The 954,473-nt window shown below is 40.2% G+C and overlaps 2 protein-coding genes and 3 long non-coding RNA genes across 18 annotated transcripts; 3 read left to right on the forward strand and 2 right to left on the reverse strand.

Moving 5' to 3' along the window:
- The first annotated feature begins 223,480 nt into the window (after nucleotides 1–223,480).
- On the forward strand, nucleotides 223,481–824,558 carry TENM4 (teneurin transmembrane protein 4). 10 transcript variants are annotated; one of them, XM_032679110.1, is made up of 34 exons: nucleotides 223,482–223,849; nucleotides 315,454–315,596; nucleotides 420,111–420,206; nucleotides 471,354–471,641; nucleotides 476,103–476,372; nucleotides 557,274–557,483; nucleotides 608,029–608,281; nucleotides 613,424–613,522; nucleotides 615,590–615,825; nucleotides 637,488–637,658; nucleotides 642,445–642,659; nucleotides 649,520–649,730; nucleotides 668,249–668,350; nucleotides 673,448–673,642; nucleotides 677,852–678,052; nucleotides 697,381–697,566; nucleotides 704,165–704,191; nucleotides 711,626–711,772; nucleotides 727,109–727,325; nucleotides 741,697–741,816; nucleotides 749,142–749,403; nucleotides 755,221–755,488; nucleotides 757,547–757,690; nucleotides 758,705–758,954; nucleotides 761,462–761,482; nucleotides 767,604–767,836; nucleotides 777,272–777,426; nucleotides 780,544–781,421; nucleotides 792,686–792,858; nucleotides 796,346–796,581; nucleotides 803,372–803,668; nucleotides 804,712–806,326; nucleotides 811,864–812,006; nucleotides 819,950–824,558. In XM_032679110.1, the coding sequence occupies exons 4-34, from the start codon at nucleotides 471,419–471,421 to the stop codon at nucleotides 820,706–820,708; spliced, it is 8,517 nt and encodes a 2,838-aa protein (XP_032535001.1). In that variant the 5' UTR covers nucleotides 223,482–223,849; nucleotides 315,454–315,596; nucleotides 420,111–420,206; nucleotides 471,354–471,418; the 3' UTR covers nucleotides 820,709–824,558. The 10 variants fall into 10 exon arrangements, with proteins under 10 accessions (XP_032535000.1, XP_032535001.1, XP_032535002.1 ...); XM_032679109.1 differs by lacking the exon at nucleotides 315,454–315,596 and having other exon boundaries at nucleotides 223,481–223,849; nucleotides 819,950–820,708; XM_032679111.1 differs by lacking the exon at nucleotides 761,462–761,482 and having other exon boundaries at nucleotides 819,950–820,708.
- On the reverse strand, nucleotides 294,130–294,680 carry LOC116782439. Its single transcript, XR_004355240.1, has 2 exons — nucleotides 294,302–294,680; nucleotides 294,130–294,217 (listed from the first exon to the last, which is right to left on the reverse strand). It is a non-coding gene; the product is annotated as an uncharacterized LOC116782439 (long non-coding RNA).
- On the reverse strand, nucleotides 518,331–557,309 carry LOC116782438. 2 transcript variants are annotated; one of them, XR_004355239.1, is made up of 4 exons: nucleotides 556,726–557,309; nucleotides 553,226–553,335; nucleotides 518,577–518,777; nucleotides 518,331–518,408 (listed from the first exon to the last, which is right to left on the reverse strand). It is a non-coding gene; the product is annotated as an uncharacterized LOC116782438 (long non-coding RNA). The 2 variants fall into 2 exon arrangements; XR_004355238.1 differs by lacking the exon at nucleotides 518,331–518,408 and having other exon boundaries at nucleotides 518,460–518,777; nucleotides 556,726–557,296.
- A 170-nt stretch (nucleotides 824,559–824,728) lies between the features above and the next one.
- On the forward strand, nucleotides 824,729–827,653 carry LOC116783457. The gene is made up of 2 exons (XR_004355691.1): nucleotides 824,729–824,911; nucleotides 825,826–827,653. It is a non-coding gene; the product is annotated as an uncharacterized LOC116783457 (long non-coding RNA).
- Nucleotides 827,654–891,181: 63,528 nt separating this feature from the next.
- NARS2 (asparaginyl-tRNA synthetase 2, mitochondrial) lies at nucleotides 891,182–943,644 on the forward strand. 4 transcript variants are annotated; one of them, XM_032679120.1, is made up of 14 exons: nucleotides 891,182–891,322; nucleotides 894,309–894,418; nucleotides 895,271–895,391; nucleotides 896,070–896,210; nucleotides 900,237–900,317; nucleotides 908,408–908,508; nucleotides 922,803–922,935; nucleotides 929,377–929,475; nucleotides 929,910–929,953; nucleotides 931,781–931,847; nucleotides 933,325–933,537; nucleotides 934,641–934,738; nucleotides 936,941–936,967; nucleotides 942,926–943,644. In XM_032679120.1, the coding sequence occupies exons 1-14, from the start codon at nucleotides 891,194–891,196 to the stop codon at nucleotides 943,068–943,070; spliced, it is 1,509 nt and encodes a 502-aa protein (XP_032535011.1). In that variant the 5' UTR covers nucleotides 891,182–891,193; the 3' UTR covers nucleotides 943,071–943,644. The 4 variants fall into 4 exon arrangements, with proteins under 4 accessions (XP_032535011.1, XP_032535014.1, XP_032535013.1 ...); XM_032679123.1 differs by having other exon boundaries at nucleotides 933,400–933,537; XM_032679122.1 differs by having other exon boundaries at nucleotides 929,916–929,953.
- The last annotated feature ends 10,829 nt before the right edge of the window (nucleotides 943,645–954,473 follow it).

Below are 954,473 nucleotides of genomic sequence, written 5' to 3' on the forward strand. Positions count from 1 at the left end.
CTGAATGGGGCATCAGCCAGTACTATCAGCCCACACACTGCACACCTATCAGTACTTGGTTTACTGGCATGTTGCTCCTTTTCACATCCTCCAGAGATTTCACCGGTGGGAACTCGGCAATTCACATTTGCAGCATAAAGCTTTATGGGGCTTGCAAAAGGTGTCCTAACCATGCCTTAAGGGAAGCTCCCCTGCTGTTGCTGTTATCCCTTATTTTAGTGACAGGAGTCTGGGAAATCATAGAATCTTAGAATATTCTGAGTTGGAAGAGACCCACAAGGAACACTGAAGTCTAATTCCTGGCCCTGCACAGGACAGCCACAAGAATCACACTATGTACCTGAGACCATTGTTCAAATGCTTCTTGAAGACCTGAAGAGCTGCCTGCTTTTCGGTTCCTGTCTATTTCCTTTGTGTTATGTGGTACAGAGAGAGTGCAGCAATGGCCCTTAAACAAAGGAACAGTTCATTATCAGGAGGTGATAGTTCGAAATTTGAAAAGAGGAACCCGTAAGTCACTAAATGCTGTTCAATAGTTTTGTGTCCACCACAAATTAAAAATTCCACGGTCACCCTTGCCAGTGGAAACAGCAGAAACTCCTCCTGTGGATGACAAGCTTTGTCAGGAACTTGCAGAAACTGAGGAGAATGTTTTCCATCTCCCATGGGCTGTGGATTGAGAATGCTAGTTAACAACAGAGAAAGACAGAGAGTTAGCTTTACATGGCATTTGTGGCACGTACCGCAATTTAAAAAAAAAAGCCTGTGCTTTCTGTGACCTACTAACACTGAGCTGTAGTGTTCCTCTGCACCTATATGGATATGTTTTTATTACATTCAGTAAAAGCATCATCCTTACCTACACCTAATCTAGGTGAGAAAAAACTACACACAAGGAAAGAAAGGTTAATGAGGAAAGCAAGGAAGAAGGAATCTTACAAGGAGAAAAGGGAACACAAGAGTTATATAGCAACAACAACAAGGAAAGAAATATATTTAAGAAATTTTAAAAGGCAAGCTGAAGAGGAAAAAATCACCACATAAAGAAAAGTAGTAGACCCAGAACAAAATACCTATAAAATATTTTTATTTGTTAAACCATCTGGTTTATCACTCAAAAGTTCTTATAATTTCACTAAATGTTACTAAAGTTTCCAATCCTTCCTATGAATCATGCAGGTTTTAATACTGTCAAGGAATGAGATTTGGCTTTTTTATTAATTTAATTTTTGAAAATCTGATAACATGCCTGCAAAAATTCTCCCTAAAAGCATAATTATAATAAGATTATAACAGTCAGGCATGAAATAGTTAAATGCATGAGAAACCTTAAATCATCCTATTCTTTTCTCACCCTCCATCCTGCACTAAAATACAGCTGGAGTTTATTAATATTTTTGAAGCATTTCAAATGACAGAAAATCCCATATGGAAATGAACAAAAAGTTTGGCTAGATAGTGTTCAGAAAAAAAACCAGCAACAACAAAAAAACTCCTAGCAAACTAACAAAACCAAAAACAAACACAAAGAGACCCACACACGTATAAGAATGAGAAAACAGCGTTCTGTATCATTGCATTTCTGGACCAAGTGAGACCAGAAAAATACTACATTATCAATAAATAAAGGCCTACATATATACATATTTTTATGTTTACTTCAGGAGACATAAGCAACTAAAATTCTCTGGGGAGCTTGACTTTCTGTTTGTTAATACTGTTCTTTCAGTAGAGCTTGGGATGCAAAGGGGGGATAGTATCTCTGTGTGTGATTGTGTGTGTATGTATATTGTGAGTAGTCACTACGTTCATCATTATTAGGTAATGTTTAAAACCTAGTAGCTTGTTTTCTATGTAATTTAGGACATATAACCTATTTCAACAAAGGAAAATGATTCCTTTGGCAGTCCATTATGTCAGTTTTGGTATGTGAAGACAGATACAACAGCTCAGTCTTGTGCTAAAAAGGTACCTCCACAACCAACTTATTCTAAACTGAATAAGGAAAACTGAGGCTTGTTTCCCTCTGTTATCTGAGTGAAATGGCATCATGATCCATCAAAAATAAAAATAAAATTAAAAAGACTATATTTCCTATTTCTAGGTCCACTTCATTTTCATAATCAAAGGCAAACAATTTTGCAGGTGTAAAAGCACCAAATAGTGAAGGACTTTGTTCTCTCTGTACAATGCAATTGCCTAAGGATGCAGCTGAAGGATATTCATATACAAAGCAAGAATTACCAAAAATCACACTATAAAAATTTTTGTTAGTGTCCTCTTTACTATAGATTAATCCAAATGCATATATTTAAAAGATGCAAATAACGCCTTCATATGTATACAAAAACCTCCTCCAAGGAAATATTCTGCCTTATAATATTTCTTTGTATGAGGTCAAAATGAGAAAACAGGGCATCCATGACAGATGTTTCTTGTAAAGAATTTTACAGTATGAAGGCACTCAGCCTCTACAGAATAGATCTGCAACCTGAACACTTGAAATACAGGGTTGGTCTTCTTTCAAAAGGTTTTTCTGATTAATGTTGACAGATCACAGTGGTGCTGATGATCAATTAGTTAATGTTTGTACAGTACTTTGGAGATGTAAAACTCTTTAAGTACTGAGCATTGCTATTATTACGAGTACACTTCAAGATCCTTAGGTAACTGTTGGGAGTACAGTAGACACGATCTTAATCTATTAATAACACTCTATAAATGCAGTTGTTCACAGACTGCCAAAACATCACTATTGTAGTATAATTCTTTTTTCTTTTCTTTTTTTTTTTCCAGATAGCATGGGTGTCATGAATGTTAATAACAAGGAAGTAAAATTGCTCCTCTCATCTTCTTCCCATTTTTGTACAGTATATGAAAGAATCTGTTTCCTTAAAATGACAGGAGAGAATCACATTCCCCTAAGACTCCAATCCTCTCTATAAGATCTTTAATTTGGGATTTGAGTGCCAGATAATTAGTAGTTGAGGTAGAATCCACTGCTTTATGAGTCCCATGGCCTAATTAGTAAATCAAATTGTAAAAGGTTACTAGAAAGGGCCTTTAATCTTACCAGCATTTTACTGTTATTGCATGTGGTAGACAGAGTATCCTGTATCAGGGACAGGAAGGAGAAATTTAGTGTCATAACAGATAATCTGCTGATGTAAATTGGTATAGTTCCTTATTTGCATCAGCTCAGAACTTGGCTCCTGGCCTTACAGACACTTTATGTAGTGTCTACAAATTAGTCTCCAGTAGCCACTAAGTGTAAGTGAAAAGTTACTAGGTAAGGACATGTGTGTCTACCAATTAAAAGCAAAAAAAAAATTATCCAAAATCAGAAGTAACAAGCTTTCCAAACGAAGCCAGTGTAAACTCAATTAAGGTCAGGGGAAAAGAGGAAGAAAACAATTAGGGCAATAAAAGCGTATTTTTGAGTTGTTCTTTTATATTTGCACAGACAGATAGGCACAATGACATCCTCACACCCCCAAGTGTGTACCAGTGCTGGTAACTTCTGACAGGAGGTTTGTCAAAGGGGTGCATTCAGACACAAGGCAGAGCTGCAGGTAAAGGTCATCAAAAGCTTTATCTAAAGCTCCTTCTGTCCAACCTGCCCTGAGAAAAACCCTACACCTGGAATGGTGTCAGCAGGAGCTGGAAGGACTTGCTGCTAATCTACACTGATGCTGAAGGGAAAGTGACTGTCAGAGGTATTCAGTGTGTCATCCAGGGTCGAGAAAGTGGAACAGTGGGGATTAGGAGAGGGATCCCTTATCAATGCTGTGTTCCAGTTGTGTAAGAGGTGGGAGGGCTGAAGACAGGCTGCTAGAGATGGTTGAGCAGCCGTTACCCAATGTATTGCTGCATGGTCTTGGGCAACTACTGATCCTCTTTTGTGCTCCTTCTCCAAAATGAAGGTAACAACTCTGCAAAATGTTTCATGAATATGAAGTATTAGCAATACCAATTCTGTTTACGGGAATATTTGTTCCTCTTAGTATTACAGTAGTCTGGTATTAGTCTCCAAATCTCATTTATTTTTGCTCAACACTGTCCACACGATTACCAGTTCTCATTATGAAAATAATTGCTGCCTGTTGTTTGATAATGTTCAGAAGGATATATTAAAATTATCTAGCCCGACCTTCCACACAATGCAAGCATTATACTCTCACTGAGACATTCTTACAGCAAATCTCACAGTGGAGCTATTAAAAATACCAACATATGTTCATAAGCCAGGGTGCCACTGTACCGGACACATAACAAGAGATCACCCCTTCCCTGAAGAATTTATAATTTAACTGGATCCCATAGTAGAGTGAGAGGGAAGAAATGTGGCTGTTCTTGAGATTATTAATAGAATCTGTGGAAAGCCTAGAGAATAAATCTTCTAGCTCCCACTGTATTGTTTTCCCTCCACAGCCATCCTTTTCGTGATGAATGCAAGAAAGACTTCCTTTGTTATGATAATTTTCTTCCATCTCCCTTTTTTAATCAGTGTAATTTTAAAAATAATATTCAACTTATTTCCTGAGGTAAGAGTCCTCTTCCCAACAGCTGAGGTCCTTAAGAACCTCTACATTGGTGTCACAGGATTTCTACCTGTGCCATGGTCTGATCTTTCTTGATATTACACACCACCCATCACTGTCATCGCCAGCAAAGCATCCTTATGAAGATGGAAAGCATACCATGTTAATCTTCAGTCATGTTCTCAACCTGCTACACAGGGCATTAGCCTCACAGCTCCCATTAACCCCCACTGTGTTGAGTCAAGAATCAAGTGCATAAAGGATGTCAGGCATTGTAAGTTGGCAGTAATCAGATTTGCTGGTCACTTAGCCCCAGCTGCACTTAAAAATGTGTGTTTGGAATAAAAATATTGGATAGTAGCAAAGCTGAAATACTTGACAACAGGATTTGTTTTTTCAGGTCATCTAAAATATACTTTAGATGCCAATATACAACGAAAATTGCCCTAGATTGTTAATGCAGTATTGGAATTCAAGCAGACTTTTACCAGAGCAGACATTGGTACTGTCACGGCAATTAAAGTTTTCAGTGAGGCTTTCCTGCATGTGTGGAGTTATTTATATGATTGTTTGCACTATCCTGAGGCCACTCAAGTCCCCATTGTGCTGAGTGTTGAATGAGTCCAAATAACCAGACGGTTCTTGCCCTGCTGAGCTTCCAGTCTGCAAAATGACATCCTTACTCCTCAGCTTGTGTCACAGTTCAAGAAGAAGTACCCTGGCTGGGGGAGAAAGACTTGAAACTACAGGAGTTGGTCCATCTTTGCCCTTTCATGGAGGAATGTAACACATAACAACAGCTGGTTCTTTCCTCTTCACCCCATGCTCCTGCTGTCAAATCCCTTTTACTACAGTGGCATCTGACAACCAAACCTTTCCTTCAGCTTCACCTTGGATTTCTTTTTTTTAGAGAAGCACATTATTAGCAACATAAATTATGGTCTGATAGCAATGTTATTGAGCACACAGGATTAAAATCACATGCTTTAAAATAAAAATGTTAGTCTGACAGGTGCACATAGCCAGATCTGGGGAATACTTTTAACAAATATGAGATTTCTTTTAACATAGAAGTTTGGAAGGGAAAAGTATTTGAAAATTCAGTTCAAGTTTGATTAAGTAAGGAGTTGTTAGGTATATTTTTTCTAAATATTCCAACATTTCTTTAAAAAAAATCTATGTACATTAAATTACTAATTAATAAATGTTATGACAATAAAATAGAGTACTGAATCTGAATTGCAAATTAAATATATCAAATTTGCTAAAAACAAAGTAAAATATTTGGCAGAAAAACACACATGGAAAATAATATTCTTTAAGCTATCCTCTTGTCTTAGTTTTTAATTTCTTTTAATAACCAAACCTCAGAATTGCAGTAGTTATGCAACCCTGTTTATTACTTGAATTTTAGGGCCATTTTTCTTTAAATGATGTGGGGAAAGAGTTCCAGGGAAAGGTCACTTGTATTTGAAGTTGTCCAGACAAAAATTCCCAATACCAAAACAAAATTACAAGGTCAGGTTTGGACTCCTCTTCATCACCAATTCACACCTCATGGACTTGTGCAGTACATTAAAATTTGCAAATGTGCACATGCTATATTAGTTCAAATGACAGCGCAGGGGTAAAAGGGATACTCTTAAATCCCTTTTTTTAGGAATGACACCACTGATGGTTGTAGGTCAGTCTGCTTTTAAGTTCCTCATTTTACTTCCCCAGGGTCTTAGATGACCAAGCAGAAATCAGAAACTAGACCAATCACTTCCTAATTATTGTAAGAAAATTTAATGGTAGTGTTTCCTCTCATTCTTGTGTTTTCTTGATAACCCAGAAAAGATGTACAAGAGTTACTGCATGGTGAGGACCTGACCCCAAGCAGCAGGGGTAGAAATTTCCTTTTTGTTGGTATTTTTACTTTAATTTGCACATGCACATACTGGAGTAGATCACAAAGACGTAGTAATCTGCTTTCTGGCTTCAGCCAAGGGTTCTGGCAGCTCTGTGGGGTGTCACCTCTGGGTTCTCTCAGCAGCCTTTGTTAGATTATCTCTACTAAATTCTTTGCAACATTTAGCTCTCACTTAGAACGTAGCACTACTTGTCTCTTAGTTTGTACCTGAGGATCCAGTCTTGAAGCGTATTATTTTTCCCCAGAGGTATTGTTTGCTGCTGGCACAAACAGGTGAGTTCCAAAGACAGGACCCCAGAACGACAGAAAATTGCAGACACCTATTCATTTATGTTTGAATGTTGAGCAGACAGCTTTCTGCAGGTCATTCTCTTCTGTTATTTCAAAAAATTTAGGGAATATCACTTTTTTGCTGAAAATTTGGTCTATTTTTTTGTATCGGAGATATATGTCACACCAATATTAAAGTGGAATATCAGACCACTTGGTTTCAGCTGGGGTCCTTTAGCTTTACCGTCATGAAAAAAGAATTCTTGGTAGGACAGAGGGCCCCCAAGGCTGTGCAAAACAATTCATAAACATTAGTCTTAGATGAGAACAGCAGAGAAATTCCAGACAAACATTCTGGCTAAGATCAGACCACACATGTATTTTCTGATAGTGCAAGACACTCTTTATGAGAAGCTGTGATTGCAAGATTACAGCTGGATCTTGCTGACAGCGTTTTAGGCTTTTTTTCTTCCTTCTACAATCATTGCTAAATATGAACAAAAATTTTCTCCAGTGTCCATAATTTGAGGCACATGAAATGAGATTATAACACATTAAGAAAAAAACACAATGCTGTAGGGGTTGGAGTCTCTGTTCCAGTAGCATGCTGTTTATTTGCTCCATCTATAACAACCCTTCTGCTCTGACTCTGAAACATTCATCTGTTTTCCCCACATTTCTTAACATTTACACCAAAAAATTCCGATTGACCTGTCAACACCCCAGGGCCCTGAGTCATTGGTAGTCCATGCAATGGACTTTTACAGGCATGTCAGTAAGAGCTGACTATTGAGAACTTCGTGGCTGTTTCTCCTGTGGTCCAAGCTAGTGCAGCAACTGTTCAAATAGGTTTACATGGGTCTGTGACTTACTAATGAGTCTCACTGTGATCACACTTTTTTTAACGTTTCAGACTACTTACTCATCAACATCCATTGTGCAATTACACTCCTAAGCCAACCCCAAATTTCTGCTGCCTCACATTCCACCATTGATTGGAGGGTGCCATACTAACCCCTTAGGGGTAGGCAGAGGTTTCCTTCACAGACATATTGCTGAGACCGACTTTCACTCCTCCGTCCTTAAGAGTTTTGTTACTGAAAGCGATATAAAAATAATGAAATGGTCATTGCTTCATCTTGCAGGCCTGCAGGACCACTTATATGCATCATCTTGCTTGCCTGAAGCTCCTGACAAAGTACAAATCCTACATTATGTGATTTAAGGTGAAATGAGAATGGTTTTCTGGGTATGGGCTACCCATATGAGATTTTGTCCTTCAATAAGCCTTGTGAGTGTGACTTCATAGAATCATGCAATAGAATCATAGAATCATTAAAGCTGAAAAAGACCTGAGCCTTCCCTGATACAACTGGTATTTTGGTGGTTTTTTTCTGCTCTTGTTTTTCACACAGACTCATATGGATGTTGCATGACTTTTTATACAGGTTTCTGGGCAGTGACAAACAAAGGAAAATTCCACTAATACACAATTATCTTCTCTGAAAAAAAATATTCAGGAGTTGAAATGCCCTCTTTTGTAAGACCTTCTTTAGAAAATTAACCTTTGCAGATATATCATAAAATGGAAAGGCAATATATTTGAGAAAGCTGAGTTTGTCTTTAGGGAAAATTAGGCAATATAAAAATTCCTCTCCGAAATGTCTCTCTTGTTGAGAAATTGAAGCTGCCATAATTAACCAGTGTTTTGTTCTTGCACAGGTTTGTTTATATTTGAGAAAATGCAATAGAACAATTAAAATTTAATAATATGGTAAATAAGATCTGAGTAATTTATTCAGAGCAAATAAAATGAATGTTGATGATAATTTTTTTTGAGACTAGAAGAAAAAGCTGACTTCTAAGATTGTATAGAAATTTTGTTCCCTTGTTTGGAACAAACATTTTTATATTGGATCCCTGATCAGAGAAGCAACAGAAGTACATGTAAAGTATGAACTCATTTGAAATAAGACAAACTTGAACAATATAGAAATTATTAAATAGCAAATACTGATTTTGAAATATCTTATGCCAACTTCTTCCTAAAATTAATTTTATATATGTCTACTCTGTTGTGTAGTTATACATTTCCTTATTACTTTTACAATTTTTTTTTTGCTATTAACAGTAATGGGATCTGTACCATTAGTTTCAATAGTGCATGACCAAGACTATTATTATCATTATTTGTTACAACAATACCTATAAACCCCAAATAAATAAATCAGAATCACATTGTAGCTATGTATAAAGGTTTATAATTTAACAGCATGTTTCGATATACAGATTCTAGAAAGCCTTTTTTCCAATAGTATGTATTTATCTTTTTTTCTGAAATAAACTGTCAAATGATACATCTTCCATTCATAAAGTATTTTATATCTTATAATTGCTTACTTATACAGTCAGTAAAGAAAGTAGTGTTTATTTTCCTTCAAATTTATTTTTTTAAATATAGAGGAATATTCTAGACACAAAGGAGGAGTTCTGTGTGGTTTGCAGCTCAAATTAGTACATTCAGAAACCCCGTTCATGGATGGTTGCTTAATGCTATAAGTCCTGGGCTCAGGTGATTCCTGAGCCAAAAATAGGAAAGAAAAATTTTTTGGCCATTTTTAATATCAAAGAATACCAGCAGAGTGCCTCACTGAAAAGCAAATACTTCAGAAGTTTGCTTAATTCTCTCTTCAGCATCCAACAGCCCAATGCTCTACATTCAAAGAATAGCCATGGGTTTGAGAGGATGTCTAGTCCAACAGAATAAAATTATCGCTGCAATAGCGAACAGAAAAAACTACTAAACCCATAAAATGCAGAGGCAGAACCATATGTGGACCATCTGAGGTTTAATATCTCCTGCAACCTATGGAGAATGTGATGCAATATAGAACCAGGTCCTGTGTCGTGACTGGACTGAACTGAAAAGCAGCTTTCAAACAGCATAGCAGAATACCAAGATGTTTAAAAAATAACTCAGTGCACACAGTGTTTTTTAATTGAAGGGCTCAGACTGTCTCACATACAACCTGAATGTTGTACTGCTTATTTTTGTAGGTACATATGTAATAAGGACGTAGAAAAACTGAAGCTCATAGCACTATTCCAAGTTAACAATAAAAACAGTGAGTCTCTCAAATTTCAGAATTGTTTTCTGTTCTTGTAACAGACTGTAATACTCTGTGACATGCACAGCAACATGTAGAGCTTGTTGTTTTCATGGCCCGTGTCTTCTCCCTTCCTGTCCTGGCACAGTCCTCTAACCTGGCATTAATCTAGAGAGGAAGAAAAATAATGAAAAAAATATTTAACCTGCTCCTTGGTTCTTCAGATTGTCCGGTTGCACAATGGTTAATGTTGAATATTGTCATGCAAGTTTTCTCTTTTTAGTCTAATAAATGAAAGCCTCAATCTTGGGTCTGCAAATTCCTCCTCAGTGTGTTACTGGGGCTGGGGAAGTGTCTGGGAAGGGTTTGAAGGATAAAGATATCAGGACAAATCTCAGAGAACTTGAAGAAAACACCAAGCTGATGAAAAACCTGAAGTCTGCAAGTCTCCTCTGGTCAGTGTTGAACTAGATTTCTGCCACTGTTGCAGTAAGTGATCAGAACCTTTGACCGTGCATTATCTGTTTATAGCAAATGACACTTGTCTGGTATGAGTCCTTTTTTTTGCTTTGGTTGAGGAAAATGGGTTAAAGATTCATTCTCCAGCAGTAAGGCTTAAGTAGTTTGAAGAACAGATATAAAATGGAGCAAGCGAGGGAGTCTCCACTCCACAGTTCCTCTGGGCATGGTGTGAACTCAGTACAGCTGGGCCGGAATACATGTGCCATGAACCTGTACACGCTCATAACAGAGATGTGAGGTTGACATGCCTGCTTCTGCCAGGTTGGAAGAGATGCTTTCTGTTGTTAACCAAAACAATAACTTTGAAACTTGAAAGCATAAAATTGGTCTTCAGCTTAATAAAATGAATAATATTAAGCCCTTCTGAAGTCTCCAAAATCTTGGAACAGCCAAGACAAGAGCTGGAGTGAACTCACTGAAACACCCACTTTGTGTTTCACTACAAAACTCATGGCTTTAACCTGTCGTGTCAAGTTTAATCATATAAGACATTTAATGTCAACTGCCTGAGACTGCTAAAGTTCATTAACTAACTTACAGGTTTTTTATTAATTGCTGTAAAGTTCATAAGTAAAAAGCTCCAGTCATTTACTAAGTATACAGCATAAATCATTTGTATCTGCGGATTGTGTCTTTTGTAAAACAAGAAGTCATGTGTACCAGTAATAAACACTGAAAAGCCAAAAAAATCTCACTAAGAAACTAGTCCTTTTGGCAGGTTTTATTCTTCCTCATCCTTCACCACTAACTCTTGTACTGTATTCTACAAAAGTTTCTCTTTTTTTAGCTCTTTGTTATCAGTGAGCAAAAATGCCTCCTACAGATGAGCAGATATATTTTTTCTCCATCTGTTGAAGCATTTTCTTTACTGTGCTCTGGAAATTTGCCAAAAGGGAACAAGATAACATTTCTGAACACAGGATGGATGGCAGACATAAATCCAATGGAAAGATGGACCACAGCAGCTGACTGATGATTTGACAAAGGCTGTTTTGTTGATTGTCACTGAACCTGAGGTTTTCTTCTTCCATTTGTGTCAGTGAGAACAAGAATAGTTCAAATCACTCACTGGAAGTGCAGGATATTTTTTAATTACATGACTTTTGTCCTTTTTGGATTTTTGGCACTCCAACTTAATGAAGTCAGACCCTGCAATTGCAAGTGGGAATTCACTGGGGAAGTAAGAAAGTGCTACAGAGGTGTCTGCCTCTACTTCCTAGCAAGAGCCAATTGTATCTTCACTTTCATTGTGTTTAAACTACACAGTTAAAGAACACGTTATTGAGATAAATGGTCTTTGAAAGCTGCTCAGTGTTTACTGGTTTTAGTGGCCTTTGAAAAAAAACACAGATTCAGGATATTTTGCAAGACTGTAGTTTTTAGTCATCAATTACCCTGCTTTTAAGATATGGGAATTGTGGAAGACAGATTAATGATTTCAACCTATGTAGTAATTTTTCATGGAATGCTTGGATTATCCCTTTCAAATCAAGTAGTGTCCATGTCACTAAACTCAAACTGGTGGTTGACTCTGTCACATAAAATATCCATTCTAGCAGTAAACCTTCTTTTGACCTAATCGAGGGTTTGATACATGCCTCAATGTTAATTATTGTGCCTTTACTTTAAAGAGCAAATACAGGTACTAGTCCAACACTATTAGATTCATTGTGTGGTGGTTGCTATGGCTGGATAATACTCTTTGATTTACTGACCTGAGGATAAATCCATCTCCCAGTTCCTAGTGGGAGTCAATGGAAAGGTTCCCACTCTATCAAAGGTTTCTGGGTTAGGTTCCTCCCACACATTTAGAAGTAGCTCCTTCTCAGAGAAAAAGTAGAGAGAAGAAAACAAGCTCTAAAACCAGTTAAGGATGCTCTTCATTTGTTTTCTGAGGGCTGCTTTAAGCGTTGTATTGAACAAGTATATACAAACAGCCTCTCAGCCTCTTGTGAATTACAATTGTTATATGCTTCCTTTGAAATAAAGACTTGGCTCTTTGCCCTAAATAACACAAGATTTTTTTTTTCTTTTTCTTTTTTTTTTTTTTTATGATTTTCTATTAAATTACTGGCAGAATTTTAAGTTTAAACACTGGTTTTCTTCCCTAGGGAAAAGAGTGATATATTCTTGTCTAGGGTGGAGTGTCTGTGTCAAACTTTTTTCCCCCATTTATGTTATGTTTAATTAGGCCTCATTTTTTTAATAGTGTTTAAATTGGGTAAATAAATATCTCTAACCCTTACTTAACAATTTATGAGAAGGGGGCCTTTTACTGTCCACTTGCAAGTGTTCAGTGAGGCTACGTATCATTTTGCAGTTATCTTTGCCTTCTATAGTCCTCCTATATACGACATTGAAAGGATTTCCTAGTTTACATGTAGTATTTCAACAGAGATCATATAATTTAACAGCAGAATGACAGCATGAATACACATTAGTCTAACTAGGTCTAACAACGATGATTTACCAACACACGCTGTAGGCCTGAGTCCTGTTCTTGCGGGTGTATTGAGTACAATGCACTAGCTCTTTTACAATTTGTTTATGATAACATTGCAAATGTAGTATTGCAGCCTGAAGGAGTCAGCTCCTTCATTCTAGTAGCTCCCACTTCATTGCAGTAACTGCAGTGAGTGTAGTGGTTTGACAAACATCCAACTGGTGACTAAAAAAGAGCTAGGACAAGTATCACAGAATCATAGAATGGCCTGGGTCAGAAAGGACCTTAGAGATAATCTAGTTCCAACCACCCTGCCATGGGCAGGGAGATCTTTCACTAAACCAGGTTGCTCAAAGCCCCATTCAACCTGACCCTGAACACTCCCAGGTGCATCCACAGTTTCTCTGGGCAACCTGTTCCAGTGCCTCACCACCCTCACAGTATCGAATTTCTTAATATCTAATCTAAACCTAACCTCTTTCAGTTTGAAGTCATTCCCCTATGTCCTGTTACTACATGCTTTAAGTATCCCAGTAACATATGCCACATCCTTCTCCCAGATATGCCATGAAGTTCCTATTCTGGACAACCCTTTGTCTCCCAGGACCACTACTGACCACATCAGGTCTTGTCCTGTTGAAGACGGGTCTAGCTGAGCCCAGATGATCATCTCCACAAACCCATATTCTTGCTTAATTTAGGTGCTGACTATTCTTATCTGTTGTAGTTGCACAACCTTCAACATGCTTTATATTCTCGCTATGAGGCTCATAATATTTTCAAATATTTCTTCCATATTTTCACAATAGGTACAGGAAAATTGTGGCAGATTTTGAAGGTATGTGTGCCCTGGGATATGTTAGGTCTCTGCATTGTTTTTAACTCATGAATGGCAACATAGTCTTCTGCTTTACCTAACTCCAGACAGAAGATTTAGTCAAATATTCTCCTTGAAAGTGTCAAACTCTACTTTATCCAAAGCAAATACTCTTCTAGTTTCCACCTTCTTCCTCTTTCTTTCTTGCTTGCTTTCCTGATTTCTTTTGTTCTCTTTGTCTCTCTCTTCCTGTCTCTCTTTCTCTCTCTCTCTTACTTTCTCTCTTTAATCTCTTTCCTTCTCTCTTTTTTTTTTTTGTCAGAAGTAAAGTTCTTAATGGAGCACTGCTGGGAAAACAAACAAACAAACACCCCCACACACACCAAAACCACAAAACAAACCAACCAAACAAACAAAACCCAACAAAACCATGTAATAATAAAGCCACCATAAGAGTTGCTAAAAAATTGACATCCTGATTTGAGACTTTATTATGCTGCCTATAAAGAGAAACAACTTGATTTAAGGAATTTAAGCCCATGAATTAATGGACCACATCTAAAAGTATCATGTCCTGTGAGCCCACTCAGCTTTCATTGTGGAATTAATCTGACTTCCCTCTCACGGCAGAGTGGCCTTCTCACCTCTCTCGGCCTATATTTTGCTAATTACACAGATAGTATTGTTGGAGCAATATCTCCAGCAGTGTTGGGGACCCCATTTGAATTTGAGACATGGCTAGGAGGCTGAGAAGGGCAAGACAGTCCTGCAGTGCCATGGAGATGACATCAGAAATAGACAAGAGAAAAAAAATTACAGATGAGAAGGAAGTTTAGCTTAATCCTGCTTGAGGAGATATTTTTATTAATTTCTATGCTATTCAGAGTAAATGATTTTCTAGAAGTGGTGGACTGAGAACCACACTTTGTTTGCAGCAGTATGCTAAAGAATTATCTGTTAATAAGGCACTATTATGAAACTCTGCATTAGCAGAGGCCCACAGCTGGATTGAGAAATCTCTTCTTAGCTGGGTGATCCAGAACCAAGCTGAAATCAGAGAGGAATCAGGTCTAAGCAGCAGGTTTTGGCAGTCTTGTAGCATAACAGAAATGCTAGATATTATCATTTGAGGTACACAAACAAATCTTCCAAGAAACTCTATTATAATCCACTGAGTTAGCTACATTAGTTGTGTTTAAGATTATTTTGAGCCTTAAATATGCAAGGAACATAATGAAGTGCTAACCTAAACTCTTTAATCATAGATTTTTCCCTCATCAGATATGTTCTTGCAATATATGATGTAACTCTGCCCTTTTATGGTAGTGTTCATCCACCAGAAGAAAAACATAGGCACCTGGTAAAAACATCTGTGAAAGCTTTTCAATAATTGCTTTTTCAACTTGATCAGCTGCTAATAGGTTATAGTTTCTAAATGAAATCCATGTGGGAAATTCTTCTTTCCTTAAAGGAAGTCCTTATATAGTTTCTAAAGGAAATCACTAAATTAGTTTCTGATACCCTGATTCAGTAGTGAATTTACCACTGTTTTGATTCCAATTTTATACAATAAATCTTGTTTAATCAATGTATCATCCACTCATGACTTAGCTAGATACAACAGCAGAATGACCTCAGTAACTGAAAAGAAGTAAATTTAGCAAGGAAATTGTCTCTAGACTGTTCTGGGGGCAAGCGGTGTCTGATTTTCCTGCCCCCTTCCAGCTTAAATATGTCTCAGATGGGCCAGGAAGAACTGACCTTGGGCAGAGCAGGAAGCAATAATACCATAAGTTAAACCTCACTACATAAAACAGAGGCAGTCTTCATTACTGAGCCAATATCCACTTATTCAAAGCAAATCAAGAGTTACAAAGAAGTGTGAAGGCTTATCTTAGTGAGAAGTTTGTAACTGAGTCCTCAATGACACAGCAGTGATAGTATTATTCTGAATTGGGATGCTGTGGCTGAAGGTAGGTTAGATAACTGAGGTAGGGGAAAGAATTATATATCACCATCCAGCATAATTACTGAATTATTAAAGGTGTTTTGTATCAAAGATTTAAAGATGTGTTGCTTTTTCAAGTCGCTCTCTGTCCCAGGACTCCTGTGGTTACTCCATTTTCCAAGGTTTGGCATTTTCCTTTCATATGACACTTCTCCAAAAGTCAGACTTACCCTACCTTCTCTACAAGCTGTAATCACCACCAGGTCAAAGCAATTAATTCACTTCAAAGAGTTGTAGCTGCACAGACCCATATGGCTGCTTCCCATGTGATTCTGTAAGCTAATTAAACTTGACTTTATTTTGCCCTCCTACATTTTCCTCTACCTGAGGAATCAGTTCTCCAGTGCCTCCAACTCTACACCCATATGCAACCCCTTTGAAGTCAACTTCTTGCCACTAGGAAGTTTTCCAATCTATTCAACTGAATTCTTCCTTATATTTAATTTAATTGCTTTGTTTTAGTTGTGTCATTTTGCATCTCCTTAAGCAGCAGGTTTTGGCACAGGTACAAGAAGTTTATAGCTGAGTAGATTTAAAGGGATGACTGTGACCCTCTTTGTAGAGGAAAGGTCTATATTTATTAATGTCATATTGAGGAGCTGGGTTTAGGGCAGAGAAAACAGGGCAGTTCTCCAGGATCCTAGACACTGAGGTCAGCAGGCCAAGTTATGTGATAATAGAAATTTTCCAATATAGAAACAGCTTCTTCTTAGGGCAAGCACGTTTCTATTACAGTTATTTGTATGTCTTTAAACTAAAAGATTGAGATTGGATATTAGGAAGAGAATGAGGGTGGTGAGGCATTGGAACAGGTTTACCCAAAGAAGCTATGGATGACCCATCCCTGGTAGTGTTCAAGGCCAGGCTGGATGGGGCTCTGAGAAACCTGGTAGAGTGGAAGGTGTCCCTGCCCAGGGTAGAGGGGGTTGGAACTAGATAGTCTTTGAGGTCCCTTCAAACCCAAACCATTCTGTGATTCTATGAAATTTATTTAATGTGTGTGTGGTTTAGCAAGCAGGGCTAGAAAAGTGTTTTATTTCATCCTCATGACCTCCTGCTGCAGGATTGATCCCTATACAATATTTTTCCAGTCCTTTGTGCATTTTAATCTTAAATGTCGTAGTGAAGGGTCACAGCATGCAAGATTTCTCAGAATATGAAATTTTCCCTTAGGTCAGTTTAACAAAAAATTAACAATCCCACTCTTTGTGTGACCTCCTCCCCAAATACTTTCACTCACTCCTTCTGTCCTCCAGTGGGATACCAAATGCTGCTAAATCCCATACTGAAGTCAGTGGGCTATTACAGACCTTCTGTAACTTTCCAGAGTCACTTTGATATTTACAGATTATACACTGCCTAGAGTAGATTTGTGTTTAAAAAATGAAGATTTGATTCATTGGTGGATAGAGCAACCTGAGAAAAACATTTCAGGCAGAAAAAAACCTTTTTGTATGATCTGTCACATGGCCTTTTATTCCAAGCTCTCTGAACCCCTTCTTAAAATCTCTTTCAAAACTTGAACTGAATTTTCTCAAGAAACAGCTCTTTGAACTGGAAAGTCAAAGCCTATTGTTTTAATGTTGAAAAAGCAAAGTAAAAAAAATATGATTTTTTAACTTTTTACTCTGCGTGAAGTTAGGCTGTAGCAGAAATGCGTAAGTAAATTTGGTCATGTTCTGACCATCCTGAATCTGTGCCCTTCAGACAAAAATATTGTCAGCCACTTCTGTAGGTAGCTTTTATGTTCTAATCCATTAGAAATGTTATAATCTTGAAGGACTTTGGTATTAAATTTTTAATATAAGACAGTTCCTGTAGTACTGTCTATCCTATATTCAGAAATATGTGTTGCAGAAGATGGATTCAACATGTTATTGGTTAAATCTCATTCAGTCATAGCTCCAGGATCAGCGGTTTTAGTTTTACCCTTCTTACTGTCTGTTCATTCAAAGGTCTTTCTCCCTCATCTCCCTCCCCCCCATAAAACCCCCTGTATGCAGAATCATGGAATGGTTTTCATTGGAAGGGACCATAAAGGTCATTCAGTTTCAACCCCGTTGCTGTGGGCAGAGACACCTTCCACTAGACCAGGTTACTCAAAGCCCTGTCCAACCTGGCCTTGAACACTTCCAGGAAGCCACAGCTTCTCTGGGCAACATATCCAGCTATTGTTTTCTGTAATAAAAACAGTGAGGAGCGAAATGATATAGTCTTTGTACCATGTATGAAATAGTTAACATTTTGAAGCCAAGATCATCATTTGAATCCCAATATACCTCCCATTTAATCCATCTGCTGAAGAGGGATGCAATATCGTCAGTCATCAGGCAGGAGGATTTTAGCTATGCCCATAAAAATATTTGCATGAGTTCCCTTAGCTAAATGTTAATTAAAACACAGGCTTTACAAGAAGTGGCCTGGGAAATCCAGTGGTTTCTCTAGATTTCCTATGTCAGGAAAATGACTCTCCATAAATGAGGTACTTAAAATTGCTGCGCCTTAGAGTCACAGCATAGATAGGCGGTCAGTAGACCTGATCATCATCTTATCTGTGCCACAGAGAGCTTGTCCAACATATTTTCCTTCTGCTTCAGGTTCCCTTTGCATAAAACTTCTCTGCATCTGCCTGCTCACCCAACAACACTGACTGGGAGTGAGACGTGTGCAAAGTCTTCTTGAAATCTTTGGGCAAACAATAGATAAAAATATAACAATTAAGTTTATACATACCAAAAATACCATATTAGACAACTCCTTCTCAGGGAACTTCCTGAGTAAAAATCATTCATAACTATTTTCCTTAAACTGATAAAAAACAAACTATTATGTACACCCCCTATAAACCAGCAAACAAGCAAATAATCTTGAGTGAATGAATCATAGAATCATTAAGGTTGGAAAAGACCTTCAAGACCATCAAGTCAAACCTTTGATGCCCACTAAAGCATATCACAAAGTTCCACATCTAATAATTTTTTGAACACTTTCAGGGATGGTGATTCCATCACTTTCCTGGGGAGCCAGGTCTGAAGCTTAAGCACACTTTCAGTGAAAAAATTTTTTTTATTTAGTGCCAGAAAGCATGTAAAAATCCAAATAAGGTCTTTTAGCTCTCAAAAACAATTTGAATCTGAAACATCTACCTGGTAACATTCAGTAAATATGGTAATTCTTTTTTCATGAATTTTCGTGAATTTTATTTCTTCTGTTTCTTTCTGGAATAATCCAAAAAGAAGAAAATTTCCATAGATATTTTCATAATAGATTTAATTCACTTTCATTTAGTGAGTTAATAAGGTGATTTCAAATAGAATGTTTTCAGGGTATGCACGTACCAGCTGGCACTTTTCCTCCTTTATGGTGTCACATATAGACAGAATTATAGAATTCCAAATGTATATAGTACAATAACAACACTGTAAATCTTACAGGTTGGGTATTTCCTAACCCCACCATTATTTTTTAAAAAAATTGCTTTCTAAATCTTCCAGTGACTCAAAGACTGATTTAGAAAAGTGCATCCAACCTTATTAAAAATGTACTCAGTTAATTATGCCATGCGTAATTTACATAACAGAATAGTGTCACCAGAGCAGATCAAGCCAAATTAGTGAAAAAGAACAGTACCAAACCTTCTGGCCTAATGAGTTTTACTCATGACAAGAACAAGTGCTAAGCCTTCCCCCTGCCTTGCCCCTGTGTATGTAATTGACCATAACATCACATGGTTAATTATTTGAACATTTAACCTCAACATGAAAAAATACAGAATACATTACCACTTTCTTCTGACAACAGTTTTTATAATTAATATCGAAGTATTAAAATAACTGATTATAGCTTACATTGCCATAGAGCTGTTGATACAAACTGTGAGATCATTAGTTTGAGTTGCACAAGTCCCTTCATATTCAACTCTGGTTTATGATTCTTAGTATGTTTTGGCTGGTCATATGTCTTTTTATATAGAGAAAAATTTCCCCTTGCCTGTTTTTAGCTAATTTGACACTTGCAGTACTTTGTTTCAGATCCCCTTGGAGTGCAAGCAGAATGCGTGTCCTGGGAGATAAATTTTTTGTCTTAGGTTTAGAAGGCTGTGAGTTGAAACCTTAAAGGGTTTTCTTTATTACATATTCTGTGTGCCTGTTTCCCTCTCACTGTAATATGGATGGCTACATTTGCTCCACATAATTATTTTTATTGCCTATAAACAGGCTGTATCTGACTTGAATATTTCAGCTTTTTTTTTTTCTGGCAAAAAACCAAAACCTATAGCAAATTAAATTTGATTTCCATGAAGTTCTGTGTACCTTTAAAGCTTGGTATGTGTTTTGTGTGAAGTCTATAATCCTTGAACAAAATGCTTAATTAACATCTTTTGAAACATTCATAATATATTTCCATTGAATTCATGAGGCTGTGTGGGCACTAACTGCTGGCTAATTTAGAAGAATATATTTGCTTCCACTTCCCAAAATGCTGTGTGCAACCTAGTGGATAATCCTAGATGCAGATGATGCCATTACTAGTCTTGTTATTGTTATTTACATTACAAGGATTTATATATTTGTTCCTTTTTTATATTTTTCTTCTATTGTGTTTTCTTCACATTTATTCAACACAGAGAAATAAAATGTCTGCTTTACCATTGGAGGTTTTTTGTGCAATAGGTTGGAAAAGACCTCTAGAATCATTGAGTATAACCATAAGCCTAATCTCTTCATGGCTATCCTTGCTGTGCACATAGGTAGAAGCACTTGGAAGAGTTTTTTACAAGTTACAATCTCTGAGATGCGCTCAAACCACGTTCTTCAATGTGCTCCCCCAAATGGCCTCATGTTGTACTAGGAGAAGTTTAGACTGGAAATTAGGAAAAATTTCTTCACTGGAAGAGTGGCCAGGCATTGGAATAGACTGCACAGGGAAGTGGTGTAATCGCCATCCCTGGAAGATGTGTAGATTTGACACGTGGGGACATGGCTTATTGGTCAACATGATGGTGCTGGTTTAACCATTGGATCTTGTAGATCTTTTACAACCTTAATGATTCCACGATTCTTTGATTCTATGGTCCTTGCTCTTGACTTTCTCAGAGGTAAGAGACATCATGTGTGGTTGGGGTCCAGAGAAAAATTCCCTTTTCTTTATCACCCTTGTGCATTTTTGTGCTAAGAGGAAGAACTTGGTAGAGGGATATTTATAGAGGAAAATACTTTCTTGTTTAGAAAATATGGGTGATCAGGAAAAGCAGAGATTGGACATATGAAGAGGGGAAGAGATGCTATGAAGGAGCTCTGTGTGCAAGTTAAGCTGTGTTGACTGAGTACATGGAAAGTAGGGAAAGAAGTGATTGACATGGTATGACTAAGATGAGGCTTCTTAAAGGAGTGACCAATTTCCAAACAAAACAAAAAAATAAGCCCATGTTTGGGTCTTTTTGTGAAATTTATTGCTGCAGTGCTTCCCATCCACCAGCAAGTCATAAACCCATAAAACTCTAAATCTCAGTAATTAACTCCATTTGTTGAAGGGGAAGGGAGATGAGTAGAGTGGAAAAGAAAAAAATCAGTGCACGAACTTATAGAAAACACTTAGGAGAGGGATAGAAACTATAGGAGGCTGAAATTCAACTGATACCAAAAATCCAGGATCATGTCTAAGCTTTTTCAGCTGAATGTCTGATCTGCATTACTCTGCTCTGAGAAGGGCTTCCCTTACCTTTTGGATAAGATTTAAAACTGAGAGCCCAAGATATTGACACTGAGCTGCAAGGAAAAGTCTTTCTGTTATGGATAACTTCCAAAATACCTAACACTGACACTGTCCTTTTGATTGGCTCCAGGATCACCCTTAGGTAAGCATTTTCAGGAGAAGGTGGAGACAAGCAGTTGTGTATACGCTTTGAACTCTTTATGAGAGAGAGAGATATGTTGCTAAGGATTAAGGCTACCTGTAATAGGGTGCAAGGGCACTATTGGCAGCTATTTCCAGTATGGGTTTCTCATATTCTTACACAGGGGAAAGTTTAAAATGGCTACCTATGAAAGAAAATCTTCACAGCACATGGCTTGGGGAGGCAGTGAAGAGCCTTTAGTGAATTACTCTAAATTTAATATTTCCTTTTAGAGAGCTGATTGTAGGTGTTACTCTGGAAATGCTACTACACAGATACTGGAATCCATTTATTGTCTCTCACATGTAACAACACCTGTGGAATAGAGATAACCTATTTTATTGCTAATGAAAACAGGAAAATATTCCTGTGGTACCAAACAGCTACAGAGGAGGCAGCTGACCAGTGCTCAGTGGTCACCAGTGTAACAACGTGGGGATGCTTCTTACAAGTTATTTCAACTAGTGAAAGAGAGAGAAGAGAAAAAAAAGGTTGTTATGCCAGTGTCTTTTGAAACATTTCATCAAGAGCAATGTTGGAAGCACTATGGACATCATCTTTCAATCCCAGAAGGCTCACTTTGTATGACAGTCTCCACCAGTGCTCAGATAATGGGATAAAGCCTTTCTCAGATTTTATCCCATTATCAAGAGGTTATTTTCATCCTAAATTTCCTTAACCTGCTACACATCTGTCAACATAACATTTTCTATATATCTTAATAATATATATAAATATTGATGTAAAATTATTATTTTATAATTATTTTTTATTTTTCAATTGTTTATTATTTAGTGGGGAGCACTGCTCTGGTACTGGGTTTAGACCTGAGATGCTGTGTTATGCAACGTTTCAAATCTGTGTTGCCTCCCTTCCCCACGCTTCCAATCTCCCAAAGGAAATATCCTGCTAATACTTGAGAAAGGCTTAGTCTGGGACCAGCTGCAGATTGTTGGTTGCTGGTTCTGAGTACAAGGCAAAACAGGAGAGGATTATGCAGCTGAATGAGCAGTAGTGATAAGAGAAATTCAGGATGAAAAAATGCCTTATTCCTGGAAAGCCAGGCAACATCTGAGGCTGCAGATAGACTGTTGGTATGAGAATCTGACTGAGCAGAGAGAAACAAGTAACAATAATTTGGAAACTGTCTGCTGTCCCTAACTGCTAATGCATTCTTCCATGTCAACTTGACACAGAATAATCTTTAGCTACAGTATTCTGCATGAATATGGTACTGGTATGAAAAATATATGGGTGTCTGAATGAGAGCAAGAGAAATAGAACCTATTTGTGCATCCCAGTGAAAGTTGGTCCAAAAAAAGCAGTGTAATGTAAGGACTGTCTGCAATTTGATCATGTGTTTTGAAGAAAAATGAACACACTGTTACAGGAGATGGGTGATGTGAGCCTTCCACCAATGATGCCCTCACCCTGCCTGCTGCTTGCTCATAAAGTCCCAGTCAAGTGCTCTGATCACAGGAATGAGCACTTCAAACATCCGCTGAGCATCTGCAGGATGGTGTTTGCATGTACATTTCAGCACTTTGGGGCCCAGAGCACATACTTAATATTTGGCTTGAGAGACAGAGTGTTGTTACCTTTTCTGTATTGGGGTTGACAGCTGCATCTATAAAACTGCCCAGACAACTGATCAGTGGAGTGATTTAATCATCTAGGGACACAGTCAGCAGCAGGCAGGGAAAATTCATGCAGAGGCCTTGACCAGCCCGTTAGAAAAACATATGAATCCCAGAGCCTCAAGGAAACCGCCTGAATTTGGTCCACCTCAGAAAACTCTTAAGAGCTTCCTTAACTCTCTTCCATTTTCTTGTGAGCAATTGTTGTGAGCAACAATTCTGTTCAGATAGGGTGGCCCAGAGGGGATTTTTACTTCTTTCTCTCTCTCTTTTACTGAGAAGTATCTCATAGAACCATAGAATGGCTTGGATTGGAAGGGACCTTAAGAGATCCTCTAGTTTCAACCCTTCTGGCCACGGGCAGGGACATCTTCCACTGTATCAGGTTGTTCAAAGCCCCATGCATCTTGGCCTCGAACATTTTCAAGCATGGGGCAGCCACAACTTCTCTGGGCAGCCTGTACCAGCGTGTCACAACTGTCTGCGTAAAGAACTTCTTCCTAACATCTAATCTAAATCTCCCATCTTTTAGTTTAAAACTGTTTCCCATTGTCCTATCTCAACATTATATGTTCAAGTTTCTGTTATATTGCAAAGAATTGGGGAGTTTTTTGCAAAGAATTGAGGAGTTTTTTGATGTTGCTGGCTTGCAGATAGCAGCTAAAACATAGGAAACCTCATCAAATGAATATCACATAAAATGAAAAAAGAAGCTGGTAGAAAATCTATAGAAGTGAAGTACCAAACTGTCAGATTCAGGTAGGAATTTAGGACTCAGTGATAAGGAAAGTGAAAGACAGAAAGGACTTTAAAATTCAGCAAACTGGAAATTGCCATGAGCGTCATGAAACAGAGTCCACTATTATTTTGATGTGAAAATATATCTAATCTGGACAACACATTGATGTTATTCTTATTTTTTGATTGTGATGCATCTGATCTAAAGCATGTGTTACTGGTATTATAACTGTTCAGCCTGCCTGGGTGATAAGCTAGCTGGCAGCAGACAGAGCTGATAGTTCTGGTCTAAAAGGCACTTCTGTTCAGTTCATTATGTCCAGACTTTTAGTAGTTATCAAACAAACCCTGACTCTGAGGCAGCTGATGGTACTGTCATTATTATGGTCCTTAAGCTACATTGTAACTATCTGGAAAGCAATGCCTGTAATCTGGTAAGGTTTATATTTTAGCACCTATTTTACCTTTGTCTCTCCTCAAAATGGAAACAATTGAGACCTCTCTTGCACCCTAGTTTTGTATCAGTGGTGAGCACCAAACATTTTCATTATGGAGATGATAGTGCAAGAGATGCAGGGAGGGTCCTAGAGACCACCACACCAAAACTTCATTGGAGAAAATGAGGGGTGATGACCTATGACCCCAACAGGGAGCTCAGGAAGGATGCTGAGGGATCCTGCTCAGACTATAAACCAGTGCCAAAAGGCTTTGGAGAGCCCCAGTTGCCCAATGCAATAATCTTAGGAGCCATAAGCAAATCTCCAAACGCAGTATTTGAAGGCAAGTCAGCTTTTGCCTGCCTTCCCCCAAGGATGGATTCCTGGTAGCTTGTCTTTACACAGCTTTTGAAATAGAAATGCTTTACTTCTTATAATATGAACCACATTTGTACCCAAGCATTCAATACTGATCTGCTCACACACAGGTTGTGTGTGATGAAACACAGATTGTGTGTGATGAAACAGTGATAATCCAATGCACAACAGCAGTCCTGTAAAATTATCCCAGTCTTTCCATATTTTATATTCCATGACTGCCAAAACAGAATAGTTTCAGCTTATGGTTGCTATCTCTTCCCATTCTCTGGTTCAAGCAGAAGTAGTTTTGGAAGGATTTGTTAAACACAGCTTATCTTTTTTTCTCAAATAGGCACAGTAGATAATCCATCAAACACCAGACACAGACTGACTCCCACAAGCTCATGTTTGTCTATAGCCGTTTTCTTTGAAAAGAAGCACAGCCACACTAAATGGCTGTTTAATTATTTACAAGAGACAATTTCATATTCTTTCCTATGCCACACAGAAATTTCACGCATCTCATCTGGCTTGTGATTTAAAAGCACAGTATAAGCAAACTTTAACTTTTTGACTTGCATGTGAAAACTATAAGACTCATGGCAAGGCTTGGTAGGATATGTCTTCAGAGATCTACAATATAGGCTTCAAGCATAAAATAAGGAATGGCATAGGGAAGGTAAAATACATTTCAAAGTATTTTAACACATACAAAAGAAATAAAGAGGAAAACTCAGAAATTAAAAGGAGTCACTGAGCATTTAGTATAAGGAGGATATGCAACCTGTGAAATACATTGCAGAAAACTAGCTTTGGGAGTGGGGATAAAGATGGGCTCCATGGCTGGGGGCATGCCTTAACCACCTTCTGAAAGAGTACTGGGATGAGACTGATCTGTGTGCATACTTTCCTTCTTTTTGGATACAAAGCTTCTGGTTTAGGGTATAATCCTAGGCATTAGCTGCTAGAATAAAATGAGTTTTACAGTCAGAGAGTTCTGATATTTTTCTCAAAGGCAGCATGTGTCTGATACTGCCAGACAATCCATTCTGGATATAATGAGTCACTGGTCTGACCCAGAGCAGAAACTTCTTTGTACCAAAAGCGGTGTATTTATGTACGATTTCATAATTATTTCTCCTGCTCACCCTGCAGATCCTGCTTTCGTTTTGACTGTGCTTGATAAGGTATGGATACAGCCAGGCTTATCCTGGCTTGTGTCTCCTCTCACCAGATAACATGAGGAATTCCAGCACAGGGAAAAAAGGGAGAATAATATTTTCAGAGAAACATAGAATCACAGAATGGTTTGGGAAGGAAAGGATCTTAAAGATCATCTAGCTCCACCCACTAGATCCAGTTGCTCAAGGCCTCATCTGACCTGGCCTTGAACAGTTCTAGGGATGGGGTATCCACATCTTCCCTGAGCAACCTGTTCCTTACTAAAAATTTTCTCCTAACATCTAGTCTAACTCTGTCCTCTTTTAGTTTAAAATCAGTCCTCCTTGTCCTATCACTATCTTCTCATATAAAAGTCACTCTCAATTTTTTTATAAGCCCCCTTTAATTACTGAAAGGACACAGTGAGTTCTAACATATATGCAGAAGTATACCCAGTTCAAGGCTCCTTTCAGACTAATCTCCAATCTTTTGTTGTGTCTTTCACAATCTAGATTGTTTGTCACAGAAAGTAGATGACACCTGACAAGACAAACAAACAAACAAAACCCCAAACAAACAAAAAACCAGCCAAAAAAAAAAAAAAAACACCCACAAGAAAACCCCAAAAGTAAAGCAAGCAAAACACAAACACAACACAAAAAAAATAAAAAACAAACAAAAAACCCCCCCAAATGAACAAACAAAACCACAAAAAAACCCACAACAATTACAGAATTACCAGCTATTCCAGCTACAGCTGCCAAAATCCACTAGCAAAATAAGGTTAAGCCCTGACTTCAGAGTGACAAGTTAAATTTCAGGAAAAACAAGCCCTCCTATGTTCTTTGACTAAAAAAGAACCTGCAATGATGTTCAGAATAAATATTCTCAGCAATATGAAGTGTATGTTTCCCACCCTTGCTAAGTCGGTGAAGCTACCACGCAGACATGTACAGATTCAACTGAGCGTGGCAAATGGACACTGTCATGGCGATGGCTCAGATTCTGAAAAAAGAACTTTTTCCACTTAAAAGCTAGCTGTTTCATATTGATTTCAGCAGATTTAAGGAATAAATCAGATGAATTTAGTGGAGGAGAATGAATGACTTGTGAATATATTCTATTGCTAAGTCTCAGCCAAGACACTTTGTTGCCTTATGCCATTGCTTACATCCAGAGGGCACAGGAAGTGGAAAACACTCACAGACAGTAACAACAGTTTTTACATTTGTTTTGCAACATTTTAAACTATCTCCACAAAGCTGAGTTTATAAGTAACAAAGTTCACATGCTGAATCTGTCTATTGATTTCACAGTAACTCATCTTTGAAAAAATAAGGAATTTACAGAAGGTAATAGACTATATTTCTGCAAATGACCACACCTCTGCTTTATGGGAGGAAGAAAGAAATTACTAGCAAGTAATGTGTGGTTGTATCTATAGAAGGGGAGATTGTGCCTCATATGCATACATGAACCAGCAGTGTGTGGAGCTCAGGACATAATTTTGTTTCACAGTGTTCTAAAGCATCATGCTGTGAAAACAGTTGTTTACATATCTAAAAGTTTCAACCTAGTTTTTCTGATAGTTTCTGTAGAATTCAGTCTACTCCTGTGTGTAGTGACACTTAGCTGCTTGACAGAGTGATAGGTATGCTGGGAAGCTTTGATGATACTGAAGTTTCTTGGTGGCAGTGGATCAGAGGAGATGCCCAGGCCCTGTTGCCTGATGTGCCCAGAGACCATCAGGCACACAACTTTCAGGAAATGGGTGGCTAAGGGGGTCAGCTCACTGATTTTTAAGCTGTCTTTGGCATGTATTAAAGCAGCCTGAGGACTGTTTTAAACAACTCCAATTGGGAATAAGCCAAACGCAGTAGTATTCCGGCCAAGTCTCGGCACTCTCCTTTCTCCAGGGCCAGACAGGATTGATGATATATTAGCAGGGTTCATTGACTGCATGCCAGCAAGAGATGTTTTAACGCCAAGAAAAATCTCAGCTGGTGAGATCTGAAGAGCTTCCAGGCTTTAAGCATTGCTATATGAAGTTTATCTGAAAAACAAGTCCTGAATTTGTGAGGTTCTGGATATCGTTTTAAAAATGAGAAAAAGAAGGCAGAAGTAAAAGAGAGCAAAGGGAAAGTACTAGGAAAGTTCAATAATAATAAGCCTTGACACTTGGAAAAAATAGAATCACAGAATCTTAGAATCATTTATGTCGGAAAAGACCTCTAAGACCATTGAATCCAACTGTTAACCTAGCACTGCCAAGTGCACCACTAAACCATGTCCCCAAGTGCCACATCTGCGTATGTTTTAAATGCCTCCAGGGAAAGTGACTCCACCATTTCCCTGGAAAGCCTCTTCCAGTACCTAACAACCCTTTCGATGAAAAATTTTTTCCTAATATCCAATCTAAACCTTCCCTGGCACAACTTGGTGCTGTTTCCTCTTGTTCTATCACTTGTTACTTGGGAGAAGAGACCCACCTGGCTACAACATCCTTTTAGGTAGTTTGTAGAACAATATGGTCTCCCTTGAGTCTCCTTTTCTTCTGGCTAAACACCCTCAGCCCCCTCAGCTGCTCACCATCAGACTTGTGCTTCCAGTTCCTTCATCACCAGGAGAGCTTGTGAAGAGCTGTGAAGCCACTTTGGAATAGCACTGGCTTGGAAAGAAGACCAGTAAGGCCATCCAAAAGCCAACCAAGACAAAAAAGAAAATATGATTGAAAAGCTAAGCCTGCCCAGGTTCTTAAGGTCCCCATAATCTCTTAGCTGCTCTGTGGGGTTATGCTTAAAACTAGATCCTCTCCTTGCTTTAGATCAACCTCAAACCAGAACATTTCAAGCCAGAAAAGTTAATGCCTTGAAGATCTCAGATTTTAAAATATTTTGGTAGAATGCGAAAGAGATGCCTGGTCACAGTGGTCAAGTTCCATCCTAAAAGTGCCTTGGATTTTGCAGTATATTCATTCCTAGAGATCTCCACTCCTTGCTAGTCTGTTTCCTTCCTTAGTCTTTTTATTGGAGAGCTATTATGTCACCCTGCCCCTAAATCAAGAAATATCTGACTAGTAGCAACTCCAACAACATTGATGATCAGTTTGTTTGTATCTAGCCTAAATAATTATAAAAAGCAAGAATGGAAAAGGATATTTTGTATATGCTGCAATCATATCCCATATCTACCTTCAAGTTGTTAAGCAAATAAACTGTTTTAGTCCCTTCTAATAAAATATGTTCCCTGTTCTCTCTCACTCTGTCTTGCTCTTCTTTGCACCTGTGTCTGTCTTTAGGGAAATACAAGATTTCAGCAACTAAACATCCTATTATCTATCTTTGCAGATGCTCCTACTATAGGTCATAAGATACAGGTTACTAGTATCTGAGCACTTGTACCCTTACAGTCATTGATTGTTATGCAATATTCTTTGTTTTAATTTTAATATTGCCTTGATGTTTTTGCCACTTAACTAGTTCCTATAGTTTCCTTTATTCATTATTGCTTTGGAAGACTTAATTATTTGAACTTTTTTCTGCAGTTTAGTACATTTCTCATTACCACCATCAGCATCACCACTTTGGTTATTATTACTGTTGTTGTCATTATTATTTCAAAAGGCTCTTCCTCTTACCAACTTTTGATTAACTACGACAGAGAGATGGCACTTATGGGAGCTGGTGCTCCAGCTCTTCCTGGCAATGTCAGCACTGAACAGAGGGTGGTTATTTTAAAAATCTGCAGCATGAAAAAGTAAGGGCACGTTACATCATCTAAAGGGCTTCTTCAAGGAACAGATTTTTAAGGACTGTGCTAACTAACATTGGCAATTGGTATTAGAGGTAAACAATTTCATTTAATTCTGAATGAGAGATGTCCTTTAAGAATACCTGCCGATGAAGACGATCATTATAATTGGTGTTATTTCATATATATTTTGGCCATTAACACACTTTTTTTCCCAATACCAGACAATATCTCAAATAGATGTCCATTCCTTTATGACATTCTCTTTGAATTATCACTTTCTTTCTCTCTGAGCTCAGTGGGAGTTAAAATGGGACCTGGTTCAGCCCTGGAGGATTTAGCAGCTTTGTGATAATTTACTGAATAGTTTCTGGGAGCTTGGTGCAAATTGAAACCTGTGCCTCTCGGGAAAGAGATATCTGAGAGGCCATCGTACTCCTTGGGTAATGAAGGAAGCCAAACCTCAGTTTTATGTCAGAGGATTATTCTCATTTTTTGAGGTTTCATTTTCAAGTTCTGTGCTCCACCTTTTCACTTTCTTCATGTACTTTTTGTCACTGAGTGGAAGTGATTTCCAAGCTAAAAGCCAGATCTTGAATCAGTCTGCATGGCTGACTGATGCTGTAGGTTTTACTAGACTTATCCCTAATAATTTTGCACCCACATGACCCTTGAAGGAATCCTCAGGAACGGTGTGGCAAACAGGTCCAGGGCAGTGATTCTTCCCCTGTACTCAGCACTGGTGAGACCAAACCTGGAGTACTGTGTCCAGTTCTGGGCCCCTCAGTTCAGGAAGGATATTGAAGTGCTGGAGTAGGTCCAGAGAAGAACAAGGCTGGTGAAGGGACTTGAGCACAAGCCCTGTGAGGAGAGGCTGAGGGAGCTGGGGTTGTTCAGCCTGGAGAAGAGTGGACTCAGGGGAGACCTCATCACTCTCTACAACTACCTGAAAGGAGGTTGTAGCCAGGTGGGAGTTGGTCTCTTCTCCCAGGCAGCTATCAGTAAGACAAAAGGGCATGGTCTTAAGCTCTGCCAGGGGAGGTTTAGGTTAGATATTAGGAAGAAATTCTTTAGAGAGAGAGTAATCAGACATTGGAATGGGCTACCCAGGAAAGTGGTGGATTCTCCGTCCCTGGAGGTTTTTAAGATGAGACTGGATGTGGCACTTAGTGCCATGGTCTAGTAACCACAGTGGTGGTGGATCAAGGGTTGAACTTGATGATCTCAGAGGTCCTTTCCAACCCGGCTGATTCTATGATTCTATGTTTCTATGATCATAACCTATAAAATGTCCTCCTGCATGTGCCTCCTGTCCATTTTCCCTTGTAATTATACTGCTAACAGTGTTTTATTAGTCTCTCCCACAGAGATGTTGAATCATGTTTTAAAACTCCAAATCATAAAGAGTCAACTTCATTGCCTGTTTTTATGATGACTCAGTCTCCCAAACTCCCGCTTTGCATCATGCAGATCTAAGCTCCATGCATCGGTATTTTGCAATTCTCAAGTATTTTAAACTTGTTCAGGAGCACATATAGTCTTCTCTTCACATTTTATTCATAAATGGTCCTCCTAATGGAACTGGCCAGGAATTCTCAGTAATTAAGTGGGTACTGTTGTCCCTGAAAGCTCTTTTGGCTTGACCCATATCTGGTAGGTAATTCAATAGTCATGTTATTGTGAGACTTTATGGCACAGCAGTAAAGTACCCTTCCAACACATCAATGTTATGTGACAAAGTGATGATTTATAATAGTTTAAAAAATACCAGTCCTAAGGTTTTATAATTTTTCGCCCTTAATCAGCATTATTCTTACATTTGGATGTCTAGATCAGTCAGCTTTCTCTGGTTTCCTGGAAAAGATGGCAGTAAAATAGCTACTTCTCTGTCTTCCTAGAAATGCTGGTTGAAGGAGATCTTTGGAAGTCATTTGTTGAACTTCTCACCCAGACTGGGACTATCACTAACACCAGATCAAGTCAGCCATGACTTTAGGCAAATGTAGAGAACTCTGAGGATTGGGATTCCGTATCCACACTGGATAACTCCTTTTTTTCACCCACTTCTTTCAAAAAATTGTAGGCTGCTATGAAATATCTCTTTTAAACAAACCCAGTTCTCACAAACTCTCCTCATAAATTGCTTTCCCTGGCCAGTAATAATCTTGGCAGCTCTCTGCAGCGTCCCCTCCAATTTCTCCCCTTGAATTAGGGAGGTCCTAAAGTGGACCCATTATTCCAAGTGTGGCCTCATTGGGACTAAGTAAAAGAAGATACAAATTTCTTTTATTGTGCTGTCCTAACAGAGCAGTTTTAGTGTATTCCTGATGCGAATACACTGATCCACGTTCAGTCTGGTATCCACAACAACCCTTTAGAGTTTTTTTAGCACCCTCCATTCATATTACTTGAATTGTGCCTGCTGTAGTCTGGTCACAACTCAATTATTTGATTCATTATTTGATTTTTTGGTCTAGTGGAGTACAATATGATAAATTCTGTTTTCATTGTGGAGTACAATATGATAATTTCTGTTTTCATTATGGATGTTGCTTACCTTAGACTTCTCCTCATTTATTTTTTTCTGATAGTCTCAGTTCTCTTCTAGACACTCCTTTATTTGTTCCTGTATGGCATTAAACAAAGCTATCAGTCTTCAGATTTAAGGATTTTCATGACTTACCACTTACTAGGAGATGGTCTCTGTTACCAGCTAAAGAAGTCCACCCTCAGAAGTTACATTCAATACTTTTAAAAAGACATCTTGGGGCTTTTCACCTGGTGTTTTGCATGAGTGGAAAGATTTAATTTCAAACCTCTATATTGTATAATAACTATTTTTATGTGTATACACAACTACACTATAAAGATATAAATATATTTAGTATGACAGTAATCTCAGATAGATTGACAGTTAGCTCATTTACTGTCTATGATGACTGTTGAGGATGTCAGATTGAAAACCTTGTGTAGTTCTGGGTCTCACTCCTCTGTAGCTTCTCTCTGTCCATATCTCAGCTTGATTTCTTGTTTCATCCTGAGACAATAAGCACTGTAGTCAGAAGGTGATTTTTTTTCTGTGTATATTTAGACACTGACTAATACAATTTAACCTGCTTCTTGAGCAGATGTCCAGTCATTATCATCATAATAATGGTAATGATAATAATAAAACTAAACAAGGGTAATTTTATCAGACCTGAGCTTGGTTATCTGAAAATTAATCATTCAAAATCCTTAATATCTAGCTTACATTCTGTCTGGTTTTCCTTTGCCATATGTAAGCCAGGGATAAAATACTTATCTGCTTCCCTGTAGAGTAAATATATTAAATGGTGCTTTTATATACCATAAAGACAAATTCTTATAACTAAGAATGCAAATAAGATAGCCTTTTGCACATTAAGAGATGTAGGCTAGCCAATTCTTCCCTAACATTAAGAGACAAAACTACTTCCAACTCTTCCTGAAGCTGAGCCAGAGATGTAAAAACTTGCACACTCTTTAGAGAAGTTAAAAGAAGCAAAAACAACACAGAGTATTCCAGACTTTTATTTAGATAATTCTGATTTTTATTTAGATTCTGCAAACAGGCCAAATACAGGACATGTTGCACCAGTCTTTCCAGCTCTGTTTAACTGAATGGGGCCTACAAGACATCTGGAGAGGAACTGTTTACAAGAGCATTTAGTGATAGGAAAAGGGGAAATAGCTTTAAAGTGAGAGAGGGCACATTTAGACTGGATAATACTAATAAATCCTTTACTGTGAGGGTGGTGAGGCACTGGAAAAAGTCTCCCAGAGAAGTTGTGAGTCAACCATCCTGGAAGTGTTCAAGAGCAGGTTGTATGTGGCCCTGAAAATTTGGTCTAGTTGGAGGAGAGGCAGAGGGTTTGGAGCTAGATGATCTTTAAGGTCCCTTCTAACCCAAACCATTCCAAGGTTCTATAACTGCCTTTTCCTTCATGAAACCCAATTTGCCCATCACAGTATATATACAATACTTTCAAAGCAAGCATGCAGCCTAAAGGGGATAGAAACCTGCTAGAAATGTCAAGAAAACTAGAAGGGGGAATGTGGGTAACTGGTGTTTAGTGGAGTTTGTAATAAAATACAGCCTTAACTCTTTTTAATTTTTTTTACCTGAAGTTTTCTTAATTTCTTTAGACTTAACTTCAGCCTTCAAACACCTCTGTAAAGTAAATAAGCACTAGAGATCATAGAATCATAGAATATGTTGGATTGGAGGGGACCCACGAGGATCATCAAGCCCAACTCCTGGCCCTGTGCAGGACACTCCAAGAATCACACCATGTGCCTGAGAGTGTTGTCCAAACACTTCTTTAACTCAGACAAGCTTGGTACTGTGACCACTTCTCTGGGAAGCATGTTCCAGTGCCCAGTCACCCTCTGAGTGAAAATCCTTTTCCTTACATCTAACTTAAACCTTTCCCAATTCAGCTTTACATCATTTCCTGGAGTCTTGTCACTGATCATGAGAGTACTTGTTCCTCTGCTTCCCCTCACAAGGGAGTTGTAGACTGCATGAGGCCTCTTCTCAGTCTCCTCCAGGCTGAACAGACCAAATGACCTCAGCCACTCCTCATGAGGCTTCCCCTCCAGACCCCTCATCACCACTGTGGCCCTCCTCTGGATGCTCTCTAATAGCTTAATGTCTTTTTTTATATTGTTGTGCCCAAAACAGTAAACAATATTCAAGGTGAGGCTGCACCAGTGCAGAGTAGAGTAGGACAATCACCCCCCTTGACCAGCTGGCAATGCTGTGCTTAATGCACCCCAGGACATGGTTGGCTCTCCTGGCTGCCAGGGCACTGATGACTCATATTCAACTTGCCATGCAAATAATATTTTAAGAACTGCCTTAAGGAAAATTTGGTATTTCAGTATTTTTTCACATCTTGAAATGTGAGCTGAGATAAACAAACAAAAAAATATTCTCCAGGATAAGAAAGCTCAAAAAAAAAAAAAAATCACAGTTTGTAAATGTGTGATTTCCTGCCACATTTCCTCACCTGCTTTCAGAAGAATATGGTTGGACTCAATGAACTTAGAGGCCTTTTCCCACTTAATGATTCTATAATTCTATAGAAATCGCAAATTTTTCAGTCCAGGAGACCAACACATTCCTTTTTAAGTCACAGTCTTTAAGTAAGAATTATGTCATGTCTAATACCAATTTTTTAATTATAAAGAAGCCGTATTTTTTTAAGAAGAAAATAAAAATTCCAGCTCTAAATTCTCCCCTAGCTCTAATCAATAAACTACATCTACTCGGTAGATGAGTTAACTGAGACTGTAACGATATCCCGATTTCACTTTCATTGACATAAAGTGAAAGTGACTCCATTAGAATCAATTGAGTTACATCAGCATAAGGCGCATTTAAAAAATGTTGGAACTGGGCTCAGATCTTACTTGCCGATAACCTAGAAGTTGCTGATAAATCAGGATTGCAATTGAGGAACCCAGTCTCACAGGTTATTACTTTAACTGTTGATCCAAGGCAGAACTCTTTAGATCTATTTCTTAATTATAGTTATGAAGTTACATGTATCCAAGCATCTGCCTCCTGTGTAAAGAAGATAATTCCTTCTCAATCACACTGCTTAAAGACCTCTTCTACTCTCTTGTTGTATAAACCTATTTCACAGATTTTTTTTCTTACCACGATCAAAATGTTTTTCAGTCTTAATCAGCAAGTAACATTTGGGAAAGCAGAAGCACAATGACAGTGTTTCATACATGCCCAGGACAGAAGAGGTAATGTTTCAAAGTTTTGGAAAGCTAAAAACAAGCAGTGTAAAGCATGAAAAAGCAGCTGTAACTGTCAGTTTAACATCAGTGACCATATTGTATTATTTACTGTCATGATAGATTAGTTCAGCAGTGATATTTAAAGGTTTGAAAGGAGAAAGTTCTTATTTGGAAAGAATAGTTGTTAATTGTTCACGTTTACAAACTGCCCACTGAAACTATGGCCATCCACAGCAGGAGTTAGGGACAGGAGTGTTAATGACTCCTGAGGTGGCAGAAGACACAGGGATCCACTCAGGGAGAGCAGAGCAGAGTTTCACCAGCCAGGGTTAATCCCGTTAACCCCAGCTTGTCTCAGATGCAGCCTGGTGATGTCTGGGCAAGACTCACAAGCCCTAAAAATAAGCTGTTGATACCCAAACTGCCTATCAGGAACAGACCTTAGACTGTACCTGACCATCTGGGGTTGGTTGGACAATGCAGGACCCAGAGTGGGACTTAGTGATCCTTGTGGATCCCTTCTAACTGAGGATATTCTATGATTCTGTGAGCAATGTCCAGTTGTTGCTTGGGATGAAGAACATGCTGAGAACAGAAGAGATCATTGCATGCCAGGGTTCAAGCCTGGATGTGGTGGAACAGTTGTACGCATGCAACCATGGTGTTTGCTGCCAGTCAGGTACGGGCTTAGGATTGAGCTTACCTAGGGGACCTTCACCACCTGCAAGGATGGTGATAGCTCATTCACAGGCTCAGCTCTGGGCCACTCCTGTATAAGTCCTCTTAAGGTGGTGATCACCACGGGCAGATGGTCTTGAGGTAGCATCAGTGGTGCAAATACATCCCTCGCTTTGGCTGTACCTGTACACTCATCCTGTGTGGTGCTCTATCACAAATGTTAGGGTATTCCTAAAAAGGGGAAGATCTTCTTTCTGATGTCTTCTCCAAAATTTGTCCTGAATGACTAATGCGAGATGTATAGCATGAGGGCAAACGATGCCCAGGTGTATGCGATAAGCAGTGATTTTGTTCTTTTAAAAAATACAATACCAATTGCCAATTCAAATCAGTGTTGACATGCTTAATGCTGCTTTATTTAAAGATTATTTATCAAATTGATATGACTATGAAGTTTTTTTTCTTAAAGAACTGATCCCATAATCCAGTCAGACCAGAACCTATCCAGAAGTAAACCTTCAAAACTCATTTTTATGAGCGGCAAAAAACTTGAAGCGCACTAGGAATAATTTAGCAGAACCTGTGATAAACATGTTTCAGACAGATGAGAAATCATATGAAATATCCAGAATTGTGGAACAGAATTCTGCTTCGATAAAAACTAAATATTGTGTTCTTCTCTGCAGTATAGTTGTTGCTAAGTAGGTTGTTTGGCATTTTTTGATGTTTTACTTCTTCCCTGCTGTAGAAAACTACATTAACTTCCTTAGGACTCCATGAAAAGCAGTAGGAACTCATCCCTAAATGGAATGTTTTCCACTCTGAAGGCAGGGTCCCAAGTCTAACTGATGCAGCTACATCGTACTTCATGGGAGCCCTTAAACTGCCTCCCGATAATCACAGGCAGATATTCTGCCATGCATCCATCTTCATCCTTCCTAAAAAGGTAGTAGTCATCCACAGAAAGAAATCATATGGAGTTTTGGAGAGCTTTAAATTACTGCATTCCACACAGAGTCTGTTATTATTCCTTCTCATCTGGCTTCAAGGTTTATATGCATTTAAAACAACCTTTGTCCTTTGCAAGGAACCTATTTTTGCTAGTAATTCACTCTGCCACACTGACCTTATTTGCTGATGGCATAATTTGTCTTGTAACCTTACATAAATACACTACATCAATAACATTTTCTCAAGGCTATTTTGCCCTGAACCACACAAGAGCAAATTGGTTATTTTTGTTTTCAACAGAGCAACAGACACCATATAACTTCCTTTGTAAGGCTCTAATGTAAAGCAGGCATGCAGACAGGGTTTGTTTTGGTTTTATTGCTATATTTAAGATGAATACAAGGTGGTAAACTAGAGCATAAATTCAGGGTTTTTTTAAAATCTACATTTGAACATGACCTTTTCCATTCTTATTCACTTTGCACAGAGGAATAATTTCCAAAGCAGTGTGGGAAGGAACAATTAAAGTTAAACGTTGATTTTCAAAAATGAGACCCAGCTTGCCTTCTAGTTTCTGAATTGCCTCTGGAATACAATTCAGGCTCAGCCTCCTGGGAAAAGGTGTTGGGACAAACCACTGGTGTACAAAACAAGAAGGACAATAATAATTTGTAAAATCAGACTGGTCTTTCTAAATGGTCAAGGCTTAAGGTAGGAGTGTTCTCCTTCAAACTGTGTCTGCTATAATTTTCTTAATTGTAGACTGTGGATTCCTACAAAGGGGCCAGATTCTGCACCCCAAGTGGCAAGAGCAGAAGACATTGGAGTCAGTCCTAGTGTTTCTGTACAGTAAGGGAAACCAGGTGATAGTTTCCTGTGTAATGTCACCAGCTTCAGTGTCTCCCTTCTTTGCTCTTGAAGTCCAGTGGTAAACTACCAACTGGAAATACCACACAGCAGTTTCCACTATAATATTCTTGTTTTAAAAGTTCTTGGCTTAGTCACAGTTTCCTCCCAGTGTGAGTACAGGACATCAGGACCAGAGCTGCACAAATTTTGCATCCTCTAAGCTGAGAGCATCTATCATGCAAATCTACCGTGCTCTCAGTTTGATGTGTGCTTCCATGTGTGCAGCATCGGTAAGATCAAGTCATCTACTGTCTGTGGCTGAGAGACCTCAGTCTCCATAATATCTTAAGTTAAGCATACATAAGCTGTAAACTGTAGTCTTTAATAAAAGTTCAAATGATTTTTTAGTCAGAAATTAAAAAAGGGTGTGGTGTCCTGTAAAACAAACATCCAGTCCTGGCTTTGCAGTTTCTAATGATGGAAACTTCACCATGAAATTTAGAAAGCGATTTCATCTTCATTAATTTCTCTTTTTTTTTCTGTGCTAAATTTAAGTCATAGAATCATAGAATGGTTTTGGTTGGAAGGGTTCTTAAAAATCATCATACTATGGGCAGAAATGCCACCTACTCGACAAGATTGCTCAAAACGCCATCCAGCCTAGCGCTGAACACTTGCAGGGATGGAGCATCCACAGCTTCTCTGGGAAACCTCTGCCAGTGTCTCCCCACCTCACAGTAAATAACTTTTACCTAATATGAAATCTAAACTTGTCCTCTGTCAGCTTAAAGCCATTACTGTTGAGGAATATATTCAGTACAGATAGCTCGGGGTGCAGCTGCAGTGCCAGCTGCAGGTTGAGCTCTGGGAGGCTGGAGCCCAAGACAATAGGCCATGAACAGCCTTTGGATAACAAAGGGCATGGGTACCTGTGTCATTGGCCAGGTGACTGGACATCAGAGGCAGGCAGGAGCCAAAGATTTGTGAGGAGGACCAAGATTTTCAACATGCTTGAACGGTGAGGGTATAAAAGCCCAGGGGTTCCTTTGTTCAGGGTCCCTCCTCTTTGGCACCAGCTTGGGCAGTTTCTGTGTTAATACGCCTTGAATAATTTGCTTTATGGAACAAGACATCAGGGACTGCACTATGGGAAACCTGAGATCAAACCAGTATGGAAACCTGGTCTGCCTGCATGTGAGTGTGGGGTGTGCAGAGACTCAGTGGGGCACCCATCGGGTCACTGGAGCCACCCACTGTGAAGGGGCTCCAGTCCCAGCAGTGAAAGTCTCTGGTGTTGGGAACACAACTGCCAGAGAGTCTTGTCAGACTGGAAAGTTTTCTTAACAATTTTCCTTATCCCATCCCTACATGCCAGTCTTCTTGGCTTTGCAATATTGGTAATATTTTGCCTTAGTATTCTAGATTGAAAAGACTTCTGTTGAATTTCTGTTGTCGACACAGATACATAGAGACACCATCAAGTGACCCTGTAGTTTTCTCCTTGGAAAGATGAAATGCCTCCTACCCCCCAGGACACCACAATGCTATCCGGGTTTTAGTTACTTCCCCTACTCCACACTCAATTCTTTGCAGATTTGTAGCATCTCACAATGCACTGATGGCAGAAATGGACAAATTATTCCATGAATGTCTTCATTATTGTCAAATGCAGATATATTATAATCTCACAACTCCTACTCACTACTCCATATTTCTATGCATTATTTCTTTTCTGTAGTGTCACCTGGGATCTCATTATTAGTTGATTATCCACCATGGCCCTAAGTACTTTTCAGCATCACTGTTTCCCAGGTTAGCAAACCTACATCATTACTGTCTGTAGCTTGCATTCTCTCTTCCTAAATACATGGTTCTTGGCCATAACGAAATAGATACTCTTTCACTGAAACCAAACTCTCTTTTTCATTAACTGCTTCTACCCCTCTTCTGTCACAAACAGATTTTTCTCAGCACTAATGTAATTATCCCAGTCATTCTTAAAATTTCCAAATAACATAGAACAAGAAAGTCTTCTGATGAACTGAGGGGAAATAGAGGTACTTAGATACAATTTCTTATTAGTAATGATGTTTTCTTACTTATAGGTAAAGCATTTTTTAATATAATGTGCATATTTTTTATTGGCTTTGAAGCTTTTGTCATTCGAATTCATGAAACAGGATTTCTCGTGATACCGGCTCAAATGTCTTGTAGAAATGTAATACATTGCAATAACAATATGTAAACCTATCAAAATCAACATCTAAGTATAATGACAAAATCCATTTGCTGTAACACATGCCAAGTAGTTGCTTGTTTGGGGCTGTGGGTTTTTAATAAATTATTTATTAGTTCAGTCCTGCATCTGCCATTCAGTCTCTTTGTTCGCTGCAATATAGTATTTTTTTCTGATTTGGATTTACATATTTTCCTTTATAAGGAAAGAGCTGTTATTAGAAGATCTGTTGCATCCCAAGTGAGATTTTGCTTTGTTTTTACTTAATTTCCAAACAAATGTGTCGATCAGATAAAATCATTATTGTTTTCAAATAATTCTTACAATAACTCTAGGTATACTTAACCCAGGTATGCTACTGATCCTGTGAGAAAAAGTGTTTTCTTTTACTTGTCCATTGTTTTGTCTTGGAAAAAATACCTCAAAACCTAATTGCATAAAGTAACTCTGAAAAATTACTCCTAAAATGAAAATGAAATATTGAAAGGACCAAAAAGCAAAGAAAAACAAACTATAAATTATGTAAGATTTTGATATGAGTTGTTTATATCTAGCAAAAAGTTTGTACCTATGAAAACAGATTTTCTGCAAGAAATTAGTGATTACTTTCAGAATCCTAAATACCTGAGTATTTTATCTATATTCGTACCCCATTAACTGAATCTAAATATTGTCAATGCTAAAGAAGTGTCAAGTAAGGAATACTTTTTAGAGAATTGATCACATTTCTAATAAATATGATAACTCTATACAATTTCACCTAGAAAAAATATTTTTAGAACATCTAGTTATGTGAGCATTTTGACCCTTTATGTCATTATGAATTCCCTGTCTAAACAGAGACGCCCCATTCTTCCCGACAAGATCTGTTGAGGAGCCAGGAATTTTGTTTCCTAAGGGAGCAGGGACTGTTCATTAAACATCCCTGTTCTCCACACCGGAAAAAAGTTTTGAATTTGACATTTTTTTTTCTAAATCTATCTTTCTCTTCAAAAGCTGTACAGTGGGGTTGGAATTAATTTAACTTAACTGTATGTAACCCCTCTAAGTATGCTTCCATCCGAGATTATTGCCCTGGCTACCGCTTACAGTCAATGGAGATCCTTTCAGGGCACGACTCATCTGGCTGAGTTCAGATGTCTGTTTTAGGAGAGAAAAATTGCACTTTTGCAAGGTCTGATTTTCCCTCTGATGGGAAAAGCTGTCTGGGGTTACCGGCTCAAATGCAGCTATATCCACTGCACATATCTCACATTAGGCAAGGTGTTACACAGAGACCTATGGCTACACATAGTGCTATTTTTCTGGATCTCCTAAGGTTGGGAATGTCTTTCTGGCCTATGGGAGAAAAAAGGGCAATCTTACCTATCAAACTAAGAGTTTAATTAACATAGAAAACCAGTGTTTTTTATTAATTTTCTCTAGGTGTACCTATATCATAAAAGTATTTATTGTGTGAGGGTGACCATGACTCATTATCCTTAAAATCCCTTTGTGTTACTCAGCTGTTGAAAGGAGATATAATGCAAATAGGAAGCAGCCTTAAGGTGGAAAAGTAGCCGTGGAAAACCATATCCCTGTAACAAATATGTCCTAAAGAATATTAAAAGACAATAATTGTGGTGTAAGACTGTGGAAGGTTTCTCACAGCAGAAAAATATTAGGAGTGGACAAAGTGCCTGGAAGTTAAAAGTACACAAATTCAAAGTAGAAAGAAATAAAATATATTTAACATGGAATTCAATTTATAATTCTAACAATGCTATGCCCAAATTGGATTTAAAGGGTATACTCCAGTATAATGAGAAGTCACTCAGTGAAGATATTACTAGATTGATTTCTATGGCATGTTTATGCAGATTATAGTGGGTGACCATACAATGATATCTTTCTTATGCAAAGTCCTATTCTTGCAGAAGTCATTCACAGAATGCCCATGGTGTTCATTAGAAGCAGAATTACAGCGTAAGTCTCTATTATGCTATAACTAAATACCTTGTAATATCTGGTTTCCAGTCTCTGTGAGTTTTTTCCAGACCATGTATAGTTTATAGATAGATTTATCTTATATTTTTGAGCTAATTTTGTATGCTGATACCTGGAGAAGGTACTAGAATGTGAATATATAGAAATAGCTAATATTGCTAATAATACAGAAGCTGAGTTGAAGGGAAAAATAAGAGTTACTGAGCAGTATATACTACTTATTGCAAACAATAAACTTACAGCATTATATAAAATGCAACTAACTGCATATAATCTAAGCAAATTAAAATTCATTATTTAGTCTTCTGTCCACCTTCTGAATGCACCAGTTGCTGAACTACACACTTCTGGGATAACCTGAGACCTATATTTATAATTTAAAAAACAGTATACATTTCTGTGGGTTTTTTTGAATATTCACCACTTTGGAAGAAGAGGGAATTAGAACACATTAGCATACAGCAAAGCATGCGATTGTTTCTGCCTGTTATGTTGATTGGTATTTGTCTTCAAACCCATGGAGATGGTTTCTCTTTTTGAACAGAACAAAAATGTTTTCTGTTATGCTAAAAAATATCAGGTGTCCAGGGTTGCACTAAATAATCAGTTTTAAAACTGTTTGTGAGGAACAGATTTTTGAAAATAAAGCAGAGAAATTTCTACTTTCTTTACCTAAGGTAGTTTTTGGTTTGGTTTTGGTTGGTTATTGTTGTTTTTGTTTAAAAATGTTTTGTGGGTTTCTTTTTTCTTTTGTTTTGGTTTTTTTTTCAGTATATAGATATTTGAAATTCTACCATAAAGGTAATGTCAGGATTCTCTGAATCAGGACAGAATAACAATAAGCCCCATCCATTTTTAGTGAAGGAGCTGGTTTATTTCCATGTAAACATGGAAAGTCGATTCTCTATTAGCACAGTATTCATCATACCATTTGAACAGACTTTTTCTAAGTCCTTCATTATACCATATCTTGCAAGCCTTCCTTATGGAGGCAGGGGGAGCAAAAAAATGCCACCATTCTCGTTTCGTTCAGTGTAATATTCGTAATGGCATTTGAACAGACTTTCTCTGTGCATCACTTATGTATGTTGCAAGCTTTCCTACCGATGACAAGAAAAACAGAGTATTATTTTTTACCTTAGTTTTCAAAGTAGTAGGTGGTTGTCCTTGAAATGCAGGCTCAACTCCTCTCTTTCTTTGTTTATGGATTATTGTTCCACATGGGAGCAATTTTAACAAGTTCTGATTGGACTGTAATCCAGAGTGAATTAAACCATGACTCCTACCCTGACTTTTGGAACATTAAGAAAAGAAATAGTGAACTCAAAGTAACCAATCTGCTGTTCAATTCACTGCATTTTTAACAGATAAATTCCATTTTGTTCTGCCATGGGAAAAGTCACATTGAAAACCTATTGAGTTCTCATGCTGGGAGGACTGACAGGGTTCTCTGGCAGGTGGTAACTAATAGGCAATATCAACAAATAGACAAAAGAGGATTTAAAAATAAATAAAAAAGATAAATCAATTCAAAACCACCTTCATAAACCCCAAGATTTTAAATATGGGTCATTCCCACTCCTGTCAGAGCATCAGAGGGTCATAGAAAGGATGGCTGGAAGGGACTGCAGAAGCCATCTCCAAGCTCAGAGGGGACCATGGCCAGCACTGGACAAATGCAGCAAGGGTTTTGTTTAGCCATAATACTTTAGGTTCAGATAAGGGAAAATATTCTGGGCTCCAGGATGGTGGCACTGTCTTTTTAACTCTGGCTAATTAAACATAAACAAACAAACAAACAAACAAACAAAAACCCAACACAAAACAAAACCAGAAAAACCTTGTTCATGACGTTTACCAGGTTGTGCGACGTATCAATGCATTTTTTAAAGTAGGAGAATAAAACAAGAAAAAAAAAATCTCCCCAATGGTGGGGAGTTGGAATGAGATGATCTTAAAGGTCAATTCCAACCCAAACCTTTCTATAATTCTAAAAAAAAAAAAAATTAAATCATCTAGGTAATAGAAATTACTGTAGTTGGTGCTTCATCTGATATTTGACTCATCTGTTTTGTTACTCTCTGCATTATGCTGGTGACTGAGAAGAATTTAACTCTTATTCAGCACTCCATTAGTAATGATTATGTTTTTTTCTTTATAATGGTTTATAAATTTTATTACTATGTAAGTATTTTAAGTCAATGTCATCTATCTAGCTGTAAAATGATGAGGTATATTGCAGAGAATCTTTTTCAATTTTTTGCTAATTACTGTATAATAAGGAACTGAAATATGACATTTTAAAATATTTAAAGTGTGCTCTACAACAACCACTGATTCCTTTAAGATCCCACTTATTAGAGTGCTTTCCCTAAAATCAAAGATAAAAAGTTAAGCTCTTCTGAGATATAGCCTTGATTCAATATAACCAGTAATGGGAGATCTTGGAAATGGTTGAAAGTGTAATGGAGTGCTAAAGAGCATAAAGCAAAATAGAGTATTTCAGAGTTTATTTCAAGAGGAATTCCTTATAAAACCTTACATATATGTAGAAATGCCTGTATCTCTTTGTCTTTTCCCTCTAGTCATAAAACTGAGGTTGCATAAATTAAAATACACTTTTATATTTTTTAAAATATTTTAACAAGGAGTAGCAGAGCTAATTGAAATTGAAATAATGGTGGCGTTTGCATGAATACAAACGTGTTCTGTTATTACTGATGAAAATGCCATTTTATTACTGATTGGTGGGCTGCGGGAAAAATTAATGATTTTCTTTTGAAACTCCTCATATGCCTGGTGCAGAGCGAGCCTGCGGATGTTTCACCAGCAGTTTCAAATTTCTTGCTGCATGAGTCAGGGAGAAATACTAGCTGTGTTGTACAAGTCAGCTGTGGAATAACACAGTCAAAGAACATTTTAAGAACCCCAGCTGAGGCAAAAGTGGCTATCGTGGGACCTGTGAAAGGCACTATGGCTATGTTTATTGATACAATTAACATCTCACTTCTAAGACAATTCAGTGAGCCACAGATACAACTTGAGTAAAAAAAATCTGCTCCTTCAGTAAGTTGCAAATCCCATGAGACCAGCATTCCATCAGCCAGGGCTCCTCTGTTAAAAAACCCTCCAAGAAATCAGCTGCAAGAAACCTGAAAGATATATTATGATGCGACATATTAATTTAACATGTTGCTTAATAAGCTTTAAATAAACAAAGTTATCATGCTAATTAGCATTCAGGGAAAAAGTATGTTCTTTGAATCTCTGGTTAAAATTGCCTCAGAAAAAATTAAAATAAGCACATTCAAACAATAGTGAATATTGTACTAGGAGGTAATCCAGCAGTCCAGAAAGCAGAATCCCAAGGTTAACTGATTTACCTAAGTTTTATGAAACAATCTTAAAAAGAAAAAAAAAAGGCCAAAAGGGCTCAATTTTTTTAAACTTGTTAGGAAATCAGAGCTACAGAGAGATGGTCAATATTTTTTAAACAGCTCTGGTGGTCTCTGTTACTGATGGTCATCACAAATTTAAACCAATGTAGTAGTTTCTGAAAATTCCTTCAAATTCAAACATATATAGTTAGCTGTTCATATACCCTGATAACATAAGTCTCCACTTGCTCTTCTAGATCCTTACAGATGTAGATGCACAGAATTTAAACTGAGATGTAGATGTCTAAGTTGGAGGATCTAGGGCTGCTGGTCCTCCTTTGTTAGCTAAGTATAATAGCAGTGTTGTTTTCTTCTCCAGTCTTACCAAGATCTGCATTTCAGAGGGTTTTGAAGTCCCAAGGTATTACAGTAATTTTGTAAGTATGTAGAATAGATAAAAATTCAATATAAGCAGTAAAGTTGCATATAAAGTACACCGTAATCTCTAAACAATCTATATAAACTTTTGCTTGAGAGATACAAAATAATTTATCACATCTATATATTACTTATATATTATTTGTCACTTGGTGTAGCCACACAGAAACTGCGTTCAAATTTTTCACTTAACTAAAGAAAAGAAAGGAGAACTATAATAATTTTCTGCACTAATATTTAGACATTTAAAAATTAAAAAGTAGTAATTTCTTGTTTTATACAGTTATCAGATGCTGAGAAAGGATTTACCACTGAAAGTGGGTAGTGAGCATGGTGAGAAAGGAGCACAGGAGGAGAAAGAGTGAAGGGAATTTAGAGCTCCTTGGGAGAGATAATCTCACTTGAAAGCTAACAGTTGTGAAATTCTTTTCTTGCATTAAGTAGCAGTATCAAGAAACTGTAAGTGCAGTGCAATCTTTCTTGGATTTCTTATATGGGATATTTGGTCTCTTACTGTGATCTGTGGGCAGACAGCACTACTTCCATGCTCTTCATCCTGTGCTCTTGGGTGTCTCCTGGGATCTCTTCACTCCTTCTACAACCCCTATGAAAGTCAATTAAAAAGCAAGCTTATTGGCACCAGACTTACCTCTATGATAAGGTGACCCACGTCCCTGCTGGAAAAATGAGCAAGGTGCTGAAAACTGAAAGATGTTGGAATTCATATCTCTGGAGAGAAGGGAGTCATCAATAACCTTCCCATTTATTTTCTTACTTAAACACTTTCTTACTCTCTAGATACCAATTAGTTGTATTATGATATGTATCACATTTCTGCTAGGCTCTTATTTATTTTTATTAATGATGGCTTAGGATGCACCTCTTGGTCAGGCATTCAAAACAGGCTGACAAAGGGAGCTTAAAAAGTTTCCTTCTGACCCTGCTCCTCTTCTAATCCACATTCACATGTGTGCTTTATGTGCCCTTGAGAAGTCTATAAAGGGCAGTCAGTCTCATAACCAACAGGATTCCCAGCTTCACTTCAGAGGTGCCCTTATCAGTATCTGGTTGTAACTTGATGATTGCTACCTTGGTTCATCTGTTCATCCTTCCCTCCTCTTCCCTCCCCTTCCTTTCCCTTCCCTCCTCTTCCTTTCCCTTTTTGCTATTGCATGGAAATTACGCTGCAATAAAAGATGCTTATGTACTGAAATCCCTAGAGTACATACTTCAGGAAAGAGGACTGCATTAACAGAGCTACATCATAGATTACATATAATTGACATTAAAAAAAAAAATTAAAAAAAAAGGAAATTATTTATTTTTATTACTTCACAAATTATTAAACTGATACTTGTATATTTGTCTTCCCAAAAGTGACTACACTCTTTCTAATGCTACTTTGCTCCCTAAATCAAGCAATACTCATTAAATGGGACTAGGACTGTTGTTTCTTTCTGCCTGCCTGCCTGCCAAAGAGCTTTGTCCTGTTGCCTGAAGTTAACTAAATTATTCCTACACGATTTCTAAAGGAAAGCAAATCTAGTGCAACAACTTCTCAGATTATAACACCATTTCTATGATACAACCTGCAGGAGACATTCCTTGAAGTGTCTGAATGACGCTGTCTGAGGTACTCAGAGTGTTCCACATTGCACATGTGCTCTCTCATACCTCAGGCCTTATCAAGCACCAGTGCTGCCCAGAAAGATGAGAATTAACCCATTATAACTTAGATGTGCCATTGACAAGACTCCCTGACTCTATCAGCCTGCAAGCAGATTTGAAGGGTAGCGTGAAAGCATGCAAATGACTAATATATTAACAAAAAGTTAAAGGACTGTTTTTCATGCAACATTAATTCTACAAAATTATGTGTAAAGGCTCAGATTATTCTTTGCCTTGAAATTTGTTTTCCTTCAGAGCAATCTGTATCACTTAAGGAACATCAGTACTATAAGACTATTCATCTTCCCTTTAACATTTTTGCCATCCCCATTTAGCACAATTCCCAGCCATGAAACAGACACCAGCCTTGTGGAAGTTAGAGGTTATATGTACAAAAATAATTGTAAAAATTACATTTTTTTTCTTTTATTGAGCCTGGACATCAAAGAAAGGGTCACAGTTATGTTTGGGAATACAGGTAGTGGAAGCTGGTTTCTGAGAGACTGCCATGAGGATCAAGTGCCATCATTTCTGTCGAGCCGGGTCTCTATTTTAGATTGCTACTTTTGAGATTGCATCTCTCCAGAAAAGCTGTATCACAGAATTTAAAAGCAGAGGCTTATACACAGACTACTTTAAAGCAGTTATAGCAGATCAATCTAGGACTTCATTTCTGTATTTCAAAAACATACACACTGGCAGTGTCTAAATGGCACAGCAGAATGCAGTGCTGGTAGTAGAGCAGATGCTGCTACTTCTTACCCTTCAGCTATGCTTCTTTAAATTTTATTAGAACATAATAAGCTCGACTAAAAATAAGCGTTAATATGTCTGCATTAGTTAACAGCCTGGTAGGAATTCTAATTATTATTGAGTTTATCATGGAGTACTACAATATGCCCTTTCTTTAAATTTCTAGAGACCAGTTAAGCTGCAGATTGTTAGCTGTATAAATATTTGTTGATATTTAAGATGCATAATTCATTTATTTTCCCCAAAAAGCTGTATAGCCTTTTTCGAAACACTGTACAAATTCTGCTACTTTATTGAAATCTATGCTACTTAGCTGATTCGAGTTCTTATAATAGATGAGGAGTTGTGAATTTGGGTAGATGAAGGTACATAATTAGGGAAGACAAATAGGGTAGACAAATTATTGTGAATTTGGAGTTTGAAAGATAGCTCTGATAATATTTTTAAAAATTATTCTGGGACATTCGTTTAAGTATTGTGACTTTAATTTATATTTTTTAACCCAACCTGTTTTAAAATATGAGACACAGGATTTGTACTAGACTAAACAATGTAAAAGTATTAGTTGCAATGCTTGCTCACTCAGGTTTTTTTTCCTCATAGGGTACAGTGGAGATCCTTATATTTACGTATTTTACTATGCAGGTGCTGTCATAATTCAGTGAGCTATTATTGATGAGGATTAGATCAGAAACAAATAAATCATCCAAATTTCCACCTGGTTGACAAGCCAGGCAGTCTTTTTGGCTTCTATAGTTTAACACATTCCACAGAAAAAATGTGGCCATTAGCTACTGTTGCCTTATAAGTAATATTTGAATTAAAAAACATAAACAACACAACCACAAATCACTATTGGTGATTTTTTTTCTCTAATACTTTTAGAGGTTTCCTTTTTCTTTTGGCCTTGGTTCATAAACTGTACTCCGTTTACAAAGATTAAATCAAAATATCATGTATATGTTGATTTTAATTTTATTCAAGCCTTACCACCTCTTTGACTAGTGTTACTGCCTTAGTCTCCTAACCATTAGATTAGCTGCTGAGTTGCAATCTTCAGTGTGATCAGAGTCACTGTGCCCATGCCAGTATTGTCTGGTTTTCTCATGATGCCCTCTGAGGATTAGCTTTCTCTCTTGTACCTGGAAATGTGTGATATAAAGCCCATGGAGAGAAAAAAGTAGCCCCTGCAAAAAACCCTAAAAGCTACCCAGGATTTGATCATGTACAGCAACCAGTATTGTATTTCAATATACTCTTTTGATATAAACATCACTTGTAAAAAATCTGAATATTTAATGTAGAAATAATATTAGTCTAGCTCTGACTTCTTAGCTTATTTGCTGTATTATCATGTGTTCACTCTCTGATTGCTGACCTTAATGGCTCTTTCCAGTTCAAAAATTATATTTTCATGTCTTTTACATCTGATCTGGAAAAATATCAAATCGTGACCTTTTTAAATAATATATTTTAGCATATATGTCCTTTGCAAATAGAAACCATACAAAAGAACCCAAACCTAAATGAAACATCTCCCCATAACTGAGTAGAATACTTGTTTATTAGCTCTTGGACACTACTGGGCTTTCTTCTCTTTTGAGGGAAGTTTCATTAATACTTTCTTGCTCTTTCCCTCCATATTAGCAAAATATGGACCCAAAGCCTTGCTCCTTTTATGATAAATAGGAAAATTCACCAAAGACAAAAATGGAATGTGACATGAGTGGGAATGAATTACCAAAGGGAGGGAGAGAAGAAAAAAATATCAACAAATATCTCTCTAATGAAACTTGTCATTTTCTAATGAAAGGAGTTGAAGGAATTTCTCATTAAAAACTGTTTCCTCTATGCATGAACATATGAACTATTATTTAGGAGCAAAAGCATCTCCTCTGAATCTCACTTTTTAGACTCCATATTTAATTGCAATGTATTCAGATTCCTTAATATAAGCCACTACTTGGATGTTATTTCTCTTTATTATGCTGCTCGTTCACCCTCACTGAAATACTCATTCACTTGACAAATGGTTACTTATGTTTTTATCACAGTGCTGAGCTCTTCCTTTTTCTCTTCCTAACTTTTTCTTGTTTGTTTTTTTCCTTCTAGTCATCTGCAAAATTCTATTTTTTTTGTCTCTACTTTTCTTCCACATTTTCTTCTGGGACATAACATTTAACATAAATTTGCTTCCCACTATGATAAGATATAACATACTCAGACTTCTGCCTGTTTATCTCGACAAAATCCCACCCTGTCTCTTGATCTTATCCTATGGTTGTGGGTAATTCCAAGATCAACATGACTAGAGCAGGGTACTCCATGTTTCGTAGAATCATGGAATGGTTTGGATTAGAAGGGGCCTTTAAAGATCATCTAGTTCCAATTCTCTGACCTGTACGGGCACACCTTCCACTAGACCAGGCTGCTCAAAGCCCCATCCAATGTGATCTTGGACACTCCCAGAGATGGGGCATCCACAGCTTCTCTGGGCAACCTGTTCCAGTGCCTCACCATTCTCACAGTAAAGAATTTCTTCCTAACATCAATTTAAATCTCTCCTCTTTTAGTTTAAAACCTTTCCCCCTTGTCCTATAACTGTCTTCCCACACAAAAAGTTATTCTCCCTCTTTTTATAAACTCCCTATAAGTACTGGAAGGTGCTCTAAGGCCTCCCTGGAGCCTCCTCTTCTCTAGGCTGAACAACCCCAGCTTCCTCTCTTCCATTTCCTCAAAAAGTATTTTGATACCTTATTAACTGACTTCTGGAGAATACTTAAAGTAACTCTGTATGTATGGCCATTAACATCAGCCCAGCCAAAGGGACTAAACTTCTCAGCTTGGTAATTTAATGCACTAGGATATTAACAGTAGACATCTAAAACTAATAAAGATACTGGTCTGGACTAGCTAGTCACAATTTGACCCAAGTGATAAAGTAACATTACAAAAAAAGGCAGGTCTATTTTTTGTAGCTTTGAATGTTTCTAAATTTTGTGAGTTTTAATGAAAAAAAGCAATATTTTCTTCCCTAAAAAATTTCAGGTGGGTTTTTAGTAAAATACTGTGTGCTGGTTTATTACTATGTGGACATGATCACCTAATTATAAAGGCAAATGGAAGTTTACAACTTGAGAATTAAGACTTCCTTTGACAGTTCTCGGTGAATAGAAATTCTACATACATATTTATGGTAAAATTTTACACTGAGTTCTTAATTCCCTTTTGTTCTATGAGACCTAGGATATAAAATCAACAGAGATGTTACATTACACTTTCTTACCTCTTCACATTTTCCAGGAAAAGCACAGTAAAATTTGAGTTGACCTTGCTTTAATACTGTACAAAAGTATATGCTTGTCAAAGAAATTTTATTAATCGTCTCTTTCTCTTAAACTACAGCCGATGTAGCATTTTTCCCTCATGCAAAATAATTGTGTACTGTTTTGTGTAATACATAGAAAAGCAAGAATTTAATAAAAAAATTAATATTTTACAATTGTACGTATACATATATGTATGTATAAAATTCTCAGTAAGAGCCTCCAACATGCTTTCCAAAAAGATCAGCAGAACTATTTTGGCCTTATTTTTCTAACCTCTGAGCAGTTTCAGAGGGGAACAAGATATTAGAGCTTCATGCTCTCTAATCTCAGTAGATTCTTTTTCTTTGCATGTACCAATAAGCTCAGTATGGTAATCCCGCTTCCAAAATTCAGGATACACCCTCTTCACATTGCATCATGCCACATGGGCACAGACACTCTAGTGGCTCTAGTTTCTGGCTATCTACTTGCATTCTTCAGTTTAGTGAGCTTCACATATTGTGCAGATCACAGAGGTAGTCCAACAGAAATACAGGACTCCTTGGTATTAACCCTGCAAAGGTAGCTGTAGTTACTGGGCCCGTGGTCAAACAAATGTGATTATTTTGCTTGACAATCTCTCAAAGTCTCTTTCACACACATCTTTGAACTGCAGAGCTCAAACTGTTAAGATTAATGTAATTTGAGCCCATTGATAGAATTGTTAGGGTGTCAAAATTGGCCATGTAACTGCCTTGTTCTATTTGGGTGTGTGATCAGCTAAGGAGCTCATAAAATGCAAATATATTTTAGCTGTTGTTGATCAGGTCTTTCAGAAATCCATGTTAGTGCATAAGTTATTAAAACTTATGCCCTGTCCTTTCTTCATAAAATGGATTCCTAATAGGGTTAATAGAAATATAAGGATTGGAGTCTGGGAGAAATTAATATACTGGAGAGAAGAATAATGTTTATCATCTAGCCTGGAAACAAGAACACAACTAAAGCCCAAGCAGTCAAAGATTTATATTTATGCATCTTCATACTAAGCAAAATGAACCCTCAGTTAGCAGAGACTGTGATGTGGATTTGCACACTGTTCCTCAGCCAGGAATAATTTCCACAGAATAGTGACTTTTCCTGTAGCTAACAGATGGACCTTGTAATTGAGATCTCTTCCCTCCCTGCCTCCCTTTATGGCCTGTTTTCCCTAATGAAAGTTTCTATTCTATAGAAATCCAGCTTTAATATATTTTATTTATGCATAGTGTGTTTACATATACCACCTTTTGTTTAAAGTGTAGCTACTGTTGGAGGGCAAAATATTTTTAATAAATAAGAAAAGGAAAGAACAACAGCATAGATTTTGCCATCCCACATACCAGTGATGTCCCATCTTAAGTATAGAGTAGAGCACTAGTCTCACACTGAATATTCCAGAAGCGGAGATTAAGAAGAGATAAGGAACATGGGAAAACTCAACAAAAGGTAGAATTTCCACCATAGGAAAAATACCACCGGGCCATAAAAGCAATCAAAACTAATAGCCATTTGAATATTTAATGAGATGTCAGATTAATCAGACATCTAGTGAAAACTTGTTCTTGACATAAGCAGAATTCTGTTATCAAGAGATTGGTGACAAGAACTGTGCTGCATTTACTGCCTACAAGAATATCCAGAAATGACAGCTAAAGCAGAAAAAAAAATTGGGAGAAAACAAAATGACAGTATTTTTTTAGGCTTTAAATCACTAAAATATTATTTCACAGACCAATTTAAAATGGAAGAGATCTCTGGAGACCATTTTGTCCAATCTGCTCCTCAAAGCAGGGCCAACTTAAGTCAGATTTCTTGGAGTCTTTTCCAGTAGGATTTCCACTGTATTAAAGATAGAGATTGCACAACCCCTTCATGCTACTTTATCCAATGTTTTATTAACTTTCGTATAAATATTTCTCCTAATATATAATCAGAATATCCCATGTTGCAGCTTGGCCTTTGCCTTTTATTATTTTTTTCTGCTCTGTATTTCTAAGAAGTGTCTGGTTTCATCCACATTATATTTTCTGATTAGACAGTTATAAACAACAGTAAATTTTCTGTTCTCCAGATTAAAGAAATCCAGCTCTTTCAGTCTCCTACAACCAGATCCCAGCCTGTGTTATTGCGTGGGATCATTCCATCTCAGTTCTAGGACTGTGAATTTTCTTTTTGTGAACATTATGGTGTTCCTTTGAATCCATATCTCCAGCTCTCTGAGTATCCTCTGAATGGCAGATCTGACCTCAAGCTTATTGAGTACTCCCCAAATCAATTTGATTTCATCCAAAACCTTGCTGAGACGCACTCTGTCCCACTGCCCAGACTATTAACACTGACTTTAAGCAGAATTAGCTTTGAGTCTGATTCCAGAGAAACACCAATAGCAATCAGCAGTCTGTTTTACTTCATGCTGGTGATCAAACTCCTTAATCCTACAACATCCATTAGTATGAGGTTTACTTATTTTTCTGTTGCATTCAGTGCTGACCAGTTCAGAAGTCTCTGAGCATGACCAGGATGATCTACGAAATTCTTCTCTGTGGGTCATATGATTTAGTGGAGGATTCAATGGACTTTGATTTCTGGAAATTTATGTTTCCTAATCATAAAACTATTAAAAAAGGCAGAGTAAAATACTAGACTAAAAAGCCAGAGTAAAAAAAGGCTCCTTTGTTTTTTTCAAGCTACAAGTTGTGTTTACATTTGGTTTCTTCTCGCAGAATTCTGTGAAACTTGTTTTCACCATGAAGATTCAATTTCTGAGAGTCTTTTTTCTTTTCTTTTTGTTCAAAATAATACAACTGGTGTCTGTCACAATTAAATTAGTGTGATTTGCTGCTCTGTCCCTGCTTGCTAGTGTACTAGTGTGCAGTTAGCTCTTGACAAATCAAAGACCAGGGTGCGAGTATTGCAAATCAGATTTGGAAAGTGTTTACTTCAGGGAAATTTTTACAGTTACTATAGTATATTACATTATAAGTAATGATTCATTCACTGTTCTCCAAATGACAAAAAATGAAGCTAAGGTGATATTTTGACATGCTACCATAAAAGTACAAACACTCTAAAGAAAAATTAAAGAGCTTTATTGTTTCTTGTAAGAAGTAAAAAGATTGGTTGGCCATTTTGTCTCTCTCTAGTTGTATAACTGCAGCAAGTAGGATGTCAGCTCAAGTATTCTAGTGTCATGATGGGTAGGTATTTCTTCCCATAGTTGCTGCACAATTATGTCAGGTGAGATTTTTGGTATTTAGGGGTTGGTTGTGGCTTGGGTTTTTTTGCTTATTTGGGGTTTTGTTTTTTAGGGTTTTTTTGGGTTTTTTGTGTTTTTTTTTTAATTATTCCAAGTAAACAGATTGTTAGTATTTGAAGTGAATTCAAATCTGCTCAGTGTCATTGGTATGAATTATTTTCCTGCCATAAAAGTTTCACTTCAGTTTCTTTTAGTAATATTTGTTGTTGTTTTTTATTAGCAAGCCTAGGATAGCGGGAGTAGAGATTATAAGAATTCTTAGCTGGAGTGTCAAATAAAGACGATTCTACGTTGACAACAGCTTTTCCAAGCTACAGGCCAGATGGTAGCTTTGGGACTGAGAGAAGTAGCTGGAGTTATGTCAAGGGAAATAGTTTAAAAAAATAGGAGAAAAAAGGAAGCAAGAGAGATTGTCAAGTCAAATCAGCACAAGTAACTGTTTGTGCTACCTTTCTCATGTCTGCATGAATAGATGTATTACCCATATAATAACCTAGCAAACAACTCAAAAGCAAGGATGAGGAACAAGGTGAAAATACTGAATATTTGGATAACCGTATACAAATATAATTTATTCCATTTAGCTGTGGGATGTTATCAATCCATGATATTATAATACAAATTTGGAAACTACCCTCAAGTTTGAAGGAGAGATTGAAGCTGCTACTTATCTGAAGCTATGGTTTAGGAACCACATGTATATCAAAATGCCGAGAGAAAACAATGCATTGAAAAGCAAGTTCTTTCTCCCTGCAGACCTGGAAACTTCATACCCTGATGTGACTGCACCAGTCTGTAACCTGCACTGTACCATCCCCACTTCAGAGCCAAGGCAATTCCAGTTTCATATTTCAGAGCCATCTTAAAAAATACTGAAGGATAATAAAGTGCTGAAATGAAAATACCTTGCAGATTATAGAATTTTTCTCTTTTTCTCAGACGTGGAATTTTCAACTCCACCCATAAAAGTCAACTAGGATTTCTCAAAATGAAGTTTCTCACCCAGATGTGCAACATTAACAATAGAGTTATAGGTTTCTTATTTTCAGCAACAGCTAACAGGAGTCAAATCATGACTGCTGTAAGTCAGCTGTTATTGTGCTATGCTATTACAAAGGAAAAAGATATATTGATCCCCTCATTTCTTACAGAAAGTGGCACAAAGTGCTACCATATATATATATATATATATATATAAAACAATATATATATATAAGATTTTTACAGTCCAAGCCAGATCGATCCAAACCAGGTGTATAACAAAGCCTTTTAGCAGCAAGCATTGAAAGCAAGGGGTAGCCTTGGCTGAACACCATTCAAAGCTGGAATATATTGTTGCTGCCATGAACTGACCTCAAAACTAGTGACAATTATTTTTCATTCCTAAAACATGTTCTTGCTGGAGGAGATATTCCAGAACAACAACTTTTACAGCAATTAATGGATAGAGAGAGAAATGGAGTCTATAGGGCTTACTGAAGGTAAATGTAGCTTTTAGCTAATTGTTTAACACTGAGGTTCTGCCTAAGGTTTACATAGCAAATTTTTATATGTATGACTTGTTTTGGATGACAAGAGAGGATAAAAAATTACAGAGTAAAGGACTTGGGTTCTTTTCATATATAGATGTGTCAAACCTTTAGTATTTAGACTATATGTTTCCTCTCTATAAAACTAGAAGGGGAAATTCCATTATTAACAGAATATTCAGCATGACTGGCTGGAAGGGAGCCACAGAATGGATTTTCCAAGCAGGATTTTTAAAATTTTTTTGAGAGACCCTAACTGCTTCCATTCTCAAAAGACAAGAACTGGTACATTTTGGGGAATTTGGAAAATAAACTATTAGGCTCAGAAGGCAGGAAGAGAGGAAGAATTTCACAGCTGAAAAATGTAATATCATGCCTCTCTTTTATGAAATGTACTATAGGCTGAGAAATTCCCTGTATACACTGACAAGGTGTGTTTAAACAAAGAACTACCAGTCTTGAATACTGGGTTTATGATGTGCTAGAGAGGTTATGGAAGTCTTTAGAGAACATAGTAGTATATTTGCTACCTAATAACTTCTAGAAGCAGTTAATGTCTTTTGAGTAGGTATAGTAAAAATTCTCAATCAATTTATTTTATAATGGAGTTTAAGAGGTGATTTCATCATGGTCTACAAGCACTTAAGTGAGGAAAGACATCTGATGGTAATGACTTTTTAACTGGAAATTCATAATGAGTTTCAGTGGGTAGAAGCTGATGTTAGATAAACCCAGGCTAGAAACAAGGCACATATACTAAGTAAAGCTATTTACACATTGGAGAAGCTTTCCTGGATGTATGATGGGTTCCTCATCACCTGAAGTCTAAAAGTTGAGGCTGGATATACTTGACTGAAGTTTGTGATAGTTCAAACAGAATCCCTAATTTCGATACAGGAGTTAGTGAGTAAAGTTCTTTGATATGTGCTTTACATGATTCAGAAACTCTCAAGATTTTTGCACATAATGCGATTGAAACAACAATTTTGTATAAGACAAAGTGTACCAGACAAAAGAGGTGATACATTTCTACCCTCCTGAGCTTGTTTCCTAAAACAGGTTTTAAGACAGTTATCTAGAACACTAGAATGAAATCTGTTCTGGCAATGACTCTCCAAAATGTAACAGAGATATATGAATCTTCATAATACAGAGGATGAATGCTGAAAATAATCAACACTTTCTTCCCACTCCCACTTTAGTCCTGGACATTGGTGTAATGTCTTAGATTGCCGTATTTTCCTTTTTCCCTCTGAGGAAAAAAATGCTGTGATTGGAAACTGTAGATTTGACAGAGAAAGTGGTGTTTGGGGTTCTTGTTACAAGGCCAGGATCAGTAAATACTTTTTCTTCTTTTTTTTCCTAATCTAGCCAATCTTAAAAGAAAATTAAAATACTCATGATGTTAGTACTGGAAATGCTGGATGAATATACAGTCTCAGACTGAAGACTGAATCAATGATCTTAAAAATCAGAAGCTTCCCTTGATTTTATTTACAGTGCTTGGGTTAAAGAGAAGAGGTAGTAGGTCTTTTCTTCCTATGGGATTATTCATCAGAATCCAATCTACCCTTTCTGTTTAAAAATACAGTACAACTTTTTTTTTAGCTCAATTGATACATTAACATGCTCACTTAATCACTCCTAATTTCTCTCAGAAAGTATAGAGAGTTTAGATACTCAGCAGTACATCGAAAAAATCCATCTTTAGGCTCACTCTCTTTATAGAGGAACAGATACATCTAACTCAGTTCTTACAGATGCTATATAAAATGTTCAAGGATTTAACCTTTTTTAACAATCGAATGTTAATTAAGGGTATTGATTCCACCTAATGAGTTATAAACATTTTTAAAAAGGTTAGACGTGAACTGGGTTAGGTAGAAATGTATTGAACTTCTAATATTTTTATTTCTTTTCTATTTAAGTATGCACCTGAAGAACATCTGATGAAATCTTATACAGCAATGCATAACAATAATGTTTTCAAGCTAAATAAATGAGTTGGATTAGACCTGACAAGTGTTCTGTGTTATTCAGTCATCATTTCACATTGTACATCCTTAGCTGAGCTGGAGAGCCTGGGCACATTTAGCATAGTTCCTGTTCTCCAGCAGTGGCTGCAAGCAGACTGCAGGAGAAAAGGATGAACTGAACTTGCAAATTTACTAATACTTTTCCATCTCTGACCACCTTATGATGAGGGGATTTTCTGAATCTCTGTAGCTTAGTTGCTATCTAGTAAACCACAAAAGATGTTTTTCCAAATGCTTCTTCAAGTAAAATTTTTCTTTTCTCTTGAAGGTATTTACAGAAGAAACAAACTTTTTTGTCTTATGTAGATTTGAATGTAAAACAGCATTTCTTAAAAATAAGTATAATTGTGAACAGTCTAAATGCAGAACAACAGAATGCATAAGAAGTAAAAATAAGATATATTTTTAGAAGTCACGTGTTCTAAAGGGTTGAACCACCAAGGTCATGCAAAACACAGAGAAAGAAAATCTCGCTGGGAGTTAAAGATGTGAAAGTAGTTACTGAATAATATATATTAGAAATCTTGATATTTATCTCCTGCTTAAAAGTATATACTTTTCTGGTCCATTATGAGACCTCAAAAAAAAAAAAAAAGCAACTGTGAAATATTAAGTCCTCTAAGTGTCTATTCATCAGAATCATTATTGAATATGACAAGAAAAATGAATTTCATTTATTTAGCTATATATTATTCGTTCACAAAGCCTAGCCATGACATGACATTATTACTAAGCACACAGTAGCATTGAGCTCCAGCTCCTTGCTGTTCTTAAATACTGAGAGAGAGTTTAACTTCAGTGACACATTCGTATATACTCAGCATGGCAGCTGATACTGAGGAATGTCTTATGCCCACTCTGGAAGAGTAGTAGAGGGAGAATTTTGTATGCAATTTTAAACATTAGCTATCTGAGCTAGTTCAACAGACGACAGTTAAAATCAAAGATGAGAAACAATGGGTTTTAGGGTGAAAAACATGTCGTATTAAAGAAGAGGTCTAAAAGAGACAGATGTCTTGTACTGTAGCAGTGCTGTTCACTCTTCTTGATTGGAAAAGAAGCCTAGGGTGACTAGCTCAGATGCAGATGTCTAACTTAGGTGTGATGAATCTCTCTCTAGGGTTTCTCCTGTCCCTCCTTGTTAAATGTAGAAAAAATCCTTCTTCAGATTGAAAACTTTTGGAAATAAGTCTCGTAGGAAGCCAAATATTTTTATGGCTTTAAACCATTATAAAACTTTTGTCATTTCAAGTATTTGCAAGCAGTGATTAAACAACTTTTGAGCTGGAAGCCACACTGCTGTATGCTTTTACACTGTTGGCCTATTCAGGTATCCTGAGCTGTTTTTCATACTTTGGATATAATGTAATTTTGTAATATTACTCTTTTCTTCTTTTCACACTTTCAATGCTTGGTTTGCTAAAATACACAAATATTCCCAGAGATAGATGTAAAATTGCGGAGATTTTCTTAGATCACAAAAAGCTTCAGTTCAGTTTCCGCTCTTCATAGGCATCCTTCTCCTTCTACTAATACTTTCAAATATCTAAAATTAAAATCTTTATGTTGTCATTTCCTCCAAGTCAAAACTTGGTTTCTGGGAATAATTTTGATACAAATATAAACCACAGATATATCTACAGGAAAATAGTAGAGAAAGGAACAATAAAAATATTATTATGAACTTAAGAAATGTAAGACTTTGGATTTCATTTTTTAAATATGTAACACATAAGATGATAAGGTTGCTTACCTTCTCTTTGCAGCATGAGTGACAAATTTCTAACTATTGTAAACTAGAAACTAGCTGCCAGTAAATACATTTTATGAATGAATTGGTCTCAACTAACATTAGCAGTGCCAGTTAGTAATACACAACTGAATCATTACAGTGGCCAGATACATCACCACATGCAGTTTGTCAGTCTCTCTCTTCCCAAAAAATCTCTACAGCATTCACAAGAAGAACTGAACTGCTGACAAGAAGCTCAAGACTTTCTGTTTAAAGCACAGATGAATCCTGGAAAGGAACATGTGATTCTTCACATTACTAAATAACAGGTTTTGAGTTGTCTTAACAGAGCTGGCTTCATGACCATTTTACCATGTTATATGAAACTGCAAGGAGAAAACTTATTTTCACGTAAAAAAACAGCAACATGGTGAAGTTGTTTAACAGAGTATACTACTGTTGCTCTTCACCCTCCCAAAAATCATACTTCTTTGGATCTGCATGTGGATGTGTGAATGCAAGTGCTTGTTTCATAGAGTTGCTCAGCCCACTTTTCTCTAGAGCTTTCTTCAGAACTTATCTTCCATGAAGTCTTAGCTCAGGAAGCATCATCCTTAACCTGGCCTTTGATCAGACATAGAGGTCTCTAAATTTGGACCACTTAGAAAAGTAGGTGGTGTACGGTTGTTAAAAAAGGTGATGCAAGTTGAGTGTTGTTTAACACAACAGCCCTGCTGTTAAAATGGTATTTTGCAACGTAATTGTAATAACTTGTAAAGAATAAATACTACTCTGAAAAATCACTAAAAACTACAGTAATAGACTGATTTTATGCTGCCTGTATGTTTGAGGTAGGGACTTCTTTGCAAGAGAATTGAATGAGGATATCAATTAGTCATAAAATTATATTATTTGAGGGACTGCCAGGAAAACTAACAAAAGTTAGTCTCCTAATCTGCCTCACTCTATGGAGGATCACTTCCCTGAACTGACTGTAGTGGAAGACTTGGGGAAATTAGTTTTAAACTGCAAATACCTATTGTTACAGTCTTTAAACTGACTGGTCCTTCACATCACACTTAAGGTAATACATAGGCAAAATGGATGTAAATATAAATTAGTTCTGAAGTACATAGAGTTCTAATATTCCCTTTGTCAGCCAAAAAATCTGAAGAGGAATTAAAGTGTGGGTGACCTGGGTCCCTAAGGTAGCTTGAATGACAATAGACAGTTGTGTGGAAGAAGGGAATTCAAGGCTAGATTTTCATTTCGTCACATCTACTTTAAAGCCCTAACATCTTTCATGCTGTGCTCCTAGTCGGTCTTCCTTTTATCCGTCTCCCATGTGTGGGATTTAATAGCAAAATGGATAAGAGAAATAAGAAACCTAAGTGAGAAGGTGCAGTAAAATCCTGTGTGTGTGTGTATATATATGCACATTGATTTACCAGGTAATTATTTCAACAGCCTTTTATTTTCATTAGATTATTTTGGTACAAGCCAGAATGTCACTTATTTTTTCACAAACATTACTGAAAGGAAAATGAGAACTGACATCTTCTGCAAGCAGGTCTGATTTATCACATATCATCTGTATCTCGAACATTGCTCAAAGCTACATTGGCTGGACTTCGGTTACAGAAGAGGTCCTTCCAGCTTACTGAAGGACAGTGACCACACATTTTGTTTTGCCCTGTTCTGCTTGCAATACTATTTCTGATTTTCAATTGTACTTCTCTAATTAATGACTCTGACTATTTAAAAGTGTTACACATTGCAACAGCACCTGTGAATCCTGAGTCATCTTGATGCCTTAACTCCATCCTAGATAATTAAAAATCTTTAAAACTGATGATAAATTACTTTACACGTGTCAGACAGCACAGACAGCAAATCCAACATGCTTCTCCAAATTAAGGATCTCTGGGAAAAACTTTCATCAAATTGTAAACTCAGCATAACGAGAAATCTCACCATACATTGAGGCAGTAGATTGAGCAGCATAGTCTTATTTGTTTGAAATGCAACATCTTCAACATTCAGTTTCTTCTAACAGATTTTTTGGATTTGGGGTTTTTTGGTTGTTTTTTGGTTTGGGTTGGGTTGGGGTTTTTTCTGTGTTCAGGAAGGAGAAATACAGTTTGTGAGTCATCATGAAAGGCAGGTAAATCTCTGTTCAATAAATGCTTAAAATCTGAAAAAAAAAGATACCTTTTTAGCACGCATCATCATTGACTGGTTGTGCAAAAGTAAATATGTTGCTCTTCTTTGTCTTTTAAGCTTAGTTGTTTGTTCAATAGGGGCTTTTCAAAGTAAGGAAATAATCTCCTTTGGTTTAAGTTACATCACTGACGTGGATGTGAAAGTTTGATGTAGTTACCTTAGGATGTCCCAATCATGTGACATGCCTTGGCTCTCAGCTTGACATGCCTTGTCAAAAAGGATGTTTTTGTGTAGGTCTCATGTTGTGTCTGCCACTTCTGTGAGTCTACTAGATACTTTAAAATCTCTCAGTGTGTTCTAAGTGTTTTTATTAAGGCAAATGTAAATCAAGCTCTCCGAGTTGGATTTACTTTCTCTATATAGCAAACGGACGTGCCTACTTGTGAGTATCTGCTTGTGAGCTATATGTCTGAGCTCCAAACACAGTTCAGTTGCCTAAATTCAGTTTTCTGGTGTCACTTGACTCCCCTACCTGTATCCAGGACATTCTCAGAAGGCCTATAGCCTGCTGAAGCAGCATATGGAAGCCAAATATAATATACTTGGATATCTCATATCTACCTATGGCTGGGCATCTGGATCCTGCCTCTGATCAATGCAGTCATGTGAGTCTAAACAACTATTTAGCTCTCCCTGAAACAGACATTTAAGGTATGATATAGGGGTTTGAGCAAGGGAGTGTTCTGCCATTCCAGAGGCACTGCAGGTAAATCCAGATCATTTACATGATGCTGGGAGATACACTGCAAAACCTCTGAGACACATGCCCTTTAGGAACTGACATGCTCTCTAGAATCTGAAAGTGAGGTGAATTACCCTGTTATACTTCTAGTGGCAGAGGCCAGTATTCTGCAGCAACTAGGCTGAATCTTTACTGGCCAGTCAACTGAACTCTGGAAGTCATATGTTGTTGACTTTTTGGTTTAGGAAAAATATCTGTAATATATATATTGCCTAACTCTAAGCTGACTTCCAGTCAAAATGACATTTCCAAGCATCCACTTGTCACAGCAAGTCATAGAATCATGCAGCATCATAGAATGGTTTCTGTTGAAAGGGACCTTGAAGGTCATCGAGTGTCAACCTCCTTGCCATGTTTCTTTTAGCAGTGATATCCTGATGTGGACTTAGCTATCCTTCTTTCCAGTCCTGCTCTGCCTTCTATTCTTGTCCATGTGGCAAAACAAAACATCTTCAGTAGTGCATTGCAAGTCCTGAGAATTCAGTGCAAAATAATCAATAAACACATTTCATAAAACAAATCTTTATGTTTCTTGAAGTCATATTCCTGCAACTATTGAAATTCATGACAAAACATGATTTTATTGCTTAGTTTTGACTCAAAACTCACTTCTACCCCTTCTCAGATTCCAGTTGGCTATATTAGTTTGTACTTTAGGCTGTTGGTGCAAATCTCCACTTTCTCTGAAGGTCAGAGATACTATTTTAGGATGGTAGATTTGTATTCTTTTGTGAATGATTGTCATAGATAATGGAAAATGGCAGCTGGTTTTGTTCTCAGTGGGATGTGTCTGTAAGTAATTATTAAGAAAGACTAGAACTTGGTATGGCTGATTGTATCCTCTTTTAAAACTATAAATAAAAACTGAGAGCAATTAGGACTAAAGGGCAATCTGGATGTAATTTGTGTTCAATGCCTAACACAGCAGGACTCTAATTCAAATGGTGTTATATGCCATGATATGATATTTCCACAGTTCTGTGATTCCCAGATTTGAGCAAGCCTGAAAAAGCTCAAATGCTATAAAAAGTTATTTCTAACCAAAGTGGATATCTGGAAATGTTTGAATTGCACGAATCTATTCTTTTGCGATATGCAGTGCAGGTTCCCACATACAAGGCTTTCCCAAAGCTCTGGCAAACATGCTTTTGATACATCTTTATCCCAAGTAAAATTCTATCTACTATAAATCTGACCCAACTATAAAATACTGTCATAAATACAAGGTCTAAGGGACAAGAGTAATGTATTCAGAAGTTAAGTTTTTTGAAAAAAAAAAAAAAGCTTTTAGAATGGCAAGAAAAATAGAATATAAAGAGGTAGAGAACCCTCCAGCAACAGTGGAAACACTAACAATAATTATTTATCATACATAAAAAGCATTCAAAATGACATGGCAAGGCACAATAGCCCCTACTAGTGCAGGGACTGGGTTACCCAACTTATGCAATTCAGACTGGAAACAAATGGTATCTTATAATGCTCGTGACATGTCAGATACTGCAAAATGCCAGAAGTTTTTTAATTAGAAATGCAGCTGTGACAGTTAGATGCAGCTTATAATACTTACATTTTCTAGTAGTACAACTGGGAAAAAAACCCTGCAAAAAATAAGATCGTCAGTATGAAAATGTAAAACAGCTTATAATTTGTGTACATTTGTGGCCTACAATTTATCTTCAATTTAAAAGGTAGAATAAGAACCAAATCAAAACAATCCAAAACCTTACAGGCATGCTTGCATTGCTCTGCAACAGCAAAGATCACTCTCTTGATTCACTCAGCATTCAGATTACTTAATACTCTTCATAGCTTGTTGAGGTGATTTTTATGTAAATATATAAAGCAAACAATAACTTTTCCAAGTTGGTAGATGTGGATCTGTTATTTTGGTCCAATAATGAAACTATGCGTTTATATCTTTCTTCGAACTCTTACTTTCTCACCAGAAAGGCAAAAGGCTTTCAAAAAATAACTTGAGGGTGCTGAAATTTGTGTTTGTTGTGACTAATTTCTACAAACACAGAAGCAGATCATTTAGCTCAGCTGTGTCAGCAAAGCTTCAGGTGTTCTAACATACAGGATGAGGTATAACCCTAACATTCCATTTTTTTTCTTAATGCCTGTCACAGATTGCCTGACAAAAGCACATCCTAAGAAGTCCTTAGTTTGTCTCACTCCTTTGGGTTTTTGTTTGATGTACAAATGGGCTTAAGAAGGAGAGAAGAATGAGCTATCCTCATTCATTTTATATAATCTTTCACATATTCCTACTTAAGGAAAGAAGGCTTGTGTCTAAAGTGTAGAGAAGGTAGTATCTCAGGGAAGGCAGAACTGAATTCTTTAGTCAGTTCAGGAAGCTGGATTAATATGCATTTTGAAATGTTACATTCATCTAGTCATTCATTTGAATTTAGTCACAGGAAAGACCTGAAAAATACTCTACTTGATTCAAAGATATTGATCTAGAATTCTTGAACGAGACTTCAAGTATTGCTCCAGGTTCTGTTCAAGTCTTCTGCTTGAACAGGTTCCTCCAAGAGGGTTCTCTTTTTTTGGTGAGGTAATCCTGTAGAGGATTTATTAGGATTGGGTGTCATTTTAGTGTTTGAGTTTTTTATTCCTCTCATACCCCTCTCTACTGTGCCTCAGTGTCTTCAAGTGTTTAGTCCATGATGCTGTGTCACAGTCTAGAATGACTGTCCATTAACGACATCACCATGGAGGAGCTGGAGCCATCATCATAAAACAAACAAAAAAACCAAACTTTAAATTACTCTCCTTTGGACTCCTTTTGATAAGTAACACAGACATCATGTTAGACATGTTATTCTGCTTATTCAGGGAAGGGCAGTAGAGCTGGTGAAGGGTCTGGGGCACAAGTCTCATGACGAGTGGCCGAGGGAGTTGGGGGTGTTTAGTCTGGAGAAAAGGAGGCTTAGGGGGGCTTCTTACTCTCAACAAATACTTAAAAGGAGGTTGCAGCAAGGCGGTGGTTGATTTGCCAAGTAACAAGCAATAGGACAAGAGGAATTGGATCCACGTTGTGACAGGGGAGTTTTAGGTTGGATATTAAGAAAATTCCTTCACCAAAAGGATTTGTGTATCCCCAGCCAGATTTCTGCTTCCTTCAGATCTGCAAACTGAGTACTCTGACAGCTGCAGTGCCTCTCCAGTTTTGTTCCGGAAAGAGATAGAGGAAAAAAAGCACATATACTTCTCTTCCTAACTAGTGACTGGATGGTGATGCTGCTCAGATCTGCCAATGGTGATGATCTCAGGCAGGGCTGGTATGCTGTCTCTAATTTAGTTTGACCATCTGCCTTCCCTCCTTCTAATTGGTGTGTGTTAAGAGAGAAAATATTCTTAAAGAGCATTTAAGACGAGGATGCTCCTGGACTCACTAAAAGCAGATTGAAATGTAATATTTGTTTTTCACTGGGCAGATCAGCCTGTATCTCAGCAACCATTTCATATTTGGCAAGATTATTCCTTTTATATAAAGCGGTTACATGTACTAAAGTTGTTATTGATATGAAGGATGCATTAGTAAAAGTGAGAAAAGATCTTTTTTAGCAGGTTCTGTACACTTGTAAAATATTTATGCTGTACCCTGCATATACTGCAGTTTCTTTGTAAACATTGAGCTTTATGCGTCTTTCTAATGCTTGGGAGATGAAAAGTGTATTCAAGTAGGGGTCCTGTACAGGGATTTGTGCACTCTGATCCTTCACTCTGAAACAAGAGCCTTAAGGTTGCTCCATTGACATTTCTCATCATCTCAGGGGAGACCTTGAGAAAGGTGTCTGAAGTCTAATCTGCACTACTTTTCTGACCCTAACACCACGGTTTTGTTCAGAGAGAGTTAATTTTATCAAAGCCTGAAATCTCATCTGAGAGAACTTCACAACCTTGAAGAAGTCTGCCTTCCGAGCCAGTTTGCAGATTGCAGGAGCGGGAGACAGCTAAACATTGTTGAAATAAAAAGAGACAATTCTTGTTTCCCCTGCATTTTCTGGGTGGGATTCATGTTGTCTAACTGTACTAGCTGATAGTGCAGGCTGAACTGACCATCTAAACAACCTGTGTGAAGAGAAGAACATTTGTACAGGCCCTTGGTCTCAGAGGTACTTGTCTTTTTCTACCAGCTTCAGAGGAGAGTCTAATGGCTAGCTTAGGCTAAGCTTCAAGGAGGTGAGGTAAAGCAAAGCAAAGCAACAAAAATTATACTTTTTTTTCAACAATTTTGTCTTCTAGTGAGATTGCCATTGGATTTTCAAGCAGCATAAGAAAAATCTCTTCCTTTAAGTAGATGAACCCAATTTAGTTTTTATCCATTTTGTATCATGAATGGGTTTTTTACAATGTAGATTACCAACCTTTTTTGATGAAGCAAAACTCACCCATCTGTCAGTATTTTGCTGTATTATTTTCAAATGTAATTTTTCACAATAGTGATCTTAGTTAAAACGCCTTGTAATAATAGCTTCATTCTCCTAGTAAATATGATATGAAATTTCGTAGCATATGGTATTTCTTACTGACACTGTACTTGTATTTCTTATTTACAATATTCCTCAAAAAATTATGATTTTTTTGTCTTTATCATTTTACAGGACATTGGTAATAGTATATAGATTCTGAAGATAAAGTAACATACAAGTATTGGATGAAATATTTACCCAGCAAACAGCATTGTTGGTAAGTAGTTTGTGTATTCTTTCTTCTCTTTTACAACATTCCATGTCAAACAATGAAGAGGAAGGCTTATATCATGTCCAATTAGATGTTTACTAAAATAAAAAAAAATACAATCTAATAATATGGTTTAAATATTTACAGTCTCCTTTCCTTTTACGAAATAACTTTAGTATTAGTATATTATCTTTCCTCCCTCCCTTGAGAAAAGCTTTTTCAGTTTCCCCTTTATGCCATTGTGTATCATGAGGCTTTATAGGTTGTTTTATCTACAGGTACTCCCTCATCAAAAATGTACAAAATTCAGTTTCATAGACTTATGCAGGAGTCATAGAGTTTTAATTATTTTTTTCTCTGTTTGTTTTTTTTTTTTTTTTTAATGTTTGGATTGTTCTGATTGTATGTACTGTAGGTGTGCTTTTGGTTTATTGTTGATGCTAAAGAGTGTTTGTAGGGCAATAAACATCAGAGTAGCTTTTATTCACAGCTGCTAAATATATGTCAGATATCAAAAGTATTTGAATAGAGAGTATCAAGAAAAACACACACTATTTAAAAGATTAGTGATAAGGTCACTAGCCAGAACCATCTGAGCTCTAGTCCTGTTGCTGCCTCTGGTTTATTGTATGACCCTGAGTGAGTAATTTCTGAAGAGGAGGAACTCCCTTTCTATGAGGGGATACAGTAGTGTCTGTACAGTAGTGTGTGAACTGAATTACTCTTCTTTACATAATTGGAGAGCTCATTAGGTAGGTGTTAAGAATGACTAAACTCCATTAAGCCTGATAAGATTTATTTATTCCTAAAAACTTACCAAAAGTGAAATAATATAAAATATAACTTTTAGTTTCAAATGGAGTTTCTTTACCTCTTATATTTCCAATACTGTCCTCAATGCTGATTGCTACTTTCATCCACTGGGTGTCAAATCTTCACTTGAAATGTTGTCAGGGATTTTGTATCTACAATGTGCAAAATTTTTATGGATTTAAAGTAAAGAAACCAGAGGTAAAATCACCATAATTGAGTTGCTAGGTTGCTATATAAAGATATACATGTTCTAGAGACTAATGAAACACAAAGGACATATCATTTGTTGTTAGCCACAGTAGCTGAAATATTTGCCATTTTGAAATGTCAATAGTTAAAAACAAATAGGTCTTCTCTGTTATGTCTTTATCAAGAAGAAAGAAAATATCTAAGAAATATATTTGTGCTGTATTTTCACATGTTATCTGGATATGTACCGGGAGGAGGGAATAAAAATCTTTCCTTGGCAAAAAGGAGGTTATTTCCACAGGTAGTGCTGGCAACTGTACAAATTCCACAGCAACCTCATCCAGTTAGACTTGCTTTTGAGTAAGGATGGACTCAACATCCCGGTGTTCCTTCCAATCTAACTTATTCCAAGGGTCTGGGAATGTGTAGTTAAGTGAGATATGTGACACTCATAAAACTGTTATGTTATATTATATTATATACATACACCAAGGTACTCAATCTTCAAGAGAAATTACATGACTTAATATTCAATGGATGAGAGCAACTCTAAAGATGCTGAGGGAAGATGGGGAGCCAGAAAAGCAAAAGAAGGATTTCTTTAGTAAGGTTAGGATCCAACTGCGGGAGATAATTAGGTACCTAATACCATAGATGTGCACATAATTTGTCCTGTGGTTTTAAGATTTTCTTTTAAATGCTTTTGTTTTAGAGTATGACTTGTTCTTAGAAGTCTGTGTGATCACTGACTCCTTTGATCACTGGAGGGCACAGATTTTTACATGCTGGGCAAAACTTAAGCTCACTTGGGGAATTGTGACTGATTTTACAGAGGGAACTCTGTCCAGTCTCCCTAGCAGGGTACTATAAAACACCACAGGGGAATATGAGTGAAGAATACTACATTTCTGTAAAAAGGGAAAATGCCATTTTGCACTGTGGATAAAAGTACAGCCTGAAAAAATGCAAAATAAACCTTCTGCTCTGCTCAGTTTAGTATTGATACAATCCTGGGACACTTTAAAAAAAAAGCTGTGGACCTGATGGACATAGATCTCCAAGGAGAAACAAGGATGAGTATGAGAGGTTCATGAACAAGAATGAAAAGAAAGGTGAAAGTTTGAGATGGCTTACAGTGATGAGTTTCAAATATACAATAGGCTTTTTAAAAAAGACCTAGTGCTTTATTCTCTTCACTATATTCATACTAAAGAGAGAAAAAAGGTAGGGAAATTAAACTGAAGATAATTCAAGGCAGGTACGAGCAGAGAGCTTAGACAGGTTGGGAAAACAAAGTGCCAGAATACACTGCTTGGATGTGTTGTGGAGGGTTTTCGGAATAGGTTGATATCAGCAGTAAACAGCACCAACTACAGTTCAGTGGAAGCTGAATCCCTGACAGGAGACTTTTATCTGTAATCATCCCAAGTTGCACTCTAAATGTGTTGAAAAACATAAAGACAACATCTGGTTGCCCTGTTTGCTTTAAGATGTGGTTTAGATACCCTACCTAAAATCAACAGCCCCTATATTCCATACCTGATCAGACTTGACACACCTGCTGATGGTTTTGGCAGCAAACCACTGCAATATTGGGGATCTGAAAGCTTCAAAACACACTACAAAATAGCTATGATGGACATACACAGAAATTATATCACATGTGTGGGCATAATATTGCTTGGAATGTACAAGAAATTAGTACTGTGGCTGAAAATAAAATTATTATGAACTCAGTAGATAATTACAAGAAATAATAGCCCTGTTTCTAAACACTGGGAATTGTAACCTTTTTAGCAAATAATCATATTGTTTATATGCCTTACTTTTGTGTGTATAAATTGGTAGATGACACACTTCTCTGTATATCTTAACTGTATAGAAATATAAGTAGTTATAATAGTCCTTTCCTGTATAACTAGTAGAATCTAAAATCTTTTGAAAAGGTCTCTTTAGAGCTGAACTCCAGTTTTTCATATTTTGTGCTTTTTATCTGCACTTCAACAGCTTGAATAATGCCAATTAGAGCTGCTACTGTATAGTCACCTTTTAATTTTCTGCCTGTTATACCTTAACATACTCAGAAATTTGGGTGTTGACTGTTCTGATGGATTGTTTGAATTAAAAAAAATCAATTTAAGATGAAAACAAGTGTTCTTTTTGTCTGCAAAAATTTCTGGCCTTCATATCTTTGATACTCATCCAGCACAGGTGCTCTACTATGTAATTACTGGAAACAGCTTGAAATAAAACACTGAAATAGGACTGGTAACCTTGAAAATATTACCACTGCATTAGGTAAAGACAGTTGCAAGATTGAACATGTATCCTGTTCTAGTCTTTCACTGTCTGATGACCAAAACAGTTGCTATAGTAATGAAAAAGACAATAAAATTTCAAATATCCATTCAAAACCATTTTTTTGAGATGCAAATTATTGGAGAGTGGAGTTAGAAGTAGAGATTCACTCTGCAGAAATCATAGGAAGCCACACCTGAAAACCTTTTGGAACTGAATCTGTTCATCAAAAATGCTTTTATCATTCCCATTTCCTCATGGGTTAAATAATAATAAATATTGAACCAAGAGAGTCTAGCTGCAGCTGGAGCATTTTCAATAAATAAAGAGTTAAATACAACCCAGAGCAGGGTTTGGGAGCTCTCTCGAGTACTTGAACACTGCAAGATATTTCCTGTTTTATTGCAGAACCCAGGTCAAGGAGAAGTAATTAATCCTGCTTTTGACTGAGAAAAACTTGTAGTTTACCTCTGGAAATGTTAAAAAAGGCAGTTTTACTTCAGAAAATTTACATTCATCAGCATTGCAGTTTTTCTGACATATGTGGACATTTACTGTCTGGTGATAAACGATCTCTTTCTTCAGTCCAGGATCACCCGTAGATGTCAATTTTTATGTGAAAATTTGTTTGGGATTTGACTCTTCACAGCTCCCTTACAGAACCATTGCAGTTGTTTAGATCTCATGAGACCCTGCCTTGAGTACTGCATGCAGTTCTGGGGTTCTCAGCACACGAAGAACACTGACCTGTTGGAGCAAGTCCAGAGGAGGGCCACCAAGATGACTTGATGAAAGGCTGAGTGAGTTGGGATTGTTCAGCCTGGAAAAGAGAAGGCTTCTGGGTGACTTAACAGGGACATTCCAGTACCTGAAGGGAGCCTACAAAAAGATGGGGAGAGACTTTTTACCAGAGCAGGTAGTGACAGGACAAGAGAGAATGGATTCAAACTGAAAAAGGGTAAGTACAGATTAGATATTAGGAAGAAATTCTGGCACTGGCACAGTTGCCCAGAGAAGCTGTGGCTGCTCCATCTCTGGAAATGTTCAAGGTCAGGTTGGATGGGGCTCTGAGCACCCTGGTCTACTGAAAGGTGTCTCTACCCATGGCAGGGGGTTAGAACTAGATGATTCTTAAAGGTCCCTTCCAATACATGTCATTCTATGATTCTGTGATTCTAAATTATGTTCAAGTAAAGAAAGCTGGCAGTATCAATGTTGTGTTCGAAACTGAGCAGTAATGTGGTTTCACCTTTTTTTCAAAGAAATGTTTCTTGTACCATCTATATTTTACCAGCTTCACGTTTAATCACACAAATCCAGTTCATCAAAGACTTCTAATTCAACTTGCAGAAAATCGGGCTTTTATATATTTCAGTGGAAACTTTTTTGCTAAGTGATTGTGAAGCTAACTGGTTTTGGACATATGTACTAAAAAACCCCAGCTATCGTTAGTCTGAGATGATAGGTGTATGGTATAATTCCAGAATGCTTGCTCTTTAAAAGGTGTGTTTTAATTTGTATTTGTTCTTCTTAAAAAGCTCATTCATCTCAAAGTAATACAGCAGTTAACCAGATACCTTCCAACAGAGTCTAGGAAGTTACATGGAAGGTGAGAATCTGTAAATTTCTTGGTTTTTGTAAAAAAAATTGGTCAGTTTTTGACAGAGTTGCAAGAAATCAGAGCATTCCTTAAAGTGAAATAACACAGCTTTTGGGTGTCTGCTACGTGTTTTTCCCATTTCAACCCTGTAGAAAGAAAAAGTAACCAAAGGAGTGGTGATTGTGTTACACAGTGGTTTACATCCATGCACATGTTTAGAAGAAATTCTTTGACTGCTCAAATTCATGCAAGACTGTGCTGGTTCAAATGCTGCCATTGTGTGGATCATAGCCTATGGTTTGGTAATCTGAGAAGCAGAAGATTTCATTCAATACACACTCCATCTCCTCCTGAAGATTCTCTATTCAGAATGAGAGGGAGGAAATTAAACAAAACAAAACAGAAACCTACTTCAGATTAGATCTGATCTTCCTGGGAAAAAGCATATATTCTACGGTGGGGGACTTAATACAGAAAGTCAGAAATGTGCAGAAACTTATGAAAGAAAATAAAGTGGATTATTGGTGCATTGTTTTCCTGCATTATTTCAGAAGTCTGTAGGTATTAGCTGAGATTTTTTGGTTAGTTCATAAGCAAGGATGGTTCAATCTCACGAGACATTTGTTTCTGAAATTAAAAAGCCAACAACTGCATGATTACACAGTTAGCAAACTTCACTTAACAGAGATCCATGATTCAAAGAGATATGTGAGTTAAAATCTTCTAGGGAGCATGAAGCAATTAATAGTTGGAACTTTTTATAGTACCTTTTATCCAAGGATCTCAAAACACTTTGCTGGCTTTAATTAGGCCTCACACCACACAATATCTGCCTGGAATAGAGAAATGATATTTTTTTATTCTGCATACAGAGAAACATGAGACACAAAAGTTAAATGACTTGACAATGATCATGTAAAAGCAAACAGTAATGATAAGAATTAATCCCAAATCTTCTACCTTCCGGTCCCACGTCCTATCCATTAGCCAAATTTCTTTCCTCTGCATTAAACTCAAGGCTTTTTCTTATCTGTTCTGTAAAATGTGTGATTTTTATTACAGAATCAAAACCCAGGCAATTAGAAAGACTTACATTCTTTCCAGAAAAAAAAAATAAATTGAAAATATTAGTAAAAGACTACTTTCTGCTTTCAGGTAGAGGAGAAACTCTTACTATTTACTGCCTTGAGAGCTACAAAATATATGGAAGAGCAGACTCCAGAGGTAAACGTTGTCTTTGGAGATAATGAATAAGGGTTTGCATTTCTGCCTATGAGGAAGAATAATTTGGGTTAGGGTTTTTTTGCAGGTAGTATAAAATGCAAAGAATGATGCCTGCAGTATACTCAGGAATTCAGCATCAGAAAAAGCTAATCTTAAGGCTGGTAATCTCCTGGGGACAGATAATAAGGAATCATGTCACCCAGGTATAGCCCCTGAAGCTGGGAAGTGTTGCATAAGAGACACAGGCATCTATACTCCTGCAAACTCTTAAATGCTAGAGCCCTTGGCAAGAAGCTGGGGGAAAGAAGGTCAATGGATTAAATTAGCAGATAATTGAGATAATTCTATTGTTGTGTCTCTAATAGTAACCTGACTGAGGATATTGGATACATAACATTACTTTTTCTTATAATTTAAGGCACCTTTTGAAAATGGAGAAAAGGGAAATAACTAGGTTAACACTAGGAGTCTGAATAAAATCTGTGTTGATTTCATATCTCAGCAACATAATTAAAAGAACCTGATTTTTTTATTTCTAGAATTGATTACTCGTGAAATGATAAAAATGATTATTAGTAAAAGACCCTTACATAGAGAAAAATCAGGTGATTCATGAAAACTTGATTCATTTGCCTTACTAGAGGTATCTCTATGCTTAGTTTTTCATCAGAGCCTGGAAGTTTGAATCCATTGATTTTCTTCCTGTAACTGACTCTTTCTAATTTCACCATCATAAGCCACACTGAACACTGGAGCTGGTCAGCCAGTGCAAATATTTTTTACAATTTTTCAGCACCTAAGTTCTGTGTTGAGGTATCTTGGGAAGAAATGTTCAGTCAAATAGTGACTTTAGAATAAATAATGAAACATTAGCACTGATTGAAGTATTCACCATCCAAGTGATCCTGGGAACTATTATACAGCCAGGGTATAACAATGTTACTCAGGCAAAACAAGCCAGCACATTCTCATTTCAGAGGTGATGCTGTGAATTAATTCACAAGTTTTTGTTACCAAAAGTTATTTACCAAACGTTCTTTGGTAATAAGCTAAAATAACAAAGGTATAAGTTAAAAAATTAGAAATTGCTTGCATTCCACTTAGACACAGGAAAAGATGGCACTGAAATGCTCTCACTGTTCACACTTCACAGAATCTGCCGAACATAGACTTGACTTTTAAATAAATAACTAGTCTTTAGAGTTCTCATCATGGATTCTAAAGAGGCAGATGCAGCCATTGCAAATGATTTTGCTCTGTGTTACATTTGTCAAAAGCTGTCAGAATGTAGTAAAAAGGTGTTTATAAAGAGTAATATGCTGCTTGAACTCCTGTATGTCTCCTAGGCTGGAGATTTTAAGATTGCTGATTTGTGAGAGTAAAAGAGTTCCAAATGAGTCTGTTGTTTTCTGGCTTTACTAATTTATATATCATGCACTTCTACACATCTACATGTCTGCAAATTGCAGTCAACAATCAAACCTGGAAAAGAAATCAAATCAGATAGAAAAAGACCAATCTGCTTCACACTGAGCTACATTTGTGTGGTTAGATGGTAGGACTTGTGTACAAAATAATCATTATTTTACACATGATTTTGCATGTCTTTAAGTATGTATAAAATAACTTTGTTCAAAAATGTAGTTTGTGTCAAGACAATAAAGACTAGGGAGGAGAGGAGAATTTTGGCATATGATAAACTAACAAAGTTTACAAAAGATTTTCATACACAGATATAAATGTGTGATTCTACTATCTTTTACATTGTGTCTCTGATCCATTCATAAAGTTTGCCTGACCTTAAGAAAAAAAAAAAAAAAACCAAACCAAATCAAGGCTTTTAATTTATTATGACCATTTCAATAAACAGTATATTACAGTATTTTCATATATATCAGGAATTGCTATATTTATCTGGAAAGAATATAAGAAATTTACATCTTACCAGTGAGCAGACACATGCTGGTTGGTCTGGTTGTTGACTAAATGAATGTTATAGTCAATATAATGTTACAAGTTTTATTTACTCTAATTCTCTGTGAATATCTATGAATATCCAAGAAAATATCTAAGGAAGAAAGAAATTGCCATGAAGAGAGCTCTTGGCCAGCTGGTTTAGTTACATTCATAAGCATGCTAAATAAGGAATGAACTGGTGAGAGAAAATGATACCTCCAATACAATATATGAACCAGTCTTCATTAGTGTAAAATTATTAAATATGTACCAATGCTTGAAACTAGTCTTTCTTATGATTTAAGGGATGAAGTATAGAATTGAAGATTTCAAAAAAAACCCTAGAAGATGAACCTGCTAACACAAGTTTTTCTCTTTTAAAATTTGGAGCACAGGGAGAAAATTACCTTTGTCTTTTGATAACCTCCAAAAGAACTACTTGATTGTCCTAATTTTTCTAAGAATCCTTGACCATGTTGCAGGGGCAGAGAGGTCTCAAAAGACCCTGAACAGCAAATTGCTAGAGATTAGAAACTTATTGGGGAATGAGTCCAAAATATAAGATGAATTTGCTCTATTTTTATACCTCCAGTATAAGTATGGTATGATGGACACTCATTCTCCATTGTAGAAATTAATGCTGCCTTCCTTTTGAAACACTCACCATTATGTTCATTTACTGTTCCATTAGAAGAAATTGGCAAAGAACACATTCTCCAAAATTTTCTATTTATAAATAAATTTCAGAGGGAGAATTATTTTCTGCCATAAGCATAGTTCAGAGTTCTATAATTAGATTTGATTTGAATTTTAGGCTTTGAAATGCAAAAGGTGTGGGAGAAAGTGAAAAATGTTGTTGTTGTTGTTTTTATTCTGCTGGTTTTTACTAAAGTTAATTTTCTTCGTAGTAGCTGATATGGGGCTAAGTTTTGAATTTGTGTTGGAAACAGTGTTGACAATACAGGTATGGTTTCATTATTGTTGAGCAGTGCTCACACAGAGTCAAGGCCTTTTCTGCTCCTATCCCACTCTGCCAGCAAGGAGGTTGGGGATGCCCAAGTAGTTTGGAGGGGACAGAGCTGGGAAAGCTGACCACGACTGACTAAAGGAATATTCCTACCATATGTTGTTATGATCAGCAATAAATTAGGGAAAGACTGGTCAAGGGGCTGGTGCTTGGGGACTGGTTAGGCATTGATCAATTGGTGGTTTTCATTTTCAGCACTTGTCTTTCTTGGATTTTATTTATTTCTGTTATTTTCATTTTAATTTTCATTACAATAATAGTAGTAGTAGCAGCAGCAGTAGTAATAGTAGAAGTATTTTATTGTATTATTTCTTATTTCATTTTATTTCCATTATTAGTCTGTTCTTATCTCAATGCATGAGTTTTCTCTTTACATTTTGAATTTTCTTCACCCTCCCTTCTGCTGGAGTGGGGAGTGAGTAAGTGGCACTAGGGTGCTTAGTTGCCAGCTGGGGTTAAACCATGACAGTCTTTTTTGACACCCAACGTGATTCTCAAAGGCTTTGAGATGATAACAGGTTGACCAGTGTGTATTAGAAGGGATTTATACCTGTTAACAGTTTGGGGTCACAGCATTGATTTTTCCGTTCTTGATATTACTTTATATGATCTATACCATGCTCTTTTTCTTGCTGCACATGTTAAAAGTTGATGTTGGCTTTTGCACTTTGCTAGTGATTAGTAGTGATTAGTGATGTTTTACCAGGGAGATTCGTTATTAAAAAACTGATCGTGAGATTAATCTGGTATTTGGGCTCTGAATTGTAGGTACAATCTCATGGAGAAAATTAACAATTATACCTTCTCCTTTATGAGTTTTTGGTTGTTTGTTCGTTTTTTATGGGGGAAATACAGAATGGAACCTTTGCTACTTTCTTCTGCAAATACCGCAGTAACTTCTCAGTATCTTGAACTACCTTCAGTAGTTAAAATACTTCTATTAATATTTTTTAGGAACATTGCTTTGCTTTTCTCTAACATGTGGGAGAATATGGGCAGGTATCTAGAGAATTTCTTAGCTCAAATGGACTGGAACTTCCCTCCCAAAAGCTACAGGATCCTGGATGAAGTGACAGAATATTTGAAAACAGAATGCCATTGCTGTTCCAAAGAAGCACAACTTGCCATAGTGTGCTCGGCCCTCTCCAGCATCTACCGACACTGCTCAATATTATGAATCACCCTCAGTTACAAGAGAGGGGAAACAAACTAACAAACACTAAGGCCAAACCACATGCTAAATCAGTCACCCTTATAACTGGACAAACACAATGGAATCAGAGAATGGGTAAGGCTGGAAAGGACCATGGTGGAATCATCTGGTCCAACCTCCTTGCTCAAGAAGGGCACCTGCAGCACACTGCGCAAGATTGCTTCTGGATGGTTCTTGAATATCTCCTGTGAAGAAGAAGTGGAAGTTAACGCATTTAATAAGACATGAAGAAGCTTCTTCTAAGAGGAAGCAGGGGAAAGAACCAGAAGTGGCAGACAGTTCTGCTGCAGAGCAGTCGCAAGAACAGGAGGAAGAGACTGAAATCATGAATGTGACAGAAAACCCTTGATCCTTTTCCCTAAGTGAGCTGTGAGATGTGTAAAATGATAGTTAGGGTTAATAACTGTAGGGTTTTGGAGCCAAGGATGTAGGGGATCTGAAGCCTCTGTGCTATTTTTCTTTTCATCACAATTTTTTATTTTCATTATTATTATTATTACTACTAATACTCCTATTCAATTATTAAACTGCTCTTATTTTAACTCAGGAGTTCTCTCACTCTTGCCCTTTGAATTCTTTTCTCCCCATCCTATTGCAATGAGTAGTGAGCAAAAGGCTTAGTTGCAGACTGAAGTTGAACCACAAAATTCGTACATACAATAAGCCTTGAGAAAATCTGCAAATTAATCTTTACAAAGCACATCTTGTCTTCTATCATTGCAGTAATGTGGGCCTTTTCAATTTCTGATGTAGCTAAAATACAGTACTTTGTGCAGTGATCGCATTTGAATAAATTGTTTTAAGGTGGACAGTATTTTTTTGCCATTACTCTTGGGCCTTTGACAGAGCATGATGGATAACATTGTTAGAGAGAATTTCATGATGAACAACCGCTTCAGAATTTCTGTTATTTTTTCTTATCTTTAATGGCTGTATTGCTGTTCATAGTCTAACTCCCTGTAGGGATGAGACCTGGATACACAAACTTTGTTTCATATTCCTACATTCCTTTGAAAAAAAGTGAGTGCACATCTAGGAAATAAATTTAAGTGTGATCTGCAGACCAGAGGGTATAGGGATCAGGATCAAAAATTATATAGTAAATGAAGGCAACACAACTGAACACAAGACCCCACCTTCAAGATGGCCACTACTCAGCTAAAATGATTTTTCTAAAAATATGAAGTTCCTAAAATTCAATACAGTTTTCCAACTTGGACTGTTCTATTTCACTGCCATCATCAAAGCAAATTTTGGCAAGTTCTAATCTCCTGCAAACTCTTGATGAATGTTCAGTTAAATTAGTCCTTGTGAAATCATTAACATATAATGATTGTGAATGATTGTTGTGAAGAGGCATCACTTCTAGTATCAATTTAAGTTTTCATGCACTCACACCATAAAGCAGGAGCAAGCAGTTATTTAGAGGATTTATATGTACATTTCCATACTTTCAAAATAATGGGATTCAAGTTGATTTTAATTTTGAATCCCAAAATCCAAACTTTTGTTAAGCCAAACCTGCAAATATAATTATGTTGCCAGTTTCAACTGAAGGACTTGAAATCCTAGTTCCAGAGAGGGCTCTCTTGTCCCTTCAATGCAAGGAAGTAAATCTTGGGTAGTAGATCATGTACAAGTGATGGAAGTGGTGGGCTGAAAGCAATTCATTGTAGGAAATTAGAGTTAATAAGGCTTAAAACTCCTCTGTCCTCTACAGAAGTTAAGGAGCCACTAATGCACCTGTGCCTACCATAGCTCTGCTTCACATTTCTACAATGAATATCAATGAAATAGAAATATGATGGGATGATAATTTCCTGAGGACCAGAACTGTATGACCCCAAAACTTGATGAACTTCAGAGTTTGCTACCAAACCTGTGATATCCACGTACAGTGATAGTTCCAAGTTCCCATCAGTCTTAGTCATAATTTATTCATTTCCTATTTTCTTGAGCATGAGAGAAAGATACCCTGGGTCTGAAACTGCTGTTTTCCAGGAAAACATACCTCAACAGTTAGGACAAGAACAGGTATGGCAAGAAAAGCCTTCCAGTACCTAAAAGAGGCATACAAGGAAGGCTGAGGAGGGACTTCTGGCAAGGGCAAGTAGTGATAGCACAAGAGGGAATGGCTTTAAGCTTAAAGAAGGTAGATTTAGACCAGGAAGAAATTCTTTACTGTGAGAGTGCTGAGACGCTGGCACAGGTTGTCAGAGAAGTTGGGGGTGCCCTATCCCTGAAACTGTTCAAGGCCATGCTGGATTGGGGTTTGAGCACCCTGGTCTGGTGGAAAATTCTTTTTCCCATGGCAAGGGGGTTGGAACTAGATGAGCTTTAAGGTCCCTTCCAACTCAAACAATCTGTGATTCTATGAGCATTGTCAAACACAATGAGGTAAATAATTACTACAGATATTCAGCACAGAAATCCACTAGCAATAAATTCAGCCTAAAATATCATTTCTAGTGCAGTCTGTGTGAACACCAGGTCCAGAAGGTAAAGGAGCCCTTTACAGTGTGACTGTATGATACAGCATTGTCCCCTTTGTCATGTGTTCACTGAACATATAGGCCCATTTAGCTCTACACAAACGCTCTGTTTATTCACTCCTTTGAAGTTTCAGTAGCAGATTCATCTCTAACATGTGTTTGAAAAGTGATGAAAGTATAAAGCATTGTTGATAGAAGTAAAAGCATGATTAAAGAGGTAGTGCAGTAACTGTCAGCTACATTTTTTAAAGTCATTATCCTGTTGCAGACCTCTGTGTAAGAGGCCTGTCTCCTTACCAAAATATAGATAGCTATAATTATATGAGAAAACAAAAAAGGAGTTGTTTCATCTTTGACTCTAATTTGTGTGTGTGCATGTGTACACGTGTGAACACCTGTTTGTCTGTCTCTCAGATAACTTTTATTTCCTTCCTCAAAATGTATTAAAAATGCAGGTCTCTAAACCAACCAAACCAGTCCTAGACATGAAACAAATTTTACAAAAAACATCCCATTAAATCAGAATTATGTGACCATTTGTTATATATTTTGGGTATTCTGGATCGTGGATGCAATAAGGAAAAAATTTTTAAAATCTCAAGAACTCAAGAAAATATTTCTTAAATAATAGTAAGAATGAAAAAAATGTGGAAAGGCTATTCATGTGAGTATTGCCTTGAAATGTAACCCTCTGTCTTAGGAAGGGGTAAGGGTAGAAACTTAACTACAGTGTCTGCAAAACTGCACACAAAACCTTATCTATTTAAACAAACACTGTTAATAAGAAATCTCTATTTTACTACCTTTTGTTTTTGTTCAAACTGTCTCAGATTCTGCCAAAAGTAGAGCAGAAAGGCTGCTTTGCTTTCTCTGTAGAAAAAAAACATGCCTAGAATACTGAATTTACCCATCTGCATTTCTCTGAGAGGACTGCAGAGGGGAAGAAGGCATATTTTACATAAAAATCTCCTACAAATTTCAGAACTCCACAAAAAGTAGCTCAAAATGACAACACTCTATAAAAGTCTTATAGTCACTTGCTATAAAAGTTAGAGCCACTTGCAGGGCAAAATGAAAGGAGAACTTCACACTTACCCTGGCTAATAACATTTTGACAGGGAACTTCCTTTCTCAACAACGCAGATGTGAATTATTTGAATCACAAAATCATGAATCACAGAACTGATGTTGTTGTTGATGTTATTCTGAGGAACCTGTGGAGATGGCATAATCCAGCCCACTTGCTCAAAGCAGGAATGGCCAGAGCAGGTCGTTCGGGGACTGTGTCCAGTTCAGGTTTGAATATATCCAAGTTTGTACACCCCACAACTTCTCTGTTTCAATGTTTAACCATTGTCATAATAAAAATAGTGGTTTCTAGTGTTTAAATGGAATTACGTGTACTTCAGCCTCATCCAGGTCATTAATAAAGATGTTGAATGACCCTGGTGCCTGTATCAACCTGGAACACACCAGTAGTGACTGGTCTCCAACTAGACTTTGTGCCTCTGATTTCAGCCCTCTGAGCCTGGCCATTCAGCCAGTGTTTGATCCTTCTCAGTGTCCACTTACCTACACTATGCTTCATTAGCTTTTCCATGAGGTTTTTAATGGGATATAATGCCAAAAAATTTGTTAAAATCAAGAGAAACAGCAACCACCATTCTCATCCATTGAGCCAATCATGACATTACGAAAAAATATTAGTCTTGTAAAGCAGAATTTCACTTTCATAAATTAGTGTAGACTACCCTCAATCTCCTTATCCTGGAAATGGAACCCAATCATCTCAGGTGTTTCTCCCTACAGAGTTGATCCCCTATGTAATCCAGCGCCTCCTCAGTGGAAGCCAACAGTATAAATTTTGACCTACGATATGAATACATGATTTGGTGTGCAAAATCCTGAAAGCCAATACAGATGCTTAAACACTAGTTTATTGCTTTGGAGACAATGTATCCAGCATCCAAAAGGATTTATAAAAAGAATTAAAAAACTGGCAATTAGCGTGATCATAGAGAAGTGGAGATAATGAAACAAGTTGTGTTTCCCAGTTTGAAGCCGAGATGACTTCAGTTGGGGTACATCAAATGAATGATTCAGAATGTAAATCAAAGAATTTTTATTTTCTCTTTTTTTTTTAAAAAAAAAAAAAAGAAAAGAATATCAATATTTAGTTAATTTGGATTGAGTTTAAAAAACTTTATGATTCATGGGACCATTTAATTTAGCAAGATCTTTGTGAAGGATTGGATGTAATACCACATAGTAAACCACCACTTAAAGCAGTGAAGATGAGTTTAGTGTCAGTACTAAGGTGGGTAAGGAACAGGCTACTGGCATAGTTATAAGAGGTGTGTTGGAGAAAGAGCTGTAGGCTGAGAGGAAAGATATTAAAGGAGCAGGTAGTTAAGGGGTTTTCATTTCATGAATAAATTGATTGCAAGACCAGTCATCAGGCAGAATATCATACAGGGTAAATTGGGTCATTTTGAGGATGGAAAAAAAGGAAGACAGAGGACATTTAATAGTAAAAATTGAGATTCAGACCTTTAGGAACTTGGAACATAAAGTCCAGTTTAAACTGGATGTTATTATCTGGAATTGGTAAGGAGAGTTATGTTTCTACCAGTCAATGACAGAACACCCTTCAGTAATTTGTGCAATACTGCTGGGAAAAATACCAAACGTGATTCTATAGCCACACAAAGGAAAGTACTAACACTACCATCATTTGAAAATATTCACACATTTGCAGCAGGTATTCCTCTTCTAGGATATTATGCCTAGTTCTCAGTTAGGACATTCATATTTAATAATTTTCAATGCAAATTGGAACTGATGAAGAAATGGCAAAGCAAACAATATATGGAACTGAGAAAACATTAGTTAGATTCATTTAGTCTGCCAAAATGAAAGCTGACAGAGGGCATGTTTTCTACCTACAAACATGTAAAAAGTACCAGAGAAAGATAAGAGAATATATAAGTATCCTCTGCTTATGAAGAAACTTAGATTAAACTTTAGGAAAAAGATAGCTCTGAGAAGAGTATCCAAACAGAGTAGAAAACCAAAATACTTAACTCAGTCTTCAATGGCACACTCTCTTCCCACACCTCCCAGTGGATGGACCACAAGACAGGAGCTAGGGGAACAAAATCCCTCCTACTACAAGAGAGTATCAAGTTTGTGACCAACTGAGGAACATGAATATACATAAGCGTATGAAACCTGAGAATATGCATCCCAGAGTCCTGAAGGAACTGGCTGACATAGTTGCCAAGCCACTCTCCATGATATTCAAGAAGTCATGGCAGTCAGGCAAAGTCCCTGGTGACTATAAAAGGGGAAACACTGCACACATTTTATAAAAGGATAGAGAGGAAGACTCTTGGAAATACAAACCTGTTAGCCCCACATCTGTGCCTTGGAAGACAGTGGAACAGATCCTCCTAGAAGTTCTGTTAAGGCACATTCAGAACAGGGGGGTGATTTGAGACAGCAAATGCGGCTTCGCCAAGGACAAGTCCGGCCTGACTGACATAGTGGCATTCTAGAATGGAGTGATTATGTCGGTGGACAAGGAAAGAGTTGTGGCTGTCATCTACCTGTACTTCTGTGAGGCCTTTGAAAAGGTCCCCCACAACATCCTTCTCTCTAAATTGGAGAGAGGGGTATTTGATGAATAGACTGTTCAGTCAATGAGGGGTTGGTTGGATGGTCACATCCAGAGGGTTGTGGTCAATGGCTCAATGTCCAGATGGATGTCAGTGAAAATGATGTCCCTCACGGGTCTGTACTGGGACCACAAATGTTTAATATCTCCATCAGTTTGCAGATGACATGCAGCCGAGTTGTGTGGTTGACACACCTGAAGGATGTGATGTCATCCACAAGGACATCCACAAGCTTGAGAAGTGGGCCCATGGGAACCTCATGAGGTTTTAACAAAGACAAGTGCAAGGTTTTGAACCCGAGTCAGGGCAACCCCTAGTATCAATACCGGCTGTGAGATGAAAAGCTGGACAATGTGTACTTAGAGAGAGTTGGGTTTATTCAGCCCAGAGAACAGAGCACTCTGGAAGGGACCTTATTGCAACCTTTCAGTACTTAGAGAAGGTTTATGAGAAAGATGGGGACCCACTTTTTAGCAAGGTCTGGCGTGATAGGACAAGGGGTAATGGTTAAACTATAAGAGGGTTGGTTTAGCCTAAATATAAGGAAGAAGCTTTCACAATGAAGGTGGTGAGTCACTGGAACTGTTTTCCCTGAGAGGTGGTAGATGCCGCATCCTCAGAAACATTCCAGATCAGGATGGACTGGGGTCTGAGGAACCTGGTCTGCTGGAAGGTGTTCCATCTTATTGCAGGAGGGGTTGGACTGGATGACCTTTAAATGACCCTTCCAACAATACCGTTCTATGATTCTATGATACCATGAACTGTTTTATCTAAGAAGTTTGAGCAATTTACAATAATAATTGTACAGCAGCTTGATAGGGCAGGGGAAAAAAAAAGAAATTGATAATCCAGTCCCATCTCTTAAGCTTTTGAGAACAATTGATCAAATATCTCCCTGAAGATAATGTTACTTTTAGCAGTTCCTTGAAGATTTTGATACCCTTCTTGCAAGATGTCCTGTCAGTTAGTTTGAAGAATATAGCATAAATGGCCCATTCACTAAACTCACATGATAATTCTTGTGAGATAAATATATTTACACAGATTTTATTAGTAAGGTCATCAATGCTCCTTTACCATCTACATGGCCTCTTCTAGTTTTGAGCTCTGGTTATGATTTTGAGATTCACCAGAAGGATGGTTGGTGCTGTTGACTCCTTGGGGCTCTGGGCTCCTCTTTCTACCCCTGATACATTGCAATACAGCTCATACCCTAACAGATAGAGGAAAGAGAGGAGTTGGAGCAAAGAACTGGGAGAAGGTTATTTTTTCATTAAAATGACAGGTCTGTATCTCTGAACAGAGATAAGAAAAGTCCTAACTGTCTTATATCTGCATGGAAAGAGATCATTCCATAAGAGTTTATTGGTGTGTATCAGTGGACAGTCACTCAGGTAGCAAAGCTGTTAGATCACTCCATTAATCTCTTTGATAATCCAGTATTGTTCCCTAATGTACTTTTATTCGCTTTTTGTTCAGTCTACTTTTAAATGTCAAGAAATAGGGCTTATATTATTCCCCTTTGGAGAGGACTCTACAGATTAATAGGTCTCACTCTCTTTCTTCATCTTCTTTTCCCACTTCTCCTTTCAACAGTCAGCCATTATTTTCCATTTCTCAGCTTTATCCAATAACTCACAGCCATATCCAGTATTACACTAAATTAATTCTTACTTTTTTTTTTTTAAACTAAACCCTTTCAAATAACTTCAGGCAGTTTTCATTTTCTTCTCCACATCTCTAAGCATGTTGCTATTTTCTTAAAAAAAGTGGATAGAAGAGGAACGGAAAGGAGACATTTAATGACTATAGATCTCTAGTATTGGATTGGTTTTTTTAGGTTACTACATGTAAACTAGTGTTATAAACAAGACATGGCCTATGCAAAAAATGAGAATAGAGATAATGAATTGCTTACAAAAGTGATTTATACGGTAACAGTATGAAAAATTGCATTTTGCACATTTTCTGCATAAAATTTGCACACATTCCATAGAAACCAGCTAATATCTCTTGGCAATTTTGTCTGGACTTAAACGGCACACACTGCCTCAAACAAAGACTTCCTGAACTTTTGCCCCTCTTCTTACTACCTGGTAATCATGGCATTTAAATTGCTTTGCTTCACAATCTACTGTTACCACAAATTTCTTATTCCCCAGAACAAAATTAAAATCATTCAGTCTTAGCACATAAAATTCAAAATTAAGTAAGTAGAGAAAACAAGCTACTACAATTTTGCCTACAATGCAAGCAGTTTCTAAACACTCTGCAGGCACATTGCAGTAGATCCCAACCTGCTTTTCTTTCAAATGCAGAATGGGATGTATCATTGAAACCAATTGGAGAGTATTCCTTTTGCTTACTTGGTGAGGGTGAATTTATAATATAATATATAATCTGATAAAAATACAATACCTACTGCTGCCTTTTGCAACTACTCTCTACTTTTTTCTACAGAAATCCCTGCTAACATTCAGGGCCTCAGGTATTATAAGCCATTAATAGGAAAGCCACATTATAGTCTTTTATTTTTTAAGGAAACATAGGGTTCTTGGCTGCTTGTCTTAACTGTCTTCTGTGGAAAGATGACCAGAAGTGCCAAAAGAGTAGAACCAGTGTCTGTCTATATATACATCTATAAACAAATATAGATGTGTATGTGCTTGTGCATGCATATGTATACATATAGAAGGTAATATAATATGCAATTTTAAAGTCTGATTCTGTTGATTCTGTATAGGCCAAATCAGTCTCCTCATTAAATCAATTTCAAAGGGAAATGAATATATTTAAAGAGTGAGACATGTCTAACATTTCTCCTGATGAGCTAAATCCATTTTAAGTATACTAAAGTCATCAGAGTTACTGTGGGGAGACAGTCATCTGGGTGTTTGCACAGGGTTACAAATGTACAGGTCATTTGTTAAGTATTGTTCTGACTAATTATGCTCACTACTTTTCACTTGCAAATGCTGGAATACTAAGCTGTGCTCCAGCTCTCAGAGATAACACTACCACTGACTTGGACTCAGTTTTTGTGGATATATGTGCAGTAAGAGTAAAGTTCTGTGAAAAAAATGGGTATTTAGGAACTGAAGTAAGCTTTGAACACTGTATTTTGGGTAGTGTATATACCAGGAGCAAGATTACCTTATCCCACCACATTCTTATTTAAGTTTGTAGGGAAGAAAGAGCCTTTTGTCCTTTACATGCCTCTATAGAATCATCGAATCATGTAATGTTTTATGTTGGAAGAGACCCTAAAGATCACTTAGTGTCAACACCCCCTGCCATCAGCAGGGACATCTTCCACTAGACCAGGCTTTCCTAAGCCCCATCCAACCTGTCCTTGAACACTTCCAGGGATGGGTCATCCACAGCTTGTCTACACAACTGTTTCCTGTGTCTCACTACCCACAGAGTGAAGAATTTCTTCCTAATATCCAATCTAAACTTAACTTCTTTTAGTTTAAAAAACCCTTGTCCTATCACTACATACCTTGCTCAAAAGTCCCTCTCTAGCTCTCTTGTAGCCTCTTTAGATACTGGAAGGTGCTATAAGGTCTTTCCAGAGTCTTCTCTTCACCAGGCTGAATAACCCTGTCTCAGTCTTTCCTCATAGGAGATGTGTTTCATGCCTCTAACAATCTCTTTACTTCTCTTTACCTACAGAGCCACAAAATTTGAAGACATTACATTGTACAGAAACCATATCATCATGCTTGTATTTTGGTGGAGGATGAGTGATAGTCTTAGTTCGTCAGCTGTTACATGCTAGGCAGCTTATTAAAATGGATGTGATATCTACTAATGTTTGCACTTTAATAAAAGTTCCTGGAAAAACCTAGTTTGGTCTCAGATACCTGGTCTTGGTATCTTTTTTTCCTGTAAAATTGCATTCACCCTGAGAAAACTGGGTGAATTCACAACATCCTGAAACAGGGATAACACAGTGGCCATGAGACATCCTTTATAGAAATCTTGGTACCATTTAGGAGCAAGGTGGCCTAGCATATGAAGGGACGATTCAGTGTTCAGCATAAGTAGTACTTTGTCCACTATTGCAGAAAATCAGAAATGGTGTCTGCCTGACTCACATATTAAGATTAAAGTTTCAAGGTCAGAGACACGACCAAGAGAGCAAGCAAAGCATAATGTAAATATTTTTTATCTAGATTAGTGGATGTGACTCCTATGTTTAAGCAGAAGTTTAAATGGTTTGTATTAGGAGGAAAAAAAACAACCAAACAAACCCCAAGTGAAGACAATTTAGTCAATTGCTGTTTGTATTTTTGTGCAGCTTAAAAGTGTTTCACTGTGTTTACTTAGAAGAATAAGTTTTCTTGTATGCCCATATTTGTATTTCCCACTATTCCTAATCTCACTAGGCTAATTCTAAACCCAGTGATAAGTCTAGAGAGGAAGAAATAAATACCAAGTCTTAAGTTTCAGTGAAATCTCGTGACTGGGTATAGAAAGGAAACTTTAAAAAGGTCCTTATCAAAGAAAAGCTCTGGGATGACTTTGGTGAATGTCTGTTACATGTGCAATGTGGAGACCCATCTAAAAACACATCTGAACTAGCCACAGCACTTTCCTCCTGTCCCAGCAGCATGGAAGGGGAAGGGAGATTTGGTCATAGTGAGAAGACACAAAGTGAGGAAATGAAACTCTGTATTCTGCAATACTTCTCTGAAAGTATAAGGAAGGCAGCTGAGGGGTTGGCATATTGAGAGTTTCTGGGCACACATTCATAGCAATACATGTTTCATTAGCCTCATTGTTCACAGAGAAACTTGTGTAAATCATCCCACAGGAGTCAGCACACAAGAAGAGCCCAAAATCTGTGGTGGCTAGGATCTGATTCTCACAAAGGAAAAAAAAAAAGATTGTTCCAACACATTAAGCTGAGGAATGTAGTTAATGGTTTTCTGAGATAGAATAACGAAAAGAAATGTCAGCTATTGAGGTTTATAGGAAGTGATGCAAGGGAACTATCTTGTATTGAACTCTGTTTTATTTCAAGTATGCAAGTCAAAAGCTTTCTCTGATGTTGTTTCCCCCTGTATTTTCTTTTGGAGGATAAGGAAATATAGGATGGATGAACAGATTGTAAGATGAGGAAAAAATTGGTTGGATCACCAGAGTTAAAAAATGGAGAACAATGGCTCACCATGCAACTGGCTGACAGCAATGACTAGAGCCTCCCACAGTTCAGTATAAGGACCCATACTGTTCAACATCTTCATCAAAGACCTTGACAACAATGTACCTTCAACAAATTTGCAGGTGACTGTAAAATTGAAGAGAGGGTTACAAAAAATGTCAGAGCTTCCAGTCAGAGTGGCCTTACGTCACTTAAGGGGTGATGTAACAAAAGTATTATTAGATTCAGCAAGAAAAAGAGTAAAGTTCTACATATATGGCAGAATAATCCTAAGCATCAGGACAGGATGGCAAGAGTCAGCCCTACTGAAAAGAGTTTGGTGATTGCAATGGTCTCCAAGGTGGAATATGAACCACTGAATGTGTTTTCATCAGAAACTCTATATTCTGCGTACTGAAATGCATGGCCAGCAGATCAAAGGAAGCTATCATTCTCTTCCCAGCACTGGTGAGATTCCACATTGATAGAATGTGGAGAGTGGTTGTAAAGTTCAGCAGAGGCCAAGGGCATATGGATGGTCCACAGGTAGCAATACCCAGGTTTCTTTGGTCCAGAAAATAGAGGCAAAAAAGTGAATCTAATACTAGCCAAGAACTACATGGAGGGGAGTTTCAGAGACCCAGACTCTTCTTGAAAGATGGCAAAACAAAGTAAAATGAAATCCTAGCTGCTCATCATGGCTTATGAGGTTCAGATCAGTTAGTTTGAAAAAAAAAAAGTCACCGGGAAGGTAGTACATAACTGGAACAAGTTACCCATAGAGGTTGTGGAATCTCCATCCTTGGAGGACTTCAAGAATCTGCTAGACAAAGTCATGGGGACTTTGTCACACCTAGTGATGGGGACACTGGCACTGTTTCAAGCAGGAATGTGAACTCAGAAGTCTCCTTCAGATATCCTTTCTATGAATTTGTTGGTCTATGAATCTGGGGTCATGTTTCTCCAGTGAATACAGTGATTCTCAGTGGAAAAACTGGTCAAGCCAATAATTGCTTTTAAACTGGAATTTTTCTGCTGTGAAATTAGATCTTTTACATTTTTAATGCATATAAATTATGTCATATCTTTGAGTGAGGAAACGAAGGCAAACCACAAAGCTTGGTTAAATATTTGGAAATCCTACCTGCGAATACATTGGAACATAAACTACCTCAGCTAAGGCGCAAATTGGAAACAAGGAAATGACAGGGTCTTAATTAAGAGAGAGTAGAACAGTATTTGGAGAATAGCCTCATAAGTTCCTAAAAGAAAAAAAACCTCACCAAAGTGCACCTCTGACCTGTTCAGATTTCTTGAAAAAGCTAATAAAACAGTATATAAAGGTGACTCAGTGGACATAACTTACTTTGATACTTCTTCATAAGGAATTCTGAGAGAGAATAAATCTTCACAGGGTAGGGAGCATAGTCTTTTAGTGGATTAAAAATCACTTAAGTCAAATAAAACATAATGAATGGTTGTGAAGGATTCTTCTGTCTCAGTCACCCTGGGTCACTTTCATAAGTCCAGGTGATGTGAGGAATGGAATAAGACTGAGAGAGAAATATTAGCATATGACACTAGGCTATCTTGATATGAAGAGAATAATATGGTACCCTTAAAAATATAAATGCATTAACACTCATCACCTATACTGCAGTAGCCTCTAGCAGCCTTTACTGTTGTTACCTCGCTGAGTTAGACTCTATGCAATATAACGTAAATACGGTGTTTTCTCCAAGGAGTTGTCTCCCAAAGGAGACAGTAGGTGAAACTCAGCAATAGCAAATATGGTCAACATTTGTTGAGATGAAAATAGAATTCCAAGCCAATTTTAATATAATTAACTTTGAACTTGTCTTCAATTCTGCATTCTCCTGTGTTTTCATTTTATCTGTTCTTGTCCCTTCTGTTTTCTCCTTCTTTGGGAGGTCAGCATCTGCAGATTTCCCCCAGAGCTGCTCTCTTCCTTGGCTTAATTTTCAAGGTGCAGGCAGTTCAATTGACTTAAATGCATAAGTCCTGTCTGTTTTGTTGTCAGGCATCATTCCTGACAATCAAGCAGTTCTTTCTTCTGTGATCTTTTGCTTCTTTATATCAGTCATCCCAAACACAAAGACCTAAGTCACACCGAGCTTTCCTTTGACTTCATCTTTTCAGCCTTAGATACAGCTTAATAACCTGCCTGGTTCTACAGCTGTTGGCTTCCTGAATAAGTAGAGCAACGATTTGTAAAGGAATTTTACAATTTATTTACTGCTCTTTCTTGTTTAAGGTAGTTGCATTTCTCTGCATTTCCGCTTCTTGCATCTCTCTTCCTATCCTTTATCTTTATCCTTTCCTCTATTTAGAGGTTCAGCTGAACTTTAGATAAGTCTTAATGCAAATGAAACAGGAACCAAATCTTCCTGCAGAGGTTAACTATTTTGAAAAGTCAATGGAAGCTAACATATACCTCTGAAAACTTCCATTTTCACTAGGCATCTCCCTCATTTCATTTTTGGAGAGTTTTCTATTTGTGTACTGAAGGTACACTGCTGTGAAAATCTTGCTGTAAATTCGTACCTGCACAAGCATGATAAAGGCAAGGGAAAATCTGTCTGTTTACCTGAAGCTTTTGACTTTGCCAGTGACAGTACACACAGCTCTTTTGATGGGGAAACTGTCCTTCCAGAAAGACTAAAGATGAAAATTTGAACTCCCAAGACCTCAGTGTACATCCATGGCAGAAAAATGCCCATGCTGTACTATTAGGCGCTTACCTCAATACATGATTAACACGGAAAAATTGCAATAAATTGTCCCAACTTTAGAGCATCTGATTTACAGAGAACAAACGGAACTTATGCACTTACCCTTAAATGCAGCATTCAAATGGTAAATTTAAACCATCGACTAAGTAAACAGGGTAATTTAGGCCATCTCCTATGTAAGGTTAAGTAAAGAGGCAAGCAAACAGAAGGTCAGATTTATCGATTAAAAATGCTTTATGGAACTTCTATCAGGATGAACTTATTTGAGTGTTCCTTCTTCCCTTTGATTTTTTTTTCTGATAGAATTTTAAACATCAGTAAAAATATAGCTTAAAATGTAGGGATGGTTTAGACTAGGTGAACCCAGCTGATTTTCAGAAGCAAATTTTACTTCTCATGATGAGTCTAATTACCGATATAGATGTTGAGCCATTTTGCTGAAAAAAAATAAAATTCTCTTTGGCTGATAGATATTTATAATGTTAGCAAGGACAGGGCAGTTCTAGGTAATACTGTAAATTGGTTGTGGATATTTTTTTTTTCATATGATGTTATCTTCCCCTAATTTTTCCTTAAAAATTAAAATACAAAGGAAACATAGATGGCATATATCTCAACTAAAGAACATTCAGGCTGGAGCTCCTCACTTTGTCACATGAATAATCTTATAAATATTTCAACATTCACAGGCTGAAGAGGAAAATATTTATTTTACTTGTAGTACAGTTGCAACAAATCAGGAAGTTAAAAAGGTTTTTTATTTGTTCACAATCAAGGAAATTTGCTGAAAAAAATGAACAACCCTTTGTAGCAAGGTACTGAGGGCTGACATCTCTTTTCTGTGTAGGATGATAGAGCTGTTTTGCATGAGGCTCCCTGACTGACATTTGAGTGGGTGCAATATTAAAAAAGCTGTGCTTTTACCTTATAGGTTGCAGTGTTGTGATAGACATTGGATGTCTTCACCTTAGAAAGTATCTGGAGAGACAGGTAGCTTGTTATACCTCTGGCCTGAAATTCAGACCAAGATCCAATTCTGCTCTTCGGCACAGAATTCTCACCACTTTCAGCTTAGATCTTCCATGGAATTTAGCTGTGTAATTTTAATTTTCATTAATAATTCCTAGTAAAAACATTTTTTTTAAGATTCCTAGATCTACTAATTGTTTTAATACCTGTAAACTTGGCAACTGGCTCTGATAAGATGATTTGGAGTGCCCATAATGTCATCCGAAGTGAAATTCCAGAATTCAGTGAAGTTTATTAGCTACTTTGAGTTATTCTGTAATGAGTCTTATGTCCATTTGTTTGTTTAAATGTCTGAAGTTTAGGCAGTACAACATCTTTCTTCAGTCACTGCAAATTGAAAGCACCAAGTTTTCCAGTGATTCAGATACACAAACAAGAAACTTCTAGTAGCAGTCATTAGTGTCACTGTCATTTATGCCAGTAGTAGTAGTAGGGTGAAATCAGGAAAAAGAGGTGTTTCTCATATTTTTCATTATGGTTTAGTGAATTCATTTGCAAAATATATCTCATATCCTTCCAGTCCAAAAGGGAGCATTAATTTTAGGTAGGTTAGAGATAAAACTGAGTTTAGACTGATGTGAGAAAAGAGGAACACCTTCTATCTCTGCTGTTTAATCTGTACAACAGTGCAATCAGAAATGTAATAGGTCAAATAAAAGAAGACAACATGAAGCACAGCTTTGCATCACAAAGATAGGAAATACTTACCTGGGAAATGTCAGTCCTGAGGTTTTGTATCTGCTCTCAGAATAGTTTGCTTATTTTACTTTCAGGAGTCACTGGATGAAATGTAGAATTTGTATATTTAGCATGTTGCTAAAAACGTCCTTACCACAATCCAGAAACTAAAAATGCCCTTGCCTCGAGCTGTATCTCTCTCATATCTGTATGGCTCACAATCAGCTACAAAACCTTTTTTTAGACATAATGGAACATAGTAACTGGAGCCTGAAATCTCTAAGCCCCTCATCTGCCTGAAGGCCTGAATTCAACTTTTCAAGATGGAGCGTGACCTTCATTCTCAATAGATCTTCATCTTTACGCAGCATCTTTACATAGCAGTACAATTGTTCATCATGATATTCACTGCAGAGCAAACACAGAAGAAAATATACCGCACACATTGAAAGGAGCCTTCACTTATATTGCCATTCTGCCCATTTTATGGAATAGAGCACAAACAGGGTGAACAGAGCTCAAATCAATAAGGACATAACACCCACTGTTGTCACAATTTAAACAACCACAGGACAATCTGTTTTAAATTAGCACATGACAGATTTTATAGTAAGCCTAAAATGCAGTGGCTGACTCGTGGAAACAAGCTCAATCCAGCTTTAAGACAACCCAGGCTTCAGGGTAGCAGTGGTACCATGAAGCCTACTGTGAGCAACCATCAGAGTTATCTTGTGCAGATTTCCCATTCCGTGTTGTCATGCTGTGTCTGGAAGGGAATTCAGAAAGATGGTTCTAGCCTTTCTCAGCTAGTCAAGACCTAGCCTTTCTAGGTTGCGCTGCACATGAAAAACTAGGAATTCTCCCAGAAATCCTTTAACCAACTCAATCGAGAGAAAAGTGCAATCAAAAAACCTTTCCACCAGGTGGCAGGTAGTGTTAGATGCTGGGATGATCTCAACATCAGGCATTGCTATTTTTAACTCTCACATTTTCAACTTGCACAAGATTTTTGTTGTGGTTTTAAACTATGATTATATGCATTCAAACTGAAAATGGCTTCTAGAAGGAGGTAGGGACCCAAACCCGGTGATCTTCAAGACAACTAATTTGTGGATAACGTAAGAAACTTATAGTTATGAAGGCATAAAGACCACTAGTTAAGTATTTGGTTGAAAAGTTCCTTTAATTTCCCCTGTTTAACTTTTGTGTCCTATTCCTGAATTCTAGTCAGTGGAGAGTCTGGTTATTATATGACAGCAAGAGAGTGGCTATAAGATCATGGGGATAGCATTGATGGCACTTATGGACTAGAAATGGATGTCCTTTGACAGTAGCTTGGCAATACTCTGTAAAGTGTGTGTATAAGAAATTAAGAGAAATTATAAATGACTGAATTGCAATTGGCATATGAGTAAGGGTTTTGGCAACAGCAGGAGGGTGATGGGATAAAGATAACTTTTGGCAGCACTCCAGAGAAAGCTCTATGCATGGAAACAGGCTGAAAAGCTGTGAGAGGAAAAAAATAACCCCAGAGTCAAGGGCAAATCTTGGAATTTCTATTCCTGAAAACAAAGTAAAGATGACAATCACAGAGCTAGAGACATGGGACAGCAATAACTCTTTATCCATATTATGTCTTCAGGCTTTGAAGGATTCAGTAGGAAAAAGTTATGGTGTAGCCAAGAACTGAGACAGGCAGATAAATGGGAAACTGAAGGATAAGAGAGTAAGTCAAGGAAGACGTAGAAAAGGCTGTCATCTAAGAAAAAGTGATGGTCTATATAAGCCATCTGTGGCCAGAAGCCTGTAAAATACTTTAAAAAAATTTCAGGATATATTGTCTAGAGCCTTTTCTATAGTTCATTTACATACAAAACTTAAATCTTAATATTTCAAATTTTTATGAAAGCATAATTATAACAGAAATCTCAAAGTCATTACATGTAATAGTCACCAAAATTCAGTTGGACTTTTTTTTTTTTTTACATCTTTTGCAGTTGGGAAAAAGGTTGTAATTGGGCCAAGACATTCCTTGCTGTAACCAGGTTCACTTGCCAGGCTTATAGGCAGAGAGTCTTTGTAATGGTCTCGTACAATTATGCTTTCTTATTTTAAGCAGAATAAAAGAATTCTTATCTTCAAAAAGGTTTTTTGCAATGATTTAATCTTTACAAACACCCATAAAGAGAGAAACTGAGTCAGAGACGGATCAGAGGTTAGAAATGTATTTGCGTGGTGCAGTGAGTTGAAGTTTGTAGTTCTCAGTGTCTTGGTCTGAGGTCAGTAGATAACACTTTGCTCGTGACAGCAAAGGGCTCTAAGGATATAGAAATCCATGTCAGTAGCTGGTTTGGAGCTACAGGGGTACCTGCTTTCAAAATTCATCTAAGGTCTTTCATGAGGGCTGATGATAATAACTATGTGTATACCAATAAACAGTAAAGGAGAAACAGGCACTGGATTTCATTTGTCTTATGGTACAACAGTTTGACTGGGATCTAAGTACAATGTTGTTCCCCAGATTGTTTCTGGGCATAGTTCAGGATTTATTATGCAACTGGGATCACAAACAGTTTACATATAGCTATTCTCCTCACAAATATGTTCTGTTATGTGTTAGTTGGCATCTGAAACAAGGATCACTCTGGATATGTATATAGATGACTTCTGATGTGCGACTGGAGCAGTGCATATATCTCCACAGCTTGCTTTTTTTTTTTTGCTTCTGGCAATGACCATCAGGGTTCAGTCAACACAAGGAGAGTAACAGAACAGCTTTTCTCTGTCCTTGAAAGTACTTAGTTTCATCAGGACTTACTGTTGTGTAATTATGTACATCTATACCTTTACTGAATAAATCTTCCTACTTCCCTTAAGTCTCACCCTAGAACAGCCACCCATCTGGTACTCCAGAGATTCTTCACCCATCTCCATCACTAGGACCACAATAAGAGGCAGCTCCCTGGACACCATGATTCAGTATCCTTTTACTCTAAAAAAGTCATGAACATACTCATTTGTTCCTATTTGTCCAGCTGTGGTCTGCTGGTCCTTGTTTTCTTTCTCTATAACAAGAAACACATCCATGGCCTTAGAGTGTACTGAAATTTTTTTATTTTTTTTTTTACTGTGAAGTGACCCATCTTCACCATCAACTAAACAAAACAAAACAAAACAAAAAACAAAACCAAAAAAACCCACTAAACAAAGAAGTTGTAGTCTGACATATTCCTTTAAGGCATTGCTGAAGAGTAGGAAAAAACTTGCAAAATTTTCCCCACCACAAAAATACCCTCCATAAATTAATTTAAAATAGACCTGCCAGAAGTTCCTGTACAGGCTTTATCTACACTTTCAGCTTCTCCATTCTGTCTTTAACCCAGCCTTGTCATCCTTGGTAGTTCTGGTTTCTCCTCTGTCACCCGGAGCAATCAGTCTGTGTTCTGCTGCCTCGCAGATTCAGCAGCAGGCTTCAAATCTCTGTTTATGCCTCAGTTCTCTCTCTCCTGCTCCTCCTCACTTATTTATGATTGAAGCATGTGATTGTATTATTTACAGTAAGTCTGTAAAATGCTTGTGGAAACATTTTCCTGGACAGAATATCTGAACCAAATAATTGCATTTTAAGTACCCTCAGATTCCTTGTGGGAGATGGAAATTAGCATAAATACGCAATTTACCTCATCTTCTTATTTTCTTACCTTTGCAATCTTAGACAGGAAAAAAAGAAGTCAAGTTTTGTCTGACTGCAAAACCAGAGGTCACACACCTCTGAATATTAACCATGTTTTTGCAGGGAACATTTCTATAGCATTTGACAAGACATTCAAGCCTGGTGCCCAAAGTTCATCAGTAAATGGGACTATGATGATTTTCTGCCTCAGAGGACTAAACCTAAAGCACTGAGATGAGTAGCAGTATCTCTAAGTTAATCCTTATTAGTAGTAGAAACTGAGTAGCTAATAAAGATGAGCCTCCTGGAAAAAAACAGTCAAAGAGAGAGAACAATAGGAAGGAGAGAAATATTGTATTGTGGTTGCCAGTAATAAGGCAGGCTATGAATTTACTCTCAAATATAAGAGTGAATCCCCTCATACACGTCATTTTATACTCAAAATATAAAGACAGAAATATTTACAAAGGATCATTTACTCCAGAGGAAAGTATCTACAGGGAAAAAAAAAGGAGGGAAAATGTCAGAAGGAAAATGGCAAGTGATGAGTATGGGTCAGTCAAATGAGGAGAAAGGACAGAAATGTTACTCTAAGACATTATGAGTAGCACAGCCTGTGAAAGCATCTCTATGGGTATAATGATTCTTTGTGAGAAGCAGGACAAGAGATCCTAATACTCTGAATCTTACTGGCAGGTGCAATACCCTGTTAGGGAGGGAATCCAGCATAAGTTGTCCATCAAATTTACTGTATCTGTATGAGATTAAATTCTACAAGGAAATGAAGGGGAATGCTAGGAGTGGATGTATGAAAATGTATCTCTGAGCATGTAAAAGGCAGGTTCAGTATCTGTGAACGCTATTTTGTTAATCTGTTAAAGTGACATTGGCATGTCAGCACATTAAAGCAGGGGCAGAGAAAGCACATTTTTTATCTTCGTCTTTTTAAAAATTCAGTGGTCCTGGCACTGTCATTCCTTCCTTCAAATAAAAGCCCTCCTCAACTCATTTACTGTTCCTTGTGCAGTGCATGTGGTAGAGAGAGTAGCTGGCCCTCACAAACTATGATGTCAGCCTTGCCAAAAATCCCTGTTGAGCTGATGGCCAGAGTCTGATTCTTTTGTTTTCAAAAAAACTGTCAAGTGCAGCTGAGCCATTTCCTCTATAAAAATGAGTTATCTTCCAAAACACCTCCCTTTTGACATTATTCTCATATATAAAGTTAGATTTATTTATAAATGAGTTTGTGTGGTGTATATTCTACCTCAACTGTCTGTATTATTTCTGAGTGCAGTTATTAATGCAGAACACAAAAAAGCAAAGGTTTATTTTCAAATCATAGAGAGTTTCTTCAGGAAAAACACATAAACCTGTTATTTTAAATTTAGCCATTTCTTATAAAGAAGTCATATTTCTAATATATCTGCTATCATTATTGAAATAAAAAAGATTTAAGTATTACTTATAATTTCCGGAGGTTGGTTTTACATTTGAAATATGAATATTCAGTGTCTTCTACTTGGTTTGTAATAAAAATGGCATAATTATACGTAAATACCTTCTCCATTGTGGCCAGGAAGCACAGTAAAAAAAAAGGCTAATATTACTAAAAGTGATGCTGATTTGAACTGCTGATTTGAATGTAACTTGGTACTGAAGCCCAAGAAAAATCTTTCAAAATACTGAAAGACCTTTCTTTTTAATGTGAAAAATAATAATTGGATAATACCAGGCTTTATTCAAGTCTCCTCACTGTGGTTACCGAAATGAGTTGCTATTAAAAATAACTTTAAAAAAGCATACCAAATATCCAACTATACCTGTGTGTCAAACCAGTGTCTTTGCAGCTAGCCATCACACATGGAAAAATAAACACAACCCTCTCCCAATCTGAAAAAGTACTGAAACAGTAAAAATACAATAGTATCATATATCATTGAGTACTGTATACAGTACCATAATCCACGTGTAATTAATTACCATGATCCCTCCATATGCACCAACCACAAACTAGAGTTTGAGATGGAGGAAGGTGATTTTAATCTCATTCCTTTTTGAGGGCACAGTCCTGTTGCTATCCTAAAAGCCTTCCAAGACTGAGGAAAAGAACAAAAATACAGTGCTGGGGGTTGATAATTCACATTTTGTTCCATGATATTAGTCAAAAGGGTAGAAAAACGGGAATTTGAGTACTTCCATGACTCCTCTAAACTGAAGACTATGCTAGCAACATTTCTTATTGTCACGAGATAACCTGGGCAATCAAATTTTTGAGCACATTTTTCTTAATCTTTTTTTTCCCCAATCATAATGAAGAATTTCTTTCATACAGATTCTTTTATATTATATCAATGCCCACTTATCATCACTCTGTAACAAGTTCTGTACCAAAAGGGGTCATTCTGTAGGAATTTTGTCTGAGTGATTTTCATACCTATTTGTCATTGCAGAACTGAGGCCTAAAATAACAAATAGAAATGAATGAATGGCTGGAAGAGACATTAAAAATATTATGTGGTACTTGCTGTACTTACAGTTATGTGAAAATAATCTTACACACCTGCTAGTCATTTTCTACAAGTATCATCATGGAAAGATCCTAAATTTCTACAAACACCTGAATTAATAAAACTTCATACATCAAATGGTTGAATATTTTGATCTTATCATCAGTGTTGGTGAAGAAATGCAGGGTCCAGAAGTGAAGAAAGCTGACAAATAATGAATTGGAGTAATAGTCCTAAGTCATCTGCCCAAAATCTTACCTCAAAGCACAAGATCAAATAACCTTATAGCATATGGTACCCTATGATACCTTTCCACAGCTGTCAACAGGTCCTGTTTTTGCAGACTGGGCTTTTAGCTCCAGTCACTTTTGAGTGTACTTGCCATGAGGACATCTGTCACTCTGAAATCCCACTGATACCTCAGTGGTGACAAAATACTAGATTGGTGTTAATCATGAGGCGAAGGTAGAAACTGATGGCAAAGGGGAGGCATAGATAGCCTGCTGAATACAAATGGATGCAAAACCATCCTTAAATTCTCTCCCATTTGTCATATGCAGTAAAAAAATTTCCCCATCCATCTACCCATAATGATCAGATCAAAATACCTCTCTTCTGTAGTGCGTTCAGTGCCTTTTGTAAGTCTTTCCACACAGTGGGTTTAAGGTAGACTCATGTCACGCTTTGGTGTTGTATTATTATGCACAAATATTTCAATAAAATAAAAGCTGACTGTAATAGAAATTCTAGTAGTCACTGACAAGCACCTGCAACACATCAAAAGGAGATAAAACATAAAATCAGCATGCACCTCAAATACTTAGGAAGATATGCAAATGTCAGAGAAGCTACAATCAGAGCCATTGCAAAATCACAAGCAGCAGGATGAAAGGACGGGGTTTGTAATCTAGTCATCACGCAATCATTTTCTTCCTGCTGCATAGCTTTTTAATTACAAATCTATCAATTATGATGCTTGAAAAGCCCTACCTCCTACTCAATGAACATTTCACAGTCCTAATGCCACTCTTATCTCCTAGAGGTATAATCTTTGTTGCAGTTTGCAAGTTAAATACCACTCACCTTTTTTGGTGTCCTGATAGGACAAGGGGGAATTGGTAGAACAAAGGGTAATGTCTTCAAACAGAAAGAGGGTAGGTTTAGATTAGATATCAGGAATAAAATTTTTTGTGAGGGTGGTGAGGCACTGGAACAGGTTGCCCAGAGAAGCTGCGGCTGACCCATCCCTGGAAATGTTCAAGGTCAGGTTGGATGGGGCTTTGAGCAACCTGGTCTAGTGTAAGTCTAAGAGGAGCTGGAACTAGATGATCTGTAAGGTCCCTTAAACCCAAACCATTCTATGGTTCTATGATATGCAATGGGAGTTTCCTCAATACAGGACTTTGACCTGTGTCTACCATTTGCACTCCCTATGAGACTTATCTATTTATTTAATCTAGTTTCATAATCTCTCTGGGAGAATTACTAAACCTGGAGAGATTAATGGCAACCTCAATGTTTTAGTTCCCAGCCTGAAGTATGGAGATGACACACAAGGGTATTGTAAAAAGAAATTTGGACTACACATGAACCTTAATTAACAGACGCAGAGCTACGGTGCAGAGATTGCTGCATTTAGCCATAAGTGAAAATGTTCCTGTATATGTTGCACAGCTCATAAAGTGTCTTGGGGTTTGGGAGGCAAAAGTTTGCATAAATCAATGTATTTTTATTGTGTAATACAGCCAAAATTAAATACTTGCACTCAAAGTCTGGAATGAGGGAAAAACTGTGTACGGTCTTTCCTTAATTCTCTTATTAAGACAGTGCTCCTTTGTTGGTAACGTCACATTTATGGGCTGCTTTGAAAAAGCAGATCACTATTTTATTTCCCTGTGTCAAGAACTCCATTATCGCTTGAGCATCCTCAGATTCAGCAAGCAGATGTGCACTTCCCATGAGCTGAGCACAGAGGTTTGACAGATTACGGTAAACATTCACTCAGTATGTGTATGGGAATCTTTCTGATAGATGGATGAAGAAAATGGGTAATGCTTATTCAAAAGGGACAGGAAATAGCAATTCTGCAAAGCACTGTAGAGACTCTTTGATTGTTCCTCCAGCAAGCATACAGTTTACAGCGGGATTTTACTAATGATTCTCTGTCTAATTACTGTCTGCAGTGAAATAATGTTTTATTTGTAACACTGAGGTCAGGAAGAATTCTCTGTTTGTACAATGCTTCTGAGTGAACTTCATATTAAAGAGTAAAAGGAAGTACTTTAAATATCTATTTAAGTAACTCAGAATCAAGCACTTTGCATTCAAGGGTATCCGGCCCAACAATTTTTCCCTTGACTTGAATCTACCTATTGTCTAGAATGGACTTATAAAAAGGACTTATTGACTATGTCATGGACTTTTTTCCATTTTAATTTACTTTGACTTGGCCAAGCAACATTAGATTGGGATGAGATATAGCAAATGTAAGTTCTCTCACTTCCTCTGTGATGCCCTCCCCAGTCTGTGTTTGTGCATGTGTGTTTTTGTGTGCCAAATTGTAGTTTCTTCTTCACATACACAACACCCTTCTCCTCAGCTGTCCTCTGCTTTTGACATATTGCTGGTACAACTCCAAGGAGGCTTGTTTTCTTGTTTTACATTTAAGTAGGATTTTCAGCCAAAGATTTCATGACACACATAAGGTGTGTAAGAGCATAGTGCGTCGTTTCTTAAATAACAAATAAACCAAGGTGAAACACACTAAAGTACTTCCACAAGAAAATATATTAAGTCAGAGATGGAAGATGGGAATAGGAGAGCATGTTTCCTCTCCTAATAATTAGGAATAGAAGAAATGTCATTTCTAACAGGGGAAGATTGATTCAAATCCTTTGAATTTTATCATTGTAGGCTTGGGAGTGAAAAGGCTAATTATCTTCCCATATTATTAAAAAAGTGGTATCTGAAGTCTACTCTTTCCTTGTCATGTGCTACCACTATATGTTCATTTAATAACTTTTAAAGTAATTGGAAGCTCTTTCTCACACTTCAGTCAGATCAGACACTTACTTTCAATGAGAGGATTTACAATTAATGTCTAGTGTGGATAAAGTGGGACATCCAAAATTGTTCCTTCTTATTGCAAGTCATTTGCTATTTTAATCTTTGGATTCAAGGGTGCTGCGGAATGCAGGCTGGTCCTTAAAAAGCACTCTTAACTTAGAATTTCATAATCCATTTCTACTGTGGGAAGGATTTGCCTGAAACTATATGAAGCTCTTCCAAAGAAAAACTAACATGACCCTTTCTCTCACTCTTCATTTTGTTTTTATCTAAAGCAGGCAAATAATTTTTGTGTTTAGGTCTTGTTTTTTAGGTTTTTTTTTCCTTTGTAAACTATTTTTCACAAAGTGGAAAAAAGGCTGAATACTGTACCTTGCTATATACCTGACCAAAGCACACAACATTTAGGTTGTATGACATATCCAGTGATAAAAAAAGGTCTCTTTAAGGACAATGTGCAACTGTGTGATAGGATGTCAAAGGTAACTTGCTCTCACAATTACTAGCCAGCATAAGCTTGATGACTAAACCAGAATTTAAATCAATCCCAAACAAGTTTCCTGATAAGAAACACCATTTTAGAATGTTTTCCCACTCTCAATCTTGTTAAGGGATCCTTACTATTTTAAGTTGACCGGATACTGGATTGTCAACGTACTCATCAGGTAAAAGTCAAAACAAAAGTAGGTGTTTTTGCATGACCACAGTAAGGTCTCATTTGGCTTTGGACAACAGCCATGCTCAAGAATTTCTCTTCCCTCTGGGGTAAATTGGTCTCCAGTCAGAAAATGTAGAATTGAACTGCTTTGTTCTTTCTATATGTAAATCTGTACTTGGAAAATCATCAACTAATATTAGTCCGTTTGGGCTGACATGATCTCTGTGCCAAAAGTTACATTTTGGTTTCCTCTTATCCATCAGAAACTGATGTATACATATATATATATATATATATATATGTATACAAATGTATGCATTTCTGTTTTAAATATGTATGTATATGTTTAACTCAATGCTGATTAGTTTTCTCTAAAATATAGAGATTCCCACCACACAGAATTCATGCACAAAATACTTTAAAATGGGTATTTCATTAATAGCTATGGAATCTCATCACATCAACATTAAAACACTCTATTGTTTATAGCTGTGAGTCACTTAGTGTCCATGTAATCAACAATCCTTTTAAGCTTTTCTTCCTGTTAAATATAACTAATTAACTTCTCCAAATATGGAAATTTTGGGTTATAGCAATTATAGGTGGACTTGGATTTGACACAAATATGCTTCTATAAACACTGGAAAACCTGTTACAACTAAGTGAACAGTCTTTTGTTCTTTGGTAGCATACAATAAACACAAACTCCTTACTGCCTCAAACCTTTGTGGTCTATCTTCAGAACTTTAGAAGCGTTTTAGTCACCATGACTCTCTGTATCTCATTGCTATAACAAATATTTCTATGAAATCAAGTTTTTATAATTTAATTATTTATACCAAAATAATCAGAGATTTCTATCTATATGTCCTCTGAAGAGCTTAAAAAAACAAAGCAAACATAAATAGAAGAAAAACAAAACACCTAAAGGATTGCTGAACTGAATTTGATTCATTATCAGTAGGATTTATGCCCTTTTGAAAAAAGAAATTTTCACTCTGAGAGTTCATATCTGTGGTGGTTTGAAAAACCTTTTCTCTGAGGTAGTAAGGGTTTGCCCCACTGATAATTCTGGACCAATCAATAGTCCACGTGCACCCTTACGGAAATTAAAAATTAGATTCTTGGGAGTTTCAAACCACCACAATATCAAATGATCATAGTGTTTCCTAGTTGTTTACCCAATCTATAATCATTCTTTATCCCATCACCCAAAAACTCATCACTGGAAAAGCATGCTTGGTTTGTTGGGGTTTTTTAAATACTATTCTCAATTGCATTTTTCCTTCTAATAATTCGTTTTCTTGAGAGATTTGGTGAAAAAGTAACGGTTGAAGAGGCGACTGGTGCCATTGCAGAAAACTATTGAATATTTTCAGAGTCACATGAAAAATAGCACTGAGAATAGAGTTTGATTAGGCTGTGTAGTTGTATTGGGTTTTTCATTTAATGTGTTTTGGTTTGCTTATTAGTCTCAAACAGATCATTTGTAGCATTCTTTGGCAAAACATACTGTTTTAAAGACAGAATGCTGAGAATAATGTTTCCAATGAAATGTGAGCTAAACTGATAACCACATTTCAGATATAATTACAAACTGATATCTCAGCTGCACATCTTCTCAAAACTGACAAATCTTTTTAATTTCATGAAATCCAGGTCATTTTATGAAAATATACCCTGAATGAAGAATTTTAGATAGGTTTGACACGAAGCCAGAAAAAACAAAGGCTTTGACAAGCTTTTTTATTTTCTATTCCAAAACTCAAACAAAACAGAGGGAAAGGATCACCCACCCATGCAGATTAAAACCCTATAAAATATTCAGTGTACTCCTGAAAACAGAAATTTCTGAGCTATCTAAAACCAACCCCCTGGAAATGATTGATTCCATGTAATGAAAGGAAATAGTGAGATAAAATTATCAACCCTAAGAAAATCTCTACTATGCATTTAAGGCAGCATTTTATAACTTTAATGTTTTTTGCCAGGTACTGTACAATGTCTTCTTTACCACAAGCAGAAAACTCCACAATTTCTGTTGAATAAATTCACTGATAAGGGTAGCCAGCACCTGCAGGATACAGATTTCTTGATTTCAGTATTTAAATTATATAAAAACTTACTCTAGACTCACAGAGCCTCATCCTGTCACTCGAAACTCAAGGGAGATGCTACCACACAGATCACAGAATGACTGAGGTTGAAAGGCACCACTAGAGGCTGTTTCGTCCCGTTCATGAAACGAAACATACTTTAGGTTTTCTAACACTCTTTCAGGAATATAAAAGAGTATTTCTGTTGAGTTCTATACACAGACTGAATAATCTTCAAAGAACCCCATTTGGGTTTATTAACTTTTTTAGTTTCCTGCTTTTACCCTGTAACCCACAGTGTCTGCCACAAAGAATTACAATATTTACATATGCTGCATGGAATTTTGCCCTGTCAATCTGAAGTAGGGTTACCTGGTCCTGTTGTAATAAAAGAAAGGATAGCACACTGAAACTGAGTCTTGACGCAGGTTTTTGCTGCAGATAATTGACTCCATTTTTTTTCCTTTTGAGCAGCAGCCATAGCACATCACAGGAGAGGAGACAAGGAGAGAAAAGCAAATAACACATTTTGCTTCAACATTTTAGAGCTCTTTGTACATTTTTAACATGACAGTTCATGCATATATACTGTAATCAGAGGTGACTGGCCCATGGATAGCAACAGTATATTGCATCCTGTGTATTCCAGATATGTGAGACAGGGAGAGAGATTCGTTGATTGAGTTTCTGTATTTTAAGTGTTACTATATTTACTAGATAACAAATTAAAGATTTGTTAGAGACCAGGCTAAGTAGCTGTCTGTGAACCGTGTATTTATTATGCATGGCTCTTTCAGAATCATTAGAAGTTGAAAAGAAAGAATCACTAGGATGTGAAGGGGAATTCAGCTTAGAGCTGCTTGAGGACTACAGTGATGTGACTGAGTAACAGTCAGGGTTAATAATAGTCCCCAGGTTACAATCCTGGAGCTTAAATATGAAGTTTTCAGAGATATTTGCAAACACTACTAGTAGTATACAAATGGGCAGAACAGGGCACAGAGAGTCTTAACAAAGTTCCCATCAGTATCTTCTACATCAGTGCTACTGGAAACATCAGAGAAAACAGTAAATATGATTTCCATTCCTTTTACTCACCTGCTAGATAGTGCTGTCTGGAACTTCCTGAATGGAATGTAATGGTGTCTAGATGCAAAACTGTAGATCCTTTCATTTCCTTTGCTTTCCATGTTGATATAACAGGGAGTCTCATTTCCTGTCTTGAGAAATTTTGGGGTCCTGCTTACATTGCTGGTGATCAGCTCCAAAGATGGCAGCTGGCTACAAGCATACAATGATGCTGCTGTAAATGTTAGAGAGAAGTAGAAAAGGATATTGTGAGTCCAAAAGACACAGTTTTAGGTAAAAGGTAATTAGTGCCTCTGGAGCAGTGCCAGAATACTGAAGAAAAAGCCAAGAAAGAGCACAGGTTGATCTCCTTTCTTAAAACACAAACAATTCAAGCAAAACAATAGATCACAGTGAGTAGGTGAACACAGTAGTCTAGCTTGTTTTTCCTGACCAGAAGCCATCAAGTATCTGATTTAGTGGAGCATTTGGAGGTTAGATCATCTGGTATTATCATTTACTGAAAGTTTTATATAAACAAATCTTAATGCTGGCTTTTTTGTTCTCATAAGTGACGTTACTGTATTTAGAAGGAGCCAGATCTAATGTTAGGACTTGTGTTGTTACCTTAGAAGGAATAATAAATATAAGAAAAATGAGAAAACTGCGATGGTTCCTTTCATTGTTCTCTGAGTCACACACATCCTAATTTAAAAAATCTTCATTGCATGCCAAATTAAGAATGCTTCAATTAGGTTAGAATGAATCAAGGATCCTTCCCAGCATCCTTGCTCTGAAAGTGACCAGGAGCAGATGCCTGGGGAAAGATATAGGAGGAAAGTAAGCTTATACTCTTTCTAGGACACTGCCAGGCTCCAGCTCTTCATGGGAGATTTTATTTCACTCTGGATGACTTTGTCGGATCCGGAAGCTAAAATTGCCAATTCAAGTGTAAAATTGAGATTTTAAAGACAAGTCTAGCTCTGGAATCTCAGTAGAGGCCTCTGCAGTACTGTTGCTCCAGTAAAAGCAACCCATTTCTATTGAAATCAATTTGGTTTATGCATGACTGACTGAGGACAGAATACACCCTTGTGAAATTTCCCCTCAATATATAAAGGCAGGTGTTTTCCCAGAAAAACAACTTTGAGTTCTCTGGGATCATGGAATCATTTAGGTTGGAAAAGACCTCTAAGATCACCCAGTCCAATCGTTAACTACCAAGCCCACCATCCAGGGATGGTGACTCCCCCACTTTCCTGGGCAGCCTTTTCCAATATTTCTGATATAAACCAGGATGCAACTGGCATTTTTGGCCACCTGGGTACACCACTGGCGCATGTTCAGCAGCTGTCAGCCAGCACCCGCAGGTCCTTTCCCACAAGGCAGCCACTCTGCTCCAAGCCTGTAGTTCTGCATGAGACTGTTGTGACCCAAGTGCAGATCTGGCTCTTTGCCTTGTTGACCCTCATAAAATTGGCCTCGACCCATTGATCCAGCCCCTCTAGATTCCTCTGTAGAGCCTTCCTACCCTTCAGCAGATCAACACTTCTACCCAACTTGGTGTCATCTGCAAACTGACTGAGGGTGACCTCGTTTTCCTCATCCACACTAAATAGCACTGGGCCAAATACTGAGCCCTGGGGAATGCCACTAAGGACCAGCTGTTACCTGGTTTTAACTCCATTTACCACTACTCTCAGGGCCCAACCAGCCAGCCATTTTTTTTACCCAGCCAAAAAAACAACCATTCAAGCCCCGAGCAGTCTCCAGTTTCTCCAGGAGAATGCTGTGGGAAATGGTGTCAGGCTCTTTACTAAAGTCCAGGCAGACAACATCACAGCCTTTCCCTCATCTGCTTTGTGATTTAACCCCAGGTAGCCACCAAGTCCCACACAGCTGCTCTCTCATTCCCCTACCAGCAGAATCAGAGAAGGAATCAGAAGGGTAAAAGTCAGAAAACTTGTAGGTTGAGATAAAGACAGTTTAATTTGGAAAGTAAAAGCTGTGCAGACAAGCAAAGCAAAACAAGGAATTCATTCACTGCTTCCCATGGGCAGGTAGGTGTTCACCCATTTCCAGGAGAGCAGGGTGCCATGGCCTCCATGGGCTGCAGGGGGACTGCTTTCTCCATCTGTGTTGCTGGTGTATTTGTAGAAACAGTTTTCATTGACTTTTATAGCAGTTGGGTTTTGACCATTCTAAATTTGTCCCTGCACAGCATCACGACATCCTTGTAGTCCTCCTGAGCTGCCTGTCTGTCTCTCACACTCCCTGATATTCCTCAACCTACTCGTTTCCTCCCTGAGCTCTGTCACGAAGTGGGGGAGTTCCTCTACCTGGGCGCACCTCCCACAGGTGTTCCCAGTGCTGCCTCAGTACTGGCACAAGCACAGGGCACACCTGGCACCAGGATGGCAGCATGTTCCCCACTGGAGCTCACTCTGGGCAGTTGCCTCAGTCGTGGTGGGTGAAGAGTTCAGTCAGGCCATGGCTTTCTGCCAAGTGGATACCACTAGTCCCTGGTCAGGCTGGCAGAGCTTCAACACCCTTCCTGCAAGAACTGCCATGCCAAGTGCTGTTCCAAAGGCTGTTTGTCCACCCTGGTCATTAGTGCTGTACAGGGGCTTCTTTTATCAGTGTGGGGTGTTTGGCTGCTGTTGCTACTGTCAGCCATTGCTGTGCAAGCTGTAGGCTCCAGTTTGAGAAACGCCCCCACACCCTGTGCTGGAGCACTTCACTGCCACCCATGCCGGGCCCACATCTACTCGCCTCAGATCCTATTATTGGTTTAATCTTTTCTGGAACACCATTATATAAAAAACCTTTTCAGTCGCATCTATGGTATTAATATTATCTGTCATCTACAAATATCTTGCTTTCATGACAAGTGATAAAATGCATAGTATTTTCTAGTATGCATATGTTGCATTTAATTCAAGGTACTAAGGATATTTTTAAAATAAAGCTTAAATGAAAGAATTACTTCACCCATCAATGAAATGCGCTTTTAGAGGTGAAACACAACAGCTGTTTAACATCGCAAAGTAATATCATTGAATAATTTAGTTCACAAATTTGAGAAGAAAGGAATATTAATTCAAGGGAAACTCCAGATGGAACTTGGGAAGGCAGATTGTCATTCCAAGACGGTGTTACAATTTTAACCAAAAAAAACCCCCAGTGATTCCTGCAATACTTTTACTTTCATAATCTTCTGTAAAATTTTAGATAGCAACAAGACTTTGCTCATTACAAAATATATCACTATAACTCTGCCATTATAAGACTAGGTATAATTGTCCCTTTTTAATAATACTCATAAGAGTGCCATGATTTATATCAGAAGACATAGGGATATAAGATTAAATACATTTGATCAGATCATTAATCTATTTAAGGCATTTTTTTTCTACAACAATGGTTAGTTCCAAATGTTTTCATACCTAATACTAACATTAAAAATATCGGCAATATGTAATCTCCAAACATGGAATAAATTATTAACCGGATTTAATCCTAATTCCCAATTAGTTACTGATTTAAATTTAGTGTATATCTGTTTTCTAGGGTACATCTCTCTGAAGTCAATATTTTTATAAACAGCAAAATATCCCTGGAGTATGAATGTTTGTGGCCATCAAGCATATTACATTTTTTTTTTTATATTACTGATGACTTTGTAGATATGTGTAAAAGATGAGAACTTCAGTAGGCAATTTCCTTGGATGCAGAATATGATCCTAGTAGGGCATGTTTCAGTTTGATAAGCCTAAAATGAACTTTTACTCTGTCTAAAATTTGAATGGAAACATGCTCTGGAAAATCTGATGGTATATTAGGTCATCAATTAACGAGATCAGTTTTAGAGCACTAAGAGCTTCAGCTGGTCATATCCAATTTTGCTGTTCTGACAGGAGACTACATCTTTAATTCCCAAACTTTCAGTAAGGAAGTCCATCACCAGAAAGTTATTTAAATAGAAGTCTTAAAAACCTTGAGGCATAGAGAATTGTTGTGCATTATGGATACTTACAAGAGATGACAGTAGCAAAAGAGCTTTAAATCAGACAGAAAAGAACAGTTTTAGAAAAATGACATGTAAAGTTTAGGGGACCAGAGTCCCCCATAAAGTAGGGACCAAAATAATGCCTAGAAAATTTTAAAGAACTTTAAGTATATCTGGATAAGAAAAAGGAAGAAGAGAGGGAAAGAAGTTCATAGTCCAGGAAAGAAGAAAGGAAAATGGAAGTGTAAGCTGTACACTCAAGAATGTATTACAGAAATTCTTGTTGAATTTTTTGAATCCTGACTTTTGAAACTGGTTCTTACATAAATGCACTTGAAATCTGTTTTGTTATGCAGTGTTGTACCTCGTTACAATGAATTGTTTAGATTCTCTGAGTTCCTTCTCTTCTCCCTTCTTTAAAATTGTTAGAAGGTGTGTGGGGCTTTTGGGTCATTCCACTTCAACCTGTTATATATGCAGTCTGGAATTTCTGAGGGACTTTGTAAGATCAGAGTCTTACTCCCTGGAATATCCAAGGTCATAATAAAACATGTTTTAGGGAGAAAGGTCCTTCAGTGAATAATGTAAGTAAATTTAAATTTTGAGGACAGCTAACATGCAATGTTAAGTGCTAATATGATCACTTATTTTCTGCTACATTAGCAGAGAGGGTAATTTCTGACACAAATTGGTTTGACATGATACAACAATACCTGAAATGTGCTTCATGCCCCAAAGAGCTAACAGTCCAGAGTAAACAGCTACCAGTGAATACAACAGCTGGGGAAGCAGAAGGTAGTAGGGAAATTATAATCAGTGAGATAAGCTGATGAGTCAGAGCTCATCAGCTCATAATCCAAAATATAAGATGCTATCTAACATTGTCACGACGAGACAATTCCTCACGTAGGCTCTGCATTGTGCCTAAAGTCCCGCAAATATGGACAATTGTGAGCTGTGGGAATTTTCATCTACTCCTATTGTTGAGTGAAATTTTAGTCATCAAAGGAAAAGCAAAAAAAAAAAAAAGATGCTAAATGTTATCCCAGATGACAGAAAGGATATGAGGAACCTATGGTAGCTATAGCCCAGACCATTTTATCTCTAAAGGACTACAACTATCACTTGGCTTTGCCATCATAACAGAGCATGGCACACCGTTACCAAGAGCTGATCTGATGTAATCAGCACTCTTTTAAAGTTTCTGAAAGCTCTTCCCGGACAGATCACATCACTTGCTTCTGGACTACTGCTAACAAGTTCTAAAATGTGAAAAATATCTGTATCCCAGTAGAGGTGCTATGGCTACATGGATATCACTAAGAAAGATCAAAGCAAATTTATTTCCATAAGGGAATCTAAAGCAGCTACCAAGGAGGTGTCTCCCGTAACACCAACTCTTACACTGCCAAATACATATATCATAGAATCATAGAATGGTTTGGGTTGGAAGTAACCTTAAAGATCATCTAGTTCCCACCCCCTACCATGGGCAGGGACACCCATACACCCAGTAATTTATATAGGCAAAGCTGTGAAAGGGGGCCCAGAGGTACTGCTCAGAAGAGTGCTGAAATGTCAGAGGTCATGAGATGTAACTGGAAATAGCCCAATTGCCCCACCATTTTTGTGATATGATAATTGCATGAACCTGAACTGAAGCTGCCTAGAAATACAGTAACATACACAGAAATACACAAAATTTTTAGTCTGTAAACTTGTCTGTAAGGAATTATTGGCTACAGTAAAAACATTTCAAAAGGTTTTGTTTTTCCAAATTGAATTTGCTGCCAAGTCAGCTATTGACTATGAAAATGTGCTTCAGAAGTGAAAAGGATGCATCATACTCTATGTAAACACGAAATATTTTCAAAGGATTTAAAAAAAAAAAAGGACTGTGAGCATACTTACACAAAGAAGAAGTTGAAGAGTCAATATTGCAGTTTGTTGATTGGTCTCTGAAAAATTGGATTATGGATGGAACAAAAACACTTAGAAACTGTTACAAGAGACTGAGTTAATTTTTCAAGAAAAAGGTAATGCAGTTCAGAAGAAAGCATACGGAGATTATTGATGATAATAGAATAAAGGTGGATGAGAATCCATAATGTTGAGAGTTGGAAAATCATGGAAAATGTAGAGGAAAACAAGAACAGCACATGAAGCAAATGCTGAGGACCAGCAAAAACTAAGACAATGTCAGGTGTATTGGAAAATGGAATGAGCTGCAATAGATTCTGCCACTTTTCAGAAGTTTCAAGCACCATCATTGTATTTGGCTGTGGATAGCACAGTGCTAAGGAAGTTCCCTGTAAGAAGGTGAAGAGATATGTGACAAAATTTGAATCAACTACCAGAAATTAAATGAGACATTTAAAACTTTTAAGATGGATATTAATGAAGAAGCCATGCTGTTGATAGAAGTATTCTGGAAATTTCAGTTAAAGAACTACAGATATTGGAAGGGTAAATAAACTAAATGTGAGTGAAAACTTGTTTTCCTTAAAAGAATACATGTGTCTTAGCTGTATGTGCAAATAAAAATAGAAAAGATGCAATTCGTAATAGCACTAGCACAGAGAAAAATAATTTGGGGTTGAAAGTGCATCCTACTGATGTTCATAATAAAACCCTTGTTGAAGATGAGAATTGAGAAAAGTTTTAAAAGTTGTATTACTGGGAATAGATAGGCTGTTAGCATGATAGGCTATTAGCATGATAAACATACCTATAGGAGTCTAATCTTCATGCTGTGTGGAGAGTTGTCCTTATATAAAAGTGAGAGTTAAAAGAGGAGATACATAGGCTTCTTTGCAGTAGGAATTGCAGGACAAGGCTGAGAAGGTGCACCTGTGGTTGTGCGTCACTAAAAGAATTAGATGAATATTAAAAATATTACTACTGTATCTGATGCATTATGTTTAGGAGGACTCTTGGTCGGTGCTCTTAGTAAAAAAGATTTCATATCTGTGCGAATTCAACAATCTCCATGGGACATACGCTCTACCCAAAATGACATTTGGGTTTTCTGAGGTTCTCAAGGTATTTTTCCTTATGAAACTTCATCTTCTGAAAGATTGCACTTTATCACCAAGGGCTCCAAAGTGATTTGATATGAGTTGGACACAAGAACAGAAAGCATAAGCAACATTTCTTCATGTATTTATGGTCATCGCTTCTGTGACAGCATTATAGAGAAAGTAAGAACACATATTCCTTGAAATACTGAACATTATAATAGACATTCACAGATAAACTGAATGCTTTTGGTCACCAGTCTAGTGAGTATTCACTGCACTGGATACCATCTTAGATTTTTACAAAAGCCCAAAATTAAAGATACATCAGCCATGAGGTACTGACATGGTACCAAACTAAGCTGCCTATGAACACCTCCAAAGATAATCTCCTCAACATGCAAGCATTGGTTTGTTTTCTTTGTTACAGAAAGTTGCAAAACCTATATGTCAATACCAACAAATAAAACAGAAGTCATTGACCTCATTTTATGGGAGTAAGGATGCTCTCAAGGCTTGCTGAAGAGGCTGGAAACACAGGCTGTGTTATGCTCAAGATCCTGACAGAGCAAGAGAAAGTGGTTATGAGGAGAAAGAGTATCCTAAATTTGCTTACAGGAGAAAAAAATTATTCTCAGCTCTCCAAGGCAGTTGAACCCAGAAGTTCCCACAGCAAAGCAAAAGACTGAAGTTTAGTTCTGCTGGATGTGATGTACTTCACAGAGTAACACCTACCAGTAAGATAAGTCAGCAGGCACTGTTTTGTACAGTGTGACCTGTAGGTCATGTTCTGTTGGAGCCGTTGTGTTACTGCATGGCTTCATCCTCTCAGTGTGTCAATCCTGCAGCAGGTTAGAAGTTGTTGGAGATCTGCAGTACTGCCATTCACTGTGCATTGAGATAGAAATAGTTAGGATCTAGAAACTCTGTTTTGAACTGACTTAGCTATTTGGTGAGATGTTGGAGCAGAGAGACTGGATGAAACCATGTTTTGTTGCTTTCTAACTAAAACGTCAAAGGAATGAGGCTGTCAGAGTGTGACTCAAAGTAGTTCCCAAATAGAGCTCCCAATTCCTCTGCTCCATGAAGTCAGCTTTCTCCTGCAGGGAAGCAGCTGGGTGGGGATGTGGTGGCCAGGAGCAAAGTGTCATCTCCTGGCAGTCTTGACTGTCTGTGACAAAGCATGGTGCCTCACACATGGGCTTCGAAATACTGAGCAGGCAGCCCATGACCTGACACCTCCCATTTCTAATGTGATGTGTCAAGACAACTGTCAGCACGGTAACTATCCAAACAGATGATGCTGAGAACTCTACACGAGCCAGGAAGAAAAACAGATCAAAGAATGGGGAAGCAAAATCTGCCTGTGGTGCTCACTTCTTGTACCCCTTGCTCATTCTCTCTTTAGCTACACTGAAGCAGTGCTGAGACACAGCTATCAGCAAGGGTGACTCCTGCACAGATTTTCCAACATTACATTAAGGTAGGAATTGTCAGATATGGCACAGCTCATGGCCACATATAGATAGCACTGTACAAAACTAGATCATCTTTTCTTCGTAAGTCATAGAGATCGTCTTTCCCTATTTCTCTGATTCATTTTCCATCTGTATATCCTGGTTTTCAGTCGGTTTTATCATGCATGGTCCGTCACTGTTTTAATTAACTCCATTCATTACCATAATCAGATGAGACTTATATTTTGGACCCAAAGGAAAGTTAAGCTTGTTTACCTACCACATTTATCTTAGAAGTAAACTAGCCATCTAGTTTTTTAAGGATTGTGTGATTAGAAAAAAAATACCATTTCAACCAGTAAGGTATAAAAAAGTCACTAGACTATAGACCTCAAGATAGTAAATCAAGCCCACAAATCTCAAGGAATCTGATATATCCTCTTGATTCAAAAGACTAATTTAAGGATTGATGCTTCCTTACTACCCCAGGAGCAACTGTTTTCCTGGGATTTTGCTGAAAACATTGCAAAGATAATGAGGAAACTGTAAAGTGCATTTCTCAGTGTTGCCATATATAATCCTTCAAGTTCTCCTGTTAGGAGTTTGTTCATCCACTACAAGTCCTTCCCATCCATATAGGAAAAGGAAGAATCACATACAAAATGCATAAATAAAACAGAAAACAAACAAACAAAATAAATCCAACCCAGACCCAAAACTTTTTCTGTCACAAATCTAGAAGTCTCCCATCATGACTGAATCAGTTCCTGTGGTCATTTTCACATGCCCAACAAGAAGTCTGTAGTTAGGGAGGGTAATTGGATCAGTTTCCCCAAAAGAGAATTCAGTGAAAACAAGCAGATGGCTAACTCTTACATAAGCAGAAACAAGATTATTATTGTTTGATCCTTTGTATATGATCCTTCCCTTTCCTTCTTCCACCATTTTTCAGCTCAACTTCTATATGAGCCCTACATTTTGTGCAATGCCTGAAATTGGACTCAGCTTCAGTAAGGCCATGTCTTACTGAATGAAGCATCTGGTATGTTGAAATCAATTGAAATGTTCTTGAATATATGAGATGTTGAGATATTATCCAAATGCTCTAGAGTTCACATAGCATCATAACTACAATGAAACACAAAACGGATCTGACAATTCACATCTGACATTTAGCTTGGGACGTCTTAGTGTCCATCTTTCAAAAGAATGTAGAGCAGCAACACATCATCTCAATTTTAGATTCTTGTAAATGTATCAAGCTGGACACTCAAAATAGCCTTTTTTTTTTTCCAATGTTTTGGCCAGTGTTTTATATTCTTTATGCAGCTTAGTGCAGCTGCAGAAAAAGAGGTCTAATATGTTGGCTTGTCTGAATAGGACTTGGTTATATAAAACCACAGATATTCTGCTAGCAAAGGGTTTCTTGATTGCATGAAGAATAGGGTGGCCAAAGAACAGAATGTTTAAATAATAGGTACCAAGAAATTACTCAAATGCAATGACGAATATACTAGAACTTTTATGTGTGAGGAGGGAGTAATGTTGAGCTTGTTCTCTTTTAAGAGCTGTGATATCATGGCAAAAGTATTTAGACCAAAATGAAAAACGTTTTGAAAAAACTTCATAATAGATTTGTGTTGTTGGACCAGACAGAAATGAGAGAAGATATCTTTATATTGTGCTAATTCCTCTTTTAAAAGCTGCAGAAATTTTGTCATTGATCTTAGTGGAATGGAATATGACGGTGTGAAAAAGAAAGCTGTAGGCTGCTTTTAAGGAGGTATTGTTTTACAGGAGCAGTGCATAAACAAGATATCCATTATAAGGATTTGAAGTCAGTTTTTATTGTCTAGGAACAGCCAAGAATCTTAGTGTTTAAAAGGAGCTCTTTACTGACTGAGCTTTCCTCCTTCCTGCTTGACTGCTTATCTCCATACAAGAGCCAGAACAAGACTCAGGCAATACTAAATCACATTTGAAATCCTTGATTCAAAGTTTTTAATGGGTTGAGATAGTAGTGCATAGGTCTTTTTCTGGCTTTTCTGGCACAGGAAATAACTTTCCCTGTACTTGTAGAGGAAGGATTTTGATCTGCCTCTTACACAAAAATAAAAAATAAAAACAAATGAACAAAATAAAACCTATAGTATATATACACAAATAGTCACAAGTTTATCAAACTTGAAAATTGAAAACTTCAGGGACAAATTCAATATCACATGTGAAACAGAATGCATCTATTGTACGAGTATGTCCTAGTTTACAGCCTGGAGCTTTACCTTCTTTGAAGTTTCCTGGCACGATGTCTCTATATTTCAAAGTTAGGACCTAGTGTATCCTTTTATTTCATACATAGATATTTCCCTTGTAGATGTCTGGAGTGCGATTCTGCTTTAAAATAAATATACTTGCGTTGCTGCTTGAAAGTGTCTGTGTACACATTAGAGGTTTCATTCAGTTCCCCATGTAGAGATCTCACACTGTATGTGATGTTTAGGGTCTCACTGGGCTTCCACCTGCTCCTCCAGCAGACAGAACTCTTCCACAAGGTCTGTGTGGTGTCCAGTACTTGGTTTACATTTTAGCTGCCCCAGGACAATTTAAATGGCACAAGAAAGCCATGAGCAACCTAATTAAGTTCTACCTCCCCACTGACTACTGTGAGCTTAAGTTCCCAGTAAAACAGTAATAGTTTACAGTCAAGCATCCTAATCTGTACTGAATTTTAGTCCTGAAGTCAGAAGAGATTAATTCCCTGCTTTGTCTCTAAAACTATGCTTGTAGGTGAGATCTGAATTCAAAGAGAGCACACACAAGCCAAAACATTGTAGCTCTGGCTAACAGACATTGTCAGGATACCACTACAGGATAACTGAAAGTTGAAAAACGCTACTTGACTCTTTGCTCTTCAGTTAACTGTGGTGATCACAGGATGATGCCTGAATGAAGGAGTCATTATGGAGTCAGAAGTTGAAGGGATGGGGTAGTTTTCAAGTAAAATTTATCCAGCCTTTTTAGTAATAAATGTATTATTTTCCATTATGTTTTAAGAGATAAACACAACTTTTACCCTACTAAAGCTTAAATCCTTGGTTTTCTTCCATGAATTGGAAATCTTCTGGCAAGTTATAAAGCAGCTGGTGAATGTGGTTTTGGTTACAGAACTAAATGGGGTTGTTTAAGGATACATGTACATGCCAGGAGCAATTGTTTTACCTTGCAAAGGGGTCTGTGTCAGTAGAAGCTTAAAATATTCCCTGTCTACTCAGTGAGGCATGTCATCCCCTCAGCTGTGCCAAAACCACTGTGAGGTTGCTCTAAGTGGGAACAGAACTATGCTTCTCATTTAGTGGCAAACAAAAAATTTGCTTTTCAGTGGCTTGTTTTCCAAAAGGGGGATCATTTATCCATCCCAATTATCCTCACAGTTGGTGATGTATGGGAGAGAAGTGCTTTACCATAGTACAGAAACTCAGAGGTGTAGCACAGCTGGGATGGAGCAAGGCTATAATTTCTTGGCCATAAAGCATGTTATATGATGAAGCTGTGACTTAATGTTGAAGTTGCATGACATATTGCCATTGGAACCACAAATAGGTTAAGATATTTCTATACCCTCACACCCTTACAGCTTCTGCCTCATCCCTTCATCACTGCTTTCACTGCTTATCCACCTCCCTCCGATGCTGCTTCTGCTGGCACAGCTGCAGCAGGGGAGCAGGACTTGCTGATTCTGGCTCTATCAAAATCTGGCTGCACAAAGCAATAAACACACCAAAAGGAGATACAAGTGGACCTTTTCTACTCATGCTGGGAAAAAATCCATCACATCCCTCACAAGACCCAGGTTAAAAGTAAACTTCCTCTATCCAGGATGGTTTACTGAAAAAGTTTCCAGACAAGTTATGCTGTTTGTAAGAATGACCATATGGGATCAAACCACCTGTCCCTTTAGCCCTGTATCCTGTCTCTGGCAAGAGACAGTAGACAACAGCTCGGTAATCTCCTGCTCAAAAAAAAATAGTGCTCATTTGCCCTAGCAGTACTTTAAGCACAGCTGTGGGAATGGCAAAACATAATTTATAAGTAGAAAAAAGATAATGCAGAAAGAGACAGGGCAAAACCACCAATCTCTTTATCACACCTTTAACTATTTGGCAAATTAGGACATACCTAACTCACAGAAAAGAGTTGTGTAAACTGTCTACTATTGCTAGTATTTATTTCAGGTTAATTTTTATATATAAAAATATTTTATTTATAATAATATATCTGTGATTATGAAAATTAAAGGCATCCATGTCTTTCTCTTCAGCTAGACTAGAACCTAGACACTAAATCATACTTTCCTACAGAAATTCTAGCCAAAATTCCTTGAGTTTTTTAGCCAAAATTCCTTGAGTTTTTTTAGCCAAATCAGCTTCCCTACCTGAAAAATTCTTAAAATCCTTTATATGTGGGAACTGTATCATTTTTGCGACAATTACAAACAATTTTCTTGAAAAATCTAACACTTTTCATCAACCTTGACTTCGAAAGCCTCTTGTTTGTGCATGTAGAGCAGAAGTTGCAGAAAAACAGGGGCAGGAAGGGTTAGGAATACAGTTTTGAAGGTAACTTCTTCTCAAGGTCATGGGTCAAAGAAGAAGCCAGAGCAATGTAAATGTTATTAAATCTTCTGTACTGCAAGCAGTCTCCTAAATATGTATATATACATACACAGTCTGGCTGCAACCTGGATGTATTATCATTCATTATCCGCCCATTGGGGACCATTGGGATAGTCTCAGAGAAAAGAAGAACAAGAATTGTAATAAGACTTCATGACTATGATGCCAGGAGAACAGTACAAGCCTTGCTGAAAGTGCAAATAACAATTAGCTCTTCAGTCTCCAGGGAACCAGGGGGTAAAACCGATGGAACATCTGAGAAATGCTTCCTGAAGAGATAAAATCATTCAAAAACCTTAAAGAAATTTGCAAGACTGAGATATTTCTGTGGCTGGTTCCATTTTTAGAAACTAAGAGGAAAGGTTACATTCAGATCCTGGGATGTACACTTAATTTATTTAAGCCAATAGCATTGCTTTCTTAAAGGCAACACTATTTAAGGTCAAAATTTTGACTCCTTGGTTTTGTCTCTCAGTTCTTCCACAGACCTTCTCTGTAAGGGAACAAGCAAGGGGAGGAAAAATATAAAAAAGAAAATACTTTTTCAGCTTTGAAAATTGAGGTCCTGTCATTGAAAAGTCAGTAAGTTTATGAAAAATAAATATTTCTAATGTGGTTTGCCAAAAACATGTAATACTCTCATTCAACTCCAGCAATTACCGTCTGCTGAGAAAGGTAGCTTGTAAATGCTGTGCTCAGATACACCAGGGATGTGTCTCTGTTTCTGCCATTGCATGAAGATCTGTGTAAAAAGTAACACCATTTTCTTTGCCACAATGAGAATGTGTTCCAGATACTGCAAGAAGAAGTTAGAGGGAAAGGGGTCATGTTGTCTCCCCAAGGCAAAAGTTCAGAGCATAGTATTCATTTCCTATTGAAGTAAATAAATTCACAGCAATGAAAATTGCCACCATGGAAAATTAAAAAGGAATGCACTTAAATTAAAAGGGAACGCACTTAAGCTCAAAAAAATCATTACAGTAAATAATAGAATTCACTGAAAAACACATTATTAAGAATAGGCATGAATATAGATAAGAAGACATCACTAACTGATACATCAAAATCATGTAAAAATGTTATAATTTTTCTTCTGGTAATAGATACTGAAAATCAGAGTAACAAGGCTCTCATGCTTTGTTTAACATGAATAATGCAACTAATACATTTCCTAAGTTTTCAGGAATATGCATTTGTAGAATAAATAGCATAAGTACCAGTGAGACACATTAAGAGTTAAGGTTCTGAAATGCAAAGCAGTACAGGGACAGCACCTGTTACTGAACTAAGCTAACATTTTCTTTCATAGCTTTTCACCATCACGTGTTTGAAACATTGCTGTTTTCACTTTCTTTTTCCTGTGTTTGGCATTTGCCTTAAGTGCTTATAGATGTAGATTTGAACAGATTGGTAGGAACAAGAGGATGATATGGTCTGCACTTGGTGTTTTCTTCCATGCTAAGGATTTTTTATCAACAGCATGAATTTTGAAATTTAACTTTGTGAGCTGAGCTTCAGTATCTTTTTGCCAGTACATTAACCAACACTCTACATAGTGTGTTTTGTTATGAGATTTGAAAAATTAAAGCCATGATTGGGAAGAGATGGACAGAAAGGAAAGGGCAGAAGAACAAATATCAATTCACCTACATCCAGGGAAAAATTAAAAAATAATAAAAAAGGATATAAAGGATATTTACTTATCATATAAATGAAAAATTGCCTGCAAAATCTATTTTATTTACCTGATACCTTCGTTCAGTAAAAAATCCCAATAGCATAGCTCAGCTAATGCAATTATCTCCTGCTGTAAATAACAAGAACCCCCCCGTTATTCCAATCTTGCTGTGTTGGCCAGTGTTGACTCTTTAAATACTAAGTTCAGTTTGTCAGGTGTTTCATAGAAACCAACAGCTCTTAAGTACTTAGCTGTGTATGTCAAGATTCAGTCGAGAATTGATTTCCTTACAGCTATGTTATAAAATCCAGCAAATAAGATTTTCCTGGGAGAAATGTTGACAGGGCCTTAACTAGATAGTGCTATTGAATGCCAATATAATTAGTTGGGCAGATGACATAAATTATGCAGACTGCAATTCATTTCTGGCACTACTCATTTTATCAGACCTTACTAATTTTGCACTTGTCCCTTATGTCTTCTCAGCTGAAGACTAATATTGTAGATATCTGGACTTACACAGCTAATAAGTCTGATTGCCAGGAGTTGACATGAAGTCCGTTCAGAAAAAAAGTCCCATTGCCACAGTAATTGCTACTTTTAACACGTGATAGGACAAGGGGGAATGGCTTTAAGTTGAAGGAGAGGAGATTTAGATTAGGTATTGTGAAAAGATTCTTTCCTGCGAGAGCGGTGAGACACTGGCACAAATTGGCCAGAGAAACTGGCTGCCCCACCTCTGTAAGTGTTGAAGGCCAAGTTGGATGGGGCTTTGAGCAACCTGGTCCAGTGGAAGGTGTCCCTATTCATGGTGGGGATGTTGGAACTAGATGATCTTTAATGTTCCTTACAGTCCAGACCATTCTGTGTTTATATGAAATTCTCTTAATATTTCTTTTCTTTATCAGTGTTTTAAAAGTCCTACTAATTTTTTAAGGAACTAGAACGACAAATTCTGTAGATTGTTAATATCCACTGGGGTTTTCTGGATGCTTTTTCCCCTTATAAGTGACTCAAATATAATAATAAGGAATACTGTTACAGCCAGCCAAATTCCCTTCCAGATTCAGAGAAATTTAAGCAGATGTTTAAAAATTAAGGTGTTAATGGTGGGTTATGCAACATGAAGAAAATAGATGAACCTGAAAGTAGTGAATGTGATATCTACTGAAATAGAGAAGTTACTCATACTACATCAAGGGAAATACAGATGTTAATGTAAGAAACCTGGTATCTCCTGAATTATTGTGATGTCTTAATTCAATAATTCTATAAATAATTGCTTCTACATCCTAAATTATTATCTCTGAGGCACAAAGAGGAAAAGTATTTTGTATCTTCAGAAACTTTTTCACACAGAGGGTGGTTGGACACTGGAAAAGGCTCGCCAGAGATCTGGTCACAGCACCAAGTCTGTCTGAGTTCAAGAAGCATTTAGACAATACTCTCAGGCACATGCTGTGATTCTTGGGGAGGGTACCGTGCAGGGCAAGGAGTCAGACTTGATGATCCTCATGGGTCCCTTCAAACTCAGCATATGCTATGATTCTTTGATTCTAAGGATGACTGGAATATAGCAAAGAATAAAAATAGTTTCCCTAGGAATATTTTTGCTATCATAAAAGTGGTGGGATTTTTTCCTACAGTTGAGCAAAAATTTTAGGAAGCAAACACATATGCTGCCATGAAAAGAAAAAAAAATGGCTTCAATAGAGACATGGGAGAGTTGACTTATCTGGCTTACTGAAAGAGGGAACTGAAGTAATATTCATTCTATTTAATCTTGCAACCTTCCCTGTTTAATTTCTTCACCAGCCAAATCTTTGACTTTGTTCCATTTTCTGTGGTTATCTACAACTGCCTGGGAATGAGGTAAAGGCACACAATATGATTTTGGTTTCTCTCTGAGTGCTCTGCAAATCCTGTGCACACAATGGTTTGCTTACAAAACATAACTACATTGTATATGTGAGCTACATCAAACCACTTTGCAAAGCAAAACAGTTCCATTTTCAGTTATTTGAACCATCATGTTCTGTTAACCCCTCTGGAAAGACAGTATGGATTATAAAACAGGACATTAACTTTCTTATAGAAAGTTAAGCTTCTCTACAGAAATCTTTCTTGAAGTATGTAATCTTTATTAAATTCCTTTGACCAACTTAAAATTGCAAAGAAAGGACCTCAGTCATTAAGTATTTCATGTGAAGGGGATTATTCCATTTCTTTGTCTTAAAGTCTCCTGTCTTAATTTTGCCTTAAACTCTTCTAAAGATTTCTATCCATTCTAGTCCTATTAAATTTTAAGGGACTCTTTTCTTATGTGACAAAATGAGCTGTATAGACAGTTAGCTGCTCATCATGCAAATTTCCTTCTGTGGAAATGTTGCTCAGTAGGACATCACCAGAGTCTATCTGTTTCATTAATTTCACACCACTCCCCAAAAAGCCTCACATTAGTAAGGTTCAACAAGTACTTCCCGTTCTCCCCTCTTCACAGTTGATCACATCTGAATTTGCATCATCAGACATTGTCTTTCTATTATCTACACAGGAGTGAGGCACTAAACTTCAGAGTTAATGAATCCTGATTAACTTTGTCTTCATTGATTTGGAAGGAAACGTCTAATAATGGGATTTTTTTTTTTCCCCTCTATATGCAACTAGTATTACTGGGTAGAAGACAGTTACCTGATCTTCTGATGAACATTTGTAGATCCTAAGTTCTGAATAAAATCCAAAGAATGATGATGTTATGTTCATTATGTTTTCCAGTGAAATATTTTTACAGTAAATAAATAGTTCTCAGTAAATTCTTCCAGACACCTGAATTTCTTTGATATTTTTCAAGAAAGCACTGTGAACTTCAAAACTTTTGACTGTATCTGGTCTAAATGGATTAGGTATGACTCTTTTTGGCCAGTAAACATCACTTGAATTAGCAACAGGGGTTATGAAATAAACTGCTTACTTATTAAAAAGGGGTGTTTGTAAGGAGAACAAAAGTTGTGTGGGAAGATTAAATCCAAGAATATCACCTGATATTCTTGGATTTAGCAGATGAAGCTATTCCCATCTTGAAGCTGAATCTCTTGACAGTTCATCTAGACAATACCTATCCCCCTAGGAAGACTTTAACTGCATTTGCAGCCCACTGAATCCAGTATAGATGCTTTGAGTGGTTAAAAAAATTAATAGAGAAGGGACTGAACTAGTGTTCATGGCAAGGGGTTGGAACTAGGTGATCAATCTTTAAGGTCTCTCCAACCCAAACCATTTTATGACTCCATGATCCTGAATTTGCCTCCTTCATGTCCCAAGGTGATTTTCCATTTAGAAAAAAAAACAACAAACAAAACCAAACAAAAAAATCCAAATACTAAATATCTTCTTACAATATAGATCATTCTTTAGCTATAGAAAGTGTGGTTCTTATCTGTAGAAATTTTAAGCAGAGGTAAATGAATAATGTGGGTCAGTAGCACGTACATTCAATTAGTTAAGAGCATGTGAAGACCAGAAAACTTGTTTTGGTTTAACTAAATCAATTTGAAACTAAGCTAGCTAGTGCAGTCCAGATGTGATTTTTTATCCCTTACTGAAATTGTTTTGGCAAAGGTAAGCAAAAGCCTCAACTATGAAAAGCAAATGATAATGGTAGTTAAATCAGTTGACATGTATCTACTTTAGAAGCTTGTGCTGCCTATACCACAATCATCTGTAAAAAAAATGTCAGGTAGACCATGACACTGGGAAAGCATTGCTGTTTACCCAGTTTTCTCTTATCCCTTTCCCTTTATGCTGTCTGTTAGCGGCGTGATTCGTGGGCTTTGCTGGTGGAAGGAACAGTTAGATCACAGGCTGTGGACTTGCAGCTCCACAGCTGCATTACCATGGCTTGACAAATTATCCCTGACTGTGAGCCACAGGCACAGTTGTGGCACATACTCATGGCCCACCCTAAAAGTGATGTAATGCACTGAAGCTTAAACTTCACTGAAAGAGTTTTAAGCTAAATCCTGTTACCTTGCAAATGGGACAGATTAGAAGTAAGCACATGGGCAGTTACCATCCAAAAATATATCTCATCCAAGAGACGGTAACCTATTCAGTTCCCATAACTCCTCCATGTTCCAAAGCCATAAATCTTACCTCCTTTATAACATCAGCCATAAAATCTCAACGAGTAGCTCTTGTATTGGACCCACAGTAATCCATCTGGAGCAGAAAGCACCAGTTTAGCAGCAGGGCTGAGCTCAGTGTCACCACATATCACACGCTAATGAGCTAATTCAAAATATTGAAGTGTCTGCAAGTTAAGGGGGAGTTTTAGTCTGGCTTTTCAGGAAAGAGCCTTCTGTAGTCACATTGCATGTCAGCTTCTCCTTCCTTCAGTCTACTTTCTAGGAGTCTCCAAAGAGGAGGGCTTAACTGAGACAAGTTTGGCACAGGCATAAGGGATTAACTTTATGTTTTCATAAGATTCATGCAAATAAACAGCTATGTAATGGAGTGCTGCCTCAAAAATCCCCCTGCTGAGAGGAAGACTGTGCTTTTAGGTCAACCACATATTAGAAAATAGAAAATCCACTCGGGAGAATAAGTCAAAAATTATCTGATAAGGTGATTTTGCACCCTAAGAATTTGCATCTTATTACTTCTCAGTGAATATATGGAATCTTATCTCATGCCTGAGATAGCATAAAAATATGAGTAAAACTTCTGTAATAGTTAGACTTTCACAGTATCTTTCTTCAGTTTAGACTCTTTAATAACTAGCATGATCACAGGTATCACATTGTGGCTTAGTGTGTTTTGCTGGCTCTCCCTGACTTAACTTACATGATACAGTGGTATCTACAGCAGGGAGTGGGAAAGCCACACTTAGTCCATTTTGGGAGTCACAAAGCAAAGAGTCTGAAATCACTTGGAGCACAGTCTTGATGTATGAGGTAAAAAAGAATTTCCAGATTTTTTGGTAAAATTTTTGATACCAGAGATGATGTAGCCTGAGCTACAGCCCTGCTACACTATGGCCCTGCCTGTTCCTGGCTGCTAAAGCTGGATGAGTTGTTCCCCAGTTAGAGTACCACATCTTTTCCAACTTTGCAGTGTTCCATTTCCAGGGTGCTGCCTGGTAATGAATTTGTCATTCACCACAGATCCTGGAAACATCCCCCAGTAGAACAACCAGTCTCAACAATTACAGGTTACTCCATGAAACATGAGTAGGCAGTACAGATTTTGGCTAGATTGTATACTAAAAAAAATCTGTATGTGTAATGTTCTTACAGGAGCATTAATTTTTTCCTTCAATGAAATACATATGTGTTTCCATCCCTGGAATTTTTCAAGGACAGGTTGGACGAAGCTCTGAGAAACCTCGTCTGGTGGAAGGTGTCACTGACCAAGGCAGGGGGCATGGAATAAGATGATCTTTTGGGTCACTTCCAACACAAACCATTCTATGATACATGTATTAATTTCAAAGGATTGATGCATTCAATTCTGTATCTTATCTTTTATTTTGAATAATTGAAACATTCTTATTTGTATTTTTTAATATTTTAATATTGTGAACTAGGACTACAAGTGTCACTGCATGTGACCCCTGAAGGGGTATGATGACTCTGATAAAGAAGTTCTGAGCAGTTGCTTGTTCCTTACCTCTTTGTTTGCACTATTTTCAGATGCAGGGTTAAAATATGGCAGTTTGGAAGGGAAAAACATGACTTTGAGAAGAACTGTTTGTACAGATAGGAGCATAAGGTCAGCTGGAAACTGCTGCAAGGAGCCTTCAAAATTCAAGTTACTTTAAGTAGGTGGTTCTTACTGTATATGTTAACCTCAAGGGGCAATTGTTGTGGAATACAACTGAAATCAGTAGCCTATAATAAGAAAAATACATTTAGCAAACTGTGTATCTGAGAAATGAATGGGGCTCTATATGACCTTCAGGCATCCTCCATGTGAGTGGACAGAAGGTAAAACACCCAAGTGCACACGTTGATGTGTTAGCATAGATTTAGTCCAAGTCTGTAAAACTAAGGAAAAAACAAATTTAATGTATTACTTGCTCCTGTCTCCAAAATGTACCAATTGTCCGATCTACTAAAGGAGTGGAAGGAAACTGCCTTCTGTAACTGGTGGTTTTTGACATGTTGCTATTTAAAACCCATTTAAGCACTTTTCCAAATGCCAAGGAAGGGTCCACTAGGCATCATTAGAATGAACAAATCCTTGTAGAGTTGATGGTGTCAAGTCTCGTGTGCCACATCTGCTTCCAGGCCTATGGTTGTCGTGACGAGGGAAGTGAGGGACGCTCAATATGAGAATCAGCAAACTTCGTTTATTGATAAGTGTTAACAGCTTAATATAGGCCTCACAATTAGCTCATGCATATTGCAAAAGCCGAGCTCACCATTGGCTCTGGCTCAGATGTTGATTCCACCTCTCACTCCCTTTCCATGTTGACACAGGTGGCTCTTAGTTGCTTTTGCTCCGTTCCTGTTTACCATCCAACTAGCAGGCACAAAAACACTGTGGCCTTGGCATGACCTTGCTGTCTCAGATCTTCCCACGGGCCTAGACAGGTCGTGTTCTATACTCTGACAGCTCGTCCATAGCCTTAGCCATATCCATATGCCCTTGTCCTGCTAGCCAATCCTCTACATATGGTAGTGATTTTTAGATTGGTTTAGAGAGGTCCCTTTTGTAATAAGTTTTTTCATTCAGTATTCACAGAGGGGTGGCAGCTGCTGCTGGCTTTCATAGAATGAAGGACAACCCTTGTATTTAGATGGCGGTGTTAGCAGATGTGAGGTTTCTAGCTTTCTTGAGATTCGCTGCCAATCTGGATCTTGTCTATCGGAAAGTATTTTTACTACTCCTTTTCCTCCTGCTTTCCCAGTAGTCATACCACAGCACAGTACATAAAATGCCATCCAATGGGGTGAACAACTCAACTTATACTGAATTTTCAGTGAACTGGATATAGTTTTGATGATCTAAGTGTGCAGATCACTATTGTCAGTGGCCACTTGCATCTGCATCTTTCTTTGATATTTATAGTAAATGTATAGCCAGTACAAAAACTGCTCCAACAAAGGAGAAATTGAGATAACTGGAGTCACATTTCTCCAAGAGTTCAGGGATATTTGAATTTCAGAGAGCACAGATTTTTTGTCCCAAACACTGTAACAGCAAGAACACTACATGCCCTTGAGGTTACCTTGGTCTGGTCAGAAGATAATTTGAACAAAAGACAACATATCTGCAAAAAACATCAATTTTATTACATGAAAAAGCAAATATTGCAGATGTCTGGTAACCTGGGGGAATCCACCTTACAGCTGCAGTTCCTGCAGTCTTTGAGGGTTTCCTACACTTTCTGCTCAGCAGTGTAGGCTACTGTCCACAGAGGGATCTCCCATTTCATCCATTTAGTTTTCCACTAAAAGCAGGTTCGTGAAACCTACTTACACTCTTTTTCCATTAGAGGCCAGGCTTGGTACATAAGTCATACCAGTATTCATGCTAAAAAAATACCCACTGCAGAGGGGTTGGAACAAATCCCTGGAAGCGTTCAAGGCAAGGTTGGTGGGACTTTGAGCAACCTCATCTAGCAGAAGGTGTTCCTGCCCATGGCAGGGTGATTGAACTAGAAGATCTTTAAGGTCCCTTCAACCCAAACCATCCTGTGATTCTAGCAACTGTGCTGAATAAGCATTGGAAATGTGGGGATCTTGAAATCAGGTCTTTGCATCTTGTGGAATTAAACCTTCAGCAAGAACACGTCAGACTCTGACTACTAGGTTCTACAAGCAAATGGATGGGTAAGGAAGGAATTTGAAGCAGTGAAAATGGGTAGCCTGTAGGCAGGTGACGGAGAATTAAAGCAGGTCAGGACATATAAAAACATTTCCATTCAGTCTGTGGTTTCCCCATGTATCACACAGATCACATCCGTAATAATGAGGGCTTATTGAATCTATTTTCAATGTGCCTTTTGGAAGGTGGATTTACAGAGTAAACTTTTTCTGAACCTTACAAGGAAGAGGTAGTGGGCATGCAGCAACAGAGAGGAAAAGAGCTCTGAAATGAGTTGCTGTCATGTCCTCAGGAAACTCTCACGTAAGAGTTGCTTCATAACCTGGCACTCTAATGAAGCTCTTAGGTAGAAAGTGAAGGGCTTTTAATGTGTTTTATAGCTGCACATGCTCATTTCCAACAAAAATAAACTTTTTAAGACTTTTTACCTAAGATCACAGCATACAGAGATGACTCGTGGCTTGACTGTGCATTTACCTATTCCTCTGCCTTTTTAATTGTAGAACAAGTCTGTGCAGGGACTAAGGGGAAAGAATGATCTTCATATTCTTCATTGCTCAGTTGTAGCTTCACTTCCCGTGAGTTATGACTCATTTTCTCACTTCTGGGACATCTCTCATATAAACTGATCATACAATAATTCACCAGAGGGGTGAAAAATTAACTTGTCTTCTTAATACACAAGTTAAGAAAATAGGCTAATATTTCAATTCCCAAGAAGAAACCGATGTAATAGGAGCAGGTAGGTCATACTCCGGAGTGTAACCTAAGTGAAAATACACCTCAGCTAGGGCTGAAGGACTGATGATAGAAAACTAGGGTGTTTGCCGCATGCTCCTGAGTTGCCTTAATATTTGTTTTTTACCCTGTTTTATTTCTTCCTTCCTTTTTCACTGTACTTTTAGAAGTTATTTGGCTGTGGCAACACTGTAAACTGAAGCCTCTTTCCAAGTATGTGTGTATGGAAAATGTAGCTGTTTGGCACTGAAAAGGTCCCACAAGAGACATTGTTTCTGCAGTGGAGACAGGTGCTCCATATTCCTTTTATTTTTCCTTTCTGTAATGTCTTGCATCATTCACCATGGGAGGGAGATATTCAATTGACCTGCTGTTGGTTTAGGATGACAAATTAATTTCATGTCAGCTTCCAAACAGCCTGTTAACAGGAATCACCTGGGACTACCTCAGCCAGCATGGAAAAGAAATTTAACTCTTGACTGACAGGTAAAAGTTTCTGAATCACGTTGCTGAGCCATCTGAGCCTTGTGGCTCCGTGCTCCACATTGTCAGGGAGTATGCCTGGTGACAGAACTCAGCTCTACCAAAACTTTAGATTAGCTTCTGAGTTGATATTTTCCACAAAGGGGAAATTTAAGAATGAGGCTTTATTGTGAATGCATACAACCTTGTCTCTTCCTATTTATTATATGCTCTCCCTGGCATGATCACATACAGTGACAAAAGTCTTGCTGCTTCACACCAAGGATTGCTGTGACAGAGGAGCACCACTCACCAGCACAAATCCATTAAGTTTTCATTAGACCCTCTTGCCCTCTTTTTCATCTTTCTTGTCTCCTACCTTCTCTGTTGTCTTTTATATTCTCACTTACTCCTATCTGGTAACGCTTCATTGCTCTCAAGCCACTGCAAGTATCTCACTTCACCTTTGTCTTGGCAATCGGTTTGTTGCCCATTTCAAACTGCTTTTTCAGGCCATGACCACTGGAGGTTATGGTCTGTCATGTCAAACCCTAACTGTTGGTCTGGCTTGAAAGGTAGCTGAACATAATAGTGAGCTGATGTTGGAAGAAGTTTGTGCTTTTGTTAACATGTGTAGAAAGTACAGGAGAAAGTAGCCTTATTACTAGCAAAACTGTTGCCCTGATTTTTTTTTAATATATGTGCAGGAATTCTTATAAAAAATAAATTATCATAGGATCATGGAATGGTTTGAGTTGGAACAGACCTTCAAGGTCATCTAGTTCTAACCCTCCTGCCATGGGCAGGGACACCTTCCACTAGACCAGGTTGCTCAGAGACCATCCAACTGCCCTTGAACATTTCTAGCAATGGGGTATCCACAGTTTCTTTGGGCAACTTGTTCCAATGTCCCACTACCAAACAATTATATAACAATTTTTATACCAAAAAATAGAGACTCTTCCTATTGTCATTTAAAAATATCAGTAATATGATTGCCCCCATAATGTAGAGTCCTGGGAGGTCCCAAAGACCCTTACATGGATTCTGGCCACATTGTGCTGTACAGATATAACAAAAGACATTGTGTCTGAGAAAGGTGCAAAGCCATATGTCCAATCCCCATTGTTCTGTAGTTTATTGTAAGCTATCACAGCTATTGGATGGTGTGTGCAGTGCACAGTCACCTCCTAGGTAGATCACAACAGCTGTTTGTCCATGCACAGCAATAATAAACTGTCACAGAGACACAACCAGGAGGAAAGCCTCATTCAGCTCACACTGCAAGGGAAATGTAGGTCAGTGGAATATCATTACTGAAATTGGAATAAATCTGGGACACCGAGGCTAATAAAACTCTTCCTCTACAAGTACTAACGGCATCATTAGTGACCACGAGTTGTCATGCCAGTGTCTCCTGCCTTTGTACTGAGAAGTTGCCTTTCACGACTGGAAGGACACAGTTCAATACTGGGTTACATCACTTGGTCCGTTTCCAATTTATTTACCAAATTACAGCCTTCTTCAACCCTCTGGCTGTCTTCCATGCATATGCTGCCCGGACCTGAGCCTTCTTAGCTGTGTGTTATCTAACAGGATCACAGCCCTGCTAGGAATGACCTATATTTGGCTTGTTCTCCAGCATTTAATTTTGAGCAGTAAAAGCTAATTTTCTTTTGTACTGAAAGAACATATGGGTTCATTGTGAGGGAGAAGAATTGTTTGAGTGCTCTATTGAAGTTGGATATTTTTAGGTGCGTGCAAGATCAAAGCTCTGATATCTTTTGGTGCAGTTATACATGTACCAATATGTAACAGCAAAAGAATCTTTTTCCAAGTCTCCATTCAGAGCATTTTCATTACATTATGAAGCTGCCTTTGACATTTTTGTGCCATATACAGCTCTTTAATGCAGTATTAGCTGATGTGAAGTGTGCCAAGCCCATTTAAGCACAGAATGTGTAGATATGGAATGAAACAAGTTTTATCAAGAGACAGCAAACTTCAAAGTTTCCAGAGGTTGAACTTAGATAAACCTTATTATAACATGATAACTGTTGAAATAGAGTTCAGACTTTTCCAAGCAGTTTTTGGTAAAACTCATTTCTCAAAATTCTGCAATACTGGTTAATGGTATTTCACACATTAATTTGTTCTGTCTGCTTCAAGTCTTGGCTTCAAGTCAAAAGAAATGCATCCAAGCTGTCAAGTTTACATCTAGGCTTTGCCAGAGTGTGAAGTTGTTTATATCTGGAGTTCTGGAGCCAGCTGACACCTAGACACTTAGGAAAATTAATTCAAATTAATTGGAGGTGTGAACTTAGAGCATCTCAGTTCAAGTATCTTAAAACCCCATGTGGAAACTCTTATTCAGATGTAAAGTGTCCTCAGTTCTGAATATAATCTTCCTCTGAGATGAGCTATATCTAAATTCACAACTAATATCTAGCATCATCTTTTAAAGCAGAAACTGTTGACAAGGAAATTTCACAGGTGCACCAAATAAGTGATAAACAAACTACTTCAGATTTAGGACTGGTTTGGTTGTCATAAAGTCATAAAAAACATCTCAATCTTTATCCAATCAAGGAGTTTTCAGCTACTACAAGAGAGATAAAGTAAAGGTCATGTTTCATGATTCATTAACGGTCATACTTTTAATCTGAAATTATTTGAAATAGCAAAGCTCTGTTTTGTGTCTAATAAATCTGAAATCAATTGGTTTTCAGTAACAGGTCTGGAGTTTTTACATCTAAATTGCTAAAAGATCCAAAATATAATAAACAAATAATACTGCCATTCTTTCAGTGTGGTGTTATTTCCTCATGTCTTAAACACCTGAAGTGGACCTTTTTGTGTACTTTGTTTTGAACATTTACATTGTACATTTGATGTTAAACGTACACTTTTAGCCTGGAGTCTCAGCATTGTCCTTGGGTTGGAGTCCTGGGGATGTTTTTATGGTGAAGATTTCCTGCCTAGTACAGCAATATTTAATGATTTCTTGGGGAAAAGGGAGGAAAGCAGTTTTCCACCGTTATTCTACCTTATTTTCCTTTTTCTCTTTTCATTATTGCATATTTCTCTGTCCCATTCAGAGTGTTCCTCCTGTCACTCACATAAAGAAACAAACAGATACATTGAATTAATAAGAAAAAAGGTACCTTAGACCAGTATCTCTTCTTGGATTAGCAGATCTCTTGAGTACAGTCCTGAGACTGTCTGGCTGGGGAGAGACTGTAGTTTAGCAACACATTTTATGTGATGTCGTGTGTATTTTGAACTCTTAAACATTATAGGTATTCATACCTTCTCCGTGAAAGTCCATACTTTACAGAGTTCTATGTCATTCCTCCATCTCAGTGAAAGCCAACACTGGCTTCTCTTCCAGCACTGTAGATGTGGTGCTTTGGGGCACGGTTTAGTAGTCGACCTGGCAGTGTTATGTTAATGGTTGGAATCAATGATCTTGGAAGTCTTTTCCAACCTTAATGATTCTATGATATGACTCTATGATCCACCTTCCAGCTGACGACCAAAGCACACCAGCTCTCTTCACAAGTAACTACAGTGAGACCTGTCTGCTGAGTAGCAAACATAGCACCCATGTGTACCAACAGATCTAGAGGAGATCCTGGAAACTACAGGCTGATAAGTCTGACCACTGACCCTAGTAAGATGATGTAAAAAACAGTAAAATCAGTGAGCATACAGATAAGCATTACCTGTTGGGAAAAAATGAGCTTAACTTTTGTAAAGGGAAATTCTCTTCCTACATGTAGTTTTACCATGAAGTTTTAAGCACCTCAGTAAAAAAAGGATGGGATGGTCATAATCTATTCAGATTTTGAAAAGAAAAATATAAAAAATACCTTTGGTAAGTCTTTATGTCAAATATTATTAAAGAAAGTAAGTTGCTATGCGAATGAAGAAAAGAATTTCTGAAAGGTAACAAAAGGATAAGTAAAAAAGGGTTATTAGTTGCTTTTCAGAATGAAGAATAGTCAGCACTGAGATACCCCAGGACTGATGTAAGCGTCACTTTTTTTTGATATTGTCATCAATGCCCTTGAGGAAGCAAAGAACAGTGAAACCTTTATGATTAGAAATTATATTAAGATCTATCGGGTAGTCAAATGATGCGGCTTTATAGCCTAACAAAACTGAGCAAAGGGGCTGAAAGCCTATGAGTTCCTACCTAAAAAACATGAGTTCCTATGTGCAAAAAAACACAAAGCAATGAATCAATCTAGAGAAAATACTCTGAAGCACAGAAGCATGATGCTGAACTCAGAAAAGGCAATTGCAAGAAGGACGTATTGGAATCACTATGGAAGTTTTCCTGAAATAATAATGTCAACAAGTCATGGCTGGGCTTCGCGAACAAAGATTTGGGAAGGGCTCTACCCACATTTGTTGGTGGCTAAAAAGGCCAATACGAGATAGGCACATCCAGTTGCAAAAGGCACAGCAGAAAGACTCCTCAGGTGGTATATTCTGCAAGGCACGATTCTTTCTGTATTTTGTTTTCTCCTCGAGAGTGATCCTGTGTGCTTTCTCAAAGGCATCAGCAGCGTTATAAATGGTGTGTCTCCAGACCTCCCGATTTGAGGCCAGAGTAGACCAGTTACGTTGATCAATATGGCCAAGGCTGAGATGTTGTTTCAGGGAGTCCTTGTATCTTCTCTTCGGGGCTCCTCTCATGTGGCAGCCGGGGGCAAGTTCACCATAAAGCAAGATCTTAGGGAGGCGATGGTCCTTCATCCTTGAGACGTGCCCTGCCCAGCGCAGTTGTGTTCTCAGCAACATGGCCTCAATACTTGTGACTGCTGCTTGTTCTAGAACAGATGTATTAGTCACATAATCTGACCAGTGGATGTTTAGGATTGTACGGAGGTAGCGTTGATGGAAGCATTCTAGTTTTCACCTGTTATATGGCCTTGAGGGTTTCTCCTAAAGTGGGGGCAGTATCCAATTCATACTTCACTGGTTGTTGTGTGATGGACTGAATAGCTGAGTCTTGGACTACATGGTTGGTACTGAATGTCAACAAGTAATGAAACCTGAAAAAGTCAATGCCATTTCTGTGTTATCAGGAAGAGGACAGAAGAGAAGGCACAGGGCATTATTTCCCTGCTTTATAAAACTGGTATGCACCTACACTGTGGATACTACGTGCAGATGTCTTTTTTCTGCGTCAAGAAGGGTATAGTGGATGTGGACTAGAAACAGAAAAGGGCATCTAAAATGTTCTGGGGATCAAGTAACTGCTTGAAGACAGAAGACAGTGGGTAAAATTAATTTAAAAGCGTTGCCATGTAACAATGTAGGAACTAGGGGAACACTTAACCAGAGGATGAAGAAGATGGGTTTAACACAGGTAAAATCCCTTCTTGAGCCCCTGGGCAGGAAATTACAGCCACTTTCCTTATTAGTGACTGTGGAGGCAGGCAACATTAGCAGGATCAAAAAGGAACTTGACAAATTAACATGAAGTCTGTGAACAGATATTAAGAGGAATAAGCATAAATATATCTTTTCTAGCACAGCCATTGCAGGTGCCTGAGGAATGTAGGGGAAATGAACTGCCGTGAGTGGTCTGTGTGCTCTCTCTATTCAGCATCACCTGTCACTCTTCAAGTTTCCTCATCAAAGACATTTAAAAAAATTATGTCATCAGAATACCAAAAGCAGTAAGTATTATATGTCTGTAGAGTACATACTTGTACAAGAGAAGATTGCTGGTTCCTCATCTCTACCAGCACATAACCTGTCTAGATACCTTTTGAAGTCCACTACCTATGCACCTCTCAGGCAAGTTAACATCTTACTGGAGAACAGCAAGTGTGAACAATAACAAATAACACTCTACCACTACCTGCTTCTTCCTACCCCATAAAGCCTCCAATGTTGTCTTCCTTTCTGTATCCTCCTCAGCAGGCGATTACTCTTCCCTCACTGTCCTCTACCATTATTAAGATAGCAGGTAGGAGGCAAAATATAACAAAAAATGTGTTTTAAAAACTGTTAGAAAACAACAAAAGCTCTGACAGATTTGGGAAGCACAACTTCCCTGAAAAAAGTTGTCCTTTTCCATTATCTTCCATTTTCCATGTGCCTCCTGTTTCCATTCCTTATTATAACTTCCATCAAACTGACCAGCACAATTTTATTCATCTGTGGTTTCCAATACCTCCTCTGAAAACAAACAAACAAAAAAATTCTTTTTTCTTTTTTCTTTTTTTTTTTTTTACATTGGCATCCCATTTTTGTACCAGGCACTCTGTTTTAGGCAAAAAAAAAAAAAAAAACAAAAAAACAAAAACCATAAAATTACTCAACATAATGAATAGTTTAACGGTTTCATACTTGAGTTCTTCTGGAATTCTTGGGTGAATACCATCTGGTCCTGGAGATGCAATACTGTTAATTTTAGTGATTCACTCCAAAATTTTATACTGGTAGTCTAATTTGAAACAGATATTCGAATTCACCTCTTTTTAAGGAAAGTTTCTGGTGTGACAATCTCCCTAAACACATCAACAATGATCATGGAGAAGATTTCTTTTTTTTTCTATAACCCTATCTCCTCTGTATGATCTTTTTCCTTCTTGATCATCTCAGGTCTAAAAACTCTCTGACAGATTCCCTTAATCTGTTGCTGGTGGAAAAAGTTTTCATTTTCATGGTTTTACCAATGCATTCTTGATTTTTTTCCCCCTTTGTCCTGCTGTACTATACTTTTATATTTAACTAGTTCTTTTCTGTTTCCCTTTTCAGAAGGTTTCATTCCATTTTCTGAGGATTATCTTTTCAGTTCAAATAGGGGTTTTCAACTTAGTTGTTTTACACATCATCTTTGGGGGGTTGTCCGTTTTCTTTTTTTTTTCTTAATCTTTCTTTTCTTTTTGATAGGTTAGCCCTTTCACAACAGTCTCTACAATTCACCCCCAACCATGATGTGAAAGGACAAAAAATCCTACATCCAAAATAGTGTCTGCAGTTTGACACAGATACATATAAAAAGCTCCCAATTTCAAACAGAACTCATGGGCTATATAGAAATTCCCTGCTGAGATTTTAAAGTGATTCCTATACTTGCCTTACTATGGAAATCATCTTCTTCCAACAACCAAAATTAAACAGCAATAAGTTCCCTTTTTAGTTGTTTAGATATTTGATGGAGGTGCTGTTTCTATAAATACACACTGCAATTGCTTAAAATTGATTCCATTGTTTATTTAACAACTCTAATTTTCACTGAGTGCAGAGCTTAAAATGCTAGCACATGTCGTGTTCACCTGGGACAGTTTTAAGAAAAACTTGACCTGCTAGGTGTGCTTCCTTTTTAGTTTAGCTTTCCTGGTGTAGGTTGAAACCTGCCCTTGAACGTGTGTATGGCTCCCATTAATATCAATGGGAACCATGTGTGTGCACTGAAGGACTAAATACTAAATTTACCCCTAAGCACTTCCCCCATAATGACTGAGTGTCCTATTACAAAGTCGTTCTTTAACTACCATTTTTAGCAAGAGCTTTTTCTTCTAATATATTCTAACTGATGCTACAACTAATTCTTTGAAGTAAGTGTCATTGCAGAGTAATTGAAAATACCATTAGTATTTACTTGTGCTTTCCACAGTGAAACTACTTCACTTACTTTTTCTCATAGCATTTTTTGGACTACAATGGTGTAGCTGGTGAACATTTCCCAATTTTGTATTTTAATGGTTGCCTACAGCTAGTGCTCCAGAAGTATGGCAGAATACATAATTTTACATTGCCTGTAACTTTTTCCTGATTGAACTTGGTTTTACCTCTTTGTGTTTTACAGAGCTCCACCACAGCCACATCTGTGTTTTCATTCTGAATTGGATTCCTTCACAATCATAGACACTGCTTGCAATTAAATGCATAGAACCTGCTGCTTTAATTGAGTTCAGTCCAATTTGTCACTTCAAACTTCAGAAAATCGTGTGTAAGGAAAGATTTACTTGCCAATTTGATTCAACTAAAGTTGATGGAAAACCTTTTGATCACTCAACCATTAAACACATTTCAAGATTGCGCCAAGCTAATTGCTTGAGCTGGCTGAAGTTTATTTGTATTTAAAACAATCTAAGTTTATATTTTCCAGGGCTGTGCAAACCATTATCTTTCCACGTACTTGTGTTTCCTTACTTAACAATTTCAGGAGTCTGATTCTACTCTTAGACACCCAAGATCAAGAAAAATTTTGTTCTTTTTGGGAAGACAAGGGGGAAAATGGTGCAGTAGTGAGTGCCAACCCAAATTTGTACGTCCATCTGTTAACTGGTGAAATCAGAAATTGACAGAGCCACAGCAATGTTTATTCATTACAAAGCACGTACTTCTGGTTATGACAATAAATCTGAGGGTGTTTCAGCAGCTGAAGTGTTGACATGCCCTTTGGGATCCTGCTGGGCCAGGGTGGAAGCATCTACTGGGAGCACAGCTCTAAATTACCATTAACAAGGCCTCCAGCTTTAGGGAGTCATGATCAGCAATGTTTATGCCTTGCTTCTAAGAAATATAGTGGGGGTTTTAATCCCTTAATTCCTGGATAAATCAGTAACAGGAAATGGAAATTGGTTTTGCTTTGGTCTCATGGCTTGAAGTAAAGGAAAAGCCTATGTTAAATTAAAAATGCAGGGCACAAAGGCTTCATCTTTAAGACATCATTGCAGGTCATGAAATGCCATCTTAGAGACATTTTGTTAAACACTATAAAACATATTTATGTTGTCAGGCCGGGTCCTCGAAAGATAGTCACAAAATAAAACTTTAATAATTAAACTGTGTCAATCTTACAAACAGATTGGAGCTCTGGGTGTTATAGAAATACATATGACAATCCCCTAAGTTGAGATATGGAGGTGTGAAATGTGTATGCAAGATATGGAGGTGGAGGGGACAGTCATTACTGTTCCTCATGTTTCCATTAGATATATTTCTCAAAATAAGGACTAGAAACTACCATCGCATTGTAAGGATGGGGATCCAGTCTGCTTCTTGTCTGGTAGTGGGATACAAGTCTTAAAGGAATTATAAAAATTAAACTCTCACCAGATTCCCTTAGAATCAGTTATTCCATTAGAAAAACTGATCTGCACATTCAGAAATTGAGGGATGGATCAGTCTGGTGACATATAAAATACAAATTCTGTTCACTTCTTGTGTAGTTTTTAGCTGATCAATGAATTTCTTTGTCATAGAGCCCTTTTATTTGAAGAAAGAAAATACACTGTCTCATTACCTTGGAGATTAATTCATCAGGTGTCAACAAATCATGGACAGTTTCTCAGGTATTTGATATTTCAGGTAACAATATTGCATAAGGTGATTCAGATTGAACTTTCCACCTCAAAATTCACTTCCCTTGTTAAAATGACAGTGACGACAAAGATTAGGACTCTGATGTTCAAGAGGAGATATGGTCTCGGCCTGCTTCACTTGAAAAGCTGTTTGCTTGCTAGTACAAATAGCCCATCTCATTGTCTTGTTGGTTCACAGCTGCTGTGAAAGCATACTGATAGACATGTCAGATCTCAATAATTCAGCAACTGAACTCGCAATCCTCTCTCTTACCCTTAAAAATTCAACATAAAGATATCATGTAAAAAGAAAAATAATTCTTGACAATGACATTTCTGTGATTCTCTTCTCCTTCCTTGATGAAGTATGAAGGCGTTTCATTAGAATTGCAAGTAGTCACCCTTTGGCATGAATATTCTCCAGAGCAATGCTTTCTCTTCAGGGATCCATGTTGTGGAACAGGCTGAGAGGAGCAGCACAGAAACACCCATTTTAGTCAGAGTTCCTTACATTTGTTAGAAAATGTGCAGTAGTTTCTAAATTGGACCTGCATACCCAAAGGTCTATGTAGACATCTCCTCTAATTTGTTTTTATGGATGTAAAAGCACAACTAAAATAAGACTGAATTTTATATATTGTTTCAGGCTGTCATTTACACTGTGTTCTCAGTAATGTTCTCTTTATATTGTTTTAGATTACTGTATTTATATTTATAGTCTTGATTTCCTGGGCATGCTCTCTTAGGATACACTTGACCTAGAGCATACCACTTAGAAGTGAGGTTTTGAGCATTTAACTGCTATCACATAGGTTGTCTAAATTACCATAAGCAGAATAAAAAGACCACATGCAAGCTCCAAAGGCAATTGTGTTTTGAACCCAGGGAAGCATTTGGTAAATTGTTCTTAACAATCTTTGCATTTTAACTAAATAAGCAAATGTTTACTAGGCACAAGAGAAGGAAAATAAAAATCTGGCTGCATCCCAGATTAGCAGCCAGCTCAAACTGATGAAGACAAAATAAAAATGTCTTTGTGTGGAAGACTTACAATAAACAGCCTCTCATAGTATTTTTACATTCCTCTGAATATTTCAGTCTCAAAACTGTCCTTGTCAGGATTTCTCAATGTCCTCTTTAGGTTTTCTCTATTCATCTTTCTTTTCTGTTACCCTTTATATAAAATCAACATTGACATACTAGCAAAAAATTTCTTTTGCTACACTACCAGTGCATTTACATGCATCTACATGCCAAGACTAGCATCATTTTCCTTTAGAATTTCCTTGGTGCAGCTCTGTTCTTAGCCACCTCAGTAAGCCCATTTAGGTGGAAGAGTTGGTATCAGAGCACATCTAGATAGTTCAGTGGTTAAAATGTTGGTCTGTGTGCACAATATCTCACTCTTACAATTGTAAGTATACCTTGCACTTTAGGAAGGTTATAACAAGAAGGTCGAGTAAAATGGTAGTTTGATAGGACAAGAGGGAATTACTTTAAACTGAAAGAGAGTAGGTTTAGAACAAATAGGATGAAATTCATTAGGATGAAATTCTTTCCTGTGAGGATGATGAGGCACTGGCACAGGATGCCCAGAGATATTGTGGTTGTCCGTCGCAAATTAGTGCTTTAAAGTCATTCAAAGAATCGCAGTGCAGCCTAGGTGAGGGGGGGATTAGGGAGGGATGCACCACACCACTACCCCATGCCTGAAAGTGCCCAAGGCCAGGTTGGATGGCACTTTGAGCCCCCTAGTCTAGTGGAAGATGTCCCTGCCCATGGTAGGTGGTTTGGAACTAGATGATTTTTAAGGTCCCTTCCAACCCAAAGCATTCTATGATTCTATGATTCTATGATAAATATCAACTGAGCAATATGAAGTGCTTAGCCAGACGAGTTTACTGGCACATCAGCTGAGGAACACCTCCTGTAGGATCCCCTGTCTATAAGCAGAAAGACTTTCACATGGAAGACCTTGCTAGAGGAGCAGGCATTGTCTTTGGAGTGTGACTTGATCATCTTCTCCAGCAGTAAATGTATCTCAAAACTAAGTGAGGTGAGTCTGTAGCTACACAGGCCCTACATGACTCCACAGGAGCACATCCGTCACTGTATTTTATTTTTATGAGGTATTATAGGTTTATATTTTGTCTGTGTTTGTATACTAGGAGACATTTCATTGTATACTGAAGTGGAAGGAAGAGTTTTTTGTTTCATATTATCGTGTTCTTATCCATGTAATAGGCCTTTATAGCAGAGTGTTATCTCCTACAATTCGACAGACACTTTTCTATATAAAGAAAAAGAAAATACAGGATGAAAAAGCCAGACTAGGGATCAGATATATCTGCTAAATTCTCCAAAAAAGTGATCCAATTCTTTATATGTGCATGTGTGTTTGCATAATTGTACACAGGAGTGGTCGTGGCTGCTTTAGAGTAAGTCTCTTAGAATGTCTTCTTTGTTTTCGTGTTTAAGAAGCAAAAATTAAAAATGGTCAGCTGAACCAATAACTGAGCCTACACTGGTACAGTTTCCTAGTTCCTGGTCTCCTTAGAGAATGAGGGTAGCTTTCATAGGAGCTTTCCTACCACTGATAGAAATTCCATGACCACATCTGTCAGCATTCATATCAATAAAAGTTTTCGTGGAGTCTGTACCTCAGATAGCCTTCAGTGCATCCCATATACCCCTGGGTGGATGGCAAGGACTTAAATGCAAGCTCTGAATACTTCCCTTCTTACAGCTCCTTCTTTCTGCTGGAAAAGCAGTTTTAGTGGCTTCTAGGTAAGTTTTTCTTAGAGATTCTATGACAGAGACAGCTGTAACACTAGAAAAAGATGTCAAGATAACAGTCTTCCAAGATAAAACCTGTCACTAATCCTAAAGATAGGTTTAAGAACAAGAAAAATCCTGACTTCGTCACACTGCTTCCTTAGCAGCACTAATCTACAGTAGAACAGATAGTCTGTGTTCTCCATAGTCCATACAATCTTGTGTGCTGAAAATTCACTGTATACTAAAACTATACTAGAGATGAAAGTTCCAACAATACAGGAGATATAGAGGGGGAAAAAAGTAAAGTTAGCAGTAACATCACGTGTTTTGTCTTCCTGGGTTTACATTGTTTAGTGACGTTCACATTTTGGTTTCATTAGGTTTTATATATACATATATTAATTTATATGTCTATGCAAATTAATTTCATGTGTATATATATAAGTCATGTGGAGTCATGAAAGGCCTAATTCCACAGCACAATTAAAGTTGCAAAGTTATTTCATGGTCCATCAAGAACAACAGGAATAGGGTTAAAGACACCAAGTTACACCTGTGACTTTCTTGTAGACATCCTGAAATGCCTGTTAATTCACATTTTAACATTTCTGTATTGAAGTGTTTCTGAAATATCATAATTTACATTTTCCATTTAGCTTTCTCACTGGGGAGGTTGAAGGCATGTATCTGCTTCCCAAATTATTCTTTTTCATAAGAAGGCCATGGGTAGTCAGAGTATATAATAGGAGTTGTATAGTGGGAGTTATGAGCGCTAAAAATCACCACTAAACAAATGAGATCCTTGAAAAAACCCCCACAGAAACAAAAAAAAAATCCCAAACAACAAAGAAACAAAAGCCATTAGTCTCATTAATTTCATAGCATTCCTGAAATAGCTGACAGTAGCAAAGGGACCAGCACTGATGAAGTACTGCCCTGATAAGAAGCCTAAAAGGCATGTTGCAGAGAGACATGGAAAATTAATTTATGACTTTCTTCTTTGCAGTAAGTGTGAAGCTACACTCTTTGCACCTGTGGCTAATTACTGTAGCCCTAAATTGAGGTTACAAAGGAGGAATAAGGAAAAATATGCCCAAGAGGAGAGTCAGGACTGCAGAAAAGAGAGGATGAATGGTTGGATGGATGAGTAGATAGACAGAGAGACACACTGCCTGAATAACAGATCTAGGAGAAGACATGGATGGAAATCCTGGCCCTCATGAAGTGTATTGTGTTTAAATGGAAAGGTTTTGGTAGCAGGGAGGTTACAGGGATGGGTTCCATGGGAAAACACCAGAAGCTCCCATTTTAGCTAGCTCCAAGATGGACTCACTGCTTTTCAAAGCTGAGCAAATGAGCAATGTTAGTGGTGCCTCTGTGATAACATGTGGAAGAAAGGGTTAAAAATGCTATTCGGTAGCTGGGGGGTGGGGGGAGGGGTCTGTGGAATGTGAGAGAAACAACTCTGCAAACAGTAAGGTCAGTGGAGAAGGAGGGGGAGGAGTTGCTCCAGGCACCGGGCCTGAGATTCCCCTGCAGTCTGTGGTGAAGACCATGGTAAAGCAGCTGTGCCCTCGAAACCCATGGATGTCCATGTGGAGCAGAGATCGACCTGCACCTCCTGGAGGGCCCACAGTGGAGAAGGCTCCTGGCAGGAACTGTGGTCCGCAGAGAGGAGCCCAGCAGGATCAGGTTTTCTGACAGGATCTTTGACCCATGAAGGACCAACCCACGCTGGAGCTGTCTGTTCCTAAAGGACTGCACTCCATTTAAAAAAAAAGCACTCTGGAGCAGTCCTTGAAGCCCATGGGAAGAAGCCGCATTGGAGAGGTTCATGAAGAACTGACTGTGTTCTCTAGGAGGGACACCATGCTGTAGCAGAGGAATAGCATGAGGAAGAAGGAGCAGCAGAGATGAAGTGTTATGGGCTGACGGCAACTCCCAGCTACCCTCCTGCACTACTCAGGGAGGAAGCGATGGAAAAGTCAGGAGGGAAGTTGAGCCTGTGAAGAAGGGAGGAGTGGATAGATGGTGTTTTTAGATTCGTTTTATTTCTTACAATTCTACTTTGTTATTAATTAGCAAGAAATTAAATTAGTTTCCCTAAGGCAAGTCTGTTTTGCCTGTGAAGTTACATGGCAAGTGGTATCCCTGTCTGTACCTTGACCTGTGAGTTTTTATTCTATTTTCTTGTCTTAGTGAGGAAGACTGAGAGGGCATCTTGGTGGGCTCACGTGGTAAACCAAGGTTGTTCCACAACACAACGTCAGTTAAAACCTTATCGTTTGGTTCTCACCTTACCTGGACATTGGGTATGTTTGAAGACTTTTTGAGAAGTTCCTGCCTTGCAGCTGGTGTCATGGATAGAGCCAAGGCTGAGAGTGCTCCAGAAGGTCTGTACAATTTCATAAAATTCGAGTTTCACTGAGAGATCATTTAGCCCATAACCAGCACTAGATGACTATTGAGGGAAAAGCAAAAGGACAAGGCAAGCACAGAGCTGTCTTTCTTCCAGCTACCAATGATCTACAGCTTAGGAAATACCAGAGTAAGTTTCCTTATGTCTAGCAATCTTCAAGGTTCTCTTTATAGTCAACAGAAATAATTAGGCTTTTCTAAGGCCTTATTATCTCACCATAATGCAGCTATTTGAAATCAGCCAAATTAATCATTCCCTAGGAGGACTTATTTCTTTCCTGTGACTGTAAGGAGGGGAAGGTGAAAACGAGCTTGTATGCAGACATCAACCCTGCAGATGAGTGAATGGAGGTGAGATGACTCCCACAGCTGTAGATGTGCAGGTAGCAGGGTGGAGGTAAAACCTCTTGGAAACTAAAATATTCAAGTCAGAGCAGAACTTGCAGTATGCTGATTTCTGAGGGCCTCCCTACACAGCTGCAAAACATCAAGGAATATTTTATAGCCATCCTTGCCCTGAACATGTCAGAGAAAAACCGGTAAAAATAAGTAGGTATTGTGTATAGAAAATATATAAAATATCCCTTTCTGTAAAGTAGGTAGAGAATGAATAGCGAATTGGCAGAGTACCCAGTGAGGAGTACACAACTGTGCTGTTCCTTGAACTTGCAGGGGGGCATGACTGGGCTCTATGTTTTATAATTCATCTGAGACTTCATCTGCAGTCATGATAGAGAAGAGATCAGACATCTTCAAACTCTGCTGTTCCATTAGTAGTTTCTCTGATCAGCACTAGTTTCCCTGCAGTCCCTCCCTCCCTTTCTCTGTGTATTTCATGTGAATTAAAGAGCAAAATTTCCTCTTCCTTACCTCTGAGCTGAGGGGGGGCTCACTTTCCCAACCAAAGGATGCACAGTATGGGGGTATGCTCTGCTGATCTTCTCCTTTTGAATGGCTTTTGAAAGCTGATGATGTGATTTGAGAAGATTTTCACTCTAGGACTTTTCAGGGTCTGCTGTCTGGTGAGTTTTGTATTTGGGTGATTTAAAAACAAATATTTGGAGACAGGTGGCTTGTTGCAGAAAAGATGTTGATATAAAGGAGGAAAAAGAGCAATCATTTTAAAGTTTGCTTTCTCTTCTGTGGCTAATTCACCCAATTATAAGCTGATGACTGTTTGCTTGGTTCAGGAAATGGGTCAATGAAAGGTTTCTTACAGGCACAAAGAAAAACTTGCATTTACTTTAGATAAAGAAAAACAAGCAAAAGAAATAGTATTTACACACTGTTCTGCGAGCATATTCTCAACAGAGGGAAGTCCAGAAGGATCAGCATTGTTTCCTTCAGAAATCTCACTTGTAAAATAAGGTTTTGAAGTTTGAAAATAGTTTGGAAAATGCCTAAAACTCTGGATTCCCAATCCACGTATGAATTTTTAGATAATTGCAATGTGGGAATAATATTATAACAAATCAAGTATCTTCATTCTTGTTGGACAGCATAAGTGGGGTTCAATTTAATGAAGCTAGACTTTTGTTTGCCTTCAGCTTTGACTGGCAAAGCAAGACTAACTTGATTAGTCCAGAGGGAAACGCCACATCAGAGTGTGTCAATAGGACGAGTGGCTTTGAGTTGAATGCTTTTTCATATTTTCTTGGCCTAATTTAAACCTAAAAAATTCAAGGTAGTAAGAAAAAAAATGAAAAAATTTAAAGAATATTTCTCGAGCATGATTTAAAAAGCTTGGCTTGTTTTCAAGTGAATGCAAGAAAACAATCATTTAAGCCAAGACAGGAGCTGAACAGAGAAGGGAGCAAATGTGAAGAGGCTGAGAAACAATGTGCTTCCCTCACCATGATTTCAGTTTCCACCTTTGCTCCCTGCTGTGCCAACTCCCATTCCACAGTTTCCTAGGTCACTCACAAGTCTGTCTCAAATCTGTTCACCTCTGTAAAAGTCATGTGTACACAATTAAACACTTGTAGTTCATTAAAGCACACCAAGGTGAAGATAACTGTAATTGTACATAATTAACTTCTTTTTCCCAGTTCCTTAATAGTTGAGATTATGGATGTGGCTTCCATAGTTTGCAGTAATGAGGCCTGAACTCTCACTTTCTTTAAAAAAATAAGGTATAATAAGGCAGCTGCTAGATGGTGCGTAAAAAAATCCAAACCTTTTAGATGTCTGTATCTGTGCAGAAAATTCCACCTTGTAGTGGAGGTGGGAGGATTTCTTCTCCACAGCTATGCAGGCTAGACCCAAGTAGACCTGAGCTGATCATGATGCAGCATCACAGAAATGGGTAGTTCAAGCAGGTAAATTTACTTAAAATTACTGAAAATCTACTACATACACCTCAATGCGTCAAGAAGTCATAACAAAATCCCATAGCTACTATGAAAAAACAAGTTAGAAGAGGAACTTTTGAAGGTATTATCCTGCTGTTGCATCATTATTTCAGGGTCCATCTAGACTAGATCTACTGAGATAGTGCAAAGCACAGAAATTTTTATTTCCTCTAAGTGTAGGCACACTCTACATCAGTATGCCTGATGTAATTCAACCACCACTGCTATCACAAGGTACCTGCTTCAGAGCAATAGAAGCTGTGGGAGATGTTCCTCTGAGCTCAGTGACTGGCCAATTTAGATAGCTTGGCTTCTTCCTGATCCTTCTCAAGGTCTTTTTAGTCTAAACAAGACTGTTAAACATATAATTTGACATTTCTTACTTCAAATATTCATAAGAAATTGAATATTAAAGACATACCTACCGTAGAATTCAAGCCTGACTGAACCTCTTGTTGTATGCCTGTGAAAGCCAAGGTAAGAGCACCAGGCAGAGCTGTGGTATGTTTTGTGCAAATTCCTTTTGTGACTAGAAGAAATGGACTTCCTGTCTTCTGAGGAGCTGATGGGGCAGCTGCAGTTGTGTCCTTCCCTAATGAGATCATCTTGTGGTATCCATCTAGGAGATCTCTCTGACCAAATGAGTTCATTTAAGTGCTACTAAAATCATAACATACTTTGCTATGTCGTTGGTGGGTTTCCAACATACAGGAGTCTTTTGACCAGCACAGAATCTAAACCACAACATAGTCTGGAATCTGGGCATAGGAAGTTATGTAAAACTTGAGCTAAGGCTGCTATAATTTATGCTAGGAAACAAATGAATTGCTGGAATACGAATGTTGCATAAAGCCTAATTTGCCCTCAACCCACCCCCAAGGAAGCTATGCCAAATGCCATGATGAAATCAGGATGGAATCAAGGTCTCACTGTTGAAATTATCTCTCTGGCTTTATTGCAACATTTTCCATGTGATTCTATTCATCTGCTGTGTTTTCTTATTATCACTCTTTTAGTGCTCTCATATTATCTAGCTGATTAAGAAGTACTTTGCCTTCACTGTAAAACCAGCACTCACATGCCCAATAGCTTTTTCATTGCAATAATAAGAAAAAGGATAGTTGGAAAAAATATATGAAATAATATCACTTTTTCTTTTCCCCTGATGAGCAGGAGACTGTTTAAGTGAGCGGAATGATTTTCTCAGGATTAGGAAACGTAGGTTCTCAACAGTGGAGAAGGGATTGGATGCATACTAGAGTGGGCATATAAAATGAAAACGATTAATCCTGAAAGCTGAGTCTAACAATAACAGAAATCCCAAAATATTTCACTTTAAAAGTCATCTTCTGTAATCAGATTATAGAATTCTCTGTAAGATTTCAAAACGTTTTCAAAGCAATTCTGCAAATGAAGTTCCATAGAATGCTGGTAGGGAAGACCTTACAGACAGTTATTTTGTTTCAGCACGTAATTATATGTAGTTCATCTAAATATTTTGTTCAATTGTTTAAATTCTTAACATATTGCAGTGTGTGCATTCTGTTCCAGTGCTTTCCCATTCCCTCTTCAAATAAGGCAGAAAATGTCATGTCTGGGTTCCTCTTGTAGATATAATCCTTTTGTACATGATAACTTGATTCCCTCGGCTTAGAACACCTCAAATAACAAACTGTGTGCATTCTTCAGAGAACACATAGACCCCCACATGCAGAGTATATCAGATGAAATTGCTTTGAAATAATCCTCTAATTTTTCCTGAACAATGACAGATTTTTATTTTTAAAAAAAAAAAACAAACAAAACAAAACAAAACTGTTCCCAGGAAACATTTTGATAAGAGCTTTAAGTTGATTACTTTTTATATCCTGTGTCCTGTTTGGCTGATAAGCTCCCAATCTCCATCCTTTCACGTTGTTTTTATCTTCCTGCACTGAACCCATCTACTCAATGTCATCTTTCAGTTGCCAGCGTGAAGGTGCCGGTGGAGGGGGAGCAGAGAAAAAACATAAGGGTGGCACAGTCCAGCACCAAGTCAGAGATTAGGGGTCAGTCTACCCACACAGATAACTGCTACACTCTCAGGAATTAAATTTGTTAATCTTTGGAATACTGTTCATCTTTCATTAATCATATAAGCTATAACAGAGCCTTTGATCTAAATGCAGTGTAGCCAGAAACCCGCTGCTTCTTTTGGCTCTGATCTATGAATCTGAGTTGTCAGGAGGAATGCTGTCCTCCCTTCTCTTAAATCTGTCTCCTAACATTATTCTACTCTATTTGCAAAGAAGTGGGATGGTTTCATGGTTAAGTCATAGTGCTGGAGTTTCAGCAGTCTGGATTTGGTGCACAGCCCTTGGCAAATGCTGTCTGCCACTATCAGCAGGAGGGTGATTCTGTTGATTGACAGATGTCTATTCTGCGCTGATTTCTGCTGGACGGCAACTGAAGTGCTTTGTTTGGTAAGGTCAGCTCCATCAACCTGACTCTGACAAAAGCATGGTCTTCCCCAAAGAAGATAAGAGTTCTCTCCTGGGTTACACCAATTCCAAAATGCTTTGATTCACACAGTGACTTGATTAATTGGTGTTAGAGGTCACTGAGACATTTAGAAGAACCACACTGTATGATTAACTCCTTAATTTCAGCAAGCTGGTTTTTTTTCTAACAAAAGATAAAGGGGATGGGGAGGGGTGGGAAGGGGGTGGAGCAGAAAGATGGTGATTGACTATCAGGTTTTACTATTTAATCTTTTGTAGATTAGTCCATCATCTAGCATGGGTTCCTTGTAACACAATTGGAATTGTTATTGTAAATGTATTACATGAAAGCACTGTGAAATTGAATCACAGGATGTCAAATAGTACTGGTACTCTGAAATACAGTCAGTACACTGTTATGAATTGGGTGTGGATTATCGACACAGAAATGCAGTTGAATTGGATAGCAAGTAAAAATCCCTGCAGGTAGTATTTTGGTAGAGCTTCACTGGGTTCTGAGGGACTCAAAACTTCTTTCAGGGGATCATTCACCTGGTTCCCCAGGCAAGCAGTCACAGCACCAAGCCTATCAGAGTTCAAGAAGCATTGGGACAATGCTCTCAGCTACACGATGTAATTCTGGGGGTTACGCTGTGCTGGCTAGCAGCTGGACTCAATGATCATTGTGGGTTCCTTCAAACAGAGGATATTGTATAATTCTATAATTCTATGATTCTAGCCCCATCACTGATTCTGCTTTTTTGAAATGTGCAGTTCACAATACATACAGCAGGGTGATAGGGTCAAGAAGATAGAGTGAGAGAGTCAGAAGAAAAAATAGAATAAAAATTAGAGGAAGAGGAAAAGTAGTACAGAGATATGTGACAGAGCACCAAATGAACTGAACTGGTGCCTTTCAACACAGATGCTGAGATGGAAAATGACCTGAGACTGACTCAACTCATCAGCTTCTGACACCCATAGGACCCTCCACTCCTGTTTGTGCACTGTCTGCTGTCTTCATGAACTTGTCTCCTGTTCCACCAGAGGCAAACTCCCCAGTGTGAGAAAGGGTTTGCTACATGAGTGTACCTTTAGAACAAATTTATTGAGTAAGTTTTCACCACCTCGCTCTGAAGCAAAGATGAACTGTGAGATGTTATTTGCACTTGGCTAACTGAGAAGCAGAGAGACTCTATAATTTGCCCAGACTCACACAATTAGCAATGAATTAAATCTTCTATTTTCAAAACTGTTCCCTTAACAGTGAGCTATTCTTATCAAAGATTTTCTCTGCAATCTTTCCTGTACAGGTAGAAGTGCTGTTCCTCTAGGAAGACTGAATCTTGATATTTAATTCCATATTTTGAACTATTTACTTTAAAGATTCACTTCTTCAATCATATTCAACAGCTATAATAAACAGATGTCCTTGTAAGAACACTAGTTCATGGAAAATATATATATATGTGCAGTCTCTTACATTTTCAAGTAATATAATCAATATTAATTGTTGTGCTGTAAAGTAGGATTTATTCTTCACTGTGAATGGAATGGAATATGAGTTTCACTAAATCTTCTCTAATTCAGTACAATACAACAAAAGCCAAGTTACACTGCAGCTTTGAGAATTTCTACAGATTGTATAAATGGAATATATAAGAACTCAGTAAAAAAAGTCATGTTTCAAAAGTGTCAAAACATAATTCAACATTTAGAGTGTCCTTGTAGAATGACAGATAAAGAGAAAATATAATCAATTGATTCATGAGACAGAATTGAGACCATCAAGTTTCCACTTGGCTCTGATGCTGTTTTCTCTGAGTGACTCCTGGCCCAGCCATTTAGTTTCCCCATGATCCAGTTTCCCAGTAATAAAACATGGAGCAGTTGTGTGCCCAGCTGTTGCAAAGATCATTTCTACAAAATGCTTGGTTAAACGTAGATGCATAAGACCTGTAAAGTTGGCAGTGAGCTTTTTGCAGTTTGCCTGAATCAAGGAGAGACAAGATGATATGAAGAACAGAGGTGTTAAACATCCTTCCTGAGGGCTGATTCCATTCTGCTTTGTATTTTTATAGCACCTTCAAATATGGAAGAATCTAAGGGATAGATTTGGTGGTTTTTTTAAATATCTGAAGTATATTCTTTAGTTGGGAAAAAAATTTCCAAACGTTCATATCCACTGACTTAGTGTTTCTTTTACTGAATCAACAGCCTAAAACAATTTGTATTTGGGATATGCTTATTTCTCACCTCTGTTTTCCTTAGGTTGCTGTACCACAGTCTAAGACTTTCTCATGTAATCATTCATTATGAAATTATTGATCTTTTATGAGATAAAGGTAATGCCCAAGATGGGAAACTAACAGTTGCTATAATAAAGAAATGTGAAAGGACAAAGAAAGGGAGAGAGATGAATAACGAGAAGAAGAAGAAAGGCACAAAGAGAAAGATGAATCATAAGCTGTGATTTTGAAGGTGAAAATGCTTTTGAAAATTTGGGTAATTGATAAGGTACATTTGCTATTTAATTAGATAATGATTTACTCTTGGTCTTTATACAAGCCTTTCATTGGCAACAGGGAATGACTGACTGTCAGCATCGGCATGATTAGTGTCAATGCTATGTCACCCTGGTTCACAGAATGGCACTAGAGAATTATTATTCACACTTCCCTAACAAATAGTTTAAAATTGCTGACAAAAGATAATAAGTTCTATGAGCCAGTGAAATGTATTAAATTCCATCACTGTTTCTCTTTTGGAAGGACAGAATCCTGAATAAAATAATGAAAACTATGACTGGGAAAATCTCATAGAATCATGAAATCATAGAATGGTTTCAGTTGGAAAGGACCTTAAAGATCATCTCATTCCAATCTCCCCCTTGCAATGGGCAGGGACACCTTGCACTAGACCAGGCTGCTCAAAGCCCTATCCAACCTGACTTTGAGTACTCAAGTATGAACATTTTGGAATTGTCCATCAATCTAGGTTGAGATCTGAATCATCCACAAATCAGGGCAGTGCATCTGAATATACTAATCTATTCCTTATATTTACAAAATCTTATTACTCTCTCATGGGTATTTATATATGCAAGAGAAAAAATAAAATATTTTTAGTTTTGTAACATAGTAGGCATATTTTTATTACAATTTTTGTTTTGAAATGAACAATGGCCTTTTTTTTTGTTTCTGAATTTTCCATTTGCCCTTTTTGCATACCACTTAGGCAGCTATGATGTAATTTTCAACTTCACAAAGAGATAGAGATGAGTAGTCTTTTAATGGACATGACAGACAGCAATGCTTAAATCTCTTCCTGCAGCAGCCTCCTTGTTAGACAGTGGGAAATTCACTCAATCTCTCTCTCAGCACATTATAATATGTTAGGTGATCAGAGGTGAAGCCTAGGTGATTACATCCAGAAAATATTCAGGTACCTAATACCTACCTTACACTGAAAGTTAGTGCTGATATTCCTTTGAGCCATCTAGAAATCAAATCAAATAACAAGTTGTTGGCACTGCACAGAGGAGAGTGGTACAGGGAAACCTGGCTTGGAAAACTGCATGGAATCTGAAGTTTCTCTGACTGTTTCAACACTGTGCCTCACCCACAGTAATGTCTATTTTATACATATAGTACAGCCAAGATTGCATCCATGTGATTCATAGAACCAGAACAGAAACTGAAACTGAGGGCTACTCACTCGCACAAGGCGTTCATGTCCCTGAGTCACATGCTTAACCCCTGGCCATCCAAAACTTCATTTCATAGAATCATGTAGAGCCATGGAACTAGAATTCCTCAGTTGGAAGGGACACACAAGTATCACTGAGTCCAGCTCGTGGACCTGCACAGGACAAATACAGGAATCCACCATGTGATTTTTTTCCTACCTGTTGGTGTACCTTCAGGACTGAGATATAGCACAGCCCAATCTGTACTCAGGGCACCCTACAGATCTATGAACTGTGTTTCAATAAGCTGTAAAAATCATTTAATGCAAATTTCCCACTTGCTGAACCAGGCTGAAATTGGACATCTTCCTTGCTTATCCACTTGTCCACAGCCAAAGAAATAACTGAGGTGTTAAAGTGTTGGAGATAGTTTTGGAACCAAATCTCAGTCTCATAACTGGCCTAGGCCCACAGTGATATGTCCAAGAGGTAGGAGTTGAAATCTTCCATCAGACTTTGTTTTCAGCTCATGCAAGCCTGTTCTGGCCCAAAACTGTGCATTTTATTATTATGAGCTGAATTACACCTGGCATTGTTTAAGATTTTTTTTCCCTGTAAGACTTTTAAGATAGATAGAAGCTTTGAAAAACCAATAGCCAAAAAATAGCACAATCAGTTGTTAATTCTTCTTTAAGAACTTGCATTATTAGTGGTACTTGGTGCTTAATGCTTCCTCTTATGCTGTTTATTTTTCTACTTCAGTAAAAGTAGTCATTGAGCTAAAGTACTGAATGAAGCATAAAGCCAGAGGAATTTTGGTGGAAAACAAGAGCGTATGCAATGGGGGATAAAAACAGAGTCAAAAGTTGGTCCTTCCATGTGTTGGATACGCTTGAGAATTGTTGTTCGAAGAAGAATGGGTCACTTCCATTAAGCCTACAGACAATGGAGCTAGAGAAGTGCCTGACTAAATATGATGACGTGGCAAGCTGTGTTGTGTGGAGACTGAGTAAACACAAAACCAAAGCAAAGCTCTGGGAAGTCATCTTAGAAAAATCCAGTGATCAAGAAAACAATTATCGGGAATGAAATATTGACATTACATGACTCTTGAAAGCGAGATGAGAAAGGGAGATAGGAGATGTGTTCCTCATATTATCAAGCATATTAAAAGGGATTACCATTGTGAACTGCAGCTGAATACAGACTTGTCCTCTAACATAAGTGTGCAGACTTGTGGAAGTTAAACTGAAATGGCAGCAGGCTTATTACTTGAATGAGTAAAGAGTTTTCATGATACTGCCCTTAAAAGAGCATAGAATATAAAGGAATATATGGTGAAGATTTGCTTTGAGCTGGATTGGATTGGGCAGCACTAATCTGTGTTAAAACTGCTGAATTAGGAATGTTCACTGATCAACTCTTTTGCATGACTCTCAGGAGGCTGAATCTGACCTCAACTTCTTAATAGGCATATTAAAATTGGAGTGTGAACCATTGTAAAATGCTTTTCATTGCTTACCCCAAGCAAAACAAATACAGCTTTGTTTTCTTGATTGATAAGTGATATTTGATGAGAAGAAAAGTATCTGAGGCTGACAGAACTGAGACATTCTTGCATCAATATTCATCTGGCAGAAGGTGAAGGCAGGCTGAGAAGGAAGTGTAAGGGCAGTAGCAATTCTTTTGAAGCACAGTCTGCAAAATTATTATAAAGAATAATGCTTCTCATGACAGAAAGTGATGGCCTCTTGGGAGTGTGGCCCTATTTTATCCTCACATGTTAACATAGATTTAGCCCCATGTGAGATGCCAGACTTCTGCTGATTTTATAATAAGTGAAAATCTATCTCTCTCCTGCCTGATATTCTGAGAATATTTTTATACAAGTTAAACATTCTGAGAAAGAAGTATGCGTTTAGGTAACTCAGGATATGGCCATGAGTTTGAAAATTGAATTATTTTGAAATATTGACATGCAACAGATAATAATTGAAACGTTAATATATTTACATGGAGTTGTGATGTTTAATGTTGTTACAGTTTTTGGTAAGCAGTACTGATACTGGGCACTGCATTTCCAAAACAACTAGTTATTTTGACTACTTAGTCAAAAATAATTAATAAATGTCTCAATATTTTATCAGGGCCAAAGAGGAGTTCTGAAAATTTTTCTCTTCAAGTATCCTGTGAATGTTGAGCCATCTAAATTCATCAGTGTTTTGAAAATGTAACCTCACATAATGCAAGTCATAGTTTGAAATTCCCACTTTTTATCACTCATTGAGTTGCATCCTTTGTAAGAGAGTCAGGGTATAGCAAGGATAAAGCTAAACTCTTCCACATTCCTCAAACATTTTGAGATAGAATTAAACTGAAATCAGCTGTTGGTTCATTGAACCATAGGAAGACCTTCAGCCTTGGTGGATTTTTTTTTTCCTGACTGTAGACATGTGAAATTTAAGTATCTTATCTAGTCAGAGGAGACAGGGAGAGAAATGTAACTCCATAGGACAGTATCTCAGGTTGGATGGGGAGGTCGTCTGTATGTAGCTATCCCTCTCCATTTGCCAGTTTGGATTAGATTATTTCTCTGATAAGTATTTCTAAAGACTTTGGATCTGTTACCTTGAGATGCTGCTGGGGAAGTATCATAAACTACCAGGCATAAGATTTGTCTCACCTAACTTTAGATAACTAGAGTGTGGGTACCTGTATGTAAGCTGGTTAACTGGATCTCTCCAGAGTGAGTCAAGAAAATAGAGATAAAATCCATCTAACTTATTTCAAAAGTTTGTTTTAAGATGAAGTGATTCTACTTCTGGAGGTGTATGTCCTCTACATGAAGTCAGAGAAGTTCAATAGAAGCCCAAGTTGGCTAACTCAGATGAAGATATCCACACATTGCAGAAGTTTGTGTTTGGCTAAATATTCCTCCTCTGTAACCGTATCTATATCCTTTGGATAACAGTTTGCAATAGCTTCCCTACCTTTAAACACAAAATTGAAATAACTTGCAAACTGTATTTTTTTGGTAGAGCAATAAAGCTGTTATCCCTTGTGTAAATGCTTTATCATGTAATTTTAAATTCATGCCATTTGCTCAATAGATTGTAATATATCCTAGTACTGTCATTACAACCTGTGTCCATATTGAAGTACATGTAAGTACACAATACCCAACACATAGGCCTAGCTGTGGTTTAACATACAAACCATGTGGATTCTGCATGTCTCTGATTTGTAAAATGCAATTTAATTAGGGCATTATTTAGCAATGAGAAATATTCTGAACACCTGTAGCTGATGTCTCAGAGAGATTTCTTCACTGCTTTTATGCCAATTTGAATGAAGAAATAGAGTCATGGTATTTCTTGTACATGGCACCAAGTGCAGAACAAGGAAACATTGGATGGTATCTTAATTCAAAATTGTTTTTTTTTCTGTTGTTGTCACAAGCTCCTGAGGTAAATCAAATGTCCAGAACATTTATATGAAAATATCTCTAGTTGTTCTGTTTGACAAAGGGGCCATGTAAACCAGGGCACTTGCTATCACCAGCATAACAACAGTGGAAAACCACAAGAATGCTTTTTAGATGAGCTGTTTTCAGTGTAGTCTATAGAAATCCACTTTAGGGTGAATAGGGTGAAGTTCTGGCTTTACAAAAGTGATGCAACAATTGCTGAGGTCAACAGGGCCAAGTCTTCACCTTCTTTATCTCTTTCCCTGTCTCTGCAAGTGGAGGACCATAAATGAATCTGTTAATTAATGTTTGCTTAGGGCTTTGGAGAGGCAGTGTACCTCCAAAGTGCTCACTAACAGCAGCAAACATCAGAGCTGGGGTCCTCACTCCTCAACCTGGGAAGCACAACTGCTCTTCCTTCTTGTCCATCAACTGTAGTCTTTCCACCATCCTCTGGATCACCTGAGTTGTTCGGCAATGGTACTTCCATCTAATAAAGTTCATTCTTCTGTGGTAGATATTAATCAAAATTCTCCTGCCACCCTTATTTCAAACTCCAGATATGTTTTAATCTGGTTTTTTCTTATGCTGTAGTGGGAGGAAGGGATAATATTAAAGGGAAAATGCAAACTATGCGGAAAAAGGGCACAAGCAAATAAAACTCTGTGATATTGGGTAATAATTATGGTAGTAAAATGAATTTCTAAATGAACTTTAATTTTAAATATTAGACTTGGGCATTAATATATGCCTCTGCAGCCATGTTCCTGAACCCTGAGCACAAGGCTGTTTGCAGAGGTGCTCAGGAAGTCCTTAGCTGGAGCAACGCTAGTGAAAGCTGTACAGTATTCCGGCATTTCCCCCAGCACCTCCATCTCTTCTGATACTGCATAGACCCTCATCAGGTATTTGAGTGAAGAGTGCTGGGATGGAGATGACACAGTAAAACAGAAAGGAGAGAGAGAGCATGCCAAGCTCAAGGGAGTATATAAATATATTATAAAGCTCTGAAACTCTCAATAATTAATCCTGAGTGAAGTCTCTCTTATTTTATATCTTTCTTTTTTTTTTTTTCCTTTTTTGACTGTAGAAAGAACAACAAAACAAAGGCTTAGGAGTTCCCTCCCCCCACTAAACTCAGTTGCTAAAGAAAAAGGGGTTTGTTTTAACCCTTGACATACATACAGTTACCTGCTATTTGTTTGCATATCATAGAATAATAAAATAGTTTGGGTTTCAGGGGGCCTCAAAGATCATCTAGTTCCAACTTCACCACCATGGGCAAGGACACATTCCACTAGACCAAGTTACTCAAAGCCCCATTCAGCCTGGCCTTGAAAAATTCCAGGGATGGGGCAGCCATAACTTCTCTGGGCAACCTGTTCCAGTGCCTCACCACCCTCACAATAAAAAATTTCTTACTAATATCCAATCTGAACCTTCACTCTTTTAGTTTAAAGCCATTGCCCCTTGTCCTATCACTCCCTGTCCTTATCAAAAGTCCCTTTCCACCTCCATTTAGATCCTCAGCTTCTCCTTTGCAGCTTTTCTTAATCCATAACAGGAGATCAACTAGGCTCCTAACAGTGTGCTGTACAGGTTTTAATCAGAATTTCTGGAGCAATCTCAAACACCACTTGCTTGGCTTTGTTTCCCCATACAGTTCAACGTCCTGCAGTGGCTTTTGCTTTCAGTCACACATGCAGCAGATGATGTCTGCTTCAGCCTTTTTTGCTGCTGAACTGCCTGGGTTGTCTTATTTTCTGTTCTCTGTCTTGAGCTTTGTCCTCTTCATTTAACTGCGAGGTGATAAGACTGCAGGATGTGTCTTAATGTAGATGCTCCCAAGGCAGACCCAGACAAGCCGACGGGGTTATGTGACACTGGGAAGTTTGTCAGCCGTGATGCAGCAGCGAGATAGTGGCATTCAGTGTCTATGGGCTGGCCTGGCTTCTATTTTGCGGGTCCGTGCAGGCTAACAGGAGATGCAGACTTGGGTATTTAGTAAGTTTTGTAGAGATTTGTCTCGTGCTGAAATATAGCAACCCCTTCCTAAGAACTGCCTCTGAATTTTCCTTCGATGTTGTTTCTCAATAGCATGTTTTCACACACATGAGTCTGCAGAAAAAGTTGCTGACAGTTTAACTAAAAGTACAGATAAAGAAGCAGCTCTGTGAACTGTAAGTGCTTCCTCCTGAAAATAAGCTCCTCTTAACATTGGTCATGTTTACCTTTTCCTTTACACTAGAAAAATGCCCTGAATTGGGTCCCTCTTATGTTCAGCAATTAGAATAAAATGCAACCCTTGACCTGAAGAAAAACAAAGATTTTTGCAGGATGAATAACTAAAAGGCAAAAGAGGCAGAAATGAGCCGAAAGTGGAATGTTTTCAAATGTCATGTTAGATTAAAAATGCTTATACCTCTCATTCTTGATCAGTCTTTGTTGAATATGCCTTTATTTTGTTTGTCTGGGGTAAACTCTATTGTGTGTACTTGGATGATTCAGGGTTTGGAGGGAAGGCTGAAGTCCGTGAAGTTATTTTAAGACACAGATTCGTGACGGTTAATGGAAAAGGATAACTGGGCTTCAGTTATTACTCAGTTCTGTTCTCGAGATGGCCCTCTGCTATGGTTGTGTTAATGTTACATTTGCTAAGTAAAAGCCACTACATCTGAAGTGGTTTAAACTCAATAATACCAAAATAAATTTTTAAAATAACAAAACAAAACAAAAACCCCAAACCAGATTAAAATAACATAAATAAAATTAAATGGAGTAAGAATAAATAAAATGAAACAAATATAAAATATAAAATAAAATAATAAAATACATACAGAATACCCTATTACAAGACTCAGAATAGGAGGTAGCACTCTTCTCTTACATCTCAAATTAACCTGTATCACTATCATCATAGCAATATCCAGTATCCTGTTAGCGATACTGAAATAAATACTTTTTTATTTTACTCTCATTACATGAATTTATACATAAAGCTTTTTAATAAATGAATATTTTCTTCCTTTTAGTGATATTAACACTTAGTATAATCCTTACTTTTATTGTCAGACAGTGGAAAATTAAGAATAAGCTGATGCACTGGTTCATTCAAAACTAATCATAGCATAATGGTATTTATTATTACCTGAGATTTTACCATAGCTGATTTTTCTGAAAGATCCTACAGTGTAATGATCCTGGGGTTTATTTGGTTTACACCTTTGCACACACCTTCCCAACCATAAAACCTGTCTAATGACTCTTAGAGGGCTTTTGTGAAGTACTTCAGTACTTATTCATGAGAAACACTAATAAAAAGGAGGTAATAGGAAAAAAGCACAGGGCTTCAATGTAAAGAATTTCAGAGGAAAACCAAAAAATATTGCCATTGATCATCTTTACAACAAATCTTTCAGGAAATATATGCAGCGTGAAAGAGTTAAATCACTGAGTTGAAAATTCAACCTTATTAAATATGTTTATGTTGGTTTGAGAGTACTGGGGGGTTTCTCACAGTAATAGCATGGTCAGCCCTGTAAAGCATGTAGCAGTGGTCAAAAAGTCTTTTTTAAACCATGTAATGATGCAATTAATGTTGCAAGTAGCACCTTGACACCACTAATTATTCAGGACAGAAAAGCAGAACTGTCATAAGTCAGAGGGAGAGCCAGAGTAACGTGTAATCCTTGCTTTTACCAAGCTCTTTAGGGATTAGTGATTGTCATTACAGTTCTGTCTTGTTCAGCTGAGTACCTTGACTGCGCTGAATAAATAATAAAATAATTAAGAAGACCAAGCATCTAAAACATGAAGGAGAGCAGAAACAGTGAAGAAAGAAAAGGAGAGACTGTTTTGTTGTTCAGTCACACTTATCGCCTCATGGGAATTGTGAGTTTTTAGGGTTTTCCTATATGCAAACTAAAGCGAAAATGTTTGATTCGGATCACCAAAGGATGACTTTTCTAGTCCTGTGTATTCAGTCTAGTGAATGAGCGAAATCAATGCAGGAATGTTTGTCGAATTACATTTGTACCTAACAAGAGAGAAAGCTCACCATGTTTGAGAGAGAGCAAAGGATGTAGACTCCAAAACAGGATGTGAATAGGAAGAATTATGTTCTGTTCTGCTTCATATCCAGCCTTTAGCACTGCACGATCTGAGTGCTTTCTAGTTGAGTATTAAGCACTATGACTAACAACTGTCACATCAAGATCTGTTCTCCCTGACACTTCTTCCATCACCGTCACTCCCCTTGGAAAGTGGGAACACTTGATGTGCAGGAGACAGTTTAATTTTGGTAGGTTCATGAAGAGGGTTTTATGTCTCTTTTTTTTTTTTTTTTTTTTTTTTTGCACAGACAGCTTTTTGTTTAGGTTGGAGCATGCAGTGGAGTCATATTGGACACAGATTAAAAGATCTGCAGTAGATCTGCAAAAGATTGTTAAACTTTTATATACTCATCAGATCCTAAAAGTAAAAGATTTCTCTGTGGACTTTTAGAGGGCACAGATTTTGAGTCTGATCCAGGATTCTATGGGATGGTGCTAACTACAGACTGAGTCACAGAAGTGTTACAACCCTGAAAATCCCATTGGTAATGTTGTGCAAGGAATCTGGGGACACTCCAAGGATGTGTCAAATCTAGAGGTTCATACTCAGCCCTAAAGTGCCATACAAGTAAGGAGGAGTTTTGCTGCAGCAGGAACAGAGTGAGGATTTCACAATAGCATAGATATTGATTCTGTTCTCCACAGATGACAGTGCTGATTCTGATTTGAACTGCATTGGCACTCATGTATTTGTTTCTCATTTCAACATTCAGATAACTGGGAGCAGGACCAGGACATCTGGGTTTCAGATTTATTCTGAAATGTAGTTGATGGGATTTGTGCTGTTGGTTTTTTAAAAAGAACAAAATATATTCAGTCAGTCTGTAAAATAGAAAATTATCGATTACAGTGATTTTTAACCTTATTTTATTTCTGAATCATTAAATCTCCAGTTGGAGATATTCCCCTCTAAGACATATCACCTCCATTTCACTTTTTTCTCTCAGTTTTCTTTTGCAGATCTGTTAGAACTTGCCCCATTTAGAACTCATCCCATTGTTTTTGGCAGACTAGTGACGAAAATCCTTGAACTGCCTAAACTAAGAGTTGTATGGGCCATTCACTTAAAAGTTGGATTCAATGATCCTTGAGGATCCTTTCCAATTCAGGAATAATCTGTGAAATTTATGAACTTTGTATAGAGATTTCACAAGCAAGAAATTCATTGTAATGATTCTATTGAAAATGTTATTTTTGTGGGGTTTGTTGTTGTTTTTTAATTTGTACCTCCAAAAATGATGGTGTCATGAAGACCTGAGCTTTGAGTTATGTATAGAATTAAATTTGAAAACATGACCCCAATACAGCCTTTTAATTACTTGCTGGTATTTTCAGGAGAGCAATTAATGATTTTAGAATATTCAGAGTTTTAGAATATTCCCAATACTGCAGGTATTTGGATCAGTTTTAAGGAGGAGGATGCAGCTTCCCTTCTCTCCTTCCAGGACTGTCAGGAAGGTTTGGGATGAGTAAGTTAGGAAGAATAGGTGACAGTACTTGCACAGAAAAAGAGGCATGAGTTGGAGACAGCCAGAAGCCCAGGATATATCCTATGGTTTTGGTCCTGCAACTCCTTCCGGGGTATGTGACTTAGCTCATTATTACTTATACAGGGTTTAAAATTGTTGCAGTGAAGAATGGAAAGTTAATTGACACACTGAATGACGAAGGCTCAAACTAAAATTACGGAGGGAAGAGAGATATATAGGGAGCTGCTGCAATATCAGTGGGCTGGCAGATAGGAGGCTAGAGAAGCACAACATTATTTCTCATTGGGCATTTTGGTTGGAGGGTGAAAGGTGGCTACACCATCTGGCAGCTTTTTGTGATTTAGTCCCAGCTGGTTCTTCTAGCGAGGGCTCCCAAAGAGAGTAGAAAGCTGGCCCTGCTCACTTGAAACTGTTGTGAGTTGGCTCATATGCTCAAAGTCAAAAGAGGCTCTGTTCAAAAAGCAAAATTTTGGAGGCTAACACAGAAAATTTTAATAACTTTCAGGATAAATCTCTGGGCTTTGGCAGTTTAGCTCATCAGTCCTGGAGTTCCTGAGATTGCTATTCTTCCTGCCCTGGAAAAGCTTAAGTACATGGTTACTGCTGTGCACTGAATGTCTGCAGTGCCCCACATGTCTGTCTTTGCAGAACTGATATCTTACACTATAATATCTTTAATAGAGGTGCCCAAAGTTCAAATGAGATCATTTATTTATAAGTTTATATTGACAGAACACTGAAAAAAATACACTGTAGATTATCACCCTGATATTAGTGCAGTTGGTTAGACCATGGTGCTAATAATGCCAAGGTTGTGGGTTTGATCCCTGTACAGGCCATTCACTTAAGAGCTGGACTCGATGATCCTTGCGGGTCCCTTCCAACTCAGAATATTCTGTTATACCGTGATATTTTTCCACTATTTCTGTTGTTGCAGTGTCCCTGTCCATGTCAGGGGCGTTGGAACTAGGTGATCTTTAAGATGCCTTCCAAACCAAACCATTGTATGATGTTAGGATTCTATGATTATTCTTTATGTAGAATTTTTCTATCCATGGCTGTGTCAAATTCTTGTCTTATCAATGTGTTATATCAATCCTTTGAAAAAGCAGTAACCAAGTTTCATTGCCTGTGTGGTTAACACTCAACTAACACCTTTCCAGTTCATCCCCTGTCACTTCCACTTCACTTTTGGTCCCCCTTAGCTCTGTCCAAGCTGCTACTGATAAAGCAATCATCATTGCTGCTGGGTATTGACTATCCCCTTTTTCTCCCTCCTCTTTTCACCCTTATAATCATGTGCAGGATCCAGTTGCTTTGCACTGATTTCAAGCACATTGTTCCTGAGCCCACATAACCCTTCCTGGCAGCACCTCATTTCAGCTCATGTTATTCCATGTGTGCTGTCTCCTGCATCCAGTTTCACTCTCATCTCAGAGCAAGCTTCAAGCATTGCATCTCCCTCTCCTCCTTCATTTGTCTGCTTTTAGGCTCACTGCTCCTCAGAAGCAATCAGCCTCCCTCTTAGCAATCCTCCCTCAGACACTGTTGAAGTAGTAATAACTCACTAGTGCAAAAGGTGAATATATTATAATATATATTATCTGGTATCTATTATAAATTTCATAATATATATAATTTGTAATTATATATTTATATATTATATATATAATAAATTGAAAACGAAAAAATACTAAGAACAACATTGTAATTAAATTAAACCTGTGGTCTCTCTTACCCTTTCCCTTCCCTTTTCTCCAAGAACCACTGAGACCTACTGCTGCATGGCGAGGCAGAACTCCACATTAGAGAAATACAGATGTGTGTGGGGGCAGAGGGAAGCAGTATTGCAGGGGGACAACTGGAAACACAGCATCAAGCCTGTGTGGGGGCAGAGGGAAGCAGTATTGCAGGGGGACAACTGGAAACACAGCATCAAGCCCTAAGATTGGGAACCCAGAAGCTGAAAAAGTGTCCTTAAAAAATCTGAAAAAAATTCCGTGTGCCATTTCACTTAAAGCACCCATATTCCTGTTGAATAAGAGTCATTGCTTGTCCATCTGTTTGCTTTTTTAAATTAGTTAGACTGACAAGAAGCTGCCTGCCACATTTTTTTGTCGAATTCATTCTATTTAGCATGGGTTGGCTGCAAAGCAACTCCATGTTTCAGTCAGATGAAGAGACCTGGCAGATGGGACATCTTTCAAGGTCATTTTTGCATGTGTCTGTGGGTATATGTGGCCAGAATAACCTTCACTGTGTCACTTTTATTTAAACACTTTTTTTCCCACCTTTGGCTGTAATATATTGAAAATACTACAAATTAAAAATATTCTGCAAATATAAACTCATTTTCATAGCCTTGACATCTTTTAAATATGTCATCAGTTTATTTTGCTAGTAATAAAACCATAAAATGTGATAATTTATGGAAGCAGCAGTGTCAGCGTATGAAATTAAAGAATATGTGGTGAATGGAATCAACAAGAGAACCAAGCAGTAGCAAACACCCCAATTTTTATAATTTGCAACCCTGTCAGGCTTTGCCCTAAGGCTCTGACACAGCAGCTGTAGCTATTCAGTAATGCTGAGAATGGCCAGTCTGCCTAGAGGCTTTTGTCTTAGATTCCCCTATATTGGTAAAATTCTTCCTTTATATAAAATGTTTGTTAGAGTGAATTTTTCCACTTTACCTAGTTTTATGTCCTTGGTGCGGAACATGGGATAGTTTGCAATTGTGATTGAGAAACTTCTTCCCCTTCCTCCCTTAGTGACTGTCCAGAGTTCTTTAAATTATACATGATCCTTTCAGGCAAGTGGCAGAAGAATCCTTTAGATACCTACAAGATACTTGAATGTGGTGGTGTACATATGTATATATCTACTCACTGTACCATCACGTCTGTACATCCATGTTTTATAAAAAGGAATAAAGATAATAATTACTTGTAAAATATATAGCAGGTGCTGAAGCAAAACACATTTTCCATTCAGAGCCAACTGTGAAAGAATGCAAACCTCATTCAATTTATGTGGCTGAGCAGAAAGCTGATAGGTCATCATTTTTTGAACTGCAGATGTAGGTAAAAGTTACAAAGATAAAGATTGTATCACCTTGAGTCTCTGAGAGGGAGTCCGGTTGCAGTTGACCTGGAAATCCCAGGGCAATTCTGTGTGTCCACTGAAAGGTCAAAATCTTTTGTGCTGTTTTCATCTTGTAAAATAATACAGTACTTCATTTTAATGTGGTGGGTTATGGCTAAAAGAAAAAAAAAAAAGCATTAGCATATTTTTTAATTCTTAAAAGTGTTTTCAGTGGATCTTCTCAAAGCCTGTTTGCAGTATTTGAAACTCCTATATGAGGCTCTATATTCACAACATCAGTCCTTTTTTTGCTATGCTGTTCTTAAAGGATACCCATCACTATTAAATCTGGTTTTAACAAATCAAAACAAGGAAACAAAAATATAATCAATTAATTACTGAGGATTAACTAAAGTAGATAAAGATTTTTTTGCGTAATATACCTATTATACCATATCAAAATAATTTATTCATCCTTAGAAAGTTGTATAATCTTTGGTCTGAGCATTTTCATTCTATCCAACAAGAAAAAAGACTCACACATTACTACTCAGTAAAACTTAGTTTTGTCACAATGGGTAAGTGGAGTAATGATTATTATATGATTATCAATAGTCAGATACAGGCAAAAAAAAATATCTGTGTAGGAGAGATATCATTTTAGGACATATAAGTAAAAAAATTAAATTATATTAGTGTACACATATATATTTATACACATGTACATACACTTATACATATATAAGATAAATATTTATTTTTATTTTTATCTTCCAAACAAATAGTGGGGAAAAAAATACACATTTACACTTGAAATATTTCTGATAACAGCTATACTGTTCAAAGAAAATTTTAGCTACATTTACATTAAGTCAAGGACTTTTGAGCTTCTCACATCATCCCACCAGTGAGGAGGCTACAGGGGCACAAGCAGCTGGGAGGAGACTTGTCTGGGGCAGCTGACCCCAACTAGCCAAAGCGATAAGATGAAACATTTTTACTCAGAAAGAGTTGTCAAGCATTGGAACAGGCTGCCCAGGGAAGTGGTGGAATCACCATTCCTGAAGGGATTTAAAATATGTGTAGATGTGGCACTTGGGCACATGGTTTAGTGGTGGACTTGACAGTGCTGGGTAAACAGTTGGACTCAATGCTCTGAAAGGTCCTTTTTAACCTAAATGATTATGTGATTCTAAAACTGGAGTTGTTTTGAGTACCTCAGCCTATAAGAGTAATGCTAATATAAAGTCTGACATAATCTTTTTGCTTTCTAAAGTTCATTCTGTAAAGCTTGAGATGGGCTTTCTTCAAGACTACAAAAACAAGCTGAGTGTAGCCAATAATCAACATATTTCTAATAACCACTTTTTATAGGCTAAAGATGAAAATGGTATTATTTGAAAATGTGTTATCTGCTATGGTAAACGTTTTCAAGATGTACTAATCCCTGTCAGTGTTAAATAGATGATGATTAAAAAAAGTCAGCATCACATCAACACATCAGGCTGTTTTTTTGAATAGAAGTGTTTTTCTAGTGTGGGCTAAATCCTTAAGGATAAACCTCTCTGTATCCAAGTAAAAGAGAAAGAATAGGAACTGTAATTTTTAAAGATGCAAAATAGTTGTGAAGGAGTATCAGGATGATCCTCTGCTCTGACTTTCCAACAAGAGAACATGACTACACTGGGCAGTCATCCACCATGTGAGAGTGGGAGGGCTGAGCATCTCCTCCCTAAGCCTGTGTGACATGGGAGAACTCCAGTCAAGGCACTGGGACAGGCAACTACCACTGCACAGAGATGGCAAAAGTGGGAATGGAAAGAGGTACAACTTCCTTGGCTCTTGCCCAGTGCAGAAGTCTCTCACCCATTGCAGAACACAGATAAGGGCCAGCTGTTTTCTTGGATTATTAGCTGGATGTGTCTGGAGCTCTGGGGTCAAGGACTTGGAGGAAATCCACAGTCCAGTGCTGGGGGAATGGATTGGCTGCCAGAGCTTTGGTAACAGCGAGGACATCCTCCGTACCTCCCTGCTACATCATTCAGTGATACAGCTGTCCACAGGGAGCCTCATGTTCTGGTAGATCACTCCTTTGGTTTTGTGCTATCCTGTAGCACAGGACTTACTCAGTAATTTCTATGTCAATTCTACAATCTCTGCTTTCATGTGCTTTGCTTTTCAAATGGGTGCACTGTAGCTTAAGCTTTAGTTAAACAGTTTAACTGATGAAGAGCTACCATGAAATCTAGATACACTCTTTGAGGAGCTAATGACACTAATGGTTTAACATGAATTTATCTAGTTTCCAACTCCAAACACTGGCTAGTACACTTTTTTGTTTTTATTTCTTCCAAATAAGGTCTCTACAACTACCTGAAAGGAGGTTCTAGTGAGGTGGGGGTCAGTTTCTTCTTCCAAGTAAAAAGTGATGGGACAAGAGGAAACATCCTTAAGTTGTTCAACTGGACATTTAAATTGGATATTAGGGAAAATTTCTTCACCAAAAGGTTTGCCAAGCACTGGAAAAAATTTGCCCAGAGAAATGGTAGAGTCATCGTCCCTGGCGGTCATTTAAACAACGTGTATATGTGGTACCTGGGGACATGTAGAGGTGAGCTTGGCAGTCTTGGGTTAATGATTGGGCTGGATGATCTTAAAGGTCTTTTTCAAACTAAATGTTTATATGATCCTAAGAAATTAAAGATCAAATTAAAATCAGAAAACTCTTCCTTCTCTCAGTGTATGTAACCCATGACCAAGTCAGCTCTCTGTCATCTACCAGTATACTAAACAGACTGGGAAATTCTGATTTCCCCTTAAAGCCATACTTCCCTACCCTCCAACATCTTTCTTAATTAATACCTTTTTTGGAAATGTGATTGCTGGAAATAGTCCAGGCAAAAAACTTCACTAGTCTTATCAACTTGATGCTTAAACACTCAAAGATTTTATTTGCATTCTTTATTATAGCAATTTGTGGGTTTTACTCTTTTTTTTCCAAGTTGATTATTCACAAAAAAGCTTTAGATCTTACTTCAGCATAGCATCTCCATACCTTTTATATATGGCCTGTATCTCTGGTTCCTAGATGGAGGAGTTTGTGTTTGTCTGAATTAAAATGCACTTTTTATTAAATTAATAACTCCTAAAAAATACTTGCAAGAGTCAGGGCTTCTGAGATCCTCTCTTTCCCCTAGTCTGCTGATTTTTATCCACAATGAAACTGAGTGGGAGATGAGTTTTAATGTTTTTTAGTAACTGCTTAAATTCATTTCACTGTGTTTAAACAAACGCTAAACTTCATTTCCTCTCCCAAAGATGATGTAATCAGCCTGTCAAGTCCATGACTTGCTTTGATGGTAGATAGCCTTGATTATTATTAATGCAAATGGTTTAATATCCCTCCGAGCCACAACCAACCTGCATGAAAAGAAATGTTCCCCGGCTATAATGTAAAGAAAGCAAACTGAACTGGCTTCCTCATTGCTAATTTGAAAAAAAAAAACAGCACAAAAAGACTTGCAGCCTGCCACAAATTTCTCCTTTGTACCCCAAGCACAGTTTGAAAGTTGCATTTCTTTTTCTTTTATAAAAGCATAAATGTGATCTCTTAAAACTCCACTCAAACTTCCTTTGAAACATATTTATCTTTTGAGGAAGGCTTTTTTTCATAATAAAAATATTATCCAGAGGAAACATAGTTACATGCATTCAACAAATTTACAAGGTGATATTGTTAACATAGGTTTTACTACCACAGGTCTTGCCAAAGGCCATACTTTTTCTCCCTGATTATGTGATTTTCTCTTTGTTTGTTCAGTACACTCCAGTCCGTTCTTCCTCCTGGTCTCTCTACAGCCCACTTCTCATGCTGTTGGGCTGCTGTGGGAGCTCCCATTTGAGGCAATATAAAGCCTGTCACAAGCCCTGTGCTCAGTACTTTCCTGCTCTATGGAGTGACTGTCAATACCGGCACCTGAGTCTAGACGGATGTCAGTTTTTCTTTTTCCTCCTCAGTGCATCTAGTTTCTGCACAGCTAGTATGTTCAGAATAAAATCCCATCTTTTCTCATTCTGTCCTTGCTCTCAGGTGCAGAGGAATGCTCTTAGGATGATGCAACAGAGTTCCTAGACCAGGATAGACACTGTGGCTGGTCATCATTTACAGTCTTCTACCTATTGTGTGGTAGAAGATTTCACCAGCACATGCAGAATTTTTTTCTGGAGAGTGCTTGGTTAATGTAGATGCTGTGGTGGATCCCAGTAGGACATGTAGGTACTGTATAGTGGGGTTAAGGACTTGCTGGCTTTAGAGAATCACACCTATAGAAGACCACTTCACAGGTTTGGAGTAGAGAGGTTGGTGTACCACTGGTGCGAACACAGCAATGAGTCTGTATTGTTTGGCTGACATGAAACAGAGAGAGATCTACAGTTTTTCTGCTAATTTGGTATGGGGTCTGTTACCTTACCAGATTCTAATTGCCTAATCGTGACTCCTTGCTTGGGTACTGCTTCCGTGCAAACCAAACAGATGAACTGCTTTGGTATCAGGAGGTGGCTACCTCTTTTTTCTCTATAGAGTATTTTTTGAAGACTCTTGTAATTTATTTTTCAGTTCTCACTTACTATTTTTCATGTCTCACTATTTTTCTCTTCCCTTCCTCCTGCATTCTACTTCATGTCTGTCCTTGGAAAGAGCCTCCTCAATACGTCACACACAGCATCCAGCACCTCCACAAAAACAAATGGAAGGCTAAGTGCTAAAAGGGAAAGGATGCATACAAAATGAGCTCAACATATTTCTGTATTAAAATTAAAGGTATTAAAATATTTCTGTCTCCAACACCAACATTCCATATCCATGTACAGCAGCTTGAGAATCAGAAGAAAACTGGCTTTAGAAGTAATAACAATGAACAAACATCAAAAAACCCAAACCAGAGAAAAATAAGGATAATTAATCACAATGGAAAGAAGTAATGAACTAGATTTCCTTCCTATGAGTCCTCATTATTCATAATTTAAATATCTGAATAGGAGTACATAAACAATGGATAATAGGAAGTCAAAAGATGAGAACTGTTGTGGCACTTTTTCACTGAACAGGTCAGAAGTTTAGGTACTGTTCAATAGATGCTGAATTCAACTCCATACACAGAAGACACACTTTCCCATATAAGACAATAAGACACAAGCCTCTAAAACCTGATCTGTAACTATATATATACATATTTATATTCAGGGATATTATCAAGAAGTCATCCTCCTTTTTCTGCTGAATCTAGTAGCAGGGTGTAGTCCATGGTAGGACCTAGCTATATGGTTTTGAGGTGAAAAATATTTTCACCTTTTAGTATTTGCTCTGAAGCCTTGATGGGGAAAGAATTGGGAAAGAAGACTCTGTGGTTTTGAAAACTTCTTGTCTGAGATGGACTCAGGTCAGAGGGCCTTGACTTGCATTAGAGATAACAGACTGGAATTTGGACTTGAACTCCCAGAATCAACTGAAAATTTTTGAAAGCCTTATCAAGGCTTATCATCCACGACTAGGAAATCTCTGTTTCCAGTCTAAGTCATGTCAACTCCTAATATTTTTTCCATGAATAAAGTTAGTTTGAAACTATAAAAATCATATTCTGTTCCATGGGATTGCTCCACCCATTGTCTCTTCATCATTGACCTGCTATAAATTTTTATATTTTAGAAAAGTTTACGTCTATTCTCTCCTTTCTAGTTCCACCTCATTTCTACTCTGTGTAGTAGTTAAATATCCTTTTCTTCCTCTTTTCCACACATTTTGAACATTTGCCATTGATTAGCATTTCTTTGTCCTTCATCAAGTTCCCACGGAAACCTTTGCAAAACCTCCCATAAAAGTCAAAACGAGCCAACATAGCACTTTAGTCATCACTTTCCCAAGTTATTCAGACACTGTTTCCTCACAGATCAGTCCCTCTACCTCTTTAATTGTTTGAGTTGATCCCTCTGAAGTGCCTCAAGCTCCTTCTGATTATGAGGTGTTTCCACTGAACACCTTTCCAGATGTTGGGTCACTGGCACTAGGCACAAAGAAGAGGTTGTAACCACCTTGCATAGAAACATGGTGGTGATTCTTTTTATGCACTCTGGAATAAAGTTTAACAGGGTTTTTAGGGTTAGGGGTTTTTTTGATTTTTTTCCTGTTATGTATCAATTGTAAGTTTATGTTTAATTCATAGGCTAGAAATGAGCAAATGACTCAAGCACATTTTCAGCAGATATAACCTGACATCTAAGGTGGTGATATTTCATTTCGATGTTAGTTGTTTCCCTTCAAATTGTCACTTGAGCTGCTGTTTTAGAACCTCAGGTTGCCCTCAGCTTTCTGTTCATCATTTTGAGAACCTGGATGAAGCCTTTCACAGAGTGAAGATGTCCACTTCCTGCCCCATGGTGGTGCTTGTATCTGCTTGGTTTTTCATAAATGTTTGACCTATTATTTGACCTAGGTGACTAGTACAGATCATGTCTGAAATAAATACTTCATAAATTTTAAGGCCAGAAGGGAACATTATCCTCATCTAATCTGGCATTCTACAAGTAAAAGGCGATGGGGTTTGACAGGTAGCCCCCATCTTCTGTTTTAGCTGAAACATATATATTTTAGAAAGTCTTTTATCAGAGATTTGCAGTGATAGGAAGTCTTCCTTATTTCCAGATAAGTTATCCCGATTACTAATTACCTTAACTGTACCCCCCCCCAAAAAAATTAAAATTAAAAAATTATGCGGAGTCAATTAATCCAGCTTTAGAGTGTGGTCATTAGATCTTGTTGTTACTTGATTTATTACCTTGCTATAATAAATCTCTTACCCATATAAGCAACTGCACTTGCAAAGAAAATTACAAACTCAGAGGCTTAGATATATTGTTTACAGATGTTTGTTAAGGAATAAAAAGAAGATTTAAGCTGAGGAAAAAAGATAAATAATAACTTGTTGATCTGTTTGCAGAAAACGCATTTTCTCCATAAGACTGTTAAAAAGATTGGATAAATTGTTCATCATAAATAATTGGAGAAGGCTGACTAATGGTCCAAATTGCCTTTGGCATTTCTGTCTTCCACCTCCTTTTGGAAGATACTACTTCAAATTTTGGGGGGCTGGTTTTGGTGCTTTGTTGTTTTTGGTTTTTTGTTTGTTTGTTTTCCCCCACATTCAATGATGACTTTCAAGTGAAAGAGTTTTTGTCCTGAAAAGAAATTGTGAAAGAGAAAAAGAAAACAAGTGTTAATTTCTGTTCACAGAAAATAACAACTTCAGTGATAAGCAAATTGGAATAGAAAGTAATTCATAAGTACAGCCTGGGTCTGGTTTTCCATCACTGTAGAATGTAATTAAAATGGAACTTCCATAGAAATCACTCTGGAGTAATCAAAGTGTTCCATCTGTTATCGTATCCTTTTCTGACTGATTCCAGAGCTGTGGGATCAAGCTTCCTTCAAGACAACTCTTTATTTACTAAAGCAAGCTGCCCAAGCAGTGGTCATTTCAGTTCTAATGCAGACTACACAAAAATTATCAGTTACCTTGAGATGGATTGTCAGGGTAGGTCTCTTCTGCAATAAATGGGGGTGAGTGTGTGCGATGCGTTTCCTCACAGTATAAAGTTTCATATTTAGTTCTAAATCTATAGAGCCCCTCGTATTTTGGCGAACAGCAGAATGGTCAGCCTCCAATCTCCATGCCAGCACCCCATGCAGAGTCTAGCAAAAAGCAAATCATTGCTCAAAGACCAGCAAAGTGATGTTGATCCAACTTTGTGATTCCTTTGTGCAGGAGGGAGGATTGCTTTGGATTCTCATTTGTGTTAGCTCAGACACATGCCTTACAGCCTTGTGTGAAAACATAAAATTGTGCTCCACTAGTCAGAATGGCTAATTAGTGATAAGCCTCCATCCATTTGGGCACTGGATAAAGAGGGCAAGAGTGAGCAGCCTCTCCTCAAGAGCCCAGAGCAGCACTTAAAATAGCAGAATACAAACCCATCAGGAACTCAGGGACAGGATGAGAATTGCTGGAGAGGCTGGAGGTACAGAAGCTCACAAGATCAAGATCATTTACAGAACATAAAGACTCAGTTCTGGTGCTATAACAAGATTAAGCGTCTGTAGTTTAGATATACCTGCAATGAGTCATTAGCAATCCTTAGATAAAGCAGCGTTAATTTGATCCCATCACATTTTCCACCTTTCACCAGACCGTGCAATTAGCCAGGGATGAAGCACATGGAAAGAATCTTTGATGAAAGTGTGATGAAAATTCTTAATGGGTGGGATTTAAACCAAATGGATTATAAGCCGTTATTAACAGCTCACCTGTAAATCCTGATAATTTTCCTTTCTGTGAGTTTCTAGTGTAATATTTGCACATCCTGATTATAAATTTTAAGAAAATAGCTTAAAACTGTGGTTAAAATGCAGCATTAAAGCAGTTAAACAGCCTCCTTATTAGCATTAGAACTATAGTCAAAACACATTATACTTGGCTAATAAATTTATTCTTTATGTAATGGAAATGCCATCAAAGCATAGTTAATCTGAATTGAATTAGATTATAATTGGAGCTCTTGTGCACAAGGAATGAAAATGATTCTTTATTGTTGCAAACTGACAATGCAGCATTTGTTACTACCTCCTCACCACTCTTCTAAGTGGCAGCTGTAATATTTGTGTGAGCATCTCATAAGTTCTGCATATAATATTACTGTGTGTCTGAGCATGGAGCTCAGTAGTAAGACAGAGGAAAATGGATTGCTCTGGATGCAATTCGTCACACTTTCAACCCATTCATTTAGAGGTTAAATGTATTTGAGAAACAGTCTTGTGCCTAAGCATACTCCCACCCTTCAAAGCATGCACTCATCTTTAAAAAGGATAGAAATCAGGATGCTGGGAGCTACCAACCTGTCAGCCTCACCTCTATGCCTGGGAGGATCACAGAAGAGGTCTTCCTACAAGCTCTGCTAAGGACACGTGGTGGACAGGGAGGTGATTGAAGACACTCAGTGTGGCTTCACCCAGGGAAAGTCCTGCCTGATCTACCTAGTGGCCTTCTACAATGGAGAAACTACATCATTGGACTAAGGAAGAGCTATGGATGTCACTCTATCTGGACTTCTGTAAAGTCTTTGATGTGGTCTGCCACAACATCCTTCTCTCAAAATTGGAGAGAGAAGGACTTGATGGGTGGATAAGGAATTGGTCAAATAATCACATCCAGAGAGTATTGGTCAATGTCTCAATGTCCAGGTGGACATCAGTGACAAGTGATGTCCATCAGGGGTCTGTACCAGGACCAGTACTGTTTCATATCTCCATCAGTGACAAAGACAGTGGGATCCAATACACCCTTAGCAAGTTTGCAGACAACACAAAGCTGAGTGTTGTGGTTCGCACTCCAAAGGAACAGGATACCATCCACAGAGACCTGGACAAGCTCAAGAAGCCGGCCTGTGGAGCGTCATGATGTTCAATAAGGCCAAGGGCAAAACCCTGCACCTGGGTAAGGGCAACCCTTATCAATAGAAGCCAAGGGATGGCTGGATTGAGAGCAGCCCTGCCGAGAAGGACTTGGGGGTACTGGTGAAGAAAAAGCTGGACATGAGCTGGATCCCACTGTCTATGTCATTGATGGAGACCTTAAACAGTCAATGTGAATTGCAGCCCACAAAGTCAACTGTATCCTGGGCTGCATCAAAAGATGCATGATCAGCAGGTCGAGGGAGGTGATTTTTTTTCCCCTTTACTCTGGTGAGACCCCACTTGGACTACTACGTCCAGCTCTGGGGTCTCCAATATATCAGACCGGCTGGAGCAAGTCCAGAGGAGGCCACAAAGGTGCTCAGAGGATTGGAGCACCTTTGGTAGGAGATAGGCTGAGAGAGTTGAGAGAAGGTTCTGGGGAGATCCTATCACAGTTTTTAGTACCTAAAGGGGTCATATAAGAAAGGTAGGGACAAACATTTTAGCAAGGCCTGTTGCAATAGGAGAAAGTGTATTAGTTTTGATCTAAAAGAGAGTAGATTTATAACAGATATAAGGAAGAAATTTTTTACTAAGTGGGTGGTGAAGCACTGTCCCAGGTTGCACAGAGAGGTGGTAGATGTCCCATCTTTGGAAATGTTCAATATCAGGCTAGATGAGGCAACTTGATCTAGTTGAAGTTTTCCCTATTCACTGCAGAGGGTTTCACTATTGTACCCTAAGGTTTAACCATACACATCCAACTTACTGACTGCTCACCCAATGAGCTGAACCAATTTCCCCAACACTTTATGTGGGAAACTTACCTCTCTAGTGAACACCACATGATAAAAGAACAAACATGTCAGGGAGTTCTGTGTCTTTCCATCATCTGCAGGACATCAGAAAGTATCCACAAATGGTAATGTGCACAGGTCCTCTCTTACACTGCCACACAGGTAGATTCACTGCAGAGAGGGGTTGCAGTGAGGGCAGGATGTGCAGTGCTCTGCTAACAGCGATTTTTTTTTTGCCTAAGAGCATGCTTATGGTGAGGACAGAGATGTGTATGTGCCATCAGGCACATGGTGTGAGGTCCTGTGTGGACTCTTGTCCCTGCTATAGGAGAAGAACTGTTGGCAGTAGCAAGAGGAAATCCAAAGCTAAAAGCAAGGGGTAGATGTCCCCAGTCAGGAAACAAGCAGGCTTACCACAATGTCATTTACGCACATCATCAAGGAAACAATGTTAGAACCATTCTAGAACAAAGTATGTCTACTGACACTTACTCGCGTCACTAATGTAACTCTTTCTCTACTGTGGGTGTAAGGCCTGGGAAAAGAGAAGAGGGAAGATGTTTTCCTATTCTAAACCAAAACAAACGAGCAAAATACATGTCACCCACTCATAAAAGTAATCAGTGCTGTAAACAAAGAGAAAGTAGGGTATTAATAAAGTAAAACTGAGCTGAGAGCAAAGGGAACATTCCCTATAAGTCTGTCTGATTTGTGTCATCTATCCCAAATTGACAATGTGGCAATTTCTTGTTGCTTATAAACCGTTAAAATTTGCAGCACAGTAAGCAGCTAATGTAATTTTGCCTGCAAGTAGTATAATATCTTGGATCCACAGGGAGATCAGCATACTAGTGTCTTATCATTGCCTTCTGTGGTAGGTAAAAATGCCCAGTGCTCCTGGGCTTAGGCCCAGTGTGAGTTAGTTGAAGTTCTTTACTGACAACCTGGGGCTCAGTTCCACTTATCTGCAAGTTCTCATTCAGCTTGAATCATCACAGTATCAGAGCATCTTCCAAAAAAACACGTTAAGCAATCAGATTAGTACTCAACACATCTAGTTTTATCTCTCTTGTCTCTTTGTCTTCCTAACAGTAGCACAGGGCAAAGAGGACTTTACACAGAGAGATGACATTGCTACCAAAAACCAGAATACATCCCAAGCCGGCCTGGACAAATGCTATTAATGCTTCAAAGTCAAACACTGAAAAACATAGAAAATTCAAAATTAAGGTTGTCTGTGAAATGTTTATTGTCTCTTTTATTTAGTATTCTTTAAATACACAGGTTTTGTTCATAGGGGATTTTTTTTTTTTTACTCCTTATTTCATAGAGTACCATAAATGGAGAGTTCTTAGATGTTTTGATATTTATTTTAATTTTTAGATGTATATATAATTATAACAAACATATTCTACATGTATACATCATTTCCACCTTTTTGCAGCTTATTGACTACAAGCAAAGAATTTAATTTACCTATGTTCTTTTTGAGGTGTTCAGCAATTTTTCCTGTTGCCCTTGAGGACAGTTAATTAACTGATATTTATATCTTTCTGAAAGGAAAGGGAGAGGTGTTAGCTACCATTTTCCCTTCCTGGGCTGGTGTTTCAAACCATAATGACATACAATATGGTTCAGATTCACCCTCTCTACCTTTGCTAGTCCTTTTTTGCTCTTACTGTCACCAATCCCACCCCCACCAGATCCCTGTTTCAGTTTTGTGCTTTACTTTAATTGGTTTGGCTTTTTCCCATTTTGCATTTCAGCATTACAGCTTTGATGGTGTCATGGCATCAAGATCAACATAGTACCTGACTCTAACCCAAGGTAACTGATGATAACCATTAAAACAGAAAGTCTGGCTTTACCCTGTAGACCTGTTTTTGCAACACTTAGTCAATTTTTCCCATGTCATGTTGAAAACCTACAGAGGAACAAAAACAGGGCAATGACAGAGAAAGTAAGATTAAAACAAGGGGCAAATCTTCCTTTTTCTGCTAAGAGCAAAATCAGTTACATGGACTGGAGCTGAAGCAGAACGGATCTATGGAAAACTGTATCATGCAAATCTTACCTCCAGCTTGCTCATATATCCACAAGCTGCACAGCTGCCAAAAGCAAGAGGATGGCTCAAAAAACTCGCAAAAGCAAGTCCTCCACATGCCACCGTCGCACTCGCAGTAGTTTTCCTGCATTTGCATCTCTGGCTACAGGCCTTTCAACTACTCAGCTTGAAAGCCTGTGCTGACAGAGACAACTTAAATGTTCTCAAAAACCTTTAAAGCTCAATTAGATCTGTAAAATATATTTCAAATCCTTCCTGTTGCAAAGAGTTGGAGTGAAAGAGTCTTAAAACCTGGGTGGTCACCCTGAAGATGTGAGTAGAAAGGTGTGTTGGTAAGGAGACAGACAGAACTTCATGTTATACATTTTCTTTGCTCCTCAGAGATAAATTTACCTGGTTTCTGATCCTGTTGAACACTAACAGAGATGAAACTCAGACGCTGGAGAGTTAGACATTGTTTCCAGGAATGGCTGGGCACTAGTTTGGTCTTAGCCAAAACCATAAACTGTGCTTGTGCCTGGAAGAAGCTTTAGCAGGAAGCTTCATCTTGGTAATGCTCCTGCCCCTGAGACCTTCTGCAGCACAGAGACCACCCATCCAAAGCATACTTCTGACAGAATATGTTTAACCTCCTGTGGGATATGGGTCAAACAGAACTGGTCAAATGATAACAGCCCTGCACTAGCAGCCATGTGGGTTTGCACCAAAAAGGATGTTGAGATGGAGTCGTGCAGTGAACATCAGCAAAACAAGTCTTATACTATGATAAACTAGTGAGGGTGAGAAGGTTTGGGAAACCTCAAGCCTGTCTGTGGCTTTCGTTTCTCAGTGTCTCCATTTAAGCATCCACACACTACTACTGTCTGTCTTGTCTAATTTAGAGTGTAAATTCTTCAGAGCAGGGACTATCTCACACTGTGTGTTTGCATGGTGAGGCCCTGATCCTGACTGGCAGCTCCAAGTACACTACAAATCCATTTTAATATATCCCCAAATTGAAAATTCTATGTCTCTGAGCCTTAGGGAATGTGGGACTGTATTCAGGAAAAGCAGAAGCTCTGAAAAAGTACTGAAAGGTCATTGCAGACTGTGTACTAAATATGAACTGTGAATGTGGAGCTGATGGCTAAGAGACAAAGCTAATTTTGCTCTTGGTCAAATGCAAGCAAGTCGAATAGGACAGTGGTTAGAACATCACTAACCATGTATTAGGATACTGGGGGAAGCCAGAGCTGACATGTGCCTCCATTTCTCATGTCTATCCTTCCAAAAAGTTGTGTAGAAAATAGAAAGGATGTAAAAAGAGACCAAAAAATATTTAAAGGCTGAAAACCTCAACAAACTTCAGTTGCTTAAATGAGGCATCCAAGTGAGAGTCATATTTACCCTAGAATAGTCAAATAGATACTGGAGACAGACACCTTCAGGGGATATTCACATTTGAAGTTAGTTAAAATGTCTTATGGAGGAGCACCCACTGATTAAAGAGGGATGCTCAGGCAAGTAGGTACAAGTAGTTGCCTGGGTTTGGTACCATCAATCTTCCCACCCCAAGAAATAATTTTGACACTGAGTGTATTTAGCTTGTGGGAAAAGGGTTAAGAGGAGACTTGCTGACCCTGTAAGTACCTATACAGGAAGACAGTTTTCAATGGAACAGGGCTCTTTCATCCCTCAGACAAAGGTATAACAAGATTCATTGACTGGAAGTCAAAGCCAGACAGATTCAAACTAAAGATAAGGTGGAACAATTTACAATGGAGGTGTTATATTTTCCGTGACTTGAAGGCTCTAAATCAAGATGTGGTCTCTCTCTAGAAGATATACTGTAGCTCAGCCATTAGTCATGAAGTTACAGAAATTGCTAGGTGATATGTAGGTTACATTAGATGGTCATGAAAGCACTGTCTAGTGATAAAATGCACTAATCTAAATAATGATATTAAATATTCCATCATAACGAATTGATGTTGCATATACTGTACCATCTCAGTGTTACTCAGTTAAAATTGCCCACTCTTTTATTGTCTGATGGAAGTGGACAAAGTACATGGCTTCATTGGCACCACAACAACAGACATATATTCATCCCTCTCTACAGACTGTTTATAGCCTAATCCATCATCTCCAGAAATCATCAGTTCTCAAGGTAAAGGCTGTAATATATATGCATATGTACATATATATGTACATACATACATCAGGGCTGTCTTATGGAGTTTTTAAGAAGCACATTTAGGCTCCTGAGAATGGTTTTTCAGAACTGAAGTCCCTTTGCTCTGGAGGAATTGCTTGTTTCCTGGAGATGTTGTAATTCTTCTGGACTGCACTCTCCACTCTTGATGGAGTGTATGAGGGCAAATAACTTACAGAGGGAAAGACTAAAGGTGAGGAACATGGTTTCCTGAGCTTTTTTTAGTTGATATAGCTAAAGGAATTATAGGAATTACTGGACATATTTCCCCCTCCTACTGCTGCACGATCAATAGCTGTAGATAGTTTTTATTGTCCATTGTCATGGTTTAACTCAGCCCCACCCAGCCACTCGCTCACTTTCCCCCGTGGGATTGGGGAGAGAATCAGAAGGGTAAAAGTGAGAAAACTCAAAGCTGAGATAAAGGCAACTCAAAGTTGAGATAGGGAAAGCAAAAGCTGTGCACACACGCAAAACAAACCAAGGAATTCATTCCCCACTTCCCATGGGCAGGGAGGTCTTCAGCCATCTCCAGAACAGCAGAGTGTCATTACACTGACGTTGACTTCGGAAGACAAACACCATCACTCCAAATGTCCTCTCTTCTTTCTTCTTCCCCCACCTCCATATACTGAGCATGATGCCATATGGTCTTGAATATCACTTGGGTCAGTAGGGGTCAGCTATCCTGGCTATGTCTGCTCCCAGCTCCTGATGCAGCTCAGGCTTCCTTGATGGTGTGGTGGGTGAGGAGCGGAAAAGGCCTTGGCTCTGTGTGAGAACTGCTCAGCAACAACTAAACCATCCCTGTGTTATCAACACTGTTTCCAGCACAAATCCAAAACACAGCCCCCTACCAGCTACTTTGAAGAAAATTAACTCCATTCCAGCCAAAACCAGCACACCCACGTAGTTGCAAGTAAATCTGAAATGTCCGCTGGATTTAAGACAAGTTGGTGTTTGCTCTAAAGAGTACCTGTTCTGGGTGAATGGCATGGTGTGCTGCTCAGCGTTGAGGCTGTCAAAGTACATTTGTCTGTGATATGGCGGACTAAACTTCGTTTTGCTATGCATGCAGGACAGCTGTCAATCATACAAACCTGAAAGGTGTTCAAGGTGTTCAGATAGGAGAAAGCCAGAGCCAACTATGAAATTAGAGCAGGGCTTCAAGTGCCAGGATACTCTGAATATTCATTACTGCAGTTTTGGGTTTGGTTTTGTTTTTTAAGAAAATGATGAATTTGAGGAAAATTGAGCAAATAATTGCTGTCTGTGACAGCTGCAATTAATGTGCTAATAAGGGAAAGTTTCTGAAGCTCTTATTTTCCAGTAACTAAGAAATTTCAGATACTTACCCCACTGCTGCACGTTGTCAGTGATCATTCTGTAGGAAAAACAAATACTCTGAAAATGAAAACTAAACTACAAAGAAAAGTTTCCTGGCAAGCCTATTATTAATCCAGAATGACATTAGGCAGACAGGATGTTCTTGTGGCTATTTCACTAACCTGAAGACCAGGAGACATGGGCTTCATCACAGCTTCTTAAACATATCCTTCTGACTTGGTGAGTCAACTCAACCTCTTGTTGCACTCAGTTCCTGTGAATAGCACTTGCTTTCCACTACCTTGTTTTGCCATCTCTGTAGTCTAATTTCAGTTGTGCGGCCTCTCATTGCTATGACAGTGTATATTACCCAGCCCTTGAGACGGTTCAATCTCAGATGTTGCACATCACATTAATGAAAAATTATAGGAAAGGACTCTACCAGCCATGTAAATGGAAACTTAAACTCTACATCTAGTAGAAAATGTACTTGTTTTTACACTCCTGGAAAAAAAAAAAGCTTCTCTCCGTGGAGAGAGTGAAAACAATTGGTAGTCACCATAATTTTCATCTCTACATCACTAAAGTACTTTGTGAAGGCTGATAAGTACCATTAACCCCATTTTACAGATGGGTGGAAAACAGCATCATGGAGCTGCAAAGTGAGTTGCTCAAGGCCATAGAGTAACTCAGCAGAAGTTATGCAAATAGAAACCAGGTCTCCTGATGCCAAGCCCTATTCCTTGTCCCACACAGCTTCTACACAGGAGACCTGACCTAATTCCAACATCCATGAAAGTGGCATCTTTCTTTGCAACAAGCCTAAACATGTATATGGAATGGATGAATAAGCCTGCTTCTCCAGTGCTCACCATTCTTGTGCAATGATTGCTCTGCAGACGTTTTTGTGAGCTTGATGAATGTTTTATTTACATGGAAATGTCTCAGCTAACACCCACAGTAAACACAAGGCGGTAGTCAAAACGTTAGTACATCTATTATCACATAGAGTGGGCTGAAAGATATACCCATGTCCGCTGTGATCAGCCTTATTCTATTAGCGCTGCAGTGCTTTACTATCCGTATGGAAGACAAGCCATTCACTTTCACATGATGGTGACCATGATTTAAGGGCTCCCACCCCCTGAGGCTGCTTATTTCTCTATTATATATTCAAAATATTTGAAACCATTTTTAAATTATGTTTGCAATTAGGACTCTAAGGAGGATGCTCATTTGTAGGGACAGTGCATAATAAATTAGGTATCTGGGTTTTGCAGTGGTTTGGAGGTGTTGCGAGTACCCAGCACGTTGATGCAGGCTTTGTCTGCCAGAGACATATTATGATCATCACAATGGTGGGCAGGCAGCTGAGAGACTGTTTCTAGTTGTGGCTTTGCTGCCATGTCTGCATGAGTCATGTACAGCTGGATCCACCCTGATTAACTTCAGGTGTTTCACTAAGCAAACTGATTTCAGAATCTCAGGGCTCTTCCGTAGTTGATGGATCCATAAGATCTCCATCTCCCATTGTAACTGCCAGTCTATACTGACTGGCAATAAAATTCGTTTACACTCATAGTTAGTCTGTTCCTTACAGCTAATTGATTTGGTGCAATTCCAGTTTACAACAATGGCAGAGCATCAGATTACAAGGTATCCCTCATAAAATGTAAGGATCATCAATGACAAGGTTTCACCAACTGAATACTCACAAACTCAGGTCACTGGGACTATATTTTTGGGGGATTTCCTCTGTGTTTTGCATATGTAAAATAAGTATAATGACATTATACCTTATTCAGTGGAGACCAGTAGCACAGAGGAACTGAAGCCTTCGTTACTGATATATTTGTTCTACCCCAGATATCATAGCCTGATTCACATTAACAGCACTTCTGTAGGATAATGGTGAGGCCAATAGTAGCTTATTTAATGACGACAAATGCCACATGCTTCAGATGACCAAAGGACACTCAAAGTGTTTAGGATTAAAGGCATAGTGGTTTCCTGCATTGAAAAATACTAGCAAGAAAAGCCATGGATGCACAGAAAGCTCCTGCCAAAACACAAGTCTACGATGGATGGAAAGTGCTATGGAAATACTACATAAAATATTATCATTTGTTATTACAGCCACAGTGTAATGTGGCCATTTTCTATAGCTGTACGTACCATCTTTTTTTAAATTCTTTTGCCTCATTGCATCTTTGAGGAAACTATAGCTGATCTGCTCACTGTGAATCTGTGTCTGCGTATGTACATGCAGAAGTACAGGTACTGATTTGCAGGAAAGAATGCAATGGAAGCCTTTTATAATGTAGGAAATAAAGGGAGAGGTTGTTTTGTCAGGAGTTTGAAGTCCTCTGGAATTTGGCTATTCAAGTCAACTTGTAAACATATTCTGCAAGGCAAAAAAACCCTAAAACTATTCCCAAATAAAATATTACCTTGTCTTTTGATAGCCTGGGGTAGAGATAAGACATGGGGATGCTCTAACATCATTTTGAAAAATTCGTTGTTCATGAGAAATCGTGTATATGACTCATTTCTAGTCTGTCTGATTTTTATTTGTGGATTATTTTTTCCACTGATTAATACTTATCTGTTTCAGTCATTCTTATTTTAACATTGTTAACAATCTTAACGATATTTCAGAAAATATCGTCCTTTGAAAAATTCAAATGCTTAAGAATATTTTAGTATCTTAATAGTGCAATATTTGAGTAATATAATTTATCTCATTATGGAAATGTATGGTCCCAGACTTTGCTTACTAGTTATAAATGTGTGTGATATAGACGCACTTAAATTTGTCAGAGGTGGGAGAGTGTAAACATAAAGGGACAAAGGGGAGATGAAAAGGAAACCACTGGGTCAGTCTTCTGAACATTTTAAATGGTTATACACTATTGTAAGCTGTATGGGGAATAAGCCAGAGGAACTGGGAATCTTAATACATAATTAGAATTATGTCTTAATTGGCTTAGCAGAGGTTTGCTAGGCTAATTGATGTGACTGGAATATTGATGTAAAAAGGCATGGCTTGTTCAGAGAGGACAGTGGAAAAGAGACAGCACATGGTTAATAGATGAAGGACATCATTGGCTCTGAAAGACAGAATTCAGTGTGAGGCAGACTTGCTGAAACCACCTTGGTGAAATAGAAAGGAAACCAACAGAGTGGTGGGATGGGCTAGTCTAAATGACCATCAGATAGGCCAGTGATATGAATGCAGCTACCAGAATATTTCACACCCCAGGGGTTGTTGTCAGTGGGGCACATTGACACCAAACATCAGTCAGGACAGAAACACAACAAGAATGGCAAATTCCTGGGTTTCTTTGAGAGCTACACCATCAACCACCCCAAATTTTGGATATAAAAGTCTTTGTAGGTACTCTTCTGATCAATAGATATGAATTGATTGAGAAAATAAAGTAGGAAGACAGAAGAGGGTGAATACTCTGATTCCTTTGAAGATAACAGAGAGAGAAACTCTCTGAAAATAAAAAGCAAAAAGGACTTAAGAAAAGACACGTTGATAAATTCAACTAATTGGTAGAGAAGATCTCATGGGAACCAAATCTAGGGAGGAAGAGTTCCAAAAACTGACCGAGGCAGCCTCGAGGCTCAAATTATCATGTGGGAGATGTAGGAAGGTTAATAAGAGCTTATCTGATGCATCAGCCTCTCCATTCTATGAAATTTAGGAAACAATGAGAAAGACAGTGGAAGGTAGGTCAAGTCAGTGGAAAATAATATAAGTACAAGCACATAGAGACAAAGAAAGGACAAAATGTTACGCAAAAGATTTACAGCAATACAAAAGCATACTGGGTAGGTACAGTAGTAATAATAAGAAGAGGAAGGAAAGACTATGAAGAGGTAACTCAGCAAAACATATTTATTTTTAACTTGAATCAGTTAATTTGTTCACCATGCGATCCTGCAAACTGTTGTACTGGCACAAATGAGCAGTAATGCAAGAGAAAAAGAGATGATAAAGGGAAAGGAGGAGGTGGCTGGTAGCTGCCTAAAGCAGTTCTGTCACTAAAAGAAGTGTGAGTGCAGGACCATTACTCAACAGACAAAGAAAGAAGATAACTCATGATGGGGCTGAAGCATTAAATGCCTTTTTGCTTTCGGCTTCCCTAGAAAGATTAACTGTGATTGGATGACTAATAAAATTAATACCAGGGTTGAAAGAGTGAGAAACCAATAGTGAAACAAGAAAGGTATGGTAAGAAATTATTTGGACCAATTAGATGGTTTCAAATCAGCACAGTCTGAAGTAGTTCCTCATATAATATTTAAGAAATTAAGTGTTTTGTTAAGAGTTATCTTTGATAATTCTTGGACCGTGATAAAGTCCCAGTGTCAACCCTCTTCCTTGACTTCAGTAAGGCTCCAAGACATCAGTCTTTTAATAAATCTGGGCTTTAGATGAAGCTACAATAGAACTGGATGTGCTAGAAGAATTTCCTGTTAGTGAAAAGAAGTTCCACATGAAGGCTGGTAGTGGACAGTTCTTGGTCTGATACTGTTCAATATTTCACTGAAGACTGAGACAATGGAATAAACTCCATTTCTTAGTACTGTAGATTACACCTAACAAGGAGATCTTGCAAACATGTATAAACAGTGCTATGTTTGTAGAATTAAAATAATTTTATTAGATATTTCTGCCTATCTGTGTCTGAATAACATAGCAATTTTGTGTCTTATCTTGCCACTATATACTATAGTGAAAAAACTCCATCATATTGAAATGGGTAACCAGACAGATGTGCATTTTAGGTGCAGGTATTACTCCTGATTAACTCATTAGCAGATGTAACATGACCAGTTTTGCACTCCACACATTTGTATGAGAAGCAAAAAACATCCAATGAAAGGAAATTAAAATTATTAGAGACCAACAAAAATGTGTCCAAGGAAGGTTGAAGGTTTGAGGCACACTCTGAGTTTATTAAAACTCTGCTGCAAAGAAGATGTGAATACGTACTGTAAATGATCACCATAATTCATGGCTGGGCTTCGCGAACGAAGATTTGGGAAGGCTTTATCCACACTTGTTACAGGCACGTTGGTGACTTATGAGGCCAATACGTGACAGACATATCCGGTTGCAAAAGGCACAACAGAAAGACTCCTTAGATGGTGTATTCCGCAAGACACGGTTCTTCCTGCGTTGCCTTTTCTCCTCGAGAGTGATCCTGCGTGTGTTCTCAAAGGCTTCCGCAGCGTTATAGATGCTGTGTCTCCAGGCCTCCCGATTTGAGGCCAGAGTGGACCAATTATGGTGATCAATATGGCCAAGGCTGAGATGTTGTTTCAGGGAGTCCTTGAATCTTTTTTTTTCGCTCCTCTCTTGCGGAACACAAGAAAATACCCAGATGAAAATGTCTAGTTTAATAAAACATTCAAAAGCTAATTGTAGATAAACAATGGGAATTTTCCCTGAAGAGGCAAAATATGTTTCTAAGAACAGGCCAAGAAAGGGTCTGTGGGAAATGGCATAAATTCAGCCCAGACAAGGAATTAATTAGATGGAATCTCAAAGTCTCTTCCACTCTAGTACTCTGTCACTCCATAATTTTTATCATCTGAGTTCAGAAAAATTTTCAACCCAATACATAGAGTTCAAAAGAATTATGAAAAGTTGCACCCTACAGACGGTGGGATTAAGTGCACCCTTAGCATGTGTGAAGACAACACCAAGCTGAGTGGTATGGTTGACAAACCTGAAGGATGGAATGTCATGCAGAGGGACCTGGAAAAGTTCAAGACATGGGCCCATGTAACCTCATGAGGTTCAACAAAGTCAAGTGCAAGATCCTGCACCTAGTTGAGGGGAATCCACCGTATCAAGAGAGGTTGAGGAATGAAGGGATTGAGAGCAGCACTTCCAAGAACGACTTGGGGGAGCTGGTGGATGAAAAGCTGGACATGAGCTGGAAATGTGCACTTGCAGTCCACAAAGCCAACCTGGGCTTCAGCAAAAGAAGCATGACCAGCAGGTCAAGGGAGGTGATTTTCCCCCTCTGCTCTGGTGAGACCCCATCTGCAGTGTTGCATCCAGCTCTGGCATTCCCAACATAAGAATGATGTGGATCTGCTGGAGTGAGTCCAGAGGAGGACACAAAGGTTCTCAGAGGGCTGGAGCACTTCTGCTATGGAGACAGGCTGAGAGAGTTGGGATTGTGTAGCCTGGAGAAAAGAAGGCTCTGGGGAGACCTAACTGCATCTTCCAGGACTTAGAGTGGACTTAAGAAGGATGGGTACAAACGTTTTAAAGGAATGTCTCAGTTTGAGACAATTTTGAGGGGCAAAGACCTCGAACAGAATTCTCCTCCCTTGGATTCAATACCCCTGGTTTATGAGAGAGATAGAGAGAGAGAGAGATCAAACGCGCCTGGATCTAAGTGAAAAAATAACTTTTCACCAAGAATAATCTAGTAACAACACTGATAAAACTGGGTTAAACCAACTGATGAGGAGAAACTTCCCAAGCCCTGCCCACAAGACCAAATTGAAATGGCAGCCGGCCTCCCCTACTCAAGGAAAATACATGTGGCCACAGGACAGAGAGAAGATGGCCACCTTCCAGGTGGTTCACCTCCTCAAACCTGGCAGGAATTGTTGGAGAACCAGTGCTGGCAGATAGCTGGGATTAGATACCGGCAGACGCTTGCATGGTGCTGGAGTGAGGCAGCAGTCCTGGTAGAGGTAGTTGGAGCAGGGCTGCAGACCCCCAGGAGACTGGAAGGACCTGCAAGACACTTGCTGGATCCAGCGATGAGACTTGGTTGTTGCAATTTCAATGTTCAAGATGCTCGAAGTTGTTGTTTTAGTCCTGTCAAGGTGGTGGTCCCACTCTGGATCTATGGAGGTGGTGGTGGAAGCCCTGGGTGATCAGGGAAGCCCTAAAACTCAGTGTTATATATGCTTGGGTTCAGATGGAAATGCCTCCAGCACTTCCCTTGGGGGAGGGGAGTTTTACACTGAATGATGCAATACTGTGAGTCACAAGATACTTCAGGAGTCTTAGACACCTTCTAAGATGTTGCAGCTGTCTCTTGCACCAGTGCAGCTGAGTTCATCATGGTGCATTATGGCTCATCAACAAGAGATGTTATCACAACTGAGCCACCTGTGTAAGGAATAAGAAACACTACCCCACGTAGGATTTGCCTGTTTCCTTAACTTGTTTAACACCCAGCTTGTAGCCTGAGGTGTGGGATGTGCACTTCTTCAGCACCTGGCCTGGGTGTCCACTCTGCATGTTGTTAAGGAAGCGCACTGGTGATTGAGCCATGAGCACCAATAGTCCAGCCTCTTAAAGCACCTGGATTGTCACTGCAGGTAGTTTTGAATCGTTAATCACTAGCAGTTCAGTCTCTTTAAAGAAGGTAAAACATCAGGAAGTCAAAAAGGTATATTTAGAGGAAAGAGAAAAGGTGGATACCAGAATTTTTGTGTAACTCAGGACACAGGGCCTGTAGCAATAGGATAAGGGGTTGTGGTTTTAATATAAAGGAAAGTTGATTTAGGTTAGCTATAAGGACGAAATTTTTTACAAAGAGCATAGTGAGGCACTGGCACAGGTTGTCCCATCCCTGGAAACAAGCATTCTATATTATGCTGTATTTTCCCTTGTTCATGTCCAAGCCCTTTACAAAAGAGACAAGTATTACTGTATTGCTGGGTATGGACAGAACAGAGTACTCTACCAAACAAGTAAAACTGAATTAAAGAAATCTGGATCAAAATGCAAGTCCCTTAAATCTTCAAATACTGGAATCCACCACTGCTTCTGCAAGGAAAAAATCTCAGAATTGCTTGTTGGTGTTATCTCAGAGAGGAAAGGCCCATCTAACACATCCTGAGTCTGCAAAACTGCCTAAAAAGTAGAGTGTGTTTTCTGGTACATGCTGCTTTCAGGAGGGTCCCTGAATAGTACCCAAACCATCTTTCATGAGATACTTGGTAAACATCATCCCAAACCTGACAAGAAGCCAAACATGAGGATTATTTTTTATTATTATTATTTTTACAACATGCTATGCTCTGATGATTTGAGCCAAATGACTTGATCTGGTTTTTGATGATAAAGTTTGCCTATCTCTGTAAGTAGCAGTATAGGTAGGGATGCTGGGAGAGGGGAGGGAGTGATTGTAAAGGTGAATACCTTTGCATTGCACAACAGCCAAGCTTGGTTGAAATCCACAATCATTGAGCTAGGTAGTACAGGACTCACCTGGCAAGTGCATTATGGCATGGAGTCCTTTTTGCCAGCTATATTAACAGCATGTTAACAGGCAGGCATCTGTAGCACTACCTATCACAAGATCAGTGGTGTAAATTCCACCTTCCTCAACCCAACCTGGCTTACCAAAACCTATGCAAATGGCATTGATGAAAAATGTCATTGCCTCTCTCTGTCTATACACAATCCAGTTGTCCAATTTGAAAAAGTTAAAGCTTTTTCAAGCAGAATATTTACACCTGCAAGACTAACTGCTGAGGCTCTGGCTACAGTCAATGGAAAAGGATGAACTGTTCAAAGTGAGGGAACACTTCTTTGAAGGCAATTACAGCTGGAAAGGTCATTTCCTCCTGGGTATAGCTGCCATACCTTTGTATATTTGTGTGTGCATGGGTGATACCTCTTATCATAAGGAGAAGGAGCAAGTGGTAGATGTCTATGAATATATCTATCTTCAATAGAAGACTGGGAACAGAAAGACCTGGCAATCTGCAAAACAATCCATCCTCAGGTAATTTCTAACCCAGTTTTATCAAAAGTCTTCCACAAAGCAAAGAATCTTGAGTCTGAGTTAATTTGCACATATCTGAGATAGGTATGACCTTCTAAACTTTAACACTGTTGGCCCTTTTTAAAGCTCTGTTTTTGACATAGCTGTTGCAGAAGCAGAGTAACACGCTGGTCCTGTGAGACTGCTGCAAATCCCAGAAGTTGGCAGCTTTCACAGCACACTGTAAGGCTTCTGTTGGTTTTTTTTTTTTTTTTCTGAAGTTTTGGTCTATGATTAATTGGTTTAATTTTTCTTAGTAAAGTTCAATTTCTGCTTTACAGGCACCATTAGTATTTGAATGTCTGCTTCTGTGGTGATGGATGCCAGGTAGAGTTGGGTGGCTTTGGAAATGGCTTTCCTATCCCTACAAAACTCTTCAGTTTAAAAAAAAAATAAAAATAAATTTGAACTGAAGTCAAACTGAGCTCTCTTAAGAAGAGTGGGGAAAGAACATGTATGTGCTGTGCCACTAGTAATTATTTGGTTCAGAAAAACCACTTTGGACATCAGAATCCTCCTGGGTCTCCCTGAGGCATGTCTCTTTCCCTCACCTTCAGGTGCCCAAGCTCTTTGGGCAAATAAATGCATGTTTATTGGAGCAAGGACTTCAGTGTGCAGATTTCTCGCATCCCAAATTAGATTTTAACCATGAGACTAAAGAGCTTGTCTCTTTTCTGGCTGAATGAACATTTCATTATTTATACAGCTGCAAGAGGATCTTACTGGTCATCCAGCAGCCAGGTCTTTTGGGGTGAGTGACTTTCGGCTTCACAACAACTTAGCTGCAGCCAGAAAGCTTTTTTCTGACAAAAGTTTAGGTTGAAGTTGATGTGTTTTTTTGTTACTGGCACCAATTTTGACAAACCAGTATTTTTCACACGAAAGACAGAAAAGGAGATTTCATTAAAAATTGCAGGCCAACAGTTGAGCTAGGCAGCAGGTCCTATACAAATCCATAGCCACCATGGTTTTGATTGTCAAGGTGTTATAATGTGGATTATCTAGAAGTACGATGAACACAATATCCAACTCCAGCTGTCCTGAGGCACTTGAGAATTGCTGGCCTAGAAAAACCTGAAGTGGATTGTATGTGGTAAGCCCCTGGTTTGGCCCAGCCAGCTCTGTGAGCTAAATCCTGTTCACAAAAGAGGAGACCATTTACTCCTTAGCTAAGTGGTTTGAGATTATCACATCTCATAAATGTCTAGAATCCTCAAGTGGCAAGATGGCTGTGCGAAAATATGTTTTATTTTAAGCATATTATTGTGCTCCAGTGAAAAAATGTAAAATGCAGGATGGCAAAAATTTCAAAGGGATTTTTTGGAAAGAAGAACTAAGGACTGCTATTCACACCACTGTTAAATTCTTGTTTCTGTCCAAAACTACATGATCTGAACTGCAGTGTGGTTGCTCATTATTTATCTATTTATTTACTTGTCATGGGATTCTCAAAGCTTTTATTTTCACAAAATGATGACTTAACACAGTTGACTGCAAAGTTTTGATTGCAGAGTCTTTGCATTGCATTAGCACCTAGAGACATCAGTTGAGATCAGGACCGTATGTGCATACATGGCTATAGTGACAGGCAATGCTTGTCTGATGAACTAATGATTTATTTCAGCCAAAATTGCAAGAAAATGTTTTGATACTCCTTTTTAAGGTGAGGAAACAGCTCGCTCAAGATCACACAGAAAACTGTCACAATAGACAGAAACCAAATCGAGGTTGCTGTTGCTATTTAGGAGTATATTACTTTTTCCATTTCTGATTCATCAATGAGCAGAAGAACAGATAGAAAAGTAGACATGGAATAACTGGTTTTTTCCCCTTCCCCTCGCCCTCCCCTTCTCTTTCCCCTTTCCCTTTCCCTCCCCTTCTCCTTCCCTTTCCCCTTCCCTTCCCCTTCCCTTTTCCCTTTCCCTTTCTTCCCCTTCCCTCTGTCTTTAAAAACAATATCATTTTCTTTGCTGTTCCTTTTTTCACTGTTCCTTTTTTTCACTGGCAAAGCTACACATGAAAAATGAAGAAAAGATACATACAAAATATTTGTGGCTTTTTAAAATGATCTGAGATGGTCTCAAGGCTATATTTTCTCAGGACATAATAAGAGGGAAAAAGTAGCAGCCACTTAATTTGATTAAAAATAATTAGACTCATAAGTGTAAACATGTTTCATATCATGAGGTGTAGGAAGATCTAAGCACTGTGGTTTAAAATACCAATAGCTGTGCAAATCACAGTCTTTCATGGGGTTCATTGAGTCCTTAATCATATAAACCCCCAGTGCTTTAAGAGCCATTTAGTCTAGGAAAACAAAGCTGAGCTTGAAGGACAGAGATTTCCCTTGTAAACATCTCTAAATTCTCCTTACCTCATAAAGAGGTCACCAAACCAAATCAGGAAATAGAAACTGGGGGAGAGGGTCATACCCAACGAGTTAAAGGAATTTTAAGGTGTCTTAATATGCAACAAATCCAGGGAAATTCAGCTGAGACCTAGGTTTTTAGAACAAGTCGTGCAACTCCAGGCAAGGAAAGAGTCAAGGAATAAAAGTTTTGCTGAATTTTGATTTCACTGAGAGGCAGAATTTCATATTATGCCTCTTGAGGTTTATTACCTTTTCATGCAAGTCGTATGTCCCTTGGGTACATTCTGCAGCAGGGAGCTCTCATCTGCTTCAAGGAGAAGAAGGACCTAACAGAATAAGTTTGATCAAGAGGATGGATCTGAACTTGAGAAGAGATGGTGCAGGAGCAAACCAAGTTATAGGAGAAAACTAGATATGGCCTGTATCAATGCGGGAAAAACCTTGAGGAAAGAAAGGAATTGAGCCATGGGATGTGGCAGGATCTGAGGATGGGGATCTGAGAACATGCAAGGCAAATGTGAGGACACAAGAGCTCACAAAATGGGCATCAGGAGCAGAAACTTTAACATTCAGAAGTCGAAATTTTAAGTTTCAGAAGCCTAGTGAGCTTGCAAATGACATCTGCGTTCTTTTTTGCTTTCTGCCCCTCTCCCCATGCAGTGATGGTGTCTCAAATGATAGTATCTACTGCCTGTAAGAGGGATGGGTCAAGGATCCAATAAGTCAGGACAGCTATCCCAAGAGATTCTCCATGGTTTGCACTTTTATTTCCAGTCCTGCTTCATGACAAAGCCACACCTTTACTAAAGACCCAGTTGAGCACACAGTGGCCAGTCAAAAAAATATCCCAAGACCCACCACAGACTTGACCTAGGATCTTGAGAAGTCTCCTAAGCTCTTCACACCTCTATTGACACACCTATAAATTAAGGAACAATAGTATTTGTCTCTCTGATGAGGTGAATTCATGAAGAATAATTCATGAATAGATATTAACTCTCCTGAGATCCTGAGAGTACAAGTTTGGTGACAGTCTAGTTTTCACCCAGGGTTCCTGAAGCCTTATGCAGCTTCTCTGTCTGTCCATTTGCTTATCAGTCCCCTAACTAAAACCTGAAATCATTGTTGAATTAGTCATGTTGAACAAGAACTAGATATCTTCAAGAAAATACAATGGGATACTGATAAGTTTGATGAAAATCAATGAGAAAATAGGAGGAAAAGACTGAAATTGATACCCTCCAAATTTGGGAGCAGCCCTCAGCTTGGAAAATTTGTGATGAGTCTCTTTCTGCATGGTCTGACCCTGCACAATCAGCCTGTACATACTGACCATCAGTTATGTGTATATTGGAACCAGTCACAGCATGAGGTGCCTTTTGCCAGCTGGTAATTGCTAGAGTTAGAAGAGAGCCTGGAGGCATGGAGGGTACCAAGTAGAAATGATTATCTACAGGATATCTGCAGGCTTTGGAGGTGGGAACTGAGATCATAGGGGAAAAAAGAAGGGAAAAAACCCCTAAAAATAATGGAGCTTCTGAGGTGGAGGGGGAATATAGATACAGTAGAACAGAAACTCCTAGGTTTGCAGGCTTTGTTAGCTCTCCACTTGCAGAAATACTTGTTAATTGTTATTGGAACATCTGTTTACTATTTTAGATGTCTGATTTCAAGAGTTTACAAATGAGAGGAAACAAAACAGAAATATGAAACAATTTCAAAAGCTTGTATTTAACTCAAAAGACCAAAGTACAGGAATAAAATCAGCTTCATCTTTGATACTGACATTCAACAGACAACCTTAAAACCCTGTCCTAGAATAAATCTGAAAAACTGAATAGCTGCTAGAGATTTTTCAAGGAATGAAGCCATGAGATAAGGTACTGCTCCTGCTTTGACAAGGGAAGATTTGGGATGTGAAACATAATGCATATCATGTGCTCAAGTGATGTTCAGTCAGTAAGGAAAGGTATTTGTCAGCAGCTTTATAACTCTATACCTCCCTCACCACAGTGACAAAAAAAGATCACTGATGTTGTCTTGAACTAACTCTATATGTTCACTATATAAGAAGTGTTTGTTATGAAGAGATGAAGATAGGTGGTAGTGGTGACTGGATGGCAAGGTTTGGTTTTCATGATCATAAATGGTGTTTTATGTCCAAGACCACAACTGGAAAAGAATTTCTATGTGTGTGTGGTCTCATTAACAATTTTAATCATTATTATTAAAATGTATAACTATGTTCTTAAGGTGTATAATTGTCATATGCCAGATCTGGCAGAGAGGGGATAACAAGTCAGAACTGCCAAACCAACTGAGCTACTAGGAAGTATGGTATGATGGTCAGATATCACAGTTTAAATAGAATTTGGATAATCTAAATGTCTATGAAAAACTGAGTCTCCTATGCTTTGTTCACACATCTCTGTTCTGTGTTCAAATGCGGGTGTAAGTCCAAGATAGATTTATCTTTTGTGCATCTCTGAGTAAAGAGGAAGAGGAGGGAGAGAGACAGTGGTACAAATGCTGTCTGTTCATCCTTGGTTTCACTTTGGCACTGTAAGGAAAACATCCTCTAAAATATGCACTTTGTTCTTGTCTAGCCTAATGTCATATCATTGACTGCACTCCTGCAGTGCATATAAGTTTGTTTCTGGGACAAAGGCCACCACTAGTATCAGGAATTTTCTTTTTGTTTTGTTGGTGGTTTTTATTTTTGTTTTCCTTAATAAAGTGAATCAACCAACTTACTGCCTATGTCACGAGGTGGGTGTGGATGTAGGTGTAATTTATTTTACATTGTCAGATGGACAGACTAGTAGATTAAGATTAACCTGCTAGCAGGTGACCTGATTGTTTTCCATTAAATTGCCTCATGCACATCATTTCCAGTTACTAGAGTCAGGTAATAGGACAGAAGTCGGGTTGGAAACAATGACTCTACTACATATGCAAGGGGGAAAAGGAAAGTTTTATTATTCAAATTCAATAGGAATAGGTGAAATATTTTTATGTCTTTAATGATTCAATATGTTCGAGACACAAGAAATGTGCAAAGTTTTGGTAAAATGGAAAAGGAGAAACTAGAATTTAGCCTGCAAGAGTAGTACGGTGTTCTGTACAGTTGCTACTGAACAGTTTTGTCCTAAATCTTTTATAGTATCATAGAATGGTTTGAATGGAAGGGAACTTCAAAGATTACCTAGTTCCAATGCCCCTGCCATGGGCAGGGATACCTTCCAGGAGACTAGGTTTCTCTAAATCCCATCCCACCTGGCCTTGAATATGTCCAGGGATGGGGCATCCACAGCTTCTCTGGGCAACCTGTTCCAGTGCCTCATCACCCTCATAGGGAAGAATTTCTTTCTAATATCCAATCTAAACCTACACTCAGTTTAAAGCCCTTGCTCCTTGTCCTATCACTACCTACCCTGCCCAAAAGTCTCTCTCCAGCTCTCTTGTAGCCCTTTTAGGTATTGAAAGGTTCTCTAAGGTCTCCCTTGAGCCTTCGCTTGTCCAAACTGAACAATTCCAACTCTCTCAGCCCATCTCCATGGCAGAGGTTCTCCAGCCCTCTGAGCATCTTTGTGGCCTCCTTTGAATTTGCTCCCTCAAGTCCATGTCCTTCCTATGCTGGAGACCCTACAGTTTAACACAGTATTCCAGGTGAAGTCTCATAAGAGAAGAGGCAGATAACATTGTCCTCTTCAGCCTACCACTGAACCTTTCTCTTTTTTGTGTATGTTTTTTCCTTGGGTTTTTTTCTTTGTTTTTTGTTTTCCTTTTGTAGTCTGAGACAGACCCTGTGCATTCATAAGAGACACCTTGCCTCTAATGCTACAGATGCTTCTTCCTATCAAATTCACAGACACTCCTATATCTTAAATGCTTTTCATACTTATATTTGCCTGATTCTAAGACTATTTCTACTATCTCTCAGCTTCTTGTACTTTTTCATTCAAATTCTTCCAGGCTCTTACAATCAAGAAAATTTATCTGAGAATGTTACCAAAAGACCAGAGCCCTTCAGAGAGGTCCTCTGTCAAGAATTTCTCCTCTTCAAACCTTTCAGCATCCTCCATACATTCTGGAAAACACTAAATTCCAAAATACCTTATATCCCGGTGTCGCAGTCACGGTGAGACTGGACTGTTTGCTAAAGAGGATGAGCTATGAGGTAGACCAAAACTCCTCTCTCTCTGCAATTGTAATGTCAAATTAAGGGGCTTTACTCGAGGAAAATGTGGAAAAAACAGAAGAAATAACAACCCTTTATTAAAAGATGTATGTATGTTAGCAAAAACAGTAACAAGAAACAACAATAACAACAACAAGTCTAAATGGATACTCCTCTGTCCGTTAGCACAGTCCTAATTGTGGCCTGCCGGGGATGTTGTTGGGTCGCTGGAAGGTGCAGGGTCTGCAACACCCGGTGGTGGCCTGCAGGGGCGCTGTGGGATCGCTGGAAGGTGTAGGGCCTGCAACACCCGGTGGTGGCCTGCAGGGGCGCTGTGGGATCGCTGGAAGGTGCAGGGCCTGCAGTGCCTGGTCGTGGTCGGTAGGGGGCGCTGTGGGATCGCTGGAAGGTGCAGGGCCTGCAGTACCCAGTTGTGGTCGGCAGGGGGCGCTGTGGGCTCCGGCAGCCACCGCGTGGGCAGAGGGGTCTGGAGGGAGCAGCCCCGGCCCACAGGAGAAACCGGGAGGGAAACAGGGAGGGGGGACCCCCTCTCCTCAATGGAGGGAAGGGGTGAGAGGAGAAAAAACAAAGTTCACCCCCCTCAAGAGGACTCACTGTTCCCAGATGACAGTACTTCCAAGGTTCTCCGCCCTTCAGCTAGCATGGACCTCTCTGATGAAAAGAAGCAACAAAGACTCGTCGGCCCCGGTGGGAATGATACGGCACTGGCAGCGTAGCGTCGGCAGGCAGGTCCCACCAGGACGGAAAAACCAGGGAAGAGAGTTGGCTCCCAGACCCTCCTCCGGAGATGCCCGAAGAAAACAGTCCCCGTCCCTGTCCCGGTCCGAACACCCCGCCGTCTCTCTTGTCCTCCCGTCTCAGTCTCCCACATTCCCCCATCCCCCGGCAGTTAAAAGCCCATTAACTGATCGGCCAGTTCCTTTGTAAGGCTAATCGACTCCCTTCCCCCCTTCGAACTCTGTTTCTCTTACAGGGAAAGCAGGGGAAGGGAAAATTCCTCTCTCAGATTTATAGCCCATAACATTATCCACCCCTAATTTTCTCTCCCATGCTTTCACACGTTATCAGATTAAATCTTTGAACTCCCTACGTACATGCATCATCCTAACTAAGTACATATCCACTAATAGGTAGATACAGATACAGTGTCACATACGGATACAAGTATACAGTTGCAGCCAGTTTATCCAAGAATAAGGTCCCCTTGAGGTATGCACCGAGTTTCTCCATCTTCCTGCATCACCCACCAGGTGCAACCAGGCCCTTGGGCAAAAACAATCCCACGAATGGGTTTGCGTTTGCCCGAGGCAGGGTTAATCCAAACCTTTTTCCCTAACATGCCCCTTATGTGAATCACTGGGACCTTGTCTCCATCCACGGTGTGGAGGGACTCTGATTGGGCAGGGCCAGCTCGGTTGATGGAGCCTCTGGTGTTAACCAGCCATGTAGCCTCTGCTAGATGCTGATCCCAGTGCTTGTCTGTCCCTCCACCCAGTGCTTTCAGGGTGGTTTTCAATAGTCCATTATGCCGTTCAACTTTCCCTGCGGCTGCTGCATGGTATGGGATGTGGTACACCCACTTGATGCCATGCTCCTCTGCCCAGGTGGCAACTAAACTGTTTTTGAAATGAGTTCCGTTATCTGATTCGATGCGCTCTGGGGTGCCATGTCGCCACAAGACTTGCTTTTCAAGGCCCAGGATGGTATTTCGGGCGGTAGCATGAGGCACCGGATACGTCTCCAGCCATCCAGTGGTGGCTTCCACCATGGTAAGCACATAGCACTTACCTTGGCGGGTTCGTGGCAGTGTGATGTAATCAACTTGCCAGGCCTCTCCATACCTATACTTACTCCAACGTCCACCATACCATAGGGGCTTCAGTCTCTTAGCCTGTTTAATGGCAGCACAGGTCTCACAGTCATGAATAATCTGGGAAATAATGTCCTTGGTTAAGTCCACCCCTCGGTCTCGTGCCCATCTATGGGTAGCATCTCTGCCCTGATGGCCTGAGGCATCATGGGCCCACCGTGCTAGGAACAACTCTCCTTTGTGCTGCCAGTCCAGGTCCACCTGGGACACCTTGACTTGTGCAGCTCGGTCTGCCTGTTCATTGTTGCGGTGCTCCTCATTGGCTCGGCCTTTGCGCACATGGGCGTCTACGTGGCGGACTCTCACAGTCAACTTCTCTGTCCGGGTGGCAATGTCTTGCCACGTATCAGCGGCCCAGATGGGTTTTCCCCTGCGTTCCCAATTGGCCTTCTTCCATCTGTCCAGCCATCCCCACAGAGCATTGGCCACCATCCATGAGTCGGTGTAGACGTAAAGCTTTGGCCACTTCTCCCGTTCAGCAATGTCCAATGCTAACTGGACAGCTTTGAGCTCTGCGAATTGGCTCGATTCTCCTTCTCCCTCAGTAGCTTCTGAAACTTGTCGGGTGGGGCTCCATACAGCTGCTTTCCATTTACGTTTCATTCCTACAAGGCGACAGGAACCATCAGTAAAGAGGGCGTAGCGCATTTCCTCTTTTGGTAGTTTATCGAATTCTGGGGCTTCCTCAGCCCGTACCACCTGCTTTTCTTCCTCTTCATCTGCTAGACCAAAACTCTCACCTTCCGGCCAGTTTGTGATGATTTCTAGGATCCCAGGGCGATTCAGATTTCCAATACGGGCGCGCTGCGTGAGCAGAGCGATCCACTTACTCCATGTAGCATCAGTGGCATGATGTGTGGTGGGTGCCTTTCCCTTAAACATCCAGTTCAGCACTGGTAGTCGAGGTGCCAGGAGCAGCTGTTCTTCTGTGCCAATCACCTCGGAGGCAGCTTGTACTCCTTCATAAGCCGCTAGGATCTCCTTCTCTGTTGGGGTGTAGTTGGCTTCAGATCCTCTGTAGCTTCGACTCCAGAACCCAAGTGGGCGGCCTCGAGTCTCACCAGGTACCTTTTGCCAGAGGCTCCAGGAGAGACCTTTATTCCCAGCTGCAGAATAGAGCACATTTTTTACATCTGTCCCTGTCCTGACTGGTCCAAGGGCTACAGCGTGTGCAATCTCTTGTTTAATCTGTTCGAATGCCTGTTGCTGTTCAGGGCCCCACTGAAAATCATTCTTTTTCCGAGTTACCAGATAGAGGGGACTTACGATTTGACTGTACTCCGGGATGTGCATCCTCCAGAAACCTATGGCACCCAGAAAAGCTTGCGTTTCCTTCTTGCTGGTTGGTGGGGCCATTGCTGTGATCTTATCAATGACTTCTGTCGGAATCTGACGACGCCCATCTTGCCATTTCACCCCCAGGAACTGAATCTCTCGGGCAGGCCCCTTAACTTTACTCTTCTTTATGGCAAAACCGGCTCCCAGGAGGATCTGGATGATTCTCTTCCCTTTCTCGGAAACCTCCTCTGCTGTGTCCCCCCATATGATGATGTCATCATTGTATTGCAGGTGTTCTGGAGCCTCACCCTTCTCTAATGTGGCCTGGATCAGTCCGTGACAGATGGTGGGACTGTGTTTCCACCCCTGGGGCAGTCGGTTCCAAGTATACTGCACGCCCCTCCAGGTGAAAGCAAACTGTGGTCTACACTCTGCTGCTAAGGGAATGGAGAAGAATGCATTTGCAATGTCAATAGTAGCATACCACTTCGCTGTCTTGGACTCCAGCTCATACTGGAGCTCCAACATGTCTGGAACAGCGGCGCTCAGCGGCGGGGTGACTTCATTCAGGCCACGATAGTCCACAGTCAGTCTCCATTCTCCGTTAGACTTACGCACAGGCCAGATGGGACTGTTGAAGGGTGAATGGGTCTTGCTGATCACCCCTTGGCGCTCCAGCTCACGGATCATCTTATGGATGGGGATCACAGAGTCTCGGTTCGTCCGGTACTGCCGGCGATGCACTATTGTAGTGGCGATTGGCACTTGCTGTTCCTCGACTTTCAGCAACCCTACGGCCGAAGGGCTCTCCGAGAGGCCGGGCAACAAGTTCAACTGTTTAGCCGCCTCGGTCTCCACAGCAGCTATTCCAAAAGCCCATCTATGTCCCTTGGGGTCCTTGAAGTACCCGTTCTTGAGATAGTCAATGCCCAGGATACATGGGGCATCTGGACCAGTCACAATGGGGTGTTTCTGCCAGTCTTTCCCGGTCAAGCTCACCTCAGCTTCCACCATGGTCAACTCTTGAGATCCTCCAGTCACCCCAGAAATGGAAATAGTCTCTGGTCCCACATGTCCCGAGGGCATTAACGTACACTGAGTGCCAGTATCAACCAAAGCCTGATATTTCTGTGGGTCTGATGTGCCAGGCCATCTGATCCACACAGTCCAATAGACACGGTTGTCCCGTGCCTCTACCTGGCTAGAGGCAGGGCCCCTCTAACACTCGTCTTCATCCTGCCAGTCACCGTTTCCCTCTTGTGAATGTCGACAGGAGGAACCCTCTAGCGGATCAGATCCCTGCCCGCAGGATACTGGTACGGCACTCACTTTCGCAGACTTCCCCTTTTCTTTCTCCTTCAGCTCTTGCACTCGGGCTGCTAGGGCACGGGTAGGTTTCCTGTCCCACCGTCTCATGTCTTCTCCATGGTCAGTTAGGAAGTACCACAACTCAGTTCGTGAGGTCTGTCCACTCTCTCTAGCTGGAGGGCGTCTGGTTTTCACTGGGGCCATATGGAAATTGTTTCCCTCAATCTTCTCTTTCAAGCCCGTAGTTAATTCCTTGAGTTCATTAATCATTGTCTCTACAGAGGAGATACGGGCCTGTAGTGGTCCTTCGATCATACTGTCGTACAATCGAAGTTTGTTTATTACAGACATCACTGGCTCCCGCTTCTCCCCAGCCTGCAAGGATGTCAGGTAACCTTTATGTGTGGACGGCCCCATACGTGTGAAGCTCCACCACATCTGTGGTGTACACTTGACCTTGTCAGGATCGTTGGTAGGTTGCCCATCCCTTCCAAACAATACTTCCAGTAATGCCAGTTCTCTCAACCGTAGGATTCCTTCTTCTATGGTCTTCCAGTTCTTGGTATAATGATCTGACTGCAAGGACTCTCTGTAAATGAACCTCTCCCTCACACCATCCAAAAGCCGTGCCCAGAGAGACAGGGGCTTCGATTCCTTCACAAATGCCTCCTCAATGCCCACATCTTGGGCAATAGATCTCAGGAACCTCGCTTCACCGCCGTCAAGGTTTACAGCATCGCCTGTAGAGTCCCAAACTCGGATCATCCAGGCCAGAACGGGCTCACTCGGACGACGAGCAACGTCTGTCCGTAAATTCCGGAGGTTATTGTACGATAAAGACTCAGTGATGATTTCTGGCTCTGGAGCAGCCGTTTGTGGAGACCCTGACTCTCCATCATCGTCAACTGGGCGAACTGATTTGGCTTTATATTTCTTCCTTTGGATAGGGGCAACCTCCGTTGGCTTAGTCTGCCCCTTAGTTTTGGCCTTATCCTGAGTCACCTTGGTACCAGGCATCTTGTTCTCATCTTTCCCTTTCCCCTGGAAGTGCTGCACCATACCGAGCAACTTCCTGTAGGCAATGGCCAAGGCCCCACATGCAGCTGCCAACTGCCTTTCCATGGATCCATCACGACCTCTCTCCCTCACGGCTTTCATTATTTTTGTAGGGTTCAGGAGTTGTTCAAGGGTAAGCTTCCATGTTATGGGAGCTGAGCAACTTTCTAGGAATTTACCCATGTCCTCCCATAACCCATGCCACTCGAGGTTTTCCGCCCCTGGGACAGGCTCCTGAATGCCTTCTCGGTAATTCTTGGCCTTGGCTTGGTATATCAGATATACTATAATGGCACAAACTAGGATGAAAAGCCCAACAATTGAAATGTCTCTGACATCTAAAAAAGATTTAAACTTCCCAGAGGCCATTGTGTTGTACCCAAAAGGGAACTGAATAAAAGGTTGGGCGCATGCATTCTCCTGTGTGTCTCCATAGGAATTGGTGCTATTATCCTTAAAACCCCAGAGGAAACAGCTTAGGCTAGAGCAGTAGTGCATCCTCGAGGACATATTCCGGATGAAAATCACAGGTACTGAGTTTGCCGTGTCATATACCCAATGCACAAACTCAAAGGTACTTATCGCAATGAGGGTCCTAGTATCTGAACTGAAATACATTGACAGGTGGGACAGATATCTTGGCATGGTTATATACCAGAGGACAGCAGCAACCCCTGACATCATGGTGCCTACAAGTTCAAAACGCGTGTCAATCACACAAGGGGTTCAAACTGCGTGTAACTCACACAAAGGGTAGTTATTCTTTTTCCACCTTTCCTCTTTCATGCCCCACGTTGGGCGCCAAAAATGTCGCAGTCACGGTGAGACTGGACTGTTTGCTAAAGAGGATGAGCTATGAGGTAGACCAAAACTCCTCTCTCTCTGCAATTGTAATGTCAAATTAAGGGGCTTTACTCGAGGAAAATGTGGAAAAAACAGAAGAAATAACAACCCTTTATTAAAAGATGTATGTATGTTAGCAAAAACAGTAACAAGAAACAACAATAACAACAACAAGTCTAAATGGATACTCCTCTGTCCGTTAGCACAGTCCTAATTGTGGCCTGCCGGGGATGTTGTTGGGTCGCTGGAAGGTGCAGGGTCTGCAACACCCGGTGGTGGCCTGCAGGGGCGCTGTGGGATCGCTGGAAGGTGTAGGGCCTGCAACACCCGGTGGTGGCCTGCAGGGGCGCTGTGGGATCGCTGGAAGGTGCAGGGCCTGCAGTGCCTGGTCGTGGTCGGTAGGGGGCGCTGTGGGATCGCTGGAAGGTGCAGGGCCTGCAGTACCCAGTTGTGGTCGGCAGGGGGCGCTGTGGGCTCCGGCAGCCACCGCGTGGGCAGAGGGGTCTGGAGGGAGCAGCCCCGGCCCACAGGAGAAACCGAGAGGGAAACAGGGAGGGGGGACCCCCTCTCCTCAATGGAGGGAAGGGGTGAGAGGAGAAAAAACAAAGTTCACCCCCCTCAAGAGGACTCACTGTTCCCAGATGACAGTACTTCCAAGGTTCTCCGCCCTTCAGCTAGCATGGACCTCTCTGATGAAAAGAAGCAACAAAGACTCGTCGGCCCCGGTGGGAATGATACGGCACTGGCAGCGTAGCGTCGGCAGGCAGGTCCCACCAGGACGGAAAAACCAGGGAAGAGAGTTGGCTCCCAGACCCTCCTCCGGAGATGCCCGAAGAAAACAGTCCCCGTCCCTGTCCCGGTCCGAACACCCCGCCGTCTCTCTTGTCCTCCCGTCTCAGTCTCCCACATTCCCCCATCCCCCGGCAGTTAAAAGCCCATTAACTGATCGGCCAGTTCCTTTGTAAGGCTAATCGACTCCCTTCCCCCCTTCGAACTCTGTTTCTCTTACAGGGAAAGCAGGGGAAGGGAAAATTCCTCTCTCAGATTTATAACCCATAACACCCGGTCAAGAACAGGCTCTGCCTTCCAGATCATTACTCAATTAAGATCTACACAAGCCCTCTATTTGCATGAGCAAGTGCAAGGGCAGCTTTTTGCACAGATTTTTCCATTCAGCCTTGCCAAGCAATTCAGCACTGCCATGCCCCGGAGGGATCTACGTAGGAACTTTTGTGTCATCAGGTCTTCCACATCTAAAAGCATTTCCATGCGGAAAAAGGCTGAGGTGTACTATTGGAGTAGTTTGGAGGAGTTTCCTCTCACAGAGTTTGTTCTTTTGAAGAGACAGCTTCCAGGACTATCATTCTAAGAAGTTTTCAACATAGTAAATTTCAGTTAAAAAGAAAATGGGGAAAAGCAGAAAATCAGATACAAATACAATCCAAAGAGGCAAATCGGAAATTAGATTGTTTAAAATTGACCAGTGAGTTTATCTTGAAATCCCATGTGCATAGAATGCATGTATGTACGTATATGTGTGCATTTGTGTACATATGTGTGTATACCTATGCAAAAATATATAGAAATTCTCAGGAGTTTATACAGGATCTTTATATTTTCTATCAAGGCTAGTTTTACCTTTGTATACTTAAGCTGAGTGCTTTAAGTTCATAATTCCAAGACACTCTCAGAAGTATCCGCATATGAACTTGAGCCAAGTCCTAGGGGAGACCTGCATGGCATTTGCATACCCTGTTGACATTTAGAACAAAAGTCAAGCCCTGAAAAAAATAACAAAATTATGGGTTAGCTCTCTTTTTGGTGCCTGCATAAATCAGCAAGACTGTCATCCTTGTCATTTAACACTATGGCTGCATCAGTGTAGAAATTCATATTAACAGTAGTGACCCAGTGGTCACTGAACCTCGAGAATGAGAAAAAGGTTTCACAATGGGCTGTAGTTACTTTCCTTTAGAAATCTTAGCAGAGCTACTGCAGATACCATGTATTATGGAGTTTTCAACCAGAAATCAGCGGTGATGGAAAGAAAGAAAAATTGCTGGACTGTTCTTCTGTGTAGGAACATATATTTACCCTTAATATTACTAGTAGCCCAAAATATTTCTTGAATTTCGAGATCTCTGCTAGATGAAGAATACAGTCTTCTAATCATCTTATCTCTGATATATTACTTAATAAGTATATTCCTGATTTTACTGGCCAAAGAGAGCTTGACCAAAGCCATATGCTTGTTAATAGTATTTCCTTACTTCTGGAATTCTCTCACTAAATTCAATGTGGAAGACCTGGCAAACTTTGAAAGTATTCTAGTTTAGATAGGGGAGCCTGAGATTTTCAGCATCCTTGGATTGAAAAGGTACTTCTGAAAGAGCTTGAGTCCAGCCTCTTTAGTCACCCAAATTATGTTTATAGTCACACTTGGCATCTACCTGACACAGATCTCAAGGTCGTTTTACAAATCACTGCTATCCTCAGTTTACAAAGAAATTAAGAAGACTTGAGTGCCCAGTAGCAGTTGTCCAGACTCTTGGTCTGAAAAGTTATACTCTGAACCACCATGTCCCTGCGATGTTAAAAACTATATAGTCTGGAACAAAACTAAACAAATCTATCTTGATTCAGTCTGACTACTACTGTGGCAGGTCTAAAGGAAAAAATAAAGTACAAATAAAAATACAAACTACTGATCCTATAGTTAGAATGTCAGTAAGGACACCTTAATGCTACATATAGAGAAAGTGTATATATAGTATTAAGGAGATGAGTGTATTTTATCTTCTGTCAAAGTATAAAGCTGTCTGAGTGTAATAATAACTCTCAGCTGGGTCTGGTCTGCTTATAAATCATCATAAACATTTTTACAGAGCAAAGCACAAGACACTGATGAATTAAAAAAAAATGCTGGAAAAACCCTGTCCTGAGCAGGGACACTTGTGGAGAGACCCTTACACTTACTACTATGAAAAGCCAAAATCCACAAGAATGGTGAAGTCATATTTAACTCCATAATATTTCTTGCAGTTTGAGGTCTGATACAGCTTTATAAAGCTGTTGGTCAAATGTTGCCATTCTTCTGAAAACACTCTTAAACTAGGAAAACATTTTGCATTTAATATTTTAGCAGAATTAGCCTTATTTCTAGCACAGGATAGCCCAGAACTGTGAAAGGTTCAGAAAATGTTTATTATTTAACTTTTCTGGATGAGGAAACCTGAGGTTAAGCAGTATCTTGTCTAAGGGCTGAAACTTCACTGTGGCACCCCTGTGAGCACTGTGGGGAAGAAAAAGGCCATGGAGGCTAGAACACCACTCTGACTGTTCATTAACATATACAGACCAGAATAGTTTTTACTTGTCTTTAAACTTACGCTATCTTATTTTGTATTACGCTTCTACAAAAACATATTATATTTCTTTGGGTTTGGGGTTTTTTTTGTTTGGTTGGGTTTTTTTGTTTGCTTTTTTGTTTGTTTGGGGGCTTTGTTTGTTAGTTTTGGTTGAGGGTTTTTTATTTGTTTACTATATTTTATATTATTTTCAATTTAGGGAAGAAATAGCATCTTTGGAAACAAAATTGAAGTTGGTGTTTCCTCCCTCATCAGCCTCATGTCCTTGTTCTTTCCCCAGCATTATGATGGACTGGTTGTAGCCTTGCCAAACCACTCTGTCCTCAGCCAAATGTGACAATCCCTGGGAAGCTCTTGGTCCACATCTTGCTTTGCCTCAGGTCTCTACCTCCATCACTGTCCTTGCTCAGGCTCACCCTACTGCAGGCATTTGCTCTAATGAGAGGGAAGAATATTTTCTTTTTCATTCCCTTTGCACAGGAAATCACCATCAAAAAGTATTCCCTTTCTGATTTTATTTATATGTCTGATTTTTTTTTCTTGTGAAAGGAGAGTAATAATGACAGGGAATGCTTGAAAAATAAGATGGAAACAATTTTAAAAGTCAGTTAGAGAGATTCAAATGTTAATATCATATCCAGTACATTACCCTACCTACAAGGGCATTTATTGCCAGATTACTGCATACAGTTAGAGATAATCAAGAATATTAGACACAGATCAAATGCTACTGGAAATAAAGCATCTGTAGTGCAACCAGTATGCTCACTCATTTAGTTATCTTTCCTTGCTTGAAGTAAGAAAATCAGAAATTCCTTATCAGAAAAAAGGACAGAAGAAAATCTTTTATTTCCTGTTCATTTGGACAGTAGTTCTTTTAATATAACCTTAAAACATTCTGTCTACAATTTTCTCTTTATTTTTTCTTTTTCCCTTGTTTCCCCTTTTCCTTTCACATTTTCTTATTTTTCCTGTCCCTTCTCTTTTTCCTTTTTCCCTTTTCCCTTCCATCTTTTTATCTTCTCTTTCTTCTTTTTTACCTTCTTCTTTCTTTTTCTTTTTAATATGAATACAGAAACACATATGGAGTGTAATTGATTTGATACAAAACCAGGGATCTAGTTTTTCACACTTCCAAAGAGATTTAAATCTCAAAGGTATGAGTGGCCACTACAGATTAACCTCAGTTCTGTAATTTCTTTGGCTTTCAGTACATGGAATAGATTTAGTAGTTACTTTCCAATGGGAGCTGATAACCCATATTTTCTGTTTTACACTACTGTCATTATGCAATTTCTCGAAATTCAGGTATCAGGTATTTAACTGGAGGGACAGTGCTTAGACAGATCACCACGTTCTTCCCTAATTTTTCCACTTAGATTTGATAACTTTTGTACGACAAGTCCTGTCTGTGTCATAGACCTTTAGGAGGAATTCTGCCTTGATGTCTAAGAATATCTTGATATACCATGGGTCTGTCCCTCTCAGCTGTCTTTTCCCATGATCATAACAAGATCTGTCCTACCAGTTTAACCCTCTAATCCCTGTAGAAATGCTAGTGTGAACATAGCCTAGGATGCCTTGGTCTGACCTCAGCTGGATCACCTTTCCTATGTCTGTCAGGCTGTCGTTTTGGTTTTCATTACATGACTTTCTTGATACTTGTACTTGAGTGAAGAAGGGTGCTTCAAATTCTGGTCTTTTGATCTACAGGTACCTGAGCAACATAGTACAGTGTAGCAGGCAAGAGCAAGTTCAGACTGAAACTGTTTATTCTGAAGACATGACATTCACATGATAAATTATTTGGTGTGCTGCTTTGAGCTAGCTCTGCTCTAATCCCATAGAGTAAATGCTTATTATTGTATGGAACACATCAAGTGAGCTTCTGAAACCCATCTTCCCCTTCACTTCTTTCTGAAAGTGATCCAGTGTGCTCCAAGACAACTCCAAGATGCATATCCAATCACAGTAAGCAGAGACTTACAGATTGGGGTGCTCATTAGGACCCTTCTGATGCAAAATATAATGCCAATGGAGATAAATAGATGGGGGATACCAAAAATTTATTTTCTTTTTACTTTCTTTTTATTTATATCTTCATTTGGCTGCTTATTTAACAATAACACATATTTTAATATCTGAAGATGATGCAAGAGCTAAGTAGGGAAGACAGTTTACAGACAGATTCCTCTTCTCTCCACTAATTTATTCAGTCCCTCACATTCCCTTGACCTGTGATCTTGCACAAGCTCCAAAACAAACTTGATCAGTGCATGGTTATATGGACACCATGTTACATTAAACAACCCCAAAGCACTCCTTGACTGGTGCTGCAGAGTGTTGGAGTTGGGGAGGCTGTGTGTGTCTGTGCAAAGCTGTGAGCGATCAGAAAGTTGATTCTTCTTTTAAGAAGTGTTATATATCCAGGCTGTGGTATTCTGTATCCTTTCAAAATGTGTCAGCTTAAACAATCTCTGCAGCACACATCCCTTTCCTCTTGTCCTGTTTTTTCCCTGTGCTGGAAGAGCTGCTCTCTTCCACCTCCCAGTCAGCACGGAGATTTTTATATAAATGAAAGTTACTGAAATGATTTGTGGCCACTTCATTATCACTGCTGTGCCAGATGATAGGGGTTGGAGCATTTTTAGTATCTACAGAAATATTGTGAGATAGAGGGAGGCAGGCAACAGTCTGAGCTGCCTCCAGCAGAGGGAAGTGGTACACACACGCTTCCCAGCGTGCTCCATCCTGCCGCTGTGCAAAGCAGCCAGCAAAAATGTCAGGTCTAGTGTTTGCAGAGCTGAAATTCCCCCACACACCACCAATACAAACACCTAATTTAATCCCCTTTGGTTCCTTGTTGCATTGATTTTACCCTCGATTTCCCCCAGACCAAGAAATAGAGTGTCTTCCACCAAGCTCTCAGGTTTGCACCAACCCCCCCCGCCCCTGCCCCCCAATAACACTTATGTAAGATGCTGGATTTTAAAACGCCGAGTAAGTGCTGGAAAACAGAGGTGTAGCCAGGGCTCCAAACACAGCTTTGGTTTTAAGTGTAAGGTTTTAATATTGCATTCCAGAGGCTACTTTAAATGCAGGCTGCCTTTTCTCTGAAACTCATCAGCAGGTATGGCAGAAGGACGTCTTGGGCTCGTACAGGTGGTCCCAGTGCCACCTACCAGTGAGTCTATGTGCAGATGCACACTCATGTCCCTGCACACTAACACACAGCTGAAGGCTACGCAGACACACAGTTGTGGAGTTTTTTCCTCTCCCCTTTTGCTTGTCGCACTCATGTCTTTCTGTTACAGGGTCCCTTTTGGGTGTAGACAAACACACACACATACCCCTACACAAGCTGAACAAGAATGCACTCACATTTCACATGGAAGAAATCCTTCAACCACTTCTCCTTGACAGTTATGCACTTCAAAAATATATCTGACTGTTCCCTCATCTTCTCTGCTTTTGGAAAGAGCAGAAGCCTGCTGGAGATTAATTCATGGGGAAGAAAATGTCCTTTACCCACACTTCCTTGAACTGTCTTAATACTGTTTGCAAAGCAACCAGATGACTTTGTCTCATCCTCACCTCATCTAGAGCTGCAGGGAGGCAAGTTTTACCTCCAGCTTTCAACCTTTTGATGCCAGGATTTTCCTCATTGAGATACAGTAGGTGGGTAACAAGAAGATTCTATTAAAGTGAAATGAATGAAGTAGCAAAAGGACTGTCAGCTGAGCAAATCAGAAACATGTAGTAGATATCCATCCTTCCCTGTATTTCTTGCTGCTCACTATGAGTAAAAAGAAGGGGGAAAAAAGCTGGTGAAGGGGGAGAAAAGAGCAACAAGAGAGCAATAGCAGCAGTGACAATGTCTTGATTTTATATGTAGGAAATTAATTGTCGCTGCTAAAGACACAGCTGCTTTAATGAAGAGGCTGCTGCAATATCATCGCAACAACTAGCAACCCACATCTTAGATTACAACAGGTTGAGCCAGTGCATGCTCCCCTGTGCCACACACAGCAAAAAAATAAATCAAATATCTATACCTGAGGCTCCTTCATTTCCCACGCAGAGATCTCCTTTAATGCAGGCTTTTCACGGTACCTTTCTTTGCCAAGAAGGGGCTGACAATGGCTTATTTACCTACTTACCTGTCCTTGAGCTATGTGGCTTTTCTTTGAATAAATTAAACTGGCTGTTTCAAGTGACACTTTTAGCCTCTTGAATCTGGATCTAATTCTCAGAAGAGTTTTTGCTTAAAACCTGTTTTTCAAGTTTTCAACCAAGTATCGTCTGTCTGCAAGATGCAGTTCTCTGAAAGGACCTTGGTGACTATGGGTAAGGAAAAATATCCTGTCTGGCTGCCTTTCCTTTATACTTATGATAGACTAAAAGAGAATGAGGACTTGCTAAAACAAGGAAACCTGTCTTTTTCTGTTAAGTTGCTTTGCTTGTTTGCTGTTTGTGACTCTGGGACCAGATTTTCAGCTTCTGAGAGTTTCTTTAAATCCACTGCTGGCAGATATGTTTATTTTTTAATGCTATAATAGCATTTTTAATATTACAGAGTGGATACACACATTAACTTTGCTTTGTGTGACTGATTCTCTCTTCCAGGAAATGCTGATAAATACTTGAAAAACTCTCATAGTTAGGAAGTTTGATTTTAGTCTCTAAAGCAGAGCAAAATCTCAATTTCAGTGTTTGGCGATATGGGTGTTTGTCATACATTTCCTATGATCTCAGCAGGACCAATTTCAGAGGCCAAATGCTCATTTGTGTGAGCTGACTTATCTCCGAGGCAAGGAATTCTATGGTTCATCAGAAGAGCTGACTGTTGTTATGGACATGGGGTGATTTTTTTTTTCCCTCGGGTGCCTAGGAGCAGAAATAAAAAACAAACCAGTGAGACATAGAAATATTATCTGAAGAAGATTTCTTTTCTTTTTAATACACTGTAGAAAGTTTCTAAGATGTTTTCCCAAGCACATTAAAACATATATACTAAATCTGGCATGCTGCTGGAGTGAACTGTTGTTTGTCTGTAGTTCAGTGTTGTTTGGTTTTTTTCTATGCATTATCACTGTATTCAAGCCTATTGTGTTTTTTACATATACATATACATTCGGAGGGGGGAGAGAGGAAACCTCAAGGATCATAGAGAGCAAAAAAAAATAGAGGTCACTTTTCATTGCTGGAGTTGTCATCAGGACCAGGGTGCCATACATGCCATCAGAGCTCTCAGTGACGCTCAGGACAGAAATAAAGAGAAATATCCAATTTCAGTCCCTTCGGAAATATTTACTACTTACTGTTGTGAGTAGCTAGAACTCATCGTATACCATGCTGGGCTCTTCAGCACAATTCACTGCCAAGTGGTCCCAGACGAGAGATCTGCATGTTTCAATCTGAATAAAATCAGGATAATTCTGTTGCAGGCAAGAGGCCGTCCTAAATCTGACCAGATGCACCTGAAATCATAATTTGGACCTAAACAGAGTAATTGTTATTAAATTATTATTATTATTATCTGCTCTGCTATTATCTCTTTGTAAACAAAATACCACATACCATGACGAAACTGCTGCTTTTACCTCTCTTTGTAATGCTCCAAATCCTGTAATCTAATTGTTACACAACCCTGCTCAAAAGAAAGGCTCAAATATTAGCTTAAGGTTGTAATAGTAACTAGCACTGCAGAAGCTTAAGCTATCTGTGTAGATCACAGGGTTTGCTTACCACATATTTTATCAGTAGGTTAGCTAGGGTGCCTTATCATCTGACACTGGGAATCCTGAATTCAACTGATTTTTAAGGTGTCTGTCCATCCTGCATGTTTTGCTTTATGTTTTGTACAGTGGTTGAACGTGCATCAAACACAGAAAGACATGTAGGGGGTGAGGGAGCAGGGGAATGGGGAAAACCAAGTGTTCTGGCAGTGGAATGGTACTAAATAATGCCAAAACATACTTGAAAGAGGAGTGGCAGTGGGATCTGTTTAACTGATGGTAGGACCTAGACAGAAGTAGGTTTTCATTCTCCATTGACAGACCAAGGGTAGTAATTCATGTCTGAACACGGTGTCTGCCAGCTGAATGCAGAGGTGAGCAGAGCAGCTCTGCTGCCATGTACACCAGGGAAACTCCAGCACCAGAGATTTGGAGACTGTATGCTCTGGCTTCAACACTGTGGCAAATTTCTGCGTGCCTTTACTAAGAACGTTTTAAATTGAACTTCTGAAATGTAGTCCAGTTTGTCTTCTGGTGCCGCTGTTTATCAGCTATGGAGAGGGAATAATAAGACTCATTCCGTAGGTTGTTTTCTGCTCATGTCCTCTTTTTCTGCTCTTTCCTTAACTGTAACCATTTCAAACAAGATATAGAATTATAAGGACCTTTACTTTTAACAGTGGTTGTTTTTAAGCTCTGAAGACAAAAGAGAAGGAAAGTCTCCACTGGAGAAGCTGTCCAACCCTGCCCTTCACACAGGAGGAACAACCAAGTCACTCCATTAACAATTTAAATTGCAAATCCCTTCACCATAAAATAATACCCTCCATCTTTCCTTTTCTTCTCCACTTCAATAACACCATTTTCTCTTTGACCTCAGCCCTTGGCATGTCTTATTTTCCATTTTTTGTCTATCCCTGCGCACACATATTCCCTGTACAAAGTTCTCCTCTCTTCTGCTGGCTGGCCAGTTTGCATTGTGTGAAGATCCAAGAAGTCACTAACAGGTAGCTGAGCCGGCCAGTTTGCATGTACTGACTGGTCAGCTGGCAACCTGAGCCAAGCAATTAACTAACGAGCTTATACCGCCGCCTTTCACTCAGATGAACTGTACTTTGCCTTGTCTCCTACTCCACTGATTTTCATAATACACGTAGGATATTAATACATTTTAAGCTTTTACCCCTCTAGAGAATGGGGTGAAATTAGCCACCAGGTCCAGATTATATTGCTGGGTGCAGGATTGACAGATGGGGAGCCAGATGGACAGAGAGCATTCCTATGAAAGCCTTATTTCCTTAGGAAAATAGGCCGTTGGGTCTACGCACTACTAGTGTAGGGTTTGCGGGGGGGAGAATTATAACCCTCATTAACAGATGTCATGTGTCAGACACTTCTGCAGAGAGATGTAGAGGAAGAGTTAGTGAAGTACCTTATTTTGCCTCAAAGGTGTGAGTTTGAGTCCTGTCCTGTCTCAGGTAGATTCACAGAAGACTGGCATAGCTACTCATTCATAAGGGAAGGGGAAAGGAAAGCAGGTTTGTCATTAGCTCCTTTAGTCCCTTGTGTATTGTCATTTAAAGACATTCATGGAGCTTTTCTTAATCCAAACCAATAGGCTCACAAAAGCTCTTCCGATTGTTTTCTTTACCCAGTCCAATAGGATAAATAAATAGCATATTAAAATTGTAGTCCCTCACCCTGCAAATGATTTGAACCCGTTCTCTGACCTACATGCACTCTGAAAGTGGCAGGATCAGGCATGATCAAGTCTAACAGGCAACATAGTCTGTATTTGGGGATTTCAAATAAGAAAAAAGACCACTTTTAAATGTACTGTTTACTGAATCCTAAACCCCACCACTTAACATCACTTTCTAGAGCTGTATTCACTATATGTGAAAATGCTACAGCAAAAAAGTCACAGAATTACAGAATAGTTTGGATTGGAACGGACCTTAAAGATCATCTAGTTCAAACCTCTGCAACTGTTCTCTGGCATTTAGTACTAGCAGTGTGCACTGGTAGTTCAGGTTTTGATCTGTTTGGTCCCTGTTAGACTCATGGTTGAATAACGGTCTATAGGATCAACCACTTACTTTATTTAGCCTTTTAGACACAGATGGCAATTTTTATAGCACCTTTCCTTGGTAGTCTGGCCCCTGTGAGCTACCATGCGAGGTGGGGTATGTAAAGAAAGTGAAAGGTGAAATGCCTTAATTGGGAGGATTATCATGTGCACTATTGAAATCAGAACAAAATCTGGCTCCAGAGGTTATTGGATTCCCCCCAGGAAAATGGGTAGGAGCCCTTGGTTGAATCCAATTTCCTGCTTGAAGAACTGTTGCTCAGCAAGCATGCTTTGAGTCGTCCTCACTGCTGTGTTTATCTGAAGTCTGGATGCTGGGTTGTGGGCTGCGGTGTAGAGAAGTCTTGGAATAGAAAGAATAAAAAGTTTCAGGAAGTAATGTCAATCACTGCATTTTGGAAAGAAATTGTGTTACTCACAATTTTATTTAAATTTTTGAACAGCTATTGAAAACATCTCATGCTTTTGATGCTGTTCATAAAGTCATCATAGCCAAGGGTATCCAGTACAATAAAATAAGCACAGATGTGCTGAAGCTTTTTAGAACAACTTTCACTCCCCATTTTCCAGTAATACTATGCACCTTCAGTATTACAAGCTCTGTAATCAACTCCTTTTCTTTCACCGTCAAAGCTCCTCTTAAAAAAATACCAGGTCCAGTCTTCAAAAATATTTGCTGACTTCTGAGGTATGTTCTCATGCCTCTGAAATTACTGTAGAAAATTTACTTAAGTAGGACAGCAATCCAAACAATCTTATTTTACCTGAAAGTCTCTAAAGGTAGTATCAAAATTTCATTGGAGCTCTGTCCAACGAAAAAGAAGTTTCTTGCTTATGAAATTCTGTTATAAATAAATTTTACATCTGGTCCCACAAATGTACATGATTGTTTCTTTGTGACTGCTTTCAATGAATAAAGGCAAGAGATGTGAGTAGAGATGTGCAGGATTAGATCTGTTACTTTTTGGTTTGGTTTTTTTTCCTATGGCATTTCAATGATAAAAGACCAATTTCTGCCCGTGCTTAACCTCCAACAATCCCACTGATTTCCTTGTTCATTCCAGATTGTAATGAATGACTTCACACACTCAAGCCCTTTTATTCTTTCTCTTCCAGATTGAGTGTCTCAGCCCAGACAATGGGCCCCTGCCTCCAGGAGTGTGCGACTCAAATAAATCCACTGACTTTAGCAGCCCTGCTTCATTGCGACTGAGAGCCAAAGCTGGTCTCTGATACACAAATTTCAATGGAGCATAAGGCAGGGAAGAACATACAAGTAAGCACCATTTTTAACTCCTTAGCATAACTTGTGTTTGTATCAGCCCTGACTCATGGTTTATACACATAGAGTATGTATTAAATATCACTGTACTTGCACTATGTGTATCTATTTGAGATAATTATGGCTACTGTAGTGCTGATGGGACTTGCAGTCTTCAATGCATTTATCCTCACAACATCTGATAAAAGGAGGAAGTATTTTTATCTATATATTACACAGGGGAAACTGAAGCCTGGATCATTTTTTGCTACACCAGGGAACTGAATCTGGATTTTCCAAGTTGAAAGCTAGCACTCAGACTGTTGGTTTGTCTCAATATAAGCAGTACAAATAGGCACAGAGAATAGTGCTTCTTGTAAACTGGGTATACTGAACTACTTGCTTGTGATACAGCAGACATGATAAATTGCTTACTGTTAAATAAAGTGTTAGGGAATTGTCATGTAGCTACGGAGAGACCTCGCTGTTATTAATGATGCACAAGGCATATATTTCAGCTTATTCTTCCATATCCATATTGACTATGAAGTGCAAACAATAACACAAACTAGATTTTGCCAGTAAACTAACACAATTTATCTGGAGGACAGAGCAGAAAGCGGGAGCAGAGCTCAATTACTCCCTGTTCATGTTGTGTTGTGTTAGCTGACGGAGGCAGCCCAGACAGGGGGCAGAGGGAATGTTAGTACTACTTACTGTTCTGGTGAGGATTCACTGAGACAGGCTCTGGGTTGAGTCCTAAAAGATTAACAAGCGTTGAAAATGTGTCTCAGAACCAGTACTGAGATCTGCTGTGCCAATACCACGAGATCACCTTTTCCCTCTGTCATCACACAATAACGTGGTTACTTTGCCATCTTAGAAGTCAATGTTTGGATCAACGTATGGAAAGGAGATTCCTGAAGTGAAGGTATTGGGGAAGTGAGGGCTTTATTGTTCTGGCTTAGAGGTTGTTCTGTAAAGGAGAAAGAAGATGTCTCCAGATCTGTTCTTTTAGTAAGACCAGGACTATCCGTGAGTGAAATAACTGTCTTTTCATTTCCCAAGAGCATCTAGCATGTGAACAGGACTATTCATATGAATTTTGCTATTGCATAAGTGTGAATCTAGAGTGAGTCACAAAGTTAGTCGAGTTAGGTGGCCTTTATTGGAGAACTAAATACCATACATGTGTCTAAACCAGAAGATTCCATCAGGAAAAAAGTCTTCTTCATGATGAGGTTATGACTTGAAAATGTGTGCAGATTGGCCTTCCAAGTTTTATTTGATTTCAAATATTATTTGATAGGCTCCGGTATTTCATTGTAATTTAACGGCAATTCCTATTCACACAGCTATTCTAAATAGGTTCTTATATGTACCTATTACCTTGGTAGCCAGGTTTCTATATCAAACCCTGAATATTTCATTATTATTAAAAATATAAAAGTCATCTATTCCATCCATTTTATACAGTGAGGTGAACAAAATTGGATGTGAAGTCACAGTGCAGTAATAGAGTAATTATTTTTTGGAGGTTCTTCTAATATACTTATGGTCAATTCTATTGAAGATGTATTATATTAAAGTTGTTCATGGCTGTTTTATCATGTGCTGTGAATTGAGAAATATTCTATCCTATCCCATGGATTAAAAACCCATGCTTTAAATTTTAAGAGAGGAAAAGTTGTCTATGAAAAGGTGTGTGCGTAACTGAGCAATTTATACTATTCTTGACACGGTCTGCACCTTCTTGATGAAGATCTTTCTCCTTCTTAAGACATCAGTGGAATTTCTGGAGACAAAAGAGTCCTCATTGCACTTCATTAGAATGAATGAACCAGTATCTCATTTGAAGTTAACCACATATGTTTATATACACTATGTTTACACGATGCCAGAGCACTTACTTGAAGAATAAGTGTCTTCCATGAAGGTGGCCTTCTGAAATGTTTTCCTTAGTTTAAAAAAAAAAAAATAGGGACACGTTTACAGAGTTAAAATATAAACAATACACAGGGAAAAAGAAAATAACAGGCTTAGGGAAAGGAGAATAGACACCTATAGTCTTACAGAACCTTGCACCTGATTGCCTATAAATAATTTTCTTGTGCATATTACACACAACAGAGCATGGCCTCTGATGGTGCTATAAGCCTGGATGTCAGCTGCCGAGCTCAGCTGCCATTTGTAAATCTTATTAACTGTGCTCTTGATTTGTCTGTGCTTCACTGTATATAGTTTTGTTTTATTGGCACTGTACTGTAAGCATATTCTACACTATGCAAATATAAGAGCTGAGAAGCATATGGGCTGAATCCTGCAACACTCACTCAGGCAAATGTCCAATTCACTTGATGGGAACTTTTCTTGAGTAACCAGTAGGAGCAGACTCTCATCTCCATCGATGCCTTGGCTGGTTTCTCAGGTGTGACAACAGACATTGTTGCTTCACAAGCAACGAAAGGAAGGGTACTGTGGTAGATGCCGAGTTCTGTTCTCCTTAAGTCCTAAGATCCACTGAGATGCTACAAAAGGCACTGTCCATACAGAATGACCTTCTCCAGCCTTTAGCATCCTGCTAAAAATAAAAAAGATAATGAAAGGAAAGACTCTTACAAAAATAAAGAACCTCCAAGATGAGAGGAAATGGCCTCAAGTTGTGCCAGGAGAGGTTTAGATTAGGTATTAGGAAAAACTTCTTCCCTGACAGGATGGTCAGGTATTGAAACAGGCTGCCCAGGTGGAATGACCATCCCTGGAAATGTTCAAAAGACATGTGGATGTGGCACTCGGGGACATGGTTTAGTGGTGGGCTTGGCAGTGCCATGTTAATGGTTGGTCTTTTCCAGCCTTAATGATTCTATGATTCAATATATGATAACACTTCTCCGTCCCCAGTCTGGAGTTAATCTCATGATACCAGTAATGGAGACATCTCTCTGAGTCAGTGTAGACAGATTTATCTACAGCCATCCATGCAGTGAGGAGTAAGAGGAGGGAAATCCTGCTTTTTATAAAGAGTACCTGATTTCTGCTCTACCACCCTCTACCACCCTCAAGAGCTTTGTCAGAGAGATGTAACTCAGACTGAGAACTTCAGGATTCAGCTCTGCATCCAGCTCTGGTTCAGCCCTGCCATCTGTCTTACAGAAATGGGGTTCCACCCCACAACTGTGTTAAGTGGTTAAAAGCTCTGTCCCATACCCTGATCTCTGTGTATTACATGACAACAGTTACGAGCAACACGGTGTGGACTTCAGGTACAAGCTCTACAAAAGTTCACACAGATGTTTTTCTTAATTGACTCTAATTCTGTCTACACTGCTCCTCACAGCCTTATGTGTATCAGAGAAGCTGGATTTCTTTGATCTAGCTACCATGGGAACCAGTGCAGCACTGATGCTGTAGCACAGATTTCAGCATGATCCCAACAGGGACCCTGGTTATACGCTTGGGGTTGCTAAAGTGTGTTGAACACTGGGCTGCATGTTTTCAGTGCTACTGTCATCCCTAAAAGCTAGACTAACATTAGCAGTGGTACCCATATCTTTCTTTCTCCTGAAGCCATTTCTTTTCAGCTGTGCCTAATTAGAAATTTATGCTGCAGCACTTACTGGTGTTCTTCATCCTCATCCTCATGCACCTTTAAACCAAAATGACTAATTCAAATAGAAGCTTAAAGGTCAAACACTCTGGACCTAGTTTTGCAAACGCGTTTTTACATGGCTTTTCCCCTTGCATTAAAAAAAAAAATAAAATTCTCATCAGGAAATGTTGGCAAAAAAGGTTTAATTACAGAAATAATTTTACTCCCTATGGAGAAAGCATGAAGAATGGCATATTTCCACATTTGAATTGCACATTCATCAAGAAAAGAGTGATTTCCCCTTAAGAATGTTCTGGAGGAGTAGAAAAGAGCATTGAACCCTGGGGTGTGTATTATTTTATAGTCTCTGAAAGGCAAATGGTTTCACTTCCATTGATTAAAATATATGAGTTTTTCCCTCTGGATTATTCTCCTAGAAGTAGAAAAAAAAAATAAAATCTTTAGTAGTGTCTGTCAAGTAGTGCAAAGGGCTCATCAAACCAACTCCTGCTGAACTTGGTCAGGGAGAAACCTTTGACCACACCATGTTGCTACTTTTTTTGCTTGGTGAACAGGGACTTTACAAAAGGTGTTTTCATTGTTTTGTTGGAGCAAATGTCAACATGGAAACACAGCCTGGCATCAGGACCATTAAGTGCTAATTTGAGCGGCAGCTCCAGGACTTGATGTCCTTGCTCTCCTGGTGCACAAGGTCTAACAGGCTCATGCATTAGTCTTGTCATTCACCTTCTTGTTTCACAGATGTAGCTTCTTTACAAACTCTGCAAAAACACTACTTAGGAGAGACTTTGACTTAATAGTCGCTGTTCACAAGGAGCAAAGGGCAAAGTTGCAGGGGTGCAGGACACAGGCACAACATGGCAGGCTGCTGAACACTGACATTTTGAATGTACATCTTCATAAAATATGCTCCAAATTGGTATGCAGCACACTTCTGTGACCACAGGAATTCATTGTGAATTGAAGCAGGAGGGGGATTTTCCAAAGCAAAGTCACTTTTTCCCATTAAATTACTATTGGGTTTTTTTCCAGGAGCGTCATTATCTAGTTCAGTTAACAGAGAAAGGCCAATTAGACAAACAGTGCTGACCTGTTAAACTTGAATTTACCAGCCAGAATTCAAACAAACAGCATTCTGCTCCCCACTTGGGTTTACTGATTTTCTCTTAATAATGTCACTGGAGTTTAAAAAAATAAAGAAATAAATGGCTGGAGAAAATGGGTGGATTGAACGAAAGTGTTACAAACGTTAAAGGAAAGTAATGCAAACAGTAAGAGCACTAAGACAAGAAAAAGTTCTATGTAATTGGAAGAGAAGATGTTCCATTTCCTTTCTAAAATCAAATGCAAACTGCTCATGTGACTGATTTAGTATTGAACAAGAGAGGAAAAATTGCTTCTTGGCATTTAAATGGAAATGTTTCTTGTTCCGAAATCTTGGAAGCTTGCATACTGTATGCTTTTTGAAAGGCTTATACAATTACCATTGAATTTGGATGAGGTCTATTACTAACAATATATATATTTTTCTCAGTTAAACTTTTTCCTTCCAGAGACCTAAATTACCTTTGTCTAGAGTCTAAAATCCTGATGTGGAATATATTCCAGAGGTAATAAAGCCAATGCAAATATATTTCATTTTTAATATGTATGACTGAAAAAATAGTGAACAGCAGCAGCTATTTTGCTAAGCAGACCTTTATGTGGAGGACTCTGCTGTTTCAAGATGATGTTCTGATTTTCTGTGTACCTTTTTAGTCTGATTTCTGGGTTTGGAATAAAACATATATCTTACATCTTGCTTTCCAGAAAGGCTGGAAATTTTAGGACAAGAGAAAAAGGTAGAACATAGCAGACTTGCACCTGGCTGATTTAAAGATATGCCATCAAGAGGATAATTCCCATGTATCTCAAAGCACTGCATGAAGTACTGCAGTCCATTATGTTCAGCACTCTTCTTACAGTGCAGTTGTAGGGCTGAATCCAGTATCACTCCAAGATTTGTGATGCCAACACAAGCCATGCAGAGACTGTTGCTGAAAAGTTTTGTAAGAATAAATTTTGAGGACTGACTTGAAAGAGAAAAATGTGATTATTTGGTGAATGAGAAAATGATAGGCTGAGTGTAAATTGCAATGGGTGATGTATCCTGACAGGGACAAGTTATCGAGGACTTGACCAAGGTCAGGTAGTGAAGCAGTAGCGGGGCCTGACACTTAGCAACACCACAACCCTTTCTTGCTTCAGACAGTGTTGAATAGCAGCATCAAATAGCCCTAATTTCCTGTCACTACTGTTTAAAACCAAACCAAAACAAATAAAACCAAAACAAACCCCTCACAAATATTTAGAAGGCAGAAACTGGCAGGACTGATCTTCCCCCTAAAGAAGAATTAACCTCAAATTACACAATTGAAATCTTGCAGGCCTTCTTCCTGAGAATTTGATTTCAATTCTCAAACAACACAATTATGTAAAAAAAATTACGCTGTAATAGTAATAATAACTGATTATGATAATAATGGCATCTCCCGACACCACTGTGGATAATGATCCCTGACTCCAAAAGCAATGTTATGCAAGCTGCCTAACTAGGGACAAGGGGCAAGGGAGGAACAGAGGTTTCCCGCTCCTCATATACATGTGCTGAAGCTGAAGACCACCTGACTACAAGAAGAGACGGAGGTTCACCAGGGCCAGGACATGAAGGTACCACCTGAGTCAGCTCTCCTTCTTATTCTTGTGCCCACCCAGATCCCCATCCCATCCACATGCTGAAGCCAATGCCATTCCAAGTCATCCCCATGCCTATTCCATGCCCAAACCCAACCCATGCCTGTCATATGCCCAAGTACATTCTCTCTCCTACCTATTACCTTCTAATTCTTATGTCCACACTCAGTCCATCTCATCACCAAGCCCGTACATCTGTACCTGTCAATGTCATGCCCATTCTCTCCTCATACCCCTGTCCATCCGGTCTCCATGCCATGCCTATGTCCATTACCCTGCTATACCTAGGCCATACACATCTCTTCCCCATGCTCATGTTATATCCACATGTATTCTGTGCCCATCCGCTCTGCATGCCCACCTGTATGCCCAACTCCCCTTCATGTCCATGCCATGCCTGTGCCCTGCTCCTTCCAATGTCCATGCCATGCCCATGTCTGTGTCCTCCTCTGATCCATGCCTATGCCAGGACTGTGTCACGCCTATGTCAGTGCCTATTCCTATCTCATGCCAATGCATACATCTTCCTAATGCCCATGCCATGTCCAGGTCTATGTACATCCCTGACCCATGCCTATTCCATGATCACTTCATGCTCATGCCCATGTCTATATTTTCCTCTGCCCCTTGTTTATGACACACCCATGATATGCTCGTGCCATGCCCACGCCCGTGTCCCACTCCTCCCCATGTCCATGCCACGCCAACGTCTATGTCCTCTCCAGCCCCATGCCTATGCCACGTCCATGCCCATTCTCATCTCCTCCCCGTGTCCATACCACCCCATGTCCGTTCCCACCCAATGCCCTTTTCCACATATCCGCACGCCGTGTCCGAGCAGTTCCCACGCCGCCGGGGTGGGCAGCCGCCAGCCGCATGTGCGCCTGTCATTCCAGCCGGGAGCGCCGGCTCCTGCCTCCCATTCATGTAACCTGTGTGTGTCTCTCTTTCTCTCTGTGTGTAACAGCGAGAGGGAGAGAGCGAGCGAGGCACGGAGAGGAGGAGGAGGAGGGGGGGAAGCTTTAAATAAAGCCTTTGGATTGCAGCTGCTTATTTTGGGCAGTCCTACCAGGACGATTCCTGCCAGGAAAGAAGCTGGACCAGTCGTTGTTTTGTTTGGGTTTGTTTTTTGGGTTTTTGTTTTTGGGTTTTTTTTTTTAATTTATTTTGATTTTGATTTTTGGGGGTGGCAGAGGTGTATCTCCGATCTGCCTGCGGAGATGAGCTCCGGTGCCTGCCTGTAGTTTCCACTTTTGGATCGCTGGACACAGAAGTGGTATTTCGGTGGGGGGAAGCTGCAGACATGGTAAGCTTCGCTTTTTCCTGTGAAAAGTGTATTTATGATATCGGCTCCCTCCAGTTTTCCCTTCCCCCTTTCCTCTTCCCACTAAACAGCCGTGCACACGGATTGAGGCTGGGGAGAAGCTCCCTGAATCCTTGGTTTTCCCTCCCCAGCATCCATCCATGCCTGCTGCCCAGTTCCCTGCCCTCCCTCGCACAGTTTGCAGCAATTCAGGGAGGCAAAGATGCTGCGGGAGGCTCCGGGCTGGAGGGAAGGGGGGGGGGGGGAGGCGGATCAAGCACCCCCAGACTGCCAAAACCTTGCTTCAGGGTATGTTTGGAGTGGATTCTCCCATCCAACCTTCCCCCTCCCCGACCCTTCCCTCTGCACCCCGAGCGGTGCGGCTGTGCTGGAGGAAGGCAGCAGTGCAGATTGGGAGGCACAGGAGCAAGGATGCAGCTTTAAGATCAATCGATGTTATTTATGTAATAGTAAAAGCGGGGAGGAGAGGGGGGAGAAAAAAAAAATTAAAAAAAAAAGTACCTCGATATTTCTCAGCTCACAAGGTACCTTTGGCTCTGCCCGAAACCCCCATACCCATGTCCTGCTGCAGGGTGGTGCGTAGTGGGAGTGTGTGTGTATGTTTACATTTGGATCTGTGCTAGAGTCAGGGATGGGGATGGGGTCTCCCATTTTCCAAGGAAAGGTGGGTTTGCCTCCAACAAAAAACAGGAAAAAAGAAATGCGCTTGACTGCAAGTTGAGTGACAAGTCTGTTTCTTAGGCGTTAAATGTTAAAGACTTGCTTCCAGCCATGCCCTGCTAGATTTAAAAGCTCCCCCAAATAGTGTGATGTTGGGGAAAAGATGCTGGAGTGATGCAGTGGTTCAGACTCCCGCTTCTATTCTCAGCAGTTTGCATTCTCAAATACAAATTTTGGCTTTTGAACATAAAACCAGGATGCTACCAAAGGGCATTTATTTCTTGGGAATTGTTTTGATTAAAAATATAGATCTTTTCTTACTATAAAATATCTGAGCTCTTTTACATGTAAATAGGTAGTAGTTAAGGAATGCCAAATCTTTAAAAAAATAATAATTAAAACCCCCAAATTCTTAAAGTATTTACAAGGCAGTATGTATTTACTTTCTTACCATGACCACGCTTAGAAATTCACAGCGGTTACAACCATGTAAGCACATGATTTGAGAAAAAAAAAACAAAACAAAACAACCCCCCAGAAAAGCCCAAATAAAACCAAAAAACATATTTATGCCACAGTCTTGTTTTACGGGATACACAGTTCGAAATACATTTTTTCATACAGCCAAAACAGAGATGAATAAATGCTTATTGAATAGACAGACAAGACCTTTTTGCATCTTGAATGTATTTGCTCATGGCTTTTCCTGGAAAGTTCAATTATTTTTGATTTAAAAATGATAATTAAAAAAAGCAAAACAACACAACTCTGAATCTAGCTAAAAATTAATCTCTCCACCTCCACCCCATTTTCCTCCTTAACTTTTTGCAGTGAAGTCTCACCTTGAATTTATAGCTGCATATATTTTTTTTTTCCCCTGAAAAAAGTCCTAGGTGACGGGAGGGCCATAAAATGAGAAAATGAGAGCAAAGCTTTGAAGTTGGAACTTGTCTGTATGCTTTATATTGGTAAACTTCTGCTGTAGCCTTGCAAGTTGTTAGTGTGCTGCTCGCTGCTCTGGGGCGCCGAGTTGGGCAGGGAAACTTGGCAGCTCCCAGCCTATCCCAATCCCATTTCTTTCTGCTTCGCTGACCCTAATAAAATTGCCTACTAGAAGGGTAGCCCCTCCCCTCCTATGGAAAGTGCTCTGCTCCCAACATGTGCACCATATGTGCCTGCAACACCCAAGGCTTAACGTATACACCTATACTATGCCAGCAGCCTGCATATGCCACCCTCACTCTGGGTCTGCTAAGAACTGAGGATCGGCCATTGGGAACCCCAAACTCTCCCCTGATAGCTGGGGGAGGCTGGGGCTGAGCCAGTGATTTGTATTTAATTTATTTCATTGGCCTTTTCAGAGCCAGGCACCTCCCACTTAGTGCCTCAGCGTGTAGTACTTTTATGGGCTTGGGTGGAAAAAACAAGTAGTATATGTGTTCGTGTGTATATATTCAGTATTGGGGGGGGGCACAGAGGGAGGAAGATGCATCTCTTGCACTGTTTTGCAGTGAAACGACTTCACAGCAGCTTGATTGGCTCTGCCTGTGTTATAAGGCCGTAGGAATTTGCTGGTTTGCGGTCATCGTGAGCTGCCCTTCCCTGTGAAATTCCCAGCTCCCAGACTCTGCCACGCTGCTGGATCACTCCTTGCTGGAGTGGGCTGGTTTGTGGACAGTCAGATTCTCTGCTGCCATGATCCGTTGAGAATGTGATCTCCAAGCCAGTGCATGGGCAAGGAAAATTAGGGTCTGTGCTGATTTGCAGCAGATCTGGGGGTAGGGAGGGGACTCTGAGGTCGCGGTGTGTGGCCAGGCTTTTCCCGGGCACGTGAAAATGTAACCTGTGGTGTTCTTCCCTCGAGAGCCGGGCCATTGCTCTGCACCACCCTGGGAAGGGGCTCTGCACAAACAACTGGGGCAGGGAAGGAGGGGAGGTGCCTTTGCAGACAACCTGTTTCAGTTTTTTTCCCCTTTTCCCCTCGAAACAAAACCAAAACAAAACAAAAAATAAAAACAAACCACCAAGACTGGGAATTACTGCCACTGCACTGAGATGCAATATATCCCTGCAGGGACTCTGCCTCTGTGCCTCACCTTCCCTTCCCGTCCATACCTGCATACATGTGTACACATCTTCACAAGGGGAGATTTTCAATGTATCTGTCATTTATGTGTGTGATCTGGAGAAGAAATGTCATGTTTTGGTGGAGAAAAATGGCCATTAGTGTGGAAAGAGGTCCTCAGGCTGCTCTTTGGCAGGAAAAGGGGGAAAAGGCAAAAGAAGATGCATAAGTTAACTTCGTAGTTTCCTGTTCTTATTAGCAAGGGGTCTCGATTTAAAAAAGGCTTTTGTGGAGAGAATTTGCCTTCTCTGATTTTAAAGGATAGGGAAAAATTATGGAGAGATGAGAGTAAAGCTGCTTGACTGGTTTTGGTTGGTAGAGGAGATAGCCCCTCTCCCTCCCTTCCAATTTATTTTACTACATGGACGGAAAAAGAGAGAAATCTCTCTGATTTCCGTGGGTCTGGGGAAGCAGTGAGATTTGGGCTGAGAAGACACTGCATTTTTTAAGTCCTTGTAGCTTAATTATTTGCCTTGACTCATTTAAATTAGATGCTTTCCTATCGTTTTGGTGAGCAGATAGTACACAGGCAAGGGAAAATGATGTTCTCTTTTGTTTTACAGAGTGAGAATTTTTTTGCTTTTATTTTATTTGATTGATTTCCTGGAATGTATAATAACTGTTATTTCATTCTCTCTACAACGTGCACACTATTCCAATTAAGAGCCTACTCTGATTATTTTTAACCTGGTAGTTTACCATTTCTCTGCTTAGGAGAACAAATAGTTGAGTTCTTGCACTTTAAAATAACTGTGATGCTTAAGCAAAACTACCTTTTCCCTGGGAAAGTCGTCTCCAGTTCTGTCAAGTTCCCACTTCAATGGTTCATTTTCTGACAGAATCACATCTTTGCAAGAAGCAGAACTATGATCTTATGTAACTTGATGTTTCCAGATCAAAAGTTACAAATATTGCAGTAATACCAGGATGAGAGAGATTTGACAGGAGGAATGTTGCGTGGCATATTTATTATTAGGATTTCAAATCAAGGAGGTTTTAAAAATTTATGAGGGGAAAATTAGAATTAAAAAATATGAATAAACAAAAACTACTTTGATATCTTCTTTAACATCACTTTTTCCTTTTATCTTACCTCTGTAGGCAGTTGAGACTTTATTTTTTCTTTTTTTAAAGCAAACCCTTCCGTGTTTAAGAAATGTGTAATTGTAATTTCAAGAAGTGAAGTATCCTGAAACTTGATCTCTCTCTGATTTCATTCAAAGAAATGAAACCGTAAATCAATGTCAATTCAGATTTAAAGACTGGTTGTTACTTTTTCTGTTACAAGGTCTATCAGCATAGCTTATTGTAACTAAAAGCTAAAATACTCTATTTCTGCTTTGAACTGACAGATTGGCATTGCTAGACACTTTGACAAAGTAACTTGCACCGCTTGCCAGCAAATTGGGTATTCATGGATCCTTGACCAATATGTTTCAGAGAAAAAAGTATTGTAATTTTTTTTTTTAAAGTATAAGTACATGTATGCATTTCCTCTTTGCTGTAGAATAAAAAGAAAAAGAATCACTGAGAAATTTATATCCTAACTATATCGGTGTAATCTGAGGAGAAGTGCTGTAGTGTGGCTATAGGACTTATATTTTTAGTCAGGAATAAATATATGATTTGCATTCCTCTGTGCTATTTCACCATCACTGCACTGATATTCAAATAATTTACTTAGAAATATATATTTTTTTTGCCAGCTGTTCTACATCATTCTCCCTGAAACATCTTTAAAGACACAGTTGAAATATGAATAGGAGGGCACATTTCCTTGGCTGTGTGCAGTTATAAACACTCTTTATGGAAAGTTCTAATTTCTTGGAAAGTTTGAGCCTTACTCACAAATATCCTTTTGCCTTTATATATCACATTGCTGAGAACGAAACTGTTTGTGCTGAAGTGGGATTCAAACTTTATCGTATGTTGTCCTGCTGGGTATCAGCAGAGGTGATCTTTTGAATGTGAAGATGTCCATGAAAGCAGACATGACCATGAAAGTAGAATTCTCTGTTCTTCCAGTGTGTTGGCAGAAGGAGGGAAAAGCATCATGAAAAAGAAGGGCTGGCAGATAAGTTTCCTATTCCAAATTAGAGTTGCTTTCTAGGATTTGACACATCTTTGTTCTTATTTTAAGTGGGAGAAAGAGGGAAGAAAAAGCGAGGAGTTGCTGATGGTCGATTTAAGTTAAGGAGCTCACTGAACTGCATTTATCAGTCCATTTAAATGGGGATGATTCAATTAGATTACACAGATATCTCCACATGCTTTAGTGAGGTAGTATTTGCTACTGTCTAGGATAACCACTGCAGTCAAGAATGCTGCTTCAGTACCATAATCACTGCTAAGGCACTGGTGGCAGATGTGCTACTCAGGCAGTAACAGCAAATGTGAAAACAGGAGATGTCTTGTTGCCCACTGATTTAGGTTTTAGGTGATTATTCAATGCAGTTTTCTCTTCAAACACTGAGTAGAAGGTGTAGCACTTGCCTGCCACATGTGTTTGCACACACTGAGCCTTCAAAGTATTCTGGAGATTGATTAGTTAAACAGTCAAAAGTTAGAAAACAGAATATTAAATCCTAATTTACTGTTTTAATCCAACCCTGCATTATGTATGTAATAAGGGCTCACCGGCTTTGTTACCTCCTTCTCAAACTCCATTAAGTGTAATGAAAATGTTAGACTTGCTTAAAAAATCCAGCCTAGGCCTGTTCCTTCTGGGGAATATGGGGTCCATTCATAAAATCAATCTTCTTTATCAAGAGTTGGACCCAATGAACCTTGTGGGTCCCTTTTGACTCAGGATATTCTATGCTTCTATGATACCATGCTGTATGGAGGATAAGAGAAGTCAGGATTCAATTCCTGGGCAGGAGTGTCATCAAATGCTATCTGCCTACATAAAATCAAAGTTATGGAGGTCAGCAATTCATAAACCATCTCTTCCAGTAGGTCACCTGGACTTAAATGCCCCAATCTTATAAATGAACCAAACTCCCAGATTTTATAATGGAAAGTTTTCAGTATTCTGCTAAGTCCTTTTGAAATGCCTCTGTGCATTTGGATGCTGAAAACCATTTCATCCTCACCTCTGTAACATAAAGAAGAATAGGAGGGGAGAGTTTGGTTAGTCAAAAAGCCTTTAGAAGTAACTGCCCAAAGTGATTGGGAAAACTGATGGAGCATGAGAGACACTGGAATTTGCTTTCTGCCTGTTGATACAAGCAGCGTTAGGTGGTTGGGCTGTGGGCAGCACAGATCCCGTCAGTCAGGAACGAGCAAATGCTGCTATTTCTCGAAAATTACCCTTTGTGCAGGTGGGCTTAAGGTGTGATCAGGTTTTTGACATTGGCACAGATTTTTGTGCTAGAAAGCAGAGAACAATCTCAAGAGCCAGCCTGCCGATGCATTCCTACAGACAGAGCCATGACTGGGGGTTACTTACAGTTCTTCCTTACTGTGCTAAAACAATGCAGAGTTCACACGGCCTTTAATTGCTGTTGTGGATGTTTGACGTGTCAGCAGATCTGACCGGGCTGCCAAGATGATCATACAGAGGTTGCAACACACTCTCACACAGTTATGAAATGTTGGGTTGAAGAAACTTGCCCAGCATTGCCCACAGTTCTGGGGCATCATTTGGCTGCCTTAATCTGAAACACATTTGTCCTCATTCCTCAGTCCTCTGCTTAGTCACTACAAACCGTCCAGCTCTGCTACGGGTGAGATTGGGATCATAAACCTCCTCTTCTACTCCTCATCCTCACTGCTTCATCTCCAGGCTGGCTTGGATAAAACACTGTCTTGTGAATAATGACTTTCGTTATTCAGGACACTGAATTAAGGCAACTTTCATTGAGGTTTTTACTTAAATTCTGGGTCTCCAATATGTACATTTGAATCTTATTATTTGTCTCTTAGTCTAGTCTGTGTTGAATTTTTTTTTTTTTTAAGTCTTGCAAAAGCTAGTAGCTTTGTGGCATTGCCACATTTTAGTATCCGTATGTGTCTATGACTTAAATTAATAGATTATCATCTCTTGATTTAACAGAGTACTCTGCTCCTCTAAATAGATCCTTTAGTCCATCCTGCTCAGTCTGCTCCTCTCCTCATCTCCTGCCTCTTCCAGCTCTGTTCTGCAATCCCATTTTCACCCCTCTAGCCCCTACTCTTCAGGTCTGTCACCCCAATATCACTCAGCTCCTCCCAGCTTGGGATCATGCTGAGTACCAGAGACCATCTCCAACTGTAATTGTGATACTTGGATGCAAACCTAGCACATCCTATAGCACCAAGTATCTTGTTTAGTCACACACAGGCAGAAATGTAAGTGATGGAAACTGGTAAATATGTACAAATTAACCCAGGAGCATGTAGCAACAGTTCTTTTATCAAAGATGTCTAAATTTGGCTTAATTCATACACATGCACACAAAATTCATTAGAAGAAAAACAGTTCTCTCCCCGGCAAATTTCAAGTCCTTCCTCTATAGTCCTAAACATCACAGAGGAGGTTCTAAAGAGAAGGCTAAAGCCTTTTTTTTTTTTTTTTTAACGTGAGTAAAACAACATATTTTTCCCTAGCCCTGTTCTCAGAATCTGCTGAACTGTTTTGACTGAAATTTTCCAAAAAAATTCAGCCTGAGGCAGACAGCTGGCATGGAAATTTTTAGGCCAAACAACTTGCTTAGTACAGTTATAAGAAACTGTGAACACTGTTTTATTATTAAAGCTGCCTCGCTCTTCTCATAATTGACAGCACTACCAACTTTACCTTTCCCTAATAAACAGAGAACTGGAAATTGTGTTACAAACTAATTTTGTATTTGTGCATTTTATAGATTTTTTATACATTGGAAATTTATTATAAAACTGACACATGCATTTCAGCATATGTTAGCAGATGATGAAATCTCAAGCTTCCTGGAAACCAAAGTGAATACAAGTAATGAGAATCCCACCAAGTCACATCAAAGTGTTACAACATTGCAGGATTTGTAAAATGGGATTAAACCCAAACAAATCTCAGGAGACCTTGAACTGCCAGAGCAATCGCACAAATGCCTATATATCCCACCTCTGGGTTCATGGTCCTGCTAACAGAAGAATTCTGATTTAGTATAACAACATTCTATTGTAACAGCAACTGTTATTGTAAATCACAGCTAAAAAAACCAAGGTAAAAAAAAAAGGAAAACCTTAAAACTGAAAGAACAGATAATTGCATTTTGGTATGATCAGCTTTTTTTCTTTTGTTAACATCATTACAGGTGACCTCTCTGGCTGTAGTTTCACATCAGAGCCGACCTCAGGACCCATTGGCATAAAAGGAGAGGGGTCTTGCTCTCTCTCTCTCCTCCCATCCCAATGTCCTCTCTCCTCAGCTCCTGTCCTTTCACTCCTTCAGAATATGTCTGATGATTTATGCCCTTTTGACAAGGGTAGGACAAGGGGTAATGAGTTTAAGCTAAGAGAGGGCAGGTTTAGATTCGATGTTAGGAAGAAATTCTTTACTGGGAAAGTGGTGAGGCACTGGTACAAGTTACCCAGAGAGTTGCCCATTGTTCAATGCCAGGTTGGATGGGGCTTTGAACAACCTGGTCTAGCGGAGGGTGTTCCTGTCCATAGCAGGGGGGTTGGGACTAGATGATATTGAAAGCCTGTTCAAACCCATTCTATCATTCTATGATTCTATAAATTAATTAATCAATGCAGGAAGAAACAAACTCCATCTTTTGCTTGGTTTTTTGTTTGTTTGTTTTGGGGGTTTGTTGTTATTGTTTTGTTTGTTTGTTTTCTGAGTTAGTGACTTGTATCAGTGTGGTGGAAGCATGTACCAAGGAGAAGGGAGTAAGAAAGCGGTATAAAGAGCTTTTTGGAGGTGATGAGTTTTTAGGTTAGTCCCATGACTCAAGAGGGTTGTTTTTTTTTGATTGCCAACTGTTTACAGGATTTTTATTGTACTGATATAAAGTCTCATTTTATTATTAAAACACAGAGTGCACTTTTTCATTACAGTCTTCTGTCTTCAGGACAGTCTTTTGAACCATCCTGCTCAGTAGACACTGAAGCAGTTGCCCTCTAACAATTTGCTGGATTCTCTTTGAACCCAGTGTACAGTTGTGATAGCCACAACAAAACCTTTCGAAATTTAAAATCATTCAAAGAGTGAATAAGCCTTCCTGTTTTTCTGCTTTAAACACTCAATTTGGTAATTTCATTAGATGACTACTACTTTGTGGGTTATACAACAGGATCTAATAGAGGTCTGTTCCTCCTAGTTTTTGTTTTTATTTTTTTATTCCAAGCTTAAAGTCCTCACCCTACTTCATCTATTCTTCAAAAGTCTTTCTGTATTTCCTGATAATCTTTGCAGCCTTTTTCTCTGCCTTTGTTAATTCTACTCTATATTTGGTAGATGGGTAGACCCCAAATGGATGCATCATTAAAACAGAAATGTATCGTTAGCTTATACATCAGCCCATATTCTACTGATATTTAGTCTGGAGAGAAGGAGGCTCAGGCACCTTATCACTCTCTACAACTACCTGAAAGAAGGTTCTGCTCTGGTGGGGGTTTGTCTCCTTTCCCAAGCTGGAAGTGACAAGACAGAAAGAAATAACCTCAACTGGCACCAGGAGAAGTTTAGATTGGATATTAGGAAAAATTTCTTCACTGAAAGAGTAATCAGACATTGGAACAGGCTGCCAAGGAAGCGGTGGAATCACCGTGCCTGAAAGCGTTCAAAAAGTGGTGGATGTGGTGCTTAGGGACATTGTTTAGGAGTGGACCTGGCAGTGTTAGTTTAATGACTGGACTCTATGATCTTACAGGTCTTTTCCAAACTGAATGATTTTATTATTTTTCTCTTTTTGTTGTCTATTCTTTCCCTAACATATCCCAAGATTTTCCCTGCACTGCACATTTGACTGGCATGAACAGAGAGCCAGTATATGTAGAGTGCATCCTGCGGAGATTCCTCAGCCACCTTCATGTGTGGCACCAGTTAATTTAGAGCCCACATTGTGTATGTATTGTTAGAATTGTTTCTCCTTTTATGCATTATGCTGCTTTTATTGATACTGAATTTCATCTGATGTTTTTATAACCCATCTTGTTAGTCAGTACTGTGAGAGTAGGTTGTTGGAGGCTTCATGAGAGAATCAGAAAGCCCAGCAATGAAACAGGCTCTCATTTTGAGATAATCTGAGCAAAAATATAACCAACAAAATAACCTTAATACAAAGTAAGAACAACCAGCCTGCCTGTCTTGTGACATCTGACAGTGAAGTTGTCTGTGGCTCAAATGATTTTGCTTCTCATCCGCATCGCATCTAACAGAGTCTTTTTTCTTATACGTCTTTCTACTGATTGTTTGCTCTTCCCCCAAACAGCAAAGTACACCCTTTGCTTCATCCACACTGGAGCACCAGAGTCCTGAACCAAGGGAGAACCTAATGATCATCTTCTCACAGACTGACATGTTTCCCCTGTATCTCCATCTCCTTTCTATCCCAAAATCCACATTGTGTTCATGATACCCCACAAAGACACATGGGATTTAAAAACTTTTAGTACTCACTTGTTTTTGCTTCTGTCTCACAAGAAAGTGTGAGCAGACACAGCCACCTGCCTGTGACTTAGAGCCCTGTTTGTTGACAAGCATTTGGGTCTGCCTATACGGCGGTTTCTTTAGGGCTTGGTTTTTATGACTTATAATTGCTAGTCCTGTTCATAATAATATTTGGGATTTTAGAGATGCACAAATGACTCATATAGAAGCTACAAACTATTGCTTACAGCTCTGCATATCCCACATATGTTTGTGGCTCTTTGTGCCGAACACTGCTGATCATGGGCTCTGGGGAGCAGCGTTATTGTACATCTGCATCACTCTGTTTTGTATTATTTTATACCTTTCACTTAATTAATGTTTAGTTGAATTTTATGTATTTATTAATTTTGGCTGATGTCTTCTCCAGAGATTATCAGACAGCAAACATCTAGTTGAGGACATGGTAACACGGAAGAAGGGGATATCAGAAGTTGATACTAGGGAAGAAAAGTGGGTCTTTTGGGGGGTGAGAAAATAAGGGAATACCAGAAACAGAGCTGGATTCCTTCAGCCAGTGCTCTGTTGTGCTCTGTGCACTGAAGACTGTTTGATTCTTTTTTCCTTTGTTTTTGGGGTTTTTTCCTCCCTCCCTTTCAGAGCATGGAAGGCTAAAAATTCTATAAAATCCCTTCTGTGCATGAAATATATACATCAATAAAATCAGGATGCCTAGCCCTGGCAAAGCTGCCCAGTCAAATGCGTGTGTGTGAGTGGGCATATATTCTTCATATATGAATATTCCTGTTTATTTCTCTCTCCTTCCCTCTCTTCAAATGAAAACACCTGGACTTAATTTTAAACAAAATATGTGATAGCTCACCTTGCGTCATGTTTCCTTGAATACTTCATTAGAGCCTTTTTTTAAAATGTGGACTGTTTTATCAGACCAAGTATTTGGAAGCGGACATTCCCAGTGACAAAGATGTTTTGAAGATAACAAAAGCCAGTCCCATCCAATCTTGTTTGAATCCTCAAAGCTCCACAACTCTTTAACCTAAACCAGGGCCAGATCCAAGGATCATTACTGTTAACTCAAAGGCTCCTGTTGGTTTTAATGGGCTCTGGATCAGGCTTTTTCACTCCTGCTGTGTAACAGTGCTGGCTCCCCCAGTGCAGAAACATGAAATGGCCATGAAAATTGAAGGCTGCTTTGGAAATGGATGTCATTTCCACTGCTGGACTAATTGAGCGTGCAAGGCTGGGAGTGGGGTAGGTTTGAGGTTTTCTTGATGTTTCCAAGTAAGTCAAAGTTCCTATAATGAAAACATGCAGAGTGGTATTTTGTAACTATTTTTATATCTACATCAGACTTGATGTTAGTGGCTTTGAATTATTTAACGTTTTTCTTTCTCAGCTGTCATCTCCAGTGAGCTCCTATTGCAGGGCTGCAGGAGTTGTGTAAGGAACAATGCAGGAGCCTGGCATTGCTGCTGGTGATGGGGGGAGTTTGCCTGGTTTTGTTTTGTTTCATGTCTTTAATCCTATTTTATCCTTTCTTTTGCTGGTGAGAGGGACATCAGGCCAAGCTATTAAATCATACTGACCGGCGTGGGCTGAAAATGAAGTACATGCCAGCTAAGACACAAATAGGGAGTTTTCTGCTTAAACCACTGAGAACTAATGTCTGTCACATAGGAAGAGCCAACTATTTAACATTCAGTCTATTCAAAAAACATTATTATGTCCCAATGGTAATTTAAAACCACATCTGTTAGAACCATATGTGGGGAAAGTATGCCTTTTTTTTTAGCCTTTTTTTTTAAGTCCCAAGTTACCCTGTTTATAGGGTCATCTTCAACGTGGGCCTCTTTTAAAATTTCAGACTGACAGCCATGAAATGCATGGAAGAAAAGAACTAAATGAATTGAACTCATCTTTTCCCCTTTGTAATTAATGTGCAGGCTTTTAGTGGATATCTGCAAGTAGACATCCAGCTTTGAAAGGAAACCTATAGACTGGGATCATTCCTTATGCCTCTGTTGTCTATAACCTGATATTTGTTTTTTTGTCTGAGTTATTGGATATTCCACAGGGTTTTTTTTTTCCTTGCTGTAATTCTAGCTTTGCATTAACAATGCATATGACCTTTGAAAATATTTCTTTTGGGTAGTCAGAGCATCTGATTTTTACTTTGGATAATTGCCATTGGATTATTCCGTCCTTAGAAACAGAAGATATAGTTTTGTTTTCAAAGCATCCCATCATTATTATGTGACCAGTACTAACTGGCATAAACTTGAGACTCTTGAACCTTAACAGTGCTAATAGCATATCTGACATGGCTAGTGGAGGTTGGCTCCACGGAACCCTCAGGTGAAAATATCTACTACAGGCCCCTCATGATGTGGTGGGAAAAGGGCTCTGTGTCACCCGTAAATTGAGTGAAACATCCTTTACCGTGTCTTTGTGTACCTATTAATCCCAGCTAAAAGCAAGCACCTGAGTGAATTGGTTTGACAGATAGTAGTTGGTGGCAAACACACTTCAAGCACAGAAGTCAAAGTAGCTCCTTATTCCCTCACCCTGTCACCTGCTGGTTCTTCTGCCTGAGAAGAGTCTTCAATAAAACCTGGACAAAACTGAATTCCCAAGTGACTGGCAAGCACTAACTCTTTCTGTGCTTGGTGAGACAATGCACTGTGTTGTGGCAGGGAACATTTCCATAATGCTGCCCCACTTCTCTGAAGTCCAGTTTAGGATGGTGATAGCAGGAAGAGCTGGGCTTCAGTTATGGTGGACAAGCTGAAACACCAAATACTGGTGTTCAGTCTGTGATCCCGTGTGGTTAACTAAAATTGTGTGTATTACATGATGAATTTAGAGCACTCTCAGACCTAAAGCTGACCACTCCAAATATCCCCCCACAATATACAACAAATTACTGCTCTGATGAGCCTTTCATATAAGTGCCAAAGTTTAGTCTTGTGTGGAGTCCCACTTCCTCGTGTAATGGATTTTCCCATTGAGTGCATCCACATCATCAGGCTTTCTACTGTTTCTCCATCAGAAATAGACCAAGTATCTCAGAGAGAAATAATCAGAAAATAAATAAATGAGCACACAAGTTGTATTCATAAAACCACCATTCATGAACTACATGTCTTTAAATGGCATTTATAGCATGGCATAATGTGCATCCCCCTCCAGCTGTGTTTTAAGCACTAAGCAATGAATTTCTTTGCTAAATAGGATGTTAGTGATCCCAAAGTACAGAGCACCTGATGACCCAAGAGTTAAATATGCAGCTATAAATAGCATGCTTACTTTGATGGGAAGCATTGTATTGTAATTTTAGCACTAATTAAAGTTTGGTTGTAGGCATGAAATATCACAGTTTTTCAGGAACATGTGTAAATCTCCAAAATTAATCTGGTTTTTGTTATCTGAATGTTTTGGCAGAGTTGTGTCATTGCATATGAAGTTTTACGAGTAGCAATATAATAAAGACGGGTTTGCATGTCAATGAGCAGCATTTCTTGATTCATTTTTGTTAATCAAGTGCTGAAGTTACATAGGAATGCGTTAATTTATTCTTGGTTTAAAATGAAAATCCACTGAGTCCTGTAGTGAGTTTGATGTTCAAAAGGTTTTGTGGGGTTGATTGCTTCCAGATAAGTGGGAAAGGAGCTACACTGAAAAAATTCACTGCAATTTGCATGATGTGCATGGAAAATGTGGGGGGAAAATGAAGAAAGCTAAAAGAGAAACAACACACTTTTATGTTTTTGGCACAGCATACTTCATATTCCTACTCCCTGTCCTTGTGTGATCCCTTAGCACTTGATAGATGAGAAAGATAATTGTTGATCATTTCATGAAGCTCTGCCAGTAACACATACCAAATATAATTAAACCTCCAATTTTATGTTTTTAAATACTTTTTTTCACCAAATATAGCAACTAATCGCTTTCTGTCAGAGCAAGAGGAGGCAAGGTGTTTTGGGTTCTATTTTCTAGCCCCACTTAGTGTGAAATGTGGGGGTTTTAATTTTCAAAACAATTCCTCACTTCTGCTAGATCGCTTCACCTTTGAGGTCCCCTGAGAGTCATTCTGGAACTCCAGGAAAATTGCCACAACTGGTGTTTTTGCTTCTTAGGCTTCTTTGCATGGTTGAGTTGGACCAGCTCCAGTAATTCCTTGTCTCACTAGGTAAATCACTTCAAGATTCTTGCAGCTGGGACAACGAAAAGGGAAGCTTAATGTCATTCATCTCTGATTTTAACCCTACACCTCTGGTGTAGATTTCAGGTTAATTTCTTGGAAGAAGTCCTTTTAAAATTTCTGTTGTCAAGATGATTCATTCCATCCAATGTTATTATTTTCTTCTCTATAATATAGACAAAAAATTTGATTGTGATCAACTTTGGTGCAGTCATGATCCTGCTCAAAATGAGGACAGACATTGCCCTTTAATAAGTGAGAATACCCAAGAAAGTATCATTTTGGAATGACAACTCGAGACCTGACAAATCACCTTCAAGGAAAAACAAGGGGAAATGACAGATTGATATTGAAAGTTAACACCTGACAGACATTTTCAGCGCAGCCTGTCTATGGCAGTCAGTCTCTGACTGTCCAGAGCCCAATTCCACGGGGACGTGCAGCATAATGCACTTTACTCTCTCCTTGAGCATGAGGGCATGCTCCATTAACTGACACTTGTTTTTACAGCCTACGTGCTAGACAGCTTGGGCGGAAGCTGAACAACCCCCAGTGTTGCAGATTGTGTCCAACAGGGCAAGTTAGATGATTCTCTCTTCTGTTACTGTTTCTTGGTCATTGTAGAGACATTAATTAAAGGCCATGCTTCCCAGTTCTAGTTCCTCATTTTCCTGGGTGAACCTTAAATATGAAACATAAATATAAAACAATTTCAAATGTCCTGATGTAGTTACACTGAGTAGTTATTAAGGAGACACTTTGACCATAGTAAGTAGTTTAAAGGAGGGGACATGGCGACTTCTGATAGGTTTGCAGATCTCTTTTGTGACCCAGGAGAACTCACTTGTATTTTTGTCTCAATTTATCTGTCCATAGAAAATGTTTTCTAATAACTTCCTAGTTATTTCCTCTTTGCCAAACCATTTTGGTGTCCTGGTAGCTCTGTCTCTGATTCTCCCTTCCTTTAATATATCACTGCTGTGTCCTGGCAACACTCGTTTTAAGATACAGAAATACAGTCAGTTCATCATTCTTCACTCAACATTGTTGAATGGGAATCACATTTGCAATCAAACTGTGAAGTAGAAAGCTAGTTGACCTGTCTTTTGGGACATTTGGTTTTATTAGGTTCCTACATGTGTTTACTTTGATTCCTTCAATGCTGTCCTAGAATACGATTCCAGGTAGATTGTAAAAATGTCAGTTTCTTCAAACACATGCACAAAATCCTTTCTAAATTTGTCAGATCTTCTCAATTACAATTCCAGTGTTCAGTATGAGGCAGAATTGTTACTTCCATGTTGAAAAGATTATCTATTTAGCTCTCAGAAGCTCGCAGGATCCAGCACTGTCCATAACTGGCTGTGTTCAGTATAGATGTATTTCCAAAACTACATTGTCCCAAATGTCAGACTTATTATTGAGCTGAATTCTGAATTACACCAAAAGAGCTGAATCCTGGGTCACTCTGGTAATAAGTATATATATTTCCTTCTGCAGATCCCATATGCATCAGAGATGGATAATTTCAGAGCATGCACTTGACCTGTGCTTCAATTGACTGTGGATAGACTTTTTCTGGTCTGGAGTGTGTCTTGTCCTTACTCTGCCTGGAGTCCTGCATCCATCTCTGGGGTCTTCAGTACAGGAAAGACATGGACATGCTAGAGCAGGTCCAGAGGAGGGACACAAAAATTATCAAAGGGCTGGTGTACCTCTCCGATGAAGACAGGCTGAGAGAGATGGTGTTGTTCAGCCTGGAGAAGAAAAGGCTCTGGGGAGACCTTATTGCAGTCTTTCTGTCTCCTGTAGCAACAGGGCAAGGGCTAATGGTTTTAAACTAAAAGAGAGTAGATTTAGACTAGATATAAGCAAGAACTTTTTTACCCCCTTTCATGAAGGTGGAGAAACACTGACATAGGTTGCCCAGAAAGGTGGTGGATGCCCTATCCCTGGAAACATTCAAGGTCAGGCTGGAAGGGGGTCTGAACAAGTTGTTGCACTTGAAGATGTCCCTGCTCATTGCAGGGGAGTTGGTCTAGATGAGCTTTAAAGGTCCTTTTCAATCCAAAGCATTCTATGATTCTATGCTTCTATGCTTCTATGACTCTGTCTTCTAGGAAAGGGGGTAAAGAAAAACATTAAGAAGGGAAAAAATAAGCAAACCAGACCTGGATACAAAATCCATGTTACTGCCCTTGGTAATTGAATTTTCTCATTCCAAGCATAGTCTTAAGAGGAATAATATTTCAAAACTATCTCAGATCCAACATTAGCAGAGTGTTAGATGACAACCCCAACCCCATTAAATCAGCTTAGATATAGTCTCCTCATAGAGAGTAAGTTGTTATGTGGTAACAATATAGTTAACTTTCTTCCTTGTTTTATCAGCAATGACTCGGTGTTTTCTACCCATGAAAATGGGTGAAAACAGAAAATGCCAGAGGAAGTGGACTAGCAGGAATACAAAATAGCTGCATTTCTGAAAGAAAGCAAGTTCCTTTGTTGCCTTAATTTATCCTCACTGGTTTTACAAAAGAAACATGTGAAGGACAAAGTCAAAACATACAGTTATCTCAACTGCTTGGCCAAGTACCACTTATGTCCAGGCTGCTTTCTGCCTTTCTGAATGAAGGTGTTGGGAGCAGTATGTGCCTGGGAGGTGGAGAAAGTCTCCCGAAGTCTAAAAGTTTTCTTTAACTTCTGATTGGTTGGAACAACTGATGTACTAAAGCCACATGAATCAGATAACTTATAAAAAGGCTATGAGGGATGACTCAGATTCATTCATATGAAAAGAAAATCAGGTCTTCAAACTGAAATAGACAGAAACATAGGAAAAGGAGGATCCCTAAACAAGCTGATAAAGCCTAAATATTTTCAAAACTTGTTCATAACAATTACTGTTAGTTTAGACATCCTTTTGGGATCCAGAGAAGAGAAAAAGAGCAGGAAAATATTTTCTAGAACAGTTAAGGCAAGAAATCTCCCTTTTTTCTTACAAACCACAGGTGAAGAAATGATAAAGACAGATAACAAAACTCCCTGAGACAAAGATGCCAATTTTGTTTTTAGTACTTGTCCACTTAAAATAACCTATCCAAAGCAGATGCTACTTTTCTCTTTAATAAAGGGCAGTGCAGGAGCTCTAGATGGTGACTTACCTTGTGGTCTCCAAATAAGTGCTTACTAATAGAAATTAAGGTAGCCACCTCAGCCCAATTGATATGAAATCCATTTTCTCCTCTCCTATTAACTTAGGGTGAACACGGTGAGGAAAGTTTCCTTGCCAAAACCCATTGTGCTAAGAGTCAGAAAACCGTGTGGGTTAGGTCCCTTTCTTCTTCAGATCTCCTTGGCAGGAATCTGCGTTGGCCAAGGCTCAGGGAATTCTAGCTAATAAATTATTATTTTGGAGGGACTGCTTACCCCGTAGCCATACTAATTAGGTTCTTACCAGCAAATCAGGTCAGTTTATATTCTTGACTTAAATGTAGGACAGACATATGGGACCATGTATTGTAGGGGGGTTTTTTTATTTGCAAAATTAGACAGAGTCATAGTTTTCTCAAATTTTAGGTTTTTTCAATATTTCTTTGGTGCAACACTGGAATACCAGTAGCTCCCTGTCATTTCTTGTTATTGACTCTGTATCTTAATTAGAAACACTTTATGACTGACAGGACAGCTAACACCTAGGTAGGAAGGTATCAGAATGACCCAGATGTTCTTGGTATATATTCTTCATACCCACTACTCTTTGAAAAAGCTCCATATGATTATTAATAACTCCAAGGCTTATTATTTCCCACTTGAGAAACAGTGACTGAAAGTCAGAGATAAAGATGGAGGCACTGCCAAATTTTGCAGGAGGATATTAAATATATTTCAAAAAAGAAGGAAGTCCACAAAAATGTTTTACAGTAAAGGGTGTAGTTTTTAGAATCACCACAGTATCCAGTATTGCCAAGGACTTATGATGACAGAAAAGCTGCTTTAGTAATCAAACTATGTAAAAAGAAAGCTGGGAGGTTAAAAGCCCCTTTGTGAGATGAGTAAGTATATAATGGTTTCAGTATTCCTGTTACTTGTCTGTAGTTATCTGCAGGTGTCAGCTGACTCAATAACCCAAACACACTAATTCAAAATGTTTTTTATTCTTCATAAAGTATATTGGATGCAGCAACACAGATTAGCTAATTCCTATCTGTATAAGAACTATTTCTGTCTAAAGTTTTATTCATAAAGGGAATTGTTCAGGTACAGTATCTCTCTCCATAAGTTATTATTGATATTTTTTACTTATGTGTCTTTCCAATTAACTTTTTTCAAGATTATGAGACTCCATTTTCTAGATTTATGTTCCTGCCCATGTTTATCGGTGACCTGGGATAAAAAATATGGCCATTGGCAATAATTTGCAGGTGATCTAAAAGTGGGGGAGTTAGCAATGAAAGAGTAGAAGATATTGGCAAAGATTTATGTGTCTTGGTAAGCCGTGTACAGACAAGCGATGTAATTTTTAGTGTAAGGAAACATAAACTCTTACATCAAAGAAAAGTGTAAGTGCAAGTTAAGGACTGATGGGATCATTCTGACTACTTAAGAGAGGCAACAAAAATTCACTGGCAGAGAGGTCCGCTGCAAAGAGGCATCAGTAAGAAATGTCAGGAAGCTGACTCTAGGCAAAGAGACCTGAAGCAAAATGGGTATTATTTGCTATGAAGGGAACAATCTGAGGAGAAGTATAACAATTCTCTAGATGAGGAATATATTTTGCTTTGTTGTACATTTTAGTAAATAATTTTGTTCAAGATGGATTTACCTACATCCTACACTCTGTGTCTCATGAAGGATCTTCCTAGTGGTCCCTCTTGTCAGTATAACTTCTGAATACACAATATACACCTATTTTGATATTCAGGGCCTCATTCTTGTGATCTCCCACGTGGATAGAGGTGATCTTTGCCCTGTGCATGTTTTAGAAATAGTGACAACTACACTTCCTGAACAGAGCTTTGATTTCCAAACCATTCAGGGTGGTTTTGTTGGTTTTGCTCTTTTTTTTTTTTTTGGCTTGTCAAGGGCTTGCTCAGAGGTACTTGCTTCTCCTAAATCTGAATAAAAGGACACTGAACATGTAGGAAAGCAGGTTTTCTCATAATCATCTGGACTGATTGCCATTCTTCGTGTTTTGCGCTAATCTGCATATGTACAAAATGAATGTAAATCACTTATAATGTGATAGCAGTTTGCATGCTTGTATACCCCATATGTGACGAGAGAGAGAATGTGAAGCAGCAGAGATTCAAGTGTCTGCTACTGTGTCTAGATTGAACTGGAATTTATGAATAGATACAGAAGTGAAATAAATCTTCTAAAAATGGTCAACTCTGGAAACAGAAAATGGTTTTTTTCTGATTTTGAGGGGTTTGGAGTGGAGACAGCATGGATATGAATATATAGCATTTATTTAATCTCAAATTTGTTATTGTCTCTTGCTCATCTGGAGAGATCTCAGTACAAGCAGTTGGGTCCCATTATGCACCAGATTTTCTTTTTTTGCATTTTCAAGTTCTCTCTTAGCTTTCTGGTTTAGCCCAGCTGCAACACTGCCTCCCCATCACACAGAATTGTGTTTTGTTTTAAGAAGAACACAATAACAAATCCATTGATCTTATTATCAAGCAAAGAAAAAAGTAAGGAAAAAGGAAAACTATGTTCTCTCTTTTCTTTAGTGTTACTGAAATGGAAACTGAAACTCTGATCTGCCCTTAACATCAGTGTATATTGCCTATGTATGTACCTCTTAGTGGGACTGTATGACTACATCGAAGTTGAGACATAAGCTCTTGGGAATGCCTGTGAATGAACATGTGGACAGATCTGGAGGCAGAGGTGGGTGCTGGCTTCTTAAAACCAGTGTACCTTGACTGAATCTATATGTTCCCCCAAACTGCAACCAAAATAAGACAACTTCAAAACAAAATAATTTGATCTACCAAAGAGTTTCACTAACTTGGACATTTTAAAACAGCTGCAAACCTGATTAATATGGTCTCTGCATGGAAAAAAACCCACAGCATGGTTTGGATTGTAAGGTACTTAAAAGATTATATAGTCCCAACTCCCTGACTTGAGCAGGGACACCTTCCACTAGCCAGGTTGCTGAAAGCCCCATTCAGCCTGGTCTTGGATACTTCCAGGGATGTAGCAACCACAACTACTTAGGGCAACCTGTGTCAGTGCCTCACCACTCTCACAGTAAATAATTTCTTCCTAATAGCTAAACTGAACATACTCTCTTTTAGTTTGAAGCCATTCCCCCTTGTCCTATCATTCTGTGGCCTTGTCAATAAGTCCCTCTCCAACTCTCTTGTAAGTAAATTATACAAAAGTTTCCTCCCTTTCTAAGGGACTTTCATAAATTTGGACCCAAAATGCCAAATATATTGATTTTAGAAACACCCTATTTTTTATAAAACAGTGCCACTGGCAATTTAAAATGGGGATGGTTAAGCTGAAAAGCAGTTGTTTCTCTGTGATACCTTTAGCCATCTTTTTCATTACTTTTATCTTTGTCAATTTCTGTTGTCCCAAGAATTGATTCTTCCACATGAAATTCAGCCTATCCTCCATGTGTAAAATTTCCCATGAGTAAAAATAATAGTAAAGGTTATTACACAACTTATTACGCAAGGCTGAGATAGTTACTCTGGCTGTCTATTTTTATTTAATGCTATATATGTTTTTATCCTTACCCATGGGGTGGGTTTTCATTCCCATTAGTCCAGCTACAGGCTAGTGTGACTCCACTGACATCACTGGAATGATATGTTCACTATCAGTGGTATTATTGAGTGGTGGATCCCTATGCCCTGGAAAATTAGTTTTGATCTATACACTTGTTCATGTTAAACAATGTAATATAGTGTCTCGCACAGTTGTTTATGAATCTGCTATAGCAAATGAGAAACAGGTTTCAGATTATAGGTGCCCTTTTCATTTCTTCAAGGTGATTGAAAAGTGTTTCATTGAGCACGTTAACAAGTCGCTGACCATTCCTGTTCTCTGCCATCTCTGTCCCCTGTTTGTAGGCACATTTGTGAGAAACAGAAGTGTGCCACAATTTCTTTGCAGAGTGGCTCTGCCTCATGGAGACTGAAGGCCATTTAGTGGACCTGGCATTTATGTTTGATTAAAGGGAGTCCTTTGATTAGCTCAATATTTGTACTGTAATGACCATAAAGGTTAAGGTAAGACATGTTTTGCTATATATAGTAGGTCTGTAGGACCTACTTACATAGGAAAAATAATTTTATCTATCAAGCTGTTGTGTGTTGACTCCAGGCAGCAGCTAACCCCCACCCAGCTGCTCCTTCACTCTGTCATGATGGGATGGGGAAGACAATTCTAAGGGTAAAAGGGGGAAAATGCGTGGGTTGAGATAAAGACAGTTTAATAGACAAAGGAAAAGTTGTGCACTCGAGCAAAACAACTCAAGAAGTTCATCCACCACTTCCCATAGGCAGGTAGGTGTTCAGCCACCTCCAGGATAGCAGGTCTCCATCATGTGTAATGGTGACTTGGGAAAACAAATGCACTCACTCCAAACACCCCCCCTTCTTTTTCTCCCAGTTTTTATTTCTAAACACATCATCATATGGTCTTGAATATGCCTTAGATCAGCTGGGGTCAGCTGTCCTAACTGTCCTCTCACAACTATCTGTGCACTCTCAGCATCCTCACTGATGGCATGGGGTGAAGAGCAGACAAGTCTTTTACTGTCTATAAGCACTGCTGAGCAATAACTAAACACTGTTTTTATCACAAATTTGAAATAAACTGCTATGAAGAAAATTGGCTCTATCTCAACCAAAACCAGTATACAAACCCAGAGATGAAATGAGCAGAGAAGGGAATGGAGGCTGGTGGAGGCTGTCTAAAAAACTAGATCTCAAGTGGTTTGAACCATGATATCATGATATCATGCTTCTGAAAACTTCACTGGCTTCAGAAGAGTTATCTGATTTAAGTCCAGCTAACAAATACTGTTGCTATCTTGAATAGTGTGTTTGTTGGGATATTCAGTAGATATTTGCTAGTTCAAGGAATAGAGCAGCACAGGCCTGCAGCCCATGATGTTGTAAAGTTACTAAACCGCTTTATCACCTTAGAAATAGGAACTGAATTCTGCTATTACAATTCATTAAGTCCAGGGGTGACACTGAAATTTGCAGGGTTTCACTCAGTTCATGAAGAGCAGAATATGTCCAAAAATATTTTTCATATTCAGCTCACTTCCAAAATCTCTCCAATACAATGTTGAATCCGCAGAGAAAAGTGCTGGGGCTCGTACCCTTCTTAAAGAGCATTGCACATCAGAGAACTGCAAGAAAGAGCCATTGATGCAGAATGTGCAATATATGTGTGTTTGAGTCACATCAACAGTGGAAGGTCACATTTAATTTTCTCCCAGAAGAGCACCCTCTGAGCTGACACACGAAGATAAAGATGCTACTCATTATAGCAGTTGTGATTTTTCTACCCAAATAGCTTGTGTGGGAAGATCAGCCTCCAGTCCCTTGAGTACAAACCAATCTATACGGCAGCCCCTCAGCTTGCTGAGCCAGCAGAGCAGCTCCTGTTTGCTGCCTAATTTCAGATAAGAGTTAAACATAAATAATAATAATACCAAAAAGTCTGATTATCTGGCAGAAAGGTTTAAGTGCTGCATATAATCTTTGGGGGGAAAAAAGAACTATAAAAAGACAAAGAGGAAAAAACCCACAACAAATAAAACTCCAAACTGAGTGTTTAATTCCCTGGTACTAACATATCCAGAATTTAGTCCTCTTCACATCTAAATTAAATATGTAAAATGCAAACCAGGGCATTTTGAAAATATATAGGATGACATTGTCTTTTTAGTTGTATTTTGCATTTCTATCTCCGAGACAGATTCTGGAGTGGCAAATACCAAAGTGGCAGATCCTTGACTACATTCTGAAAGAAATTATATATTTTTATACCAGTTAGGGATCTCATCTCATTAGAAATCTCCTGATTCTCCTAAATGAGTCATGCAATTGTCTCATGATTTGCTATCAGGACTTCCCCAGTGTCTGCTCATTCAGGGAGCTTTCCCTTTGTCTGCAGGCTTGGCAATAAATAATTATCTATCAGATTCCCAGCGTGAATTCTGGAAGGGTTAAAAGGGTTTTGAAATATAGGTGGGGAGAAGAGGGAGTAATTAATATGGGATTATTGAGAAAAAGAAAGAGAGTAGATAGGGAAAATGAGGAAACAGAACCAAAGAAAAGAGGGTAGGAGAGATGCTTCCATAAACAGGAAACAAATAAGGAGAACTCCAGGATGGGAATAATATTTCCTTTATTGGCAGCAGAATCTGGGAGAGAAGAAGTAAGAAGATGGAGAGTGAAAGAGGAGGAGAAGAGACAGATTCCTGGAGGCAGTGAGGAAAACACTCAGCATACAGAGAAGGTGACAGAAAGACAGTTGAGGAGAATGATAGGGATCCAAAATCAGTGGGGAGAGATTGAAGATTGTACCTGTAAGAAAGCTGCTGTATTCTTGCCTCTGTTCCTTTTCAAATTGAAATACTTTTTCTCTTTGTTTTATTTTTAAATGTTTCTTTTCAAGATGCAGTTTTATTTGACTTGTATGTATGCTATACTCACGATAGTAATCATTTGCTTTGCATTTGCACATTTACTATGAGTAGTTCTATGTCTACTTTCTTTTCCTATTTGCACGTATGAAAAACAGGATTTAAAATGATAAATTCAATAGATTTGCACTTAGGAAACTTCAAGAAACAAAAACACTATAACGCAGAATAATTCTAGTTTAAGCTGTTCCCTGACATCCTATAGTCTAGAATTGACAATCATGTTCAGGGCATGTGTGATTAAAGAAGAACCAGTGAAGTCTGGAAAATAAAGAAAAACAAAGGAAGAAAGATTTAATTTGTGTGTCTGTGTGTGTGTGTGTGTGTGTATCTGTGAATATCCACATTAATGGGGAGATGAGAGTTTTTTCAAACCAGGATGTTTCTCAAAGTTTTTCTAGATCTTTAAAACACAAGAACTAGGGAGGAGAATGTTAGTTCAAGAGATAAGAAGCCTGGAAAGTGAGAAGGATCAAATCAAAACCATCTTCAGTTTATTTTTTGAGATCATGGAGCAAAGAGATGCTTATCGAAAAGACACAGTATTAGTAAACAGGGAAAAAAACAGTAAAAATAATCTTTACAGTTCTTTATTTTCCAAGTTAGAGCAAATGTATGTTGTATTCCCATTGCAAAAGAGCAGTTGAAAGGTATTTTCTCCATTTTAATAGTTTCTGGTAGTAATTCCTTGACTCTTTGAACATGCTTTTTCATTGTGATTAATATCCTGCCGTTGTTTACTTATGGTCCATATTGGGTGAATGGATAAAGGTATTCAGCCTTGAAATCAGTATGCAAACATAGCCTTAAGTAGGTGTTTTGAAGTTCCAATTTGCCCTTTTTTTATTATTTTCCTGATAGAACTTTCCTAAAAGGTCAAGGGACGGTACTAGTAGTGTCATGTGTTTATGCTCTGTAAATAAATTTTGCTTCTGCTTTTTAACCAGAAAGCAAATAGAGGAACCCAAAGTATAAAGAATGGGTCTATCAATTGGCTTACTTATTAACAGTTATGATGTCTCATTTCTGTGAAACAAAGAAAGGAAAGTAATCCTTATTGGAGCATGCTGCCCAGAGAATATCTGAAGGCCCTGTCTGTTGCTCCTGACTAGCTCTCTTCACAGATTTCCCATGGGGAATGATGCTGAAAGTGCAGGGGGAGATACTGGGGCAGGGTGGCAATAATCATCGGTGTCACCACCCTACGTGAAAGAAAAATGTATCATCTGCATGTCTGTAGGAGACAGATGGGATTTAACTGTGTCTGTTCTGTGTACACTTTATGTTTATCATAAATCCTAATGCTTCGCTTCATCACTGAGCTCTTCTAAACTCAGAGACACTTACCTGTGTTTGTCTCACCGTAGCTCTTTTTCTCATCTTTTTTTTCCCAAGCTTTGTATCCACACATCGGGGAGGACACCAATAACTTATTTCTCATCTTTCTCTCTCTGTATGTTAAAATGAAGGCTGAGGAAAGAACTTGAAAAAAGGAGAAAATTAATATATTACTCAGTTAAAGCTATGGTGAAAATCAAATCACACACATGTGTGTGATTCATTCAGATGTATTTTTGCTCTGTCTGCATGCTCCTGTTTTCTCATTTATAGGAAAAATTGCTGTAGTCCCCAATACTTTTCGAACAATAAGACTATAAGTATTCCTTTCCCTCATTAGCTAGTGTATCATCTATAAGGCCTTTTGTCTGATTAATTTTGGTAAAACAAAAAAGCAACTCAGAATGCCCTTTTTCAGGGATGAGAATAGTTTTTTCAAGTGTTGTACCATGTACTTATCATGTGTTTTTGCACGAGAGGACAGAATGCACACAGTTATACCCTCCACTCTTTAAAAAACAATAAAATAATAATGAGATAATAATACAAAATACTTAACAAAAGAAAAATAAACAACAAAATAATAATGGCTCAACCATTGACTTCAGACTTTGAGCAACCCAGTAGTCTGACTGTCTTCTGCAGGCCATCTTCTCTGCCACGATGTAAAATAAACTATTTGCCTAAAGAATTTGGGGCCACCAGAGAAAAAGTACGATGTGAACCTGTCATATTGTGAGGCAGGGGAATAATCGTGAATGGTGAAAATCAGCTGGGAAAACAAATACCTTCATAGCTAAACCAGCAAAAAGAATAGTAGATCTTTGACACCAGTGATTTGGTGCCTCTTTCATATTGAGCGATGAAAGTTTATAAAGACACAATGAAGCATAAAAGCCCCATGGCTTCTTTTGTTTGGAGAACAATGACTTTTGGATGCAATTAAAGGCAGAGGCCTTGAAATTGTGTACTGAGTTTTCGTGGGCATGGACTTTTGCGTCTTTAGTATACCTCCCTCTGCTATTCTTTACAAATATTGTAGAAGTTCCTTTTTCATTTTTGTTTTCAAGTAATCATTAAAAATTGCTATTATTAATTCCCTTCTAATCACATATATTACAAGGCAAAGACTGAAAAAAGATTGAAACATGATATAAAATGTGCTAATTTGATAATGAGCAGCAATGCAAAGTATGCCTTCTGTGCATTTTTCTTATATAATTCTTCTTGATCCCCTGGAATATCACATGCCAAATGAAGCAGCTGAGTTAATTTTAATTTCCTGTCTCCTTTTCTTGTAATATTTTTCTTTTTTTTTTTATATTCTCAGAAATTTTAACTGTGGCTGGTTTTGATTCTGTGACAGTAAATGTTTCCTAGTGTCAGGTGTGGATCAAAACAGCAGTAGTGGCTGCATGCACTGTCCAGGTCATCACAGGAAATTTTGGGCCCTGGAGCTCTCAGTGATGTTTGAGCAAATCATGTAGACTATGTACCCCAGGAGGCAACATTTCCACTTTATTCAACTTCACAAGTACAAGATGAAGGTGGCTGTCAAATGGGGTACTGAAATTCAGCATCTCCAGCAAATCACCCCTGTACGGCTTAGAAGCAGATAATACTGTGTCCTGCTTTTTCTGTCACTATCTGGCTTCCGGCAATCTGTCAGCACTATCCACACTTGGGCAAAATTTGGAGCCTATAGAATAGCTAAAATTCTTTAATAACCAGCTGCAATAAAGTGTAAGTGGAGGCAATCTCAAGAAAAGATTTTCTCCACTGCATCGAAGGCTCTGTGTTCCTTTCCAGGTTACTTGCATCCCTAGAAATGACTGGCATGGAAAAATCTCCAAAAATGCAGATGGCCTCAAGGTGCTATCTTGTGGAGAGATCTTGAAATAAAAGTTATCAAAAATATGGTGGATATAAGCCTTAGTGTGGCAATTACTTCTGTCTCAGTAATATGAGAGCTACTTGATTGTTGTACAAATATCACCTGATACCTCCAGTCTCTGATCACTTGTCCCTAAGTATACTGTAGCATCTTCTATCATCTTCTATCTACTTCTACCACTGCTTGGGATTATGGCCTTAAATTCAGTGGAAAAGCATGTCACTTAGACTAGACTCTTCATCTCATCATCCTGCAAAACAAAATACATAAAGTCTTACAGATGGTGGTAGGCATGTGAATGCTCCACTATAGTTCCCTGTGGTCTTATTTGCTCATAATTAATACATTGTTGGGAGCTCATCAGTGAATGCATAGGATTTTTTTTTAAGATTTTCTTTCTTGAGAAAAATGCTTGAGATCATGTAAGACTACACAAAATTTAGAATTGTTTAGGAAGCTGATATGTTCTTCACTGTTAGAATTACAATTTGTCATTGCATATCATGGGAAGTATGACACTGTGATTCTCCATCCAAGAACAGACCTCAAAATCATCGTCAAGGTATTGCAGGTTTTGGAAAGATCAAATCAGCTGCACAGAACTCAGGCACGTGAACTTACGGATGTTTTATTCAAGCCTGTCAATGGGTTCCTTTAAAAGTTCACAAGCTTTCTCTGTGAGGGTAATCTTTCTAATACATTCACTGTAAGTAACAAATGGCAATTAAAAGAAAGGCTAAGATGGAGCAGGATTCGTGGTGTGGTCTGAGGAGGTGGCAGTGAAGAGTGGGAAGTACTATCTTTTGTTCCCAATTGCATTTCTTGGTTGTGTAGCAAAGCAACTGTAATGAAAAGTCTTGCAAAACAGCCTTGGCATCAAATTTAATGATTGAGTTTCTTTTCCAAGGAATGAAACTCCAGGACATCACTAAACCACTGAATACACATAAAAGTCAATGCAAAAAAAAAGTATCATAGCAATGTTATTTTGTAGAGCTGCTTCCATTTGGTGATGTATGTGAGCCATATTTCCTCCCTAAATGTCGAACAATTTGCTAAAATCCAGACCTCAGCAAAGAGTGAAACCAAAGCTCCCTCTGCCCTCAGGAGTGCCAAGATTTTACTTATCTGGAACCTTGATCTACAAGTATTTCCCAAGGAGCAGCAAAACTTGATGAGTCAAGTGCAAACATTGAATAAGCAATCAGAATGCAGCCCCAGTGCAAAGTGGACAATAACTTTTGCCTGTTACCAAACCAAAGTTTACAGCACTGACACCTCTAGTAACTCTGGCCTCTGCTAAGCAAGTACTGTGTTTGTAACCTACTTGTAACTTACTTGTAACCAACAAACTTTGGTTACAACCCATCCAAACATTTCAACGTCATATTCTTGTACATCTTGCAGTTTCTCTTATTAGCTTTTTCACATAGAATAAAGACTAATGGTAGGGCCTGAAGACACAAGAGCCAGCATCAGTGTAGTATATATGCTCTTGACAATAAGAAGGATGACAACAAAAATGTTTCATCTTCATAAACTATTCCCATTAAAATTGGTGCGAAAAGTATCCTAACTTGTTTCAAAATCAAATATAAAACAAAATTATTTGTGTAGGGTAGAAAGGAAAGCATTGAAATATATTCTGGAGAATCTATCCCTCCATGGTTATTCAGAAGATGGAAACAAAGGAAAAACATGGGTATGATCTAGCCCACTTTTCACCTAACACTTTATTCTTTGCCCTAGAAAGAATAAATTCACTAATTATAATTCTGGCTAGTCTGACCTTCTTCTCCATATTTTTTTCCTTTGTTTCATCTACTTGTTTCTTTTCCAAAGATTGAACTTAAATGCTGAAATATTTTGACCTGTGTCTAGATTGTCCTATATTTCAGTAGACACAGCTTTTCTCTCTGCCTTTTAGTCCTTAGGTCTCCTAAATTGCCCTATCTAAAATGTTTCTGCAAAGCTTTCTGAGAATTAGAGGGTCATGCAGGTAGGAAGGGACCTCAAGACATCTTCAGCCCAAGCTCTTGCTCACAGCTGGGTCAACACTGAACTGAGAACAGATTACTTAGGGCTTTCTCCAGTTGGGCCTTCAAAATCTCAAAGGATGCAGGTCCTTTTTGGCCTTAAATGTCTCATACTGGATTTTTTTTCCCTTCTATCCAGATGGATCCTTCCCTGTCATGCACCACAACTTTCCTCTGTCTTCTTAATAACTTGCTCAGAAGTGCTGTAAGGCAGCTATGAAGTCCCTGCTGAGCATCCGGGCTGAACAAACCCAGCTCTCTCAGCCTTTCCTTGTACATCATGTGCTCCAACCTCCTGATCACCTTGGTGGCCTATGTTGGACTCCCTGAAGTTTGTCAACAGCCTTCTTTTGTTGGGGGCCCAGCTGGATGCAGTATTCCAGATGTGGCTGGATGAAAGCCCAGTAATGGGGAAAAAGAAATTGTCTCAGAAATATTCCTTTTTCCCTTAGTCCAATCATATGTTTTTTTCCCTGGTTTCAAATCCGATTGATTTTTTTTGTTTAATTGTTTTTTCTTAAGAAAGTAGCCCCCAAAACAATGTAGTAGACATTTGTCCTATGCTGCATGTTTGCTGCTATTCACCTTATTTGCTTTTTACATTAATTTTCTCTGATTTCTCTTGCCACTATTTTTCTTCCCTTTTGTATTTTGCCTTTTCTTTCACTGTTTGTCAGATATTTTCTTCTGGGTTTTGTTGTTTTGTTGTTATTAATATTATCATTATTATCATGATGATGTCTCTAAGCCTTTCTGTATCAACTTTTGTACCTCTAAAATAGCCAACTTTGGAGTAGTTGTAGGAACTGTTAAGCATGAACTGTCCTCTGCCATCCAACAATCTTGTTTATTTCTGAGTATTTAACCTCTAATATTAAATATTCTCAGTATCCTTCAACAAGCAGCAGCCAATTCACAACATTCTCAATATGTTAATAATATAAATACTCAGTTGTATTTTCCTTTTCACATTCCTGGATCTCAAACGGTATCTTGTGGAAGGAGTTTCATGTGGAGCTGACTATGGAAAATGTCAAGTTTCTTGATGAAAGCAGGAGGCAGTCCAGTTGAGAAGAGAGAATTCCAGCTTTCTACTCAGCAGAAGGCTTGGGAATTGCAGTTCCTATGCAGACGTGGGATTTTAAGTACTATGATTTCTCCCCACCAAAACACTGCCGAAGCTGGCAGGAAAGTAATTAGGCCTAGCATGCTTTAATTACTTTTTCCATTTTTTATTTTTTTTTTACTTCAGGGGTGCTGGCAACCAGTGTAATAAAAGCAAGTATCTTTTCAGCAAGAGATCTTCTTCCATGTGTTCCCTCATGGTATACAGATGAGAAGGTAACCAAATACTTGTTGGTATACTGCTCGTTATTTTGTTCTTAGTTAAATTAAAAGTGTAAAATATTTCCAAAGTTTAGATTAATGTGATTGTGGTAATGGCCTCAGGGTCAGAAGACTATCTCAGTAAGCAACAAGATTCTTCTATCTCGTATCATCTTTATAGATACATTTTTAGAATTGCAGCTTCTTAGTGAAAAGGACATCTGCAGATAAAAGATGTTTTTCGTGGTAAAACTGAGTTTTGACCTGTCTTTTCCGTGATTTGTTTGATCTTCAGAAGCTTAGCTCAACTGGAGTCAGTGGGAACACACTGGGGAGAAAAATGGCAAAACTCAAAGCTGAGTTTTGACTTATGTTTTCCAAACTTCGTATATCAGCTCTGAGGGAAGGAGACTGAAGGCACTTGCAGTGGCTACTTTTCTGGTCATGAAATCGTGGTTGTTATCTATTACTATAATACCGAATCTAAGATTGTTAATTGCCTTTTGGGTTCAGTGAAGGACACAGCCTGGAAGAAGTCTGTTTACCCATTTGTTATTATATCACCATATGTTCTCAAATTCTCTGTCCCTTTTCTTTCCCATTTGGAAAACAACGGTAAAGAACATGCCAATTCTTGAGATCTACAGCTGAAAATCTTTGAATATTGGTTTGATTTTGCCTATCACGTCCTACTGCCAAGGAAATGATCTAAGTAGAGAGGCAGCACCTTTGCATATGCTCTGAGCATGCTTTGCTTGAAAAGATTCCCAATTACTGGTAGCTAATCCCTCTGCCATTTTGTCTGGTCTACCACCATCTTGTTTCACAAAAGGCAACATTAGGAAACAGTACACTGAAGAGAAATGTCAACAGGGAAAGAAAAGAAGGTTAATTAACGAGTTGGAGAAGTGAGTGGATGTTTTTGTTGCTTTTTCTCTTTCAAAGTAGGACACTTGTTGAGCTGTGAAGCTTAACAAGAAGTAAACCGGGGAAAAAACCCCCACCCCTGTTCCTTTGTTCTGGTTCTTTCAGTATTCAGCTTGAAATTCGAGTGCCTGCTGGAAAGAAGCACTTCACTCTGTTGTTCCATATTTCTTTGTGCCCCTGTTTGTCATCACCAGGGAAAGAGAGAATAAAGACTGAAAGAAAGGATGAAGAGCAATTGGAGATCACAGGGATGAAACCTTGAGACTGCACCTGCAAAACCAGACTGTGAACACTGGTTTTATCTTCCTCACCAGTTTGGGATAACAAAACATATACAGTATGGAGTACGTTTACGTGCCTGCAAACCCTTTGATTAATTTTCTAGTATTTCCTAGCCTGAAAATTGATTCTTCCTCTTCCTTCCTCATGTTTGCAGCACCTTTGGTTCTAGGTGACCAAAATTGCTGCCAACATGCCTATATTTTACTTTTTTGCCTGTCAAGAACTTGCCTGATGTATCCTTAGGAGAGGAGGTTGGCAGAGATTACAATGAAATTAAGAGAGCAAAGTGAAAGAAATTGGTGAAGACATGTTCTAGAAAAAAGTCTTGCAAAGTCTTTTATTGATAGCAAGGGCAATAAACACCTTGAGGCTCAGGCACATGTGAGAACAGGGGCTGTGCATTCATTTCTCCCAGGCCCTTTTCCTCTCCACCTGTTCAGCCTCTCGCATACACATTTTCAATTTTTCCTATGGCTGCAGGAGGATAACAGACTCTTGAATTTTCAGGATCTGAACACAGTGCTTGTTTCTTGCAGCAGCCATAGAAATTCTTTTTCACATCCATTATATCTTATTAGGGAAAGAGGCTCAGTCATTACTAATATTAATGCCACAACAAAAGCATCTGGGAACCTGTGAAGTAGAGAAATACAAGATCCCCCCAAAAGTCAGGTCAATGTCATCACGAATTGTTGCTTTTTAAAGGTTTGTGTTTTGGGTTTTTTTATGGAGCAGAGCTAAATACTAATAATTGGAACTTCCCTGGGTATCCTGTTCCAATATATTAGTATTTAGCTCTGCTTCATAAACAAAGCGAAACAAAACAAGAAACAGTTTAGCTGCATTCTTTGAAGATACTCTGTGTCAGACTCCTGTTGGTATGCAGTCTGTAGTAGAGATGGGCTGTACATTGAAAGCCCTTGGACTGAGAATATTAAAGGGAGTTCTATAAGAATTAAAGCCCCTCCTGTCTTTCCCCATCAGTTTTACATTACTGAAATTTCAGTAATGTTTTTTTCAGTGAAACTGTTCATTATTTCTGTCACTTGAGGAAAGGATGAGGCCAGTAATTTCTAGTTCTGTGCAAAGGTAAAGGCTCCAATGAAGTGTCCTGAATAGTAAAATAAGGTATAGATACATACCTATGGGAAGATAATATATAGGCAGATACCGTTATGCTTCTTTATAACCAATAAAAGCCTGATACTACTGGTAAAATATGCAAATATCCATTTCCCTCTGCGAAAAGCTTAGTTAAAAGAAATGATCCCTCTTAGCGCCTTGGTCAGATCATCTGATGGCCCCTGAAGTTCTTGTGATAAGGACATGATTCAGAGAGACACTAGCCTGTGCTTTTCAGCTGTAATTTCAGCAGAATTGCTAAGGAGCTCAACTGCTTTTTTGGTTGGAGCAAGATAGATCAAACGATCAGGTGATGGATTCTGCTAAATCTAAATGTTCAGTATTGCATAAGATTTTGAGGAGATTAAAAAAAAAGAAGATATTGCTGCAGCTTAGTTTGAAACTGGATGTAGCCTTGCATTTGGTAGAGTTAATTTCTAGTTTTCTTTAGTGTTAACAAGATGACAGAAAATCTTGCTGACTGTGTCCCATGTAGCCCAGTCTTAAACCATAGACATAAGTGGCAGCCAAGATACCAATGAAAGATGTTTAGTGGGATGGTGTGAGTGAAGGAACTATAATAGTCTCAGGCTTGCTGATATCTGTATACGACCTAGATAGTATGTTGTACTGAATCCAAAAATTCCAGAGACTTTAAAATGGCTTAAAACTTAAATTTGATTAAGGTATTATTTCTATCTTAAAGATGAGGCATATAGACTAATTGTTTTGTCCAGCAGGGAGGAACACAACATAGGTGCCCACCTCCATATTACTGTACTATAATTGTAAGGACACTACATATGTTGCAATTAGATTAGATGATGTGCAAAATAGACACCTTTACAATGTTCTTCAACTATGTTACCTTCTTTATGCTGCCATGCCAAAACTACATTTATTGGGAAAAAAAAAGGTGCACTGACACAGTCTAAATATTCAAATTAAATCATGAGTTGCTGTCATGTGGAAACAAAAAACTAATGATACAGTGAAAGGCTACATTTCAATAACTCTGACTTTCATCTACATTTTTCCCATTTGAAAGTCAATGGGAACTGTGTGGCTAAGTGCTATGTGACTCTGAAAAACACAAAGGCAGCCTGCCTCCTTCTTGGCAGCCACAGCTCTGTCCTCCCGCAGAGGGATCACCTATGTGATTTGCATCTGATTTCCTTGCTAACCTGCAAGAGAAGTGGAGCCAAGTAGGAGGAGATGCATCAATGGGATCTGAATATTTAGCAGCTCGAGAAGGAGGAGTAATTGATTCCGGTTTCGGGCATGCTGCTGTAGCTCCTCTTTGCATAGTCAGGAGGGAAATGGAGTTGAGTTGCACTAATGTATTCATCAGCTGTTGGCTTCTCCAGAGGAGACTTTCAACCCTGTAAATATCTTAAAATCATACAATTGTTGAGGTTGGAAAAGTCCAACCATTAACCCAGTACTGCCAATCCCACCATTACACCATGCCTCATCCAGATGTCTTTTAAGTATCTCCAGGGATGGTGACTCCACCACTTCTCTGGGTAGCCTATTCCCATGCTTGACAATCCTTTTGGTGAAGAAATTTTTCCTAATAATTATAATCTAGTTCTGAGAAGTTTCAGGCCAACCCTTCACATATGGAAATCTATTTTTTCCGTCTGTATTAGGTTGACCAAAAGTACACCTTGACAGCGGGACAATGTTGTCTAAAAGTAGATGGTTAAATAGTAACATAGCTGCTTGCATGCATTTCTAGTGCCTATAGTTAGCTTTGTGCCATCAGAATTCCTTCATTTCTGTAAGGCATGAAGAAGAAGAAGATCAAATATTCAAAGTATAGATAAACAAACTAATACTAGAATTTGGTTCTACTCTCTGCAATATCATTTTAAGTAATGTCAAGTTGGTTCCTTGAAGGTACACTCTCAATTTGCTTATTTTTTTATTCATTAAAGGAAAATCAGTTTCTAACTGTGCACACTTTGTCCTGATTTCTTTAGTACCATTTAATTAAGAAAAAAAGTGAAAGTGTATAATGTTTTTTTCAGTTCTTTTGAAATGTTTGTATAGCAAGGGAGAAATACATTAAATCTCTGATGTTGCAGGGAAGTTGAACCAGCTACAGACTTTCCCAATCACTAGAGTCCATTGCCAAGGACCTCATTCTAGTCTTACAGTCTATCTGGTTGCACCATAAGTAAATAGAAAAATAAAAAATACCAAGATTTGTGAAATGCGTAAATGAAAAACAAAAAATCTAGGTTTAGGATTCTTTCATCAAAAATGAGGTTCACATTATCCCATGCTGTTCTTACATGAGTGATGTGGCACTCAAGGACTTGGTTTACCGGTGGACTTGCAGTGCTGGCTTAATGGCTTGACTCGATGATCTTAGAAATCTTTTCCAACCCAATTGACTCTATGATTTTGCTTCTCTTTTTGTCGGTGCCCTTACTACCACTTCTCAGTCAAATAACAGTCCCAAATATCTTTTGGGACCTGCAGTTAACATGACTGTGGATAACCTAAGCCAAGGGGGCTCAGGAACAGCTTACCACTTGCAAGACAGAGGAGTAGAATCTCAGGAGAGAGTTGAAACTCTGACTTCAGCTGGAGTCTGGTCCTTTCTAGACACACCAATAATTAATTACAAGACCCAGCTCCATGAAAAACTGGGTTTATATCAGTTTCTGTTGAAATCTGGCCTTAATGTTGCAGTGGACCTGGTGGCAGAATACAAGCCATCAGGTTTCTGTCAATGCTGTGGTTTTAACTTCTGTGAAACACAAACATCTGAATACTTCCCAGTGTTTTGAGTGATGAGGAGTTAATTTTTGGTAAATGTGTTGTGATCACAGGAGTTACACAGATGGGAAACCTTATCATTCATTATGTAGGACCCTCTGACACAGAAAACCATTCTACCCCATCTATTTGGCTAATTCAGCATCATTACAATTTCAAAATCAACATGCATGTATAAAAAAACTTGAATGACATTCAGGACTGTTATGGACTTTCAGTTTAGCAGTTAAGGAACTATTAGCAATGTGGATTTAGTAATTTACGTTTTTTGTGGTTAGTGTTGGTTATGTTGGGGTTTTTTCTATGTTTTAATTCAGCAGTTGTAAAGCCAACAAGTGTTTAGCCATCAAAAAGGGAATTTGAGGTTCCTGCTTGAAAATCTAACACAGTGGATTCAGGTCTTACTGACTGATTAAACTCAGCTGCTGGAGGAGGCTGGATTATCATGTCACAAGGCCGTCTCTTCTAAGGCTCCTTGTAGGGCCACAAAAGATTAAAAGAAAGATGAGGAGAGGGCAATTTCACTGCACTTAAACCAGTCTACTTTATTCATTATTCAAGTGTCTGTGTTGTCAGTGAAATTTCCAAGTAGTGATTTCCTGGGAAAAAAAAATCATTCTTTTTAGACTTTCTATCTTATTTTTCATTTTAATATTCTATCATTATGTCCCTTGATTTTAAAGCATAAATACAGGCTTCTTTATTTCTTTGGGAATGAAGTGGACCTTAGTCTGAAACAGTCCTTTAGTGCATTTACAAATAATCAGATTTATCCTTAATGCTTCTACAATTGGAAGTGTCCTTGTCTATGGCAGGGAGGCTGGAACTAGGCAGTCTTTAAGGTCTCTTCCAACCCAAACTATTCCATGATTCTGATTCTATTACTTTTACTTTATCATCGAAGCTCTTTGCTGGTGAATAAAGGATGTTAAGCAAGCAAGGAAGCTTGCCTTGTGGAGCAGGGAACCTGTCTTCTGAGCCAAGGAGAGAGTCTCCAGAGCAGCAAGGACAATGTAAATTGCAGCCTTGCGATCTGGGTGAGCATAGGTTGGTGGCCTTTGTGGCAAGTAATCCATTATTAATTAAAGTGTTATTGTCAATGAGGGTGCTGTGCTGCACTCAGACCGTGCCATGGGACAGGAAATTACCCAGCACCAATGAGAAAGATTGTGGAGGGTTGGTTCCCTTGTGCAAACATGGGGTTCTGTAAAATTTGTCATTGTATGAATACCACTCACATAAGATTTTGGCAGCAAAGGGTAGGCTTTGCCTTTTGACAGTGTCTTCAGAACACCAGAGAATTCATCTTTCTGATTATTGCACAATCAAAATGTCCTCCTGAGGGAAGCAGGCAGTGAGAAAAGGCTGGCTTCCCTCATCACCCTTTTCTTTGATGAATGTCTTTCAGCTTTGAAAGACATCACCTTTGGGTGAAATGACCAGTGAAAGCATAGAAATATACTTCCATGCTCAGCCCTCTCTACAGTCCAGCAGCTCACCTGTGCATTTAATTAAATTGAATTTCAACTTAAACTTTAGAAGCAAAAAGAAATTGTTGAAAGAAAAACAACAGGAACACCACCAATTCGGAAATCTTTGATGTTCTGCAGACTTTATACAAAGAAAAGGTGAGGGTTGTTGCCTGCTCTGTGGACTTGAGATCCATGGAGGTGGAGATGCTCATGGCAGGCTTCAGAGGGGAGGCTCCCCACAAGCCCCGATGCCTCCACGTCCTCTGTACAGAGGGAAAACTGGGAGAGCAGGAATCGTTGCACAGCTGGACACTGCAAACTCATAGCATTTCCAAAGCAGGTGATCTCCCATCCTGCTCAAATTCAGTAGTAACACACACATCACTGCTGAAATATCAAGAAAAGATGGTGAGAAATCAATCAAATGGGAAAGCACATCTGGAGGTCTGTAAGGATTGGAGATTTCCTGAAAGCCTCAATTGGGCTGTTGAGCCCATTTCAGAAAGGATGCAAAAGCACATGATTAACTTTAAATGTGTGCTGAAATCCCACAGATATCTTTAGGGCTTTAAATTTGCCCTAAAATCAAGAGATTTCCTTTGAAATCAGTATGACCGTTCCTTTTTTGCCAAATCAGGACTCAGTAAGTATAAAGCTGCAAGTATAAAGCTGCACTATTTGCACTTTCCTATCAGAATTCAGACATTTAAGGGAGAATATTTACTAAGGAAAACCAAAATTTCAAGTAGACTCTAAAGTGCTTTGTAGACTTGCCTTGATTTAGGTTGCTCATGCTTTTTCTAGTTCTGCAAATCTCAGGAAGCACATGGTGGTGCTTGCACTCCTCCTGTCCTCAGGCTGCAGGTCTGATGAGGGAGGTTTTATTTGGTTCCCTCACTTTTCTCATTATATACAACCTACCATGGTACAAAAGGTAATTTTGGCTATGGTAATGTCTTATTTAACATTTGACTATGGGAAGCACTTTGTTCCATTAGGAATATTCCCATCTTTCCACTGACAACCACAGGGTCTTATCACCAATCTCTTTAGACAGTCCAGAAACCATGTATCTGAAGAGTGAAGTATTTACCTTAAAATTATATGTCTACCTTCAACCTGTGATCTCCACAGAGATTCTCTGAAACTCATGAGATGGCTTCCAGACTATGAAATGAAGGGGGGGGAATATTGCAGAGGGTTTTTCTTTTATTTTATTTTCATTTTATTTATATGTGATATGTGCTACATACTCTATATGACATATTATATACTATATATTATATTCTGAACATGCATGGAGTTAGGCAGATTCCAGTTCCTTTTGAAGGAGCACAACCTACTAAAATTATACTGCAAGCAAGACTTTTTAAAATCTAACTTTAAAAACGTTAATTTGCACATTTACTTTCTTTAGTTTTGACTGAACTTGGAAAAGAAAGATGTAAGAAATAAAAAATCAATTAAAAAACAGTTTCTTTGTGCTTTATAGTCAACTTATTTTTCAGATTTTTAGAACTGAGAAATCTGGCCTTCCTATATTCCAGGCAAAGACTGCTTAAATAACATCTGTGGATATTTTCAGGGGAACATTTGTTCTTTTTGCATTTGAATAATTTATTAATATTAGTAAATATGTCAAAAAAAGGTTTATTGAAACTGAAAGTTTCCATTTAGCAGCCCTTCAGAGCAGAGTAGAACTATACAGTACAGACTGTGTCTAACAGCGTCTTCTCTTTTCTCTTTTCCATTTCACAGGGTACCCTGTTACAGGAAATTGAAATGAAATTTTGTTATGTATAATTTCTTTCAGTGTAGGCATGTTGTAAGATGCAAGCAGAAATACGTTCTTTGCTATCTTATTCTCCAGATCTTGTTTACAAGATAGAAAGAAAATAATTAGATGAGTCTATCCGTAACCTTTGACGGGAGAAACTAGAAAAGGTATAAAACCTTTCAGTAATTCTATGGTTTGGAAAAAAAAATAATCACACACAAACAAGGCTAAAGCTAAATTCCTTTTAAGTCTTTGAAGACATCCTGAGCAGCATTTCAGACTGCAGCCAGAAATGCTGCAGACCAAATCTTCATTGAGCTTGTCTTCATAAAACTTGAGATTGAATACAATTCCCTGAGAAGCTCTGGAGACAAGGGCAAAGCAATTCAGCAGTGGCACATACATTTTTAGAAGCTTTTTACAGCCCTGGCCATTCTGACCTCTGCAATGGTCTTACTGCTGCTTTAGAATAGCGGAAGTTTCTTTTTAATTTTTCCTGTTTCACATAGTTCTTTACGCGACATGCTGTCTTCCTCTGTTCTAGATCATCCTGTTCAAAGCATTTTCTTTGCCCTGCAGGAATTGCGGGGCTATGAAGGAAAAAACCTGCCAAAACCAAGTACAGCCATTTTCACAGGTCAGTTAAGTGGGTGCTGTCAGCTCACATAGTGCATGCAAGTCCACACACTTCTTCTGAGGACACAGAAATACTTTGCAGCTATTATTTCTCATAGACGTTTTCCAGTTCAGATTCCAGGTGATACCAGAGCCTCCAAGATGAGGTCCTTCGCACACAGGTAATGGAAGCCATTTGCTGTCCTCAACATTTTGTGACCTAAGAGAGAAAAGTGTCACAGGGGTTAAGTAACACGAGAGAGGCTCTACTGGACATCAGTGGCAGAGCATGAAAGAAATCCTGCATCTCAAAGCACTGGCTGCTCAGCAGCTTTCCTGCTGCATCTGGTGATGGTCACTGCAAGGAGGGGACAATAATGCTCATGGGACTAGCTCAGCTCTTCCCAAAACTTGCAGCTACACATTGTGGCCTGAGACTTGCCACAACCACTCTGACTACTTGACTTATCTTTACTACTTAAGGAATAAGAATCTAACAGTAGGTGCAAGTGCCTGGGAGGCTTGAACCTTTTGTTTAGTGTAGTTAGACTGTAAAGTAGCCTACATACCTTGGAGTACTATAGCTGAGGCTTCGAAGGGTGCCTGTGGCAATTAGTTATCCAGATGCCATTGAAAGTCAATGAAAACTGGGTGAAATCCTGAGTATGGGTGAGCAGCCAAATGCTACCATATGGTCATAAGCTTTTCCTCAGTCTAGCACAGTGATCAGTACAAAATGACAGCTGAAAAGAGGCTTCAGACAGTGAATAGCAATTGAGATAAGCATAACAAATACAAAAGCAAGCGCACTGGTCTAACTGATGTGTAGCACACATTAGCAGGGTAATGCAGACCTGAAAGCTATGTGTTAACACTACACTGGAGCACAGGAGTTTCCAGCATTTTCTTTTCCATTCCTTGCTTTTGTGTCAGTAAAGGGAAAAAGAAGGCCCAAGGGGGCCAGGTAAGAACTTGGCTTGTGCTCCATCTTCTCCCTTCTAGGGATCACGAACCAAATCAAAACAGAACAATTCATTCCTGTCAGTTTCCTCTTTTCTCCTGGCTGCAAAATTTGCCTTCCATTCAGATGATCCTGTTCAAAGCCAGGTTGGGTGGGGCAATATGTTCTAGTGGGGGGGTGGAGGTTGGAACTGGGGTAACTTGTGCCTTTTCCAAGTGTATAAAACATAGTTCTTCTTGTCCTGTTTATTCAGGGAGCACTTAGGAAAAACTCAGATGGGTTTAAGATGAAGAGGGACTACAAGAGATCTTATTTCTCCCTTCTCCTTGCACATATGAACCACAGCAGGGGAGAGATGCTTCAGTGCTCTATAAACACCTTGCTTTTGTCTTGCACTGTTCCTGTGAGGAGTTGCAACATGCCTTGTAAAAGCAACACTGCTGGAATTGTGTTGTGCAAGAACAAGAGAAAACAGAAACACAACCCCAAGCTTTAACTGCACATGTCTGACAGCAGCTTATTAAACTCAGAGCAGTCATCAGAAAAGTGAGAGCAAGCACGGGAATGAAAAAAAATGTTGTTTCTCACAGCATGAAGGAAAAATGTTTTCTACCAAGGCAGGAAAAACAGTTTCTGAGTTGGGGGAGGTTCTTTTTTATGCACTTTGGGATGTCAGTTGTTAATGTGGTCTCTACAACTTAAATCTCCATCAAGCTCATCAGCCCAAATATTTGCACATGCTAATTTGTTCAACTGAGGCCCCTTGATCTGTCATATTCCTGTGAATTGGGCTTTCTGTTGGCTCATTCTTTGGGACAGCTTGCCTCCTTTTGGATTTGTTATTAAAAGATAATATTGACTTAGTTTCCTTTACACTGAGCAACAGCCTTTTCTCCTAAAGCCTGCCTTGGATTGTGCCTGGGTGCGTGTGTGTATGTCTGTATATGAGATAAGCTGCTCTCAAAGACGCATTTCCTGCTGCTCTTAATGACAAGAATAATTAACATCATTTTCCCAGGACTACTCAGTGTCCTGTGTCCCACTGGCATGTCCTGTTTGCCAAGACTTCAGCTTAGATTGGAGAGTCTACATGAACTTTGGGACCTCAATTTGCTTACATTTCATCCTCCTCCTACCAGGTTCTGCTGGATGCCAATGAGGGTAACAGGACCCTCAGTGTTAAACCTCATTGCACTACAAACCCTCAGCCATTTAATCCTGTGAACCCCCATGAATCCAGTAACCCTCTGCATGCAAGGATCTGCCTCTGCATCCAGCTGCCTCCAGAAACCACAACTCTGAGGAATACTTTGCCTACCTCTCCCTGATTGCACTCAGCTGTCGTTCTGAAAATCTCTCACTGGCCATCAAAATTGCTGCTAGCTGCTAGCTGCCCTTCCTAGATCCAACGCCGAGTGTTGCTGCTCTGAATTCCTTGCACATGGGTATGTGCAAGGGCAGCACTCCAAGAACTGAGTAGCACGAGTTTTCTCTGCCCTTCTCCCCATGATCTGCCTGCCCAGGGCTGGGCACTCGGGGAAGGTCATGCCTTAGATGAGAAGCAGCAGTGTCTGCTGCTGCACGTCCTCAGCTCCCAACCTCCCAGGCCTTGAAGACTGTAAATCTTAAGACTGAGGAGTAATGACTTTCCTTTATTTTTTCCATTTCTATCCTTGTGCTGGTGCACTTAACATTTGTATGTACTCTATCTCAGAGATTTCTTTGCGATGTGGTGGAAAGCATTGTAGAGGAAAGAATCAGGATTGCCTCTCCCTCTGGAGCTGCGATGATGGATGGCAAGCCCTCCTGTATAAAATACAGGCATGCACAGCATACTCCTCTCTACTAGTCCTTGTTGTTGCTACCTTGTGCTTGGCAATGGGGCCAGCAGAAACCAGGTGGGGCAAACAGGGATTTTTGAGTGATGTTAAGTTTGAGGGATGATAAGAAGCTTTGTTTTGAATTTCTGTGATCTGTTGTCATGTTTAATACTTTTTTAAAATTTAATTTCAACTACTTTGAGCCAAATTAATTTCAATTCTATTTCTTATTCCCTCCTGCTTATATATGGGAAAATGTACTGAAATTCTCATCTAAACAGTAGTACATGAAACTCTTTTTCAGAAATAATGTAGGTATGAAGAGGTAGGATTTTTTTCTTTTTTTTTCCTATTAGCTTCTTCTGGGACACTGAGAAAAGCACTTAGTTCATTTAGAGAGTGATCTCAGCATCCACAAAACCACAGAGAACTTCAGTTTTCTCATAGGCTCACCTCTCCCTTCACACCCTCCCTTCTTTTCCTGGGGAAACCAGTATTGTCCATTGATTTAAAATACAATTCAAAGGAATTTCACAATTTTATTCACTTACCAAAGAAATGTGATGAAGTTCACACTCCCTTCTGCTCTAAAGCACAAATCCTGAAATTGAGTTGCTTGGTTTGTGTAGGAGTGAATTTCATTAACCAAAACAGCATAGAAATTCCTTAATAAAAGTCAGACCTATCCACTTCAGCTATAAACCATTAATTCAGACAGAGAGCTTGGAGAGATTATATTTACTTCTTTTCCTGGGGTACTGCAATATGTTTCCTGCTTTGTAGAGATCATCCTCATTCTTCAACTTTTTTTCCTTACTCTCAGACTCCGACAGAAAATCAGCCCACAAAAAAAGAGTACAATCCCTGTACTTCATTGGATGTAGAAAACAAATAACGTCTCCTGCACCCATTACTTATCCTTGCTGTGTGTTTTAGCCTACCTCCTATAAAAAGACAAAACTAATTTATAATCATGTTGTTTGTTGGGAGTGTTTGTTCACATCTGTCTGTCGGCAAGTTTTATAAATCAATTAGCCCCAGACAGACACACTCTGTAGCTTTCTGTGTTCCCACAGATGTCACTTACTCATGAGCAGAAATAACAGTAGCCTTCACTGCCTCCTAATTTGGGTGCACAGGAAAAACAATTGTGTCTTCTGCACATGTGTATCAAATGTGTTTCAGTTACTGGGCAACCAACGAAAAAACTGTTCTGGAAAACCAAACACCTGAGTACAATACTCTACAGATTTGCAAATATGTGCATATGTAAGCCTGAAGAGATATATGCGGAGTTATTTTAGTATTAAAGAGTAAGGACTTTGGGATTTTCTTAAAATAACTGAGTTAGTTTACTACCAGTTTTGCAAATGTGAACTCATGAGTAAGGTGGAGGAAAATAAAGCTGAGTCTGAGATGGGGAGGGATTTTGGGAAGCCACAGTGGTATGCTGCAGTCAGAGGGATTTATGGGGAGTGTTGAAGTGGCAGGTAAAGTTTACAAGCACTGCACAGGAGATAATTGCACTCGGCTGGTGCTTTACCAGCCTACTAACTCCTCTAGTTTGCTTGAAGACTCGTAGCAATATATTCTGTTTTGCTCAGTACATATGGTCTCAAATTCTCATAGGAAAAAACCCTTAATACAATATCCTGAGTTGGAAGAGACCCACAAGGATCATTGAATACAGCTCCTGGTGCTGCACAGGACAACCCCAAGAATCACACCATGTGCCTGAGTGTATTGTCCAAATGCTTTAGAACTCTGTCAGGCTTGGTGCTGTGAGCACTTCCCTGGAGAACCTGTTCCGCTACTCTCAGGGCAAAGAAATTTCCTAACATCTAACCTAAAGTTGCTCCAACACAGCTCCATGAGGATCAATCTCTCTTTGGACGCAAAGCACTTGCTTTGAAAAGCTTATGCTTGTCAGTCCTTCAGCTTCATCTTCTCCTGGACACAATAAAACAAGGGTGGACAAGGTATGGACAGAGATCTGTGTCCATGCTAAGCATAGAAGGAAGATGATTGGATTAAAACACTGTTTTTCTTGACCGTGGATAAGTGTGTGGTTTGAGGGAATGGCAAAGAGTGGGATGGGTGATGAAAAGGATGGAGTGAAGGTGAGATACCACTGAGAGGAGGAATGGAGAAGTGGGGCAGAGGGGGAGAAAGAGGGACACTGGGGGACATGAAGAGAGGAGAGGGTGGCCACCAATAGGTGTGCACCTTCATCTTCTGCAACTCTTTCCCCTAGGCAGAGTTATAGAAGAGGAGATGGGTGCAATGGTGTATTAGCACAGGTAAAGGTCACCAGACCAGGCAATACAACCAGGCTGTGAACCTTGGGCAACTACCACACATTGTGTGATTGAATAAAACAGACGTAGGGGTCATTCCTGTCCAGTCTTTTCTCTGGTTTACTAAACCTTCTATTTCTTCACCTTAATTTTGCTTTATTTCCTATAGAACAGTGGAGGGTTTAGTCTTTAGTACCTTCCTGTAATAAAACTGTTTTAATTAGCATTAGTTTGGAATGACAAGACTACAAGTAATTAAGTTACGCTGGGATCTAGTTAGAACGAAATTGATACCAGGGGATAGCATAAACATAAATCAGCATTTAAATAAACTGAAATCAGATTGCTGTAATTAAAAGAAAAATCCATTGGCATTAAGATGTAAAAGTAACAGATACAGATTTAATAAACATAGTGAAGGAGAGGGAAAGAGCCTGGAAAAATGTAAATTGTCCCTCCCCACATATCCGTTGTCAAAAAAAAAGGAGAAGAAGATAAGAGATCACAGTTTGGTTAGTATTAAGGAAATACAATCATTGAGATGGGAGAGAAGTTGGAGAAGATTATGAGTTTCTGTACAGAATGCCATTAACATTAACCCAATACATTGCAAGTGAGTTCTAGTTATAAAAGTAATTACTGGCTACCGAACCCATCTGGAATCTGCAATCAAAGGACAAAGAGAGAGGAACGAGTTGAGGAGAAAGTGATTACTTCTCTGAAGTAAAGACTGGCATGTGCAGTCAGGAGCCAGCAGCAGGCTGATGCATTTTTTTCATGCTACGGAAAGAGCAAGCCAGCCAGCATATGCCTACCAACTCCTCCTGTTTTCTTTAGGCTGCTTACTATTATAGGACATGACATCTTTGTATGATTAAAAATTATTCATTAGCCTTTTGGATTAGAGGAATCATGAAATCATGTATCTTCTTTAAATGTTATGGCAATTAAGATATACTAGATGAAGTGCTCTATTTGTTTGTTTGTTTGTTTGTTTGCAAGACAATAATCTCCTTTCAAGGAATATAAAGGATTTGGAAAACTGATGTAGGAAGGAAGATTAAGAGAACTCTGTGTGAAGTGATTCCAGTTCTGTTGGGACCTCTCAGGTAAGAAAACCCTACCAGAGCTGGGAGTACTCACCAAAAGCACTTGGGCAGGTTATGGTGACAGTCATAACATAGTAAATATTCCTTTATGCTCTGGGTCCTTAGATTTTCTACAGACGGGTCTTACCTTTGACAGCAGGGTCATCCAATATGAAGTTGTAAAGGCCAGTGTGGATCAATGCAGACAGGGAATAGAAGCACAACATTATTTATGTACTACGCAACAGAAAGTGTCAGGCAAGCTTTATAGGCAGAGCAAAGATGTGGCTGTGTTTAGAGCTTACTGACTAATGTGAAAGTTTGCTCAAGACTGAGCTTGCTATCTGGTGTATTTTTAGTCTGTGCAGATGACCTGCACACAATGTGGAAACTCAACCCATCCCTCCCACTTCAAACTTGTTGTTCATACCTGGTGGATATGAAAACAGGTTGAGAAAGTTGAGATTGTTCAGCATGAAGAAGAGAAAGATCCAGGGAGGCCTTAGAACCCCTTCCAGCATCTAAAGGGGCTGCAAGAGGACTGGAGAAGGACTTCTGGACAAGGGTATGGAGTGACAGGACAAGGGGAAAAGGCTTCAAATTGACAGAGGGCAGGATGATATTAGATATTAGGAAGATATTGTTCCCTGTGAGAATGATGAGGCACCAACACAGGTTGTCCAGAGAAGTTGTGGCTACCACATCCCTGAAAGTGTTCAAGACCAGGAAGGTATTTCTGTCCATGGGAAGGATGTTGGAACTAGATCGTTCTCTTTCAACCAAATCATTCTATGATCTGATGTTATAGGAAGTCCACGTCTCATAGGACTGATGTATTTGGGAACCTTGAGATCTACCACACCTGTGCTGATGTGTAGATATGTTAAGTAAGTCTAATATATACTGTATGTGTTAGACTTACTGTTAACATGTGAGTGGGTTATCCAAGGTACATAAAGAATGATAGGGGAATCCCATCTTAGTTATGTATGTAGTGCATCCAGCAGAGAGTTGACCTGCACCTATGGAGAAGACATTCAGTTGGGATTTCAAAATATTTTATAGTCATAGAATGGCTTGAGTGAAAAAGGACCTGTGGAGGTGTTTTTATCTGACAATTTTTTCTAGCTAGACCTTTTTTCCCAGTCACAATAATGAATATTTTGATCCTCAAATAAATGTCTTTGAATTACATATCTTAAAAATCCAATAGGTTAGAAAGAGAAAGCATCTGCCTCTAAATTTTTGAGATTAGGGTGAAAAGATTTATTTTAAGAAGTTGTAAAAGCATGAGTGCATTCTCCTATTCTGGTCCAACACTGGTTTCATTCATTTATTATATTTAAAACAGTATAAAGTTTGGGAAGCAGGTGCAATTTCTGACTCGATCTAAGAACCTGAAGCAGAGTTTGTGTCACTTAAGTAACATGGTTACACATATGTCAAGCACCATGGCTCAGTGATGGTAAGATGGAGTGAGAAAGACATCTGATTTTTAAAACTGAGGACAGAGAAGACAACAGTAAATAAACTCTTTGACAGTGGCACACTGACATTTCCTTTTGCTTACTCAAATATAAAAAATGTGGAAATTAGTGGATTTTTATGAAAGTGAATAATGCTCATCCCATTCTAATTACTGGGAGTTTTGCCATTAACTTAATGGGACTGAGGTTCCAGTTCCTGTGTTTAATAATCACAAATATATTTTCATTGAGTAGTAACAGAGCAATATCACACCACATTAGATGTTACTTGCATACATCAAAGCTGTTCCTTTCACAATGATCGCATTACTTGGCCTAGGATAATTAGCATTAATAATAGTGTTGCCATTAGCAGGGAAAGAGTCAGGATTAACCAAATAAATTAACAGAACAACTTTTTGACATAAGTCAAGCAGGCACTATTCAACCTTACTTGACCAGAAATTCACCTCCCCAGACTGAATGAGTGCTTTTAATACAGACCTGCCACTTTAATATCAGAGCAGCAGACCTAAATTGCTCTCTGCAGGTCAGTGGATTTTTCTAGACATGCTTGTGCCCCTGGATAGAAGGGCACAGAGGAATAGTTTGATGAGGGTCTTCCACTTGTTCTTAAAATGACAACCCATGGAGCCATGAGCTGGAAAATGTTAAGTGGGATGGGGAACTGACTGATCATACCCTGGTTATGGTGACCGTGATCTCGCACCTGCACAACCCTGCCAGGAGCCTGTTTTACAGACACTGCCAGCTATGAATGTATAATTGTGCTCTCTGTAGTGTCTTCTCCTTATGGGTGAAACTCAGCAACTGGCTTGACAATCATGCTGCCTCATTACATGAGGAATCTGGGGACAGAAGGAGAAATTCTGCTGCCAAGTGAGAATGCAGGGAGAACTTTTCTGGGTCAGCTGTAACCATCAAATGTAACATGAGACCAGGATGACTACATGAATATTGTACTTTCACCTGGAATACTGCATCCAGGTGTGGAGTCCTCAGCACAGGAAAGGCATGGATGGACCTGTTAGAGCAGGTCCAGAGGAGGCCACAGAGATGATCAGAGGATTGGAGCACCTGTTTTATGAAGACAGATTGAGAGAGTTGAGGTTGTTCAGACTGGAGAAGACTCCAGGGAGACCTTATAGCACCTTCCAGTATCTAAAGCTGCAGAAGAGTTGGAAAGGTACTTTTGACAAGGGCATGTAGGGATAGAACAAGGAGTAATGGCTTCAAACTGATGCAGGGTAGATTTAGATTAATACTGGAAAGAAATTATTTACTGTGAGGGTGGTGAATACTGGCACAGGTTGCCAAGAAAAAGTGTGAATGCCCCATCCCTGGAAGTGTTAAGGTCAAGTTGGATGCAGCTCTAAGCAATCTCTTTTAGTAGGTGGCATTCCTGGCCATGGCAGAGTGGTTGGAACTGAATGATCATGATGTCCCTTCCAACCCAAACCATTTCTTATTTATTGTATGAAATAGTCTTCATCAGAAGGACCAAAAATGACAGAGAACAGGTCTTCATTTTCTTTCTTCACCTTCTGTTCCTTACTCACTCCATGTGAAACAAGAGATTAACTCTTGTACATCCCTCACAGCATCCCTCTTTCTCTTATACAAATGCTTTGTTAAACCAACCATTGTTTTCTTGGGGAATTTCACAGAATAATGTCTTGCAACGAAAAAGTTGCAAAATGGACTGAATTATCTTTGCTGTGTTTTTCTAGCAGGGAAAAAAAAATCATATGAAAGCTTTCTGCTAGGCCACTCCTGCACAAGACAGGCATTCGATGCAGCACTGCCATCTTGTCTGGACAGAGCTGCTATCTTCCTCTTTGTGTTGGGAGTTAGTAGCACAATTTTATCACTATTTAGATGAAGAAATTCAAAGGAAGAAGTAAGAAACCAGATTTCATAGCAGAAGTCTCTAGAAAGCTGGGGACCCAGTTGCTTGCTAATACTGCTTTTTCACAGTATCAACTTCCCATTCTCCATGTGTCTCTTGCTGTTCATTTTTTAAAAATTTATATCTTGAGTCTATCAAAAATATAGAACACAGCTACCTTCTGAAATCAGTTACATTGACAAAGTGTCAGCAATCCTGGAATAGTGTTTTCATCCCCTGCTGTGCCAAAGAACAGAGTATGCCTAAATACACTGGAAGATCCTGAAGTACACCCTGATACATAGCAAGAACTTGTTACATGGAAAAGAAACTTTTTTGCTAAAATTGAGACTTGCTCATCTGAGAGCGCCCTGCCTTATAATACATGAATCTAGAAGTTGTCTGCCAATCATAATTTTGGAGCAATACCGAAAGTAGGCAAGTGATCTTCTGTGTCGCAAAACATAATTCTAAGCAGCATGAAAATAGGGATTGAAATATCTCTATGGAGTACTGGTTTATCTTGATATATACAAAAAATATTGCAAAGGAACTTGATCATTAGAATTCAGGATCAGATGAAGTTTCTGGGCAAACTTTGGATATAGACCTAAAATGAGTGCAATGCAGGAATCTAGTCTGAAGGGCAGATAGGAATAACACCAGCAACAGACATACAGTAGAGTCAATTGGCACTTGGATAAAACTGGAGAACAGTAGATGGGATTTGCTATGTCAGATAAAAGCAACACGTCTGTGCTTTTGCAGAACCTTCCATTTGCTTTCTTCTTACTTGAACTTCTTTAGTAAGGTGGGTACACCTTTCCCACTCCCCATGCTCCATTCTCAGCCTGCAAAATGATTGCCCCATCCAGGTCTAGTGAAATAAGCAATGTTGTCTTGTTACATCACATCCCATGTTTTCAGATAATTCTCTGTGTGTAGCAGGAAGAACAAGGGGTCCTCAAAATATCCCCTCTGTCTCGCAGATATGTTGTGTATGACAGCATTACAAAAATATATGATTGTTGATGTCAACAAGGCAATGTGATGATTGCTGAGTGGGAGGTTTTTCTTCACTGTGTTGGCTATTCTGGGCTTTGCCATTGCTGCATGACCTTGATGAACTCACTTCACTTCAGCATGAATGAGCTGGTCAATATATAATATGGGGCTAATCATACTTAAAAACCTTTTTAAGTTTCCTGACATTCATGCAGGACAAGTGCAATAGGCAAGCTGGATACTACTCAGTTGTGGTCTTATGGTTTCTTATCTCAGGATGCTGTATGGATAAAGCATGCTATAGCTCCTGTTTGCCTCCATTGCCTGTTTTAAATGAAGCTGGCACTGTGGTCTAGCCTCTGGAATCTTCCTGAGGATGGCAAAGCCGTCTCTGTTGTCACAGGGTTTTGCTGGAGGGTTACCATGGCTTTTGGACAAGGAAAATAGTAAGGACACACCATTCTTTCTCCTTCCTGCTGTCTTTCCCACTGTGTGAGTTTAAGCACAGGGCATAATTTTTTCCTGCATCTTGCAGTTATATGAGAAATCAGTGTCTCATTAGAAAATGACCAAGCACACAGGAAAACAGGTTCAGTCTCTGCTGTAGAGAGAACACGTGCCAGGGATAGAGGGAAAAAGAGACTCCTACACCTTTTGGAAAACCAGATTAAGATTGCAGAGAAATGTTGAGCAGTTCATGGAAACAGTCTGATTTAGGGGGAGGAGGAAGGGGAGAAGAGATTGTGAAAGGGATGGAGGGCAGGAATGAGCAAGAATTAAGAAATGATGTGTCAGAAAAGCCATTTCAGTTAAACCACAGAATTCTTTTGCCAGGTTGGAAAAATATGAAACCTAACCTTACTCTGTTCTTGTAAATCTCTGGCTGTGGAGGCTATGATGGAGGATGAAGTGTTGTGTGGTGCTGGCTCAGAGTTGAATCAGTTTCTCCATGTGGACCTTTATGTCCTGCTATGTGAAACTGAAAGATTATTTCTTTCAGATTTCAGGTTTTTTGGCCTCTTCTCTTGCATTTATTTATGAAATCCAGCACTACCTCCATGTCCCTGAGCAAGTCCCACCGTCAGGTGGATCTGGCTCTTCGCCCAGCTCTCAAGAAGTAAATCTCCCCAGTCAGACCTGCTGACGAGCTCTCGGTTTCTTTTTTGTGTGTTATTGTTTGCTTGTTGATCTGTGCCATGGGACAGAGAACAATTAAATGAAGAAAAATGAAAATGTGGTGCTATGCCAGACAGTTTTGCTGCTGTCTTGCTGATTATGAAAGATGAGTGTGTTTCTGGGCAAACAGACAAGAATGGATAATGCTGTGTCCTTGATATACTCCACCTCAGGCAGTTTCTTTGGAGCTCTGGTCCTTCCTCAGGACCTGTGGGAAGAATGGCAGCATTGATGTAACCAGGAGTTGCCCTTGTCCCTGGGCTTGTTTCCTGTAGAGCTTACCACAACATAAAGTGCATGATGGTTTGGTGTTCCTAGACAGGTATTATTTTGAGATACATTATTTTGTAGTGTAGAAAAGGGACAATGTCTTTAGACAGAAAGAAGGTAAGTTTAGATTAAATATTAGGAAGAAATTCTTCACTGTGAGGATGGTGAGTAATTGGCATAGGTTCCACAGGGAAATTGTGTCTGCCCCATCCCTGGAAGTGTTCAAGGTCAGGTTGGGTGGGGCCCTGAGCAACCTGGTCTAGTGGAAGGTGTCCCTGCATATGGCAAGAGGGTTGGAATGGGATGATCTTTAAGGTCCTTTCTAACCCAAACCATTCTGTAGTTCTATGATATCTTTGAATAGGATGTAAATCTAGGCTGTGCTGAAAAAGCCTGCTATTACTTCGCATGTGAATTTTCTGTTATAAGCCAGCCCATCTTCTACTTCTTGTTCCCTCAGCAAAAACACAAGCTCTTACACAACATCTTAGTACTATTATTACCCATTACTATTTGCTCATTGGCTTAAAATTTATTCCAACACCTTTCCTTCTTCAAGGCCTCTATTTACTTCCTCTCTCCTCCTCACTTCTATTTCTATCCCTACATCTGCCTTTAGTGTTACATCATCAATTAAGAGCATCTACTACCACCTTTTATTTCCCTAACGCTGCCACTAGTACACCTTCTGAGATCACTTCATTCAGCAGCTGTCTTCCCTCTGGAAGTTTGCTTTTCTGGGTCCTTGGTCGTCCACAGCCACATGACACCCTTAATTCTCCATTCTGAGCCGATCACCCATGCACCCATACACCCATGTCCTGACCTCCTGCTTGCCTGGGTTTATTGTCCCTGCTGCCCTGGAACAAATATCACTTACTTTTCACCTTGTCAGTGACACCCATCGTCTTCTGGACGATTTGTTAGGGAAGGTGACCACAAGATAATTGGTGTTTAGTGGAGCTATCCCTGACTAACTCATTGCAATGTCCTCCTGACTTCATTCAAGGTATAGGACTCTCACAGTGAAGCCAGGCTCTGGCAGATCTACCATCACAGAAATATTTGATGCAATGCCTAGCACCTTATTATGACAGGGGAAACTTTTTACAGACCAGACTGGAAGAATTTTTTGGACACTATGTTTTCTCATGTGGGCTGACTGTGGCCTCTGGGCTGCCCATTGACAAGTGCCAAACAGCACACTTGTGGACTAGGTGTATCGTGCAAAGAGCTTGGACATAGAGTACTATCAGATTTAGAACTAGATCTTCTGGATACCACAGTAGAATCTCCAATTTGTTATCCAGGACATCATGCTCTTTCTACCCTTGAGATGCATGAATTCCTTTGCTGCAGTGGTTCAAAAACATAAGGTACCTGGATAAGGTTATTGCTTCTGCTGCTTCTTCAATACCTGTACTGTTTTATTAATTTTAAAATAATGCCTGGATGTTGAGCTTTCCTTCTAGAAGCCTAAATTATTTAATCCAGATAATTATTTAACCCACAACTCATTTCCTGTGTTGAGATGGAGAACTGAGGATGCTCATATGATAATAAAGGGAGCCTGCATTAAGCTGGCAGTAAATTTGGAATAGAACCTTTGGTAAGTGTCTGAGAACAGTCTCAATCCAAAAACTGTCTTTACTGTCCTTGCAACCCAGAAAAGCCCAGCTCCAGCAGCAAACTACAGCCTGCATACAATTGTCAGCCGAAGGAGTGATCAGCCAGATGTCTCTCATGCTTTTACTGTTGATTCCTGTGCTGATTTGGGGTCTCAACCAGATTAAAGGCCTATCCTTGTCCTCCTCCCTGAATTTGCACGTGAAATTTTTATAGAAGTAGATTGTTTACCGAGACTTGGAATAGACTGCTCATTTTTCTTCTTTCTCCGTATTGTAATTTTTGATTAATTTTGCTTCTAGACCTTGCTGTTTCATTGCACCCTACCTCCTGAAAGGCATTTTGTACTAGAAATCTCTATAGAAATGAGCATATCCTAAAATATGTTAGAGAAGAACTTAAAAATTCCATTTTTAGCTAGGATTTAGTCTGAAATGAAGACAACACTGGTGGAGGTCCAAGTGTAGAACAGCTTTCTCATGTGGACTAACAGCAAAACTTGCAAGATGTAGTCGGCCATCACCTGTTGGGTCTAAGTCTGCTGGAAATACATGCAGAGCAGTCAGTTTTCTTTTTTTTGCAAGAAAGGAGAGAGATGGATTTCCTCAGCCCTGGGGGAATTAAACGCCCGGTTGGATTGACTGGATAACGTGGAGTGAAGAGGGTCAAAACAACGACTTCAGATTTCAAATGATGGGTTTGTCTGCATTGCCATGAACAAATTCCTCATTGTATTCATCACAAACAGGCTTTTCTTCCCATATCAGCCTGCAAGGGCTTTTTGTTCCAAGGGCTTTTTTCACTACCATAGAACAAACATATTTATTGTCAACACTACAAAAAAAATCCCACTTTCCTTATGTCTGAGTTCCCGTGTGTCTCTCTCACACTATTCCAGGGCATTAATAGACTGTAGGATCTTGTTCCAGGTCCTTATCGGGTTTTCATTTCAGTAGTCCTTTTTGAGACTACTCCTATACAGCAACTTACTCATGTATCTGTCTGACCCTCTGCACCAAAAGCCACTCTGTCTTTTAAGCACTGAAATAGATTTCCCTTCTTTCATCAGCCTGGCAGGCAAAGCCCCGGAATTTACCTCTAGCCCCACCACTGTGGAGTTTATATCAACATTGCCAGAAATGGATGTCAAGGCAATGGTTTTCTAGGTCTCAGCAGTGATATTATCAGACCATTAAGCTGAGGAAGCTGTATCTCTATACCTGTGTATTTTGACACCTCCGAGGTACTTTGCACTCTCTCTTGCAGCAGACAGCTTCTTCTTTGTAGCACTGGTTCCACATTTGCTTTTTAAGATGTGTAAAGCTTATCTCCTTCTCCTGTGCATGTATTTTGTATTTTCAGGTTGGTTTTTTTCCCCTTAAAGTCAATTTTTCAGTTCGTATAAATGAAGGCAGTGAACTGCAGTGAAATTTATGGGAGCTGGCTCCACAGTCCCTGTTTGGAGAGCTGTTAACCATTTGCTATTTTTGGGAAGCAATTAAGTATTCCAGGTAGTATGCAACTGCATAACACTTAGAGCAAACCATGCATTTAACAAGAGTGGGTTCGTAGTAATGGGTGAACTTTAATAGGATTAAGAAAAAACATTTCTTCATGTGTCTGGGCATTTTAATTACTGTTTGTAGGTAGGTGAGAATATTGTCCCTGTGTCTGAGACACTACATGCAACTGATTTCCTGTGTGTCTCTAGCTTAACCGCTCCAGTCTATCGTATACAGACAGGCTGAAAGAGTAGGGATTGTTCAACCTGGAGAAAAGAATGCTCCAGGGAAACCTTATAGCACATTCCAGTATGTAAAGAGGTTGCAAGATTGCTGAAGAGGGTCATTTGACAAGGGCATGGAGTGACAGGACAAGGGAAAATGGCTTTAAGCTTACAGAGAGCAGGTATAGATTAGATATTAGGTAGAAATCCTTTACTGGGTGGATGGTGAGGCACTGGCACAGGTTGCCCAGAGAAGCTGTGGATGCCCCATCCCTGGAAGTGTCCAAAACCAGTTTGGATGGGGTCATGGGTAACCTGGTCCAGTGGAAGGTGTCCCTGCCCATGGCAGGGGGTTGGAACCAGATGATCTTTAATGTCCGTTCCAACCCAAAACCTTCTATGATTCCTTGATATGTCTAATATATATTGAGTTTAATATATTTTTCCAAATGGGCTCATTTTTTAGAGTTAAGGTGACCCATATAAAGCAACTTTTAATGGAGTTATGTGGTTAGCTGTTTAGTTTTGTTTTGTTGTTTTGGTCTTTTTCTTTCATAGCTTAAGCAAGAATGTGTTAATTCTTGCTCACAAATCAGGAAGTCATTTAAAATCATTTAAACTTAACACACTGGTATGAGATCAGACAGCCATGTTTGTGTGTCACGATTTCTTCTTTCAGCTGATAGTATGGTTTAGAATCTGGATGCCTTGAGTAGCAATAATCTGAATTGCTTACTGTTGAGGCATCATAGAAATCACAACATACAAGAGAGGGATGTAGAGTAGCTGCTGTGCATATGGACTTTGGCCTCAGTTTTACAAATCAAGAAGGACATGAAACTGTCCTCTGTAGCGGACAATGTAGGGTCATCAATGTACAGCTTGTGTCCTTGTGGGCTTTTGCAGAATGAGGAGCTGGAGGGTTCTCCATTGGCTGTATCACAGAACTGCTGGCACATAGTGAGAAGGTGTCTTCTTTCACCTCCTGCTGGATGAATGTAAATCCCTCATCACTAGAACCATGAGTCATTTTTGTCATGCCAAGAGTGTTCCTGGATATATGATGTCAGATCTCATAGATGACTGCTGTTTGATCTCAGCAGGTATATGGTCGATTTGAGAACACTGACTCCTTACTTAGGCAAGCAGCACTCATCATCTGATGATCAAAAACAGGAGAACTGCTCAATCACCAAGTTAAATTCCAGAGAGTTGCAAAATTATTACAGAGAGATGTCTCACTGCAATCCAGCATCTTTCTTTACTGGTGCAATTCTGTGATGAAAATATTGCAGCACATATCAGGATCATAGAATCATTAGTGCTGGAAAAGATTGCATAGCATGGCTGGGCTTCGCGAACGAAGATTTGGGAAGGGTTTTACCCACGTTTGTCACAAGTGTGCTGGTGGCTAAAAAGGCCAATACAAGACAGGCATGTCCGGCTGCAAAAGGCACAGCAGAAAGACTCCTTAGGTGGTACATTCTTGCAAATGTGGGTAAGGCCTTCAAGCCTGCGCAATGGGGTGTGGAAAAGATTGAGTCCAACTATTAAACCAGCACTGCCAATTCCACCACTAAACCACATCCCTAAGCACCACATCGTCATGTTTTTTGAAACACTTTCAGGGATGGTGTTTCCACCACTTCCCTGTGCAGCCTTGACCAGTCTTTCAGTGAAATTTTTTTCCTAACATCCAGTCTCTCTCCAATTTTGATAATTTTGTAGTTCCATTACTCTTTATGTTATAAGCCATCTCTACTTGCAGCTGTAAGGATGCAAGGAAGGATCATGCTCATCACCACTAGTTGAAAAACACAACTAAGCCAGCTGCTGAGCTGTTTGCTTTAGCAATTATTCTTCTTCTCTGCCTGTGCTTAAACTTTATGGGATTGCAATACTTCATATACCCTAAAGCCAGTCACTTTCTTTTTAATGTCACTAAATGTTTAAAAACATGTTGATTGAATTTACGAAGTGCTGTGTTTCCTAACCATGGAAATGTATTCTTTCAAATCAGGCAGAATTTGCTTATATGAGATCAGTTACAACTGCTACAATTCTAGCATATGACTTCTGGGACACAGATAATTCTTTAAAAACAGAGAGCATATTTTCTTCTGGGTCCAGTTGCTGTAGAGGTTAGAACAGTCTGTGATTTTTTTAAACGTATACCTATTCATTGTGACATTCGGATCTGACAGCTAAAGGCAGCATTTTCCAGCCACCCCCTACTCTGAATTTATGAGCTAGCTCAAACAGGCTGCTGCTTGAACACCTGAGAGGGTGGTCCCACAGCTTTCTTTAGCATTTTAATGTGACCCAAGTGCAACAGAGAATATCTGAAATAGAATCCAAACCCTTGGAAACTGAGAGAGTGTGAGGGTCTCTCTGTATTGATCTCCAATATGAGATGTGGTCTGGCTCTCAGATGGCTTTTGGAAGTGTTTTGAATATCACTGATGGGATGTTAATGGAAAACTCCCCAGAAGACCATCTGTTATAGCCACTTCATAGTACACTTAAAATTTCTGTGAGAAATTTCTGGATTCGTTAAAAACAATTCTGTGTAAAAAGTGCATTTTTGCCAGTCCATGGGGAAAATCTTTAAGATAAATTTTGCTCCTCGCTGAATGCTGCAGCAGTCCAGATGTTTTTTCTCAGACAGATGTTGCTTTGCCCAATACCAGTCATCATCACTCCTGAGCTACTACTCTGTGTGTACACAATGTCTGTAGCTGGAGCCGAAAAAGCTACAAGTCAAAGATTTTTTTTCTCTCACTTTTTGTCATTTATGCCTCCTGCACAATTCAAATAAGCAAATGGCTTCCTATTTAAGAAGCCAGTAGTTAAATGATGAAATTTGTTTAAAAACTTCTGGAGGACAGAAGTCTTAGACAATAAACACTCCTTCTTTCATTTTATCAGACTTCTGAGTTCTGCAGCATAACTACACACTGTGCAGCATAACAATGCTCTCATGTTTAACCCCAAGATACACATGCACACAAATCCCTTCCCTTTGGGTCAATATGCCACCTGGCTTCATTTGCTGTTTGCGAACTCTGGTACTGAAAGGGATCATGAAAACATCCAGACTGTGTCTCAATCACAGTCTCTCTCAACTGCCTCTGGCAAGCTGGAAAACCTCTGTGTATTTAGTATTTCCTAATGGGAAAGCTTACCTATACTGTTGCATTTCCCTTAAAATTTCTAGCTTTCACATCTTTTTGGCATAAAAAATTCTGCATTTTATATGTGAGGATTGGACACACATACTTTTGTTTCTGTTCTCTATTTCTTAATTTCTCTGATGTTCTTTTATTTTTGCCTTGTGAGTAGCCACAGGGCCATTTAAATTCCCAGGCATTTTTTACAAGTTTAAGGCCATCCTTGTGTACATGAGGAGTAGTTCTGCAAAGGACAGCTCGTATCCTGGTCCAATTTGCCCTCTTAAGCGGTTAGTTTTTTCCATAGATTCTAGTCCACAAAGGATCAAAGATGGGCATTTCACTGGGTACCTTGTGTTATACAAGATTAATCTGGATTTAGTCAGTTTAGTCAGTTTAGTCAAAGTGACTTTTTGAAATTAATATGATTTAATGCTTAAATGTAATGGCTTGTGACATACATGCAGTCACACAAATGATCTCACAATTTCTTCTGTCTTTATCTGTGATTGCCACAGTAATTTTTAAACTATGTTTTCAAATCCTGCTTTTGAAAGTGTAGGCAGATATCAGCTAGCATCAGTGAAAAGAGCAGTGCCTGAATCAGTGCCAGGCAAAACATATACTGAGTAGCCACACTTGGATTACAAAGACTGTTTCTCTGAGGATAAAACTGAAGGGACTGGAAATACTATCAAGAAGCTGACAGCCTCCCATCAAGTCAATACATGACTTGTGGGTGTCCTTGAAGGGGTATAAAATTTTCATACAAAAAAAGTTAGAGGAATGGTTTACAAATGTAGTGTGCCAGCTGCTATAAGGAGATAAATTAAAGATAGAGGGAACTTACCAGTGTACAGTTCCATGCCAAGAAAGTCTTCACACCTGTCTCATACTTCTCAGATTAAAGATGCAGAGCAATGTTGACTTGTTGTCATGAAGGAGATCAATCCTCAAAAACAGAAAACTTTCCCTCTAAGAAATATTTAAAAGAATGTTATGTTTCCAGCTAAGTTTACGTTGTCACATAATAAGAACAGCAGTACCATTTGGAAAATATGAGAAATGCAAATATTTCCTTTTTCTTATTAGACTTATGCAAATGTAGAGCTTTAATTATTAAATATACTTAACAAAGAATATTTTCTGGAGCCTTACATTAAAAAAAAATTCTTGAGGAACATTTATATACCAATGGCATATATTCACCAGTTTTCCAGTCCTTAGACTGACAACTTCTTTATTATTAGGGTATCTTTAGTCCTCTTTTAAATAGTGTATTAGAAATACTCCATACAATATTTCTGTAAATAATAATTGTGAAAATTGTATTCTGTAGAAAAAAGTATCTATTGATAAAGAAGCCATAAAAAGAGAATGGCAGTCTTTATTATCTCAGTCCAGTGTTTTTGAGTCCTCTTTCACAATATGCTTGTTTTTAACTATGGCTCAAAGTCTTTACATACTTGAGTTAATACTTGAGTTCCTTTCCTCAGTTCATCTTTGATATGCAAGTTTGTTTCCAAGTGAAGTCTAAGTGAAGGGTTAGCTGTCATAGAAAAAGGAAAACAAAATGGATTTGGTCTTTCATAGAATACACCCAGTGCTGTTTTGAAATGAAAGATTAACATCTTGATAAAAAATTTAAATATATTAGGAGGATGAAAATGGTTGTTGTGTAGTGATACTTTAGGCAAGGACTTGACTTGTTCTGTAAAAAACTGATCAAAACAGAAAATGACAACTAAACCTCAAGACTGTGTATAATGCAATAAAAAGTGAAAGACTAAAAAGAAACAGTATCAAATGCATAGATTTTTGTAAGAACCCTAAATTCTCAGAAATTTAAGAAGAACAGAAGTCCATTAGGAACCAATAATATCCATTTCAGCTCCAGGAAACCTCCTAATAACAAATTTCCAGGAATGGGCAGCTCAAGCATTTACTTGTTTAAATCTTCCTAGTAGCCCCTGGTGCCTCAAATATTTCAAATCTTCTAACACTCCATCGAGCAGGGAAGACTGCCCGATTCCCTCTTGGAAGCCAATAGATTATCATTCTCTTAACCATTAACATTAATTAATCCAGGCAATAAAACACTGCAAGCATCTTAGTGGACCAGCTATCTCCTGGCAGGCAACTACTAATTTCCACTGAACCAGTATGGCTTGATTCCAAGTTTGAGCCACAAATTCTTGTCTTTTGTAAACATTAAGTATCATTCATCAATACAAAAGCACATAAATTCAAAGGGGGTTTTGGAATTCTGTTTTGAAGACACACTACTGGGGCTGTGATTTCCAGCAAGCTGTTTAACAGTTTTTTAAGTGTTTTTCTTTGAGTGGCTTCAGATAAAGTATTTTCTCATTAAGGAATGATTGGGCACATTTTTAGTCACCTTTTTAATTGTTTTCAAATTCTCTTACAGATCCTCAATGTCTTGTACCTTTTCAAGAACTAGAGCAGTTCACAGCCAAAAAGGGAATATTGCATCAGCTGTAAATATGATGCAGTGCTAGTATTCATTTAGGGAAGACATAGACCTGTTGGAATGGGTCCAGAGGAGGGTCACAAAAATTATCAGAGGGCTGGAGCACCTCTTCTGTGAAAAAAGGCTGAGAGAGTTGGGGTTGTTCAGCCTGTAGAAGAGAAGGCTTTGGGAGGACCTTATTCCAGCCTTTCAATATTTAAAGGGAGCTTATAAGAAGGATGGGGACAGACTTTTTAATAAGCCCTGTAGCAATAGGACAAGGGGTAATGGGTTTTAACTAGAAGATCATAGATTCAGACTATATTTAAGGAAGATTTTTACAATAAGGATGGAGAAACATTGGCGAAGTTTTGGATGGTGGTGGTGGCTGCCCTATTCCTGGAAACATTCAAGACTTGGTTGAACAGGGCTCTGAGCAATCTGGTCTAGTGGAAGGTGTTGGACTAGGTGAGCTTTAAAGTTCCCTTCTAACCCAAGCCATTCTGTGATTCCTACAGACCTCAGCTTCTGGGACTCTGTTTGCCCATATGAACTACTTCATTGAAGTCAAGAGGTAGTAAACGCTGATGTCAAACATTGTCTCCTTTCTTCATACAAGTAACAGCTTAGGTGGGATTTATTTCCATAATGCTGGGCATGTAAAAGCGTACCTCTGCGAGTTATTGTTGATTACACCATCTTTTACTTTTGTTCTGTTCTTGTCCTACAATTTCTGGCCACATCCCAGTGAATGTCCCTTTCTTTATCTCTCAGGCTTTAATGACCAAGGCACTACACTTCCTCTTGAAGTCTAATTTGATTTTTGTTTTTTCTCCCGTGTTGATTAAATCAAAGGATGCACTCAAAGGTATTACTTCGTATAACTTTTAGTGTTGAAGAATTTTCCTCTAAGCTCTCTTTTCCTTCAGATAGAGTTGAACATTTGCACACACCCTCTCATGATGTTCCCTTGCCTATACGACCTAAAATATTCTCAAAAATTATTTTAAAGTGCTGGATCAAAACTCTGCCATATCAGCAGTTTTACAGTGGGAACAATCATAGGTTAGTGGTCATACTTTTGACACTCTCTAGTTTATCCAGACTAACTCTTTCTGATAACCAAATCTACAAAGCTACTTTCTCAATACAGTTTTGCTGATTTAGATAAAACCCTCTGGGTTCAGTGAGCACTTTTTGTACCAGAATTGTGTCCAGTGACTGCATGTCAATATGTGTGTCACCTTTGACCTTTTAAGTCAGAAATAGATCTTCATCTTGCAATGGCTTTCTTCTCTCTTGGACTAATAAAAGATTGAAGGCAGCAGATGCACTGTCAGAATAGAAGATTTCCTCTGGAACAATTGTAAACTGTTTTCTTGTTTATTCTAGGTACTTATAGCTCATCATTTAGAAAATAAGTAAGATTACTTTGGTTTTTTTTACATAAAGGAGGGCTGTAAAAGCCACTTTCATGGATACCAAAGGTTAAAAATAAGAAAGTAGTTAAATGAGCTTTCATTACCATATGAGCTTCATTTCTCTCTAGAGTTACCCAGACCTCTGCATTTCTCATTCAGATGCTTCATGAAAGTGCTTACAATTCACAGAGAATCTATGATTGTCTGTCTTGTCCAAGCATGAGGGAAATTAACAGATCAGGGGATCGTCGCCAGATTGCTGGAGTGCTGAAAAGCACAGGATCCTGATCAATCTTCGCCATGTTATTTCCTCCTTAAAAGTTCCCTAGGAGATTAGGGAAGCTCCTCACTAACAGACACAGCTAGTGTTGATCTGCAATTACTGAAGCTATTGTTCCAAGCCTGGCATTACGTGTTGATCACACAGAAAGACCTACAGATGCATGTTGTGTTTTGGTAACCTGTGTAGGGGGGATAGTCCTGATTACCAGTCTTTTGGGATCATAGAATCATCAAGGTTGGAAAAGACCTGTGAGATCATCAAGTCCAACATTTTACCAAATACCACCATGCCCACAAAACTATTTTGCAAAGTGCCATGTCTTCTCTTTTTTTGAACACTTCCAGGGAGGATGACTTCACCACTTCCCTGGGGAACTTATTCCAATCCTTAATCACTCTTGCAATGAAGAAATTTTTCCTAATATCCAACTCAAACCTCCCCTACCACCACTTGAGGCTGTCTCCCCTTGTCCTATCACTAGTTAGAGAGGAGACTAAACCCCACATGGCTACAACCTCCTTTCAGGTAGTTGTAGAGATTGATAAAGCCTTTCCTGAGCCTACTTTTCTCCAGACTAAGTATCCTCAGCTCCCTCAGCCTCATAAGACTTGTGCTCCAGACCCTTCACCAGCTTTAATGCCCTTCTCTGGACAAACACTGTTGAGATCAGAAAAATGGAAGTTGGACAGTATGCTTCTCCTAGCTAATCTGCATTTCAGCTAATCTGCATTTTTTTATTTACCATTCTGTTCCTGATATTTTGCCATTTCAGCATTTCAAAGTCCACTGTGCCGCCTGCTTTTCCTCTTTTTTCCCCCAAGTTTGAGCAATAAACACAGTGGGGGAAACCTTCTTTGAAGACACTGTATTCTGTAGGTGATTAAACAACTTTAATGTGCACTGCATCTTCCCTGATCTCTTTTTACTTGTCACAACTTGTGAATTTATCACTACTACCTGCAACTAAGGAGAGTCATCAAAGGCAAACAAATTACACATTGTTTTCTGCACCAGACGGGTTTCCAGTTTCCTGAGGGCTCTGAGTGTTTGTTTGTTCCCCAGAAAGAATTAGATAGTTAATTCCCCAGCATTTCTTGCTGGTCTTTTACATCAGCTTCTTTGATAAATCATTTGGGACATCACATAATCAAGTGTTACCATAAAACATTTATACAGATCTATAAAGTAGATTACATTGTGTGGGAAATCATTAACCTCCTCTGCTTGAATTGTGCTGTTTGTACTAAAAAGATGCAGATAAGCATGGCTACAGAACAGTAGCTTTCATATGTATCCTCTGGCTCAAGAGTTAAACCCACTCAACAGCATCATCAGAGACAACATCTGGAAAGAAATCACCTGGTGATTCCAAATTCACTCTTGGTTTTCTGGTAGTGAAGGGGGTTTAATCTCATTTCTCTCTGTCTTTTATCTGTGACTGTGGCAGAATGGTTCTAAATAATTAAAAAATTGTGCATTGCTGTTTGGCAACTACTTTAATATTCCCAGGACATCCTGCACTGGCATAGTTGGTCATATACTGAAAAATTTTTTGCTTTACAGTAGATGTTAAAGCTCATCTCACAGATGAGAATATTAAGACTATAACCAAGAAGTAAATTAAACTGTGTCTGGGAGCAGTCCTAGGCACTACAATACAATAATTTCTCCCGTTGCACTGTTAAAAGCATCTGTGACATGGTGTTTGCCTGTGTCAACTGATGCTCTCCCAAGTAGTTATTGAGCCTGTATCAGGAACTAGGAAAAAAAAAAACAAAACAAAGATCCTTCCCACCAGTCTCTTTTTATGCATCTGTGTTGTTTTGGAAACCGAGACAGGTTACTGGCTTAGACACTCACTGCTCTGTGCCAGTTGGCCTCAGAGCTTGTGAATGGTTTTTGTGTATTTGAATTACCTCTGTAGGTGAAGTCGAATTTAATGCAGCCTCTGTGAGAACAGCACCCTTGGGACCAGTCCTCACGAGTGCGATAAGCAGAGCTCAGGTATCACCCCTCTCCATCAGCACAGACAGGACAACACCTTGGGCACACCTTCCCAACCTCATAGCAGAGGTTAGCACTGAGCAAGGGAACAACAAGAGGTTAGATTCAACCCTATTTTACACCTGGTTTACACCATTGTTTCTGGTGGAACGCCCTGCAATCTGTTCCATCTAATTTATTTGATCATTAATGTCTTCATCCTTTGGTTTTGCACTGTTATTGATAACTGTAACAATTTCTCCATCTACCAATGCAAAGTCTGGACTGATGGAAAATGACAGTTGCATGGGTGTTATAAATACCTAGTGCTCACTTGCAAAAAATCCTTCCAAAATAACATGAAGTTTGCACAGAACACAGATATGCCCTCTATCCCTCAAAACTGTGACTTCAGTAAATCAAATAACAGCAAAATAAAATCAGTTACACAGAAAAATCAATCAACTATCAAAACCACAAATCAAAGCAAGAGCAAAAATGGAAAACTCTCCCTTCTAAAACCTAAGAATTATTACAAAAGAGAAAAGCCATAGCAGCACCAAGAAGTCACAGAACTTTTCTATTGCTCTTGGTTACTAATGAAATATTATATGGTTTGGTTCTTTTTCAGATGCCGTGATGATGTAGAGTAGTATATGTCTTAAAGAAAGACAGATTATTGCTATGTTGAATCAAGCCATTGATATTTATGTTCTTCGTGAATAATTTCATGTACTCATTTGAAAACTTTACAAACTTTCACACCCTGTGGAAAAAACATCTGGTTCCCTCATTTAATAGAAGGGAATGGGGAGAAAGACTATGTGCCTTGCTCTTTGTCTCAAGTTTACATGGAAGGGACTGTCTCCCAGTTCTGCACGCAGAAAGGCACTGGTTGAGCTTCTTGATAGACGGCATAATAACAGTCTAACCCAGCACCCCTTTTGATGTCAGATCTGCATGGAAATACTGGCCCATAGAAAGTGAAACATGGCTTTGTTTATACAATAAAATATTTCACAGGTATGACATATGGGTAAGTGCAGAGCAAGGCTGACAATTTATATCCACATGTGGAATATAAAGATAGGATTGTACATTCATAACTGCAAACAACTGTTGCTGGAATTGTGTTTTCCAGTAGATTGGTTGTTTATCCCTATTCCCATGCAACTTGCATTGGAAAAACATCATTCTGTCTCCTGAAGGTTCTTTTGTAGACAGTCCCTATGCAGCACCCAACACAGAAAACTCTCTATCACACAAGAGATTTCTAAATACCATTTTTCCATATTTATTTTAATAGAGATCTGAAATTCAAATATAAAACTGTCCATTTGTTACCTGAATTATCAATTTTCATTATAAACAAATAAAAAGACATAAGTCAGTAGTTCCTTCACAAATAATTTTGGGCTCCTGTTGACACAATGTCATTGGCACTATCATCTGCTCCTCAGGATCATATGGCTTTTGTGGAACTGGGAAATGATTAATCTGAACATTCACTTCACTTTTACTCGTATTTTCATTTTTTAAAAAGTAGGATTTTTTGCGTCTGGTTTTTTTTTTTATTTAATGATTATGGCATGAAGTAGACTAGGTGGGAGTACTAAACATTTCCAAGAGATGGTTTCAGAAGTAGAGTGGTTGCTATCTTAGAGGAAATCCTGTCTTGCAAGAGGAAGGATCAGATTCTCTTCTGTTCTAATTTCTGGCTTATAACTGTGGCAATTATGCTTGAAGTTCAGTTGTTCTAGATTGCCCTTTTAGCCAGTGCACAGAAGCATCTTTATCTATTAGTGAGTTATTTCCATTCCACAAAAGGATTATGCTTTTAATTTAGCAGCTCAGTTAAGTGTTCAAAATCAGGGTGAGAGGATCTGTCCCCCAGAATCCTCCAATGTTAAGCTTTGGCTCAGTGTTGACTTATTCATTTTGGTAAATCAATTAGAACCACCAAAAAAGGCCTTTAAATGTGCAGAAGGTCTCTGGAGAGTGTTAACTATTCCTGGGATGAAAGAGCTCCACAGCTTGTGAATTTACCGTGATTTTCCTCTCAGCTAATGTAGACTCAGCTAATGCTGGAACATTTTCCGAGGATGAAAGAGAATGTTTGAGTACCAACATATCATAGAATTATTTAGGTTGGAAAAGACCAATAAGGTCATGAAATCCAACCATTAATCCAGCGCTGTCGAGTCCACCACTAAACCATGCACTTCAAATATATCTTCTCTGGTGGGTCATAAAGCATTTGGGGACTTCCTACCTGCAGGCTGCTCTGTCGTTTCCAATAGGCTGCTGGCACTACTCTGTTCCTGGGATTTCTCAATGCAAATTCATCCCTTTATGCTTGACTAGAACAGGCTATTCCTCATTCTGCCAAAGTACCAGTTTTCCCAGTAATGGTGCTTTCATTGTTATATCCCTTTTATACACAGGTATTTGCTGTTCAGGGAGTAAAAGAAGGAGTAGATGAAAACCCATAATGCCACCATATATCCAGTCTTTCAAGGGTCATTATATTGTCCACAAGGCATAATGCTCTTGCCATTTTCAGTTTGCCTCTAGTGTACTGAGTTGTCATCAGAGTAAATAGTCACCTTTCTTCATAAATAAATAGTGGCTTTGTATCAGACTCAATGCGGCCACAGACCAGTAAAGCTCTAAATAGCAGTGGAACAAAACAGCTGCACAAATGTGAGAAGTTCATGTGATTTCTTCTAGTTAGGATTCACTTTCATGTTGTTTAGACGTCCTCTGACTCTCAGACGCCTCATTACAGTGACTTTCAACAGCACAGTTGTGTTTTCAAGCTTTGAGAGGTGCAGCAGCTCTTCATTATTACCAAAACAGGAGTGGGAAAAAGAAATGGATGCTCATTTCATTAATGGTTGTTGAGAGACAAATCTCCCTTTCTTTGTTGTGTCTGATAAAGACAAATCCAGAAAGATGCCTCACATCCCACCATGCGATCAGTGTGTGATTTCAGATATTTTGGCTGAACCCCATTTTTCGTGAATCTATGTATCAGGGTTCTCATTGGAAATAGTGAAGAGGGAAGGCACCTGGTACTTTAGTGAGCCTGAGAAGTCTACAGTCACAAACACCACCAATGTTTCCCAATTACTGCCTTAATTTTGTAATCAATCACATATAAATCCCGTCCTCACAGACAAAATCTCTCTTTCTTTTCCACTCTTTCATTTTTCTCCATTCCTAATTCACCCTTGCAGATGAGATTGGGGTCTTTGGGAATAGAATCTCATTTGAATTCTGAAACTAACTTTTAAGACTAACTCAGTACATCTAGTGAGACAACATCTGATCTATCCAATCTCTAATCGATTTAACAGGGGTAAGGGCATGGGCAGGCAGGAGTTAGGATTTTCCTTCTTATTTCCACAGAGCCCTTCTGGGTATTTCACAGAGCTGCTAAAGTTCACGTTCCAGGACAAAGTAAAATGTCTTTGAGGCATCGAGTAGCACACATTTAATGAAGATAGAAAGCCAATCACTTAACATCAGATGAGGAACAGCAATTTCCTTCAGTCTGGCACTTTGTGTATTGAACAAAATTGCATGAGAGCTTTGAGCACTAGGAGAGCTGTCAAGCGGCCGTTTGTCTGGGAGCCGGAGCAGTCCCCTTGGAAACAGCTTAAACCTTTTAAATGAAAGCATTACAAAATGTACATCTGTGTGTAATATATTGGCCATAGCCTCAACTGTCAAGGGCCAGGCTATGCAATGTTGATATATATTTTTGCCTGATAGTCATTTTCATGCTTTCACATGTAAACACAACCTTCTTTAAGATTGCAGGGTACTTGGCTGCTCAATAAGCAAGCATCAGAAAAAAGCTTTACCCTTAAAACTGATTCAGCTGGGTTATCTGACCATAACGTTTAACTCAAAAATTTTGATACTTCCTGGACCTCTCTATTGCAAATACGTTGAGATTTCTTCTTAGATAAGGCAAAATGAGAAATTTGACAGTCACCACATTATGGTGACAATTACAGATTTTAGAGAGGACATATTAATAAACATACTGTTGTCATATGTCATCACCTGTATAAAACATTAATCCAAATTCAGAAGCTTTTTTATTATATCAGTCATTTGTGAATGTGAACTTTGAGGAAACATGTTGTGTGTTTTATTTCTTTTTATAATTTTTTATAAAGCAATGTATTTACTCATTGTATTTTTTCCTATAAAAATGGCTAACAAAAAAACCAGATAAAAGAATACATGGATGGCATATAATTTAAAATATATTCCCCGGGAATACACTTGGTCTCGTGTTCTCACACTGCTGAAAATATGGGGCAGCTCTTCTGAAATCAGGTGAGTTTTAACAAGTAAAACTGCTTTAAGTGAGAGGAAAATCAAGCCTGTTTTTTTTCTAGTCCTCTCTGTCTCTCAATCTGAGATTTCCTTGATCCTCTCCCTTCTTCTTCATCTTCTCCTCCAAAACCTGCTTGCAACTTGTATTCCTAGCAGCCACTTTCTTTAATGAAAAGTAATTCTGAGCACTGAGCAGATTCCACTTCAGCTTTGACAGTGGGAAGTGGATTTAAAGTATCTGACAGAGCTGTGAACTACAGCTGATTGGGCATTTTGGCAGTTTAAAAGTATTGCTTTTTTTTTTTTTTTGCCTTTGGCATCTCACTTTTTTTCCTCCTCACTACTCCCATGTATTACTTTTAGTCCCCACAGGGCACCTTATCCTCGGTCTTGTCACCAGCTTGCTCCAGGAGTATTTGGCGACAGATATTCTTGGTCTTCAGCACTAAGACCCTTGCCATGCCCTACTCAGAATCCATTCCATCAAGCAGGTATTTGGCCTAAATCTGTGCAACAAGATCACGAGATCAATTTCAACCTTCACCATGTGATTTAGTTAGTATGGTGGTATTTGGTCAAAGGTTGGACTCGCTGATCTTGGAGGTCTTTTCCAACCTTAATGGTTCTATGATTCTGTTAACAAATGAGAAAACTATCTGAGAAGCATCTTAGTAAAGAATGTACAGTGGAGACCTCATCTTCTACTGATTTATTTTGAACTCGAGGTGAAATAAAAAAAAGGAAAAAGAAGCTTCTTGAAGAAAATCCCATTCGCTCTCTCTTCTCCCAGAATAACCATAGGAAATGTATGTAGGAAGATGACATTTATAATCTTCATCATGACATTTTGATTCCTCTTGTGGCTAAAGATCCAATCCTTCTCTCATTCTCCATCAAGGCCTTCCTATTGTTTTTTTTCTATGATCACAGGAAATTTGGAAATTTGAATTTGGGAGACAACACAGTGAGAATTGATCCAATATTTCACAGAAGGACAGGAGAGGTGTACTGCTGTTTTCCAAGAAGTTTTGTGATGATAAATGGGATTGTGGTTGATGTTTTGAAGATATTATTCTATGACAGTGATCCATTGAAATCAAAATAAATCCACAGCAGCAAAATAAAAAAGCATAAAACAGGCCTGTTATAAGCAGGTGTGAGAGAAAACAGTAGTTATATGACAACTGGGTAGATTTTAGAAGTTGAAAATTGGGAAAGGCTCCAGTCCATGACTTAAAAGACAGCTACTGCAAGCAGTGGGAGTTTACAGATCAGCAGAACAAGCTATCAATTTTCAATAAAATATTAGGAGTAGTTTAATGCAATTAACCTCCTGGGAAGTGTGGCGGGCCAAGTTCAGAGGTGCACTTGAAACAAAGTCCTGGCTCCAAGCCACATCTAGAGTATGGTTATTTGTTGAGTAGAAAGGAACTGCATCTTGTTTTCATTCCTCTTATCCCTCAATTCCTCCTCCAGCCTTTAATCTTCCTAGAATCATAGAATACTATAGGTTGGAAGGGCCCTTAAAGATCATCTGGTTCCAATCCCCCTGCCATGGGAAGGGACACATACCACTAGACCAGGTTGTTCAAAGCCCATCCAACCTGGCCTTGAGCACTTCCACACATGAGGCATCCACAGCTTCTCTGGGATATGATCTTCACTTACACTGCTTTCCTTGCAAGTAATCTGACCCCTTGATTTAGCCTGCTGCAGGGATATACCCCACCTTCTGAATAGCGTTCAGGCTGACAGTTACTGTGACATCATGACTTTCTTTTCCTGCAGAAGGAAAGGGGACAATACAATGCCATCAGGAGTAAAAATAAAAAATTGCTGCAGAACAGCAATAAAGTACAGGGTTTAGAGACCGAGCTGCTTCTTTCTAACTTTAGCCATCTACAGATTCATTATCTAGCTGGTTGTGGATGTTTCAAACAACTTCATGGAGAAACATCCTTTGAAAACTATTAATCACAGAATCTTCCTCTGACTGAAGAGGTCCCTGAGTCACAACATATGGGGGTCTGGGAGAATATTCAGCAGACATAGCTCTCAATATGCTTGCTTGTTCTTGCACTGTTTTCCTAGAAGTCCATGTTGGTCACTTGAGTTGATGAGTCATTGGTCCAACCCAAGACAGTCATTCCTACAGGAGTCATCTGGACATCTTGCATCATTAATAGATTGCAATATTAATAGAGAAACTAATAGAGAAATAGAGAAAAATTAATAGAGAAATCTTGCAATAGATTGCAAGATTAATAGAGAAAGAAAAACATTTTCTAGAGATGGTTCTCAATGCTCAAATATAGAAGCAGCCTAGTGATTAACAGAGCTGGAACATCCATCTCTGAGAAAGTTATGTCTATTCCTGTTGTGAAAAAGAGGTCTTAAGTGAAGGACCTCTTCAGATGCTGGATGCTGGTAGGTCACAAAGGACCAGAGTAAAAAGGTTGAGGGATGAGTTTCTGAGAGCTGTGATCATTTCACCTGTAGATTGTAAAGCTCTTTTAACATCAAGAGTTTTCCAGGGGTGCAAGTTTCCAAGTAAGTGGTTGGATTCTTTTAGATCCTGACAAAATAAAATGGGAGAAAAAATGTAATAGAAGGTGGTATAAGATAAAGCATGTGAGTATTATTAGAAAATACACCATTTCTTTATTATTTGCATTGTATCATGTGACAATAACATTACCTTGAAGGAATGACAAGCCCCATTCGGAGTTAGACCTTACTTTAAGACATTTAAGACTCTGAAAGAGACTCAAGAGAAAGTGAAATTGCTACGGCGAGCCAACTAAGGTTACAAAGGAAGTCAGTGGCAGAGCTGGGAAAATGTCTTCTGACTCCCAGGCCACTGCTTATGGCAGGAGATCACTTTGCTATCAAAAAAGACCGTGATCTTTTCTTTCTGTGCAGGACCATTTATTACTGAACAGCTGTTGTCAGTCCATTTAGTCTATTTGAAAAAATTCTGAAGAAAGTAAATATCTATTCTTCCCTGAGAAATGGTTTAAAGTTTTCTGGATATGACTAGTTTAACTTTCTATATTTTTCCTTTTCTAATTTCACCCCATCATATTTAATACTCCACCTTCAGCAACCCTAAATAATTCCTACATGAACTACTGTTCAGTAATCTAATAAGACAGTAAAGTGTGCCTTGACATCCTAACCAAGACAGTAAATATTTAATATAATGCACTCTATGAGAAGCAAAGTACAATTAAATGAAAAGTCAGATAAAATGAGCTTAAATGTAATAAATACCAGTTACCATTCAGTGCTGAGAAATTGTATGCATATTTATTTCCTCTCAGTTAGCACTACTGGCACCCCACATTTTGTGGGTTTGAAATGGCAACAGACTTGCAAGCCTGCTTCATCATGTCTGTTAAAATAATTATTGATATTACTGGTTTATTGTTTGGTATCCCAATTTTTTTTTCAGTTAGCTGCAAAAGTCTGTGTTGCTGGGTTAATTATTTCTTCTTTTTTTAGTTCCTTTTTGGTTCACGTGGAAAAAAAACCATAGAGAAGTTGTAATAAATATTGAAAAATTACTCATTTTTATAAAATACATTTGGAAAATAAAATGTAGATTTGATCCAAAACTATTTTTAGCCTGCAAGGTGGAAGCATTCAAAAAAGAAGCAAAAAACTGTCCTTACACTTTCATTTCCACCTTGAATAAGATATGGTATTCTTTATTTATTGTCCCATACTTTTATGTTCTCACCAGATGCTGTGCTCCACCCAGAACCACCTATGCTTTGTCACCTTCTCTTAGGAAAATAGATAATTTTCTGTCAACTTATCTAAAAGCTGAGACACCATTGTTTGGAAGAGGAATTTTCTTGCTAGCATATGGAGAAGCCATGCTAGTTAAGATCCAAATTAATCCAAATTAAGGGTGGTTTCAAAGCTTCCTAGAACCACTCATAAAGATTGCTGCAGGCCTCTAATCTTTAGTCTTCAAGAATTTTCTCTAATCTTGACTATTCAAGAACAACTATATTTAGAGTTTGTACTTAAAAGAATAATATTGTCTACAGATATGTGCATTTTTTAACCAGAATCTACAAATACTGAGCACATCCTGCTGTCTAATAAAAGAGTGCAAGTAGAATCATAGAATTGCAGAATGGTTTGGGGTGAAAGGGACCTTAAAGATCATCTTATTCCAACTCCCCTACCCTGGGCAGGGACGCCTGCTATCCAGCTGTGTGCAACCTGGCCTTGAACACTTCCAGGAACGGGAAAATACATTAAGTACACTAGTTAGTTTAATTATTCTAATTTTAAAAGCACTAAAACATTTACATCTTTTATGTTTTATTCTGAAACATTCATTTGAAAACTGTCAGCTTCTTCTATCAGAAATTTAGTTCATATTGTGTTTTTCTGTGGGATGATATAGAATCATAGAATCTTTAAGGTTGGAAAATATATCCAACATCATGGAGTTCAACCTTTGACCAAATACCACTGTGCCCATTAAACTGTTTTGAAAAGTGTCACATCTACTCAGTTTTTGAATGCTTCCAGGGACGGTGACTCCACCACTTCCCTGAGGAGTCTGTTCCTGATATCTCACATACCATGCTGGTGATGGGAGTTTCCATCACACAAGACCACACACACTCGCTTATGCATATTCTTTCCATGGATCCAGCCTGGTTATTAGTCCTGGGGGACATCTCAGCCTTTATTCTAGTCTCCAGTGAAGTTAGATCCTTGAGAAAAAGCCAAACTTTGGAAAAACTTGTCACTTTAATAAAATTTTCATAAGGCAGACTGACCGGTCTGAATACAAGCCAGCAGTGTGCCCAGGTAGCCAAGAAGGCCAATGTCATCCTGGCTTGGATCAGCAATAGTGTGGCCAGCAGGACCAGGCAGTGATTGTCCCTCTGTGCTTCACCTCAGATCCTCTGTGCTTCACCTCTGAGGCTTCACCTCAAACCCTGTGTCCAGTTTTGTGCTCCTCACAATAAGAAAGGCATTGAGATCCTGGAGTGTGTCCAGAGAAGGGCAACAGAGCTAGGGAAGGAGATGGAACACAAGTCTGATGAAGAAAGCCTGAGGTAGCTGGGGGTGTTTAGCCTGGAGAAAAGGAGGCTCAGGGGGAATCTTATCACTCTCTACAACTAGGTAGAGGAGATTATAGTGAGGTGAGTGTCAGTCTCTTCTCCCAGTCAACAAGTGACAGAACAAGAGGAGATGACCTCAAGCTGTGCCAGGCGAGGTTTAGATTAGATATTAGGAAAAAACACTTCACAGAATATCTACATTCTGTGGAGTCACCTTCCCTGGAAGTGTTCAAAAAACACGTGGCTGTGGCACTTGGGACATGGTTTTATGGTGAACATGGCAGTGGTGCTGAGTTGATGCTTGGACTTGATGATCTTAAAAGTCTTTTCCAACCTTAATGATCCTGTGATTCTATAACTGCCCACGCCACCCAAAAGCAGACAATTTCTGAGATTTGCTCTCACACAGAATATTTTGAACTATTAAGATAGTTTACTACAAAGTGATCACTTCCATTAATAAAATCATTGTTCCTAAGATACTATCAGTAATTCTACTGTTAATTAATTCGAGGAGATATGCTGACCTGCATTTGGATGCTGTTCTCTGTCATTCAAGTTGCTTTGCAGTTATAATTAAATACACAAAATGGACATCACTGCTTTCACTTGGTTGTGTACCTTTCATTTTGAAGGTCAGTCTAGCATAGACTCATACAATGGTTTATATCAGGGATTTTTTTCAAACATTACAAGATGTCTCATAGTCAAACAGGATACTTCCAACCTTTCTGAATGAGAGATGCTTTAAAAGAATAATTTTCCCCTGATTATCGCTGGGTAAATACTTCCTCTTGAAATGATGCACTCATTGATAGATATTCAACCTCCTGCACTGCAGACTGGTGCAGTGATTTGGAGGATAATAAACAGTTACTTAGAGGAGGTATGCACAGGAATGGAGTTTCGTTTGCATCCATGTTGAAACTGCAAAGACAGCTATACAATAAAGATTATCATTGAAATCAATAGCAACATGGTGGACGTGGAGGGAATAAACCCACTGAATTGCTACTGCATAGTCATTTTAGCACCACATATTAATAACTTATTTGTGGCTATTACCAGAACATCTACAAAAACATTTCAAGTGTTAAAAAGATATGCAGCTTATATTGTAAATATAAAACTTTGAGATTAGTGAGAAAAGAGGATCGCACTGGCTTGTAGTTACTTTATATGTTGTATTTGACTCATTCTAAAAAGTAAGGGAAATAGTAATGGATAACAGAAGATCCATGTCTAAAAATGGGGAAAAAACGAGTTTAATATGCCATTCCAATTAATTCCCTGGAGGATTAGGCAGAAGAATATAATTAAGGTTTCGGATCTTTATGGAATGTTCCATGTTGTTAAACAAACAATAAAATTCATAGATATTCCTATAATAAAACTTAAAGAGATTTCTCTTGTTGAAATAAACTTAATGTACGTTATCATATGGGGGCAAGTATCTTCGTATTTGGTAGGTCTGATAGGATTCAGGGACTATATCGTAGCAGTGCTTGAGAAGCCAGGTTATAATCAGAATTTCACCTTCAGTTCTTCAGTTTGTAATAGATTAATGAAGTTGAAAATTTGTGGAACTGTGGGTTGCTGCAGTTATAGTTGTGGTAAACTATCTGATCTTTTCATAATGAAGTGATGCAAGAAACGCTTGGAGACTCTTTTGTACACCATTGAGAGAAATACGTCCTACAGAAGTTTTCAAGGTAGTAAATATGTGAGAGGGGTGGTTTATTCTTTTGTGTTGCTTTGTTTCTGGTTTTTTTATATTACCACTATACACTGAAATCATGAATAGGTTTATGTGTTTGTAATATCACTGAGATACAATTTGATAATGAATAGCAGAAAATGGAATACTTCAGATTACATTAACACAGGATGAAAGACATCAGTAGGCATCTGTTGCAGACCTTAAAATGAAAGAAAGTATAAATTCCTTAGATCGGTTACTAAAAAACTGGATAAAGGATATAGCACTTGTGTACTACTTTAACTGCCTAGACTCTTTTTACTGCTGGGTAAAACTCACAGTTAAACATGGATCATCAAAAATGATCCTAATTTACATAGATGAAAAAATTTATGTTGTGGAAAAAAGTGAACTAAATCTAAAGAATGTCTTATGCTTTTACATTTGTCGTGGGTTGAGGTGGCTGGGTTTTTGGTAGCATGGAGAGTTACATAGGGTGGCTTCAGTTAGAAGCTGCTAGAAGTCTCCTCCCAGTGAAGCCAATGACAGCTATAGGAGGGACTTCCTGCTCCTGGCCAAGGGGGAGCCAATAATCATACCTCTGGGATAACATATTTAAGAACAAGCTGTTGCACAGAAGAATCTCTCGAACCCCGACAGAGCTTACTGAAGCTCCCAGGCAGCCTCACCGCCTCCCCTGCCATGGGGGAGAAGGGAAGGCAGCAGCCCGGCCCAGGCCTCTCGGCACCTCGCCCAGAGCAGGCACCGGCGGCCCCTGTGAAGAGGAGGCCAGGGCCGGGGCTGGGGCCAGATCCGGGGCATGCGGCCCTGTGGAGAGTGGCCCCGCAGCCCCTGGGCCCACCCCACGAGCAGCCCGTACTGGAGCCTGTCCTGCCCGAGGAGCCGAACAGCATCAACAGCACCAAAGCCCCCAAGGTGAACTGCGAGGGTGGGGCTGCCCCGCGGGCTAGGCCAGGACGACAGAGTGGCCCCTGACGGGGCTAGGCCAGAACGACAGAGTGGCCCCTGACGGCAGGCACTGCCCTCCCTTCCCCCCCCCCAGCCGAGTTGAGCTGGGCCAGGGCTGGAGCGGCCCACTGCAGTGCAGCCAAGCCCATGCTGGAGCAGATGGATGCATGGAAGAAGGCCATTACCCCCTGTGGAAGGCCCAGGATGGAGCGGAGTCCTTCAAGAGACTTGTGGCCCGTGGAGAGGAAAATCCACACCAGAGCACATTATTCCCGAGTAGGACTTACGGCCCTGTGGGGGATCTACATCAGTACGGCTCACCCTATGAAGGACTGCATCCTATGAAGGATGGAGAAATGACTCTCGGGACAGTAGATATGGACGAACTACTGCTTGAGGGATGGACCCATGTTGGAGAGGTCTGTGAAGGACTGTTACTTGTGAGAGGGACCCCACGGAACAGGGGAAGGACTCAGAGTTATGCCCCTCCCTGTAACCCGTGGTGAGGACCATGGTGGAACAGACTGTCTCCCTGTAACCCATGGAAGAGTGACCTACAGGACAGCAGATTTAGAAGACTTGTTGCTCGAGGGGGTGGACTTGTCTCCCTGCCCTGCTGCAGAGGGGGAGGGAGAACACAGAAGGAAGGAGGGATGGGTGGAAAGTGTGTTTAAGACTGTTTTATTTCTCGCTTTTTAGATCTTATCCTGTTAGTAATAAATTTTAGTATTAACCCCACGTTGAGTTTGTTTCCCAGCTCAGAGTGACTTTAGTATGTGCCTAGAATCCAACCAAGATCAACCCACAACAACATTTTAGTAGTTAGAAAAAATGAGAGTAAATCATGAAACCAGTCAAAGAAGATGTCTGCAGTTGTCTGCAGCTGTTTACATATCTACAGCCAGGTCTACTGAACTCTCCCCATGTCCATTGAAATGAAACAAACATTTCCAGACTGTAACCTGAACATGTCCATTTTTAAATTCCTTTGACTGTAGAAGAGTTTATGCTGTTTCAGGAGTGAATGAACTGTCTATACTGTAGATACCAAAAGGGTTGCATTTTTCTTACTGGACAACATACAAGGATAAGGATATCAGCAAATTTGCAGATGACACTGAGTTGGGGAGGAGTGTCGATCGGCTGGAAGGCAGGAGGGCTCTGCAGAGGGACCTGGACAGACTGGAGAGTTGGGCTGATTCCAATGAGATGAGGTTTGGCAAGGCCAAGTGCCGGGTCCTCCACTTTGGCAACAACAATCCCATGCAGCGCTACAGGCTGGGCACAGAGTGGCTGGAGAGCAGCCAGGCAGAAAGGGACCTGGGAGTTTGGACTGACAGGAAGCTGAACATGAGCCAGCAGTGTGCCCAGGTGGCCAAGAAGGCCAATGGATCCTGGGCTGGATCAGGAACAGTCTGGACAACAGGTCCAGGGCAGTGATTCTTCCCCTGTACTCAGCACCGTTGAGGCCACACCTGGTCCAGTTCTGGGCCCCTCGGTTCAGGAAGGATATTGAGGTGCTGAAGCAGGTCCAGAGAAGAGCAACAAGGCTGGTGAAGGGACTTGAGCACAAGTCCTGTGAGGAGAGACTGAGGGAGCTGCAGTTGTTTAGCCTGGAGAAGGGGAGACTCAGGGGGGAGACCTCATCACTCTCTACAACTACCTGAAAGGAGGTTGTAGCCAGGTGGGGGTTGGTCTCTTCTCCTGGGCAGCTATCAGCAAGACAAGAGGGGATGGTCTTAAACTGTGCCAGGAGAGGTTTAGGTTGGATATTAGGAAGAAATTCTTTAGAGAGAGGGTAATCAGACATTGGAATGGGCTGCCCAGGGAAGTGGTGGATTCTCCGTCCCTGGAGGTTTTTAAGATGAGACTGGATGTGGCACTTAGTGCCATAGTCTAAGTAACCATGACGGTAGTGGATCAAGGGTTGGACTTGATGATCTCAGAAGTCCCTTCCAACCCATCTGATTCTATGATTCTGTGATAAGAGAGAGCTACAGGGCTGCCTTTTGGCACCTGCAGAGTCAATCACAATGATAAAAAAATTAGTGTTCCAGCCGTGACCAAGAGTGTAGCACACAGTAGAATCAAGGCAAGACAGACATAAAAGGATAAAATGACTGAAATACTCTGATCAAATCTTATCCAAATCTTAATAAGGATCTTTCAACTTTTGCCTCAAAATAACAAACTATATTTAATTACCAGAAAATAGTGCAAGGAGAATGGGACATGTCATAAATATGTGGTTCAAGTAACAGGATGAGATTTGACCTAGAAAAATATAGGTTAATAAATCTTAGAGGGAAATAATCAGTTATTAAGTCAGACAAAGATACCTGGAAAACAGAAATGTCAAAGGAGACCTTGGGGGTTTAGCAGACAGCAAATGATATATGCATGCTGGAATGCTAGAGGATGACAAAAAGGGATGTTGTGATTTCAGTCTGTATGTGCAGAGTCATCATTCCTTTGTCCATAGGGAGGTGAGTTTCTTGCTATACAGCAGTGATGAGATTGCACCTTGAATATAGTGATGGATGTTGACAAATTGAAGGGAATTCTGAGAACAGCAGCAAAAATCATTAAAGGGCTGAACAACCTGACTTGGTAGGAAACAGAAAGTCCTACTCTCAGAGGATAAAGGAAAAAGATTTTTTCTGTTATCCCAAGGTGATAAAGACAGGCATGATGGGATTATGTTAAACAAAAGAAAATTTGATCTGCAAAGCAGGAAGAAGTTCCTGCTGCAGTGTGACTTAAAGAATTTTCTCAAGTATACAGTGGAAGACATTTATGTTAATAAAAGGGGATGTCAGCAGCAAAAGTTAATCAGAACTTAATTTGTTCTGGCATTTGTACAAATACCTTTTTAAATTAAAATTAAATTAAATGAAATACAATAACCTGTGTTTTCAGATTGTGCATTTCATGCATCTGATGACCTGAGGCATCCCTTGAGTGTCATTGGTTTATTGCTGGTTGTATTACATATATAATGATGACCTTGCGCGAAGTTATTTTTCTGAAATTTTCTGGGGAATTAACATTATCACCTCATGATTTTCTGCCACCTTCTATTGGTGGTTCAACATAGAGTGTTTGGAATTGACTACAGGCTTTTACCTGATGGGCAACATGTATATGCTTATCTATATTCAGCAGAATAAATTAATATTTACCCTTTCATTGCACAGGCTTTTTTACTTCTACCCTGTTATATTTTTGTTAATGCAGTGGTGATACAGTCTTTCAAAAAAAAAAAAAAGAGTTTTAATACACAAAACACTTTGTGAATACCGGAACTCGTAATGCAGGCCAGGTTGAATGGGGCATTGAGCAACCTGTCTAGTGGAATGTGCCCAGCCCATGATAGGAGGGTTGGAACCAGATGATCCTTGTGGTCCCTTCCAACCCAAAGCATTCTGGGATTTAATGACTTCTTGAGACATCAAGATAAAGGTAGAAAAGGCTGATTTAGACTGCTTTCTTGTATGGAAAACACAGTAAGAAAAGTATTCAACATGCCTAAATTGGATATAACAAGAAGGTGGTTGTGAACGAGCTTCTCAGTGTTTACTGAACAAAACAGCTTCAATGTTAAAAATTGGAAGGAAGCAGTGAACTATTTGCATTGAAAAGAAATCATCATCTCTGTGCCTTGCACTGAGCTCAAATGCTTTTCTAATGTATAATATATTTCTAATTGTGTAGAAATTTACAGTATACAGTACTTACAGATTACTTGCTGAGAGGTTTCACTAAAAAACATAATTTAGTCAATTAACAACAGAAAATTCTAAATCACTGAATCACTTTTAAACCTTCTTGAGTAGGATACTTCATCGGATGCTCCATAGAAGAGAGGAAATTGCAGTGGCAAGGGTATGGATTAGTAAGCCTTTTCTAGCCATAATTTCAATTATCTTGTGATGAGACTTTTTCACCACATTTTTTTTACATTACACTCCCTTCACAACTAGAGTGTATGGCAAATAATACAGGAATCTCATTTCTTTCGCTACTTAGCTATGAAAAATTAATGGCAATTAACTTAAAATTAGTTGACAGGAAATAGAACCTTAATGCTATTAGAACCTAAAACTATGAAAGATTAATTTACTTTTTTATCTCATAATCTGTTAATCTGCTTTAATATTTATAGATAATGATAGTTATTATTTTCTTGTTATTTTCGCTGCCTCCCTCCTTCCCCTTGTCAACTGAATCTGTTTCTTAAAGAATAAATAAACTCATTTGTGCAGGCATTTCTCAAATGTGAGAGGACATTTGAGAAATGACAGGATCATGCCATGCCATAAATTTTGGGTGTGAGCATCTCTGAGGAATTTCTTTAGCCCACTGCCTTAGGCAAGGCTGGAATCAGATGTGATCTGGAAGGAAAGGAGGCAAAGGATGAGGATCTGCTCCATGATTGCTCTGCAGTCACACAAACAATAACTAGGGCTCACTGCATGGTGCACTAAAAATGCTCTAAAATGCTTGCCGGACTCCTACACCTTTGTAGTAAATCTGCTTTTTTACAAAGAGATCTCATAGTGAAAGGACTTTGAGTCAAGCTCATCAAGTTCTTCATGTAAATCTGGTCTGTAGTTTCCAGTGTACTGTCCTTATTATTTACCGGAGGATTTACTGTAAAAAGGTGTTTCTCACATTCATTAGCTTATATTTTAACTGAAAATCTTTTACTTATCCTAAGAGAGAACAAGAGTCTGCTCATAGAATGTGCAAAGGGGCTCTGCAGTCAAGCTGACTGGGACAAATTTAGTGGACTTCTTTCATTAGCTGCTAAGGTCATTGACTTCTGTGGCACTGCACCAACACAATTCAAAGCAGAATTTGTTCTGGTAAAGTTGGACTTGATCTCCTGTTGCAGTTGTTCTGTCTTTAAACCATTTAGTAGTGTGAAGTGAGTGTCAAAGTTTTCCTGGTGTGATTGGTTGTGATTTAAGATTCTTTGTGCATTTACTTTCTGGTTCATAAATTACTTTTCAAGGAATGCAACAAAGGAAAGGCTCTTTGATTTCATTCATTCGATCATTGCTTGATTCCATGTCATGTTAATTTCTAAAGGAATGTGCTCACACGTTCTACATGTCCGAAAGTGTTTAACTTAAAAACATTTCCCCCATTTTATAATTTGAAAGATATTTTGTACTCAATGATCTTGGAATTCTTTTCCAACCTAAATGATTCTATAAATTTATATCTTGGATTGCTAGGCTTCCTCTGGATGCTGGTTAGATTTAACTCAGAAGTTACATTTCATATGTAAGGCAAACACCGTCAGGTGGAATACAGGAGCAACATAGCTTTTCAAAGGTTTGACCCAGTTTATTTAATTTTAGGTAGTTCTATCTGAACTAATCTCCCATGGTTTATTCTAAAAGAAAAGGTAGTTTATGGGGTTGGTGAGTACTTCTGACAAGAAGAAGGGTAGTTTGGTGCTCTGGTCTCCTGTCTCCCAGGGCATATCTCTGCCCCATGGCTCTTTGCAGTAGAACTCTACGAATGCCAGCACCTTCTATACTCATATTCAAATGCTATATGGGATTTTCTAACATTAATTGAAAAGCTAATTAATAGACTTTTTCAGACATATGAATTCATCTGAATTGTCTTTTCTAGTCACTGCTGAAGAACTATAAGGCTTTGAAGTACACTTAGTAGTCAAAAAAAATCTAGTAACTGTAAGTTCAAAACACTTTGTTGTTATCAAGTGCCAGAAAACCACTGCTGTCTGTCATATTCAGATACAAACAGATTGAATCCTTGTAGCTGAACTGTACCACGTGGTTCAGTCAACCCTAGTTGAAGAGGTAGACCAGTTCCTTTTTTGTTGTTGTTGTCATTGCAACATTAACCTCCAGGAGGTTTTTCTTTATTGCTGGCCTATTCCCCAGATGACTGTTTTCAAGTGGAAGGGGAGGTAAATCTGACAAAAAGGCAATAATTCATAGAGAAAATGACAGCGATAAAGTAAGTGGTAGAAAGATTTCCCCAGCAGAAATGTGCAGCCTAGCTCACCTGCTGGAAGTTCATTGTCTTCAATATGCCTCCTCCAGACTTGATTGTGGCACAATGCATTTTCTTAAGCATAAGAACATTTTGCTGTTTCAGAGCTCTCGCTTACTGGTAACATTGACACAAATCTCAACAATTGTTATATGAATCAAATCATAATCACTTATTACCCAAGTACTGTAATATGAATGTGCTTCCTGGTGAATTGCATTGTGTATTCCTCGTTTGCATGAGCTGATCTTTTGGCGAGGTTACAGAAAAATGAGCACTTCCGTAACAAGGACCAAGGACTTAAAACCCCTTGTTTTTCCCTGTCAGGCCATTCATTCTAAGAGGTAAAGGACCGTAATTCTTCCATGAAACCAAGTAACAACCTTTTAATAAGCATCATTAAGTCTTTAGATTGAAATAAGAGGATATCTACCCTTTTATCCCATATTATATTGCCCAAATTCCTCTTTGCTGTCCTTGCTGTGGTTAGATGAAAGCCCCCTGTTTTCATATCGATCACTAAAAGCACTTTCCCCTCATACCAGTTCATTGCATCACTTCTAAATGCAGTTCATCTGATCTCTTTTACTTTGACTGCTGCTCATTCAAGGCTACAAAAACTGTAGTTTCAGGCAGGTCTTGGAACCAAATGATCATGTTTCTTACCTCATTCCAATGGATAACATTAGGATCTTTGTTTAGGTGGGATTCAGAATAAAAATAAAGCTCACTCTGCTTTCCCATGCATGCCCACACATGTGCACACCTCTATATATATACACCACTCTTTCTCCACAAGGGTTATTTGAAGCCAGAACAGTAGACATCTGTGTATGTTTGTGCTTATTTCTTTTCAGTAACACACTTTCCAAATGCTAGATTCTGGGGAAGTATAACTCCTCTGAAATGCTACCCTGTGTTGAATCTAAGCTCTGCAGGGCTGTGGATAGTGTGGTTCTCAGAGTTTTTCTTTTTCACTGGCAAAAAAAATGTTGTTCTTTGACAAGGAAATTATTCAGGCAACTAATTTATTGGCTTAGGGGTTATGAAGAATTTACTTGTAAACAGCTCTTAGTTTAATTGTCAGTGTTTCCCTTCAGCTGGTTGCATGTGGGTGTAGATCTTTCTGCTTACAGTTTTTGTATGCATGGAATTTTACAAGCATGAGGCTCAATGGAGTGCTTCCATGTCTGTTTTCTCCTCTTCTCTTTTATCCCTGCCACATCTGCACGAAAAAATCCATATTCTAGCTTGAAGGAAAACCATCCACAATGATAAGAACCAACCTCGCATGCCAGATAGATTGGAAAATCAGACTAAGATTTTAGAGGATTGTTCCTGTGCTAAAGTGAAATGACAGGCATAGGTTCACATAGCAGGCTGGATTTTATGAATGCACATCAGCAGGGTATCTGCTGTGTTCAAAGGAGTCTTCAAACTGCAAAGTGAAAAAACCCAAACACACAGAAAAATTGTTTTTTAAATAATATGACCTTTCCATAGTCCAAGACTTGTTAGTCTTAGGCAGTGACAGTCCCGATCTTGTTTACATTAATGTTCCCCACTTTAATGTTCTCCATCTTAATTTTATGATGACACAGGCAGCAGTTTGTCTCCTTTGCTCCTTGTGGACAAGTGAATTTTTGTATGTGTCTGACACCTGGGATTACATTGTCAGTAAATGAGAACACTAACTCCTGGCCAGGCTTCACTCTCCCTTTCCTTCCCATAAGATTTAATTGATCAGTTTCATCATATGCAGCTTAACCTTATGCAAGAGCATGAAATAGCATATGGTTTTCATCCTAGAAAGATAATTAACCCCCAGGAGATTTCAAAATGGGAAGAAAAAAAGTATAGTGGGGTTGTTTTTGGAAGGGACAAGAAAAGGAGGAAGCAGGGAAATGATGTCACCTCTGGTAGCTTTTTGAACTTTGAGCCCTGAAATCTCAGTTTTGATGAATGCACTCAATCCACTCATTATGTGAAAACTGAAGCAGGTCTCAGGGTCTCCTGATCATGAAATCAATACCCTAGGGCATCAGTGTGCACAGTGCTTTCTACACCAGCAAGCCCAGTTGCTTATTCAGCAAAGAACTCTCGTTCTTGGCCTGATCACAGAAGCACCATCTCTCCCAAACAATGTTTGCATTATAGAGATGATGTTGTTCCTGGTTTCCTTCCTTCCTCTAGGGAGACTAGCTCCATGGTATTCCATTGGACCTTCAATATATATTGTTTCAGTTGGTCTCCTCTTCCCCACTGGCAAGTTATAAACTAATTTTTACATTTGTTCCCTCTATGCTTTTCTTTCTGTGACATTGCATCGATGCTGCACTGGTTGATGTATGGTAGAAGAAGGGCTGTTACATTTGTACATCAAATCCTATATCCATAGTTTGCCCTACACAGTCAAAACATATTTGTAGGCTGTACATCTGATAAAGGTCATCTTCTGAAATGCAGAGGTGCAGAAGAATCTTCCTGAGTCTGAAGACAGATTAGCTGCAATGATCTTTGCTATGGTTCATTTCTTTTGTAGAAGGAAGAGGCTTCACATATTCTGGACAGGTTCACCATTGCTCAATAAGAACTGTGGATCATGTTGATATGTTGTAGGTGCAGCATGGGAAATTTTGAGCAGGAGCTGGGGCAGGTACTGGAAAATTTTCAGGGAAGAGGATTTACCAAAATTAAATAATAGTGTGACGTGAAGTCCTGAATGCTTCCTCCTCAGTCTACCACCAGCTTGAGGAAGGAAAGTTACAGGAAAAAAAATAAGTATGTTTTTTGACAAGTTCAGATGGGAGACAGAACACCAGGTATGGCACTTGCCTACTAGAGGTAGAATGACATGAAATATGAAGTTGTCAAGCAGAGGGCAGAACTTATCCAAATCTGACAAGTCTAACATACTGAGCTCAACAATCTTGACTCCCTCCTCCCCCAGTCCCATCAGCCTGGGTTACAACTCAAATGTTTATGTGGCACTGAACCATCAACAGCCACTCTCCCATAAAATGGTCTTCACCAAATGCTGTGGAGTGGCAGATGCTGTGGTCCTGGAGATCTGTGCAGAAATGAGACCTACTCCATAGCACATCTTCTCTTTGAGCTACCACTTCATTAGGCATTGTGTATTCTCATTGCTCCCACTTATTCTCACTGACTGTCCTGCTTTGAGGCCTGGAAGGGACAATTTTTGATACGTCTGTCCTCTTGCTATCAAAAAGTCACAGAGACAAAGTGCTAGATGCAGTCCTAAAGCAGGTGATTGTCCTTAGATCTCTTTGCAAGAGCATTCCATATCCTTTTGCCAGATTTATTTCCGTGTGAGAGACTAACCACTTTTGAATCAGTGAATCCTGGCAAATGCTTCAAGCACCTGCCTTGCTTCTGGCTGAATGCTGAGCAGTGCTACGGTTGGGCTGTTGCAGAGTGTCTTTCAGGCTCTGAAATCTAGGATCTGTTGAGATGGTTCTCCTGCAGCTCCATGGGATGCTCCTTTTGTCACCAACCATCTGCCAGTTCCTTTGGCTATGCAGGTATAAAGCATGCATGCCAACGTGACATAGTGTCTGCTCTGAAAATTTCCCAGTACTGTGTGCAAACAAAATGCTCCATTCCAAGTATGGAGGAAATATTCTATCATTCTGAGAAAAAAGTCCCCAATCCCCTTGGGGAGAAAGAAAAAGCAATTCTCCTTCTTATCAAGATCAAAAGGTGATAAAAGGAGGGGGGAAATATCATTATGATGGGATCAACACATAATTAGTCAGCAAGCTATATGGAGGGGTTTTGATAACATCAAAATCTGTGTGTTATCAAATGCAACCATGGTAGCAATAGGGGATCAATTAGAAATTGTGTTGGCAAGATGGATTTGACCCAGATGGTCCTTTCAGAGTCCCATGAAATACTACTAAAGTATTACTTTGAGCTCTTCCTTCCATGAAATGAGTCACAGAACCACTTATAGCAACTCAAGTAAAAGTAGGTGAAAGCCACCATTGAAAGAAACAATATGCTTCTGTTACTTGTAATGTGTGATCAATACTGCAGTAAAATTATCAGTGTTTTACTTTCTCCATCCTGATGCAGAGGTATTGTTCTGTATTGCTGCTTCTGGACTAACCATGGTGAAAAATGTGACCCGGTGTGCCTGGAATCATACATGGCATTTTGCAATATGGGGGCCAAACAGTTCCCATTTTGCAGACAAGTTCACTTAACTACAGGGAATTCTGCAGGTACAATCTTAAACAATGGCCACTGGTTACTTTTTCACAGGCTTTGTGAGTATACAAAAAAAATTGGCATCAAGGGCTCTTAAAGTGAGAGTCCTCTTGGCATGGTGAAAGAGATGGAAACAGGGGTCAGTTATGAGTATTTTGGCTTTTGCGTGAGTATGTGGAAGAGCCAGTAACAGAAACCTGGGAATCCACTTGTGTGACTTCATCTTATGGACTCAGAACTACAGAATATCACAGAGGCTGCAAGGGACCTTGGAGATCATCTAGTCCAACACACACTGCTCAAAGACAGGTCAGCTACAAGAACCCAGGATTGTATCCAGTCAGATTGCCGCGGCTGGAGACTCCACAGCCTCTTGGTCAACCTGTCCTGGTGTTCAACCCCCCTCCCCCAGTCCAGAAAGTTTACGGGACTCGTGCGTTTCTGTTTCTCTGTTGTCGGTTCTTTTATAGAGAAGATGTGTATGTGTAGAATAGTAACATTTAGTCAGTAGACCAAAAAGCTCTCTTTGCAAGGCAAAGGCATCCTTAGTCAGGGACATATTCATAAATAATTGAGCCTTCCTAGATGAAGCAGTGCAACCCTTGACCTGAGTATTATTTATCTTATTTAATAAAGGATGTTCTGGGGCTGCATTGAGGATCAAGAAGAGTTTTGTTAATGCTGAAGGACGGTACTGGTATTGTAGCCAATTAATGTGCCTGTTCCTACTGATGATAAATGGGTCTGTCGTCTGATAGTCTGGCATTGTGCCTCCAGCCTTACATAACCATTTGTGGATACACCCAAGGGTTTTGATAGTAAACATTTCAGTTTTTACAGGTCATCAGAATTTTTCAAGAAAGATAGATTTGGTAAATAGTACTCTGCAGCAGAAAACTGGAACTGAAAAGCAAACAGTGTTCAGGGGATGATAAGGTCTGTAAAAATGGACCAAAACTTGTCTGAGGAGGAATCTTTTTGTTTCTGTTTCAACTAAAGTTCAGGGATAGGAGAAAATAAAAGTGGGAGAAAAGAAAATGCATCAAAGGAATGCTAGTGAATCCAGCCTGGCTTAGCCTTCATGGGTTAACAGCTCATTTGAAACTGCTGTTTTCAGTGGCTCTGAAATTGCAGGAAGTGGTCTGAAGCTGAGAGGGAATAATGACTCCAGGAGACATAATTTCTAGGGAGGAACTGAGGTCCTGCAGTTCTACTTTGGAGGAAACACAAGCCACAGAATAAATTCCCTAGCAGTTTCAAGGTTAGCAGAGAAGCTGATGGCTGGAAGAGAGAAATCTGAGGAGGGAAGCAGAAAATGTGAAACAATCTCCGTGTGTCTGTGTGTGCACAGAGTTGAGCCACATGGCCAACGCCTTTTGTCCTTTAGCCAAGAATCTGAGCTAAAAACCTCTTTTGCAAGGTCCTTGCAAGATGCACCACAGCTCTCTCCCACTCAGGGTAATTCACGTTCATTAATAATTTCATGTTAATTTAACGTGAAATGTTGGGATCTGGGTTTTGAAATTTTTTAATGAATACTGTCCTCAGATAGACAATGGACAGGCAGAAGAGGGAGGGAGGTAGGAAGAAACTCTGCTCACCTTGACATTATCACTGACCAAATGATAAGACAGCGATGGCCATGCACAACTTGCACCACTCTCATTGCTATTTCTGATGGTTTTCTATCAATAGACTCACATCTGAGAATTATGAACAAAGGGAAAAGCACACCATTACAAATTGATCCCATTGAATCGGCAGAGGCCCAAAAGTTAGCTATAGCCTAAATTTAATCAGCGAGTCTCCCTGGAATCAGTGAAGAGAGGCACCTTCAGAGAGCAATTCAGAGAAGGAATCTGACTGCAAGGGCAGCATTAACCTATATGGCTGTTCTCCCTTTGCCAAGAGTCAATGGGATCAATTCATAGCTGAGTGGAGAAGACTTATACTGGCTAAAAAGCAGTCCCAGTATCAATAAAACTACCACAGTGTGTTCTCTGTATCACAAAACTGCCATATGTCTCCACTTATGGGGATTGGGCATGGGGACTATGGAGGGAATTGATTTCCTGGGCAGGTTAATATAACAAAAAGCAAGCCGCTCTGCAGCCCTAAATCTCCCTAAAGCCCATAGTCTCAGTCCTCCTGTGCTGTGCTCTGTGCTATGCTTCATTATGGAGTCTTTAAACACCTCAGCTAAAGATAGAGAAAGTAATTTAAAAAGAAAACACAGCTTTGGCTCCTTTAGTTGGATTTTTGGAGAAGTAAGGTTCCTCCTGGGTTAAACTTATTAGATTTTCCTAATTTTGTTTATATTTTATTACAAAGTCCAAGTGCTATTGAGTAGACACCCAAAATTAATGCCCAACTCTAGAATATTTAAAACCCAAGATAAATTAAGGTATTTAGAATTGTGAGTTTTAAATATTAGACTGTTTTTGTTCCCTTTATTTTTCATTCCAAACCAGAACTCCTATTTCCAATTTAGTAACGAAATCTGATGGTCTTGCTCTTATTTTTAATAATAATCTAACTTACAGTACTCTAGGAACTGCAACTTCAAGAAGAAAACATAAATGAATGTGTATAGTATAAAAAACACTTTTATTTAATACCTTGGAGGCTTGAGCGCTTTGTTTGGGTTTTTTTTATCATCAAGAGGTATCCAATAACAATTTTGTTTATTTTAATTGTGTCTGGAATATACTGCTCATTGTAAACAAAACATGTAGTTATTTAACATGCAGATTTCAGCTCAGGGATTTGAATTGGTTTAGTGAGCTAGGACACGTTTTATATTTCCATTCATTTGCTCATAGAAGTTTGTCAGGACTCCCCAGATACCTTTGAATAATCTCAACTTTTCTCTGTGTTCTGATTTTCCTTTTCCTTATTGAAATAATATTATAAATACATTTATGGAGCTCTAGGTGGAGAAAAGATATACTGTTTCTGATAGTTGTTTCACTGCTGTAAATCAACATTGTGCCACTTACATCAGCAAAGCTACTGTTTATCCCAGCTGAATGTCTCCTCTTTCACTTCTAATATTAACTCAGTTAAGAATAAGAGTTTTATATTTAAACCTCTTTTTCCTGATGTGACAGTAGGTGGGCCAACTTGTAGCATGATCAACATTTACAGCATTATCTCTACTGGAATCCATTTATGTCAGCTCCTAACAATCAAAACATAACAGCTCTTTGGGATTCCCATTGCTTTAATTTTTACAAAATGGCAATATTAATTAAAGAATAAAAAAATGTGAGACCCGATACAGCATGCATGCATGTGCATAAATAGCATACAATACAAAAATATTGGGATCTTGTTACGCAACCCATTCCCTGAAGCAGTACTTGTGGAAAGGGGTGATGCACTGGCATTATACATGGGGAGTAGCAATAGTGAGGTGGGGGATCACAGAGTCCTGTTGTCAATGTATAACTTGTGATTTAGTGCACAATTTAGTTTTAAAATAAACTTAGAGACATTTGAGATGCACAGAGCCATTTGAGATGCCCAAAGTTATTTAAGAGACTGGCAGAGAAGATGCAGGATTTGCAGGAAATCCATGTCTTTCTGGGCAGCTGATGAAGGACAATCAGAATAACTAGGGCATCTCTAGTGACACTGGACAGTTTTATGGGGACAGCTGAACTGGACTGCATCTTACATCTGCAGTCACAAATTTTCAAGCTATTTTTCGATAACACTGAGGGGCATGCTAATTGTGACCTATCAGAAACTGCTGGCCTTTAGCAAGATCATACACTAGCTCATTTTTACTGCTGTGCCACATATTATACCAGTGAGTGTTGTCACTAAACCGAGTGACATTACCCAATATGTCTCACAGTAAACTTATATATAGATTTAAGTGCCTCTAAAATTGAGAGTTGTCTTCAAGTCCCCATTAAATATAGAGCTGCTAAAAAAGAAATGCTCAGGACATTACTAAGTTAAAATGTCTAAACAATATGCATTACGGGACAGAGATAGTAATTTTGTTGATGCATGTTGAAACAATTGTACTTATCCAGGTGTCAGACTCAGGAGCATATCTCCTAAATTTCTTCAAAAAGACCAATATAAGTCTGTAAAAGCTACAACATTTTAGTGTTATCTTTAAAAAAAAAATATGCTTTATTATAAGCATTAAGCATGAAATATAGTAAAAAAGGGGAAAAATTGTAGTTAGGAGGTTTGTCTCATTAAAAACATATTTTCTCTTTCTCCAGGTTTAAATATGTGTACATACTAACTTAGGTCCAGTTTCATTCCATTCAGTTTGAAACACCTCACATTCAGTGTTCTCCCTATCCAGCATTTGAGACCAAATCTGATGTGTGAAGACACCAATGGATGGTGGCATATTGGGTAGGAATGAGTCTGGAACATGCTATAACCGTTCCTAGGGAAGGCAGCATGGGCATCGCTGTCCTGTATTTATGAAGGTAGATATCCACTTGTCCATATCAGTACAGATATAAAGACAGGTACCAGTTACTGTTTGATGTGATGGTAGCCTGGCTTCTGATGTAGGTACTTTGGTAGGTAAAAGGAATCTGGGTCTTGGAACTTACAAGAGATCCTTCATGTACAGTCCTGACAGCTGCAATGCAAGCAACCTTTACAAATCCATGCCAGTCTTATCTGACACTCAACACCTGGCTCCTTTTCTGTAGTGAGAATGGCTGGACCATTGCAGTGGCGCACTGATTTTTATGGATGGTGAACAAAAAAAGGGGATTGAGAAGAGACCACACGAGTTATTCTGACACATGACTTGAGTGCTTTCTATTCTTAGACAGATGAGGATCTGAAATATGTAAGTACACTATCATTGTTTTTTTAGATTTATTTGTAAAGATGAGAGAAAGAAGTAAAACACCTAATCTATCATGAGTGTGGTATTTAGACATTTATAATTCTCTTTTGATGTGTGTTTATAATTAAGTGGCGTTGATAAATCAAGCTTTTCCTCGTGATAATTTAAGCATCGTTATTTGTCTCCATCCTTGTTTTTTGTTAAAGAAATGAAAAGAGCAAAAACCATGAAATTATATTTTGTAGTGTAATTTTAAATTTATTGTCTAATAAATAGGGATCACTTGGAAAATCCATTTTTTTTCTGTATTGTTAACAAGAGGTTTAACCAAAGTGATTGAATCAAGATGAGAAATGGTCCCAGGTTCCTGAAACTTAAATAAATGATATTGTCAGTGTTAATGTGCTGGTCTGGAAGTTCATTTGGAGTATAAGAAATAACCTAAATATAATTTCATGGCAGCTCATATACTACCTAGCATAATTTATTCCTTACTACAGAACATCCATCCTCTGTGTTTTACCAGCATTTCCAACTCACCACATATCTACCAACACTCAGCTTTTTACTCTTGCACACTCCCAGTACTAGTAAAGATAATGGTTCTTTTTTTGCACAACAAATAAAATGTATGTTGACTGTCAACTTTATCTTGAATGCCACCAACACTTTTGCTGAATGAGAGTAATCACTGATTTTACAATATCATGTGGGTCTAGTACTTCTGACTCATCTAATGATGCTGCATAAGATCTCTTTTATAAGCGTATTATCCCCCATAAAACAATATGTGTGTGTAACAATTAATAAATAGAACTTGCAGTACAGCTGCAGAACACTGTACCCCTGTTTTACAAATGAGTGTCCACACCAATTATTTCAAAGAGAATAAAAGCAAAGCAATAGAAATTTGAAATGCTCTTATAGTGCTACATACACCAAGACTTTAAATAGTCATGGATAAAGATTTAGAAACACGATTGAGTTTGTTTCTACAACTTGTAGAAACTGTACAGGAACACTGTACTTCAAAGTACAGAAACAAATCAACAAGATCTGTAGTGGCTTGACTTGTAAGGACAGGGCTAAGAGTCCTATGACATTTTTGGTTTTGAAATCCATCACAGGAGAATGTCTTTACTCAAATAGAGTTCAAAGTATAGCTTTATGTTTCAAGAATGTACTGATTCTCCTTCGGTTTTGAGCAACAAGTACATGTTTGTTTTCTTCCCTCATTCCAGGCTAAAAACATGTTTCGGATTATTGTGTTTATATAGTAATGAAACTAGCCTGAATTCTTGCTGCTTTGGGCAAGTTCTTGAAAATACACATTGTACCAGTGACAGGCAGATTGTTCTTGATATCTCTTTATTAAAATAAATACATTTAAAGGAATATTTAGATTTCTAACTGTAGCTGACTGATTTGGTAGAGATTGGTATAACAACAGTGTCATTATATCAAAGCTCTTTTTCTTTTGGAGATTCCTAGAGGTATTGCAATAAAAGAAAGTATAGCCTAGGCTTCCTCACTGTGTTAGAGGGAGAAAACAAGGTTTTTCAGAAAAAATGAAAAGCATGGTGAGGCAATAATAGAGCACTCAGGTTTCCTTTCAGAAAAGAAAATAAGTGAAAAACTACTGGAAAATGAAAGCATTGGACATTTTCTCAGATGTGCAGATATGCAAAGGATGCTGATACTGCCATGAAGTATCTGCATATCTCCGGATAAGAGCTTTTGTATCATAATTTGTTCAGCATCTATCAAAATATCTTATTCATGGAAGAAAAAGCCCTCGTAAGTATCAGGACTTTCTTAAAAAGAAGAATAATAATTCAATTGCCACAAACTGTACTTTTTAAGAGACCTATCAACCTAACCTAGACTTTTTGACAGCTATGGAGACAAGCCAAGATTATATTAAAAAAGTGGTATTGTGCTGGAGGTAACCATTCCCTGTCAGATGTATTGCATATACCCTGCTGTGTGCATGGATATTTACGGATATATCTATAAAACATATCAAGTCAAGGAAGAAAAAAACTTAAATGAAAGTGTGCTAATGTCTGTTTGTCCATGGCTAAAAGATACAGCATTAATGCATTGCGCTGGCAAAGGAAAGTGAAGGACATAAATGAAGGGTTATTCCCATAGTGATTCAGTAGTTCAAGGGCATTTGTCAGGACTACATATCTGCTGGAAAAGAGTGGATGGGGGATTCATTCATCTTAGTTCCCTATGGTTACTATTTGCTAGTAAATCACATCCACTGCTACCTGTATGGAGAACCTTGACAACTGGGGAGAATTTGAGTTACTTAACCATGCATCTCTCTACATATCACCGGGATGGGGATTTACATTTGAAACTGGAATTAGTTTATAACCTGGCAGACACACGCAAGAGTAATAAATGGATCTTATCAGTATGTCTGGTCAGTTTTGAGTTCCTGCAGAAATGTTGACACTTAAGGATCTCCTCTGAGGTACTCAAATATCAGTGTGATTAGCCTGGCAGACAGACTTCTGCATTGGGGAAGCAAGGTCAGTGCTCCTGGGACAATAGGAGACATTAAGATTCAATAATAATACCTTATTATTCTATCAGATGATGTCTGCAGAACACTCTAAAATCATTATGTGAAGGACAAGGGATGCTATATATACAGAGGGGTAAAGGCTGACATTTCTACAGTGCATTTAATTAAAGAATTCCATGTAAGTCTGGCCTTTGGAAGAAAAATAATCTTTGGTTGCTCACTGAGCACAGTGAGCTTCCATAATAAACACCAGGTAATCACTGTAAGGCATCTACAGAATCAAGGCTATTGTTTTGCTGGTGCCATGTCCTCAAAGATCCTGAGGTTCAAAGACCTGTTACTACAAGTAGGGGGTTGATAAAGGCAAGAAACAGCTGGTGTGGTTGAACAATTTTATTAATGCAGCGTCTCAAGATGTTGGAGCTCTTGACATAGCTGAATTTTGGTGACCAAATAGAATATGTTCATATAGGAATATCTTCCCTGAGCCAGTTCATGGGAGATGTTGCAGTGTCTCTTGTTAAGGGGTGGTCAAATGTGCACTAATAAGCATGGCTTTTATTTGTTTCTACTAAGACATTGACATTTTATTCTGACACTTATGGCAGTGCTTCAACGTGCTCAAACTGCAAATTAGCACACTACAAAATAAAGCCACTTATTGCTCCAGGTCAGCGTTCATCCCTATTTTTATGGAAAAGGGACACAGAAGATGATCAGAAATGATCATCAGACCATGCCCTTAGTTCACTCATTGTATCCCGCGTGGTTTGTTCTCTCTCTGATAATATTTCTCTGCTGTTAAAAATTAAGGGCGTTGGTATAGCCTAATGTGGAGAACACAGGGCTGAGATGGGTAAAGTAATCTTACATTTACTCTATATTTGCAAGGGTTTGATAGATTATATCAGCCTATCCTGCCCTTTTATACAATGAAATTAATGAGATTGCCCAACACTCATAAAGGACATTGAGATAAATAGAAGAAATTAACTCTTAGCAGTTGTATGGTTTAATTATATTTTCTTTTTCTCTTAGTGATATACTCTTTCCAGAAAATGGGCCCAGGATGAGAATAGGGGATATGCTCAGACCCTTGCAGCCTCCACTGCAGAAATTAACTTCCAACACCCTATCCTTTAGTTGAAAACATAAAAGTACACTACCTTTTTCATTAGACATGGATTATTTCTATAGTGAATAGTTGGCAATGCTACATGTTAATTTATCAGGATTTCAAAAAGGCATATAATGACAGAAAACTGGCAAATAAAGCTGATTCTGGTTTTAGAGAGGGGACAAGAAAAAAGATATTTTCTTATGTGCACAGTAATTTTTACCTCAGACATAAACCTGTTGGGAGAACTACAGTATGTGAAGTGAGGCATGGAACTCTCCTAGAAATCACAAACATCTTTAGAGATTGAATATTTATAATGTAATTTAAAGACTACTACTGTGGTAGCTTCAGATTTGAAGTCACTAATCAGTGACGTCAGTTTATGAGAGAATAAATTGTATAGTAGGTGTAAAGTGGTTAAAAAAAGAAAAATACCAAACAAATTTTTTAAAAATTTATCACATGAAGATAATCAGATGTTTGAATGGGTTGACCAGGAAAGTTGGGTAATCTCAATCCTTGGTAACTTTCAAATAGAAGGGCAAGTTCTTGAGCCACCTAACCTAAGCACCTGCTTTTGAGAGAGAGGTTCGACTACAGGGTTCCAGAGGTGCTGGTCAAACCTGAATTATTTTAGGATTTTAGGAAAGGAGGCCATCAAAGATGAAAAGTTCAAAGAAAAATCTGGAAATATCATCTTTGCCATGATCCAAAGGCATCTCTATAGTTACAGACGTCTTAGTGGGGCAGAGAGGTTTCCTGTTTATCTGCTTTAAAGAGGGAAGAACAAGGTCACCTTCTCTGACAGCTCTTGGAAACAGTGTGAGGAGAGGTCAGCTGAATTTGCTGCCACTCGTATTTAGCTTCAGCTAAACATTAGCTGAAGTTCCCTTTCTCCAAGTCATCACTTTAATAGTGGGGATTTAGCACTGCCTTTTTTGCACTAGATATCCCCATGTAAAGCCTGGCTGGAGGCTTTCCCATCCTTGCAGGTTCCCTTCATATATGATGTCATTGCAGTCACTGTACATGAACAATGAAGTGAACTGTTATCAGCCACTCCCTGCTAAGGAGGAGATTATTCATTCTGGGTCCTTGACTCAGGTTGCTCATAACAGCAATATAACAGACACAATAGACAAACCCAGACTCTCTGAAGGGTCAAGATATGGGTCAAATGACTTCTTCAGTTCTTGAGTTTTCCTCCTAAAGTGTGCTGTGATTTGCTTCAACATGAAGTGAGACTGCCAGCCAGCAGGTAGGTTATACAGACAACTCTCACAATAGCCTTTGGGATTCTCCTACCATCTGCTCCCCACTTTCTCATCTCCACTCAGTCCCATCCCCTTATCCTTTCTTGCTTTTCCTACTTGCAATTTGAGGGGAGGAAGCACATTTTTTCTGCTTGTCTCCTTGTTTCTGCACTACAAGAAGGTAGGACTGTAGGTAGGAAATAACCAGTGGGCATATCAGGAGTGACGTTTTTGAAGAGAGCTCCACAATATCTATTATGCCTACCTTAGCCTCACAGGTAACTCTGCTTTGAGCCAGAATAGCAATTTCAGGCTTTTTAACCCTCACAACAGTAGGATTCCTACTGTGTATTCCTCTCAGTTTTTGCTGCAGTTGGATCTAGGTAGTGAAACTGGTCTTCTCTTGGTCGCTGCTCTGTTGCATTCTGAGTTGTCCTTCCTGTGTCTGGATCTGTGCCATTTTTGGTCACTTCAGCTGCTGTGGCTGTGTGAGATGTTACTTGAAAGGTTTTCTCCTGTTTCTCCTAACCCACACCTGCTGCATGAGTCCCAGTTCACCATATTTTAGTAAAACATTCACAAACAGGGAGTGAAGGGTGTTTGCAGCAAAAGATTGTCTGAGCAACAATCTTCTGTTGTGTCAACTTCCACTGTACTTTGGTGGCCTTCAGCTCATAGGAGTGATTTGAAGTTTCGTACCATTAGAAGTAGTTAAGGAGGTTTTCACAGGGAAGAGGTTCACTGTGGAGCTTGCAAAACAGATCTTCCAAGTAGTATTCTGAGTACTCTTTTTAAGCTCCTGTGTGGTTAGATAGCACAATCCTCAGTGTATCATCAGGTAAAGCTATTATGTACTTTAAATTGGTCCTTAAAAATGCACCCAGCCATGTACAAATACATTTATCCTTTGCATATAATATGGATGCAAGATCTTTCCACCTGCCTCTTATCTTCCTGTTGTAGATAGGGCAGGAGGGAAAGATGCCTTCTGCCATGAGAAGGTGAACTCTGAATTTGGTACATGATCTGCAGGACAGAAACAGTTAATTCCTCTGAACACATTCTTTTCAGTAGGGATGGCTTTTGAAAACAGAATTTAATGAAATCCTTTGTCCTTTTCATAAGATGTTTGAAGGAAATCTTGTTCAATAGCACTTGTCAATCAATCCTGCTACTGTAGTTTTTTCCCCTTTTCTGCCCCTTTTTTTTTTTAATTGGCATCTGTCTGGAAGGACACAAACAAATTACAAGCTGGTATTTTAACTAGGATATCATGGAATATTCTCTTTGAATTCTTAAATTTCTCTGCTGATAAAGATAAATAAATTGCAAAGTCTATATTAATAGGGTCAAGGGGCAAATGCTTGATAAAAGCTTCAAAATGCATATGCAAAAATGATTCTTGAGTATGTTGAGAGGATGCTTTTTGAAATCATATTTACCCTATTATTATTAAGTTTTCAAAATAGAGGCAAGATACTGCAAACTCTAAAATTATCAGACAATTAATTTGCCTTTTCTCTTCAAGAAGTCAAACTCAAAATAAGCAGATATTTACCCTTTCAACATTGGTTGTTCCCTTTCCATTAAATAGTCATGATATTTCTAACAATTTCCAATGTTTTAGTAGAAATGTTTTAGTTATAAGCCAAGTACTTTTCAAAAATCAGGCTTAGAACATTGTCTTAGAACATATTGTCTGTAGCAGTATTTCCTAGTGATTTGGCCATTTATTTCCATTTCACTGTAGAGTGAAATATTAAGCTATTTTACATTTGCTGGTGTTCCTTTAATCAGTTGCACTGCACTTGCAGTTTAGTTATCTGGGAATTCTCATATATCATGCTCCATCCTTGGAAGCATTCAAGGCCATGTGAAAAGAGCTTTGAGCAACACAGTCTAGTGGAATGTTTCCCTGCCCACATTGGCAGGTGTTCTTCAAGGTGTGCTTCAAGGTCCCTTCCAACCCAAACCCTTCTGTCATTCTGTGATTTATCATTGTCAGTTAACTTCACACCACTTCATACCTGGTTTCATACCTGCTGTTTCAAACCATTGGTACACAACTTAAACAGGACTTCATGAAGAATCCAGCTTAAATACCTCATACAGGCTGTGTAACAATAGGTGAAAGTATATGTATTATGTGTAGGGCCAAAGGATTGCTAAGCACCTTTAGTAGAACAATTATTATGTACAAGGAAACAAATTTCTTACCAGCCAGTGCAACGGTATCTTTGGTGGTGGCATTTTCTATCAATAGTCATATGAGGTAGAAGGATTCATTTTGAATTCAAACATTGCAGCCCACCAGATTAATAAACTATATTTGTGAAATAATAACTCCCTGAATGTGTTTTTTAGCTCAGGAGATTGGACACTGATATTGAACAGATGTCTTTTTTCAGGATCTCGTGGTGATATATGGCACACTATTTGCTGTGATATTGATGTACATGGAGCCAGACTGACGGATGGGTTCGGCACGAGTTTCTACTCCAATGTATAGTTCTATAACAGAGCATGGAGGGATATTTTGCTGGGAGATTTTTAAGTTCTTAGATTCGTGTCTCTCTTCCCTTTGTTCATGAGTGGAAATGTGAATGAATGTGCAGTCTTCAGAAGGCCTTTAAAAATAAACAAAAATCAAGAACAGAGAAAGGCTTGAAATTTCATCAGGTTTAAGCATCAGCAAGGACAGTTAACTAGGTATTATGAGTCTCTGTTTTCCTCAAGGGGCTCAAGAAGGTAGAAATTTTCATAGGAAAAAAATGTGGCTTGAGCCAAATTTTGTGATAAAATATCTTTAAAAAATGGTTTCAGAGAGAAAATTAGAACACCTTTTTTCCCCCTGTCTCTCCCATGTTCAACTTTCTGATACCAAGATGGAATCGAGCTTGTCCACACTGCGTGTTCAGTGACCCTAACAATTTCTGCTGATTTTTAGACTTTGTTGTAAAACAAATGGACTATTCTCTCATGCTTCGAGCAGGAAAAATCTAGGCAAGACCAAGGTTAGTGCATCTTGACTGAGGCCTTCTCTGTCCTCCATATAGGTGCAGTGTTTCCATTGTACTACTGTAAAGGAAGCCATGCATCTCTTCCCAGTGGGAATAATTGGCTGCTAGCCTAAGTATGCCTTATGCCACTGCTGCTGTTCTTCCCCTGTTGTAAGGAAAATAAGTTGCATAGAATTATGACACTTTTAAATGAGTTTAATTGAAAATTGAGTGCCATAAAAGTATAGCCATATGGTTAACTAGCTGCCCTCAGAATTGACCAAGGTATGTCGGTAAAGAAATGTGGTCTTGGGTTTTAAAAGCCTGAAACAATGGTTCTGCACAGTGCAGGAAGTAAATGATGGTAAGATACAGCCCTGTCATCTCATCAGGGAACTTCAGGTCCACATCCATTTTATAATAATTTAAAGCCACAGCTGTCTAATTGATTTAGAAAAAAAAATAATTACTAGGTCTTTCACATTCAGGATGAATATTTGGGCTACATTGAACACCATGATCTCTAGAGGTCTCCTAGCAGACCTCCAAGAGACCAAGATGCTTTTAGCAAGACAACCTTTATTTTGCCATGGAAATACATACAGCCATGTGCCTATTCAGCTGTTGTTAAGTAGAGCACTACATAACTATGTCTATAGGACAAAGTGACATTGGGATTTGATTGGTTGCAAAACATCACAAATGTGAATCTGAATTAGTAATTAATTGTATCAGACCACTGCCTGGCCAGGCCTGTAAGCAGGTGTGGTTTTATTTCATCAAGCTTCATGCCTTAGTGCTGCTGACAGGCAGGGGACAAAGTGAAAGGCACCAGATCCCCAGCACTGTTGGTCACCAAAAAATAATGAAGGCAGACCTGAGAGAGCTGAATTTATTAAAAAAAAAAAAAAAAATAAAAATTACATTTTAGAAGGAGGGACAGCACAAAAAAGAAGGTTAAGAGTGAAGGCAGTGAGCAAACAAAAGAGAAGGAAACAGCAAGGAGGGCAAGACCAGTGCTAAAATGAGAGAGACAGTGAGGAGATGGTATGTCCTGTGGCAGCCTGGTTGTGGGGGCTGAACTAAAAGAGCAGCTGAATTTCTTCCCACATTCGGAAGCTAGTTTTCAGTAAATAAATTCAATAACTAAATATTTACAACCAAATTTGCCCTAAAGGTTCAGTAGAGTATCTCCAAATATAAGCTCATATCTAGTGTCTCTGAGATTTCTTAAAAAGTTGGTTTAGTTTGGTTTTCCTATGTCATTATGAAACATCTGTCCTCAAACCTGAACATTAAAGGATTTTGAATCATTGTGTTCACTGGGTTAGGGCACAAGGCATATATCTGCAAGAGTGCTCCACTTTTCCTTCATCTGCAAAACCCTTGGTTACAAAGCAAGCACCAATTATTTTGTTGGATATATTGCAGAGAAGGAATTTAGCTTTAAAAAGACAAGCAAAATTAAAGTTACAGCTCTGGGAAGAATGCCAATCTTTAGTATTATTAATAATTCCATTGTTTTTAATTCACTTATAATTACCTAAGTTGATTTTTCTTTATTGCTAATTAACAAATATTTAATTGCTTTAGCAATTCACTAATGTTCTTGATGACAAAATATTTAAAAGAGGATGCACTGTAGAGAATGGCTTTAAGGGGTTTCAAAGGGTTTTTTTTTTTACATTGCAGTTACTTAATGCCAACCAGCATTTATGATCTAAAAAAATCCATTGTTTTTAGAGAAGCTGTGTCTTGAAAAATAACTAAAGGTTAATTATTGTATCTATCCCAACTATAATAAGTCATAAGCAATATATTAAATTTAAAAGCCTGTATAAAACCCCCCACAACTCCAAGTGACCCAGACAATTAGATCAGCAACCTAATCTAATGGTTTCATAATTTCAAAGATTTTTGAGGTCACAGAAACCATTAGCTCCTCCACCTTGACCTCCTGTTTAATGGAGGTGATGGAATTTCATTCATTCCCAGTTGCAGCCTAACAACTTCTGTGGACAACTCTTATCTTTGAGAGATGCACTGAGCACACTAAGAGACTGAGATCCCACCATGCCTATCGCAACTGTGCTGTAAGTGGTTAAGTGCATTCATTGTTAAGCATCTGTACTTTTTACTTGCTGTGAATTTGTCTAACTTTTCCTTTTGATCCTTGATTTGTGCCTTTCAATACTAAATAGAGCGTGCTCCAATGTCTGCCTCATCCTCCTGGATTTATTTGTGTAGCCAAAGAAGTTTTTCTCTTCATGTCTTTCCTAGTACTTCTACTTCGCATTTCATTTACCTGGGGCAGGGTAAGTTAGTTGATCAGTTCCTCTATTGATTTCAGTCAGCTTCTTATTTCTAGCACACTATCTGGCAAATTCTAAGGACTTAACTTTTTGGAACATTTTTCTTTATTCTAACATGGGAAAATCATTTCGGTTTCTCCCAACACTGCTCTTTTCTTTACTAAAAGCTGCAATTTAATTTTGAATTCCTGGACAATATCTTTATAAAGTTAAAATGAGACCCTTCATTGCGACACAGTCACAAACAAAAGCCTGTCAGTTAAAAAAATATATTTATTGATCACCTGCTTTGCTCCTACAACTGCTGATAACAAGCAGATGGGAAGGAGCTTACTTTAGCCAACTTTTACCTTCAGCCCAACTGTTTCTCATTATTGTGTAGCTACTGATCCTATGTGAAAAGAATTCTTTTCTGGTATTTCTATGTTAGAACCACAAGAGCCATGATTTAATAGACGTGCTTATAGCACATTATACTTTACAGGAGTCTTTTCAAAGATTTCAAAGCCACACTTTGACAGTTTCATTTTTTTTAAGAGATACCTTTAATAACCGTTTCTTGCTGACTGAAGAAATGGGGGAGGAAAGTGTAACTTCAAAGTGTTGGCAAAATAATATGAATTATACAAATGTGGTTGTAAAGTTGTTTCCAGTTACAGTAGTAGTAACTCAAGACTGATAGCTGGTTTCCTCTTTCACAAGGGTTTCTAATTTAAAACACTATCTTTTGGAGTTGTTCCTCCCTACATTGTTACTCTAGAACAAACCAGTTCATTCAACTGTATTTTCTAAAAATATTGGGAGCAAAACAAGAAACAATTCAAAAAAATAATAATGAGTATACTAAGTAGGTAAGATACTTCATGCTCTTTCAGTAAAGTGCTGAAAGACATAATTAACACAAATGGAATTAAAGAGATTTATAAAAATTGAAATCTGAACATTAGGACCAATGTGTCTTCCAATACAGAATTGAAAAATCCAACAGTAACTTTTACATATATGTTGTTATATGATGTTTTTGCCTGCTATGCATTATGGTAAAGTGAAAGAAAGTAATGAAAGATATTAATATTTAAGTAATCATACATTATTAATGGTATTTTAAGTGGCTTTAATTAAGACCCTTACATAACTTTTCCTATCCCTTCTCTATATTTCTGATCAAACTAATCATGTAACCTTACTGTACCATTGACCTTTCACCAGATGCATAATTCTTATTAATTATTATTCTCACTGCTGGCACCAGGACCACTAAATTTTTCTCTTCAGTGCTGCTTTCAGAATTGCAGAAGGTTGAACTAATGCAGATAAACCTAGGGACCCCTGTAGGTTTTTTCTTTTATTCGCCTTTTTCTCCTTTAGGTATTAATTTTTTTCCGACTTGTACATTTTCTTGCTGTTGATCTTTCCTTCTTCTTGTCTTCCAACAGCATGGGTAGATTTATAACACTGGGAAGGAAATATTTTTAGTGATGAGGACACTAAGGACCAAGCGCAGATTATCTGCAGTGGTTGTGGAGTTTCCATCATTCTGAGAGCAAGTTAAACAAACATCTGTTAGGCCTGACCTCCCTGTAGTTAAGCCTGCCTTGGGGCAAGGGGATGGGCTAGATGACCTCTAGACATCTTTTATGGCCCTAGGTTTCTACGTGGGGAATAAAACAGGTTGGGCTCACCACCCATTCATTGCATGACCTGGTCTGTCCTGTGCTCACATACCTTGCAGTGCTGTAGAAGTCTAGGAAGCATCCTGACCTTGCCTAAAATACAACTCATACCTGACTGCAGATATGTGCTGTAGCACATATATACACAGTACTGTACAGTTGTAGATCTGCTGCTTAGGGACATGGTTTGGTGGTGAACTTGGCAGTTCTGGGTTAATGGCTGGTCACAATGATCTTAGAGGCTTTTTCAAACTTAAATTATTCTATGATTCTATGACTTCTCCCCTGATTCCTGTGAGTATATATTGTCAGAAAAAGGACCAAATGATGATTTTAAGTGATCTTCTGAGATAACTTTTCAGCATGCTTATTTTTCCTCTTGGTCATCTGCAGTAAAATTCATAAAGAGAAATGGTTTGCTGGCAGTCAAAGTGGTAGGATGCAAATAGAAACACAGCAATCTCTTTGCACTGTTGTAAAGACTTTAAATGGTGAGTTCCCGATAGTTTTGAAAGATGTGCATAATCCTATGCCCAGAAAAGGACTATATGCTCTAGCAAGGCCTATTTGTTAGTCTTTTTGGGCTAGTAAATACTTGGTGTATTCAAAACAGTCCCCTTTCTTTCTCCAAAAGCAACACCTGATCCTGTTGCGCGACCTGAGAATTTGTGTGTTTCTCATCTTTACACACTCTGTGATTGGTCATAGCCCTGACAAGTAATGGAAATAAAATCACCAGGTTCACTGTTGCAAGATGACTTTTCCCTTACTCTCCCCTTTCGCTGCTTCCATCCTCTGTCCTGTAAGAAACTGTGATGAAGAGACTGAAGGGGTAAAGCTCAACTCCCCATCCCTGGTCTCTCACGACAGAGGCAGGTGTTGCATTAGCAGGAGAAGTGTGTTCTTCAGTAATATTATCCTGGGAATTATCTTAGAGAGATTGACCTGTGAATAATAGCCAAGCCTCAGGGTTAACCCCACAGTAATTATCTTCTAGACATTTTCACTAGCCGTATCCCTTCAGGTCAGGAGGCAAACATGAGGACTCACATCCATACTTCACGGCAAATTATTATTCAATTACAGTAACTTTTCAGCCTCATCAAATCTAAATTGAATTGTCCTTCCTTTTGGATATTTATTTGTATGAAAAATTCCAGGGAATTTAAAATGCAAGATGCATAAGCAGCTCAGAGAGTATGCAGAGTCTGTGACTGTAATTAAATACTTTAAAAGTTTTGCATACAAGCATTTTTGGAGGTATCTGTGCTTCACAGAAAAAGGCTGTCTTCATAGCAACTTGAGTTATTTAGTGTCAGGTATTTTTGAGCAAGCCTTTTCATGAAAAAGAAGTCACCCAGTACAAGCATCTTCTTGCACAGAGAGGATATATTAGGAGAACAAGATAGTCATGGAGCAGCAACTCGTGAGTTGTATTAGCTTGGCTCTATCCTAATATGCGCTCCCTGGCTGGGTTTCATCCCAGTCAGAGGGAGACAGCAGTAGAAGATTCTTTCCATCAACAATCACAGGAGGTGCATGTGGCTCACATGAAGGTGTATGCGATATCCAAAGTTTAATGAGATAAATCCTACCCATTAATGCATGGAGGAGTTCACATTAAGTGTCTCCTTGTACATCTCTGACCTACACTCTTGGTCAAACCCTTGCTTGGTTAAACCCTAATTGTAAAGTCAACTGTTGGAGCCAGAGTCCTGATGGGGTGAGGTACCATAGCTCAGTAAGATGTAAAAGTCTATACAAAGCTTGGGGAAAAGGAGTTGGATGTCATGGTAGCTCTTTTTCTGTGAGAGAAAACATTTTACCATTATCATACACAGGCAGTAGAGAATTGTACTTGGTTAACAGCTTTTGGATAATATAAATTCCTTTATTTTATCAAGGTAATCAGCATAGAAACCCGTCGAAACAAATGTTTAAATGGACATAATCCACTTCAAATCATAACTTGCAGGTATCTTTCTTAATCTGACTTATTGCAGGAATGCCTTAGACCACGAAGAGGGAATTAATTTGAAAATGCACTTGACTTGTTGTTAGTTATTGCTATTCTGTGTTTGATTTTGATTTTGCATGCAGCTTAGCCAGCATAGGGAAAAATCAATAAAATCTGTTTCAGTTTTGTTTATACTCTGCTTCTCCCTCTGGCTGCCCAAGTAGTGGTGGTTACATATCAGGGTCTATTCCAGGACATGTACGGCTAAAAACAGGAGGGTTTAATTTGATTTTTTTTCATCCTGGGTTTTATAAAGGTTTTGTTTTGAGATAGTATGAAAGAGGTTTCTTAATAAAATATAAGTTTATTTTGGAAAGGAAGATGACAGAAACTTAGCCAGGATTAGGTACATCTGATCAAATGAAAATATTCACAGCTGAGACAGTCATCACAGACTGTTTTTTGAGTCAGTGGAGAGAAACAAGCACATCCAGGGTGAAAGATTTTGATTTCAAAAGACACACCTAAAATAAAAACACATAATATGTGTGTAAAATTTTCTGCTTCTCCCTGGGGATTAAAAAGGAGCCTACGGTGACATGTTTGGATAGACACTGGAGACAACTAAAATTATATGATTTTCCTTCCTGTATGCATGGGATCTCTCTCTATCAGTCATGCTGGAATTGCTCTACTGCGCAGGAAAAGCACCATTCCCTGGGTGAGAAAACATGGCTAGAGATTAGCCTCTTAAAGACTCAGCTACATGGTAATGATCCCATTCTTGCTGGTAGCTTGGCTGCCTTGTGTTCTTGCCTGCAAAGGTGAAAAGCTTCAACAAGGGGGAAAGAGAGCATCCTTTAAATTGGTTCTGAGATCACTCAATAGGGAAGAGGTAAGGTCCTGTGTTAGCAGAAACTCTTTCTCAGCTCTGCTTGCAGAGGAAGTTTTGAATGTAAATCTATTTCCTTTGTGAAAGTTTAGGTCGATAAATTTCTGCGTAAAAGGGCAGGGAACAGTGCAATGTACCATTGTCCATGTCTTTGAAGAAAAAGAGAGAGTTACCAAAGGGTTATAGATACTCAGGCTGAGGAGGGCTGGCCAACATATGAACCTCAAGTTGAGATCAACCAAATCATTTCAGTTTTTCAACCATGAATGTGGGCAGACCCAAAGGGACCTACTCTCTGTAGTGACATCCTCTGCTCTCTTTCTGGAGAGAACTGTGACTCTGTAAATTTTATGCACAATCTCAGCAGGTAGCAAAGAAAAAACAGAAATACATTTTTACTATACTTTCAGACATGACACAGGGGTCCTTGCTGCAGTGGAAAATCCATGAGAGGTTGCAGAGAGTAAAGCTTGAAAATGACTGTGCAGAGGAAGCGTAAAAAGGCAACTCTTACTGTAAGTTCATCCTTTCTCTGCCAGATAGAACAAATCCATGTGAACTTTAATTGCTTGCTGATGATATGTCCTGATCTTATAGTTAATGGTTGTACAAACATATAATATTTCGGATTTGTTTGTTTGTTGTATATTGTGGTGTGACATCCATATATTTTAAGAGCTCTCTCCACCAGAGAATAAAAAATGGAAACTAGAAAAACATTAATAAAATATTTCAGTGACTTGGTAGAAAATGTTGGTTTAAGCCTGTTGGTCTAAAGAAATAAAAATGCAAAGGAACCAAGGAAAACTCCAACCTCCACAAAAGAAAACATGATATAGCTGTCCAAGTAAAATGTTTCCTTGATCCCATTCCTTTTTTTTCTCCTGTTCAGTTTTGCAGCTGCTTTGTTAGTGAAAAGAAAAACAGTAAACAGGCTCACTCAAGTCAGTCCAAGCTATAGTTTCTCCTTTTTGAGTTTTTGGGATTCAGATTGTGACTCAAAAAGGGAAACAAAGACAGATTCTTGCAAAACCCCTTTAGTAGGATAAACCAATGGCTGTAGTATATGTTACTGATAATGATAGCATGTTGTATTTTAATCTTGCAGTGAAATATGTTATTACTTTATTTTAGACTTGAGGCAAAGTTTATCCTCATGATGAACGGGTTAGAGTGACTGCATGCATGAGGTCCTCTGTATGGGAATGTTACCCTGAAAATATATAAGGAAAACTGGAAAATCAAAAGATGATGTCAGCAATGACAAAAAGCCAGTAGAGCAAGAGTCAATAAAGTGTTGGCTAGAGAATAAAATTTGATTATTAAATTCAATTAAGTAGTGTAAGACTATAACTTTTTACATATGGATAAGGAAAATGCTTGCTGCAGCAGTGTTGAAGTAGTAATAATACTAATAATATAATACTAATTTTATATTCTACTGAAGCATAAATATTTTCTCCTAATAATAATAATTATTATTTTAAAAGCAGCCATCAGACACGTATCCTGGCTAGATTTTTGTGAAGTGAGGTGATTTAATCAAATGCCCATTGAAGTGATGTGAAATCGAGCTGAGCTTTTGCATCAGCATTTAACATTATGATTTAAAAGACAATTAAAAAAATGTTTTGGTTTTCAAGGAAAAAGCAAGTAGAACTATTTAGAATACTTAGCCTTTTGGTAATTTAATTGTTTCTTTGTATTTCTGTGCCTCAATTAGTAAAAAATAAAAATCAATTCTGATTATTTCAGCAAGGAAAAAAGTAAACAAAAGGTTAAACCTTACAAAGCAGTACATGAAAGCTAAGAAGGGAGGAAGAAGACGATAGCTCAGAGGTTAAAAAAGGCATCACTATAAGCTTCACTGGTTAAAAAAATGAATTTTTGTAATTCTTTGTCTATGATATCAGACAAGGTTATAGTAATCCTCACAAAAGGTACATGGTCTATAGGTATTTAATATATTCATGAAAGTTGTTCAGGGTATTGGCAGAATTCAGAGCCTGGAGTAGGGAGTCCATGTGAGTGTTGCTGATCCAGAGCCCCCATTGATTTACAAATCCAGTATGCAGAAATATGTGCAAACCAGCACCTGTGCCAGGCAACTGCACTATGTATATCAACACATGTCAAAACCGGCCTCTCATTAGTTCCCACCTCAGGCTGTGTTGGATACACAAGGAAATGCATGTCCAAAAGTTGGACATGACTTATAAGAAAACAGGTGAACAACCCTGATGCTGTCAGTGCCACATCTGGCAGCAACTTTATTCTGCCTGACATGTCTTATGGCTGGATTCAAACTCCTTTTGCCCTCTGCATCAGAGTGAAGGCAACTCCTCTACCCCGCCATGCCATTATAGCCAATTTTGCAGCAAAATAAGATAAGATTGCCTAGATTTATCAACTAATGGACTGGCATCTGTTTCTGTTTCTCTGCTGGCAACTTTTTTTAACTTTTGGCCTTTGCTGTGCATAGGAGGGATGGCACTCTACATGCAGAGGGCAGGACCTCAGGTTGAGCATCAGGAGATGGAGGAACTGCTTTTCTTGATCAGGCTTTTCAAATCCCATGACTTGTTTGACACCCAGCAGACCCTGATTACTCAAAGGCTCTGAAAAGTTAAATATTTGACCTTACCCTGATGTCTAAATTACTATTTAATTGCTTTATTTGTAAGCCAAGAAGCTGTATACCTCTTCCACATTCTCAATGAGTAGCTAATTAGAGATGTGAGGTATTCTAGCCAGAAGTATATCAAGATGACTGTGCTGAGATCCATAACTGTGATACAAGTAAACTGTGCTTCTTTCATTGATACTAAGAGTGGTGAAACTGATGCAAACCAGCTGGGCCTGATCTTACAGTTTATTTAACAGTAAACTGTCTAAAAATATTGATTTGCACTGTCTGTGCTTCTGCTCTCTGCCTCTGACCCGTGGCCTCCTCTTGTGTAAACACATATTCTTTGGTTGGTGAGAGACATAATGATGGTCTGATTCCATAAGCTGAAGTCAGGTTTGTTTAAAAAGCCTCTCCGAGGACACTTCACCCACTGATGGTCCTTATAAATCTGGCACTAATAACAACATTGTGACCTGCATGGCAATGTGGTAGTACTAACCCAAAAAAGCACAGGCTCAAAAAACACAAAGATCATTTTAACATATTAGTATTTATAAACCAAGAGATTTTAAAGTTTAAGTTGCAATGTAGAAAAGCTTCTTCAGTGCCATGGACTTGCAGTGGAAGGGACTGGTTCAGTACAGAGGATCAGCTACACTTATCTTGGCCGATTTGTGTCTCTTACAGTGGTATTTGTGTGCCAAAGAGGAAAGGATGTTGTTTGAATTTTGAGGGGCCTGTTCTTCTTCACCTAAAAAAAGTTAGGAAACCTGACTGCTCCGGTGGAGTGACTGTCCCTTTAGTGCCTAGGATTGAGTCCTGCCAAGAGACACAGAGAGGGACAGGATAACTGAGTGCCATATGTATGTCCTGAGGTACAGATATTTGGGAATATTTAGGAAATACTTATTTGCTGCAGAGATGAATCTAGGTCTTGGTGAGACATTGTGCCATGGACTGAGGTTGGAAATGGGGCCTCCTGTTGCTGTTGGTGGTAGGAAGGGAGGAGGAAGATCCTCATTCACAGAAGTGCAACTTCTGTGCTCAGATGAGCCTTTTCTAGCTAATTCTGTCAAAAACTTCCTTTCCCTTTTGTTTCTAGTAAAAAGGTGTAACTTGCTTTTATTGGACAAGGCCAGACAGCCGTTACAGAATGGGTGAGGACTAGACTGTGGTAGGATCATCTCTTGCCCTTCAGCCTGGTGTCTCTGTAGAAGGGATGTAAATCATTTCAGCCCCACTAGCTTTGCATTTTGAGCTAGATCGTGCATACGTTTCAGTACTCACAGAAATAATCAGTCTCTCCAGATCTTAATGAAGGACTGTATATCAACCTCCTGCTGGAGCTGGTTAACAAAGGCTGCATGTCTCCTTCTACCTGTGAACCTGAATGTGCAGTAGGTTGTCAGAGGCACTCCACACTTTCTTGATCAAAGGCGCATAGAGCCTAACATGTTGAGTTGGAGTTACTGCACAAACTCAGGCACTTGAAAGAGATTCATCTTAAGACAGACCGGATCCATTTCATATGTTGGAATAGGCTTGCCCAGGCAGGTGGTCGAATCATCATCCCTGGAAGTGTTCGAAATACATGCGAATGTGACACTTGGGGATATGGTTTAGTGGTGAACATGGCAGTGCTGGGTTAACGGTTGGACTCAATGATCTCAGAGATCTTTTCCAACCTCAGCCATTCTATGATTCTATTTCCCCTCCATGCCCTGATCTAATAAATTGCCTTCTGGAGAAACCTATTTCCACTGAGTTGAAAGAAAAGTCAAGTGAGACTAGCACATACACAGAGGCCTAACATAAATTGATCAGCTGTCTATTCAAGAAACCAATATGAGTATACACTGTATTCAAAACTTTTTTAATGTCATGTGTTTGAATTTTAATGCTCACAACCTTTGTATCTTTCTGAAAAGATTAGCTGGATTAAAAGATAAGTGAAAGAAATATGTAAAATTTCTGGCATTGAAGAAAGTTGGAGGGGAATTTCCACTGAGCCACATTTTTGGGTATTAGGAAAGCAGTGAAATTCTGCAGCTCTGGATGCAAATATACGGGTGGTTTCATAGGTGAATTTTAAACCGACCAGTAAAAAACAGAGCTAACATCCTTGTACCCTGCTACAGAGACGCTGAGATCCTTGTCACTTATTAAAGTTTTATTTTGTTCCCCCACGAACAAGACAATTAATTATTTAGAAAACCAATCGATCAAGGGTTAGATGTACTAATCAAACACATTTCAGCTGCTAAGTATTGCTCACTTAAGACATTGATCAGCTGTAGGATGCTCTGTAGACCATTTAGATGAGTATTTTCTGACAATGTGCTTTAAACCCCCTTGAGGTCAAATCTTTGACACCGTCTGGTGGACCATGTGGAAGTTTGATTGCCAGACTGTCTGACAGACTGTAATTATTTTCTGTCCTGATGCCCTTTCTGCAGTCATTAGGGGATCAAATTTCTGAGAAAGCCAGAAAAGTTCCTTGTACTGCAAGCAGCTAATGGCCTGAAAATGAGCCTCTTTTGTTATGTTGATGATTTGCCACTGGATGTTGTTTGAAGCCCAGGATCGATTATTTAAGGCTAACTCCACTGGTATCATGTATTCTTGGACTTGTGTAGCTCTTTGCTTTCTTGCCATTTCCCTTATGCTGAAAGATGTGTGGTCTGTACTGAAGTGCATTTGGTCTGCTGGTGGTACCTTCAGCTGCTCTGGTAAGGAGACGTGTCGGTGGGAAGCCCCACAGGAGTGCTGATCCAGGTCTCTCCAGCAAGATGCTGAATAAGCATGAGGAAGTCAAGATTTTCTGTCTTTCAAGACAATGCCCTGCCTGTTCACAAAAATAGCTAAGAGAAATTAAGATGACATTTCCCAATAAATAATTGAAGAATGAGGCACATTGTTTGCAATCCTAACATGACTGTGAATTTAGGCTATTGCCTAGCAAGTTACTATATGAATTCCCCTTACGTTGACCCCTGTGGTAATTGGAATTTCAATTATTCATTTTCAATTACAAGCATAGCATGATGATCACAAATGTCATTAAGTATTAAATTACTTCTAATGATGGATGGATGGATAGAAGAATAGATAGATGCCTCTCCAGATCCTTTCTTTATTTAATGCTGGTAAAACAAGCTCATGGTTTTTACAGAAGATCTTCTTAAAATACTAAAAAAAGTGCCACTTATTTGCAGCAGATAAAACCTCGTTAATACACATTACCTGAGCTCAGCATTAAGTTTTCATCATCTCTGTCATTAAGATGAGTGGTCCCCAGTGTGTGTGTACACAAAGGTGGGTGCCTTGGCCTGCAACGAGTGGTAAAGCAGAGGGAGGCCATTTGCTTCCTGCCTTATTAGAGATAATATCCTGGTGTTCATAATTGGAATCTTAGTTTAACAGCCTGCTTGGTGCCCTTCCATCGTGCATTTGCACACAGAGTAAGCTCAGTCACACACCATATTTTATCAACCTTTAATCGTAGAAGCACAGAATGGTTTGGGTTGGAAAGCATATTAAAGATCATCTAGTTTCAACGCCCCTGCCATGGGCAGGAACACCTTCCACTGGACCAGGTTGCTCCAAGCTCAATCCAACCTGATTTTGAACACTTTCAGGATGGGGCAGCCACTCTGGGCAACCTGTGACTGTACCTCACCACTCTCACAATAAAGAATTTCTTCCTAATATCTGATCTAAATTTCTCTTCTTTTAGTTTAAAGCCATTCCTCCTTGTCCTATCATTCCATGCCATTAAAAATCCCTCTCCAGCTATTTTGTAGCCCATTTAGGTACCGGAAGATGCTATAACATCGCCCTAGAGCATTCTCTTCACCAAGCTGAACAACCCCATGTCAGCCTGTGTTCCTCACAGGAGTGGTGTTCCATCCTCTAATCATCTTTGTGGCCTTGTCTGGACTCTCTCCAACAGGTCTATGGAAGTCTTAGTGGGGAATTTATCAGGAAGAAGCAATGGCAGAACTACACTCGACCTGTGTTGGATGACCTGCATTCACCTATGTGAAACCCTGTGAGCAATTTTTATGCCTATGAAGAAGAAAGAGGTTGAGGACAGGGTATTTAGGCCAGGTTTGGCCCTGAACTTGCTCTAGAGCTGCAGGGTGTAGTAGGAGGCAGAAAACCACAGGAGTGTCCTTGCTTTGAAGCACATGCAAAGGGGCACTTACCTCTTGCCTTAGCTACATTTTGCTGTTCTGCCTGTGGTATTCAGTCCACCCCAGCAGGAAAAATCTGTAAAAAGACTGAGCAGATGAGAGAGCTCAGAACTGCCAATAGGAGAACAAGGATGCAGGTTGCAACAGGGAAGAGTTCATGTTATCTTTCAGGGAAATAGGGACATGAAGCACTGCTTTTTGGGGTCACTTAGGCCAGAGAACTGTGGGAGCACTGAGGAGAGACTTGCTGCAGAAGCTAGTTTAGCTTCTGAAGAAAGCAATAGATGTTGACAGTGCTAAGAAAGATGCACTGGCAGATTATGATCACTTGCATTAGAACTAGAAATTCCTATTCTACATTTTTGGCATTTATTTAAAGTAGAGTAGGAATCCCACCTTAGGTAAATCCTGTTTCCACTCTATTGCAATGAACTGCTGAACAATCAGGCACCCAGTCTAAATTAGTAGCCTTGAACTCTTGATTTTAACATGTACATGAATGCCAAGCTTCTGATCTCACATTTCTTGTGCCTAATTTCCTTATTTCCAAAAATGATAATGATACAATTTATTCGAGTGCTGCTGTGATGCTTAATTATCCTATAACTGTAAGGTACTTTCAAAATTATAATGTCTGAACATAAATAATGTCTATAAACTGCTTGGTGTTCCTGACACAGTTATCTTTTATTCAAAACAGACATGAGACTAACAATATTAAAATAGCTTGCTCCCAGCTGCATATCAGCAGACACATTCATTGTCAGAGTAAAGAGAGAACCTAGAGCTTTTTCTTAAGTATCTCTTTTTTACCAGTCCTTAGTTTCTTATTGTCCTGTGGAAATAAGATTAGTCTTACCACATCTTCCTATACCAAATCTTTGATTTATGTTTGCCACTTCTACTGTTAACCCATGATCTTTGCACGGGGTTATATTTTTTCATGAACATCACCCTTTCTGCTGCCCAGGTATATTTCTTTCCATTTCCACTGCCATCTTAATGTTTCCTCTCTTTCATCTTCGCCTCTTCCTCTTTTTTGCAGTTATTTGTACATGTCATGACTAGGAAGCATTCTTTTGCCAGTTGCAACATGTAACCCCACTTGGCTATCAGTCCTTCAACCTATCTTCCTCAGGATTTATTTATATAATTATCCACTGTCTCCTTTTTCATCCTGCCTTTCCAAAACTCTTTTTGCAGTGCCTGTAGCAGCAGTTAGAGAATCATCCACCACTGAGATCACGGTTTGCTTCTGCAAGGCACAGCATCTGTAGCTCTGTCCACAGTCATGAAACTGATTAGAGCTGCAGGGTCCCAGTTGCAGGTTTGTGTTGCTGCCAGCACATCCCAGGAATTGCTACCTTGCAGATTTTGCAGATGTGTTCTCATCTGAGCTGATAAATAATTCTTCAGGAATGTTTTTTTTTTATCTTCCCCTTCCCGTCCCCCATTGCTCAGACCATGGAACACTAGAATGGTCACTCCCTTCTTATGCAAAAACCTACCTTCTTCACACCTGAAAGAATCAGAGAATCACAGAATGTTTTGGATTGTGAGGGACCTTTAGAGATCATTCAGTTCAACCCCCCTGCCATCGGCAGGGACACCTTCCACTAGACCAGGTTACTTTCTCAGTGTTCTATCCAACCTGGCCTTGAACATTTCTAGGGATGGGGTATCCACAGCTTTGCTGGGCAACCTACATCCATGCCTCACCTTTACCTTACCGTAAAGACTTTTGTCCTAATATCTAATCTAAATCTCTCCTCTTTTATTTTAAAACCATTCCCCTTTATCCCACCACACATGCCCTTGTCAAGTCCCTCTCCAGCTCTCTGGTAGACCACTTAAGTACTAGAAGATGCTCCAAGGTCTCCCCAGAGTCTACTCCAGACTGAACAATCCCAAATCTCTCAGCCTGTCTTCATAGCAGAGGTGCTCCAGCCCTTGGATAGTCTTTATGGCCTACTCTGGACTTGTTCCAACAGGTCCATGTCCTTCCTGTGCTGAGAATCCCAGAGCTGGATGCAGTACTCCAGGTTGGGTCTCATCAGAGTGGAGTGGAGGGGCAACACATACCAATATACCTGCTAGGATGCATCATTGCTACAGCCCTGCTGCCACTCAGTTTCATAAATTTATTTGCAACCAAGGCTGAACTTCAATGTTCTTAAACAACTTGAATCTGAGAAAGCTGATCGCATTTTTTTCTGATGTATTACCTGATTGCTCAGTGTCTGCAAAACAGCAATCCTGGTAAAAGGAAAAAAAAGGTGGATTATAGTTGCACAAAGAAAGTAGACTGAAAATTTCCTCTACTAATAGGTCAATGGTAGCCAAAAATGCAGGGGAGCAAAATATTATATTGTATGTTTGCCAGCTATAAAAAAATATTTTAAATATTGTGCAGTGATTATATAACTTTGCGTTTGTTCAGTATTAACTTCAGAGAGATGTAACGCAAGTAGTAGAAAAATTATGCAATTCCCTATAGTTAAGGAGAGACTTTCTATGTTAGAGGAAGTAGATTGAAACAGTAATTCAGACAGAAAAGACATATGATTAGTTAAACTTGTGTTGGAAAGGTTTTGTGCTCTGTGCATATATTCCATTTAACCTATTAGGAACCGTATTTAAAAGACAAGACAAGAAGTTACCCAATGAGAGTGTGTGGCAGCAGATTTAAGCTGAATAAATACTTAAAAAAAAAAAAAGGACAAAACCATACAATATAGGAATTGCTCTCTTGATCTCATGGAGGGGGAAAAAAGCAAGTACAATTAAAATCTGAGAAAGAGGTAGTGAAAATTCGGAGATTTGTGTACAGACCATATTGTCTTATGTAAAACAGACAAAATTGTGTGATTCTACTAGAGAAGGGCTGGCCCTGATGAAGCTTGGATGAAGACAGGGGAGCTGATAAGATAGCAAGTGAAATGCAACAACTAAGTCAACCAAGCTTGGTTCTCATTCTGCGTGCGGAAGGTCAATTCCTACCAGACCCACATGATCCCCCACCTGTGCTCCAAACCCAGGGTGCCCTGCAGTCATCCCGTCTTATCTCTCCTCCATAGAGTTGGAGAGCAATGGAGGAAAGCTTCGGAGAATTGAGAGGGAGCCCAAAACTAAGATGCAGAGAGAAAGACAGACTATGTGATTTAGAGGTTATGGAGTTCACCATCTGCTGTTCATCAAAGTGAAAATTGACAGGGGCTTGGCTTCAGTATGCAGGCACCAATGCCCAGATAAACTTTTACGTGGGGAGGTCTTTTTGGTCTTGCAAACTAAGGCATAACGTAATTCATTGGCTGGAAGACAAAGTTGGACAAATTCAACCTCGAAAGAATGTGCAGTTTTCTAGCAGTGAGGGTAATTAAGCATCACAACGCCTTAGAAGGAGAGGTGGCAGACTCATCGTGATTCTGGTTCTTTGAAACAAGATTAGCTATCTTTCAAAAGGTTTAATCCACCTCCTGGAAATAACTGGTTTTCTGTTGGGAAGGGCTGGTGAGAGATCCCTCTGGCCTTACAGCCTGTGCACCTCTGTATCATTTTGCAGACGATGAGCTGAGGCACCAGGGTGAAATTCACCTTGCTGCAGAGTGATACAGCTACATTTGCGTACTGCCCAAATCCCTTCCTGTCCTCAGACTAAAATTGATTTTGCACTCATGAGATGCAGGAACCTTCCTCGGTACCGACCTCAGGAGATGTTCAAATCCCAAGAGTCTATCCTGTCCCTGGAGACTGTCTGAAAGACAGATCCCAGAGGGTTATAGGTTATACCTTAGTATGCAAAATTGGTAGTAGGTCAGTTTAATAATCTTAGTGATAAACAGAACAGTGCTTTATATGGTTTTTTTTTTTTAATACTGCTCATAAAGCTCTGGCCACTGAGAGAGAAGTCACAGCCTGGGCAGTTTGGCTCCCAAACTTACGCACCTGGTGCATATGCAGTGCATCCTTTCACCCATCTTTTTGGTCAGGCCACATCTTATGTGACTTTCCTTGTCAAAGGCTGGGATTCATTTTGCTTAAACTTAGAAGTCTCCATCTAAGCTAAGCACCTTGGTCTATATTTATGCTCAGTGTTAAGGAAGAGGCCCTATTAAAAGAGGGATTGGTCACAACTATTGCAGATGTCACTTTTAAGATGTGATGAATCATACCACAGCAATGTTCCTGGTTCTCCAAAGGTTAAAGAGGGAATCTGAATATAATCTTGGTGGTCTTTATTTGGTCATGTGAACCTATCGATAGTATCTCAACACTTTGGAAATTCAACCTTTACTTTATGTTTGGTTAGATAGTTATTATAGATTAACAATAATAATCAACCGTGACCCACATTATTTATTCATTTTCCTGCTGTGCTGCCTGCAACTAATTCCTGTCTGGAAAATGAAGCATCTGGATACTTAAGATTCTCTGCAAGTACTTTGGTTTGGCTTTTAAGAAGGGTCTTAGTGACAGGTACAGCTGTGCCAAAAATAAGTCTTAATCTTGTCTGTCTCTATATTTTGCATCATTGTGTGGCATTGTTTACATCCAGTTATTTCCAGAACTTTAAAGGGAATCTGTCATTCATTGTTACCAATTAGATGCCTTTACAATATGACCTGGAAACTGTTTTCCCAACAACTTGGTGTTATTAATAACGTGCATTACAGCTGGGGCGTGCCAGCAGTTCAGGAGTCACAGAGCAGCATGACAGTTTAATTTGGTACCTTGATGAGATTTCTGCCTGCGAAGTTGCACAGAATATAAAAGACTCTGCCAGTACAACACTGGTGGGAGCACTTTAAGGGATTTCCAGACTGTCTTTACTTAGTTAAAAGCATTTTTGTTTAGTGATTTGAAAAAGCATGTATTGTGGCTTAGAAAACTGGAAAGGACAATTCTGATCACCCTAATAATTAATAATATTATAAAAGTTTTTTGATTACTACCTCGACTTTCGTAGACCAGTCAAAACAGTTCCATCAAGACAGTAAGAACCATTATTTCTTGTGGTTAAATACCATGTATTCCAGCACTGATGGAGTCCTCTTCATGAAGCTGTAGATTTATAGGCATGTCTTCAGCTTATCAAGTTTAGTATGTAGGGCTGAGGAACAGCAGCAGTACCAAAGCACTGGCTTAAGTCCATCACTGGAGCAAAAGATGTTTCACATACTACTATAAGTCACTATATACAACACATCCTAAATTTGGCAGATAAATCACAGGTTTAGTCTTGCCACCCCAGACTGTCTGTTGCTCTGGTGTCAGTCCACATTAATCTGGCAGCAGTCAGTGACTTTGCGGTGGGGAGCCCTGAGGCTGTGATCTTTACAGTGGTTATATTCTGAGACTGCATTCCCACTGTGATGAAGACTGAGTGAAGCAGAAAGCAAATCTCTGCTTCATCTAAGTCATTTGGCAACTTTCTAAAGGCTACACCAAAAAAAAAAGTACACAAATCTCCCAACACTACCATTTACATAATGAAATATCATTTCAATCCAGTTAATGACAAAATGAAAGAATATCTGGTCTGAACCATTTATGAAGACGCTGGGAAAAGCTGGACCTTCTCCAGATTTTTGTTTAGCTATTCACCAGAGAATATAATTTAACAGTGAGTCTGTCTGTGTCTGCCCAAGTCTGCAAGAAACTCTGAAAGACTATGAGTGGCTCTCACTTTATTGCAATCTATGTCAAATTTGCAAACTAGTTCAGCACCAGGCTATTCCAAAAGCTTGAGGAGATAGAGGTGCCCAATTCCATACATCCATGTTATCACTACTAGATAGAGTAGCTGGAATATAGTTATACAATGACTGTCACCTCTGAATGTTATCTAGGCATTTCTTTTAGCATCACAAGATAGCCAGGCACCTAAGAGTTTACAAATGATGCTAAAGTGTTATTGTGTATTGGCATAGAAATTTTTGTGAAAGTTTGCAGCATATAGTATATCAGAGTTAAAACAGGAAACGAGTGAACAAATGAATCAATGGGCAGATGAGTTCTTTTTCCTCTCTTTTCTGAATGAAAACAAGTACTGTACTTATTTTCCAACTGAGAAGTGAAGTTAAATTTTCTGGGTACTTGATGGCCTACTGTTTTTAGAAAGCTATTAAAATACTGCTATCAAGTGGAGGACAGCTTTCTTGACCCTCTTTAGCTGACTTATCTAGTGGCCACCTGATGACTTCATCACTGTGCAGAGGGAGGATCTCCAGTGATGACCACGTTTAACAGTATCTTCCTCTAAGTGGCAATTTAGTGGGCAAGGGAACACACTGAACTGACACCTCAATCTGGTGGGGTAGACCTTAGGGAGGAAGGGAACATTCTGTGCCATTTATCTTGTCTCTAAGGAGAGCAGTGGTACAACAGCTTTCCAGTTACTCCAGCTCATAACTTTCTTGCTTGCTGTGAATTAGAAATGGGCGTACTAAGGAGTCTATCTGGGATCAAAATAGCAAGCAAAAAGGTCCAACTCTTTCTTTTAGAGGTTCTGTAGTGAAAACATGGGTTTACTTATTACTGGCTCTTCAAGAAATGTCTAGCTCCTAGCTCATCATTCTTAGATGATGCTTGCAATATGATAGTGGACAAAACTTGATTTTGCTAGTGAGGTCAGTCAGTTGGGTACATTAACACCAAATCCTACTCACTTTGCTTGTCACTTTGTTAGCCTTCAGTCAAGGGAAACCCAACTGATTTTTATTTTTTTTTTTGACTGAAAGAGGACCTTAGACAGTAATAACAAAGCAGATTTAGCATTCAAAGCCTTTTTCGACCCAAGCTCACTTCAAGTTTCCTGTGGTCTGAGACCCCTACATCCACATTAATCTTCTGCCAGGGTAGTGTTTTCCAATAAAGTGTTTGGTCAAGGGAAAGTATCCAGGTGGGCACAGGGGTACAGACAACATCTTACCTTTTGGGTCAGTAACTCAGATACTCAGATGTCATGTGAGGTCTCTGCTCACAGAAAAATTGGTATCCAGAGATAGCTGCTTATTTGGTCACAAATGCATCACTGCCGAGGCAGCAACTATTCTGACATCTTCCTCCACATGTTAGACAGGCAGAGGTTAAATGTGATGCTTCAGGGGTGTTTAAGGCAAAGTCTTGTGGTTTTAGTAACTAAACGGTGAACAGGATACAGCTTTGCTCTTCTGGACATCCAACGTTTTCTGCCACAGGTATTTTCCCTCTTCTTTCTTTTATTTTACTCTCTGGTCTTTAGCCAATGCTGTTTAAAGAGCATAAAGGTTCACCTAAAGGGGAGCAGTGACAGATAGCAATCATTCATCAAAAAAAAACTCTTTCAGGGACAGAGGGAAGCAGAAAAGGCAAATGGCAAAGAGACCCTCTAGGCAGATTTCTGGTTAAATACTTCTGGGGGCCCAAGTTCAGACACTTGCTCCAGGAGCAAGCAGCCCTTCTCACATCCTGGCTTTCAGTGTAACTGTTTGTTCACGAGCCACATAGGCACCAGAATTTTGTGATCGCGAAACGGATGAACGATTGTCTTCTTCGTCCAGCTCTGAACCTTTCACTCCGGGTTTCTGAACCATTCTTTGCAAAGAGCAAAGCTGCCCATCAGACAATGTCAGCAAATGAACCAAAAGGAGAAGTGGTTTCACTCTGAAGTGAACCTATTGTGTGGGCACTTTAGAGTGTGGTGACAGCAGCTTAAGATGCTCCTTTATTTTTCCTTCTGCAGATTGTTCCTCTTAGAAAGCTAACCCTGAATCCGATTATTTTTTATGATCTGAGAAAAGGCTATGGCAACTGTTTATCTTTTTGTGTTTATATAAGTTCTCTAATCTAAATCTAACCACTCATCCATTCAAAAGCAAAAGAGACTTTTACGGTACTGTGACAAAGATCAGCACATGACCATTGAATTTCAGTTAATTTCACTGTTGGCTAAGTAGACTGCAAGGGATCTAGGTAGCTGAGTGATCTGGCCTTTTGGTTTAGTGGATTGTAATATACAGACTCGTAGGAAATAAAGGAATAGGTATAATTATAGGGCAGTACTCTGCGATAACATAGCTGTATATTTTATTTGAGCTCACCAAGTATATTGCTCCACAGTACAAATTCTTCTTTCTTCCTTTCCCTCTTTTCTCTATTTTGATAAAAGTCATTACAGATCAAATTTAAGGAAAGTAATAAAAACGAAGAAGAAAATTCTTTCCCTATAATTTTATAGGAATTTAGCCTTTAGAGTATTCTTCAAACTTAGATGATTAACTTGCATTGATAAAAGTTGCTTTCACAGTGGAAATATTCCTCAAATTCTTGGCCACAAAAGAAAGTAATCAGCTTGTTGAAACCATGCCTTCTTGTTGTTGCACGAAATCTAACCACAAGTAGCTTTAATTACCCAGAAATAAAGTAGTAAGTCTTCTTAATAAATGCACTCAAATGCAATTTCTAGTCCTGCCTGTATCTCCATTGATGAATTGGTTGTAGGATCAGGCTTGAGAAGTCTGTGAGCTGTGTAGCTGAGTAAAAAGGAAATAATAATAATAAGAGCGGGAAAAAACTAAAAAAAATTATTAAAAAGAGTCTTGGTCCTATTTGTCATGGATCTGGTGGGTTCTCTGATGTGAAGTGGTACTTAACCCTGCCCAAACACTATCCCTGAATCCTCTCCTGCCTGGAAACAACAACTTTCTCTCATTTCTCCTTTACAAAAATTACCTCAAGGGGGAATATATAACATTATAACTGAAGCCAAAGGGGAAAATTCATCCTTCCGTGCCATACAACATTCACACACATAGGTGCATTAGTGAGATTCTACTTCTAAAAATTAATAGCAATAATAGCAACAAGAACAATAATGTGCAAGTGACTTGATCACATTCAGCTGAAAACTGAATCATTTCCATGGCAGTTAATGGTGTTTTGTGTGGCTCATCATCCAAACAGTCTCAAGTTCAACACGGGAACAAGAAGAACCAGGGGAAAAAAAAAAACAACAAAAACAAAACAATACTTTAAGACATTGCATACTGTGAGGATCTCAGGACTGGTCCTTCATCAACCCTGGCCACAAACCCAGAAGTTCAGCTGTAGTTGTCAATACCAGAATCATTTTCTAGTAAATTTAGAAATGTGTCAGTAGTTTGAAGTATTTCCTGCCACACATACCCATCTCACCGGGGTCAGTCTACAGCCCAACACTCCAACCCCACTGCAGTCTAGCAGAAATTTCACCGTGACTTAAGAGAAACCAAGATTTTTCTCTGGTCTTACTCCAGTCCTAGACTTGGCCTGGAAGCTGGTCTGTGCTGGCCACCAACATACCACATTCAGATGAACTTGCTGAGGTCAGGATGACTATGAGCAGTTCCTAGGTATATTTTCTCCACCTAAATATAATTTTCCAACAATCTGGAGTCTGCTGTTACTATATTAGGGAAACTCTGTTTCCTGTGTACATCTACCTTGCTATCTTCTTAAAAAAAAGATAGAGTATAGCAAATCATTTAATCAGCTTTAATTTTTTGTTTAACTCCACGTTCACTCTCTTTTTCCTGGGAAGTCTTTTAAACCTTTCCTTGATAACTCCTCTCCGTTACTTCATTTACATTCAGGCCCACAGTTTATAACTTTCCCCTTTCTTGTTTCTTTTGGTCAGATGTCCAAAGACCTGCTCACTGTTTTTGCTGCCTTGCAAGTGCTGCCAGAGTCAAGAGAAAGAAAAGCACAAGCAGGAAGACTAGGGCAGGAACTTGGGACCTGGGAACTTTAGATCAGTTTCGCACTCAATACTTTTCCACTACAGCTTTAAGCTCATCCTTTTCTTTCTGAATACTTCTGTTTTACTGATTCAAAACAAGGAATACCAGTGACTGCTCTATACACTGGAGTTCAGAAGCAGCTAGCTTGTCTAGGAGTAGGGAAGGAAGAAAATTAGAGATGTTTACATGCTATCACATTTGATAAGGCAAATCATACTTTTTTACTGCTACTGAAGGATGAAATGAAATGCATTCCTGTTTTCTAATGAATAATCAAAGCCTGTTCACTTGGAGTTTCTAACTCTTGAAGCAATGACACAGTGGATTTTTAATGACCCAGAGAGGACAATAACCAGAAATGCAAGCTGGGAGCACAGCCTTATTGTCTTTTTTATTTCAGACTCCTTGAATTCTTTTTTTTTTTTTAATTTTAAGTCTTTGTTCTCTGCTTTTCAACAGACAGTTCTGTTGTATGGTCATAAATAACTTTACAGGCTGCTTTTACTTACACACACAAACACTACATTCTGCAAAGTGTATGGCAACACTAAAATCCAGAACCATGCTTCTCCAGCTCCAAACAAAGGTGCTGCTACTTCTCAGCAGCACCAGGATTTGACCTGGGGGTCCTCTGGAGTAGGGACTACAAAAGATTAACATTTCAGTCTGCTGAGCCCACCAGTGCAGTCTTGCCTTATCTCATAAGCTCTGCCAGAGGAATGAATTACCCTAGTTCATTAGGACTCGTTTTGAATTGTGGTGAGAGGTCACCACATAAGTCACCTCCAGTCTATTTTGCGAATAATGTGGATTATGATAAAAGCCGTCTGGGAGGTTGAAGCCCAAGGATTTTGTTTTCTTTATCCTTCAAGGTGGGTAGAATACAGGGTGGGGAAACCCTGATCTGGACATTTCCTAGTACTGCATAGTAGACTATAGAAAAGTCCCTTTTGTTCTTTTTTTTTTTTTAACCCATGAATGGGTGACCTCTTGATCTCTCTGACCCCTTTATTTTTGCCATAAAAGAACTAAAACTAGCTGTGGCCCTACAAAACCTTCTTTCACTTCAGTTTTCTCATGATTAAATTCCCTGCTGTGTTTTTGTTTAAGTGCTCTGATGCTGCCCTTTGGAATTGGGCAGATGTTTGACTCTTTGAAATGGTACTTTTTTTTTTTTTTAATTTGGCAATGGTCTACAGTTAAGGCATGTTCATCCACAACAGGAATAAATAAGAAATGTTTCTGCAGTGGCATTCGTGTCTTACCATCTAAAAGCACTTTGCAAGTGATACACTGGGATACAGTAATTGATAATTTGCATCAAAACATACTTTGCTGCACAGAATGTTGTACATAATGAAACAAAGGCTGCCTCCATGTTGAGTAGATGACTGGGAATATATTAATTACAGTTGCATACCTCTTCAAACCTAACCAAGTCAAACGTAGGTAATGGAGGGTAAGGTTGAAGGCAGATGGCTCATGATCTACTTTAATAAGTTATGTAAAAATAACCAAAAGTCAGTCATTGGGGAAAAGATGTGAAAATAATGTTGAAGAAAATGGATGTGCTTCAATTATCAGTTAGTGCTGTACATGCATAATCCCACTAGCTTTGTGGGAACTGTGTTAATTCATTACTGTGTGGTCTTTAGGAGAGGAAAGGTAAACTTGAATAATGTTTAGACTTAGTGTTGGAAACACAGTTTTATCAGGATTGAACTAAATCCAGATTTTCTTTACCTGACCCTTTGTCAGGCCTCTACAAAACATGGTTATTAAAGATGAGCATTCACATTAGCAACTAATTGAGCTCAAGGCATCATTTTGCTCCTTGTTTTTCAAATAAACTAAATTTTGTCCCAAAGGAAAGATAAGCTTAAGATTTGCCGGAGTCAGTAATATACCAGCTGAGCTAATGATTGAATCTTCGAATTTTGCAATGCTGGACTTAGATTTGCTCTAAAAAGATGTATGAGTTGAATCCTGCTAGATCTGGGCAAAACTTCCTACATTCCTCACAGAAGCAAACCAAGCTCTATGGCATCCCTCTTCTGGCTGCATTTCTGAAGTGCTCTGCATCACACCGCTGAACCTAATATCCAGGGGCAGCACCCGGCTGGATTTCAGAGTCCGGGATGTTTACTCCTCTGTCCCATCTTTCTCACTATCGTGAGTAATCCAAGTCCATATAACTTTAGGTAATGCCTATTACCCCATCTACTTTCAATTCCGTGCAGTCTAATACAAACCAAATAAACCAGAAAGAAATAACATATATTAAATAGACTTCTACCGGCAATCAGCTTGCACTAAAGGCCACCCCCCATGGGGGCAGTCTGGTTTAATTATCCACTTGAAAACATGTCTAAGATTTCCAGAACAATTTTTTCAACCTTTACTTAAAAGACAAATTCCACCAGAGGACTGATCTTGTTCTGATCCCTCAGGAGGGTACTTAGGATAGGTTTCAAAATGTAAATTTAGTCCAAATATTTTAACCAAGAAAAAGGAGATTTCATATAAAAAAAACCAAAACCAAAAACAAAAACAAAAACCAAATCCAACCAACCAAAAAAAAAATATCCAAGCCAAAACCCCCCCAAACAAACAACAAAAAAACCCCAAAAATCCCAAACCCCACACAACAAAAAAAACCCCCAACTTCTCAAGCTCCAGGCTTGGAATGTCTTGAATTCAGACTCATCTTCCCATGAGATGCCATTAGTGGCAATATTGAGTGTAGGCAATGTGAAGCACAAGGAGGGTCCAGATCTCAGTCGACAAAGCACAAACAGTGGACAGGGCACTGCTTATACCTGGAAAATAATGTCAGTGAGATGTGGATGCAGGAGACTTAAACAGATCTGTAATCTCCTTCTTCCTTCCCATACTTCTCAAGAAGAAAGATCATTGTTCTTTCCCCAACCTTGACTTACAGAAGGCTGGATATGAGGAAGGGAGAGTGAGAGAGATTTAAAAATGTGTCAGCTTTATTCTGGGGATTGCTGTGCTGAAGTAAATTATTGCCTAGCAGTGAATTATCATTTTTGTGAGATCTTAAAAACCAACAGCTGTGAAATTGACTTCTAACCGATTTTAATTGAGATGGACCAAAACTTAAAATACCAGAAATAAAAAGTCTGGATGCTGTATTGGGTCTGGCTGGAATACTTTTCTCCCTAGCAGCCCTCAGAGTGCTGTGCCTTGATAGCTAGAAAGGTATTGATAACATGCCAATGCTTTGATTACTGCTGAGCATCCAGGCTTCTCTCCAATATTCCTTGCTCACCAGTTGGCTGGGAGTGGGCAAAGTCCTGGAAGGGGACAGCTGATTCAAACTGACCAAAGTGATACTCCATATCATGTGATATGAGTTGTTATGAAGAACATCATTGATCTTGAACTATGTCAGATATTTATGGTCTTGCAAAGCCTTGGAGATGACCACTAATGATGGTGGACACCAATGGGGCTTTAATAGCTGATGGGATCCCAGCAGAAGTGCTCCCTATCAGTAACTGCCCATCTAGCTTGAGATAACACTGGTCTGAGCTGTAGCTAAAGCTATACCTAAAGACTGGATACTGAATGCTCTCTTTCAAGCAGTTTTTGACTCCTTATACTTTCTATGTGTGGAAAGCAAGACTCGTTTCTTTTTGGTGAGCTTTCTGATATTTAGCTATTTACCTCTTCCACACTCATAGTTGTTTGATCCATTTTCATGTGACAGGAACAGCTATGTCAGGCTCAGCCTGTCTCGTTCCACACGTTGGGCTGTGCACCATTGCCTAATGCTTCTTTGGGAGTAACAGCACTATTAATATAGATTATTGTAGATTTGCTTCTTTACAGGCAGAATTATTTTTAAACCCAAGACTGTTACAGGATTTTTATTAGCATCCCAAGCTCTTTTTTGGTGACAAGACTATGAATATACAACCATATTTTTTTTCTGAAATCTGTAAAATTTTAAAGCAGATAGTTAGTCTTAGCAAATGTGTTAGGACATCTGCACTGTAGTTATTGAGTGCAAGTATGGAAAAAAAAAGGATAAAAGCAGGGCAGTAAGTATAACAAATTAATGATATAATGTAACTTCTTTAAGAAAATATATTCTAATTATTTTGTTTACTATTATCTCTTCAGAAGACTTAGCTTTAGAAATCAGGTTTTCCTAAAATTATAAGGTTGGGGGTTTTTTATTTTGAGTCTCTTTTTTTAACACTACCAAAAACCCCACACTAACTCAGAAGCACACAAAGTTGATTCTTCAGAAAGACAGCTGGATCACATTGTTCAGGAGTTAGTACATTGAACCTAAGTTTGGATGGGATCCTCCATGGAGCCGTAGGCTTCCGTGCAATCACTTCAGGTTTGGTATTGCATTCAAACTGAGTTGGACATTCTTTCTACCAAAACAGCTCCTCCAGGGATCCAGATGGCTACTGCCACTCTCTGGGAGACACTTTCTGTTTTGGTCTCATAATCAGAACAAATGATGAGAGCATAATAGAACACAGACGGCAATTCAGAAATTATGAGCAATCTATTAATCTTTGGGGCTAATATCACAAAGTAAGGAGTGTAACACTAGTCCCAGTGTAATTGCAAACTCTCTGCATAAAGAACAATTAATGAGAAATGAACAATTTTGTGCTTCAGGAGAGATGAAATGATGGAACCTCAGGGTATATCAAAGATTTAAGCATTGTATTTGACTCTCTCATGTGACAAGTGGGAAATTATTTAGCCAAAAAACCATGTGCAGTGTCTTATACTCTGTCGTGCTGTTCTGGCAAACAGGCCTGACTTTGACCACTTCTTGTTCTCTTTTTCACACCACCTCAGCATACACTGAAGTCAGTGGAAAAACAACAAGGTTGTTGCAACCATTGGAACTGATACCATGAAGAAAGTTATGTTTTGCAAGTTGATGACTCAAGCTAACAACATCATTGCTGTTGTGATACAACTCATCAGGTTTAATAGGCTCCATGTCACACCAAAAGGGGTATATTTGACCTCCTTTGTGAAAGTACCTTGGAAGAAACAGGGCACAAAAATCATTGGCTGGGGAAAGTTTTTCTTTTTCTTTAGTGATTTTAATGCAGGTCTGTATGCAGGAACTCCTGAGATTTCATCTCTCCTCTCAATTGCTATATTTGTTCCCAGTCTATGTAACCATAACTGGAAGCTCATAGGAGCTACTTCTACTAGAACAAGGATGTGTGGGGATTCATTTTTTAGCTTTGATTGTTACACAGAGTTTGGGACATCTCATGATTTTCATTGTCAACACAATGACCAAATTTGGGCCAAATTTTAGTCTTTTCTGTCTTCAGTAAAAAAGCTGCCTTTGATTACACATAATCAGTCTCCATTGGCCTGGAGACTCAATAGAAATAAACAATTGCATTGAGCATAATGTTTCCTTGTTAACACTTTGTTCAAGGACTGCATAAGCTTTTATGAAAAATAAAAACAGTTTCCATTCATTTCCTCCTTATGTACTCTTCTAGAGAGGTCAAGCAATCTGTTTGGACATAATATTCTCTCACTTGAGATTTTTCTGATTCAAGGTGAGGAAAGATGAAAAGCTGCAAGTGCAGGTTATTTTGAATAACATTTGTTTTGCGGTGGTTGCTGCTTTTGGTCCTTTCAAAGAGATTCCTTTAGGGGGAAAAAAAAAGACAAAGGAATAAAATAACCCTTAACATGCAATAAAAAGTGTTTACCTTGTTTTATTGATTGTGTTACAAATTTTGGAGAGGTACTTGTATTTCAGTACTCCACTTTCATTGCACTGGCCTTGGTTTACTATCTCAGATCTGTATATCTGTAAGTATGCATGGGAGGAATTTCATTAAAGTGTGATAAGCTAGAAGATGAGTATGAAGGAGAGAGCGAGCATTATCAGAATAAGGGGAATGTAGAAATACGTGAAATGTTTTCCAGTTTGGGAAAAATGTGTTGCTTATCATCATCCAAAAAATCTGCAGTTGCGAAGCAATCAAGGCAGCGTGCAGTTTTTTAGCTGCCTTGTAATAGCAACAGAGGCACCTCTAATATCACAGTGAGAATGCTGGTTTAGCTAAATCATAGAATCCTAGGATGGTTTGGGTTGTAAGGGACCTTAAAGATCATCTACTTTCAATCCCCTGCCATAGGCAGCGATACTTTCCACTAGACCAGGTTGCTCCAAGTCCTGTTCAGCCTGGCCTTGAACACTTCCAGGGATGGGGCATCCACTTTTCTGGGCAACCTTTATCAGTGCCTCACCATTTTCACATTGAAGAATTTCTGCATAATATCTAATCTAAATCCGCTCTAAACCCACCTTCTGTCAATTTAAAGCCATTAACCCCTGTCCTAACACTCCATGCCCTTGTCAAAAGTCACTCTCCAAATGTCTTGTAAAACCCCTCTAGGTACTGGAAGGTACTATATGGTCTCAAACATGCTGTGGCTGAGCTGTTTCACTGCTTCATCTTGATACACACATACATGCACATGACCAACCTGGGAATTGCTACATCAAAATAAATAAAGATATTAAAAGAAAAGCATTGGGTAGGATTCATCTGCGTGTTTAACCAGATGAATTTTAGTGTATTGTGAATCGAATTATGAGCTAGACAGCAAAGCTCCTTTTAAATTTGATCTCTTCAATGCAAACAATGGAGTCCAGAGAGCTATTTATCTGACCCTGAGATAGACACCTGCATTTGACCAACCAAAAGGCTTTCTAGACTTCACTGACTGTGCTGATTAGGTCTCCTCTGACTGTAATTGAAGTGTAGACAGACACCTGTCTCTCCTGTAGAGGTCTAATTTCAGGTGTCTGAATCTGGCCATTTACCCACCTTTTCTCTACCAGAGATGAAACAAAACCTACATGCTTCAGAAGAAAAGAAAATTATTTATACTTCACAATGGATCCCGCTAGTTTTTCCTGACTACACTTGGTGGTCGGTGTCCCACTCAAGTGATGAAGAGTGTTGATTTTTAGCACTATTCTCATTGCTGGTTTATTTGAAAATTTGCCTTTGCTCCTGTTAACCTTTCGTTGCTGCCTTTGCTCACATTCAGAGTATCTGAGATGTACCATGCTTCTCTACAGCATCAGCAGATTTGGCAATAGGACTAGAGTACAAGGTGGAAATGGTCCAGCTATTAGCAGCTAAAATATATGATCAGACCTTGATTACTGACTGTGATTGCCATAGCAAGTTGTTCTGGTGGCAGTTTTACAACAGACCCAAGTATTTTGCTTCATTTCTTCATGTTTGTATGTGTGCATTTGTGCACATATATATTTGCCAGTGTCATTATCCAGGTTTTATATGGTGGGCAGAAGAGATTGTGAATCATGCTTAGAACAATTAAGCTGTTTCTTAAAACCTTATCTCTGTCTCTGATACTTTTTACTTGCAGTCTCAAATTCTACCTACAACCCTATGTTAAGCAAAAATGTTACTGTCCATTGCTTCTGCAGTGCATCTGTTCCCTGCATCATTAATCCTAGATTTGCACAGGAAGACAGTTGACATTTTTCTTATGGTAGGATAGAGTTACTCAAAGACAAAAAACATGGAAATGATACAGACAACAGGGTTTTAGAAAGCTGTTACTTTTAAGCCAGAGTAGTTATTTGCATTTCTTGCTTGACAGCTGCAGTTGGGAGCTTTCTAAAATGTGGCTGCTAATACAAACTGCATATTATTTAAAAAAAATTATTTGTTCCATACCATTTACAAGTCTGTTAACAGATTGGATGATTTTTTATATTAGGGTGGGAAGGATATGCCAGGCAACACAAAAAATACCTACTGGGCTGACCTAGGCTCATTCTGATAACACCTTAGAAAGGTTTGGATTGGAAAGGACTTTAAAGATCATCCCAAATTCATTTCACTTGAACCACCTTAAAACACGATTATGGGTATCTGACTAGCTGATAAAAAGATTAGTATTGCCATGTTGGACTCATGATTTCTGTATCCACAGGTCCCCATGTCATAACATGGTTAAAAATTAGGTCATCTAATTAAATGAAACGCAGAAGGTTTTGACTAGTGCCTCTCTGCCAACCCAATACTGTGCAACAAATTTAGGGAAATGACACAGAAGACTCAATAACAGATATTGAGCTCATTTTTTTCTGGCAAGCAAAGCAGATGGATGTTCATGCAGCCAGTCTCCAAACACTTCCAAATGCAAAATGGGAGTTTGCATCCCAGAAGACACAAAAATGCTTTATCTTTTTAGCATGATTACTTGTTTTCAGCTAACTGAGCAGTTTGATGGAGACAGGAAATTTAGAAAGCTAGCTTGGAATGAGAAGTTAAGAGTCTATTTTAAGAGTTATTCCACAGAGTAAGCCCCCTACCCCCAGCATATACAGGGTTTTCTGAGTGCTATATATATTAGATAGTCATCTACTGGATATTAATGTCAACAAACATGGTGTGTGCTAAAAAAGGGTATGGAAATGCTCACATGAGCTGCATGATGCTGTGGGTTGAAACTTGCTGTAGTCTGTGGCTGTCTGTGCTGGGTGCTATTGAGTTGTCAGCATAGCTTGCAGCAGGATTCAGCTTATTTGCATGTACACCCGAATGAAGTTGAGCTCCCATTACCTCAAATGGATTGTTAGTCATCAAGACCCTTCCCCTTTTAAGAATCATAACATATAAAAGTTAACCAAATGCAATGCACTCTTGGCTGTGAATACTGGTGTATAAAGCTTTTAGCTGTAACCTGATTCACATCTGCTCTCAGCACTTAAGCTGATGAAAAGTGACAAGCCTGAACCACTACCACTGACCCAGGTTCTTTCTGTCTTTTTGTTAAGTAAATGGAAAAAAAATCATACTAATTATTGATAACAATCTGTAATTTCCCAACTCTTTGCAGCATCATGCAGACCATTTTCTGTGCATTTCTAAGCACAAAGTACTGGCTTCAAGGGTCACAGTTCAGTTAGTCAACAAAAAGGACCAGGACTTGTCATAAGGATGTATACCAGTTCAGAAAGTCTTCGTTCTCTCCTGGCAGCCCAAAAAAAAAGCCAAAAATGACCCCTAACCTTCTGCTCAGGCTTGAGATGGTTATCTGTATAATTTACTAACTGATCATCGAAAAAGTTTGGGTTACTTGAAATGTGTACACAAACAACCTTTGAAATGCATGGATAAAAGTCTTGCAATGAAATCTATTAACACTGTTGGCAACGCATGTGCTCAGTGTTCAGAGACATGCCAGTTGGAAGTGTTGCAAAGCAGCACCATTTAAACCCCACAGTGGAGGCATAAACTCAAGCATTTTTCTCTGGACTGTGAATCTGCAAGATCCCTTTTGCTTTTGCATTTCTCTTAATATTTTCTCTTGTGTGTTACTGTGTGCCTCCTGGTGTTCTCTGCATGTAGAAGAGACGACTCTTTTACTGCCATTTGGGAATCATGAAACTTCCAAATATATTTTGGTGCCAGTTCCACATTCACAGGTGGAGAAGGCAGTAATTCTCTCTGCATTATGGTGTGCCGTGATGTGTGCTCCTGGGTCCACATTTCCAAGCCAAGCAGAAGGTGGTGTCACCATGTAGCCTGTGGCCAAACCCATACTTATAGGCTAGGTATGAGGATATATGAGCTCAGAGTTGTAACCTTGTTAACACAGTTGCACTTTTTGACCTGGAGCTGAGCTGAGTTCTGTAGACACAGCAGTGTCGTATCTGCTCATAAGATATTACCCAGACATATAAACACTATGGAAGTGAGTGACTGAAAGGCAAAAAAGAATCTTCTGTTATCCACATCCTTTCTTACCCACATATGTGCAAAAATTAAAAAAAAATATCCAAAACCTGCTACTGGAATATATCAAGGAGTGATTTCCAAAGTTAATCCCTTTAACTATCCTGACACTAAAAGTGAAAAGCACAAGATGCTTCAAGGGAAACCCAAACTAATCAGCTGCCATGACTTACACAGCTACAAAACTCAGAGGGCAAGTTTAGACTAGATATTAGGAAGAAATTCTTTACTATGAGGGTGGTGACACATTTGCATATGTTGCCCAGAGAAACTGTGGCTGCCCCATCCCTGGAAGTGTTCAAGGCCAGGTTGGATGGGGCTTTGAGCAACCTAGTGTAGTAGAAGTTGTCTCTGCTTATGACAAGGGGGATTGAAACTAGATGATCTTTAGGATCCCTTCCAAACCAAACCATTCTATGATTCTATGAAATTTGTTGTCACTATTAGTTCTAATAGAGACAGAATATGCCACTGGACCTGAGTACAGATGAAATGATTGAAAATCCAGATTGACAAAATATTTATAAGACACTTGGGATATTTGAGGACATACTTCTTGCTTTTCAGATGCTCAGACTTAAGGGGATGGTGGTGTTAGGAACTAGTTTCATGTAGAGTCAACAGAAGTTGACAACATTTTTAAAATACTTGATTTGAAGCTTTTTGTACTCCTGTAGCAATGAGCTCCACCAGAGATTCAAGGCTCCTTGATTCAAATGATATTTGAGATGAGTACTGGAAATTAGTCTGATCCTCTTTGCTCGTCTGCTAGGTCTTATCTTTCTAATATTCCTACCAACTAAAGATAACAGGATGGGAAGGGTAGGAAAGTTTTTTATGGAGTCTGTGACATACCTTAGCATTCACAAGGGAATGTTTAACAACTGCCATGTGGGTGTGCATCCAGCTCCCTGGGAGCACAGACAGCAAACAAATATGAACAAAGGTGGGGGGAAAAATGACATCTTTGTAAACCCCCCTGGATGCCATAGCTGAATGACATTCTCTATGAGTTAAAGACAGAAAGGCAAATTTCCCTAACAAAGACAGTAAAGTTCTATTCTACTTTGAGCAGTTGAATCTACTGACAAGACATCTATTTTGATAAACCATTTTATCATCAGTATTTGATGGCTTCCTCCCCTAATAACCCTGTTATTTCCATTTCTTAAATACATCCCCATGCTCCAAGTGTTTTGTAACATTTTAAATAGCTGCCTCATCTCCAAGATGCTGACATCTCCCAAAGTCTCTGTGCTCTTCAGACACCTTCTTTGTCATCATATAACTGTACTGTGTATATTTACCTTCAGAAGTCATTCCTCATTAGTGAATCCTTCTACATTCCTGTGAACAAAATGCTATGACAGTGACCACATTTAATGAACCCCTGCAGTTTTGACATATCTTAGGCTTCATGAGCCTTGTGGCTGTGAATGCAGCTATAGTCCCAGAAAGCTGTGCTCCTCATGATCTTCTGTGGATTATCAGAGCAGGACTGAAAGTGGACAATGAAACATTTGACAAATATAGTCTTGGGAGAAGAGACTTCCTTCTTGCAGGAAATCTTTGAAGTTTTCCTTCCCTTACTCATTCAGACGTTAAGGATGAATGAATTCCTGCCACTGTTTGAGCCAATTATTCACTGATCCAGAAAGTAAAGATACATAATCAGTAAACTATCATACTCATAGTATATAATTTTGCACTTTAATCTTAGACGTGAAGCATTTTCAGTGTAATTGCAACAGGTTTATCATTCCAATTAAAAAAAAAAAAGGCAACTTTCATCATCATTAGGGGTTTCCAATTAATCCTTTTATTCCTGTTATTATTTCTTAAGCTTATTTGTTAGCATCTAATAGGCAGAGTTTTCCATTGTGATGTGCCCTGCATCCTGCAGTTCTTGGGCCTCTGTGGCACATAGTCATCTGCATGGCCAGCATTGGAAAAGCTGTGAGTGGAACAGAATATCTACAGCAGAAGACACACTGCAGAAAAGGAGGTAGGGAGGAGATGTGTGCAGTGAAAACGTCTCACAAGAAATAATATTACATCAAACCTATAAATAATATAAAGAGCTTTATTTGTCTTCCTCTGTGAGTCAGTTGTTAGTGTTGCTCCACACATCTCTAAAACTCAGACTGTATATAAGTAAAGGGTCTCAAAGTACTTTATATATAAATAAGGAATATTTATATATTTAACTTTCATCTGAGAGGAAGGAGGTGATGCTAAGATAAAATAATTAGATCGGTAAGTCAGTGGTGGAGAGTGCACAGCCAAGCTCAGCATAAAACCTCACCCTCCAATACTTGAAATGTATTTTTGTACCATGTTAAGGTAGTTTGGGAGGGGGAATAAAATTCTGTCCCTTTTTATAGAAAATATGTTTGCATTTTTTCTCTGTATCTTCTGCCTATCACTGTATTGGTGGTAGGCAAAATGTTGGCTTTGTAATGGTGAATGGTCTTATGAGTTTTTGTGGTATCTGGGATTGAATTCTTTTCTCTTAGTGGGTGCACCAGACTGGAAAGAGAAGTTTTAATTTTACTCATAAAAGGAGGACAGAAAATATCCAACTTTTTACTCTCTTTAGAATAAAAGTCCTAAAAATGTGAGTTTCATGATGACTTGCCCATAGGACCTTCAAGTCAGAGATACAGAAGGCGTTGCTAAACGTACAAGGCTGGAAAGGATGTGTTCTTGTTGTTTCTATCTGCCTTTAGATAAGTCTTTAGACTCAGTCTTTGGATCAGTCATACTGGATTGCTATACATCTCTTTCTCCAAGCAACCATGCTGATTGCTCCCAAGCACTGCAGCCTGCCTGTTAATTGCTTCCTTTTGCTTCTTGTCTTTGTAAATTCTTTATGCCCTCTGGCTGAATGAGGCCTATGACTATATGACAAATGTCATTCTCCTGTAAGTGCAGAATGACTTCAGAATTATTTGGTTTTGCTGCATTAGTACAAGACTTACACCACCATGGCAAGGAAGAATCAAGTCCATATTAAGCCCCATGGCAAGATATTGGGGAGAGCAGCAATGACTTTGTAATATAATCTATCTTTTAAATCTAAGTCAGTAATATCTTTATTTCTCTTCAGGCACAATCATTTGGGGATTCATCCTCATACACATTTGTAATTTAAACATGCATGTATAGATCTTCATATATGATTACGACCGATTTATAAAAGCAAAGAAGGTCCTATGAAGGAGATAATCAAGGTGCTCGGGGTATATAGCACAGTGCTGGAGATCTCACAGGAAACCTCTTCATATGAGATTGCACATAGCCCTAGAAAACAAAAATACAGATAACCCATCATTGGATGAAAATAGAGTAAAACATTTTTACAATAGTAAGTGTGATCGAAGACAAAGATCAATTTTGAATCAGGAGCATTTGAGGGTGGAAATATCATGTCACGCTCTTTTCAGACCAAGGTTTCAGTGTTGATAATGCTAGCAATCCTGTTGTTGGTCCAACCATATTTGGAATTCTTCAATTCTTGGAGTCAGTTAATTAGACAAAGATCTCAACCTTCATTCAAAAAGGAAAAGATTCTCAGATTTTCCAGTCACAAAGAACTAGCTTGAAAGCATGTCCTAATTCTGCAATGAATTGCTAAAATCCAAGACAAAAATTTTTACCCTTTTTCTTTGCTTCTTCTCTGCCCCTTTTCAAAAAAATTACTAATGGCACATAAAGATGCATGGCCTTAGCAAGACTGTGATGTGTAAGTAAAAGTGACATTTGTTTGGCCCAAAATTTGGGTTAGGGAATGTGTCACCCTTCTTGGATAGCAACAACACCATGACTGCTCTCTTTGTTTACTCCTCATGTTTTCTCATCCTATATTCTCAGCTCTCCTGTCCATTTTTACTAAGAAGAAGATTACAGCAGATTATCATTAATGGATAACAATGAAGAAGTGTTGCCTGCTGGATTTCAAGCTGGCATGGCAGACTTGCTTCTTTGTTGGCTATTTAGCAAGTCACTTCCCTCTGTCCAGTTTGGTTTCTTCACTTGTAAAATGACCTCCTTCCTAAAACACTTATGAGTTCCATGGATTGCTGATAAAGGTGAATATGAAGAGTATAGCTGACATGTTAGAGAGGGAGGGCAGCCACTTAGGCAAGGAAAAAAGAGGAAGCAGGGAGTTCTTATATATAACATAAGAAAAATAGAGTGAGTGACAATCTAGGGAAGGAAGTTGAAAGCAAAGAAAATGGACACATTTAGAGCGTAGTAGCTAAGTAGCAGAGGAACCTGTGTTGGTCACCATTGAGGCTACAGAGGTTACATCCACACTGGCAATAAATAATAAAGAAATCATAGGATCATAAGTCTGGAAGGGATTCAAAAGACCCCGAGGCAGGATCAGCTATATCTCTGTCATTTCTGGTGCATGTTTCCATAATTTGTTTTGAAGACTTCCTTTGATGGAGACTTCACAACCTTCCTAGACCATTTATCTCAGTGTTTGCCTTGCCCTTAGAAAGTTTCTCTTACGGAAATAGTCATGTAGGCAGAAAATTAATGTCATTTAGGACTGAAGGAATTTAGACATCCTTTCTTTTCCTTCCTTCCTTCCTTTCTTTCTTTCTTTCTTTTTCTTTCTTTCTTTTTTTCCTTCCTTCCTTCTTTCTTTCCTTCCTTCCTTCCTTCCTCCCTCCCTTCCTCCCTCCCTCTCTTCCTCCCTCCCTCTCTTCCTCTCTTTTTGGACTTTGTGAGCGGTTTACAAGAACAGAAGAGCAAGAAGCTGTTAAGGTACTTTCTACTTTTATGATACTTATGCAGGACTGAACAGAACCCTCAAGAACAGGCATGTCCAGAGGAGACCAATTCACTCATCCTTCTCATACATCCCTTTGTTTTTCCAACTACTGAACTGTGATATTTAAAGGCATAGATACAAAACAAATGCCATCCACACCAGCATCTCCTGCAGAGCAATCTCACCCGCACTTACTGTGGCTTTAAAGTACTGCATGCTTCATGCTAGCAGGCTCGAACCACAAAGGACCAGTAAAAAAGCTCTTTCTGTCCGACATGAATTAGGACGCTCAGTTAAAAATTCATAGGAAGATTACATAAAACCATATGCTGCCTTCATTTTTCCCCTTTTGCATTAAAAATGTACAGCTGCTCTGCATTAGACATTCCATTAGCCTGCAAGTCTCGCAATCTGGACTTTGTAGTTAATGATGGGGGAGGACTAAATAAGAGGGGAGAAGGGGTAGAATGAAAGTGTGAAAGTGTTTCAGGCACAGTATTAAGGGCTTCCCCAAAGAAGACAGCATATAAGGTGGATAAAGAGTTTAGGTGTGGGAGTAGAAGGCTTGCTGAAGAGAAACTACATAAAAAAGACCTGTTTTTGAAATTATTCTCTTGATCTCAGAACCCCTGAGCAGCCTCAGCAATAATTAAAATGATATAACCTGTTTCCTGTGGTCATTTGGGAAGAAAATAAAAAATCTATATTCCAAATGGAATCAGGAAATGTTTAGACTCCTCTAACAGTGTTAAGTCGCAGAGAGTTTTATGGCCGCTCCGTTTTTCCTGCAAGAGACCCTTTAATTTAGTTGGAAGTCTTGAAGGGTACAGCTTTATTATTAGATAATTGACTGTGTTGGTCAGTTAATTGCCTGGGATTGAATATATGGCCACTTAATGTACTAACAAAGTGAATCATTTAGCAATAATCTTTCTATACCTTATAATGCATAGAGATGCATTCTAAAGAGTCTTCTTGGTGATGTTGTGTCAATAAATGTCCTAGAAGGCTCTATAGGGAAGTTTGTAGAGATGCTGCTAGTTATAGGTGTCCACAGTATGATGACAAGTTCAACAGCAGGCAAGCTAGCTACAGAATAGTCCACTTACTTGTACACACACCAGGCTTGAGTCTGTCTTTGCTTATGGGGCAGAAGCTAAGAGGAAAAAGAAGGTATGTCTCTTTTACATTGTGAATTCATCTAAGTGTATTCAGTCATTTCAGGTGGCGTGTGCCATCTCTATATGAAAAAAACCAAACAAACCACATCAGATAATCCAAACAGTATTTAAAATGTCCTCAGCAGACAAACAAAAGAAGCATTTTGTTCATCATTTATGGATTATGAAGGAGATGTTTCATTTCCAACCTAGGCATATTTCAAAATTTCTTTTTTTAAAAATTTATTTCATATTATATACAAAAATGAGATATAGCACCAAAGTCTATTCTCTCCATACACAGGTGATCCTCAAAGAGACATCTTGCATTTTCTATATATGTTTATTTCTTCTTGGTCTTATCCAGCATTAAAAATCATAAACGCTGCACCTTCCAGGATTGATTATAGTTTGTCACTTACACGAGTTGAGAAAAATGAGCAAATAATTTGTGGGGGTTGAGTCACAAAATTTTAATACAAGACTTTGTGAAATGTGTGATGCAGTCACCATTGCTAAGCTGCATGTTTAATTAACAGCTGCCTGAGTGCAGGTACTCAGCAACAGGAACACAGAAGCACATTAAAGTGTCTTAATTAAATTATATGCAGTATGGTCATATTTAATTGTACACAGGATGTGCTTTCTCTTTGTTTTTATTCCTACATGTCTTTTGTTTCTACATCATCAAGTAAATGGAGTACTTTAGAGGTACACTTTATCCACAGGAAAATAAGGTGGGTTTTCCCACGTTTTTTTCCTTAAGCATGATGCAGGATGAGCATACTGATATAAGGAGAATCATAATAAGCAGCAGGAATGAATCTTCACTTCAAACCATACTATTTTTAAATTTAAACTGCATGTCATGCGCCAAACACAGTTCTCTGCATTGTCTTCTTGGTCTAGGAAATAATTGGAATGGATGTAATGCTTATGAACTTGTGACTTATGACCAATGCTTTTGAAGCTTTACATAGACTGATTGGTTTCTAATAGTTTAAGCAAGTATATTTTTTTAATTATTAGTGCTGGAATATATTACTGAAATAAATACTGTGGATAAAATAAATATAAGTAAAGCAGATATTTCAAAGTTTGCACTAATAATAGAGCAAAATAAAAAGAACCAATCTGGAAGGCCAAGGTTTTGGTCACAACCCAGAGCAGATGTCATGACCAGACATAATCTCTGCTCTCCCAGCAAGCACAGCTGATGTGCTGAAAAACTTCCAGCTGCAAGAGCTGTGAAAAATGGCCTGTTTCTGCAGGTTTTAAGGAAGAATCTTGACCCTTTGTCTCAGGAACACAGCTTTATGTGACTGTGAATCACCTTGAGCAAGTTGCTGTGTGCCAGAGAGATGCAGCACAGCCATCCTCCTCCAGGTCAGTGCTGATGTGAATTTTGAGTAAACTGAGGTGTTGCAGTAGTGCCAAGCTTGAACTTGGCCACAGTCTTAAAATTGAGCCTGATACAGCTGGATTTGGCAATGCTATTCCTAGCCAAATTTTCCCTCATGCTGCAGGGAAACTTTCCTTTTCTGCCAAAGCTTGTTGCTACCAATGGGGATATATCATAGTCTACATCTCAGCCTCATCTTTGTAGCAGCATCTTAGTCCCTTTAAAGTGACAGAAAAGATTAAAAAAAAAGAATAAATCCTGTATTCATTGTAATTGTCACTTTGAATGCCGCTCAGAGGGCTTCTTAGAGTAGTCTGGGAGATATGATGTAATAGCCCTTCTCTGTGCTATCTCAGACTTGGTTTCTCTGCAACTAACCTCTCCCATGCTGAAGCTTGGCTTGACCAGTTGTGGTTTGACTGGCCTTCTTCAAAGGCAAAATAGCCCCAGCATTACAGAGCTGTAGGCTGCTGTTCACTGTGACTTCACACTCAACTATGTTATGGCTCATGGTCTAGCGAGAAATGGGGAGTACAGGGAGTGAAAAAGAGGACAGTACAGTGAGCTGTGTGTGCCTGCAGTAAAAGTGTTGGGACAGTGATGGAAGCATGTGAGGTAGTATCAGATCAACATAATTCTCAGTGCATGATATTTCGTATGCTCCTGAACTTCTCCTCGTATAGACTTTCTCAGGCTGGGGTTCTGGAGGGTAGTGCTGACCTTTTAATCTTTGTAAGCATGGAAGATGTAAAGTAATAATTATTGTAATGGGAACTTCACTCATAGAGGCCTCAGTCTCTATCATGGCCTCGAGATGTCAAAATGGGTGTGAAATCCACCATCCTTAACAAAGCTTAAAAAAATTTAACATTGTACCAGTGTTTTAGAAGGGTAAATGGAACAACCCAGGTAATTACAGTCTTGTCAGACTGACATTGATCCCAGGCAAAATAATGGCATGGCTGGTGCAGCTCTCAAATAGTAAAGACATACAGGAGAATAATGTAATTAATGCCAATCAATGTAGTTTTCTACAAAAACTATATTTCTTGTCAAATAATCCTGATGTCTTTTTGATGAGATTGCAAGTTTGATATAGAAAGGTACTAGTTTTGATGTAATAGACTTCTGTAAGACTTAACTTTGTGCTGCAAGACATATCGATTAAGAAACCAGAATGATACAAACTTATTGAAATTATAAAACCTGGATGAATATTAGATGTTAAAATGTGTCTGTGAATGGGGGCTGTTTCTAGTGGGCCAAGCACATATCATTTGCTGAGCTTCAGCTGTCTGATAATTTTAGGAACAACATGGAAGAAGACGTACTCATTACTGATAAAGTTTTCAGATTTCACAGTTTGAGGGAGTGATAAATCATGAATAGGACTGATCAGTGATACAGAACAATCTGGATTGCTTGATAGCAATGAGACAAAAGTAAAGTCAAATGTGTAGGAACAAAGGCCACAGATTGATTCTATTTTCAGAGTTACTGATTCAGAGATATATTTGAGGGGTCCTGGTTTATTACTCACTGAACATTAGTGCCAAAAATATGTGACATAGGTTTTGGCAGATCTTCAGAAAAATTAACTGTAACACTTGTGATTTGTGCTGATGAGACCGTTATCAGAATATTGCATGTGACATCGACAGGGATGTTAAAAAACTGGGGATGGCTCAGGCAAAATTCCTAAGAATGATTAAGCAATTGCAAATCATGCACATAATGGAAGATTTCAGAATACCATAAATGCAGTTTGAGTTAAAAAAGCAGAAAGAGGCTTGATTAGGTCCTTAGATGTACTTCTGCAGAAAATAAACATTGCAAATGGCTCTTCAATCTGTTGAAAAGAGCTGAGAGAATCTTGATGCAGCCTGAACCTAGACAACCTCAACCTTGAAAATAGGCACCAGTTTCTCAAGGGTTATATTTAATCCTGCAAATAACTGCAGATTTTAGAATCAAGATAGGATATCTTCTTAAGAGATAAGATCGAGTTCAAAGCCGTTATGCAGAAATGAACAATGGTGATTATGAAGGTCCTTTAAAATCCATGAATCTGAGTATCAGCATATAGCAATTGTGTGTATTCTTGTCAGAGTCCGTAGCAAAATTCAGATTAGCTTCATGGGTGAAAGACCCATGCCCTCCTATATATGTCTTTATATTAGCTCATTCCACTCCTCACACTGTGACCTTTTCTGTGACCACCTTTGCAGTAGCACATCACTGCCTCCTTTTCTAGTGGGGGAAAAATTGACCTGTTCCAGAAGGCAGACCTTTGAAATATCTCATTTTCTAGAAAGACTGGGAAATATAAAGCATTAAATAAAAGCACTGTCAGATGCTTTTTGCTCTGGGTAAGAGCCTTGCCTTTGACTGCTGGAGATTAATTTTAGCCTGTGGTGGCTCTCCCTTTGGGTCCTCTCTTGCTCCCTCCTTTATGGCCCAACTTCCACTGCATTTGAGCTGAACTCCCAGTCTGACTGTACCAGAAAGAAAAGAAGTAGAATAAGAAGTGATCTAGAGTTGGTGTCTATTGCCCGTATTTAACAGTGTTTCTTTCACTGCCTACCAAAGACTGCTCCTCAGAGGACACAGAGATAGAAAACCCTAACTTCACATGGTAATGTTTATCCATAATGAATTAGTTAACTATGATATGCTCCCACTAATAATGAGAGCTGTTGTGGAGAAGATTGTAGCTCATGTCATATCCCTAAGCCTTGATACATACCTGGCACTTAACAGAAAATCTTTTAACCTTGTACCTAGGGGAAAACAATCATTTGGCTATTGGGAGAGAGCTTCAGAATGAGTTATGCTGAGTCTTTTTCTATAAGAGCATTCTTTGCTTCCCACCCTTGATACTTCTCTTTCTGGGAACCTTTGCCCAAATGTATGAATCCAAGTTCAGTGATAATATTTAGCTCCCATGACATCAAGAGTTGCACACTTAATCTCCAAAGCACTTTCTGAGTATTAATTAATTGTCTCTCCTTCCTGACATGTGGTAAGGATTTGCAATCATCATCTCCTCACTTAGAGGACACAAAATGGTTGTGATTTACCAAAGGTCTCCTCAGTAACCAGTGTCAGAGATATAATTAATGTTGTGAGTCCCAGTTCACTGTCCTTTGTTTTGATCCTTTAGTGTTTCAATGGGGTCATTCAGTAAAAAGGATTTAGAAGGAACAAGTATCAAGCTGGTGACGAGACAGTGAAGTCAAGCTCTCTGTAGGTCTGCTATGCATTTTGTCATATCACATTATCACTGGCTCTATTTGCCTGGATAGTATATCCCCCAAAATACATCTGGGCTTGTCTAAGAGATTGGTTGTTATTATGGACCAAACTCAAACCAGAGAGAGTTCTGATATTAAACAATGTGGGCAGTCACACTCGAGTTCTCCAGCCCAAACCCTGTCCCTGTATAAATTGGTGGAATAGTTGTAGCTTTTGCATCTGAATTGACCATTTATTAACTTGGGGAGTATTTTGGGTCCCATGTGATTTGATACCATAAGAAAACAAGGATCATGATACTAAATAAGCTGAATGATGAATAAAAGAAAGGATGTGCTTTTTTTTCCTTTTTTTTTTTTCTCTGCATGTGCTCTTTCAAGCCACATTGTCCCTCTTTGGTGCCACAGTGCTTGCCCCTGTTATGACTTTGAGGCTGGATAGCAGCACTGTGCATGATAGTATCAAAGCCCAGGAACAGGTCTGGTAATTTGAGACTCATTTTCCTTCATCTGTGAACAGGAGCAGACTATTGTCGGCTTGATCCAGGGCTGTCTGTGTGCACCATGATGCCCATCAGCAGCAGGAGGGGATTCCATGTGGATATTTCACTTCATTTCTGGTTTGAATAACACAAGTACTTGTTCTGGGTGCTAGTTACCCTTGAAAAAAGCAAAACTGCCTTTGCTAACAATGATCCCAGGGGTCCTTACTAGGTAAGAAGGTCATGACTCAAATTTCATTTTAGCCTACCTTTCTGCAGACAGGGAAGTCTGGGCAAGGGAGAGAAACATTTCTAATTCTGGTCCTTGTATCTCTTTCCTGTTGCTAGAGATAATACAGCAGATTCAGTGACCTTTTTCATGAAAGAGAAGCTGAAGCTGATAGCAAGTGATGTGGGCTGATGGAGCCCGCTTGCTTGTTCCCTGCAAAGGTGGATGTGAAGAGCTGTCCCACTGCCTCTTCCTCATCTCTTTATCTTTACCAAAGCTGCACAAAACTAATTTAACATCTTAGTGTTGAGCTCTTGCTAGTGTTATTACTGCTTTTATGCCTAAGGTTCAAGCTACTGTCCTTCCCATGTTGCTGCTGAATTTCCTTGGAAGCACAGCCTGGTGTGTAGGGGCAAGGAGAAGTGTGGCATTATACAGCTGGTGATGAAAAGCTCATTATGTCTCCGTACATTTTCACAAGCTCTCTTTGGCCTTTGAGCTGGGGTGTTGTTCTTAAATCTGCTTGTATCCAGGAGCTTAGAAGTGGAGTAAGAGTGAAAGAAACAGTCAGTAAAGATCTCTTCCATGGTCTGGGGGCCAAAAGGCATTTTCTAGAATAAAGGCTTGACTTCTGTGCTCAAAGATACAGAATGTTGTTTTTTCTGGACAAGCAAGTGATCTTTATGCTTTCTTTACCTACGTCTCATGTGAGGGATGTATGAGAGATGTATCTAAGCACCTGAACTTGGACTGAGATAGTCAATCCATATCTCAGATAGCAGAGAGTGGGAAGTAGGTAATAACTTCTGGTTACAGTGATCCTGGAATGGATTTGACCTTCACATCTCCTTACAAACCCCAGACTATTATGGTTCCCTCCTGCAGTTATTCTAATGAACTGAAAAATAGTTTTAGACATACTTTTAGAGTGTTGTTGAGACATAAATACACTCTAAGTGAAGACTACATAATATTTTCCTGTTTGTGCATTAAAAATAGTAGAGCAGTAAGCTAGTGACCTAGAGGTGAAAGCCTGTGCATTCCATATTGCCAATTTATTACACATGCAAAATGTAAGTATATAACTTAATTCCAGTGCAGTTATAGAGCTTCATTGTGATTCCTCTATTCTATTTTTCAGTAATTTAGATTCCAAGCACTCCCTGTTCAGGTTGGTGGTTTGCCATAGAACAGCCATCCGTGCTTTTTACTGTTGCTGGAAGCTTCTTGCTCTATAATCCCCTGTGAATGGTCATTCCCACCTCTGTGTCCTAGCAAAGGTGGTGCAGTCAGTCTGCCCTGGTGGTTGGATACCTCAGGGATGTTTCCGCAGACCTGGATCACACGTATCATGATTGAGGCCAGATTCCCAGTGTTCACAGTTCTGAGTCCTTGAGCTATTCCTACAGGCATCAGTCATCAGCTTTAACAACCAGATGGAAATCAGTCCGTGGCTTAGTTTTATTTGGATCAGGGGGTAAAGGAAAGCAGAAACTGAGCTGCAGTATTTCTTCCTGCCATTTTCCAGGCATGAATGTCTGTACCTGGCTATAAAGCACACATACAATAAGCCAAATGCTTCCTGAGCACCTTGGACTTGCAATGCACCTGACTGAACAGCTTCCCAGGTGAGTCCTGTGTGTGCCTGGGGTTTGCTGCAAAAATTGGAAGTACAGCTTTTGCAACCTGAAACCATGAAGCATATGTAAGTCTGGCATTTCCAGAGGGAAATGTTGTTTTCCATGCTTGCATCACAGAGCTGATCTGTTCAAGAAAAATGGAAATGTCTGTAATTTCCAGATCTGAGGCAGGTGACTGGGTCTCACATCTGGCTAGGACTGACACATATCAGAAATCTAAGAGAAATGTAAAAGTCCTTAAACTCTTTTTTCCAGAAGAGAAAATAACTTATATTAGACAGACTTTATCTCTAGCAGAGACAATATTTAGGAGGCCAAGACCATTACTTTGCTCCCAATCAGCAACATGTTTTTGCTGTGACCCTGGGAATAGGAGACCATACAGGTTTCTCTAAGCCACTGACCTTTGCTTTTCTCCTCTCTTGGCTGACAAATTTGTCCCACTGCAGACTGGGAAACATAGACTTGGAGGTACAGTAAGTAAAACTCTACTACAGGCTTGGGATTGAGGCAACTTTGCCTTCAGGGCTTAGGAAAGAGCATCACAGATGGACTTGAGATGGGTTCACTGGACTAACTGAGAATTGGGTCACCTTGTAGGAAGGCAAGATACCAGATTTAACACACCAGTGGTCTGCTTCTGTATGACAAATAGCCTCTGTTCTTGAACTACAGTAGTAAAATCAAGTCAATGCCTCTGCTAAAGAGAACAACCCCAAAAAAATATCATATCCACAACCTGTGGTTTGGTAGGTAGTTCATGCCATGTCTCTGGGATAAATATTGCATTTATTTATCCAAATTCCATTGCATTTCTGACCTTTTGGAACCCTGTCTTCCTTTAAAGATTGAAGGATAATAGAAGAGGCAAGAAACCAGGTCTTCCATGAATTAACTAGCTACTAGTTTCTTTTGTGTGAGTTTGCAAAGGATAAACTCTGTAATCACAGAGCCTCTGGGGCAACTTCTTGTTGTGGTTGATACAGCACTAGTGTGTGTACCTTGGTGAAAATTATGGCTCCTAGGTATTCAGATTTCAGTTTTATGTGGTCCAAACACTGTTGCTGTAAACAATATTACTTTAGTTGCTGTTAATAAAACATTCTAATGTAATCATTACTTACCTGTTTCATGTCCTCCCAGCAGCAGGTCTGGGTAGACATATCTATACAATTAGAATTAATGCAAACCACTTAAAACTTGAATGCCTAGTTTATTTTCGAATGGGAAGGTCAGCATCATTATCCTTGGTGGATTCAATTACCAAATCGTGCATAATCACAGACTGTGTTTCCTGTCTGCTAATCACGACTTGTTCTGCATACATTATGTGCAAATATAACCAAAACAAGAGATGGCATTTCCATATGTTTTGTCCCTGTAATTACTTCTTACAGGTTGTATTTAACTTCCTTAGTATAATGTAAAATCCTTTTATTGGCTTTGTTTTTAAAAAAACCACAGAAGAATAATAAAAAACAGTGGCAAGAAGAAATAGTAAAGCATCTGTATGCAATTAATCATTCCACTTCATTTAGACCCCACAGAATCTGTGAATGTAAGTCACAACAGTAGAACAAAGTTGTTAGAGACATCACATTTAGAAAAGCCTCTCACGGAGAACAGCGTGTGTAATTAGTGGCTTTGGAATTACTTTGTTGGTTTTGGTTTAGTTTTGCTTAAGGAAGAGAAATCTGATAAACTTGTATTCAGCTTTTTTTCATTATTGACACATTCACCACTACTGTAAACAAAAATCCTAATGACAAGAACAGGGAGAACTAATACGTAATTAAAAATACAATCAGCTAATTCAATGTAAACATCCTCTAATGAGAGAAATTGCATTGTTGTATGGTGAGCTTGGTCTATAACCAGTGTGAAGTCAACAAGTGTCTTTCCTAGAGCTCAGTCATTTTTGAGTCATTCATTAAATATGTGCCTTCTCTGTGTTATATTTAGTGCTTTGGAGGGTTAGAAACTGGTAATTTTTTATATTCTTGAAAATATAATTTTCCCCATGCAGCCTTTTTGGGTATGGGTGTGTATGTCCATGCACACACATGCACAGGTACACTTGGTTGAGCTTGGGACTCTGAAGTATAGAAATTTGCTTCATTTTCTGTCATAGATTTTGTTCCCCTGACATTCTCAGGGCATGTGAACACTCCATTGTTTAACACTGTGGTAATATGCCATCTGGATGGAAAATATCATATATTAATATTAGGGCACAGCAGATTTCCAATTTCTACCTTGCCTCGACAGCTATTGTGAAGCTGCTATCACATCTGGTTCTATTCTTCAATGATGTGTGGAAGACCTATCACCCCACAAACAGTAGAGAAACCAGCTCCTTGTTTGACTAGCATGGAGAGGTGCTGCAGTGATCCTCTCTGCCCAAAAAGTCCAAGTTATCTGAGAACTGTTCTGAAACCACTCCGGAAATGAGGCTGTCTGAAAAAAAGTTCAACACCACTAAAAGAACAAAAACTCCTCAAACAAAAATAATTAAGAATTTTTTGCTAAAAGTATTTTAAGTGTTTAAGCATTTGCATTCAGTTTAGCTTTTATTAAATTCTCTCTCTGCATTTATCTAAACATTTTTTATTTATCTTTTCCTGGGATGAGGTTGTGAGTATAAGCTAGCAACAATGATTGGATCTTCTTTGGCAAGAGAATTTCACTATAGGGGCATTGAATTTGTTTTAAATGTACAAATGATAGGTAGAGAGTAAAAAATCACAATTAGTAGGATTAAATGAATATCAAAGATGACATTTTATAGGACTTTGCTCCTCCATGTCATCAATATTTGAGCCATTTCGAGAGCTGAACATAAGGAAAACTTGGAAATCAGTGTGGAATGGAATAGGCCTGATTCTGGATTTACTTTCTCTCAGATATAGACCAATATAATTTGATAGAACTGGATATCTGGAGTGCCCTTTCTGATTGCATTAGGGTAATTTAGATGAGAATCCAGCTCATTAGCTATGGGATTTTGCAAATTGGAGAGTGGGACCATGTTTAGCAACAAGCCACAGGTCATGTTCTTTTTTCATTCAAACAGGAATCCTGTGGAACTCCCGGCAGGTAGTATCACTACAGTGTCCAAAGACTTTCATTGAAACTGTTTCCAATATGTCAATAATTTTTCAAGCCTGCAGTAAGAGACCCCCTAAAGCTTTGCAGTCTAAACGACTCCTTGACTCAAAGTGTTCCAGTGAAGAGCTTTGGCAGCTCTTGGGAGATGAATTCTAGGGTGGGATTTACCTTCTCCAGCTTCAGATGTTTCAGTGTAATTTTCTGTATGTGAGCTCCACAACTAAACTGCTGCAGTTAAAGGAGGGGCAAGATAGACACTCTTCAGGTGTGATTTCTCTGACCTGTTTTAGATGCCTACCTTGGGATGGGATAAATTCTACCCCAGAAACAGCTTTATTTGCTCTAAAGTAAATATCAAAGGACCAGATCAGACAAGATGTATTTTGTAGATGTCTAAGGATGGAAGATATTAATCTTGTCAAAAAGCACAAAACTTGTAGTATTCTGAACGTTGCAACTAAATTGAAATGGATTTAAAATCTATACTTTAAAAACGTCAGAAACCCCTTCTGAGGAGGGTGATGTAAGTTCCTGTAAGAAGTGAAATAAAAACAGAGTTCTGCTGCTCTGCTGAGTTCCGCTGATCTGTGATTTTACTAGCTGGAGTAACACAGAATCATAAAATCATGGAATTAGATGATCTTTAATGTCCCTTCCAACCCAAACCATTCTATGATTCTAACACCTCTACCATGGACAGGGATACTTTCAACTCGATCAGGTTGCTCAGCGTCCTATCCAACCTGTCCTTAAACACTTCCAGGGATGGGGCATACATAGATTCTCTGGGCAACCTGTGTCCGTGCGTCACCACCTCCACAGAGAAGACTTTCATTCTAATATCTAATCTAAATCTCTCCTCTTTTAGTTTAAAACCATTCCCCTCTGTCTCATCACTCCATGCCTTTGTCAAAAGTCCTTCTCCAGGTCTCTTGGAGCCCCTTTAGGTACTAGAAGGTGCTCTAAGATCTCCCTGGATACTCCTCTTCTCCGGGCTGAACACTTGCAGCACTCTAAGCATCTTCATAGAAGATGTGCTCCAGTCCTCTTAACATCCTCATGGCCTCCTCTGGACTTGCTCCAAAAGGTCCATGTCCTTCTTATGCTGGGGGCCCCAGAGCTGGACACAGGACTCTGGGTTGGGTCTCACTGGAGTGGAGGAGAAGGAGGCAATCACTTCCCTCAACTGCCAGCTACTGCTTTTGGGCACTTTTACACTGACTCCTGACGGGGCCATCTAATTCTCATCCTCATGGCTGAGGAGCTGCAGTATTAAATTCAGTGACAAACAGATGTTGCTACAGTGCCTTAAGGTGAAAAATTCCCTGCAGTTACTAAATGGTGAGATCAGCAAAGCCCTCTTTCTTCTGGTGTCATCCTGCTCCCTCTGGCCCTTGGTGCTCAATGCAGTGTTGGGAATCCATCTGGTCTCACTCATCTCTCTTTCACAGTGAGGTCAGTTCTGTTTTTTTCTCAGCAGGGGGTTACTCTTGATCCTACACTGTTGTGAAAGGCAGGCAGGATGGGGCTTGCTTACAACTTAGTGTGTTTTTCCACCATACCTAAAGAGAATGAGGTTGTTGTGGGAAGTTCAATCACACAACTTCCCACAATGGGGTAAGAAAAGAGCAATTCAGCTGCTTTTACAAAGCATCTTGTGTATTAATTACAATTCATATTTTGGATTGTAATTAATACTGCGCATATAGTAATTAATACTGCGCATATAGTTTTATTATATATAATTCAAGAGTCAGGATACCTCTGCACATTTCAGATACCTACCTGCTACCCTTGCCTCACCAAGGGCACTTCTAGTTAGTGACTAAATTTCACCGGTGGGTTTTCTATTTGTGAATAGCTTAATGACACCTGTCCCTCCACCACAGAAATCTCTTGTAGTGCTAAACCTCCATTCATATATCTCTTTACAAGCTACATCTGTGTCCTTTCTCTTTTAATAAAGGTTTGCACATAATTTTCTTTTAATGTGGACAATTTGGTGAAACACTGCATGTTGATAGGTAGTTACAAAAAAACCTGATGAACAGATCATGCTGAAATTTCAGACTTAATTTCTCAACCTCTATCAACTTTACATCCCACCCGATATGAATTTAATTATACTCCACCAGCCTATTGTGCTAGAGCACTATGTTGATTGGTCCTTGCTACCTAAATTAGGAAGATTGTTTCTGCATATATTTATTGGCCCTCAAGATTTACTTGTTTCTCTGATTTAAGAATCTGGGGCCCTTATGATTCATTTTAAACTACACAGAGCACAGTGGAACCATTCTAGCAAAAGGCACCAGCAACAGGGCATCTGTTCAATTCACTCATAACCTCTTTGATCACAAGCAGGAGCTAATGGCCTTAGTGCTGGTCACATACATGATAGAAACATGCAAAATCTTGGTTTTTGAAGTATTCTGAGACATTGTGTCTTCATCAGCACAGTGTCCACAAACACTATGCTTGGATATTTGCTTCTGCTTCTCTAGGGAGGAAAGAGGCTATCCAATAGATAAACCTGCTGTGAAAAACCTGAGGACAGACTTTTTAGTAGGTCCTGCAGTGATAGGACTAGAGGTAATATTTTTAAGCTAAAAGGGGGTATATTAGATTAGATATAAGAATTTTTTATCAAAGGGTAGTGAACAGGTTGCCCAGAGAGGGTGGTGGATGCCCCAGCCCTGGAAATGTTCAAGACCAAGTTGGATGGGGTTTTGAGCAACCTTATCTACTTGGAGTTGTCCCTGCTCATTGTAAGGCAGTTGGACTGGATGAATTTTAAAGGTCCCTTCCAATTCAAGCCACTCTGATTTTATGGAAATGCAGCAGGTTTCCTCTCAAGGCTTTTTGCTTCTGCTGTTTATTGGGATACTTTGAGTGGTTTTTCTGCCTCTTTTCCTGATGATAAATTCCAGAGTTAAGCTGTTTTCTTGACAATACATTCCTGGGGTGGGTGGATGAGCAGGAACAGAAGCATGGGTTAGTTTTTGCCTCATTTGGTTTTTCTACTTGTATACAACTTTCTCGTTTTTGTAATTGAGCCATCTTTACTGGTTCAGCTGCTCTCACAACACTACAGGGAAGCTGTTGAGTTCCCTTAACATTAATTTGCTCATACAAGGCAAAAAAGGGAAAAGATTCCTTTTTTTTTTTTTTTTTTTGTGCAAACTCTGCTGTCTTTCTGATCTGCACCAATAAGAAAACATTTGCAAATGCTCCTGTCTTGGTTGCTGAAAACTGCCTCCCCATATGTTTTCCTGATTAAGAAATTCAGTCCACCAAATGGCAGAGTTTGCTCAGCTGGAGTTGACTGTTTGGTTGGGATTAATAAGCAATTCTCCTCTTCCCATACATCTTCCTGTTTAGCATAAAAGAAAACAAATTACTTCAGGGCTTTCTTGCTTATTTGTTCTTACACAAAAAAGTATATTCTGGGAGCTTTTACAGTGTGTCTGCCTCCACACAATGCAACACAAGGCTGTCTCCATTGGCCACTGGTGTCTAACAAGGTCCATGCCTGGGCAGTGTGGGAGCCAGCTGGTTAAGCCATGAATGCTGAGAGAGAGAAAAATAACTGACTGATCTGGGCTACACAAACTCTTATGGGGATTTATTGGTAGATTTTCTTTAACAAAGACAAGAAGCGGCAAATTTAGTGCTTGGATTGATTGCTCAGGTAGCTGAAAATCCTCCAAGGAGAGGACAAACACTGCCCAGGCCAAGCAAAGCCATCATTTCTCATGCTGTCTTATATGTGTGCCTGTTTCTTTTTTAACTTTTCCCATATGGTAGCTGCTTTGTGGGCTACAAAATCTGTTGTTCTGATTCTATCCAGCTTTGAAAATGTTACTGAGTTTGACAAAAGGGTCACACAAGTTTCTAAAAGAGTAATAAGGGCTTAAGTTTCTAAAAGATCCAGAGCTTTTAGGTGCTGACACCTGCATTTGGACATTAAAAGATCTTATGGCTCTTGAGTGTCCCAAATCCAGACTAAATTCAACAGGCTTGGGGTGCCTAACACTGATAGGCCTCCTGTCAGGTTTGAACTTCCCAAAATTCTGTCTTTTGGGACCGCTGGAACTGACCAAGTCCACCAACTGGCAATGGTGCCTGGTGATAGTTTTTGAGAAATGATGGTTAGATGTAGATTGATGTGTATTTCTGATTTTTTCTTTCAGTAATTCAGAATGAAGTTCCTCCATTTTTCTTTATGTGTTGATCTTTTTATTTTCTGAGTAACTTTGACACATTATTACATGTATGTATGTATGTACATGTGCAAATATATAAGCCACATTTTTCCACTGGGACCTCTGTTGCATTTCATGTTACAGATGCACTTCTTAATAAGTCTTTACTTTTTCCTGTTGATGAAGTTTCTGGAAAGATCATTGCACCAAATTAAGCTTTCTGAGGTTGCTTCTGCTTGAAGGTAGAGTTTTCACTCCTAGGTGGAGAACAAATTATTTTTAGGCTTCTTCTTACATGTGGAAGAGTAAGGGAAGGAAATAGTGTTCTGCTGTCTAAATAATCTAGATTTGTTGTGTTTTCTTTTCTTTTCTGAACAGACTACAGGGACTTGGCTAAATGCTTGATTAAGTGTGGACTTTGAGATGAGAACTGAGCCCCGAGTCCTTACAGCAAAAAAGATGGGTAACTTGTAAGCAGACACTGACCTGAAAGAGATTTCTCTTCCTGACATCCAAATACCTTTGCACTTTGAAAGATTATATTACGATCTGAATTTTCAGTGGAATCCAGCCTATGGCTGTCTAACAATGTTTGATGGGGATTTAGTGTGGTAAAAGAGACAACAACCTCTCTGTAAACCCTTGCAAAGGGTAAATTTCACTGAATGTTGAGGTGTTTTTTCCTAAAAGCAACTTTAACTGGCCCAAATCATTCATGAAAGCATCTTTGGGAAACATCTGTTTCCAAATGTGCCTGTGGAATGAAATATAATGAAGTGCTCATTTAACAGAGTAGCCTACAAAGAAATGTACTGGGTGGGGACAGAAGTTGCCATTCACGGTACCCAATCGCTGTCATACAGAGATGAGGGTGCAAGACGGACACGTGTTACAATTCCCCTGGACCACCTCCCAGCAATCTGCTATTCTAGGATTACTTGAGCCAGAGGTGGTATCTTTGTGTTTAATAACCTTTGATGGATTTTTCAGCAGCTGTCTGCTCCTACCTCTGGCATATATTTATGCAAAAGAACAGCAACAGAGAGCAGACGCTGTGTCTCATTATACACCAGTCAGGAGAAACAGAAAATAGGTCTCAGCCTCCAAAGTTAGAAGGTTTCTAGACTTTTCCATTTCCAGTTCCCATTATAATTCTAGCATTTAAAAAACCACACTTATATTCTTTGCCAAGCAGTTGTGCAAAGCTGCCAGATTTCATTCTTTTGACTTGAGAAACATTTATGTTTTGTTGTGTCTCTTTATTGGAGGTAGTGTTACATGGGTGTTTCCTAATATCGTCTGCGTTCGGCAATCTCTGTTTTACAATCAAAGGATAATGTCCCTCTAAGAGTTACACTGGTCTTTTGAAAAGCTATGCTTCCCATTTCATCTGTGGCATTCTGCAGGGGGAGAAAAAGCAGCAGCAGCAGAGCCAGGTAGATTCTGATATATGGGCTATTTGGCAGACAGTGTGGATTTCATGCTGTTACCCATATGCAGAAGCAAGCAGCAAAACCCTGCTGATGTGCTGGTGAATGACCTGGAACTATCTTGTGAAGGATATGGTGATACAGGACACAAGTGAGTAGTAGGAATGTTTTCAGTAAAGTGCAATACGATCCTTAAACTAGTGCCTTGGATAACTAGATGAATTACTGTTTCTTTTCTATTGAGGCAAACCATCTCTCTTTTGGCCAGAAGCTCCCTCTACTCCAAAGGCACTAGCAATCTTTTTTTTCTCTTGGATTTTCTAATTGAGTAACACAGATTAATTAAACTGAAGTGTGTAATAACCCAGTATGTTGCCTTTGGCACTAAAGCCACTTAAGAAATTCTTATCCCCATCTCTTTGCTTCTTCTGCAGAGTCTGTTCATACTGCTCAAACAACTCAGATAAAAAGAAAAAGCAACAACACTTTTAAATCAGCATCATTTAATACACTTATTTAAATCCCAGTCATGCAGATGGTGGTATTGGCCCAACTCAGTGAATGAAGAGTAGTGGGGATCCAGCAGGACTGAGTGCCCGGGAGTACAAAGTCTTGCACCAACTTTTCTGCCAAAGACAAAGTATTGTAGGATGACAAATCTGGAACAATTATATTCAGTTTTGATTTAGTTTGAATTTTCCTACTTCAAGCCTGAACATGTGCCTAAAAGTTTATTCATTTCCTCCAAGTTATCTGTTGGGCTAATAAAGATAAAATCTCTTCCGACAAATGTGCTTCTTTCAAAGGATATTTGCACTTTAGTGTTTGGGTTTTTTTCTCATAATAAGTAGAAAAACTTGAAGGCAACATGACTATGAACTGTTTGAGAGTGGAGTTTTAAGAGACAGTACTGAGCACCATTAGCACTGGATGAAGATTATTTGTGGAAGTCTAAACTAAGGATGCTTTAGAAGTGTAAGATCTTCAGTTCCTAGTGTTAGAAGAGACTAACTTGAGGCAGGCTCGAATCCTGTTTCATGGCAATGAATGTTTGCATTATCAACCCCCTTTGGAAGCATCTCAGCTGGAGCAAGCTAATACCCTGAGGCCCTATAAACAACCAGACACGTTTGCAAATCTTGGATTTCCTCATGACAGCTTTCTCCTTTCTGCTCTATTCTATACCACAGATGCATCTTCTCCCTATTTCTATTGCCTTCGGGTAAAGACTGTCTTTATCTAGGTTTGTATGGTAGGCACCAATAATGCGTTTAAAGTCTCTAGACACTACTGGAATGTGCATAAATTAAAATGACAAACTACAGATTTACAAAACAAAAATCATCTCAGGATTAAACAAACTGTAGAAAGAGGACATCTATCTAATCCAGTTGAAGATTTTTTAAATCATCTGTAAAAGCATAAATAAGTGAATTTCCAAGGTCTTCTTTAGGGTACTGTTTACTTTTGTAGCTAGATTCTTCACTGTTGTTCTTTGCAGGACTGTTTTTTCTTGCCCTGGAGTTATAGAAATAGAAATTGAAAGACCTTCATAAAACCCCCTGCATTTGTGTGTTCTGCCTAATTTGTGATATCCTCATAGCAGTGCAGCAGGCACCTCCATGCTTTCTTTTTCTACTGACAGTCAAGCTTAGGGGAGACTTTGCCCCTTAATACAAGTACAGCTGCATCACAGTCCTACCTGAGATACCTTTTGAAGATGTCCTTCACTGGATTGCTGAAGAAGTCCCAACCATCAGTCAGCTATGATAGGAGCACTGTGCTGAGGTTTCAGCATTTTCTTGTGCTCTCCCCTTCTCCTGCCTGTGTTCATGATCTAGAGAGTGGCATCCCTCCCCATGGTGGGTTGGTTGGAAATAGGGGATATGTAAGGTCCCTTCCAAATCAAGCCTCTCCATGATTCTATGATTTCTATGACTCGTACCTCTTGAATTATAATTTGTCAGCAGCAGGGTTCCTAGCTGAAAGGGATCATTGTTTTTTGAAGATACACCTTAAAACACCTGTATTCCATCTGGTATATCTCCTGCCTTTGTAGGAGTCCAGCAGCATCTGAACTTTCCACCTTGAAATGATAGTTGTGATGAAAGATTTATGAGATATCCACCACTATCTGGGGTGGCAGATAGAAACCAAGCAGGATAATACATAAATGACTAAAATCCACGTGGGTGTCCAATCTGGGACCCTAAGAACATTAATGATAAAAGTAATAGTTAATAATTGTGTCATGGGAATATTGGCAAGGTGATTTTTTTTTTGTATTTTGACACACCTTTTGGCAGATCCACTATATGTATCATAGCACTTGCTTCCTTTCCCACACAAAGTTAGACTCTCTGGAGCAATCTTTTTTGTTTATGGTAGTGATTACACTGGGATAGGTGATTCCAGACATTTATACTTGCCCAGGGGGCAAAGGAAGTGTCCTCGTCTTCTTTGTTTGACTAAACGGCTATGATTTTTTATTAAATGGCTTACTCTGTGTGGGGTCTGACAAGAGAATGGAGCACTATGTGATGCTCTGTAAGGAGAGATGACCTGGGTGAAAATCTCAGAGGCAAATATCTCTAAGTACTGGGAGGAATTCCATGTGGGATCTGTATTTTGCATGGGGGCAGGGTAGTCTCTCCACCAATTCGAACTCAGACAAAGGACCACCAGTATTATGACCCTCAGGCTCACAAGCAGAGGGTTTGTGGAAAAAAACAAAACAAAGAAAAAGGAAACCCAAGTTTTTGTTGCTGGGTTTTTTTTTTTTGTTTGTTTAGGGTTTTATTGTTTGTTTCAGGTTTTATTGTTTGTTTCTTTGGTTTAATGTGTGGGTTTTCTAAAAAAGGCTTGAGAATGGACAAGGAGTGTGAAAGTACTTTGGATGAATCCAAAGTGGATCCTACCATCAGCAGCTGCATAGCAGAAGATGCAATTTCCAGCTCTGCTTTCAGCTCAGCAGCCACTTGGTGCATTGATTCAATTTGCAGTGGAAAATGATGCAATTGTTTTACTAGTTCCACAAAGATAAATGTCTGTATTTCATCAAAACAAGCACATAAATGAGCAACAGTTCTATAATCTATCCTTCTTGATGACTGGCACTGAGCACATTTGGCTCTGAAGCTGGCAACTCTCTCATTTGAACAGAAACAACTTTGAAAAGGAAAGTTTAATAAGCCAATGGAAACTTTCACATTCTTCTTCCTTCCCCCCCATTCATCCTAAATCAAATACACATTTTTACTCCATTTGGTTTTCTGGAGCATGTTGCTATAGGTTAGGGATGAGCATTGTAAGCCTTCTTAGGGCCAAACACATCTGCATGAGTTGGCTTTCACATGGTACTTTGTCGTAATGGAGTTCCAGATGTTGCCATTCCCCCTTTTCACAGTGTGGTGGGCACTTTACGTGTAAGATGTGGCTTTGGTGGCTATTTTTTTCTTTACACTTCTTATTTACCATAGGCCAGAGGATTTTGGAAGCTGAGGTTGATTTATAAAAGTGATATGTCTAAGTACACGATATAAAGGGGGTGGGCATTAATGTTTTTCATGCATCAATACTCAGCAAGAGTTTGTTCTCAGACATGAACAATCAGTATCTAAATTTTGCAAAGTGAGGAAACTTTCAACAGGACGAATATGGTCCGAAACCTCCATCAAGGTGAAGTTGCAGCAGCTCGAAGGAAATCCGAGCAAGTACTTCCCTTCTGCTTCTTCCAGAAATGTGTATCTTGAAGAGGACAGCTTATCAGCACAGAGTTAGAGGATTGCAGAGTAACGAAGGAAAGAGAAGGGCAGGACAGGTCTTGTGAAAAGAGAACAAGGCAAAGCTGTTGGAGGTCTGCAGTCCCTGATGCTCCCCAGATAAGTCTGCCAATTCTGCACACTCAGCATGTCTTCTTCATAATTTGTGTGTATACTGAATGACAACAGATTTTATCAAGCTAGGCCTGCAAGAGAAACAGAGGCTATATTTTACTTTCTTACTGCTGCTGTTTTTATTAAAGTCTTCAGACTATTGCTGACTTACTTCTCTGACACTGTGTCTTTTGCAGAAGAAAATTAGTATTAAAATAAGTAGCAACCTCTCTGTTAGGTATGTGCATGAAGTAATTAGGGCACCACAAATGGGTTCACTGTGCTTTGAGACAGAATTTATCAAATTGTGTTGCCTGAGTTACTGATACAATGTGAAACTGTGGGTAAGCTGATTATTTACAACCACGGTAGTATATTTAAAGGCAGGTAGTAATGCACTGAGGTAGAATTTCTCTGTAAAACAACATGATTTGCACAGGAATAAATATGGTGGTGATAGCTGAGGAAGGGAGAGCAAGGAAGGAAAAGTCGCAAAGACAGCTTCCTTAGGAAGATGCACAAGGGCAAGCTCTGAGAAGATAACATCTCTGGACAATACCATCAGTTCTATACAATGCAGAAACCCATGCACGTGCCAGGTGTCTGCTTTGTCACTAATCTTAGCAGAAAATCCAAGGACTTTGTGAAAAATGACGCTTCCCTGGAGCTATATTTTGAAGTATTTGTCTCCCCTTGACTTCCGAATCAATCCCACATCAGCACCTAAATAGAAACACACTGACCATAATGTTCAAAGTCACTGATTTCCAGTGTGAATTCATCTCAAGACTTTTAAACAAACTAAAGAGCAGGAGGAATTTTTGACCTGTGTGTGTTGGTATATAGAAGTATGTATATTCAAGCTTAAGGGAAATCAAGTTCATTTTAAAATCCAGTTCCAAGTGGGTGCACTGCTTTAGAATGCAATTTCCAAAAATTAAAAGAAAATAAGAAAAAAAGGTTAAGAACTGGTCAGCTAAATTGTGTAAGCACCTTCAGAAATGTCTCTAGTGATGGAGTTTCGAATGCTGGAATTGCTGGGGAAACTCCAGCCAGCAGCGCCTCCACCCTCATCCATCCTGTAGGTAAGTAGAGGCCATTCTTCCCCAACCCTTTCACACTCCAGTCTTTCACTTGATTTTTCATTCCTTTGGGATGAAGGGCGTACTGTCATTTCCTATCCTCTTAGATGCCATCTCGTACAGCATGGCCTGCAGGCAGCGCAACGGTGTGGGTGCCAAACACTCCAGGAGAAAAGAGCAAGTGAAATGAGGAGAGAAGATGGCATGAAGGGTAAATGTCAGTACTACAGTTAAGGTTAATTATTGGGGCCATCATGGTAAACCATGAGCCCTGAGAACTACTTACTAAATGACTACAGAATATTTCCTCCTTTTATAAGATGCAATAGAGGTCTTTTTACTCCAGAGATCTGGAAGAAGTACGTCTTGACCTTAACTGACAGCATCTGCATCTGTTTTGACTGTATTGATGAATAAGAAAACAGCAACGTGGTGGTGTGGAGAGCCCTGGGGAATATTTATAAGGCACATTAGTATGGCAAAGTAAAACAGCTATTGACAAGCATGAAGTTCAGAAGCTGTGATTTTGCCTGTAACCATGACTGAAAACCCTTGTCAAGACCTATCATTACAACATAAGGAGGAAAGAACGAGGCACAATTTCCATGAAACAAACCCAGCAGTATGGGGAAGGATAGAAAAGGGCTTTGGGAACCCTAATGCTAATTCACTGGGGACATGTGCAACAGTGAAGAGAGGTTTCATGTCTGGATCCCTTCTCATGGGAGAGATCAGGAAAAAGGTCTCCTTGATTTTTGACAATCTGTCACATCTGGGAAATTTCCATTGAATTTAATAGGATGTTACTTGCTTTCTATGCTGTGACTTTTGTAGTTTATAATAAAGTTTTTTCTGGAGTATATAGAGAGTCATAATTCTTATATGGAATCTTATAAGATGCTTTAAAAAGTCCTGTAGTAAGGATTTTTTTTAAAATAGTGGTTAGTAAAATTTCTAAAGAAACTAAATTACACTTCCATGGACTTTCAATATGGGAATATTAGACTTTTAATCAAGACAAAAGTACTATATTGGTCCTCTGACTCCTTTGTCAGACATACAGCAGTTACTCATACTACTGAAAAATATTCCAGGGCACAAAGCCCAAGGAAAATAATTAAGTAGGTTTTGGTTCTAGATTTGAAGATCTCTTTTTTTTTTTTTTTCTTGAATAGGGGTTAATAGTTACTTGTTCTATTTCTATTTCCTCTGTAAAATGAAGATGATACTCAAGCAGACCACAAGGATGTATTCTCAGCCACATTTAAATACTTCTTCAGTGATTCAGATGAAATTTTATTTTGTTGAAGCAAAAACCCCTGAGAACCACCACAGCACATTACATTGAATCTTTATTTGTGTCTTACAAAGTCTGCAAGTTAGCAAGTGAGTACATACACCTAAAACAGTCCCTCTGCTCTGCAAAATATAGAGTGTCAATTGTTTTGGCAAGCATGACTGACTTTTAGTTGTTTAGGATAATTCCCTACTGGCTGTTTGTATATTTTCTGTGGTATTTTTTAAAGAAAAAAAATCTCCTATTATGAAGAACAAGCTTGAGCATAAGGCACCAGAATTCTACTTTCACCACCATGTTCCCTATGTAGATCTGGTTAAATCACTTAACCATTGCATTTTCTTTGCATATTAAAAAAAATAATAATTACTGTAGTCTTTAGATACAATTTACACATTAGAAAATTATTAACTCCAAAGCAACAGAAATCAGGGTTATCCTTCACCTTAGGCTTGGAATTTCACTCAGACTTCTGTCTTTTCAGATTTAAGGTACCAACTGCATTTTTCAATGTGACAACCATCAGAGCACAGAGACTTTCATGCTTGTTAATAACATCTTTTCACGTTAATGAAAGGAAAAGTAAATTGAGACTCATTGTGCCAGATAATTTTCTCATTTTGTGATCTCACTCTCTCATTTTCACCGTTCATCTTCCTGTGTTTATTTAATCTCTTCTATGACCAAGACAGTACATATTGTTTGCAGAATATTTTTTTTAAATATTTACCTGTCCAGAACACCTTAATTCCAGATTGCTCTTCCTGGCAGCTACTGGAGGATGAGGAATAAAAAATAACAACAAATAAATCTTAAAATTTGAAAAAAATATTAGAGAGGATGACTTTTAAAACTTCATATGAGAAAATGTTTTCTAACAAGGGAGGAAAACAGGTTAGAAAATGAAATTAATCTTACCAAATTATAAGTTATCATAGAATTTTTATTGCTCTCTGACAAAAGATATGGTGTATTTCAGGGACAACATTGTCATTCTTATAATATGGTATGTCTTCCACTATACCTGCACAGCTCATGTATCAGCTCTACCAATCTGATGGGATAAGACAATTTTTAAGAGAATTTATCCTCCTACCCCAGAAAAGCACTGCTGTGTACAACAGTATATTATGAAGCACACACACACCCCCGTATAAAATGGTTTCATTAATCCTCTAGAAGACAACAAGCAACCTGGTCTGTTCATTTCTCTGGAATTCTGTTTGGTAGGAATCTTATCTATTTTTACTCCATATTCAAACACTGTGCGTCATGGCCATAAATTCATGTCTTTTTGAGTCAAATTCCCTTTGGCTTCAGTAGGAACTTATTGGACCACAAGTGAGGAAGGATTAACAAAGGATTTGTCAGAGATTAGTAATAGATCAGTCCATGTTGACTAGAGGTTTTGAAAGGTTTAAGTTAGCAAGAATGAGGGAGGATGGTGGAGAGTGACACTGGGAACATGGGCAGCATGCTGTCTGAGCATATCCACAGTAGCAGAGAGTATAATCTCGTTTGCTACATTAACTAACACAGGAAAAGTTGCTGAGAGATACCTCTGAAAAGAGGAATAGGAAAACAAAAAGGTGTGACCAATGGCTTCCAGTGAAATTACAGTGATGCTTAGATACGCCACCTCACAGAGGAGCACATCTCTCAGCTGTGAACTCTTCCAGAGACATAATGTCTCCAGAAGAGTCCTCAGCCTAAGGTTGAGAGATGGAAAGGAGTAGATGTATAAAGGTTTTCTCAAGTTCTAACAAATAGTGAGTGTGAGCTGGCGCTCTCTGTGTCATAGACTTGTGCAAGCAAAAGGACTCATAGTCAAGAAAGGCAGAATAACCACCCTATTGGCATCTATTTCATCACAAGGACTACAGCACTTCCCTGAGCAGTGCTCTTTTTGAGTTGCAACATATTAAGTATTGTGGTGGCAAATTTCTCATTCAATGGGAAATATGGTATATTGGTTACTCCACTGGAACTTTTAGCAAGTTTATAACTATTCTCACTGTTCTATGAGTTTAAAAGTTTTAGACTGAAGTTAACTGCTTTCAGGCAGTAAATTTGCTGTCTCTTCCTTTGATAGTTCCTCTGCTAATAGATTTATCTCACTTTGTACCATGGATATTTCTTGTGATACAAGTTAACCCTGTAATGAAGGAACAGAATTTGGAGTTGACACTGAAGCAGAAACTCCTTATTTAGAACTCTTCCACTGCTCAGTTCTTTCTTTTGATATTGAAAGAAATTTACTGATTTAAGAGTGTCTGAGAACATGACAAAGAAGGTCTTCTTTAGTCTGTTGGGTGCAGCTCCCTCAGTAGTTCAGATGGCCATACCTGCTGCTTACTGAGAGAGTCAATAGGTCCAGATTCTTCCAACTAACTTGTAATTAAGTTTCCATGTCTGGTATCCATTTTGGCTAAGTCTTCCAGTGCATGTAGCTAAGTGTATATTAGGCTGGATGCCAGTTTGGGTCCAAGTGTTTACATGTCAAGTCAAAAATACAATTCTCAAAATGTGACTATGGAAGATGCAGAAAATGGAGTTTCTTCAGTAGTGATCCAAACCTTAGTCCCATTTTTTCTTTCCTTGCTCAAGTTCTTTCAGCTGAGTTGATTTTTATTAAAGTACCTTCAGTTTAGTTAACTGCCTTGGGAACTTTCAATACAAACATGCCAAACACAGTCAGTCCTCTCTTTCATCTCACGGTTCTGTAGATGGTGAAAGCTTGTGGGCTCTGCCCAAATGAAAATAAAGAGATTGATTTAGTGCATTTGGACACCTAGAAGAAGCTGCCTTTCCTAGAGGTGATTTACATTTGCATTTGTTTTTCATCTCAGAGCTGTGGAACGTTTGACAGACTGTATATGAACCCCCTAAGAAATTGTTTGGTTTGGCTATTATGATGCTTATCCTTCCCCATTATGAGTCTGTGAATTCTTTACTAGAGGGTATTTGTTCAAGTTTTTTTATTCTGTCAGGATAATGCAAGCTGACAAGTAAGCAGGGAGATGATAAATCTAGACTTGACGTCTCATGGTAGGTGAAGAATGAGCTAGAACTGTTTTTGTGGAGAGGAGTAAATTTCACTGGTAATTTTTCAAGCATCAGACAGTGTTGTAGTCATGTGGTTGCCATGAAAAAACAGTATAAAAGGGTCATGTGTCTAATAACTCCTACACTGTGGCACTTTGAAAATGTACCTGTGATTCGATGGTCTAAACATACGGGTTTCTAGAAAATGAAAAGGTTTAGGGCCTACATTTTCTGTATTTGTTCCTAATGTCAATGCTTACGGGAATTCAGAGGATCCAGAGGCATGTAAGAAAGGTCTTAGGGCAAAATCCCGCTGAAAGGGTATTATCAAGTTTCATTGAACTGTATGTCAGAATTAGTTTCTTGTAGGTTGATAATTTTAAGAAAGTTGTTGTGAAGCGTCAGTATCTCCTTTCTTGATTACAGTAACCCCTTCACTTACATATCATATACTTGTCTTCTCTACCTGTTCTAGAAATTTTTCTTTGGTGTTTTTTGACATCTCTTCCATTCTCCTTCACCCACCTTTTTTGTCTTTTGACAGCTCCCTTTCACATTACATGACGTTCAAAACCTCTTGTGCTGTTCAAAGCCTCTGTCCTCCTCCCCCAAACACCTCAAATATCTGTCCTTCTCCAACCTCTCCCCAAAAACCCACTGCTGTCACTGTGCCCATAAGAAATGAATTGAGATCAACCAGAGAGATGGCAAATAGGACCTGCTGATATTTCTGAAGTTGAAGTGACTGACATGCAGAGATTTAGCTTAGATAACCCCCTGCTTTTATGACTCTGGCTTTCTCCACAAAGCTCCTTTGTATTATCCGCTTGAAAAGTTATGATTCTGTTTTTCCTAGCAAACAAAAAACCTCTGAAACTGAGCCACAGGCTGATACAATTTTTCTACTCTGGGAAAAAAACTTATTTTACCCTATCAGAATGTGTCCCTCCAAATATTCAAAGCTAAAGCATTTCAGCTCTGACTCTTAGGTTCTCCTTCTGGCTGCAACACAAAATGAAGAACTTTGCTATAAATGAAAAACATATATATGTAGTAATATGCTGTAATACTTTGTTTCAGCCTCAAAAGCCACTGATTTTTTCCTTTTAGATTTCCTTTGTTTCAGCCTCAAAAGCCACTGATTTTTTCCTTTTAGATTTCCTTTCTGTGTACCATGTCTCTAAGACCACAAGGTTGCAGAGCCACACTCTGGAGACTCAAGCAGCTATTGTGTTTTCACATCACCAAGAGTGGAGCTCCCATTGATGTCATGAGAGTTCCATGTAAGATTCCAGCAGAGGATGCACAGGAGGAGAGATAAAAGGGCACCTGATAAGAGTTCACATGCCTGATAAGAGTTCTGCAGTATAGACAGGAGAGCAGCATTTTCACCTTAATTATCAGTTACCTTCTTTTGTGGCTCAATGAAGGATGCTCTATTTTATTAGAACATCAAGACAGGCACCTAGGAACTGCCTGAAGTCGCACAAAAAATGGCACTGATACCATATTTAAAGTATGCATCTCATCTCTGCTGTGAATTTTAAATAAAGCACTCAGCAAGCAAGGGAAGACTGAAAAACAATGATCAAACATAGTCCTTGGTGATAATCTCCAGCAAACTAGTTCAGTGCTGAGCAACAAACCAGGAAGAGTCTTTGGAAAGGATTTACTTTTTTAGTACATGCCTTAAAAATAAATTGCAATATTTCAGTTTGTATGACAGAAATGTGGAGGTTTTTTCGAAAGGCAGTGGTGATAACAATAGGCTTATTAGTACTAAAAATCGAGCTATATAATTATAATAAAACCATTGAGTCTCATTTCTTTTATATAGACGGCAGTATGCAAATAGGGAGTCATCCGTCTTGATAGCTGCAGAAGCTATGAAATCCTTATTTGAAGAATTTCAATCCGTTTTTACTATAGCATTCAGTGCTCAAAGTTAGAAAAGAAGCTTCCCCCCTCCTCCCCTCTTCTTTCTCAATATAACAATGCATTTTAAACTGCTCCAAAATTGCAAAGCTATTTCACAGTTTCATAGAGAGAAAATGGCTTGAGGGAACCATTTGCTTTTTTATGCCTGGAACATCAAAATAAAATACCAAGTGGGGAAATGAATTCTGTTGTATAAAGGATGGGAGCAAGTCAGAAAGGGCTTTGTGGTAGAGGGTGAATTGTCTCAGGAGCCTGAGTGGGATTGCAGAGCTTAGCAAGGGACCTCAGAGGTAGGCTTGGATATGTTGAGGCTGCCTGAGCATGGCAGGAGACCTTACAGGAACCCACAGCCCTTTGTTCCCTGTTCATCTAGGGACATGTCCTGCATGGGCCTCATCACAAGAGAAAGGAAGAGTATGTGGGATATTAGATATCTCAGTGATGTAAAAATCAGTAGATTTTTGTGGTTTCTCTGTGTCCGCTATTGTAAAATAGACGATCCTAGATAAATCCATTCACTTCTTTTTGGCTTTGTTACCCCTTAGTTACTTTTGTGAACGATGAACTCTGCTTAAAGCAACAAACAATCAGGAAATGCTAAACTTCATTTTGAACTTTAAGGGGTTCATTGTTCCAAATTAAAAAGTAGCTAATAAGCTTTTCTTTCAGTGTCTTCAATGGAAATAAGGATATGTTTAGATGTCTCAAGAATGGGGATGTTCTCAGGAAAGAGGAAATGAAATCAAAGAGGAAATTAATTTCAGGAATAATGAAAAGTTTGATGAAGCATTCACTGGTGACCTGTTAATCATGCTTTAACCAGTGGGGAGGGCTCAGAGCTTGGCTGCATGTTGGCCAGGTTGATATTTTAACTGGAAACTGGGCTGTTCTTGTTGTTCTCTTGCTTAGCTAGAGGCTTCTTCCATGAAATTTGAATGCTGTACAGCACATGTAGTTCAACACTCTAATTTTGAGCTCAACCTGCAGAGTGACCTTGGGCAAAGTACTTTTTCTCTCTGCTTTTGCTTGCTCTTCTGTACAGGCTGCAGGAGCCTTCTGCCTTTGAGCACTGAGGACTGTAGTCAAGGGCAATACATAACAATGAGTACCATGAACAACATGTAAGTGTCCTCTCTCGTGACAGCTGAAGAGAGTTGCTCAAAGGCTTACAGCATTTTCCTATTGATCTTCACCTCTTGATAGCCAAAGCCATCCTAGACAAGAGAAGGAAGTGTTCCCACTAAGGCGTAGAACCTTTTAACCTGCAGGGGGGTTTGCTACATTTCCAAAGATCTTGAATTGCCTTTCCTTGGGTTTATGATTTATCCTAAGGGACAAGATTGATTTGCTTTATCATAAATTCATGGTGCTTTGGAAATGCAAGATAGAATTCTAGAGCTGAAATCTGAGTAGCAACCAAAGTGAAAGGGAATTGGGTATGTACAACCTCTAAAGTAGCTCTGAAAAGCTGTGACTGAGTTATTTCTATGTGTCTCCCCATCTAACAGGGAAAGAAATTACACTTGTACCTGACACAAATTTAGAGACATCCAGTGGGCTTGTTTTTCCTTTGAGGGCATAAGCCTGGTCTACACAGGGACGGATTTCTGGTGTAGCAGTTCCTATAAACCTGTTTTATGAAGACATATGTTTATACTGGCCATTTGGTTTAGCACTAACTCCCTGAGTGCTGTTTTTCTATGCTAGTGACAAAAGTGATTTGAAGTGTTGTAACCATATCATGGCAACAGGTCTTGGTGGTATAGATGAATAACATTAAATCATGTTCTATTTATGTATAGATATAAATGCATACTTCCATTCAAGCATATTTCTGTACATTGACAACTGCTTGTACATACAGCAATATATATAAAAGTTTTTATGTATATCATTCTATATCATTCTATATATTCATATAAATCCATGTCAGCACACATTAGAGAATGACATACTCAGTGTTCAGTGCCTTCCCTTGCCGTTAGAACTCCCTATTAAATACTTGTATTTTGTAAAAAAGTCCAGTTAGAAATAAAAAGGCTTTTCCACTCATGCATCCATAAACGTCCTTCAGATGTGCTTGAATTTAGGCCACCAGATCTTCAAAAGTGCTAGGCAGGAGTACTATGTCCCAGAACAAAATGATTGTCACAGTTTGGTTCCCGTAAACAGAACAGACTTTCTCACACCATGTAGCTCTGGAAGACAAAGGACACATGAAAACAGAAAAATTGTAACTGTTTCCCTGTAGCAAGTGACATCCTGTCTAGAGAATTTTTTTCCTCTAAGTAAAGAAAAAAAATTTTAAAAAACCAACCAAAAAAGTAATACATTTAAATTAAACAGATATATATTTAAGGAATTGCATAATGCAATGTTATTTAAGCTTCCTGTGAATTATTTTTTGGAGTACAAGTGAACAGAAAAACATCTCTGGAAGTCCATGAAACTTCTTGTTTTCTCCCAGTGAGCACTAGATCACATAAGAAAGCCCAAATTAGGTTTTGTAACTCCTCTTCTAAATAACTTATTGAGGAACCTTTCTTCAGAAACCCTGACTTAGTTTGCCATTTGTCAGTACAAAAACATATCAATGTCTGAAAAGATTGAGGTAGGTAATAGAAACATGACTCCGTTTTGGATTCTCTGTGTAAAAGTATATGTTCCTAATTTTGGACTGCAAAAGTCAGAAATAATCTTTCCCACTGGTGGATTGAACCTGAATTCTGAAAAAACTTGAAAAGTAGAGTTTTGGCAGAAATGCTGTGTTTTGAGTGAGGGAAATTCTGAGTTTAAAACAGAATGGACTAGGAAGAGAAACAGATAAAGTGAGACAGATAATTTCCAAGGGGGAAGATATGAAGGGAAAAAGAGGTTGAGTTTCAGGACTGTGGTATCTGATTTGATTGGAAAAAAGGGAATTGCCAAGATATAGCTCATACATATTTTACTTCGGATACATGAGGAAAAAGGGAAATAAAAGACTTGCACTGCAACACGTATCCTGGCTCCACATTGCCAGTGGGAGACTGACCTTGAAATCTGCTACTACATGGTGAAGGGGGTCAATATTGATTGTTGCATTCAAGGTGACAGGATGTTTTTCAGTTTGGTATCATGATTTCGAATGGCTGCAGTTCTTCACAAGCATTTAAGAGTACCTAATGCCAAGAAAACAGAAGTGATGGAGTTCAATAAAGGGTCAAAGCCCATTTCTAGATACTTTTTGATTTGTTTTTCTCCTCCGCGTACAGGAGTTCACATGGAGTCCTTCTAAACTACATTCAGATGCTCAAGTTTAGCTGTCTCCTAAGACTGAATTTTTACATTCACATGTATTTTACAGGCATGTTTTCACTGGCTTATAGAAGACATGACTAATATTTATAATTTCATGGTCTAGTTCAGAACTGAGACTGGCTGAAGACATTTTTTTTACAGCCACTAGCTTGCTTTGGTGAAACTGGGTTTAGTAACAGCAAGTTAGAATAACAAAACTTACTGCTCTGGGATTCATCCCAAATGAGTTACCAGATAAAAATCAATGTTAGATCGTTATTCAGTTAAAGAAACTAAAGAGGAATGAGAAAAAAGTGGGGCCATATGTCTACCGCATTTTAGCATTTTTTAATGTAGATTTTGCTGAATCTTCCCATTCCTTTCTTTCTGCTTCCCTTTCTGCCCTCCAAAAGAAAACACGTCTAGTTTCCTTAGGAAGAGATGGTGTATCAAATTTACAAAATAAACCAGAGCCAAATTTCCTGTGAGGTATGACTGGGGAAACTCTGTTGAAAACCACATACCATCACAACTTTCAAGTCTGTATCCAAAATATACACACTAAGGCAGGTGAGGATTACAGCACAAAGAAGGAATCACAGGTGGGACGTCCGTCATCAAGGCAGCAAAGGAGATTAAAACCAAGATTTCATCTATTCTTGCCTTTCTTAAACTGAGTAATGCTACTGGCTCATGTTCCTACAATGGTTCTACCTTTCTCCAAAATAGCAGTGAGCAGTACAGAAATACCCAGTTGTATTTTTTTCTTCTCAGCCTGCTCTGGTGCTTCTCCTTCCCTTCTTGAACCTCTACATCTGTAGAAGAGCAGCCTGCAGACTGTGCTTATATCAGCAGTGCTGCCTTAAAGGCTGTCTCATCCCACTGAGGTGAATATCAAGCTTCACAAGTGGGATGTAATTGGAATACATATGAGAGCACATCCCTGCTTGCTCTGAGCAGGTACATGCTGTTTAGTTCATTATCCTTGTTAACCAGGTTGGCTTCTGCAGCTAGTCCTGCCTCTTTGAAATGTCAAATGTGCAGGAGCAGCGATGGCAACAGCCAAGGCACTGTGTCGCTGTTCCTGCCTCAGTCTGGAAACTCCTTCCTAAAGAAAGCACATGCAAGTCTTATGAGGATCTCTCCGAGTCTGTGGAGATGGGAAGAAGAGAAGGAGCAGAAGGAGGAAGAGGAGGGAGACCTGTCTGAATGCTCTGAAGCAGTTCCCAGGCTGAGTTCTGGGTTGCAACCCCTGAGCTCTCTCTACTCTGCTTGGCTGTTGACCTGGCTCTGGCTGAATCACTTGAGTCCTTAGTGCATGGATTTTCTCCCGCTGTTCTTAATGCTCAGACCAGGCACATCAAAGGTCCACCTAGTCTCCTGTCTGTCTCTGACAGTAGCCACGTGTCAGCACTTAGGGAGGTGTTTGAGAACAGGACACAAATGCTGTGGTATTTCCCAAATACTCTGCTAGTCCTCTGCCTAGTCAGATTACAAATTCTTCAAAATGGAGACAAAAATCTTACACTATGCTTCTACAACAGGATCCTAGTCAATTTTGAGGCCAGGTAGTGTTTGTATTTTGTAAAAAATGTTAATTAGTGGCCTGTGACTGGAAATTGAGATTGGGTTCACAGCAACATGTTTGTTGCTGCTGCTTTCAGACAGGATGGGAGAGTCATTTCCATGCTCTGAACAATTTGCTGCTCCATCCCCATTACAGGGATTAACACAGACAGTGGTAGCAAGGACCTCCACTGAGCGTCCAGAAGTGTTACAGAGGATAACTGTATAACAGAAAAGTAAGTTATCAGCTAGTAGATGCTGGTGTTACCTTCCAAGGCACAGAATTATAGCCTGCCACTTGCCTTTTGTAGGTCACCTTTCACAGTGTTACAGACCCACATTAAAATGACTTGTGATTAACAATAGAGCAGGGCTTAGCGCCACTTTATCACTCTTCAGTGACAGGAAGGTCTTCTCTTTACCGTTGCAGAAAAACCTTTGTGATTGAGATTTCAGAGTAGCTACAGAAGATTTGCATCACAGAAAAGAATTGCTCAGTTTATATTTTGACACAATTCAGCTCACTGTTTGCATTATTCACAAACCTGACAAAGTCTATTTTTTAAAAAATCTTTTTTGTTTTGTTTTGTTTTACACACACTATAGTTAATGCTTCCTCTGGTCTGTTACCTGTTTGGGTTAACCTTTGCCGCATAAATGCTGTATTAAAACATCTAAAGAACCAAGTATTTCTAAAATACATTTTTTAAAAGCAGGTCAGTGGTGTGGCTTCCATAGGATATACATTTTAAAAATTGTAAAGATAAAATAAATACGGTCACAAAAAAGGAAGACACTGAGAAGTAAACACTTGGGGAAACTTCCCCTGGAAGTAGATGGCTTGTTTGGGATCTCTACGGCTGTTTTTATGCTGGTTAAAAAAAACAACAACAACAACAACAACAACAACAAAACAAACAAATAAGCTCTGGAGAGGGTAGCAATGAGGATGTGAGCTTCTTGCTTTTGTCCTTTAGGCTATAGATACTCGTCCTTTAGGTGATACTTAAGCCTCTAGAACGTTTTTTTCTCTTCCCCTCCCCCCCCTCATTTTTTTCTCCCCTCGTCTTTTTTTCCCCTCTCCAGAGCTTATTTGTTTTGTTGAGATCCAGCAGGAACAGTCAAAAACAAAACTTGGAGCACCAGAAGCCGAGCAATGCCAGCTGTTGTCGAGTCACCTGAAACTCAGTTCCTGGCCCCTGGTAGTGCAAGAGTGTAGGTGTGCCCTGTGATACCTGAGACAAGACTTGAATTCATTTGGAAGAGTGGGAGTTTGGGGCATACTCCATCTTAAAATCATCGGATTGTTTAGGTCAGAAAAGACCTCTAAGATCATCGAGTCCAACCATTAAGCCAGCGCTGCCAATCCACCACTAATCCATGTCCCCAGGTGCCACATCAGCATGTCTTTTAAATACCTCCTAGGATGGTGACTCAACCACTTCCCTGGGCAGCCTATTCCAATGCTTTGCAATACTTCTGGTCAAGAAATTTTTCCTGATATTTAATCTAAAGCTGCCCTGGCACAATTGGAGGCTCCCTAGGCCTCTTGTCCTAGCACTTTTTGCCTAGGAGAAGACGCTAGTCCCCATCTGTCCAAAACCTCATGTCAGGCAGTTGTAGAGAGCAACAAGCTCCCCCTTACCCTCCTTTTCTGCAAGTTAAACACCCCCAGCTCTTTCAGCTGCTTCTCATCAGACTTGTGCTCCAGACCTTTCATCAGTTCAGTTGCCCTTCTCTGGACACGCTCCAGCACCTCAATGTCTTTCCTGTAGTGAGGGGCCCAGAACTGAATGCAGGATTCAAGGTGCAGCCTCACCAGTGTTGAATATGGGGGGAAAAGCCAGGTGCAAGTCATCATCCTGCGTTGACTCACTGAGTCAGTGGAATTGTACCGACATCCGCCAAGTGTGAAAGCATCACCCAATTTAGTGCATAGCCTTCAGCAAGGGCTGCACATCATAAGACGGTTACAGCAGGCCTGAAAAAGCCAAGAAGTACTACAAACTGTTCATCTCTGAGTCACAATTTCCTCCACGCCTGGCTCTTTCCTACAGCTAAAGCAACAAATAATCCACATCTCAGGTGCCACATGTACGTACCAAGAAGTGTTGAAGGAGAGATCAGGCTGTGCTCCGGCATGTTACCCTCAGCCTGAAGCAAGTAGGAATGAAGCAGTGCAGCTGTGTAATAAGTTTGGGATTCACCTAATGTTCCAAAAAATAGAGGGCAAAAATATTGTGTCAGGCAGAGCTAAAGCAGACGTACAAACAACTGCTCTGGGGAAAAAAACCATAAATGCACGTATTTCGTTAATGGCAATTAAAATGCCTCAATTCTTTTGGAGTATTTAAACATTTTGCAAAATAATATTACAAATAACCTAGAGCAAATTTATAATCTAAGATTTTCTTTGCAAGGAAAGTTTGAAATAATTTCATTTAGAAAGAAGAATAACCAACTCATGGAGCTGGTGACCATACATCACAATCTTTGATTGCTGCTTCTTTATTTACCAGTTATGAGGTTAAGGATCACAACTGAAACTGAACTTTTGAAGAAAATTGACCAAATTGTCAAGATTTGGGAAATCTATAAAAATTATGAAGGGTAATGATTTTTGATCTTCTAGAGAACTGAAAATTGCTTAATTGTACAAACTGAATATTTAATCTATAAGTACATTAAAAAATTGTTTTTCCGTTACAGAGCACATTAAGATGGCCTTTCTCATAGAATTCACAGTCTTGCTGATAAGTGTTCACACGGAGTTGCTCAAGTTACCCAGATTGCTGTATGACATTTCTCCACAAATTTTAGTTTGCGAAGATCTTCAGAATCTTCTGAAAGTGAAGATACTGCAGTGATGCAAACTGTTAGTATCATTGCTTTCACAAAACTAAAATTGTATTCTTAAACTGCTTAATGGTGTTCTTTTAATCCACTGGATGTATTGCTCTTGTTCCTCAACTGAATACCAAATTAAGAATTATCTCTTTGTCTTCTTTTTTTTTTCTGGAGTGCAGTTATTGTTTTATATCTGGGAAGAATGGAAAGAAAAGAAAAACCACAAACAGTGAAAAGCCAAATCAATTGCATGGTGTAGCATTTACAGTCTGGTCTTAATTCAGATCAGTATTGGCAGTAGTTTATTTAGGAAGTACTTTCTGGTCTTACTGGCCTGGGGTATAAAATTTTAAAATCCTATCAATGGACCATGTAGTAGGAATCATGAAGAAAGTGTATCCATAACAGAACTGCATGCATGTAATATGTCTACAATCTGGAGATATTTTATTTATGTGCCTGCTCTTAAATGTCCAATTAATGAGTCTCTAGTGATCGAGATTACTGTAACTCATGCCCAGCATGTAATTTATAGTGCAATCCCGTCCTGCTTTTTAGAGTTCCCAGACCATGAAGGTTTCTTCCCCTTCTACCAGCTTGGCATTCAAAGCCTTGATGTGGGAAATGTTACTCCGCTGTTCTCATTATAATATTCTGTTGGCATGAATTGCCTTCTAATATGGGGGGAAAAGAAAGTCACCATTAGCAATCAAGCATATTAGCAATGGGTTGGTAATGAGTTTATCCAATGTGATGGTCTTCCCTTCCTTCCATTTTGCCTAATTAAATACCAGCATGAAGTGGACCCTCCAGTTATATGTAAGCAGTGGATGAAGACCATACCTTCCTTAGCCCTGGAATACACATCCAGCTCTGACCCTCCCTGAAGTGAATAATCAGAACCTTTTATGACTGAATGAGGAAGTGTCTTTAAAATGAACCCAAAGCCACTTGCCTTTTATGCCATTTTTCTCTTCATCTAATATCAGACAAGTATCTCTCTAGACTTAGGAGTAACAGACAGATCTATCTGACTGCATCTTCATTTCTTCAAAGCAACCATTTACACCAAAGCCTAATTGGACCTGATGACAAGATGAGCTCTGGCTAATGCCCAAGTTCCCCACCTGCAGTACTGTATTGAGCTCTGGGGTCCCCAGCATAAGACAGACATGGACCTGTTGGAGTGAGTCCAAAGAAGGCCATGAAGGTGCTCAGAGAGCTGGAGCATCTCTGCTATGGAAACAGGCTGAGAGAGCTGAAGTTGTTCAGAGAAGAGAAGGCTCCAGGGAGACCTTAGAGCACCTTCCAGTACCTAAAAGGGCTACAAGAGAGATGGAGAGAGACTTTTGAGAGGGGCATAGAGTGACAGGACAAGGAGTAATGGCAGTTTTAGATTAGATATTGGAAAGAAATTCTTTCCTGTGAGGGTGGTGAGGCACTGGTAGAGGTTGCCCAAAGAAGTTGTGACTGCTCCATCCCTTGGAAGTGTTCAAGGCCAGGCTCGATGGGGCTTTATGCAACTTGCCCATCGCAGGGGTGTTGGAACTAGATGGTTCACAAGGGTACAAAAGCAAACAGTTGTTTCTGTTTCTGTGTCCCTCGTACACAAGAGAGGGATGAAGAAAGTCATTTTCTGTAGCCCGATGAAGTCGGATGAGTGAGGCTTCCACTCAGGGATAACAGAAAGTTGAAGAGGGCTTTCAGCCACTTCAGGAAGTGTATCCAGTCATCCAGTGCAGTGACTCAAGGACCTAAGGAAGCAAAGAGGGCAGAGAACTGCATTCTGTTATGAGCAAAGTCTGCACTCTGTTCTGCTACGGAGATGGCATGAGAAAATACGAACAGAAGTTGTGTTACAATTTTTTGTGAAAGCAGTTGGGTCACCTTCAGGAAAATCCTATGGAAAGGCCTCAGTCAGAGTTAAACTGAATCCTTTTCCATTTTCCTGACTGCTTTCTGAGACTGTCATTTTGCATTTCTGCAACATAGCCCAGGTGTTGTCACATCCATCACACCTGTCCTTCTGCACTGTGAGTTGGCCAAAGACAGAAAAAGAGTGCCAAGTAACCCTCCAGAGTAATTCCAGCCCTATAATATTAATTCTCTTGTGTAATGTGCAAAATAAACAGTCTGAATTGCTATTTACCATTTTTACATGGGTCATACAGCAGCTTCCCTCTCCCTAGAAAGCACTCCTTGGTAAGTGGTAAGTCCTCATAATGATAAAAAAAAAAAAAAGAAGTCTTTTCATATGCATTGAGACTTGCATTGTGAAGAGACAGAAGAGTCAATTTGCCTTCAGTCATTTATTACCATAACTCATTGCAGAGCTCAAGTGGGTCAGCTAATGTTATCACTGAGCATTGTGATGGGTAGGAAAGTTAGTGCTGGCTTTTTGTCCCAAAGGCTTTTAGGAGACAAAAGCAAATCAGCTAAAGAAATAAAATAATATGCTGATGAAAATATCTTTTTTTAGCTGAGGGTCACTACATCTGGCAGATATTGTGGGGGCCATTTTTTTTCATGAGCAGTACAGTGAATTTTGCTTGGAGGAAGCCAAGTGAATCCAGGTCAATTTGATTACAACAAAATAAAATAGGCTTTGGGTATGCTGGAAAAAAAAATTTGCCCCAGTCTCTAGTTGCAAAGGGCACAGAATTTCACAAGCTTGTGCAGGTTAAAGCCTGAAGAGCAAGGCTGCAGCAACTTCCAAGTTATTTAAATACCCCCAATTATTTAAAGTTATTTTGATCTCTGTTTCTGTGGTAGAATTCTGAAGCCATCACTGGAATCACTCAGTATGCACAGCAGTGTAAGAAGGATCCATAACCTGTCGTGTTTGCAGCATGACTGGATGTAAAACACCATTGCCTGTCCAGATCAAACAAGGTCAGATTATTAAAATACAAATCAATCTGTTATTGTTTAATGTGCTGCCCCCTGTGACTTGCGTAGGTGACCGACTAATAGAAGCACATCATGTTGTGTGCAAGTCATTTTAGGTAAAGATGGCTCATCAGCAATGAGATGGTTAAGGGGTCTGCACATTTTTGGGAGGATGGCAGAAAAAAATAAAATGTGATTGACCTTCCTGGAAAGAATCGAAGTCAAAAATATAATGAGGTAATGAGGTATTTATTAAAAATACTCCTTCGCACTTTCATAGCTCAGCTCATATGACAAATGACAGCCAGCTATTCCTCCTATGCACTTTGCAAAGCAGTTATGTAAGTGCTGTCCCCATTTTGTAGGTGGGGAAAGAAAGGCAGGAAAAAAAACCCAATCATTCTCATAACAACAGAGGGAATTCATGCAAGAACTGGAGTCTGCAGGAATTTCACTTTTCCCTTTACGTTACTCTTACATGTACAGGATGTTCTGTTAGTGGTGACTTCTGAGATCTGTTTTTGTCTCATTCTTTCTTCTCTGTCTTAAGTGACCTGATTTTATCTTTCTTAACATGAAGAGAGGCTCAGCAGCATCTCTTGTTTCTGTGCATACAGAGGCTTAGAGAAGCGCTTCAAATGTGGGGCATCTGTTGTTGTAACCCTTCCCTGACCACGATACTTCCTTCCAAAAAATGCCCAGATCCATCTGCCTGGCAAATCCATCAAAGGGGTTGGTCAGAAGGGGAAAATACAAAGTTGGGCAAACTGATCATATGTGAGCTCTTCCTATATCAGCGGTTTCCTTAGAGGCTTGGGAGTTCTGTAATTTCTCAAAAATTACCTCCATAATTTCAATAAAAATCATAGTATCGTTTTCTATCACATCTACAGTCAGCCTGTTTTCTCTCTTCCTCTTCATGTGATTGTTTCATCCTGAAAATTTTCATGATCAAAACTCTGCTGCTCACTGCTCCTTGTAGCAAGGTGTAAACACCATGCTGGCATCTTTAAAGGGTTTAGGAGCCTTTATGCTGCAAGCGTGAGGAGTGAGGCAGAGCAAAAGAGGTTGTTATACACTGTTGTCCTGGTGCAAATGAGGAATTCTCACTCAGTCCGCATGCATTTGATTCTCCATCATAACTTTCAAAGAGGGGTTGTACTTCGTTCAGGGATTCACTTACCTGTTTGCATGTGCTTCAACACCTTTTTAGGTTACCCTTCACATATGGAATCATCCAGCTTGATGAAATGTAAGCTCAAAGGAGCTTTCTAGACATAATGTGCCTTATCAACCAGCCAATTTTTGCCACATACATTCCCAAATCCCCTTTTGTTTTACCAAGCATCTTTGATTGTTAAACCAAAGACTGTGGTTTAGCTTAGGAGCCTATTTGGAGAGGTATCATGTAAGGGAAAGGTGCCAGATGCACATTCCCTGCCAAAGTGCTTTTGAACTTATCTGTCCTGTGTAGCTAATGGGACAGAGCTCTGGGTTGCTTCAGTTTTAAAGATAACACTGGATCTCTTTTCTTAGAACAAGCATAGGAGGAGGTGCTTGGGAAGTTGCCATGAGTTCGACCAAGTCTAGGGGTAGTTGAACTTGGAGCTGGATGTGAAGAAAGTCCTGAGCAGAACCTGCCAGCCCAGCCTTCATGCAAAGCACAGGATCCTGATCTTTTCCATCCATGTTATTTTGCTGTTGAAAGACAAACATAAAAAAGGTAGCTTGGGGTTGCCTTATCTTAATCAAGGACTTGGATGGATCTTCAAAGTCCCAAGTCTTGAAAGTACCTCTCTGCAGCTAGACCTAATGCTTGCAATTAAATTAATGTAGAACTGGTGCCCCAGTGTTGCAAATATGGAATACCTGCCTTTCACTGTCACACAGATGTAGAACTGGTATTAGAGCAGAATTCAATGAGATTTATATGAGGCCTTAGGCAAATCCCTGTTTAATAGGTTACAGTTTTGAATTTTCAGCCTACAAATAAGAAAAATCTTTAAGACCTGACATCTAGACCAAAGAGTTTTTCTTCTGACGTTTGCTGTGGGTTGAGAGGCTTGATCCGCTCCCTATGCTGCCAGCCAGAGAGGGTAAATGAGTTCTACACTGGCCAGATATTTTCATCCTGCCTCTGCAGTGTTTTGTTCTCCAAGGACTAATTGCTAGTGTGATCCAAGCAAGAAAAGGAAACTTTCTGCAAACACTGCTATCTCATCACGAACTAGCCTCAGGCTGAAATTGTAGCCCAGAATAGACAGAAGAGTGGTTTGGGTACCTGACACAGGCTTTCACTGCTTTATGAGATGCCATAAGGTGTTCCAAAGGATGGACATGAGATGGGCAACAAGCTGTGGGATACCCCAGGAAGTCTCAAACAGGACTAGAAGCCCCTACTTAGGCAAGTGAGTAACTCTTTTGGAGTTTTGCTGTTGAACTCATCAAAGCTAAGATTTTTTTTCTCAGCATGTGAATCCCATAAAAATATGCCGTAAAATAAAAATATATGGCATAAAATCTGACTTTCATATAGAAGCAAATTTATTTTAGACTCTGTAGTTTTAGAATAATTTCCTCATTATCCTCAGCCACTCTGGGAAAGGTAGGGTGGGGTCTGAGTGCGTGGAGGGATAGTTTTGTGAAGCTGATGGAGGGTGTCGAGTTAACACCCCCAGTATCCCCAGACTGCTGTCTGACACCTCATTCATCTGAAGACCTCTGAGCATATAAGGTCTGTAATAAACAAAGGGGGTCTGTCTCATGCCTTTGGGTTTCCAGTGGCTTATTAAAGATTGGATTGTGTAATGTTATCTTTTAATGTAGAGATATTTCTGTGGATAGGGAGACTCCTGTGTCAACGGAAAAGAAAGAACAAGGCTTTCATGTTACTTGTTTAAACCATCAAGCAGTGATGTTTTGTTGTTTGACATGCCATTGCTTCTTGCTTTTTCTAACCAGTCCCATTTTTTCGTTCCTTGTGGTTAATTATTGCTCTCATTCTCTTTCCGGCACATCTTCTGCTGTGTTACTGGATCCATAAGGGAAAAGTGACTGAGGGAAATAAGCACAGGACCAAGGAGCAGAGAATTAACTGTCCCTGTGGGAAGCTTGAGTTACTAGCTGCCACATATGCACATTTTCATTGCTAACGATGAAGGAAAAGTTGACAAAGAGCTTGTCACAAAGAGCAGAATACAGAGGAGCAGAAAAAAATTCTGCAAGTAATTTGTATTGCTTATCCATGACAGCCCAGTGCATGCAGTTCACATTCAATTATTACTTTTTATTATTCATTATTTGCATTACGGTAACATTCACATATACCAGTCAGGACTGCAGCAGCATTGTGAGACATTCTACTCCAGCAAAGACTAGTAGTTTTTAGCAGTATAACTATGTCATCCAAGAATATAAATATTCTACTAAAATAACTATACTGTTACAATCCAGAGTATTGCATCACAGCAGACCTGCCTTTCATTTTTCAGCTTATTCCCCTTCACACACAGAAAAAATATGATGCAGGTGTAGACACTTTTCTGTTGTTTTGACTATAGCTGCAGCAGGTTAATGCTGCTATAGTTTCAGGTAACATCAGTCCACAGATAAATGCATGTAAGACAGACCCTCTGCCAGAAGGCATCATGTCTCAGCAGACAATAAGTGAGAAAGGAATCAGAGGCATAAAGGAGTCATTATTCTGTTTAATGGTGTCAGTGGGCAAGGTGCAGGTATCATCCCTGAATCTGGACTGGCATTTGCCTGCTAGAGTAGGAGACAAACTACTGTTCACACTAATTCCATGCCAGTGTCAATGCAGGTATCCTGAAGTTAATGAAAAGTGAGAGTAATACCATCTAGGCCCCACATGACTAAAGGTCTGGTTTGTTTTTTGCAGCTTTGGGGAGTAAACGTATCAGGAGCTTCTCAAAGAGTAGCTGGCTGGAACATTAGTTTTGCAGCCTGAAGAACACTTATAGTCTGATCCACCTTGAAGAGTGTCTTGGGCATCTTCTTCCCAATCACCAAGTAAAACAGAAATAAGAAGGAATTCAGGTCCTGTTACAGTTTGATGTAGTTTCTGCCACATTTGGCAAGTTGGCTTCAACCTGTGACAAGAGATGCTCGAAATATTGTGAGACAGTGCTCCTGCGGAATTTTCTTAGAGGCTCGGTGTGACAAATACTAAAGCAGACAACTTCTGATGACTTTTTCTTCAGAATTTTAATGCAATGACTCTGAGATAAGCTTTTGGGGAGCTCTAGAGCTTGTTGCTCTTTCAACTGGGATGGCAACTTTTTTGTAAAGCTGATTATTACTCAAGACTGGTAGCATGGTCTTTGCAGCCTGTGGCCTTTGTTAATGCTTCATATATCCACAAAGCTTTGTGCTTGAGATAAATTCCTTTGTATCCATGTTCTCAGAATACTGTCCCTTAGGTTGGCACCAATGGCATAGCACTTCTTTGCAGCAGATGTAGAAATATAGAAAAAGTCTGAACAAAGCAAACTATCCTATCAATTCCCAGCAAAGATGCCAGTTTGGAACACTGACCTCTAAATTTTGCTGAATTTTGGGGATGTTTTGTTCAAGTACATTTATGAAAGCAGAAATGCTGATTTATAAACTTTTGGTGGCTATGTAGAATATTTCTACGTATCTGTATTTTTTAAATACAGATACTCCTGTCTGTACATAGAGATACATCAAAACATATCTGTTATCTCATTTTATCACTTCCTGATTGATTATGATCTCCATAGTCCTACTCAATACATTCTGTAGATTTAAGAAGCTTTCTGATCTGAATTGTAGTCTAAAGTAGAGATACAAATGTCAGAGCCAGTGGCAGCTGGTAGTTGACAAATATGAGTGAGAAAATTTCTGCTACGGATTTAAAGCTGGGAAAGTAATGGGTTGAACTACTAAGGCATTGCATGGTCTTGAACTAAATTGCTCCTCTGGTGAGACGCTTGCATGTGATGTTTTAAAATATGTCAGGTATGCATGATAAAGACATGCTATTGGGTATAAACAGTTACAGGACCACAGAAAGGCAAATCATCAGTGGGAGAACAATTGTCATGATGTCATGAAAATAAACAAATGACTGCAAAAAGAACTGGGATCATAATCTTCAGAGTGAACTGCTTGAGTACTGGAAACCTCCTGAGATGCCAATAAGCCAGTGCTGCTCAGTATTGTAGCTCGGGAAAGAAAAACTTATATAGAAACATCTGATGAGCATCAGATTCATTACAAAAGTGTCCCTGGTCATGGGAAAAAGAGAGAAGTGCCGGAACAACTGTTTGTGACTAGTGGATGGTCAACAGTATCCTTTATTAGCTGAACTGGAAAAGTGCGGGCTAATGTGCCTGGAAATAATGTACAGAGTTCATTTCATGTAGACAGGAAACAAATCCATGTATTTATCCTGCTTCCCAGTTGGTGCTCTGTCTCTAGGCAAGATTGACTCTTTGCCTTCTTGTTTTGTCAGCAAAGTGGACAATCACTGGGCTATTCATGTCATCTGTTAGTTAAATATTAGTTTTGTACCTTAGTTTATCTGGAAATGTCTGCATTAACTAGCAGAGGATTTAGGATCCCCATTTTAGGTGCTTTGTGTTGCTTGTAAGTAGGCGCTAAAATATTCTGAAGTGTTTTATATGAATTCTCACTCTGTTTGTTGTGATCACCTTCTGCATACAGCCATCCAACCAGGAAAAAGTTGCCTGAAATCTCCCCTTACTATGCATTAAATTGCCTTGGTATGGTGTGAGTATCTCCTAGTCTGCTTGCAAAGCTCCTTGGTTGGTATTTCTTACTGATACTCTGATAACCATCATCTGACATTGGGCACTTTCAGGTCCATGACTATTATGAGAGCACTGCTGTCAAGAAAGGAAATACTGTTTGAGTACCATTATTTGGCTATGGAAAACACAACCAAGGAGCCGGACATTTGTAGAGACCCACCTACTGTTATGAAGATTACTTTTATATGTATATATGTGTATATATATATATATATATATATATATATATATGTATATATATATAGTCTTTATCCTGGCTTCCCATTAACTTCCCTAACTGTGGGCTGTGGTGGGACTACAGGCAGTTGTTGATCTTTCTTTCCAGAACACATGATATGACACTGTCAGCAGAACAGGACAAAAGTTGTTACCCAGATCTGGATCCTTTCAAAGGATCTATATCACCAGCTCCTAGAAAAAGGGAAGGGGACGGAAAGGACTGGATATGGGCATTGCTATATTAAGTAGAAGACAGTATCACTTTACAAAGTTTCATCTGTGTTTGGCATCATCTCTCGAGTCTGAACTTTGCGCAACTGAGTTTTGAACTGATGTCTACTGACTGGTGTATCTGCACTCACTAGACATAAGAGCCCAAACCCTGTTTCAAGTACCAGGGTACTAGATCAAAGAATGCCTTACTTACAATTTACTTTTAAAGTTAGTAGCAATTATGCTATCTTTCTCTTCCTTGGATAGTCTGTGCTGTACCACAGGTCAGAGCCGATTTTCATCACATGTTAATTTAACTCAAAAGGTTTCTGCTGGATTAGGTGAGGTACAATGCATGTGGGAGGAGAGGTCATGTATCTATAAGTGCTGTGGTTAAGAAGTATATCTGGATTTCAGACTCATTTGTGGGCCACTTAATTTCCAAAATAAGCTTCTCAGATTCTCCATACATAATCTACAGGCAGACAGGGATCAGCTCTTCACTCCACAGCCTGAAACGCCTGAGGCTCTTGTCTCTGCTTATATCCATTAGAGGTAAACCAAGGTTGATTATAGGGAACACTGTACTTCTGATCATGTCAATGAGCATAGCTAGCAAGTGTTCTGGGGGCAGATGCTCATCTCATTTGCATTGGTGCAAATCAAGAGTAATTGAGTTATTCCAGATTGAGAGCAGGCAAACTGCCTTAATAGGATTTTCTGTCTCAATAAAGATATTATTGAATTCAGCCAGTGACTCTGTTTTGACACTATTTTTCTTGGATTTTATGCTGATATACAGTGTTTAGCATTGGTTCACAGCAAAGTCCACAGTGTGTGCAAAGACAAGGACACTTGAGAAGGAATTTGTTTGAGCCAGAGTTCCGGGACCACTTGTTTGCGAATAGGGTGTTCAGCAGTTGCTCCTAAAACAGACTGTTTCTAGCAAGTCACGTACCTGTCTGCTGACTCTAATCAACCGGGGCTCAGGGGAAACCAGTAGCCTCATGTGCTGTGATCACTCATCAAAAAAATGGATGGGGAGAAAAGCATCCCATGCAGCAGAATGACATTAAGTTCAGGATAAAAGGTACTCTATATAAAAAAAAAAAAAAAAAAAAAAAAAAAAAAAAAACAAAAAGAAAAGAAAACAAAACAAAATCAACCAAAGAAAAGGACCAGCTTGAAAAATTATTTAAAAACACAAAATGATTCACATGACCCTTTAAGACAACAAGACAACATAAGCTTCCTTTTTATTTCCTGCCTATTTCAACCTGTTCCTGGTCAAGAATGCCACAGCTAATAATTGTGTCAGAAAACCTTCCTGTCTGAAAATGATCTCTTCCTAATGGATAGATGATTCCATATGGTTTCATATGTCAGAGATGGAGAGAGAACATATTGGGCGACTGGCCACAGCTGGCAGTTCGTGTTAGTGCCATATGGATAAATATGCAGGCTCTCCTGCATTGTGTATTTCAAGTAAACCATTTATCTAAACAGGTGCTGACCCACTGGGAATGCATTTTTATGGTCAAGCTTGCAGCATGCAGCGACACAAACCCCTCCTATTTCTGCAGTGCAAACCCACAACATTTATGTATCGTTTGCCTCCATTCTGTGTAACTCCATTGATGTCCATAAAAGCACACCTGGGCAGACCCTTTGTAAATGAGACCTGAATCTGGCTCACTGAACTGTGTGGATATTATAAGACCAGTCTCCTAAATCCTCTTTGGGAATCAGTCTGTGATATTTGCTTCTAATATATATTACTATATCGTATGCAGGGGATTAAAATCACCCCATTTATGAGGCTATATAAATAAAGAATTAGACTTTCCACCTCCTTCAGCTACTGTGCTCTGTCCCTGATTACAGCTGAAATTTTTACACTCCTTTCCTCTCCATGCTATAATTGCCTCTTTGTCTAAACATGCTTCATTTTGGAATTCCTCTCACTTACATTCCTAATATATGCGGTTCAAGGTACTTGCTGACTGATTTATGCTAGTCTTGTGTGGCTCCCTTGGAAATGGAGCAGAACACATTCCATCCACCTGCGTAATAAAACCAGCTGGTGCAGGGTGGGAGCACTCAAACTGCAGCAGAAATAAAATTCACCTAAGTTTTGACTCAGTTATCTGTCCATACACCAACTCTTCTGATTGTCTGTGGTATTAAAATCATGCCTAGGGAGCAAACCCTTGTGAAAAAAAGTCACTAATTATGCTGTTTATTCTAGATTTCTGTGTCACGGCCAGAACCAAATACTGGGGTGAGGGAAAAGGCTTTGTCTGCATTTCTGAGCAAGTATTTTGATAAGAGTGCAGCCCTGTTAATATGGTCCTAACATCCAGAAAATTTTAATATCAGTTAAACCCTCTGGGCTCCTTCTAGAATCATTGAATCACAGAATGGTTTGTGTTGGAAGGGACCTTTAAAGGTCATCTAGTTCAACCCCCCTGCCATGGGCAGAGACACCTTCCACTAGATCAGGTTGGTCAGAGCCCTGTCAGCCTGACCTTGAACGTTTCCAGGGATGGTGCATCCACCACCTATGTGGGCAACCTGTGCCAGTGTTTCACCATGCTCATTTCTTTCTATGTGCTCTAAATGTACACTCTTTTAGTTTAGATCCATTACCCCTTGTCCTATAACTACAGGTCTTACTAAACTGTCCCCATCTCTCTTATAAGCCCTTTAAGTACTGAAAGGCTGAAATAAGGCCTCTCCTTAGCCTCTTTCCATCTGCTTTACAAGCAATGTAAATTGTTACCTCTTTATCAGAGGAGATAACAATTCATATGAGAGCAAATTTAGTCAGTTTGGGGTTAGACCAACCTATAGTCCAAAGCTCAGATAAGTAATTTCATTAATGAGGTTTGAGTTGGATTTTCCATTTACAGCTATATAAACCCCATGATGGGCAAAGGGGCAGAGAGTTAGTTTTTATAGGAAATTCAGGAATTCAGAAGTGGTTGTAGGAATAAGCCTGAGAGTCACACCACACTTTCCCCTGCTCAGCACTTTCACATCAGTAAGAGTTCACTTGTCGTTCCTTGAGAAGTGAGAAAACAGGTAAGACTTAACCCAACTCTTAATTCTTGTCTCCCATCATCTTCTTTGCTGTACCCACATCTGATGTGCCTGGTCTCTCACTTCAGTTCATTTGTGCTCACCTATTCCAAACAGTACTTAAGCTCTCGTAGCATAACAGTAATAAGGCAGCCGAAATAGCAAGTTCTCAGCTGTCTTTGGTGCACACTGTGCCGCGGGAGATTAAAAAGAAAATCAGAGAGTGCGTGATGGAGATTAATATGATTCTGAACTGCTGTGTAAAAGACTGAGTCCTCTTTGTGCCTCTTATCTGCTGTTTGAAGTACCATTACTTAAGCTTGGTGTTGGGGGGGGAATGAAAATAAAAAGTCTTTCTCAGGGGATGTGAGAAGCCATTTCAAAAGGCGATGCCTCTCCAGTAAATAAAGCACAAATGTTACAGGTCAGCACTGAAATGGTGAATGAGATGGAGTTTCACCCAAAAGAAAACTTATTCAACCAGGAGGCTTTCAAATCTCCTCGCTGAGATAAAGAAGATCAAAGTGTTTAAACACGTTGATCCACTGCTAAGGAAAATTTAGTGCTGGCAACAGACAGCAGCTGCAGTATAGCTGGCGTGTCTAAACTCACAGCAGGGGACTAATTGCTCCTATGGATATAGGTTTTCTTTACAAAACCAGGTCTGAAGGAATGTCATTCTCATTCACAGAATTATGGAGATCTATTGATAAGAAATAAAATGCCAATCTATACTACGCAGCATCAGGAGGGACAGAGCGCCGGAAGCTGAGCACGGGGGATGCATAAGGATTCTTTGCTTTTATTCAGCCTGTACTGTGCAGGGAAAGATCCCATCAATTTACTCAATATTGTAACATTAGCTTCACACCTTCCTTGGTAATTAAATGAGGAAGAGTAGCTCAAAGTCAAACCGTAATGCCATTTGTAAAACATATTGTTCTGAGAGGAAGCCTGGGTGGAGGGGCTATTGCCATCAGAGAATTGCAAATTTTCTATGAAAACGGAAACATTTATATTTATATATAATATAAATATATTTATTTAAACAAATTATTTTTATATAAGTTATTAACTGGGCAGGGAGTATAGGATAATAAGTCTGGTTATAAAAAATCATTCATTGAACTATTCCTGAATTCAGTGAACTATTCGTGATACAAGCACAGCTGTAAAGATGCTTGTGACAAGTCGGATAGAGAGGCTGTTAAGGCATCTCATTAAACAGGCTCCTTCTTGCCGTCCCAACCCGTGACAGAGGGCGTGTTCCTGTTTTATTAAGGGACTGAGTAGAAAGAAGGCCTGAAGCAAGGGTTAGTGATGAGGCTTTTCCCATGACACAGAAGTTGTTTCTAGCAGAGATAGGAACTGAATGGAATTTTCGCGTTTCATGGTGATTATTGAGGGATTTGAGCTCTTCTGTGTAGCTAATTCCTGAACGCCCATTTTTTATTTTTTCTAAGAGAAATTAAGAAAAATACTGATCCATAGCATCTTCCTTATAAAAGTATCTTCATATGTACCCAGGAAAAGGCAATGGCAGCTCACTCACCCCAGTCTTTCCAGTTGAGAAGGAGACATTTTGACTATGTGAAGAAATTAAATAATCCTGTGCTGTCATTACAGTACAGTGCAATATACCAATCTACCTCCAGCTGTTCAGCCGTCATATGCTACTTGTAGTTCTTTTGATAACAGCAAATTTCACTACATGCTTATGTATATGTTTATGTATATATATGTAGATACATTTTTGTGTGTTTATGTCCAGCCACATAAACAAAATGTATGCTTTGACCTTTCTTAATACCACCTCATTCTTGGCATTTTCCAGAAGTATCTAAATTATTCACCCCTGGATTCCAGAATAGGCAAAGGAGAGAGAGAAGGGCATTCAGAGGCCACAGACCTCTTCTCTAATCACAGATGAAAACTTTTTCATAACTCTACCCTTGATTGTTCCTTCACAGTGGGGAGCCTTGTTAAATTTCAATACCCTGCCTAAATGTAGGAGGCAAATTCTTCCATGGTTTCCAGAAAGGACATCACAGCATGCCTACATTTGCTTCAACATGAGGGCCAGAAGGACAGGATACTATGCATGCAGCAACAGGGTAGATGTAGCATGTTGTGGGCTGAGGCAATAGAATACAGTTATGATTGTATTCTCTGATGGATTAAAGGGCTGATTCGTTTGGGATGACCTAGACATCCAGTCTGGCCTTTTTTTGCTGATTTGGAAAGGTGCAGGCCTTTCTTAAGTACTGTGTTAGAACTGCCAGCCCAGAAGAGGCCTCAGGCAGGTGGTGACATCTCTCAGGGTCAGAAGCACCCTTGGTTAGACCCAAGTGAACCACTGCCCACACCTCTTTGGACCTGTCATGTCTTGGGGTGTGATCTCATTGAACTGGAGGCAGAGACAGTGACAGAGTAACAGTAGATGGAATAAGAAGTTCCTACATGATCCACCTTGAGTGTACCCCTTTCTCAACACCCTCCTCATCAGTGTTATACCCCCAGGAAGTGAGGAGACAATGGTGAGGAGCACATCCTCCCAACACAGAAGCACTGAGATTTAGGAACAGTGTCCTTGCCCTCTGTCCTCTTAGTACTTTTCTCACTAATGCAACAACCAGTTGATTTACACCAGGAAATCAATTACAAATTAATGAATCGGTTCAGCAACACATTTAAGGCCCCCAACCACTGCAGAACTATCTAACCCACTGCAGCAGCTACATAATATTTTAATGCCTAAGAAAACAGCTTTTAAAAATGTGTTAGAAGATTATTTAATGTCCATTTCACGTACCTGTAATTAGACAATGATTATACTGGAAGCTTTTGCTTTGTCATCTTCTTAATCATTGGTGTCTGGCATTTTTTATTCTACTCTTAAGAAATTTGCAAACACAATGGAGTTTTTATGGAGAATGTGCTATCTGTGGCAAGCAGGTTAAAAACATTGCAAGGAAGTCTCCGTTCTCCTCAGCATTTCCAGGCCAGGGTATGTCAAAGTTCAGATGTACAAATAACTTACAAAATTACCAGACTGGATCTGTAAGGTGAGATGCAGGAGTATTCATAGTCTGCAAGAAACATGGGGTCCATATAGCTTAGTCCACAATTGCCAGCCTTTATTAGGGTCGTATTTTCCATCCTCGTGCTCAATAGCTGTGCTCCTCTAAACTTCTCAATGTCAGCTTACCTGCCCAATGGCAAAAAAATGGGGTCAAAAAAATTACCCTTCATTTCAAAGCTGTGGAAGGGTTATAGATCAGCATTGGATAAAAGGAAAGATTATTACTTCCATTTAACAGTTTTAACGGAAAGTGTATTGATGGTCAGATTATATTTCATTGCTGGTCAAGGCTGTGCTAAAAGACCTGAAGCACAGGACAACAATCGAGTAACAATTATAGAAACATCTGTTATGAACTGGGAAACACACTGTGATACTTTTTCTAGGCAATACAGAAACTCTTTTAAAATATACAGTTCAAATAGGCCAGGAGAAATTTTTTACTTTTGAAATGAACCCAACAGAAAAAATATTTTTTCCCAGAGATGAAGGAGTAGCTTAAAAAAATTATCCAGAAGCCAAAGAAGACTCTATTTTTATTTTTTTTCCACAGTAGACTGGGAAAATATTTATTTTGGAGAAACTATTGCACAAAAGGCATATTTTAATGCTTTGAATTTTGAGATATGGATTACAAACATTTCAAAATGAATTTTGCTGTAAGATCCAAAGAAATGTTTTACATATGGGGGAAGCTGCTTTGCCAGCCTTGATCAGATGGGTATAGAATCATAGAGTCATTGAATATTTTAAGCTGGGAGGAACCTTAAAGATTCCTAGTTCCAATCTGCTCCAATGGGCAGGGATGCCACCCACTAGACCAGGTTGCTCAGAGCCCCATCCAACCTGGTTTTGAACACATCCAGGGAAGGGGAATCCCTTACTTCTCTGGGCAGCCTGTTATAGTGCCTCACTAGGCTAATGTAATGTGAGTATGTTAATTTTAAACTCTGCAAGTATAGGACCAATGTCACTTTGAGACAGAAGCTGTTGCATTTTGGTACAACTTCTTCACCCACCTGAAATCTAAGTTCAACAAATCAAATTTCCACAAAAGAAGCAACTCATTTAGTGTTGCAAATTTTAGGCTGATGGAAATGCCTTGCTTCTTTGTTCCAACTGGTCAAAACTGGGTATTTTATCTTTGAGTTCTCCTGGCTTGATAAAATAAGTTATTTACCAGATTTATTACTGTGGTCAACTGCAATATTTTGAACAGTGTTATAACTGAAATACTGCTTAGCTTTTGTCAAGGTAACATTAAAATTAATGGCTGAAGGACTGATTATTCATTTGCACTGAGAAAACATGGCTTGGGGTGATACTCATTGACTGTTAACTCATGCAACTAAAAACTAGACATCTGAGCTAGTCTAGGTTAACAGCTCTTTAACTTCTATGATGTAGATGTCTAAAGGTAGTTGAGATAAATCTATGATGACCGAAGCATATGCAGGCAAATAAGACTTAAATATAGCACAATTAAAAGTAGAACATGAAAACCAATTTTTGGTACAAAGCATATCTGGTGATCTTGTAACAAGTGAGAAGGAAGAGCTTGGTGTGCAAAGGGCATGGGACTACAATTCTTTGATGAACATTAAAATGTAATTCTGCCAAAACTCAACAGGACACATTCTACATCCTTTACTTGTGCTACCATTTCCTAGAAACGCAATTTTTCACTTGAAGTTATTAGACACTGAGAAAATGCGTCTCCACTGTGTAGCCTTTTTCCAACCTCCTCTATAAACCACTTAAAATCAGTCTCACCCTTCCTAAAAAACCCCCAAACAAACCCAGAAAAACATCAGAGACAAAATGATGTTAAATGGCCCCAACACAATTGGAACAGACTGGGATGTGCAAAACACTCCACTGGGAGCAGTTCTGGCTGATGAAGGTCAAAATTGCCCTCTTCCCTGGGCAGCTTGTTTGGGTGGCTAACAATTCTTTCTGTGAAGAAATTTTTGCTAATATCCAATCTAAACTTCCCCTGGAGCAACTTGATGCTGTTTCCTCTTGTCCTCTTGCTTGTTACTTGGGAGAAGACACCAACTTGCACCTTGTTAAAACGTCCTTTCAGGTAGTTGTAGACAGCGATGGTTATAGTGGTGGTTGGGCTTCAGTGACTGCAAAGGAATATGCCATCTTACAGAAAGTTGTCCTTTGCCTCTAAATAAACCAACAAGACCCTCTTCTGCTTTCATTTGCTGCCTTTTGGAACATGCCTATGATCTCCAAATATATCAGACATGCCTTTGTGTTCTCCATGAGGGAACAAAATAATGAGAAGTTATCCTGTGAGCAGGGCTTCATTTGGGAGGATGATTTTTCAGCTCATTCAGCATGTGCTGTCTCTGCTTCCCACCTCACTCCACCTAGCCACCATGTCAGACAGCAAACCCCCAGTCATCGTTTATAGCAGAGGATGATAATGGAAAAGGAGGTGGAGAGAAATGTGCTGCACAGATACAACCAGAAGCAACAGCAACCAGTTTATGTATGCATGTATGTATTTAATCCTGACCATAAGTGTCTCCAGCTCCTCAGACTGTCCCCATTCAGCCCTTTGAGGGAACACTTGACTTCAGGCACATACTGAAGCTCTGCTGTCCCAAGTGAGACTTAAACTTGTGCTTAATGGTAAATGTCTGCTAAAAGCATTATTTGGGTTTGGAAAAGACTACAGAACATATGTAACTGCTTTTGCAGGACACTCTGATCAGGCCCAGAGGTGGGCACTAAAGTATTCCTGGCCAGAAATTTGTAGTCAGTATGAACATCCTTGGTGAGGGCATATCCATGACCTTTCCTCAGCCTCCCACTGGCAGCCAGGCCGCCAGGCCATCCACTACCATTTCTTGTGCCTTTGAGGTTGGCACTAATTGCCATCTCAGGAGGGGTGTTTTCTTGCAAAGTGGCCACTGTTATCAGCAATTCAGCTGGTACCACAGTAATTCAGGGGCATCTCACCTACTGTGGGTTAATGAAGGATGGACCAAAGCAGCATGCTAGCCAGGAAAAGCTAAACTATTTCCAGCACTGAACACCACTTAAACCCCTCAGTTGCTTTTTGAATATATGATACATTTGGAAATAACACATCTGGAAAACCCCCGAGCAAGCAAACTCCAAAGCAATCCAACCATCAAAAGTCTGGATTAAATAGCACAGGTGGCAGAGAAATTGCTCTCTCCTTGTGTGTGGTCCCTGATGCAGATGCCTTGTTTTCACAACACTTATAATGAAAGCATTTTTATTTTTGGATGCTCTTTAGGGTACAATGTAATACATCAAAATAAATCATTGTATCATATGCCTGTTAAGAATGAAAGCTGATGCACCAAATGTCAGGGTTGCTTGCTTTGATTAATCAATGAATATTGAGTTTTGCTAACAGTGTGAAGGAAAGAAACAATAATGAAGGAGGAAATGTTTACTTGATAAAAAGATATACATATATAGTTAAAGTTTCAATAAGATTGTGTAGATTAGTGATGATATTGTTTCAAATAAGGCAAAATCTCCACTCGATCTGTGCTTTAGTAGAGAAATTGTGTACCGTTTCCCCTCTGTATTTTCACTTATTAAATAAATTCGATAATCATCATTGAAAAGGCATTCATTTCAATTGCTATGGAGAAAACTTCTGATCAGATCAAGCGTCAAGGCCACCCTCCTTCCTATGAGACAGGAAGTGTCTGTATGATAAATTAACTGTGGGTGAATGCTAAATCTTTAATGAGAAAAACCATGTTCTCTTGGATTCAACCTTTCATGTGAAAGCTGTTTGGGACCTTACTGAAAAGAATGTGTTAATCAAGAGAAAAGCGTAATTACTGTCTTGTCAACAGACACAAATGAGAAAGCCTGATGAAAATGAGGTTGAAATGAACTCCAAAAAAAAACCACAAAAAAAGAGTTTTTCTATACTGTTTTTGGAGCTTACTTTACACTGCACAGTGATTTATGACAATTGGAATCTCACTATTTCTGCAACTAATATTACTGGATGCTTCCTATTCAGAGGAATGTTAATCATAATAATGCAAATGGAAGTATTATTGCAGCTATGCCTCAGAGTTCATATTTTATATTGAGCCAGAGATTCAATATTCAGCATCCTTCTCAGTGGAGCATTCTCATTGTATGGATGGAAGAATGTGCACCAAAGGTAAAATAAGTGAATTAATATAAACCAGAATAATATGCCTGGCATACAGCTTCCCATTTTCCCATTTTGCTGTAAGGTCTTGATTTTTCAGACTCTTTAAACCAATAATAAATTATTGTGATGCACTGCTAATTACACCTCACCAAAGTTATGTGTAGTATAAATTGCACTGATGATGGACTCAGATTAAGTTTCTTATGCTTATTTTTAGCAAGTCAAAGGCAATTCATTTCCAACTGGGCCACATTTAAAAGTTTAAAGTGAAAAAACTGTGTAATTATTTCCTAATATGAGGATAATATTGGTGACAAACATTTGTCCTGCATATCTTTTTGCACTAAATATATTAATGAGAAAGGCAGAAGCAAGAATACATATTAATTTGATCATGTATTTAAAGATATAATGAGTATTTATAAATTTTCCTCCTGCAAATATTTTCTAAATTGTCTTCTTCATGTTGTTACCTCCCTATGCTCTCCCTTAGTCATTTCTTATCTTGGGATTAGTTTCTTTATGACTGCTGATGCTTCTGAAAATATTTGGTCTTTTTCCTTAATCATTATTTTTCTTTCCTTCTTTTTTTTTTTGGTTGTTTTTAGTTTAATTTGGTTTGGGTTTTTTTTGTTTGAGTTTTGATTGGTGAGGGGGGTGGGAGGGAAGAGGGGATAATGGCAATTTTTAAAGAAATCCTGATGGCTTTTATTAAAAACCACATAAACATGAATTTTCTAAGAATATTTCAGATCTCATTCAGAAACATAAAGTAATACTTCAGAAAATAAATAACCCATGTTAATATGTCCGTACTTTTTGGGAAACATCGGGCAGTGACTGGAGGTTAGATGTCCACCACAAGACATTATTATCCTCTTGACAAGAAAGTAGAGAAGTCCATAAGTGGGGAATACATTTCAGATTTTGCAGATCTGGGTTCAAATACAATACAAATATCAAGGATCAAGGAAAGCAGTCTAGGTCTTCAGAAACTTCTCAACAGCAAGCTACATGAGAAGGAGGTGCCCAAATAACTTTCAGGATCAGATCCAACAGATACCACTATATGTCTTATTCTATATCCTGTGGTCTGAATTAAGCAGGTATGTGTTCTGAGTACCTGATTCTCACTTCTTCTGGAATCACTTGACATTATTTGGGCCCATTCTTTCAAAACAGCACTCAGGTCATGATATATGTATATATATATATGTTTGTATGTATGTATGTATGTATGTATGTACTGGCATATAAACATAGGGGGTTGCTTTGGTTTAGTTTGGGGTTTTGGGGTTTTTTTGTTGTTTGTTTAAGAAGAGATGAAGTCACTTTGATGGTGCATTTGATGTTTCATCCCAGAGATACACAGGCAGGCATGTCACACACAGTACCTTCCAGAAGACAGGTGTAAATGCAAAAGCAACTGTAAACTCTCAATTTCTAACCATGAATGTTAAAGGAGTAGAGCAGATCTTATTCTCTTATTCTCTCTGTGCTGGAACTTACTCTTCAAGGTGGGAATAATATCACTTCCCTATCTTGTCAAGAAGTTTAAAAATACGCATATTGAAAATCAGGAGAAGTATAGATATTATGGTGAAGGGGGACTCAAAGTGTACCTGCCTTCTGAGAGAGGAGAATGAATAATTTGTTCTCACCTCCTCCTCCGCATTTTCAGATCCCCTAGAAATGCATTCTGGTAAGCGATGGCCTCTTCTGCTTTTGTTTTCCCTCTCATTGGAGTGAACATCAGCAAGAGAAAAGACTCACAAATTAATTCAGATTGGCTTAGATAAGGACCCTGTGATGTTGATTAGAAACCATCCACAGGGCCATTAGCAAATTGAGATAATAAATGAAAATGTGTTGAATTGCGTGAGTCTTCTAGTGGGGGAACATCAGGGAGCAGTCTTGAGTCCAGTCTTCTTTAAATATCTTCATTCATTAGCAAAAGACAGGAAAAGAGTACATGTTAATTAAAATCACAAATGATCCAAATTGGGAAGCGCTGCATAAATCAGTGAAGATAGAGAGATTAGAAACCTTAGGCAGGAAATGACAAAATGAGATGCAGTTTGAAAAATGCATGTGGAGGAGAAATAATCTATAAGAGAACACAATCAGCAGCAAGGAGGGTTCTTCAAGAAGCAGAATAATGGGAGGAAGCCAAAGGATGTGGACCATGGAGTAAAGGGCAATGAAGCAGAGCACCTATTTAAAGGTGACCTTTGCACCTTTTCAATGGAGAGCTTGGATTCAAAATTAATTTACAATTGGCGAGAATGAAGGGTCAATGTAGTTTTGGACCATATATGCAGAAACAGGGTGCCACCTCTATAACAGTAACCACATCTTTCAGGCTTCTAATTTTATTTTTTTTCCTGTTCTGTGAGACCTTGTGCAACAGAGTGAATGTAAAATAGAAGCATATCAAATGAAAGCTGGTAAAGCTGGTGGCTCTGGCAAATGTGGCTTTCAATGAAACTACACACACTGTCTTGCTGCAGTCTCTTCTCCACCTTTCCAATCCCTATGGGGCTTTGTCTACCTGATACCAGGAAAGGAGCTAAGAGAAGGGGTTTGAGAATAACCAGCTAATGAGAGTCATAAGAGAAGAGGAGCCTCAATGCTGTTCTACACTTTCTTTGAAACTGCTGCTTGTGGTGTGACAGGTTAGTCACACATGCATCATCACTTTTAAAGTGTGGCTCTTCAATGCCACAAGCAACTCAGATATGACATAATTTACTGATGTGAGTTGAAACAGCAAGAAGCTTTTGTGTAAGATCTTGGTCTTTTCACTCTAACAAAGGGGGAAGATTTAAGAAAGGAGATATTTGGGATAACCACATAAATAAAACAAAAATTCATTCATCTTCTGAGGCCTGCAAAATCACAGAACAGGAAAGGAACAATTGCCATGTTAACTTGAAACCCTTAAACTACAGTAGGGAAATTAGTAAATTTCTCTTTTGGTAAAGGGATGGATGTTTGCATAGTTGGTCAAGGACAGCTATTTAATTCTGAGTGCTGTACAGAAAACCTTAGTTTATATTTGGCAGATGCATTTATTTCCATGGGATAACTAAGCATACCCTAGTATTGTGATATGATATTACAGCAGGAACCTCATGTATATAGATTACTATTTTATTTACCCTGTCTAACTGTGTAGCTGTTGGGTTTAATTAATTTTTATATAGGAAATAAGTTAAAAATCACTGAACAAAGCACTGATTTTTTTTTATGTCTATGTATTTTTACAGGTAGACTGAGAATAACACATCTCGGTTAAAACAATATCCTACAAGAAGCATTTGATGGATTGTTCCTAGATATTTGTAAGAGGGCAAATACAAAAAGTGAGTACTAATTCCAGTACCTGGGATGCTTTAATTATGTTTTGTTGTTTAAAATCAAATTATGATAGTTGTAATGTTTCTTGAGCACATTTCTCTAAGTGGAGTCATGAGGAATTTCTTGAATTTCTCTAGAACATGTCTATTACTGACCTATGTCTATTTTTATTATCTGACAATGATAATTTGCATCACAGTCCCAGTCAAGGATTCAATTTTGCTGTGCCAGGCACTCTAGAAACACAAATGTTCTCTGCTTGAAATGACTTACATCTTAGTAGAAATCAAGAAGGTATGGATAGTGACAGAAAGATGGAGACCCATGAATGTAATAAGAAAGTGCTGCTCAGTACGACAGGAGATGTTAATAGCACATCTGTAGTCTAACCCTTATCAGAGTTTTTTAGAAAGGAAGGGACTAGAAGGTTATTTTATAGATTTTAGAGAGCGCAGCATGGAAGAAAATACAAAAACACTCATTTGAAAATCCAGCACATGGACTAAGGATCGGTTGATTGGATACAGACAGACTAGTTTTGATAGAAATGGGGAAGGGAAATCAATGCTATATCTGGAAAAATGGCCTTTGTATCCAGGGAATATCATCAGGGCAAATTTACATCTGTGACGTAAATGAGAGACAGGGATTCTGCAGCAATTAAGCTGTTCAATGATAAGGTCTGAGAAAGGAGATTTACCTAGATGGGTAGAGAGAGAGGAAAGGCATTATTGTAAGTAGGATACACAGAACACACTTAGAATATGTATGTAGCTTCAATATAACTGGAAAGTGGCATCTGAGAGAGGAGTATGAGCTGAAGATGATACCAAGGGTACATACGTGACAGGATGGTGGAATTGTCCACAGTGATCAAGAAGGAAGGTTGCTTGGAGATCATTGCTGGGACTTCTAAAATGGAAGGGAAACAACTCTAGGACTGTTCTAGGGCTGTTCAGCACACAGAAAAATGACTAGGAAACAGCAGAGAAGCAGAACCACGAATTAAAGAATCACTGAATATTTGAGTTTGGCAGGAACCACCAGAGATTGTCTAGTCACCTTTCTAATCAAAGCAGACTTTCCTAGAGAAGGTTGTTGAGGGATGAACTTTAAGGGCCTTTCACCTGGACCTCAGCTTGGAAAGTCTTGACAGGAGTGATGAATAGAGAGAAAGAAGTTCCTATTAATGTTAAAACTGCTGGTATGGTAGGGGGAGTTCTAAAACTCAAAGCCATGAATATAGAGTAATATTTAAATTAAATTGATGAAGAATTATGTGTACTTGCAAAGTAGAATGAAAGTGATTAGTGAACACCAATGCTTTAATCACCAGCACTACACAGGTATTGGCATAAATAAGAAGACACAGTTCCCAAAGCATGATAACTCTGCCTACAAGTTATATCCTGTAAACCACTTACTCCTATAAGGAATTAAATTGCTTTTTTACATAATCATAGAATCATAGAAAGATCATCTAGTTTCAACCCCACTGCTGTGGGCACGAAAGTACTAGGGATGGTGTAAGCTGAAATGTTGTGTCTGTAGAAAGGGTTCAAGAAGTTGAGCCCTGAGAAAGATCTCACCTGAAGATAAAGACTGCTTATCAAAGAAAAAGAAAAAGGAAAAGGTGAAAAATTGTCAGAAAAAGAAGTGTTTTCAAAGTCAAGGTTACATGGTAAGTGGTAACAGTATTATGAGGTCACAGCCTAAAGGAAACCGAATGGAGTGAGGAATAGGAGAGGAAATCTCTGAAATAAAACTTCCCAAATTGCTGGGAGTTGCTGCACATGACAACCTCTCCTTAGTAATAGATGGGAATTTCACAGGACATATCTAGATGGCTTTTTACTGAAGGTGAATTCTTACTTGTCAACATAACATGAAGAATTTTTTTCATTAAAAAACGCTATTCAATTTTTCACAACTTTGATGCGTTTGATAACCTTTTTGCTGCCAGCAGATCTGAGTAGTGACAAAAGTTCAAGGAGTCAATAATAGACCCCAAATCAATTATTTGTTGTGGAACCACAGATCTTTTCCCCAGTTACGTTCAACTGAACAGTGGAGTCAGTCATGCCAGTTGTGAGGCAACCACATTTTGACCTCAAGGGCCAGTCCACAGCTGCTTCCCAGGTATGCCATGTTGGCTGGTCCAGTGCTGTCTGCTGAGTATTAGAACTATAGAATGTTTTGGGTTAGAAAGGACCTTAAAGATCCTCTAGTCCCAACCCAACTGACATGGGCAGGGATACCTTCTACTAGACCAGGTGGCTCAGGGCTTCATCCAGCTTTGCCTGGAGCACTTCCATGGATGGAGGAGCCACATCTCTGGGCAACTCGTACCAGTGCCCCACCACCCTTGAAGGAAAGAAGTTCTTCCTAATATCCAATTTAAATCTGACCTCTGTCAATTTAAAGCCATTCCCCCATTTCCATTTGTTCCATCACCTCGTTAAAAATCCATCTCCAGCCCTCTTGTAGCCCCGTTAGGTACTGGAAGGGGCTATAAGGTCTCCCTGGAGCCTTTTCTTCTCCAGGTTGAGCAACCCCAACTTTCTCAGCTAGTCTTCAAAAGAGAGGTGCTACAGCCTTTTGATCAATTTCGTGGCCCTCTTCAATGCACACAGAAGATGAATATGACTACAAATAAGGGGAGGTTGTTATTTATTGTGTCATTAAAAGAAATAACATGCCTCAGGGTATGTAGAGTATTTCTTAGGGTGCTTTTCAGACAACATCTTTGATTTGGAGCAGCCAACATGGATCAGGAAACAAGATGATTTTAGGAGTTGCTGTCTGCTTACAGCTCTCAATGGAAACTGTGGCTCATTGCTGACCAGACTATTCTTACTCAAGTGACGAAAAGGAGCATTAGCTAACTGGAATTTGGTTGTCCAACTTGAAAATGCTGACTGTTGTTTCTGGCTGTCATGCAATTCTGCTGTGCGCTTTTTTCTCTTCTATTTTCCTTTTAAACACCATAAGGCAACTCTTCTATACTGGGGACTTGTGCAAGCACTTTATATGAATAAGGTTTTGGTAATAAGTTTTTGTAAAAAAGTTCCCCTTTCCCAGCTAATTAGAAAGTGCTAGATAATGTGTATGTCTTTTCAAATTTTCTTTAGTCCCCTGTCTCCTTAGTCTTGATCAACCTGTCACAGGAACTATGCGGTATATCTTCTTGTTTACACTACAAATCTAAGATAAGCATCTTTATCAACTGTATATTTATACAGTATCTAACAGGTCAGGCTCATGATACACTTAAAGCCTCCAGGTACTATAACTATAGAGATGTTATATAATACTATGGAGCTGCTCATTCTTCCCACAGGTATCTTGTTTCAACCCACAGTACAGAGAGACATCCTTTTAAAGGTTCTGTTTATTCAATGTCATGCAGTGTTAATTAAGCATTAATTGATAATTATTTCTTATTTTCTGAGGTGCCAGATCATAATTTTTCTTGAAAAACCCTTGAAGTTTGGCTCAAGGTGCTGGAGGAAAAATGGAATAGACTTGTGTTGGAGACTAATAGAGGCATTATTTATTTATTTATGTATTCATTTGCTTATTTATTTTTGCTGTCAAGTGCATCAGTTTCCGTAATCCTTTCCCCTCCCATTATTTGACAGATGAGGAACTAGAAAACAATAGGAAGGTTGTAATTAGCAACTTGGCTGTGGAATGTGCAGTGGAGTAGAGGGTGGGTGTGGAAATCAGTATGAACTCAGAAGTTTATTACGAGAACTGTTTGTACATTGTCTGTCAGTCGTTTTGTCCTTGTTTAGAATTGGGAGTGAATTGCAATGTATTTCTTGGACACATCAGATTTTGTTTTTCTTTTGCTTTGCTGAAGAAATCTATTTTCAGCCCAGGTTTTGTTCCTCCTGTTGTGACATGCAGGAGGTGTGATCTCACACCCTCCAAAGAATTGATACACAACAGCAATGTAATAACAAAGATCCCATCATTACACTGTTTGGAAAAAGAGATAACTTCATAGCAGTGGAACTGTCCTTAGCTGCAGATGTGATGTATCACAGAAAAATCTTCCCCTAGGGATACTTATTGCTCATCTCTGTGTAGGTTTAACGAATACACCAAAATATCATAGCATCTTCCTGCTGAAAACGACTTGCTATTTGGAGAGCATTATTGACATAGGCTTAACCCAGAGCCTGCACAGTGAAATACCATTTGCCCACACCACCCACTCCCAGGAACAGGCTGATTCATCCAGGTGCGTTGTCCTCAAGCAGGTTTCAACCCCACTGTACCATGGCCAAAGCTCCTCAATGCTCCTTACTTTGCAGCTCTGACTGAGCAGCACAGCCTGCAGTGCCATGTGCCACCCCTGGGAACTGTGTGCAAGCCCTGGTTAGTCACCCACAGCCATGGTACAGAAAGCTGACTTCCCTATGGGCTCCAATGGGAACCATGCATCCAGGGATTTTCATTCCAGTTTGTTTTTCATAAAATCATAGAATCACAATGATTTGGGTTGGAAAGGACCTTAAAGATCATCGAGTTCCAACCCCACTGCCATGGGCAGGGACATTTTCCATTAGATCAAGTGGTTCAAAGCCCCATCTAACCTGGCCTTGAACACTTCCAGAGATGGAGGAGCCAGTGCCTCACCACCTCATAGTGAACAATTTCTTCCTAATACCTCATCTAAACCTGCCCTCTGTCAGTTGGAAGACATTCCCCTTGTCCTGACCCTCCATTCCCTTGTCAAAAGTCCCTCTCCAATAACGCCTTTGGGTACTGGAAGATGCTTTTGCTCGTTCGTGTTGGCTGAAGTAAACTCATTTTTTTCATGGTAAAGCTTTCAAATGCTCTGGATATCCAAAGCTAGACTTGTTTTAGTTTACAGGTTCTAATTAGACATTGACTTGTAGGATGGGGTGACAGTGGAAAAAGGGAGCAAAGTTTGCATTGGGGCACATTAGCATAGTTTCCATTTTACTGGAGAGCATAAAATGTTTCTGTGTTAAAAATACTGAGCTTTTTCAATTCATTTTAATGCTAATTTTGCAACTGTGTCTGACTCTATCCTCAACTCTGCTCCTGGGGAAGTTTGTATTTTGTATGCTTTCTCACTGGGGTTAAGAAGCCCCTGCATTTCATCAGGCACAATAAACAAGAAGGTGAATAGGGGTATTCATTTCTCATGCAACAGGGTAACCCAAAACACAGAAGTATGGAAAAATAAATGAAAGTGAGTTATAAGATCTGTCTTCACCTGGTACATGAAAGCACCCTTGAGTACTGCTGCTGCAAAACTCTCCAGCATGTGTTTAGCTCCTGTGAGGAGTCCTATTAAGCCCTAACATGAAGGACAGGCTTAAATATGGAAGACAATTTAAAATATACTTCAACAGGTGAGATTCTTCCCCGACTCCATTTTGTAATAACAGCATATTGTTACCAGTGACAATTATAGACAATCATCAGTTTGGTAAGGTTTATGTGCCCCTGAAGTGGAGGATTGCTAAATACAAGGTACTTGAGGGGAGGGGAAGGCGGGTGCATGCCTAAGGCACGCACTCAGACCTACAGAGCACCCAGTTCTTTAGGGAAAAGAAAAATTAGGTTGGCCAGCCTCATGCAGAGTTGCTGCCCTGTTTGAGGCAAACACACAATTCATCTGCAATCCTCACTTTTTGCTGTCTGTGCCAGGAAACTGGCACTTTTAAGTGCAATTACCAGGCACTAAGGAGTAATTCTTCTGGCTGTCCCATTAAGAACAGAGGAGGAGAGGCTCCCCAAGGAGCTTCAACAGGCAAATGTAGAATATGCTGTTTACTTTTACAGGATCTTGATTCACCTGTATTAGACTGTGTGTAAAAGTAATGCAGCTGTTCTGGGCAGTGCTCAGCTATAGAATTTGTTCCAAGGGCTGTTCCCAGTTAAACTCAGCCACACCCCAAAGGATGCTGGCAAAATATCCTTGCTATCCATAAAACGTGTGCTCTGGAGTCATAGGTGAAGGCCTTGATGAGGTGAAAGAACCTTTTAGCACTTCTCTTACACACTTCCTTACAAAGGAGATCATCCATGACCCTGATTGTCTGAGGACTGAGTTTCAAGCTGTCATTTATCTAGACAGTGTTTTTGAGTTTCTCTTTATTTTCTTGATTCTACTGGGGGGGGGGGTGTTGCATTTTAATGGTGTGACATTTGCCAGGGGAAACATTTGCAGCAATAAATCTCATCAAAATCTCCACCAAAATCTCATCTATTGCTTGACATTAATTTCAATCCTTTCCACTGCAGCTGTCTCCCTGCAGGTTTCATCTTGGCGCTGGAAGACAGGGATTTGTTCATCCTGCTCCACTGCTCTCAGAGCAGCCTCTGGGTATTACATGATGGGAGGGCACAGGGGAAATTTTTGTATTTTTGTATTTAAATGCAATGGCATAATTTCCACATTGTTCCCTTTTCTTTGATCTTCTGATCTCTTTAACCAATTCCTTACCAATTGTTGGTGATCTGTTAGAACACTTACCCAACTAGCAGAAGCTCCAACAAAACTGGGAATAAATCCATTGGCAGAACTGTTTTCTCTGCTTATGTAAACAGTCTGCAGCAGCCACATCTGTTCCATTGGCTCTTAGAGAGAGGACATTGTCTCTCTCCCTCCCATTGCACTGGCCAACTGTGGTAAAATCAAAAAGCATGGGTGCCATGACAAAAGCAAACAACACGTGTGCACTGACATGGTTTTCTCTTTGGGCAGAAGAACTGTGTAGCTGCAGCATTGAGCTCTCCGGGGAAGAAAGTGGGAGACCTGCTCTAGGGGTCAAAGAGCTGATGGCATCCTAAAAACCATCCTCCCAGGCATTATTCTGTTAACTTTATTTGGAAATTAAATCAATTTGCAAGCCTATGCAATGAAAACTGAAACCTCTTAAAAATTGAGATTTTCTGACAAAACCTTGGGGCAGTAGACAAGCACTTAAGAAGAATATTCTGCTTTTCACCTTGACGCACTGGATTCTTCTTTATATGCAAACTGCACCTTCCACATGTTGAAAATAAAGCAGTGGAATATCCCAAAGTAAAAAACAAAAAGAAAAAAGAAGGCAGCTTCTTTGTTTGTTTCCTTGCTCAGTTTTTTAAAGCCTGTACTTATCAGCCCAGGGGAAAATGGAAGGAATCAAGTGGGACACGTACTGCTTTGTGATGGCATGACTTGCTGAAGCGATAAAATGCATGACGTTTCCTGACACATGCATATTCTTAGTATCTGCTGATGAGACAGGATGAGTGGTAGTACAAATGTTTGCTAACTTGGGGAGGGCTTCTGATACAGAAGGTATGCAGAGCTATCTTTGAAGTCTCTCACAGCCAGGCGCATTTGTAACTGAGATCAGTGGTGGGTGTTCATTCTCCAAGGACCCCTCAAACATGGTATCAAAAACCCAGGAATGATGTCATTGGAACCCTCTTCAAGTCATAATCATCTTGGAGTGCTGACCACCCATGTGGATGTCAGGGTTGCAGGAGTCCATGTGTAGGCCATAGCTCTGCAATATTTAGCAGCAGAATATGGATTTAAAAGTTGACTCTGGGCTCCAGTTAGAAAAGGGGTCTTTTGGTTTCTTGTGAGATGTTTTCCCATAGTTGTACCAGAGGAACCGTAGTGGAATTGTCAATTTCATAGCTTTCTGAGACAGCTTGGACTTTCTGGGAAGACACCTGTGTCTATTTTTCCTCTTCTTCTTTGGTCATCTTTATTTTTCCAGGCTTGCATCCAAACTCTATGAGTGCATTTTGAATCTTAGGTCAGTTACTCCCTGGTGAAAATAAAGGTATTTAGAAAATCACCCAGAAATCCAGATCAAATATTTTAAAAACCCACTGCCCTTCAGCTCACCAAAGCCTGGACCACTTTTGCCTCCTTTATTTTCTTTATGACCTTTACAAAAATTTTCATAAGAAAAGGTAACTGCTCTCAGACCACCAATGCTTCTCCTATCTGTGTCTCTCTGTTAGTGGAGGATGCTAATAGCAAAAGAGAGATAATTGTGCTTTAATTTGGCTCTGCTTGTTCAGGAGGGGGCAAGGGATGCCTTTTGGTTCCCATGGCCTTCTAGATAAGTTTCCATATAATGCCAATTAAGAGCAAAATAAAGAGTATGCAAAACAGATGACAACTGCTGCTCACCAGGAATGGTTCTTTTGTGGCTAAAACAATGGAGTCTTCAATCAAGGGTGCGCTTTTTGCTGCTGTAGTTTCCCTTGATTTTTTATTGCATTTTGCATACGTTTTGCTGCTGAATGGATCAAGCCTAGCAAAGTTTAAGATGACTGTGACAGTGGAGACCTTCCAATTGTGTGTATATATATATATATGTATGTATGTATACATATAAATGTGAGTGTGTCTGTACAGTTACCCAAAGCAGAAAGGAAAGTCAAATTAAGTTTTTTTTTCACCTACGAGTTATTTTTATTTTGTTTTCATTTCAAAGGGAGCTGCTATGTATGGGGAAGGGTCAAGAGGTTTTTTCTTCTCTTTTTATGCATTTTTTTTCTTTCTATTTGTTTGTTAGTTTTAAGGGTAATTATTTACCAGGGCCTTTTCAACTGTCAAATGCAACAAAAGGTAATCCAGCCTCTTCTCTGCCCTGCCCCCACACTCGCCTTTCCCTCCAACAAAAGCAGCCTTTGGTGGGGATGGTCACCATTTCATAGGGATCCTTCTTCATCCCACAAGTCAGGAACACTCTTCTACTTTATATCAAGGTGACCTCTTATGAATGCTGGGAGACTCGTGATGTTGCAGCTGATGGTCTGCCCTGGGTGATGTTGCCTATGGAGAATTGCGAATTTGACAAATAGACCCTCAGAATCCTTTATTTGCCTTCAAGTGGAATTTCTAACTTACTACATGAACTGGTTATCAATTTATCTACAATGCATACCTTGGCATTAGCCATTCTCCATCTAAAGGGTGGTCCTAACCACTGGCTTAGATTTGCAGCCACATTTGAGCGGGATGAGCCCTCTGGCTTCCCAAACTGTGTTTTCTTTTTTCTTCGTGACTTGCAGCTCCTTGCTGTTGAGGAAGCACATAGGAGAAAGAGTCCTGCTCAATGCCAATGCATTTTGCAGACAGAATTATGCTCCTTATAAGCAGATCAATATATGCCTATCTCCAGCTTCATATAAATATTTGCTTAGCTACTAAATTGATCTTGTCCTAGATTTGCCATAATTTAAGTCTATGAAGCTATAATCAAGACTCCTTGATAATAAAAAGAACCCATCAGCAATTATACTCATTCACTTCACCATATTCAAGACTATTTCAGCATTTCACTGATAAACTCCTGTTTTCAATCAAATTTGCAACATGAAAATCAACACTGCACACCAGTACTAATGATGTAGGAGTGCTTCATGTGTGGCATTTTGAAGTTATATCAGTGTGGAGATAGGAGTGATTTCTGAGGGGTTTTTTTCTGAAATGGAAACTAGATTTTACTAAAAGTATACCTATAACCTTCTCTCAAAACTGTAACTGAGAATCATCTTTGTGGATTTAAATGTACTTTAATATTTCTGAAAGTTTGCAGTAGCCAAGTTTCTTGGAAACCAAAGCATCTAAGGACACTTCTGTCATATATTTCTTATTGTGATCACTTAGCATTTTGTTATGGAATTATCTGGTAGTGTGAGTTATATTAGAGACCCTTTGCACTAAATGCTAGACTGCCCATCCCCAAATACTTTTGTTCTCTATAGAGGAAATGGACAGAAAAGGATGTCTGTTAAGGAATGTTATTTCTATTTTGCAAGTGGGGAGTGTGGCCTGAGAGAGATTTTTGCTCTCACAGTGTCATAGAAGAAGCCCTTTAAAGAAAGAAATTGAAACATCCTAGGATTTGTTCTGGTCCATGTTACAAGAAGGAAATTTTGTTTAAATATTTGGAAAAAAATGTTCACAATGAGTTTAGTCAAACCTTGGCACAGGAGGAAACTCCATCCTTGAAGATACTAAGAACTGATTTGATCAGTGCCCTGAACCACTTGATCTAATTCCCTAATTAGATTCTACTTCAAACTTGGCCCTGCCATGAGCAGGATGTTGAACTAGGAGGTCTCCAAAGGTTCCCTCCAACTGAAATTACTCTACATTACTCTGAGCTACTCTCAGCAGATATGTATGTTCATATACATGTAATAAGAACCCGAAGGAAGGTATATTTTAGTAACCAATAATGGGAACAGGTAGATGCTTGTAAGGACATTAGATGGCAGGTGTCACGGGTTATACTTACTGGATGAAAGGACTAAAATCCCTCCACTTTCTCAGTGACTATGTACCTGACTGTAAGACAAAGTTGTATGTCCTAATGGTTTTTCATCACTGAAAGTACTGTTATTTTAAATCATGGCATTTCCAAAATTAACCCATTTTTGTGGTTTAGCCCTGGTAGGCAGCTAACCCTTGCACAACTGTTGGATCACTCCTCCCAGATGAGATGGAGGAGAGAATTGAAAGGATAAAACTGCAAAAGTTCATGAGTTTGGATAAAGACAATTTAACAGGCAAATCAAAAGCCAAGTGCACAAGCAAAGCAAAATAAGAAATCCATTCACTACTTCCATCAGGTTGCAGATGTTCGGCCATCCCTGAAAAGGCAAGGCTCTGCCATATATAATGGTTACTTGGGAAGACAAGCATAGCACTGTGCCAGCTACTGTGAAGAAATTTATCTCTGTCCTAGCCAAAAACTTTATCCATCTCCAAAACTTCTTCTGGGCTAGACTTGGCTTCACTATCCTGGGGCGTCACCATCCTGGGGCATATCCTAGAATCAGAAACATCTATTGTCATCCATAACTGTTAAAACCTCCTGAGAGTGCTTTACAAGTAGATGTGTTAAGAGATCCTCTGAGTCCCTCCTGATACCTTGTTCATCATATATGGTTGCATCGATTATTAAAAGGGACTCCCTGCATTGGGAGTGCTGCACAACACACACGGAAGAAAGTCAATCTTTTAATCAAGAATTACATGTGCAAATGAAAGCTTTAGGTAGGTCAGAATATTACGTAAATAATGAACAAATGTATAACCAAGTCAAGGGACTGCCTCAACACTTTCATTCCCTTTAAAGATTCCTGGGGACTTTTATAACCAAGCCCAATAAAGTCTAGTTTGATTCCTCATTTAAAATTCTTTCAAACTCCACTACACCCTTCTAACCTTTGCTAATTCAGAAAAATATCTGTTCAGGACTTGCTTTTCCATTCTAAACTGGCATTAGCATCCTATATGGATGAGATGCATATTGTATACTGCAGGGTGAACCTATGCTTATCACAGTTCCATCACGGATCTCGAGTAGTTCATATTTCCTAAGAAGCCTGGAGCATCCAAAACCATTAGCAACCCAAATGCATCGTGCTCCCCTGGAGGAAGACAAATAGAATTAGACCTATTTTACAGATAAGAAAAGTGAGGTCATTTTCCAGCTGATGTCTGAAGTTAAGCACCTAACTCACTGCTTTCAGCTGTAAAATGATCTAAGCCTACGGTTCTTGCTCTTTACCTTCACTTTTGAGACCCAAATGTTCAGCTCCTACCATCCCTCCCTCCTTCTCCCATGCCAGCTGTCACAAAATTTCAGGTTTAATTGTCAGGAGAGCAGAGGCCCCTGGTAATCGTCAAAACGTGGTGAATGCACAGCACTGTCTGTCCATTTAATGCCTGGCTTTGCACGTAAGGTGACTTTTCTCAGGCTTGTCACCCAAATTTGCTGCAGACAAATGAGTTCTGACCAGAAAAATAAGAACTGCAGTGGAGTCTGGAAGCATTTGCCTGCTTGGTCTCCAAAAGGCCTTGCAAACTGTTTTGTTGATAATGTGAACAAATTGGTATTTAGGGCCTGGACTCTAAATCAAAGAAAATACATGAAAAAGCAGCTAACAAGTACCACTCATTATCAGATTATCACTGGCTCCAGAGCCTGTGGGGCAGGATCATATTCTGTTTCCTTTATCAGTCCTACCAATAGCTGGAGCCAACAATGATATGTGGAGTTGTCCCTTGGGATTAATTACCACCTCCTTATGGCTGATCATTAAAAACAAAAATGAATGTCTCTGACCATGAATTTCCATAGGAAAATCAAGTGAAATAATTTTGATGTTGGTTTCTACACCAGCATGCTGAATGCAATCCAGAGATTCTGCTCATGGAGGAAATAATGAATTTTGCCCAGCAATTAACAGCTGGGGGTATCTTACTGATGCTGTAGAGACGTGTGTGTCACATCACATCAGCACAACCGTCCTCCCCTGTGCGTGCCTGAACCTGCTTCCTCTCACTTGAGGGTCAGCTCCCAGCAGCAGTGCTGGCACCAGAGATTAGAAACTCAGCTGCACAATAGCAGGTGGAGGGCTTTATTTTTTACTGATGTTAAAAAAAAAAATATACATAGTAAAGGCAGTTTCTTTCTGTGTTGCTCCCTTCATGATCAGCAGTTGTCAGGGTGGAAAGGTGGAAGTGATGAAGGATTGTCATCCCTTGTATGGAGGGTGGTGTCTGCTTTCTCAGACCAGCTGCATATACCTTGGGAACTAAACAAGAGGAAAAGGGATGAGTTCAGAAGTAGGGATGTAATGCATAAGAGAGCAATGCCAAGTAGTCTCTTCCAGCTAAACTATCCCGTGCTTCTTTTTTTTTTTCCATAGAATTTTTATAACCATTTTTATAGAATTTCAATAACCCCTTTCTGATTATAAAAAACAATGAATTTCCATTTCTCAGAATACAGTTAAATAACAAATAGATGAGCCTGGGATCACCCTGCTTATCACTACTGCAGGCAGTATCCATCCGTGCTAAAAAGCCCCTAAGTGTTTCTTTTAAACTTCTTAAAGAAAAAGGCATTTTAAATGTCTTTTTGCTCTCACCTTCAGTGAACATATAAAACAGGATGGCTAAATTGAACACAAAAGTGTAACTTTTTATTTTCTATACATTAGGGAAGTCTAGAAAACTAGCAAGAGGCAGCTGTCTTGTGAGATTAATTCCATTTCCTACATCCCCTGGGTTTCTTCCAGATATAGTCACCTCCAGAGGAGATTCATAGATCTTAATGAGGAAACCACCCTCAGGAACTTCCATTCTGTCTGCACCAATTAATGAAAGAAAATCCAGGACAAACTATCTTCTTACCTAGACACATCAGCCAGGTTGGGTGAGATGAAGCTGAACCTTACGTTGCCTAAAGGCGATGCAGGTGTGAACACTGCCTTGGCAGTTCCATAGAAGTGTTTATGTTGGAAAAGACCCTTAAGATCACTGATTCCAACTGTTCTTTGCTTTTCCCAAGACAAAGTCTACTACCTTACTCTGTGCAGCTGCACAGCCAGCACTGCAGGAATGTCGTCTCTTGGATACCATATGGAAAATCATTTAAAATTAACCTCAGGGCTTCTTGATGAGTGTTGCACATTGACTGATTGAAAAAAAAACTATAAGTAAGTAATGGCTAATGGGTTTATTAATCATAGCAGGACACACAACTTGAGAACATTAAGATAAAGGCCCTATTTCAAATACAAAGAAGGTGAGATCAAGGTTGACTTGTCCTTTCATGCTCCGTGACTACTAGGGGTTGTCATCCAAAGACTGGAGAATTGATGCAACTCAGCATAGATTATTTTAAAAAGCAGACTAAAATCAAATAAAAAGCAGTAAAAATACCAGAATATGATGATATGAAAACCTGTGCTTTTCCAAGTGTGCTCTTTAAAAACTGGGAGGAATGAAACTTGGTTCTGAAGTCTTGTATTTCATACATTTGTATGTTCATTGCAGTGAACATGTTATCCAGAGATGTTAAACTGATTATGTTTTTTCAGCTTAATAAACTAATAACACACTTGCAGGTTGATCTTCCTAGATGTTGAATAACTTGTGTGGGCTTGTTGAGTACTTAAAAGACCCATCAAAGTTTTGGGACCTGAGGAATTATGCAGATTTCAAAAAAAATTCCTTGGCAATTCATAGAAGTAGAATTTGCCATACCTTATGTTTTAGTTCTCAGCAGTGCAGACATCCACATTTTGGCTGGTCACCCTGGACTTTATCTACTGTCAAGAAGGGGAAAGACCTTCTGCAGAGCTCTTTAGCTAATGTATTTTATATGTGTACATTAGGATAAGATGAATTGCACCTGTAAACCCTGTGTAGATAGCGATACCACAGACATTTTAATGATGATATAAAATCTGCACCCTTTTCATTATTTGAACTGAAGTCTGATGTTATCATGTCACACAGATTTGCAGACTCTGTCATCTACCTTTGGCGTGTTGATTACGCATCTTTTAACCAAAATAAATACAGGTGCATCTTTGATGTCCAATTACACTGAAGAATAAAGATTGTACTTTTGTTCTTTATCTCAGCATTGCTCTTTAACCTCACAGGAGGCTCAATACTAATAATCAGTCTGGTTCCCCATAAATTTGACGTGTCTCCTAGATAAGTTTGTGGGAGTTCAGGTCATTCTTTACTTCCCATGAATGGGCTATGAGGAAGGCGAGATCTCATGGAGTTGAAGAATTTGAAGGACTCACATTTTGATGGTCTGAACAAGAACTACTGAGAACATTACAGTAAACAACTTATTTCCTGAGGAGGTGGGAAAAACTTTTCCTGAATTGTTGCCACTTACAAACTATTTTCCTCTCCACAAGATTTAAAAAGAGGTATTTTTAAATAACATAACACACCTCTTCTTCAGTTGGGAAGCTGAGATGCAGTGTGGGTAAGTGGTTTTGAGAAAGCATTTTCCGGAGTCAGTGTTGAAGCTGCAGATAATAGTGAAAAAGAGCCTAACTCCCAGTAACAAATTTGATCTTTTTCTGATGACCCTTATGACCAGTCACAAAACCAACAAACATTAAGATTTCCAAAAACTGTGTTAAAAACATAAAAACGCAACCACCTAAGCTTCTGTAATTCTTTGTAAGCAGTGAAGATTGGATGTGAATTTAAATACCTGATTTGAGTGTTAGACAGAAAGATGGATGTCAAAATGGCTGCGATGATCTTAACTGTGTTGTGCTGCAAGTTCATATTTAAAGAGTGGGCTGAACATTGCATGCTGGTGGCCAAATGCCAGCTTAAGGATCCCTCTCTCCCACAAGTTCTGTGTGGATATGGTGGCTGGTCCTCCACATCTTGCTAAGAAGCGGTTTAGGAAGAAGATTCCTTCATGAGCTTTACTACACACCTTACTTCTCCTCTGTGGCGACAGATAAAAGAATTTGTGGCTGCCCCATCCCTGGAAGTGTTCAAGACCAAGGAAGGGGTATTGAGCAACCTGTCTAGTGGAAGGTTTCCCTGTGCATGGCAGAGGAAGTAGTCCCTTCTAACCCAAACCATGCTATAGTTCTGGGGTAGCAGAAAATATGGCAGGTGAGACACTATCCCATGGGCCACATCCAAACTCTGGACTCTCTTGATATGATATGCTACATCAATGTCCAGTCATAGCTTTCTTTAACATTTACATATACGTATATCTATATGGAGTAGAGTCTTAAAAATAGACACACACACACAAAATTCACAAACCTTTTTGGCATTTAGACAGATAAGGCCAATTTTATTGGCAAATATTTTGCTTGGCACCGATTCAGCATGTACTAATAGCTTAATAATTTTGGCAGACACACCAATGAAAAATGTTACTGAACCAGACCCAATTATGTGCATAAAATGTAAACAGTTGTGTCTGCTGGGGATAACTTCAGTATGTTGTCAAGCCATGGCTGTAAATTACATGTGGTAGGTTGGTCTAAATTTGTTTTTGACAAATGATGGTCTGATGAGGTTGTTTCAGGGCCACACAAAGGATGGAAGGACATTATCAGCAGAGCACAATACCAGCATGGCTTTTGTTCTAGTTCCTGGACCAGGTTTCCAAAGTTTGGCACCTCTGATGTAAGTTTTCAGCTGGTTTTCTGCTGTTCACTTTCAGTAGACCCTCCACAGTGTCGTCATACTTTAGTTACAATGAGTTAATTCTCAATAATTACTTCTTGTTCTCCAAATTAGACATCAGTGGATTAGCTATTTAGGTTATTTCTTAGTCTGGAAAAATTCCTGTGGCACTGGCAGAAGCTGAAGTTTTACAGCAAAGCTTTGAAAGCACAACAAAGCCCTTTCTTAGTTCTTTTATGCACCCATTTTGCTAAGCTGGATATACATATGCCGTCGAAGCTTCTATTCAGCCCCCAGACATGAAAAGCAACTCTGAAACTGTCTCAAAATGCTTTCAGGAAGAATTTGAGTTAGCCTAGGTTACAATTAAAGAATGGCCATGATGAAGGTGGGGTGAGCGGGCATTGGATAAAGGGAGAAAAATAGCAAAGCTTTTCAGAACATGGCTGTGATAAGACCCCTCCATCCCAGCACCTCGTGAAGCCATCGAGCATGGCCTCCCAACAGCTTAAATTAGAGTAACACTGCCACGCAGCAGGCTTCTGCTAAAAACAGGCAGAGAGGGAAAAGTCTTAAGAAGAGCCTTTTCTGATTCATTCAGGTAGAAGAGTGTAATGTAAATAATGAAGCCGAAGGGCAGTGCACAAGAGCATGACTTTGCATTCCTTTCGTGCCCACTGCCACATAGCTCAAGGAGAGCACAGAAAATGAACTGCTGAAGGATGCAGAGAGCTCTGCTCTGGCTTTGCTGAAAACCAGCGTCAACAGGGAAAGGAAGTTTGAGCCATTTGGAGCATAGCCTGCCACCAATCTCTGCCCTTATCAGACTTTTCCAGAGAGCCTATAAACATGCACACTTCAGTAAATGGTATGTTATAAATATGGGTGAGTAACAGCATCTTAGTGGAAAAGCAAACAGGCTATTATTTATCACTGCCTTTCTATGATCAGCATATTCTTGTAGAAGTAGGTAGTTATTAGGAGAGGTTATTGACAGGGCTTTGTCAAGCTTCATATAAGTAAGCTTGATTTTTAAATAACAATGGCTTATTTATTCAGTCATTCCTAAAATCACATTTTCACTGAAAATTCCCCAGCTTTGGAAGTCAATTTACTTCCTTAACTCCACAGCAACATTGCATTAATAGTTTTTTTCAGGTATCCACTGACATATGCAGAGAAAACAAAGGAGAATGATTGGTATCTTTAGCTGGAAAACACATTTTTGATATTGATTCTATTAGATTTTTATTTGTATATAGTTATATATGTTGTAAAATACATCTGTAATAGGGAATGAAAATTGAATGGGAATGGTAATTATGTGGCACAGAAAATAAGGAAATGGCTCACTTTCTGTTCAGTTCAGTGATTGTGAGCCAGATGATATAAGAAAAAATAAAATTATGGGTTTGGATAAACATGGTTTAACTCTTAGAGTGTTACTGATACAGAATGAGTAATCCTGATAGGACATGATTAAACTTCAAGCAGAGATTCATTACAGAAGATAGGATCCAGACCGAAATTCTTCAAACATAGGAAGTTGTTTGTTTATTGAGGTTGACTTTGGTGCAATGTTCCTCCTCCTCCATGAAATGACATATAATGACTTCCGGTGTGCTTTGCACGAACATCTTCCTCGTCTTGATGTATTTTCCCTTCTGAACTAGGCTAATGGAAAATTAAAAGTAATCATACTACGGGACTTTCCTGAGGTCACATTCTCAGTTTGTTCTTGTGTCCTGAATCTCTACTACGTTAGTCAAAAATCAACCCCAAATGATAACTGCATTGGTCAGAACTCCCGAGTCTGATTTTCTCTGTTTGTCAGCTTGGGAAATGATGAGAACTCTTTCTTCATCCTCAGTGCTCAATCAGTTTGTGGAGCAGGAAACTGGGCAGTTACTGCATCTGAAAAATAGATCTCAGAGAAGTTCTTCTAAAGAGAGATGCAGAACTGCCTTGAATATTGCACCATTTGTATGCAGAGTTGGCACTCAAAGCAGGAATCACTCTCAGTGGGATTTGAATGAGGGAGAAAGACCAAGACCATTTGCCATTACCATCCTGTCATTTAGAGTTTTGCACAGCTTTGCATCTTCCTTGTCCTCCAAAATTTATTTCTTTAATTTCTCTTTTCCCAAAAGATAATTCCTATTTTGTTTCATTTGTCCAAACTTCCTTTTCAGTAGCAGCTTACTCTAAATTTAGATCTCAGTTTTCATTGGGCAGACATCTTTTCTTTCCTGGTACTTGCATATCTTTATATGGAGCTAAGGCTCATAGATTCATGAGGAGACATTAATAACCGATTTTTAAAAGACAAGAAAACCCTCAAAATGGAGATTAGAAACTTTGAGAGAGCTGTTTTAATACCAGAATATAAATCAGGTACATTTCAATTTAACACATGTAAGGAATCTCTCTTCTGTTTTTGTTTTAAATTGTTGTGTAGGACTAGCTGGCTAGCTGCTTTAATATGAAAAATGTTTATGTATATATAGATAGGTATAAAATATACAGATTAAAAGGGGGAAAATCTAGTGGAGAAAGGTATTGGAAGTAATAAGCATTACTCCTTCCTTGACAGACAACCTAATTCATTTCTGTGGGCTGCATACGGTGCAGATATCATTATAGTATTTGCTATTTTCTGACCTATGGTGGGAGAAAACTGACTTATAAGTTGCATTGTTTTCCACCTCTACCATCACGGCAGATTCCGGTGGTTATAATCTGCACGACTGAGCCATTTAAATGGGGAACATTGGCAAAGTCCATCAGGGATTTGCAAATACATGAGGAGTGTCTGATTGCGCAGTGACCCGATAGCACAGTGCAAACATCAATAGACTGATCCTCAGCAAGAATGATTTACAATAAGGCTGAATCCTGTCCCCTTGAAGAAGCTGATATGCTTGGCTAGACCTTCAGCCATACTGTTATCCTATACTTACTATACTGACTTTTATTTAAACAGATCTATAAAGATTTTTCATATGAGCTGCTCACATGCTGTTGACTGACCATCGTTTGGGGGTGAGCAGGTTTACAAATAAAAAAGAAATATTCAGAAACAGAAATTTTTCCCGAATATAGGAAAAAATTTTAATGTAAGAATGCTTATGGTTCTTTAAAATTCACAAAAAAAAAATTAGACAAATGTATAGACTTTAATTCTCATCTGGAAAAGAACAAAACCACATATCCAAGGAGCTACATGCAACCAGGTTTGTATTAGAAAGACAGAAAGCTGACTTGGGAACCAGAGATCTGCCAATACACATCAATTACACATCAATTCTACATCAATTCCACATCAATTCCTGACATGTAAATTTGGGGATCTGAATCCCACCCACTAACTTGGAGATGAGGTACTCTCAGAAATTTTAAGTCATTTTCTGACTTATCTATGATTGAAATTACACTTCAGAAACATTCTTACAGCGGTATTTGGTGACCTGCTGTAGGATCTGAGGTATTCTCCAACATCCTTTCTTCCTTCTTCAGATTTTAGTAGGAACTAGAAGGTCTTTAAGAGCAATTTTGCAGCACAGTTCCCTGTTGAAGTCACTGGGAATATCTACTAAAAAGCCTAGCAGATATGCATTGCAATGGCACCAAAGCTTGGTTGTGCTCTGCACTGTATAGTAAGATACATATCTGGCCTTGAAGGATACGTTAACATAAACAGGAAACAGCCGTGAAGGCTGCAGACAGTAGCACCCCAGGGAGAAAAGCTCTGAGCTCCCTGGTAACATCCAATCCTTAAGTTTACAGTCATTAACTTGATTAACTATTGCTCATTAAGTGGACTTAACTGATTGACTGGAGAGTGAGCCTTTGACAGAGCAGGCCGATGTGCCAGATACACCGACAGTCTCCCACATTTGTGAAAAAATTTTCCCTGGGTGATATTAGCAGGAATGATGAAGCTTTCCTTAAAAAAATGGTGGGTGGTGTACTGAAGAATTTTCCTCAAATATTTCCCACCTTTATAGGGGATTTACAGCACTGGCCATGCCCTTAGTTTACCCTCGTTTTTATAGGTGACCCAGTGTAGATTTTACCTCTTGTGGTTATAGGTGCTGAAGGTCTTTCCATTGTTACGCTGTCTAGAGGAGTGATTTACGACTTCAACTCAGGGTATGTGAGTGGATGTTGTGTGGGCAAGGGCTTGGCTTTGTTGCTGAATAACCCGGTGTTTGCATTAGGAGCCTTCCTGCCAAATTAGGCATCTTCAGGATGGGGTTGCTGTGTCTGTTGTGGGCTATGCCAAACCCTGGGGGAAAAACGGATCCATCAGAGTGTCTAAATTTAGGTAGGTCTTAGAATTTGATATAATTGCCTGTGACTGTAGGGGCCTAAAGATGAAGGCATTCCCTTCTGGTACTCAGGGAGATAATGATGACCTATGAATAGTGCCGTAGCTCTTTTTTGCCCATTTCTTTCTCTGTTTGCTAAAGAATAAAACAATACAATGTGAAGTTTCAGCTCTCTCATGAGCTTAACCAATTACTGTTTTCCTTCAAGCTATATAAATCCTGTGCATTCAATATTTAGTTATCTCTAGACTGTTTACACTAATTTTCATTTATACAATGCATCGAGTAACAGAGGTAGAGTGCATTTCTTTTTCTATTTCTCTTTTGAATGAAAGCCTTGAGGGAAGCATGCAGTTTTTGATCATGCTCACTTAGATGTAAGCAAATGTTTAAGTTATGCTCCGGCAGAATGTCTGAGATTCATGTTCATGAATGATGCAGGATTTGTCCTCCTTCCTTAGCAGTTCTATTTATAGCGATGAATGTTTTTATTTTCCATGCAGTCATGAGAAAGAAGGTGAGAAGGCAGCAACCACAAGTCCTTTGTCTAGGCATAGCTAAGTTCGTTCTCATGCTTTGCTGTGTTTTATATTCTTTCATGCTGTATTTCATCCATCTATCTATAGAACAGATAGGTCCTTTCCCAACCCTGGGCTCCAGGGACTCAAATCTCTACTGCTCTGTGCTCCACAGGATCACATACTTTGCAGTGATGTGGCTGCAGAGAGCCATCAGAGGAAAATGATGAACCTATTTCTGTATTCCCAGAATCATGGAATAGCAGAATCACAAAATGGGTAAGGTTGGAAAGGATCACAGTACGTCATCTGGTCCAGCTTCCCTGCTCAAGCAGAGTCATCCTAGAGCACACTGAATGGAACTTTGTACAGACACTCTTTAATATCTCCAGTGAGAGAGAATCCACAACAACTCTGGGTAGTGTGTTCCAGTGTGTGTGCTTGGCACCACCAAGAAGAGCCCAGATCCATCCTCTTGACACATTCCCTTCAGGTACTTATATGCATTGATGAGATCGCCTATCAGTCATCTCATCTTGAGGCTGAACAGGCCCAGTTCCTTCAGCCTTTCCTTGCAAGAGAGATGTTCCAATCCCTTAATCATCTTTGTTGCCCTCCACTGGACCTGCTCCAGGAGCTCCATGTCTCTGTTGTACTGAGGAGCCCACACCGGACACAGCAAAGATGCACCTCACAAGGACTGAGTAGAGGGGCAGAATCACCTCTCTTGACCTGCTGGCAATGCTTTTCCTAATGTACCCTGGGATACTAGTGGCCTTCTTGGCCACAAGGACACACTGCTGGCTCATGGACATCTTGCTGTCCACCAGGCCCCCCAGGTCCTTCTCTGCAGAGCTGCTTTCCAGCACATCAGCCCCCAGCCTATGCTTGTTCATGGGGTTATTATTCCTCAGGTGCAGGACCCTGTATTTGCTTTTGTTGAATTTCAGAATGTTCTACTCTACCCATCTCTCTAACCTGTCGAGGCTCTTCAGAAGGGCTACACTGCACTCTGGGACATTGGCCACTCTTCCCACCTTTGTCTCAGCAAACTTGCTGTAGAGGCACCACCTTCCGTTCATCCAAGTCACTGCTGAATAAGCTAAACAATTCTGGGCCGAGTATTGGACCTTGTGTTCCTTTACAGCACATCCAGTCCCCTGACCTAGCCACTGCTGCTGGTTTTGCAAGGGTGTAAATTCAAACCAGCCTCTATCAATGCACAGAAGAGACCAAATCACACACTCTGGCTGTTTGTGTTTCTTTCCCCAACATGTTTTTTGCTTGCTTGTTTGTTTCATTTTTGCTTTTTTCCTTTCAGAGCTGCTCTCTGTCCTGTTAGGCAGCAACGCAAAGCTGTGTTTGGATCAGAATGGTCAACTGTGTTAAAGGCTGTGATGTTGTGATAAGGTCGTGTAGGGTGCTAGGAATGGACAGCTCTCCAGAGTAGGATGTGTAGCCCTAAGCAGGGCAGTAGGAAAAGAGGCAGGATTTCTTCCAAAGGGTATGTCTTTGGAGGGTTCAGTGAGCTGTGTTTCCAGCATTTCATGGCATGGTTTGGATGGGACCTTAAAAATCATCCAGTTCCAACCTTCATTTGACGGTAAAGCTTCCATTTACCTCACAAGGGGAATGAAAACCACCTATGCCTAGCAGAAACTGTGAAATACAGTAGGATACTGGTAGGGAATTAGTGCCAGTGCACCTGGCTCTTTTGTCAAATAAAGTCCCTCCTTTTCCATATTTTTTCTGTGAGTCAATATTGCTATAAATGTCTGCTCTGATGGTATATTGGACCTTAGGAGGCTGGGATCTGACAAGGAGATACCTTTAGAAAGGGTGATAAATAATGACAAAATGGGTCGTGCTCAGTTCACACATCAAGGCAGAAGAAGTTTGCCTAATAAAGGAACAGCACTGCTTTGTCTTTAGGATGAGAACAGTAGGAAGTAAACTCTGAATACAGAGGGTGCTCTCAGGGACACACTAGCAAGATCCAAGAAAATATGTTGATCAGAGGCTTAATTAAAAACAAGTGACTCAGAAATGCAAGTTAGAGAAGAACCCAACAATTAAGTTTAATGCAACAGAACAAAAGCTTTGCAAACCCCGCAGAGTTTGTTTTGACAGGATTTTAGAATTGTATAATCACAGAATGGTTTGGGTTAAAGGGGATCTTAAGGATCATCTCGTTCCAACACCTCTGTCATGGATAAGGACACCTTTCACTTCCAGAGCAGGTTACTCAAAGCCACATCTAGCTGGGCCTTGAGTACTTCCAGGATGTTGTCCTTTTCTCCTGCTTGATTCTGTGAAGGACCAGATATGTGCCTGGACTTTGTAAGTTGATTTGTTTTCCTGCTTCTTGGTATTTCATCGTTTCCCCTGCTTTTTGCTTTGGGAATTTTGGCCTTTCACTAAGGCCAGTGCTCACATCGTAGTCTGTGACCACGGAAACAGTATCTCAGATGCAGAGATGCAGAGACCCTCAGTGTATCACAAAACTTGATGTTTCATGGCCAATTTTAGAGAATCCTCAGTGGAGATTCAGCTGCTAAAAAGATATTTTGCAGTCTCACATCTCAGAAGTTTGCTCAACTAAAAAAAAGCACACATTTTCCAGACACACTGCATTCTAACTCTTCACTTTGTTGGCTGTGTTTTAGTACTCTGCATGGTGGTTTGACATTTGAAGTCTCACAGTTATCATATTTCCAAATAGAAACTTATGGTCTGACTTACTGTTTCCCAAACTTTTGAAAGTTACCCATAACCAAGTTGGGTGGGAGTGTCAATCTGCATGAGGGTAGGAAGGCACTGCAGAGGGATCTGGACAGGCTATATAGATGGGCCAGGACCAGTGATATGAGGTTCAACAAGACCAAGTGCTGGGTCCTACACTTTGGCCACAACAACCCCATGAAGCGCTACAGGCCTGGGGCAGAGTGGTTGGAAAGCAACCCAGAGGAAAAGGACCTGAGCATGCTGGTCCACAGCCACCAGTAGTGTTCCCAGGTGGCCAAAAAGGCCAATGGCATTCTGGATTGTATCAGAAATAGTGTGGTCAGCAGGACCAGGGCAGTGATTGTCCCCCTGTATTTGGCACTGATGAGGCCGCACCTCAAGGCCTGTGTCCAGTGCTGGAGCAGGTCCAAAGAAGGGCAATGAGGCTGGTGAAGGGACTGGAGGAAAAGTCTTATGAGGAACACCTGAGGGAGCTGGGGTTGTTTAACCTGGAGAGGAGGAGACTCAGGGGAGACCTCATCACTCTCTACCTGACAGGAGGTTTTAGTCAGGTGGGTGTTGGTCTCTTCTCCCAGACAACTAGCAACAGGACAAGAGGACATATCCTCAACCTGCACCAGGGGAGGTTCAGGTTAGATATCAGAAGGAATTTCTTCACAGAAAGGGTGAATAAACATTGGAATGAACTGCCCCAGGAGGTGGTTGACTCACCATCCCGGGAGGTGTTTAAGAAAAGACTGCATGCGGCACTTAGTGTCTAGTTGACAAGGTGGTGTTTAGTCAAAGGTTGGGTTTAATGATCTCAGAGGTCTTTTCCAACCCTACTGATTCTGTGTTTCTGTGATTCATTACAATGAACCCTGTGTTGAATTTTTTTGAGACTAATTCCTGACTCTAATCTCTTTGGATTGTTTCCCTATTTCCTTTTAATTATTATTTTATATATATATATGTGTGTGTGTGTGTGTGTGTGTGTGTGTATACTCCCCCTTTCTTTTTATGCTGTTCTTCAAACTTGGGATATTTCTTGTCCACTTTATTGCTAGTTGGATATAGTTTAAACAGCCTATTACTGTGCTAGTAAGCAGAAGTTATAATGTCATTTATATAACATGCACTATTAAATATTGACAAATGCAGCTTTTGAATGTTACCCATGTGCTACTGACTTGCCCAAAGTTGAACATCAGGGCAGTGCTAGAGTGCAGTATGTCACTTACCTGGGTGCTCCTGTCTCTGAAACCCTTTCGCAAAGCTCTGACTGACAAGCCAAGTCAGGTAACAAAAGAATATATACAGGCACACAGCAAGTGCAGGGTGCGGGAAAGGATTTAAATAGGGCCTTTCTTAGGAAGCACTGATGACAGACACCTGCTGTAGGGAAAGAATAGAGACAGGGCTTAAGAATGGCCAAGAATTTTACAAAAGACTGGTGGTGTTGATGATAGTGAAATACCAAAGTTAAATACCACAGAGAAATTAGGGAAATTGCTATTTAAGATGCCGTACAGTGAGGAAGCCCGATGGACAACACGAAGATCAGACCCTCGTTTCCCCTTCCTTCTTCTTTTCTTTTCTCAAAGGCAATACCGATGAATGCTGATTAAGAAATAATAGAGGGCAGAAGCCAAAAGGCACAGGCTTCCCAGCAAGCCTTTGAATCTTGACCATCTCTGAGATTTGTCTTACCATGTTGCAGAACTGTGAGAGTCAACAGCTGTGTTTTCCCTCCCCTCTCCTTTGTAAAAAAATAAAATACAATAAGAAAAATGAGCAAAGGGAAGAAACAATGTGGAGAGAGAAAGGGGGGAACATTACATGGGCACTAGAGACATCAAGGCTGTCTACATCTGTGAAACAGTTTTCTAAGCCTCATGATTGTAGCTGCAGCACCATGACTATACTCAATAGGGGTCTACTTGAGTTTCAGTTAATATAATTTTAAAAGCACTTTAAAGTTCTGAAACCCATTGGAAATAAATCTGAAATAACCCAGTGGGTTTATTTTTCTTCCACCAGCTTCCACGTAAAAAATAATGCACACAAACGTCCTTTAACAGAAGTCTAGATCATGTTTCTATTTACATGGGTGGAATGAATGCCACATGATTCCATCACTAAATAGCATTAAAATATTCAAGAATATCAAACAACTAGATAGTGAAAAAAGTTTATTGTTTTTATTTTTTTCTCATACATGTTTGGATTTTTTAGCTTGCTGTTTCATTGCAGTAAAATGCAATGGTGAAAGTAATATGAATACCAAATGAAACTGTTTATGTTCACAACCTTCCTAAAGCAGCAAAATTTAATTGCATAAACACAGGTCTAATGCAAAGGTGAATGAGCAAGCTCAATGTACTTTGTTTTTCAAATATACTCCTGAGAACATCACCAGTCCTCTAATTCTATTAATTTCCATGTCTTGCCATAATACCTGGTGGTAGTTCAATATAGAAGTGTGATGATACTTTGTTTTGAAGAAGGCACACAGAGTTAGGGATTATTATATCAATTTTGCAAGACTCATGTAACATGTGCTTATCTTTCACTTACTTCACATTAGCTGAATAAATTGCCACTCTCTACAGTTTAATCAACTGCTATGGATCACACTATCAAGATAGAAATAAATGAAGGTGGATTAATGAAACAGTACAGGAAAATGTCCAAACACTCAGCTGGTGATTTCTTTTTTTGCTGTTTTTCTTTCTATGTTGTTGAAAGAACAATGTTGTACTATTGAACTTCCACTGTAAAATACTATCGACCTTTTTTTGCCACTTTCCCTCCCCTGTGTTTGCTTTGTAAAATTAAGTAAAAATATACCAGATAGGAATTCTGGCCATTTGCATTTGTTGTCACCAACTACATGGCTTTGGTCTTTTCCCTCCTCTCCCTCTCCTGGACAACTCCCTCCCAGCCCTTTCTGATGACCAGAGACGTCTCAAATATGCAATAAAACTAGTTTGATCATCAGATTAAACTTTGTTGTCCTTTGTTTTTATCAGTTCAAAGGAAAACTCTCTTACGTCCTTCAAATGCTTTTCAGGTCTACTCAGTAGCGCTCTATCAAGCTTGCCAAGGGATGCCTTTTATTGGCCCCGCAAATCAGTTCATGTAAGATTTCCACGCCACATCTCAATTTTGTGTACGCAGCATGCTTTCCACATGCAAACACCATCCATAGCAAAGTGTGGAGAGTCTGGTTGCCATCATTACTTAACTGGAAATGGTTGTGAATCTTTCCAGTAACTGGTGTGCATCTGAGGAATTATGTTTTCAATTCATGTGACAGGGGCATATGCATCTGATGCTGATCCACGTGAAGATGGACTCCACAGAGTATCAGCTGGAGGATAAAACTGCCTTATTTTTTCTTGACCAAATATTCTAAAAAAATAAGTAAAGTTACCAACCAAGAGTAAATGTCTTCCCTTGCTAGGCTGGGAATAGAGTTACAACACATTTACACTCCCACAAATGAGATCAAATTTGGCCCTTCTTAATTAATCCTGGGTCATAGTGAGACTTCACAGTTCTTTACTCTGGAAAGCTTGAAATAACTTCAAAGAATATATTTTAATTGACAAGTGTATTCATTGCCAGAAAGGGGTATACCATGAAAAGGGGATTAACACCCAGCTGCTCTCTAGAGGAAATTTAAGGCACAGTTGTATTGTACATCAGATAAAATCTCCATTACTGCTCACGAATGTGGAATTTCATTGTCTCCAGCAATGCCAAGCAGTGCACAGCTGCCAATTAAACATCTCTCCATTCTAGTGTCCTCTTTGTAGTGGTAGGTCTACTTGCCCTGACTCATTGTTACTGTTGAATTAGTGCAGTTAGAGTTGCACATCTTCAGAGTCAGCAGAGTATTCGCTTCCTCCCTGAGGGTATTACAAAGCTGGAACAAGCTGACAGTTTCCAGATCTCCAATGAATATGCCTCACAAAAGCAAGAACACTGGGATATTTTGAAGCTTAGTGATGTTAGTCAGTGGCTCTGATTCTCCTCTCTGTCAAAGCTGCTATGAGAAGCATCTCCTGCCTTTGGTCAAGCTATCATCTCAACTGCCCTCCTGGGCTGCCTTCCAACAGTTGAGATAAGTTAAGGATTATTTTAGGGGCCATTACAAACTGCTGGGGATTGCCATTAATTAAGGAATCTAGACCACACTCAATCCAAGTAACAAGCAGATGTTTGTATTGCAGAGAGATTTCTACAGCAGTTCTGTAGCTCCAGAGATCTTTCTCGCAGAAAATCGTTCTCCCAAGGCTAAGGCTATGAATTCAGGCTTGATTTGGGTCAATGAAACTTTCTGATTGTATAGAAGGTACTTCAGCATTGTGATCTGGGTAGGGATCACCACTAAATGGAAACATTTGTTTCCTTTTTCTGTTAGAATTCTGGGTGGTCGCCAAGCAGTTAGGAGCTGGATCCACGTCTCCCTGGTTTGATCTGCTGAGAAACAGAGGCAGACTTTTGCAATCATTGGTTCAGATTTATCTATCTCCACTATGAATTATCCAGTACAGTAAAGCTAAGACGTGGAAGAGAATCTGTAAGGCTAGTCCAACATAAGACTGCTCATTTTTATACAGTACTATAGTGTTGTTTCTATAGCACTTTGGGTAGTTGCAGAATCACAGAATGCGTAAGGTTGGAAGGGACTTCCTGAGAGGGTCATCTAGTCCAACCTCCCTGCTCAAGCAGGGTCATCCTTGAGCACATTGCGTCCAAACTTCTTGCATATCTCCAGTGAGGTAGAATTAATGACCTCTCTGGGCAATCTGTTCCAGTGCGCAGTCACCAACACAGTAAAGAAGTTCTTTCTCATGTTTGGGTCAGTACAGATTCCCATTAGATGTTTAATTTTTTTCTTTTAAATTGTTATTATTTATTTTATTTGACTTCCCTAAGGGATCTGATCATTAGGAAAATACTTCATTATGTTAATGAGAAATTAACTTTTCCTTTATCAAATCTTATTGTGAGTTAAAGAGTAGCACTGATATCTGTTCCTTTTTTATTTTTTTGTCTTGAGCTTGAATCCTTCAGATTGCGGTGGATTTTTATAACCCCTTTGTTTTTTACTGCTTGCCAATCTGCATATATTTATTGCATACATTTAACAGAATGGTTCTTCTTACCTACTCTCTTTAAGAGTTATCATAAGCATATCTACCTCGATATACTTTTGGTAACCACCTAGGGATATATGACACACTTCAAGCCTGCCCTTAGCAGAGTCATGTAGAGATAGACACACACTTCCCAGCTGTAGGAGGTAGAAATGAAACTATAAAGAGTTAGTGATGACACCAATCTATGAATGAAATAGAAGGGGTCACTCTACCTTCCCTATCTGTCCTCCCAGGAACACTTCAAATCAAATATAGAAAGTAACATCACCACTGTTACAAATGTTCAAGTTCTGTAGCTTGACTGTGATGTAGGACTGTAATACAGGGAATAAAACCTATCACAGTTTATTTTTAAAATGTTGGGGAGTAGCAAAGCACTTGGAACATCTGCTGAGAACAGTGAGACCTTAGTATTCTTTTCCCTTCAACCTGAAGGGATTAAAACTCCACACTTCTCATAGCAGAAATTATCATAGAATCACAGAAAGGTTTGCGTTGGAAGGGACCTTCAAAATCATCTAGTTCCAAGCCCCCACCCGAGGGCTGGGAACCTTCCACTAGACCAGGTTGCTCAAAACCCCATCCAACCTGGCTTTGAACACCTCCAGGGACAGGGCAACAACTTCATACCCATCCACAAGCAAGAGTACAGGAATTAGGAGGTATGATTGTCTTTGGGAGACAGGAAGATGTGGAACAATTCATGGAGGAAAAAGAATAACCGTGGCCTGTGCTTTGCACTATGGAGCACATATACAGAAATGAACAGTACTTGTTTCTGATCTGCTGATAAAATTACCTCCTGTTTTACAGGTATGGAATGTAAAAGCAGAATTTTAGGTAGCCCTTTGCAAGTATTGAGCTATAGAAACATAATGAAACCATTTTAATTGTATTGCTCTAAGGGTCTGGATTTACATGCCCTGCACTGAAATCACTGGGACTCAATTGAGCTGGACTAGGTCCAACATTTACTGACCTGGAAAAAGGCAAAAAACTTTTCTGGATGGATTAAGTCAATTTTCCCTTACCTCAAAGCTTCTAATACACCATGACAAGCCCTCATAGTCTCCTTCATTTGTTTCTTCTATTCCAAAAACTAATTACGGAATATGTGCACTCTCCTCCCTACCTTAAGCTAACAGATAAAAACTAGGTTTTGTTGGTGCTGCTATTTTTTTAAGGCAGTAAGAAATTTTCTGTCATATTTCTGGTATAATTAAGAAGATAACAATCATTACATGAGCACCCTGCTATCACTCTTTGACATGCATTTCAGTGGCTCAGGTCATAATCTAAGGGATGTTTGAGGAATATCACATTGATGATAATCACACAGCTGGTTGTCTCCGCTGCACGGTCTTTTCCAGGCTCTTCTTCAAGGTACTATGACTCACAGGGAAGTGACATAAACAGCATGGGCTACATGGACCTTCTACTCTACACCAATCCCTTTCTCTGTTTCATGTCCAGTATCCCCAGCCAAGCGTGACAGAATGCATCTGACCCATTTATCAGCCAGCTCGCAAGTGGTTAGCAGCACTTGCCAGACTCAGACTGCTAAAGCCTTTCAGAAACAAATGCTCTGGATACACAGCTTGCAGTTCTGATGCCTTTTTCTTCCACCATTCCAGTCTCTTCCTTGATTTGGGCAACCTTTACTGCCTCTTACAGCTTTGACACCACAATTTTTTCCTGTTTACATTTCAGATCCTGGAACAAACTCCATTTTTTTAAGCTCCTATGCATGTTCAAGTCCTGTTTGCTCCTTTCATTGTACTGGAGGCTGATTCTCTTGATTTGGGAAGGTAAACTCTATGGCTGCTGTAAGAAGACCACACCCATTGAAGGTTTCTTCTTAACTTCGGTTGGTTAACGTGTGCTGTCCTCTCTCTCTGTGCCTGCCAAATAAGCAGGCTCCTTCAACCTCTGCATAACCTTAACTTCTTAGATGATATGACAGTGTTTTCTGCTTAGATTTGAGCCCCACAGGAAGGACCTTCATTGTCCTGGGACCGCAATGTCCTCCACAAGAGACCCATGGAACATGACCCACCTGGAAGATGTCCTCAACCCAGTGGTGGACAGGTGTCTCCCTGCAGAAAGGCTTGTCTTTGGATGATCTTTCAAGCTAATCTGATCTGAAATAGCAACAGTTATCTCACTCTGTGAATCAGTCTGCTTCCAACTTCAGAAGTTGCCCAATCCTCAGCTGTCAATCTGTATTTCTAGAGAGGTAAAACATATGTCTGACAGTTTCTGTCTGGAGTCTACATATTAAATGAGACCTGAAAAGCAATACAGTTAAAAAGAAATGTCCAACAATACAGCTCTGTTTTGTTTAAAAGACAATTAAAGAAAAAGGCTTAATAGACAAATTTAGAAGTAGCATGTGAAGTCACCACTGAAACATCCACTCTTGAGTTCCATGAAGCGTCTGCATATTTGAATACACTTAACTAGGAAGGAAAAAAGCCAAGACATGAAAGGCAAGGAAGGAAAGGAGGGATTTTAGCTGTTAAGCCTACAAGATTGGGATGAAAACATGCTCTCTGGTGAATAATGCTTACTCCTCAGTGACAGAAAAGCATAAGCATCTCACAGTTGAAACAAGCCTGACTGTAAGACTTAGGCTAGGTCTAGACTGGGAAACAGAAGATCGCTGTTCAGTCTCTTGTTCTTCTGCCAGCTGAGACATCCAGTGTTTCACCACCTGTGTTTGTACCTTAATTTTCTTCCTTTTTACCTCTGCTTCCCCAGATGCAACTGGAACTCTGCTTTGCAACACACTGTCTGTGGTCATTTCATAGATTTTTTAATGAGAAGGCCTTTTTATTAATCACATGAACAGCTCAACAAGTAAACCTCTATAAGTAATGAGTGCAAAATTCTTTAATTATTCTACCTTCCTGTTTACCTTGGTGGGATATCCACATCTGAGAACCACAAAATTAATAAAAACAAACAGAAACTTGTAAGTAGAAAGGGCTTAGCCAGAAAACAAACTCATCCTTTTTATTCTGATGGATAGACAGGAGCATGGGTCATTGCTATGAACAGTACCGCTTCGTTGCCTGTGCTTTGACCAGGGCCAGAGCATTTGACCTGCCTTGGCCACTCTTTCTATCATCTTGTGATTCACAATTAATTCACTTGATGGATGGTACTTTACGGATGTCAAGCAAAGTCACAGCCTTGGTCTTTGGGAAGACCCTACCTCTACGTCAACCACCCTGAAGATAAACAGCAGCATAAATGCTGCTGAGGTAGGTACCCTCAGTCTGATTAGGTCTCTGCTGTGTTTTTTCACAAAGAGCCCAGGCTTTGATTAATTTGTTGGCATGCACTTCCAATACTAGCTTATTCAGCTTGCATTCAAAAAATCATAGACTCACAGAATGATTTCAGTTGGAAGGAATCTTTAAAGGATGTCTAATCCAACTTCCCTGTCATGAGCATGGGCATCTTCAACTCAATCAGACTGGTCAGAGCCCCTGGATTTTAATGTTTTCAGGTATTCAACCTGGATTTGTGTGTTTTCAGGGATAGGGTATCTAACAGCTCCCTGGACAATCTGTGCCAGTGTCTCACCACCCTAATTTTAAAACACTTCTTACGTATATCTAATCTGAATTGATTGTCTTTTACTTTAAAACTATTACCCCTTCTCCTAGGTCAAGAACTGCTAAGTTTGTCCCTTGTGTAATATGTAATTCATAAGTACTTTAAGACAATGCTGGGAATTCATCTTGGAGACAGGCTTTAAGAACCAGGCCATTAGAGTGCTCTGAGCAATCATGCTCTGCTTTTCTTTCCTCCCAGTGACTCCGAAGGAAAGTTTTTGTTTGTTTGTTTTCTTTTGATTTTCTTCTGAGAAGTTTCTTATACTTGTGTCTGACCAGTGTTGGCTAAAAGGCCAGTTCTCTAAATGTGACAGGATTAAAGTGCTCTGTCTCCTGGTGAATTCCATGTGCTTATGGGCTTCAAAATCAATTGTTCATAATGCACCTTATTAAGGTGAACACTTGAAGGGAGAGATGGAAGAAGGGAGAGAGAGAAGACATCTGTTTCAGAGAGGAATGAAATCATAGCTGCAGGCAGGCATGGGAGAGATCAAGGGATGCTTTTAAAATATTAACAAAATTGCAAAACAATCCCTAGGGGTGCTTTAGGAATATTTGATTTGACAACAATGCAGTTGCAATTCGTTGTTTGCCAAGAGCTGGGAGAGATATCATTCACATCCAGTAATCCCCCCGCAAATGGCATCTTTCTTTCTTAAACACCCCTTCATTATTGTTCACATTGTTTGGTGATTTGCTTCATGTGATAGCTTGAAATCAGAGATTAGAGTTGGGAGGGTAAGCTGGCAGCATTTCCTCTCCGGCTGGTGTTGCCTTCACTTCTAGACAACCTGTTTTTAATGATATCTGCTCCATCAATGGATTTCTAATGAAAGATCAGTTCCATTTAATTTGCTTTTTTCTCTTAAATTAAAAAAAAAAAAAAAAGAGAGGAAAGAAAATTAAATTGAATGCTGAGAAAAGTAACAATGCTCAACAATCTTGTGAGAATGGAGAAGGAGCAGGATTTTCCCTAAAAAAACAAGCCCAAGGTCCCACTTATTGTTACACTCAAGCCTGCCAGCTTTGAGACTACCAACACTCAGCTCTTCCAAGGTCTCTGGAATACACGTAAGGCAATGCTAGGGTGGGTTAAAGAACTGATGTCAGGACTTGGGTAATTAATTTACAATCAAAATAAAAAGAAAATTTTCTTTTGCAAAAGAATCTGAAACTACTGTAAATATGGAGGTATCTGTTTCCTTACAGCTTGGCCAGCTGCAGTTTCAGCTCTGCTTATGATAGGAAATTCAACAATACCAAGGAGTTATTGTTTATATTATTGAATAGCAGCTAAACAACAATTAATTAATGTTTCTGGCAAGGTTTTGACCTGTACAAACAATTTCTGAGCACAGCTAAAGCATCAGCATAGGCCAGGAACCAGTCCCAAAATGCAGAAGACTACACCACCCTGTTTTGGATACTAAGAAGGTTTTTTGTATAGATAAAGGCTTCTTTGTGCCAGTTGGCCTCAGTACCAGAGAATAGTCCCAGACTGTTATTTACTGTAATAAAATATTTAATTTACTAGTGTAGATATCTCCTTTGTGTCTTGTATTTCAGCTGAACTGAGTTCCTAGATTAAATTGGTGAAAAATCTGGTTGAGGACCAATACATTATTAGTATTCCTGTTTAGCAAATGTAACCATCAAAGCCATTTGCAAGTTTGTTACTGTTTGCTTGTTTGCCTGAGGTTTGGGGGTTTTTTTTAAAAAAAAGAAAAAATATTTAAATACATTTGTTTCAAAATTTACAAATTACTGAGACCATCTCTTATGTCTTAGTGAAATGATTTAATTTGAGCCTTAGCCTGTATAAAACCATGGGCCAACAGGAAAGCTGCTGTAGTTCTCATACAAGTTTATAGTAAACACAGGGCAGAAAGAGGATGGGAGGTGTCAGCTGAGAAAGGGACACAGAAAGGCATGTTAATAATATTGACATAATTAATGCACTGCCTAAGCATTCTCCTGGAGTGTTTCTCCTTCTGCAGTCCCATTGGAGAAAGTGTTGGACTGAGAGTTGGGTCTCAGCCGCTGTCTCTGCCCCTTTTCCATCACATTTACTTTATTTTGAAAATTCTGGAGCCAGACACGTGATCTATACTTTCTGTCCTCCTTCTCCCATGAAACAGCTGCCCTCTCTGACTCAGATATGCTAATTTGAGCTGAAAAGCATGAAGTAAGAAAGCCACAGGCATGTTTGCCTTAGGCCAGGATCTTGACGGTGTCTGTCTGTGATCCTAACGCCCCTTCCCTCTACATTTATGCCGAGCCCTCATGCTGAGAGCAGCTCTGCAGAGCAGCATAAAATCTGGGACTTAAAATATGCTCAAGCCCAGCTGCTCCACTGCCCTTGTCACAGCACAGACAGTGTAATGGAAGGTGGAAGAAGGCTCATGCTTCCATCCTTGTACCAACCCAGCCTATGCAGGGTTAATTGATTTATAATGCTGGGCTTTATGCTAATGAAGCTCCAGGATAGGCACATTTATTTATTGCTGCTGCCCTTAGAGGATCATTAAGAAAGGGTGATGTGGAAAACCAGCCTGGAAGAGAAATACTCCATGTCACAACAAGTCAAACCAGATCACCTCTGTCACAACCTTGGGCTCTGTTTTTGACACCAATGACACCATGTGCTTTCAGAGCTGCAGCTGGCAGGTCCTCAGCAGGGCAAGATGACCACTTGGTGCAAATTCTTGCTCCTGATTTACCATCTGAGGAAGTGCTAAAGCAGTCATTGATTAATTTTAGAGTTGGCTGAGGAGCATAGCATAGTCTCTAGACCATGGGCTCCCACTATGACTGGTGCCTTTCCAACATCACTTCTGCATGTGACTTATGCATGTTCCTCCCCAGCTCTTTCTCAGAGGCAACTACTTAAGAAACAATCCTCTCCAAATCTAGGCCATGGAGACCTATGCTTGTTTCCATTCAGCGTATAATTACACAGAGAATGTTGTTTGACTCATTGTCTCTGCTCCAAGCCGATGAACAGACAATAAACCATGCCAGGGTAAGAGATAAAACACATGTGCATAAGAGTTCCACTTACAGCTCTTTGCTTTGATTCTGCACTCATCCCCCCTTACACACATTCTTGCCCAAATTGCAATTTGCAGCCTAACACAAGCTCAGCTCAGTGAGAAAGCTCAGCTATGGGCTTCTCCTCCACATTCCTGAACAAGCAGAGGTTTGAGGGAGGTAAAATGGCACTTATGATCCTCCAGTCTGGCTAAAATCTTCACACTCTCTCCATCCAGATCTTGCAACATCTGGGGATGCAGAGCAGACAGGAGTTATGGTGCAATCCTGAAGAGTACAGCAAGATGGCACAGACTTGGGACCTATTTTTACCCTAAACACAACATTATTGTCTTTCTTAAATCCTCCCTCACCATAGCTTTGGCCAGCAGCAGATTCTGCCTGCCCCACACCCCATCCCACTATGCAGCAGTGAACCAGATTGGGCCCTGGTCTGCAAAAAAACACTTTTGATTCATTTTTGTTTCTGCAATCATTTCATACCAGATGTTTGCATAGTCTCAAGGAAGGAGATGCTTTAAGTTTTTTGTCTGTGCAAACATTTCTCTCACTTGGAAGACTATGACGCGCACAAGACCTAGGGTGCCCAGGACCACTCCAAAGAAGTAACAGGAAAAGAAACTAAAATTCAGAGTTTTTCATCTCAGGGAAAAGAGGAAAAACATATTTGAGAGAGGAAGGTCACAGAGATGGGAGGAAAAAAAATCTCTTGATTAGATTTCTCCCCTGAATAAGGTCCAGTCAACTGACCTGCAGATTTGGTTTTTTATAAGATTGCTATCACCATCACGTTCTAGTTGAAAGTGTCCCTGCCCATGGCAGGGGGGTTGGAACTAAATAATCTTTAAGGTCCCTTCCAACCCAAACCATTCTATGATTCTATGATATCTTAAGTGTTTTGACATTATTGCTTGACAGAGGAAATAACTGAATGCTCTTCAGTTTATGTGCCAGCATTGTCCCAGTACATTTGGGACAGAGCAGCTGAAGATACTGAGCCCACCCTCAGGTGAGCGTAAAACCCAAAGAGCATGAATCACCCTCTGCATTTCCCTAAGAGCAAACCAGGTTGTTAAAAGAATCATATATTTCACCTCCTTTCACTTTTAATTACTGTTTGCAAGGTGAATCTCCCAGCAGCAGGACCTTGTGTCCATACCTGCATAGAAAGGCAAGGGTCACATTTACATATCCTCATGCTTCAAGAAAACTGCAAAGGCATCCCAGCTGTTGGTGTCAGCAGGACTGGAATATTCCCATCTTCACTAAGGGCCACTGAATGAGCTGCAAGAGCCTGGTGTGTGTTCCCTACCTTTAGCATCATTGTGGGGTTTGCCTCCAGCCTGCTGTGACTACCAAGGATGGGGAGAGGCATTTTCTCTCTCATTACCATTCCCATTAATACAGTTGTATTTTGTGAGATGTTTGTTTACATGAGCCTCCTTGGTTCTCTCCTCTCAGGGGAGCCATTAATTTATCTGCTTTGCTTTCCATCAATGAGAGTTGACAGAGGGAGTTATGGGTTAACTGCTCTGTTTAGAGCAAGTGGCAGGTGCTGGTATCACTCAAACTAAATGAAAATATAAATATCTTTTTACCTACCCAAGAAATCAGCTTAAATGCACAGACCCCAGTGTTTAGGTTCAACCTGTTAGTAAGCCTAATGACCCAACGTGGCACTGAACATGTTTAGTGACAGCTTGAGGGCTGGACCGCCCCAGACCCCAGCTACATATAATTATAGAATGAAAATTTCGAAAATGCTTTAATTGCAAAAGGTGAAATGCTTATAATGCTGGAAAGGAGCCTAATTTTGGAGAAAAACCTGCCCCATCAGGGGCCCCTTGAGGGTCCTCAGGGGCAAATCAGAGGTTCCCAAGGTCACAGGTTACATCTGAAAAAATTGTCAATGTGCTTTCTTATATTTTTCTTTGTAGTTTCATTTTGACTCACTCTGGGAAGCAGATTTCCAAAAGACTCCAATTTCTTAATTTCATTCCTTTTCATCCTCAGCACTGACATTTTTGAAGGCTGAAATATGATGCAGTGCAGCACATACCATAAATGTGAACGTTAAAAGCTTTTGTACAGGGAGCTGAGCTTATGAAGCCCTATTTTACTCCCCAGGTCAAATGAATGGAAAATACTTCCATATAATTTAAAGACTTTGGATCAGATGCACAGTTCACAGAAGCCATGCTGGTGTAAAACCCAGTGCCAGTCAGGAGATGACACAACTGGTCAGAAATATAGGAGAAAAATAGTGATTCATAGAATATCTTAAAACATAGCTTATAGACAGCATGATTTAAAAAGCAAAAAGCTACAAAGCAGTAAGAAATATCTGATTTTTTTTTAAGATTCATTTATCCTACACCGGATACCAATAATTGCTAGTGAAATAAAAGGGAAGGAAAAAAAAAGAAACAAAAGGGAAGAAGGAGGAAGAAAAGGGAAGAAAAAGAAGGAAGAAAAGGGAAGAAGAAGAGGAAAAAGATACTGACTGCATTTGATTGGTTTGCTTACAACAGTTTTCAACTTTTCTTAAAAGCAATGTGGTAAAGACATGGCAGAGAGGATAAAGTCTTAACAGAAATTGCAATTAAAGGCAGAGAAACTTCATCTGTAATCTAGAAGGAATAGATGAGGTGTGGACACGGTTCAGGGGCTTTCAGCAAAGCAGCTTCCATGAAGCAGCATCAGCTCTCTTGGCAAGAAATGGAGTGATACTATCTCTCAGAGTCACAAAATGTACACCTGCCCATGTGTGGTAGGGGCAAGAGCTGGCAAAGCTGTAGCAGAAGGGCTATTAGAAACCTCCAATTCTACTGCTTGAAAACTGATTACAAATACAGATTTTTAGATCAGGCAAGTTATTGCAACCTTAAGTGGAAACACCTCCTTCTTCCAATTTAGATGATAGAAAAGAGTATCCCAATCTATTTTCCTTTTCACCCCAGGGTATTGCCCTCTCGCCTGAGCCTTGCATCTAATTGTGAAACCAGATTGATATTAATCTAGCTTGAATAAAGTTGGGGAGACTAAAAAAAATTAAAAATAAGGATTTTGCAGATAAGAGCTCTTTTTCTTTTAGTTTACAGACAATTTCCCTGATCTGCTTATGGTGTGGTTTTATGAACAGCTGCATCAGTTTCCCCGGGGAGGCAGGAAGCAGCAGGGTGGCTGAGCCCTAGCAGGAGGGAACATCTCAAGCAGGGTTTGTCATCAGAAACATTGAAACGTGGAACTGTTCCTCTACCGAGGCTGACATTTTCAAACCCAGGAGCCTGAACTTTGGTGAAAACAAACTTATGTTTAAAGGATTCTTGGCAATTGGATTTCCTGCAGATTTCTGCATCCAACAGATGCAAGCATTGATCCAGCTTCACTTGGGCAACGATAAGTACAATGAGACATTTGGCTTCAGAAGCTCACGACAGAGGATGTTGCTGTCTCCTCTGTCTCCATCTGTACTGCTTCCTTTACAGGCATAATTGCTAATAAATTAACATTTGTATACTACTTTGAAAATCATGAACTTAAATATAGGTTTTTATTAGCTCATATCCTGGCAAAATATTTCTTTCATACAAATTACTTTTTGTAATTGAATTATCCTTTGTGACTTTTAAAACTTACAAGTGGTTGGACCTCTGCTATTCATCATTCTTCTCTGCCAGGTAGGAAGGAAATTGGGTCAAGAATTTATTGCAAGAAAGCAGATAAGCATTTTACTTTAGGGTTCTTTTATGTCCATGATTCCAGCGAGCCTAATAATCTTTGCAAATCATTAGCATGTCTTGGCCCAGGATCCATCCTGAAAGTGTATGATCTCACCTCATAAGTTTCTTGTTAGACTCCTAGACTCTCTCAGATATCTTCTTAGTACTGATATGTCTCATAAATTATTTATTGAAATGACATACTTAAAAGCATCAAAAAAGACCTTTTACTTGGCTGTGAAACAGCTAAGAATGGCTATATCTGTTTTTCATAAAAAGGGCCCAAAAGGTTAAATGCCTTGTGCAGGATCACACAATAAATTAGTAGTACAGCAGGGCATAATAGAAACTAGTGCTGTTTCCCAGGCTCTTGCACCTCAAAAGTAGACATAACTATCTCTTCATCTCAGTATTTATTGGATGGTCCAAAATGAAGATGATTTACTTGTAATCTGAAACTCATGGCCTTCTTCTCTTAAATTCTCTTGTCTTTTGAGCTGAGTGGAGATGCTGAATTTGGTGCTTTGGGTTTGGGTGGGTTTTTTTCATTTTCCAGAGATAGGCAGTCACCTATGACTTCAAATGAAGCATTCATAATTCAGAGATACCCACTGAATAAGATGCCTTGTGTTTTTCCAAATGTGCTCTAATGAGTCTCAGTCAAATGATGGAACCTGTTAATGAGTTTTGCATGTGAAAGATTGTGTTTGTTGCATCTATTTGAAACAAATAGTAATAATTAACATTTATACAGCACTTTCTGCTTTTTAAGCACTGCACAAACACTAATTACTCTTGGTTTAGTGTAAACTAATGTAATCCCACTCTGCTTTACAATCTATTTGCATCTTTTGTTGACTGAGAGCTAGTTCAATTACTTCTAATCTTTGGTCTAGCTAGTCATTAAAGGTATGACTAAGAAAAGCCATTTACATCCTCAATTGCCTTCTCCCCTCCCCAGCTCCTTCATTTGCTTTTTCCTTTTCTTCCCAATGTCTTTTTGCTGAATATTCTTGAAGCTGATTTCCTTAGCATGGTAGCAAAGCTTTTCTTCAGCAAAACAGTGAGCCTTTCCACTCATTTTGTTAAATGATATAAAAACATGGTCTTATAAGAATGATTTAATAAGTCATTCTGTTTTGCCACAGGAAGTCACGTACAAGATGTTTTCGTATGGCAAACCAAAAGATTTATCACTTAGTCACTAAATTAGTGATCTTAATACCAACAGTGCAGACTTTATTTTCCAGTTTGGACTTGGATAAACAACTTAATCTCTTACCTAGCATTTTATCTATTGAAATATATGAAAAATACTTGGTTTTCAGAAATACTGGCACAAAATCCAAGAACTCTAAACAAGCTTCTGATGTCCAAACAGGAACTGGCGTTTGTGTAGTCTCTGTCACTGACTTCTTGCATTATTTGATCAGATCACTTCCCTGTTCTGCCTGTAACGTGGGGGAGATGCAAATGTATCTCTTTGAATGGCTAAATCAGCAAGAAATCACAAACATGCAGCAACACAAATGAATAACTTCACTGTGTGGTGAATGCAACCAAATTTAGACTTCTAGCCCTGAATCAGTCAGCCTAGGGGTCCCCTTGGTATCCATAAGGAGAAGGAGTCATTTCCAGATAAAAATAATTTATCCATGACTGTAATAATTGTCTAAATTAATTTTTATATGAATTTTGCCCTAGAAATTACTCTTTTTTCTTCATTGTTTGTAGAAGGAATCAGTTGTGAGTAGTTTGGCTGTAGATATTTGAAGGACTGATATCCACAGTTAGGTGACACAAATTTGACTTATCACCCTGCCTGATCATCCTGCCATGTAGGTGCACAAAGCACAAAAACAGAATACAAATTTTACCTTCTGAGTTTTTACCATGTGCTAAAAATGAAAAGTAAATAAAAATAAACCCTGCTATTTTTCTGATACCTTTGGTCAAGTAGAAAGGCAGTAATTTGCAACAATAGAATAAATGTAATGTTATATATTTTCCTCTGAGCTACAGTATCAGTTATTATAACCTTAGTATGCTCCCTCTTTAATGCACCTTGCAGTCAAGCAGCATTTGTGTATCTGTAAGAGCGTATTAATTTCTGGTTTGGAAGGTCATAGAATCATGGAATCATTGAAGAGTTTGGATTGGAAGGGACATTCAAGATCATCTAATGGGCAGGGACACTTTCCACTGAACTAGATTGCTCAAAGCCCCACCCAACCCGGCCTTGAACACTTCCACAGATAGGACATCCATAGTTTCTCTGGGTAACCTGTACCAGTGCTTCACCATTTACACAGTAAAGAATTTCTTTCTAATATCTAATCTAAACCTGCCCTCTGTCAGTCTGAAGTCATTCCCCCTTGTCCTATCACTACTTATCCTTGTCAAAAGCCCCTCCCCAGCTCTCTTGTAACCCCTTTAGATACTGAAATGAGCTCTAAGGTCTCTCCCTTTGTTTCAGAAAAAAAGCAACATTTTCTATTTCTAATTTACTATTTTCATCTCTCTATTTTTCCTCCATAGGCATTTTACCTAAGAAAAATACCCTTCCTACTGCACAAGCTTGATGTGTCATTGAAAGTTAAGCTCTGGACACGGTAGGGGTTACGCTGATTAATCAATCCTTAGCATCTCTCAGTGCACTCTGATTATCTTACATAGAAGTCCTAAAATAAATCAATTCATGGGCCTTTGCAGTCTTTTTTCAGATAACTCCTGTTTTAATAACCTCAGTTTGAAGTTTGACCCTTTGGGGGATTTTATCAGAACAAGAAAACAGGTTGGTTTCTCTCCCTGCTGAATGAAAGCCAGGACAGATTACGCATTATTACAACGTCTGTGACAAGAGCAGGGACAATTTTTAACATGATACTGTAGTAAGACAAGAACAGGTTGGCCTTGTGACTAATCCTGCAGGAGTTTTCTGTGTTAGTTACTTGAATCCAAGGAACTGAATAAGATGGTTGACTTTGCCTGCAGAAGAAGGATGGTAATACTTTTTTCCCTATGCTGTGTGTCCTGCTTGGTTAGGTGTGAGCTTCCCTCTGCTGCAGGAAGTTTTCCATCATGCTGTTCTGCAGAGTGTCTATATAAATAGTGTTAATAAATAGGTAGATACAAAATAAATCTGTCCCTAGAAATGCTTTTTGAGTGTAGCTGAGTGTATTCCTCCAAATTCAGTTGAGCCTATGACATCCCCTGCCATTCGATAGCAGTAGTGAAAGCCAATGCAAGCGTAAACTATTATTCTATTGTTTTCACAGCCAAGCCAGCAAAAAGGGGGGTGGGAGGTGGGGAATTCAGATCTTGCAAGTTTCACGTTGCAGGTCTCCTTCAGTTCAAGCTGTCACCCTGCGAGCTGCTCAGACCCCAGGACCTCAGGCTGCATCCGAAGGCTGTAGAACAGGAGATGCTCTGAACTCTGTTTCACACAGGTGGTGCACACCAACGTGATAGTTTTACTGAGGCATACAGAAACATGGCAAGCTTTACTCTTTGAACTTTAGCTACCAACAGGTTTCTCTTCATTTTCCTGTAGCTGATTGCATCAATGTTTTTAGAGGCAGTATTAGAGCCTGCGGTGGTGGCCACAGGGAGAAAAGGCAGACATACTTTCTTTCCTAAAAGAGCCTCCATTCACTTCTCTTCAGTGGGACCAGAAATAGTGCATAATAGTAAAAAATAAATTACATCTGAGAGTGGGTTTGAGTTCAAAGACTTCTTTCTTATGGAAAAGGCTGAAGGCTCGTCAATATCCCCACAAAAGACAAGACTGTAAACAGCAACTTTAAAGGAGACACGTACTTCTTCACACAACACATAATCGCATTGGGGGGCTATTCACAGGATGTTGCAAAGGCCAAAAGTATTTAAGAGTCAAATGGGATTAGGCAAACTCTCAGACGACAGGTTTATGAAGGACTGCCAAACCTGGTGGTCCTGCAAAGAAATTTCTTGAAGCATATGGAGGAGAAGGTCCAACCTTAATCAATAAATCACCATTCACAACCACTTTCTCCTTCTTCTCTTCCAAATTGACTGCATCCAGTCCATGCAGGGGTAATAAAGATGGATAGTTTCCTTGTTCAGTATATGACAAGAAAAGCAGGAATACAGAGATAGTGTATCTACATGTGGCAGTTCACCTACCTAGTTGTGGAATAAAGAGGTTGAATGGCACAAGGTGTGTATGGTAATTGTCTTGGAATTCTTGCCACATTTTCATATGGGTCACCATTCTATTACAAAGGTTTCCTGAAAGCCACAACAGAACAATGAGAATCAGACACAAAGCTTACCCAAGAGTGGGTACAAAAATTAGCACCCTGAGCAAGCCCTTTACCAACCTTTTCTTACTGTCTAGGAGATGAGACACTGGTACTGGTTGCCAAGGGAAATTGCAGGTGCCCTACCCCTGGAAGTGTTCAAGGCCAGACTGGAAAAGCCTTCAAGCAATGTGGTCTAGTGGAAGGTGTCCCTGCTCATTGCAGGGGGTTGAAACTACAGGATCTTTAATGTCCCTTCCAACAAAAAGACACCTTCTTTGTTGTCATAGTATCCATTCTACAGTTCTATGACTAGATTATCAAATGTATTTTGTTGCTTTACCAAAAAAAAAAAAAAAAAAAAAAAAAAAGCAAACCCCCATAGTCTGTTTTCCTTTTCTGGAAGAAAAAGAAAAGATTCTCCCAAGCAAATTAAGGAAACGTGTGCTGAGGGCTTTCACCTAGGATGCTTGAGACACAGTCAAAACCACATCCTGTCTGATTCAGATTAAAGACTTAAAATTTAGCCCTCTGTATCCCAGATAAGAGCCCAAATTAGCAGATAGGATAGTGCATGATAGAGGAAGTATGGGAATGCTTTCAGTGACTACCTGCATTCTGTGTCACCAGTTATTTCTCACTCTGAGATTTGCTGATAAACAGGCTGATTTCACAGAGGTTTTGGATGTTTGGCACATCATACACATAGTGTATGACATAGTCTGACATAGGGAATCAGGAAAAACTTCCAGGCTGAACCTGAAACAGCCTACATGGTCAGGACTGTCTCTTCTGGCATTTATTATTTAAATACCTTTATGCATTATCTATTAAATTGAGATTCTGAAGAAAATGCACTTCATCCAAGAATGGTTAATAGACTCATAATGAAAATTTCAATATAAAACAAAGATTGTTTCAAAAGTAATTTCCATTTTAGGGGAAGATAGAGTAGGGTTCTGATGATTGCAGCTGCAAACTGCTTATATTAGTCAAAAACTATTCCAAAGCTTTGTTAATTTCTGGCTCCAGAATCTTCCCCTAGCACAGGTTAAAGGCTCCAGCCCATGAAAGAAGACTTAGGGCTTTGCAAACCAAAAATAATTGAGATAATTGCATTCCAGCCTCCTTCACGCTTTTCCACCATACTTCAAAGCTCAACCGCTGTTTCAAACTTTCCTGGACCTCCAGCTCCTTGCAGGTTTACATTTATTCACAAAAAGGTCACAAACCACATCTTTTGGACAGGACATTACCAAGTGCCTAGCAAGTAGAAGAAAGGTTTAGTGGTTAAGACCAGAAAAGGGAGGTTTGGTTACTTTCTTTGACCACTGAGTTGAAGCCAAGTAGTATTAATTCAACTGTTCCTTTTCCTCTCTTGTGCCTGCTTCTTTCCAAAGCCTTTGCCAAAAATGTGAGAGGATGTTGTACCTATAGCTTAATTTATTTCCTACAAAGACCTTGTGGGATTTGAACCTCTGTTATAAATCTGAAGCTTAAAGTTTAATAAAAAGCACAGGAGTCCTTTATGTTATTTAGAAGAACTTCCCAGAAACACTGTTTAAGTCACGGTTATGTATTTATTAAAATCAGATCATTGCTGACTCTGATCACTGGGCAATACAAACTTGATTTGAATCAGACCTGAGTACATGCCTAAGCATTTTCTGAATGCATCATAACATTCACCACTACATTTATGCCAGCTTTGTGTTTTAGACCAGGTGTGGAATGGGAGGCAATATCACAGATAATTCTGGACAAATGAAAATTATCATATAAAACTTCCCAGGTTCAACATTTTGTGTAAAAAAGGCCGGGTTTTGTCAAGGTCAGTCTGGATGTGGCTCTGAGCAACATGAACTAGCGGGAGGTGTCCCTGCCTATGGCAGAGGGCTTGAAACTAGATGATCTTTAAGGTCCCTTCCAACACAAGACTTTCTATGACTCTATGAAGTTAGAATATGGAGCCTCAAACAAGGCACTTGCATCCTCACGGAAGTGTGGTGGGACTGTTGCAGTGGACTGCACTCTTTCCAATAAAGTGTAAAACACCAGGCGATGACCTAACTTGGTGTAGGATATTCATAACCACAGATACAAAGTCATTTAATCATCTGAACTGACAACATCTTTGGTTGCAGCTTAGAATCCTAAGTTTAATTTCCCAAATAACATTGCTGGTCTGGCCCCAATATCTGTTGGTACCTTCAAGGTTATTATACAGCAAGGTGAAAATCTGTTTCTCTTTTGACTCTGAGTGGGGTTTTCATCGTTCACCATGGGATTTCACTGGTCAGACACAACTGCAATTGTACATGCTCCACAGTTCTTCTGACTGAAGGACACTATCCAAACATGAAACAGAATCTTGTTAATAATACCTGAGGTTCATGCTGCTCTTCTCCAACAAAGATTTCAGATGAACATTGGCCAAGACTTTTTTAATTAAGTATTCTACTGTGCTTATGTGACTTAGTTCTCAAAAAAACCCAGGGCTCAGTATCAGACTCAGCCTGGGACATCAAGAGTTTGCTCTCAGTTGTGCTGCTGTCTGCTTGTACCATCTTAAGCAATTCAGTTTGATTTCACATGGCTCATATCTTCCTCTATAAAGTGAAGGAAACAATACTTGCTCACTACTTACCAGCATTAGGTATTAGTTAATGTTTTGATTTGTGGAGCTCAAAGGAGGGAAAATAAAACTCAGCTACCTCTCAGTATTCTATGGCTTTGCTCATTCTACAGAGGGCAGCAGCAATAAAAAATACAGAAAAATATTGCCCTAAGCAATGAAATGAGAAAATCTAGTTTAAGAAGACAAAAAGCAGGCCCTACCAAGGAAGATGATGCTATTTTTGCATAGAGAGTCTTGCAGAGGAAAACAGATGCCTATGGGAAGTCACTTTGCTTCTTCCAGCACAAAGGTGGAGGTGGAATCAACCCACCAGAATTCATGCTCACGTTTTCATGGAGTCAAGATATTTTACTCTTCCAGTTTTCTCATCGCCCTGTTACTGTAACTATATGGGAAACACATAAAGCTATCTTTTCTATATAAACCCTCACATTTTGACAGAAAATTGGATGATATGACATGCTGCCTTCCAGAACAGGTGCTGTCTATCACCTTGCTGCTAATCTCTGTGATTAGTGACCTGCAATGTAAGTCAGCTATAAAAGACCACCTGTCCTTTTTGCTGTAAGCACGTCCTAGCATATCGCTTTGTGGTGTCACACTCTCTTGTCTGGATTTTGATTGATGCAAGTTTGTCTTTTGAGCAGTGACTCAGAAAATAAATCATCCCCCTTGCCATTCATTGAGTGCGATTCTGCAGCACAAAGACGGTGTGGTTAATCAAAGCTCCAAAGAGCAACAAAAAGCAACAGAACTGAGAATAAGGAGGATAGATATAAAGGATAAAACATCATAAAAAGGATTATTTGGGAGCCAACCAAAGCAAAAGCAGAACACAAAGAGCTGCAAATAAGCACTGTATTTGCTGCACTACCGCACCAGAACTAGAAAGCTGATTTTTTTGTTCCATTCCTTGACATATATGCAAGGATGCGAGACAAGTCCAACATCTCTGAAAAATATAACTTTTTCAAGTAGTCTGATTTTATATGTCTTTACATGTGAGTAACCCTTTCTGGGGTCAGTGGGATTTTTCTGAGTAGAATAAGTAAAGCTTGAAGGATGTTTCTGTTGTGAACTGCACCCCAGATCAGCTTGTGGTCCTGCTGGGATTGCATACCCAGAGGGCTAACAAAAATAAGAATGGCTATTGACATTAACTGGCCTTAAAAAAAAAAAAAAAAATTAAAAAAATGGAAAAAAAATGAAATTGGCAGACAGCAGGAATGATGAAAGAATCAAAAAGAGACAAAAACACTGCATTATAGGACAAGAAAGCCCTTTCCAAATAGAAATGGTTCAGAGTGGGAGGGTTTTGTGCTTCTATGGAGGGAAAAGGAGCACAGGGATCGAAAGGAACATTATTAGAAGCCTTGGGTTTTTTTACATCCAGTCCAGTAAGTTTATGGAAGCTTTTAAAATTATGAGGAGCAATCATGAGCTAAAGACGGAAAGAAATTGGTGGTTGAGTATGTAACTGAGACGAGTGTGATTCTTTGTATCCGCCGTGGGCCAGAGAAGTCAGGAAAAACGTGAGGTGTTGATGGCACAGATGAAATTGCAGCAGAAGTGAAATCTAGATACAAGAAGTAGCAGATAAAAAATAATAATCTATCACAGAAATGTTATGAGGCAAATTCCCTGACAACACAACTCCATTGAAAGTAAGGTATCTAAACCATCTGGGAATTGGGCCATAAAACTCAGATGACAAGAACTGCATGTCCATGGAGAAGTCCTGGAAACTTACTTAAGTCAGTTAAATGCAACAGTTCCTTCTTTAAAAAAAATTAAAAAAATAAAACCACTTCACTATGTTTTTGAGAGGTGACCTTTCTAGTTGGAAAGTCAAGCCAAGTGGTGAGGGAGAGAGAAATAAAAAGTTGAGAAGAGCTAAATTTGTAAAGATATGAATGAATTGGGAATAGAAACACTGTTACAGAGGAATGTACATGCGGACGGTGCAAATTTACAGGGCTATTTTTGATGAACTGTAGGAGGAATTTCAGTTTTTCAGCACCTTTCTTTACAAAAAGAAATCTCTTCATCTGGTGGGAATTCAGTCAATTTCCTCATGGTTTTTTGTCATTTCCTAAGTTGCAAGGTTACTAATGGTAATTACAGACCCCGCTTGTACCTTGTGGCTCTAACTGTGCAGAAAGGTTATCTTGGCACACGTGCCTCTCCTGGTAGAGGGGTTTTAAATTACTACCCCTCAGTAGGAATTGCTACAATGCTCAGAAACAGATAGAAGCCACCTTTCCTCATTACTTTCTTATAGAGTAACTGCTTCTTGCTCACATTTTGCTATCTCCATCCCCCATGACAATAAACCACAATTTTAGTATTCATTATAACAGCTGTTACTACAGGGCTGTTGTGAAGGAGCTTGTTTTAAGGTGTTTTATTCAAAAGTATGACAAACCTGGTCCTTCTCAGGATTTCACACACAAAAAAAGATGCTATAAAGCAGACAAATTGGTTCAATAACAAGTGCAAAAAAGTCACAATTTTTCAAGTCAAAAAGGACTTTTCTTTTTTTTTAAGAGAAGAAGACAGTGCACTGAAAAGCAATCAGATGCTCTATTTCTTTTAGCTCTCTCCAGTGTGAAAGCACCAATATGTTTCATTCAATGCAAAAAAATATATACCAATATTTGGTAGATCTCTTGCATGCTACTACTGGTCCTTAGCATAACACAATTTCCTTCACTACGGCTTTTACATTCAGGCCTTACTTTTTGTGTATTTGGTCTGCAAAACATTTAACATGTGTCAGTTTTGGCCGGTGAGTAATCCCATTTGCATTCGCTCTGTTGAATTTACATGACTGATTTTAAGTCACTGAGTTCAGTGAGTTTAAAAACATATTAAATAAAAAACATATTAAAAATATATTAAAACATAATCCAAGTGGTGCTCAAATCTCTGGGAATGATTTAAGTAAAGCTCAGTTATAAGACACTCCTTTTCCCCTCATCCTCCCATCAGTGTTTGATAATTTCTATGCATTTTGCTGACAAATAGAAAGTGTGAACTTGGTCTGCCACCATCAGTGGAATAAACTGTAAGAGAATGAAGTGGATTTTTTTTTAATATATAGTAGTGTCTTCATTTCCAGGAAAGAATCCCACAGGAACTGTACAAGGTGTTGGAATTGGGGTCTATCATTGCAAAGTTCATTTTGGAGGTTAAAAGGACTAAAACCCAGTTAGCAGTTTTAGCAAAATCAGAATTGCAGAAATAGGAGTGTGTCATGGTTTATCCCCATGAGACTACCAAGAGTGTAATCCTCCTTTGCTTTGCCCAGCTGCAGGTGTATCTCACAACCTTCCTGCAGCTCTTGTTCCTTCCCATAATCTCTCTTCAACTCCAGTATTTGTTTACTTTTGTTTGTGTCAGACACTTTGTCAAGTAAGCAATTGCTAATAAAATGTTGTCTTCAGGCTTCAGCATTAGAATTATGATTTGTAGGTTTTCAGAACCTGTGCCAAGAGTCTTCTATCCTTCAAACATTCATATTTTGAAACCCACAAATGCCACATTACACCGCATCCCTTTAAACCAACCTGCAAAGCTCACAGCACATCCATCCTCAGCTACTGCATCATAGCTGTGTGAGGGCAGGTGTAGATTAGATATTAGAAAGAAATTCTTTACTGTGAGGATGGTGAGGCATTGCCACAGATTGTTTAGAGAAGCTGTGGCTGCCCCATCCCTGGAAGTGTTCAAGGCCGGGTTGACTGGGACTTGGAGCAACCTGGTCTAGTGGAAGGTGTCCCTGCCTGTGTCAGGGGGGCTGGAGCTAGATGATCTTGAAGGGTCCTTCCAACCCAGACCCTTCTAGGATTCTATGATCCTCTGAAATCCAGGGCACAACATCTGTACCAAGGCTGGGGTCTGAATCATGGAGGAGTAAGATTTCATTAGTACATTCAGGGGTTAGACTTTCAAGAGAGAAATGACACCAGAATGTGATTCAGTCCTTGCCATACATTGCCATATGTATTTCCTATGAAAAAGACCAATAACTGATAGATTCTTTCTTAACCTCTTCCTTTATGTTTTTAAATGCTGCTGGTAAATAAAATTTCCTGAGGTGGCATTTAGAGACTCGACTTCTGTTCCTTAGCAGTCAGGAGGACTCAGTTCCTTAGAAGCTCAGCCCATAATTACAGATTTTCAATGTTTGGTTTGTGGGTTTTATCATTTTTTTTCCTCATAAACCAGTTTAGATATTAAAAAACATATTTTACTATCTTGATGCAAATCATTGACTTTTTTTTCTGTTGCATTTAATAAACTTGAAGTACCATTTATTAATAATTTTGAAAAATGTACTTTTAACATGTTTTATTTCTGTTATCTGTTTTCTCTGTGTGCAGATATGTATGCTTGCACAACATTGAATATATACATTAATTTTCCAACGGGTATAAATTCCAGGCCATGTTGTTACATGAAGCAGAGAACTATCACTTATTTACTCTTTCTCAGCTCTGCTTAAGTTCTAATATATTTCCAGCTGAGTAAAGATGAGCCCTCTGAATAGGAAGAGATTTTTGTCCAATTTCCATCCATATCTCAGCCCTTCATTCTTCTTTTCTCCCTCCCCCTTCCCACTTGCCTTCTTACACTGTCTCAGTCTTTTCTTCATCCTTTCTAACCTCACAATCTGACAAAACACTTTTAAAACCACAGGACAGCATTTTTCCAAAGTCTTCTGGATGCCCAAATAGAGACATTTCAACATTACCTGATTTCCAAGAGATTAGGTGACTGATGAATACATGCTTCCTGGAGGTGTCTGAATCACTTCCCGTGGAAAAAAAGACACAGAATATCACAATCAGTTTCAAATTCCCAAGTGCATTCCCAGTTCAGACAGATGCAGGTTACTGCATGTATGTGTCCTGTTAGCGGTGGCAATTATTAAATGAGTCACACATAATTGAGACTTTCTTTTTATTGGTAATTGTTCTAAGAGGGTTTTCCTGTGATCCATTGAGTAACATCTCTTTTCTTCAATGCAAGAATGTATAAAGAAGGCAAATTAGCCACCAAGTGCCCAAAGGCATGAATTTCTTTCATTCTCTCTTTCAGGTTATTCCAATCTGACCACCGCACAGACGTCATTTTTTAATGTTGAATACTCAGATAAGGGTGCCATGGATGTAAAAGAGAGGAAACCGTATCGATCTCTGACTCGGCGCCGCGACACTGAGCGTCGCTACACGAGCTCTTCGGCTGAGAGTGAGGACAGCAAGGTACCCCAGAAGTCCTACAGCTCCAGCGAGACTCTGAAGGCTTATGATCAAGATTCCAGGTTGACCTACAGCAATCGGGTCAAAGACATGGTGCACCAGGAGGCCGATGAATTCTGCCGAGCAGGTGGGTACTTTTCAGCAGATGGATCTGTAAACAGTGTGAGTGAATCAACTGAGAGCTGGGGCTGGGTGGGAGGATACCTTTGAAGGACTCTGAGGCTGAAAGGAAGATATAAGAGAGAGATTCAAAGAGAGCAGCAAGGATCATCTTCATTATATTCCACAGACATTGCGTGCAGACCAGTTTCCTTAAGTGGCATACCCATACCCCATTTTCATTAGCATTTACTAAGACACATTTTCTGTGTCTTAGTCTTTTTGCCTCCAACAGCACTTTACCGCTTCCTACCATGAGACTAGAACCCCCATGCTTGTGCTGTACAGTACTGACATGGTGTGGAAAACTCTTACCTGCTCAGGAGAACTTTCACTATGTCATGTGCCTACACTGTTATGAAGGAAGTCAACAAGAAAGCTGAGTCAGAAGACAGTGAGAGAAGAGTGCACTGCCCACAATGTCCATCTGGTCTACAGCAAAACCCAAGAATCATGGAAGAAGGAAGGCAACTGAGGTCCAGATGGGATGAACCACCCTTGGCATTGTACATGGCCCGCAGGCTTTAGATTTTACTTGGGAACATGCTCCAATATTAGAGGAGTAAGGAACCACTTTTAGGACTTACAGGAACCCATTAAGTGCATCTGGGTCACAGTGTCTGTGAAGGTGTGGAGTTTCAAGGGTCACCATGGGCACCACAGTCCTAATAGAGATTTCAGATATTCACTTTTTCATTGCTACTCCAAAGTCAGCGTAGTTACATTTTCACTGCTGTTGTTGCCTATGTGCAATAGATTTCTGGCCCCTGATATGTCTTGTCTTCATTTTTCTGTAGAGGCACAAGTGTTGTAGTTCAGAAGCCAAGCAGGACTTTACATAAATTATTTTTAGAAGTCTGTCAAGAAAAGTACAAAATGGCAAAGTGAGTCAAATAGAGTAGGCAGCATTCCAAAAAATTAACATAAAGTAGTCAACCCAGAGTGCTCTGAACACATCCTCTGCAATTTGGAGGAGCTTATTCCCCAAAGGGAATGCATATAATTGCACTCTTTTAACTTGGGGGGTGCTTAATTTTACTCTTCAAACATCATGCACTTGTGGTTTTGGTGGAAGACACCTCTTTAAGGCATGTAAAAGCAAAATGACTTTCAGAGGTATCTTTGTGTACATGGCTTTGGTGTTTGTATTTCAGGATAGCTGCAAAAGGCAGTAATCAACAGAAGGGCCAATAGGTGTTGTAAATAGTACTGTGACATCATAAAAGCTACTTTCCCTCTTAGCAACACTGAAGTACTTCATCCTCTCTAAGGAATCTGCGATGTTATAAAGAAAAGGAAACTTTAAGTCATTGAGTTTGCTCACTTCACACAATATATTCACCATGCAGGATAGATGTGAATTAGTCCAGGTCAGTGGTTTTCAACTTGAGGGTCTATGAGGCCATGCAGGTCCACAAACTTCTCCTAAGAAGCCCACAAAAGGTTACTTTTCTTGAAAAGGGAGTATAAATTTGCTATACAAAAATTCATACAAATTCATAGGAAAATTTTGGATTGTACTGAGAAATAGTAACAATGACTGGTCAAAGTGTCTGAAATTAATTGAGAAGTTAAGATTAACCATGTCTGGACATCAGTTCTGTTTCTGACATAACACTCATAGATTGTTCAGTTTCACGCTTTTTCCTAGTTTATCCTGAGATTCTCTAAAGTGGCCTGATGGTTATCAATAAACCCAGACTTTCTGTGCCACATTTTCCACTGGCAATAAGCCATGAATGGACCTCACTTTGTGATGCTGCTTGGCCTCCTGCCAACTGAAACCAAGCCTTATTAGCCTGCTCAACATCAACAAGGCAAAGTGAGTTTCTCTCATATGTTGGTTTGGAAGGCAGAGGAGGGAAACATTTCAAATAGACCAAATAAATTCAGTAAATAAACAAGTCAGCATTTAAATGATTTTAGCTAGAGTGAGTGCCAGCAAATGTGCAAGTCAGCACAGGAGAAAATAGACCAGATCTGAATTAAAAAGCCTCAGATATTTATTATCTTCCCTTTATTGACTTGAGTTCTTCCAGCTTAAAAGGCAACAGTGAGCATAGAATATGAAAATCAATGCATCTGCTGCTGTTTATTGCAAATAAATTTGATTTTCAGTTAATTGTAGCAGTCATTTTTCATAATTTATGAGCTGCTGTTACTGGATAGCATCAGTCATGCTACACGTTGATGTGCCTGATGATGCTGTGTGGCTTGTTTCAGGGAAAGGTAGAACTCACAGTCAGTGACTCAAACACAAGCAAAACCAAAAAATGTTTTCCAATCCTCTAAAAAGGATGGCTTAAAAATTATTTCAGCCTTGCACATGCATCAAAACTGGAAGAGAAGAGCAAGTCTTTGTGGAGATACTGCTTCCTTGTGTTTACAACTTAGGTCAAGTTATTTGCTACCTTATTCCATGAACTCATAGAGGACACTCCCACAAACCACTTTGCCATCAAGTTAAATGAATTACTTTGCCACAAGTAGCATGGTGCTTCCCAAGCAAAGCCCAAGGGTTGGACAGAGGTGTGAGCCCTAAGCCACCTTTTCTGTCCACTCTATCTGAAAGCTTTATTCTAGTCTGGTCTATTAAAAAGGTGTGAAGTTCATGAATGCTTTATGAACTTTGAGTGTTCTCGGCTGCAGATCTGTGACCAGCTGAACCAGAGTTACTTCCTCCTACCATCAAACAGTTCCTTCTCTGAGCTTTACATGAAAATGTTGTCCAGTCTCATTATTTACCTTGCGTTCAAATCTGCTCTTTGTTCACTGAGAGCTGCAAAGTCAACTGAATGAAAAAATATAGTAAAATAGTATCTAGTTTAGGCCAGCTGTCTTCTGACACGTGTGCTCTAATACAAGAGACCTTCCCCAAGCAGCAGGGTTCAAGGACAAACCCAGGGTGTTTCCACATGTGCAAAACCATACTCTGGAAAAGTAGAAATCTGATTATTTCTGTTGGATACACATTTTCCACTATATACTATTTAATATCAACAAATGGAAATGTGAGGAGAACCCCATGATTGTGGGGTCTTGAGAAAGGAGAAAATGATAATTCAGTTTTGGAGACAACACTGAGATGTAGACTCGATGAATTGATTTCAGTAATGAGTAGATATGAACTTCAGTGTTTACAGGTAGGTTTGTACCTGAACTTTCCTGGGGATTGTTCATTCAAATTTATCTTGTTGAAATATGTCTGAGCTGGAAACACTGCTCAGTTCCTTCATCCATCCAAAGCATAGCATAACAGAAGCAGGGGTGCATTGAGCTGTATAAATGCACTGTGCAGCTGAAGGCACTCATGGGCAGCCAAAACCTTTTCAAGACATTCAGGGTTGAAAAATAAATGCATGCATTAATAAATAAATGTGGATTAAAATTGCTCTCCCCAGCCTCCTTGTGCAACTTTCCAAACAAAGTGTGCTAATATTTGAAGCCTCATTCACATCAATTCAGTCTGATTTTGAAGCTCTGCAGGTAACTAGTCATGAAGTCAAGAGTCACTTTTCAGGTTGTATTTTTAGTCAGCTAAACAATTGCATCTATTTGCAGCCAAATAACCTCTGCTGTGACTGTATCAGAATGAATAGCTAAACTGAGTCGAGATGTGAGTGGTCAGCAAGAGGAAAGTGAAATCGCCAGAGGAAATTTAAATCCCCAGTATGTAATTTCAGGGATTTCAATGAGCAGAACTCACTCAAATTGCCTATTGTAGTGAAGTTACCAGGTGTATGGTAGGACTTTTGATCATTGCACACCTCATTTTGCTTTTCTACCAAGAAGATTACTTTTTGCCTCTCCTAAGGAGTTCCACCATCTACATCCATCTTTGCTTTCAAATTTGATGATTTCATTTAACATGCCCTGAGTTTTTGTCAGGTTCTGGAAGCAGGAATCCAGCTGCTTTTTGGTCTTGACATACGGAAAGGAGGTTGTTGTGAGGTGGGGGCCAGTCTCTTCTCCCAAGTAACAGGCAATAGGACAACAGGAAATGGCCTCCAGTGACATCAGGGGAGACTGAGATTGGATATTAGGAAAAATTTCTTCACTGAGAGGGTGGTCAGGGATTGCAACAGGCTGCCTACAGAAGTGGTAGAATCATTGTCTCTGGAAATGTTAAATAAAAGTGTAGATGTGATGCTTAGAGACTGGTCTAGTGGTGGCCTTGGAAGTGCTGGGTAATGGTTGGGCTTGATGATCTTAAAACATCTTTTCTAACCTTAATGACTGTATGATTCTACGGTCACTTGGTCTCAGACTAAACAAGACCACAGAAGCGGGGACTCTTTGGTGTGATGTCAGGACTTGCGAGCTGCTCTGCCCCACATGAAGACAGAGGATGAATGTTTCTGCCATTGGCTTGTGCTAGATAGAACTGTGCTCTAATAAAGAATAACCAAGCCTATGTGTTTTCTCACAGGAGCCAACTTCTCTTTGCGAGAACTGGGTCTTGAAGATGTGACACCCACACATGGAACTTTGTACCGGACCGATATTGGGCTGCCTCACTGTGGCTACTCCATCAGTGCTGGATCGGATGCCGACACAGAGGCAGACGTGGTCATGTCGCCCGAGCACCCAGTGAGGCTCTGGGGACGCAACACCAAGTCTGGACGCAGCTCCTGCTTGTCGAGTCGGGCCAACTCCAATCTCACCCTCACAGATACAGAGCATGAGAATACTGAAACTGGTAAGTGGTGACAGCAAATGCGGTGTCAGCCTTGAACTCTACCAGGAATGACTCTTCTTACCACTTCACCCTAATCTGCCTTAGGTTTTGTATTGGAGGTTTTTTTATCAGGCTTGATAAAGACACTCTTTTAACAACCCCATGTCATGGCCTTTTGTACTGACCTACGAAGTGTTTGTTAATGAACTGCTGGAGAGGCTCCTACTTATTTATCACAGCAACAGAGATCATTAAGTATCTGTAATACTCTCCCTGCTTTTTGCAGCAACCAAAAAGCATTTAAATCTTCCCTCCCCTGGCTAATGCTACTCTTATCTTTGCTACAGATTTTTGGGGCAGATAATTTCCTTCTTTTCCTTGCTGGTTCCTTGACAGGAGCCATTTCATTTCTCTAAATGGACTGACTGCTCTCTGAAGGAAAACAATGGCAAAATATTTTTAGAAGCGTTTTTCTTTATGCAAAATAGAAGCTGAAGGTCACTGATTTTTTTATCTCTGTAACTTTGTGTCCCCAGCTGCAGGGATTCTTGCATGCGTTTTGTAGGTCTGTGAACATTTTGGTCAGCACTTCTGCCAAGCAGTGTAGGAAGCAGAGAGGATTTTGATTCAATTGCAGCTTGACCCAGGAGTTCATCCAGCCCTATATGCCTTTGCACCTTTAATTCAATTATAGTACAGTCTGCTTCTTAATATAGCTGCTGCATACAAGTCATCAGGCGCTTGAGCTCAGCACAGAAAGCTGACGTGAAATGACTGTATCTCTTGCTCTTTTCACGCTTTTTGCCACAGTATTATAGTGACAAATGATGATAAGTTTTCCTCTGGAAGCCATGACACGGTGAGACATATACCACCCACATGATTTTATGTTTAACTCCAACAAAATTACAGTAGAAGCTTATTAAGTTTCTGCTCAGAGATAATGATGTATTAGGCAGAGTTCAAAGATAAATGGCCTTCTGTTTAAAGAATGTACAGAGGAATCTTTTTAAATTATCTTTACCATATTTTTTAAGTTTTTTAGTGTAATATCTTACAGGCAGACACACAGTGCTAGGTTATATTGTCTTCCTTCTGATCCTTGTGTTTTGATGAAAAAATCAGAGGGATCATCACGGTCAATTAGAGTTTTGCATACTCACTAGAAAACAGCTTGAACTTCCATCCCATTCTACTCTATCGAAAGCTCTCTCTTGTGCTTTCCATGGTAGTGTGTGAGCAGTTGTGTTCCATACCTTTTTCTTTCTATGCCTACTCAGAAAACAAAAATACGGAATTTTAGTTTTGAGGTTTGAGTTTTTTTGGTCTTAAGAGAGAAGAATTAGATTATCTGCTGAAGTCTTTTTCACTGGTTTCTGTAATGCTATCTCTACATTTGCAAATGCAATTTTGTACCTACAAATCACTTAAAAAAGAAATGCTATTAGAAACAACATATTAGCAACTTCACATGCCTTTGAAAGGCCTTTCTGAAAGCAACCACAGAGGCAGTAATACTCATGTCAGGAAAGAGACAGTCTTGAACCTCTTCCCTTAAATTTAGTGACACACTAACCAGTCTTTGAACCATCATTTCATAGCAATTAGAAAAAGGGAAATAAGGAAGGTGGAGAACATACAGTGCTGTACAAATGTAGAATTAGTTTCTTTGGGCCCTAGGCACTTGCAGTCTTAGATGTTGGGTGTTTTGAATGACAAAGACTATATCATACCCAAAAGTACAAAATCTGTGTAGCACAAATAAAATCTAGATCATTATGGTATCCAGTATGTAATTGTATTGTCAATATTGATGAAAAAGAGACAATCCAAACTGTGCTGGTGGTGAGCTTCATCTGATGCTTAGAGTTCCCTGGGAATATGTCATGGACATGAGCCAGGTTTCAGGTCAGAAAAACTTGTCCAGAACATATTATTTCAATATAAGGATTGCGGTTGAATGGGTAGTATAAAATATATCCAAACAAAGGTTGCAACAGAGGAAGAACAGAAGAATTAAAGAAAAGTCTTAACTGTACACAAAATTTGAGTGTATTCTTTGTGTAATTGCTTAGCACAGATAAAGGTGTGAGAACCCTTTGTGCACAAAACCCTCACAGCCTGAGACCTGCTGTTGGAGCAAATGAAGCCTGAGATCCTCTCAGAAGCTTTGTCTGGTAAACACAAAGATTGCTCTGTGTTTCCTTCCTCTGCACATTAGCAGTGTTACTCTGGGCTGCTAGCTATCACACAGGCTATTTTGAGAAAACCCAGATTTATGACAAAAATGTTTGCAAGAAGACATGAAGTTTTGTTAATGGGAATGTAAAATAACATAATGCTATGACTCAGTTTACAGGATACCTTTATGAGTCAATATTAATTGTTGACAATATTGATAGAAGTTATAGCCTTTAGCTGAAGTCAAGATGGACTTTATGAACGTGCCATCAATAGAAGATTTTATGGGGCCCATTAAACTAACTTTTCCAATGAAGGTCAACATCAGCAATTTTTATGCTGTTCATTATTCATCCAAAATAAATAATCGGAATTTACTTCTGATGTTTGTAAATCCAAAGCTGTCAAAGGACAATTCTACCAAGACATTTGTTGTGTTCTTAGAAAAGGGGAGATCTGCCTCCCTTGAAAAGCCAGTTTGTTTTTATTTCAGAAATTGTTATGTCTTGAAAGAACAGATACACTGCTCAGAATGTGCAGTCACGATCCACCTCTCTGTCTTTAAGGAAACCTATGAGGTGCTTTGGTTCCATGGCATATTGCAGTCCATAAATCCCTTGCACAAACAGCTGGCATAGAAAGTCATGTGCAGCTTTATCTAAGGCTTTCACAAAATTCCAGAATGGTTTGGTTTGGAAGCAGCCTTAAAGATCATCTAGTTCCAACCCCTTGCCATGAGCAGGGACATCTTCCACTAGAAGGCTGAATGTTGCCAGGAGTCTGAATTCCTTTTTTTAGATTAAGAGTTTGTTTTCACTGAAGAGTTGAGTTATAACTCTGGCATTACCCTGAGCTCAGATCCTGCACACCTAATCAGCCACAACAGCTTCCCCTCCAGTGGGCAGTGCATTTTGCTCAACCTGGATAGTCACTTTGCAGAGTGAGGGAACAGAGGGTACAGCTCAAATTGCTGCACCTTGTCGGAGGATAATGCAATAATTCTGTGCTGCTGATGTAGCAGGCACTTTATATAGCTCAAGGGTTTTTCTGCAGCATGACCATCTAAGCTGAGCTGTAACTGTGAACTCCCATTAACAGTTCAGATCCAAGCACAGAGGGCAGTTTGGTTCCTGGAAGTCTAACAATGATGTTAGGAGAACCTCTTTCCTATACTATTTTGCACTATTTCTCAGTAAGACTGATTCAAGGAAAAGTTCCTGAAGTGGCCATTTGGATTGAAGCCTGGACTTTACTGGCACTACCTTAGGTAACCCTGAACAGGCTTTGTACCGAGCCAGCAATTATTTACTATAGAGAAGAGCACAATGAAGAATGAAGTAATAGTTTTCCAGAAACTGACTTGTTTTGCAGAAATTTAGTCACATACTAGAAAAAAACCTCAACTTCTAATCACAAGAATACCATCATAAAAATACAGTACCACAGGATAATTTATATTGGAAGGCATTGCTGAAGGTCTCTGGTCCATCTCCTGCTTTAAAGCAGGGCTAACTTTGAGGTCAGATTGGGTCACTCAGAGCCTTGTTCAGTTACACTTTTAGTATTGACCAGGATGGAGAGGCCACAACCTTTATATCCCGGTTCTGATGCTGACCACGCTTGTTGTGAACAACTCTTCTCTTAAGAGCTAGTAGGGATTTCCACTGCCACAACTCATGTCCATTGCTCCCACTAAGCATCTCCCAGAACAGTTTGACTCCATCTTCTGAACATCACCCATACCTGAAATAGTTAAAAGGCAGCATCTAGGTCTCCCTTTAGCAATGTCTTCTACTAGCTGAACAAAGCCACCTGGATCCTCCTCTCTTCATAAACAGTTTGTAGGCAGTTAGGCCTGGAGGAGATAGAGGAGTCTGAGGAACTCCAGTGCTAAAAGTTTTTAAGTGTAAACTAGACAATAGTCTAGTTTACTAGTTTACCAGCTGAGAATGATCTAGATTAGATGCTGGCTCAGACTGGCTTTCCATGCTGGCCTCTGAAATCTCCCTCTTTCTCCAATTTCAGTGTTTGTAGCACTGCTGTACTTTCTTTGACTTTGGGGTGATGTAGGACTGTTCAGGCTGGGCTTTGAGCACTTTAGGCTTTTGTACTGCCTAGAGCACTCCTAAGAGATGTAGAGATGGACAGTGTTTGTGTGTAAGCATCCATGAAATGGACTGTGAATATTTCCTCTGGGTCTATACCGGAGATTTTAACCCAGATCCACCCAAAGTGTTAGGAATCATGCCGGTAATCCCGGAAGAGAAAATATAGATAATCCAATATAAAATCCCTTCCCCACAAGAAAAAAAAAAAAAAGAAAAGAGAAAAAAACCACAAACAAACACCAACAAACAAAAAACTAAACCACTTTTTCCTCTGTCTTCAGTGTGAAAATGAGCTTACTGTTTTATTCAGCACAATCACTGCAAGGTTACTTTAGACTAGAGTCAACCGCAAATATAAAATTTGTCTTTCTGAAAGTGGAGTTGCAGCTCTTTCTTTTAAATTAAAAAAAAAAAGTACAGCTTACCTTTCAACTGTTCTAAAGAAGCTGTGTCAAACTAAGGATTCACTTTAGTTGTACTTTGGCCTCAGTGTTAACATCCACCAAGGCACATAGTTGGTTAAATATGAGAAAGAATAGGAGAGAGGGGAAGCAGTTTTCTTCATTAGCAGGAAAAGTCAGCAGTGATTAATGCTGTGCAGAGTGGAGCTGATGTTTCTGTCTGTCATCATCTCCTCTTGGGAAGAATGTGGGCAGTATCAAGCAGCCAGAAGGGTCTCACAGGGAGGATGATCAACATCAGATGGCTCAAGACAGTTCAACTGATCAAGATGCTCAACTGTGATCTATCACGTAAAGAAATTCTTGCAGCAGAAGTCTTGCTGCAGTGTGACTTCAGTGGACTGAGAGATTAGCAGACACAAACTAAAATTCCACATTTAAGCACCCTTGGAGCCAAAATTCAGGATGTAGAACTTTTGCTGTCAAATTGCACTGTGGGACTTCTTCCATCTTCACAACCCAAAACCATGTAGGAAACATCATCCTGCAAAAACTTTTGCCTGCCTTTCACGTGTGTGAAAGAGTTGAAAATGGTACTACTGAACTCAAATCACCCGTTTAACAATTAACTGAATGCAGGTTTAATCACCCCAACATTTCCACCATGCAGGTGTTGATCACCTCTGTTTAGGAAGGGGAGTTTAATCTCAGGGTTCATTTATCTTTAGCTCCATGTCTGAAAACACCAATCAGTGACAAAAGTGATATAGTGACTGTAGTAATACAGGCACTTACTGGTGACAGGATTAAGAGCACTAATTCATTTTGGACCCACATCCTACAAAGAGGAATAATTTTCTCTTCCATTGCATTCCCGTAATTGTTTGTTGCCAAGCTGGATGGGGCTCTGAGCAATCCGGTCTAGTGGAATGTGTCCCTGACCATGGCAGGGGAATTGGAAGTCGATGATCTTTAAGGTTTCTTCCAACCCAAAACATTCTATGAATTTTTCATTTAGTCACTACTATTCTGAGTTGTATTTAAATGAACTTTAAAACTGTCAAGCAAACAAACAGCCCAATATCCAAACCTGCTCTCCAAACCTTACTAACTTGACCAGAAATGTAGAGAATATGTTACAGTTAACCTTTGGTTTCTCATCAAATATATTGCCTTTCTGGAAAATTCTCATAAGCTTTTGTAAAACTGAAGCACAGTCGCAACCAGGAGCTTTAAAGCTCATGTGATAGCTCTGCCTGCTCTGCTATCACAGACTCAACTCTTAGCTATTTTAATTGACATAATACCAGATTTACAGAGCATTTCTTGCAGTAACCACCACTCCCTCTGCTTCTCCACTGCTTAAGCCATTACTACTGCTGGAAAGAGTGCTTAAGAAACTGCATAGGGTTTGAGGACTCAATAGAACTGAATGTTTACAGAACATATTAGAAACACAGGGGTGTATTAAAGCAGGAAATAATTAAAGACAAGTGTTTCAAACAGGGAACACCAAAGAAATTATATGATTTTATTTTTCCTGGGTAGATAAGAAATCTAACTGATGCTTTAATTTGTTCAGTGGTGATTGATACAGAGCTCACCCCAGCCTTTGAAGGTTCCCATTCAGCACAGGTATATGAGGTCTTAGGTGCATGGTGGTAACTATTTGCTTTTGCAAAACAGTATGCCCAAGTCATATAAATCCCAACACTCTTGGTTAAATACACCACAACATGCTATTTGCTGCTAGGTTTCTGACATCCATTCTGGCTTCTTATTAAACCAAAAAGTTGTCCCGATGATCAAGCCACATGGTCCAGAATTTCATCAGCTTTTTCCAAATATTTTCTCTTCAGAGCTGTTTTACAACAGCTAAGAGCTTTGGACAAACAGTAATTATTTCTGTGTGTTTTCCTTGTTCCCTTTGGTTGTTGAGAGCTCATCTCCTAATGGTGTCTATATTTGCTACCAGAGGCCTTGCAAGGTTCTCCTAAATAGCTCTGATCCTTTGCAGAGGAAGGATTTTTACTCAGTCTTCTTAACATTCAACTTCCTATTTCCCAAATCATGTTGACCCAAATCATTTGCCCAAAGTACAGTTCATTATATCAGCACAATTAGCAGTACCACAATTACTGTATATTCTCAGCATTACAAATTATTTGTTAATACCCCAGTTGATAATCCATGGTGACTGTTCTTTTTATTACCATGTTTTGCGAGTAATTTCCTTTCAGGCTTCATATACTCTATTGTTAATATTGTTACCGTGGTTGCAACATCATCTCTTTTTTTTCTCATTTGAATTAAGCAGTGCATTATAAAGTACTTCCAGTAAATGAGTGTGTGCTTCAGACATGCTTCTTCTGCAAACCGTGTAGGCAAAAAATGTGATACTCAGACTCCAGAGTACTCAGAAAGGAGATTTAAAAAACAAAACAAAACAAAACAAAGCAAACAAACAAAACTACAACCCAAAATTTTTCACAATAAATAATGATAAAAAATGTGCTATGAGCTGTACGTTAATAAGTTTCCCTCATGGCTTTTAGTAGGGGAAGACAAGAATAAATTAGAATTACCCAGTTAAGATCAGGCATCTGCTGGCTATCATCTTAGACTTCTCTCCTATCAGTTGTAACTGCTGGCTATCATCTTAGACTTCTCTCCTATCAGTTGTAACCTTATTAATTATCAATAAATAAAATATTAATAATTTTAACAAGACATCTCAGCCTGAAATAAAAATTTGCGAGAACCCTGACCACTAAAGATCCATCACCGATTCAGAAGTCAGTGAAGAACTACAAAAGGCAGTAGCACACTCAGAAGGTAATTTTCACTAATACCCTTCCTTGTTTCAGCTTCTCAAAACTCCTTTCCAGGTAGGATTTGCAAAAAATTCCCCATTTTAATGGCATATGGGGATTGCTTGGATATTGCAATTTACTGAAGCCACCTTATAGAGATATTCAGAGACTTGGTGATCACCTGAAATGTGAAGGCCAGGGGAAGGAATGTGCCTTCAGGCTCTCAAACCATAAAGATATTAATATTCCTATGAAGAATATTGGTCCTAAAAAGGAGACCTTTAACTGCATGACCATCAAATACTACATTCTCCACTGAAAAATGTCTCCCTTGAAGGCTGTTGCATCTTCCTTGCTTGTGATCCAACTTTCTAACCACTGACATTCTTGACGATGGATTCCTCATGTTTTCTGTCCTCTTGTCTTTTTTTGTCCTTTTTTAGATATTAGCCCTGAGATGCTTCTTGAAAGTGAATAGGTGAGTCACCACCTTACCTCTTCATAAGAGTCTCAGGAAAAGTTTTACCTCAATAGGGCAGTAAATGGATGGTGTTTAGGACAACAAACCCTTAATCTCTCTCCACATTCAACCAACTCCCTGCTCACTGGGTATAAAACAGCCTTTCAAATGAGGATGTCACTGTCTGTCAGGAAGGATTCAACCCATTTGAGAGCAGATGGTCCCTTTGGTCACACCACAGAGGGAGCCAGCAGCATCTTTGCTCCCCATTTAAGAAGTGAAGGCACCCAGTAGTAGTCTGAGTTTAATACTTCAATTGCTGCATTAGTGATCAGTGTCTTGATTTTGTTCCACAGCAAAAGAATTCCAACTGATTTCCAGGGCTAATTTATCTCATTGCTGGCCTCTTTGTCTCCAGAGGAAAAGAAGTCTTTCCATTTTCTTGTTTTATTATTTTTATTCCCATTAAGGTATGTCCCATAGAGAATGTATTTTCTGTATTACTGTAATCTGCATCTGAAAGGACGCTGACATTAAAGCCTTTCTCAGCATTATTCTGCTGTAATGAACTGCAGTTCAATATAGGTTAGTGTGTAGGTTTCACATCATTATTATTGTGATGATGGTGAAAAAAGACACAAACTCTAGAAACTCATTAATAGCCTGGATATAACAGTGGAGATGGCATGTAGAAACAACACTAATAGGTAAGAATTTACTGTTCTTTTCAATTACACCATTAGTTTTTGTCCTTTCCTTCACCACTTTAAACTGTCTTGTCATGGAGATCTTTTTTTAAGGAAAATAGTTGCATTTATTAATATTGCGGACAAGCTGACAAGGATGCCGGAAGCAAATCTGTGCCTTCCATATTCTCATGTTTGTATTTCTGAATTCACATTTGGACAACTGGATCTGCTTCTGAGTCCAGCACACAGAGTATTACTCCACATCTGGTTCAGTCTCCTCCCATGTCCCTTGAGGTATCTGGCTTTGCTTCTTTCAGTGAAGATGTGTCTTTATCCGTAAGCAGAACAAAGTGAGAGGAAGGAGCACGTTATTTTTGTTTTACCCATGCCCAGAGGTGCACACTGAGCTCCAAATAAAGGAAAGTATAGCTTCTGCCATGAGAATTTGTTCATTAAAATCTCATTGCTTTATTTCTCAGAGGATTTTGATTAACTTTTAGCAACTTTATTCAATCAAGGGCAGTGATTGAAAATGCATTACTGCCCTAATTCTACAAAGTTTTCAGTGTTTCTTTGGACTGTCCCTAAAAACTTTAATTATATGCTCTAGGGTAGGTTGTTGTTTTCTTTTTTCCATCCCAGCACAGATCATATTGAATCATGTATATAAAAAGAAAACAATAATTCCTAATTTTTTACACAAGCTAATAGTGACAGGACAATGGGGAACAGTTTTAAACTAACAGACAGGAGATTTAGATTAGATGTTAGGAAGAAATTCTTTACTGTGAGAGTGATGAAACAGGTTGCCCAGAGGAGCTGTGGGTGCCTTATCCCTGGAAGTGTTCAAGGCCAGGTTGGATGGGCTTCTGAGCAACCTGGTCTGGTGGAAAATGTCCCTGCCCATGGAAGTGGGGCTGGAACTAGATGACCTTGAAGGTCCCTTTCAATCCAAATAATTCTGTGATCCTATGATTACATCTGAAGGGACAACTGGTTTAAGAGACTACCACCCTGAGTACCCACTCCCATGCCCTTGCCGGGGTTCTCCGTCCCCATGGTCATCATAATTCAACTGTTCATGTAGTCCAGCTCTGATTTATCCCCCAAAAGCATATGATTTAAAGCCTTTCCTCAAGGCTGCCACCACACAGAGCTCTGATTTCAGAGCTGCTGCTCCGCTCCTGTCCCACATAGAGATGAGTTCAACCCAAGATACAGCAGCAGAAATCCCACCCAACAGAAAATCTCCCTCATCTGGGTCAAATAAGGGCCGGTGACTGAGGGTAGTGTAACAAAAACACCTGGGAGCTATTTAAGCCAGCTTTGCCAGCAAGGAAGAAGCGTTGCCAAGCTCTCTTGGAAATGCACCCCTGTTCCAGCTCCCCAGTGACAACGAGCGCTGTCTTTGTTCACACCAAATCATTTTCTATTGAAGACTTATTTTCTTCTCCAATCTCCAGCATGTTCAAGTACTTTTATTACCCTTACTTTGGGAGGAGGAAGGTAAAATTATGACCAAATTCCAGTTTCCATTTAAATGCAGTTTTGATGCATATTTCAAATAAATGCAAAACAACAAAAAAAAAATCAGAAAAAGCTAGTAATCATCTACTGAATAAGAAATCTGTTGTTCACCATTTTCTCTTCATAAAAAAATGTAAAAATGTAGGAATCTGAATAAATGCATGCTGAGCTATATAATTGCTGAAATAAATATGTATAGATATAAGATACTTTTTGATTTAGCATAAAGAAGCAGCAAATTATGCCAATCAGTGAGAATCAACCAGTTTTAAAAGAAAATAACTGAAAAGCACACACGTGAAACAAGATTAAAACTGATTTAAATCCAGATTCTCTGTTTCCTGGTTTAAACTATGATTACAATTTCAATCAAGCCACTCTGCCACAAATAGTTTAGGCACAATGATTTCTCTCACTTACGTAATGTGCAGATTTTATAGCTCAGAGAGCATCTTGTTGCTTCTAAGGAATGTGCATGTACTGAGTCTTAACCTCTAGCCACATTCTTAGTTTGGTTCACATGCTTGAAGGAGGCAAATGGTAATTCTCATCTGAAAGAATGGGAATCTGGAAGCCAACAAAAAAAATTCAAGATGCTTTTTTCTTTTGGGAGTTTTTTGCTTTTTTATTAGGATGGAAATTAAGATTAGATTCACCTGCAAACTCAGAGCCAGCCTTGGATGCTGATTCCCCAGTAATGTAGAGGCTGGAAAAGCAGCCATAGCCCAAAATTATAGAGTATGAAGGGAAATGCCTCCCTGTCTCTTCTTTGGATAATTACATTCCACTTAACAAAATTCCCTTTGCTCCTGTAGTTGGACAGAGTATTTCTCCTAAATTAAATTGCTCTGGTTTGCTGCTGTGCTCTACCAAGCAGCTGTTAATGTTCCACCCCAGAGGTATCTGCAGTTCAGTGTTGGGTGAAATGATTAAGGCTCACAACGCACTTGATCATTTGAAATGAAAGGTGGTACATAAACACACCCCATTAGTTTTGTTAGTGCTCAACAAAGCAAACTTTACCTGTCGCTGGTTCTGCTCCTTCCTGGCATTTAGTACAAGGTGTTCCCTCTGAAACGTGCAATTTGCTGGATGCATTCTTCAGCTGTCCTTAAAGAAGCCTGTTTCTCAGACTGATGATTTGACCTATCATATGTTGGGGAACTGCTATCAAATGAGTGCTGTGTTTGTAGAAGTTTGAAGGAGTGTTAATCCTGGGCCACTTCTCAAGAAAAGGAACGTAATGACCTTAGGTGTTGTAGGCACTTGCTCATGGTATCAGGAGAGTAGAAAACTTGGCATGGGATCAATCTACAAAGAAGAATAGGGAAAGGTCTTCGAGGAATGCCCTCTGATGGAGAGGTAGAGAAGCATGCTAGAAGTTTGATTGATAAAGAGAGTTTGTTTGGTAAAGATTGACTTAAACATTTATGCAAACAGAATAAAAATGCATGTATTTGTAAATTATATGTCTAAACCAGGCTTGTGACACACAGCACCAGAGGAAATGTGCTCTCCTTGTCCCCTCCCAAGCCACAGTGTCCCTCAACCCCATCTGAATATTTTTGGCTGTTGACTGACTGGTTCCATTCTGTCTGCATAGGACCCCTTCCACTGGTATGCTGACTGCTCTCAAATCAGGACTCAATTTGCTTTCTTTGGTCGTTTTCCTCATGTGAATGGAGCTGTGAATGGAGAAAGCAGAAAGCAGAAATCAATTCACAAGAACTCCATTGGTCCTAAGGCTGAATGTTAAAACTACTGTGTTAATTGTTGGATTGTTAGATACTGAATTTCTGGCGTTAAAATGGTAGATATTGAGGTTGTAAGTACTGGAACTCAGTACAGTGCTTCTCAACATTTCAGTGGCTATCTGGTGGAAAACAAGAACAGAAGAGTTCAGACTAACTTTTCTCTGTAAGCTTCATGACTATGGAAAAGAAAGTTCCCAAAGGAACATTTCAGAAGGGATTAGTGGTTTTTCCAAGGGAGATATTTTACCACCCTAGAGCAGTAGGTTTTTTTGAAGACTTTTAGAAAGAGCCACTCTGAAGCAAATGGAGCCCCCAATCATTTTTATCTCAGTCATTGGCACCAGAGTTTTGCATTCTCTGTATCAGATTACAATTGATCTCACATGAGCACAAAAAAGTAAGTGAAGATATTCAGGAAGGGTTCCCAAAGATACCCTGGACCCTGCCATCTATTATTGTCCCTGAGCAGTACTCCGATAGATTCGTGTCTCCGTAGACAATGATGAACTGAGTCCTTAACCTTCTTTTAATTCTTCTGGAGTTTCTCACTGTAAGTAATGTTTTCCAAACCTTTAACACTCTCATGAGCCATGTAATGTTTATCAATGTCCTCCCTGAATTGGATTTGGTTAATTCATTCTTGGCTTTGTCTAAAGTTCTTGCCAATATATTTGCATCCTTCAAGAGAAGAATGTCCAGACCAGGTTAGAGATGGGGAGAGGTCAATACCCCTTTTCCCCAGGAGATACAAAGAGCAGATAGATTCTGCAGAGGAAACACTCAGATGCTTTCCTGGAGAAACTACTAAAAAAATCTCTCCCAGAACTGCTTCCCAGATTGATGTTTTATCAATGGTGGCATGTGAGGGTTGAGAGGATAGGAGGGACAGATGGTCCATAAGGTTCTTTTGAGCTACAGCCAGACTCAAAGAAGAAAAAGGAAGATTGGTGAATTTCTGGAAGAGCTTATTTCCTCCTTGGACTTTAGCAGGGTGTTGAAATCCATCCAACAGACTCTGTAAAGCCTTTGAATTCTAAGAAGAAGACATAGATCTACAGCCTCATTATTGCTTATTCGGCTGTAAAACAGGCGAAGGAAGGAGGGAGACAATAGGGTTTGCTTCCTTCCTGTTTATACCAGCTCTTCTCCAACTGGAAATGTGCTAATATGGCTGTTATGAAATAATTATTTCAGCATTTGCTTCTTTTGGCACAAATATCTGTCTGATCTTTCTGATTCCATGTAGACAGTTACTTTGAAATTAATAACTCCAAGTAAATTTCTAGGAATAATTATATTGGTACATTTTCAAGTCTAGATAAGCCTATGAATAGGATTCCAGACTAGGATGAAAAAAAAAAAAATTAGATTCTTTACTTGCATGTTTTTGGAAATAAGCAGACATATCTTCACTTGCAAAAATACTATCTGAAAACTGATTAGTGATTCTGGTTTCCAATATTTTTAAGTAAGAGTGTTAGGAATTGCAGGGAATTCAGAAGGTCACTACCAGGGAGTGTTTTGAAAATATCACTGTGCTAGGAAAGTTGACATGGTAAGACCAGGAATTAGGAGTTTTTGAGATTCTCTGTAGCCCTGCAGGAAGCAGCCAGTAATTCTCTCTATCATGACATGCCACAAAATCTGTGAAATGCCACTCAAAACCATTGAGATCCCAACCCACTTGGGCAAGAGAGAGAACAGAAGAGGCTTTGTCCATCTGTTGAAGGCATGACCTTGCCCTGGGGTAATTTTTCCTATAATGATTGTATGAAAGGTTTGCAAGGTGGGTTATTGTAGTATGTTTTACACAGCTTCAGGGGAAAAAAAAAATCTGTTACATGACTCAGACTCATCCAGCATTTACTTCTCAGCATTTACTGTTTCTTCCACTCAGATTTTGCATTCAGCAACCTCACTCCATTTCCTCTCTTCCTTTCTTCACCTTTATTTCTTCCTGATGAGCAATTCAAACAGCAAACTGTTCCTCTCCTTCATTCCCATCAGTGACTTCATTCAAAGTCCTGCCTATGTTCTTATTTTCTTGGCAGAGCTATATTCAGTGAATGCATTTGTTTCTTTAGCTAGAGAACAAAAATATCTGCAAGCAAACTCATTTCCCTTCCAAACGACTTAGGAAAGTAGTGCTGGGAAGGGGAGCAAAGTGCTTTGTCAAGTGTTAGAGGAACAAGAGAGACATCTTCTCCCCCCTGAAATCCCTCTTTTATTATTATTGGGAAGACTGTTAGTCTCTCACTTCCTTGGGGACTAGAAACATCTTGAAAAGATCTTTCATGCAGGCAGATAACAAACTCACTGCAGAGCTGCATCAGAAAGGGAAAAATTACTTGCTAGTAATGATGTTTATCACAATCCTTCCTCCTTTCCCAATACTACAAAGGAAGCTATCTCTCATATAAAGGCCAAGTCTTTTGTCTTTTTTTTTTTCCTGGCAAACTACTCATTGTGCAAATTCAGTGAATGTAAGCTAGGCTGATGGAAGTTTTACACAAAAAGTGGGTGGAAGGAGATGACAGTGTGGGCTGATATGATTTGTTTGAGACTGACCTGGTCTGATAATACACAACATGGAAAATGCCACATTGCTTCCACTTAATAAATTCGCATGAGGACTGTTCCTGTGTCAGAGAAACATCAGTTAAGCCTGGGCCAGACGTTGGGAACTCACACTCCCACTGGACTGAACTCATCAGCAGAGTCCACTTGGCTTTTCATCACACCAGGACAGGAAAACACAGCTATGTGGCACTGTGAGTCGCTGCTTTGAAGGAGACTTTGATTTCATCTGCTCTGCATGGATGTTAAAAATCTCACAGTGCTTTAATGGAGAGGGTGACCTAGGCTTTTGTGCTAAGGTGTCTTTCTCATCAGTAAAGTGTAGTTAGCACTGAACCAACTGGCTACCATCCTCAACAATACAGGCATCCACATTCTAGAGTAATAACTCCCTGTTGCTAAAAGTTAAGAGAAGTAAACATCATGAAACTGCTGTAAAATGGCAATGTACAAGTCTGCAAAGTGATGACGTGCAAGTCTGCAAGTGTGTGTGTGCATGGGAAGCTGCAAGTCCAGGTGGTTCCTTGGGATGAATTTTCATCCCTGTTAATTATATCTGCTTGATATTGCATGCTGTATCATTGGAAGGGCTGGGACTAGACCCCATGACTCTAACACCCAGTCCCAGTCTATGACCCATTTTGAGAGTCTGCTCAAAATGCTACTGAGATCGTCAGGGAATAGGAATTGATCTGGCACTACTGACTCCAGCCCTCTGAAACACTCAAGATATGATGGTATACACCTCTAGCATGGTCAGTCCACTGAGTTTGTGGTACTAAAAAAAAAGTTTCTGGCTTTAATAGATGGCATTATTTATTAAATTCAGGGGGAAAGTATCCATATATCAGTTGTTTTTTTCACAAAGGCAAAAAGAAAATGTACTCCAAATTGGCTATTAATCGCTTAAGGCCCAAGTAAATGACAACCTTAAAGCAGGTGTCCACCTAGTAATATTTCACTTAATGTCTCATTATATGATGATTTAAGTGTCAAGATCAGTCAAGTTCAAGATACAGAAGACCTTGTCAACACGGTGAGAATAAAATGCAATTTTCCTGGAGATGTGCTCAAAAACAATAAAATGATTTAGAGTCATAGAATAGTTTAGGTTGGAAAAGCTCTCTAAAACCATCCATTCCAACCATTAACCCAACACTGCCAAGCCCACCACTAAACCATGGGCCCAAGTGCCACATCTACCTGTCTTTCAAAATCACTCCAGGGACTGTGACTCCACCACTTCCCTGTGCAAGCCTGTTCCAATGCCTGACAAACCTGTTGGTTAAGAAACTTTTCCTAATATCCAACCTAAACCTCCCTTGGTGACACTTGAGGCCATTTCCTGTTGTCCTGTTTCTTGTTACCTGGGAGAAGAGACTGACTCCCAGCTTTCTACAACCTCCTTGCTGGTAGTTGAAGAGAGTGATATGTGATGTATATACATATGAAAAAAAAGTCTAACCAGCTACAGAGAGCAAATTGCTGGAGGATTATGATTCAGTCTTTGGTATCCTCCTGTTGCAATTTCTTAATGAACATCTGTAAGAAGTTGTAAAGAAGGAGCAGGTACCCAACTGAGGAACCAACCCAAAGAGATCAACTTTTCCATTTTTAAGAGAGCTCCCTTTTTCAAGAGAAAGATGTTTCTGGTAGAAATGTACATAAATATATGACTTTTTAATAAGGGCATGTAGCTCATTACCCTCTGCAAATTAACCATATCTAATCATATATTTCCTAAAAAATAAAATAGCACATTGCATCTGTTAGTCTTCATTCAAATACAAACCAAGTATGCATGAGTACTGTAGTATAAACTGTTCCATCTGTTTCCATGAATGTATAGTCATGCTGGTCAGCCCCCCACACACAACAGAAGGGACTTTCACTCTCAGCATCTGTCTTCACTGAAGAACTGTATTTCAACTGGAAGTAGTCAAGCTAGAGTAAGAGCAGCACTATAACTCAAATCCTGGTGCCCATGCTGCCATGGTCATCGTATGTGTATGGCTTTAGAAATACTGGGGAAAGTCTTTTGATTTTTAGCATTTTCGTAGAATTGATCTTCACCCTAAAGTCTTGAAATTATAAAAGAAATATCTGTCCTTTCTAGGTCTACAGAGGGAACTGTGGGAAGGTGTTGGATGACAGGTATTACTTGAGAGGTACAAAATGATCAATGTCAGCAGTTGGTCTGTAATGCTTCTCTGAGTTTCATCCTATATGTACTTCTGAGCAGGTCGCTTCAAATTTATTGCATCGCCATGTTTGAATCAAGTGGTTTGGTATGTGACCAAGAGGAGATTTACAAGCAACTCTGAAGCTGCAATGCAGGTTAGTGTCATGGGAAAGACAAGTTTCTATTTTTAGAAAATGTGGATTTGCCATTTAGCCTGTGACAAGGTCACCAGCATTCTCACTTTCTCCTGCTCTTTCCCTCTGGCCTGCACATCTCAAACACTCACACTCACATCAGTGCAGAATCATAACAGGCAATGGCTCTCCAAGATTCAGTTTCTGCTAATGGATCACAAACCAGTCCAATATATCCAATTCCTCTACAGGAAGAGGAAATCACAGTCCATGGAGACCATTTTGTCTGTACTGGGGACTGTGCTGGCACAACCTCAGCTCTGAAAAAAGCCAACTTCTTCCTCGTGTACTTACTCACCACTATCATAGTTTCACCTGAATTCCCCTTCTTGCTTGTCAGGCTTCAGGATTTGTCTCCTAGCAAAACAACTTGCTTTTTGGGGTTTGCAGAAACCAAAAATCTGCTTGAGGGGTGAGCAGTTGCACCCTGTGCCTGTGAAATGACTCTGGTGTCGCCAGAGCAGATGAGATTGTGCCATTTTGTGTGTGTGTGCGTGCGTGCGCGCGTGTGTGTTTTGGCCCAGTACCCAGAGGTGTCCCAAGTTCAGCTCTATTAAGCACAGTAGATACACCCAGAGTTTCTGGATACTTCTCTGAGATAATATTTTACCCTCCAAAATCACAGGTCTTTTGTGGATAAATTAGATCACCCCTCTTTGCTCCAGTTATGGACTTCTTTTACATTTTCAGTAACATGGCTATGGGAGTTGTCATATTTGTGACTTATTTCTGGGCAAACAGGGTCCTTCCTCTCATGGCTTGGGCTTGGTTTTCTGGCAGTACATCAGAGCAGTCAGAGAAATGTCAACGTCATAAAACACAGCCAAATTCCCGATTTCTGTCCAGGCAGATGTCTTCAGTCATCACAAGACTAAAAAAATCACGTCCTGAAACGGCAGTAATGGTGGGTGCACCTTGGGGACTGGTGGCCATCTTTGGCGAGTGGGGGCTGATGAAGAAAGGTGCTGTGGAGAAAGATCTGTCCCAGTTGGCTACTGGTGCCAGCGCTGTCATTTTAATTAGCTGTGTGTATATATACACTTGTATAATATACACTGTACCTCTTTATCAGCAGGATGAGTTCACTAAATATATGTCAGCTGAAATTGCTTTAGAAGGAGTCTCAGCACTCAGCTTCCCACCTGTTTCTCTATGACAGCTGCCCAGACTCTGCAAAACACATCAGATGAAAGGCACCGTAGAGCTACAGCACGATACTATTATTACATCTAACAGATGAGCAATCAGATCTGAACTGACCGGGGACTGAGCATATGAGGCAAGAGGAGAATCCTTTGGGGAGACCATTACTGTGAAAGTAATACAATTCAGTATTTGTACCAGTGACTCTGAAATTCAACAGCAGTCAACCTACTACTAGCATCCTTTTAAATATCATCTTTCATTTCTTAGCAAACAGCAATATCCTATAACAACATTAGGACAGGAAAAGGAGGGGAGCTGCACAGCAACCAAACAACAGGAGCATAAAAAGCAAAGTCTTGGGGAATTTGTGAGAGTTCTGGAAAACAAAGTACAGGGACAGACTTGTGTCCCTGAGGTGAATTTAAAGCAAAGGGCAAGAAACAGAGACCACCAGTTAGATGGCTGGGGGAAACAGCATCCAGGTAGAGGTCACAGCCCTGCTGATGCCACAAGCCCACAATGTTGTTTTCGTTTTTGGGACCCAGCGAGCTAAAAGACAGTCTAGCAACACTCATGGAACAAATCCAAGTGGTTGAACTATGGGAATATCTGTGCAGTGAGCATTTGTTTCATCTTCAGGAGAAATGGGGAACAAAAACAACAAAAAAAGGAAAGAACAAAACCTGCTTTGACCGTTAAAGACAGCTTTAGGGGAAAGACAGTGTACAAATAAATTAAAACAGCTTCCCAAGGGTTTGCAAAGCTTTGACTTGGTAGTGGAAAGACATTGAAGTTCTCTTTTAAAATTTATGTTACTCTATAAGGTTATCTTTTTAAAATGCACAAAGAGCAGCAGGCTATCAATGAGCCTTATGTTGCAATGCACTGATTTCCTGGACAAGCTCAATATCAATAACTCAAAATCTGTGAATAAACCAATAAACATGGATAGTTGCTGACCTTAAGTGTAACCTTCACACTGCCTCCATGGCGAACAGGAAAAGCAAGCATTGAAAACGATAATGAAAGCTCTTGTTTTAGCTCATGTTAATATGTACAGACAGCAAACCCCTCCCGATAGATTTTCATTTCATGAGCAAATTGCATGAGACTCGTAAGATCACATGGCGAAATGCTGGTTTCGAGAGCCAAGTGTCTCACACCTTAATAACCCTTTAGTATGATGGAGGTGTGCCATGAATAAGAGTGTTTAAAGGTAGTAAACTTCACATCAGGAGACTCAAATTCTCCTCTTGCTTCAGTTATTTCTTGTTCCAAATTATTCAGGTCTCTTTTTCTCTCCAGACTTTCATTTTCTTCGGAGCAATACTGACTCTAACACTGTTTTTCTTCCCCCTCTTCTCCCACCCATATCTGATGAACATGTTCAAGAAAGAAGCATTTAAACTGAAACTATTGCAAGAAAACTGGCAATTTGGATGGCTACAGCACAGGGAAGCATGGGGTTACTACCAAGTTATTATCTGAGTTTCATCTCTTACAGGGAGGGTTGGAGGAGGAGGGCAGGGAAAGGATATAACTGCGATTCTAAATGTATCAGCCAGGTAAACACCAAAAAGGCAGCAGAGGTCTTTAAGCTAAAACATGATGTTGGCAAAAGAACAGATGACTACAAATATTCAAAAAATAAATTTAGACAGGAAATTAGAAATTTTCTAACTGTTTAGAGGATGAGTTCTGGAATTCCTTCCCTTTCAGATTAGAGAAGAAAAAAATAGTTTTTAGACAGTGGTGAGAATGCTTTCATGGGATGATGCATCTTATATTTGAGGGATACATTCGGTGACCTTAAACATCACTCTTAATCCCATGTTCCTCTTTCATTTCTGTGTCATCCAGTGCCTGCAGTGTCCTGAATAACGTCAGGGAGAGTTGTGTCAGACAGGTCATTTCTTCACACCAGCAGCCCCTGTTTTAATATACTACCAGTTCACAAGGCTGAGAGCCACAGCAGTGGTAGCAGATCAAGGACAAGCAATATTTGAAGGTTTGCTTCCCATGCAGGAGAGCAGAGAGCTCTTTTAATTGCAAACTATAGCAGACAGAAAGGATATCTCTGCATTCAGCACAGGAATACAGGAATAAGGGAAATTTGAAAGTAGCTTGAAATTAATCTACCCAAGCACTGTTACCCTTTTGGTTTGTGTATTTTTACCTCACTGCAAATTCAAGCCATTCAATGAAAGTCAGAGCCCTGCTGGGCAAAGCACTGCTCATTTCACATTAAAGAACAATCCTTGTCCTAAAGGAATTGCAAGGCTTGCCAGAGAAAGAGGTTATTGTCCCCACCTCGCAAATAGGCAAATGCAACAGGGGCTTCATTAGGGCTTTATATTTCTACAAATGGCCTCAGCTTGGGCACTTACGGGCTTGATCTTACTTTCATCTCCTCTGAAAATAAGAGCAATCGATTATGCAGTCTGACACCAAAAATGCTATTTCGTTTTTTCCAGTGAACACATTGCTGTTCTGCTTCTTACACCTTTTGACTCTTGGACCCAAACTACCGCCACTGATGTTGTGTGTTTCTTCTTGTGTTTGGTGGCTGTCAAAGCCAATTTCAACCTACTCCATGACTGAGGCAAGTAAAGGATTCCAGCATGCCTCCAGGAAGCAGAGCTGCCTGGCCAGTTGGTTAGAGCATGGTGCCTATAACATCAAGATTATGGGTTTGATCCCCATATGGGCCATTCTCTTAAGAGTTGAACTCAATGATTCTTGTGGGTCCCTTCCAACTCAGGATATTCTGTGATTCTGTGAACTACCTGAAAGGAGGCTGTAGCCAGGTGGGGGTTGGTCTCTTCTCCCAGGTAGCAAGCAATAGGAAAAGAGAAAATGGAATCAACTTGTGCCACAGGAGGTTTAGATTGGATATCAGGAAAAAATGCTTCCCCAAAAGGGTTGTTAAGCATTGGAATAGGCTGCCCTGGGAAGTGGTGGAGTCACTGTCCCTGAAAGTGTTTAAAAGACATATAGACATGGCACTCAGAGACATGGTTTAGTGGCGGGCTTGGTGGTGCTGGGTTAATGGTTGGACTCAATGACTTAGATATCTTTTCCAACCTTTATGATTCTGTGATTCTATGTAATTTAAGAACTGAGGCAAAAACATGGCTCTCAATTTTCCTATCTAATAAGCCTTTAATTTGAACACTTAGTTTTCCATGTTTTTTCTCTAATATTTCCAGCTCTCCAGTCTCTATATTTTTGCCCTATCCCTTCATCCTTGATGCTCCCTGCTTAACAGAATTACCATCACCCCTGACGACCATTTTGCTCAGCAGTGATGGCTTAGTATTTGTGCCTTGCATTTGCCCTCAGAACTTTTGACATGGGATAAAAGAGCAAAGCAATTGAAACATAATATTCTGCTACATGATGATAATTTTCCTTCACTGGTAAGGATTAGGAAATGGCATTATTGTAAAGACCCAATTACCTTTTTTATGAGCATTGTATATTTGGAAAGTAATAAAACCGAGTTATAAAACTCAGATGATTAGGAATCTCAGAGATGCTCTGCATTTTAAGAGGTGGGTGTGGAATATTTTTTTAATTGCATCTGAGCACAGCCCAACCAATGATTAGTTACTTTCAAAGCAATAAACATTACCTGGGAAGCAATAAAAGGAAATGCAGGAAAGTCATTTGAGGGATGACTCCTGGAAGACATAAGGCAAAAGAAGAGAATGTGGTTTAGTGGTTAGAATAACAACCAAGCAGTCAGAACTCCTGCCATCTCATCCAAGCTGTGAAGCTGACTTACTAAATGCTCTGGAGTTCAACATTTCATTTTATTCAGTGTTAAATTTGGTCTAACAATACCCAAAGTATTGATGTGAATCTAAATATACAAGTGTTTGTCAAAGTTTGGAAAGTTAGGACGAAAGGAGTCAATATAAATACAAAGTATGAGTGGCTGAAAAACAAAGAATGTATTTTGTTGAAGTCTGACACTGTAAATGCTAGCACAAGTGAAAATGGACTAAAGGAAGCTCCTGTCATAGATAGGTCAGAGATGGGTTGCTTGTTTTCATCAGGGAAAGCACAAATATCTTTAATTTCAGTTCTTGGAGAATTTAATGAAGTCTCATCTCATTGTCAGTGATTTCCATGGTGCCAGCTTTGACCCTACAACCTAAATCTGTTTAATGCAATCCCATGCCCTCCATACCCTACAAATACCAATTTCTTCTCTGCTAAAATGATCAGTCAATGTGCAGGCAGAACTAGAGAGCAGAAAGCACAAAAGAGGGATGTGCACAAGTTCCTAAGACAGAGCACCCTTGCAAAACAGCCTAGAAAGATGAAATCAGAACAAAAAACCACCCATGATTCATGACAGTCAAGAAATTGCACCACAGTGGTTTTCAGGTTCCAGTTAGAACAATCAAAAAGAAAAACTAACGAAAGAAAAAAAAAATCTGATGTTTTTCCATTCTTTTGAAAATTATTCTGTTTACCTTATCCTTCAAGGCTGAGACAATGTGACACAACAGTTGTTAGTCCATCAGTCGTCTCCATTCCTAGAACTGTTGTAAGCGCTCAGAAGAAAAATAAGAAAATGAGTATTTAGACGTTAATTGAGTGATAAAGATAAATCTATTGAGAAATTTGCAAGAGAGCCAGAGGTAGAAGCAGCCAGAGACAAGTCCACTCCTTATGTTGGGTTCTCATGTTCTTGTCAAAATTCAAGTCGGTTTTTTCCAACACAACTAGAAAAATGTGGCCTCTGGCTGCCCTTTTCGAGCACATGGAGGCTGTTTAAAAGTACAGAACTGAGTTGCTGAGTCCCATCAAGAATACATATCCAAAATTATATGTATGTCTTATCATTCACTGGAAACAAAAAAAAAGGGCTCTAAGGCACTGGTTATTTTTTCATCCATACAAGTCCCTGTGCAAACCTGGAAACAAAGCTATTTTTGGGATCTTTGGAACTGATTGTCCTCATTTTCTCTACCATAGCCAGGTTTTGGGTGCATATCAGCCTTCATAAACATTATTCTTACTTTGCATAACTCATTTCGCTGATACCAGAACTCAGCACATGAAAAACACAAGCTGCTTCTCGCAGACTTTTTTGCCCCAAGTTCCAGGCTCTGATCTTCAGGGACAAACACTGTCCATAAACTAATTAGATCATTTCCTTCCACTGATATGAGCAACCTGCCAGAAAATGAGATTGCATGCATACTTGAATTTCTGGTTGTTCTGGTTTTGTGCCAAAACATTTATTTTCCTTAATCGCAAAGAATTTTGACCAGGTTTATGCCAGAATTGTGCAGGCTCTTTGTATGTAGCTATTGGTGACTGTATATATTTTGGGATCTAATACTTGTACAACAGTAGAGGGGAGAAAGATCTGCTTAAGGACCCTGAGATGTTGTTTGAGATCATCTGGGTTTGTCCTTTTACTGTCATAATTTTTTAAAAGTATTCACACCACATAAAGCACTTCAACAGTTTTTATGCAAAACACAGAAAACATCCCGAAGCTGCCCCTCCTTCTGCAGTGAAGCCGAGGACCACTGCTCACCTCTTCTCTGCTTCAGTTAAGTGCCTGTAGTTAGATGGTATGAATTTGGAACTAAACCCTGTTGATCTCATTGGGATATAGGCAAGAACTTAAAATTAGGCATAGCTGAAGCCCTCTGCAAGATCAGGACCTCAAAGCATAATTCCAAAAGATGCCAAAAACCTTTATGGTTCATTTAATCATCAAGAGCGTAGGATATTCAGCATTTTGCCAAGCTGGTCTTTCCAGCTGTGTTATATTGGTTTTGATTGCTTTCAGTTTGCTCATGTTCATGCCCCACTCAATTTGATTTGAATGAAAACCAAGCCTGCAAAGGGACTCTGCTGAGAGCTCCATAACCTACCCAATTCTGCCTGGAAATGTGGAAAAATAGTATTTCAGCTTCATTTTTAAAGGATAGAATTGCAATGGTTCCTATTGAAGTACTGGTTTTGCATGGGGGGCATTGATGACGGAAAACTCAAAGGGAAAGGAAGTACAGAAAATCAGGGAAAAGTAATTTGAATAAAGATTATGAGAAACTTAGGAGCAGAGTGGAGGGGAGAGAAGAAAGCATATAGTCTGATGGTTTGCTCATCACAGTCAATGATAAAAATCCTGTTGACTTTAATAGCACATGATCAGGCTTCCCACGTGTAAAGTTAATATTGAATAGGAAGCAGTCTAGTTTCTGAAGAATACTTCTGGTGCTACCAGCTGAAACCCAAGGAAACCATATAGGAACAAACTTTTCATTACCTTGTACTTTAACTAGCTGTATATTGGTAAAAATAGGTTCGGAGTTGGTATAAAAAGTTCCATTTGATATAGGAGCATTCTTGCACAATTTTAACTCACTTTACACCAATATAAATGATTTCTCCTGTTGCAAAGAAGCAGAGAATCAAGTCTGAACCTTTTTTATTTTAACTCAACAGCTCTTGGGATACCTCGTGCTCTGCCACATTAGCTGAGAATCTGGGCTCAGGAGCACAGATTAAGGGAGAGAAAAGGAAGGATTCATAAACTCAGACTTGTTTTGCAGACCTAGGGTGGTGTGGAAGGAAAAATCATGTATCAGATTTCCAGTCATTCAGCTTCCATGAGGTTAAAATACCTTTTTTTGAAATAAGATGAAAACATCCCATTTGAATTATTTGCCTCCATAGTCATAGACACTGTGACTTAGTCCAGATTCTGTCTGCATTCTTAAACCTCTGAGCAATTGTTGGCAAGCCACGTCTGAGTGCTGGGATTGCAACTAAATGTTTTCACAAACATCTGCTAGGTCCGCCTGATAATCACCTTTTCTTGTTTTTTTTGGTGTGCATGAGGTTTTTAGAGTCAGAAATCTATTTTAAAAGCTTCAGAACAATAGGATTCAAGCCATGGCACTGTCTCTAGAAGCTGGTATCTCTCACTGCTTAATTGCAAGGAGAGTTTGAGTCTTGGACACCATCCCAGTTCATAATGTCATTAAGTTGATAGGGGAGCTGTAAACTAGACTTGTTATATCCACATTCTGGGATCCTCTGCCTCTGACATTCCTAGAGACAACTCAGGAACAAAAAATGCTGGATATTTCTTGTGTTCGCCAGTAAAGTCCAGTTGACAACAGTTGAAATAAGTTAAGTGAGAATCATAGAATCGTTGAATCAGTTGGGTTGGAAGGGACCTTCGAGATCATCAAGTCCAACCCTTGATCCACTACTGCTGTGGTTGCTAGACCATGGCACTGAGTGCCACATCCAGTCTTATCTTAAAAACCTCCAGGGATGGAGAATCCACCACCTCCCTGGGCAGCCCATTCCAATACCTGATTACCCTCTCTATAAAGAAATTCTTCCTAATATCCAGCCTAAACCTCCTCTGGTACAACTTAAGACTATGCCCTCTTGTCTTACTGATAGTTGCCTGGGAGAAGAGACCAATTCCCACCTGGCTACAACCTCCATTCAGGTAGTTGTAGAGAGTGATGAGGTCCCTGAGCCTCCTCTTCTCCACACTAAACAACTCCGGCTCCCTCAGCCTCTCCTCATAGGACTTGTGCTGAAATCCCTTCACCAGCCTTGTACATGACATTTCCCTATATTGTTTCAGCGTTTCTCTGTTTCTTTTCCACTGAGCACATATTGTTCTTGACTTTTTATTCTAATCTTGAGTACTGACTATTCTAGATACTTTGTCCAGCTCCAGAAGTAGCTGCATAGGTAACGATTTGTCTCTTAGACACTCCTATGTCACTTTAAAGAGGGCCTTTCAGAGCATTCAATCATATGTGAAGCGATTTAATGACCCTGTCTTCAACCTGCTCAGACTCCAACATGAGTCAGTAAATAACAAGGAATGAAAAAATTTTCTTCTGCAAAAGATGTAAAAGGTTGTTGGATGCATGCAGTTAATGCACATAATTTTCCTGTGTCTGCATGAATGTTATTCCACTGAGCAACCATAAACAGAAGAGAGATTATTGCCAGTATGTGGCATAGGGTCTGTCTACTCTCAGGATTATAGAGCAATAATGGTTATTATGGACAAGGCTATGAATTTTTATATACACACATATTCTTGGGCAAATACTCAAAATCCTTCAAAAAGCTTCAATATTTCTAACTCATCAGAGGTTCTTCCCTCATCATTTAGAGTTTTCTGGACTGTTAATTTTAATTTTCTCTTTCATTTTGTTTAAATTGTTCATTATCTCATTGCCAGAGTAAGTTGAAGCTTGTTGAAAGCACTCACTATGAAGTTGTCTAACATCGAATCATAGAATCATAGAATCCAATCAGGCTGGAAAAGGCTTCTGAGGTCATCAAGTCCAACCCTTGATCCAACGCCATCATGGCTACTAGACCATGGCACTAAGTGCCACATCCAGTCTCATCTTAAAAACCTCCAGGGACAGAGAATCCATCACCTCCCTGGGCAGCCCATTCCAATGTCTGATTACCCTCTCTGTAAAGAATTTCTTCCTAATATCCAACCTAAACCTCCCCTGGCACAGCTTAAGACCATGCCCTCTTGTCCTACTGCTGGTTGCCTGGGAGAAGAGACCAACCCCCACCTGGCTACAACCTCCTTTCGGGGAGTTGTAGAGAGTGATGAGGTCTCCCCTGAGGCTCCTCTTCTCTGGGCTAAACAGCCCCAGCTCCCTCAGCCTCTCCTCACAGGACTTGTGCTCAAGTCCCTTCACCAGCCTTGTTGCTCTTCTCTGGACCTGCTCCAGCACCTCAATATCCTTCCTGAGCTGAGGGGCCCAGAACTGGAACCATCTGAGGCTTTGAAAAGTTTAAGGCACTTCTAAAACTATTAAGAATTACATTTTCTAAGTTATTTGACATGGCCAAGAAACTCACACCCCTCCTCATCCAAATGCCATTGTGAGGATGATGAAGCCATAGAGAGAAAAAATAGCTTCAGGTCCGTAATGCTTTCACAGAGTTAGGAAATGCTGTGCGTCAAATGTCCTATCGTTTGCATAACTCTATACAACATGACAGATAAGAACAATGAAGTAGAATTTATTTACGGTCTTTTTTCATTATTACAGGTGAAAGTGATTTTCCTATGCCATCAAAAATGGATTTTTTTTTGTATTACAAATCTTACCTCATCTAGAGCATATTGAGAATTCATCATATTAGCATATGTAAACTGATAAGTTTGCTAGACATTTTTCAGTTGTGCTGAAGCAAGGCCCAGGCAAGAACTGAAGCTGGCTTCATGCCCCAAGACAAAAAAAGAAAAGAAGCATTATTTTAAGTCAAAAAATGTCAGTTACAGCAAGATCAGTGTTTTCTGCTGAGCAGATTTAGATTGTGTCTGAAGAAGAGCAGAAGCACAGCATTCCCAGACCTCTGGCGATGTTGCAGAGCTGAGTCACCTCTGAAAATTCATGATCACACATATCCAAACCTCCCTCATTGCCTCAAGATATACTTTGCTCCACCTCCAATTTCCAGTTTCCCCATCCTACGTTAAACCTTGCTGCCCTTCAGGTAGGGAAATCCTACATTGCTGTCCCAGCTTCAAAATCCTCTCATGTACTTCCAGAAAACTGCAAGGTGCTTCTAGTTTTGTCCCTGTTATTCCTCATTAACCCATTGTTCAATATCTTGAACAATACCTTCCTGAGCAATATCTTTCCTTTTCCCTAGGTACTAGGAGGCATTTAGCTCCCTTTTTGCCCTTTTCCAGGCAGTGAGGGGATTTATTTCTAGCAAGGTCATGAAAGACATATGAGGAATTCTCAGTTGTTTCCTTGCTTTGCTCCTGAGTTACAGCATGACCCTGTAAAAATCACTTGCTTCCAGACCTAGATGCACTAAAGCTACACACTGTGGATGAGGGGCTGTAGAGCTGCTCCTGCCTGACATGACCAACGTGGAATTAGAAAAAGGAGAGGAGCAAAGCAAAAGCAACTCTTAAACTTCTCTTTTTGCAGCAAACCTCTCCCTGTGCATCTCTCCAGGGTTGGTACAAGATGCCACATCTGAACAACAGCAAAATGCTTTAAAATACGTTTTCCATGCAAATTGATGTGGCTGTTAGTGGCCCTTGCACAGGGAAATTTTCCTGTCTGACTCTTTGATCAATAACTTTCAGGGGAAAAAAAGGGTAAAATGCAATCCAGAGGAGAGAAAATAAACAGTTTTCTCTGTGCCCACACACAGCAAGGCAGGTGGCTGGGTGAGGGGTGTGCAAGACAGGTCCTCATGGCAAACTGTGGCAGAGGAATTGAGGGAGGACAATGGAGGGACTGAATATGGGCTTCGGTGTTTTGTCTGACAACCAACCCAAAGCACAGAGTTGGTGGTAATTACCATGTCTTAGAGGTAAACATGTGGCTGTACCAGCAACCACACAATGGCTCCCTTTCCCATCAGTTTGTTTTCTCATTTCATCCTATCAAGAGTTCATTTGTAGATTAGGGTGTCAAATAGATTTTTCTCCCCTGTCGCTCTGAGTGCAGACTGGGTTCACATTCCACTTGCCTCTCTTTCAGACTTGCCGTATTTCTCCTTTCTCCCCCTATGCTAGATATAATTTGTTGTTGTTGTTGTGTTGCAAACCAGTAGTTGAGGTTTTTTGGCAAGGCTGGGTTGGTTAAGGCAGGAGAAGGTAACTTGGGCAGAGAAAGGCTTTCCAGGTCAGCCTAAAGAGAGCAGCAGATGGGAGAATGACATGAGACCCCATGTGCATATCAGCACCAAACTCCTTCATTTAGGCAACTCACACTCAAAAGGCTTTGAGGTAATTTGGTGGTGTCCACCTCCTGGTTGGCAATAGGGGAATGTCAGTTGCTTTTGACTGGGGAATAGACTAAAAGGCAAGGAAACACCTGAAAATCAAGGATTGTAATATTCTCATGAACTAATTTTCAATGTGTGGCAAATACAGAATATTGTCTCTGGACCTCATCACTCTCTACATTGTCTCTCATGCATGCAGTTCTCATAAGAATACCATGGACAAACTGTTGTCCCCTACAGGTTTGCTTCATATTCCCTCCCATTTATTCATGATGAGTCTTTTCAGCCTTGAATCTGTGCCTATGCAACATAGATTCCATCTCTTCTGTTTCCTGGGATTTATGGCAGGGAGGAGGAGCAGGTGAAGACAGTAAGTCAGTATTAATAGGACAGATAAGTAGATGCACGAATAAGCAGACATCATGCAAAATTACGGGCTTTTTATGCCCATAATGAAGTCTGTTGGTTCATGGTGTATCAAAGAGGACATCCCTTTGCAGAGGCTTTCTGCAAACACACAGGGAAGCTGGCAATGAGTGTTTGGGGTCAAGAAAGTCAATGGGCTGCATCAAAAGCAGCATAGGGAGAGGATTCTCCTCCTCTACTCTGCTGTTGTGAGACTTCACCAGGAGTACTGCATCCAGCTCTGGGGTCCTCAGCACGGGAAAAACATGGACCTGTTGGAGCAAGTCCAGAGGAGGCCACAAAGATGATCATGGGGTTGGAGCACCTATCCTGTGAGGAAAGGATGAGAGCCCCGTTCAGTACCTAAAGAGGGTAAAAGAGAGCTGGAGAGGAACTTTTGGGAATGGCATGCAGTGATTGAACAAGGGGGAATGGTTTTGAAATGACAGAGGGAAGGTTTAGATTAGATATTAGGAAGAAATTCTTTCCTGAGAGGGATGTGAGGCACTGGCACAGGTTACCCAGAGAAGCTGTGGAAGTCCCATCCCTGGAAGTGTTCAAGGCCAAGTTGGATGGGTCTTGGAGCAACATGGTCTAGTGGAAGGTGCCCCTGCCCATGGAAGGAGGACTGGAACTGGATGATCTCTAAGGTCCCTTTTGACCCAAAGCATTCTGTGATTTTGCCATTTACTTCGCAGTTGTCCCTCGCTGCAGCCTTTTAGTATCAATGTGCCTCCATGAAAATGTGGACAGAGAGAGCAACACAGATCACATCTCACATTGTTCAGGCCAATCAGTGTTAGAATGGCTCCGCTATGGAAGGAGAACTGGTACATCAACAGACTTGTAAAATTTCACACAAAAAAATAAAAGTCAACATATTTAGGTCTTTTTTCTTTTTCGTTTTTACACAGACATCAACTAGTTAGTGGTTGTTAATTAAGAAATGATCCCAGCAAAAGCCGCTGCTGCCACTCTAATGAATCATTCATTAACAGGCCATTTCAGTGGGGCTGTTATTTGCAAGCACTGTATTTAGCTGTTTGAAACAATCTTCATATACTTAAGGGAGATGAAGCAGTTAGGACTTGGTCATTACCTGATGGTTAATGATGCAGAGCTCTGTGAGCTGGGCTGGGAAGCTGTGGTTGTGCTCTTAGTTTTTTTTCAGATCTGGATGTTTCCAAGGCAGTGTTAGGGGATTTGTGGAGTTACTATGGTGATTGGTACCCGATAAAACCACAGATGGATGATGGACACGTGTTGCAAATACAGACATATAGACCTTGCTTCTCTCTATACTTTTAATATTCAAAAGATTTTTATATCAATAGACTATCAATTGATATAGCAGCACCTCTTGTGCTGCTTCCCCCAGATTAACAGCCCTTGAAATGTAAATAGCTGAATGCTTTTCATTGCACAGTTACTCTGAAACAATATTGGGTTTTTTTCACTCTACTTTGTTAGGGGTTCAGAAATGGCAACACACTGCTTTGATTACAAATTTGTTGGACCTTCCATACGTTTTTGCCTTTGCTCTTTTGCTTGAGGTTTTGTTTTCTTGTTAGAAATCAGAGGCTGGATGTAGACATCTGGATCAAGGTTTTCAGCCTGTGGGATAGAACGATCCTCTCCACTCTCTTTGCAGGGAAAGGGTGTATCATTTTCTACCCTAACCGTGGTGATGCAGCCCTAAATACCAGTTGTTAATTTCCTTACACATTAATTCCATTTCAAACTTGAATTCCTATTTCAGCTCATGTGGGAAGCTTTACCATGGATCATCATCTTTCACATACAAAAAAAGTTTGTTTCAGAATGTTATACTAAGCAGATTATAAGTGTATGGATGGATGCATATGGACAGCCCACCTGTAGTCAATAAATAATTCAAATATTAATTGTCATGTTTGGCACTTCAGTGATGGCTTTTCCTTCAGTAACACCTCAAGCCCTGTAGCAATTATCAGGATCCTACTGTGCTGAGTCTGATACACTCAGTTAGAAAGGGCAATCCACAGCCCAGAGAGTTTGGTCTCTAGTTGCATAATCCAGGCTTCCAAGAAAGTGTCATTAAACAAACAAAAAAGTAGCGAGATTCTTTTATTCCTGTTCATCGCATCAATTAGCCATGATCCACTTCTGCTCGTTAAAAGACTTGCATTCGGTACATTGCTGGGCTGATAGAGAAATACTTAATGTCTAGTGCCACAGAGGTAAAGTTCCAAAAATTCCCATCTCATTAAAAATGTTGTGGCAAACAGAGATGTTGCTTTTCCTGATGCTCCAGCTCACCGTATTTCTGGGAACAGGGAAGATCAGTCTAGGTCATACAGTGTTAAAGATCCATGAAGTTCACCTCAGCCTAGCTGCTGGTTTTAGGGTGGGCATTTTAGTTTGTCTGTAGTCATTGATCTGATTAAGCATCTTGTTAAAATGTAGTATCTATACTCATCTGGGCAAGAGGAAAGAATACACAGCCTTAAAATGAAAACCCAGGACAAAAAAAATTTTTTCCTTGTTCTTCTGGAAAGAGATGGGATTGTTCAGACTGGAGAAGAAAAGGCTCCAGAGAGACCTTAGAATGCCTTCCAGTACTTCCAATAATTCCTGTCTTTTTACACAGACAGATAGTGACTGGAAAGGGGGAATGGTTTTAAACTAAAAGAGGAGAGATTTAGATAATGTGTTATGAAGTTCTTTACTCAGTGGGCAGTGAGGCACTGGTACAGGTTTCCCAGAGAAGTTGTGGAAGCCCCGTCCCTGTAAATGTTCAAGGCCAGGTAGGATGGGGCTTGGAGCAACCTTGCCTAGTGCAAGGTGTCCCTGTCCATGGCTGTAGGCTCGGACCTAGGTAGTTTTTGAAGGTCCCTTCAACCCAAACCATTCTGTTATTCTGCCATTAACTCCACAGTTGTCCCTTGTGGAAGCCTTTTAGCAGCACTGCACCTTGGTTCCCTGCCTGCATTGCAAGGTTGGTGTGCGGTCGCTTGCCTGCTGCAGGAGGTGCTGCACAAGTACAATTGTCCTGACAAAACTCATCAGATACCACAGGGATGAGTTCTTAGAGATCCTTCTATGCTAGAGCTTTTCCTTCCCTTTCTGTCAAGTCTAACATGAAGGTGAAAGAGCCACTGGTGTCCTTCCCTGTATTTTCTTTGTTTACTCATCAGCCTTTGAAGGTCTTTGAAAAACACTGCTGGAATGTGCTCTCCTTTGTCTGGTGTATGTGTGGCTCAGGAGCTCTCCTCATCTTATGTGTCTTTATTCCAAGAGGCTGGATTTCCAGGGCTGTATTCTGGGATTTCTAACTAAAACATGCAGGTCTCTGAAGAACATTTTACAGTGTTTTCTAGCCTTGTGAAGCACACACAGAGGCACTCTCCCTTGTTAGCACCATTGTTACTGCTGAATAAAATCTTTGTGTTTATATTTATATAATATATATATTTTTATATATATCTATATAATTCTCTTGTCAACTTTATCCTGTAACACCACAGCCTTTCTCTACATCAGTGAATTATTTATACCTTGTTGTGGGGTGTGGGGTTTTTTTCATGCTGGACTGCACCGTGGCATTTTCTTAACTCATGAGTGGTTTGCCACTCAAAAAGAAGACTTAAAAGCATAGCACGGTTACAAAGAGAGGATCAAAGTCTTATCCCAGCATCCTGGTTGGTTTGCCCCTTTCAAAACACTTGAAAACAGAGACAATATGCTGTCTGTGATTTGATCTTACCTACTCTGGGGCTTTGTGTACTTTTCTTGTTCACATATCATATTTCAATGATGCCAGCCAAGCATTTTATTTATAAAGCTATTCAATCATCTTTCTTTAAAAGGTGCATTTTAATAGGTGCCAACATCAGACCAGCTGAGCCCAGGCAATGCTGGTGATGCCAACAAGTGCAGAAACAAATAAAAAATAGGTCTTCGCTTAAATATATATTAAATATATAAATATTTATTATCTATTTAATGTATTTATATATTAATGTGTATATAGATGATATATTAATGTATAATACAATATGTATAGATTTAATACATAAATATGTTAAATCTTGAAGTTTTGTATGAATATTAAAAGTTTTTTCATCGACCTCAGAGAACCAGTTTAGGGTCTTTGGGTCACTACATCTTTTCTCTATTTCCTCATGCAAAATATGGAGCAGGTTTGGCACAGAGAACTTACTTTTCTTAACAGTGTGCAGTCTTTTACAAACCATATGTTGCTAACTTTTCTAAGTCGGAATTAATTTATATTCCACTTAGGAATATTTATTATACTTCCTAAATTACCTCAGAATCTATAGATCAGTGCTCATGTATATATATACACATACATACATATGAATACAGATAGATAGATGATAGATAGATAGATAGATAGATAGATAGATAGATAGATAGATAGATAGACACAATTGAGAATATCTCACAGTGAAAAGGTTGCAGCAAGTTGCAAGGGAGGGTGGAAAACATACAAACAGACAGTGACATAAAATACAACCACCTCGTTTTTAGACCAGGAAAATCAAAACAAGGAGCATTTCCCACCAATTTCTGTTCTGTGCTGGTATTTTGAGCCACCTTCTGTGGAGGGTTCCTTGTTGTCTTTTGCCTCCTCTCTCCCATCCTGTTGGCCTTTGCATCCTTACCAGCCAAAATTCAGGGTTCACCACCTGTGCACTGAACAAGGAATCAAGTACTCAGGAGTGCAGAGATGGATACCAGTGCTGTGAGCCTATGGCTTTGTCTTTGTTTCTACAGATTCCTGATCAAGAGGATATTTCCATTCTGACTTCCATTTAAATGGAAATCTGCTCTGTCAACATCAAAATTAGGCTTTAAATGGATGTTTGTCATTCAGGCTTGACTGTTGCAATAGCCCTAGAGAAAACTGGGTGAAAAGTCAGAAATCATCACTTAGTAGCTAGGCATTTAATAATGCTATCCTAATCCAACAACCCATCCTGCAGTTGAACCCTCTGTTAGAGGTAGTACTTCCCAAATTTTGTGAACAATATACTCTGAGTAGTCACTATGTAGTAGAGAATTTTAACTCAAGATAGAGAAATCTTGGTGAAATTCCCATTTAAGGATGGAAAGGGGAAAAAGTGACCTCTAAGATATCAGGTCCAACTACTAACCCAACACTGCCAAGTCCAGCACTAAATCATGTCCCCAGGTGCCACATGCCTTTTAAATACCTCCAGAGCTGGTCACGCCACCACTTCTCTGGGCAGCCTCTTCCGATGCTTTACAACACTTTCCATGAAGAAATTTCTCCCAATCTCCAATCTAAACCTCCCCTGCCACAGCTTGATGACAATTCCTCCTGCCCTATCAAGTCTTACTTGTGAGGAGAAACTGGCCCCCATCTGGCTACAACCTCCTTTCAGGTAGTTGTAGAGAGTGAGAAGTGAGAAGGTCCTCCCTGAGCCTCCTTTTCTCCAGGCTGAACACCTACAGCTCTCTCAGCTACTCAAGATTTGTGCTCCAGACCCTTCCTCCCCTCCATTGCCCTTCTCTAAAAATATCCCAGCACTTCAATCTCCTTCTTGCAGTGAGGGGCCCAAACCTGAACACAGGATTTGAGGTGCAGTCTCACCAGTGCCGAGTACAGGGGGAGGACCAAGCACAGTAGGACAGGTGGTCGCATCCTTCTGTGATGCTGCTCTGTGGGGCTGTAAGAACAGTTTGTGGAAAATCTGGTTTTATGTCTTTGCAAAACAATTTGGCCACTCTAAAGAAAAGGCACATTTCATCACTTTTGTTCCATGCTTTGTTTCCAAGAGTCATTGCCAGCTGACCAGAGGAAGGTGACAAGAACTACAGGGGTCATTTGTCTCCCTCCTCCCCAGCCAGCATGTGTGGCATCTTAAGGAGCTCAGCTGTTGGCTCTGGGGAGGAAAAACTGCAGGCTCATTCTACAGAAAAAAACTTCTTGAAGCATTACAGAAAAATAGATAAAAATACTCCCATAAACCATGTAGGAAAAACATATATACTTCTCTCAGTCTTCACTATATGATGTAACTGTCATCCTACAATGCACTTTCCTGGCAGGCCAGATTATATTGTGTAGTAAATGGAGCTTTATGTTAAATTATGCACTGCAAAGGAAGAAGATCAGAACACTAAAGACAGCAGTAGGCATTACTGAATTTACTTTATTGCCTATTGTATAGATTGGAAATAACTTAGAAGCTCATAACTCCCCAAAGAGAGGAAATTTTGCCACCCACAGGTTGAAAATTCTGGTGAGAATCTTGCTTTCATTTCACAAACAAGTGGTTAAAATGTCTGTTGTCTGCAATGCCAAAGACCACAATTCAGAGATCTTAAATAGCCTGTAAAAATAATGAAATTCTCTTTGTAATAGTGACACTTGAACAAAATGAGAATAAGATTTCTTCTTTCTCTTTACATTTTGATTTCTGGGCTTGCCAAGCATGTATTTTCTGGCTTTCTTCTGTAAACCAATAAAAAAACCCTAAAAAGTCAGGCAGCTGAGGGAAATGCCAAAGTGCTAAGAAATCTTTGCCTAGACCAAGATTTTCAGCACAACTGTGAAGTTTACAGCGCTGTCTCATCTCATGCATAGGGAGCTGTCTTGGAGCAGGAAGAGAGTGACAGGGACATATAGGAGAGATGCATTAGCTGCCAAAAATGACTCTTCTGTGTTACAGCTGGTAAATATCAACATGGTGCTAGTTATAAGGTGCTCAGCAGAAGCAGAGAAATTATTCCTTTAATACTGCACCGGTAGGAAAATTATGGGAGAGGAAGGGAGAAAGTTTGTCTGACTGCTCTAAATGAATGAGCTAAAGCCAATGTTGGATATAAAGTACTGAATAAGTTCAAAAAGCTCTAATTCCCTTAATAGGAAAAAAAACATACTTGTGTGTACACACGAAAGCATGTGCTTTTTTTAAAGTGTCTGACTGGAAAAGGTATATATTGATTTACATCAGGTGGAGGTTTGGCTCCATGGCTAAGATCACACATGCCCAGCTCTGATCCATGACAGATCCCTTGAATCCCAACTGGTCTTTCCAATGGTATTTTGTATTTGAAATTGCCAGTTTCTCGGCAATACTGAAGCCAAACTGACCACTATCATTATCTTGTTCTTACATACCAGGGCCCAGTCCTGCTTCTTACTGATGCCAGGAGACTCAGAGCAGGACCCTGCTTGGGGATGTTGTGCTTCTGCTGTGCAGCTTACACCACCAGGGCCTCACACAATATTTATATTTACAGCTAAAGACAGATACACAATTGTGCCTTGACATATACATGCAAACCTTTCTGTTTCTGTTAGTTTTGAAGCTCACTGTTCAGATCATGTTCTATTATTACAAAAAGTTAAATCTTGCAGACAAGGTATTTACTCCATCCTTGACAGTTTGCATTAGTGCTTCAGGCACCACAGGTAGCTCGTAGCTGAAGGGATTGCAAACTTGAAGAGAAGACAACCCAACTGCCAAACACAGATTCAAACTGCTGATGCTTTGTTTGTTATGATCAGATAACTTACTTTTCTATTTGCCTTTGACTTTGTGAGGATTTTGTGAACAATGAAGAAAAGCAAATTGCATCTGTTTGTTGCATGACATTCTACTCCTTGGCCAATATCAAACCAAGGATGTGGAGAAAGGACAGAGGATAATTCAGCTTAGTTCTTATAGTTTTCAGGAACTTTTCTATCTAGTTTGTGCGGTTTTGCCTAGGAAAAGACACTACTTTTCCCATGCTTTCAAGGTGAAATATATCAAACAATTATAGACTCACAGAATAATTTGGATTGGAAGGGACCTTCAAAATCATCTAGTTCCAGCCCCCCTGCTATGGGCAGGGATGCCACTCACTAGACCACATTGCTCAAAGCCCCATCCAACCTGACCTTAAACAATTCCAGGGATGGGGAATCCAGAGCTTATCTGGGCAACCTGTACCAGTGCCTCACCGTCCTCGCAGTAAAAGATTTCTTCCTAATATCTAATCTAAACCTACCCTCTATCATGTTAAAGCTATTTCCCTTGTCCTGTCACTATATGCCTTTATAAAAAGTCCATCTCCATCTTTCTTGTAGGACCCCTTCAGGTACTGAAATATTGATCATATCCATGTGATTCTTCACCCAGGCTGCAATGTACAGGCATAACCAAGTGCCTGGTAATGATGAGCTGTGCATTAAGCCAGAACATAAAAACAAAACAACAAAAACCCCACTAGAAATTCCACTCTACAGCAGAGTCTTAGAGGCTCATGCTGCTTTTGCCATTTAATTTGCCACAGGATAATTAGAGCCTCCTGCGACGAATTTCACTTTGCAGAGAGGGAGATGGAGACCCTTCAGGACAGTCTCCCTCTGTGCATAAGGCATTCCTCTTCTGTGACTCTTTTTTTGCCAGCATGGGGTGCAGGGGCTGGCAATTGACCACAGCTGATTGAGAGAGCACTTTTACTCAAGGATATAACAGTGTTTATGCCTTTTATTTTTCCAAGTGAGATAAGCTTATTACTTTTGTTAGTACATTTGAAAAAGACAATAAATAGATTTGAAGTGGTTGGAGAAGAGAGGTTTGCATTGTTTGTGGCCCTGTAAGATTTCATACTTATTGCAGTGAAGGCTCATTTTCTCCCATGGATTTCTATAGGTTCTTGAAATTACCCCTTTAATTTTTCTGCAGGGTCATAACACCTCTCTGGAGTGGAAATAAATGTCTTTTCTTGTTTCGTAACACATTACAAAGATTGTTCTTTTTCCCTTGGGAATTTGGCTCTTTACTCTGGTGAATGGCAGATTTTATTTAAAAAAAAATCATATTTCTCTGTTACAATGAAGGGCATACATATACCTGATCACCTAGACATGCACATAGACACAGATCAGAACAATGCCACCAGATTCTACACCTCTGCATATAGAAATAATTCTTTGCAATAAGGGTTAATTTTTTTAACCTTCTTTGTGTTGGACACAAGCATGAAATGGATAAAAAGAAATCTGTGCATGCAATTTACTGAACTACCCTTGCTCTTAGCTTGTGATTATTTTACTCTTTTCAATACTATTTAAAATATTACATCAAACACTCCATTCACTTCTGTTTACTTAATGAACTGACTAACATTATTATTTTCAAAGAAAGTCCTTACATTTCATGAGTCTTGCAGCTCTCTTCTCTGGTACTGTTATACAATTTATATTGGACTTGATTTTCCCATATATACATCCCCGTCTCATGTTTGCACTTACACTACAAAATTTAAATTACATTATTCAATCTCGCAGCCACCCTACATCTCACCTGGTATATTACAATAAGCTAATCCTTCCTAGTGAGTCTCAATTTCTCTATGGATGCGAATTAAAACTAGTTAAAAAGAAATGCATTTAAATCCCCAAAGATGTGTGTACATGCTGACTGCATTCTTGTGTCAGATAAACCTCGGATTTTTCTGTAACTTCCAATAAGTCTCAAATATTCTGCACATATAAAGTGGAATAATCTCTGTGTGTCTGTATTGGAGGTACAGCAATACAGAAAGTGTTACACAGTTTTTAAGTCAATAACAATAATGGATTAAACTCAATTTTTATATTAAATCTGAAGATTAGCTTTCTCTGTAAAACTTGGAACAGATATCTTATGACTTCTCAAACCCATGTTTTGGTCTAGTCATGGCATTTCCAAATTCTGGCTCTAGTCAGATATCAATAAAATATTCAGGACCCTTGACTCCTCACAGACAAACTCAGTGGAGAAACCTGCACTATAGTAGACACTGGAAAAGGAGCTTTTCTTTCAAATATTTCTTCTAAAGCAACTTTCTGTGTGCTGGAGAGAGAAACAATTCCAGGCTGAGTAATGTAAAAGAGACAGCCTGTGGATCTGATATGATTCTGGGAGACAAGAAAACAAAACACTTTTAGAATCAGAAAATCATTAACGTTGGAAAAGACCTCTAAGATCATCAAGTCAAGTCATTAACCCAGCACTACGAAGCCCACCACTAAACCATGTCCCTAACTGCCACATCTACACGTCTTTTAAATACATTCAGGCATGCCTACCCACTTCCATGGCCTGTTCCAGTGCTCGATCGCCTTGTACCTCAGATGTATGGAGCAGGGAGACATTCATATTCCTGGTCACCTATGTGAGGGATTCAAACAAAATCCCTAGCAGTGCAGCTCAGCCTATATAAGCTGCTAACAGGAGAAAGACAAAATCATGACAAGACTCAGCTGGCAATGTAGCAGGCATGGCAAGGAGGTACAAAGGTGTGGGTAGGCTCTTGGTGAGCCACGCATGGCTTCAGGTCTTCTCTGAGGTGGCCAAGTTGACTGTGCCAGATGAGCACAAGAAGCCCAGATGTGGGCCAGTTGACATCAGTACAGATATATATACAGGCACCCCCTCGGAGTGTAACAGAGAGACAAGCCAGTCAGCGTGGGGTATCAGCTGGAACAGATCATGGAGTCATACAATGGTTTGCATTGGAAGGGACCTCAAAGATCATCCAGTTCTAATCTCCCTGCCGTGACACCTTCCACTAGACCAGGTTGCTCAAAGCCTCATCCAACCTGGCCTTGAATACTTTCAGGGATGGGGCAGCCACAGCTTCTCTGGGTTATCTCTTTCAGTGCCTCATCAGCCTAGTAAAGAATTTTTTCTGAATATCTAATCTAACTCTACCTTCTGTCAGTTTAAAGCCATTTCCCCTTGTCAAAACATACCCTTGCTAAAAGTCCCTTTCTGACTTACTTGCTACAGGTTTTCACTTTCTTGATATAGATTTGCTCAGAAGTCCAGACATCACAATTTCTGGATCCTGCCCCTGAACCCCAAAGTAGGAGCTGCACGTTGTCTACATCTCTGCCAAGCTGATGTAACATGGTCACCCACCCAGCAGTCCAAATACCAGTGTTTAACATTTCTGTATCACCTGCTTCTCCTGCACATCATGTTTTATTTTTATAACTAGAATTTACAGTTTCACCCTGCAGCACCCACAAAAGTGCACAAACATATAAGAAGGAATCACGTTCACTGCAGCAGTACTAACTCCAGCAAATGGAGATGACAACTGCCTTTCCTCCCCCTGGCTGTCCATCTCCTGCGAGGGAAAGGAAAGGCAGCCCCTAAAAAGAGACTGAAAAAGAAAGTCACATGGACCAACACAAATAGCAGCATCTTACACAAAGAACAGACTCGATTAGCTGGGCAAGGGACCTGGTGGGAGTGGCATACCCACCATGCTGTGCTGCCAATTACAACAGAACTTGACTGCATTGAGATGGAAAAGACACTATTTTTTTCCCTTCCTTATAGCTACTTTGGTAATAGGCAATTTATCTTCATAGCAGTGGGAAAGAAAATACTCTAGTAGAGTATAGCAATTGACTGTGAAGTAGGCAGAAAGAAATGCAGAAAAGAAACCTTTGCTGGGGCCACCATCACTCTTGTGCACCACACAATACTTCCTTAAAAATTAAAAGGGGGGGGCTTTTTTATCTTCCTCTATATTTGCCCAGGGTCTAATTCTACTCCCTGGCCATCTAGCAAAGAAATTCATATGGCTGAATTTCATCCACAAATTTTGCACCTCCCTTTGCAGCACCATGGCAGCACCTCCAAACCCGGTAGCACCCAGTAGGTCACTCCCATCTGCTTTGATCTTCTGCTCTTCTGGTGATTTCTATGTGCTGTTTTGCTCGACAATGGGATCCTGAGGTATATTCTAGCCTTAGAGAGTATTTTCACTATTTGACCTGCCTAATCAGAACCAGTTTTCAAACTCCATTTTCATTAACTTGGAAAAAAAAAGAGTAGTTTCAGACAAAGCTGATGGTAAACAGATGCTGTATTCAGTCAATATAGGTACTCTTGGTTCTCTAGGTACTCAAACACAGGGATGAGTCTGAAAAGAACAAAACCTTCCCAGCACTTGTTTTAATGAGTAGGCTTTCTTGCATTTGATCATCTGTTTTCTCAGAGGAAAATGTTAAGAAGGCTTGTCGTTAGCCAGAGGCAATTCCCTACCCAATATAACACAGACGTGGAGGAGTGAACTGCTGATGCTCCATGTCACACACAGCCCACTCCCTCCCTGTCCTCAACTACTGTTGCAGCTGCAGTCAGGCCACTGGATGTACAGCCTGGAATCATACCATCAAAATAATTGAGAAACAATAACTGCTGTAGCTAAGCAAACCAAGGCAGCTTGCAGAGACTGTCAATCTCCACACTTACAAGCTGCAATCTATTTTCACCACCTTAGGCTGCCAGGTTAATTAAATGGGACTCCTTGTGGTGACAGGAAGGAAGTCAAGCAGCAAGTGTTTGTAGAAATAGACTTTAAAGTGAACAGCATATGAGAAAGGGAAGAAATTTCCTGGGAACACATGTTTTTGTACACTTCTTGGGAGACATGTTATGCCTTGGCTGCTGCAAAGGGGACCGTCCCTTCCTAAGTGATGTCCTAGTTAGCCCTGGTGCAGTAACACCTCTGTTCCTCACTTCTAGGGATGCTGGGATGAATCCTCAGCTCAAAGCGTTTTGTCATCAGTGCTACTCCCTGGCAAAAAGCCTGGTCCAGAGAGCTACTGAACACCTCCAGTTTCCATATTTTTCAGGATAAGCCATGAAAGTCCTCACTTGTTTTTCTTTTTTACTTTTTTCTTTCTTTTTTTTTCTTTTTTTTTTACAGCAAGTGAGCTAAGGTTCCGGTGTTTCATTCTCTTTTATGACTCATAAAACTCATTCTCCCTTTAATGTAGAAGCAGCAGCATCCTTCTTTGTGCCTGGAAAAAAATGCGCAATTACCACAATTAAGACAGCCATATAACATCTGACCACTTTATTTTTCACATTATGGTGAGAACGCTGCAGGGTTTTCCTAGACTTGACAGCAGGACTAGAAAAATAACCATTTTCAGGAGTTCCCATTTCCTTATCCAGTATCTCTTCACCTTGACTCCTTTAGGAACTCATAGCTCTAAAGTCTCAAAGTCATGTAAGTAGTTGTCTGTTATTATTAATCACATCAGTTTTGTTAACTGCTTGGTTCAGTGCAACTGTTAACACTTATCCAGCTTGTGTCATCCATTGATGATATTCCCTCCAAATTAAGGTACATCAATCCTTCCTTGAGTGACTTTCATACCAGGCTCCTGTGGTTAGAAAAAGGGGATGAATACAAGGTTATATACATATATATTTCAATTCACATCACCTGTTTTGTTTATTTAACCTGCAGAGCTATGTAAAAGGGCTGTAGATTACCTGTGGCATCGCTAAAGTTGCCCAGTAAGTTCAGAATGGTGATAGGGAAGAGGGCCATCTAGATTGTCAGAAGTGAAGTTAAGCCGCAGGACATAAACCTGCTGGCTAAATTGAGAGGATCAGGTGTGAATGACCCTAAACCACTTCTGTTCTTCTTCAATACAGAGTAATTCTGGTGGACTTGGTATTGCCTGGACAGACTGTTTTGCACCATAGAGCTGAACCTAACTTAATAAATCATGACTCCCACAATATCCTTTAATGGTCACTTGTCCATTCAGTAAACAAATTCTGAGGCCACATCTTAAAAGGTCATATTGATTCTTATCATTTTTTAGGTGGATTCCTTTTATTCTCCCATAAATGCCATCTCTGGCTTCCCTAGAACAATTTCTTTTCTATATTCTTATTATTTAGACTATTTGTCTGGGTATGAATATCCACTCTTTTCATTTATGTGCAGAACCAATTTTATTACTAAACAGACAACAAACAAAATCAATCCTTCCTTCTCATATGGAAAAATAAACAATTTAATGGAAAGGGATGGCTTCTTTATAGGTTTCAGAGAAATCTTACTCAATTTAGAACAGAAAAATACCCAATTCTCTGTCATGTTTTGTGTGAGTTCAGAGTTATTCCTGTGAAACCCTTTGGCATAATTCCATAATTTTACACTTTCCATAAGATCTGTAAGACGGTTTATGCGCAAGAAAGAAAACCTTGGCTGTTTTTAATGCTTCATTCCTTTCAAAATAAGTAGAGAGGTCAGCAAAAATGGCTATCAGACCCCAAGTATCAATGACCATTCTTTATGCTAATCTTTCCATTTCCTGCTATTACCAGTTCCAGGGTCAGCAGCAAAAAAAAAATAATCCTGAACTATTGTAAAATCATCTGTCATTTTATTTTCTCCCCTAACTCTTAAAGAATGTCTGCAATGAATTACCTCCATGTCTGAAATGAATTACTACTCCATCCCACACAAACACACCATCATTACCTGCCCCAAGCAAGGTCTGGAACTATATTGCTCTTGTATGTTAAACAATAGTCAAGCAATGGTGAGATGCAATTGATTATGTGAAACATTAGAAAGCCTTAGTAAATCAGCTTCTCTGAAGTCATCTGGGCTTTAGGTTAGCTGGTTTTGGTTTAAAAGGTTATTACTCTTTTTCTTTTTTTCTTTCTTTCTTTCTTTCCTTCTTTCTTTTTCTTTCTTTCTTTCTTTCTTTCATTTTTTCTTGTTCTTTCTCTCTTTTCTTCTCTGCTCTCTCTTTTACATTTTACTTTCATTTTTCTGTTGCTTTTTCTTTTGTTTTCTTTTAATTTCTTGTTTCCTTTTACTTCTTCTTTCCTCCCTCCTCCCTCCCTCCCTCCCTCCCTTCCTTCCTTCCTTTCTTCCTCCCCTCCTTCCTCCCTTCCTTCTCCCTCTCTTCTTTCCTCCCTTTCACTATTCCATTCTTTTTTTTTTACATTGAAAATTATCTTGATGGTAACACTGCAGAAAGGAAATTGTCCAAATTTTTGAGAACCATTCCCAAGACCTTACTGCCTCACCAAATCCCAACTCTCACTACAGACAGGAATAAACTTTTTGTCTTGAAGCCAGATTGGTGCCTTGCTCTCATCTCTTTTACTGGAAACAGTTACTTCATTCTTCAGATGCCTAGAAACGTTCATCTCGTTTTCAGTCTCAAATTATTCATACCATTTTATACTAGTTCAGTTGCTTTTCTCTCTTGCCAGTGTTTACCTGGTTGAAATATTATATTTTGTATGTTCCTATCTGCATTTGTTTTCCTGTAACAGGCAAGACAAGTCACCTTAATAGGTAGTTCTCTTCCTTTGTTTGTTTGTTTGTTTAAGAGTGCTCTATTATAATTTAATTGTATTTCTTTAGGAGCAAATTTACCTAAATCAGAAGAAGCCACCCATCACTGCTTGTCATTCAAGTAATGCCACACTGATAAAAGTGTTATCTAGAGGTAGTGCTCCCCACTACATTGCAATTAAAATTCCCCTAAACTACTAATTGCAATTAGAACACTACTTTCATATAACAACGGGCAGCCTATTAAGTGTTAAAATGGAGTTTGGGAGGAAGACAAACCAGCTCATCTCTGTAATTTTTAGCACAAAGGTGACCAAAGGTTATGCTGAGGTTTATGTCCCATTTCAAACCAACCTTCCATCTGACCAGATTTCCAGCACCGTTATACAAGCCATAAACAACATCCATACATTTCCATTTTTTAATCAAAACCCATGTATAACAATGTCAGAGCAACAAGATTCCACAGGCATAGTGTCTGTAGCCTTTATAAAGATCACAGTGAAAATGGGGTTACAGTGAGATTTACTTTTAATGCTGTGATACCCAGGCACTTTGTTTCTCACTCTTTTGACCCTTCTTTTCATTTCTCTGCTCAGGTATTGCTTCTATTTAAAGGTATTGAGTTAGTTTGAGGAGAAAATTTTCTGGATCACAGTATAAATGAGAGCAATCTCTCCTAGAGCTGCTGTATAATGCAGATAAATCATGCCAAGAAGAGGTGAAGGCTGAACTGTGCTGGTGTTACCCTCACTCTGGTATTAGACAAGAAATGCATGGAAATGAAAGATGAATGCATAGCAGGGCCACAGTTCATACTGCAGCACCTTTTTGATGGTACAAATGAGAAAGTCAGTGGAGCTGCTGCATTGTATCAGTATAATGGGGGTCAAGATCCAGAGTAGCAGTACTGTATCTATTATTGGGAAATAACAGATACACACAAAGGAATAATCAGGTAGTGCTTTGCCCCACAGATTTCTTACTAGGTTTTGTGCATATTGGGATCAAAGGGCAAAACCTCCTTTTCAAGTGGTGTGCTGGGAAATGCATTGGGTTAGAGATTTGGGACTGATGTGCACTGAGATGTCTAAGACAGATTTCAAAAGCTTCTATGATGAGCACTGCAGGCATGGGGAATAAAAAGATTTGTAGTGTAGTCCCACACATTCTAGTCCAGATCAAAAAATTGCTTGCAGAGGTTGTTGTTTGCATCATGTGTTACTTACTAGCTGAAAAGTAAATAGTTGGAGATCCTGCCTCAAACACAGATCCATAATCATTTTGAATACTTAAAAATTTTTCATAGGGTTTGTCCTCAGCCCACACCTGCAAGGAAAGGAAGTCATAGAATCATAGGATCACAAAGTAGTTTGGGTTGGAAGGAACCTTCAAGATATCTGGTTCCAACCCCCTGCCACGGGCAGAAACACCGTCCACTACACCAAGTTGCTCAAAGCCCCATCCAATCTGCCCTTGAACACTTCCAGGGATGGGGCATCCAGAGCTTATCTGAGCAACCTGTTCTAGTGCCTTGTCACCCTCAGAGTAAAGAATTTCTCCCTAATATCTGACATAAACTTACAATCCTTCAGTTTAAAGTCATTCCCCCTTCTCCTATCACTAGTCATCATCACCTCCATATCTAAAACATACTGTTCAGTGAGATAAAAAGAAGATTTGCCAAGATTTTGAACAGAAAAGGGTGAAAATTCACGGCTTTTGGGGCATTGCTTGAAGAACACATACAAAGGACCCCTGAAACATCCTAAGACAGCAACTATACAGCATCCATCCACTGATCTATTTTATGCAAAGGAGGCAATGGCACTGGCAGCAATGAAAACAGAAAATGTTTCTATTAAAATGGAGAAGCTCTTTGCTGAGTTTAACTTCTTTGCTGTGTGCATAAAGGAGTTGAGAGCTGGTGGAGGATAGGATGAGACTGATTGGGAGTGGTAGGAATGATGCACATATCTTTTCCATAATTAACCAGGAACAATAATTATGCCTTAAAAGCAAAAGCCTGAAACAAAGGCTGAGTGGTGCAGGAGTTGTGCAGGAGTTTATTGTTTTAGGTATCTTCACTGGTGTATTTCTAAGCCAGCGGAAAGCCTTTTATACGGCTGTGGATGAGCCCTCACTTTATAACTGAACTTTAGATTTCATCAGTGATTTATCAGTGATAAATCGAGTGTCTCACAAGAAGTTCTGTTAAACCACTAAGCACTAGGAATTGCATCAGATCAGCAAACACGAACAAGAAGCAGAGTCTGTCCGCAGAGCGGTGAATTACTTGGCAAGGGCTCAATCGCTTGGGGTGATTCCAGTGTTTATAACAGCAGAAGAGCAGTGATGCTTCTGGCTTCCACTCTGCATATCCCACATGATGCTTAGCACCTTACTCTTTCTGATCAGACCCTGACACTGCTTCAGTGCCCTTCACCCAGCTACAAAACCTGCCTTCATTATTTACTGTTCACAAGAGAAAAACAATTCTCTGTAAAAGAGCCAGTGGGAAGTGGGAATTTTTATGGCTGACTGCAGAATTTTATTTTTTTTTTGCTCTTTATTATCCCTGTGTATTTTCACCTCTTCACACCACTGCAGAGCCTGTCTGTTTGTCTCTCTGTTTACTTTAGGTATATTAATTGTTCACTGAATAAAGGTGCATTCACCAAGGGGCAAGTCACAAACCAGCTTCCTTGGCTGGCGTTTATGGTGAATTGGCTCCTATCCAGAACATCCGTCCTGGCCCATTTACAGCATTGTGTGGCTGGCAATCAGATGCTCTGCAGGGCCCTTAATGCTGTTGGCCATGGCTCTCAGCAGCTCTCATCTCAATAATGCAGCAGAGCAGCGAGTCAAGAGGCCACCGACACGGTTTGTGCCTATCATGAGGTTTTTTGGAGGATGTGGGCACACAGTCAAACCTCACTGAATTGGTATACTTTGATGAGTTACGGCTGTGCAGCTGCGGCAGCGTGTACTTAGCTCACTGTCTGCAAAATAGAGGAATTTAGCATACGGAAAGAATAGCAAAGCAGTATTTTTCCATCTCTCAATTAGGAATGTGCCTCAGGACAGGAGCAGACTTACCAGGGATTTGGATATCACTAGTGCATTTCTGTGCCTCTCAGCATCAGCCAGTGTGTAATGCACTTTATATCCTACGACATTGCCCCCCTCAGATGCACGGGACCTACACCCACCCTTTTGAGGTTCAACAGCACAGCTGATGGCATGCTATTAGGCCTCCATAATTCAGCTGCAGTTGTCTGTGTGTCCTTTCCTAGAGAGTCCTACAATCATTGCAGATTCATTCCCCAAAGCAGTAATATTTTCTTTATGTCATTAAGGCTCCTGTCTCTCAAAGGGATTCTTGTCCTCATTCCCTCCCACAAACTTCTGATGGATGCTTAAGATGGGAAGCAGGATGGTTAGAGGAAGTTTCTGAGAAGGAAAAAGAAGGGTTTGCACTTACCCAAAAGCAAAATTTGGGGCAAAAAAAATGGAGGAATATCTCAGAGAAGGTGATTGCAAAGCTTCTTCCAAGCTCAGCAAATCACTTACTGGAGAAAAAGGCTGCAGTTATTCCAACAGCAGTTCCACAGATACTGAGTTTGGGGCATCCTCACTAAATCTACTTAAGAGTACACTAAGGTAGTGGTAGTTCCAATTGTTTTGTACAACAACAGTACCCTCAGAGTTGTCTGCTGTTTCTGACTTAATCAATAAAGGCCATTAGAAGCTCACTTTTCTGCTAATACTACTGTGAGTACATCTTGTTGGGAGGGTTTTTTTATGACATTAAAAGACACAGTGCATTGATTTCTCCTGAGAGATACAGCTTAGGGTTTTTGTCATCCCATCACATAACACAATTTCCTTGCTACATTTCTAGCTGCTGGGACTCAATATTGACAGTCAATGAAACACCTTACTAAGTTTAAAAAAAAGATTTAAAGAGAAGTGAAAACAAATGTTTGTAAAATATTTATATAGATATAGATACAGCTGATATGAGGATGTCTAGTCACCACATATCTATACGTACGCATATATATATATATGTGTGTGTGTATATTGATAATGAAAATACCACCATTTTTCGAACATGGTTCTTTAAAGAAAGTGGGTCCTAAATGTTCTCCTGAAAAGCATTTAACGGAGATTCCTGAAGTGAAGTTCTCTGACTGACTATATATTGCATGCAGTAGAGCATGTTACATTCAAAACCTTTGTCCTTTCATAGCAAGCTGGACAGCATTTCTGAGAGGATGAGTGCAGACCTCAGGACTTAAATGAACTTTTCCAAAGAGGTTCTCGGATCTGGACTTGAGCTGGCAGGTTCTTAATTTCTGTCTTCCCATTGTGGGATTGACAAACTTGTCCACAAATCAATACAATATCCTTAGGCCATGCCAAAATGAGTTTAATTCAAAATCATAGAATGACAGAGTGGCTGAGGTTGGAAGGGACCTTTGCAGATCATCTGGTGCAAGCCCCCTGCTCAAGCTGGACCACCTAGAGCCAGTTGCACAGGACTCTAACCCGATGACTTTTGAATATCTCCAAGGATGGAGACTCCACAAACTCTTTGGGCAACAGCAGTTGCCAGCACTTCATTAATCTACCAGTAAAAAAAAATTTTCTTTCCTAGCAGCTTCCACAGCCTATTGTCAGTCTTCTGAGCCCTGCAGCACCTCATGCATTTAAAAACAGCAACATAGTTTAATTTGAATGCCAGAGAAGACCATAAAAAAGAAAGCATTATGTTAAAGATGCTCAGGTCACTTAAAGAAGGATTCATCTCTGGCAACTTTAGTTGGCAGAACAAAGCCATTAGTTCCAAGCTGGTCCTCTAGGCAGTCCTGGTATTCGGCAGAAAGAGACCAGTATCTCTAGAGTGTGAGGAACCCACCAAAACAAGTGCCTCAGGGAACAACTTGCACTTCAGAGGTCCTAGAGTATTTATAGTCTCATCATTACAGACAGTGCCTTGCTGCTGACACAAGACTGCTAAAATCAAGAGCACTGGATGCCTCTCTCAGCACAGAGGGGCTCATTCTTTGACTGCTACTGGAAATGGAACTGATGTTGGTCACAGAAAGGGAAGGTACTAACTCAGGTTTAGGGGACTAGGGGACTGAGCATCTTCTGCTTTCTTCTTTAAAAAAGAAAGTGCGATCTCTGAATGATTGGCCAATGAACCTTATACAGTTTGATAAAATGGAAACTAATGTCATAACAGTATTAGATTATAAAGAAGCCATATGTACATGAGGGAGCAGATGTAAACATACTTGTCCTCTCTGCTCTTCTGGTCCAGGCTACTTTGAACATCATACAACAGTGGATAAATAGACAGTTGATTGTATTTAAAATAAAGGTCTTCAAAATAAGGGGTTTGTACTTCAAATAAAGGTCTTTAACATAAGAGATTAAGGGAAAGATGTATGAATGGACTGTATTTAATACACCCTTTACTGACTTGGAAAAGCAGTGAAGAGAGAAGAGGCAAGACTGGCAGATAACATGTAAGCAGTGGCAGGGCTGGAAGAGTCTAAGGAGGAAGTCCAGAGCCACCTCCCAGTGCAGAGGAACAACTGAACTGTTGTCTGGGAAAACACAGATGAGAAAAATCAGAGTTGAGAATACAGAGGTTGGAGAGTCCAACACATTGATAGATTCTGGAGGGTTTTAGGGGAGAACTGGTTGGTCGCTGTGAACAGCAGTTCAGGGAAATCATGCACTCAGTGCAGAACTGTGTTCATGAAAATTGCTAGAATATTAAAACTGGATTTTAAGAATAATATCACAAATGGCTTTATGTCACATGACCATGGTGGCAGGAGCTTGGTAGGATTGCAGTTACTGGTTCAGGGCATTTCAAGTCAGACCTTCAGAAATTAGATTTCAGTGCCAAAGTCACTGTAGTTTTTTAAAAAAATAGAGAATAACAATAGAGAAGAATAAAACAGATCTAAACAAACGACTCATTTTATTATTAAAGAAATAGATATTTTGGAGCAGAAGTAGTCTCACACAGCCAGAAAACGTTAGGAAGAACGTAAAGGTGAAAGAGACAGGAACAGTCATTTTAAAGAAAAGGTGAATAAAGAGGTGTTTCATGGAAGTATATTACATCCTGAGTACTACAGAGACAGTAAATTGGCAGTCTTATTTACTCCCACTCATAAAATCAAAACAAGAACCATCCAGTGCAACTGAAGGGCAGTAAGTTTCCAAGAGATAAAAGGTATATTTCTAAAGACAATTTAAGCTGTAAAATTCACTGCAACACAGTACTGTTAAGCTAAAACTTAATCAGATTTGAAAAAGGAACAGGTATTTATAAGAATAGCAAATATAACCAGGGTTAGGTTAGACAGGAGCTAATAGAAATACTTCAGACAAAGCAAAAAAGCTTCATTTTCTGCCAGAGGTTAGGATGAGCCTTCCTCTAGGGGAAGGTTTTTCCATAATTGGTCATGAAAGGTTTCTTATATTTTCTTGTGATGTACCGAAATGTGTAGTATTAGTCACTGTTGGAGAAAGAATACTGGATTATATGGACATTGATCTGACCCAGCATGGCAATTTTTATGGTCTTGTGAGCAAAATCCAATGGATTTGCAAGGAAACCTTACAGAATAACAGCTTCAGTTTGACTTTTTCTTACCGCTACAGAGGCCATAAGAAAAGCAAGTAAATTCCTGGCAATTACGTGTTTCTGCAGGCAGGCATGGTAGTAGTGCAGGTATCTAATGCTTTTATGCCATTTGCTAAGGATTATACAGCAGTAATCTTTCCCATTAACACTTTGTCTCGTTCTGTGTTGAAGATCCCATAATCTTCTCCCTCCCTCCCCTCTTTCAAAATATACTGAAACAAAAAATAAATACTGAGTGCATGGACTAAAACTTGATAATGGAGATTAATTATTGAAGTACAGACCTACTGTTTATTAATCTCTTACAACTTTTCAAATCAGCCTATCCTCACAGAATTACACCAACTGTGGTTTTCTTTCTTTCTTTTTTTCTCTTTCTTTCTTCCTTCCTTCCTTCTTTTCTTTCTTTTCTTTATTTTCTTTCTTTTTTTTTCTTTTCTTTCTTTCTTTCTTTCTTTCTTTTCTTTTCTTCTTTGTTTTCCTCTTGTTACTGATTATCTGCTCCAAGGTAATGCATGTCTCTATCACTTCCGACTCCCGACCTTGCACTACTGGTCAGTGACCATCTGTAGTGTTTGTGGGATGTGAGATAAGATACTTACCATTTTCATTCCATCTCAGGGAGAGACACTTGTTTGACAGAACAGCATTTCTGAATGCATCCTCACAAAAAGCAATAGTCAGCAGGTTTTAATTTTTTCTCAGATTCAAAACTGAGTTCTGTGCTCTATTCTTGGCACAAGGGCAGTCAAGGAGTTTGGTGAAAATTCCTTTAAGGATGGTATATGCTTACCTTTTGTTAACCAAGCAGTGGCTTCCAGCTTTCAGAACAATGTTGCCTATCAACAGTTATGATGAGTCAGATCCAATTTAATTTTAAACATGTGAGCATCAAGGAATAAGTAAGGAAACTTCTCCTGGAAAGCTGCAGGGATGAAGGAAGATGGATTTGGCCCCAGACACAGTCTTGGGAGATAGGCTGACACAATGGGGTCAAACCATGACCACTGTAAACCCAGTGACATTAAACAGGAAATTCATGTGAACTGGAGCTTGCACCCTCTTTTACTTTCCACGTAAGCACAGTCACAATGTGTTTATAGTGCAACTTGGTAGAGATTCCTTGAAATTATAAGTACTGAAGGTGAAGTTAATCCAGCCAATATATTGCTTGCAGCATTTCATTTTTTTCTAAGTACCAGCTTTCTTTTTACAGGATCTCATAAAAACAAAACAATATGTTGCTCTCTTATGGATAACCTATGAGCAGCAGTTGGTGAAGTAGTCCCAGTGTCCAGAGCTACGCTATATCTTTGATGTCTGGTTCTGCAGCACAAAAACTTCAGCAGAGCAAGACATAATGAAAGTTTAAGAGCTTGTTAAGGAACTGACTATTACAGAGAACCATGCTCATTTTTGACTCTATTAGAAACACAAGAAAAATAATTTGTCACTTTCCTGTGACTAGAAGGATCTCAGGGGGAATTTCAGATAAGACATCAACATTGCCAGTGATTACTCAGCCTTTTTTCATTACAGTTTATAAAGCCCTGAATAAGAAACCGGTTTATACTGGTGTTCCAATCCTCTAAATGCATCTTTACAAGACCCAGCTGTGGAAAGAACATTTATTTCCACTTTAGAGATGAGGCCAGTGAATCATGGGTAACGGGTGAGTTGCACAAGTTCACGCTAAAGGGGGTTTGGCACACTGTGGATGACAGTGTAACAATACCAATAATAATTCTAGTAAATAGAACTCGTAGGTTCCCCTTCTGGGCCATAGCATGGAGATTTCTCCTATTCTTCCTCAGCTGGCTCCATTTGGTTTCTGTCTTATTTTCCTAAACTGAGCATAATGTAGGTGAGAAAAAAAATCTTCTTTCCTTGGGATCTAAAAGCTTTTCAGAAATATACAGCTACTGGATGATGTTCCTATCTGACTGAAATTTAATATATTTTTTTCTGCTGTAATTGAGCACACAGTCATGCTGGAGGATAAACTGCAGTGATGACATTGCAACAGTTTGAGTGTTTTCTCCACTATGTGTCTTTACAACAGAGATAACCTTTTGCTTATTGAAATATAATTGCATAGGGAGATAGTTGTTTTAAAACAGAATTAACAATACTAGCTGAACATTTTACAAGAGCTTTCCATAACAACCTGATTTTATGTCAGCTTCTCCAGAGTACCGCATCATTTATACTATAAAATTAATTGAAAATCAAAAACCGAACAACTGATCTTTACTTTTCTTATAGCACATTCTTGGAATTATCTGCAGTATAGAAACTCCATTTCAATATCAGTGATTTCTTTGTCAGCAATTACCTCATAGCAATATTAGGATTCTCTCATACTCCCCTCACTCCATATATTGATAGAGTAAGATATTGATATAGCTGTGATAACTGTGTATCAATAGATATTCAGAATGATCATAATATAGGCAGGATGTGCCACTTCAATTATTTATTTGCAAATCTTCAACCAATCCTTTCCCCAACATTATATATGAAATTAATTGAAATATTAATATATTATTATTACATTGAAACACTACTGTAAACTGTTTTAATTTTCTACATTGGAGAGCAGATCGTGGCCCTCCATGTTCCTCTACTCCAAGTCAGTTTTCATTCTAATACTTCTAAGTTTCTGCAAAAGTGTATTCAGAGCTGGACATGAAGCACTTCTGATCACTGAGGCTGCCCTCAAGGGTAAACCTGTGTGCTATACTGACAGCAGATCTGCAAGCCACCGGTCCAGCCACAGCCTCCTTTTGGGTGTGCAGGGTGCTGGTATGAGTGCTGACTTTCATCTGCCAGTGGTAAAGTCCAGGATAGACATGTGTTTGACTTGAGTACACATGAGGAACCTCCCCATGGAGTGTAACAATGGGATCGGAGCTACATGATCCAAGAGAATGTCACAGCCTTGTGAGGAAGAGAATGGCTGTCTGCACCCTCTTGCCTTGTGGAGTTTAGCTGTGACTGATAGCTAGACAAGCCAGTGCTGTTGGCTGTACCATGGCACAACTGAGTCATAACAGCACCCACAAGGTCCACTTTTGAGTTCCCCAAAAAGATAAGGTCCTCATGTCTGACCTTCTGAAAACCTTCTCTTCCTTACATGGAGAGACCCTTTCCCTTCTAGCATGAGCTCTCTGTCATCATTTACTCCAGGCATTTCTCTGGCCACGCCCCCAGTCAAGGTCCCAGGCACCATTCTCCTCATGAACTACTCTCCTGCACTATGTCCTGTCACCTTTGCTCTTGGTGATACTGCCAGCCCCAGCCTACCAGGCCAGCAGCAATTTCTCCTCTTCCTCTGGAGAGGAGCTTTAGCAGAGATCTCTCTTCTGACAGCAGCAATGCTGCTTATGAGTTCCCTTCAGTAGAAAAGATCCTAAGTGACAGGATAAAAGCTAAATGATTTTTATTTTTTCCTGACTTGGAGTTGACCTATTTCAGTAATGCAGGGAATTTCCCTGTCCCACAGAGAGCATCTCTGCTGCAGCCAGCAGAGACCAGTGAACCAGAAATTCTTTACTATGAGGGTGATGATGCACTGGCACAGGTTGCCCAGAGAAGCTCTGGATGCCCCATCCCTGGAAGTGTTCAAGGCCAGGTTGGATGGGGCTTTGAGCAACTTGGTGTAGTGGAAGGTGTACCTTTAAAGTCCTTACAACCCAAACCATTCTGTGATTCTCTGATGTAGAAACAGGACCCAGGGAGAGTTCTGCCATGGTTTGGTAAAGCCTCTTTTGTTACCAAAACAGTGCAGCTTCCCCTTCAGTTTGGTCATGTGAGCTGTCAGCAACCACGAGTAAGAGGTTTCTTACATGGCCACTGCTCATTCTGGTCACCAAGGGTATTTGACAAGGATAGGTCCCAATCCTTTGGAGTGCTAGTTTCCTCTCCCAGTCCAGCATTATTCAGGATTGGAGATTAGCTGTCAGTAAGCTGTTGTGGGAGTTTGTTTTCCTTTGAGTCAGGCATCACTAATCAGACCTAGCACTTCCTCCCAGGCTTTATTAAACAGAAATCTCTAATCCAGAAAACATTTCCAATATGAAGACTAATTAAGTGTCATAATGTCAGCAGGGGTAAATAAAGCACAAAGAGAAAGAAATAAGCTCTGGGAGTGGAACGTGCTTTATTGAACACACATCTGCTACTCCAGCCCATGGTTGTCACTCAAGAAGACATCATCCAGTAAATCTGAACAAAAAAATCCCCACTGAACTGATAAAACAGAGCAACTCTTCAGATGGTTTAGTTGTTTCTTGAAAACCAGCTTGCAATCCTGTGGACTGACACTAGTGCTGGAAGGCAGTGAGGATTTGAAGCTCTCAGATACAGTATCCTCTGGACTTCAGAAGGACCAAGATCAGATCCTGAGAGCTCTCTCCCACTCTCTTGTTTTCCCTTGCTAAGGAAAAGAAGTCTCTTCAGGTATATTTCTTCACTTTTTAAAAGAGCTGCAAAAAATTCAGGCAAAGTGAGTGATTTCCATGCCAGGTATGGCTGTATCATTTCAGTCACTGTAGAGCAGGAGTTTTAAAACTCTGCCAATACAGGTGTTGACTTGCAGTCAAATATCCTGTTTATTACATTTCATTTTCTTTTGGCTACCTGTTTGGTATTAAAAAGAAAAGAAAAAAATCCAAACAACTTTCCAGAAGTAAATAGCTTGAGAAATGGTATTTAGTCATTCTTAGTTAAAGAAACTACAGATATATGAATCTTCAATCTGGCTTTTTCTGCCTTTCCTCATCTTAAAAATATCTTATGTGCTACTATAAATAATGAGCAGAAGGGAAAGTGATGTTTCATGCAGGAGGGGAAAAGCAGCACTGGTTGTCCTTAATCATGTTCAAACACAAATCTGGAGAATGAATGAATGTTCCTCCATGCATTTCTAGGCTTGAACAGGACAGACTGAGTCCGCGGGGATTTGTGTTTCAGACCTTGGTGTCAGTACGCATTACTGTGGGCTTTGAAAGATGCTCTTAAAATGTTTTTAAATAACCAAACGGAGCAACCCTTTCCAGCGTGATAATCTGTGCTGTTACTGCCACAACTCTGTCAGCAGGGAAAGAAGGAAGAGAGCAGAGCTGTGCCCCAGAAATCCATTGCCACAGTAAGCAACTAACATCAGGTTTGATCTTTCACAGTATTAGAAAGGTAGATGACAGTGTAACATCTTCAAGTGGTTTGGATGTGCAATGCCCGCACTTTTCGCATCCAAACAAGAGGGACAACTGCTTTCAAAGTCAGTGGCCAAAACAAATGGCATTAAGGTATTGCGCAGGATTTCTCTGTGCATGGATGACGCGGTGGAAAGGGTCCCTGACACAGCTCAGTAGCTAAGGAATGAGGTCAGGCTTTGTTTAAGCAACACAGGAAGACGGGTTCATTTTTTTCCTGTAATGAACATGAAGTGTTAGGCATGTGGCACTGGATTCTGCTGCTGTTGTGCAAAAGACACAGCCCTTGGAAAAAAAAAATCACAAAGATGTAGCACGAGGTATGATGTAAACTTTAATAAACTCTTCAGAAATCTCCATTTTTGCCTGACTGCCTTTCAGTGATTGCATTTAAACTAATGTTCTAGGGCCCTTTTATGTAAAAAAGCCTTATTCCTAGGATGGCTTTTGCAAAATTCATGGCTGGTACTATTCCATGACCTTATGACATGACAATAACATTTATTTGTATCAGTTTGGCACCATGCAAGTAGGTCGCATGATTATGATGAAGTTAAAATGAATTTTGCCTTTCTTTAAATGGTAATGGAACAGTTACCAACTGATTAAGGAAAACATTAGTAAGAACCATTTTAATTGATTTGAATGCATGTGTGTTTTGTATTGGTTTAGTTTGAGGGCATTTTTAAACAAATAGCACTGTCATTGTGAGCCTTAATTAGATAATAAATTAATAGATAAATGGATTAGAAAGTTCAGTATGGCTTTCACAATTGCTGCTAGTGGCATAAAAATGAGGTGCTTGGTATTAGCAATACTAATAAATGGCCTAAGAAATACACTTGGAAAGAATGATGATGTGGCAGCAGAGTGACATGTGAGGACCGTGGTCTTTCCTTTGCCCACACCTACTTTGGAAAACAAACATGTTCCTGTGCTTTCTTAGGAAAGATAACAGTGGTGCAGACCTGGAAGGGTAAACATGTCAGTTCCCTCAGTGCACCTCAAAGCCTGAAGATTTAATGTGGGATTCATGAAAAATTCACTAAGCACACAGGACGTATTCTCATGGTTAGGCTGCATGGGGATCAGCTCAGATATCTGACGAGGAAAAAGGCTCAGTATGTGTAGAATACATTCAGTTATGGGAAAATCGCTTAACAGGGAGGGAAGTCTGCATCGGTTGGGCTGGATATGGAGTGCACAAGAATCGTTAGGATCTTTCTGAAAAAGAGCAATTTGGTGAATGTTGTGCTGCTTATTCAATCCCATGAAGCAGTAAATCAAGCCATACGGGTCTTGGTGCTGTTCAAAGATGTAATGACAGTAACTCAGACACAGAGTGCTGCAGGTTGGAAAGTGATGCAAATAATCACTGGCATGAGTTCAACCTGAGCGTCAAATACCTGAAATTAAAAAGTTGGAAGAGCACTTTGATATGGATTGAATGTTATGCAGCTTGCCTGAAGACACAAAGTAACTTGGATTTGTTATTTTTGGGTTAATTGCCCCTCAGATATAACTACCTACTTCAGGGGTGGCATTAGCCTGCAACACAGGGTCACATATTTAGAGCAAGTTTGCAGAAAGAGTTTGAAGCCTGAATTATGTTAAGCTTGACTTTTTATGCAGATATTTTCAAGGTGAAATGAACTTCTTCAGCAATCAGACTGGTCTTTGATAGAAATTAAGTGTGGTGACAGAAACATTATTTTGTTATACATTTCAGGAACATTTGGACAGATGCTTGCTTTTATGGTAGTATTTAAGTGTTTGGTGTAGAGTATTCTGTTGCTTTTGCTAATGAGAATAACAGTTCCATCTCGCTAAAAGCCAGCTTGATAAAAAGTGAATAGTGTTCTACCCCCTCAGCTACATCACCAAATAGTCTTATCAGTCTACCTAGAGTATAAAACTACATTAAAAAAATACTGCAATTACTGTACAGCACATTGCATGGTCTATAGACCTTATCGCTTGAGTAATTTAAAGTCTATCAGAGTAAAGTACATGATAATTTATGAGGATAGTGTCACAGCTGATCTTAGGTAGGAAGAGGTAAACAAGATGCAAATGATCTTTTCACCTCCAGTTTTCAATGCTAGAGACATTTGTTATGTGTTAGGTTCTTTAGCAAGTTTCTAATTAGTATCTTTTTCAAGTCTCTTTCCTGTTCAAAGGGCTCCCATCCAAAAAAATTCTAAAGAGGTTTAGAGATAGTAAATACATTACACGGGGATGATGCATAAGCCCATGTAACCTCTGTTCTTTGCCAGACATGCATGTCTGTTGTAAATCTTAAAGCTGTGCAGCCATGTACGGTAGTGCTGAGGCCAACCACTTAAACCACAGTAAAAGAGTCCATGACTAAACTGCCTCTGATTGGCTTGGTGCACAGGCAAACAAGCCCAGGTCTTATTGCCAAGACTACATCACTTTATTTATTGACATGTTTATCCTGAGACTCTTAGAACAAGGAGGAGAGTTCTCAGCCTTAGGACCCACTAGCAAAGCCAGTCTGTTTGGGAAGTGAGGTTTAAGATAGGCTAAGAAGGAAAGAGAGCAGAGTTAGCAGGAGGAATGCAGCTGCTATAACACAATCAGGATCTGGAGAAACATGGAAATCCCAGAATCATAGAATGGATTGGGTTGGAAGGGACTTTTAAAGCTCATCTAGTCCAAACTCCCTTGCAATGAGCAGTAAATCTTCAATTTTATCAGGTTGCTCAGAGCACCATCTGACCTGATGTTGAACATTTCCAGGAATGGGGCATCCACCACCTCTCTAGGCAACCTGTGCCAGTGTTTCACCACCCTCATTGTAAAAACTTTCCGTGTTCTGGTTTTGGGTTTTATTTAATTTCTTTCTGCTTCAAGTAGCTAGGACGGCCATTCCTTTAGGATGACTCTCCATCATTGTACTTATGTTCCTATCTTGTGCCTTCACTTCTGAGAGGGTTGAACTGCTACCAAACAAAGAGGCTGGGGCTTGCCTTCTTCAGGCTGCCTGCAAACTTTTACATAAAGCAATTGAGTTGGAAGAAAGTAGACTTGTCAAAAAGGAGAAAAGCTGAGGAAAACTTTGATCAGAGGGTGGTCTCCAGAATCAAAATGACAGCAAGCTCCATGGGCTTTCTGAAAGGCTACAGTAACAACAGTAACAACACTGGAGCTCTTGTGAATAAACTGCTAGCACTGTTTCACATATAGCAATGGCTCCTGACTTCTATTGGCATTCATCTCTAGTTGTGCAAGTATGTTGCCTTGAAATGCCACAAAGACTGTTGGGATAGGCATTGTTCTCCTGCTGTATTTCAGGCCTAAGTTCTCTTGCAGGCTGTGTAAGTCAGCATGTATATAGCCACATATTGAGCTTATGAGTGCCACACATGGCCACAAGCTGAAATTTCTCAGAAATTGTCTTCACATACTCTGCACTTCCTTTCTCCTCTCTGTCCCTGATTCCATAAGGATGACTTGGAGCAATTTCCTGTTCTTGTAAAATCTCACCTTTTTCCTACATACCTCACTATTTCTACCACCAAAATTCATGTCCTGGGGGAATGCACTCTGCATTCAGCTGGTGAAACATTTACTTTTGTTTAGCAGATTTTTGTTTGGTGTGAATCCCTGTGTTGTACGTACCCATTTCAAACACTATGGAAAGAAAATGTTTCACTTCTGGAAAGGAATATTTGTTTGGCCTTGCAGATAGTTTAATGCATGCTGGTGTTCAAAATTTAATAAAAAGAAAAAAATAAAAGAGGAAAGGGAAGGGGAAACAAATGAACAAACAAACAAAAACAAGCAAAAAAACCCCTTATTGTTATTTAAATCCCTGTTCATGCTTTGCAGTTTAATATTCTTTCTACAAGAGATTGACTCAGGACCCCAAATCAACCTGATTGTACAATACACATATTAAAATATACATTTGGGTCAGAGAAGTCTGTGTTCGGTTTGAAACACAGGACAGAGCACTGAAGTAGAATAATCACTGTTCACCCTGTAGGTCTTTTCCATTCCTAATGCCTCCGACTCTGTGAACCATCAACTAAGTATTCATGTTTGGGCTGTTCATACAGTTGTTGCTCTTTCAAACCTTCCCTCTTTGCTGCAGGGATCAACAACATTGTCCAACTCACTGATCTTAAAACACATTTTGTGCTTCAGGACTTGGCTTACACTTAAATTCACATATTCCCCACTGTGCCAATAGAGCAGTGTCCCTGGCACTGCCATTTCTCTAGATGAACCCACTCCTTCAATGGACCACCAGTATGTGTTCTGATAGGTTTCCTTGAAGATTAAAACATCATGTTCTGTGACATAATTGAATTGGAAAACCCTGAGTGTTGGGAAAAAATCGGTTTGAGATATTTAAATTGATCCTCTCATATTTGAAGATTTGATCTAAACTTTGGATGCATTAGGTGTATGTATTCACCTCCCTGTGAACTGTTTAGTTTAATTGCTTCATTATGACAAAAAAGAAAACACCATCAAAAAAGTCTATAAGAGAAACATCGGAAGTGACCGTTCCCTTCAAGCAAGTGGGAAACTTTTTTCACTCTGTATTTGTAATCAAAAAGCCAAACAATTGTTTAAGAAAGCAATTGTTAAACTTGTGCCTAAACTTGTGCCTAAACCTGGACAAGTGCTTACCTTCCCAGCCCTTTTTATCCATCTCTGTTACAGTGTTTACTGGGAATCTGCACTCACTGAACCACAACTATTTAAATACTTTCCTGCAAACATCCCATTGCCTCACTTAACCCTAATAGCAGACCTCACCTATTCTGCAAATAAACACAGATCTCAGTTCTCTAAGGGAACCTTTACACCTAATGTAATCATTTACCATGTGGACATTTGGCTCAGGTTGGAATACGTTGGGTTTCCTGAAAGAAGCTGGATGGGCTTTCTCTGTGCACCAAATGCAGGTCTGGGAACTGGTACTCAGACACCATCTTAGTCTTCTGGGTCCCATGGAGAGGTGATAATTTCCGGTCATCCTCCCTGGGCACAGGCTTTCAGATGGGGATAAGGACGAGGTTCAAGTTCTACCACGCTGTTACATCTCCCATCACGCTGCGTTCCCATACAATTGTCTCAACCACCTAACCAAACCTCCTGGGAACCACAGGGATGCAGTATAGGCACACAGCTCTCTCCCCCCCCCTCCAGAAGAGTCCTGGGAATGTGGTGTCTGCCGTGCGTATCTCACATTGTGTTCCTCCAGAAGGGTTAGAGGCTGTATTATTTTGATAAATGAGGCAAGGCAGGGTGATGGCATGGGCTTTTTCGAGTTGAGATGTGGCTAGAAAGGGGAAAGATAAACTTGTAGCTCTTACGGATTAACTTCTGGTTTCTAAGAATAACATAGATAAGGCAGTCTCAATTAGATGGAGCTTAAAATCACATATAACGAATCTGAGACAGAAGAGATTGTTATATCTGAAAGAGAAGTCGCCACTGTTCTTTAGATAAGCTCCCAGATTTTCAGATGAGAAAAAATAAATACTGCAGAAATAGGGTTTTCCCTACTTAACCTTCCCAGCCAAACCCGAATTGCCTACCATGAAAAAAAGAGGGCAGTCCAAACACAAGGATAGTTTCACCACAAATCATTCTACATATTCTCATATGTGTGTTTCTTTAAAAAACTAAGGTAACAAGTTGCCCTTCTCCACACATTTGGGACAGCTTCAGAGTGGTAGTTTGTTTCCTCTCTTTTTTAACAAAACTAAAGGCTCAACCAAAAATTTGCAAGTAAGACAATCACACAAACAGGCAGAGATGTCTCACCCCAAACAGTCTGCACAAAAATCATGTCTGTTTTTTATCTGTCATGGAAGTAGTTTATTTTTATAAATGCTAGAATTCACCCACAGAAACAAAGCAGGGCAGCATTTCATCATGACTCTGTTTCCTCAAAGGTATTTCCTACAAGGTGTTGGATTCACTTTCCATATGATAAACAGCCAACGTTGTGTAATTACCAGTGAGCAGGTACCAGTTCCGAAGGTCATGCTGACAGCCGGCATGTCCCTCGCACAGCTGCTTCTGTTTAACGTCCCTAATAAAGAGTGGGAGACATTTGATTTTGATCAAGGTTTTAAGAAACACCATATCTACAGAGGCCGGACATTTTCTTTCTCACTTCATCAGGAAACTTTTCAAGATGGAAATGCAGGACTGAGCAGTTTATCACAGAGATGACCTAATTTTGGCAAGCCTTGGAGAGGTCACAGGCTTCCCACTGCCATTACAGGAAAGTCTTTTATCCTCAAATACAGCAGAAGTGAGTTAGTATACATCTTCTGGGCTATATTTTGAGTCAGTTGTAGATTTTTTTATTCTTTTCATAGTTCTTGCTGCAAGTTTAAGACAAAAGTGTATATGTTTGTGGAGAGATGGCTCATTTCTTTCCCCCCTTTTTTTTAACTTAAACCGCTTCTTTATAAAGGTCACTCAAGTCCAGAGTAAAAGAGGATTAATTACTAACAGCCATAATTTAGAGACAAATCACCCTCTTGATATTTTGGCTGTCCAGGATACACCATGTAAAAGCCATCTATCTGAGAGAATGACACAGGTGATTGTAACCTACAGTTGTATTGAACATTGGTCTGCTTCATCTCCCCTGAAGAATGATGTGGAGTTTAATATATTAATAAGAAAGGGTATAAAAATAATGCTACACTTCTATGCAACTTTTCTCATCCAAAGAAGCCAGGTTGTTTTTCTCTAAATCAGGCTGGTCAAAGAGGTATTCTGCAGGCATGCACATTGATTTCAGTGGAGTTGTTCACAGAATAAATGTACCTCTTCATGAACACAGCTAACAGGATCTGGGATACTGTGGTTTCCAACCACCTCTTCCCTGGGTCTCATTAAATAACACCTTATACTCTTAGTAATTCGATTAAAATCAATGAGAATGGTCCATGTGGAAAATGACCTTTGGTAATCAGCTCTGTCAACGTGTGATACACATTTTGCACATGGCAAGCAAAGCTCAGATGCTCACACTTGTGAGTGCTGGATTTCAAACTAAGGATTGCAGACATTCACCTCCTCCCAAGTCCTCATCCAGCAAAGTATGTAGGCACATGTTGAAGGACTAAGCCTGTTCTTCTTGAGAGACCTGAGAAGCCTAAGCTTATATGCATCATGTCAGAGTACCTCTGGTTTTCTGATGGCTCTAGTCTGCGCTGGCAAGTCCAGTCCAATCCTAGAGAGCCAAGGACTGCTTTTTAAGCTCAGAGACACACTGTGGGAAGGTGGGAAGCATCCCATTCATATCCTCACAACTTTTTCATTTCCAGAGCTGACCTGTCTGAAGCCAGCTGTGTGTTTCCACCTCCTTCTGAGAATCTCACAGACAATTTCTAAACCTATTCCATCAGTCTTACATTGTAACTACACATTTCTGTCATGTGGCTTACAAATACAAATGGATTTCCTATAGTAGATTTTTCTACCTACAAGTCTTTTCATAAGACCATATGTTTTTTTAACACCATTATCAGATAATATCTCTCTTCAGAGATCAATTGTAAATGCACTCATTCCACTTTATTATCAAGCTACTGCTTGATTTCTGGTATGCTCAGACTCTGACACAACCTTAGATGCTCACTGTACTATTACTCTACTCTCCTGAGACTCCACCTGCCCTGGACCACTCAAAAAGCATGAGGACCTGTTGGAGTGGGTCCAGAGGAAGCCAGGAAGATGCTCAGAGGACTGAACCACTTCTGCTGTGGAGACAGTCTGTGGGAGTTGGGATTGTTCAGCCTGGAGAAGAGAAGGTTCCGGGGAGGCCTTAGGGCACCATCCAGTACCTAAAGGGGCTACAAGAGAGCTGGAGAGGGACTTTTGACAAGGGCATGGAGTGACAGGACAAGGGGTAATGGCTTTAAAATGACAGAGGACAGGTTTAGATAAGATATTAGGATGAAATTCCTCACTGTGAGGGTGGTGAGGCACTGGCACAGGTTGTCCAGAGAAGTTGTGGATGCCTGGAAGTGCTCAAGGCCAGGCTGGATGGGACTCTGAGCAACCTGGTTTAGTGGAAGGTCTCCCTGCCCATGGCAGGAGGGTTGGAATTAGATGATCTTTAAGGTCCCTTCCAACCCAAACCAGTCTATAATTCCATGATTCTATTGCCAAGTTGCAGTCTTTTTTTTAAAAAAAAAAAAAAATAGCTGAGAGAGTTCATACGAGTTCTTAATAAAAAGGGAAAACAATGGGAAAAAGTTGTCAGAAAGGAAGAATTTGGGTACACAAAACACCTGGCTAGACATTAATCAATGTGGTGTCTTCTTTAACACTTTCCATGCTTTCATTTGGGAATAACACACAATTCTGCTTGCCATTGCAAGACAGTTAATTAGCATCCATAGACTTATAAATAGGATTTTACAGAGTAGCCGATAAGCTGGTACTATTAGTGTTCATTTCACTCTGGTTCTACTCCCTTTTGAGATGAAGGCAGGTTTTATTAAAACAGACCTTTCACAAAACACACCAATTCATTGCAGATTTCTATTAAACACCAAGGTGTGAGGGGTAGATTGGTTTAATTTACTTTCTTTTCAACCTCAATGCCTCTTTTTCTAATAATACTAAAGTTTCTTAAGCAAATGGGATGATCAAGTGGATAGAGCCCTGTGGTAGGAATCAGGGGAAGTGTTGTGCCCTTATTTGATTCACTGGAAGATTTTGGCCTGGTAGCTTTACTGTTCATCTGTTTTTCTCCTCTTAAGAAGCAAACTTGCTTCTGTCAATCAGTTTGTCAGATAAATTGTTCGGCTGCACAAATCTGGAAATGGAGTTTGGATTTTGAGTTTCTTCCAGTGATTCCTAAGGCCTTAGTGAACAGGTGGCAGCAGAAGATGCTGTTATTCAGAAACTGTTCTAATCAGTTCTAGAGATTTGCATAATACAACAGGAATTTGCAAAAAACTCAGGCTCAAGGGCATGTGCTTATCACTTACCAGGGATCTGAAGGGAGAAATTCCTGCCTACACAGCAATGTGCAATTTGCTAGCTGTATCATTGCTGTATGGATTTTAGCATTGGCCATAGTGAAAGAGACTGCTGAATTAATGAACAAATGAGATCGGGAAAATGTAATGGTTTGAAAAGCACTGCTCCAAAAACTATAACGCCAGTTCCATCAGTCCACGGTCTAACACTCACCTTGTAACCAATGAGAAGGATAAAATAGGAAGTGTAAAGGAGATATTCATTAATTCATCTCTTGGCTGGCTCCACAGCATCACAGCAACAGCAAGTAAGAAAGAAGAATGGAATACATCACAAAACCTTTCCTGTTCCTCAACTGACCTTTGCGCACAACAAAAGCAGACCTTGAATTCTGTTTATTTTACAAAAATCAGCAAGAATTTTCACAATGACCAAGCAAGTTTGAAATTATTTTAAATATACCTGTTTCTTGAGGAACCACAAAAGTTAATGACTTAAAGAGTTGTTTTCACAGTTAGGGAAAATCTGTGCTTGTTTGAGCTTTAAACTAGCATTTGCGTACAATCAGACACAACTGCTTTCTCTACATAAAATGTTAGCCCTTCCATTTTCCACCAAGCACTAACAAAAACAGCAGATATGCCTGTTGCTGTGGAGATTTTGAGCAGCAGTCCAATCTCTGTTCTTCTACCTGACCTAGCTCACAAGTTACAGCAGCTGAAGTTTTTTCCCTATGACACATTTTCTGAACATATGTATGTTTTATTGAGTAAGCCAGATGGAAAATCATTTGCACAGCTATGCTTTCCCATTGTGGGTCCAATGGCCAAGTTCATCACCATTATTTCACCAACTCCTTTTCTCTATATCTTATTTTGCAGTCTCACACAAAACTCTCCCATCTATTTGTCTCTTCCCCATATCCTGTAGGATTTCCTAGCAGCTCCTGGTTGTCTTCCCCACTTTGTTCACAGCAGATTCAATTTCTAGTCTGCTCTTTGTGTTTTCAGGCTTCAGTTCCCCATTTGTTCCAAGTAGTCCAAATGGCCTTTGCTCCTGTTGCCTATGTTTATTTGCTCACATGGATGGTATCAGTGATATGATACAGCAAAGTTCAAAAATTAAATTTATGTTAAAAGTATATATCTGTCCATAAATGGATACATTCAGATTCCTGACCTTCTCTTTTTATCTGTGCTGCTTGGGACTGTGTTAGATTTTCTTATATTTTAAATAATAGGTTTATTCCATGTAATTCACATCAGGTTTTCACATCTTTTTATTACTGGATGTGAATGTTCCCCACCAAAACTAGGACGATGTAGAGAAATCTGTTTGGTGTTTTACTAACAGAAGAGCTTTAAACGATTATACGTGTCACCAATACAGTTATAAAACCTATGTTGTAGTAGAAAGTTGTTTCTCAAAATGAGCCAGCAAACATCTGTATGTCATTTGAGACCTTGAAATATCAGCCTAGTGGCATCTTTTTGTAGGTGTGATAATCTGACAAGTTAGTCAAGAAAACACAGGCACAGGTAGTATCTTTTATTAGAAGTGATATACTTGGAAAAAGTAGACAAGCTTTCTTCAAATCTGAAACAGAAAGAGCAGACTTCCCAGCTAAGTGCAAGTTTAAAGAAATTGCTGAGACTTTATAACAGAGTTTGGATGAGTGTATATATTTTTGCAGGGTAAATGGCATAGAATAATGGCTATCAAATCCTTTTCTCCCTGTTTGTGTGTGTGCGCGTGTGTGTGTGTGTGTGAGTGAAAGAACTTCTAATGTTCACACCAGAATGACTACTTTGATTATGAAATAGCTTTATTGCTCCCTGATTCCAGAGACTCTTTCATTGACTGGAAGACCAGAATACTCAAATAGCACCAGGTGCTGGTTAAGCCACCTTCAGGGACACGCATAATGAAATCACAAGCATCTAACAAAAAGGAAATGTCACGCCTTTTCACATTTATCCTTACATCAGCTTCAGCATATAAGAAATTGTAAAGGGGAAAGAAAAGAAAGAAAGAAAAACCATAAGGCAGCACAATTATTGTGGACCAGCAGACAGATCCAACCAGAACTGCTTTTGAAATAGCCTTAGATAAGGAATGCCTTCAGGAACCTTCAGACACAGCACCTCTCAGAAGCACCTTTACCTATCCATGGCTAGAATTCAAATGTAAATGAGTTTTACTGTAGCTTCTGTACACACTGAGTCTATGACAGGAAGCAATGAGCTTTTGTTTTTCTTAAAGCATCTCCAAAGGTATGCTGTTTTCCCATGGGCATGTGGTAGTTAGTTTATGCCCAAGGCACAGGGATAGACAGTAGCTTTTTTCAGGCAAGAACACTAAAAATACAATTCATTCTTTCTGTACAAAGTCTGTGTGCAGATGACTCCTGATAGTTTAAAATATATTTGGAAATAACTCATGTTTATTATTATATCAGTTAAAATTTCAAGCATTGCCTCTTAGATATAACTTTGTTTGATTATATAAAGAAACTTACTGTCTTCACCACAAGATCTGGGTTCTCTGCACCCATGAAAAAATCAAGCTCCAGCATAACCCAAAAAACCTGATGTGCTCTCTGTCAGGGCCAAAACACTTGATGATTTCAGCATTTCCTTTTAAGAAAGGAAAGGTGAGTTTTGGTTCTTTACTCTGAGGACTAGGTCTGCAAATTGTGGCTTTTATGCATACTCAATCACACGTAACTTAGGAGTCTAAGAAATCTGAAGAAATTTGGGACATTTGGTCCCAAATATTTTGAAAGAAATCCAGTCTATATGGAAAAGCCATCCAAATTCTGCTTTTTGTACATTGTGTGTGGAGGTGGAAGTGGAAGGACATAGATGGCCTTGAAGACAAGCAGAGTCAATCTATCATAGGGAATCCCTTCCCACCCTGATGGCATAAGAAGCTTGGATGTCTCTCACGTCTGTGTTGCTACGTGCATCCCTTTAAGTCCTCCAGTGGAAATAACAGGAAGTGTTTGAGTGCCAGTCTTTGATGCCATCTTCTGATGATGAGTGTGTGATTATAACACTGATGTGTTCTGAAATAATTTAGGAATTGGAGCCTTTCCTCAAGAGGTGGGAAACCTTGATTCCAGGCTCCACTCAATTTGGGTGGTATTAGCTACTTTTAAGCCTTTTGAGGATTTAAGGGGGCTCTTTATGTCATCAAGGTTGGGCAACAGATGTGTTTCTCTCTCTGTATATATAGATAACTCTTTTTAATGTTAAAAAATCAGGGAACCAGCAGGTTAAGTAGCAAGACACTTAAGCACGGAAACCTATGCAACTGGACAGCTCCTAGAAGTGATCAAGTTTGCTGACCTTCGGGACTTCAGAAATCTCCCCAGAATCACTTGCATTGATTTTGCTTTCTCCTTTGATTTTTAACACTTTATGAACTGAAGGCAACTGATCATATATAAAATAAAAAGGTCATACATTTTGAACAGCTCTTTCCACTTCTAGATTTTTCAAGGGTTTATTTTTCATGCTTTTTTTTGTGTGTGGGTTTTTTTGGTTTTGTGTTTTGTTTTTTTTTTATTAAAGCATCACTTGAAAAATTTTCCAGGAGAAAAAAGAGCCTCTTTTCTGTGCATATAAATGCTGCTCAATCAAAATTTAAAAGAGCATGAGGAAAACATAGCTCATATGAGTGTGCGTGCAGATACACAAAAGGTAAAAATTAGGACAAAACTGAGCCAGAGTTGCTCATTAAAGTGTGGTGGAACTGCTGTAATGTCTGCAGAAGTGCTTCAAGGACTGTATAGTCAGAGCTTCTCCACTTGTAGGCATTTGGCCGACACATATGTGTACTGATGAAAGGCAGCTGGGTCTGCACGGTGCTTGCAGATCAGGGTCTTTAGTTCAAAAAGAATCATAAGAAAGAAAATAGCTGTATAAACTATTGAATAGGGTACAGAAGGGCATGCCTGTCAAAGAGGTGAGGCAGGTAATCATCAAATTTAGAGATAAAAGAGACCACTACGTTCCTGAGTCTGCTCACTAGCCTACTCAAGAGTGTTCAGTGCAGTATAACAGAAGCACATCTAAGAGTGGGCGTAGTTGGACCTCCAGAACTCTGGAACAGGCTGCCCAGACTAATTGATCAGGAATTTAAAATTAAACTTGTTATAGAAGGGACTTCTATGCTACAGTGAATAACTACCTTAGAGATGGACAAGATAACCAGTAAGGGCTCTTTGTCACCCAAAACATTTGGATTCTCTTCTCCATTAGCATTTTACCATGATTAAAACTATTACATTTAAAAAAGAAAAGCAGGGGATATTTCATCCCTAGCATGCAAAGCTACCTGTTACATGTTAGTTCTGGGGCAAACACCTGAGAAAAATAATTACCAATGAGTTGGAATACACATAGCACATACTGTTTCAACAGTCAGGAAAAAATAAGGTCTATTAGCCATCTTGCTTCCTTGCACAGCTTTGGTTACTATGCAGTATTAGAAAGAGTTTCCCCCTATACCATTGGGTGTAATTAACTGGTTTATGAGAGCACTGTGTTGCTGGAATCAGCTAGTGGTGGGGAAGGGATAGTAAGTCAGGTGGACCAGCAGTGTGTTCTTTTCTGGCAAAACCTGTATCACATTTTCACATGGGTTAAGGTGCCATATTTCCAATCACTGAATTATTTTCTTATATGGCTCTCATCTTTTTAAAAGAGCTTTTTTTCTTGAAGATAACCAATTCCTTTAACCATCACTCAAAAAAACCAGACAAAGGCTGGGAGAAATGAGAGACAGAGAGACTGTTCAGTGAATGACACCAGGTATACTTTTTCCCTGTATTTAGCTCTGGTGCTTATAGCCCACCCTTCTCTGAACTACTGGGATTTTTAAACATTTTTTCATAAACAATTCTCATGTGCCTGCAATGTGTCTTGAATTATCATTACCCTCCCTCTATCCAGAAAATCTCTCTTATTTGGGATCAATCTTTCTATAGTGACTTGACAAAATTAATATTTTTTCACTGAATAGGGAACTGAACAAAAGTCAAAGTAAAAATTCTTTACTTGCAAGGTAGAAGTCAGTAAAGCAATGATTAAGGTACTAAGATTGCCGCTTTAAAGATATTAATCAAGGCTTTGGAGAAAAAACTTTTGCTATGGCACTGCAAGTTGTTCTGTTGCCTGCTGAGAGACATAGAGTAATTTTGGAGGAAAAAAGATGATTCCCATTTTTTTGGGGACTGAAAGTGTCATTCAATAACCTGAACAATTGTCTCTATCCATTTCTTTCTTGTGCACGGCTGTTGGTCTTTACTTTCTAATGTTGTTCTAAGCCTGAAACAAATGGAAAGCAAATCACAATTTTTGGTCCAAGACCAACTTTTCTGGCTCAGTATTCTCATATTCCTGCATTGCCTTCTTGGGCAATTCCATGAAATGGTAATCTTTCCCAGGAGGGAAGAGCATCACCTACAGACGCATAGCTGTATTTTGGCTCTTTGTCTCAGCAAGAATTCAGGAAGGTTTCTGGGAAAACAAAGCTGAAGTGTAGGTTTATAAGGGGAAAGTTTGGATTAGAGCAATGAGGGATGCACATCTTCTTTGCATCTTTTTCAGTAAGTGTGTGCTCTCTACTCTGACCTCCCTGCAAATGCAACACTTGTCTTGCCTGCAGATTGTAGCAAAGGGACACTCTCAGCCTCTCACTGCCTACAGAACATTGAGCACAGCTCTCCTCCACAATAATTACAGCTACTCAAGCAAAAGCTTCCCTACTCTTACATCTTGCATTGTAAGAACACCTAATGACCAAACACAAGATCAAAGTTCTGCAGTTTTGCCTGCTTTACATGCACACAAGGCGAAGTAGTCCACGCCTTGAAAAGCCTGCAGAATAAATAGACAAAACTGACTGAAGATACCGGAAGATGCAGGATGGGTCTTGTTTTGAATGAGCTGTGCCAGTTCAAAGTGTATGTGCAAGATTCAAATGCACATGGGGCAGGAGGTGGATGACAAATGAGAATCCAGTGCATAAGGATCAGATCAGACAGGTCTGAAGAGTTCTCATCCAGGATACACAGTGGGCCTCTCTCAGGGTAAGCCAGAAAGGAATTACACCCACTATCAGCATGGGTGCCTAAATCCAGACGTAGGTGTGCTGCAGGCTGGCACAGGGCAGCAGAGCGCTGTGCGGCCCCTCTAGCGCAGCACCGTGCTCTGCTGCTTGTGTCTAGAGCACGTGAACTGAGTCTCAGTAGCATTTTGGTGCAGCCATTCTGCTTCTGCTTCTGCAGGAGCCTCTTCTGGAGCCACAGGAGCAGTAGACGCTTTCTACTGTCTTCAAGTCCAGAGCCCCAGGGCTAGCTCACAGACAGTGAGATGGAAAAGAACCTTTCTTCTTAATCAGATCCCTTTAGAAGCTGATCTATGAAGAGTGTTTTAGTACTAAATTGCCTTGATCTCTTTTCTCAGCTGAAGAAAGAAAATGATCTTCTGAACTGTGACTCTTAGATGTTGCACAGAGGCTGTTTGCTTTGTTTGAAATCATGCATTGGAAAAAAAGGTCCTCCCAAAATTAAGGGAGTTTGACTAGGATGTAAGAATAACAGTTACTGGCAAACAACTCCCATACAATTTTAAGTATGCAAGCATCCAACCCTCATGGGGATAAAGGCTGAGATCAGGAGGAAACTGCCCTAGTAAGTGTAAGTTCATTAATTTTATGCAGCGTAGAAATCCAGAGTCAACAGTAATTTTAACAATAATAAAAGCAGATGCAATCTTTGTATCGAGGCAACGTTCTTTTCACCCCAAATTTCCTCGCAAGAGCACTTATGGATAGGCAGGTAGAGTTCTTTACTGCAGTATACCTTTCCTACCCCTTTGTCATACTCCAGAGATCTGCAGTCATATGTTTTCTTTGGAATGTACTTACTCAGGCAGACTATGTTTCTCCCCAAGAGAAGCATAAAATAATATTTCTTCAGAGTTCTTCTGTGAATCCTTTATCTTCAGCTGCCTGTGTGTTCAGTCTCCATTTCCATTGCTACACAGCACCTTTGTCTATGAGCTTGGAAGGGAAGTGCTAAGTCTGCACATATGATGGGGCAATTATGGATTAGCTATTACAGAGCAAACCAAAATATCACTGAAAAAAAACATCTCAGTGAGATTACCTTACCTTCAGGCAAGTTCTAGACATTAAACCCAAGGTTCATGCCACTTTCACTTATGCACAAGTGAAGATCACCCAAGGCTCCCTGTATAGTCAGTGAAGACAAATGAGACACTCCAACTCAAACTGGAGACAGAATAAGTCTCCTCTGGAAGATAAAGCTGTATTTTCCCTGATTGCTGGCAGATCCTACTGTGACTATGCTGAACAATGACATATTACCCTTCTGTTTCCCCAGACAATTCCTGGATTTCTCTTAACAGCTGCAACCTTCATTCCTTTCAAGAGATGCTCATTTGTGGTTATCTAGTTAACAGGTGGAAAAACACATTTTATTCCTTAACAGCATAGTTACTCGTCAGGTACTGTTTTACATACAAGGTGTGCTAGAACCCATCACCAGTAGCCAGGACAGTCACAGCATGTATCGTTGATCACGAGGTAAACTTGTTGATTTTGTGGTGCTTTGGCTGTAGGATGAATTAGTTTTGCTCCCTGGTAGGTGGGCTCTAACGTCATGCAATTTTGGTTGGTTTCTAGCACTCTATGGTTTTGTCTCCTCTGGCATTACTTAAAAGTTAATTTTACAAAATCACTGCCAACCACCATAAGAGGTATTTGTGTAAATTTTATTTGCTGGAGGAGGTAAAAAAACCTTGCAGTGGCCCATGTTTAATAATTCTTCCCTGCTGGGGTAACAGGAGCATGACAAGGTTCTTTGCCTTGAACAAGCCTATCAGGAAAAGTTTTGCAAGGCTATTGTAAACCTTTTGGTTAACATTAAGCTTAGAGAAAGCAATTTCTGTAAAGCCTACAGTTTGGTGTTCAAATACAGGGAAATGGACCTTTTAGGAGATTTGCATGTAATCATTTTCAGATAACCCCATACTTTATGTTGGGTGTTTTGGATCAGATAGAGCATTAGAGTCAGATTGAGAGAGGCAACTTCATAGGCAGCTCATCAGACTGCCTACTAATTACATTATTCTTTTACAAGTTGGATTTGAGTAAAGCTGCAGAAGCTCTTGTAATGCTGATCCACAATTAGGGGCTTGCATTTTTCTTAAAACTTTAGATGATGTGAATTACTTGCATAAATATTTCACAAGGCATGATATAAATATTCTGTGGTGATTAGGATTGTTTATACTGTCTCTATCAGGAGAGAGTCTTTCTTTCTTGATCCTTATTTCTTTGATTTTGAAAGAGATACAAGAAATCTCCCACATACTTGGAAATTACATTACCTGTTTGTGCTTTTAAATAACAGTACGATTTCAGCCTTGGAGATGGATGTTGTAGAAAATCGTGTAGCTAATTTACACAATCTGTTTCTACTGTTGTGCCTACAAATGAGCAAGCTGAGTATCCGGCTCGGGCAATTGCCCGTGTAATTTTCTGAAAATCTGCCGTATTATTTTCTTCTGTTGGCAAAAAATTATAAGTGTGGCTGTGCTGCTCCAGAGCACCCCAAGCCCCGGAGGAACTGTATTTCAGAAGGGAACAATTTCCTCCCTGCTCCTCTCCATCTTGCTCAATGGATAATTGTTTTCTGCTGTTTTGGGTCAGGTTAGTAACCTCAGGAGCTGGGGGAAAGGAGATCTGAGGTCTGCCTTGTTTCTTGTCCCTTTCTACCTTCTGCTTCATTTGGGAATAGTTGGATAAGGCCCAAATGCTCAGTCCGTGATCTGTGCTGGGACAGAGGCAGATAACAGGCATTCAGCCACTGTGCTTTTATATATCCCAGCATCGCATCATTCCTTACAGAGCTGCTGCCATTCTAGATGTTTTCCACCCAAAGCAGGGCCTGCTCGAGGTCTGCCCTTGACAGAATGTTCACAAGTCCCTGCAAACAGTGACTTTGTGAACTGCCTTGATAGGAAATGCACTATCCTAGCAAATGGAGAAAGAAAAACATTGCCTAACTTCACAGCATAGGGGAGGAAAAAAACACATTGTGGAAGAGTAGCATAAATCACTCACAAGGCAGGTGAAGTCCATGTAACATGTGTTCTTCATAGTCCACTTCAGCCCAGGTGAATTTATTCAGTCCTTCTTAACCTCACATGGCCTTTTTTTCCCCAATATGCCAGTTTTCATACAGGGCATATGATTATTTCTCATTTTCAAAGCACAACTACTCATTTCTTAATTTTGGTGACATGGCAGCTGCCCAGGTTTTTCCTGTTAAGATGATATTCATTTGTCCCCTTTGTTTCATTCATTTTTCCCTCTGGCTTTATAACTATAAATCAAAACCACAAAATTAAATTAAATAAAATAAACATAAGTGCAGGTGGAAATTCAGGACATATAAATAACTAAGAGAAGTTTTTTAAGACTGCTTTTTTAATCAATTCTAAACACAAGATATATATTCCCTGTTGAACTAAGAATGTTGTGACCACCTATTGTTAAAGAGCAGCAATAAATCTGTGCAACAATTCCTTACTCCTATGATTCACTGACACATTTTTCCAGACAACTAGTTCAGCTTGCTTTTTTTCCAGGGGTGTGTATTTTGCTGTCCACTGGAAAGGCTTGATATGCTGCCATGAGCAAGGCATGAATGCCCTTTGTCCCTTAGGAAAATTCCTTCTTTCTCCACCTCTGAGGGAGTGGATGCTAAACCAGTGTTCTAGCATATGACAACCAGGGCTCATCTTCATTTACATTCCCCTTCACCTTGAAAAGTGGCAGATATTCTCCCACTGCCCTCCTCAATCCAGCAGGATCTCAGATGCCCTGAAATACTAGTGGAGCAAATTACTGCCTTTTATATTCTGCAGGGAACCGAACACTGCTGTGCAGGCAGGGCACTGCCCTCCCCACCTCGTCCCGTGTGTCAGCAATCCACAGATGTCCTGGTGCCCACTGTGCTTGCCACTTTGCAAATACAGCTCTCACACAAAATCTCAGCTCTACGGGACTGCTTCATGTTTGTGCAGTTTTAAGCAGTCAGATATGGTATGAGATGAAACTGCCTGAGTTTTAGACTAATTTATTTATTTATTTCTTTTATCAGACGGAGGTACTTAAGCATTGTTTAGGCAGGTCATGGTTTTCTCCAGCACAAGGCTCGCTACAGTTTTAATATTGATCAATAAGATTTCGTTTCGATGTCAATAAAAATCACTCAAAACTCCCATGCAAAGTGAGGGGAAGACATAAAAAACCCATTTGTTTACACTCTCTTTCCTTTGACAGGATAATACACCCAGCCAGCACACTACAGAATACATTCCGCTATCATTTGCACAGCCTTCACGTGAACCCACAGTGCACAGCCATGTTTTAAAGGCCAGAGCTGTATTGAGATGTCTTTTGTTTGTAATGTTACCAACATTGGTGCCACAGTACCATCCTAGAAACTTTCCTATTTTGAGGTAGTACAAAGGCTAGGCATTGTCAGTGATATGACAATGCAAAAGATCTTATGTGAGAACTACTGCAGTTGTTGAACTGAAGAAATCACAATGACAGTACTTCTGCCCACACCCTTCGTTCCTTTCTGGTGGGACTTCTGCTAATTTAAAATATTTTGAATGTGACAAACAGCCTTTTAGACTATTTCAGTGGCTAGAGATGAATAATAGATAATTTGAGTCAAATTATTACACATCTCTGTGCTTCAGTTTCCTTATCTGTCAAAAGTGTAAGTCTGCTTCCTAGAAAATCTAATTCATAGAATTATAGAATGATTTGGGTTGGAAGGGAGTTTAAAGATCATCTAGTTTCAATGCCCCACAGGGTGACCTTCCACTAGACCAGGTTGCTCAAAGCCCCATCCAACCTCGCCTCGACTATGTCCAGGGATGAGGCAGTCACAGCTTCTCTGAGAAACCAGTGCCACTGCCTCACCACCCACACAGCAAAGAATTTCTCCCCAGTATCCAATCTAAATTGCTCCTCCTTTAGTTTAAGACTGTTCCCTCTTGTCCTATCACTATCTGCTTGTTTAAAAAGTCGTTATCCCTTTTTTCTAAAAGTCTCCTTTAAGGACTGGAAGGCTGCTAGAAGGTCTCCTCAGAGCCTTCTCTTCTCCCTGCTTAACAGCCAAAACTCTCTCAGCCCATCTTCATAGGAGAAGTGTTCCAGCCCTCTGACTGTTGCAGGAGCCAATCTGATAACAGATCCCAACAGATCTGAAACAGTATTTCAAAGTTTACATACCTATTGCTTGTAAAGCCCTTAAAGGTTCTTGAACGAAGCTTGATAGAAGAAGTTATTAGGGGAAAAAAGCTGATATTACTGATTTATTGATTGCAGATAATACCATTCTGTGTATATTGAATGTTATTAAATCCTGTTGCTTTGTCATTTCAGTTCTGTGAAAAGTCAGTGTTTGTATATCTACTCTTTTTCACCTCTTTTGGGACAAATTATAAACATATGAGTATAATCCACTGAATATAGTTCATGAAACAATTTACTGACCTTCTTTAAAAGTATCTCCTTGAATGTTCTGTATTTCTGGCAGCTCTTCTATTCACACTAGCATGAATACACCCGTTTTAAATCAGCTCTTGATCTCTGAAGGCCAAATCCTGTGAGAGACAGAGTAATTCTAGCAATTCTGAAATATTACAGCCAAATGTGCAGCATAAAATGAACGCATGTTTACTGTTTGTCTTACTTTCCCCTAACTGTTTAGGGTCTGCTCTGGTTGTCTCTTCCCTAAATTTAAAGCAGATACCTGAATATTGCATAATTCCTCGGTTAAGCTGGGAAACAGATTCTTTGTACTAACCTATTTCTAAAGTTTGTGTTTCCTAAGTACTTTCATAAATTACAGAGGCTGCACCATATCTTCCCCTGATCTTTTTTTTAATTTTAGTCTGAAGTACTGGCACATAGATAAAATAGAAGGTTCTGTTCTGTTTTCCTCTAAATATGTGCAAGCAACATACAGTGACATACAACGTCTATTATTCCTGCCTCAAGTCCAAAGAACATAGTTTTGACTGTTCACTGCAAGCAGATATATAAGATTGTTACAAATTGATGCCAAGGGGCCCATACTTGGAATCTGTTTTGTTTTTCTTTGAGTTAGCTTCCAAACTGCAAGACTCTGCATAATGAATGTGTTATCTAGTCCTTCTGTTTTTTATTTTTGAAGGAGAAACAGCACATACTGCAAAGAAACTTTTTCTACTTGCTCAGGTTCCATAGCAACACAGCGTTGCTTCGAATTTATTTTGTACTAATCAATTAGAAATTTTGCTCTGGCAGCTGGAATGAAAGTTTACAGGCCAAATCCTGCTTATTTTACTTGGGCCTGCAGCTGCAGTAAATCCAATGAAATTCTTGTCTGAGAAGGATACAAACTTGTAGCTTTCATCTCTCTCTCAGTTTAATTTTTGTGAAAAGGTCAGATTTAATTCTTGGTTTTCTGCCCAAGCATGATAAAAAGGAGGCAATTCTCTTAAAGGATCCACAACTTAACACATGCTTACAAAGAGAGTTGTTGAATTGTTAAAAAGGGAGGTATCCTTTGCTTCCCTTCCATTTTCATTGGTTGTTGTCAGCAGAGCTGATTAGCGCCCATCTTTTATCCGGCAGCTGGTAAAATCTCCTGTTGTATCCACCCCATCGTTTGTGGCAAAAGGGAATTTTCCAGGGAGCACAGTGGTATGCACCAGTGCTCTTCAGAGCAGCGCAGCCCTCAGTAACATGGTTAGTATGCACAATTCCTAGGGAACCTTCCCTTGTAAAGGTCAGCTCATTCCCTGCTGGAAGTGCATGTAATGACCGTGAAAACCCACGAGATCTTCTCTCTCGTGTGCACTCTGCAGTGGTGCAGTTTGTTGAAATCCAAAGCTGTAATTGAAGAGGTTTTGGTTATGTTTTTATTCATATTTATTTTTCTTTTATCATTGCTAAAACTGTAATACTGGGAAACTGGGAAAGCTCATACCAAAAAAGTGCCAACAACCTGCAACCATGTGGAAATGGCAGAAACTTTCTGATGTGGATTGACAAAAGCTGACATTTGGCTTTTAGGGTTACAATTCCAAATTCAGCTCATTCTGCTCCTGCTCTTTATGTTCAAACTAGAGAATTCATGTATAGTTATGCCAAGCATGCTGCCTGAACAAAACACAGGGAGAGCATTGGGCCTCTACTGTAATTTACCACACTGTTTGTTTCTTTTTTTTTTGTCGGGTAGTCACACCATGAACCTCCTTTTAATGCATTTTTACTGATCTTTGCATAAATGAGTCAGAGGATTGAAACAATTTTTTAAATCTAGCTTGTTTTTCTTAATGGCTAGAAAAATGTGCTTCCCCTTACAAAATACACTGAAAAACTGTACAGATGTATAGGAAGGCACTGATTTAACACTTTCTTTCTATTTCACTCATCATCACACTAGAATTCAGCCTCTGACTACACAGGATTAGAAATACATGTCACCCCGTTTTGTAATGAAGGCATAGCAAATCAAAGTCCTGATTTAAACTTTGTTACATGTCAGGGCTCATCAAATCTCTATTGCAACAAAGAGGATGACACAGAGCAGACTTCGCTCTTTCAAGAGCAGATCAGAGTTAGAGCTGGATCTCAGTTTGTGTGTCAGGGACTGTAACAGGGAAAGCAGTGCTCATCCACTTGCACATGCTCCCTTTTTTCCCTGTCCCTCTCCAGTTTTTACCAGTAGTTAGCACAATGGGAAGATTACAGCCTTGGCACCATAAAAAGGGTCAGGGAGTGTGAAGTGGGCTGCAGATTCCCTAAAAGCTGCATTCCTAAAGCAGGAACTTCTCTGCCTGGAGACTTGTCAGAAGGAAGGAGATCCAGACGACTCCACTGTTGATCATAACAAAACACACAGGGCTCACAATTTCAGCCCTTGGTCTGCATGCTGCACACGAGGCAGTATAGGCTTTCCACCAAGTATGGCTTTTCTCCTTTGGGTGACAAGTCTCTCTAAGCACACGTAGGTATAGTCCTATATTCTCCCTGGTTCCCAGGCTTTGCCTCTGATGCCAAAATTTCTTCTCTGATTATAATTAGCAATTTATAAGATCAGCATATGTCAAGGAGGTGACATCCAAGGGCTTACGATGAGAAGAACTGATGACCGAGGTGGAAGGAAACATAGCAGAACCAGCTTTGGGGGATTTAAATGTTAAACCCACTTCATTGTTTTGGGTTTGTGTCCTTCTCTAAAGTGTTCATGTTATGTTTAGTAAGAAATATTGTACAACTATGTAGTGTGCCATGTTATGTTAAAAATATGGTTTTTTTAGAAACACATTTAAGTTTGCTGGTTTTCTTCTGCTGACTGTTCTTTTATTTTGATGGATTTTGCATGATAACATTTCAGTATTTGGGAAAATGTGGGAGATTAATCATTATGACTTTCAGCAAGGGGAAAAGCCCATGTTTAAATGCATTGTCCTGTATTATATGTCTGTGTTCATATTCCCCCTGTTTTTATTGATGTACCGCACATATCTGACCTCCACATTTGCCTGATGCATTTTTCACCAGTTTGGTGAAAAACTGACTTCCCAGTTTTGTTTAAAAATGTGATTGGAATAAGACCCTGATAACCATTAATTGCTTACAGTATGCTTTTCCAATTGGATGTACTTAACCTACATGTACCTGATTGAATTTCCTTGCAGTCAGTAGCTCTTCCTCAGTAGGCACAGCTCTATGTAAAGTATAATCTTATAACCTGATTTGCTGTGTTTTTCATCATTTAATCAATCAAATGATGCTGCTCTGAGCTATGTTTCTGCCCTGTATCAGTGTGGTGGTTTGCTAATGTGCTTCTACACTACACAGCAATACACAGACCTGTCCTCCACCTCCTGCCTGTATGATGGAGGTCTTAGGCTGTTTGCTTTATAAGCTCGATAAGAGAATGGTTAAACCAATCCCTAAAAGGACCCTACACTTTTCACATGGAACCTGAAATAATTTACCTCGTCGGGTGAGGGTTTCCCTTGGTAAGATGCAGCCCGGCTCCAACATCTGGACTCACTGGCAGTGAGAGCCCATGTCATGGCACAAAGTGTCTCACACACCAGGGGCTCTCCTCCAACTCCAAAACCTTAAAAAAACCAAGCAAACCAAAACAATAACAACAACAAAACAAACAAACAAACGAAAACCAAAACAAAAAACTAACCAAACCAAACCAACCAACCAACCAACCAACCAAACAAAACCCCCTGATGGATACGACTTTTAAAGTGTGGGTAGGAGTTTTAAGCTCCAGCCCGGGGGGGCAGCAGGTGATGTGGTCAGGTACGTGCAGTCGGCCGCCCCTCAGGCAGGGCTGCCCCGCTGGGGCAGGCGGCGGGGGGATGTGGGGGGAGGTGGGGGGGGCGGCCTTCCCTCGTGCCCCGGCTCGACTTTTATTGTCTCTCTGTCCGTGTTTTGCCGTGTTTTTTTGTTCATTTTATTTCTTTCTGTGTTTCTCCCCCCCTCCCCTTCTCTGTGTGTGTGTGTGTGTGTCTGTGGCCCGCAGGTCCCCCCCTGCCCTGTTCGTCCGCCTCCTCCACCCCCCGCTCGCAGTCCCCCTCCCCTCTCCCCTCGCCGCCGGCCAATGAGGGCCCGGGGCGGTCGCTGGGCGACGGCGCGGCCCGGGCGGCCGCGGGCTCGGACTCTGAGGAAGAGTTCGTCCCTCAGTCATTCTTAGTTCAAAGTGGCTCTGGAAACCTCTGTGTCGCCGCCAACGGTGAGTGACTCTCTCTCTCTCTCTCTCTCTCTCGTTCTCTCTACCTACTTTTTCGTACCTGTCTTGACGGCCGTGCGCGGGGATGCAGGTTGGTTGTGGGAGCGGGTGTGCTCTCTGGGTTGGTTTGTTTCGGGGGGGGGGGGGCTTGTTTAAAAATAAGTAATTTGGGGAGGGGGGCTAAAAATCGCCTCGTAAAGGTCGAAAAATGCAGCGCTGGGGGGAAGGTCCGTGCTGCTGCGTGGGTGTTGCTGGGTGTTGCGAAGAGGGACGCGCCACCCCATGTGGTACCTGGGCAGCACTCAGAAACTTTGCCGGAGTTGAAGGTTGCATCCCGGTCCCTTTTGATGGGGTGAAATTTTGGTGTTGTTTGCCTTTTTTGTTTTATTGACTCCTGCCCGAAAGACTCGCCAAAGAGCCCCCCTTCTCAGTGAGGGCGGCAAGGTGCAGCCTAGGGGCTGAGGGAACCTGTCAAGAACCTGTCACCCAAGGGCTGCGTGGATGGGAAAAGGAATGGCAAAAATGCACAGTTCCCTTGAAAGTTGTGACAGTGTTATCAGCACCGTGTACTGATGGTGGCCTCTTCAGAGGCCAGTGGAAGGTGTCTGTGTTCGGTCTCTCTCAGAGGCGCTGAGGGATGCCCTCGGGGTAAGTATTTGAGGCAGCAGCACAACCCCGTCCTACTGGGATGCTCTGAGACTCCCCGGTGGGGTGCTGAAGGTGCTCAGCCCTGCCGAATGGTCCGTGCTGCTTAAACAAATTACAAGGAGAGGAATGACATTCACAGCTCTCTGCTGTAAAGACAATGAGTCATAAACGGAGAGGTAACGCTCATTGGCAAAGAAATGTGAAATTTCATCAAGGGTAGTGTAACCTGACAAAGTGCAGATTACAGCAGTGGAATAGCAGTGGCCACTCAGGCTGCTGCCATCCGGCTGGAGTGATAATTGCTCAAAGGTCTGATTTATGATGAAGGCGAAGGCATTCAAAGATATCTTGAAAGAGAGAAAGAAAGGTGAGAGAGAGGTTTACTGCAGCTGGCAACAGCTTAACTGCATTTATGTTAAGCTTCTAAGAAGGTTTCCTAGTATGCTGTTATCTCCAAGTAAGGAGAGAAAGTTTGACATTTAATTTGTCCGCCCCCCCTTCCCTTTCCCAGCTTCCCTCTTCTTTTGTTGCATTTGTTATGGTAAAAACAAACTTTCCCTTCAGAGTTTTTCAAAGGAGAAGGTTATCTCCTCTGAATTGTCATCCTGAGGAGAGTAGGGGGAAATACAGTGTCGTATTCATTCAGGAAACTGATTAAAATTCATATCCTCAGTTCAGCTTCCCCCCTCCCCTCCCACCCTATAACACAGACATGCATCTGACTCCTTGCAGTCGCAGTACATGGAAATGTGAAATCATGTAGATGACCCTCTTGTTGGAAATAAAGCCAAACTCACATTCCACCTCGTGTTTTCCACATCTTAATGTATGTACTTCCTCTTTGTTCATTTAGGAAATACGTACGTACACATACATGCCCATCCTCCAGGTAAAAAGAGGGAAGAAAGAGAAAGCAAGTGAGATTAAAGACTTTAATCTCTTCTTTTACTAATTAGCTGAAGAACAGAAAAAGCATTGTTCAGAGGCCACAGTGGGTTGACGACATTATTGTATTATTGATGTGCTGGTGAGTTAGTTAGACTTCAGGCTTTTCAGCTGCCTGCTTATTTATCCTCTTTTTTTTTTTTTTCTCAGTGCTTTCTGCATTGGCTTGTAGACATACTACATTCCCTGAGGCTTTCTTTGTGTGTAGGATTCAGCAAGTTGCTTATAAATATGTCCCACACAAAGACAGGGCATCTGGGGTCTCATTTGCCTGCTTATTCTAGTTGTTCTGTAATCAGAAGTGCAGGTAATGCAAGCACAGTGGTGACCTGTTAGGATCAGCTCAGCTAAACTCTGCTGACAAGAGGAAAACAAAGGTGACTTATTTTGCCACCTAACAAACCATAATCTGAGAGTTCACATGAATAAGAAGCACAGACCATACAAGCCCATCATGTCTAAAACCTAGAGACTCTTCTGACCTCTGTAAATGGAATTAATTGCTTTAGTTCCTTAACCTTCTGTTTCTATGAGGCTTAGTCAGCTTAAAGTTTAAATGACAAAGGCAGGTCTTTATGTTCCTTAAATGGTGAAAATTAGTAAAAGCTTATTTTGGTTAGGACTAAGTTTAATACAGTTAGAGTACTCATTCTTGGAAAATGGTAGCTGTCTCAACAGCAGGACAGCCTGAGAATGCTGTCCAAAGGATTTGTGTTGCACTTTTTAATTGATTGTGGCTAGGTTTTCCTTCCACAGCTGTGTAAACTCACCCTTAGAGAAGTCCATCCAAAGTAAGTAACACCCAGGGAGCAGCATTGCTGTTACAAATCCCCATGTAAATTGCAAATATAATGCACACGGAACTTAAGAAACGTGCTACTTTTTGAAGATACAGTAGGCTATTCTTTATCTAAGTTTTTTTCATTCCAGAAAGGTAATATTGTCCATAATATTATTTTTAAACTTCCACAAAAATATCCAACTAAACTTTCAAATGAAGGCTGGAACCAACTAATATGTATATAAATATGTGGGCATCTTTTAGGGCTTTTAGTTTTGTATTAGATGCATTACAAGCCATTGTTTGGTTTTCTTCTAAGTAATTTAGAACATTTAAAGCCCCAATTTTTATTGTACTTATAGTATCAGCAGGTAATTTTAAGGAAAAATAGACTTTTCAGTCTTGAACCTTTTCATTTTTCTTTTTATATATGTTAAGTCCAGAAGACTCTTTACCTAAAATTACCCAAATTAACTAGGATGTGAATGTCTCTGTTTCATAGACTTCTAGAATGCTTTGGATTAGAAGGCACCTTAAAGATCATCTAGTTCCGACCCCGTGCCATGGGCAGGGACACCTTTCACTAGACCAGCTCAAAGCTCCATCCAACCTGGCTTTGAACACTTCCAGGAATGGGGCAGCCCACAGCTTCTCTGAGCAACCTGTGCCAGTGTTTCATCATTCTCACATACAGGGAATTTCTTCCTTGTATGAAATCTAAATCCATCCTCTTTTATTTAAAACCCATTGTTTTAAATTTGACCATTTTATTTAAAAACCATTTAAACCCCCCTTGTCCTATAACTACAGGCCCTTGTAAAAAGTCTGTCTCTGTCTTCCTTATAATCCCCCTTTAAGTATAGAAAGGTCACACAGAGCCTTCCCTTCAGCAAACTAAACAGCCCCAATTCTCTAAAACATCTCAGGGTGTTTCAGTTCAGAAACCTTAACATTGCCTGACTCGAGGATTTCAGCACTATTTGAACAGTAGTCTGTCTTGGAGTATCTCAGTGGACAATTAAGGAACACTAATTAGTTCTTTAGGTTTCTTATGTATACTGGTGTGTAGGTATATATGTTTATGACTCAGGAGAAGCCAGAACTGTCTGAAGGCATTCAGTCTTTAATCTGGTTGTTTTAAGAAACTAACAAATGCTATGTTGGATCAGAACTTGTAGTCTCTGGCATGGTATGGGAGGAGAAGCACGAGCCAGTGGGGCTGTAGGGAGAGTACTGGCCGGGTGGGAAAGGTTGAGCACTAGCCAAGGAGAGGCTGTAGAATCTGGTGATTAGCTTGTCAGTGGCAACTTTCTTCCATTTGAACCAGTAAATAACATGAAAAATAAATTAAAAGAGACCAATCAGGTGTCTTTAGAGAAGGGTGTGTAAGAAGAGCACATCAGACAGCACATTGCTGTCCACTTCCCCTAGTATCCACAGCTGGGGCACTGGGGACATTAGCAAGTACGTCTCTGCCCAACACAGCTATGAGGTATGGAAATGGCTGTTGTGCAGAATGACAAAGAACAGGTTTTGAAAAATATACGAAATCTGTGGAAAGCTGACATCCAAATTCCTTTGAGAACACTGACTCTGTTACCTCATAGTCAAAGCTCAAGTGTGTTACTTCTTCCATCTCTTCCATCAGTGAGCAGGCACTCCATGTGAAGTATGTTTTTGACATATTGTAGGGTCTGGTGTTGTAGGGTCTGGTGTGTTTCTCTAAGTTACTTCTATCAGGCAGACAGGAAGGCTGGATGTAGTCATTTGAAACAGCCTCTGCAGATGGGAGCCACAAAATCCCAAATCACCTCTGGTTTGGGGCATTTTAGTATTGTCAGACACAATTTCTGAGACCAGGGCATGGATTTTATTTAATTCTAGCAGAAGTAAGGAAATACCAGAAAGTTGTAAGAGTATCTAAATCTGACTCTCTGGTCCTAGAAATTACTTTACTTTGGTGACACTGGAGCTAACATCTACCAAAGCCTCTGTAGGAAGAATCTAATGTCTAACATCTAATGTTTGGAGTTTTATCGCTCACTTCTGAATATATCTACGTCTTTGGCTTCTTCCTCAAATACATCCCTATTACAAAAACTCTTGTTGCTCCCCACTGATTAACCAGTTTTGCACCTTTTCTACTACTAAGGGCATTTACTCAGAAAAAGAAGCAGCAGTGGAGGGTCACGTTGCCATCACCCAAAGTGACATTGCTGCTGGAGAGAGGAGGGGTGGGGAGGGAGGTATGATTCCCGGTATTATTACATTTTGAATTCCAAGAGGAAGGTTCAATGTTGTGTGAAGCATTGACGATGCAGCCCTTACCTTGGCATGGATTGTGTTGTCAGTGGACAAGGAGGGAAAACTGTGTTGAGCATGTACATAAATATTCTAGGATTAGATCCTAGAAGGCGAGTGCAATTTCTGTATGATCCGTGATTTCAGTGGAAAATAGGCTAAATCAGGATCAGTTTGCCCCCAGAAGCCAAAGAAACCCACAACTGCTGCATAGTGGGATCTGCATGAATGAGCCACTTTGACCAACAAAATCCATGGTCAGGGAGTTAATGAAGATTCTGGTAGTGCTTTTGCCACTTTTTCTTGTTTGGAGTGCTGGACAATTTGAAGCAGTAGTAAGTTCTCATAAGGTCTTCTTTTTCATTTCTAACTAAATTTGACCAATCCAGACCTCCCGATTTGTAACCTATTTTCTGTTTAGGTGTTTGTTTGGGGTTTTTTCAATCTTTAAAGTGCAGCCTTGAGCTGTTAAAGACAATCACCCTTTGTAATTTACCTCCCTTTCTTATCCTTCAGAAAGAACTTTTCAATTTTTTATGACATGATTTCACCCAGATTTATGAAGATAAATCCTTCATAAAAAGGCTGCTGAGGACTCCTATAGCCTTATCTGTTTTTTATCAAATAGTTTAATTTTATATAAACTGTGCATTTCTGGCACTTTACAGTGAGTAACTGACCGGATCATCTGCCAGTGCTGATGCTATGGCTGGATTTCTTCAGGATCTAGAAGGAAGTCATGTTCCAGAAAGACGGGTTACTTTCTGCTGAGTGTTTTTAACCTATCTATGTGCATGCTCAATGTTTATTTCTTTAGTATCCTTGATGTGTTTGGTGCTTCAGAGTCTGCCACACAGAGACTGCTATTTTCAGACTCATTCAGCAACCCAGTGTGACCAGCTGAAAGGATGAATGTAACACAGCCTGTTTTGCATCAGGCATCACCCCTCTGATCTTCAGGTCCGACTTCAGACACAGGAGTTGTCCTGTAGGAACAGTGGTTAGATGTTTAAAGCACTGGGATGGAAGATCCAGTCACAGAGAAATCAAACTGCAGCAGGGAGCCCAAAAGACACTGAATATTAAAGTATTTCAAAGAAAGAATGCCTTACATGAGTAAGGCATCTTAGAAGTGAAGAATTTTCAGGGATCTGACTGAGGAGTGCAAAAGAACCTTTGATAATGTAATCTAAATAATTGATATTTTTTCATCTAATAATTAACAATAAATTCCAGTTAAATCAATTTTCTTTTATGAAAGGCTTCCATTTTTCTTTCCAAAAAGGGTTGTGGACAGAGAATCTATTCCCTTGCTGTGTTTTGTCCTTGCACAGTGCTTTCTGTTGCTTCTTTTTTTGCTACTCAAGCAAGTGTGTTAAGTAAGAATAGCAATTAATCTCTGCATCCTTTATCAGAGATTTGCAGAGTCCATTAGCATCAGTGTTACTCGTAATGGTAATTCATAATTACAGAAGGGAAACAGGAATCAAAAGATATAGCCAATCAATTTACAACTGTCTTTTAAAAAATTCAAAATATTTTTTCTATTATTGTGTGCCCTATTAAAACTTTTTTTAACATCATGGCCCCCCCCAGCAACATTTCAGAAATTTAGGAGAAAAGGTTTAAAAGATGTTTAATGTAGTAATAGTTTTAAAAATATTCTTTAATAAAAGAATTTTTTTTTTAACAGTAGTGATGATTAGGTAAGGTGCTTGGAAAAAAGTATTTTGAAAATGAGTTTCACATAATTTTTCAATGAGTTTATCTTCTAATTTGGGAGAGTGTTCAAAATTCAGCCTGAGAAACTGTGACCTAAATTCCTCCCTTTTAATTTTAGTCAAAAAACTAAACATGAGATTTATTCATCATAAGCTTTCAATTTAGTTAGACATTTCAAGCCATCAGTGTTTGAATAATCCTGAGGAGATTCCTCTTTTTCCACTCGTTGTGAAAAGAGCTATGGCTTACTATGGGTCCACAGAAGCCTGAGAAGTTAGTGTGGAGCCTCAGTCTGGTCATTTTATCTTGATTTTTCACAGTTGTTGTCTGCTTGAACTCACTGAAACCATCCAAAAATTCATTGACATATTTGAAAATTGATTTCAAATTCCTCAAATCATTCCTCCAAATTTATCTCTGATGCAAAGATGACAACGAGGTTCAGGTTTTGGGTTTCCAAGCATCAGCCACTACCTCTCAGACCCTGAAGATCAAGTAAGAAGTTGTAAAGTGGCAGCTGTGAGGAGGATCAGATCATGAATTATTCCTGCTCTTACTCACTGAGCAGTGGAGCCGTCCTGTTGAGTTTTTGTTTCTCCTGTTTCACTCTTGCTACTAAGAGGAAAGATCAGAAAGATGTCACTGTGTGAGCTGCAGATCTTTCAGAGGACATGAGGCTCTGGAAGTACCCACTTACCTTGCTGTCACTTAAGCTCTTACCCCATGAATTCGCTTTGCATCCTGAGAATATTTATTTAACCTGGCAGTCGTTTGGCTTCAGGATGAGAAGCAAAGGTGAGAAGCAAATAATTTGCTATAGGACTAGATTCTTATCGCTGGTGTCGGTGGGAGGCATTTGGATTAGATTCCTAGCATAACGAGGGTCAAATCCTGACCCAGCTAAAATCCTTTCGGCTCAAACAGAGAGACATTTGGTCAGGAGAGGATAATATGAATATACAGGGAGTCAGGTCAGGGGCTTTTGGGGTTTTTTTTTTGCAAAGAAAAAATATCTTGAAGAGAACAAAGCAAAGTTATGATTGTCACAATCAGTGAAAGGCAGCAGTGAAACAAGTCACCTTTCCAGGCTGGTAGGGAACACACTGAATCAGTTAAAGCAGATTTATAGCTTTTTAGCTGTGATAAAACCGTATCAGCGTGTATATGAATTTACATAGGAGTAGGGTTTTTTTTTTCTTTCTTTTAATACAAACCACATTGGAAAGAGTGCACAAAGGAGCCCCACTCTAAGGAAAGACAACTGGAACAAATTATATGCATTCAGACTTGTTAAACGGAATTGGCAGCAGAAATATTCCTGGTAACCTGAGCATTACAGCAGCATTGGTATAGTTAAGGTTATGTCAGCATTTCCATTAGATTCCCCCCCCCTTTCAGAGGTTTATATCTGCAGGAAAAATTCACTGTGGGTTGAAACTTGACAAGCTGTACGAGGTCTCATCTGAGATGGAATTTTTTACCTTTTTACAAAATTGGGGAGAAAAAACTGTTTGAAGAGTCAAGCTACAAGAGCACAAACAAAAATAGCAGCATTCTGGCTTTGATCCTTTCAATGTTAAAAAAAACCCATTTCTTTCTTTATAGTGTAACTATCAAATGTGCAACAAAATCTTGCTCTGAAGAAGGAATTAATCATTACACTATTAGAGGAAATGAAACATTAATTTATGGCCCATTAGATGCTTTTTCACTGCAGAACTGCCAGTGTTTTGGTCTACCTCAGGTTATACTGAGAGATTTGTGACTAACATGAAACAAAGCCCCCAAAGGAGCAGATTCTGTTTGGAAAAAATGCTTCTGGGCAGCTTTATAAGAACAAAACATTGAAGGCAGAGTTGTCTGGAGATTGGAGTGAGTACTAGGAATTTAGCCTTCTGTTTTCTGCCACAGGCTTCTCAGATATAAAACTTAACCTCCGTTTTCTCATTGTAAATGAATGATATAGCAAGCCTTTGGCTTCACTATCCTTCTCAACTATTTCCTCATCTGTAGGATATTACTGGAGCTACCCATGGTTTACACTGTGATGAACAAGTAGACAAAAAGGGACCCAGGGCTCCATACTTGCAGACATCAGGTTTCAGAGTAAGCTAATCTTTTTTCTAAATCTTTTCAAATTTCTAGGTGCACAGCATTGAACTTGTTATTTTTGGGTATATATCATCTCAGAGCTGATGCCTGTATGGCTAAGGGTCTGTGTATGTTCCCAGTTCCTGCAGGGCTGTTTGCCTTCTACACTTTGAAAAGTCATAGCTGATGTTCATCAGAACTTTTTCCGTTCACCAGATAAAAGCTGCTGTGGAAGTGCAAAGTATTATAAAATACAGGAAGGCAGTCTGAAGCTCATATACTCATGGCCATGTTGTGTTATTACTGTGAAATAGATCTCTCAGTTGGGAATGAGCTCAAACTTTGGGAAGGCTTGTTCCATTAGCTGTTTGCAAGCCATATGTCTCCATTTGAAAATGAGGACCTGGGGGTTTTGAACTTTATTTATAAGCTGAAATTTGCTGGTCAGGGAGTGAAACAGTGATTAATTCATAATGGAGAAGATGCCAGAAGTCTCACTCTGACCTGTGTGTTCTTTTCAAACTAAACATCCAATAACTGCGTAGCCTCAGAAGATGTATCCCCCCCTCCTCTTCCTCCATCATTTCTGTGCTTTGCATTATCCACTCTGTTTATTGTAATACACTATTAATCTCAACCACAGCTTTCAAACCATTATGTGACCCCAACAAATTCTTCAACTGAAGCAGTGATAGCTTTAGGTGTTCTGTGTGGAAGGTTTTGAGGCTCTGAGTAGAAGGGAAAGGATTGGGTTAAAAATGTTTGAGGCAGTAATTCAGAGGAAAAAGTGTTTTCTGTGGATACAGCACGAGTTTTCTGAAAAATGATATTGGAGTATGACAAGGGGATCGTGCAGCTTCTTGCTGTGTGTATGAACCACAGTGTTTCCTTTGAAGTTACTTCCCATGTGCACCTGGGTGCAAAGCAGTAGGGTGTTTTGTTCAAGGGAGGGCAATCCTTAACCGTGTGTCTAACAGCAGGATGAAGCCCTTAGTGCCCATGCTTGGTAGTAAAGCTGGTGTGAAAGACAGTTATGGCACAGAAGAAACCTTTGATTTGGAGAACTTTCTATGAAAGACTGTCAATTGGGTTAAGCCTTAGAGGACTACAAGCCCCAGTATACAGATCCCACATAAGAATTCATTTTTCTGGCACTTTGGAAAACAACAGAATTTGAAGGAAGGGTTGAAAGTTTTGTTTGGTTTGAAGTCCTGCCCTGTGAATTGAGACAAAAGCCCCCAAAAGAGATGGAATAGCTGGTGTAGTGTTTTAACAGCATGGTAGGCATTAGCTCAAAACCTACAACTACAAGGTCAATATTTTGTAGTAAGTAGTCCCTGGAAGTGGGAGTCAGAACACTGGTGACTGGTCACAGTTGACTTTGGCCAAGTGACCTGAATGCTAATGCTTGACTCTTACGTGAATAAAATGGGGGATAATTGTCATTATTTGCTACTTAGAAGCTTTGGAGATTTTCAGATTCTAGATTGAAAATGAAAAATACTATTGTGCTCCCACTCCATTCAGCTGGTAAATCCAGTGTTGCAGAGCTTACTGCTGGCTCTTAACATGTGCTCGTCTCTGTAGGTAAGGGATGGCGATGCTGCAGAGTTTAGGGAGACTTTTTGTAACGTGTCTTCAAAGTCTGCCCTCACTTTTAACAGGGAAGATTGAGTAGATCTTTTTTACCTTCCCATGTAATAATTAGGTCTGTTAATGGAAATGTGGTAGTTAAAGCATTTTCCATATAAAGCAAAGGAAGTGTAGCAAAAAGACAAAATGGTTCAAATCATAAGGCTGTGTGACAGAAGCTGATAAAATTCAGACATATAGTAAATCGCATTTCTGTTTACAAGAGGTCAGCTGATATTGACGTGTCAAAGTAGCATGAAAATATACAGCCATTCACTAAAGACAACAATGGTGGGGCAAAAGACCAGTGACTCCATGTCACTTCATAGGATCATAGAATCATTAAGGTTGGAAAACACCTCAGATCATCGAGTCCAGCCATTAACACAGCACCACTGTGTTCACCACTAAACCATGTCCCCAGGTACCACATCCACGTACGTTCTGAAAGCTTCCAGGGCTGGTGATTCTGGAAAATCTCTGCCAAATGGTAAAGACCTTATATCCTAATCTACTTCTTGTACTTTTACTACTTGGACACATATGCATTTGGAAAAGAATTGCTAATGGAATGGTGGTTGATACATTTCTTCCTGACTCACATGCCATTTAAAATTCTAAAGCAAATGAAGCTACTGAAACCCAAATCATCCCCTTTTGTTCATCAAGGGTCTCAAACATCAAGTAGTCTTATTGGTGAAAGCAGTCAATATAAGAAGGCCAGAATGGCCCTCCTAAATATTTGCCTAATTAATTGCTTCCTAATATTTCTTATCCTTTCACTTCTTAGGACATCAACATTACTCAGAAATTAACCCCACAAATTGTAGCAAGTGTGTTTGGGGTGCCTTTCAGAGTAACATAAAAATTACTACTTTCACTTCTTGTCTTTCTTACCTTTCCTAACTGAAGATGCCCTGGCAAGGCAGTAAATTCATAGAAATCATAAAATACCTGCAGTTGGCATTGATTCATAATTACAGGTAATTTTTCCCTGTTGTCTTAAAATATATTCATCCTTTCTGGAGGATCTGAGCCTTTTTCTGTTGTGTTAAATTTCTCTAGGTTTTCAGGGTATTTCTAGATGTCCTGCCAATTTAGTCTCTTAATCGTGGTGTGTTTAATTTTCTTTCAGCCTAAATAAGACCTCTATTGTAGAGACAAAAATTGGCCTCTCAGAATTATTGAGGTTAAGCAGGTTATAATGTCAGCATTTTGGACACCTCAGGATATCAGGCATTCAGTAAGTACAGCGTGCTGCAAATAGGAAAAAGCATTCTGAAACCATAAGTGACCATATTTCTCTCAGCATTTGAGGGGGAAGGGGTGTTGTGGTGACCAGGCCAGAAAGATGAGAGCCTGTGTCATCACACGCACTATTCAAAATCAGCCAGCCATGACAGCTCAGGAATTGGACTCTAGGTTCTCCCACATGAGGGGAGAATTGAGCTTTGTAACCCGCTTCAGAAAAATTAAAGTAGCAACACATGCCTCATTAGCATGACAGCTATGGGAGTGGGCTTGGGATATAATAAAGTGCTGCAGGACCTTGGAGTGCTTCAGCAGGAAAGCTCACAAGTGTAAAATCGATGCTTTTGATACATTAGGTGGTAATGGAAGAAGCACAGCACAGAAGTGGTATGATCGGATGATTTAGTTATAGCTATAAATCTAGTGGCAGTATCGTGGCAACGTGATAGGACACAGCATTTCATAAGGAGCACGGCATAAAGATTCATGCATTAGTCAAGTCTGGGGATGAAGCACATGTAATTGGGAGTTGCATTACTGATATAAATGTCAGAGTGGTTCATCCTGGCAAACAAACTGAATAAAACAGGGGCACTTTGTAGTAAATAAGCACTTTAGACAGAGGTACCAATGTTTCCGTTCTGTTTAGATATTTCTGGTGTAAAATTATTCTGGTGAAATGAAAATCAGCATGGATTACTCCAGGTCAAAACTAATACTTTCACACTGGCCTCTTCCTTGCCTTACCCTGCCTGGCCAAATGTCGAGATTTTTGAGAAATTCTCCAGAATCCCATTTCAGCAGTAAAACTACTACCACTTGATGGTTACTTGTGCTATGTTTTAATGTAAAGCATCTCTTTTCTTGCTGCTCAGTTTACATAAATCCTGCCCAAATCACCTTAAAAAACTTCTCTCCCTGAAATTGAATGGCTTCATGAAACTGTCACAAGGATCTACATTCTCCCTCAAGCCATATAGACCCTCATTTAGGCATCTTGTTTTAAAATCAGTCTTCCTCTTAAATTACCATCATTTTTGCTGCCCTTTATTGTATTACAGTCAGTTTTCCTACATTTCTCTAATAGTGAGGGATAACTGAGGTTGGTATAGCTTCATATATGCAATGAGTACCCTAAGACAGGTCAGGTAAAACCAGAAGGGAGTGACATTGTTTCCTGCCATTAACATATGCTTGATTAGGAAAAATATCATTAGGACTAGTACAGAGGAGTAGCATGTCAGAGGAGATAAAGCGGATTTGAGTGTTTTTGTAGAAAGAGTTACAGGAACCATTACTGTTGCTGCCTGTAACTTTTCTGATACACCAATGAAACTTGAAACAAGAGGTCATCTCAAAGGGTAATAGCTTCCAGCCAAAATGTGCTTCAATCTACCAGACCACCCATCCTTTCTTTATCAATGAGGTCAAAATAATAGCAGTACTTGACACTTTTACACAGATGGGTAAAATCTATTTTGTCACCAGTAGATATTTCCAGAAACCTAACCCATGTAACTGTATATTGTGCCTTTCCCGTGTATATCTCTAAACAATTAGGAAATAGTGGGTCTCCTGGTACCTCCTCGAATCAGATAAGTGTGATTATCTCCATTTTACAGAGGTCACAATTGACTAGCCCGAGGTCACCCAGGCATTCTGCGATACCATCATGGCGGGATTCATCTCCCTGTTCTCTCCTCTTTCTGTAACAACCAGTACACTATGTTTTCTCCCAGAAGTGACACAGAGACACCTAACACAATTGGAATGAGAAATAAATGATTTTCAAACATAGTTGTGGAATTTGTAAAGGCACCTTAACTACCTGTTTGAAAATTGTGTTCCGGTTTTTAGTCACGTGAATTTTTAAACAGGGAATTTAGACTTCTGCTGTATATTGTGGTAGCTTCAATTTAAAACAGTTTGCATTGTCTTCCATTTCTTCATAAAAAACTCTCGAGCAGTTTATATCAGTGTCAGTTCATGCCAGAAGTTCCTCGAATCCATCTTGGGATAAAACACAAAAAGTTCTCCTCCGACTGAGCTGTGTGTTGGTTGCTGTCACATGGAAAGCTGACTAAAGCCCTTTAATTTATGAAATGATAGGTAGTCCTCAAGAGTTTGCCTAAATATTTTACTGCATGTCACTTTTTGTTGGAAACCAGAACCCATATTTGCTGTGCCATCCATTAAGTAGAACCTCTTCAAGTTACTTCTGCGTCTAAATGGGAATTTGTATGTGCTAACTTTTGTCTGAGAGTTTCAAACACATCACAGGGCTCTTGCATCTTTTTCACTATTTGTCTTCATCTTGGCTTAGCATAATATTTATGTGCAGAATATAAAAGAGGTCTGAAGGCTTTAATTTATTTTTTTTTCCAAATTGTTCTTTGCAGGGTACTAGAAGTGGGTAATATTTAAGGTTCTTTCGAAGAATATGAGTAACTTTCATTTGCTGAGATGCTGAGAGAGTAGGATGTAGCATTGTAGCGTGCTACAGTGATAAATTATTGTGCATAAGAGGTAATGATAATGTTTGAAGTTTTATGAAATTGATTTCCCTGGAAGAGTTGCAGCACAGTAGCCAGGGAAAGCTTATTTCATATAAACCAAGAAACTGAAGGAAAGAGAAGGGATCTCTAGAGATTGGCATAAGTGACTTGCGTGGCAGAAGGATAATCCCTGAACACACCTGTGCAGTAGAAACACAACATGTGGATTAGTTTTGTACTTAATCTGTCACTCTGGCATTCCCCCTGTGAACTGCCCGAGTGGTTTCTGCTCCCCAGCTCAAGTGTCAGTGCAGCTTCAACAGCAGCCACGTGAGCGCCGGTGGGTTTTGATAGCGAACAATGCGTGTTTGTTTGTTCATTTTGAGTCTGCTGTCTGAGATGGAATTTTAATGGTGTGAAAAATGAGAAGAGGAAAGAGAAAATAATAACCTGAGCCCAGAAACACAGCAATCAATACAATTTCTCAAACTTTGCCTTCACATCTCCTGCCCTTCTCACAAGCATTGTCCCTTATCCCAGTAAAATGGAATTCTGCTGTTAGTGTTATTCTGCTAGGGAGTGGAGCATAAGGGGAGTCTAAAGTGCCTACTCCTGCACTTATAATCCCTCCAGCTTGCCTTTGCGCTTGCTAAACCACAGCTTCTCTTGTATTACAAGTTTCCTTGTGTCTTCCATTTTGCACTGTGAGAATCCAGAGTCTTGCACTGGGTAACTGCTTGTCCGTAAAAAATGAATTTTGTAATTTCAGGAAAATTCTTCTTGGCTTTTATAGTGCTCGATACAAAAGGTGGGAAGTGAGAAACAGAGAAACACTGATAAGGATCTGTCTGTGATTTCTACCACTGCTGTGTATTTTGAAGGAAATGGCACACTTGGATGAAGTTATTTGTTGCAAAGGCCAAACTTCTGGCAGGAAAAAAGAGCACTAAATTCCAACCTGCGAACATTAAAGAGAGGAGGAAGAAAAGTGTAGAAAAAGACCTAAAAGCATGGAAGAAAGCTTTGTTTCAAATATATTTGAGTTTCAGATTGGCCTGGTGTCCTTCCTGCGGTGTTGGAGTGCTGTAAATTGAAAGCGCTCAGGATGGAAACAGGTCTGAAGCACTGACTTGTGAGCCCAAACAGAGTTGTGCTTACTGCTGCAGTGGTTTATTCAGCTTGCTGGATGGGAGCCAAAGGAACTGACCGCCCTGTGAGCTGAAACCAGTGCCAGCCAGCCAAAGAATAACATTGCTTTGACTGAAATGGCAACTGTTTGTTTGTTCTTCTAGCAAAAAGAGGGGAGAAAAGCAGCTTTTAGTGCTGGTGGTGACACAAAAGGTTAAAAATCGAAGAGAAAAAAAAATAAGATTACTGTGAAAGAGAATGAAAGGTTAGAGGCAAATTTTTTTCTTGATTACACTTCTCTGGTTGCTTGTTCTTCACTGGTTTGTAATTAAAAGAAAAGCTTGCTTTTCATTAGTTTGAACATACAGATTTTTTTTTCCTTCTTCTGCTAAAATATGGTAATCTTTTCTATATGATGAGTTACCCTTACTGGTAGTGGTTATAATGTACCAAAGCCGCTATGCTGTGGCAGTGTAGGCTCTGTAATGGCAACATGTGGTATTTGCAGAGGCCACAAGTGATAGTTTTCCATGTGTGAACAGCAGAATGCTTCGTGGAGTAAATCAGCAGCTGAATGGGACTTAGGGGTCAATTTCAATGACTTTGGCAGATGTTTAAGGTGAGCAAAATATGCAAGCTTGGTTATTTTCAGGTCTCTTTATTAAGTGCCTCATGGAAGGCTGACTTTTCTCCTGCTGAAGTTGTGAGCTGTCCCATTGTGAGTGTGGGTTGGTTCCCTGCTTGCTCTCAGTCTGTGGTGTACAGCAGCTCCTTACATGCTGTACCACAGAATCGTTTGGGTGCCGACACTGCCTCAGCTGGAGAACTTATTGCTTGACGCTGCCATTTCACACTTACTGTTTGACTTGACTTGACTTCTCCTTTATTTATTCTGAGGGCTTCCATACCATTTGGATCTAGTAGCTGGCCCAATGGCATGCGAGAGGCACTGACAGAGAGCTGGCGGAGTCGTGCAGCAGGGGTGCCAGCGTGGAGAGCCTGTGAGTGTAGCTGGTCTAAAGGTCAGGCTGACACCACCCAACCACCCCAGCCGGAGCCAAGTTACTGTCTGCTCCCTGTTTGTGCCACACTCATCCTCAGGGAGTATCCACTTTGCCTTTTTCTGGTTGCCATGCAACTGTCAAAACTGCTTGTTTTCCCTCCAGCTTGTTAATGTTTCTGGTAAAACAAACAGTACTAGTTAGGAGGTATTACTGGTGATATTAGCAGCACTTTTTTTCTGAATGTGTCAGGGCAAATCCTGAATTTGTTTTTGCTACCCCTAGAGATTAACCATTAACTTCAGTCGAACTAAAAGAAGAGTAAAATAAAATCTCTAGTGGTCTTTATTTTATTTAAACAGGATCGAACATAGGACAGCTACAGAGATACAAACCAAAGAGGAATAAAATCCAAAAGAGTTTATTAAAATAAATTTAATAATAATTTAAATAACTAAAATATTGAATTATTAAAATTAATTGAATTTTTAAACCTCAGAAATTTTTGAGAAGTCAAGTCAATCATATGTGTTTTGGGGATCCACCTCTTTTTTGAGAAAGTCTACCCAACTCTTGTGTTGGATGGACAAGGTAAGGGACAAGAGCTGGTGAAGGCAGGTCGGTTACTCATTATTTGAATGAAGCATGCAAAGAAGAACATGGAAGATGGTATTTTTCATTTCCATTTTCCAGATACCATTGGAGAAGAGCAGCTGCTGATGCAGACTTTCTGATAGTTGGTGGTGGTTTCAGAAATGAGAGGTGCAATAGAGAAGCATGAAAAGAATCTGGGTTATCCTCTGTTTTCTTTTTGTCTGTAACTGCTGTGGAAGATCTCATCTTCCCTTTGTATTCTAGGACTTTCAGCTGGGTACAGTCTAACTTGTTTGGTCCTTCCAGCCTCCCCATGCTGTCCACTTTTCTTCTGTCTCCCAGTGGGAGTTTGGGCGTGCTACCACCAAGTGTACACTCCAATGTTAAATCCAAGTCACAGGTTGGCTATTGGGAGGTGATGTGATTTGTCAGCTGCACACTCCTGGCAAATATGGACGGGCTCCTGCAATGCCATGAGCACCACTTCACACTCCATTAAGAGTTAAGACATATTTCTGTGCGGTGATGAACTCCAGCATAGCTCAGATTTACTCCAGGTGAGTGGAAGGAGAAAGATTTGACCCGTTGAGTTTATACTGCTCCTTTTCAGTGGTGTACCAGAAGGAGAAATTCCTTTTGCACCAGATGTGCTCTGCTTTAGAATTGCCATTCTGGGTATTTAGCGGGGAGGCAAAATGACAGGCTAAGTGCTAGCATTGCTAATACCTCAAACAAACGTTTTTCTGATTAATTAAAATAAATTGGCATAACAAGAAACACAGTGTGCGTCCTCAAAAGTGCAAAGTTGTTTTCTAATGCAGCTTCCTGTTAGAGCAAGTACTTTAATTATCTCTGTTTGTGCTCAAAAGCAAATGTGGATTTTTTTCTTAGAAATCAGCATTGCTTGATTCCCATTGCTTAAAAGGCATCAGTCTGAAAGGCACTTGTCCTTAACCACGAAATGTGTTTTCCCCTATGCACACAGGCTGTTCCCTTCAGTCTCCCTTGGGAGGGTCCTAAGCACAGCTCTAGGTAAAGAACTTTAATCCATGTTTGTACAGAATCACTCTCTTGGTTTGCATTATTTTATTATTTAAACATAATAAGCTTCAGTAGTTCATGAACAGCACATTGAAAGACAAAGAGTGGTGATAACAGAAAAAGCTGCAGGTTTTCCTCATTCAATATAGAGCCTAAAAAAAGAATGAAAGGACTCACTGGACTTGTCAATCAAAAAATAGTCCCATCACTATCAGTAGGAATGGGAAAAGTCATATTCTTGTAGCAGTTACTGGCCAATTCCTTACACAAAATAAGACATTAATACACAAATGTATTTCTCATTATTTCTAGATCTCAGATCAGGATGAAAATTGATTTTCTAATTGCTTTTTTGTATGCAGAGTTTTAGCAAATTGCTAAATGCCATCTCCTTCGTCATAAACAGCACTGTTAATGTGTTTTTTGAGTTACACCAGGCTGTCCTAATAAACTAGTCATGTATTGCCTTATTTGATGCTATCAGGTATTGGATTGGATCCATCCCTGAATGGGAACCCTTGCAGGAATTCTTGCAGATCTTGCTTGAATTGGTGCTGGGATACTGAACAATCAATTTTTGTCAGCAGTCATGCTGAACCAGTGCTGTGGCACAGTATCAGGTGCTCTCTGTAACTGAGACACAAAACCAAAATCTTGACCACTTCTTTATGGTTCCTTAAAGATCTCTTGGCATCTTTGTAGTACACGGGTGTTGACTTCTCTGTCCTAGTTACGTTCTAATGTCAGTAATTCTACTCCACCCCTCCAGATTTTCCCTGTCTCTGCTCTGTTGAAGTAGTCTTTTTTATTATTTTTTTCCCCGATTTGCGTTCAAAACTTTTGATGTACTGTTCGGTGGAGTGAAGAACAGTGGATTGCGTTACCCAGGAGATGAGACTGGGAAACCAGGTGGTCTTTTTTGTCTTGCAGTGCTGTATCACAGTCTTAGGCAGCTGAGATGTATTTTGCTGCAGAGGCACTCAAGTGCCGGTGATGTGTCTCCAGTGTCTCTTTACCTGCTGCATAACAGGGTGGGGAGGAGCAGTTAATTAAATTGTCACAGAACACTCTAATATGATCGTCTCTAACCAAATCCAAAGCATTGTTATCTTAATGGTCGAAAAGCACTTGGCCACTATGTGCCAGTCACTGCCTTCCACATAGCCTCAAAAATTTGTCCCACTGCAGCCTTTAAAGTCTGCAGATTTTCAGTAGAAGTTAGTATTTATGCTGTATATTGAGAGAACAAATGCCAGAACAGGAAAGTTTCTGCTGTATAAAATAAAATCTTTTTAATGCTCTTGATTATGCATCCCAGCTGTCCTTATTTTGCAAGTCCAATAATTTGAGTTTTTGTAAAAATGTTTGTTTATCGGTTTTTTCCTTCTCCCTGCCTCATACACACACCAGGAATTCTTTTTGTGTCATAGCTCAGCTTTTATTTCCAGCAAAATAAAAGAAAACAAACCACATCTAATTGGCTCTTTGTTCTCAATTTTTTGACAAGTGACAAACACTGAGATCAGATTGTAGTGCATATCCTGCAGCGGTCATATGGAGCCTGAGTTAGGGAATCACGAATTCTTCATAATAGACTCCCACTTAACATCTCACTTTCTGTGTTTGGGGTATTTGTGTTTATATGTGCTGTTCCCCAAATGCTTCCTCTCACAGTTAAAGAGGTAACCTAAAGCCTCCCAACATTATGTGGAAAATAGCATTCAGCATTTAGACTTAGCTCCTATTTTGTGAATTTTTTTTTTTTTTGCAGTATTTCATAGCTTTTGAGGCATGAAGAGTTTGAACCTTGTTGCTAGGATATTATGAGGATTTGAGTAATACTAAGGCTGAACTCAGCCCAGAACTCTGACCAGTATGACCTGCTGTTGTCTGATGAGACCTGTGTATGACTACATCATTTTTCCAGTGCTTGCCGTTCTAGAGTACTCAAGTTTATGTCAAAAGTGGAATTCCTGTTATCTTCATTAAGAATGGACAAGGCTCAAAATTTGGTTAATCAGAGGACGACATTTCCCTCAGTGAGTTAGGGCAGAGTTATTGCTATAAATTGCCTCTGTCCAGCCATACCTTGTAAAAGTCAATGGACATTTTGCTGCTGGGGACAACATTGCATCTGATAGACCATGTAATTAAGAAGTTACGCATTACGTTCTGTTCATTCTCCTTTGTGCAGGACAATATGCCCCGGTTATGTTGTTAAAACACTGAAAGCTCCAGTGGAATTAGAGGTGAAATTCTCGGGGTTTTAGTTAAAGTCCTGCCGCACCATGTTATCTACTTTATTATTTATTTATCCTTACCATAAATAGTCTTCATCAGCAAAATGTGTTTGTACTAAGATGGCATGATTTTCTCCTTTTAATTTACAAATCTCCAATTTTCTACCAGTGGGCAGTTTATATAACGATGTGAATGAACAAGATTGGATCATGTGAATTTAATTTAGAGGTCCTTTGCCCTCCACCTCCAGAACTGGAGCCAGCACCAGCTCTTCCATAAAAAACCGTGATGATTATTTTCAATAATCATTTATCTGCCTGTTTAATTCTCTCTTTCTCTCTTCCTGTTCTGTGTCTGTAAGCAGAGTAGACCCTCTGAGGACTGAATGGTACTTCCTGGGCACAGCCAACACTGGCTTTGCCCAGCACATTCACTTGCATTATCTATTTGTTTAAATGAGTACCAGGGAAAGGGAGAGGAGGGTGGCATTTCTTTTTTTTAGTTTTTAACAAACATTATGCTCAAATTTTAGGCTGCAGCTCATCTCCAGGGAGTTTTCTCAACCTGTACGTTTGCTGCTTGAAGCCACATACTTGAGTGCCAGAAAACCCAGAAAGGACCCAGAGGCCAACTTTTCTTTTAAGGGAAAGCTGGTGGGGCATGTGTGAGGTTCCCCCTGCCCCTTTACCTACTCTGTCCTCTCTAAACTATGCAGAGACTGTAAACCTTCATTTGCCAAAGAAATAGCAGGCATGGCCTGCTGGTGTGTGGTTGGCAAGTGGTAAGCAAAAAATTTTCCTGGGTTGTTGAATATTAACATTTAATTTTCAGTGTTCAGAACGGAGGCAACAGTCCTGTATTCAGACAGCTGCCATTAGTTACAGTGTGTGTCAAGGAGGGAGGAGGTTTCTGCCCAGTTCATTGTGGCTGTAGAGGAATGGAAATCTCAGGAAGACTGAGTGGCAAGGTGAGAATGCCAGTACCAGACAAATGCTGTCCTCATAGAGCCTTTAATTCTTCAGCTTAGCCCCCGGAAAAGAAAATCCGAAGACCTCCTTGGACACCATGAGTGACAGTGTTTATGTTCTTATTCACTGTCATCCATTGAACATCAAGAGGAATATGGTCATTGAAATTGGGCCAGCTATCAGGCTGGCCAGGGTGTCTCCATTAGCAGAGCTCTTTTCATCTTTGTAGATCACTGTTTAGATGATCTCTCTGTGTCCTTTGCTTTAACACTTGGAGGTCAGGTTGGGCTGTTGAGGCTTGTTGGCTGTGTTTAAGCTGGCATTGCTCCAGCCTTAGCAGTAAGTCCATATCAGTAATCACTGGGAGATTTGATTATCAGGGATTTATCAATACTCACACGGTGGCCTTGTATGAGTTGTCCTTTTGCTTTTAAAGGACACTAGAGGACAAGGTGAGATTTATTTACACACATAAAAATGCAGGAAGATGCCCAGGGGATTTATAAAGAGTGCCTAGCAGGCAAGCAGCCTTACTCTCCTGACACTTAAAGAGAGGTACCTTGCTGCTACAGGCACTTTTATACGTTTACTAAAGGTATGCTTTTCGGAAGTGCCCAAGTGATGTATGAGCCTAAGTCACAGTAACTTTTGGGAACACTTAAACTCTAAAATGCATGGAGCACTTTTGAAAATGAAACCTCACTTGGGCCTAAGGCTTTCTAGAAAATGCATCTCTGATGCTTTCAAAGGTATTGACCTCATCATTTCTCTCTTGCACTTTCACACACCTAAATATCCTTGTGGACTCAGCCCCACGCCCATTAAACCCAATATTTTACCACTGTGACGATAAGTAGCTTTAACACTTCGCACTCACAGACCACAAGGCACTGCTTTACAGCAAATGAAGACTGAGGAGCTGTGTCCCTAAAAGTGTATTTTATGTCACAAATCACAGTCCTAGGGGAGCTGATCATTTTGAGCTGTTTCTGTCCATTCTGTAACACTGACCGTGTGCCTTTGTGAGGGAGGATTGGCACACAGGAGAGATCTGCTTTAAGCTATCATAGTCATGAAGTGAAATGTAAAATTACATTAAATGTTTGTTTAAGAAGCAGCAGATGAGGCCCTGCAGATTCTTAAATCCTCCTTGCTACAGTGTAAAATGAAACCATAACCATTTGTTATTCTTCTACTGGTGACAAGGAAGCCAAGGCAGGAAGGGATGATGTTTTAATAATGCTTTCCAACTTTTTAAGGGTTTGAATGTGTTGCTTTTTTGGTTCTATCCAAGGTTCTGGTCATAATATGAAACTGCCTTTTTTCTTCTCTTGAAAATATGAAGTATTTCTGATATTGCACCAATGAGATTTTAAAGGCATTTTAGCCCTCCTTCACAAATTTTGCATGGATTTTTAAAGGCATTTGAGGTAATGTGGTGAGAGCTTAATTTAAAGTCACTCAAAGTGGCAAGGGAATTAGCAAATGAATTTGGAAACAGGACCTCCAATCTATGAAACTCTTAACTCATGTGCTGAGTTAGTGGGCCTTCCATATTTGAAGGAATATCCCTATTTACATAGCTTACATTGCAAAATATAAATTAGGGCTCTAAAGGATTTAAATGGTTTAAATACAGGTTTGCATTTCTCCCAGTGATTGCAGCATAGTTTTTTCCATCACCAGGCTATTTTTAATTAGACTTGGAAATGGAGGCTTCTCAGTGAAACAGAATGCCATGAAGGGTCTTTGTTTTCTCACTGTTGTGACTAAAAATGGTACATTTTGCTCTACGTTGAAACAAACCAAACCAAACTAAACCAAAAAAACAACACAAAAAAACCCCACCAAAACTAGCATTTTCTAGGCTGAGAACTTTGGACACCAATGCTAATAATTCATGCAAAGCAAAAATCTATTGCTTTTCGAATTCCTTGCATAACTGTATTCATGCAAATGTTCCTCATAAGCCAGCATGAAGTGGTGTATTATAAACCATTATAACACGGTCATCCTTTTTTCTGAGTTTCAAATCATTAGCATAGGTCCAACAGTGTAGAGGACCAATTTCCATGATAAAGGAAGTCCTCTCCCATTTAATCACTTACCACCAAATGAACCATTTAATGCCACATTCAGACATATTGTTTGAGGATTTCCCAAGGCTCCCCTTGATCCACTTACACTCCCTTATCTGCCTTTTGTCTCTTGTTAACCTGCTTGCTTTTTATATGGGGAGGGGGGAAAGGAAAAATCAAATCAATAGCTAGAAGTCTGCAGCTGTTAAATTAAACCATTTTCCCCCTTCAAAAGTTGCTTAAGATTTCTTGAAGCTTCTTCTTAGCAGCATCTAATCACTGTAGTTTAACAGATTCTGTAATTACCTGCCTTGCTTGATTGTTGCTTCTTTGTCCAGTCTAGTTCAACTTTAAATGACAGCTGAATTTGTTCTAGATGAATAACTTGTGCAGTGGGAGCCATGTTGGGGTGGTCTTGACTTATTTACAGCCTTAAAAGCTTCTAAAACAAGAGCAAAACATAGTTCTAAGTTCACAGGAGAGTGGAGGTGCAAGGTTTCTGTATTTATATAATGAGGACCAGTCCCTCTAACCTTTGCTTTGAGTAAAGCATGTGTGGTACCATTTGGATAAGTAAACTCTATTCCATGGAATAGAATGGAAACTGTATGGAAACTGCCAGCACTTCGAATAATGATTCCACACTAAAACAAATTCAGGGATGTGGTAACAGCATTGTTTAAGCCAGGAAATTTAGCATTTGACTCCAGCTGTATTTAGGTTGGTTCTGGCTGTGCCTAAATAGTGTTGTCTGTATTCAAAGAGCCACAGTTGCCATGAGGATGTTCGTGCAGCATGCTGCAGTGCCTCCAGTCTGGTTATGTCTGTACCTGGAACTGAAACTTTCCTGTGAGTCTGGGTGTCGAGGAACAACGTGCATCCATGTAAGGAAATCTGCTATCCTAAAAAATGGGCTGGCTTTGTTTGCACAGGCCATTGGGCCTGGCTCCTGAACTCTTGATATCTCTTGAGTCAGGTGTGGCCAAAACAGTGGCAGAAAATGCTGGTGATGTCCTCCAGCCCACTAACAAGTGCAATGTGCCAGGGGTGTGCAGAACCAGACAGTATGTTTGGTTAACATTGGACTGGGGGATGAGTTTCTAGTGTGTGCTTCTTTCAGTGATATTAAAAGAATAGGAAATGCTTTTGTGAAAGCACAAGGGAGCGAGAGTTTTGTTTTTCCTACTGTGTATTAATTGTATATAAGGTAGGAATGGTACAGCAAAGAATAAACGTTCACAAAAGAAAGTTGAAATAGAACAATTGGTCCCTTCAGCTCCCATTGCAGGATTTCTTCCTGCAGTCCAGTTCTATATACTTTGTAGTCTTTTGTTTTTGATGTTCAAAGCAATGAAGTTTCCCTTAAACATAATGTGGCATGAGATAACATTGAAAACACATCCGAGGATGCAGAAAAACGACCGTCCATGCTTATAAACTACTGCATAAAATAATATTGATTTAAACACTGTGCTCCCTAGGACGGCCTCATTTCCTAAGGGTCTCAAGAGGAGAGCAATCATACAGTATAATCTTGTTAATTTAATATACATCAGTGCAATGCAAACAATAAATACAGAACATTCAGACTAGAAATTACAGTAACTATATTAAGCAATCACAATTTCAGTTCATTATACACTGACAAGCTTCTTAAGATAAAGATATACTATTTTCTTTAACTCAAACAATATGTCACATTTTTAGTAATAATAATATTTAGCAATCACATGGCATGATTCATCTTCAAAGTACTTTAAAAATAAGAATGTTTTAATCCCAAAGATGTGTGTAGGTAAATATTATTAACCTATTGCACAGATGGAAAGATTTATATGGGTTAAATAGCTTTTCTTGGACTACAAGGATAGTCACAGTCAGTGGTGAGATGAGGACTCATGCTGCTCTATGTTTAGACCTTTTTCATCTGGTAAATTATTGGAGGAATCTCTGGAGCCATTCAACCCCTTTTATGATATGTCCCCAAACCCTATACATTTCTGAAGTTCTCCTCATTCTTCACTATTGTTTGGGGTTTTTTTTCAGCTGAGTAGGCCTGTATATCTTCCTTTTTATGCAAATATGTCTTCCTGGAAGGTCAGTTATTTCTTGACTTTGCATTAAAGTAGCTGTTTAGATAAGAGAAGAGATAATTCCCCTGATTAGTATTTTTGGATTTATTTTTCTTATAACCTTGTAAGAAAATCTAGGCAAATCCTTGTCTCTCTCTTTCTCTCTCCCTTTCTCTCTCTCCTCTGCATGTCTTGAGATACAAATTCAGGATTAACATTTCTCTTCATCTTTCCTTTATCAAATGTTTATTCAAGCAAGGGAAACAAAGAGGCATGATCGTAAGCTCCAGGACACCTACTGAACCTTAGACCTACTCCTGCAGACTTGCAGAAATGATTATGTGGGAACTTATTCTTTATCTGGAGCTCTCACTGAGTGAATTTTACTTTCTTAATAGCCACACATCCAGTTTTCAGACACTGCCTAGAATAAAAATGTAGTAAAAGTGGCTGCTGCTTGGTATTCCCAGGAATCCTTTTAACAAAAGGATTAGTCCAAACGCTGTAATGGATTTACATGGTAAGAAGGTGGATTGCTCGAGGACCAAAGTTTTCTAAAATTCAAGCAGAGCTGGTGTTGGTCTTGCAGTTTTGAAATCATTATGGGGAAAAAGAAGGTCGCATTTAAGACCAGCTAGGATACATTTCAGGATTGCTTATCTGTATTTACTGTGTATGTATGGAGTAAGCAGTTAATGAGTGTGAAAACAACATTTCAGGTCAAGAAGTGCTATTAAAAATGCTTCATTAGCATGCTTTATGTCTTTTTTCTGTTTTGTACCTGAAAGTCCTGTTCCATCATTGTTTTTTTTATACAGAACAGCCTGATTTTCAGAACTGATCAGCATCCTAGTTTCTCAGAAATTTCAACGTGAGTTGACTTGTCCTGTATTTCAGTATGGGATACCCAGCCCATGAGAGGCTCAGTCATATAATTAAACTGGTATTGTATGTGTGTTTGTAGTATTGTGCCACTGAAATTTAATAAAGATAATAAATATTTCCTTCAGTCAAGAGCAAACTGGACAGGTAGCACTCACAAAAAAATGTTTTGATGGCACTCTTTTTGTTTGAGTTATTCTTGAAGCATTAGGAGAGTTACCTCTATCAAAAACATGAAATAAGGATGGTGATTTAGTTTGATGGCTGCAGAGCTTTGAAATCCTGCTTGAGATACACTATGCAGCAAGGCTTTTTCTCTCTGTTCATTCTTGTTTTGGCATTGAAAGCTACTGGGGACAATTATAGAAATATTACCTCTAGCCTGTGGAACTGGACATTTATATATGGGTTGAAAGACAGCAGAATTAGAGGACTGTGAAATACTGAATTTAGGAGTGGTTGTTACAGGTAATAGGATAGAGGAACCTTGTGTCTGGCATATGATAGAAAGATGGTACATAAGGTAAAGTTGATGAAATACAGCTGAGGAATAAGACTGTGATTTACAGCAATATCTATACTATTATTTGAAGTGTTCCCTTCAAAACAAGTTATTTATCTTCCAAAAGTGTGAGAATCTGGTAAGGCAGATGTCAGAGCTGATGGTTGCCTGCGGTTACACGTACACAGCTTTCATGAACTCTTCGGTGCCTGTGACCAAATGCACCATCTGGGTTTTCCAATGTATGCTACTTCTCTTTACTCATGTTCATTTTCTGTTTTCTTCTAATCTTCTTTGTTTTGGTCTCCTTAACCTACAGAGAATTCCCTTTGCCTGTTCAGAACTTTATTGTTGGCTCTTCATTAACTCCTTCCATTGTATTTCTTTTGCTTACTTTTCAAGCCTCAAAGTATTGCTCAGACCTTTGTCCTTTGCCTTGTTCCCTTTAAGCCTTCCACTCTGTCAGCAATGCCAGCTGCAGTGCCACCTTCCCTGCAGGCCCTCCCATCCTTGTGATGGCTTCATGGTACCTGCCCAGGTTTGCCTTGTTTAATAACTCACCTCTCACATCCTTGCTGAAAAAACATTCCAACCATCTGTCCCCAAGAGGTTAGATTATCCCCTTGTCCATAAACACCAAGCGTATGGGTTGGAATTTGATGTTTGGGTCTCTCCACGGTCTGCAGAAGGAGCCTGGGGAATTGGATGAGCCTAGAGGGCTAGTCTGTGAGTAACACTGAGGAATCATTTGACTATATTAATATCACCATGTCTGTTCCCTACCTTTTTGATTAGTGATTCTAACTTGTACTAAAAATTTAACTAGAAGTCCTGTGGGATCTGAGCTTTGATTTTTTGTGACTTGCAGTAACGCATGAGGAAGTCCAGCCTGGGTGCCTTCTCAGTGCTTTTTGCATGCAGGGGGAAACAGGGGCTCATCCAAGAATATCAGGAAACTGGAGCTCACCCAAGAATATCCCATTGTCATAGCCTTTACACCTGAGGAGCTGCTGTAACCACTCTGTGCTTGAGGCACCGGGAGGGTATAGCCCAGTATCACCAGTATGGCTGAGCCTCTTGTTTGCTGCACCAGTAGTTTTGTGGCCCTTTTCAGCGCAGTAGTGTCTGAGCACTTCACTTCATGGATATGTTTATCTTCCCATTAGCTGGCTGGGACAGGACAGTGCTGGCAATAAGACTGCTACCAGTGTGGGCTCTGAGACGTGTAATGAGCATCTGTGATTCCCTCCAGCAGGGATTGGTTTTATGAATATGCAGTGTGGATCTAACTCATGTCTGAATTATACCAGTGCAAGTATGCTGAAGTTAACAGATTTATTCTAGACTAACATTAAGTGCACCACAGATCAGATTCTCTTTCATACGGAATTCATTATACCATCAAGTTCTCCTCTGGTCAGACCCAGTAATAACTATGGAAGTTGCTGTGCAATGTGGTGCAGTATGTGAAATAGCTTCACAGAGAAAATTGCTATGGTAACATACAATTAGTCTGTGCATTGACACTGAATAGCAAAAGGATGTTGAAACAAAATCCAAACCATTCAGGAAGGGAGACACTTTACAACTCTGAGAAATACCTTGCAGCAACACTTGTCAAATTCCTTTTCAGCTGTAGTTTCCCCTGTGCATGCATGCTGTACAACTAGTTTTTTATAAGAAAAACCGTTGCACAAAAGTGTCTTTCAGTGGATGCTAAAAGTAATTCTGTCATTGTCATCAGAGACCTGGAGTGCTGAATCAAAAGTAGATTAAAATACTTAGTGCCGTAGAGATAATTTTCTACATTTTGAAATTACTGATATACGTAACAGTCCTCATTATTGAAACTTTTGAACCTTTATACATTCTCAAACACTTTTTCTTAGTTTAGATGGAGGTCTAAATTTTCTTTTCAGTTATTCCTGTGCAAACAGCTACTTCCCACAGAGACAGGAGTAGGATTTCAGGGTTTGGGAGCAGCTTCTGTGCTATGATATAGGTGCCTCAGCACCATCATCAGCTAGTGGAAGAAAAGGTAAAGAAGATAAAGAGGGAAGGAATGGCATCTCAAGGCTTTTCTGCAGACTCTGTTCTGTCATGGGATGCCTCGGTAAAATAATTACCCAAATTCCAATCAGATAGACTTCTGTAGACCCAGTAAAATTAATACATTGTCTTGACATTGGTTTAGCTTCAGATGTTTTATTGGTGATAGTGCCTGAGGTTCAATCAAGTCACGTTGCCTCCCATTGTCCAGAGAACAGAAATGTGGAATAGTGTATAGGACAGTACATCTTAATTTTCTTAACTATGTATTATACACTTCTGTTTTCTACATCAAAGTCAGCATCTGACTTTGGTGAAAAATAAAATACTTCCACTTGTACTAGTGATACAAAGTCATGACATATCCATGCTCTCATTCTGTAAAGGTTCTTGCATTTTCTCAGACTAGGAGTCTTCATAGAAAGAAGTGATAATTACACTTGTCATCCTCTCACTTGGCTACAGCTGCAAAGATATAATACAGTAGCAGGCTCATGTTTAAAATGGCATTGACTCAACCGTAATTCTCAAAGGTCACCATCATTAAAATCTAGGGCATGAGTTTTACACATGTCACTAAGATCATGCAGATGAAGAAAATAATCTACAGGGAAAGAGATTTTAGGAGCCTGTAATTCTCCTAGCTTTCAAAGCACTGATTATATAAGGCCTAAGCTTGTGGGGTCTGCAGAAAATAGAAATATATGAAAAAGAAAGCAAAAAATTATGTATGAAGTCAGTCAAGGCAAATAGCACTTGTGTTGTAAGGTCAAGACTGCCCTCGAACTTCCCAAGGCTGCCCCAAGACTGTCTGGACTTTTCCATGTTTTCCTTCATCTAACAGGAGAATATTGAGCACTATTATATAATGACTTCCACATAACAGGGTAACAACAGGCAGATGTAGTTGCTGAGCATCTCTCCATCATATTTGTAAAGTCATGGCAGTCAAGCAAAGTCCTCAGTGACTAGAAAAAGGGAAATATCACACCTGTTTTTATAAAGGGTAAAAATAGGACCGTGGGAACCAGTCAGATAGTTCTGTATCTGGTAGTTTTGTATCTGATAAGATCAGATAGATCAGATTCTCTTGGGACCTGTGTCAAGGCATACGGGTGACAGGGAGGTGATTAGAGACAGCCAGCATAGCTTCACAAAGGGCAAATTTCACCTAACTAATCTGGTGTCCTTCTATGATGCAGAAACAGTGTTTGGTGGATAAGGGAAGAGCAACTGATGTAATATATCTTGACTTCTTTAAGTCCTTGGATGTGGTCCCACACATCGTCTCTGTTGTTCAGTTGGAGAGATGTGGGTTTGATGTTGTGGTGAGCTGACCTTGGGTGGCTATCATGTGCCCACCAAGCTACTCTGTCACTCCCCTCCTTGGAAGGACAGGGGGAGAAAATATAATGAAAAGTTCATGGATCAAGATAAGGACAAGGAGATCACTCAGCATTTACAGTCTCAGGCAACACAGACTTAGCTTGGGGAAATTAATTCATTGCCAGTGTAACAGAGTAGGGTAAAGAAAAACATAAAGAAATATAAAACCACATTCTGTGATTCTGTGATAGCACTGAAAAAAAAAATACTTGAATGTGTGTTTATCCAGGCAGTGATATTCTCTCCACACCAGGCTGAGGCCAAAATTATGCACTTCTCTAAGTGTACAAAGGACTCAGCACACTTTGGCATCTTGGAGTTACAATCGTTTGTTTCCTTGGCATATATTGATTCCTGTGCTTGTATTGACTATCCGGTCTCTTTCTTGTCATTTTATATATGTTCTGTGCAATATCCAGATAAGCTTTTGTAGTGTCACCCCACCTCTGTCCCTCCAAATCCTTCAATATGCCACCAGCACTTCTAATACTGCCTGGTTTCTGTTGGGCTACAGGATGACTATCCACTGAATCAGTTCCTTTAAATCCATCCTGGACTATTCATTGTAGTGTCCTTGTTTTTCATGGGATTTTTGATTGCATATTCATCTGCATTGTAACTGAATGAGAAAGTATAAAGTTTTCAAATTTTAATAGATTAATAGCACCTATTCTGTGGGAAAGCGCGCACTGTAACTGTCTGTGCAAAGAATATAGAGCTGGGAATTAAGAAGTATTTTGTCATTGATTACAAAATGGCAAGGGTGGCACAGAATGATCTGTGCATACCTAGAGAGGGGATGTGAAGAGGAGGGGGATGAAAACCAAAAAAGATAGTGGTAATTGCTGTAATAGCCTGTAAATGATGAAGGAGGTAATCCAACCAACAGCCAGGGAATTTTCTTTAAGATCCATCTCTCAGCTTGGTGTCACAACAAGCAGATCAGACAAAAGTCCCAGACTGGTGGATGAAATACAATCTTTTATGAGTAGAGGGAGGGGTTCAGAAGTACCTGATGGAAATTTTGCCTCTGATTTAATTATGATCAAATTTGGGCATAATATGTTACCATGGCAATTGTCTCCTAATTACTGAATTCTCACAGGGATAGTACAAATGAAAAACAAACAAAAAATCAGCAGAAATGTTTGATCTTTTCTATCACAACTGCAAATGACTGGGTCCGATGTAGCAGTGATTGGGAGATATTCTATGACCCATAGCATATGAGTTTCATTTAGATGATCCTCATGGTCCTGGCAGCAAAACTGGAGAGTCTCTAAGGGGAAAAGAGGAGACAGATAAGAAGAGCATGACTAAGAATGTAATCATTTATGATTTAGTGAACTAGATTCTGATCTAACTAATTCCTTGGCTTCAGTGGAATTTAGGTTGGATTTACATTGATGTAAACAGGATCGTATCTGATCCAGATCTGGATCACTGAACCTTATATAGCCACGAAAATATAACTGGCATTTCCTGTAATGTGAGGTATATTATGCCACTGTAGTATTTGCTAAATCACATCACTTGAAGCTTAGCCTGTTTTGGAAGGCCAGTTAATAAGGAAAGAAGATTTTTTTTAATGTCATGTTTGATGTCTTTCTTTCAAGGATAACTTCCAACCTCCACCAGATTGCTTTTTCATTCTAATTTAAATCATTAGATTCAGAGGAGGACAAGGTAATCCATCCTGAAGAAAAAAAGTAATCAATGCAAGTAGGTGTAATTAGTAGTACTTTCCTCTGGTAAGTCAATGGTGTAGAAAGAACTGAAAAACCACTGCAGACTACATTTGTTCTTCCTAATGTATTATGACTCCCTCACAGCTTTTATAATGAAGTTGTTTAGATCTCCTCTAGAACTGATATGTCTTTTTTTCTGGTTAAGCAGACTGACAAGCTCTAATATGCCATGAATAATTATATCTATCAAGAAAGATCCAGACACACAGACTCATGCGGGCAGCAGGAGTTTTAATTTTCTTATTTGTTGAAAACCAAAATAAGCCTTTGATGAAATGCTTACTTCACACTTCGTGTTTTTACTGAGTTTATTAAATATATTTGTAGGTGTAAATCCTTGGGGATATTCTGTCTAAATCTGAACTTGCTTCCAGTCCTGGGAGGGTAGGTACAAAGATTTGTGTGCTGTATATGTTGTTGATTGCTCCTTTGCATTTATTCTGATTTGCCAAGAGCGTACTCTTTTCTTGACAAGTTTAGTAACATAAATTAGAAAAAGGAAATAGTATGCCAAAAGATGAGAACATGACTACTCCATGCGTTTAAGTTTCTCCACCAGTCAGGTTATTTGTTTCACAAACCTGAGCTAGTGGGAATACACATAGTGTAAATCAGCATTCAAAATGAAAAATAAAATACCAAACCCGGCAGTTCTTTTTGGAGTGCATCTTTTCTGGATGTTGGTGTAGAAGCGGATGTTTGACCAATAATATCTTACACAGTTTAGCACAGATTTTGCTAGTGGCTTTACATACTCTTACTGGTTTAGAATACTTTGTGTGGGATGCCTGGCAGTTTCCACCCACTTTGTTTTCCTCCCCCTCTACATCTTGGTGGAATCCTCCTTCCAGCATTATCTTAGCTTGTCCAGCCTAGAGTATTGCCTCTATAAATTGTATCAGAACAGTCTCTGGGCAGGTCTTCAGAAGTGCCCAGTATCCTGTGCTTAGGGAAAAGCATAAGAACATGGTGTGTACATGTACAGAGTAGCCTTTACAGCTACAAGAAAAAAAGAAAAAGACACAACCATAAGGAAAGTACCTCCCAGGGATTTTTCCATATAAAGAGGCACAATTCTCCTTCTTGCTGCTGATCAAAGGTCTCCATGGCTCAAACAGTGTTTTGTTAGAGCTGTGAGGAATCACACTGGCATAACTCTGACCCTGGATCAGAACTAAAACACAGTTGCTTCTGGTGCTGAGGTCTGAGCAGTAGATACGAGCCTGGCATCATCCCCCATCACCAGACGCCAGCTGTTGTGGCGCTGACCCCTCGGTAGCATCTCTCTTGCCCAGGTGAGTGTGTTTGGCAGCAGTCAGGGCAGGGAGGCTGTACACTTGCACACCATCACTTAGAGCACTGTATGTTTCTGAATCAGAAATGTACAGCATGTGAAAGCTTACGAAAGGCTGTTCAGATCACTATTGAGCTGGAGTCTTTGCTAATTTTCCTGCAGAAAACCACTCTGTTCCTTTCGTTGTGCCAGATGCTGAGTTTCTGGAGAGCCTTCCACAGCTTGAACAGATGCCTTCATCTGCACATGAGCTCTTTGAGCCACAACACTGTTCCATGTCAACCAGTGCCTTCCTTTTGCTTCTGTACCTGTTCATTTGGCATGCTTTGTAAGCAGAAACCCTTTTGGAGTCAGAAAGAGTATTTATCAGTAACTCTAAGCCAGCTAAGAGATAGAAGTACTATCGATACTTGTGCATGGATCTCTACTTGATTTGCCAGAGGTAGTGGTCTCTAACAAAGGATGCTTGTAGTGACAGCCACAGTCAGCTTCTGGAGAGGATGAATCAAAGTTTCTTGATTTATATGGATACAAGTGTTATTAATCTGCCAGCCTCCAATTGTGGGTGGCTAATTACCAGAGTGTGGTACAGACTTTTAATAAATGAAAATTCTCAGAATTCATTAACTCCCACTGGATTGGGAAGTGTAGAGTTACTAATAACTTTGGTGACTTTAGTATGCATATAGAGGATACATCCCCTCCATGCAGTTTTGATGACTCTCGGTGTGTCATCCACAGTTTTGACACCTTTCATCATTATGAGGAGGCCATTTGACTGGACAAGTCCCTCATCATAATCTGTACACTGTCTTTCTGCAGAGGATCTTATAAAGATCCTAAGTCTTTTAGAGGGAGGAAAAAAAAGAAGGTTCTTTTTGCACGGAAGGACATTTAGATGGTGTGTCCCATCACTAGAGCTGTCATACTGATTCCTAAATAAAGTGGAGCTTCCTTCAAGACAGAAAGGTGATCATCACCACTCTCTTTTTGTCCCCATAAATCATAGAATTGCAGGGTGGTTTGGCTTGGAAGAAACCTTAACGATCATCTAGCTCCAACTTTCCTGTCATGGGCAGGTAACAGAGCTGATCGCTAGCGACTCCTCGCTCACAGCTTCTCAGAGAGGGTTTCAGTGGCGTGATCCCCCTTCAGTAGGAGGAAAGAGCCACTGAGTTTCTTCTCTGAAGTCCAGGAGCGAAAAGTGGTTTATTTGAAACTCCCACAGGCTTTTAAGGCCTCTTGAGGAGGGCTTAGAAGGAGGAACATGATTGGGCCAAGGTCCAGGGGAAAGGGAGTGGCTTGAGGATTCTGCTAACCCTCAAGCTAATGGGGGATACAGGAGGACCAAAGTCCAATATCAAGCCAGGGACTGGGGAGAAGCAGATGAGACAACCAATAATGCTTGTGCAGGGGTGGGGACTGGTTTGAGGAGGGGAGAAAACATGGCACTGCGTGGAGGGGGCCGTGTGGGTAGGGGAATTACATAGTCCAGGGGAAAACTGTAAAATAAAAATGTGAATAGTAGGTGTTTTTCCACTCCACTCAATCCCGGGGAGCTACTGATGTGATGGGCCCACTTCTAAAGTCATTCTTTACAGGATTCATAGTCTGCATTCCCTCACAGGCAGGGACACCTTCCATTAGACCAGAATTGCTCATGAACTCTAAAAGCTAATATCTTGAATTCTTCAAGATGGAGATAGCATTTTACATAAAGACAACCATAGATATTGTCTGCATACGTGTGACTAAACAAAAGCAATAATTCTGGCAGATTTGTTAAAGATTGTTTTACAGCTCATGATACAATCTGTATTTGTCCTCACGATGCAATCACCTTCATTTTTAACTATATTTCTTAAGAAAATAGGGCCTGTCTGACTGTATTGCCTGTCTGACTCCCTGCCCATGTATTTTTAAGCTGGTTTGGCCAGTTTTGGGTGCTTTTTGTGAAGCAGAAGTCTCAAAGATACCAAAGTCCTAAAAGTTTTGTGGAAATTGGATAAGAAGAATTACACTGATGCCCATTCTTTTTGTCAGGCAGGGCAGCCAGAATATGTGTGATACCAACGAGCCATCAAAAAGCCGCCATTATTATGTTTGCTGTTTTAGAAATAACTAATCAAAAAATACCTCCAGAAAGCTGGGTTACTTACATCCTTTTGGTCAGGTATTCTCTGTAGTTCTGTGCTTTCTCTCCTCGCTGCATTTGAAGGACCCTTGACTTTTGCAGAAAGCTATCTCTTGGCCAGCCTTCCTACCCTGCCACAGCAGCAGCATGTTGTGTTTGGATCGACAGTTACAGGGGAATGACACAACTGCTGGTCCACGCTGCCCGTCGTGCCTCACATGCGGGAATAAAAGCTTATTCAGGGTGCATCCTCGGTTTCAGCAGATGTATCCATCTAAAAGACAATGATCCCTTAATTCATGCAATTTGTGTCCTTCCAGAATGGAACTAAAATGTGCTACAGATCTTGAAGAATTCCCGTTACTGCCACCCAAACCATTTCCTTTTGCAAGCGTGAAACATTTGAGCTCAGTCACTCCATTTTAGTTGCCACCACAGAACTCTGCGTGCATTACTGTTCTCTGTTTTTTTTTTTTTTTGGTGTTCATCTGTCCCACAACAAAGCTTTTACCAAATCTTGCAGATCTCACATACACATATTCTATTCCTACCTGGAAGCAGGATTGAGAAATGAAATACATACAGTTGTGTGTGCTTAGTCACAAATCTTTGTGCTCAACTTTGTTTTCATTATTTCAGAGTTCGCTATTTTAATGTACAAATTGAACACTATTCCTTTCATCATTTCATTACCTTTAATTATAGTCATAATCATCTGAATATGGAGTCCTGTTATCAGATGCTCTTAACTAATTAATGCTGTAAATTACTTGGAAAATCTAGGGTGAAATTTGCTATGCAATAAAAATTATTATTTATGTTTCTGGCTCCCAGTGTATACCAGATAGATTATTTTAAAAGCATTACGTCCCAAATGCAGAGGATATTACTTTACTCCTCCACTAGACACTGTTCAATTACACAGAAGCTTTGGGGGGTTGTAACTGACAATTTTACTACCGTGAATTTAAAGAAATGAAGAGTGTGATTTCCCTGCTGCCTTGCTTTTTTCTGTGAGGTCAGGCCATCTCTTGGCCCAGATGATCCCAATGGAGTTGGGTCTCTGGGTTCACTTCAGGGAGCAATCTGGCGTTTTGCCTATGAATCTTTCAGTAGATACAGACTGGACTGGGTAAGGAGAGGGACACAGGGAAGTTTGAGCATCTGCATCCAAGCCCCCTGGTTTATATGGCTTATAAGGCTTATAAGCTCTGGTTTTTAGGACGGTTTGGCAGGGCTTGTGGAGTTCAGACTTGACTGATGGGGGAAGGTCGGGGATGGTCCAGAAGAAAGTTGATAGTTTAGAAGAAAAGCTATAGAAGAGATGAAGACAAGCTGGTCCTTCTGTGAGTGATCCGTCTTCAAAGCTAACCTTTCCCTGCCTTACTCTTGTTTTTCCTCTCTGGCTTCATTTGTAATATTTCTGGCTTTTTTTCTGGCTGCAGTTTCATGTTCCTCACTGACTGCGTCCACAAACCCTGCTCATTTGTTTTTCTCCAGTGAGGCATCAAATGCTGATTAATCTCGATGTATCCCCATCATCTAAAACTTTCTTTAGGAGCCAGATACTGCCCACACTGTGCACAAAACCGCCACTGACATCAAGAGTTACATTGTGGATCAAGGCGGGTATTGACAATACAGGAGTTTTACTGCAGATCAAGGGCAGTGGAGAAACTCTCTGTGGGAGTTTCTGCACGTTTCTTTCCAAATGGTTACACTGGCAGGGAGGTAGGCTGTTACATTCATAACAGCAGGCACAGATCTGTCCCTGTCATGGTTTGATCACTGGAACTGAAGAATAAAGAAAGTCCTGCCTGGTTTCCACTATTAAAGTTACCCTGAAGTATTAAGGTATTTTTTTTTCAGAAAATGAGTTGTAAAATTTCAGCCTTACTAAAGTCTTTCAGAGTTTCTCAGTTGTTTTCAGTGGAGTCAGGGCTTCATCCTTCATGCTATCCAGTGATGAATTAAATGATTTTGTCCTGTAGTTTGGATATCAGTTTGGTAAAAATGTGAAAGGCCTTAGGAACCCTTAGGATAAAAGTGATCAATCCAAAGTTCTATGCATAAAAAAATCAGTGGAATTTAAGCCTGAAAGTTTAAAATATCTAGTCATTATTAATTTAAATCATGTTTTAAGTAATTTTACTTCTACTTCGGAAATGTATTTTTGAAAGAAGTTCCCTCATAGTAGGCTAAATAGCATGTATTCTGTTAGCATTCCCAAAGCCCTGCAGCCAGTTATTCATCCCACTGTTTAATTTACAGCCTGTGGTTTATGATGGGTCCATTCCAGACTGTATATCATTTGTCTAGAGGGTAGACGAGGCTCTGAGACTATGAAGGGAACCAAAATAAACCCTCTTTATCACACGTAATACTTGAGTTACAGAATAAAATATATCTTTATGATCATCTCTTTAATTAAACCAAAAAAATTTGTCACCCTCATGGAGTTGTGCCATTTGGTGCCTGTGGCAGACAATAAACTAGCTTTAACAGGATTGTCCTTAAAAAAACCAGGCAGTATTTTAATACAGCTGCATTCTAAACTCAGTTTGTTCTGTTTAAAAAGAGATAGAAGGGGTATAAATTTTATAGCAAATGCTTCCAGTATGAAGCCGGTGTAAATTGTTTTGCTCAGATAATAACTACCAATGTTTGAAACAAAGTTTCATATATAGTTGAAATGTGTATTTTCAGGATACTTGAAGGTTATAAAAAATCCACTTTCTACACCAAACAGTTGTTCTAGTTCTCTGACAATGCTCATATGAAATTATTGTTTATTATTTTGATCACAGTGAAGCCCTTGATAATATATATAGATATGTGCATGTGTGCAGCGTCTTCATAAGCCACTGATCTTCGTTTCTAAATCACGCTGTGCTCACGTTTGTTGAACAATATTATAAGAAAATTATTACTTTATTTTGACATTTTTTTCTAGGAAGCTCTCTTAAACTACTTCAGAGAATGTCAAGAGCACTTACAGAAAGTAATGAAAAGAACTTCAGAAAACTCATCTTTTGCGATAATCTGAGCTTTAAGGTCTCATGTTTCATGCCGAAGTGTTATCTGAGTGCACTGTCACTCTCCTGAACTGCCACATGCGAAGGGAATCTTCAGCTGATATTGGACTTGCATTAGTGCTAGGACTGTGTGCTTCCAAAGTACGATATTAAACAACCTAAGCACCTGGCTTCAGGGATATGCACTAATAGCACTATTTTGGGGCTTTATTTTAAAACTTTCATGGTGAATTTTTCAAGGTGACAGGTGTCACTGAGTGGCATAAATGGGAGCTGATACCTCACTTCTTTTAGGGTGTCTGAAAATATCTCTCTTGGCATGTATAGAGATGCCAGTAATCCAGTGGCAGTTTCACACATGGGCAGTTTGTGGGCCTCTGTTGTTGAAGTATGACTTGCAGAAATAGATATGCCTCTCTCAAACCTTTTGTCTTGTGCACTTATGTCATGGTTTGAGATAGCCCCAAAAATCCTAATTCCCTAGTCCTAGCCCCCTTCCCCATCTCAACCTAATGTGGGATGGGCTTTCCAGACAAAACACGCCAGACTCAGAATGGGGGAAAGGGAATGTATTACAATGACTGTACAAATAAATATTATAACACATTATACACACAATCACAACTATCTCTACCGTGACATATAGTATTTACAATGGATCAGATCTCTTCTCCCCTCCAAATAAAAGTCCAGGAGGGAGGAAGAACAGATCCCTTCCAGTCTCTGAACAGCAGTATCTTCTAAGGCAGCGGGTTTTCCTCATCTCATGCATGCAGCAGCTGTGGCTGGCTTTCTACCAGCACTCACGAGGGAGGTATCCAAGCTCCCTCGGCCCCCTTGACACAGGCAAAGGGGTCTTCCGTGGGCTATGTTCACCCCAGACAAGATCGTTCCACCACGTCATATCGCGAAGCACAAGGGGTCTTCGTGACGGTCTGGTATCTCCAGGAGACTCAGGCTCCTTGCAGGGCCTCTGTGCCCTGTCTCAGGCTGCGAGCTTCTTTGTAGCTTGCAGCAAGGGAGGGACCCAAGGCCAACCTCCCACACCGTCCTGGCTGAGCTCTCAGGGCAACTGAGCTTCTCAGCTCCTCTCTCTCTCCGGTGCTGCATGTCCAAAACTCTTCTTAATAGGAGTCCATGTGCCTCCTTTCTCAGAGGTCTCAAAGGAGTTTGGGGGGGGTCTGGTACAGTTCTTACCCCCAGAACTCTGTAGCTCTGCTGCTAGCTTCTGCTGCTTCTCCGGTTCAGTTCTTACCTGTCCTGGCTCTTAGCCAGAGTCTCCGGACGCTGCGTCTGCCGCTACTCCTGCCCACGATGGAGAGAAAACATCTCCTGGCATAACTACAGACACTTAGTCCAGTCTAACACTGTTCCAAGTCTCTGCAGTCCCCCCAGCCGGGGACTGGGAGGCCCCAGAGGCCCCGAGGGGCTCTGAGCCCCTTCCTCGTGGCTCACAACATGGCCACCTTTCCAGCAACCAACCTACAACTCTTCTCTTCCGTTTGCTTGTGATATGTTTACGTTTCGCAGGAGCGCCCATTGGACAAAACTTCAAAACTTCCAGGGGTTACCACCCCTTGGGGTCTACCACTTTTTTAGTCTTTGGGGGAAAACAAGGTCCAAACCACTACAACTTAACAATAACTGCTGTATAGCCTGGTACACTGGTTTTTCTCTGTTTCTCCTGCACTGAAGAAAACCACAATAATAAAGAATAATTCTGATACTTTTTTTTTTTTTTTTGCAGAACAGCTAGGGCAACCTTTTCATTCTACCAGAAGCCTTTTTATTTATTAATTTTAAAATAGCCTATTTTCCAAGATGAAAGTTGAAGGGCAGCAGTCATCACTTTAATGTATGATGCCAGAAAAGGCAATAGCTCCTGATAGGGAAACAAAAAAGTTAAGAGCAGGAATTAAGAAAAGATCAAAATCTTTTGACTGTGTTATGTTTTTTCTCTGTCTGTAGCACAGTATACATTTGTATACATTTGTCTAGCTGTAACAAGGCCATATATACAGAGCTACATTCAGAATAATAAGGTGAAAAATTAATGTCAGAACCTGTATAAATGTCTTTATGATCTATTAATATTTAGGTGTAGTGTATTTATAGTTTTGTTGCTATGTATTACATGCTACAGGTTTATAACATAAAATGTAGAAGGAAAAAAAAAGAAAGTGACAAATGAGACTCATCATGAAGATTTTCTCTCAGACATGTGCTTCCAAAGGAACTGTACTAATTAGTACTGAGATTTTTAGGGGTGGAGGCATTATGGATAGACAGACAAACATACACACAGGATAAGCTACATTGCCATTCCATCATGGTACTCTTGTGAATAAAGTGCAGCATTGCTGAGGAGTATCTTGACAGATTCATAGTTTTGATTTTCTTTTAGTAGCCTCTTCAAGTGTTAATAAAAATATAAAAGTTTTATGTCTGTTGCAGAATTATTTGGAGTGCAGCCGTCTGCCATTGTGCTTCTGAGAATGTCAAATAGAACCTGAAGGGAAAGGTCATGGAGCTCAGCTCTCACAAATCAGATTTCTGTGCCAAAGGGAATAAGGTTTTCCACCTGTGCAGGGAGATTTTACACTCAACTGCACCCATGGTTTTCACCAAAGGAAATCAGTCAGCTTTGTATACGTGGTGGATGGGGCGGGGGATGTAGGTATTAATCACTGTGACAGACATCATGTCAGTCACAGCTGTCAGATAGAGTTGTCACCAGTTTATGTTGCGCTTTAAAGGTGTTTAACAGAAATGGCTTTGTTAAAACTTTAAAGGCAGAAAAAAATTAAAGAGAGGATGAGGGCAAGGAGTGGGTAACAAAGGAAAAACTGGAGAACTAGTTCTATACTGTGCAGTGCCTCTATTTGATGGCACCTGGGGGACAGCATGCAGAGAAGTTGATCCAAAGTCATGACAAAAATCTCTGTTTGCCAGCAAAGACTTGAATTAGTTTATTTCAGTTGCTGCCGACTTGAAATTTCCCCATTTCTTTCTCTACAGTAAATAATTAAAATCATTAGTGCTTGTTGCCGTTGTGCTGCACCACATCATGTCACATTCCATAAGCACTTTACTGTGAAATAATTGAATTGTGTTTTTCCAGAGACTTACTCATTCACAAGCCTGGGTCATGTATAAACAGAAAAGAAAGGGACAAAACCCTACCTCAGATGTCTGTGCTCTGTAACTCCCTAGTGGCTCTGGGAATTACATGTCCCTTGGAGGTCGGGATTCAGACCCAAAGCTTACAAGTTAACATTCAGTACAGCAAATTTTTAAAATATTTTTACAGGATATTAATCTTTCACCCTGACCACTAAGAGCACATACCTGGTCCTGACACATGGTTGAACTGCATGGAACTTTTGTGATTCATATTTGCAAAAGGTTGGACTCTGGATTGTCATGGCTAATAATACTGTGAAAAATATATAAACCAGACTATTTCCTAAGCTGCTATAAATAGTCAGCTTTGCTGATGGAGCTGGGGATCTGTCAGTCCTGTCTGTTTGTGTACAGCTAAGTCACAACAGTGCTGCAGTTTGGACAAGATTTTTGAAGGGTGTAAGCAAAATAGAGACTATTTGTTCCTTTTATTTTTAGGGTGAAACGACAAAGATCAGGTCTATATTTCAAAGCTTTTTCTAATAAAAGTATATGAAAAAAAAAAGCCAACAATATCTGACAGAGCTGTGCTGGCAAAATCCTGAGTTTATTTGCTATTACAGCAGCCAGAGGCACCTTTTGCTGATGTACTTTAGTTTCAGGAACTGCTTTACACAAACAATTCAGAAATTTCCCTGTATTACTTTGTAGCTGATCATGTCTGTTTTGGACAAGGCTGACTTGTGTGGTTTTCTGTTCCATATATATATATATTTGTCTCCATGTGTTACTGTATGAAAGAATCACAAAACAGACACAGGAGAGAGTGTATGCAGGGAAACCAGCTAAACTCTCTCTGTACCAAAGAGTTCCTTGGGGCCTCAAATCAATAAACTGCAGACATCAGAGAAGTGTACCTCACTTCTTTCAAGAAGGATAATCTCAGGTGTAATAACAGCTGTGTTTTTTAAATGTGCAGGGGGAGGGATGGGGAGAAAACCAGAGTTTTTTGCTTTTCTCCAGGCCTTTTATGCATAAGGGATAGCATCCAGCTGCTTTTGCTGAGTCTGTGCAAGTTGGACGCTTCTGAAAGGAGTCTTGTAATCATCCAAGTGGCATAGACATTGGCTAAACCACAGCTACTGGGATATCCTGGGTGACAACAAAGGAGTTTTACGGTCTATATAGCATACATTTCAATATAGAAAACACGGGGAATTGAATGCATCTTTTGGCACTCCAAAAGAGGCACACAGTTTCAGAACTACTGACTTCTTACATGTCTTATTTAGAAAAGAGAGAGATTCAGGCTCACAGTTCTTTAGGAAGTAGGTTGAAGTTTTAGGCACACATGTTTAGAAACACTCGATGAATGATTTGTAGCAACTTGAAATCAGAACTCAGGTGTGCCATTCATTGCTCAAGCCAATGGATTTTCCTGCCTCGCATTAAGGTACTGTGCCCTGTTAAGATATAGTGGAGGTGGGTTATCCTCAGTCATTTAGCTGGAAGGGAGCTTACAGAAGCCACCAGTGCTGTCAGAATGGCACAGTAAAGTCATTTGAGCATCCTCCTGAAAATTAAGAGAGTTGCAATTATGGGTTTCCAAACATGTGAACCCAGACCTTAGGGGCTGAGAGCACAATGTGGATGACTGCAGTATCTCACCAGAGTGGCAAGGCTCACAGTGAGTTTTTATGTTTGAGGCATTTCTGGCAGGGAAGGAGCTCTAATGAAGCACTGTCTATTTGTTTGTTTATATGCCTAGACCAGAAAGGCCAGCAGTTTAACAGCTTGGAGCCTTGAAAGGGTACCATTGCCTCCAGTGTGTACCATCAGGGTAGTTAAAGGTGTTCCTTTTCAGTAAGCCCACCAGAAAATTCAGTGTCTCCAGGGCTGCAGGAAAGTTTGCTTAATTGGGCACTGTAAAGTCTACTTTCCCATGTTTCCTGTTTCAGAACTTAAATGTGTTATTTAAATTTACCCTCTGCCAGATACTCTGGGGTTTTTTTCTGCTTTCCTCTGTGTTTAAGACAATGATTCATCATAAATTGTCAGAATCTAAACAGTAATACTGTGCCTTGGTTTTATCAGGCTGTGATTCCCTTTTATTAAGTAACGAACACCATGGGTTAAAAGTCTGCATATCATCCTCTGACGGTGACCTGGACCCTTTTAAAAGCATTACTTGTAGGACATTCAATTCAGTCAGATGCATACTGATGAAAAAACAACCACCCAGAGCTCTCGTCGACTATGTACAGGCAAAGCTTGACAGCCCAGCATCAAACAAAAATTGATTTCAACCCCAAAAGTCAATATCTTGCTTTTGCAAAGGCACTTTGGCACTTGAGAGGAAGGTTTGCATGTAATGTACGCATTTGATGAACAAAATATGGAGGAGATGCCTTGTTTGGACTTGACTTGGTGCACCCGTGGTTTTCTATAAACCGTAAAGCCAATGAAGTGTTGATCTGTGCAGCTAGAGGGGAGCTTCAACTCATTTTACATGTGCACATGTAGCATCCAAGTGAGCCTGATTTTTTACATAATTAATCTAAACTAATGAAGTTTCTTAAGTACAGGTATGACCTGATAATGTTTCAGGATGAAATATCAGTAGTTTATAAAGCCTAGACTTGTCAATCAGTAACAAGACGCCATTTTATCTGCTTCCTGATTTTGAGGTCTTCCATTTCCACTTGCTGCTTGTTACAGTCTGTGAGATGAGGAATGATTGCATTTTTTACATATTGTATGCTGCTGGAAGTCAAGTTTATATTTTGATAGTTATGGAGTCTTTTTGCACTGGTTCTGGTATGTGTAACTTTATTCTAGCAAGGTCTAAAATAGCTGTAGATGGTGTCTTCAGACATTCACAGGGGCGCAGAGTAGTGTTGTCATGAAAATTCACTACAGGTTTTATGTTCTGCAACTTTTTTTGGTGCTCAGTTATTGTAGCACTTATTATTGCAAATTCAATGTCCGAGTCGCTATTTACATCTATATGGGCAGTGTTCTTCTATTAAATAGTTTCCAATGCTAGTGGGATTTTTCTGAACGAAAGACTGCACCAACTTTGCGATACAGGTGTACACAGGAGGTTTTTCTCAGGCTTTAATCATCCATAGTAGGTTGCATGTTTATGCATACAACATTATAAAGTACTGATGAGATACAAGTCTGTGAAGATTGGGATTCAAAGAGTTCAACTTCAAGAAGACTGAATCAGAATACTGTCTAGAACCAGGACATACACACTGATGATTCTAACTGCTTGAACTGAGGACTATGCTTTTCTCTGGTGAGAGTCCTTAATCAAACAGCAGCTCCCTAGAATTCTATTACTTAAAATAAATAGAGTGTAAAACATCAAGGTAGTTTTCCCGTTGTCGTTTTGTTACTTAATGGAGATTTTACTTCAGTTCTGTTTTCCTTTTATGTTTCAGTGTCATTTTGGGACTTAGCATTTTGAAAACCAGTGGCACAAGATGTTGCTACAGAAAAAGATGTATTTCACAGTATGGTGCAAACCTCTTGATGGTAGGAGAAACTTGTATTAAGTCAAATTCAGTGGGCAGACTTCTTAAGGGGAAATTCAGTCACTCAAGTTGTAACACTGATTCTAGTTTTTAAGTGTTAGTGAGAGAAAACAGTCATCTCTGCTCAGGTAAATCATCTGACTATTGAGTGACCTGTTTCACTCCGTCTCTATCACCGTCCTGCACAATGGCTTCCTCATTGGACTATCCAACTGTCCTGTGGAGACAGAGACTGTTGTCAGACATTGCTTGGAGGAGGAAATTCTCCATAGTTTGCAGAATATCAGTAAGAGCGCTGAGATGGACCTCCTTGGTACGACAGAGGTGCCGCTTTTGCACATTGCTTTGGCTCAGTCTGGATGTTACACATTCAGCTGGATTCTCTGCAAACAGGAGAAAAGCTGGGTCTGCAGTTGGTCCTGGCTGTCACCAGAAGCCACTAAGGTACCCTCCAAGCAGACAACTCCTCCCATTTTGATTTTCCTCCTCATATTTTTCCTTTATCTACCAAATTAGGGGTTAAATAGTCTGCTTGCTTTTCGTTTTTCAGATGCCATCAGTGGCTTGTCATGTGTCAGATAGGGAACCTGTTTCTGGCAAGCAGTCTCACTTATAACAAACTACCTGTACCACCTACAAAGGTGTTGGATAAGACCCGGTTCAGTCTTTCATAGTCCCCCTGACCTTAGGTGGCTCATCAGATTAATGAGTGAAGCCCCCCAGCTTCCATATCCAGCGGCACCCAACGGGACAGGGTGATTTCAGCTGGCTGGTGGTGTGAGTGCTGTGAGTGTACATCTACAGCAGATTGAACTGTGGTCCTGGCTCTTAGCTGCTCTGTCAGTTGAATGCACAGTTCATTATTTTAAAAAGATTGTGTCCTCTGCAAGAGGTGGCAGGATGGGGGCTGGGAGGGCGGGGGATTTTTTTCTGTGTGGGTACAAGCACAATTGCCCAAAGTCATACTACCAAGTTAGTCATCACAGCTACTGTGGAGCTTGAGTTCAAGGGAGCACTGAGTGATTCATTCCACCTGGCACTATATACAGTGAGTAAAGAGAAATATTTCCTGTACCTAATCCAGACACCAGTCAGGCATCAGGCTGTCTGAACATGAGCAGACATACAAATGACAAATGTGTGGAGGAACAGCAGAAGCTGGGAAAAAAATGAGAATGTATTTTTCACTCAGAGGTTAGCACATTTACCCTGAACACAATCCCAAAACCTAATGAATCAGAAGGCGTAATTGTTACATAGACTAATTTCAAAACAGAACTACTCATTAAAGATTAAGGGAGAGAAAAGGAACATGAGGTTCAGACCTTTTATTGAAATTTTGCCATATTAGCTCCTCCTTGGTAATTTTTTATGGTTCACATTTATTCAGTTCTCCATTCACAGAATTCTGTCAAGGCTCTCTAATGTGCACCAAGTACAAGCTTCATTAACTGTGTTATCTTTCAGCTGAGCTTTATCTGTGGTTACCAAGCCAGTGTTAATCAATGACATTTTAATGTTAAAAAACAAAGAAAAAAAACCTGAAAAGCCCAAAACAAACAAACAAAAACAACAACAACAAAACAAACCAAAAACAAAAAAAAAGCAAATGAAAAACCATAAAAGCAACTTGATTTCTATTGGTGGTTTTTTCCATTCAGATTTCCAAATTTTCATTACATTTGAATACAGACATATTTTATATTAGACATACTTTGGATACCCATTAGAGAAAACGAGGCTTATGGGGCATTCATTAAGTTCGGGGCTATTTAGACTTTCACAGTTGCCAGCCTATCTTCTAGAAATGTTGAACTTTATCTCTGGGATGCTCTTTTGTTGGCACCTGGTGTCTAAGACTGGGAGGGCTCCTTTCCTATTGACAGTTCTCTTTTGCTGTCCCTTCAAGGCAAAAGTCATCCTTAAACTGTGTTGCTTGACTCTAAGAACTATTAGAAATTTGGATGGGTGAGATAGAGGTGTTTTACAAGGTGTATGTTTTATTCCTTGGTATTTTGTTATTTTAGCTGATCCTTCTGAATAACATATGTCAGGTTTTTCATTGGAACAACAAGTAGAGAGCAGATGATAAAGTCTGTGCCTTTTTAGAAAGCAAAGAGGAAAATGTCTAGAATGAAAATGTTGAAAATTAACTCTTTTGGAGTAAGCCAAGATAACTTAAAAATAGTCACAGTTAGCCATCTTATACTTGGTTAAGAAAGGTCCTGGGGGGTCTTGTACAATCTGTGCAGTGGCCACGATGTCCTGCTCCTCTATAAAGTCTTCTGAATTCATGTGGTGCTGCTGTCCCAATAAGGCTTTCTGGTAGATGTAGAAAGCTTTATCAGGCTTCCCCTGTGTCCTGCCTACAGGATGGGATCTGTAAAAATTCAATCTGCCTAAGAAGATATAAATACACAGTGTTCATATATAATATACAGATGATCAGAGCATCTTCCCAGTATATAAGATCCATGCACAGACATAGTGTAAAAGAGCCATTGCAGCCAGCATTAAGGTTCTTCTTCCTGTGGGGAAATATAACCACACAGCTTATATCACTCAAACATTGTGGATCTAGTCAATAATCTCAGAATCATAGAATCACAGGTTTGGGTTGGAAGGAACCTTGAAGATCATCCAGTCCGTACCCTCCTGCCATGGGCAGGGACACCTTTCATTAGACCACATTGCTCGAAGCCCCATCCAACTTGACCTTGAACACTTCCAGGAATGGGACATCCACAGCTTCTCTAAGCATGTTCAAATCAGGAGACAGTTGAAATTTTAGGAAATCAAGAAAGAATTTGTTTTGTGGGCTTCCATTATCCTTTGCAAATCCCTTAGGATCTTTGGTGACCACAGAGAGTAAGAACCTTAATAGGTCTTTTTGCATCAAAAAAAAAATTCTGCACAGCTGCAGTAATTTTCCGTAGGAAGATTTCATAACTTGTACTTTTGTCTACACTTTATTTCTAATGTCCCTTAGCTTGAGAAGAAGACAATAAAAAAGGGATTGTAAGGCTAATTCTAGTCTAGTCTATATTCTAGTCTAATACATCTTGACTAATTCTAGTCAAGATATATTAAATGCAGTAATGCTCAGACATGACATAAGTGTTAAGAATTTGTATATGAAAGAAATTAAAAACATTCTGGAAGGAGAAGCTACCTAAATGTCAGAAAAAAAGAAATACAAGCTATAAAATCCTGTGAAAAATCACATAGACTGAAGTAAGATACATGTGCTGTCTTTACTTAGCAAAGAAATCACAGAGGATATGCAAATAGGGAATGAAAATGGCACATTTTTACTTGATTCGAAAGCATTATCCATAATAGCATCTGCAATGTGTCTGCAATAATAGGGTGTAAATTGGAATTTACATAGCAGATCTTTGAAAGCAGGCTCTGACTCACAATGTGAAAATGGTGTCTCTAGTAGGCAAAGTCATCCAATGGCAGAAGAACTTCACAGAGCATCTTTTGCATATTCCAGGATCTACCCATTTACCCCCTTTCTTGATTGCACAGAGTATTCATCTCAGGCGTGTAATGACAACTTGAATGGCTGGTCTTGGAAACCTCTGGTATGTTGCTCCTGAAAAGACAAGTCATTTTCTCTGGGCTGAATTATGTTCTTGTGAATGGTGATAGACTGACAGCCCTAAAAGCTGGAAACCCTCTATTTATGTTCATCTCCCTGAGCCTGGATTTAATAAACTGTTCCTGTCTTGATTCCTGTCTGTTGAGTGGGAAAAGGATCACTAATTTAACTGAACCAGCAGCAGGATTCTTCCACTGTTCTTTTTATTACCTCCATGGCTTCAGTTAAACACCAGTCCCCAGTAGTATCCAGTCCAAGGATGACTGGGCATCTTGATTCACATGGTGCTGCAGAGCTGAGATCAGATCTGGTTTAGTTCTGATATTTCTTGTCTATGCTCATTAGTCTTCCCTTTAATTTGCTGGCTGATGTGCAAAATTTGTCAGAGCTAGTGTTAATTCAGAGTCCAGGATGGCATTATTAGTTTTGATTGAGCTTTGCTAAGTCAGACTTTTGAATAGTTCATTAGATTCCCATGAAGAATCTGTCTGTCCAAATATAAATGACCAGTATAGACCTCTTTTTTTGAGTCTGTTGTTTTCTGATAATACTGACATCAAATAGAGAAAACAGCACTTTTAAGGTATTTGTCTGACCTTTCTCAGGTTATAGGGTAAAATGGATTTAGACCCTAAAACACTCAGTTCTCCTATGGAATATATACCGCTGGTCCCATGTCTAACCTAATAAAGGCAGAAGTAAATACATGTTAAATCAGAAAAATGGCACCTTTGTAATTAACACCTGGTTTCTTGCTAGACCACTGCAAGCACCCCTGAGGTTCTGGTGTCATCAACCATAGTTAATAATGAGGTAATCTGAATCAATACAGGTTGAGGAGAGAGAGGATGGCTGTGTCTCACACATCTCCATATTTTATCTAATGTGTCCAACTATCTGAGAAGGTACAGAAATACTGTGAATGCTCATTATGTTCCTCTCCCGAATCCAAGTCCTAATCCAAATTTCAAAAGTATCATTAAATGTTTGATACCATTCAATGTAATTTATGGCTGCATACAGTTAACTCAGTTCTGAGGACTTTAATTAGAGAGTAAATGCCCGTTAATTTTTCATGATACAGAAGTCTGTCTGGTAAGTATTAGATTGATAGGATAGACATTCTTTTAAGGTAAGGCATCACATAGGTATTGTGTATTACAGAATCACAGGATCATAGAATGGGTAGAGTTGGAGGGTCCAACCTTCCTTCTCCAGCAGGGTCATACTAGAGCACGTGGCACAGAATTGCATCCAGAATATCTCCAGTGAGGGAGACTCCACAACCTCTCTGGGCATTATGTCCTAGTGCATGGTATTAATGACTTTTGAGCATAAACCTACAGAAATCAGAGAGGTATATGTTTCTTGTATTCCATATGCAATGTAGTGAACTGTCAATCTCTCTCCAGTTCCATCAAATAGTTTAGTCATTCTTCATTTCCAGAAAACATGAAAAAAATCTTTTATGGTTAGTAAAAAAAAAAAGTAAAAATACAAATGTACTCAGCACTAGATTGGTCTTTCCTAAGTATTAGCCTTCCTCAATCTACCTGCCCCAGTCTCCTGGCTAAGAAATATTTCGAGTTTTACTCAAAGTAACCGTATCTGATCTTTACGTCTTTCTTCACCATATGTTGTTTCATTTTCCTGACACCTTAGTTTTTATACCACATGCATTTTTAACTCAGTTTGAGTGCGTCTCTAACAGTACAAACTATTGGATTTTGTTAACTTGTATAACCCTGACATGCTTTTATGGCTTTCCCTAAACTCAGTCTGTGATTAAATATATTCTCAGTCTTCTTGTTGACTTAACTATTGAAGGTTCTCAGGCAAAACAGGCAGAACAGACTTCTCTGGGAGCTGTATATCCATCATAAAATGGGTCTAATGTGTTATCTATCCAGACTGGTTGTATTTTTCATGCTTTATCACAAATCAGTGTCGTAGATAGATTGCAGTTTGCAACCTGCAGTTGTTCATTGGAGTTAACTTGGCTGTCAGGACAGCCTGTCTGCAGTGCTTTAAACTTTCATAACTTTTGTGCATGAGACTGAACTATTTTTCTAGCTGGCTGAGGGATCAATGCTGTGTCATTAAAACATATGGAACAAGGCTGTGTTACCCTTTTGAGTTTGATTTAGGATATATGGCACCCCAGCCTTCGTACTTTTTAGAAGTGCCTGCACATAAATGAATGCAGTATGGAACCACTCAAATCATGAACCTTAAAAGTATTTTACTTATGTTTTAGATCATCCTCCAAATCTTCAAAATCATTCAAGACTTAGAACTCCACCACCTCCAATATCACATGCTCACACTCCAAATCAGCATCATGCAGCCTCCATCAATTCCCTAAACAGAGGGAACTTCACTCCACGCAGCAACCCCAGCCCAGCTCCTACGGACCACTCTCTTTCTGGAGAACAACCAGCCACTACACAAGAGCCAGCCCATGCTCAGGACAACTGGTTACTTAACAGTAACATCCCACTGGAGACAAGGTAGGTCACTTTCTTTAGTACTTAAAATGTTCTGACTGTGCGTGCTAAGGATGTTATGGAAAATACACACATCTGTAGAGCTAGCCTTCTAGTTTGTGAACTAGTGTTTGACTTATGTATTTTGAGTTGTATTTATTATTCCTTGTGTCTTTTTATTTGGACTAGGAGAAGAGGAAATCTCTCTTCTTTCATAAACTAAAATATTGTCTTTAACAGCTGTTCATAAGGCTATTTTCCTCATTTAAAATTGGAATCAGGATCATAGATTAAAATGTTGTTTTCTTTCTTTTATTTTCCTTTAATGTCTTTTCTTCCTATGTGGTAGGATAAATCAATATCCTATTTAAAAACCTGAAATCAGTCAGTATATTGAAAAGATTTAGCTTTCTAGCTGTGCCTCATCAAGCAGGTACTTTTGCAGTACATCATTCAGGAAAAGTTGATCTTGTTTTACCTAATGAGGAGAGGTCAGCTACTGAGTTTTATTGTCTTACAATATTGCTTCAACGAGCAAGAATCACTGGATAGCAGGGCATCAGTCAGTTAATGGTGCTTCCATTTAGCTCTTAAGTTCTGTTCCACCTAAGCAGCACATCATGAAGGGTGTGGTAAGGGTGCACTGAGTTGTTCTAGTTCATAGCTTTGTTCAGGTTCTCTGTAGGTTCTGGAAAAAAGAGTTCCCATACTACCTCAACCTCATTCCTTCCATCTGGAAGTACTGTCGCACTCCTATTCTCCTGAGGTTTTGCTTCACCATTTCCTTTGCTACTGAGAAGCCAGTGGGGATGCTGCAGTCATTAGCCAACATACATGGTGCCTTTTTCTGTCTGGAGAGGTCTTCCAAGTCTAAAACCTGGTACATTTACTCAACTGTCTTTTTTCCTTCATTTGTCTAACCTTTTCAAACCAACAAGATTTTAGACAGCAAAAAACATACAGTAACTGAAAACTGAGACAGGGGCCAATTTTGTCCCATTGCTCCCTGTGGAAATCTCATTGAGAGCAGCAATAGCTGTGTCTGTATCCTGGGACAAATTGTACCCAGTTTTGCCAACTTCTGCTAAAGGAATGTTTTTAAAAATGAACACGTCTCAATCTTTTTGAGAATGAGCTATGTCTGCTGGCCCTCTGAAACTTCCAAAACAGACCTCAATATCACATTTTGTGGCATTTAAAGATAATTAATTTCTCTGCAACTTCTTGATTAAGAATACTCAACTAAGAACTGGATCCAAAAGATTAAGACAAAATTATAAGCAAGTAATGCAAGTGTGATTTGACAACAGTTTCAGTAATTATATTATGTTACTAATTCTCAAGCATATATACCCAAGAGAGTTTTATGTGTTATTTCTTCTTAAAATTGTATTTTAAAAAAACTTAGGTGCCGCTCCTGGAGCCCTTTTGGGATAATGCTCCTTAATTACGGTAGAAATCCTGTGCCTTTCTCTAAACTGGGTTGTAAATTCTTTGTAGAAGAGATAATACTGGTTTAGTAGTGCAAAGACATCCTCGCATCTGACTGCAATGTCTCAGCACCCACCACATTACAATTGAGAAGAAATGTCCTTGCTGCTGGATCAGTGGAGAAATGTCAGAAATAAAAACTCTGCTGTAAACATCGTGCCTCCATTTGTCCAATTCTGGTGGCAGTCAGAGAGTGCTGGAGAGACAACTCTACCACATCTTATACAGGAGTTCACAGACAGAACAATTATTTGGCTAGTTCTAGACTGTTCCTGTTAAATTGTAAATTAGTACATCCTTAAGGGCTGTCCTCATTTATTCTCTGTGAAATCATTGTGGGTGAAATTTATTCAAGATCTGAAGCAGACTGCTCTTTCTGCAGGTTGGATTGGTCCCCTTATTGCTGTCAGACTGGAAGTGCACTTTCTGCATCATTTAATGATTTCACTTGCATCACAGATCAGTGACATTTGTACTTGATCCTCAATCTAACCATTTTATTAAATTGGTAGAAAACAGGTTATTTCAAGACCGATGTTGAGGCTTTCAACATGTTGCTTGAAATGGCATAATTTTGCCCAGTGTTCCTTTAGACAACAAGTATGTTGGAAAATAATGTGTAGTTTTATGCCAAATAGCAAATGATCATGACTGACTGTTTCTTCACTTATACAGCATTAAGAAAATAAAATGTGTTATTATGGTGTCATAAAGCGAGGAGGCTGTGCTGCATAGATGATCAGTAAATCTGTGACTAATCTCCTCCACTCTGACAGTCTACTCTTCTGACATGCAGAGGTCTTCCATTTCTCTCAGTGGGAATTCTGTAGGCATAAAAGACCAAGCTTCAGAGCTGGTTAGCAGACTCAGATGTCCAATTCCATGAAGCTGATCTGCCCCACTACAAAGATTTTTAGAACCAAAAAAAAAAAAAAGACCATCACCTAAGAGAATGAAATACTTAGTATGTAAAAATATAAATCCTGGCCCAGAGACATTAATCCAAGAATTAAGGCTTTTGAAGTTAGGAGATTATAGTAATCTTATGTCGAAAATGGAATTGTATTTCTGTTGAATATCCGTTGTTTTTTTTAAATCCCATATTGGTCAACAGAGAGAGAGAAAACATGAAGAAAAAGCTACATCTTTTAAACAGGGATTGTCACAGGCTGTGAAACTTGCCTGCACTTACAGACTTTAAGCAGCCCAGAGTTTGAAGATACTTGATTTTGACTGCCATGGACTTCAGGCAGTATTCAGAACTGGGAATTTGGAATGGTTTGTCACTGCCTGGAAATTTCCATACTGTAATGCAAAGGCAAGCAGAGATGTGTAGCACAAGTATTCAACTGACAGGATAAGCATATCTGAGATTTTATATGTTGCAAGAGGAAGAGCCCCTCCTCTTCTCTCCCTCCTTTTCATTAGTTTCCCTTTACTCCCTTTTCTCTGTTTCTCCTTTCTCCTCTTTCTTTTCCTGTCTGCTCCCTTTTTTGTTGCTTTAAAAGCCATGTATTATCAAGGTTGTGATGAGAAGATCTTTGCTCAGCAGTCACTCCTGACAGGTAAGTCAGTTCCCCCCATATTTATTCCTCAGTCTTCTTTCTCCTGTGGCCTCCTTTCTGTTCCTTTACCTTTCACCATGTGGGAACAACTAAATGCCAACTAGGTGAACGTTTAGTTGACAAACCAGCAGTTTTCAGGAGACTTCCATTCCCAGGAAATTTCGTGTGGTAATCATGTAAGGTCAGATTTCTGCCACCGCAACTCCTAATGAGAAAGGAGAGTGTTTTGTAACTAGCCAGCGATTCACAGGTGATCTCCAAGGGAGCAGACCCTGTCCAGCCTTCAGTGAGGAGGAGAGTCATGCATCAGTCACCTTGGTGACCCAGCGACCTCTCTGTTACAGATGCATACATTATGAGATTATATAACCCTCCCCTCTTCTGTTTTATTGACAATCCACAACTGAAATTCATGGAACCAATTTGACATGGATTTTAACTACTGATGAACTTTTATTGATTGGTGTGTTGCTAGAAGCCTTGCCTCTTACTCATTAAATGCTCAGTGCATGCACGTATGTTGCTTCTTTTTGCATTGAACTCAACATCCAGCTTTTCCTGCATTCCCAGGGAATGTGAGGAAGCCGCAAACACTTGGGGATGGATTGATGTCTCAAGTGCTATGGCACACAGCTCATGCATGTTGATCCACTTTACTCCAAAGCTATGAATAGGAGTCACTTCACTTTTATTTAGATAAAGGAGTAGATCTGTACTGTCAAAGCAGCCTGGAGGCCTCCAAAAGCGGGGAGTTGAGCTAAATGAGTGCTGGCATTAAGCAGCAGGAAGAGGAGGGATTCGAAATGAAAATTAAAGTTGAGGACATTTTAGAAGAGACAGTATCAAGGTTTGTATAATGTGACAGGACTGGTTTCTCATGGTTTAGCATGTTATCCTGAATCCAGTTTCTCTGACAGAGGAATTCTTGTTTGAGTTCATGTCAGTTACATCCTCTAAGCTCTTAATTCTGCGTAAGTGATAAAGTGTCACAATGTTATTATGTTTGGTTTGGATTTTTTTTCTAGTTTTGGCCAGGAGATTTATTCATATTCAGGTTTAGATTCAATTTTGATGCTAAAAGCAGACATGGGCAAAATCAGGACTGTTTTTTGTTTTAAAAAACATGGGGAGAATGTTCTTTTGCCAGGTCCTGAGAAACAAGCCTGAAGGTGAGAAAGACACAGTCTGTTCCCAGCTGTGCCTCTGACTTAATTCTTTATGTTCTACTGTTCTCCTCAAAAAGTACAAAACAGTTCAGCATTTATAGGTTAAAATGTGATTCATGCTGGGGAGGACAGATACTGCAAAGTACCGCTATTGTGTGCAAGGTCAATCCCAGGCATTTTCATGTGCAGGCATGAAATAAGCAAGGTATCTTGCTTATTGCCTGTTGATAGCCAGATTATAGCCAATACTCTCATATTGGAATTTGGGTTACAACTTAACCTGTTTCTAGCTTCTATCTGCTTATCACTGAGAGACTTTCCTTGGAATACTCATATTGAGCAAAACTTGCATTTTGAAACTTCTAAATAGGAAGTTATTGCTCCACGAAGGAAAACAAATTAATCAAATTGGTAACTAAAATGTTCTTCAAATCCAAAACTGAAACTAAAGCAAAGGAGTGGCAGGTTTTTGCTAGAAGTCCATAAGAATGTTAGATGCAAGTGTGCTACCAAAGTATTGGCCCAAGTAGGATATAGATACTGTGCTGTACCTTTTCAGAGTAACAGTAATATAGATGGAAGAGTATAACCAGATTACAGCTGTGCTGGATTGGAATCTACTCCTTTGAATCCAGCAGTTTCGAAGGTTTCACATGTCACTGGCAATAAATAATGTGAAATGAGCAAAAACATCAACTTTTTTTTATACATGCACATGGGCGTGTGTGCTTATATGTGTGTATATGCATATATATAGTGTATATATAAAGAAGTGAACATTCTTAAAAGCTATATATGTATATGTGTAGCGTCTTATACATATAAATATATGGTCCATCATTCTAATTCCATTCACAACTGCACTATAACCATTGTGGTTTATAAGATCACACTTCATATGTGCATGACTCACTGGCTTCATTCATGTTTCCATATGTATGTAGAAACATAGCAAAGCAGACATTCCTAGAGACATTGCAGGACAACCTCATTGAGATGGACATTCTCACCTCCTCCCGACATGACGGTGCTTACAATGATGGGTATGTGACACTTACGTGGTCTTCCTGTTTACTGTACAGTCATTATGATCCTTGCATGAAAGCATTTGGTCATATCAGTGATGTTTAAAGGCAACACCACTGCTGCCCTCTTCCAAGATGGCTTTGAAAAAATGAAGTTCTGGGGCTTGGAGCATTGTGTCCTGTACATATTAATGACAGACTCATTAATATGCTGGTGAGCCACAGCATGCCATTTGCTTTTTCTTCCCTTGTTGTTTTGAAAGTAATTTCATTAGTAAGAAGTACCTACAGCAATTTCAAGTCCCATATTAACTAAAATTAATTTAATTTTCATAAAAATCTTAAACCATTATTGTGCAGGCAGCCTGATAATTCATTTTTAAACTGATGTCTTCCACATACCTTATCTGACAAGTGTCTGATAGTGGTTTATGTAAGCCAAGCCTTTGTGTTTGACTTATACACCCATTCTGGCATCTTCACTTAACTTTTGATCACTTGACTTTTAAGTTATAATTAGGTTTTAACTTGATACTTAGTGCCAAAACTGTTGAACCTTGTGTTGGCACTTTCTAATTTGCTAGCCATTATTTACAGATCTTTTTGGTGTACTTGAACACTGCAGGTACCTCTTTGCTCAGAACAGATACATTTCTGTCTAAGTAAATACTTTTCAAAACACAGGATAGTATCTGACTTATAGTAAAAATCAATGGTTTTATGTAGAGCATTAGTAGAAATAAAGGATCTTTCTCTAATGCTCAGCAGTCATGCTTAGAGTAACAATAAAACCATGGCTGTAGTACTACAAACATCTATTTTGGAGAACTATGTTTTGCTTTTTACTGCACAAAGTAGTTGCTTTTCTGCGTGGTGATGTTTCTGTATGTGACATTTCCTGCTGTGACTGCACAAGTGACTTCATGGGGAAAACAGAGTCACATCTTCATCTGGTATTAGCCACTGGCTTGACTGACTCTCAAGGATCCATGCTGATTGCATTTGCTCTGGCTGCAAATCTGGCCCCATAAACCATGGCAGAATGTGCAAAGTGCATTGGGGCTGTTTTTCAGTCCTCACAAGCTGCATTTTTGTTTTACATCAGCATGGTGATAGATGAGTCAGATCCGTTTCCCAGGTTTCATTCCCAGAATTTGAATGCCTTGTACATCACAATGTCCCACCAAAATCAGGTTTTTCATTTAGGATTCCTGTGGACAGAACTCCCACTGGGACATATCATTTCAGGAACTCATGAACTTCAGTGTGTTCTTTTTGTGCTGACTTTCATGAGTCTCGCATGAGGTGCTCATAGGCTGGCGCTCTGGCTGCGTTTGTCATAATGGGCAAAATACGGTGCCTCCCAATGTCACTGGACAGGAAATGCTGTTGTCTTTGACAGTAATTCACACTTTTTTAAAGGTAGGCATCAAACTAAGGTGCTCTGGACTGCTTTCTGGAAGCAGGTGCCTCTCCCCACTAGCGATATACAGGACTCTGATGCTTTTAGCCATGCCATTGTCCAGTACTTAAATTTGCTGTGTGGGGACAGTGTGAATGTTCCCCTCTGTGACAATTTGGATGCTCTGGAATGGCTTAAGCTCTCTTTCCCCATCTCCGTTCACCAATGCCACACAAAAAACGCTCTCATGCAGTGATCAGTGAATAGATAAATGCCCCCCTCTTTAATCTGACCTACACTCCTCTTCAGCCTCTGTAGGGCATTTCTGTGGGAGTGTGAGCAGGCTCCCAGTTCTGCCCGTGCCACCAGTCTGTCGTAGCTGTGCTTGGGGTATTCATCTCACTCTAATGCCAGCTCTTCCACAGAGAGGACTCCTGCCCTTGAAGAGTTCTCTGTGGCATTGTTGGCACTGTGATTTTTGGTTTGGTTTTGTTTTCCTTTACTCTGTGTGACTTGCCTTTGATTTTTATTCTTCTCTTTTGTGCATGCCGTTCATGTCCGTAGCCAGCATTTTGTGAAGCTGCTTTCCTCGTCCTGGCAGTAGTCGCCATTCTCCCACCCCACGTCTCCCTTGGCATCGATTTGTCTGAGGAGTCACTTGCTGTTGGTCTTTCTTCCCTCAGGCACTTCCTGTTCAAACCTGGAGGCACTTCTCCCCTTTTTTGTACAACATCGCCGGGATATCCCCTGACGTCCAGCACTGTGTACTCACCTCCCCCTAGGCCCCTTCCCAGAAGTACCTTTTCTAGGCCTGCCTTTAACCTGAAGAAACCCTATAAGTACTGTAACTGGAAATGTGCTGCTCTGAGTGCTATTGTCATCTCAGTCACGCTGGTGATCCTGCTGGCCTATTTCATAGGTAAGCTCGTTTCTGTTTGTTTTTCTTCTTTTTATTTCATTTCTCTACAAACCTCCCATAGTGCTAATGTTTGGGAAGCAAAGGGTCAAGACTGTGGTACAAAGTGGTAGGGAAATAAGGCCTCTGTTGACTTAATTGTGGTTGCAGTGTTATGCAGTGTTATGGTAGGGAGCTTAACATATGTCACAGAGCCAGAAGAGCTTAGCAAAACGTGAGTCATATGTTGTACTCCCTTCAATGTCATGGACTGTTTACATCCTGCAGAGGAAAGTGTACCTGGAGTGAGACAAACCCACCAGGTTTTCTCTAAGCAGCCCTTTAAAACAGACGGTGAAGTCTGTGTCCCAGTCCCAGTCACATCCATGTCCATGGGAGTCGACCTTGATGGGACAGGATCAGAACCAAGATTCTGATCCACAAAAATGTGTTTTAATTCTATCGTTTGGTGACACATCCATTTTAGTGACATTTAAGCAATCGTATTGAAGTTCACAGGATGACCAGGAGGATGAAGAAGGACTGGGTTTACATTGTGGTTCAACAGAGGCTGTTTAGAATAGAGGAAGCAGGTGAAATTTGCTTCTCAGGTGGAGAAGCAGTGGATTTTTCTTGCACTGTGCATGATCCGAACTTCTTTTGTTTGTGAGGCTTGTCAGTGTTCGTTGCAAAACAGCATTCTTTCTGTTTGTTGCAAAAGCAGTTGAACTACTTGAAGTGAGAATTGTATTTTTAAGCTTGTAAAGTTGTAGTGTTAGCATTACTTTTTCTTCAGTTTAGATGTGATATTTGTGTTATAAATGTCTTACAAAAGTCCATTCCTAGACCTCTATGTTAAACTGTCAGTGCTGCAAGCTCTAGTTGTCAGACACTTTTAGATGTGATCATGGGTAAAAAAGCCCATTTCTCGTGGCACAAATGGGTCTTTTTGATTTCACTGTGACTTCGTGTACACTAATGATCTATAAAAGGTTGTGGTTAGAGTTACAAATCTTAGTCTGGATCGAAAGATTTTTGCTTTTATTTCACGTGAGTATAATTAGCACTACCACAAAGGATTGCTTTTACTGTGTTCCTTTTATGTACACTTCTTTAATGACTGATACTTTTCCACTTCTGCCTTGCTCATATTCTGGTCACTTTTATGTCTCCTGTAAGAGGAGTAGGAATGATTAATTAACGAACATTAAATCAGCAGCAGTTTGATGAAATATGCAGTCAGTTTTCATCATTTGCTATGTACATTTGGACTCGCCTTTCTCATTTGTCTGGTATTCTCCTTATGCCCTGAACATGGTTCCTTTGGACATTATCTCAGTGTGTCAGAGGAGAATCATTATAACTCATCATAGAGGTACCTGTAAATTCTGAAGGAGGACGTGTGTGTTGTTTGATAGATTGAGAGGAGTTGGGTTTGCCACTCGGTATTCTTGAACTGAACTCCCTTTTTCAGTGTTCTCAAAAGATCAAGCTCCTGCTTAAAATCACAGTTAGTGTTGTTAAAAGGTAGGTCCACTGAGTGCCCTCCCATCCTTTTTTTTGTCTCCATTCAGATGAATTCTGTGGCATTCACTAGACTCCATGGATGGCTGGCAAGGTGCCAGAAATGCTTATCAGGTTGAACCACTGTAATTATGGGTCATAATTACTAATTTCTAAAGGAACTATCAATTATTAAAAATCAAATTCGATGGTTCAGTTCAGCATAAACATATTTAGCAAAGATTGTCTCTACCAGACCCAGTGTTCTAATCAACAAGCAAAAAGGCAGATATTTAATTAGATTTTGATGAAAAATTGTGTTTAATTTCAAGTATAATCAATTATTAATTACCGTAATGAGTGACTCTGGCGGGGTTTACTAATTAACTCATTTAAAAATTATGAATAACCTTTTCATTTGTAATTATTTTTTACATCCTGTCAAGTTGCAGATGAGATTTGTATCACCTAACCCAAAAGAAAAAAATTAATCAGGGAGTCAAAATGTTTGTACTTTCGCTAAGTTAAGCTGAGACATTTTGCATTCTGATATAAACTGCGCAGTTCTTAAGAGGACCTTGTTTATTCTTTTAAATAGCCTGATCTGTTTACAAAACAAATTGCTCTTTTTCTCCAATTTTATGGTTTTCCCCCCCTATATTTGCATAGTTGCATTTTCTTACAGATGCTGTTTCTCATTTAAGCAGTATCTTGCTCTCTTTGATGTCATGGGGACAATCTGAATGGTAAGATATAACTTAATCATGAATATAAGGTCTAATCTATGTAACAGCTCATGAGTGTTGGGAATTTAATACTTTCTGTCTGCTCTTCTTAGTTTAAACAACCACAGAAATGATCTTTTTAATGACCATTTTCATCCTCCAGAGCAAACTGAGGTCATTGGAAAGGCTCCCATTTAAGTGAATGGGCTTTGGATCAAGCCCCGTGGCAGCGGCTTGGCATGTAATCTAATTATTTGTACACTGATTGGTTAATGGCAATCCTTCAGAGTAGTATCTAAGCCTTAAGAATGTTTCTCACAGCATCAGACACATCACCATCCTCTGTTTAAATATTAGAATATTGCATTAATATTAGAATATGAGAATATTATAATATTGTATTAGAATAATAGCACATTGCAGGCCTTACCTTCCTGCAGAAGTGTGTGGAGCTACAAATATCAAGAGATACATGAGAGACCCTGCTGTGGGCAGTACTTTTTGTGTGACAGACACAACTGTGATGGGCAACCGTCTGGGGCAGGCAGAGCCATATGGAAACAACAAGGCATTGTGTCCTTTCTGAAGTTCTTTGCTAAAGCCAGTTCAGTTTTGAAATTCATCTGGAGCACTTACTAAATCATTTGTTTGAGGCTAAAAGGCAGAGTTTCTACTATTTTATGTAAGTCTTTATGGTATTTAGCAGTCTGAGGTGCATTTATCTCACTGAGCTGTTTCAAAGAAGAGGAGAGGAGGCATTAGTAGACATCCACGACAGCTGAATGTCTGGTATCATGTGTCCACACTGTGATCAAGCTGAAGGTTTTACAGGGCTGAGTGAGTCACTGGTCTAGAGAGGTAATGACAAACAAAATATAACAGGGTGTATTAAACATCAGAAGCTGGTTTTTATTTGAATTAAACAGCTTTTGATTGACTTGTTGCCACCTTTTCAAATATTCAGACACCACAGTGAGGTGGTGGCAACAATGCCCGTCAGTGTTTTGTGCACACATGGCTTATGCAAATCTTGGCAGAAGCTTGTCTTGTGGTGTGAGAGCACTGAAGAGAAAAACAGGGGTAGATCAGGACTGTAACATTAAAATGATGGAACCATTGAAACCAAAAGCCTCTTTGAGCAGCTTGTAACTGCCCTGTCTGCCCTGTAAATTTGCTATTCTAGGAGGTCATGAAGAGACATCACTTTAAAATTAAATCCCCTGTTTTAGGACTGTCCATTCAATAGACACCTAAACAAGGAAAATTTTCATGGCTGTTGCTGGGATGTGATGGGGTCCATATACCATTAAGCTCTGCCTTGGAGGGCTAATTTCTAGCAAGATTATGGCAGAACTAATACCGTGAGGTATGTTGCTGTCCAAATACTTTTCCAGCAGTTTCTATATCTGGTAGATGCCAGACCTGCTAGCAGAGCATTGTGAAGAGTCTCTGACATTGCTGTACTGTTTGGGAGGAAGATTTCTGAGTTTAGAAACAGAAAAGACCTGTTTACTTGTCCAGATCTCCATGCCCAGCAGCTGTTTGGCTAGACCCATGGAACAGTTTCTAACTGAATTAGTGATGGAGAATAGTTTCTGCCTGCTTAAACAGGAGGTATTATCCTCTGCCTGATGTATATTCCAGACTAGATGTAAGTACAATTTGACGTAGTTAGGCACTTGCAATTTTCCTGTACTTAAGCATGTGCTGCAGTCGCATTGCATGAACAGCAAGAAAGATGGGCATTTGATTTAGATTAAAGTTAGGGCTGGAAAACATATTATGAAGCTAAAACAGTCATTCCTTTTTATTGGAGTCAGAGCTCTCTACTTTTCAGTTCTGTGTTCATTTGAACTCTGTACAGATGCAGCTTCACTTAAAGAACAGTGTTTCTTGCTGCAGGCAAAAGGCTTTGACAGTAAAAGTGTGTTAAGACTATGATGTGTTTATAAAGTGTCTTTTGTTTTATTGTGTAAGAATCACCCTGAAAGATAACTTTAGCTCAGTTTGTCCATGATTCTTTGATGCTATGGAGGAAACACAAGTTTCCAAAGCAGTTTTCCAAAGCTCTTAACAATCTAACTAGTTAGCTATGATGTATAGTATACTAATTACCATGATGTTTACATGCCACTAGAGATCCATAGGAAGAGTTAATTATTAAACCTGATCCATATCTATAGATCCTACATTTATACCTTCATATATAAACCAATTTATTACCCTGCCAACAAGCTTCTTTCACTTTCTGCTTTAATATTTCTTTTCTGATCCCAGATTAAGTTCTATTTTGCTACTGTTGATGTTTGTTCTTTTGATTTACAAGGATTGTAAATAAAAATTTTTGAATGTTTTCTATTTGTCTTGTCTTAGATAAAAGGCAGAAATGGAAGCTAAGCAATCTGTTCTAGCATCTAGCAAAGCCTTTATGTTAACAGGAGCTTTGTGGACCTTTCTTGGTTCTTTCACATCTTCACAAAATCACTGTGATAAGGTCACATAGTAACTGTGGGTCTCATTTACTTAATTTTATCCTTAATCTATAAAAATGCCAGATCCAGTCTGAAAGATGCTGTAGTATTATCAGTAATATGTTTTCTGTACTATAGAAGTTTGTGAAACATACCGTTTCAGGACAAGGGTTGAAAGGGACCCAGCACTACCATTTTTATCATTTATAGTAGAACTTGAATATGTGGGGTTTATTAAACCCCACATTTTTGTTAAAACTGGTTCTTTTTGTACAAAATGCAGACATGATTAGTGCCACTCCATCACTGAGTGGTACAGCTTAAATGACATCTGGCTCTTCCTTTCGTACACCATGGCATTTGAGAAATACAGGCCATATTCTTCTTGTGCACATGCTCCTCTTAAACTGTAGCAACTGCATTTCCTTTAGCACTGGTTCTAATGCATTCAGAGTCAGTGGCATTGCACCCAGTGCCTGCAACAGGAGCTGGAATAACCCTGGAAAAGTCTGCATATATTTTTGTATATTGGTTCTGGAGATTGACCTGACTAAAGACAGAATATAAGTCTGTATATATGTTGATCCTTCAATCCAGTCTTGAATGATCATTTTTGGTTTTGAGCTCCAAATTTTTCCACTGTAAATTATCTCAGGAAGGCTAAGACATGAAAATAGTCTCAACCTCATGGAGAGATGCCATCAACCTGATGTGTGATCAAGCTTCTGTGTGATCATTCAAAAGTGCATGGAGTTGCAGAAATCTTTTTACATCTTTTGTTCTGTAGCAGAGAGATGGGAAGATCACAGAACTCTGTGTTAGCCTTAGTCACACTTCGCCATAGTAGAGAACCAGTGAGGGCAGCTGCTGTGTGTAAAGCCTACAAGAGGCTGGTGAGTAGCAGTGAGCTCAGGAAAGCTGCCTGCGGGAATCTGGCAAAAGAGACTTTACTGGGCCAGATCCATAATGAAATAGTGAATCACTGAAATGCTTCAGCTCCATCACTTTACTAAAATTCTCCCATCTCCCTCTCCACATGCATGCACACACAGAAAGTAACCATCAGAGGAATGAGGAAGACACAAAATTAAATTAATGGCTTTAAACTGAAAGAGACTAGATTTAGATTAGATATTGGGAAGAAATTCTTCACTATGAGAGTGGTGAGGCACTGGCACAGGTTGCCTAGAGAAGGGGAGGCTGCCCCATCTCTGGGAAGTATTCAAGGCCAGGTTGGATGGGGTTTGGGGCAGTCTGGTTTAGTGGAAGGTACCCTTGCCCATGGGTTGGAACTAGATGACCTTTAAGGTCCCTTCCAACGCAAACCATTCAAGGATTCTATGAAAATTAAAACCATGATGGCATATATTCAGTCTTATATTTCCCCCTGTTTTGTTGTCTTTTGTTCCAGCTTCAAGTGCATGGTGGTATGAATTATAACTCAGATCTTTTATTTTTCCTCACCTGCAAAGTCAGCAAGAGCTCTTTGATTATTAGGGAATTGGGTGCATCTTTTTTTCGCTTTGAATTTTCCATTGTATGTTTGGATAGCAGCTACTGTTGGCTTTATAATTTAGAGTAAAGGAAGTACAAGTGATTTATCCACATCTTTAAAAAAAGGTGATAAAGGTACAAGATCCCACTTTAAAGCTATTCTTGTGAAGATCATTCAGATGGGTGTTAAAACCTCGCCATAGAAACTCCATTAAAGAACATTTACTGTTGCGATCTGAGATCTGTAACCTGACATTAAAAGTGTTGTGATTGCAGAAATACACCATAATGTAGATGCTATTGAAAGAATCACAGAATTATTTTGATTGGAAAAAACCTCTAAGATCACTGTGTCCAACCTTGGATGGATCATGACCATGTCAACTAAACTGTAGCACGAAGTGCCACATCCAGTTTCTTGAACACCTCCAGGGATGGTGACTCCACCACGTCCCTGAGCAGTCTATTCCAGTGCTTAACAACCCTTTCCATGAAGAAATTCTTCCTAATGTCCCACCTGAACCTCTCCTGGCACAGCTTGAGGCTGTGTCCTCTTGTCCTGTCATGAGTTACCTGGGGGAAGAGGCTGACCCCCACAGTGCTACATCCTTTCAGATAGTTGCAGAGTGATAAGATCTCCCCTGAGCCTCCTTTTCTCTAGGCTAGACAACCTCAGCTCCCTCAATTGCTCCTCATAGGCATATTAATACTGGGAAGTATTAAAATGTAGGTATTCCATTTGATGACAATGTGTTCTGAACTTGGCGGCAAAATTCCTGCTTTGCAAAGTGGTTAGTACTTCTTCAAAGTCAACAGTTATAAAGATCCTGGTCAAGTCTGCATCTTTTCTCAACTAATTAAGTGTTTATTGGAGACAGGAAGAATGATGAGGATTCCCATAATTTTCATTTTAAATTCTTTTCTCAATTTTCAGTGTTAAAATCCGTAAGCACTCTCATATCAGCCTACAGGCTGACCTCTTCAGACATTGAAGGCTAGCAAACTCCAGCCACTTTACCATCTTTACAGAGTAAGCCGCATACCTACTTCAGTTTTTTCCCAACTTATGTGTATAAGAATCTCATTAGCTCTTTTTGGCTATAAAAATTACATTAAAATATTGTTATACAGCATTCTTGTACATACTCCTTAAGTAATTTTCACTCTCTGCTTTTCAGTTGCCAGTGTCCCATTTCACAGACACAATTTGCTATCCATTATCTGAAGCATATAAGGTGGCCTTTGACACATTTTAGTTTAGAAACTGCCCAGCTCTTCTATTTATCTGTTCTGTCCTCATCATTGTATTTGTCACTTGAATAGTGTTTGAGTCATCTACATGTTTAGTGATCCATGATTTTATATTTGCTTATGTAACACTGGTGTAAACATTGAATAATTTCAGGTTGACTGTCAGTTGTTGAATTTCACAAGAAATTGTAGCGTATGATGGTTATTCACCAGCAATGATAATACTAAGGTCTTTCAGTTAATTTTAAAATACATGTATAAATTGCTCTTTACCATTGGAAAGTGCTTGTTTCTTAAGTCAAATGAAATTAAATCAAATGTCTTACTAACCTGTAATCTTGTCAAAAAATTAGTGACTGTTTTTCAAGATCTATTTTTCAGAAAAGCAATACTTTTGGCCTGAGCTACCACATTCATCTTCTTTATTCTGTATCAGTTTAATTCTATGTTATGTTTTCCATTATTTTGTCTGTAATAGAGGTCAGACTGCCCAATCCAAGTGACTTGCATCCTCTTCTTTTCCCTTCTTAAATATCTGTACAGCATCAACCCTGGTAGCTGGTTCAGTATTAATCAGTGAGTTAGATTCCTCTTCTGCTGTATCATTTATTGGGTAAAAGTTAAATGAGCCTGCAGATTTAAAAATGTTTGTCCTTGAATAGATGTAGTTTCATATAATTCCTGGTTATTAACAGACTGGAAAAAAACTTATTTCCTGTGAATTAGTTGCATTATCGTAGTTATTTTAAATAACTAGAACAAAAATTCTTACTGAACACTTCAACCTTTATTATAACATTATTAACAATTTCCCCATCTCCATCAAGTAAATAGCTATATTGTTGATCAGTTTGCTAGGTTTCAGTACACTTAAAAAAGTGTTCTATTGTTCTTTTTTTAATTCCAAGCCATTTATTTTTTCTTCATGTCCTCAGCTTCTTTTCACCTCTCTGCATGGTTTTAGATTTATATAGATTACTCTCTGTTTCCCTATTGTTCTGGGCTTTTATATATTACTTTTTTTATTTCTACTTATTGTTTTATTTTGACACTGAATGAAGAGGTCCTTTTGTCAAAGTCTGATTCTCTTTCATCATTGTGGGATCATTAGAAGAATGCCTTCCATTTAGAAGTAGTCCACCAATATGACTGATTCTTTAACTAGTCGAAAGCAGGTTGAGGCTGTATATCCAGAGGGCTCGTCTGATCTGGGAATCTCTATCAGTGTGCCATGAAACCACACATTAGTTAGCCCTTTAGATGCCTGATCCTTTTGTAAAATTGAGAATCTTTAATACAAAGAGAGATTAATTTAATTCCATCTGTTTTCATTAAATGGTAAGATACAGGCTCTCAGCCCATAAGCTTTTATCAGTTGCTTTTAGTGAGGTTTTATAGCTGCTATAAGCCCCCAGAAAAGAAAATAACAGCAGGCTGACTCCAGGAGTGCTGGCCTTGCCTTTATGACAGTGGCACAGATGTGGTGCTGTAATCTTTATTTCACAGCTTTGATTGACCTTTGCACACAGATACTGAAAAAGAATCAATTTTACGGATCTTAATATCTCATGGAAGGAGTTCTCCTCTAGTCCATGTTTTTATTTCATACTAATTAGTGTGAAGGAACATAATTTAATTACAGTTAAGTGGAGACAGAAAGAATTGTTTGCCATAATGGGGTTTTTTTCAGTGTTTTTAAATACCATACATTTTTGTGGGTAACTAGTCATAGAGTAATCTCAATTAGGGATGTCACTGACAGTGAAAAATATTCCTCAGTTATAGTTTAGTGTTTCTCTCCCATCCTTTTCTAGCATAAATTAGAAGATGGCTTCAAAGCCTGCTTTGCAGCCAGGTCATACATTTCTGTTGGGTATGTGAAGTGATGCATTTTTCGGAGGTTTTTACCTGTAGTTAAAGTTGAGCTATGTGGTAGATATACATCTTTATAGGGTGAAGTGTTGTTGTTAAGTGTACTGCCCAGATAACATACTAGGTGACCTGTAAAATAATGAATAAAAGCTCCAATCTACACTTTCCCACTCTGTTAAGATTTCAAAACACTTCTTATGCTGAAACTTAAAATCTCCAAAAGGACCACTTACACACTTCCCCTTGAGATACTGGAGTCTGATGCTTAATAGATAGAGGTTGTTGAATCTTTGTCTTTCAGTTAAAACCTATAAACAGCATCACCAGCTTTTCCTATCTTCCTCTCTATTTGATTTTATCATACCGTAACTTCCAAGCCTGTCCTTATTGCAATCAGAGGCTTTTGCCTAGAAAGATGATGAGAACAGCATATGTTGGATGTTTTCAAATATGATAGCACATGACACAGCAGCAGCATCACACCTTGCTTGCCTAGTACAACTGTAGCATCACTTCGTTATGCAAAGAGACTCTTTAAAAAGCAAAGCAGAACCAGGCAGTTAGCAGAGATGATGGCTATGCTTACCCTAAGTATTTCAAAAGACAATCTAACTGGACTATCAGTGGAGCAGAATCTCTTTTAATTATGGCAGAAATTGTAATGAAATCAGGAATCAAAAGGGCTTCCTGAGTCTTTTGGTTAAAAAAAAAAATAAATCCCACAATCTAAGCATAATGATATTCCAAACAGTATTACTCCAGGTGGTCAGTAACAGTTTATTTATATAGTGTACCTTCCCCAGTCAGACTGCATCATGGGCAACTCCAGTTTGGGAAGCATGTATGTGAGACCATTCTGGGCATCCAGCTGGTCCAGAATGGGTACATTTTTATACTGTTAACCTCTTATGAATGGTCAGACCCAAACTTGTCTACTGAGAGTGATCTCTGGTCCTTGCTAGCTGAACACAGTGCACAAGAATTCAAAAGGTATTGGCTGACCAGTACCAGAGTCATGGTAGAGTCCCTTCTAACAAATAAATATTATAGACTATCAAGTCACACTGCTTGGTACTGTTTAATTCACTAATATCAACTTAGTCTTTGGGGGTGAAGGGACAAGGCAGTGTGCTGTGTCCTTGAGCAAGCACTTTGATACACTTGTATTTAATGATGAAACAAAATTATCATGCCTAAGTTACCACTAGTGAACATTTTGAGCCTCTCACTACAAAGAAGACATTGAGATGCTGGAGTATCTCCAGAGGAGGGCAATGGAGCTGGTGAAGGATGGAGCACAAGTCTGATGAGGAGCAGCTGAGGTAGCTGGGGGTATTTAGCCTGGAGAAAAGGAAGTTTAGGGGGACCTTATGACTCTCTACAACAGCCTGAAAGGACGCTGTGGAGACATGTGTCAATCTCTTCTCCCAGGTAACAAGTGACAGGCCCAGAGGAAATGTCCTATTGTGCTAGGAGAGGTTTAGACTAGATATTAGGAAAAGTTTCTTCACTGAAAGGGTTGTCAAGCACCAGAACATGCTTCCCAGGGAAGTGATGGAATCACCTTGCCTGGAAGTATTCAAAAGGCATGTGGATGTGACAACTGGGGACATGGTTTAGTGTTGAACATGGTGGTGCTGGGTTAGTGGTTCGACTTCATGCCCTTAGAGGTCTTTTCCAGCTTTAACAATTCTATGATTCTGTAGCCTAAAAAGACTTGTAAGTGTTGTAAGAGTAGGGGTCTGTATCCCTGCTGCTAGTGTGGTCACTCAGGCAAAATTTTGCCATTGGATCCACTGTAATTTTCTATTCGTATTGCAGAAGTGCTGAGGTAATGGAGAATTGTGACACCTCTTTTTTATTAGAGAGAAAAAGCAATGGTGTGTGCTTTATCACATCCCTGATCCTCCCAGAGCTGGCCACCACAAAACTAGAAAATCTGAGTTCACACATGCTCAGTAGGGATCTGTTTAGAGTGCAGTAGCAAAATTGTCTGCACCAAGTGTATTCCTTCCCTTTCCAACCCCCTCCTACTGCTACCAACCAGGCTGCACATATGGCATCCCTAGAAAGCAATTGAACGTGCTACAGTGCTGGAGTTGCCAGGGTTGAGTGGCAATTTCTGTGCAATTGTTCTGCTCAGCATTGGGCCAGTGGAAAAAAAATAGCCTGTGATGAGGGAATTAAAGGCTATTACAGAGCACATATGCATACAGAGTTTAATGCAGAATCACACAAGCAATCTTAATTCTCTTCTTTGCTCACTTTTGAGTGCTTGACTTGTCGAACTTTGGGTTTTTTTAGGAAATTCTTTTTTTAGGTATAATTAAAGATGCCTGTAGGTCTTTTTAGGAGAACGCTGTGTGTTGCATTTGCTAGCGCTTGCCTTAATCTATGTACTGAATTTAGTTCTAAGTCCAAGGGAACAAATCATCAGGTTATGTTAAGTTTTGTTGTTGAGAGAGCTTTTCACACTGATCTGAACCATTCACTTAGATTTATAGCATCTGAAGGTATTGTGCTGGATTTTGCTCATGGTCTCTGGACAGAAAAAATTATTGTGTCGTTAATTGTGCTGTGTCACCCACTTTATCAGCTTTCTCAGGCTGTATTCATTTGCCGAGATTCTGTACAGGAAAAAAGAAAGGATTTTTTTCCCCCCTCCAATTGTTGGAACGATCTGTTTTTCTAGTATATGTAAAGAAAAAATAGAAAATAAATTTAAACATCCTAAGCCTGCTTTAAACATATCTGTGCTTTTGTCATCCAAAGCAACTAAAACAATTGAGATACTCCTGAACACGTGTAGATTAAATTTTTTCATGTCCCTTCAAATAGTCACAAAGCTGATAGGATTCTGCTTTAGAGCTCAGTTTTGACAATGCTGATGAGCACTCTGGCCCAGATCTACAAAATGTGTAAATTTGTACTGAATTTGAAGTACCTCCATTATGCTCTTGAAGTCACTAAATTTACTCATGCTAAGTAAAGCTCAAGTTAAACCTGTACTTTGGACATCAAGGGATTCTGAGAATGTAATTTTGTTAATTTTTCTTGCATCAACTAGCACAGCCCAACTGGGGCTCCAGTGCTATGAGAATGTGCAAAGGTGACTAATAACACTAATGCAGTTTTCAGGATTTTCAGGATTTTTTTTTAGGATTAAAACACAAGCAGTGTTCTCATTTACTTGTCTTACTATAATAAAATCATGTTTGGGTTCAGAAGGACAGATGAGCAGGCAGCCGTCCAAGAGATCAGCTCACACATCAGATTCTACTGCATGTTTAGATCTGAATGCTTTAATTGGAATATTTGTTTTAAACTCTGATCCCACCTCTGTTGTGCTGGGGTGTTATTAGAAGACAGATATTCGTGACTTTTGCACAGCAAACTATGTTTTTTAGACTTTAGGCAAACTATTATATTAATTTTGGAAGACAGGTTTTCCGACCATTTTCAGATTAAGGTAACAAGGAAGGAAGCATGTGAGAGCTGGTTGATTTGCCTATATAAATTACACCCTTTTTAATTAGCACCTCACAGTTTATATGTGTGTAATGAAAGGGCATTTGTAAAATATACTGTCCACAACAGGCTAGCCCAGAATTTTAGTAAACGTGAAGCAGGATAGAAGGCCCTCTGGTAGAGCTGCCTGTCCTCATTTCTCTAATTGAAGTGAGTACCTCAATGGGAAAACCATTATTTCTAATATTATATGCACAAATTAAAATTTTATTTAGAGGTATAGTGGGACCATCTTATAATTGACTTTGATCTTGAAGTCTCTGCCAGAAAGGGTTTCTAGAAGGGAAAATATTATTTTACTGAGAAAGGCCTGAGCATGTGTAACACCAAATTTACTAGAGCTGTGAGGTCTGAAATAAGTTTCTTTGGTGCAGTAAGCTACCTAATAACAGCCAAGTAAGTGTTGCTGAGGTCCATCTTTCAGCTTCCTATTCTATTTCAAATTGGTGTCGATGGTGAAGGAAATTACCGATGGTATTTAAGCAGACAGCTCCTTGGATAAGCCCTGCCATGTTTATGTCTATTTTTTTTCTATAGGTTGACACTTTAAAAAATCCCCTTTAAAATAACCATAAAAATATTTAAATATCCCCATTTAAAATTGCATCTTTCCTTTCCTGGAAGAAATTACAAGCTACTGTAGCACTGGAGGGGCTGGTGATCATCTATTAGCTGTTTGAATGGACAGGCAATCAGTTCAAAGTCTTTGATCCCCAGGGGTAATTAGGAAGACTGAATAGAAAGTGCTGACTCTTTGCATTGAACAAACATTGAGCTTAACTGCTTTATTTTATAGTATCTTTCTAGTCACTTCCTTGAAGGTTTCAAAGAAATGTAATGCTTCAGCTGGAAGCCTTTTTTCTTCCCTATTAAGAGCAATTGGGAACTAAATTAAAATCTGAAGTGTTCTCCTAAGAAGAAGCTAATACTGTTTGGTAGACCATCTGCTTCTATCTTGGAAATCATTGATACAGCTCTTCAGTCAGGAGGGGTCAAAGAATTACTAGTTAGTGTTAAATCAAGGCGAGTAACTGTGTTTGTAGCCAGGACTTTGGGTGATTAGCACAGTGCTGTGTTTTCCCAAGAGGCAGTTCCCGCTCTGCTGGCAAAATTTTAAGAGGTGGGAATCTCTCCATCATTGGTATTCCTCCTTTGCACACGGTGATTTTGATTGATGGAAGGAGGAGACGTGAATTATCTCTGAAAGAGTTGCATCTGGTACTTGCTTGTTTGAGCTTGGAACGTGGAGGAAGAGTCGGGCAGCAGGCATGATCCCAGGTACATGGATGTATCCTGTAGCATTTGTCTGTACTGAGCTGGCTGTGAAAGCAGCTACCTCTTACTTTAGGACATTTGAGGTCCTAAAAAAACCCAAAACCAAACACAACACAGCTTTTGCTCTGTTTTATCATCAAAGTCCTTCCTCCTAACCCCTTCACCCAAGATGGGTGGATATAAATTATCCAGTTTTCAGGATGAAGCAATTGCAGCCCAGCCCAGCAAAATGTCTTCAAACCCCGTCTGTGAAGGAGGCTTGTAAACCTTTTTTCTCATTGAAGGTGGATCACTGAGCAGTCAGGAAGGGAGGTAAATGGGGAATTTACAGTAGTGAGCATTACCCTAAGTATCCCTCCTGGTGGCTTTTTTATTCTTCTTAACTATTGTTCTTGTATCAAATAAATCAACAGGCCAGGAAGCAGAGCCAGAGGATCTCCCAGCCACAGGCTGTGTGTCATCACTTAAACAACATGCAGTCCAGCTGCTTTTTGGGCTCCATTTCTCTGTGACCTGTTAATTTTACATTTCTAACTGTACAGCAGGCCTAATCCATCTGGGCTGTGGAGAGCACCATGTGCAGGATTCTCTGTTCCCACATGGCTGCAGTCCCTTCCTGGTGTGCAAGCTCACATTCCTTTGAGTAGAGGATGATTCCTGAAGTTAGGTTTTCCATTCCTTGAGTGAGAGTTTTAAGCCACAGAAGGAAAGCATTTATTTATAGGAAATAATTTCAGACACTAGAAACAACACAGAGCACTGTACAGAGTTTTTGTTTGTAAAGTAACTGCCAAAGTCCATGCAAGAACTGGCCTTGGAGGAATCCCTCTCTCCTTGCCCCACTGTGGCTGGCTGAGTACCCCGGGTATGTACGTGTAAATGATGTGAATTCATGATACTACGAACCACTGAGATCTCTAGATACCCGTTAGGTATTTGGGTATTAAATCACTGCAGCACTCAAAGTGTCACATGCTTGCTGCTTTTGCCCTCTTCCCAAACCAGTAGGACCATAGAGCCTTTCAATCCTCAGCTCTCATTGTGTTGGCATGTTCTACCATACTGGGACACAGAAGCCTTGTCCAGCACATGAAACAGCAGTGTAAGAGAAAAACAGTTTATTTTTTTTAATGTTTGTTTTACTGTTTCCATTCTCTTTAGTCTTGCGTGCCTCTTCCGTGATTTGTTGAAGATTGACAAACCAGTGATTATTTCATGCTGAAAGGTTCCTTTTCATAACATTGAATGTTGCAAAAATATGATTATTTCTGCAACAGTCAATTCTACCACTTCTACAGAAATCATATGATTTCAGTGTACAGAGAGACAGTTATCCAGATAATTATAGTCAAGTTTCTTCCAGAGACAGGAGTGAAAGCAATACATTTACTTGAGTCAAAATTAGCCCTGAGTAATTCAGTAGTGGAATTCAGCTTTTTTTCAATTAGGAGAAAAAGCAAAGCTCAGGTATCATTTTAGAGGCATCATTTTAGAGAGTGTGTTATTTGAAGCCTGACTGTCAAACATGAAGGTTAAAGAGGAATATATAACCACTATGTATCTTATACTTGTTTCCACACAAAGAAGGGAGAGCAAAGAAACAAGCTGTATAAATGTCTTCTCCATCACTGAGATCCAGCTGTTTTTCCTATTCCAAATCTGTTCTACTCTTTTGTTTAGATTTCCTTTGCTCTTTCCGAACCTTCTCTCATTCTGTATTTCTTACCATCCTCCCCTTTCTTTCTTGTTTTTACTCTTCATTATGGTATCAGTTTCTCTCAGCTGTTCCTTCTCACACTTTTCCCATTTTCTCCTTTCCCCCATGCTGCATTTGGGGGCTTTGGAAAGCCATTCTCCATCCTAGGAGTGGTGTTTTGGCTTGTGTTGGCTTTGGCTTTGTTATCACCAGTGCACTGAGGTGCTTATAAAAACCAGTAGAGTAGTGGAGCCAGACTTTTCCAGACAGAGCCCAGTACCAATACAGCTGAGCTGTGGAGGGTGGAGGGGCTATGCAGAGAAGCTTGGCTTTTCCAAAACATGTGTGCTCCCCCATGCTATTTAAGCAAATATTCTGACATCCTTACACAAATGTGGATTCAAAACCTGGAGTATTCTTAGTGCAAAGAAACTGGATAAGTTTTTCAAATGAGAAGCCCAGAAGACTTTCTGTCTTGCCTCCCTACCCTTTATCCTCTGTGCTTGCTGTAAATCCAGACTCACAGTAGTGATCATTAACTTGTTTCATTGAGCTTCCATTCTGAAAAACTCCTTATTCTTTGTTCAGGGCAAGATAGTTGTTAGCTGGGAAACAGTCGTTATTTTATTCATTCCTTAGATTATGTAGGAGCTTTGCTGGAGTGAGGAATTGGCAGACCAGCAGTGGTACCTGCAGGACTTAGCTCTGAGAGGGCAGGGGAGAAGGCAGCAGAGCCTGTGAGCTGCTGTGAGAATGCTTTTAACAAACACTGTTGAAGCAGCTGGTGGCTTCAGCTGTAACCTTAATTTCAAGCATCGTAATTGATTGGTTTGGTTATTTATTACACTTAGCTTGCAGCTTTGGGCAAAGCAACAAGCTAATAAAGGGCTAGGAGTTTGTTTTTCAATTTTTTTGCTGACTGGTGTGGTTTCTGGGGGTCTCATATGCTTCAGTAAGCATGCCTTGTCTTTTCTTCTGCCTGTGATCTATCACAATCATCTGCCTCTCTCTGCTAGCCCCTTCACTCCATCAGCCTCTCCCAAGAGATGTCCATTTTGTTGACCATGTGAATTATTGTCTTTGTTTGTCCTTTTTCATCCTAAATGCTGTACCACTTCCTTTGTTCTCTGATCTGCTGAGTAAGTTGTTTTGACTTTAGTGTTTTGCTGTCTCATAAGCAAGTGGCAATAATACAAAGATACCCAAAAGCCTGGGTTTTTTCAAAACATACTTGGAAAGAATGTTCCTCTTTATCTGGCTTAATAACATCAGCTTATGCTGATGATGGCCTCCACAAGTAGCTATGGAGTAGGAATAATGCAATATAGAGAGACATAATGTGTTAAAATCAAAATATTCATGATCCTAAATATTTGGTTCCACCAATATGAACTTTGATTTATTTGGATGGTTAAATAGGTCAGCTGATGCTAAACTGTTTGCAAATTTTCTTTGTTAAAGTGAATCTGGGTCCAGCAAATGAACAACCATATCACACTGTCGTGGTTGAAATGCTGAACTCAGTAAAGTAATCAAACTCTGAAGGGACTGGAATTTGGCGTCCTTGTTTTCCACCAAGAAGGCGGCCAGAGGTGACATAGGACTGAGGATAAGGTGGATTATTCTGCAACAGAAAATTCTGATACCTGTTCAGCACATTTCAGGGCACTTTTTGCTTGCAATTAGCTACGGTGGAAAGGTTGTGCAAGTCAAAGCTTTAGTATCAAAACATAAGCATAATGGACCAGAGGCCCCAGATGCCTTTATATCATCTAAGTTGTTGGTGCTGAAACACCCCAGAGAGGATGCAGGGTTTATCCTAAGTATTGTTTCCATTCCAAGAGAAGGCAGACAAAAGAGTTTTATTCTCCATGGGAAATAAAGCCAAAGCTTCCGTAAAGAGCCTGTCATGGGGCTTCCTAGGCAGTGAAAGCTACATGATATTTTACAAAAGGGTACACTTTAATGATTGTTAATTGCAGAGTGCCCTTTTAATACATGGGAAGTCTTCAATATCTGAATATCTACTTGAGCATCATGTTGGGGAGGGAGAGGAAGAAGGACATGAGGTCTTTTACAAGGGCATTTACTCCCTGTCAGTCACATCTTATGTCTAGCTGAGCAGAGGGAGGAAAAAAAAGCCAGAGAAAATGTCCACAGTGGGTTCCATTGACCTGGAGACTGAGACCATCAGGAATCTCAAACTATTTTTTACAGCTTCACTTTGCTTTTAGGAACATTAACACTTTGAAGTATATGACTGTGCCTCTAATCCATGATTCTAGGACTTTTACCTGATTATGGTCCATTCTTTTTTTTCCACAAGAAAGAACTGTGCATCAATTTAGCACAGAACAAGGTTGTTTTGTGTCTCTCCTAAAACCTTTAAACAACTCTGTGCATCAACAGTTTTACACATCCCATTGAGATGTAAAGACACAAAACATCCAGTGCTGTTACTACTTATCACAAGTATGGCAGTGAGATGGAGCAAGAGAAGAAATTAATCTTCCACCAGCTTGCCAATCAGACACTAGTGATATTTGGAAGATAGTAATGAAATCACTTAATCAGGTGATTTGATGAGAACATACCTGCTACCCATGTGTGTTACCAAAGTAAGTTAGACTCTTTTTTCTTGTTTCAGATTGGCTTTTGTGGTTATTGCCTACACATAGCAGAAATTGCATGATATCTTTCTACCTTATAGGTGGGAATATTTATAGGCTTTTATTTTGTGCTTAGAAACATCAAATCAGAAATCCTGAATAGAGCACTAGCTCTGAGCTTTTGCACTCCATGTTCTGCATTTTTATTAAACCACTTGGTAATCAATATTCTATTCAAAAAATTCTCTGTTTCTCAGATTTCTGCACTTTTGTGTGCATGATGGTCACAGAAATCTTTCTCATGGATCATCATTGGAGACCTTCTTACAGCCTTTCAATACTTAAAAGGGAGAGATGTAGAGAGGCTTTTTACTGACATCTGTAATGACAGGACAAGGGGCAATAAAAGAGAATAGATTTAGATTAGATATAAGGAATTTTTTATTATAAGGGTGGTGAAACACTGGAGCAAGTTGCCCAGAGAAGCTGTGGCTGCCCTGTCCCTGGAAGTGTTAAAGGGCATGTTGGATGAGGCTTTGAGCAATCTGGTCTAGTGGAAGGTGTCCCTGCTTGTGGCAGAGGGGGTTGGAACTAGATCTAGGTCCCTTCCAAGCCAAATCATTCTGTGATTCTTTGATTCTGTGGTCTGTATGATGATGGGATCAATGTATGCAAGAAGCTTTTGCTTTAGACAAAATCTAAGACAAAAGGTAACATTAATATGAGCCTTTTGACTCTGTGTGACAATACAGTATCTATGTTACAGATAAATCTGTCATATTTTCTAAATTGGGACACTGTAAGACACTTTTCAAACATTTAGGATTGAATGATGACATGAAATGGTTGATTCACTTGCTCAGTTGGATGGATAACGTGCAGAAAAGCTGTAGCACTTCCAGGCTACCAGTTCTGTCGTTACACTGAAGCAAGATGTTCCCTTCTTAACACATTTCCTCTCATGAATTTTAAATGCATTGTAATGCCTGGAAGAAATGTTCATAGTTTTTTCTCTGCACCCAAAACAACGTTGAGTTTTTCACCTTCATTTGCTTGCAGTAAATAATGATCTACAACAACAAATTCCTTCTAAGGAGAGGAAAAGCAACAACGTCCTTTTGGGGAAACAGTGGCCTTGCAATGTGTTCCTAAAAGTCTGTGTGACACTTGGACTGTGACGTCCAAAGGACAGGGCAAGTCAAATGATGTTGTGAAAAAAGCAAACATCTGGCTCAGTTCCTGCCCAAACCAGTGATGCCCGGTATAAGCTCATGCAGGTCATAAGCTTCATAACATGAAGACATCTGATAGATGGAGCTGGCTTAAGCACTTAGAGCCAGCAGAAGCATCTGGCCTGCTTGCTATCTGGAATTGCCTGAGTTTATAGGAGTGAACAGTACAGGTTTTGTTCTGCTTGGAACTACAACCATCTATATGGTTAAACAGGGGAACTTGCATGCTCATACCATCTAAGCCCTTGAGCTGTCTAACAGCTCTACAGCACCTGGGTTACACTCTGGCCCTAAGTTAGTCCTTTAATCTGCTGTAGTTCTTCTTTTCCTTTCTGTGTAGTCGAAAAAAGCAGATTCCTACCTGATGAGGTTTTATGAAGTTAATAGCTATGAAGTGCCCAGGTACTCTGCCAAATAAATACACTCTGTTCAGATGAAAGTACTCGTGCCTCTGTCTAAAGTGTCCTGGTTGAATTACCAGTTGTGTTGCTAGCATTCATTCTTAGTATATATACCTGATAACAACGAGTTTTGAAGAGATCCTCAGGAGACCTTCCTTGCTGTTTTTCCTTGCTGTTTGGGAGTTTTAGGAGAGTATTTCCTTTCTTAATGGTTAAGACTGTTATCAAACCCAGTCCCCGCTTACATGGTGAAAGGAGAGTTTTAGCTGTGCAAAGACAACCTTAGTTATGTTAGTAAACGATAGGTGACCTAATTGGGACTGAAGTGGAAAAAATCACATATTTCGCTAAATTGCCTGAGCACGCTGTTTTGGGAGAACTACTCGGATTACTTTTCAATCCTCATGAAAAGATTGTCCTGATGCACAGATTTAAATAAACTAACCACTTGTCCCTAACAGTGGTTGCCGAGCTCAGGTACATTTTCGTGACTTAAAAGAGAACCATAAGCCATGGAAATGCTCTGTTTCTTTACTGGTTTTGTTTATGTTAAATGCTTGTGATGTTAGTGTCATTGTAAAGTTTCTTGGAGAAATAGCGTAAAATATCAAGGCTTTCCCTTAAAAAAGAAATGTCATTCCAAATGTAGCAAATATTGGATCATTTATCTGTGTAGAGCCTGAAGCTAAGCTGGATACTGATTGAGTATGAAATGTTTATGTTGGGGACAGAAGAACTGATACGGGAAGCCACATCCTTTGCTTTATATTTGCAAGGGGCAAATATTAGTTGTATAAGCATATGATTTCCATACTCCTCATACATGTGTTTGCTTTTTAAGTAGTCTGTCTTCTTCCTTAACTTCACTTGTCTTTATGTAATGCCTTGAAATAGATTCACGTGTGCACTGGATGACTTTGCATGGCCCAGAAACCTACAGAGAGCTTTGCCCTGATATCACACAAATCTAAATGGTGATACTTGTTTTCAGATCTCAAGGACTGATCTTTGATCTGAATAGAGGAAGCTGAGTTGTACCAAGGAATGTTCAGACATAGTCACTCGCATTTGTGATGCAGAGCACAAAGGCATGTGTGCAAGATGGATCTTAAATTGCCTTAGTTTTTACTTGGTCTTAACAGGAAAAACTGTCAGAGGTGTCTGTAAGAGCTTCTGTGTCTAATTGATGGGTAAAAAAAAAAAGAACCTAAATAATACACTGTGAATATAGCAAAACAAACCACAGTGCAGTTTCCTCGTATTTATTGGTATGTTGAGAAATAATACTCCTTGTATTTCTCTGTTTACCACATTGCCACCCCAGCCTTGGGAGCTTTCTGAAACACTGTGCCTGGTTATGCTCTCATGCAGACCATGAGTCAGGAGTGGATATGCTGGAAGAACCAGGGTGGATTGCTACAGGTGATCTAAAATGAGTTTAAGTGGGTGGAAAGACCTAGGGAGCTTGTATGGTAGAAGCAGCAGGGGCTGTCCAATTACATTAATCCCATTCTTGTCCTAAAGCAATGACCACTAATAAGACAGTGGAGTGAGAATTTAGAATGTGCCCCTGTAGTTCTGAAACTCTCCCAAACAGAAAAAGATGACTTTTCTCATTGCTCACCACAGCCATGCACCTGTTTGGCCTAAACTGGCACCTGCAGCCGATGGAAGGGCAGATGTATGAAATCACGGAAGACACAGCCAGCAGTTGGCCAGTGCCAACGGACGTCTCCTTATATCCTTCGGGGGGCACAGGGTTAGAGTTACCTGACAGGAAAGGCAAAGGAACCAGTGAAGGTATGGTTGGTGTGTGTTCATGTTGTGAGTCTTCTGTCTGCCTCTAAACTCCAGCCATCCAATCTCATGTTCCATTACCCTCAATGCTGCCATCAGCAGGTGCTTTTCCAGTCTTACATGTCTAGAACTAGTAATCGTTGGTCTTGTTTCCACGTGTTTCTAAGTTTTGTACCCTTCTGATGTCCACTAATGCAATAAAACTGTGTGAAACCCTCCCCACACATTCAAGGCATTCTCAAGGTGAAGCCATCTGTACCTTATCTCACAGGATACAGAAGACCATCATGAAAACCCTGCCTCGAGGGGCTGTTTTCATGGGAAAACATTGTCTCTTGAAAATTAAATGATTCCTGGAGTAGTGGATTAAGCTTTCTCTGCAGCAGTACAAAAACATTTCAGTTTGCCTATTTGCTGCCACTGAGTAGCAAATGTTTTGAGGACCAAAATATTTATTGAGAACTACTACACTGTGAGTTTTGGCACTCCAGAGGTGGACATCTCTTTGCAAAAGTAGCCAAATAAAAGACCTAGTTTCCACAACGTATTATGATGTTGACAGAAATTAGTAGCAGCTGGTGGGTCCTAAATTCAGCAGCACCTCATCCAGCTACTTTACATCTTAGTGTGTTTTTTTTAGAGGCAGCAGTGCCAAAAGTACCCGTAAGCTCTGCAAAGTTTTATCCCTCCCTAGACTTAGCTGGAGAAATGAGAAATTCTAATTTTCAGAATGCCTTTTTGTTTGTGTATCAAGCTTCTCTATTCAAAGTCAATAGATTTCAGTAAAAGTGAAGTCATTGGCTGGTTTTTTTAGTTATTTTGGTGGAAGAAGTTTTGAGGACACATAAGACGTATGCTACTGTTCTGGCAACTCAGAAGTTTCCAGAGCATTCCCTAGTCTTTGGCTGAGAGCCTGTGTTTACATCTAAAATTTAAATTAATTGTAGTATTTTTTTCTATAAGTGCTTATCTGTATTTATTAGTTCAAATAAAGACCATAATTATGTCTATTCCTTAAAACAGTGTATTTACTGGTAACTGATGGCTGCCATCAAATTGCTACAAGGAAAAATCAGCTAAGCAGGTTATTCTCAGCAAACCTTACTAGACAGTGCAGCAAGCTGCAGACAGCCCTGCTGTTATATTCAAAAATACTTCATGACAGATCTTTTTTTTTTCCCCTCTAACTTGCCATATGTTTCATTTTTGAATCATCTAGCTTTGATCTGTCCATTTCCTTTTAAAAGTCAAAACGAAAATAAATGGATGTATCCAAAAGTGCCATCCAAGTGAAAGACCTCCACTTGATTTTATTTTCAGGCATGTTTGCAGTAACATGAGTAGAAGTTTTGGTTGCTACTCTGTTAAAAGAGAATACTGGGCAATAGCCTAGTACGTCAATAGAAAAGCCCTCAAATTAGTACTTCATATAGATATTAGGAAATCTGTAGGCTTTAGAGGAAAATATCTTGTGCTGACTAGAAAACACATCAGGACAACATCTTTGTTGCAGCAGTGATGCTGTCCAGCCTTAAAATGCAGCTCTCTCCTCATTAGGTGGCTATGTAACTAATTCTGGACTAGCAGTGTTGCACAGCTTCTATTCTAAACCATAATGTATGTGATTGAAATTTATTTTAAAAAGAATTAAAATGTATTCGAAAGTCTTCCGGATCAGAGTGAAATAGGCTGCAATGTGTTAGAGCATCCTTAGAGCTGATCTGAATGAATCATTACCAGTGTCTTGCCAATTCTCAGTCACAGTCGTTCTTTCTCATCTGCGTCTGTGCTCTAGCACAGCATTTACCTGTGTTTAATCTCAACCCTGTTTACCAAAGCACTTAACCACATGCTTACATTTAAGCATGTAACTAACTGTGATTGAAGTCAGAGAAATGTGTGTTCTTAAGTGTTTTGATGGGTCAGGGTACCTTCCTGTCAAAAATACAGATTCAGCAAGGTCTGAAATGAAATAGTTCATTTTGATATCCAAAGAAATTAGGAATAGTTGCTACGGCAACTAAAAAGTTCAAGGTAATGTGTGGAAAAAGCAAAGTAATTGACAGCTCAATTAAGAATTCAGACCTGAAGTTAATTTTAAGGAGTCAGATATTCTGATTAAAAGCCGATTTCTGATTAGAAGCCGAAATGGCTTTTTTATTGTTACTTTATGAAGTATCCAGTCCACAGAGCCTGATCTTACTGTAGGCTAAAACTGATGAAATAGGGATGGATTTCAGGGACTGAGTTCAGACTGGTGAAGAGAGCCACTCTTTTGACATCAACTGCTGGCAACATGATACAACAGCTCTTAGGCTATCAGCTTCTCAGACATACAACTGTCCACCAAGAGGAGACATAAACTTTGTAACTGTGTGTACAAAAAATTATTTCTGTAAGACTGCCTTTTGCAATCACAGAGGCATTTTTATTTTCATGAGCAAGCACTGCTCTCTGTACAGAATACATCCTGTGTTCATTTTGTCCAGCCTCTCACTTGCATAGCAACATCTGTCATATTAAAGTCTCACCTTCACTTATTCACTCTGATGTACAGTCTTTATTAATGAACATTCAGGGGGCATATAAAATACTTCAAGTTTTCATCTGAATTTCTGAGAGTCTATAAAACATGTCAGTAGTAATCAGAAAAACTATATACTTCATTTGAGCCAAAACATGTGATGTCTTTAGCTCTTCTTTGATAGAATCCTCTACCTTTTCGTGTTACAATAATGCAATAAGAAACTTTGCATGAAGACATGGGAACTGTTTCCTTTAATCCTGACAGTGTGAAAAGTAATTTTTAGTATGCCAAATAAATACTATCAATCCAATTGATAAGGTAATTCCCTTCAGAATCAAGCTGATTTTCATTGTGCAATTGTAGTCTATCAGCACAGAATGATGCATAAGGAATGCCCATTTACCTAAGCTGCTTCTGATTATCTCCGTTAATATACACTTCAACTAAAAAAGAGCAAAAGGTCAGCAGATTTCCCCCCCGTATTTATTGGAAAGTGATGAGCAAAGATAAATGAGGATCTCGTAAAATTAACAGTAGCTTTTTTTTTCTGTACACATGTATACAGCCTTTGAATATACACCTTTTGTGCTGGTATGCATAAAACTTTTGCCACAAGATAGCAGAGAAATGAAACATGCCATCAGGTCCTGCTCCAGCAATGTATTTAAGCAGTTGCTGACTTTAAATCAGTGGTTAGTATTATTGGAAACAAGTTCTGCTAAGTTTTATTAAGTAAACAGAACAAAACAAAACAACTCCATCCTTAATATGCATGTAACTTCTATATTCATTTTCAGAGACAGCTAATAATTTACATCTGTTTCTCCTGGAAAGTTTATGTTGGGATGGTATGTGGAGAACTTCAATGAAATATTGCAATTAATATTGTATAACATTGAATGAAATATTGTCATTTGAAACACTAAAATGACATGTTCTATCAATCACCTTTTTCAACATGGAAAGTAAATTCTGAGACTGCTTCATGTGAATTCATGATAGATGGGAAACGATATTTTTGTTTCCCATTTCTCAAATATAGACTCTGGAAGAAAAAAATTCACAATTTGATTTTCCTACAAAAGACTGTAACTACCTAGAAGTTTCTTTCTCATTTTGTTAGACTTGTCTGATCTGTGAAACACAGAGTAGTGTGCTGTAATGGCATGGAGATGAGAAAACAAATTTATTTTAATTTCCAAAATAAATAATTAGTTCTTGGTGACATATTGCTCTCCTTACTAAAGCTGAAATCTTTCAGGTGATGCTACTGCATACTTTTCAACTAGAAGTGTCCTTAATAAAGGCTGTTTGCTAAGCAGTTGCCTTCTTCATTGTCCGTATGCCCCACAGCTAAAGTTGTGGCCACTGGCTATGGCACAGTCTGAAAAGGCATCGTTCTGGCATTTGATTTTTCATTCTGCCACCTGTTTGGAAAGCTGTGAGTCTATGAATTTCTCAGGTGTGTTTTTTAGGTGTACCAAGCTCCCTGCTGACTCCCTTGGACATTGCAGCACGTACTGATTCCATTTGAATACCTAGGCTCTCCAGCCTGGTGGTCAGTTTGAGAAACAAATGCCTTCATTTGTCTTCTGAAAGGAAACGGATAATCATAGCACACTTTGCAGATTATATTGAAACTCAGTTGAAACCTTTCATGTTTCTTAACAGACATTACTCAAGTGCAGGGTACGATTTCCTTTGTTTTTCTCAGTCCTTTTTTTTATTTACCTTTTTGTGCACTGTTCAACAAGCTTCAAATACTGTTACCACTGTCAAGAATTAATTTAACAGAGAAACATTTTCCTTTCTCCACTCAGGCATCGTTCATGCTGCTGTTCTCCACACCACCATTCCACTCTGTGACACGTCTATCTCACACTTGCTACACTTCTTTTGTGTAATTTATGGTGACTTCTCCGTTCCTGAAGTTATATTTATTTTGGATATAATATCAGATGATTTATTCTTATCTTTGGAATGTAATTGCACACTCTCTGATGTTACAATTTAAACAAAAGGCCATTTTTCTCCAGGTTGCTCTTCCCATGTTCATGTTTTCAAACAAAACAGTTACTGAAGCCAGAAATAACCCTGCCAGTTTTCCTCCCATAATCGTATGGATTGGTTAGACAAAGTTCTCAGAAGATTTCAGGACACTAATAGACTGTTTCTCAAGATCAGTGTCAGAGATACCAGTGTGATTGGATTACTTTCAGGATATAAGACTAATTCAAGAATTTTGTTCCTGTGTTTTGGCAGGAAAGCCCAGTAGTTTCTTTCCAGACGACAGTTTTATAGACTCCGGAGAGATTGATGTAGGCAGACGAGCCACACAGAAGATCCCTCCTGGTATTTTTTGGAGATCTCAGGTGTTCATCGACCACCCAGTGCATCTGAAATTCAATGTGTCTTTAGGAAAGGCTGCTCTGGTTGGCATCTATGGCAGAAAAGGACTCCCACCATCACACACACAGGTAACGGGATCTTATTTCAATTAAGTAATAATTGTCTGAAATTGTACATTTGTATGGTGTATGGTTTTATTTCGTCTGTTTCTTTCAAGAATTTGTTGCATGCTTGCAAGATGTCAAAGATCCTTTATTCAGAGAAAGAGAATCAAGTGACAGTGGCAAAATTTAAATGTATTAATCTGGTGGGCTGTAGGCAGAGGCAAAGCAGGCAGTTGCCTAAGGCAGCAAGCTTCCAGAGGAGGAGAAGGGTGTTCTGGTGCTGGTAGTCACTGAGGGTTACCAGGTGGTTGCTCCAAGTAGCATGGGATACCACCTTCTTCATCCAGTGCTTTGCACGAAGGCAGCCACACTCAAACTGCATCTGAAAGAATTTCCTCATAAGCAGTTTCACGTATCTCAGATCTGTCTCTCTTTCAGCCACTGCCTTTCCCCTCTCATGGTAAGAGCAGCAAGGTTGGTAAGTCTCAGGGGAGCAAAGTTCACTTTTGTCTTCGATGCTGAAACTCCTGGAGCCTACCCTTCACATTATGTATACTGACTGTCAGCTTAGACTGACATTGGTCAGGGCTGAGTAATTAGTGTATAAGCAAAGAAAATCAACTTTACAGAAAGCCACCAACTCAGGTAGAAATCAAGATACAGTTATTATTCTATGGGACTGAAATGAAAGCAGATGGTTTTCTTAACACACCTTGACAAAAAACCACATCAAGAAATCACTTTCTGGGAAAAGCTATGAAGAACTATTCCCTTAAGTAAGGATTTTATACATTATTTTCTCTACTTTCCATTTCAGTTTCTAAGCTGCTCTTAACCAGATTGATTAATACATTAAGGCATAACACATTGGCAATGCAAAGTATCTTTCTCCCACTTGCATCAGCAAGTTATCAAAGAATTAGCAGGTTTATGTTAATGTATCTTACCCTTGCCCTCCACTATTAGCTAAAAATATTTGAGATTTATAGAAATACCCTGTCTTTACTTTCTTTTTGAGCAAACAAATATGTTTATTACAATCTCTTTGGGTAATACAGTATTTTCTTCACATTAGCACACCTCCAACGTATTTATGTCGAAGAGGTGTCATAAATCTACACTTTCTCTGCCTACTTTTCTGCAGAATTAAAATATTTCGGTAGGATCAGCATGTCATAAATTCAGTGCCACAGTAATGCTGTTATTACCCATTTTTAATCAGTCTCTTTTCATGGAGAGATTCAAACATTTATAACTTAAAAACTGCTGTGTTATTTGAATAAAAACTCAAGTCACGATCACATAATACTAACTGTAGATCAGAAGTCTGTGTTGATTTTATTTGTTTATTATCGTCAATCTTAAATTTTGTTATGGAACAGGAGTTATTACATGAACAGTTTCAGTTGTTCTAATAACAAATGTAAAACTTAACACCTGACCCTCAGGTTTATTGAACTTAAAATCTTCACATATAGCAGGGCACATGAAGCTGTGTCAAGGAAGGTTTAGACTGGATTTTGGGAAAAGGTTCTTCACCCAGAGGGTGGTTGGGCACTGGAACAGGCTCTCCAGGTAAGTGATCACAGCACCAAACATGACAGAGTTCAAGAAGTGTTTGACCAGTGTTCTCAGGCACATGGTGTATTCTTGGTGCTGCCCTGTGCAGGGCCAGGAGTTGGACCCAATGATCACTGTGGGTCCCTTCCAACTCAGGATATTCTATGATTCACTATACCCAACCACAGAAATGTTTTAAGAAATTAGCAAGCCTGCACCAACTTCACCATCACTGCTGGTCTTTCTGCAACATGATTTTTGCTGGGACATTCGCAGTGATTTGTCAGTGTCAGGACCTTTTCCATTTAAATCAGCCTGGTTGTGTATCAGTTGAAGCCTCAGCTAAAAATGAAGTGTTGAATGTGGGATGTGGCCCATGTTTGTCAGTATTACATGCTGGAAAAGGCAATACACTTGCTCAGAATCACCTGCTCCTATTTGTGTAACCACTCATTGAGAGCTGCCAAGTATATAGAAAAATTCATCTAGACCAAAAATGACCAGACAGGCATTTTTCTTCAAACAATAAAAACCATGGTAAACTAATAGAAACAGATCACAAAACACACCTTGTTCTGAAGAAATAATTTTATGAAGCTCCAGATTATTGAATCAATATTGATTTATTACTTGTTAATATTTAATTTAGTTTGTTAATTGTAATTTTTCCTAGATTAATTATTTTACAAACCTGCTGTTAATTAAAGCATTGTTTTCCTTCTGTATACTTTTATATGATGTTTAATCTCACCACAGTTTATTAATCAAAGGAGTCATTAAATAGGTAACCTGCGTTCTCTGTTGAAATATTAAACTTGTCTCTCATATTTAATACATATTACACAAAGCTCTTTTTTTCTTTTGCATAATCCAAAGTATTTGCTGCACCTCATAAATCTAACCAATGAGTTATATATTTCAAAATTTTTCAAGGAATTTCATAAACAAAACTTTGCAAAATGTGTGCTTAGATCAGTGTACGATACAGAGTAGTACAGTCTCCACTAGAAGAATTTAATAAAAGGTCAATTATTTTTTCCCAGGCCTATTTGATGGCAGTAGTAAAGCTCCAGCTGATTATCAGGGGTTTTTTTCAGTGTTACATAATAATATATTTCTTCTGTTTAGATAATTCTTCTGTTTTATGAGCCTTAACATAGTTTATGCTGTTTCAGGATCTTTGAATTGATCCTAAAGCTGTAAAGCCCTAGAATATATTCCTGAATTTCATAAAATATCTGTGGCTGTTTGACCCTGGATGAATGTCAGGTGCCCACCAGAGCTACTCTATCACTCCTCTCCACAACTGGACAGGGGAGAGAAAAATACCAATGAAAAGTTCATGAGTTGAGATAAGGAGGGGGAGACATCACTCACCAGTTACCATCACAGGCAAAACAGACTTGACTTGGGGAATTTATTTAAATTTATTACTAATCAAAATCAGAGTAGGATAATTGAGAAGTAAAAAAGATCTTAAAAACACCTTCGCCCCACCCCTCCCTTCTTCCCGCGTTTAACTTTATTCCCGGTTCTCTACCTCCTCCCACCCAGCAGCACAGGGAAATGGAGAATGGGGGTTACAGCAGTATTTTTTTTTCCTTCCTAGATACGTTATCACAGAGGTGACAATTGCTCCCATCACTCATGGGCTCACACTTAACCATTGGCGGGTCTGTCTTGGAGCCAACTGGAATTGGCTCTGCCTTGGAGAGAAAAGGGGAAGCTTCTAGCAGCTTTTCAAAGAAGCCACCCTTGTAGCCCCCTCGCTACCAAAATCTGGCCATGCAAACCTAATACAATGTTTGAAGTCGTATTTATCCGTGCTAAAATAATGAACCTATTCCAAATTCTCTTTGGGAAACTTTCTCTGGCTGTGGTGATTGTGTTCTCTTTGAGGTTGCCAACAACTGTTGTCACTAATAAGTAGGAAGAAAAAGCAAGCTCCAACTTTCTTTAGTCTTAGATCATGCAGAAGCCCAAAAGAGTTCACTGTTAACTAAAGGTATTTATTCTCATTTTTCTCAACAAATCATAATAAAAGTTACACAATTTTGTTATGGTGTATTAGATTTAATCTTCCTAGATCAAATCCTTTTGTAAAACTCATTTTAACCTAGGCCAAATTTTAATAAATCATAAATTTTAGGGATCGGCCATCACAGCTTGTGGAGAGCCTTTTTCCATTTGTACAGTTTGAATTGATTAACATGGTGTTTTACCTGTGATTTCCATGCTGGCAGTAACTAATTGCCTATTAAAAATCTTTGAATGTATTAAAATGCAATAAAGCACAATCCATTTGTGGCTCAGTTAATATTTACAACTAGTAACTAGTAACTTGGCAAAGTCACTAACATCTGCAGCAGCATCTTGCAAATATTTATAAAAATAAACTTTTGTGTTTGGCAGGAAGCCCAAGTAAGCATAACCCAGATTGGTCTGGAACAATAACAGCTCACCGTACCCGAGTACCTTGAAATTGTTTTCATTTCACTAAGCTTTAAGTATCTACATCTAGTATATAGCACAAAATGGATGCTTGTAAGCACAATCCACAGGACATTTCTTAGATGTCCGCTTTAGGATGAGGCAGGTCGCATCCTGGAGGTGTCTCTTTCTTTGCCTGCAATCCATTGGTTCTAGAAAATTAATTCAGGCTGCCATGGAGATGTCAGCACTTGGTGAGGTGAACTTTACCTATGTTTTCTGCCATTACCTATTAAAAATCTGTTCAAGCTGTTCCATGAGGCTCCAAAATGAAAATGGAAATAAGTAGGTTTTTCTCTTACTGGTTTTAACTTCTTCAGTTCACCTGGCCAATGTGTTCCTTAGTCAAACTCAGTTCCATTGAGATGTTCCCAGCACCCAAATACCACTATGATGTCCTGTGTCACTGTCCTGCTCAGCTGTGTCGGTCATGCTCACACTAAAATCTGACAAGGCAATAGCTCATGCTCAGAGTGGCTACAAGTACCTGGCTCACAAGGTGAATTCAAACCAACCTCTCACCACTATCCTCTTAAATAATTCTATTATTTTCATAGGATCATAGAATCGTAGAATATCCTGAGTTGGAAGGGACCTATCAGGATCATCAAGTCCAGCACCTGATCCTGCACAAGGACAGCTCCAAGAGTCATATCATGTGCCTGAGAGCATTGTCCAAACGCTTCTTGAACTCTGGCAGGCTTGGTGCTCTGACCACTTCCCTGGAGAGCCTGTTCCAGTGCTAAACCACACTCTGGGTGAAAAACCTTTTCCTGATATCTAATCTAAACCTACCCTGGGTCACCTTCATGCTGTTTCATTGAGTCCTGCATTGACCATGGGAATGAAGAGATCTGTACCATCCCCTCCTCTTCTCCTCGTGATGGTATTGAAGACCACCGTGAGGTCTCCTCTCAGTCTCCTCTTCTCCAGGCTGAACAGACCAAGTGACCTCAGCCACTCCTCATACAGCTTCCCCTCAAGGTCCTTCACCATCTTCGTTGGCCTCCTTTGGATGCTCTCTAATGGCTAAATGCCTTTCTTGTATTATGGTGCCCAAAACTGCACACAATGTTCAGTGCAGAGCAGAGCAGGACAATCCTCTCCCTCAGCCGGCTGGAGATGCTTTACCTGATGCACCCCACTACATGGTTGGCCCTTTTTCCAGAACACAAATGTACATTTTTAAGTGTATGTGTTTAGAATTTATACTTACATTATATTTTTAGATTTTATATTGTATATTTTTGTAATTTATATCTACATTGTATTTTTTTCAAAACAGAAAATCTGTCTCTGGCAAAGCTAACTTGGATAGACACTCAAAAGAAATAACTTTGCAGGTGTGCCAGCTTTTACATTTGCAAAAAGATACTTCAGCACCAAATTTGAGATGTACTGAAATATAGCAAAAAAAAAAAAAATATTAAAGCAAGGCTCAAAACTAATTTTCTGTATAATGAATATTTAAAAATACATAAGTAGAATAGTCTAGGGACAAATTTGCCATTTCATATGCGAGCTATGTCATATATAGCTTATTTCTCAAAATGTTTTTGGAAATAAACACTTTTTTTCTAACTTAGTAACTTAACCTTTTTAACTTCACAACTTTAACTTTTTTTAAACTTCTTACTTTTCCTGCATAGGAAAAAACATGTCATCAAGTCCTTATCTTGGTTGACTTTGAAGACCATACCAGACAACTTAATAATATAACAAGCACCCAAATTTTGCTACAGTAAAGCGAAAAGGGATAAGCAGCCGGAATATTGTTGCCGCACTCAGCCAACACTCAGTAGCCATTCAGTACAGCAACATTTACTGGTTCAGAAAGAAGTGTTGTTGTTTCTTTCTACCTGTTTTCCTTCCTCCTGACAAAAATTACAACCTTAGTTGACCATCTGGATGAGAGAGGTAAAACCAAGTGAAGTCAGGGAATAGAAAAGCTGAGTATTGCCTCAACTACTGGATTTTGCTTGCGAGGTGTCCTGATCATCTAAACACATGATAAAAGTCAGATTAGATAAGATTCATTTAACATTTGTGATGTCTGCTAGGCTTGTCTGCCTCATCCCATTAATATAATACCAGACAAACTACAATTATTGCAGAAAATCAGTGGAAGTTATTTAAATAGGGAACTAAAGGTAGTTTTAATACTAGTAGCAAAAGCAAAGCAATTGTGCAGCTGAAGTTACCCTGGCAAAAAAGAAATGTGTTCTTTTGAGGAAAATTCCAAGAGCCACTCCTTAAATGGGACTTTTCTACATCATTTGTCTCTTTTACATCTTCATTTTCCCTGATCTTTTAACCATTTTTGCTATTGCAGTAAGAAAAAACCCTTGTTGGCTAAGCAAAATACTTCTGCAAAACTTCTACCAGAAATTACTTTAAAATACTTCTTTTTTTTTTTTATGACCCATAGCAATTCTGGCGAACAACCCAGTTAGGCTAGGTATATTTTTCTGTCTCATTTCGTATTAGGCGAGGCACAAAGAAGACAACAAATAAGCTTCTTAGTGTCATACAGTGCAATTAAGGCATGGTCTCATGTTTCCCTACCTGTATTTCTACAAAATGAGAACACCTCTGTAGGGCAAATATGCCCTACGTCACATTTTAAATAAAGATGATTTCTTGATTCATGTAATTACAGAAAAAATACATTCATATACTAGCTATTTCCAAAATGGTTACTTGCGGATAGTCCAGGAACATACTTGAGTTACTAGGGAAAATCCTGTTTATGATGCTTCTGTAGACCCATAATAAGAGACTAAGGTTGAGGAAACCTGATACACACAGAAACATCACTCCTTCTTGTGTTTCAGTTTGACTTTGTCGAGCTCCTCGATGGAAGACGTCTACTGACACAGGAGGCGAGGAGCTTGGAAGGACCTCAGCGGCAACACAGAGCTTTTGTGCCCCTATCCAGCCACGAGACGGGATTTATCCAGTATTTAGATTCAGGAATATGGCATTTAGCCTTCTACAATGATGGCAAGGAATCGGAAGTGGTTTCTTTTCTTACTACTGCTATTGGTAAGGATTTCCTCTCTTATTCCTAAATATGCCTTGAGGCCAGGTATTAATGCACATACTCAAATTGCATGATGGCTTTATGCGGTTTTGGAGAGAATGCTTGAAGGGGATTGTATTAAGCAACAAGCTAAATGCTCTTAGGCCCTAAATGTTGTGTAAGTATTTTGTAGACCTCTTAAGTAACTATAACCATAACGAGATCCTGCCCAGTGCCAAAAATGGTCTGCAAGCTGGAAAATCCCTGTTTTATTTTCTTACTTTGATCTTCCTTTTATTTAGTTGGGTTTTGTTGGTTTTGTTGGTTTGATTTTTTGTTTGTTTCATTGGGTTTTTTGTCTTTCTGGAGCAGAGTTGTAGGAATAATTGAAGAACAGGCAGCAGCACCATGCCACCGTTTTGTGTGACAGTCTTGCTCTTGAACACAGTCAAAATTACTCAAGCTGGAGTTCAGGCAGAGTGCTGGGGTTAAAACTCTAATGAAAAGCACTGCAAGGCTTGGTAGGAGCAACCACAATAACAGGAATCTCTGTTTTTCCCTGCTAACATAATGAAGCTGAGATTGCTTAAGAAGAACAAATTAACTAAAGAGGTCTCTTGAATTCTCTGGCAGTAAAATGCCCTACCAGTTCAGCACACAGGCACGGATTTGTTGTCATCCAAGGAGGAAAGAATACTGCCAGTGAGTGCCTGTCAGCACACTGAGTATTCTTCTTCCATCCTGTAAATATCAGAATCTGTTTCTGATTCAATAATACTTAATTTTAAATTTAATTGACCTGTTGAAACTGTTCATATAACTCAATTCATTTGGTTGTAATTTAAAGATTACTCCATAAAACTAGCACTCAGCTTTCTTCTAGCCACAGTGATTGTTTAATGGACTTTTTTTCTTTGTGGAAAAAGCAGACTCATTCCAAAACTACCATTAATTCCTCTCCCCAAAGAGGCATTGATGTTGAGTCTCAGCTGTCTGCAGTAGTTACCTAAGAGCTATGGGCTGTAATTTGTCTTTGCAGGTTAATTAAAAGTTTAGGTCTTATTAAAACAAAGTCATTAAGATACCAGTATTCCATTTTAGCACTAGAGTTTATCTAATGCAGAAGTGGAAACTGCTATAATACTTTGTGTTAAATTTAAAACTTGGAAATGCAATGTTTAGTCCTGTTCACAGTTGAGCAACACCAGAAATAGTTGTATGTTAGCTTGTGAAATTGAGGTGTTACTCTATAGAATGTGGATTTACTTTCATTTAGTTTACTTAAGCAGTTTGATTTAACACCAACCACCGAACCTTCAGGTATTCTTCTGAAGGCAGCTTTTTTTCCTTGTCTAAGAATTTCTTCAGTTCAAAATTTCCCATCAGAAAAAAAATCAGTAAGGCTCTCACAGCAGAAAACACTTTTAAAGCACAGTTAGTACTTGTTCTTGTTTTCAAACTGATGCTTATGAGTTCTAGCCACACTTTTCTCTTGGCCTCATTGCACTAAAGTAGGGGGGACAAAAAAGAAAAAAAGAGAAAAAACATTCTTAATTTACCTTTGAACAGCAAGAGAATGGTGTGGGTGAGAAGCATGTCAGATGTCTTTAAAGCAATCCTATTTTTGTTTATTTATGCTCTGCTGTACCTTCATGACCACATGATAACGAGAACAGTCCGTGATACAGACTCCATGATATATTCTATATATATCCCCTGCTGACCTTCAATCATTCTGTATTTCAGTACAAGGAAGTTTTTTTTTGTTATATGAGAGAGAGCATTGGTTGGGGATCACTTTACCCACTGGCAGCTCTATATCAACACAAAGGTATAGTGTAGAAAAAAGTGTTTAGGTACAAGCTATGCATTTTGAAACTCACTTAAGTAAAATTTTAGGTAGGAAGATGTGATTTCTTAGCTGGAATTTGTCCGGAAAAGTGCAGCATTTGTATAAGTACGGTAAAAGAAAGAGTAATAGCCTTAACAGGTTGGGACCTTTCTTCTTAGTCTAGATTTCAACAGCTTGTGTAAAAAAAAAAAAATCTAGTCATTGTTTTGTGTAAATATACGGTAATGCTTCAGAACCTTTCTAGTGTATTCATGAGGTCTGGCAAGACATGGTTGCTAAATTGTAAGTGTATAAATACTGTGGCACTGTAATGTTATAATTTTTTTTTTCACTGACAGAGTAAAGAGGATAAAGCAACATGACAGTTCTTATGAACCAGTGTGTAAAGTTGCAACACCAAACAAATCAAGTTACACATGATAGAGCCTTAGATCTATCTGTGTGGGGTGAGGAACCTTCAGAAAAGTTGTGTTGACTGTCAGAGGCAAGCTGCCATTTAATTTGATTTCTGTGGCAAGAGCACCTAGAAAAATCTCCCTTTATTATTCCACTGACATAGGGCTTACAGTAAGAGTGAGTTTGAAAAGTATAGCTGTGATGCAGAAAGAACTAGGATCTGGTGATGTGAGAAGAGGACCAGCAGTCTGAAACTCCTGAATTGTGATTGATGTGCTAATTCTGCCCTTGCCTAGGCTCATGCTTCAGCTGCTCACTGTACGAAACTGAGGAAACTGAAATTTCGCAGCAAATGCTGTGAGGGTGATAGAACTGCTGGGAAAATGCATGAAACATTAATTAGTAATCATAGATAATAGTAGAAAGCACAAAATTGAAAGTGGTTATCATAATGATAAGCTCATAAAGCCAAACTGTGCAGTCATTCCTTCAGGCAAACATCCCATGTGTGAGGACTCACCTAAATAAATGACTATAGCTTTTACTTGAGCAGTAAACGTGTTGGATGTAAAAGGTGTTGATTTTCTGAGTCTATCTGCTATGTTCCAACAGACTGAAGTTTTCAGTGCCACTAAAATCATCGCAGGCTCTGTATGACACTGTCAACTGCAATTACTGTGCAGTCCTTTTCTGGAATGATTTGGCTTCCATTATTCCAGTGAAAGCTGGAGAAAAATTGGAAAAAAGCGTCTGTATTCCCAGTTTGATAGCACACAGTTAATTTCATAAATTGTGAGTCTGTCCATCACACAGCTTCGAAATCCAATATAGCTGTAACTAAATTCACTCAGGAACATTAGCACAGATTTTGAGGGCAGGAGAGTCTGTTTTCTAAAAGGGTGTGAAATCGTCATCACGAAAGAGTTAGGTGGTGTCAAAATATGTGCCTGTTACCTGCCACTGAATGTAAACCTGGGGAGAATAGAGCCTCCTAATGCCTGTCAGAGCTTATACTTTTGCATAATACAGACAATTCAGGTGGAGGGAAAAAGATTATTCTGGGAAAGTTTTCAGCTTTTAATAGCATTTTTATATCCCATTCGTTTGAATTACAGTGCAAGAAATTATAAAGGAATGGACAATCAAGGTCTCTCAATAACAAATTAACCTTTTTGTAAATGACATTGGTGGCACTTTCTGAAATTTCTAATAGGAACACTTCTTTGAGAAGCACCTTGTGGATTCACCTCTGCCTGATAGTGGTAATTTATTCAGAGCAATCTTGTCTAAGTGGAGCAAAATAGTAGGCTGAGGAATCAGCTGGAATCAGCACATCTGAGACAGAGATTTTGGCCAAAAATCTGCTAGGTAGAAGCAAGAAACATCTGAAAGCCTGAAAACAGAATCTATGGAGTCAGAGAGAAAGTGTCTTCCAGCAGCTGTTACTGCTGAGTTCAGGCAAGCTTGGCTGTGCAGGGCCACTGAGAAATCAAAAGGAAAAGCAAAGTCAGCTGTCTGTGAGAGGAGGGCACCACTGCTTACCAGCATGTCACCCAGCAAGCAACAGGAAACACATGTAGAATGCCTGTGACAGGATGCAAGGTTTTATCTCACTTCTATCTTCTGTAAGAGACAGTGTTTAAAAAAAGACTGTTCCCCCTGCCCCCTCTACTATCCATAAAAAAAACCTACTGTAAGTAGTTTCCTCCATCAAAGTGCAAGATGAGCTCCCTTGTTGTTTGTAAGGGGTTGCCAGTGCATACAGGACTTGGCAATATACATCAAAAGGCAAGTGCCCTTCCTGCAATAGCTTAAAATGTAACCCACCCCCATGCAGTCCCCAGGACAGCAGTTCACGCAAGAAGGGTACCAGCAGAGGAACACTTCACAGTAGGACTGAGCTTAGAGAGGAGAAACTGGAGGTCACAGAGACAAACATGGGACTGGGAACCCTCCTTGTGTGAGAGGTGACAAGGATGACTCTTCCTTAGCGCAGTGTGAAAATGCCTTTGTGTTTAGCTTGTTCTTAGCAAAGGGGAAAGGAAGAGCCTGAGTAACTAATTTACTTCCTTTACTTTTGCTGCCTATGTGTAGGCTAACTTAAACTCTAGCAACTTCCACTTTAGAGAGATGCACAAGTGTGATCCACTTAGAGTCTCAAAGCTATTCACATTATTTACACTTGCTTTGCTAATGTCTGGAAAAGTCTAAATTGTTTTAATGTAAATATTGAGGAGTCGGGATACTGTGCAGAGTAACATGGGGTGTGATCTGTTCTGGCTTGCACTTTTCTTTTAGCTCCTTAATGCCTCAGTTACTCAACTTCAAAGTCCTCCATGTACTATTAGATCTTCAAGATTCTGAATGAGGAAAAGTGGTTTTAATGTCCCAGCTATCCTTTTCCGAACTTCTCCTTAGGCTAAAGAGGCTGAAAGTTCAGCAAGTTTTTTGCTGAATCAGAACTCTTTAACTGTTAATGAAACTCCACTTGCTCCATGGAAGTGCTCAGTTCTCCCCTACTGCGTGAGTATGGTCATTTTAGCCCTTCCCATGTTTCAGAGAGGGACTACAGAGCACTTCCACCTTATGGTAACCCTCTATGGATAATTAGTTAGTAACCCATTTCTTCTCACACTGGCAACTCTTTTTTTGCTCTGCACAGAAAAAGAAACACAGTGTATGAGAACTGTACCAGGAAGGAAAATTACTTAATTTTTGATGTTATTGGTCTCTCTCCTGCAAAATAACAGCAGAGCTTTGCATGCTCTGCAAATAGTTTTTTGTTTTCAACTGTGTGTGTCCCACTGCAAGCCTTTGCTTGACAGGCACTCTGTCAGATGGTCACTGCTTTTTTTGATTACCCTCTTGTTGCTGCCACCCATTTTTTGATGCTTTGTCTCCTACTTTCAGCTCTTACCTAGCTTCTCTGAATGTGGCAAAGCTTGTAGGTCTCAGTCAGGTAATATTTAGAAAAGATACAGTCACTCAATTCAGGTAGAAAGCAAAAGGGGCATTTATGAGTCCCTACCAGGATGTGTTAGTTTTTTTTTTCCTTGTGTATTTGATCTCATGAATGACATTCAGTTGACAGGTCTACTTGATTGAAAACGTAATGCTTATCCACAGAGTAGGCTGTGGTTATGCTGCAGCACTGCAAAGTGTCTTCCACTAAACATCCAGCTGGTCACAGAAGTGAAGTCCTCTGTGAGAATGGAATTAGTCCATGCAGAAGGGTAACAGGAAGGCAGGAGATTGCCCTCTCCATCCTAGCTAAATCCAGTCCAGTCTGATAGGTAGGGTATCAAAAGGAGAGACAGAAATGTGAGGTCAACTCCCTCTGCCTGAGCTTTGTGAGCTGCAAGAATTCCCCCTCTCAAAGCAGGTGCAGTAGTGTGCCTGCTGAAATTTCATTTTTTCATCCAACCCATGTATAAATCCAGTTTGTTCTCTTTGTTAGGCATAATAAAAAGCAAACATGAGCTGAGCCTGTATCTGGAAATGGAAGGAAGGCTGTGTGGAGGTTAAACTTTTCACATTAGTTTGTACTCCCCATACCTAGAGTTTTTTTGTTTGCTGTTCTCAATAACACACTGATGATGTTTTTGGATAGTGATACAGCCCTTAAAACTTTAGCACCTGGAAGTCAACAACAGCTTTATCAGTGTCCCCTTAATCTTTTCACATTTTTCCCCCAAACTGATAAACAGTCTCATTTCCCAGTGAAGTGAGCCAAGAGGGTGAACATGTTCCAATGTTGGAATTTATCTCCCTGTCTGCCTTTTCAGACGGCTCCGAACAGATCAAGAATTCCTTCTGGCTCTTAAATCCCTTTCAGCTTCAGTCAGTAATGTATTGATGTACAATGTATGTGATTCCATGGCACACTGCTCCCTAAATGTTAACTGCAGCTTTCTGCCTGCTACTGCTAGATCTGCAGCGCTTCCAAGAATCATTAAGTGAGGCTAGTTGTTTTTTCTCTCTGCAAATGCCTGAAACAATTCTTACATAATAATCCTGCTTCCCAAGCCATAATGGCAGGCAAAATTATTAATTCAGGATTTTTCTATTGAAGATATAAGGCATCTATACTAAAGAGGAAATTAAGGACACGTCTCAAAGATAATTAGATAATAAGAAGCCTGTAAAGGTCAGATGCTTGGCTGTGACACCTTCCCAGCTGCTCTTTCTGTATAGAGGATATCTCTTCATTGATGCTCTGTGAGTAAAAACTAGCAGTAGAAAATTGCAATGTGTAACACTAGGTTAGTTTTAAAGCAGAGATGTAATAATTTATTTAATGTTAGATTTGAACTTTTTATTTTTTAATTTTGATTTCTGTATGTACACTCCTCTCTCAATAGGTCTTATGCTTACAAGTGATTATTTCAGTGGGAAAAATAGACAAGTGGACAGATATTTTCATTTGTGTTGCTGTACAAAAGAGATTAAGCTATGCTTGTTAAGACTGCTTGGATGCCAATAAGTATTCATCTCAGTAGAAGTTGGATGTCTGAACGTCTTTAATGTTCCAGATTTTGTCTGGTTTTGATCATCTTTAAAGTGATAGAAAAATGAAGGTAGATTTGTCTTTTTGAAAAGCATTGCCTGCATCTGTACTTACATGGAATGGTAGCATTGAACTTGCATGTCTGTGTGCTGTTTGCAGGCAGGCACGTTCTCTTGATCTGAAGAGCTTGTACAAAAGGTTTATTCATTGGGGTAATTACTTTAGTTTTAGGGTCAAGAAAAGGTTTATTTAATACTGAAGTTAAAGCCATTTTCTTTCATTCTGTTATTTCTGTCCCTGTGTTTTTCTGTTCTCTTTTTTTCAGAACAGCAGAATTCTACCTTAATAACATGGCATGTAAGTGCTGTCTGAGGGGTTCTGGAGAAATGTGTAAAACCATGCATATGGTTTTCGTTTTTACACTTTTGTATATAGCACTTTCCACACAGCCCAGACTATGGGCTAATGTAAGCACAGCTTGTTTTATTTCTGTGTCGTATTACCGAGCTGCTAGAGGAGCTCTGTGCACACTTTTCTTTCCATGAATGCTCCCCTGCTAAAGCACAGAAATAACGTTGGGGGAGTTACTTGTCCGCTTTGGCAAACAAAAGAAGAACTCTTTCTGTACTAGAACAACAGACTTTTTAAAGCCTTAATTTTCCAAAGGCTGTATTAAAGTGTACATACATGCATGCAAGACCACAAAAGAGAAGCCAACAACATCAGCACCTCAGGAGTCACTAGACCAATCTCTCATTTTGCACGGGGGCAAAGCAGGATGAGAAGGACATAGTCTGTATAGTAACTCCTGGCATATATTGACTTTTTAAATTATAACAGCTGGTCTGTGTATTAGATGTGTGACTGCTTTCTTTTTCTAAGTGCTACAACAGTCTCAGAAAAAGTTTCATAAATTATGTTAAACTGATTTCTGGACAGCTTGCTGGAGGCTCTGAGACAGAATGTGATTTGAGCAAGTTTGTGCAGTGAGTCTGCTAGAGGCAGAAACAGCCATAAGTTCTGCTTTTTCAATGGCACTGATCAAAGTCCGCTGCATTTGCCTGAGTGCAGGCATCTAGAGGCACCTGAAATGCTCCAGGGAACTGAGGGCATCTCTACAGGGGGGCATCTCTACCTAAAACCTAGAGGAGATTCAGGCCCTTCCATTGCAGTGGCTGCAGACCAGGCATTGTACTTGAGAGCATGTCCCTAGCACCAGGCGCTTACCTAACTGAACCTCAGATTCAGTCATTCCAGCCAGTACATTCTTAGTTAGCAGGCTGGATGTATTAACAGAAGACTTCGTGTAAAATGAAATTTAATCTTTAATACACACAAAATTATAACATTGCCAAGGTTTCATGCCACTTATTTGACCAACTGAGATCACATTTGAGGTCCTCTCTGTGTGTATGCAAGAATGGTTTGCTTTTTTCTCCCTGGAATACACCAACTTAAAACATTATTTAAAATGAAACTCAAGGCCAGCTTTAGCCTTGCCCTGAGCTATGAGAGCAGAAGTTGTAATGTACTGAACGTGAAATAACTTCCCTCTTGGTAGTGCAGCTCCAGAAGTTGAACCCTGAAGGCTGCATAATTGTTGTTTCCTGTATTCGTTTGTAACAATTTATGAGAGTGGGAAGGAACAAAAAAAAAAAAAAAATTCTTTGCAATCCCTTGGGCAAATTGGGCATCTGAGGGTTTCATTTACTGGAGTGAAATTCAGGTCTAAAAATATTCCAACTGCAAAAAAAGGAAATCTAGGAAGAAAAGAACTGTACTCAAGGTATCTTTTTAGATCTCCGCAGCCTTGTCATAGGTATGTTACAAGTATGGATTAAACTGGTGCAGCCTCACCTTGAATAATGTGTGCAGTTTTGGGCACCACAGTATGAGAAAGATATTAAGTTGTTAGAGAGCATCCAAAGGAGGGCAGTAGAGATGGTGAAGGGCTTTGAGGGGGAGCTATATGAGGAGCGACTGAGGTCACTTGGTCTGTTCAGCCTGGAGAAGAGGAGGCTGAGGGGAGACCTCATTGCAGTCTACAACTTCCTTGTAAGGGGAAGAGGAGGGGCAGACACTGATCTCTGTGGTGACCAGTGACAGGACCCAAGGGAATAGCCTGAAGTTGTGTCAGGGGAGGTTTAGGTTGGACATTAGAAAAAGGTTCATCACCCAGAGGATGGTTGGGCACTGGAACAGGCTCCCCAAGGAAGTGATCAGAGCACCAAGCCTGACAGAGTTCAAGAAGCATTTGGACAATACTCTCAGACACATGGTGTGACTCTTCAGGTGCTGTGCAGGGACAGGAGTTGGACTCGACGATCCTTGTGGGTCCCTTCCAACTCAGCATATTCTGTGATTCTGTGAAGTCTTATTGTGTTTGAAGCTGCACTGTAGAAGGAAGAAGAAGGCAACTTCACTCCAGCAGCTACTCTTCGTTTAAAATCATTCACTGATTTTTTCCCCAGCTAACTTGTACCCTATGATCACATTTCAAGTGATTTAGAACAGAAGTTTTTTTCAGATGGTCAATTCTATTTCAAGACCCTTTCATGCTTTTAGCATTGCTCACATTGTAAGGGAGGAAAAGTGTTCCCTGTATAACACTATGACCAGCAGAAATACATTAGCAGGATTTTCTAGAAGCTGATGAAGTCAAAGGAGATTTTACCATTAAGTTAAATGGTCATATACATAGACCAGTACCCAAGTGCTTTTGAAATCCCATTACACCTTATGTTTTCAACCATGTGAGAACTTCAGATTATAAAGCATTCTGCAATGGAAAGATTTCTTCTTAATAAGGAAGCAGTAAGAGAAAGGAATGAATCAGTGAGATAAATATAAAGCTCTCTCTCAAAGGGCAACCCAAATTCAGACCAAATGTGGCAAAGGCTTCTGAAATGATCAAGCTTGTTCTCTTCTTTATTTATTTTATTTGTTCCCACTTGGTCCCTTTTTCTGTAGAACAAAAGTTCAAAAATAAGACACAAAAAAGCTGATTTTATAGTATTCCCAGCTAGACCTGGAGTCAAATGTGCTTGAAATAGAGTGTAAGAAAGACTGATGTGATTGTGGTGAGAGCCATTTGAGTACCTGGGTATACATTTCAAACCAGGCCTAAAAGCAGTAGTACAGACAACTCAAGCAAAAATGTACTTACATGATGTACTGTCAAATTTGGCAAAATCAGCAGCTCTTGATTTCAATAAGCAACCCAACTGTTCCTGAGCACCAAACCTCTTGTGCTTCACCATCACCTTGTAAAATGATACAGCTTTTAGAGTTGCTGCTGGCCAGGGCAGGTGTTTGTTATCAGTACAATGATGGAGATGGGGGGGGAGGTATCTGCAGTTGCAAATTGCTTTTTTAAAAAGTTCTTACAGAAAAAGAGGAGGAGGGATAACGTGGAGGTGGATACTGTGATTACTGTCCTTCTCTCTGACTTTCCAGATTCAGGAGCAATTTAAGGAGTTGTTTAAAGGACTCCCGCCTTTTGCCCTTTTCTTAATTTAGCATCCTTATACCCGCATGTGAAGATTAGAGTTCCACTGGGATATGAGAGCAAAACAGGGTTGTATGCATGGATCTTTAATTAAAACAGACCTCTCAGCCTTAGGAAAAAAGAAAAAAAAATCAAAATCTGGCACAACATCAAGTGGCATTAGCAGTATCAGCATCACACTAGGTGCCCTACAGAAGAGGAAACTGTGAAAGAGCACTCAAAAATAATGACTGAGTTTCCATGATGCTGTCAAGACTTTCACATCCCAGGATGCCAGGTGTGGATTACTTGAACTAGAAATATAAAAGCTGTATAAAACACAAATGAAGCAGAAAAATTGAAATCTCAGCAGGTGATGATGTACTATAAGAAGGAATCAGTCCTTTAAAGCTTCATCTGGGGAAGGAAGAGGAGGAGCAAGAGAATACCAGACCCAGCTTTTCCACATTTCCTTTGTTTCCAGGGCATTTTCTTTACCTTACTTGTTTTTTTACTTTTTTTACTTTTTTTTTTTGGCTCATAATGTCAAATCTGATGTTTCAAGACATCTGAAACCTGTTTTATCCCCTCTCACCTCCATGTCTGCCTTGGCATTGTTATCACAGTTACAAGGGCAGGTGACAGTTCTCTAGGCTTAGAATCCAACCTCTCCTGCAGTGAAATTCAATTGAGTAGCATCATTTCTTTGAAAAATAAACAAGACTGCAAGCTCTGCAACTGGGAAGTAAATTAAATGTGTTCACAGAGCTTCAGAGTCTTCTTTGCCTTTCATGTTATACTGCCTGACTTCGTATTAAAATTATTGCTAGTGTAGTCAGGGCAGTGACAGGGAGCATTTTTGTGAAAGAGAGATGTTATTGCAATGAGCTTGTAGGTGGCAGCTTCATCCTGGACATGAAGATCTAGGGAAAAGCATATGTGACTTGCTAAGGTTGTTCTAGTGCAGCAGCTAAGAATAAGGTGAAATAATGTGGTGTCCCTTCACTCTCCCAAGCTACGTACTTCATTGTATGGTGAGAGGCACGCTGTACACCCCTCATGGCCCTTCTGCATTGATCTGGCTGACACAGAGGATTTCAGGGTTAGATATGAACCATAGAATCTACCTACTTGCTTGCCTGCTCCATGTGGCCTCCCTCTCCCCCTCTCTCCCGCATCCCAGCAAAGGATTTTCTTTATCCAGGGGAACATGACTAGGCAGAAAATAGGTCAGTGGACAGTTAGAAATAATTTATTTCTGCGTTACAGTAAATATTTGTATTTATTTGATACTGTAAACAATTCTCCTCTAATTATTCGTTTTACCTTTTTTTATTTAGTTACTATCTTTAAATTAATACACCTTTGTAGAGAGACAGTCAACGTTTATAAGGAAAGGGTAAAACCTTTTATCATACCAGTCAGTATGTTTGCAATATCTCCCTGGGCTGGTAGGTCAATAGATGTGGCAATTTATTCTAGGTTGAGCAGCTCCATATATCTTCTGACCAGCACTGAGCAAAAGATTTTGAGGCCCTTTCTTGTGTAGAGGTGAAGTAGACTACTAGTTGAAGGGGCCAGACAGGATACTTAAAAAACTCTGCTCTTTTCTTTGCATCTCACTTCTAATATGGAATATTTTCATTGGTACAAAATTTTTATTTTCTTTGAACCTTCATTCCAGAAACTGAGATTAGCATTGATTCATTAAGGTCCAGTTGTCCTACTGTGGTGCTATTCCTATGTGTTTCTGACACCAAACACTGTCAGTTCCAGAACAACTCTTTGAGGTTATCAAATTAAACAGTTACATTTGAATTCATACAGCCACACGGCACTGAATGGCGTTTAATCAGTTCTTAGAAAGCAGTCCTGGTGCTTATTAACTCCCAGAAAGCTACTGCCTTCAGTTGCCAGCTAGATAACTATTTTTTCTTTGCCAATAGATAGTTGTCTCTAAATGCCTAGGGAATGATGATGCTTGGTGGCAAGTGTAGGCTATAAAATATTTATCTTTAACACACAATTGTGTTACTGCAGCCTCTAATAGGATTTGGTGTCAGGCAAACATCTGCCTTGGCCTCTGGCCCAAAGATAGAGAAACAAGCTATTAAGTTGAATGTTGCATAGTAAATAAATAAGGCAGAAATGCTGCTAGAGTAGCTATACCGCTGACCAGCAAACATGGTGAGTATATAAAAAAGAAGTCCATCAAGAGTCTAGCAATTTGTCTACTTCCTTAATATGTTTATTGTGTTGCATCTGGATAAAGGTAATTCATGTTGGTAATTGTAAGCCAGGCTGACAGATCTTTATAGAGTTCACCACAGTAGAATTGGCTTTCACAGGGCTTTTTGTCAGCAGCAAAGTGGTCCCCTGAGCAGACCATTAGCCTGGGAGCTTTGTTGCTGTCACGAGTCAGTTTATAATATGAAGCAGACAGTGTATTTGTCCATGCCTCAGATTAACGGCCTAAAAAAATTGGGAATGGTAACAATTAGCAATTTCATATTGAACTTGGTGATATCCTTAAATGAAAGATAGTGTAGTGTGAAGTCTTATTGTGGGTATGGGCAGGATCATGCCAGTTTATGGCTTCTCTCAGTTTAAGGGGTGATTACAGTGGGAAAACTAGCAATGAAATAAAGGTTTCAGCCAAGTTTCCCTCAAAATCTACCAGCTATGAGATTACTTGTATTGAAAAACATCCCCTGAGATAAATGGCAAAAATCCCAAAGTATCCTCAGCAGCTCTAAGTCAACATGGTGCGTGAAATAAAGTTGGTTTGCTCCAACCCATCATCTGTTTCTTTCTCTGCTTTGATGATTAAAGCTCATAAGCAGAAAGGATGTTAAAGAGTACTTCAGAAGAAGAGCTTTGCTCTTGGAGAAGTCTAGACTTTCACACTTAATGAATGTTTTCCATCTCTCATTTCTATAAATCTAGAAACACTTTTGTACATCCTCCTTTTCCTGAGTGAGGTAGGCTGGCCTAGGGTAGGGAGTACCTACCATGTCAGACAGGGCATTTCTGTACCATTCTGCAAAATGAGACAGTGTGGATCTGAAGACCAAGTGTCTCATTATGTCATTTAGACCTTTTCTCATTGTTTACAACATTTTTTGAGGAAATAATGGAGGACCGCAAAGATAATCAGAGGGCTAGGGCACCTCTCCTGTGGAGAACGGCTGAGGGAGTTGGGATTGTTTAGCCTGGACACAAGAAGGTTCCAGGGAGACCTTAGAGCACTTTCCAGTTTCTAAAGGGGCTAAAAGAGAGAAACTTTTGACAAAGGCATGGAGTCATAGGACAAGGGGGAATGGCTTTAAACTGATAATGGGCAGGTTTAGATTAGATATTAGAAAGAAATTCCTCACTGTGAGGATGGTGAGGCACTGGCACAGGTTGCCCAGAAAAGTTGTGGATGGATGACCCATCCCTGGAGGTCTTCACGGACAGGTTGGATGGGGCTCTGAGCAACCTGGTCCACTGGCAGAGGGGTTGGAACTGGATGGTGTTTATGGTCTCTTCCAACCCAAACTATTCTATGATTCTGTGATTCTATGAAATGAATTGGTTTTTCTGTTGCTAATTGTATTGTGAAGCTGGCAGAACACTTACTTCTGTACACAAGCTTCTGCATTCCCTATTAGAAGCCCCACTGCCTCTGCAGATCTGTCCCCAGTGTCAGTTGTTTGCTTTAAAGACTTTCACTCCTACAGCCATTGGTGATTGAAAGGTGTCATGGAAACTGTGTTTTCAATGCTCTCTTTGGACACGACAACAAGATCATATGAAGGCATCATGCATCCTCCATTGGCTGACCCTCCAGTTATTAATCTCTGCCCCTACCGGCTGGTGTCCATCAGATCTCTTGAGAGATTTGGAACCCAAGAGAAAACTGTGGGAATCAGACTGAAAACAGAGAACATATATATAGCTTTCTAAAAAAGAATTGTCCGTGGTCTCACAGTGAACTTTAACAATTAAATAAAACGAAACAAAACATTGTCATGATTCTCTAAAGCAGTTCCCGTGGCACTATTCATAAAACACCATATGGAATTTTGTACATATTGGAAAATATCCTATGAACAGCTTACAGAATAAGCTGTATAAAGGAGACTAGAACCCAGCCACAGCTGCAGTGACCTGTTTTTATTTATTGATTGATAGTTTGTCACCTCTTTAGCAATGTTGAATGTAAACATACTAAAAAGACAGGCAGTTGCTTCGTGCCACTAACTTAGAGTCTCCCTAGATGTTAAACTTTAGTCTCCTCTATCATCTAAGCCCCACTTCATAATAATTTTTTTAAGTCCTAGCTTCTGAAAATTTATCCGTTTACTTCTTTGTTCTTTCTAGCATTCTCCCATCATGACTCCCTAATTTCTGGTGCCAGGTCACCCACCTCCACCTGTTTAGTTTGATATGTTGGTATTGGAGCAGTGTGCATGGATATGTTTAAGTGTATACATGCCAGAAGGGCCAGAAAACTGACTCAAGCGCCAAAGTGTGGCACAGCCTGTAACCACTGAAAGACAATCAGTCCTGAGATGAAAACAGAGGTTTTTATGAGATATCTTAAGTGAACATGACTTGCTAATGACTGCGACCTTCAAAGTAAAAAGAAATTCCAGTTTCTGATTGTGCCTAAGAAAATAAATAGGAGCATGCTTAGTGTTGCGCACACAACTCACAGACTTGGTGCTCTAAAGCCTCAGTCTCAGCCTTGTTTGTGCTCATCAGCTCTGGAGTTCCTGAGAAAAAAAGTGGGTTCATTTAACACTTCCTTTAAGGAAATACTTTGGAGCTGTTTGGGAACAGATTTGAGACAAAGATGCACTGCATGAATCTTCGTCGCTTTTCAGAATTCGTTCTGAACTTTGGAAGTGTGAGATCGTAATTGCCTGAGTCACACCAGGCAAGTTTGTATCCTTAACTGCTAAAAAACAGCAAGTGGCAAAGGGGAGAAGAGTCTCTTTTCACTACATCTCCTCTCTATCAAGCAGGTTATTCCAGGGCAAAGAGAAGTAGTAAAATAAGAACATGTTAGAAATGTTACTTTTGGCTATGTTAGAAAAACAAGGTGCATCAGAGAAATCAATGAAATAGGATGAAAGGATTTTTAAGGGCCTGCTCTATTATTAATAGTGTAGGATATTCAGGCCACAGTTAAGAGCTACTGAGGTATTTCAGTTAAAGAAGGTGCAATGGATTTCATCCACCTGTTTTGTAGTTCCTTTTGAGTTAGTCACTATCTGGTATCAAGCAGTTTGGCCACAGTTGCAAAGAAGAGTCTGGGAAATCAAATATTGAGGAGATAGTGATAAATTAAGTGATATGTGTGCATATCACTGCCATTTTGCAAAGAAAAATGGCAGATCTGCAGATGAACACAAAATAGATGTGAATATTTTTTTTACCTGCATTAGTGTTGGTCACTGTCGATGGGATCTGAACAGTTACAGGTGTCTTTGCTGAACTAGTCAGAAGAGGAAAGGATGCACCACCAGAGTAAAGACAATTAAATGGATTCCCCCTGAGATTCAGGAAAAGTTGCTTACCTAAGCACAAGTAAGCTCTGTTTCTGTGGTCACTCTGAACTTCTAAATCTCTTTATACATAGCCAGTATAGTGGGCAGTTTAATCTATAGTGAACATCTAATCGGTATACAGCATCTTGCCCTAAGTATCACAGACACACCAGCCGAACCCTGTTATAATGTAAAATATTTTTTCCAGTAACAAAGATTGCCATTTATTTGATCTGGTGCATTGCCACACTTTAGAACAGCTGCTGTGTCTGATGTTACATTGCTTTTTAGATGTTTTTTAGATCTTTCTTTGTTTTTTTATTATTTTGCATAAATATTATTTATTCTATTACATAAATATACCAAGAAAGCGATATAGATATTTCACTTCTTTTCAAGGACTCAATTTAGTCCTTTAAAGCAAAGCTTGGAAAAAAGTTTTTTTCGTTTTTAGTTTTTTAATATACTGAAGTTCTTGTCATAACACTGGGAGTCTGTCCTACATCAAGCTGACATAGGTATTCCCATTGACTTCAGGTCGTGTATGTATTACATCTACACAGTGTTGCTACAGCTGGCAGACCCCAACCCAACATGGCAGTGTGATGATGAGGTGCCATGGGACAGCTACATACTGCATTGATGCTGAATAGCGTGGTCCTTCTCCTCTTCCTGGTTTTCAGGCAGTAGAAAAAAAAATTCACTAGGTTTTTTTCTCTGCTGCATTCATTTTTTTTGCCACCTTTTGAGCTTAACCAACTCACTGAAGAGTCTGACAAGTGCCAGAACCAGCACAAGAAGAGGGAGATTAGAGTTGTTCCTAGGATGAGAGGATTAGAGGAAAAGGACTGACCCTTTCAGCAGCAAGAGCAGTTCAATCTCCTTACCTGTCTCATTATCTTGTTTCACAATACTCACACTGTGTATGTTCTTCATATGTGTAAGTATGTGTATGTGCACAAATAACTTCTTTTTCCTAAATTTCTGCATATATTTATTGGAGACAAGAAAACATAAACATTTTTTAAAAAGCATAGAGGAAAAAAAAGGCATTAAGTAAATTTATTTTTATTTTCAGCAGTGACATTAAACCATCACAAAGTTCTGAAGGTTGTATACACATGGGCTAATATCAACTTTTCATTTAAAGGATAGATTTCTGTTTAGACTTGCTATGCAGTGAGAGATAGCATTTCCAAATATCAGTATAAATGCACAAGGCCTGAGTAATTATTTCTTTATTCTAGGAAGCATGGCTGTTCTTTGATTGGAATAAAGATGGCAGCTCAAACCTGAAGTGTTGACTACGTGCCGTGACTGTTTTTCTATACGCCATCAAGTGAATATCTGCTTAACTATAGAGCTTAAGTGTTAGAAAACTGACAGCACTTCCTTGTACCTTCCTTGCTGCATGGAGCTGTCTGATGCCAGGACCTAAAACATAAATGCTTTAAACTGTTTTTTTTATTTAAAATTACTGTTACCCTTCATGAATGATTAAATTACACCACATCCTTTAAAATGTCCTTCAGAAACCTCTGCTCTTTGGAGAACACCCATCCAGAAACAGGCTTCCTTTCATTTGTGATTAGAAACTGATCTGCACATCACTGCTACTGCTGGTTCTCTTCATTTGCACTGATTGGGAGTTTACAAATATCTTTGCTACCAGGAGGCCTCATGAAGTACGTCTGTGAAAGTGCAGTCATTATTCACAGGGCAGAGATTTTCACCCCACTCTATAATAGATGTACCACCAGTGCCCCTCCTGTATAACCAAATCCCATTCTTGTCTGATATGCATCTTCCTTGGAGAAAATGTGAAATAGCAGTGTGGAATGAACCATGGTGTTACAACTTTCAAAACCCCACTCACATTTACTCAGTCTTCACTCACAGTTTAGTCAAGAAAATAACATTATTTTCATTCTCTTTTTGATGTGTTTACCAGTCTGTGTTGTTCTTTTATGGAAAATATGTTTTAGCTTCAGTATTGTGAACTGTCCTCAAAAGTGCCAGGTATCATTTTATTTACCTGTTAACTTTCCTTGAAAAATGAATAGCTGGTGTTTTTGTCAGAGTCAGGGAATTTAAGATGACAACTAGGAACAGAAGAAAGTGTGGAATAGTCCCATTCCTGTTCCACCAAGATACAATATTATGCCCAGAACTGTGACCTGTTAAAAATATAGTATAAATTATATATTATATTATTTATAATGTATTATATTCTATATAATATTGCAGAACAAACAAGAAGGAATTGGTTAGAAATATTCCTTGAACAGGCAGACAGGATGAATCAAGGGTCTGTGTTCGGTAAATTCATAGGGGAACATTTCTATCATAGCTCAGCTCTGTTTGGCACAAATAAATGCCCCAAGGTCACTTAACCAAGTCAACAAAATTGGACCAAAGGTATGTATTCTGCCGTGAGAATGGTGCGTATTGGTTCTCTCCAATAAATTCAAAGAGGAAAAATCATTGTAAAAGTACGCAGGAAGAAAAGAAATTTAGAAGTTTTCGGGTACTGAGTGAGAACAAAGCCTAGTGGACAGCTCGTATTTAATCATAAGATTTCCAGTTGAACCCTCTCTTGCTGTAAATGGATGAGCATTGTTTAGCTGAGCTCAGACTAATGCTTTCGGCTCCAAGTGCAGCAATGGCTTTGAAGTTTCAGCTGTCCTGCCATCGAGAGCCCTCCCAAACTCATTGGTGTCTTCTTGCCTAAAGAAGTATCTGAATTCTCTTTTGTTTTCCAGAATCAGTGGATAACTGTCCCAGTAACTGTTATGGGAATGGAGACTGCGTGTCTGGAACTTGCCATTGCTTCCTTGGCTTTCTGGGCCCTGACTGCGGCAGAGGTGGGAATTTATAGTTGATAAACTGTTTCCCTTTCCACTTTCATTATAACATTTTTCTTGTGGAAATTATATTCATGCCTGTGCCTTTTCAAAGTGCTCCTCACCCAGCCTGAGGATGCTGCAGTAGAATGGGAATAGGTTGGATCTCTGGATTTATTTGCTACAAATGTGTTTGCTACAATTTCAGCTGAGGGAGCAGCTGGGGGAGCTGGGGGTTGTTTAGCCTGGAGAAAAAGAGACACAGCAGAGACATTGTCATTCTACAACTAAAAGAAAGGTGTAGCCAGGTGGGGGTCGGCCTCTTTTCCAAAGTAATAAGGACAAGAGGAAATGTCTTCCAGTCGTTCCGGAGGAGGTCTAGGTGGGATATTAGGAAAATTTCTTCACTGAAAGGCTTTTCAGGTACCGGAATAGACTGTTCAGGGAAGTGGTAGAATCACTATCTCTGAAAGTGTTCAGAAGACGTGTAGATGTGGCTCTTAGGGACATTGTTTAGTGATGGACTGACAGTGCTGGTTTAAAGGTGGGACTCAGTGATCTTGGAGGGCTTGTCCAACCTAAACTATTCTATTATTCTATACTTGTCTTGAGTGCTGTGCCCTTAGCAACAACACAACCCCTTAGGCTGCTTATGGATAGACAAAATGTCACATCATCAGGTATTTTCTCTCTTGAAGTGACTTTAGAAAACATGACTTATAAATCTGTCATTATTGTTTGTTAGCGGAGCACTCTTGTCATGGTGTGGCACGACACTGTAATGATACTTTCTTTTAAGAGACTGATTATACAAAAAGTAAGTAAGTACCTTGCAAGTTTGCCTGAGCCTGGCTGTGGGAAATGGGGCAGGGTTGGAGTAAGGCTAGGAGTGGAGTAATGGCAGGAAGAACTGGATACTCTGGCCAAAAGTGAAAACACTGGGAGGAGGGAAGGAGGCTTACCCCAGTACACAATATAATACATATCTCTGCTCAAGTGATAAGTATTTTTAATAAATGGTTTCAGAAGGATTTTCTATGACCTGAATTTTTTAAGTTATTTAAGCATTTAAAAAACAAACTGAAGTACTTTTAGTAAGAACACATTTCAGGCCAAGAAATCAAACCCTTGCTAGTGGGAAATGCCAGAATACTGTACGTCAACCTTTTCAAGGCCTTTTTTGGCTCAAACAGTCCAACAGAGTAAGTACAGATTTATAAATTTGGGGAGGGAGGTAGTGTAAAAAGTTAGTGCCCACACAAGGAGCTTGCTAAGACAGCAGGTCAAAACTTCACCCCAGCTCACTGCTGCTTCAGAAAGCAGGCTGGCTCCTTCCCAAGAGAGAGAGCTAAACTCTGTCCAACCCCAGTTCTCTCCCTCTCCAGCTGAGCTAGGGTCACGTCCCTGCAGCCCAGCCAGGAGACAGAGATAAGCAGCCGCACACCCTCGGGGCGCGGGAGCTCCCCGCTGGGGCGGGGTGGGCCAGGCTGAACCCTGCTGGTGTTTCAGAGTTCACAGCCCAGTAAGATGGATGTGGCAATCTGCATCCCTGAGAGCCGTTCTGTCAAACTTCTTGCTGACTCAGGTTACACTTGGTTTGCATTTCCTTACACTTGGTTTGCATTTCCAAGCTCCTTTTCAAATCCTTAGAGCTGGAAACAAAAGGAGGTTTTTTCCATGTCCCACAGTGTATTCCAACTCACACATCCTAACTTCAAGTAGGGGCAGAAGTTCAGGGCTTGTTCCCTCCAAACCTCCCTGTAGAGGCTGTGGAGGAGAGGTTCCTTCACTGTGAGTCAGAATACTTAAACTTTTGTTCCGAATCCACTTTCAGAGGAGTTTACCTCCCCTGGTGGGTTATATCCTGAGCTTTCTCAGGCTCTTCAATGGAGCCATGAGAGTCTCTCCCATTTCACTAGAGCACTTTGGCTGATAGCAACACCTGTTATTCAACTCTGTCTTTTCGCTAAGAATCATCTGGGTTCAGATCACAGATTACTTTCTGCCTTTAGGAAGACACATTAGTACCTGGAGTGTCAAAATATATTTGTGTATGCATTTCCACGCAGTAGACTTGTTAAATGGATCATGTTGCCACGAGTGTGAGATCCAAAGACCCCAGCATTGGCTTCCTGTTGGTTTAGAGGGGCATCTAGGATGCTGCTTTTGAGCTACAAATCTCTCAAAGGCGGCATGTGTAAGGCTACTACAGTATTTGTCTGCAACCATTTATCAGACCCTGTATGAAGCTGTAATCCTTAAATAAGCAGGTCCCTGCCCACGTGAAGATTTCTAGGTCATGGATTTCCTGTCTGTTCCTTTGTTTCAGTTCAACCTTGTAATTCACCATCCAAAGGAATGGGAAATTCTGGAACAAAAAGCCTTTCTATTTTTAGTAATAGTTAATAATTAATGTATTATTAACCAATTATTTTAAACAAAGTAAATGAGAACAAGTCACCAGAGGTGTATTTCATGGGCCTTTTAAAGGTCTTCTTGGACATGGGAGATGGTGGTTTCAAGTTCTGTGTAAAGTAAACAAACAAACAATCTTACTCTCTGATGCTACACTTTACAAGAAACAGGGTGTGTATTTGGGTTGTTGCTATCATTACCACACTAGAGAATTACTATAATTTTGCCATCTTAAACACTGTTTGTTGGAATCTGAATGATCAAATAATAATTATACATATTTATATATGGAAGAGAGTTGCACAAGTAACAGTGGAAAAAAATCAGAAATCTCTTTTTTCTTTATTCATTATTGCATACTACAGAGGAGGTCTTGTTCTTGCCATTGCCTTGACATTTGCAGCATTTGCAGCAGCACTTTCTAGGTTATGCCTAAGGTATTCTCCACAGAAGGCTCTTTAGAGTGCCAGTATCATTGCAGATGGCCAGTAATTTATGTGATCTGGTACTGTGATCAGCTGTCTTGTCAGAAAACCTGTAAATCTTTCTCAGCAACCTCTCACTGGTTAAAGGCAATCATTCTTTCTTCTTGTTAAAAAGAGCTACAAACTATCCCCTGCCACTGCCTTGAAAGAACAAGGTCCATTACTGAGCACTGAAATTTGAGATGGGGAGGCAGAAGATTTCATCAGCTTAGCTGAAAAGTGAAATTACAGAGTGAGTTTGCTGTGAACCATGTACCCAACACAATGTATCTTAAACAATTTATGTCTCCTATAGGTAGATACCTGCTTGCAAATGATGCACTTGCAGTGCACCACTGCAATGTGCTTCCTCTAAAGTGAACAGGGAACTGTTATTACTCCCCAGTAATAACAGTTGCCAAATTCCTTTCTTTTCTAAACCTCTTATCTTGGTCAGGCAAATAAAGTTCACTGCATATCAAACTGGCTTAACAGAGCTGGCAATGCTTTGTATTTTATTGAAGCTGCTGTAGTTCTGTAACACTCAAACTGACTTGACTATAAGGGCACATGGAAACAACTCAGGATGTGCATTGTGAGATTATCATATAAAAGATGGGAAGAGAAGGAGAGGAAAGTTTCCCTTAACCATGTTAATACCTCTTCCCACACCTAACCAGAGCCAGGAACAAAGCAAAATAGAAATACTATGTTCATCACGTGCCTAATGCAGTTGAATTAAGCATCAGACTGGAATATTCATTTCACATTTGTCCTGCATAAAATTGTTCATAAGTTGCCTTTCAGAGAGGCAGATGAGAAGCCCAGCTGCTCCTACCTGAGGCTGATGTGCAACAGTGAACAAGAGAAGTCAATGTTCAATCTATGTCCTTGCAGCTGAGTTTCAGCAAAATTAAATGGAAGAGAACAGGGCTTAAGCAAGAAGTTTCAGGGGGTAGGAACAGGGAAAGACTGTTCCTTCTGAGGGACTGAAGTCAGCATCTTCCTTGGAAAAATCAGAGCAGAGAACAAAAGGAGCATAAGGTGGCAGGTGTGGAAAATGGAAAAGGGAGAAGGTATCATCTGAGAGGAGCTGGAGAAAGCTTGGAGAGTGGTGTTTATCAAAGCTATGTTCGTGGAGGCTGGGGTCTGGTCCTTGATGCACTCTCCTTCCTTGAGGAGCCTTCTCTGTATCCTTCGGTTCATCCCATCCCACTCTGCCTGGCATTTTCCAAATTTAGCTCTGAAAACACTTAATCCTGAGATCCATCATGCCACAGCTTGAGCTTGTCACCTTCGTCTTCTTCTCTTTATCACAGGGAAGAAACCCTGTATCTGGTTGGCCTTGAGAGTCAACTGACTTTGCTGGAAACAAGGGCAATTAAAAATCCTCTATAAATTGATACAGAGGATAGATTTGTAGAGCTTTTATTACAGGGAACTTGGAAAGAGTAGAGGCCAATTTTTCATTGTGGCTGATGTCGAATGGAGTCCAGAGAGGTGATAACAAAAAAAGGGGGCTGGAGCTTCGATCAGAATCATAGAATTGTTAAGGTTGGAAAAGACCTCTAAAACTCTATCATCGAGTTCAGCTATTAACCCAGCACTGCCAAGTCCTCCACTAAACCATGTCCCCAAATGCCACATCTGCATGTCTTTTAAATTCCAGCAGGAATGGTGACTGAGTCACTTCGCTGGGCAGCCTGTGCCAGTGCTTGACAAGGCTTTCAGGGAAGAAAGTTGATAGCTGATGGTACGATATGAGCTATATCAGGGAAATAGTCTCAGTGTGGCATTCTGGGCTCTGGCGCAGCAACTGAAACCCATAAGGTGTGCTACTAAGGTCTACAGCAGAGGCGGTGTCAAGGAAAGTATGAAGTCTGGCAGAAGGTCAGGGATAGCAGTAAGCAATCTAAAGTAAGTGATGCTGCTGAAAGAAGACACCAGTACATTGAAAAATCAGAATACAAGAAAATGCTGAGTTTAGTTAGTGTAAAAAGGTATCAGAGACACAAAGTGAGGAGATATTCTAACTCAAGAGCACTGTTACAAGAGAATACAGTCAACAACTGTGTGTCATCCGTGTAAAAAAATTGGTTTTGGCAAAGAAAAGAAGAACATACCCCAGTGAAGACTGTATATGAAGACTGTAAATCACATGCTGGACTCTTGTGCTCTTTTTTGAAGTGATACCCATGTACAGTTTTGTTTTAATGTGTTTTTTGTTGTCTGTCCCCAGCATCCTGCCCAGTGCTGTGCAGTGGAAATGGGCAGTACATGAAGGGAAGGTGCTTGTGCCATAGTGGCTGGAAGGGAGCAGAGTGTGATGTCCCAACGAACCAGTGCATTGATGTCTCCTGCAATAACCATGGCACATGCATCATGGGGACCTGTATCTGCAACCCAGGATACAAAGGCGAGAGCTGTGAAGAAGGTATTTGCAAGATACATTCAATTAGCCCTTTGCTTTGATTGTCGTTCTGTAATTACATGGATGGAGGCAATTCAGAATCGGACTGGCACTTAAACAGAACAGTAATAGGCACCTTAGAGATACAATAGATGGATGCAACATAAAAATGATATGTTGTCATAACTCGTTGTTAGCTATCATATTTGTTCAATAATTGGATGAAAAGCCATCAAATGTTTCAGATAGACACATCTAGTTGAAAGACCAGAACATTTAATCATATGTTCAAATGTTCTTATTAAAGCATCGATTCCATTTACACATCTAAACGTATAATTATTTTACTGTGCTTTCTTCTCTGCTTGCTATGCCAAGCAATTTCAGTTGCTTACATACACAAAATGGTGGCGTGAGAGAGGAAGTCCGAGATTCTTGTCAGCTTTAAAAGCTTAGAAATGCTCAGGACTTGAATTAAGTTCTGCTTCAAAATCTGATATTATTTTAATGGCTCTTCCGTAGCTTTTTTTCTCACATTAGCCCTCAAACATTTTTCATTTACATTTGGATTTATGGCTCAGAAATACGGTACCTTTTAGTACTTATCTTTAATCTCTTTGTGTAGGAACTCACCTGCCAACATAAACCTTTATCTTCCTGAGCCTGTGACTGCTTCTTATTGCTAAATGAAAAAGTGGACAGTTTTGTAAGTGTATAAATCATTCAGGGAGTTACAAAAATACATCCAAAAGTACCTTATTTAAAGAATAATGCACAACACTTTCAAAAACTATTCTCAAAATTCTATGCAGGTGACTTGATAAATAAGTGTGCTTAAATTATGCTTCTACAAGTACATGTATAAGGCCTCTTCACCAACTGAGAGATTTAAAACATTATTTGACACATGTTTAAGAATCACAATGGCTTGAATTAATTTATGGTTGTTTTTATTATGAGGGATAAAGATTTATCTGAAATGACTTTATTTTACGGGCAATGAAAATAGGCTGGATTGGATTCAGATATTCAAATGGCATCTAATCTGGCAATTCTTTTGAAGTGTTAAACATTGGTGTGGGACATGGCTTCAGTGTCAGTAAATGTTAGAGATGAAGACAGTATCAGCTCTCATAACAATAAGACATCTCTTGAGGAAGCTTCATTTTGGCTTAAAGCACAATTCAGTGAAGCTGTGGGGCATGCAAAACCCAAAGATGGTGACTACTGAAGTGGCTTTAAAGCTTCTATGTAGACTTCTTATTTACTAGGTCATATCTTTACTGGATAAACAGAAATGAAAAGATCCTGATTTTACCTCCAGCCAGAAGTGTTTAATGTGTGTAAATCAGAGTGAGAAGTGAGATTTGCCCTTTTTCTAACAGGAACCTTTTTTTTCCCTGGTCTCATTTAAAGCAAAAAAACCAGACACTACTGAGTTATTCTATGTTATCACTGTAGCGGGGGACAGTGTCAGTCCCAGTAGGTCAAAACTTGAAAAAGGAGGAAGAACAAAGAGAACATGGTTTTTCTTATGGGCTGTTTAGTATTTTTCCAAGCATGCATGTTTTTGATATTCAAGGCATAATTTGTATTGTATTGTGAGGGGGGAAGTAACTCAGAAATATGCCATGTGGGAAATCTTGAGGACATATATATATATATATATATATATTTAGATCTAGTAAAAAAGTTGATTTATACTATTTTTTAAATTGCTTTTACTCTTTAATTTCTCTTCTAAGAAGGACCATCTGGTATTGATTACTCTTTATTATTTCTTAGTAGCTTCACGGCTTGGTCCATGTTTATAGTGGGTTTTCATTCCAGCGTTTCTTCTGTCCTTTCTTTTTTCCCCCACAGAAGTTCAGCAATGTTTATAAAACATCAGCCAACAATCTTACGCAAGTTTTTCTTTTTTCCTTCTTTAGTTTATTGGCCCATATTTTATAAGGCATGGGCTAAGTCAGCGAGACATTACAAGGAGGGGAGCAAATTTAAGCAGTGAAAAATGAGAAGTTACTCTTTGGGCACCAAATAAGCCTAATAACTTGTGTGACCAATGAAGCATGAAGCATATTGGGGAAAAGTGTAGAAGAGGCACTAACCTTGCTTGCTGCATGATTTATCTCCCTGGCAAAGATTCTGCACAAGGCTGCACTATAAACGGGGCATTTTTCAACCAGGAATTTTACCATCTGGGACATTTTCTAACCAACAACACAGACATATGCTTTTTTTTTTTCTTTTTCCAGGTATACTAGGTTTTGTCAGCTCTGCCCTCCTGCCCAGCTCCCCACCTCTACTTCTCCTAGAGCTGAGCAGCTAAATTTGTCAAGCACAACTCCCTAAAAATATGCCATTGTACTCCAAATCCACTAAGCAATTGATTAAGGAGAAAGCAGAGGCCCGTAATCCTGTCCCAGGGCCCTTCCGATGGTGCCGAAAGCCTAAAGAGATACAGCTAGTGAGGCTGAGATTAAAGTAGCCATTGTGTGTGACATTTTCTGAAAGGGCTCATTTCAACATGAAAAATGGCCTTGGGATTATGATAAATGGGGGGTTCTGACATGCACATTCCCCTCCTATAATCGTCTGTGTTAGAGCTGAGATAGCAGATTGTCTGCCTCCTGTGATGGAGGCCCCCGTAAAACTCACCTTTTTCCCAGCTGACCTTCAGAGGGGATGATTAATTGCCTGGAGGTAGCCTCTTGTCAGTTAGCCTGTGAACTTTGTTCCCTATGTTCAAACCATCTGCTGAGAGTGGACGAGGCTGCTAGTCCATCCCTTAGTCCTTTTCATACTTATTACTGCTGAGAAAGAACAGGGCCAGGGCTTCAAGGGTTTCATGCTAAAATTGGCACCATAGCTCCCAGCTCGCTAACAGTGAAGGAGATTTATAGACTCATCCTTTCCAGCCTCTTACAATTTTCGAGGATTGTTCCAGCTATGAGCAGAGCTCCAGGAATTAAACAAAAAAGAAAATTCTCTCCCATGCCTTGGGATAGTAATAACTAAGCCATTACTTGTCAGATTGAGAAGGGTTTGAGAATTCAGGGAACTATCAGAGCAGCTGTTGTGTTTCCTTTTAAGGTTTCTGTGTCTTGAACAGGTCAGTGGAATTCTTATTAGCTTTTACAGGGGGCAAAAAACTGAACCACAAACCTGCTGTGTGTACGGTGGCCGTGTTCTGCTCTGCTGTATCAGAGCCAGGAGTTGGACAGCTTTCCCTATGCTGCTTAGCCAGACTGACACTTGTCACTAATCCCCAGGGCACTGCCACACACCGTTACAAGAGATGGGAAGAATTTCTCTAGGCTGTCCTATCAGCTTTTATATATAAATAGACAGTCACCTCCTCCAGTTGTTTTTTTTTTTTTTTGGAAGGGTGTCTAGTGCATTAAAAATTTCCGATTGCTGGGTGAAATTCCCCTGTGGGCAGAGGAGCTGACAGTTACCTAAAAAACACAACTCAGGAATCAGGCAAGAGTACATTTGGTCTTTTGGTGTATATTGCTATATACCTAACTGGATAGTCTCCTATCTCGTTAGGAAAATGACTCTTTGGGGGGGAAAGTAAACTCCAAACATTTAAAAAAGAGTATTAATTGATCAAAAATAAAACCAGGAGAACACCAATATAAAAAAATACGTGATTTTGTTTTAATCTTTGCTCTAGAAAACTGTCTAAGGATATATTTAATGTGAAATTTATGTAAGTCTCTCTGAAACCTGTATAGATTTAAGCATATTCTTCAATTTAAGCATGTATTTTGCTGAATAAGAATGTCAGCTTCTGCTGAATCTTTACACAATATTCTCTCTCAGAAAACTAGGGCTCAGCTTTGAATTCATTAGTAATAGTAATTTAGGTTACTCTAACAGAATAAATGGAAGCACAATATCTGTACAAGAGAATACTATTCTTATTCTGTTCTTAATTGATATTAACCTGTTCTTGCCAGAAGGATCATTTATTAGTGTAGACCTGGATAAAATAATAGATTTCATCATTAATTTTTCTCTGTTTTTCACTTAAGTGTTTTAGGTCTTGCTGTCTTTTAGGGACACTGACTTCTTGGATGAAGCATCTGTTTTGTGCACAGTAGGGCTTTTTGGTTGGAACCTTGAGATATTATATAAGTACATTTGTGTAGATGGCAGTCTGATGGCTTTTTTTCTGAAATTCCCATTTGCTCTTGCTGTCTGCTTCTTCTTCCTCCTCACATATAGTGGACTGCATGGATCCTACCTGCTCGGGACGAGGTGTGTGCGTGCGAGGAGAATGTCACTGCTCTGTCGGCTGGGGAGGAACAAATTGTGAGACCCCAAGAGCCACTTGTCTGGATCAGTGCTCTGGTCATGGGACCTTCCTCCCGGATACTGGACTCTGCAGCTGCGATCCCAACTGGACTGGACATGATTGCTCAATCGGTAATGTCAGCAGTGACTTACTGTTGGTTTTTATTTTAGTTAAACTGTAAAATCTTCTTGCACTTAGATCTGCAAAAAAAGTGCTACAAATGTGTTCTAGTGAAGCACATGCAGGACATGACTGGAAGCAGAAATTCCGTAGCTCAGCTACATAAATAATTCTGTTTCCATTGCTGAGCATAGAGTAATACAATAAATAACCGCATTAAAGCCATCTAGGCTTGCTATTGTTCATCATATGGCTGTGAATGTAACTAATGGTCTACATATAACTGCTTGTTCTGATGTTAGTTCTCATTGAATCCCAGTAGCCACCAAAGGATCTGTTTTGATTTTTAAGAGATGACTAAATAATCTTTAGGTGGCTGTAAAGAAGAAGGAAGAGGTGGCAATCTGTCAGTTCTCCTTTCATTTCTGAATTCAAAGCCCATGCTTTTCTAGGCTCAGCTAGAGGAGGATGAGTGCCACATGAGGTTCATATTAAAATACTATCCTCCATCAAGTAAAAAATAAGTTTACTGATTAAAAGTATTTAATAGTACAAGCACCTACCAAGAAGACACATTTTATGGGCAGTTTTGTGTAGAGGTTTGGAATCCGCAGCTTCATTCCTCTGCTGAATGGGCATCTTGCTCAAGATCTCCATCAGGTATGTGAACTGAAGGCTAAAGAAAATCTATTCAGGAACCTTTTCTTCCAAATGCAATTAGCTTTTAGAGAAACACTAAGAAATGCTAGAATACATTAAATAGTCAGAACCCATGGAACATTAGTCCTTTGGCTTTTGTCCTGTATTTTGTGCTCACAAACAAGAGTCTGCAGCAATAACAGCTTCTATACCTTACACAGATGGAGTGGAACTAGGCCAAAAATCCAGGGCAGCTAAGTATAAGCAATGAAATGAAAGGAGTTTTCAGCAAAGCAGCCTCAAAAAAAAGCTATTAGGAGAGTGGATATAGTAGAAAAATTATGTAAACAACATTTTCACTGAGGAATCACTATCATGGGTAAAGATGATCAGGTTAGCTGCTTGCAAGTAGTTTAAGAGAGAAACTTCCAAGGGTGGGGCAAACTGAATAAACTGGTGCTAAGAATATAATAAAAAAGATCTTTTTGACAATCATCATTTAGGATAGATGTTAGAAGCTTGTCATAAAAAAAAATTGACTGGACTGAGGAATAAGCAGAAGCAGCCTGGGGCTGAAACTAGGTTGATCAAAACTTTTGCAGAGGTAGGTACAGAAGCTATCATGCATTGAAAGGAGGATAAATTTAGTACCAGGCTTTTCCTTTCCCCATATTAACATCTTCAATTCCATACTCTGTGGGTTTATTTATAAGGCCGCCATAAGGGGAAAGGTAGTCATGTATTTCTAGTGATTTTGTAGCATAGTTCATAATTGAGTCATTATTCTGAATGTGTATGGAGGTTTGGGGATTGCAGGGATGGATTTGGAAAAATGTTTATTTCTACACACAAACAGATTCACTTTCCCTTTGTTAACCTGCAGGGTCATGTACAGATGATTTATAAGCATTCCTTATACTGCTTTTATAAATCCATCTAGTGCAAACTTTCTTTGGCAGCATGAGGTTATTTGAGACAAACTTGACCATCATTCCAAGACCTTTTTCCTTACCAAGGTGCTTGTAACATTGAGGTTATTGTGCCTCACAAGCTAAAATCACAGCTAAGGTGATTTGTAAATTTCCATTTCAAACCCGGACCTTTCCACTGAATTGATGACTTGACTTGAAAGATAGATTTACTTACAGCATATGTGGTACTCTTCTTGAATGATTAAAATAGAGTGAGCAGGCATGCTACTACATGTAGCAACACATTGCCCAACCCAGTGGGGTGGAGGTTTTGTAGAAGGGACTAAAGGGGTCAGATTTCATTACTGTATGAAACAGGACCAAACAGAGCAGAAGAATTATTAAGGGAAAGAACTAAGGACTTGAATAAATCACCCTCAGCTCAGCAAAGCCGTTAGGACTGTGTTCAGTCCCAATGAAATCTATAGGACTGTGCTGACATGGCCTAGTGCCAAGGACAGCCACTTTCATAAACTACATGGAGAGGCAGACTTTGAGAACAGCATAATCATCTGAAAACCCAGAATATGAAGAGGCACAGTGGATTTTCCAGCTCTTAACACCTTGAAGTCAAGACTAGTACCTATCTGCAGTGCTGTATGCTGTATTCGTTTAGAAGGTTATCGGGCAGTATGGAAGCAGTAGATGGAAGTCTGTGGATTTTCATATGTAGAAAGAAACACTAGACTTTCTTTGAACCTTAGACTCCATCTTTCAGCTAAGTAGGTAGATTTCACCTGCTCTTAGTGGTAATCTTAGAGAAACACAGATGTCTGTGTAAAATTCTCAATTTTCACAAAATAATAATAGTACAGAGATTTCTGTTTCATGTTTATATTATCTTTTTTCATTCCACTTAGCCTGTGTCTTCATAGACAAGCTGTGTAATTCAATCTCTTTTGAGAGATTCCCACTCTGAACTGCATTGTGGGAAGAAATAATTATATGTTTGGGGTTTTTTTTTTGCTTTACATGTCTACCCACTGCCAATATATCTTGAGATAGGGCTGCTACCATACTATCTCAGATTTTTCAGTCTGGAAAAACGCTTCTTAAACATACTTCACCCTTTCTTGCGAGGGACAGTTTTGTAGGATTCCTCCTCCCTCAGTATGCACTACTTTTCTGATAGATTCCCAAATATAAAAAAATGGTCTCTTAGAGAAAGGTGCAGAGATAAGCCTGGAGATAACTTGTACTGAGCAGCAAAAGAGACATTTTGAATTCTCCATGGGGGAATTCAATCCCTTCCCTTTTGCATCTTAGTACTGTTGCACAAGCAAATACAAAAAACGTCTTTATAGCCCAGTTCAGCTAATAAGTCCAAGGCAATGCTTAGTAAAAGAAAGGTAATTAAGGAACACTGACCCTGGTTTCTCCAGGGTCTACCATCACAGATCCTCAGTATCCCAGGCATTTGGTGGGCTATCTCCCTTCACCTCTTAATGAGCCCTAGCTGGCAACTAATGAAGCCATTATGGGGCAGCTCTCTTAACCTCTTATTGTCTGAGTGTAGTGGGAAGAAGGAAGTGGCCTGTGCTGCAATGTGAAACAGAACTCAGTAGGTGGTATAGTTTCGCTCTTGACCTATTTAAACTGGACCAAGTATTTGTAGCTAATTAAGAGGCAACACACGACTTACCGTAAGACATATTTGCTGACTGCAGTGAGTGAATAGGTGAGTCATGTCATCTGCAGTGGGGGAATGCACCGTTTACCAGAGGGATCTCAGTGATGCATCAGTACAATCCCAGGCCCATCAAAACAGTATTATACTTGGATGCAAAATCATTAGTAAAGGAATTAAGTTAGCTGGTGTTGTCCTTCACTCTCCTCAAATTTAAATCAGTGATTTTCAAACTGTTCTCTGTTTGGTGGTTGACATCTTGGCATGCATGATATGCTCTAGAAGCATTGCAAAGTTGAATACATGAAGCAGCAATAGAAATTATGTTCTCTGTGTAATAAGTACTTTCTGGGCAGTTGACAGTGGTTGTAGATTGACCTGCATGCAGATAAGGATTCCTTCTGCTTCGCTCGTTCGTAATGACTCACTTTATGCATGGTTGACATCCAGGCTCTACCTCAGACCCTTAAAAGTACACTGGAGAAGAGCAGTAGAAGAAATAGTACTTTGTATATGGTGGTCCTAAATTGTCAGGGGAGACATGAAATCCTGGGCTACACATTTAATGATACAAGTTAGAAACTGGAAGCTGGGACTCAGTAAAGAGGTAGGAGGTTATGATGTTTCACTTCACATTTTGAAAAGAGTGAGAGAGAATGCCTGACCAGAGACTGAGGCTGAACTTGAATGATCATATCTCAAGAAATCTAGTAGTTTGACCCTATTCATAGCTCCTCTCATCACTTCTACAGCTAACATGTTTTTTTGAGGATATGGCATTTGACTTTATGACTGCCCTTTTTTCCCCACTGTGGCAGTGAAGAAATGCTGCTTCTCAGTGACTTGTTACCAAACTTTGTTATTAAGGTCTGTGATCACAAAGATATTTAGGCATTTAAATTTACCTTAAGCAAATGCAGACTACTGAGCTTTACTACAGTGTTGCAGACAACTTATCAACTTCTGAGACATCCTACTATCTAGAGTTGTCTATTGCAAAAGTACCTTAGTTTCCTAAAATTCTGTGGCACTTAAACAGGTGTCTCCTCAATCTGAGAATGCATTGGATGTGCTCTATCACTTCTTGGGAGATTCTACCTACCAGGTCAATGCAGATGCTACAAGCAGTTAGCTGAAAGAAAACAGTGAACTGGCTGGGCCAATCCAGTTTGGCAAGGGCAACAGAGCTGGGGAAGGATCTGGAGCACAAGTCTGATGAGGAGCAGCTGAGGGAACTGTGGGTGTTCAGCCTAAAGAAAAGAAGGGTCAGGGTTGACCTTATTGCTCTTTACAACTACCTGAAAAGAGGTCGTAGCCATGTGGGAGTTGCTCTCTTCTCCAGGTAACAAGGGACAGGACAAGAGGAAATGGCCTCAATTTGTCTGGGGGAGATTTAGGTTGGAAATTAGGAAAAATTCTTCACTGAAGGGGTTTGTCAGGCATTGGAAGAGGCTGCCCAGGGAAGTGGTGGAGTCAGCATCTCTGGAGGGATTTCAAAAACATGTGTATGTGGCACCTGGGGACATGGCTTATTGGTGGGTTTGGCAGTGCTATGCTAATGGTTTTAGAGGTCTTTTTCAACCTAAATCAGACTATGATTCTATGATTCTTTGATAGGGGTTTCATGCCCTGAACCTTAATGCTAGGTCACTCTGAAGCACAGAGTGACCATCATTTGGGATAGGAACAGCATTTCAGATCATTCATCTCCTCAGGATTTCCAGCACTGCAGTGTTCATCGTGGCCACACTTATTCTAGCTAGAAATGTTATAATGTCTTTAGTGCACAGGAAAAAAGAAAGATTTTCAATTCATGCCTAGTTCCATGCAATTCCCTTCTGCTCTTTGTCTTCCCATGACATCACCAATTTAGTGGAATAGTTTTCCTCAAGAAGAGAAATCTTTGCAGAGGTCAATTCAGATCTTAGTTAAGTTGAAATCTTTAAAAGGGAGCTTAATTGATTCCTCATTGATTCAGCTGCTTTCTTATTTGGCTATTTCGTATTACTTTAGAGCAATCTGGGTTCAGCTTTTGAGATATCCTTCATTTTGCCAAATAACTGTAGAAGGCATCACGATCACAGATTCCTTAGGAGAGAGGCAATTACAGAACTGTGGCATTTAATGTAAACAGTAGGAAACTCCATCTTAGCCTGTGTGATCGGTTAGACAGGTTTGGAGGGGCTTCAGATTGCCATGGAGTGATCACAATACTGACAGATATGCCTAGATAAACCTGGCCTCCAAGCACAGTAGGAAAATACTGTGGGTAGCCACAGGACTAGCAGAAGACTGGGCATTTACCCACCAGTTGTAAAATAGTCCTCTATGACTGTACTGTTTTCAACAGTTTGAGAAGCTGGATTTAAAATAAAACTAATGTGGTGTGTGTATCCCTGTCTCTGGTTGCAGGGAAGCCATATTCTTACAAATTACTGTACAGCACATTGAAATCAATGGAAAAGCTCCTGTTTGCTTTGCAGGAGTATGGATCAATTTAAAATCATTTGCAAACAATGATTAGATTTAAGATCCTGTATCAGTTAATGGTAGTGATTGAATTTTTAGTATCACTTTAGTTGTATAAATTAACAATGGAGAAAGTCTTTCAGAGAGCGCCCCACCACAAAGTTGTACAGTTCATTGAAACAGGTATTTCTTCTCTATTCTAATTATTAGACAAAGAGATCGTGAAGAATGAACTTTTAAAGAGTTAAGCTAAAGCAAATATACCTTTAGCTTCCAATGTCTTCTTTTCATCAAGAGTTGTGCAGGAGGCTCTTGCAGAAATGCACTTGCAGGCACACAGAGACACAGTTCTCATATATCCTACCAGACAGTGTCATATCCCATTGGTCAAACAGCACCAGGGTTAACGCAACATGTGTGATATAATTTGATTTCCTTGGGCTTATTGGTGTCAACCTTTGAAAACAAAATCTGGTGTTAAATTCATGTCATGCCCAAGGCCTCCAAGATAAAAATTCATCCTTAGAAAATGTTCATATAATTCCTTCTTTAAAAAATCATTTTCTTCGGGGATAAAAATGTCTCTGTAAAAGATGGATATTACATCAGCTATCATGTGATACAGGCTTGTACCATACTACAGACTAGAGCCCTTTTTGATTCCTAAGTTGATGATTTGTCTTTTTCTTAGCTTTAAAGCATGTGAGGAAGAACAAGAGAAATAAACCTCAGGATGCAACACCAGGAATTGATAAACGTCTGTATATTTTAGATCTTAATCGCGAAAAAGTTATCGGGCACAGCTATGTAATCAAAGGCCACCTTGAATGATTTTCCTTCAGCTTGTAACTTGCTTGTCTCACTACCCTTGCAGAGTAGTGAGAAACATTAGTTTGGGGCAATTGAAATTTTGGTAGCACAGCATCTTCAAAGCTAGTCTCCAGAAGATACCATCAAAATCTGTTCTGGCTCAATACCTAAATTGCAGACTCATCCCAAAAGCCTTAATTTGGTCTTCTAACGGTCATTAAAGGCCGGGAAATATTTTGTACCAGCAGGAATTTTATCCTCAGCCTTGCTGAAACATAACATTCTGATTTGTGAACTTGTGATCTTCCCCATTTTATTTGTGTCGAGAAAAGTCACTTTTCTCTCTAAGGGAATAAAGTACGTGCTGCCCAGTGGCATTACACAAGACTCTCACTGGCTCTGCCTGGGAGATATCTGCTTTGTGGATTGTGAAGGAATTAGTGAATCCAGAGAATCAACAGTGTTAACAAGAGCTATCATTGTACAAAGCATGAATTTTTTTATGTAGTTGGGATTGTGAGTACAGATTTTAGCCTACCCATTGCCAAGATGAACTTATCCTTTAAAGCCTTCTAAGCTTTTTATTAAAAACGCAATAAAAGACTAAAATCAGCCCAAACCTTTGAAATAAAAGTATTCAGGAAGGCTTTCATTAGAATACCCTTTTACTCCCTTTCCTTTGGTTTATTAAAAATGTGTATAAGAAGACCCTGGTGTGGTGGAAAGAAAAAGTAATAGCTGAAATGGGCTGTAGTTATTTTTGTGGGAAGTCCAATTCTTCAAAAGTCCAAATATCTTTGTGTTCAGCAGATGAAAGACATACTAAAGGGAGGGAGAAAACTCTCACTAAGATAGAAATACAACTTATCTTTCAAATATGGGTTCCTACTTAAAATGTGACAGCTGAGAAATTGTTTTAGGGTATTTCCCTAGCCAACTGAAGATCCGTCAAACTTCTGTCACTGCTAGGATGTATTTAGGATCTTGCTTCTAACCACTTCTCTGTTTGCAGCAGTCCATGCAGTCTTGATCAGTTACAATGACTAAGGGAAGACTGAAGGACCTTAAGACTTGCATTCTAGCTGTCATTTCAAACTTGGCCAAAACCAGTGGAAGCAATGATATCATCAGTCTGGCTCTGACCATTAGATCACAAAGCATTTGGTCTGATTAGCTCATGTCTCAGGCTGAGAATAGTGTGTGTCCAGTGGTGTAACAAGGAGTCCCTGATTCTCACTGACCTTGGTCATTCTGTGATGAGCTTGTCTCTCATATCAGCAGTAATCAGTGCAAATGTATGGACCCGTACAAAGGACAATGGGTAGACTATTCCATGCCCTATTTGTTTTCAACAATGATTAGGGCTGATTCCCAGCATGCCAGTTTTAGTTCAACATTCTTCCCTATCTCCAAATGTGACCTCAGCAGTCACACTATGAGCTCAAAAGTTCTTTTTGTTTGTATTAATTATGCTTGTGGTGTGGACTTTTCTGGCTGAAAACACTAGTGATGTACTGGACTTAGGAGGGTTCATGTTAACATGGCTAATTTGAAGAATTTCACAGCACTACAAGAAAATGTTAAGTTCCATGTTTAAAACAGGCTACTGTGAAAATAGCATGTTTTGAGGATGACTGAACAATTAGCACATTTACTTGTATCACTGAGAACTTATCACTTGTATCGCTGAGTCTCAGATAACCAAATTTTGGCTTTTTCTCTGACTTTGCCTTTGAAAGGAGAAGCCTTAGAGCCCTTACACTTTCTAGACTTACATCATGCCAACATGGGGGCTGGTCATAGCTCAGTCCCTTTTCTACAATGGAATGTCTGTTAGGACAGTTACTGTAACAGTCTGTTACTGCTTTTTAAAAAAGTACTGTCACTTCTTTGACACAGTAAGTGTAGTCCCGCTGTCACTGAGCACAAAACTACTGTCCTGCAAGCATGATGTGAAATGGCTCTTCAGGTTCTTTTGGAGATAAAACCAGTTGATCGAGCCAGCTGAGAACCTGAAATATTATAATCACTGCATGGAATAGGTCATGCTCATAAAACCATAGGAACCAGCATGTATTTCTGCAGGCTTAGAATTGGTCTATGGCAGTAATGCATCTTTTGAACTGAAGATAAATGTCATTCAGTACATTTAGCCAATCCCTCTCTAACCAACTCACAAAAGACTGTGTAGACATCCTCTTAATTTGTGAGTCTAGACCTCTGCTTCTGACAATTCCCACTTTTAAACAGAATACTGCTGCAGTGTCAGCAGGATGGATATTTGTGTGCAGTCTCTCTGTGATCTATCTTGATAATGCTGGATCAAGACTATCGTCTCATACCTCACTCATTTGGCTCAGCAAGGATTGTCATAGGTTCCATGACATGGCTTCTCCGCTGCCATTCAGTCAATTCCATGCTGTTGTTGGTGGATAGCTCCTGTGACTATTTCCTTACACTCCAACCCATCTGGAGCTTATCGTGATCAGAGTTTCTTCAAAGGTTTATTGGATGTTTTCAGCTTCATCTAATCACATTTGAGACACTGAAATAGGTTGCCCAGAAAAGCTGTGGATGCCCCATCCCTGAAAGTGTTCGAGGCCAGATTGGAAGGTTTTGAGCAGCTTGGTCTAGTGGAAGGTGTCCCTGCCCACGGTGGGGGGAGTGGAATGTCTGACGTTAAATAATAAGGAAAATAATCTGGGGGTAGGTAAAACAGAATAACATCAAAATTAAGCAGGAAAAAACCAATGTAAGACTGTCAAGATTGTCATACACAAGATTGTCATATAGTGTATCAGTGTCTACTGAAGGCTGGAAATCTATGATTAAATAAGCTGTCTGAAGTGGATGCACTGGAATTAGTATAGTCTTTCTGCCCCCTTCTAAGTTGCAAGATGTTCATACTCTAAAAACTATCACAATTTGCACTAATGAGCACCTTTCTAATGATCTTGAGAGATGAAAGTTCGAAAGTGCTTTGGAGAGAGCTCTGCTGCTTTTCTGTAAAAGTGATCCTTTCAGGCCAATGTTGAGGCATATGGACAGCACAGCAGACACAAACCTTTTGGAACAGCTGCTGCTGCATCCCATTTGTGTGGATAGACAGACATCTAACTTCTGGATATGTCAGCCCTGCATGTTTCATACATGTTCTGTCTCCTTTTGAAGAAGATGAGTAATTAAAATTTCTAAGTTCTTTGGTGAAATCCTATCTGAAATAAAAACAAACAACGTTGGGACTGTATGAGCTCTGAATAAGGGAATCCCAAGCAAATCTAGCTTGCGATCACTTCAGCACACACATTTGTAAATGCTCTGTTGAATTGATTTTAGAAAAAAAGCGAACTGTACAGAATTGGAAAAGAAATTAGTTCTTTTTAACAACAGTAAGCATGAGTAAAAGGCTTTTCTGCTGTCGAATTATCTCTTCCTTATGGACACAGGGAGGAAATTAAAATTAGTCCAGAGAAGAAGCCTTGTTAGGATTAGGAATTCTAACATAGGAATTGTTTCTTCTCTGGGAAGCTTTACCTCACATCCCAGAAAGCATAGAGATTCAATTAAGCATCAAAGAGAAAAATATAATCCTGCACTTTGGGATATTTATTTTATTCAACAAATCTCAGCTCCAAGACTGAAGCATGACAATACCTGGTATTTCGTGTCCTGCTATTCAACAGCAAGAGACAGTTTAAAATAAAGTTCATAATAATAAATAAATGGAAGAATGACACAAGTACAAAAGTAAATCACATCCATGGAGAAGATGCTTTAAATACAATGTGATGGTCAATCCCTAGTATTTAAGGAAAGGATGAAAATAGAGTATGAATACTGCAGAAACTAGCAGCTGATAAAAGGCACCAGACCAGTTTAATGGAATTTCATCCCACAGTTACAGCTTTTCAAACAGGAACTGGAAGACTTTTATGCAAATATGAAGCAAGCTGAAATTGCATTTAGAAGTGAGGGGGTTTTTTTAAAGATATCCTGACTGTACATTTTGCACCAGGACAGATGGGGTAAGAGCTGTGTTCCGTTAGCACAGGGCTGGCTAGCGACTGCTCCTGTTCTTACTGTTACTATTTCTAGCAAGAATTTCCAAGAGTCCCATTGGGCTCAGTACTGTAAGCTTACAGAGTTTGAGGCTCAGTCTTGGAGGCCAGACATACAGTAGTATATTACTATACCAAACTCATTCATTACTCATTTCAGAGATGGAAGGTGGGTTCTAGGGCAGTTATGGACATATCTCCTGGATCTGCTCAGCACCTGGTGAGGAGCTACTTTGTGGACACTTCATCTCCATGTTTGGCAGCTCAGAGCAACCCAGGTTCCTGATCTGAATCTCCAGAGAGAGATGATACCTAGAACAGGATTTGCAGAAGCCTTTCAGTTAAGCACAGAGCTGTTTATGCAAGCAAAGAACTAAATACCGGGAGAAGAATGGGCGAAAAAGCTAAAGTGGGGTTATGTTTTGATTAGTTGAGGGCCAGAGATGGGTGCTTTCTTTTATTAGGGATCTTCACCGACCCTTCTCCGAAGTTTTCCCTTCTGCGCATGTATTGAAGACTTGTACTCAGTCCTCCTTCTGGAGACCTGGCAAGAATCAGCATTCAGGCTAACTCAGGTGTTCTGGTTAGGATCACTCTTTAACACAGGATATGCATTCCCCAGTGCAGGCACTCCAGGATGCTCCTCAGGGCTTTGTGTTCAGGAGGTGAAAATTCAGGTGTCCAAAGTCACATTTCAAAACCATTGCTGAAGGTCAGTGTACTTCCTGATTCGGAATGATACAAAGCTGATAGATTAATTTTCAGTCTCTAGAGAGCATCCTTTAATCTTGATCTCCTCATCCATGGAAAGAAAATAAATAGCTGTTACCTTTCAGATATATTCAGTTTGCTGAGCTGTGTAAAATACATTGAGACCCTTGAGTGGAGTGGAGAGTCATCTCAGTACCAGAAGTTTAATTACACTCATAAAAGCACAGGTTTTACATTTATTGACATAAATAATAGTTACTATTTCTACATTAGTAATATTTACATAATTGATGTATGTTTTAAAAAGAGATACATTATTTGTATAAAGGCATTAAATTATGCAGATTTTGCTTTTAGGACATGATCTCTGAAAGTAAAAACACAAGCCCCTCAATCAGTGGCGTGGACACAACTTGCACAACCTGGCTGCTAATGAACTGGGATGGTTTTTGGAGGATTTCATGCTACAGATTTGTTACTGGCAAGGACAGAAAATCCAGACGTCTCCTTTCAGATTTTCCCTTGCTCCCTAGTTTGATCCTTTCCTTATTACATTGGTAAAAAGAATGGTTTTAAAAGCTAATGTTCTTTATGTCTTCTTCAGTAATAGCAAAAGAGTTCATGTCACTACAGAGTTATCAAATCACAGGAATGAGAGTTTCATAACACTGCAAAATGTGTTTCATCATGAAGAATGTATTTAGCACTTCACTGTTATCTAAATCATGCTGATCATGCACCTTGTGGTTTTTTTTAATCCATATCTTTATATTTGTTGCTTTTCCCAGATATTCCCTATAACTTGCCTTCTAAAGCAGGTTGTGAAAACAAGGCTTAGCTGCTTACCAAACTCAGCCTTTTAGCTCTGTGCCATGCCTCTCTTCTGTACATCTTTTCTGGAAGAATCTGTCTGAGGCTGGAAATGGCCTAAAATGAGCCAACTCAAAATGGGAAAATCCCAGTTAAGACAGATTTTTAATTATTAAATTTTCTATTAATATATTGAAGGTCAGTGGAACCGACCTATTTTTCAGGAAGCTCTGAGCAATTTCACCTGATCTTATATTTTAGCACTAAATCCATATTTATTAAAGGATTTAACAGGCAGGTCAGAAGCAGCTAAGTCTCTGATTCTGCATCACATGAATGCTAAAGAAAAATATTCATCTGCATTGCTCTTCTCTAAGCTGGAAAGCTTTAGACTGTTGTCAAGCCAGTTTGAGGATTTGTGGGGGAATAGGGGTAAACATGTAAAAATGGATTTGCTATAAATGAAGCACAAATTAACATCATTATCCCTCTCCCAAACCCATTCTTTAATGTAATGTGAAAATAATATGAAATTCTGGATGATGCCATTTCCTGTGTTGAAAGCTCATGTGTCTATTCCATCAATTAAAAAGGGCCATGAACAAAGCACTACACTGGTGGTTAGTGTTTGATAGGTTTCTTTCCCACTTTTCTTCTGAAATATCAAAGGCAACATAGCAGACTTTTTATTCTTAATGGGACAGCTTTTAGCAGGGTCAGTTTTTAGCAGGATATGCAAAAAAAAAATGTTTTTTATTTGTATGAGTAATTGCTTTAGTATTCTTACTTCTGAAGTGCTGTTAATGGACTGTGACCTCATTACACCTGGCAAAGTGCAAACGCAGAACAAAAAGGATAATCTTGGCCTCAGATAGTTGACATTCTTAAGCTTTAAGTGAACAACAACAGAGACATGCTGATGGAGATAGAATAAAATCACAGTACAATATTTGTCAACACACCATGGAGAAGTTAAGGCACATCAGCAGCCACTGTCAAGATTTTGGGTAGGATTCAAGGATTTTTAAGATAGCCTTGAGTAATTCTGAGGCAGCCTTTACAGACCAGAGGGAAATCTCTCCTCCAGTCATGAAGAGATAATGATAAAAAAAAGAAAAGCCATTTGTCTAAAAACTAGCCAGCAGGCAGTTGAATCTAGGCTCATAGAATCATGGAATCATAGAATCACAGAATGGTTTGAGTTGGAAGGGACCTTGAAGTCTCCTAGGTCCAAATCCCCCTGCCATGGGCAGGGCCACATTCCACTACACCAGGTTGCTCAAAGCCCCAGTCATGGGCTGGTTGCTAGTGGGGATGAGCAGTGATGGAATAGATCAGGTCCTGAAACTGAAAATAAATCATTTCTGTTTTGATTATTTGCATGAAAAATAATCAGAATCCTATTGGGAATGGCATTATCCTTTTCACCTTAGACCCCTGGACAAACCGTCCAAAACTCAATAGAGCCTTCAGCACAGTCTGCTCCAGAAGTTCTCCATGAAAGAGATTTCAAATGAATCATCCTCTGGAACTACCTGTCTTTCCTCCTTGACCCGCAGAAGGCAACTAGGCTCAGTTCAGTTCTTTGGGTAGGACTGCCATAACATGAGGCAAGATTCAGAGAATGCAGGACAGTAACATGGCAAACTCATAGATGGTAGCGTTGAAATGAACTTGATTTCTTAGATAAAACTCTGCATCTGCGAATCAATTAACATCCATCAGTGCCCTCTGGTAATCGCAAGTGTCAGGAAGCAAAATACATTAAGCCTTATATTTGCTCTTAGAATTGGGCACCAGATTTACTCAGAGGATCCCCTTCCTTCATGGGACTATAGACAGCTTTGAGAGCTACGTTGCAAGATGAAGAGAAACTCAGTGCTCCTCTAGGAAAGGATAAGGAGTGGCTAAGCTGTTCATACAAACAGTGAAAGAGATTAAAGATGAAAGGAAATATTTAGTCACCTTTTAGGAACAGCTGGTGTGAAAATATTTAACAGGCAGGTCTTTTATGCACAAACAGTGTTCTAACTAAGCTTAAATAGGCAGGAGCAATATGGTGCAACTGGCCAGTCTGTAAATGCTGTATTAGGAGAATTAAAAGCTTTCCTTCCCATTTGCTCATGCAGCTCAGATGGTAGCTAATCATGTCCTCTAATTTTAAAAACAGAATTGGGAAATGTATCAAAAAATGCAGCTTGTAATAAGAACAGAGGTGACAAATTCTGTCCCTGGGACTGAATGACAAAGAAACGATTCACCTGCCCTTTTCTGTACAACAGCCTTAACTGTCTTATTCTGCCCAAAAAGACATGTATTTAAGTGGAAGCTTAATCTGAAATCCATTTTGATCATTTCTTTGAGCGTCACCACAAAAGTAAAAGCTACTCTGACTATTTAATCACCCATTAGAAACCTGTGAGCATTTAAGAGGGCTGTGTTATAAAGGGCCAGGGCGTACAGCAGGATGAGTGTTGTAAGGCTATTTAAATTGTATGGTACCCATCTATCTTTAAACTGGCAGCTAAATGGAAGATTTAGATTTGAGAGTTCCTGGCTCCTGGTTCCCTGTCAGAAATAATTAAACTACATTTTAGGGAGGCTGTCGTAAGTAGTTTGCTTCACAAGTGTTTTTCACAGCTGAGAGTCTTTATTGCAGCTCTTGGGGCCTGGGAATCCAAACCACCTTATCTATCCATTATACATGAATTATACATACATAACCTGGAGTCTGCACTCTCTTGTGTGCATAGGTGGTGGTTTGGGTGGGATCTCAGCTGAGTGGGAGATGAAACCCAAAATGCTCCTAGCACTTCTGTTCTGGGTTAGCCTAAGATCTGTTTGTTTTACATCATGCAGTGCATATCCCTGGCCCGTATGTACAAGACTGTTCCTTGGCAGCATGTTGTCTGAAAAATATTTCAGTCAAGATGTAAATGTCCCAAAGGGGTTTCTATCCCTTTTGATAGGAATGACTACACAGAGACTTCGCTTTTCAGGAAGTAATTTTTTTCTCTCCTCATCATTTTTGAATGTACTCCGTTATTCTAGTTTCACACGTTCAAATTACTCCAAAAAGGCTTCTGACTGTCACTCCAGATAGTTTCCTTTTATCTCTGTTTTTTTTTTTCTTTCATCACCAATCTGTGGATATCTGACCTACTATGAGCTACCTTTCCATCTTACCCACAGGACACAGGACTGCATATCAGGACATCAAGGAGGTCTTGTAACTGTCTCAGAGTTCACATAGACCTGTGGATCCATCACTTTACTTCCTTATGCCTTGTTTACTTTATCTACAAGGTGCTGCCCCTGAGTCAGGGAAACCCTTGGTATTCATACAGGCTGATGAAGGGAAGGATGAAGGGATTGAGAGCAACCCTGAGGAGAAGGGCTTGGGGGTGCAGCTGGGTAAATAGCTGGACATGAGCTGACAATATGTGCTCACAGCCCAGAAAGACAAACATGTCCTGGGCTGCATCAGAAGCAGTGTGGCCAGCAGGTCGAAGGAGGGGATTCTCCCCCTCTGCCCTTGTGAGACCTAACCTGTAGTGCTGCATCCAGGTCTGGGATACCCAGCATAAGAAGGATGTGGACCTGATGGAGCAAGTCCAGAGGAGGCCACAAAGATAATCAGAGGGCTGAGGTAGCTCTGCTATGGAGACAGGCTGAGAGAGTTGGGGTTGTTCAGCATGGAGAATGGAAGGCTCTGGGGAGACCTTGTTGTGGCCTTTAAGGCAGCTTATAAGAAAGATGGGGACAGACTTTTCATAGAACCTAGTGATAAGACAAGGGGTAATTGTTGAAACTAAAAGAAGGTAGATTTACATTAGATATGAGGGAGAATGTTTTTACAAAGAGGGTGGTGAAACACTGTCACAGGTTGCCCAGAGAGGTGATGAATGCTCCACCCCTGGAAACATTCAAGGTCAGGTTGGCTGGGGCTCTGAGCTACCTGGTCTAGTGGAAAGTGTTGCTGATTATGGAAATAGATGATCTTTAAAGGTCCCTTCCAACTCAAACTGTTCTATGATCCTATAAAATAACATTTTAACATCCATCTCAGCCAGACTTATTGACATTCTCAAACCAAAGATAAACTATTAATTAAATAATAACAAAGTCCTTAAGATGTTCACATGGACTTTGGAGTCACAAGATGCCAAGTCCTCCGAGATGCCCATTTGCCTGGCCATCACTGGAGATACTTGTCTTTTGGAATTTCAGAGCTTCACAGTCAGCAGCAGAGCAGGTTATTCGCAGTGCACATTGCTGGGCTCGAGGGTATCAGTGGTATCCCCATTTCAGAGATGGGACCCTGCAGGTCAAAGCTAGGGAACAGGATATAACGAAGATGTGAAGTGGCCGAGCTGACATCCCCTGGATTGCTTGGTAAACTGGAAGCAAGAAAAATTACATGTTCTTTGATACTCTGAGATCAAAGTTCAACACTTACGAATAAAAAATATAAACCAATAACCAAAGAAGGGATTACAGCCCAAGACTAGAGTAGCCCTATGGTGAAAGAGTGCTGAGAAGCACTAGAGACTACAGCAATATTTTTTGGAGTTTGGGTTTAAATACCAGTACTCTTAGACTTTCTTAAGGTATTTCTTCACAGCTTGCTAAAATTTTAGCAGCATAAATGCAACTTTCAATTTTTTCTCTGCTGTTTCTTTTATCCTTCCCCAGACTTTGTTCATCAACTCAGCCAAGGGGAGACAATTTTATTTTTTTTTTAATGCAGCTTTATTGCTATATTAACCAGCTTGCAGGTCCTGTGTGTTCATGTACCATTCTAACCAACTCATGCTCAGTTGCAGTGCTGTCTGGCAGTTGAGGAAAAGATTAGAAAATACACACGTCTGGGCTCCAGCCCTTTAGCAAGTCAATAATTACCCATTCCTTATCTTTGTAACGGGTACTGTAGTATGATATTACCTCCCTCAAATCTAGGAGCTGTGAAAATCTATGTCTTGATGCCAGATGCAGAGTAAAATGTTCTGACAGCAACTCAAGAGTCCTTCCTCAGTCATGCCTTTAGTGTTTGATAGTGTAATTTCTACTTTCTTCAAATAAAACTTACATTAGATTCTTTTACATCTCAGCAGCAAGTGGTATGTGCACATACTGTGTTTAAGTACCTAAGATACCCAAATGCTTTTTCCAGGTTGACTCTAAGTGATACAGACAAGTTCCTGAGTTCCTTAAGGCCCTTTGAACTCCAAAGTTCTTTCACTACAGACTTAAATATATAGGACTAAATGTTTGAGAGTGTTTGGAGAAATCCAAGACACTGCAGCAAAAGGAGTTCAACTGAAAATTGTTCAGCCACCCTGAGCTGTATAGGAAGTAGGAGCTAGATACTATTTTCATGTCACATTTGGAAAATCAGGTGTTTTCTAGACATTCAAAGTATTACTATCATTACTATCATAGTTACAGCTGTCCAAAGAACTCTCTGATCCTTGGAGACTGGAGGCCATTTCAGTGTAAGGGGCTGAAGACCTTGCAGCTCTCTGCTAGGGTGCAAAACTTTACTCCTAGAGTTTACTGGGATGTTCCAGTCCTGTATCAGGAGCATATAAAAAGTCCCTGAACAGCCCAACTGTCCTGTAAATGGTTGTATTAATTAGCAAAAGACTAAAGGCAACTTAAGTAGGACTGAATTTCAGTCAGGTGTGATGTTAATGCAGGCTGAGTAGCTTTGAATATTTTATGTGCAGCCAGTGACACAGAGTAAATGTCTTGTATAATACCAGTCACCTCTCCACCACGAGCCTGGAGGTACGAATCTTCAGTTATTATGCTCAGAGACACAAAGAGAGGCACTGGAAATGGGCTGGTGTGTGAGATACTTCATTCTGGGGGTGCACAGCTCAGGGAACAGAGACAAAATGTGCTCTTCGGAGTACCACGGTACCCCTTTGTGCTTCCAGCCCAGCCTTGCTCAGCATTTCTTCTGTTCACATCTTCTCTCTGTGGCCCCAAGAGGAACTGTGTCCCTACCCTGTGAATTCTACAAAATGGCTTAGTCAAGCAGAAGGCTTGAGGCCAAAACATTTTGAAATTTAGAAGTACTGGGCAGAAGCCACAGAGAAGGAGGAAGACTTGATAGGCTAAAATACTGTGAATTGCCTCTCTTACAACTGAGGAGGGGAGAGTGTAGTCAGGGTTTATTAGAGATCGAAAGTAGCAGTCAGTTGATGAGTCTGGAGAAGAAATAAATTAATTTCATTTCATCTGCAGTACAACACTGCATCAGTATTTAGGTTTTCTTTTTTCCCTTGAAATCAGTCCTATAGAGTAATGGTGGCAATGGACATTTAACACCTGACTTGTGAGTGCCTATTCTCCACCAAGTCTCTTTTTCTCCAGGCAAATACAGTGTAGATGAAAACACAAAGTCTCCCAAATTCATGCCAAGGCTATGCCAGGTTTTAGACAAAAGTCTAGTGCTAGGCAAAAACATTGTGCATGTCCTTATGCCCACTAGGGCTCACAGAGAGTGGGAAGGCCAGAACCCCTGAAAAGGCAAGGTCCTTTTTGGAGGTGAGTACCAAAATATCCAGCTATGACTCTGTGCTTTCATTAGCTCTGATAAACATGGGAACAAGCACCATCCTATCAATTCCAGTGCATCTGGCTGACCAAAAAGGCATGGTGGTACCTCTGAATGCCTGGGAGGGGATTTTTAATGGGGTGGTAAGAGAATAGGGACATAGCAGATATGCAGACTCAGTAGAAATAGAAATATTCTATATTAATTTTGAAGAGAGAAGAAGGATTTTAATGAATCTCATCCCAGAACTGCGGGTTAACAAACCATAAACAGACTTTACCAGCACTTAACTTTAGGACCAGTATTTTATCAGTACATTGTTTCAACACTTATCCAAATTTTAATTAAATGTGACTTTTGTTCTGCTTATTGGAAGAGCCTTCCCCTTTGGATTTGGGGATCACAAAAGCTCAAGGACTGCAAGAGAATTAGAAAGCAAATAGGAGGATCAATCACAGCAGACCCCTGCAATCCATGTCCATCTCGTTTTTGTAATATACTTATTAGATTCTTATTGTCAGGAAGGATTAGTGTTATGAGCTCCAGGAATTCCTTTCATTGCCCCATAAGGCGAGGTAGTGAAGTGTGTCTGCTTTTCTTAACAATAACAGTCTGGATTTTCCCCCTCTCCCTTCTCTCCACCCATATCCCCTCCTCTCTCTTCTTTCCTCTCCCACAGAGATTTGTGCAGCGGACTGCGGAGGACATGGCATTTGTGTCGGAGGCACCTGCCGCTGTGAGGAGGGATGGATGGGCACAGCCTGTGATCAGCGAGCGTGTCACCCACGCTGCAATGAGCACGGGACATGCCGGGATGGCAAGTGTGAATGCAGCCCGGGCTGGAACGGAGAGCACTGCACTATTGGTAGGGAGAAAGAAAAACCGACTCCTTTTAAAAGAATAATTGATGATCAGGGAGGAGAGAAGACGCATGCTTAATTGAATATGTGTGACTTAGTGTAGCATGAGCACCTTTGTTCTTGAATTTCAAGTTCTGACATCATACATTTTCATGTGGGAACAAGGCAAAATGTCCTTTCATTTGTTGATGGCATAGCTATATATATTTTTTATTATCAGACATGATGTACACCTATGTGGTGTTTGACAAGCCTTTAAATGTCAGCTAGAAGCTTTTAAAAATACCCCACTTTATCTCTCTTGAGAGGTCTTCCTGTGGCTTCCAACACTCCTCTCTACTATGGTCACAGCATTTTTAGAAACAGGCATCTGATTTTAAGTTTTCTTTCTTTTTATTTGCTCCATTATTTGCACTGTCACTTTGCTTGCCAGTATAAAAGAGGAAACTGCAGTCACATGATTTCTGGCTGGTATTTAACTCTGTCTTGCTTATCCCTTGTCTGCTATGCTACCTTTCTAACCATTTCACTCGCCTCTCGCTTTGGTTCTGTATTTCTCATGTACCTGGCATTATTCATGAGCTCTCAGTGTCATGTCTATTATTATTATTATTAATAAGATGCCACCAATATGCCTAAATCATGCAAAGAAGTTCAGTTGTCACATTAAGCAATTTGCAGCATCATTAATGAACTGCCTCAGCTTCACCTTTCTCCTTCATCTCACTTAAATACTTAATGCATTTTCCCTTCTTCCTTTTTTCTGACTGTCATGCATTCAGCCACTTCAGTCCCCATTCTGTAGTCATGCTATAAAATCAGTAACATTAAACTCCCCAGATACCTTTCATTACATGTTAATAGAAAACTAAATTAATGAATCCAGTTCTGTTCTCGGTAATACCTGTGTGGACCTGAAAAAATTCAGTTGAATTTAGAAGAATTGTTCCAGAGTGAGAATTCTCCTCCAGTCATTTTATTTTAATCAGTTTCTTTTAAAGACAAGAAAATTTACCTCTGTGTTGCTTTCATCATGCCAAGATAGCTGAAAATCACACTACATCAAGACTAACCACTAGCAATACCTGAGCAAATGTCATTGTAGTTATTGTGTGGATTATCAGCTTAGTTATATGTAGACATCACTTATTTGCTTGAACACCAGGTGCATTTGCACACGCAAAGACAGACAGGAAATGAAGCCTGATCACAATATTTTAATTTCAGCATTAGGGTAATTGTACAAACCATATCCGTGGCTCAATTCTACTTATCATTTATTTATGCTAATGTCACTCTGTCACATTATGGTCTCCACATGTACCCCCCTAATCAAAAATATCTAGCTTTTAAAACTTCCTCTGTCTCATTAGTCATCATATTAGTCATTCTTTTCTATGTCCCTAGCAGCTTTCATTTCTTTTTGTGAGAAAGGGATTAAAAAACCCCCTTTCTTAAATGACTTTAAAATTAAGAGAGAAGTCCTGTATTAATTGAAATCCTGGGTTTCTATAATGTTATTTTATAGCCTTTTATTCAAACAAGTTGATTTGGAAAGCAACACATGATTCATGAAAGGGTTTTAAAAGAAAAAAATAAGTTCGGCGAAATGCCCCAAATCCAGGGGACAATTTTATATGAAAGTTATTTATGCAGAAAAAAAAGTCTGATTCATACCCTCAGTGCCATTTTATCAGTTCTGCTGCAAAACCAAAATGCCATTAGTTTGGTATATGATATTTCTCCACACAGCTGATATGCTCAGACTGTTTTCCAACAACAAGCTTTTATCTTTCATGGTAATTAAATTTATTTGTAGTGTTCCTCACTCTAAGTATAAAGAATCCATGTTATCATGGGAAAGGTCAGCACTGCAATGCAGTCAGCATTGAGATTTTACTGGTGCACACTATCATTTCGTGTGCTACTACCTTCCTATTGCAGCACTGCCTTGGTTTAGGAATCATTCTTTGATACTTAGAGTGCTGGAGCAATTCTGTTTCTTTTCAGTTTCCCCCCTCCTCATCTTCTTGCATGGTGATTTAGCAACAAATTTGTACATAGTCTCCTGCCTCTGAAGCTGTAAACACTATTTCCTCCAGAATGTTTCGTTGATGAATGTGTAGAAGGAGATTTGGCAAAGTCATAAATATCCAAGAAAATTGAATAGCTTTAGCAGGAGTAATAAGCTAGTTATATTGGCACAGATGAAAGGACATTGACTTGGAATTACATTAAGTATGTGGAAAGCATTCCCCCTTGTCCTTGTGTATTTTCCCTGCATGGCAACTTGTTCTGTTGATAATAATTCCGTATATGTCTATGTCATGGCCCGGTTTGCTTTAGCACTGACAAGCATAAAACCCCATTGCTGAAGTGATGCTTTACCAATATTGCCATGTGTGCAGGTAACATGGTAGAAATGGATGATACAAATAAGGGACACTTCTTCCGTTTCCTGTCAAGCATGTGTGAGAGTAAGAAATCCTTCTGTTTTGTAGGTCATAGGAGGCTCTTTCTTATGGTGTACAAGGAACTCTGATCCCAGTGGATTAATTTTATTTGCTCCTACGAAGAGTCATGTCACCAAACGTACTAGCTTGATTGCTCACATTCAGAGATTTCATTAGAGGAACCCCAGTTAACTTCCAAGTAGGAAATTGATGCAGAAGCTTGCATTCATCATCCCAATTCAGCAAACTTAGTGCAGGAGAGTAGAGCACAAAGTTGATTTTCTAACTGCAGGAATCCTGAAACCCAGTAGAAGGGTTTGGTTGATTTCTTAAAGGAAAAAACACACCATGGCAACAGCCTCAATGCCAGACTCCTGTGACGGGCTCTCCAGCATATTCCAAATTCATCCACAGTTAGAAACATTGCAGGTTTCTTCTATTCTGGCCCAAACCACATCCAAGGAGCATGGTGAGTTTTAGGAGCATTGAGTTTAAAGGTGAAATAAACTCTTACTGTGGGCTCTGAAAGGCCAAATTATAGCTCAGCTCTGTGGTAGGCTGTTCTAAGGGTTTGATTCACAGAAAGCAGCACAGAAAATTTTGTGGGTTTAATAAAGAATCATAGAATCACAGAATGGTTGGGCCTGGAAGGGACCTTAAAGATCATCTGGTTTCAACACTCCTGCCAGGGACAGGGAACATACCACTAGGCAAGGTTGCTCAGATGGGGCATCCACAGTTTCTGTGGGCAACCTTCGCCAATGTGTCACTACATTTGTATTAAAAAATTTCTTCCTAATACCCAATCTGAACCTACCCTCCTTCAGCTTAAGGCCATTCCTCCTTGTCCTATGACTACATGTTCTTGTGAAAAGTCCCTCTCCAGCCTTCTCGTAAACCCCCTTTAGAACTTTAGAAATTTCCCAGGGCAGTAACAGCCTGGCCCCAAATTTGATAGAGCTGAGGATATGGCCTGGCTAATGCCTCAGATGCTGTGCATCCTACCTTGGAGATGTAAGGGGAGAATTCACTCTGCCTACATGGGCATTGCACTGAGGTGGTCTCCAGTGTGTGAATCTCTTTATATGACATTTTACTCCCAACAACCCTTAATTTTATGATTCATATAGGATTATTTAGAAAAATTATGGCAGAGAGGGTTTCCCTGTATGGTGGAGTTGGGATGTTCACCATTCTTGAACAGCCTGGACACAAGAACAAAGCTATCCCTGGAAATTCAGTCGCTTCAGCTGAATACCTCAGGGTCTCTCTCCAAACAGTCAACAGCCTACCAGCAGTATTTCAAAGCACCTTAGTGCCTAATTCCCATTGATCTCCACAAAAGCTACATGCTTAACTCCTTTAGAAAATCTGGTCCTGTCACGCATGGGTGATGTATGCAATAACAGTGCCCAGACAGACAGGCAGACAGCCTGTCCCACACAGGCTTCTGCTTATGGCACCGTCAGCCTAGGTTTTGTTTTACTTAGTGAAACTCTTATTTTTGAGAAATCTGCCCCTTTAAAGTTCGCCTTTCATCATCCTTCTTGCATAAATAATCACACATGTTCTGAATAGCTGGGGTCATAATCAGTGCCTCTCCCTTTCGGCTGGAGCAGCTGGAATCCAGACAAGGCACAGGTGGATCCTGATCTCTTCTCCTCAGCTTTCTAACGCATCAGTTGTGCCATTTGAATAAAGCAACTCAGTCTATGCATGGCCCAAGATAAAAATAAGCTCGCCAGTGTGTGGGGAAGGTTCTCACTTACCTTGTAGATGTGGTGCTTAGGTACTTTAGTGGTGGACCTGGCATTTTCAGATTAATGGTTGCACTCAGTGATCTTAGAGGTCTTTTCCAACTTTAATTATTCTGTGATTCTACCCTCAGCCCAACAGAGCAGATAGTCAGCACTCAGGCATATGCACTGCAGAAGTTGAGCTGTGTTTGACGCTCTGGCACCCACCCTGCCTTTACTCTGGTTTGGATGGGTACCTTTGGGCAAGAGAATACCATGATTATAGCAGTCAGTGGAAAATATGTGCTTTCCGCTTTGTTCTGACATGATCTTGCATCAAACTGAAGGTAAGCTGTCCTGAAGTAGTTTGGCAGCATATTAATATTAAGCCCAGATGAACTTTAAAGACAGTCTTTTCCCCTGCCCCTGTTACATAAACTTCTTGTGCCATTCAGCAATGGATGTCTGCTTTCTCCTCTCCTTCACATTTGTGTGATTTCAGTTGAATTCCAGTGATTTCACTGAGGCTCTGTCCACTTCACACCATGGGAAAGATAAAGGGAAAAAGAATATTTGGAAAATGAAGAAGAGTGTGCTGGGGAGAAAGTCCTTCTCAAGGACCTGCCTGCAGCGTCGCTCGCTTCTCTCTTCTTTTCCTCCCTCTCTGTGAGCCAAGGGAAATGCTCATGTTATCCTTCCCAATGCATTCAGACAAAGCAAACCAAGTTAACTCAGGCTAACTTGGTGAAAAGAGAGGGCTTTCACACTGAAAAATGTTTACATAGCTCCTCCTGTAGCAGATCTGAAGTGGCTTCAAGGAGGAATATGGTGACATGTAGCTGAGTGTGGTGCTGCCTTTAGGTGCAGGGGATATCTTACAAAACTAGCTTTTTTTCTGAGCTCCTACATAAATCCCTAGCATGTCCCCCATGCCCACAGGGTTTCCGAAAAAGTGTTGGTGGGGAACAAGATGATATTTTAATGCCAGAAGTATAGCATGGGAATGAGCCTATATGGGTTTAAAAAAGAAAGATTCCTACTACCATGGAATACTCCCATAGAAAGCCCCATTATTTTTCAAATTACAAGAAAACATTGACACATAACTGACACATGGTTGGTACTGGCAGCTGCCTCCTCTGCCATCAGCTGCACAATTCACAGGTTGAGCTGCTGTGGACATCAAAATCCAAGAGACGCGTTCCTAGGCTTTAGCCATCACCCAAGCAGATGGTGAGCTGCGCTTTCTCCCACGACACCAGGGGGATTAATTCACCTCCTTCCCAAGCCTCATAACTGCCTCATAATAGGTTAGCTCTGATCCTCCCATCTCTCCCTGCTTATGACCAATAGTTCTCCAATGGATCCATTAGATTCACAGGATGGAAATTCCTGGAAAGGCTGTGACCTCCCACGTGGGCAGCCTGCCTGAACGAACCTGAAACAAAAACCTCTACAAAAGGTACCAGGACACAACTGAGAGAGAGATTGCAGGGAGCAGGCAAGAGAACAAGGGAAATTAAGTTTAAGTAGGTATTGAAAGAGAGAAATGCAAGACTCAGAGCCTCTTTTTTTCTTAATAAAGACCAGCTGGTGTTAGGACAGAGAGTGCCGCCTGCTGGCATGCACCAGGACTCTCTAAGGTAGGGCTTCTGCTCATGTCTTTGCCACCAACTTTCTGTTTCATGCCAGAAAATCAATTAGAAGGTGGTTTTCCAAATTAATGTTCCATGGGAATTGGGCACATGACTTCTCCCATGACATCTGTAACTTTCTTTTTTACTTTTTTTTTAGCCCTTCTTGGAATGAGTATATTAATACTTGCCTATCTGATAGAGCTGCCATGAGGTTAATTTAATATTTGTAAAGTAATTTGATCTGAGGCTAGAGGATGCTGTATAAATGCAATGTATTACCATTACAAAGATCCAGGGAAAAGCCTCTCCCAGTCTGATAACGTCACAGAACTGTGCCTCTTTGTGTGGAAAAATATAAGACAATCAGGTGAGGTGGAGCACATTCAAATGACTCTGCCTTTCCTGATAAAAACCAAAGCAGTCAGTAAAATGGAGGTAGGCTTGCAAATGAGCAGAGCATTCTGATATATATACATATACACCTATATATATATTTATATAAAAACACATCTATGTATATATATATATAACTTTCCTGTTTCTCTTCCTGATTTTAATGAGCAAAGATGACTGGATGCCTAAACACAGCCTTTTCAAGCCTTTTGACTGAGGAGCACTGTGCTCCACCGTTCTTCCTTTTTTTTTTCTCCTCATAATCAAGGTTTTTCTTTTCATATCACAGCGAACTCTGCCTTTCTAGCACCTGCACAGTCTCATAGTAAGCTGCAATGCACTTATTCAATCCTACCTTAAATGTCCTGTCTTTTATCTCCCAAGCTCACTATCTGGATAAGGTAGTGAAAGGTATGCTCTTCCTTCCTATTTTTCCTATTGTCTTTGTGTTTCTTTTTAAAAAAATGCACTGTGAACATGCTGTGTTGAGGTTGCATCTCTTCCTCATTATCACCAAAGTGCTCCCTAATGTCTGGAAGGGTGAATTTTCCAGTCATTTAGGTAGGAGATAACTCTGTAAGTGCTGTGACCCTGTGTTAACATCGTATCAGTGTTCCTACCCATTCCCTTGTCCCTGCCCTCCCCTCCAAATCATCTCTCGTCTTCACCCTTCCTACTCAGGTAAGGCAAGTCAGTAGGAAACAAAAGTGTGAATACAGTAGGAGCCCTTATAGTGATGTGTTTTAATTAAATGTCTATGGTCCATTTTGTAACACAGGTGAGTGCACTTTCTGTGTGGAGTCTTCATGTTTTTGATCCATGACTTCCAAGTCTTACATGGGAACTTTAATGATATATTGTTGTTTTGGTTTTTTTCCTGAAAAAAAATGTTATGACCCCAAAACCTCTGGTTGCATAAATCTGAAATTAATAATGTTACAATAATGTACAGTACAACAAAATCCAACCTTAGGCTCCTATCTGTAAGTGTAAAGCAAGTCTAGGACCCAGGTCTTTCTTCAAAAAAGAAGTAAAGGAACTGAACTGTTAAAGAACAGAGATCATTTGCTATCTTAAAAAAATGCAGTTCTTTATTAATCAGAACAATGAGCTAAATTAATTTAGGAATTTTTAATAGAAATAGACATTTCCAAAATGCACTTAGCTTTTGAAAAATATTGAAATGGCATGCATATGGTTAAATACAAGAATCTGACAATAAATATGATTGAGTTGGACACAAATATCTTTCTACATGACTGATTTGACACTAACAGCAACACAGTGCTGACACCACGCAGCATCATATGTTTGCTGGTTAAACAAACTAAAAAAATTAGGTTGAACAAATCAATTTTTTCTGTAGTATTACCCTCCTTTTCAGGTTTTGAGCAAATCAGATATAGCAGCTGTGAAAGCCTGATGATGAAGAACAGATATGCCTAAATACTGGCCCAGTGAACAGTTGAAATGAAGTCTCTACCTTGTAGGGCTTGAGTGGTGTGACAAGAAACATGGTTGCCCTACTGACTTCACTTCTCGGGATGAATTTACAATTTAATGATTCTCTATTTTTTTCCATTATGGCTTAAAAGCAGGTTCAGGTACAATTACAAAAAGGGAAAATCTTTGAACAGACAAATATTTATGGTGAGGAAATATCCACAGTTTTAAGGCTTCCATCTCCAGTGTAATGCAGTGGCTGGTAGCTGTCCTTGGACCCCTGTTTATAGATCAGTAGATTGTTCAGTGGTAGTTAGTTTTCTCTAATTGCTTTAGCACTAGTAAAATATGCTCAACTTTATTCATATTAGGAGGAAAAAGTACATCTTCTGTCTTAGATCGAGCAAAGAGGGTCACTTTTGCCCTTATGAAGTAATAGGTGGCGTTCTCAGAGGAAGATGAGGATCACCACTAGGGAGTGCAATTAGAACCTCCTGTTAATATTTCACATCTCAGTGTTTTGCATTTCAGAACCCCAGGACTCCTCCTTTTCATCTCAATATGCATTGGAGAAGGTTGCATCAAAAGGTAGCAGATAAGCATTGAGGGGATAAAAAGATGAGAAGTCAACCTGCGGAGCCTGGACAAGAACCTTCAGTACAATTTGCCCATTCAGTGACTCAGTTTTTTAACTAAGTCTTCTGTAGGTGGGAATTCCCTCTGGGAATATCCCCCTTTTTGACTCACCTTTATGCCCAAGAATAAAGACGAATTATATTTAGTGAGTATTTCAGTAGGTAACAGGTTAAGCGACATACTAAGAATAAAAGATTTTCTCTTGCCATGCATGGCTTCTTTTGGAAAGATTAGCAGTAGCTGAAACATTAAAAGTACATGTTTTTTTACTTGGCTAACTGCATGGTGTGCATTTTTCAGAACTAAATTACTCATGCCCTTTTGGCTTTCTTAATTATTAACATCTTTCTGGTTGAAATCCCTTCCCAGTAATCCTCTGTTGTCAAGGGTGAGCCTGATTTACTGCTGAATCTTTCCTAGAGCTTTACAGTAAACCAGAAAGTCAGAAAAGATGCAGAATTGTTTCTAAATTGGAGGGCAAATTTCAATAGCAAACATCAGCATAATTAAACCAAGAAGCTCTAACAAGACTCAGAGTGGAGTCTTCTAAACTAAGGCCTAATTAACACTGCTTATGCTTAAAATGAAAAGAGGTGCCTATTATTTTAATAATAATTCAAAGAGATGCTGATTTTAGAGAGAGCTTCTTCATCCAGAATATCATTGGATCTGATGGTACATCAACAAAATTAATTTCTGTTGCTGAATATCAATTCGTACTCTTCAAAAATTAATATTAACCACATTAACACTGTAGTGAGGCATATAAACAGCTAGTCTGAAATGTAAAGTTGCTGAACAACATTTGAATTCAGAGATGGCTGCAAGGTAACTTCTTTGGGCTGCTCCTGAAGCCTGAGAGCAGGTGAGAACCCAAGGTCTGACCACAGTCAGTTCCCTCATTTGTACAATTAAAAACTGTAGGAGCTCTGGCAAGTAACTTTGTAACCTTCCTATTACAGAATGGATCTGATCAAGGATTTCTGGATTCCCACCATCACAAAATATCATTGTGATAGTTTCAGAGTTGCATGGGTCTGGGGACACTTTGCCAAATTTCTCATCATTTGCAGGGATCAGCTGATGCTTTGCTCCTCACCCTCAATCCTACAGAAGCTACTGCAGAGGTCTCTTACTTGTTATTGTTCTCTCAAGCTCCAGGTGCTTGCATCCTCACATGTTGCATTCAGCCATGTCCTACTTGTCTCAGAGCTCAACTGCTGTCTGTGGGACTTGCCAGGACATCTATCAGTGCTTTCCTACTGATAATAAATAGTCTTATCTTTTGTCCAATTTCAAGTGGCAGTGAGGTTTGTCTTGAAGAAAAATCCTACTGAACATTGTTTATAATTGGACTAATTAGAGAAGGCTTTAACTATAGAGATCATTAAGAGCAGATTATTTTACCAACAATCTTAAAAATGGCAGGATAACTTCTACTGACAGTCTCCTTTGACTCTGATACCCTTTTCTTGTCTAGTTCAAAATTAGCCCACTTTTTATATTGCTTCCTTGGTCTGTTCTGTCTCTTGCATGGCAGACGTGACATCAGTGTGAATGCCCCCCAGAATCATCATCTTTCAGCAGCAATTTCATGTGCTTAAGTTGGAAACTCATATAAAGGGTTTCTTTCCCCTTTTCCCCAAAAAAACTATTCATATGTTTAATTCTCTTAGTCACTCAAGTACAGCTACCACTACAGACAGGCATAATGGATCATTAATGACTTCTAGCTATGAGAAATCAGAGCTGCAAGATTATGGTTGTGTAAATCTGTGAGGATTAAGCCATCCTACTGTGTTGATATTCAGAAGCAATTTGGAAACAAGATGATCTTTTTGCTTTATTCCCCAGCATGGGGGAAAGGAGGGGATGTTTATTTGTATCGTCCTTTCGTCAAGCACTTTAAAGTGTACTGTTTGTGGAATGAAGAATATTGTACCTTCTTGTCCCTGTAGTGTAAGTGATGGTCAAGTCTTTATGCAGTGAACCAGTCTAGAAATGGTATTACTTATAGGTCCATTCTCCTGGATATATTGGTTTACACATCTGTGTTGTCTTCTAACTTTCTGAAGGTCCAAGTCCTCTGTCAGCTGCTGTTCCTTTATTTTTCTATTAATGGTTTACTTTCTCATTGCTTCTTAAAACTGTCTACTCTCCTACTAAACCATGCCACTGGAGAGGTTCAATTTAGTCCTCACAGCACTGATAGTTTAAGGAACCTTGTAATGTAATGGTTAACATCTGAAAACTTTTATGTTCCTGTACCTGTGATTAACCATTTGTGTCATTAGGAAACAGTTCTTTCTGGCTTCTTGAAAGAGCTTTATCTCATTAGGAACCAGAGGTGACTGTCTCTTTAGCAGGAAGAGACAAACTTACTTTCTACACTTGTAAGATGCCAAGAGAGTAGAGTATGAAATTACAGGTGGGAGTTATCCTACTTTAGGTATCTACAGCATAAATGTTGATATCTCATCTAGTCACCCTGGATTGCCTTAATAGTCAAGAAAAGGAATAGATACTTTCGGAAGGCATAATCTCATGAGGTACTCACTTTCTTCTGTCTCTCCTCTCCTGATTGATGCTTTTCCTCTTTTTGTCTGCTTTCTGAAATGCTTGGTTTACTTTCTCTGGGTCCAGGTCAAGAAGATTAAGAGGAAAACCTGAAAGTCCATTCAAATCCTCTCAAACACATTTAATGTAGACAATGAATTGCACACACAATTCAAAGACACAGAACTGAAAGGGGTCTCCTCAGTTAGAGTCCAGTCTTCTGTTAGCAAGGGCAACAACACTGTGTAAAACTTGATATAAATAATTTACCAAACTCTATGGATAAGTTAATCTTCTTCTCCTTAACACTCTACAGCGAGGCTGTAGAACTCCAGAACTTCATTCCTTTGATCCTGCTAAATGATTTTTTTTTCTTTCTAATTTCAAGCTAGAAATTATTCATACTTGGTTTATGTCCAAGAACCTGTTCTTATACCAGCATTATTCTCTTTACCTTAAAAAGCTGCTTTCTCTTCTCAATTTTTATCTGTTTCATGAAGTTGTGGAAAACAATCATAGTCTTTTCAGGTTTTGCTATGCTCTTCTCATTTCCTCAGATGCAGAAGGTGCCTCATTCAAACTATGTCACCCATTTTCTGCCACTCCAGATTCCCTTTCTCCTGAACCTGGGAGAACAGAGCACATGCAGTTCTGTATAAGCTCCTAGTTTTATAGTTACATTAGTTTTTCCTTATACTTGCTGGACACTCCTCACATAAAGCATTTGAAGATCATGGTGTCTTCAACTTCTCATTATTCAAGTTGTTTTAATTCTCAATGCACTCCTGTCCAGGTCAACACTACAGCACTTTTGCAAGGAGTTTTCTGCCCAGTCTCTGCAACTGTAGGATAGAAAAGAACTTTTTAGGGTGGGTTATAAAGAGTCCAAGCAGTGAAACCACGAGATGTGCTCAGTGGTGATGCCCCAGCCAAGCTCTAATGGAGGCATACAGTATACACATAACATGCACAGTGAGATTTATTCAGAGGTTTTTCATCTTGACAAATTTAAGCCATGGAACAGGTTACCCAGAGAAGTTGTGGCTGCCCCATCCCTGGAAATGTTCAAGGACAGGCTGGATGGGGCTTTGAGCAACCTGGCCTCTTGGAAGGTGTCCCTGCCCATGGCAGAGAGGTTGGAGCTAGATGACCGTTAAAGTCCATTCCAACCCAAACTGTTCCATGATTCTGTGATCCTTTGATTTATAGAGAGAGGGGGGGAAAGTCCTATCTCTACCACCAGGATAGTCCCATCGAAACTGAATTTATCTACTCCAAAATCAAATTACCTACCTAGCTAAGTAATTTTAAGAGGTTCTTTAATACAAGTCTTCCTCTGTCACTCTCCAAAATAGCTGAATGCTTTCAGTTTGTACTGAAAGTAGGTAAAGGGAACAAACACATAAATTAGCTCTACCATGGAAAAAAACAGATTAAATCATTAAAAGTTTGGCACTATTGTAAGTAACTGAAGGCTGGATAATTGGAAAACTTCAGGTAGCCTTGCCTATAAACAGCTCTTATGTAGTATATAAGTACTAGTATAGTGTATAAATACAAAAATGCACACACAGCAGCATGCTCACACATACACACACATTTTGTTCCCCATCCCAGAATACACATTTTAAAAGACTGAAATGCAACAAGTGTGTTTGTAAATGAAAAATTTATTTAAGATCCTTTTAAAGGACTTTTCCCTACCACCTTTGTTCCTTTTTCCACTTAGTCCCTGAAAATCTGCCATTTGTTAGAAAACCAGTCCTAAAATATATTTTTTTTTCTGCTTACTGAATAAAGTTCTGTGGACTAAAAAAAGTTCACTGAGAAACAGTTTTTTATTTTAAAGGCATTTCTGAACCACATTTCCCCAGTGCAGGACACACGATGACATGGGGTACCCTACATGCTGTGTCACCACTTCATTGGGCAGACCCTCATGCATCATGTGATCAACCAAATGTTGAGAAAACACACACCTCTTCATCCTGTGGTAATGCTTTAGGACAGGATACGTGTGTATCATTCACGCAGGTTCACAAACCTGTCTTACAAAGTTGGGGGCCTGAAAAAACTCAAACTATGTGGCAGGATTGCACAACACACATATAAATACAGAGAGCATTAAAACAGGACTCAGGAAGACTGAATTGTGTTCCTGGTATAATCAGTCCTGCTGAGTGACCTTGACAGTCACTTCAGTCCCTTGTACTTCAGTTTCCTGAGCTGTTAAATGTCTCTCACATTTCAAACAGCTTCTTGGTAAAGATTTTTGAGCTCTGCAGATAAAAAGCCCCCAGAAGCGTATAAGCTAAGCAGCCTCCCTCACACCGCTTTCCTGTGGAAATTACTCTGCTTGTTTTCTTGAAGGGGTGTGGTGTAGGGGTAAGTATGGAAATCTCAGGAGGAGGTCATCGGATGAGAAAATCAAGCCCTAGTAAGCAGACTGGGAGTTTGGTGTTCATTCTCCCTAACTAATTTTTATCACCTATAAAAGAAATGCCTGCCTCTATGCTGGGGTCTCTGTAGTCACTGGGGAGAAATGGGTTCTTCCAGAGCACGTTTCAGCTCATCACCATGAGCATCCAACTCATTGCCATGGAACAATCTGTTTCTCTGCCTACTACAGAGAGTTGATGGTATCTCTGTTATAGATTAGTTCTAACTGGATGAGATGAATCCCACCCAAAATTACTACAGTAAAGAAACTGTCTCTTCCAAATATTTCCTGCATTCCCTTTCCAGCTGGCTTTGAATGCTTAGCAGTCTGAGAACTCAGTATGACTGAAAGCCAGCTGCTTTATCCCACTGGGTTTTGAGAATTTTAACCCCAAATGCAATTTAGATAACCCCAAATCTTGGTCTTATGTAGCAAATGTTTTGAGAGACTCAGAGAGCAAAGTGCTGCCTTGCTTTTAAAACCAATGAAGCAGGAAAATCTCAGTGCCTCTTCGAAACTTACAATTCCTTCAGTCCAGTGAGTTGAGGCTATGCTTTGAGGACCTCCTGAGAGAGCTGGAAGCAGCAGCCCATTGAGTGGTCACCATAGCCTGATACCAAACCGGGTTTGTTCCAGGTGGGAAGACAACAAAGTGGGAGTGGAGAAATAAACTGAAGGTGAAGGGAGAAAAGCTGTTTAATTATCCCCTTTCCAGGCTCTGTTCCTTTGTCTTTCCAGTGCATTTGAACGTATGACTGTTTGCCTTGCAGAGGGATGCCCTGGCTTGTGTAACGGCAATGGCAGATGCACTCTGGACATGAACGGCTGGCACTGTGTCTGCCAGCTGGGCTGGAGAGGAGCAGGCTGTGACACTTCCATGGAGACGGCATGCGGTGATGGGAAAGACAACGATGGAGGTAGGACATGAGCACATGTGATATGTCAGGCTTTGCAGAGCCTATAAACCTCTCACAGTGAACAGTCAGCTGGGCTTGATTCTGCAGGGCAGATTGTTTTTTGACAGCTGGTAGAAAACAGACAGTGAAGTCTGCCAGGCTGACTCAGCCAGAGTGGATTGGAATTCAGATTAAATAGGTTTGGACTTGGAGTGCCAGGGCTGAAGAGGGACATTTGTTTATCCTCAGATAAAGTCCATATACCAGAGAGCAGACAGAGGCTGTGCACCTGTCTTATCCCTCCACCCCAGCCTAGTGGCTCAGCAGTGACACAATGGGACCACCTCAGACAGTGAACATTACTAACTGTTCAAACTTTGCCCTCACTGCCTGAGGTTTAATTAAGGCTCTCTGGTAGGTCACTACTGACTTGGGGAAACAGGGAGGCTTAGGTGACTGATCCCCATGCCCACAAGCCGTCCAATCCCTCTCAAACCATGTTTTATTGATTACTCTTCCATATGTAATGATGTCAGGCATGTGAATAATAGCTCTGTGTAATGCAAACTTAATATTCAGAGTTATCTCATTACAAAGGAAACTGTGGTGCAGTGTGAAGGTTTGAATTAGAGAGCAGGAGATGAGATATTAAATTTAAGGCATAAGGGAGACTGCATAATTTGTTTTGTTGTCACTCAGCAAAAGGCTTTGTAAACCACAAGTCTGGGCCAGGACCCAGACTGTGAAGAGGAGACTGCATTTTGCAAGCCTCTGTTTTATCATAGCCACAAGAACAGTACAGTTAAAAAAAAAAATGGAAAAATAGCCAAGCCAAGACCATGATTATCTGCTTCACAGCAACTGGGATTCTGATTGAATATTTAAAATACTTCAGCACATCTGGCATGGCAAATGGACCAAATTATCCCTTTAGAAAATATGGAAAGAATTGGAGAACCGTGCAAAGGGGTACACACTATAAAACGAAGATGGCTTTTTAGCTCATATGGAACTGAGTATCACTGTACTCATCTTTCCTATTTACAGCTGACACAGGGCAGCAATAAAATGCATTGCATCAGATGTGTAAAAATATGGTAAATAGACCCAAGTATAATCCCAGTTTCCACAGGAAAAAAATAACCAACAAAAACCCTGTGAAGTTTTTAGAAAGAGAGAGAGGGAAAGATTAATCCAGCCTAACGTACAATTTAGACCACAACTGTATAATATTAAAAAGAGTATGACCAGACTTTGAGCAGGTTGGTGGACCACCATCTTCTCAGCTCCTGATTCAAGGGCTAACCTTGTTACCTGGGTTACCCTCACCTTGAAATGAGCTGCCTTGCTACCCTGCAGGACAGCAGATATAGACAGGAGAGACAAAAGGCATTGACATGTTTACAAGTTAGTGCACATCAGCTGCTAACTTGCATTTGGTGAACTTGCGTGGAGCAATGGTGTGCACAGAGAACAGAGCAACTGATAGGTTGTAACTTATTGCCTTGTGACAGCTTATTCATGTGTCAGAACCCACAAATGAGTGTTGACTTTATTCTTGGTACACTCCTTAAAAAAAAGCAGGTACATGGTGCACATTACAGATTACATATAAACCATCCTACACTATGCTTTTGATTTGCCTGTGTTGCTGCTAAAGACTCTCCGCAGCTGGGAAGTGGAACAGTGGAATACATTTACCTTATTGGCTTGATTTTTATACATTTTTATGAATCATTTGTATTTGTGAGCTCAAATCTAGAATTTCAACCCCTGAGATGTGGGGGCTTGAGCAGTTGTGAGGCACTTCTGTTTTGAAACCTTAGTCCTTAGTTTGGCAGAGAGATTCAAATATAGTTACACATGGACTGATGAAGAGAAGCTGATTCTCTACCTGTTTGCTTGGTTTTATGTTGATTTCTGTGGCAAGACAGTTTGGGGATCTTTGTAGAACATCATAGCATAATTTAGGTTGGAAGGAACCTCCAGCAGTCATCAGTTCAACCTCCTGCTCAAGGCAGTACTGATTACATCAGGTTGCTCACGGCAAATCTTGAACACCTCCAAGGATAGAGATTCCAACTCTCTGGACAACCTACTCCAGTATATGACCATCCTTATAGTAAATGTTTTTCTCCTAATACCTAATCATAATTTTCTGTGTTCCAACTTAATGTTTGTTGCCTTTTGTCCAGCACCATCTGAGACATCCTAGAGTGCCCCAGATGGCTTCTGGCTTCCCCTTTACAACAGCTTGGTTCTCTGGTAGAGCATACATATGTTTTATGTGTGACGCCTCCCTTTGAATCTCTTAGATATCCAAAGGCAACTCAAATGACACTAGGCAGCTGTGCTCAGAAGCAGAACTGAGTCCATATTTGTTGCACCCACTTTGTCACCACAGATATTATACCTTGGGAAGCTGCTGTGCTTTGAAGAGCACTGAAGAGATGTATGCCTGAAGCCTCTTCAAAAAACATGTAGTATGTGGATGAGCACTATGGTTTATCCTCTTCTGGGATCACAATCACTGGAGTGACGCATGCTCAGGGCAGGAGAAAAGTGGTTTATTTTGATTCACTGGAAAGGATCTCAGGATTATTGCGTAATTCATCTTCATATGCACATGAATGTTGTCAATGAGGGTAGAAGTCCTTTCATGAAGCTTTAGAAGTCAAACATCTGAGCTAGTCATGGTGGATACCATCAGTGGAGAGAAAGAGATTCAGGGCATCACCTCTCTGAGCTTTTTCAGATATCACCTCATAAGTGCCTACTTTGGTTGGTGACCAGTGCTCTTCATGTCACTTACTACTCAGAGCAGCATCTCTTGAATTCTAGACACACTACAGGGGGTTCACTATGCTTGAGCTCACGGGAAGCTGATTCCTACACTGTGGTATCCAGTGTCTGCTAATCAAAATCCCTGCAGCCGGAAATTCCTCAGGATAATGGGAGTCAGAATCTTTTTCATCAGCTCCCAGCCTAATCATACCCTGAGGGAGACGGGTACTAAATTACAGGGTGTGTTTGCCTCTTAAATCTGAAGGCTGTTCAGATAAACAATAACAAGCTGAGCAGGAATCACTTGGAGAGAGACTTGGTGAAATGTAATCTCTGTTCAGGTTAAAAAAAAGTTCTCTTGGAGAGCAGTACACTCTCCACACACAAGTGTCATTTGTCCAAGCTTGCATTTAGGTTTCACACCCAGGCCCACTTTGTTTACACTTTAGAACACAAAGCCCATCAACTTGAAAGAAGCTGTATCAAGTAACTGAGAGCAGGTGATCATCCAGTAGCAGTTAAGGAAAAACTATGCAATGGCAGAGCTGTAACAATCTGTGTAAAAGACCAGGATTTTGTGCATTTGACCTAAGAGGCCACCTGTATTACAACAAATGGAAGGTGTTTGCTTAAAACAAGGTGAGAAAAGTGGCTCTTGCCTCTCTTCCAAAGAAAATAACCTCTCTAGTTCGTGGCTGCAAACACTCACTACCTAAGAGTAGTCCTGTCTCACCCCACACTGAGTGTTCTGTCATGTGCTCGAAGAATAAGAAGTTTGAAAGTTTAAAAGATCAAGGAAATTATCTTCTGTGACAAGTCCTAGAAGTGGAGTTACTTGTGGCAAACCTTGAGAAGAGGCTGACATTCCATAGGCTAAACATGGGCTCTGTTGCATTGGTAGACTTCTCTGTTAGGAACAGAGTAACAGGAAAAATGGAGGGGAAGAGAAAAGCATATTCTTCACTAATCTCATGAATATGCTGTTGAGCAGCAAAGCTGTGTTATCCACCTTTGTTCTGGAGAAATCACCTAAACATTGAGAGCCAGAGTCGTCCAGTTCTCCATTTCACTGTCTGGATACACCACATTGTTGTGAAACCACGAGAGAACTACTGAAATTGAACTAAATTACTCTTTGGGTCTAAAAGTTCAAGTAACTTCACTTGTAGGCCTTTATTATTGTTTGGGGCTTTTCCAGAGTAGCCAAGTCTTTCAGGTAGGGTAAAGCTTGCTGATTCTTCAGGAATTGGAACTGACCCATCCTTCATTTGCTGCTTTGAACAATTCCAGTTCCTGAACAGCTGGTAAACTCTGCCAGGGGTGAATCTACTCTACTTGTGAAAGGCAAGAGTCTTTCTCAGATGCAAAATATGTCTGAAATGTAAATGTTCATAAAATTATCTATCCATTCATATTCATTAGAGGTTGCTGTTCAGTTGTCTGCTGTTCTCTGCTGCCTCTTCCCAATTTCAACAGTTCCAAAGGCTTGTGTTAGTGAGTACTGCAGGATAACTTAGATAGATAAATACTGTTCCCAGTCAAATAATGCTGCCCTCTCCTAGCATATATCGCATACCATTACGTAAAAGTACAGAAACTTCATTTTTTTACGTGTCAATGATCTTCCTTTGGGAGTGAGGAAAATAAACCATTATCTTTTTCTGCAACAACTGTAGTAACAAAGCTTCTGCCCCTCAGTTTATGTCTCATTTAGCCTAGCACAAACAGAGGGTTCCAAGGTACCCATGGCCCCATTTTGCCTTTGCAACTTCAGTCTGTGCTCCACCAGATGCTACCCAAAAGCTAGCAGATGGAGCAATCCATATGTTTTTCCTTCTCTCTATCCTCCTGGGCCAGAACAACTAAAGGTTGCCTTAGTCTTTCAGTCCTGGAGCAGTGAGCAGGTCAGAGCCACCAAGCCTCTGCACACAGGATTTTTGCCTTTTCTTGCATCCCTGAGCATTAGTTATTGCTGCCACCAGGAACCAACTCTCACTTTATGGCTTCTCTGAGGCAAATCAGTGCTATTCGTTCAACTGTACCATAGCCCATTGGTGCAACTCCCCAGAGTAATGCTTTGTGTCTTGCTTGCTGCATTCAAGGATCAGGTAGTGCTTGTAGTAAGGTGGAGACTTACATAATGCTTTGGAACAGCAGCATTTTGAATTCTTTGGCAAGAGAAATTTTGGCAGGGTACACTGGCCTTCTTAACACCCATGTGTTCACCGTCTGTCCACCACATGCCAAATAGTGTATTAGAGAGCTGGCAGGAGTCTGCACTGATCTTTGCCAGTACACAGGGTTACACATGAAGGTAGCTTCAGGGTTGTAAAGGGAATTATAAAGAATCCAGGAGAACCCCAAAACGCAAACCTGTGTCTTTGCAAATTCTTGACCTGTAGTTGAGGTGATGGGGTGCTTTTATTTTCTTTTTCTTTTTGCACACTATTAGAACCTTTACTTCATGCTGCAAGGCTTTTATAGCATGAGAAGATTGTCTCCTGGGCATGGTGTGTGAGCTGTCTGCTTCCTCAAAACTGTAAAAAATCATGCATTAATGTGCTGGCTACACTTATGGAGCAAAGTGTTGAGATCTGAATGCACCTGGGAAAACAGCCATCATAAATTAGTATTTACCATCACAAATAGATTTAGTCAAACAACAGGGTCATCTGGGAGAAACCACAAAGCACTGCTAAAAAGATGAGAAAGTCTGCTGTACCTGAAAGTCTAGCTAGCTTGGATAATTTGTTATAAATCATCCAGCTTCTCTTCCTTTGTTTCATGATGACTGTTAATTGACCTTTCCTCAAATAAGAAAAAATGATCAGTTCATATTTTTTGGGTTTCAGCTCTTTTCTGATCCTGTGTTGGATGGTAACACTTGGGTGCCACCTGTTGCTGGTTGTTAGCAGCAGGGCTGGCAGGAGGGTAGTGTGAACCCAGGCATTACAGCATCCAGGAGCAGGTGTTGCTAGTGCCATTGCAGAGGATGATGTATTGTGAACTGGGGGTCTAGCAGTGCCTTGTCTTGACACCTTGGGAAAGTTCCTGGAACTTTTGACTAGTTCTTAGTAAGATGCCTTTTATTAATAGATTCAGAAAGAAACTATGAAAGTGCTCTCTGTGTCAAAAAAAACCTACCATTGTCTGCTGAAGTAAGGGAACTTATGCACGGGAAGGAGGCACTGCTGGTCCGTAAGATGTAACAAAAGGTGACATGAACCAGCTTCAGTAAAAACAGAATTGGGCATACATTTCACAAAGCATTTCTGCAGCTGAACAGGTGCTTAAACTGTGTTTGGGCACCAGTGTTTAAAGCAGAAGTTCAGGAAAGCTCTACCAGACCTGCTTTAGCATCTGAGGCAAACTCTTACAACCTCTATGGGACAGAAAGTCCTCTTAAAATCCTAAGGTTTTGCCCCAAGTGTGCTCAACATGCATAGCATTTATGGTCGCTTTCCTCATGACCAGGATTTGAGAAACATGCCTATATCTTCAGTTGTCTGAGACCGCTTCCCAAGTTGTGCTCAGATGATTGCTTAAATTGGCTTGGATTCAGTCAGAATATATTAGGGTGAATTTTTCAGCAGTAGCTTAACACTTGCAGCACTTGCCAGGAAAGCGAGAGACCTTGGTGACAAGGATATCTCAGCTGCTGAGGGTGTGAAACCACTGTTCCCACAAAAAAAAATTGCTAAGATTTGAGTCCCTTTTGCTCAGAGGAATCACTTTTGAGAAATCACTTTTGAGAGGTGCTTTGGCTCTTGAAGGAGGCGGTTTCAGGTACACTGTTGCATGACCATTGATCAGGTTAATCAACTTGTACTTACTCCCTTGTCTGAATGCTAGTCATAAAATCATAGAATATCCTGAGTTGGAAGGGAGTCACAAAGATCATCAGAGTCTAGCTTCTGGCCCTGCACAGGACAGCCCCAAGAATCACACCATGTGCCTGAGAGCGTTGTCCAAATGCTTCTTGTACTCTGGCAGACTTGTGCTCTGACCACTTCCCTGCGGAGCTTATTCAGTGCCCAACCACCCTCTGAGTGAAGAACCTTTTCCTAATATCTAACCTAAACCTCCCCTGACACAACTTCAGACAATTCCCTTGGGTCCTGTCACTGGTCACCACAGAGAAGAGATCAATGCCTTCCCCCCTGCTTCCCCTTGTGAGAAGTTGTAGACTGCAATGAGGTCTCCCCTCAGTCTCCTCCAGGCTGAACAGACCAAGTGACCTCAGCCACATCTCATATGACTTTCCATCTAGATCCTCACATTCTTTGTGGCCCTCCATTGGACTCTGTCTAATAACTTTATATCGTTTTTTATATTGCCATGACCAAAACTGCACACAATATTCAAGGTGAGGCCATACCAGTGCAGAGCAGAGCGGGAAAATCACCTCCCTCAACTGGCTGGCCATGCTGTGCCTGACGCACCCCAGGATGCAGTTAATCTCTCCTAAGCTAGGAAGGGCCCTGACATGCCTTGCTCAGCTTCATGAAATTGCTTCAAATCCTGGATTGCCTGTTTTCTTTGCTGGCTGTGCAATTTCTAAGTCCCTTGGTTAAAAATCTGCCTGGAGAAAGGAAGAAACCCATGAAGCCAGCTGCATCAACTGTACTCTCCAGAGCAATGATGACTTCGGGGATGCTGTGAACTTGTAGACTCTAAACACGTTATTATAGCTCTGGTTTATGCCCAACTAATGGTGATTATCATGTGGTTTCTGTCATTTCCTCCTTCCACTTCCCTTAATTTTCTATTTAGATGTTTTTTTTAAAAGAGAATGTAGCTCTGGATTAAGATAAACATTTTACAGAGTATTTCTGCAGTGACTAGCCCTGCAGAGCTCAGCTTCTGCACAAGAGCCCAAGGAATTCTGTAATTCAAATACATGATTACTATTTCATATGACTATATTATTCCAAACTTCCAAACATATGCTGAACGCTTAGAGAAAGATGTGAGGGCAAATTCTTTCCCAGGCAACCAGCAGTCTAATATAGCCAGGATACAACCAGTGAGAAGCTTATTCAGATGAAATCAAAACAGAACAGGTGGGATAGAAAGAGAGAAGAGAACATGAATAGCTAACATGGTGACAGAGGACTGGCAGTCACATTGCCATTGTTTATTATGGTTGGGTTTTGTCCCCCTTTGGTTCCCTACAGGGGAGCCTAAAGCTACAACTCTTTTGTTGAATATAGTGCTTTTTCTCTGCAAAGCACTGTAATAAAACCTATTTATTCCCCAAATCCAATTCAAGTAAATTGAGTGTTGGTCCTCAACTCAGGGCAGAACAAGATTACTCCTGTAAATCTTCATCAGCATAAACATTCACGTGAACAATGATTTGTGTTTATGCAAAAGTACCAAGCCATTCCTTTAGTCTGTGTTTCACCAGAGCTTAGACTAGAACTGGAAGGTTAAAACCTGCTTTGCTCAAGGGCAAGACTAACACCTTGTTATCTTTACCTTTGAGCATCTACATTTGAAACCCTTCCTGTCCAAACTCTTCCAGTAATTCATCCAAAAGCATTACAGGACAAGACAGTGTCCCCACAAAAAGTGATAGTGTTGACTGATGAATGGCACTGGAAGGGAAACGTAAGAACTGGATGAGGTGAGAGACACAATTATTTGTATAATCAGTGCATTTTATGCTTTTGTTGGCAGTGGAAATACTCCTAAGAGAAGATGGGGTTTGATTCTTACTTTTACTTTCTAGTTTTGCTTTGCCTAGTACAGTTTCTCATAGCTGCTCTTCCCACTGCAGTCAGTGGCAAAAAGTGTCATGGTCTTTGGCAGGAACAATCCTTCAGTTTGTCACATATGCTCTCTCAGATTTACCCTAATCAGGCTCTTTAAGTTCAGCTCCTTCTGACTGCCTGTCTGACTGGGGCTCCCGATGTGCATCACAGTCTACAGAATGCTCTCTGTGTATAAACAGGCCCATGCCTGCCTGTTCCAGCCTGGCACCTGACACGCAGCACCTGTCAGAGTCTGCTTAAACACATAATAACACCTCTGGCTGCAGGTTATTTGCATTCTGTTGTTCATGTTAACATGACAGATTTTTGTTGCAGCATTCATAACTGTGTAAACGCTCAATTATTCAGTCTCAGCCAGCTAAGATACTGCCCATAAAATCAGCCAACACAATTGTGGGGCCATGAAAAGTCACAGCTAATTTGAAATTTTGTTAGCTCTCGGCTGATCTTGTTTACTGCAGAAGCTGTGTTTCAAAATCAGCCCTTTGCTTCTGTACAAAACTCTAATCCTTGACCCCTTACTGATGCTGCATGGGGTTAGGTGAGGAACCTGGAAGCTAGACTGCACAGGACTCAAAGGAGGAATGAGACTGCTGTGGGATTTGTGAGCACTTTGCATCCAGCAAGTGCAGCAAAAACCCAAGGAATGCAGGAACAATATCCCCATTGCTGCTGAAGAGTAATTATTTTGTGGGATAGTAGTGGTTGTGAACATGAGAATTAGCTTTTGTTCTGGGGAGGGAATAGTTTTAGAAGTAAGGTAGAAGATATGCCTCTCCTAATAAGCAGCAATGTTCAACAAGCACATAGTTTTTCCTATCAGTTAGTGGCTAGTTGTGTGCCTTAGGATTGTAATCCATTTCTAGCATTCAGGGAAGCCAGGGAGTCTGGACATGAAGGCTGACAGGCAAGGAAGACAGTCACAGAACCTCTTTAGTTAATCAACACCTTCCCAGTCCCTCATGCTCAGGTGGTAAGGAGCATGTCCCATGTAACCAGTGACTCTAATGGTGTTTACCGTTCCAGCCTTATTTGTGTCATAACACACCTGGAAAAGGTTCAGTTTATATGTTGGATTTTTGAGAACAAAATTACTTTTGGCTTGGATCCTGCAACTCCTTTTGTGGCAAATACCAGAAATAGGAATCCTCCAGCCCACTTGAAGCTCCAGGTAGGCAAGACACAATGCTGTGTCCTCCACACACTCACCAGTAGCTCTAGATTTTAAAAATTTTTCGTTGGTTTGGTTGGATGTATTTTTTTGCATACTATGTAAACCTGATAAAAGATACGATTTTTAGGAACTGATGGGTCGCAAGCAGTGTTTGAAAGCCAAGTAATTTTAGCTCATGTTAAATTTGGCGTCCAGGTGACTGTTTGTGGAAGGCAGTTATGATATTGAGTATCTCATGAAATTACTGAGTAGGGTCAGCATTTCCATCTGCTGTCATTATCTAATGTATTTGTCCCAGTAGTTATAGTGAGAGTGTTTAAAGTCAGGTGTTTTCCAGCTGGTATTATGCAAAGGTCACACTTGTTAGGCCAAGGTCCTGCTCCAAGAAGGCACAGATAACTTTAGAGTTCAGCCTCTCCAAGAAGCAATGCTTCTGTGGAGGACAAGCTGAACATACATTGCAGATACAAACCTTTAATGAGAATTGTAGTTATTTCATTGGCTTGTGCTGACACTTCAGAGTCCTTTGGGACTGGAACAGATGTTTTGTGAACAGAAAATAAAAAGACAGTCTTGGCTCCCTCGAGTTTACAGTCTAAGGTAGTGTTTTAAAGAGCTCACTAATGGGATTGGTGGATTTGTAATCTTTAAAACAAGTTAGAGCATCATTCTAAAAACAGTATTGCAACTCTACCACAAGACACGAGCTTAGATGAGTCATCCCAAAGTAAAACTCACTGACTAGTGATATACAGAGTGCAGATTATCTGATAAAAGTGGACTTGGTCCCCTAAAATTTTATATTAGCTGAATAAATTGGAATTGGTTTATCCTCAGTGAGCCCATTCTCCTTCATGTCCCTTTCTGAAGCGAATGAGACAGGGCTCACAAGATGACCTCCAGAGGTACCATCCTGACTGACTGATTTATTCTATGATTACATGAGCCTTAGTGAAAGATGCAAACCATTGAACACATTATTTACCAGATGTGACAATGTCTTGCCAATGGCACCCTTTTCACAACAACAGTGGTTTGATTCACCCCATGGTAACTCTGAGATTGCAAAAGGTGCAAAGGAAGTCTGACAGAAGGGTTTTGTTTGTTTTGGTTTTGGCAGGACTGCCAGAAGGACAGGTATATAGGATGCATAAAAAGTGTCTAAGATGTAAAAACTCCTATGCGTGGAAATAAGGAACACAAGAAATGTCTTAAAATCTGGCTCAGTGACAGAACTCTGAATTAATATGTTAATTGGAAGGCATCCATGATTGAAGCTGTTTCTGAAGGGATCCCTTGGAACTGGTTGTTGTATTCAACCCTACTCAGCATTTTCATTATTGTCTTAGAATGTAGTTTAAATCTCTCCTGGTAAAATCTTCAGGTCACCTAAAGCTCAATATGGTGGTAAATAATGTACCCAGATCATTTTAGTGTAGAGTGATCTGACTCACATCGCTACAAGGTCACAGTCAAACAAAACGTGTCTTAATGCAGCAAAATGCAAGATAGCCCTGAGAACAAAGAAAGGATGTTATACAGGTGGACTGGGAGACTCTTGAGAAACAATGATTCAGAATGGGATTTCACTAAAGATGATTGTTTCAACGTGAGTTCTCAGTGCAAGGCTGTTGCAAAAACTCTACTGTGAAGCTTAAAAGTATAAAAACCCAAAAGTTGGGAAGTGGTCTCTTTTCTGTGCCCAATATTGCTGCGGTAGTGCTGTGTCCAGTGTTGGTGTCCACACATAACAATAGATGTGAAATTACTGTAAAGAATCGAAGGGTGTTATACACCAAAAAAAGTTCAGTGGCTGGGAAATAAACTTTACAATTGGAAGTTTCGTCTTCCTCAGCTGTTCAGACAAAAGTTTTGGATTGGATTGTTGCTCTGTGTGGAGGTACTTGCACATGGAAAAGGTATTGGAGCAATCAGAGCAGAAGGAAATATTGATAACCTTATGGGCAAAGGCAAAACAAGACATGGGATATTGGAGTTAGACAAATCCAACCTTGAAATGAGATGCAGTTTCCTAGCAGCAATTAAGCATTTTGAATAGCTTACTGGAGGAGGTGGCAGACTCACTGTAATCAGCTGTCTTTGATATATGAGATATCTTTCTAAAACACAGGCTTTAATCCAGTTCTGGGTGGGAAAAAAATTAACAGCCTGGGGGTATAAGAGGTCAGATAAGTTGATCATAGTAGCCTCTTTGACCCTAAAGCACATGAATTACCATAATCTCTCTACGCAGGACTTGAAGCTTTTCATGGAGTTAATTAAGCAACACATTTGTTCTCTGGGCTGAAGTGCCATGGTCATATTATAGGTATATGTAAATAAGGGAGCTGCCACTTTTTAAAACCTAGAGCTGTATAAACGTGTCCGTAACTAAGAACTTACAGTGCAGCCTACCTGTACTCTGGGAGCTGCTGAAGTTACAAATCTACGTGGGGATCATGGGTCTCTCTGGCTTTGCTGCTGCAAAAGTTGGGGTGCAAAAGCCATTAATCCTATGTTCACCTCCTTCTGTTACCTCTCCTATGTTCACCTCCTTCTGTTACCTCTCTGAAAAATCTGCAGTGAGTTTTAAGGAAAATAAAACTTTATGCTTTTTAAATTTTATAAGTGTTTTGTATTATGACTTCATATTGTTCTGTGAGATCATACCTTGCTATATTTTCTTTTGCTGCTGGTGCTGGCTTCTCATATTTGTTGTTGGATTGGACAATTAAAGCCTGAGTTTTATTTTGTTCTTATTTTATTTTTGCTTAATCCGTGCAGGTCCCTGGACACCTGACTCTTCGTGGGTAGGGAGCTTCTTGCAAAAGTCACTTTATCCTCACTTTTCTGGTGGATCCAGTGAGACATCTTAGGGCATGAGAAGTCATAGCTGTGTACAATGTCATTATATGACAACACCTTACAATTTACTGTAGGGCACCACTTGGATGATTTGTGGACCATACAGTAAAAAAAGCAAGAAAACTGTATTCAGATGGAGATATCACTATTTATGATCTGATTTGTAGCTTAACTCTTGCTGTTCTGCATGACTCAGACAAAAATAGCCATTACATTTCCTAAGCTAAAGAAATGCTTTGTCCTGAAACTGTTGTTGGTATTAGAGGGGGCTGAGTAGGTAAATGCCATTTCAGCTCTTGAGGACGTTGATAAATTTAGGCTATAGGATGTCAGTGACAAATGCCTCTGGTGTAGTTATCCCCAACTTATTCCACACATTAGCTGAAAGGCTTACCTGCAGATGAATGCTCATCATTCCCACCTGTTCAAAACATTGTCTTTTGCATCTGTTCTTCAAACATTTATCTACAGTTTCCTGCAAAACATTTCCTTGCTGTCCTGCAGCTTCAGGTCCCAAAACGCATTTTTGATGCGTGGAAGAAAGACAGTGTAATGAAGTATGGTACAGCTGGTTTGCCACCCTCTCAGCCAAGCATCTGTAGCCTTAGAAAACACTATTAATGTGTGGGAGAAGAAGACAACATTTTATCTTGCTTAACACTATAGTTGATATAGTAACAGTGTTGTTTTGTTGCTTCTTTTCTGTTTCTTTTTTTTTTTTTTAGAAGGTAGCTGTAGACAAGCATATTAAATCTAAGCAGGTCTGTATTCTGTGAATGGTCTCTCAAACTCCATCTGAGACTTGACTTTCCAGAATCCTACTGATCTAGTCATCTGCAGCAAGTAATTTCTTTAATGGGCAAATAAACCCTGATTAGTTCTTTTTCATTATCCCTAGTGATCAAGAGAAAAGGCCAATGGGCGAGCTGAAATTTTTTTTCTAGCAATTTTGCAAGGAGTTATAAAGATGTAAAGATATCAGAACAGATAGAGGTAAGGATAACAGATGGGATTTCCCAAAGCACTTTGCTGGTCTAACGCTGCTCCCATTATCATTAATGGCAGGTGCAGAGCACTTGTGAAAATGACTCACTGTGTGTGTGGGCTCATCTACATGGAGCAGATATTGTGCTTTGACCTACTCATAGACAGGAAGCTCTGGGAATCCTGACCAGGCTCGTTCAGTTTTCTGTGTATGGGTAACTACATCAAATGATGTTGTCAGTGATGTCTTACAGCACTAAAATATTCCAAGAGTGGAACAGGTATAACTCAACAGAATTAAAGTTCACGATGTGTAAGCCATTGTAGATACTAGCACAATAACAGATCAGATCCCATCCTGTTTATATTACAGTAAATACAAAGTAATACCAATAACACTGGAGAAACGACTTCTAGTTCATACTGGGTTTCATAGGTGAAACTGGGACAAAACTGAAGCTCACAAATAGTAACAGTGACAAACTGTCGTGTTTAAATTTAATGCTTCTTTGAAATAAACAATACATTATCCTGAAAACTCCAAATCTCATCACACTTCAGGAGGAAACTACCTCTCAGGACTGTATTGCTCTCCTGGTATGTTCATCCCTTGCCTCTATGCTAAAATAGTTAGTAAATGTAAAGGTGGTTTCTCTGATATATGGAGCTCCCAGGAACTACACAGAGACCAACCACTCATTTCACATAGGTCTGTGAACAGCCATCACATGGTAATAATTTTCATTCACTGTCAAACTGTCTTACTTGAACTGATGAGTTGGAAGTGAAGGGCTCCATATCCCATTACCGCAGAACAAAAACATCCAGTTCCCTTATCAGATTTAAAGATCTGTCTCTACTACATGCTAACAACTTTTATTGCTAAATGTGATGCTTCATCAAACCTCTTTTGAGCTTTTTTTGTATTTCCTTTCCTGTCACTGTTTTTTCCTGAGCTGTCTGCAATGAGCAGTGACATCTCAAAATGAATGGGGGGATGTTGCTGTGGTGGTGGGAGGGGAACTGGTACTGTCTGTGTGTTTGATGGCTTGACAGATATGCAAACCCTCATTTTACTAGCATACTCTCTGCAAGCTTTTTCATGTGTGTCCAGTGCTATTATTGTTGTTATTATTAATTTAGTGGTGCTAAAAGTACAAGATTTATATCCTGAGAGTTTGAGTCATCTGTTACTCTGCGTCTGTATGGAATCAATGTGACAAAGGTCAAAAGAGATCAAACCCTCCCAGGAAAATCTTCTTTACTTTCTATTCTGTTTTACCGGGTTGTGTGTACCGATCTCTCTGCAGCCATGGTAGATACAGTGACTTTATTCACTATTTAGTCCTGCTGAAAGCAAACCTGATAGCTTTGGTATGATGCAATGTGTCTATGATTTGCACAGGGAACAGGAGCAGTGTACAAAAGTTGTACGTATATTGGCAGAAGAAAACAAAACAACCTTTTGGGGCTCTAGAGTTATCACAGTGACTGAGACGTGGAATGGCACACCCTAGAATTAGCCTAAAATATGCTTTTTTTAGGGTCTAATCTAATTTGTGAGTTTTCATATATTACATATTACTGCATATTTATGTTACATATTAATACGTATTTTATGTTCTTTATTTTGACTTTCAGTGAATATGCCTTACTCTTTGTAGGTGAAAATCTGCATTTCTCTTTTGTCTGTGTTGGAAAGAGTTTTTGCATCCTGAAGTCTATAGCACTCCACATTACCATTGCTCTAAAATCTTTCTTACCCTTTTGCAGATGGCCTGGTGGATTGCATGGACCCAGATTGCTGCTTACAGCCACTGTGCCATGTCAATGCGCTTTGCCTGGGCTCCCCAGACCCCCTGGATATCATCCAGGAGACACAAGCCCCCATCTCCCAGCAGAGCTTGCATTCCTTCTATGATCGAATCAAGTTCCTGATTGGCAAGGACAGCACTCACGTCATCCCAGGAGACAATCCTTTTGAAGGCGGGTAAGTGAATTTTGGGTTTGATTCAGTAAGTGGTAAAGCCACTTGGTCATTTTAAGACATGGAATGGCAGCAAGATGTAAAACATGGAAATTGTTTAAGTGAAGTAGATATCTGAAGAATTTTGTGGCTGATGTAGTTCGGCTGACTGTCTCCTCATCTACAATTTCCTGCCAGCCAGTAAGACAAGATGCTTCTCTCCCAACCCATATGGGCAGTTGCATCTTTCTTGAGTTTTCTTATTTCAAGGAGTGAAAGGCATCCGTTCAGCAGGGCTATTCTTGTTCAAATGACTGACATTGACCACAAGTATCTCCTAAACAGCAGTGACAGATCTTCTTCCACTGACAGAGCCAAAGGGAAGGAAACTAGAATGGTATTTGCAATCTATTGTGTGACTATTAGAGACCTCAAAAGAACTGAGGAAAATCACAACACCTAGGGAGGGCTATTAGAATGATTTGCAATATAAAGAATCAGATTGAATACAGATTGATTTTAACACCAGTACATTTTTTACCATCACAATGATCATCAAAAAACAGGAACTGGGAAAGAAAACTTTGAAAGTTCACTTCTGTGACTGCATCTCAACCATTCAAGTACATTCCTAGCTGTCAGGGTCAGTCATCCCTTGAAATCATGTGCTTATAGCAGGGCACCTGGGATGTGAGATTCTTAGATCAGTGTCTGCCCTGAGTATTGCCTTTCAGAAGTAGTGACCTTGATCCCAGAGGTAGCTCTCAACACTTAAGTTTGGACTCTGTTGAATTTCACCCAGTCATGAACTGCTTACTTTCAGCTTTCCCACACATAGCAGTGAATAGGTTGGAACTGAAAATATACAACCCTCATGTTTGTATGGGTATTTATTTCAGCACTTACATCTCAACAGGCCTCTCAGGCCCTTCTAGATCCAACCTTTTGTGAAGGGACATTGACAGCATCCCTTGGGTACCACCACCTCCCATATATGGCCTTTTTTGGTACTCTACAGGCTGATCTCAGACATGAAGCACACCAATATCAGGGAATTGGCCTGATGTGATAGTTTCCCTGATATTTCTTGCTTCCAAGACCTTCAAGGTCCAAGAAAGCTGACAACAGTGATTCAGACTATAAACAAACACTCATTGTGTTTCAAACTGTTGTCCTTCATCAACATTCTGAAGATCCCATGTACTGGATACTGAACAGTCCAGACTCTGGACTAAATGTTAGCACAGTGAATTCTCTGCTGTCAATTGCTGTGATTTGTTGCTGTAAAATCAGGCTTCAGAATATAAAATACATTATGCTTATAATTTCATTTTTCTGATATATCTAGGGCTGCAATTCCTCATCATTTCCACAGAGGACTCTGATATCAGGTCCATATGTATCCATTCTGATAGGTAGAGAGTTTTGGTAGACACATGTCTGTGTTTAATGAACTTTCCATACAACTAATGAACTATAGAAATATTCATACATGTGCGATAAAAAAAACCAAAAACCTGCAGCTTCTCTTTGAAGGCTGCTTACATTCAACAGCGCACAGAGATGGGGGAAAATAGTGGGAATTTCTAATTTTTTTGTGAGAGTGCCAGCAGAGGACCAACAGAAAGACTGTGTCATTTAGGGTCACATAAACTCCTGCAGGAGTTACATGCGTTTGAGATTCAAAAGGAGCACCTGCTAGCAGAAATGTTTATCTGGTATGTGAGGGAATGCAAAGATTCAGATCAATAGGAATGGTTTTAATGATTACATTTTATTAAATGCAGTGGAACTAATTAATGGGGCTCCTTGTTGCATTTAAGTTAACACAAAGGATTATACAGAGTTATCAATTTATGAGGTTGCCATTCTCAAATTAGCAGCATTGGATTTGTGCTACTAAATATGGTCTACAGGTATGTCACCTCAAGCTGCGATTGTATTGCATCTCTCAAGTTAAGTATCTTGATTCACAAGTGTGATTGCAAGTAACAGTGAAGGACCTCAACAGAAAGCATATTTTCCCCTGGAACAGCACAAAGTCCAGGCTTATCAGAGTTGTTAAAAATGCCATTACTCTTTTGGGATCTTAAAAGACGTTGTTTGTTCCTGTTAGTTCTTAAAAGATCCTATAGATCTGGATAAATTCAACCACTGCAAGGGTTTTCTGCTTATTTGGCTTCTCTTTGTAATTTCACCTGCCTGTTTCACTACCTAGAAAGCTGGACCTTTGAACAGCTGCCTCTTATCACCCTGGAAGTGAGGGCGCTTCAGCAGTGGTCAGTGACTGATACATGGAGGAGCATGGACTGGGACCATCTGGGACCCAGTTAGTCTAGGCAAATAGGACTGCCTATATCTGCATGTGTGGATATGCCCTTTCTTCGGTAGTATTCTTGCTGTTGAATCTCCTCTAGTTGCTTTTACAACAGACAGGTACTAATATCCCTGTTATCCATGAAACTGCTCAGTGTCTCTGTGAAGATCACAGCAGCAGCCGGGGGCAAGATGAACTGTTCTCGTCTCTCCTTCCAGCTTCTGGCTTAAAAGTTTGTCTGACAGGAGAGAACTGTTCTTATGAAGGGCTCCAGCATCCTGCCTTAGGACAACCCTCTCCCATTGCTGCTGTGGTGATTCATGAAGCCATCTCCTCCTTGGTGTAGATCAGGACTGTAGATTGCTGGGCCTGGAACGTCGTAAGTCTTTCTGTCCCAACGCTGTCATCTTCATGGGGTAGGGTTGGAGTTGGGTCCATGCCACTTGCTGTGAGCGGTCCTCCATGAGCAGGCACCACAGAAGTGACATGGATCTCTGTATCCTGTGTGTTTGGTATCCTGCATAGGTACCTGTGGCACAGGCACACTCATCATTCAGGTCAGGAATTACGGTCTATTCCTTCAGGCTTTACTAGGACATGGCTGACTGATTATCACCCTGGGGGAACCTTGGCACATTTGCATCCCTGTAGAACCTGTGTAGAAGCAGCAGCAGTGTGAAGAAAGTGACTGAATATCTCTGCAATATATTTCCTGGGCTTCAAAATGCAGCTTAGCCACTCTCCAGAGAGAACAGCAGTGCAGATCACCTAATGGATACAAATAAATGAATGTCTCATGACAGCTAGCCTTTGAGTGAATTTATTATTGAATTACACTCCAGCTTTTTAAGAACAAGCTGAGCTGACAAGCTCTCTCACCACTGCAAAGGAAAAAGAAAGACAATGATAAATTACCCTGATGGATAAAGGTAAAGACCTTGTCTCTTCCTAAATACCAGCAATTATATATTATTCATGTTTGGTAAGAAAAAATAATCATTACCTATATTGAAATGAGTGTTTATGATGATAAAGCAAGTAGCTAAATTAAATTCTGAATGCACAGAATGTCTTTTCACATCATTTTGATGAACAGATAACAAGTACTCTTCCACTACTTGATCGTTCTTGTATTGATTTTGAAACCACTTACTCTTGCTGTTTGCTTTGTTGTTTTTAAGCCATTCTTAGTTGTCCATCACCATAAGGAGCAGCACAAGATGCAGTGGTGTCAAGTTGTTGACTTTAAAGTAGGACATCTGATATATTTATTCTCTTCTGAGGGACAGTGTCAGAAAATGGTGAGAATAGGCTAAAGTCCTGATTCACAGAATCTTTTATGGTACGTGTTGGCACAGGCTAAAGTACCTAAGACGACCATGTGCAGAATTGGCACTTTTGTAAAGAAAATCTGAAATGAAATCAGGTGATTTTTAAGTAAGTGTGTTTTTTATCCCTTCTTTTTTGGGACAGGTTGTGTATATCTACTTGCTGACAGCAGTATTAACCTGTACTGATTACTTGGGCAGCTAGAAATAACCATCTGAGTTATAATGAAACATCATAGAGCAGCATCTGATATCAGCTGCAAGAATAGTCCCTGATTGCCCTCAGGTCAGTAGTCTACATACAAAAAGTAATTCGTTTTCCTGGTTTAAAATTCTGATCAGAATTGACTTTTCACAGTTTTTTCCACTACTGAGTGACAAGGTGTCCGTAAACATGGCACTCCTCCTTCCTGTGTCCCCTCTGTGTGCGAGGCAGTACAACCTACCTTACTGATCCAGGTGGGGAGGGTTACACAGCACTGTTAGAAGCTCAGAGAGACAGGTATGCTATAAATGCCTGTGTGCACTATTTTACTATAAATAAATAAATGTATGGGGGTTTTTTGGCAGAGTTAAACTGCATCTATCCCAAACGCCATCAAACCAAAATGCTGAGCATTGATCATGGCCAAAGAACAGCTAAGAAAATAGGGGAGGATTGAAATGCTTTTTCAAAATGTTTTGGTAGCCCATCTGGCTCAGTTCTAAGTGTTTTGGAAGAATATTGCTATGTTATCTTAGTATCCTTAAAGGAGTTTGCCCAGAGAAGTTATGGCTGCCCCATCGCTGGAAGTGTTCAAGGCCAGGCTGGATGAGACTTTCAGCAGCCTTGTCTAGTAGAAGGTGTCCTGCCCATGGTAGGGGGGTTGGAACTACATGATCTGTAAGACCTCTTCCAACCCTAGCTGTTCTATGATTCTATGAAGACATTCAAAGCACCTTCTCTTGTCCTTTCTCACATTTCTTCCCACACCTTGAGGACTGTGGGTTCACCCCAGCCGATCTTTCTGAGGTTCCTTGCCAGGGAAACCAAAGTGCTCTGTCTTTTCTGTATTTTTTTCTCAAGAAAAGTATAACTTTGATACAGTGACATAAGAAACACTTCTTTTATAGTTGAAGACAAAAGTCAAAAACCCCAAACTTACCAGATGTGGCTTTATCCTGATGATTTCGCCTGAGTTGACTAGTCCAGCCCATGGCTCTGGCCTAACTCCAGTCAGATGCAGCTCCCTTAGATGGCAGGAAATGCTTTGGGTCAGATGCACCCACTGAGCACAGGCATGCAGAGGCGATGAAGGAGCTTGTGGAGCTCAGCAGCTCTACGGGTTAGGACAGTTTGGAATTCTGCATCTGTTTAAGACTGTGTCATAGATATTAGGCAGAATCCAGCATTCCTGAGGGTGAGTACTTGTGGCACAGCATGGTACCTACACTGATGAAAGCAGGGTCACGTTTTTCCATATTTTAAACAGAGCCAACATAGCACCTCTTCAAACCCTCTCCTTCCCAGCATTATTGTCTTCCAAAGGCATCATTCTACTTTTGTTGTTTTCTCTTTAAACGACCTGCTTATTAGCTACAGATCATAGCTTTATGACATATAGAATAGCAAGGAATTGTAAAATACTTACCGATTTTTATTTTGGTAATTATTCCATTTAAGAGGAAAGTATGCTTTTAAAACTTACCTTTTCAGTGTACAGGGCATATATATTTTCTTTCCAATGTTTTTCTTTTTCTTTTGATTTAAATTCTATAGTGTGGCATTATTTCATCTTAAAGGGATTTTGAGTTGACCATGGCATTATTTCTATACAGTAAACTAATGCAATATGTGCAGCTACTTACTTGAACTTTGTGGAATTTGTACCCACAGGACTTAACGAAAGCAAAATTCCTATCCATATTTATGGTTTTTTCTATAGTGTAATCATGATGTAATTATTTTCCTCTTTCACAAGTGGCATAGGAGGAAGATGATTGGACTCGATAATTTAGTAGGTCTTTTCCAACCCTAATGATTCAATGACTCTGTAGGTCCTGTATACAGTCATTAGAGAAACTTGGGTGCAGTTTTTAACAAATATTTTAAAAATATTGGATATTTATTACCAAGCACAAACTCCTGAGTAGGATCTTCCTGGTGTGATTTGGGCATGCTTCCAGGGTCTGGCAAGACAGCTGATAGAGATGCTGCACCATCCTGTACCTGGAATTAAAAGGTCTCAAGTGATACATGTCCCCCAAGGAGCTCTTGGAGTATGCAAAGACAAATTTCAAGCCTTCAAAGCTTTCAGGCTTTGAAAAAAAACCTCCTAATGAGCTAAGTACCTCCTGGATTACAGAGGTGCTGACATGCACGTTTGGATTTAGGAGTCTAAACTATGCTGTAGGTGCTGATGCATCATGATAGAGCAGCCCTATCAGGAAGAGTCTGTCCTTAAAGTGTGACATTTATTTCCTAAATTGGTTAAAACCCACTACATAAGAAAGCAGTTTTAAAATCACAAACATACAATCTTATATATTTTATTGAATAATTTTTTCCTAAATCTTTTGGATCGTTACAAAGCTATCAGACATCTTATATGTAGTTAAAGAACTTTCAGAGCTCATTTTATAATTAACCTGGAAAAAATGTCTTTTTCCTTCTCTTCTGCTCAGTTTTGCTTTCATGATGCCTCAGATTCAGTGGAAAGAAGTGCTTTTATTCTTGTTCTTCTGCAGAGCTGAATATGTGGCCATAGCTTACCAAATAAATACCAGATGTAAAATACTGTAATAATACAGAACTGGTAAGTTCTGCAGACATTTTTAGTGAAGACTTGGCATGAATACATTATTCATCTCTGAAAGTTATTGCAGCATAAAGTCTTTACCTCTCACAGAAATAAGGGTTATAGAATCATTTCTGAAAAATTATGAAATGAGCATAATTCAGTATTAGGTGGAAAAATTATCTTGCACTTACATGCTACTGGACACTTGACTTGGATTGAACAGACCTAAAAAAGTATGAATGTGATTCTGTTTCTTTGATATCTTATGCAAAGCAAGAGAGTGTTTCTTTGGTTGTACTGAAGAAAAGGAGAGAATCATCAACTTTTAAAGCATTAGTCAACCACATTGGGAATAAAAGGATTCTTCACTGAAACTGCAATAAAGCACAGCCCAACTTTATTATGTGCTGCATTTCCTATAAAACTCTATTCTAAAATTCCTTCATTTAAATAGTATAGTTGGAGCCAGTTTTTATTTCCCAGACATCATCAGTGTCTTTTCCTTTGCTGAGTATCCTTCCCATATCCCTTATCCTCCCACCTTCCCATTATAGCTCAGCTGAAAAATCTTGGGATGTAAAAATAGCGAGTCAATGAGGCATAGAGGTAGACACAAGATGCTTTGGCTGGTAGGAGTGGGATGTCTTTCCAGCGCTGGCCAGCTTGTTTGGCAGATCAAAGAGGAAGACTGTGCTTTTATAAAGAGAAAACGGACATACATCAAGAAGGTGAATAAGGTTCAATTCTTGGGAGAAGTTTTCAAAGCAATAAGGGCCTGAGCCTTTCAGGAAAGGAACCAACAGGGAATTCTTTTGAGAGTGGTGATCATTCCATCATGGGTTTTCGAGAAGTGGTCCTCAAAAGATACTACATTTTGTTACTGAACTGTAATAAAGACATGCAATAAAGACACCTTCTTTTCCTTATGGAGGAGCTACAATTAGCAGACACTAATATTGCTAAAAAAAAGATGATAACCAAGGTGATATTCAAGAACTATCAGTTTATAAGTCTTTGCGGAGCAGTGGGGAGCCTGAGAAACTGGACAACAACTGGTCACAAAACCAAACCCTTGCATGGATACTAAAAATAGCAGATGAAAAGGGCCCACTGGTTTGATACTGTCAAGTTAGACCAGGTCTAAAGAGCAACAAGAATAGAATCTGCATCTAGAGGTGTTATTATATTGATTAATAAGCACTTTGCTTTTTAACTTCAAATACCAACTTCACTAGACCCATATATAAAAGTATCCAAGCATTATGCAGTGTTTCCCTGTCCTTTAGCAATTTAAGTAATGGGTTTCCACTGGGGCTTTTCATTCACTCAGCTTTACTGTATGTATTGTGGAATATCTAAAAGGCTGTAGAAGGCTTCTTGGGAAAGATTAACAGTTGAGGACCATGTCCACATAATCATCCTCGTCTCTTGATCCTTCACTGATGGGACCTTATAAATAGGTTCACTGAGTAAGTTAAACAAACAGACCAGGTACTGCTTCTGGCTGCAATTTAGAACTGGCTGTCTTTTACTGAGCCTATTCAGAGCTCTTATAAACTTTGCTCTGCATGACACATTCTCTTTCTCCAGGGTCATTGTTCCATCACCTCCTCACAAAGCTGAGTGGCAGGATCTGACATAAACCAATCTGTCAGTGCCACTTTAGCAAGTCCCCATCTGGGATATGGTCAAACATTAGTCCCTTTGTCAGATTGACTTGGGCATTCTGGTGCTTCCCTTACTGTGAACTCCTCAGATTAGCCTAATTCAGATATACAATGGTTTGGGGTGAAAAGGATTTTTAAAGGCCATCATCCAACCCCGTTGCCATGAGCAGGGACATTTTCAACTGCATTAGGTTACTTAAAGCCCCATCCAGCCTGACCTTGAATATTTCCAGGGATGGGGCAGCCAGCACCTCTCCACACAGCCTTTGCTAGTGTTTTAACACCCTTATTGTAAACTACTTCTTCCTTGAATTTAGTCCGAATCTACCCTCTTTCAGTTTAAAACCTTTACCCCATGTCCTAATGCACCAGGCCCTACTAAAGCCAGCAGGATTTGTATCCCAGCTGCCCAACATGTGCCAAACCCTTTCAGAAACTCACTTGTGCTATCTGTGGTAGTGTGGGGGTCTTTCTGGATAACTGCTCTTTTAATGTTCATTTTCTATATGTGTACCTTTTTTTTCTTTTTTAACAAGGAAACCTTCAGCAGGATCATTTGCATTCTTTTTCCTAACCTTAATTCCTTAATTCAGATGGCAGCTAAGAACAGTGCATAGGTTTCAAGTTTAAGCTTTTCCTAGAACTAAACTGAACCGAAAGAGCCAGACAGGGATTGCCTTCAATTCAAGGGAAGACTGTCAGGAGGTTTTTCTCCACTGTTAAGAGGCAAATGGGCAAGGCTGTTTTTACAGACAGCTTTTGAGGGAAATACTGCCACGAGCAATGAACTTAAACGTCTGCATGTTCTGATCTTTCCTTTTCTTCTTTTGTCCTTCATCTGCCAGCTCAGGCATTTTCTCTGTGTCCATGTGTTTGATCATAATGCCCTTAGCTTTTACCTTGGCATTATACCAGGTTTTCTATCTATCCTGATACTAGACTGCCCTGAGGTTGTTTAACATGAGACAGGTGCATTCAACTCAAAATGAACGAGATACATTTTGCTTTGTCCTGTTATTCTCAAGCAAAATGGCCACAGCAGCTAAAGCCAGGAGATTGTACCAAATGACTGTACTTATAGGCACTTATCAGCCTAAGCGTATCACAGATGAGGTTCCATGAGAATGTAAAATCCCTACGCAAGGGATTATCAGATTATTACAATTATTCTTCTTATATCTCTATAATGATGTCTAAAATCTTTGGGAGAAAAAACTCTCCAGGCAAATTAAATAAGATAGAGAACAGCTCTTTTATTGAAGGCCTTCTGGCCACAGAGTACAAAAGGTGCATGCCCCCACATACAGAATTCTTACACTTTTATATCTTTACTAATTATCATATCTAATAGGGACAGCCAATCCTAAGACCCCTTTTGCCCTGGTACCCTGCCCCACTGGGGTCCCTCCAATGGTCTTGGGCCTTCTATCTTGTTTTGTCTACCATATCTCTTGTTATTTTGGTCCAGGTGCACATCCCAATGGAATGCAATGGAATGTTCTTGCTGAATATCTATTGCCTTGAAAAGATGGTTAAAAGACAATTAAACCAAAGCTTCATTAATGTGACACACAAACAGTAAGAAAGTAACAGTCTAAAGTGAAGGAAAACTACATTAAAAGCTACAAAAAGCTAAAAATCCTAAAAACTCAAAGGCCTCAATAAGCAGAGGACTGTTGTTTTGCAGGTGAAGTACAGAGACACATACAGACTAGATGACATGACCAGTGTCACACAGAAAGGCCGGAGCAGAAGAAAAAATGAAACTGAGATCATCTAATTTCATTAATAACATTCTTACCAATGAACTATAACTTTCTAGATTTTTATTCTGTGGTACTCTGTTGAAGTTTTATCCAGAGCAGAAAGATAAATCTTGTATATGTGTGTATGTATTTATATATACCAATAAAATATGGAAGTGGTAAGGTCAAAGAGATTTATAGTGTCAAATTAAAATACATATTATTAATAACTTGGCTGAGGATGGCTAAGCAGTCATGAAGACCATTTCCACACATCTGAAACCTTTAAAGGAGAAGGCACAATGAGTTATGTTGGAAATATTTTGAGAAGCAGCAGAAATTCATCAGGGTGAGATTTCCTATGGCCCCTATCCTCAGTCAAGGAAAGAATATACATTTCTTGCAGAAAAAGTGGGGGTTAGGATGCATGGAATTTTCCCAGTGAAAAATGCCTAGCAGAAGCAGTATTTTTCTCTTTTTTCCTAATGCCAAGCACAGTGTCAGCAGAAAACATCTTTGAGTAAGGAGTATTGGAAGGACCAACGTCTAAGTTGTGAAACACTGAATCAGAGTTATTATTAAAGACAAATCTTTCATGTGCTACCACAATGTAAGATGGCTTCTGTTCTAAGGCTGGTTTTGTCTGCTTGAATTTTCTTGACAGGTTGTCAAACTTTATTTGTATCTGAGCAATGGGAACGTAAAGGCATCAGTGCACCCCTGTCCGTTTTGCCACTGTGGCCCAGATCTTACCAGAAAGACTTAATTTAATTTTCTTGGGAATAAAGACTTCACAAAGCAACAGTGCAAAATTGTCTGATACCCCATCTGGCATCCTAGAGAGCATTTTGAGAATGATTTGGTCTTTCAGGCAAACTTTTATGGCCAAATTAAAAAAAAAAGGAAAAATGTAATTAAAGAAGAGGAAAAATTGAGACTGATTTTCCTTGTAAAACAAGAATCCATGCAGCCTCATGTAACAGTAGTGAAGGAAACAAAACAAAGATATAAACAAAACCAAAAACAAACCAAAAAACAGAGGCAATACATGAAATCTGTTAATAATTTAATGGAACGATGAAGCTCCGGCTACAAGAAATCCAGTTGTGTTCAACTGCAGAAAACACTGAGCTAGCATTCCTGGACTGATGGAATAAATCTCTTCTATTAACATGAGAGATAATTTTATGTAAATGTATTGAGAGACCTTCTAGCAGAGCTGAGCATCTTAGCAGTACCACTTAACTTCTTTGTAGGGTAATTGCATTTAGACCAAGGTCTTCTGAAGGAAATGGCTGACTAAATTAGCATTAACCAGGTTCCTGGGGGGCTTGGGCATTGTGGATACTCGATCTTGCCTCCAGAAAGGACATGTTGGCACTAGAGAAACCAGCTGCTTCCAACAGTCTGTATGAACTGTTTTATGCAAGTGGAGTAAATTTTGACACCCAGGAAGAGAAGATTTGAGACTAATCAGGGATGGTCTGAGCTTGAGTTTTCCTCCAGTTCCCATCCCTCTCGCTTTTAAATGAATTCAAATTTGTGCATGTTGCTCCAGCTTCTTTTTATCACTGTGGTTTGGGAATGATGTCCCCTCTGTGGGAACATCTTTTCTTATAGCATGGAAATAAAGCTACTCTTATAGTCCTCGGGAGGGTGGTGGATGCAGCTGGGCTTGCTGACAAGCTGCTTCTCTGAGAAGGGACAGTGTCCAAGTTAGTGAGCACGAAGATGTGCTGGCAGAGCTGGAACTACAATGAGAAGCGAGCTGCCAAGAAGAGAGGAAGTTCCTTGCTTGTCCACATTGTCCTGGTACTTGTTGTAGAAATAGTTGTCAGTGATATGTAACGGACCAGATGCTTGCTGATATAAAGCGCATCCCCCCATTGACTGAGCCAAGGGTCTAGGCCAATGTGCATGCAATATTATGTAGAAGTTTGCAACTGCTTGGATGTGTTTTGTGTAGGGCAGCAGGAGAGACAGCTGCAATCTGTATTTTTTCCTTTACTTCCTTTTAACTCTTGGAACCAAAAACAAGAGATGGAAGTGTTCTTGCATTCATAGAAATGTGTGATATTGTCTCTCAATTATTTTAAAACATTTGTGGTCCCTGTGTGGAATATGTGATTCAGAATACTGAGTCGGTCATGCTCAGGTCTTAGTATTCAAGAAACTGCATTCAAATCTGCAGTGATTCTTTGACTTTCACAAAATATGCAGCCATTTCACGAGAAAATGAGAGAAGGCTGTTTCAAACCCTTCCTCTGCTCTCTCTAAAGGATGGAAAAAGAGACAGCAGGGTGGAGTCGATCATGGAAAAATCTGGGAAGAGAAGGCCTAGCTTCTGCTCTTGAGTCAGAGGTGTGCTCAGTCACATTCACTTTTTGCTGAAATTGAACTATGGTTGGTAACCTGTTGACTTCACTGGGGTTATTCCAAGTGTTGACATTTTTCCAAGCATATTCAATGGCATTGTGATCCTTTGAGTTATGCTCTACCTGTGTGTTAGATAGTGATGTGCATAATACTGTACTGGAATATTATTTTCCATTTGTTGAATATGGGAAGCTGAGTTAGAGCTCTTCAATAGGAGAAGCAATAGCAGTATTAAGGATATTATTCTCCCCATTAGCCCCATCCCTGGAACTGTTCAAGGCCAGGCTGGATGGGGCTCTGAGCAACCCAGTCTAGTGAAAGGTGTCCCTGCCCATGGCAGGGGGGTTGGAACTAGATGGTGTATGAGGTCACTTCCAACCCAGACCATTCAGAGATTCTAGGACTCTGTGATTACTAGCTCCAAACTTTGTCCAAGTCCTTGCCTACATGACTCCTAACAAGTCAGTGATGATATATCAAAGTAAACTCAATGATAGAAAAATCATTTCCAATATCCCGTTTTCCTGCGGCCTATTCCAAAATTATGTGTTAATCCGGTCACATTTTAGATTGCAGACACATTTTGGTAACCCTTCAGTCATTTTTGTTAATATCGGAGCTCTCCATTTAGATCAGTGGGAATTTTATTTAGGACTCCCTGGCAAATGATCTGCTTTCTGAACTGTGGAATGCACAAATTGTGCAGCCTTTATTGGATAGAAATTATACTTTATCTCTTTGCATTATACAATCTCAGATTTTTAGGCGAACTGTAGGAAAATGATCCCTAAATGATCCAAGTTTATGAAATCGTCTTTACAAAACATTGCGGATATCATCCTTTGCCTCAGTAAACCAGTAAAGCACCATTGCTCTGTTGAAGTGCAGCTGGGATGATTTACTCTAACTGAGATCTGGTCCTGCACCTGGAGGAACACTAGCTTTCAATCTCTGCTCTCCAGCAGGATGGCAGTTAGGAAAATCATTCACTGGGTCACGTTAGCACACTGACACAACAATTTGCTGTTGCTACTCAGAAAAATAGTTACCTTCAGCCAAAAATTGGGTTCAGACAGTCTCACAGACATGTGCTGCTTTGTCTTTATGGGAAGCTCCTAAAGTAGTAGTATAGTAATGACTTAGAGGTCTGGAAACAGACTTTGGAATAAGAACCTAGGAAATTTGTCTTTGGCGTTACTGCATGTTTTCTGACTGACCTTGGACAACTGAAAATCATTCTGTGCTTTATTTCCCTCTCTCTGTAAAAGTATGAGTCTTGCAATATTAATCAATGTTTGTAAGGATCCTTGAAGTCCTTAGATAAAAGAGCACATTACAGAGCATAGAGTAATTAGAGTAGGTGTATCCTATAAAACAGTGCAATCTGCCAAACTGGGGAAGAAAAAGAGGAGAAGAAAAAGCCTATCCTGTTAGCATGCTCAGCTCCTCAAGCAGTTTGTAAAGAAGGTATCTGAACCTAGCAAATTATCTGTTGCAATTTTCCCAAATGGGGAAGAAATGAGCTGCCAAGCCTTGGTCAAGGGCTTCTGTGGCTCTTGTGCCTTAAATATGTCCATTCACCACTTGGTAAGTGCCTGTTCTCTTTGATTTTAAAATGCACATTGCATTAGGGCAATATTGTTAAGACATTATTAGATATTAGGAAAAGGTTCTTCACCCAGAGGGTGGTTGGGCACTGGAGCAGGCTTCCATGGGAATTGGTCATGGCATCAAGCCTGACAGAGTTCAAGAAGTATTTGGATAACACTCTCAGGAACATGGTGTGGTTTTGGGGCTGTCCTGTGCAGGGACAGGAATTGGGCTCGATGACCTCTGTTGGTCCCTTTCAACTCAGGATATTCTATGATTCTGTGAAATTCCAGTGTGATATTGTGAATCCTACAAAAGTTTATAGCTAATGAAGGATATGCTGCAGCAGTTGCTTTTGTAGAGTAGGATAATTGTAAACCTTAACTTAGGTATGGATGTTTTTACATAACTCCTGAGAAAGCCTTCAAGAGCAGCATCCCACCATCAAAACACACAGCATAGCTTCCAGCTTTCCAGGATATAAAGGCCTGGACTTTCTAATGCATTAGAATTCCCAGACACAGAAATAGAGGAAAAACCTACATTTGTCAAAAATACTTACTATTTCTTATTATTTTTCTCCTTTTTGCAGACATGCATGTGTGATTCGAGGCCAGGTTATGACGTCAGATGGAACCCCTCTAGTCGGAGTGAACATCAGCTTTGTCAACAATCCTCACCTTGGGTACACAATCAGCAGACAAGATGGCAGGTAGGATGTCTGTATAGAATTTACAGTATTCAAGCAGTAGTAACAGCATTATTGCCATGAACATTAAAGAGAAACTCCTTCCAAGAGCACCTTTATTTTTGATGCATTTTTAAGATGCTGATACATTATTGTTGGTTGTTACGGGGCTGGCGGCCAGTCACCAGTGCTGTTCCTCAGGGTTCAGTTCCAGAGCCAGTCCTGTTCAATGTATTTATCTACAATATGGGCAGGAGTTGAATGCACCATTAGCAAGTTTGCTGATGATGCCAAATTGGGAGGTGCTGTTGACTCTCTTGAGGGACAGGAGACCTTGCAGTGGGATCTAGATTGGAGCATTGGGCTATGATGAATGGGATAAAATTTAAAAAATCAAAATGCTGGATTTTCTGCCCCCAGAATAGAGTAATACCAGACACAAGTATAAGTTGGAAGAGAAGTGGCTGGAGAGCATCCTTGCAGATAGGGATCTGGGGATGCTGGCCAGCAGCAGCTGAACAGGAGCCAGCAGTGTGTCCTAGCAGCCAAGAGGGCAAACTCCATCCTGTGGTGCATCAAACATAGCGTGACCAGCTGGTCAAAGAGGTGATTGTCCCACTATACTCAGTGTTGGTACGGTGTGCAGTTGTGGGCCCCACAATTTAAGAAATATGTTCAGGTCCCTGAATGTGTCCAGAGGAGAGCAAGAAAGATGGCGGTAGAGATGGAAGGAGTGTCCTGTGTGAGGAGCATCTGAGGACTCTGGGTTTGTCTAGCTGGAGAAAAGGAGGTTGAGGGGTGACCTCCTTGCTTCCTACAGCTTCCCAAGGAAGGAATGTGGAGAGGGAGGTGCTGAGATCATCTCTGTGATCCAGTGACAGGACATGTGGGAATGGTTCGAAACTGCACCAGGGGAAGTTTAGGCAGAATATGAGGAAACATTACTGAGAGGGTGCTCAAAGACTGGAACAGGAGAACAGGAGTCCTATTCAAGAAACTTCCCTGTCTGACCATCCCGGAGCCACTCTGGCAGTCATTCTCGCAGCACCTGAGCTGAGACCAAAGCCCCTTCACAGCTACACACCCCACACTCACACAGTCAGACTAGGTTTCCTTACTGGCTCGACCCCAGACTTCAAATAGCAGAGTCTCAGACATCTCAGTCCTTAAAAGAATTTAATCTCGGTGCAATAGCTAAATAACAGCTTGGGTTGGTTCCTCCAAGGAAGAACCCCAAACAAAGGAACCCCTGGGCTTTTTTCCCCTCACAGTCTAAGCACAGGAAAGTCTGGAGTCCTCAGCTCCTGCTGCGTCACTGAGTGTCCTGTCACCTGACTGGGCCACAATCCTCATGCCATTTGTTATGCAAAGGGTCAGCAGTTCATGGCCCTTTGTTTCAGTTCCCAGAGTTCCATGTGCAACTCAAACTGCACCTGCACCCCAAGCCACCTGCACTGAATGTACTCCTCAAAATTCCTAGAGAGGTGATCGATTCCCCAAGCCTGTCAGTGTTTAAGAGTAATTTGGACAATGCCCTTAATAATATGGTTAATTTGATCAGCTCTGAATTGGTCAGGCAGTTGGACTTGATGATCCTTGTAGTTCTTGAACAACTGAATATTCTATTCTATTCTATTCTATTCTATTCTATTCTATTCTATTCTATCCTATTCCTATTCTATTCTATTGCTATTCTATTCTATTCTAGTCTTATTGTTTATTATTTGTTAGTATTAACTTTGTGATATCACCTAGAATCCTTAGCCAAGAATTGGGCAATGGAGTGCCCATGCATATAAAGAAAAGACGTCTCATGGTCCCAAGAGCTCTATTCATGCTAATTCATGTTGAAATGATTAGAAAGAAGTCATTAAGATTACGGTTGTGTTAGAGGCAAAATCTGAGCAATCATGCTCAACCAAAACAAAAGCATTGTAAATTGGGAATGTCTTTCATCTTATCTTTTGTTTGTCAATCCTAATTAGCTCCCTTTCTTTTAAGAAAAAAAATGTAACATAAGGGGTTCCAGCCGCACATGCTTTATGTGCTACTAACCAATAGCACTTGGGAGAGGATTTATAAATTTTAGCACCTCTCCAACCCACAATCTTCATTGAAGGTTTGACTTGGCCTGAGAACCTGATAGAATTATAATGAACATGTGGTAGCAACTTGTGCTTAATGCTGGCCTGTTCACACTCAGGGGTGTTTGTACCCACTGTAACACTGATGGTGACTGGGAGGCTTACTGAGTGATACTCCAGCTCTTAGATGACGTGGCAATAAAATATGGATAATAAAAAGGCATTCCAGAAAAACTAGTGGTCTTGCTTAGAAAAGGATGCCTCTGGAGCTGGTGTCTTTTTATTGCCCCACAGCTTAGGCATTACTGCAAAAAAGAAAAAAGTTGAACATTTCTGCTATGAGTATCTCCATCATCCTTATTGAACCTACTTTGCATGAAAGTGGGATCCAAACCACATTTTCATGATCAGCATGCTGTGTATGGACCAGCACAAAATCTGTGTCCATTAGAACAGAAAAATGTACCTGAAAAATTCCTGGACAACAATGCCTGTCATAACCTTTTTTCTATCTGTTTCCTTGTACATATACAAGATCCAACTACTGTGTGTAATCTTACATTTAGCTTAGAAGTACTTTGAGGAAGGGACCATCTCTTTACTTTGCAATTGGGCTGTACCTAGCACCTCTACTGCACCTCTAGTCAGCAAACATACCAGTAAGCTAAACAGGGACAGAGCATGGAGGTGAGTGCTGCTGTCCAGGCTGCAGGCCTTTGTAACTTACAGGCAAGTAACTATTTTGTTCTTGGGTGGTAAAAGGCAAATACCCCCCACACATACTGCTATATACCTACTTCTTCTGGCAGTTCAAACTAGGGATGCTCCTTACATGCCATGTTCTTCCCAAAGTCTGGCTGAGCAGGGGACCCAGGGCATAAAGCAATGCAGCTGGAGCATCAGTATGCTCCACCAGGCTTCAGTGGACTCTTGGTTCCTCGGGGCTGGCTGCCAACCTGCAGAAGTTAAATTAGTTTCAAGAAGCTCAGCCTGCAGTTTGCTGACTCAGCCCCCAACAGATACTCAGCTCCAAGTGATAAAAGTGACAGAGATCAGCTGTCTCAGAGCAGGGAATCTGTGACCAAGTGGGATTCATCCTAAAGCTGTGGTTTCTGTCAGCAGCTGGTGGGGGTCAGCGTAACCCCAGACTGTGTGGTGTCAGCTCTTCTGATTTCACTTTCTTCACCTTCCTCTCCAGTCAGTCTGCTTCTACAGAAACTTCATGCACATGTGGTGCACAGCCAACATCCAACAAATTGCCCAGTTGCAGTACTGAGTGTCTGGAATAATAAAAATACCTTCCAACTTGGCTGAGGGATACACGCAGGTATTTTCTTAAATGAACAATACACAGCACTGCATCTGTGTACTCTGGAGGTAATAAATGGACAAGTGAAAGTCACTTTTTCATGAATAGACGAGTTAAAGAACACCAAAATCATAGACTCATGGAATCGTTTGTGTCGGAAGGGACCTTAAAGGTCATCTAGTTCCAACCCCCCTACCATGAGCAGCTTCCACTAGACCGGGTTGCTCAAAGCCCCATCAGATCTGTCCTTGAGTCCAGTGAATTCTTCAGTAGTGTATAAATTACCTTGAACTACTTAAGACCATTCAGACTAAAATTTATCAGGGCAGAAAATGTTGTCAGACATCCCTTATTTCTAATCCTAGCCTCACTGCTGATTTGGTGGGTAGCATTAGATGCATCTCTTGACCTTCCCAGGCCAGCAACCCAAATTGTGAAAGGGAGTTAACATTTACTTGCCTTCCTTACTGATTGTTACAGTATTCATTAAATACTATTTGTAATGCACTTTCAAAATCATGTAAAGAATTATTGCTATTCCAGTCTCTATTATCTTTTTTTATGTTTTGAGTAATTTTTCAGTAGAGCATGACTTCGGCTTTTTCACAGTGCAGTTTTCATGGGATTGAGTCACTTTGTTTTAAGAAGTTGATGCTCTTAGGCAAGAAGTAGGTTCTCCTGACCTACAGTAGCAGGCTGCATGCATTCCTGGTCCAGTGCAGTGCACAGTCATACAGGGTCATCTGGACCATCTTCTGTGTCATTCTGTTTTGGAGAATAAATGCGAGCACACATGCAAGCAGTTACCTTGTTCCAGAGGTTATGAGATAACTGCATAAAACTCAATAGCTTTATTATTTGGCATATTCACCATAGGAATATCTATTCGTGAAAATGTGCACTGAGTTGCCTGAAATTGATTTAGTAAATCAGTTTACTGATAGCAGAGTGATAACTGGGGGTTTAAAGTAAGGGAATTTAAACATACAATTGCATCAGTTTAGCTAGATTGGTTCCTAAGCTGATTTTGTTGCTCCAGGTTTGGTTTGTTTGGTTTTGTTGGTTTTGGTGGGTTTTTTTGGCATGGCCAAGTTTCAAAATGAGTAAGTAAAATTTTGGTTTTAGAAGTACAGTGAACTGAATTTTTCACCCCTGTAAGTGGGTTCACTGTATTCCAGGGCTCTCCTCTTACATCCTATTTAAGTCACATTACTTAATCTGAGCAAAACTTTTATAACTTCAAGGCTTGCATTTGTTTTTAGCCTAATTATTGGGACAGAGATTTTGTTCATGTAACAAGGCACAAATAAAAAATGACAAGTCTCAAACTACTCTGTTGTATGCACTTCTCTGTAAAGCAAAGTTAATAGACAAATCAAAGTATCAGAACTGGATTATAAACCACATTTTTAAATAAAGCTTTATATTTGATTAAACTGGTACTTTATAGAGGCTGCGGGTCCTCAGTGTCCCTGAGTTGTAGGAACAGTGTTAATAAAACAACAAGAAAGTCTCCAGACTTTTTCTTTCAAGTTCATTTTCATTCACATTCATTTTCTTTCACATTCAGCAGCTTTGGCCTGGTGTTCTCAGAAATACCAAAAACATGAACTTTCAGAGCAAAGAGATGGGAAAGGGTTACGCTTTTCTGCGGAGTTCTTATTTTTTGAGCCTGCTTTGTGGATAAATAGATAATTTCATCCTTCAGCCTGTCTCTCCAGAGTTTTTAAAGAAAAACAGCAATACAACTGTACAACAAGTATGATTTTTTCAGAGTGATAAAGAATACATCAGAGATCAGCAGCAGAAACAGAAATAAAAGTATCTCTTTTCTTCAATCCCAAGATGGTTTCCCCCTTTTTAAATTTAATTTCACTAAGGGAAACTGGAAAGAAGGTGTTTTCAGTTTGGGTTTTTCTGTTTGGTTTTGGGTTTACATTTTGTTCAGTTCATCAAGGTAACTTGAAAGCTGCACCTTGAGACTCTGGGAAAACCAGGTCATGAGCAACACTGACTGCTAAAAAATACTGCATGGCTCTGTTTTCACAGCTGCTGGAGTCTGACAAGGAGGTACTTTCCCTTCTGCATCCTGTTTTGGGGATGCAGCAGAGGCCAGGATGTTTCCCTGCGGCAAGTTCCCATCCATGTCCCAGACTCAGTGAAGCCAAAGAAGTGAAATGGAGGTGTTTGCAAATAAAGCCTCTTCCAACGTGCCTAAAAACTTACTGAACATCATTTGTAATGTTTATTTCTTCCCTCCTGTTGCCCTGTTCAGTGCCCGGATCCACGCAGAGCAAGCGTCTTCTTCCCAGCTGAAGGACTTGCCAAATGCTAATTGACTGTTAAAAACATTCACATCAGAGTACAAGTGTTGCTCAGCTTTGCTGGCAGGGACCAACAAGTTACTCATCAGGTTGCTGCAAGCCAAGCTCTGTAGGTCTGGGAAACTGATGCCCCAACCCAAGTGGTACAATAAACATGGCTATAGCTTTTTAAAATGCTTTCCACTTCCTCTCATGGACTCAGTTTGACATTCTTCCCTGAAAAACCTTCTTTCCATAGTTATATTTGCTAAATGAGACCTCACTCCATTAGTCATAAACCAGAAAGGGTTCTCCAAAGCCGTTTCTTGCCAAAGACTTGTGTTTAGAAGTAGTTCATACCCGTTGTTGCTCCTCTGGTATTTTTGCAGCTGATGTGAAAGCCTCACAATTAATTTTAAAAAATAATTTCAAAACCATTTTTCATCTTGTTTCTTACCCTGTATTTACAAGGTGTACCAAGTCTGCCTTTGGGCAATCAGATCCCAGTTCTCGTGCAGCGAAGCACATAAGCTCACAGCTCTTTAAGCACACGAGAAGTTCTTCTGAAGCCAGTGAGCTTGTTCACATGTGTAAACTCTGAGTGAGACTGTCATACAGCAGCGCCAAGCATGGAAAGTGAGAAGCAGGGATGAGAAAACTTCCTTTGCCTGAAGCACACATTTGGCATTGCAACTGAAGAGATACTGAGAAAAACACAAAGAAGCAAACCCAAAAGGTCTTCAATTTGTATTGAAATCCCTTCTCTTCTCACTTAACACCTCTTTTTTTGCATCTATACATAGTAGATACACCCTGTGGTACTTGATAAAATCTCAATTTCAGACAAGATGTGGACTTTAAATACAAAACTAAGAAAAACCTCAGAACCTTATCCCAACATCTTTACATCCAGAGGATGAATATTTTCCTTATCAAGGTAACATCTTTTCACACAGCTCTGGAGGGCTGTCTGTTAGCCTGACAGTGTTACCCAACACTAACAGAGGCAGAAAAGCCACTTGGCTGGAGGTGGCTTAGGGTGAAGTCACAGACCACAGTGATTCATCTGCTCTGGTCTTAATGATTAAGAGTCAAAAAAGATGATGCGCTGAGTCCTGTGGTACACAGACAGCCTGCACAGCATGCATTCCTAGTACACCAGGCTCAGTCCATGACTGGGCTCTACATGTTTCCTGGGTTGCATTAGGCACTAGTCAGGTTAGCAGTGATGCCAAGACAGTTTATATCCAGATATGTCAGAGAAACCACTTTCCAAATAGTATATTTCATCATGTGAATTGATCCAATCTGACTGTGTTTGGATAATAAATACTTTTTAAAAAAAGAAAATGAGTATGTATGGTCAAATAGTACTAGAAAAGCACCAACAAAAATATAAATATTTGTTTCAAAAAAGGTGTGGGTGTGTTTTTAATATTCAGGAGGACAAAATGCAAAGAAGCTGAGCTTGTACTCCTGCCTCTGCCACTTGCTGTTACTCACCTAACCTATTTGGGCTGTAGGTTTTAGGCTCATAAAATGTGACTGATGATATTTCTTGCAGTTATTTTTCTGGGGGTCCTTGCTAGGGAGTTGTTGCAAACAGAGGGGGTGGTGCTTGCATTAACTTTGTATTCCATCTCTTAAAAACAGCTTTGATCTTGTTACCATTGGTGGAATCTCCATTATCCTGCACTTTGAACGGGCTCCCTTCATCACCCAGGAACACACGCTGTGGCTACCATGGGATCGTTTCTTTGTGATGGAAACCATAGTCATGAGGCATGAAGAGAATGAGATCCCAAGCTGTGACCTCAGTAACTTTGCCCGGCCCAACCCTGTGGTTTCTCCATCTCCGCTGACAGCTTTTGCAACTTCCTGCTCAGAGAAAGGTCCTATTGTTCCTGAAATCCAGGTATGAACTGTATAAGTCAAGGAGACAATAAAGCATAGAGTTATAGAATCATAGAATGATTTGGGTTGAAAGGGATCTTAAAGATCCCTTTTCAACCTCCTTGTCATGGGCAGGAACACGTTTCACTAGACTAGGTTGATCCAAGCCCCATCCATCCCAGCCTAGAATGTTTCCAGGGATGGGGCAGCCACAGCTTCTCTGTGCAACCTGTGCCAGTGCATCACCACCCCTTTCTGTGCTTCTTTTGGCAGCTTTGAGCAACACAAATGCAATTATTCATCCGCTTTCCTAAAGAGAAGCATTCTCTGTTTGTTACGCCATTTTTCAGACATTTGCCAGTAGCACTTGCTCCCAAGCACTCACTTCACCAAAAGATTTCTTTTCCCTTATCCCTGAGAGATGAAAGCAAAGCACTTGTGGCTGACAGCACATGAGCTGGGACCCTTGTGTAACCCACAACAAGCCCTTGGTCAGCCCTTTAGCATTCAATATGCCCAGTGCCAGGCTGATGGACTGCTCCTGCTCTAATGCCTTTCTTCTGTTCAGGAGCAAATTCCACCCACTGGGCACTGTGGACCTCAGTGGTGGAGTGTTGGAGTGAACTTTCTCATGGTTGGAAGTCATACCCCTCACTCTACAAAGCTGCTGAGACATGTAGTCAGCACATGGTTGGCAAAGGGCCAGCCTGCAGAGCACCTCAGTTTTATTGCCCTTTATGATATTTGGAATAGATGAGCAAAGCAAAAGGATTACCTTTAATTAGTCATCCCCATTTTCCTACTTTTAAAGGAAGTGTAGGTCAGTTGAAGTGGTGTAGTAATCTGCTTTAAGGTATTTTGCTAAATGGAAAGTTGGGTTTTAAACCAAGTAGTCTGAAGAACCAAATTATTGATTTTCCTTAAAAACACTTACTCTGTTGAAATATCTGGATGTACCAGCATTCAAGCTTTACTTTCTTGGAACTGTTGTTCCCCGGATTTTAGAGTTCAGCATGTCCTGGGTATTCCTTTTAGTGGCAAATAATCATCTGCCAACAATAAAAAGTGTAAGGACGAATTGTGTGCTTCCTGGGTGACTCCATTGGGGTTACAGTACCATTAATGAGAAAAGAAGTAATTTTATATCTTCTAATTTTAATAAACCAGGTTCTGAACCCAGCAACAAATAAAGCTAGTGGTCTCTTTACCTTTCCCTCTGGACCAAATCTTGTGATCCTTCCTCACACTAATTTCCAATTACAGTTACTGGGTTTGTCCCAGCATAATTACTAATTAAGTCCCAGGTCTTTTAAAGTCCACCATAGTGCAGATTCTTGGTTCAGTTTTCACATCTCTTTTTTCTAAACCAGCAAACACTGTGAAAGGTAATGTTCACTGCTGCCCAGGAAAGAAAAATATATCTGATACAGTGCAACTATGATCATAACCTCACTCATTATTTGGTAGAATACTTGTCAGATTGTGTTAATTATATCTGTTGAACTAAAAAGTTCTAAAACTCCTCTTTAATAAAAGCGCATGTTTCTCTCTAGTGTGAGAGCAGCCAGTGATGTAGTTCATAAGCAATGGTTTGATACAGTTTCTTTACTATAAATCCTAGAATCATAGAATGGTTTGGATTGGAAGGGACCTTTGAAAGGTAATCTAGTCCAACCCCCTTGCCATGGCCACAAACACCTCCCACCAGACCAGGTTGCTCAGAGCCCTGTCCAACCTGATTTTGAATGTTTACAGGGATGGAGCATCTACCACCTCTCTGAGCAACCTGTGCCAGTGTTTTACCACCCTCATCATAAATGTTTAGTGCCATTTTAAATGTCTTCCTGATATCCTGCTTGGCCTCCAACTGCCACTCCAGAATGATCCCCCTAGCAGTGTCCTGCATTGTATCTGCCAAATCCTTGTGAATGTCAAATCACTTAGACATCTCAAATAGCACTAGACACCTGTAGTTATGGAATCTAATACCTAAGAAGGATTCATTATGACACCTAATTAAGGAGTTCACATGCAGTCATTGGGAGAGGTGCTAGATGTCTGAGCTTCCATTAAAGCTGACAGAAATTTAAGCAGTACTATCAGTGAAGCCTACAGATCAGTTAAGACTTCTGGCCCTCACTGATGATAATAGTTAGATTCCACCGACTATAATTGATGTTTATATGCCTACCTCACATGAGCATATTTATAAGTTGACATCTGGATTTAGATGCCTTAAACTGAAATTGAATCCCACTCGTAAGTTTACATGACATCAACCTTCTAAAGAGTCTATCTCTGCTGTTTGCTGTGGGGAGACCTAAAAGAGCACTTCAGAAGAGGTGCCGCACTTGGGTTCCTAAGTTGAGATAATCCCATACATGATGAACAGTACTTTTCCCATGTGCCAAATGATTGAGCTAAAACCTGTAAACCAGTATTCCACATCAAATATCGATAGCTGAAGGTTAATGGAGTTTGTGGTGCAGGAGTTTACAAGAGAATCTGATTTGTGACAGAGTCCTGGCTGTACTTCAGTTCAGAAATGGACTACTTTTCATTTCTATACTGGATGTACATACAATAAAAAATAACCTAGCTGTCAGTTCCTGCAGCTGCATTTTATAATACACAGTTCTCAGTAGGGAAATGTTAAATATAAAAGGTGTGAGCACATAGCTGGGAGGAGGTGACAAGCAGATAGCAGGGCTGGAAAAGAGATTTTTGACAAGTGGGTAGATAAAACCCTCATAAGCTCCAACAAATAAATGCAGTGCTCTCTACCTGGATGCGTTCAAGAGACCAAATAATGCATTTTTAATGTTTGATTCAGGTGCCTATAGACAGATTTGGGGCCATTAAGGATGCCCTGAAGTGTCCCTTCAGGCTTCCAGCTGTAGCTTCACAAAGGTGGAGATTTCAAGAAGGTCCATGTCAGAGCTGTCATACCTTTGCAGAAGTTTTGGATACCATAGAACAGCTCAAAAGTACTAGATGTCTATGTTAAGGCCCCTGAATCAGACCCTAAATGCTTTTCTTTCTCAAAATTCCCTCTGAGCATCTTATTAAAAAAAAAAAAAAGACATTGACTGTTCCTTGCTGCCTGCTGGCAGAGTGAAGAGTAGCTGTTAGAGTAGCGTTAACCCAGCACACAGAAACTAGATTTCCTACATTGTCTCATGCAAAGAGTAGAATTGCTACTAACACAAGAATAGATCAACACCACAGAGCAAAGGGAACATGGCAGTGAAAATTGCTACATTGTGTAAATGCCTGGTAAGCCTGAAGCAGCAGCTCTTCTGCCTACCCATCCTGGTGGCTGGACCCCTTCAATAGAGCAGATTATATTGGTTAGGCTGGGATAAACTCTTAAGAATCTTTCTCAAGGCCTACAGACACAGCATATGAATGTATCTGGGCCAAACAGCAATTATCAAATAGAAATAAGGGCACAGTTCAGCTCTTGTTACTTTTAGTGCATTCAGAGTATTTTAAAGCTTTTTTTCCCCCCTCTTCTCCCACTGATGTCCTACTGGATTATACTCTCCCCTACCAATGCCGTGCTTTGTTGCTAGTTTATCTCTACTTGCAAACTACAAATGTTTTTTTGGATCAACTGAATTTCTATTTGAACCCTCTCTTCAAGCAGACACCTTTAAACACAGTCCCTTGTGCTGCTCAGTGGGTCAGTAGCGTTGGGCTGACCCTTTCTTTGGAATGGTAGACAGCAGAGATAGATCATGACAGAGAGAAATAATTATTTCTGACAGGGATCTGAACCAGACTTTCTAAATAGTACCTCTGTGACAATTATTTCTGCCTGTTTTTTTCCTAGTGGGATTACATATGAAGATAGATTTGATACAAGGGACCACCTTTACAGTGGTTTGGCTCAGCTCAGTTCTGGCTGAGCCTAGTCCCAGTCCAGCTTGTTGCTGATCTCATAAAATATATTTTAAAAATCCTGTGTTTTCCCAGTTCTGTCATATTTCAGCCTCTTAAGCACTGAGATATGTAAATTAAAATGGCTACATTAGCGAAAGTAAATATTTATGAGCACGGTGTAATGGGGCTTTAACTGCTGGATGTGTCCATTCGTCAAGTGCTGCAATTCTCAGAACCTGTTAATTATCACTTGAAAAAGTGTTGGGGATTTGGATAATAGCTCAGAAGAGGTGTTTTCAGGGTGCAGATTACAAGATTTGTCGTTATTGGTAACACTAACCAGAGAACCTATAAGAGATGAGCAACTTATCACGCCAGGGATGTTTGCTGCTTCCACATAGGAGGATCTGGATACAGGAGTGACATAACTTGGAAGACATGAGGATCATAGAATCTCTTGAGTTGGAAGTGACCCTCAAGAATCACTGAGTCCAACTTGTGGCCCTTCACAGGACAATCCCAAGAATCACACCATGATCCCTTTCTAATGGGTGGATCTCATGACCCACCTGCCTTCAAGCTTCCAGATCCCTTATATTCAGAAAGCTGACTATTGCTAGGGAAGCATTTTCCCAGCATTTAGGGTTCAGCACACTGGCACAGGAGAGGACAGTGCCAGCTTTGACCTTCTAACGCGTCCCATTAGCAGACCAAGTTTCTAGCTCACTGCTAAGCTTCTACCTTCATGTTTCAATCTTCACTGAAGGTTGCTGACTTGTGCTGAAAATGTGCACACTGGGTGCTTACCTACGAGTGAAATTTTCTTGAAAGAGACAATTTTTTTCTCCTTTTTTTTTTTTATCAGTATTTACATGGGAGCATCAGCACTGTGTCAGGGATGTACTAGATATCAGTCTCTAGAAAATTTCTGAGCATTTCTCCAGCTAAAAAAAAAAAAGAAGAAGAGGAAATTTTAAGATCTGGTGATACTTTAGCAGTTATATTATCTGCAAATCCCATCTTTACTGTTACTTCTCTGTTCTCAAAGCAGACCAGGGGCAGAAAAAAATTTCCCTAATGTTTCTCAAGTCTTTTCTTAAATGAGATAACTGTCGTAGTCAGCCAGAAATGCCCACACTCATGGCTGGAGGAGAAAATGAAGCAACTCAGAATACAGATGAATTTGGAAAAGAAAGAGAAGGAGGACTGCAAGGGAAGGGAAAGGAGTTGTAAGTGGTAGGTCAGGCTGATAGCTTCATCACACAGGTAAGAAGCAAGTACCAGAGTAAGTAGGAACAAATGTGAGATCAGAAAATAAGGACTAGGACACAGGAAAAAAAAAAAGGCTTAAGGTAAATGGTAGCTCAGGCAGAAAGGAGTCAAAGGTGAGGTAGGCAAGGAGCAGTTTCAAAGGAGAGATGGGTAAGTCAGAGGAGGGAGGGTGGAAACAGGATTCACTAATGTCATGGAGAGAATTGCAGGTTATGATCAGGGCCAGGAAACATCCTTAAGGATACAGGCCAAGTAGGGTTTGATATTTTACTAGGAAAAATAAGTCAGGAGATAAAAATTAGCAGCCACAAAAGCCTACCATGATAAAATACAGAAAATGGAAGCTAAACTGATGGGCTGGAATAATCTCGGACACCAAGCTCCTTTCACTGTGTGTCCTGGAACTCCTTTTAAGAGTCCCATTGTAAGCACTGATCTAATATGATACTTTGGTTTCCTCTTCTCCCATGTAATAGAGATGGAGAAAGAGGGAGGCATTCCTTGGCTTCCACACATAACCCAATAAGTTACATATATGATTTCATACTCGATGCCTACTAGGTACCTTTTTAGACATGTCTGCCAGAGCTTTTATACTGGTGTGTTTGATAAATTACAGCTTCACTGCCTTTTCCTGTCTGCTCGCTGCTGATCTGACACCTCATGGATTGCTTTTCCACAGGCTCTGCAAGAGGAGATTAACGTTTCCGGTAGTAAAATAAAAGTGAGTTACTTGAGCAGTCGCACAGCTGGCTACAAATCAGTCCTGCGGATCAGCATGACCCACCCCACCATCCCCTTCAACCTCATGAAAGTCCACCTCATGGTGGCCGTCGAGGGGCGCCTCTTCAGAAAGTGGTTTGCAGCAGCTCCAGACCTGTCCTATTATTTCATCTGGGATAAGACAGACGTTTACAGCCAGAAGGTGTATGGGCTCTCAGAAGCCTTTGGTAAGTGACCCCAGGGTTTGTGTCTCTTTTTAAAAGCAGCTAAGTGGCAAGGCACAGACCTGTAGTAGATCAGAATGGTCTGACTGCAAACACGTGAAATAGTCCCTGCTGATTTGCTGCCACTTCCTTGGGGAGGATTTGGCCCAGCTGTTCAAACAGCACACATTCCCCAGTAGATAAGTCACAGAATCACTGAATGCTTTAGGTTGAAAGGGACAGCCGTGGGCAGGGGTGCCACCCATTAGATCAGGTTGCCCAGGGCACCATCCAACTTGGCCTTGAACACTTTCAAGGACAGGGTATGGATACTTATCTGTTCTCTGGCTCATGGCCCAGCATGTATATCCTGAGCTGCTACCATCAAATTCATACAGAAGGAATGAACTGGGACTACAGACGTTTGGCTTCCTCTCACATTTAGCCAAAAACTGTCAGCACTGCTTTGAATGGAATCCCAAGAACCAAGCCCTGATTGCAACTCCTCCTTTTGCCTGACCTTCAGGATTGCTCTAATCTTATTTTCCCCTTTGTTACCCACTCAAAAATGCCATCCCAAACTGGCTGTTTAGTGATCAGAGGTAATGCGGTTCTGTAGTGATTGCTTCCCATCTCATCAACACCAAGTGAACATTCAGTTACAGGTCCTCAACAGAGTCTAGACTAGACCTTCCAGGCTGCCAGGAAATGGTGTTAGCAAAATGGGAGACATCCCAGATCAGCAAATACATCTCCTGTTGACAAAAGGATGGTTACTGATGCCTCATAGCTCAACTGAAGATAAGTTCCTTTAGAGGAGCTGTAGGATGCCTGTTTTTCCACAAGGAAGAATGAGTGCCTTCCTCCTCTCACTCAGGCTCAGCTGCCTTGAGCAGACTGGATGATACAAGCTGCTGAGCCTTACCCATCTTGGAGTCCACTCTGCGAAATGTGTCCTTGTAGCATATCCTGAGAGACTATGCTTACATGTTCTTTAAGATGCTAGATCAGCAGTGGGTCCTGGAGTGCTTCATGAAGCAGCTCTGCAGCCCCAGAGCACTCAAGCAGGTCTCAGGACATCAGCAGTCATGCTTTCAATGATTCGCATTTCTAGAGCAGTGGAAAATATTGAGCCTTCATAGCCTTACTTATATCTTCCTCTGATACAGTCTGATTCTGCAAAAGGCTATGTTTGATGGGGAATCCTGAGTTCTCTCAGTGCTCAGCACTTTTCAAAGAGGCTATGAAATTTGTAAGATCGGACCTTTATTTCTTTCTAGTAAAAAAAAAAGATCTATGTAATTGCTTTTCATTTGTGTGGAACTTGCAGTTCTGCTCTGCTTCAGCTATAAAGATTAAAGAAAAGCAGACCAATGAAACTGGTCCTGCTTCTTCTGAGAAAATCAAAAAGGAGTCATTATTCTGTCAAAAAGATGATTTTCCTTCTACTGACATAATTTTACTCTTAAGCAACTCCAGCACGTTCAGTGGAGTTTCTCCTGAAAGGCTCTGATTAGACATCCCAACAAGCAAAGTTTTGACATTAACAGTGACCACAAGTCACCCTGGTCTGAGACTGTTGCCTCTGAGGGACTTGCTGCCCCATGCATCAATCGTGCAAGTCCCTACTTTCCAAGAAAGATCATAATTTTTAGCAAGTTCCTGACATGCAGTCTTTGACCAGTGAAAGTAGGTAGAAGTAAAATTCTCCCGTGTGGGAGTCCAGCAGTGGTTTACACGCTGCAATCAAAGAATATCCTGAGTTGGAAGGGACCCCCAGGGATCATCAAGTCCCAATCCTAATATCCATTGTTTTAAAATATGTCTTTAAAACAGTGCCTTTTAAATTTTTAGCACATTTGCCCAGCGTCTACAACTGCATTGACCTTTTTAAATGCAGAATGGACTTTTTAAAGATCAAAAATATTAGGCCTGTGCATTATCATGATGACATGTTTTCAATTAAATTAGCAATCACCTGTAGAAATGCTCCTACCCCTACTCAGTTGAGACTCTGTGTCCTGGCACTGCATTTCTGGGTTGCTCACCTGGGGGGGCCTTTTCTTTCTCTCTTGTTCACAGTTTCAGTAGGTTATGAGTATGAATCCTGTCCAGACTTGATTCTGTGGGAGAAGAGGACAGCTGTGCTCCAAGGTTATGAAATTGATGCTTCCAAACTTGGAGGATGGTCCCTGGACAAACACCATGCCCTCAACATACAAAGTGGTAGGTTGTCGGTGACATGTAACAGGAATAGTGCAGCATTACAATACCTGGTTTCTTTTTTTCACTAAGAATACAAGAAAAGGAATGAAAAGAAACCTGACCAACACATGTGCTCTCTCGTGTTTTACTAACAAATTATTTCTAGTAACCTACATTTAGAAGTGATTGGGTATAAAAAATGTAAAAGAAGGTGTCCGTCGTGAAGTAGTTGAATGTTGGCCTGTCTAACTTTGTGATGTTGCAAAAGAAGGGTATTAACAAAGAAAATATTCCTAAAATAACAAAGGGGAGCCTATTCAGATTGGACCTGTCACTGAGCATTAATCCACCCAGACGCATCCTCCAGTGTGCTAGTGCACTTGCAAAATGAGAGGCTTCATGGGTCATAAGGGAGAATGGAAAGTTCCAGAGTCCTTGAAGACTGCTGAGGACTGCAGCAGGGAGGCCCAAAAGCTGATCAGAACATATTCAAAGGCGGAAGCACTGTATCCCTCTGGATAATAGCAGTGGTATGGGAGCAAACATCTAAATCAGCCCACATCACTGCCGAGAGCACTGCACTTAGAGGGAACATAAGCAGAGCTCTTCTAAAACTTTGCAGATGAAACATGTCTCTAGAGAATGTCCCATGGTCTTCCTGTCCCTTATCTCTCCATGAGCTATGTAATGTCTTTTTTTTGCCCGATAGACAGCAAATTACAGGGCAAGGAGGCACAGAAAGGGCAGGTAAAAGTTCATGAGATGCTGAAAAGTGTATTTCATTCAAAGGTAAAGACGATCGTGTTCTCCCTACATATTTTTCTTCTGCAGGAAATTTAATGGGTCTAAAAAAAATTAATTCAGATAATGGGCTCCTCATTTCAAACTATCACAAAACGATACTATGAAAGATGATAAAGTCCTTGCTAGTTGACAAATTCTCCAGTTGGCATCCAGCACTGTCAGTTTGTGCTGCTTTTGGTCTCAGTTTCCCTGTCTCTCTTTAATTTCCTTATTACTGTTTTCTCTCTCTAGGCATCTTGCACAAAGGAAATGGGGAAAACCAGTTCATTTCCCAGCAACCGCCTGTAATTGGAAGCATTATGGGCAACGGCCGCAGACGTAGCATTTCTTGTCCAAGCTGCAATGGTCTGGCAGATGGGAACAAACTCCTGGCTCCTGTTGCCCTAACATGTGGGTCTGATGGAAGCCTTTATGTTGGAGATTTCAACTACATCCGAAGGATCTTTCCCTCTGGCAATGTCACCAACATACTGGAGCTGAGGTACACTGTGCTGAATGTGGCTGTTAGAATTATGCTCTTAAGTTCTGCAAAAATCCTATGTACCCAAAAGAAAAATGAGCAAAATTCTTGAAAAAAAAAAAGCAAACAACACAGCAAAACAGAGAAAAAGCTGTCCAGATTTGCCTCTTCTGCAACTCTGCTGACTTTGATTTACACCAGAGAAACACAGGCCTAGCAAGTTCTTACAGAACTGAATCATACGCCAAAAGTATTGACACATTTCTGTGCTGCTAAATCAAACTGTGCTGATCTCTGCCTTTTCCTGTAGTCAGAAACCAGTGGGAATTCTGAAAGTTAACAAGCAGCCTCTGAGATAATCTAAACTTAGGACACAGCACTGATGATCATATGTAGAGTTTAGTAAAGACTGATAATCTTTAATAATTGAGACAAGATGATCACTCTAGGCAGTCACAGACTGAGATTTTCTAGTTGGTTTTGGGGTGACAAATGTATCAGCCCCCTTCAGTTCCCAACTGAACAGCAGTGTCAGGCTGAACATATAGATGGAGCATCTGAAAGTGAAGAGCTTCCTTTTAACCCCAAATAACAAAGCAAAAAAAATGTGTTAGAAGAAATAGAGAGGAATGGGGAGGAACATTCATTAAAAACAAGGAAGCAGAGGGAAAAGTATCGATTTGTTACACATTCTGAGAAAATGAAATAGATTGTGACTGAACCACATTTCAAAATTACCTCACTGGGGATATTTTTCCTATCCAGAATTTCCACAATAAATACAATTATCCACTTTAACAACGGGGCCTGCTTCTGGGCTCTGTGTGGCCAGACAAGATACAGTTACTGTCAAGTTTTCAATCTGCTGATAATGACCTCACTACAGGAAAGTCAGGTAGAACTAAAGGAGTCTTTCTGAATGAATCTTCTCTGTGACAGGCCTGAACTCAGGTCCTGAGAAGTCAGTATGAAGTTAGCATGGTAGGAAGGTTCAACATTCCCATTTACCTCTCAAGATCTGGTCTGAAAATGCGAATCTTCTGCAAAGTAAGACCCTCCCTCCTCTACTCAGATTTAATATCCCTACTGAGGACAAACATAAGACTTCATTTCTGCAAGGACTGCAGCAAAATTCACACAAGACCCCATTAATCCCTCCTTTACAAATATGCCGTAATTATTAAACCTTGCTGAAGGTCTTTATTTGGCACACAGAACCATCATTGTAGATCATGTTGTATGGAAAAAACAAAGCCCAGCCAGCCACCACAAGGCTGGAATTTACAGAAAACTACCTTGGTACACACGCCTCAGAGGACTGGAGTACTTTTGAGTAAACAAGCAGGAACCTTATTCCTGCTATTCTGTTTCCTGATACATGAGAACATAATATCTCTCATGTTTGTAAGGTGGGAAGCTGGAATAAACCTTCAGACCTGGTCCTTATTAAAGAATGTAATATTATTCCAGTGCCAGAAAATTATTTTAATGACCAAAGGTGAGATTTCCAGAAGAGTCTAGGTAAACCCAGATCCCATTGCAACTGAGTGGGATTAATATTTCAGTCCCAGAAGTACAATTTTAAACCCCAATCCCTCTTTCATTGTCAGTGGAAATACCAGACCCATCAGAGGTTTTGCAGAGTATTTTCTCATTGGAAAAGAGAAAATTGGAAGCCTTGACAGAGTGGCCTTGCTGGCTGTTGTGTAGAGCCACAGAGTTAAATTTACTCCAGAGTTAAATCTGCTGGAACGATTGCTGCTTCATCTGTGCAAACACTTAGGTTACTGGATCTAATAAACATTTCTTCACTCTGGTGTGCTATAAAGTAAGTGGGTTCAGATGTCGGCTGGCTAAAAGCTGTGGAGGAAAGCCATTGCATTTGGACTAAATGGAGTTTGCTTGTGTCTTCTCAGATCAGCATCTCCTTTGAGATTAACATCCTCACTATTTGGCTCTGGGGTTTGTTTGGGAGGGTGGTTTTTTGAGTGTAGTGTTCTGGAAAGCAAATGCGCTGTGGGTTGTAGATAGCTGCAGCTGGGTATGTAACTTAGATGTATGAAAAATGTCCAGCTCGGCATAATTTCAGTCCTCTGAGCAGGAGTTCACAAGGTTATGGCAATGAACTGCCACCCGTAACTGTGCAACTCTTAAGTTACCTTTGTAAATCACAAGGTGTTTCTTTGACTGAGAGTGAAAAAAACTGTAAAGATATCTGCATCTACATCTGTTTAGCTCAGTGCTGCACTCAATGATAAAATCTGCCTGGTCCTATCTCTTACGTAAGTGAATAACTCCAAGCAGGTGAGATCACACTTCCTTTGTGATATGCAGCAGTACATAAGTGAGCTCACTGCCAAGTAATATCCAATATAAAATACATCAGTGTCATTCCAGCTAAGTCTTTATTTATTATTGCATTGTATGATACAGTTACTGTCAAGTTTTCAATCTGCTAATAATGCATCGAACCAAGCTGCTAACACCTCATTCTTTCTTCTATTCCCTGCTTTCCTGTCTTCTGTCAGAAATAAAGATTTCAGACATAGGTAAGCCAACCAGTGGAGAATTCTTATGCTGCTCCCTGTCTTGTTGCATGTTGTTACACAGTGAGCCACAAGTGCCATTTCCAGATGATTCAATAGCAAATGAAGCTGGCATGATTAAAACTGGCATAGGCAATCAGTCATCAGAACTGGGAGCCATTAATCACAATGCTGAGCTGTGCAGGCTTCTGCATGAGCTGTTATAGCTGGAGACAGGGGAAGTACAGGCAGGAGAAGCAGGGTAACAAGAGGAGGAGGGGGGAAGGAAAAATGGGTGGGAATTAACCAAGAAAATACAATGGGAACAGCATCAGGATACAGGTCACTGGAATAGCTAGGATGCAAAAATAATTGTCATAGAGTGAAAACTCTTCCTTTTGAGTTTGGGGCGTTTCACGGGCATAATGAAGATCCATATGTCCCCCAGCGCCACCCACCGGGGGAAGTAAGTTTTTGTAACTTTTTCAGTCTGAGCTCTTCATAGAGAGCTTTGGCATGTGAAAGTCTGTCAGGCTCAGATAGGAGGTAGTGCAACTCAGAACCTTAGCCAGGAAGTGCAATAAAAAAGAGTAATGACAAGAAAACAAGATGAAAGAAAGACTCCTAAATTGGAACTTTGTCACTAAGAATATTTGTCACTTGGGTTCACTGGAGTTTCAGTGGGTTTGATCCAATCAGTTTCATTCTGGAAGATGTCAACTTCCTGTCACTGCCTGTGTTTACAACGACTTCTCTGACTCTGACAGGTTTCCCATCCTTCTCCCTGGTTGCTTTTCTAAATTAGAAGCTTAGACTGTGGAGTTGGGATTTTTTTGCGTGTGTGTGTGTTTAGTTTTGTATTTGGGATTGGGGATTTTTCTTGCTACATGCTTTTCATTTACTGCTTCTTTGACTTCATAGAGGCTATGCAAAACCAGAAATGTTCCTTTTATCTGCATGCCTGGAAATGAAATGGAGTAGAAACTGGGGTTTTGTCTTATTGCCAGAACAATAATGAAGGGCTGAGCTTCACGGCATAATGGACTGGCCCAAAGCATCTGTTAGCAGGGCTGGGAGGTTGGTACTCAAGACCTTTTCACTGACTGTCTTCATCAGGCTGAGTTCCAGCCCCCAGCTCCTCTTTCACATCATTTGAAGGCAATAGAAAAACTCATTTCTCTTTGGAACAGCCAGGTTATATCCTTAATGCCCAAGAAGTACACAGCCACTAAAGTGCACCTGCTTTGTCTGTGAAGGGCAGCATCTGAATACCTGTTTTGAGAAGAGGTTTTATATATGAAAGCAGTAACTCAGAGAAGAAATATGGATGGTCACAAATGCTGTAGATGCCATCAGAGCCTTACAAATTTGGTAGGGCTTCAGCATTTAGGCAGTTCCTAAAAACAGAGGTTAAGTGAAAGAAATCCAAGACACACCTGCTCCAATGCAGGCCAAAGGGGAATCAGGGAGGGAGGAGGTGAGGAGATCTGGATCAAGTACTCTCATCTGTTGCTACATTAAGGGAGTCACCTATCTGAGTTAATGTCTATTCTGTGTCATTTGCCATAATATTTCTTGTTAGGAAGCCTCTTCATTCCTGAGCCACAGCGAAATGAGTGGGTGTAGTCTCAGCTAAAGCTCAAGTGCTCTGAACTGGAAGGTCCTAAACTTAACACCGATGAAGGTCAACAGTGCAAAGGGTGAGATCCACAGGACTGAGTCTTAGTGTTTTGGAAAAGCTGAAATTCATATGCAAAAGCTTCCTCAGTACAGGGGAAAGGGAAAGCCAAAAAGCATCACCAAATAATGATGCCTGCTCTGCAGGAATGTGGAGGGCAGTGAGGCATTTCTGTCTTGAAAATATGCAAAAAGTGGCCACACTTAAATTTATTCTTCCTTTCTTGTTTCCATTCATACCTTAGAGAGACAAATCTACAATTAGTGGCAAAGAGAGAGATCCCAGAAAACTGCCCTAGGATCAGATCAAAAGTGTTTTGCGGTCGCTGGCTTGGCTTATGGCACTGTTATAAAGTTTTATTATCCAGTGTGTGACACTAGAAGAGCTTTGGGCATCACACACAAACTGCAAACACTAAAAGGCCAAGTGTAAATTCAGCTCACTGCGCTGTGTGGCCTCCTTATTAATCTACTGAATGTCACCCAGGGAAAAAAGACCAGTACCTCACACAAGCTACAATAAAATCCTCTGGGTTTGAGCTGCAGGGTTCTTAGCATGGAGCCATGGAAACAGCCCCACTGAACAAAAGCCGGTTGGCTGCAGGAATTTGGTAGTTCTTTAGTCACCAGCAAATGCATGTGGCCAGCAACGCTCACAGGGGAAGTGGGTAGCTGGCACAGAAAATGTTAGAGTTGGTTTCATGTCTTTAAAGAGGGACATCAGATTTAAAGAAGCCCCAGGGGTTTATTCAGATCAGTGGTTTATGGGTAAATAATTTTGGTGTGTGACTGCTCTTTGTTGACCACAGTGGGAGCCAGAGCTGTACTGTTACCAATAATAAAAGTTGTCCTTGGAGAAGGTGGTTTATGCTCTTGTATTTGAGAAACTAAGATGCAGTTCATCTTGTAAAATAAATGTTGAGAATAGTTAGGCAAGTCTTACCCAAAAAGATCATATTTCTCTCCACTGCCTGTAAGGAGAGTTAAGGCAGCCAGCTCTGATACCATCTGACGCCAGGCATCCACCTTGTAACCATCTGAAGCTTGGTGATATGAATACCCTGGCATTTTAGAGAAGCCAATAAAAAGGTGCAGTTTGCTGTGCTGACGTACTGTAAGGAACTGGCTGAAGCCAGGGACCCTGTCCCTTTTCTCACTGGCTTCCCACTCTGGAGCATGAGGTTCCTTCCTCAGACTCCTCCAAAACATGGGCTCTGGGCCCAAAGAGATAATATCAGCCTTTGCTCAAAGCCTGTACATCTATCATAGTACAGCTGAAGCAATCCATAAGTGTCACATCTCTGCATGTTCACCCAGCTTTTTATCCCTTTCTTTCCCTGTATGTCTGTATAAAGAATCATGTAAAGCACAAGCACTTTAAAATGGAGTTTGAGTTCCTTGGTGTACCTGCAGAGTTCCCCAAATGGTACTGGCATGATCCTGTCCAAACAATGAGAATGAAAATGTAAGGGGGCAAGACAGATGTGTGGGAGAGCCCGTATGCAACCCTGAACAAGAGGGATCGCTGTGGACTTGGAAGCTTTCCCTATAATTTGGCAGCACATCACTGTATCACAAGCATTCAGGAAAGCAATATCACCTCCATTTCACTTTGGCCTGCAGAACTTCTGCCTATGAAACTGTCCTCATTCCCAGTGACTACACCATCGTACCCAAAAATAGCCACCAAAGTGTCTGTTCTTGGCTGGGGACCAGCCTACCTCATCCCTGAAACTTCAGATTGTTGCTTCAGGGGCTTAAAATATCAATGCAGTGTTCAGGCTTTCTTCTAAAAAAAATGTAATAGCTAAAGGAACACTCTGAATGGGATATCAGCTCTTCCCCCAGAGTTCTTTTCTAGTAGTAGCGTCAATATGAGGGATAAATATTCTAAGACTACAAATACTGTAACTGATTATGTTTACTGAGTAGTAAAGAGTTGTGTCTTTTGTTTTGGGCTGTTGTATAGCTGAGCAATGAGAGAGGATGAAAGTCTTCTCTGCTTCACCCCAAGTAGATTTATTTGAGTTGTTGTTCAGTTCAGTCCAATTTACCACTTAGATTTGCCTATTGATTGTGGATTTAAATAAAAAACAAAGGCCCAGTGTTCCTGGTTGCAGTGCTCATGCATTATCACAGATGAAGGGAAGCGGTCTGGGAGTTTTTACGTGACTAACATGTTTATTCAACATCTCTCATCCTGAAAGATCTGAAAGTGATAAAGAAAAGATTCAGTGTGTAACACTGTGCAATTCGTGCAAAGACAGACACCTTCCCCATATAGCATTGAAAACTGTTGGCAGAGGCTAGTGGGGTAAATTCCAGCTTGACCATTGTCAACAGTTTGTTTTAGTGTCTATTCTGCACAGGAGCTGGGAATAGGAAAGAGTTTTAAGATCTTTCTTTTTTACAGAAGGTTGTAATCAATAATAAAATGCACCAGAGTGAGGCTGTGAAATCCAAAATAAATCACAATGATAGTGGTGGGAGAGAGGAGCAGGAACTTCCATTTCTGCCCACATTTTTCTTCTTTGAGGAAGTCAAAATTTGCCTTTGCCCATCTGCTGATAGCGTAGTGTAAGACTCAGGGAAAGGTATCTGTGCTTGACAGGCAAAGATGCTAAAGGATTACAGTGTGCCATCAAAACTGTCCTCCTCTTGTCCACCTGTCATGCAAAATACAGATTATGAACAGCTCAAAAGCTCACTTTCAGCTGGGCTTTGTTAGGACAGTCAGCAGAAAATGTAAGGCCCTGATCAAAATGGATGATGGATTCCCACAGGGAACTTCTTCCACCGGGGTTGAAGCCACTTGCTTAGTGTGAGTGACATGCAGGTAAATGAAATAATACCCTCCCAGCCTGCTGTCATTGGAAAGGAATACAGATGGTGACTGAACTGTCAGGCTGGAGCTGTCTCGAAGGTCAGAGCATTTTATTTAGCAAGAATCAGTGTCATTTGTGGAGATGAAATCTGTTCAGACTTTGGTAAGATAAATCACAAGGGTTATTCAAGAATAAATCAGAAAGGTGCTTCCCCCTCTCCCCCCACAAAGTATTAAGTAATTCGAATGAAGATCTAACTTACTGCTTTTTTAAGCCGAGCATAATTCACTAGTTTTTACATGTCTGAAGAAGGGTTTATTTTCCTAACATAAGGGTTGAAAGACAAAAGAATTTTCTTATTATGAGGAATAGAGTCAAGTATGATTGACACTCAAGTTTCTAACCAGCTTCTCCTGGAACAGTTCCACTAAGTGCAAAATAGTGAACTATGGTCTAGATTTTTTTTATGAATTCTTGGGACTTGATGAGTTTGGACAGCTTGAAGGTGTTCTGGAGAATAGTAGACACTTTCATACTTGTTCTAATTATTACTTAGCCTTTCCTTAAAAGGAAGGAGACCTATGCAGCAGGGGTTACAAGTCTAATCTGTTGGTCTCAGGCTTAGAAGAGACACGGTTCAGTACACACTAGTAGTAAACACTTAATAAAGGAAGTTAATAGCTTAAGTATCTATATTAAACTAGAGGTAAAATTCTTGCAAGGCAGTTTTTTAAGTTATGTCTAAACTCATCTGTTTGGTTTTTTCTGGCCAGTCCCATTGGATGCTTTCCATAAAGTGGATTCTAGTCTATTAATTTCTTCAGTCTTGAGCTCATTTAGTGTTGCAGTTGTGGAGCTAAAAACATTATCGTTCTGTTTGCTCACGCTGTTTCTTCAGCCACCCTTTTTTATGTCCAAGGAAGCAGTGAGTGAATGGGGTTTAACAGGGGACCGATGTTAGGGTTCCTCAGCCTAATCCCAGTTCATGCATTACTTGGGAAAAATGTACCACTCAGGGAATTATTTTGTTTCTCTCATCATTGAGGCCCAACTGAATTCAATGGTAGGATTCCCTTAATCTTTGCCAAGGCAGTACAGCACTTCAGAATCTTTTCTGGAGTCAGCAAGAGCACCAAATGAGCCTTGATGAAGTGATCTTGCAGGATGTATCTTCAGGCGCTTTATACAGGGAGAGTGCTTTTGGGGTTTGCATTGGAATCTTTGTTGGGAGAGTAGATTTTTTTTATTATTATTATTATTTGTTCTATTTCCCTAGTGTTCATTTCCCTTCACTTTCTGGCACTGCACTAACACCAGTTTCAGGACTATAGCTATAACAAGTAAATTAAGCAAACACAGTCACTGGCACTCAACCCTTGGTAGTTCCTGGCATGATTTTGGCTCAGGTCAGAGAGCCCTTTCCTTTGGTTGCTTCCCTCCATGCCAGAGAGCACTCCCAACACAGCGATCAGGATCCTGTGCTTTAACACACCCTGTTCTAACATTATCCGATACAGCACTCCTTCACTTTCCCAGTGTTTCTCTACCCTGTGTGTTTTTATTCTCTAAAGTGCCTGCATTGCGTATTGTCTCAAGGAAACAAATAATCCAAAAATTAATAATGTCATACCCTTGTTTTTCAGCCACAGCCCAGCTCATAAGTATTACTTGACCACAGATCCGATCACCGGCTCCATCTACCTCTCCGACACCAACAGCCGACGTATCTATAAAATCAAGTCAACCACATCAGTGAAAGACATTGTGAAGAATTCAGAGGTTTTGGCTGGAACTGGGGATCAGTGCCTCCCATTCGATGATACCCGATGCGGAGATGGAGGCAAAGGCACTGATGCCACCCTTACAAATCCCAGGGGTGAGACTGTTTCTTCTTCACAGGCTTTTTTAAAGGGATCTTCTTGAAAGCAGGTTGTTTAGTTACACTGGAGACTGCTCTCCTTTCCAGTCCAGAAAATACTCTCAGATTTTGCAAGCCTTCCCCACAAACACATCCTAAGGGCTTGCTTCTGGAAATAATTATGTCTCACCCTCAGCCAGTCCTGTCCTGGTTCTTCATATTGATGTGGCTGGGAGGAGTGCCAAACCAGAGGGGTGTAGTGATGGGTACATGCCCATAGGGCAATAGAATAAATCCATCCATCTCTTTTATAGCCATTTAGCCACTACTCCTCCTTACCAACAGCACTTGGTCCATCCCAACCTGGACTGGATTCACTAACATCCAGTTCACTGAGGCATTCTTGGCATTAAAAAAAAAAAAGTTTTATAACCATTGACATAGATATATATATAAAATGGCAGCAAAACCAACATACAGCTCAGAGATATGTAAACTGAGGTTTAGACGTGTATGTTATATGTCACGGCATCCAGCTTAAATCCTATAGGGAGTGGATACTAATTTTGATATGGTAATGGTCCAATTCAGCGTAATTTCACCTGGTTCAAACATACTGAAATGAGATAAAAGCACAGTCAAATCTGAATAAAAGCATCACACAGCCTTCATGACTGTGAAATAAATTGTTCAAAACAGGTTTAGCCAAACATATGCACTCCCGTGTGTAGCCAAGACTTCAGTCTGGCAGTCTCAAGGTAACAAGCTCTGCAGATGGAGGATGTCGCTCCTCCCAGCTGTCCACAGCTCCTTGGAAAAAAAACACTCAGGAGGTATAGAGATGAGGTGGAAGGTACTGTTGTTGCACACACTTTCAACAGTGTTTATGTAGAGGGGTGAGAAGGATGCCCACACAGGAATGTTGTTTGAGATATGGCATTTTTGCCTGTTATATGTCTTCTTTTGCCCAGCTGTTAAGTGTGAGTTGTTTATAGGTTCTTGGCTTTGACGTCAGTGTGCTGCAGGTTTTCTTTTCCATTGCATCAGGGGGTGGTAGCCCCCTCCTTCCTCACCATGGCAATGTCCAAGCTTATCCCAACCTCTTTGTAAAGCAGTCTGCCAGCAAAACCTGGGGATCATTTAACGAATGTCCCTGCCCACAGCAGGGGGTTTGGACTAGACGGCTTTTAATGGCCTTTTCAAACCCAAACCATTCTATGATTCTATGGTAAGTTATTTCATTAAGAGCAGACAAGATGAAGTCAGCTGAGTTGTTGTTTCTTTTCTTGGCTAGACTATGGAGACAGGCAAAGACAGTTGGAGTTGTTCAGTCTGGAGAAGAGAAGGCTCTGGGGAGACCTTAGAGACCCTTCCAGTGCCTAAAGGGGCTCCAAGAGAGCTAGAGAGGCATTTTTGATAAGGGCATGGAGTGATAGGGCAAGGGGGAATAGCTGCAAACTGAAGGGCATGTTTATATTATATATAAAGAAGTAATTCTTTACTGTGAGGGTGGTAAAGCACTGGCACAGCTTGCTCAGAGGAGCTGTGGATGCCCCATCCTTGGAAGTTGTTCAAGGCCAGGATGGGGCTTTGAGCAACCTGGCCTAGTAGAAAAGTGTCCCTGCCCATGGCAGGGGTTGGGAACTAGATGATCTTTAAGGTGCCCTCCAACCCAAACCATTCAATGATTCCATAGTTCTTAGGAAGTTATGTCTCATGACATAGAGATGACATGGTTGTTACTGAATCCAAGAAACCCAAACTGATTTAGTGACCTTTTGTGTCAGGTCTAGTTGTGATTTTTTTAATTTTTTTTCAGTTACACATTGGCTATCTGTTTCCTGGCAGGATGCAGAAAAATATGCCTTGGGAGACCTGTTTTCTTTGCCAAAAAGCATCAAAAGCCAAACTTCTACCCTTGTAATGTTCAAAGAGCCTGTCATGGTTTCCAAGCACTCCAGAATCCCATGAGTCGACCATTATATTGGGCTAAAGTATTGCCAAAAGCACAGGTATAGAAAGGGAACAGCTACTTGTGGTCAGGTGGCAGTATAGAAATGATCTCACTGAAATGAGAAGGCTGAGTGAAAAGAAAAAAAAAGTGACTTGGGCAGAGAGATTCAGGCAATCCAGCAGATGAGTCATGAGATCAGGGAATCCAGAAATCTGTAATCCAGCTTGCTGCACCATTTTGAAGTTCAACTAGTGCCAAAAAAAATAACCCACAACTTTTGTTGGACTTCTTTTCTCTCTTGTACAAGATAAGAAGAATATTATTCATTTCCCTCCGTGGGTGGATGTTGCAAGATTTAGATGAGTTACATTTCTACTTTGCTATAGCAAACAGAGTTCAAAGCTTTCAGCACTGAAATCCTTCTTGTTGGCAATCGAAGCTCTCAGGAGGCTCTTCTCCCACCTCAATCTTATAACAGCAAGATTCTCAAGCAGTTCATGCATTCATTCTTCACAGCTTCAAAATTCCACAAAACAGAAGTAAAATGGAGGGTAAAAGAGGAAATTGCACAAAACAGAATGACAACGAGAAAATAATAATCCAGGAAGCCCATACTGCAATTGGGAAGTTCCTAAACAGTGTTCCCTGATCTGATTCTAACCTGAGTTTGCAAAGTCTGCTGAGGCAGTCACTGTGACAGGCGTGACTCACTCCCCATTCACCTCAGTAAAGGATGAGCAGTGTAAACTCATGCTGACAATGTAACATCACCATTGTGTATAGTTTCACGGTGTTCATCCTAGCAGGAAAAACTAGAAATGCTCTTCCTTCATATGATCGTATTTCATAATAGTTAAAAATAAAAATGATTTATTGTAAAAGTAACCAGTGCTCTCAGGTGACCCTCTGCTTCCCTGTCTTGGCAGGCAAATAAACACTCATAAGAAAATGGTCAGAGGAAATTTGAAAACAATAGTTGTGGGAGATATCAGGTGGCCAGAGAAGGACTTGGAAAGTTCATTTCTTAAAGAATTCTCAAGCTCTTCACAAGACTCTACGTTTTAAGGCTAGAGCTGTTTTTTTCTCTGAACATAATTGCTTCATGCAAAGTAGTATTTCTGTATTTTAAGGACAACTTTTCACTTTTTCAAAAATTATAAGGAATCAAAGTCATGCCTTTCATGATGTTTTAATTAGCTGATATTTGCAGCTTGCTGGAAAAGACTGAGGGAATACCCTCCTGCCAGATGAAAAACTGCAATTCATGAGAATCAGTCATGAGTTGTCAACATATACTTTTGAATATACTTTTAGCCTCTTGGACCAGCCAAACCTCTGGTCTAAGCAGATTTTTTGGCTCTCTTCTCAATGGAAAGAAACTAGTACCCTGAAGGTGATTTGTTCTATGCCAATGCATGTATTCAAGGTGGTATGAACCACATTCTGGGAATACCAGTCTCCTCCTTGATCTCATAGCCTGAAGAATGAGCAAACATTGTTCAGAATGGTTCTCTACTTTCTGAGCAGCAACCTTTTCCCCACAGTTTTGATCATTTCTTCCAGTTCTAACCTCAACTCCCCTGAGTTCAGAGTGGATAATTTCTTAGAATCATTAAATGGTTTGAGTTGGAAGGAACCTTCGAAGATTATCTAGTTCCAACCCCTCTGACATGGGCAGGGACACCTTCTAATAGGCCAGCTTGCTCAAAACTCTATCCAACATGGCCGTGAACACTTTCAGGGATGGGGCAGCCACAGCTTCTCTGGGCAAGCTGTTCCAGTGCCTCACCACCATGACAGGGAAAAATTTCTTCCTAATCTATAATCTAAATCCACCCTGGTTTAGTTCAAAACCATTATTCCTTATCCTGTCAATACGTTTCTCTGAAGTACCTTCTGGATAGAGGTTCTTTTCTCACTTCATTGAAGGAAGGAGAACTCCCTTTAGATGATCAGCTTAGAAAAGACATTACGAGATAAAACCCTCCAAGAATTTCACACTTCACCTATCTTTGGCTTCTCTCTTAAAGATAGGCTACAGAAACATAGGACAGTTAGATCCCTGGATGAAATAGGGGTGGCAGTGGTTTGGTCGGGGTATTTATCACAGCTATTAGGAACCAGTCTGATATTTCCAATTCATTTGCCACAGTGCACAGCAAAGCTTTCGGATGCTAATGAATTTCAATATATCCTTGCAAATTAAAGTGTTACCACTTCCTAATTATCATCTGCTAATAATGATCCTCTTCTACAAGCAATCTAAAGAAAAATTAAAACTTCAGCTTGTCAAAGCATTTCTTTTCATCTGAGTACTCACCAGTGGTTCTTCTCGGGAAAATGTTGTGGCAGAGAAATTACCATGGAGCCTGCAATTAAGAGAAATTGCAGTGACAAGACTGACAAAATAGGAAGAAGGCTTCAGAAGGGACGTGGGGAGGGAGAGGGCATCTCATTCATTTAGCACCATAACACCAATGCAAAATGAAGTAATTAATTTGGGGACAGATTGCTTCCTTCACTGTGTCCTGCTGAATGTGTAAACAAAATCTCAGTTGTTTGCTAAGTGTTCAAGAGTTTGACAGAATGAAATGAAAAAACTCAACCCTCCAGAATCTGTTAACATTTTCATTATCAGATAATAATAGAAGGACCATTTCAGGGAAGACCAGAGGCTGAGGGAAGAAAATATCTTGTCTCTTACTGTGGCCAAAAAGTCACACAGGGAAATGTGTGAACGGTCTCACATGAGTGGTCAGTGATAGAGTGGTCTTTCTCTGCTGTCACTCCAGATGATAGTCATCAACATCTAGGGGACTTTCTGAAGAAATTGCACTTGGACCTATGCTTAGATACCGCCATAAATTGGCTTAGAAACCTCCCTAAACACCTAATTTTATTCTTCCAGGCACCCTGTGCTAATAATTTCCACAATTTCTTTAACGAGGTCATGAAAAAGGATGGTTCTTTTGAGGCCAGATCACTGTTAACTGTTGTTCTCCATGTGCCTGTAGTTCCCTCCTTGACCAGTGCAGAGCACAAAGCTGATCTTTGCAGAAAACTTTTTGTGGGAATTCCTGTGAGCTCTTTTTCAGATTGTCATTGCATATGGGTAGTTAGGCTTTCCCCTTCCCTTGTGAATTCCTCTGTACTTATTGATATTGATTTTCATCTGCCATTTTATGACTCAGTCATTCCAGTCAGACAAGAAAGCTTTAAATTTAGATTTCTTTAAGCACCTTTTTTTTAGTTAAAAGGTTTTTTTCCCCTTCTGTTTTTCCTAACTAGAGCTAGATGCACAATGTAATAACTTCTAGCAGTTTGTATTCTAGGACAAACTCACCATGTACCAGTAGCTATTTGAAGCATAACGTTGTGCTGTCACCTCTTCACACTACAAGGTCCTGACATTTCAAGCAAATGTCATCATGTCACAACTTTCTATCATCACAACTCACTGGTGTAATGAAAATGGGGCTACAAGCCCTTGTTTCTTAAGAGATCTCTGTTTTTTCAAGAGGAGCCAGCATGATTTCGTAATGTATGTATTTCATATCTCCGAACCTAAAGTTCTGCAATGCTACCTGGGTAGTGGCAGCAGATGTTTCCTCTCAGAAGCTGTGAGGTTGAGCTTTGAGCTATATGCTGAAAATCTTTAATTCCCTTGTGTTCCTATGGAAACATGAGAGGGGCCTTCTGCCAAAGCATGCCAAGGCCTTTGGCTTAACACGTGTAACATGTGTATTACTCATTTCTGTGCTCATTTGCAGGAGCCAGCTCTCAGCTCTGGAATTGTGCCATTATCAGAAAGGAAACACAGAAAGGTCCAATCTAACCTCTACAATCTGCTGCAAAGAAACCATGAGATGCTTCTCTTCCTCTTCACAGAAGTCATCCATCCAAAGACTTGTCTGTGGGAGAGCAGGGCTCCTCTCTGTAATTAATTTTGATTCCAAGACAATCAACTTAAGTTAGGAAGGGATTGGAGTAGTTGCCATGTGAGGAGCATGAGCTTTGGCAAACTGGAAACTCTGCTTCCCTGGAGAACATCTCAGGAAATGTGAGGCAATTGAGATTGCTTAACCTCCATGAAAGAGGGATAAACAGAGAAGTGCTCTGTGATAAGAATACATACCATTGCCCTGGAGCAGGGTGAAAAGTGGTGACTTTGCTATCCCACTTTAACTTACTCAGGTGTGTAAGCTCTTTGTCTAAGCTGGAATGCAAAATGAGGTTGTGCTCTATCAAGTGATCAGAGCTGGCTCAAGAACCAAAGTGTGTCCAAGTTGTTATTGCTGTAACTGGGTAATCAGATCAGCCATCAAACCCCGGCATTGCACACACTGAGCGACTGTCAGCATACACTGCTGATAAGTCCAATCGAATACATATGGAACTAGGTAAGAGAGAAAATTCTGCCTCATTTAAAATCACATTATCCAACCTGCCACCCTTCACTGGCTTTTGGCTTATCGCACAAACTAATGGACAGACACCCTAAAAAATACTTGTTGTGAACCAAGGAATGGGTAAGAGACTCTCGTGTTTGATAAAAGCCAGTTAGGATCAACTAAACCCTCTATCATGCCTCAGTTGTTTTCCTAGTTGTCAAGCAAGTACCAGCAAACATGAAAGAACTTGTCCTTATGCTGGCAAAATAATTAGAGGAGCAGTAACCTTCAACAGCAGATGCCAGCAACAGGTGACATGTGTCGGTATCCTGGATGACTCATTGGACAGGGCGCCAGCCAGGGCACAGTGCTGACACATCTCATGGTAGGTGAAGACAGCTTCCAGAAAGCCATGGATGCCAGTGAGATATTGATGCTTGTACTGTCAGATCCCTCTGCAAGCACTTGACAAAGTGCTAAGATACAACTGATGTATTTTTATTGTATAGTGATGTATTTTTATTGTATAGTGAGAATAAGTGGGCACCACTACTGTGACTTCTCCCATAACACTTATCAAATCACAGAATGGTTGGGTTGGAAGGGACTGTACAGATCATGTAGTTCCAACCCCCCTGACATGGGCAGGGACACCTTCCAGGTTGCTCAGAGCCCCGTCCAACCTGTGCTTGAATACTTCTAGGGATGGGGCAGCCACAATTTCGTTGGGAAACCTTTGCCAGTGCCTCACCACCCTCAGTAAATTTAGATGTGCAGCAGTTACCTTCTGCTCCTCTTTGAGACTCTTGTTTCATGGTCCTGGAAAGATCAGTCCTATCTTGGCATGAGTTAAACATAGGTATTAGAGTGTAAGACTAGAAGCAATCTTTTAGGTCATTCAGTCCTGTCATCCATTATCTCAGCAATCCTGCTATATAATCCCCTCTAAAATTAATGAACTTCATCTTGAAAGCAGCAAGTAATTTTTTTCCTCACTGCCCTAGATGCTATTCTGAAACCACACTGCTCTGATGGTCAACTATCCAATCCAGGTCAAAATTATGCCCTTCAAACAGGTAGATGTTACAAAGAAGTAACAAAATGCTGGTTTTTACCTCCTGTCAATAGCAAACGGCTCCCATTCAGCTCAGTGACCTGAAACATCAGTTCCCGGACTCCTAATTGACTTTGAATTAACAGGTTGCAACCATGTCCGAATCCCTTCCTTTTCCTCAGCCCAATGGAGAAGTTTGTTCTGTCTCTCAAGCAATGACTTAGGTCTGAGGTTTTCCTTCTAGGCCAGATTATCTTCTGTGGATTTCCATGTAACCAAATACGATATGTTTTTCTACATATTACCTATTCCCATTGCTTCCAGCCCATGCAATAGTTACAGTACTGGCTGAAGGCCATGCTTTTAATTGCCAAAGCAATCAGAGGATTAGTCCCTGCTCTATGAAAATCTAGAATCTTTGATCTGTAAACTGCTGCATCTGTACTTCATAGCAGAGCTCACAGTGCATGGAGACTGAGGGTAAATGTTTCAAAGAAGGGGATCTGGCTGCAAAACAGCATTTTGGAGAAACACAAGATCTGATCACTCCTCAAACATTCTAAAAGCTTTCTATCTGAAACAGATTTTCCATCATTTCTGTCACCATGATAACAGCCAAAAAAACAGTCTAGTGAGGATTCAGCTCACTAATTTAATCTGCCTACAAAATAAATGTTTCCTTTGGAGATATTTGCTGTAGTCTCCTTTTATAGTCAATGGGGAGGAAAAGGTATTTCTAGTAGGATTCATATAATCTCCTAGGGATATGTGCTTTAGGGAAATATGAATTGCACTCTCAAAGTAGATTTTTCTCTCCACTGATTGGAAAAGCTCCAAATACTTGCTTAGATGCACAGTGCAGATGTCTGGTTTTGCCAAGTGATTGTTAGCCTGAGAGTGAAAGAAACCAAACAGGAAGATCCTAATATTTGTGTATTCCAAGTAGAATTCTCCCTTGCATAGAAAAGGATGTTACAGGCTTCTACATTAATTTTCTGTTCCTTTACAGTCTTTTAGTGTCTTTAAGACACTCAAACATTATGCTGAGTGGCATTCTGCCACTGTAGGGTAGATGAGATGGATGACTTTATTAGTATCTATGGAGTTATTTTAATTTATACTAGCATAAAGAAGAGGTGAACAAAGCCTTTAACTTCTTATTCCTGCCTTAGTCATGAACTTTCTCTGTGACCTTGTGAGAATTGCTTTATCTGTTACTTTCGTGATATGTAAAATTAGGATGATCACACTCACCGACTGCTATGAGATCTAATTAGTAAGTGTAAAGCACTATGAAATCCTCTGATGGAAGATGCAGAGGGTAGCTAGCCCAGAATAAAGAGGATTAAAGGAGGTTGTGCTACAATAACAAATACATGAGAAATGATGCTTACGGGGAGGTGAAATGGCACATATCTGCAGGTGAGGAAGTGAGAATCAGCAGCCTGTAACTGCTGTCAGCAGACCTCAAATCCACTGACAAGAATATGTCTACAGAGGAGGTCTGGACAATGAATGAATCACTAGCAGAGTTCAAAAGCAGATGAAATACTGTAGATTAGTAGGGTTATCTTAGGGAAAATCCTTCCTCATTTATCCATCTGGAATTTGATTGACCTGATGGATATTTCACAGCCTTTGTCATCATCAGTTTTGAAAGATTCACCAGTGTAACATTTTTATGTGCATGGCTTAGCATTCATACAATAAGCAATAAAACCAAGTTTCTGAACATGCAAGACACACAGTTATTAGAAAAGCTTTTCCTTTCAGCAGTTCACTGAATACCATGCCCTTTTCCAGAAGCGAGCAGGGATTTCTGAATTGCCTCACATGCCATTTGGAAGTGCCTTCCATGGAATGGTGCCAATTCAAAGCTCTTGATAACCAGGACTCCCACATGCCCAACTCTCATCTCATCCCTTTTAATAAAATAAATTGCTCCCAACCAAACCAGCAGTCTCTTTCATGAGCATCAAACCACACACCATCTTCTATTCATCTCATGTCAGGTTGCCATCACTTTCTGACTGTCTTGCTTTGTTCCTCCCCAGGCATCACTGTGGACAAGTTTGGGCTGATTTACTTTGTAGATGGCACTATGATCAGGCGGATTGATCAGAATGGAATCATCTCAACTGTGTTGGGTTCCAATGACTTGACGTCTGCTCGGCCTCTCAGTTGTGACTCTGTTATGGACATTTCTCAGGTAAGACAGTGTTTTGGTTGTGTTTCTATAGAATAGAAGCTTATGCCTTTACCCTGTCTGCACAGCTGTGTGCCTCCCCAGGTCAGAGTTAAGGGCTCAAGAATTCCATTTCTACATATTTTATGATATAAAAATGACTGAATCAAAAAGATCCTTTAAAGATGCAGGAAACTCCTGACTGAGCTAATTCATAGATTTCTGGTAAGTGAGATTTTAAAGATGTCCCAAGCACAGAAGAGACTTCTTTCAGAGCTCCCAGTCAGTGGGAAGACAGAGATTCCTAGAAAGACAGGATTTTTTTAGGCTCATTTATCAAGAAATGAGGTGCTTTAAACTAAAAAGACCCAGTAGCAGTACCCATTTCAGTAGGACTATTTGCCATGCTCTGGCATCTTAGCTAACCACAGGTTTTTTTTCTTTTTCCCCCATCCTAATTTGGCCCAGCATAATTTTAGACCTGAATCAAATTAACATCTAGGAAATACTGATTGGAGGTCTTGATGCCAAAATTAGCAACAGCAGGAAAACAAGAATCTTGAATTGCATCAGATTGCAAATTGGTTGCAGCTACCAGCATCCTGGGCTTTTAAGTCCTGCTGCTTAAAGGTGGAGAGAAAAAAAAAAAAGAGAGAAAAAGAAATCTCAGTGTGATGATTGCTTTACTTCTAGATGGAGCAGAAGAGAAGTCTCTTACAGCCCAGCACTCGATTTTGTGGGGCCTTGGCCAACTTGTCAAATTGTGCCAGTTCATGGGCAGTGTCCTTTGAAACCTTTGTGCCACTTGTTGTTTGCCTGGCTGCAGGAATGTTGTCCTCTCCTATGAAAATATAGATCATAGCTGGTGGGCTAAAAACTGTTATTCAGCCACAATAGATGTCAATGGGGTTTCCTTTTTGTAACTACCTAGATAATTTCTGTGCTCCCATATGGAATCTGTTTGTCTTGGTTTTCCCTCTAATTTGAAAAATCATTCTTACTTCTTTGCAACTGGTTCCCACTGTCTGCAATTTATGAACAAGATGAAATTATGAGTTTAAAAGCTGTTGTGCCTTCTATAGAAGCAAATTTGGATGGTTAAATGCCACACTGCAGTATGTTTTTCATCTTACGAGCATCGTTTCTTCTTTATGTGAATGTCAGGGGCAGTTACCACAAGATCATTGTGGAATAAGGTTTTAAAAATTATTTAATTTCAGGCTGCGTAGCTTCTGTGTAACAAATGTCATATTTAAACACTTCTGAGATGAACATGTGTTAGCTGAAGACTCTTTTTTTCCCTTCAGAAAATCAAGGAGCTATTTTTAGATTAACCTGTACTGGGATGGGCAGATTACCTACCACTTCTGTTCTGGAGAAACACACTGAAGACAAGTTTAATTAAAAAATAAAAATCAGGTTGGGAAGCAGCTTTTCGTCATTTACAGTGGCTAGAAGGGTCTTTTCTGTCAGGTCTCTGAGGCTCCCTGGGACATGAGGACATGAAATATTTAGCTGCCACTGTTGACAAGGAATGGTTTTTAAGAAATAGAAAATTCCCTTGTCAGTTCAGAATAAACTCAGCTCTTGATGCTAACTCAAGACTGCAGAGCTTAAAGACCACTGGAAGGGATGGAGGCATGAATTATTAAAGAGAAAACCACAGGCTATAATGTTTTACTACAAGAAGGGTTAAAATAGGCCAGGAGCTGAGAAAAGGAAGGAGATTTTGCAAACAGAGAACCAGAGTAGACAGAATTCAGCACACTGTTTAGCCATGAAAATCAGCTTCACATATCCAGGCAATAGAAGGGACAATGAACTAAATACCTTGCATCTGATCTCTTAAAAAAAAATGTTGAAAAGGGATTTAAACATAAAGAGAAGCATCAAAAGTAAAGCATGACTGTAGCAGAAGTGTTCAACTACAGGCTTAAAAAAATAGGAATTTCCTGTGTTCCTCCAGATCTTACCTGGTCTCTTCTTGTTCATGGTTTTAAATAAAATCACAGTGAGAGATGGTTTGCTGGACTGCAGCCTGCTGGCATCTACTCCTCCTCCTTCCAATAAGGTTGCAAAATACTCCCCTAAATATAGTCACATCAGATAAATGAGAAGAAGCAGCAACTGAGATGGATGGTGGGAGAAGAAGGTTCAAAACAAAGAAACAATCCTGGAACTGGTTGGTTCCCATCAGCACAACATTGACCTTTTTTTTCCTTATATACACCTAAAGTAAAATAAAATAATCAAAAAAAAAGCATAACTTAGAATTCTTTATTAAAAAAAATTACCCTAAATTCTGTTGGTAAACATTTCTTAGGTTTGGCAACTAAAAGAGTAGACTCACTTGAAAAGACAGTGTATTTCAGAAGCAGAGCTAGAAGCAAAGACCTTCTAGTGCTCAGTTGTGGTGCTGCTAGTCCTGTTTCAGTTCATTTGTGTATATGGATTATCAGTGTAGAACTGTGATGTGTCACTCTTGAACCTATTCTTCCATTATGCTAAAACAAAATGTGAAAATTACCATGAAGGCACAAGTATTTTTCTCCATGAATTGAAATTGCCTGAATTTCCGTGAATTGCTACTTTTCATTTTTGCAGCATAAAGCAGAAAATCGGTGGTTATAACTTAGACATACACACATGCTGTCACAGCTGCCAGTTTTGTGTCTATTCCTCCTTGTCATTTATCCAGAGGAGCTCAGCCACTTGTGTGGAAAAACCTTTAGTAAACGAATCATTATTTTGTGTGTCTGATTTTATAGCACTTCACACAGCAGAATTTGTGGTCACAGGTCTCTGCTATCAGGTCCAGGTTCCATCAATTCAAAAAGCATGGGAGAAGGGAAATCACAGAATGGTTTGCCTCTGTCCATCACCCTGCTCCCACCACTGCTCCAGTGCAGCATGTGGGTGTCCCCATGTGTCTACTTCATATGACCAGGAACTAAGCCCCTCTCTCAATCCAGGTTGTCCTCCATGGCCACCCTATCAAGGAGTAATAATTAGTTGTGTTTCCTTTTACCCATTTTCCCTTTAATCCTTGATGAAACATCCTCATTGTGATTGATTTTTAGCAGTCACACAGTGGAAAAATGTGTTGCTATAAAAATTCCCTTGTGTTGTTTTCCCATTAAGGTTCGTCTAGAATGGCCCACGGATCTGGCAGTCAATCCCATGGATAATTCACTCTACGTCCTCGACAATAACGTTGTGCTACAGATCTCTGAGAACCACCAAGTGCGCATCGTGGCGGGGAGGCCCATGCATTGCCAGGTGCCAGGCATGGATCACTTTCTCCTCAGCAAGGTAGCAATCCATGCCACACTGGAGTCTGCCACCGCCCTGGCTGTCTCCCATAACGGAGTCCTGTACATTGCTGAGACCGACGAGAAGAAGATCAACCGCATCAGACAGGTCACCACCAATGGAGAGATTTCCCTCGTGGCCGGTGCCCCGAGCAGCTGTGACTGCAAGAATGATGCTAACTGTGACTGCTTCTCGGGGGACGATGGCTACGCCAAGGATGCCAAACTCAACGCGCCATCCTCCCTGGCGGTGTGTGCAGATGGGGAGCTGTATGTCGCTGATCTTGGAAATATCAGAATCCGCTTTATTCGGAAAAACAAGCCATTCCTCAACACACAAAATCTATATGAGTTATCCTCGCCCATAGACCAGGAACTCTACCTGTTTGACACCAGTGGGAAGCACCTTTATACCCAGAGCCTTACCACTGGAGATTATCTTTACAATTTTACTTATTCTGGAGATGGAGATATAACCCTGATCACTGACAATAATGGCAATTTAGTCAATATCCGAAGAGATTCCACAGGGATGCCCCTCTGGCTGGTGGTGCCCGATGGCCAAGTCTACTGGGTGACAATTGGTACGAACAGTGCACTCAAGAGTGTAACAACACAGGGGCATGAAGTGGCCATGATGACTTACCACGGCAACTCCGGTCTCCTTGCCACTAAAAGCAATGAAAATGGTTGGACAACATTTTATGAGTAAGTATATTATGAATATTGGGCTGCTGACTTCATTCTATGCTCTCTGAACCATGCAAGGCTGGTAAAATTTAATTCCCTGATCAGAATTATTGTCCAAATAAAATGCCAGAACAGAGAATATTAGATTTCACACAAAAAACAGTAGATGCTGGTAGTTAAGTGTATTAGAGCTTGAATAAGCTCCCTCTACCAAGTCAAGAGTCAGACAGAGTTTCTGCTTAGTTTTTCTAAGTAATTTGGACACCCAGTTCTTAACTGTCAGGATTTAGGTTGCATGTCAGAGAATTTTTCTTGGCTTTGAAAGCCAAGTTCCATTAGATCCTCCTTTTCACAGCTTTTTACCTACTTCCTGTGCTGCAGTGTCTTTTTTGTACTTGTTAGAAATGTCTGATGTAGAATGACAACTGGCAGTGACTAATGTCAGCTTACTCTGGAAGCAATTCTGTAATTAACGGGCTACTCAATTCCAATTGTTGTAATTTTCCTCATTAAGCTTTAAAAGTAGTCCTGGAACTGTTCAAGACCATCCCTGCTCCAAAGAGTGTTTTGAGCAGAGAGGAGACAGGAGGCATTGAAAAACCTGGAGATGGCAGCAACTTGAAGATTTGTACTTCTTTTCTCTACTACTGTTAGCAATTCCCTGCTTATAAATACTGTGAAGACAACACATTTTTGGTATCAAATAGGAAAAAAATAGACAACTGAATGAAGGGAGTCCAGAAAGATGATCTGCAAATGAATGCGGCTGTTGAGAACCCTTTCCCCTCCCTCTTCCTTAGTTCCATTTTTATTTACGAGTCTAGCCTCTTCGAAATGCTCCTTTAAGTGCATAATTTCCCATATGGTTTGAATGGTTACATGGAAGTGTTCAGCTGCCATAATAATAGACCCATTCTAAGAATCCAATTTGGCTAGAATAGACAGTTCTCAAGATTACAAAGAAAAAAGTTGTTAAAGAAAGAGATTTAGGGAAGGAAAGCTGACTGAACTCATGTATCCATGTGTTGATATGCAGTTGCTTTGGTTCTTTCTTTAAAATGTTCCGGGCCCAGTTTCAAATTTCTTTGCTTAATACTCACTGTTTCTGATTCTGCCTTGAAAAGAACTGATGGAAACTCTGTGATGACTCTTTTGAAATGTTGTTTGCATTCCATCAATGTTCTCCTTGCAATTACTATAGCAATATTCCTCAGTGAATCCAAGTTAATATCCTTCCATCTCTTACATTGCATTTGCTTGAGGGAGGCTTTAGGAAGGAAAAAGAGTGTGTTTTTCTCCATAGGAGTGGAAACCAGCTATATTGTCAGGACTATTGTGCTAAATCAAGGAGATATTTTCTTTTTGCAAAGAACCCAGTAGTTCCCGTGCTTGAAAACAGATGTAGCCTCAGACAGTGAAGCAAACTAAACATTACAGCTAATAATGGTCAGATTTATACCTCAAACATAATCTTTTATTTTAAAGCGCGACTGAAAATATAAAGGAAATAAGACAGAAGCTCAAATCCAGCTTACTCTGTGGATATATTTACAACAGTGATCCATTGTTACATGCTGTCCAACAAAATAGAGCATTTGTGAAAGTCATCATTCTGGTCATTTTATGCACTTTAGAAGAGTCATAAGAAAGCTTTTTAGAGCTAAATGGAAGGCAGTATTCTCCAGTGGTTGGACTATGGAAATCTTGACTAGAGCAAGTCAGCACTACATGATAGCACAGCATCACTGAAAGTAGAATTGGGAATGTGCCTTCAGAGGTACCTCATCCAATCCTGTGATCAGTTCTCTCTATTCAACTGTTCCTGACAGCTTCTGATGCAACTTTAAAAAAATACGGGGTAAAAGCCTATATCTGAATTTGTTACCTCAGCCTCCCTTTATAGGCAGGGAAGAGAAACGGGCACTTTTGAGGTGAGTTTCTTTCTTATGAGTTATGTCAGGTGCCTGCTTTAAGATGAGATGAGACAAGTTGTATTCTGAAAGTTTCTCTCTGCAAAGGCAGTACAGAATGATGAGTTTAGATACAGATGTTTACATTTCAGATATCTACAATTTGGTCAAATGGATCCTATCAAAGTCATCTGAGTTATTTATAAAAATTGTTAGTCATAACAATATATTTACCTATTTTATTGTTACTGTTAGAAAGCTTTTCTTTGTATGCTGAGACTAAATCTTCCTTGATTGAATTGGAGACTGTCCCTCTTCATGCTGTCTTATCCCACCCCACTGCATCCCATCCTATCCTATCCTATCCTATCCTATCCTATCCTATCCTATCCTATCCTATCCTATCCTATCCTATTCTATCCTATCCACTAAGGACTTGGAAAGCAAATCAGTAAATTAGCAGGGATTGATTCTGTCCCAGTTTTGCATGTGTAACCTGGGAAAAAATATAAAATTAGAAAATTAGTAAATAAAGGTGAGATATTTAGATTGCTTGATGAAGTAGGTTTCATTTAAACAAAATATGTCTAATGACAAGGGTACACATGTAACTGGGCTAAGCATTGACTCTCAGGAGCTCTAGTGAGCAAGGCATCAAGTCATTCAGTGTGATCCTTAGCATAATTCCACAGCAAATCTGTCTAACTTGTTGGTTTCATGGACAAATCAACATAACACATTCACTCATTGCACTCTACTTGTAGTGGATAGTAGGAAGATGATGTGACTAATAGTGTCAGTTCCGATGTTTGCAATTTATGAAGGATAGTGAAAATTGAAGTCGGGGCAGAAAAGCTCTACAAAAATGCATTCATGGGGAGAACTAAAAAGACTTGATCTATTTATCTCAACATGAAGGAGACTGTCTAGATCACAACATGTCAGCCAAAACTATCGCCTACAGAGGGACTCTCAACCTAGCAGAGAAAGGCCTTAGAAGAGTAAGAGAAAGAAAAGCTAGAGACATTGAAGTTGACAAGAAGGTGTGGTTTTGTAAGGCTGAGATGACCTAACTGGTAGAGTGACCAACCATGAAAGCGGTACATTCTCCATTTCTTGGTGTCTCAGAGCAGGATTCTAATGCCTTCCTTAAAATATATTCTCACCAGACAGAAGATTTGTGTGACTCAAACACACGCTACAGGGATGAGTGGCAGGATGAAGTCTAAGTTCCTTGATAACCAAGAAGCTTAAGAAGATGGTGTAAACCAAATCAACATTCACTACCTTCAGGTTATTGGTTTCTCTATCAGAACATCAGGGGAAAGTTTAAGTGATTTAATTACCAAGAATAACTGGAAGGTGCTCTGAGTAGTTTTCAGTCCTGGCTGAAGGGGAAGGTGAAGTTCATATTTCTGTTTTGCTCATGGACAGAGAAATAAAGGTATCAAATATGACTCAGAGGAAAAGCTTCATGTTTCTGACTGCACATAATAGTTGTTTATGGGCCAGGGCAAGCTGGACACCACTGTTTAAAAAGTTAAGAGTAAAGTAAATCCAACTGGCAAGTTTGCACTGCTCTAGTGGCCCGAAGAAGAACATCCTTACAAGATTTACCTTTACCTGACTGTCTAGAGAGGTGCAAAACCAAACACCCAACATGAAAGAGCAATGGTGATGTGAGAGTGGCATCACTGTATGTGTTCATCATAGAATCATAATATCATAGAATAGTTTGCGTTGGAAGGGACCTTAAAGAACATCTAGTTCCAACCAGCATAGCCAGCATCTCTGGTTCTCTTCCAGTTGCTGTTCTTACCAGGGCATTTCTTAGCCTTTATCATAAGGCTGCAAAGAGCATATGGGCACATTGGTGTAATTATGGAGAGGAGAGAAGGAGGCAGGATACATTGATTCAATACTGGAGGTCTGTCTCCAGGGCACACCAGGGAACCCAGGTTCTCCAAGGCTTCAGGATGGGCTGGCAACAGTCTCTTCATTTCTGTGGAGAAAGGAATGAAACTGGTGCTGTCTTCAGGCAGTGGCAGAGTTGCTCATAGGACTTACAGCTCTTCCTTTCACTCATCTACAGCCAAGCCTCCTCTAACAATGCTGTTTTATCAGGTTTAGCTCTGAGTAAGGTTCGGTGTGTAATGGTGTGCAGTTTCCCCTTTCATTTGAGAGTGAAACTTAGCTCCCTGCAGTAATTAGCCTGTCCCCAAGGCCTATCTACAACTTCTTTGAGGATTTTAGCATTATATAGGCCTTCCCTGCCTCTGCAGAGAGCTTGACATTAGCTGTCAGTTAATGCAATGCAGCCCAGCTTGGCCAGTAACTGGATTAAAGACTTGCCTTCCCATTGAACTGGTGACAGCGATAATCAGCAGCAAAGGAAGTTGATCTGGAAACTCAGCCAGGGAAATGACTTCTTGTTCGGCTCCTCCAGTCAAAGACAAAGGATGCTGTATGACTACTTGCTGCTTTGTTGTTGCTGCTTTTCAACTTGACCTGAAAAAAATTGCTACCAGCCTTTACAAAGTTCCTTAGCAGTTGCTGTTTGTCTGCTTCAGAATCCGGAAAGTCTTATTAATGGATTTGTTTAAATCAAGAATATGGCAATTATCTTGATTAGTTCACTGAGATGTTATCACTGTACATTAATTCAATTTCCCTCTAAGCTGAAGTCAAACCTTCTATGCATTATTTAGCCCAGATGAGGTTCTTTTGCTTAGATCCTTTGTGTGCCCAATTAGTTTTGAAGGTCACCTCCTCCCATACAGACTGAAGTACTTACACACAGCTCCAGCCAAGCCCAAGAAATTCAAAACCTTTTCATGGACTCCCCAAGAAGTGGCTCACAGCTGCCTGAAGGGCAAAGATCTCATAGAGCCAGGTCTTCTGATGGGTGGTAAGGGGAGCTTTGACCTGTAACATTGGATGCTGTTTTACAGAGAACCAAACTCTGCCAAACCTCACACACTGTAATGGATGGAAAGTAGAAGCCAGCTGGACTGAGCATGCAGGAGGACCTTGAATGGCTTCCCAGTGAACCCCAGGGCTCAGCAGAAGTCCCACCCCAGCACCAGCAGCATTTGGTTCCCAAGCCAATGCCCTGGTCTGTGTGACTGTGGTACCAGAACTGGGCAACATGGTCAGCATCTACCATGGTGAGACGCAGGCTCAGTCTGCTTTGCAGTTGGTGTAAAGGCTTTGAGGTTTTTTTCCTCTCTTAGGCAAAACCAGAGTTAAATAATGCGTATTGCCCTTAGAGGAGCAGCCACCTCTTGACTCAGAGAAAAGCTGCCTTCCTGCATTAATAACGTCCCATCTTGGCTTTTGCCCTCCCTCCTCTTTTAGCAAGATTTCTTTGTTCCACTTGCTCCACAGTTTCTACATGATAAATTATGAAATTCTCATCATTGTTCCTCAGATGAAGCTACAGTGAAACTCTGCTAAGTGCCATGATAAAATAGCCCTTTTCCAGCGCTCTCACTAAATTGTGAGGTCATATTTTGAGCCATTGGCCTGCCCTGAAATGAATGCCTGGTGGCAGAGTTTAGTTGAGAACCAAGGGAATTACGAGAATCATAAGAGCTAGAGAGAGATCTTCATCTTCTTGTTTGGGCAGTCAGAAAATTCAGCAGACTGTGACCACAACCTGGCCTTGGGTCATTAGGGAGAGGACTTGCCTTCATGCATATTTGAGTACTATCGGTTTGTCTGTTATAGATTTTTTTTTAATGTTCTGTTTAATGTTGTTTGAAAAACTGAGATGAGGCAAACTTGTTCAGAGGCGTCGGGTGCACGTCAGTATAATCGCATGCAAAATATAGTTTGCAAGGTCCGTTTAGATACTTTGGCACTAAGTGCAAAATTATTATTGTGATTTTTTTTCTGATCTATATGAGTGGTAGTTTTAAAAGGTTGATGAAATGTGAAAAAGCTAAAATGAGAAAACCCAGAAACTCAGGCAAGGAATTGATTTCTGAATAGATGGTATTTAGGATGCTCTTTAATTCCCAAGGCCCAGATCTCTACACAATGGTAATGTGATAAATGAAAGCTCTGAATGTTTACAAGCCAACAATTAGGCCTCATAAGCACCAAATACCATTTTAATTCTGTGCATTGAACCTTAGCTAAATACATTTCCAATTGGGAATGGATGGCAACGGCTTCCTTTGCTGGCCTAATAATTGTCACTGTAAGTGCTGAGGCTTTGCAGCAGGTTTGAAAGGGAGGCAGCAGCTGTGTTAGCAGGTGATGGATTCATTGCTCCAAGTGGCTGCTGTGTGCACTCCTGTGCTTCAGTATTTCCTTAATGCTGGGGCTTTCAGAGCATTTGGAGAACACAGAAGTCTTAGGCTGTGATGAAAACTGGCCCACCCTTAAATCCTGATGCTGCGGAAACAGACTAGGCAGCTTAGCTGCAAAATGAGGTGACTAGGGGAGATTTATGTTACTGCAAATACCAGGGCACACCTGCAGCTACCTAAGAGCCAGTCACTTGGCTGGCTCTTAGGTAGCTTCCTCTCCAAGCTGAGGTGTGCCCTGTATGTGCCTTTATGGGGCTGAAAGCAGAGGTGGAAGGAGCCGACTCATTTAACTCGTTAAGCATATTATCTGTTTGGGATGTGCAAGTCTTCAAATCCCTGGGAGACTGTGGGTTTGTGATAGATGATATCAGGTGTATGTTGTGTGAGCTAAAGCAGGGGAAAAGGGAAAAATGCTCCAGAGTCCTGAGCAAAACAGAAAAAAGAGGAACTGCTTGCCAAGAGGCAAACACTGTGTGTATACATGCTAACTGGCTTCCCACACCTCCTTTTGCATTCTCACCACAGTGCTAAAAGGAGTTTTTGTTACACCACGAGTGTTTTACACTTCATCTGCCACAATTAAAATTAATAATAAAAATGGGAGCATTCTAATTGTGATACCTTCTCACCTTTCACCCTTTGTAAGGCAGGACCTCCTTGCAGGTGCAAAATCAGTGAGCTGTCACCCCCCAAAGACAGTGCTTGGCAGGTCCCTGCCTGGCTGCTGGGCAGAGAGAGGTGCAGCAGCTCCTGCACATGCAGAAAACACAGATGGTCCTGGTTCCTTCTGGTGGACATTAATAGGGTGACTAAGAAGGTGCCAAAAGTCTGATGTACATGTGCAGACATCTTAAACCAATTCCAGCAGACCATTCCAGACTGTTCTGGCCCAAAAGGAGCCTTGCTTTTCAGGATCCAAAGTCCCAAATGGAAATCCTTTCTCTTGATGAAGTTCTTGATGAAGTACTGTGAATTTTGTACAGCTGTAAAAATGTAACCATGTAAATTACGTGTATTGTACTTAGTCATTTTGAATTTACCAGAAAAATGTGTCCACAAAGGTCTAAGCACCATTACACTCTTTCATGGTCTTTTTTCGTGCTGTTTTAACCTAATTTGAACAAGCAGAGGTTACTGGCAGATTTCTCTAGTTGCATATTTGCAAATATTACATATTTGCCCAGCAGAGGTGGAGGACGGTTTGTGAGAGTGCTGGGAGCTTGAGGTCCAGGAATATTAAAAAAAAGGCGCTACTTAAATAGTATATAAAATAATATTTATTTTACATTACATATTATTGTATAAAAAGACATGACATGCCTTTTAATAAGGGCATGCAATGATAGGATAAGGGAAAATGGCTTTAAACTAAACAAGAGTAGGTTTAGAATAGATAATAGGAAGAAATTCTTTACTGTGAGGGTGGTGAGGCACTGGAACAGGTTGCCCAGAGAAGCTGCGGCTGCCCCATTCCTGGAAGTGTTCAAGGCCAGGTTGGATGGAGCTTTGGGCAACCTGGTCTAGTGGAAGATGTCCCTGCCCACAGCAGGAGAGTTGAAGTGAGGTGATCTTTAAGGTCCCTTCCAAGCCAAACCATTCTGTGATTCAGTGTTTCGATGAATAGAGTTAAAGCATCTGAGTGTCTGCTGCTGCTTGGGGCTGTTAAACTGAGTATCTACAGGGTTTTGAGACTTTCTTTGGAGCTCATAAGTAGGGCTTGCATGGAGTATAAGTTTTTTGCTGACTCTCAGCATTTTGCTGAGTGTCACTCAGTTAAGATAAAACCTATGACTCAGAGGACATTAACTCAGCACTTTTCACATGAACAAGCCCTCTGCCTGCATCCTGGCTTTTGCTTTCCTTATTTCCCTAACCTGCAAACCCACTTCCTTGGCACACCTGTATTACACCAAACTCACCTCTTAGGCTTCAGACTGGTTTGTATATAGGACTATTGATGTTGTGGTAGAAGGAATTTGGGATGTTACACAACACACCTTCAGTGATAACAATGTTTTCTCTACTCAAGGGAGACACTAAATCATCTCCCATGTGTCCTGTCTCAGCAGATGGGGTAAAGATGTCACCTGCGATGTTTTCTGTTTAAGATTCACATGCTGTTTTAGGAGGAGATGGGCAGATGACTGGAGACAGTACAAGCAAAACACATAAGTCTCAGTGCAAACAGGGCAGCCACAAACCTGGAGTAAACTAGTACTGGGAGCACTTTAGTTCTGGCTCTTTCAAGGAAATGCAGTTCAGATCCAGGCTGTGTGCTGCTAGTTGCTTGGAAAAGCTTTAACTGATCTCTGCCAAACTCCTGCAATGCAGTCCTGATTTTATCCCTTTTTTGTTCATTTCTTTTTTTCTTCTTCTTTCTTTTCCATTTCACAAGTGGATGATTGATTGCCAGGATCTTGGAGGGAAAGGGCAAGGCTGTTCCTCATGCTTGGATAATCCCATGACTGATAGGCTGACACTGTGGAGGGCCAAATGCTTTCTTCTACCTTGCTACATCCCCTTCTGCCAAAGGGCAAGAAAAGCTTCATGTGATGATGTCTCCAAACCTGAGGGCTGGAGAGACTTGCAATGAGGTCACCCACTTAGTCACTATACACTAAATATTAAACTTGGACAAAAATCACCTTTTCAACCAGCCCTTCGTCACACAAAATCACTGTCAAATGCAAAGTTACCAGCACTGTGCCCAAATCTGGGAAAATGAGAATGGAAGACAAGAAATATTTCTTTTCCTGTATAGTGTGGAGCCAGTCCAATGACTACTCAGTGGGTTGCAACTTGAGAGTACTTTGTGATTCCCTTTCCTTTCCTTTCCTTTCCTTTCCTTTCCTTTCCTTTCCTTTCCTTTCCTTTCCTTTCCTTTCCTTTCCTTTCCTTTCCTTTCCTTTCCTTTCCTTTCCTTTCCTTTCCTTTCCTTTCCTTTCCTTTCCTTTCCTTTCCTTTCCTTTCCCTTTCCTTTCCTTTCGCTTTCCCGTGCCTTTCCTTCCTCCTTTCCTTTTCCTTTCCTTTCGCTTTCCTTCCTTTCCCTGTGTTTTTTTCGTCTTTCCTGTTTCTCTTACCTCTCTCTTCTCTTCTCTTCTCTTCCTCTTCTCTTCTCGTCTCTTCTGTCCTTCCTCTTCTCTTCTCTTCCTCTTCTCTGTCTCTTCTCTTCTCTTCTCTTCTCTTCTCGGTCTCTTATCGTCTCTTACTCTTCTCTTCCTCCCTCGTCGCTTCCTCTTCCTCTTCTTCTGCTTCCTCTTCTCTTCTCTCTTTTCTTTTTGTTTGGTTTGTGAGTTTTGTTATTAGTGGGATCTATTTTCTTATTCCCCAGCTCAGAGTAATCCTAAAGAGAAGCATCAGGAGCTCCTCAACCATTTGCTCCCTCCAAGGTCTGATCATCTGAATGCAGATCCCCTCTAACACATTTCCTCCTCTATTCTTAAAAGTGTTGGGCAGTGGGGTTTCCAGTGCTCCATCTCTTCCTCTTCTTGGAGCAACACTGGACCTTGAAAATATTCTAGAGCTTCTAACCTGAATTTTCCTTGTTTCCATTCAAAGATTACTTTTTGTCACATCCTCAATAGACATGACAAGCAATTAATTATAATCTGCTTCAGAATATCCACTGTCAGGGTGGTATTTTCCCATTTCCTTGTCTTCCCTTTTCTAAATCAACTCTTTTATTTTGGCTTTGCCTCTTAGATCATGTTCTCTAAGCTTGTTATCCTTAATGTATCCTTTATATTACTTTGTCATTCCGAGGAATTGTGCCCTTCACTGGACACTGTGATCCATCAAAGGCTCTCCACTGGATAGGGCAGGAAAACATGTCCTCTCTGCTCACCCAGCATTCATTTTGCATCCCCAAGTGATATGTTTTCATAACATCATCTTCTTGTATATCATATAAATCATTCTTAAAAGATGGGCAGGACTTGAAAAAACTCCAGCATTTATCACTGACTGATTTGCTGGAACTTTCCTATTGTTTCTCCCTGACTATTTAAATATCCCTTCCCTGAAGGTCCATCTTATCAGAACTTTCAACAGCCCTCCAGAGATAAGCCAGTAGAGCTTCCTACTACCCTCAATTTCAGACTACAATAGCCTTGCTGCAAAGGTCCCTTGCCAACCCTCTGACCCTAGCTCAGTCTGTAACCCACAGGCACCTGTTTTGTAATGCCACAAATGAGAGGCAGGATGGTGTTTGCTCTGTCAACTCAGGAGGACTCTAGACACAAGTGTCTGCTTATCTTTCTATCGAAAAATAACTCCCCCAGCTTGTTAACTGCTGTGGGACCTGCATGTATGGAGCTTATTTCATCTGGGTCTTGGTACATGGGTGTCCACATCACAGAAACCTTCCCAGATGGCACTTATGTAGATTCCTCATTGGAAAAGCCAAGGACACAGTAGGGGTGAAAACTGGTCTGCTTTTTTACGCTTTTAAATCAGTCCTTCCAGATGGTCCTAGTAAAGTAAAAGGTAGGCATTGGGGTTTCAGCTGTGCTCGGGGCTCTACACCGTGTTCACAAAGGACAGTTCTCTTACCTGATGTGACCAATCTGGCAGGCCCTTGATGCTATCTTAACATTTAGCTTTTAAATAAGATAGGGAAAAAAAGTAAAAAAAATAAATTGCTGAAAAGCTCAGGACACAGCCAGACAAAATAGTTGATGGCCTTCAGAAACTTGTAGTTCTGCTAGACAGGATTCACAAGCCAGTGTGTTTTCCTAAGTCACCGTATAGTGGAAGAGCAATAAAGTTACTCTCGTAAACAAGAAGCATGGTTCAGGTGAGAAGAATTGGAAAAATATTGTTAAAATGCAGGCTAATACATATTTAGTCACTTTCTGTTCATTTTCTTCAGCTAAAAGCTGTGATTTTCTTCTCATGAAGCCAGAAAAAGTCAGGACAGCCTGACAGAGTGACAATGCATTTTATTCTGGGAGAAATCTGGATGAAGACTTGAAGACTTGGTCTCTGCTTTATAGGATGATTCCTGCCTCCCACCTCTCTGTTGATGCTGTCGACTTCACTCCATCCTCCCTTTCAGGTACGACAGCTTTGGCCGCCTGACCAACGTGACCTTCCCTACTGGCCAAGTGAGCAGCTTCCGCAGCGATACCGACAGCTCCGTGCACGTCCAGGTGGAAACCTCCAGCAAGGATGATGTCACGATAACAACCAATCTGTCAGCATCAGGAGCCTTCTACACCCTGCTCCAAGGTGAGTTGGACCACTGTTCCTTTTCCTGACCAAGCTGCACAAAATCAGGAAACAGGCATCGTCTTGATAATCCCAGCACCAAAAATCACCTGCATCCCCAGTGCCCGAGAGCTCCCCACATGCTGGTACAGACACACACTCACAGCTACTTAGCCACATTCCCAAGCACAGCAGTTGCTCTGCAGCTGTTTTTCTGCACTCCCAGCCGGTCCCCTTGCCGTGCAGTCTCACGCAGTACAATCCTCCATCATCATTACCATTATTGTTGTAATAAAAAGGGTTGCATAAATCGAACCACACTTCCAGCCATCCCCTTTGCTTCAGTCTCTTAATGGCTTCTAACTTAACAGTTACTCTCCTCCTGGAACAAGCTTCCAGCTGGTTGCTGAAGATCTGATTCTTTGTTCAGTGGCTGTTCAAACGTCCACAAAGAAGCATCCAAAAAAATTACCATTCCTGTGCCCAGTAGGTCCGCGTTAGAACTAAAGGGCTGGTGTGGAGAGGCACAAGGGACAAAAGAGAAGTGGACAGCCACTGTCCACTGGTGGGACCGGTTTGTGGCTGTGGAAAATGAGCACAGTTCTGTCTCTGGTGAGAAGCAGAGGACTGATTAGGTGGAAGAAAGGTGATGAAGTGGGAAAGAAAAGAGGAATAAATAGCAGGGGATCCACTGTGCTGAAATACTGGTAGGGGCAGAACCTGTACTGCACAAACAATGCCAGCCTGTATCTCCGGGTTCTGAAGGCTGAAGCCTCCTTAGGATCAGGATGAGCTATCACCACTGTTCCCTAGAGTTTGGGGAAAGGAAAGGAACTTTCAGATTCTGCTTTCTTCACTCTCCAGATTTCATTTAGTCTGTCCCTGATGACAATGGGCTGTTAAACATCTTTTCACCTTGTAAGGAACAACCTGCTCCAAGTGAGACAAGCATGTTCCGGAGTGACATTTGTTCCCACATCTCTGGGACACACATTTCCCTCCCCCTCCCTATAGCACCAAGCTTTCCTAAAAGAAAGTGCCTGTTACGCCTGAGCACTGATTTTTCTCCTTCTGGAGAGGGCAACTGAGAGGGTACCAGCCCCCTCAAGCTGTCCTCATTATTCCTATAGGGAAACACAATGACTTTCTTATTCTTTACTTGAGCTTGCAAGGCAGATCCAACCTACCCCACCCCATCCCATTCACTCACATTAAGACATGTGGCAACTGCACAGACATGAGGTTGGTATCACCTCGAGAGCCTAATTAAGCAGTAGAGCCCACTGTTGGGTACCCTTCAGTGAGAAAATTGACTGTGATGTGATTTACACCCTCAGCACTGAAGGCACAGTTACATAATGCTACCACAGTCAATTCTCTCATTGTCCTGCCCTCTGGCACAGGAACATTCTGGCCATTAGGACATGCAGAATTACAAACAGCTTAACCATCTTCAGAAGTATAAAATTATTAAACTGTTTGTATCTGAAGAAATTCATCTTAAAACGAAGATCTGGATAATGTTGCAGACGAGGTGACTTGGTGAGCCAAATTCTTGGTGAACCTTTCAGGAAACCTGGATCACGCTGTGAACAGGTAAGGTCTGACAAGAAATTTTCAGACGGTTACAAATTCCTGTAGGATGGATTTATGAGCTTCTGCAACAGGCACATCAGCACCCTGGTGGGATTTTGTCTTCTGGACTAATGACAAAGAGAGCATTTGTGCAATGCCAAAGTAGGGCAGTAGTGCCCTAGAGCCAAAGCAGCCTAAAATACAGCATCCAATGGCTCATGGATTTCATGTAGCCCTTGAGAAATGCCTTCCAAAACCAGGGAAGAGTCTTCTCTTGGGAAAATGTTGAAAGTAGAGGATTTACATTCCCACACAGTACTGGTGACAATAACCCTTCTGTGGTGCTTATGTAACACAAAGGGAACATCACATGTCTGGTAAATTTCATGTAAACCTTCAAGCTTTCCCCTGCTTCCTGGTGAAGGATAAAGAAGGGAGGAATATATTAGCTATGCAGGGATATTTCACTGATTTGATTTAAAATGCATCTCCTAACACTTTATTGCCAAACCAAGCATCTAGGAAAAGTGCGACAGTCATCTGACTGTGGCCCTACTCTCCATTTGCAGACTAAAGCATGGAGTGGGGTTTATCTGGCTGGAGTCTATGTCAAAGACCATCAACTTACATACTCATTGGTAGAGCTAAAATACTTGAATCTGCATTGTGGATCACTGCTGTATGTTTATGGCAAAATCCTGAGCCCCCGCATTTTCACACTGTCACTCCTGTGTACAGAAAGTTGAGTGGTGGTTCTGCTGAGGTCACTGTGGCAGGACTCCAGCTGGCTACAACCAGGAACAGGATGAGACCCACATAAAAAAAGACCAATTGGTGTCAGATTTCCTTCCCTAATTATACCAAACTGTGCTCTTTCCTGATCTACTTCATCCGGTCGAGAGATGATAATTTCTCTGTGATCTTTTTTCCTGCTGAGCTACAGCAGAACAATCAGTGAACTTGCCTCGGAATGGAAAAACATTTTGTGTGAATTTTTAATGGGTGTTTTTATTCACAATTAGGAATTTATGGCACCCTGGAAGACAGAAACAGTAATATTTTCCAGCTTTTGAGGAGCTTCAGATAAGGCAGTCTTTGTATATGATTTTAAAGCCATTCTGCATTGAGCAAGTCTCATGCTTTCTTACCCTTCATGAGCTCCTCTCTGCAGAGAGAAATGCCAGCTGGAGATTCAAAGGATGGGCTTTCAGCCTGCCTGATTCCTGAAGGGTGTAGAAGAGAGATTGCTCTTCTGTTCCACTTCTGAACTCCCAAATACTGGCCTCAGAATCCACTGATTTTTCAAGACCTAGTTGAGGCCAGATGTATGGAGACATGTGGGAGCTTAATGCCTCTGCTTTCTCTCCAAACATGAGGACTTCAGTTGCCTCCTGAAAGCTTTCCCAAGGGAAAGAGTTTGGTTGTTGTTTGGGGAACTGGTTAGCATTAACTCACTTTGCAATTTCCTGTCATTTGTGAGACAGTGAATAAGCTGAGGAAAGTAGGAGGCCCCACTTTTTCATATATTGTTGTGAAATTGAGATCTTTAGGATATAAAAGCATGGAAGGTTTTCAGTCAGACTGATTTAAAACAAATATCTCACCACCCAGAGTTTTAGCCTAGAGGAAGAGGTTTGAACCCACATCCTTTGATAAGGTATTACAGTTTTTTGACTGTTGCCTTTTTTAACCTGTGTAAAACTTTCTGTAAGAATTTGAGGTGCAGAAACCTCATCAGAATGAAAAAGGGATTGTCCATATTTACTTTCGCTGATGAAACCAATGTTTTGCTCAGTGTGAGCGGGACAGGTGAGTAACAGAGTGTATTTGGTTTACAATCATCGGAAATGCTGATGCAGCCTGACGGAGGGAACGAATGAAAAGCTGGAGCTGTATCATCAAAGATCAGCAAAGATCTCTTTTCTGTCTTCAGACCAAGTCCGAAACAGCTACTACATTGGTGCTGATGGCTCTCTTAGACTGATGCTTGCCAACGGCATGGAAGTGGCCTTGCAAACCGAGCCACATCTGCTGGCTGGCACCGTCAACCCCACAGTGGGCAAGAGGAATGTCACCCTCCCCATCGACAATGGACTCAATCTTGTGGAGTGGAGGCAAAGGAAGGAGCAAGCAAGAGGGCAGGTCACCGTCTTTGGACGTCGACTGAGGGTAAGTGAGAATCATGAGCAGTCTTGGCCTCCACTTCCCATCCCATCAGTCCCCAGTCTCATGGCAAAAAGGGATAGGGCTGATTTGTATAGTCTGCATTAGGGATGAAGCTGCAGGACAGAAAACTGGCTGTTCATCCTCAGTGACACAAATTTTATGATTGGAATATATCCTTATATCTCCTTATGTGCTGATGTTCCCTTAGCTAACATAGGTGGTACTGCTGATCTCCCTACAAGACCTCCACATCACCAAGAATGCATGACCTCCCATCAGCCACTGCAGGTTTAACATTGCCTCAGGCTGTTTAAGCAAGCAAAGGACAGTCATAACTATACCTCACCAATTAGTATAGGTGTTTTCTACCTGTGCTGCTGGCAGTAATAGAACAGAGCACTGAGAGCTTTCTAGGCATAACAGGACTGGCTGAGAGAGTTGGGGTTCTTCAGCCTGGACAACTGAAGGCTCCAGAGAGACTTTAGAGCACCTTCTGTTACCTAAAGGGGCTCAAAAAATGCTGGAGAGGGACTTTTGACAAGGTTATGGAGTGATTGGACAAAGGGAAATGGCTTCAAACTGAAAGAGGGAGAGTTTAGATTAGAAATTAGAAAAAAATTCTTAACTGCGAGAATAGTGAGGCACTGGCATAGGCTGCCCAGAGATGATGTGGATCCCCCATCCCTGGAATTGTTCAAGGCCAGGTTGGATGGGGCTTGGAGCAACCTGGTCTAATGAAAGATACCCCTGCCCATGGCAAGGGGGTTAGGACTAGATGATCTTTAAGATCCCCTTCAATCCAAACCATTGAGTGATTCTGTGATGACTGTTCATTGGGCAATCTCAGAAAAATCTCTAGATTCCTGAAATTTGCTAATCTGTTGAAGCTGTTGAAGAGCTGGGCTCACAACGCATTGCACCACAATTGCCATTGTTTCCTGAAGTGTTACAAGCAGCTCCAGCCTGACAGTACTCTCTCCTCCATGAGTGCCTGGACCTTTCTGTGCTTGAGACTGATATGTTTTGAAAACATTGTTCCGCACAATGCCCCTCATACTTGTCAGGGCTGTTTAAAGATCTTGCCCAATAAGCCTGTAATTCATCTGCTAACTGCTGGCAAGGCTGGGAACTTGTAATAGCAAGTCCTGTGCACTCACCCTGTACCTTGCTAGTCTCAGAGTCACGGGCTGATGAGCTGTTCCCAGGAACCTGCTCAGCACCTGGCAAATTCAGACCCTCTGAGAAAAACACTTAGTGCCCTGTAATGCCACCACAGCAAAAGGGCTGCAGCTATTTAATCATACTTAAACTTTGCAGTAAATATCAATGTTCTGGTTTCAGGATATATGTTTCCCAGTCCTTTCTCTTCACCTCTCCTTATTCCCTTCTGCCTGACCCCTGCCACCTTGGTGTGATTTCTCCCATCTCTCCTTGCTCACACTTGTCAAGTATTTCTCTTCACCCTCCCCCTCCCAGCCTCTGTTCTTTTTCCCCTGTGTTGATAGCCTCTTATTTTGTTACCAGGAGAAAAACTGCAAAGAGTAGTGAAAACTGAAGCTGCTTCTTCAGTGTGAACTGCTGTATATCTGCAGATCAGTTGTCATCACCCTTTTTGTTTGGTTTGTCTCGGGGTTTTTATTTTATTTTAATAACCAACAAAATTATTAGATGGGTCTTTTTCTGAAGGGAGAGAGCCTCCTGAAATTTGCAGCTGTGTGACAACTATTTGGTGTTCAAAGCAGTTTCCACTCATTTAGCCACAGCTCAGCTGCCCATGTCAGTTCAAAAATTTTTGCAGTAGATTCAAACACAGAATGTGTCTTTGTTTTATATTGTACTACAGTTGGAAAAACACTTGCAAAATGAATTTTCAGGCTTGTTACTTGTATCTCTATAAATCTGCCAGAACTTATTCACATTTTGAGCCTATCAGGGCCCTTCTAGTGAAGCAGAAGTGCATCTTACATGGGTGAAGGACTCAGCTATGGCTCTCTTCAGGGGTTCAAAGTAGCTGAAGGTGTAAAAGATGTTTAAAGCTTCCTGTCTGTACCTGCATGGCAGCATCTGCACCCCTAATACAAAAACCTGCAAGGTGCTAATTGCCTCCCTGGGGATTGCACAAGATTTATCATATTCTCTGTGTCATGTTCTCCTCTGCCTTCACAGCAATAATTACTGCTTTCCCTGGCAAGGGAGAAACTTAGGGAAGTTAAGTTCAATATGTTTTTGTTCATTTTGAGAAATGTTATAATTTTCTGCTGTATGTGACTAAATTACTACTTTCCCTCTCCCCTCACCCTACTGCTTACATGAGACAGCAGCAAAGACATGGTGCTCCATGGGGAAAGAACATCCCAAAGAGGCTGCAGCATCATTCTAAGAAGCTTTTGAAGTGAGGAAAACAGGATCTGGACACTGTAAAAGAGTGATCCTTTCTGCTGCCATCACATGGATCCACATTTTATGAGTTGTGCCTCTTCCTCCCATGGTTGCCCAGTGTCCTTGGGGACTGACAACCTGTCACCATGAGCTCGACCAGCTCCCAGCACAAGGAGGCCAGTTTCACAGCTGCCTCCTTGACCCTCCCTAGAAAATAATACAATACACATGTTTCTTTATTACAGGTGTAAGGCACAGGGTAGGGGCTTCTACATGAATGAAGGGAAAGAGGCCAGCCCTCATGACCTTTTTCCGGTCTCACCAATGCTGACCTGGCTCTGCACTTGACCAGGCAGCTGTAAAACAGCACAAATATGTTAAAGCAGCCAGTTTCCCTTCTCCTGTCCCACACACCCCATGGAAAGTTGTGATGTTTTATCCACCCAGCCAGCAGTGAATATTTCTGCAAATTGGCTGGCTATGAATTCCACCCATCACTGGCCAACAGCAACACAGACTCCATCTGCAGTGTGAGTATTAGGTAAACTATGCTTCAAGAACAGGGCTCCTTCCCTTTTTTTTATTAAATAAACTTGAGTTTTTCAATAAAGAAGAATGTAAAATAATCTCTTGACAGTGAAGCAAATAGAACAGCCAAAAGAGGCAGAACTGCTGGCTCAGCTCTTTTATTTATTTAACCATAGTAACTCCTGTCATAAGTCACTTTGTTTTTCCTAAGACGTTGGCAGCAGGTTAGTGGTGGCATCAAGAGCTAGTGTCCCAGACAATCCACAGAACCCATGTTATCAGAGAGGGATATGGTGCTAACCAGTCCTGGTGTGTTGACTAATGAAGATGGTCCAGCATGATCTACACAATTTCTGCAAGACATTTAGTCTGGATATGGCCACCCCAATGGTTTTAGCAATTCACTGGGGAAATTTCTTTGTAGACAGCCATTTATCACAGGGATGTTGTTGGCTCCTGGAGTTCTCATTGCAGAAGTATTTTTTGCCCTCCTCCATTGAAGATTGCCAGGGTGTTTTCACAAGAATTCTCCCCTTTTTGTGCTCTTGTGCTCCCAGGGCGATCAATGCATGTTATTTAATTAGCATTTAAACTAAAGGAGTACCATAGGAAGCATTGTAGAATCAGAGGTGGTGGTGTGTTTATGCTCTTTCTTTTCTAGAGTAAGCTAAGAGATTTATAAATGTACTGTGCAACATGAGTTTGGGGTTAAATTTAGTCTCTCACACATTTTAGATGGGATGTCAAATCCACTGTGAACTGTGGATTTAAATTTACCCTGTCTTGATTCGGTGCTGATCACAAGCCTTGTCAAACAGTCTAAGGGGCAAAACCTTTTTGCAGGAGATTTTCAGACTCTGTTGCAGGATAAGGTCTCCGAGATGGCACCTTATTTAGCTGCTCACCATAAAACATGATTATCGGACTGAAGCCTGCAACCTTGTCAGTTCTGCAGAAAGTTCACTTCTATACAAGGCATACCCTTGAACAAGGATGAGAAAGATTTAAGCCCTGTTCAGAGGCTACTGGCAGGGTAGGGTTCACTTTGCCCATCACATTGATAGGTGACTGTTGGCACTGCAGCACTTCTCCAGTATAAGAGACATTACAGCAAGAGATATCAGGAGAAAACAAATCATTAAAAAAAAGTTTCATGGAAAGGGTGACTGGTTCCAACAAGTCCCACAGACATTGCTTGCCAGAGCATGTGGAGGGTGGAACAACTTAGGACATCAATAATGGGATACAGAGACTTTAACTGAGCTTAAGAGCTATCCAGGGACCTTCTATTTGGTCCTTCTAGCACAGTGAATGGCACTGCTCAGTGAAAGCCTCTTTCAGCCTGGATTACTGTCCCAACCCTGGAAAAGCTGTTTCCAGCTTTCTTGGTGAAGACCAGGAGCAGAAGAAGCTGCAGCTGCCAGGCTGGAGCTCTCTGTGAATAGATGGGAGGCAGAGATGCTATTCCTTCCTGCTTTGTTTTTCTTTTTTGCAAGAAATTACCACTCCTATGTCTCTATAAATAGCAGCAAACACCTATGAGATATTAAATTGCTCTTAGTTACACATGTACCTCTGTACTTAGAATTTTAGTACCTTTTTATTTATTTTCCAGCTTCCCTGTTACAGTGGACTATTGGCTGATTTCTCCTTTCTACCATTACACATTTACATTCTATTTCACACGTATTTAATTAGAGCATTGTCTACATTTCCACAATGTTTCTTTCCTCAAGTCATACCCACCTATTAGCATTGTTATTCATAAGTTGAAAATCATTCTTGCACTTGCCTTCTCTCTTACATCATCCTCACACATCATGGCACCAATTCTTTCTCTCCCCAGCTCCTGAGATACCTTCTTTTGAATTCTGATGTTATGGTGTCCCTGTTCTCTAGGCTTCAGCATAGACATCTCCCCATGCAACACGAAGACACTGCAGTGATCCAGCCTTTCCCTCTCCTGTTCTGCCAGGGCTGAGGAACCTCTTCCTTGTTTGTTTGACCCCATCCTTCCTCTCACTGTTTAGCTCTCAAATACTCCCACAACCCCAAAAATACAGTAGGAATTCAATCATACATCATAAAGCAATGGCCAAAATCAAAGCTGGAGCAGGGCTGAGAACAGTGCTCAGGTCATAGAATTATAGAATCATACATAGATGGTTCAAGTTGGAAAAGACCTCTAAGATTGTCAAGTCTAACCATGCAAAGGTCATCAAATCCAACCGAAATAAGCACCACCACCATGTTCACCGCTAGACCGTGTTCTCAATGCCATATCCAGACGTTTTTTGAATACTTCCAATCAGGAGTATCAGCTTTACCCAAAGCAGTATAGAGTAGTGTTTTTAGCCTGGTCTGAAGACCTCATAGCAAACAGCAAATTCTGGTTTATTGACTGCAGCTGAAGGACTGCGAAGGGCACTGAAGACTTAAGTCAGCTCTTTGGAGTTTGAAATTCATCCAAGAAGAATCTGCACCTTTCTAGAAAAGAGAGGTTCACCAGCTGAAAGAGGTTTAGAAGCGGTGAGATGGAGAAAGAGCTATCTTCACTGGCAAGCTCATACTGGGAATGTTGCTTTTCATACTGACTCAGTACTTTGCTGCTGTTGTTATGTGGCTTTGTAAGTCTCCTTGCACACGTGGCTAAACATGAGTTGTATTGTCAGCTCCTTTTTGTATTGCTGTGCACCACAATCTATGAACCAAAATATATTCCTGCTCCTACCTTTGAAGTAGATACCTTTGATCTTTGGAAATGCAGAGACACTGGAGGTATGAGGAGTATAATTATGCCACTCTGAATAACCCCGGGACAATGAAGTTAAAACTCCAGTTCTTACAGGAAAGTTGCTGCTCTGTGCAAAATCTACAGTGGTCAAGGCCTCCGTATTTCACCAAATCACAGAATATGCTGAGTTGGAAGGGACCCGCAAGGGTAACTGAGTCCAACTCCTGGCCCTGCACAGGACCATCCCCAAGAGTCACACCATGTGTCTGAGAGTATCATCCAAATGCTTCTTGAACTCTGTCAGGCTTTATGCTGTGACCATTTCCCTGGGGAGCCTGTTCCAGCACCCAAACGCCCTCTGGGTTTAGAACCTTTCCTAATATCCAACCTAAACCTCCCCTGACACAACTTCAGGCCATCCCCTTGGGTCCTGTCACTGGTCACCACAGATCAGTGCCTGACCCTCCGCTTCCCTTCACGAGGAAGTTGTAGACTGCAATGAGGTCTCCCCTAAATCTCCTCTTCTCCAGGCTGAACAGATCAAGCAACCTCAGCCACTCCTCATATGGCTTCCCCTCAAGGCACTTCAACATCTTCATTGCCCTCCTTTGGTTGCTCTCCAATAGCTTAATATTTTTCTTATCTTGTGACACCCAAAACTGCACACAATATTCAAGGTGAGGCCAAACCAGTGCAGAGCAGAGCAGGACAATCCCCTCCCTTGACCAGTTGGGGATGCTTTTCCTGATGCCCCCCAGGACACGATTGGCCCTCCTGGCTGCCAGGGCACTGCTGACTCATATTCAACTTGCTGTAGACCAGGACACCCAGGTTCCTTTCCCAGCACAGCTTTCCAGCATCTCATTCCCCAGCCTGTACGAACATCCAGGGTTGCTCCATCCCAGGTGTAGAATCCAGCACTTTTCCCCAGTGAACTTTATATAGTTGGTGACTGCAGTCCTCTAAATTGTCAAGGTCTCTTTGCAGGGCCTCCCTGCCTTTGAGGGAGTCAACAGCTTCTTCCAGTTTTGTATTGTCCGCAAACTTGCATTACTCTCCAGTGTGGTGTAAAGAGGCATTTGGTGAAACAAGGCTGGTCTTTCTAACTTAAAACTGTTTCCAGCTTCCTAATTCTTCATCTCTTTCCTGTAGGTTCACAACAGAAACCTGCTGTCTCTTGACTTTGATCGTGTGACAAGGACAGAGAAAATCTATGATGACCACCGGAAGTTCACGCTCCGCATCCTCTACGACCAGGCAGGGAGGCCCAGTCTCTGGTCACCAAGCAGCAGACTGAATGGGGTCAATGTCACCTATTCCCCAGGAGGGCACATTGCGGGGATTCAGAGGGGCACAATGTCAGAAAGGATGGAGTATGACCAGTCCGGCAGAATTACATCCAGGATCTTTGCTGATGGCAAATCATGGAGCTACACTTACTTGGAGAAGGTAAGAATCCTCTTACCACTCAGAGACAGTGCCTTTGAAGCGCTTGGGCTTTACTCCTTTGGCATCAGTTCAGCTGCACTCCTTCACATCTTTTTTAAGCACAATTTTCATTTGTTGAGTTAACTGCAATATAAAATATATTCAGGTAATGTCATCAGAGTGAATAGTAGAAATTTCCACTGGGTTTTTCCATGTGAAAACAACCCATACAGTCTGACATCCGGCATTCTTCATGCGGGCCATTCCTGCTTTATAGGAAATACATGTAATTAAAAAGTGCAAGGCATAAATCCAGCCACACTGTTGTAGCACACTTTGCAGTGTGTCCTGCGGTCTTCATTCTGTAGATTCGTGTGGGACTTAATTTTTCTGGGTATTACCATTAATTGTTACACTGCCCAGTGACCTATAGATCCATATGCTATATACCTGGGACTGGAATTTTTTATTCCTGATTTTTTTATAGCATCCATCTCTAAAACAGTTTAAGGAAACTGTAGTACCATATTTTTAAAAAAGGAAAAAGTATTGACTTACTCCTTGTATTATGTAATCTATGTGGATTTTTTGTTATATTCAAAAAAATCCCAGAACAAATAAGCATGCACACAGAAGTTGGGAGTAAGAGAATAACAGAGGATAAGGTGACACAGTGAATTAATTCAGCATTGGAAGGTGTTGGGGGATACTTTTTCAAGCGTGTTTAAGTAGGTTTACCGATTTTATTTATTTAGTCTGTAAAAGTTATTGGCACAGGGAATTTGGGTAGAGACAGTCAGCTACAGGGTATTGATTTGAACTACTGAGCATTCTGAACTTAGACCTTCCTCACTGCATTGACTGCTTCTTTCTCTGACCCACTCCTGCTTGGGGATACTTGATGTGCTCTGCAGCTGCTTGCCTCTCCCTGTTTAATTCTATGGGTGCAGAGATTTGTCTCAATTGCCCTGCTCTTTGGATTGAAGAATTTTACAGGTTTTGTGAGAGTATAATTTTACTCAAAACCTGGGAATATAATCTGTACTTTCCTTCTTCCCATCCAGTCCATGGTGCTGCTCCTTCACAGCCAGAGACAGTACATCTTTGAGTTTGACAAGAATGACCGGTTGTCATCGGTGACCATGCCCAATGTTGCGCGTCAGACTTTAGAAACCATTCGTTCCATTGGCTACTACAGGAACATTTACCGACCACCAGAAGGCAACGCCTCGGTTATTCAGGATTTCACAGAGGATGAGCAGCTCCTCCACACTTTGTACTTGGGCACAGGGAGACGTGTCATCTACAAGTACGGAAAATTGTCCAAGTTAGCTGAGATGCTCTATGACACCACAAAGATCAGTTTCACTTACGATGAAACTGCTGGCATGCTGAAGACCATCAACTTGCAGAATGAAGGGTTCACCTGTACAATCAGGTACAGACAAATAGGGCCCCTCATTGATCGACAGATTTTCCGCTTCACTGAGGAAGGCATGGTGAATGCACGCTTTGACTACAATTATGACAACAGCTTTCGGGTGACCAGCATGCAAGCAGTCATCAACGAGACACCTTTACCTATTGATCTCTACAGGTATGATGACGTGTCAGGCAAAACTGAGCAATTTGGTAAATTTGGAGTAATTTACTACGATATCAACCAGATTATCACCACTGCTGTCATGACTCATACTAAACATTTTGATGCCTATGGCAGAATGAAGGAGGTCCAGTATGAGATATTCCGGTCTCTCATGTACTGGATGACTGTGCAGTACGACAACATGGGAAGAGTGGTTAAGAAAGAGCTGAAGGTTGGCCCTTATGCAAACACAACTAGGTACTCATATGAATATGATGCTGATGGCCAGTTGCAGACAGTGTCTATCAATGACAAACCACTCTGGCGTTACAGCTATGACCTAAATGGAAACCTCCATTTGTTGAGTCCAGGGAATAGTGCTCGCCTTACACCGCTCAGGTATGACCTCAGGGATAGAATTACTAGACTGGGGGATGTGCAGTACAAAATGGATGAAGATGGCTTCCTGAAGCAAAGGGGCAATGATATTTTTGAGTACAATTCAGCTGGCCTGCTCATCAAAGCCTACAATAAAGTTAGTGGGTGGAGTGTGAAGTACCGCTATGATGGCCTAGGGAGGAGAGTCTCCAGCAAAACCAGCCATGGTCATCACTTGCAGTTCTTCTATGCAGATCTGACCAACCCAACCAAGGTCACCCATCTGTACAACCACTCAAGTTCTGAGATCACCTCCCTTTACTATGACCTCCAAGGCCACCTCTTTGCAATGGAGCTCAGCAGCGGTGATGAATTCTACATAGCCTGCGATAACATCGGCACTCCTCTGGCTGTTTTCAGCGGGACTGGCTTAATGATCAAGCAGATACTGTACACAGCATATGGGGAGATCTATATGGACACCAATCCCAACTTCCAGATCATCATTGGCTACCATGGAGGACTGTATGACCCCCTCACAAAGCTTATCCACATGGGACGGAGAGACTATGATGTGCTAGCGGGTCGGTGGACAAGTCCAGACCATGATATGTGGAAGCATCTGAGTAGCAATAATATAATGCCTTTCAACCTGTATATGTTCAAAAACAACAACCCCATTAGCAACTCTCAGGATATCAAATGTTACATGACAGGTAAGACATTTAAATTAATTAACATTTTCTCAACCTTGCCATCAGTGAATAGGTGTCATGGTTTAACCTCAGAAGGAACTAAGCCCCACACAACTGCTCAATCACTCCCCCTGAGGTGGGATGAGGGAGAGAACTGAAAAAGTGAGAAAACTCGTGGGCCGAGATAAAGACAGTTGAACAGGAAAAGCAAAAGCTACCTGTGCAAGCAAAGTAAAACAAGGAATTCCTTCACCACTTCCCATGGGCAGGTAGATGTTCAGCCATCCCAAGGACAAAGGGCTCCATCACACATAAGGGTGACTTGGTAAGACAAACACCAACACTCTGAATGTCCTCTCCTTCTGTCTGCTTCTCCCAGTCTTACATCATGCTGAGCATGATGCCACATGGTGGTCTGGGATGTCCCTTGAGTCAGTTGGGATCCACTGTCCCAGCTGTGTCCCCTCCCAGCCTCCTTGTGCACCCCCAGCCTCCTTGCTGGAGGGGTGGGGTGAGGAGCAGAAAAGGCCTTTAATCTGTGTAAGCACTGCTCAGTAATAATGAAACCATCCCTGTGTTATCAACACCACTTCCAGCACAAATACAAAACACAGACCCATAGTAGGTACTATAAAGAAATTTATCCTAGTCAAAACCAGTCCAATACGTATCTCCTCTCTCAGTGTCCTGATCAGGAGGTTTTCCAATCTTTAATAAAATGGACATAAGTTTTAGTTTGCAGTTTACCCCTATGTCCAGGGTATGTTTAATTCATTAGCATAGATGGAAATTGTAATTCCCAAACCTTTTTCCTTTTCTCATCTTTGGTGTTTGTTCTTTTTATTTTGCTTCCAGATTTTCATCCCCTCAGATATCCCAAGTTTAGCTACCAATTAATGTCCTGATAACCTTTCTCTTTGTAGAGGGGCAGCTCTGTTTACGTAGTTTTGCCTAGAGATTTATTTGCAACTAAACAAATGACATACAGATTTGTTCTAGCAGAATGGCAAAGTAACTTAAACCTTTCATTACAGTCAGCCATTTCAGAGTGGCTACATGACTACAACACTGCTAACTATGTAGTTCAAAGTTAATCTGCCCCACAGAATTAACAGATTCTACAAAAAAAAAGCAGATGCTTTAGGCTTAAAGGCCAGATTTTGGGGCACACCTACCCAACAGCTTGACATAATCTCTGAACTGCTTCCCCTGGGACTTTGTAAAGTGGCAGTAATATGAGCTCTATGTATGTTTGGGTCATTCTGACTACCAAGTCTACCACTAAACCATGTACCAAATGCCACATCTATACATCTTTTAAATCCGTCTTGGCATGGTGGCCCCACCACTGCCCTAGGTAGCCTCTTCCAGTGCTTGACAATCCTTTCTGTGAAGAAATTTTCCCCAATATCCAATCTAAACCTCCCCTGGCACAACTTGAGACCATTTTCTCTTGTCCTGTTCTTGTTACCTGGGAGAAGAGACTGATCTCCACCTCACTGCAACCTTCCTTCATCAGACTTGGGCTCCAGACCCTTCCCCAGCTCTGTTGCCGTTCTCGGGACATGCTCCAGCACCTCGATGTCTTTCTTGTCATGAAAGTGAACACAGGATCAGAAGTGTGGCCTTACCAGTTACTTAAGTTCATGGGGACAGTCACTGCCCTGGTCCTGCTGGACACATTATTTCTGATACAGCCAGGATGTCACTGGCCTTCTTGGACACCTGGACAGACTTTCATTTCCATCTGCCTGTACTGATAGCAAGCTGAATGACCTCACTAGCCTTCCATCCCTCTAGCATTGGTGTGCTGCCCCCAGGATTATCTCTAGTCCTTTCCCCCTTCAAATCCAGTTTCATACTAGTTTCATACTGTGTGCAACACTGGTAGCAATTTTTAAGACAACTGTTTTGGTAGGACTCTTTTCTAGATACTTCCCTTTGAAAAACCCAGTGTCACAATCACAAACCAAATGTACATACTTCTTGAGATAGAATTAATTTTTAAATGCTCCTGCTGCATCTATCACAACTTTTCCATATTCAACAATAACTGCGTTCCCCTGAGTTATGAAATTGGCTTAATGGCAAATAAATATTGCAAAGTAAAAATCCTAGGTTCTATTCTGCTTGTTTTTCTAGCCATTAGGATTCATGTTTTCATGTTCTTCTGCAATAAACATAAGGATTATATTGTGGGTTTTTTAATGAAAAGCTGTTTTCTCCAGAGCTGAGAAGATGATGCCACAAGGGAAGTAAAATATGTCAAAAGATACAGGCTAAGAACCTGTGTGTTGGCCTCACTCTGATAATTAAGGCTGGCAGCAAATACCTCAAGATAACTTTTCCTATCAGAAAATGCTCATTCGTCAAAACTGAATTTGTTTATGGGAGAGGGTTGAGCTTGAGAAATTTCTCAGCAAAAATGTTGTAAACAGTTCTCAAAATTGTCTAAATGACAAATTCCAAAACAGCCTAAAATAAGAATTCCTTTTGGGTTTTCAACCTTTTCAAGTTAAGTGTAAACTAATGACTGAAAACTGGAAAAGAAAAATTAAGGAGTCAAAACTAAAATGGAAGTTAATTTGAAATTGTTGAACTGATATAGTTTTTGAACTGTTGCTTTGTGACATAATAACAGAATTTTGTTTTCCTGCTCAAATTAAGACAGGACAAAATTTTTTCTTTTAGCCCTGTCTTAGAACAGGTGCATAGCTTCCCACGCAGCTCTGACAATAAAATCGAGATGTCCAAATCTGATACACTAATATTTTATATGCACCAAATAACTTTTTCCATGGTCTTATAAGTTCTGGTTTTTACTTTTACAAGAATATAGAGCCCAAATACATATTTTAAGTTTCTCCTCTCCCCGTGTGTGGAAGAAGCAGGCCATGCTATGGGCTGAGTGCTGTGACACAAAGCTTCTGCCCCAGCATTTCTTTCTGCTCAAGCTTTCAGTCACCTTGTGGGCAGGACCCATGATGAGAGTGCCTTTGTCATCACAACCAAATCTGCCCAGTTTGGCACTTTCTGTCCCTCCACATTCCCACCCTGGGATCTGCTGTCCTTAGGGGAGATCAGTGCCCAGGACATGGGGGACTAACACGTGCTTTTGTTTGCACTGATGAGGTCTCCGAGCTTGTGGATACAAATTGGAGGCATGCAGAGGGGAGAGCAGGAGAAGCAGGTATTTGTGTTTTGAGGGGCCCATTGTTAAACATGAATATTTTAGTGATTGTACACTTCATGGTGCAGAGCTTTGCTGCCAGCTTCAGCAATCTTGATGGATTGAACTGACATTTCCATTACATGTGTCTACATTAAGCACCCTTTTTCTTTGCCCTCAAATGAATTTACTTTGAAATGTGTTGGCAGGGTTACTGTAGCTGAAAAAAACCTATGTGATGTGAAATGTACTTTTCTGTCAAAAAAGTTGTCACTGCCTCTTGGCAAATTAGTATTTTCCCCTCTGTTTTCTCAGCTCCACACCTTCCTCCTATGATTTTGGCGGGGCTTTCTTTTTTTGTGTTCTGGGTATTCCAACACCTCTTCCCAAAAAGAACAAATTCCTGTTTGCAAATGTGTTGAAAGTCAGCTTTCTGAGAAGTATCAAAAAAACCCCTGTCTTGGATATTTCCGGACATGTTACATATTTTTCAGCAGTTCAGCATCCATGCTCTGTATTATTTTTCACATTTTTGAAGTGCTTGGGAAATGGTTCCTGCTCCAATGCTGACCTTCACGGTTTTACTTTGTTCTCCTGACCACCTGGTCCACAATATGTACATCAAAGGTCTTCATTTGAGATGAGAAGAATTTGGAAGCAGGCTGGCTTAGTGCTAAGCAACAAAATAATTAAATGAGCCTTTTCATTTCTTTCCTCTCCCCCAACCTCTCTGTTTCAAAGACACTCCAAAAACAATCTGTACATTGAGTGAACAGAAGTGTTTTTATTACAGAAATCCTCCCCCTTCCACATGGATTGTCGCAAGGGCTTTTTGGATATCTGCCCAATCGCAACATTTTAGCCTGTAGGAAAACAAGCAACAGATAGTGTGTTTGTTTGGCTCCTGATTCTCCAGTCATCTGGAAGTGCCTTATTTGCCACTAGCATCCATAATTTCTTTTCCAACCGGTTCTTCAAAACATTCATTTAGGCTCATGGGAATAGAGAAAAAAATATTCAGAGATGCATATTTGATTATTTAAATTGATTCCTTCTTCAGATTGTTTCAACAACGCTTATTGAGTTTAGCAAAATGAAAATCAAGCCCCTTGCACTGTCAGCTTGAAGCAGAGCAATCACCAACACAATTCCAGTTACATCCAAACACCTACGACTCCTGGGAGCTGATATTAGTTAAACTTTACCTTCATACCTTTGTTTTTCTTGCAATTGCTATTTGTGTGCCAAATGCACATTGTATTGCTCAGGGACTGTAGCAGGTGTGTCCTCTGGAGTTCAGTGAAGGCAAACAAGGTGAGATCATGAAACACTCTGAAGTTAAGGGGGAAGTGATGCTGATCCCAAGCAGATCTGGGAGTTACTCAACCTCATCATTATTTCCTCCAATGGATTAACTTTCAACTGCTATTCCTAAGAGCTGTGCACTCAAATATCAAGGAAGACTTAGTAATCTACTGGCAACTAAATGCAGGAATGGTGTCCCAAATGGCTTTTCCATCATGTACCCTTTAGTGCCAGTGGTCCCTCTTTTGCACAAGACAGTAGTTTTCACTAGCAGCCAGAAGTTTTCTCACCATCTATGGACTTCTTTTAAGAGGTTTCTAAAAAGTACCCAAGCAAAGTAGTCTCGTATTTGTACACTTATTTTAACTATAATTTACCTTGCAGGCTGACTGTAAATGTCACTGTAAGAGATGACATGTGACTTTACACTGGTTTAATACTTAAACTACACTTTCTTTTGAAAAATGCCAGGAAACTCAGAACTGAGGTGGAAATGCCATGGAAAAAGCAAAAACATATCCAGAGCCTCTTGCATGAGCACCTGCTAAATGCCTGTGCTGTCCATCCAGGATGTCCTGCTGTTCTGGCTCACACAGCTCTAAATTTAGTCTTCAGCCTGCAGGCCTTTTGAGAGTCCTCAGTGAGAGAAGTATTGTGAGTGAGGAGTTCAGAACTTACTTTAGGACTTGATAACATTTCCCATTCAGATGGAGCATTTCAGCCTCCAAATGTATTGCTAGTCCTGCACTTCTCCTGCATACCTTTGAGCAGTGCCTGATTCTTGCTCATGAAGGGCAGACGTGGAGTTGGCTTTGATTTGGGCCATTTGCTCACTGCCAACGCTTCTGTTTCAGAGCTGAGAAAGTGCAGAATTTGGCTCTGGTTGGAGGTGGAAAGCCCAGCTCTTGGCACACAGATCTTTCAAGGACCATTAATATTTGTGCTCTTCACACAAAGTAAACACTCATCGTTTTGGCCAGCCTGCTACAGTGCCAACCGCCATGGGGTTCTCCTCTAGGCCTTCTCCTGGGCAATCCTGCTTGAGAGATCAGGTAATCTTATTTATGCTTCTCTTCCCTTCCAGATGTCAACAGTTGGCTGCTCACCTTCGGGTTCCAGCTACACAACGTCATCCCCGGCTACCCCAAGCCAGACGTGGATGCAATGGAGCCGTCCTATGAGCTAATCCACACACAGATGAAAACCCAAGAATGGGACAATAGCAAGGTGATCCGTGCAAATCCATACTGTATCTCATGCCCTTATCAGCAGACTATTCACTTGCAATCTTTACTGAAAAACCTCTATCAGTTGTGTTGTCCCAGATACACTGGGAGATTAAGAGCAAGTCAGACCCCATTCCAGTATTGAAATCTATCTGAATAATCACATCTTAAGTTCACTACTACCATGGTGCTTTTTCCTATATTTTCTGATCATTGCTCAATGAAATAGTTACTGTTTCTTTCTCCCACAGAGGCCATGTTACCACATATTGCAGGCTAAATTCAAGGCCTTTGCACCACGGATTCTTAGAAGTTTAAAAAAAAAATTAAAAAAAGGACAAATCTTGATACAGAATCAGTTTTCACAGACTTTTTTTTCTAGAAATTTGTTCAGTCTGGCTTAAAATGTCGTAAACAAGAAGCCCCAGTACTTCCCTAGGAAACTATTCTGCATTGCAGGGACTCTCACCAGAAAGAAGTTTTAGATGATATTGAAGTCTCATTTTACCTGACTGCGTTTAATCCCAAGTAACCATGTCCTACTTTTAAAAACAGCCCTGCATCCCAAGCCATTTTGGTAGATGATGGCAGAAAATTCAATGCTAAAATTGGCACGAAAAAAGCTTTGGCACCCATTCATTTCCCCATCTTCCTGCTGGGAATTACTCAGCTGAAAGATGGAGGCAACACTGTTAAAGGTTAGAACACTGGGTCGGGATTTAAGAGCCCTGGGTTAACTCTCAGCCCTACTTCTTATCAGTGTATGACCTTGAAAAAGTCATTTACCTCTCAGGATACTCTCTCATCTTCTAGACATTGTATTCTGGGGTTGCTTTCATCCGTTTGGTCTGAATCCTCTTTAATCTGAACTCCTACTTGATATTGCTGTGTTCTAACTTGGCAAGAGCAATGAGGCCCCGACGTGCTTGGGGAGATCAGGGCATGTTCTTAACATTTCTGCTAATAAAATGATAGGCAATAGAATTGATTCCATCTGCGCTCCTAGCCTCTTTTATCTGTGACTTCACTGAAATCTTGGTGTCCTGCAGCAGATTCTTAAGGTCCTGTACATATCTTAAACCAGAAGGTCACACCTCCTTGACAACAAAAGGTATCACGCAGAGGTGCGAACAAGATACTGTGGATTGAGGAAAGTCATGTGTCAGTCCATCCTTGGTACTCAGTCTGAAAGTTATGGTGAAGACAAGTTAAAATGTACCAGCTTGAACTTCAGCAAGAGATTTATTTTAAGTTACTTAATAATAGAGGGGGGACCAAAAGAACTCTGCCCTTTTGCTGCTATGACTGAGTTGATGCTTGAAAACTATTACACTGCAGCAACTCAGTTGTGGTTTTGAGCTCAAAGACTCCTTTTTTGTTTCTTGTTTCTTTGGATTAAACAATGAAATGCTAATAGAGATTATTCTGTAATGAGAGAGAGCCTCAGGATTTTTCCTCCTCTCTGATGTGACACAGTATCCTCAGGCAAAGCTGTACAGGAGAAGGCAAACAGGGAAGGCTTGTTCAGAGACTGCACAGAAGATTGTCTCGGAAATGTTATGTGCAGTAGGTAATAACTCACACAGAACCACCATAGAAATTAGTAGTAGTAGTAGTAGTAGTAGTAGTAGTAGTGTTATTATATTATTATTTTATCATTAGTTCATTATCATTATTTGACTTATTGAATAGCCAAGTAATGAGTGACAGCTTGAGATGAAGACTAACCCTTGCTCATATAGGCAGACGAGCTGGAAATAAAACCAAGGAGACCCTCCCTTCCATCCAGCCATTTTAGAGGAATCTGCCTGAATGAGCAATAAGAAGAAAAGAAAATCTCCATGTCCCTGCCAGGTTTTTAAAGCCAGAAGCCGCAGTGAGGACTGTGCAGGGACCTGCTCGTTAAAAGAGGGCTTTATGCAGCCGTCGTGCTTCCAGATGAGTCACTTTACACTCAGATGTTGAAAGTGGAATTTAACCATTGCAGGCTACTTTATATTCTTCCCCTGTGTTATGACAGCAACAAAACATGAGCATTTTATTTCTGTCTACAGTTGCAGGATCATGCTGTGATAGCAAGTGGCTCTTAAATGCAATAGAGCAGGATTCCCTTCCTTTCTGTCACACCCAGCATATTGTAGGCACATATTTGCATAAAAAAAATTCATTCACATATGATACCTGAACACATGATCCATTTTCTCCTATTCCTATCCATGCATCCAACACTGATGTTTCCCATAAAGTTCTGTTCACTCACAACCCTTTCCAGCCAAACCGGCTTCCAGACACAATCCAGCCCTCCTTCCTACTGTTTGTATGTTTTCATGATGCATGTGGAAGAAAATACAAACTTTGGAAAATTTCGCATTGCAAATGACAGAATTAAACATAGGTAAATGGAAGCACAGGAAGCATTTTCAGATAATAAAACTGGTCAAACTGGAGCCTCTGGAGTAAGCCCCAGATCTTTTGTCATTTAAAAGTAGCCTGGACAAGGCATTGATCATTGAATCATACACCACAACTTTCTCATTGCCATGTCTTCTGATCCCTGTTTCTCTGGATCACATACCTCCTTGTGATAGACCAAAGTATATTTGAGCTACTTTACCGGCTTTGCTGATCAAAGCTGTGGCCCTGCAGATTGAATCAGTTTTTTTATCAGAGAGGAATGACTAACAAGAGCACAACAGCAAAGGAACTAGCTCCCCATCAATGGCTGCTTCGTCTCTCTTCAGAGTGCATAACCAGAGCGCCCTGGCATCTCCTTCCAAAACATTTTTGGTACTTGCCTTGCAGGTCTGGAAGATGGGAGAGATAGTTCTGACTTTGAGCATCCACCACCTCAAAAACAGCCAACGTGTCATAAACCTTGCACTAACGCCCTGCAGCTCCGAGTGACATTTAAAATCCAATACTCTGTTGTGCAGCACTTCCCCCTCCCCTCCTCCCTATGACCGTGAGGCTGTCACTAAATTGCTTGTTGAACAAGTTCAGTATTATTGGCCACCAGGGGACTCTGAGTGACCTCTGGCATATTGTGGAACTGCTGCACCTGAATCCAGTTTCTCTTCTAGGTTTTTTTCTTGTTGTTTTTTTTCACTTTTGTCTTGTTGAACTGTCAGGTAATTGTTGGAGCCAGAACAGCTCTATTTCCAGGGAGGGGCGTTTTGGAATCAGCACTTTTATCATTATCTACATGATATTAATAAATACCCTTCTCTCCATCCCATGAGCACTGACTTCAGGAAGGATCCTGTTTTCTGCAATGCCTGTTACAGGCTGTGCTGGAAGGAGTAGTTTTTGGCATTCCTCATGGAGCAACATTTTGGAGGCAAGGGCTGCTCTGGGGTGCTCAGCCAGGGAGTGAGCTATAGCGCTGTGCTTTCTGGCAGAGCTTCTTTCGAGGACAATCTGTTTGAGGGGCTGGCTCTACCAGTGTTCATCGTTCAGGGAAGGCATCCTCACACTGCGGGTGCTTTGGCCTGGGCTTGGACTGTCACGCTGTCTGCACGTCTGTCCATCAGCCCCTAGTTATGTTTTGCAGATATAGTGGCCAGTTTTCAAAGGATCTAATGCAGGGAAGGGAGTTGAACTCTCAAAAACATTAAGCTCTTGAGGCTTTCAGAAAATAGATGAGCAATATGAAAACAGATGAGCAAGAGAAGGAGGCAAATCCCTCATTTGTCCACAGATGAAATCTGCTTGATGAACTCAACCTCATTATCCCCCTGCAGCTGTGTACACTGGTGGGGTGGAGAAGGGACCTCTCCTCTAAGTCCATGAGTTGGCACTTGTGTTTCACACATTGCCAACCAATCATCATCTCGAGCACTGCCTTGCTGGGCAGTCGCTCACCTCCACTGCCCCACTGGTGTTGGTGCTTGGCAGGTTGCTGAACAGGCACGTTGCCTCTCAGCCAACCCTCGTGCAGTGCAGCCATGCCAGTGGTCAATACCTGCCAGGCTGCTGAGGTCGATGGGCTCCTCCTGCACCTACACCATCTGGGAGCTGGTGAGGTACACCCAAATGGGGACTTGTCTCCAGGTGATGGTCAGGTGGAACATAGGGAGTAGGCTGAATACTGAAAAATGACTTTGTTAACAGAGAGCTAGGTGGTAAATAAAAAAGGGGGGTTGTAAAAAAGAGGGAGAGCTTTTACACAGGCAAATAGTGATAGGACGGGGGAACATTTTTAAACAAAAAGAGGAGACATATAGATTAGATGATAGGAAGAAAATCTATTCCCAGAGAGTAGTGAGGCACTGGCAGAGGTTGCCCAGAGAAGCTGTGGATGCCCCATTCCTGGAAGTGTTCAAGGGCAGGTTGGATGGGGCTATGAGCAACCTGGTCTAGTTGGTGGCATCCCTGCCCGTGGTGGCATGGGTTAGAACTAGATGATCTTTAAGATCTCTTCCAACCCAAGCATTTCTATGATTCTGTGATAAATAGGAAGGAGTTAATGAAGAATAATATTTCAGGGAAGTCATAACTTCCAAGCCTTTTGGAAGAAGAGACTTTCTGCATTATAAGCCATATGGTTGTAAGAGAAACACCTATCTGTGTATAATGGCACAAGGATAGAAAGAAACTTGGAAACATGTTCACGTATTTCACATCTTGGATCCTGGATGGGAAATTAAAGCTTTCAGTCTCACACTGGAAGGCTGTATTTAAAAACAACAGATGATAGGATCTGGCGATGGTATTTCAAATCCTCAAGAGGTGCCGGTAAAATGCAGGAGGCTATTCAGAGATCTCTGTATTGTGCTGCTCTCTTGAGCTTTGTGCAGCAGAGAACAAATGATGAAGGTCGTTCTCTTCTCTCCAAAGGGTTGTTACTAGATAAAGTGAAATGTCACCTAAGGACATCTGATTAAAAAAGACTGTGAGAAAAAATAAACCCAGCATGTTTGTCACTCACATCAAGCAACAAATATTGAAATAAAATAACAATGAATTCCCTTCTTTCTTCTGCAAAACTGGTTTTATAGATACCTTAGCTTACAGTTGCTAACAGCAGCAGCATTTTTTAGAGAATAGCACATGCCACTGCAGCTTTGGATGGAAAATTTCTGTTTCTTTTCCTTGCCAGTTCATTGAAATGAGTTATAAGATTAAACAGAAATGGTAATTTCAAAGTCAGGGATACTGCCCCTTTGAACTACATATAATCTGTTTGCCTCTACCCCCTTTATATTCACAGCAGAGTATACAAACTGACTGTGCTCTGGTTTGTTTGAATTTGTTGGATGGGGGTTTTTTTTCTGTTGGATGTGTTTGCTTTTCCTTTTAAAAAAGTGCTGTTCCCAAATACACTCCTTTATCAAAGAAGTGCGCTCAAAAAGTCATTTCAAAGTCATCCTGGGCTTGTTTTCAAGTTAACAGAGATGTGTTTAGTTATAGGAATAGTTGATAGTTAAGTTTGAACAACCTGGTGTAGTGGAAGGTGTCTCTGCCTGTGGCAGAGAGTTTGGAACTAGTTGATCTTTAAGGTCCCTTGCAGCCTGAATTATTCTGTGATTCTAAGTGACTGTTATGTTCAGCATTACAGCTTTGCACATCTCATCTCCCACTTCCCTACTTGAAAAAAAGATGGGGAAAGCCCAGAAGCAACCAGTGCCCAGCAGAAAACCCTTTAGTTGTAATTTTGTTCTTGACTAAGACACATAAAGGTAGGTGTCTGCCTGTGAATTTGCTATCCAGTGGTGTCCAGCCCCACTGCTTTGTTGAGGCAATCTAATTTGGAGGCACTCACAGAGGATCTATACCTAATAATTTGCTCAGATTTGAAAAGGTGTAGGAGTTCCTGCAGCTCATCAAGAATAAGGTGATGAAGACAAACTAGAATGAGAAAGGAGGACATTTCTGATGGAATTACTCACCCATGCCCAGTACTGTCTGACCTCCCCGAGCTCCCTTCCCCAAGGTGATAATCAGTAGATGGTGCAATTAATTCCAGGGACTCTTTATCACTCAACTGCTGGTAAACAAGGTGATGTATATATAGATGGTGATACATAAATGATCACAGGACATAGCAATGTAGCACAGAAGACCTGATTTACATCCTTGAGTGAACGGTGATTCAGTGTGAGTATTGGGAAGCGCCTTTTCCCATCACTTTTAAATGTTACTGAGGCGATTTGGAAGAGCAACGTGATATATAGTGGTAGTGGGACCACCTAGAATCAACCCATATGAGATACAACCGAGAAGAATAACTCTCCATTAAAACCTCTTTGAAGAGGAAACAGCTAAAGACCAAGGCTGTGCAGTGTGCACTTATTTAGAACAGTAAGTGTTTCATGAAGCCTAGAAGCCTAATTACTCCATGTCCATCATCTGTGACATCTACATTAATTACGTCCATTTTTTGCATAATTAGAGCACTTGTGGAATTGGCAGGAAAGCTGGGCTCGGCTCCCTATCAGTCTGTTAATTATATTGCTCTCTAGGCGGTGTGTGAGATGCCCTACAGGCAGGGTGGGGAGAACCAGAAAGAGCTCCTCCTCCATAGGAGGCTGGTTCCTGCTCCAGCTGCTTTGCTGTCAGCCAAAAGGGGAAAAGGAGAAGATACACCAGCCTGCTCAGCACTTTGAATAAAAGTCAGTTCAGGGTAATTTAATGTTTTACAACCGAAAATGTGCTCTTGAAGTTGTGTACCTCTGTTCTCTTATAGTTTTCTCTTTTATCAGTCAAAACTGCTCATAACCTGTAAGCGAGTTGCAATGGTAAATCCTTTATTTTTTTAATACTTTAAGACTCTTCCCTGGAAACGGCCACCATGGAAATAAGGGTTTATTTCACTTCCCTTACCATGTTACAAGTCTGAAATGCCTGCATCACCTGAATTGTCTTCTTGCACCCAGGGAAGGATGTCAGCCTTTTGCTTGTGGACAGTTTAAGGCAATATCCATCATGGATGTTAAATTTCCTCAAAATAATTAGAGTGCAGCAAACTTTTCTTTGTATCCTATTTTTAATCTTGGGTGTCATTACATTATTGAATTGAGCCTTTGGCAATGCCAGAGGAGTTTTGTCATAGCATCCTCTTGCTTTTGCGAAATTAGAGCAAATAATTGTTCATGAACAGGAGTCTGTAAGAAGCCTGTGCTGCTGCCATGAATTGATGAGAGCATTTCCAAAGACATTTTGCAGTAACGATGAGCTGCTGACTCGTGTGCTTGCTTCATTATATGCTAACAGCAAAAGTGACTTTGTATGTACCTGACTGCAAATGATCCAGGCTGTTATCTCTCAGCAGTTTTGCTTCAGTATAAACCAAATCTTGAACATCAGGTATGGCTGGCCTTAGCTCAGGGAGCCTGGCACATTGTAGGGGGTCAGCAGGAAATAGGACTTGGATTCAGTGGCTTCCTTGAGTTTTGAACAACCTAATTTGACCAGGCTGAAATGGGATATAGAGTGGTTATAGCCACCTGGGGGGTCATACAGGTCATACAGGGCTTTTGGAGGCAGCACAAGGAGGTGCAAAGTGAAGTTAAAATAGAAAGAACTTTTACAAATACTTCCACACTTCACAGAAAACCTGAAATCATTTGGTAAAACATCACGGGCACAAGATGAGTTGTTTCTTATATGCAGAAGAAGAACGCTGAGACACAACCTAATTAGTGTCCCAACGCAACCCTCACACCACTGAGACAAAAAATCCTTTTCTGCCTCTTCATCCTTCAGAGATTAAATACAGTTCAGTTTATAGAAACAATGTACATTAGGGGCAATAACTTGACAATGCATCTCTTCCATCAAACACAATTAAAATCAGAAAAAAATGTGATAAGGGAAAAAAAATAATGAAGCTCCTCATTACATGTTTCCAGGATGTTCTGCTGGTCTCTAGCATCCTAATGATGCCTTTCGGTCACAAGGTTTCTCTTTCTAATATGTCTTTCTCTTCTTTTTCTCCTTGCTCAGTCAATTTTGGGGGTCCAGTGTGAAGTGCAGAAGCAGCTGAAGGCCTTTGTCACTCTCGAGCGCTTTGAACGGATCTACAGCTCCAGCATTGCTGGGTGCCAGCATATCAAGAAGAACAAGAACTTTGCTTCTGGAGGTTCCATCTTCGGCAAGGGCGTCAAGTTCGCCATGAAGGATGGGCGAGTGGCCACCGACATTATCAGCGTGGCCAACGAGGACGGGCGGAGGATCGCGGCCATCCTGAACAACGCCCATTACCTGGAGAACTTGCACTTCACCATCGATGGGGTGGACACACACTATTTCATTAAGCAGGGGCCATCGGAGGGTGACCTGTCCATCCTGGGCCTCAGCGGCGGGCGGAGGACCCTGGAGAACGGCGTGAATGTGACAGTGTCCCAGATCAACACAGTGCTGAGTGGAAGGACTAGACGTTACACAGACATCCAGCTCCAGTATGGTGCACTGTGTCTAAACACTCGCTACGGGACCACCTTGGACGAGGAGAAGGCACGTGTCCTGGAGCTGGCCCGACAGCGCGCTGTCACCCAAGCTTGGTCCCGGGAACAGCAGAGACTGCGGGATGGGGAGGAGGGTATTCGATCGTGGACAGAAGGGGAGAGGCAACAAGTGCTAAACACGGGCCGGGTACAGGGCTACGATGGCTATTTCGTGATCTCAGTGGAGCAGTACCCCGAACTCTCAGACAGCGCCAACAACATCCACTTCATGAGACAGAGTGAAATGGGCAGAAGGTGACAGAGAGGGTCAATGCGGTGACTTCTTGCCAAAGACAGCTACTCTTTTGTGGCCACTTACCTGACTGTGTTGTACTCAATACTTTTTCTAAACTGAACAAGGGGGGGGAGGAAAATAGAAAGAAAAGGAATAATACAGTTGCACTGTAACTCATGCAACATACTTTTTTCCCTCTTTAATTTGGCCTTCGTGTGTTTTTTGCAATGAACAGAAGGTATATTTTGCCGTAGTGTGATCACAGTGAAATTTACTGTCTCTTGTCCTTTTTTGGTTTTGTTTTGTTTTCGTTTTTTCCCCCTCTTTTGTGAGGAATTTGAAGTGGGGAGTCGTCAACGTACGTACGTCCTTAGGTGTAAGTGCGAAATGGGTGTCTGTGCTAACTCGTGTCATCCTAACCCTTTCTGGTTTGGGCAGGGACAGAGAGCCTTCCACCCAAAACATGGGGAGTCCGTGGCATGCCAGAGAGCTCTTCCTGGAAAGAATGGAGATGGAAGACAACGCTGATTCTGACACTCTGAAAGTGACCGTCCAAATCATGTGCCTCAAAAGAGACCTTACTAGTAGTTTTCATGTTTCAGTTGGGACATAAAGTGTTTCCTTGGGGGCTCCTGCTGAGCAGAAGTAGATTATAGAGGCAAAGGAGCTGATTATATTACTTTGCAAGATGATTCTCTTCCTTCCTGAACTGGAATAAAAAAAGAAAAAAACCAGTCTTTTTTCATTATGAGAGTAGATACTTTTGGGGTTTTTTGTGTGTGCACAAATCCTGGTTTTAGTTAAATAACCTAGCAAAAGCCAAGAAAAGGGACTCCTGCTCTATTGAGAAAAGCTAAAATAAATCCTCTCTCTCATACGTAGAGCTGTTCTATAGGTGGATTTAATGCACCCATGTTGTACATTTGCTAATGGCATAACTTCATTAAATGTATAGTGTTTCAGTACATGAGGCTACGTGTTTAACAGTCCACTGTGCTGTATCTGATAAAACCAGTTAATTTTTAAGAAGCTGATTTGAATTTAAAAGTAGTTATAGTATCCCAGTGACATACCACTGAAAATTAGAGCCAAACCCTGCTTTTCCTGATTCTGGAGCTTGTATTTATTGGCTGGGAAATGCAGTTTTGAGTAGCATGCTGGCAAGTCGTTTATGACTATGGCAGATAAATGTCTCCCGGGGACTTTGGCAGCAGGGATTTTAAAATGCTTAATAAGTAGCAACAGCTTGTGCGTGGTGGGACAAGAAGGAGAATATTGGAATCAGCTCTCTCACTGTTTCTTACATGAGCTCGAATTAAATGGAGAGCACAGTTGACTGTTAGCAGTGACGAAGGGGGAGATTGAGTGGAAATGCCCACTGCAGAGGGGACCAAGTGCTTTAATGAGAAACTGCTGACAAAGTCACTCGGCATGCTAATGTAATTTGTATTCACATAACCTCTGTGCTCTGGTATTTGCAAGAGTCCTTGAAATTCAAGGGAGCAAGGAGATGAGCTCAGCATCCTCTTCCCTGCCTGAAACAGTCCTGTGATAGCAAGGGCTGTTCCTGCAGGCAGAGATGTTACCCCACCTCTCAATGGAGCTCTGGCTGGAGGTGGCCAACCCTGGTCCCAAACAGATGTCTTATCACACTGACACCAGCACATATGCCGATTCTAAAAGCTCTCACTGTGTTTCTTTGGGAACAGCTCAGTCCTGGCTTTTTATTCCATCCACTTTGGTTTTTGCTTCCCAGTTCTTCAGAGAGATAACCCAAGATGTGCAATCCATGCCAAGGCTGTTTTCTGACTTGGAGCCCTACGATGCACCTTTGTCCTCGGAGTCAGCTCTTCTGCATTCATGCCACCAGCACTGCCATTCTCCAACACAGACTGACACTTGTTTGCAGGCTCTCACCCCCCAGACAAAGCGGGGGTGTTATGTCGGGCATGGAGTCCTCGAGCAGCGAAACATTGGCAGCCCCAGTGCTGTCACGGTTTCCCCGTAGATGCCGGCTGCCAGCTCCGTCTGCCTTGCCTGTCTGTTCCAGGGTGCTTGCCAGAAGGAAGGTGATGGGATGGAAATTCCCCTAACAGACTGTTCCTCCTCCAGTTCCCAATCCCTAAGGCCTTTGGCTGTGTGGCCATAACCACCGGTATGGTTTTGATTTTCTGGTGGTCTCTCCTGCTTGCAGTGAGTGTGATGATGCTGGTGCTGTGTCCCAGTGCTGTACTCTGAACCACCCCTTGCAGCACACAACCTTTATTTGGCAGGAGTCAACCACAGGCAGCTGGAAAGGGTATCCAGTTCTGGCAGTGTCAGCTTGGAGAAGATGCGTTGGCCAGACCAGCTCTAGGCTTTGGCAAGGGAGCAGTTGCTTTAGGCTGCCGCCTGCCAGGAATGGTTAAAAGGCCATGGCATTACCACCTGTATTGCCAGTATCAAGCTCTTGGGAAGCCTCGATTGCCCCGAGGATGCACTGGTGGGGATTAGGGGAAGTGTTAGACAAACCAGCAGTAGCCACCTACTCAAAGGAGGCAGTACCCTCTTCACAGTGCTACCCAGCTCCCTGCTTCCCCATCCCCAGGTCACATCAGGGACAAATCCCTCTTAGAACCTCAAACTTGTGATGGCTGTGAATGTCTAAAACAGCATGAATGGAGGAAAAAACATCTGCAGGAAGCTGGGTCAAAAGGTATAAATCCCTGGTGAATACCTGCGGTGCAGAGAGGACTCAATGTGTCTCCCATTTACACTGCCCCACTCCGAGCGGTTCCAAAGAGAACTGGTGCTTCTGTATCCATCTCTATCCATATGTTACAATGCTAAGAGGAGTAGTGCAAGAGTAAATGGGCCATGTTTCCATGGAGCCAAGAAAAGGGATTCAAGTGTGAAACATTCCTACTGGAACCCTGCCAGCCTGAGATGGCACCTCTACAGCCTTACAGAGACTCTTCAGGTTATTACATGAGCTAATGACTTTGAGGAGTTCACCCGTGTTTCAAGAGTCTTACAGTCCTGCCGTGCACACCCAGCATGCCAGGAGCCATCCTGCTCTGCACCATGGCAAAGGCAAACCCCTCGAGTTGCATTCCTCAAGCAGCGGTGGGATGCAACTGCACCTGTCTGTCTGCCAGGTCCACGAGGATCTTCTCCTGGGCCTGCACATGGCGTGGGAACTATGGACATTAGGTCAAAAAGGGGAAAAAAGTATATATGTAAAAGTATATATATGTATATGTTGCTCCTCTCTATCAAAACAAAAAACTTAAAAGGGGTGGCTGTCTAGTGTTCGGGACAAACCTGACCAAAGACAGCTACTACATTCCTAAATCCTCAGCCTCTGTGAAAGCTTTCAACTTCACCTAGATGGCAAAACAAGAACATTTTCAGTCCTGAAGCCCTAAATTTACCCCTCCATTGGTGAAAAATGCTTTTTCTACAGTATCTCAAGTGCATTCCCATGGAATGGGTTGAGAACACGAAGAGTTGTGCCCTCATCAAGGGACTGTACTCCACTATCCACAAGCATTTTCATTCTACTGATGGCACCATAGCCACTTCCCAGCCCTTGTGTTGCCCCTTCTGCCTCCGCTATGGGCCATGCTGTGTGTGCCTGACCCTTCCTGCTTTGCTTATAGGAAGAGGTGCAGCAATTCATTGCTTCGGTAAGACTGGGAGGTCCTGGGTGCAAATCCGACAGCACTAACCCCCATTTCATAGAATCATAGAATGGTTTGGGATGGAAGGTACCTTAAAGATCATCTCATTCCAATCCTCCTGCCATGATCAGGAATACCTTCCATGACATCGGGGTTGGTCAAAGGTCCATCGAACCTGGTCTTGAACACTTCCACGGATGGGGCAGCCACAACTTCTCTGGGCAACCTGTCCAGTATCTCACCACCCTCACAGTAAAGAATTTCTTCCTAATATCTAATATAAATCTGCTTTCTGTCAGTTTGAAGCCATTCTTCTTTGTTCTGTCACTCCATGCCCTTGCCCAAAGTCTCTCTCCAGCTCTCTTAGAGCCCCTTTAGGCACTGCAAGGGTCTCTAAGGTCTCCCCAGAGCATTTTCCAGGCTGAACACCCCAACTCTCTCAGCCTGTCTCTATAGCAGAGGTGCTGCAGCCTTCTGAGCATCTTTGTGACTTCATCTGGACTCTCTCCAATAGATTCATGTCTTTCTTGTGTCAGAGACCCCAGAGCTGGACACAGCACTTCAGGTGAGGTCTCACAGGAGTAGAGGGGAAGAATCTACTCCTTTGACCTGCTGCTCATGCTGCTGGTGATGCAGCCCAGGACATAGTTGGCTTTCTGAGCTGCCAGTGCACATTGCTGGGTCATGTTGAGCTTCTCACCCACCAACACCCCCAAGGCTACACTTGATCCATTCTCCAGTCTGTATCTGTGCTTGGGATTGGCCTGACCCAGATACAGGAACCTGCTGTTGGCCTTTTTGAATTTCATGAGGTCTCCACAGGCCAACCACACAGGCTTGTCAAGGTCCCTCTGCATGGCATCCCTTCCCTCCAGCATGTCCACCATTGCTCTAGATACTCTTTCAAAGGCCAGTTGCATGCCAGGCCATCTCCAAGGGATAAGATCACTGCGGTCTCACATGCTTTGAGGCTTGATTTTGAGAAGTCATTTTTATCTTGACTCCCAAAGCGAGGACTGATTCCTCACCAAAAGGAATTTCCTTTCAAAATGCAAAAATACAAAGGTGTAGCTTAAATTACTTTGGACTCTGGACTTGTCTCTAGTCCAAAGGGTGGTGAGACGGATTGTGACCAAATCTCACAGCTCAGAGGAGAAAATCCAGTGGTCTGGAGCAGGGGCTGCATCTCCCAGTGGGAATGGCAAGGACTAACAGCTCAAGCCTTCAGTAGCTGGTGCTGGTACCAAAACATGCTCCATTTGAAGGGACAACAGTGATCGGGCCTACTTGATGTGGCATCCAGGCAGGAGCAGCGCCATGAGGACTCCTTCAGCTGCTTCAGGAGCAGCTGAAAAACATCCTGTGTGCTCAGCCCAAGGGGAGAGAAGCAAGACTAATTTGGCATCACGAGAAATGCCACAATGTTTATTTCCACTGAGATCTTTATTTTATTTTATTTTTTTCCCCTTTCAACTGAAGATTGGCGCTTGGAAAAATCATTAAGCAGCGGTGACCAGAGGGAATCACGCAGCTCATCATATCTTTGTCATCACAGCTATTGATCAGAGTCACAATGAAAATGTGCCAACAATTCTAAACAACACCAGGCGAGAGCCGATGAAACCAAAGGTCGTTAAGAGCCCCAATGCTTGATTTGGGTTTAGAAGGCACAGATGACTGGGAGCAGTCCCTGAGACACCATTTGGCTGTAACTTAGAAACAGTGAGGGATTTCTGTAATATATCTGTGATTGCTTTGTTGAGCATAGGGATCGGCATGAGATTCTGCTCAGTCTATTATACAGACAGTGTAACCAGAATAAATCAAAATTGTTTAAAAAAAAAAATCTAATAAAGTACTTTTTCAGCTGTGACTTGTAAGTGTCACCGTGATGGATGGCACCACAATCCATTATGCAAAGACAAGGCTCTTAACATGAAATTTTAGAATTCAATTTTACGATTTACAGAGAGGGCCCCCCTCATATTTACGGCACAGCAGTCTGTTTTGATTCAATCTCTGCGTAATTGAAACCAGGGCCAGGGATCGTGGTTAGTCCTCCGGCCGCTTTTTAAAAGGGGAGGAGAAATAACCGCCTATAACGTTAATAATGGAGCTAAAGAGATTGCTTTGCTTGTTAAATCTCACTCACTTTGTCTCCTTGCCCTGGTGGCACTGACAAACATGGGGAATATGGACACGGTGCCTCCATGCCAGGGATGTGCTTGGTGGGATAAAATCTGGTTGCCATGTGGGCAGCAGCATCCTCCATCCCATAGTGAGCCTGGCTTGGGGCATTTTTGCTCCTGTTGTTACAGTCCTCCAGAGGACAGAAGTTTTTCAGCACCTCTTTTTATTATAATCACTCATTTTATTATGATCACTAAATAGTCCCCCGTTACACCAAAGAATTTTCATGAGTTTTGTAAAAAAAAAAAAAAAAACCACAGCTTGCTTGTGTTTGCTTTTTGTTGTTGTTTTTCATCTCTAGGGTATATTTAAATAAAATTACTTGCGACTGTAGAGCAAACTTCAAACAGACACCATGGGAACACATAGGGCCCTGTCCAGCACCCCCATCTCACTCCTGGATGAAGGGCCATTGCATGTTCCGGGGGGCCATTTCCTATGGCAGTTTTCCATCCTCTGCCACTCCCACCAAAAACAATCTGGCCCACCCAAGGGAAACCTTTTGTGTTTCTTTTCTACTCTCCTTTAATTACCATAAAACTTTGCGTTCCTGACCAGGTATTACATGGTTCAGCTGTTAACTCTGATCCCAAAGGTCAATGCTTTCTGGGGAGCATAGAAAACCACAAATGAAAATCAACTAAAAATATATATACATATATATATATATTTTTCTCCTTAGAGCTGGAAACTGTTCAAGCAAACAATAAAACTTTCCAAAAAGAAAATTAAAATGTTTGGACAGTTCACAGATGCTATTAAAATAACCAGTCAAAAAATCACACTTTTCTATTAAAAAGAAAAATGTTTATTTTGTGAGAGGACTTCTAATGCAGCTCCAGCCAAGAAGAGGACTTTTATCAAAGCTGCATCTGTAAGCCCAGCACTGAAGACTCTTGTCATTACCCTGTGTAATAATTTTCCTGAAGTCTGGAACTAATTTTTTGAGAAATTTTTTTTCTCAACACTTTGTGTTTCTAATACTGTATTCTTGACTGTGTAAATACAACCAGGCTGTAAATAAGTGCAGATGTAGATACCTTCTAGAAAAAAAAAGGCAGACAGAAGTGACCATGTGTAGCCTTCGGTGACAAATAAAACAATATTTTGTGTTTAAGTACTGCTTTCTTTTTTTTTTTTTCCTGTGAAAATGTTCAGTTTCTTCACCTCAGCTGTTTGGTCCTTACATGGGAGATGGACCTGGAAAAGGAGTTGACCGAAATGCCCACCCACTCCTCAAATTTACACTCAAAGGTGCATGGCCCACCTGTAGATGGGATACAAGATTGCAAGTGTCCCCAGGGCTTTGCTGATCCAGGCAGTAATGCTAGGGATTCCGAGCATCCCTGAGACATCAGGGAAGTTCTCATTCTAGCAGAAAGGTAAGCAAACTGGGAAACTACATCATGCACTCCAAAAAATGTTTAAAAAAATAAAGATATCATTAGATTTAGTGATATGTCCTGTAGAAACCTATGCATCTGATCCTCATTCATGCAGAGGGAGAAGAAAAACTGCTGCAGCACGTGCCACAGTAACCCAGGGAAACCCTGGTGTGATCCTTAATACCACCTGGTCTAGCCCCACTGGTGGCTTATTCTGATGCTTCAGGAAAAGATCAAGAATAACTTCAGAAAACATGGCTAGATGTGTGTTGAGGGAAATATTCTTGCTGGTCCTTGGGGACAACCTAATGGAAAGATGAAGCATATCACTGGGTGGCAATCACTGGAGGAGGAGCAGGGAGTGCCTCCATTGCCATCCAGGTTGACTGCCTGAGCACAGCTCTGCTCTCCAAAACCAGGTGAATTGGATCTTTCAGAACAAAAGGTAGAGTCCAGTATTGCTGGGTGGAATTCCCCTCCTCTGGAGATAGATGGCTGTGATAGGGGAAATAAACAGCACCTCTCTTTTTCCTTTGACACCAGGCAGAGCCACAGGGACCAGTTCAGACCTCTTTACATGCGTGTCATGTTAGGTGAGAGGCGTCCAACTGTTGGTGGATATTAGTGTGTGCAAGATTTCCGTAAGGTTTCTACCTGGCTTTGGCCGTTCCTGGTGGGATGCCATTCTCTCCACCAACAACATGTTTTCTTTCAGGGCCATGTTCCTCAGTCTTCAGTTTCCAGCAACCAGACTTGTTGCAGCTCCTGAACCCTCTTGCAAAGCAAATGTCCCCTTGGCACCAATCAAGTCCCCTCTTTGCTGTCCCTTTGCTACACCAAGCAGGAGAGACTCCTTCAGCCTCATAGCACAAAGTCTACTTTCCAGTTGCTGGGTATTTTTAATTTCTCCATCCTCTGGCATGCTTAGCCACCTTTCCTTCAGCAGGGGAGTTTCACTTACCTTATGCATAAGGCCAGATCTTGATCCCACACTCGTCAGAGATTTTTGTCTCCAAGGAAGGCGTTGCCCCCTTCTTTCTTGCCCTGGAAAGTGCCCATTGAGATAATTACATGGCCAGCTTGATGTCCTCCTTTGAGCTCCTGGTTTCCCATGGGGCTGATCTGAAGCCTTTCCTCCAAGACAGATGCATTAGTTTGCATCGCGTTGTTACTCACATGCGTTTTCCTGGGCTGTGCTTAGCCAGGGAATTGAGATCACCCTGCAACAGTGACCTGCCCTCCCCAGTCCATCACTCGCCACACCACCTGCAGTTCATCATCAGAAAAGACCCTGACTTAAATCACTGATAATGATATTGAAATGCATTGGACCAAGGACTAATCCCTGAGGGTAGCCAAGGAAACAGCAACATTTTAAGTTGTCGGCGAACCAAGTTTGGCTCTGCCTCATGTGGTTGTGCCAGATAAGACCAGTGTTTTAATCAAAATATCGTAGGTAGTAAATCAAGTGCTTTCAGGAGAACTGCCCTGCCATGTCAGTCCAATAGGCCAGAGCAGACTTATCACACTATGTTTTTAATAGGGGCCATAGCCAGAGGCTTCTGGCTTATCTTTCACAACACTATAAGGAGACTCTCCTTGCTTTTAAGACGAAAGCACAGAAAAAATTGTCCTCCTCTGCATTCTCCATAGGAAGCAACTAAAGCCTCAGCCATGGACCACATCTCACATATAGTTGGAAAGTACTAAAAACAAAGAATGGTGATTACGTTTGGATGGGAGAAATAGACATGGGTAGAACAGGTGGCTCATCCCCACAGAAGTGCTCCAGCCACATGATTCTTCCCAGGGCCAAAATTTTGCCACTGGCTGGCACAGCACATCACACAGCTCACCTGAAATATTGGTGCCTCTAGGACTTTTTAGCTCAATAGTGTCTTGAGATGGTGTATGTACCCATGCAGTGCTATAATGCAACAATGCGGGCAGGTAAGCACCAGCTGCAGCAACCCCCCATCCCTCCACTGCACAGCACGGAGGGGGCAATGCTACACCTCCAGGCTACAGAAAGCCCAAGGCTGTTGTTCCCAGTGCCTTTTGGCTCTCCTCTGCAAAGGTGTAGGTTGGAGATACAGAAAAGTTGAGCTGCTGCTGAGAGCAGGGACAGAGACTCTTCTTCAGAGAGTGACCTGCTTTAAAACATTATCTGGTCGTTAGTGTGTCTCTTTGAAGTAACTGAGCTCAGTTTTTTGTGGAATCATGACAGTTCTGGTTTGAACCAGTTGTTTCTATGTGGTGATCATTTGCAGAGAATTTTCCAGGACAAGATGAGCTCCTTTGAATGCAGCCTACTAAAGTAATGACAGTCAGGGCAAGGGAATTGCATGCATGATTGTGAGTCGGATGTTTAAAAATTATTTCTTCGTTTCTGTCTGGAAAACTGCTCCAACCACCAACCCACTACATAAACTACAAGCCCTAACACCTCCTTCTCCTCCAGTATACTGTTTGTAAAAACACAAGCCTTTCTAAGTCCTGCCAGCATATCCTTGTCAAGATTTACTTGGTGAACAATGGGAAGGAATATAGGAACAGAGTAAGCACCGTGTCTTTGCAGTTAACAACCCAGCATGCTTAGGCTTAAAACCAGCTCATCTCCCACTCTCTGAATTAAATGAAATAGACCCACAGGCAAAACATGGCTCTGAGTTTGGACTTCGATCTGCTACATTATTCAGTCTGCTTGAGCGTCTCCAATTCCACCTCTCGAGACACAGAGTGGAGTTTTTTAAACCAAAGCTCAGAAAATATTTTTTTACCCCAGGGTTTTCCAGGCAGAAATCAGCAGGCAGATCATTAGAGCAAGCTTGTTCAGCAAAGCAAATCCCACAAGTGAAATGCTACAAGCCAGTGGGACCACAAGATGGCTTTGATTTCTGCCTCCAAGAGCAGGAGATAAGAGGGATCCATTAACTCTTTGCTATGCTGTTATTTTCCATCCAGAAGATCCTCGTGTCTTTTAGGAGTTTTACACAACCAGACCTCATCATAGAATCACAGAATCATTTAGGTTGGAGAAGATCTCTGAGATCATTGAGTCCAACCATTAACCTAGCACTGCCAAGCCCACCACTAAACCACCTTCCCAAGGGCCACATCTACACATCTTTTAAATCCCTCCAGGGATGGTGACTTTACCACTTCTCTGGGCAGGTGGTTCCAATGCTTGACAACCCTTTTGATGTTGAACTGCCTTGCAGCAGTGACAGTTTTGGGCCGCTGCAGGAGTGCTGTTCATACTCTTCAGGCTCTGGAGGTGGCTCAGGAAAAGGAGCTACGAGTCAGCCAGCAGCAGCAAGGGGGGTAGTTCCAGAAACAAGGCAGATAAGGAGGAGCAAGAAGAAAAATCCAGTGTTGCACTGGACATGTGTGGAATTTCAACTAACTTCCTCCTGGACCCACCAGAATCATTCAGGATGGTGGAGGAGCTGGTGGATGAACGTCTCCATACCTGTCAAAAATTTCCAGGATTAGTTGCATCTGCTAGGGAAGCTGGCCATCAGGGTGGGGTGTGCCTTAGGATATTGGAGTTCCTGTGAGGCTGATGCTGTCTATCCCCTGCTCGTGCCTCTGAAACCTTCCCATGAGCACACCTTCCACCAGCGAGGAATTCCAACCTCCACATGAAGCTGGAGCGCATCTGCAAGAGGGAGCGACTGGTGGAGGACATGTTGTGCTTCTTCCACCACCCTAAGGAGGAGCTGAGATAAAATCAGTGTTCCAGACTACTGCAACATCTCCTCTGCACCAGTCCCTACCTAGACATGGAGAAAACACCCGCTGGTTTCAGATATTGTTAAAAGCAGCCTGGGTGGTTTTGCCTCACAGCAGGAGATACTGGAATAAAAAGATCAGTAAGGGTCAGTCAGGAGCTCCCCTTTCTATACCTAAAAATCTTCTGCATTTATATTGCCAGTATACAGCAAACCTTTACAATAGTCAAGGGGCAAGTCCCAAGGGTGCAACTATCCCAAGGATCTCACGGATTTTCCACTGAGACCTTCAGGGCCCAACAGGTGGGTGACACCAAGAAAAAGAAAGATTTTTTCACCTGTGTAAATACAACTCCTAGAGTTTCATGTCAGCTGGTGGATCTCAGCTGACAGATTTCAGCATGCCTGAGTTTTGGTCCAGGAGCCTAAAATGACAGCTGTAAGAGGTTAGAGTGTTCTGTCTGTCGTTTTGGACATGTCCTGCACTAGACCTAGGGTCCTCTTCTATTCATTCTTACCTCTTCTGTACATTCTTGCTTGGGCCAGCTCCGCTTTGGGGCAAAGAGCTGGGGCAAGAGGATATTGTGCAGGGGCATTGCCTGCCTCTGCTCCACACCCTCAAACTCCCTCCCCAGTGTTTGCAGGCCTCTGCATGTCACACTAGAAAAAGTCACCTCCAGCATCAAGGAGGCAGCACCAAGGAAGGTCTCCTGCATCATGCCCATGGCTTTGGGAAGCTCAGGGTTTAACACCTACACAGCATGCAGGACACCTAGGTGTGCTGCTCACAGCCCACTACTGAAAGGGAGCTGTATAGTCACATAGAAATATAGAAATACGTGCATATTTTTAAAAGGAGTAGCCTTCCAATGGACTTTCAGGTATTTATAAGCATTTAAGAGACTCTTCTACCCCTTCCTGCTCTCCCCCCACTCTCACGAAGACACAAACCCCCATCCCTACTCTCCTCCCTGCAGGTGTACTTTGAGTAAGCAAAGCACCGTGTGATTGCTTGGTGCCCTACATCCCCAGGTCTTGTCATCTGGCAGCTTTTCTAAACACGACTTTCTTCCTCTCAGCAATTCTGTGGGGACCTTGAGAAATGACTGCAGCAAACATGCCCTGGCACTTCAAAGTTGGAGGGCTGACGGCTCTTAGTAGAAATGCACTTTTCTACTTGTCTTCTTTTTTTTTTTTCCTATATTCCCCTCACATGTCTAACAACGCCATCTGTGCTGGCACAAGCTCTGTCTCTGGCCATGAACCTGGGCAAGGGAGTGATTCAGGTCCAAGGATGTTTTTAATATTTCCTATGATCAAGCAGGGAAAGGCAGAGTCCTCTACGAACACCCTTGGAAAGGCATAAAAAGGAGTCCTGTTTTCACATTTTGCAACATAAAACTACTTAGACATGGCCAAATTCTTCCTCTTAAATTTAGTTTTCTAGCTGAAACATGTAGATGAAGAACCCACTGCCACACATTCTTCTACAACCAATAGGGAACAAGTGATTGAGGTCTCAGGTGTGTGGGACCAACATCCTCAGTTAAGTGCATGAATTGGTTCTATAGTAAAATAAAGTCAGCTGAACTTGATGGAGAAAACCCAACACAACCTTTTGAACTCAGGCTTTTCCTCTTCATCTTTTATTTTCTCTTCCTGGAATAAGAAATTAAATGCTCCCCATCATCCCAGCAAGAAACATGCTGTGAGGAAATTGGCTCATAAACCAGGCAACAGGATGAATTGCAAAGCCAAAAATGTCTTTCATAAAGGTCCCCCTTCAGGAATGGTCTGAAGTACCTGTTTCAGCTGGGACTGCAATGAGCATCAGAGCCCCACTCGTACTTGCTCAGACACTTGTCACACTTGTCTTTATCTGGGTCTTTTCTCCAGCTCTGGCTGCTGCCTCCCCTTCATCCCAGTGTCTGTGACCTTCCAGTGCCCCATGAACATTCATTTTACACCCCTCTGTGAATTTCTCAAGGACAGCAGCCCACAAAGCAGCATGCCAACCCCTCATTTAGAATTACTTATTTCTTTTCTTTCCTTACAAGACCTTCTTCCATGTGTTTTCAGACCTCATTCCTATTTGTTTTCCTTCTTTTCACGGTCTCCAATGGATTTACACCTTTCCAGACACATAGCAGACTAGAGTCCAGCTGTGATATCAGTGGACTGGTCAGGCTACATGGCCTTACAGTCACAATCAGTACTTGAATTAACCACAGCAGCTGCACCCAAAACACTCTGGGAAAGGCTGGTTTGCAGCACAGCCAGCATTGGTTGTAGACAGCTACTGTGCAAGTTGCCATCCAAATCCCTGAACTGATGAAATGTTAATGGTTGGTAATTTCTAAGGTTTATAGTAGAAGAAAGAGGCTGGACTAGGTGACCTCCCATGTCTACACTGATGAGCTGAATTTGAGCCTCCTGGTTGCAGTCCTTTCCTGGTACCGTTGCTGCTCTGATGAAAAAAATGGAGGAGAAAGGAGGTCAGGTAGAATTAGAAGAATTTGGACTGTTTTTTGGCCAAACAATCATAAAAAACTCACTCCGAACCTTCAGTTTTGTACAGAATGATTTGGGCATGTTTTAAAAAGTTTTCTTTTGCCACAAGTCAATCTTTGTAACCAAAAGGCTGTTTATAGAATGAGGACTTCTTTAAATATCACTTAAATATGTAAAAACACTCACTTTCAACAATCTATGAAGGAAAAAAAGTTGCATTTTGATATTCCCAAAGTTTTCCTGTAAATTGTTAATGAATCTGTTCAAATGTAACTCAAATTCACAAATCATTTTGGTTGCCTTACCTGTAACTTTGACAAGTGTGTTCCTGCTCCAAACACCATGGTTGCTGTCTGTCTGCTTCAGCCTCTTAGCTGCAGGAGGAGGTTGGCAGAGTGCACCAGTTCTTGTGGGTCCACCTTTGGGACCAGCCCAGCTCTGCTCCTGGCCTTGGCTCACCACCACGTGCAGAGGGACTTGCTGAGGTATCTCTGGTTGCCCAGTCTGGCTCAGTGTCTGAGCTCTCTGTGTGCAATGACACTTTTTAGGAGCACAGAACAAGTGCTGAGCACGGGTGAACTTCACTTCAGTCCAAACCTAATGGTTTACCTGGATGTTTTCTGCTGTCTCATTTCCTTGGCACTCTGTGGATGCTCCACACCGTGCCCAAACTACCAGCAGTGGATGTGCTTGTGCTAAAACATGGACAACCACCCACACCACCACAACCAGGTTGTGGCAAGATCCACTGGAGAGACAGTTTACTGCTGTGCAGCATCCAGCCACAGCCAGGGCCCTCAGCCCCTGCTGCAATACCATAGGCAACAGGAATTGCCCCACCTCAGCTGGGGATCTCTCTCGAGCAGCAGGCCCTATACACATCCCTTGTGGGGACATAAAAACACCCCCCAACATTTATTGCCAATGTTTGTAAGGGATATAAAACAGGAGGTTTTTGAGCAATAAAAAAAAATCACCTCTCATACCATCTTCTCTTAAAAGAAAATCTTGAAGCGTTTATCAGTCTAACTTTCGATATTTGCTATGCCAATGGATCAAATTGTCCTGATAATAAAAAAGAATAAAATCAAAATATATGAAGGCTGTGGATAAATCTCCTTTTTTGAAAATAATTTAAATGCAAAAAATAACATAGCTGAAGCCCGCAGAAAATGTCCAGTACTCCAGTTACTGGAGATAAATTCTACATAGCCTGTACATTTTTTTTTAAATATGAGTTTATTTTGACATGATCTCTGCATTTTTAGCTGTCAGAAAGGAGAAAAAAAAATGCTTCCCAAGGCCATTCAAGATAAGCCACAGTTTCCTATCTCCTTTGACTGAAAATACCAATGAAACTTCTTCCAGTTATTCCCCATCTTCCTCTGGTTTCTTCTTATTAGTATTATCATTTTAGTGCCTCCTTTGATATATAATCCCCTTACGTTATGCAATGATAAATCAAAATAAAGTGCACCACTGAGTGATTTTATTGTTATTAAAAGGTCAGCAGTATGAGAGTCACATCCTATCACATATCCTAGAGAATTCATGGGAGGTTCATTAAAAAAAAAAAAAGGAGACACTGTGCTTCTTGAATATGTTTAAAAGCTACAGCATCCCTTCAGCTGAGCTCTGTCATGGATCTTGCAACACAGCATGGTCCAGACTGCAAAGGCTGCAAGAAACACAACCCTGTCCTTTGAAGGGGACTGCAAATGTCATCCCTGGCTGACGGGAACATTGAATTAGTAATGAGGTCTGCTCGTCTAGGAGGTGCTGTCTCTCCAAGACCTTCCAAGTGATCAGGTTCCATTATGCACAACAAGAGTCTCCATCATCCCCACCACAGCTCCCTGCTGCCCTGTCCCACTGCTTTTATAGCCAGGGCATGCTGGGGATTCATCAGGGAAGGTTGTTTTAGAGACAGTAAAACATTCTTCAGAAGCCTTATCACCCCCTCTCTCACACGGCAGTGACATCTGAAACAAGCATTTTTTTTAGTTTTTATTAAGGACCTGTCAATAAGCTCTTCCTGAAAGTGTTCTAAAAATACATCACCATGCCTTTTCCCATCACTTGCATGAATGCAACAGCTTGATTCTGCAAGAGCTTACTTGGTTAGCATATGCCCCGGAGAATATTCTCTGGAGTATCAGATTTTTTTCCTTCTCTGTATTTCAGGAGCACTAATCCGGGTGCTACCAGGTCAGGGCAGAATGTGTCCAGAAGCAGCTGAAGACAAAAAAAGGGAAAGTAAGAAAATGGAGCACATTTTAAGTAATTTCCTATTCCTTCCTCACCCTCTAGCTCCTTTTCAGAAAACCAACATGAACTGGGGACTGTGCAAGAGGCAATACAGAAGGAAACATGGAGAAAGTGTGGTTTCTGACTCCCTAAGAAAAAAAAGGACATCAAACACTCTCTCATTGTGGGGACTGGCAAAAAAAAGGGTTGGATTTCCCCCCTGCATTTGGAACTCGCTCATCTTGGGGAAAAAAAAACAAAAACAAAAACAAAAACAAAAACAAAAAACCAAACCAAACAAAACAAAACAAAACAAAACACACACACACACACAAAAAAAACCAAACCAAAACAAAACAAAACAAAACAAAAAAAAACACCAAAGAAGAATGGAGTTGCTCATGAATGCATATTTTCAACTTTTTGCCCAGCTCAATTCATTCACCAAGGTCATTAACAAAACATTTTTGCTCTCAGTTTGGGTGGGAAACACCAGGCAAACACACTTAACAGAATTAACTGCTAAAGGCAGTAACAGGCAAGTCAAAATCCCCAAACCCCTGAGTGCACTAGAGAAAATGGCACAGGCTCAGACGTCCAGCCCTATCAATTTGGGCAGCAAGAGGTAATCCACCACCTTTGCTCCTTCAGGCAGTGCTCTACCTGATTTCTGGAGCAAACCAGCTATCAGCTGTGTGCATATCCAGCAGATATCTTGCCTCCAGAAATTGCCCAATTTTCAATGACTTTGTGTCATTCTTCTGCCCTCTGCCACCAGACGTGGTGCACAGAGCTTTGGGAGTTCAGTTTTGCTGCAGAAAGGTCCATGCTGACCTCCAAAGGGTTGGGATGTCATGGGCACGCAAAGCAAGCAAAGGAAGAAGAAATTAACAAGGAGGTGGCACATGCCTTGTCCCCACTGGTCATGTATTAGCAAAGCACATGGGCTGTTTGCACAACACAAACATATCACATAGTGTTTGCTCAAAATTGGCTTGGGTGAGCTATTAACACTTCATTAATACGTGATGAAAGGCAAATTTAGAGAGCTCCCCAAAGTGACTGAGAGCTCCAAGGGGCCCGCAAATGAAATGATAATGTAATGTAAATAAGGCTGTGGAATACAAAGATTGGGAATTAGTGTGTGGTCTAATAAAAGCAGTTAGATATTACCAGAAATGCATTCCCCACCTTCCCTCCACCTTCCCCAGTTTCACACAAAGGTAATAGTGCAAGATTATAAATTGCAAGAACAAAATTTTCCATCTCCAGGAAAAAAAAATAAAATAAAAAAAGAGCTAAAATAGAACAAATACAGGGTTTATATGGTTACATCAAATTCTCCCACTTTTGTCTTTAGTGGTCTTTTTCCTTTTTCTCCCTCCCCCCTCCCCTCTGGGCTATGTCTGTAAAGAAAAGTGGGTGGAGAAAATACACTGTTATGCAGGAGACATAGTCCTGGCATTTCAAAAATTAGATTTGATATCTTTCTTTGGACTCTTTTGAAACAGCATCAGTCCTTTTCTCATTAAATATTTCACAGCTGTGCCACCTGAAATCCCAAGAGGAGCGCCCATGTTGCTCATTAACACACTCAGACAAGAATTAGCTTGGGTGATATTGTCTGACTTTGGCCAATGACACCAAACACATTTTAGGCAGATAGTGGATAGTGAGGATAGAAGTCCATTAACATTAATATCTTTCTAACCATTAAAGAGGCCATTAATGCTTGTGCTTATTTTTAGTATATTCAAAACATACTGAATTAGTACACTCTCAGTCCCATAAATGCATCTCTGCCCATTTTTAGGCATTTATTTTGCATTAGGATCTTGTTCCGCCTTGAGGTCACTGTACCACCAGCTATCCAAGAGAACAGATAGATTTTCACACAGACTTGAACCCAAGGCTTTCACTGATCCTTTTCAGAGCTGTCATATACAGTAGAAGTAGCCTCTTCTCCAACAGAAGTGATCATCCTGGAGGAGGCACCCATTCCGTCTACCATTAGGCTCTTGAAGTATTTCAGTCCATCCCACTAATTGCAATACTCTCCTGTTATAGTCAATCCAGTGCAATAGGGCCATGATCCATCTCATCCTAAAACAGATGGCTATATTAGGGCAGATGTTTCACACCCTAGAACTCACTATTTCTCTTCTCTGGCTATGAAGGGAGGTGAAGCCGAGCTCAGATGGTGTTTGCCGTTGGCTGCCACGAGTCTCACCCTCACTGACAACTCCTTGGCCATGTGCACTCTATTCCCCCCAAGTGAACAGGCTGGTGCCACGGCCTCACAGAAGATGCCTGCATGGAAGGAAAAGCTTGAATTATTCTTCAGCAGCAAATCTATGCCCTAAAAATAATTTCTAGCAAGTAGCTGGGAGAGATTTTCTTAGAGGCTCTGTGAAGTGCCAAAAAAGCATGGAAAGTTATGTGTCCTTTGGGGGAAAAGAAATTCCTGGCTTTCCAAGGGGATATTAATGACTAGCAGATGGTTAAGAGACTACAAAAAACAGATAGTTCAAGAATACCATAAAGTAGGACTCCTACATCAGGCTACCCATTGAATTAAAACATTAGGTATCCCTCTTTTTGTGAATAGAATTCACCAGCACTGATCTATTCAGGCCAAGACAATCAGGTTTATATCCCTGCCCCAGTCAAGTCTCTGGCTTCTCCTCATGTGAGTCTTTACTAGTCAGGTCAGTGGGCTCATTTCTCCCACCACCACACTCCTGTAGGTGATTTTTCACATAAATGCAATGTGAAGTATGTTTTTCATCACTTCTGACCCTTTACACTCTCATTCCACATCCCTCTGCGTGTTGGTTAATGTGAGAATGGTAGATACTGCCTGTTTCCAAGCCTGGGATGAAAGTCTGGGGATATTTTCATCTTTCCATGAGCCTGTTTGGTTAGCCTTATTATTGCTATTGGCACATGGATCAACAGTTATCAATAGCCAAATGCACAGCATTTGCCACGGGTTCTCTGGGTGGTGAGTCCTGACAACAACAATAGCCTGCTACTTATTAAGTCAAACATATTCAGTTTTATGTCAATTGACAGATATGTGGTTATTTGGCACAAAACCAGAAATTGAATTCCCACGGATGCACAATTGTGCTGAAATATATGTTATTCAAAAATCCAGTTACCTTCACATAAATGCAAATGTCTACTTCTTTCGTGATGAACAGCAGCTCTTCACATCCTTGCCTGAATTAAATTCATTTATTTCCTACTCTCTGAGGGAAAAAAAAGAGAAAAAGCAAAGGTCCAGAATCATGTCCAAAGCTTAGCAAGGCCAATTGCTGACTAGAGAACATCTGTCCTGTACCCATGTAAACCCCACCAGGGAAGCGCAGTCTTCCAAAGTTTTGGAAAAGAGGACAGCAGCACTGCTGGATCTCTGCCTGGAAGCGGTCCATGCTGTACACATGGCTTGGACACAGAGAGCCAAGCAGCGGCTCATGTTGTCATCCATTTTCTGTGCACACACTGCAGGGTTTATAAATCTCCACTTTACATTCAGAATATTCCTGGAAAACAGATTGCTTCTGACAAGGGTTTCTTTTTTATTATTTTATTTTTTAAATATAGATTTTTTTTTTTAATACAACATGCCTCCATTGTGCTATATATTGCAGATGACAAACTTCCCAGCTGGTAATTTCCAATCATTTACAACACTGTTGTGAGAGTCCATATTTTTATATCATACCATATATCTGAAATACATTGGAAAATATAAAATTATACGAAACTGATAATAAATACATCTCAACAGACAGACACGCGCATGAGAAAACTTTCTGATTTTTCTTCTCTGCCATATAATGTCTTTATCTATTCTCCACGTATCATTCTCTGAGGCTTTTGCTGAGATTTACCACTAGGAAGTCAGCAAAAGTGAACAGACTCTGCTGAACAGCATCTGTTTCATTGCAGAAGTTGTTCTGTCTTTGGCTCAGAAAATCTCAGGCTTTCTTCATGTAGTAAGTCATAAAAAAACCGAAACCAATGTTCATTATGTGACACTGTCCATGAAAGAGCAATATACCCAAACCAGTGTTCATTATGTGACACTGTCCATGAAAGAGGAATATACCCAACGTGCTCTGGTAAGAGGCGCAGCAGGTGAAAGCAGTATTGGACAATACAGCACAAGGCAGTATTGGAGCACCTCTGACAGCTAGGGTGAATTAACCATGCCCTCGCAGACAAGATTTGTAACCCACTGATGAACCTCCTGCCAAGGTTATGCATCTTCTGAAGGCAATCTTGCTCTGTAGAACTGGAACCATTAGATGGTCATATCTACCAGCTCTTAAAATTCCACGGAAACCAGAACTGGCTGAACAGCAAGCCTTGCACATACCTTGAGGTATGTGCTTACAGAAAGGAAAGGAAGAAGCATCTTGCTGAGAGTTGTTTATAGCACTCATAGGTGCCAAGTCAAGTAGCATCCCTCTCTCCCATGATCCCCTAGACCCTCACTGGCAATAAGGAATACATCCTCAAGGTAAGAGAAATCTTAATATTCTCACGGTAAACTGAAACATTGAGAGATCAAATAACTGGACCAAGGTCATATAGAAAATATGTGTCAGAACACGTCAACTGAACAGCAAGTTCTTGCAGTTTCACACACTGACTATAAAACCTTCCCCCCCCCCCATAAAATAAGAGTGGGTCAGTGAGATATTAGAACCCCTCCTGAACTAAGTCCCAGGATCTCACTGCATCTCCAGTTTAAAGGGGTCCTTGCCCATAGCAGAGATGGTTTGGATATAAAAAGGAATGGCTCCCATCTACCAGACATACACCAAAGTGATCCTCACCATTGTTTCAGGGTGTTGTCCACTTTGTGAACTGCCCACAGTCAGGTATTGGCAACAAATGAGCATCACAGAAATGGACCCCAGCAGTTGGACTCAATAGTAACTATAAAACTAATCAGGACACTGCCATACACGAGGGAATCATCCTCCAGTGCAAGGGGTTGCATAGACCAAGTTTTTATCTTAATTATGTTGTTCTCATTGGAAAAGGCACCAGGACAGCTGGAAACAAACCCTGTGTGACCCATCACAGAGTCAAGCAGCTGCTCAGGACCAGTGATATTACATTCACAGCATCATACACTGGTGTCACCGTAAGGTACCCACTACTGCCCAACATCCAGCCATTGTTTCTTCCACCTGCTGCCACCACACCCATTAAAATGTCCTAGCTGCGTTTCTTTTCCCCCACATTTTTCTCTTCTTTTTTTTCCTGGATGCTGCAAAGCATTCACAGCAGGCGTCACCAGTCTCTGCTTGGGATGGGAAATACTTCCAGATGCTCTTGGAAGCACCTTTGATTCACAGCATGCTTCTTGTTACAGTTAAACAGGGAAAAAAAGCACCTCCCTTCCATAAGTGTTTTTGTGGGATGGAAAAACTACTCAGACTCCAGGGTGCAGAGAAAATCTACCACAGCTTCATTGTTTTCTTGAATTTTACCCTCTTCCAGCTGCTCAAATTCCTCTTCTATCAGTTGTCACTGCCTCTTCCTGTCCTGTTGTTATGGGGGAAAAAAATAACATTTAAGTATGAAGCCCCAAAGGGACACTGTTGTATGTGGCTTTTTTTAATTCCACCCTAAAAGACCCAAAACAGAAAGTGGGAGGTTTTATAATCATATATTTTGCACTTAATGACAAACACTTTTCACAAAGAGAAAGCAGCAGCAAGATCTTCTAGTCACTGGAAGGTTTTAGGGGTCTTCATGTGAGCAACCTGACAGATGTCAAAAGAACCACAGCACAGCCTTTAGATGCATGAGGACCACAGCAAGTCAGGTGCCCAGAACTAGAAATAATCCAAACAAGTTCAGGAAATCATGGCTACAGTTCTAGTGATTTATTTGACTTGACTCAGAAGAGGCCTTTGAATTGTGTAATAATAATTTCATGTTAAGAAGGAGAGATTCTAGGGATGCAGAAGCCATTTTGGGTGTTTTTTCTAAAGCAGTCAAATTTTGCTCCCATTTTATGGAGCTGGCTCAGGGCTTAGGGAGGATTTCCAGCAGCCTCTGATTCTGGGCAGCTGCAGGGGCAGGAGGTGCCATTAGGCACCACAGTGTGCTTGGGACACAACACCCCATTTAGAAGCATGTGGCCACATCAAGGAATACAGGGCCAGGTTTTTCCTCTAAATTGCTGTCTAATTTATAGGTCAAACCCTTCTGCACAGCAATCCAAGATAACTCGGGAAAGGACTTGGTTGCTTAGGTGGTTTCCCCCTTTTTTTGGTACAGTAGATACCACACAAGTTAGGACCTGCACTGGAAGATGCCTTTGGCACCTCCAGGATTAACCACAGTAGTCTGAATCAGCTGAGCTCCTGCAGCTCACAGTGCGCCAGTGGCACAGGAACAGGTGGCATGAACTGTTTAAGGAGCAGCAGCCTGAGAGCAGAGAGGTTCAGAGCAAACAGCATGGCTGTAAGATTCTTAATGCCCAGCCTGTGACGTGGGGATTTTTCTCCGGCTCCTGTCTCTGCAGTAACACTGTCAAGTGGGCATGATGGAGATGTTTGGGCAAAAATAATAGCTTCCTAACCTTGCAGCAGAATTAAACACTCTATAAAGATATGGGTAGAAGGTTTTACACCCGCATACACATAAAAGCAAATACTGTTTATGAATTCCAAGCCAGTCTACAAGGCTGGAGATGGCAGGGTCACAATTGCTTCCATGAAAACCCAGCACTGTAGCTGCTCCTTGCCAGGAAAAAGGCCTCCACATATCATTTCTACTTAATGCATTAATCCATGAAGTTCACCCACTGTCTTTCCCTAAATAAGTGTGTCATGAGCACCCATGGGAGTTTGGAGATTGGCTCATCATAACTTTCCATACAGCTTAGACTCAAATCATTTGGGATTTTTCAAAAAACTGCCACCATGAATCATGTGTTTTTACTGTAATGAAGCTAAGAATGAAACTATGTTCCTAAAAGACATGCAAAACTAAAGCAGACATTATGGTTGTGAGAGTATATTAATATCACATAAACCAAATATGTGAATATAAAATAAAAAATATAAAATTATTATTGCTTGGTAATTAGCACACAGAGAAAAAATCTGGTCTAAGAGAAGTGCAGATGATCATCGTAATACGCTCACAGGTGTAGTCCCTGGAGCATATCCTCATATTCATTAAGGCAATTTAATGAATTTGATTGAATTTATTCTATGTAACAGAAAAAAAAAATGGCCCAGTGAATATTTCTAAGCATATGTGCATGTGTATGTGCACGTGCATTTTAGATGGCTTGATAAATCCACAGCTATCGGGATTTGGAAGTAATCTTACCCTGTCTGTAACCAATATGCTGGAAAAATTACTTTATGGGGAGCAAGAATAATTCTCCTTAGTCATAAATCAAAGCTTTTCAGGAGGGAAAGATGCATCTTGGAATTTTTCTGATTCCTCTTACCAGAAAGTCTTACACGCATGGCCACATTAAAAGACATTTTCAAATGAAAACTGAAAATAGTTTCAGAAAATAAGACAGCAGAAAGCACATGGGGTTTGGTTTGATGCTAAGGAAATATAGGCTGAAGAAGAATATTACCAGCTGTGATTCATCTGATGCAAGAGACTTCGCTTTCAAAAATAAAGCGGCATGGCGGAAGGGTCAAAATTGTATCTGGGATTTAGGATTATGTTATCTGCTGTTCTGCAACATGGTGGCAGAGAGAAAAGTCTTGCTGATACTGCTGATAGCAGGAATTGGAGACTGAAGATTAAGCAGTGGCACAGATAGCAACCAGCTTTCTTCTGTTAGCCTTTCATAGATTGGAAACAAACAGAAAAGGGTGCCTGCCCGCATGAAGCAGACATAAGCTTTATGCCCTGTTGATGAGGCGCTGGGCAGGAGGCAGATAACTTCCAAAAAAGTTGCATTATTATTTAAACCTGGGGGGGGAAGGAATGTCTGAGGGATTCTAAGAGGGGTGTCATTTGGAGGAAAGTTTCCAAAGCCCAGGCAACACATCTAAAGAGGAGAGTAAAGCCCTGCCCCAACTCTCTCAGAAGAGGACCCTCTCAAATCAAGGGCACTCCTCAGCAGGTCTTGTTGTGAGCCAAGTCTTGCAGTTGTGTTGGAGATATGGTTGTGATGGACAGAATTCTGGCTGTTGGTATTACCTCCTCCAGCTCACCTCTGCTCTCCTTCTGGGACAGTGGAGCTGATCAGCATCTGTGTGCTCAGCCAAGGGCTGCTGATAGCCCAGAGTCTCTTCACAAAGCCAAATGGGTGGCATCTTCTCCAGTTTAGGAGCTGGCCCTCACATGACTCAAACATCTCTGTTCATGCAGTGAAATCTCATTTACACACCAGAGCCCTCAGATATAAATCACGTCCCTCTGAGGATCCACAGGCTTGAAATCTGCTGTGAATCAGACTGTTTTCCAGGCACTTTTCCATGGAGAAGAGGGTGTGCAGAGGAAAGACTCCACTCCACAGTTTGGCACCATTCAGCCCAAACAGCTCTCTCAGACTCAGAAGATATGCAGACCAGACAAGCAATGGAAGGAATTTTGCAAGGAAACAATATTCAAAAATTCCAAATTCACTTAACCACACACAACCAATAAAGAAAGTCCTGGAACCCAGCAGTACAAGAAGCAAGTGTTACCATGCTTTGAGTGTGATGGGTTGGACCCCCAGAGGTTCCTTCCAACCTCAGTTACTCTGCGAATTAGGGTTATAACAATGCTTTGAATTTTCTAAGGTTTCTTTCACCTATAAACCAGCCTCACACTTCTTTCCAAATGCTAAGCTACACCACACCCCATCAAGACCATTTTTGTGCATTTTAACAACTGCAGAAAGAGTTTAAGGCTCTGCTGGGTTGAAAAAACAGATCCAAAGCTCACAAATGACTGACACAGACCCAGAAGAGGAGCTCAGCTCTTGCAACACCCAACTTCATGCCATAACCTTGCTCGTTAAACGCTGCTCCCTCCCCAGCTGCAATCCCAGGCGTGACTGTGCACTGCGGGCACATGTGCTTCTCACTCACTAAGCTCTGCTCTTCCCACAGCCAGACGAAAAGTCCCAGCCAGACCCCGTGATGGGAGACAGATGCAGAGCCACTCCCAACATCCTGCTCTGCCTCACGCGCTGTCTACCACATCAGCACCTAAACTGGTTCCAGCATCATCCTCTCTGCTGATGAGGTGCAAAGCAGACGAAACGCAGCCAGATCTCAGTGTGCCAGCTGGAAGAGGTGAGCTTTGGTGTACAGCAACAGACTCGGCTCAAACAGGCGCCATCAGTCAGATCTAATGCCAGAAGTTAAAATACCTCTTTACAACACAGGAATCATTTGGGCCTTGAATTGGGTGCTGCATAACATTACCCACTAACTTTACAGAAGTAGATAGGAATGTCCAGGTCGATCAAGACATTGCTTGAACAGATGCCAACACATCCCAGAATAACCAGGTAAGAAAGCCGATGTCCATTCACCCTGTTTGCAGTGTTCCAGCTCTAAATTCATCCCATTCCTTCTGCTGCGCCAGGGCCAACGTGTGTTCTGGCCAAAAAAAAAAATTATGAGATTGGGTCATGCATTCAAAAAGCAAAGTGTAAGAAAGAAGGCTGGGGCTCTTCTTCCAAGGAAAGGCAACAGGAGGTACGTTAGGACCTGTGTGAGTTGGAGCACAGGCATGGCACTGGCTCCTGGATTAGTGGTGGGATCACACAGAGGCAGTCTGTAAAGGTCTGCTCCAAGAAAGGAACATCACATGAAGAGAGTAGATAGGAAACAGGGGTGGGAGACAGCAGAGAACCTGAGAGGCGGATTTTGACTGCTTGCAATGGGGCTGCAATGCAGAAGATGGGCTGGGCCTGGGCCAGGGCTCTCTACAACCTTCAGTCCCTGAGGAAATCATGGTTGACAATCTCCCCAGCTAAGCTGTGTGACAGGGTACAGTTAGATTAATGGTTGGACTCAATGATCTTAGGGATTTTTTTCCAACTGTAAGGATGCTACGAATCCAAGTCACCAAATTTTCTAATTCATCTGGCACTGAACTGCAGCAGGAGGAAGCTGAGCAGCAGAAGACACCACGGGCCAGCAGGGGCCAGAAGTGGTGTGCTCAGAGCTGAAATGGCACTCTGCAGGTCCAGCCATTGGGCACAGGACCTTAAGGAAGTGCATCTCTTATGCTGAGATCATCCAACAGGAATTTACAGGCAGTAAGTGCAGCAGCTGCACCGGACCAGACAAATGGATGAAACTGGATGAGGTTTTCCAAAACAAGGTGGAGAGCAGAGTAGAGCACACAGGATGTGATTTCAGTTCTGTTCATAAGGAGTTGGCCACTTGTGTGGAGGCTGAATTTCTGTTCCTACCCAGTCCCATGCTGTCATGTGTCTTCTCCAAACTATTCAGCGTACATCATCTGCTCAAATATTAGCTCCTTCAGCTGCTGAGCCACTGGATCCAGCTGTGCTGTGAAAGCATGTATGCCTTCCAAAATGGGGCTTGGCTGACCAAGACTGTGTCGAGGCAGAAAGAGATTTACAATTAGTTAAGTGCTCATGTCCATTCTGGTGCACTCAGGAATGGAACGATGGTGTAAGTGACTTTGGAGCACTGCACTGAGAGCCAGCATGTGTCTCTGTACTGTTTATTCTGTACCATCCTCACAGCCTGCCACCCAGTGCTGCACCAAAAACCATAAAGTGGTACCTCTGGCTTAGCTGGATATCAATGCAGAACAAAACAAATACCCACATGACTACTTATTTATTGTGTTATCTGAATTTCTGAACATCTCTCCCCTCCTCCAGGCAATAATGCAAGGCACAAATTATCTACCATACACTCACAGATATTGATCCATGATGCTATCAACAAACTAGAACCACACATACATCTTATTCAATGTGCAAACACTCACCCATGATAGCATTGGCAGCAAGAAGACCCAGATAAATTTTGTGAATAACATAGTACTCTAAATAAGACATCAAGACTCTTTCTATACATCCCTAAACTGAATTACTGAGGAACAAGGTATTTTCTCTGTAAATTACTTGCTGTTCTAATTCATGGATAAAGAAAAAAAAAGAAATTTGCTGTTTGAGAGCAATAATAGACCAATTCTTCCCTCTGAGATATCCCCAGATAGAGTACTCCAGAGCATCAGGAGAGCGGTTCTGCTGCTAAGCAACAGGCAGATGCCCAGACAGCTGATGATTTTACCAAATAGATGAGTGCCAAATATAAAATATGGGCAAAAACAGCAGTAGATTTCTTCTCCCCACTTTTTTTCCACCCCCAACAGCTTCATTCAGATTTGACAGTCAGCAGGTGTTGTTTCAGATTTTCATCCACGTCTCCAGGAGAATGGAAACAGAAATCCAATGCATTCATTCTCATGCCACTAGCACCTAGACCTAGAAGGAGAACTTCTTCACTTGCCAGGAATGAGATGCGTTGCTGTAAGCCAAGGTCCAAAATTAGAGGGCAGACTTAACAGCTTGCTTAGAGTTGCCATGCACCAAAGAAGCATCTAAGTCTTCATGTCGTGTTAGATTTTATTTCCCTTGGCAGCTGATTTTTTCTACATGCAGACACAGTCTTGTCTGTGAAGGCAAAATGAACTACGGCGGGATGGGAACAAAACAAGCTGGCTGTGAGTGTGCACTCACACATGCCTCTGCATGACTCGTTTGCAGCCAGCTCTCAGGCCAAGGAAGAGGGCTATAATCCAGGAGATAAAGCATGGCCATAATCTAAACAAGTCCACATGCACATGAGTTGCATGAATGAATTTTCTTATAGTAGCTTCAATATGGGACTTTTCCTCTCCTAGTGCAGGAGAAGTGCAACTTTTGCTGAGCACACTACAAAATCAACATTCACCTAGAGCTAAATCACAGAAAACTCACACTCCATGAATATGAAATGTCCATGAGGAGTTTAAAACATTCCTTGAGTATAAAATCAGGTGTGGGACTAAGCATTCAGAGCTTCCTTGAGTACTTTTGGGAAATGACTCTTTCCAGAGTCCTTTGGGAAGCAAGGAGATAGCTGTTTGTGTAATTCAAAGAAGAGCTTGTTCTTGGGAAAACCAGTTCCAATAAATGGGTGATCCAGGGGTTTAAACTGAATCTGATTCCTTCATGACAGCTCAAGCCACATCTCCCTGCTTCCTCTGCTGCTTGCCTTGAAGACTTGTTTTGTAATGCAAGAGAGCTCCATTTTTCTGAGGTCAGTAAATATTTTTAATCAACTTCAGAATCCACTTAAAACACAAAAAAAAGGCTTTTCTCTGGTTTTCTTCAAGTTAGACAATTTTCCTTTGGTATTATGACTTAAACAAATGCTCAAGTACTGTGTAAAATAAATGCTAAACAGGATTCTGATGCGTCAGATATGTTACTGTTGGACAACATGAACATGACGGAAAAGGTGGAGACCTTCTAAGGGCCTCAAGCAGAATTGCTACTGAAATATCAAAGCAGACAATGTAATTGCGTGCTGGTTTTCAGTGTTGTGCAGTACCCAGCACAAGGGTGGTTCATTGACTCTCAACTTGAGGAGAAAGAAATACATCACAGATTTTTGGTCATGTGACCTTAATTTGCATGAGGTGAGAGTTCATTATCACACATAAAAGAAAACAACTTATCAAGAAGTTGAAAGCATTTTGTCCTGAACTCAGAGCTTCTACACTCCATAACGAAACATAAAACTCTATACTTATTATCCACCTGTAAAAAATTAAAGAGCACAATGCAACCACCAAACACCTCCAGAACCAGGACAGAAACTGCCCCCCAACTTTGCCTCCTCATCTTTTGCTAAAGAAAAAAGCATCAGCTCTTTAACATTAAGGCATTGGGATAATGCTCCTGTCTCTGACTGTGATAACTCGCATAAAAAGCCTGAAGAAACCGTTGATGTAATTTAGGCATACCTGAAGTCACAGACAACAGCAAGGAGATTTGAATTTTGTAACTTAGATAATGTGAGAGGAAGGTCTTCTGTATGACTCAAGTTTCAGATCTCAAACAACTCAAATCTATAGCGAGCTTCCAGCCTGACAGCACAGGTCTGGAAGAAGTGCCACTTGCTGGTGAAATTTCTGTTGAATTCTCTTTGTTCAAAGTTATTAACATGAATGAACAACAATCCGTAAGGCTACTCGGACAGATTGTTGATATCTTTTCTTTCAGCAGCAATTTCTTCTGTCTCTGAAAGAAATGCTGTACTTGATCCCCACTGCTCAAGACTTCTGGCTAGGAAAAGTTCCTCCACAGTATGTGGGAGATTTTCTTCCTATTAAGTCTCTGTTTCACCAACCCATAAATACTACTGAGATTTTCTAACTGGGATTTGCAAAACTTGTTCATAAACAGGCTCTGGATTCTCTCCTCCTGTTTAACTGCTTAGCTCCTGCAGTCTTTGTATTTTTTTATTTTCCTGGAGGTAAGTTTGATGTAATCTCTGCCAAGCTTTCATAGCTTTTCAGAAAGTGGTACCAAATGCCTTGAGACTCCCAAAAACTCCCTTGCAAGCTCACACCATTGCAGAGTCTATCCTTCAGAAATAAGTGGGACACGGTAAAATCTAATTCTGGGACACAGTAACATCTAATTCGTAAAAGTTTACTGTCCTGAGCAGGACTTTTGCCCGAATGAGGGACTTGATGCAATGCAATAAGTGGTCAAAGTCAGCCTGGAAAAATGCCTCTCCGTTTCTGAATCTGTAATTCCACATCCTTACCAAACCCACCACCACCTCGCCACACAGAGGACCGGAGGGTGCCGAGTAATCATATCTGCTGCTGAACCACAGGGAAACAGAAAGACAACAAAGAGCAAGTAAAGGACTCAAACACCCATGTTCTTCATGTGGCATAGGAAATCGTTCATTTACCAGGGCAGAAAACTTCCCCATCTGCAATGCTGCAGAAAAGAAAGCAACAGAGAGGGTGTTGAGTTGCAAGGGGAACAAACAGCGTGTAAATCAGGGGCAAGAAGAGGTTTTGCTTTGCAAAGGAGTGGCTACATCTCACCTAGAGACCCGTATATGTGATCTGTGACCTTGTCTCGGACACTCTGCAGTTACCCCGAGGAACAAAGCTTTGGAGAATGACAGAAACCATTTGGAAATTCCTGGGTATTGGTATGAGGGAAAGTAAAGGAAATGGAAGTTTATTTTTATTGCAAGAGGCAGTGGGGAGGCAGTGACCTAATTGCCAACTTTGGAAATTATCAAAAGGCTTGAAATTCCTCCTAGAAAACTGCTGCACACTGGGAAAACATGGCAACGTAGAAGTGTGCTTTCACTGGAAGGATAATAAACATATGGACCATATTACTGAGGAGATCTAAGAATAAAAAAGAAAAAAAAGGTATGAAAGAGATCAAGAGGGAATGGGTGAAAAAAACCCAGTCATGCTGGGAGACCAGCAGTTGTCCCTTTCTCCCTTCCCCAAGGACAAGTTGCACAGCCACACATAAACATTTTGCTCAGCTTTTCAAAAGCATTTCAGAGCTTTTCTGCCAGCTTGAATGTTAAGCATGATTTGCAACAGTACTTGCCCCACTTGCATCTAAGGCAAGAAAATCTCTTGCCAGTGGATTTTGTGTCTAGTGCCAGATGAAAAGAGTGGCTCTTTGCAGGCTGAGGCTGAAGCTGTCCAGAAGAAGATAGGAAGATCAGGTTAGATCCTGCTGGCTCTGACTTAGCATTGAAAATTTGGCTCAAGAGATGAAAGGGTAGTCAACTCTTTAGATGTTTGCTTCACAGAGGAGAGCACCATCCAACACAACACGCAGGATTGCAGACAGCTCTCCAGGGAACCTAGCTATCAAGAAAAGCTTATTCTGCATCAGGACACCTGGGAATTTGGAGAGCAGGGGACAGATGAAAAGAAAACTAGCCAGTGGAGAAACATCTTCCTAGGAGCCTGGATGGACAGTGGAGTCTGGCATGGAGCTTCTGGGACCCTCCACTATGTAACTTAACTCAAGCAGGATCCCCTGGGAGAAGAACTTGGACCAGTATCATGGGATGCACACAAAGTGCATCTCTCCAGCAGCAGCAGCAGTGCCTGCTGCGGGGCACTGAGCCCGTGCTGCTGCCGCTTGGCTCACCTCCAGAAACCGGCTGGCCAATTCAGAGCCTGCTGACATGGGAATAAGAAACTAATGAGGCCTTAACTCCTGTGTGACTGCAGGCCAGGGTTTGGCTCAGAGCATATCTTGGAGCCTGGCCAGGCTACGCAGGAAATCACCGCCCACGTTCAGAGGAGGAGGAGGAGGGTAGCTGGGACCACGTGGCACGGTGAGACTGCTCTGTGTAATGGTGGAGGAGCCTCCATCACCAGCTTCAGACGTAGGGTATCGGCATCACCCCCTTCAGCATCTTTGCACTGTGCCGTTGTTAAAACTGCAAGCCCATTAAGTGACATTTCACATGGTTTCTCTGCATTTCTCTCCATTTTTGTCAATTTACAGCGTGGCAATGAAGTAGCAGCAATTTTGGTTTTGAAAGAGGCAAAGAAAAAGCAGTTTCTATAGGGAGACCAGAAAAGCCCTACTTTCACACAGAAAGCAGAGCAAAAGGCCTGATTTTGCTCATGAAGCAGCTCTTGGCTTTTTCTGCTGAGTGCAAAGAAAGAGCTGGTGTGGTGTGACTGTTATGTGCTGTATCTTTACCATCAATCACATTTTAATGAGAGTAAATTGAAATTCCAGGCACACATTAATAATGAATGGATAAATTAACTCTGAGGAACCATCTCATCATGCTTTCTTTCACTGGGCTGTGATGTCTAAAGGCTAACATCACATTTTGTTACTTTCTGGACACTTATAGGGAAAACTTTGAACTAAAATATTTGCTGCAAGGCCCAAATCTGCAAAGGGACTTATGTACCTGCATTTCCACTTGAATGGAATTTTGTAAGTCACAAAATACAGCGGCTCACAAAAACCACACCTACTTGCCCAGGCATTTCAGCATTCACAGGCACCAGAGTGATTGGAACAAGCTGCCCAGGGCAGTGATGGAGTCACCATCCCTGGAGGTATTTAAAAGATGTGTTGATGTGGCACTTAGAGACATGGTTTAATGGTGGTCTTGGCAGTGCTGTGTTAATGGTTGGACTCTATCATTATAGAATCTTTTCCTATCTAAACAATTCCATGATTCTATGACTGCCATAAATGTTCCATCAATGCCTCTATTTTCACCAGCAATTTTCACAAAAGACATATTTTTCCCCCTTAGGTCATGCTGCTCAGATTGTAGCTATTAGTATTTGCAATAGCATCCCAAAACTGGATTTTCTTTTGCCTAAAACCTCAGAAAGGCCTGTTATGTCTAAGGTGGGGAGGGAAGTCCCAATCCAGATCCCAGAACAGATGCTCTGACACCTTCGCACAATAGACACATGTCTGTAGTGTTCACTTGGATAGCAGGAAAGCTTGATTTTCAAAGAAGGTAATCCAGGGGTTCTAATGCCTCCTTTCTGTTGTGAAGGATGCCAGGCTTCAAGGAGTCAGAAAAGACATCAGGAGTTTGTTGTCACAATAGCATCAAAAATCCCCTAAAACTCATCAGCTGTATTCCCTGGAAGTGCAAACTGTCATTAACATGACTTTAAATTCCAGTTTATCAAACCTTGGCTTCTCACTCTGGAGATTCCCAGCTCATTTCCCACCATGGTAGCCAAAAAAGTGGCTGCTATAGTTGATAAAATCAGTCTGTCTGGATCTGCAAGTATCTCAGCATAGGATGTTTACTCCATTTGGCCATCCATGGATTTTAGAAATATATTCCTCCATAAAGCTCAGAACATATTTCCTGTTTGATTTAAGTGTGGCATTTTGCTGTGCAAAGTTATTAAGGTCTGTTACACAGAAAAAAAAAAAAAAAGATTACGTAAAATCTTGGAGATGGATGACTTTGGTGGACTTGGGTCATTCTTTAGTTCCTAAAGAACTGCTTGGCCAAGGCAACAAAAAAGCATCTGCTACACCCAAGTAGTTTACTTGAATTCACCACTCCTTTCTCCCCAAGTCAGTGGATAATGTCAAGAAATTATTTGGGGCTGAGGCAGGAGTAGGTTCTGACCTCTCTCACATCAGCACTGCACCTCCATGTCTCCACCAGACACCACTGCAGTTCAGCTCCTCTCCTGGTATAAGACCTCACTTCATCATGACAGGATCTCTTCCTGCTTTATTGCAGAGGAGTGTTTTATAGAGGGGTCTTTGCCCTTTGCTGTTGCTCCTTGCCGAGGTGCTCCACGGAGGCAAGGTCCTTCCCCCTGTACCCTCACCCTCTCTCCTCTCAGCAGGATACCGTGCAGGAGACACCTCTGCCCTCTAGATGTATTTCTGATTATACAAGCCTCTGAACCCACATTTCTACCCCTTAGAGCAGCTCCAAAAGCAGAGACACCAAACACTCAATTTCTTACATCATGCTGCCTACTCTCTTCAACAACCCCCAATTTTATGGGCAAAACCTTCCTTATGCTGGTTCAGACATGTTGGCCAGAAACAGCTCTTTCCTCCAACTCACAGCACAGCTGGAACAAGAAGAGACGAGACTGCTTCTTCATCTTACTTTCCCTTTATCAAAAGCTTACCTTTTGGGTCCCATCACCCCCATCCTAATATCCTCAATCCCCACCGTGTTTGTTTTTCTCAGCAGCCTGTGGACATGCCTCTTGAACTTATTTATAGTCTTATTTATAGCATGGTTTCAGCCACCTCGCTAGTTAATTTATCCCATATGTTTATTCCCCTTTGTGTGAAACAGGGCTTTGCAAGCTCACCTTTATCTCTGTGGCCTTTCATTTTCAGATGGTGGCCCCAGCTTCCTGGCCCCTCACATGAGACCTGTTTTTGTGCTCCAGCAAACAAAAGAGCAGCTCAGAGTCCAGGGTGATGAGAGACACGCCAGCTCTGCGCCAGCCCTAACAAAGGTGGATACCCAGCAGAAGGTTGGTACATCCTCCACAAGCTGCATAGCCAGTTTGGCATCCCGATGGAAGTGGACTAGGTTCACCTGTATCCAGAGGGGTAGAGACTGGGAAGCAGTTCTCACTGGGGATGTATCCTTTGATTTTCCTTCACCGAATCCCCAGCACTGTTTGAAAACCCTGTTCTTAATTTTTTTCATTCTCTGTTGTCTCACCCCCGGGGCTGCGATCCAACCTCCTAACATGCTTTGAAGCCACCACTTATTTCTGGTGTCCCACAGCTGATCAGTGCCCCCAGCACACTTTTTCCCACCCCAAATCATGGGGACCAGCTTCCCAAAAGCAGCCAGGTTTGGGTGGCATTTCCTACAGTTGCAGCTCCAGGTGCCTGAACTTCCATGTCCATTCAAGGTGAAACATAAGCAAACTCCAGGCACCACCACTCAAATTACTGGCAGCAAATCATGCAATAAGTTGGGTCGCTATTTTAAGGAAGAAATTTTCTACAACGAGGGTGGTAAAACGCTGGCACAGGTTGGCTAGAGAGGTGGTGGATTCCATCCTTCAGGTGTTCAAGGCCAGGTTCGATGGGGCTTTGAGCAACCTGATCTAGTTGAAGATGTCCCAGTTCATTGCACAGGGGTTGGGCTATATGACCTTTAAATGTCCTTTCCTACCCAAACCATTCTATGCTTCGCCCAGCTCCTCATTTCATTTAATTTGCCAACAGAGATGATTGCTAAACCTCTTGCATTTATTCATCACAGCTGGGGGTCAATGGCTGTGTGGCAGGTGTAATTTGCACACAGGGCCCCATAAAAAGGCCACTGTGGTGCCACATCTGTCCTTTCCACCTTGTCTGCAAGCTCAGCTGCAGCCAGGCAGAGCTCTGCTCTGCAGATCAGGCCCTGACGTGCCATAAATGTGTGGAATAATGGCTTTCCTGTGGGACCATCGGTTATTGCAGCCAGCGGTGAGAGCCCAAGGGGCAACACCAGAGACACAACAGATCCGTGTTCAGCATCAGGACAGCTTTAGAGGCAAGCACGCTAATATAACAGTAGATCTCTCCTTAATGACTCTCTTTCTTTCCTAGCAGCTTATTCCAGCCCTCTGCATGGGGCATTTTGGTTTTCCTCCTCCTGACTTGCAAGGAATATGCTGGTGAAACTCCTTGGTGTTTGCATTCTTCATGCCCTAAAACCATCTTCTTGTAAACCCCACATCTCACAGCCAAACTCTCTTCCCCTGACTGCTCCAGCAGCTGCTCTCTCTTTTTAACTGTGATAGCTTTTGATGCTTTCAATGGACAACTGTGAAACACCCTGTGCTTTTCCAGCCTCATAACATCCCTTCCCCCTTGGGAAGGGATTGCAGAGACCTTCAGAGTACACTGTGAACAATACCCTGTTTCTCTCATTTTCCAAAGAGAAGTGTTTTCAGTAGTGAACTCCCTAATCCTGGTGTTTCTTACATAAAATGAATCCACAAACAACATCTGTCCACCCACAACAACAACAACAACAAAAAAAAATAATAAAAGACCACCAGTAAGCATCAAAACAGGCCCATGTTCCCCCTGCTTTCTTCTTTGCTCCTTTTTTTCAGGTCAGCTTTAGACAGGAAAAAAGTCAGGCTGACAGTGATATCTCTAAGGCAATTCAAGGGTCTCCCCTAGGAAGCAACAGGAGTCTCATTATTTTATATTCTCCCAGACAGAATACTAAATTTGAGGAAAACCTGCCCCAGCCATAGCAATAAGAAAGGAAATTTCCCAAATTGCTCTCCAGAGCCCCTGGATTCCTGTTTCATTACCTTGGTGTAAGCAGTCCCAGGTGTCTTTTTTTAATCCCTGTTGATCAACAAGAGCAAGGCTTGGCATGTCGATGGCCAAAGGCTCATTCAATATTATGAGCAAGCTTTAATATGAGCATGGGGAAGGCAAAAATGCGCTCTGAAAATTCACTTTTCTGTTGTAAAATGTGCTGGATTTTAATGATTTCTGTGTATCAGGAACCTCGGATTAGCTTTAAAGCATTTAGTTGTAATTTTGTTGGGTTGTGTTTTTTTGGGTTTTTTTCACTGTGAAACAACAAAAAAAGCGCCACAACCCTGCAGGCTTTAAGTCAGAATGTAGACAAGATTGCAGAGTCTCGTTTCTCTGGAAAAATGCTGTGCCGGCAAGGGTAGAAGAGAACATTCAGATACAAAGAGGGGGGAGGAAAAAATCAGATCCAAATATATCTGCAGATAAATATTTTACGCTCTTTCTGAGTAGCTGGGTGGGATCAGGCAAGCACATGAGAGCCCTGCGTTGTGCGAGGCTGCCACCTCCTGGAGTGGGCAGCCCTGATGCCAGGACATCCACCAGAGATTGGGTTTGATTTGATATTTTAACCCAGAAATGATCACCTCACATGGAACATGAATTGATATCTCTGTCTACAGCTTTTATGGAGAGCGGAGAGGTTTTCTAAGAAATGGGTTTGGAGTTTAATGCGCAGGTGTGGAGGGAAGAGGGTGGACGTGCCTGTTATCACTTGAAGAAGTGATGTGGGGAATCAGGGAATGCTGCATTTCACCAGGAAACCTACACATTTTCCCATTTATAGCAGCTTCTGCTCTTTTGTCATGACAGTGTTTTCTCCCATCATGGCTCCACCAGCCCATAATCAGTGACATCTGCTCCATCCCTTCTACCAGAGCCGCTCAATGGCACCACAGAGGTGGATATTGAGAGTGCAGCAGATTTTGCTGTGTGAGCAATGGTCTGCAGGAGGGGAGAGACGAGAGGTGATGCCCCACTACCTGCTGTGACTATGTAGCTCTATCTACGTGGGTCAGAATACTTCTGTGTTGGAGTAGGAGGTTGGTTGCAGCCATAGTCTGGGAGCTCTTGCCATGGTCTTAAGTGATGGAGAAACTTTGGGTCTGGGGATCTGAGGATGGTGGCATTACCCTTGGCAGAGGGCAGGCTGGATGCCAATGTTTTAGAAGCATAAAGGTTTAGTGCACAAACAGAATCCCCCTGCTCTGCACATGTGGACAGATATTAAAGGAGAGTGGAGGCAACCCAAGTTCAAGACCAGAGGAGGACTGTTCAGTCAACTAGACTCCCTCCCATATGTCACACATTGGAGGCGACAAAAGCCAATGTTAGGAGGTCAAAAGCAATCAGATCCCTCAATGCAAAAGATAGAAAAATTCATAGGCCCCAAGTGTCCTAATAAAGTGGGAAAATGCTGGAGTTGCTCACTTGTAGGCTGCTGCCAGACTCATGCACAGGCAGAACCTGAATGGGATGATGCAAGGAGTCAACCTGGAAGCGATAGCATGAAACGCTCCCCCCACATCCTGCAAGTAAGTTTCTGCCTCCTTCCAAGGAGTTTTACTTACCAGGAGCAGACCCTCATAATCACTCTGAAACTGCTAACAGCTCTCTGGGTTTCAGAGAGAAGAATTAAAAACAAATTAGAGGTAATGATCTCTTAAATTGCTTCTGAATCCACTCTGTGGCTGAGAGTTTTGGTGGATTTGGATAATCAAATCAAGCAGGGCCCTGGACATGCAGAAGGGTGATATGGAGCTTAAGAATATTTTCAAGCTTCCAACTGAATATTAGATGTGATGCAACTGCCCTTTCTCATTGAAAACAGTAGAAAGAAACTCACTCAAGGCCAAAGCCAAGAACTTGACTCATCCTGAAGAAAGGATTTTTTCCCCCGTGTGAACTATGTCAGCAGAACATTATTGACTTCTGTTGTTAGTTACTACTTCTGTTCTTCTAGAATAGTTATATATAGTTATTCTTCTATAATTAGTTACTCCAGACTTAAATGGTTGCAGAGGATCTGCAGAAAGAGAGACAGGGCAAAAGGAGCTAAGGGACTCTTCAGAACTCTCTATTCTTTTCTGCACAGTAGAGCTATGCTGGTTGTCAAGGCTTACAAGAGCAAGTATAGGACTTCGGACAGATTTTCAGAGGGGTTAAATGCACTGCATACTGTAATACCATGGATGGGGTACCCAGGAATAGGGCTGTGTTTGGCTGTTCAGAGGTACATCAGCATGGGCACCCTGCACCAAAATGCCACAAGTTCAGTTCTGAATGTCAAAGACGAGGTGGTGGGGCACGCCTTGCTGTTAACAGATGGCTAAAGCTTATCTGTATAAATTCATTTACTAATCGAAATCAACAGTTTATGTGTTTTGGAAGGTGGAAACAGCAGAAGTCAGTATTTAGAAGCAGGACAGGATGAACCCTAAGCCACTTAGCACAAACTTGTTTGCAATGTCCTACTAATCCCCTCCTATCCTGTCTTCATTACCCTCATGTACACTGCACCTGTGCAACTGATAACACAGCAATGTTTGGGAAGCGGATTTCAGACAGCCCCCCTTCCCCACTGAGGGACCCCATCCAGAAATGTTTTAAAGCAGGTTTTGTATCTCACTGGAAGTTTTATTCCTTAAACTTTTAGGGAAATAAAGCAAGCCAAACCCCTGGGAAATGTGGCCTTTGCCAACATCTCCAGCGGTCACCTCTGCATTGTGTCTGGAATTTCCCACTCTCAGCCAAGCCTTGTCCTCGTGCCCAGCAGTCACCCTCATCAACTTTTCCAGGTCATTCCTGATAGCACCTCTTCTGGACTCTTCTGTGAGTGGATTAACCCTCCTGAAAATCCTATCACAGATGAGCTAGGACAGGGCTGGGATCAGAGAAGGGATGTTTCATGTCTTCGGGTTTCTTACAGAGGTTCCCCACTGCCTGTCACTGTTTAGAGGCCTTTGAACAATGCCCTTAATAGCATGCTATAACTTGGTCAGTCTAAAGTGGTCAGACAGACAGGCTTACATGATCCTTATAGGTCCCTTCCAACTGAAATATTCTATTCTATTCTATGTCACCATGTAGCACTCAGGGATGCCTGGAGAATACAGTTCCAAGGTTGCGCCCATAAACGCCTTTTGAAGCCCTTGAACCTAACCTTGCCACAGACCTGTTAAATTCAGACATATGTTTCTGTGCAGGATAAGACCAGTGGGTGAGCCCAGGGCTAGTAAAGGGGAACAATTAAGCCTCGCTTTGCTGGTCTCATTTGCCCAGCTGGGGTGGGAACGAAGATTCCTAACGGTTTCTTATATGAAAAGGAGGGCTGCAGCCTCCTGTTACAATCTCACCAGTTTCCTTCTTTCAATAACAAAAACAACTGTGATTTTCAGGCTTGCCTTTAATGGCCATAAAATTTTGTTTCTTCCTTTGCATAGGAAACAATCTGGGAAAACCCCACTTGACTTAAGCCCTTCCAAACTGCCTTATCCAGCATTCAGAACAGATTTAAAGTACCTTGTTATAACAAAGAAGAGCAATATGATTTGGTTATCAGACTAGTTGCCTTCTAAAGACACTTCAAAGCATTGTTGAGCCAAATGCTGCACCAGACCTTGCTTCAGAGAGGTGTGACTCAGTTCCTGCTGCAGCCCACAAGGTTTGAGTTGCCATCCCAAGGAAAATGCATGTCAGGCTGATTTAGCAATGACAGAGTAAAGAATAAAAGATTACCTCTATGACTTAATCATCCTACTTCCTATTTTCCTCTGTTAAAACTGATCTTTCCAGTGGAACTGGAGCACCAGGGCTCTGTGCTCCCCACCAGCTGGGCAGAGGTTTTGCGCAGCCAGTCCTCTGGCAGGAATATGGCATTTTCCCTGTGCAGGCCAGGATTAATATAAAGTGGTTAACTTAACTAGCAACATATGTCTGCCTCTTTTTTCCCACTGCCATTTAATCTCTCTTATCCACTGACCATGCAAGCCTCCTGTAATCACTGTAGAGTAATTATGTGATTATTCCAGCCTTCTAAATTACAGCTGCAGCTTGGACCCCAGCAATTGCAGGTGACGCAGCAAGGCTGACTTTCTCAACTGTTAGTTAATTACAATTAGACAGAATCAAAAAAAAAACAATCCCCAAAAAAGAATCACACAATAATAAAAATGAACCACACAATACTAAAATGAACTACACAATAATAAAAAGCAACCTACACAATAATAATAATAAAACAACCTGCCAGAAAATGCAACTTCTGCTGAGAATTTTCACCCCAGTCTTTGTCATCATAAGGAAGATTAGAGTGGGAGCCATTAATAAGATAGCAATTTATGTTAATTTATCAGCACCTAAGCCCAAGAGCCTTAATAAAACTAGCTAAAAGTAAATTTATGATAAATAAAGGCAATTACGTTGTTGCTGTTATTACAACAACATAAGCTGGCCTTTCAAATGCTGTTATGCTGGGTATTGTCAAACTGGCTTAGACAAGGAGAAGGAGGATGGGGTATGCAGCTGGAGGTCTCACAGAAGGCTGAATGCAATGTCAGATGGAGTCTGCAGGTCCTCACCAGACCCTCTTCTGCAATGCCTGCACACACAGCAAACTACAAGGTTTAAAAAATAATGAAACTGACTTTTCAGTACTTAAGAGTGAGTCTAAATAAAGAGGATGACTGACTTTTTACATGGGCAGATAGTGATAGAACAAGAGGGAATAGTTAAAGTAAAAGAGGAAAAAATTAGGTTAGATGTTAAGAAGAAATTCTTTACTGATGAGGCACTAGCACAGGTTGCCCAGAGAAGCTGTGGGTACTCCATCCCTGGAAGTGTTCAAGGCCAGGCTGGATGGGGCTCTGAGCAACTTGGTCTACTGTAAGGTGTCCCTGCCCATGGCAGTGGGGTTGGAACCAGATGATCTTTTAAGATCCCTTCCAACCCAAACCACTCTATGATTCTATGAAATAAGGCTTTTACAAAGGAGGGGATGAATTGTAACAAGATCAACTTGCAGTCCCTCTCCTTGCCTTTATGACCCTTTCCTGAGTGTGACTTTCCTCCAGAGTCAGTCTTTCCAATGCCACTGAGCTGGGGCTGAGATCTCCCTTCAAGGTAGGGATGGAAACACAGATTTCAAGGCACCAGAAAGTACAGAAGGAGAAGAATATCCCCCAATATCCCCACAGGCTCTTTTTTTTTATCCTTTTTTTCATAGCATTTAGAATCTCTGATCAGAATTCCCAAAGTGTAATTGGCTTTATAACTGGTGAAAAAATGGTAAAATGTTAGAAATCTGCAAAGGTTTTTTTTTATTATTATTATTTCACTAATTATGGCTTGAGTGAGAAATATCCATGAACATTCTTTCTAAATCAGGCAAGTTTCAGCCAACTTCAGCTGAAGTGCCCCGAGCTTCCCCTCCCCTGAACACTGACATCCCCCATCTGGGGAAAAGGATTAGGACACAAAGCTGGAAAGGGCATGAATGAAAAAAAAAGGGGAGTGAAGATATCTTCCCCAAGGAGCATATTAGGAGGCTACAGGTGAGCTCCATCAGAAGTGGAAAAGGTTCTAATTTCATGATGATCTAAAATCCACTGAAATCAGCAGAAAAACCCCTGAGGACCACAGACCACTTGAGTCTCATGCAGAACCACACACTACTGCACCTGGGTTGAGCTGTGCCCACAGCGATGTAAATCCTCCTGGGGTGTAAATCCTCATCACCTGCAAGATTTAATCCACCATTTCTCTCTGGTCTCGACTTTCTTCCTTTCCATTCAAGCTCGTCACTCTGTGCTGCAGTATGACTGAATGCAGGGTCCTCCATTACACTTAAATTTATCTACCAGGGCATACCACACTGTCCAGTCACTCCTCGGTTCTTTTAGGGCTCACAAAGGGACAACAAACTGGAAGTGTGACCCAATCTGTAACTGTAATTGATGGCATTGGCAAATTCAGAGCCATATTGGGGACTGAATTACTGTAAGAGGCCATTTTAAGAAAGGAATGTGTCAAATGCTTTATAGTGGTAATGAGCAGAGCCCTGTAGAATAGCAAACATGTCTATATGTACAAATACCCATAGGTCGCTCAGATTTTCCCCACAGTGACTCAGAGAGACAATGTTATGTTTCTGCAATGTGACATCATAGGGTGATAAAAATAAAACAAAAGGGAGCTAAAACCCCCAAAACTGGTGATGAATTGCAAAATAAACTGGTTTTCCAGCAAACCAATAAAGGGAGAAGAATATCCTCCATTTCCAGAGGGAAGATGGAGAATGGCAAAGATGCACTTTAGAACCCATTCTGCTGGTAGAGATGAGGGGTCTGCTGACACTCATTTTACACATTCCCTTCTCTTCCCTCAAAAGAAAATCGAGCAAACCACTATGATTTAAGAAATGATAGCCTGACAGACTTGCACTGCAGGCAACCTTCATCAAACATTAGCCTCTCGGCTGCACTGCAGAGTAGTCAGTTTTCATTCTGGTTTAGAAGATCCTTATTTTATCACTTGGTTGATTATGATCAGAATATTTCATCTATTTTCACAAAAACCTTCTGTAAAATGCCCTATTCCAGTGAAAATAGCAAAAATTTCCCAGTTATATTTGGGAAATAGTCATTAAAGTTCAGAAGCACTTTGCTATTGGCATCACTTTTTAAAAGAGATTAGAATTGATTTTGCTAAACCACACTTCAAAAAAATAAGAGAGGAAAAGCTTCAGCTATTCTTCTAATGTGGCTTTGTACTAATTTGTAAAGTGTTTATGTCTGAATTCATGTTAAGGACAAGCAACTGCAGCAGTTAATAATTTCATGTATTACATTTGGGCTATGGAGTTCAAGGACCTGAGGAAACAGAGGAACATCAAAGTAATCCAACCAGCCAAAGACAACATGAATCACTGGTACAAGTGGTAATGAAATGCAAGTCCTCTGGTTTGCCAAGAGTTCTGTGAGCCACTGGCAGTTTCTCCACTGGAGGTTACAGCCAAACAAAGTCCTACATATTCATGAGCTGACCGAGTGGTTCAAAAATGCTTCTGGCCTTGTAACAGGATGAGAAGGGAGGACAAGACTACCAAACACCTCTAATGAATTACCTACACCAGGGAACTAAACATTCTCAGGACAATTGCCAAGCCCTGCTTGTATTTACAGTCTGGGATGCTGCCATGTCCCTCTTACAGCTGTGACACAGCCGTCGTAGTATTCATCGAAGCTGTGAGTAACCCAGCTTCTGCTCTGCCTCAGTTCAAATCCCTGTGCCTCAATGGCTATTCTAAACACTTGCTTATTTGATGTTTTGTAGATGGAGCTAATCTCATTTTTCCTGATTTCACCTGGTGAAAAAATGCCTTATCAAGAATCCAGAATCCCCTCACGAGGGATGACCTTGCTGTGGTCTCTGTTGTAAAGAAAACACTGTGAGAGAAATGTTTGCTGAAGCAGAGTCCAGGCTCTGGGTTCCTTCTCTTGTTGGGAGCTCCCTCAGTGCAGGGCTACAGACTAATCCACATTTTTGCTTGGGCCATATGACATATGCCCCCATATCTCATGGAATAAGCTCAGTGAGATGTGCTGAGACCACTAACCCTGGGACAGTAGATGATGATAGCCATGAATCCAAAAGCAAAACTGCTGGAAGAGGAATCAAATGTGAGTCTCCCTCCTTCTGGACAGGTGCCCTAAGCACCACATGGTGGAGGTAGGGATCTTCTCCTCCTCCAGCCCTTCTCAGTGTGGGGCATAACAGCACAAGCCAGATATACGAGGTCTCCATCATCACTCAGCCACAGCTCACACTCATGACCCATAATACTGGGGAGCTTTAGGTCAGGGACTGATTTGGGGTGCTAGGGGAGGTTAAGCAGTAAAAAATAAGTTTGTGAAGACACAGCTACCTGCAGAAAGAGAAGCAGCTAAGCAGGACAAGGGAGGATCTCCATTTTGGATCCAATTGCCTGCAAGGCAGTTATGTCCTTCAGTGAACATAGCCCGTGGTATTTTAAGCACCTCCATAAAATACCACCTCCACCTAAATGACTTCTTTAATCAGGCCCAAGCACTGCAGCCCTTGTCCTAAGGGCAGGGCCAAGGATGCTGCTGGAGGCTCCATTCTCTTTTCGTGCTCAGCTCACACTGTCCTGTTTAAAAGATTAATGAGACATATATTCTCAATCAAGAAGCTATTTCAGAAGCTCTTACTACTAATCGGCTGTACAATTCAGTTAGTAGCATCATCTGCCTTTATTTTGGTTGGGAGTTTCAACAAAACATTTTATGGATATTTATTTCCCAGAGTAGCATTTGCACATTGACGGACTGAATATTGATGGTGCTCAAGTCAGATAACCAATGTAAATCTAATGGTGCATGGAGTGTGCTAAACTGCCCAACAGTAATTTGGAGTAGGAAGGCACATAGATAAGGATACTCAGGCTTTTTCCTTGAATGATGTGCATGGTTTTGCATTTGGAGAACACATGCACCTTGCTTAGATGTGCATAATGAGGAGGTGAATAACACCCGAACATCTTACCACCTACGGCTGTAGATAACTAAAGATCCACAGATCTGAGATCACTCAGCTGAGCATAAGATGACCTCTCCCACTTTAAAAGATATTACCCTATTTCAGGAATTCATAATTTGTGTCTTCTGGGTCTCATCTTGTCCATACCGTTCCCCCATGTTATGTCTGGCTCCAACACAAATCCTTGGGAAATTTTCTCATTGAGAAATTTCATGTAGCTCAGCATCAAGCCATGGCAGCAAGATGTGCAAGGCGACGCCATCGGAAAGAATATTTCTGTCCTCTGATTGTAAAGGTAAGCTAAAACAACCAGTAACACTTCCACTTGAGATACCCAAAATTGGATTACGTGACTAGCAAACAGAAGACATGGACCCAGAGGCCACATCCTAGGTCTGTCACCCGCCTGCTATGCTCAAAAGGAAAGTTTTTGGCCACTGTTTTGATGGCAGAAGAATCAAGACAGCAACTAAGGGTTCCATCAGGAAGGCAGTCTGATGCTGAAATGCAGCAGAAAAGTCAAGTTATAGTTAAAACATTTATCTGACTCCAGAAGCCTCACGGCTCCTTTTTGGGCATCTCTGGGCAGTATCACCTTCTTTCTTGTTCTGGAAATCAACATCCTTATAACACAACTCCCTGTTTTTCAGCAGTAAATTAGCTCACATTCCAATTTGTATTACAGCACTCGGGGAAAAAAAAAAACCCGCATTCAGCTCCACTTTAACTGTTTTAACAGCACTCAGTAGGTCTTTCAGGAGCTCCCATAAGCACTGTGTGTGCTGGCTGATCTTCTAAGAGGCCCATCCATCTCTGTCCCACTGCTCATTCTTTTACAGCTTTGCAATGTTCTCATTTTTTTTCTTTACTTTTAGGGCAATTTCAACAAGTTTCATAACCCTATTCCTCTTACTCAGAATAACTTGCAAGAGCACTCTGATTCTTCCACAAATCTTCCTCAGGAGTGTGTATCTCCCTAATCCTCTGTGTTACCAACATGTACACCAGCTGCAGGGTCTTTAACCCCTGAGTCCTTCTCACCAGATTTTGGGATCCACTCTGCAGACACATATCTTTGCTGACATCCTTCATTAGATTTTCCTGCATGGCTTTGGTCAGAGAGGAACTCTACAAGCAAACAAATTGTTTGAAGTCTTGCCTATTGAACCAGCAGATTAGTTTAGCTTTTAATTATTGCTGGGATCCGACATTTGACAAATATCTAACACCAGTGATGATGGGTTTGGTGATAGTTTTTTCATTAATGCAATTGTAGGGTAGGATGAGCAAGGTAAAGCTAAGAAACAGTCATTCTTGCACCATATATGTGTTCCATGGCTTCAAGAAGTCCTAATTTATCAGCATAAGTTTTTGTTTCTCTGCAGTTTTCAGCAGATTTCACATATTTCAATATTTTCTCTGTGTCTACTTTGCATTTTTTGGCCAGAATAGTTCTTTCTGTACTCTTCTTTAGACTCTTCATTTACCCTCCCTGTATTTTTCTGAAGCATTTCAAATAATACAGCACCTTTGAAGCCAATGTGGTTATCTTCAGACAGCTTGCCATGAATTACCACAACGCTTCTGTTGGAACTGGAAGTATCGGTTACGTGTGTGATTCCCCGGCCAGTGCACAGTCACAACCATAATGGCTTCCAGTGATGTTTCACACTCTGCTGCAGCTTCTGTAAATTTATTCCACATTGGTTTTGAAACTGGATAATTCTTTTTAGTCAGACATGCATGTATTATACTGTTCCCTAGTATCGTGTTCAAGTACAGCCTCATCAAATACTCTCAGGAGTATATCTGGTATCAATAGCTGTTTGCTTGTTTTGTTCTCTACTTCAAATCCTACAACCGACATTGGAACTGCAACCTCTCTATTATTGGAGAGATATCAGTCATTTTCTTCACTGCTGTGGATATAAGGTATCCAGAGTCAGGTTTTTGCCACAACGTTTGAATGAATACATAAAATTTCCCATCAGAAGCCCCAGTACCAGACACACCTGCACAGCTAAATTCCAGTTCTGTGAGTCCAAATACATAAGAATTTTTCACCGAATTCACATAATAAATGCCTTGTCAGGGCAGACCAAAGGTCTAGTTAGACGATACCGTTTTTAACTCCAAACTTTTTGCAACAGAGAGTTTTGTGGCAAGCACTTCACCACTTCACTCCTTGCTGTGGAAAGAACTAAAGTCTTGTATGTGTTGGGATCATGGTTCCTTTTAATTTCATTTTAAACAGTAAAATACTTCCCACATTCCAATATAATGATTCTTGCATCGTAAACCACCATTAGCTATTCCCTGCTTAGCTTCTCCTTGTCACTCATGACTCCTGTCTCCTCAGTTGTTCATACAGAAACCATGGATATCTTTCATTATCCTTGCTGTTCTCCTTCTCCTTTCTGCCTTTCCCGCTTCTAGTAAATCAGTTTTGAAACAAGGGATGTAGGACTGCACAGGTCTTTCCAAGGGTTTCGCATGGCAGCACAATATCTTCTGGTTTGATCTGTACTGTCTTTCTAACAGTTCCCAAGATGCAATTTGGGGTTTTTTGACAGGTCTTGTGCACTGAGGTGCTGTTTTCTCTAGAAATTTTTACTCCCAACTCAGTCGTGAGAGGTGACAGTCAGCTTTGTATATGTAGAATTAGGACTGTCTTTTCAGAGCGCATCACTTTGCAATCTCACACTTTTGCAATGATTTTGTGCCACACAAATCAGAGAGACCTCCTTGAGACACACGTGAGAAACTATACAAGAGGAGCTGGCAAAACTTCTCTGCTCTCCAGACATGAGATATGCAATGAAAACCCTTTCCTGGTAACACTGATGTTCAGGTGGATCTGTCACCACTGGGGTCTGGAGGAAGAGGTTGACACTCCACAGTAGTCCCATGTTTTTCCTTTGAGAAATCCTGTTCTGTGAGATTATGCTCTGAAAGGTAAAGTCTTGGCAGCTGCAAAGAGAGATCTACCCACGGACATCACTGAACGTCTCCTGCTGTTTGTGTCTTCTGCACCTTTCCTTCTTTTGCAGCCACTGCTGTTTTTTAGTCCTTTCTCTAATACCCCTTTTTCTCCTTGCCATAACCTACACTTACTTCCTGATGCTTTCCATCACCTTGTTGCTCAGTTTTTAGCCTTTGGCTGCAGCAGGAAATTTGAACAAAATTTTAAATTCCAGATATTCATTAATTTATTTTTTAAACATTCCATTGAAATATCAAATAAATAGATCTGTAGTTTTACTTACCTTATTCAAACCAACCTTTTTTAATTCCTAATAAACAATATATCTTTTATCATTATAAACTACATAAAATTTTTGGTGATGCTATTAAATTCTTTACGTCCCAATAGCAACAAATACACTCCATGCATACAATAGTGCTGCATTCTAAAATGCTTGCATATGTTTTATCTTTATAAATACTAATAAAATAGGTAGGGAAATAATAGATTTTTAAAAGCATCAATATTGCTGACTTGCAAAAAAATAAAAGGTTACAGCTTCGCATATTGTCCTGCAGATGAAAAAGAAAATCTTCGTCATTCAGGAGGAAAGCTTAAGGAAAAAGACATTGTTATATACATTCAGTATAATTCAGAATAACAAAGCACTGTGAAGTACCAGCAGTAAAGTCTAAAAACCGTGGAAATCATTACCATTAACATTGTACAATTTGATATATATTGACATCATTGGGAATATTTATTAGTAAAAGGTATAAATTCAGTAACAATAATATAATACTTACTCTAAAAATGTCCAGGTTTTATTCTGAAGGCTGTATTTCACATACAGTGTATTTTCTTCATTTCCCCAATTTTTAAGGTTTTCTACCTTAGACCCCAGAAGGAAAGAAAAAAGCAGTTTGAGGAAAAACTGCAAAAGCCAGGTTTTTTACAACCTTTCCCATCTCTATTGGCAATACAGTGCAGCATTGGGACATCAGGCCAGGTTCCTCAGCTTGTTGAATCCTGGCTTCCCAAAGACAATTTCACTTATGAAGGTTTTGTTGTTTTTATGCCTAGAATAGCATTTTGGCTTTACTCACCCTGAGTTTGCTTTGGTTTTAGCCTTACACAGAATAGCTGTGCCAGAAACATGTAGAGGAGGGACTGACCTAGTCCTAAAAACCCACACACCTCTTTTCAGCCAGGCTAGATCATAAGTACCCTGATGAACTACTAGAAGGTATCTCATGTAGCTTCCACCAGCACAGCATAGAGACACTTGTTGAGCACAGAGGCAAATCCAGAAGAGCCAACATGTGCAGGCAGCATTTCAAGACGAGCAAGGCAATGCTTTGCAGTAACATCATCTGCAGTTTGGCACTGGTTTCACGCTGTCCAGCAGTGGCCTGCAGGGGGTGAAGTACGTATCTCCACTATGGAGAGGTCTGTGGCTGCCTTCACTCAGACCACCCAGCCACCAGTAGACAGCAGAGACTTATTGACCCAAAATGGTGGCCAACAGATGAGGCCCTTAATACTGTACAAAATATTACTCATCTATCGATGCAGCTTCCTTAATGCAATAAAAAGATATTTAAAGCAGTTTTACAGCGCAGTTAATTTATCATCTTGAGCCAACTGCGCAAAGTTTCATGGCAAGTCAGCAAATTCAGCCTTATTTAAAGTAATTCCTCAGAATAATTTACCAAGTCAACTGATTTTTGACTGTGTGTCCTTTAAACCTCCATCATTTTTTTATTAACACATCTTAAGCTAAATATATAATTAATGACAGATAAAACTATGGCTCTTTGTAACAGGTTTATTGCAAATCAAATTAAAATGTCAAACATACTTTCAAAAAAGGACTTGAAAACCTTTTCATTATCTTTATGATTTCTTAAAACCCATTTAATAAGAGTTCCCTCCACTCTCCAAGGTGTAACATCATTACTTGATGTTCTTCTATCAAGATCAATTACCTTTCAGAATAATATGCTGTAGTCAACAAAAGGTTTTGGGCTCAGAAGAGGAGCAATGGGGTGGAATTCACCAGTCTGTTATACATCCAGTCACATATAATGGTCTTTTTGGCCTTCAAATCTACAAATGTAAAATTACCCCTTCTCTTTCCCCTCCCTTCTCCAAATCAGTAGTAAAAGGATGGCAATCCACATGAGCTGAATCGTGTACTTTAATTACTAGTCTTATGTTTACATAGGCACCAAGTAGTTCAAAGTTGAATGTGCAGTAATTAAAGTATTTCCAGATGTGTTCAGTGATCCTACTCTGTTTTTACAGCCTCCAGCTGCCATATAATTTCCTTCAGTCGCTGTATTGCACACGAAAGTTAACAATTTTATTTCAAATTGTGTTTTTGAACAAGAAATATTCCCGGATGTCAGAGATGGTGTGACCAGCATCTTGATAATGAAATCTCTGATCCAGCAAAACACTTCAAGATGATCCCAACTTTCAATATCTGACTCACTCCCTATTGACTGAAATATCCGAAAACCCAAAAAACAGATCAGAGAATTCCTCAGATAATGTGAACCACATTGCAGAATTATAAATGAGGGGAAAAGGCTTTTCCACTAAAATCTGCTAAAGAAAATGTTCTAATTTTCCTTTTAAAAGTGTGCTGGTTTCCCCTTTTGTCCCTAGCAGGCTATATAATACGATTATTTATCATAGTTGTGTTTTACATTGCTAAGTGAATACCAAGGACCCTTGAGTTCCAAACTTATGTTGCAGATGAAACAGAAATAACAGCATTATCAACACACAAGTAGAAAGTTCTTAGCACTGGAGGGGGGGGAGAGGAGGGGTGAAAAGTGAAAATCTAATCTCCACCCTGGCAATGCCTGAGTGCTCCTGCCCATCTCAGCAGGAAAATTACCAATGGAGCAAGCAGCAAAGATGATAGAAGAGGTTTGTCATGCAGAGGGATGTGCTGCAAGCAAGGGAGCACAGCTGTAAAATTGTTAGGATGAATAAATTTGTGCACAAGGCAAAAAAACCCATCCTACAAACTCCAAAAAGCTTAGCAGCAGCTAACAACCTGACAAACCTTCTTCTTTTCCTGATTGGTTTTGATAGGCCCTAATTAAAATGCTATCTGGCAACTTTCCGTGAAATCAGAAGAGCTTAAGAGAGTCATCTCTCATGTTTTCATGTCTCAGGCTCTGAGCCATTCCCCTCCACACAAACCAACCCCACCCACTCAGGAGATTAAATATAACAGTCCAGACAAGATGAAATGCAGTGCTCCTACAGTTTTATTTGATTTATTAAAAGGAGAGAAGCAACCAAGTGGGAGGATATGCTGGTTTTGGCTGGGGTAGAGTTAATTTTCTTCATAGTAGCTGGTATGGGGCTGTGGTTTTGATTTGTGCTGGAAAGAGCATTGATAAAACAGGGATGTTTTCCTTGCTGCTGAGCAATGCTTACACAGAGTCAGGGCCTCTACTGCTTCTCACTCCTCCCAGTTAGCAAGGAGGCTGTGGATGCACAAGGAGCTGGGAGAGGACACAGCCAGGACAGCTGACCCCAAATGACCCAAGTGACATCCCAGACCATATGGTGTCATGCTCAGCATGTAAAGCCAGGGGAAGAAGGAGGAACAGGGGGACATTTGGAGTGATGGTGTTTGTCTTCCCAGGTCACTGTTATGTGGGATGGCTGAACACCTGCCTCCCCATGGGAAGTGGTGAATGAATTCTTTGTTTTGCTCTGTTTGCAAGCATGGCTTTTGCTTTCCCTATTAAACTGTCTTTATCTCAACCCACGAGTTTTCTCACTTTTACCCTTCCAATTTTCTCCCCCATCCCACCTGGGGGGAGTGAGCAAGCATCTGTGAGGGGCTGAGTTGCTGGCTGGGCTAAACCATGACAGAGGAAAAAAGGTCAAATGTTCTGGAGCCTTGTGAAAAGCTAAAAGCATCACTCTTGATTTCCAACATTACTTTCCAGTTGCTGCTGAGTGTTTTCAAGAAGACATTAAGGTACATGAGGGGGCTGGAGTGACAGAGGAAGCCTGGGTCACCTAAGGAAGCTGATGAGTGGAGGGAAAAGATGACTTTTCGATTGCCAAGTCAGCATCTGTGAGAGACTGAATTGTTAAGAGTTAATGACTTAACAATCAGATATTTACAAAAGCAGCAGGTGCTTTGCTGAGGCCAGGTTTGCAACCCCAAATTAAAGGGAAGGAGGAGAGTTTTTTGTGTATGGTGGCAAAACCTCTGACCTGAATAAGACAGAGCAGGTGCACACCCATCACCAGAAGATGACCCTGACAAACAAACCTTTGTTTAGCAACAAGCTGGGGTTTGAGCCAGATAAGGCAAAAGGCCAATAAGAAGCAGATCCTGCGAGGTGGGGTAATGCTTTTCATCTTGCCAATGTCTTCCCTTACACAACTGGCTCAGGTATAATACTCCTCCCCGCCCCAGGAAGGTATCAGGACATTCACATGCAAACCTGAAAGTATTCATCCCTTCTGATGGGGCATGCCTGGCTCAACTACACAGGTGTGAGAAACAGCTGTTATGCCTTAGGAGGTGTCATAAGCCATCAAAGATCCCCCAAAATGCCCTCAGACTCATTCCTCCCCTAGACTCATTTCTGGGGCCTTCCACCAGACGACTGTGCATATCAGTCAGTTCACAGTGCTATATCAGTCAGTGTAAAACTCCAGCCCCAGGGGATGTACTTGGATGTTCCCACCCGCATCTAAATGTATATTAACTCATTCAACTTTGTGTTTTGTGGGTTTCCCACATCCCCAATGGATCAAGACTGTGGCCATCACTTTGACCAATGGACATCTGAATTGTAACAATCAAGTCTTGTCTCTGGATCCATGGGTGGTGATATCTTTTCTCTCTGCTATCTACTCTTTCTTTCTTCTCCTTATGTATTTTCTTAAGTGATATTTTCATACTTTTGTATTGCTATATTTCTACAGATAATAACCAAAACAGCTACACACCAAGAAACAGTTAAGACAGACACTGTTCATGTTAATGGTCATGTTAATCAAGTAGGTAAAGAGAAGATAAAACTTGGGGTCTCTAATGCAGATCTGTGTCCCCTTGTGGACCACCAGGACATGGGTCTGCGGGTCCCCACGGTGACAGCCAGGACTTCGTGATGGGGGTCCACACTGTACCCTAGTGCCATTGCAGCAGGAATCCTATGGCAACCATGGGGGTCCTCGACGCTTGCCTCTGATGAACTTCGTGAGGTCCCTGGCAGCCCATTTCTCCAGACTGGCCAAGTCCCTCCCTTGCTACTTGTCACCTGCACAGCCACCCTCAGAGCACAGCCATATTCCCCATGAGGCACCCATCTCCCTGTCACATGGGCACCTGTCCCCACTCAGTAATATTGCCAAGGTTGAATGATCCCAATGCTGAGTTGGACACCACCTGAGCAGGTGCTAATTCCCAAACATAAAGGATGGCTGTTGGCCCAAGCTACACTTTACTCTCATGCTGTGTTTGGCTACCAGTCTGTCATCTCTCTCCTCAGCAATGGTCAGCCAGATGCTCTTTCCATGAGTCAGAGAGAGCTGTGGCCTTGCCTTGAAGGGAGGATGGAAAAGCAACCTAAGTACAGGGAACCCGGGCAACTCAGTGTCAGCAAGACAGAGCACTCACAGGAGATCTTGGCTACTGATGATCCTGCTGTGCGTGACGTTGTGAGTGACTTCAGGAAGGTCACCAGAAGACACAAAAATTATATCCTGCAAAAAAAAAATGTTCATTAATACCCTAATAACTTTTTTGGTCTGGATTTGAGCTGGTCCTCCTGGCTCTGGGTCCTGGTCAGATGCTCCAGCAGAGACCTTTCATCTCAGTCTACTCTCCAGACACAGCACTCTGCATTTAGCCTCCACACCTTCCCTCTGGCTCCCACCCTACTGAGCCTATCTGCTCTCGGTTTCACTCTTTAGAGGACACAGTGATCAGCAAGTGAAAGAAAAACCCCAAATGTTTGGCATGGGAATTTTTTTGATCATGTCATGTCACTTGAAAGCACTAGAGACCTACAATCTTCACTAACTGAAGTCTTTCGAGGATGCTGTGCCCCTGAGCCAGACCTTCTTGGCACTTTAGAGGTCAATCAGCATCTGTGTCTTCAGATCAGCTTGCTTGCATGTGACAAACTTATCTTCAGAGCCCTAAATCCTCTCAAAGCTTATCACAGGTTCATTTTCTCCATGTATTCCATCAGGAAGCACATCCCTTCCTCCCATGTGGAGTAGGGGAACAAAATGTCCTCAAATTTATGATGGTGAACTCACATGCAAAAAAATAACAAAAATAACTTTAGGGTACATTAGCTCTTACTAGGCAATGCTTTTGCAAGAGCAAAATCTTGTGATGGGGGACAACACAATACTGCCCATCATATCATCAAACAACAAAACTGAACCTCCTTTGAAACATGGTTAAACTGATTTCTCAAAATAATTAGGTTCTTCACCATATGGAAACCATTTTAATTCAAGAGAGAGCTCTACCAAATGTATTCTTATGGTTGTTAAACTGGGCTCACAGACACATGGGTATACTATAATTTCATTTTGACTCCTTCTTATACATGCCTACAAAGAGATTCCAGTCAGTATTATGCTCGTTCATGAGGGCATCACACAGAGATCATCTTCACTTTCTTGGGAACAATGCAAAATAAAACCTTTGTCCTTTGTAACTTGGTACATGAACATAAAGCAAAGGACGAATTAGATGGGCTAAACTCATAGACCCATCCAGCTGCAAAGAGTAATAGTTCCTGATGTCCTGATTCACAGCCCAAGGAAGATAATTTTCTGCTGTATCACTCAGCTGATGCCAGGGCCATACATGGTTATATACATGGTTATATCCATGACTTCATGGTTATATTCATAATTTTTGGGATCTGGCAGACTCTTTCTTTAATCAAGGCATTGACAGGCTGACATTACTGCAATCTTGCAGTGGTGTAAGTATAAAATCAACAGATAATACAAAATGGAGACTCTACTCCCATACTGAATTTATAAATGGAAAATACAAAGCTTTGTGTAAGTCAACATAAAAAATGGAGTCCATAACTTGACACACATACATTCAGATTGGTCACATGAATATGTTTCTAAGAGATGTGCTACAAACTCAAGCAAAAATTATGAACTTTACACAGACGTTCATGGCTGATGTGCTTTGTGCTTTGTTATGCAGAAGGTGGGACTATGTAATCATAGCTGTGTCTTTAAAATCTATAAATACAGAGCTCCCCTTGTGATTAAATCATCATACACCTCCAAGAGGAAAGGGAGTTATTGTCTCCCCTTTATGGAGAGGCAAATTAGGCACAGCTTTACACCAGTCATAATTATCTTCTCCACCTATGGGTTCATAATGGTTCACTGTGTGGAAAAACTCTGCTGCGCGAGTAATTTGCAAAAACGACCATGACTCATTTTTAACCTATCCCCATGACAAAATAGCCCAAAATGTGTAGTTGTAGACATGCCCTTTCAGATATCAGCAGGAAGGCTCCAGAGAAGGGGATGGAAAGACAGATGCAGTCCCAGCGTGTTTCTAGGGGGCTGGAGAAAGTAAGAGGGTGGTTCTGCCTGTGAACCCTCCACTGTGCTCTGAAGGATGTAGGAGATGGGCTCTCCCTTCAGTCGGAAAGGTATGGGGAGGGCAGGTAGCTCCTGGGCTGCAGGCCTGGCAAGCCTTCAGCCCAAGGCACACTGAGAGGAATGGTCTGAACATAAGGAGCTGCCTCTCATCTCCAGTGTGAATTGCAAAGGGATTTTGTGTTTCACACAGCCACTTCTAAAGAGGGGAATGCTTGCTATATAATTTGGATTTCATATGCCAGGCCTCTGCAAAGACTCTGGATTCTCATCAGAAATGCCTCATAGAAAGAAAGCCTGCAGGGAAGGGCTATTTTACTTGCTTTTGAATTTTAATAGCAGACTATTTTGTACTGTTACCAGGCGCCTTGAAAGCGTCTGGATTCTCTAGAGAAAAAGATCCCCAGGAGACTTGTTCCTCTTGTTTTTTGTGCAATGCTCTGTATGGGGATGGTGGTCTATAAAAGTCGACATGTTCTAGACCAAAAATCACTATAACTGGGTTTCACTTTACCCATGTTAAATGACATTGGTGACTGTAGTCCATTTATTGCGGAACAGACACGATGATCAGTGTGCTATGACAAAAAGAAGAGTAAAGAGTTGGTATGGGACAAGAGGTCTTGGGATATTTGGAATAGAGGCCTTGAGTTTCTGTGTTAGATTTGTGATGGAGAGGACTTCGGGCAGGAAGAGATCTAGGGGATTACACTACAAAGGGCTCTGGGCAGGAGATATTGGCCATTCCCTAACCCTCCTAACCTAGAAAGTCTCAAATGGGAACCCATCTAGAGGCAAGAAAAAAACCCCTGAGAACCCTTCTCTTACCTCCTTTTGCTGTGGGAAGTATGCTCAGTCTCCAGAGTGGATCTCTCCTTTCTTCTGTGGAGGATCTCAGCATTGTTGCTGGAGGATCTGGTTTAGAAGGAACCCAGAGATTGGTTTAATCTCTAATGTTGGTGTCTACATGCAGGTATCTACATTAGCCACATGTATGAGTTTCTGCTGAAGTACACGAAGAGCTAGTGAGGGCACTTGTGGAGCTGGGAGAGCAACTGAGCCTTGCAGATGCTTCCATACAGGTTGAACTGCTTCCTGTTCTCCATGGGATGTATTGACTTGAAGCTCTGTTTAACTGCCCACACATATGTGGTCAGTGCATTTGAAATGTTCTGGTGTCCTACCGGGTCTTCAGTTGCTAATCCAGGAGTGTGTAAGTATCTCACAGGTTCTGTGGTGGACTTATGATCCTTCTTTCAGATGTCCCAGGTACCCTATAGCCTCTTTACTGCACTAAGTGCACCTATGCAATGCAATGAGCCTTAGACCTCCACTGACTGAAAAAAAATCATGTAATAACGGGCATCTAATCTAGGCCAGCCCCCTGGGCTTCCTCCATCATCAGTGCAGGGAGTGCTGACATGTTCACCCCATCACTCAGTCACACCACTTTCTGCACTGCATCTTCTCCAGCACAGCCACACAGCATCCTCTCGCCTACAGCCCATGGTGGCCTCTACCCAGCCTTCAAGCAGTCTGTCCTTGTCACCCATCAGACCCAAAGGAGTGACCTGTCCCAGGGACTTCTCTCAGTGTGTGCTGCTGAATGACAGCTCGTGTCAGAATGTGGCCCCAGGGAGTGAGACAGCTGCTGAGCCTGTGAAGTTACCTTTTCCTTTTTCTATTGACGCCTGCAAAGCAGCAAAAGGCATCAGTCCTTGTATGATCAAGAGTACAAACAGGGAATATTAACAGTAATATTGTAGACAAATTCTGCTCTACAACACTGACACTCAGGAACTACAGTGAGCTGGCTTAGCAAAGGGCAAACCTGAGTCTTTAACAACTGCAAAGCTTTTTGGTCTCCACTAAACAGCCTTATCTAATTAATCCTCATCTCCCCCATGGAAGATGGGGGAAAAATTATGGAGCAGGAAATAAAACCACAAAAAGGTTAAGTATAATGTCTCAATCCACCTGGAAAATTATAATCAAATTCAGGACTAGACCTCTGGACCACTTGACTCCAGGCCAGTTCCTAATCCAACCTGAGCCTTTTGCCTGGTGCTGCAGGAAAAAACACACTGCTTCTGGGCTTAAGTGAGTTTTGCTGCCAGCTAGAGGACAGCAGCCTCCAGGGTTGTCTAAGCCCCTTTTGCCAAAACTGAATTGTAGAGTGCCTTATGCAGTTTTGCTTGATTTACTTTGTTCCTTTGATGTGCAAGGATTTAGTGACATGCTTAGCAATACGGTAGCATGAGACACATTGCATAAAATCAAATCACTGCTGGGGCAGATGCTTCCAGATTTAAAAGCTCGATTGGTACCACAGACACGTAGCTGCCTAACTGCAGGCTGTTTCTCCCAAGGGTCAGCCTTGGGGGAACTTGGGGGAACGTGGGGGCTTTTCAGGACCCCTTTTAGTCCCAAAACTGCAGTAACAAGGCTTAGAAGTCATCCTTTCAACCTCAAGGTGAATGTTTTAGGTCAGCAGTAGCTGATCTATAACATTCAGGCTGTACCAGTGTCTCTGAAGGACTGCTTTCAACTCTGATTCAGCAGCAAGTGCCACCCTTCTCCCCTCCCTTCACCACTCTGACAGCTGTGGACATGGCCAGGATGACCTAGATACTTGTCACCTCCAGGCTGGATTTTACCTTGATTCACAGTTTTTAAAATAGGACAGGAAACAGATGGACAGATTCTAGCTTGTTCACATAGGAACTGCTTCATGCTCTGGGACATGTCAAGTGCTGTTCAAGGTCCTCTGCTGGTAATGGGCCAGCTCTCAAACACAGCTAGACTCTTCCTGTTACCCATCAGTCACCCACCTGAGCCTAGGGACAGAGCAGCTCCCAAATCTGTGGATGACGCTTGTGACATCAGGGAAAAAGTGTAATCAGTGACTTCAGTGGGAATGAGGTATCTGCATGGTTGCTTATGAATATTACGCCTACAGCTGCAAGAGCTTAAATATCTTTCTCAGATTGCTTATGCTATCCCTTCCTCTCCTCTCCCCTCCCCTCCCCTCTCCCTTCCCCTTTTCCCTCCCCTCCCCTTCTTTCCCTTTGCCCCATCATCAGTAACTAGTCTAAGTGACTCATCTAAGCTTTCCCTTCATGGCCAACTGAGAGACAGAAGATTCTTTGGTTGCCTCCTAACTCCTATTTTAGATAATCTTCTTGGAAAGAGCAGAACCATTTCAGGGAGTTATATACTTGACTGTTTTGTCATATGGAGATCCTATACTGCCAGCTTAGTTTGACTGCCTAATATTTAGATAGTTACAATGAACTGGAAAGCATCATTCCCTAAAATCCTCCATTTCCACCATGGGAACAATAAGAGCATGACACCAAAGAAACAATATCCTCTTCTCTCCTTCATCCAGATGTAAGATGGAGACTGAGTGATCAGAAATTAAAATGCTAGCTGTTTTAGTTTTTCCATCATGATGCACTGCAACAGCCCCTTAGGGCTGTGATCCTGCACGGTTCTAGTCAGTAGGAGCAGAGGGCCAAGGACCAATTATGAAAGGCTACCAGTATCTGCAGGTTATCACCGCCTTTGAGATTAAAAATTATACTGCAAGTAAAACAAAGGCAACAACCACAACCTCTATAGGAAAAAACAGGTAAGCTTCTCCTAGTCACTGACAAGAAGCTTGAAATGCATTTTCTAGTTTTGCAATATCTGAAAGATTCAAATGGTCTTGGTATCAACCCTGCTCTTGTTTTGACAAGAACAAAATCCTGGACCATGCCCAAGAGCTGCAGGCATTGAAGATTGCTGTTGGGGATGCAGGTTTGAGAATTTTGTAATGAAAATTCTCCTTGTGAAATATTGTCCCAGAATCTCCTATGAAACTCCAAATAAATCACACAGAATGTCTCCTAAATTGTCCTGGCCTCTCCTAAAAACATAGATCATACCCTCCTCACAGAATACCTTTGTACAGATCAGAGACCTGCTTCAGTTAATCATCAGACAAGGTCCATGTGTTTGTGCAGCGCTCTCTGCCAGACCACAGCCTGAATCAGCCTCCTTCATAGCATCCCAGGTACAGAAATTGCCTATTTGATAGACTCATGTGTCAAAAATCCATGACTTCTCCTTCTTGTTATCTGGTAAAGGTATTCCTGATAACAATATCATTTATAATTGAATAATTATATTTAAAAAATCCCACATTTCACTCTTTAGCTAATTATCTCAATTATCTGACCTATATTCCACTGAGAAGTAATTATTGCATGTGCTAAAATCCATCCATCTATCCATGCATTTATTCATCCTGTCTAAAGTATTTATACTCATATTTAGGTGCAAGTTCCCAGTTATCATAGAAATCGTCCCCTCAGGAACCACCTATCCCTTGGGAACTCAGCTCTATGTCTGTTGCCTGTACCTGTAGTGTCCCTGTTGCACTAAATAAGGTGGATTTGGAGAGCATAAGCCAAGTTTAAAACAAAAGCATCGAGTAAGTGTGAGAGAGAAAAAATCTTAAAAATAAGATGGGGATGCTGGAGGTGATAAAGCAGGAAAACACACACAACAAGTAGCTCCACACAAAAAGTTGAAGTTTTGACTTAAATATCGTATTTGTATATAAACTGTCAGATAAATAAGTAGGTAAAGAGTTTAAGGGCTATTGTTTTGGGGCACCCAGCCGTGAACTGCCTGGTACAGTAGTGGTAACTGCCTTGGCTTCAGAGCAGTCTTTGGTGTGTTGTTATGAGACTTCTACTGTCATCTAGTGACAAAAGTGAAGAAGTAGCCGAGAAAAAAAGGAAAATCGAGATGAAAGAAATGTCCGCACAAGTTGTGATGGGAGAAGCAGAAAACTGTGCAGTTTGAACACCTGGAGTTCACTATCAGCAGTGAGGTCTCACCTGTACATTCAGAGCAAGCTGAGATATTTTTAAGATGTCCCATCCATCATTGCAGGATTGCTCTAACTCCTCAAGGATTGCCTACAGCCAATATGGCTCAAATGGGCACATCTACCCACAGAGTCTTTGCCATCCAAGACTGCCATCACAAGCACTGTGGGCATGTACATAGGCTATTTTAGATGTCTACTTCAGGATGGGGCATCTTCCTCCCTAGAGGAGCTTATTTGTCCCCAACAGCTATGATGGGAGTGAGAACAACATCTCTGATGTAGACACCTCCATGGCAGCACTCTGGAGTTAAGCAAGAAGACTGGTGTCCCTCAACTGGAAGGTGACACTCACCTGGAGAACAGGTCAGAATTTCCCCTGAAACCTTGTTGTTCCTATCTCCATTTTTGTTGATTTTGCAGGGAAAAAGCTCAAACTGGCCACCCCACAGAGCAGCTGACCATGAGGTGGTCTCTTTCTTCATATGTAGGAATGAGCTTCTCCAGCCTTTTGGAGAACATGGGGACATGTCCCCTGTAGGGACCTGCTGGAAGCAGCAAAGAGCATCGTTGGCAGCTGGGAGAGGTTGAAAGCAGAAGAAACTACCTGGAGTGAAATGAGGCACGAGGAAAACAAGAGCTGATGATGCATACACACAGAAGGAGACATCAGAAGGTCAGAGTTTAAATCCCATGTGTGACCTTGACCTTTTGTGTGATTTAGGACAAGTTGTTTCACCAGTGTAGCCTAGCAGAACAGCAGGATACTGGCTTCCCATGGGAACTCTCCAAAGGCATTAAAGTTTGGTGATATAGAACACCACAGTGATGCTGGTTACAGTAGCCTGCAGACACTCCAATTTGAAAAAAAAATTGTGTTTCACCAACAAAGGGCTGGTTTCCTCTCTCCCCTTTTAAGATATTATGGATGTACAGTGCTTAGAAAATCTTAGTTTTTCTCTTGTCAGCAGGGCTAAAGTAACTGAATCTGAAATTTGCCTTAGTTTGCCTTTCCCTCACAATATTCTCCAGCTGTGTTGCAAAAGTGGGTATGAAATGCAACCAATGCTGCCCTGCTCTGCTGATAACAAGCCTGCAGTTCCTTCTGTATCTCTGTGAATCACTCCATTAGGTTCACAGACCTGCCAAAGGATATTTCAGAGATTTCCTCTGAAGTCTTGAAAATAAAATATAAAGCACCATCAATCATTCCTCATGACAGCTTCTTTGTCCATGAACTATTTCCATTTATTAGAAAACATCTATTTAAAGGCCACAGTGCATGGGAGAGGGATAGGTATTTAAAAAAAAAAAAGGCACTTTTTTATCCTAATGTCAAAACAGTCTTTTTTTCTTTGTTTTCCTGTTAGAGTCACATATTTGAGCCACAGCCACGCCTTGAACAAGGCGGGAGCATTATGGATGCTCAACAAGGTCCCAGCTTCTAGGGCACCACACTAAGGGCAAAGACCCGGCTTTCACAGCGGGTAACTTTTCACTCACACGATCAGCAAGCAAAGCTCAACAACAAGCCCTGAAATGATTGAGAAATGCCATTCTGAGCCAGATGAGGTCCCAGTGTGAGCTCAGAAAGGATAAGCTCATGCTGGGAGCTTAAACCACAGGGGGTCTGAAGAACATGAAGTTCCTTGAGACTGGACAATGCTGGAGACTACACTGAGCTTCAGCAGAGACACAGGTTCATGCATCCAAACAAATTCCTTGTGCTACCCCATAAAGTAGCAGAAAATCAGCTTCCATCTATGTATTTACAGGCAAAGTGGGATATTTCTGAGCAGGATTAAGGGCTTTTAGGCTGTACTACTGGTAAAAGCAAGATGAGGGTAGGGCCGAGGTCTCAGCTTGCCCTATTCTTTACAGTCCTCCACAGCAAGGAGGCACAACATCTCTTTGCTAAGAAGGTGTTTTCTTACAGTCAAAGGGATGCTGAAAGAGTAGGCAATGCACATCACCTTGGAAGGTGCTGCAGGGCCCCCCAGCCCCAAATGTTCGATATCTGCATGGAGAAGTGGAAAGACGTAGTACACGGTAAACAAAGGCAACATTTCACAGCAGCATGTGGTACAGGCAGCTCACCTCAGGTAAATATGCCATGGATGACTAATAAAAAACACTCCATTCGCTTGAAGCAGAGGCTGTCATGGAAACCCTGGCAGTGAGAGGCATCATTTAGGGGATTTGATTAGAAGTGACGGAAGAAAAGTCATAGTTTCCTGGGAAGCATCAGGATTCAGAGATTAAACACAACAAGCAGGGTTGAAGCCTGGGCTCATGAACTTTTCAGCAGGTTGTGCCCATTTAGCCCAGGATGTACTTGCAGTTTTGCAGTGCCTTCAGTCCTGCAAACTGGAGTGGATTTTCCTCTTAGACCTGTTGAAAGGGTATAAACCCTGCAGGACAATAAACATCTCTGTATGTTAGTACTTAGGCTACCGTGGGGGAGACTCTTTGTAATCATGAAAAGGTAGTTGTTGCATATATATCCACCACGAGGTTTTGCAGGAGATCCAAATTTCTTTTTCTTCCTTTTGGCAGAAGAAAAAGAGGTGGAAGAACTCTATGCACTCTCCCTCCGAAATGCGATCCAGAAGGTCATGGCCAGTGATATACTCTCTCCAGACCAGCATCCCTCAGTGCTGAAGGCTCAGGGAAACTCTATGCTTTCCATTTGATCTGAATTAACACTAACTACCTTTTTCCAAAGCTAGATTTATCCTCTCCTCACTGAAAGATCGCTAATCAGAATGCTCATTTTGCTCTGCCAGCCCGTGGACGTGCAAGCACCCTCCTCCTGGCACTCATTGATGAGGTTTATGTCTTAATTGGCATCCCCCAAGCCACTCCAGCATGAGGGCAGACAACCCGATAAATGTAAGAAACTGCCCTTCCTCTGGTCCTTTTTCCACCGTGCTTCCCGTTCCAGGCAGCCTGAGCTGTTTTATCACTTTCTCCAAAGGAAAATGCTGCTGAGTCCCCAAACCTCACAGCAGCAGGGCACTGTAGATAAGGCAGGGAAAATATTTCACTCGCAAGGAAACTGTGCTCATCTCGCACTAACATCCTTGTCCTCTGGAATCCAAGGCAATAATTACAGCAATTTGTAGATAATTATTTGTTAATTAAAAACAGGCTTGCTGGGTACAGTTACCAATTTCCTCCACTGGCTGCATAGGGCTGTGCAAGGAGACACCAGGGGATTGTTGGTTTCATAAAATCGTTTGTTTGTTCAGTTCAGAAAAAAAGCCCCCAGTGGGTCATCTCCCACCTCTCTTCATATCCTGGCAGGTCTGATTCATTCCCCTAAGACATCCCCAAGAGATCCATGCCTGGCTTTCCCATGTGATTTCCAAAGAAGGTGTCTGCTGCATTCCCCCACTGCAGCCTGTTTCCTCAGCTAATTTAATGACCCTGTGCTCACACAGGCTCATTTCCAGCCACATTTAAATGAATAGCTCCTAAAGAAGGAGTTGTGACTCCAAGCTGAGGTCATGAGCCTGAAAGAAGCTCACCTCTATCCCAGGTTTATATGAGCGGTAATAAACAAACAGTGTGCAGACGGAGTTACAGCTGAGAACAAACTCAAGCTGCTGGTTTAAACAGTGCTGTTGGGGCAATTACTCTGCCCTCGACTGGGCAGCCTGGGGTTCATGGTATCTTCCAAGACATAGTTTTTAGGCCAGCTGTGAGAAGAAGCAATGACAGGATTTCAGATGTCCCCCACTAAATACTGCATCCACGAGGAGTGTGTCTTGGGATGATGGCTCTCCTGAATATGAGGATTTTCAATCTTCTGAGTCCTCTGTCTCTGTTTCTCCTATGGAGCACACATTCTCCTGGGACCACCACATCCACCAGCCTGCCCCAGGGTCCCCCACAGAACCATTCCAGAACCAGGAGGAATTATTTAGCCCTGGAAGCAGGAAAATCACATCACTTCTGATCTACTGCCAGATTAAGCTAGCTCTGGGCAGTCACTTCAGATGTCCCTTCTTCTGTGGCACTGAGGAAACAGCTCATGGAGATCTGAGAGCTGGCTCTGTGGGTTGTACACAAAAATAGTACCAGTAGCACCAGCATAAACCATCATGGAAAGGCAAGTCCATGGGGAAATATGATGAGAAGAGAAAGTGAGCAGCCTCCTTGTCCTGGTTGTAGCAGAACAGTTTGGACACATGATGACAAGGATGGGACCAAGGAATAACATGGCCATTTTGTCATCATGTGCCCAGAAGCAGATTGTTCCCACCCCCCTTGGCAAAACAGTGGCATCAATGAGAACAAACTAGTGATAATGGGGAGGGGAAACAAATTAGGCTGTCAATATCTTCTTCATGGAAATAATCTCAAGGTTGTTAGTCACACAGGGCTGGCTTCGTCCCTTTAATTTTCTCCTGTACGTGGGCTTTCGTGTTTCTCTCATCACCTTAGTGGCCGAGTACCTGCACCATGTGCAGAGGAATCACAATTAAGCAAAGTGGCTGGATGTCATGATATATGGGACTATGTCTCTGCTTCAGCGGCGCAGAAAGCTAATGAAGAGCCGGGATTAAACATCAGGTTAATTAGTACCTTTAATTAGCTCTCAGTTATTAAATCCTTTCAGACCCTTAGATAAATTGCTCAAAGTACAAAACATTCCTTAGAAATGCTATTATTTACTCCCCTCTTCTCTCTCCAGGTAGGTACAGGGCTGGAAAGCTCTAGCTTTCCATCCTGCTGCTTAATGCAGGAGTAGAGGCCATCCAAGCCTCAGTGGCCCAGCATCAGTCTCTGAGACTACCCTTAAATTTGCAAGTCTGTCAATTTGCAAATTCACAGTTCTTCTGAGGGGGGACAAGGCAGTACCCTGCCAATGTGGGCAACAGTAGGAGGAAAGAGAATAATGTTGGGGAAAAAAAGCAGCGAGTAAGAGCTTCTCTTAACTCAGAGAGACCCAAACAGATTCAGAGGTTTGCTATGGACTTAGTCACCCAGCAGCATCTTCTTTTCCATGCCAACTTCCTCTGTGGTTGCAGCAGACAACCGTGGCAGACTTGCAGGAAAAAAGAGCAGGAACTTCTCACACAGGCTTTGGAGCATTGCCAGTCACCATGCCAGTTAGACTAAAGGACAGGAAAAGCTACTCTAGGCTCTCGTTAGGAGAATCTCCCATATTCACCTGCCTGAATAATTTTCCTGTGATTTCCACCCCAACATCCCATGCTAACCCACCACAGACAGCTACTAAGACCTATGGGGTCAGCTGACCTTCAGAGAGCCCATAGCAACACTGCCAGAGGCTGTTTTGGTAGAGGATTTATTCATGGCAGAGGAATCCAGTTTCTGAGATCACCTTGGAGACCACCAGGAAAGATATCACCAAACAATGACTTACCCAGTACTTGTTTGTAATTCTAATAACCATGAATTATTAGAAAGCAGAAAGTAAAGGCTGGGATAAGATGCTGTTACTCAGCAAACCCAAATTCTGAGAACAAGAATGCAGCTTTCTGGAAGATAACGTCTCTCTTTTTCCCTCTGTGCAGTTTCAAAGGAAAGGTATTTAATCCTTCCAAAAATAAGTATGAATGTATTTGCTTCTACAGTCTACAAAATATGTCCGTATCAAAGCAATGTGGAGACATTTGGGAATGAAGTAGCCAATTTGATACTCACATGAAACCATGACCATAGCCGAGGACCATATCTTAGAGAACTGGGCTGACCTTTCAGCAGCTGATGGTAGTTCTAAAATGACTTCTCATCACTGAAAGCCCAATCTAACATCAGTTAAAATAATTAAAAGCTATCACTGGCTTCTGCCAATATTGGATTAGACCATATGAAACCCGCACGAATGCTGGGAACCCAAGGACATTATCATGGTAAATCTAAATTCTAGCCTGAAACATTACAGGCTTTAAAACATTTCTCTACAGCCCCATTAAGAACAGGTTTATTCTTAGCTCATGAATAATTCACTTTTTTTCTTCTGATAGATGACAAGTACCACCACAATGAAACCTAAGCCCAGCACAAAGACCACTGTTCCAGCCAAATTTTTGCTCACAGCAGATCCAGAGCATGTTTCTGTTGGAAGAGCAGTCCAGACAGTAAAGGCCTGGGCATAGAGATTGCTTCCCCCCAAAAACATCTCTTCCTGTTTCTTGCTGTCCCCATAGAGCTAGAAGCAGTTCTCATCAACACTTTTTTATCTCCCCATTTCCAGTCACTTACCCTGGGTCATGGTGATGGGCACTGGCAGGCTGACATGATCCACCTGGCATGCATAGATATCCTCTTGCTTAGGCAGGACATTCAAAATGACCAGGATCTGGAAAGACTAATCTCCCTTCAGGAGCTGATCCTCCTACACAACTTTGTCCATCTCCTCCTGCTCATTTTTGAACCACTTGATCATTGTTTCAGAAGGATAAAACCTTGTTGCAGAACAAACAGCTAGCTGGGGCAGCCCCACAGCTCTGTTTCCATGGGAGAAATTTTCACTTTGCGTTTAACTGAAAAAGAGAGAGATGAAGAGTTCCGGCCAATTCTCCTCAGGAATCATTCCTAGCAACAGGACCTATGGATATCATACAGATTTCTCCTTCAAACCATTTGTCAATGCATCCTTTGTTCCAGATGCACTGCCTTCAACATGACCTCACATTACACATCTCCCAGCCACATTCACCTTTAATCCTCTTTCTTTCTTCCCTCAGTGAAGCACCATCTCAGAAGATGAACTGTACTTCTACCAGAAACATCTGTTACGGACATTTCACATCACCTAAACCCAGCTAGGAGTATAGAAGAACCATTATTTCTCACCATCCTTTAAACCTCCCTCCCTGCAGACACCCTGACAACCCATGTCCTGCTTCCCTGCTAAAACTGATCTGATCCACTGAGAGCACCAGTGCTCTCTGGAGAGCTTTTAGAAGGGCTCTGCTCTGCACTGAAAGAAACAAACTCTACATTCAGACAACTCCATGTCTTTGCTAATGCCAGAAACATCTCCAAAACACACAGTTTACATACAGAGAAGGAAGAATGTTACAAGTTAGCTCCAGCTCTGCATGGACCCATATGGACCTACTCAAACAACCTGAGATCTGGGATCATCCCATCATCATGGTACTGATGTTGCCAAACTGCTGGCCAGTGAAGACAGCATTCAGCAGTGAAAAGAGGATGGGCAGCTATAGGAAATGAGACCTACAACCATGAGATTATGCCATGAGATATGTTGTGAAGGGATTTCCATGAGCTATGTCATGAGACCTGTGGCTAAGGGATTCCCGTGGGCATGATGGCTGAGGAGGTGGCAGGTTATCAGGTGGAGGCTGCATCAGTCAGGTGAAAGAGAGACTAATGCTACAGTATCAGGGTTCTGTTCCACCCTTGCACAAGACTGGCAGCCTTTGTAATCTCTCTCTTTGTTACTGTTGATATCCCTTATTTACATATAAAATGGCTGCCCCACCACCACTTACTATGGCAGCAACAGAAGATTTATCTCACCTCCACTTCTCCCAAAAGTATAAACTGGCATTGGAAATCCTCCATGGTGGAGGATCAGAGTATAACCATCTCACAGACAAGTCAACGGGCTTGCTCCTGCCCCCTCCCCAAAGCAGAGTCGTGCCTTTTGTAAGACCAACTGCATCAAAGTATACCCAGGAACACTTGTACATAGCAATGTTGCTCCAACAAACTGCTCTGTGGGTGAATCTGTGTCTGTGAAAGTTCTTATTGAACTCGATCAGACTTAGAGTGTTGAAATGGTAAATCACACTACTGGTGAATCTGTGATTGCAAATGAGACCAGACTAACAGTGTGACCCACACTACTGGAGCATCTAGGAATGTGACCAGACTTATTGTGCTGAATTGGTGAAAATCAAAAATCAAGCTCAGCAGCAACCAGCCCCTATGACCTCTAAGGACCAGCTGGAAAGCAAGAGGGTTTGTATTCTGACAAAGTTCTATATTCTTAACGCAACATCAGCTCTGTTGAGTACAAAGTGGTGTTTCCTGGAGAGCTCTGGGAACACAGTAATCCCTGTCCATCTCCCTGCCATCTTAAAAAAACATGCAGGAGGCTGTATCTCCCAGCACATGAACACTGTCCTGCAGTCCAGAAGCCTGGAAGAACTCATAACAAAGTGAATAAGTTTCAACAGCATTGGCCCCAGGAATGGGAAATGGGAGGAAATGGGGAAATGCTCAGGAAAAGGGAGCATGGAGCAGACCGGGGTGTATGGAGCAGCAGCTGATGTACAGCTGAGCTCCTAGGGCATAAAACCCATCTGAGAGACCGTCACCTTTGCACTCTGCTAGTGCTTCATTGTCATTTTCTTTTGGGGATTGATGGACCAGATTCTTGCCCTCTCCAGGGATACCATTTGGACTTTAGAAAAAAGGATATTCAGCTGGATGGGAAAAGTTCAAATCCAGACCAAAAAAATCTGAGGCCAGACTTTCCTGTGTTACGCCCTTCCCTTCAAATACTCACAAGCTGGCCCTGGAGCAGATGGATCTGAGGGGAAGGACCTTATCCCTTTCCTGGTGTCTTTAGACACTGTCATTTGTGTTACCCTCAGTTCTTCCCTAAATTAATTGTTTATCTTGCCTGGAGAGGGTTTTACGAGTCAAATATCACCAGAAAAGTATTCTGGACACTAAGACAGAACATGAGGCAAAACCTACAACTGAGAACAGTAATAATGCACCATCTGTGGCCAGGCACAGAGAACACATAACATGCTCTGAACAGTCATTACATACAAGCTTAATTCTCACATTAAGCCAGGAGTTTCCTGAACGATAGAGCCCTAATTTCCTACCAGTTTACATCCTGTATCTCTACCTGACACTGCAGCACCAGCTCCTTCCTGCACTGTGATTCTTTAAGAAACCACACCACAGCAGTGTACCAACACACAGCAAACAAAGCTCAATGCTGGCCCTTACAGGAGGGGATGGTGATTCGCATTCAACTAATTTTGCTTACTCAGGCGTACCAAGATATGAATATCCCTGTGTTTCCATCCAGCACTGAGGCAGCAACCTGTGTGTGTCCAGGTAGTCTGCATGATTCCATGCAGTGGCACAGAGGACAGATATTGGACAAGCTGCCCTTGTTGGCTGAGGATGGGCTTCTATCCCTCCCTCTACCTATCCCCCCTGCACCCCTCCTTGAGGCCTTCTATCCTTCCTCTTAATGTCTTTCTCATCCACCTGATTATGTCCGTGCCCCTGCTCTGCAGCTCTAATTCCTCAGGATGGCCTTTCAAGGCACTTGGAGCTCAGGTCAAGACTGAGAGCCATGGGTGGGGACACTGGCTTACTAGGAGCAAAGGCAGAGGTGAAGGAAGGTCCTGGCAAGCAGCACAAGGGACTTTGAGGACAAGACTTTAATGCACAGATAAAAAGCATCACAGGGAAAAGTCAAACCCAATCATCTACAAAGCTTTCCTCTCTCTTTCCCATGAGCCCAGCTCGTTTCTTTTAAATGAGTCTCTGGCTAGCAATTCTTTCCTTGCCTGAGACATTGCAGCGAAGCAGGGATTCATCTTCCTACAAGCAGTGTCACAACCAAAGCTGCCTCCCAGCACCTCCTGGCCCTGGGGCATCTCATTGCTGCTGTCTCTTGTTTAACCCACAGTGCTCCAAAGATCGGTGCACAGGAATGAGGCAACTTCTGACCACAAGCACAGCAGAAATAGTCAGCTGCTGCCTTCCATGAGACTATGTTTCTTCAAGCCTCATCTAACCTGGCTTTGGACACTTCCAGGGATGGGGAATTTGTGCCAGTGTCTCACCACTCTTACAGGGAAGAATTTTTTCCTTACGTGCAATCTAAATCTACACTCTTACATTTTAAAGCCATTGTCCCTCATCTTGGCATTAGTATGGGACTCTCTCAGTCTTTCTTATAAACCCCCTTTAAGGCTCCAATAAGGTGTCCCTGGAGCCTTTTCTTCTCCATGGTGAACAATCCCAACTCTCTCAGCCTGTATCCACAGCAGAGGTGCTCCAGCCCTCTGAGGCTCTTTGTGGCCCTTCTCTAGACTCGCTCAAACAGGTCCGTGTCTCTCATGTAGCTCTTTAGGTGAGGTCTCACCAGAGCAGAGCAGAGGGGCAGAATCACCTCCCTCGACCTGCGGGCCACGCTGCTTTTGATGCAATCCAGGTTACAGTTGGCTTTCCTGGCTGGAAGTGCACATTGCCACGGCACGTTCAGATTTTAGCCCATCGGTATTCCTAAGTCATTCTCTGCAGGGCTGGAGACACTCGCCCTGGCGGCTGCTCCTCAGCTGCTACTCAGGGGACCTGCATAGGCAGAGGGGCATAAGCCTGAAAAAGGGACAGGAGGAAGATCTGATTCCTCAGCGAGGCTTGCAGAGCAGTGCCGAACCCTGCCTCCTTCGTCAGGACAAGCACGGAGGGCTCACGCTGCCTAAGAGGGGAAGACAGCGGCTCATGGGCTAGACCGCGCTGCCGCCGAGGAGGTCCCCTCATCCCCGCCACGGAGATCCCTTGTCTCCCAGCATGGGATCCCTCCCGTGGCCAGCACAGAATCTCAGCCCCCCGTGACTCGCTTGGGGCCGAGATCCCAAGACAGGAACTACATTTCCCAGAGGCGCTTGCGCCCGGGCGGTGGAACAGGCGGGCTGGGTGGGCTCTCCCGTTCTGATTGGCTCGCTGGGGGCAATCCGAGCGGCCATTGGGTGGGCGGGGAGGTCACGTGAGAGGGTGGGCGGGGAGGTCACGTGAGAGGGTGGGCGGGGCGCCGGCTCACGTGGGCCCGTGCGGGCGCGGGATCGGGATCGGGCTGAGGCCGAGGGTCCGGGGGGAGCGGGCCCGCCAGGCCTCGCCATGCTGGGGTCCCGGGCCCAGGGCGGGTGGCGGGCCCTCCGGCGCTGCTCCTCCCTGCCGCGAGTGGTGCGGCTGCGTGTACGCGAAGCGCTGGGGGCGCGGGAGGCGGCGGACGCGGTCAGAGTGCAGGTGTGTGTCCCGGTGTGCCTGGAAATGTCCCGGTCCAGACCCTGAGCGGAGGGGAGGAAGAGCTGGGAACTCTGCAGGGCGTTTTGCTGAGCTCCCGGATCGCCTTCGCTGTGTGCGGGGCCTCGCTGTGCGATCTTTCGGTTTGTGTACTCAGTTTGCTGTTGTCAAAGCTTTGGAGTTACTTGGTAGGGGCAGGGAAAGGTGGTGTCTGTGATGGGTTATACCGAAAAGTGCTCTCTACAGTATTGGCTTTATCGCCTGTTCCGTTTGGGAGAGCAAACCACTGTACTGTTTTCAGAGTTTTTTTCTGTCTCGTACCGCATCTTTGTACCACATACCTGTAGGTTTATAGCAATGTAAGCAGAATCATCGATAGCTTTCACTGCTGTTCGTGTCTGGCTCCTGTTGTGAACCAAGGTAGACTGGGATAAATGGACTTTTTAGCAATGGAGCTCTTTCCCTTGACATAGGGAAAGAGTGTGTTCCCCAGATTTCTGGTGTTCCCAACTGGCAGAGCAGTGGTTGCACACATACCTGTTTTAGTGCAAGGCCTGTGGCCAGAACTGTGTAGTTGTCAGTATTTCTGAATGAATCTGAAGAGGACTGGGGTACTTGGTAACAGTTTTAAACAAAACTAAAAGAGAGTAGATTTAGATTTATGAGAAAGAATATCTATACCTTGAGGGTAATGAGGCACTGGCACAGGTTGCCCAGAGAATATGTGGATGCCCCATCCCTGGAAATGTCCAAGGCCAGGTTGGATGGGGCTTGGAGCAACACGGTCTCATGGAAAGTGTCCCTGCTCATGGCAGGGGGCTTGGAACTAGATGATCTTTAAGGTCTCTTTCAGCCCAAGGCTTTCTGTGATTCTGCTGACCCAAAAACCCGTTTGTAGCACAATGGTATTTCTGCACACGCATAGATGAAGTTTAATAGGGTAGGAAGAAGCTCATCCAGTGTAGGTTCTTTTCAGCTGTAGTTTTATGAATAATGCAAGCTGGAATAAATTGATGCTAAAATTGGCAATACTGCCTTTCCCCCACCTTCCTTGTCCCTCCAGGCCCTTGCTTCTTTTTTGGTCTTCCCCTGCACTGGCAAAATGTGGAGGTTTTTTGTATTAAACTGGGTTAGGGAACTGGTCTTGCTTAAATCCAACCTCATTATGGCCAGGTTGTTGGAATGTGCAGTCCAGTCTGAGTCACGATTGTCACTTTTACTGCATATTGATTCTAGTAAGGTATGAAGTGGTCAAAACTTTTGTGCCACAGCCTCTGCTGCTCCAATGGAAGCCTGTGGGTATGTTCTTATTTCCTATTGCAGGTTGCAAGACTCCTCTTCTTACTTAACAAAACCCAGAACAGCTTGATGAGGTGGGGAAAAAAAGCTCTTGAGAATGTTTCTTTGTTCAAGGGTTTTGTGTGTTTTGTTAAGGAGCACTTATGAGGAAGGAAACTAAGAAAAACATTGCCATTATACATTAAACATGCATCAGCTGTAATGAACATGGTGTGTTCTGGAGATTTACTGGAATACAGAGGATAAGCACAAGAGGTTCAGGCATGTTATTGCATGGAATACCTTTTAAACACCTGTTACTTTAGCCATACAAATATAGCCCAGGTGATCTTGTTTCTGGCATTAAATCTTCTTTTGGGTGGGACACTGCAGAGGTGGTTTACCCCGTCTGAATCACTAGGTTCATGGCTTAAAAATCTTCATAGTTCTTATATGCCATATGCCTTATATGTCCTCTACCTGTTCTACAAGCCTATGTAATGCTTTGCCTGTATTAGTAGTCATGTAGTTTTAAGAACGCTTTACTTCTGGTGCCGTTTAGTTCTTGAAGTTTGCTCTGTCTAGACAACAGACGTAGATGGATTCACGTTGGTTTAAAGTCGTTGGGACTACCTGGGACCTTCCAGATAAGCAAAAGACAAAACTGGTTGGAAAAGAGGCAGTTTGGTTGTTTAATCAGCACTGTTTTCGGTTGTTCTCTACAGTACTGCTATAAGATGAGCTGCAAGGTCCCCAGCAGGTAGTTGTGCTTCTAAGGGCAGCTTTGTCTCAACCCTTGCAAGTTGGGGAGCAACTAAGGGAGTTATTTTGGATGCTTTTACTATTGCTTGGTGCCCTAGTACTGACTTAGTGTTTCCCTTAAAAAGAAATTAAAGTTTATCTCTCATTAAAAAACTCAAATTAAGACATTAGCCTGAGGTGTACATGGCTAGTTCTACTGTTTTGCTGTTACAGAGAACTTTTGTATTATTATTTTAATTCTTTCAGTGAAACTGGACAAGATGCTTCTAAATTTTTTCTTAATATTTTTTTTTTTCATGGGGACAGTGTAGCAGTCTTGATTTTGAGATGTAGGGAGAAACATCCAAGGCATTAATTTTTATTTTTGTTTTGCATTCTGTAGTCTTTCGTATGAATCTATTGGCTGCATCAGTTTTAGCAGTCTAGCAGTTTAGGACATGTAAACAACTAGTAAATATATTTCAGTTGGAACTTTTCTACAGGTGATACAGCAACAAAATTTGATAATAAAATGCATCAAAACAGTCTTGAATGTGTTATCATGAAGCAGTGTGCATTACCAGTCTCTCCTTTTTCAGTAAGAAGTGTTTGGAAGGGACACCACTAATAAGAATATGTACTTCACTAAAATGCTCTTCATCTCCAGAATGCCTTCTTGCTTTCTGTATTCTCAGCTTCCCAAAGATGCAGGTGCATCTTAGTTATTCCTTTCCATGCTCAGGAGGGTGTCTCTGCCTAAGGATTTTTTTTCTCTCCACTTTGAAGTCAGAAGAAAAACTGACACTGACTTTTTTTACCCTTTTTTATTATTTTTTTTTTGTCCCTAAAGAGACACTGATTTCAATAAGAAGCTAAAATAGGCTTGAAGTGGCATGTCTGACTTAGCTGGAAGAAGAGCGTGACTACACTGTGTCCATGCCAACAAATAACAAATGTCTTTTATCTCTAGGGCTGGGTCCGTTCTGTCCGATCCCAGAAGGAAGTTTTGTTCCTGCACATAAACGATGGAAGTTCTCTGGAACACCTCCAGGTGGTTGCTAATCCTAGCCTGGAAAATAGGTTGGTCCATTTGAAATAACTGGAGAAATGCATTTTGAGCGGTGCTTGGAAGGGTGTGCTCGGACCTCCTTTCCTGTGCCCAGGATTCGCCACCAGCTGGCACCTGACCACAGGAAAGGCACTGCTGCAGTTTGGGGTCTCTGGATGTATTTTTAGAATGGAGAGTGTCATACTACTCTATCTCCTCTTAGCTGAGGCCTTGTGGTTCAGTTGATTAATCCTGTGAGATTAATTTGGGCCTAATTTTCTTAATAGTGTAGACATTCTTGACTGCTGTTGGAATTGCTTGGAAATCACACAAGGTAGCCGGGGATAACTCTCCCCTGGGTTTTGGAGGGTGCTGTTGATCTTCCTATAATAACTTTTCAAGGCAGGCTTGGTAGGCATGCTCCCTGGATAGGCATGTCTGATCTAGTATAATAAAATAATACACTTCTTTTACAACTTAATTTTGTTTATAACTCTCAGTTGTTCATTGGATTAGGGTTGGGAGTTTTGGGAAGATCCAGGAACCTTCTGTGTGTAACTTAATATATTAAAGATTTTTTAAATTTTTCTTCTCTAGGCCTGGTTTATCTCCACCAAGAGCCCCTTCAGATAGAAGCCTGCCTCTTTTCTGCTTACTTGTCCAACACTCCTACCTTGTCCTAAATTGTTTTATATTGTTGTGAATCTATTCACATTCCCAGCTATGCATTTAATAATTTTTCATTTCATCAGGTAAGCTGTATTGGCTACAGCATCCCTTGTGATCTCAAGTGATCCAGCTAAATTAACAGGAATCTCTCTTCTGAATGTAGTCGACTTTCTATCAGCACTTAGTTAAGCTGTTGTTTTCTCTCCATTTCTTAGAGACCTGACTTTTGGAAGTGCAGTGGAAGTGCAAGGGAAGCTGGTCAAAAGTCCTCATAGGAAGCAAAACATGGAGCTGCAAGCCGAAACCATCCGTGTGGTGGGACCTTGTGATATTTGGGTATGTTGCTGCAGCAGGAGTGGTAGGACTGCTGGAAATAAATTTTTAAAGGTCCAAGCATCCAGTAAAGCATGCTTCAAACTGTATTTTCTGTAAGTCTGAGTCGTCCTGCAGGCTTTGATTTGTCAGTGGTGTCTGTAGGGTACATCAAAGGAGGAACATGGGACCACCATGAGAGCTCTTCTCTGGGGCACAGCTGTTTCTTCGTGGAAATGGGTGCACATGCTGGCACCTAAGAGTTTGCATTTGTCCCACCCTGAAGCACTTACCTGTACCAGGTGGTGTACCTGGTAAGTCTGGCCGGGATATGAATTGGAGAAACAGTGGGACTGGCAAGATGCTCCAGGTTGTGCAGGTAGAAGAACTGCATCTGCCACAGGCACAGGTTGCTGTTGCAGCAGTGAGGTGAACAGCTGGGTTTCAGTGGGGCTCAACGTCCAAAAGTGGAATATTTCAGAGTGCTCATACCTTCTCTTGTGTTCATGGCTCTTGCTGTGCCGTAAGCATTATAAAATCCACAAAATAACCAGAAAAGGTAGGCAAAAGCATCAAGTTCTTCTCTGTTCTGTAATGATGATTGAGTTTTAGTAGGCAGAGATGCCATTCCCTGAATAGCAATAAAACTGTATTGCCTCCCAAGTTCTTATTCTCTTATTTTTGTTTCCTTGTTGTTTTCAGTCATTTCCCCTGAAAATGAAGGAGAGGCACCCGCTGGAGTACGTCCGACAGTTCCCTCACCTGCGATGCAGGAACAACACACTGGGCTCCCTCTTGAGAATCCGCAGTGAAGCCACTGCAGCCATCCACTCCTTCTTCCAGGTAGTCCCTTCTGTACTGAGCCTTCTGTGTAAAATAGTCCCCCAGGCTGGCTTCACAGGTGCAGGTTAGGAGGGAAGGAGCATGACATCTTGACTACAGGGTATGGATTTTGGACATGGTGGTTTTCTTTCCAGGCCTGAGCCTGGCTGGGCCTTGGTTGTTGCTTGTGATCAGGTTAGTACATCTGTGACCTTGTCAGTGTCTTTTCACCCATTTCCTGTTATTTTATCCCTTTTTCTAAGTTACAGTGTAATTGCCTGCAATTGTGTGGTCTGTGGAACACAAGATGATATGGAGTTGTTTAACCCATCTTCAGTGGTGACTTTACGGTCCTTGGACATAAGCCTCCTTCCACATGGAAAAATCTGTGATAAGGGAACACAGACAAACTGACTCAGAGCTTCTTTTTATTCTCAGTTCTTTCTATTTCTGCAATACCAGTCTGTGTGAGTGCTGTTAGCTGAGATTAGGAGACTCCTGTTTTATGCATTTCAAACTGATGAGTGGGAGCCATGTGAGTTTTCTGAATGTGTCACCCTTAAACTGAGGGCATGGTACAGGCTTTGTGCAGACAGGGCAGGCAGTGAATTGAATTAACTCTGATGCCAGATGTCACAACAGAGACCATGTGATTCCTTGTGTGAGTAAATAAAGGTAGCAAGTCCTCTAGCACACCTGACCCATTCATTGAAATAAACATTAATTGTTCATAGAAATAAACGTTTTAGTTTAGATAAGCTGTCTTTAGTTTGAGGAGAATCATATTCAGAGCATTCTGGTTACAAAATTCACAAGTAGTAATTAGTGTGGCCCAAGGAACAGGGTAGAATTGTTGAAATTGAATTTCTGGTCCCAAGTGTGCTGGTCTTTGTCACCTGCAGTGGCAAAGACGGCTTGCTTGCTCTAGGAGTTATCTGTTTGGAACTGCATGGTATTTGGACGACTTTTGTGGGGTTTGGTTTGGTTTGATTTTTTTAAAAGCCTAACAGAAGTCTCATGTCAGGTAAAGCTGCTGGTTTCAGGATTGTGCCTGCTGCTAAGGCAGAAGCCAACTCTTTGGAATCAGTCTGTGCTAGTGTCGAGCCACTAGATGGCAATGCCTACAACGGTTCGTGCTTCCAAACCTGGACACAGAAGGCAGCTGAGGTACAGAAAACATCTTATTCGAGCTTTGTTTTTCCAAATCAACTCCTGCTCAGGCTCTGGCATACCTTCCTGTTTAAAATGCTCAAGAGCAGACCTGTTTTAAAAATTAGAATCAAAAATTATCATCAATTTAGCAGCAGCAGCTTCATTAAAATTATTTCTAACAGGATAAGGAATATTTGGTCCCAGACTGGATATTTTGCAAATGCTTATGTCAGAACTCTCCTAGCACCAGAAATGTTTGTGTTTGCTTCATTTCTGATAGAAGGAATGGAAGGAAGTCTTCTAAAATTGTCACCTGCATCATCCCAAGAATATTACAATTTCCAACTTGTCAATATCAGAATATACCATAGCTAGAAAGTACAATTGGAGTATTTTCACTTTGCAAAGCTGTAAGGAGCTTAATGGTGGAAGAAAATAAGTGGACCATTTTGAATACACACTCAAGACTCTCTCTAACTTTAAAAACTTCTTTTTTTTAGCCTATTCATTTCCAGTAATGAATGTCTAATGTAAGGTGCCTTTGGTTTGGATGTTGAAAACTAAAATGTCATCTTTAAATCTTCTGAAGACTGTGGTCCATGTGGCATAGGAACTTTGTTCCTAGGCACAGTAAGATAGTTGCAATGTGAATGGCAACTTCCACTTTGCACATTAACTTCCAGGTTTGTTGGAGCCAATAATGTGGCCTGAGGTATTTTAGAAGCTTTTGTAAGGGGAACTGTCCAAGAGGTTTTATGTGATTGTCTCAGATCTGTGCGGTTTGAATTCCTTTCCAAGGCATGTAGGGGGTCTTTTGTGTGAAATGTGCTTCTTTACAACAACTGCTACCACTGTATCAGGAATTCAGGCAATTTTCCAAAATCTCATGTAAAGTTGGGAGGCCACGTGACCACCAGGTCTCTGAATATGCAGGGAACTGTGAGAGACCTGGATTTTGTATTGGTAGACTGGACCTTGGTAGACCTTCTCCAAGTAAAGCAAGTAGTTCTGGCCCCAAAACTTCCTTCTGTGCAGTAACTGTATCTCAGTGAAGTGCTCCTGCCAGGCACTTGGCAAGCCAAGTCATTACACCTTTAACCAAAGTAGCCTAGAGGTGACTGCAGGGACTTTGCTCCTACTTGGTTATTGTACTTCCACAAAATGCATTGCATGTCCATACGAACTCTTTGGTCCAAATTAATTGTAGTTTGATTCTCAGAGTGGGCAGAAAATACTGCTCCAGTCTTCCTAGCCTTTTGACTAGCTGGTGATAAGGACCAGGACCTCTCATGTGACTGGTTGATTTGTATTATTCTGTTAAAACTGTGAAGATAAGCTTTTAGAAACATTTGTTTTCTTAACTATTTTTATGAATATATTGTGTGATAGACAGTGGGTTCTGTTACATCATTGCCTGTATCATGGTAATGCTGGCACACCCTGATATTAAAGGGGTTCCCTTTGTGCTAGATATTGCAGTGATGCAAGAGAAAACAAATCCTTTGTTCACAGCTGAAATTAGATAGTTCCAAGTTCTTTTTGCTTGGACACAGATAGGTATGATTTCAGTGTTCCATCGGTGACCTCCATGGTGAGACTAAGTTAGAAAGGTGATGGTTAATAGAGTTCGGTTCCTAGTTTTGCCTATATGCAAAATGCACATGCTGCATGTGCTTGTCTGAGGTCTGCTTGATATATCCATCCACTGAATATTGGGTTGCAGCTGTTTTCAAAGCCTGTGGCTGCACTGCGGAGAAATCTAGAGAATAGGAGCTCCTTCTTTGTTCAACCTTTCTGATTTCGGAGGTCTCTGCTGTATCTATGAACTGTTACGTGAATGTATAATTCTGTAGGTACCTAGAACATAACCAAGTCAGGGTTATGTTCTCTTAAAATCAGTTTGACTTCAGTATCTCAGAAGATGCAAGGTGGGACTGACATTTTAATGGTGGCTGGGTGTTTTTAAGGTGTCTCTCCCACTCAGTGTTTAATTTTTGTCATCCAACACACTTGATCACTTCTCTTAGTGGAGCGTCTTCTGCCTAACTGCTGTCTTCCAAAAAGCTGGAAGAAACCAAGTGTTGATGGCATAGGGGTGAATTTGATTGAAACTGCCCAAAAATATAAAAATGCTGGGGGAGGTGATAAGAAAGGGGAATGGTGTGGAGATGGGCTATTGCAAAAGAACCATAGTAATAACACAACTTCGTTTGGTTATGGAACCTGGAGGAAAATGCACAGGTAGCAAACATTGATTTGAAAATCACGCTAGCATTTAGTTAGTCATCTGTCCACGTAAGGCAGAAGCTGCCTCAAAGACTACATGTATTGTCCTGGTTGGGGGCTAATAGCTAAGTTATGATGTGTGCTGGCTGATGTCATCCTTGAGGTTGACATTTGATGCCGCAGTCCGAAAGGAGAGATGGGGCTGTGGCACAGCACGGGTTCAGGAGTCAAGGTAGGGTGCAGGTAGAATGCTTTATTGAAGCGTGCACACGATTTATCAGTTCAGGAGGGGAAAGGACCAGAACGTGGGGCGGAGCATGAGACAGGCAAGCGGGGGAACAAACCAGGATAGGGACACAGGCAAAAGGGGGAGGAGAATAAGAGGAACAGAGGAAGGAAAGGGCGAATGGGGGCTGTCTCCTCTCTGCAGCTTCTCCAGCCAATCAGCAGGGAAGCAGGGAAGTGAACAAGCCTGGACGTGCCCGGGAGATACGAATTCTGAGGAAACATACAATGTGTATATACATAATAACTGTAAAGTCTGCATCATAAAGTCCTTTCAATCGCTGTACATATTTTTCCACTTCTGAAATCGTTCCCTTTCTGATTCTTGGTCCTCGACAGTTTGATATCTTTAGCTAGTTAACTTTAGTGTTCTGTCTCTTCCAGGATAATGGCTACGTGCATATTCATACTCCCATAATTACATCCAATGACTGTGAAGGTGCTGGGGAACTCTTTCAAATTGGGGTAAGTTGGGTTGAATAAAGTTTGTGGGGTTTTGGGGGGTTTTTTTGGGTTTTTTTTGGTTGCAAATCAATTCTTGAGTTATTGAAGGTTAGTTTATCTTTATGTAATGGTAGGTAGGTAATGTTTATCTTTACAAATCCTTTCCTTTTATGTACTTCTGTGATTATTATTTTAATATAGCAATCCTTAGCTTCAACTAATAATTTAGACAGAGTTAAACAGATGCTTTTTTTATTTTATTGCTGTTTTGTGCATTAATCAGTACCTTTTCTGCTGATGAGGTTTTTCTATCCCTGGTGCTGTGAAAAAGTTGACAAAGAACAACACGGGGAGGTGGGACAAATTAGTAAACAGAATGATGTGCTCATAAGAGCCCAAGAAATGGAATGGGTCACTCAGGACAGACATACTACGGTCAAATACTTCTTAGCTTTGGAACAAAGAATATAATCAACCATGAGATAATCCTTAAAAAAGTCAGCAATACCTAAAACTCCTTTTCACCTGTATATACACAGGTTCCTCCCTACAAACTACTGCTGTTCCATGTCAGAATTCTCTCCCAGTGTTGTCAAGCTGCCCCATCCACCAAAGTATTCACAGTCTATCATTATATGAAGCATGCCACATCATGGGTCAGAAACTCCGATGAAACTGAAACACAGCCGTAACCACTAAGATCTTCCCCACAGATTTCTCATGATTCCTAACCCCCCACATCCATGAATCATAAGGAATTCCATCTGCCTTTTATACTTCTGTATTTGAAATTCACTCCTCAGTCTCAAACAGTGGCATCCATTGCCACTTATGCTTATTGGCTCCAACTTTGCTGGTGAATCATCTGTAAGCAAAAGAAAAATTGTTGAGGTAGCAGTTGCTTGCTGCGGGATCCTGTCTTCCACCCTCTGCACAGCCTCATGACAAAAAGCTTCTGTCTACTGGTTCTTCAGGATCTTAAGGTCTAACCTGTGCTACTGGTGATTCCCTTCCAGACCAGTACATGTGGCTCAGCTTTTTGCTTGCTGGGACAATAGAGTTGATTAGCTAAACTAAATTGTTCCTCTTTAATTGAGATTCCTTGATGCTACCAAAGGTTCATTCCAGGCTGTTGCATGCAAATTGAGATGTGAAAACAAGTGACACTTAATGATGAAAACATTATGCAGTTTGCAGCTGTACGTGTATTATGTCTTTGGTACAAATTGTATCCACTTGAAAGCTGTAGAGGATGCAGGACTACAGTGTAGGTGGCTGGTAGTAACAGAAGCCCTGATGCAAATGTTGAATGAGGTGCTAAATTGTAAGTCTGAAACTTGTATAAACTCGATCTTATCTAAATGCATGGTTCAAGGCAAATATTTTGCTCTCTCTCCAGTGGTATTGCTGAGGTGCAAATAATACTTGCAGTAATGTAGCTACAGCTGTGCTTGAAAGGTGTGGAACAAGTGCCAAGTCAGATCCCATTAAATGGCTTGTGCCACAAAGGAAGAGCTTCAGAAACCCACTCGCTGCTGGGAAGAGGGAATTTCTCCCTGATTTCCTGTTTCTTCTTTGGTACCACTTCATTGTCTGTCCTGATTTAGGACTCAGTTTTGTTTCTGCCCAGCCCTGTGCAGAATTGGTCTTGGCTAGTGGAGATCCAAGACCACCTCCTATCCTGCTGGGACTACTTCACTCCACTGGAGCAGTGACACTGTTTTTTGACAGAGAAAACGTGGGGAAGATTAAGATTGGACCGTACATGTGAGGGTGTCAGACACAAAGAAAGGGTGACAGAAGGGTGTCAGACATAATAATAAGGGTGTGGTATTTGCAGCAAAGCCCAGAATCTTTATATGCTTTTAACCAAACCAACTATCGAGACATTCCCTGTCTGCTGTATTTGGTCACTTCTTAAACTAGCCTTTAATTCACTGCTTGCACAGGCAAAGGGAGAAAATAAATTCCTGTTCCTCTTATATTTGAGCAGAAAATAAAAATGATGGTGATGGGAATCAACCTGCAAATTAGATTCTTCAGTTCAAAAAATATTTAAATCCCGTTCCTTAAGTTTTAAGACCTATCTTCTAGTTGTGACCAGAACATAAATTGGTGTCCTATTGCTCCTGAATTTGTAGTAGTTACAATACACCTGCTCGGGGTTGGGGTTTTTTTCTGCCTTTTGAGGTTGGTTTTTTTTTTTTAGCTCCTTCGGGCAGTGTATAAAACTGATGATCTGTTCAGTTTAGCTGACCTGCTGCGGGTGGAATAAGTTGAAAACTTTAGTTGAGTAGCCTTTAGGACCCAAGTAGAGGCTGCTTTTACACCCACTGTGAACCATTGCATTCAAATAGCTGTCTTCTCTGATTGGCACAATCTTAGTCCTCTGACTAATGTCTGATGGTTGCTCAGGCCTGTGCATTCTTTGGAAATGAAGGAAGGTGAAGAGAGTAGGAATGTGTTTTTACATGTGACTTGAAGAGATGGGGAAAAATGTATCTTGAGCTAGAAAGAAAAGGCTTTTTGAAATATGGTCTTTGATTTCTGGACCTCTTAATCCTGTAGGATTTGTGTTTGTTTATATGTTCAGCTTTCTCATTATCTTTGTTTGGGTTTGGGTATGCTGATTAGTCTGTAAGCTTTGGCTGGGAGGTTCTCATACTAAGACTTGGGAGGGGGGTGGAATCCATTCCCTCTCTACTTGGCAAATCAGTTCAACTAAATATTTTTAAAATGAAGTACCATAATGGTGAAAAGAGGGCAGAAAGCAGAGGACATTTTAAAAAATAAATATATCCCAAGATGATAACAACTGCAGAGAAATCATCTGCAGCTGAGAGTTTCTACACATGAAAAATGTAGGTTTGAGGAGAAACTGTTAGGAGTGTGAAAACAGCTTGGCAGACCCTAACCCACATGGAGAACATCAGCAGCACCAGCTTGTGGATTCTGCACTGTTGACAATGTCTGCCTTTGGTGAAAGCCTGTAGAGGAGGAAACATCTTGTTTGTGCTGCCTTCTTTAAAGTAAGTTTATTGAAAACACTAGGAGAGCTTTGAATATTGAAAGCTGGGTTTTAGTATAATCCAAAGCAGGACAAGGTAATTCTTGAAATAGGGAAAATGCAGATCAGTAGGGTGAGACAGCCTTTATTTTATTTTAATTTAATCTGAGAATAATTTCTCTGTACCAGCAGTTTCAGCACCTCAGCACAGATTCTTTTCTTGCTTTTTTCCTTTTTTTTTTTTCCTTCTGAAGTCTGAAATTCTTAGCAGCTTTGTATGTTGCAAGAAATTTTACCTAGTCCCCTTCTGGGGCTGTGTCTGGGGAAATCTGCCTTTCTTTTGTCCTTGTGACCCAACTGCATGTCTGTTCCCTGCTATTTTCAGTAGCCTCCCACTCTGTCTGCAGTGTTTAAGGCTCTCTGGATCTCTTGCTCTCTCCTTTCCACTTTGCTCATTGGAAAATTTTCTTTGTGTGGCCGTCCTCAGCTGCTGGGGAGAAGTTGGAGGCTTCTCTATGCTCTGTAAGAGTCTGTCTGGCCCAGGACACTCCAGCTGGTATGATGAGGGTCTCGACAGCCACTTTCCCTGTTGCCCAGCTTCAACCTTTTAAGAGAACTCAGCATGCAGTGCTTTACAAAGCACAAGAGCTGTGTTGGCATTCACAGCTCTTTAAAGTAGATCTCAAATGTGGGTTTTGTTGCCTGTGGCCTTATTCCTTCCTGGGGACCTTACTGTACGTGTAAGGAGTGCTTCACTCTACCTTTTGGCTTCAGCAGAGGTAATATGTGCTCTGTATGAGGCTTGTCTCTTCCCACACATACCTGATTGCACCTGGTTAAGTCTGAACTGGATGATTGCACCTTGACTGAACCCAGAGTCTGGATGAGACCATTTTGTTATCTGAAAGGATACTTAACTGTAAACCTGAAGAACCATCCAGGTATAGTTCTTTAAAATGCATCTGGAGATTGTATGATGTTTAGCTTTGGGGTTTTTTTTCACAGGAGTGAATGTCAAAGCTTCTAGATTCCTGAAGGTTCAAGGTCATGGCTGTGCCTACTGTGGCACTGGAAATGTTTGCCTGCTGCTGAAGATGCAGAAACTTATTCCTACCATCCCATTGGTACTATTAAAGATAGCCTGGTTGGCAGCAAAGAAGGCTGGGATCTGCTGGGGAGAATCACAGTTAAATGCAACACCATTGGTGTCTGTGAGGTGTTTTCCCTTTTAGAAATGTGTCACAGTCTGTGAGGCAGCCAGTCCCTGGGAGACTGGGGCTTCAGAGACTGTGCTCAGCAGGGATCAGGGTAACCTGGAATTGAGCTGAGGGAGGGCTTGCTTTTTCATTTTCTGGCTTTCCCATTTTTTGCTCGTTTCTCTCTGGTTAACTCTCTGCTTGTAATTCCAGAGGGAATTCTGTCTCAGGCTGATTCTGTCTCAGCAAAACTAGCTGCTATTGCTCAGTGCAAGTCCAGCTGATCAGAATTAGGACTAGAATTGTGAGGAGGACTTCTTGGAAGTTAGGAATTGTCTAAGGGTTAGAGGTTGTCTAAAAAGGGAAATCCAATCATGTTTATAATGGAGTGTCACAGAGGGCAAATCTGGATTAAAGATGTGGTGCTGTAAAGCTTCAGCAGCGTGGTGGTGTAGGCCTGGACTAGAGCTATAGCAGTGATTTCTCTGAGTCTTCTCTTTATGCATTTGATCCCTTTATGCATTTGACTTGCACAGAGTGAAAGACAGAATCAAACCGTTTGTACTCTCCTGAAGCTAATTGCCTCAAGTAGAAGTTAATACAAGACTGACATCAAAGGGAATAATTTAAATTATATCATTAGACATTTGAGGAGATGGAGAACAAAACAGGTACTAAATCCAGTTGTTCTTGTATTTAGAATGAGAATAAAAAACCTTTGAAGTTGACGTCAAATACTAATATGCTTGTAGCGCATTTATTCTGAGACACCAAGGTGTTTCATACAAGAATTCCCCCTCCCTCTTTCCCCATTGTAATTTGGGTAGTTTTTGACTAGGGAATGGAGAGATCTTAAAAGCATACCCATAATTCCCCTCCTAATCTGTTACCAAGTCAGTATTTTGGGGTTAGGAAGAGGGAGAAGAGTCCATCTAGTTGAAATAAAGGCACCACAGAAGTTGATGTTTTATTTTGCTAGTAATGGACATGAAAACCAATCTTACCCAGTGTCAGCAGTGAAGGCATAGTGTCACCTACTATTTATTATTTGTCTTGTTCCAGTGGCTGTGGTTGTATATAATAAAGAAACCATCTTGATCTAAAAGGCTGAGCATGAATCTGAGGCACTTGCACTTGAAAACATTGGCCTGTGCTTGAATGTGTAAAGTGGAGGAACCACCTCCAGTGAATTAGTTGATATTTGTACACATGAAACGTACAACTGCTAATTATGGAATATCCCCTTGCTGAAGAAGTCCCTTCTGAACAAAAAGGGAGGCATTTAATTTTTCCTGCATAGCAAGTGGATTGACTTTTGCAGCTCACAACACTGAGTATTGAGTATGGTGTCTCAAAAGGAGAGAGAGAAAGTGGGCAGCTGTGGAGAGGCGAGGTGATCGAATGGTGATGGGGGAGTAAAATTTTATCTAAATATTGCTGTATTCACTCTTCACCTTCTGTCAGGAGCCATCCAGGTGCTGCTCACAATGCAGACATGCATCGTGGGATCTCTCAGTGGCCTCTAAAACTGGCTGCAGGTTTTCAGAGTCCAGCTGAGCTGTAGACTGCCTCATTCCTTCTCCAGTCACTTACTGTGTGCCTATTTTCTCTATGTCTCTCTGAGATTACATCTGATTTGGAGAATGAAAAATGACACAGAGTCATTATAAATAAACCAAGCCCCAGCTTCTGGAGACAGTTGTATCCAGTTTGTGGATTTGGGAGGAAGCAATGAGATTTCATGGCTGATTTCTTCTGTTCTTTGCATGCTTCCAGTCTCTCTCAGTGTTTAGAAGTTGCATCCTACAGTATTAGGTAGGATTTTTCACTGGTGAAACAAGGCATATAGCTGAACTAAGCTTGCAGTAAGAGAAACGGGAGTGGTACATGACTGTTCTCTTTAGTCTTCTGACCGTGGTTCTGGGGCTGCAGTATGTGGATGTTTGTATGTTTATTAATATCCTTATTGTTTTTGAGCAAATACTCTGGGTTTATTTGATGAAAACAATAGGGGCCTGCTTCTGCATCCTTGGGGTTGGTGTTTGGTTTTTTTTAGAACTGCAAAAGCCTCTGAAACAAAGGAAGCAGTCCTGGGGTTACAACCACAGATTGTCGTATCTTCATTGATCTCTGTGGAACAAGGCAAACTTGCTCATTTCTTTAGTGTGATGCTGTGAAGAGATAAAACTGCCTTGTGATCTTAGGTCTTTGGCAGTCACTGTTTTATCTTTGCAATGAGCAACAGAGCTTTTTGAGAACAAAAGCAACACCTTCCAACTCATTGAGAAAAATGACAGGTTGTAGAATATCAAAGGCTGGCAAACAAGTCTGAGCCCAAGCACCTCCCTGTGACAGAGCAAGGTGGGGAGTGGGGTGGCTGGAGGCAGTGACATACTTAGCTGAGCTAGCATAACTCCTAGGAACTACACTTTAAAAAGTGGGTATTTCAAACTTATTTCAGAAGAAAGTCTTTGTTTGGAAGTAAATGTAGATCAGCCAAACCCCAGATTAGCTTTGAAGTTCCGTTCTGTTTTTGTCCTGAACCTTTGGCTACTCCAAAGTGTAGGGATGACATTGAAATATAGATGTTGAAACAAAATCTCATTAATCTTCATATTTCTTTGAAAGTCACAGAATTGTGACCTCTGGAGATCATCTAATCCATCTCACTGTGCTCGAACAGGGTCAGCTGGAGCAAGATGCGTAGGACACTGTGCTACTGAGTTTTTTATATCTCCCCAGATGGAGATTTCACAGCCTCTCTGGGCAACCTGTTCTAGTGCTTGATCACCCTCAATAAATATAAAAGGTTATTCTTGATTTCAGATTAATTTTTGTTTGTCTTTTTTAAAATCTGTGCCCATTGTCTCTTGTCCTCTCAGTGAGGACAGCTGAGATGAGTCTGGTACATTCCCTTCTGTAAGTATTTATACAGATATATAAATTGAGCCTTCTCTTCTCCATGCTGGACAGTCCCAGCTTTCTCAGCCTCTCCTAATATGAAAGATGCTCCAGTCCATTAATCATTTTTGTGTCCTTTGCTGGACATATCGCTCCAGTATGTCCATGTCTTGTACAGGGGAAACAAGGGCTTTACCCAGTGATCTCGGTAAGTCACCAGTGCTGTGCAGAGGGGAGGGAACCCCTCCTTGACCTGCTGGCAGTGTTAACACAGCCCTGAAGCTGTGACTTTCCTTGCTATGAGACCTCCTTGCTGTCTTATGCCAGGGAAATGGTGAAGCACAGCCCTTTTGTGCAAGTGACATTTAAATTGCTTGACACTGAGATCTTCTAATTTTAATTTTGTGTCTGTAAATTAAAGAACAAAATACTTTTACTTAAATGGGACTCTTTTTTGGGGGAGTTTTTCATAATGAAACACTGAACTTGCTAAATTTTCCATTACCTGTAGATTTTTATCCTTAAAATATCTGATGACCTGAAAAAATATTCAAAAGCTACAATGAAACATAGTTTATTTTTCAGCGCCTTTATAATGTGTAAGCTGTGATGTTTCCAACTCTGTATTGTTTTAGTTCTGATTTTTTTTGAAGTCCTAAGAGGATATTGCATTCCATTTTTTTATTAAGGTTTGTCTTTTTCCAATGGAAACAAATTCATTTGCCCATGAAAAGAAAGTAATACTGATTTAAAAGTTTTTGCTAAAAGTCAGTGTGACTGACACAGAAAACACTTCTTCACTTTCTCATCAGGCTTATAATTGAATTTTGAAGGGCAGTGCTCTATGAAACTTCAAACTCCAAATTGTATTCTTCCCTTCCTCCTCCCTGTTAATCTTGGTAGGAAAGTGAAAACCAATGCTTTGAAAAAAGGGAAAATAAGCTGGGAGCTGAGCTTTTTATTTGAACACTAATAGTTTGTCTTCTTGCTCATTTTTTGGCTTACAGGCATCAAGTGAGGTAAGAGAATCTGCGGAAAAGACCCATTTCTTCAATGTGCCTGCCTTCCTGACAGTTTCTGGCCAGCTCCATTTGGAAGTGATGGCAGGGTGAGCAAAATGACAAGTTTTTGTCTTGATCTCTGGGATTTTCCCAGTTGGTGGTTTTGCCCTGTTGGTATCCATTAGATATCTGTCATGTATGTGCCAGAAATGAATTGAGTGGCAGTGGCTGAATGATGGTGTGAGAGGCCAGCCCAGGCAGGGGAAAATTAAATGGCTTTTTAATTCTGAGCTATGAACTATTTTTAAATACTAGGAGTCTCTTTCTGCTTGCCATGCTTTGGGAACATTGGATGGAGATGTAATCTTCATGGGAATGACTGTAGGATTATTGCTAGTCACTGCTAGACACCTTAAGGGTCTTTTTGTTATTGCTTATGTCTGGCATGTCTCAGCAAGAAAATCTTTTTCTTTTTAGCTATCACATCCTTTTCTGTTTTCTCCTTTTTTTTCCCCCCTAAGCTTCCTATTTATGTCTTTTTCAGTCTTTCTGTTGTGTTTCTTCCTTCTATTGTCATTTCTTTTGTGTCATGGTTTTCACACTTGATGCTTTATCATAAAATAAAATGAGAACAGTTTGGCTTGGAAGGGACCTTTAAAGATCGTCTGTTCCAAGCCCCCTGCAATGAGCGGGGTTGTCTTCAACTTGATCAGGTTGCTCAAAGCTCCATCCAACCTGCCCTTGAATGTTTCCAGACATGGCATGTACCTCCTCTCTGGGTAACCTGTTCCAGTGCTTCACCACCTTCATCGTAAAAAAACTCATTGCTTAAATCTAATTTTTTTTCATTCTAGCTACTAAAGCGATCACAGTAAAATAACTAATACTGACTTTGATTAATAAATTACCCTTAAGCTTTTAATGTTTCACTAAGATTGTTGAGGGTGAAAGTGTCAGTCTGTCAGAGAGACAGTTCCCTTTGATTAAGAGGGTTGGTCTTCCTCTACACTGTATTTTCCCAATAAATTAACTAAATGAGTACATTGAACAGTGGGAGTGAAATCAGCACAGTCCCTTATATGAAGGCACATTTTTCTGAGCACTTGCAGTGCGGGTTCTCCTCAGACGTGGTACTTCAGCCAAATCACTGCTTACCAGCTGAGTGGCTGATAAAGCCTATCAGAGATCAGATCTCAGTCAGGTAGCACTGCACTTGTTTGCCACATGCCAAGGGGGTTCCTCATGCACTTATAGTTACTTCAAAATCACTTTTAAAGTGATTTGTTAGTGTCCAGTGGAAATCTGAAGGTGGGAGGGATAAAATCCTAGCTTTAGAAAATGTGACCTTGAAAGATCTGCCTTTTCACATGGATGTTCTGTATTTCTAATAGTCTTAGTATTTGCTGTTCTTGCCTCGTATCCAGTGTTGAGAACTAATGGGGTTTATTATCTAATCACTGTTGCACAGTTTAATTGGTTGCTGGTAAATAGCTGAAGTGAAATTGCTCAAAGGGCAAGTTTTGCTTATAAATCAAAACGTATGAACTTCTTCAGAAAGCTCTTTTCTACTCGACTTGTTCTCTCTGAGAGACACTGTCTCTTCTCAGACCACCTCAGTGTCTGTGATATGCTGAATACTCAAGCTAAAGGTTCTCAAAGGACAGGATATTTCCTGTGCTCTGTCTGCTGTGACGAAAGCGCAGGTCACTTGACAGCCAACGACTTATGTGTCATCTCAGACATTAGCTGGGGAAAGTTAATAATGAAGGTTTATTTAACTGTAAGGGGGGGTGGAGTTTTTGTGTCCCTGGAAGAAGATGGGATGATGTGCATTTGTATGTGTTAGACTTAATTGACTGTCCTGCGCTGTGACCTATATTGAAAGATGTAATTCTGCAAATCAAATAAGTCCAAAGGAAGAATATAGATTCTAATGATTAACTTGAAATACAATCTCACTCTCTGTTCCTTTTAAATAGTACACAGCCTGCTCTGGGATGGAGCAGAAAGCTGAATTGGGCAGATGAAAGACCTGTGTGGTAAATATTTTTTCCACTGCTATCACTCAGATGCACCTTGTTCTCTAAGGATGGATAAATAAAAAATCAATGCTCTTCAGTATGCAGTACTTCATGTTCCTATTTTACAGTAGTGTGTTGTTCTTATGGGCATTTTAAATGGATCCAGGGCCATCTAAATTTAGATAAGCTATCTTTATTCATAATGGGACATAACTGTTCTGGGAACCTGCTCCTTTTATTTTAGTTTTTATTTAAGTACACTGAGTGTTTGAGGCCTGCAGCTCAAGTGATGTTAAATCCCTTCAGTCTTCAAAAATAGATGAAGCTCTTCTAGATGCAAAAGCACCTTAGTGACTACAGCATTAATTCTCTAGATGCTGTGAGACCCTCTAGAGCACAGAATTCTAGAATGGTTTGGGTTGGAAGGGACCTTAAAGGTCATCCAGTTCCAACTCCTCTGCCATGGGCAGGGACACTTTCACTAGCTCAGGTTTCTCAAAGCCCCATCCAATCTGGCCTTGAACACTTCCAGAGATGGGGAATCAACAGCTTTTCTGGGCAACCTGTTGCAGTGCCTCACCACCCTCACAGTAAAGAATTTCTTCCCAATATCTAATTTAAACCTACCCTCTTTCAGTTTAAAGCCATTCCTCCTTGTTCCATCACTTCATGCTCTTGTCAAAAGTCCCTCTCCAGCTATCTTTTAACCCCTTTAGGTACTGGAAGGGGCTCTGAGTTCTCCCCAGAGCCTTTTCTTCTTCAGGCTGAAGAACCCCAACTCTCTCAACCTGTGTCCATTGCAGAGGTGCTCCAGCACTCTGAGCATGTTTGTGGCTTACTTTGGACTTACTGCAACAGATCTATGTCCTCTTACGTTGGGGGGCCCCAGAAGTGGATGCAGGTGAGGTCTTACGAGGGCAGAGTAGAGGGGCGAGATGCTGTGAAACCCTCAAGATGCTGTTAAGGTTTTATCTCTGGTTGGCAAGTTGGGTTTTGCTCTGTGAATGGGACTCCTATATGGTTAAAGAATGTAAATGCATGATAGTAACCAGAGCTGCTTGGCAAATGAAGGTGTGATGATACTTTCAGAGTAGTAAAATGTGGGAGTCTTCGTTCCCAAAACAGAAATATTCTGATCTTCCCAATACACAAAACAGGCAAAACAGTAAAGATTTATCTATTTTGGATTTGATTCCTTGAAATTCACCCTTTGCTTTAGCCAGGTTAAATTCGTCATGCCCAGAGAAGGATCTATTCTTCAAAAATTCCTTTTGTCTTAAATAAAATTTTGACTTGTTGCAGTCTTAAGGCTCTCAAGATCACCTGGTCCCTGAGAATTTGTGGGAGGAGACCAAGATGGAAATGCTGGGGAGAACCTTCCCCATCCAGTCTTGACTCAAATCCTTTTGTGACTTTTTGTAGGACATTGGGAGCACAGAGACAGATCCTGCAGAAGTCCATTAGAAAGCAGAGGTGGAGCAGGGTAGGTATGAGAGGCAACTAGGAATTTGTCCATGGGGGCTGTATGTAGTAGGGAACAGAAGGTCAAGCAGGCAGTCATGTCTCTTTGGGGTTAGCTTTTAGCTTTACAGAGCTCATGAGCAACCTCCAAGCTGCGGTTGGAAAAGACTGGGAAGGGGAGGTATGGAAAAGACTGACCAAAGGTATCTGGAATCACATTTTCCATGTCCTTGCAGACTGCAGGGTGAGTGCCCATGCCTGCATGTTGTCCAGGGCTCAGGGCTCCATTTCACGATGGGGCTTTTTGGGGTGTTATTCCTGATCACAGGAGAGAACACCGAGCCATTTATAGTTTGTGAGGGTTTTTTTTTTTTTTTCGAAGAAAGTGGGGAGAGAGATGTTCCTGCATTTATTGACTGTCTGCTGTGCTTGTTATTGAAGGCAAGGTCAGAGAAGTTCATCTCGTCTCTCAGTGTGACACAAACGGCCTAGTTGGCACAACTTCTCCTTTCATTGTGCTTCATCTTTGCAGTGACAGCATCTAGGTTGTCTGCTCAGGGTGTCTGAATCATTGTCAGCTGCTGTAAATCTATGGACTTTTTAAGGCCTCCAGAAAAGTCTTTATTCAGTGATACAGCTCTCCGCTTTAGTCTCCTCAGTCAGGAATGAGTCAGTAACCAATGTGTGTGGTGAAAGTCTGTAGGACTGTGTGTGTCCTGATATCTGGTTTTAAATGTCATTGGTTTGCTGTGAAGTCTGTGTGGTATTTCTTTGCCCCCGCCCCGATCCTCCAGTGAGGATAAAGGCCCCTTGGGGGACCTGAACTGGGCTGGAGGGTCTGTGACAGCTGAAGATGACTCAGGCATACTGGAGACAGCCAAAGCCAATTGTTGTCAAGAAGTACAGCTCACTGGCTGTAGTTATCTTTTTGTTCCTGTTTTGTTTCTCCTTTCACCCATCTGCACTTCCCACAAGCTGTATCTGCTCCTCTCCTTTCAGCCCCTCTTGCTAATGCTGTTTACATCAGTGTTTTTTCCTTGTGCAACTTTTCATCCCAGGCACTGTTTGTTCTGCCTTTTGCATCATGAGCTTAAATAAAATTTCTTTTCCTAGAAGCTCTGGAAACTATCCCCTCCTTAAATTGCAGAATAAGTTATCTCCACATTCCTTGCCCTCCCTAGCTCTGTTTCTTTTCCCTTTTAAGGCCTTCACTAGGTTTCTCCTCTCTTGTTCATCTCACGTTCTCTTGAAGTTCCCTGCAAATGGGAGGGGCAACCTAATAGCAACCTGTTAGGACCTGCAAGGAGATTATCAAGAAGACAAGGCCACTCTTTGCAGTGATGAACAACAGGAGGATGAGAGACAATGGGGATAAACTGAAATGAGAAGTTCTGAGTGGATATAGGTGGGAAAAAAAATCATGAAGAAATCTGTCAAGCATTGGAAAAGATTGCTGAGAGAAACTCTGTACTGTTCATCAGAGACACAGCTAGATGGAGCTTTGAGCAGCTTGGTCTGGCCTTCTTGCTGACCCTGCTTTGAACGGCGGACTGGACCAATGACCTCCTGAGTTATTTTCTCCTTCTAAGTTTTTTCTTGGCTTCATTCTCATTTTCATCTCCACCTATCTCGTGCATAAGACCATCTTGATGATTTCTCTCTCTAGTTCAGTTTCAGTTCAACATCCCCAGGAACTGTATTTTTCTGCTAACATAAAATCTCAGCCTTTCATGCTGACTTCTTCCTGTTAATGCCTAGCTATCAAACTTGGTTTAGTTCCGACATAATTAATCCCCCTCTCCTCAAGCAAATTCCCTTGATTTCTAAATCATCATGTATTTTGCTGCTGTTCTGCCAAATCCACATATTCTCTGCAATCCTGCAACTGGTTTTCTGGTTGCAGAGAGGCTCTAAAAAAAAATCACAGTCACTCAGGCCATTTTTGCTGGGTCTCCTTGAGTTTGTGGAGAGCTGAACTCGGTGAATTTTCTTTTGATTGCAAAGGTACGTAAGTCCCACTGATTTCACTTGTAATACGTCAGTACTTTAGTGCATTTCAAAGCATGGAGGAGATGGAGAACGAAAGAGAGAGTGCTGTCATTTTTGGTTGGTGTTCAAGGAAACACTGCAGAGCTCAAAAGAGATGGGTTTGAGGCTGCCTTCCATAAAGGAGGCTTCATTTTCAGCAGTCTGGCAAACACAGTTTTAAAATTTGTTTCCAAAATGACTTGCTAATGATGAAACAGATTGCATTGTCTTTAAGCAAATATTTGCTCTACATTGTACAATTTTAAACACTTCTGAATGCAGCTGCAGGAATGATGTCCAGTTGTATAACATTCCTGTTGCTAAGAAGCAACAAAAATAAGTGTAATTATTTATCTTGGATGTCTGAAAAAAATCTCCGACATTTCTTGCACAACATTTGTTTGAGTCTGACTCATAATGCAGACTCTTATAATTAGCGCACTAACTTCCATTAATTAGGCTGACACTTAATTGGATCTATAAAAAGCAACTGTGACATGTCTGGTTTTAATCAATTACGGCGTGCTTCAGTCTGGTTCATGACTGCTGCAATGATTGTTAATGACTTCGTATTACTGGGAGGCCAAATACATGAACTTTGTAGGTACAACAGTGAGTCTAGGGTTGCTTGGCTGGTTGGAGCTTTACAGTCTGCATGGATATGCTGTTGGTCCTGTTTTCCCCTCCACTGTTTTTGGAGGGGAAGCAGGTAATTCACTTGCAAGAAGCATGGTGAGCATGTGCTGACAGTAGCTGCGGGTCAGCCATGTGCTGGGATCCACATATGGAGGGGCTGAATACAATCCCAGCAGTCTTGGACTATGTGTTCTTCGTTTTATCTGCTGACTGTGAAAATGAAATGCAGGTAGCAACAGAAGAACAGGTTTTATACTTGTCTGGTGAAAGATGTCATCAGCTGAGATTTTTGGTCCTCCTTTTACAAGGAAGCTAAGCAAAAGCATCATATTTCTGTCTTGAGTCCAGTGCACAGTCCCTTTTCCTTCTCTGAATATCTTGTCATCCCTATTCCAAGCAGTAGTAGGTACTGTAGGATCTGTGTCAGAAGAGCCCAGCATCCACGTTTGTGTAGGGCCTTGCAACTCAGCTTCATCCATGTGCCCAGGCACCACCAGGAGAGCTGCAAGGGCTTAGGAAGCTGTGGCTTTGTGAGTTACAATAGGGCTGTTATAACCCTCTGCCCGCATGTTCCCCTGCTGTAGTAGCCACATTCGTGGTTACTTCTGCAAACTTGTTTTACTTTGTAACTGAGGCAAGCAAGAAGCTTCAGGTGGCCTCTCACTGGAGCTCAGCTGACCATCAAGTGGCTCGTGGCTCTGTAGCAAACTTGATAGCTCACAAGAGCATGAACGTGCCTTGTGTCCAGGCTGCAGCTCCTGCTTCTCAGGGAGCCTCTATGCCCTGAGAAGTGGCTTTAGGGTGAGATGTGAAATTAGACAACTTCATCCCTATTTGCTCCCACAGCTTTCCTTAAAATAGATGCACAAATCTATTAGCGCGTGCCCTAAAATTCTGCAATTTGCTGTCGTCGTGCTGCAGTAGAATAAGGCTAGATCTATTTAATACAGATTTAAGAATTTTTTTTTTGTGCAGTTGCTTACTTTTAGTTACTGTAAAATTGTAGACCTTGGAGATTTTAAATAGTTACACCCAAACTTTGGAATGTGACCTAAACCGTGACTCCTTTTGTACAGTAATGCACCCACCAATGCATTTTCTTGTTGTGATTCTTTTTTGCAGAGTTCATAAAATCCATGTTCATCTGAAAAACAAAAATTAAAGAAAATATCTTCTTCATGGGTGTTAAAAAGCAGTTTTCAGAGAACATGGGGGTTTTCCACTTTGAAAGGAAAAAGATTTAACCCAATTGTTTCCCCCGCTGCCATGTTGGTAATGTATTTTTATGGCTTAGAGTAGGAGTCACAGGGATGATTAAGTTTTGAAAAACGTCTTTACTCCCTGTTTTATTTAAATCTTTGAAACATTTTATGTAACTCTTTGTAGAATATCTCTGTTAGCTAGAGCATAGGAAATGGTTATTTCAATAAATGTTCAACTACTTTGGTGGCTTTCATCAACCCAGCTTGAGTTTTCATTGCTAATCAGTCATTTTATTGACTTTAATTAGAAATAATAATATCAACACTAGGACAAAACAAGACTCCACTGAGAATAAAGTAAAACAGTGTTGCATAAGAGGGTGGAGAACCCAGGCTGATGTGGTCTTTGAGCCTGGAGCAGACAACTTTTATGTCTCTGAGTAACACTTATGTCCTTTGTCTCAATTTTCCCCTATTCTCCTGCCATCTGTAGGCTAACAATCCAGTGCCTAGCTCTGCTCTGGGGTTTAATAAACAAAATTCTGGGTGCTTTGCCAGATAATTAGGGTATATGGGTCATGTTGTTGTTAATTACTCAAGTGTGCCTGGATCATTTTCAAGCAGAAGTGGATTACCTAGGGAGGATTTTTGTCCCATCCTCTGTATTTTGCTATTGGCACTGGTGCAGAGGCTATGGCAAGGGGAGAGGTGGTCCTGGAGTGTGGCAGAAGAGTGCTGTGCACATGCAGCCTCTCAGGCATTGTGGGTCCCTGCCCTTTGGAGATTGCAACGAGGGAAACTGCTGCGTTGCTTCAGTCTGACTGGTTGGGGGGGAAGTTGGCACTTCCCAGTCTCTGTCTGGGAACTTAGACAGCTTTTTTTTTTTTAATTTATGTATCTATTTTTGGATGCTTACAAAAGGAAGTACAGTCCCATCTTGTCGCAGCATGAGTTGAAACCTTAGCACTCAGCACACCAGCTCTGCTGCCCAGGCCTAATTCTCACGTACTGCTACAAAAGCGCTTGTCAAAATGCAACTTTTCTCACCTGCATTTCCCCAGACAACAGACAGAAATGGCATGTCCTATGAGGAGTTTTTTAAAGCTTCTTTTTCAGTCCCTTCTGCTACCTTTTCAACAGAAACAAGTTCACTTTCATTGGGCAAAATCCAAACCACCAAACAATAGTAAGGGGAGTATTATTTTTACATTAAGGTTAAAAAACAGGTATTTTTGTCCAACTCTGATGGTTTGGGGTTTATTTTAACACAGTCTACCCAGCTCTAGGTAGATATTCTGTACAATATTCTGCCTCTTCTCCAAACTGCTGGGCACCTGTACCTCTCTAACATCATTAGGAGATCTGGGTTTCCAGCTCCTCCAAAAACTAGACCCTGGAGACATTGTATTGATGTGTTTGAATGGCTGTCTCTGTGTGTGTGTGGTTTTTTGCAGTGAGCCAGAACATCTTTCAACATACAAATTTCAGCATCCCTGAACAATCCCAGTTGTGCTTGGGTCAAGCACTGCAGCCAACTAGTGTATCCTGGCAGCTGAGCAAAGTCATCTGCTTATTTCAACGGAGAAGGCAGGTCCTCCATGCTCGGAATTAATATGGTCATGCTGGAACAGAGTGGAATTAAATCAGATGGCTCACTTTATTAACTTCTTCCCTTCCTAAGGGAAAGGACAGTGGATTGACAAAGCTAAACTCCTTGGCTTTAGGGTCACCTTGCTGTTCTTTCCTCCTCTGCTGACATCATCTGTTCTTTTTGTCCTTGGGTTAGAATTGTTTCTAGATTTTCTTGCAATCTGGATTTTAGCGTGTATATGGCTGGGAGAGGCTGGTGGATCATGGTGTAGGGCAATGTACAAGGGTCACATGCTGTGTTCATGGCCAGAGATGGGATTTTGCACAAGTCACTGTTCAGCTTAACTCTTCACTGCAGACCTTGTCAGAGTAATCACTATTATCTGTGTATATGCAGACACCTGTAGTATTTTGGGGTAACAGCAAGGGCAGCACTCTCACCCCAAGTGAATTGTTCCCCCCTGCCATGTTGGTAATGTATTTTTATGGCTTACTCTAGGAGTCACTGTGATGAATAAGTTTTGAAAAACATCTTTGCTCCCTGTGTGTACTGGTGTGGTTTAGTGCTCAGCCCTGAGTCACAGCAACCAGCTTCTGCCTCCAGCTGTGTCACTGCTGTGGTGTTGTGACCTCGGCATGAGCTGTAAGCTGACTGTGCAGGGATTGCATCTTCTTGATTAATCGCCTTGTTCAGAGTTATATCCCCTTGGTTCGACAGCACAAATAAGTCTTTATTACCTCAGTAGCAGTGTGGAGTCCTGGCTCAGAAAAGGAGCACAATCCATTCCTGGCTTGGGAACCGTCGGCACAATTAATTCTATTTGGATTGCAGCATAAAAATTGCCAGTAAGGCAGAGACAGTGAGACCTACAAACATTGCAGGAGTTTAATTAAAAGAACGATTTGAAGCAGCTTTGGGCACAGATACTTATTACTTCTCTATTGGTTTCTGTCACTGCCTCTATAATGAATTGTCAACGAACTCAAATGAAATGAGCTTTCATTGTGCGTGGCAGAAAGCTCCCAAAGGGAGAGAGGTGGCTACTTCAGAAGACTGTTTCAGTAGCATGTGAAATAAAGGTGGAAAGCGGAAGTTTCTCCCTTCCTGGGTGTTCATAGGGTGGAGAACACAAGAGCAGTCTGTGCAAAAATGAGCCTCCACCGAGTGACCGTCCGTCTGAAGGACGGTTGTGCTCCAACAATGCTGCCAGGTGCTGCTTCAGTGTCCAGAGGCACTCCTGTGAGCCTGTAGCTGGAAAGTGGCTGAGCCGTTTGCTGGGTTGGGAGGAGCAAGCTCAGGGTTTTGCAGGATGGGCCCTGGCTTTTGCCACATTTCAGTGGCAAAAGTGTTGGAGGGAGTGCCATGGGTATTCTCTTGGCCTCCACATTAAGCTCTCAAATTTTCCCAGAGAACTGGACAGAGTGAAATACAGTTACAGAAAGGGAGCAATTAATTAAGCGGCTCTATGCCTTCTTCTGGTGTCAACCCCGGCAGCGCCTGTGAACTGCATCAATGCACTTGAGCTTGCTGTCCAGAGCTCTGATCTGGGTAAAGCTGACTGCAAAGGGACTCTTTTCAAAGCTTCTCTTGTATTCTTTGGTAGCACATACAAGGACAGTGTTACTGCTCTGCTGTGATGGCTAAGAGAAAGGGCTCAACAGATTATTAGGCTTTTTTTTCTTTTCCTGTGTGCTTTTGTTGGAGATGAGGAATTAGCACTACTGTTGTTGTTTTTTAAAGACTCTTTGGTGCCCACAACCCTAACTGACCTAGGCACTTTTGGAGACCTAGCCAGAATTTTTAAGTTATTTTTAAATGCTGGAAGTCTTGCAGAGGTCTGGGAATGTTAAATGATTAATTATTTGCATCGTAGAGCATAGGACTCGCAGCCCTGGACTGAGGCTCCATTGTGCTAGGTGCTGAATGCACACAGAACAAAATTACTGGTTTTGCCCTCAGTACCATGAAATTGGAGCGGAGTCAGCTCCCATCCCTCTTTTCTAACATATTTATACATTCTCAGTGTGATACAGCAGTGTATCAAATCACAGATATGTTTTTTATAGCAGATGAAGTACAAATAAAGGCTGGATTTGTGTAGCAGGCATTTGCTTAATATCTTGAATGGAAGAGCACAGTAAACAGCATATAAATGCCTGGATGGAAATAATTGTTCACGCATGGAGTTGATAACAGGGATTGTATATTTTTAGCTGTGTTTCTCTGTTATGTCCAGGCCTCTGGTCAGTGCTACATTGTTGTTACCAGATGACTTGCATTTACTGTGCTCCTTTGATCATTTTGCCAGCATGTCATCTGGCTGGTTTCCCTTTGCCAGGGTCCCAGGATTGTGGTGAAGTTCTCACAGTTACTTGTATCTGTCTTTTTCCTTTACAATTAGCCTGGGAAATGAATGATTCCTCCCCTTCCTGCACGTTTGTTTGGGGGGGGGGAGGCTGAGTTGTGTTTTTTCCCTTCTTCCAAGGGGCAGGCAGGCAAACTCAGCCCCACACCAGTGATGTGAGGTTCTACAGGCTATCACAAAGCCCTTACCATTACTGTTGTTGAGCACTCTGGAATAGTCCATAGAGTTGCAGTGCTAATGGTTCATTTTGTAAACATAGGTGGTTCTCAGTTTACAGGTTAGAGAAAATTCATTCCGACAGGATGCCTAGAGCTGAGAAAAGACAGAAGTTGGTTCCTGTGGGAGCAGGGACAGTTGTTCTGCATTTACCCTCCCCAAAAGCTCTGTCTCAGGCATAGAGAGGCTTTATTCTTGTAGTACAAAACTGATCTGTGACTGTGAAGTATTTGACCATAGTTGACATCTTGGAGCAATCTGAGGGGTATTTTTTATTTTTGATTGCTTTTAGGTATCATGCAGTTGGCAACCCCCTTGGAAAATAAGTAAGTAGTCATCATGCTTGGGCTACTGTTCAGTAGGAAATAAATACAGTTCAAAGTATTCTTAGTAGCCTGCATTGCTGGAGACTGTCATCTGTCATGGTAACCTACAGTGACTGAATGTCAGTGCCTGTGCCTGGACAGCTGCAGAGAAGTGTGTCTCTTGCTGAAGCCAGACTGTTACTTTGTGGGACAGGATCTCCTGCTAGCCAGCTAGTGTCACACTTTAGTTTTAAGTGTTACTTGGAGGGCTTCATGTCAGTGAGAGATTAGAAACCTGCACATCAAACTGAGCAGACCTGAATGGGTACTTCAGCAATTGCAGGCATTTCAAAATATTTTTGTCATATGTCTGATCCTGGCTCAACCACAAACTGAACTTGTGACTAAATTCATGTATTTAGGGGAAATTCTGTCTTTAACTGAAGAGCCTAAAATTGAAATATTTTAGCAAAAGCCTGAAATGTGGGGACAGATAGAACAAGAACCTCTATCTCCTGTTTTCCACTGCAGGCCAGCCTCCACAACCTGCCAAGCAAAAGTTTTTGACCAGTTCTGCCTTAAACAAAAAACAATTTTGACAGCATGACTCATTCTTTCATATTTGTTGTTTGTACTGCTGTAGCAGTTGAGGCTCTTAAGCTTTGGATCCAAGACCTTGTTATGCCAGGTGCAGTAGGAGCAGGGGAAAAAAACAAACCAAAACGGCCTTGTTGAGGAAGAACATGTGTTTCTGTATAACCCAACACAACAGGTGGCTACAGATGAGGGATCACAAGGAACCTATGATATAATACTGACCTGTGCATTGAGTAACAGTCTTGGTACATCACTTATCTAAACATTGATGAGGTTTTATAGGTGCTATAGCAAAGGGCAGTTTGAAAGAGGATGATCGAGAGACAGCAGAAGTTTCACAGTAACATTGTAGCAAGCAAGAAAGGCAACAGAGGGAAGAGGCATGTTGAAAATGATGCTTGAGGAAAGATGTTTGCTGCAAAATCTAGTTAAAGTCATAGATGCTGTGGTCATGTATGAGAGAGTGCAGGTACAGGGGCAAAGTAGAGACAGAAAGTGTGGTTTTTGGAGGGGGGAAAGCAGAGCCGTGGGGAAGAGAAACCTACAGGCAGGCTGCATATTGAGTCTTGACCTGAAACTTTCTTCTGGTGTGTTTACTACTAGTAACTCAAGGAAAAAGAAAGTGCTCTTTAACCTTTAACCAGCATGTGACATGAGGAAACAGATGAGTGAAGCAGAATGTGTGTGTTCCTTTATTTGCAGCGCAGATGTCTTCATAAGGGGCAAAGGAAAAATGCTGCTTTTTGTAGTGTTGTTTATTTAAACTTCAGTGTAACAAAATTAGCCTGTTCAGAAACTTCAGTGAACATCCTCTTTAAATTGAAAGCTTGCAGAGCAAGATGCAAGTCAAATGCCAACCCCAGCTATTAGCACGCATCCTTTCATGAGCGTCAAACTGTGCTTAATCTCTACTGCTTGGGTTCTTTTTCTCTTACATGCTGCCTACAGCTGAAAATAGCATCAAGTTAAAGATGTACTAAAGATAGCAGCTGCCCAGTTCATGGTTTTTCTGAAGCAGCTCACTCTCTTCCCCAGTCGTGGTTTGCTTCCCATGCAGCAAGAGGGGAAACACTGCTGTCATGGCATCTGCTTGGGAAGCTCTCGCTGGCTTGAGGATGCCTGTGGTGTAAAAGGTATTGCTTGTAGTGCAGCTTCCCACATAAAACTAAAACTTTTAAGGGTGTGTTGGTGTTGGATAGGAAGGTTTCTTACAAGGGAAGTAGAAACACAGCATGACGTGACTGCAGAACAAGAGAGGATGTGTTTAAATAGACTCTCCAGAAGGTGGCTGGAGAATTGCATTGGTTGCTCTAGCACCAGGCGATATCCCAGATGTGTTCTCTGCAGTAGGGACCCTTTAGCTGAGCCATTTTTAGGTGTGTGGACGATGCCCAGTTGATTATCTCGAAGACTCTTTCAGCAATAAACTTCGGTCTTGCCACTAGAGGGGGACTGCAAGCCATACACCGTGCATCCATTCTGCTGGGCTTCACCAGCCACCCCTTCGTGTTTGCACCAGCCCAGCAACTCCAACTGCCGGGCACTTTCTGCTCTGTTGTGCTCTGGGGTCTCACAGCACCCATGAAGGTCAGACATTGCAGCCAAAGAAACAAGAAAGGATGCGATCAAGGAGAGCCTGCCTGGTGTGATGACTGGGTGCTTCTCCAGTTATCTGGCTCTGCAGAGTGTTGTTTTTTCTTCCTTCACAGTTGCAAAAAGTGTCCTGAGCACAACTTGTGCACAGTGAAAGCTGAATACTGTGTGTGCAACCTCCCTGAGTCATGAAGAGGTGTGAATAAGTCCTCTCCATGTCTGGATAAAGGACATAACAGTGGTATATTCAGCAGTGCCATTAAATGGGTCAAAGATGAAATAGAAACATCATTGTTTCTAGATCCTGAGATAAAAGCGAGGGCTTGAGGTGTAACAGACTCACTTGTGTACTGAACCTGACCTACCTGTTTATTGTCACCTTGCAGGGCTTTTACCCACGTGTTCACCTTTGGTCCGACATTCCGAGCAGAAAATTCACAAAGTCGCCGGCACCTGGCAGAGTTTTACATGGTGGAGGCTGAGCTATCCTTCACTGAAAGCCTACAGGACATCATGCAGGTGGGCGCTCCAAATGTCTGTGCAGGACCAGTACCAGAGCTTCTTCCTCCTCCCTGAGATGTGCTCCCTACCCTCAACTGAGGTCACAGCTCCTCTCACCCTGTCTGAACCAACTAGAGGCTGCACAGGGTTTCCCAGGGATTGGGATTTGCTCAGCAGAGATGAAGCCACAGAGGGGATTTGGAAGGGAAGATATGCACACAGCCCTCATGTGAAGCTGCACAGTTGCTGTATTGCCAGGAAGTGTGTAAATGTGCTTGACTGGGCTAATGAAAGTGGCACTCTCCCTTTCAAAACCTTCAGCACCTCTCCAGTGAATGAACAATATTTGTACAGTGTGTCCCTTGACGTGGTCTGTAAAGGCCTCTTTGAAATCTGCATTGAAATCTGAAATAGAAACAACAGTTTTTGGCATACACTGTTCACTGTGGCTTTAGCAGAAGACTGGAGGAAATCCTTAGTCAGTTGACTTTTGATTTTTTGGGATTGACCTCTCGGTTGCAGTTTAACCACATGATGGATGCTAATGCATTTTACTAGTCTCAATGTAAGCCAGCTTATGTCCAGTAGGACTTATGAGTAAACATCCTCACAAACTCTGGTTTATCAGATAAGCTCCCTGGAAAGCTATTGGAGAAACAACCTTATAAAGAAAAATACCTGAGACACTGGCTACAGATTTATAAAATAACATCCAGGTGGTCATTTCTTCAACCTAGATCGTACACATCGCTGAGTCACTGTGGCCAGACAGCAGAGCTGACATACTCTGTGTGCTGCTTCTATGTCCAGGACGTCTGGATGGCACTGGACTGTGTGGACTGACCACTGGGAATCTGTGCTCCATCATTAGTAGCATCCTGCTCTTTCTTTGCTCTTTCCTTTTCTCCAGAACAACTTTGTGTATTCTTAGAGCATAGCATGTATATATGTTCACACCTTACTTCCTGAGTCCTGTTTCTCTAGGCAGTCAGGAGCTAATTGAAATCTTCACTGCTTTTATCTAGCATAATAAGCAGGGTCTTCTGTTAAGTGGTGTTTGAGCTCTTGAACACAACATCAACATATCCTGTGCAAGAACCCTAATTGCTTGTCTTTTGAAGTATAGACAACCAGTTCAGACAATTCAGAGAATTAGGGTTGAGAATTGTTCTGGAATGTGTAGGGCTTTTATGTGTAGGGAAAGGAGGAACTTCCCCCCTTGTCTTGGCTTTTGTTGTTGCTAAGTATCTTGTGAAGTCTCATCTTGTGCTCTCTTCACATCTTCCCTCTGTCTTAAAGTCTTTGACAACTTCTTTCCCTATAACAGAAAGTCTCCTAGCAGCCTTCATTTTTCATTCCTCATAGTGAGTCTACATTGCAACAGCCTTAATTTTGGAATGTTCTTATTTGCAGAAGTGGAGTTCCCATTTTGTTTATTTTTAAATCATTGGGCAATCACTCTTTAAAAAAACGGAAAAACACCAACAAAAAACCCTGCCAGCTGCTCTAAAGCCTAAGTCAAGTTTCTTTCCTGGTGCAACTGGCCTAAATTCAGTGTTCTCTCATGTATCTGCCCATTGGGCAGTTTGTCTGTTTGTTGTCATCTGCAAGTTCTTTGTTCGGTGCAAAACGCCCAGTTGAAAGCCTCAGGGGCTCTTGGCCACGGTTACCATCTGAACTTTGTCCTCACATAAAGAACTGAATTGTTTAAGATTTATTTTTAAAATTGATATTCAACATTTGGACTAAGTACCTCTAATAGTAACTAGTATGCTGGGAATGCTCAGCTTCTTCAGGGACATCTTGAAGTATTTGCTTGTACACCATTAAAGAGTCTTGCTATAGAGATGTAGATGTTTACCATTCACTGATGAGGCCTTGAGGTCTTTCTCTCAGCCAAAGCTCCAAAAGAAACATAGCTTTCCTTATGAAATAAAAGGAAAAAAGAAGATTTAATAACCAAGTTAAATGTATTTAGGAACAAAGGGCCTGAAATCTTAGAGCAGTGGCCTTTTTTCCCCACTGTAATTGCACAGAGCAGTGCTCAGTTATTCCTAAATTAGTAGCACAGTTCTTGCGAAGTCTCTTATGTGTTAATCGTGCAATATAAATTTCTGTTCTCTGCCAAAATGTGTTTTAGTGCTACAAAGAAGCTTCAACTCTCACAATACTGGTTTCATAATACTTTCTGTGGAAAGTCCCATGTACTTAGTGCAGTACTTTATGCTGCATGGCTGGATAACAGTGTTTTCTGCTTTATTGTACAGGGTACCTAAGGGTACCTATGTAAGGGTATCTAAGGAAAGACCTCTGTAGCCTCTTTCCACAAGTGAAGTGAAGAAGTTGGGTCAGGTTGCTCCAAGGCACTTTTCTCCTCCAAACTGGATGAGAAGGAGTTAGAAGAAGGTCAGGTAGACAGTGGAAGAGGTTCAATTGTGGAAGTGTCTGGACTTTCAGACATGGCCATCTAGAGTCATCTCCCCTCCAGTACCTGTATTGGAGGTCCAAGGTCTCCAGTTTCATTTGTCCTCTGAGATGCCAGTTGTCAATCTCTCCCTCTCTCTTGAGTGCTGTGTTAACGTAGCTGTATCTGTAGACCGTTATCTTCTGTTTTTCATTCTGCTGTCTTGGCAGTGCAGTAGATTTAAAGGATCCCACTTCACTCCTGACACTAATGGGGTCTCAAAGAGGCCATTTGATACAGTCATTATTGAATTTCATAAAACACGCATACAAAGCTATGCTAAAAAAGACATTATTTAGGCTGTAAAATTAAGAAATGCCAGAAGGCATTTTCCTGATGGCATTTTTGGGAGTTTATGCATAGTGTTAGTCTTCCTTAACAAGATCACATCCTAGCACCACTGTCTCTTTAAGGGATGAAGAATATATCTCTTTCAGATGGAGAATACAATTTAACACTCAGTATTTGAGCTCTGTCCTGAGGGCAGAAGTATTGTCTTCCACTGGTTATGTATTTCATCAAAATTAATTTGCTGTCATTACAGCCTAGTGACATGGAGCATTATTACCTCCATTTATAGAAGGGAGTTCAGGCATGAAATGAAATCAGTAGGACTGATTTTGGGTGTCAGCTTCAGAGAGTTTGGATCTGAAACATGTATGTGATTTGATTTCCAGAATAGTTTGCACTCAGCGTTCTTTCTGTCTTCAGTGCTAAGGCTGAGGCACTTGGGCAAATCTGACTGCAGTCTCAAGGGAACAAACACTGGTAATCACATGGGAAAGGTTTGCTCCAAGTGTCTTGCTCAGCACTCTTTAGGGACATCGGGGTATCTGCAGGACTGTAGGTTCCTTCTCTGAAGTGGCATCCAGCTGCCATAGCTGAGGCTTGTTGTATTCCCTAACTTATATCAGCATTCAAACTTGAATGGCCAGTGAAGCAGGGGTCCTACAGACAAGTCTCCTTCCTTGCATAACAACAGCATCTCTCTAGAGTGGGTCCTGAGCTGTTGGTTGTGTAGCTGAGAGAGGAGATTTTATGACCAAGATCAGATGGGAATCCTCCCCTCTCTGTGTGTATATATGGGCACACATGTACGGTGCGTGTGTCCAAGCATGAGAGCAAGAAATAATGCTTCACTGGTGTCTCATATATAAATAGCCTGTGATCTACACTACATCCATATGCATGCCTCAGGTAAATACATAAATAAAAATCCTACTGGCAGGTCATGCGATTTTTCTGAAAGTGTCTTATGTAACAGGGGTGATGATTTGAATTCTTCTTGGAGTGCACAGCACCTCCAGTTGCTGCTGCTGACATTTACTGCTGTTTTATTGATGATTTCCTGTTTCAACTCTGATCATAATTTTATTTGGGAAAGGATAAGTTGCAATATCAAAAGATCCAAGTTAAAATTAAGCAATACCCCTGGATGCTGCTCCTAATTAAAATTGAACAGTTAACCATTGAGTAACACAGCAGCATTGGAGAAGGCCAAGGTTGATACTGCTGAACTTTGAAAGGTGAAAATAACGAGAGAAAAGCTGTAGTGTTGAGGGAGGGCGGAAAGCTTTAACCTCTGTCCTTCTTGTCTGCCCTCCTACCAGCAGTTTCCACATTGCCATTATGAAGCAACCAAATTAATGGGCTTTTGGGACATCAGAAGTCCCACTGCTGAGATAAGCTACTTGCTGTGATTCCAATGCCTTTTTCCCTGTATAAGTCTCCTATCAAACATGTTTCTTTCAGGATATGTTCAAACCGATCACTTCACCTGTACCTTCAGCTCACGTTTTCCCTCAATTCAGCAAGCCAGTGGTTACAATTCTCCACTCATTTCTCCTATTGCCCACTTTCTAGTCCTTCATTGTACTATCTGCTTAAAGACATAAATTCTCAGTTTGAGATTTTTTTTTCTCTTTTTCTTTTTCCCCCCCTCTACTGTCTGTGTCTAGTACACGTTTGGCATAAATAAGAGCACTGATGAGGCCAGTATATGACCCACGTGTCTGGGTTTTTTTGCCAGGATAAAACCTCAGTCTCAAACCTGGAAATATTTCCCCGATTGTTTTTCCCATACCACCCACATCTTTTTTCCACAAGAGGAAGCTGCTCATGTTGAATGCTGTGGGAACCTAATTGTTACTTTATCGCACAGTGAGGAAAAAAAGTGCTAATTAAACAACATGCTTTTCTGAAACCAGATGATACTTTCATTTTCTAGAAAGAGGAAGCTTAATGTAAAATCCCTTCGTCTCTGCCTGGTGAAACCAGATGAATTGCCAAGAAGTTTTCTGATTTCATTTGCATAAGCCTTTTTCTAGCTACTTTGAAGAAAGTTCAAAGCTGACTGTTTGGTTATTTGCCACTCAGCAGCAGGAATGCTGGCTTTTCATTTCCTCTGTGTTTGAGTACCAGGAGGGGTGAAACTGTTAATCTGCATATGATAATGCCATTCCTTTATTTGCATCTTCCCTTTTTAGAAAGAAGGCTCAGGTTGATGCAAGAGTCTTGAGTCTGAGTTTGGCTCCAGAGGAGTCAAAATGGACTACTTTACCAGCTTTACTAGGCTAGTGGGATGCAGAGGTTATTCAGCACAGAGTAGTGTTCCAGCAGTTTGGGACAGGTGACAGATGTTCATCCAAACATAAGAGTTTGAACAATGTGCCTGAAATCTCATCTCATACAGGCTATGTAAGTAGCACAGCTGCTTCATTTCTGTGCCTTGTGTTCCTCTTACCCTGTAGGATCTGGTTCCTTGTAAGGGCTTGCAAGGCAGAGACCTGCTGCTGCTTCTTCTGATCTGCTCACTGAATGTCAGGTTTGTGTTTTCACAGTTAGTCTTCCCTGGGCCTTGTGTCTAGGGACTGCTGCTCACCTAAGTGTCATTGGTGGATACTTTGCTTCTCCCAACCCTGCAATTAATGAAGCGGTTGTTATGCTCACAAAAAAAAAAAAAAAGAATGTGCCAGAATTTTCAGAGATAGTTTTTATTATGAAAAACCTAGTCCCATACCAGGCTGAGGTGACGTGCAGCCCAGCTGCGTTGTTCTGTTCTTACCGAGGAGGGTAGAATAGGAGGGTGATTTTGAAGAAGGACTGGGGCCATCATCAGTTGATACCACAGGTCGTACCACTACCTGCTTTGTGCAGGTGTGAGACTATGAGGAGTCATGAGAACTCTTAATCTGCACAACAGCAAGTGTCCTGAATGGACTGCTTTGCTTAACCAAAAGAGAAAATTACAACAGGTTGATGAAAATGGCATCGCATGGGGGGGCTTTCAATGGCATTTTAATTTCTTAATGAGTGAAGCCTGTTTTACTGGATAACTATATCCAAATTGGATGATAATGTGATTTAGTTAATCCACATTAGTTTAGGGAAATGGAACCACATATTTTTAGTTTCTCAAACATCCCTGCACTGATGTGTCCTCTGCTTTAGCTCTCTACTCATCTCTGTGTATCTTCACTTTGCTTTTACTCTGCAGAACCTCTCTAGCTGGGATCCATTTGGTGGGCTGGCTCTACACACTACAGGTTTATTCTCATTTCCTTTAGTTCTGCTTTTTCTTACAACAAAGCAGAAACCCAGAATGACTCATTACAGGACAGATACCTCACTAAGAATTCATCTGAGACCAGTCTCCACAAATGGTTGTAATGCGTGTCTGTCTGACCAGGGTTGCTGCTTGAATATTTCAGCTGTGCTGTTTTTCACTGGAGATACCTGACTGAAGATACTGAGGCCATCAGCAGACACTGAAGTCCTAAACCCATAGTAGAAATAAAGGTTCCAGTCCTCTTCAACTACTAAGCAAGCCTGCTAATTAGGAGCATTAGCAAGCTGGTACCCTCTTATGCAGTCTGACCATGCAGAAGAACAGAAGCTCCTTCTGTACCGTTTGGCTCATGTGTACCGTGTTTCATTTGTAGTCTGGGACACCTAAGCAGTGTTCATTTTTTATCCATTTCTCTTTTTTCTATTAGGTTATGGAAGATCTTTTCAAGACAGTAACAAGCACTGTGCTCTCCAAATGTCCTCGTGATGTTGAACTTTTTCATAAATATGTAGCTCCTACACAGAAGGTAATACATGTGACAGGAAAGAGCTGCAATCCTGTTGTGCATTTTGGGGGTTCTTGGCTATAGGGAGGCTGATTTTTTATTATTCTTTTTTTTACTGTGTTGTCCTGTGTTAAGAAACTGAAGAGCTAAATGTCAGCCTGAGCTTAAGTGATTGTTCAGGCCAGCAGAGAGAAGATACACAGCTTTCTGTAGCTAGTAGCAAGTAGCAAGTATGGTGGAAGTGTAGCTGTCACATCATCTGGCAGCCTCTGAATCATCAGCTTCAATAATCGTACTCTTTTAGCACTGAATGGCTGGGAGTGGATTTTGACCCATATCTAGATCAGAATGCAGTCCCACAAATTCAAATATAGAGGAAAATCACTTTTCTGAGTTTCCTCTGGGCCCCTGAACCCTTAAGAGTATCTTTATATGTTTATGTTTTTCTTTTTTTGACCAAGGACAGGTTGGAACAAATACTGAAGAACAAATTTGTGACGTAAGTACTATTTCAAAATGATCTGGAAGAGGGCTTTTGGGGAAAGAGTTCCTATTTTGTATATGTTCTTTCACAACTCAGTATCTTCTGGGTTAGCATAATATCTCCAAAGGAGCATGAATTGCAGTTCCCTTTTACTGTTTGTCATTACCCTTTCATCTCTGCATGAGACTGACATCTGAATCTGCTGACCTTTGGCTCTTGCTCCCCTGGATGAGATCCTCTTTCTGTATCCTCCTTCCAACATGTACTTGCACAGTGGTTTGCTCACTATCTTGCTTGGTTTTGGCCTTGGTGCTCTTCTTTCAATCACATCTCCACTCCAGTGGCTCCCTTTTTATAGAAGTATTTTATGATATTTAAAAATTCCAACTTTTTTTCCTATTCCCAGTTGGTTGTGCAACTCCTATTCCCAGTTCTATGTGTACTAAAGAACTGAAGGGTTTGGGTTTCCCTCACTGGCCCTCAAGAATACCTCCTTCCTTACTCTTGCCTATGTCTTCAAATAGTGGAGCTCTCCATTTGTCCCACAGAACGCTGTAGGTCTGCTCAACCCAGCACTGGTTGTCCTGTTAAGCTACAGCCACACTTGGGCAATAGGATCGTGATAGATCCTCCCTGTGTCTCTGTCTGCAAGAGCACCGTGGGAGACCTCAGGGAAGTTACCATCTCCCCATTTCAGTCCTCTCTTTGGACCTAACTGATATTCCTGAGAGGACAGAGTTGCCACTCAGCTTCTCCCATGGTCCAAGGAAAAAGAGAGAGTCAGAACATCTCTTTCTCCCTCTCTATCTCTCTCTTCATCAGCTGCTGGCAGATCTGGGGCATTCCTGGCTTAAACACATCAGTTACATGTGTTGAACCTGTGCCAGTGATATACCTCATTTGGACTGTGGTCTCACATAACCCAAACACATGGAGCAATATATTCCTTCTTGAGGTATTTCCTCCAGAAACCTTCCCTGTGTTAGTGAAACCTTGTAACTGCGTGTAAAGAGCTCGTGCTCCTTAGAGAATTTTGTTTATAATTGGATTTAGCCAATGATACAGAAAGATGAAATTATAGTGATCAGGTTATTCTTTCTGTTATATAGTGTATAGTTCTGTTATATAGTTCTGTTGTATAGTGTCAGGTTATCCCTCTGTCCATGACATTTTGCTTGGTATGTGGAAAACTTGTCAGCCAAAGTCTTTTCCACTGAGTCTTGATTTCCAGTTATCAAACCTGGCACAATCATTCACTGCAGTTTTTCTGTTTGCATTGCCATGATGCTGTTCTTTTGTGCTGGTGGAAATCAGTGGAGAATCTGCTCCCAAGTCTGACAGAGCAGTAGAGAAACATTGCTGCAAATAAATCTCATGGTTTTTGCAAAGCAAAGTGGAAACATTTGAGCTACAAGAGCTTTGCACCCTGGGCTGTTATTTTTGCCTAACACACCCTGAGATAGAGCTATGTTGTTGTAGCTATGCTGATGAGAGCACATTGTTTTCTTTAAAAAAAAAAATCCACAAATTTCTGTGAAGCAATTCTCTGCAGAGCTCACTTTTGACTGACATGCAACATTGCAATAATGCAGAAGTGTTGAGAGCTTAGCACTTCCTGCCCAGCTTGTAGCTGAAGCACAGGAAAACATAGGGTTCTTGCCATATAAAATGCTTTTTGGTTTCTGTCCAAAGAAGCATTGCTGGGAAGTCTGACATTACACACAAGTTGGCATGATGGTGGGGAAGTGCCTCCTTATTTTTCCCAGCATGGCATTTGTCCAGAAAACTTTGTTATTCCTTTCATAGTTATCTTAAAGACTTTTTTTTTTTCTCCTCTTGCAGAATTTCATACAGTGAAGCAGTGGAAATTTTGAAGCAAGCTTCTCAAACTTTCACTTTCAAGCCAGAGGTAGGTTGTTGCCAAGTGGCTTGTCCCTGTGCCTGTTCATGTGCACAACCTGAACTCTACAGAATCTCCTTTCTTTCTGATACCACAGGAGTTGTTACTTGGCACAGATTGTCTGCCTTCTGGGGTGTTTGCTGGGTTATCACCCAGGTGAAACTTTTGGCCTTTGGGGTTGAAATGGGAGCAATATAAGGAGTGAGATCTGTAGCAGAACAACACGTAACGCTTTCAGGGAAGGAAGTGATGACTCTGCTGTTGAAGGACCAAGGCTTCAGCAAAGGCACTTCTCTTTCCTGTGTGTGAGTAGTGCTGGGAGTGTTGCAGATTCAGTAGCAATCATCTAAGGAGAGTTGCTGCAATAGTCCTCAAATAAAGGAAATATAATAAGGTAGCACCAAAAGTCTGACAACAATTAATAAGCCAATACCATGTCAAAATACTTTGTAATCTAGATGTTTGTAGAGGGAATCCCTTTTCTTTCCAAAGCATAGATGTTGACTGGGAAAAAGAATAACATGCTAGTCTTTCTAACACTGTCAGATTATAGTTTTCGAAAAATCATATTTTGCACAATTTCAAACACCAATCCCCCCCCCCCCAGTATGGGACAGTATTTGTGGTGGTGCTCGCCTCATGTGTATACTCTTTAATTGTTATCTCATTCTGATGCCTTGAGGAAAATAATCCTCTGGCCAAAGCCACCTTTTTAGTCAGTTGGGTAACTGTTTCATCTGTGCATACCAGTGGGTGTAGAACCTCAGATCTCATATCTGTACTACCTTGGTCTGAGACAGCAAACTTGGGATATTTTCAGATGAAGAGAATCTGTGGGAGGTCTGTTCCAGTCTTCTCCTTCTACTCCCCCAATATTCTTTGCACGTCCTATAAAGGGACTTGAGGTCTCAAGTCAAAAGCCACAAAATTTATAACATCAGTGGAAGAAAGGAAAAGTGAGGGGCATTGCAAATGTCTGATGTTTCTGATAACAAAGAATTTAATAGGATGCTGGGTTTTCTTAAGTGAGACTTAATGTAACATGTAACACAGCAGGAAAGAGAGGATCAGCCCAGAAAAGCTGCTTTCTATATACCGAAGGTAATACTGAAATAAGGCCAGTTTGCGGGGTCAAATAATCTGACTTTGGATAGGTGCCTATTTCTCTTTAGATATGTGGAGTGTGGTTTGGGTGTTGATTTTTGGGGTTGGTTGATTGGTTTTGTTTGTTTGTGTGGTGGGGTGGTTTTGGGAGGTGATTTTGTGGAGTTTTTTGCTTGTTTATTTGGGATTTTTTTCTGATTTAATGCCAGATGCTTGGGTTTGATCTGACCTTGCTCTGTGAAGTTAAATCATATTATTTTCCATGCTTTGCTGTGCCTTAAAACTTGTGAAACTGCCTTCTTAGCAGACTTTCCCAGTGGCCTGTATGAAAAGCTGCTTTGCTTGGTTTCATGTTGTTCAAAGCTTCACGTCTTCTACACAGGGATTTTGCTGGGTCTCTTGCCATGGGCAAGATACTCAAAGGCAGGTTCCCAGGTCCCCTTTGCTGTCTTTGCAGTGGGGCTGTGACCTCCAAACAGAACATGAAAAGTACCTAGTGAAGCACTGTGGTGAGGTTCCTGTGTTTGTGATTAACTACCCATATGACCTCAAGCCTTTCTACATGCGGGACAATGAAGATGGACCTCAACACACAGTGAGTCCATGGGTCACACTTCCACTGCTTTTTTGGCTAGGCATATGTCTTGGCCTACTGATAGATAGACTGATGAAAATAATCATCTGCTGGGCCTCTGTGCAAGAAGTCCAAGAAAAGACATGACAATCCTGTCTGGTTCTTTTCCTGTTGTAGAAGAAATCCCCAAAGCAGGAACAACGGGAGGGAGAAGATTCAGGAGATGGGATAGTGTTAAGTTTTAGCTTAATTCCCTTAAGACAAGTTTGCCATAGTTTATTTCTTTTCCTGGTAAACTTCTGTACTATTAGGTGAAATGCCTAGAATTGCATGGCTTGAAGCAGTCTGTGATTCTCTTGTCATCCAAATGTAGCATCCATGTAATGCTCAAATAGCACATGGGCACAGGAAGTAAGCTCTTTATCAACAAACCTCATGCTTTGAAGGTGTGATTTCCCAGTTGAACTGAGACAACCTGAAGCATTGCTTCTGCTACAAAGAGCAGCTACCCTACCATGTACCACTTTCACTTCAGTGGCTTTAGTTCTAGAACCACTTCAGCTGTGGGATAAGAAAAGTAACCCTAGAAGACAAAACAGAGAAGACAGCCAGCTCAAACCTAAGAGCCTAAGTGGTATCACTTGGATCCTAATAGTTGGATCCAATACAGGAGTGGCATTGATACCATATCCACTAGAGCTGGCCCAAGGAATGGGGGTAGATAAGGCTGAACACAAGCTACAGCATCAGAGCAGGGAATCAGGGCTTCAGGAAGCTTGCCCATGTGTCTTTGCTGTCTTGTGAGCTGCTGTTGGGTTCTTTATAACCACGCACGGGTTGTGACCAGAGTAACTTAGTGAGATTCAGTTCAAACCACTTGCTGTAGATGTTCTCAGTGTGGAACATCACTGCTGTTGTTTAGGTTTTCTGTAGATTTACTGAAGTTTATCCTTGCAAAATTTCCTCCCAGCCTTCTGTCAACAAGAGACAAATACTTACCTAAGTGTCACAGACTCTGGAAGAATTACAGTAGGGTTTTACAAACAACCATCAGCGTCAGCTGTACTTCTGCCAGTCACTGTGTGGCTATGGGGCATGACTCAACTAGTTTTCTTTCTTTTAAGGTTGCAGCTGTTGATCTCCTCGTACCAGGAATAGGGGAGTTGTGTGGAGGCAGCTTGAGAGAAGAGCGACTGCCCTTCCTCGAATCACGCTTACAGAGGTAGGGAAAACCTGCAGGTGCCAGGAGACTAATCTGCTCAGGAGAGTGTTTGAGTAGCTCACAGCGTTTGGCAAGACAGAGGAGTGGAAGGTCAACCAATAGTATTTAAAAGCCTATTTTTGTCTTTGTGATATCTATTTATACGAGTAGATGATTGCAAACTGGTGAAGTTCTTATGCTTCTGTCGGAGGTATGCAAATGGCCTCTCTGTTTTAGCTCATCAGAGAAGAAAAGTTTACTTTATGCTAGGAGGCCAGGGCAGCTGAATGCCTCAGCTCTGCTGGGACTATCTGGTACAGGATCTGATGAGAGGCACTTCATCTTTGAGCCTTTTCTTCACAGTTTTTGTGGCTGAGAGTGGATTGTGAAGGTGGAAGTTGTCGTGTAGACAGATACATTTGTCATCACGCTGTGTAACTGAGGAACTGCAGTTTTGGTCAGAAACTTTGCTAGCTGTGATGCAGCTGGCCTTGGTGACTGGTGTCATTTCAGAGAATATGGTTTCCACTTTGGTGGAAAGCTTCACTGGAAGTGCCTGGGACCTAACTGTGTCATAGGGACTTTTTCACCACTGCCAAAGATCACGTGACTGAGTAATTTTAGGCTAAATTCCATGTCAGAATACCAAAGCTGCTGTTTAGTTAACAATAATCAACATTATAGATGGGATAATTCTCCATAGATAAGTACTGTCTGATTGTTCAAAGGAACCTTTTGTAGAATCACAGAAAGATTTGGGTTGGAAGGGAGCTTAAAGACCATCTAGTTCCAACTTCCAACCCACCTGCCATGGCCAGGGACACCTTCCACTAGATCAGGTTGTGCAAAGTCTCATCCAACACTTGAACAGTTCTACTTGCCCAGTCATACACTTGTGCAAAGCAATTTTGGGGGAGGATTAATCCCAGGGTAATACTGTTTGCACACTGGGAATTAATTTGTTGCTGAAATCAGCCACATGCTCACACAGATATATCTGGTGAGTGAAGAAAAGCAATATCCATTTCAACATAATGAATCCAAAAGGCACAAGGCAATTAAAATCACCAGAAGATTGATTCTCTATTTTTAGAGTAGGGTGATGATATTCCCTGTGCTTCCTGCTACTCTCCCTGTGAGCTCTCTGAAGCAGGCATGCTTCAGCTGATGTAAAATACAATGTTGCCTGCTGCAGTTTTTCACTTGAAATTTTTTGCAAGTAAGATCTAGAGTCCACAGTCCTCAAGTTGTGGGGCTGGAGGAGGGTCCATATGGAGTTCGAAACCAGAGTTCCTTGTTTATCAGGAAAGTCATAGAAAGTATTTCAAGCTACAAATGGGGTGTGACTTCAGTGACCTTAGAGCACAGCTCTGCATTGAAGAAGGCCTGGAAAAATCACACCTCCTTTCACATGCTTTTCTCAATTTTGAGTCCTCAGGATCTGATTTTGCTGAGCCAAATACTTTGTTTAGGCTTTTAAATTCTATTTCCTGCAGACCCAGCATAACCTTAGAGTTAAGGAAGAGGATTCTTGTCTCCTTATATATGCTTCATACAATAGCTCTCCAAGGCCAAGTCAGGGACAGCTGCAGTGCACTGAAGATGGGAGAAGTGGTCTCTCTTTGACTGCTAAATTTTCTGTTCATGTTCAGAGAAACAGGAAAAAACCCTAAAACTTTGCTCAGTTTATGCCAGGGCAGGAAAAGGAGAGAAGTTACACAAGCAATGATGAGAAAAAGACATTACAGAAGTTGACATACATTAATAAAGCTACAGGAGTTCGGTGGTTTTGTGCACTACGAAATGGGAGCCACATAGGGAGGACATTTTGACTCACCCATAAATGAGGTTGGCTGAATGTCATTGTAAATTTAATATTCAGGCCCATAAACTCCAAACATTCACAAGCAGAGTTTACCAGTATGCTTAAAGTTACAAATACGTACAAGTCTTTGCGTGAAGGTGGGATCAATCCTGTACGTTGACAAAACAAACTTGGCATTTTATGAAGCATGTTGGGAATCTGTTCAAGATTGTCTACCAGTTACCAGAACTGGTGGCCACTGCTCATGTCTTCCCTTTATTTCCCTTCATTTCCTGCCTTTCCTTTTTAGACTGAGTGTAGTCACACACTCTTCATTTTCTTGTAGCATTCTCTTCCAGGCTTGTGCAGATCAACTCTGTTCCTTTTACTTACAAGGAAATTTTTTGTTTGTTTCACAGATTAGGACTCACAGATGCCTACCAATGGTAAGATGCTATCTTGCTCTGCAAGCTATATTTCTTCTTTTGAGACTCTTTAAACAACTATTTACTTTTTTTTTTTTTATTCTGTTCTTGAGGGAACATTTTTTGGCCCAGTTGCCCTGCCATCACTGCCAGTCTAGATGGAATAGACAATTCATTTAAACAAAGTTTAATGCTGCTTAGTTTATCCTTCCCATTTGTCCACTCACAGCACAGGTCATTCCTTTCAGGATTGCATGAAATGCATTCATTTACAACCCATAATAATTTTTTATATTAAATCTTTAGGCTGTGTTGGAAGTTGAATAGGTTCTGACCACCATGCGTGAGATAAACAGGTTACAGAACCACAAGCAATTTGTGACCTTTAACAACCCTATGAATAACCCTATGAATTGCAACCCTTTGCAATTGACAGGACAATTGGGTCGAAAAATCTTCCCTAACAAAGTGGTAAAAGCAATTAAAGCTGTCTTCCTCAGGAGATAGATCAACCTTTGAATTATCAGTTTAACCTCTTAAAACGACAGGAGGTTCTTAGTGTTCTTCTTGACAAGCGTTTCTTGGTATGTACTTTGTAATAGCTACTGAGAGAGTGCTAGTGCAGAGGATTTTAAATTTAGAAGAGTATATTCAAATATTCTGCAGTATTTGGATTGATCATTAAGGAGGCTGTCTTGAAAAAAGAGTAAGTGTAGGATTCCTCACTCTCCACTTCCCACAATATGAAATCACTTAGGAATAGCACAGTATATGGCAGATCTTTACATCATCCATTTGCAAACAGGGTGAATTAAATGTCTTCCTTTGTTACTTGTATTTATGGGCCAGAATACACCATATCCCTTCATGTGAGGGAAGGATTATCCTGAACAAGGGTATAAGTTGTGTGGTTAGATGCTGAAATACAGCCTGAGGAAGTCTGATGTTCAACAGCAGAGCCTTCCAGCACTACTAAGACAGTGCAGCCCTGCCTCATGCTTCCCTCAAGAGAAGGTTAAGACATGGCCTGTTCCCCATGTGTATTTTCATGTGATAGTAGCAATCACATTCTGAAAACTCTTCCTCCTGTAATCTTGTTTTGGAGACTCTTTCCTCCTTTATTCACTCTACTCCATCACAGATAATGTAACATCCCAGAGAAGATTAAAGCTGTTGTTACCCCCTGCCATAGCAGGGTCTAGTGTCCTAGAAAGGTGCAGGATAGGAGTAATTCTGGATGCTTCTGGACTGCAGTCCAAAATCTGCCAGAAAACTGGTAGGTGGTTTGCCAGCATCCATCTTTTCAGTGGAGGTGGCAGGAAAGACTGAAATTAATCTCTTCCAATTTAGTGATTGAATTGAGTTTCCAAAGCTGGCTCGCAAACTCCTTGAAGAATAGTTGAGTCATTCCTTTTTAAATATAATATTTGCTGACTTTAGAATGTGATCCCTTTTGAAGCCCCTTAACCATTGATGTATCTGATTCTATCTGTTTTCTTCTCCCACTAAACATGAGGATATTGTGGAATCTGACTGTTTCTAGGACAGCTTCAGGAGTGCCTTGCTTGTGAGAAAATCGTAGGGCAGAGAGGCAGCTGGTGATCTGAAATGCTGCTCTGCTTCTTGCCATTCCTACCTTTTAGAAAACTTTCTCAAAAAAAGTAGATAAAGTGACATGGTCAAACGCCTCTGAATCTTGTTCAGTACACTACACCTTTCCTGTTGTGCAGGTTTCTTTCCAAAAAGAGTACGAGTTGGAGAAGTGTTTGGCTTGATTTTGCAGTTATTTTATCTTATTTTCACACTTCTTCCTTTGACCTGTAGATGGAAAAGAGCTCAGTGCTGTAGATGATGATCTTGGCTAAACTGAGAGGTCTGTGTAAGTGAGGTGGGAAAGCCGAGCGATCAGAGTTTACTCTGGAAAGTCACTTGCTTTCTCTGTGACCAGGGAGTATTAAGCGTATTCCTTGCAAACAGGATCAGGTCCCCTGTTTACAGCCTCCAAGTGCCAGCTTAAAAGTAACACAGTGGGTACTTTGTAATAATGAACAATCACTACCATCAGCTAGAAGAGCATTTCAGACAGTCTTCCTGCACGTAAAGCTCCCATTTCCTTACTCTGATCATCATGATGCACATCAGTGGAGAAGATTGTCTCATACTTTACAGTCCAGGTGCCTTTCTGATCATCTGGTGTGACACTGGTGAAAGTACACAGTGGCAGAGCAGGTGGTGTCTGCCATCTTCAAATGGATGTTACTGTGTTGTCTTGGCCCTGCTTCTGCTCTGGATGAAGACGACTGAGCTGTGTTGGGCTCTTTAATTTCTAATTTTCTTTGAAGCTTGAATGTTGGATAGGTCTTGATAGGTCTTGTATGGCTGCGTAGAAAGGAGAGGTCGGACTTAGGGAACAGCACCACTGGTGAGCTACTTGCAGCCCATGGCCAGTGACAGCATTCATATCATCCTTTAAACCTCCTTCAGAGCCCAGTGAAAACAGGTTTCCCATCACTGTCCTTGGCAGTTGCCTGGTCCTATCACTCTTGCTTTGGGGAGAGACTGGAGCCCTGTGCTGAGCCAGATAGAAGCAGGAAGAAAGTCAGTACTTAAACCAGTCAGAATGTGCCCAAATCTCATTCATGTCCATGAGACTGTTTTAGATTGGTGTCCCTGAATGTTTTTTTTTTGTTAATTCACAAGAAGCTGTAGCAGAGCAGAAGCTCCCTGAAAGCTAAGACAGTGTTTGACCCGGCATCAGAACCTGGTGATGCTTTGCATGTTTATTTCCTGAAACATTCAGTAAAATGATCTTTCAAGTATCATTTCACTAGTAGTTTTTCATTACCCTTTTTTTTTATTTGTTTCCTCCAGTAGAATATTCACTTTCATGAACTGTTCAAGAACTTTGTTCTTTCGGTCTTACTTTTTTCAAGCTGGCCACAGAGGCTTCAGTTTAACAAGGGTGTTGCATAAAAGATCAAGATTATATTTGTTTGGAAAGGAGACTGAAAAGAACACATTCTGCTTATAAATGGTCACTGGGAGAGCGCCGCTCTTTATACTGCCTTTCCATGCAACACAGGAGTTCATGATGATGATAAAAGGATATAGATCTTTAAAAGGATGAAAGGAAATGCTCTTCTAACGTGGCACATACATAACACGCTCCTGGAATTCATCGCTGGGGGATGTTGTTGCAGCACATACTTTAGCAAGATTCAAATTGCTGAAGAGCTACCAGTCCTCAGGTCCAGAACATGAACTTAGGGGCTAGCTGAGGTCACAGAAGCTTATTTTCCCTGTGGAATAATGTTGCACAGTCCCTCAGTTACCAATGGAGGGCTCAGCTCTCCTCTTAAGTGTGAGTTACTAACAAAAACAGCTAGACTAGTTCATGACTGTTTTTGAGGTGAGAAACATCCAATGTCTGGAGACTACTGAAAGAAGGAAAACCTCAGGGAGCATTTTCCAGTCTCAAGGGATTTTTCTCTTCATCTGCGGGCAGTTACTTTTTCTTTCATCTGTGAAGAATGGAAAATTTCCCAATTCCTCTGATTCTTCTAAGCACAGTCATCAGAAAGGATTCACAGTCTTGATCCTCAGCACGTTTAATTCAATAGATTTTTCCATTAACTTTGATGGGTTTTGTTTCACTCCTTTTGCCAAAATGACTTCTTAAAGTGCTTTGAGATCTACAGATCAAAGTCCTGGATAAGTAAGGGTAGAATTTATTATTATTGTTCACCTGGAAGAAGCTGAGTTATTTCTTCTTCTTACAATGACTTTATAAACTCTATTGCCAGCAAATGGGGAGAGAAGATGCTAGGCTTAGTCTAAACTGCCTTTGCAAGGCTGAGATGTGCTTATAGACATCATCAGAAATCCTTGTGCTGGTACTTATATTCCTAGTTACAGCTAAAGTTGTGACCAGCTGGTTTGCAAGTTCTGCTCAGAACTGCTGAGCTGGGTCACAGTGATCTGCCACAGCCAGCACCCATGTACCTCACATTTCTGAGATCTTTCCTATTTCATGAGTCACCACCCGCAGCATCAGGTCTGCCTGTCAGGTGCCTTGGAAACTCTTGGAAAGCTGTGAAGCAGAGCTCCCCAGGAGCAGTTCCCAGGGTGTTAGCAGAAACACATTAATATTAATATTAATGCAGTCTGTATGAAGGGGATAGAAATGAAGGCCACCATGCAGTTGCAGTCTGCATGTTCACAGCCTAAGCACAATCCTCATTATAAGGTATGGGGTGGATACAGCTGAGCCTTAGTGAGCCAAGCTAACTAAGCAGCAGCACAGAGAGAAGGCACATGGGTCCCAGTGATCAGAGGACATTCTTGAGTTCAACTTGAAGCACAACTGCACTGTCAGTGCTACTAGGAAGAAGTAAGATGTGCTTCTATTTTTACTATTTGGGCAGTGGAGAGAAGGGAAAAACTCAGGGGGGGGAAACCTTAAGATTGAGTGTAATAAATGGTTTCTTAAATTTTAACTACTGTTAATGAACTGCAAGGAAAAATAATATGTCATGGTATAAAAGGCATACTGTCAAGCTGAGTGCCAGAGCATTCTTGCAGCTGTACAGTTTGTGGGAGAGTGCTTTTATTTTGCAAGTAAAGGTGATCATTGGCATTACTTTGGCTTCACTCTGTTAAAATACAGTCTTCAAGCCAAGAAAATTCAGATGTCCAAACAAGTACACTCAAATATATATAATGCATATTTTTATATATATAAATATATATACACACAAATATAATATTTCTTTGCAGTTCATTAACAGTAGTTAAAATTCAAGAAGCCATTTATTGCAATCAATCCAATCTTAATTTTATTCACAGTGTTTTCCCCCCCTCTATTCCACTGCCTAAGTAGAAAAACATATATATGCATTTATATTTAAGTGCACTTGATTTTTTTTTTTAAACCAGGATGATAAAATATTCATACACCAAGATTAGAAGCATGTAATACATCTAAAGTCACTCAATCCCTTACTAGTGCATTCATATAAAGAAGAATGCCTCTGTGCCCTCAGCAAGCTCAGAAGCGGCCCCATAAATCAACAGAACCACTGAGATGTTTTTCACTCCTATTAAAATAAAACCATTGGTGACAATTTGTAGCTGTAAATACAGTATCACATCAGCTACAGTCCAACTGGGAAATGGGGAACTCTAAAGAAGAACCATCATAATCTTGTTGACACCAATATATTTGGGATATCTGTTTTCTGTGCACAACAGGTGCTGTTCTCCAAAACAAAATACCTTGTTCCAGATCTCATTTTTAGAGAACATATATTCGAGTTTTTTTGCTGGCTTACTATGGATATAAATGACTCAGTCTATAAGAGTGATTGGGGAAAAAGTAGCAAAAAGCCATCTTAATTACCTTAAAAGAAAAAAAGTCTGAAGGAATGCTTAGCAGACAGCAAGACCTACTTTGGCTTCCGAAGAAATTACTGAAAATGAAATTACTTAGGCTATTGAAAAGCAAACAGAAAATGAAAGAACTTGTTTTAGGGCAGATTTCGACACCAGCATGGTGAAGGCTAAACAAACCCAAGAAGGCGGCTTCCTCTCCAACAGTGGAAGTGCTTTGTGATTCTGTAGGAACCTGGGTTTGTGGCTGTGCTAGGAATATTTTAGATACTAAAATTTACAAATGTGCTTTCCATATGAGCAGAGCTATGATGTTCAAGCTGTTCTTCATACCCAAATAAGTTCTTGCTCCTAAACAAAACATAGCAAAGCATAACTATTCTGGGTTAAATGGGTTTGCACCTGGGGTTTCTGCGAATACAATTCTGCCTCTTCACACCCCTGACCAACACCGCCTGTGTTGCCAGAAATCAAAGTGGTCAGGGTCAAAGGGAAGTAATTTAGATGGAAAGCAAAACCCTAGATAAAAGGCTCGCTTTAATTACGTCAGCATAACTGTGCTGCAAATGTAACTGTCTGTTTAAATTACAGGTATCTAGACCTCCGAAAATTCGGCTCAGTTCCTCATGGAGGCTTCGGAATGGGGTTTGAACGCTACCTGCAGTACATCTTGGGAGTTGACAATATCAAAGATGTTATTCCTTTTCCCAGGTTCTCTCACTCCTGTCTCCTGTAGCTCAGCAGTTGACTCACATGGAGAAAACTGCTGGTGTGAATATCCGTATATAACATACTAGGATATGACTGAGTGTGTTTTAGTGTGAAATCAAGATAATTTTTATATCAGTGAAACTCTTGGTAAATTTCATACTAGCCTATTGAAAATAAGATATGTTCTGGTGAGATTATGGACGCACACTGGGAGTTAATTTGATAGTAGCTCGTGTCTTCAGTGCACTTCAAGAGTATTAGTAAATCCCACTTAACTAAAGGGTTAATATTCTCATGAGACTAGTACAGGCCATGGAGGTACTAAATAAGCATTGCTGGGAGGTAGCTGGGGTTATGTGAAATATTAATAAGGAGGTGTGACCTAAAAATATTGTCATGGCAGCGATGCATTTGTTGTTACAAGATGGCTACTGTGTAAAGCATGATTTTCCCCACTGAATTAAAAGCAAATATTGCTTACCTTGGAAAAATCAACCAAGCCTACCAAGGAACAATGTCACCTTGGTACTGCTGGAGCAAGTCAGGTGAATGCTTGATTTTCTGAATCATCAATAAAAATGTACTGGGTTGTTTTGTAACTCTGTGGTTTCTTCTTCTGTTATAAAACTGTAGCTCTCAGCACCAGAGTGTTTCCTTCAATGTCTTCAGTAGAGGTTTCCTCTTCTGTATACCCAGATTTGTTGCACAACTTCTGCAGAAGATATGTCTTCTGTCTCCAAGAGAGCACACATTCGTAGCAGAAAGAAATGTTCAGTTAAATCAGAGTTCATTCATCCATCTTTCCAGAGCCAACTTGCAGTTTATTGGTGGGGTTTTGTTGTTGCTTTGCTTTTGTGTTGTTATTGAGAAAATTTCTCATGTGCTCATTGGACCAAACAATTTTGTCTATATTGCAAAATAACCAACATATGCTCCCAAGCATTGCATATGTATTAAGTAATTGCTTATCACTATAGGATCTGAACTCCTTAGCAGTCTTTAATGGGTTTATGCTCTCAGCTTCTCTGCCAGGTAAAGAAATATTCATTTCTGTTTTGAAGACAGGACTGTGGGAAGACCAAGTGACTTGCCTAAGGCAACTGGAAACCAGTGATTTATTTGGGACTTGAACAGAGGGTTTCCAGCATTCTTCTTCCCTTCCAAATTATCACAATCCAGCAAATGGTCATTTTCATGGTGCTTACTACTCTGGAAACCACTATGGCTGGAATATAAACAATGTATATAAAAAGAGAAAGAGCAAGGTAGCAGCCTTACTACTGATGAACCCTTTGTAAACTGGCACACGCCATGTGAAGTGGCTGCATAACAACCCCCAAGACTTCTTTTCCAAGCAGATGAAAGAGATTGAGAAATAGCAATCCACTTGCATTGCACTGGTAATACAGCAGTCAGAGTTCTTTCTGGTGAGGCTGTATAATAGATTATTATAATTTTTAGATATTGCACCTGCAATATCTAAAAATACCTATTTATGTCATGTGGCACTTGCCGTGTTTCAGTGTGCTCCATGGCCGGGGACTTTTATGTCTTAGTATCATGCAAACAGCATCACCACAAGATCATTACTTTGGGGGGTTTCTTGCATGCACTGAGACATCTGCATATCAAGACTTTTTCATGTCTCCTTCATCCGCTTGATTAGGCAGGTGTTAATTGTGCGTTTGCTGGTTTGCATTTCCCAGTACAGCCTCGAGTTGGTAAGTCTGGTTCCATGAAACAGTTCCAGCACCTGCCTTCCCTTTGAAACCACTGAGAAGTTCCCACATCCCACACCCAAGTATCTTCCTGCATTTGGACCATCTCTCCTTTTGGTATGTTGTCTTAACTGTTATTGCTGGCCTTGGTTTGAAATTACTTCTCTCAGCAGAAAGATGTGGAAAGAGTACAGCTGCCAAACAGCCCCATTCATAGCCTGTTCCTAAATAATTTGGAATGAGCAGGTGTCCTTATTGAGATCCTTAGTCACTGGTTCTGTTACAGTTGCTGTAAATGAGAGTGCTTGAACTGGAAGCCCATCTGCTGAGAACAGATTGGGGGGATGGCAAAACCATCTCCTGTCCACTCTGCTGTCACCCCTGCAGCAGTGCTGGGCTGTCTCTGTTGGTTTTGGCATCAACAGGAGATTGTTGATCCCACTGTGAGATACCAGATCTGATGGGGAAGGCGGGGCTAAACAGTGACAGGTGGAAAACAAGATGCAGAGAAGACGACAGTGAAAGGAGCCAAAAAGTTGTAGGTTAATGTAGCATGAGTCACAAGTTACAGGGAATGATGCAGAACTGCTTCAAACAGGTGTGCAGAATGGCTGTCAGGGTGACAACCTGCAAGAACAAAGAACTGGTCTGACCTACCCTTTGTTCTTTGCCCTGTTAAGAGTTTGTTGCAGGACTGAAGGTAAAGGTTGAACTTTTGATTTGTAGATAGGTAGATGAAGGTAAGAAAGAAGTAACAAGGATGCACTGTGAGTAGTTTTTTGTGTGTTTCCAATGAGGTGTCCAAGAGGAGCAGTCTCCCCAGTCTTCTACATGTACTTCTGATTCATTGAAAGGTGCTTGGTGAGCTGGTCATCCAGTGGGCAGGGTTGAGCTAAGGGGACACTGCCCTTAGGTCTGAAAGCTCATTGAGAAAACTACCCCTAGTAATTTGGCAGATGAAGCAAAAGGTGAGTACGGTTGTCTCAGGAGAGCTAGCCAGATGGCTCAGAAGGGTAAGAAAAGGTTGTCCAATCTTGGCAACAGCCTTCAACCTGTGCTGGTTTTCATAGTGGTGGGAAAAACGAGAGGCTGAGGCCTGTGTATGTGATGATACTGCTCAGGGTTAATACAGAGATTGGTGTTCTTGTGAGAAGCTTGATTTATGGGTACCCAGCAAGGGTGGGAGCTGCTCTTTCCCTCCAGGCTGGCATTGTTCACTTTGTGCTATGTATATATAACATGGGCTGGTATTGCCAAGGAATGTGACATGTTTTCTTTGGGATTTCCATGTGGAATGTCATGTATTTCCTTTGAATCTCCTCTCCTAGAATGAAACGGAAGTTAATCTGGAGGACAAGGAGTTTGTTCCTCCTGGACATGTGGGCAGGGAAATGCACCAAGAATTTCTTAATTTCAGCAGTTTTCCTTGCAACATCTTCTCTTAGAGTCTGCACCGTGACAGTGGCTGAAGGCAGATAAAAACTCTGACACTTCTTCAAATAAAAAGCTGTTATTCTTTGCACACAGGAACCATCTCTTAGCCTGACCATGCAGTGCAGTAGCTTACCCTGGGGTGTTTTTAGTACAGTAAGCAGTCAGCCCTCAAGCCCAGGTGACCAGCACTGTCTCTGCTAGCATCATTTTGGTAAGTATTTCTTGACGTTTCAGTTCCTCAGCAGACTGTACTTGACTCTTTTCAAGTTTGTCCTCACTTTGAGCTTCAGAGGAAAGAATGAGTGTCATTGATTATTGCGTCAGTAGCTTTGCAACATTAGAACAGAGTGATGGGAGATAAAAGAGCAATGCCATAAACTTTGCATAACCAAATGCCAGCCTCTCAGAAGAGTGTTTAGAGGAAAACGTTTGGTTTTTTTTCATTTCAAGAATATCAGATAATCCCTCGCTTAATTTTTTTACGTGCGGGATCAAAGTATCCCAAAGCGCTCTATTTTTAATTGAAAAAATAATACCTTCAGAACTAACATCATGTCTCAGTCTTCTCATTTTTAAATCCCCAGGAGAGCAAATGCACACTCTGAAGCTATGAGTAGAGACTGCTGTTCTCTGCATTATGATTTATGTTGTGATACTGTGGCAGTGTTCACTGGACTGTTTTACTAGCTTCTGTACAAGCAGAGACAAAAAGATACATTGCTGGGCCAAGTGTTTAAAAGTCAGCAGACCAGCACAGGTATTTTAGCCGAATTACCTGCATCCAGGCTCCCAGACCTGCGGGAAAAGCAGCAAGGTGCCCGGCTCAGCAGTCCTCTCTCCAGTTTATTTGGTAGTAGTTGTAATTTATGAAGCATCACTTTGTTTGAGGGAAAGCCAAGACTTTGATGGGAAATGTAACATACAGTTTTGCTTGCTGGACTAATATTGATTGTTTTGGAAATAGCTTAAAGTTGTGTTTTTCTTTAGGGGGTGAAGGGGACTAATTTGCCAAGAAACACTTTGGTCAGTTTCCATTAAATGTGTTTCTATTATACGTGGCTTTGCTGTTGCTGAAACCAATAACAGCCATTATTACTGTTGTTTTAGCCTTTGCCTTACACTTAGGGAGAAATGGGAGATGGGTCCAATGGAGAAATAAGAAAGACTTTGTATAAAGATTGACAAAGTTCTAATTTCCTCAAATCTAACCAAAGCTGCCAGAGTCACAACAATGGTAGTCTCGGGGGTGAATTGATTGTTTTGTCTTACTGTTTGTTGCAGACCCATGACCTTCAGAAGGGTTGTAAAGTTTTATTTTATGATCCTGCTGATAAAGACACGTATGTAATTTACTATACGAGTTCTTACAGACTTGGCTAACAACAAGTTTGACCCGGAGTTCAAAGAAATTATGGCTCCCATTGTTTTATTGCTGCTGTGAAATGTATTATTTCTGTCCTACAGCTGTGTCACAGTGTCTGCTGCACAAGGTATATGGAAAAGATGCTGTAAAGGGAGAGCTTTCACATAAAGGGCAAGAGAGGGACACGACTGTGTGGCCGTTTAAAAGTCATATACCAGCTCCATCAGAAATTGTAGGCTCTATTGTGGGTGACATGGATGAAATTACTTCAGAATCCATGTTGCTCTTATTGCTGATGCTATTTTACTGCGGGAAATTGAGGCACAGAGCAACTCATCTGCTTGCCGAAGGATGTGGAAGATATATGGCAGAAGCATGGAACTGACCCAAATCAACCAAATCCCTGCTCGGCACCTGCCCACGGGACTTCCCTTTGTTTGCCTTTGGGTACGCTGGCACACCAGAAGCAAGGCAGGATGTTTGCAACTGATCTGGTTTCAAATGCATTTTTGGCATTTCTAAGATCCTAGACTGTGCTTCAGTGATTTTTATCTATCCCTGTATGTCCCGGGGCCTTTCAGAAGTAGCAATCCTGCTGTTTATTTTTATTACCCTTACCATTTACTTTTTTTTCTGAACAATTTGAGACAGCCAACAGAGGATTTAATTTTGTTTGCAAGACTTGATCTTACTTCTTGTTCTTCACTGATAGCTGTATATCTTACTGTCTTCAGCAGGTTAATGTACTGATACTTGTGCTGAAAAAATGGAGTTCAGAGTTTTAAGAAGTCACCAGTCATACAGGTTGCTGGCAAAAAAATATGCAAACTGCTCAGGAAAAAATCAGTGTGGTCTGGGAGGTGGCCTCGATAAATCATGTGAACGCTTAAGTTTCTATATGTAACTCTCCTCTACTATCTGCTAGGGCTTCCAAAAGAGGCTAGATTTCCAGTCAAAGTGGAAAGTAATTATATATTGACACGATGGTTTTTAATAATACTTTTATGGTGTCTTTACCTTCACAGTGATTTTTGAACAATAATTCTAATAATATCTAATAATACCTTTGGTGGTCCTTTGAAGATGCTGGGCTCTAAGTGGTCAGTACTGTGATTAAGCTGTGTGAAGCAGGCATACTATCCATATTTTTCTGAGACATAGGTCTCCCATTTTCTGCTTATCCCTCAGCTTTGCTGCTTCTCTCTTGATGAATGCATGGTCACAGGCTGCATGTCCAAGCAGGAGAGAGCTAGACACTCACCACATACAACTCAAAGGCTTACTGACCTCTAAGTGGTAGTGCTGCCCGGGCTGTTAACACAGCTGGAATGCTCCAGGTGAGTGACAGAGGAAGGTACTTGCCAGAGGCTATGCAGGGAAGCAAGAGTCAGGGTCAGAGTTCATTTTCCAGGCTCCCCTGCCTTGAGAACAGGTTAGTTCTATTTCTGCACAAAGTTACAGAAACTGCTGCTCAACTGGTAGCCAGTTTGCAGCTCCAGGAGATCCAGCTGTGAGCACTTACCCACTGCAGAGATGCTGTCATCACTGTAACTGATGAGGTCTCCTTTTGGCAGGCCGGAGTCACACAATGGCATCTCCATGAAGCTCTTGAAATGACCTCTCCAGTTGTTTAGTATAAATAAATCACGACGTGCTTTCAGGCTTACCCAACATTGTGTACATGGTGTTATAGCACAGCAGCTGAAATGCTAGAAAGGGTGTGTTTTAGGTGCTTCTCCATAAACATGCATGGGTGGTGCTTTTCCATATCACCCTACACATCTGAACTTTGCCACCTGCAAAACCCAAATAACCATACAAGTAAAATCTGAGGGCCTGGTTTATCCAGTGGCTTCAAACAGTCTTTCAAATTCCATTATTACTAATGACATTAATAAATTATTAGCATTTATGGTGAATTAGGAAGCATACAGTTCAAGTATTTAGCAAATTTCACGAGCCTATTTGTTAATAAACTTGATGGATGACTTGCCAGGCAGGATTGTATTGCCATGTCCTTGGAGTACGTGTTAAAACATGGTGGTTTTAGCACTGTGTTACTCCAGTCCCTGATTGAGATCCAGTACCATCTGTAACAGTGCTGCTATGGATAAAAGGAAGAAAGTTTGTACTCTTCCCTCTGAGACAGAACATTATAAAGTGTTCATTTCCCAGATCATTAGAAACTTAAAATAGCCATCTGGCCAAAACCAGAGATACATATGCCTGCAACTACAGCTTAACAGCATTCAGCTGGGAGGGTGGCTGCTCTGTAGCATTTGAGACTGGGAACTATAGAGCATCTTTTGCTCTGATCTCAGAGAAGTCTCTTTACACTTCAGACTTTTAGGAGGTGTCTAAAATGCAATTGATGTCTCAACCAGGAATATAATACACTCTAAATGGGCTAAAATGCTTTGAAACCACAAGGGCGTATCACCTCCACGTGCTGCTCTGGTGATTATTTTCACTGTTAAAAAAGTGCCATATTTCAGCCTCCATTTGCCTGGCCTCAGCATCTGTCAGAAGGATATCAGCGTGTCTAAACTCTCGGCATTTCAGCGGCATTACAAAAGACCACAGGCTTTTGAATTTGCAAAATTTGACCTAAGGTATGATGGGAACAGGCTTTCACATACTTCTTCCATGACTTAACACTGGTAGCGGCTGGGGGGTCTGAAAATAAGGTCTTTATGCTGCTGGCTTTGTCACATTTACCAGGTGCCACTCTCTCACCTCCAGGTTACCTCTAGTAGAGCTGTAAGTCAGCTACGAACACAGCATTTTGTGTATTCCTTACTCTCAGATGGTGGTGTATAGCAGAAAATAAAACCTGGGGGAGTTCATTTTCATCAGCCGTTCACTCCTGCTCATGGTCTCAGCCCCCCTATTTGTACAGTTAGAATAATAAGTTCATATGTTTAAAAGCTCACGTGCATCATGGGTCTGTGCTCCAGTAGTTTTCACTCTAAGCTGTGCATGGTCTACAATTGTAAACAAACATAGAGATACATACTCCAAGTAATTTACACTTTGTAGAAGAGGCCTGGACATAATACAACAGCAATGACTTCCTTCTTCTAATAGAATTTTTAGTTCATTATATTGACTGTACAGGGCAAGCTCATATCCTGGAGGGGTGTCACTGGAAGGAGGAGTAGGGGGAAAGCATCTGTTTTTATTCTGGCTTCTGTTTTGACCAGCAAATATAATGGCACATGACCGTTGAGCCGACAGTAATCCAGTTACAAAAATCTTCAGAGTTACTGCACCAACCAAATTAAACTTGATTACATCCAATTATGCTGAAAAGCCAGACAACAGCTCTTAGCTTGGGGTGAAGTAACTTCTTGCAGTCGCATGTGGGGAGGCCTTGCAGGGTGTCAGGAGGATAATTGCTCATTTGCTCTACCACAGAGCACCATCTGCTCTTGAAGTAATGCCTAAGGATGTGAGAGGATACCAGGGTCGGGTAAACAGGCAGGGGAGCCCGGTGAAGATTTTCCCCTGCTTGTTTTATTATCATTTGTTTTATGGTTGCTTGCCCTGGGCTCAGCTGCGGTCAAAGCCCCATTGTGCCAAATAGTGTCCGTAGAGGGAGTCCTTCCCATACCGAGCCACTGGTCTCATCTGGGAAAAAACAACGATGAAGTGGCCTTTATGCTTATATCAGAATAGTGTCTGTGTCTGGTGCACTGTCCACCAAGCAGTTCTATAATGGTTTTCTGTCTTGAGGAGGTGAGAAAAAAATGGGAAAACTCCCAGTTTCCTTCACTTCTGTGGCAGAAATAGCATAAGCGGGGGAGGGGTAAAGGTAGCTGCCAAAAATGTATCTGGATCCAGGCAGGAGAGTTTGCGTGAGGAACTCATCCATTCTAGAAGGAATTACCAAGCAGGAAGAAGTCCTACCTGGGCCCAAAACTGAGAAATACATCAGTAGCGTTCTGTCCTAGCTCATCTCCAGGCAGTTACTTCTAATTTGCTCAAAGAGGTAAGACTGGGCTTCAGTGTGGATTGAATAGGAAAACACATTTCATTATCTTTAAGTGTGAGGACTGGAAGTGTCTTCCAGCTGCACACAGACACTGTCCAGGCACCCCAGGCCCCTCCCCATGCTGCCCAATGGTCTGCATCCATTCTTGATGGGATGTGCTGGTTTTTACCAGAATGTCCAACAGGGAGAGGACAAAGTAGGCTTTCCAAGTAGATTGCTTTCCCATCACCACCACTAGCAACTGGCCCATCAAGTCCAAGGGACCGTATGTGCCTTTAACACTGCTGACCTGCAAGTCATCTCTTCCCTTCTCTCTCATTTAAGTCTCTATTAAGGCATCAGAGCTCTGATGCCCCATCTTTGCCAGAACACTGTAGTGAAGATGCTTCAAACTGTCTCGTTATCTGATGAAAGCATCCTGTGCTACTATTCCCTCTGCTCATGGAAAGCACAGAGTGCTGCTGGAACTGCTGTCTATCACATGAAGTAAAGGACTGTCTTGTGGTTTGGTTTCAATTGTGGTCGTTCTGGGGGGCTTGCCGTGCTTTTCTGTGGAGGGTGGAAAGCTTGAAAAGATTTGAGTTCTTGAAAGAGGTGATTTTTTTTTTTAACCTTGAAAATCCTTGGTGAAATAAAAAAGCTTGCTTCCATCTTGCTCTGCTGCAGGAACTGTTGCATGAAGATAAAGTCAGGTCCTATTGTTGTGGAGCTGGATCTCAGGAGACCAAGTATTCAGTCAGAATTAAAAGCAGGCAAGAAGCACCAAGAAGCGCAGATTTTTTTAGCCTTTTCCCTCACCCCCTAGCCTGTTTCGATTTATTTTAACCTCAGTATAGGGCATTTCCAAGGGATTAGTGCCTGGCTGGGGTAAGTAGCCCAAAGCATTTCAGCCAGCTGGTCCTTAATCCACAGGAAATGCCCTGTGTCTCCATCCATCCCCTGCTTGCACCAGCGACCGGGAGCGAGGAGAGGAATTGCTCTGCCTGCAGCTTTCCCTTCTGCCAGCAGATGGCACAGCTCATATAAATAAATTTGGAGCAGGCAGGAAAAGCGGTGGGCATTGTGGTTTCTTTCTTAGAAGTTCTGATCTTTCATAGATTTCGGTTTCATACATGAACGAGAAACCGCACTGAAGGTTAAAAATCCTGGAGGTTTCTGCAGGAGAAAGTGTCGCTTTTTCATGCACTCCAGCACATTAAACAGACAGTACAAGGGCTCTTTCTTAGAAAAATGTTTCTCAGCCTTACCCTTGTTCAAGGAATACAATTGCTCATATGGCATCTCTTAATTTCTCCCTTACTATGCCTGCTAGTTCTGCTGTTCCCCTTTCAGTTGTTCCTCCTGGCAGAGATGGATTCTCTATGGCTTCGCATAGCTCCCTCAGCGGGTTTTTCCAACACAGGGATGTGGTTTTCACACAGTTTTCCGCCAAGGCTGCTGGCTGTTAGCTCAAACTCCAGAGATTTACGTAGTCAGCTGGGGCCAGCCTGAGTTCATTCTCTACCGCCGGTTGGAGGAACAGCTTGAAGTTGGTAAAACTGTTACGAACGTGCAAGCGCTGCCAAATCAGAGCCGTGCTTAAGACAGACATCATCCTTAACTCCTAGGGGCATTGAGGGTGGTATTTGTGTGTATCTTCCAGGCCAAATGCTTTAAGGAGGGCCAGCATTATAAGGCATTGTAATGTTACATGCATTGGATCACATGTAATCTGGCAGCCTGATGCCAGAATTAACTCACTGTTCCTGCTCTGCATATGGCCACAGTGGAATTGGGGAGGCACGTTCACGTGCAGCATCTTTGTTTCAAGCATTTTTCTGCACAGAGCTTATATTAAGGTTGGACTCGATGATCTCGGATGTTTTTTCCAACTTCTATGACTATATGATTCTGTGTCACATTTGAGATGGCAGCATATTTAAATGTGCAAAACATGCAACCCATTTGCCATCCAAAAGTCCCAGCAATCTGAGATACATGTGTCAGGCTTCACCAAAGGCATAAAAGAAGAATTCACAGGGGTACTTCACGTTTTGGACGCTGTTCAGATATATGTTGAGATATAACCAACTCAGTAAATGTGATCCAGAATAGGGGATGAGTGGAGAGAAAGGATAGCACAGCAAGGGAGCAGGGTAATAAACCAAGGCCTGTCACAGAATATGTAGAATAATTCATTCCAGTTCACACGATGATAATTATGGAGCATTTCTTCAAACATCCATCACCCAAATGAAGTGTTTCAACTCTATGTGGTGGAAGTTGTTAACATAAAAATGCAGACAGGGTTCTCTGCAACTGGTATTCAAACTGATACCACTTTGCATTGGTGTCAGTATGAGTGAATTCCTAACCTGTGAATCATTAACATACACCATGGAATAGTTTTGCACGATACCTGTGTATTAGTCATGATTGTCTGCTCTCGATGGAGTCTTTCTAAATCCCCAGTGACTCGCTGACCTCCCTGAAATCACTGTGTGTTTTGGGAAGATCTCTCAAGTGCAGGTCACCAGGACACAGTTTTCCCTGTGAACACGCAAAGTTCCTCTAACCCAGGGGATTTTGCAGGTGGGACTCTTGCTCTCATGCAGTGTAAATTGATACAGCTCCAGTGCATGAATAATAGGCAATGCTGGCTGAGGCCAGCACAGAACTGGTCTCTCCATCCTCCCCTGCTCCTAGCTCCATCATACACGCTGCATTGGCAGAGATATGTGAGCTGATCTGACCACAGCCTCTCTGTGCAGAGATTGCCCAGCGCTGGAATAGGATCAAATCCTTCCTTTGGGTAATGAGAAGGTAGAAAAATCTTCCTTTTTAAGTCTTTGCATTTCACTGTCAGAAAAACAAAGCTGTTGAGAAAATACATTCCTAACAAATGACTGACTTGTTCTTTAAGGGGTTATTCCCCTGCTT

This window comes from Chiroxiphia lanceolata, chromosome 2 (assembly GCF_009829145.1).
Source record: "Chiroxiphia lanceolata isolate bChiLan1 chromosome 2, bChiLan1.pri, whole genome shotgun sequence".
Classification (NCBI taxonomy): domain Eukaryota; kingdom Metazoa; phylum Chordata; class Aves; order Passeriformes; family Pipridae; genus Chiroxiphia; species Chiroxiphia lanceolata.

What these genes read in the sequence shown, in the direction of transcription:
- TENM4 (XM_032679109.1), top strand. Translation starts at nt 471,419, where the DNA reads ATGGATGTAAAAGAGAGGAAACCGTATCGATCTCTGACTCGGCGCCGC. An exon ending in TTTTCTTACTACTGCTATTG is followed by an intron (nt 649,731 to 668,248) that starts GTAAGGATTTCC and finishes TTTGTTTTCCAG; the next exon opens with AATCAGTGGATAACTGTCCC. An exon ending in AAGAATGGGACAATAGCAAG is followed by an intron (nt 812,007 to 819,949) that starts GTGATCCGTGCA and finishes CTCCTTGCTCAG; the next exon opens with TCAATTTTGGGGGTCCAGTG.
- NARS2 (XM_032679120.1), top strand. Translation starts at nt 891,194, where the DNA reads ATGCTGGGGTCCCGGGCCCAGGGCGGGTGGCGGGCCCTCCGGCGCTGC. An exon ending in TGGGACCTTGTGATATTTGG is followed by an intron (nt 895,392 to 896,069) that starts GTATGTTGCTGC and finishes TGTTGTTTTCAG; the next exon opens with TCATTTCCCCTGAAAATGAA. An exon ending in AAGATGGACCTCAACACACA is followed by an intron (nt 933,538 to 934,640) that starts GTGAGTCCATGG and finishes CTTTCTTTTAAG; the next exon opens with GTTGCAGCTGTTGATCTCCT.